General features: G+C 37.1%; 8 protein-coding genes, 1 long non-coding RNA gene, 1 other non-coding gene and 5 pseudogenes across 24 annotated transcripts; 7 read left to right on the forward strand and 8 right to left on the reverse strand.

The window, feature by feature from the left end:
• Positions 1 to 3283: 3283 nt before the first annotated feature.
• On the forward strand, positions 3284 to 58641 carry Rfesd (Rieske Fe-S domain containing). Of its 4 annotated transcripts, none has more exons than XM_077800560.1 (5): positions 3284 to 3533; positions 13374 to 13549; positions 13657 to 13691; positions 36173 to 36237; positions 58457 to 58641. In XM_077800560.1, the coding sequence occupies exons 2-5, from the start codon at positions 13375 to 13377 to the stop codon at positions 58467 to 58469; spliced, it is 288 nt and encodes a 95-aa protein (XP_077656686.1). In that variant the 5' UTR covers positions 3284 to 3533; position 13374; the 3' UTR covers positions 58470 to 58641. The 4 variants fall into 4 exon arrangements, with proteins under 4 accessions (XP_077656686.1, XP_026241683.1, XP_026241684.1 ...); XM_026385899.2 differs by lacking the exons at positions 3284 to 3533; positions 36173 to 36237; positions 58457 to 58641 and adding exons at positions 3670 to 4217; positions 4837 to 4982; positions 15387 to 16408; XM_026385898.2 differs by lacking the exons at positions 36173 to 36237; positions 58457 to 58641 and adding an exon at positions 15387 to 16408 and having other exon boundaries at positions 3309 to 3533.
• Positions 16542 to 45064, reverse strand: Spata9 (spermatogenesis associated 9). Its single transcript, XM_026385912.2, has 5 exons — positions 45004 to 45064; positions 44742 to 44830; positions 34858 to 35079; positions 23662 to 23757; positions 16542 to 18116 (listed from the first exon to the last, which is right to left on the reverse strand). The coding sequence occupies exons 1-5, from the start codon at positions 45062 to 45064 to the stop codon at positions 17832 to 17834; spliced, it is 753 nt and encodes a 250-aa protein (XP_026241697.1). The 3' UTR covers positions 16542 to 17831.
• Positions 58642 to 75422: 16781 nt separating the features above from the next.
• On the forward strand, positions 75423 to 132712 carry Rhobtb3 (Rho related BTB domain containing 3). Its single transcript, XM_026385883.2, has 12 exons — positions 75423 to 75580; positions 75762 to 75987; positions 80281 to 80467; positions 90215 to 90369; positions 92902 to 93013; positions 96123 to 96488; positions 103753 to 103865; positions 107326 to 107446; positions 114042 to 114215; positions 116573 to 116739; positions 124522 to 124618; positions 129840 to 132712. Coding segments are annotated over exons 1-12 (1836 nt in total). The 5' UTR covers positions 75423 to 75578; the 3' UTR covers positions 129956 to 132712.
• Positions 132713 to 146962: 14250 nt separating this feature from the next.
• Glrx (glutaredoxin) lies at positions 146963 to 155734 on the reverse strand. The gene is made up of 3 exons (XM_026385904.2): positions 155201 to 155734; positions 149878 to 149997; positions 146963 to 148008 (listed from the first exon to the last, which is right to left on the reverse strand). Exons 1-2 carry the CDS (start codon positions 155405 to 155407, stop codon positions 149884 to 149886), a joined length of 321 nt encoding a protein of 106 aa, XP_026241689.1. The 5' UTR covers positions 155408 to 155734; the 3' UTR covers positions 146963 to 148008; positions 149878 to 149883.
• A 16798-nt stretch (positions 155735 to 172532) lies between these two features.
• Positions 172533 to 172972, forward strand: LOC113180756 (calmodulin pseudogene; annotated as a pseudogene).
• A 48205-nt stretch (positions 172973 to 221177) lies between these two features.
• Ell2 (elongation factor for RNA polymerase II 2) lies at positions 221178 to 293741 on the reverse strand. Of its 2 annotated transcripts, XM_026385863.2 has the most exons (13): positions 293438 to 293741; positions 277379 to 277426; positions 253453 to 253574; positions 248399 to 248562; positions 241569 to 241828; positions 236549 to 236673; positions 236298 to 236385; positions 233794 to 234361; positions 231077 to 231143; positions 227567 to 227738; positions 225081 to 225125; positions 224906 to 224984; positions 221178 to 221726 (listed from the first exon to the last, which is right to left on the reverse strand). In XM_026385863.2, the coding sequence occupies exons 1-13, from the start codon at positions 293582 to 293584 to the stop codon at positions 221689 to 221691; spliced, it is 1923 nt and encodes a 640-aa protein (XP_026241648.2). In that variant the 5' UTR covers positions 293585 to 293741; the 3' UTR covers positions 221178 to 221688. The 2 variants fall into 2 exon arrangements, with proteins under 2 accessions (XP_026241648.2, XP_026241647.2); XM_026385862.2 differs by lacking the exon at positions 221178 to 221726 and having other exon boundaries at positions 222946 to 224984.
• On the forward strand, positions 293234 to 764542 carry LOC144255745 (uncharacterized). 4 transcript variants are annotated; one of them, XR_013343913.1, is made up of 9 exons: positions 293234 to 293449; positions 304180 to 304279; positions 477982 to 478092; positions 478876 to 478922; positions 479070 to 479116; positions 534052 to 534168; positions 686164 to 686272; positions 763058 to 763095; positions 764477 to 764542. It is a non-coding gene; the product is annotated as an uncharacterized LOC144255745 (long non-coding RNA). The 4 variants fall into 4 exon arrangements; XR_013343911.1 differs by lacking the exon at positions 478876 to 478922; XR_013343914.1 differs by lacking the exons at positions 304180 to 304279; positions 478876 to 478922.
• On the reverse strand, positions 423211 to 424512 carry LOC113180720 (elongation factor 1-gamma pseudogene; annotated as a pseudogene).
• Pcsk1 (proprotein convertase subtilisin/kexin type 1) lies at positions 661044 to 698356 on the reverse strand. The gene is made up of 14 exons (XM_026385861.2): positions 698177 to 698356; positions 694936 to 695040; positions 691673 to 691783; positions 689548 to 689694; positions 687527 to 687603; positions 681675 to 681763; positions 678643 to 678815; positions 677453 to 677665; positions 674890 to 674990; positions 667282 to 667515; positions 666172 to 666329; positions 664682 to 664815; positions 663203 to 663364; positions 661044 to 661421 (listed from the first exon to the last, which is right to left on the reverse strand). Exons 1-14 carry the CDS (start codon positions 698354 to 698356, stop codon positions 661044 to 661046), a joined length of 2262 nt encoding a protein of 753 aa, XP_026241646.2.
• LOC113180757 (CDP-diacylglycerol--inositol 3-phosphatidyltransferase pseudogene) lies at positions 712786 to 713230 on the reverse strand (annotated as a pseudogene).
• LOC113180721 (rRNA-processing protein FCF1 homolog pseudogene) lies at positions 719432 to 720030 on the reverse strand (annotated as a pseudogene).
• Positions 764543 to 911054: 146512 nt separating the features above from the next.
• On the forward strand, positions 911055 to 1023745 carry Cast (calpastatin). 7 transcript variants are annotated; one of them, XM_026385867.2, is made up of 29 exons: positions 911055 to 911273; positions 925823 to 925885; positions 953030 to 953101; positions 978470 to 978529; positions 982575 to 982640; positions 983304 to 983351; positions 984755 to 984811; positions 985209 to 985322; positions 986362 to 986445; positions 989816 to 989884; positions 991310 to 991408; positions 993053 to 993133; positions 994305 to 994343; positions 994818 to 994907; positions 995035 to 995124; positions 996240 to 996341; positions 1000421 to 1000504; positions 1001471 to 1001518; positions 1002612 to 1002707; positions 1004314 to 1004409; positions 1008090 to 1008191; positions 1008714 to 1008797; positions 1010907 to 1010957; positions 1011129 to 1011200; positions 1015361 to 1015459; positions 1017661 to 1017762; positions 1019075 to 1019167; positions 1021294 to 1021359; positions 1023676 to 1023745. In XM_026385867.2, the coding sequence occupies exons 1-29, from the start codon at positions 911199 to 911201 to the stop codon at positions 1023724 to 1023726; spliced, it is 2253 nt and encodes a 750-aa protein (XP_026241652.2). In that variant the 5' UTR covers positions 911055 to 911198; the 3' UTR covers positions 1023727 to 1023745. The 7 variants fall into 7 exon arrangements, with proteins under 7 accessions (XP_026241652.2, XP_026241651.2, XP_026241655.2 ...); XM_026385866.2 differs by having other exon boundaries at positions 911056 to 911273; positions 1017658 to 1017762; XM_026385870.2 differs by lacking the exon at positions 982575 to 982640 and having other exon boundaries at positions 911056 to 911273.
• A 1108-nt stretch (positions 1023746 to 1024853) lies between these two features.
• On the reverse strand, positions 1024854 to 1053988 carry Erap1 (endoplasmic reticulum aminopeptidase 1). Of its 2 annotated transcripts, none has more exons than XM_026385864.2 (19): positions 1053907 to 1053988; positions 1050160 to 1050697; positions 1047652 to 1047790; positions 1044992 to 1045126; positions 1043603 to 1043723; positions 1042676 to 1042830; positions 1042073 to 1042186; positions 1040504 to 1040635; positions 1039304 to 1039435; positions 1039099 to 1039170; positions 1037087 to 1037235; positions 1035612 to 1035691; positions 1034944 to 1035127; positions 1033491 to 1033647; positions 1032675 to 1032859; positions 1031619 to 1031780; positions 1030987 to 1031127; positions 1030380 to 1030461; positions 1024854 to 1028346 (listed from the first exon to the last, which is right to left on the reverse strand). In XM_026385864.2, exons 2-19 carry the CDS (start codon positions 1050678 to 1050680, stop codon positions 1028191 to 1028193), a joined length of 2817 nt encoding a protein of 938 aa, XP_026241649.1. In that variant the 5' UTR covers positions 1050681 to 1050697; positions 1053907 to 1053988; the 3' UTR covers positions 1024854 to 1028190. The 2 variants fall into 2 exon arrangements, with proteins under 2 accessions (XP_026241649.1, XP_026241650.1); XM_026385865.2 differs by lacking the exon at positions 1053907 to 1053988 and adding an exon at positions 1051336 to 1051395.
• Positions 1037409 to 1038990, forward strand: LOC113180750 (large ribosomal subunit protein eL21 pseudogene; annotated as a pseudogene).
• A 65720-nt stretch (positions 1053989 to 1119708) lies between the features above and the next one.
• LOC113180772 (U6 spliceosomal RNA) lies at positions 1119709 to 1119811 on the forward strand. Its single transcript, XR_003300509.1, has one exon. It is a non-coding gene; the product is annotated as a U6 spliceosomal RNA (small nuclear RNA).
• Positions 1119812 to 1130854: the final 11043 nt, after the last annotated feature.

A 1130854-nucleotide genomic window follows, 5' to 3' on the forward strand; every position in this document is an offset into this window, starting at 1 on the left:
ATGTTCATTAATTCATTTGGCCCTATGTCTAGAACCATTTTCACTTCCTTTGATGCTCCTAGCAGTTTTGTTAAGTCTTACTCTGTAATTTTTGCTTTTAATTTTGATACCTCTTCATGACTTTACAATAAAAAGAATATATGCTTTTATCAATTGTCTCCAAAATAATCTCTTGTTATGCAGGGAGTACAATTCTTTCCATTGATACATGATTTCAGTAGTTGCTTCCCTAACTAACTGCAAAGGCAATCTCATTTAGTTGTAGCACCTGAGAGCACCATTGAGTTAGAGGTATGTGTTTTATCCCCCACATAATAGTCCTGTGTAGAGCTGTTCAACACAAATACAACAATGTATTTTTGTGAATGAGAGCTGGCATGTTAAGTGCTTCTTTAGAAGAATAGTTAGTGTAGTAGTCTTTGTTTTCTAAAGTTGATACTGTGGGTCACTTTTGTGAACAGCCTGATGTTTGAGACCTTTTTTTTTTTTTTAATCAAAAACAAGTCCTTATTAAATCAGGAAAAAAAGAAAAGAGGCAAATGGACAGATATCATATCAGCTCTTCTGTGTTCAGCCCAGGAATGCATAATACATTTTCACTCATAGCCCAACTGACCAGAACTCAGGGCCTCAACAAACTGCACATGGAGCTGGAAGTAGATGGGCTATTTAGGGAACACCACTGTCTTTGCCACAATATCCACATGAAAATGTCAAGTAGGCATTCACAACAAATGTAGACTGTAGACACATTGGTTTAGGAATCATAGAAGATAGACGACATTTAAAGCCACCCTCTTATGACTTGAATCACAGTGGCCTAATGAAAGCAACATTATTTATGTTTTCTGATTTAAAGGAGTAGGAAATATACATGGGTGTGTATACCCTTCAAACTTCTTTAGTGAAAATAGCAGCACATAGGTGCCTTCCCAAAACTAGTGAAGACAATGTTTTAACTTCTCTAAGTAGAAAAGAGCATGGGGGCTGGGGATATAGCTCAGTTGGTAGAGTGCTTGCCTCACATGCACAAGGCCCTGGATTCAGTCCCCAGCACTACCAAAAAAAAAAAAAAAAAAGAGCATGGTACCTAAAAACCCTACCTATAAAAGCCTGATGCTCAGTATAGAGGGGCTGGGCTCACAAAGTTGAGAAGGAACACTTGAAACTATCCCTATTAATCCATGGAGATACTAAAAGCCAAGATCTCAGAGGACAACCTAAAGTTTCTTCATGCCCAATGTACCACTAGGTGGCACTAGGAGGCCAAAGTAAGAAACACCAGAAAGCAAAGAATGTAAGAATAAAGAAAAATATGGGGGTGGGGGATGGGGAAGGCATGGGAAAAATGGAAAAACTTTGATTGGGCAAAGGGGAGGGAGAGGAGGAGGTATGGGAGCAAGAAAGATGGTGGGATGAGATGAACATCATTACCCTAGGTACATGTATGAACTGCACGTATGGTGGGACGCTACATTGCGTACAACCAGAGAAATGAAAAGTTGTGCTGCAATTGTGTACGATGAATCAAAATGCATTCTTTTGTTATTACACCTAATTAGAACAAATAAATAGATTTAAAAAAAAAAGAAGGAAGAAACAAACTGGTTTCAATGAGATAAGTTAGAAAGACAAGACAGTGCCTGATAGAACTTAGTAGTATCAGTGACCAAACTGGTTAGAACTATTCTATTGCACGAAATTAACTAACTCATGAATCTTACTGTTTAAAAGACTTACTAAACAGTAAGAGTCATGAATTTTATTCTGAACTTTAATGACTTTCACATGAACTTTATGGGTTTTTGCTGTCACCTAATGTGCATTACTGCACATGCCGATTTTGTGTGTTTTTGCATGTGCATCCTGGGAACTGAAAAAAAAGTAGTTTATTCTGTCCTTCACTATAGATTTCCAAGAATATTATATTATCACATAACTAACTACATTAATGTTTTTGACAGAAAGTTTCCCTTCCTCTCTCATTCTTCTTGTGTGTATATGTGAGTATATATACTGAAGAGCTGAGTTTATTCAAAGTCAGATTTTAGGTCAATGGATGTAAGGTCTGGACTTTTTAATGCTCATATTATGCCAAAACAAAAAAGAACTTTTCATTAAAAATGGGAAACCTTATTTAGTCCTTCAATAACACAAGCTAGGTACTAATAACACTCTCCGTGTGTAAATAAAATAATTTGGGACAGCCAACAGATAATGGAAATTATAATAAATATATCTTATCACTTTGGTAATTATAAAACTAGATGGTTCATTTGTGTTTCAATCAGTGAAACAAATGATCAAAAGGGAAATTATCCCACAAAATATTACTGATCACCCTTAAAGTATATTGAACATAACAGAATCAGAAGAAACCAGCACTGGAGGCAAAACCATTATTCTGAACTTCTTAACTTTTTACATGTAAAGGCTTATTTTTAAGATGGCATTATAAAGCACCCTGGGGTAAATGGACAAGATTTCAGCTACCCTAAGACCATTGGGACACCTAGGGTCAAAGATCCCTAAGAGAGATCCTTGTACTAAGTATACCAAATACAGGCTGTGGCATTCAACCTTGGGTTCACACTAGAATCGCTAGTAAACTTAAAAGATATATATTGCATCTCCCTCCCCACTAAAATTTTTATTTCAGTGCTCTGGGGCAGATTGGGTATCATGACTTTAAAAACTCACAGGTAACTATAAGGCATAGGCAAGAACCACTGCACGAAGATAATCCAGGAAACTTAAAATAAAAATCTACCGGGGTCATCTAGCTTCCAGTCCTAAATACAAATATGAGGATTATTTGTTTATTTTCATTTCATTTCAATTCAGGTAAGTATAAAGAGAAAAAAATGCAAAGTTCAAAATAGGAAAACTACACCCTCCATCTCTCCCGCAAATAGCCATTACATTTATTTTGCCTTTTAAAGAAAAGTTTGTGTACACACTAGCATATTTGAATCTCAATAAATAATTTTACACTAAGGCGTGCACTCTACACATAATATTCTGTGTTGTGCCTTTTAACAGTGGATATATCCGAGAATAATTACTTTAAGGACTTTAAGGACTTACTGTGCTTTATTTAACCCTTTCCTTGGGTTGATTATCACTTAGCTATACTTATTCTCTCGTTGCAATAAACATCCTTATACACGGATTATATGCATCGTGAAGAACTTTTATAAATATTGTATAGGTAAATTCCTAAGACAGCGATTGCTGGGTGCATTTAAAATTTGGATAAATATAGTGAGTTAATAAGCACCAAATAAGTAAACCGATCACATTTGTCAAACACATGATTAAGGCTGCCCGTTAGTTCTGAGGTGCTGGCAGAGTTTTGCCTTGCGGATGTCAGGCGGGGTCGTCATACCCGGGGCGGGCACTCCTAGGTCACGTGGACGACTACGCCCTCCCGGCGGAGGCGCCACGCGAGGGCTAGAGCTCTGGCTCGCGCAGTCGCAACCCGCGGAGGACACTGCGGGTGGGTCTCGCCGAGGCGGAGCGAGGACGTAACGGTGAGTTCTCTTCTCGCCATGCGTGGCTGGGCGGCCGGGCACGGGGCGGGGCTCGCGGGGCCAGCTGCTTCCGGCCCGCGGCGGCCCGGACTTCCGGCGGCGGCGGCTGGCGGTTGTGCTGTGCCTTGCCCTCTCTGCTCTTTATTGCTCCGAACGCGTTGGCCAGGGGTTCAGCATTGGTTAACCGTTAACCTCCAGGGCAGGCTTTTGCGCAGGCACCAGAGGCCCGCTGACATTGTTCACCTTGGGAATTGGGCCTCACCCCTGACCTGCGGCCCTAGTGATTTCAAACATTTTTCTGGGCATTTGTGCGCTCTAAAATAATAACTACATTAGGGTTTCTGCAGCCCTGTCCCTCCCAGATATTTGTCTCCTGGAGTCTGCCTATGGGATTGCATCTGAACCAGCAGACTATCCAAGGCGCTGCTCGTACTTCTTCTTTCTTTCTTTCTTACTTTTTTTAATATTTATTTTTTAGAAGTAGTTGGACACAATACTTTTATTTTTATGTTGTGCTGAGGATTGAACCTAGGGCCTCGCACGTCCTAGACGAGCGCTCCACTGCTGAGCCGCAGCCCCAGCCCTGCTGCTTGATCTTAATAACTACAGATCATCTTTACTGAAACGTTAAATACAGTTTGAAGTCACTCAAGACAAACTGGCAGAGCTGTAAAGAACTTAGAGGTAGGAACCAACTTAGTTTAAGCATTTCCTGAGGTTAGGCCCTGTTCTAATCATTTCAAGTGAATTCAAGCACTTAACCCTCACCATGCTCTATGTGGCAGCCCCTTTCTTATGCAGCACAGCAGAATGAAGCAATTCGCCCCAAATCACGCAAAGCCTGGATTTAAGTCGAGCTCAGCTGTGATCATGGAGCTCTAATGCCAGCCGATGGTGGCCGTTTCCAAAATGGAATAGCTACAGGACTTTATTAGGCTTGTATTCCATTTTAAACATTTGTGGCTACAGCTCTTACACATTAGCGTTTCTAAATTAAAAAGGAAAAAAATCAGAACCATCTTTTTTTCCTATACATGTATATACCACCAATATAAAGATAACCATTATATACATAACTGATGTAAATCTTTGCATTGCTAAAAGGATGGCTTACTTGCAGACTGCATGCTTTATAAGAAATGTAGATCTACCTAATTAGTACTTACTCATATCTTCGGTCATTAATCATCAATTTAGTGAGAGTCAGTGAGCCTACTATATGAAAAGAGGCCAAGCAGTAGGCACTCACTGGAGGATAGCTGTTTTTTTTTTTTTTAATCTATTGTTATTCTGTCATCCAAAGAGATACAAAACTACTTTCCAAGGCATTTCTCTTGCCTGAACCTAAAAGCAAGGGTGTCACCCTGGTGATAAGCATTTTGATAATGTATGGGCCAAGTCCCCAGACTTAGTAAAAGCACCTTTGTCCTTGCTCAAGAGGAATATCAAGTAAGTACCTTTAATTTCATGTCTCTTTTGTCTTATGGAAACTTAATGGAGTTAAAGTATTTTTCTTTAAATTTATCTTTTTTTTTTTTTTTTTTTTTTTTTTGGTGGTGGGGATTGAACCAGGGCCTTGTGCATGTGAGGCAAGCACTCTACCAAATGAGCTATATCCCCAGGCCCTTTTTTCTTTCAATTTAATCTGAATGTATTATCTATTTTGTAATAAAACCTAATAGTGACCGAGGATCCATTTAACTAGTTTGTAACTTTATATGGAGTTAGCACCTTTAGAAACTTAATTTTAGGGACAGACCAAAAAATGTTTTTTGAAGACAGTTGTGGAATAGAAGAGTTAAATTTTTCAGAAGGAAAATTTCACCTATCCCACAAACTGTCTAAATTGACTAATTTACTCTATGTGAAAGCACATTCTATGTGTAAGTGCATTCATTTAAGAATCTGCTGTCTTTTTATTCATTGCACAACATGGTGACTATAGTTAATAAAATACTGTATTGAAAAAAATCTAGGAATGGATGTAAAGTGTTTGCACCACAAAGTGATTATTATGTGAGGTAATGCATTTATTAACTATATGTAGTCATTCCACAGAAAATATATACTTCAGAACATCATATTGTACACAATAAATAAATACAATTTTGTCTGTCAATGTAAAACTAAAAAATGAGTTTTAAAAAGATCTTAAACTAAAATAGAGACAATGTGTAGGAATACATGAATAATTCATCAAAGTAACTGTAATTAAAGTGAACACATGGACTCACTATTGTTTGAATGGACCATGATATTCACAGTATTCAATTAAGAATAATATGGTATTAGTTATAAATAGTCATCAGATATAAAGACTACCACTTATGATACATAAAGGAAACTATTATTTGAAGGATGAGATAATACTTTCCTAAGCATAATGCAAGGCTGTAATGGTAATTCTCTGAAACCTTTATCATTTAGCCCCAGCCTTCTCTGTTCATTTCTTATTAGTCCCTTTAAAGTTCACCACAATTTTTATTGGTTGGAGGCAAACCTTGCAAAGACTGAAGAAACTGAAATTTAGGGAAGGACTTTATTTGGACAAGCTTAATTAACTTTTGGTGTTAGTTTACATCTCTTGTATTTTGGTATTATTAAATACTAGTATTTCTATACTTGTTTTTCCCCCACCATGGGGGGAGGGTGGGCTGGACACTTCATCTACTCTTCCTCTAGTGATAAGTTTTGACACAAGCTGTACAAAATTTAAATAATTCATTCATGATCTATGTGTAAGCACATTCTATGAGGGTATAAAGTACAACTTTTTCTTCTTTTTGCTTGGGTTTTAGGTCATTTGCAACATAGACATAAAGTAGGATACAATTTAAATATTGAAAAGTAATTTTTTTAACATTTTCTCTTTGATTTTTTTTCTTTTTGTAGTTGTAGATGGACAGCATGCCTTTATTTTATTTTATTTTATGTGGTGCTAAGGATTGAACCTCGCGCCTCACATGTGTCAGGCAAGTGCTCTGTCGTTGAGCTATAGCCCCAGTCCCCAAAAGTAATTTCAAATATAAGAACTGACTAGATATTTTGAAACATTTAAGAAATTTTGTTTGTCATCTCCCTTACTTTTCTTTACAAATTTGCCCTATAAGCATTTACTTATGAATAATATATTGTTTGGTTTTGCTTGCTTTTGCACTTGATAAAAATGGAAGTCTACCTAGAAATATTTAAGAATTTTTTTTCATTTGCAGTTGTTTTTGAAAAAATCTAAATTAATGTAGCAATACATTTTTACTGCTTTATAGCATTCTATTGAGTAAACATAAAAATTACTCCTTCTACTTCTGATGGGTTTTGAGTTCCTTGTCTCTGACTATTATAGTTGTTCTTGTGCCTGGTGTGCCTGTGCACATTTCTCTGGCATATACTTATAGTGGGGTTATTGGGTTAGGTATATGTTCAGCTTTACTGGGTAGTATCAAACTGAGCATTAATTTTTGTCATCACTAGTGGTTGCTCAATATTTTTGCTTATACTTGGTGTAATTTTTACCATTCTGGGGGATGGAAAATAATGTCCCATTTGTGTCTTTGCTTTGCATTTCCTTTGCATTTTCCTCCTGAGTTTGAGCATCTTTACAGGTGATTAGTGGCCATTCAGATTTCCTCATCTGTGAAATGTTTATGCTTTTGCCCATTTTTCTGTGGTTGTTTGGCATTTTCTTACTGGTCTATAAGAGTTTTTTATATATTCTAGATCCTTTTTTGGGGTTTTTTTTGTTTTGTTTTGTTTTTTTTTGGTACTGGGAAAACTCAAGGACACTCAATCCCTAAGCCACAGCCCCCAGTCCTTTTTTGTATTAAGAGACAGGGTCTCACTGAATGGCATGTGCCACTGTGCCCGGTTTATATTCTGCATCTTAATCCTTTATTGGTTGTATGTGTTGCAAATTCATATTGCTTTGCCTTTTTTTTCCCTAAGCCTCTTTTCCTCATTCATTTCATTTGTCTCTTTTTTCATTTTTCTTATGATAGCTGCCCCTCTGTGTGTTCTGTAACAAAATATAATAAAGGCTGCACGCCCAACTCTGAAGGTAAATACTACCACCTAGCAATTTGTATATTTTGGGTACCTGCCAAAATCAAGTAAAACCAGGTGACTGTTTAGAAAGATAATATTCTAGCCTCCTGATGGTCATAAGTAATATAGAAAATCATGCTTGTGGTACTCAATATCTTTTCTAAAGAACAATATTTTTTTATTGTGAGATAAATTCTTAGAATAATGTTTGTATTATTTTTCTATTCTTTTTTCAATAATTAGATTAATTATAGGTTTGTTTTATTTTTGCCATGTTGGGATTGATCCCAGGGTCTTATTCATGCTAAGCATATCCTCAACCACTGAGCTATATACCTCCAGACCAACTAGGTTACTTAAAACAGGCATTAACAGGGCAAACTCCAGAATACATATGTGATACTCCTGTAATTTCCTAAACTTAATTTGTGTAATACTTTCCTTTATACATTGAATTAAACTCATGCCTATTCCTCTCCATGCTGATATGCTTGCACTTTTTCTCCTCTTCTCCCTTTCCTCTTCCCCCTTCCCGTCACCTCTCTTCCCTCTCTTCTCCCTTCCTCAAATGCCCTCCCTCCCCTGCTCCTCTCTCCACCTCAGTTTGGAGCCCAGTTAATGATGATATCGGATATCTGTCTTCCACAGGGCTCAGAACTACCCTACCCCTCTCAAAACAATGGTCTATGCCCTTTTTCTAAACTTTACTCCTAACACACTCACATAGAGACTTTACTTGTAATAATTTCTGTTTTATAAACTTGCTTTTAAAGTGACTTATGCTCATTTCCTTCTAACATTGTAAAGTTTTTAATACATTGTATAGATTTAAATAACAGAGAAGCCATCATGAAAATCCTCTGCAAAAAGCCTGCAGCCCCTTGACACTTCCATAAACTTCTTGTTGGGAGAGGATTGGATCTATAGTTCAGAACCATTCTAAGCTAGGTCCAAGTGCCCCCTTTAAAAGAGTTGGATATATGTGTTTATAGGTCAAATGTTAACCTTGGACTTAAATAAAATTTAAATGGCCTGTTGATCAAGGAAAAAAGTACATTGTACCTACTTCTGTGAGTTATGACAAATTGCTGTATTTGAAGAGACTATTGATTATAAAGGACGAGCTTCTTAAAATTGCGGTATTTATTTAAAGTTGATTTGAGGTCCATAATTTTGATAAAAACATTAAATTATAGACAAGTATATTATGTTTTTAAAAAAGTTTTTTAGACGTTGATGGACCTTTATTGTATTCATATATTTATATGTGGTGCTGAGAATTGAACCCAGTGCCTCACACAAGCTTGGCAAGTGCTCTAGCACTGAGCCACAACCCCAGCTCCAAGTATATTATGTTTACTATGAGCATTTCATAGCAAACATCTTAGTGTTTAACAGCACCTGAGTCTCTACAGATAACAAGGGACATCATTTTATTTACTTCCTTTCCTTTTCCATATGTAATTTCTTATCTTGTAGTAGGCAGGGTTGGATTCCTCTCAAGTTGTCTAGGCCTTTCTGTAGTTTCCCATTTTGGTTAAATGAATCCATTAAATGATTACATTATTGGAGCTGGGACTGTGGCTTAGAAGTAGAGCGCTCACCTAGCATGTGTGAGGCACTGGATTCATCCCCACCACCACATAAAAATAAAATAAAGGTATAAAAAATCATATCAATCTTTAAAAAATGATTAAATTGTTAAAATGGAACCAAAAATGAAAGTATTAAATAAAAACCTAGACTTGTCACAACCTTTAGAATTGTAGTTACATTTTGTTTGAGAAGGTTTATATCTATCATGAACATCTAGTGAGGTTTTGTAAGATGACCAAAGAGTTATTTGGGGATTGGAAATGTACACATACATCATTTTTTTAAAAAAATATTTAGTTTTTAGTTGTAGTTGGACACAATATCTTTATATTTTATTTATTTTTATGTGGTGCTGAGGATCAAACTCAGGGCCTTGTACATGCTAGGTAAGTGTTCCACCACTGAGCCACAACCCCAGCCCACATATACCATTTTTAAGGCTGAATATGTCTCTAACTTTGAATTTTGAAAAATGGCTGCTAAATGTTATACAGGGTATAAAAAAATCATATCAATCTTTAAAAAAATGATTAAATTGTTAAAATGGAACTGAAACTGAATCATCATTTTGATTTAAGGATTGGATCAAACCAGAACCCTGAGTCTGTCCCTATGAATACTATTGAGAGATTTCTTGAACTTGGTTATTTTTTTTCCCTGACCTTTTAATTTCTATATTTGGCCAAAAGGACATTATAGAGTGAAATAGAAGATAAACTTTAGAAATATTGGGAAAAGGAGTTATAGTGTTTCTATTCTAAATGTAAGCTCTTACTTGAATACTAACCAGTATTTAATTTCTAGGCAAGTAGTGGTATAAGGATTAAGTGAATTTACAAAGAAAAAAGGGTAGACCCAGCTCTTAATGAAAACCAAAGTTTTGGGAGTAAATTTCCTAGGAAACCCATGTTTTCTTCATGTATCATTTATTGTTTAACACACAGAGGTAGCCAGCATTGAGCAGATTTTTACCTCCTTAACTGCCTTTCCCTGACCCCTGCATGTTATCACCTACTTGCAATTTGAAGAGAATACAGAAAAGATGAGAAAGCAGTGAAGGAATTTAATTTGATTAGCAATAAATTATACACACTTAGTAGTAGTCTGCCTCTATTTAGCTTCTTATCCACTTAACCTCTAAATGTTCAAATGTTAAAGTGCTTTAAGAATTTTCTTAGACCTTCTTCTCCCCATCTGTGCTCCCTAAGTGATTGCATTGAACTCTATAACTAGAAAACTACTAAGATTCTCTTTCTTTAGTCATCCTCAATTTTAGTCTCCTATGTTTGACTGCTGCCTAGATATCTCCACTCAGATGTCTCTTAGGCACCTCAAATTCAGTATGTACAAAAAACAGCAAGTGCTTGATTTTCCTTTGCTGTAAAATTACCATTCTTTCTCAGTCTTTCCCATCACAGTCAGAGTCACCGGCACTGGAGTTCACCTCACTGCATAAACCTAAAACTTGGAAACCATCTCTATTTATTTTTCTTTAGTGCCTTCACTCCATCAGCCCAACTTCTTTGTGCCTCAGTTTTCTCACTGTAAAATTAAATAATACCTTTTAAGTAATATGTTGGGGGTTGGTACAGTGCGGGCCTCGCATGCACAAGTCCCTGGGTTCAATCCCCAGCACCACCAAAAAAGTAATATGTTGGGGGATTGAAGAAGTAAATCAATGAAGTCTTAAAATAGAGTCTGGCATTTAGTGTAATTCATTATGCCATTGTTGTTGTTACTTTTTTCTCCCCCACAAAGGAAACACCCTAGTCTAAGCCACCATCTCTCCCATGGTCCACACTAAGGTAACTTTCTGATTTCCATGCTTTAGTTCTTTTTTAAAATTATTATTATTGTTTCTTTTTAAGTTACACATGACAGTAGAATCCATTTTGATATAATTATACAAGTATGGAATATATCTATTCTAATTAGGATTCCATTCTTGTGAGTGTACACGATGGTGGGATTCACTGTGGTGTATTCATATATGTACATAGGAAAGTTATAATATATTGATTCCACTCTCTTTCTTATTCCCCCTTCCTTCCTTCCATTCTCCTTTATCTACTGAATTTCTGTCCACCCCCATATCCCCATGCTTTTATTCTTGTTCTGCTATAATTCATTCTCCATAGAATCCAGGGCATTTTTTTAAAAAGATAGATCATGTCTAAAAATAGATCATGCTTTACATCCTTTAGTAGCTTCCCATTGCTCTTAGAATAAAGCCCCCACACAGCACTGCACAACCTGGCTTGTGTTTTTATGCCAATCTTGCTCATTATGTTCCAGAATCCTTTCTGTTCCTCAGATTAACCATGCCCTTTCTTTTCTTCAGGTTTTTGTATTTGCCATTCCTTCTGTTTGGAATTTTCTTCTACCAGCTCTTAGCATGTCAACTCATTTGCATTTGGTTTCAACCATTTATTATCTCGGTTATATTTCTTGCCTATTCTTAGCAAAATCACCTTCCTGTTACTTTCTTATATTACTCATTTTCTTCTTGGCTTTTATGATGTATAGTTGTTTATGCATTTACTTATTATCAGTCTCACCATCTATCAAAAATATTAATGTAGCTAGTTGTGTGATAATATAAAATTCTTGGAAAACTATAGTGAAAGGAAAAATAAACTACCTTTCTTCAGCTCCCAGATGCACACACACAAATACACAAAAAAATCATGCATGTGCAGGCATGTATAATAGGTGATAGCAAGAACCCATAAAGTTTATTTGAAAGTCATTACAGTTCAGAATAAAATTCATGAATTTTACTGTTTAGTAAGACTTTTAAACAGTAAAATTCATGAGTTAGATAATTTTGTTTAATAAAACAATTCCAACTAGTTTGGTCACTGATACTACTAAGTTCTATTAGTGACTATCTTGGGGCACTTTCTACTTAACTTGGAGGGCAGAAACTTTTATGTCTTATTTCCTGAAGTGCCAATCACATAGTGGATGTTCAGAAAATATTTGTCATGACTGATAAATATCTAACATTCTACTATTTATCATGAATGACTATCTCTAACAAGGAAGAACTATATAAGAGAAGTTGAAGAACTTCTGTTGCAAGTTTTTTGTTTTAAAAATCTTCTGTGATAAAGATTATTATTGATAGCCACTCGTTGAGAATTTTACCTGCTTTGTGTTTCCAAACTTACATTCCTCCTAAATAGACTGAAAAATTTGTCTGTCAGTGTTCCAAAGATAAAAGTAGGTTGTGATTAGATGCTATATGAAACTTTAATTTCTTTCATCTGTCATAAACTTTTAATTTCTGTCACATAATAAAGGAATTGAAGTAGGTCTGTTCCAAGAAAACGGTCCAGGTTCTGCAGGGTCTTATATCATAATGTGATAGGCAACCCCTTTTCTGTTGCCCGCATTGTGGAGTGAGCTGCTCTATGCCAGATCTATTCAGGTGCCTAACCACTGACGCTGATGTATCTTGATGTTTCCTTCTAACATGGAATTAATAATCTGTGAATATATTATTCTCAAAGTATTTAAAAGGGTTTTTGGATCACTTTCAAATAAATAGACTGAATATCTGTACTGAGGAAAAAAATACATGACACCTGCAAATTCCCTTCTGTAAGTTACTTGAGGAGAATCTCTTTGAATGCCCAAAATAAGGCCAAAGTAGTAATGACAATTTTTATATAAGGTAAGAAAATGAAAGAATTCCATTCATACCTATCTGTTCATTTTAGAGTAGTTATCTGGTTGTGCCTGTAAGAGGTGGCTATGTGCTGTAGACAAAAATAAGTGAGCCTTCATAGTCAAAGGGCTCAAGACTCTTCAGACTACCTTCAGCAGAAGGCTGGAGACAATGCAGATTGTAACCAGATGTTGTTTAGAATTGAAATTAATAGGGAGTGAAGAAGTCGTAAATCTTTAATCCATGCCTTAGTAGTTCTGAAATTTCCATCTTAAGCATTAAAATTAATCTTAATACAATTCTAGCCTTAGAATGGGGGAGCCCTCTCTAAGTTTGGCAGACACAAGGAGTCTCTAACTCAAGTAATGACTAACTATAATCAAGATTTTTTTTAAGTGTTTTCTTTCATATAGTTACAGGAAAATGCACCCATTAGTCAAGAAATCCAGACTCTTATTATAATATTTCTGTGAGTTGTAGTCAAATAGACCATTTGCAATTTTCTTTCTTTCCTCCTCCACCCCAACTAGCATGGATCCTGATGGGTCTGTACAAGATCCTGAAGATAAGGAATATTCTTCTGTCTGTGTTGGCAGAGAAGATGACATTAAAAAATCTGAAAGAATGACAGCTGTTGTCCATGACAGAGAAGTGGTCATTTTCTACCATAGAGGAGAATATCATGCTATGGATATTCGCTGTTATCGTAAGATTTTATTTTTATTTTTTCTATACAAATTGTGTTTATGAGTCATAAAACTATCAAATTTCAGGATTTTAAATGACTACATGTAATATTCAATTACTTTTCAGATTCAGGAGGACCTTTACATTTGGGAGAAATAGAGGTATGTAGAATTTATTCTCAACAAACTCAGATGTTTCCTATTTACATTCTTGCATTTCATTCTTTATTCAAAAATAATGTATATTTGGATTTAATTATATTTCAGGGCCTTTAATGTAATTGCAGATATTTTTGGTATTCATAACCCTACAATGTAAGGAAAACCATTTTGCAGATAATATAAGAACTATGCATGTCTTTGACCTAACAATTATACTCTGAGATATCTATCCTATGAATATAATTGCACATTGTTTGTCTCTTTATAGGAAAGGTTCATTTTAGCATTGTTTATTATAACAAAACATCGAGGTCAACCTAAACATTTTAACAATAGAAAGCTGATTAAATAAATTGTAGTACAGTCATGCTGTGGAATACCATATGACCATTAAATTAATGAGGCAGAACTACATGTGCTGGTATTGAGGAATGTTAACAGTGTATTTGTGAGTGATAAAACAAGTCCTAGAATAGTACTTCTAATGATATTTCATTTTTATATTAAAAAGAATATACTCTTTTTACTTTATACTTTGTATGTTTTTATAATGAGCATATATTTTATAAAATAATATTTCTTAAAAATTTTAAAGAAATTACACTTTGAAGTCTTAACTAAAGAATAATGGAGGAATTACCTTTGCTTCCTTGTATTCCAAACTAATCACTTTATTTCTTCTATCCCTGTCTCTCTACTTCTCTATCTATAACTGGCACAAAATACAAACCTGAACTTAGCATTTCACTGTCTCTACACTTGATGTCCACCTGGTGGCTGGCAATGTAGCCCAGTGGTAGAGAGAGAGCTTGCCTACCATGCATGAGGTCCTCAGTTCAATCCTCAGTACCATGAGGAAAAAAATACAAACAAAACAGAATTTAACTTGATATCCACCCTGGTTTATACCTGTCCTCATGTTAAAGGACATATGTATGTTTAAATTATGAAAATGTGTCTGCTGACGGTGCTATGAGGGGGAAAAAATCAGTATTTCTAAATTTTGTGTAGAGGAAAAATGTAAGCACCTACTTATCATAATGTCAGAATTTCCCCCAGTTCAGTTCATAATGAGAGCTTTAAGACCTTGCTATCCAAAGTGTGATCCACAGCCCAGATTCTTGGAGCATATTGGCATGGAGAATATTGCACCAATGCTGTAAGCTTTCTGAACTTAAACAGCACTGCATTTAAACAAGACCCAGATGATTCCCATTCTCCTTCAAGTTTGAGAAGAACCTCACTAAGACACAGTTACAAAGTTGGAATCACAAATTGCTTTTCAATTAACATTTGCACTCCTGCTTTTAATAACTCCTCCTGAATTCATATCTGGAACTTACAGTTCTTCCTGCAGCTACTGAAAGTTCCTTCAGAAGTGCTGGAAGCCTTTCCCCCACTTCTGTAGAGATGACATTGACAGATAACAATGCTGCAGTCTTGGTATAATTTGCCTGAGCAAGTCATCTTCTGATAGAGCTCTAACACACTGGGTTTCTAATCAACTGCAAAAAGGACTTAATGACTCTTCTCCAGTTAGGTTATGCTTTATGCTGAAAAATTTGTAAATGGAGGGGGAATAAAAGCTGACCTGTTCTTTAACTTAGCTTTTCTGCATATATTCTGTACTAAGTCCGAGGTTATCATGAACATTTGAAATGTCCAGACTATTAAATCAGTTATTTCTTTCCCCAGGATTTTGATGGACGACCATGTATAGTTTGCCCCTGGCATAAATACAAAATTACTTTGGCAACAGGAGAAGGATTATACCAGTCTAAAAACCCTAAAGATCCATCAGCAAAACCCAAGTGGTGCTCCAAAGGAATAAAGCAAAGGATTCATAGAGTGACAGTGGATAATGGGAATATTTATGTGACTCTTTCTAAGGAACCCTTTAAGTGTGACTCTGATTTTTATGCCACTGGAGACTTCAAAGTAATTCGGAGTTCTTCCTGATAAAAATATATGACAATGAAAAGTGTTGTGTATGTGTGGAAATATTTTTATAATAACTTTGCTTCCATACCAAAGATGATTTTTTTCAACACAGGTACAATTATTACTTATCTTTAAAAATCACATATCTATGAGAGTTTAAAAGTTCATGTATTTTGTATGATTTAAGTATTACCAACAGAATACATCCAAAAAAATTTTTTTTTTTTGTATTGTGAATTGAACCTAGGGACACTGAGTCATATTTCCATCCCTTTTTTTATTTTTTGAGACAAGGTCACCATTAGTTGTTTAGGGCCTCACTACATTGCTAAGGCTTGCTTTGAACTTGTGATCCTGCCTCAACCTCCCTAGCCACTAGGATTACAGGCATTCACCACTGTGCTCAGATTAAATAAAAGTTTTTTTGTTTTGTTTTGTTTTTTATTTTAGAAAACTTTGTGCATGTGTGCACAACAGGTGGTTCACCCTGATTTAACTACATTATTTATGTCCAGTGCTATTCTATTAAGAATAACGCTCTGGATGCCAATCATGCCAATTATGCTTCAAGATGGAATAACAGAGCATAAGTATTAAAAATAACACTCTGGATGCCAATTATGCAAAACTCAGCAACACATTGTAGAATGTAATGGGTATCTTATGAATTCAGTACTGTTAAGAATGTCTCAATGAGTAGTAGAATAGTCTCAATGGTAGTCTCAATGGTAGTCTCATGGTAGTCTTCATGATTTAAGATCAAATTAAGAGTTCAAATATAATGCTTAACATTCTAAGGGGCCTACTTGGCCTCTTGGTTATTTGTAAAAATAGTGAATGTGGTATGTAAAAAAGACTTCTTACTATATATAGTAATATATGTATATATGTATGTATGTATATATATTATATAGCCTTTGCTATATATTATTATGTTTCCTGTTGAAATCTGGGTACCACGAAGTAATACATTTGTTATTGACTTCTCAGGTTATTAACAAGAGAGTTTGGGGCTTTTATGAATATTGTTTATATAATATATTGTTTATAACAGCAGCTACTCACCAGGTATAGAAAATGTACCATCTCTGAGGTGGGTTCATCCGAGCCTATTATATCAGGTGCAAATCCTTGAATGACCACTAAGGTCTTATCACAAGTTCACAATTTAAAATGTACAGAAGAGCCAGGCATGGTGGCACATGCCTGTAATCCCAGCTGCTTAGAAGACTGAGCCAGGAGGATGGCAAGTCTGAGGCTAGCCTGGACAATCTAGTGAGACCCTGTCTCAAAATATAAAAGATGGGGGAACTGAAGATATAGCTCAGTGGTAGAGTACCCATGGATTCAGTCCCCATTGGGGTAAGGGAAGAGTGCACAGAAGAAACCAAAATGTCTCCTGCAAGCAAACACTATCAGCCTTGTTTGCAGGGCCAGTTTCAAAAGGATTTGTTCTTAGGAGCCAATGGCAATAATGGTTTCTGGTTCTAAATTTATGTCAGAAAAAAAGGTAACATTGCCTGGTACAGTATGGCTGGCACCCATAGTCCCAGCTACTTGAGAGGCTGAGACAAAAGGATTCCTGGACGCAGGAGTCTGTGGCCAGCCTAGGCAACATTATGAGACCTAATCTCTTAAAAAAAGAAAAAACAAAAAAAGGTGTGTAGGGGGTCTTCATATACAGAAATCTTATCAGATTTGTAAATAATATTTTATGGCATTTGTAAATTGGAAGTCTTTCATAACTTTACAAGTAAGTTTATTAAAAAATTGGTAGGTAGACTCAAACTGTGAAGCTTTCAGATAGAAAATAAATATCCTTTTATTATCCCTGAAAAGGGAATTTTTTTCCTCTCAGACACCAAAAACAAATCTTTAATAAAAGTATTATATATATGCTGATATTATAAACCTTGGTATAAAGTATAACCCACCAAAAGGAGAATTTTTTGTTTATTAAAAATACTGATAATCATATGTTTATTATACATCAAGATTCATTTTATTTTCTCTACCATATAAATACTAGAGAATGACAGTTGCATAGTAGTATCCCCCATCCTCACCCTGGAGCTTTTTTTTTTTTTTAAGAGCAGAGCATTTGGTATATGTAAACTAGCTTCCTAGTTTTGTCAGATGAAATGTGCCATTTCATAGATAATTCAAGGTCTCTGCAGTGATGTTTGTGTTTAGATTTCTTCATTCATTTATTTCAGCTGATTGGTCAAACACCGAATGTAAAACCTGGATCTTATTACTCTGCTTATTAGCAGGAAGCTTGGGGAGATCTGAAATGTTGTCTGGCTTCTCCGACAATGACCTGTAAGGTTTTGCTTTGATTTCACCTTCAGGAAATGCAGGCTCCAAAATCACAGGCTCTGAAAAGGCTTTTCTAAAATTTTCACTCTCTGTGTTTTGCCTTATGGATTCTTCTTCTTGGAAAATGTGCTTTACCTTCTCCAGCACAGCATTAATGCAGACTGCCTATATAATTTTCAAAAATTTTGAAAAGTGAAGTCTCTTTTTAAACTACTAACAACCACAGATTAAAAAAGGCAATAAAATATTTAGCATAAATAATCTACATATTCTAATAAAACAGAACTTCCTTTCAGAAAGCACTTGGTATATGGTAAGTATTGGGAGATTGGTTCCCTGTTCTAAGTACATAACACCAAATTCTAAAGAGTATTTAAAACCTAGTATGCTTCAGTTAAAATGTGCTTTACATCTTTTTTCCCCTCAATTCATTAGCTGTTTCCCTTCTTTATTCTTCTGACTAAATATAATGAAACATTTTTTGAGAGATGGAATTTGTTCCCAAACATTTCAAAGTTGGCTTTTTGTTTTAATTTCTTCCTCCCAGACTTTGCTTGTACCTGTGTGTACAATGGGAAGGACATAAACATTTTGGTAAGAATTTAGTAAGCTTGCAAATCAGTGATTTCTAAGCAAACACATGACCCAATTTCCACCTAAAAAAAAAAATGGCATTCAGTGCTTCAAGGAGAAATGTCTCAAACAATTTTAAAAATTAGAGTCTCTAAGAAGGATATTCACTAAATTTCCCCTGTGAGTTTTCTAACAATGAAAATGATGATGATGATGATGTCAAGTAGTTAAGGCAAGCAAAGAGAATAGAAATTTCTATGAAACATGAACTTAAACTAGTTTATTATACAAAAGAAATGCTTCAAGATGGAATAACGGAGCATAAACACAAAAGGTTTTCTTGAAGAGGTAGTAGCAGTAGCAGAGAGAGAAACGTGTCACAGTAGATTGGGTAGAGAGAGGTGATGGGAGGGGAGGGGAGCAGAATACAACAGACACTAGTATGGCTGTATAACCAATGTCATACTGCAATCTGTACACGTGGAAAAATAAGAATTCATACCCCATTTGAATCAAATGTATGATATGTCAAGATCATTGTAATGTTTTGAGCAACTAATTAAAAAAAAGGTAGTAGCAAAAAAGGCTGAGAGACTCAGGCTTTGAAGAAGTTCAGCTGGATCCTGCCCACTTGCCTGCCTGCCTCTTATAGAACACAGGAGCACAGCTTTTCCACACTTCTCCAGTTAGCGTGTGGCCAATGAAATAAAATGATATGTCTGCTGGGAAAGAGGTCAGGAAGGGTATTTGGAAGTTTTTCCTCCTACCTAAAGAGAAAGATCTTTGTCTTTTGCCTCTATCTTCCCCTTCCAGCTTTAGACACTGATATTGAGGTGATGCCTGAGCATGAGGTAACAAACCTAAGGACTAAAAACAGTTTTTAGAGAAAAAGGTAGAAAGACTTAGATGTCTTAATCTGTTCATATTGCTATCACAAAAATATTATAAACTGAGTATCTTATAAACAATAGGATTATTTATCAGTTCTGGAGATTAGAAAGCCCAAGGTCAAGGTGATGGCAGGCAGATTCTGTCTGGTGAGGGCCTGCTTTGTTCATAGATGGTGTCTTTTAACTGTGTATATATGGTAGAAGAGAAAAAGACAACTCTCAGGGACTTTTTATAATATAAGGGCACTAATCCCATTCATGATGCCTAATAATTTCACAAAGATCCCACCTACTAATATCAAACCTTGGGGGTTAACATACAGATTTGCAGAGGACACATTCAGACCAGAGCACCTGGTTTCTTGATGGCATTGTAGATCCCACTATACAAAATTAGGAACTGCCTAACTAACTACGGACTTCTAATTAAGATGATTAAATGTCAGTAACATATTTTTATATTTTTTGGTACTTGCATTTTGAATGTGCCCAAACCCAGAGCTAGAAACTTTCAAATCTATCACTTCTAACAACACATAATCTCATCCACATAACCCAATATGATCATTTACTATGCTGTATTGTGAAAAAAAAAATTGTAAAGTTCTCTCTTATTTGATATTCCCTCTTTCATCATCTACAAAATTATATCTATGCCCATTTTAAGGAACTTTACTCCAGTCTCAGAAAACGAGTTTTGATTGAGGTCAGTATGCCTTTCTTTGTTTTAACCTGTACCCTACCAATTTCTCTGTCGGTTGTTCCTTTTCTCTTCAACCTGTCACTCTTTTTTTTCCTAGTACCGGGATTGCACTCAGGGGCACTAGACCACTCAGCCACCTCTCCAGCCCTATTTTGTATTTTATTTAGAGATGGGTTCTCACTGGGTTGCTTAGTGCCTTGAAGTTGCTGAGGCCTGTTTTGAACTCATGATCCTCCTGCTTCAGCCTCCTGAGCTGCTGGGATTTTATGTGCAACCTGTCACTCTTGACTGGCTCTTCCCCTACAATACTCATGAATAATCTTCCATCCTAAAATTGGAATTCCCTGCAGCCCTGTCTCTCTCTTGACTTCTATATAACTTTCTCCTCTAAGTCAAACCAGTTGATGTTCTTGGTTTCCATTTTATCATCTCCTATTCACTCTAAAACCTGTTTATTTCTGTCTTTCTTATCCCAGAATGTCACTGAACTAGTTCTCAAAATGATTAAGCTTAGCATCTTAAATACTAGACCTGATATACTTTTCAAATCTTTCTTTTACTTGATCTTTTCTGCTTGTATTTGATAACAATTCACACCTTCCTGAGTCTCTTTATTTCCTTGACACCATTTTTTCCTGATTCTCTTCCTGCTTTTCTGAGTGTTGCTTTTTTGTCTCCTTCATAGATAAATTCCTTCTTAGTTCACCTTAAATGTTGCTATTTTCCACATTTCTATTGACTGCATTCTTTGCACTTGGCATGGTTCCACTCATGTGGTATTAATCTCCAATACATGTGTTATTTATTTTTAAAACCATAATTCCAACCTTGGCCTCTTTCAGGCCTTGGATGCTTATCTGATCAATTAACAGTTCACTAAGAGGTTTTTATTATTTGCTTGTAAAATTTATAGTGTTACAAACTGGGATGGTTTCAAACAGGCTTTGAGAATCTGAAGTTTAATTTTGGTTTTAGTTTAGTTGTTATTTTCCTATACTCATCCATCCTACTATATTTGTAGAGTACTTACATCTTAATTCAATTGATGCCAATTTTATACAAGATTCATATTTAAGATATTGAGAACTTCTCAAAAACATAAAACATTTGCAAAATATTTGATACATTCAAGATTTTTTTAAAACATGAAATAACATGTTTAAAAGTAAGTTGTAGTTTTTCAAGAATGTCTTGGGGTTTTTTTTTTTTTTTTTCTTTTTGGTGCTGGGAATTGAACCTCATGCCTGCTAGGTAAGTGCTTTACCACTGAGCTATCCTTGCCAGCCTTTAAACACTTTTTTTTTTTTAAGGGTCTCACAAAGTTGCCCAGGTTGGCCTTGGATTTGCAATCTTCCTACATTAGCCTCCCTAGTAGCTGGGATTACTGTCATGTACCACTAGGGTGCAGCTGGGTGTGCAGGTTTAGATATTCTTAGCCTTTTGCATTTCCCTAAGTATTTTAGAATCAACTTATACACACACAACTGCTTGGATTTTAATTGGGACAGGTATAAATTTATAGATTGTGGGGGAAAGATTAATATCATTTGTTTTGATATAAAAATATGTAAGAATTCCAGCAAAACATAAATTGATTATGAGAAATTAAAGATCAAAATAAATAGATACATATGTTCCTGTATTAGGAGAAGGACTTATTCGGTTATCAAGACATCATATAAGGCTCTGTAATATAGTGCTAAATTGGTGCAAAAATAGACAAACAGGCCAACTATAAAAAGACCTACATAAAAAGACACTTGATTTATAATTTTTAAAAAAGGGGTGGGGGTTCTTCTAGGACAATAGAAAAAAGACTTTTGTTTTCTGAGAAATTGAGGTAAATCAGTTGGATACTCATGGGGAAAAATATTTGGCCCTTTTCTCAAACCAATTTCACATGGATTTTAAATCTAAAAGTGGAAGGCAAAATAATATATTTTCTAGACTACAATAGGAGAATATTTTTGTGGCCTTGGGTATAAGTTGAGATTCTCTAATTAGGATACAAAGTCTTAGCAAAAAGGAAAACATTAATAAATTGAACTATATTAAAATGAAGAAAATGAGTGGTAAGAGAGTGAAAAAGCAAGTCACAGGATAAAAACAGAAATTTGCCCATATATAATCTCAAGAGGACTTTCTCCTATAATATATTTTTAAAGTACAAATCAATAATTTAAAAAATTTGATCTCTCAACAGAAAAAGAGACTTTAACAGAAATGCACAAAGGAGGATATCTAAATATCCATTTAATGAATGCAAATCATTGAAATGAAAATTAAAATCACAATGAACATAATACTACATACCCACAGAAATGGCTGAAATGGAAAATATTGACAATACCAAGTGTCTGTGGTAATCTAAAGTAATTACGATTTTTATAATGTGCTAGGATTAGTGTAAATTGCTACAAACTATTTTGGAAAACTGTTTTGTAATACCTACTAGAGATAAACACATGCATACTCAATGACCTAAAAATTTCACCAAAAGATATGTACAATAATATTTAAGGTAATCTTATTCATAATAGTCCAAAGTGGAAATACTCCAAATGCTCATCAGCAGTTGAAGTGGTAAAATAATGATGATAGAGGGAATACTACATGGCAATGTCAATGAACAAACTATTGCTACAGACAACAAATGAGTCTCACAATGATGCTGAGCAAAAGAAGACAAACACAAAAGATTATAAGCTATATTATTTCATTTACCTACAGTTTAAAAGCTGAACTATCATGGTAGTGGCTGCCTTTATAGAAAAGGGTAATGAAGGGGCTGGAGTTATGGCTCAGTGGTAATGTGCTTGCCTAGCATGTGTGAGGCACTGGGTTCCATCCTCAGCACCACATAAAAATAAATAAAATAAAGGTATTGTATTCATCTACAAGTAAAAAGAAAAATTTTAAAAAGGGTAATGATTTTAAGTGTAAAAGAAAGAGATTTCTAGAATGATGGTAATGTTTTGCTTCTTTACCTGATTACTGCATAGATTAATAGATTTTGTGATAATTCATCAAGCTGTGCACTTTTCTCTGTTAGAAGTATTTTTAAAGTAAAATATAAATGGCTATTGATTAACAGAAAATAAAGCCCTTATAATGGATAAAATCTTCAATATTTTTGTCATGTACAGCACTTGTCATCAAAATATTATATGCTAATATTTGTATTCTCCAAATTCATAGACTCAAAAATGATGAATGCTGAACGCAGCTATCATAGGATATAATAAATGGAACAAATGTAGCTAAATGAAAGCAAAAACTAAAATGTCTTGACCAAAAGCCTTCCAACAGTAATAAACTTTCTGACAATAATTTTAGTTATTAAAGAAAATTGATTTTTGTTGGATCATTTGGCTCCTCAGAAAGTATCAAACATGAAATTATTTTTTGTGTTACAAGAGAATGGTACCTTAGTTTGTGAATAGTATCATAAAAGATAACATCATATAGCACACAATTGTATAGTATTATCTTTAACATTGCTTAAAATAAGTTATATTTATTTCTAGATTCCAATAGAACTTACCAAATAAATTAGTGCTGCATATGAAGCATATATTATGCTAGTTAAAGCAGTCTTTGCTGGAAAGGAAACGATATCACACAAAGAACCCTTTCTGACCTGCAAAAATAGAAAAGATATTCTTATTAAAACAAAAATTTCCAATGTTTCAGTGTTCTATTTTACTATGTTATTACAAAATGAGAATTTAAATTTTTATTTTTAAAAAAGTCATCTACATTGCAACTATCTGGACTTATTTCCACATTTTGAAAATATATAGTTTTTTTTAACTTTTAACAAGAAAATACTTTCTACTAATCAAGACCTATGACAAATCTATAATCTTGCATTTTTTGAAATTCTTTAAACCTTTTATGATTATAAACTGTGCTCACTAGGAGGTGCTGCTGTGCATATTTGAAAAAAACAGTCTTTTCTTTGTTCAAATTTATATAATCAGTCCTTACTAAATTATTCACAACCTCAGTGAAGCAAACAGCAATCAAAATACTAAGCATTTCCCGGAGATTAATGATCTGCTTGGATATGTTAATCATGAGACTGCTAAAGGCCAGCACTGACTTTAGATGGTCATTAAGCTTCAGGAAACCCTCTGTTATATCCAGCTTGCTATTTCGAAGGTTATGCCAGCCAGTAATGAATTTGCCTCTCAGTTTTTTCTAGTTTCTGGTACTAGATGTCCCTACTTTAAACATATCAGTATAACATATTCAGTTTATGGGAACTATATTATCTTACAGGCCACCTCTGTGTTCTTGAGCAGGCTATGAAATGAAAACATTAGGAAAACATTCCCTTCCCGCTCAGCAGTGAGGTGGCAGTTAGCCATGTTCCTCCGAAGCAAGAGCCAAGCCACTCAGTGGTTTCGATGAACTCCCAAAAGGTACAGACTGTGGCTAATAAAATCATGTAAATTCACAGTAGAAAATGCACACAAACTCGAAAGAACAGTGTGTACCATGTTTGTTAAAAAGTTATTTATAGCATTGAAAGTGAAGTAAGCCAATCCCAAAAAGCCAAAGATGGAATGTTCTCTGTGATTAGTGGATGCTGATGCAAAATGGGGGAAGGGAGGGGCATGGGAAAAATGGAGGAACTCTGATTGGGCAAAGGGGAAGGAGGGGAAGGGAAAGGGTATGGGGGCAGGAAAGATGGTGGAATGAGATGGACATTATTACTCTAGGTACATGTAAGACTGCACCTATGATGTGACACTTTTGTGTACAACCATAGAAATGAAAAGTTTTGCTGCAATGGTGTACAATGAATCAAAATGCATTCTGCTGTCAAATATACCCGATTAAAATAATTAATAAAAAACACGAAAGCAAGTAGGTCTTTAAAAAAATGAACTATGTGCTTCATAAATGTTCTCTTTAATTCTTGAAACAATCCTACAAAGTTGTTGTTGTTATTATTATTATTATTCCACAAAAAGAAAAAAGAGAAATAGGTAATATAGTTGGCAAGTAGTAAAGTTAGATTTAAGCCAGGAATCCCATTCCAGGGTCTGAACCCTTCATCTGATCATTAAGTTGTGTTGCCAACACAGTTGTATTGCCTTGGAATTTACTGCTTATGAAGAATGGAAAGGGACTGTATTGTAATAGCTAATATTTATCTCATGGGTTTGCTGTTAAATAAGAAAATGCTTATAAAGTGCTTAGCAGGATACCTATGTATGAGTAGCAATAAGGAGCTTGGTAGACATGATTAATATTATTAGTACCTTAAGAGATGGGAAAGAGTTAAGTTCAAAATCATAAGCCTAAGAAATTATTCAATTCCAAACAAAAATAAGTCAAATTAATCTGTACGATGTCAAGAAAATGGGTATTCCCATCAAGAGTGAGATTAGTGACTGGAAGGCAGTATGAGATTTTGGTGGGAGGTTGTTATGGGTGACTTGAACTGTAGATTGTGTTTAGTTTATGAAAATGCATTGAGCTGTATGCATAGTGATTTGCATTTATTCTCCATATTTCAATTTAAAAGTTCAAGAATCATGTCTAGTATTTTTATGATAAAATAAACAACTTTGCATAGAAAAAATCTGGACAGAAGTGTAACAAAATTTTGATAGCTTTTATGATTTAGTCATATAGCTTTGTAGTCTTAACATTTACAGAACACTCATACACCAGGTTCTATCCTACAGCTTTACTTGCACTGCCTCATTTTATCAACAAATCTATGAAAGGGTAACACAGGTTCAGAGATTAAATTCTTTGTTTTCTGTTTTTTTTTTTTTTAGTTAAATTGAAAGAGCATATGGTATTTTTTTACAAATGAAACAATTAAAATATAAGTGAACTTTGCATCCTGTTATAGTGTTTATATAGTAAGTTTTTGCTTACTGCTACCATTATTAAATGAAGAATAAAATTGTTTATCACAGTCTTCTTGCCTCCCTCTTATGTGGTTTATGGAATGCTGAAACCAAGAATACCACCTGCCTATTAGCGGAGAGTGTTACAGAGAGCCTGTTTCCTTTCTTCTTCCTTTCTCTTCAGGCCATACTAACTCCTAGATATAGGGGTAGGTATGACTCCCTGTATAAGTCAACTTGGAAAATTTCCCAGAGTTCCTAGCTTCAGCAAAGTTTCCAGGAAATGAAGTAGGAGTTGCTTTTTCCTTCTTGCTGGAAGAACCAAAATGACAGAATGCCTCTGAATCTAACAGTAAGACTGTACAAGGAGACAAGCATACAAGTAGAGAGCAGACTTTTCAGGAGAAAGAAAAACAGACACACCCCTACAAAAGGCTTCTTCACAGTGTGAAGATTCATATGAATGCTGTCCATATTTGACAGTAGGCCATATGCAATTAAGTAAAAGTGGGTCTGCATGAGAAATTACTCTTTCTCTCTGTTTTGCTACATCTTTCTCAGATTCAGTCTTTATAAGTAATTAAAATTGATTAGTTTCAAAATAAATTATGAAAACAATATATGTTATGCTTCTGAACAATTTATCTGTATATTGCCTAAGGGTCATTTTTTTCCACTATTTTATTGCTTTTAACAAATACTTTCTATTTCTGCAACAAATCATTCTTGTAGAAAATGTATTTCCTCCAAAATTTATGTGTCTACTGGCAAGTAGCCATTTTTCAATTTTATGACTTGCAGTACATATTTTTCATATTATAAACCATCCTGTTTCATTTTGGCTTGCTTTTAGTAGGAATAGTATATGGTCAAAACTGAGATAAATAAACAGGAGAATTTTGGTAAATGGGAATCTTTATTTAAATTGTCTTGGCTTATTTAAATTTTTTTCCTCTTAACCGTGTTATATTAATTTCATTTTATTTGCATATGTGAGTTAAAAATATCTTAGTATCAATGTTATGTACATATGTCATTGTTGTGGTCCTCCTCCTCCTCCTCTTCTTTTCTTCTTCTTATTTGGGAACATTAACATATACAATAGGCATATATGTTAAAAAAATGTATATATTAAAATTTTTTCAACCTATAAACTTCTTCCATATAATTTTGACTGCCTCATTTCATAAAAAAAGTATCTGTGTTCGTTTTTGGTTTTTTACTAATAATGACATAAATTACAAGAAAGTTGAAAAAATAAAGAAAATAAAGATCCACATATACATGATCTAAAGGTTAGAGAATTACCAGGCCTGACTTAGATTGTGTCCAAAATCACCTTGATGAGCTATACAAGGAGAGGTTTAGAGAAACTCTAGCTTGATTATTTACCAACAAACATTGCAAGAACACTGACTGCTGTTAATAGATAAAGTATGGGGGCACGGATGTTTCCTATTAAGTTGCAAAAGCTTCATGATCATGTCTTTGTTTAGCGACCTCAGAACACCCAAGACCAGAGGCAAGATTCCTAGCAGTTCACAGTGAAGAAAGCTGTTTGACTTTGTTTAGCTCAGTATTAACACCCTGTAGAACCTTGTTTTTGAGCATGCTTTTAATCAGGTGGTCCTGTAAAGGTCAAATGTCCCAACTTCTTGGTACACTTGGAGAGGTCCTACTTTCTAGGAAATATCTTTTTTCCCAGGTCTGAATCATACTAGCCAAGTTAGACTCATGGCAGTCCCATTAAGGATGCACAGAAGTTCCTAATATTTGTATGATTTAGAAATATCCCAAACTGGAATCTACCTTGGAATGTCAGTAATGAGAAAGACTACTTTAGTTATTGTCAGCATCCTAATTAAAGTACTTATTTATCTTCATGTTCTTTAGGAAAGTGATCTATGAGACAGTACTAGTAGAACCATTTAAGAGGTTTATTTTTCTTTCATATATAAACTTCTAACCTCCTTCCTGAAAAGAGATCACCAGTTCACTGGGATGAAATGAACTGCCAGGCATTGTGAAGGCTGAGGGTTTGCTTCACATTTGCCCATATCATACCTTATACCACTCCACAATGCCTACACAAAATAAAAACAGTCATCTCAGATGGCTTTATAGAGATAACTCTGTCACAGGAAGAGCTCCTGGTCCTGTGGCCGGGCATTGGTCTGCCAGAATCAACAACTATGTCTGGGAGCTGACGTGTCTTGGCTAAAGTCAGCATTAAAGCTGATTATCTAGGTCACTGCAGGGAGAGCAGCTGCAGGCTTCACTCAGCCAGGCAGTTTTTAAAGCTGGGCAGATGCACCATTCTGTAAATATAGGTGCTGGGGATGTCGGAAACCTCCAGGGAATTCTCTGCTCAGTTTTTTCCATTTCTGAGGCCTCACAGGCTAGCTGCTGTTCTATTACTGCAGAACCTGAAGAGGTTTGAGAAGCAACCTGACTCAGCATCCACAAAGGAAAGCCTCTTTCAACTGGATGGTCAGAGGAGAAGCCTGACCCAAATTCTCTGTGCTCATGTTATAACAGGTCATTGGAATCTCTTTAGGTCACTTGTGTCAATTAAATTTGGGGGGAGCTCATGTTTGGCACATACTTCAATATGCTAAGAAATATGGGACATGGTCTAGATCTGAACATCCAAGCAGAAAGGCCCAGGTAGATTGTTGAGGGAGTCTTGGGACAGAATCCATTCTCTGATTATCTTGAGGAGACCATTACTATATGCATCATCTCAGATTTCCCTATGTCAAAAGGCTAAAACACTATTCTGGTTATTGTCAGTATTCTAATAAAAATGCCTCTTTATTTCCATGTTCTTAAGGAAAGTGATCTATAAGACAGTACTGGTAGAACCATTTAAGTTGTTCTAGGTGTGAATGCATCACCCTCAGACCAGTGACCAGACAGATCACTTGAAGAAGATCTTTAGAATATACTTTCAGATGGGTTATTAGGCCATGTACCTTCCTACAAGCAAGTTTTCATAAAATGTTATCCCCCATGCATTCACAAATACCACCCTTTGCATAGAAAGCAATTCCAGCTCTTTCTTCTTTTTAATTTCCTATAACACCAAGCTCCACCTTGATACAGGCAACCTAGGAATTCTTAAAGGAATTCATGCTGGAACCTACTCTGGATGAGTTGAACTCTATGTCATGTAGCTTCTTCACACTGTGACATTCACCTCACAGCATAGTCTGGTAACATGGAGACACTTCATCCACAGAGCAATCCGTTGATTTCTGCCACTTCTCATATCTCATATGTTTCTCTGTTGTATCTTTGACTCTCTGGGCCACTCTATTCATATTCATACTTCTATTTTTATCCTCACGGAGCCTTTCAAATTTGACATGTTATTTTCTTCCTTGCTACAACTTAGTTTCCTCTTAATGGAAATTCTGCTTCTCTACCCAAACTACCACATATCATTCAAGTGAAGCTTCTTCCCCATTCCCAGCCCTCAAGGACTCTGAAACCTCTGACCAGGGATTGTCTTTTGTTGTCTTACTCCAGCCATATAGAATTATTTGTTTTCCAAATAAGTCATACTCTCAGTTACCTCAGTACCTTAATATATACTATTTTCTTCTTGGAATGATTCACTTACTTCTTCACTTGCAAATTCTTCTTCCTTCAAGTTTCAGAATACCAAATCTTCTAGAAAGCCTACACTGACCACTTTGGATTCATAGGCCTCTTCTTTATGCTTCCTTTGTATACTTGGCACCCTTTAATCATATGCTTATTACTAAACCTGACTGACATTGTTTTCTATTTTACCTACCAGCCCCACAGTCCACAGAGCAAGCAAGAGAGGTCTCTGAATCCCTAGAAACAAAACTAGTGATTTTACATGTCATGTTTTCAACAAATATTGTTGAATGAATAAAAAGTTAAGTTATATTTCTCTTACTTCCCCAAAGAAATTAACCATCTTATATTAAAACTTGTGAAGGAAAATATTAAGTAAAGCTAAAGGCCAGCTGATTCCATCAACATGGCAGACTGAGAACCACTTGCACAAAAACACTGAGAAATTCCATATAAAATGAAACTCAAAATATTTAGCATAAGAATGATTTTACAAAAAAAGAAAGAGAAGTTCCCTGTGCCAGGAACAAAGATGGAACTAAAAGCCAGAGAAGCAAGTGTATGAGTTTATACTTCAGAAACTCTGGGATGTTATTGGACCCTGAGATAATGATTGGATGCCTGAGTTCTAATACAAAGACTGGAGATGAAGTGAAAATTGGGCCTTTGCGGAGCTTCAATTTCAGTGAAATTGAGACTCAAAGCAAAGTTCTCCACCTGGGACTGGAATTCTCCTATGAGAGATTAAAACCCTAAGACTGACCTTACAAAGGGATCTGAATTTACCCTTTCAGCAGGAAAATCTAAGCTGAAAAAAAGAATAAAGCTTGCTCCCAGATTGCTGATACCCTTGGAAACAAAGCAAAATTCCTCTAAAGGGATGGTTGGTTCCACCAGTAAATACAGAAGGGATTTTTATTAAAGACAAAACAAAAAACCTCTGTTGGAGAAGATGGTTCAGTTAAAAGTTATAAAACATAAGTAAATTATCTAATATATGATATAATATAAATCACCATAGTTAGAAAAATTAGCATTACCCCTAATATTTCAAAGAAAAACCATGTAAAAGACCATTCCTAAATAAATATGTTCAGAATGATTAAAGACTTTTTTTAAAAAAATGAATAAACTTGTAAAGGACTCATTAAAAAGATAAAAGAAGCAGAAATTTTAGGTGCAACACCAAATAGAACTTGTAGAAATGATAATTGTAATGTTTTAAAATTAAAATACACTGACTAAATAGGGAAGACGGTAGAGTGAGTCAATGTAATTTTCCTATGTTCTTATATGAATACATGACCAGTGTAACTCCACAACATGTACAACCACAAAAATGGGAAATTATACTCCATGTATGTAGGATGTGTCAAATATATTATATTTTCATGATTACTAAAAAGAACAAATAAAAACTTTAAAAATACACTAAATGAAAGAGCATTTTAGGCATAATTACTAAGGATGTATCAAAAAGAGACAAAGAAGGCTGGGGTTGTGGCTCAGTGGAACAGCACTTGCCTAGCATATGTAAGGTACTAGGTTTGATCCTCAGCATCACATAAAATAAATAAATAAAATTAAGGTATTTTGTTCATCTACAACTAAAAAAGAGAGAGAGGAAAACATAAGGAAGGCAAATACACATAAAGAATAAAATGAGAAGATCCAAAATATGTTTTAATAACCATTCTATAAGAAGAGATTAAAGAAAAAACTAAAGAAGCAATACTTGAAGAAATAATGACTAAGAATTTTCCAAAACTGAAGAAATTATCCTCTAATTAGGAATCAGAAGGATTCCCAATAAAGAACACCCTCCCTGAATACAGTTTGGTAATAGCTAATGAAACCTGGAGCAATCCCTCTTCAGATATATACCTGAAGAATGTCTCACACATTTATTTGCATGTATTTGCAAGCATATTCACTGAAGCACTGTCTTCAACAGAAAAAAAATTAGAAACTAAACTGTCCATCAACCCAGTATCAGATGAACTATGGATCTTTTTTTTTTTCTTACCAGAGAGAGAAGCTAAAAATAAACCCTAGCTACATATTTATCAATGTCAAGTAAGAACAGTCTCAGAAGGATAGACACAGTATAATTTATATAAACTTAAAATATACATAGAATAAAACTATATGCATCTAATGTGAATATATATATATATATATATATATATAGTAAAAATATAGAAGTAAGGACATATTCACATCAACTTCAGTGTAATGATTGTCTTTGGTGAGAAGCAAAGAGAAGAGAGTAAGCTATAGTTAGTTATATTCATTTTTATTAAGGGGAGATCTAAAGGCAATATGACAAATATTACCACAGCAATTTAAATTTGGGTTAGACTTATGATATATTACTTTCTGTGTGTTTTGAAATACTTCATTGATAATAATTTTGGGGATTAAAGCTAGATTGATTAGAACAAGAGCAAAGGAGAAGAAATCTCATAGGTTATTGATTTTGATGTCAAGAGATAGTCACAGTCAGTATATGGACCTTGGACAAGCCAGTTGGTCCCTAAACCTGTCTCTTTCATCTCAGCCTCCAGGAATAAGTTAGATTTAAATTTACCTCAGAAACTGATTGTCAATCAAGACAAAAAGGTAAACCCATTGTGTTGTTTTTCAGTTCTTATCACCGGATAAAAGGAAGCACATAAGTTCAGCTGCAATAGATATAATTTTTTCTTGCCACTGAATATTCATGAGTTTTGAGAGAATATTCTCATGGATTTGTTTCATTCCTGTACAGATTGATCTTCCAAGCAAAGGACATGTTCAAGTAGCAAACAACCTTGGAAGCTAGAGAAAGTGTACAGAGACCTAGAGAAGTTCTCTCCAAACACATCACCTGGCACTAAAGACAAAGTCCTCTTCTTCTCTCCTAGACATTTACATTCTAGGGTGATAAAAAATCACACTCGGGGTAGGGGAGAGAGAGAGACAGAGAGATAAAGAGAAGGCTGGGCAGATGTGTCATGAAAAGCTCAGAGTGTTCCCTGGCATGGTGGCACATGCCTGTAATCCCAGTGACTTGGGTGGCTGAGGCAGGAGGATAGCCAATTTAAGGCCAGGATGGACAACTTAGTGAGACCCTGTCTCAAAATAAAAAATGAAAAGAGGTGAGGATCTAGTTCAGTAGATAGAGCACCCCTGGGTTCAACTCCTAGTACTGAGAAAAAATTTAAAAAGTGCACAGTCTCTTGATTTCAAGGTTCCTTTCTTTTGAAATAACCTGCCTTATGGGAACTGAGTATAGGGAACCAACAAAAAATACTGCTCTGATCCTTTTACCATGAATATCAATCTATGTCCCTGACCTAAGCCTGGTGTGTGTGTGTGTGTGTGTGTGTGTGTGTGTGTAGCAAGATAATTGATTAGCAAGTAATGGAAAATCTCAGATCCTTGATGGTTCTGAATTAGCAGAGAAGCAAAAAGGAAGACTCTGAACAGCGAAATGGACAGTGTTTTAAAATATGATTTCATATACTAAATACAGAAATATTTTTCCAAAGACATTTCTTATATCAAACCTCTAGAAAATCTATAGGTTTGACAATGCAAGAAAAGAAACAGCAAAGCAAAACATTCAATATGAAGGTGATTTCAATGAGAATTTAAGATAATACAGTTTAGCTATCTTTCTTTTTGATGACCTGAGGATACAGAAATACAGCTTATAGATCTTAGTGACTCATATGGTTAAAACAAAACATTTTTTTTACTTTATTAGATATCAGGTATTATAAATGAATTTTTTTATAAATGCTGCCCTCAGGCAGTTCATAGCTCACATATCTGATAATTTTTGGAAATGTCAAATTCTTTGATTAAAGAGAGATTCCTACAAAGTAAAATGTTTTTATTATTATTTGTTGATTTGGACCACTCAGCATTCATTTTATCATCTTTTTTTGAAACAACCCAGATTTTTATTTGTGGATTTATTCTTTCCATATCAATCTCAGATCATATGATCTGGAAATGGGATGCCAATCCCAAATATAGGGATGAAGTTGGTAATCTGGTCATAGACTAATTAGGGCATCCCATTTTATGGCTTAGAGATGAGCACTGAGACCTAAGTCATTTCTCCTATATAAGTCATTCTCAAAGAATGAACCTGAGGACTTTACTGGGAACATTGGATTAATGACTCTCTTTTCTGCTGTGAAGAAATCTAGAAGGACGTAACCCCAGGAACAGCTGCAAATCATGGAGGAAAATGCCACTCTAAGAATGCAGTCAGCATAGAGCAAGTAGACCCAAGAAATGGAGAGAAAGAGACAAACAGGATCCAAAGGCATCATTTGAGAACCTCTATTGAACCTTGTTTTCTCTCCCTTCAACACAAGAGTTCCAAATGATTCATCCTGGGGTTTAGAGGCCAGACTTGCAAGATTCTAATCCTTTGTAGTGAAAATTTAGGATGCTTTGAACAATGCCCAGACTGAAAAACCCAGAGTTCTGTACTATAAAGTTTAGGAAAAAAGAAATAGTTCCTTAAAAGTTTTATGAACTGTTTTCCTTAACAAAACAAAACAGAGCCCCAATAAAACAATGTAGAAAGGGTAATTCAAAATCTACTTAAATATTGATGGGCTTATCCAAATTATAGTTATACTCAATATATTATATATGTAAAGATTATATTGAAAATACAACAAAATCATGGGGGAAAGAACAAAACAGCCATTTTAAAGATTTGTTGTAGAATTTCTTTTAGGTTTGACAGAAATTGTAATTTGCATCCTTATATTTGGTTGAAATCGATTGAAATGGACCATTTAATAGAGTTAAATAATAAGCTTGGAAAAAAAGTCTACATTGCTGGGCTGGGGTTGTGGCTCAGTGGTAAAGCACTTGCCTAGAATGTGTGGGGCACTGAGTTCAATTCTCAGCACCCCATATAAGTAAATAAATGAAATAAAGGCCTATCAGCAACTAAAAAAGAATTTTTTTAAAGTCCATATTGCTTCCCCTCCTTTTCAGACTTATTTAAACCAGAAAATACACTATATTGAAAAAAAAGCAACCATTTATTTCTCTTATCCAAGTACATCTGTTTTACATGGAAGACAACAAAATGCTCTACATTCTCATTTTTAAAATATTCCACATTTAAAGAAGTTTAGCTATCTTTCTTTTTAATGACCTGAGGATACAGAAATACAGCTTGTAGATCTTAGAAGTTTCTTTAACAAAGGTCCAAATCTTGTGCCAAAGCAGTAGGTGCTTACCTGAATGTTATATACTGGTTGACTTGGTGCATTAACTTCTCTCAGCAGACGACAAGATATGTCCCTTAACTCCAAAATTCTACATGTAAGCTTAGGATGCAGAAGTTTGGCCACTGACTGGGAAGATCTGGATATGTTGTTTAATCCTTGAATTAATGCTCTCCGATTGATCTTGGCTAAAGTGATAGCCATTCTGGATTTTTTCTGCACAGGTTCTCTTTTCTGAAAAATAAGCCTTTAAAAAGTAACTGATATGTGATTTTCTAATGCATTATTAAAATCCACTTCTGGCAGAGACTGAATATATAGCTACATTACACATAATATTGTATATATATTTAGTATCCAATAATTGTATACTCACATACAATACATATATCCCCACACTTCAATATGTATATATTTTTTCCTTAGGAAAACTATCCAGAAATGAAGTAACTAGCTAAAAGATCGATATTTTTCATTTTTCTCTGGGTTTATATCTTTCTTTTTTGCATTAATTTCAAAAGTAAACAAGAATCCTTATCCAAACATCAATATTTGAATTATTCAAACAATAATACTTATTCAAAACAGTTATAAATATTTTGAGTCCACTTAAATTTTTTAAATTATGAAATGCAGCATACATACAATATATATGTACATGTATAATTTAAAGAAAAATAAAATAAATTTCTGCATGCTAATCAGCAAGTTTAATAAAATTTTACCTCTCAATACTGTGAAAATTTTATCAGTATTCTGATAGAAAAAAACTGTAGCATTACATAATATAGTTCTTTCTCTGCTCTACCAGTAAGTGAACCATGGGGCAATTACTTACAATGTGGTTAGACTACATTCCAGGCAACAAACAAATATAGTTTCCATTATTCATGTAAGTAATTTTGTGGGTTATTTTGGCATTTTAGGATATAACTGGAGGGAAAGTACTGGTTAATAAGTACTGGTTAAAAACAAGTAACTCTGGACCTCTAAATATTTGTTCCGCCTAAATATAGAAATGCAAAATATTTTAAATAGATTTTTTTGCCCATAACAAACACCATTTTCAATGCCCCTTCTTTTATCCTGAAATAAATGTATTTTTGTTATTTTGTCACTGAAGTTCAGTACTTCTACTACTGCTCAGCATTTGTCAATGGAGGTAAACAAAAGCTGTTCTAGCTTCTCAATGAGGATGTATTGCTGTAGCATTTGGTGTTCTATTGTGATCTGATAAGTTAACTTTACTAAAAAAGTCTATTAGCCCACCAGTGGCCTCAGCCGTCCTAGTCAAAACCAATAACAGAGAGTGTCATCTAAATTGCAGACTGCAGAAATTGCTACAATCCCAAGCCATTTCAAAGGAAAGCAAGCCAAAAAAGCAGTTATATGGTAGGTAGAGCAAGAAAAGTAACATGTAAGTACAATCATTTGACAATATTTTCTACCCTGATTGTGGTTGTGAGCACTCCTGGGAGAGAACCCAAATTGTCTGCAGTATCCAAAGCTCTAGCACATACAGATTCCATTTCTCTTGTGACTTTGTACTTTGCTGCACTGACCTCTTCCAACTTCTTCTCAAGGTGGAGCAGCTGGAATTAGTTTGGTCTGATTATAATTTACTTGTGTTTTTTTCTCATTATAATTTACTATCACGCAAAGAAGTCCGTATGTGATGGAATATATGCAGGTCTACTTTTACTAAATAACTTTGTCTACTTGTCCAAGCATCATGCAGTGTTGGAGGACCCCCTTTTTTTTGATACAAGGATTTAACCCAGGGGTACTTTACCATTGAGCTGCATCCCCAGTTCTTTTTATTTTTTATTTTAAGACAGGGTTTCACTAAGTTGCTCAGTGAACTTGTGATCCTCCTGAGTCTGTCTCCCATATTGCTGGGATTACAGGCATGCACTGCTGTGCCCAGCTAGGTCCACTCATTTTTGCAGTTGCAAAATGTTAAACACTCTGCAGCTTCCCCATCCGTATTTTCATAAGTTTATTTACAAAATCTTGTGATCTGTATGTGTTGGTCTGGATTAACTGATTTCACACATTTATTTGTATTAGCCAATCTTGATTCATTCCCCCAAACAGTACTCTAGAATGACCCTTCAATCTTCACTTTTTTTACAGTTTCTCTTTAATTTTTTATCTTTGTATAAAAATTAAGTTATTTGTAATTGATAATCTGTTAATCCAACATCTCATGTAGGATTCAGGTTAACTGACTCGTTATAAATATTATTTTAATGCAGATGAACATTATGTTAGTGCCATACTTTGTGTTATCTTCCCCATTTGGTGCCATAAATTCCTGATTGTCTCTGACAGTCTCAAGCTGATTCTAATGACTATCATCATTGGTTCCCTTACATGCTCATTTGTTTAGTGTGAACACTGTGCTTATCTTCAGGTTTTTTAAAAATACTTTCCTTTTTTTGATGTGTTCCTAGATTTTTTTTTTTTTAAGAAACAACTGTTACTTTTGAAAATAAAATCTTCCTGACCATCTTTATTTTCCTTGCCACAAAATATGGAATTGAATTTCCCAAGAAGACTTCCATTGATGAAGCATGTTTGGTAGTTCTTCTTGTCTCTGGAGACATGGAAGGACACTACAGAGGAACAGCTACTTATATCCTTTAGATGCAGAATGAGATTCCCTATATATAAAACAGTAACCAATTCAATAGGAATGAAACCGGAGATCATTATATTTTGTGAAATAAGCAAGACACAAAAAGACAAGTACCACATGGTCTCGATCATACATCAATTATTACAAGGTTGATCTTTTAGAAGTTGAGAGTAGAATAGTTACTAGAGGTTGAGGAATAAATGAGGGAGAAGGGATGGGGAAAGTTGAAAATGAGTACTAATAAATAGGAGCAGGAGGTTTTGGCATGCTCGAGTATTTTTGGGTGACTATAGATAACAAAAAGTTATTGGGTATTTCAAAAAGCTAATAGAACGAATTTTGAAAGTTTTACCACAAACAAATGATAAATATTTGAGGAGGTAGATATATTAAATCTGCTTTAAACATTCCATAATATATATATATATATCCAAATATCATATTACTCCATTAATGTATACAATTATTCATAGAACCATTAAAAAATTTATTCTTAAAAAGTCACTAATTTATGATGATGATTTCAATTCACTCTTAGGTTGAGTGAGTTACTCAATTAGTTCTATTAGGAAATTGTTTTTTTTTTAAAAAATTTTTTAGTTGTAGATGGACAAATATCTTTATTTTATTTATTTATTTTTATGTAGTGCTGAGGATCCAACCCAGTGCCTCACACATGTGAGGCAGGCCCTCTACCACTGGGCTACAACTCCAGCCCAGGAAATTGTTTAAATGTAAATGTTAATCAAAAATTAAATTTCTTTTCCCTCTTTTTTGTTTTCTATCACCCTAATCATCCTGAAGTTGATTACAAAGTGTGAAAGTTTAGATGATTCTTTCTGTCATCATCATCATCTGAGCACATCACCAAAGGCCAGAAAAGAAATTCAAACTCTCCATCACACCTCAGAGATGCATGCACAAAGGTACTTACAGGTAACATACCAAAATTAACCTAGCCTCAGTTCATAAGATTGGCTTTAGAATCTTGCTCCAGATCTCTCCATTTGACCTCCCCTATTTAAATATAAACCCTGCTTTTCCTTTTTCTCTTCTTTTTTTCTAGAGCCAGGCCCATTTCTTTGTCATCAGCAGTTTTAATGCTGAACTCCAATTTCTATTATCTCAGCGTTTTACTGTCCTCCATCTATAAAACCAGCCTGTCAGCAAATCTTATTCAATTCTTTCTCTGAATAGTCCTGGAATTCGACCACTTACCACTCAGAGTACTACACCAAGTCTGCTATACTTAGATACCACCATCATCTCTTCTCCAAATTAGTGAATTAGACTCCTAAATAGTTTCCCTGCTTGCAGCCTTGCCTGTTTTCATTCTTTCAACAATGTATCAGCCAAAGAGATCCAATTAAAACTCATATCAGATCATACTGCTCAACTGTGTTGATGGCTACTTCTTGAACTCAGTGTAAAAGTCAAAGTACATTCAAACCCCACAAAGTCTGTTACTTCTTTACCTCTATGGCCTTATCCTCTTTTCCTCTTCCTTTCCTTCCTCACTATTTGTTGAACTTGTCAGGTAGACTTCGTGAAATGAAGATACCAAGTGGAAATATTTCTTCTCAGATACCAGACAAAATTAGAGCCAGGAAGTTATGAAGGGGAACGGTTCATAATTTTCTGTCTGAGATAAGAACTTTCTCAAGGACAAAGGCCCAAGAGAGATTTCTTCTCAATATACACATATCCCATGCTTTGTATGCCTTACACATATGAAGAGATTTGTGTAACTAAGTTTAACATTAGGACTGCAATAATTCAGAAAGATGCTGTTGACAGGACACTCACCCATCAGTTATGGCTCTGACAATAAATTTACACCAACTCCTGCCTCTGGTCTCCACTACCGAAGAACACTGTATTCAAGTAGCTTGCACAAATCTCTCCTTTTAAGTGCCTTTAAAGTCTTCCTCTTGCCTGGATCTCCTTGAATACCTATATGGTTCTCTATGGCACAGGTACTCCCATTGCCTACTCTGCTATTCCCAAATAAATGTCATTATTCTTTGGAGAAGCTCTCTGATTGTTGTTTAGTTTGATAATTTCTATCTCAGGGACTTTGCACTAGCTATGCCATTTGATTTCTCAAGTGTCCTGGATTTACTCCCTCACTGCCTTTAAATCTTAAAAATCACTTTCTCACTAGACCCTTCTTGGTTACGCTACCTCAACAATCAATTGCTCATTGGATACCTACTCCCCTACTTTATATCCCTTCTCTGCTATATTTTTCTTCTCCCTACATTTACCAATATATAGTATACAGTTTAAGGGCCTGGAGTTGTGGCTCAATGGCAGAGCACTAGCATGTGTAAAGCAACAGGCTCAATCCTCAGCACCACATATAAAATAAAAAGGTCCATCAACAACAACAAATTTTTTTTAAATATACAGTTTATTTCCCTTGCTTCTTATTTCTGTTTGACAAGAATGCAATTTGTATTACAGCAGTGTTTTATAGCTATTTGGGGGCTCTCTGTCCCCCTGCAAGGCCAAGATTAGTGCCTGGCATGTAGTAGATAGATACTTCACAAATACTTATAAGAATGAATGAATGAATGAATGAATGAATGAATGAATGAAGAGCATCAGAAAATGTAACAAATTAATAATGAGAAATATCAAAGAAATATGCCAAATTTAGAAACCACCTAGAAAGTTTTTCATGCACAATCTACTTTGCAACTTTCACAATAATGATACTGCTTCACAAGAAACAATTCACCAAAGATAAAAATACAATTGAATTATAGAATATTCTAGTTATAGTCCTATTCTCATTACATTTCAAAACTTCAACACCATTAAAAGTAATTTCCAGATACTAACGGTGCATCCTCAGAAGTTTTTTTCTCACATTAAAAAAAAAAAGAGAGAATTCAGAGAAGTACATTTACAAATGTAACATTCAAAATTTTTGGCATGGGTTACAGCATTATGGCATATGTTCTATTTGTAATTCCCAATCTTGTAGTATATGGTTAAATGTAATTTTAACTAATTTTTTTTAGTTCCCCAATTATAGTAAACATTTCTTCATTCAAATGTAAAGGTTGGCAATTTTAAATTCCTCATATGGAAATCATTTACAATTTGCCTCTGTAAAGCTTTAAAAATTACCTTACCAAGAAAGTAGATACTGAAGGTATTGGGCTGGTTGGGACACAGAGTGTGGAGGGTACTAGACCTCAGAAAACACTACCTCAAGCCAAGGTTCTAAAATGAGCTTACTCAGCCCCAGAAAGAAAATTTCATTTAAAATATTTAGCCATGAAGTACTACTTGATAACCATTATTCTGGGTATATCTTCTATAAAAATTATACCACCACTCCCATCAAATCTTTTTGTTTTGTTTTAACTGTAGGTGAACAATAAGGCCTTTTCCTGAATAAATAGCCTGGGGTAGAGGAGGATTTAAATACAACCACAGAATTTAGAGATTTAAAATATAACCCAATTAATAAAGTCCTCTAAGCATTCTTAAAACCATTTCTTTCAGTGCATTTGGGAACTAGGAATCATCCTAGAAATTTAAAAAAAAAAAAAAAGCATTTACAATCTGACCTTTTAAAAATAATCTAATTAGCAATATTCTCTGGATAATTTATTTTTGAAGAAAAAATAGCTTCAAAAGTGCTATAATGCTCCTTAACTACTCAGATTAGATTTCTTGCCAATCTCAGCAACACATTCTTCAAAGTAAGAAAAAGAACAATGTAAGTATTTCAAAAATGATAAAATAATGTTAACTATAATTATGTTCCTCTCTAAGTGGATTAAAGTTCTTAAAAGTAAATAGCTTCAAGAAGATGAAAATGGGAACACAGAATTCTTTCTTTAGGGATCAGAATATCAATCTATTTCTATATAAACCATGCTTTTGGCTCAAGTAGGATAATGAGGCCATTCAGATGGGAGGAAAAGATGAAGGGAATTATAAAGTTGCAACTTCTTTATTTAAGTAAAATCCAAATTTCTCTAATTTAGGCAATGGGAGAATCACAATTTGGAAGGGATAACAGGGATTTCTTGGCCTGTCTCTGGCTTCTGGGATTCACCTTGAGGCTTTCTCAATAATTACTGTCACCATTGTGCTGCTTTAATCATTTGATATCCAGGATCAACCACAAACACCTGTCCATCTTTTCCCTTTATACCACCAAGTATTAAGAGCATTGCCAAGAAAAGATTCCAGTGTTTCAAAAGACTTTATACTAATGCTAGAAGAATGCAGAAGAGGAAGCAACTAGATTGCAAGTCTAAGATATAGAATTACAGAATTTGGTTTGCCCTCTGGAGCTTTTAAGCCTTATTCTATTTGCTTAACAGTCCACTCTCTGGTTGCCACCTCAGCAGGGTGCATCAAGGACCCACACTTTTTGCAGTAAAGACTACACCATACAAGAAATGGATTTGTATAGTGCCATACAATATTACTGACGATAACACTAGAGAGACTGCTGGAGTCTCTAACATCTTCTGAAAGTCAGTTCTATAAGTCTCAGAACTCTACCATAATTAAGAAAGTCCGGTAGGTCTTAACAGTTGAAACTCATGTGTGATTTGATGGTAAACAAGAATGTCTATCACTTTGTTTATTTTTAGAAACATACAAGCTTAGAAATTTGAATCATTTACATAAATACACAGCCATAATCTTCAATTCAGATTAAAAAAAAGAAAATTATTTTTGCTAAAAATAGAGTTTAAGTATACTGCAAGCATTATTGGTGAATATGGGTTTGTAGAAGTAAATTTTGGGGGTAAATTCAATTTTACCCACTAAGCATTGATTCAGTTTTTAAAACTTTCAAAAGTGTAACCTATACTTGACTTCTTTGGGGATTCTTATGGCTGCTAATCCCTCCCTCTTTTTTTCCTCCTTTGACCTTCATAGAATTTCATTCTTCCCTCTGCAAGAATTCCCTTTTTTACTTCTGACTCTCTGCTGATCCCTTTAAACACTGGCATTTCTTGGGGCTCAATCCCAAGCCCTCATATTACTACATTCTCTCCTTAAAGTAATGACATTTACCGTCTTGGTTTAGCTATAGGCATCATTATATGCTTGATTTTATGCATTATATAATGATGATGTAATAATGTATATTTTTAGTCCAGACTTCACTTGAGCTTCCAATCTATGTCTCCATTTTACAGCTAATCTCCATGGCTCAGAAGGGATGTGACAGAATCCCTTAAATGATCCAATTAAATTCATTTCATTATCTCCAAACCCTCTCCTCCTCATAGAGTCCTCTATCCTAGTTAGTAGGACCACTATTGTTCTACCCACTCAAGCAATCCAGAGTTTCCCCCATCCCTACATATCCCTCTCACACCACATTGTCAGTTTCCAGATACCCTAAATATCTTGTACCCAACCCATTCTTTCTAACTCCAGTGTATATGTCCTGTCTTTGTTTTTTACTATCATTTGTAAAAGAATTGTACTAGAAGCTCTGCCTCCATTCAAAACACATTACCACTGAAGAAATAGTTTCATAGTGCAAACTGGATGTCATTTCCATGCTCAGAATCTTTCTGTGAATATCTATGTTATAATTAGGATGAAGCAAGGTCTTTTTAAAAATCTTATTAATTATTATTATTAATTATTATTAATTTTTTTTATTTTCGGGGGACACAACATCTTTGTATGTGGTGCTGAGGATCGAACCCGGGCCGCACGCATGCCAGGCGAACGCACTACCGCTTGAGCCACATTCCCAGCCCACAAGGTCTTTTTTTTAACATGGAATACAAAGACCACCATATTCTGACTCCTGGTTACATTTTCTGATTTTCTACTATTTTCCTGCCTCAGTCCTTCTATCATACATGCTATTTATTCATATTTACTTGGCATTTAGGGAGTATGCTATGCTATTTCATACTTTTCAGCCAAATTCACACTGTTTTCTCTGGGTTATTATTCTTTGCCCTTAACTACTTACCTTACCCTTTTCTTTACCTAAAAAAAAAAAACAAAAAAAAAAAAAACAAAAAAAAAAACCTCCTATTCATCCTTTGAGAGTCCTCTTAAGTATCCTTCCATGAAGCTTTCTCTAACCATCCTAGGCAGAATCGTTCACTTCTCTAAATTGAATTTACCTCTGAAACACTTAGCATATTCTAAGGCAATTATTTGTTTACAATTCTGTCTTTATTCAGTTAAGCTGATTGATGGATGGGATGGTGTCTTGCATATTATCTCTGTATTCCCTCTGCCCAGCACCAACCAGTAGGGAGTATTTAGTAAACATATACTGGCTGGTTTTCTCAATGAATGGTCAGATAGTTCTTACCCTTGGAATGAGATGTACAGAGTGATTATTGTGTTGCTTGGAGTGCTTTACTGTTTATTTCCTGTTTGGGGCTATGTGCCTCACCTTTGACATTGCCAAGATTTTGATTTCTGAATAGATTGTTACTGCATCATAAGTGGATTGTTACTGTATCATAAGTGGGGATTGTTACTGTAACTTTAAGGCATATTCTATTTCAACTGTGGTCAAAATGGCTGAAACATATTTTTCCATTAACAACTGTGTACCTTTGAGTAAATTAGGTTATATATGTCCCCTTAACAAGGTGTTACTTTTTCCTGATTATATATCTCTTCAAAATTCTTTGTTGCTCTACTCTCCATTTCCAATATTTTATCTATTTCAAATCTTTTTTGGAACAGAGATTTTTAAAATACAGCACATATATACTTTGTTTAAATTGATATCAGTATTTTTTCCACATTAAAACACATGCACTTTTACTATATTTATCTTTCCATTGCTACAATTGAGTGTTTGCACTGATTTAATTGCCTCAGATTTTAGCAAAAGTATATCTGGCTTTTTTTTTCACTTTACCTTAAGCAAATCTTTGTTTATTTTTGTGGCCTTGTTCATGAAAGGCAAGCACTCTACCAACTGAGCTATATCCCAAGCCCATAATTTTAAGTGAACTGCATTGCAATTGTGGCTATTAGATTTCCAGATTTCTAATCCAAGGATTGTCTTTAAACTTAATTTATCTCATTTCCTGATCTACAACCCCTCTTTTTTCCAGATCATCCTCCCATTGAGGAAGATTGAATTTTCTTTTTTTAGGTAAAATTAATATCTTCTTAAGCTCCAAGCACTTATATCAAAATCAAAGCATTAAATAATCCATATGACAGTAAAAATACAATATATTTTTAAAAATTCATTTTGAAAATTATGAAATCACATTACCTGATTAGATTCTGATAATCTTAGGATGGTAGGAAGTTCATCTTTAAACTCATCTATAAGGTCCATAATTACTTTCTGGATCCCCTCCACTAAGAAAAAAAGAGATTAGGAAAAAAAGTTTTAAAACTATCCCCTAAATGATTCAAAAGAACTTGGAACACTGGGTTTACCTCCTAAGTGACTGAAAAGAAGAGAACCATAGGGGATCTTATTCTCTGTTGTTCCCACACCCATATTCCCTTTAAAACAAGATTGTGTGTACTTTTTCCAGAACAGTTCTTCAACACATGTCCACATATCCACCCAATGGGTTTGACTGGCATGAAGAGTTCTTGCTGGGGTTTCTAGTGCCTAGCAAGCTTGCAGGCCTGGGCAGGGGATAGCCTTCCACTCAGGAAAGCAGGGGAGGACAGAATCCGCAGGTCCTTGTTGGAATCCATTGTTACTACACAATGGGCATCTGAGAACTTGTTACAGAATCTTCTGAAGTCACCCTGGCAGTGAGAAGAGGAAGAATGTGTTTGGAGGCATGAGGGGAGGAGTGAAGGAATCAAAAAACAAACAAACAAACAAAAAAACACACACTAAGAAGTTCTATAACTGAAGTTGAATTTTTTCCCAAATTCTTCAGTGATACTTCAATTAATGGATCATCTGAGAACAAAGCTCCTTTTGAAAACAGTTGGCATGAGCTTTAAGATGCCAAGTGGAAAAGAAACACAAGCAGTTAATTCAGAAAAGCTTCTAGACAGATTGTTTTTCCTTCACTTAAGTGAGGACCACTAGGTCAAAGCCAAGCAAAGCTGTGGAGTCTTTGATGTCTTCTTTATAAACACAACCTTTTTTTTTTCTTCTTCATCTTTTACTCAAGACTCACTTCCACTGATCATTATTTTCCTCTGACCAAACCTAGAAGAACTTGATATCAGGTAGATTTGATTGATCACCTAGTTATATTTTAGTGTGGATGAGGTAAAAGTTGAACTAAAAACCTCATTTTAATTTGAAACTTTTATTCTTAACTGTAATTTGATCATTTTCTTCAGTAAGCATCAAGCTGTGACTCTGGAGGTCTCTTCATGGGAACAGTTTTAGAATAAAATCTTCATCAAGGGATTCTTCTAGCATGCCAGATTCCTGGCTTTCACATTGTTTCCGTCCTCAAACTTCTTGAAAACACTCCACCATACCACACTCACCTCTCCTCACCAAATAGACTTTGCTTTCCTCCATCATGACCCTAGTGCTTGAGATAACTATGTCATTATTAACATTTGGAAAGTAATCCAGTGTCAGAAAGGAAATCTCAAGACAATGACGAGGAACACACATATTGGGAGTCTCTAAGATAATAAAACACTTTCTTTGTCCAATCAGGACCCTTGGCCATCAGAGTCTACCTCAGAGATACACCGGTAGTGTCTTATCTCTCTCATCTTGCTTGACCTCCACTCCTACCTACCCCCAGTTCCTTTTATCCACCTGCGCACTCCAGTATCATTAGCTCCCAATTGGTTTCACCCATAGAATTAGGTATACCATAGAATTAACAAGTGCAAAAGAAAGACATTTCTCAGGCTACTATTTACCATCCCTAAAGCATAACAGACTCTGTGTGTTGTGCTAACAAAGTCCTTTTTGTCTTTCTTTCTTAATGAACCTCTCCCTGGAAGAAAACAGCAGAAATCAAAAACCAAAACAAAACAACAAGACAAACACATTTGTCCTCATATACTTTTATTAAGAATATAAACTAGCATATTTAGAAAAGCCTGTGCTTGGGGTGGGAGTGGGGTCTCTCGCAGGGCCAGCAGTTCCTTCTAATGACCACCCCAAAAAGGAGTGTGCCTGCCCTTTCCTTGCCCTGTGAGCAGCAGCTGCCTCAGGAGGCCAAGCAATTCCTGCAGAAGGGCAGTGGAAATACCAAGATGCCTACCATTTGTCTCCTCTTTCTGCATGTGAAGACTTCCACTCCCAGTATAGCCTCCCAGCAGGCCCTGGACAATCCTCAGTAGGTGGGTTGCAGCAGATGACAGCATGTCTTCTCAAAGTACCTCTACATGGCAATCCCTATAGCAGCAAGGCTGGAAGGGGGTGACTGGAAGAGTTATCACCTCATTCAACAACTGTGTTGTTGCATGCTTTTTCTGCAGGCTGGCATTCAGAAATAGAGTGGCTCCAATGAAAATGCAGAGCTGAGACAGACAAACTAATGGACAGCCAGAGAACCTGAGCTCTGAGGATCCTGACATCATGGCGGGGGGCATGGGTCAGGTATAGACTCAAACAGCTGCAGGAGTGAGGAGTGTAAACTGGTTCAAGCTTCTCTGCATGGACTCCAGCCAGGAACACATCTGGGTCCATCAGGAGTCTCCTCTTCCCCCACCTTCCAGAGACATCAGAGACTCCCTGGCCTGCCCTTTGTCTTTTCTCTTATGCTTCTGGGATAGCAGAGATGGTACTTAATAAATTCGTCTCTCACAAATTGTATAATAAGGTTGATGTTCCAAAGAATTAAAAAAAAAAAGTTTAAAAGAAGAAGAAGGAGAAAAAGAGGAAGGCCTCAGGGCAAGGGCAGGAGCCCAGAAGCTGTCCTGTTCAAGTCCTGGACTGCTGTGCCTCCCTCTCCTGTTCAGTGTAGATAAAGAATTGCTCACTTTGAGCCAGTGTAGATGGGAACTCACATGTCTTGAGCACTGTAGATGAAGACTCACTCCCCTTGACCCAGTGTAGACAATGATTCTCCCCTTGAGCCAGTAGAGATTTGATTCCATTTGAACTGATTGCTTTGGCCAAAAGGCATCCCTTTCCTGGCCTTCAGGTCCTTCCCTGAGGTGTGTGGAGAGCTTGAACAGCAGCTGTTGGAGAAGACACATTTCTTATCAAGATGATTTTAAAACTCCATATCCTGAGAAAGGAAACTAACACTTATGAAAGGCCCATCAAATGCTAGTAACTGTGCTAGGGTCCAGGTCTCGCCATTTATCTCTTTTAATACACTCTGATGTAGGAATATTTTGAAAGCAACCTGAAAATACCAAATAATACTGGTACAATTGGTATTAAGAGTACAAATGATCAACCTAGAAATCTATTCCAGTGAAAAAATATTCAGTAATAACTTGTACAAAAATGGTAGTTGGGGCTTTTCTAGATAGCATAAACTGAAAACAATTCAAATATCAACATTCATCAAATGATGGAAGACTACAGAAAAGCTTTTGTTCATGATGTTGATAAGATGTGGGCTTTTTACAATCTATGCACATAAACAAATTTAAGAAATAGAATGTAAATAATAATTTACAAAAAAAAAGAGTGTAATAACAATTTTGAACGAGAAAAAAAAAAACATAACATTCAGGATAGTGGTCACCAGCTCTGAGGAAGGGATGATGATGAGTTCAGACAATGGCTTACTGAAGATTCTGAAGGAAATTGTAATATACTTCTCAAACGTAATCATGTACAATGTTAATGTACCATCATTCTTTATATCTTGTATTATGTTAAAAATATATGTGCCTATTTGATATTTAAGAAAACATTTGAATTAAATAGGCTGATGAGTCAATTGTTATAACAACTTTGGTGAAAAATTATCATTAGAGGTTATCCTAGTAATGATGGTTGACAAAGGTTCCCTGCTTGACCATACTTCAGTCATGCTCCCCAACCTTCTCCCAGGTTCATCAGTGCATTTCACTGGAAATCCAGTTTTAGCAAGAACATTACCAAGTCCTTTGAGCAAAAAATTCCCCACTCTCAATATCTTAACATCCTTGACATCTGATCCTCATATCCTTCATTATGATCCTGAATGAAATCTGCCTTACTGAATTTTGACAAGAGTCACTGAACAACTTCTCCTTTAACACTGCAAGGAATGATGTGTTTCAAACATTCAGTATTTATTGAGGACCTATCATGACATCACATTTTCAGCATTGGAGATAACAACAGTGAACAAAACAGACAAAATCCAGAAGGTAGGCACAGTGCACAAACCTATAATTCCAGCACCCAAGAGCCTGAGGCAGAAGGATCACACGTTTGAGGTTAGCCTCAGCAATTCAGTGAGGTCCTCAGCAACTTAGCAAAACCCTGTATCAAAAAAGAAAACCATGAAGGGATTTGGATGGAGGTCAGTGGTAAAATGCCCTTGGGTTTAATCCCCAGTATGAAAATGAAACAAAAACAAAAAATCCAGACATAATCTCTGTACTGATGCAGTTTATATTCAGTATGGAATAGTGAAATCAAACTACTTATTTGCTAATTTCTATAAACTTAGAAAAACAATTATTTCATTAGTATTTTGAGGTGAATATTTCACATCTGCATTCTATAACATTTGAAAAGATTATATATGATATAAAACATTCCTTGGGTTGAAAAATAGATCTCATTTTAGCTTTACAAAATTCTGCTGTAATGTTTTCAACTGAAATCTATGTTTTACTCTGAAATCTTTTTTACATCTTACTCATCAAATTCATCACTGTTCAATAAAGGTTTTTGAGCAGCTCAATATATTCTGAAAGAACCCTCCACCTTGAAAACAGGCGATATCTAATTGAAGCATTTCAAGAAAAGCAAGTGAATGCATATTAAATACATTTAGATAGTTATAATCCACACAGTGCTGTAGCCTTTTGTTAGAAGTCTTAAATTCATCTACTTATACTGTAATCTCTGCAGAGCATGACTACAAATGTTAATTTTGTGTTTTAGTCCTTTCACTTATGATCCTAGAGTGTATAACCTAATTACCTATGCACTGGAGCAAATCTTCCTGGGCCCAACAATGTTCAAACATAATGCATAAGGAAACTGATTGTTCCATGTAATTCCACATAATGATGCAAAGACTATTAGGTTCACTCAACTGTGCTAAAAATGAAAATGCTAGAGATGCACATTGCCCTTTATTTTGATCTAATACCTCTTTAGAACTAGTCCAGATGAAATGTAAGTTATCATGTGTGAATTAATCTCAATATGCTATGAGGCTATATTTATTCTCAGGGAATATCAATTGATCCTGTTAAATATGTCTAAGTTACTTTGTATACAAATAATTATTACACATGAAAGGTAGCAGAAGATGCCACCCCAAAATATGCCACTTTGATGTGAAAATTATTTTTTATCCTTATTTTTTAGTTGTAGTTGGACACAATACCTTTATTTTTTAATTTATTTTTATGTCGTGCTGAAGATCGAACCCAGGATCCCGCACTTGCTAGGTGAGTGCTCTACTCCTGAGCCACAACCCCAGCCCGACATAAAAATTATTTTGAACTGGAGTTCCAGGGGCACAATCAGCGTTCAGAATTTATGAGAATCATTTTGAGCCAAGGACAGCTAAAAAGATGTTAAGAAAAACTTTCAGCCCTCCTCTTTTCTGACAGGAAGAGCAGGACAATTCTTAAACCATTAGAAACAATTCTATACCTTTATCAAGCTGGAGATGGCACCTAAGAATGCTACATATCAAACCAATCCAGCAAACATAAAAAGCAAATCAACACACAAAAAATTAATTTGTTGTACTGAGGAGCAAAACCCAGGAGCATTCTGTCTCTGAGCCACATCACCATCCCTTTTTATTTATTGAAACCGGGTCTTGCTAAGTAGCCCAAATGGTCCTCAGACTGTGGTTCCTCATTCCTCACCTCCAAAGTCACGAGGATTATAGGCATTTGTTACTGTGCTTGCTCAAATCATCAGTTATTGAATATAAGGATCTAATTATTTGTTATATGAATAGGAATTAACATTTTTTAATTTTTAAATTTATTTTATTTGTGTGTACGTGTGTATGTGTGTTTTAATTAGGATCAAATCCAGGAGTACTGCCACTGAACTAAACACCCAGCCCTTTTAAATTTTATTTTATTATTTTTTTTTAATTTTGAAACAGGGTCTTGCTAAGTTGCCAAGGCTGGCCTCAAACTTGGGATCTACTACTTCAGTCTCCTGAGTTGCTGGGATTACAAGTACGTGATACTACACCCAGCAACATTTTTTTAAATGAAGTACTCTCAATATGTGATATATAGTATATAAAGTATTTATAAATTTTGATGCCAAACTTTATACATAGATGTGACAGAGGCTACTGTATTTCAGTATGCATTTCTCTTATAATGCTATTATAAATACTATTGTTTGGGAAAAGAGTTTATAATATGAATAATGATAAAAATAGACATACTTTATCAATGCCTAAATAATACCTGCCATCTATACCTTGAGGAAAGCCAGATAAAATGATGGGATGTCATTTCTGAGATTAGATTTCAAAAGACTGTCTTGCGTCCCGCCCCCCTCCACCTCCCGAGAAAGCCAGCTGCCACGTTGTGAATTACTCTTTGGAGAAGCCAATGAGGCAAAGAACCACCGTTTCTGCCTGATAACAGTGAAGAACTGGTTCCTTGTTAGTAGCCATATAAATGAACTTAGGAACCCATCCTCCCTTAGTCGAACCTCAAGATGATAGCAGCTCTGCTGACACCTCCATTATAGCTTTGGGGACCCTGAGTTAAAATAAATGTACCTAACTAAGCTGCACCTGAATTCTTGATCTATAGAAACTGTTAGGTAAATTTTATTGCCTTAAGCTGCTAAGTTTTGGGGTAACTTGTTATATAGCAATATGTATATAATATAATTTATTTTAAAATAATAGCATTTTCTATGAAAATAACTGCATGTTCCAAAATTAAAAAATATAGCAAGCTGAGTGATAATTGTTATCAGTTTCACAAATCTGTTTAATGTCTAGTTTCATGAAAGACATTTGCTTTTTTTTTTCATATCTGCTTCTGAATGTATCTGTTGCTATGCATTGTTTTGCTTGCAGTATTTAAAGAAAATCTTGTCTCATACAGATAGTTGCAAAGAGAACAGTAATTTATAGTCTCTCCGGATAAGTATGGATATTCTTTTACTCTATATCAGTATTTAACAAGGGGTAGTTTCTTTCTTCTTTTTTTAGTTGTAGATGGACACACAATACCTTTATTTATTTATCTTTATGTGGTGCTGAAGATCAAACCCAGGGCCTCACACATGCAAGGCAAGTGCTCTACCACTGAGCCACAACTTCAGCTCAACAAGGGGTAGTTTCTGAAATGTTAGTTGCAATGTGGAAACCATATCAATGAAGTTTTAAAATTATTTTACATTAAAATGTGTTGGCCTATCTTGGAGGTTGAATGCATGATTTTGTAACATCATGCGTTGATTATTCGGATAATATTGGTTCTCTGACTTACCAGATCTTCCATTGACACATTATACAATAATCTCCCTAAAACAACAAAAAGCATACCATTGTTAATATCACCACTGTTCTTATCAGAAAGTCTTTAAGACTGGGGAGCACACTGTATGAGTTATTCTATGAGCAAATAGTAAATTACCTCAAACCCAACAACTTAAAGCAATGACCTTTTATTATCTCACAATTCTTTAGGTCAGCAATTCAGGAATGATTTAGCTTGGTTCCTGCTCCAGGCCTTTCAAGAATTTGCAGTCAAGCTGTTAATTTGGTTCTAGTCATCTTAAGGCTCAACTGAGATGGTTCACTCCCAATTCACTCACGTGCCTTGTGGCAGCCTTCAGAAGATCCACTTCCAAGTTCCTTCACATGGTTGTCAGCAAGCCTCAGTTCCTTGACACTGGGCCTTTTCTTAGGCTGTTTAAGTGTGTCCTCAGCTGCCTTCCATCTCCCAGGTTGCCTCACGACATGGCAGCCTGTCTTACAGTGAATGAAGAAAAAGAGAAAGAAAAAGAAGAAAGAAAAAGAAGAAAGCCTACTTAAGAGATAGTCATTTTATAACCTAAGCTCAATACGACAGCTCATGTCTTCAGCCATATTCTAGTCACTGGTAACAGTTAAGACCACATTCAAGGGGAGGGAAAATAGCATCTACTTCTTGAGTGGCTCTGCATCAGTGAATGTGCAACATATCTGCAAAACCACATAATGTCACTCTTACTGCTGGATCCAAGTTTTCCCAAATTACAATTTTTGTTTTAAAGGTCACATGTATCATTGACAATCAACACTGTCAGTCATTTTTCTTGAAATGACAGACTTCTTTTATTTTTCAGAAAATATCTGCCAAGTATGAAACTCTGTATAACCATATTTTTTCTGTCAGTGTCTCTTTCAAGTGGAAAAAAAAGCAGCTCACAGCTCAATTATACAAGTATTTTTCCTTGAGGCAGTCATGTATTTCAGTAGGCAGCAGAAAGGCTTTATGTGTACTTTGTATTTAATTACATGGAGTATTAAAATTATGAATACTCAAAGGCCAATCTTTAATATATGCATTTAACTTTCTTAAATAAAAGTGACTTCTTTTTTCTTTATTTTTATTTTTTGGTATAGACTAGACTAATTGGAATTTCTTCAAACTGGGAAAAATCACTGTGGGAAGAACTAAATCAGGAAAAGCTTCATGGAAAATATGTGCATTGAGATTGGCTAGGGATTGTATTAAGTTTGGCAGAAAGGAGGAAAGGTAGGAGGGGAAACTAGACCAAAACCGCAGGGCTGGAGAGAAATAATCATGTTATGCTCAAGAATAAAGGGAGGAGCTGAGTGCAATGGTGCAGACCAATAATCCTTGCTACTTGGGAGAATGAGGCAGGAGAATCATAGGTTCCAGATCAGCCTGGTCAACTTAGCAAGACTGTCTCAAAATAAATAACACATTGTCAATACCTTGGAGTCTCAGTTTCTTCATCTATAAAATGATGATAAACAATGCCTACTTCACAGGGTTGTTGTAAAGAGTAAACAAGGTATAGTAACAATACCTGGTATGTAATGTGCACTGGATGAATGATTATGATCATAAAGATCTAAGTGTAGTGACCTGGCAAAAATAGTACTTTCGAAAAATTTGCCAAGCGTTAGCATGCACAATAGAGTAAAGGTGAATCAAGAGGAAGAACAAGGAGAAAAATTGATACTTGGAGTAAAAAATGAGGTAGTTCTTGAGTACAAAATGGTAGGAACAAATATAAGGAGTATTTTAGAGGAAAATGAACAGAAGTGGTAACTGCTTAGAGATATGGTACATAAAGGAGAAAGAAGAGTCAAATGCAGTTTACATTTCTAAAGCTTGGTTGGATGGAGAATTGCAGAAATGTAAGAAATATAGAAATTGGCAGGGTAAGCAGGTTGGGTGGGTGAGAATAGTGGAAAGAAATATTCATTTTATTTTGTTATATTTTGAATTTAGGTGACTGTGAGACTTCCAAGGGTAAATATCTTGTAGACATTTGGAAAGTCATTTATTTACTCATTCATTCATCGAATATTTTTCAATAGCCACTTAATGTTATATATCTCAATCTAGTAAAGAATTGGAGTCTGAACAGAGTCCTACAGAAAATTTGGGGTTCTCAAAACATAGATCTAACCCCTGCATGTTAATCAGTTTTCTATGGAGAATGTCAAAAAGAAAACTGGAAATAGTCATAGGGAGTATAAAGGAATGATCACACGGGAGAAAACTACTTTAGAATCACATGTTGTAATTATTTTACATTAAATTCTAGCCACCCATAGTTTATGAACACTTAATTAGAACAATGAAGCAGTCTCATAGTAACCATTCATATTCTTAAAGCTTTTGATTTTAGAACAATTACAGATTCACAGGTAGTTGCAAAAATATTAGGTTTCATTTACCCTTTGCTCAGTTTCCCCCAACATCTACATCTTCTAATCCCCTGGCTTAATTCAGATTTCACCCATTCTACTTGCACTTATTTGTATATATGTGTCTATATAGTTCTAAGCTATGTTATCGTATGTATGAATTCATGTACTCTACCATACTTATTTATTAAGTGTTTTTCTCTTTCTTTACTCCTGTTACTTACATGATATGAAGAATCTGTACCACAGGAATTAAAAAAATAATTTTAGTAGTTTAACAATACTTCCTTATTATCCAAAGATAATAAAGATTTTTTTTAACTGCATGGAATTTTTTTTAATATTTATTTTTTAATTTTAAGTGGACACAATATCTTTGTTTTACATTTATTTGGTGCCAAGGATCAAACTCAGTGCCTCAAGCATGCTAGGCGAGCGTTCGACCACTGAGCCACAACCCCAGCCCAATAATAAAGATTTTTTAAATATTTAATTAACAAGGAGCTTGTATATATTTTACACAATTGGGTATATTGAGCCAGATTCTTCTGAGATCTTTAGCCAGTCATTTACTGTTCTCAAAGTTCTTTATCAGTAAAATGAGACCTGCGATTTCTAAAACTCTTCATAACCCTGAGGATCTATAATTCTAGAACACTAATTCCTAGGTCACATAGTTTCTTGAGAAAAAAAAAACAGAAACTTGTGGCAACTGCAATAATTCTTCTGAGTCAGATTATTCTCTTTATCAGGCCTGTGGCCAGTGGGGTACAGATGCACTGTCTTATTGCAGCAATTAACACCCTGCTAGCTTGGAAGAGTGGCTGCTTCCTCAAAAAAACTTGCATATATTGGGTAATAGGAGAGTAAATTAGTTAGTAATTATTTTAACAAAAATAACTCCTTTTTAAATTTTGGATACCTGGGATTAAACCCAGGGGCTCTCTGCCACTGAGCTACACACCTCCATACTTTTTCACTTTTTTATTTTGAGACAGGGGCTCACTAAGCTGCTGAGGCTAACCTTGAACTTGGGATCCTCCCCGCTCACCCTTCCAAGTCACTGCAATTATCAGCATGTGCCACCCAGCCTAGCAATTTCATTTTTTTAATGAAAATATATTTATCCCATTATTTTAATAACATTAGATTCAAAACATCGTGAACCATTTCATTCTGTTGGCATTCAACATGTTAGCATTAAGCTACATTCCTACTCAAATCAAATTCTGTAATACCTGAATTTGGACTTAACAAGGAAGAAGCATTCTCTGTTTTGAGAGAAAATAATGTTAGAATAGTTGCCAAGAAAATTATTTGTAAACTAAAACCCCCCTCCCCAAAGGTCTGCCATTAATTTCATGAAAATAATAAAAGCTTTTGTACTTGGACAAAATGTTAGACGATCCGGGTGAGTCAGATCTGTGTGAGAATAAATATTTTGGGGTACAGAAAATGCCGCTTTCTAAAAGTTGCCTGAATATTTAGACTTTGGACAATAGTTATATTAAAAACTTGAAAGGCTTCATATGCTTTACATATTGCTGGCATTAGCTTTCTAATTCAGTTCTGTTCTAGAAAAATAATAGTAGATTAAAGCACTTCATGATACCGTTTTTTTACTGAACTAAATTTAATGGAGTCTATTTCAATGCTTGAAGGATTTTTCAGGAGCTTGTTCCATTTTAAGCTGTACTAATAATTCCATATCAGAATATCAAGATTCTCTCAAGGAAAATCTTAAGAACACATAGTACTTGCTTTTGGTCAACAGAGTTGGTAGAGAAACAAAAACAAATACCTTCTTTCCAAGAAGCCTAAAACATGACACAATAAAACTTGGCTATTAAAAAAAAATACAGTAAAACCAAAACAATTTTATTTTCAAGTTATCTTCAGATTTTTAGCAGAGAAATTCAGCTCCCCATATTTCAGGATAAGCATCTTATTTGGAAATTCCCATTAAGGGCTGGAAAGCCACAGAGAGCACTTGCTGAGCACTCTAGGCACTAATTTTGGGAGAGAGGCCTGAGTATCCTGGATTACTAACACTCAGGTGCATCTTGTGACTTTCCCCCAGTGCCCTCACCCAATCTCAGAGGCAGAAATGAGATAAGAACCAAGGTTAATTGACTCAAAAATTTATTGTTCTTAGACATAGTCTATCCATGAGTCATTGCTACATCTTTATGTAAATAGAGCAGAACTCTACCAAGGAACATTTAGCACATTATTCCTATTTAGTGCATTTAATTCATTTATTTCTTCATTATAAAGCACCATTTGTGTTAAATAGAATAACTTTTTTATTCAGTTAAATCACACTAGATGTTCAGGAATTATGTTCTGTGCTCTTTTGGTAAAAAAAACAGTTAAATTTAAGTATAAATGGGAGAAACAGAATTTCTGACATAAAATATAACCCCTCACATCATATGGAATTCATAATTAAAAATAAAAACATGCCAAAGGGGGAAAGTGGGAAAGAACACAGAGAGACAATGACAAAGGACTCCTCCATCTTTTCAATGGATATTTTCTGAAGGTCTACCATGTAGTCTACACAGTGCCGTTAGATATAGAATGAGGAAGTATTTATGGACTTCAGGCTATATTGTTAAAAATGATTTATTTAATATAGTTTCATTTTGTAAATAGCACATTTTAAAAATTTGTTTGTTTGTTTGTTGGCACTGGGGATTGAACCCAGGGGTGCTATACCACTGGACTGCATCTCCAACCCTCTTATTATTAATTTGTTATTATTTTGTTTGGGCACTGGGGATTAAACTCAGGGGCATTTTCTCACTGAACTACATACCCAGCCCTTTTTGTTTTTATTTTGGGACAGAGTCTCACTAAGTTGCTGAGGCTGGCTTGAACTTGCAATCCCCTTGCGTCAGCCTCCAAGTTTCTGGGATTACATGTATGTTTCACTGTGCCCAGCTTTTTGTTTAAAAATAATATATATATATATTATTATATATATATATTATATATATATATATATTATATACATATGTATATATAATCATATCTGGTAGGATACATATCAAGTGGTTACCAATGGGTGGTTGAATTGGTTTATATAAAACTTATAAAGTAATTAATATGTATGTCTTATAATTAAAAAGGTTCATTAAGGGGCTGGGGTTGTGGCTCAGTGGGAGTGTGCTTGCCTAGAATGTGCGAGGCACTGGGTTCAATTCTTAGTAGCACATACAAATAAATAAAATAAAGGTCCATCAACAACTAAAAATATTTTTTAAAAAGTTTCATTAAAAACTTTATAACTATAGGGGCTGGGGTTGTGGCTCAGTGGTAGAGAGCTTGCCTAGCACATATGGGGTCCTGGGTTCCATCCTCAGTAACACATATAAAAAAAATAAATGAAATATAGGTATTGTGTCCAATAACAACTAAAAAAATATTTAAAAAAAAATCTTTATAACTATAAACATGAAATCATTTAAACTGTTTTACTTATTGTCCAGGTTTTTTTTTTTTTTTGTGTGTGTGTGTGTGTGTGCTGGGTATTGAACCCAGGACCTTGTGAATGCAAGGCAAGCACTCTACCAACTGAGCTATATCCACAGCCCCTTGTCCAGGTTTTTTAATAACAAAAGTACATTTTGCTTTTTTTTTAATCTACTGGAAGATGGTTTTCAATAGAAATAAATTTCTTCTTTTTATACCACTATAATCCTATTTCTTATATCCTACACCTAAGACATGAATATAAAGACACAAATATATGGACTAAAGATAGATTTCCACACAACAGACACACACACACACACACACACACACACACACACACACACACATCACAGAAATAGAGAAACATACAGAGTCTTAAAGTTGGGCATAATGAGAATTTGGCAGTGACTGGTGGTTTTAATCTTCTAAATAGCTTTCATTATTCTCTAAATTTCTCTAGTTTTCATTTCAATCCCTGAATGTAATGGTTTTTATGCTTGTGTACTTTAACATATACTTATGTGACTAAATCCTCTGTTCTCTCTACTAGGTCTGTGTACTAAACTGTCTTGGGAAAAGTGAAGATACATGACTGCAGCAGCTTCTTGTCTAAGGAGATAACAAATTAGTGGTTTAGTCACAATGAAAAGATCTCTGGTGCTCAAATTTTTCAGTTATATAACTATGTATAGAGCAAAATAATTAAATTTTTTCTTTAAAAGTCCAATAAAGGTCAGCTGGTAATAATGCTTATGAAATTTATATCCCTAATACAGTTTTATACTGACACAGTTGGTGGCAAAGTTAACCTTTGGAGACTCTGCAGGGGAGTCAGGGAGGAAAAGTTCCTGTCACTTTCTGCTCCCTCTGATCTCCTTATTGACAGAACCCACTGGAAGCCAGAAGCCAAAGAGGCCGGTTGATACAGTGCATACAGACTAGCTTCCCAGTATTTAGACAGGGTGGGCCTCAAAGGGCAAAGGAAGATTTAAACCCATAAAGAAAAGCTGGGAAATTATAATATTCAGTGTAGTGGTCACTTCTGGAAGAGTGAGATGGTCCATTTAGGAGGGACATATGTGATAGGATTGATCTGAATAATAATTATATTAATTATTCATCAAACTACACATTTACATGTCATGCTTTTTATATACTTCTTCATAAATTTAAGGGAAAAAAAACAATGTTGAGAATAAGAACTTATATCTTTGAATTCTAAAAGTCATAACTTTCAGATGAGCAAATCTGTTTAAAACAGTAGAAAATACATTTTAAACAAGTATTCAAGTCATTACAAGTGAAAAATTAAATAACTCTGAACTAAAATATATGTGTGTATATGTATATGTATTTATATATATAAAATTTGTTTTAAAATTTGTTTCTAGCCAAAGAAAAAATAATAATAGCTAGATCCTTGGTGTATTTGTTTTTTGTTAGTATAACAGAATACACAGGTAGGCTGGTTTATTTAGTGTTTAGTTCTGAAGGGCAAGTTACCAGCTTTGTCTCAGTTTTGGGAGGATCTCCTGGTGGATGGCAATGGTGTCATAATGGCAGGAGTATGTATAGGAAAAAAGGATCACCTTTCAAAACAGGAAGCCAAAAAGAGAGACTAGGTTTCCAAAATCCCTTCCCAGGAAATGCCCCCCATTGACCCAAGGATCTTCTAGTAGGCCTCACCTCTTAAAAGTCTCACCACCACCCTGTCCTGCCACCCTGGGACCAAGCCCTCAACACATGAACCTTTGGAGGAACACACTTAAACATTCAAATAATAGTACTTGAATATATTTAAATGCCAACACCAAAGAGCAGTAGAAGTTGGGAACAGTGGCATGCACCTGTAATCCCAGATATTTGGAGTCTGAGGCAGGAGGATTACAAGTTCAAGGCCAGCCTTAACAACCAAGAGAGGCCCTAAGCAACTTAGCAAGTCTCTGTCTTGAAATAAAACATTAAAATAACTGGGCATGTAGCTCAGTAGTAAACTCCTGAGTTCAACCACAAGTAAGAAAACAAAACAAAAAAGTAGTAAACCAATAAATGCTGAAGACACAGAAGAAGAGGAAAGAGAGTACAGTTCTTTCAAAGTCAGAAGAAGAGGCACACATAGCTCTCTGAGAATGATTGGCCTTAAATTAGATAAGGGATTTATATTAACTAGCTCTATATTACTACAATGAAATACCTGAGACAGGCTACTTAGAAAGCAAAGAAAGGTTTACTTAGTTCAGAGTTCTGGAGATTCAAAGTCCAGGATCAGTGGGCACCAGTGGTTTGGCCTTGGATGAGAGCAGCAGATGGCAACGGCAGGAGTACGTTTCAAAGCAAGAAGTCATATCACAAACCAGGAATCAGAGACAAATTGAGAGACTGGGGTCCAACAATCTCCTTGAGGTCATGCTTCTAATGACCTATGGACCTCTCCTTAGGTCTCAGCTTTTACAGGTCCACAGCATCTCCCAATGCTGCCACCCTGGGGGCCAAGCTCTACTGACTCACTTCATAACTGGGGATTGAACTCAGGGTAACTTCACCACTGAGCTAGCTATGTCCCCAACCCTTGTTATATTTTGATACAGGGTCTCCCTAAGTTGCCTAGGCTAACCTCAAACTTGCAAATCTCTTGCCTCAGCCTTCTGAGGAGCTGTGATTACAGGGGAGTGCCACAGCACCCAACAGGGCCAATCTTTTACATGTGTACTTTTGGGGGAGACCTTTATTGAAAGTTAGCAGCATTATTATTGCTCTATGATTGGAAGAGGAAGCAAAGGACTGTGAATACATTTGTGGGCTTAGTTGTGGGTAGCTGAGGGGATTTCCCCAGCTGATGTTTCAATTTTCTCTGTGACGTGGAACCTGTAACTGAAGGAAGAGATGTCAACATGAGAAGTGGAAGAAAGGGTAAAGACTTGTACCACTTTTGAGAACAAGAACATTAACTGGAGAACAAGAGCAATACTGAATGCTGGGTTGAAGTTCAAAGCATGAATTTAAAGTACAGTCAATCTGCACAATGTTGTGATTTTCTACAGTGATATTTTTACAACTTAGATTTGATTAGAGGAAAATCAGACACTTGGGTTTATCCAGAGTTGGGGTTTTGAATGGAAAAACAATAAAGCAAAGGATGTGAGCATAGAGATAAGAGAAGTACCAGGAAATTTCAGTTGGATAGGGAAGGGGATGAAAACAGAAGAGGACTAGCAGAGAGGGAGAAAATGAGAACATCAAGAATTAGGAGATCCTATGAGAGAATGAGAGGGAGCAGCTTAGTGATGAAAACAGGACAGAGGTCAGATATTTGAATGCATTGTTTTAAAGGTGGAGAAGCTGCAGATAATGGTAATATCAGGCCTGGCCATGGGTGAGGAGGGAGGAAGGGGAGTGGATGTGATGGTCACCAAAGATGAAGAAGCTAAAGCATTTAAAGTGAGTTCATGCTGATGGTGAGACCATGGAGGACCAAGAGCACCTTTGGGGTCAAGGGAAAGACAGATACCAGAATTTGATGAACCATATGTGGGGTGCAGCGATGAGGCCGGGCAGGTGACTGGGAGGTTGCTTAATGAGAGTAAGAGGAGAAAGAAGGGTCATATAGGGCTGGGGATGTGGCTCAAGCGGTAGCGCGTTCGCCTGGCATGCGTGCGGCCCGGGTTCGATCCTCAGCACCACATGCCAACAAAGATGTTGTGTCCGCCGAGAACTAAAAAAAAATAAAATATTAAAAATTCTCTCTCTCTGTCTCTCTCTCTCTCTCACTCTCTCTAAAAAAAAAAAAAGGGTCATATAAAGTAAATATCTCTCTTGGATCTCAGAAAAACAGAATTGTTTTAGAATCATGGAAAAATAATGGTCTAAGTTTGAATTCCAGGCTGTGGACTAGAGAGGATTGGCAGGTGGCAAACAAAAAGTAAAGTTCAGTGATTAGGATAAGTTGTGGGCTGGGTCTATAATAAGAATATCTTGATGATGCAAGCCTGTAATCCCAGTGGCTAGGGAGGCTGAGGCAGGAGGATGGTGAGTTCAAAGCCAGCTTTATCCAAAGCATGGCGCTAAGCAACTCTAAATAAAATACAAAATAGGGCTGGGGATATGGCTCAGAGGTTGAGTGCTCCTGAGTTCAATCCCCAGTACCAAAAAAAAAAAAAAAAAAAAAAAAAAAATCAAAGAATGGGGCATGTTAGGGTAAACCAGCTATAAAGTTTCCAAGAAGAATTTACCCTATAAACACCCTGATACTGAGTAATGGGCAATATTGATGGCCTAGGTGACGGGTTGGTTCTGAAAATTTTCAATATTTAAGTCACTTCTTGATGTGAGAATCTAGTAGTTAAATAAACAAAACTCTTATATGCAGTCATTTGCATTCCTGTCCAGAGAGTTATAATTCCTTGAAAGAACCATATTCAGAGGGTGGCTCTGTGATTGTGACTATTGGATGATCTTTATGCCTGAAGCCATCATACCAATAGTTCACAAATCTTTCCTAAATTGTTGGACCTGCCAATCAGAGGAGAAAGCTTTAGAAAATTGGTCATAATGTCTTTCTATGACAAGTCAGTATTGACATAATTCTAATTAAAATGATTATATACATAAAACATTTTGGGTATCAAAATTACCTGTGCTTGATAAATGTTTAATAACATTTAGTTGCTTAGTAAATATTTGTTGAACCAAAAGATATTAATGGGCTTCCCATGTAAATATTCTACAGGGGAAATAAAGTGCTGGCTACATACCATAATTTCTAGTCTCTTTGATAGTTTTCCTTCTCATTTAACATTAGCAAATTGGTTTTCCTGTTTATACACTGGCCTCTTGTGCATTGGTTTCACATAAGCCTACTCCCCTGAGAGTGATCAATCATGGGCACCTTGGCAAAATAAAAGTTTCTGAACTTGCAAAACTGAGGAACAAGTCTTGGAAAATGTGACCTAACTGAGGCAATGTCATCCTGAGGCCAAATTGAGCAGTCCAGCTGGCCTCTCCCCATGACATTTCTAGCTTGATTTTTCAGAACAGCAACCCTATTTAGATCAATTTGACTTTCTGCAATAACAATCTTTGAGACTATGATGGGAATTGTTAGAAAAACATTGTTGTAATCAGAGATAATATAAGAGAACTGAGTAGTTTATTAGATCATAGTGTGTTAACAAAATATGCTGGCAGGAAATGCCTTCCAATTCTGTAGTCTAGCATGGAGAGTTCCTAATAGGATACGGTTTGTGGCTATTGGTAGGCAGTGGGTAGTGGTCCAGTAATCAACTGTTCCATTTTAAGGTTACAGTTAGTAAGTACTAAAATGCTTCCACAGAAACAAAATAAAACAAAGTACACTCCGTTTGTGTGTCTGTGTGTGTGTTGTTTGCTTCACTGAATCTTGTCTTTGACTAAAGTTACACATTTCTGGGTGTCTTGTTCTTTTTTCTTCACAGACATAGACTTTCTCCTCAATTCTGAAGAGATAGACATAACGATCCATAAAAACAGAATTTTCTCAACATAATGAACAGTTCAATAATAATTACTGATTTTGTTTTGTTTCTGTTCACCTACAAAAAGATAATTTCTCACTATTTCAACAAAATGCCACTTTGCTAGATTTCACCTGAAGAAAAGTTTTCTGGATTCTTAGGTTTTAATTCTCCTTATGATTTGCCAATTTACATTGTAGAAATCAAAATATATGAAAGAAAATTCATAATGATAACATAGCACTTCTTTAATTTTGTCTCTTGGTAATTTAGTTCTTGTTTTTATATTAAATTAATGAAGATATACTGTGACTTAAAGGCAAAACTTGAGAAGGCTGAAGAAATCTGGACTTTTAGCACACTACTTATGCTGCAACCTGGTGGGAGTTTAGAAATGAGAATATATTGCAGGGTTTATTCAGGTATCAGGAGATATTTCAGAGGAAAAGTTTGAAAAGCTCTTCCTGTCCCTGGTATTAGTCCAGAAGCACCTTTGCTTGGCTGTCTGTACTTACTTCACTGAGATGGGACTGAATGTCTTAAAATGGAATCAGATTGTCTTTGTTCTATCCAAGACCTAAAACGGCTGACAGGATATTTTAACACTAGAACATCTTGAAGCAGAACAATGAACAAGCCCCTTCATTAGTAGAAACAATATTAGTCCTATAGAAGCTGTGCCAGTTACTGGTTGGGAAGGGGGTTGGGATCTTTTTACACTGTGGAAAGAAACTTGTAGTATAGCCAGAGAGATGATAAGGATGGTGGTTACCTAAATCCTGATGTTTTAATGTTAAGATAAGAGAGGCAAGTATATCAATCAAAAGCTGAAATTCTAGCTTAATATTTAAAAATTTAATGCAGCTCTGAAGAGGAACATGAAAACCATTGTCAGAAAGAGATTGTACAAGAAGATCACTGGAGAAGGTGACAAGCAGAAAAAAAAAACAAAGTTAAAATAAATTCCTCAAGGTAAGTTGAATATATTATCTTTTATTTTTATTTTTTAAATGTTTTTTTTTGTTGTTGTTGTTTGTTTTTTAAGCTTTAGGTGGACACAGTATCTTTATTTTATTATTATGTGGTGCTAAGAATTGAACCCAGTGCTTCACGCTTACCAGGTGAGGGCTCTCCTACTTGAGCCACATCCCCAGCCCCATGTTGAACATTTTAAATGACTCTTATCGGTAGTCTGTTAGACTGTCCAAGGTACTATTCGAAAAAAATGCAAGCTGCCAACTTAATGGTATCAGTTGGGCTTTCCTCGGAAAGAAAGATCTCTAAGAAAATGTCAGTTGCTGTTCAATGTAAAAAAGAGTGTGTAAGTGTAGACAGAATTGTAGTCTCAAAAGTGAAACATAAAAAGCAAGTTGAGAAAAATAAGGAATTATCACGTGAGGGCAGAGGAGGTCTGGTGAAGAGGCTCCTGCAATGACCTTTGAATGAGAAAAGAGAACATTTCTAATCATGCTGGTGAAATGTTCCAATTGGAATAATGCTCAACGGATGGCCATAGACAGCAGAGATGCAAACACCCCAACATAGCAAATTAAAGGAGTGTGACATATGGGGAGAACTTTAAGAGGAATTTTCCTTTGAAAACAGAACAGCTTCTAGTACAGATAAAACAAGAGCCAGATTATAGCAATACTGAAAAAATCTATTTTAGTGTATTAGAGCTCTAAAAAAAAGTTTATCAACAAAGTAATTTACCATTTACCATTTAAATGTAGCATTCTATAATTCTGCATAGCTATGAATGAAAACTTTACAAAAATATGTATAAATAAATGACACATAACCAATTGTGCTTGATAATGACATTTTATGTACTTCCCTGGGAGTCATATTTTAGAATTCAAAATAGTATTGAAGCTTTTCAAGGGCTCAATAACAGAGAAGCATATTAAAGGCCAAACAACCAGACTTCTTTGAAGTTCAACACTTTGAAGAGTGCTGGTAGTCCTGATTCAAAGGAACATATGTTCTGGTATTTTTATGTAATATTTTTTTTTACTGGAAAACAAAATGGTTATTTGAAAAACACCACTGGCCACAGTGATAGATGTGGGTGGATAAGAGAAGTTCAAACAAAGAAACAAACATGTTAGATCTTTCCTGAAAGAGCTTAGGGTAGTTGCAATTTGTACATGCATAATATTCTGCATTCTCTTTTTGGCTTTTTCAACAATTTATATTGCAACCTTGAAATTTGGAAGATTAGGGGGAAAAAAATGTAGGCTACTTCCCTGGGAAGAATCACCCAAATAATAGAATGAGCAGATCAACTTACCTTGTGACTGACTAACTGAATGATTACTGACCCTGGTAAATGATTCTTTTTAGGTTATTCTCTGTGGATTGTACAGGGAAGCTAATCTTAAATTTTATGATTTTTGTATAAATTTGCAAACTTTATCTCTCATGAAATTAGCTAAAACCATACTGTTTCAATCAGCTTTTTCACTCCTGTGCCCAAAAGACTGACAAGAACAACTTTAAGAGGAGGAAAAAGTTATTTGGGGCTCACAATTTCAGAGCTGTCAGTCCATAGTTGGCCAACTCCAATGGGCCTGAGGTAAGGAAGAACATCATGATGGAAGAAGGTGGCAGAGAGAGCCCTCAGGACTTGGCAATCAAGAGAGAGAGAGAGAGAGATCTGTCATCAGTGACAAAATATAAACCCCAAAGTCATGCCCCCGTGATTTATCTCCTTCAGCCAACTCCTACCTACATACAATTATCACCCAGTTAATCCATTCAAGTGGATTAATGTACTGATTAGGTTAAAGCTCTCATAATTCAACCATTTTATCTCCAATTTAATTTTTTCAGATTATCTCACAAATGAACTTTTGAGGGATATCTCATATATAAACCATAACAAGTACTAATACATTTTTTTTTCACTGAAATGATTTCTAGGCAAGTTGGTCTATAGATTGTATTTTTTTTTAAATTCCACCAGTGATTTATTGCACTTCTGGTCAAAATACAAATATAATTTAAAATCAAAAAAGACAGGGAAGATAGATCCATAGCCAATGAAGAAAAAAAAAATCAGCACTTACATAGTTTGTATTGTTTCCCCCTCTTTTTTACTTCCTGTCTTGCAGTCTCTCTCACCTCAGTAGCCAGCCCCCATGCCCTGTTCTCCTTTCTGGCAGCCCCAGCTTCACTTTGGTGTTCTAAGCATGCTTTCCAGAGCAGAATTTTAGACACCAAATTTGGTAAGTTCCATTTTTCTTTCTTTTTTTTGTATTTGGGATTAAGCCCAAGGCATTTTATAACCAAGGTGCATCCCCAGCCTTTTTTTTTTTTTTTTTTTTTTTTAAAGAGAGAGAGAGAGAGAGAGAGAGAGAGAGAGAGAGAGAGAGAGAGAGAATTTTTTTTTAGTATTTATTTTTTTAGTTTTCAGCAGACACAACATCTTTGTTTGTATGTGGTGCTGAGGATTGAACCCGGGCCGCACGCATGCCAGGCGAGCGCGCCACCCCTTGAGCCACATCCCCAGCCCCCCAGCCGTTTTTTATTTTTGAGACAGAGTCTTGCTAAGTTGCTTAGGGTATTACTAAATTGCTGAGGCTGGCTTTGAACTTGCCATCCTTCTGCCTTTGTTTCTCCAGTTGCTAGGATTATAGACATGCACTACCATGCTTTATAGTTCCAAACTTTCATCAGAAAGAATTTTAAGCATGGTCTCAAGAGTTTTGAGAGTTTTGCATATATTACAGTTAAGACATTGTGAATACAATAAAACATACTGAAATTGACATTTTTAATAGATGAGCTATTATCGAGTAAATGATACTAATTAAAAATGCATTAATAATAATACAAAAACATTTTTATCTGTGATGCAATTATTAGTAAAGCTTTTTTTTTGAAGAATTGTAATTGAATACATATCATTATTTTTTAAATCTTGGTTTATTCTGTGATACAGCAAAGCAAGATGTCTGATTTTATGTCCAGTTTATTTAAATACACTCTGAAAGCTTACAAAAATTGTGTAGCTAAATGGAAGAACTGCTTCATTAGGTGGGTTACTAAATGATAATACTTATTTTTTAGTCCCATCACCCAATATGCAAAGGTTTTACTTGAAATCTGATAAATGTATTTCCATTTTGCTTAATATTGCTCATTTGTTCCAGCAAACTAATCAGAAGGTGTTGTGTATATTAACATTTTTAACACATGACTTCAAAATCCACTGGAATTTATAAAATGTTTAGGGAAGGTAGAAAGTTGTATAAGAGTTTTTATAGGTTACATGCACTGTTCTTAGTCAGAAAAATTGCATGATAAAGGAAGTATTTTCATACATCCACATACCACAGTGGGTAAGGGCACAGACCCTGAGGCCAAGAGCCTAAGTTGGAATCCTAGCTCCTCTACCCACTGCCTGAGTAGCTATGGATTGGTTACTTATTCTCACTATTCCCCAATATTCTCTTCTGTAAATTAGGATAGTAATAGAATCTACTCATGGGGTTATTGTGAGAATTAAATAAGTCAATATTTATAAATCACTTAATATAATGTCTGTCATTATATTTAATTATATTTATATTTCTATTGGATGCTATTTAGTAACAAAATGGAATGAAAGGAATGGACTATAGCTACATCAACAAGGTTGAATCTTATAAATGATGAACAAAACAATTGAGGCACAAAAGTATATACAGCATGAAACCATGTACAGAATGTTCAAAAGGAAGCAAAGCCAAAATATTGAAGAAAGTACATATATGTAGTAAAACTATAAGGAAAAATAAACAAATCACCATAAAAGTGAGTCTTACTCTCTCTGAGGAAATAAGGGCTATAACTGAGGAGGGGCACTGCTGGTGTGTGTGTGTGTGTGTGTGTGTGTGTGTGTGTGTGTGTGTTCACACATGCACATACACATTGATAGCACTCCATATTTTTTAGCCTGGAAAATTTTAGGAATGTTTATTTTATAATTATTTACTAAATTATGAGCATATTTTTCTATATGTATGTTATATTTCACAACAGAAAAAAAAAGTTTAAAACCTGCTATAAAATTCTTGCTTTCACAAAATTAACCATGTTGATAACTAGAAATTCTATAGTATTTTGTGCTCTCGCCTTATCTTTTTTGCTAGATATGACTGTCTCTGAGAGATGATGTGATGAATTTCATGTGCTTGGTCACAGATTAACCTTCATTTGGAATCTTATCTCACTCCAACCATCCCTTCCCTTCGTTTTTAGCAAAAGCAACTGACCCATCAGTGGTCACACAAAAGTTTTGCATAAAACATACCTTTTATTTTTTAAAAGTTGGTTATTATTTATAGTATTATTGTAAGATGCAGAAGAGTAGGTACATCTTCTTTACTGAGGTATTTCTTTTTTAGCTCAGAAAAAAAAATCATTTTGAAATTGTATTTCATTATTGAAACATAATCTAGTAAATACCACATCAAAACAGAATTCATCAAATACCATAAAGTAGAATATATTAAAGACATCTGTGCTTTCAGTTCAACCTTACAATATGCTTCCCACACAGTGTCATTTGTTCTAACATTGTATCTTTGGGTTTTAGCAAAGCTTTACATGCATAGTCACAAGGTATTTGCTGACAAAGGAATGCAGTTGTTTTTTTCCATTTGTGTTCCATGTATTATCTCAGACATTTTAACTTGGCATGAAGACAGCTACTTTCCCAATGGTTTGTTGCTTTTTGACTTTCATTTTTAAGAAAACTCAGAAGCTTTTCAGCATTTAGTATTGGTGATTTTTCTTAAAAGTATTGATTTGGCTAGTACAATACTTAGGCATGCTGGGAGCATTCTTGAGTTTCACCTCATATGTGGATGTTTAGGTTTTAAAGGGTAGCCAATTGTGATTGTTTCAGAAGATCATTACCTATTAACTACAATATGTACTTGGGGAGAAGTCAATGTTCCCAAAAGTAGATGTGAATTCACACTTTAAACAGTGTTCTTAATCAAAGGGAGATCAGTAGAGTGGAGGAAACAGACCAGGGAGAGGGAAAAGGGGAGAAAATGGGGAAATATGGGGGAGTGATATTGGCTGAATTATATTGTCATATCGTGTGCATGCACAGATACGTAACAACAACTTCCACCATTATAATGCAGTAAATTATAATGTACCCATAAAGATATGGAAAAAAAAAACAGTGTTCATTAATATCAATTATTATGGTCAGTTTCTCAGCTCTAAAAGCTATTTGGTTTTGACCTTAATGTGGCTCCTGAAGTGACAGGAGTCAGCCAGGTTAGCTGTTGTTCTTCCTTTTTTAATACTATTTCTATTGGTCTATGTTGCAGAGCTTACTTATAATCCATAATCCCCTTAGCTAGACACAGAAACTGCAACATATGACAATACGCTGAAAGATCACACAGAACAGCACCCTCCCTGTCTGCTCCCTGCCCACCTCCCCCTTGCTACTGTGCAGTTTGTCCTAATTAAGTGAAGGGTGTCAGTGACAATTCTACATTAAACATTAGTAAACTTTCTTTTTGGAAAAAAAAATAAGTATTTGTGAATAGAAATTGAATATTTATTTTGGAATTTCAGTGGGCATCTTCTGTACCCCACTTCAAAGTCACTTGCTCAGTCATAAAATTTTGTTTGTTTTAAACCCGAGAAACCCCTTCTTTGAATAAAAATGAACATGAAACTGTAATCTTTAAAGGAAACAATGACAATAAAACTGCTCTTGTCAACTTTAATGTGATAGGGCAGAAGAGTTCAGACCTCTGCTTATTTACCTTTTTCTGCCCCCTTCTCAGGGAAGACTTGAAGATTACTCTGTGAAAACCTAGTTTCCTTGAAAAACAGAAAAAAATTGTGCCAAGTCTACCTCTCTAGGGCTGCCCTCACCAACACTTGTTTCCTCTAGTCATTAAGGAACCAGTTATGCTTTCAAAGGCTGATATGTTCATGTTCAAAATCTGGGGACCAGTAATAACTCACTAGTTACCTCATATGTACTATACTATTCACTGCATCTATTCTGGGATAAAGAGGTCTAACAGAGTGAATGTGAAATGGTGGAGGTATTTTAGCATCTAAAATAGGAGAAACTTGTTTGGTCTAGAATCCTTTTCTGTGTGTTCCCCAGTGGCCTTGAGGTTGAAGACATGATAATCTAATTCGTTACAATTTGTTTCAATAAAAATAATAATTTAAAAAATGCTGCTAATAAGGGAAACTACAAAAATATAAATCAAACAAAATTTAAAATAAAAGGAAAATAACTCTTAAAAAGTGATCTCAAGATAATTATGAAAAGTATCTTTAAGACTCAGGAAATGGACCATCTGTGCTATGCAATCAGCTGACGAGTAATACAAGCTCCTATAAAAATGGACCTGAAAATGTCTGACAGAACTCAACAAAGATCTAAATCTTACTAATGTCACAGTGCAACGCATGCTGTGAGGAGGCTCTGCTGTAACAAGCCATTCAGGGACTGGTTCCACACTGCAGTGCCAGTGTCCTCCAATATGATTCAAGGCTGACCTAGCTCCATTTGGTTGGGAGATAGAAGGACATAAGAAAGTAGAGAAGAAATGCCTTCTCTTAATTGTGTAGTAGGATCACATCCAATTAGTGAGAACTTACCATGATTCCAAAAGTTTAGGAAATGTAGGTTAGCTATTTTGGAAGAGAAAATGGATTTGGTGAGCAACTAGCCAGGGTTTGTTATGTATACGGGAGGGGAGAGAATCTAGATCAGGGATTCCCAAACTATAACTTGAGCATCAAGGGGTTTGACTTTGAAAACACCCTGGGAAGACTCCGATACTCTTTTTTCTACTTGCCTTAAAATAGAACTGTGCATGCAAGCACTAATTTCACTTCTTGTTGTTCTGTGAATAAACTGTGATCATGTAAGACCCAATACCTTTGCATGTGATTGGCATTTGGCATGAGATATCTCTCCAGTTCTTTTTTCTTTTTTTGTCTTTTTTCTTTTTGTGGTACTGGGTATTGAACTCAGGGACTCCCACATGCTATGCAAGTGCTTTACTGCTGAGATACACTGGCAGCCCTTTTTATTTCATTTTGAGACTGACTTTGAATTTGGGATCCTCCTGTCTTTGCCTCTCAAGTAGTTGGGATTATAGGCATGAGCCCTGTACCCAGCTGTCCAGTTCTTTTTAATATTCCTTCTCTTCCAACCTCTTTCTCTTCCAAATCTAGAAACTCTTCCTCATCTTTTAAGACCCTAGACAATGTTTACTTCCCCTATGAACTTCTCTCTGATGACACAAACAGCACAGATCTCTTTACAGTAACTGAAATTTATTCTTGTACTTCCTACATACCCTATTACTGAATGCATTAGCCTGTAACATAATTATTAAGGGAAACAGCATATTTTCCAAAGGATTGAGTATCTTAATATTCATGATCTAGTGACCATTAATAGACTTAGCTTCTTAAGGGCAAAGACTGAGATATATCTTAGTATCTTCTATACCTACCCAGAAGAGGCCCGGTCTCTGTCTCTCTCTCTCTCTCTGTCTCTCTCTCTCTCTCTCTCTCTCTCTCTCTCTCTCTCTCTATATATATATATATATATATATATATATATATTCTCTCTCTCTCTCTCTCTCTAACTGAAGGAAAAATTAATGTTTTCTCCCTCCTGCCACTTACTAGTTATCACACATCTGTGTCTTTTTTTGTTTGTTCTTATAGGTTTTTCATTGTGGTAAAGAAAACAAAAACAAACAACAAAAAACCCACAAAATTTACCATTTTAACTAGGTTTTAGTGGTATAATAATATTAACAATATGCACTTTGTTGTGTAACTGATTTCTATAACTTTTCATTTTGTGAAAGGGAAACTCCGTGATTCACGGTGGGGTTGGGAGGGGGAGCATGGGAGGATTAGATGAACTCTAGATAGGGCAAAGAGGTGGGAGGGGAAGGGAGGGGCATTGGGGTAAAAAAAAAGGTGGTGGAATGAAATGGATATCATTACCCTAAGTAAATATATGAAGACATAAATGGTGGGAATATATTTCGTATACAACCAGAGATATGATAAATTGTGCTCTATATGTGTAATATGAATTGCAAATCATTCTTCTGTTATATATAATAAATTATGATAAAAAATAAATAAAAACCTTAAAAAAAAAAGGAAATCTCCACCCACTGAACAACTCCCTTTTTGCCCCTCCCCCAGCCCTGGTAAACACTGTTCTACTTTCTGTTTCTGAGAGCTTGACTACTTTAAATACTACTTTAAATACTCAATGTAAGTGGAATGATTCAGCATTTGTCTTTTTATGACTGCTTATTTCACTTAGCACAATGTTTTCAAGATTTATCCATGTTGTAGGGTATGATAGTATTGCCTTCACTTTTAAAGGCTCATTAACAATTCATTGAGCCAGGCCAATGAATTGGCCAGCACTTGTAGACCCAGCTATCATGGAGAGAGGATTGCTTAAGTCCAGGAGTCTGAGAGTAGCTTGGATAACAAAGTGAGAATGTGTCTTAAAAAAAAAAAAAAAAAAAAAAAGAAGGAAGGAGAAATTTATAAATTTAATATATTTATTTATTTAATTTATATACTTGTTTTCCTTATCCATTTACACATTCTGTTTTTTTTTTTTTTCCTTTGTGGTACTGAAGACAGATTTAAAGATAGATAGTGTAGTTAGGTAAATCGGATCTAATATCGAGTAATGAAGGCTATATTGAGAATGGAGTCCAGGAAAAGGGGAATTGAAAATGTCCCCAAGGCCCAGAGCCCTTCCCAAGGAAATGTTAATGAAGCAGCTCCCAGCAAACCCAGAGATGCTAATCAGAAGTCCTTCTGGCCCACCTGTCTCCCACCCTTTGGACCTTCCCCACCTACATTCCATCACTGCAAGAAAACAGAACAAAGGACAAAAATGCAAGCGACAGGAATGGAAGAAATCTGAAAGTAAACCTTAGCTATACAAAAAGGGAAGACCTGGGGCTGGGGATGTGGCTCAAGGGGTAGCGTGCTCGCCTGGCATGCGTAGAGCGCTGGGTTTGATCCTCAGCACCACATAAAAATAAAATAAAGATGTTGTGTCCACCGAAAACTAAAAAATAAATATTAAAAAAAAAAAAAAAGGGAAAAGCTCCCTCTTCCATGGATTCCACCTCTTGGGTCAGAGAAGTCTTTTCTGGGGTCCTTTAATAAAGCTTTCACTTTCCACTCTAAACTTGCCTCTGCATGCTTCTCTGGTGTTATACTTCAGCATCGGGGAAGCAAGGACTCCTCACCGGTAAACAGCCTTAACAGTACTGGGGATTGGACTTGGTGGTGCTCTGAGACCGGGTCTTGCTGGCCTTGAATTTGTGATCCTCCTGCCTCAGCCTTGAGTCACCGGGATTACAGACATAGGCCACATCCTCTGGCCATTCTATTGTCTTTTTGTTTGCCTTGTAGGTAACTGGAGGGGATTGATGAAAACATTTTTTATTTACTGGAGAGAAAAGATGACAGTATATGCTTGAACTTTTTAAGATGATTAAGGTTCTAGAGATTAAAAGAAATTATACTTAGGTGCAAAGGGAAATTAATTTAAAAAAATCTCTTTGACCACTTAGCGGTAAGAAGAAACTATTAAACTATTTTCAACTGAAATAAGGGCCCATAATAAAAATCTGTTGACATTCCAAAGGCCTCCCCGACCTTTTCTTTTTATTCGTCATACACTCAAAACATTGCTCCGGTGAGAAAAGAAACAGCCCAGTTTTAAAGTAGGGCAAAATAAATATAAATAAAAGGATCAATGAACTCTTTTAGCACAAGAGTATTTGTGCGAATTTTAGTATTTATGGAGAAGCTGCAGAGTAACCCCTGTCCCCTTGGTATTAGCAGTAGTCCTTGTGTTCATTTGCACCGAAGAAGTTTGAAGCCCTTTAGGGACTGGACAGGCACCATCTTTAGTACAGTGTGTCATCGTGAAAGAATCTAAAGTATCCTTGCATTAACGCGATGCTTATTTTTTCAGTTGGTTTGTGAACTATTATTAAATATGTAGCCATAGTGTGTACTGAAAAATCTCCAAGTAAATTAACAAACTTCCTTCAAAAAATATTACACTAAAAATCCCAGTATTTAAAATCTGCATGTTGGCAAAAGTATGTCAAATATAGCTTGAAATAGTAAATAATCCCCCAAAGCAACATTTGCAAATTAATTGGTGTGTGAACAAAGAACCCTTTTTCGCAGCAGCAGCATGAATGTTGCCTTTATTTTTGTTCCCACAAGTATGATTTTAGAAAACAGCTGTAGCGCATGTTGACAAATGACAAAGCGGCAGACGTGGTAAAACACTTTCCGCCAAGGCCAAAGCGTGGGGGGGCGGGATTGCTGGAACGGCAAACTGGCTGGAGTCCCTAGTTTCGCTAACCTCTTTTTTTTTTTTTTCCCAGTCCGGAGTGAGAGGGGGCCTCCTCGCCCCACCCCCTTTCCTGGCTCTGGTTACAGCCTTTCGAGTTGAGCAAACTTGCTGCTGGCGGATTGGCGGCCGGGAGCTCTCCGACTCAGGCGTTGTATTTATTAATTTATATTCCACGGCGCCCCGCGCGGGCCGCTCCTTTGTATCCGGCCGCCACCGCCCGGGTCCAAGGCCTCAGCGGGCAGCGCGTCCCCCACGTCCACCGGACTCCCACGGCCGGCACGTGCTGGGCCCAGCCGGCCGAGGGGGCGGAGGCCCTTTTTTTTTTTTTTTCCTACCCCCTCTTTGCCAGGAGGAGGAGGAGCAGCAGCAGCAGCAGCAGTAGGAGGCGACAGCTGCCCCGCCAGGGAGGCGCGGCGGAGCACGGGCTGCGGTCAGCTGAATCCTCTCGGGGCTGCAGACCTGCCCCGCGCTCGGCGACTCACTGCGGCGGCGGCCGCCGGCGATGTTCCCCAGCACTTCCTGACTGGCACCGTGCACTCGGCTGCGCTCACACGCCCCCAGCCCTGGGGCCCCCGGCTCGCTCGCTAGCTGGCTGAGTGGCTCACGCGGCCCCGCTCTGCGTCGGCCGCGCAGTGGTGGAGGCGCGAGAGGGGGTCGCGGCTGGGGATGAGCGGCTTGCGGGTAAACACGCCACCGACTGGCCCCGAGAGGCCGTGAGGAGCTGGTTTTCTCCGTATCGCCGCCCTGCCCTTGAATTTGAGATCATGTACGTACGCGTCGAAGTCCTGCCATTGTCTGTAGCCGGAACGCGTGCGGTGCGCCCTGGGGCTTGGGGCTCGCGCCCACCCTCGCTGCGCGCTGCCCCCGCCACTTCCTGTTCGGATGAAAGGGACAGGCGCGCTGACCGTGCTGCTTTTCTCCCCTCGTCCCCCTCTCTGTCGGTGCAGGTCTATTCACATCGTGGCGCTGGGGAACGAAGGCGACGCGTTCCACCAGGACAATCGGCCGTCGGGGCTCATCCGCACTTACCTGGGGAGAAGCCCTCTGGTCTCAGGGGACGAAAGCAGCTTGTTGCTGAACGCGACCAGCACGGTCGCGCGTCCAGTGTTCACCGAGTATCAGGCCAGTGCGTTTGGGAACGTCAAGCTCGTGGTTCACGACTGTCCCGTGTGGGTAAGGGACACCAGCTGCTCCGTGCTGAGGCTGAAGGAGCTTTTAAAAAATTTTCTTCTCCCTACTTTTCCCAGTTCCACGAACGCGGAGTGTTTGGGTAGAGTTTTAAAACATTTGGGGGGACATATGTAGTCTTTGTTTAGTGGGGCACGGGGCAGCCCAGTCAAAGAACTTGGCTATAAGGTAAAAAGCCCAAGTGGAGCGTGGAGCACTTAGTCAGTCGTACACTTCACGACTGTGGGATGTTCCTTGGTAGACAACTGACAGTTGAATGTGCCAGCCCCAAAGGACAGGGTCACCAGGTTCCACTAGCAAAGAGCAATGTTTTTTCATGCCTACCCTGTTGAGGATAGGGTAATACTAGTGTTCTATAAATACAGCCCTCTTATAGCTCAGTGTAGGCAAAAATACTTTTCACTAGACAGTTCAAAAATAGTATGTAAAGGTGGGGAAAGACAGGGACTGAGAATTAATTTTAAAGACTCATTTATAGCACTGATAACCTCTGAAAGTTTTTAAAAATTTTAATAATACAAATACTTTTTCTATGCAGTTCTTTGATTTTAATGACTCATAAGTAGAAATAATGTAACTAATGATGTTTGAAGTTTAAAAAAATCTTTATGATTGTGATAATTAAATGAAGTTGTAGTGAAATAGATAAAATTCAGCCTGATTCTTGTATGTATCATAAAGGACAAAGGAATCTACTTCTTGACACACATAAATATTTTCAGTACACTATAACATTATATTTAAATGTTTTCATTTAGTTTTATTCAAGAATGTCTGATTTTTTTACTAATATTGTTAAATATTTTTCAGCTAAAGAGTACAGAAAAAACTTTTATGCAGAAGAAACTTCAGTGTCTAAGAATATATACATACACACACACACACACACATATATATATATATATATATAAATTTTAGTGTCACAGAATATAAACTACTCTGTGAGATTTTACAGTTAAACAGCAATTTTAATGAAACTATACTAGCATACCTTTAAAGAAATGTATAGAATGAACTTAGAAAAATTCTTATGCAAATTTCCATATTATGGAAAGAAAAGACTGCTTGCTCATATAAATATTCAGATAAAGGAAAGTTTTGTTAGTGTGCTGAAATAAATTTATTTATTTAAATAAATTTATTTAAATGTGGGATGCTAGTAAGCCCCTAGCTTTGACAGTGATGCTGCTGTTCGTAAGAAGAATGGAGTCTTTGCAAGCAAATGAAGCATGTCTTTTACTTTTGGCCTTTTATTATGAAAGATCTTATAGCCTCTAAGACTTATTGGATCAATGTGCAGTTGAACAAATGTTTAGTGAACAAATAAATGTACATAAAACAAAATAAGCAGAATTAGGATGTTAGTATTACTTTTTCTGTTTTTAATTTGAGCCGTTAACCCTTTCCTGTTTATGTTGTTAATTTAGTAAACAATGCTTGTGATCCCATGTATTGTGTGTAGTAGGATGAAATCTTCCAAATGGATAAAGTAAGCCTCTGTAGTCTGGATTCTTGTCATATACTGATTATTATGGTTTATTATGCTAATCACTTCATTTAGTTAAGAGTCTGGTGGAACCAAGTTTGTAACTAGGTGTAATTTTCTAGGTTATAGTGGATCTTCAAACATAGTAGATTACATTTGCAGAGTTTCTCATTCTAAGGTGCTTTTCTTCTCTACGTATTAAGTAAAGCCCATCAGAGATGTTAAAGGTATTAATCAGGTGTTATTGACATATGTACTGAATCAGAATGTTAAATGTAGCAGAGCAGATAGAACACAAGTTTTGATATCAAGAGGAACTGACTTCAGAACCCCACATTGCCCCTTAGTGCCTTTCTGTCTTTGGTAAATCATTTACCTTTTCTCAGTCTTACCTGACTATAGACTAATCATAATAATCTCTGCCTCCTACAGCTATGCTAAGGAGTAAATGAGATAGTAAATGTAAAGTTCTAAGTGTAGAGACTGTGCTCCATAAGTGGTATCTGCTATAATAATAAAATGTTTATTGTAACTCTAGTATAGTCATGTATCACTTATGCTAAGCAAAGGTAAAGTTTCCTCATGTCCTTCAAGATTTAAACCAATACACCAGATTGGAACAGTGATATTAGTTATCACACAATATATTATCTACTACCACAATCAAGTAGAATAAATTTTTTGTTTCATTATAGAAATTCAGATTTTTTTAAAAAAATTATTATTTTTTTTAAAAGATGAGTTCCATTCTCTGAATGTGGTTCCAAGACTTGCATGATCCCCTAGAGGAAATCCTGGAATTGATTTACAAGAGATGGAAGAGTCTTTATTTCCTTCATAATTCTAGAAACCAGTGGAGTGTTTTCTCTTTGACATAGCTTGAGAAGAAATGTGTTGTTGCTCCTTGGAGTTGGGATCAGATGGTTGTGCTTCTATTCCCTAGTTACTTTCTGTAAATCCTTAGCCTTGTTCTGTCTCCTTGGCCATATGTACTTGGCACTTTTTAAATAAATGTGTTTCAAATAACAGCTCATTATTTAGTATTTCTCTCATCCACTCCCTTTTTTTGTGCAGTTATGTTATTACTTCATTTCACAATTCTACATCTTTTCCTGTTTACCAAAAAAATTTTATAAAAAGCAATGAGCTAATACATTCACAGTTTTCTTGTGCAGGATCTGAAGTTCTGATTTCTATTAACAAATGAAAGTATTGTGGTCTTTATAAACAATACTACAGAGTTAATGATGCCCAAACCCATTTTTTTTTTTTTCCCATGACATTTTCCTTAAATGTCTCCTTTTCCTGTATACCTCTCTAGTAGCTCTGGAATTTTGACCTATTTGTAATGTTGAAAGCAGATGCTTCCGCCCCCACCCCCCCAGATTCTCTGAGTTAGATGAATGCTTAATATTGGTTCCACTTATATTTAGTTATGAATCCTATTTATATGAATTTACCCTTTTTTGTTATTCTTACATACTCTGGTATACTCGTGTACTTTGAACTTGAATACTGTTTAACAGATATAGTTGGAATTGTATGGGGTTTGTGGTTTGGGATTTGGAAATTAGTGAAGTGTTCTGCTGGGAAGTGTTCACATTTTCTTGGGCTGTGTCCCACATCACTCCCCACAACTCACCCCATTATACTCTCTACCAAGTTCATTCCTTTGTCTTTGGTATTGATTGTCTTTCTTCTTTGCTTTTTTCTTTCTTTGTCTTTTGATTCATTTAAACTTCCATCAAAAATGCTGGCTCTATTCCACTTTCAATGGGGTATTCATGTCTAGATATTCTGCAGTTCTCATTACTTGGAGTGCCCTCTTGAGAGATGGGTCAGTTGGCAGGGTATAGGTAAGGGGGGCCACTGGTCAGCTCTCTCTGCACAAGGGCAACTCTGTGTAACACTCCAAAATTTTTCTATCACAGAATAAAAGTTCTGTCACATAGATCTTAATTGATTGATTCAAATACTGTTAACCCTATTTTGAACTCATATTTCAAACTCATACTGCAAACTTTCATAGCCAAACAGTTGGTCAACCAGCTGTCTTATTTCCTTAGACTGACTGTATTATATCCCAGAAAACTATACCAAAGGCCAAATGTAAGGATGAATTATGATTAATGGTTAATTAGAATATGAGAAGAAAGTTATTGGTATATATTTGGCAGTAGAATTAAGATCCATAAAGATATTTTCCACATACTATTGTTTGTATAAAAACTTCGAAAAATTGTTTTTAACATATCAGAGCACTAAATTTTAAGGTGTAGGGTCCATAATAAATTATTTATGGTCTCAATTCTAAACTTAAATATTATTCATTAGCATACAAAAAGTAAGAATTTCAGAACTAGAAAGACTTATTTTGAATTTTTAATTTATACAAGCAAAACAAACTGGGTCACAGAAAATCCTTTGAAGCATCATTACTCACACTGTTGTTGCTTTTTCATTTATAATAAAAATGTAACATTCCAGAATGTTAGGTGATTAGAAACAGTATTATTTTTAGAAGTGCTTATTCTTAAAGCATAGATACTGAAAGGGGTTGCTTCTTTCATCAAACTCTTAGTTATCATCTAGATATTCTAGGCTAAACAAAGAAAACTTTTTTAAAAAATTAAACATTTTAAATTTTATATAGCTATGTGTTTAAAAATAAATTTATGTAAATTCCAAAAATTAAAGTATAGCAAATAAATTTAGACTAATATGTTACATTTAATTTCATGATGGATTTGAAGATAAGTAGACTGAAGTTTACTGTCTACATTTTGGTTTAGGACATTTTTGACAGTGATTGGTACACTTCTCGAAACCTAATTGGGAGTGCTGACATCATTGTGATCAAATACAACGTTAATGACAAGTTTTCATTCCATGAAGTAAAGGACAATTATATTCCAGTGATAAAAAGAGCATTAAATTCAGTTCCAGTAATCATTGCTGCTGTTGGTACCAGACAAAATGGTAAGTATTTAATTTTCTTTTTATAATTAGCTTGCAGGTACCACATTAAGTTTGAATAGAGTTAAGTTTACTAATGATTAGTATAGTTTTTTTTTTTATTTTTACCCAAATGACTATGGGTTCAAATGCCAGTTGTTATCTCTTCATCATCTGATGATAAGAACACATCAAAGGAGAGGATTGAAAGCTTCTGCTGTGATTCTGATGGGTACAAATCTGTCTTTTAACTTGCTCTTCCCAGTAATAAAGGATTCAGTGGTTGTGTTCTTTTGACATATGAAAGGTACTAACCTGAAATTGAGCCCTAGAAAGCTTTTTTTTTTTTTTTGACAGTCTAATGATTTACCCAATTGGAAAGAATGGCTTACCCTCCTGAATGTGAGTGTGGGAGCAGAATTTTTAGGTGGATAACAATGAGAGAGCTAAAAACGCTGACACTGCTGCCTAAGGAAAGGCAGTTTACTCTGTGGCTAAGGGACTGGGTTGGTTGGGGCAGTTGTAGTCACTGCTGCTATGTATATTATTGTCATTTTTCTTAAGGCCAACTCAAGATTCACTTTGATTAGGTGGTATTTTACATATCTTCTTTATAATATTTACTCAGTAAAGCTGTTATTAAATTGTTACTTTTTATTTATTAAAATTTTTTAACCTTTTAATTAAGGTGTAGCAAAGAAAATAATATAAAGTTCATTAGTGTACATAGAGTGTAGCTTAATGCAGTCGTACCTGTGTGTATGTCTACACAACCATTGCACAGATCAGGGGGCAGAACACCTGTAGTACTTTAGAAGGTTCTCTCAGGCCTCTTTCCTAGATAATAACACCTTTCCTCAGAGGAAACTGCTATTCTGACTTCTAACTACAGAGACTAGTTTTTACTTATTCTTGAACTTTATACAAATGAAATTATAGGGTATGTTGTGCTTATCTATAGTTTGCTGTTTTTATTGCTTTACATTATTCTATTGTATGGATATGCCATAATTTATGTATCCATTCTCCTTTGGATGATACTTAGTTTGTTCCCTGGGAGTAGGATTGCTGGGTCATAGGGTAGGTAAGTGTTGAGCATTAGTAAATACAAATAAAGCAAGCTTGACCCACTCTTGACCCCACATCCTACTTCCCAATCCCCCCTCCCTACCCCATGGTTCTTGAAAGAACCATTCACACTTCCTGAGTCCACTTCCTTTTCATTCTTCAGACTACTACAGTCTCATTTTGACTTCCATAGTCACACCAAGTTCTCACTGGGGTTGCCAGTTTTTATTGCCAAATTTAATATGTTAGTAACAATTCTGTCTTTGAATTTATTTGTACATCCCTCTGCTTAATAAAGCTACTCTTTCTTTTCTGTTTCTTCTAATTCTCTGTCTTTTTTTACTGGTCCCCTTGCATTCTCCTGAGCTCCTCTCCACGAGCAGCAACACATCATAGAATTGTTTCCCAGGTTTCCATCCTTTGGCTTCACCTCTTGCTCTTTAACCAAGAACATAAACTAGCCAGTCGGTTGCCCTGGCTTCCTTTCTATGTACAGTGATTGTCTAGTCTGTTTCTCTTGCTCTAGTCTTTCTCCTGACCCATATTTCATAGATAGCATCCTCTTACTGCTGAGTTCCTTGTCTTGGTGAATGATGCAAAATCTTTTAATTCAACCAAAACCAGAATCATCCTAGATCCCCCTTTCTCTCCTGTCCTGTCCCCTACACCAGTTGATTAAGAAGCTTTTTTTTTTTAATTTTACATTTTAAATAACTCCAACACATAAACCTATTGTTTTCTTTTTTTAATCTCTGCTGGATTTCAAATGCTTGTTATTTAATTATCTTTCATAGGGACTTCTTTATCTCCTAAAAGGATAGTTCAGGTTTTATAGGACCTCAGACTTACATAATTTTGTGACTGGGGTAGGGAACCCCACAATGAATAAGAAAAGAAAGAATGACAACTCACAAATCTCAAAGGGTCTGTCAAGTACCACATTTAGAAATATTTCTATTTAACAGCCCAACACTTCTGTAAATTTTCTTACATATTTTTGGGCTGTGAAGTCTTTGATCACCCCTTCATATGAATCACTTTGAGATATTTTCTTTGGAGAGAGGAGAATGATTATCAGTTTTTCTAACAGCATGTTTCTTCACTCTGTACATCTTTCTGGCTCCAGGCACCAGTTTGTATTGTGTACATATTTCAGTTCAGCATTCTAGTATCTGATTCCAAATAAGTTAGCACTGTGGGTGTCAGAAGCATTCCTCAAAGTCATTCCTATTCTAGGACAGTTATGGAATAGTAAAGTATAATGCACACCTGTAATCCCAGCTACTTAGGAGAGAGCAGGATCACAAGTTCAAGGCCACCTGGGCACTTAGAAAAACCCTGTCTGAAAAAAAGGAAAAAGGGCTGGGGGTGTAACTCAGTGGTAGAGTACCCCTGGGCTTATTCCCAGTGTTGAGGAAGTTTATTTCACTCAGCATGATAGTTTCTAGTTCCATCCATTTACTGGCAAATGCCATAATTTCATTCTTCTCATGGCTGAGTAATATTCCATTGTGTGTATGTACCACATTTTCTTTATCCATTCATCTGTTGAAGGGCATCTAGGTTGGTTCCATAGTTTAGCTATTGTGAATTGAGCTGCTATAAACATTAATGTGGCTGTGTCACTATAGTATGCCAATTTTAAGTCTTTGGGGGTATATGCCAAGGAGTGGGATAACCAAAAGTAAAAGCACACTGAACCTAAGGCTAAATTTCCCCTTAGTAGCATCCCCAAAATGCCTATGATTACTTCAGAACTGCCTCATACAAGATAAGTTGAATTAGAATAGAAAAAGACAGTGGTCTTAGCCAAACATAGTTAAAATATCTTATTTTTCAAATTTGACAAAAGCATATGACCCAACATGTGAAAGAATATGTTATTCAGGTTCCTCCCAAGGCTTTGGAAAGGAAGCACAAAAAGAAGGCTTTCTGTTGAAGCTTTATCAGTCTCATGATAAATTGGCCTCTGACCTCCTATTCTTGGATTGCCTCTGAAATAATTCTTTCAGAATAATTATGCTAGAATACAAGTCAGATCATGACATTCAGTGCTTTGAATTGTTTAGGAACTTCCTTCTTCATTAACTTGTATTTTGTAAAATTTCAAACCTAAGAAGGTTGACAGGACTAGGACACTGAACCCCAGAATTTATAAACACACATGCACATGCACACATTTTTTTCTGAGCCATTTGAGACTGAATTGTAAACATGTGATTTCTTCACTCCTAATTACTTCAGCATTTATCATCCAAGAACAAGGCCCTTCTCCTATTAGCCATAATGTAATCACCATGCAAGAAGTTTAACATGCTGTTATCTATTATGCTGTTATTTAAAATATAATTTGTATTTACATTTTTTCAGTTATTCCAGTAATGTGCTTTATAGTTTGTGTGTGTGTGTGTGTGTGTGTGTGTGTGTGTGTGTGTGGTTTTTTTTTCCAATCCAGAGTATAAATTATGCATTGCGTTTATTGGTCTTATCTCTCTGGTCTCTTTTAATTCAGATGGTTCCCCATAATTTGGGGTATATATATAGTATTTTTGTTTGTCTTTTTGTTTGTTTTGAGGGGGGATGTCTTTCATGACATTGATGTTATTAAAGAATTTGGGCTGGATCAGCATTTTTGCCTTATTCTTTCAGTTGTCATACATGTGCTTAGAAATTATAATTTTCTATGGTACATTCTACATTTATTTATTGGTATTCTTTTGTAAATAGAGCTTTCTATTCTCTCTGCTCCTATACCTTTCTTTTGGAATCATTATGATTCATGAATTTGTTCTTTCAATTCATCATTTTATAGTCTGTTGTTCTGATTATTCCTTCTGATTTTTACTTTACCCTATGTTTGTCTAGAGGGGGTTTTCAGGCTATCTCTCATCAGTTTTGAATCACTTCTTTATTCCCTTAGACTTTTGCTGTCCCTGCCCTGGAAATAGGTGTTCTCAAGGAGCTCTGCATCCTCTTGGTAGGTAATGATATTTAGAAACCACAATTCAGGCTCTAGGGTACCCATGACTTCAGTGTCTTTGCTTCTAATCCTTGCACATTGGTCAGAGCCAGGGATTGATATTATATATAATAATAATATCAATAATATCAATATATATAATAATATATATATTCAAGCATATTTTTTTGTTTGTTCTTTTCAGTTATACGTCACAGTAGAATGTATTTTTACATATCATATATACATGGAGTATAACTTTTCATTTTTGTGGTTGTACATGATGTGGAGTTAACACTGGTTGTGTATTCATATTCACATATGAACATGGGAAAGTTATGTCGTATTCATTCTTCTGTCTTTCCCATTCCCATCAACCCCGCTTCCCCTACTCCACCCTGTCCAATTCTGTGGCACCGCCCCCCATTGTGCTACTATGATTCAGACTCTGCATAACCGAGAGAACATTCAGCCTTTGGTTTTTGGGGATTGGTTTATTTCACTCAGCATGATAGTTTTCAGTTGCATCCATTTACTGGCAAATGCCATAATTCATTCTTCTCATAGCTGAGTAATATTTCATTATGTATGTGTACCACATTTTCTTTATCCATTCATCTGTTGAAGGGCATGGAGATTGATTCCATAGCTTAGCTATTGTGAATTGAGCTGCTATAAACATTAATGTGGCTGTGTCACTATAGTATGCTGATTTTAAGTCTTTTGCGTATATGCCAAGGAGTGGGATAAATGGTATCTCCATACTGCTTTCCATAGTAGTTGCACCAATTTGCAGTCCCACCAGCAATGTATGGTGTATGCATCTTTATCCCCACATCCTTGCCAATATTTATTGTTAGTTTTCATACTTATATTTTTAAATCCCAGGTTCCCATTGATAACCCTTATTTCTGTCCAGTATTTTGTATCTCACGTTGATGACTTTCTATTGTAAAATCTTACCTGAGATACAAGATTGTTCATGATCAAACCTCCAACTACTTCTAGAACCATTAGGAACAATCCCCTTTGTCTTATGTGCCATTCCCCCTGAACTGCCTGAAGAACTTAATGCATTTCTTCAGGTCTGGGAAAGTATTGACTTTCTCATTTCTTTGGGTATCACTGGGTCTCATGATCTTTATTCTGTTTCTTTCAGGAGCCTTCTCAGGCTGTTGGTGATGCTTCTGTGTCTTGGCTGCTGTTATCTTTCTGATCCCTTTATTTTTTTGTGTTGCATTTTTTCTTGGCCCTTCCCCCACCCCCTCCCAGCTCATGCATTAGTCTCCTGGGTCTGTTTTGCTATTCTGCTTGATTAAATTCTTAATTTCAACAACTTTCATTCCCAAGATCTCTAATTGGGTCTTTCATAATTTCTTGTTCCTGTCTTAAGGTTGCAAAAGTTTATTTTAAAATCTTAGAATAATTAATTAGACTTAGTAGTTCTGTTTTGATTAGAATATTGTCTAGTTTTGAATATGCACCCTAAGTCTTTCCATCTGCTGAGATTTTGTTTCATGATGTGGATGTTTCTCAAAAATTAATTCTTTACTTTCCTACTTTTGAAATGTACTTTCCCTATTGGATTGATGCCTTCCTTTTTTCCTCCTCAATAGCTGTCTGGGGATTGGGACAGAAGTGAGTAGGTCAAGAATCATTAGGCCTATTTGCTTCTCTTGGCGTACTTCGCTAGTTTCCAGTGAGTTGCCTTTGGGCCTTCTGGTTCTTGCCTCCCCCATTGTTAGCAGTGAGCATTCCAGCTTGTTGCAGCATCTAGGACCCCCACAATGCACTCTGCTTCATTCCTGTGCCATCTGCCTTCATTCTTGAAGGGACTCCTAGTGTTTTGAGCTGATATTTCCCCTCTAATTTTTTAGTTGCTATATATTCAAATATTCTCTCCATATGTCCCTCCCTCCCTCTTTCTTTTCTCCTTTCTTCATTTCTCTTTGCTTCCCCACCCCCACCCGCTTTATTTAATATTTTCATAGTTTGGCAGGAGGAGAGATCACAATGTGGGCTTAGCTTGTTATCTTGAACCTGGAAATGAATACGTTTTCCTTTTCCCACATGCAGACCTCTACATATGCTGTACCCTGTGACTGGAGTGCCCCTTCACACAGACCTCTCATATCTGCTTTGCAATTTCATACTCATCCTTTCAATCATTATCTTTCTGTGAAGCCTTCCACAGTCTCCCCAGGCAGTTAATTTCCTCGGTTCTGTTCCCATGGTAACTTTGTATGCCTTCATTTTAGTACTTATTAATGTTGTATTTGTTTGCAGGCATGTCTATCTTGGTTCAGTTGACTATGCTTTTATCTTCCTATCTTTTTATCAGTAACACTTGATGTGTGGTAGGTATGCAATAAACATTTGTTCAGTGAGTGAATGGATGGCTTCATGAATAATCTAAGTGAAAAAAAATCAATTTCACTAACAAGATAGAGCTAATTTACCGTATAAGATGTGATTACAAAATAACTGCAGGGCTAATATGGCTCTTCAGCTCAGGGACCTTTATTGCCATCCCCTTACCCATCTCTTTCAGTATATGCAACTGCTGGGTACTCTCCTGTTAATTTTCTTGGAAACTCTTAAAGAACTTGTTCTGTAAATATAACCAGTCTTTCTTTTGTTACATATGTATTTGACAAGCTTGACTATGTGGATGTCTTCATGATATTTGGCTCTGAATACATTTTGGCTTTTACTAAATATTAAACCTATGTTTAAGGGATAATCTCTTTTTATTTTTTTAATCAGAGTGTACCTGATTGTCTTCATAGCCTCAAACTTCTGAACATGGGAACACTGTCTCTATTATTTTTGAAACCCTGACCTAGTCTGATACATTGCTGAGCTAGAATTTTTGAAAAAGAATCTCTAAAACTTTCAGGCAGTGGCAACATTGTAACAATCACCCTATAGGTTCCCAAAGCCACACTACTTTGAAAGAGATACCATTCATTTGAATGCTAGAGTTACATTGTATTTGCCTTTGAAAAATATCTTGGTAACATCTTAAAAGATAACATGTATCAGCAACAGCAACAATAAAAAACCCTACAAAGTTAACAAGAAGCATAGGACTGATTCCCAGAGCCACTATGACTGCAAGAATCCACAATTTAAAATTATTTTGGGTCCTCTGATTGTTTCTGATAAATTGCTTAAGGTAAAGTTATTTAATCCTGAAATATCTTGTTGGTTCTCCATTCTCTAACCAACCCAAATCAGACTTTTATTTAAAATCCCACAGGTGATTGATATGGAAAAATGTCAGAGAAATTCAGAAGTGAATCACAAAATAGTTAATTGGAGAAAAAAAAAACTTATGAAGGTTTTAAGAAATAAAACTCTCTGGGTTTTATACTGGAGAATATAACAGTGATGGAGCTCTTGCCTATATTCATGGCCCTGGGTTCAATCTCCAGCACTGCAAAAACAAATGAATAAAATGGGAATGATATTTGGGCTGGGGTTGTGGTTCAGTGGCAGAGCACTCACCTAGCACATGTGAGGCCCTGGGTTCAATCCTCAGCACCACATAAAAATAAATAAATAAAATTGAGGTATTATGTCCAACTACAACTAAAAAAATAAATATTAAAAAAAATGGGAATGATATTTTAGAATTTTAGATGACTAAGTGGCAACTTGTTACAGTATAATATGTTGTAGTGACTAGGCATTTTTCTTTTTGCGAGTGAACAAAAAAGAAATATCTTCAGTGACATATAGGAGATAGGATTAGCTATAATCGGACAAGCTTTCTCAGAGAGTATGTCAGAAAGATGCTTATAGCTACACACAGCTAGCTCAAACCTAAAATTAGCTGTGTTTTCCCCTTAAATCAAGATTATTTGTTAAAACTTAATTCATATTAAATTAACTTCATTTTTTCCCTGGAAACACTACTGGCTTGGTTTGATTTTTGTCCAGAAATGGAGTTTAATGAAATGATCTGCCTACCCACCACATTCCATCAACATAAGGAGACCTTTGTAGGCACAACAAGGCCTCTGTCTTCAGAAAACCAAAGGCACTGTTTAGAAAGGCTTCATAAAGAATGTGAAATACCAATGCATTATTTTTCAGAAGAGACTAAATTCTGCTTGATAACTTTGCTCCAAACCTAAAATGATCTTAGAAAAAGTGAAGCATATCCTTCAGATTAGAATATATCACATAAATGAAGAAAACAAGCTTAATTTTTAAATTACTTAGTCTTTGGAATCACTAATTCTTTAGTTAAACTTAGTTTTTTTTTTTTTTTTTTTTCCTTTTTTGATATCATTCTTATTTAGAGGGTAGAACAAGTAATGGCAATTTTACTCTTCACCAGTGGGAGCTCCCTTGCCCAAGGCTGTGCCTGCTCCAGGGATATGACACTTACCTACTGACTGATTTAGGGAATAGGATGCAAAGGCCCAGCTGTCTTTTCTCAAATGTGGAGCACTCTGACAGGTCAGAGGAGCTCCAGAGCCCCTGCAGGATAGCTTGATCTCTGGTGCTACTGCATTGTTCTTCCAAGTTTTTCTTCTACCCAAATCCACATCCCTCACTCCTGAGAATAGTTGTTCCCCAGATCACCTCCCAGTTGACCTCCTGCACACCCATCTCCATCTTACAGCCTTTTTCCCAGAAAGGCCAATCTGCAACAACAGGCATTTCTACAAATAACTTTTCATTCTTTTGACCTGACTAACTTTTGAACAGTGACCCATATTTTAGTCCTGAAACAAAACAATTCAAGCTGATGAATATGGAGTTGAATATATATTTTTAGCCTTAGTAGGGAATGTTCTTATAAATAGATTGCTCTGTACTTTCCAAGCCATAAATCTGTATTCGCTACAACTGTGAATATTGGGACAATTTTTTTTTTACATTTGAAAGATTTCTTCAGCTTTTAATTTTTAAATCTTAAAGAAAAAGATAGAAATTGGTTGAATTTGGTCTCTAAAGTTGACTGCTTTAGAACCAAGTGATTGAAATGAAATATTTGAATAAAATGTACTTCAAGCTGGGTGCAGTGGCACACGCCTGTAATCCAAGCAGCTCTGGAGACTGAGGCAGGAGGTTCTCAAGTTTGAAGCCAGCCTCAAGCAAAAGCAAGGCACTGAGTAACTCAGTGAGACCCTGTCTCTAAATAAAATACAAAATACGGCTGGGGATGTGGCTCATGTTCAAGTGTCTCTGAGTTCAACCCCCGGTATCCCCTTCCCCACCAAAAATATACTTTATGTGGAATTCACAAAGACAGTAACAGGTTGCAGCTTTAAAAATTATATCAAATAAAAGTATAAGGTTTATTCAAATTTGTTGACTATATTTATATTTCAAGTTCATTAGAAAGAAAGAAAGTCCACCTCATTGCTTTTCATGGTTTCTGTGGGCAGTCTCCTTGTAAATTTTTGATTTTTTCCTACTGTCCTAGAAATATTGATGTTCTGAATGTCAAGGTTGAACAAGCAACAAATCTGCCATTACTGCTGGTTAGTCTAATTACTATACTAGCTCTGGTAATATCCATTCACCTATTTTTAAAATTCTATTTTCTAAAATGCTACTTATTCTCTTTGTAGCTAATGCTTATTTATTTATGAATATCCTTGACACATTTTATTTGGAGTCTAGTGGATAGTGGTTCTGGTATATCGTGTAATGATCAGATTGTCTGTGTACTTTTTTTCCCCCTGTGTACTTTCAAAGTTGTCAAATTAATTTTTTTTTTCCAGAAGAATTGCCTTGCACCTGCCCACTGTGCACCTCCGACAGAGGGAGCTGTGTCAGTACAACAGAAGGGATCCACCTTGCTAAAGAGCTGGGAGCTACCTATCTTGAACTACATAGCCTTGATGACTTCTACATAGGGAAGTATTTTGGAGGAGTGGTAAGTGGAAATTCCCATTATATATGAAATTATTTGTCAGGCTATCTTTTTAGCTGTTTTCTGGAACATCAATTAGAGTTTTAGTTTTAAAAGCATGATTAGCCAGGCGCGGTGGTGCATGCCTATAATCCCAGTGGCTTGGGAGGCTGAGGCAGGGGGAGCTCAAGTTCAAAGTCAGCCTCAGCAAAAATAAGGTGCTAAGCAACTCAGTGAGACCCTGTCTCTAAATAAAATATAAAATAGGGCTGGGGATATGGCTCAGTGTTTGAGTGCCCCTGGATTCAATCCCCAGTAACCCCCCACCCCGCACCCCCTCCCAAAAAAGTATTAATTTGGTCAAAGAATTATGTATGTCTGTGGAATAAATACCAGGGAACTGTGGGGGTGGGGAAGATGGTTTTGTTTCATTTGTTGGAGGTTCCCTTGGCTGGATTTGGTTTCATTGGTGGAGGAGGAGGCTGGTTCTGTGGGAAGCTGCAGATCTCCTGCCTTCCCATGGGCCTAGAATACTCAAGATCACTCTTCTCCTGTCTGACTCCCACTATTTCTTTTCTGTTTCTCTTCTTTCTCCTCTTTTCTTCTCTCTCTCCCTCATACCTAATGTTGCAGTGAGGGTCAGAGAAGGACTGAATATTGGCCAAGGTTGCTAGAAAGATATAGTGGTTTCTTTTAAACTCAAGACTTGATAAGAGTATTAAATAAGAACAGAATGATTTCTTTTTAAATTTGTGGATAGTATTGTGCAATTGAGATCTTGGATGTAAGAAATAATGGCATTTATAAGAGTATGAAGGAGATGATGGAATAAAAGGGGCATTTGAAATCCTGTGTTTAAGGGGCTAGGGTTGTGGCTCAGTGATAGAGCATGTGCCTTGCACATGTGAGGCACTGGGTTTAATCCTCAGCACCACATAAAAATAAATAAAGGTATTGTATCCATCTACAACTAAAAAAATATTTTTTAAAAAATCCTGTGTTTAAGTCAGGGATGGGATAAAGAGCTGTGTAGTACTCCTTTCAAACCCGGGCAACAGGGGCATCTGCCTTTTGTCCTGTTGCACCACCACCCCCGACCACACATTGGTGGAGCCAACAGGACGTGCCACCTGGAGCTGGTACCATCTCCCTTCCATACCTGCACCATCTATATAATAGTTCCATGTGTGTCTACTTGTACTGAAATTAAGTGAAATAAAACAAAACGGAATTCATTTTCTCAGGCATTCTAGTTTCGTTTCAGGTGTTCTGTAGCAACATGTAGACAGAACTGCTGTATTGGATTATAAAGATAGTAAAGAGCATTTCCACTAGCACAGAAAGTTTTATTCAGTGTTATGACTAGGACTCCTGAATTCTGTGCCTGCTGACCCAGAGCCTGTTTCCTGGTCCTGTGCAAGCCTCTTTTTCTTGGATCTGTTCTTAAGTGGACTGCATTACTGATTTGTGTACCTCTAGGCCTGGTGGTGGGAGAGTAACTGAGGGATGACTTCCTGAGGGTTGGGGAGGGGAGAATGGATGGAGTCCCAATGTCTACTTGTGTGTATAAAACTCCTCAAGACATGGGATGGAGCTGGGGTGAGAAGAGAGAAGTTGTCTTAGAGCTCAGGAGTTAGGGGCTAGTTTCCTATACTTCATGAACTATTGAGGAGTCTGAGAATTTAAATCTGCATCTAGCTGGATAGGCCTTTATAATGATGTATTTGTCAAATATATATATTAATATAACAGTTTGTTTTCTTGATTTTATAGCATTGAAATATTTTGCTATGAGTGGACATCCATTTGAGCTTTTGCCCTAGGCCTTATAAGGTAGATCACAGGCCCGGGATTATATAAGTGCATGTGGATGAGATTTTTCAATTTGTAAAATAAAGGACAGGTTTCAAAGAAATTTGTTTAAGGGGCTGGGGATGTGGCTCAAGCGGTAGCGCGCTCGCCTGGCATGCGTGCGGCCCGGGTTCGATCCTCAGCACCACATACCAACAAAGATGTTGTGTCCGCCAACTAAGAAATAAATATTAAAAAAATTTCTCTCTCACTCTCTCTAAAAAAAAAAAAATTTAAAAAAAAAAAAAAGAGAGTACCCTGGTCTCCTCACCATGGGAGTCTCCTAGGGCTCATTTAAAAAAAAAAAAAAAAAAAAAAAAAGAAATTTGTTTAAGAAAAAAAAGTGAAGTTTCCTAGCTGATTTGAACATCTGTAGACATAGAGCCAGATCTGTTCTTGCCTTGAATCTCACTAGTTTTAGCTGCAAAACTTGCCCTCTGAGAAAATTATTGAAAGCCCCATAGTTAGTGCCTGGCTTCTTGATCATTCAAGATACAATTTCTTCTTGAATAAATAAGTTTTCTTATGTTTAATCAGGGCACAATCTGTTCTTCTAGACACATTTTTACAGATAAAATAAATTGTTTACAAGTGTTTGCTAATGCACTGACATTAAGAACATTTGGCAAATATGATTTGGGGTACAAATAATTATGTCAGATATAATTTTTGGACCTTTAATTTAGATTTTTTTTTATATTTTAGTTGGAATATTTCATGATTCAAGCCTTAAATCAGAAGACAAGTGAAAAAATGAAGAAAAGAAAAATGAACAGCTCATTTCATGGAATTAGACCACCCCAGCTTGAACAACCAGGTGTGTAGACTTTGGTAGACATTTATTACAAATCATTCCTGGGGCTGGAGATGTGGCTCAAGCGGTAGCGCGCTCGCCTGGCATGCGTGCGGCCCGGGTTCGATCCTCAGCACCACATACAAACAAAGATGTTGTGTCTGCCGAGAACTAAAAAATAAATATTAAAAATTAAAAAAAAAAAACAAAAACAAAAAAAAAAACAAATCATTCCTCACAGGTGTTAGAGCTGTTGTTCTCAAATTTGAGCATCCCAAAGGCCTACCCAACATTCTAATTCAGTGAACTTAGAACAAGGCCAAAAACTTCTCAGGTGATACTTAAGCATGTGGTACTTAAATCACAGTTTGAGAATACCGTTTTAGAATCTGAGCCTGTACATTCTTAAAAATAGCATGTGTTAGAGGGGAGCTATTCTAGATTAAAGACTTATGTGAAATAACTTTCAGCACTGTGCATGAATCTTGAGTGAATACTATCTCAATTTAAAAAAATCTAAAAAATGTACTTTGGACATTTGGGAGAAATTTTATAGTGGCCTGGAAATTAGACGATATTATAAATTGTTAATTTTCTTGTCTATGTTTATGGTATTGTGACTAATAAAAGAATGTTCTTATTTTTGTACGGTGAATGTAAAAGTATGTTAGAGCTAAACTGTCCTAGTGACTGCAACTTACTCTTACGTGGTTCAGCCATGTGTGTCTATGTGTTCATCTGTCTAGAGATTAGGCAAAAATAATGAGGTTAGTAATTGCAAGACCTAGGTGGAGGATATATGTTTGTTCACTATATCATTCTTTCAACTTTTTAAATGTTTGAAAATGTTCTTAATAAAAAGCTGGAGGAAATAGAGGTAAAAATAAATAAAATTGCATTAATTATAATCAGAACTTTTACATAATTCTGTGAAGTGGACAAGTACTCTTGGGTCAATTTTTTTTTTGATATTGTTTTAAAGAGCAGGCATTTGATAGCACAGATGGTGATTATAGTTTACAATGTAATTATATATTTAGGAAGAACTTAAAGAAGAGGAATTAAAGATTCCCAAATATAAAGAAATAAGGAGATAAAAATCGCATTATAACTCTGACTTGGTTTGATCATCACACATTGTATGCATGTGTTTGATGATCACACTGTACCCCATGCATATGTGGGATTATTATGTGTCAGTTAAAAAATTTTTTTTCATATTATTTATTTTAGTTGTTGATGGACCTTTTTTATTTATATGTGGTGCTGAGAGTTGAACCCAGTGCCTCACACATTCAAGGCAAGCACTCTACCACTGAGCTATAACCCCAGCTCAGTTAAAAAAATTTTTAAAGTAGGCATTTGATAAATATTTGTTGAATGAATGAATTTAACTTAAAAAAAAACCAGAAAAATAAAAAGTAGAATGGAAGGACATTTTCAGTTATAAAAAATTCATATAAATAGACCATAAAATATACACTTTTGACTTTGAACTTTCTGGTTTGCTCAGTGTAAGGGGAGACCTGGTCTGTTATATGACAAACCCTGGGTTCTTAAATACTTTCTGAATTGGAAGATGGGGGAGGGGTGTAAAGGCCGAATAGATAATGTAGCTAGCAAGTTATTAGTTCTTATTGATCCAGAAACATATCAGTTTCTCTGAGAAAGCAAAACATCCCACATCCTTTAGCACTAAAAGAAACTCCCTGTGTGCATCTTCATTTGGGTGTACTAGGTGGTATAATAGACAGGGTCTTCAAAAGCATCCCTTCAGCAAATGCAGTCTCCACTTTCATAGGGCTGCTTCCTGAACCCTTTAGTTAAGAGAGCTGTGAGCATAGCTCTAATCATAACCATCGGGCTATGCCTACAGTCAGGGTATGACTCTGTAGGTGACATTTTCTAAGGACCAATCCTGGGCTCTGGAGCATGTGGCTTTCAGACATATCTCAGCATTTAAGGTACTGTGAAGGTGCCACAGGCAGTGGCAAAGAGGGTGGAATGGGGTACAGTGTAGGGCAAGCCTCACCCCCCAAAGTGCCTTGTCATCTACTTTATGAACTGGGCTTTGCTTTGAAGGATTTTCATTGCTAAAGAATTTGAATTCCACAGGTTATGAAGAGCTCATATCCTTCCATCAACACTTCACAAAGATTCCTTTCCTCAGCTTGGCTGTGGATAAAAGGGAGATGGCAGACATTTTATAGTAGGGTCTGTGATAGGGCATGGGGAGCATGGATATTTTGAGCCCATAGAGGGCTAGTCTCACTTTGTTGGTAATCCAGCTAGTAAGTGGAAGGTTGTATCCTCTTTTGGAAACTAGAGTGTTTAGTTGGCACTTTTGCCGAGGTGTGCTGAATAAAGAGTTGTTCTGGGAAGCCTGTTGCTTTACTAGGAGGAAAAAAGACGAGGCTCAAAATAAGATGGTCAAGGTGGTTTCAAACAGTAGAGTCCAGGATTCTGAACCCTGACACTGAGAAGTTGCAGAATTTTCACAGGTTTCCCTTGACCCCCACTCCTGGTTCTGGGTGGAAAAGGACTTCAGATGTGTGCTTGGGTTCTTCAGAACTTAGTACTTTGTTTCAGTTTTTTTTATTATTATTTTTTAAAAAAACACATAAAAGTAAAGAATGAGGGGCTGGAGTTGTGGCTCGAGTGGTAGAACACTCACCTAGCATGTGTGAGACCCTGGGTTCGATCCTCAGCATCACATATAAAAAAAGGTATTGTGTACAACTACAACTAAAAAATAAATAAATGTTAAAAAAAAAAAAAAAAGTAAAGAATGATAACTACCAAAATACTGACATTCAGTGTTTGGGGGGATGTTTTATTTTGGGACATACAAATAGTGATAAGTGTTGCTTTATTGCTCCTTTTGTCATCAATATATTTTTCATTTGCATGTTGAAATGTAAATGTATGTGTGTCTGTGTTGTACAATTCTCCTGTAAAATTTATTTCATATTTTTATGATGATGGTGAAAAATGATCAAATATTGGCCCTTTCTTACTGTTTGACCTGATTATTATTTTAAAATAGTGTACTGCATTTAAAGTAAACCTGAAATTATTGGATCTGTAGACTTAAAAATGTAGCTTATTATTCTTATTTTCTTTTTTGAAACAGAAAAAATGCCTGTTTTAAAGGCTGAAGCATCGCATTATAACTCTGACTTAAATAACTTGCTGTTCTGCTGCCAATGTGTGGACGTGGTGTTTTACCACCCAGATTTAAAAGAGGTCATAGAGGCCCACAAGATCGTTCTCTGTGCAGTAAGCCATGTTTTCATGCTGCTTTTCAATGTGAAGAGTCCCACCGAAATTCAAGATTCCAGTATCATCCGAACTACCCAGGATCTCTTTGCTATAAACAGAGATACCACCTTTCCAGGTGCTAGCCAGGAATCTTCTGGCAACCCACCATTGCGAGTCATTGTTAAAGACGCCCTCTTCTGTTCTTGTTTACCAGACATTCTGCGCTTCATTTATTCAGGTATTCTGTCAAAAGGTTCTGGTTCCTTAAACTCTTTGAATGAAGTATGCCTATAGTCCTCAAGAGTATTGGTTAGTGTTACATTTATTCTTTATAACATCTGAGGTGAAATTTATACATGATATAATATTTGCTTTATTTATAAGAATTGGTCCAGGATTTCTGACATCCTTACAAATTTGTTTACCTGTTTCCCCCCACCAGTTTTTTAAATTGTGGCAAAATGCATGAAACATAAAATTAACTCTTAACCACTTTTAATTGTGCAGTTCATTTGTATTAAATACATTCATAATGTTGTGCAACCATCACCACCATCCATCTCTGCAACCTATTTTGTCTTGTAAAACTGAAATTCTGTGCCCATTAAACAATAGCTCCCCATTCTCCTCTTCTTCAAGCCCCCAGAAACCACCATTCTAATTTCTGTCTCTATGATTTTTGACTATTCTAAGTGCCTCATGTAAGTACAATGGTACTTGTCTCTCTAGGCTTATTTCAGTCTTATTTCTTAGCACAGTGTCTTCAGGGTTCATCCAAGTTGCCGCATCTGTCAGATTTCATTCATTTTTAAGGCTGAATAGTATTCTGTTGTGTGTATATACCACATTTTGTTTATCCATTCATCTATTGATGAGCATTTGGGTTGCTGCATTGCTTCAGGTGTTGTGAATAATGCTGCTCTGGGCATGGTTGTACAGGTATTTCTTTTGAGGACTGAGCTTTCAGATCTTTTGGGTATCTATCCAGAAGTAGAATTTCTAGATCATATGTAATTTTTTTTAAATTTTATTTTTGATTTTTAAAGAGATTGCATATTATTTTCCACATTAGCTATACCATTTAAAAAAAAATGTTTATCTATAGGGGCGAGGGATGTGACTCAAGTGGTAACGTGCTCGCCTGGCATGTGCGGGGCACTGGGTTCGATCCTCAGCACCACATAAAAATAATTTATTATTATTTTTTTTTTTAGAGAGAGAGAGAATTTTTTTAATATTAATTTTTTTAGTTTTCAGCAGACACAACATCTTTGTTTGTATGTGGTGCTGAGGATGGAACTCGGGCCGCACGCATGCCAGGCGAGCGTGCTACCGCTTGAGCCACATCCCCAGTCCCTTTCTCTCTCTCTTAAAAAAAAAAAAAAAAAAAAAAAAAAAAGTTTGTTTATTTTTTTAGTTGGACACATTTATTTATATGTGGTGCTGAGGATCGAATCCAGGGTCTTGCACGTGCTAGGCCAGTGCTCTACCACTGAGCCAAAACCCCAGCCCCACCATTTTTTATTCCTGTCAATGGTATTTAGGGATTCCAGTTTCTCCACATCCTCAACACTTGTGATTTTCTGTTTTTCTCATGGTAGCCGTCTTAATGGATTATCAGGGTATCTCTTTGTAGTTTTGATTTGCAGTTCTTTAATGACTAGTGGTGTTGAGCATCTGTTTTTACCCTTATCGTACTTGCTTTAGTTTCACATCTATTTGTAAAAACAATAGTCTCCTCCTAAGCATGTGTGTTAAGATTCTTTCTTTGAATTACAAATATGAAATATAAGTCTTTACTGCCAGTTTAAAGAAATAAAATTTTCCAATGGTATATGAAATCAGGTGTTTTAAAACCTAGATATTCACTCTTGGGTTTGACTCTTAGATTTTGGAGAGAATTGAAGACATTGCAATTTAGAAACTGGGAGTCATAAATCTAAAATTAGTTGAGACATGATTAAGTTTGGTGATGATTTCCTTAGAATTTTTTTCCTTACTTTCTAAGTTTCATATTTTCAGTTACTTTTCTTTTTGTCATTTTAAAAACTCAGGGTAACTATATTCTAAAGAATAGGAGTTTTAAATAGAATTTGCATCACTTTAGCAAAAGAATCATTGGTCTCATGTCCAAGTGTCCTATGTATGGGTAGAAAAGACTGCATATACAATGATCTTTCAAGTAAGCATCTGAATATAAGTTTTCTGAGGAAAACTTTCTTTTCTTAATAATTTTCTTTTTCTACTTGAAATCATGTATTTGGATAGTCCTCATTTAAATGGTTGATGTTAAAAATAAGATGACACTATTTTCATTTGTGTTGTAGTCATATAATTTTATAAATTAAAATGTTATGATTTTGAAAAGTATAGTTACAGCATGCAGGTTTATGTGTGTAAAATATATATGTATTGGACTAGAATGTGGTGGAAGGTCAGTGAACACTGGCTTGGAAAAGGCAAACGTAAGAACCCTGTACAGCACACACCCAGTACTCTGCCTTCAGCATAGCGAGTTCACTGCACGATCCACTTCCATTACAGAGTATTTTCTAGTAGCTGGGAATCATCATATGAATAAGACAAGAGTAGTTAAGGACTTCTTTTAGTACTACAGATTTTAATGTTTAAACCTAGAATTTCACATTGAGTTCAGAATTTGAGACTAATTTTGGAAAGCCAAAATGTTTGCATGTTAAATGAAAAAAAAAAGTTTTTAATGGCAAGTTTAAGGAAATGTGAAGGATGTGTTTTACTTCTCAGTGATATTACTGTTGAAATTCTATGAATTATTCAGCAAGTTTCCCACAATATCCATTCAATCCTTTCAAAGACACACAAACATTCTGAAGTTAGTTACATCTTTAATATGGCAGCATTAAACGGCTACATGTACCTCCAGTGGTTAAACCTGCCTGGCTTTCTCCTAGGGAGAGATTTTTTTAAATTCCAAATTTATACAGGCAGATGGAGAAAGAGGGGTAAAATAAAAAGTTCTCTTTGTAGCCCATACCCATTCTCCAGACTCAATTACCTATAAAAACAATTTCTTTTTGTATTCTTTCTGATGCTATTTGAAAGTGAAGAATAATGAACTATTAAATATGCTTTAGTAAAAACGTAGTCTTCAGTAACTACTGTTTTCCAGGGACCATAGATAGTTTCCTGAGGCTGGAGCATACTGTGGAAGTTGAAGGCTGATGGGAGATGAGGCAAGGCCTGTGGAAACAGTTCCTGCCTTTCCTAGAAGCTATGCTAGAGTGTTTTAAGCATCATCAGACTGGACTTTAGAAAACTCATTTCTGGTGATTGTGTGAGGTTGGAATAGAGAAGGTAAGACAGGAATCCAGTTAGGAGGCCCATTATTTCATTCTGGTGAACAACATTTGGGCAGTGACTGTGTTACTCTTGGCCCTTCATCATCTAGACTAGTGCTCTCAAATCTTCAAGTGCACTCAAGTCACCTGGCATTCTTGTTAATGAGCAGATTCCAATTTTGGGACAGGCCATAAGATTCTGCATTTCCAACAGCCTCCCAAATGCTTGATGCTCTTGGAAGAATGGGTACCAGTTAAAATTTGGCTTCAAATTTCGTTCAGAAACTGAAGAACGAACCCTATACCAACTTAGGTCACAAAGTCAAAATGGGGTGAGCTGCAAGGTTGGTGCTGAACTTTTTGGAGTTGGGGTGCTCAGCATCCTATTGTGTCCTCTGCCTGAAGTGGGGGGAAGTGGATGCTTAGCTCTTGATTAGAAAGTAAATGAGCCAGGAAACAGGGATTAGAGGGCAGAGGCCAGTGGAGTGAATGGAGTATGGAGAGCTTCCTGAGCTACCTTAACTTCATAGCTCCACTTTCTAACCTGACACTGAACTAGCCCATTTCTTCAGTGATCACTTCCTGTACATCTCAATGAGGCAGGAGGTGGTGTTAGCTATGAATAGGGGTACAGGCCCGTGACCTGAGGCTATAGGAGACCCTGGTGCTAGTTGAGGAGAAGGAAAAGTAACTGGTTCTACAGTTAATTATTCTTCATTATGTAACTTACTTTTATTATTTATTTTTTTTAAAAAAACTTTTAGTTGTAGATAGGCACAATATATTTATTTATTTTTCTATATGGTGTTGAGAATTGAACCCAGTGCCTCACACATGCCAGGCAAGCACTCTACCATTGAGCCACAACTCCAGCCCCTTCTTTAATTTTTTACAGATAATAACCTGTGACTTTGGCAAAAGCTATGTTTAAAAAATAGTAAAACAAGACTGGGGATGTGGTTTAGTAGTAGATGCTTGCTTAGATGTGCAAGGCCCCATGTTCAATCCCCAGCACCTAGGGGGAAAAAAGAAAAGGAATAAAATATATTCTCAAATAGAGAAAATTTTGAAAAATGTAGAAAATTTGTAAGAGAAACAAAAAAATCACATAGATCCCACTGTCAGGAGAAAATGTTTGAACATTATTACTTTTTTCTAGTCCTTGTTTGTGACTGCTTTTAAAAAAAATGTCTTTTATCAAATCAAAACAAAAATTTTGAATATAACATACATTTTTCTTCGAGTCTTCAATAAAGGAGCCAGGTCTGTTTTTGTTGTTGTTGTTGTTGTTGTTGTTAGGATATCATGGCCAACGGGACTGTTGGTATTCATGTCAGTTCTTCTGCTCACACAGAGGTAGAACACTAGGGCATGGCATGCTATGGATATTTGCCCTGAGAAAACATGGGCTGAAAGGTCAAAAGAAACCTATCTCCTGCCCTTTATTTTGTTGTTCAGGTTTTTTTTTTTTTTTTTGTTAAATTAAGCAGATTACAAAGAATATTTTGATTTTTTTAATAGCATGCTTTTTATTTTAACCTGTAGGAATTTGAAATTTTGTTTATATTGTGTCACCTTGGTCATCTGGTCCTTTATTTAAGAGGGTCCTATTTTGTAGTATGGCTAACATTTTATACCTAAATTTAAGGCTTCTGTTTATTTTCCCATTCAGATTTTTAAATAAATAGATAACAGTCCAGGTATGTCTGTTTTGTATGTGTTAATTTTCCATTGGATGATAAAGAACACTGCATAATGTGTCAGTATCTCATGACTGCTCCTTGGAGGAAAAGAACTAGTGGCACAATGAGGCCCATGGTTTCTTGGTCTTCAGGGAGTAATCCTTAAATGGCATACAATTGTAACATTCTTACAATACTTGACACAGTCTTAGGCTTGCAAATTTCTGTCACCTGATCTCAGATGGTTAAGAATTTAAATATTTGTAAGAGCCTCAAAAATGTAGCTTTGATCTCTTCCTGTCACAGAAGGACCCTAGCATTTCATAGCACTTACTGAAAAGCTGCAGGGTAGATAAATAGGTGGAAATGAGTGTTCATCTTTAGTTTGCATTATATACTCCTATGCTTAGAATTATTCTTGGCATGCTCTTTTCTGCATTGCATAAAAGCAGCCTGTTATACCTGAGGTTATACCTGAGTATAATGTGCTAAGAGGCTAGATAAGTGCTTTGAAAAGCTATCCTTTAAAAAATCCCACTGAGTTCACTCCCCGGTCTCAGCACCAAAAGAAAAATCCCACTGAATAATGCAAGGTGAATAAACTCTAGAGATCTTGCCATATGGCTTCATGCTTATTGTTAACAATACTGGACTATAAACTTAAAAAATTTAGGAGGTTGGGCTGTGTGTGGTGGCACATGCCTATAATTCCAGTGACTAGGGAGGCTGAGTCAGGAGGATCACAAATTCAAGGCCAGCCATAGCAACTAAGGGAGACTCTGTCTCAAAATAAAAAGGCTGGGTGTAGCTCGGTGATAGAGTACCCCTAGATTTAATCCCTAATACAAAAATAAATAAATAAATAGGTAGGTAGGTAGATAAATAAATGTAAAAGGAGGAGGGTAGATCTTTTATATCTCATGTTAAATGTCTTTATTACAAAACAAAATTCCTAATGCAATGATTATGGATTTATTTGGACCTAAAGGCATCAAAGATGATTCCATTAGCATTTCTGATTGTGAAAACAGCCCACTCAATTAATGTGCACTTAAAAATTAGTCTTCCTTTCAGGCTGGGGTTGTAGCTCAGTGGTAGAGTACTGGCCTAGCACTTATGAGGCACTGTGTTCAATCCTCAGCTCCACATAAAAATAAATAAATAAAAATAAAGTATCATGTCCCTCAACAACTAAAAAAATAATTTAAAAAAATTATCTTTCTTTCATTCTTAGTTATTGGTTCTTTTTGTGTGTGTTTTCACAAACCAATAGCCCAGTGACCCGAGTGTGTGTGTGTGGGGCTGGGGGAGGGTTACCTGATGCTAATCCATGTATTTAGATTATTCGATACTTGTTTACTTTCAGATAATAATCTGACTGGAGATATAGATGCTCTTTAGTTAATGTAACTTTACTTATGTTAACATGTTAACTTAGTGTAACTTTTACTCATCATATTAAAGGTGACTACAGAGACAGTATCTGTGTTCTCCTTCAGCTTGGGTGAGTGTAGACAATCAAAAATACCTACACCTACTACTTGCTGTGTACCGCTTACCCTGGGTTATGATAAAGGATGAGATTTCTAAAGGTACTCCATACATATCAGTCACCTAGGAGGTCTTAAAAGCACATTGGTGTCAGGGCCTCAGCTCCAAAAATTATAATTTAATTGGTACGAGACCTCTTCTGATAGCATTTTATAACAGGTACATCTTCAGGTAAATATGCACAGATAGGACTGTGAATAGCTGGTATAGGATAAATTTAAATATCTTCCTTCTTTCCTTTTAATTAGTATTGAACCTGAGCTACATCCCCAGCCCTTTTTATTTTATTTTATTTTTTTTTGTTTTTTAGACAGGGTCTTGCTGAGTTGCCCAGGCTGTCCTCAAATTTGTGATCCTTCTATCTCAGCCTCTTAAGTCTCTGGGATCTCAAGTGTGTGCCATAGTACCCAACTGAACAAAATTTCTTTGTTCAATTTCCATTGGCTTTTCCACTGGGTCCTTAAACTCTTGCAGACTTTGTGTATGCATAGGGGATTTTCTGGAGCGATGCTCCCATTCATGACACCTTTAGAACGTTTTCTGTGTCTGCTGCATATTCCTCTACCTGATGGTCACTGCTCTCCATGATCAGTATGGGAAAGAGTGCATCTACCTTCTTCCCCAGGGCAGACAAATAACTTGGATATTGGAACCCTTGTCGTGGTAGCTCATATTCTGGCCAGTGCTATTATCACGAGTCACAGAGAGGTAGCAGCTGTTCAGGCAAGAGTACTTCTGGTTTCAAGAAATGTAGGGGAAGCCCAAAACTGATTTGTTAAAAATATAAGAGCTATTAAATGTATTCCATAATTGTAAGACTATGTTTGGTAAAGAAAAACTAGAAGAAAATGCTAAAAAACAAAACAAAATGAATAATGATATCTAGTGTGAGATTAATTTTTCTTACCTTCTGCTGTAACAGAAAATTATAACATGTACTAATTTGCTACAGGTGCTTTTCAGTGGGAAGAATTGGAAGAAGATATCAGGAAGAAGTTGAAAGATTCTGGGGATGTTTCTAATGTGATTGAGAAAGTTAAATGCATTTTAAAAACACCGGGAAAGGTAAGTTAATTTATTTGACTCTCTCTGACATAAAATGATGTATGTAATATCGAGTCATTAGAAGAATTAAGTAATATATAAATGAGTGTTTCCCCTGAATATATTTCTTCCATGTAATATCTTAAGTAGAAACACATGCTATTTGTTACTTAGATTTAAATTTATGTAAGAATTAAAATATGTGTGAGTCATATCTTCAAAATACTCATTTGTGAGTTCCAACTTCTGGAATACTTCACTAGAGCTCTGGAAATACATGATCCATGTCAGGAAGGAAGGGTTGTTTGATTTTTCCAGCTGCAGTTCAACTTCTTGGAGAGGATGCTTTCTTATGGCTCACAATCAAAGTAGTTTGTAGGAGGAGGGCAGTTCCTGTGTGTGCCTTTTTTGAGGGTTCTGAGAAATTTATATAACCAGGTGGGCAATTAAGGATTCTACCTAGTTTAAGTTCAAAACTATAACTAAGTTTGGGGTTATAAAAATATAGAATTTATATATGGCCATAAACATGTGTACATTAAAACTCCAGTAACTTAAATTGTAGACTCTATAAGAACTTTTAAAAGTAGATTTGTTAAATTTTAAAACAACCACATTATGTAATTAAACCAGTGTACTCTTTTTTTAAAAAATATTTATTCATTTACTTTTTAGTTTTCGGCAGACACAACATCTTTGTTTGTATGTGGTGCTGAGGATCGAACCCAGGCCGCACGCACGCCAGGCGAGCGCGCTACTGCTTGAGCCACATCCCTAGCCCCAAACCAGTGTACTCTTATTTCAGATTCTGTGATAAACAAGTTGACTATAGTAAATAAAAAGGTACATTGTATATAATGCCTAGCAGAATACAGATTTATATTTAATGTAAAAAAAGAATATTATTTCTTTATTTATTTTCTACAATTGACTTTGTCACTTCTACAACCCTAAATTTATAGTTTAAAAATGTAAACTATAATTATAATGAAGATTCCTGACTGTTCTTTAATTGAGAAGAAAGATTTTTTAGCAAAGTAGCATGGAATTAAGGGGCCAGATCTTTCTTTTACTTCAGTAACTTATTGAAGCAGATACTGAAGCTGTCTAGTTTTACAGGTGTTTAGCAGGATGGTAGCTCTCTTGCAACTAATTCAAGTAAATAATTATTTTGTAAAAATATGTAATACACCTACATTTTGTTTTTCAAAGCAATTGGTCTAGTTAACTTATGTTATGGACCATAACATGTATTGACCAATGAAAATGCACATCATATACATCTGTGTTCTCACTAAACTTCTGCCCTCTCACTTTTTTCTTTCAAATTCAAAGCAGAAATGACACATACATTCATACATTTTATATATATATATATATATATACACACACACACACACACACACACATAATGTTCACAGTGTACAAATTCATACCTTTATATACAGGTAAGGGAAGAGTGTTGCTTTTGTTCTGAACCTACACTTTTTCATGGGTCTCATTCTGCATACATCCCTTTGGGTACTGAGAATAAACTGAATTCCTCTTGTGAAGGGAATTCCATGCTATTGAACTAAAATCCCTTGCTTGCACAAGAGGGGAAAGTTCTTCCACCCATCTTCTGTGCTTTCCTGGGATAAAAGTCCATCTCACTGACTGAACACATTACAGGAAAGTAACACTGTGTTGGGGATGCTGCTCAGAGTGCTTGCCTAGCATGCTCGAGGCCCAGGGTTCCATCCTCAGTACTGAAAAATGGAAACAAACAAAACAAAACAGAAAACAAGTAGCACTGAATTAGAACTTGGGGAATGTGGATTTAAATTGTGAGCCTGCCACAAATTATCTCTACAACTTAGAGCAAGTCAGGGCTTTCTTTAAATGGAGGCACTGTGCTCCTGGAGGCTTCTACTAACTTCCAAATCTGGCTGATAGTCTCCTTTTTGTGAAGCATCCACTAGCTTCTATCCCTGGCTCCTTCACGGTGTATTGTGGCACATTGTGAATAGGTGAGAATGTGGTTAAAGGACCCCCGTTCATGCGGTCTGTTTTACCTCTCTGCTTCCTCTTGGATGCCATTCAGCAGTGTGTTTCCTTTTTCTTTGTGAGGAAGGATACTGTTATTTTCCCCACTCACTAAAGATTTAAAATTTTCACCACAGTAGATTAATCTGGAGTGGAGAATATGTGTCATTTATTCTTATTATTCTTAATGTTACATGTGTGATTATTTCTAGGGGATAGAGTGTTTTGATTTCCCTAGCTAGCCAAGTAGAGGTTTAAAATTCTGACCAGGGCTGCGATTCAACCAGGGAAATGGGTGAATCTGTCAGGAATGAGTAAGATATGATGTTTCAATAAAAATCATCATTAAATCATCCCAAATGAGGGGTATAATAATGCAATATAAGCTTGTAGTCCTAATGAATCCTAGTATTTCAAATTAGTTACATTTCTTCATCTTTTGGGCAATTGTACCTGAAAATGTTCAGATTTGTTTAGTTTATTCATTATAAATAAACCAGAGTAAGCAAGAAAGGAAAAGAAAATGGATGGAGGTTGAGGAAAGTGGGGCTGGCCCTCAACTTCTAGGTTTGGAACAAGGGGATGTCTGAAGGCTGAGTGAGACGGAGGCACTTCCCCTTGAGGCTGCCAGCTGCAGCAGGCAGGTGTGATGGGACAAGGGATGTGTTGTCAAGGGAAGAGCAATTGGAGCTCCAGATCAGAGACCCAGGCGAATGAGTAGTCTGTGCAGTGTATAGAAAAGATATTAGGATTATAAGACTGACGATTAAGATGGACATGAGCCAGTTAATCACTCTAAGGTGTGTGTGTATTTATTTCTTTAGGAGAAAATATTGAGCTAATAGGCAATAAAAGAACATGGTATGATAAGGGGAAAATGTATTTTCCTAAATTGCCAATTAAATTTTTATCTTCTTACTTTCTTAATGAACAAATCAGATAGAATGGGTAAACTTATTTTGTTAGGCATTCATATGTGTTTGTGCTGCTGCTGTTTCTCAATGAAAACCCATAGCAGTTCAGGTTCCTACAGCTTCTTGGCTATAGAGTTGCGTTTTCACTTAGCCAGTGCCTGTCCTTTGTTGTGTGTTGAGTGTAGTACTATAAACAGGGAGCAGAAGTAGTACTTGAGGGTGAGTTTCCTCCAATACTGTGATCAGAAATGCCATAGAGAGGGGGTGGGTTTGTGGCTTAGTGGTGAAGCATTCACCTAGCACGTGCAGGGCCCTGGGTTCAATCATCAGCACCACATAGAAATGAATAAATAAAATAAGGTATTGTCCAACTACAACTAAAAAATAAATATTTAAAAAAAAAGAAAGAAAGAAATGCCATGGAGTAAGTAATCATTATTTCTTCAGACACAGACAGTTTTCCAAATTCTCAAACCAGTACTTAAATATTGCCAAAGCATATTGAACAATCTCTCTTCTTGTATTTGTGTTTTTTCTTATAGATTAATTGTCTAAGGAATTGCAAAACCTACCAAGCCAGAAAACCTCTGTGGTTTTATAACACTTCCCTCAAGTTTTTCCTTAATAAACCGATGCTTGCTGATGTTGTCTTTGAAATACAAGGTATGGCTCAAATTTGCAAAGTTCATTATGCATTTTCATTTTTTTATTTGCTTTCCTCGATTTGTTTCAGCTTCTGATAAATGTGTGTGTGTGTGTGTGTGTGTCTGCGCGCACATGAGAGAAAGGGGGGAGGGGCGCTTAGAACTTGCAATCCTTCTGCCTCAGCCTCCAGAATTGCTGGGATTATAGGCGTGTGCCTCAACACCCAGCTGTTTTCTATAGTATTTTCCCCTTTACTGTCTGCTTCATTAACTTATAGAAATCAGCAAGGATGAGATAATCTGTAATACATTATTATGTATTTTTGTTTGTGAATTTCTTTAAGATCCTGAGTGGTTTGTTTGCTTAGTTTTGGGGGCAAGTGTTTTTTGGGTGTGTGTTTGTGCAGAGGATTGAACACAGGAGTGCTCTCCCAGATCCCTAGCCCTTTTATTTCAAGATAGGGTCTTACTAAGTTGCACAGGTTGGCTTTAAACTTGCCATCCACTGCCTCAGTCTCCCAGGTCACTGGGATTAAAGGCCTGGGTAATACACTGGTTTTTGATTCAAGTGAGGTCAGCTCCCCTAAAATTACGTTACCTTTTGTTTATTTTGTTCATTTCTCTCTCTCTCTCTCTCTCTCTCTCTCTCTCTCTCTCTCTCTCTCTGTCTTTATTTGAGTGAAAGGATCTAATTTTGAATTGAGGGTCATGCCTGGCCTATATTAGACACCCACAGATATTGCTGCGTTGATTTCTCACAGTGCTCACAAGTGTTTTCCAGAGCAACTGAAAGCTGCTTCTTATCTCTGTGGGAAAGTAATGCCACCTAATTGTAATAAATATGAGCTGTTTTAATGCCCATTATTAATTACTTGCATGAATAATTTTGTCAGATTAGCATGTTAAAAGCAGAATTTTGAAAATGAATTCTCATATATATTTAGTTATGCAAGAAGGGTAGAAGGAGATGTTTCCAGATGAATTAACTAGAACTTTATGTGGGCTATTGTGAAGAGTAAGATATAATTCTAATTTTATGGTGGAAATATGTGACAGCTAACATGGTCATTTACTTTAAAAACTATTTGCCCAGAAAGATTCATTTTACTTTTAACTTTGGTCACCTTCCAAGACAAACAGTTAATTGGAAGCTTTCCAAAAGTACCTTCCAAAGCTGCTGTCAGCACTGTAGGCAGTATGAGCCTAGGACATTGAAAATGAGACAATAAGAGTAACCTTGAGACATATAAAAAGTGATGGGGTGGGGGGGGAAGCCAACAAGAGGCCACAGATTTTCTGTAACCCTTTCATCATTTTAAGAAACCTAAAACTGACTCTAATATTATCATGCCTTGATTTATTACTTGCCAAAATAAAACCCAAAGTGAAGCCAACGTTCATTGATTATTCATTATAGGTGGAGCAAGCCTTTTGGGGATAAAGCTCCCTGTGATTTATAGAATTCTCTCTAGCTTCTAGAAGAAAAATCTTTGTTGATGAAAGTATTCATGGAAAATGGTTGATGCATTATTTCTATACAAAAGGCATAGAGATTTTTTTTTTTTAACAAATCATCTAAGAAGTGTTACACGTCAACAGGAAGGACTGTATCCATTGTTGAGAAGAAATACGATTTGTAAATAAAAAGTATTTTTGTTTTTCCAAGATTAATTTTTTTAAAGTCCATTTTAGAAAGATGGAATAACAGTTTCTGTATTCTAAAAGAAGGTGGCTGATGGTAGGAGATGTCCAACTACTCTTTTCCAAATGATTTCCTGTGGGGCACTGAGATCTGTTTAGCCATATGTGTTTTAGGGTTGATTGAATTCATACTGAGCAGTTTAGGATGAGGTGGGAACAAAGTACTCCAGGGACCATATGACAATCTAGGGCATGTTTTTCGTAAGGGAAAAAAGAAGTGGTAAACTGAAGGTTATGTGGTGAACATAAGAATAGTTTGTAGTGCTGTTTCATCTGGACCTTAATGAATCTGATGAATGTTTTTTACCCTATAATAGTATGTTTATTAATCATATCCAATATTTTGGACTTTCTCGGATGCTCTGGTACTGGTCCTATGACCAGGCTGACCAATCTCTTACCACTCACACAGTATTTGAGACAAATCAGGTAAAATATAATGGACTCAGTATTTAATTCTTCATTGATGATCAAGTTCTAGTCCTTTGGTTGTCTTTAGTCATTCATTTATTTTTTTGTAACCTATATTTCCTTGGTTGGAAGTTTATTTTCCAAACACCTCAGTAATCCTCTTATAGATGGACTGTTGGGTTATTCTGCAAATGAGTAATCACATTACACATGCTTTGTTGCATCACTGTGTCCCACAACATCAACCAACCTTTAATAAATGACACTTGATAATGAGATTGATGGTTCTGAAGTTGAGAATTGATATGTACAACATAAACACTTTTCAAACCTTTGCAGAGTATTTGGCCTCCAGGGGCAATGCCTCTGTTCCACTCAGGCTTGGTCATTTTGTTTACCCTTCCTGTGGACTTTTCAGACATCCCCGTGTTTCACATCTTGAAGTTGAGGGCCAGGCTCCCTCACCCAATGTCACTCTAAAAAAAACCCCAATGTCTTTTTTTGGGTTTTGTTTCTGGTATTAATGGAAATAGCTGTTTGAAGTGTGAATGTATCTCTAACTTTTTAATTGATAATTAAAGTATTTTATACCAAAAATAGGGAAGGAAAGCATTCTTATATTTCAAAATATTTCAAGTTGACTTATACTGGAATTGATACAAACCCTCAGAGTAATGGTTGATAATAAACCATCTCAAATATTAATTATAGAATTTTTAAAAGTTATAGTGAAGTCTTAGATACATGTGCAGTTTTTCTTCTATACACTTGACCTAAAATATTTGTAATGCGAAGTATGTGTTCTGAAAGATTCATATTTGTGAAATAATTCACATTTGGATATAACTTTGGTATCCTAAGTATAAATTTATGTGACACAGCAGGAAAGACCATTTTAAAACTAAGTAGTTATTTAAGTGTAAGGTTTACTCTTCATGCAATAATAGTAAATTTGAAGTCACAAGTAGTAACTCTTTGGCTTCTTTACTCCAGTTTTGAGCATGAACATCACTGAACCTCATGGGAGGCTTAGGGAAACCTAAGTGAGGATGAAATGTCTGGGGTCTCAGCCCAGAACTAATAAACCAATGTACCTTGATGAGGTAGAATTAGTATGGGCCAGGAAGTCCTAGCTGGGGTCTTTGCTGGGACATGTTTTTACTGTACAGATTTGAGTGTATTACTTTCCATTATTGATTTTTAAGGCTGACCAAAAGTACCAAGTGGAGGGCTGGGGATGTGGCTCAAGCAGTAGCGCGCTCGCCTGGCATGTGTGCGGCCCGGGTTCGATCCTCAGCACCACATACAAAGATGTTGTGTCCGCCGATAACTGAAAAATAAATATTAAAATTCTCTCTCTCTCCTCTCTCTCTCCCTCTCTCACTCTCTCTTAAAAAAAAAAAAAGTACCAAGTGGATAGTAGATGTGGGTGAAATTTGATGTCACCTTTAAATTTTAACAGAAATTTTTCATTCATAAGATGAAGCACCTTTGTTTCTTCATCTGTGGGAGGAGATTCTAATTTCTGCCTTGTGAGGTGGTAGTTACAAGAACCGAGAGTGGATGTGCAGGACCAGTGCAGGCCTGACTCATAGATGCCACCCTTTTTCTGTGCATGGCAGCCATCTCTGGCGGGTCACTGTGCCATTCATGTTGAACCCAGGCTCCACAGAAAACCCTTCTTTTAGAAGGATTCAGACTGTTACCAACAATTGGCTGAAGTCAAAGTGGGATGTAAAAACCTGACATGGGATACTGTCCCTGTAATAGGTGATCATCAAATATGTGTTTTCACTACCACCTGTAATTCCTTGTTTGGGTTTATTTAAAAAAAGAAGTTACTCTAGCCACTCTAAAGTTAGTCTTGGTAAATATTTAGATGTGTATAGAAAAATAGGGGTTTCCTTTGACATTTGAATCTGTGTCACATGAAAAGTTCTTTTACAAAATTATTCCTTCCCTGTTTAGCTATGTAGTACATACTTTAAATCTCTCTTCAGCAAGACGGATATCCTTTTTTTCCAGAATGAGATCAAACACAATTCTAAAAATTTCACTTTTGAAACCTGAAAAGTAGTACAAAAATGGTGTAACAAATGTAGTATATTATTTTGTATGCAATGGAAACAAGGCCTTTGATAATCCATCAAAGCTAGTAGGAGAGCTGAGCTTTTATATTTTGTTTCATTCTTAAGATTATTTTTTTCCTTAGAAAAAGTTTCTTAAAACTGCGACATCAAATGAATAATACAAAGAAAAGATAGTTTGGCCTTGACATTTTCTAAGAGCATGTTTATCTTTTAGCTAGAAAATTGTTTGGTTTTGTTGTTGTTGTTGTTCTTTAAGTAATTCTTCACCTGTATCCTATTACTGGTTAGTATATAAACACTGCATAATGTTCTTTTAGCAAATATTTTTATATACAGTGTTAAAAAAAAAAACATAGCTCTCCTGGGGTATTATGTTAACACAACAATTTATAGTACCAGAACAGTGGTTTAAAGAGCTGAGAAACAGAAGTTGATGTTTTCTTTACTGGAAGTCTGATGGCTTTCCAAACTGAATTTCAAGCTTGAAATGGTCTTGAAAGTGTTTTGCTGTTGGTTTTGTAATTCTGTTGTAACATGATCAACAGAAATTTCTTTCTTTCTTTCTTTTTTTTTTTTTTTTCTTTTCTTCTCTCTTTTCCCCTACTGAGCTGAGGGTTAGACCCAGGGATGTTCTAACACTGAGCTACATCCCCAGACATTTTTATTTTTTATTTTGAGACAGGATTTTGAGGCTGGTCTAGAATTTGTGATCCTTGGAGTAGCTGGGATTATGTGGTATGCCACTGCATCTGGCCTCAACACAAATTTCTGTTAAAATTCCACCCCCATCTACTATCCACTTGGTATTTTTTAGTCAATCTTAAATCACTCTGCTTAACTCAAATTATGGGTCATTCAGTTTGTTTAACTATGCTTCTAATTTTCCTTCTTTTTCTTTAAATGATGCCCTATTTATCTTGAACATTTTTAAACCTTTAAATTGCAAGTCTGATTGCATTACCTGTTTGAATTGCATTACCTGTTTGGTCTGTTGTTAACTGCTGCCTACATATATATCTAACATCCTTTAATTATGGAACTGATCCACTTGGTAGAGGGACACTGTCACATTGAGGCTGGGAAAGTCATGACAGAGAAGGAGGAGTGAGAAGTGTTTATTCGGTGTAGCTTTTGGGGCTCCTTCCTTGCTCCTGGTGGGGGAGATATGGTGTAGACTGCAGTGCCAAACACTGGGCTCAGCTGGCAACATCAGGGGCTGCATGTGGATCCCAAGGAATTACTGCCTTTGGAGAGAGACACTGGGCTTAGGCGGAATTCTTCTTCTCTGAGTCAGAAGAGGTTTGGCGTGGATGTAAAGGAGATAACCCAATAGTTGTAAATATTTTCGAGAAGAATATATACCCCTGATAAGTATGAGATTTTAGAGATGTGTATAAATTCTTGGGCAGAGTAGTTTGGCACAGAGAGTTACTTTCTGGAGGGGGCTGCTTTGTCATGCCCTCTGGCCATGGTATTCCCCATTAAAACTCCTACTCCAAAGCATGATAGCTTCAACTTCCTCACCTTTGTATCTTCAGTTCCAAACACAAAGATTGGCATATGGAGGGTGCCCAGCAGTGATCTGTGGAACTTGTCTAGGTCAGATTGAAGGCTGGCAGTGTGGACTTATGGTCTCCTGAGGCTGTAGGAGTGCTGAGAACTGCTCCATCATCTCATGATTCCCAGGCCACCTATGCCCCATGTGGAACTGCCTTTGTGTGGTGTTGGAGAACTTAGCAAGCTCTCCCAGGAGAGTCAGTTTAATTTAGTGGATCTTCAGTGTGGAGTATGGGCCAAGGAGGCCTTTAAATTAAAGTCCTGTTTCCTCCAGAAGAAGGCATTGTTCATGTGGAAAAGAATTGTTGCCTGGGGAGGTAGCATGCTTGGGAGAGGCAGGGTCACAGAGATTCTCTTGTCATTCCTACTGTGAGGTATGGACTGTTCCTGGTGTGCTTGTTACAGTTTTTTATTTCTAATATGGGGAAGCCTGGCCAAGACTATTCTGTGAGTTTGGCCAGAAAGGATCATAGGGTAGTTTTCTTGAAGGAAGGTGTCCACATCATGTTCCTCCTCTGTCCAGGGGAGGTGTTACTTTGAGTCAGTCAGAAAGGATAGAAATTTCATTATAAAAACAAAGCAAGAACCCTTTTCAATGTTACTGTGTTTAGGAAATATAAATTAAATAAATGGTTACCTGATTTGAAAATTGTTGCTTTCAAAGTCAGTATTTGAGCTCTCTTTATCATTCAACTTCAAACTAAAATCACTGGAGTAATAAATGGTTGCCATCGATTTGGCTTTTGCATATCAGTTTAGCTGATGATATGCAGTGTCACTCTGGAAAGAAATTGCTAGTGTGGTAACTCAGCAGATTTATCCTACTTGACTTTGTCTTTCTTTTGCACCTTCCAGGTACAACAGTGCCAGCCCATAGGGCCATCCTGGTGGCCCGTTGTGAAGTGATGGCGGCCATGTTTAATGGTAATTACATGGAAGCAAAGAGTGTCCTGATTCCAGTTTATGGTGTTTCCAAAGAGACTTTCTTGTCATTTTTAGAATACCTATATACCGACTCCTGTTGCCCAGGTGAGCAATATACATGCTAAATAATAACTCACAATATACTTTCTGTGTTACCCATTTTGATAAATTGTGTTCTGTGAAATCTGGTTTTGGTTAAGGTCTACCACAATTGGCATCATGGCATGCACTGAACAGTTGAAGATGGTGATAGGACAACAATGAATCTTCAATTAGTTCAAGTGGGAAAACTATGATTGGAAGCCTTTTATGGGCTTTAAGCCTCTGGCATAAATTCACAGGTCCCAGCCACTTCTAACTGTGTTGTGACCCCTCTAGGCACCCAGAAACGGAGGGGTTTGGGGATCCAATGGCCATTCTAATTCTAGAGATTGGAACACTATCTCTTCCACACAAAGAAGAGGGTTGGGAGACTGCTTTTATGATTCTGACTTCTGAATGAGGTATTTTTGAGGACTTCTGATATTCTGAGATGCCATGGAGTCTGGCCCAGAGGATGTGGGATTTTTTTTAAAAAAAGCTCCTTCGGGGCTGGGGATGTGGCTCAAGCGGTAACGCGCTTGCCTGGCATGCGCGGGGCGCTAGGTCCCATCCTCAGCACCACATAAAATAAAAAATAAAGATGTTGTTTTTCCCCGAAAACTAAAAAATAAATATGAAAAAAATTTCTCTCTCTCTCTAAAAAAGCTCCTTCCAACTTCTACTAGAGTCAGACTGTCATAAAACTGACTCCCCCTGAAAACTTTTCCCAAGATGTTTAGGATATCCAGTGAACTATAGAATTTATTTACAAATTCACTGACCAAGGACTGTTTTGACCAGGAACTAACCATCTGTGGCAACTGTAGGTTGGGACACATCTTGCACACTGGAGGCAGTTTGGAGAAAGCAAAATCCTTTAAAAGGCCTAGAGCCCCTTTGATTACTCTTTATCCTTTGGCCACCAGGTGGCTCCCGCCACAAACACAGCTAGAGCCCCATATAGTCCAAGAGACTGAGACCTTTATTTCAAAACCTGGGCAGGCATCCTAGCAAATACAAAAAGAAAACATGTCTCAGACCACATTTCTCCTTAAGGTTCCCTCCTTTAATTTTTAGAATAGGAAAATTTCCTGCTTTTATTATTGAAATATTTTAAATGTAATGAGCCCTCTACTGGAATATTTTAGAAATTCCAGAAAAGAAAAACAATTTTTCTTTTTTTAAATTGGGTTTGATCTTGCAGCTAGCCATGGAGTATTTTGGAGATACTTGCTTATTAACAGATCAGCTATTAAAGATCAGCTTATCCTTTTGCCTAATAAAAGTTAAAACACTGGTTCTTTTTTTTTTTTTTAAGAGAGAGTGTGAGGAGAGAGAGAGAGAGAGAGAGAGAGAGAGAGAGAATGAGAATTTTTTTTTTTAATATTTATTTTTTAGTTTTTGGCGGACACAACATCTTTGTTTGTATGTGGTGCTGAGGATCGAACCTGGGCAGCACACATGCCAGGCGAGCGCCCCACCGCTTGAGCCACATCTCCAGCCCCAAAACACTGGTTCTTATTGGAAATAAATGTGATTGTTTATTATTTCAATAATGGTAATTTTGTATATTAAATTAAAAAGTTGACCAGATTTGAAATAATAGTAAAATTTGGTGTTTCAATTACTCTTTAGAGTAATTGAAACTGCCCTAACATTATATATATACATACACACACACACACACACACACACACACACACAATGACATATTACTCAGCATTAAAAGAGAATAAAATCATGGCACTTGCAGGAAAAATGGATTTAGTTGGAGAATATAATGCTAAGGGAAGTTAGCCACTCCCAAAAAACCAAAGGCCGAATGTTTTCTCTGATATAAGGATGCTGATTCATAATGTGGTTGGGGGGCGGAGCATGGGAGGAACTTTAGATAGAGCAAAGGGGAGGGAGGTAAAGGAGGGGGCCTGGGGGTAGGAAAGACTGTGGAATGAGTTGAACATCATTACTCTAAGTACATGTATAAAGACACAAATGGTGTGACTTTACATTGTGTACAACCAGAGATATGAAAAATTGTGCAATATGTGTGTACTATGAATTGAAATGCATTCTGCTGTCATATATAACAATTTAGAATAAATTAAAAAATAAAAAAAAAGATTGACCTAATGGATCAATTGACCTCTGGGTTGATACTTAAGGGCAGTTAGGAGTTGCCTACTCTGGATTCCTCTCTGAGGAATTCTTAATATGCATAATGGTTTAGAATGCTGATACTCAAGGCTCTTCCTAGGCGTTCTTGTCCACATTGGATGATACCACCAGTATGTTTTTTTTTTTCTTTTTCTCTCTCTCTCTGTGTGTGTTTTAGATTGTGAAAGCAGAGGTTTTATCACCTGTTTCCTCTTATTCTCTGTTAGCTGGCATTTTCCAGGCCATGTGTCTCCTGATCTGTGCTGAGATGTACCAAGTCTCCAGGCTGCAGCACATCTGTGAGCTGTTCATCATCACACAGCTACAGAGCATGCCAAGCAGGGAATTGGCCTCCATGAATCTTGATATAGTCGATCTGCTCAAAAAGGCTAAGGTAATTGGTCCTGTATGTCTGGTTCTTTTGATTTTTTTTTTAATTATAAAAAACTATACTACTCTTTTTTTAATTTTAAGTTTGTTTTAATTAGTTATTCATAACAGTAGAATGTGTTTATGCACTTTGATATATCATACATAGATGGGATATCATTTCTCATTTTTCTGATCGTACATGTTGTAGAATCACATCAGTCATGCAGTCATATATATACATAAGGTAATAATGTCTGTTTTATTCTACTGTCCTTCCTATCCCCATATATCCTCCCTTCTCTTCCCTTTACTCACCTCTACCTAATTCTTCCCTGATGATCCCCTTATTGTGAATTAGCATCTGTATATCAGAAAAACATTCAGCCTTTGGTTTTTTTGGGTTCGTGTATTTCACTTAGCATGATATTCTCCAACTCCATCCATTTACTGGCAAATGCCATAATTTCCTTCATCTCCATTGAATATATATATATATATATCACATTTTATTTATCCATTCATCTATTGAGGGACACCTAGGTTGGTTCCATAGTTTAGCTATTGTGAATTGAGCTGCTATATATACATTGATATGGCTGCTCTTTTAAGCTTTGTTTTTAAGGGTGATATTAATACTAGTCTTAATTTGGAAGTTTGGCTAAATGCGGCTAAAGTGCCTCCACAACAGTTTCTGTAGCTAAGTAACTTCAAATAATTTAGGTTTTGCTCAATCCCTTTCTAAGATGGTGGAATTTATGGGTATGCAATTCTTTCTCAATGATGGCCCTTAGCAGAGTCATTTGAGTATGGTGCTATACTGTGTCACATTGGCATTGTAGGAGGTAGAATTTTCATTGTATTTTCCAAAAATGGATCACATCTTAGAGTTTCTGAAAGGACAATTGACAGTATTGGTCCATATGTACATGGTTAGCCTAACTGGTTTAATTCTCTATTCATTCATTCATTCATTCATTCATTCTTATCATTAAGATATTTTGAAGTTCAGTTGCATGTAGGAATATTGGTGTACTTCATTAATTCTTATAAAATGCCTTTTGTTGGTATGGCTTACTGTATTAGGAATATAATTAAAAAAAAAAAAAACAGTTTGAGATTGAAAATTACTTTGGTATACCATACTTCTTCTGGGCCTCTTTTAAGCTCAAGACTTCTTTATTTTTATTATTTATTTATTTATTTTTGGTAGCACTGGGGATTTAACTCAGGGGCACTTCACCACTGAGCTATATCCCCACCGCTTTTAATTTTTGAGACAGGGTCTGACTGAGTTGCTCAGGCTGGCCTTGAACTTGCAATCTTTCTGCCTCAGTCTCCTAAATTGCTGGGATTAGAGGCATTTACTATTGTACCCGATTAGGACTTCTTTATTTTAAGAACTGTATCGCTCCTAATTCTAGGGAACAGATGGACTTTACACAATTAAAATAACTGTGGGTAACTGTAGTTATAAAATCTCAGAATCTGATGGAGATAGAGAAGATAATGCTAAGTGAAGTTAGCCAATCTCAAAAAACCAAATGCCAAATAATTTCTTTGATATAAGGAGACTGATTCATAGTGGGATAGAGAGTGGGAGCTTGGGAGGAATAGAAGAACTCTAGATAGGGCAGAAGGGTGGGAGGGGAAGGGAGGGGGCATGGGATAATTAATGATGGTAAATGTGGTGATCATTATTATCCAAAGTACATGTATGAAGACATGAATTGGTGTGAATATACTTTGTATACAACCAGAGATATGAAAAATTTGCTCTATATGTGTAATAAGAATTGTAATGCATTCTACTGTCATTAAAAAAACAAACCAAAAAACAAAAACTCAGAATCTGAATCTGACAATGGACTAGGCCAAGGTCTATAAATAAACTTGAATTGCTATGTTGAAATCTGTCTCCCCTTGTCCCCCATGTGGTTCCAGTCAAAAGTCTACCATCTCCTTATTCCCACTCTCTTTTATTCCTGAGAGCAAAGGACAGGTTATCCCAATGGTACTCTGTCAGTCCATCCACTGCCTAAGGCAAATTAGGACTTGTGGGTGTTGGGATCGGCTGAAGTGGTATGAACCCTCTAGTCTTTTTCAAAGGAATGTCTTTTATTATTTATTTATTTGTTTGTTTGTTCTAATTAGTTATACATGGTAATAGAATGAATGCATTTTGACACATCTTGCATAAATGGAGTATAACTTCTCATTCTTCTGGTTGTACATGATGTAGAATCACACCAGTTGTGTAATCATATATGCACATAGGGTAATAATGTCCTATTCATTCTACTATCCTTCCTAACCCCATACCCCTCTCTTCCCTTCACTCCCCTCTGCCTAATCCAAAGTACCTCTATTCTTTTCTAGTGTCCCCCGCCCCCCACCATTGTGAACTAACATCCACATATCAGAGAAAACAATTGGACTTTGGTTCTTTGGGATTAGCTTATTTCACTTAGCATGATGTTCTCCAGTTCTATACATTTACTGGCAAATGCCATAATTTTATTCTTCTCATGGCTGAGTAGTATTCCATTGTGTATATGTACCATACTTTCTTTACCCATTCGTCTGTTGAAGGGCATCTAGATTAGTTCCATAGTTTAGCTATTGTAAATTGGGCTGCTGTAAACATTGATGTGGCTGCAGCACTGTAGTATGCTGATTTTAAGGTCTTTAACTATAAACTGAGGAGTGGGATAGCTGGGTCAAATGGTGGTCCATTCCAAGTTTTCTGAGGAGTCTTCCAAAGAATATCTTTGATCCATCACTACAGACTGTCAGGATTTCTTAAAATGTTATCTGGCATACAACATATTACCTATCATTATCAGCTTTGACATCCAGGGTTTAAAAAAAGCATGACAACTTTGTCTTCATCCAAGCTGCTTAGAATAGAGCCTATTGATAGGACAAAGGACAAAACTCTCTGATCACTCAAAGCTTGCCTCCAAGCTGAGGTGTACTCATTCATTGTCCTGTGTATTTCTGGGCTTGGAAGGGAATTCATTTAAAGCATTGGGGTCTTTTTACTATCTTCCTATTTTGGATTTTATTTGTCTCATAATCCAATCTTAGGATCATATATTAGGGATAAAAACAGATTTAAAAAATTTACCCTCATCTGTCTCTGCAATCTGTTTACATTAAGCTTGAGATAATTACATAGCTCCCCTTCACAACCTCATTTTTTTTTTTTTTTTTTTTTTTTGGTGGTGGGGTGTGAGTAACCAGGGATTGAACTCGGGCACTCCACCACTGAACCACATCCCCAGCCCTATTTTGTATTTTATTTAGAGACAGGTTCTCACTGAGTGCCTCAGCCTCCTGAGCTGCTGGGATTACAGGCGTTTGCCACTATGCCTGGCTCTCAGTTCATTTTTGATTAATTATTTTCACATTGTTCTAACAACTCTGTCATGTCTATGTTAAAAAAAAAATGGACACAAGCTTTTTTCCCTTTATCTTTAAATAGTTTATGTGTAAGAGAGTTTCCTGTGTGGTCATATTGATTTCTTTAGGTGTTTCCTCTCACCCCATACACACTTGGTTTTCATCAAGCTATTCTTTTTGACCTGTTCCCCACCCCCAATCCTGTGGTTTCTCACTGTTATTATCCTTATCTGTCCCTACCCCCCACAAATTTAAGAAGTCTTTTTGAATTGCATTATTTGTTTCTGAAAACTTTTTTATTTACTAAGATGAAGCCTAAATTTACCACTTTTCCTTTATCCTATTCCTGGAGTCCCTCGACAGGCAATTATGAATACTAGATAACAGAAAATATTTCTTCCCAAGTGCTATACTTTGGATCTTGAGTGTCCCCCAAAGGCCCAGGTGTTAAAAGATTGGTCCCCAGCTTGGTACTATTGGAGAGAGTGAAAAATTTAAGAGGTGGGGCCTAGTAGAAGGTCTTCAGGGTTGGGGGCTGCGTGTCCTCAGAGGGGATTGTGGGATTCCCATTCCCTTCCTCTTACTCTCTTTCACTTCCTGGTCATGAGGTAAGTGGTCTTACTGTGCCAGGTCCTCCTGCCATGATGTGCTGCCACAGCCCCCGGAGCCATAGGGCCAACCAATCATGAACTGAAACCCCTAAAACTGTGAGCCAAAATAACCTTTTTCTCTTTATGAGTTGATTATCACAAGTGTGTATTTGTGATAGTATAGAAAATTGATTAATACACAAGTTTCCACTTGAAGTTCCTAGTTTCATGTTCCATTTTACCAGCCACCTCATTCTGATATGGTAAATTTTTTCTCTCACCATTTCTCTGGCTACTTTTAGCAGAATTAGATTCCCTAGTAGCTTTCTGAATAATCAAAACTTCAGTCAGTTTGTTCTCATCCCTGCCAGTTTTGGACCACATATCAGGAAAGCATCTTTCATGTCTTTTATAGATGAGCAGTTTGGGTATTCTCTCATTTCTGATTCCACTCTTCCCGAACCTTTCTTAATTCTCTGCCATGATTCTGTCTTCAGGTTCCTATATGTCCATCAAGACATTGCATTATATATGCCATCTCTTAACACAAAGAGATGCTTATTTCCATCAGCCATATCACTTTTTCCAGACTGATGTGAAGATTCTTTATCTCTAACACTCATTTAAGCCCCATCTGTCTGTACTTTGATTCCTATGAAGTTGTATTTAATCTCATATTAAAATTTAAATTATTTTTCTTATAATGTATGTTAGTATTTGGCCACCTGTGTCTACAAGCTTTCTTTCTGACCTTTTTTTGTGAGTTCCTGGGAATCTTCTCCATATTCTTCATATAGTTCTTAAACTCTTGCATTTGGTTTATATATTTTTTTTAATGCTTTTCTCTGTTTTCCTTTTGCTTATTTCAACTTGAACCTATTATCTTAGGTTAGCAAATACTTTTTTCAAAAACTTAATTTTTACAATGATGTGTATTTCATCTCTTGTCAAGCTGTCATGGTGCTGGTATCTTATATCTTGGTCAAAAAATAAAATTTTGCATTTTAAGTCATGTCTTTGTAGTTAGCTGTTCATATCTGTGATCTCCTTTCTCTTTCAAAGTCTCGGCCCTTAGGCAATGTCCTGACCTTCTGGTGATAAGTTATCTGCTCCGGGTTAATCATCTAACAGTAATGGTGGCTTCTGTTAAGTAGTTTATAGGTTCTTATTCTATTCCCCTGAGATTAGTCACATTCATCTGCTGAAAGATAGGGGAGAAAATTGTTGAAATGTGAATTGGATTGATTAGAAGAGCTGTAAACTTCCTTCCAATTGAAAATTCTAATTATATGTACTGAAAATAAGAGGTACTTGTGAATTTATATATCAAAACACACACACTATATATATAGTGTGTGTGCGTGTATATATATAGAGTTACACTGCCAGCCACCCACCCCCTTTTTAAAATTTTTTTATTCTGAGACAGGGTCTAAATTGCCTAGGCTGGCCTAGAAGCTGGAGTCATCCTGCCTTAGCCTCCCAAATAGGTGGAATTGTAGGTATGTGCCACCATATCTGGCAAGGTTTAAAAGTTCTCATCCGTGAGTTTCCTTCTTAAGGATTTATGATATTATGGAGGCATAGCCTCCCTAGCCCTGTAATCCCAGTGGCTAGGGAGGCTGAGGCAGGAGGATTGCGAGTTCAAAACCAGCCTCAGCAACAGCAAGGTGCTAAGCAACTCAGTGAGACCCTGTCTCTAAATAAAATACAAAAAAGTGTTGGGGATGTCGTTCAGTGGTTGAGTGCCCCTGAATTCAATTCCTGGTACCAAAAAAAAAAAAAAAAAGATTTGATACATTATAACTCTCTTTAATTTAGCATCACTTATTGCTTATTTAACATTTTTGAGTATTGTTAGAAGAGCTATAATTAACCTACAGGTGGAAACAACCTAAATGTCCATTTGAGGATAAATGGATAAAAAAAAATGTTATGTGTGTGTGTATTATATATGTTATATAATAATTATATACATATATACACACATATATACATATAAATAAAATACAGTGGAATATTATTCAGCCGTAAAAATAAATTAAATTTTGATATATAGTACAACATGGATGAACCTTGGAAGACATTATGCAAGTGAAATAAGCCAGACTCTAGAGAACAAATATTCTATGATTGTACTTATGTGAGGTACCTAGAATAGTCAAATTTAGAATTTAGAAAGTAGAATAGTGGTTACCAGGGCCTGGGCATATGGGGTTAAGAGAAATTATTATTTAGTGGGTACAGGGTTTCAGTTTGGGGTGATAAACAGTTCTGGAAATGGATAGTGGTACTTGTTGCACAGCCATGTAAAGGTGCTTAACGCCACTGAACAATTCACTTAAAGATGGTTAAAATGGTAAGTCTGATGCATAGTTTACCAAAATCATAATAATAATAAAGTTGCCTATCAATAAGTTACTATAATCCAAATTGGTGATTGGATGGATCAGTGAATATTACTGGTTTGCATTGAGATGATGATGTCAATAGCCACATTGTTCTGTCTACTTGCGCTGTTGAAATGGGAATTGTGTAGAAAACCCTTCTCAGTATAGCAGTACACACATCAAAGTAATTATTCAGGTATAACTTTCTCATAAGAATATTTACACATGGAAACCCATGCCCGTAGGCTGATGTTTCCTCCTCAAAGTAATTTTTGGTTTGTTCTTCAAATGAACTTATTTGGATGTTGCTCACCATAATCTTCTGCTCCACAGACACAAATGTAGTTAGTGAACTCCATGACCTTAGTTAAAAGTTTAAATTAATTGTACCTGTTGCTACATGTCTCTAATCCCAGCCTGTACTTGGGAAGCTGAGGCAGGATCACAGGTTCAAGGCCAGCTTAGGCAAGTTAGTGAGACTGTCTCAAATTGAAAAAAAGCAAAGGGGCTGGGGATGTAACTCAGTGGTAGAGTGTTTACCACCTACCATGGGTGAGGCCCTGGGTTCAATCCCCAGTATCAAAAAAGAAAAAACCTTAAGAACCTCTAATACTCTTGGTTAACCACAGGCACAGCCATACCTCTGCTTAAAGACATTTGGCCACTACGGCAGCAGGAGCTTGTTGTTCGCTATTGATTCAGCTTCTTCATTGAATGATGTCACTTCACTGTTCTTTTTTTTTCTTTTTTTATTGATTTGAAAAAAAAATAAGTAAATGACAGCAGAATGCATTGCAATTCTTATTACACATATACAGCACATTTTTTTCATTGTCTCTGGTTGTATATAAAGTATGTTGACACTAATTCGTGTCTTCAGACATGTACTTTGGATAATAATGTCTATCACATTTCACCATCCTTGCTCACTCCCTGCCTTCTCCCTTTCCCTCCCACCTCTCTGCTCTATCTAGAGTTCCTCTGTTCCTCCCATGCTCCTCCTCCCTACCCCACTATGAATCAGCCTCCTTATATCAGAGAAAACATTTGGCGTTTGTTTTTTTGGGATTGACTAACTTCACTTTATCTTCTCTAATGCCATTTACCTGCAAGTACCATGATTTTATTCTTTTATTGCCTAGTAAAATTCCATTGTGTATATATGCAACATTTATCCATTCATCTACTGAAGAGCATCTAGGTTGGCTCCACAGTTTAGCTATTAATTTCACTGTTATTTGTTAATGATGGTCCACTTCCCTTTCTGCAGTCACAGCAGCCTCAAGGCTGCATCATGCGTGGGCACTTACATGTGAATATGGACTCTTCCATGGTTCCTCCCAAGTCACTCTCTCTATCTGGTCGTCTTCCTGATCAAAGGGCGTGATGTACATTGTTGTTTCTTTTTCATTTTTCTTCCAGTTCCACCACTCTGATTGCCTTTCAACCTGGCTGCTTCATTTCATTGCGACTAACTACCTCATCTTCAGTCAAAAGCCTGAATTTCAGGATCTTTCAGGTAGATCTCCAATTTATGCTTTGCAAAGAAAACTTTGTTCTTTTTTCTTAGATTTGAGACGTATTTTGTAAAAGTAGCAGTTTTATCACAATAAGAAGAGTCAATGTACTACATTCCTTTTAAATTGTGCAGGGTGGTAATTAAGGGCTCCTTATTTCATAGTCACCTGTGTTATATAAGCAGCTTGACCTGTGTTACACAAGAAGTTTTTTAATGATTATTTCATAACTCCCATTTATTTTTAAAAACTTTTTTTTTCCCCTGAAATAGAGAAGGTGGTGAAATGTGTCCTCAGGTGGCATTTGGCTGTGATACCTGAGATCTTAGTTTTAACTATCTAAGTAAGTCAGAAGCAAAATTTAACAATACATTCAAATTTATTTCTTATAAAGGAATTTATTGCTTAATATTTATAATAAACAGTTTTATTGTATTAGATATTTGTATTCATTATGTATATATATATGCAGGACCCTCCTATATTACTTTGAAATAACTTTTTTGTTGTTGATTGAAAGTGTTATGAAACTTACTGATCAGAAAGCATACATAATGTGATTTCTAAGTTAAATTACAAAGAGTAAAACCAGTTAAGGGTGTACTGTGTAAGAGGAAAGAAAAAGAAAATAGAATAGTTGACAGACTATTAGACAGCTAGATACAATGGTTTGCTCATATTATCACAGATAGAGTTGAGGAAAATTGAACTAAAAAGACAAGGAAATGACTGGACACCTGGTCAAGTACTTTCAAGCTCTGGCTAAAGAGGTCTCCATGGAGATGCCTGAAGGTCTTCTGGGGGCAAGTTGCAGAAAGCAGGGAGTGAATGAGGAAAAGAACCGGGAAAGAATAAGGGAAAGGGGAAGAATAAGGGAAAGGGAAAATCTATGGTTCTTGGACTCTTCCCTTCTTCCTTCTAGTTGATCCCACTTCTGTTTTACACCTTGGAGTTCTGCTTAAAAGTTTAATTAGTAAAAGACATGAAAATCTCTGGGTTTCCTTCAGGTACTCATGCGAGTACTCAAGCATTTATGGAAAACAAGGAGCACCCAGTTTTTTGTTTTTGTTTTTGTTTTTTTGTTTTTTGTGGTACTGGGGATTGAACCCAGGGCCTTGTGCATGCAAGGCAAGTACTCTACCAACGAACTATATCCCCAGCCCACCCAGTCAGTTTTTGACAGAGATGTGCAGCCAATCAAAAAACATTACGTGCTTATTGGGAGCGCCCCCCTTTACATGGAGCTCAACTATGAAGACAGTAGAGTAACAATAAAATCAAAGCAAATCAATAAGTATTATTTTGTGTCTACATTGTGTAAGAAAAATAAAGTTCATTCATAAAGGTAAAGCAGGCTTCTACTTCCTGTCAGTTGGTAGGGACATTCTTGCATAGTCATTCTTTAAGCAGTCAGTACTCCCTGAGCTGCGGTTACTATGCCACCTTAAGTCACCTTCATTATAAAAGAAGAATAACATTATGTTCTGCTTACTGTTTTATATAGCTATATGCTATCATGGCATACTATTACAGCCTTGGGAGAAAGGTGCTCTATAAATCCTTCATGTCGTTAATTTTATTACTTATATAATTGCCTATAAAGTATATAATCACTAACTGGAATAGTGAAAAGCAGGGCTGCAGGGTGTAATCTGAGTGGGCAGAGCAAGGGGCTGAAGGCTCTGCAATGGCTGCCTCTGTTTTGTGGGTGGGAATTGTGGGGGTATCCTGAGCTCTCTTGTTCCAAGGTGCCTGTTTGGGTTCAGCAGCCTGCCATGGTGTGTGGTACTCTTTAGCAGAGGCATAAAGCCCTTCTGCTTGGGGGAGATGGGGGGCTGGGATTTGATTCTCTAAATCAATAGTTACACACTGGCCCTCCATAGGTTCATTGTAGTTTGTCGAGGGCTTTATGTGGACCGTGTTTAAAAATTTTCATTTTAATGTTATGTTGGCATTTTAAAACTCCGTGTTTCTGGCTACTTTGAAAATTGGAAGATGTGATTACTCTGCGCCCATCTTTCCATGGGCAAAAGCCTGAGCAGGGCAGTGGCTGCCACTGAGAGGAGCGTGTCCTTCCAAGTGTTGCAGGCAGCTCTCCTCTCTCCCTCATACCCAGCTTGTTTCACATGGTCACTTGAAGTTCAAAAGGGTTCTCATCACAATTTCTCTAGTTTCCTTATAGAATTGCCCATTTTCAGTTTTTAGGAATTATCCCATTGTTGAAATTCTACAAATTATTTTCTCTTAACTAAGAATTTTTCTTATTTAGAAATGAGTAGGTGAGACTAGAAAAAAAATCTCATCAAGACATGGATACCTGAGAACCCTGGTTAAATAGCTCATTAAATATTACGAACAGCACCTCATAGGAATATATGACCCTTGGCGGCTATAGATTCATTTTTATCAGTTTAATTTAGCTTAATATCGTGGGTTTTTTCTTTTTTTTTCTGTCTGCCTGAATTCATGGGTGATAATTGTTCTCTGGTGTTTTGTCTTAACTGAGCCTGTCATATCTTGTCTCCTGGAACCTAGAGAACTATAGTTTCCCTGAGCGTCCAGCTTGTTTCTGCTTATTCGGGTCCTGCAGCCTAAACCCCCGACCTTGTTAATCCAGATTCCAGTAGTTGAGGTTATAGAACAGATGGAGAAGTGGAAACGGGTTTAGCAAAAAGAAGCCTCAGTGCATACAGAAGGGGAAACAAGCTGATTCACCCAGCAGAATCCCAGAAGCTAGCCTTACATGCTTGAGGTAGCAGGTGTTTGAGAAACCAGGACAAGGCGTGGGGCCAAGGCAGTGGGATGAGTTGAATCTTTTGCCACACCCTCACCTCCTACTCGGGCAGCTGCTTCTTTTCTTCACAGGAAATAGGAAGTTTACTTATGGAGGCATTAAAACAAAACATGTTATAGAATCATGAACTCTGGGTATTGATGGGATAAAGAATGAGGAGCTAGGCTGAAGCAGGGGGTTATGTGAAAGTGTATAGATTGTTTAATGAGGTTCCACCCTCCTTCCCATATCCAGGTTCTACAATTCTGGCACTTAGGTATTTGCCACCCTGCCCTCCATGCCCTGTGCAGTGGGAAAATGTACAAATTCAATCATTTGGGAGAAATTCACTCTATCATGTGGTGTGTATTCTTCCAGTCACCAAGTCTTACCCATGCCCCAGAGGTTTCTAGACAGCTCTCTAGTATCTCACTGTTGAATATGAAAATATCACTGAGGATCAAAAGTTATTTGCCTAGCATGTGTGAGTCACTGGGTTGGATTCTCAGCACCACATAAAACTAAATGAATGAATGAAAATAAAGATGGGAAAAAAACATTATTGAAAAAAAAAGAAAGGAAATATAAAGATATTTGGAGCAATCACTGATATAAAAAATGTATACCAAAAATAAAACTAAATAAACAAAAATAAAAGAGAATGTGCTTAAAGGAACATAGATACAGGAGTACCCACAGATTTTAGGGGTACCCACAGATTTTAGATGTTGCAATTTCAAAGAATAAGAGATACGCATTCATAAAGTAGAACTAGAACTATAATAAATATTCAGCTGGGTGCAAAGCATACTTCTATAATCCCAGTGACTAGGGAGGCTGAGGAGAACATTGCAAATTTGAGGCCAGCCTCAACAACTTAGCAGGAACCTATTTCAAAACAAAATTTAAAAAGACTAGGGATGTAGCTCAGGAGTAAACCTCCCATGGGTTCAATCTCTGGTACAAAAGAGGTGGTGGTGGTGAAGGGGGAAGAAGGAAGGAAGGAAAAGTAATAATATTCATAGAATTAGAAAGTATAAAATGATGGTTTCCAAGGCCTGGGTAAAGGGGGATATAGGGATTTGTTTAATGGGTAGAGTTTTAGTTTTGCAAATTGAAAAGAATCTGGAGATTCTTTCTTTCTTGTGTAACAGTGTGAATGTACTTAACACTATTGAACTGTATATTTAAAATTAGAATGGCATATTTTATGGTATGTGTATTTACCACAATTTTAAAAAACAGTAGAAATGTTGGTCTTAAAAATTAAAAATATGATAGAAAAAATATAAATATAAAATATATAAAAATGAAAAATCAACTAAATAAAATAATTAAAAAGCAAAAGTAAAGAAATCTCTTGGAAAGTAGGACAAAAAATTCAGGGACAGATAGGAGAGAAAGTTTTAGTTTTTTTAATTGGAGTCTTTTTCTAGATTGAGACTCCAATTTTTAATTGGAGTCTTTCTAGAAGTTCAGTGTCTATTAGAAGTTCATACAGGGGGGGAAAAAATCCAATGGGAGGAAATTACCAAAGAAATAAATCAAGAAGTTATTTTCGTACTGAAAGACTTGAATCAACTAGTGAAAAGAGTTTACTAAGGGCTCAGCTAAATGAACATACAAAGTACATCATTAGTACGTGCAAGAACAGAGTATAAAAAGAAAATTAAGTTTCCAAGATTGAAAAAACACAGATCCACCCTCAAAGGACTGTGAGTCTGCGTGGCGGTGGAGTTCTAGAAGGTAGAAAGCAGTGGAAAACATGTTCCACCTCATAAGGGGAGTTTTCAACCCAGAATTCTATACCAAACCACATAATCTATCATGTGTGAGCATAGACTAAAGACATTTCATCACAAGCAAGACCTCAGAAAAACTTCTCAAAGGCCCCATTTTCAGAACACTAATAACAGGTTGTACTTCACCAAAACAAAGGGGATAAACAAAGTAAAGGCCCAAGAGTTGAGAAATGGTGAGATCCAGCACAAAGGGATGGATAGGCCTGGAAAGCAAGAGGGCGAGGGCTCCATGAGAAGGGCCCTGGGCGCCAGCCACAACTGGAGTGGAGAAACTGCTGGATGACTTCGTCCTGGTGGGAAACAACTAGGAGTACTTCACAGAGTTTGGATGGCCAAGTTAGCTACAAAGAGAATTAGGTGGAAAAAAGGAACCAGTTATCTCCAGGAAAAACAAAAGTTTTATTGAAGAAAAAAAAAAAGAAGTAAAATAGTCAAATACTATTTGATGAAGCAGTGGATGAGATGTATATAATTGTAAAAACACATAATAACTTAAATTCTGATGACTGGTTTAACTGGGATGGTGTTAAATGATTTGGAAGGCTTGAGGGAAAGCTCAGATCTTATCTGTTACATAGGAAGTCAGTGGTTAATACTTTGATCAAGAATAAAATGTATTCATTCACATTCTCTTTCTTACAATTTTAGTGGAAGAACGCAGTTTTGTTGAAAAGCACAGATGGCCATCAAATATGTACTTGAAGCAGCTTGCAGAATACAGGAAGTATATTCACTCCCGGAAATGCCGTTGCTTAGTAATGTAACCTGGAACTTTTATATAAGTACACTTTTTTATTATTATGGAGAATGGGTTGCAGTGAAACTCGTATGACTGAAACCAATGTGGGTGTTAAAACAAAGATTATCATACAGTTTAATGTGTTTATTAGTTCTCCATGAAAAAAAACTATTGTGATCTTAAAAGGGAGCAAACTATACTACCGACTAAAACAGGCTTCACCCTAAAACATAAAGCTGTTGTACAGCTGTTTTTCCCCTATAAGATGTCCTGTTGCTTTAGTGATATTAAGACCCCTCCCCGATAAGAAATGTTTAAATTTTAAAAAATCATTTAGGATTAATATAGAAATTTCATCATGTCTGATTAATTATTAAAATACAGGGTTTTCAAAGACCCAGTGTAGTTATTTCTCCATGAGAAATATAGGGGAAGACGAAACAGTCCAAGTTGAGATATTTGGAAAGTGATGGGCCACTTGGTTCCAAAGCAGTGACAGTGTTTGAATCAACATCATGAAAAAAAAAAATTCTTTCATCTGGACAATCCACCTGAATCGCCTAGTGTCCTCCCTGGGATTTTGATTAGGCAGGAAACTGAACCAGGGTCAGCTTTGTCTGTGTGTGACCTTCAGTCACAGGGGTTTCCCACTTAGAAGGGCAGGGCATTTTTTCAGTGTTGTGCTGTTGCAGTCACAAAATTCTTAATAATGATTGAAGAAGGGCCCTGTGTTTTCACCTGGCACAGTGTCCCCTAAATTATGGATCTTTCCTGACAGAAAAAAAAAATATGAAGTTTTCTGATTCAAATATCATTCTCTCTGAAAGAAAAGAGGCTCTGATATCAAGGGAAGAGAACATATATGGATTCCCATCTTTGGGGAAGTCCTTACCACCAAGGGCCTCTGTTGCCACTTCCGCTGGCAAATGAGTGTTGTTTTGTCTTAAAACACTCACATTTAGGCTGTATCACAGAAGAAGAGTTACTTTGATGATTCTGTAACATCAGGATGTTGGTGAGAGTGACCTACTTGCCTGATTTTAATATACATTCTACGAGATGCTCACAGGAAAAGGTGCTTTCTAGAGAATTTGCTATGAAGGCTCAAGAAATTTTTTTTTTTTTTTTTTTTTTTTTTTTTGGTAAGTGTTTTTGCTAAGAGTAGGACATGGATGTCAGTGGCTTGAACTGTTTGAATTCTTTCCAAGGACTGCAAAGCTATTTGATATGGAGTAGCATGAATCTTGTCCCTTAAGGTTACCCAGTAAGTTAGAAGAAAGGATATGTATCAAAGATTTGTCATGTGTGGAGAGAAGGGTACTTCCATGGAGGACAGATTAGAACCTCTCTCATATTACACGTGTATAGAAATGATGACATCAGAAGTCTATAAGCCTGGAGATGGGCAATCCGATTACTATTTATTGTGAACATTATTGTCATCTGTAATTTAGTACTGGACTATATCTTTCTGTTAACCTCCAGTGACTTTAGAATACGTATATTTTTCCCAACTTCTTAAAGATCTGATTAAATAATCTTATAATATTAGGATTCCTTACAGTTAACCCTTGTATGTATGCCATCACTGAAAGAGGAAAGCACTAAAAATTTCCTCTAGATATATTCCAAAAAACCTGATTTTAATTGGACTGTGTAAGTGAAGACTGCTGGAATTTTATGCTTTTTGCTTAATCCCTTGGTTTAATCAAAGATTGGCAGATCCTATGAGGCTAGGATTAACATTGTAAAAGAGTACACCTATAGCAGATTTCTAGAAATTCATTCACATTTATGAACTTTTAAAATGCAGTGATAACCTTTTGTTCTTCATAAGCATAGTTTCATCCCCATATTAATTACAGCACTTAAAATTCTAAAACCTTTAGGAAATTGAAAAATATAAGTACAAAACAAAGCAAAGTCTTTTCTCAAAAACACTTTTTTTTAAGATTTCAATAGAATATAGCTGTTTCGTTTAGGCTGTTTGACCTGAGTGGGGGTTGAATTTGAAAACTGGTACTCCTTGGTATTGAGTGTGTTTTTATTATGAAAATTCTTCCTCCTGTGTGACCCAGACAGTCAGATGTCACAATTTTGCAGAGCTAGTCAGAGTAGAATCAAATTAGTTTTTAAATGCATTGAACGCGTAGACTCAAGACTTTTGAATTTACTCAATTTAAAATAATAAGAAATTTTACCTATCAGTTATCTTGGAGAAGTGAGTGTTGTTTTTGAGATTTTTTTTCCCCCAACTAAAAGTTATTTCTAGATGGATGTATGCTTTGTGCTGATGTCTGCTTCAGTATATTTACCTACCATTTTATTTAGAGAAGATACTATATAGTAGAACTAAGGCCTTTTGTTTCAGAGCCAGGTTTTCATCCTATTTAATCCTTTATATACTTTGACTATTCCATGTTCATGATATAAGATACTAGATTTGTGATAGAGAATTTTCAGTATCATAACAGACTCACCCTGTTCAAGCCAGCATGATAGCTTCACATTGGGTAGTAGCAGAAGTCTAAAGATTGAATAAATTTGATTCCAAGAGAGCAAAACTTTTCAACTATAATTTTACAAACTCTACACTACACTGATATAGTTAATTAGACAAAAATAACCTCAAAGAGTACTTTATTTTATTTAAAGCATCTGTTTAATTCAATCTTTAACAATTTTGCAAAGAAGGGTATGTGTGTATTTTAATATAGCCTGACCTGAATTTATATGTTTTTAGCTTTAGTATTTAACATTTTGTAACAAATAAACCTTTTTTTTAAAACAAGTTTAACAGAGTGTCCTGTAGTTATTTATTTTACCTTGAGTGTTGAATTGCTGAAATGATTTAGGGAATATTACCTTACATTTATCAAGCATAATTATTTCATAGATAATTTCCATTACAAAATATTTTACATGTTGTTGATATTATAGATGACTCATGCATGATATGATAAAAGAATTTGTATTATTTTTAGCAACTGTTTAAAGAATAAAAATTTCTTTTAGGAAGGTCTTTATTCTTGAAAATACTTTGATAATTATTTGACATAGGATTGAGTTCTGTGGGAAAATCAATTTGCAGAATTTGCAAAATCCTGCATATCCAGTAAAACCCAACTGAAACATCCTTTTTATTTTGCTGTCTCTGACTCTCCAGGAAGAATGAATTGCTTCTACATGTGTCCTTCCTTAGCTCCTCATCATACCTTTATTGTGGCACTTAGAGCCTTTGCAGTGTTAGTTGTCTCTACTTGACCATTACTTGTGGCAGGGACCATGTCTTGACTTATGTTCCTAACCCTCTGTCAAGCAGAGGCCAGCATAGTTGTAGTAAAGGGCACTGAAAAGGCCAGATCATTTATACAGGAGAAGTAATCACAAACTTGAAAATGGAAAATGTGCTCATACTAAGCTTTGTTTGCCCTTTGTTAGGGGTATCAGAGTCAGGTGCATATGGGGCTCTGGGTGTTGAGGGTGGCCAGTTGTCTGGTGAGTTGAATATATAGAACAGAAAAGTGATAAGCAGTGAGCCATTAAGTGGATGTAGAACATGAACAAAGGATCCTTGGGATACTTCTGTCTGGGAGTCTCCAGTAGACATCCAGTAGTAAACTGGGATAGAGAGATGGAAGAGTGGTTATGGGGTGTTGTGAAGGGGCAGGTGCCCTCAGTGTTGCACATTTATCAAGTGTGTATACACAGAGTATACAGATGCTCCCTTAACCGCATGAAGGATTTCCCTGTCATGAGGCAGGCTATGTTCTCAAATTCTCAGTTGTCCTGCTCTGCTCTTCCAGTTTAAAATTCTTCAGCTAGCTAATGATCATCATTAGTGTGAGAGTGTCTGACGACATTCTTGTACATATTCAAAAACAAAGAGCTCTCTTATTTACTCCTACTTAAGAAAAGGCATGCAAAGAAAATGGCATGCAGTTTAATGAACACAGTATGTTACTTATTTATAAAAAATTAAGGGAAAGGAATGGGGACCTCAGCCCCTCTTTTATTGGGAACTTGGATCCCATAGGACCCACAGGAGAACTCCCAAACAAATTAACAAAACCCAAAACATTACATTTTCCATAAAAGTTCAGCTTAGTCCCTCACCTGTGACTTAGTGTCTATTTTCTTTCCTTTAGATCTAAGGGAGATCCTATTTCTTCTTCCTCTCTGGCTACCTGCATCACCGCTGGAATGCTTTTGCTTTTAACGCTTATAACCTCAAGGACTCCAAAATTCCCAGGCTTAGTCTCTGACGTGTTATGTTCAAACAGAATAGCCTAATGACCAGAAATTACTTAAATTGATCTCTTTATTTTCATGAATGTGTGTTAACATTGTGTAATCGGTAATATTTTTGCTTGGCTCAAAGCTCAAAATATAAAAAGTAAACTTTGGGAACAAAGTCCTTTCTCATCCACGTTTCCTTTCCCCCGTGTCCTACCTACCTCATAGGTAATCACATTGGTTAGTTTCCTTACAGGCTTTATTTATGTGGATATAAGCAATTCAAAGCACATGGTCTCATGTTCCTCCCACAGTAGACAGAATCATGGCCTCCTTAAGATGTCCACATCCTATTCCCCAGAACCTGTGAGTATATTACTTTTCATGGCAAAAGGGATTTTGCTGATGTGATTAAGTTACAGATCTTGAGATGGGGAGATTATTCTGAGTGTGTCATTGTCATCACAAGGGCCCTTATAAGAAAGAAGCAGTGGAATAAAAAGAGTTGGGGGAGGAAGCAATGTATGGTGAGAGTTTGGAAGGTGCTGCCTTTTGAGGAAAGAGGAAGGGGTCCTGAGCCGAGAGATAAGGACAGCCTCTAGAAGCTGGGAAAAGCAAGGGAATGGACAGTCCCCTGGGATCCTCCAGAGCCAGCCTGGGTAACACCTGGACTTGAGCCAGGTCAGACTCATTTTTTACTTGTGGCCTCCAGAACTGTAAGAAAATAGAATTATGTTGTTTTAAGCCACCAAATGTGAAATTTTCTACTACAGCAGCCCAATCAGCCTAATACTAACTGGTTTAATAAATTGCCGTGTGAGGTCTCAATATGTCAAACAATGTTTTGTTAAATCAGTTGATTTCAAGCTGTAACAGTCATCAGGATCACTGAAGAGGTTATTAAAACACAGATGCTAGGTCTCAGTTTCAGAGTTGTGATTTTGTGGGCCTGGGGTTGGGCCTGAGATTTTGCATTTATAACAAGATCCCATGCTGGTACTGGTGATCCTAAGACCAGACTTTGAGAACCCATGAAAATTCCAGTTCTTGGAGCTAAAGGGCTAATAGCAGCCAACTTCTTCAGGCATTTCTTACCCAACACTTTGTCTCAGCCACAGGGCTTGACATTTAACCTCTCGTCCCAAGTCCCTCCTCTGTCTCTTAAATAGTTTTTCTAGCTGTATCACATTACCCCCATTTTTCTCACTCTGTTTCATAAGGAATTGACCTAAAGACTAGGCTGTACCCTGAAATCAAGGCTGGTGGAACAGTCAAGCAAAGACTCCCAGGATAATTTCTCCTTTTGATATGAGGTGGGGGATGGGCTCAGACATTCTGAGGGACACATACTAAACTTTCTGCAAACCTCCCCTTGTGCTGTTTTGTTGATCTTAAAACTCTTCTTGTGGGGGCTGTGGATATAGCTCAGATGGTAGAGTTTGTGCCTTTCGTGCCCAAGGCCCTGGGTTTGAGCCCCAGCACGGCCAAAAAAAAAAAAAAAAGTCCCTTCTTGTGCTTAGTGTATCTCTAGGCTGAATTCTTTTTTTTTTTTTAATATCTTTATTTTTTTTTTTTTATGTGGTGCTGAGGATCAAACCCAGTGCCCCATGCATTCTAGGCAAGTGCGCTAGTACTTGAGCCACATCTCCAGCCCTGGATTCTTAACCGTTTTGCCCAGATGAGATGTAAAGTTGTGATTAATGTGGCTTTCTGAATGGTCTTAGAAATAGTCCTATATGCATTTTTAAAGGATTTTAAAAGGAATTTCAGGTTCCTTAATATTTTTGTTTATAAGGATAGAATTTGCTAGTATTTCAGAAAATATTTATTTCCCTGAGTTATCTTTTTATTAGTTTTGGAGTTTTAAAAAGCTATCCCTCTAAGAGTTGAAAGAAATATTAGAGCACAATTATAAATGATGTTTTTAAGGCAAAGAGCCTTATGTGTCTAAATTTGGTTAAACCAGATTTTTATCACAGGGGCCAAGGAATTGGTAAGTAACTGCCCCTCACACAAGCAGTCTTAGTAGTCTTAGTAAATTTAAGGCTATAGAAAAATACAGTTTCAGTTCAGTTTCAGTTCTCATAAAATTTATGTAGATAATTTTTATTTTTCTAGAAATCTCATTTAATCTTCTCTACTTTGTTGCTTGGGCCACTGAAGTAACAGCAGTTTACATGAATATGTAAATAAATCTTGGGAAAATGTCCAGGCAATAATTGATAGCATCTACTTGTTATCAAAATTAAGGTCCAGGTTGCCTGCCACATAAAGCCAATATTTGGGAGATGAGAATTGGTAGGAAAGGATCAAATTTATTCAAGGGCAAGCAATCCTGAGAAGATAGATGGATTACCTCCTCAAAGCGCCCTCTGGAGGAGATTTTATAGGGAGGAAAAGGAGAAGCAGGGCTGAAAGCTAGTCATGCAGGGTGTCTATCTACTGTTCTTCTAGGGAACATGGCAATGGCTCTTGACCTCAGAGACTTCATGGACAGGGCCTTTTATCAAGGGGCAGATGTGAGAGAGGAGGGAAGCCACATGAGCCTGCAATGGTATGTGGAAATGTACCATTTTTCCTAGGACTTGTCCTATTGGTTGGAAGAGAAGTGGAGTTGGTTTTCTAAATTGACAGTGCTTTCCTCTGGGAAATGAATTGCCTCAGAAGCAACTGACATTTTGGTCTAGAATAACACACCTTAGTAGCTACCTGCTAGGACCCCTGCTACCCAGGAGGAAGGCCAATAGCAGTGGCAGAATGCCCTGGTGAGGTTAAAATGCTTTCCTTGACTAGATGGAAAGCAAAAGTTAGAATAGTTTTCCTTAGCAGGAATTCAGATGTGGAGATGACCATTTAGATGAGTCAGGATGTAACAGGACTGCTTCTTTGGAGTAGCCTGTGGCCTCCCCTCCCTCTGCCCTCTGCCCCTTCCTAAGCCTTTTGAAAGGTTTACATCCCCTCCCTTTCTCAGCATTCTAATTTCTAAATATGTTCTGTACATCAACTTAACGCAACACATGTATATTGCTGTGGAGTTTAACTTGGAGAAAAGTAATCTGCTTCCTAACTGAAAGTAAAAACTAACCCAGGAGGCTGAAGTCCATTGCCTTTGCTGAGTAAAAGAAAAACAGGAGACATACACCCTGGATGACAAAGAGCCTGCTCAGCATGTAGCCTTCCTGCCCTGCTCTAGCTCCAGAATAAGAGTGCTTAGAGGACCCTGGATTCAATCTCCAGTTTAAAAAAAAAAAAAAAAAAAAAAAAAGCCCTTTTTGTGCCTGACATCCTTAAGATGGAACTTTAAGGATATAGCCCATCCATTTTCTCAGGCTTGCCAATCCTCAAACAAACCTGCTTCTTTCCTCCCAATTCTTATCTCCTAGATATTGGCTTTTGAGTGGAAGGTAGCCCAGACCTTAATTCTGGAAACAAATAGATGCTTTCAATTATTGCTTGGATGTTTTCCTAAGCTGCTCATAACCATTATCAACAGGAATAAGATTTCTGGGCTGTGGTTGTGGCTCAGTGGTAGAGTGCTTGCCTAGCATGCATGAGGCACTGGGTTCAATTCTCAGCACCACATATAAATAAATAAATAAAATAAAGGCCCATCAAAATCTATTTTAAAAAAAAGAAGAATTTCTCTTTTCTTACTCTCCCAGTTTCTAAGAAAGGCTAGTTTTGTGGGGGATTAGTCTGAGTAGGCACTGGGAGTTCCTACGCTGTTACAGGGAACCTGTTTTGACCTACTTGTTGCTTATGTCATTATTTTTATATCTTTTATATGTCCTTTATATCCTTTATGTTTATATATATTCTAGTATCCTTTCCAAAACGTAATAGTTACTTAACAAATGTCTGTTGTATGTAACAAAACGTGACTACTGGAGAACCTAGCACAGTTACTTGTCTCCACATTCACAGCATTGACTTTATGGCCCAGTGCCCTGTTTCTGCTTAGCACCCACCCAACTTGACCAGAGGGTTTAGGCCCAGGATAGGGGAATAGGAGATACCAATATGAATAGCAAGATGAGGCTCCACCCTCAAAAAACTTCTCAGGAAGGGTCTTCAGTGAGGAGCAACTGTGGGAGAGCAGAAGAGCCACAGGAGACATACCAGGAAGGGGCTTAAGGAGTCTTTGGGATCTGGATCTCATAGGCAGAGGTATTTGTATAAAGTCCAAAGACTAATGAGGCCTGAGCAAATGGGAGTATCATTATTTCAGCACTACATGTTGTTATGGTTTGAATATGAAGTGTCAAAAGCGTCTGTGGTAATGCAGGATTCTTTGGAGGTGAAGTGGTTGGATTGCGATGACTGTAATTTAATCACTCTATCTTGGTTTGAATGGACTGAGTTTGAATGACAAGTGGTGTGCAGGTGGAGGAAGTGGGTCGCTAGGGATGTGACTGGAAGGATTGGTTCATCTTTCCTGTGGCCCCTTTCCTTTCTCTCTCTGCTTCCTAGCTGCCATGAACTGAGCAGCACTTCTCTACCACACCCTTCCACCATGATGTTTTGCCTCACCTTGGGCCAGAGTAATGGAGTCAGTTGACTATGGACTACACCTCTGAAACCAGGGGCCAAAATAAACTTTTCCACCTCTTAGTAGTTCTTGTCAGGTATTTTGGTCATCTATTAACGCAGAGCTGATTAGCGCATTTCATCTTGGTTCTTCCAGGTGGCTCTGGAGAGGTCCTTATCACTGGAGGGTCAATCTCCCTTTGCTGCTCAGGATTTTTTTTTTTTTTTTTTTTTTTTTTAAGGAGAGAGTGAGAGAGGAGAGAGAATTTTTTAATATTTATTTTTTTTAGTTTTCGGCGGACACAACATCTTTGTATGTGGTGCTGAGGATCGAACCCGGGCCGCACGCATGCCAGGCGAGCGCGCTACCGCTTGAGCCACATCCCCAGCCCATGCTCAGGATGTTTATCCAGAAGATCTATGATCCTGGGGAAGTTCAGTTCCCATGAGATGACTGCTTCTGCTTAGGGGAGCAGTCTCATGGGGTGATCCATCTGCAAGGCTCTGCTGTTCCTGGAAGAAGGTATAGGGCAGTCAGTGACTGGAGACTTGTAGGCACCACTCCAGAGGTCTGGAACAGGATGTTGTAAAAGCGGCAGTTGAACATTCTTGTAAATCTTGAAAGTAGCTTAGTTATTTTTATCTTGGTATCCTCAGTCTTAAAAAGGGATGAGATAAGTTATGTAAACTTAGGGCTAATAAACCTTGTATTACCAGTTTTTACATGAACATTCCTTAAATGATTAACATGCCTACCTGCAGAGCAGGAATTTGAAGACAGATACAAAAAGAAGGCAGAAATATCAAGCTTTTTCCTGTTGGGTATCTGAAAGTCCGAATGAAGAGTCAGTATTTGTAGCAAAAGTAGCTTCTAATTTTCTGTTATATTAAAACTTTGGGCTATTGGTGATATTGCCGATTATCAGTGACGAGTTCTGCTCCCTTGCATGTTGAAGTTTGAACATTAGAGAAGCACGCCAAGGCAAGCATATAAAGCAGGGTTTATTTTAAAAAGGTGTAACATAGATTTCTCTTGGGAGCGAGAAGGGGGCCATAGCTGGTATCCTGGTATCCCAAGAAGCAAGGGTGTTTTGCTTTTTTATGTATGTCCTAGGCTTCCTTTGTTCTCCTGCTCTCTTCCCTTTATCTCTCTCCTTCCTGCATATGTGACTAGGCCCAGGAGATGCTCAGTGAGATGGCCTGGCCAAAAGGTGGGAACTAGGTAGGCTGAAGGGGGAAGGGCAGGATGGAGCAGCGCTGGAGACATTAACATCTTTATAACTCCCTATAGGGAAGAACTGTTTAATTTAGCAACAGGTTGGAGCTGAGGCAAGTTCTTGATAAGGGTGGTGGAAGGGTCCTGAAGGCATTAACATTTCAATTTCTCCATTCTCTGGATGGGACCCTTGCCTATCTGGCTTCATTGGAATAGAAAAACTATTTTGTGTGTGAGAAGTACAAGAATTTGGGGGGTCAGGGGCTGAATGCTGTGGTTTGAAGTGTCCCCCAAAGTGTGTGCAAACACTATGAAACAACAGTGTTGGGAGGCAGGGCCTGGGGAGGCTCCACCCTTGTGATGGATCAATGCCAATTCTAGAAGGACTAACATCTGAAGTTTGATCTCTTGCTCTTTAGCATTCTCTCGCCCTTCCACATTTTACTATGGAAATGCACAGTACAAAGGCCTCTCACCAGATGTAGGGCCCTTGACTTTAGAATTCCCAGCCTCCAGAGCTCTTTAGAAATAGACTTGCTTTTTAATAAATTGCCCAGACTGTGGTATTCTCTTAGAACAGAACAAAATGGACTAATGGATAAGACTGGGATTAAGGCCAAAGGTGAGCTCCCCCTGTGTGACCCATCCCCACTTCTCTCTAAGCAGGAGGCTCTTGCAGTTTTCCCACCCTCTATCCTTTGTTGTTCTCTTCCAGTATCAGCAAATGGGGGTGGGGTGGGGTGGGAGTGAAAGATTATTGGTTTATGGGTTTTGGTGAGGCAAACTTTAATCCTATAAAGTTTATTGGGTTAAAGACATGGACCATTGCCAGAGCGGTGGCTCATGCCTATAATCCCAGTGTCTCAGGAGGCTGAGGATGGAGGATCATGAGTTCAAAGCTAGCCTTAGCAACTTAGCAAGGCCTTAAGCAGCTCAGCAAGACCCTATCTCTAAATAAAATATAAATATAAAAAAGGGCCAGGGAGTGGCTCAGTAGTTAAGCATCCCTGGGTTCAATACCTGGTACAACAACAACAACAAAGAAGACATGGCATAAAAATGAGTGCAAAACCTGCAGGCCAGTACATTGTATAGTCCAGCATTTCCCAACCTCATTTAAACATGGAACCTCTGTTTTCATCTAACATGTATTAACGTGCCATGGAAGCAGTGTTGTAAGAAACCTACTCTGAGAAACACGGAACACTGAGCTAAGAGATAGTTCACTCTGGAAAAGTATCTAATCATTTTTTGAGATTGTGGTTCAGTGCTCAGAGGCCTAGGGAAGCCTGTTAATTGCCTTATTGGCCCAGAAGCATCGACCCCTTGCAGTAAAAGCCTGAACGAAAGGCAGTGTGGTTTTGAGTGCATGATCCCAGAAGCCTTCTGGGCTCAAATCTTGACTCTGCTAATAGAACTTGCAATTTTAGTCTCTCTATGCCTCATTTATCCCATTTGTAAAATGGAGATGATAGTAACAATTGTCTCGTCTAGAGTTTCTATGAGATCACATGGAAACATATACAAAACTTAGAATTGCTTGGCAGCTGGTGAGTACCTGATGCCTAAGCATAGTGTGAACATTCATTGTATTTCAACCAACAGAGAAATTAAATAGCCTCTTTAAAACGTTTTGGAAACACTGCTTAAGACTCATTAACATTGATTTTGGTAAGAGTTAATCATTATTTTAAATGACTTGGCACTACAGTTGTTTGCTAGGTTCTGATCTGCAGAAATAGATCTGTGAATCCCAATGTTAAGTCACTTCTTTGGTACACAGATGGAGTCTCCAGGATTAAGATGGAGTGGAGCACACTTTTACACTGTTGGTGTAAATTAGTACAAATACTATGCAAATTAGTGTGGAGGTTTCATGAAAGTCTAGGCTTAGAACCACCATATGACCCAGCTGAACCACTCCTGGGCATTTATCCTGAAAAATTAGAGTCATCATACATGCATACCCATGTTTATAGGAGCACAATTCACAATAGCCGAACTATGGAACCAGCCTAGGTGTCTGTCCATCAATGGATGAATGGATAAAGAAAATATTGTATATATCCACGCTGGAGTTTTATTTAGCCATAAAGAAAAATAAAATAATGTCATTTGTAGGGAAATGGATGGAACTTGAGAACATTATGTTAAGCAAAATTTCTTAACATTATATTAACCCAAACTCAGAACATCAAGTAGTTTTCTCTCATATATGGAAGCTAGGAAAAAGGAAAAAAAAAGCTAGGATGACATGAAAATCAAAGGGAGATCAGTAAAGCAGAGGAAAGGGACCAGGGAGTGGGAGGATGGGAGGGAGGCAGGAAGTACTAAGGAGTGCTATTAGCCAAATATATATATAGTGTGTGTGTGTGTTTAATATGTAACAACAAATCCATTACGTACAACTGTAATGTGCCAAAAAAATTGGAAAAAAGGTAGATGGGGCACAGCTTTCCAGGTGTATTGGCTATAAATTAGCTATCAACTGAGAAAACAGCAATGGTTAGAAGTTACCATGAAGGTTGGGATGCTTTTTTTTAAAAAAAGTAAATATTTTCAATAATTTATTATATGTACATGGTAATGATCCTATAAATGAGTTTATATTTTATTCCTTGCTGCTGTCTCCATACAGAAAATAATCCAGGAAACACTACTTAGGTAAATTTATTACTTACTTGTATTAAAATATTGGGGGGAAAAAACCCATGCAGTGTAATATAGAATGGCACCTTTAATATATAATTATGAAAAGTAGGGATGTATTTGTATATTCTTGGACCTCTTCCAAATCCCCAAGAACTCTGCCCACTGCCTCTACCCTTGGGTTCTGCAGCTTTCAGGGACTTAATCTTCTGTAGTCACAGAATAACCAGAAGCAAAAAGAATCCTCATATTCTCAAAGATCATGCTCATTAGTGGGAAGCACTTATCCTTCACTCCTCAAATTCTTATAAAGTGGGATTTCTCTTCTGCCAACTGGGGGCAGGGCAGGGAGTGTTTAAGGGAAGGCTTTGCATCCTCTGCTCCTTCCTTTCTTTGGAGGAGGAAGAGGGGGATTTTTCTGGTTAGATATACAGTCTATCAGCTATTGGGCCACATCTTAACCAAGAGGCAGGTGACACAGCTTCCAAGTGGCATAAAGTTCCCTATCCCTTCCCTGGGGCTGCCTGCTACAACTCTCCTGGATGGAGAGGAAGACCTGTGCCCATGCTTGCTATTCCTGATCCATTTGGGAATGCCCACCGTCTTCCTGTTCTGGAGGCAGCCTGTGGCCCATTGTTATCATCTCCTTCTCTCTGGTGCTCTCCAATCATACAGCACCTGCCTGGCAAGGTTAACAGAGATTCTCTGGAAAAGGATACCCACTCTGGCCTCACACTGGTTAATTCTAAATGTGCCACAGGATCCAGCTGAGTTCTTTGCTTCTGCCTTTCCAGGTGTTGCTGGTCCCCATTCCCAGAGTGGATCTTTTGATCCCCATTTGAGACCTCTGGTTAGAACCTAGGTTGGATTGCATTAAAGATCATCATACCCAGTTCTCTCGGATGATCTGGAGGAACAACAATGAGAGGCAGTTCGAAATCCCCCCCTTATAAATGACTTGCAATTTTAAGTTATGAAGTGTTCCAGGTTTCAAAAGGCACAGGGAAGAGAAATAAGAAGGCTATGATCTGCTCTCTTCCAGAAGGCTCAGCTGCATCTGTCCAGAGGCTACCGACCAGCTGACCTGGAGGGAGGATCCTGTGTGGGTGGGAAGGTCCGCCAGGGATAAAACCAAATGCCCCAAACTTGGCACCTTCCCTGGTTCCCTTGGCACCTTCCTTGGTTCCCTTGTCCCCTCTATTCTCCATTCCCCTCCTTCAGCTCTGTATAGCTCACCAGAAAAGTTGCCTGGGGACAGGAAATATAAACCTGCACATAAATATAGACCCACATTTAAGTATCAGTTGTACTTCAAGGGATGAGGCCAAAATTCTCTTCCACTGATGAGCAAGATTGAATTCTGATCCTTTAAACATTCAGTGTACTTAATTTTAAAAAAAACAATGATATTTATGTAATAAAGGACTTTTAAGTAAAATATCTTAAGAGCCTAGTTCTAGAAAATATTTCCCAAGACTGGAGAATGATTTTTATGGAGTAGTAAATTAGGGAGCATGGGTTTCTCTTACAAGCCAATGTCAAGATAATGCCCTAGTGATACTCACTGGAATTTAAACATTGTGGTCTGGGCCATACAGACACATTTATCATCCTTGCTGTTGTTTCCCAGAAGGGCCATCTTCAGACAGCCTTGAACTGGGAGGAATGGCCGTGAAGAATCCAACACAAGGAGCCAGACTGGAAGCAGTGGAGAGAAAGTAACTATTAGAGTGAGACATTCATAGGAGATCAAATCACTTGCTTTCCAAAGTATATAGCAAGAAGAGAGCTTTGGCTATATATTTTTTCTTGGCCATTCTTGTTGCTTTGCCTCTGCCCAGCCTTTGTGCCAACCTTTCGTTGTCCTTTGGAAGACAGTCTTTTCTATCCTTGTGTATTTATTTCACAGAATTACTCAGCAGAAAACAGAAGGTGATTAGAGACCCTGTACTCTGCCTAGGACGTTGCCAAGTACCTTTCCCCTGCTTGTCAGACAGTACCCTGCTGAGGAAGTCCAGCTCTGACACTGCAGAAACTGAGTAGCTTAAAAGAAAGAGATTCAGGAATGAACAGATGGGGGAACCTCCCAATGATATGACCAGATCCATGCCTGATCATCCACTCATTAATTCATCCATTCAGACACCTAACAGGTATTTATCAAGTGCCTACTCTCTGCCACAGTCCTCCCCATGCCATGGATACAGCGTTGATTAAAACAGGATTTGTTCTTTGACTCCAAGGGACTTACAGTCTAATGAAGGACAATAAACAAGTAAGTAAACTATGGCATTTAGGTGATAAATGTGAAAACAAATAAGAGGGGTAGGAATGCTAGGGAGAGAGGAAGGCAGGGTGTTTATTTTAGATGGGGTGATCTGGGAGCTCTTGCTAAGATGGTGACATTTGAACAAAGACTCTAACCATGGTGAAGTCCATTGGTTGACAAGCCAAATTGAGGCACACAAATCTTCCAACCAGTTTCTTAGTGCTCCCCCCCACCCACTTTTTTTTTGTTTTAATAACAATATGGGGTTTACAGTCTGGCTTTGAACTTCTGGGTTCAGGCAATTCTCTTGCTCCAGTTCACTGACTAGCTGGAAACTATAAGTGTTGTGCTTCCACACTGGGCTTAGTGCCTTATTCTCAAATATTTATAGATAACCATATCTCCAGACATTTGAGGAAGGCTTTCAAATGTAGAAACAGGGAAAAGACTAAAAGAGAGGAAAAACCAACATGCTATTTTTTTCCATATTTATTCTCTGCTTGCCTTGCATTTATCACACACCTGGCCAGTTGAAGGAGGTGCAGGTATTCTTTAATCAACTTCTGAAAATTGGAAGTGGGCCATTGCTGAGCTTAGGAACAGAAAACATAGAGCTGTCCACTGCCATTGACCATATTTTTTGGGGACACCACTATCTGGTTCACACCATAGCCTCCAGACCCTGGGGTGCTCTGTGTTTCCAAGGACTTGCTCAGGGCCTCTCTGGCTTCCTCAAATGCAGTTCTGATCAACTTCCAGGGAGACAGATGCTGGCCTATGACTCAGTCTTTGGCATATCTTTTCTTGGCATCGTTCATCATGGCTGTCATAATAGTGCCCTTTCTTTACATTGCAGGGTGGTGTTGCTGTTCAGATGTAAAATGTATTACGAGGGATGTTATAGGAAGTAAAAATATAAATATTAGAAAAATTACAACAAAATGAACCAGTGATTATCTCTATGTGGGGAGAGAAGGTATGCTTTGGGAGGGGGATGTGGGCCTCTCAGTATCTTAGAAACACTCTTTCTATAGGTGCTAAATAGAACCATACATTCTATTCACTCTTGTATATGTCTACTACATTTTATTTTTTATTTTTTTGTATTTTTGTGGCATTGGGGATTGAACCCGGGGGCACTCTACCAGTAGCTACATTCTCAACCTTTTTTATTTTTTTGAGACAGGGTCTCACTGAATTGCCCAGGCTGGCCTCAAATTTGTGATCCTTCTGCTCAATTTCCTGAGTAGCTGGGATTACAGGCAAGTGCCATCACTCCCAGTTCATTTTATAATAATTTTAAATAGGCTTAAATACCCACAAAACTGATAAGGAATGGGGTTTGCAAGGATTACACCAGGAAAGTCTTTTAGTACCGTTTTGCATTTTAAACCATGTACATGTATTGCCTTGATAAAATAGAGCTTCTTTCCTAGAAAATTAGTTTATAGAGATGGAAGTCAACTTCTTGCCTTTGTGCATTTCTGAATCTGTCAAGAGACCAATAGAGATGACTGACTACAATACAGCCCAGTAAGAGTTATAAAGAACCCAAGTGCCAGTACTTCTGAAGAAGAGGAAGCAATGATATATTTTTGTTAAGTCACGGAGAGGTGAGTATAGGGAGACAGTTTGTAAATCAAGCCTTGAGGGAAGAGGAGGAGTGTGAACATAGAACAAAGTAGAAAGGGCATTTCTTCACACAAGGAGCAAGGACACAGGAGTGTGAATGAAAGTATAGATTAGTACAGGATCAGGGATGATACCTAACCTCCAGGGTGGCATTTGTAGTGTTGTGCAATGTGACTTGCATAGTCATCCATAGCAATCTTGGCTGAATTGAGTGTCTAGAGCCCATGTTGGAAAATTAAAAAATACAGGGTATTAAGTAGGAAGTGGAAAAACAACATATGAAATGAAAAAGATGGTTATTGAACCCCAAAAATAATTCACAGAGCTAGTGTTGACATATCTAAATTGTCATTTCAGTATGAAATTTAAAAATCATACCAACCACTTGTACTTAATGTGTGATAGCAGTACATGTCTTTATAAGGGCAGGGACAAACATGAATAAAACTTTGAATATATTTCATATTAATTCTATTCCTTAAAGTCTTGAGAACATAGAGAACTGTATAAAAACCATGAGATAGCTGTATGTACATCTTTATTAGAAAAGAAATTAACCATTACCACTAGTTACCACAGAAGGAAATTAACAATCTTACAATTCTAGAGACAAACTTCACAGTAAGGGAGCCTTAAATTTCCAACTTGTGTGTGCGTGCGTGTGTGTGTGTTATTTAGGACAGTGTTTCTCAAAATTTAGCTCCTTTCAGACATACTCTTGGGATTTCTTGGGACAAATTTGGGATATAAGTTTTCTATGCTAATGTTTTACATCTTATATTTTAATTTTGCTGGAATCTAAATCCAATGATACACAGCTATTCAGGGTGATCTGGAACCATCTTATCTAAGTGTTGCCACATGTTTGCCTCTTGCCCTGCTGCCTCTATCCACATGACCCTGGTGAAGACCAACCCTGTGCTCAAATTTTTCTCACAGGTTCTCAAATTGGGTGCTCATGCCCTTTCAGAATTGTGGAATGTTTCCAATGAGATGTGTGAGATGGCAAGGTGAGAACAATGGCTCCAAGCAGTGACCCTCAAGGTTAGATGGGGTGGGGTAGGTTTGAAAAAACAGACTCAAAATATCCAGGGGTTTCATGATACAAATTGCATAAAGTCATGTTCAGCAAAATAATTTCAGCTGATGGGAAATGGCAGGAAACCAACTGTAGATTCATCCTTGGAGCATCTGGATAAATATGATTGAGAAACACTGGCTTGGAGGTAGAGGCATGCTGGCACACACAGAATGGTTAATAAGAAACACAAGCTAAGGAGAAAAAATATATATCTTTTGGATAAGTGAATACTAAACCAGAACTTGTCATGGTTTTCTGGAACCCAAAGGACCAATCTAGAAGAAAACCGGGAAGATCCATCAACCTTCTTGGCCCTGTGGTTAGGGACAAGTTGGTCCACTTTTTAATATGGAGGCAAATGAAGAAAAAGCCGTTTGTGCTAAAAAATTCCATCCACCAGGAAATACTGTCATCTTCTGTGCTGCCATCCAGCTCTGTAGGAGGACATTGGTGTGGCCGTCTGCTCCACTAGGAAATAAACAATGAATTAGATCTTCTTGGAAGTTCAGTTTCCCTCATTTCCCTTCTCATGACCAAACCACTTTCTCTTGCTGTTTAAACACACTACTGTGGGGGCTGGGATGTGGCTCAAGCGGTCGCGCGCTCGCCTGGCTGCGTGCAGCCCAGGTTCGATCCTCAGCACCACATACAATCAAAGATGTTGTGTTGTGTCTGCCGAAAAACTGAAAAATAAATGTTAAAAAAATTCTCTCTCCCCCTCTCACTCTCTCTTTAAAAAACAAAATAAAAATAAAAAAATAAACACACTACTGTGGATAGCCTTGGGATGGAATTGGCAGCAAAATAGGGATAGCATAGAATGCTGAGGGAAGGACGATACAAAGAGACTTCTGAATATGAAGATTCTAATCCTACTCCAAGATAGAGGGAATTGGGGAAATGTTACTTCCATTCTTCATCTAAGCCTAACTGGTGAACGTGCTCCAGAAGAGCAAACATTTGCAACCACTAATGGGGCTTTTAGTGCTTTAGAACCTCACATAAAACCAGAAAATTAACCTAGATGAATAGCACTCATCTGCTGTGACAATGTCATATGGTGTGATTGGAAGATGTATCATGTTGATTTTTTTTTTTTTTAGAGAGAGAGAGAGAGAGAGAGAGAGAGAGAGAGAGAGAGAGAGAGAGAGAGAATTTTTAATATTTATTTTTTAGTTCTCGGCGGACACAACATCTTTGTTGGTATGTGGTGCTGAGGATCGAACCCGGGCCGCACGCATGCCAGGCGAGCGCACTACCACTTGAGCCACATCCCCAGCCCCTCATGTTGATTATTTTATTTCAGGGGATTCAGTTGAATTTCAGGCTTATTCCTCCCCCACTTCTGTTACTATTCTATGTAACCATCACAAATCATACATACTCATTGACCAAGGGATAAAGTTATTAATTGGTGAGCAATAGATCCCTTCTAAGAACCTTTGGTTAAAGAACGATAAATTTCTCTCATGACAAGAAAAAAAAATTGAAGTCATTCCTGTTTATGAGTCAGTGGAACTGACTATGTAGAAGTTTGGCAGCCCTGAAATGCTGGGGCAGTGCTGGCAGTTGCTTATTAGACCTCAAGAGCAGCCTGATTTCTTTCCAAGCTGCTCTTCATCCCCCAGTTTTCCATCAAGCCAAAGATCTCCTTTAGGTGACTGATTTTATAAAATTTACTTTGGTGTTGGAGAAGCCAATCAGACTGGGTCAGTTTGCCATGTGAACCCAGATAAGCAAAAATTATCTCCATTCACACAGCGCGTAGAAGAAATCCATACTGCTTACCATGGCCTATGTGCTCAGTTCCTACCCACAGGTCTTACTCTTCCTCCTCACTGCCCTTTCCTCAGCCTGCTCTTTGTTTCTTTCAGTTCCTTGAATATGCTTACAGGTTGGCTCAGATCCTATCTCGTGTGCTAATCCCTCCACCTAGCAAGCTCTGCTTCATCAGGGCTGTCGTTCCCCTCCTCCAGGCATGTTCTATCACATCATTCTATTTGTTTCAGGAATTATTCACTTGTTTTTTTGTGATCTGCCTCCCTCTCTAGAATACAGTTTTCATGTTATCTTTCTTATGTATGTCTGTGTTTAGTACAGTGTCTGGCACATGGTAAACCCTCAATAACCTTCATTTGTTAAATGAAGTTTGAGTGAAATAATTTCTCCCATTGATACAATTCATGCCTTTGTAAAATGTGAAATTCATAAATAATTGATGTTGCAGTTCCTCAAATCACTAAGACATTCTTCCTTAGTGTGAATCCTTCCTATAGCATGAGATATGGCAGTAGAATTCCAGTCTCCTAATGTCCCAGTGTCTAGTCTGCCATTCACCTGTAATTACTTCAGAGCTCCGATCTGCTTCAGCCGTGTCAGCAGTTCCCCGTTCTCTTGCATAGTTATTAGATCACTGCATCCACCTATACAATCTTTACCAATAAAGACCCGAGGTACCTACAAAACAAAAACAAAACAAAAAAAGCCATCCAGGAAAGTTATTAATGAGAACAAGTGATATTTTATCCTTTCAAATTCTTCCCCTGATCCAAAGGTTTTCAAATGACTTTAAAACCTCTTCCTCAATATTCTTTTAGGAACTCTTTTTTAAAAGCACTTTTTCCTTTTTTTAATATTTATTTTATTTTAGTTTTTCAGCAGACGTGTTGAGGATCAAACCCGGGCCGCACAGATGCCAGGCAAGCGCGCTACCGCTTGAGCCACATCCCCAGCCCCCTTCTTTTAGGAACTCTTATGAGGGCAAATTCATTCATTAAAGAATGTTTTTAAGTCAGAATATTTTTCAAACAGAGTATGCTGTTTATGTGATTGTTCAGCTTGTTAAACGGATTTAAAATTTTTGCTCTACAGAAACATGTTTCAGGGAAAAAATTTTAACTGGCTGTAGCTGGACCACCCTGACTGCAATCTATTTCTTTGTATCTGGGACCACACCTGAGACCTTAAGCTGGGCCAGGGCAACCAGGAGGCCTTCCATTTCTAAACAGAGCTGGAAAGTACTTACATTTGGTCTCTCTCATTTTTGGGTTTATGGGTTTGGGTTTACACATAGTCATCTCTTTGTGTTATTAAAACAGGTGAGCTCTGTCCTCAACTAGGGGACAGTGTAATGGTGTCTGAATCTCTTTAATCCCTGGTCCATCATAAGATATTTAAATGCTGCAGTTCTGGGACCAAGGACATTCATCTGGTTTGGCTTCACATCTGGTATAGGTGGGTGGCCCAAGGTAAGCCAGACATTATACCTGCTGAATAGGTTTCTCTCTAGTCACTCCCACTCCCTCCCTGCCAATAGATATAAGCACATTCCAGAATTCCAGGAAGGTTTTAGAATCCTGAGGGAGAAGGAAGTTCCCTCATTGCACCTAAGCAGCTTCCAGTCCCAGAGTGTCACACCAAGGCTAACTGCCAACGAAGACACAAGCACCATATAGGTTGCCTAAGTGATTGGAAGTCCCCCCCCCCCACACCCAACACAAGAATGTACTAGATGGAAGGATGGGAGAGGGGTTAGGCGGAAGGCAGTGAGAATATTTTCAAAGCATTTCATCTTCCCCAGAAAGCATAATTAGAGTAAATTGCTTAAAAAGCAAGAGCAACAAAAAAAAAAAGGGTAGAATTACTGTGGATAAGTTTTTATAGTATTCTTATTGAAAAGTGGATCTAAGTGGAAGTGGGCTTTTAAAATAATGGCTAAAAACTAAAAATAAATTCTGTACAGCTGGGCATGGTAGCGCCTGCCTGTAATCCCAGAGTTGGGAGGCGGAGGCTGGAAGAACTCAAGTTCAAGACCAGTCTGAGCAACTTGATGAGACTCAGTCTCAAAATAATAATAATAATGATAAATATATATAATATATAAATATAAATATATGTATATATATGGAAGTATATCTCAATGGTAGAGATTTGCCTAGCATGCAAGAGGCCCTGGGTTCAATACCCAGTACCACAAATTTAAAAATTACCACTGTTTACAGTGGTCCAAGAATGAGGGAAAACCCAGAGGACTCATTTTGGCCTTGGCTTGCCTGGTAACCTCCCTGCTTAGTCTTAGAAGATCCACCATGCGATGGGATGCATGGAAGGCCTTACAGTGGAAGCACCAGCAACATAACCTGTTTTTTTTCAATTGAAAGCAGGAAAGATGAGGTAGGAAACCTAGGATTTCCCCTTAATCCTGAACACTGCTTCCAACCAACATTTCTGGGGCCCCGTTTAGCTTCTTTCTTCTTAGAATTATGTGGCTGTGGTCAGTTGTAGAATTCAAATGTAATCCTGAGGTCACTCTGCTGCAGAATTTCTTCTGTTGAAAGCATTAGTTAAATAAAAACCATCTGTATGAACTTCTGTATTTTCGAGAAGGATTGAGCAATCCTACAGATTGCCCCATCTCCACCGTTGACTTCGGGATTGGAGTTAAGGCAGCAGTCAGGAAGGCCCCAGGTACCAGGAGTTCTCTCCAGGAAGTGGGTTCTCCCACTTGACCTTGCATCACAATCATGCAAGGGCTTGTTAAAAATGCAGATTTGTACTCCCCTCACCCCTACCAATTTCTGATTCAGGAGATCAGTGTTGGGGCCCAGAGAATTTTCATTTCTAACAAGTTCCCAGATGCTGCTGCTGTTCCAGTGATTTGCAAACCATTGTTTTACATTGAGCAGCCATTTATTCCTCCCAGGGTAACCTGGACTTTAAAACCCACAGCACTACAGCTGCCTCCAGTTGCTTGAGACAGGCCCTGAAACTCGAGCAGGCTGTCTGTCTCCCGGGTGGAGTTTTGTTCACACTATCTGGCAAAGTAGCTGGTTTGCCTGAGAGCGGAAAGGCCCCTAGGCCCTCCCCCCACTCTCCAGCCTAGGCAACAGTAAAACCATCTTCAATCACATTGGTGAACAGGAAGGGACACAGGGTGGTAAAACAGGAAACACAGAGGCACAGTTGATTCAGTTGAAAGAGGAGGAAACACCCTCTTCTACCTCCTCTACCCTCCCTCCCGCCCTTCCCCCTCCTTGGAGGAACTTGTTACTGTCCTAGAGAGAAAAAGGAAACTGTCACTAAAACAGCAACTTTGGTGATATGGGGCCCTGTACTGCTGGAGTAGCCTTTCCCAACCTTAGTTAGGTAGCACTGTCTACACTTGAGAGTTAACTCAGATGTAGCTATTCACATCTGTTTCCCAGTGACCCATCTGTTTGAAACCCACTAGTGGCATCTTATCCCATCCAATACAAACCATGGTCCATATGATGTGGCTTAAAGGCCTTCCTAGCCTATCTCCCATTATCTCCCCTGGCTCTCTTAACTCATAGTGCTCTAGCCATACTGGCTTTCTTTCTATTCCATGAACCTGAGAGGCATAGGACCTTAGTATTTGCATTCTCCTGCCTGCCACATTCTACCCCTAAATTCCTTTCTCTTTACTGTCTATAGAGATATACTCAAATGTTTACCTCTTAGGCTCTAATGGCTCTATTTAAAACTCTGCTACCTACTTCCTTCTACTTGATTTTTCTTTGTAGCCATTCACTTACCTCCCAGTGATTTTATTGTATTTATTGTCTTCCCCACTTGAATGCAAGTTCAAAAAGGCAAAAACCCACCCCCATGGCTATATTTCCAATGTCAAGAAAAGGCCCTGATACTTAATAGATGCTTAAAATAATTTCTTATATCCAGCAAAAGCATTCTTCAAATATGAAGGAAAACAAGCTTTCCTCAGACAAATGAAAATTGAGGGAATTTGTTGCCAATAACCCAGCCTTGCAAGATGTGTCCAAAGAAGTTCTTCAGGGAGAAGAAAAATGAGATGGACCAGAATTTAATCCTAATGAAGAAAAGAGAAGCATTAGAGAAGGCCCAAAGAAGGCTCTGATCTAGGGACTGTGTCCATAACAAAATCAAATCATGCAGCCCGATTGAAGGCCCGGTTCTGTAATCAGTAAAGTCCTGCTGAGTTTCTACTACAGACACAGCAACACAGGTCATTACAGGATAACCAAGACAGCAACTACTCTCAAGTGTTCAATCTCTTTGAATATTAACACTTCATTATTGGGGATCAGGAAACAAATAGCTTCGAAGGATTTGTTCTTCCCCTTAAGGATGGCATTCTGGACTCAAGAACCCGTGAAAACTATTTTCTAAATGTTAAACCTTAAAGACAACTACAAAAAACATTGTTGCTTTACAAAGAGATGAAAAAAATTGTTAAATGAGAACATGAAGAAGTCAGCTTTTTCTGCTAAAGAACAGATGCTGCCACTTAAAAGGGTAGTTTCCAAACTATGTTGCAAATTAGAATCACCTAAGGATCTTTCAAACTATTGATGCCTGCTCTTGCTGCCTCCCCACATTGGCATGTATTTGGTCTGGAGTGACTTGGGCATAAGGATCCTTTCAAAAGTTCCCCAGGTGATTCTACTGGCCAGCAAAGTTCAGGAACCACAGGCTGAGAGGGATCCAGGGCAGGAGACCCTGTGGGAACACATGGTTGTTTGCAGTGTCCCTTTCTTTTCAGGACCTGACTCTGTGCTTCTAAGCCACAGGGATTCTCCTGTCATGAAGTCTGCTCCAGAACCTCAGCTGAGAGCAGTAAGGTAACTTATTTAGCCTTTTCTATACTACAATGCTGATTTCTGATTGGAGAGAAGGGGGAAAACCACCTCCCATACTTTATACTACAGCCCAGAGAAAACTCTGTCAGTTAAACTAAACTGAAATAGGATATGTGCTTTCTGCCAATACTGTTTCAGAACGTGCCTCCTGAAAGGGAATTTGGATGAGCTGGTGGGGCATCTCACCCCTCCCAGAATAAAAAATTGTTTGGCCAAGTGCTAAGGAAGGGGAGGCCTTTCAGAGGCGAGCAGTTTTCACAGGGTCCCCCGGTTTATTTGTTTGGAGGTCACCCACTCTACGAGGTCAGCCACTCTAGTCTTGCAGCTGGGGTCCTTGAGGATCTGAGATGTGGTGACTTGCTGAGGATCACAAAGCAAGCCATTGTGAGAGCCGGGCCAGAACTCTGGCAGGCCTAAAAATATTCCATAATTAAGTTAGAGCGAGGGGGATAATGGTGCATTCGATGATTTTTTTTTCCCTAGTAGGAGGAGTTTGATAAGGAAGAATGAGCAAATTAGGTTATAGTTAAAGCCTAGAAAAAAGGTCATAGGACAGCAAATCCCACTCAGCCACGTGTAAACAGAAGGAAGAGTGCACATGATTCCACGTCTGATAACAGAAATGTGCAAATTGCACCCGCTTCTTCCCCCCACCTCCAGCCCCAGCCCATCTAGCCATTAGAGAAAACTGTCAGTTCAAGGCAGTGCTAAAAACAAAGCCTCATGCCCCTAAGTCCTTGCGACTCCTCCCACCCAGCAGTTGGGCCCACAGACCTGACAGCACACTCTGCTGGGCTCCCTCCTCTACTGAGAGGACCCTCGGCTGCTGTCCAGCTGCCAATTCAAGTGACCAGCGTCTTCCCTCAGGCTCCCTCCCCCACACCCCACAAAGCCCTCTGGTTGCCTTGAAGGACAGAGCCCTGGCTGGCGGTGTCCTAGAAAAGGCACAGGCGTATGTAAGTTCATAGCCCTGACAAGAGAGAGCAACCCCGGAGTCTTTTAAAACTGAATCCCACACTCACCGTTCTCGCGCCTGTGAGCTGTTGCAAATAATCTTGTATCTCATTTGTGTCACCCGTGGCTGTGATATCGACAAATTCCAGAAGCCCTTGTTTGAAGGGCAGTTGACTGAGGATCTCTTGGGTCTTTCTGCAGAAGGGGCAGGTGGGCTTGATGAACACAACGACCTTCCCCGGCTGGATTTTGCCGTCCACAAACTCCTGAGCCATGTGGACAGGTTGTAGTCTCCCAGGAGGAATCCTCGGTTGCAGGTATTGCTCGGGGTGTTAAGCCGAGGCCCGGCCAGCTGGCTCCCTTTTAATAAGGAACCTCCCTGGAGGAGGAGTTTGCCTGATTGTGAGCTTGAGTTTTAAAGGGACAGTCCTAAAGTCATTTCAGCCCGGTAGGATTCACTGGTTAGTGTGCCCATGAATGCATGCTTGCTTTTCAGGCATTAGTAGCTGTGACCAGGGTGTCTTTGTTCTCCTCTGAGATCCATCATGAGTGTCTGTTCTTTACCAGGGATCAGAATTAAGTCACTCTCTGGGGGAACAGAAAGCGAACAGCCCAGCCTCACAGAGGGCTGAGGAGGCAGTGACCTCTTAGAGCAATTTTTTTTTCCCCTCTTGGAGCTATGATTGGTTTTTAAAATGGAAATGAAGTCATTCAAGGAACTGAAAGCTTTAACATCATTTACAGGAAGCTGAATTGAAACAGTGACTTTGCACTCTGTGGAAATTGCTTGTGGAGTGTTTCACTTGGCTTAAATTTCAGATGTTTGTTGTGACTGCTTTAATGGAATCTGTTTTCGGCATTTAAAAATCTGGACAGCAGGGGTGGGGATGTGGCTCAGTTGTAGAATGCCTGCCTAGCATGCATGAGGCCTCTGGTTTTACCCCCGAACCACACACACACACAGAAATAAGTAAATAAAAACCAGAGATTTTGCTAAAGAATCTGGACTTGCAGCTTCTCTAAAATCAGGTTGGATAAAATTGAGCTGGCTTTCTTCAGTGGCAGCAGCTGTAGCTGAGTAGCTGTTGTGCATCTTGGCTCCAGTTTGTCACAGGTCTCACCTAGCAGGACGGCCTTTGAGACATCAGATTCACCCCCATCAGCTTTTGAGTTGGTCGTCCTCGAACAGCAGTTCAGTAAGGGCAAATTCCATCATAATTCCTGACTTCAAACTCTAGATCAAACGAGGGTCTTTTCTGTTTGGCCTTTTCTGTGACCTTCTGTGCTGTTTGTGAGTAGGTGTGGTGTAATGACTCAGCTGTCACATCCACCTGTTATGCAAGACAGGAGGCAGGGCCTGCAGGACTAGAAGATTTTTTGCTCTTCCCAGTATTTCCATTTGGGCAGAGCAAAATCTTCTCTTAGGTTTCTTTCAGACCCCCTCCAGTGTGGGGTAAACTATCAAAGAAAAAATAGCACCTTTAAAATTGAATCATCCTTTTCCCAAAAAAGTTTTATGTTGAGCATTAATCTCCAGTAAACATAAAGAACTCAAAAAAACTTAACACTTCCCTCCACACACACACACACAATAAATTTTTAAAAAATAACCCAATCAATGAATGGGCTAAGGAACTGAATAGACATTTTACAGAAGAAATACAATTTTTTTTTTTAAAGAGAGAGTGAGAGAGGAGAGAGAGAGAGAGAGAATTTTTAATATTTATTTTTTAGTTCTCAGCGGACACAACATCTTTGTTGGTATGTGGTGCTGAGGATCGAACCCGGGCCGCACGCATGCCAAGCGAGCGGGCTACCGCTTGAGCCACATCCCCAGCCAAGAAATACAATTGATTGACATCTCTAGCAATTAGAGAAATGCAAATCAAAACTACAATGAGATTCCATGTTACTCCAGTCTGAATGGCAATTACCAAGAATACAAGCATCATTAAATGTTGGCGAAGATGTGGGGAAAAAAAGTAAACTCATACATTGTTGGTGGAACTGAAGATTGGTGCAATCACTATGGGAAGCAGTATTGAGATTCCTCAGAAAACTTGGAATGGAACTACCATTTGACCCAGTTATCCTACTCCTCAGTTTATACCCAAAGGACTCCTCAGCATACTACAGTGATGCAGCCACATAAATGTTTATAGCAGCTCAATTCACAGTAGCTAAGCTGTGGAACCAACCTAGATGCCCCTCAACAGATGAATGGATAAAGAAATGTGATATAAATACACAATGGAATATTATTCAGCCTTTAAAAAGAATGAAATTATGCCATTTACCAGTAAATAGATGGAACTGGAGAATATCATGCTAAATGAAATAAACCAATCCCAAAGAACCAAAGGCTGAATGTTCTCTCTGATATGCAAATGCTGACTCACAATAATAGGGGTGGTTGGAGAAGAACAGAGGTACTTTGGTTGGCTATGGGTGTAGGAATGATAGTAAAATGAGTCAGATGTTATTATCCAATGTGCATATATGATTACACGGTTGATGTAACTGTACATCATGTACAACCAGAAGAATGAAAGGTTAAACTCCATTTATGTATGATGTATCAAAATGCATTCTACTGCCATTTATAACTAATTAGAAAAACAACAACATTTTATGTTGAAACCAGAATACCTTAAAAGAGTCAGGACCAGGACCACAGAGTCAGGACGTCCACAGCTGGCGTCGCCATTGTCACAGAATCAAATTCCAAGCATTTTATGATAGAAGGAGAGAAAATTGATTCCCAGAAGCAGTTCTCTTCTGTTGCTCTAATTGTTACTAAAATTTAAATGGAAAATGAGATTCTGGGGCTGGGGGTGTGGCTCAAGTGGTAGCGCGCTCGCCTGGCATGCGTGCGGCCCGGGTTCGATCCTCAGCACCACATACAAAACAAAATGTTGTGTCCGACGATAACTAGAAAATAAATATTAAAGAAATTCTCTCTCTCTCTCTCTCTCTCTCTCTCTCTCTCCCTCTCTCTCTTTAAAAAAAAAAAATCTCTCTCTCACTCTCTCTTTAAAAAAAAAAAAAAAGAAAAAAAAAGAAAATGAGATTCTGTGCCCCAGAGAGGGAGCTCATAGAGAGCTCTGTCAATACAGAAGTGTGGTAGGGCTGAGACTTCCCAACTACAGCTTCTCTTCCCTTCAGAATAAGTTGGGTGGAGGAGTCTGTGTCTCCCTCCTTTCTTCACCTCACCCAGGCTTGCCTGCAGGGTTTTCAGAGTCCTTGGGGCTTCTGTGTTCATGGGGCTCATGGTTCTATATCAGCCTTGTACCTGGCTATACCTTTGGAGCCTTTCCCTCTTCAGTGTCTGTGTGGGTCTCTCCCTTCCTGACACCTCTTTCTCCTCTGCATGAGACTGTTCAGTTCTCTGCCTTGTTAAAAACCACCACTCTACCACCACTTATATTTCTTGCTTTCCTGTCTCTGCTCTTTCAGGAAACTTGCTGTTAAATTTGCATCTGTCATTTACTTACCTCCTCTTCTTTACTCATTTCATTGCAATCTGACCTTATCTCTGCTGAAACTCCTCTGCATTGCTAAATTACCTTGTAGCTAGGTATCCTGATTGAGCTTAACCCAGAAGTCTAGGTATTAAGCTTTTGGGGGAACTGGTGGAGCAAACTCACAAAGGACTGGTCTGAGCCAGCTAGGGGCTGGGGTAACTGGGGCAGAGGCTGGATAAGGGAGACTCTATTGTCTGCTCCACAGCTTAGCCCCAGGGACAGATGTCTGAAGCCCTAGGACACATGACATAGGACAGGTTCAAGCTGAAAAGGTGTTTTCCTGAGACACTATGTGAGGCCAGGAGACAAACAGATGAGACAGAAAAGAAGGGGTTGTAGTCTCCATTTCTCAGAAAATCCTGTGGCTTGTGCTCAGTTGGAAATTCAAGCATAGGATCCTTTGGTGCAGCAGCAGAGCTGCTGAGACCTCAGGAGAATTTCAGTGGGAATTGCAGCTGGTGGCAGGGGTGAGGAGTGGGGGTGCTGCAGATAGGCTCAACCTCAAGAGCTGTAGACAACAGTGTGTGTGTGTGTGTGTGTGTGTGTGTGTGTGTGTGTGGTGTAGAAGCACCTGTGGGCTCTCCCGGGGGCTCGAGTGAGATACCCCAGCCCCTTCTAGAAATACTTATTAGAAAATGAGGGTGATTTTTAGGGAGAGGCAGTTCTGCTATGCAGATGGTTGGCAGTGAGTTAGTGATCTATGGGAAACATGTGCTATTACTATTAGCATGATCTCATCTGTATTCACAGGCTAAAAAAGGCTGCAAAAATTGAGCACAGATGAATATTTTCCAGGCTTTTTCTTTGTTTACTTTGCAAGATTTGACTCTGCCGATCACTGTCCCCTCCAATGTCCCCAGTGTGCAGTTGCAAAGGGATATTTTTATTCTTCTCGTATATATGGGTATTCTGTCTCAGCCTCTTCCTCAAGAATTTTGCCTCCACCTATGGTATATCCTGAGTTTGATCTTCTTACACAGCGTAAGTGTCCTCCTTGACAGATCTTATCATCACATGTGGCGGTTTGAACTCTCACCTTTTTGCTAGTGAGTATCACATTCATTTTTCTTGTCTGGACCTCTCTCCTGAGCCTTGGGAATGCATTGCCCCACCTGGAGTTTCCTTAGGTCTCTCCACCTCACAGAGACCAAACTGAAGCCACCCTCCCCACTTTCCATACTTGCTCATCCTCCTACATGTACCATGTCATCATATACCCTGTTGGCTGGGGTAGAAAACTAGAGGCATCTTTACTCTCCTCTGCCCTCCCTTATGCAGAAGAACCAAGCACTCACAGGTTTGCCTCTTAAGTCCTTCCACAGTGTGCATGCCTAACTGCTCCTGTGGGTCCAGCCTTCATGGTTTTTCATTTGATCTCCTTACTTCCACCCTGGCCCCACAGCCCACTCCATACTATTGTTGGGCAATCTTTTTTTTTAAGGATATAAAAGTTTTATTGGATGCAATGTATCATTTTTGGAATATAATATAATATAATATAATTATATTATATTTTTATAATATAATATAATATAATTATATTATATTTTTATAATATAATATATTATAAAAATATTATATTTTTATAATATAATATAATTATATTATAAATATATTATATTATATATTATATTTTTATAATATAATATAATTATATCATTTTTGGAATATAATATAATATAATATAATCATCAATAAGTGGTGTGAAATTGGAGCAAAAATCTTTAAATAAATTGCCCTTTATAAGCTGATCTACCTGTTTTTTTTTATGATCTTTCCTGTGCAATTCTAAATTTTATTTTCTCATTCTACAATTTTCTATTTCCCTTTTGAAAACAGATCTTTCTTAGCAAGAAGGGTTTCTTCCTTTTTTAATTGGTTCTTTTTAGTTATATATGACAGTGGAATTCATTTTGCTATAGTTATGCAAACATGGAATATATCTTATTCTAATTAGGACCCCATTTTTTGTGGATATACACAATGGTGAGATTCTCTGTGCTGAATTCATATATGTACATAGGAAAATTATGTTAGATTCATTCCACTGTCTTTCCTTTTCCTATACACCCTCCCTTCTCTTCATTCCCCTTTGTCTAATCTACTGAATTTCTACCCCCCCACCCCCGCTTATTGTGTATTAGCTTCCACATATCATATTGCTGGGCAGTCTTTAAAATGCAAATTTTATATATTCTCTGTGTCTCTATCTGTCTATCATCTGTCTGTCTTTCTCTCTCTTTTTGGTACTGGGGATTTAACCTAGCAACTCTACCACTAAATTACACTCCAAGTTCAATTTTTTATTTTGAGACAGGGTCTTGAGCAAGCTGGCCTGGAACTTGTGATTCTTCTGCCTTGGCCTCTTGAGTTGCTGGAATTAGAGGCATGTGCCACCACTCGAAACTATTCTTTCTTAAAAGCCTTCCAAGCTTCTCCAGGACAAAATTCAGATTCCCTAAGGGATGTGGCTCTGCAGATTGGTACCCCCTGCATCCCTTGCTATACTCCTGTTTTTCCCCATCCTCTCTGTCCCGGAGCTACTGGGACTCTGAGCCATTGCTGTGCTCCTGCCATTCACATCTTCACCGCATGGGACCTTCTGTTCATGTGCCCAGAGTGCCCTTCCCTCCCACTCCTGTGTGCTGACTCCTGATGGTCCAAGGGGATCCAGATCCAGATTGAGCATTAGCTCCTCTGTAAAGTTCCTCAGAGCACACACCTTTTTCCCCACTCAATTGGGTGACCCTAGCTGAGCTCATATGACACACGGATACATACACAGATGTCTTGTTATTGTTAATTGATTTTCTGTCGTCTAGAATCAGTTCCTTGAGACAATAAATTTAAAAAAAAACTTTCATCTTTGCATTACTGGAGCCTAGTAGATGGTCCTTATCCACCCATACGTGTATCCATCTACCTATCCAACAAGCATTACTCCACTGCTCTGGGCAGATACAACATATTCATATGCAGTCATAGTCCTGGAAAATGGACACAAGTGTTATTAAGTATTCTGGGTGATACATATGGACACTAAAAGAGCCCAATCCCCTAGGATGGGTTAGGGAAAGAGCCCATGAAAAGTAGAGTGAGGCTGAATCTTGAGCCCTAATTGGCATATTTTAAGCACCGATAGATATTCAGTTAAGTGTCTGATCAACTGATGTCTATGTCACATCTCCCAATTAACAATAAGTTGCTAAATGCAGTGAGATCCCCAGAAGGCTGTAAGGAGTGACAAGAATGCTTTAGGGCAGGCAAAGCTTATAGCATCCCTCCAAGCTCATTCTGGAACCATTTCCAATCTCAAACACATGAAGATTCTGGTTTGTTATCTGTTTTCAGAGTCTGATCCTGTTTGAAGCTCCCTCCAGCTGTCTCCAGATTTGACCACAGAGGACCAATGACTGACTCTAAGAATCTCTCTGGAAAGACTGTTTCCTTACCTTCCATCTCTTTTCAGACTGCTAGGAGCTGAACTCACTAACACTGACAGCTCCTGTTAAACATGTACATTCCATGTACCAGGCTCAGTGCTAAGAACTCCATAGACATCATCTCTGATCCTCACAGCAACTTTTTTAAAGATAGATATTTTTGATTCCAAACTGACTAGAGGAATAAGGGAATGGTCCCTGACTTGGAGAACAAAGTTCAACCAAGGTCAGGAGTATAGGCTGCTTTCCAACAGGCTCTGCCTTACTTTTGGAAAAATCTTTCTCATTGACACAATTTCTAAATCTGGGTACAGCTTAGACCTGGATCTTCACCTTCCAATACTGTGACCTGAGAGTCCTCGTGTCACACTGAGGTTTCTTGTTCTCATTTGAGTTCATTTGACTCTGTATCTGTGGCATTTCCAGGTTTTCAGCACATTTGGGTCTTATTCTTGCTCTTGAGTTCATGAAAGGGATTAGCCCTGACATAATTATGTCAGGTAAACCAAATTGAGTCCTTTTGAAGTGGAAGTTTCTTTATTAGATATCCCAAGATAAAAGCAGCATTTTATTTCTCTTTCCCCAGCCCGTGGTGCCAAGGTGTTCTATCTCATGGGATATCATCCTGTTACCATGCATAGGCTCAGACCACTTACTATGGGAAGGACGCCAATTAGTTGAGAGGAAAGGCAGTGGTGGAGAAAAAAGTTAATTACAATGAAGTAGCTGATCAGATGTCAGAGATTTTCATCCTAAAGTCCATCTTGCCCAGGAAGTGATTTGGAGGCAGCCTATATAGGAGATGGGTGATTGCAGACTGGTGAGCAACTTCCCACAAGTGGATATTTATAGCCAAATGAAGCTTATCTGATCCTAATTACCTAGTCAGGAGATGCTTCTCAGTTCCATAAATCTCAAGATCAAAGATCATTCCTCTGGCTATTCTCGTTACTGATAAGTTTATCCATGTGTACTTTCTGACATATTACACAATGGGTGGGCTGGAGGGGTAGCTACCCAATGTCCTCTTGCTGATCGTCAAATTCAGGGTAATAAGAGAAAACATGCTTCACCTGCTTACAGTGAAGTTAAATAGAGTCAGGCATGAGATCTTGTCTGAGGGCTTGGCTTCAATTCCTGTCTTCTTTGAGATGGATTTGTTGGGGATAGATGGAGGGTTGATTTCCTTCTAACAGGTTCTAGGGTATTTTGGGGGAAAGCAAATTGATTCAGATGTCAGAAAAACACGTGAACACCCTGACCCTAATAGCCCCAGCTTTTGTAGCTGCAGCCTCTAACCAGCCTGATCAGGGTATTTCTGGTAGAGAGTAATAGAATACCCATCAAAAGTAGTTTTGGTTAGAGGAGTTCATTTTTCTCATGTCTGGGGAAGTGGGGGTGGGGGAGGTAAGAAGCTGGCACAGAAGCTCAGTGATCCTGGGGCTGGGGGTTGGTGTCCCTGAGATTCTCCTGTCATTACCTCAGGAGTTCCAGTGTCCACCCTGGGTCTACACATCTGACCTTCACCCACTGTGTTCAAAGGTAGGAGGCAGAGGGAGCACAGGCAGGTATTCCTCCTTAGATGCCTTTCCCCAGCAGACTTTCCTTCCACCTCTTGAGTGGAAACTGGTTCCTGTGTCCACTCTAGGTTCAGTTTCTCTTCCGTAAGCACCTTGCTGTGTGACTTATTCCTGAGCTTTCTGGGCTAGCAAGGGAAAATATGGCCGCTAGGTAATCAGCCTCACGTGGAACTCTGATTTTAGTCCAGCACATCCTCACCATCAGGAGATGGGGGCTGCTTGTCACTGGTGCTGCTTGTCACTGGTAACTACTTCAGAAACAAAGGGATTTTTAGTGTTAATCACTCCCGTATCTCTTTGGATGTCTTTGGCTATGAGCGACAGAAATCACAATTTAAACTATCTTAAAAAATTATATTGGAGAAACCAAACATCTAATATAGGGCTGGCTTCAGGATTGGCCTAGTGCAGTGGCTCTAGCTGTGTTTTCCTTTCCTTTTCCTGTGGTTGTGTCCACTTCCGGCCTGATGATGGAATGCCTCATGTCTACAAACAACAATGTCCAGGGGAAACAAGAAGGGACTATTCTGAAATTACTCCACAGCCAAAGTCACCTTGTTATTGTTTCAAATTGCTTCTCAGGCTTGTTCCTGACCTGACTGCCCACAAACCCCACACAAACACATCTTTCAAGACTAGCAGAAGGAATGGAATGGGATGACTCCCTTTTGGAGAAAATGAAGGCCCATCCCTGTAGCGGAGATGGTCCCAGTTTCTCCTGTTGAAGAACTCTGTTGGGGAAGTAGAGATTCCTAAACAAACAGGAGCTCTCTAGGTAGGAAAATGGGTGCAGGGCAGGTACCAACACTGTTCATCACCATCTCCTAGCACCACCATCTCCTAGGACACACTTCTTAGAAGCAGTGAGACACCAGTGGGAGTCTTGCTAGTTGAATGGAACTGAAGATACTGAAATAAGAAGTGGGGTTTCTGCTGTCGATTCAAGGCAGTGCACTTTAACCTAAAAGTTTTGAGCAAAGTTACCAAAATGATATTTACTTAACAATTATCCCACTCTAGTAGTTATTAGTACTGCCATTGCCGATAAGAAAAAAAGATTGAGGGGCTGGGATTGTGGCTCAGTAGTAGAGCACTTGCCTTGCACATGTGAGGCACTGGGTTGGATCCTCAGCACCACATTTATGCATAAATAGAGTAAAGATATTGTGTCCGTGTATAACTAAAAAATATTAAAAAAAAAAAAAAGACTGAGGAAACTTAAGCAACTCTAAGGCTTCCCAGCAGGGAGGTTGTAGACATGGGATTCAAGCACAGGAGTGAGTCCAAGGTAGGTGCTTTCTTCGGTGATCTGCAGAGAAAATTCCAGGGTCTTAGAGGGAGGGCAACTTAAGGCTGGAAGGGGTCTCAAAGACTATGTACTTGCACCCCCAAATCCTGAACTGACCTCTGGTCATGACATTTTTCTGCTTTCTGCCTCCCCTCGAGGCCCTCTATGAAATAGACAGGAAATCAAATCTATGAAGGGAATGCAAGTAAGTGTCCCTCAGGGAGACAGAAGCTTCTCCTCAGGGTAACTGAATGCCCACACCTAACACAAACACATCTTTCAAGTAAGAGGACATTTTATGCTTCAGGATGGTCCATCCAGGATTGGAAGCAAATGACTCATATGGGCAAAAATATATGAGATAGAATCATAGCCTTGCATGTGAGAAAGAAAAAAAAAAGTGGTTCCAAACAGAAGTGCACATATGTTCCTATGGCTAAGCTTTTCTAAAAACACACCTGAGCACATTGGTGTTAGGAAAGTGTTTGTAATGTTTCTACCAGCTGGTGGCATATCTGAGCACCAGCTCTATCCTTGAAGCTCAGCTTCACTTCACCCAGCTGATAAAGGTTCTGCAAAGCTACACTTAACCTGTGATGAACTCCCATTTATAATTAGATATTCCCATTATCATCTTATTTCTAGTCTTTTATTTTATTTTTGGTACTGGGCATTGAACCCAGGGGCATTTTAACACCAGCTACACCTCCAACCCTTTATTTTGTGACAGGGTCTTGCTAAGTTACTGAGGATAACCTTGAACCTGTGATCCTCCTGCCTCAGCCTCCTAAGTTGCTGGGATTATAGGAATGTACCACCATGTCTGGCTGTTTTCTAACTTTTTTTTTTTTTTTTTTTGAGGATCAAAATGTTTATTCTAACTATGATCTCTGCTTAGAACTAAAGATAATATTTTTAAATATATTAAGAGATGTTTCTTTTACAGACCAAGGTACAGGCCTTTGAGAAATACAAAATGAAGACGTTCATTTACAAGACATGCTGATCAAAATATTAACTGTAAAATTCTTTTACAACTCCATCAAATATGAGAAAGGAATGCATCTAAGAGGGTGAGACATTCATCCATTTAGACCTTTTGAAATCCTTGATGCAGTTTGGAGTCCTTCATGTGTCTCAGTTCTGTGTAATTTAGTGACTCTGACCTTGGGGAGGTGATAAGAATGGTGCCTCTATTAATGTTGTTTCTCTCTGAAAAAACAAAATATTTCCTGGAATGCAATTGTTTTTTTCAAAAAATACTTGACCCTGTGCAGTGTTTTACACTTACGTCATTTCCCCCATGTATAATCCTTCCTTGTTTTAGTGTGTTGCAGGGGAGAAAGAGTGTTATGCAGTTCTTGTTTTAAAAATATTCAACCAAAGAATATCAGCAATCATGACATTCTGAAGTATTTGTGTTGAATGTAAATTTTGAGGGCATTAGAAGTGGTAAAGTATGATGTACAGCTTGATGAACGAGAAAGAGGGAGAGGGAGAGGGAAAGAAAGAGAGAAGAAAACTCAGAGCTTCTTGCTTGAATAATGGGATGGAGGGAACATGGGATATGGGGTAGGTGGGAGGAGGACTCCCGATGACTGGGATGTGTCTTCAGTCATGTGAGTGCAGAGATCAGGTAAGTAGCATGTAGGTGTCCAAGGTTTGTCTGAGGTATGAATTTATACTCAGCTTTGTGTGCAGGTTATTGTAATCTGAGATTATCAGGGAATCATCTAGGGGAAGGGTATTTTTAAAAATTTATATATGACAGCGGAATGCATTCCAATTCTTATGATTATGACACATATAGAGCATAGTTTTTCTTTTTTTTTTTTTTATTTTTATTTTTTATTTTTTTTTTTATTTTTTTTTTTATTGTTGGTCGTTCAAAACATTACATAGTTCCTCATACATCATATTTCACAGTTTGATTCAAATGAGTTATGAACTCCCAATTTTATCCCGTATACAGATTGCTGCATCACATCAGTTACCCTTCCATTGATTGACATATTGCCTTTCTAGTGTCTGATGTATTCTGCTGTCTATATTATTCTCTACTATCCCCCCTCCCCTCCCCTCCCCTCCCCTTTTCTCTCTCTACCCCTTCTACTGTAAATCACTTCTTCCATTTGAATTATCTTGTCTTACCCCTCCTTTCCTCTTATATGTCATTTTGTATAACCCTGAGGATCGCCTTCCATTTCCATGCGATTCCCCTTCTCGTTTCCTTTCCCTCCCACCTCTCAACCCTGTTAATGAAAATCTTCCTCTCAAGCTCTTCGTCCCTACCCTGTCCTTGTTTCCTCCCCTTATATCAGAGGAGTCATTTGGTATTTGTTTTTTAAAGATTGACTAGCTTCACTTAGCATAATCTGCTCTAATGCCATCCATTTCCCTCCAAATTCTATGATTTTGTCATTTTTAAATGCAGAGTAATACTCCATTGTGTATAAATGCCACATTTTTTTAATCCATTCATCTATTGAAGGGCATCTAGGCTGATTCCACAATCTTGCTATCGTGAATTGTGCTGCTATGAACATCGATGTAGCAGTGTCCCTGTAGCATGCTCTTATTAGGTCTTTAGGGAATAGACCGAGAAGGGGAATAGCTGGGTCAAATGGTGGTTCCATTCTCAGCTTTCCAAGAAATCTCCATACTGCTTTCCAAATTGGCTGCACCAATTTGCAGTCCCACCAGCAATGAACAAGAGTGCCCTTTTCCCCACATCCTCTCCAGCACTTATTGTTGTTTGACTTCCTAATGGCTGCCAATCTTACTGGAGTGAGATGGTATCTTAGGGTAGTTTTGATTTGCATTTCTCTGACTGCTAGCGATGGTGAGCATTTTTTCATGTACTTATTGATTGATTGTATGTCCTCTTCTGAGAAGTGTCTGTTCAGGTCCTTTGCCCATTTATTGATTGGGTTACTTGTTGTCTTATTGTCTAATTTTTTGAGTTCTTTATATATTCTGGTTATTAGGGCTCTATCTGAAGTGTGTGGAGTAAAGATTTGTTCCCAGGATGTAGGCTCCCTGTTTATCTCTCTTATTGTTTCTTTTGCTGAGAAAAAACTTTTTAGTTTGAGTAAGTCCCATTTGTTGATTCTAGTTGTTAACTCTTGCGCTATGGGTGTCCTATTGAGGAATTTGGAGCCTGCTCCCACAGTATGTAGATCATAACCAACTTTTTCTTCTATCAGATGCCGTGTCTCTGATTTAATATCAAGCTCCTTGATCCATTTTGAGTTAACTTTTGTGCAAGGCGAGAGATAGGGATTCAGATTCATTTTGATGCAAATGGATTTCCAGTTTTCCCAGCACCATTTGTTGAAGATGCTATCCTTCCTCCATTGCATGCTTTTAGCCCCTTTATCAAATATAAGATAGTTGTAGTTTTGTGGATTGGTTACTGTGTCCTCTATTCTATACCATTGGTCCACCCGCCTGTTTTGGTACCAGTACCATGCTGTTTTCGTTACTATTGCTCTGTAGTATAGTTTGAAGTCTGGTATCGCTATACCGCCTGATTCACACTTCCTGCTTAGTATTGTTTTTGCTATTCTGGGTCTTTTATTATTCCATATGAATTTCATGATTCTTTTATCTATTTCTACAAGAAATGCAGCTGGGATTTTGATTGGCATTGCATTGAACTTATAGAGAACTTTTGGTAATATCGCCATTTTGATGATGTTGGATCTGCCTATCCATGAGCAGGGTATATTTTTCCATCTTCTAAGGTCTTCTTCTATGTCTTTCTTTAGGGTTTTGTAATTTTCATTGTATAAATCTTTCACCTCTTTTGTTAGGTTGATTCCCAAGTATTTTATTTTTTTGGGGGATATTGTGAATGGAGTAGTTGTCCTCATTTCCGTTTCAGAGGATTTGTCGCTGATATACAGGAATGCCTTTGATTTATGCGTGTTGATTTTATATCCTGCCACTTGTTTTCTAACTTTTATATGGATACTGTCATGAACAAGCTATGCCGTCAACATACATCAGACACATTTGTGTTTTTGCACAATGTCAGAATTTATTGAATAACAATAAACTTCAAACTACATCTTTTCATCAGTTTTAATTCACAGAAATACTTACGGTTTACGGTTTACTTGGTGTCATGACCCAGACAATCACAAGTTCTTTTATTCCATTCCAATCTTAGTATTCTGACACCCACATCACACATCTCACTTCACTCAATATCTGTCTGTCTGTCTGTCTATCTATCTATCTATCTATCATCTATCTGTCTATCTCACAATGAGATGCATATGTTACAGAAAGGTTGAGAAAGCCACTGCAGGGTTTCAAGAGGCCTACTTAGAGCAAAGGCAGAGAGCAGCTACAAATGCAGAGTCACTGCAGGTGGTTAGATAAGAGTTTTTTGTGGTAGGACTTTACTATTGCAGTAGAATTGGGAGGCCAAAGGGAGGACAAAGAAGTGTAAATACTGCACACTGTATATAAAGTTGCCAACTAGTAAGTTGGCAAAATTCCCTTTCTAGACTTGATAAATGGTGACAGAACTATCCCTGTGATCATCCACACACACTCCCTGCCTTCTAACTCTACTTGTCCTCAAAGAGCTGCTGAAGTTTCCCCTACCACAAGCCAAGTAAGAAGGGCTTCAAGAGAATGATTCTTAAAATTGGAGTATACCTGCAAGAAGGTGAGACTGTGCCTCACTCTCCAGGTGGCCACTTCTTCAGAGTTGATCCATTGAGCTGCCCTATGCCTTCTGTTTATTTGTTTGTTTTTTTGGTGCTGGGGATCAAACCCAGGGCCTTGTGCATACACATGAGCTAAATGCCTAGTCCCTGCCTTGTGCCTTCTGATAGGGGATGTAGAGCTTCCAGAGAAATGGAATGATTTAGAAAGAGTGTGAGTTGCCCATGGGGTGAATGGGCACCATGCAGGCTGTGGCCTGAGCTACCTGATTGCTCTCCACCTGCTAATCTTGCTTCCTGATGGAGTCTCTTAACCATGTCCTGAGTCATGGAATTTCCCAGGAGGCTTGGAATCTGATGATAGCCTTCTCCCCCACCAGACCTTCTGCTAGGGCTTGTCTAAGAAAACTCACTTCTTTGAAAGATGAGTAGTCAGAAAGCAGCCACCACCAGATGGTGGCTATATTCACTATGTTCAGATAGTACAAAAAGAAAAGAGTCTGGGAGCAGGAAGAGAAGAAGTGTCACCACGGCACTATGGATATATGGACAAGGATTCTCCCTGTGGCATTGTTTGTACTAATAGTAATAGTAATAACCCCCAAACTCAAGAATGATCCAAAGATCCATGAATACAGAATTAATTATACAAATCAGGGTAAATCTACATAATTGGCTACTTCAAATCCATTAAATATATAATGAGTTATATCTGTACATGCTAATGTGAAAAGATATTCAAGAAATATACAAACATAAAATTATTTTTTCTTTATATTACAAAACTCTAATGATAAAAATGTAAATAGTAAAGAGGAAGTTGTTCTTTTATCCCTTCCTCCAAAGTATTCAAATATTTTCACCAGGGTAATCACAATTCCCATTGTTCCCGGACTCTTGTGCCAGAATATAATATTGAATTCGTAAAACAAAGGTCAGAATAATGGATGATTTCATTCCCAGGTATAAAATTTACAAGTTTATATTGCATAAATACTATATTTATTTATATATTATTTACATTACATAAAAAACCATAATATATAAAATCAACACGTGTGTGTGTGTGTGTGTGTGTGTGTGTGTGTGCGCGCGAGTGTGTGTATATTCCCCCGCAGCCTGAAAAGAGACTTGTGATCCTGTTACTCAGTTAGTTAACAAATTGTCTCAGTCATCTTTGGGAATAATGACTAGCCTCAGATGGGGTAGGTGCCGCAACCTGCATGACTATTAATTCAGAAAACTGACCAAGGGGCACTGGGGGGATTAGAAAAAACAAAAAGATACACATAGAAAGAAAGCTGAGACAATGTGGGACATTATACCCTGATAGCAATGCAATGACCCAGAGCTAGCTTGGCACATTTATTATATAGGTTTCAACATCAAAAGTGTTTTCTGTGAGAATGTCAAAGACTAGAAGCCCAATTATAATTATCAGCTTATGCTCATAATTCTCTACCCCTGGCAGCTGGTGTCTGAACTCAGATTAAGACTGATAGCTCTGTGGCAGGCACAGAACCTCCTTTTGAGCAGGGTATCACCATAGTGTTATGCTCGAATTCGGGACCCTCAAAAGACCACCAGAGACCAAGATTGATGTAAGCAGCAAAGAGGTGTTTATTGCGAGCTAGCTGGGTCCTCTGCACACACACAGCAACTGGTGATGCTGAGAGGCCTTGAGCCCAGGGTTTGCAGCAGTTTTATACACTCTTTGGGGAAGGCAGGGACTTCACATACATCATAGCATCTCTTAGCAAATCATCACACGCCACGGGAAAATCATAAAACAACTCTAAAACATGATTAGCACATTCACTGGCAGGAACAAGTTGGGTAAGGGTGATTGGCTAGTAAAAGAGGGGGATTCATTTGAACTGATTGGTTTAAGCCATGAGGGGAGTACGTGCTGAACTACATGCTTTCTCAACATGTTATCAACCACCATAAACTACTGGGAGGATCATCTGGCATCCCAGGTATTTCCCTATCTCATGCTGATTGGTGGCTGCTAGGGGATTGCTATGGATCTCCACCTAGCCTGACTGAGTCAGGGACACCTGGCACAGCAGATCTCTCCTGTTATTTGTAGATATACAACTTAGTAGGGTGGAAATGTGCCTAGGAGTGTTCTGTGGGTCTTTCCAAGGACAAAGGTCATGTCCCTTCCTTGGACAGGCTTTGCTCTGAGGTAGAGGCTGGTTTTTCAATAGCAACTGGGCAGTCTCAACTGATACCTTTGCACCTGAGTTCCCATCACAGGTGTGCTCCTGTCACAGGGACAAAGGCCGTAATTCAAATCACTGCTAGTGACAGGTAGGGGCATTTTATTTTCCATCCTTTTTTCACTGAACATTTACCATATGTATGTGTCACTTTTATGTTTAATTTTTTAAAAGTAGTTATTGGAAGGTAAGGAAATAAAGAAAAACAGTGAAGACTAGTCTTTAATGCATTCAGTCCCAAATTATCAATTCTTCAAATGTTTCAACAAAATTGGCACAGGTGTATTAAAGTTGGTTGGAAATCATAATCTATAGCTTATATGTTATAGTAAATAATATATCACAATCATAATATGATTATATTCTTATTACATAATTGTATGTTTAAGTTTTTATAGATATCCCATGCCTGGGATGATGGAACAAAATGGGTTCAAGAACTTTGGCAGAGAGTTGGACAGTGGTTCGGGCTGTAGTGGTGGTACTGGGCAGTGAACACCATGCCCTATCAGCAGCAGCAGCAGCAGCAGCAGTGGACGCACCTGCCACAGCTCCTGCCTAGATGCAGCCATATCTGCTTCTCTTTCTTGTCCTCCCTTCACTCACCCTATGGCTGATAAACTGACCACGGTACAGACTGTGAATTTAAGGAAGCTCTCTGTTTGGTAAAGATGTCAATGGCTCCATTACAATAAAAGAATTTTGAACTGTCATGAGGTCACAGGATCAAAAACTAACAGAAATAGAATTGAAGGATATGATCAATGAAGTGGATGGTGAGGTTATTGGCGCCATTGACGACCCAGAAGTTTTGACTATGATGGTCAGAAAAATGAAAGATACAGATAGTGAAGAAGAGATCCTTGAGGCAATCCCAGTCTTTGACAAGGATGAAGATGGTTACATCAAGGCAACAGAATTATATCATGTTGGGACAAACTTAGGGGGAAAACTAATAGATGAAGAATTAGATGAAATTATCAGAAAAGTAGCTATCAATGAAGCAGACAAATCAACTATGAAGAATCCATACAGATTATGACTGAAAACCAAAAACCTACTTTCAACCTACTTTTTGATTCTCTAGAAGAATCAAATTGAATCTTACCTCCTGGGGGAAAAAGAAAAGAAAAAAAATTCATTTATTCATTCTTTTTCTATATAAAAAACCCAAATATTGAAAGTACCTTCTGTTCTCACACAAAAAAATCTGCATTAATGTATTGGTTGGTGGTCATACCCCGCTAAACATCAAGCTATAAATCAGGTTTATAATATAAATATTGTACTACCTTAATGACAAGGAAACACTTAGTAGACTCCTTAAAGTTCCTTTTGCTAATGATTAATATACTGGGCTGGCCAGTTTTTCATGCATTCAGTTTGATGATTCAGCACAGTCAGGCGTTTGTGTTAAAAACAAAAAACTGAAAGAAATTCAAAACCTATTCTGATGGGCTCTCATTCAATTTGTCATAGCTGGTTTACTTCAGCCAACATTTGAAATTAGTTTACCTCAGGATGGTGTGCAGGAAATGGGTGAAGGATAATCTGTTGAGCTGTAGCTATGTAGTAGGGTATTCCTCTTGTACTTCATGTGTTCTGACCTGTGATGACAATGACATACCCTGTCGGCATGCCTGCAATATTGGTTTAGGATTGTTTGCATTATGATAAAATGAAATGGGTATTAGGTTGTCATCTCTCATGCAAATTTTTAATAAGAAATATTTATTAAGGGAGCTTTTTTGGACTCTTTTTGTTTTTGAAACCTTCTTAACCATAACTTGGATCTGCAGAGTAAGCTGTGGCTGTGGACTTCAGCACAACCATCAACATTGCTATTCAAGAAGTTAGAATTTATGTTCATTGCAAGTTGTAAACTGTAGTCTCCCCCACTCCAATAGAGAGAACAGAAGTAACAAAAACAAAAAAACCTTCGGCACAGAATGGAATAAATAAAACAATAGTTTAAATATACCAGGACTGAGAAAAATGACCTTTAGTAGACAGAAGAGTGTGTGTGCATGTGGTGGTGGTGGGGGGCGGGGGCAGTTGTGGAGAAAGCAACCAATTGAAGTGGGGTGGGGAACAGGATGCTTGATGGAACAAGGTCACAGGCTGGAGGAGAGGACAGAGGACCAGTCCCAGAAGGCCTTGTATGAAAGGGGGAGCATATTTTGAGGGCAGTGCTGAGTAGCAGGGATTGTCATGGGACCCCTTGAGATGAAGATGGGCAGGCTAAGTGACCACAATGTAAACCCAAGGGGAAAAGGGATTCTGGACTCTGGGCAAATCACTAAAATGGATGATTTTGGATTCCAGCTAAGGGAGGAGCCAACAGAACCAGAAGATGATGAAAGTACAGAATAGGAAGGTGTTAAAGTCAAAATGAAGATGGAAAAACTGGTTCAGTGATAAAGATTAAGCAACAATAAATAAACAATGTTCAGCAATAAGAAACTCAACCGCATAAGTAGAAATCTTTCTGCCTGGCTGTATGACTAAGGATATGAATCAATGTCAGAAATGCTAAAACAAAGCAATAAATATTAAAAAATACAAAACAAAACAAAACAACAACAACAAAAAAACAGGTTCAAGCTTTTCTTGGGAAACAATTGGCTGAGATCACCTCATAACTAAAAAAGTTTTATTTAACCAGGTAGGCAGTACTTTCAGAGGAAAGCAAACCACCTAGGTTGATAAGTTACCAATGCATTAAACCTTAAAATTGTTAACATTAGGTGTATAATACCTCCCTTACCCAGAAATAACAGCTACTTTTATGCACAACTGGTCGCAAAACAACGAACAACAACAACAATAACAAAAAATCCTTATAAACACAAGGTGAGAAGCTCAAAGGAAATGAATCACTTAGGGACAAAATATCTTTAATTAGAAAGAATAGCTTGTCCTGCCTAGAAATAGTCACTGGGCATATGTATAGATGGAGCTATTATTCGGAATGATTTATCTAAGGAGCTTGAGGTAAAATAAGAGAAGCAGAATCTTGAAAATAAAAATCTGAGCAATATCATCAGTAGGTTTAGGAAACAACCAAAAGGAAATAGCAGCCTCTTGGCCCTTCCTCACCCAGGATGCCTCTCTTCCATTCTTTTTTTTTTTTCCAGCATTTTTTTCCCCATGGGATAACTCTCAAGTTTTGTTTCTCCTCCACAGGACATAAGTTTCAATTAAAGGACTTTCATTCAGATAAATGAGAAGGACATTTGTGGGCTTCTGGTTAATAAATTTCGGCACATCCAATGGTAGAGGAGGATGCACTTGTCAGTAATAACAAAAGTCCTATGTATGTGGTGAGTTTTCTAGTGTCTAAAATAAAAATGTGGAGCCATGTCCATAGGATCTCTTATATGAACATAAAAACATAGGTATCATGCATGACTATATAGAATGAGATGATATATCTATGTAACCTATGTGAAAAACATACTAAGTTTTAAAAATTGCAAAGTACTATCTATGTCAAAAAATGAGAACTAAAAAAATAATGGCCCCCTAGGAATAAAGGGTGCAAAGTGGGCAGGTGGGAGAGGAGCTAGCTCCTAGTAGCAGGTGTTGTTTCAGTGACTCTGGAACCAGAGGTCTTTGGGGTTGTATATGCAAGATTCTCCTCTTCTTCCTCCAGGACATCTGTAGTGGGGTGGAGACTTTTTTCCAATGCTCTTAGGTGGGTGGCTTCTCCTCCTCCTTCTTCCTTATAAGAAATGTTTTAAAAGTAACTCTGGCTCATTGTTCAAAAACATATACATATGTGTCCTTCCTCTCATTTGTATCTAGTCTTAATCCTCTCTCCAAATGCAATCACTGTTACCAGTTTCTTGTGTGTCCTTCTAGATATGTTCTTGTATTTTTTCTTTACTTTTTTTTTTTTTTTAAAGAGAGAGTAAGAGAGGAGAGAGAGAGAGAGAATTTTTAGTATTTATTTTTTAGTTCTCGGCGGACACAACATCTTTGTTGGTATGTGGTGCTGAGGATCGAACCTGGGCCGCATGCATGCCAGGCGAGCGCGCTACCGTTTGAGCCACATCCCCAGCCCTTGTATTTTTTCTCAAAATAGTATCACCTCTGCCTTCTTTTCTAGCCTTTCCTTTGTTACTTAACAATTTACCTTGAATAGATGTAGCTCTAACTCATCCACCTTCACAATGTTACTTAGTATTCCATTATGAATGCACCATAATAAATAGAACAGTTTCCTATTGTGGGAATTTTTGGTTTCCAGTCTAGCAGTAATGCAATAGTGAGTGGGTTGTGTGTGTGTGTGTATTAGGAGAACTCACTGAGGGATGGAGAGCCGTGATTTTGCAGAGATAGCTGGAAGGGGCTCAGGAGCTTGAAATCAGAGGACTAAGAGAGATCACTTCTTGGGGAATTGCTACTGTTGGGAAACTCTGGGGGCTTATATAAAATGGCATAGCATTTGTATATAACCTATAAACGTTCCCCTTTATAATTTAAATCAACTCTAGGTTACTTATTTAATACAATGTAAATGCTAGGCAAATTACTCTTATATTTATTGTTTAGGGGATAATGGAAAGAAAGATTTTATATGTTTAGTACAGATGTGATCTGAATAATTTCAATCTGTGGTTGGTTGAATTCATGAATGTGGAACCTATGGATAAGGGATATATGGAGGGCTGACTATATGCCATGTTTTTTGGTGTGTAAAAATTAAAAAAAAAAATGGTTTTTTCTTTCTCTGAATCTTCCAGGGGAGAAGTTCAGTCCTTGCAAACACCTGGTTGTTCCTGGAATCAGCAGAGGGTGCTTTACACGCATTGAATGGTAAGTCCTTTCAGCAACTGCATGATGTCCAAGGTTGAATTGACCTTCCTCTTGACTCTGGCCCCATCTCTTTTGGGCCCTGCTGCTGTTTTATGGGGTTGAGCAGAGCAATGTTCTGTTCAGAGCAATGTTTAACATCACACTGAGGCTCTTGCTGCTTCCCCAGAGGAGGGCAGGCACTTTTCATTTCCTGCCATTTCCCCATTCTACCTAACAGGCAAGAGCAGAAATATTCCAGTTTGGGTGTTGTCTTCTTCTCCCAGGACTGGGTCAGTGTTTTAGAATTATGAAACCAAATGTGTTACTCTCTTGTGACCTAAAAAGCAAATGGAAATTCCCTTGGGAGGAATAAGTGGGTGGCTGATGTGTAGACAGCTGCTGGGTTTCCTAATAGTTGAAGCTTGAGATGAGCAATAGGGCGAAGCCACTTGACAACAATGCAATGGATCATATGCCTCACCTCACTTTTGTTACTCATCTTGGGTACTTCTGTCCCTTGTACTTGAGAGAATTATCAGCTCTACCATGAAGAAACTGGTTGGAAGGTTTGTGTAAAAGAAATGAAAAAGAGAATAATGCACTTTTTATTTTTGTTTCTTCTTTACCTAGTAGAATTTTATGGCACAATTAGAGAAACAGTCAGTCCTACTCAGCTATCCTCAATCATGGGATATACGGCAGGACTCCTGGATGGGGTGTTTTTTGGTTTGGTGCTTGTCTAGCTTCCGTCCATGTGCCAGAGGCCAGCAGGGGTTCTGATTGGTGGAAGCCTGTGCTATCTTAGGTGTTATATATTTTAAATATGTCTGGGGTGTATTCTGAAAATCATATATAATATTACATGATTTTTATATATGGGAAATAAAAGAGAAGGTTTCTTCTGTAATGCAACTGTCAGAAGTGAAGCTCAGAGGAATCCACTGGATAGTGAGATAGAGAAATGCAAAATATAGGGCTGGGGTAGAGCACTTGCTTAGCACATGGAGGCCCTGGGTTTGATCCTCAGTACCACACAAAAATAAATGAGTGAAATAAAAAACTAGTGTGAGGAGAGAGAGAGAGAGAGAGAGAGAGAGAGAGAGAGAGAGAGAGAGAGAGAGAGAGATAAAAAAAAATAGATTGGAAGGGAAGAAAGCACTGGGAACCATAATGGAATTTGGAATGACAGTGTAAAAAAACTTTCATTTATCAGAAGGGATATGAATAAAATAAGGCTGAGAAACAGTCAACTTTATAAAACAGATGGTTCTGGCTAGGTACCAGATTGAAGTAACACATGAAAAAAATCTCCTGTTGTAATCTCTTCTGAATGTGTGTGTGTGTGTGTGTGTGTGTGTGTGTGTGTGTTGTCAGACCAAGATTGAAGTTGAAATTGTTCAGCCTTGTGGTCTTCACAAGCACCTGGCCTTCCTGAGTCTTGGGGGCTCCTGGGTATCCCAGCACATTCTTGTTTGTTCTTGTCATTCTGTACCTTCAGGCTCCAATGCTAAAAGAGGGCGTCCTGCAGGGGAGGCCCCCAGAAGGCAGTGTGTAGCAGTTAAGAGCCTGGCTCTCACACCAGGCAGACCCAGGACCTGTCCCTTGGCTGACACTCTCTGGCTGTATGAATTCAGATAAACAATTCTCTGTCTCCCAGTTTGTGTGTGTGTGTGTGTGTCTGGAGATTTAGTCTGGGGTGCTCTACCACTGAACCACATCCCCAGCCCTTTGACACTTGGTCTCCTTGAGTTTCCCAAGTTGGCCTCAAACTTGGCATCCTCCCGCTCCAGCCTCTTGAGTCATTGGAATTACAGGTATGTGCCACTACACCTGGCACCCAGTTCCCTCTTTAATTATGGTAACAGGATTCACCTTAAAGGAGAGGTGAGGATTATGTGAGATAATATACTAAAGTATTTTCCACAGTGTCTGGTCTAGAGAAAATGCTCCGGAATGGCAGCTGGCACTTACCAATATCCAGGAGTGAGAGAGATTCCCTAAGGTTCATTGCAGAAAAGGAGACAAAAGCCGGGCACAGTGGCACACACCTGTAATCTCAGTGGCTCAGGAGGCTGAGGCAGGAGGATCATGAGTTCAAAGCCAACCTCAGCAAAAGTGAAGCACTAAGCAACTCAGTGAGACCCTGTCTCTAAATAAAATACAAAATAGGGCTGGGGATGTGGCTCAGTGGTAGAGTGCCCCTGAGTTCCATCCCTGGTAGAAGAAGGAGGAGGAGGAGGAGGAGGAGGAGGAGGAGGAGGAGGAGGAGGAGAGGGAGGGAGGGAGGAGAGGGAGGGAGGGAGGGAAGGAAGAAAGAAAGAAAGAAAGGCCACAAAGATCAGGAAACCCAAGGGTGGGAACCTGAAAAGGATTCCATTATTCCATAATCAGGAAAAATGATCATAAGAAAACAGTGAGGCATCTCAATCCTGGAACTTCTCTCAGTGCCCAGTGTATCTCCAGTCCTGATAATGAAGAAAATCTTGTTCCTTGTTTTCAAGAGTATCAGAGGTAGCTTGAAAGATGTGTCTTATGCCTAGGCAAAGTTAGGAGAAGAGAAAACTCCCATGAAAGGGTAGAAAGAAAAACAAAGGCTGGTGCCCTGGGGCTTGCAGGAAGGAAGAAAAAGTAGTTGACAGTAGACCAAGACTGCAAATGCAGCCCGGAACTTGGCCTGTGGTGCTTCCTGAGACAGTGGTTGCTGGCAGCCCTTTGCCCAAGTCTCCTGGCAGGTGCTCAGTCCAAGACTGTGGCTCACTCTAAGTAAGCCTTTGTTTAACAAACACATGATTGAATGGCAGTCTAGCTTGGCTAATGGTTTCTATTACTTAGTTACTTTAGAGCCCTTAAAGGTATCAGGTGTGCCTCGTGCCACCAGCAAAGGGAAGTAGGTGAAGGGAGCCCACAGTTGTGGTTTTCCTGTTCCATATCCTTCCTCTTGCAACAGACTCCCATTTCTCCTTTGGAGGACTATTCCTCTCCAACTCTTCCCTTGGCTTTGGTTCCATCTTTTAAGACTCAGTTCTACCAGGATATAACCTCTGGTAAGTTCCCAATTCCCACTGCCAGGGGGAGCCATGTGGTGCAGGCTGGCCAATCAAAATCAAAACAATATGTCCAAGGAGGGGCACCTGCATCTGGTCAAGCCAGTGAGATGTAATTCCTACTACCTGGAGCTCCCAAGCCAAAGGTGCTCTTGCTGGAGGGTTTTCAATTTGTGTGCTTATATCTATTGGAGTTTTGTCTCTCTCCAAGATAACCTGAGTGAGGAGCAAATCAACACAGAATAAAGCAGAAATGAGAGAGGGCCAAGGGGTTCCTGCTGACTCCATTGTGGACTTATGTGGCTGGGCATTAACATCCCCGCCTCCTGCCTTTTTGCATTCCTTGGTCTTGTAAACTCTTTTTTTTGTGCTGAAATTGGTTTGAGATGGGCTTTTTTTTCCCCCCAAACAGAGCAGGACATTGAGGGAATACCTTCTATTTTCTTTTCACTAGCAGAGTAAAAAAGCAACAGGGTCCTTCTCCTTATTTCCCAACTATTTTTAAGAGTTAGTTTCTTCTGCTAACCTTTGGTTTCCCCAACTTGTGTTTGACTCAAACTCTCAAAGCTGGTGTGAAATTAATTCTACATTTTTTTTTTAAATAAGGAGAAAACAAAAGGTGATGAGAGTCAACATTTTACAACATAGGATTTGTATACAATTTACTGTCTTCCCATGTATCCACTGCCAAATCTAGATTAAGTTCTCCATGAAGGGGTCCTGTCTTTTTCTTGCTTGTAGTGGAGGCTTTCTGAGAAACAGTAGTAAATAGCTTTCAGTTGAAAGATGGGAAAAAAAATTCATTTGGTCAATGAAGTGAGTATTAGCTTTCCAATTCTATGGGTTATGAGTTGGGGCTTAGCGAGTGTTAACTATGTGTTGTGTGTCTGTCTCTGGTAAGAGAATATCTTTCAGTAAACCGGGTGGCAAAAGTTAACTGTCTTTAGGTTTACATGGTTTGACAGGTAACACTTTTCTACCCTGTGGGCCAGATGGAGCTGTGGTTCTTGTATATACTTTGTCCTTCCTTCCTTCTTCAGCATATTCAAAATGTCCTACCTTTAAGATTCATTTCAAGCTGTGTATGATCTTGGGAAAGCCCCCAACTTCCTTTTATTATCTCATCGGCAAAATGAGTAGTTTGGGCTAGATTAATGGTTACACCTTTGGGGAAATCAAAGTAGGATTCTTTGTTCAATTAAGTTTACACAGAACTCCAATAAAACAATCAACCAAACTGGAGCTGTTTGGTTGATGTGGGGGTGGTGGGCTGGGCATCCTCCTTGGCTGGAGTCCAGAAAGCTCCTGAGGTACCTTCATGAACTTCTAGGACTTGGAGGAACTGTTTGAGAGCTCCAGACCAGATGTTCTCCAAGTCTTTTCCAGTTCTACACACTATAGTGTCTAGAAATGTTTCTAAATGTTTTTCTGCAAAGTCTTTTTAATATCCTGGTTCTTGTAAATTGCCCCCTTTTCTATGCCACTTAGCATTTGTGAGGATATCGCATACTTTGGCCTATGTTTGCAAATTGACTCAGATATGGAGATTTGTCCTTCTTTGAAGCTGTAAACATGCACATTTCTTGTGGGAAATGGTTCAGAACTTACTTGGGAAATAGAATGTAACTGAAGGAAATCCAGGAAATAAGGAGAGAAGCTTTGTTCACAGACCAGGAAACTCTGGATCTTAGCTTCCTGGGTTAAGTCCCCTGTGCTGGCCCATGCTGAGCTGCTAGCCCAGTGCAAATGAAGTCTGGATGGAAGTTTAGTAGGACACAGCTGGGCCAGCACATACCTAAGGCTCCAACATGGTCCTTCCCACAGAATCTTCCCACTACACATGTTGGCTAGGCTGTTGTGGTTGGAAGGTTGTGGAAGATGTTTGCAGTGATCATGGCTTCACTGTTCAGACCCTGGAGTGGGTGGTTAAGTGACTGTTGACAACATTGCCAGGAAGAAAAGCCTGGGTCTGACAACAGTAGATGTATCCAAGACTGGCCCTTTCACTAGGAGCCTATTGTAGGACTGCGTGGTAATCAGGTTCTCAAAGTTCAGGTAGAGACACTGTGGTTGGAGTACCACCTAGTGGCCATGAAGAACAGTGCATGTGATGAATGAATTCTTTCCAATCAAAGGTTAATGGGTAAATAGTTTGATAAATAGCATTCAGGGGTCTCCTATCAACAAACACAATTCCATTTACATATGCTTTAAAGAAAATTATACTGAAAATAATTCTTGCTAACTTAAAAAACATGAATGATTTCAAAGGCATGTCAGTGTTATTATAATAAACAACAATTATCAGAGTTCTCAGTGATAAGATTTGTTAATACTTGTCTATGAATGATTGCTATAATTTACAATAAAAATTAGGAGAAAGAATGTGGCTAATTCAGTGGAAAATTATTGCTGAAAAGTAATTCAAGTTGCCAGAGTATCTTTTGAAATATTGAATCTAAGAATCTTAATGTGAAAAGTCTCAAAGATACTCTCGTCCTATGCTTCACATTGTCTTAGCCATAGAACCCTTTCTTCTTATAAAATATTATTCTTCTGCCTATTTTCAGGTTTACAACCCTTAGATTTTCAACAAGGGAAACCATGAAGTTGTCTCTATATTCAAATCTGGTGTATGAATTTGAGGTAGAACTCATGCTGTGGTCACACTGAGATTTCCAACAGACATACTAAGTCACATAAAAATAATCATCATTAACTAAATCACTAGGGGAGGTAGTAAGTACATTTATTGCAAGGGTGTTACCATTGATTAAGTCCATTAGGACTTCTCTTTTGAAATTGTCTTTGTATCAGTTTATACCACTCACATGAAGAACATATTACCTTGCATTGCCCACTCTTTTGGAAATAAAAACTGCTTAGTCAACTCTGTCATCAAGTTCCTCAGATATTATTTCTTTCTAAAATTTAATTCTCCCTAAAATATGAGAAGACAATGGTCATATGTTCCCTGAGTGACATTCTGAGATCTTGAGTATGTTCTTTCAAACTCTAAATGTTTCACTTAGGGGCTCGAGCCAATACCCTTGAATTGTCTGTAGTTACAATGGAAGGAACAGTTGGGCAAAGAAGTACCACTCATGTCCAAATAGAAAATGTTCCTTTAATTTCCAGTTAGAAAAGTTTTAGCTGATGTGGAAGGTAGGATAGGTTAAGTGGAGGTGACGAGAATGAGAAAAATCTTTAAAAAGAGGAAGCCTTCTCTTCCAGGATGGTTTTGTTGTAGTGTGCATGGCTGCGGAGAGCTGGACTTGGTTCCTAGTGCAACAGAAGATATGAAAGCCAAAGGAAAATATATCCTTTTATTTCTTCATAAAATATGCAACACCTACAAAGCAGTTTGCAAGATTAAGTTCAGATCTAAAGTTAAATTTAGAGGTAACTGGTCACAGAGATGCAGAGCTGGAGCCTTTTAGGAAACTGAGGCAACACGAGGTGAGAAATTAATGTGGCTCCATTTTTTAAAATAAATAAATAACAGCAGCTTCTACCTCAAGGCCTGTCCTAAGGAAGGGGGCGTGACCCTTGTCCTTGGAAAAACCCACAGAGCACTCCTAAGTACATACCCACCCTGCTGAGTTGTTTGTCTATAAATAACAGGAGAGGTCTGTGGCGCCAGGTGTCCCTGACTCAGTTAGGCTAGGTAAGGACCCATAGCAACCCCCTTAGCAACCTCAAATCATCATGAGACAGGGAAAATACCTGGCATACCAGATGACCCCCAAGTAGTTTATGGTGGTTGATAACATGTTGGGAAGCCATGTAGTTTAGCACGTACACCCCTCGTGGCCTAAACCAATCAGTTCAAACAAATCCCACTCTTGTACTAGCCAATCACCCCTACCCAACTTGTTCCCACCAGTGAATGTGCTAATCAATGTTAAGAGTTGTTGTTTGATTTTCCCACAGTATGGAATGATTTGCTGTGTGATGTTGTGAAGCGTAGAGTATCCCCCCCAAATCTATAAAATCTCACTGAACAAAGGACTGGGACTTACTCCCTGGGACTGCTGCTTCGGGAATGGTTGTGAGTCCAGGCTCGAGCTTGCAATAAAGACTCTTGTGTGATTGCATCAGATTTGGCTCCTGGAGGTCTATTGGGGTCCCATGAATCTGGCATAATAGAGGACCCACCTTCAAAACCTGATTTTGTGATCAAGTAAAAAAGATTTCAGACACATTGCTCAGAGTAACATAAATGAGTTTATTGAAGGGATAGGAAGGGAGAAAGGAGATATTCTCAAGGGAGAGAGTGGGCCCTCTCAGAGAGGAAAGGGACAACATGACTTTCCTGCCCTCCAGTTTTTTGGATCCCAGAGAAGTTTCCAGAGAGTCCCTCTTATGTCCGCCTCTTGACTGTTGACTGACAGTAGGGTGACAGTAGACTTTCAAGTACCCACTGCCCTGGCAACTCTAGGTTACCTTGGCCCATGCTGACTGGCTATAATTGGAATCATAAGCTCTTACTGAGTTTATGATTAGGAGGAATTATCCTTATCTCTCTGGGTTTTGAGATCTGGTCTATGAAAAGAGTCAAAACTCTCTCTCTTCAGGGTAACTTGAGTTCCTCTTACCAGCACTATTTTGGACCTGCATTTCTCCCACAGATAACAGGTAGTTTGCTGAGGAATGTGACATATCTTATCCACTTAGGCCAGGCAGAGCTTTTTTTGGAAAAGAAAGCATGTCAGCACAGTGGACTCATTTTATAGAATTATTCCCTTAACCTCATGTTCCTACCATCTACACCTGTCTGTCCCCTAACAATAGTACTAATCATGATACCCTTTGAATTTTAATATTTGTTCATTTAATTTAGGTGAAATTTAAAAGTAATTTTCTAAGTAAAATTTTAATACCTCAAATTATTTAAAATAAGCAACATATACCACTGATTGGTTTTAGATCTGTGCTTGAGTTAAGAGTGTGGGTTCTGACCCTCCAGGTTTGAATTCTAACTTGATGTTGGGCAACTCTCTGTAATGTAATATTCAGGCCTATAAAATAAGGATGGTTAAAATTGCACCTTTTAAAAAGAATGTTGTGAGGAATGGAAATGAAAACTTATTTATTTATTTGTGGCGGCATTTGCCAAGGAAAGATCATAGCAGACTATTGTGTTTCTCAAGGCTGGCTCTAACCAGAAGATGCTGATAAAAGTCCATAAACCTGGAGTGACCATGAGACACTAGCAACTGGCTCTAACGGAAGCCTCTTTCCTACACAGTGAGCAATGGCATTTGTTTTGACCAACTGTATTCAGAACTGCAGATTCATTCTGTTCTTTCCAGACTATGGGATGTCAATTCTTAGTGATAACCACATGGACCTCCCTGGCTAGCTCTTTAACAATTCTGACTTTTCCCTCTCAGTGAGCTATTCCTTAACTCACTGAATTTCCTCACTTGTCTGGTCCTGTGTCTGGCAAGTCAAGAGACTTTAAACTCAGCTCTTAGTTCTTATCTGTCTGCCTGGTCTATTGTCCTCTACTCAGTCATCCATCTATCTTCCCAACTATTTTATTTATTTATTAGCTCTCATGGTCTTAATTTTATTTGCTGACAAGACTAAATAAATTAATTTTATCTAAATCACTTAGACTAGTGCTTTGCAACGGTAAGCACTGATATGTGATAGCTATTATTATCTATTTGCTCACTGTCTGGTATCTTGTCTATATTATAAGATCAACCTATCATTGAAATATTTTAATTATATCTCTATAAAAGTATACATGAGTGATAATACATTAAACCTCAGTAATAGAACGTTCTAGCCCAAGTTTGCAAGTAATGATGTGGTGTTCAGGAGCCTCTTCAGTGGGGAAAAGGCTGGCATGCTCAGGTCTAAGTTCAGGGTCATAGACCTTGAAGTCTGAAGACTATTCATTCTGCTTCTCTCTGACTGACAGCTTGTAGCAAATTATAATTCTGAGTTCTTAAAGGAAACAGGATTAAAGGTAGTTTGCAAGGCCTGTTTTGACAGCTCAGTGTGTGTACGTGCATACTCAGCCTTGGCCTTGGACTACAAACTCCTAGCACAGCACACAAGTGTGGGCTTTCCTTGCTGAGGAAATGACTTCCTCAGAGGAAAGGGCTATCGAGGACACTTCTCAGTAAGTGATACAGAACAAGGCTACATTGTTTCCCAGACCTGCTATTCTATGGAACCTGAAGCTGGGGTCCTGTCCTTGTCCATCTGGCCAATCACTGCTTCAGTGGTTGCAGCCAATCCAGGCATTCCCCAGTGGAGTCCAGCCCATCACTGACCTCCACCGTCTCTTCTGACTCACTTGGCCATGGTGGCACATGTTTGAAATGGCCAATCAAGAAGGGTCTTAGGTGATTTTTGTCAGGCTCTGAGTTCTTAAGAAACTTTATATTCCAAAGTAGATAGGGTCACTGAGGTCAGGAACTTGAGATTCCTGCCTCATGGCCACAGGACCTGCTTCTGCAGGTTAGGTTGAGTGCTATCAGGGACTGCAGGAGGAAGGTGATGGCAGGGTCACTTAAAGGAGTCAGTAGTCAAGGCCATCACAAGATGGGGCCAGTTCTGCTTCACATGTGAGTTCTCATTGTCCTTTTGATTGGAATTAATTTGTCATTTATTCAGAAGTTTCACTTCCTGCTGATTGTCCAACTGACAGGGTTGAAGCTCTTGCCCTCAAACCAACACAGAAGAAACTAGAGACCCAAGAAGTAAACAGTAGCTGGGTGAGGTGGTGCACATCTGCACTTCTGCTACTCAGAGGCTGAGGCTAGAGGATCCAGAGTTTGAGGCCAGCCTTGGCCACCGAATGACAGCCTCAAATATAAAAAATAAAAAGTCAAATAAATAAAAAGGATTAGGAATGTCACTCAGTTCAATCCCTAGTACCACCCTACCATGTCCCCAAAGAAAGAAGAGAAGAAGAAGAAAATGGATTCTAGAAATTGATGACATTACTCTTCTACTGACAGGAGGAGCTGTAGGGCAAAGTGCAAATGGGAACAGGGACAGTGGTTCTCATGTTCAGGGCTCATCACCTCCTTCCTTAAACTCCTTCCTTGATGCAGAATACCAGAGAGGGGCCAAATCCTCCTTTCAATGTGAGTTCAGAAAACAAAAACTCAACATTTCAGGAGTAAAATTACATTAAAAGAAAGGACAAAACTGCAAATTATATACTCTAAAGCAAACACAGAGAAGAACATCTTAAGAGAATATACTAGCAACTTAAATTAAGAATAAGAAATCATAAAAAAAAAACCCAAGTGAAATATTAGCTGTTAAAGTATTTGAAATGAAGGGCACAGTATGTAAGAGGGATAGAGTAAATGAAGTGAATGACTTGGTGAGTTGGAAGATAAGCTTAAGAGAATTTTCCCAGAAGAAAGCAGAAAAGGATGAAGAGATAAAGTATTAAAAAAAAAAAAACCCTAAGGTATAGCTTTGAGACAGAAGTAAAAATGCCAGCCTCCACATAATAGGAGTCCCAGAAGAAGAGAATGAAAATCTGGGAACTGGAAATGTTTGAGGAAGTGATGGAGGTGATTTTCCTAGAAGAGACTTGGGGAGTTTTCAGTTGGATGGGCCTGTGGCAAACTCCACAGAGATAAAGCAAAAGCCATGCCTAGACAAGTTGTAGAAAAATTATTTCACAAACAAAAAGTCTTAAAAACTCCTAGAGAAATGGCAATCATCTTGTAAAGGAACAAGAAAGTCAGATGGCTGATGTCTTCCCACAGATGTCCTGGCTGTTTAAGTAACAAGCGGAGTAACTTCCACTGCCTGATCTTGTACTCCACCCACATTCAAATGGGAGGGTTTCCCCTCAAGGAAGACTTGCCACAAAAATCCCCCACACTAAAAATACTTTGGGGGAGTGTTCTCACATTCAAATTAAAAAAAAATGTACAATGAATAAAGAGAAAGGAGAAGGGGTGAAAAAGAGTCATAAGCTATCTTGATGACATTAGCACTGTTGAAAGTTAGCCAGTTTTCTTTTGTATATGTGGCCCATGGTTCGGTTCGTTAATTTTTTTTTCTGGCAAAGCCATAAAAAGCAAAGTCAGTCCATTTGATATGGAGGCAGCAGGAATCTGGGAATTTATACCAATCAGCAGAAAAAGCAAGGATTCTGTGTGGTGTGTATAACCACAGCTGCTTTCTCCTATCACTCCGTCACATGCTTGAGCTTTGAGTATACAGTTTCATTTTTTCTTACCTCATGTCCGTTCATGAATGTGATCACCCAGTACTCTTGCTCATCAGTAACCCTTCAAACAAGAGTTTACATATCAAATCCATAAAACATCTCTCTCATACACCAGTCATTGTCCCCAGGGCATCCCCATAGTTCAAATGTCTGGGTCAGAAGATATTCCTAGCCCTCACACATGCTGGGAAAAGCCCATCCTGAAAAGCACCTGTCTGTGGGGTTGGTCCTAGGTCAGGGGTCTAGCCTTCATCATTCCCCTTGGCAGTTCCCCTGGTGTGGCTGCCAGTCTGCTGGCCTCCTTGGGGCCTACAGCCACCCTCTGAGATATTATTGAACTTTTGAGGAGTGGGGTCAGGACTCCATCTCTATGCCTGCCAGATAATCAGATCTAGGTCATGTGGGTGGGCAGCCTTAGTATTCACTGCTCTCCCTGTGCCTTGATTTACTCCTCAATCAAAACAAACCTTAACTAGCAGGAATGCTTGGAAATACCCACTTCAGAACACAGAGTATTCATCTGAAGGGCTCATTGTGACCTTTTTGTGACTATTTCTATTGTTTTATCTTTTTCTTCACCAAATAATTCACTATATAGATTTAGATTATCATTTTATCTGTGTAAATGGTCAAACATACTTTTTAGAAACAAATATTTTTCCAAAAGAATTTTTTTTTGTTGTTGTTGTTCTAGGGCTTAATCCAGGGGTACTTAACCACTGAGCAACATCCCCAGCCTGTTTTTTTTTAATTTATTTATTTTAATTAGGTATATATGACAGCAGAATGCATTTTAATTCATTGTACACAATTGCAGCACAACTTTGAATTTCTCTGGTTGTATACAATGTAGCATCACACCATATGTGCAGGCATACATATAGCTAGGGTAATGATGTTCATCTCATTTCACCATCTTTCCTGCCCCCATTCACCCCCCATTTCCTCCCCCTCCCTGCCAGCCAGTTTTATTTTTCATTTTTGAGACAGAGTCTCACTAAGTTGCTGAGGGTCTCGTTAAGTTACTGAGGTTAGCCTCAAACTTGTGATTCTCCTGCCTCAGTTTCCTATGTCACGGGATTATAGGTTTGTGTCACCATGCCTGGCTTTCCAAAGGAACCTTTAGAAAGGATCATAGTGTTAAAAATATAAAAGTGGGTTTGTTTTGGCTGATATGTGGGGATAAGAGTATTGAGTCTCACTTACCCTCCTGCTTCTGTTCTGCAGGCCTGAACTTTAAGGATATCATAGAGAACGGTCTCTAGAATGAGAAACCTGAGTGTGTGACCACTGGTCAGGGTTTCTGACTTTAGGTAGAAAATGAATTTAAAAGCATTGTAAAGCTCACCACAGTCCTGGGAGGAAGAGAGCACAGGCCTATAGCTAGGAGTGGTGGCCCCAAATCATAATGCCGTGAAGCTGTGGTAGCTGCTGGGCACATGAACTATGTCTATCCCTCAGCCTAGACACAGGAGCCTGCTGCTGGAGCCGATGAGACTGTGGAGCTTCTGGAGGGGCTGTGTGCTGTGTGGCTCCTGTTGCCACTACCCCTCACCCAGGAATGGAGCTTGCCAAGTGCTTACTTCTTTATTTCACCAGTTCTCATTCAGTGGAGGGCTGGAGTCTCTGCCTGGATGACCTTGCATCATGTGCCTTACCTTAGCTGCAGGAAGACTGGGGAAGTGAGTACATGGCATCTGGCATCTGATCTTCCCTAATGTGAGATGGTTCAGATGCTGGGGGCAGAAGAAGGGATGAAGGATGCTCAGTAGGGTAACTTTGACAATTAGCTCTGTCTTCTGAGTATCATTCCTCTAGGTAAGACCATGGCCCTTCTAAGCCTTTCATCCATAGCAAACATTTTGTGAGAACTATTCTAGTTATTTATTGCTATATAACTACTTCAAAGCTCAGTGACTGAGTCAACCATTTCATTTTATCTCATGATTTTTTGGGGTGGGCATACAGGGGATTGAACTCAAGGGCACTCGACTACTGAGTCACATCCCTAATCCTATTTTGTATTTTATTTAGAGACAAGGTCTCACTGAGTTGCTTAGCACCTTGCTTTTGCTAAGGCTAGCTTTGACCTAATGATCCTCCTGCCTCATCCTCCTGAGCCACAGAGATTACAGGTGTGTGTCACTGCGACTGGTTATTTCACAGTTTTTGTGAATAAGGGATGCAGGCAAGGCTTAAGTGGGTGATTCTTCTCCCTACAGAGTTAACCAAGTGCTCTGGAATATTCAGGCAGTGGCCAATCTGATCTGGAGGGGAAAGGATGGCTTTACCCACTTGCTGATTCCTTGGTGGGAGGCTGGAAGGCTGAACTCTTTCTCTCCGTGTAGTCACAGACCTCTCTGCATGGTCTAGCACTGTAGCTGAACTTTCTATGTGAAAGCTTAGGGCTCTAAGGGACCAAGTACTCTTTACGGCTAGGTTTGGAGCTGGCAGAATATCACTTCCAATGTACTCAATTGGTCAAAGCAGTCACAGGCCATCACAGATTCAAAGCAGGAGAAAGGAAGTGTCACAGAATTGTCAGTTATCTTTAGTTCACTGGAAGAACCAGCTATGTGCCAGGCAAGGTGTTTGGAGCAGGGGATGCAAAACTGAATAGGACATGGCCCTGTCTTCAAGGAGCTCATGATCATACAAGGTTATAAGACAAGCAAACAAAAAAATGAAAGCAGAAAATGAGATCAATGTAAAGAAGCACTGTAAATTGCAAAACAATTTTAATAGGAGGCTCTAAAATTAGATTAGTTCTAGAACTATATCTAACAAACTATATCTACCAAAAAGCATCCCTCTGATGCTTTCCTATATCAATTGCCATTTATTGATTGGTTTGCCAAGAATCAGGTTTCATGAAAAAAAAATCAGGCTTTAGTTAAGAGCTCTGTTTTCATGATCTCAATTCTCAAACCAACTCCTTGGTAGCAGCTGCCACACACGAGAACCTCCCCTGGCTTTATATTTGATTTCACAGCATCTTGCAATCTGTCTTGTGTCAGTACCCACCACTTTCTACCAATTGATACCACTCAATAGATGCTTCTTGAAATGCCCACATAGGTCTGGAGGGACTTAAGAAGAGATTTTCAAGTTATAATGACCCAACCATCTACTCATTAGGTACTGTGATCTGTTCTTTTCACAATCATTACTTTTTTTTTTTTTTGGTACTGGGGATTAAACCCAGAGGCACTCTTCCACTGAGATAAATTGCCCAACCCTTTTTATTTTGAAACAGGGTCTTGCTATATTACTGAGGCTGGCCTCAAACTCACCATCCTCCTGCCTCAGCATCCCAAATTGCTGGGATTATAGGCATGCTCCATTGTACCCAGCCACAATTGTTACTTGAATCTGCTGCCCTCTAATGGGCCATGGGCAACACATTTGCAGGCTAGAAAGTAGACAGGGCTGAAGATATACTTAAAGGAGCTTATACTTTATTTGTGAAACTTATTAAATTTCTACTGATTTAGAGATGTAGATGACAGACTTTGAGTCTACACAGTTCCTACCCCATAGAATGGTCACCCAGACAAAATGCTAAAACTTTCCATTGGTTTTGCCTGATTGTGAATAAGAGATACATAAATAAAAGCAGAATATAGACAATTAGAAAGGTGAAAATGAAATTAGCATAATTTTATTATTCAGATAAAATTAACATTTTGATGGCTGGGGCTGTGACTCAGCGGTAGAGTATTTGCCTCACACATGCGGGGCACTGGGTTCTTTCCTCAGCACCATATGAAAATGGATAAAGACATTGTGTCTGTCTACAACTAAAAAATAAAAATTTAAAAACCCCCAACATTTTGATATATTTCTTTCTGGTTATTTTTAGGTAAAATATTAAAAGACTTCATTTTTTAGGAGAGTTTTAGGTTTACAGTAAAATTGAAATAGATAGTAGGTGGGACTTTGCTATAGTAAATGAACAAATATTGATACATCATTATTAACTCAAATCTACCGTTTATGTTAAAGTTCATTTTCTGTGTTGTACAGCTCTATGGGTTGTGACACGTGTAAGATCACTAGCTACCATTTCAGCATCGTACTGAATAGTCGGACCACTTTTATGTTGTTGGATTCTACACAGTAGGCTTCTGTATGCAGCTTTTTGTTGCTGTTTATTTTCATGTGGGAGCCTAGCAGGAGCCTCCCTTGATGCCATCGCATGCTCTCTGCAGTTTGACAAACTCCCATAAATCTCATGGGATGTATCATTCCACACTTAACTGGTCGTCTCCTGTTGGACATTCATGTTACTGATACATTTTCACGTAATTATAGGATATTTTAAAACTAGTTCATAGACACGGCTTTCCAGGATCTCTAGATCAAGGGGGGGAAATCAACTCAGAAACAGTGCCTGGTGGCGTCCCCAGCACCTCCTAGACAAAAGGCTTTTGTGTGCAGGCTGGAGGCCTGTGCTTGAGTGCCAGTTTCCACATGGCTGCCTGCTCCTGGGGGATGGGCCTTCCAAGAGGCAGGCTGGAGGTAGCTTGTGGAGCCTGGCCAGGGCACTGGGCTGGCCTCAGTCTTACTCCCCTGGTCCTACAGGAAGGACTAGAAGCATTCATTCCCCTCTCACTTCATCCAGTGTTGCCGAGCCTGTAGACTATATCTGGCACTATTGTTGTTGTTTTCTGCTTTTAGAACTGGTTGGCTCAGTGTAGAAAACAGCTCTGGTGTGGTGGAGTGAACTGACGTTGTGTAGGAAGATTTTGATAAAACATGCCACTCTGATTACCCTGCAAGGTCAACCTGCCTCATGGAAACTTCAAACGGTGTCACTCTGTCCAGGAGGTTTCACCAGAGGGCAAAAGACCACAAACATAATATCCCTTTGCTGCTTCTCATGTAAGCATACACCAGAATTCACAAGAATAATCCTTTTATTTATTTAGCTTTGGAACTGATAAGCATAAAGCTCAGTATTTGCAAAGCCTGGTGTGTCACTTTCTCATGCAGCAGCTTCTGTTCAGTACCCTACAATTCCGTGATGTGGGTGTTGTTATTGCTACTTTACAGTGAGAAGCCTTGGGATCGCTGGAGTTCTTCAGAGATGACTTTGCCATCTAGGGCTTGTCAAATCCACCCACAGTTCTGCAGCTGGTATGTGGCAGGACTGGAAGCTGAATCCAGGACACTGCTTTCCTTGCCTGCCCCCATGAGGATGGTGAGGATGGGCAGGATGCCCTCCGCAGGCTGTTTCATTTGGTTTGAGAACCCCAGTCCACAGGTCCCAGGACACCCAAGAGCTGCTGTGTAGGCCTTGTTTGTTTTTGCCCTCCGCGGCGTCTGGCCTGTCCCCTGACCTCCAACCCAGAACTATTTGTTCCAACCATTTCTCAGTGTAACATCCTGGCTAAAAACAAAGTGAAGGAGTGCTCTCTCCTCTAGTCCTGCTGTCACATGAGGGGTCAGTAGGAGTGAGTGGTGTGGTCATCTGGTGATAACAGTTTGTACCTGAAACAAACAGTAAAGTATCCTGCAGTTTAGGGTCTGGCAGGGCACAGATAGCTGGGAAGCAGCAGAACAAATATTAGTTAGGGGAAGAGTCTTTGGGCTACAGAGGCCTGCATGAGTCCTCTCTTTACTCCTGTGCTGCATAATGTTAGGCAGGTGTCTCATCGTCTGACCCTTAGTTTCCTCATCTGTGAAGCAGCACTGGTCATAATGCATAGCTTACTGAGCAATTGCAAGGATCATAAAGGAAAAAACCAGTCTGCTGCCTGGCAGACTGGCGATAGTAAGCCCTCAAAATACAGTTTTTATTATTTAGTAGCCAGGAAAACACAGGACAATCAATCCTCTGGGTCCCTGGTGTTCCTAGAACTATCAGCAGACACTTCCACATTGCCAACACAGCGGGGCCCTTCCCTGAAAACCTTTGTGCTTGTCTTTCAGGTCTCCTTTGTCTACAAATGTCCATGGGTTCAGGTCAAAAAGCTTAGGTAGCAAAAGTTGATTCTTGATTGTGACTTGTAAGCATGCTAGGGGATCTGGCAAAACCCTAAACATACTGCTTGTCTGAGTTTTCTGAGTGCCATTGCTAGCTTCCCACAAGAGGCTAGGCTTTGAGCCCCACAGTTGGTTGGATTTCACTTCATCTTCTTTACCTGATGGCCAGCCCTGCTTGGCTGGGGGATCATGATGATCTTTATTTCCATGTGGATGACATTTTTAGAAAAAAAGGGAAAGGTTGTCCATTAGCTGTTCTCCTCGAACATGACTATTTCATGGGTAATTCTACTAGTAGAAACAGTATAAATTTGGTTCAGACTGTTTTATTTGCTTATTCAGGGTGGTGGAATAATAAATGGATACTTTATATAATAAAGTTTCTGTCACCTATAGAAAATCATAAAACCCAATAAGAAGGATGACCGTGATGTCACTCTCCCTATTTTGAAAGGTCACGTACAATCCCAGACACATGCACACACCATACTATACTTCTACACATGTGCGCGCACACACACCACAACACCTATATATTCTTGCATGCATACACACCACACCACATCCTGTAGTGAGAAAAGGATTGTGTGCAGACTCAAGGATTGGTTTGGATGAAGAGTACATATTTCCACTAATATTTTTGTTACCCTTGCTATCAGGCCTGGCTGCTACCTCAAAGCAAACAGGGTACCTAACACAAAGGAAACCGAGCCATCCTCTCTAGGCTGCTGCTTAATCACAAATAGCCCAGCAGGTGGAGCTGCACCCTGTGTAGAATGGCCAGCCTGCCTTGGCTGCCCAGGAGGCCAAAGAGTTACTGAGCAGCCGGGAAGTGGGTCTGCGTGCACCCAAGCTGCTGTGGCTTACGCAAACGATGACACACAGGTTTGACGAGGTCCTTTGTCAGAAGCAATGGGGCTCTGGCATCATCACCCAATGGAAAACAAAGTGCTTCTGCCTGGCTGGCTGGAATTCACGTTTGCTCACCATGGATGCCTAGTATTTACAGGCAGAATGAGTTCATGTGAAATTTTAGGACCTTTCCGGGACTCAGATTTGCTTTTTGTAAACTAGAGTTTACATTACACTTCCCCTCACTTTGGGCCATTATTTGAATTTTTAAGTCACTGATTATTCTCCTGCCAATTGAAGGAGTATTTTGAGTATTTCACAAGCAATTTTCTCTTTTTTTAAGCCAACATCAGCTTGGGTCAGATCTATAGTGTGAGATTTTTTTTTTTCACTCTTAGCTCCCAAATAGTTGGCCTTATACCCTCATCTTCCCTTATCCTCAGAGAATACCTCCGTGGGATTCTGGAATCCTAAGGTACTACTGAAAAAAGAAAACATGTATATACATACATACACACATACATACATATGTATACATACACATACATATATATACACACACAAATGTATACATATGAATTTTTTTGTGCATGCTTATTTTTTTTCTTCATTTATTGCCTTCAATATGTTGCTAAGTTTACCCCAGGGGCATATATGTGTGTGTTTGTGTGTGTGTGTGTGTGTGTGTATACATGTGTATTTAATGAGATGCTAGGGATTAGAACCCAGGGCCTTGTGCATGTAAGGCAAACACATACCAACTGAGCTATATGCCCAGCTCTGCAAACCTACTTTTGTTGTGTACTGTGGCTGTATATTTTGCAGTTGGATATAGGATAGCAAAACCAGCATGAGTGTCTTTTTCCTTCTTCTTAATTTTATGGATAGAAGATTCATTCTTACAGAAGATCTTAGCTACTTCAAAAAGTTCTTTTTTTTTTTTAAATTACTAAGTGGAGAACTTTCATTTTATCATTTAAAGGAAACACTTTATAGCTATCTAAGGCATATCTGAATTGCTGGCACTATTACTCTTATGCTTTGGGGCCATTGTTAAACAAGATAAGGGAGACTTGAAATGAATAACTGCAGGACTATGACAGACATTCTGATAACTGAGATGCTACCAAGTGACTAATAGGTGGGTAGTGTATATGGTATGCGTTTTCTGGACAAAGGGATTGTGTCATGGGATGGACAGCACAGAATGGGGCAAGATTTCACCAAAGTACCCAGAATACTGTGCAATTTAAAATTAACAAATCATTTGTTTCTGGACTTTTCCGTTTAATATTTTTGGAATGTTAACTGTGAGGCTTACTGAAACCATGGAAATAAACATAGCTGGTAAGGGGTTAATGGTATATCATTTACATGTTCAAAAGTACATTGTGTAGAAATTCAGGTGAAGCTTGCAAAATGTTTTTCTGTCAGGAGCCTTGAGGGGATTTGTCCATGGAGACAGTGATGACTGGAACAGTCACAGGAGTGAGAAGATAGATGAGTATTTATTTATTTATTTATCTTTACACAAATGGAGCACAACTTTTCATTTCTCAGGTTGTATATGATGCAGAGTTACACCATTCATGTAATCAATCATAAAGAGCTAATAACACAGCTCAGAAGCTGAAGGGAGGAGTGTGAAGCAAACATTGGGCATCTTTCAGGCACAGGATATGAATATCTCTTGTCGAACAAGCAAATACAGTGGTAAAACAACAAAAACACAAACATTTTTCATATTAAATCCAGCAAAGTTAGCTTTGTCCAACTAAACTCCTTCCTGTACCACAGCACATAGGAAATAAGTGCTCTTACGTATACTCCGTTCTTGTGGATGTACGTGATATCATGAGCAGGTTTTGGTTTGTGATGTAAATTCTTTTCCTTTCTCACTCAGAGAAATATATCAGGATTGAAGAAAATGTGTATGTTTGTATGTCTTTTACGTGTAAGAGAGGAAACAAGTATAAACGGAAACTTTGCTTGTAGGTTATGATTGAGTCATGTGCATCAGGGCAGTAGGAACAGTAAGGCTAGAGAGGAAAATAACTGTTAGCAATGCATAAACACCCCTACTCATAGACCTGTGATTTCATCTGCCTCTTTTGTTATCTGACCTTTGCAGAATGGGTACAGCAGATTCCAGTGAGATGGGTAAACAGATTTACAGAGAGCTCAAGTGAATTTTCTGAGACATCTATGTCAGAAGAATAACGGAGTCTTTCAAGTTCCCATCATGCCTCTTGTCCCGTATGGCTGACTGGGGAAGACCAGGCTTAGGTCTGAAATGTGCTTCATTCTTTGTCAGGGGGAACTGGGGTTTGTCATCTCCTGTATGACAAGGAAGTCTTACCAGTGAGGCCATTGGCTATGTTCACTGGTTCTTGGTTGAGTGTTCTATTCCTGGGTGAATAAGAATCACAATCACAATCAGGAAACACACAGATGGAAGAATGGCCAGAGTATGCTTATATTCTCAGGTTTTAAAGCACTAACTTGATGTAAATTGTGAGGAGTGCAGAATGACAGCCAGACTTCTGTTCTGTACCCCTCTTCCCTTCCTGAGGACTATTGTACAATGGAGATTTCCTGACACTATCTTTCGTGTCTGATTCTCCACTGTTGCACAAGTGTTTGTGGCCATGTTTTACTGACTCATGCCCTGAGGCCCCCAATAGAACTGATGACTGTTGAATGGAAAGAAATCAGCATGGAAAGCCCAGGAATTGTCCCATAGCTTGCCCTGTGGTTTTCTGTTGGTTCTTCAGAAGAAGTTGCACATAGCATAATTTTCAGAATTAACAGGTTTTTTTTTTTTTTTTTACTAGTTATCCTTCTTCATGGTGAATTGAAAAAAGGATATATTCTGGGGTAAGGCTAAAAGGGAACTTGGTATGTCGAACATTCCTAGACCATGTTTTCAGAGGTTGTCACTCCCTGCTGCTATTCTGGATTTCCCAGAGTCCCACATCTGTGGCAAAGGCCATGGTGAAACAGCTGAGCCACCACTTTGCTGCTTCTCTACAATTAAAACGTTATCACCTCATCTGACACAGAACGGGTGTTGGTTGGAAATGAAATAGACATTAGGAATAAGCTCTTGGGAAGCAGCAAAACTGCGTTTACAAAGTGAGGCCTTTTTTTTTTTTTTAAAGTCTGGAGCTAAAGTTATAAAGACACAAAACAGTCTTCCTCCTTGCCACCCCTACTATAAAATTAAAACGTCAAAATACACAGCATTGTACATTTCTCATTGTAGCAACATGTCTTCTAGTTGTTGTTTCATGTCCTCAACACACATAAAGGGCTAATGTATCATGCCAGCTAACCCAACCCTTCCTTTTCCCCATCTTCTTTGCTAATCTGTCTCTGGACACCTGATTAAAAATCACCTTCACTATGAAGTCTTCTTGCCCCAAATATTGTTTTTCATAGTATATTATTTTGCATTGAAACATAAAAAGAAAGAAAACAAACTAACAAGGTTCTCAGGTCATTCCCTGGGTGTATCATATCTCCAACTGATTGAAATAGTTTCAGAGTAGAGGCAATGCCTTCAGATGTCTTTTTATTCTTTCTTCTGCTTCTTCCTTCCCATGGGCTATCTGCAGTATAGGTAGCATCCCAATCTCAGATCTTTTATTTACAACTGCTGCTGACGGAATGCTCTCCTGGAAAAGCTAAGAACAAAACCACTTCCCCCTGAAGTTCGCGTGAATGGCCCCCAAAATAGCCAGGACATGCAAACTAATTAAGTTTCATGTTCCACCTCTACCTAAATATGACTTTGCTGAAATCATGTCCTATTAGATGACAAATCCGGATGTTTCTATTGCATGGTTGCTGTTTGCCACATGCTTCCTGGTCAGGTTTCCAGGTAACCTTAATGGTTGTGTGCTTCTGGGGAAGGAGGAGTAGAAAATAACTCACCTCTTCAGTAAGTGGTTTTAAAAATATAACAGCATTTAAAAGCTTTTAAAGAGCAGTTCTCTCCTTCCGGCTCTGTTTGCTTTGTGATAGGAGCCCCCTAATGCTTCAAGTTTGGCAACATCTGAGTAGGACAGAAGGCAGGTTGAAAGGGCATAAGATTGATTTTTTTTTTCTTTGTAGGACTTTCCGTGAGGAGCGTGGGAGAGAAATCACTTGGGGAAGTGGTGAGGTTTTCCTCTCCATATGCTCTTCATTCATGTGTAAGGCTAAACAAACTCTTTGTTTCAACAAGTGAATCCCAAACCACAGTGGAAGAAGTTCATCCTGGAGCCACGGAGCTGGCAAGGTCCTGGAGGCAAGGCGCTGGGGCTCCTGTGGACTTTCCATCCATTTTCATTTCCATCCAAAACTTGCTGGGGAAATGGATACAACTTGCTTTTGTGTTTTGATTTGATGTGGCCACAGAGTGACCACCCAGGCGTACTCTGGTGTAGCTGAATTCTGTGGCTCAAACTAGGCCAGATTGTTCTATTTTGGAAACCAAGAGATTTCCCCTCTGCCAGGGTTTTGGGTTTACCTTCCCCAGAGCATTGAGCAAGGACTTCAATGTTTACAAAAATCCCCAGGCCCCATGATTCCTTCCTGTCAGGGCAGAGGGAGGAGGCGTACATACAGAATGTTGGATAGATCTTGCAATTTCAGTCCCTGCATTCTTACCCAGCTAGGACATGTGTGATACTTGGGGTGATGGGATGTATTGGTTGTTTGAACTCTGAAAACTTAATTTAAAAAATTTCACTGTAAATCTAATCATTAGGTTTTCTGTGTATAGTTTTATTATTTCCAAAACTGTTTTTTTTTTAAAAAACATTTTTAGTTGTAAATGGATACAATACCTTTATTTTATTTATTTATTTCTATGTGGTGCTGAGGATCAAAGTTGGTGCCTCACAGTGTTAGGCAAGTGCCTGACCATCTGAGCTACAACTCAGCCCTCCAAAACTATTCTTAAGGCCATATTAAAAAAATACTTCTATTATATTTAAATGTTCTTGGAAATGAAGTTTTTTTTTTTTTTAAAGAGAGAGAGAGAGAATTATATTTATTTTTTAGGTTTTTTTTTTTTTTTTTTTTGGCAGACACAACATCTTTGTTTGTATGTGGTGCTGAGGATCGAACCCCGGCTGCTCGCATGCCAGGCGAGCGCGCTACCGCTTGAGCCACATCCCCAGCCCATGAAATGAAGTTTTAAAAAGTTTTGTCTTGTAAGTATTTTTGATTTTTGTTTTGTTGTTGTTTGTTTTTCTAAGTGCTGTTGTAATTACTGTACAAATGAACATTATCTGGTTTATTTTTTATCTACACAGTACTCAGGGTGTGTTCATACAGAATTTATTGATACTAAAAGCTGCTAAGTTAACCTCAAATCTTCTCTAGATTTTTTTTTTTAACCCACCTGGTATTGCCTGGAGCAGAAATGGCCCAACCATGTTCCCCACGTCCTCACCCCAGAGGACTCCCACAGGCAACTCACCCACAGGCTTTTTCACCTCCCTGTGCAAACTGCTTTTATAGTTTAGGGAGAGTTCTCCTACACAGAACCTCCTAAGTCCTAAAAAATATCAACATGCATTTTATATAGTGGGTCTATGTGGGACCTAATTAAAATATATACATACATCTTTTAGGAGACATGAAGTATTGGGAGCAGGCAAGCTTTTTGCACAGGTGAAAAGAATAACCATATGAATTTAGTTTACTAACTATGAAAACGAATATTCTGAACTACTACCAAACTGAGGAATAAAGCTTCATGGTTTGACTTTAAAGACAGACTCTGAAAGTACTGGGTTCCGCAATTCCCTGAACTAATTGGGGCTCTGCAACAGTGGGATGATAGGAGCTAAACAATTCATGTTAAGGCAGATTGAGGCTTGACAAGTTCCAGATTCCCAGCAGGATTTGACTCTCTGAGTCACATCAGCTTTGGGTAGCAGGGAGGAGTTCAATCCATAGAACTCTAGTAAGCAACACCTGAAAAAGACCTTTAGAGTTCTCGTGAATCAAAAAATATTAAGATTGGGTTTTTGCCACCCTGCCATATAAAATTCAAACTACAGATGATTCAAAGTCACAGATAAATATAAAAAGATTGTCCCATGGTAACTACCTGGTTAATTAAAATATTTTCAGTTTTTTCCATCTCTCTGTATATTGCTGCCAGTTGGCCTGTCAGTTATCCTAGCACATGTAGCAAGGGGAGGTGAGGGCAGCGATGGAGGTGGTCATTTGAAAGAATGTAGATGCAAGGCTGGGGACAGCTCTAACTGGAGGATAAATAGCAGGCCTGTCCAGTTCAGGGCCAAACAGAATTAAGGGGCAGTCCCAGCAAGAGCTTCAGAGTGAATGGATTTCAAAACTTATAGGATAGTTCCTCTCAGGTCCTGAGTGCTGGGTATTTAGTTTATGATTTGCACACATTCATCTTCTTGCTGGAAGACTGGAGGCAAACAGATAGCTCATTAGGAAAATAACTAAAGAGCTAAATATAATGGAGGAAGTAGGCTGAAGTTCCTGGGTGGCTCAACTCACAGTTCACAGAAGATCACAGGCCAGCCAAACCAGTGCAATGCATCTGTCTCCCAAAGGTCAGTCATCTAGGACCAGGAAGGGAAGGGAGTTTCAAAGGGCCTTTTGTGAAGCACACACAGCTCTGGCCCCTGAGATTCAAATCAGGATCTGGAAACTTGTGGAGCAACCACCTGCACCCGCTCTGCTTAGAGACCAGCCAGAGCTTTCCATGCCCTCCCATCTTTTCTTTTTATGAGCACTAAAGAGATCATTAAAAACAAACAAACAAAAAACAACTAAACAAAAAATTGTCCCAATTGCTATATAAAAGAACCTCAAATTGAAGTTAATTATTTACCTATTTAAGGATAAGACCAATGATGCTAGATAGTATTTTTTGTTGGGTATTATTTAACAAAATATATGAGCAATATATTTTAAAATCAAGACATTTTTGTTTGTATCATAGATCATACTGCTTACTGGCAGCATGGGGAATGTATTATTTATATCAAAATGAGCCAAACGTATGAGTAGATTAGCATTAAACTTGCCAAAATTGAAATATACATTACAATAGATTCTCAGTTGTTTTTGACCTCTAGTTTCTTTGACTGGGTTCATCTTTCTATGTATATTATTATTTCTTTCTTATCCTTACGATAATTTTCTTTTTTTTTTTTACCTTCTATGTTATAAAGTCTCACAAGGGATTGTGCTTGTGTTTACTTTAAAAAAAAAAAAACAATTTTTAGACAGGGTCTCTTAAGTTGCTTAGAATTAGAGCTTTCCTAAGTTGCTGAGGCTGGCCTCAAACTTGTAATCCTCCTGCCTTAGCCTCCTGAGTCACTGGGATTACAGGCATGTGCCACCACACCTGACCTTACTTAAGTTTTACTAGAATAGCAACCACATGGGCCCTGGAATCTTCAGACTTTGAATTTAAGGAAAAGACTGATGATACCTGTGGAGCACGAGTCCTAATCCTGGCACTAACTCTTGTGCCATTTGCTAGTCCATGTCCTTCAGCTGGTCCTTTAGGTTCTCTGAGATTCAGCTTCTACAATTGCTTACCTCACAGAGTTATTATGGACATCAAACAAAATAATGACCATTAAAGCTCTACTCAAATACAAATTGTGTATTATTATTAGTCAGGTTTCTATTTTATACCCAAACAAAGGAACACTGGGAATCATTCATTTGGTATGCTTTCTTCTTACTCTTATCATTCATTTTACATGTTTCCCCCTTCTATTTCTGTCATGTTTCTTTTCAAATTTTATGAGTTAAAGTGATGTTGTCATTATTGAGTCAGAACTGAGTCAGCTATTGAGAATATGAATCAGCTGAACCTCAGGAAGGAATCATGTTAAGTCCAGTAGGAACTGTCTCTGTAGGAGACAAAGTCCTCCTTCTGTTGTGAACCTTTTATCAGAGCAGAAGGTAGAACTTGCAGGACAAAGAATCAGGGAACTCATGGACAGTAAATATAGAGTCAGAGGAACTTACAAAAGCTGCAGAGGGCAGTTTTGATCCTGTGTGACTAGTAACCTGTAATCATCCTTGAAGACAAGAATATCATAATTTCAGCAAGCTGAATAAAGGAGGCCAGCAATGAGTCAAGCCCAGGGTTATGCAATGGCTGCCTTGCAGTTCTGAAAGCTTGCTGACAACAGGCTCTTTTTCTCCCCACCCTTTCATTGAAGTTTCTTGGTCCAGGAGGGTTGCACCTCTGTTAGAAGTCCATGTTCAAATTAAATTCCTTCAGCATTGGTCATTATCACCTGCCATGCTTCCATTGTGATTGATGTATTTATAAACCAGCAATTCAAGTTCCTCTGTGAAACCCAGCACTGAGAGTCTCAATCTTTGATTTTTGAACCATGGCCTCATTTAGAAGAATGATAGAGTCTGTGGCACCTTCTCAGAATGATGTTTTTAAGAGCATAATACAAAATACAAGGGATAACAGGGAAATCAATTACTGAAGAATAGTTATTGAACACCTTTCAAAAACATGAGTTATTTTTACATGGATATTAATATATTAACATATATTAAATGAGATCTACTGGTGGGCTTAATAAGTATTGTACTTTCAAAATAATCATGAATTACATTTTTACATATTTAAGTTTTTTTTTGACAACAATCATTAGTGACAAAGTCACAAAGTCAGTAATTTGTTACTGACCTACATATTAAAAGTTAGTAAAAATAAATAAATAGGTTTTTTTCCCCATCCAGTATTATGGACTAGCAGTGTTCCATCCCAGAGCCCCCTGGATGTCTGAGGGCTCCAAGGTAAGGACCCAAGCTTCTTTGCTGCTGGCGCAAAGCACAGTTGCATGGACTAAGAGCAGCATTATCCATGTCTTCTAGGCATATCTATTTAAAAAACTCAGCTCTCTCAGTTCATCCCCAATTAGGCTTCTGTAGTATAAGTTTAATGGCAAGAAATGGTAAAATTAATTTGGAATCTAGAGTCAATGTATGCTGTATTTGCTTTGTGTTATATCCCTGTGACACTCAAGGTTTGAGACTATTTATCAAAATAAACTTTTAGAGTCATCTTGACTTTGAGGGCATGTAGGCCCCTTGGGGGAAGCTGAGAAGGCTGGCACCAAAATGGGCTAGACCTGGTCATGTTTGCAAACATTTCCCTAGCATGAACTGAGTACGCCATGTGATAGTTAAAAATACAACTTTTTTTTTTTTATGCTTGGGAGAACTAGCTTTATTTTGGGGCCTCAAAGGAAGCAAAGAACGTACTGATTTCCACAATTAGGCAATCTCTGTAGAGAAGATGTTTAAGAAAGCGAAAGGATTAGTAGAACTTAGAAATCATATGCTTTAACCTTTTCAGTGGCATAGTTATTAATATATTTTGTCATGAAGGAGATGTTTTTCTTTAAATGTATATAACTTTTACAGTAAATCATTATTGACATTGGCTAAATATTTTATACATATATATACATATACATATATATACACACACATATATATATATTTGTATTTGTACTTACGTATGTATGTATATATATATTTTGCCTTGAACATCCTTATTTTTATTTGTTAATACACACAAAATAGCTAAGTAAACCCTCACTGCTAGAAAAAAAAAATTAGTGAACCAAAGACAGGACACTGGAATGCTTATACTTCCTTCTTACTTGTTTCTGAGTCACCTACACAGTATTTCCAGATAAATGTCTGAGGGAATTACACACACATGCTTTGATAAGGGCTGAGTCAAAACTAGATGAGAGAAGTGCTATGGATAGAAAAAAGGGAACGTAAGTTGGCAATGGATTTAGGAAATATGGAAATGAGATCATATCCAGAGAAGAACACATTTATTTTTACTTTTGAAAATAATTCCTCTGAACTGGTAAAGAGCATGGGCCTAGCTGGTGGAAACCACTTAGGGTGACGAGGGCCAGCCAGTGTTTCTGGAAGGGAACTGGGTTGGCTTCTGTGGGAGGTGGAGGCTGGGGGCAGCAGCCAACCCTCCTGAGAAGTGGGAACCCTGAGGGGGCAAGCAGTCAGCTTCCAGGTTAGGCCCAGCTGTTCCCATATGTGTTCTTAGCAGTGTGAGTGACATTCTTGCTATTTCTTTTGATGTCTCTGAGAAGCAGTGGAGTCTCATTTGTTCTCAGCTGGGATCACTGGGTTCAGTGGAAACCCTTCAGCCAGCTTGACACCATCCTCTGCATTCATGTGAAGTGAGCTTGGCCTGAGAGTCCTCTTTATCCTCTCCTTTCACAGAAGGTGGACGGTTAAAGTCCCAGCCATGGTTCTAGGCAGGGACGTGGCTTCAAATTCTAACTGAAATTTCCCTAGAACTCATCTTTGCAGTGCTTTCAATGGGATTGTGAAACGTTTGGGGTCTCTTGCTCTTGTGAAGAATTTGTTCCCTGTTTTGCTTTATAGGAGTCATTTCCTTCCTGGAACAGTGAAAAACCACTGCACACAGTGTTCTGGGAGCTGTAGGAGGATTAAGAATGACCTTTAGCTGAGAAGCGAGGCGGCACATCTACAGGAGATTCTGACCTATTTTCCTTTCACGTGTATCATGTTGCACCTCTATGGAAAACACGGGCAAAGTCCCAAGCCAGCCACAGGCAGACCCTAATGATTTTCAGTGAACTGGCCTTCAATGAGTACAAAACTTGTTTGAATACACACCTGGGTAAAACCCAGTTTAAATCTGCTAAGGGTGTCCCCTTTTCAAAATGGACAGGTGTTGGGATTTCTTCTAAAGGAGGAAACATAAGATATGGTACACTGGTTGTGTACCATATGTTTGTGTCTCTGAGAAGCCGTGGAGTTTTGTTTGTGCTCAGCTGGGGAGTCACTGGGTTTAGTGGAAACCCTCCAGCCATGCTTGATTCCATCCTCTGCCCTCACACTGGTTATTTCCTTACACTGGTTATTGTATAATAGCTTGAGGAGCCCTTTCACAGCAATTATCTCATTTGATTTTTCAGACAGAAGGCTACTGTAACAATGATTTAGTGAAGAGCCACACGATTACATAACAGATACAATTAACATTAAAAAGACCACTCTTTTTTTTTTTAAATTTTAAAACTTTGTGTTAAATAGTTAATAAAACAGATACAGCAATTAAGGCATGAATCATGTTATACAAATAGACTTCATTCAGAAAGAAAAGAAACACTTATAAAACACCTACCGTGGAGTCAGGAGTGGCAGCACCACACCTGCAATCCCAGCTATTTGGGAGGCTGAGGCAGGAGAACAAAAGTTTGAGGTCAGCCAGGGCAACTTAGTGAGACCCTGTCTCAAAATAATAAGGGCTGGGGTGTAGCTCACTGGTAGAATACCCCTGGGTTCAATCCCCAGTTCTGCAAACAAACAAAAACCCCTGCTGTGAGCTCAGTGATCTTGACACATATTATCCCATTTGACCCTTACAACAGGTTTGTAATATTGGTATCATTACATGTTCTAACTCCAAGCCCATTGCCTTGCCACTGTGCCACCTTCCTCAGGTTACACAGAATGGATACTGCCCATCATTTCTCTTTTCTTTTGGTTTTTGCTGTCCCTCTACCAGAATCTGATCACACTCTAGTCTAATTCCATAGCTTCTTTCATCATAGTTGTCATAACAATGATTATTCATTGACCCCATTTGAATGTATCTTATTATAGTTACTTCCAGGTTTCTCTTCTTGTTCATGTTACACCGTATGTTCCTTGAAAGTAGGTCTTGAGTCTTACTCATTTTTATATCTTTAGTAACATTTTGCATACTGTTCTCCATCTATTATATTCTCAATAAATGTCTTTAAGTGAAACTAAGTGAAAAAAATCTTATTACCCAGGGAGTGCATAAACTAGACAGTTAAAAACTTAATGTCATAGATAAAAGATGGTGGGGAACATAAGTTGTGTTTTCTCTTCTCCCTTTCATGAAATCTATTAAAAAAAAACATTTAACATTTTCCTTTCTTTCTTTCTTTCTTTTTCTTTTTTTGATAACAGGGATTGAATCCAGAGGCACTTAACCACTGAACCACATCCCCAGTCTGTTTAAATTTTTTTGACTTTGAGACAAGATCTCTCTAAGTTGTGTATCAAAAAGATCTTTAAAAGTATGAACTTTGATATGAAAAAGTCATCTACAATGAAACTAAAAAATAGCTAAAATCTCAGATCACATAACCTGCCAAATATGGTGAATCTGGATCAAGTAAAGGGAGGCTATAGAGAGTTGAAACATACCTTCTAGGTTCCAATTAGGTTGCAGTTTTCTCTGAAAGTTATATGAGACATCCTAGGGATACTTGCACTTTGAAAAAGGACTGAAGGTATATATGGAACACAGGAGAAATGCAGAACATTTCCCAGGGGTTGGTTCTATTTTGCAGAGAAGAAAGGATGGTCAGACAGATGGAAGGAAACTGTTGAGCAAGATGTATGTATTTTTCCCCAAGTAGAATTCCTATTTAGGAGGTGAGGCCAGAGTATGAAAAAGCAGTAATACCAACCAACTTTGCACTGGTTGAAGAGATTCAGACTTGCAGCTACAAATAAATAAAATAACCTAGGAAATGATAGAGCTGGGAGTCTCCACCATGATCCTTACATCCTGCTCGGACAACTCACTTGCTCGAGGTCAGAATATGGCAAATATGGCTAAAAACACTTGTGAGCAATCACACTTAATTTGAGTTCTGCAGCTGCCTCTGGTTAGCCAATTCCTTTCCACAATTTGTAACTGAATAGAAAACCAGGAGAGAAGTGTGCTCTATCAAGCTAGAGTTAGTGTTTTCACATAGACTTAAGCATACGGATAACACCAAAAGCAAATAAAGACAAAACTTGAAAACATCAGTGATGTTTTAATCAAAAGGATGATGAAGAATAAACTCTTCTTTTTTATATATCTTTACTTATTTAATTTATTTTTATGTGGTTCTAAGAATTGAACCCAGGCCTCACACACATGAGGTAAGCACTCTACTGCTGAGCTATAACCCCAGCCCTGAATAAACTCTTAAGAAATATTATTCCAGTGAACCAAAGAGTTTCAGATGCACATTTATCTGCATTCTCAAAGAAACAAAAATATATAAACTCTTTGTGAAGTAAATTTTAAGATGAGATATAGGAGGTCAAAGAAAAACAGGGAAAGGAAGTTAAAGTCAGCTAAAAGAGTGGTGAAAGAAATCGAAAATAATGAAATCATCAAGAAAAGAAAATTCCATTAGAACAGATATTCTTGAAAATATAGTCAGTGATGGAGGTCAGACAAGAGAGAATAAAGCAGCATTTAAGGATGGGGAACAAAATAAATGAAATTAAGTAGAGAGAAGATGACAGTTGTGAGAGACAGCCATCCGTCAGCAAGCATATGGGATAATGGTGTCCCTGAAGTAAAGAACAGAACAAATGAAGCCAGAAAAAAAATGCCCCAAATAATATTAAAGAAAACTCTGCTGAAGTAAGTGATGATACAACTGTGCAGATTAAAAAAGATTTCAGGTGGGAAAGCACCTCTTCATAGTATGTTCAACATGAAGAGTCAGAGGAGGTCAAGTTACTGAACTACAAAGACAATGTAAGAATTCTGTGAACATCTAGGCATAAAAAGCAAGTTTCTTACAAATGGGAAAAGAGCAAATTTTTCAGAAAAAAATATTCAAATAGATAAAAAAGGGGGAAATAAAATCTAGTTGACTAGGAGATAAATTGAAACAGTCTCAGGAAAGGGGAAAACTAAGGTCAAAGGTGAAGGTCTTAGGCCCTTTCAGTCCACTTAGGGCTAAAGGAATGCAGGCAACATCTTGGTTAGAAAACAGAATGAAACTACTGTAAATCCTAAACACATAGTAGAAACGTGCCAAATAACAAACAATAGTCCAAAATTGTTGGTAGGGAAATGAGGAAATTAGCTTTTATTTTTGTCTCCCAATGGAGCCATAGCTACCATTAAAATTTACTGAATTCAAGAAACAGATTTACATTCTCACTTCTAGAAATTAATGACATACAGTATTTCAAAGTTTTGTATTTCTGAATTATTTCTGAAATCCTCTATACAACCTTTGCCATTTATTTATTTATTTATCTGTCTGTTTATTTATTTATTTAGACTTTGAGAGGTTGAGGTAATGTAAGGCAAGGTAATGCAGAAACTGTGGGCAGAAATCAGTGATTAAAATGTTAAACCATTCAGATAAAAAAGAATATCTCTGGCTGTTTTTGGTGACAATTCTAGTTTTCATAATTAGGAATAATCTGCATCTCATTCAACAGTGATTAAAATAAGCACTATGATATAAATGATGGAATGACATGCAGCTATTAACAAGAATAAAACTGGTCAAGAGGGACATCATGAAATAATGCAAGTCTATACTTTGATATTCTTTTTGGACACAATTAAAAATTGCATGGATAGTTGTCCCTGAAGTCTGGGATTGGTGAGTCAGAATAGGGACCTTCTACTTTTTACTATTTTCACTATATACTATTTGAAATTTTTGCGAAAAGCAGAAACTTTTTTTAGAGCAGATTAAGAAAAACACAAAGGATGCATTTTTGTCTTTTATTGAATCATGAGTACTGTCATATTTAGTGAATTAGGAAGATAATCTGGTGAAACTACTTTGCTCAAGGTGTTCTTTAGAGTCTCCCTCCATTCTGGCATCACTCTAGGGCACGCTCAGGACCTACTGTGCAAACCTCACCCCTTGCCTTGGCCTGTTCTTACGGCCTATTCGGTCACTTGCTGGGCCTGCAACCTCACCATTTAATTTACAGTTATATTTACCTCGACATTTGGACTTGTCTGGCAGTGGTTTTTTTTTTTTTTTTTTTTGGTGGGGGAGAATAGTTCTTAGTGGGTACTCATTTTGTTCTTTTTCTTTTCTTTTCCTTCTTTTCTTTCTTTTAATACAAAGACAATGGAGAATCATGCACTGCTGGCCATGAGTATGCATGCTTCTTTGCAACTGGTCCTAGGATGGCAGAACCCTTCATTTTACCTTTATTATTTACTCTGAGCTCAGTATTAACTTTAAAGTGAAGAGATATGCTATTTTTTTCCTCCAGTATGACTTTTGCTATTGAATTCCCATCAGAGTTTTCTTTCTGAGCTGTGGTTTGCCTTCTTGTCTGGCCATGGCTGTATTACCACACCAGTGATGGGAAGGCTGTTCATTTATCCCTTGGTCTCCTTCACAGAAATGATCTATAGATTTTTGGCTCTGGTGTTATAGTACAGTTGATCATGGCTCCTATTGGAAGACCCAAGGAAATCTGAAGTTTTATACCAGAGGACCCACCATGTCCTTGCTTTGACATCTTGAACTCCAGAAAGGGACAGAAAGGTGACAGTCTTCTGATTTTCCACTCCTATTGGTCTAAGGCCATTTCTGGTATGGTCTTCTGTAGACCTTGGTTCACTTCTCACCCAATAGACACAGGCAAAGGAAACATTTCTGAAAAGAGAAACTTTCAAACTTAGGTCACTGGTCAACTTCTAGGCTGGCACTGAGTGATAAAATTTACCATTTGTGTAGTAGTGTTTAATTGACACCAGATTGCTCAAAAATCCAATCAGTTTTAACATATAGTGGTAACCAGAATTGACTCTATAATCAGATAGCCTGGGTTCAAAGTCCAGCTTTGTCACTTACTGTCTAGCTGTATGGCCCTGAGAAACATATTCAACCTCTCTGTGGCTCATTCATAAAATTGGAATAGTAGTCCTGGGTAATTCTGAGAAGTAGATAATGTAATTATTTCCCAAGTATCTAAATAGTGCCAGACATACAGGGAAAACTATATAAATGTTTGTTAAATAAAATATGTGGATTTTTAGGAGTTTGTTTCCTCTATTCTTCCCCTGGGAATGCTTGACTCTGACTTCAGATTGCAACCTCTTAAGGGGAGCTGTGTTACCCACAGTGCCTAGAATGTAGTTGTTATGTGATAAACATGCCACCACCGTCTGTGTTAATGAACGAATTACTTATTCCACTAAGGCAAGGGTTCTGGAGGCAAACCATCATGCTCACACAGTTGATTACTTATTTGTGCTTTCTTTTCTCCTGTTTTTTCCTCTCTGTTATGTTTTTGTGTCAGATACTTCTGCCTGTGGCAGGCTGTCAGAGGTGAAATCTTGATTAGTAGTGTAGATTGCTGAATCTCATTTGTCCTATAAGACATTCAGTCCACTATGTCAGAAGTTTTTTTGGGTGAAAATTAGCTAAGTAATATTCAAGAGTTGACAGAAAGCTTTTAAGAAATAGAAAGAAAAATAAATTTCCATTTTTATTTACTTTTTTTTTAGTTGCAGATGGACACAATATGTTTCTCTTATTTATTTTTATGTGGTGCTGAGTATCGAACCCAGTGCCTCATGCATTGCTAAGCAAGTGCTCTACCAGTGAGCCACAACCCTAGCCCTTAATTTTATTTTTTTATTTTTACAAAAATACATAGATGCAGGGCTACAGTCCTATTCCTAAAAGAAGGATGGCTGACAGGGGGGCTGTGAACCCAGAATAGAAATTTTATTTAAACATCAGGGTCTATGCTTCTGAAATTAGGTTCAAAATGTGGTGACTTTCATCTTGGGTCCAATCACTTCCTTTCTCTTTCTGTCTTATCTCTCACTCTGGGAGAAGCCACCTTCATGAGTAAGGACTTTCAGGTAGCCTAGGGACAGTTTCCTGTGGTGAGGAACAAGGTATTCCAGTCAAAAACCACCAGAGTAAGCCAGCAAGCAAGTCTCTAACTTAGTCAAGCCTTGAGATGACTGTATGGCTAGTTGACAGCTTGCTTCTAACCCTGTGAGGGACCCCGAACTAGAACTACTCAACTAAGCTGCTTCTAGAATCCTGATCCTCAGAAACTGAATGAGATTTTGTTTGGTGTTTTAAGTTTCTAAATTATGGGGTGATTTGTTACATAGCAATAAACAAGTGCTTGAAAAGTGCCACATAGGACATTCAATCTACTATTTCAGAATTTCTTGGGTGACTGGGTATTTATGGAGAACACTCATAATGAGATCAAACAGGAAACAATGAGTCATATTTTCAAAAATATTATCTGGCTACTACAACTTAAAAATTTTATCCTATTAAATTTTATAGGAGATAAGAGCTAGGACAATGGGCAGTTTCAGAATCTTTTTTGCAGTTTTAAAAAATAAATTTTTTTGTAGTTGTAGATGGACAGCATGCCTTTATTTTATTTGTTTATTTTTATGTGGTGCTGAGGATCGAACCTAGTGTCTCACACATGCAAGGCAAGTGCTCTTCCACTGAGATACAGCTCCAGCCCCCCTTTTTTCCCCCTGAAGTTTTTATGACTCACTTTTCTAAGCACAGATAGTGTAAGGAGTTTTTAGAGAAAGGAAACCCACAGAGGTACAAACTCTCTATTACTTCTTTTTTCCTTTTAAAAATTATACCAAAGCTATAGATCTTTAATCTCCTCCCAGAAGGGGTTAGAAAATAGGTGGTAATAAATATTACCAAGTCATAAATTATTAAAATAGATGAAAAGACACTGCTGACTACAGTTATGGGAAGATAACAGTATTCCAGAAAATCCAAACTAATGCCATCAATTACAACTGAGCACATGACTTGAGTTCTCAGCTTTCATACTGACAACCAAACAAGGCAACATGGTGGGCACCAGAGCTCTCATTATCTAATTTAAGGAAATGTAAATGACACTTGGAAATGGAAATGTAAACTTTTGTAAAAGTTCATCAGGAGAGAGACTTATCCCCAACACAAATCTGTAAGACAATTTAATTACATGGACTTGTAAAGGGTGGTGGGTAATAGAATTGTTGAGAATGAGTGTACAAAAAAAAAAACAGAAATTTTTTAATATGACTATTTCTTATAGGGACCCTCGCTCTGCTAATGAGATGGCTTGAGAGATGGGTACTTACGTATAGGTACATGGCATTCTGACTTTGATTTGCTGGAGTAATTCTTTCTTTCTCTTTGCAGTACTGGGAATTTGAACCTAGAGGCGCTCTATTGCTGAGCCCCTTTATTTTTTGCTTTTTTTAGTTTGAGACTGGGTTTCACTAAGTTGCTGAGGCTGGCCTGTCTCAGCTTCCTGAGTCACTGGGATTTCAGGCGTGGGACAAGGCACCCAGCAGCTGCAAAACTACTTTTTAACAGAAAAAGATAGCATTTCTAAAATTCGTGTTCCTTGGAATTCTGATTCTAAGAGACGGATAAAAGTGAGTACACTATGGTCTCTACTCCCTCTTGGAGAAAATATCCAAGTATCAAAAGTCATGAAAAGATCTTCATAAAGTAAAAAGTTCCACCTCTGTTAAATCTAGCATTTTCCAAATTTCTTAGGGTACACAACTTTTTGGGTAATGCTTACAAACATTACTGACATTCCTAGGGAGATACCAAAGTCTTACCCAGGGCGGTGGTCTTCAGTTTTTATTCATTTCCATTACTTGGTGAACTTTTGAAAATACCGTATGTGTGGGCCCCTCTCCAATGAATTCTGGTTCTTTTGCTTTATCTGAGCAGGGGCCTGAGCAGTGGTGTGGTTTTTAAAAAAAAAATCGCCAGGTGATTCTAATGAATGGAGAGGGTTAAGGGCACAAATCTGGCTTCAAGTCAGAATCACCCAGAGAGCTGTTGAAAGCACTGATTTTCTGGCTTCCACCACATGGGCCTCAGATTAAGTAAAGATGGAACAAGGTGTGAAATTTTGTATTTCTAACACGTTTCCAGGTGCTGCTGCTGCTATTGCTGCTACTGCTGGTCAGAGGACACACCTGAGAAACACTGCTCTGGGGAACAATGCATTAACAAGGCTGTCAGGCTATCCTATTGAACATCAGTGTCAGTTTTCCTACAACTGATAATTCAGAATAAAATCGGGAGAAAAGTGTGAAAACAGTGCAGATTCCCCCTTGTTCTGGGCTGAAGGGAGATCCAGATGCTGCAGATGTCAGGTAGAAACTGAATCTGGCAGATGGTGTTGCGCCTCAGGTGGAACACAAGAGGAGACCCTTACACTGGGGGATGAGAGCCCACGAGGGCCAGATGTGATCTGTGGAAAGGCCTCAACTCAAGGGCAGAAAGGGAGGCATTTTCATAGCAGATTAAGGTGTTTATCTGTGGGAAGAAGACAGGGCAATGCGAAACACCTGGCTCAGAGCACAGGTAGGACAATGTAAAGTTCACCTCCTGTAAAAAGAGCTTGACTTGAAATACTCTTTGGGAAAACTAAACTTCACACAGACAGAATGTGAGCGGCCTGTGAGGAGACCATGATGGTCTCCTCTGCCACCAGGTAAATCTTAGGGATCACCACAGAGTTGGGGAACAAGTTCTTGAAGCAGGATGACAGGAATTATGATGCGGTAGTGAGACAAGACCTGCATTGTCTGTCATCTAGCGCTGATCCTGTGTGACCCTTCTGGGCCTGTTTCTTGGTGGGTTGTCCTACCTCATACATAATTCTTTTAAAAAAATACTTTTTTTTTTTTTTTTTTGTAATTGTAGATGGATGCAATACCTTTATTTTATTTATGTGGTGCTGAGGATTGAACCCAGGCCTCTCACATGTTGGACAAGTGCTCTACCACTGAGCTACGACCCCAACTGCTAAACACAATTTTAAGAGAGAACCAACTGAGAACATCTGCAAAAATGTCTGGAAAAGGCATGAGTGTCATATGTTGTCAAGTGGAAAAGAAAATAGCCACTGCATTTTCCCACTGTTGCTCATTTCCATTCCCAGAAGAGTGCCATCTTTCACACTTTGGCATTGGCCTCCCAGCCCTGTTGTTTCAGTTTCTTGCCTGCCCACCAATAACCTGGGCAGTCTAACCACACAGATGGCCTGTCTGGCTGCTGGTAGCAGAAAGAGTTTGTTGGCAGTTTTAATAGTACAGACCTATTTCTTTTTTTCTGAGAAACTACTTCTAGATGATAGTGCTCTCCCAACATGGCCTTGACTCTTTGCTATAACCCCAGGAACCTCCTCTCCAACAGGGGGGAGTGCCAGTGGGCTTGGCTCTCCATGCACCAGCCTCTGACCTCGGGGAGGATGGAGCAGTTTCTGGGAAGGGCAGTCCCTGTTCCTTCCCAGCTCAAACCTTCCCATGTGAAATCCCATGGACCAGCTTAAGGTCCACTTGCCCACTACAATGACATCTATTTTGGAAGATTTTCTCAGAAGGAATTAGCAACATAAGAAGGCCACCAGATAAGACCCTCAAGTGCCAAAATTCCTCTGATAAACCAATAACCCAAAATGCCTGGCCTCAGGACAGAATTACATCTGGGCTTCATCTCTGAAGAAATGCCTCAATAAAGGCAAAGCAGCCATTGATGGAACAAGTTCAACAAAGAAAAAGCAAGACCCTAACTGGCTTTTGTTAATGAGAGGTAATTTGGATAAACGTATATTCCATAAATGCTACAAGCCTTTCCAACATATCCCTCTGGTCCTCTCATCTGACAGGTAGCTTCATGCTGCTTCCCCATGGAAGCCTTGCCCCACTCCCCCACTGCATTATGTCCCCTTATTACTCATTCTTGCAGCTATACTTATTCTGCAGCATTTACCATAGTTGAGATCAATTTGTATAATTCACATGTGTCTTGTTTGATGACGTTTTCCCATAACCAAGCACAAAGCTTAGGTCCATGGAAGGATTTGTTGAATGAATGCATGATGCTATGACTTAGGAACTCACAAGATGGTTTTTGCCCTCTACCTCTGGCCACCTCCACAACAGAAAATCAAATTTTGAGCCACACCTGCCGGCCTTGCAGAGTGGTTGGTAAAGAGGAGCCCGAGTTTTGCTCCTCTTAGTGTCTATCTCCTTTCACTGGCATAGGGATTAGAGGTTGAAAAATCAGCAGTTTGGGGTTGGGGTTGTGGCGCGGTGGTGGAGCACTTGCATGTGTGAGGCACTGGATTCAATTCTCAGCACCTCATATATATAAATGAATAAAAATAAAAGTCCATCAACAACTAATATAAATATATATTAGTGGACATATATATATATGTATGTGTATGTGTATATATATCTATATATGTATGTATGTATGTATATACACATACACATACATACATACATATATATATTTAAAAAAATCACCAGTTTGGAAAGCAGAGGGTTTCTGCAGAGAGTTAGTGGTGTGCTTCCCTGTTACCACAGGGCTGATGGGAGCAGCTTTATGAAGGCCACTTAGAAAGAGTGACTTTTGACTCCTCAAGCTTGGGAACTCAGAAGGCTGGTGTGTGGTATATGTCTGAAAACGTTCACAGCAGAGACAGAGCCAGTGTAGGCCAAAAATGCTCATTTGTTTCTGGCTGGGGTGGGCGGGTGGGTGAGCCCAGACATAACATTTCCAGTTGGCACATTCTCCTGGCTAGTTACAAAAAGCCCCTGAGCCTTCTGTATAAAGAGGCTGGGGGTGTGCTATCAGAGGCCAATGTTGAGGGGGTCTTGCAAGGGCCAGCCAAATTAGAGGCCCTGCCAACACCTAGAGAGGCCAGAGAAGGGTTCAGGGTGCCAAGGATGGGCTCTGACATTGTCCAGAGTAAACCAAGGCAGATTCCAAAGGTAGCATCCAAGACCTTTCCTCCCTCTCACCTCTCACCCTCTGTTCCTTCAATGCTGGGGGAAGCCAAGTGGTGGGAGGAGGCAGGAAGATGGCAAGAAGAACTTGGCATCTTTCCTAAACCAGGTCTAAGCTGGAAAGGGTGAACAGCTCCAATTTTAAATGCATTTCAGAGTTTTGGCTAGAGTTGCATGTTACTGAATTGACAGCCATGCTAAAAGAGACAATGAGGTCTACCTAAGAGTAGCTGTTTTAAAGAAATTATGGGATCTGCCAGAAATTTCACCTCTAAAAGCAGATAGCCCCAAAGCAGGTTTGTAGCGACATGCATGAGAACAGTGTTGCTTTATGATTGCCCTACACATTCCCTCTGGTTTAATCCTCATATAGCCATGGTATATTTTATTGGAGATGATAGAAAGAAGATACAGGGGCCTAACCAGACTTCCCTGCATCACAGGTTGGTAAATCCCAGGACTAACACTGAGACACAGTGTGTAAGACTCTCTGTTCCATCATTTTTTCCCCTAAACACTATAAAGCACTTTCAATCTTACTTCCCAAACTTTTCATGTCTTGTTTTTGGGTCCTTGCCTCTGAACTGGCCTGTTCACTAAACATAAGTCAATTTATCTTTAACTAAAGACAAGGGGGAAAAATGGCAAGATGTGCATAACAACAGAGTGTAGAAGCAGGATTTAGGCAAGAAAAGTGAGTGAGGAGGAGCAGGTGGGATGGTGATAATTGGCTACAACAGCAATACAGACTTGTCAACAGGGGCAGAAAGGGAGGCAGGAAGTATGAGGGTGGATAGAAAGGTGGTTTTGCCACAGTCCCCAGTGTCCCCTTACACCTGTTCTCAGCTGCAGAGTTCTGTAGCTCAGGTGGCCATGAGACCCCTGGAGACCCTCTTGGCACTCCTTAGACAAGGCTTATTTAAATGAACTGTATCTTTGGGAGAAGGAGGAAATGCTTACAGGTGTAAGAGGGAGTTGTTTTTACAGCAATCTTTCCCCCAAAGCTTCTTTCTTTTAATTAACAATTCTTTCTAGTAACTAGGTGGCTAGATGTGTTTAGGCTTACAGTCAAGAAGGATCTTTTAAAAATTAATCTTTATATAAACAACTGGAAAAGACAATAAGGAAAATATTCAAAATCAAGCTCAAGTTTGAAACAGAGGCATTAGCACTCTGTGTAGGTTATAGGTATCCACAATGCTAAGAGATTCTAATGTGATACTTGAGAAGATTCACAGAAAAACTTATTTCACAGAGCAATTAGGGGCAGAGCCTTTAAAAATTCTGAGATGTGTCTCTACCATAGGAGGTCTATCACTGTTGTGCCAAATCTTAATTACTGGCTGCTTTGCCAAGTATATTGCTACAAAACTTTCCAATCCAAACAAAAGATGGGAAAAAATAATTTAAAAATATGCAGTGCATATAGCATGTTTACTAGGTGTCAGTACCTCTCTGCATATTCATTATCACAACAACCTCTGAGGCAGCTACCATCCCATTTGCAGATGGGAAAATGAGGGCGGAGAGCTTTATGAACTCCATCGGTATGTGGCTTGTGAGTGTCAGAGCCAGGACTCTAAGCCAGGCTGTCTGCTCAGCTCTTCTTGGAGCCACAGGGCCCACTGCCCAGTTTGTGGCGCAGCTTGTCTGGCACTAAAGCACAACCTGTCTGTGTCATTTTCCAGCAGAAACTCCTGGGATGTCTTCAGCCCTACCTGGAAGAGTACGTAAGCTTCTGGGGTCTCATCCTGCTCTGCCATGTGCTGTCATTTAGACATTGTCATTTCATCACCTACAAAATGAAGGCAGTTGCTTCAGATGTTGTAGATGGGCCCTGGTAGCCTTACCGTTACAGGAATCCCAACATCCTTTGATTTTCTTTAGGATGTCTGTTTGGACGGTTGCATGTGTACTAGGCATGCAGTAAATGCCAATAAAGACACATGTTAAACTTAAGGTAATATAAGCTAAGATACTTTAATGAAAATGGAAAACTACACCCACTTTAGACTGCAATCCACCACGTCCTTGAAAAGTGAGAGAAAGCTATTGAAAAACACATATTAGGAAATGAAAACAGAACCTATCTGTAAATTATGACAAATAACAAACGTAACTTTTAGAAATTTTCATTTCATACTCCAAATCATTAGACTGTTTAGATACTCAGATTAAGAGGTAACTAGAGGATTGAATGCCATTATGGCAAAGAGATGTCTCCTTTGAAATGTCTGGTTAGTTAATCATGGCAAAAGGATTCCCCAAGTAGTCAGTCTGCCACTGGCATCAACCTGCCATTGTTAACCAACCCCTAAATAACAACTTTGAGAAGATATAGTGGCAATGTGCAGAAATCTGAATGATACAGTAGATTCTTGGAGTAATCAAAAATCTCTGGCTGCATGAATTTTAAATATGACCTACATGAACAGTCTGCATTATTCATTCTTTCAAGCACCTTTTATAGGCCAGGCACTAAGCCAGGGACTGGGGATACCCTGGTGAGCAAGACAGTCTCTACTCTCATGGAACTTAATAATGCAATTAGTATCCAGTTATAACTATGATATGTGCCAGAGGAGAAGCATAAAATGAAAGAGCATATTCCAGGGTGACCTGAGTTAGTATGGACAGTTAGGGAAAGTTGCAGTGGTGATCTTTAGGATGAGGAGGACTTGGCTAAGTGAGGAAGACAGGAGGGCAGAGCCGTGGTGTGGAGCTTACATAGCATGTAAGGCCTTGGGATGGAAGCAAGTGTGCTGAGAACCTGAAGCAGGGACAGTGTGACTGGGGTGCAGAGAGTGGGAGTACCAGGAAATGGGAGTGGGACAGTAGATCAGGCTGCTCATGTAACCCCCCAACAGAATTCGAAAGCCCAGTCAGAATTCATGAAGCAGGAAGGGCAGCCAGCCTTTCCTCTGGAAGCCCCAGTTTCTGGCTAATTATGTGGGCTCACTCTTCTTAATTTTTTTTTAATTTTTAATTTTTTTTTTTTTTGTGGTGCTAGGGAATGAACTCAGGGCCTCATAAATGCTGGGCAAGCACTCCACCACTGTGTGGATTTATCTTTAGGAAGCACTCTCCTGCATTTTATAGACCTAGATATGGAATTCTTATTGTCCATTTACAAATGCCCACGTTGTACCAACTATCTAATTACAGTAAGAAAAACCAGCCTGGCTGGTCAGTTGAATCAGGCAGGCAGGAGTTGGAAATGACACATCTCCACCTTCACACACAGTAGAATCATCTGATCCCTGATGAGAATTAAGCAATCATAAAAATATCAGAACCACCTGCTGCCACTGCTGGCCTCCTAGCCCAATCTTAGAAAAGTAAAAACAGAAAAGCAGCTACATGTATGTCTAGTATTCAATAAAACAAATCCCCAAGGCTCCACCTTGAAATCTAAAACCTCTCTGCTTTCTCCCTTTCTCAATCAGATAAATTCATTCTCACCTGGAAAACAATGCTTCAAACACTCCTATTGCATGGGGCAAATAATGAATCCCATAATTTAGAATATGATTTTTTTTGTTTACAGAACTCTTAAGTGCTTTACATAATGAAATCTTTTCCACAGATTTCTTAGTAAGGAGGCATATTTTCACTTTAGAGCTGAGAACAAGTTGGGCTCAAAGGCAAATACAATGTCAGGTGACCCATGGGAGGAGGGGCTGATGGGGCTGCTGACACAATGACAACTTTTAGAACCTCATTCATCCTTGAGGCTCCTTGTAAACCTAATCAGAGTCACTGCTGGCATCCATCCTCCCAGGTTTTTCATTCCAGTGTTTAACTGAGACTTGCTTTGTTTTCTCCTACCTTATCCACTCATAAAACTTTTATAAACTGGAGGTTAAGGATTTAGCTAGAATGTCCTTAAGTCTATTTTAAACTGGATGCACCTAGAAGTTGGGATAGTCTCTTCATATGGAGAGAAAATGATATTACAAGACTGTACCCTTCCCTACCTCTACCTGCACTGCTCTACTTTCAAATACCTCACTGCTAACTGAACACATTCAAATGTAAAGGGAACCTAGGGGAAATAACCAGTTCTCAAAAAACATTTGCACCACCCTTCCAGTTTGTCTATCATTTCAGACACATCAACTCAACAATAATAATCCATTTGACACAGCAACCCAACCCCCTTTTGCTACTTCTTCAGAATCAAGGGGTTATCTAGCCTGTGTGACTGGAATTGTCACTCTGCAAAGATTAGCCTTGCTCTATATAAAGACAGAAGAGAAATGTGGCGAAGTGCTGCAGAACACTGACTCTGGGGTCAGGCTTCCCAGCTGCTGCCATTTACTAGGTGTGTGATGGGCAAGTTGGTTTCTCCTTTAAACCATAGTTTACTCACCTGTAAAATGGAGATAACAGATGGTGACGAGGAATGAAATGACACATGCAAAACTGCAACAACTCAGAAGCCCTGCCCTCCCACCCATGGTAAACAGCGTTGTTATTCCCTTGTGATGGTGCTTCTGAAGGCATGTACCTCCTTTATAAAACTGGCAGAGTCCTGGAGCAAAGACCCTGTTCTCATTTCCTAGAGTCACTGACAAATACGCTCTATCCCAGGACCATAATTTACATGAGGGCATCAGATATATTGTCATATGCTTCATTCTTTTTTTTTTTTAACGATACAGTGAAGAGCCTTGAAATGAGACAAAAGAAAAATAAGTACCAGAATTGCAAAGTTAACATTTTTATTGAACTGAAATCTGAGTAGAACAACAGGGGCCACTACAGCTGCTGAGCTCAGTAACAACTGAAAAGCCCCTGTGACATTTTACCTTTGAGAGGCCTAATATGGTTTGGGTGGAACAACTAAGAAACAGCGTGTGTGTGTGTGTGTGTGTGTGTATGTGTGTTTTAACACTTCGAAATATAGTTCGACATGAACCTCAGAGGCTGGATCAATTTTCAGGTTACAGAGATGACATCTTTTGTGGCCTTCATTCAGTACTGTCAGTTAATATCCTTTCCCAAAACATTTCTCTGAATGTGCTGGTTGTGATTTTTTTCCCCATCCAGTACACGTAAGAAAAAGATTTCATAACACTTGGGCAAGTAATAAACTGTAAGAACTTCAAAAGTAGCAGAGGCATGTACCAAGCACACTGACTCTGCTGATGAATTGACTACAGAGTCTCAGCTATGTTCCAGAAGCAAAGAATACACCTAGAAAGTGTGAGGTACCCAAGGAGAGTGTTGGAACCATTGGACCATTTTTGTTTAATCTTCATTTCAACATTGTGCAACCACCATCCAACTGTGCATCTGTTTAACAAAATAAGGTGAAATAAATACTTTAAGAAAACACCCACAAAGGCTGTAAGATCAATCAGAGAGGAAACAAAAGTAATACTCAACTTTTATCAATCCATGGAGCAATGATAAAACTGACCACACCAATAATTCCTGTGAGAACAACTACTGAACATCTCTTAACTATTTAAAAGAGTTGAAAGTTAGTCCCTCTAAAGTATCTCAAGGGGAATAAATAACAAACAAGACAAGAGATGAAATTCCCACATTAAAACAATAACAATAAACACATGTAGTTAATGTTCTTTCAGTTTGTTTTCATTTAGCTGCTCATTCAACATGAAGTTGCTTTATCAGTGTGTTGGTAAAATCTTCAGATGATTTTAGATGAAATGTAACCAAAAACAAAACCAACCCCTCCCCCTGCCCAACACATTCTCTAATTTTGACAATGCTATTTTATACTTAAGTATTCCTCAAAATTCTCCCACTAGAATAACTGTTATGAGTGGCCACTCATTTGCACGAATCTAAAAATCTTGCAGTAGGGGATGAAAAGTGATTATAAATATTTTAATGGGCTCATGCTCATCTTCAAAAGGGATGCAATCTGGAGTAATAGATTCAGAGATATATAGCTCTAAACTTTGCAACACTTAGACATCACATTTTGCAACTATCTGTCCAGTGTATACACCAAAAATCTGAATTAAGGCTTTTACTGCTATGTGGTCAAGTCTATGTGCAATGCTGGATTTCCACAAAGCATTTCCAGCTTCCATTGTTACCCAACTTGTAAACCAGAAGATGTGCTGCTGGAGGTGGGGAGGAGTTCCAACTGGTAATGCTTCACCAACTGGAAATTTTATTTGTAAACAGGTTCTTAAGTAAGAGTTGGCAGTGAAACAACTGAGGTGCTGCCTCAGATCATGCAGAGGGAAAAAGGGATTTGTACCTGCAGATAGGAAAGGACTTAAAAAAAAAAAAGTCAATAGTTGGCCTTCAGTTTAAGATTTCAAGATCTAAAAGCTTGAAAGTTTAAAGCTACATCCAAGTCAATGGTTCTCATACTTTAGCTTACAAAAGTCATAGACAGGAAACGTGTGAAATGCAGATACCTGGGCCTTATCCAGTGATTCTATTGCTGGTAATGAAAGTGATCCAAGAATCTTGCTTTTGAGAAACATTACTCACAGCAAATAGCAGAACACAATCCTTGAATAAAAGGCCAAGATGCCTAAGAAATAACACTAGCGAGGTAGTTACCTATCGCCAACCCATCAGGAGATGCTATCATAAAAATATGAGGATCAAATGTATTCCCAGATACACTGCTTTTCTTTTTTTTCAACTGAAAGTTAGAAATAATATTTAATAATGATTGTACCAAATCTGAGGTAAAAGGAAAAGCACAAGGGATCTCAGGGCTAAAAGAAACAGAATTCCCTAGGAAGTCCATGTTGCATAGAAATCAAATTTCTGCCTCAAAGTTTTACAGCTGCAAAAGAGTCTTGTTCATTCTTTGTATAGTCTGTGTACTTTAAGTATGTTATCTAATTGTTCTAGTCAATGTTTAGGAAAGAACTTCAAAGAGAAAAGTAAATCTACATATTCTCTCATGTCTCCTAGATACCAACATGTTCTGGTTTACAGTGATACACGACAAAGTCATTTGTTTTTCTGGATGCTGAAGACAAACATCTTTATTAAAGATACTACCAAAAATTTTGGCAAACATTTCAAAACAGATTTGTAAACATAATGCTTCCCTTTTCAACTGGCAGCACTTTGAAAAGACAATACAATAAGACAACACAACTTGAATCAACATTAGTTCAAAATCCTTATATTTTTGACCACATAACTTATGTTCCCACATGATAAAACAAGTGATAGTTTAAATCAACGTTAACAGATAAACTCCATGAAATGAAAGTTTGTGCTGTTTGATGAATCACAGTATGTTATTTATGGTTAAATATAGCCGCTCTTTTTTTTATATTCCTGGCATCCAGGATGAAAAAATCTTTAAATATACATCTCATGTAGGTAATAGCTTCTTTGCATATCTCTCTTCAAAAAATACTTTATAGCAGTATATAAATAGTTTACCTACACATTTAATTTTATCATTTTGCCCCAAAACTATAGATCTGTTTAATTTTTATAACATATCAATTTTTGCCCAACATTAATAAAGCTGACAAACTGTTGAAATGGAAATGCTTTTGTCTTCCACAATAGAAGTAGCAATTTGACAGGAAAAAACAAAAACAAAAAACAAACCCTACAGTAACACTCGTCAGTTGTTTAACCTGAGCGTTTGGCCTACTGAGAGTAGCAGCTTTTTTCCTTCATGCACGCTCACATCCACATCACCTCTGCACACATACAGGTTGGGCACATGCTTCCAGACGCTGGTAGGCCACAGTATGCTTCCCATTGCTCTAATCACTGGGAAGCAGTGTAGCTAATGATTAACCACACTAGGTACACAACTAGCAAACACCTTAAGGCAACCATTGTAATGGGGGGTTAACTTGCAGGGCGGATTTAATATTTCAGATCAAGTTAGCCTGTATACCTGTGTATAAAATTATACACAAAAACATACTCATACAACTTTATTTTTAACCCTCCAAAACAATGTTTTAATTTTTTTTGTATTTTGTGCAAATTTCTAAATATTCTACCATTTAAGGCAAAGAGTTCGCATTAAGAAAGGTCAGAAAATAGGCTTATGTTTATCCAAAAGCATTTCACCTTGCACATTACTGTTGTTTTGTTTTTTAAACACACACAACTTTTAAGTGTGGACATTGGAGCCCCAATATCTACAAAAAATAATTTCTAATGACAAACACAAGTTTTCAAGGAAAAAACTGATTTTAAGTATAGACACTGGATCCCCAAAATCTAAAAAATTATTTCTATTAACAAACACAAGTCTTGAAAGGAGGGAAAAAGGACCAGAAAAAGCAGCTTTAAAATGCAGGGAAGCAAAGTAAAATGGGGAAAAAAAGTAACTCAAGTTTACTAATACTGAAACTTTCAACAGGCAAAGTTTCATCTTTTTAGAATCTAGAGCAACTCATTTGGAATTTTAAATAAATAAGCTTAAGTTTATTCACATCTTCTGGTCCAAGCAGAGTCCTAGTGCCATGACTCTGCTTGCTGTTGGTCAAATTCACCTATTAGTCTTTTGATGTGAGCCAGCTTGTTATGAAGATACTCGCATCTGTATTTTTCTTCATGATAATTGGGACTAGACTGCAGGTGGGGAAAAAAAGACAGTGAGGAATTAGGTTACAAAATTTATAACATTTCTCAACCACAAGTCAACAAACCAACAGTGATGATATCTACCTGCTTGATCTTCTGATATTCTTGTAAGACTTCTTCATGAACATTCTACAAAATTAAAAATCAGAATTAGAAAAGAGGAATTTTTTTTGGCAACATAATAGCTAATATATATTCAGGGAAGATGTAGGAAATAGCAATGAAAGAATATAACTTGGTACATCTTTATGGACAGCAGTTTGGCAACAGCTATCAAAACAGTCAATGCAAAACTGACTCAGCAATTCTGCTTATACTACAGATTTATTTGTCCCTGAGTAAAATGGTGCATATGCAAGGTTATTCACTGCAGTACTGTCTGTAAAGCAAAAGATGGCAAACAATATCAAAATGTTCATCAATCTATACAAAAGATAATAAGAGGACACTAGAACATATGGAAATACTCTATGTAGTGATACAAAAATATTTTTTTTTATTTTTATTTTTTTATATTATTTTTTTATTGGTTGTTCACAACATTACAAAGCTCTTGATATATCATATTTCATACATTAGATTCAAGTGGGTTATGAACTCCTAATTTTTACCCCAAATGCAGATTGCAGAATCATGTCGGTTACACATCCACAATTTTACATAATGCCCTATTAGTAACTGTTGTATTCTGCTACCTTTCCTATCCTCTACTATCCCCCCTCCCCTCCCCTCCCATCTTCTCTCTCTACCCCATCTATTGTAATTCATTTCTCTCCTTGTTTATTTTCCCATTCCCCTCACAACCTCTCAAAAATATTTTTAGTAAATTATATTGTTTAGTGCAAAATAATATGGACAATTTGAATGCATTTACTTAAAAGGAGAAACAGAATGACTAATAGAATTATTCTAAGAATTTCATTGTTTTTAAGACTTGAATTTCTTTTCATTTTAATGAAACCAGGATAAACAATAACGTATCATGCTCTAAATTACTTGGACATAATAAAATAATGCAACCTATAACTGAAGAAATCGTAGATTCAATTAAATATATTAGATATGCAAATTTACTTGGGTATATACATACATATATGCATTTCATACACACACATATAATACACACTTCTGAAAGAATATACTGGAAGCCATTAGTGGTGACATCCACTGGGGCAGGGAGAAGATCAGGTAGCTGGGCAAAAATAGCTAGCTAGTCCTCATGTACCAGATATCAGACTTGGATCTGAGCAGTTGACAAGTGCTTACTTACATTTAGTACTCACAACAACCCTATCCTTATTCCGTTTTGTGGATAGGGATTTGAGTCAAAGAGGCATTAAGTAACCTGCCCAAGGTCACACAAGTATCAAACGCAGAGCTAACGACTTGGAATTACATTTTAGTTTAAGTAAAATAATGTACATTGGAAAATAACTATATAGGGAAAAAATAAACCTCAAACTTATTATATTGCTAACGTTTCCTACCCACAAACACTGATTCCTCTCCCAAAGTCTTATTGAAGAGGTTCCTCTTACCAGCTTATTGAAGAGATTAATGTCCACTATTATAAGACATAAGCAATCTCTAGAACACAAATGCTCTTGGGCTCTTTTGCCTGTTGTGGGGAAACAATCATTTTCTCACACAGGTTGCAGTCAGGATAGTGGCAATGGGCTGGGAGAGAGGAACCACATTCTCTATGGCTGTAAGTGGGAAAAAGTGATCTGGCCTACACAAGGATGGAAGTATTAATTTCTATCAATGTTTTTGCTAAAAATTAAAAAAAATCAGGAGACAGGTCAGGAGTCTATTGCTTTTTGTTAGCTATAGTTATATTACCATGTAAGGTAGCAAAGCAAAAACATACTAATATTGGTTAACAAGCATCAGGCTCTGGAATGATTGGAAATAGCACACTTGTCTTCATTTAAACCCCAATCTCTGTAGTTTTCACCTCCTTTATATTCTGTGTTTGTATTGTCCCTAATTTATGTCAGACTGGGGTTTTTATTTTGTTGACTGATTGTGGCACTGGGATTGAACTCAGGGGTGGCTTTACAACTGAGCTACTCCCCAGTCCTTTTCTTTCTGAGACAGGGATCCCTAAGTAGCCCAGGCTGGCTTGAATTTATAATCCTCTTGCCTCAGGTTCCTGCATCACTGAGATTACAGGTATGTACCACCATGCTTGGCTCAGACTAGGTTTTTAAAAAATAATAATTAAAAAATTTATTTGAAATAGCATAGTTTTGGAGCAAAGCACCAAATTGAGTGGGCAATGTAATCAAATATTGAAATGTATCCCAAGATCCATTTTTCCCCTACTTAGCTGTATTTGGTTTGTTTTTAAGAAGTACACTATATATTATATTGTAGTGGCACAAAGATTTTCTGCTGTGTTTATTTGATTTCAGAAGTGCTTAAAATATTTAGTTTCCTAAAGCAGCAGATGCTGGTCAGTAAGAGGACTTGTTCTAAAGGTCAGTGGGATGGCTGGGGTTGGGTACAGTAGGAAAAGAAAGGAGTAAAATGTAAAAGTCTGTCCATCTAGGAACAAATCCATTTACCTGGTACTCTTTTGAGCCTGGAGAAAGGCGTTTCCGTTGCGCATCCAGTTTGATAAATCTTCTAGCTACCGTCTCCATCCTGGCATGCAAAGCCCTGTACTCATCATACTCAGCATTGAAGTCATCCTTGTAATTCTGGCGTTGCTCATAGGAGACAATAGCAATGTATTTTCTAATGAGAAGAGAAGAAAAATATAAATGGAGCATAGCTATAGAACCAATATGACTACACAAGTCTGAGATTTTTAAAAAAAAATTGTATGTATGTTTTAGTTGCAGATGGACACAATATCTTTAATTAATTAATTAATTTAACATGGTGCTGAGGATAGAACCCAGTGCCTCATGCATGCAAGGCAAGTGCTGTACCACTGAGCTACAACCCCAACCCCTCAAGTCTGAGATTTAAACCAAATATTTAGAAACTATATCCATGTATGAATTATTTGTATTTAATGCTGCTCTGCCATTATTCTGTTGTCAGGTCACTTTTTCAAAGAAGCTTCCAAGTGAAAAGATCACACAGGAGGGTTTAAAAGCTTCAATGAAGGAGAGCAAATGTGAAAAAGATATAGTGGCAACAGAATTAAAGTGCAACTACATTAAGAAAAAAAAAGTATTTACACAGATTTGGCTTCCTGAACTCTTCTTTACCCTAAACAATTCACTACCACACCAGTGGTAGAGGCCAGCCCATTTATTATAAGTTGCACAGAGACAGAAAGACTTGATGGATTAACAGACACCAGAAAAATGTCTTGCAGTTAGAATGCTGGGGTCAAAGCTGTCCCTGGATCCACTGCTTTATGAGGGAGCCTGTCTCTTAGCCTTTCAGACCTGTAGCAAGCAGAACTCCTTAACAAAGGGTCTTCAGCTAGCTCTCTTTACCTCTTTCCTCATATTTCTGATTAGGCAAATATAAAAAATATAAAAAGGGAATTATTTATAATTTTTTAAATTAAAGACATTTTAATATTAAAACTATTATTTGTGGATCTGGGAACTGGGATCATATCTGACCTGGTTCTTTCTACTCTGTGCTCCTCTCACAAAATGCAAAATTCCCTTGACTATTAGACAAAAAAAAAAAAAAAAAAAAAATTGAGGTTTTTAGGCAGATGGAGGAGCTTTGGGATGTACCCTGGGATACACATTTATTTTTCACTGTGTAACATCTTGGAGTTGAGTCCTCTCCATTTGTTTTATATAATCTTAGCCGTTTTATTTAAATTGCTCTATTATAGATGCCTAGCTGGAAATGTGAGAAAAGTGATGCAGTGAGCAAACTTAGTGTCCTCATTAATATTTTTATTCATGCTGAGTTAGACAGTGTGGAGGTTTAATTTTCTAAGTGTAATTGAGACAGCAGTCGTATGCTGATTTAGAGCTGCCCTGCTGTTGCCTTAGCTGTAAAAGGAGCCCAGGCAGCCAAGCTGGGAAACAGTTCTAGACATGGGCTGCCTTGACTGCACACCAGAGGGAGCCCCTAGGGAAAGAGGTTTCTGGGGATAAGCAAAATGGCTGAACCAATCTCAAAACTCACATTTAATTTGTTGTATAATATATTTATCCCATGTTCTCAAAATCACACCCTCAGTATTTCATTTAACAATTTCCTTAGGGAAAAATACCAAACTGGCCCCAAATGGTGTTGTTTATTTGCTTATACTGGCATTTGAACAAAAACCATTTCACTATTTTTAACAAAATTGTTACAGTTTTACAGTTGATTCTTAAAGCAGTGATGGAATAAAAATTTAAACAACCTGGATAACTCATAAGTACAAGTAACAAAAGTATTCTTATTGTGTAAAAATTAGTAATACTGTGGAACAACCATTTAAAAATGTTATTTTATAAAAATTAGTAACATTGTAGTTAAGTATGAATTATTCAAAGGCTAATCATTTAAGTTTTATACTAAGTTCTTTTGATTTTCTTAAGAGGCAACTTAAGTTCTGTGTTTTTAGGTAATTTCTCTCATTATTTTTAGATAATTTGCTATATTTATATGAAAACTTTTTTTGTTGTTGTTAAAATAAGTTGCATTTATCTAAATAAATCAAGCATAAATCAGAGCACTGGAAATGTGATTAACACAGAGATGCACTGAGGTAGGAGCAGCAACCATCCTTAGACCAGTAACCTAAAAAAGCTTTTTATATATAGAATTAACTAATTAGGTTGGCAAAACACAGCAACAGCTTTGAATCCATGGGGAAAGTTTAGAATATTTTTGAGTCTCCCCACATGATTTCATCATACATAATGAGTATTTTTCACTATGATAAAAGAGGGATTCAAAATCCATCACAGATCATTCAAGCAGCATCCTGGAGGGGACAACTTTCAGAAGACTTTTAAGGAGCAGCTGGAGAGAGGAACCCCCCAGCAATGGAGCCAGGAGCTGTCTGGGAAGCCTGGCTCTAGACCACTAACCCTTCCTGGGTCACTCAGAGGTGGTTACTTTTAAGGGTTCCCCCACAGAACTTTGAAACCACACACTGCCTCAGATGACAGAGAACTCAGCACAGTTTCTCAGGCTCCTGTTAGTTAAGAGATGATAACCAGCATTATGGTTTCATGTGGTCTTACTCCCCAATAAGTATAGCTTTCAGACTACTGTTAAGCAGAAACAACACACTTCAAATCTAAAATGTTCTCTCCTCTGGAAATGAGCAAGGCTAACCTGCATAGCTTAACTTTATTCACCATTAGATGCCACTAATAGGGGGAAAAATGTTCATACAGCCTAGATGCTATTTTCTCCATTCAAGTTATTTTGCACATTTGTTCATTTTCAAAGCTATCTGCATGCAGTCAGATCTCTTTGCTCTTTCACTCTCATTTTTCCAGGCTCTTGCAACTTAATTATTTTATCCTTACAGAAGCCTTTTATTCTGTAAAAAAGCTAGAATTATGTGTCCACGTTACAATTTCTGTGATAACCAGTTACAAAAATGTCCCTGGCTTCTTACTGTTTTGCAACTTGTTGTCATAACAAGAAAAACATTATAACTGATACTAAAGTGCAATGACCAAATTTTACTATTCTCTTAATTTGAGGGCAGAAAATTGTTTAAACAAAACCCAACTTATCTGTACTTTGTATTATTAAGTGCAGAGGTTCAAGCACTTTGTCAATAATATACCATCCCTTTGGGGGGCCTGAGTGAATGGCTGTGCATTGACAGACTGTCAGCTTGAAGAGTCAGATCCCTGAAATCTTCCGTAATCAAAAGCTTGGCCTGGCCCTGGAACAAAGGACAGGCTTCTCTATACTTAAGGCCAACGAACACAGCCCAGAGCAGGGGGAGGCACAACCTGCTCATGCAGACAAGAGTGGATTTGGGACAAGCAGGCTTAATGGCAGCCTTTCAATTGCAGGGGTGGCTCCAGGACTCTATTTCTAGAATTTCTTACTTTTTTGATTTGAAAATTATGGGAAAAAGAATTTGCAAACTTTCTAAAATTAAACAGCTCTCTCCATTGGCAGACAGATGAACTTACATCAAATAATCTGGGAGTTCAATTGTTGAAGAAGGCTCCATGGAGGCAGTGCAACCCGCTTTAACTCCTATGAAAGAAAAAGAAAAAAAATCAGAGCGTTCATCAACCAGCATGGTTATCAAATGCCTGTAATTCTAAAATAGATTAGAAACATCTGGAACACTTTTCCTCAAATTCTATTCTTCCATCTCAATAAGCAACAGTGAGCAAGGAATACAATTGAACACAAACAATAGAGGCCCTATGACCAGCGCCAGCAGAACCCACGCCAGGCATTTAAAGCACCCTGGCTACTGCAGTGTCTGCACAATAAAGGAATTCCATCTTAACCCAAGGTCACTCTTCTATTCTTTCAACAACAGTTGTGGCATCTGCCCAGCAATTCAAAGATTGTGGTGGCAGATGCAGCCAGACAATGGGAGATACAAATTTTACATCAACATCTACTTTTCATAGGATTCAAACAAGGCAGATGAGACAATAAAGTCAGGTAGCAGACTGCTTTGGTCACTGTATTTTTATTGCTCCCCTTTCTTATATGTAGTCAGTAGAACTGGGTAGGAAGTTTCCCCATCAGTTTAAAATAAGGTATTATTGAATGTTGATTTATATTCTATCTTTGTTCCTCATAATATGAAACAGATCATTATTATTAGAACCAAAAGAAAAAAAAAGTCCTAGTCACTCATGACTATGCAGTTAAAGTATATAAGTGCTCAGTATTCTGTTTATTTAAATGTACAATTTCTAGGGGCTATGCTTGGACTTCTCATTGGGGTAATTTTTTTAATCATTCAAAGTATAGTTATTAACTCAAACCCTAATCTGTTGGCAAAACATGTATGTTCACTATAAAATAAATGCATATATTTTGAAGGGCAAAGTACACTAAATAAATTGCATAGAGCTATGCTAATTGTTTAGCTACACACATTTGATTCAAGTTTGAGTACAGAAGCATGTGTTTGTACAAAAGCCCGAGTCTTCAAGGGACAGCATCAAGTGCAGTACACTTTCCCTTGCCACAGACACCAGAGAAATCCCAGCAGATATAGAGGATGTGGGTCAGATCTTCCCTTGGTTTGAGAATCCCACTTGCTCTGAAAGGCATTTCTGCATACCCTTAGGGAAAGATGCAAAGAGACCACCAGGTCTGCCTTTCCAGGTCTCAAAGTCTGAGAATACTCAAGACTGTGCTGTAGGTCTCAGCACACTGGAATCCAGTCCAACTGGCACTAGGCAGTGCCTTAGGATCACCCATTGGGGGTGGGGAACGTGGAGAGTGGAGTATGCCTGGGAACCTGGCTCATTAACTTTGAGCATGTAGTTTTACTCTTCCATGACTTTTCCTTACCTGACAAATTCAAGGACAAGAGTGTTGGAGGGGAAAAAAGCTTATGCCTACCTCTCAGGCCATTCTATAGTACAACTTGATCTAAATATTTCAACAGATATGTTTTGCCATTCAGTATACGCAACCCAGGTAAACAAGTCACTGTGCAATTGTATTCTACAACTCCTTTTGAAGTTCCACTAAAAGGAAACAACCAGGGCTTTTCTGTTACGGTAAAATGGTCAGTTATATCTGGGTTTAAAACAGGCAGTGATGCTAAATGACAGATTTGGATCTTCTATGTGCTGGCATGTAAGACATTAAATTTAGAAGATAATTTTTGTAAGTAAGAAAAATCTAAATTTGTCATTAGATTTTCAAAATCAGTATGTCTTAGGTAAGCAGTCTGTCTACTGCTTAGCTTTCTTTAGAGGTAAAGTTATTTTAAGCTTCTCAGGTCCCTAGATATTGGTCTTTAAGTTTCCTAAAGCCTGATCGGGTTAATTTTATGAATAACTATAGATATTAGCTTTCTAAAACAGAATCTCAAAGGTGAAAACAACCTCCCCATCAAAAAATAAAAACTTAATATCTATCTAGCTAATAATAGCTAATAGCCTTGTAAAAGGCAAACTGCTTTCACTGCAAATGAAGATGACGTTATAGATCTGCAAATATGATTTTACCTTGCCTGTTGTATAATGACATTTCTCTTATGCTAAAATTAATTAAAGCAGGGGTGACCCCCCATTTCTCTGAGAAAGGAAAAAATGAATATTTCTATTGCTAATTGTGTGCCTAGTTAAATCAGTTCAAGAATGGCATATAATCGTCATGATATGGCATATAACTGACATGTACAATGTCCTAACAAACGTGGAGAAGAGTATCAAAGTCTACATTCTAAAAGGAGGTTCTGGAGGATGACAGGGTCACTTTCAAATGCCATTATCTTACTAACAAATATGGAAATTATGTGTAACAGTTGATGAAAAAGAAACTAAAAATGACAGTATAAAATTAAAGAAAAAAATCTGCTTAAAAGTGCAAATTTAGCTGGGTATGATGGTGCAGTGCATGCCTATAATCCCAGTGACTCAGGAGGCTGAGGCAGGAGGATCATGAGTTCAAAGCCAGCATCAGCAACTTAGCAAGGCCCTAAACAACTTACTGAGGCCCTGACTCAAAAATAAAAAGGACTGGAGATGGGGCTCAGTGGTTAAATGCTCCTGGGTTCAATCCCAGGTACCAAAAAAAAAAAAAAAAAAAAGTGCAATTTTAAGATCAATAATTAAACAGAACGTGATTTGCTTAAAGTACATTATTAATTATAAGCAGTATAATTTCAGACTTGTGAATAGTATGTTCTTCAGTTCATTTATACCTTCATTGGAATTTGGACTGGAGTTACTCAGCTTGGCAATTTCTTCTTTTTGAACGTCTTCCTCCTTCTCTTCAATAGTCTCAATGTCATGCTTTTTTATTTGGTCCTTTTCCTTGTGTTTCTTAGACTTCTTTTTGGACTTTTTGTGAGACATTGAATAGTTTTCTTCCATAGGCTTTGGACACTTTAGTAGAACTGAACCAGGGGGTAAGGTTTCCAGAGAAGTCCTAGAGGTATATTTGTCTTGCTGGTCCTCATAGATACTACCATTTTGACTAAAACTGTCAACGGGTAGGTCTTGAGTCCCCCGGCCTTCTGGAGTGCTAGGGGAATTGGAGTTAGAATTTACAGTCTGAGGAGGATTTGAGACAGGCAGGTGAGTTGAAGGCAGCGGTGGAGGGGTGGGGATGGCAGCAGCTGCAGGGGGTGGCGGGAGACCTGCAGCAGATTTGTCACTGGTGGGATTCAAATGACCATTTAATGTTGGCTGTACTCTATTTGTCAGGTGAGATATTCGAGCTTTTTTATTCACTAAAGGATCAATGAAATCTGAATCCACAGGTCGTTTCTGGAGGGAGGGGGAAGGAAAAAAGTGAGCTGGTTTGCAATAAAATCAAATAAATTCACTATATATATATATATGATTCGTTAAACAACTGAGTATTCTTATTCATACTAACCCTTCTCCAAATTTAAGCAAAAACAAAACAAACCCTATGACAACCCCAAACCAAACCAATAGGAAAAGAAATTTAAATGTCTAATGTCAAAAGCAGAACCTGGCAAATACATATTTTGCGGAGATACTCAATTATTTTTGACTATGAGTCTTATTCTAAGTTCCTAAGAGACTATGCTGATTTATGAGGATTAGACCACTATTAAATAGAGACAACTACCCTCCACATTAGTCCAGTTCTAGTAAATAAGAAGAGAAAGCAATTTTTACCATTTGACTGAGAACTAACAAGTTCAGGTAAAAGGGAAGATGCCCATGCCCAGTTAATCTCTAATGTTCTAAAATGCTCCAGTTATGAATATTTTGGCTATCATTTATCATTTCATCTGTTTTAGAGTGAGTACAGCTAGCACTTTCAGGGTAATTTCTCTAAGTATATCATTGCTAAAAAGCTATTTAATTTTTACAATTTTACATGTCTCCTCATCATATTCTAAACTGGTAACTGCAAATTCATAACTGATCCATTAAAATTATGAAATACTTTAAAAATCATGCTAATATTAGTTCAATCTAGTAGTAGCGATAGTATTGAAGCTCAAAAAAGTATAAAATGTAAGTCTATTTTTATGTTTAAATGTAATGTTATAGCTTATATTTTAGCTTGAAAGAAAATAATAGATAATAAACCCACTAATTTATTGTTTTCAGTTCAGTACCATTTACTTGGTACCTGGTATGTAATCTGATCAGAGTAGAAGTAGCTTTTTAGTAGTTGGCATTAAAGTGAGGCTTTCAGGGGCTGGGGTAGTGGCTCAGTGGTAGAGCACTTGCCTGGCATGTGTGAGGCCCTGGGTTCAATTCTCAGCACCACATATAAATAAATAAATTAAATACAGGTCCATCAATGACTAAAAAATATTTTTAAAAATGAGGCTTCTACACACAATATACGTGCAAGGATGGAAACGCTCCCCCCACCCCCTTGCTTCCTTCACAATAGGATTCTAACATTTTCTGTGGTATGAATAGCCTTTTGCCCAGGGCAAGCTTATTTTTTTTCTACACATCTGTCTGCTTCTCCCTAATTCTTAGGAGCAGGGTCTTGCAGGGTGGGGAAAGAGAGGAGAAAGAGAACCCTGTGTCTGCAATAGGAGGTGGGGAGGTCTGTATCTGGACACTGAAACTCTCCTTGAGAACTCATTCTCTCAGGAAGTTTCAGTGCTAGCTGGTGAGCTGAGAACCAGAAAGCTGGAACTCCAGAGCTTCCCAGGGCTTGCCCAACCTTTTCTGGGATGGGCTATATCTCTCAGGGGAATTCTAAACTGGAATAGAGTATTTTGATTAGAACCCACTGAAAATAATATTAAGATAACACATATATGAGAAAGCCATAATTTTAAAAAAATTATTTGCTTATTATAAATACATTTTCCACAAGAATATTTTTCTAGAAAATGTTTCAGACAAAATTAAATATCTTTACTTTTCCATACAATCTGTGAATTAAATGGAACTAGATAAGTCTTCTAGTGACCAAATTAGAAAGTAGATAATGTTACAACAAAATGTAAACTTTAAAAATGGAAAGCAAGGTATGTGTTAAGTAATCTGACCAGTAGTGCTGCACAGAGGGGACAGTTCTGGGATGAGAGCCGAGACCTGAGTTCTAGGCTGAGCTTGGCCATGAACTAGCTGGGTGGCTTTATGAAGGCAACCTGTGTGGTCTCTGGGCCTCATCTCCCTCACTTACAAATCAGAGGACCTGACTAGCTGTCCCCTGAGTTCCATGTCAATTCTGTGGTTTTATAATTTTATGACATACCTGAGGAGAGGATGCAGAATCTCTACTAGAACATATGGGAGATTCTGAACGGCTGGGGCCAGCAGAATTCTGAGATGAATTTAGTTTTCTGTAAAGGACACACATGTTCCAGGTAATTAAAGAGAACTTTAAAATGTTCATGATAGAAAGTTCAACCTTGCTTTTCTTTCCCACCTCAACACTAAAATAACAGTGACCAAAATAATTATTTGTATTATTAAAAAATAAATAAATAAAAGGAAAAAGCTTACCTAGAGAGCACTGATTCCAATAACCGTCTGTCTGTTTCACTGTATCCTGGCCAGTCTCGCTGCAGCTCCTTAAACACATAATCCTTTAAAGTATAGGAGAGGTCTTTTGGATTCAGATTGGCTACCTAATGTGTGGTGTAAAGACAGATCATTAGATATTTTTGCTAAAAAAGGTAATCTTCAGGATTTATATTAAAAATAATTAAACCATTGGCCACAAAGGGACTGCTACTGTGTACATGCCAGATCTTAAAAAATGCTGTTCTTTCTTCATCATCCTTATTTCAAAACTTCATTTTGAGAAGGTTAAAACAAAAGAAAGAAAAGAAAACAGAAGGAATTAAAACTTTATAAGCTGAGCTGAATGTTTTTTTCCTGGGTGGCTACTGAACTGTTAAATTTCCAATCAAATAGTAAGCACACATTAGGGGAAAAAATGGGGAGAACAAATTTTAAGTAAAGTTTTCTAGGAATCTAAAGCAGTTATATCATCATTATTTACTTCCTGTTATTAACTCCATTACTTTTGAGTCATAATAAAAAGCCTCTACCAATACTGGGGATGAGCTCAGTGGTAAAATTCTGGCCTAGCAAGCGTGAGGCCCTGGGTTAAATCCCCAGCACCACAAGAAAAAAATCCTCCATCACTTGTATTAAGAAGAAAACAGTGTCCAAATGGGTTACAAAAGTGTCCTTTCAGCTAGCAACAGAAACTGCCTTTATAAATTGTATCAATTCTGATAACCATGTCTTTTTTTTTTTTTTAAATAACCAAGCTTGCTCCTTTATCTGCCAGGTCTCCTGAAGAACCCAGTCCTTAAAATTCCCCCAAACCGATAAACGGAAATATAAACTAAAGAAAAACCCAAATAACTGTTATTACCCAAATGGTTTATCCCCAAATGTAATCTTTTCCTATCCCTTAACTACAATTCCTAGAGTGTCAAGGCCTATAATCCATTAACTACACAAATGCATGGTTTCAGGTGCCAAACCAAAAGTAACTTTTAAGGCTAGGAACTCCTACCTGTCACTTACTTTGGATATGTTCTTTATAAATAACTTGACTTTTTACTGTGTCTTTTAAAAGTACTATCAAGCATAGTTTATGCTTTTCTCATAGCTTAGCTGAATAGTAATCTAATATTAAAACTGGTATAAACTAGAACACAGTATACTTATCTGAAAATTCAAATTTGCAAATAAATTAACATAGAATACATAGTATCAGAAGTGTCTTAAGTGGAAAAAATATAATAGTCCCTTGATTTTCTACTATCCTTGGCACTACACATGCTAACACCCACCCCACAGAATCCCTTCTCTAGGCTTCTGTACTAGGACATTCTTACCCTTCTTTCTCCTCTTGTAGCACCTTTTCTTTCTTAAGTCCCCTTTGCTCACTGCTCTATAGGATGGAATGCTCAGTGTTTGCCTTCTGCCCTGTTGTTTTCATTATCTTTATCTCCTTTTAAGATGACGTTAGTCCACTGACTTTCAGTGCCCTCTTTATATGCTGTTAATTCATGGCTCTAGACTCAAATGTTCTCTGAACACCAGACCCTTGTATATAATTACCTATTCATGTGCAATTACCTGGACATCTTTCAAAGAGAATCGATGTAAGATAGAATTTCTGACCACCACTCCACACCACTTTATACCTGTTCCTTTTCCATCCCTTCCTATCTCAGTCAGGGGTTGAATATCTATTCAGCTATTCTGGACAAAAGCCTAGTTATAATCACAGATTCCATTCTTTCCCTCACTCTTTCCTAGCACCAAGGCCCTTAGCAAGTCTTATTACAAAATATATCTAATCTGATAAAATATCTCCACCATTCCCACCAGACCAAGCCACTAACTCTTCATATCTGGATTTCTGTAGCAGGCTTATGTAAGTAATCTTTCTCTTCAGCTTTTGCCTGAACCTCCACCCCCACCTCTATCCTCTTTTTTCACCCCTCCCCCTGCCCAAGCCATTCTTGCCACAGAAGTCTGAGTGGCCTTATTGAAAGTATAAATCAGATTACAGCATATTCTTGCTTAAAGTTTTATAGTGGTTTCCTTCCTCACTCAAAAGAAATCTGAGCTCCTCACCTATCACCATAAAAAGTCCTCTGAAATTTGGTCTCTGTATCCTCTTCTTTATTCCACCCTGAACACACCAAACCTTCTCTTCCTCTAGACTTCCAGGAGTACTGACTCTTGTTCCTGTCTTTTGCCCCAAAAGGTTCCCTGAACTCCCTGCTGGAAGTAGCAGGTCTCTTTCCCAGAGCCTCCAAACTCCCTGTTCTTCCTGAAATTGTCCAAATATACTCAGAAGGGCAGGGATCATCTGTCAGAGTCATTTTGGGATTCCAATATTTAGAACAGTACCTAGCACATTCCAGGTACAGACATGCCTTAGTATCCACAGGAATTGGTTCTGAGACCTCCATAGATATCAAAATCCTTGGGTGCTCAAGTTCTTTATATAAAGTGGTATAGATTTTTAGTATTCTCCCATATACTGTAAATAATCTCTAAGTTACTTATTATATTTAATATAATGGATAAGCTATTAAATAATTGTTATGCTGTATTGTTTAGCAAATAAAGGCAAGGAAAAAGTATGTATGTTCAGTACAGATGTAATTTTATTTTGAATATTTTTGATACACAGTTGGTTGAATTTGTAGATAAGGAACCAGTAGATATGGAAGGCCAATTATACTTAAAATGAGTAGAATAAATGAATGTTAAGCTTGAGCCAAATAGCCAAATGTTAAGCTTAAGAAGAACATTATTCAGATTTATCTAGTTGCTTTTCTGATTTCTAAAATTTATTTTTTTCTCCAGGAAAACCATCATTCTAAGAAAAAGCTTTATAAATATATACCATTTTAGTAACAATCCAGATTTCCTGATGGATGTCAAGCATTTTAAAATTCAGGTACAAGCTTTTAAATTTCACTAGGTGCTAGCAGCTTAGTTTACCTTAGATAGCTATTACTTTGATGAATTAATAATGTTTACAGGGTACAAAAAACAACTATATAAGCAACGAATCAGCAGATATCTTTATTGACAAAGAAAAACCATGACTGATCATTTTAGGCCACTTGTTTACCAGCTGGCTTCTCTGGGACAGACCAACCAATTTTTGAATGATTTAAGTATTTTGTTATTTTTTTTTTCCTTTTCTCTTTCATGCTTACTTTTAGTCAGTTTCATTGGTGCCCAAGTCATTTTATGTTAGCTATCAGGAGTGTTCAGGAAAAGAAACAAGAGGGTAATTGTTTTAAGTAAAAATTCTAAATATGCTTTTGCTATCTCCCTTCTGAGGATTAAATGAGATTGCACAAGTGAATTGCCTAGCACATAGCAAATGTCCCCCAAATGACAGATGTAAGTAGCCCTTGTATCTATGCTTTCAGCCCATATCATACATTAGATTTCTCAAGAGTTTTATACAATATCAGTGCCCAGGCCCTATTTTCAGACCCTTGGATTCGCTGCTATGGGGTGGAATTCTGGCACTGGCATTTTAAAAAAAGCTCCCTGGAGTATTCTAATATATAGCAAGGATGAGTCTTTACATTAGATTCTACCAACCAATCCTAATAATTCTATGTCCCAATTGCTCAGAGGTCAAGTATATCTACATTTTTAGATATATCTATCTACATACATATGACCATACAACTATGATTGGCCTCTATGAGAACCCCTTCTGCCATTATTTTTCCCTCTCCATCCATTAACCTAGAAGGTAATCCATAACCTTTCTGGAGGTGCAAGTACCAAATGTTTTGTCAAATGTAACCTGATTCTCACTGCCTCAAATGTAAGACTGAACACACACTCTCATCCTCATTTTTTCTTTCATCCTTTCTTTGGAGCTCTTAAACCTTCTATGGGATATATGGATTTAAATTGTTTCTAAAAGATGTTCAGTGGATTTAATAAAGATCCTTGAGGCAGACAGAGGTGTACAGGGGGATGGCTAATCCTGAACTGGAGTTGATGGTTTTTCTTTTATAACATGTAGTATTATATCTTGAATATAAGAAATGTATTAATAAAAAACAGACTTAAAAGTGTTATTCTTTGAAAAACAGATGAAAGCCTATGGGTTTTTTTTTAATGATGAAATTTAAGAACAACTTAAATTTGGAAATGTTATTGCTTTAGAAAAAACAGTGATGGATCATATGGTGGATCTGAAGCCAGTATGAAAAATACAGGAAATTAACAATCTAACAAACTATTGACTTAATTTAAAAGAATGGCTTATTATTATACTTAAGCTTGTGATTGCAAGGGAACTCATCACAGCTAATACTGCTCAGAGTATATACTGAACTCATCACAGCTAATACTGCTCAGAGTATTAACACATAATTTAATGCAGACATGGGACTGACATTGGCATACTTGGTGGCAGAAAGGCATGGCAGTGAGGGTAGCAAGTAGTATTCAAGGCAGGAGACATTCTAAATTATGTAGTGGCAAAAATATTCTGGATTTTACCAAAGACCACAAAATACACTGTATAACTTTACCTACACATAAACAAATGAAAATTAAGGCAAAAGTTTAGGTGATTTGAGACCAAGGGCAGAAGAGAACTTGTTGCCTATTCTTTTTTTAAAAAATATTTACTTTTTAGTTATAGGTGAACACAATATCTTTATTTTTATATAGTGCTGAGGATTGAACCCAGTGCCTCATGTATGCTAGGCGAGCACTCTACCTCTGAGCCACAACCCCAGCCCCTTGCCTACTCTTAATGGAATTTTATGGTAAAATTTGTTTGATATACATGAAGATAAGTCCACATTTCAATTAGTTTTTGACTAAATGCTTAAAAAAGATGATTTAACTTAATATTAGGCAATTATATATCATACACCATTGATCAAATTACTCTGAATTTCTCTATTACAATAATAACAAGATTAAATGATGATAAACCTTCTTAGTGAACTTCTCAACAAGAAGTTATACAGAAGGACCTCTCCCTAGATGCCCTCACCTGTTGCAGAATTGCTCCCAGGGAGTTCTTGTCCTTTTGATTCACTCCATCTTTCTGTAGTCTAGCCAGGAGCTCAGGTTTCTTGTAGGTCTTTAGTGCCAGTAAGTGAATCACCCTGTCTCTATATGGCCGCTGCGAAACACTGCTGCTGCCATGAGTCTTTCGAATTGTATTTGCAGGGTTCATGGGGGTTGACCTTTTCCTCTCCGGCACTGCATCTGAGATGGCTTGAGGTGCTTTCCGAATTTGCACTCTTTTCCCTAAAGCGCAGTGGAAATGACAATGTTACATGTTTGAGGGTTATAATATAATGAGCATTTTGGGTTCCACAACTCAGATTTAGGTACTTTTTCATTTCTGGAAGAAATAAAGGTCACTTTATTTCACTTTTTACTTTATAGAGACCTGCAAACAAAAAGTATTCTAAATAAATGACCTAAAATTAGGACTTCTTTTGATGAAATCATTTCTTGAAATAAATACGTATTATAGTTATTTGGTTACTAGGCTACACATGGATAATAATTATATACACAAATGTAACAGGCTAGAAATTGTTAGATTGTAGGTTTTTCATATTAAATGAAAATAATTCCCATGCTTACCTGTCCAATTTATAGAACTTAAATCTGCATATTATATGACATTTCTGAACAGCAGAAAAGAATACAGTGAACACGGTAATAGGAGAAAAACCTGTCCAATCTCACTAAGAGCACATTCTTGGCTAACCTGGGTGACTAATAATTTCACAGATTCAGAAGCATTGAGAGGGGAGTCAACATCCACCAGGGATCTAGTAATGATATTCTTTTTCAAAAAGTCATAACAAATTTTAGAAGTAAAAAATCAAAACAACAACAAAAATCAAACAACAAAAAGAAAACACCAACCAATAAATAAAATCAACCAACCCACAAACTAAACAATCTCAGAGAGGCAGACAAACAGATCTGCCCTCTGTGAGCTGGGACTAAAGGAATGGATGGATGATGGTTGGAGGAATGGAATATGGTACAAAGGAGGCCTTCACGCCATTGCCTAATGGACCAGGGCCATTCATGTGGGTAACCCATTTTCTGTTTGGACTGAACACTGACACTTGGCAAATGGCTACTTTGTAGAAAATGTGTGGGCTGACACGATACAACGTGTATGTGCGAAGCTACCCAGAGATGACTGGTTACCGAAGACCCTGGTAATCATTCCTTGTTGAAGGGACAGAAAGTAGCATGAAATGTATAAGACCCTCCTTTTATGATTTCTGAGTTAGAATCTTTCAGATCCTTTAGATCACATTAAGCCCAACTCCAAGCCCTCTGGTTAAAAGTGGGGGAAGAACTAGTAATAATGTACAATGTGGGGCAATTACATTAGGAACAGGACTAACAACTAGAAACAATGAATAATTACAGCAATTTTCATGAGCTGTGGCCTAGGGTGAATCAGTTCTAATGAATAGTAACTCTGTCCATGTTGGGCTCCCCATGCTTGGCAGTTTCTTGACACCATCCTATCTCAAGAAAGAGGAAAAGGAGAAATATTCTCTGGAAACCTCTATCAGCTAGGATGTTTCTTTACTATTCAGACATAACTGGTTGCAAATATCAGATCAAAGTACTGCACAACAAAGGAACTCACCATTAAGGAGACTGTGTCTAATAATATGAAAAACTATTAAACTACTTGGAGTTTTGGAGATAGATCTGATTTCTTTCTTTCTTTTTCTTTTTTTTTTTTTTGTAATTTAGAGACATAGAGACAGTTGGATCAATGTCAGATGCAAAGGGACCTAATATTTACCAGGCATCAGTTATGTGAGGACAGTATGCTAACAGCTTCATAAACATTACATCATTAGATCTTTCAGTAATCTGAAAAGGTGAACATTGCCCCCATTTCACAGATGAGGTATCTGAGGCTTTCAGTGAGATATGCTCAAATGGTGAAGTGCTCACTTAGCATATGGGATGTTCTATGATTGACACCCAAATTTTCTCATTGTACTTCTTTGTTTTGCTGTTGGTCCATATTAGATTGTTAACTCCATGAGGGCAGGACTATAGTTGTTTTCTCTACCAGCAGATTATGAATCAGTGTTTGATAACAGAGTGAATGAGAACAAGACAGCAAATAAACAGAGAAGTAGGAATCAACAGAGCTATATTTTCCCATATTGCCATATGGAAATTATTACTATTCTCCAGTATTGATAGTCTGTAGACACACTGAAATTTCTAAAATGAAATTTTAAACTCAAACTTTCCAACCTGACATTTCTCAGTTGTAACAGTGTTAACATTACCATTCTTTGAAAATTTAACAGGAATTTGTGAGAAAAAAATAGGATCGGGGTCATAAAAATATAGGAAATGCTATAAATTCCACACTTGCCAAGTCTTGCAAAAGAAAGAAACCTGTTTCACTCCTTTCCAAACCAAGCTGACTGATGGATCATTTGGAATGAATTCAAGCCAGCAAAGCAAATAAAAATAAAAACAAAGTGAGAGCACTGCTGCTGTGCTCCAGCTTCCCCACCTCCTCTGAACCTCTCTTTGTCTCTGCTCCTTGGCCTCAGAGGGGCTCCAAGGTCTGGGGTTTAACCCCACCTTCCCAGAATCAGGCAGAAATAAATAAGGGAGGCTAACACTCCCCTAAGAGGGGAATAGGTATGATGTTTAATGGGAAATGAGAATCTGGTCAGGGAAAAAACAGAGCTGGGCCTAGTGACAGGCTGTCATCTCCCTCTGGATCCCTTACCCCCAATATATGCATTTCACTTTTTATCTCCTTTTCCTTTTAGACAGTCAAGCCGTAACCCATTTTTTTTTTTTTTTTCAAATGCTTGAAAGAACAACCCAGATACACTGGGTCACTAAACTGCACTGATCACTTGCTTGCTGCCTCCTCATTCCTCCTGTGCTATTCAACCAGGAGGAAGACCTTGGATTTAAGAAAAGATAGGTTACAGATGAGGAAAACATTGGTGATAGAAATATTTAGAGAATTGAGAAGCTAAAAAAAAAAAAAAAGAGAGAGAGAGAGAGAAAAGCAAGAAAATGTCAGGTTTAAAGTGGGCAGAATGGCTTTATTTTTATTTTTAATATTTGCCTCAGAAAAGCCCTTCTAATAAAGCCTATGGGAAAAATCTAATTCTCTTTCCAGACTCAACTGCTAATCAATTCCCTGGGCTCCTTTATAAACAGCAGCAGTGGTACCAACAGGGCTGGGCAATCTGGGACTATATCTGACTCGTTGTTTCATAACAAGGAGTCCACTTCTAACTCTTCCCTTTCTTATGCGATGGTAAAAGTGTTTCTCCCTCAATCTATTGGCTCTGAGTAAACAATCTGAAAGAGAGAGGTTAAAGCAGTCCATCAGAAAGAGAGGAGGGACTGTAGCCATCTTCTGAAGTTGCTTTTCTGGTCCAAGGAACCTGACCCAAAACCCTGGCAACACAGACCTGAGGCTTGAAAAACATCAGCAGGGTTGTGCTGATGACATGGCCTGGGTTATGATTAAATACATAATCCACTGCAATGGAATCCATACCCACCATTTGGCATTTGTGATCACTTTTTCAAAGGTTTATTTAATAAATAAATAAATAAATAAATGCTCAATAGGCACAAAATGTTAAAACTATAAAAGACTTTAGATATTATCTGGTTCAAATACCTCTTTAATAATTGAGAAAATTACAATGCTAAATGATTTCTCTAGTCATTCAAATATGTGTTAACTCATTGAAATTAAGGAGGGTGAGGGAAAGTTTCAAATAGAATCTTAGAAATAATATTGATTGTTATTTTAAATTCCCAAATAAATATTAGTACATAAAAAGATTTGCCATTCATAAAAGTCCAGAATTTAGGTTGTAAGTTATAAGAAGACTTAAGATACTGGTAAAACAGAAGTCAGGGTGACTAGTGATTTTTTTCTTAGACAAATACAGTAATGTTCACCCTGACATAAATGTCATGACTAGAACTGAAAATGTTACTCAAGAAATAAAAGTATTGTTTTCTAGATTAAAATTGCTCTGCTCCTCTTAGGCAAATAGGTATTGCTTTGTTCAGCTCACAAAAGGGTTGCAGGAGCTCATATTCCTGATGATTAGGCCAGGTGACCTTGGACCTCTAAGAGCACAGTCTCTATCCGGTAAGCTGGGTTTGTGTCCTAGTTCAGCTGTGAGAGGCCTAGTGTGGCATCATGCCACCACTGTACCACAGCAGGACAGCATTGTTCTCATTTGCCTCCACCCAGGCTGACACTGCTGAAGGAAACCTGGTTCTGCAGGTACTGAGGCAGCATAGGTGAGCTTTTGGTGTCATTTTACATGGTATAGTCAATTATGAACTAAAGGGGCATGTCCTGCTGTTTTAGGAAGAGAACATGTTCACGAGGCCATGCCTATATCATTTGCTATTTGCTGAGCTCAACAACTAGATTTGTAAAATGAAGAGATAATCATAACCTACTTCCTAGAGAGATCATGAGACTCAGATGAATAACCACAGATAAAGCGCTAGCTGATACCTTGTGCTAAATGATTTCTCTATTCATTCAAATATGTGTTAATCCATTGAAATTAAGGAGGGTGAGGGAAAGCACTCAGTAAGTGAAGAACAAAATTAATTGGATACTTCTGAGATTCAGAAAAAAGCAGGAAGATACAAACTAAGCTGCTTAGTTGGAAAGAAACATGTGGAAAAGAAGTGGCAATGGATACAGTTAAATGCAAAAGATCAAAACTTGACAAAACTACGTACAGTAAAAAAAACAAACAAACAACAGACAATCCAATTAGGATACTAGAGTCTTCAAAATTGATTAGACCTTTATTAAGAGAAGTATGTCCAGTTTTGAACTCTGAGGTGAAGAATTGGAGGCAGGCCAGAGGGGAACACTAAAAGTAATTAAAGGGTGGGGACATGGGCCATATTAAGAAAAGTTAAAAGGATCTGGGATCATGTGATCTAGAGAATAAAAGGATGCAAAGGTTAATGACAATATTAAGGTCAAGGAAGAACACTGTGCTATGACAGTCAGTGCCAGGGCACTGAGGACAAAGCAAACAGGATGAGGCTGAATAGGACATTTGGGCTGGCAGAGATCACTACAGGGCTCAGAGGGGAGGATAGCCCTTCTTAGAATGGGGAGATAGAATGCTTCAGACATAAATTTTAGTAAGCTCAAATTTCGTATAGTTACCCCAAATGTATATAAATTATTTGCAATGCTTACAAGAAATCCTGTGAGTTCTAAAATTCCTAATCCCATTAGGAAGTGTATGGTCTTTGGGATTTTGGGTGTTGAAAATTTTGTTGTATAAGTTATAAGTAAACACCTGACCAATCTATGTAATCATTGATGATTTTCAAGTTTTGGAATAAATCAAGGTGAAAGTTTTCAGCTATTTATATTGGGAGGGGAAAAATCATTTTCATGATTTGAGTCTACTATTCTTTTGTCATACACATCAATTTGCCTCACTGTTTATAAAATGTTGGTATGGGACAGAATCAAACAACACTTTCAAGCAGGCAGATAATTCATAGTTAGTACTTAAATGTAATGAGAGATCTTGTGCATCTTAAAAATAGCTTGAGATTTAGCCTACTAGCACAGAAAGCTAATTAAGTCACTTATGAGAAGAAAGGAGAATGAAAGGAGGCTGGAAGTTGTTACCTCACTCCGTAAGAAAGGGAAGGTATAAAGTCTCATTGTTGGTAACTTACTAGGCAGGGAACCCAGCCCCATGGGTATAGATACCTGGGGAAGCCATGAATTGTTGTTAAACCAAACTAAATGTATCTAAGCTAAGCACCAAGTCCCAGGAGCATTGGCCTTATTCCAAAGAAATACTTATTAGAATCACTAGTGGAGCCTTTAGAAGTTGAATGTATTATAGCTGGATCAGCTACAGAAAAATACAGAAGTAGAACTATATCAAACCTGGAAAGATGTTGATTAAGGAATTGACTCTTCAAGAGACTATTTTTGTTAGAATGTAAATTTCTAAGTTAATATACTTTTATCATTTACTATGGTGACTTGCAATATGAAACCCACCAAGGACTCAAAAAGCTCATCTTCACTCTTGATCATTCTACTACTGTTAATAGTCACTGTGAATGACTCCTCAAAGTTGTTCAAGGCACTGATCATAAAGAAGACTCATCTTGCTGGTCTGGTCTTACTTCCTTTCGATCTGATGCATATTTGAGTGAGCTAATGATAAAGGCGATGGGCATGGTCCAGGCTCTTAATTAATGGATAGATGAGTATGAGGATCATAATTGTGGTACCAAAGATTCATCCCCCTAATTCTTTGCTATAATGCTTTGCCATAAGCACATTTTATAGTCTTGTAATAAAAATTTCTCATTGTTTAAAGATCCTCTGAAAATACAAGAAAAATCTACAACAGCGAGGTCAGCAACTCAGAAGTTCAAAATAGCTTTTACTATTTAAAAAAGAATCCCTACAAAAGTGCAAAACAAGAACTATACTGTCCATCATAGAAATTACATCATCCAATGACAAAGAAAACACAACGGTACCACTGATCAGAACCCAGTACTGTAAAATAATAATAAATAGGCAACAGAGGATTCCAGATTCAGTAAAGTCATAAAACTTTAAAATATGTTATTCAACTAACTAGCAGTCTGAAGAAAACAGATGACCTTTCTTTGACCACGTTATACAAAATGTTCTGAAAACTAGTTTGTGTTTTCATTAAATTAATATTACCCACATTTACCTACAGCGATCTTGAATTACTCCAATCAATCAGCAAGAAGAAGAAAGATATCTATACAAACCTACATATGGTCCACCGGGTTTGATAACTTTTGTGCTTCGGTTGCGGGATTCCTCCTCTGCCTGGGTCATTCTTTCTCTTGTCATCTGATATGAGTCATTTGTTGCACACACTGTAATTTTATCTTGTATAAATCCCAGGCAATTGAGCTGGGAGGCTCCAGAGCTGTCAAGTAAGACAGTGGCTTTGTCAGAGATGACCCTTATTTTGTACAATAAAGGTAAGCAAGATTTTTATTATCCCAACAACAGCAGCCCAAATAAATTTGCAATTCTAAAACAACTAATATTAATTTTAAATGTAAAAATTATTTAAAATATTTAAGTTTCTCTTCTTCATTTCATATCACATTTTTTTCCATGTTCTATACAGAAAGGGTAAAATGAGCTCTCAGAGACCAAATCCATGAATTTTTTAAAACAAAAACTATTTGGACTGAAGACCAGAGTCTTAATGAACACTACAGTTCTACTTTCATTTAATAATCAACTATTTCAAAAATTACCTATCACCAACATGAGAAATGTTTAAAAATTTAATTTTAGTGGAACTATAATGTGAATGCTTTACAGATGACTGGATAAAACAAACCATAATTCTTTTTATTTTTAATAAGGTATTAATTTTAAGGCTAATATCAGAGCTTACTTTTGCATTATAAGACTAAACTTCCCCCAAATTTGCAGAATTTACATTTACTACCTTGTTAAATCTCTATATAATAAATATTAAAGAAAATACAGGGAAAATTATTTTTTGCAGAAATATTTTAAAAATTCTTATTGGAACAACACAAATATTAACATTGGCCAAGACAGCTTTGTTTCAAAATAATATGCTAATATTAGGGGAATCTTGATAATAGTTATAACTGGGGTTTTAAAAGAAAATATTATAAATTGGAATATAAAAGTAATGAAAATAACACTCTAGCTCTGATCCTTTATTTCCAAACTGAATTGAAAATAACTTTGTTATATGATACTAAGAAATAAGTATTGATTAAAGTTTTGTAAATTGCTAATAACTGTATTTACAAATGCTTTTTTAAAAAAATAGTTCTTTCATCTCATAAATATTTATTGGGCAGGAACTGTATGCCAGGCAACATGAGAGGCGGAGTCTGTGACAAGGACTTGACAAACATGGTCCTTCATTCAAGGAGCTCTCTAATGGGTGACAAGAATAAGTAAACTAGAAATTGCAACACAGTGTGAAAAATTCCAGGAAGCAGGGGACCCTCTGGAGAGACATTTCACTTGATGTCTGAGCTGATTAGAAAGATGACTGGATAAGGGGGGGTGAAGGACAAAAGTGTTCTAGGAGAATAAAATAACCTTCGTCAGCCCAAGGCAAATAAGAAGGCTTTCAGTTTGGCCACAGAGAGCTAGAAAGGAGAGAGAATGAGAAATAGATCACGTAGGGCTTTGGGGGATTTATGGATATTGGACTTATTTCAAAAACACCAGGTTGAAAACAGAGAAAATACCTCATTTGTATTATAGGAAGATCAATCTGGATGGAGAATTGATGGGGAGCAAGAAGGATGCAAGAATGAAAGCTGAGACCATTTAAGGCTACTAAAGAACTACAGGCAGGAGGTGATGGCCTGAACCAGAGTAGGGCAGGGAAAAACACAGAAGGGTATCAAGAATCCAGAGATAGTCAGAATATAGGATTGACAGGATTTGGTCAGTGATTAGAGAGAGGAAGACATTAAAGATCATGCCAGATTACTTGGTATATAGAGCTGCTCTTTACTGAGACACTGAACTCAAAAGAAGGGTGGGTTAGGGATACCATTGGAAGAGAAATGAATTCAGTGTTGAAGACAGCGACAGAAGGAAAGCCAGAAGGGGTATCAGAAGAGAACCAGCTGTGAAGAATATTATTATTTAAGCAAGAGCCGGGAGAGACCTCATGAGACTGAAAAAAACATAGCTGAAGAGGAAAACAGAAAAGTACTATATCATGGAAGCCATTGTAATAGAGTACTTCAAACAGGAGAGTGGCCATATGAAATGAAATGCTAGCCATAAGTCAGAATGATAAGGAACCTGTAAGTATCCACTGGGTTTAGGGCCAAGGAGGTCACAGCCCTCTTGAGGGGATGTTTTAGTGGAATGGTGGGGGCTGAAGCCAGACTTTGTGTCAAGAAGTAAATGTAAGGGAGGTTGTTTTGGCTTTTTATTTTCTCTTTTAGTAAGACAGACTTGAGCTGAAAAACCAGTGAAAGAGGACAAGGAGGTATAACCCTCAGGGGAAGCAGGATGGAGGGGGAAGATAGAGAGGAAACAACTAGAGTATACTGAAGGTCTGATGGCAGGAAGTTTGTGTTTTAACAGCTCTCCCTGTTATCTGCTAAGTAATTCACAGAGTAAGCTGAACCTATTGCCAATCATAATTAAGTTACTGCTTATACCATTCAAGGTCAAGGAACAGATTTTTACGTGAAAACAGGTGCCAATCCCTGTAAGTCAGAGGGTCCTCTAGATAAAGTTCTTTATTGGTCCTTTCTTAACTGAGCTACCTTGGAAATTAGACACTTGGACATATGTATATAAATGTTCTGTTCATCATTCTTTGGCTTAGCTCACTGCTTCCTGTACTTGAGTAGATATTACTGTATGCCCAGTGCTCCAAATTATATATTTTCACTAAGCTTGTGAATAGAAAGATTTAAGGAGGTTTTGAAAGGTAATTTAGACTATGAAGTCTCATCCATTTTGTAAATGAGAGAAGTGAGGTTTGGAAGGTTTAAAAAAATAGATCAGGAAAGAGACTAGTTAATCCATATTGGTTGAAGATCAATTTGCTGGGCATTCATTTTGAACCCAGCTGACACTAAGAAACTAGAAAAAGGACACATGAAGAGCTTGCACTATTATAGGAGAGACAAGATGCATGAGGAAAATATTAAATAGAAAGAAAGGAGCCATATTATGGATAAATTTGCTTCCAGTCTGAGAAGTGAGTTTGGGTGCTTACTTATTTTCACAATGGGATTTCAATTTATTTCCATACCACATCATTTTACAATGCTCCTTGAATCACTGAATGGATACTAATATATTTGCCCCAATTTTCTCACAACTGTTTCTATTCTTTTGATGCATGATGGATAGTTTTATAATTGACCTTAAAACTTTCTCCAAATAAGTAGAAGTAAACATGAAGGGTTATTTATGACCTAAGAGCGAGACCATATTCCTTTTTATGATAAGACCAGTTTTGAAGAAGGGATTAAATTCCTTAATCAGAATCCTAAGGGGACACAGAGTTCAGTCTGATGTCAAAATGTCCTATTTTAATAAAACAGTCATCACAGATGATGGCACCACAATGAGTCTAGTGTGGCCCGTGTTGTCTAAAGAATACTGCACTAGGAGTTGGGACTTGGTTTCCCTTTTGTCCAGTCACTAACTAACCAGCTGTGTGCCTTGGGTAGCTCACCTATTAAGTGAAGGGGTTGGCTTACATGATCCCACTATGAAAAATAAGCACCCAAACTCACTTCTCAGATAGGACCCTTGTACTTGGTGATACTACACATATCACAGGGCTGTCCCACAAAACTTTCTGCAGTGGTAGAAATGTACTATATCTATGCTGTCCCTAGGATAGTCAAATGTGGTTTTTGAGCTGGTAAAATGCAATCAGTAAGAATGAACAATGGAGGTAGAGAGAAGTGATGGGAGGGGAGGGGAGAGGGAGGGGATAGGAAGGGCAGCAGAATAAAATAGACTCTAGTATTGCTGTATGTATATACATGTCTGTATAATCAATGTGATTCTGCAACCTGTACACTTAGAAAAATGAGAAATTATACCCAATTGATTTAAATGTATGATATGTCAAGATCATTGTATTGTCATGTGCAACTAATAAAAAAATGAAAAAAAAGAGAAAGAATTGAGAAGATCATAGTCATTCAGCTGCCTTTAAACTTATGTCCTAATATTGCTCCCTATAACCCATAATCTCCATGAAATAATACTTTTTATAAATCCTTTCATTACCTTTGTGAATGATGATATTAAACTTGCATTTTTAGTTAAAAAAAGAATGAACAATGGAAATGTAAATATTACCTCATCCTCACTTTTACCAATTGAAATGTAAACAGCTACATGTAGCCATCAAATTGAACAGTATAGAAAAGGCTATGATGATCTATAATTCATGAAATTGATATAAAAAACATGTTTAGGGGGAGTAATTTTCAGAAAGGAAAAAATTAAAATATACTCAGGGAAAGCAACATATTAAGGTTTAAAAAAAAGATTTAGTCATTTTAAATGAGAAGAGAAATTTAGAACTCTTTCAGTAACATGTCTTATTTTGAATCACTGCCTTCTGTTCCTGCTTGAGTCACAACTTTTCTCCCATTTTGCATGGACAGCAAGTACTTACACAGTTTCAAGTACTGCACTCATGAGCCACAAGGATGGACTGATACTGTTAAAGCCTCACACCTCAAAGAAAGGACAGCCCCCCAGCCTTCCTTGTCTCTGTGGAGGGGCAGAACAAATCCCCCCTGCGCAAAGGCCCATTCTTGAATCAGGAACAACCAAAGTAAAGTAAAGCAAAACAAGAAGCTTATTGTTTCCAGAGGATCTAAGCAGATAAGTGCTTCACTTGGGGTGGGTATGCATTCTTGTCTTCCTCTCTCCATTTTTAATTAATTTATTTTTTAACCAGGAAAAGTGCCTAGTCCACTGAGTATAAATATTAAATACAGTATTAGACACTCTTACTAAAATGTAATGAATAAAATCTTTATAAAAAATCTTCAAAATTATTTTTATTTAAAAACTCTTATTTTATAAGGAAACATTTTTTTAACCTTAAAATCCACCCTTATCCAGGGCAAGAATCTAAGAATTTTTGTGATTGTATTCCAGTGAAAAATATAAATTTAAGTGTGTAAGTGTGCTTAGCTCTGCAATTCAATTCTATAAATATTTATGGAATGACTAATGTGTATTTAATTAATTTTTTTAAAACTCTCTTAAGTAAAAATTTTCCCTTCAGTATACCTTGAAAAGTACTTACCTGGAGAATGTTTGCTGGATGCAGTCAAAGCTGCCCTGAGGGTTGTCTTTGCCCACATTTGACAAATAGAAGTTAAAGTTATGTACTTCATTGAGGGGATCACTTTTGGGAATTTTGACAAGCTGAAAGGGGTGAAGGGGGAGAAAGAGACCTCAAATTATTAATTTGCCAGAGAAGACTTTATAATTGACTTACTGGTTTTTCAAGTGGATCATTTTTAACCCCCTTGATATACATCTTTACAGCATTTAAATGATCAAATAATTAATTCAAGGAGTCTGACAAGTATGGCTATAACTCACCAATTCTTATTTCTATTTTCTACCCTTACATATCAGTAATCACTTTTGCTTAGTAATTAGCTTATAAGAGGAACTCTTCATTTCAAACTAGCAAATGATTACAATTCACATGGAAGTCATATTAGTGAATTTGCTAAAAAACTCTTCCTCCTTTGAGCTAAACGTTTTCTCTTTGATATGTGCCCCTGATGAACAACTGCAAGATATTTAAATGGTCTCTGACATACAGTCCATATACAATCTTTTGCTCTATTAATAAAAACACATTTCATTAATATTTGTTTCTAGAAGAATAAGATCTAGCAGCACAAGGTTAATATCATAATTACATTCAAAGGCAAAATGCAGCTAGGGCGTTTCTCCCTGCCCCACTATTCCCTGATTCATCATCATGTTTATACAACAGGGTCAGCAGTCTACAGAGAAGATTCTGCAAGCCACTCCCTGGCTGAGCCCCAGGCAATGGTGTAGAATCTACAGATGTGTTTTCTGTGGTCTTGCTCAAGGCTGGCTTCCCTACTAGATGGAAAACTCCATAAGCAAAGAAACAGTGTTTCTCTAGATGATAAAGGCCCTGTATCAGGCACATTTCTTGGAATATGGGAGGAGATCAATAAACCTGTGTACAAGTTTTGGAATATTCTTCCTGTCTTTCAACTGCTTCACTCACCTCAACACCTGAAACTTTTCTTATATTTGTTCTGCAGAGGCTTCATTGGTGTTAAGTGATGATTAAAAAGAGGGTTCATTGACAAGTATGTAAAGTATTACTTCCCACTCTCCAGCCCTCAAATACACAGAGTCTTGGTAATTTAGTATACAAGTAGAGAGGGGTTAAATACTCATTCGTCTCAAAATCTGTTCTTTCTATTATTGGAAGATAAAAAGCTAAGTGGCTACCAGGTATGTGTCAGCTCATGAATGTGCTAGTGAGAACAAACATGTATTAGCAATAAAAGAGAATAAAATCATGGCATTTGCAGGTAAATTGATGAAGCTGGAGAATATAATGCTGAGTGAAGTTAGCCAATTACAAAAAAAAAAAAAAACAAATGCCAAATGTTTTCACTGATATAAGGAGGCTGATTCATAGTAGGGTTGGTAGGGGGAGCATGGGAGGATTAGAACTCTAGATAGGGCAAAGGGGTAGAAGGGGAAGGGAGGGGGTATGGGGGTTAAAAAGATGGTGGAATGAGATGGATATGATTACCCTAAGTACATGTATAAATACGCAAATGACGTGAATATACTTTGCATATAGAACATGAAAAATTGTGCTCTATATGTGTAATATGAATGGTAACACATTCTACTGTCATATATAACAAATTAGAATTAAAAAAAATTATGGTCCCTGCTCTTGTAGAGGACACCCTGTAATCTCTGACTTAATCCATCTAAAGAGTCACAAACTTTGACCTACAAGAAGGACTTGGAGTCAACATCTCTAACTCTCCAGAAGAGAGTGAAGAAAAGTAGAAGGGAGAGAGTGTGCACTATGTGGCATATACTAGACGTGCAAGAGATATCTGTTGAAGGAATGAATGAAAAAGGAGATGAAATAAGTCAAAGAAACAAATATTTCCAAAGGAAATTCAAAGACTCAGAGTTTAAAAGGTCAAGTTTTATGAAGTGCCGAGAGCTAGGTAATAATCCATAGTGCCTCTATTATCTATGAATTTAAACTATCTTTGTCTCCCTATTTTAAATTAACCCCAATTTCTGAGTAATAAGTCTCTACCTTTATTATCTAGTCTATAAACAATGTTTTGGGAGCACTACAATCACTATTTAATTCCTCCAATTTCCCCCAGTTCTAAAATGCTCTAACTTTGTGAACAAGTCTTAATGTACTGTCTGTAGGTAGTCATTAGGCTGTCTTACTGGGAGTGCAAACTCCACACCTTGTCTGCACCCACACTGGCAACTTCTTGATCCCACAGCAGTGGAAAATAGCAGGAGCTAAAGAAATGCTTGTGGCAAACACAAGAGAACTTGAAGTCCATCTCTATGCTGGTATTAACAGCTTTCCCTGATACATGTTTTGGTTTTCCCAAGAACAGGGAAATGCTGCTGGTCAAGAAGGATATATCCTAGAGCCTCCCTAAGACTTGGAGAGGAGGCAGACAGGTAGGAAAGGTGTGGACAACTGAAATCCCCTCCCCACCCTGACTCCCTGAACTTCCATCCATCTTCCTCACAACTTTCCATCTCAATCTGCAGAATCTAGTTGGGAAGATTTTCACAGTGGTTGAGGTTTCATCTCCAAGTCAGACTTTGGATTCAGTTTAGGTGGAAAGATTTCTTCTGTGAAGTTCAGGTTGAGGGAATAAAGCAATACTTTACCCATCAAAGTATGAAAGGTCACCCCATTTGGGAAATTCTAAGCTGTATTTTTTTTAAAAGTAGAGCCTTAAAGGGGCTAGAGTTGTGGTTCAGTGGTGGAGCACTTGCTTAGCACATGTGAGGCACTGGTTTGATCCTCAGCACCACATAAAAATAAATAAATAAAATAAAGGTATCATATCCATCTACAACTTAAAAGAAAAGAACCTTGAATTTTTTTTCTATTTTTTAAAAGAATGACTGAAGTCTGTGCTAAAATTCTACAAACATGAATTATTCTTTCACTGAAAACTGTTAACTTAATTACTAGAGTTCTTTAGCTTAGATGTTTACTGACAAGTCATGGGAAAGCTCTTAACATATCTTTATATTAAGCATTAGATTTTTCCTATTTCATCCTCCAAACTTAGTCACATTTATATTTTTATGGTAAAAGAATGATCTTACTAAACATTTTTTTCCATTTTATTATTTTTTTTTAACTAACACACATGTAGTTAGAGTCTTTTGTAAATGTGGAGAGTTCTATCACAAAAATATCTTGTATGAAGTACATTTCTCAATAGATTAAGGTCTGGCTTGATGGACAAAGGGGACTTTCATATTCTCATTTTTAAAAAGCCTCTTGAAGGGCTGGGGTTGTCACTCAGTGGTACAGTGCTTGTCTCACATTTGTGAGGTACTAGGTTGGATCTTCGGCACCACATAAATAAATAAAATAAAAGTATTGTGCCCATCTACAACTAAAAAAAAAATTTTACACCCTACAGTGTAAAACTTTTCATTTCCTTCTGATTGGAAGTTATAAAACTTAAGTCATTTAGCTAAAAGTTTCAAGTAAATCCTGAGCATAGCCCCCATAACAGTTACCCAGTACAGTATGTCAGGCTGAGGCTAAGAGATCTTGTATTAGTCATAAAGAATCAGACATCAATCAGTCCCTTAGAAAAGTAAAAATTCTGACTTCATTGACTTCTTAAAGTGCCCATTTTACTTCAAATGAAAGAGGCCACTTTAACTTATTTGAGATATTTATTCTAGTTCTGTAAATTCTAATCAGAGGTAATTGAAAAGCAAATATGAAGTATACATGAGCCATAGAATGGCTAAATATCCTTTAAATAAGGCTCATGTGCATTTATTAACTTTTCATTTTCTTCTAATTGGAAGTTGTAAAACTTAAAGTTATTTAGCTAAAAGTTTCAAGTAAATCCTGAGTCCCTAAATATAAAGACATTCCCACTGACCTATTGGAAAAGCTTAAAATACCTAAAATTGAGAAGTTCCTATATCTTACCAAGGGATGTTCTTCCAAGACTGTTTCTAAATCAGACCTCAAAATTAATTTCCCATGGTAGTTAGCCCAGTTCCTAAAAGCTGATCCTAGGCCCACCTTAACCAGTACATTTTCACTTCCCCATCCCTATAGTCCATAAATTTGAAGGGCAGTATTTCAGAACATGCTTTGTGACCATTTGGAAGAAAAAACCACCTACACAAGCTGTGGAACAGGCTCCCATATATCTCAGAGGACATCACAGATGCATATCCACAAGTTCCTCTGACACTCTAGCTATCCATAATGCTCTGGGTTAGATAACATCTCAAGATACCCCACGTGCAGCCTTCAACACCTAGTTTAACTTCTTCATTTTATAAATTGGGGACAAACAGGCTCTGGTCTACTCTGAGATATCCTAGTTTAGTTGTGAAGCCTCCTCTCCCTTATCTGTCCTATAACCTGCTTTTCCCATTTATCGAGTGGCTTGCTCTCTGAGTGAGCCAAAGTGTTTGTTATACAGACTTACCAGTTATAAACATAGTGCTACTCTTTATATCCATTTCACTCTTGAAGACATGCTTAGATATTGGTATAAATAAACTTTGTGTCTAATGGGTAACTTAACAAGAAAATATTACTTAGAAAGTATTAAAGATTGCCTTATTCCAAACAGTTTCTTATTCAAGCTGAAGGAAAGAAAAATATATCACCCTGTGTAGGTAACTGGAAGAGCAGATTTTAATTTTCATTCCAAAAATGAGAGACCGAAAATCAAAGGTTTAGGACCACAATCCACAATTCTCCTCCCAAACACCAGTCTGTCTTTGATAAAAAGCTACAAAGACAAAGTTTCAGGAAACTTTCAGACATTTATAATTAACATAAACACTGTATACCGTATACCAAGATGTGTAAGTCAAAGCTTCTAATTATTCTCGGATACAAGCTCAGGCATGTGGCAATGGAATACTGTCTGAAAGGTCATTTCGACATCAAGTCACAGACCTGCTATTTACATAAGGATCCAGGGCAGAAGTGCAACGTGCATGCTGCTGCAACTTTTGCATCTGCTTAAAAGTGTATGCTAACATCTGCTTAAAAGCAGTCGGCACCTTTCCTGCAGAGGTTTCCTACCCTTAAGTCCAATAATACTCAGTATTGGATTGAGGTATACACTAAATTAAAAATAGGGCCAGTAGTGTTTCTTCTCCCATTTATTTAAAAGCTTTGTTATTTTGTGAATATTATAAATGATTGAAGTGACAGAGCTCTTCTTTAGCAGCAATTCTATGAGCTTTAATATCCAACTTTCTGCTAAGGTGACTATAAATGTTCAATGAGATACTCATGAACCAGTAATATTATAGTTTGATATGATAATTCCTGGTCTTAAAGTAGACCTATAGGAACAGGAGAGCTAAATTCACCTAGTTTAACTTCTTCATTTTATAAACTGGGGACAAAGAGGCTCAATGACTTGCTAAAGGTTATGTCCATATTATAAATTGTAATCCCTAGACTCTCAGTCCCCTTACCTTGCTCCATGGTTGCCCAAAATACTCATTACCATAATAGTCACATGTTATGTTTATGGTCTTTCTTCCCCCACCAAATATAAGCTCTGCAAAGACAGAGGCCTTTGTCTATTGTGTTTCCTGAATGTATTGCCAGCATCTCCAATGGTACTGGCACAAAGTTGTCACTCAATACATATTTGTTGAATGAATGAAAATGTGGATTAATGTCTAAGCCAAGGCTAGAACTGAAGTGTCTGCTTTCTTTCCACCAATATTTCCAAAGCATGCTGAAAAGTTTCCTTATGTAAAAAGGGAATTCTACCCTCAAATAAATTTGGGAAATGCCAGGTTAAACAAAATGACTTTCTTTGCTGTAGGTCCTTTTAACTTAGTAGTTTTTCCCAATTTGTATGACCTCAGAACCCATCTCCTCCACCCCTCCAGTTATCTTAGAAAGCCAGCTTGCCTCTTAAAATTATTTGGCTAATTTATCTATCATTCAACTGCACACTCAAATTCTTTCCAGATTCTTGATAATTCTAATTTCCTAACAATCTAGAAAATACAGTTTAGCTAGAAAAATATATTTGCATGTACCATTCAGACTGTACATGGTAGGTACAGAATAGATAATCTAGAATCAGAACAGAAAATAGAAACCTCAACCTGAAACCCACAAGTCCTATTTTTCAAACTAGAGCAGCAGTTATAACATTAAGGCCCAACTGACATTATAGGTTTAGAGAAGGAAAATAAAAACCTCTCAGATCAGCCCAGATGTGCAAACAAATGCTGGGGGAGGAGTAGGAAGAAGAGGGCATCCTTCACCAGCAATAAAAAAAGTTAAAAATTAGAGAGATCAGTAAGAGCTAACTAAGTATTTCTGAAGATAAGAAGGGTGGGAAATGGAGAGATTCCAACATACTTTCTTGCATGTGTTTCTACATCTGGAATTTCATATGAGAGAGATACTTTGCTGAGGAGAGTAGTACAAAATGCCAACTTCATCTAGCACAAAGAGAAATATTGGCAGTTATCCAAAAAAATTCAGTTCATGTAGCAATTAACATAAATAATTCAGGACAAAATAAGTCCATTTATTTCTTTGAGTTCTTCCCTTTTAGTAAGATGTTTATAAAGTAAAACAAAATAGCTTTCCTTGTTGTTCTTCATATAGCTCTGTGAGATCCAATATTAGAATTTCTTAAGTAGTTCTGGATTGGAGAGCAGAACAGCCCAATAATGAGCTCTTCCCTGATTTTGGTAGGATCCAGAGTTACTGGAAAAATGATTCCTTAGAATAGCACTCTCATTTCTGATGTATTCTTTGAAATTTATGACCCTTTTGGAGAAAACATCGGTGGCAACATTTCAAAACTAATTTTATTTGAAATTATAAGTAAGCAATAACATCTATGGAAGACAAGTACTCATTTTTAAAAATCAAGTACACCCAAATTGCTATATAAATGAAACTGAAGAAACTGCCGAATAATTGTTGGCTCTTTGAATATAATTACTCAATTAATACAAAGCCAGCCTTCTGGTGTGTCAGATGAGGTGATGTTGATTAACTAATTGATTCATTTAATTTATTTATTCTACATACATTAACCAAGTGCTACTGTGCTGGGCAATGTTTAAATTTCTGCAATATACAACTGAATAAACCTCACAAAAATCCCTGCTATTGTTGCACATATGTAATAGAAATCCAGACATGAGATGATAGTAGCTAGGTCCAGGAAATAGAGAGAAAGGTATTTATTTTTCAATTAGAGATAGCAGAATTTCTAGACATATTAAATGTGAGGAATAAAAGAGAGAAGTAAAAGATGACTGTAAAGTGTTTTGCCAATTGTGTGTGTACATAGATAGACATATGCATTTTTACATAAACATATGAGATTGAATGAATAAATTAATATATCTTGGATGTGATAAGTCCCTTAATATAACTGAATTTATTAATTAGCTGAATTCACCTTTTATTTTTAAAAAACAATTAACCAATGTTGGTTTCACCAGCTAAAAGGGGGCTTCAAAGTTAGTTTTGTTATGACTCATTTTGTAGCTTCATGGCTAAAAATTATTTAAAAGAAACCAGGTGGTTGGGTGTGAGTTGGTTGGTAGCTGGGTATTTCCAGGAAAAAAGTGGGGATGACAATTTTTGGCAGGGGAAAGATGCAAATAACAGATACTAGAGATACTGTATTGGGGGAAAAATATTTGGCTCATGGAGCATGAGAAAATGAAATCGTCTGTTTAAAAATGAATGCAAAAGTGAAGCAAATGCTAAAGTAGCTTTTGGAAGAAAAGTGAGAAAGCCAGTAGTTTGTTCAAAATGTAGTCATAGCTGGACTAAGCACAAGGGCCTCCTCAATGGCTATTGGAATTCAGCATCTCTTATCATAAAATTGAATTTCATTTTGTTTTATTAACCAGTTACTCCCAAAATGTAACTCCCCTTCCCACCCACAGAATCAATGTTGGTATAAAAATGAACTAAATTATCATCAGATCCTTAAAACCACCCCTGAGCCCCATTGTCTACTTCCCAGTTAACAAATCACCATTTAGTGACTGAGGTTACTGACAACCTGAGGAGTTGACCTTGACTTCTCTTTTTCACACAACCTCAGCCCTTTCAAAATCTAGGTCATCATAAGTCCTACTGCCTTTCCCTCCTAAATTATTCCTTAAGTGTATGTGTTCATCTACATCCTCTGTTTTGGTTCAATATTACCTTTTCTTATTGTGGACAATTTGCCCTCAGCCTCCATTTTGGACCCTTCTCAATCCCATCCTCTAAATCATTCTTCAGTTATCCCCTAACATTCAGTTTTTTAAAAAATTGTTTTCATAAAATGCCAATTTTATGTCAATCCCAAGCATCATTTACTTTTTCATGTCTCCCTCTTCAGTATTCATGCTCCTTAATAGGATATATAAGGTTCCTTCCCAATAGACTAGCACACTTGCAACTAAACCAGTTTAACTGGGCCTTATTCTCTGTCTTATATTTTGTTTTAGAAACAATATTTTGCCATTAGGCACCAAACACACTAGCCTGGGTCCCTATGTCTTGTTTTAGCTCTTGCTAATTTATTAACCTTCATTTAAAATTCAGACCAGGAATCCTTTCCTCTTTCAGGGAACTTTTCCTTTCCCAGGGAGGTGGGTTCAGAGGTCCCTTTTTTGGGACCCCCAAGTCTCCTCACCTCTACTACTGTCTTCACTACACTGTACACGAAAGTACTTATTTATGTGTCTTTTTCTTTCACCAGACTGTTTTTAGAGGTTAGAACCATGGTCTTATAAATATTTTATATTTATATTTGGGGCATACCAGATATCTGATAAATATTTGTTGGATTTATCTGGAAACTTGGAAATAGATTAAATTCATTCAGAAATAAATTTATAAAAATGAAATGCATTACTTAAGAGTCTGTGGAAAACTGGACTTCCCAGAAGAGGCAAATATAAATAAAATGAAAGGAGGAAGAAAGCTCATACAGCTGCTGCTGTGTGGCACAAACGTCAGGATAAGAAACTTTCTGACCTCTCTTGTGCTATGTTTAGCCCCCAAACCCAGGCCAAGTGGCTTCCTGGGTTTGTGGAACTTACATTTATATCATATGCTTTTCTTTTTAAAAAGTGTATCTCATCTTATGAAAATATTAACAGAAATTCTGGTTCCAAAAAAAATTCCACTTGAAAATGTGACTCTGCTTCTTTAAAGCCACTTCATATTTTAAAGAACTTATGGAGACAACACTAAACAATTCTATATTTAGTAATTTTGGTCAACTAGGAAGCAGAATTATTTTTTTCAAAGGTTTGTTTCTCAGAAACAAAGCCCAAACCTGAATTCTACAAAATAAATAAATGAATAATAAATATGACTGGCAACTTTCAATTCATTTGCTCTTCTTGCTTCCCTGGAATCTTGAAGAAAGCTGTCACAAGGAGATTCATTCAGAGAAGCAAGCAATAGAGCAGTGTACACATTTAAAGGAAAGACTGTGGACACCTGAGAGTGAGATGCACTTTTGTGGTCTTGGGCTCCATTTTTTTTTAAAGGAAACCTTGTAAAGAACATGAGAATTGTGTAAGAATAACATTATAAGCTTAATTCTTTAGGAAACTTGTCTTGCATGATACTAGAAGGAATCGCTGGCAAACATGGGCAGTTCTAGAATCTGTGCCTCCAATCTTTTTGTAGCTGTGGGTAGAGACTATAACTTGACAGATGAGAGTCCTTAATATCAACAGAGGTTTTGAAAAGTGGCCCAGGCCCTAGGTTTTGCAAAACACATGGTTTTACCCAAACCCCATCAACACTACCATTAGAAATTATGAATTCACCAAGATAAACAATAGATAAAATCTGGACTGCGGTTGTAGCTCAGTGGTGGAGCATTTGCCTAGAATATGTGGGGCACTGGTTTCGATTCTCAGCACCACATAAAAATAAATAAATAAAATAAAGATACTGTGTCCATCTACAACTAAAAAATAAAAATAAATAGATAAAAATCTAAAAAACATTCCCATGTAGATTTGAAATTGTATTTAGCCTTTAATTCTGTTTTCAACATTAATTACTTTCAACTCCCCCAATTAAGCTATACAGAATTTTGTATTTTTTTCTCAAAATAAATCTTATGAGAAAACCCACCATGGATTACAAAGAGTCAGAGCTGCTCTGGTTGAGGGACTGGATGATGGGGGACTGGGACTGCTGAGGCAGCCACTGTGGTAACATCATAAAAGCCCGTGGGATCAAAGGCATAAAGCCATGGTCTACATTAGAGATGGAGAAACAATAAGACATGTAATATGCAATCACACCTAAAATGACAATTACCAAAGACATGTTCAGAAACACACATGCCACCTTTTAATGGGAATCAATGCTGACACTAAAGATAGGAAACTAGGAAACGGCATCCTGCTGTTCCCACTCCTTTTAAGAATGCTTTCTGTAAAACTGAATCCCCTGCCATTTCCATTTCTAAGTTAGCCCTCCCTTAATGGCTTGAGAAGAAAAAGTATAAACTTGTCTTTTACACACAGATGGAAAGGGAACAGCCTAAATTTTGCAAAACTAAACTGAACACATCTAGTGTGCCTGATCATGGGCTCTGAAATGAACTGCCCAGTTTCCCATTTTGGCTCCAGAGTCTACCATCTGCATTATCTTGAGCAAGTAACTAACCTCAGCAATCCTCAGTATCCTCCCAGTAAAATGTAGATAATAATATTACCAATCTCATATGACTGTTGTGAAGTTCAGATATAACCCATCTAAGGTGCTTGACATAAGGCCCAGCACATAGTATGCACCAAAACGTGTTTGCTCTGGTCATATGAGGACAACACTGGGGAGCTCTTGCTCCTACTTGTTCTGTTTGATACAAGCACATATGTCTTCCTTAAGCATAATGATGTCTGAGTTTTAAATTTTCAAATGGTCAAAGAATGGTAACAAGCACCCTATAGATAATCATAAATGACTCCACTGATTCTGAATCATTTGCATTTACCTAAGGGTTACAAGCCTTCCAGGTCTGAACTTTAGTATTGATGTCAATGAAAGCAAAAGAAGCTATCTAGAAAAACAATTAAAAAGATTGGTAATATTTCTAACCATCCTGAACTCAAAGTATAGATTAAAAAGGTACAGGGCCAAATCAGCCACAATAGATATCCTAAAAGGCTGAAAAATCTCAGATGCTCTGATACTCCAGCAGGGTAGCAAACATTGCTTCCCAAGTGTCCTATCCACACACACACACAAAATACACTGCTTTCAGAGCTCCAGAGAATCCCAGATACTAGCTACAGCACAACAAAGAAACAAATAAATAGAATTAAGGGTTCTCATGGGAACTACAACTTTGTGACTTTACAGCATTCAATCTTCATAAATACAAACAATTTTTGAAAGACTTGTGTTTTTTTTGCTTGTGCCAAAGCTATAGGTACCCCTAAAAGTGAATAAATATGAATAAGGTCTTAGTATTTTAATTTTCATAGATCTTTCCCTCCCCCCCCTAAATATCTGCTCTGACATTACATTTCTGTGTTAAGGTCTATGCCAAAAAATTGGTTCTACTCACAAGTTCAATTCATTTGCTAATTTTTCCTAGTATATAAAGTAAAACTATTTCTGACTTCACAGGTGTCAATATGTAAAGCACCTCCAGAGCTAAATTAGAACAAAATAGCTCTGACTTCTAAGACACTTGGCATGTCTGATATAAATAAGATGGCCTGTTAATCCTCTTAGATAAATTGATTTATGATTGTAAGAAATATAAGACTGAAATGTTTCTAGGGATAGTATAGCTGGGCTATTAACAAAGCCATCAAACCTATGGATTCACATAAACCTATGTATTCACATAAACCTATGTATTCACATAAACCTATGTATTCATATTCTTTGACCATTTGAAAATTTAAAACTCAGACATCACTATGCTATCAAACAAGAGGCAGAGATTTACATATGAACATTTAATGCAATTACTATATTTGGATAATTAACATCATAGAACTTCTGCTTGATTATCTTCTAGTTAGTTATTTAATTCTGCTAGGAGGTAGCACCACACACATCAGGTCCCTCTAGGACAAAAGAACTAGATGAGGTAGTAAACCAGTTTATCCCTTTGTCAATAGCTCACTGCATTGCCCCATAAAAAGAAAGAGATCCACATCAGCGGGCTTCATGAGAAGTTTGCAATGTTCCTTTAAAGAAGGCAGGCATGTAAAGATGAGGGTGGAAATCCAAAAACACTAAATTATTAGGACCATAAACATTGGTACATAAAAATGTCAGAACAGCAAAATATGTAAAGTGTTATATAAATAGCATAATTATTTTTTTCTTTTTAAAAATTTATTTTGCATTATAATTCTTAATACACCATTATACAATAATTTATCATATCTCTGATTATATATAAGGTATATTGACACCAAATTCATATCTAGCATAATTATTTTTAAATGTTAGAAAAAAATGTAATTATCTCAAAGAGTATCTATGATTGCTAATGTAAAAACTTCCCCCACTATATTGGGAGAAACATAAATTATATAAGGAAATGAAAAAAAAAATCAAAGCCATTTCTTATGGCAATATCAGATGCAAACAGTAAAACATTTGATAATACTTCATGATATCCTAAAACATCACTGTTTTACCCACAACAGATATTACCAAGTATGTCATACTGTCAGTTTGTAAACATCAAATGATTAACTTTGAAATTTAAAAATCATGCATTTTGAAAGACAGAACTTTCAAAATAGCTGCAATTTTCTGGGGATGGGTAGACAATTTGGTGGCAGTTACTGAAAACTTGAAAAGCCTTAATATTGTTTGATTTAGTAAATTCTACATCTAGGAATTTATCCCAAGGAAATAATTAGTGGTGAAATAAAATATTTATGCACAAGGATGTTTTTAGTACTATTATTGTCATATAGAAACTATATAGGAGAATGGCTAAACAAATGATAGTTTCATTTCATACAATGAAATATTAGGCAGCTGCTTAAAACTTCATGACTTATGCTAAATGGAAAAAACAATAGACTACCATTACAATTTTTAAAGTGTATATGTAAGCATGAAAAAAAGACTAGGAGAAATCCTAAAAAAGGTCTTTCACTGTTGGGGACATTTCTATTATTCTTCTTCATTCATGTATATGTACTTTATATAATCCTAAAATGTTCATTCACTTTGTTTTTCAATCAGAAAAAATAATGGCTGTATTAAAAAAAACAATAAATTATACTTTAGGTTATCACTATGACCCTGGTCCTTCATGTCTTAATTGCCTTGAGTATTTTTTAAAGAAGTTAGAGATTGTTTTCTTACTGAGTCAGAAATTATGACATGTAACATTTTATCCAAAACTAATCATAATTATCTTATTCTTCCAATTCTCTACGGAAGGAACAGAACACTATCTTCCTTAAAAAACAACAATAACAAAAAACTGCGGAGCACGACATTTATTCCAGTGGCTTAGGAAGCAGAGGCAAGAGTATCATGAGTTCAAAGCCAGCCTCAGCAAAAGCAAGGTGCTAAGCAACTCAGTGAGACCCTGTCTCTAAATAAAATACAAAGTAGGGCTGGGGATGTGGCTCAGTGGTAGAGGGCCCCTGAGTTCAATCCCCGGTACCAAAACAAAACAACTCCCTCCCCCAAAACACAAACAAACAAACAAACAAAAAAACCCCTACACAAAACAAAACAACAAGTATCCTTAGCACAAAGTTTCCCCTTATGGCAACAGCTGTGGAAATATATGTCAGCATCACCATACTCTTCAATGGAAATGGAATACTCCCCAATACCTTCTTCCTAATTTATGAAGGCTGAGTTGAATGAATACCAACAGGTCTAGACTGAGGAAACTAAAAAGCATTCAGATCAGTCATAAGAAAGAAGTTCTTAGATTAGTAGAGTATTGCATTCATAAATATGGCTATTCCTTATATTCTCATTCTAAAATAAGATATCCCTGACATAACTTATTGAGTAATTATTAAAGACTCTAAGCTTTTTAAATATTATAAAAGACTTCCCTTTTCCTATGGCTGCTTATCTACCAACTTCTTACTGGTGTGGGTCCAATTTGGTTCTTAATCTGTTCTCTATTGAATTCTGAGTTTTGTTACCTCAAGCCCCCTAAGAACCTCATCTTTTTAAATTCAACTAACTGCTATTTTTTTATTCTCCTAATCTGTCCTTTCCAGGCTGGATATTTTCCCCCCAGGACACTTTACAATGCCCCTCCTAAAACTTGTCAAGTGTTAACTCAGAAAAATGGTTCTCTCCTCCCTATGTCCTTGATAACAGCAGCAACTCTGCCTGTACCTTCTTTCCACTGAGGAGAGAGATTACAGACAGAGAAAACTTCTTTCTCCTCTGATAGATGACAAAGCAGCTCTATCAAGTAGTTGACTAGTAAGATATTTAGCTGGTGTCTAGCTATAGATAAATTCAAGACCTGCCTTCTCTACCTCCTTCTTTCAACCTGGTTTTTAAACTTTTTAATATTCATCCTTTCTCCTAGATTCTTGTCATATTTGAATTTGGCATATCCAAAAATTTCTTTTATGTTTACAGAACAATTAGGAAATATAGATAACTGCCTTTTGGGCATCTATTAAAATATGTTCAGGTTTTTCTCATTTAATCTATGAAGATGACAAATTATAATAATGAGAATAAGATTTAATTTATGTAATATTTGATTCTACAAATAAATATAGTTTGACTTACAAAGACTGATGACATAATGAACACCTGTAAACTGACCGCTCAAGAAGTAGAATGTCAGCAGTAACATAATGTTTACCCATCTTCTGTCCCTCATCTTTGGCTTGCCTTTCCTTACCAGAGGTAACCACTATTCTAACTTTTATGATTATTATTTTTTTGGGGGGATTACTAAAGATTTTATCACATATAAAACCTATACAATATGCTGTTTGGTTCTGCCTGTTATTAAATTTTATAAAAATGATGTTATATCATATGTAGTTTTCTGCCCACTTGGAGTTTTCATTGCCATGTTGTAGAGTTACAATTACATTACTACTTTTTATTGTTGTATACGCTTCCACTGAATGAATATACCATAGTTCATCTCTGTTAACCTGCCATTGTTCTTAATTAGTGTGAACAAAATTTGACAAAAGGAGCTTTTTAGTAATTAAAAGTAACACTACTCCTAAACTAGCATTCTTCATAGTTGAAAAAAATTCTTAAATATAGCTTCATACCAAAAATACATCTGTAAATCTACCTCTTTTTTCTTCTTACTACTGGATATTCAGAAATAATTAAACCATAGAAAAAAATCCTTTGAAGTTGCTTCTTAAAAATCCTTTTTCTCCAAATCTCCAAGGCTAATGCCTCCTGGATAGCTTCATGTTGATAGAACAAAGTTTGGAAAGTTACCTGAACATGTACAGCATGTCCCAAACATACCATATCTTCTATCTCTGCCTGCTGCCATCTATTTCAAATCATGAATAATGGCTTCACCATCCATTCAAATGCTCAAATAATAAATGCTGAGCTATCCTTGACTCTTCTTTCTTCATCCTTCCCATATATAAGGAATAACTAAGTCAAGGCAGCTATAGGAGAAGCATGTTATATTGCAAATCTGGCAACATCGCTCTCTGATTAAAAGCTTTTTAAATAGATGATGATCTCCTACAGTGTTCCCTAAACCATAGTCCGAAATCTACTAGAAAGTCATGACATTAATTTAATGGATTGTGATCAGGATTCTTTTAAATAAAAGACAACACAATAGTGTGAATGTGAACACCTACATGTGTAAAGGATCACAAAGTAAACTGTCTTAATGAAAATTGTCTATAATTGTGTTTGAAAGACATTCATCTACAGAAGTAGTTTTATTTAATTAGAAAGGTCAAAGATCTCACTCAGAAACTGATGACAGCCACAAAACTTCTCCTGAGAAGAGGTGTATGTGTTTGTACACATGTGGACACTTATATTCTCATTACAGTGAATATACCTATCATAAGGAAGCCTGTGGGGAAAACTTTTAAAGTCCAGATGTCCAGATCTCATCACACCTCCAGAGAGACTTAGTAAGTAAGAAGCACTGATCTTCAGGGTGAAATTTTAACTTCTTAAGAAGGTGGGGACATTTCCCATACCAGATTGCCACTTTGCTTATGCTGAACCTCAGGTCTGAAAAGTATTCCCATCACCCCCTTGTCCGCCAACTCCTGATAATCCAAACCTCAGCTCAAACACACTTTTCTGAGGCCTCAATAACCATGACTCTTTCCTGTGCTAGTCAGGAAGGTGTTCAACAAATGTTTATGTGAATGTGAAAATAAATAAAAATGCTCATTAAACACTATTATGAAAAGGTACATTAGTGCAGCAGTGGGAACAGATGCCTAGGTCTGAGTACAGGCTCCTTCAACATATAATAAGAAATAACACTGCAGAAACTTCAGCAAGTAATGTAGCTTCCAAGGCATAGTTTACACATGAGCACAATGGGAGTATCTGCTTCATAGCATTGCTGTGAGGATTAAATGAGAATAATATTTGCAAGTGCTTAGTATAGAGATCTTGGCAGTAATATTCAAGAAATTATAAGGTAATTGTTGAAAAATTATTGGAATCTGTAAATGAAATAATAGAATAGGTGCTTGTCCAATTTATTTTAAATATAGAACAAATTATAAGACCCTAGAGGAATTTGAAAATTCTTAGCCTGATATGGCAAATTCAAAGCATGTTTGTGGGCTCTGAAAGCCTAAGTCTACAAAACTCTTCCTCTGAACTTGTTTTCAAATAAGCTACTTTGATAAGTAAACATTTTTGACTCAAAGACAAAGTTGAGAACATTTTTGTTTCATAGTCTTGTTCTTTCCAGTTTAAATCACAATTCAAGAATGGTTATAAAAATATACCTTCCTAGCATAAGTGAAGCACTGGGTTTGAGCCTTAGCACCACATAAACATAAATAAATAAATAAAACAAAACAGCAGTTTAATATAATATTACATATTAATATAATGTATATTATATTAATTTAATATATATTATGTTAGTATAATATATACATACACATATATATTTTATATATATAATTTATATATATAATCTACAATATATACTTTCCCTGTAAATTTATAATATATACTTTTCCATATTGTCTAACATATCAAGCTAATTAGTAATAAGCAAGTCAGTCAAGGCTGGACTCAGCAAAGAAAGCTTCTGAAAAGATTCTAGGCAAAACCTTACTACAGCAAACCGGAACTCTCTAAATACTGTATTGCTGCTGTTCACTGAATCTAAGATACCAGCAATTGTAAGAAAATTCCGAATTTTATGTACTACTATGTTAAATACTGACAAACTGTGACATCATACCAAGATGTCTCTGATCATGAAATACTTCCAAGTTCAAAGAACTTAATGTTAAAAAAACAAAAACAAAACAAAAAACCAAAATGATACCTTGGAATCAAGGACACATAGATTTGTTTGTTTAAGTGCATATTAAATATTGTTTGGAATAAGATTTGGGACTTGGACATAATTTTACAAAGATTTCTTTTTCCTGCTTTCAATTTTGAATTTCTTAAAAATAAGTCTCTTGCAAGATAGTCTTGTATGTCTGGAATGGAGCTTTGTGCATAGTGAGAGGTCAAAAGATAATTAAATGATGCTTAGGGTTCAAATTTAAGGGATGTTTTAAGTATAAGAACCATGGGAAACCTAGAAGGGTAAAATTATTATTTTCCAAGCTTAAATAAGTGAGTGCTATTAAAGTGACATTGTCTGCAATGAAGATGACTCAGTTTCACAAGTTTTAGTTTTTAGTGAGGGAAAAAAAAGCCATCAGTGGCAGAGTTTAACAAACAGATAATGTCAGTTAGGAATAAGAAGTAGCATTTTAAGGTTTTATTTACTTCATCTATACTGTCCATCACAGAGCCTGAATGTTTGCTGAATAAAACCAGTAATCAACTCATTGCTAAGCACTTTATGGTGTTTGTGGCATCTTCAGATTTCAGTCATAGTTCCAATCCCTGTTTTCCAAGGTGATGAGGTTTGGTGAAGGACAGACTAGAGGAGTACCCTTGTCTGTGCTCCTGTTGTGGGGGCCTGTCTTACTATAGCCCTTTCTGAAGCCTGTGCAAAGCTGTGGTCAGTAAGTACTTTCAGATAGTTTCTTCAGACACCTAAAACAGAGTCAGCTGCCCTCCCACTCTCTGCTATTCTGAACTCTTTGAAGGCAGAGCTGGCCTAGATTCATCTTGCTTGGGGTCTATAGTGGTTCCTGGTCATATTATGAAGACAGGGACAATGAATTTTGCTCACTGTTTCTGCTTATGTAGCAAATGCAGAGGCTGGTTCTTATCCAGAAAGAGAAGGAGGGCAGAGGTGAATATTAACATAAAATAGAGAAGCCGGTCAATTTACAGTAGTTTCAAACTATGATTCCCTTATTGTATGAGATAACAAGTTTTCAGGGGCAGCTCAGACCCTTAGCTAAAATAAAATTTATAAAAGTGTGTGTGTATGTGTGTGTACGTATCAAATTTAAACATTTTTAAAAATTAGGTAATTTTAAATTTTATTAATATCTTAATAAACTAATGTGGTTAGAGCGGTCATTCAATGTGAACATTAAAATGAATGCTATCTACACATCAATCACTGAAATATTTAAAAAATTAAAACAGAGCTGCCATTATAAATGGATATAATTTTAACATCTTTCTAGTATTAATTACATTCAGGGCCAAGATTATGAAGGTAACTGTTAGTCAGCAACCTTCTGAGCAGACTGACTAAACACAACCATTGGCAAAACCAGTGGGCTAGCCAAACCAAAAGTGGCAGGGGAAAGCAGTCAGAGGAAAGGTATATCATCTAAGAAGGAATGGCAGTGTTGGGGATTTATTTTTGTCTTTACTGCTTGTTTCAAGCTGATAGTTATCTTTGCTTCCCAGGTACCAAGTCGGGTAGAGAAGGGCAGTCTGCGGGAAGCATTTTCAAGGCGGTTGAAATTGCCTACTAATTTCAAATACTGTATAATTTAGTTTTTCAGACTCAATCTTCTTCCCAGCCCCCACAAGGAAAATTGAATAATTAATCAAGTATTTCTGAATGCTGTGCTAAACTTGAAGATTTAACAAAAAAAAAAAAAAAAGAAAGAAAGAAAGAAAGGAAGGAAGGAAGGAAGGAAGGAAGGAAGGAAGGAAGGAAAAGAAAAGAAAATTCAACTCTATGTTCTTTGGAGTTAATGACTCTCTTCCATGAGTTTTATAGCATCATTCAAGCCTTTAAAGTTACCAGTTAAATGCCGATTTAAACTTCAGAAGGTCACCATGCCTTTTTGGGAGGCATACATTTAGAACTTGTTTGGCTGGCTATTCCTTGTTCATTCTTGGAAAAGTGTGTGCAATGCAGTGTTTCACTCAGTGTAGAAAATGCATAATACTCTTAAGAAAATATTTTCTATATTCAATTCTTTTCTTAATAATCATTTCTAAAAATTATATATGTAAAATTAACTTCTAATTTCTAAGGCCTCTGGGATTGCTGAGTCTGAAATAAGCAATTAAATTAGAATTTTGGAGCAGCAATCTCATGACAAATACTGAGTTAATTTGAGGCCTGGAATCTCATACTGTGATAAAGTTAACATTGTTTCTCATTGCCCAGAGGAATCATCCCTGGACATCAGTCCCTGAAGCCATAGGCAAATCAACTAACAACAGCACCATGAGCCAGCAGGTGTGGCCATCATTTGCTGTTGAAAACCTTGCCATTTCAGATTGTATCTCAATTATTCCACAGACCTACCTCTGTCTGTATGTGTTTGTGTGGTGTATGTGTGAGCACAGTTCTTAATAGGCTTGGAATTTTACATTCCTACTGCCAGGATATCACATTTTACATCCACCAAAACCTTTGTTTAAAAAGCTGATTCATACCAGTCCCTATTGCACACTACACCTTGTTCCTGATAGTCCCCTGTTCCTACAGTCCCTTGTTAGTGGATGGTTCTGGTTAAATCCTTTATTTTTAATTCTTTCCTGAGTATTAGTATATGTGTGTTTGTCAGGCTGTGAGTTCCCTGAGAGAAAGCCTATGTCATATACATCCCTGTGTCTTTTCATTCTAAGGCACATGATAAAGCACTTGCCTTCAATAAGAGTAGAAAGAATGTGCAATAAAATAAGAAATAAGCAGAACAATAAACTAAGCTATTAGTATATTCATTGATTAGGCAACTGTTTATAGTTTGGAATAATTATGTTCCAATAACTTGGAATAATTATGTTACTGTATCTGTAACAATTGCCATTATGAGAAAATACTAAGTAAATCTGCTTCCAGCAATTCTTCTTTTAAAGCTATATATACAGTATAGAGTGAAGAACAGTCACTGTAGCTATAGCTATAGCCTCTATTAACTATGTCTTTAGATAAGAAACTTTCAGTAAGCATAAAAATATGGAGTTCAATTTTTAAAAATTCATTAGAATGCACATCTTTGAAAAATGTTTACCTGCTGCATTTTTACTGTCTGGTTAAACTGTAGAGATAGAACTATCCTGACTTTTATAAACCTCATTTGACAACAATGATAGAGCCTTTGGAAACTGGGCAGATTATGCCAACACATCCCTCTGAATTTGTAAATTGGACATTTCAATGCAGTAGGCCACATGGATTTATCAGCTCTCTTTTTTGTACAAATATGCTGCTCTATAGATATTTATAATCACAGTAAACCTTTAGTTATGAGTAAGTATCCTAGGTATGCATTAGAACTATTAAGATAATTGGTTGGCCCCACCCTTCAGAATCAACAAGGCATTTAGATGATGTATCCAGTTCCTGACATTCATGAGTTTAGTTATCAGAATCAACAGCTCCCATAGATATTTTTATCTTTTTGAATCCAGAAAATGCTTTCAGTGACCATCCAATTTCCTGAATGCCCTTTTTCACTAAAGGAAAGGGGTGTGCTGAACTGTGAAAGATAAAAATTTTTTTATTTTTATTTTTTAAGCTATAAAAGCTGCTGCTCAACTCTGATGGTAAAAATCCAAGTTATCAATGATTCTTAGAATTTTTACTCATACTTTAATGTTTCGATCTGAATTTATTTAGAAGTTAACTTCAACCTAGGAGAACATGTTCAAGCAGAAAAGTAAATATACTTAAAAGTTAACCTGCCAAGACTCAAATTCTGGCCTCCTAAAGACATTACTGAGGGGGAAAAAATCCTATAATTAGTAACAAGGAACAGCATAACCATGTGGTACTTAGCATAAGTCTCCTCAGGGAAACAGGAGATAATTTTAACATGCCATGCTCACTTTTAAAAGGATATTTTAGCAGGCTTCAGTTATGCTTCAAATATGCCTGCATGACACTATCATGATAGTTAAGGTACATTTTCAATCATGTCTGGTGTAAGAAGACAAAATTTCTAACTAAGGGTAAATATCTTTGGAGGGAAATCTAAATTTAAACCTTCCAATTTCAAATCTTAAGCATTTTCCGCATAGGAAAACTCTTTAAGCATACTTCCTCAAGGCTTTTAAGCAACCAGCATGGGTAATGCTAACTTATCATGGCTCTCCAGAAAAACAGAGGAACACTGTACAGAAGACCCTCACATTTATGGCTCTGCATATTCCCTGTAGGCTGTGCCAACCCACTCTTTCCCCTGTAATGACTCTTTGTTTTTACTAAGTCCCAAAGGGCTGGGGAGAGCTCTGCAAAGAGAAGGGGGGAGGGCAGATGGAATGCAGCTGCAGGCTCTAAAACAATGCTGAGTCCATATATTTTGTTCCCAGTTAGAATAATAAAAAGGGAGGGGGGGCGGTTAAGAAGACAGATCCAGAATAAGCAAGGTAGGAGCAAGTACCCTATAGCTCTCATTCTGCTGCCCACTTACCCATCTTCTGTACCAAATCCAACCACCATTCACTTGGGTTAAAAAGCTTATCTGCTAAAATTCAAACATCCATTAAGATTTAAACCTACCAGCTATTTATAACTAAATTATTTTTATCAGCAATCTATATTCAGGAAAGGGATAGAGTGGGAAGAAGAGTATAATATAACTCTTCTTCAAATATAAACTAGGGAAGCTTGGACACATGGGGCCAGGAACACTATGGGGAAAGATAGGTGGAGAATTTGGAAAAGAAGGCCCAAGCTTTCAAATATAATCTACTTGCTTTGCAATGGTGCTTAAGTCCTGAGGCAATTAGTATGTCAGCAAAAACCATGATCCTTCCAAGATTTCTAAAAGCTGCAAGTGTCAGAATGGAAGTTTGGAAGCATACATATATTGTTCACTATCATTTAGTCTTCCAATCTAATTCAGTGCCTCCTAAGAAAGTAGCCTTTACTTGCATTTCCCTAACCTTAATGTCCCAACTGGATTAAAGAGAGAATTGAGGGAAGCAGCAGCCCACAACAAGTATGGCCTTAAGATCCCTAGTGAGAGAAATGCAGCTTCAACTTTACTTTCCCCCTTAGCCATTGCTCTCCCCTTCCAAATAACTCTTTTCTGAAAATCCATGGAGCCCTCTGGGACTCAAGGACTTAGGTCTGCCTCTGGAACATTCCTTCAAATATTACCAATGCCATTAAAACCTGCAGAAAAACTCAAGAAGCCTTACATAAAGGGTTGAACTAACTCCTCAAATATAGAAATCAGTAAGCACTAAAGACTACCTAAAAAGCTATACAACAGAATTCAGAAGAATGCTTGTTCCAATTAGGATCCCATTCATGAACACTCAGTTACTGAGGGGGGTGGGGGGACTTCATTGTAAAGCTGTCACTAGAAGAAAATCCCTGACATCCACACAAACATCTTCTTGAAGTTAGCATTACACAACAGATTTAGAAGTACTGTACTTTTAGTTGAATGATATAATTAATCTGACTCTCAAAATGTCTTCAAGTTATAAAGTTTAGAACCACTGTATTTATTTACATGAACATTTTTGCATTTTGTAACATTAAAAAATCATAAGCATATAGATTTAGAATAAACAAGAGTATGATCATCCTCCCTCAGTTTGCCTTTTTCATAGCTCGATCTTACAGATCTTCCAGATATCCATACTATAAGCCGGTACATAGGGACAGGAATGCATATTAACTTCAATGAGGAAGCAGTTTATTTTATTACTATCAAATATTAATAATAATAACTTAAAATAATATTGATATTATTGTAAAATTTATTATATACTGCAAACACACAATACATTGGTCAATTTTATTAAAAGTTATCACATATTATGCTTTTTTTTTGGTGATGGGATTTATCCCAGAGCCTCTCACACGTCCTTACCACTGAGCTACACCCCACCCAGCATATTTTGCTTTTTATTATAGCAATAAAATAGACACAGAAATCAGTTCATTTTATATACTGAAAAAGCTTAATTTCTATTCATACATCTCATTTCCTAGCATATATAATTTTTAAAATTGAGGGTACAGACAGCAAATTTTATTAATAGTAACAAAATCACATATTTATAACATGCTTGAAAAAAAAATTCTTTATGGAGATTTTGTTGTGGCAAATAAAACACTCATACAAAACTTTGATGTTTGAACCTTCAATAAAAGGTTCAAATATGCAATTATTCATGATTTAGGAAAAAATTTCTCAATAGCTATATCTGAATTATTTTTTAAAGAAATTAAGAAAAAAAGATAATTCAAGTGTCTTAATCAAAGAAGTCAGAAACTTTTGTTTAGTCACAAAGTTCACCAAATATGAGTGACCAATGATATTAAGAGTGCCAAGTTAAAGTAAATTTCAAACTCTATGGCACATAAAAAGAATATTAAATATTTTTGCTCAATAACAGTACTCACCCCTTGAAGCCCTTGGAACTGAATCGAAGGTCGAAAAGGAATTGAATTCTATTAAAAGAAACATAAGAAACAAAAATGTAAACCTCGGTTATGGTGACACAGAACTAAATACGTAAACTTTAAATCGATGTATTTAGTCAGTGCCATAGTATATGAAAATGTCTTTTCACCATGTGCTTACTTTCACATGTCAACATATTACAATGCTTTGACAACCTGTTTACATTTCTCTGAACCATATAAATTAAAGGTATTTTTTGGTTGTGTAGCTAATGGTGTTTTTGAAATTGGCTAACATGATTTGTAAAACTAATTAGTATTCTAATTCAATTGTATATTAAAATTCTTGCTTAATTTCCTGACATATTTTTAATACAGATGAGGAAAAGGAAGAGATAATTAGAGAATTTTAAAAAACTCCAATACAAATATAAAATTAAAATATTCAGGATCGACTCAAGTTTTCCACTTTTTCACATTTTATCAAGCTTTTACTTGAAGGTCACACAGGTTACCAATATTCTCACAGATTCTTTCTAGGAGAACATAATTCCTAGAACAATGATTTGTTTTTTTAATTATGAGTTTTGTCATCTTTATAACTTCAGTATTATATCACAGTTATGCTGTAATTTTAATTATCAGTAACTATCCCCAGCATAATTTTCTATATCCAAAGTTACCAATATGTTTTCCCATGGGAATGCTTTTCTAAATTGTTAGAAAGCATTTATAGGAAAATCAGCTCTGAATAGTGCTTAATAGTGATGGCAGTCCGTGAATTATTTTTCACACCTTTATATCCAAATCCACAAACAGAAACAAAGGTTTCTGGTCTAATCTTTACCTTACCCCTTCCCACCCCCCTGCTCCACCCCACCCCACCCCGCCCCTGCCATGCCCATAGAGGTGGCCAAGTGTCCTTCCCATAAACTACAGCATATAACCTACTACTTCTAATTACTTCCTGAAACTTACCTGCAGATTTAAAAGTTTACTAATCAGGATTATAATAAACTTGGGTGGGGGAGTATAGTGCCTCTTTAAAAGATGGAAAACCTCAATATAAAATATTCAGGTTCCAGCTTTTTTGTTTTTTTTCATTTTTAAAATTTTAATTTGTTATATATGACAGCAGAATGCATTACAACTCATATTACACATATAAAGCACAATTTTTCATATCTCTGCTTGTACACAAAGTACATGTACTTAGGGTAATGATGTCCATCTCATTACACCATCTTTCCTACCCCCATGCCCTTTCCCTTACCCTTCCTCCTCTTTTCCCTTTTGCCCTATCTAGAGTTCATCTAATCCTCCCATGCCCCACCCCTGCCCGTCCCAACCACATTATGAATAAGCAGTCTTAAATCATAGAAAACATTGGCATTTGGTTTTTGGGGATTGGCTAACTTCACTTAGCATTACATCCTCCAACTCCATCCATTTACCTGCAAATGCCATGATTTTATTCTCTTTTAATGCTGAATAATATTGCATTGTGTATATATACCACATTTTCTCTATCCATTCATCTACTGAAGGACATCTAGGTTGGTTCCACAGTTTAGCTATTGTGAATTATGCTGCTAACATTAATGTGGCTGTGTCCCTATAGTATGCTGTTTTTAAGTCCTTTGGGTATAGATTGAGGAGTGGGATAGCTGGGTCAAATGGTGGTTCCATTCCCAGTTTTCTAAGGATTCTCCATACTGCTTTCCATATTGGCTGCATCAATTTGAAGTCCTACCAGCAATGTATGGGTGTGCCTTTCCCCCCACATCCTCGCTAACACTTATTGTTATTTGTATTCATAATAGCTGCCATTCTGACTGGAGTGAGATGAAATTTTAGAGTAGTTTTGATTTGCATTTCTCTAATTGCTAGAGATATTGAACATTTTTCATATATTTGTTGATTGATTGTATATCTTCTTCTGAGAAGTGTCTGTTCATTTCCTTGGCCCATTTATTGATTGGGTTATTTGTGTTTGTGGTGTTAAGATTTTTGAGTTCTTTACATATCCTAGAGATTAGTGTTCTATCTGACGTTCAAATAGTAAAATTTTGCTCCCAAACTGTAGGTTCTCTATTTACCTCACTGGTTGTTTCTTTTGCTGAGAAGAAGCTTTTTAGTTTGAATCTATCCCATTTATTAATTCTTGATTTTAATTCTTGCACTATAGGAGTCTTGTTAAGGAAGTTGGGGCTTAAAGCGACATGATGGAGATTTGGGCCTACTTTTTCAGGTTCCAGCTTTAACAATGTGTCCATCAGCCCTATCTCCTGAATCTGACCATTTCCTTGGAGGCTGATTACACTTTCCTACTTGACTACTTTCAATTCACATGCTGCCTTCGCTTCTCTGGAACTTGAAAGTCTGCATCATGCTCATCATCTCTTCTTTGTCAAATAAATGAGATTTTTTCCCTCAATTTTCAGATTGCTGATTTCTCCACTGTATATTACCTCTTTCTTATACTTAGAGACACCAGTTTTCTCAGGTGTTTGATCATACATTTCATTTCAAAAGCTAGCTTCCTTTCCTCTTTCTATAACCCACTCCTTTCTGGAGGTTCACCATACCTGTTTGTAATGACTAAATCTCTTGTCCAGTCCTCATCTGGCATTTTCTACAGTTGTCTGCTTACTCCTGCCTACAGGGTGCTTTATATTAGAAACTCTCAATACAGCAAACTTTTACTGATTGGCAAACATTAACTCTCCCATCTCCAGCCTCCCCAACCAACCTGGTACCTCTTTCCTACTGTCCTGGCAATGACATTTCTTTACTTTTGTTTTTTCAGGCTTACAACTTTAGAATTTATAGTCTCTTTACATCTCCTGTCCCCCACCCCATATTATATTAATCAATTATATGTCATTAGAATCAGAATTCCAAATCCAGAAGAGAAATTAGAAATAATATAGTTGATGCCCACCATTCTATCCCCAGTCCTTCCCAGTCCCTGTGGTTCAGTAATAACTAAGCTGGGCTTTGCTAATTTCCTTCTCTCTCTCTCTCTCTACTGGGGACTGAATTTAGGGACACTTTACCACTGAGCTACACCTCCAGTCCTTTTTAAAAATTTGAGACAGGGTCTCTCTAGATTGCTTAAGGTCTTGCTAAGTTGCTGAAGTTGGCCTTCAATTTACAATTCTCCTGCCTCAGCCTCCTGAGTGGCTGGAATACAGGTATATGCCACTGTACCCTGCATCTTGCTACTTTTCTTGTATTACCTTGTAATACACATATCTCCTTTGGAAGGTACAAGAATATGGGTTCCTAATTCCTCAAGCCAGAGTTCATATTTTAATTGAGGGGATACCTGAGGTTAAGTACTGGGTTAAGTCCTACTGGGAAGTATAGTAAGCATTCTCAGAAAGGAAAGGAGAGCATGAATTTTAATAGATGTCAGAAAAGTCAAAAGATTTATGGAACAAAATAGATTAGAAAAAAATAAACTGCAGGGAGAGAGAGTGCCCTGAGGAAAAAAGCAAGGAGACAGGAATGGGTACTGTGTAGGAAGAGGGAAGGTGTGTGTATATACAGAATTCTTTCACACTAAAACACACCATAAAGGCTGGGAACTGAACCTAAGGCTCCTGCCTAAGCATTTGCTGTCCTCAAAATTTGCCTTTGCTTTTAGATTCTATCTGTCACAGAATAAATAGGACAGTAATTTAAATTTCAGATCTCAGGATATCCACCCTAAAGATTTATCACCCTGTGAAAGAATCCTGCCTTAATATCCTCCATAACCTCTTACTGATGATCTTTAAGTCTTGCCTCCCACGGGATAAATAATTGGGGGCTTTTCCTTTTCTGGATAAGAAAGTGAGCTGCTGAAAGAAATGTTTTATGTGAAGGCAACTCTTTCAGCCATATGTAAAACAGATGAATTGGGGTAGGGGAGGGCTGGGGAAATGGCTTTGAAAACAGCTCGAGGGATGCTTTAGAAATACTCTGGAAGTAGTGATAAAGGCCTAAATTAGTATAACTATATCTAGAGCCCACAAGACATGGTGGACAGTGCAGACATTCCCAAAGAAGACTGATAAGATGTGCTGACAGATTGAATATCAGGCACCAAGAAAAATGATGTCAAGGTGGCTCCAGGGTTACCAATCATCAATTCCAGCCAGTCTACTGCAGACTTCCTCAACGTAAGCTTAGTCTGTAGCTTTAAAGCCCCTGGCCCATTTCAAGCCCTTATCACCTGGCACCTAGATAAAGGCCTTCCTTCCTTCCTTCAAGTACTTCCCAATCCTTCATGTAGCCAGCAGAACCTCTTAGCATGTCATACAGTCCACAGATGGTCCTCCCACCATATACCAAAGCACAGCAAACTCCTCCACAGAACTCTATACCACTGATGCATTTGACCACTACATTAATAGGATAATTACTGGGAATAAGAAGTTCTAAAAGTAAACGCCACTTTAAGCAGGTATCACAAGCATGTTAGTTTTTTGTCCAAATGTTTTTTAGCCTCGTTTAACAGCAAACCTATGACCTCAATTCACTGTATCTTAAAAAAAATTTTTTTTAAAGCAAGCTACTTTTAAAAGTTGAAGTAATTATAGGTGGCCAAATAGGATCTGGCATGCTTTAAAAATAAATCTTACCTTACTAATTACATTCCCATAAGAAATAAGTTTTGGAAGGGCTTCAACCTTTGTTTTTTTAGTTTTAATTAAATATTTGTACCAAGTAGCTCTTTCAAAATTCATGTAATCCTTTATATAGACAGGACATTCTCAAGAATTGAAAAGAAATACCAATAATAAAATGCTCATAAGTTTATTATACTGTTGATTTTTGCCATTAAAAACCAATACTACTGCAATAAAACTTGCTCATGACCAAAGAGATCTATGTTCACTTATTTCCAGGAATTATTCCTCAACATAGGATTATAAAAATAATACCTAATTTACTAAGCAGTTTTACTTAAGTAATATTAATTTAATAATGTAATATTAATTCCTAAAATACTTCCTAGAGAGTCGGAGAGAAGTTTTCCACAGTTCTGTGGAATTCAATAGTCACTTACCTATTCGGGTAGTTTATAACTGTCTCTAAGTTAGATTTGCATTTAAGATACCTTCAGCTTCCATGCTGAGCCCATCATGGAATGCTTAACCCCAAATTACTCTGAATTATTCTTGAATTACTAAAACTAAACATTTATTACATACTTGTTGGTATTTACCTATGGATTTAAATTGTAATCAGTGTCATGATAAGTATATCGCAGAAAATTTCAAAGTCAAATATAATTTTGGAACTTTGCCCCAAACAAGCCACTTTCTATAAATAGTGATGGTACAGGTAACTGATTTAAGTGAGATTATTTTAAGAAATAATTATAAAATTCTAAAAAAATAGAAATAATTATAGTTAGTTAGCCAGTTACCATTTATTGAATGCTTGAAATATATCAGACATGCTAATTATTTTTACCACCACCTTCATGGATTTTCACAAATGCCCTTGTAGGGTAGATACCTGGGTTCTTATTTCTCAGCTAAGTCTTATGAATATCTAAGGTCAGATAAGTGACCTGGGACTCAAGCCTAGTAATACTTTAAGAACTATGCTCTTTCTATTACTGTCTCACTTTAAAAACTGTACTTTAATCCACAGTTTTACACATAGCTAGCTTTTTCCTATCCTTCTCCAGCAAATAGGTGTATAAAATATGAAAAAATCTAAAACAGACAGGACTAAGAACAGTGAATCGCTTTGGTTTTGCACTATGGCTTAAGGAGAGCATCAGGCAATTCAAGAACTTGTTTTCAGTTGTGCAAGTAAACAGTAAAAAATAGATATGATTTTCCTTGAGATATAACATATCAAATAGTTCATTTTTCATTCCTAAAAGAGGCACTATACTAGTTAAAAACATGTGGTTATGATTTTTTGTTTTAAGAGTCATTTTAGTCTTTGTTCTTTATAATATCACCTGACAGAGAATCCAAAGTCTATCCCATAATTATATTTTGACTACTGTAATAAAAAAATATTTAGACAGAAGAGGAAGAAAGAAAATAGGAGCTAAAGCAGGAAATAGCACAGGAAATCAGACAGTTGATCCTGAAAAATCAAATATACCAGCTCTTGTCAAAAGCCAGTAGAGATAATTTAGAGATAATGCAAAACTGCTTTAATAAACAGCATCTCCTTTGTCTCAAACCTTTTATTAGATGCCTACAGAAGAGCCACTAATGCTCACAGAACCAATCTAGTATTTTGCCTTGTGAATCCATCCTACCTTAGTTGTAGAAGAAACTCCTTTTCTGTAGATTTTGAATAACAAGATCAAAGAGTATATGTAGTAAAGAATAATTTCTTTCTAGCCATTACAACACAGAAGAATGATGTGCAAAAACAGTAGGAAGAAGGAAAAACACTAATCTATTTAGCACAATCCTTGTTTTGAAGGATAGCTTCTGAGAAACTAGATACCTGATACCAAATTAAAAGAACAAAATTTACTATTGTCTTAAATCTTAGGATTTCAAACAACTTTTAAATGAACATGAAAGCCAAAAATGCTAGCTGAAAAACCAGCCAAATATTAGTTTCTGTGACCCAGCCTTTAAACCAACAATGCCTGAAGCACAACATCCCACTGTTTTCCCCCCAAGAGCTTAATGTTGGCCTTATAATTATATAATAAACTTACATGTCAAATCTGACTTGTAAAAGCAAATAAAACTTTGCTCCTGGGGATCTTGATCTTTGGAGCAGAAGTATAAAGAGAAGTGGTAAAATACGATTAGATAAATAGAGATTATTTTGAAAAGACTATAAATTGATAAAAATGGAACAGCTAAATCACTTTTTACAAAGTGAATTACTAGGAAGCTTGACTCTGGGAAACTACATGATTATACTCAGTTTTAAAAGATCACTTTGGTTGCTCTTTGGAATGATTTAGGGGGGAAGAGTAGACATCTGGAGGTTAGCTGGGAGATGTATGGCAGTGATCCTGAAGAAGGATGATGGTGGCTGGGAATGAGATAGCATTAATGGCTGGGGTTGGATTCTAGACTTTAAAAAGTGACAGGACTTGCTGATGCATGTCAACAAAAGAGGAGAGAAATCAAAGGTTACTAGTCAATTTCTAGGCAACTGGAGAGTGCTACCACTGACTGAGATGGTGAACACTCAGGTGGGTATAGGCTTAAGGAGTGAAATCAAGAGTTATATTCGTATATATTAAGTGTGTGATGCCTATTAAATTTTGATGAAGAGGTACTATGTTGAAAATAAGTGCCTGGAGTTGAAAAGAAAAATTCTGATCTGAAGATAAATATTGGGAGCCATTAACATATAAATGGCATTTAAATCCAAAGAATTAGATGAACTTGCCTGGAGAAAGTGAACAGATAAAGAGAAGGGAACTGAGATCTCCAATATTCAGGAGTCAGGGAAATAAAGGATAGTAAGCAAAGGACAAGAAGTAAGAAGAAAATCAGGAAAATGTTTGTAATAGGAAGAAATGGTCAACATGATAGGATGCCAGAGGTCTGGTAAGATAGAAACAGAGAAATGATTTGCAACAGTATCTGGTCAGGTGCAGTCTCGGGTGTGGAAGAGACAGTAGGCTCAGTTGAGGACAGCAAGTGAAGAATACACGGATACACCCTCAAATACAACTTTTCTATCTGTTGGTGTTCCCTATGAACGCAAACTTTATTGTGTTTATTTATTTTTTGCATGTTTATCTGCTTCTACTTAATGATATGTACTTTCTTCATGGTGGGAATCATCTATGACCTACTTGGCTTTGTATCTTCAATGCCTAGTTCTATATCTAGCAGATGTCAGAAGACGAATAAAAATGTTTGCTGAAAGAACAAACAAATAGTTTGTAACTCTTGACTGCTACCTCTTAATCCTTTATTAAAGAAGAAACATCTTAAAATATTCAACTGAGTTTTTACTACATGACACCTTTTCTGGTCCTCTGCAGCATTATAGTTTCCAATAATGGAGCCAAAAGCAATGATACTAATTAAATAAATGTTATTTTAAAATATGCTAACACTTACATTTCCAAATAAGTATATTTAGATCAGTGAATTTTACAAGTTCCAGCCGGATTTCACCCTTGAAGAAGCTCCCTCTTCGGTGGAAAAGTGTTCTCACCAAGATTACCACCATGGATTATGAATGCAGCCCCATATTAGTTTACTATACTGTGCATATATAAAAAAACTTGAAGTATTCATGACTGTTTTGCTTTGTTTTCTATAAGGAACTGTGAAACAAAAAAAATTTGGCCCTAAGGGCCATGCTGTTGCACACCTGAAATCCCAGCAGCTTGGGAAGCTGAGGCAGGAGGATCACATGTTTAAAGCCAGTCTCAGCAACTCAGCAAGGCTCTAGGCAATTTAGAAACCCTGTTTCTAAATAAAATATAAAAAGGGGCTGGGGATGTGGCTCAGTAGTTAAGTGCCCCTGGGCTCAATCCTTGGTACAAAAAAAAAAAAAAAAAAAAGCCCCCAAACAGGGACTAGGAGTATAGCTCAATGGTAGAGTGTGAGCTTAGATTCAATCTCTAGCGCCAAAACAAACATCAAAAAACAAAACAAAACAAAAAATAAATAAACAAAACTCCACCAAAACAGATATGGAGATAATCTGGAAGAAGGAAAAACACTGACTCTTTTAATTTCATATTTTCTATGGTCAATAATGATCTTAAGTACAACCTATAAAGATTACTCAATAAATAAAATTTAGAAAAATAAAAGCAAAATTTAAAAAGCCCCACTCAAACCAAAATTTTTCCAATTTAAATCTCCCCCTGGACATTAACAATTTCCAAAATTTCCACTGAATAGAACAGTTAATATAGGACATATAAGTCATACAGCACTGTTCTATATTTTGCCTCAGACTCCCAACCAAATATACCTTTAAATACACAACATCTAATCATGTAAATACAAAATATACTTAAGTCTCTTTTGACTATACAAAAGACTGAATAAATGTTCATCAAATCACACTCATCATCTTTATCTCCCCCACCCCACCCCACTCTCCTGTTTCTGACTTTTCCTTTTCTAAGGGTCCCCTCTCCCAGAGGCTAGAAATCTCAACTCAAATTCCTACTTTAAAGTACTGTTAAATTCTATAGATTGATTCATCTATAATATCTTCCATCAGAATCCTAGCATAGACTCCAATAATTTCTGGCCTGGACCATAAACTTTTTCATAACCCGTCTATTTCCTTCCAGATTCACTTCTTAGTCATCTTGCACACCAAGATCAGAATAATTTAAAAGTGTAGCTCAGATCACTCAAATTTCTACTCAGTGTCTCCCCGGTGTAGACAGAATAAAGTCCAAATTACTTCATAAGGTAATCACCCTACTTGGACCTGCTTCAACTTTCTTAAACACAACCATCTTTTTCTCCTGCACTCCAGGTTAAGTGAAACAGGGTGTTTCCAACAATTCTCAGAGCCTGCCCTGAGGTTTTCTACTACTGTTCTTTACCTATGACATTCTCTCTGCGGGAGATGTAGTCCTCCATCCAGTCTTTATTTGCTAAAATCTTAATACTAAAATCCTTTAAGACCCAAGGATCTTTCTAGACCAATAACATAGGAACTCTGAGAAGAAAAGAAGCTCATGCCATTGTCAAACAATGTAGTTACTATGAACCTACTAGCTAAATTGTCTGACTGTAGAGGTCAATTCAAGGTACTAATTTGTCTCATGAATCTTTAAGGAGCTTATACCTTAACAAGATTCCCCCTTCTTATGTCCTATATTAAATCACCAGGCATGGAAATGCTAGGTAGGTTTGACCTTTGCTGGCATAGTATTAGTGGAGATCCTTAAACCAGTTCTTCCTGATGATTTAACATGACTCTTAAAAGCCCTAGTGACACAACAGAAATTATAGATAGGTAGAAATTTAAGAAAGAAGGAAGGAAAAAGGGAAGGATAAAAGGAAGGAAAAAAAGGAAAGGAGGAGAAAAAGTAAAACAAAGATAAAACAATTCTCATCTGACCTGAATTATGCCATATTTTTCAGTTTTAGTTTGTCTATGGAGACCTGGCCATTAATTTATTGCATTCTCCTCCAGACTTGCTTTTCTAGATTTTTGCGCAAGTCATAGGAAATGTTGTTTGGAGCTGTGACATGCAGGAAAGCCAAATGCAGGGTTATATTACTCACTCTGTTCTTTGATGTAAAACTTAGCTCTTTTTAAATGTAAAAATGACTGTAATATCACATTTAGGGATATATTCTCAAACACTCCGAATATACTTGGGCCTAAACTGGCTGGATTCTGGTGCTAGTTCCTGAGCCTCTCTGTGACAGAGAAAAGGGTCATTGCAAATTGTTAAAAATGACCCAGCATTGGTTCAGCTGCAATTCTCATTTTTCTTCCCTCTGCTGGCTTTATTGCAAATTACCTAACAAGCCCTAGAAGCAAAGCTTCCTTAATTTTTTACAAGTGCAAATGGAGCAAGTGGAAAGGCTGAATCTGGTGATTGTCCTTGGTAAGCTTCCCTGGAAATCATTCCAAGAATTCTACACTCCTTTCCTTTTAAATTCTTTTCTTGAACATGTTCCAGTCCTTCACATATGTTCTTTCTCTCTCCTCCTAATTCTGTGCCAAGGTTCCCTGTCTATCTTCTTAGGTGATCTGGCTACTACTTTTCTCAGGGAGGAACACCTTCCTTTGCACTGAGTAACTAACTGAGCATCTGAATAAACTTTTCTAACACGGCAGCAAGGGGCACAAATTTGATAAAAACCAGGTTAAGATCAAGCACTGACTGAAGGTGAGAGTAAGCAAGGTTAAATTACTTAAGCCTGGCTACATTTTTGAAGTGGAACAAATGGAATCTACTACACCAAACCTCATTGTTCTACTTAATAAACATGTCTGACAGTGATGGCAGTGCTGTGTTAGCAGATCGGGATACTGAAGTGGAGGCTTTGGGGAACACAGACTTCTGTATTTATAAGGCATATTAGTGAAAACCTACACATATAAACAATTGAGGGTAGGAAGAACAGAAAGAGAAGAAACAGGAGATGAGTCTTTTCTGTGTCTTAAACCAAAATGAATCAAATGCTGAAATATTCACCTGGTTGAAAGAAAGGCCAAGGTGAGGAAATCTACATTTTAGATTTATCTACATTTTAAAAAACTTGATATTCTGGATATCTGTGTTAGCATATCTGAAATTTTCTGCAAATCATGAAATCCCATAACTTGTGGAATCAGGGACTGAAAATAAAAAGATCAAGTAACACACTGAAGGGAGCTACCATGAAGGACAATACCCTGGGAGGTTTAAATAAGACCTAATGCTTTGATTAAAAATAATATTTGTTAATAAAGAGACTGAGTTCTTCATGCAAAATTAAATGATGAAATGAAAGCATATTTGCACAAATTTTCAAAAACAGTAAGATTTTTCCTAAATGACTTGAATCAATGCAGGAAAATTTATTTTAAGCCATTAGAGTTAACAAGAGAATATTTTAACAGAATCCTACTTAAATGGATTTACTTCTTGGCCTTCAGAGATGGAGAATGAGTAGCCCCTAGCCCCCAACACAACCATGTAAGACTTTTCATGTGATAGTTGGGTAAGCATGATTGTGTTTGAACCACTACCTTTGAAACTTTAAGAAAACATTTTAAGAAACTAAATTGACAGGCTCAGCAATGACAAAATCTAAACTCTATTTTGATAAAATTTTTGTTACACAAATTTATTACTCAACTGTCAAAAGAAAGCCAGCAATATTACTGGAGAAATTAAGTTTATAAACTATAAGATGTTGTATTTTCATTTTAAATATGTTTTATGTTTGGGAGAAATATGTAATTACAGTAATACATGCTCACTTAAAAATACGTAGAGCTTATGCAGACCACATAATCACAAACACCAATTTAATTGGTATAAAGTTGTAATTTGTGATTTTTATTTATTTAGTAACTTGTCCTCTCATTCAAACTAATTTATCTATATTTTAAAAAGCTTCAGATCTTGGATATCTGTACTAGCATATCTGAATTTTCCTGCAAACAATGAAAGTTCCTTTTCAGTGAACACTTCATATGTAATCAATTTGAAATAGTTTTTAAATATTCAAAGTGAGTAGAAAATAACTTTTAGGACATATTTACTCCAACTACAACTCCTATTCTTGGAATCACAATGTTCCCCTACCCATTTAGAAAGTTTTCCAAGATTTCTTCTGTAAAAATAGAAAACTTGAATAATAAAGGTAAAACAAGTTTATCTTTCGTGAGGAACTGTGATTTGAGAAAACCAAGATCTTGATGTTTTCAAAGATTGTTTCCATGAACCCTAATAATATGGAATATTTGCTCAATTATATCTAAAGAACTTGTTTATTCTGCTTAAATCAGTTTGCTAAAATTCCTAAATTCACTTTTTTGAAGACTTAGGTCAAGTAGATAATTTAGACGAGTTAAATCAAATAAACAAAATAATGTGGACCAAAAAAAAAAAAAAAAAAAAAAAAAAAAAACCAAAAAACCTCTCTGATGCTTAATTTATCAAATTAACCTGTTGAAATTTCTGGTCCTTAGAAAGTCATTAGAAGAGAAGGAGTAACAGTTTTCACTTTGCATTGGCCAAAGTCACTGTGGAGGTCATTTGTTTTCAAGCATCAAACACCTTCCTACATAAGCAAAGTAATGGTGGGAGGAGTTTTATATGAGAAATAAAAGTCACTCCCCCCCCCAAGAGTAACAAGATAAACTATCAGAAACTTTTTTCTAGTTATCTGACACATGCCAACATTCCCAAATAGAAGCTACAATTTAAAGTCATGAACTGTACTTCTGATAAAGATGAAAAGTAAAAAAGACCAAATAAATATCTTTCCATTTGAGGATAAAAGCTCAGCCAGATGCCTTCTGCTGGAAACTGTTACCATGCCATGGGGGAGCCCTGGTCTAGCTGAGCCAGGAGAGGCACTAAGGGCACATCTGTAGGAGGCTTGGCTGAACACTCCAGAGGCTCCTGATAGTGCTTATGGTCATCCCAAAGGTCCCTCATTTCTTCAGCTTCTTTCCTCCCACTTTTTGTCTAGCATGGCTTGGCATTTCCCCCAATTCCTACCTACTTTTTCACCCCCCTCCCTTAAAAAGAGTTTCTAGAGCTGAAGTGATAGTGAGGCCTGGGGACAGGAACTGGTTAAGTCAGGAACAAGACAGTGTTCAACTGCAAAGGCCAAGTCAGCTTATTCAGTTTTCCCTCCCACCCTCTAGCATGCCACTGCTTTTATCACCAGTTTTTCAGGAGAAAAGGAATCCTAGGATTACTGGAAAAAGATGGTAATGATATCAATAGGCAATAGAAACAGTCAAGAGCAAACAAAGCTATCAAGTTCATTTCACTGATTTTTGACTAAAGTAAAATAGGGAAAAAAAATCAAGTGGTGGGTTGGGAGATAAAAAAAATGTTTGATCTACTGTCTTTTAGAAGAAACTGGCATATAAATGTAGAGGATTTTGGACCACTCAAACCTTTGCCACAAGCATGAAAACACAAGGTTATAGGAAGAAGAAATGAAGGCCACAAGAAGGTAGAAAAACAAATTGCAATTCCCCTCCTGGGCCTCCAGTGGTCATGCTGATCAGTGGGCACTAGGGACATTTCTGCCACTTCACTCACCCTGTGTAAACCATTCTCCTCCCCTAGTGTGGGCCTCTTCCTCACCAAATACAGTGTCAATCTCATTGTTTAACTGTACAGTTTGCCTGTTATTTCCCAAGGTGTTTGGCTGTACTCCCGTCTCTAGAGAGCCTCTCCCCACCAGCTGTGTCAGTCTTTCTCTGCACCCTAGGTCTGTTTCTGTCTGGGGACTGGTCTCCTCTTGCTGGTTTTTTTCTCTCCAGGCCTCTGTATGTTTTTCTCTTTACATCCCCTGACCTACCTTCTTCTCACTGTCATTCCTTCCCACGCCCTTCTCTTGGAACAGGCAAGCTTATCTCTCCATCTTACAGGGCTGAGTTTCTCTCCACTGTCTGCCTTAGTCCCTCTGCCTGTGTATCTGGCTTTCCCCCCACTGTGGGCCTCCCACTCCATGCTGGTGCTGGTCTCTCCATTGCAGGTGCACCTGTCTGGGAGTAGCTACTGAAACATGCAGGTTTTTTTTTTTTTAATTTCTTTTACCTCTCTACATCTTAATTGCTGATATACACTTAACTATCAGTCATACTTGAGACTCTTTCTCCCTGGGATTTCATAGTGTGTAGGAAGGTATTTCTTTCTTTGTATGTGCACTCCCCTGTTCTGCCACTTTTCCTCAACCCCCCCACATATCCTGTTTTTCAACATATGCTTCTCTGGTGGGTAACATATGCATCCTGATGGATACATTCATGTGTCCACTCAATTCTTAGAGAGCCTTTCTTAGAGTATATTCATCTCTGAATCTCTCCTGCTCTGTTGACATATATCCTATCATGTGAAGTTCATATACAAGTTCATATACTTACCAAGCTGTGCATAACTGTGTGCTCCTCCTATGTGTATGTTAATGTGAGGAGACTAAACTGGCTCAGGTTCACACCTCTCCTGCCATTCTGCTTAGGACTCTATCTTCTCTGTATTTAAAATGCCTGGCACTAGTGGGAGCTCAACAGATGTGAATTCTTTTCTCCACTTTTATCTGAATAAGTATGAGAGTCTGTCTGGGTGTCCCTCCGTTCCTCTGTGTGTTTTATGAGACCAGTTAGAGTGTGTTCCTTGGTATGGATTGAGCTATTTGTCAGTATGCCCCTGTGGGTTATATCTCCCTTTCTTCTCTCCAAATAAAATGTTACTGATATATAAATTATATCTTCCCCTCAGGCAATGCGTCCATTCTCGTCTCCCTCATTCCACAGTACTTACTGCATGTCCATAAACAACTTCCCCATGCCCCTTGGTTGCCAGTGTCTCTTCTTGGTGCCCCTTTCTCCCACTTTTTTCAACATGAAAACGTTCCTGGATTTGTGCCCCAACTGCGGTACAAGTGCGTCTGAGTCTTTCCCTGTGCTGGAGATGTGTGCCCATGGTTTTCTCTCCGGAACGGGGACGGTTAAGAGTCAGGAATCTCTGCCTGGGATGCAGTGTATCTTCCCACCATCAGGATCGCTCGTCGTCTAAGTCCGCGAGTCAACTCCAGACGCTGAGCGTCTTTCTGGTATGTTGAGCTTCCTCGCCTTTCTTTTCCCAGAACCCAAAATCATGTTCCCGGAGCTAGATATATGAGAGTTCTCATGTGTCTCCCTGGGAGGCTGGGTCGGTTCGTGTTCGCCCCGGACGCGGTGCGTCTCCGCGAACGCACAGTGTCTGTGTTCTAGAGCCCCTCAGAGAGCAAGATGTGTCCCTTTTAGCCCGTACTCTCAGCGGCTGTGTCCTAGCCTTTTCCAGTACACAGTGTGCCTACTTGCCAACCCCGCATACGTAAAACGTCTGTCTCTCCAAGTCTCTGGGAGTACAAGTTGTGTCCTACCCTTACAAGGAGCGCCTGTGTCCTGGTCTCTCCCCGGGTCTACGGTGCCACGGTGTTATCCCGAAAAAGCGGACAGCTTGTGCCACGGGTCCCCCCTAGTTCTTTACTGGTGCGCTGTACGCGCGCCCCCTCCCCCGCTACAGGCAGCGTGGTCATTTCACGTCTCGCCCTGGGGCCTCTATCCCTCCTTGGGACCCAACAAGCCAGGAAACCCGCGGGCGCCGTCGGAAAGTCCCGCAGCGGCGGCGCAGCCAAGTCCGGGCTGCGGCTGCCTTGGCCCCGCCGCCAGGGGCCGCCCGCCCGCCCGCCGCCTCCCAACGCCCCGGCGCCCCGCTGGCCCGGGACCGCGGCGTCAGCTACCCTGACTGGCCCTGCCCTGCCCTGCCGCCACGGGCGCTGACGGCAGCAGCGGCGAGCCACGGCTCACGGGGTCCCCACGCCGGGTACCGGGACAGGGGAAGGCGCGGCCGGGCGGTGAGAAGTGCCCTCTTCTTTTCCGAGCTGGGTCGGCTGGTCCGCTCACCTTGTGGCTCTGGTAAGTCTCGAGCGCCCGGATCGCTGTCTCGGTGAGCTTCACATGCAGTACAGTGATGTTGTCCTGCCCTAGCCGCCCGCACGACAGTCCGTAGCGCTGCTCCTCCCGCAGGCCCGCCGCCCCCCCTGCCGCCATCTTAAACTCCCCGGGGTGCCACCGCCGACGCCGCTCGGGCTCTAGCCTCCACTGCGGCCGCGGCTGCTCGGGCTTCTGCAGCCGCCGCCACAGCTACGGCCATCCCGCTGCTGACGTACTGTCATATACTGCGCGCAGCCAGACCTCGGGCTGCCACCGCCGCCACCCGCCCCACCCTCTGGCCCCGCGCCCCGCCCCGGGCTCGTCTCATTGGCCGTGTTCCCCTCAGAGCTGCCCTCATTGGCCGCCCTCTACTCTCACGGGGGCGGGGCCCAAAGTCGCTGGAGTTTGGTTCCCGGGACGGGACGTCCGAGAAATGAGAGGCTGACGTCGGGGTGACGCTCCAACTTAATCACACCTGACGTCACGTGTGGTTGTCTTGATCGTGATTGGCCGGGTTAGTTTGGGGATCCCCTGCTAATTGGGTATCCAGGCTGCCTGGTTTGGTTACCTAAGTCGGAGCCACACCCCTTTGCGGGGGGGCGGGGGATACAGGCAAGTAAGGGCAGTAGAGAGTCTGGATACACTGATGGTACTTGGAGAGGAGGATCCCCACTTCAAAGGTGTGAGGGCATGACAAATGACAGTGTAAACACTTTGTCCCTCGACGGCTGCGGAACCTTGTAGAGCTTGGCGTGTGCAGGTGAAGACAGTCGCTGAAGAGTTTCTCCAAACTAAGTTCAGTACTGTGGTTGAGCAGATGTGATGGGAAGGAATCCCTTAGTCATTTTACTCTAAACTTGAGGTTAGTGAGTTGACCCTAGGTATTAGGGATTGTTTTAAATTGTGTGAAGTATCTTAAATACAATGCCATGCCGAAGGTTTATTTTATTTTATTTTATTTTTGCGTGGGTTTAGCATAACAGAGAATCATTCCTATGGAATAAATTTCCCTGGAGCTTGCCATATATAGTCAGGATCATGCCTTTTAATGGAATAGGGAGAAGCACCCCTGGTTCGAAGGATACCTTTTTTCAAAGGACCCTGGAAGGGTAGAACTGGCTTGACCTAAATTGAAAGAAACTTTGACATCACTTTCTCTAGAGTTCGGTTCATCTTATTTGATAGGGCTGTGGAAAAAACAGCTATAAGATCAGTAGAGGGGCCCCTGAGGTTAAATGGAAGAAATGGGTCCAGGAGGATGCAGAGGCCTGGCATAGTCGACATTCCAGCTGATGCTGTGTGTGTGTCGGGGGTGTGGCTAAAGGAGGGAGCTTAATCTAGAGTCCTCTTCAAGCAGTGTGTAGATAGACTGACAGATAGGCTCTCGGAAATGATGAATTAATTGAGTGATCAGAAACACCAGATAAAAACAAACCATTGAAAGGTTTGAAATGATTAAGAGGCAATCTAAGAAGATACATTTAAAAAATTTGAGATGCTTATCTTTACAGTTGTTAAAATTTTTTTGCATTTTTGCTGGAATTCCCTGGGAAAATTTATAGGTATTTAATCATTCTAAATAGAATTAGTGCTCCAATTTTCCATGATTCCACACCCTCCACCACTCACACATATGAATACATCCCTTCCCCACCCTACAGGTACACTGTCTTTTGATTCAAACCCTTGCATTGTATGAGTATAAAGTGAATTTCAGAACAATTTTTTCCCCATAGCATTTGAATTAAGTGAAAGTGCTTGTGTTAGGTGTTGTTTTATCACAGGAGAGCTGTTTGTAAATTGACTTAACTGCAATATACTAGAATATATTGGCTAGCTCTTAAGACATGATTAACACTTGTTAATTTAGTTTACTTTAGTGTTAATACAGAGTGTCAAGTTATCTTAAATTTATCAAATAGGGAAATTAAGACAATCACAAAAAATTGGATTAAGAATTTTACTTTAAAAATGGGAGTTCATAACTCACTTGAAACTAATGGTTGAAATATGATATGTCAAGAGCTTTGTAATGATTTGAACAACCAATAAAAAAATAAAAAAAAAAGAATTTTACTTTTAGAAGGCAAATAGAGGCTTTATTAGCTGGTTTTCTCAGCTTTCCAGAAGCATAAACCCTACCCAACTACTTCATATCTAAATGAACTATAAAATTATTTTTTTCTCTTGTTTGCTTTACTTCCATAGAAAAGGACTGACCATGTATCTAAAGCCTTAATTATTGGGGTGAGGGGAGGTTTGACCAGAACAAGTAAAGTCTGTATCCTGCTGCTTTTTCTGTGAAGGTGGGTAAATTCCTGCCCACGTAAAATCCTAACTTGGTCTTCTGTTACTCAGAACTTCTGATGACTTCCAAGGTGGGCAGGGAACAAAGGTAATTTTCACTGTCGTTTTCAAATGTCTACAGTATGGCCTCTTATTAGTAATTGATTTTTTCCTTTTATTTTTAGTTTTATTGATTTTATTTTTTTAAAATACATGACAGTGGAATGATTTTTTTCTTAATTGTGGTATGAAAAATTTTCTCCTGCCCTATTTTAGTGGGTAACAGATCTTTAATGGACAATATATTATTGTAGTGGGTTAATGTTTGTATTCCTTTGAGCTTTTCAACTGTAGAAGGATTCAATGATCATGTACAAAGTAATATGGTAATCTAGTAGTTCTCTTAATGGACATCTCACAGGCATAGCATGAAATTATGCCTGCCTGAGTCAGATGGTCAAGTTGGGCTGTTCATAAGGATAATTGTTTTGGAGAGGGCTGATGAAAGTTGCTGTTTGAGAAAGTTATCATTGTATATATATTTTCTGTATTTTTATTCAGTTTAAATAATTAATTATTAAATTCCTGCAAAGTGTTACATACTGTAGAGAATATAAAAAGTAAACATTATAGTCTCTAAGGGAATTTTCTGTTTTACACCAACATACTCAAAGCAAAAACAATTAGATAATTAATAAACGCTAATTTAGATGGTGTTGATGATAACCTCAAAAATCCAAAGAAAGGAGACATCTGAAGAGGTTTTGTGGTAATGGTGGAACTTGAAAATCTCTTGAGGGCAGAGTAGATCCTAAATAAGTGGAGGCATTACAGATGGAGAGAGGCCAAATAAAAATGATATTTATGATCATTGTAGCAGAACCCATGTGAATAAGAAAGCAGAGACCCTGTTAATTTTAAAGTATCCTGCCTAACCTATTATAATCAGAAGAGGCAATCTCTGAATCAGCTTTCTAAGTGTCCTTCTAGTACCTATATGTACCAAGTAGCTATTGTTTGCATTTAACTGAGAAGAAATCTGCCTTATAAGATAGTTAAGGGCAGGAAAAGACAAAATTAAAGTAATCTGACACAGGGCCCACTCTCTTTCTGATGTTTAATATACAGTGTAGGCAGAAGATATCTGAACATTAAGGTCTTCCTTCTCTGGTCTTCAGACAACAGAATACCTGATATCCCTGAATGGTGCATATTTAATGATCATCTCTGACATATTCAGGACTGAGGTCACTAATTTAGACACGTGTAGGGACCAGTGAGTTCCCAAGTGAGGGAAATAATCCAGATAAAATGTCATAGGCACTGAAGTTGCTAGACTATGATAAGCTGGGGGTGTTTAAAGAATTCAGTCATTTCATTAGGATAATGTTTTACCACAAAATTTAAAAAAAGAGAGAATTTAGTGGTTTCTTGGTTCAATTGATTGTTCAAGGGAACATGCACGGGGGGCCCATGTTGCTTGATTTAATTTTTCAAGAAGAGATTGAAAATAAAGATTTTATATGAACCTCCTGATTTTTATTTGTTAGCATCTTTTAAAAATTTATTTATTTATTTATTTTTACATTTGAATCAAATGGGGTATAATTTCTCATTTTTCTGATTGTACAGGTTGCAGAATCACATTGGATGCAGTTGAAGTAGGTCACCTTGTTAGCATCTTAATAAAAGATTTTGATATATATATTTCTGGACACTAAACATGTCTTTGAGTTGGGCATGGTAGTGCATGCCTGTAATCTCAGCCACTTGGAAGGCTGAGGCAGGAGGATCACAAGTTAGAGGCCGTCCTGAGCAACTTAATGAGACCCTGTCTCAAAATCAAATTAAAAAGGTGTGGGAAATGGGAATGGAGTTCAGAGGTAAACACTTCCCTAGCATGATGAAGACCCTAGATTCAATCCCCACTATTGCAAAAGAGATAAACAGCAATAGAATGTCTTTGAGTCAGAGTTAACACACGTTTCTAGTTTTCATTGTCTCCTTTGTGATTTTCATTGCAGAAGACAATCTGTCTTGTACCTGTCTTAGCAATTTTATGAGTTATTTCTTAATCCTACCCATACAAAAAGCTAATGCCTACAAATATCAGTACAGGATAGTAGCTTCTACTATGCAAAGAAAATACAGAACCTTTTTGAATTATAGCAGAGAAGCTCTCTGAATGGAGAATTTCCAGATGGAAATACTTCCCTTGGAATTCTCTCTGATACCTCCTGTCCTTGTGTTCAATTTGCACCATTTATACTACTCTTCTTTCAAGTCTTTGCCTCACACTGTACAAAACTCTTCTCCTTTCCTTGGATGCAGTTGAAGCAGGTTTTAAAAGAACTTCGCTGTTTATAGAGAATAAAAATGAAATACCTATAGGAAAAGTATAAATATTTGCCATGTAAGTATAAGTTTCAAGCTAAATAATTATTAATTTATCATGTGTGAATAGTTTTTACTGTGTAAGTATAAGAAATGTCACCTTGTATTATTTGTTGTTGTTATTATTATTTCTAAATCTGGATAGGAATCCCCCCTTATCTCACTGAGGGATAGAACAGTATATTCATAGGTCACACAAATGTTGCAGAATACACAGTGGGAGGCTTTCTGGTCTATGATCATCACTGCTAGTATAATCCATTAGAGGTTCAAGAATTTGTCTTCAGGATGGTTTAGGACAGAGCACAATATGGATGGATAAAACCAGAGGACCTGAATTGAAGCTGGATTTTTACTTAGATTGTGTATTTATTGCGGGTAGGACTAAGGGGGTATTGATGGGGATTATAAGAAGGGAGGTTGAAGCTGTTCCTGTCAATTTTTATATGATCATGGTCCAAGTCAACATGATTTTATGAAAGGGATAGCTCATCTAGGATCTTTGTTGAGACAGACAGCTAATGGTACCAGGTACTGCCTCCCTCTCAGGCAACTTCCTTTCTCCTTGTAGGACAGTGAGTTCTTTTAAAATATAGTGATCTGGATGTAGGAAAAGTTTCATCTGTCACCACTCCTTGGCCCCCCAGAATCCTACTTTCACTGCCATTATCCTGTCCTGTTACAATCTCTTCTTCACTCTTGGGGCTGAGTAGAAGCTAGGTGAGCAGGGTTATCTCACATTATTTTACACATATTGAACGTGGCACACACTGACTTCCTACAATGATAAAACTTAGTCTTCCTTAACACCTTTCCGAGCTTCTTTCTCTCTGTGTTTTTTCTCTTTCCTTACTTGAAGAACAGTCTTTAGGGAGTTGCGTGTACTTTGGAGGCAAAAAGAGTCAAATTTATTTTTCCTGCACACCAATAAAACTCTCTCCTCCTTTCTATTGAGCAGAATGTCCTGTCCAAAGAATTGCACAATATAATAATTCAAGTATTGCTTTTTCACACAAGATAATTGTTTTATGGCTTTTCAGCATAGTGCAGAGTGCCCTGAAAGATCTCAGAGAGGCTTGGAGAAGAGTGGTGAGGAGTGATCTTACATTCCATGCTATTTTGTACTGTAGAGGAACATGTGTATTACTGAGGAGTTAAGTAGAAGGTGGGGAGGATGTTTGATAAGTTTTTTCACTTTTTTTTTCAAATGTGTTTCTAGTTGTCGCTGGATCTTTATTTTATTTATTTATGCATGGTGCTGAGACTCGAACCCAGTGCCTCACATATGGCAGGCAAGTGCTCCACCACTGAGCTACAACCCCAGCCCAAGTTTTTTACTTTTAAGGATGCTAATAGTGGGCCAAATGTCATCAACATCAAGAATAATACTGATGATTATGAACAGCTTTTTCTTGAACAGACTTTATAGTTTAAAAGCAATTGTTGTTATATTATCTCTGAATTTTCTCAATAACTCTGTGAATATACTGTTATATATACCATCTATATACTGTTCTATCCCTCTGAGCAGAGTCATTTTTATACTCTTGTTACCTATTATGGTTTGAATGTGAGGTGTCTCCCAAGAGCACATGTGTGAGACAATGCAGAAAGGTTTAGAAGAGAAATGATTGGGTTATGAGAGCCTTAACTTAATCAGTGAATTAATCACCTAGTGGGGATTAACTGAGTGGTAATTGAAGGTGGGTAGGATATGGCTGGAGGAGGCATATGGCATTGGGAATGTTCACTTGGGGTATACATTTTGTATCTGACAAGTTTAGTCTCTCTCTGCTTTTTGATCATCATGTGAGCTGCTTCCCTCTGCCACACTCTGCTGCCATGATGTTCTGCCTTACCTCAAGCCCTGAGGAATGGACCCAGCTGTCTATGGATTGAGACATCTGAAACTGTGGGCCCCCAAATAAACTTTTCCTCCTCTACAATTGTTCTGGTTGGTCCTTGAGTCACAGCATCAAAAATCTGACTAAAACATTACTTTTGAGGTAACTGAGGTTCACATAGTGTATCACCCACTTGATAAGTGACAAAGCCAGGTCAGAACCTAAGATTTCACTTGTCCCAATTTAGCACATCTACTTTTAGACATGGCTGTCAGGACTGAAAAATTAAACTGAATGTGTCAGGTTGCCACAATAAAGCAAATGGTTTGTTGTACATTTTTGAACATATTAGACTTTGGTTTCGTTGGTCTTGAAAGCAAGACATAAGTAATTTGTATCGCCTTTTTTACACCAAACGCCAGACATCCTTCTAAATAGCAAGAAGGCAAATAAAAAAATCCATTCAACTTTCATGGATTATAGTTAGCAAGGTGATTTAGTGAGATTTATGAAAGCTGATTCTGTTTATGTGTGTCATGTTTGATTCTTGATATATTGGAACCTTTAGTATAATGAATATGTATAGTACATATGTACCCATTTGAAAGAGCTCAGAGTATAACTTTAAGTTATTACAAAGATTTATAGTTGTTATATCTTTACTTTTATTGCATGTTGTTCATATCTATGACTCATTTGATAATGAGCCTTTGGCCAAAATTACCCCAATAATATAACTATTTCCCTGGGAAAATGCCACTTTGTGACATTGTTTCCAGAATACATTATGGCAAAAATATGAATAAGTAGAGAATAAATGGATCACACCTATGGACACAGATTTTTCTGATTTAACAGTTGTAATTGCGGATATGGCTGATCCCATTTTGTTTTCAATTAGTCATTTATTCAAATACCTTTTTTAAAAAATCATCTTTAGTTTTTGGACTTGCCATGCTCTACTATTTTTGGAGATTTAGCTATTGCTTTTAGATTGGGAAAAATTAAGAAACAACATGCCCCATTATGTTAGAATATTTACAGAGTTAGTAACTGGACAATATAGCCTAATAGAAGACATTAAGATAAGAGTAAGGGATATTGGGTGAGAAGCACTATATAGGCACTAATTCTATGATATAAGAGTTCCAGATACTAGGAATTATTCAGTTCAGGGCATTGGAAAACGTTTTATGGAAGAGTGAGCATTGGGATATCAAAGATTTGTACCTGTGATAATAGTTAAATAACATTGTAAGCTTAAGGATCTTATGAGCTATCATTAAGGTGTTTTGGGGAAAGACAGTAATATGGTTTAACTGGCTTGTGGGGCACATGCAGGTACTTTGTGACAGATGGTGAACACAGCTTTCAGTAATGGATACACACTTCTTAGTTTGTATTTTATCTGTGAACAATAGGGAATCATAGGTGTCTTTTGAACAGGAAGTGGGATGATCTAATTCTTGATAGGACTATCCAGGTGTCAGCAGTTTGAGAAGTGGATTAAAATGTGGAATACAGGGAAGGGGGAGCTAAGTTAGGAGGCATAAAGTAATGAGGTCCTGTATTAAGGTACTTATAGTACACATGGAGAAGGGGAGGAGGAGAATATGAAAGTCTCTATGAAGGTCGAATGGGCTGATTTGGCAACTTGATATAGGTATGAGAGGTGATTGAGCATGAAGAATAAAAAATAACTACTATCATCAAGTTTGGTTTACTAGAAGATACTATGAAAAGAAGTAAGGAAACCAGGAGATTGAGCTTGTTTAGATTAGAGGTATTAGTGATTTGAAAATGGTGGTCTTAGGTCTCAGAATCCACCCCATGAGTAATAATAAGAGGTGTGGAATTGGAAAAGTTTTCTGAGGGAGTTTATGAGAAAAGAGGAGGAGAAGGGAAAGAACTAGGGAGTCTCCCCAAGTCCCATTCCCACTTTAAGTTCTGCACAGCTCCTTCCTATTAAGAATTATGGCTTTGGTGGGCCACTTTTACTTCCCCAAGCATCTTAGACCTGTGGTGTGTGTGTGTATCCATGACTGTATTTCCAAGATTTTCCCAGTAATAGCATCACTCTTAATTACTTGTATTCAGACATGTTTCTTGGAGTGGGAGAAAGGGGGTGGAATAAGTAACTGCCTTTAGGCATTGCACTTATTTGATGTACACCCACATCCCTTGGTTATGTTATAGCAGAAAGTAGGTGGCCATTCACTGTTGTAGGCAGTAATTGGGGAGCCTAAAGGCACTGTGATCTGGAAAGTTTAGGGAACAAAAGAGATTACTGAGGAGAATAAACAGACCATTGATCAGAGGAGGCTCTATATTATTTGGAAGTTTGAAATTGGGTATACCATGAAATAATGAATAGTATGAAGCCTAAATGGTAATTTGAAAAAAGTATTTAGTAAAAGAATCTTGTTATTGGCCATAGCCATATACTTAGTGAATAAATTTGTTCATTGTACACTGATTTTTATCTGTTCTAAATGGATAAAAATTTCAGTTCAATCCTACAAAATTTTATACAACTGGAAAAGGAAAGAAATAGATTTATTCCTTTAATACCAAAGGTTGATATTGTGTTATAGTACTAAAAGTTATAATGCCACCTTCAAATTGTTAGTGCAAATTAATTTTAATGATGACTATTAAGAGAAATGTGTTTGATAATCTGTAATCTGATCTTGGAAGCAGGGTCATTAACTCAAAATAAGAACTTTTTTTGATTCTGTCCCTCTAATTCTTGCCCTGAATAAAACCACTTCTCTTATGTAATGATTCTGGGTAATTTAAAAGCTCATATTATTTGAATTGTTACATTTCAAATCTTCAATATTTCTCAGCTGAACCAATGTAAAAAATATAAAATATAAGGTATGATTTGATTTACCTGCAAAAAGTGTCTTAGCCTTTAACAGGGACATTCATGTTTCTTAAAAACAATAGTCCAGAATGTTGGAATGTTGATGATCTATTATGGCTCTGACCCTTGGTGAAAAGACTGAGGCCCGAGTCAGCAGACTGTATTAAACCACAATAGTATAAAAAGCCAAGTAGCATAATTTAGCTTTGTCAAATATTGAAGAATGTATTTGTATAGGAGAAATCTGTGCTAAGTAGATTTTCACTTGGTAAGTATCTTTGCCTCATTTTTAGGTTCCTGAATCTATTTTTAAAATTTCTATCTTGTGGTTTTAAGATTAATCTGTCTTTACACACTCACTGAAAGCCTGGAATTTTGAATGCTAGTTTTGAATATTTGCCAAAACTGAAACATAGCATTGGAAATTTACCTTAAAAATAGAAAATTTGAAGGCATTTTGGGGGTTTGCAATGATAAGTATCCCAAAAGGTTTACTGTGAAATATTTAAGTGTTATCTCAGATAAACATTTTAAAATTTATTTTAAATATACGTACAATTCTGGGCATGTGGCACATGCCTCTAATCCCAATGACTTGGGATGCTGTGGCAGGAGGATGACATGTTTGAGGCCAGCCTCAGTAACTTAGCAAGACCTTTTCTCAAAAAAAAATTTTTTTAACAAAGACTAAGGATGTAACTCAGTGGTAAAATGCCACTGGGTTCAATCTCTAGTACCAAAACAATAATAAAAAAATATGTACAGTAAAATTTGTTCTTTTTGGTGTATAGTTTTATACATTTGATAAAATTCTATCACCCTTAAAAAAACTCCTTGTGTTCTGATCCTTCTTCCATTCACACTTATCCCCTGGCAACCATTGATCTGTTTTCTATTACTGTAGTTAAGCATTTTCTGGAATGTCATATAAATTGAATAACACATACTGTGTAGTCTTTTGAGTCTGGCTGTTTTCACTTAGCATAATGCATTTGTGATTTACCCATGGTGTTGTATTTACCTGTAGTTTATTATTTTTTATTGTTGAATAGTATTCCATTTTATGGATGCTCTATAGTTTATTTACCAGTTTAGGGTTCTGGATGATTATGAGTAGAGTTCCTATACACATTCACTAATGGTTCTGATAATCTAAGGGTGAGATTACTGTGTGTAATAAATATATATTTAACTTTACAACAATTTGGTATCCTCTTTCCCAAGGGGACTGCACCATTTTGCATTTGACAGTTCAGTTTCTTTGTATACTCACAGCATTTGATCACTTGTTATTGTTAGTTTTTTTTTTTTAATTTTAGTGGTTCATTTTTGTTGCAAAGCAGCTAAATCTCAGCCAGTCACAACATTCAAGCTTCAGCCAATCATAGACTGCAGCTGATCAGATCATGCCCATATAAGGTAAGTGCCCATGCAGCCTGTCAGGTTGTGTCTTTATGCCACATCCTTTTCTCTGACTATAAATGTAACCTGTACATGTGGTTGGGGTATGGCATCTTTGGTCTGGAATGCTGCCTGGTTCTGGAACCTTTTGTTGTTGTTGCTGTTGTTCACGAAAACTGTTAAATTTAACTGGTCTCAGGCTTTCTTTTAACAATCTCATTGTGATTTTAGTTTGCATTTTCCCAGTGACTAATGCTACAGAACATGTTTTCGTGTGCTTATTTACCATCTGTGTAACTTCTTTGCTGAAGTGTCTTTCAGATCTTTTGTCCTTTTAAAAAGTTGGGTTTATTTTCATATTGGTTAAGTTTTATAATTCTCTATATAATCTGAATTTAAGTTCTTTGTCAGATATGGGATTTGCCAACTTGTCCCCCACTCTGTGGCTTGTTTTTTTTTTTCATTCTCTTAAAGTGTCTTTTGCAAAGCAAAAACATTTTTAATTCTAGTGAAGTCTAATTTATCATTTTTTTCCTTTTATGGATGATGCTTTTGGTAGTATATCTAAGAATTCTGTCTAGCTTAAGGTCACAGAGATTTTTCCCATATGTTTTCCTCTGAGTATTTTATAGTTTTACACTGACATTTAAGTCTATGGCCCATTTTGAGTTAATTTTTACATGAGATTTGTGTCTAGGTTCTCTTTTTGCCATTTGGATTTGTGCCATTTGTTAAAAAGACAGTCATTTCTCCATTGACTTGTCTTTGCACCTATGTAAAAAAAATCAATTGACTATAGTATTTATGTGGGTCTATTTCTGGATTCTCTATTCTTTATTGATCTGTGTGTCTTTCTTTTTGCCAATACCACACTGTCATGATTATTGTAGCTTTTTAGTAGAATTAACTCTTGACCATCTGTGCTAGAAAGAAACAAATTCTGTGAAGCACTTTAGTAAATTTCCTTTCAATCTTCTTATTAAAGCAAATAAATTATTTATAAACAATTCCAATTCCTTCAGTCTTCATTCAGCTTATATGTTGATTGTAAACTCAGGATAAATTATAGCCATATTACTTTTATTTCTTCCCTGGATTGACAAAGACCTCCATGCCCTATGACATTTAACTTGTGTTTTTCCAGCATCAGAGTCAAAGAACAAAAGTTTTCAAAATAACCACCTACTAAACTACTATCTGCAGAAGTTCCTTTGACAGCTCCCACAGGGAGCCACCACCTCTATAGACCCTACCACTCTGCCTGAGCAGGCTGGACAGTGGCGACACCTTACCACCCATTGATAACCAGCTTCCTGTCTGGTGGACATGCAGTTGGTGGGAACCAGCTGTTATGATTCATCCCGTTTAAGATTTCTGCCTTTTGAAAAGTGACGCTAATGGAGCTAGACTGAATGGTGTCTGATTGGGAGAATTTTCTTTATGAAAGCAGTTTGATTTCTAGTGCCTCTGCAATTGAACTTTTTTTTAAAATTTTTCACAGATATGCTCCAATTTCCAGTTTCTGTGTGAGCTCAGTGTATAGATAAATGTTATTTTCTTCAAGTGTTTATACCGGCTGTTATTTCTTTCTGAAAAACAAACAGGCATGGCAACTTCCACCAAAAGAAAAAAAAATCATTGTATTACCTATTCTTTATTAGTTTCACAAGCTTTCTGGCTTTTGATAGTCCCTCAAAGACCCCTAGTCCCCTCTTCAAGATTTGATTTGTTACTTTTGGATTAGGTAGAAGAATTTTTGAGCGCTTGAGGACATAGCTTCACATATCTTGAGGGCATGGCCTTTCTTTTGGGTTGCTGAAGCTTATTTCATCCTGTTTTGCTTTGTCAATTTCTTACTTTTGATAGATAGTCTTTATGAAGATTATTTTATAAAACAGAATATTTGCTAAGGGGTTGAAGCCATTTATAATCATAGGAATAAATTTGTAAAAATACTGAAAAGAGAAAAGAACTATATAAGAAGAATATGCTTTAAAATATTGATAAGGGAAACGTATGCTGGTTTTACTTAAAATTACTTAAAATTAACATTGCCCTTACTTTAGAGAATACAAGAGAACATACCAAAGGAGGAGAATAGTTGTGATTAAGTTTGGAACAAACCAATCATGGTATTGGTATTCTGCATAAGGATTGGTTATTAGTAGCCTTGTACAGCATCACTATAAAAATCTCTGCTACACAGAGAACCACATACCATAATATAGGCAAGTCAGAGTGTGGTTGGAATACTAAGAAGTGCAATACTAGAAATTTCAATATATTATAACATTTGGTAGTTACAGGTAAATTTTAGCTTTGAGTTGGTGACACCTTGGAGCCGAAGCTCTGAAACACTAATGTACATAGAATCGACTGGGGAGCTTGTTAAACTTTAGATCCCTGGGCCCCAGCCCTCAGAGGTATGGATTTAGTAAGTCTGGAAAGTGGCTAAGAATCTGCATTTTAACAACAGCCTCATTGTTTGATCCCTCAGTCATTTCTCCAAAGGTCGGAAGCATCTCCTAACAAAAACTATTGCCCTTCAACTGAATTTAAAAAATATTCTTTCACCTGGCACAGGTGTTATGAAACTTAATGATGATTGAGCTTCAGAGTTCCAAAGAGGTTAGTAAGAACTGGTTTAGAATCCCTAGGTGTAAACTACAATATAACATTCAATGAACAGTATACACAGACTTAAGTTAGAATTTCTTTCAATTAGAAGTTATTAGTTACACAATTTCCATTTCCAGGTCATCTGTGCATCCACAGATGGTATTAGGGAAGGGAGATAGACCAGGCATAGATACCTAGGGAATTTCACAAGGTTCTTTTATAACCATTTATTGCCTACTGTGCCCTTAATGAAGATACTCAGGATCCCATTAAGTTAGCTGTGAATATAGTAATTGGTCCCCTGACAATAACCAAGGGGAGTCAAATCCTGTGGCTCCACCCTATTCTGGTTATGCTGGCAAGGAGAGAGAAGCTGTTGCCTGTAATCTTCAAGGGCACTTTACTTTCTGTGGATAAAGCACACTGTACTCCAAAAGGACATTTCTCAAAACACAGCAGGAGTCCCTAGAGAATCCTCCTCCTTTAATTCACGCAGGCACTTATGACCTACTTTTAAAAGTAAATTGAAATCCCATCAAACACAAGCAATCAAAATCCACATTTTCCACCAGCTATTCTGTAGACCTAGCATGTACTATTTCCATCTGCCCATATCAACAGCTTAACTATATTTTGATTAGGGACTTTCTCTACCTTTGTTGATAATAAGATAAAATGGTGTCTGAAGTCAAAGCAGTAGCACAAATTAATCTGATGTAAGTTGGTTCTTTCTGCATGTAGGTAGCATGTGGGAATCAGATTTACTAACCTGATATTTATATTCAAAGTACTCAAGTTGGAATGAACCCTGTACTTGTGGTTCATGTATGTACCTGGCCTGTGAAACTCTTCTCGACTTAACTTGTGGGATCTCCAGTTTGCATTCTTTTACTGTCTTTTAGATTATGGCCTGAAGATATCTTTATTTCAGCTGAATACTTATTCCTGATAATCACTAGCCAGACTGCTTGATTTTAATAGTTTCAGGTGTCTTTTATGCAATTTATGTCACCTATCTTATTTGCACTGGTGTCTTTAACTTTCCCTAAAATCAGTCTGCATAGTTTGCATTCATTCATCTCTGATTATATTTTATCCAATAGAACTCTACAGAACCAGGAAGTGTGTGGTAGGCTGAAGGCTCTGGGAAGACAGGTTAAAAGGCTCTGAGAATAGATGTTAAAATCCAAGCTGTAATGGAACCTGGGTGTGATGCTGGATCTGCCACTTACTTCATTGTCTGACTGGGTTAAGTAAATTTACCCAATAAGCCTCAATTCATCACAAGTAAATGGACAATAGTACCTATGTCATGGGTGAAGTATTAAATGATTGAGCATAAATAAAAATACTTAGAATTGTGACTAGCACACATAAAATAGATACCATGCCTAAGCCCCATCCTGAGATTTTGAGCAAATTGATCTGAGGTAGGGCTGAGGCATCATATGTTTAAAAATTCTCCAATTTAATGTGTGGCTAGTATTAATAGTCACTGAGCTACATGATACCCAAAGTCTAGATAGATAAATAGTATCACAGGATTCTATGCTTATTCTTCTTGTCCTTTCTACTTTTTGGTCTAAGGAACATTGTAGAAAAGCAGTTATTTAAAAACTGTTGAAAGCAGGATGCATTAACAGAAGTATACACTGGATACACTTTGTTATGGGAGATTCTTCATGATTCTAACTAAGTCAAGCAGTTTTTCAATTGAAAAGTAACTCACTGTCTTACAACATACAGAAATCTCTGCCTCACAATGTAATATGGTTCAGTTAACAAAGTCAAGAAATATATGCCCACGTAGAACAGAAGAGGAAATGAACTGGGTGTTTGGAGTCTGGTGAGCTGTAATGAATTGGGTTATCAGGTGGCAACTTAATTGTGTTATTGAATGAATTAACACTCCTTAAAAGTGGGAAATTCACACTCAGATTTATCACTCTTTTCAGTGAACTGGTGGAAGTATCCAGAAGATCAGAGTACATTTCTGAAAAAAATTTAAGTGGTTCATATTAAAGAATCATGGCTATCAGAAGCATTAGGGCCTAACCTATAATGTTGTTAATGTTCCCTATAATATTCCCTGCAGACAAACTAGGAAAATGTAGAGAAGTAGAAAAAAAAGAAAATTAAATCATCTGCCAACTCCATAACCTAAAAAGTCATTACTAAGAAGCATATACCAATCTTTCCCAGACACACACACACACACACACACACACACAGAGATCTATATCTATATCTAGACATTTATGCATTCATGGGTATAAAATTCAGGTCATGCTACAGGTAAAAATGTACATTTATTCTATTACTAAAATCACTAAAAGTACCTTTCTAGACAAAATTAATTTAAAAGTACCTTTCTAGACAAAATTATTTTTAAGTTTATTCTGTTTAGTTATACATGACATATGCTAAATAATAATATCAGTTCTCAATAAAGGATATAAGTAAAGGGGAGATTGACACTTCCCAGGGAAGAGAAATGGGACTATGAAGAATAGATAATATGGTATTTCAGAATATCATTTTTTTCAACTTTTCTTATAATTCTTTTTTTAAAAAATTTTAATTTGTATTACTTAGATATATATGATAGTAGAATGGATTTATGCACTTTGATATATCATACACAGATGGGATATAATTTCATTTTTCTGAGTGTACATGTTGCAGAATCATATTGGTCATGTAGTTACATATATACATACAGTAATAATGTCTGTTTCATTCTATCATCTTTCCTATCTCCACATCTCCCTCTCTCCCCTCCCATCATTTCCCTCTACCTAATCTAAGGTAAAGCTATTCTTCCCTAGTGCCTCCCACCTTACTGTGAATTAGCATCTGCATATTAGAGTAAACATTTGGCCTTTGGTTTTGTGGGATTGGCTCATTTTGCTTAGCATGGTATCTTCCAACTTCAATCATTTACTGGCAAATGCCATAATTTCACTTTTCTTTAAAGCTGAGTGATATTCCATTGAGTATATATACCGCATTTTCTTTATCCATTCATCTATTGAGGGACTCCTAGGTTAGTTCCATAGTCTAACTATTGTGAATTGACAGACACTTCAGAGAAGAAGAAATACAATTGATCAACAAATATATGAAAAAGTTTTCAACATCTCTAGCAATTATAGAAATGCAAATCAAAACTACTCTAAGATATCATCTCACTCTTGTCAGAATGGCAATCACAAAGAATTCAGGCAACAATAAATGTTGGTGAGGATGTGGTGAAAAAGGTATACTCATACATTGCTGGTGGGACTGCAAATTGGTGCAACCACTATGGAAAGCAGAATGGAGATTTCTCAGAAAACTGGGAATGGAACCACCATTTGATTCACCTATAGAAATCCTGGGTTTATACCCAAAGGACTTAAAATCAGCATACTATAGTGACACAGCCACCTCAATGTTTATAGCAGCTCAGAATATCATTTTTAATTTTTCATAAGTTATTTATGGAGAAGAGTTAGAAATGCAGGGATATAAAATTATTTATGGATTAAGTATAATAGTACCTCAAAAGTGCTTCAGAGTGAATGTGTTCAAATTCACTAATGATGTTTTGGGGAGTGGATCAATGAATACTTTAATTGCATGAATAAATTTAAGAAGTGCTAAATATATAAGAATATAAACAGAGCCCCTGCTATAGTTGGAATGTATCCCGCAAACTAGGAAGCTTAATCTCCAGTAGAATAGTGCCGAGAGGTGGGATCTTTAAGAGGTGATGTGGTCATGAGGGTTCTGCCCTTGTGAATGGGTTAATGTGGTAGTGGGTTTGTTATGAAGCAAGTTCAGTCTTCTCTTGCTCTCTCATGCCGAGTGAGGCTTTCTGTGAAGTTATGAAACAGCAAGAAGAACTCTACTACTAGTGGCCCTTCAACATTGAGCTTCCCAATCTTTAGAACCATGAGCCAAATTAAATTTTTGTTCTTTATAAATTATCCAGTCTCAGGTATTCTGGTATAGCAACCCCAAAACACTGAGGTGGTCCCTAAAACTTTAAATGCTTTTTCTCTCTTCCAAGACTTATTCCAAAGTCCCACTTATTTTCTTTATTTTTCTGCCACATGAAAATTTTAATTTTATGAAGTGGGAGGGGGGCACCAGGGATTGAACTCTGGGGCACTCAACCACTGAGCCACATCCCCAGCCCTATTTTGTATTTTATTTAGAGACAGGGTATCACTGAGTTGCTTAGCACCTTGCCATTGCAGAGGCTGGCTTTGAACTTGTGATCCTCCTGTCTCAGCCTCCTCAGCTGATGGGATTATAGGCATGCACCCAGATAAGAATTTTAATTCTTAAAATCAGAATAGGAATTTCATTTCCTAAATTCTGGATAGTAATTTTACTTTTTAAAATCAGAAGAAGAGTTATTGATGATTGCTTCCTTTGTAGATGCATGTTAGACATATGGACTATATCTGGCTGTAAGCAGGCAAAAGCACAAAAGAATTGGGAGATTTTGTGTTTACAATTCTTGGTGCTGGCTTATATTTTCCATGGTTCAAAATCTTTAAAATAAGGGACAAATAAACCTCATATTGCTGAACTTTCTCTTTAACCCATTACTTAAAAAGTATTTTCTCAGAGCTGTGGCTGTTGCTCAGTGGTAGAATGCTTGCCTAGCAGGTGTGAGGCACTAGGTTCCATCCTCAGCCCCACATAAAAAATAAATGAATAAAATAAAGATATTGTGTCCATCTACAAGTAAAAAAATACGTTTAAAAAAGTTTTCTCATAACTTACATATGGATTTATATGCATACACATATGTGTGTAGTATGCACATATATTTATTTATACATGCTTGAAGAATCCTAGAATACTCCTTTAGCTGGTCACTTTGAAGGGGTGCAGTTGGGGAATGCATCTAGAGAGGCAATAACTTTTCACTTTTTATTTTCTTTTACAACGAGAGTGTGCTACTTTTAATTTATAACGTGCCAAAAGCAGTATGTAGTGTTTTAGCATAATTTTATAGGCAGAATAGGTTTGAAGGGATAAAAAGGAGTTCATTTAAAAATGTGTCAGATTTCAAGGGAAGCTTAATTATAGGAAAAGATACCATAGAATACAATCCTACATTTCCTTTGCCCCAACACTCACATATCAGAACCTCTGATAATGGTCTATCTGAGCCTTTGAAATTAAACCACACGGTGGGAATCTACAACACTAAACATGGCTCCTGCTCTGTGGAAGGTACTCAAGAGTATTTGTTGAATTTTTTTGGAAATCAGTTCAGTATTTAGATGATATTTGACCTGCTAAACTTTCACTGCCTGTAGATGCTTTAGGTATTTTTTTAGTGAGAGGGTTGAGAAGTATAGAACATGATTGATGGGGTACAGTGGTTGGTTTGTGGGAAAAAAAATGAAGAAAAACGATAGCCTTTTAGGTCAGCTAGTATTTTAGTCTGTTTTCAAAAAGTACTGGATATTTTTCAAATTTTTAATTAACAATGATACTATATTCATTTTGTTCTGTGAAGCTCAGAGTTAATGACATAAAATTCAATAGGAATGACTCAGCCAGACAATGAAAATTCACTTGAAGACCAAATGTATTATAGGGATGTAGTGTTGGTATTAATTAAAGTTCTGATATTGAAACTGAGTAATCTAGGTAGAGTCTACATTTTGTTGCTGATCAGACAATGCCAACAAATGATAAATTAGTAATTTATCTATTTATTAATTTTCTCCCTCCACCCTTCCCTTTCTTTCTTTCCTTCTTTTTTGGCAGAAGAGACAATAAAGTATAGAGATGCAAAAGTGATCTTCTCACCAAAATAGAACAATGTTCAGCACTAACTGTAACAGTAACAACCAATCATATGTGGCTATCCAGCACTTGAAATGTGGCTGGTCTGAATTAAAATATCTTGTGTCAAATACACACTAGATTTTGAAGTCCTAGTTGAAAAGTGGAATGTTAACTATTACTAATATTTTAAAAATATTAATATTTTTATATTGGATGCATGTTGACAATATTTTGAGTATGCTGGGATGAATAAAAGGTGTTGTTAAAAATTTGCCCACTTTTAAACTTTAGAAAAATCGGTTAATAATTGATAATTGGTTACTGCATTTTAAAAAGTGGTTACTAAAAATTTTCAGTGGCTCATGTGATTCATATATATTTCTGTTAGTGCCAGTAAAGGTTTGATGGCAAGCAAACCAAGAATCAGCAATTTCACCTCTCTTGCTTCCCCAAAGAGGGTAAACAAAAGACTTCCAGAGAGGTGACATACTTTCTTCAAAGGCAAAACCTGGTTGGGGATAAGTGAGGAGCTGAACTTTTGTCTTTTGATTCTCTGTCTCAGATTCTCTAGCTCGAACAGTGGCCCCGAATGGAAGATTCGAGGCCAGAGAAACAGGCTTCCTTAGGACAGTTTGATACTGGACTTCATATTTCTTTAACCTTTTAAGGTATAGACAATAGCTTAAAAATTCTGAGGGATTATTTGTTGTTTGTTAATTTGGGGCTTGTATTACTATTAAGAAAGAAAAAAGGGGATTGAGAGATAGGGAAAACTGATAAGATTTTAAAAATTGACGGCTTAAAATTGAAGTCTGGAGATATTTGAAGTGGCTTTTTCTACCATTTGGCCTTCTTTCACATCTCTCAGCACCCTGGGTTAATTATTCCTGCACTCTTGAGTTATTTCATTTTTACATTACTAAAGCAAAATTAACAAACTAATTCTTGAACATGCAGCTTGGAAAAATCTATGTTTTCCCCATTTTTGTGAGCAGCAGGCCAATAAGAATGATTAGTGATTTTGTTTTCGAAGAATTCAAATTCTGTCTTCTAAAGGGCACTTGCCAACAGACTGGATGTTTCTATTTGAAGTCACTTGCTACAATCATCATTGAGATTGTTTTCTTTCTTTCTTTCTTTCTTTTTTTTTTGCTCATGGCTTTCAGAGTTGTTGCTTCTAAAGACAAATTCTTATAATACAACTTCATTTAGCTTCAGAACATACACAGTCTCCTTATTGGAGCAGCTGTGCCGAGTTCCTGAATGGAGAGATGATTTCCCCAGCACATTTTACAGCCACACATTATTCCTGAGGATAATCTAAAACACAAATTATCTTTATTTTTACTCCTTTATTGTATGAGAGGAAGAAATAGCTAGTCTGAGGGACATCGTTTACAGCAGCATTTTCTATTTTGATGGCAGTTGCCTTCAAGCACCTGCATTGCTAACTTCCTTGACCTCTAGGCCTCGACTTGCTGTTTTCCTGACCCAAGTCAGGGACAGAGGCAGGTTGCCTTTATTTAACAGGATTCCTGAAGTATGCATGGCTATGGTATAAAATCCTGTCTTCAACTTTTTCAGTTTTCTCTTTCTCTTTTATTTCATCATTTTAAAGCCTTTTCAGTTTCAGAAAAGCCTACCTTTAAACATTTGAAAAAGTGGTTCCTAATTTTTTTTTTTTTTTTAATGACCATATGTTTGTGCCAGTAAAGGAGGTTTGAATAGAAACCTAACAAAGAATCGGTAGTTTTCCCTCCCAGGTGAAACTGGGAGATAAGTGACTTTTCCAGTCACTTAAAGGTTGTAGAATCTGGAATGGGATTTTACTCCTCCATCTGTCCCCTTCAAGGCCTGAGAATTTGACTACCAGTAGTTCTCAGTGCTAGCTGTACATGAGCTGGTTTCCTCTCAAAAACACTCATCCCCAGGTCTAGGCAAAATAAGCCGGTCTTAGAGATTGATATCATTTTTCTCTAACTGCTTTTGTGAGATAAGTAAAAAAAAAAAAAAGACTCTGAAAAGGGACTCTGTATCTGATTTTTTTAAAAAATAAAAAAGTTATTTATCAAATACATAGTCAGATGTTTGAGCTCACACAGAAGCTGAATAAATTTCAGTTCTTTGAATTAGAAAATATGCTTTCATTCTTTTCACAGTTATAATTTTAAGCACCTACTGTGTACCAGGGTAGGGCTCCATCCATTAAAATCAACTTTGTCACAATGAAGAATGCTGTGCAGAGGCCTTTGGACAACTCTAGAGGTGATTAAAGGGGATGGAGAGGATGAAGCTGAAAAGTCCAGGTGGAAGAACCAGGTGTTCCTACCTCTAGAAATAGTGAGGTACTGCCTGCTCACAGCCTGTGTTTGCCCTTGGGCTTCCCACTGCTCTCTAGGCTCCACAGTCCTGGACAGAGTGTTCCTGACCTGTGATTGATTGCTACCCACATTCTAGAAGCTGAAGCTTGTAACTTTTAACTCAATATCTGGGCCCTGGTCTCAGCTTTATTACAAATAACAGCTCTGTGACCTCACTTTAGCTCTTCGATCTGCAAAATGAAGGAGTGGTCTCTTTTTTCAGCATTAAATTGTTAACTATGCTTCCGACAAGAGGTGGAGGCAGAGCTTCTTCACAGCCCTCCTTTTTAAAAATGGTTTCCCACCACTGGAGAAGAAGCCTCAGTCATCCCAGAGGTGTTGGAAAGTAGAAGTTTAGGATGTGCCTATGCTGAGGCCCAGCCCCCGTATAATTAAATAAAAATTTCCAGAGACTGGGAACTGGAGATTAATATTTTTGAATAATACACCAGCATTGGCAGTAAAAGCACCGGGCTTTGTGGGGGACAGATGTACGTGCAAAATCCAATCCAGAATTTACCACTTGTTAGTTGTGAATTCATGGAAAAGCCACTTAATCTCTTTGAGCCATATCTTCCTTATCTGTAAAATGGGGCAAAATTCTACCTTTCTTAACACATTGTTGATGCTCAATGAATAGTAGTTGAGACAAATTGATGGCTTTTCTTTCCAATGCAATAGCTAATAGCCACATGCACTTACTTAAAATAAGATATGGTTAAAAATTTGGTTCTCATGTTGACTGGAAGGTGCTAATCTATAGAATCTTCTTCACTGAGACCCACATTTACTTACAGAAATTCATTTTTCACTCTGTTCTGGAAAACTGACAATATTATCTTTGTTCAGGTAAACAACAGGCTGTATGGCCTGGGCAGAGAATGAAGGAAATCCAGGAAATACCCTAGTGGAAGACTTTTCTTTCCTGTTCCGATATATCCATAAATGAAATAAACAAGCAGTGGGTACATCCAATCGATTGAACAAATTATGACCTCTTCTCCACTCCTTCACCCCACCATGTCTGAGGCCATACTTAACATTTAGTCCATTTGCTTAAGTAGAACATTAACTTCTTTCTGCCCTGTGTGTTACTATCAAAGGTACTGTATAGTGAAGCTGCTGTTGCCACCACCACTGCTCTGTGTGTGTGTGTGTGTGTGTGTGTGTGTGTGTGTGTGTGTTGGAAAGTGGAAGAGGAAGGGGCAGGAAGTGGAAGAACAAGATGGTATTGGTAAGGGAAGTCACTAAACAGATATCAATCAATGGGAAAAGAAAGGCAGATAGACTGTACTTTATGATCTTATCTGCAAAGTTTAATTCAGGTATTTTGATAGCTTTTCCATCCTAAACTTCTTTAGTATTATTTGATTTTCTCATAGTATATAAGAAAGCACAGGCTCTGAAGTTCAGACCACACTCTAGTATCTACTAGCTGAGCCACCTAGCGCAGTTTACTTAACCTTTCAAGTCTCCATTTTTCCACCTGCAAAATGGGAATTAATGTTGGTCTTCACATTTCATAGGATTATTCCAAGAGTTAAATTACACAATCTGTATGAAATCTTTTGTGGAGAGTCTAATGCCAGGTAAGTGCTTAAAAGAATTTTTAGAAATTATTTAAAGATAAGAAAGGACATTTTATTGTCAGTAAATAAATGATGTGACAGTTTTAACTTCAACAAGTATAAAAAATATATATTCCTCCCAGGAGTTTTAAATCTACTTTGAAATGTAATGCTCTCATCCCTTTGTCATATCTTTTAGGATGAGTAGGCCTGTTTCTCAAAGAACATTTATAGTTCTTGTGTTACATAAATGTTCCACTTGTGCTACTGTACTTGTTTAGTTAAGCACAGGCCTAGCAGCTGGGGAAGTGTCAAAGTCTGAAGAGCAGGTAGATTGTTGATTTGCACCATGTGTTGAAAATTGCTAATATAACCCAACAGTCTTGGGGAACAGGGAAGGTTCTTGTTCTTGATGGAAGAGAGACCACAATTTGCCTCTTAAAATCCCTTTGTATTTGTTTTGTCTTCCTGCAATGATGTTTCTGTTGGCAAAGTTGCTTTATTATGATTTTTTAACCTGAAAACATGGCATATCTTTTGGGTTTTTAATTACTAAGCTGTTTCACACTCTCTTATTTTCTTATGCAGTGTGACAGTGTGACATACCTAAAGGACTAAAAGCTCACTCCCCAGTGAGTGGAAAGTGTTATCATTTATTTTTAGTAGGAAAGTTGGGTTGGTTCATATAGCTGCTTTCCCAGCTGAAATAACATAGCAGATTGGTGTTGTTTGAACACTGTTAATTGCTGAACATTTTTAAACTAGTAAATAGGCCTGATCAGCTGGAAGCCAAACAGTAACCCAAACAGACCAGACCACTTTTGATAAGATAAACACTACTAACCTTAAACATTCTCATTGGATTATCTTTCAGTGGTATGAAATGCAAAACTAAAAATATTTTTATCCAGTTAGACTTTAGGAGAACTTGTTTGGCAATTTGAAACTAAGTTGAAGGTCTAGTGTATGATTTAGAGATAATTATCAGCAATGCTGGTACTTTACCACCATTATAGAATAATAAAGATGGATCAGTTCATAACTGAAAGTCCTAATTTATAAGATCATGTTGTACCCTGTCATTTCTGTTCAGACAACTGCAAACAGTAATAACACTAACATGGGAACAATAAGTTTTTTTTTTTTTAAATCTTTTTGTGGTGCTAGGAATGGAACCCAGGGTCTTGTACATGACAGGCAAGTGCTCTACCACTCTTCCCCACCCCCATCCCCAGGAACAATAAGCTTTTAATAAATAAAATGTAATATATGTTCTTTATGAGGTATTTCAAATCTCAAAGTTGGAAACCTTGCTTTTACTCATCTTTCAAATATTCATTGGCATAGCTCTAAAATTCCTTCTATTTTCCAGGTTCTAGAGCATTCAAGCTAAAATTGAGTTTGACGTTTTTATTTAATAATGTAAAAATAATTTTAATGAAATATTGCTGATGTGAACCATGCCCATTCCAGAGGCTGGAATACAACAGAAATTGACCAGAATATGTGTCATGTCCAGTCAGGAAATGTCAGTTTTAGAGTACTACCAACTTTCTTTTTGAGTTTAGACAACTATTTTAAATTCTCTGTCTCTTATTGATAAGGTAGCTTCCTTATCAATAAAGTACAGGGGTGAGCCAGTTTTTCTAGAGATCTTTCTAACTCAGAAATTCAGAAACAAGTTTTTATAAGATTAAAACAACTATTTTGTGTTCTTGGCTCACTATTGAAAAAGAGCATAGGAGGAAAAACGGGAAAAAATTCTAAAAGTTCCACTAGCTACCATTAAGTAACTACCTTCTAGTCTTTTGTTCAACACTTAAAAAAATTAGAGTTGAGCTCAAGTAGCATATATGTGTTTGTGTGTGTGTGTGTGTTTGTATGTGTGTGTATGCTTGATATTATGTTAAAAGTTTTTAATAAACATTTAAAAATTACTGAGTTTGTATGTTTTTCCTGTTGGACTTTTATATAGTATCATTTTAAAATTATTATAGGTCTAGGGGCACAGCTTAGTGGTAGGGCATGAGACCTGAGTTCAATCCCCAGCACCAAAGAAAAAATGATAAGTAATGCTTTATTAAAAATATTTGTGAATAAGGGTCATTATTCTTTCTATCTCTAGCATTATTTCATAGGATAGAGTCTCAGAAGTGTAATTACTAGGCCAAAGGTATGAATAATTTTAAAGCTCTTATGCACATGCTTTCCCAATGAGCTAATTAAAGTAACTACCATAAAACTATTGCTCTATACAAAGATGCACATTTTACTGCAACTTGGATGGACTACATGGAGTAATTTTACCAAAAACTAGACATATGGTTCTCCTAAACATATGGTTTGGTATCTTAGGATTTGAAATTTTAACCAAGCACGAAGCCATCAATTCCATATAATCAATTCCATATAATCAAACATACAGAGTGTTAGCATAATTGCAGCCATCTTCCTTTTCCCCACCCCCACTCTATGAATACTGTTCTTATTCCCAAGAAATAGAAAGTAGTCCGAGATAAAACCTACCGGCCTGGAGACGTGCTGGTCTCTTCCTGTTCTTAGATAGGAGACAACTTACGGGCCCCTGAGATGGGGACGTACTGGTTTCCCTGTTCTCTCCTTGAGAAGATAAAGGGACATGCTGTTTCCCCGTCCCCACTCTGAGAGACAGGAAAACTGCCTGTCTCTGTTCCCAAGAAACAAACTTGCCTTTCACAAGATCAGGGGATGCCTATTATGTCGGTCAAGACTAAACCCACCCCTAGCGCTCTGCCACGATTCCAGCCTGTAACAGGTAACATTCAAGGGGGAGTTGCTGCTGCTCTCCCTCTCTCTGCACAAAGCTGCCTTGTGAGGCTCCTGACAATAAACCTGCTCCTTCTCCCAGGTGTGTGTGTGCACTTTTCTTTCACAGAGAAAAGCTCCGTTTCATGGTTACACACTGTCTGTCTACCAACTATTGGTGAACTTCATGATTGCTAGTTGACTTGGCACAGATTTGATTATGACTATGCTCTAAGGGTATCTAAAAATAATAATATAATTTTTTTTTTAAAAATTTCTTTTCCTTGTCCATCTTTAAAAAGTACTTGAGGCAATTTTGCATTCTACTTCCAGAAATAGACGAGTTAGATATCATTGAACTGACCTCTGCATAATAACCATAGACTCTGGAAAATTATAAAGTACTTGAGATACAGGAGAGTGAACAGAGAGTAAATCTTATTGAGAAATTCTTTCTTAGAGAAGATGAGGGAAATTAAAGAAGATCCAAATAAGTACAGAGAAATTCTAGGTTTATGGATTGAAGAACTCCATATTATTAAGATGGCAATTATCCTCCTGATATATTATATGTATAGAGAGACAATTTTTACAACTCCACTAAAAATCCTAATAGACTTTTAAAAAAATAAATTGACTTCAAGTTAACATTATCAGTGATGCTACCAAGTGACTATGAGATAGTCCTTAATATTATGTGGGCACTTCTCTGTGCCATTCTAAGAACCCATAAACTCATGAGAACAATATCAGGTAAACCAAAATTGGGGGACATTTCACAAAGTACTTGACCAGTATTTGGGACTATTAAAAAAGCCATGCACAAAGACCAAGAAGAATCTTGAGAACTGTCACAGACAGAAGAGACTAGGGAGACAGGATGACTAAATGAAATGTGGTATGCTAAACTGGATCTTGAATAAAGAGAGAATATTAATGGAATAACTGGTGACATCCAAATGGAGTCTAAAGTTTAGTTAAGAGCAATGTACTAATGTTGGTTCCTTAGTTTTGACAAATGTACCACAATGTTGTACAATGTTGCATTGGGGGAACTGAGTGAGGAGAATATGGAAACTGTTTATACTGTCTTTGCAACTCTTTTGCAAATCTAAAATTATTCTAGAATAAAGTTTATTTAACAAACAAAGTTTAAACATTTATTCTAAAATTTACGGACAGGTGAGCGACTTAGAATAGCCAAAAACAATTTTGAAACAGAACAAGGTATTTAGACTATCTGATTTTCTTATTTACTATAAAGTTACAATAATCAAGACTGTGTTACTATCATAAAGATAAACAGTGGAACAATATAGAGAGCTCAGAAATAGATCCCCACTTATATGATCAACTAATTTTCAACAAATGTGCTGTCAAGGTAATCCCACAATGGAAAAGATAGACTTTGTAACAAATTGTACTAGAAAAACTGAATAGTTATATGGAAAAAATGAACTTTCATTATTACTTCATGGTTTACATAGACAATAACTCCATATGGATTGCTGTTCAAGAGCTAACACTATAACCCTACTAGAAAAAAGAAGCAGGTTGGCAGCAGGGAATGCATGGGTGGGTACTTATGGCATTGGGTTAGGACATTGTTCTCAATCACAGATGATTTTGTACCCTCAGGGACATTTGCTAATGTGTGGAGACATTTTGGATTATTATAACAGGAGTGGACATAATTGCTATCTAGCAGGTCATGGCAGGGATGCTGCTAAATATTCTGCAATGCACAGGATGTTCCCTACCACAAAGTTCAAGTGCCAGTAGGGCCAAGTTTGAGAAAGTCTGGGTTAAGCAATAATTTCTTAAGTAGTTCACAAAATAATGTGTCACATAATAAAGAAATTGAAATAGACCATCAAAATTTAAAACGTTTGCTCTGTGAAAGTCACTAACAAAATATATATATATTTTTTAAATGAGGGGCTGGGGTTGTGGCTCAGCAGTAGAGCACTTGCCTGGCATGTGTGAAGCACTGGGTTCAATCCTCAGCACCATATATAAAATTTTTAAAAATATGAAAAGAGGCAAGCCCACAAACTGACAGAAAGTATTTTTAAAACATATACCGATAAAAGGCTTGCTTTTGGAATATATAAATAATTTTTATGACCCATAATAAGAAAAAAAACATGGGGCAAAAGATTTGAACAGACACTTCAAAAAATGACACATATAAGTATGCCTATTAAGCACAAGGAAAGATGCTCAACATTATTCATTATCAGTGAAATGCAAGTTATAACCACAATGAGATATCACTACACAGTCACTAGAATGACTACAACTAAAAAGCCTGAAAACATCCAATGTTGACAAAGATGTGAAGGAATTAGAATAATCATAATTTGTGGTGAGATTGCAAAATGGCCCAATTACTTTGACACTGCCTCACACAGTAAAAAAAAAAAAAAAAAAAAAAAAAACATACCCCAGCTTTCCTACTTCATAGGTATTTGCCCAGAAGAAATATGTGTCCATACAAAGAGTTGAATGTGAAAGTTTATAAGCACATTGTTCATAATACTCTCAATAATTCAATTATCCATCAAGTGATTACCACAACAAACAATTGTGTTATAACTGTACTGTGGAATATAATTTGACAAAAGTGAGATGTTGATGTACAGTAACAACATGGATGAATTTCAAAAACCTTATGCCAAGTGAAAGATGACACAGCATTATATTCTTCTTGATTCTATTCATATGAACTTCTAGAAATTAAAAAAATGTAGTGACAATAATTAGATCAATAGTTGCCTAAGGTTGCGTATTAATGTGGTAGGAGAGGATCAATTATAAAAAGGACATTTATTTTATCTTATTTTTAAAAATTATTTATTTATTTTCATTTCTTACATACATGACAATAGTGGAATGCATTACAATCATAATTAACATACTTTTTATACACACAGAGATATGATAAATTGTGGTATAAAGGTGTATTAAGAATTGTAATGCAAAAAAGAAAAAAGGACATTTTTAAAGTTGATGGAAGTATTCTATGCTTTGATTGTTGTGCTGGTTACATGACTATGTGTAACTGTGATAATTCTTCAAACCATATATTTAAAATGGGTGAATTTTATATTAGAAATATGAATAAAAATTGAGAATGAAATTAATGACATATTATTAAAAGAATATGAACAAAATAATAAAGAAAGAAATTAATTGTACCTAAAAAAACAACTAAAGATAGTCATTGCCATTGAGCAGGAAATTTAGCTTCAAGATTCCTGATAGATAATACAAAAGTGAGAACCACATGCACTATATACTTTTATTCTCGTCATAAAGGGAAGAGTGTTTCACTGATGGAAGACTCATACATTTTAACAACAGGAAAAAATAATTTTCTGTGATTCTCTTTATATAAGAACATTAATTTTCACACTGGGAAATATTTGCTAAAGGACTTTTAAAAAATTAAAAATATTCCTGATGTGGTTTACTCTTGTACTGACTGACCATAGACAAACCATATTTTGCTGAAGAGTTAAAGTACATAGCTTCCTATTGTTCCACCCCTGCAGCAACTTTTCAGATGACAGTAAGCTGACCAAAGCAACTGAGGTGAGCTCAAGAATGAAGGAGGGATGGTTGAGGTCCATGGAGAAGGACTGAGATATGATTTAAAAATTAGGCTTGTAAGTGTTGACATTTTTATAAGAATCAAACACCTTGGTCCTGTGGAGCTTATCTTACCCTGCTTAACTGTCTAGCTATGCATTCTGTTGAGTCCCTAATTTTATATCACAAGCAGAGAAGAAATAGCTGTGGTCTGACAAATTCCACTTATTAGAATCAATAGTTAGCTGTTTCTTCTATTGAACTTTCATATGGTTCATTTATAATATTCTGATTTGAGATGGTCTGAAGCCTTGCTAAGTTATCTCTGAGATCTAAGCTCAGGTAATTACATTAGTTGACTTATTGAATTATTTAGTATTTTCCATCTGAATGCTGCTGAAATTTTTAAAAAACATATTTTCTTTTTAGTTGTAGATGGTCACAATACCGTTGTTTTGTTTATTTATTTTTATGTGGTGCTGAGGATCAAACTCAGTGCCTCACACGTGCAAGGCAAGCGCTCTACCGCTGAGCCACAACCCCAGCCCAACTGCTGCTGAAATTTGTATGTGTGAAATGAAGATTTGGTTCTTGGCATACTTTATATTTAATGCTTGTTTATTTTTGAAGCAATCGATCAATAATTCAGTTACTTCTTATAATCTCAGGTTATAAGCAGAGGGAAAGGTTCTCAGATTCCCGTCCACTGCGTCAGGATCCAGTTCAGGCTGTTTAGGTATGGTAAAGGAGAGGGAACTTTGGAAATAGTAATATTAAATGCCTTGGAGGGTTGCGCTGTGAAATGCTCAGCCCTTTCCACCTCCTACATTCTATTCATGACCCATAGCCAGGTAATTAGAATACTCATGTGCTCCTGGTCACAGTTGGAGAGTGTAACATAATTTAGGATATATACTGTGTAGTAGACAGATAATAACATAGCAATTAAAAATCCTTTGACCATCTATTCCATGTTTTCATAGTTCCCTGCATTTCACTTTCTTAGATAACATAAAAACAAAGGCAAAAGGGTGTATTTCCAATCTCCCTGTAGTCCAGTTATGACCTAGGTGACATCAATCTGATGCACCAAGGAAGACTTTGACTCAGAAACATGATATAGGAGGAAGAAGGCTGGTGGTCAGGCTCCTAGATGGCAGGAGTCAACTGATTTGGGGATTAACAGTGGCAGCAATTTCTTCAGCCAGTTCTTGAATGTGATGTTGAGAAAATCCTAAGAGGACATCTCAGAACTGGCTGAGCAAGCTTAAAGATCTAGTTGTAAGACCCCATTCAAGTATTTCCAATATGATAACTTTCCTGATTCTGGTGAGTCAATCTCATTTTCCTTTGTGCTCTTTTACAGTGATGATTATTTTCACAATATTGATAATTTAATAGTAGTATCTCATGAGACTATTCCTGAAGCTTATATATAAAAGTATTAACATTGAAAACATCATAGAAGAACACTTTGGCACTTAATCACCACTAACTCAAATGGAGATGTCTATTATCATACTGTTGCATTTCCTTTAGATATGAATTCACCAGTTTGATTGGCAAACTTCAGTATACACAAGAATTACCTGTGGAGCTCATTGTATGCACATTCCTGGACTCTCCCCGCAGAGACTTAGATTAATTTGGGCTAGAGTGGGGCCCAGGATTATGTATTCCAATAACTTAATTAGAATTCACATGCAGGTATTTGTGATACAGATGGTCCATGGATCACAATTTTAAAAGACTGGACTTTATTTGAACCCCTTACACATCTTTTATTCTTATTTATCCTCATTTATCAGTTGTTAGTCCAGTGCCTGGCACATGGTTAAGTGTTTGCTTAATGGTTGAATAATGTATTTATTGCCTGATAAATAGGAAAGGACCAATTGTATTCAATACAGTGACACTTTACATTTTCATGTTGCCAAAAGCCTCTGAATGCTTTGGAACCAACATTTTTCTATACAGTGATTCAACAGATTGTCTTAAGAGTCAGCTTGCTGGGTCAGTGGGTTTCCCACTAAAGAGACAGGATTCATTTTCTATGCAGGGCCAAACACAAGATATTTTTGTACTAAATTTTGATTCACTTATTTGTCAAGAAATTGTACTTATATACCTTACATAGTAATCATTAAGGAGGATTTCTCTTTCCAGAGCCTCAGGGCTTGGGTTCTCCCAGGACTTGCCTTCCTATTGCTCTTCTAGCCTCTTCTCTGATACACTATCTATGGGTTCCAGGTGCTTAAATTGTAGAAAAACAGCATTTGTGAAATAGTATCTTCTAAGACATCATTGTATATGGATGATATAGAGATAACTTAATCAAGGGGCTCCAGATGAAAGCCCAATTATTTCTTCAGCTTCTGCTCTTTGTTCAAATTTGTTTGAGTAGCCACATATGATAATAGAGCTCACAGAAGGTTTGACAAGAAAAAAGAATGACCAGGAATGAAAATCCATAGCTGAAAGCACTCAGAAGAGATGTATCCGCCCACTGGTGCTGAAGAGGTCATTTCCCCCATGGGAATTTTGACTCTCATGTACTGTCTTGCTCAGATAAAACCTCCTTTGGATTTTCTTTGTTTTTGCTTACCTACATCTGGTAGGATCTTGACATCTTCAGAGCTTCTATTTGATAATTATTTATGTGAATCATTTCATCTGTCAAACTGTCAGCATTCTGTGGGCAAGGTACCTAGACTGATTGATTAAGAACTCCAGGAAAATGTGAATGAATTGCTGGCAAGGGCCCATGTCTATCTGTTGTAAATGGGAGAACTGGAACAAATATGTTAAAAGGTAGTGTAGGCTTTTGAGATACTTCTTTGAGTGGGGCACCAGTAGTGATGGAAAGAGTTTAAGGGGAAGGGGAATGGAATGTTTTTGGAAATTGGTACTATGGCTATGTAATGGATGAATGACAATGATGAGAATAATCTTTCCAAAGGTATTAGTGTGTCAATGATTTATACACGTCTTTAAAAAAACAACTTTAGCAAGGCATATTTTCTGAATCATTAAATTCACTCATTCCTAATTCACAATTCTGATTTTTAGTCATACTTCTGTGCAATGCCACCATCACCCTAAATCAGTTTTAGAACATTTTCATCCTCTCAATAAGATTTCCCTCCTCCAAACCATCCCCATGAAACTTATTTATATTTCCATACCCTAGCTCAGACAACTACAAATCTACTTTCTGTTTATAAATTTGCACTTTTTTTGATATTTAAGATAAATGGAATCATATGCCATTTCTTATGTCTGGCTTTTTCGCTTTGCATAATATTTTTGAAGTTTGTCAGTGAAGCAGTATTTTATTTTTTGCACTGAAGAGGGTCATTTTTTTACATATAATTTTTCATAATGACAAAATAAGCTTTTTATACATTGCATTTAAATTGACAATTAAAATTCACAGTTCAATGTATCTTTATAAATTTATTCGTTTTAATTGGTACATTATAATACTACATGATAATGGGATTCATTATGTCATATTCATATATGCACATAACGTAATTTGATCAATCTCATTCCCTACTCATTCTCCTACTCCCTCAATGTAGCATTTATTGCTGAGTAGTTTTCAATTATATGGATATGCCACCTTAGTGAGCCATTCATTGGTTGATTGACATTTGATTGTTGCTAGTTTGGGGATATTAAGAATAATTCTACTAAGAAAATTGCTGTCTAGTCTTGGAGTAGATATAAGCTTTTATATATCTTGTGTAAATACATAAGGGAGTGGAATTGCTGGGTCACTTGGTAGTTTTACATTTAACTTTTTGAGAACCTGCTGAATTGTTTTCCAAAGTTGCTGTACCATTTTGTGTTCCTGCTAACAATATATGAAGTTTCCCATTTCTCCATAACCTCACCAACACTCATTATTATCTGATATATTTATTATGTGCATTCTAGTGGGTGTGAAACCACAGTTCATTCTTGTTTTAATTTGTATTTCCTTAATTAAATCTTTCCATGTTTATTAGCCCTTAGTAATTTTTCTATCTTCTTTAGTGAAATATATATTCATATATTTTGTCCATTTTTGATTGGGTCACTTTTTTTTATCATGTAAGAGTTCTTTGTGTATTCTGAATATAAATCCTCCATCAGATGTGTGTTTTGCAAATATTTTCTTGCAGTGTATTTATTCTCTTTTTGTTTTCTTGGTGGTATAATTTATAGTGAAAAAGTTTTAAATTTTAATGAGGTCTAATTTATCTATTTTTTCTTTTATGAAATGTGTTTTTGGAGCAGTTTTTGTACTAACAAAGTTTTGCCTAGTTTGAGGTCTCAAAGATTTTCTCCTGTGTTTTCTTCTATTTGGCTCTTGTATTTAAAACTATGATCTGATCATGTTAATTTTTGTTTGTGGTCTGAGGTAAGCCCCTAAGTGCATCTTTTTATGTGTGGATATCCGATTGTCCTCATTTATCTCATAAACTGATGTCTGGGTTGAAGGCTTGGCTTTGGGGACATATGAAGGGGAATGATACAATTTCCAGCTTCGTGTACAGGGAGGTAATGTTCATAACCAAGAAGGATAGAGCACAGGATATAAAACTCAAGGTCTGGTGGCTTCAAGAACAATGAGGTAAAAATCAAGGGATGAATTTGATATCTTGAGGTAAAAGACTTTAATATTAGCTTAGTCTTGTATAATAGCCTCAACTTGTTTGATCTCTTAATCCAGTAGTTTGTCTCCATCTGTTTTAAAGTATGTCTCAGAAAATTTGTGATTAGTACAAGTCAAATACTGATGTTTGCTAATGACTTTTTAAATACTTCATATGCTTACAGTGATATCTTAGAATTGATCACACTGCAGGTTATATGTTGAAAATATGTCTTCTATGTGAACATTACAAAAAATGGCTGAAAATTTTAGTTTAGTGATGAACATCGAATTATGATTCAAGACTACCAATAGTCCTTATTTATTGGTAGTCTTAGGGCTACCAATAACTAGCTTTGTGCTCTTGGCACATGACAACTCTTGAGACCCTTGATTTGTTCCCAGTATAAAGTGAAAGTTCATTCTCAAGATCCTTTCCAGATTGATGTTCTATTTGTTCATTCAAGCAACATTTATTGAATACTCACTTTGTGCCAGGCACTCACTGTGAGGGGACTCTTAAGTAAAGGAAAGACAAAGATGCCATAAGTTTTTGTAGAGAGAAATATGAAAAAGAATCATTACAAGAGAATGTCACATATTTCTTGCTAGTTCTAAGGTTCCCTGGGTCTAGAGATATACCCTTCTTCTGAATGAGGATTTAATTGGGAAAGAAAAACAAGGCTAATGCTCCAAAGATCAGTGCAGAAATTGTGCCTGCAGGAGAGAATTCACGTGTTAGACACATGAATGAAGAATCCAGTCTATGCAACTGCAACCAACCTTTGGACAATATTTCTTCACTGTGGTAAGAAGGTGTATTTACTTCCCTAAGAGAGGTAATACTCAGAACTGTTTTAATGAACTTGGTTAGTACTGAGTATCTAATTCTCTTTATTGTACTAAAAACCATAGTGCATATTTCTCATGTTTCAGGTTTTCCCAAAGAGCCTGTCTATAGTACAAGATTTTTTTTAAGAATAAGGAATTTATTTTTAATATGTCACAAGAACATGAATCTGAAATAAACCAATCTCATGTCCCCTTCCTAAAATTTGCCTTTTAGATTGAGTCAACCTCTCTAACATATTTTCTCAACTTCCTTTATAATTACAGCACCTCAAACTTGAACTTAAATAACCTAATAGTCTTGTGTAGTGCAAAGACAGTGATCCTATGACATTTGAAAGCTTTTCAGACTGGGGGAGTCTTTGGCTTGACTTCCCCCTCCAGTTCTGCTCTGTTTCCCTCCACACATATGCTCATTTTCTCTTTTTGGCTATCAACAGTCTGGGGCTGTTTAAATATGAATGGTGGGGCTGCAAAGCTATAAGAAAATTAAGCTTATGTTATATTCATATAACTTTATAATCTTTATTTGGCAAATGTACAATTTAGGAGCAACCATTGTTTAAGGGTACTTATATATGCCTTAAATTATACATTGTGCTCTGAAAAGGACTTGCCTTATCTGTTAGCCAGGATTCTTGGTTGCAAGTGACAGTAATCTAACTTAAGGGGGAAAAAAAGGGGAGCTGGGGTTGTGGCTCAGTGACAGAGTGCTTGCCTCACATATGTGAGGCACTAGGTTCGATCCTCAGCACCACATAAAAATAAATAAATGAAATAAAGATATTGTGTCCATGAATAGCGAAAAAAAAGTTTAAAAATCCTTAAGCAAAAAAGAGAATTTATTTGCTCTTTTAACTAGGAAGTATAGGTTTGGAATTGGCTTTAGCATAGCTGAATCCAGGGGCTCAACAAATTCCAGTCTCTTTGACCCTCTGTCACCATTCAACATTCCTCTAGTGCTGGTTTTATCCTCAGGCAGCATCTCTGCATGTGGTAGTTAAAGATAGCCAGTGGCAGTTCCACATTTAACTGGTCTTTTATTAGTTGAGAGCAGTGTATAGAATGGAGCTCATCAGGAGACTCGTTGGTCCAACTTGGGTGCTACTTTCACCACTTTAATAATCTTTGTGAACTTCAGAAGGTGGTATGAAGATTGACTATCCAGCAACTGTCCCAGCTCTTGAAGCCAGGGGAGAGTCAGGCCCCCTGACTGACAAACTCTCTCTATCCACCTGGAGTCCCTGGTGAATGCTGAGCAGACACAAACAACAGATGTCCACTACATTTGGTGAAGTGTTGTTAAACACTTTTTTTTTTTTTTAAATGTATAGTCTTAGTGATTAAACCCAAGGCAAGCACTCTACCACTGAACTATACCCCCAGCCTATGTTGTTAAAACACTTTTAAATAGAAGAAGCACTGGCTTTCATTTGCCATAAAGCTGAAAAAGCTGTTGTTAAAATTATGACAATATTTATGTATTCATTTTTGAAACCATGTCAAATGTTATAGAGTTCTATTTAAATCATTCCCACTTGTTCTTTTTAAATGATACTATAATACCTCTCATGGAATGGTTATTAATTTTCTTAATATTCATTTTCAAATTTTATCAAATTTCTGTAAATATTCTCATTATGAATCCTCACACAAACCATGGTCATTTTACAACTTAAAAAATCACAAGTATCCTTCTTAAGAAAGATCATTTATTTCCTCTTAGGTAACTTAGATGTGTTGATGGTGTTTAGTTACTTAGAATTTTAAAAAATTGTATTTTTTCTTAAGAACTCATTGAAGACTATTTTTTAAGTGCTCAAGGTTGTAAGCTTGAGGAAAACCACATTTCCCTTGAACAGAACATTTTCCATTCTTTTCCATTCTCAGATTTTGACCCTGATAAACTTTCTGATAAGAAAAAATTCCAGAAGACATATGAAAGTGAGAATTATATTCAGGTATTTTAAATAGCAAGGCCAAGTATAGTAATCTTTTTTTTTCATACTTAAATAAGAACAGCTCCAGCTTTTACAATGGGTGACACACATACAGAATAAACCAACATTTAAATTTAACACATTAGAATCTTTTGTATATCAAAGACCAGTAATAAAACATAAGTTGATTTTGGCTTTAGAAAACCTTTTGATTGCTGGCAGGTCATGCCACACACCATGTTCTAGAGCTCTGTGGGACCCACTGTCGTGGGATGAAAGAACAGGTGTAATCATATAACAAAAATACCCTACTCTATTGTTATCATTAAATCTCTTTGTCCATATACAGTGTAGATACATTGTATTTGGAATTCATATATTTTGGTTAATTTTAGCAAGAGCGTATCTTGTTTCTTCAATCTACTAGACATAAAGTCAGGAATGTTATGTGAGAAGATGACTTGTTCCCAGGACATGCACCATGAAATATTCAATGGTAAAGGTCGATTTACTCTCCAGCATACTCCCAAGTGATTTAGGACACTGACAATAATAACATGATATTGGTGCTCCATAATTGGACCATTCATATGCTAATGATTATATTCAGAGGCAGATAAGAAAACTGGGTAACTTCAACTCAGGTGATTAGGTTTTCTTCAAGTGGTTTTATTATTTAGCTTGAGATGCTATACTTTCCCAAATTTCAGATCATATACTGAAGCCGATATACATGCCATTAGAGTTTGGCAATACACTTGAAATATTCCTTCAAAGGACTCCCATAATATGTGGGAATAGAATCCTCAATGGTTGAAAGGTTTTATTAAGATTTTAGGATATAGAGAGTAGGGAAGAGGATGCTGGGAAAACAGTCTCCACTTTGAAGGGTCCACTGAGTGCCTAGCACAAGGAATGAAGAGATCTTTGTAGAGCATGTCTTCATAAAATTTAAGCCAGGCACCACCACCCGGATAGCCCCATAGGATTAAAGAAAAATTCTGAAAGCTTCCAGACATCCCAGGTCACATATCACAAAGAAAAGAATGACTTGAGACATTGTAAAATACTGGAGATAGAAGACAAGAGGGCAATTCCATTACCACTCTAAGAGAAAATGGTTTTCAATCCAGACTTCTATATTCAAACAATCAATTGTGAGAACAGAATAAAGACAGGGTTCGACAAGGAAAGTTAAAAAAAAATCAAATCCTCAAGTCTTTTCTTATGAAGCTATAAAAACATATATTCGAACAAAATGAAGCAGAACCCAAGAAGATGAAGTCCCCAGATGGGATACAACATAGGTATTAGTGAAGGAGGTCTCAGATAGGCATCAAGTGTAGGGAGCTGTGAGTGGCAGACAGGAGCAGGAGGATGGAAACTCCAGTACAGAAATAGAGGGAAGAAATGAAGGGGATGAATTAGCTAATGACATTAGACTGCTCAGAAATTAATGTGGTAGATTTGATGCAATACTTAGAAAAATTTTTATCATAACTTCTAGTATTAATAAATAAAGTAATTTTAGTATAAATATGCTATTTAAAAATTGATTAAATAACCAAAAAAAATAACTATACACATGAAAGTGATTACTCACATGGAAGAATGCAATAGAGATTGATGAATTCGATAGCTTTTTAGTATCATTTGATTAGATTATCAAGTATGTCAATTATGATGATTAAAAGTAAATATCCGGTGAAAATAAAAGCAATTAAACCAAAGACAAACCATTTAAAGATGTTAAGATATGGGAGAAACTGGATGTGGGCCATATGGGAATGCTACATAATTTTACTGTAAATCTCCAGAGTGTTGTTAAAAGTAGAATCTCTTTAAAAGAGTGAAACAAGGAAAATGAAAGACTATAATATAATGCATAGCATATAATATGTTAAATACAGTGCAATAAACTTAAAGAACAGTGTTATCCATACCTATGTCTTAAATTTTGAACTTTTAATATTTCTAATATCAGTTTTGTTTTCATAGAAACTTGTAATTTTTCTCAAAAAGGATGAATACTTATGTTTAAGTGATTGGCAAATTCATTTTTTTCCTTTGGTGGATTATGATAGATTTAGATTGTAACTACTCATTTTCACCTCTTCAACCCTGTTTAAGCATCCTGAACCACATAAGAAGTTATGCAGAGCTCCTTAGGGAGCGGGTGGTCAGTGAGCACATAGGGCTCACTCACATTTGCAAAATATTGCTCTCTCTCTCGTTGAGCATTGTTGTGGTTCCCCTGCTCCTCTTTGTCAGTTTGATTAAATGGTAACTCAGTTTCATAGGTATTAGATGATTTCATCGACTGACCTAGTGACACAGTGGGGCTTAGAAATCAAAGCTTTTGGGGCTGAGAATGTGGCTTAATGGGTAGAACACTTGCCCCAGCACTACAAAAAAAAAAAAAAAAAAAAAAAAAGGAAGAAAAAACATAAAAGAAAAAAAAATAAAATCAAGGCTTCTGATGTTCCTGACAGGAGGAGCATAACTTTCCTTTGGGGTATCAAAGATATATGATTTCTTGTTATCATCAGAACAGGCATGAAACCCCAGGACAGTGAAATTGACCTTGAAACACAACCTTGTTAAAAATACAGTGATTGGACTGGGCTCTCTAGCACATTTTAAGGCAGACTTACTTATTTCCTTATTACTTTCTATACTTTTAAATCCCTTTTTATATTTTAAGTACTAGACATTGGAGGAAACTCTTCTCATACCCTGTTTTCACTTGGTGGATCCAGCCAACGAAAATGACAGCCCTGCAATAGCTAAATATCTGAGCTTTAAAAACATATTTTTAAAGCCCTAATTGGCATAATAACCTATAATTTTCTTTTCTTTTTTGGCATCACCCATTTTATATCTTGTACTTCCAGTTTTCCTCAATCACATAATTATCAGATATTCTTGTGGATTTTAAAAGGTGGTTTTAATGTCATATTCTTCAATTAATTGACCAGTTTGCTTCCATTAAGTGTAATCTCTTGTGCTGAACTTCCTGCTGATGGGACATAGTTTACTTCAATAGTGCCCTTTGAGGCTTTTTTCCTGATTTGTTGACTTTAATACTAGTTCCTGGTTGAAGGAAGAAATCCTGGAGGGGATACAGAGTGTGTTCTTCTCATACATGCAGATTAAGCTTACCTAAGAATAATGTTATTTCTGGGTGAAAACCAAATTGACCATCTTTGGTTCTGTTGATTTTTTCACTGTGTGAATAATGGCTAAATAAATGTCATTCCTCTGGCCTTTTCTTGACTTCTGAACTTGGTTATGGCTCTTTTGATGTTAACGTCTAACTGTATCTCCCCCACCCCCAACATTCATATGTTGAAGTTCTAACCTTCAGTGTGATACATCACACTGGAGGAGGGTCTTTGAGGGGCAATTAGGTTTAGAAGAAGATAATTCTCATTATCCTCAAAATGGGATTAATGCTATTATATAAAGCAACAACTGCACCCCCACCCCCCATACATGTATTGAGGAAAAGGTCATGTCAACACAAAGTGAGAACATGGCCCTACCATGCCAGGAAGAGGGCCCTACTGAGAACCAAATCTGCCAGGACCTTGATCTTGGCCTTCTCAGCTTTCCGAACTATAAGAAATAAATATCTGTTAAGTCATCTAGTCTGTGGTGTTTTGTTATAGCAGCCTGAGTTGACTAAGACACAGGTCTTCTACAACATTTTCATCTTTTGGATACAGTGCAAACAGAATAGGAAAATTATCAAATACTGATAATATTCTACTTCCTTTTGACCTAGCACTTTTTCATTATGCCAAGTACCATACTTTAAAACCAAACCTAAAAATAATTTTGGGAGATGTCTTTATGATAATAAACTCCTTATTGATCCTTTCATTTTATCATGCTTAGGATTTCTTGACAACATATGTCATTTTTGTTTGCTGTGGTGCTTATTTCCCCTACAAACTGGTGACAATGCCCTGTTTTCCATGGAATGTCACCTTTCCCTTCTCTCACTCCTAGTCCATGTGTTTGAAGGAAGGCTTACCTCAGCCATGGCTCCAGGGGTGAGTGTGTTTTTCAAACAAGGACAATCAGAGAAATACAGTCTCCTAACCACATCGATTGGTTCTGAGATGAACATGAGACTCATTGCAGACCATTCTCAGGTCCAAGACTTGCTGAGATAATTGGGATGAGGTTCAAAAACAATGTACTAAGAAAAACAATGCTGAGAGGTGGAATGAGTGGGACAATCAAGGTAACGTTGAGTTCCTATTTTATTATTTGATCCAGTTGTATCTGAGTTTACACTGGACTTATTAACTATTTGAGTCAATTAATTTCCTCTTTGCTTATGGTGAATTTATATTGGATCTTATTAATTATGACTGAAAGAGTATTGGATAACATGATTACCAAGTTCATAGAAATTAAGAAGCATGAAGAAACATTGTATTAAATGACAGAATCAATATCTAGAAAGAGCTTGGCTTAAAAAAAAAGCAACAACTAATAAGATGATATTCTCTGGTGATAAAATGTAAAGTCTTATATTTGGTTAACTCATCAACTAACAAAATGAGGATGAAGCACATAGATACATCCTTGCCCATAAGTGGTTTTAGTAGTTTCAGTGAATGATTAGTTCAATCACAATTATTTAGTGCAACAAGTTTGCCAAGAATATGTTCCTTTAGCTATCTGTCTATCTTTATGCCCTTACCACATGGTCCTGATGACTGTAGCTATGTTGTGTGTCTCAAAAGTCAGGTAGTATAACTCTGCAAACTCTGTTTTTCTGGATTGTTGACTCTTCTGTGTTCTTTGTATTTCCACATAAGTTAAATATTGTGACTTTCCCTAGATTAAAAGGAATTAAGTAAGACTTGCCTAATTTTTTTAAGCTGGTGGACCTAGTGAATTGTAAGTTGTTTTTAGTACCATTACCATAGTCATTAGTTAAAGCAAAAATATTTTATGGGAAAGTAAGTATAGGATTATTCTAAGTATTTAGAATTGTATCCTTAGGATAAGATAAAAATGTCCTGTGTATTAATCTGAATAAAACTAGAAAGAATTAATACAATAACACAATAAACTTACAATAGTATTTTGCTTGAGGGGTATACTAGTTGTGTTGTATAGGAGAGAGATTTGTTTTTGTACATACCCTTGTAATTCTAATGAAAAATTTTAAAATAAAAATATAATATACATTATTATTATTTATGTATGTTGGAGATATATTTCTAAAACAGAACACATGAAATGTGTCCTGATTTATGACTGTGGGGGTGCTATTTGCAGTTAATGTCACTCACTTTAATTCCTTTTCTTTGTTTCCCGGGTCAATCTATGACCCATACTTTTAGGAAACTTAATCAATCTTTTACATTATGCATTTAAACAAAATTTTATGATGTGCCTCATGATTTTGTTCATGATTGCCCTTTACTTTAAATAAGTAGTTATGTTTTAGGCATTGCAGCTCTTTTTTTTTGGTGCTTTTTATAATTGCTCAAATAAACTTAGTTTCTTGTTTATGCTAACTTAATTTATTCAGGCTTCAGTTCCTTATCTGCAGAAGGCACTGTGGTGTGGCAGTGTGCTCCCAGGTCCCTTCCAAATTTGTAAGTCTAAAATGGCATTCCATTTCATTTCATTCCATTCATTACCCTTATAGATAATGATGATGTAACTTAAAGATAAGATGTGGCATTCATAGAATACTCAATCTTTTACAAAGTTATGCCTACAGTTTGCTGCCTCTTAGACCTGTGATTCACAGTTCTATTTTAGAATATTTCCGGATGTCTGCAGTGATCAACAGCTGTGATGGATTGAATCATTGGCCCCTCCCTGCATCCATGTTCTTGCCAGGACTTTGTTATGGGCAGAGTGTACATCCTCCTTGGACTTGCTTTTGCTAATGGTGTATAGGCAGAAATTGTACTAGGAACTAAGAGGTCTTGCATTATTCTACTAGCCATCTTCTGTCTCTGTTTCTGCTGATCCAGGAAGAATGAGAGAAGTAGGAAACAGACTTATGTATCTGAGTGAGAATGAGAGCTTCATGAAGCACTGAAGACAGCTGAGTTTCTGCTGACCCATAAATCTTTAATAATTAAGTCATGGTCTGGCCAGTGACAGCATTTTTCAACAATTAACTAATATAACAGGCATTGTTGAATTATTTCCATAGATGTATGTTTTTTAAAATAGTAAACACATTCACTTGGTCCAAAAATAAAACTATAAAAGATATATAGTAAAATGGTTTGCTCCCCATTCACCCAGGTTTCATCCAATGTTACACTATCACAAGTTGATCCTTTATTGTGTTCTTTTGTATCCTTCTAGAATTCCTTCAGGTAAACATAAATAGACATTCATATATAAAGATATGAATATGTGTATATACATGTAATATATCTAATGACTATATAGGCCCACCATTACACTTTTACACACTGTTTTATACTTTGCTTTATCCTTTTAATATATATTTTATTTGCATATCATATATATAAACCATTCTTACTTTCTTAAATAAATGCATAGTGTTACCATCATATATCATCATGAAAGAGAATACTCTATTTATGGTCACTTGGTTTGTTTTCTACCTTTTGCTGCAGTTATAAAATCACAATTATAAAAGTCTAAGTATTTCTGTGAATTTATTTTGTAGATGCAATAAAAAGTCCATAATTGCTTGACTTTAAGTAAGGGATAGTGTATTAGATCATTTGCATGAACCTGATTCAGTCAATTGAAAGGCTGTAAAAGAGAGCTGACACCTCCTTGAAGAAGCAGCTCTGTCTATAGGCTGCGGCTTCAGCTGTCTGAAAGTTTCAGCTGTCCTTCCTGATGGACTGTCTGCAGATTTCAGATTTGACTGGTCAGCTCCACAATCATATAAGCCAATTCTTTGCAATAAGTTTCAATATAGATCAACCACTGGTTTGGTTCTTTTCTGTGGTTGAACCTTGACTGATACATTTTTCTAAGTCCAAAGCTCAGGAACTAACTAGAATTCTATACTTGTTCTTTGTTTAAATCACATTAGAAATTTGAACCCAAGTGCATAACCCTATCCACATGTGACACATCATACTTATTGAACCGTGTCTCATACTATTAGCTTTGTATATTTTGTGCCTTTCAACATGGTAAGCATTTTGAATACAGACACCAGCTTTTGCTTATCTCATTTTTCCTGGAGTGTATCATGTACACAACTCTTTTGTCAAAATTTCTGTCACAGCTGGTATTACTTTTGTACTTTCTTAAAATTTGAGGCTATCATTATTTTTTCTTTTCTAAATTTTCTTTTACTTTTCAATTTAATTCTTACCTTATAAACTTTTAAGATCTTAAAACTAAATGTTTTAAACAGCTTACTATTGCTGTCCCCTGTCTTATCAGTTGTTAGAGATTGTCCTGGATAATAGAAAATCTTAATGAATGAGGTAATAGTCTCTCAGAGAGTTGGGCAGGGATTTGGGCAGCTGTTTTAATCTGTGGTACAGCCCTTCCATGACTGGACTTCTAGCAAATACTGACAAATAAAAATTCCCAAATTTTCAATTTCCTAAGAAGTACAGTTGGAATGGGAGGAACAGGTGACTTCCTATAGATAAATCCTAATCCTAAAGTGAAAGTGTTATGAAAGAACAGATCCTAGGTTAAATAATATGTTCCAAAAGGCAGCATGTCTCTGTTTTACTCTATCTCTAGTTGGATTTCATTTCTTAAGTAAGATTTTTTTTTTTTACATATTCTAATCTCACATCAATTAGGCTCAAAGTAAGTGCTCTGCCAAGAAGTCCTCCCTAGACCTTCTAATAATGTAATATGCCCATTTCCAGTTGCAATAAATTCCAATTAAACTTTCATATATTGTGACCACAAATTTGTGAAGTTCTCAGAGATATGGTTGATATTGAAGACAAATAACAATATGTAGTAATATGACACTTGGCATTATTATCACATAATAAATAGTCAATAGATCTTGTTTTGAGATCTCAGGACAAGATTCACACGTTTGTTACTATTGCCAAGACTAAGAAAACAATATATAAATATAATAAGCCCCCCACTAGCATTTCTTTCAGCTGAAATCTGAATTAAAACTAGAATTTAAATATGGTTAGGAATTAAAAATGTTATTTGTTTATTAAACTCATATCAAGACTGTATGAGTCATAAAATGTAGAATGAGTCTCATTTTCTTAAGGTTACAAAAATGTACATTGAATTTATGTACAATATATTTGTATTTTGTGGAAAGTAAACCCACATATATATCTTGTTTTGAAAAATCCTGAAACCAGGGTAAAAGCCCAGATGTTTTTTCAAATTCACTCCAGGTTGTTTAACTACTGGTACTGACTGTGTTGCACTGCTTACTTTGCCTGTGGAAAAGTAGATATCTGTTTTAAGTCCATTTGTTAATCTTTCTTCTGCAAGAGTTTTGTAAGGGAATACCTTACATTGGAGTCATGCAGAAGATATGTAAACATTCAAAACATGTTTGCAAATCTGAAAAGTATGAAGTTGAACACATTCAACTTTTCCCAATATTGGCTACCAAGGAAATTGTGTAGAAACATTTTTTGGAATGTAAATCAGGAAGATCCATTGCAAACAATCAAAAGAAAAAAAATATTTTTTTTCCACATCCAAGCACAAATTACTTTATAAGGAGGCTTTTTTTTTTTTTTTTTGTTAAAGTAACCATAGACATGGTGGCAGGGATGTCAATAATTATTCCTATTGAGCTTCCAAGATTATAGAGTACTTCATTAATACTAGCCAAATTCTTTTCTTAAAGAGGTTCCCTTTATTTTATCCTTAGACAATGCAAAAAAGGGCATTTGATTCTCAGAAAATATATAAAACCTCTTGTTCTGCATTGCTCTCATTGGTAATAAATGTATCTGCTAACCCTGTGATTTGTACAAACGACAAAGTTGCCTTGAAACTTTTTAATTTCCTCAACATTTTCAGCATTTTATAAGAATGCTTTTTGCAAGGAGATGGAACTTTCTAAGAGATGTGACCCATTCCTGTCTCCCCTAGTCACTCTCTTTTATACATAAAACTTGGAAGTCTCTTGTCCTTATTATAAACACTTTACTGTTAGGAGGCTTGAGTTTGAATTCTGCTCTTCTATTTTCTATTTATGTGATTGTGGTAGTCTTTAGGCTTTACCCTAATATTCTGGATTCTGGTCTCCTTTGGGCACATAGCAGATTTGTACTTCTTGAAGTAAGTCATGACCACATGACATTAGGGAAGAGCCAGGGTACAAATTGCTATCTGCACGCAACTAACTTCATTTTGGAGAGCAGATATGCTATCACTTTGCATTCTTAGTGAGAACTATGAAGAGCAGAGCCTCAGCCATGTCATAATAGACAGGTGGCACAAATAAAAATATAACTCTATTGTTTTAAGCCACTGAAATTTTAGGGCTGTTTGTTATTGTAATCTCACCTATCCTCACTAATAGTGACCATGGGCAAGCACTTAACCTTATTAGTTTCCTTATCTATATAATAGCAATAATAATAGTACATGGTAGGAATTGATGTGAGCACTGAATGAGTTAATCAAGTTAAAGCACTTGGCACATGACAAATCCTTAATTAGTAATAATTATTATTGCTGTTATTGCTATTGTTTAGAATCATGGGGGCCAATGTGTATATTTTTGAAATTCCCTAAGTTTACTGTCTTCATAGACAGTCTTTTTAAATAATTGTATTTCTTGAACATCTTTCTAAAATGTATCACATCCTCTTCTATGTTAGAATTTTTAAGAATCTAGGGTCATCACTATAAATGTCAATTATTATACTGTAATGTGATGTGGTTAAAGAGATTTTGGAGTATAGGGAATCTAGTATTTTTTTGTGTTTTTTTGAAAAATTTCATGGCAGTTTTGTTCTATGTTATTTTTTTACTGTTTAATATACTTTTTTTTTGTTTCAAGGATTGAACTCAGGGCAATCAACCACTGAACCATATCCCCAGCCCTACTTTGTATTTTATTTAGATACAGGGTCTCACTGAGTTGCTTAATATCTTGCTTTTGCTGAAGCTGGCTTTGGACTTGCAATCGTCCTGTTTCAGCCTCCCAAGCTGCTGGGATCATAGGTGTGAGCCACTATGCCTGGCTCAATATACTTTGACTAAGTTTTCTTTTAAATACCTTTGACATCCAAATATATAGCTTTCAATTTGTTTCAAATTTTCAAAGATTTTAATTAATTTTTTTAGAATTTTACATAATTTAAATGTATATATAATATAGTCAGCTTTAAGTAAGTGGCCATGTGGTGAGTATGCATTGCTATAATCCCTTGTATTAGCCTACTGGTATTTTTTTTAAAAAATAAAGATTTCCATCTACTCTTTTGTTACCATTGGAAACATTTTCACTTCACCACAGTTGAGAAGTGCAGTGTTAGTATTCCATCAATTTTACCCTACACCAGAAGTGTAGGTAGAACAATATAATTTGTATACTTTCAGTGTCAACAAACCAGCTTGGATGCTTGTGAAGGTCCTGGGACCTGCCATGTTTCCTGCCTAGCAAGCCCATTCAAACTCAAAGTTGGAAGATTCTGTCACCATTCCTGCCACTTTCAGAAAACAAGATAACAAAGTAAGATAGAAAATTGGGCTGGGGAAAGATGGAAGATCTTCTCAATCTACTCCTAGTATAAAAGTGGAAATAGAAATTTCCATTACCACTTCCAGGTAATATTAATTAATTCAGGAGTACTGAACAATAGCTTATTCAAAAATATTATCCATAACTTTAAATTTTCTATAAATATGTTCTATATGCTAATGTCTCTGGGTATTTGAGCATTAAATAAATAACAGTTTCTGATCCTTGTTACCTATGTAATGTGTGTCTTTATGATGACTATTTGGGCATGTGATTTCTGAAAAATAATTAAAGGCAATGCTTCTGAACATGTAGGACGTTTGTTTTTTCATTAGCATGCATTTTTCTTTCCTTTGTAACTGCCATTGGACTTGCTCTAGAGGAGCAAAATAAAGGTAAGACTGGGAATAAAAGGGTCTTAATTCTATCCAACCAACATAGACTATTTGGATATTTTCTTGGAATTTGAATCTTGAGTGACAGAATGACTGACACCATTGGAATAGAATCATTGCAGCAGTAAAAATCTGAAGGGAAAAATAACCCATCTATTTTTACTATCTAGATCCCTAGACTACCTGATTTCTGACCCTACCCCACCCAGGGCTTATCGGGGCACTTCATTCCCTCCTATTAGTTCTGTTGACTTATAACCAAGAAATTCCTGTACAATAAGCCTTTTATGATTTAAGTTTCACATGGAAAATGAACAGAAATAAATATTTTGAATGTAATTTAACTTTAATATATTGAACAAGAAGATAAATTTTCTTTGATCTAATGCTTTTGAATACAATTTCTAAGCGATTAGAATTTTTTGATTAGAATTTTTACTAAGGTAATTGTAATTCACATGCAGTTTCTAAACTCTGAAGATGTGGATAATGCCTACCACTTACTGAGCATTTGCTTCCTTGCTAAGTACCATGCTAAGTGCTTTTTTAAAAAAATGTGGACTTGTGGGTATATGTATAGCTATTTTAAAATATATATGCATAATATTTTTGGAGCCATTTTAGAGAAACAAGAAGTAATTTAATAGTTTCTTCACTTTACTGAATGCTGAAGAATGATTAATTTGACAAAGTCACACAACTGGAAAGTGGCAGAGCAAGGTTGTCTTAACCACTGTGATATCACTCATATTAGAAGTGATGTGATTTTTTTTTGTACTTAACTATAAGCCAATGCCAACGTTTTTAGCAAAAGGTAGAAAAAACACTAATGAGAACAGCAGTAGATTTAGAATATATCTTGAAAGCCAAAGTGGTTGTAAACAGATCAATCCTCTAATCATGTGCCTTTACTATATTTATTTCACATTGTTTTCAAAAGATAGATATTTAATTCAGTCACTCTAGCTGACTCTGATTAAATGTTTAAATTTGAAAATTTTTCACTTAAGTTTTAATTAAATGAGAATTTTATTTTCTACTTTGTTAGAATCTAGTATTTTTCCAAGTTTGTCTTCATAAGCCATCACAAATCTAGATTATATATAGTCCAACATAGTACTGGGAAACAACTGACATTATTCAACTAAGGATCATGAGAAACTAGCACCATGGAATGAATAGAGAAAGGTTTATTGGTATGACTGGGTGCTTTCTCAACTTCCTAAATATTTATTTATTTATTTAATGTGGTGCCAGGGATTGAACTCAGTGCCTCACCATGGTAGGCAAGCGCTCTACCACTGAGCCATAACCCTGGCCCCAACTTCCTAAATATTTAGAAATTGAAAATTATCTGACATAATAGAAAATTTTCACGCAAAAATATACTTAAAAATTATATAGATTCATCCAAATATTTAGGATTCAAAAAGCATGCCACAAGAAATTACAATCTCCATTATTCAATTGTTTTAACCTAGTATTATTTGCAAGATCCTTGTTGGTTAGCATTTTCCATTTTCACAATTTAGTTAATTAGTTTTTGAAATTTGTGAACATTTTCTAGGAAATGATATCTCCAAAAATTACTCATTTCAATTAACTTGAATGATCTAATGAAATATGAGTATATCAAACACATCTCTATCTAAGCACTGTTGGAATAAAGTACATGGATGCCAAAATATATGTCATATTGTTAAAGATTTTGGATTTCTATAATAAAAAAACCTAACTTCCAACATAAATATTTGCCAAAATTCAAGGTAGAATTTTGATCTTGCCTGTAGTACAAATACAATACAGTGTTTAAAATATGACAAAAATACAGTAAATTAGAACAGTGATCTCTTATGTATGTACAGTAAAGCACAGGGGAAAACTATGTTCTGACTTTCTCCAGGAATCCTCCCAGGTATTAAGTGTACTTCTTAGAACCATAATTCTCCAATGCAAACAGGCTTGTCTATTCATGACTCTCCTAATGCATAGGTACTGCAAAGAAGGAACTGAAATGGCCAAAGGCTCTCTATCAGACAGGTTCTCCAGAGAAACAAAATCAACATGTATGTTATGTACACATGCAAAGAGATTGATTTTAAGGCAATGACTTATACCATGGTGGCAGCTAACAAGTCCAGCATTTGCAGGGCAGGCAGGCTGGCCAGCTAGAAGCTCAAGCAGGTGTTGTTTTAGTCTTGAGGCAGAATTTCTTCTTCTCTGAGAAGCCTTAGTTTTTTGCCGATTGCATGAGCCACCCGCATTGTCAAGAGTAAGCTGATTTACTTAAAGTTAACTGATTGTAGATGTTAAATACATCTTCAAATATATATTCATGCCAACACCCAGGTAAGTGTTTGATTAAGTAACTGGGATTAACTCACCATCTCAGATCTCTATATGGTAACCATGCTGGTAGAAAGAAATCTTTGGAATTTTTTCAGACATGGCCCCACCTGCCTAAGGGTGGTTGGGAAAAGGACAGAACAGATGTAACCTCTTGTACTTTTCCAGATATGTCCATCACTTCTTCTCCAGTGCTTGCGCAGCCATGGTGGAGAGCAGAGGGGAAGCCATGCTCCACATAGGCTAGACAATGATGTGTCAATCACTTCTGGGAAACTTGACTATAAGAGGTCAATGTCAAGATGATGCTATGGTGGCTTTTGATACATAGCTCTTTTGGAGTCAGGGGGACTCCAAATTTCTGGTAAAAATGATGCCCTTCATTTCATTTTGTTAATGAGAGCCTAAATGAAGTTTTATTTTGAAATGTCACATATGGAAACTGTTTTGGCCTCTGTATTCTCTTTGCTTGGGTTTATAATCTTCAGTAATGGAGTAATATTATCAGAGCAGCTTTCTCAAGGCTGGTGGTGGATTGAAGGTTTTTAAATCTCTCTTGACTTTAGAACCTCTGAAACACGTTTTCTTCTTATGGTGGCTTTTATACCAATAATCTGTAAACTTATGGGACACAGAACAAGAATAGTAATTTAAAAAATTGGGTCTGGATAAGCATAAAATTATTTACTCTTTTTTAAGAGAGAGAGAGAGAGAAAAAAAAAATTTAATATTTATTTATTTTAGTTTTCGGTGGACACAACATCTTTGTTTGTATGTGATGCTGAGGATCGAACCTGGGCCGCCCGCATGCCAGGTGAGCGCGCTACTGCTTGAGCCACATCCCCAGCCCCAAATTATTTACTTTTTAAAAGTTTTAAAGGTATAATCCAAAATATAGGTCATGGAAAAATTTAAGGACATAACAATGTTATGAGACAAGCTTACAGTTCTGATTTGTATGAAAGCCCAATAAAATAGGAGAAGTACGAACTTTAAAAAATAAGATTTGTATGACATGATAAGGGGATGAAATTTTGTTTTTAATTTTTACTTTCAGAGGTATGGATGGTAAATAAAATCCTGTGAAAAAGGTTTTCCTTGTCTCCTCCTAATAAAATCAAACCAATGAGAAAATGTAACGTATAATGTATTATTGAAATATTTGCAAAAATAAATACAGACTTTCCTTTACTTTAGAATAATTCTAGCCAACAACTAAAGTTCTAACAAAAACCATAGAGTTGGGCTGGGGTTGTGGCTCAGTGGTAGAGTGCTTGCCTTGAACATTTGAGGCACTGGGTTCGATCCTCATCACCACACTAAAACAAATAAAAATAAAGATATTGTGTTTATCTACAACTAAAACAATAATTTTTTAAAAAGCCATAGAGTTCTTGTCATGGAAAATGGAAAAATATTCATTAAAACAATAATTCTATTGTCATGTATAACTAATTAGAAAAAAAATGATATTCTATTCATTTAGACTGGTCTCCTTTAAAGTCATGTTATTAGAAAAGCTTAGACTCTTATAATTTTTTTTTGTTCCACATAGCTTGGGTTAGAAATAACTCTCCTAAAAGTTTTCTAAAATGTGTGACAAGTTGACTATTGAAACCTGCATCGTAAGCTGGAGTTGAGGGTGTTGTGTCTTTTCTTGAAGTTTCTTGACTTTTTCTTTCCTTTCAGCTGCAATGCTCTTTGGAAAACAAATAACAACAAAACAAGAAACTCAATAAATGGTATATTCAGAAAACCAAACCAAACCAATAGTCCTCAAATTTGACACTAACTGAAAATACTGCAGAAAGATTGAGAGTATTTATCTCAAGTTTGTTAAAAGCAGTTTACTTACAAAAAAGATGACAAACCAACCCATGCCTCTCAAAGTTAGTAATCTCTACATGTTTGTTCCACTTCTAGAATACTAGCAAAGTTTATTTTATTAATTTAAAGAAAAGGATTTCAATTTACTCAAATTGTATCAGGACCGGCACTTAGTAAATTGAAATTTAGGCATGATTTTAAAAATAACCCCAAACCAATAAATCCAGGGAGAGGAGGGAGAAAAACATATTTGCATGACTCTTTTATAAAGGAAAAAAGTTAAGATACTCATGTCCTTTAAAATCACTTTACAATTTCAATCATCTTTCAGTTCCCAGTTGAGGCCAACTGCAGAGCAGTGTGGCAGTGCTGTTTGGAATTGGACAGGCTTTTGTAGAACCTCTTTCTTTGCCCCTCTCAACCACAAAGAAAAGTGGTTTGTTTGCTCCGAAGAGAACTTCCACAGAATCTCACTAGAAACATCTGCTATATATAAACTTTTACAACAGACAAAACTGCTGATTTATGTTTTTTTTTATAGTGCAGAGGAAAATAATAGACGGTTATTAGGACCTCTATATTGTATTACCTGATAAAACAGGTGAATTAGGCTGTCTACTTCTACTATATTACCTTCATTAATGTTATTTTATGTGAAATAAAGAACTCAAAGCAATTTTGGCCTTGTTTTCATATGAGAAAAAAATGAATAGTTCTTCCTCCTTTATTTCTAAGGCTACAGAATCAGTATGCAATGCTCACTTTCTCAGAAACTTGATGGTACACTTTTTATGCCAGAATAATTGCATTGATTCCAAATGGAGGTCAGGCCTTCTGGCATGGTTAAATATTATATTCTAGGTCATATTTTTGCTAATTTCCTTCTTAACACATTAACAAAATTTTCTGCTCCTGAGTCTCACTTGGATTTCTGATTGAGCCAATAAACTAGGGCTTGATCTTTTGAGTTTGAGTTTAATTAGTCTGATAATTTCCCACATTTCCCCTGACTGAGTTTCCTAAAGTATTTTTCTGCTGTCAGTCTGTTTCAGCTGCTCTAAGAAATTACCATAAGATCGGTAGTTTAAACAGCAAACATTTGTTTTTCATAGTTTTGAGGCTGTTATTAGGACCTATACTAATGGAAGTCCAAGATCCAGGTGACAGAAGATCCCATGTTTGGCATCCTGGTTTACAGAAGGCCATCTTCTCTTCTCTTCACATGGTGGAGGGAAGAGAGGGGAAGCAGGTTTTCTCATAGCTCTTCTTTAAGGACGCCAATGCCATTCTGGAGGCCTCTTTCTTCATAACCTAATCGTGTCCCAAAGGTCCCACTTGCCACATTGTGGTAAGGATTTCAACTATGAATTTGGGGTCAATGTGTTCAATTCCTAACATCTGCTTTTGGGAAACTTTGGGGAAAAAAGTTGAAATGTTAAAAAAAAAAGCTAGTCCAGTAACTTATAAGAACTAGGTGCTGCATTTCTTTCCCACTGGACTCCCCATTTTTGATGAATAATGCCATTACTTAAAATAGATGAAGACTCAAATAATAAAAATTGTTTATCTACTGAAAAACTTTCAGAGCTGATCCAATTAAACATTAGTTGTTTTGTGGGTTGTGATGTTAATGTCCAATTATTATAGTCCAATTTTGTTGTTTTTCCATTCCAAATTCCCAATTTTCTTTGAGGAAGAAGAGAACAAATATCCTGCAAATGTGTATGGAAAAGCTGAAGAGGCAGGAAGCTAAATCAAAGTTTGGTCTGTGTCCACCAAATACTGGGAGTTGTGGGAAAATGTAGAGACACATTACCATCATTTGTTGGTTCTTCTGGTTTTTCAAGTTCTCAGCAGAACCAGGATGGAAGTCATTCTTTAATAAACAAATGATTTCATGGTAATGCAGTTAAAATCTGCAAAAAAGGATTCAAGAAACTTTCCAGAAATATTTGTTTGTGTTTCCCTAGCTGCTTCATGTCTAGGTAAAACTGAATGCTGAGAATAAATTCTGAACTACTTCAAAACATGTGCTCATCTTATTTCCTAGTGCCCATGTCAGTCAGTGTTCAAAATGCTTCATTTGGGGAAAATACATCTCTTGCTAACATTGGCCATGCTTTTAATATTTTGCTAATGAAAATATTAGTGAAAATATTCCTAAGATTGCTGTAATGCAGATGCTTACCACGAAAACAGTATTTTGATTTTGTATTTTCCACAATTTTGAGGAAAATTCACTGGAGCACAGATAATTTTATGAAAGAATTTGAACTAGTCATAAAGGTCTGAGAAAACTTATTTTGAGATGATTAATCAAGATTTAATAGCAAGGAAGAAAACAGTATGTAAGATGCATCTGAAAGACTATGTCTTGATTAGTTTTGGTTCCTATAACAAATATACCATAGACTGGGTAACTTAACTAACACTTATTTCTCACTGCATTGGAGGTTGGAAGACTGCAATCAAGTTACTAATATGTTCTGGATTGGTGACAAGTTGCTTCCTGTTTTCCTCCCATAGTGGGGGCGGGGTGTGAGAAGGGGTAAGGAAGTTCCCTCATGTTTCTTTTTATGAAGAAACTGATCCCATTCAAAAGGGCTTCAGCTCCCTTACCTAATCACCTCTCAAAGGCCCACATCCAGATACCATTCCATGGAACATAAACCTTCAATATACTAATTTTGAGGAGACACAAACATTTAGTCCATAGTAAGCTCCATTAAATAGTTAATTAAATCCTGTGTGTCGCCTACGTGGGCTGAGCTCTGTGACATCATAGTAAGCAAAACACATTCAGACGTGGTCCTCATGTCAATTCCTCACACTGGAAGGAGGCAAAAACTAATCACATCACAGAAATAAAAGTAAAATCTTCACTCCATTAAACAGAATAAGAAGTTATAGGAACATATACAAACAGAATATAAACTATAGATGCAGCTGGACTTATGATGGGGTTATAGTTAAATAAACCTATTATAAATTGAAAATATCCCCTCACCAATACATTTTGTACTCTCAACCTACCAAACATCATATCTTAGCAACACAGTGCACTGTAGGGTAGCATGGCTCAGTGGGAGCTGTGGCTTACTGCTACTACCTGGTATCTACAAAGTATTGGACTGCAGATTGTTAGCCTGGGAAAAGGCCAAAATTCAAAATTCAAAGTACAGTTGATATTGAGCGCATACCACTTTTGAAGTATTATAAAGTTGAAAAATTATGAGTTGAGCCATCACAGATCCAGTGAAGGATTAAGACAGTAAAGAAAGTAACAACTGAGAAGACATCTTAATAAGAGTTAAATAGCTAAAGAGAGGAGACCATAGTGTTTCAGGTAGCAGAAAGGCCATCTTTGTTATATACTGTTTATAAAAGTGTGTCAACCCCTCCTCAAGGGGATTTTACTCTCCTCACAGATAAAGTTCTACAACATATGAAAGTATAAAGAACTTTTCAGTTTAAAATTTTCAGTAAATGATGGGGTGGCTGAAAGTAAATTATTCTGTAGGACTCAAACTGAGTTATGGTGGGAGAGTGGTTTTGTTGTATATTGAGACAATGAAGAGAGGGAAATGTAGAAAGGTGGGTTCAAGTTCTGGGATAAGGCTCTGGCCCTGTGCTACAGAGGGCCCCCAAATCACAAATATACTAAACACATTAAAAACCATAGATATGGACTGGGGTTGTGGCTCAGTGGTAGTACACTTGCCTAGCATGCATTGGGTTTGATTCTCAGCACCACAAACAACAACAACAAAAAAATCCATCAACAACTAAAAGAAATATATATATATATATATATATATATATATATATATATATATATATATAAACAACCAAACAAACAAACAAAAAAACCCCATAGATACTATTGTCTCCAAACATTCTTCCATTTGTCTAGCATTCATGGGGCCAGGGAAATTTTTTTCCACATCTTTTAACTTGCCTCCTGAAAATGGAAGGTGATTGCATCCAAATGCTATGAAGTATTTTGGATTATCCTACTTCCAACATGAGAAAGGGAGAGTGCTTTAGAGTCCAGGAAGGATTTGCAGTGTAGAAGCATGTTAAGTGAGAGAAAAGATAAATTAATTAACTTGTCAAATCCTTCTTATAACATGAATGCAACAGGCATTTGCATAATGAAGTTTTCGTTTCCTACTGGTGCTGAGCATCTATTTTCTTGTTTTTTTTTTATGTAAACCAATTAATGGTTTTGGGATTATTCCAATATGTTCAGTATTTGCGATTGTTGTTTTCAGTGGTTGAACAATATTTTGTAATATTAAATTTGTATACAGTCGTGTCTAGATGTAATGAATATGCTCAAAGCATGATATCAATTCTTAATATCAGCAACTAGATGGACTTTGAATGCTAGAAATGCAAATACTTTTATTTTTATAAAAATTTTAATAGATTAATTACATTTAAAATGGAAAAATTCCAAAGAGAGGGCCCACTTATAAAAAATAAAAACTTGGAAACAATGACAGTAGGTGAACTTCTGTTGAGTATGACTCTCATAGAATTTGCAGAAAAGAAATTACAAATTCTTATTTAATATGTAGCTACTGATCAAAAATAATGAAAATTAATAAACATATTTTTCTTGTGATATCCACAACTTAAATATGTCAGCCAAGAGAATCCTTACAACTTTATATGCATTATTAAATGAAGATTTGATTACTAATTAAAACAATGAGAAGGAAAAAGATAATCAATTTTATATCGATTTTACAAGCCAGAAACAACAAAAGCAACACTGACCTACTTGTTAGAATACAGAGAAGTTTCTCTATCTTGAAGATTAATGGTTCTGAAATCAGCAAATTGGGGAAGAAGTTCACCAGAACATTTGTCTAGGTGATGATTTTGGAAATGGAGTCAATACATCCTTCTGATGATATGATACTGTTGCTAGTAAAACACACTCTAATGCAAATTAATAACTAAGTTTTCCATTGGATGAACATGACAATTTTTTCCTTTCTCTTTTTATCTCCCTTCATTTTCTTTTGTTCATTCTGTGTGTGTTTGTGTGTGTATGTGTGTGTGTGCGTGCACACCTGTGCGTATGCAGGGGATTGAACCCATGGTTTTATGCATGTTAAGCATAACCTTTACCCATGAGCTACACTCCCAGCCCCAGAATTTCAGTATTTCATTTTCTTCCAAATTCTTTCATGTAAGAGATTGTAGAAGCTGTATTTTATATTCTCTATTTAGAGGCTATTTTGTTGTCATTGTTAAATGTTTCACAACCAATATTTAAGACAGACTTTAGCCAATGGATGTATTTGTGAGAGGATACACTTAATTTTTTAAGTAAAATATAAAATGTTCTTTACACATTGACACATTGTGTAGCCATAAACCAAATAAACTTTTATTATTTAGAAAATACCCAGTTTGTGGTGTTCTGTTATAGCAGCACAAAACAAACTAAGACATAGAATTGCTAGCCAGGTGGGGCAGTTGCTAGAACAAGCACTTGAAAATGTGGCAGTTGTTTTGGAACTGGCTAATGAGTAGAGGCTGGAAGAATTTGGAGTAGTAGACAAAGTTTACATTTCATGAACGGCAACAAGGATGATTCTGTTTCAGAAGAGAAGAACTGTAGGAAAAGTCTGGAATGTCTTTGAGATTGCTTATGCAGTAGTAACTAAAATACTGGTATAAATATGGAGTGTAAGGTCCATTTCAACAAGGTCTCAGATGGAAATGAGGTACAGAGTATTGGAAACTGGAGTAAAGGCCATCTTTGTTATACAGTTCCAAAGAACTTGGCTGAATTATGCTCATGCCCCAGGGCTTTATAGAAGGTGGAATTTAAGAGCAATGAACTGGGATATCTGGCAGAAGAAGTATCTAAGTAGCAAAGCATTCAAAGTGCTGTATAGCTTCTCTTAACTGCTTAAAATTAAATGAGAAAAGAGAAACAATTAAAGATGGGATTTATAATTACAAGAGAAGCAAAATATAAAATTTTTGCAGAATTCAAGCCTAACCATGTAAAGAAGAAAAATGTGTGATTTGGAGACCAAATTAAAGATGTGGTCAAAGGACCCTTTGCTTAAGATATTAATACCATGGATAGAAGGGAGCCAGGCAATGGAAGAAAGATGCTAAAGGCATTTCGGAGATCTCCAAAACAGCCTCTCCCATTACAGACCAGAGTAAGAATCTTGAGAGTGAGTGTTTCAGGAAGGTATGTGCCAGACCTCAGCCTTCATTGCCTTGTACTGCCCTATGACTCTGCTCCCAGGATTCTTGTGCAGTGCTCCTGAGCTGCACCAGCTGTGGCTCCAGCAGGCCTAGGTGGAGCTCAGTTTGCCATTACAGAGGGCCTTGGCAGTGTCCGCGTGGCGCTAATTCTGTAGGCACAGAGTTTAAGAGTTATGGGGACATAATGGCCTCTACTTAGATTTCAGAACAGGTCTTCAGCAACCTGGATACCCAGGCAGAAACTTGTCATGGGGCACAGCCAAACAGAAAGCTCCCTCTAAAGCAATGCCTTGTGGAACTATAGGGGTTCAGGATAGCTGCAGACACTCCAGAACTGTAAAACTCTCAGTCAACATCCAACTTCACCCTGGAGAGGTACAGACATTTGACTCCAGCTCATGAGAACTGCTTTGTGGTATGTGCCTAGAAAAGCCATGAGCGGGGTCTGGCTGAGGCTTTGAGGCTCCAGTGCACCCAGAAGGTAGGGCATGGAGTCAAGGAAGATTGCTCTGGAACTTAAAGATCTGATGTTTTCCATGTTGAATTTTGGTTTACTGGGGGACTAGTTACCCCTCTTCTTATCTATTTCTCCTCTATGCCTGTCCCACCATTGTATTTTATAAGTTGATAACTTGTTTTGGATTTATAGGCTCACAGCTGGAGGGAATTCGCCTCAGGATGAATCATGTCTTGAGTCTTATCCATATCTGATTTAGTTGAGCCTTTGGAATTTTGAGTTAGTGCTGAAATAATTTAAGAGTTTGGGGCCATTAGGATGGAATGAATGCATTTTGCATATGAGAAGGATATGAATTTGGGGGGGGGCAAGGGGTAGAATGCTATGGTTTGAATGCATCCTACACAGTAAATATTTTGAAAACTTAGTCCTCAATGCAAAAGTATTGAGGTGGGACCTTTAAGAGGCGATTATATTAATGTTATCATGGGAGAAGGTTAGTTATAGCAGGAGTGGATTCCTGAGGGAAGGATGAGTTTGGGTACCTTTTTGCCTCTGCCCCCTCTCTCTTTCTCTCTTCTCTCTCTCTCTCTCTCTTGCCTAGTCTTTCATCCTGTGATGCACTCCAATATTTATAACATAGCAAGAAAGCCCTTAGTGAGTATGGCCCCTGGATCTTGGTCTTCCCAGCTTCCAGAACTGTGAGTCAAATAGACTTCTGTTGTTTATCAGTTATCCTAGTCTATGGTATTCTGTTGAAGCAACACAAAACAAACTAAAACCCATAGAGAAAGTGCACATGTAATTTTTCAAACTGAAAAAGGGTTAAATAAATAGCAAATGATTGATGGTATTCAACACATAAAAGGAAACAATTAAATTAGTTCATGGGTATAGTGTTCTTTTTTCAACTTTATTAAAATATAATTGACAACTAAAATTTTTATAGTGAAATGTTCAAAGAATATTGTGTGTCCAATTCCTAGCCGAGCTTAATGTTGTCTCTCATAGCATAACTACACAGTATTCATAGAAGTTTGTGAAAAAATGTCTAGGATTTGTAGAAATGAGCTTGAAATTTGCTGAAAGAATAATCAACAATTTAAGATTGATGATGAATGATGAGACAAATACTTCTTCAGTAAGGAGAATTTAAAATGAAATGATTAGGAGATAATAGAATAAGACAGAACATCTAAAAATTTTAAAAAAGAAATTTTACTCAGTTCAACTTAGATTGCATCAGTAAATCTTGCTAAATTAATAACACTTATTTATGTTTATAGTGAACTTCTAGGAGAGAAGAATAACAAAGCTAAACTTAATAAATATTTCATTGGTTTCATACCTGTTATGAAAAATACAGATTTTTACTCGAGGGGAAAATTGAAAACACTACTTAATTTTAGGTTTTGATTTAAAATATAGTTTAGGGAGAGACTATGATACTAAAGCAAACATGGTTGATAAAAAAGGTGAAAAAAATCAGGTGAAAAAAATCTATAACTATATACTACTTACTTTATATATGATCATACTTGTTATTAAGAAACATGACCTCAATTCTGCTTATATTGGTGACATTCTTTGAAACAGTTTAAACATTATAGTCAATATATTCAGGATCTGTCCAAATGTGGAAAATACAGAGGGAAAAATTGACTTAATAGATATATTTGGTTATACAATGAGAATGCTGATCAAATGTTATTTAAGCAATTAGATTTAAACAAAATTCAAAATTCAAAATGTACTATAGCAGATAATAACAGAAAATTTCTCAAATAGTGAATTGTGGTTTTGGGTAGAAAGTAAAATTAATTTGAATATATCTATCCACATATTGGGTATTATTAATAATATTAGCAAAAACTTAGAAATCTAAGTTTGGCTATTTCTCTCTCTCTCTCTCTCTCTCTCTCTCTCTCTCTCTCTCTCTCTTTTTAGTTAGGAGGAAAAGTTTATTTGGGCTCATGGTTTCAGAGGTTCAATCCATGGTCTGCTGATTCCATTTCTCTGGGCCCAAGTGAGGCAGAACTTCATGGCAGAATGGTGTAGTGGACGAAACCTCTCAGCTCATGGCAGCTGAGAAGCAGTGAAAAAGATCTAGTTCAACTTTAGAATTATTTCAAAATTCTTAAAACTGAAAGAAAATGGTTTTATAAATAGAATGGCACTGAATGTGCAGTCTATAATGAAGGTGACAATCTGAAAAAAGCAAGAAAATTAAAGTAAGGATATAAAAATGTCCACATGACTATGAAGAAGACTCATAAAAAAGTTCCCAAACTAATAATTTACTTAATTTCAGTCCCCAGTACCTCCTCCCTCCCTCCTCTTCTCCCCACTACCTTCTATGCCCGCTCCTCTACTCCATTGTCCTCCCCCACATCCATTTATTATTTTTATAAATTGGTACTTTATAGGTATGCATAGATGTGGAATTCACCATGGTAACACTCACACATGCAAACAGCATAATTTAGTCAGCCTCATTCTGCTGTTTTTCCCTTTCCTGTCCCTCCCTGAACCCCTTGAATCTCCCTCCTCCACTCCACTTGTAGCCCATGTTCATGGTGTTCTCCCACCCTGCTTTTTTTCATTTTTATTTTGCTCTAGCTCCCACAAATGAGAGAAAACATCTGACCCTTAACTTTCTGATTATAATTTCACTAAGCATGATGTTCTTCAGTTGCATTCATTTATAAGCAAATGACATGATTTCATTTTTGTTTATGGCTGAGTCAAAGTCCATTGTGTATATATACCACATTTTATTTATCCATCCATCAGTTAATAGGTACCTGGGCTGGTTCCATAACTTGGCTATTGTGAATTGTGTTGCTTTAAACATTAGTGTAAATGCAGGCACTCATTTACACTAAATTTCCCCTGATTTCTTCTATGACCCATTCCTAATTCAAAATGTATTATTTAATCTTGAGGTATTAAAATGATTTCTGTTTTTATTTTGTTACTGTTTCTAATTTCATTCCAGTATGAACTGATATGATGCAAGGAATTATTTTTATTTTTTTTGTATTTGCTATGCCTTGTTTTGTGTCCTAAAATATGGTCTATTTTAGTGAATATTCTATGTACTGCTGAGAAGAAAGTGAATTCAGTTGTTGATGAATGGAATATTCTATTGGTGTCTATTAAGTTCATTTGATTAATAATTTTTTTTTTTTTTAGTTTTGAAGAATCTTTACTTAATTTGTATCTGGATGACTTATCTGTTGGTGAGAGAGGTTTGTTGAAATCACTCATTATTATTGTATTGGGGCCTATTTGATTCTTTATATTAAGTAAGATTTGTTTTATGTATGTAGGTACACTGACATTAAGGCACAGATATTTGCAATAATTAAGTCTTCTTGTTAGATGGTTCTCTTAACCTGTACAAAGTGACTTTCTTTGTCTCTTCTGATTAATTTTATTTTGAAGTCTCTGCTGAGGGCCATTGCCAAGTAGGAATGATGCATCGAAATTTCCTTGCCAGCGTACCCCATGTTGCTTAGAGGAAGGACTCGTGGAAATGGACTTGCCTTGAACATTCGCTGTGACATTGCATGTATGTTTGAGAAAGGTGACCCTGCTCAAGGACCAGGGTGGATCCGGGTTTAGGGAGGATCCTACTGGATTAGGGCGGATCCAGGTTTAGGGTGTATCCTGCAGGTGTTAGGGAGTATCCCACTCCTTGGGTTTAGGGCGTTCTGGTTTAGGACAATCTGGGTTTAGGGCGGTTCCAGGTTTAAGGTTATTCCTGCTGGGAATAGGGCGTATCCTGCTGCCTGAGTCCCCTGGATCCACTATGCTGTATAACTGTTTTGGGATTATGATTTGTCAGGTGTTTCTTAGGTAACATAGCAGCCAATGGCGAGACAGTGAGAAAGCATTTGCTAAGTACTCTTAGGTTCCCATAAGTACAAAGTTTGGCATTAACTCCTTTAGCTGAATCTCCACTTCTGCTCTTCACTTGGCAGTTGAGAAATATGGAGCACATTTTGTGTGTCAAATTTGTCTGCTGTGTTTCTCTTTCCCTTTGTGTTACCCCTTGCTTTTTGGTGACAAAGCACTACTGTCCCTGCTGGTCTTGGGAGTATTTCCTTATATCCTGCGTTAACTACACCACCATCTTTGGGCTTCTCCAAATCTCTGACAAAAAATTAATGATCTACAATGGTTCTTCAGGCACCCACCTGGTTATGAAGCCATATTCCTATTGCACAAATTGCAAACAGCAAAGCAAGTGGTAAGTACCTCTCTCCTCTATTCCACCATCTTGCGGTCTCAAGAGAGGTTTTGTAATTTGGCATTTCCTGTTATGAAACACAAATTATAAGAAATCTTGATTACAACAATATAATTAGTAATTGCTGAATCAAAGATAAGAAAATATGTTTTATAGAATAAATATACAGTATGTTATCTATCAATAATTGATATTATTGCACACCCAAATATCACTGTCCATTAACACACTACTCAGAGTGTTATAATAACTCAGTTGTATAGTCTCTGATTTTGCTGACTTTCAGTCATAAAAATCCATTGTCTTATTTATATTTGAAGAATTTTGCTTTTATGAAGATATTTATCAAGATAGGATGTTGGCCAAATTTTTGCTAACAATGTGCTAGCCTGATTTATGACTTTAAAATATGGGTCTTCATCTGTATTCCTGCCTCAGTACCGCAAATGTTAGGGGTAGAGATACAGGGACTGCTTGTCTCATGCCAATGAGATTCATGAGATAGGGAGCAATGGACCTGCTTGTTGAAATAGTTGCCTGCAAGCTCATGGCGAGACAGTGTTTGGTTAACATCTTTTAGATAGGATAAGATTATGAACATCCTGAAGTTAGGACATAAGGATAGACACCAAGTAACACTATTTGAAGTACCTCAAAAAGAATTAGAGAAGGTTGGAAAGAACTTAAGTATTCTAGATGTCCAGATGAAGGTAAAGGGGAAAGGTTATTTTAAAGTGGTAGTCTTTCCTTCTCCCTTCCAGTCCTCACCCCCACCTAGGACTTGCTATAGTAAAGACAAATGCCCAAGATCTAAATAATATTGCCTGATATTACCTTGGTTTAGCCTTAATACTTACAAAAGTCATTTATGTAGTCAATCTTATTTGAGTTTCCTCATTTAGACATTGTGAGTGAGAGAATGAAACTATTATACCATATTGCTTTAATTGGTCATACATAAAAATAATTATAAAGCATTCAGCAAAAGTAAGCCCAAATGAGTGTGCCATGAAAATATTTACTGATTTACTGTCCTGATATCGCACTGAAAACTTAATCATGTAGTTATGACCTACTCTCCATATTTCCATTTAGTTGTTAATTGCTTTCCTGGAATATTTTTATATGGATGATCAAAAAGAGACCAGATTTAAATGAACTTGTTTCAGAACCTAGCTAAGGGTTTTTTTCCCTTAGAAAATAACAAAGAAAGGAGAGAAAAGGAAAGGAAAGAAAAAAAGAGAGAAAAAGAAGGAAGGAAGGAAGGAAAAAAGAAAGGAGAAGGAAATAAAAGAGATATTACCTTGGATACAGAAAAATTCAGTTCCATTTACTTTCTGTCTCTCCAGTTTTCTGATGGTAATTAACAGATGGTCCTTGTCTATTTGATAGACCAGTGGGCAAACATGTGCTTCATCTTTAGCTTGCAGAAGTAGTTTGTCATCTGAGGCGGTATGTCAGAGTCTGGCAACAGCACGGAGCTCTATTTACAAAACCACTTCCACCCACTTGGTAGATTATTTCATTTTTTCAGTCATACTGGTTCAAACATCAAATTCATAAAAATACTTTTCCCTACTATGTAGTTGAAATGACCCTGCCCTGTTATTTTTTCAATGTTTGGCACTAGTCCTTGATAAAGTTAAAAGTTAGTAATCTTGGAAATGTCAAAAAAAAAAATCAAAAATTCTTTTTTTTAACCTCTCTTAAATGACTATGTTCTGTAACAAGATAAATCACAGAAGAGACAAAATGTTTACTATTTTTTGCTTTGATTTCTTCATCTATATGATAGAAACCTATATTAGATATATATTGATGTGTAACATTACTATAATAGTGTCCTAAAATAACAAACATGTACTATCTCATAGTTTCTGGGGATCAGGGATCTGGGAACAGATTAGCCAGGGGGTTCTGAATGAGGCTGTCTCACGAATTTGCAATCAAGATATCTACTAGGACTACAGTCATCTGAAGGTTTGATCCATGCTGAAAGAACTGTTTCTAATATAACTGACTCCCATGACTCTTGGATATTTCTCACCAGGTGGGCCTCTCCCTAGAGTTATTCAGGTGTCCCCATGGCATGATGATGGGCTCCCTACAGAGTGAGTGACCTAAACTTTTAGGTCATATACCATCACTCCTGCTATATTTTACTGGTTATACAGGTCAGTACTGAAGAAATGTGGGAAGAGGAATACAGGTCTCTGGAAGCCAGCTTGAGACTGGTTACCATAAACAGGATTGTATTCAGATAACTCAGCAATTAAGATCGAAGCCAAAATGTACCCCTGGAAAGTTGTATCATTTGAGTTCTTAAAAATTCTTTAGTTTTGGGGCTGGGGTTGTGGCTTACCATAGAGCGCTCGCCTAGCATGTGTGAGACCCTGGGTTCGATCCTCAGCACCACATAAAAATAAATAAACCAAATAAAGGTGTTGTGTAAAACTAAAAAATAAATATTAAAAAAATTCTTTAGTCTTTGAGATATATTACTAGTTATTTTTGAGACTATGGCAAAAAACAAAACACAACAAACAAAACCCCCCCAAAAAGGGCTGTGGCTGTGGCTCAGCAGTAGCACATTTGCCTGGCATGTGTGAGGCACTAGATTCAATTCTCAGCACCACATATGAACAAATAAAATAAAGGACTATAAACAATTAAAAATTTTTAAGAAACCCAACCCCCCAAAACATTGGGAGCCAGAAATCTTAGTTAAGACTCTATCCTTGGAAGATATTTGCTCCAAATATGACTATGTCAGTGTGGTTTACTTTATGATAGAGAATTAATACACATTTATGCTTAGTACATTACAATGCAAGATAAAAACTTTAGTTTTTTTTTAAATTTTACAGAATTGGGGGATGAACTCAGGGCCTCACACATGCCTGTCTAGTGTGTTACATCCCTAAACTTTAAAAGCATTTTTATTTTTAGACTGGGTCTCACTTAGTGGACAAGGCTGGCCTCAAATTTGCGATTCTCCTTCCTAAGCTTCCTGAGTCACTAGGATTATAAGGCATGCATCAATGTACCCGGCAAAACCTTAGTTCTAAGGATAATGACAGGCATACAAGAACTAAAGAAATGTTAGTTTACCTTTTCCTCTTTCCTTAAGACACTTTAAAGTAGAATTTCCAAAACATTCTTCCATGAAAAAACACCTTTCACCTTGCCATCTTTCCTGGGTCTGTTGTCTGTGTCTGAAAGTGGTCTTCTCTACTATGCCAAACAGTTATTAACATCTTATGTTTATCGTTGTGAATAATATTGGGTATCACTTCTCTAGAAGAGGATTTCTTTAAAATAGCTACTAGAATTCAATATTGTATTGGAGGTTGCAGACAAAGCAAGAGAAAGAAATACAAAGCAAGAGAAAGATTTGAAAGTAAGAAGTTAAGTCCTTGTTTGTAGATAACATGATCTTATATTTAGAAAACTCTAGATATTCCACCAAAAACTTTTAGAACTCATGAGAAAACTCAGTAAAATTGTAAAATACAATAAATCAAATCACAAAAATCAGTATTGTTTCTATACACTTACAGCAAACCATCTGAAAAAGAAATCAAGCAAACATTCCTGTTTTTAATAGCTACCAAAACTAAACCAACCATCCACTGAAAGGATAAATTTAACCAAGGAGATGAAAGATTGTTACACTAAAATCTATAAATCATTGAGAAAGAAATTGAAGAAAAAAAATAAATGTGAAGATATATTGTGTTCATGGATAGGGAGAATTAATATTAATATAGAAAATGTCTATATTATCCAAAGCAACATACAGATTCAACACAATCCCTATCTAAATATCAATGACATTATGTATGGAAATAGAAAAAAATAACTCTGAAATTCATATGCAATTACCAGAGACCCTGAATAACCAAGGTAATCATGAAGAAAAAGAACAATGCTGGAGTTTACAGTACCTGACTTCAAAACACTACTGAGTTAGAGTTAACAAAACAGCATGGTTCTGGAGTAAAAACAGATAGTTACACCAGTGGACCACAATAGAGAACCAATAAACATCTGCATATTTTCAGCCCACTGCTTTTTGACAAAGGCACCAAAAAGATGCACTGGAGAAAAGTCAGTCTTTTCAATCAACCATGCTGGGAAAAATGTGTCCATATGAGAAAGCTGAACCTAGACCCCTCTCTCCTACCATATACAAAAGTCAACTTTAAATAGATCAAAGACCTTAAACTAAAACCTGAAACTATTGAACTACTGAAAGAAAACAGGAGAAACACTTCAAAATATTGGCATAGGCAAAGATTTTTTGATAAAACCCTAAAAGCACAGACAACAGAAACAAAGATAAACAAATGGAACTACATCAAACTAAGAAGCTTCTGCACAGCAAAGGAAGCCATCCACAGTTAAGAGACAACCTGCAGAATTAGGAAAAATATTTGCAAACTATTCATCAAAACAACTCAACAGAAAAAAAATCCAATTAGAAGATGGGCAATGATCTGAATAGATATTTTGTAAAAGAAGACATATAAATGATCAACTAGTATATTAATAAAAAGTTTCATATCACTAGTCATCAGCAGAATGCAAATCAAAGCCACAATGAGATTGCATCTTACCTTAGTTACAATGGCTATAATCACAGACAAAAAATAGTAAATGCTGGAGAGCATGCAGAATATGGGGAACTCTTATACACTACTGGTGGGAAGGTAAATTAGTATAGCCATTATGGAAAGCAGTATAAAAATAATCTAAAAGTAGAAATACCCTATCCAATAATCCCACTACTGGGCATATACCTAAAGGAAAGAAAATATGGCAAAGAGGTATCTGCTCACCCATGTCCATTATAGATAGCCTTATTCAGGATAGCCAAGATATGGAATCAATCAAGGTGCCCACTGATGGATGAATGAATGAAATGTGGCATATATTCACATTTCTACTATAATAAATGGAATTCTGTCATTTGCAGCAAAATGGATATAATTGGAGTATATTATGTGAAGTGAAATAAATCAGGTATAAAAAGACAAATATTGTATATTCTCACATTTGAAATCCAAAATTCTATGAAACACTTATAGAAGTAGAAAGTAGAATGGTGGTTACTGGGGGTTTGGGTTGTTGGAAGGTTTGCTGGGGAGATGTTCATCAAAGGATACAAATTTCAGTTAGGAATAAAATGAAGAGTTCTGTTGTACAACATGGTGACTATAGCTAACAATATATTATATTCTTGAAAAATGCTAAGAGAGTAGATGTGAAGTGTTCACAACACCAAAAAATGATAACTGGTAATGATATGTAGTAATACATATGTTAATTAGTTAGATTTAGTCAGTCCACAGCACACACACACACATACACACACAGACACAAATACACTTTCAAACAATATGTTGTATATGGTACATATGTACAATTTTACCTGTCAATTTTTTAAAAAATTAAAGATGTTAAGATGGTTAAAAATAAAAAGCCTCTGGAAGGCACATCATAATAAGGTACTCAGTGTCTAATTACAATGACTTCTCCCTAAGAGAACTATTTTAACACAGGCATGAGAAAGTATCTAGCAATGCCTTAGAACAACAGTCTTCCCAAACTTCTCTGACCCCAAAAGCAGAGTTTCAAAACTAGATCAGAATCTCCAAGGGATAGGGCGGGGAATATACTTTTAATAAGAGCTCCCACTACACATTGCAAACTTACCACTGGAAAGTAGACTGTGGGGGACCTGGAAATGTGATATGGGGAGATGGGTTGAGACAGAAGTGAGACGGGGTGGTGTTGAGATTTTCACATTTAGAAATCCTGGAATTGTCACTGATTTGGCATTTCCATGTCTTTCTCTCTCTCTCTCTCTCTCTCTCTCTGTATGTGTGTGTGTGTGCTGTGGAATGACTAAATCTAACTAATTAGCATATGTATTACTAGTTAGTGTGTGTGTGTGTGTGTGTGTGTGTGTGTGTGTTGTGTAGACTGGGGGTGAGACAGCTAACCATCTGTGGATACTGTATTTTCAGTTCATTCAATGTAACTAGTATGTAGGATGTGCCCTCTGTGTTTAAGACATATTGCTCTGTGGTGGTGTTCTCATCTCTGCTCAGCTACTTCTGCATGATGTTCTAGGGAAACCAACTCTGCTCTCCCACTTTGCCATAGATAGTATTTCTCTAGGTGCAATCAAATGTCTGCCATGGCTGGACATGGGACTTAATGAGTGCAAATTGCTTGTTTAAGATGATAAAGAAGAAGACCTTTAAATGTATTTTTAAAAATCAGCAAGATTAAAAACCAGACTATATAATGCTGTACCTTCATTTTTAAAAGGGGAACACAACACTACCAATTTATAAAGAATTTTCCTAAACTAGAAACTACTCAAGAAACTGAAAAAAGGGATTACCTTTGAGAGAAATTGAGAGGACATGGGGATTCCAACAGAGGTGTGCATGAGGAAGTTTCATAGTGTACCATTTTAAAAAAGATTTTGAATCAAATGAATTTATTGGCTTTTTAATGAGACAAAACCAAACATAGCAATATGTAGGCCAAACCAGACAAGACTGTGGTTGAGTTTTGGTCCATTTGAAACTCTGTATTACACAGATCCCTGACATTCATCACTACAATCTGAATCGTTAATTCATTAACCCAGTAAATATTTATTGAAGGTATCCCAAGGGCCAGTCTACATGTTGGGGTGCCAAAGGCACTATCTGTGGCCTCAAGGAGTCTGTATCTCTAGACTTTGGTGGCACTGCAAGGAGAATACATAAAAGAAATATTTTCTTTTTATTGTTTGACAACTTAAATTAATAAAAATTTTCAAGGTGAATCTTGAGTGAATATGTAAAACTTGTTTTCAGATTAATGACACATATTTGTATACATATAATTAATATTTAACTCCATATGGATATTTAGATCTTAATTATTTTAAGATAAACTCTTTGTCTTGTTTATTCTACTGATTTGTTAGGTCATTGCTTTGTTCATTATCCCAAGATAAACTTAAATCCCAAGCCAAATCCAACCATTAACAAATTCTAGGAAAAATGAATATGTATTAATTAGACTTAAATATATTTATATACAAAATGTCTGAGAGAAAACTGTCCTCAAGGAGAGACAGGAAATTTGAATAAAGAAGAGGGAAGAATCAAAAATAACATAGAAATCTAATCTACCTTCACCTGTAGAAAAAAAATAAATGTGACGTCTTCTCCTTGGATTTGGTATTGTAATCTTAACACTAATAATCTTATCTCTTCTGGAGGTTTATTTTGGCTTCTTTTCCCACCTCCCCCGACCTGCACACATCCCATTAACTCCAGGAAATGTACAGTGCATGTAGTAAAGCAGACTTCTCTCTCTGGTTCAAAAGAGACTTGTGTTCCCCAAGTCCTTGTAAAAGTGCCAATAGAAGTTTAGATTGGCTCAGATATAGAAATAAATTTCCTTCCATGGTCCTGGCAAATATTTCAGGTTTCTGGATTCTTAAAGATTCTACTGCTTGGAATTCTATTCAGAAGTCTACTCTGCTATGACTAATTGTTAGGCAGGCAGTAGATACTCAAGACAAATATTACATAAATATCTTTAGAAAGATTAACTGTATGGAGCAATGTTCTTGATGAAAATGTTGCCTCTAGAATAGCAGAGGTTAAATAACTTGGAGAAGAAGAAAAGTCCATTGGCATTTTGTCATGTGTGTTGGGTAAAAAGTTTTAACTCTAGGATGAGAGTTAAAAATCTAGTCTGGTATGTTTTTGCATCTATTTCAGTTATTTTTGCTACATCACAAACCACCCCAAATTTTAGTGGCTTTAAACAGTTTATTGTCATAGCTAACGAGACTCTGTAGGTTGTTCTGAGCTTGGAGTTTTTGTTTGGGACCCATGTGGTTGTAGGCAGACAGTAATTCTGCGGGGGCTAGTATAATCTGAAGGCTTGACTGGGCTGGATATCTAAAGTGACTTCTCCATCCATATTTGGCTCCATAGCTGGAATGTCTGGAAGAGCTGGAGTGTGTCCACATGGTCTCTTCATGTGGATATCTTGGGATTCCTTAAAGCACTAGAGGGTAGACTTTTTACACAGGGGCCGTCTCTCCCAGACTGAGGGGGAAAGGGACCTGGTAGAAGCTGTAAGCCTTTTTATGACCTGGCTTAGGAGGTCATGCATTACCACTTTTGTTGTGGTCTATTTCTCACTACCACCCCCCAAAAAAGAAAAAACTATACACAAGAGGCAACTGCAAAAGCTCCCAATGGTTGAAGCTGGAACAACAACAAAAATAAAGTAATATTGGATTATAATACCGAATGTAAGATTGGGATCTATGCATTCATGCTGATAGATGATTGAATAAATGAATAAATGGGCAGGAATAGACAAATACCCCTTAAGAAGAATTGAAATAATTTATGTAGATATTCTGTCTTCATGGAGGAGAAGCATAAATCCCTATTCCTTCAATGTGGGAATAGTAGCTTACTTTTGAAGTGTACTAAAGGAAGAGGAATTCCTTAGCCATGAGTCAGGGACAATATTAACAGTGATGAATCATGTTGATAGTATTTATTTATTTATTTACTTACTATCTATTTATTTTGGTGCCAGGGATTGGACTCAGGGACACTTATCTCCAGTACCCCCACTTTTTTTTTGAGACAGGGTTCTCTAAGTTGCTGAGGCTAGCTTTGAACTCATAATCTTCCTGCCTCAACCTCCTGAGCTTCTGGGATAACAGATGTGTGCCACCATGTCTGGCTCCAACAGTATATATTCTTGATATTATGTGTTGAGAATGGTACTTTCCTTCTGTGGTCTTCCCCTCCCAAACCCACAATCTCCGTATAATTATGAGGAAAACTTCAGACGAGTTCTAATAGAGGGATAGCCTACAAAACACTCAAGTAGTACTCCTTCAAACTGTCAAGGTCATTAAAAACAAGAAAAGTCTGAGAAAGCCTCACTACCAAAAGGAGCCTAAGGAGACATGACAAGTAAATATAATGTGGTATCCTGGGTAGAATCCTGGGACAGAAAAAGATATTAGGTAAAAACTAAAGAAACCCAAATAAACTACTGTGGACTTTAGTCAATAATGATTTTAATATGTGTTTGCTAATTATATAAAATGTAAGGTATTATAGGAGATATTGAGTGACGGGTATATGGGAACTCTACTGTGGTCTCATTTGTTCTACAAATCTAAAACGGTTCTAAAAACAAGGTCTGTTAAAAAAAAAAAAGAGTCATAAGGCCAGCCTAGACTCTATGGGTGTGAATGGTAGAATATAATAATATCCATTTTTTCTGCTGATTTTCTTCTGAGGATCCACCTCTGTACCTATTCCAGGTTACATGGCTAGAGCCTCATCTTCTGGTTCCACAGGCAGAGCCACTGACACTGTCCAAAGGCAATAAGTGAATTTTATCTCCCTCGCCAGAATTGGAGAATTGCATCTCCTTGGCCATAGGATATTTTTAGGCTGGCAGTGACTTAAACAGGGCAATCAGAGTAATTCTGGGACTGTTAGAAAAGTTCTTCTGACCTTGAACTTGGGCAGATTATCTTTCCATCAGGAGGGGAGAACATGAAGGTGCCAAGAATCGTGAACTAGGGTTTGAGAAAGCAGCCCATAAAATGGGATGGTCAGGTAGGACAGAGCCCAAAGATGGATAACAAGCTGAGGGACACTGTAAAGTCCAGAGCCCATCTATGTTTGCAGGAGCTCTGCCTCTGGAATTTTCTCTGTTATACAAGTCAGTCTTTTTTTTTTTTTTTGCCTTAAATAAGTGTCATTTAGGATATTTTGGTCCCTTACAATGGAAAAAGGTCCCAAGTGATAGAAAAAAAAAAGAAAGAAAAGAAAAGAAAATACACATACACACAATGAATTACCCTCTAGTTTATTTTTATGATAAATAGGATAAGACTATTAATTGATTTTAAGACTGATGTTTTTGGAAGTTACTGTATTTATTCCAATGTAATTCAATGTATTTTATCTAAAGATAAACTTGAAAATATAACTAATATGCTTAGGATATTTAAAATGGCTGCATAGCACACAGGAAAATTTGGGCTTTTTCTGTATTTGTGTTAGTTCACAATCAAAATGATTTTTAAAAGACTAAAGCTGATTTTTTTGTCTGCTGTAAAGATTGGATTGGATTCAGAATGTGAAATAGGATGCAGGGAGACCAATTTGGAAGCTATTGCAAAAGAAGGTTGCTACAACAGTAGAAAGGATGCAACCTCTGGAGCCAGGAAGACTTAAATTTGGATGGTCCTGCCACTACTGAACTATGTGACCTCAGGCAGCTATTTTTCTTCTTTGTGTTTCAGTTTGTTTCTTCTGTAAATATATGATATTATTCTTTGTTGTGAGAATTATCTATGTTATGTACCCAGCGTTTAATATTCTGAGTAAATGTGTTCCTTATTATTCTAACAACAATAAGAGTTTGAATTAAGGCTGAGAGGGAATGGAGAAGGGGGAATAGATGGCAGCGAGGTAAAGAAGGTAGGTTTTGCAAGCCTCAGAGACTGAACTGATGTGTGGGCCAGGCAGGATGAGAGAGCTGCCGCACTCCCAAGGTAGTTATTGTTCACTTAGCAAAAACAAGAAGGTCCAAGTTATTGGGGCATGTGTATGGGGGAGCTGAGAATGAGGGAAATTACAAATTCAGGGTGGGACTTGTTATAGATATGTACACAGAGATGCCTGGAGACAGTGGTCTCTGTGAGTTCATAGCTCAGGGGTAGTTAGGGCCCCAGCGTGATATTAGGGAGGGAGTACTTTCTAAGAAAGGTACTCAGAGTAATGAGAAGAGGACCATGGTTAGGGCCATGGGGAGCGTTTAAAGATGGAGGCAACAGAAGAGAAGACTAAAAAGGCAGGGATGAGGGGAGAAAATGTTCTCAGTGTCAAGAGGAGAAGCAGAGGTTATAAGACAAGGCAGGAGAACATTTTAAGATGAGGAAAGTAGTTTATATTGTCAGCTGCCACAGAGAGGACAGTTAAGGTTTGCACTGAAAAAAAAATTAGATTTAGCAACTAGTTTTGCTAGGGACACTTGAATCTGGAATGGTAGGGCTGGAATCCAGATTGCAGCCAATGTGAGAGTGGGCCGGAGGTAAGAGGTGGACATGGGGTTTGATTGTCCTCTGTTCATTCAGGAAACTGGGCTATGAGGGAGGAAATTGGAAACCGGGATGGTGGAATTTTGTTTGTTGGTTTTAAGAAGTGAACCAGTTGGATGTGAGGGGAAGTTTAACCAGACTAGAGAGAGAAGGAACTCTGAGTTATGTGGGAGAGGGTGGAATTTGCTAGCACAGGTGAAGGAATTAGCCAGAAGCCAGAAAAGGATGGTCACTTCCTCTGGAATGAGGGGAAAGTTGGCACTGATGGGCACAGATAAAAATAGATAATGTGGGCGGGGGTGGGGGTGTGTGATGAGGGGTTGAGGAAGTTCATGCCGGTCATCTCAGTAGTCTGTGTGGAGGTTATGAAGAGAAAGGTACTGGCCATAGCCCAAGAGGGTTAGGAAGAGCAGACACAGTTACCAAGCTGTTTGGGAGACTCATTGCTCAGATGTGAGCTTAGAGTGGAGTTTTTGAACTGGATGCTGTGGCACATATAGCTCAGTGGTAGAGCACTTGCCCAGCAGTCTTGAGGCCCTTAGATATACAGTGCCCAGGGCGAGGCCAGATTCATTTCCCAATACAGGCGACGGGTAGGGGTTGTTGAGTGCTCCAGTCCTGCTGTCTGAGTTGGCAGGGTTTTCTTCATCACTGCTTCTTGTTGCAGCTGCAGAACTGAGGAAGGGTATAGCTGACAGGAGCAAACTGGGAGACCGGGTAGAGAGAAAGCTGAGGGCTGAGTGTGCTAGCTGGGAAGTGTGGTCAAAATTCCAAACCCCAAGGATTTTGGGCAGTGGTGGATTTAGTTGAGTATGTGTTCCGGAACTGGGGTAATGGTTTTTGAAAAGTGGCCTCTTTTTCTCTTCCTCCTAACACTTCAATCTGAACAGAGAGACATATGGTTATCTGCAAGGTTATTTTTTAGTTAATTTTTTGGTCCCCAGTTAAATAAATGGTCCCTAGCTGGTAGAGTCCTGGAAGTTATTGTTTCTTTTCAAGGAGGAGGCTTCAACTATTAAATGCTTATTAAGAAAAAAATGATATATGTAATTTGAGATTTTTAGATGATGGGAATACAGAATAAATCTTAAAATACCAGCGAGACAATTTACATGGGCATTACAAACAACTTGGTCTCTATTTGAAATTAACTAAAAATGTCATTTCAAAATAATGTATGGTTCATTCTATTTTTTCTCTTCTCTTAAATTACCTTAATGCTTTTATGTGCACTTGGTGAGAGGATATGAAATGGATTTTAATGGTTATAAGTAGCTATTGATACATGAGTTATTCAGGGTGTGTGTGTGTGTGTGTGTGTGTGTGTGTGTGTGTGTGTGTGACTCAAATAGTCTCGTTGCATTTTGTGACATTAGATGACAAGTTTGAGTGCTAAACAAAAAGTATCTGTGGGAGTATTACCTCCATCTCCAAGTGAAAACTTGGAGATGGAGGTAATACTCAGGGTGGTTTTGGAAGGGACCAGATACGTTGATAAATTTTTGTTGCCAAGTACTTCCTTTTAAAAGAGTTTCTGCCCCTCTCTAAGTTTCCTTGATATGTTCTGCATTGGGAAAGGGAGGAGAGAAATTAGTATTTTTATTTATCTATTTATTTTTATTTTTTTAGTCGTCAATGGATCATCTATTTATTTATTCATTTATATGTGGTGCTGAGGATCGAACCCAGGGCCTCACACATGCCAGGCAAGCACTGTACCACTGAGCTACAACACCAGCCCGAGAAATTAGTCTTTTAGAGGATTCTATCAATGACTCTTGTGAGTGATGGTGTTAGTGTGATTGTAGTCAGAATTCCTGTGAGAAACTGACCATCTCTGTGCTATAAAAATGTCTGGAAAAATGCTCACAGTAACACTACTCATAGTAGTCACAAATTGGAAAAATTAAAATGCCAACTATAGAAGAATAGATAAATACATAATGGATCTCACAATGTAATGATGCAACCGATGATATAACAACCAGATGCATCTTTGTCACAAAATGTTAAATGAAAAAAAAATCCCAGGAAAGTATTTATAGTAGAATTCTGCTTTTTATACCATTCAAAAATAAGCAAAGGAACAATAAATATAAAGTTCAAAGTAGTGTCTACCCCAAGACACTATAGAGGATAGCATGGGGGAGAATATGTAAACAGATGTAAGTTATTATTACCATCATTGTTGGTTAGATGGTGTCTAATAATTGTTTAAGATACATAAAATAAAGTGGGTCATGCATTGATTATTGATTAATGGAGATAGAACATTAAAAACAACAACAAAGAAGTAAATAAAATATTTCAATAAGCATGACATTGTGGGCAGCAAATGTGACTATAGCACAGGTGTGGTTGGCAAGCCCAGCTCTTCTCACCTGGTGAGCTAGACTGAAGAGGCTCTTTCCTCTTTCAACAGTATCTATCTCCTAGTTTTAAGAGGGACTATAGACAACCAAAGAATTTCAGGAAGTGGTAAGTGCCATGAAAAGCAAAACAAAACACATAGTATCTGCCTGAGTAAATGTGTAGATTTATTTTTAGGATAAGTGCCCACAAATAGATAAGATGCATGAAAGAGTATGCACATTTAAATTTTTGATGGATACTGCCAAATTACTCTTCAAAAAATACTAATTTTCAGAACTTTATTATTATTTTTTTAAAAAAAACATCTTTGCCAACACTGGTGATTATCAATCTTTTGGTTTAGCCAACTTGCAAAAAAATTGTATCTCATATTTGCTGCAAGCAACCCATTTCTAGGTGAGTTTTTGGTGTGGGAGTAATTAATGAATTGGAGACTTATACGTATTTTTGCTCCATTATTGGCAAAAGAATGACAGTAGTTATATGTGCCTAAAAATTCTTTGGGAACAAGTGTGTTCTGTGATTAATTCTATTATTTGCTGCTCTTACATAAACCATGTAGGGGCAAAGGAGGAAGGGAAGGGATATTATTTGATGCCTTCAGGTGCCAGACACTGGGCTAGGTGCTTTCACATGTTCTCTCATTGAGTTTATTCGTCATGGTCTCCAGAAGCAGTCTAGAAGTTCAGAATTGAAGACCTGGCTCTGGTGATGCCACCAGCATTTAAACCCTCAAAACCCATGTGCTTATCTAAAATATATATATTTCTTTGAGACTAACAGAAGATGGCACCCACTTAAAGATATGGTATTTAATGGGTCTATTCCAGGAGTTCTCAACCTTGGTTGTACATTGGTATCTCCTAGAGAGCTTGAAAAAATACATATGCCTGCATTCTACTTCCAGAGATTCTGATGTGATGGATCTGGGGTGCAGTCTTGATGTTAGGATTTTTAAAAGTTACCAGGGGATTCTAACGTCCAAAGTTAAGAGGCACTGGTCTAATACAGTGATTTTAGTATTTCTTTTTAGACTTGTATTATTATAATTTGTGACATTGTTTGGCCATCATTTAAATTTTTTGACTTTTGCCTGGGTTTATTTTAAAACTTTTGGGAAAATCCCATGATAGATTGTGGGATAATTACAGATGTCCTGGTGTGAGATGGGTAGAAGAACTTATTACTAAATTCATGTCAGAAATTGCTGAGCTAATTATTGCTGAATCTTTATTTTGCAATTTTTAAGGTCAGGAAAACCAACTGCAGCATGACATAAGCAGTTTTCTTGTAGAAGAGTATTAGCAAAAATATTAGTATCACTTATGACTTTCACAAACACAGTGACATTTGTTTCTGAATATGAAATAGGGCAGGATAGGAAGCTCAAAAATCACTTTATTAGGAAAGTGAGAAAGAATATATAACTAGATATGAGACGAGAAATGTCTGAGTTCTACTGGTTTTTTAATGAGCCTTGTGCTATTTTATGGTTTAGATTCTACTTATCCAAGATTCCATTTTCTTGGCAAAGTGAAATCACAGAAGCAGGATTATTGTCCTATTACTGGGCTGGGAGAAATATTTTTTTTCTTTTCTTTTTGGTGTGTGTGTGTGTGTGTGTGTGTGTGTGTGTTGGTATATTATAGATATTCAAAGGAGGGGTAAAGAAAAGGCAGCCTTTGTTTGGAGATTTACTCCTTTCCTGAGGTGTTCTTAGTTTTTAACTCCTAGTCTTAGAAAAATAAGATTTAAAGTGTATTTGTGGGAAAACTGGGTCCAATCTCCAGGATGAAAGACAGGTATTTTTCCCCCACCCCCACCCCAAAGGGTGTTCAACCTTGGCTTAGACACTCTCAGGCAGGCATTACTGCTAGCATCAAAATTAAAAAAAATATATAGTTGCAGATGGACAGCATGCCTTTATTTTATTTAGGGTTTTTTTCTTTTTCTTTCTTTTTTTTAAAAATATGATACTGAGGATTGAACACAGTGCCTCACACATACTAGGTAAGTACTCTGCCACTGAGCTACAACAGCCCCAGCCTGCTAGCTCCATTTTTGACACCTCTGTTTGGAACTTTTTCAGTATTTTGAGTTGAAATCCATTCCCTGTAATCTTTACCTACAAATCCTAGTAATTCTTTTTGGAGAAACCCAGATCCAATATATTCAATCCATTGCCTTCTTTCTCTTGAAGTCCTGTCCTTTCTGGAATTACCAATATGCTTCAGGTTTTCTTTATTTGGCATTGTGTTCAGACTTCTGATTGCTATTCACAGTACTCAGTCTGATTTTAAGATTGTGTCTTTTAAAATATGAGGCTCAGAACTGAATATCGCTCCAGGTGTGGTTGTCCATTATGGGATCAATAGCAGAACCATAACATCTGCTATTGACACTATATTTCTATTAATAGAGACTGGGGAATGTGTTTGCTTTCTTGGCAGTTGCCTTATATTCTTGACAAAGACTGACCTTGGAAACAACTGACTCTTGGATTGTTTTGCATGAAACATTGTCATATCAGGTCTCCTCTAGTCTATGCTTATGCAGTTAAATATTTTGAACCTTCGTTTATCTATGTTAAAAGTTATATTTCAGTTTGATAGTGGTAAGAGTATTTAAGTTTTTGACCCTGTCCCTGATTGAAATAATTTGTGTAATTCTCTTAGGGTGGAAGAATAGTTTTAAACATTTTGAAAGCGGGGCTCCTTTATTTTTCTTAGAAATATCTAGAAAACAAACAAACCTGTTTCTTGACCTTATTCTGGGTATTTGAAATGTGTGTGTGTGTGTGTGTGTGTGTGTGTGTGTGTGTGGTATTGTTGTTGTGCCATATGTATGCTGTGTGTTCATACTATAGAGTTTTTACTATGGTATTCTATCGGATCTCTCCTTCAGAACCAAGTCACTAATTCCCCCAGTAGTCAGAGAGGGTGAAGGATGAGGACCCTAAACTGAATTTCTCTCTGGGAATTGCCTTCAGCCTATGAGTTGCCTTACTCAGGGTCTTAACACTTCACTTCCCAGGGACAGTCTACATTACAGTGACTGGTTCAGGCAAGGAACTGAAGGCTCAATCCCATTGTTTTGAGAAGATTCCCAGTGTTACAACTGGACTTTTTCCTTTTATAATTAAACTGAAGTTTAATTCTTCTCTTTGAATATGCTTGTTTCTTCTACTCTCCCATAGGTGTGGATCTCAAGGGCTTTCCTCAATTAACTTTCTATTGCAAAGCTCCTTAGAATTTGTTTTCTGGGGAATTTGTCCTAAGAGATTTGGTACCAGAAGTGCTTTAAGAAAGCCAATTTAAAAAAAAAAAACTTTTCCTAGTAGATGGACACAATGTCTTTATTTTATTTTTATGTGATGCCGAGGATTGGACCCAGTACCTCACATGTGCCAGGCAAACAATCTGCCAACTGAGCCACAACCCCATCCCAAGAAAGCCAATTTTAAAATGGCCTTTTGGAGCTGATCCCTGGAGTTGGGTAGCAATGAATAATAATAAGGTGAATAATCCTTATTAGGAAGTAGCTGTCCAATGATGACTCCTTTCACTGCTGGTAAAATGGGATGGGAACCCATGGAAGGGAATGAGTTGGCTGGTAACATCTCATACTTCTGAGAGATGGAAGAACTAATTGCAAAGACAGCAGAGTTGGATGGTTATTGCTAACTGTCATTGATGCATAGTAGAAGAACAAAAAAGTCTAAAGTGTGAAAATTAGGCAGGTCTCCTTAATAGCAGGTAAGAGGAGTTTATCTCTTATTGCTTGTAGGCAGACAATGCTGAAAACTACATCCAGAATTTAAATTTATAAACAGCACATCTCCAGAAAAGATTAAATTTTTAGCTCTGGTAAAAGACCTGTGCGAGGTCTAGGATGGGAAAAGAATAAGACTCTAACATCTGAGCAGTAAATATCTGGATCAATGCACCCAGCTCTGACTGAACCTTCTAGGCTTGTTAGAAGTAGGCCTTTCTTTCTGTTACAGAGGAACAGTCCAATCTTTACTTGAAGACAACACAGGGCCTCTATCTTGCAAAACCATACTTGGTCCCTGGAGACCTGCTTCCACTTTCTGGCTATCAGACCAATCACTAAGGTAAATCAAATATTACTGGTCTAAGAGGTTATGAGTTTGCTGAAGAAGGAAAGGAACTAAGTTAAAGTCCTTCCCTAAAGAACCAAAGGCCATTAAATCAGGTAATTTTATGCTTGGAAAAGTAGAATACTCAAACATTCTGAGTGCTGTTGATCTGGATACCTAGAGACCTGTGGTCTTCTGTTGGAGAGGGGATGTGCTGGTGTATGAAAGTGAGTAAATTAATGGAATCAGGCTCAGCACTGGCTCACGATGGGTCCAGTAGATCCAGAGATCCACTCTGTGGTCACATAATAGGTGCTGAATGTATATTTGGCATAGACATGTAGATAGTTGGCATAACCCCCACATTGGTTCTTTGGCCTGTAGAGTCAGAGATGTTATCATAGTGAAAAGAAGGTCAAGTGGAAGAAAAGCCTCTTAAAATATCCCTCAACCCCAGTCAAGAGAATAAATCAAAACCATATCCTATCTCAAAGATAAGAGATTAGTGTCACCTTTATTAAAGATCTAAAGAATGCAGGCAATTCCTTTCTCCATTTTATTTACCAATCAATTTTGGCCTTTTCAAAAACCATACAGATTCTGGAGGATTAGGATGGACTAAGGAAAAACTCTATCAAGTAGTAGCCCAGTTTCAGCTGCTGTGTCAGATATGGTGTCTTTGCTAGAACAGACTTACATAGCCTTATGTACCTGGTATATGAGCATTAGTTTGGTGCTTCTTTCTATCCCTAACAGGAAGGAGAGTCAGAAATAGTTTGTGTTCACCAGGATGATAGCACTCCCAAGGTTATGTTAACGCTTGGACTCTCAAAACATTGTTTAGTCTAGAGGGGTCATGCACTATCTGGACATTCTATAGTTATCACCTTCATCTTCTATGTCAATGATGCTGTGTTAATTGGACTGGAATGAACAAGAAATTAAAAATATGTTGGTAATTTTGTTAAAATCCATGTGCTATGGGTTGGTGGAAGATAAACCCTATGAAGACCAGGTGCTTGCCAAAGAGTGAAGTTGTTGTTGTTGTTATTATTATTATTATTATTATTTTACTGGTCTATTAGTTTGAGAAATGCTGAGATATTTCTTAAAAATAAAGAATAAATTCCTTCATTTTAAACCTCCTGTCACTAAACCCATCACTCTCACCCTGCATAAAACTCAATTCAAAGTGGATCAAAGACTTAGGTACTAGACCAGAGACCTTGTACCTAATGGAAGAAAATGTAGGCTCAAATCTTCACCACGTTGGCTTAGGAGCTGACTTCCTTAACAAGAATCCTAAAGCACAAGAAGTAAATAAAAAATCAATAAATGGGATGGATTCAAACTAAAAAGCTTCTTCTCAGCAAAGGAAACAATCAATAATGTAAAGAGAGAGCCTTCAGAATGGGAGAAAATCTTTACCACATGCCCCTCAGGTAAAGCATTAATTTCCAGGATATATAAAGAACTAAAAAAAAAAAACACCAAAAAACAAAAACAAAAACAAAAACCCACCAAATAACCCAATCAATAAATGGACTAAGGAACTGAATAGACACTCCACAGTAGAAGAAATACAATCGATCAACAAATATACAAAAAATTGTTCAATATCACTAGTAATTAGAGAAATGCAAATCCAAATTACTCTAAGATTTCATCTCACTCCAGTCAAAATGGCATTTACTAAGAAGGAAGTAAATATCTGTTAGGCCTCTTCAAGTTCTATCAGCTATATATGTTCCATATTTAGGAATATTTCCTCAATCCAGTTACTGAATGAAAAACAAGGCTGCCATCTTTGAGTAAGGCCCATAGCAGGAAAGTTCTCTGTACTAGTTCTAAGCTGTTGTACAAGTGGCCTTGCTGTTCAGCTTATTTGACCAAGCAGACCCTATAATATAAGATGTGTTAGTAATGGGAGAAGGTACCATGTAAAGGTTGTGGAAAGACTCTTCCATTAGTTTTATGGGGACTGTTGTAACAAAATACCATAGACTGAGTGATTTAAACAATAGACAATATTTTCCCACAGTTCTAAAGGTCAGAAGTCCCAGATCAAAGTCCAACAGAGTTGGTTTCTGGCGAGGGCTCTTTTCCTGGTTTGCATAATCTGCCTTCTCATTATGTCTGCATATGGCCATTCCTTGGTACTATAATTCTGGTCCTTGATGGAAGTGCTCCTCTTCTGGGAAATAAGACAGAATTCCAGACCTATTAAACTTTAAGTTACAGCTGCCACCCCATCACTTCAGGTTCCTCAGGCCAAGACTGGCAGTCAAGAAAAGGAGTCACCATCCTGGCAGGGGTAAATGACCCTGATGGGAAAACTGTAAGATTGCTTCTACACAGTGGGAGCATGGAGAAATTGGTTTGGCATTTAGGTCATTTGCTGGGAGAATTTTTTACTCCTGTTTTGCCCAATTTTGAGAGTAAATGGGAAATACAGCAATCATGGCCTAAAAAAGGTTATGATGATTAGGCACTCAGTCCTTTCTGGGGACTGACCTCTTAGTCACCCCACCAGCCAAGGTACCTAGAGTAGCAGAGGTGCTAGCTGAAGATAAAAAAAAAAAAAAAGAAAAAGAAAAGAAAAAAAAAAGCAAGAATAAGTAAAAGAGAGGAGAAGCAGTGAGGATCAGTTGCAGTCTTGAGACTAGCTGCAAAGCTTGTTCCACTACTGTGTCTCTCATAGCTTCTCCAGGAAAAGAGACCACTTGGAATCTTGGAAGTCTTTTCTTCTGAACTTATTATAGAAAGCAAGTGGCTACCAGTGGCTTAGGGCTGGGCGGTGGTGGATCTGATGTGCTGCCCAGATCTTCCCTTCCAGACTGAGGCACTCAACCCCACAGTCATTGGACTGCTCATGGCTGATAGTTTTCACCTGAATCTCTGTCTGGCAATTGCTCTCAGATGAAGGGAAACAGTCACCAAGCTCATGCTCTCATCTTAGGGACAGCAACTTGTCACTGTGAGGTTATAAATGCTCAGCCATTACTTTAGGTAGCACAGCTGAGAAGGACCATCCCAGCTTCAGAGAACTCTGTGGGATTGGCTGGAGTCCTTTGTTGCAATTGCAATACAATTTAACTCCACTCTGTGCCTATTCCTATTTCCCAGGCTCCTGCATAGTTGTTGATCCTGAGAGCAATCCCCTAAAACTTTCCTGTATGGAAATGGCCATCTAAAAATCTGATTTCCCAGGAATTCATCTGAAGTTTCTTACTCTGGTAATTCAGCAAAGAAGAAACACATCATTTGAGCTCATTATACATAGACATACAACTGTACTTTAGCATGCAATCCTGATGTATGGTCTCTTTTAACTGGGAGCTGTAGTAAGCACCTTAAAATGTATTTGTGTTTGTGTGCACAGTACTAGGGATTGAATCTAAGGGTGCTTTACTACGGGGCTACATCCCCAGCAATTAAAAAAATTTTTTTTTTTAATCTTGTGACAGAGTCTTGGTAAATTGCTCAGTCTGGCCTCTAACTTGTGATCCTCCTGCTTTAGCCTCCCAAATTCTGGGGTTATTATTTTTCCCCCTGATACTGGGGATTGGACAAAGGGTCTCATGCATATTAGGTAAACATTCTACCGCTTAGCTACATCCCAGTCCTTAAATGTCTTATTTAATCATTTCCACAATGCTGGGAAGTAGTTTCATATCATTCCCAATTTATAGACAAGGAAATTGAGATAGAGAGAAATGAGATGCCTCCTTGAGTTCATGTAAGTAGTACAAAAGATGGGATTTGAGATTCATCTTTCTGCCTTCTCCTATGCTATGATTTTGGAACATAAGAACGGGTGTGTTTGCTGGAGACTCCTGATTCGTTCTTAACCTGAGTATATGAGACAGTGGGTAAGGGCTCACATGATGTACATGATTCATTTATAAGTTTACCTGTGGAAAAGCTAATCTAGCAGTCATTGTGGCTTTGTCAGGTGGATGCAGAGGAGAAATTTAACTTAGTTGCTTGTTAATAATGCATTTAGCTATTGAAGGATTTTAAGTGACTTAGATTTATGTATCCTATTGACCATAAATATTAGAATGTAAATGGTAGCAAAGGGATAGTATTTTTTTCTACTTTAACTCTGGTATATCTTGACACTGTTGATCACATAATAGTCGGAAGCCAAACCTTTTTCTCTTAACTGTTGTTGTCTTGTACAATAGTGAAAGTTGAACAGAGATTATCAGGAAGTAGAGAAAGCCCACAATCCTGATAAAACCAGGCTCCCTAGTCTTTATCTAAGATGCTTTAGTGCAAATCTAGCTTTGGTCACATTCTGTTGCAGATAAAGTTGACGATAGATTGCTGCTGACTGTTAAATGATGGGCAAAAGTATGCAATTGCAGCTCTTGTAAAGATTTCATTTTTGTACTCTCAGTAAATTGGTGATTAAATTTAAGAATTACAGTCTTTACTAACTATAAAATGTGCCTCAGACTGTGACCATGGGGTCAGTTATTGTGGTGAAGTCTTTGGTGCTGTCTATAGTTTACTGCATTTGTGAAACTTCTCTTCATTCTGCCTGATTTTCACAAGTGATATTTATTGTCTCTGGATTGTGTTATGTGGCCAACAGGGGGGAAAAACACCTGCTTAACTATTTAAATAGTCATAAGTCCATAATTTCCTGAAATAACCTATTCTAACTTTCTCAGAAAGATGTGAAATTCCCTTTCTGGGAATTGTTTTTTGCTTCAGAGACTTGCCCTCAGTGACATCTACACGGATATGATATTTCCATGTTAAGTGAGATAGAGCTTTTTAAAAGCATGAAAATTAAAACAAAAATACCACACAAAAAATAGCCAGGCTAGATGTCCTCCTTGCTCTATCCCTTTATCTTCTTCCTGACTTCACATGTTGGTAGTGGATAAGCATTTCGGTATATTTCAGGACTAAAAAGAAATTAAAGGCTAGTAGTGATCTTGTGGTATTTATTATTCCTGTTACCAATATTTCTTAGACACAATTTTCTTCTAAAAGTCTTTTTTTTTTTTACAAGTCCCTGACAAGTCAATTCAAAAGCCTGGTGTTTGAGGAGAGAAGTAGTACATTTCTTCTTGGTGTAACCTCTGAACATAGGTAATTTCGGGGGTTTCCTGCCCCAGCATTGTTTCTTAAAACTTTGAAAGGACACTAATGAGTTAAATCAGGTCTCCCAAATCTCAGTGAAATAAGCATAACTGAGTGTTGTTGTTTAAATTAACAATTTTACATTTGTTTTTAAAATCCTTCAATGTGAAGAAAAAAGTACTGAGAGGAAATATACAGAGAAACTTTTGGGGGTGCTGAAAATGATGTGGAGTGGTGGGTAAGGGGGATGTATACATGTTTTTCTGTGTATGTGTTTGTACATGTATGTCTATATACACACACATACACACACACACACATATATATTTGTAGAAGCTGTATGCTTAAGATTTGTGCTCAAAAAATTCTGTATGAGAATTTACCACAGTAAGACAAATGAAAATTCTCTAGTTTTGAAGGCACTTCTATTTTAAAGAATTTAGAACATAAGATAAGGTAAAAAGTGAAAAAAAATTAAAAGTGTAAAGTGCTTTGCAATTTAAAGATGTCACAATCTAGAAATCAAGTAGTGTGTTTCATATATAAAGTGGGTTGTCCTCCACCTGTATCATTTAAACCCTACTTTAAGCTGGGCATAGTGGTGCACACCTGTAATCCCCCAAACACAGGAAGCTGAGGCTGAAAGATTGTAAGTTGGAAGCCAGCCTCAGCAATTTAGCAAGGGCTTAAGCAACTTAGCAAAGTTCTTTCTCAATAAATAAAATAAAATAAAATAAGTGGCAGGGGAATGTAGCTCAGTGGTAAAGCACCCCTGGGTTCAAGCCCAATACCAAAACAAACAAAAAAACAAATAAACAAACAAAATACCCCATGATTTAGCCCCTGAGCCTGGTGTTATAGAAAGAGTTCTCCTTTTGATGGGCTAGCTCTGCCCTGCTGTGGGCCTTAAGGTTTTAATTCTAGGGCAATTAGCCTATAGATCCTTCTCAAAGCCTGTCACCATATTATGACTATGAAATAGCACATACTGTTCCTGATGTGATCATAGACAGAGTGTCCACGGGAATTCAGTGAAGTCAGGGAATGTATTAAGGGTAGCTATTAGAGGGCCAGAGATAGCATCTTGTAAGAATGTAATGAGGACGAGAACAGACTAGAACATTTTCATTCTTGTTAGCGCTTTGTTAAGCATTTTGTGACGGAAAACTGCTAGTGCTGGCAGGTTAATGAAGAGAGAAGATGAAAAACCGCTCTGTGAGTTCCAAACTAAGTCCATCATTAAAACAGGGTTAAACGTCACTGGCAAGCCAGATCTGTGGACACTGACAAGTTACAGTACAGTAGATCCTTTTAGCATGAATGTTGCTGATGGAGTCAGCCCAAACAATAGTGCTCTGAGAGCCAGCTTGGATCCTTCTGCTGTTGCAGTTTTGTCTCTTATGATTCTGCCCATCTTCCCCATTGACTCCGGACTGCTCCATTTGTTACCATGGCTTGCTGTTTGATGATAGCTTTTCTAGCTACTTCTGTTTCTATTTATATTCTTCTACAACTTCCACATTTCCCCTCCCATTCAAAAGTCCTTTCCCTAGCTAGCTTTAAGGGAGCATGGGTATGCATTCTTGCCTCTGCTCCCCTCCTCTGCTTCTCAACAGCTGGGTCTGGTTTTGCATCTCTCTACCTCAGCACATATTGATCTTCCCTTTCCTGCTCACTTACTGCCTGTGACTTTCAGCCTGGCACTTAATCACATAATTTCCGACCTTATTTTTTCAATGGTTCGTATTTTTTTCCTTAATTCTCTAGTTTTCTTGATGGCAAAGCATCATCTTCATTTCATGCCCACTTTAGGGGATAACATAGCTCCTCACACATACTGTGGTTTAAAAAATGCACTGTGTGATGGACAAGCCATGTACTTAACCTTCCCGTAATATCAAGTACTCAATCTTTTGATTAAAATTAATGTCATGTAAAAATGTGTACCTAAGGATTTTATCTTGAATCCCAAGCAATTTTGTTCTTAAGGTTATATTCTTTATTTGTTTTTCATTTTCCTTTTACGATTCAATCTGACAAGAGGGGCCGATTTTGTATGTGTAGTAAATCCTGTGCTCAATATAGACTTCCAGTAAATACAGGTTTTAAATAATGCAATATGGATATGGCTCATTATAGTCTCTAAATAATTACCAGGGCCCTTAATAAGGGAAATACTTCTTTGATGGATCATTAGAAACACATTTGAGGTAGACTTTTAAACCATTAATGATCACAGAGACTGTCTTAATTGCTTTTGAAGTGAAGTATTCTTTGTGATGTGAAGAATTGCTTGCTAACTCATCTGTTTTCCTCCACTGGATTTCCCTAAATTGGCTTACTTTAAAATGGGCATACCTGTGCTTAAAAAGATCCAGAAACCTTCCACCTATCTACAAATACAAAAATAGCAGTAACAACTGACAGTCAGCCTCTTTCTCCCCCACCTCTGTCAGTTATAGGGACTATTTAAAGTTATATCTTTTTCATGCTGTTGAAGTAATGTGAGGTTTAGATTTGACTCCCTTTAATCTGAAACACTGACTGAGCTCCAGACCACTTAGCAGCCTGCCATTTTTTTCACCAGGAAGGGAAAAACAGCAATGTAATTTACTGTCCACATTTTATAGTTTTCCCTTAAAAAAAAAAAAACTGCTTACACAGTTCCTGTATTTGCACAGACTAGAAAGTGAAATGGTTTTAAAATGTAGCGCTGCCTGGACACTACTGGGAACCAATAGCAGCTGACAGCTCCCCTTGCTAGCAAGCACAGATAAGGGGCCCTCTGGGAATCAAGGTGTCAGGGAGGGTGTGAAGGAGGCAGTACAGCAGGTTCTGTGAGCCTCGGGGAGTCAGTGTGGGCAGGACCGGGGTCTCAGCTGTGCTGGGCTGCTGAACCTACACAGGCAGCTAGATCACAATCCTGTCATCGTTTTGGTCAGGTGGCAGCATTTACTGGGCACTGACTCACTGCTTGGGAGTTTTTCACCATTACCTTGTCTGAACCCTGGTTGGTCTCTTAGAGATTCAGCCAAACTTTATTAGTGAATGAGCAGTGTCTGCTTTGGGCCTTGTCTAGGAAAACTGGGGAAAAAAAGTGGGATTCCTGAAGCTTTATCTTCAGGAATGTGTCCCATCCCCACCTTCCTCATCCCTGCACTGGACTGCTTTACATTCTTCAGCATTTTTCATCTTTTACCCAACATTTACTTGTACTCCATTCACTCATTTAGCAGTTAGTGAACATCTGCTCTGAGAAGGCACATGCTAGACTAATATAGGAGCTCCATGTTAGGCTTCTCCAGAAAACCAGAACCTGCATGATTGTACCTGTGTGTATATATGTATACACACATACATACATAACACACTCCAAAGCAGAATCAGTAGTATGCACATGCATGTGTATATGTATTTACACATGTGCTCCAATAGATCTATGTATCTAGACTTAGTTTAAGGAATTGATTCATGCCATTATGGAGGCTGGCAAGTCTTGATAGTGTAGATAGCTTGGCAGGTGGGAAACCTGGGGAAGAGTTGGTGCTGAAGTTTAAGTCCAAAGGCAGTTTGAAAGCAGAATTCTCTCTTCCTTGGGGAAGGGCAGTTGATTTTCTAGTAAGGCCTTCAACTAATTGGATGAGGCCTACCAAATATTATGAAGAATAATCCACTTTATTCAAAGTCTACTGATTTAAGTGCTAATCATATCTTAAAATACCTTCACAGCAATGTCTTGACTAGAGTATGACCAAATCTGGGTCAATCATCACAAATACTATGGATCCTACAAAGGAAAATAATAAGGGTCCTTGCAATGAATGTATGACTAGTTAAGGAGATGGCCACATAAGTAAATAACTATAAATTAATTTATGAGCCTGGGAGTGGGTTTCATAGCAGCTATAAGCAAAGAGCTTTGGGAATCCAGAGAACTAGAGATAGTAAGAAAATCTTCAGAAAACTTGAGATGAATGTTGAGAGCTATGTAGGAGTTTGCTCAGTGGAGTAAGGGCTGGGAAAGTGGAAACCATCCTAGGTCCAGTTAAAACAGAATTTGCTTATGAGTGCTTGCTTCTCAGCGCATACACTAGAATTTGCTTAGGAGTTCACTTATTCTCCATCGATTAATTGAATGCAATCCCCATGCATCTTACTGTTTTAAGTGTAGTTGAAATGCAATGATGCATTGTTGCTGTGATTGAATAATAATGATTACAACTTGTTGAGTTCTGCTTGCCTTGTGTCAAGCACTGTGGTCAGTGTTTAGATTATCTCAATGATTGTCCCAACACTCTGTGGGAGAAGTTTTCAGTGATGATGCTCAGTCAGCACAGAATTCTGTTCATGCATGGTGAGAGCTCTACGGAGCTTATTCCAATGAGGCGAGGGCGGAAGAGCATAGTGTTTTCATTGCTGACTTAGGTCTGGGGCAGCCAGGCCTTGGGCCCAACCTTCACTTGCATCCCAGGTGATTCTATAGCTATTCTGGTATAGATGGAAGCTTGTGGGATAGTACACAAGCTTCTTCTTATCCCAAAGAAAGCCTTAGAGAATATTTCAAAATTCCACAGCAAGTTGAGGTTCAACTTGTGGCAGTTTGATGTCAAAACCTGTGCTCTTTCTACTAAGCCACACTGCGCAATCCGGCTGCAGCAAAATAACCCGGGGGGCGGGAGGGGTGACGAGCAACTTGTGTATATTGATATAGCAGGAGTGGAAGCCGTTTATTGTAGGACAGGAGGGGTATATATATATTCCACACAGCTTATCTTAATTAGCATAAACTAGATACAGCAGTCAACCAATAAGGAATCTCCACACTTAATGGTTCACTGGCGTTACTTCACAAACCACTCCCTCTGGCAAAATGCCAGGCGCCATCCTGACTTGTTTACAGACTCTAACACCACACTGCTTTAACTTCCAGACTAATGGACAAAACAGTGATGTAAAAAACAAACAAACAAACAAAAAACAAAAAAACTCCAAAGGAATAGAGTCAGTGCTACAATAAAGGTATCTATAAAGTGCAGATGATGGCATGATGTGTTCCAAAGGAGGTGTGGGCAAATAAGGATTATCTCTGGCATAGCTGTGTACTTTCTAGAGTTTTATGCACTTCCTGCTACTTTTGTTGTGGATGTTAGTAGGACATATTCTTGGATGATGAATTTCAGTCAGTCTCAAAGGGAAGAAAAATTTCAAAGTAAGCTATTGCTTTTTGGAGTGGCTTGAAGGGGATTATCTGCTCTCTGATTAGCTAAAGCAGTGTTTTTTCCAATATATATACTCAGGTAATTTTGCATATAATTTGAAAAGGTTCAAAGCTCAGAGATTCTAGTTAAAGTCCTGGATCTAAGCCATGAGCAGGGGAACTTAACAGGAACAAGCCCATTTATGTTTAGCAAACAAAAGGCTTAGAAATGATGAGCCATTCTGTCACTGAGATCATATATTCTCCAGACCTCTAAGGTAAAAACTTGACCTTCTTACCATAGTTCTGAGGCTTTAGGAGAAGTTATTCATTTAAGTTGGACTCAAAGTCCAAATAATTGCCTTATATAAAAAACCCTTCTAAGAGTATAGCACGTGTACACAGTATAAGTTGTATTTTGTGTTTTCTAAATAAACTCTGTGTGTACACAGACTAGTACAAAAAACAAGCAGCTATTCTGCCATGTTCAGGAGGATGAAGAGAGGGAACTAGTTGAATAGTTAGTACATCTATAACTTATTTAGTTAACACAGGATTGCCTTTAGATAAAAAGGCATTATTTTTTGTACTACTTTTCCTATTTGAAAAATGCAAAAAATGAAGCTCAGAAAGTCTAATAAATTGTTCCAGATGACCAGGTAGTGAGTAGCTGAGCCAGCTCTCAAACCTAGATAGATTTGTCTTCTGAGCTTAACAGATAACACTGGAGTTTGTTGCTTTTGGACTCCCTTGTGTCTATGTCTTTCCTGTTTGAAAAATTATTCTACTATCAATCTCACATTTCCACCCTGCATTTTATGGCATGGCCCTAAAACTATTAATCAAGATTCCCTGATAGGCTTTTCTTGGACTCATTTGAATTTTGCATGGGGAGACTCAAAATTGAGAATCTTGTTGAAACAAATTCTTTTGGCATTAACACCATGACTGAGCCAATCACTGGTGCGTGCTTAGTGAGATTTCCTGAGCTACACTGCTAATTGTCTTGGCTTCTTTTGATTCCGTGAACTATTCAATGTCCTTTAATAATTAATGTCTTTCCATAAATAGCATTAGGGTCTGAACTGTGTCTCCCAAAATTAATCTGTTGTAGCTCGAACCCCAAGTGTATTGATATGTGAAAATGGGGGTTTTCATAGGTGATTAGGTTTAAATAAGATTGTATTCTTAGGACCTCATGATGGGATGAGTACTTGGAAACACCCTGAAATTTCTGTTACTTTCTTTATTCCATGTGAAGACATAGCAAGAAAATACCTATCTGTGAGCTAAAGGGAGCCCTCATCAGAAACCAATCATGCTGGTACTCTGGTCTTGGATTTCTAGCCTCCAAATTATGAGAGAATAGATTTTTGTTCTTTAAGGAACCTAGTCTATGATATTTTGTGATGGCAGTCTGAGCTGATCAATATAGGAAGTTAGTATCCATTGCTTGACACCAAAGAATCTGATAAATATACAAAATGACTAGTGAGAAGACATATTTTAGGTTTTAGTATCTTGGCTCCATGACGGGGAAGAAAAAAGCAACAAAGTTTGAAACAGCAAATTAAGTGACTTGTTATCACCTCTAGATAGGAAAAAACTTTGTGAATGAAGGAAAGGATTGAAGCTATTTCATAATTTGAAAATTTTGACTTATTTATTTATTATTCTCACTCTCTTGTATCTTGTTTGCACATTTGTGATTCCTAACTTGATCATAATTTAGCAGTATATTGTAGATAAACCAATGGAGAATTAGAAAATTAATTTTTCCAGGAGAATTTTTCCTTCAGGCTACAGAACTAGTGAAATGAAAGCTCATCCCCAGAAAGTGGTCTGCAGGATAAAAAGCTATACTGAGATGACACTTGGATCTTTCCTTCCTACTTGGTTGCTTTGGTCTTAAAGAATGTAAAATATTCCTCCTGTAGGAATTTCTTTTCTGGCTCCTAGTCCCAACTTCCTAATATAGGTTCATTTTTTTTTTTTTATTTTTAGACGTCTGTTTTGACCTGTATGTCTTTAGCTCTCAGTGTAGTGCATTCCATCAAATGATTCAGTTCTGAGAAATCAAGTCAGGCAAAGAAGAAATGTCAGGTTTCATAAAGTGTGCACCCTCCTACCAGTATTTCTTGGCACCATCTGTATTTTACCTAATAGATATAGAACATTTTGAGTTTGATGATGTCCTAACAATCATATAGTCCACCCTCTTAGAGATGAGGCATTAGGGCCTGAGAGAAGTGTCTGTCTTTTCAATAATTACGTAGTTAATTTGTGTTTGAAAAGGAACTCACACCCAGTTTTTCAGAGTTCCAGTTCAGCTTTTGTTCTACTTCCACAAACTGCCAACCAATTGACCAAGCCAAGAGAATAAAATCAATTCCCCTTCAACTAGAACTAAAGAAAAATATGGAAAATAAGAAGAAATAGAGTTTTCAAAGTATTGAGTTTCACTGAGCAAAAGGGGAAGATTTGGAGCCATGTGGAGGAAAGAGGCAGAGAAGTAATGCTTTTTGGAAAGATTGCTTTTAAGCTTACTGCCAGAATGCTTTACTCCCTGGGCATGTGTCTGCATGTTTATTTCATGGGTTAAATGATCCCTTTAAGGTGAATGAAACACTGTCTCATTTCCTTGTGAACAAAAATTTTAAAAGATTTTTGTTTTCCTCTTGGGAGTTTGTCACATTAAATCTACTTGGTTTGAGCGTCGATGTTGAAAACGGGCTAAGGGGAACTGGCACTCATCTCATTTCTCTAATTGGCATCTGTGCCTTCTTGTCTTTGGAGAGGTGGATGCTGTCTGGGCACCCTGCTCCTGTTCCAGCTGCAGAGTGAACATCCAGGGTCTACGTGGACAGCCACACCCTGGGTCAGGATGGTTTGTTTTCAGTATAGGGCCAGCTGTTCCAGAATTGTTTTTTTTTTTTTTCAGGATTGGAAAGCACAGTTTTAGACCCTAAGGCAACAGCCTGAAATGAAATGTATAGGGAAGGGTCAAATGACATTTTGCTGGATTATCATCTACTTTCTGTCTGAAAACTGAGAAAGTCTATCTTCAGTGTTCTTTAGCATTCTGACTTTAAACATAGTGCTCTAAACAACATATGATGAAGTCATAAATATTGAGTGAAAACACATAACCCTGTCTTTTCCTCTAGGCAACAAAAGCAAATATCAAAAAAAAAAAAAAAAGTAGAACAGATGAGATTTATAATCTGCCTTCTGAATTCAGAGCCATTTCTTGGTAACCCCAAGCGTTTACGCACTAGGTCTGGGCTCTTGGGTACCTTTATGTGAAAATAAAAGACAATAATCAAGTGTATATTTTAGTGAGGAGAACATCTTCCAGTCATCCTTACCACAATGGGCTGCTGGAGTTGATCAGTTAGTAGCTAGAGAATTCAAGGCAGGGTTTTAGGAACTCAGGCTCTGTGTCTGAAAGCACTTAATGTGCCATAAGAATTTGCTGTGTCATAAGAATATCCAGTGAGTTTTTTAAAAAAACAAACAGAAAACAAAATAATAAATAGTTAGTTAGTTCAATAATTGAATTTTTTCTTTTTGAAAATTATTTCCACTCCTTACATTTGGATTTGACTTACAACCTTCAAGTCCTAAATCCCCAGATGTTTAATAAAGGTCAAAAACAATATGAACAAACATTTTAAATTAATTCATAGTTGCATCTTCCCAATGTAATGATACACACTTTTTCATAATAGTACTTTCCATAGGCCTATATGCTGTATAGTATTTATAACCATAATATTTTATATTATACTATTTTTCATGTAATACTCTCTCAATATTAAAATTTTCATGTTACATCAACAATTGCCATTTTAGACAATAGAATTATATTTCATAGTATCTATCGTAATTTTCTAATTTCTGTTGGCCACTTTGCTTTTAACTTATTAAGTTCCATTATAGAAATATAACTGTATATTATAAGTAATATTTTATTGATATCTTCACATAGATAGCCTTTTATTATTATTTAGTTGAACTTTCTCATAACATATTTCCAGAAGTGGCATAAAGGTTCAAAATTATGAATATCTTTATGGTTCTTGCTGTATAATGATAGTGTGCTTTCTAAAGTATTTATATAATATGACCATAGAGATGCTTAGCTCATGAGAGGTTGTATCTGGCTAAACCCATTGCAAATTGAAGATATCTCAAGTTGGAAATGTGTTTAATAGTTTAATACCCCTAACCTACCAAACAGCATACCCTCATGACCCAGCATGCTGTAGAGTATTGGTTGTTTACCCCTGTGATTGCTGGGTCTATTGGGAGCTGCAGCTTGCTGCCACTGTCCAGCATTGTGAGAGAATATTGATCACATATTGTTAACCAGGAAAAGATCAAAATAGAAAATCTGAGTATAGTTTCTACTGAATGCATATCACTTTTGTAATATCGTAAAACTGAAAAAATTTGGAATCCAATCATAAGTTGGAACCCTCTGTGTATCTTCCTCTGCAGGGTTTTGTATTTTGGCTATTATTGTTTGCTTGCTTTAGTTTGCATTTCTTTGGTTATTACCAGGAGAAACATTTTTCTTTGTGGACTGATTGTATTGTTTCTGTCAGTTTTACTTGCTTTGATGTGAACTTTGATGTGACTTCTGAATACTTGACAGTCTATTCTATTATGATCTTCAGACCAAGAGCATCCGAAGAATTCTTTCTCAGATTGATTTGTCTGACTCAATCTCACTACCTTTGAGCTGATATAACTATTAAATTAGTTCCATGAAGAAACTATCCTGCCTCTTGCTGTTTCTTCACATGGAGCAAAGAGAACAGGAGGAGGGAGGGAAGGAGGGAGGGAGGGAGGGAAGGAGAGAGAGAAACATAAGAAAACTTATTTTTTGGTGTCTTCTTATAAGGTGCTCATCCTATCATTATGGAGGGGCCTACCCTCATGACCTCATCTAACCCTAATTGCCTTCAGAAACCCCATCTCCAAGTATCATCCCTTTGAAAGTGGGGTATGGCATCAACATTTGAATTTGGGGAGGGGGATACAAACATTCAGTCTCTAACATTCCCCTTCTCTCCACTCCAGCCTTAACCCAAGTACTCCCCTTCCTAACTAAAGGGTGACTCTTAAGTGGTAAGTATTCATGAATATCTGATTGAACTTTGAAAAAATCTAATTATAATAGATATGGAACAAAATGAAACAAAAAAGAAAGATATATAGGAAGTAATTGTTGAATTTAATGTTAAATTAAATCAATCACTAAGCATAGTTTGTCTTGTAGGTTGTGATGGAGGCATATGGTATGTGTTGGGATTTTAGTATCCATTCAGTGATTGGAAATGTTTTATAACTCGTGCATTCTGAATTTTGAGTCCTTGTGTTGAACACCATAGAGGGATGGAAGGATGGAGCTTCTTGATACAGAGATCTTAGTGGCACTCCTACCTCTGTTGTACCCCAGCCCCTTCATTTCACTCCTTACCCACATTCTTTGACCTCAGCTCCCATGTACCAAGAGGCACCAGGCTAGTTATACATCTGGCTATTTATTTTTTCTTGTGAGTCAGAAATGAACCAATATCTTGGCAAGGAGATAAGAAGGCAGTTTTGTAGGTAAATACAATCATGATGATGTGAATGTTTGAAAACATTTTAAGCAAGTATATTACTTATATGATTCTTAAGCTTGAAAAGTTATGTTAGGATTTTTTAAAAGTCCCATTAATTGATAATTTAAAAACACAACTAATTTGTAAAGTCTGAATAACCTTATTTGCTTATAGTAAATAATAAAAATATTACAAAAAAGTGATATAGTAAAAGATAGATTTCTTTCCCATCTCACGTCCTTGATTCCTCTGACCCTTCTTCCTCTCTGAAGAGACAGCCAAAACTCATTTCTTGCGAGTGTCCTTCCAGAAACATTCTCTATACCATCAGGTTCAATATCATCCATGCATGCCTCCCTAAGAAAACCCATCAACACAGAATGTATACACCTTGGTTAGTTTTATTTTTTTATTTTTACCGTGTTTTGTTTCTTGGAGCTTGTTTCATATCAGCACAAATTGCTTTATTGAATTCTTTTTAATGGCTGGATAATGAGGATATGCCCTAATTTATTAAAGTAGCTCTCTATTAATAGGTATTTAGGTTATTTCTAGTCCTTTAAAAAGCCAACTCCACTGCATGAAAAGCCTAGTGTGCATTTTAACAAGTCGTTTGTAGTATATCTATAGGCTGAAATATGAGCAGAAATATGAGGTTGTACTTGTAAAAAGGAAAACCATGGATATTATAGGTTTGACTACCCACTACCCACCTACCACTTATATTCATATCTAGAATCACTTATTTAGCCTTCCATTCCTCAGTTCCCTCATCTGTAAAATGAGTATACACAATAGTATATGCTTTGAAGAGATGTTATGTGTATCAGATAAATGCTGTACATAAGTGCAGCATTCTGACGTCTGTGTATAAAATATTCTCCATAAATAATCTATTAGGATAATTTCCTAGAAGCCAGGATTTTCTCCTTTAAGAACATCAGTGCAGTTATTGAAGAATTGCTGTTTTATTTTCTCTCCCTAAACTTTATAAAGAACTCTAAGCTTGTGTTTGGTAGGGTACGTTGGGAGTAGGAGTTCCTGGATGTAGAAAGCAAGAGGCTGAATGTAGTCTCACTTTATTATTATTATTTTTTAATGTCAGCTTAAAGGTCATCATGATGGGCCTTAATGTCCTTATCTGTTACATGCAGGAATTAGATTAGATGATCCTTTAGGTACTTTCCAGCTCTGACAATTATGTTTCTGCTTATTCTATTCTCAAAATCAGTTGTGATTTATATGGCTCAGACAATTGTGGGAGCTACATTTAAATTCTGATTCATCTAAAAGTGTGACTTTGCATACGTTGTTCCCTCTGCATGGAATTACATCCCACCTCTACCACATCTGCTTGTTGAGGGGAGCTCTGACTCCTTCTAGAAACTCAGTTCTGGCTGGGCCTTCTCTATGAAGACTTCTTTGAGTGTCACAGTTGAGTTAGGCTCTCTCATTTTTGAGCTGTTTTAGCCCCTGAACTATGTAGTGGGATAAGAATTTTGATACAGTAGCTGATCATTTCATCTATTACCCCAGATTTGATCTCACTATTATTTTTGATGCTTCAGGGAAGAGATGACCGGGTCTTTCCTTGGATTGCGAGCTCCATCAGTCAGGACTCTGCAGGAAAGGAAATATATGTGTGCCTGGGTAAAAAAATCACTAGGAGAAGCCATGCCCAGTACAGCTTCCATGCTTCAGAAGAGAGAGAGTTCTCTAGACAGGAGTAAGTAAGAGTTGACAATGTGACAGGTCCCTGACAAAGAAATGAGATGCTCTTCCTCCTAGTTAGGGCATAACAGGTAAATTGAATATTCAATATGCAGATTATTGCTTTATATACTCTTCCAGTCATCTCTTTCTCTCCAGATCAGTACAGGGAGGTGAATGACTGAGCTTGTTGAAAGCTATGTAGAATCTTGAGTGACCAGCGAAAACCCAGGGAGATGGGAAGAAACCAGAGTAGAAATGGCAGCATGGGGCATCATTAGATTGGAGGGAGCTTGTGCAAGTTGCAGAGAACCTTGGTGGCATGGGAACAAATGATGATATTCTTGTCTTGGGAAGAGGAACATGGAAGTGGTGAAGGGCTGAAGATGGTTCTGTTGCATTTACTGAGGCCTAATACAGTGTGGGACCAACAGAGTGTTTTCATATATTTTAAAGAGAATTGGGTTAAAAACAGTTGGAACCCAAGGTACTTTTGATAGGGGACACGAACAGAATCAGCAGTGACCTGCATGGACCAACTACTAAAGACCAGATGGAGGACAGCCCAGCACATAACTTAAACCAGATGCTCACCCATTCCCAGCCTATTCCAGAGAAATGGAAGAATCCCAAATTGGCTGGTTAAGTTTCCAGCCTGGAAAAATGGGAACTTCATAGTGAAAGTTAAAAGTTAGTTTGTTAAAATTTTTTAAATATATGTTTCTAGTTCCTCTAAATACTTGTCCATAGTATTGTATTTGTTTGATTCTCTGTCTTTTTCTCTGGGTTGCAACCACTTTGAGAAAAGGCATGAAGTCTTTGTTTTCTGTTTTACTTGGTCCCATACTTTACAAGTGCTGACACACAGGATGCTTGCAGTGAGCTTTTTGAATGACTAAATGGACATTTTTTGGTTGGCTATTCTGTGTCATGAACTACCCTAGGTGTTTTCACAGTCCTGTAAACTGTGTATTATTATTTCCATTTTGTAGTCAAGAAAACCAAGGCCCAGGGAACTGTTACAGCTCATTCATGGGCAGCAGAAGACAGATCTCTCTCTTTCACCACACTTCCTTCTTTAGGGAAAAGTGATTCTTTTCTTTTACTGTTAGGATATCACTACGGAATAAGAAGGAAAATTAGTTTTTCACTTACATTAGTAAATATTTACCTATATCACTTTCAAAATTCAGATTGGTTTGTTTGTTTTATTTTTATTATATTATAAGTTTTCAAGAAACATTTGGTACAATATGACAGTGATCCCACAAGTAGAATCAAGGTATAGACAAAACTTCTTTATAATACTGCCTTGCTCATTTATTTAAAAAAATGTTCTTTGTAGAAGATTTGTAAGACCAGAAAAAGACAGATGTCAAAGTTCACTAATAATTCTACTTCCTACAGATAGCCATGCTGACCTTCACTCCAATTTTAGAAACATTAGAAAATTGGTAATAATACTTTGTCTAAATGCCATTATATCACATGAGTTCCACATGGCACAGGATACTTACAGTTCATGGAACCAAGGACCTTTAGATTGTTGTGTTCAGTGGGAGGAGAAATTATTGTGGTTAGGGCTTAACAGGTAAATTTAGTACTCAATATGCAAATTATTGCTTTATATACTCCTCCAGAAAACTTTTAAAGATTCAATGAAAAAAAATGTTCAAATAATGCAGCAAGACTATTAATGACTACAATAATCTTTGATTGCAGCTTGAAATACCAACAGGATAATAAAAATACTCTGAAGCATAGTTTATGAATGTCTTAACAAACCCAGAGAGAGGAGGGGCATGATGTCCAGGAGAGATTTGATCCCCTGGCCTCTGGCTCCATCCATACACATGGACAGGGATTTGCCACTTCATCTGTTTTCTTGGACTAAAGAGAGAGAAGTTAGAAAGTCAGTCATGAGGCATGACACTGATTGTGTAAGTGCAGCAACATCTTCTCTCCCTTCCCCAGAGGGGCCAAAACACTGAGCTCAGTCCAGGAGTAAAAGGGTAGCACTAGATTTACATTTCAAAGTTTCTAGAAAATTAACATGTCTATTTCAGACCACTTAAAGAAGAAAGGTACCTTCCACCAGGGCATGAAAATCTTCTCAATGTGAATAGAAACCACTGTAGAATTGTTTTGGCTTGTTTCCATGGTGTTTAAGAAAGTAGGAGGCCTGGAGGGCACACTAAATTGACTTGATGTTTTTAGGTTTTTGACATGTGGGGACTAATCTCATTTCCAAGTCAGTGTACCCTGTCAGCTGCTGCAGATTAAAATATAATTAGCCCTTCTCTTTAATTGGCCATGTAATAAACCCATCATCTCAAGCCATGGTTTGGTGGTGCAGAGCACAGACTTGGAGTCAGACTGCCTGCATTTGAACCCTGATTCTGTTGTTTATAGGCTGTGAGAGACTTTGAGCAAAATGCTAAAAATCTTTATGCCTGATTTTTCTCATTTGTGCCTATCTCATAGAGTTTTTATAAGGATTAAAGAGTTAAGATGTACAAAGTATTCAGAACAATGCCTGGTACATACTAAAAACTGTAAGGGTGTTAAATAAAACATTATAATTAGGTTTCCCATTGATGATTGATGGTGAGCCAGAGGTAAAACAACTAGCTGGGAGTGGACTAATGACATATGGCTGACTTGGGCATCTCATAATAGTACTAAAATAAACTGCCAATGCTTTTATGGCAGAGTGGGTGGATGGTTAAGTGAGAAATAAGCAGGTTAGGGTTGAATACTGCAGGAGACTTGAAACCCACTAGATTGCTTTTGTAAGCAAAGTGTGTGGTGTTCCCTAGGGGACTGGATATGGAAGATTAAATAACTTTAGGAATCAGATGATTTTTGAAATGGGATTGGCATTTCTCATATTATTTACATGGATTGTGGGGTGAGTTAGAATAAATAAAATGAGACCAGGAAACAGACTGGAGCTGTCTAGAGTTTATTCTTCTTGCTAGGCTTTTTTTTTTTTTTTTAATATTTTTAGTTGTAGATGGACATCACATCTTATTTATTTATTTATTTTTTTAATGTGGTGCTGAGAATTGAACCCAGTGCCTCACACATGCTAGGCAAGCACTCTACCATTGAGCCACAACCCCAGCCCCTGCTAGGCTTTTGGATAAATCAGATAGAATTTGAATCTTGACTTGGCTGATTCTATCAGTTACCATTTATTGGTTTCTGCCTAACTGCATCAGAGAAGTGATATATTGGAAGTGGAGAAGTTCAAACACCCACAGGAAAGATAAGGAAAGAAATTTAGAAGATCTAGGAATGAACTGTTAGATGGGCCAATCAGCACTTTGTCTCTCTGCTCCAAGTTTATATTCTCAGGAGAGGACTCAATTGGCCCAGTACGGGTCTAGTTCCTATTCGTGGGCTAGAGGAGACAGGGCATCTTGACTGTAATCACACTTGACTGTATTCGAAGGTGGAGCTCTTCTGAAGCAAAGTCTGCTACTACCAAAGGTAAGAAAGGAGAAGGGACAAAAATAACAAATAATCACTTTACTACTCTGTATTGCTTGAAGCAACCAATGAGGCAGACAAAATGTGTAAGGAAGTAAGGAGGCCCTAAAAATTTTGATTTTAAATCTCTTTACCCCATTCCAATTGTCTTTTCCTCTGTATGTTAAGTTAGATTCTGAGCCTGTACTCACACTAGGAGGAGTCCCAAGGCTCTGATGGAATTTTCTAATCCTTATGCAGTCTAATTTTAAAAAGACAGCTTAAAACAATGTAAGGATTTTTATTAAGTCGTGATGATATTTATTCAATTATATACTTTATTAGGTACTTATTCTAGCAATAAGAGCAAAAAAGCAAAACACCCACAGAGAAACAAAAATAAAAACCCAGATAAATAACAACAAACTCCCCAAACCATCTAGACAACAGCAATAATGACCAAAAACCCCAAATAGAATATCCTCTGCTTTTCAGAAATTTATAGTCAGGGAAGCAAGACAGGCATACAAATAAAAACAAATAAACTACACAACTACCATGTAAAGTAAAAATAGTATAACAGAGAAACAAGTAAGAAAAGAGAAAAAGAAAAAGTTCTAACTAACTCTGCCCTGGGACTGGGTGGATATGACATTTAACTAGTTCTTGAAAAATGAATGAGCACTTATAATTTTAGATTGAGACATTTATTATAAAAACAAAATTGTGACCTCAAATTATAAACATTCTTCACACTACAGTCAGCAATACCAATTTCATCCACTGGCAGCATAAATATTGTTCTTCTGTCTCCCAGGGCCTAAAAGTGAATCTGTAAATAATACCCGTAAGTCAAAAAGTGAGGAATAAATAAATTGTCACATTCCTAAATTAAAACAATTTGTAAACAATGCTCTGTTCATAATAACTGTGGGCTCATGAACTCACATAGTATGTATAAACTGTGCCAGGTCCTTCCAGGACTTGTTGAACTAATCAGCAGCTGTCTGTCACTCATGAGCTTAAAGGTCAGAACCTTTGCTGGGTTCATGGGTCTTGGGTCAGCTTTTGGATTCTTGGTATTGGGGCGACTTCTGTGCTTAACATTCATGTCTTGGATAGAACTAATTTGTAATGTGCCTATGTGTTAATAATGTGTCTGGATTTCAAGCTGTACTAGAAACTTAAGAGCAGAGGAATGACCAGAATAGTAATACATTACTGAAAATTAGTTTGGATAAGAAGAATTTAATCACAAAATAAGTCAGCAAAGCCTCACTCACCAATTAGCAGATTATTCTCAATTGAAAAAATATTGTCAGAATTTATTATAATGAGAGTATGTTTTCTTATAGCAACTGGATATTTCTAAAGTTTTGAGAAACAATTTGTTTTCTTGATTAAATTTTTTACCTGTTGCATTGCATATTTTTGTCTAAACTACCTTATACCACTTTTTAGACCAAAGTGGGAAGCAAAGAGGAAGTGAACAACCAATGAATAAATAGATAAATAAAAAAAACTAAAAAATAAAATCTATTTAAAGAATTGCCTTAATTATCTAATTTGAGTTAATGAGAACTGTACAGAGTCCCAGAAATGGTTCCTTTGACACTATTCTTTTGCCCCAGATAAAGTAAGAGTTGCAAGACCTGAGCTTTGTCTTGGCTCTGTTTCTACCTACCTGTGTACGTCTAGGTAAGATACTGGCCTGCCCCTGTGCACAGTTGACCTTTCTGGTCACTTCTGTATGAGTTAGCCCTAACCTTCCCAAATGCCTGGTAAGTTATCAATTTACCTCAAACATTACAAACTACTCAAAAAAATCAACCAAACTCATACAATCTATGAGATATCAGTATAGACATATTTGGTTGCAGTTCCTTTTTCATTTTAGGAAACAGTTCTATGATTTATTTTGATTAAAACAGATCAGGCAAAAAATATCTTTAGGGGCTGTTGGTAGGGAGGAATAGATTCTAGCTTACCTGTAGATTTCCTGTTTGTAGAAACATAGAATAATGTTCAATAGTTACATGATTATCTTTCATGTAACTCCCATCATAGGTAGTATTCCTTAAATGTTGGTGGGGAGAAATTCTCTTGCATGAAATTTGGCTAAATTAAATTTACATATCAGATTATTTTATCATCAGAGGTTTTATTTCTATTTCTCACAAATTATATGATAGGCATACATAGCATAAGAGAGCCAAGAGTGTATGTCCAATTATTTTTTATTTATTCCACCTAAAACTTGGAAGCCAAATCTTTGAAATTCTGTTTAGTTATTTCTATTTCTCAGAATTCTAAATTTTCTCCATCATTCTATTTTTCATAATTGTTCAACCTTGCCATGAAAACCTCCTCTATACCAGAAGTACATGATAGAGAAAAGGCTAAGAGTCAATAGCATGGAGGAGGAGAAATAAATCATTGAAACCCACATTAAGCTAAATGCTCCCTGAAATGCAATTTGAAGATGAGTGTTCCAAATTATTTTTCTCTGTGCAGAACACAGAATAAGAGGAAATCGATCAATCACTTGATCAAATTCAGTCAATGAGAATGGAGCAAAGATCATTTGAGTGATGATGGATGGTACTTGAATGTGAATTAGTGACTGATTTGGAGGAATTTTCAGAGGAGTAGAAGTAACAAGGTCAAATCAGGTTAACTTGTATATGTGGCTGACAGATATGGGCTGGACATCGGAACACTCTCCCCAACAGCTTCCTCCTGCCTGTGCAGTTGACCCAGACACTTCAGACCTTATGGATTGAAACGTCCATCTGAAATCATTTTTTCAGTCCTGTAATTTTTATAACAACATATCAGTTCTAGTAAACTACACTCATGTATCTGAATGCGTCTACATAGAGACGAACAACTCCCAACAATGCCTCCTTGACAATATGCTGTTGGTTGCTAATGGGAAAAATCCCACAAGTAATAATTAATTAGAAGGCATTCTGTTGCTTCCTGGAGGGTTCCTTCCCTAAATGGTTAAAATATGCAGCTCTATAGGCCACCACCTGGTTTAAAAATCTTTGACAGATGGTATTAGCAATGAACATTTACTTTTGTTTTAGTCATGTAATATCTGAGCACAACTCAAAAACAAAGCCAAGCTACAGATGATCGTTAATATTACAATACTGGGACCTCATCACCTGCTCTAGAGACAAATTCTCTCTCATGTTAATTAACACCCAGTACCCATCTAAGTCACTTGCTCTTTGTCCTCTCCAGGCGATGAATGCCAGCTTGCTCTTTTCCACAGATGTTAAAAACCAACACTTCAGCAAGGTGATTGCCAAATAGAAGAGGAATATTTTATAAGTGCATCCTGGAAGGATGACAGACTCAGACTTTTAGGAGATTCAAGTAAGCAAGGCTAGGATGGTCTCTCAAGCCCAGCATTCCTGCTTGGATCCTACGGTTTTGTTTGGGCTGCAGCACTGGTTGAAGATATTAGTGTTGCAGATTTATTTACTCTGGAGAGCTTTTATATTAGAAAATATAACTATAGGATGTTTCATTCTTTATTAAATCAGTTTTTCCTTTCTTTGAATTAGGAAACATTGCCCAATTCTTGTCAGTCTTTCTTCAGTCTTTGTTTCTGATATGTTGCCCTTCTTCCATGCTCTTTTATCCCAATCAACAGGGGCAGGCAGTATATATATATATATATTTGTTGTTGTTGTTTGTTTGTTTTTGGTACTGAGAGTTAAACCCAAGAGTGCTTTACCACTGAGCTATATCCCCAGTTCTGTTTTTTTTTATATTATTTTTTTTAGTTGTAGTTGGACATAATACCTTTATTTTATTTATTTATTTTTATGTGGTGCTGAGGGTCAAACCCAGGGCCTCATGTGTGCTAGGCGAGCACTCTACTACTGAGTCATAACCCCAGCACCCCCCCTCCCCAGTTCTTTTTTATTTTGACACAGTGTCTCACTAAATTGCTTAGGGCCTTGCTAAATTGCCAAGGCTGGCCTCCAAATTGTATTCCTCCTGCCTCAGCCTCCAAAATGTCTGGGATTACAAACAAGTGCTACAGTGCCTAGCTTAGATTTTGAATACTGAAGATTGAGGCAGGTGTTCCTTCCTGGCCTGCCTTGGCCTTATTGTATACAGCCAGCTGATGGAGTTACTGGGATGCCCAGAGTGATTCTGATAGTACTCTGGTGGGTTGAGTTGATTTTAAATTACAGCCAACCACTTATTTTCAGGGATTTATTCCATTTCCTTATTATGTCAACATCATCCAATTAATGATCAGATGCTTTTAGTCAACATCTTCTGCAGTGTAAAGAACTGGAAAAATCTTCCTAATGTCCAGTCCTTAATAAATAGCTTTCTCCTATGCACTCTGAAGGAAGCATGCAACTTTCAAAGGAATAGGTGGATACATGGGTGCTTTTCTTTTAAACACAGACTAGAACACTATTTTGGAAACCATAAGAATTTAGGGATGCATATATATTTTAAGGTTTATAAAGTGGTGCAATTTAAAAACTGGAGGCAGTTTGGTTCTGTCAAGATTTAAAACATACATACTCTTGACCAAGGAATTTTGCTTTAAAGACTATATCCCAAAAGTATACTAGCATATGTGTTTCATGAGGAATATACAAGGATACAACATTATTTGTGATAGCAAAAGATTGTAAATGATTTAATGAATGTCCATTTCATAGGGGAATAGTTAAGTAAATTTTCATACATACATGAAATAGAGTCTTTTAAATGGTTGGTATAAGACTGAGGTAGGTCTAAATGTACTAATATAGAAAATTTCTTTCTTTTTAAAAATTAATTTATTTTAATTAGGCATAAATGACAGGGTGCATTTTGATTCATTGTATGCATTTGCAGCACAACTTTTCATTTCTCTGGTTGTACACAATGTAGCATCGCAACATATGTGCAGTTATACAAGTACCCCATTCCCCGTTCCTCCCCTTTGCTCCAAAGCTCTAACATTTCTAACATATGCTAGGTATCAAAGACCAATACTGCCATTTGTCTATTTTTTTTTAAAGGACTAAATTTTTTTTAAAGGACTAAATTTTTATTTTTTTTATTTTTAAAAGGACTCTATGTGGGCTGGGTTGTGGCTCAGTGGTAGAGTGCTTGTCTAGCATGTGTGAGGACTGGGGCCGATTCCTGGCACCTCATAAAAATAAACAAATACAATAAAGGTATTGTGTCAATCTACAACTAAAAAAAAACTGGAAAAATAAAAAAAGGATGGTATGTGCCTATGAGTATGTTTGCCTATGTGTAGTCTTTCTTGACGTACTCTTATCAGCAGATGCCTCTGATGAAGGGAACTGGAAGTTGAGAGAAAAAGGAGTCTTACTTTTTACAGTATGCCTTTTGTTAAAGCTTAAAATGTTTTTCTTATGCATGTAATTCCTAATCAAATGAGCAGATAATTAAATAATATAGATAAATTTAAGATGTTAATTTATCATCTCCTCTTTGGATTTCTTCTTACTGCTTGCTTTTCACAGAAAGAAGTCTCTCACTAGGTGTAGATCTTTAGTTCTGGCACCTGCTGACCGGCTGTGTGATGCTCAGCAAGTTATTTAGTGTGGCCCAGAGCTTCATCTTTTTTTCTTCCTCCTGTGAAAGGAGGTATTAATATCTCAAGAGTTATTGTGAAGATTAAATAAGGGACCTAGCATAATGCCTAGGCTGTAATACTTAATGAAGTGGTCATGAAAGCTAATTCCCTTCCCCTCACTCCAAGAGGTAAGCCTGGTATCTGCAACACCTCACTGTAGCCTAAAACCTTTTTTTTTTTTTTTGCTCTTCTCTGAAGTCTTCTTGCTGTGGCTGTCTGAAGTTTTATGGTTTACTAGACACACACACACACACACACACACACACACACACACACACACGCAAAAGGGGGGGAAAAAAAAGAAGATACCACAAGGCACATAAACAAAGCCTCCTTACCAGTGTTGTGATTCAAAACAGGTCTCTAGGAGGGCCCCTAGGCAGGGTTACAGCAGGTGGGGCTGAGCTCCCATTGAGCACCTAGCATCCTCCCCAGAGCCCAAAGCTTCACACTTCTTTGTGACTGTGACCCTTAAGCCCCTCTGGGGTGCTCTTAGTTCTGACAGCTGCTCAACCCAGAAGAACCAAACAGCCAGGGAGCTACCTAGAGTCTTTTCCCCTAAAGTCTCCTGAGGCCATTTGCTTTCTGGAAGATAATTTTGTTTTCATTCTTTTTATTTTTACTTTTTGAACATGAATGAAAAAATTATTTTCTGTTTTGGTGGAAAGAAGAGGATGCTTTTTAAATAAAAGACTCAGGAATTTTGTGGCAATAAAGGGTGTGTGCATGCATGTGTGTATGTTTCTCTTTGAGGATCAACAGAGAATGGGAAGCAACTGAAGTGTTTTGCTTTGGTCCCCCTGCGGCCTTGGTGTAGTTGCTCTACACCACATGCTGGGTAGTTTTACACACACCACTTCAGAAGCTGCTGAGGCCCAAGACCAGGAGCACAGAGGAGGACTGAGTTCTGAGCTCTGGTGAGAGAAGTCTATGAGTAACAGAGGGCACAGGAACTTGATCCTATTTATGTTATCACTCCCTGCAATGCATGTCACTCTTAGATTATAGTATGGGATTGGGGGCACCGTGCTGCATCTGAAACTAGACAGACTTAGGCTTAACAGCCAACTTTGCTACTTTGTACAAGTGACTGGATTTCACCAAACCTTAGTTTCTTCTTTTATTATACAGTAATGAAGATGGTAATTGCCAGCTGGGGCTGGTATCCTCAGCACAGTGCCTGGCACAGAGCAATGCCCAGTCAGGGGTGTGCTAACAAGGATCCCAGTGTCTTTAAAACTGATATTTAGTTCTTGCAGAGCAGACATTGTGTTTTGCCCTTTATTAGAACCTAAGTGCCCACTCCATGGTCTAAGCACTGCTGGAATAAATGAGTGACAAATGAATGAACGAATGAAATCTCCGAAGCGGAATCACAATGTTACCAATTTTATGACACATTTACCATTCTCATTTGACTGTTATCTTTGGAAGATGCCCTTTTTACATCATTTCCCTCTTGTCTCACTTAGAAAACTTCCCTGCCTCTGTGTATTATTTTCAAAAGTATCATTCACAGGTACTTTATTCCCTTAAAGAAACTCTCTTATCTTTAAGATCAGTAGAAAATAAAAGGAAAGGAAAAAAAGATCTCAGGGATTTATAGCAGACTTTGTTATTGTTTCTTATTGCTTAAAATATGCAGGGGAAATATTTGCTTTTCAGGATTCATGCATAAAATTCTCTTCTGTTTACACTGTGGTGTTCAATATGCATGCTTAGACTCTTTCGCATCCAAACTTGAGTTGGGCTTATTTTTAAAACTTTATGCAGCTTCATTATGTAGTTCCATGACACTCAAATTCAAGATAGGCCATTATTCAGTTGGTTCAATATGTACAGATACTTTCAAAGAGTGAGATTTAACCATTCATCTCTTTTGTATTTGACCTACAAGATTACTATGGCATACTATTTAATAAAGGAGTATAATTTGATACCAACTTTCCCAATTAATATTGTGATTACAACAGGAAGGCCCCAGGGATTTTCTATTTCCTGGAGAGAAACCTCTAAGCTTCCACTGTTCAGTGATGACAAAACTAGGCTCTAATGTCTTATTAGCTGCTTGAGAATCATAGAGACAGCTGGAAGAGCTCACGGAGGTCACCCAGTCCAACCCCACCCTTTTGCAGAGACACTGGGAGGCTTAACCAGGATCATAGAGATAGTCTGTGGCAGGGTGAGGCCTAGAAGTCAATCTCCTAAATCATTCTTCAGTGATTTTTTTTTCCTAATTCTCCTTCTGCCTTTTCCCCTGCACTGAAGATGTAGAAGTTTTATTGATGCATATTCAGATTCTGTATTTTTTATTTAAATAATTACAAGATCCATGACAGAAGATTGATTTTATTGATGGAATTCCATGGCAGTAATGGGGATGTGCCAAAGGGGAAAAAAAAAGAGGGATCAACTAAATGTGTTTGGGATTCTATTTATTACAGAGACTAGCATTTTCTGACCTTATTTATTATCCAGTTGTGGACAAAAGTCTAGTACATATATGAAATGAATGAAGAACAATATACAGCTGTTTCATTAAGTGGTAGAATTTTAATAGTTCAGGGAAAATGTTTCTTAAGCTGTGCAGGAGCAAACAAAGGCTGCTTCTGGGTCCTGAAGAATGAGCATGGTTTGGTATGCATTTGGAGAAGCAGGACATTCCAGATGAGAGCCAACAGCATGTGCAAAGTAGTGGAGGGCAGTGGAGTGAGCGGTGTGGGGGTGTGTCTTGTGTGTTCATGTGAGCCTGGTGAGGAAGCCAGTCTGACTAGAAAATAAGGCCAAGTTGGCAGGGTGTGGTCAGATTATGAAGGACCTAAAGAGAGGAAGAGGTCAGACTTAAAGATTACTGGGAGCTTAACTCGTATTTTGGGCTAAGGCATGACTTTATAGAGGCCTGTTTGATTTGGGTGGTTGTTGGCAGTATGGGTTTGAAGGGTCTAAAGGACTACTTAGGGGGCACTTGAGAGTCAAGGCAAAAAGAGGTAAAATGGTAGAGTTCAGTGGAAATCAAAAAAGAAGGAAAAATATGAAGACATTTCAAAGGAATAATCACCAGGGTAAAGGGTTTAGCTTTGGTAGATTGAGAGAAGAAATTAGTTGAAGAGGGTCCAAGGATTTTAACCTGGGTACCTAAGCTCAAAGAAGTCCATTTGTGTTCTGAACTCTATTTCCTGCAAAGACCAGAGTTTGAGCTGATGGCTCTAATAGAAACTATTCCTGGTTGGCAACCTTCCTCTCCCCATGTTTCAGGTTTCAGGGCTGTTGTATTAAAGGTGTGTCTTATTTCCCTTAAGGAAAAACAATATTTGTAAGAAAGTTGGTTGGTTCCTTGCACCTGCTTTCTGATTATTGTTGACTTTGCCACTTAGTTATCTCATTGTTAAATATATACAGAAAGATCCCTGGAGCCCATTAGTCTCCACAGGTGGGAATGGATTTAATCTTTGGGAGAAAACAAAATTGCTTACCTGGAATGTTTGTTCTCTGACTAATAATGGAGTCATGCTGATCCACCCTGTATACCTGTGAGTTCCCAAAGGTTTTGGCATTGAGAGAGGGGCATTAGAAATGGTTTGATTCACATACATGACTAAGGGAGCCAGTTGGGGGAACCTTGGCAATACTCACTGGGAGACTGATGAAACTTGAAAAGGTTGGCAGGCACAGAGGCCTGCAGACCTTTTACAACAGAGTGACATTTTTGTGATCTAAGGGACATTCTATTCCATCTCTGCCATATCACCTTCATCCAGAGAGGCTGAAAAAAGGATATTAACTCTAAGACGGCTGTGCTGCAAGTTTTCCTGATGCCAGCAAACATTTAAGTAGTAAAAGTGTTATTGTTATTACTGAATCCTCATGGTAACCCTGTGAGGCACATATAATTATCATTGGCATGTGACAGACAAAGAAACAGTCTGAGAGAGGTAAAGTGAGGTAAAGCACGCTGGTAGTTGAACCATGGCTGTCTGACTTAAATCCTGACTTTTTTTTCACTTTACGGTGCAGAGCTTGGCAAGCAGTCAGGCTCAGAGAAGCTGCCAACTTGTTTATATGTTTTATTTTTCAATTATGTGACACTGGTTCTTTATGGATTGTTTGGATTTGTCTGTTACCACCAGCAATTCAGAGGGTTGTATATCATTCTCCATTGGCTATAAGCTCGTGAACAAATTATGCTACACATTTCATCCATTCAGCTGTTTAAATTATCCAGCAAACCAAATTCTTGTTTTGCTTCTTGCAAGGTCCTGCTTGACTTGAAAAAGGAAAAAAAAAAAAAAAAAGGGTGTTTCATTTCTCTCACTATATTTAGCTGCCTGGGACAGTAACTTCTACCTGCTCTTTGAGACATTGGTCCAAAGCCAAGGCTGTTGTGCAAGAGAAGGGTGAAGTGGCTGGATTTAGACTGTATCTTGTGTCAGCCATTTTGACAAGGACAAAATTTTGAGGGAAATACAGCCACACATGGCTGTAGGAAGTGCTGATTTTCAAACCCACTTGGTGTGGTTTGCTGTTTTTCCCCACTAGGTTTTCTTGATCAGCTTGTCTTTGAACCACTGATTATTTTAGACAACTCTTCTGTGAAAGGTGATATATTCTCTGCTTGAATCTGTGGCAAATCCTTTCTCCTTGCCCTTATTTTCTGAACATGGACCTATTGAAAATGTCTCTAGAAAAGTTATCACATTTTTTTTTCTTGAAATTCCTAAGGAGAGCCAAATCTCTCTTCTTTAAATTGATTATGGTATTCAGCAATTTGGATTGTGTTTAAATATCAGAAGAAGGCCGATGATGGCAAGGCTGGTTGAACTCTGAAGCATCTTCCTCTTTGTTTTGGCCAATATGTTGCTGGTCAAGTTGATACCACAGACATGAGTTATTCATTAGGAGGAAGACAGCAGAGTGGATTGTGAAGAACTCAAGTCACAGGGAAGGACCCCCCACGCCATTATCAGTAACTTTACCTAATCAGTATCCCTTACCTAATCTCAGCCCTTGAGAGTGTAATTTCAATTAACCTCCTCTGAAGCTGCTCCAAGTGGGGTGGAAATAGCTTCTTGTCATTTACTGTATCAGAAACCTCCATACTTGCTGGGAGATAAGGATCCTTAGAGCAAATCATAAGAACTTCTGTATCTTGATTGCTGCTAAGGTATCTCGAGGACCTAAAGTGGCTCATCAATGAAATAGTGCTTGTGAAAATTTTAGAACAAAACCCAACAGTTCAAAGTGTATTCTTCTTGGGAAAAACTATTCCCAGCCCTGTGCCCTGCACTGTCCCAATCCCTGTCACACAGAACAGGACAAAGGAAAGTGATAGAACAAGACCCAGGGAATGGGAACAAACCTAGCTATTGGCCTAGCCACTCCTGCTTAGCACCTGTCATTACTTTAGAGGAGAGGACACTCAGTCTAACTACTCAAACCTACCTCTGTGTAACAGCTGCTGTGTTGTTTCCATTTCATCCAATCACTTAGTAAGCTGTTTCCTGCTTATCCATGGTTGACTGGATCGTTCACAAATCCTCTTTGTTTGAAAGCCCCAGTTTAAGGCCCTATTCCATTACCATGCAACAGCCTCTACTGTCTGAGTGAAGGGCTCTAGCTGGTTGGGTCCCAGGTACCTGATGACATGAAATGAGGTGACAATTCCACAAAAGTGCTCTGAACAGGGGAATGACATTGCCCCTGTCAGAACTGGCAAAAAGATGCCACTCTTGGGGAATATTCTCACCAGTGGATGCTGTTCACAGCCTTTGTTCATGCAGATGAGTCACACAGATCATCAAAATTCTCCAGAATGCTTTTAAAACATATAATTTCCTGTGCCCTGTCACCTGATAGTCTAATTCTGTAAGTTTGACGTGGCACCCAGGAATACATTTTCTAAAACTTTGTAGATGATTGATTGCAGGAGCCTTTGACCTAAACAATTGATCCTTCCCAAAGGAATGATTTATCCTGAATAAATGGGGAAGGTTTTGAACTTTAATAGTTTATTGATCTATCTAAAAATGCATTCATTTACAGGGCATCAGAGGGCTCTGATTTAGTTCTATGACTAGCCCTTATTAATTAGAAGCACTGACTGAAATTCGTGGGCAGCATCCATGTCTTTACAGTCTCTTCTTAAGTTGCTTTAGTTTGACTCCTGGGCTGGTGGGCTGTATGAGTTGCAGTGGTATCTGATCAGCACTATCTCCCCAAAATCCCTCTGCAGCTCAGCCTCTCCCTTGTGACAGTCCTACCCAGGCATGGAAGTACATCCATGGCCTTAGTCTATTCTCTTGCACCCAGCATTTGTCCCATCACATGTGAGTTATATACAATGTGCCAGGGGTGAGTGCTACATGAACCCTCTCTTTGAGCCTTTCCTTCCTTCCCCTAACATGCTGGCTTCTGTCTCAGTTTACCAGCCTAACATTCCAATTCTTCACTGGATCTGCAGCTTACCTTGTGTTTTAGCCACTACCTGTGCACTGACTCACTGCCTGAACCCTGGCCCTTTTCTCCTGTGGCCTGCTCCTCTGATTCTCTGCACTGACTGAGGCTACAATAAGGACATGAAGTGAAGTGTTCTATGTAGCCACCAGACTGCCCAGGGTAAGGCCTATTGTCTAGCTGGGTGAGTCTGGGCAAGTGACCTAACCACTGCTTTGATCTTCATCTCAGTTTCTTTGCTTACCTAAGTTCTTTTTTTTCCATTTTAAACACAAGGAAACAATAACATTTGACTCACAGAATCATAAGAATTAAAGAGACAACATGTGCCAGATATGTAGAAATGCTCAGTATTTGTAAGTTGCTTTCATTATAATTATTATTGCTTGTTCTGAGCCATAGAACCATTGCCTACCTGATTGCAATTTTATGAATTTTGTCATCTACATGAGTCCAGTTCACTGTATCCTTTGGACACTGTCCTTGTGCTGCCCAGCACTTCTGATCTCAACTGCCTAGTTCCCCTTCTCCCACCAACTGTACAGACATTGGCTGTTTTTTGATAAATCTCTTGTGCAACCAGTTTCATTTATGATAATTTGTCCTCTTTATTTTTCCCCTGGCAGAATTATTTAAGTTCCTTCGGATACATAGCCTTTAATTTCTTACCGGTCATCATTTTTCTTGCAATTTAAACCTTTTTTGAATTCTTTTCTTTTAGCTGCTTAAATCAAATGCAGATTAAGAAGGGAACAAGGTAGGCTGAGGGTAGTAGGGAGATAATCTGGGGTTTCCCACATGCTTTCTGCTTAATTTTCATTCAAGACCATGCTAGTGTGATGAGCCCCAGAATGCAGCTGTCCTTTGGTGGCTTAAAAGCTTATGCTCTTATCGGAGAATTTCCTATCTCTTGTTACATTACTTTACCAAAATGAATAACATCTCCTCAAGCAACTGCTAAGGTATAAGGGAAGGCTTTATGAGAGACTGCTCAGTGGTGAGGATAGTAATGATGGGTCAAGAGAGAAAGAGTATTGCTTTTTATTCACAAATATTTGATTAGTCTCCTTTGGTTTTTTTTTTTTTTTGTGTGTGTATGTGTGTGTGTGTGTGTGAAAAGTATTGGTCTAGGTGCTTAGAAGAATATGTATGAATAAAACACAAAAATCGGTGTTGTAGAAAGGTTCCAAAGGTGAACATAAAATCAGTTGTTTTTCAATAAAAATATTTTTGTTAACATTTGGAGGGCAGAAATATTTTAAGATGTATTAATAATTAAGACAATCAAGGATTAGGAATTATGACATTTTATAGCATGCTTGGTGAAGATGTTAATGATATTTGAATTAGGGGAAAGAGACCAAGAGGTGGGAGGTGGAGAGGGAAGGAGGAGGTGCTGGGGAGTGATATTGGCCAAATTATATTGTTATATTGTGTGCATGTGTGAATATGTAACAACAAATCCCATAGTTATGCATAACTATAATGCAACAATGAAAATGTGGATAAAGAATAAAACTGGTTTTGATATTAAAAAATAAAAAAACAAGTTATAGGACTTAAAAAAAGGAGTAAATGTAATAAGTTTGGCTTTGATAAGAAGTTTACATTTTCAAAAGATAGACTGAATATTGAAAGGCATTAAAATTTTTCCTTGTAGTTTGAAATTTTCTAGAAAATGTTGATGAGGCTGTGAGAGTCTAAGATAAATTGTGTGCTATAAAATTCACAAGTGTTGTTTGACAGCAGTCATTCTCCAAGAAGTAATGGAAATCTCTTGAATTCTTCATTCGTTGGTGTTTCTCAGTGGAGCAGGAGCGATGTCCTTAAGAAGAGTTAGAGGGAGCAGTGGCAGGAAGGGTAGGAAAGCGTGACACTGGCTTGAAGATGGTGCTCTCCGCACACCTACGTGGCAGGGTTGCCTGGTGGGTGGAAGGGTTATGTGAGGACATTCTGTGGCAGAAAACTGAAAAAGGTACAGAAAGGAGAGGGTATTTCCCTCACCTTTAAAAAATGCAAAATACTTTAGGAAGAGTCACATCTAAATTTTCTTATAAACATCTTAATATCATAGGAAAGAAAGCCACCTAAAATTGTATCTTAAAAATGGTTCTATTTTATTATATTTAAATTCCATATTAAAATGCTAGAAAGAAAAAAAAGCACAGCTCTTAAAAGACATAGAGGGGGAAAAAAAGACAGAGAAAATTTAGAAATCCCCAGAGTGAATTCAGCAAACTGTTATTGAAAATCCAGCTTGTGTCCAGCACTTTGCAAAGACCTCTTGATTAAAAAAAGTAGGCTAAAGTCCATCTCTAGTTCCCAAAGAACACACAGTATAGTAAAAGGCAGGGGTAGGAGGTGGGAACCATTATACACAACACCAGATAAACACTGTTCAAGGTTATAAATAGTCTATAAGGTTAATTTCCTCAAATTTCAATGGAGGGGTTAGCTGGTTCTCAGTATTATCAGGTTTTTCTCTCTTTTCCTCTTTTTACCTTTATGACATTTTTGTGATCTTACAGTTTAAATTGTAAATCCTCTCAAATCCTTTTGAGATGTATCAAGATGTAGTTTTAAAAAAATTAGTAAAAATCAGGTGTGGTGGAGCATGCTTGTAATGCCAGTAGCTTGGGAGGCTGAGGCAGGAGGATCACAAATTCAGTCAGCCTCAGCAATTTAGTGAGGCCCTGAGCAAGTTAGTGAGACCCTATCTCAAAATAAAAAAAGAAAAGAGCTAGGGATGTGGCTCAGCAGTTAAGTGCTCCTGAGTCCAATACTTGGTACAAAAACCCCAAAATTCTTTGATACAGTAAGATTTTAATACACAAATCATAGTTATAGTAATCTTACTGTTATATAAAATCACCTCTCAAACAAATGGGCTATTCAGAAGAAGGCTTGGAGTGATCTGGAGGGGTGGGCAAGGGTCAGGATTTTTCCTTATTTGAAGAGATGATGACTTGGCAATTTCCTTACAGTCATGTCACTTAGCTTCCTGTTCTTTTTATTCTAGCTGAGGGATAAAGAATTAGGCCAGGACTGGGAAGAGAGGGTGTCTGTGAAGATGGAGCACCTTCCATGTAAGGAGGTGAGTTCAAGTAGTTCTAGGGATACAGGGTGGGAAAATGAGGCCCATCTAGGCAATGAGGGTCCCAGATGGTTAAAAAGATGTCTAATCCCAGGGATTAAGGTCAAAGATGAGATGTCACTCAGTAGCTCCAAAGAAGGATCTGGTGAGTATAACCCAGATATTTCTATTTTAAAAAGTTAAGTCAAGGGGCTGGAGTTGTGGCTCAGCGGTAGAGCACTCACCTAGTATGTGCAAGGCGCTGGGTTCGATCCTCAGCACCACATAACAATAAATAAAATAAAGGCATTGTGTCCAACTTACAACTAAAAAATATTAAAAAAAAAGTTAAGTCAGGGAAAATCTTCTGTTCAGACTTAATGGAACATGGTTGCTCTACTCACAACACTTAGGACACCAAATGTGTGGGTTTTCCACACCAGGAATTTCTCCTATTCACTTCAGACACCAACAGCACATCAATGATTCAATTCAATTCTAACTTTCCAGATCTATGGCATACCCCACAGGTTGGAGTTCAATCCCACAAGACTGTCCCCCACTTTAGATGCCATTGCAAACAGAGTATTATAGATGCTTCTGTACAGTTTGGCTCTATGACCCATTCCCCTCCTCTGGTTCAAAATTTGCTGTGACTGCTCACAGAACTCAGGGAAACATGAATATTAGTTTATTATAGGGGATTTTATAAAGGATATAAATAAACAGTCAGATGAACAGGTATGCAGGGCAAGATCCAGAAGGGTTTAAACTATACATTGTAATTGTTTTGGACCCATGGAGTTTGGGATATGTCACCATGTTGGCTAGTAGATACATTTACCAACCCCAAATGATCTCCCAATCTCTGTGTTTAGGGTTTTTATGTAAGTTCCATTTTGTAGGTATGGTTAATTAACTGGTGTTTGCCTTAACCTCCAGCCCCACTCTATCCCTGGGAATGGGGGTGAAAGATCTACCCTTTCAATCACATGGTAGATTCCTCTGGCAACCAGCCCCCATCCACCAAGTGTCCTCAGCATAGACTCAGGTATGGTTAGAAATGGTTTGATATTAATGACAAAAGATGTTTTCTCACTCTTATTTCTTTAGGAAATTTCTATTGTTTTATTTAGAAGCTGTTTCGGGAGCTGGGGAAAAGGACCAAATATATATTTCTTATTATATCATAAGAAAGGATAAGAAGCAAAACTGTTAAGATGAACAAGTACTGACAGGAATAAAGATCATGTGTTCTGGGCTGGGGCTGTAGCTCAGCGGCAGAATGCTTGCCTAATATGCATGAAGCACTGGGTTCAATCCTCAGCACCACATAAAAATAAACAAATAAAGTAAAGGCATTCTGTCCATCTACAACTATAGAATAAATAAATAAATAAATAAATAAATAAATAAATAAGATCCTGTGTTCAAAGGGACCAAATTATTTGTATGGTTTTAAATTTCTTTTATCCTGAATTTCAAGCTTAGGGATGTAGCTCAATAGTAGAGCACTTGAATAGCAGCATGAGGGCCTGGGTTCAATCCCCAGCACTATAAAATAAAAACAAACAACAACAAAGAAGCAGCATCTATGAAGGCTGAGGCAGGAGAATCACTTGAACTCAGGAGTTTGAGACCAGCCTGGATAGGGTTAACACAGTGAGATTCTGTCAAAATAATAATAATAATAATAATAATAATAACAATATAGTTATTGAGATTTTTATGATAAGCATTGTCCATGGATAATTTTCTATTTATATCATTCAGTTTAGTAAAAACTTCTTTTATACAAAAAGAAAAACTGAATTGTATGCTAAATGTTCTGAGAGGTATGTATGGGGAAAGTCAGTGGGAATACAGCAGTTTCCTGACCCTCACCTTATGTTTGAAAGTTACATTTGAGAACTATATTTTTTTTCTATACATTACAAATTTAAACATATTTGGTTTAATTTATAAAATAGGCATAGAAAGAGATTAACAATAATAAGTCATAACAAAACAACAATTATAAGAAAAGTTAGGTGAATATGCTCTTTCTCTCTTGAAATATCTTATTGTACTTTTACCTTTTCACTTAAAGCTGCACTTTGCAACTTCTCTTTGGCATATTTGAATTACCAGCATCACTATTCTTGTAGAGCCACTATTAAGCAAAATGGGTCTTATTGAACACGCTGAGATACAGTAACAGATAAGGGGGCTACTGTGTATTATTTCATCCAAGACTCTATTGTCTCCATTAGTGGAAACTACACAAATTGCAGGCATAGTGATCTTGTATGAAAAGAAATAACCAGCCTTGCAAATCAACCTACTAAGCTGCACTAAACATCCAATTGTGGCGGGAATTGGTTGGTAACCACTTCAAATCAAGAACGGAACACATTATAATTGTTTATTTCTCTTTCTTTCATTATGTGAGAGCAGGGACTCTATTTGATTTATTTTAAGTTATGTAACTAGAAGCTAACACTGTATGACACATAGTCGGTTTTCAAGAAAAATTATTAAATGAATGAATAACTCTGGTGAGGGGAGAAGTAGAAAGGGAGAAAAGCCAAGAAAGAAAATGGAGAAAACTGAATTGTAATTATTTTCCAAGAATCATCCTTGGCATGGGTGACTCCATCTAGAATGGCATATTAAGTAACAAAGAGTGTCTTAATTTCAGTTTTCCCAAATTGCAGATTTATCTTTCCATTGATGGCATGTTTCTTAAAAACAATGTTAGATATTTGAATGATATCTAGGACTTAGACTAGGAGAAAATATGTGGAGTTTCAGTCCAAAATATATTTGAATCACCTAAAATTCATCAAATAAAATAAGACTATTGCCTCTAGGGAACCCTTGGCATGCAGTATTACTGTCCATTTGCTATAGAGTGGGTAATGTAGCACCTTTCTGAAAGTGCCTATTTAATTCATCTGAATTAAGTGGGAATAACTGACAGGAGAGTTTTAACCACAGAGGTAAAGTAACTGTCTGAATTGCAAAGCCAAGAATGAGTCCAGTTTAATGCACACACATTAAGAAAGGCACTGCAAAGATGTGAAGTAGGGGCCTTGAAAAGGATCAAGGATTAGTGCTTTAAAATCGTGATAGCACAGAGAAAAAGGCATTAGGAACTTATAGCCATTTTCTAAAGCAACCATTCTCACCCTGAGTGCAAAGGATGCCTTTCAGCTGGAGTGACTTTTGCCATTGCCTGGTGCCAGAGAGCTGAAGCCTTGGCAGTCAGCTGCACACAGCTTCTTCCCTGCAGGAGTGCCAGCAAGGAGAGGCTTCCAGAGCATGTCTGCACAGGAGACCTGAATGCTTAGGCTCCTTAGGTTCTAAATAAGGAGATTCATTCTGACTAAGAGTCCTCCTTAGTCAATCCTTGATGAGTACAGAGATGGCAGCCCTGTTGATTTCATTATGTTATTTAAAAGAGTGTGTTGAAGAAAATGTTAATAGGTCCCCATGACTGATGATATGAATGATATGCATTATACCATAAGAAAAGATCAATTTTTGCATACCTCATATTATCATCAATCCCTCTATTTTGTATACTATCAGCTTGACCTCTTAGGCCCTCCCAGAATTTCAGAATACAGTTTCAGACATCAAAGAAAAAAAGTTTAAGAAGGATTATTTTTCAACAACAAGTAAACGAATAAAATAGCTTGACCATTGCCTCTCGGCAAATGCACAAAATTTTTAGACAGTAAATAAATAGAAGGTTGTTTTAAAGTGCAGTCCACCTGGAGAAGTAGTCTGGAGATAAACATAAGAGCAAGAAGGATGGTTGAAAAGGAGAAGAAATCTGGACAGGATATTCTTCAACCCTGTGTCTCCAAGTGTGGTCTGTGGACCAGTGCTGTCCACAGCCCCTGGCAGAAATTCAGTCCCTCTCATTCCCCTAACTGACTGAATCACAATCTGAATGTTGATTCTCAGGTGATTTATATGTACACTGAGGTTTGAGAGCTTAGTTGACTCTTGGAGACCTGAGAGGCAGGGATCTGAGAAAACCTGCATTCTATGGGGGTTTTCAAACTTTTCTGTATATGAAAAATTGTTAAATAGGCAAGTTCAGGGCCCAGATCAAAAAGATTCTGTTTCCATGTGCTTGTGTGTACCTAGAAAATTTGTATTTCTAATAAATTTCCCAGGGCTTCAGATACTTATGGTCACTGACAACACTTTAAGAAACCTCTGCCATGGATATCAAGATCTCACAAAGGAAGGGAAAATCTATTGAAACAGTAGGCCTTAAAAGCCTTCCTCCTCAGAGTAGGGAAATGAAGTCTCCTGTTTGAGACAGGAGAAATGGTTGCAGGACCCCACATCCTGCTCTTTCTAACTTTATGTTCTAGTCACGCTGAGCTCTTTGTGCTTTCCTCAACTCACTGCATGCTTTGCTATCCTGTTTGCTCTGCTCTGGTTTCACAGTCAGAAGGGCCAAATTTGGATCACTGTGAAAGGCATGTACAGTACTAGTTTTGTGACCTCAGGCAAGCGATTCACAATCTCTGACACTTGGATTCCTCATGTGCAAAATAGGCCCTGTAGTACGTGCTTTGTGGGGTTATTGCCACAATGACAAGAGAAACGGCCTGTGTAAACTATGTAGCATATTATTCATCATGTAGCAGACATGGTTTTTTCTTCTTTTCAGGCTGAAGAACTACTTTTTTTCCTCTAAAACTTAGTTGTTCTTTGTAGGGTTCTTTGACAATCTCCCCTTGCTGCGCTCTCAGAGTACTTAACTCTCCTTGTGTCTCTTTTGACAGGTTGTTATTAGTTTGTTCTCTCTCTACCAAACTGTGAGCTCATCAAAACAAACGACAAAAGCAAACCCTATTTTATCCCTCTGTAGTTTTAGCATCTCACACAACATAATAATGGCAAGCTGATTATGTGCAAAGCCCCGTTCTCAACGCTTAACATATTAGCTCATCTGAATCCTTGGAATAACCCTATGAGGATTCCTGGATGGGGAAACTGAAGTATGGTAAGGTCACACTATGAAGTGACAGGCCTTAATTTAAACCCAACAGTTTGGTTCCAGAGTTCAAGGTAGCAGACACTGAATGGAAGCTTGTTAAATTGCTTTGCATATTGAGTTTTTTTTTTTTTAAAGAGAGAGAGAGAGAGAGAGAGAATTTTTTAATATTTATTTTTTTTAGTTTTCAGTAGACACAACATCTTTTATTTATTTTTAAAATTTTTTTATGTGGTGCTGAGGATCGAACCCAGCACCCTGCACATGCCAGGCAAGTGTACTACCGCTTGAGCCACATCCCCAGCCCCTGCATAGTGAGTTTTAGCAACTTCAGGAGAGGTCTTTCTTCTCAAAAATAAATAAATAAATAAATAAATAAATAAATAAATAAATAGTGTTCTAAAGATGTCAAAGGAAGAAGTCAAATCATCGTTCAGTTTTCTGATGTGTCTTATTAACCTGAACAAACATCAAAACAAATCACACATATAAAATGTTTAATGGGTTCCTTCTGAAATGAAACCTTGAAGCTGTTATGATATTGCAAAGATAAGTACTCAGATTATTCCAAAGAGCAAGATTTTTGTAGAACAAGAGTAAATTAATATAGAGATTCTGATTCCTGAAATAGAGATTTCTCTTTTTAGCTTCATTGAGGCATGATTTATATATAATAAATTTCACTCATTTAAGTGTATGGCTTGATGAATTTTGGTAATTATATATAGCTACATAACTTCCAACACAATCATGATATAAATTATTTCACTCTAGAAAGAAAGTACCCCATGCCCTTTGCATTTTCTCTTTTCCTCACTCCTAGTTTGCATAGTGAGTTTTATCAACTTCAGGAGAGGCCTTCCTTCTTTAAAAAAAAAAAAAGCAAAAACAAACAAAAAAAATCAAAAAGGTGTTCTAAATATAGTGACAGAAAGCCATTGATTTGCTTTCTGTTACTATAGTTTTGCCTTTTCCAGAATGTCCTACAGGTAGAATCATACAGTATGGTAGTCTTTAGAATCTAGATTGTTTTGCTTAATATATATCTTTTGAGATTTATCTGCATTGCTTTTATTCATAGTTTTTAAATTATTAATAAATAGTATTTCATTTTATAGCTACATTTGATTTGTTTATGCATTTATCAGTTGATGGGCATTTGGGTTGTTTCTCATTATTGGTGATTATGAATAGACCTGCTATGAATATTCTTTGTGTGGAAATATGCTTTAATTTTTCTTGGATAAATATCAAGGAGTAGGTTTCCTGAGTCATATGATAAATCTATGTTTAGCTTTACAAGACACTGCCATTATGTTTTTCATATGGCTTTACTGTGTTGTATTTCTCTAGTGATGTATTAGAATTCTGGTTGCCTCCATCCTTGACAATACCTGGTGTTGCAAGTCTTTTTAACTTTAGCTATTCTAAAATCACAGTGGTAACTCTGATTTTAATTCACAATTTCTTGATGACTAATGATGTTGAGCATCTTTTCTGAACTCATCAACCATCTGCCTACCCTCTTCTGGGATTGCCTGTTTAAACTTTTTGCTCTTAAAAAAATTGAATTCTGTAGCTTCTTATTGAATGGCATAAATATATGAACATATAACAACACTTGATGGTATATAACAACACTGGATATAAGTCCTTTATCAAATATATGTTTTGCAAATATTTTCTCACAGTACATGGATTGCATTTTTGTTGTCTTAAATTGTGTCTTTTGGAGATTAAAAGGGGTTACTTTTTTATTTACTTAATTCATGTTTTCTTTTTTGTGCTTTTTGTCTTAAGAAATTTTCCCCTAACCCAATGTCACAAAGATTTCTTCTTTAGAAGTTTAATGCTTTTTTACATTTAGGCCTACCCTTTGTTTCAAGTTTATCTTGTGTTTGACATAGAGGTTAAATCCTGCTGTATGTAGTTCTGCCTTCTTGCTGATGTGCCACATAGCTCATCATGTAACCCTGTGGGATTAAACATGGCCATGTAGAAACTAGTTATAAGAGAGCATGTGGGTGTGAGACTCAGGGAAACCTTTTAGAGCTGGTAGCTATTCAGTTCTCAAGTCCCACAATAAATGGTATTGTTTAAATTAGTCTTGTGATTTTTCATGTGGGATGTGCAAAAAGAATGTGAGGGAAAAAAATTCATAGTAGATGAGGAGCTCAGGTAATTTTCTGAAGTCATTAAACTTTGAGTAGATAGATATATTCAAATCAAAGTTTACTAGATAGAATAAGGAAAGGCTATAGTGCCTATTTTTAATTCCAAGTTTTGTTGGATGTTTTAACTAGTACACCAGTAGTATTGTTTTGCTTTTTAAAAAACTTTTCTTCCCATTTCTAGGAAGCACAAAGTCCTTATTGGAAGGGCTTCATTTCTTCTTGCTGCAAACCTCATTGAAACAGAGAAGGATCAATCTCAAGAAAAATTCTCAGCTTGAAGTCTTTTTTCCTAGCCTGCCTTTTTCCCATTCCCACATGCTTTGATGCTAAGATAGTCTGAAGTTTCAAAATGCCAACAAAATTCTCTGTATTTGGGCTTTTGGGGATTGTTAATTATTGGTGGCAATGGATGAGTGTTCAGCACCTTGGAACTTTTGCAAGAGAAACTTAATAAGGATACGTTTGCTGTAGTTGGAAAAGTTTTTGATGAACAGCTGACCTTTCAAATGTTTATATGAGTTGAATCTCTGAACTCCTGTTAGGAAGGTCCAAGTTCTAATTCAGACTCAGACACTGAATCTCTTTGTACAGAGAGCTTTTAAATATCTTCAGCTTTAGTTTTCACATTTTGTTTTACAGGTCAACTTCACCTATCAATTAACTGGTAAACATTTATAAAAGTTTTGAGAGGATGAAACATACTCTCTCAGAGCAGTGCCCTATTGTTCCCTTTCATGATTATGGTTTGCTATTCACACGAAGTAAGTGCATTTGCATTGTAGAAAGGAAATGATTCTACAGTTCCCTAACCAGGGGATAGAAAAAACATGTTCCTTTTACACAGAGATTGTGAATAAAGCTTCCACTGTTTGGAGGGGAAAATGCAAAAGGAAGCCCAGTTGTCTGGATTAGGTCACTTAAAAATACCTTTAAAAATATTTACATAAATCTCCACTGGCTAACTGATTCTCTGAGCATATTCTGTAAAAATTTTTCTCAATTCCTTCTGGAAATTCACACATACATAATATTTTTTGTCCATTTTGTCTTACATGAGGCCTCAAGTTCATGGTGCTCAGAAGCCAATCCATACAACTAAAATAACTAGGAAGGTGGAATCTGGAAGAAAGTTGAGCCTGAGAAATTAAGAAGGGACTTCATAGAGCCGGCATGGTGGTGCATGCCCATAATTCAGCAACTCAAGGGGCTGAGGCAGGAGGAGCAAGGATTTGAGGCCAGCCTGGGCAACAGAGCAAGACTCTGTTTCAAAAAAATAAAAAGGATTGTGGATGTAGCTCAGTGCTAGAGTACTTGCCTAGAATGTGGGAGGCCCTGGGTTCAAGTCCCAGTACTGAAAACTGGGGGCCTCCTTTCTAACTATGCATCCCCCCTCCCCACACCGCCCCATTTCACTATAGTATTTCTTCTTTTGAGTCATTGCCTAAGTCATTCACTTAGGTGGGTTCATGTGTTGCGTATCACCTGCCCCAGTTAGCCTGGTGGTCTCTCCCTAAACAGTTTCACAAAACTCCCATTGTGTTTCTAGACAGTATACAGGGAGCAGCAAGCCAGGACACTTCCATAGCTTCACTGGAAAATGTCATTTTGAAATCACTCCAAAAGTGTTCGTCATTTTGCTTATGGATGGAGTATGAAGGGAATTCTCAGAGAATCATATGTCTTTGATGTAGAACTTCATTTGGTTCCCATGAGGGAAAAGACAGGGTTGTGTTATTAGAGACATGAAAGAAATCAAGGGATATAGGCATCTCTAGTGGGGTCTGATCACACCTGGAAGATGGTGATCTCTGCTACATTCTAAACCTGGAAGGTATTTGGAATGGAGATCAGAGGTCACACTTAGGTGTTTTACTTGGCCTATATTTTGCTCAAAAAAATTGTTTTTCTTTTAAAGTCTCTGGCTCAGTGTTTAGATATTCAAATGCAAACAAAACCATAAATGATCCTAAACCCCAAAGTTTATAGGCGATTTCACATAAAGATCAGGAATTTCAGTTTCTTTTGAAACCATGGAGGATCTGGCATTCCTGGATCTGCATTTGTAAGTGGCAAAAATCGACTATATTGGAGCAGCAGATACTCTTTTGGACACTCTGAAGCATGTCTCCTGGCACCATGATGTGTAATTTTTGCATACTCTTGTTCCGAAAAGGATGAGTGACTATCATTTTATCTCTATTCCTTTCCAAAGAAAGGAACTATCTTTATAGAGAGAAAAGAATGATTAAGATGAAATATTTTGGCCTTTTTCAGCTGTTTTATAGTCAGAAGTTCACAAGATTATCCTTATATGAACTAATTCACATATATTTCTGGTGCTTTGTCTGAGAGGAAGGTGGAGAACAATGGATGTGTTAATTTTATGTAGGCTTCAAAAGCAAATTAAATGTTTTTTTTTTTTGTAAATTTTTTTAAAAATGGTGTATCTAGAGATTTAGGGCCTTTTTTATATGAAAACTTTGTAAATGTGACTACTTGACTACAAAATAAGCCATTATCCATGGCAGCTTGGCAAATGCCAGGATTATATTCATACCTAGAAAGAGGTAAAGTGACATCCAGACACCACCAATACCTCTTTAGTGAAAAAGAATGGGTTAGTTTGTGAAAGAGCCTTTATTCTCTGATAGTTTTCTTTTATAATCCTGCCTTATCCACTAGATTACATGCAATTTATAGTGGACACAAGTAGCTCCCTAGATTTTCTGGCATTTATTCTTCTCCTTTTCATCATCTGGATTTCTTTTTTGGGTGTTATCTCTCTTCTGTCCAATGTAGTCCTGGGGAAATGGGGATAGTAAATCAAGCCTCCTTGCATTCCTCCTGGAGAAGTACTGGGTTCTTACCCTCTTGTGCTGTGTAAGCCAAGAAAAGGGCAAATGATCTCAGATGGGAAAGCTGAACTTTCCTGGTTAATTGACTCTTGAGCTGAAAGCAATAATTGAAAGCAATAGTTGAAGTTCATGCATTCCAGGGATATTGCCATGATGGTCAGATATTCCTAGTCTTGTTCTTACCCTATTCCCAAATCTGGTTCTCCATGTTCTCTGTCAATTCCATGAGATTCTCCAATATTCTGCCTTTTATTTTGGTAGAGTGTTTTCTGTTGCATTATAATTCAAGTGCTCTAACTGATCTATCTAAGTTCGGACCCTGTTTCATCACCCCAAGGCTACCATGTTGGTCCACTCCTCAGAAGCTGCACCTGGAATATTGTAGTATCACCATCTAAAATACCATATTATTTTTCTGTTGAGTTCCTTCCTTTCTTCCTTCCTTGCTCCCAGTGTGGGGGATTCAACCCAAGGCTTCATGTATGCTAGGCAAATGCTCTGCCTCTCAGCTACATGTCCAGCCCTTTCTTAGTGATTTTTAAAAGACTGCCTATCTATGCCCACTGCAACATAACTTTCAAAAGGACAGATGGTGATCTCTGCTACAATCTAGCACATGGAATAGTGTGTGCCACACTGATGTTTTGGACATATGATGAGGCCTTGGGGGTAGTTATTATTGTTATTGTTAATATATTATCATCTTTGCTTATATCCATATGATCTAGCATGATGCATACTGCAGAATAGGCACATAATACATTTTGGTTTTGTTGTTAAGCCTAGATACTATGACTGTTAAAGAGGATAGAGCCATCAGGATCTAATCCTTTCATGGTTTCCTTTGGTTAAATGGTCTGTAGTAATCATAGGGACTAACTCCACCCAGTATTTGAGCTTGTGTTCACTTTGATGCGGGGGGCGGGGGGAGGGGAGAATACAAAACCATCAGGACAAAACTTGCTTAAAGAAAGGTTCAGATTAGTTTCAGCAAGTTTACACAGTCAGCGTTTTGGAGGTGAAGCTCTGAGGTTGAATTAAGCCAAGAAATACAATTGATCATGCTAGTCTGCAAATTTCATTTGTAAGTTCAGTTGAAGTGTAAGTGGAAGGGGATCATGTCATTAGTTCTTTTAGAAGCAAAGATTTCCAGGATAGGAAAATATGTGTGGGCTTGCCCAGTCAGTGAGAGATGGGCTGTCAATGAAGTTCCCAGGGACACTCCTTGGGAGAGAAACAAGGATATAACAAGGGACTATTACTAAGGGAGACATTTTGATCCATCCCTTTATTCTCTTCTCACTGCCTCCCCCACGAGTTAAACCAAATGGTGTGGTATTGTGATGAAAAGATAAAAATAATTTTAATCCAAATTTAGTCCATTCTTTCAATCAAAAGAGTTTTTTTCTCCCTTCTGTAATCAGGCATTCTAATTTTCTTATCCCATTCCAAAATTGTGTCTTTTAGGTTGGCAGGGCTTCAAATGGTTTTAATCATAATTTATAATTATTTAAGCTATTTCAGTGATGAGAATGTCTATGATTATAGGATGCTGTTGAAAAATGAGTTTTCTTTCAAAATCTCATTGGTCAGTTTTGATTTAGTTAGAAAAAGAATCACAAAGGCAAAAATATAAGTTTTGAGAAAGTACCCTTTTTAGCTTGAAACACTAACTTGTGTTCTTCTCATCAGAAGTAAAAGAAAGATTTTATTATAAACATGAGAGAATACTGCTAAAGATGAACTACTTGTAACAAGAAGAGAGCTTTTCCTTTAGCAATTTTGAAATGCTGAGATACTTTCATTTTTCTGTTATAACTCAATTCTGGAACCAAGAATTTCTTCCTTGGATTATGAATTCCCAAACCCTAAGAGCAGAGTCCAAGTTTTTTTCTGAGACTCTTTTTCTTCTTACTAAAAAATAATAAATGGCACTGGCAATATTTGAGTTAGATAAATCCAGGCTAAGGTAAATTCAACTCGTTCACACCTGCTGTTCAAATCAAAATCACCTGGGGCCCGAGGTTGTTCCCTTGTAACAAAGTGAGGAAACAAGCAAGGAGCTCCCTTAGTGGGGATAGAGGATCAACTCAGATTTCATGTGCATGTGACAGTTGATGAAATAAGATAACCACCCAAGACTTCCCAGCAGGAGTTCAGTGTTTTATGGAGGTGGGGTTTGTTTCGCAGGTTGTTAGTGAATATTCAGATGACAAAATCAAGTTTCCATTTTTATTTCACTTTGTATCTATTTCAATAAGTGTTTTTGTATAGATGAGGTAAAATAAAGTAACTGTCCACCTTGGACAGTGTGATCATTTCCACTACTTATCAGATAATGTGTAGTCAATGGAGCAACTTGGAGGCTCTAGAGAACAGGTACTATTCCTACTAATTTTTGCTCTCCAGAGTCTAGCATAGCATTCAGGACATGGTAGGAGATCCACACATGCTTAATGTGAGACAGCTCAACTAAAGAGATGATTTTTTTATTGTGATCTAGGTTTTTGATATATACAAATGTCATCAATGATTTCTTCCTTTCTCTCTCTCTGTCTCTCTCTCTCTCTCTCTCTGTCTCTCTCTCTCTTTCTTTTCCCCAATGTTCAGTTTCCTTTAATGAACCCCATCTCCCTGAAGGGAAGCTAGGTGATGGTAAGAGATGTTCACTTGAAGATCTTGCCCTGATGGAAGGCTTTGCCCACATGCTGCAAGGCCCCCTCCCAGGAAAAGTACTCTCGAACCAGGGTCTGGGTCTCCTCGCTGCCAGGATCCAGTTTCTTCCATGCGTATGACTCTCAGTCTACATGACAATCTGGACTCAGTGGAAAGGCAAGCTCCTGACCCAGACTCCAGAAATGGAGCTGCTATTGTTGGTTCCAAAGAGGATGACACTGGCAAAGGTGTTCTTCCTCAGATTTTCCAATCACTGAAACATTCCAGTGATGAGGTTGCAACTCATGAAGGTCTGGGTGAGCTCTTCAGGAAAGCGGTACTCAGCGTACCACAAAGACCAACCATCCTTATCAGAATGCTCCCCGAAATATGGCACGGCCACAGAGAGCGTGTCCTCATTGGAGTATTTGCGTTTAAATTCATCCAATACAAAGGTACTCTTAGGCAAGTGAGCAAAGGGGTCCTTGGCCTTGGGCTCAGCAGCCAGTGCCTGCTCACATTCATCCATTTCCTCCTCTGGAGCTGAGGCAGGTGCCTTTTTTCCCTCTTTCCAATCGGCCTGGGGCTTTTGCTCCTCTTCCCGCAAACCCCTTTCTTTCCGTGGGGTCTCCTTTTCAGGCTGTCTCTCTGCAAACTTCTTAGCATCAAACTGAGCCATCTTCTCACAGTTTCACCTCCCCCAAGACAGCCCGTAACTGGAGCTGGTTAATGCAGGTAAGGAACCAGCGACTGGTATTGGGAAAGGCCTGGCGAAAAGAAGGTTCCAAGACCTGTTTATAGAGCCACAGCAGGGTCCAGACAACTGTGATGTCAGCCAGTGTCACTCCTTCACTCACAGGAAAAGTCCTTGTCTTCAAGTGAGCATCCAGCAAGCCCAGAATTCGCCTCACCTCCTCCTTTGCATTCTCAGTGGCCTGTTTGTTGTGGTGCATGATGGCCAAGGTAGGGAACACCCAGGTACTGGCTGGGGGCATTATGTCACTATCATCAAAGCTCACCCACTGCACCACCTGGGCTGCTGCCTCTGGAGTACTTCCCCGCAGCTCCTCATTGCTCACATAGTAGGTGGTGGCATTGCTCTCAAACACTCAGAATCCATCGTCACCCTCAAATGCTGGAACCTTGCCAGAAGGAAATTTGTGGAAAAATTCAGGGGTATGGTTGGTTTGGCTAAAGTGGAAATGGAGTGGTGTGGAGAGCACGTGGACCTGAGCCCCACTGTACTGAGCAGCGATGAGGGCCTTCAAGGCCCTTCAGTTTTCAGGGTATGTGTACAGGGTCCCAGCCGACATGGTGCTTCTGCAGATAAAGGGGGGGGGGGGCTCTCATGCTGCCGCAAAGTAAGCCACCAGGGCTCATCAATGATTTCTTTTTTTTCTAAATGATCTCTTTGGTTTGTTCTATTCAAATAAATATGGCATTAGAGGTCCTTGGGGTACATATATAAGGTTTCTAATAATATTGCCTAAATTTGAGCAAATTTAAGAAGAACACTCATATCCACTATTTTATCACATTTGTATCATCTCTGTGATGTCCACAATCTTAGAGGTGAAGTGGTTTTTCTTTGTCATTATTTATTCTGACATCTAGACCAGTCCTCTATTTTACTAACCGCATGGTGGCTCACATTATTTACTTCTAATAAAAAAAATTTCATTCCTAAGTACTAGTAGAGGTTAAAATAATGATGGGGAACTCAGAAATAAGGTTTCTGAAACTTTTATATTCTTGGCATGAGTTTTAAGGTGTTATTTTAGGTGGCTATTTTTCCAGTTAAATTTGGAATGATGGGAAGTCCACTCTGATTCTCTTCTCAGACGTCCTTTTCAGTTGCCTCCTCATCCCAAATCTTTAAACATCCCTCCTCCTCCTCCTCCCCCTCCTCCTCCTTCTCTCTTCCTTTACCCTCTGATTTTAAATATCTTGAATTGCCCCCCCACAAATAGATGGGGTCGACTCAGATTTAACTGCAATTTATTATATCTTTCACATTTTTCATCTAAATGTGTTAACCCCTTAGAGGTTAACTTACTTTTTGCTTATATTCTCATCCTGTAAGAATTATCTCACATATCCATAGGTAGAGATTCATACATGTGTACTTACTTAATAAGCAAGGTGATAGTGGCCCATACCTATATTTCTTAATACTTTTAAAAAATATTTTTAGTTATAAATGGATACAATATCTTTATTTTATGTTTATTTTTTATGTGGTGCTGAGGCTTGAACGCAGTGCCTCACACAAGCTAAGCAAGCACTCTACCACTGAGCCATAACCATAGCCCCCTATACTTTTTTTTTTTAATTTTTAAATTTTTTTGTGATAGATGGACACCATACCTTTATTTTCTTTATTTATTTTTATGTGGTGCTGAGGCTCAAACCCAGTGCCTCACACGTGCTAGGCAAGTGTTCTACTACTGAGCTACAACCTCGGCCCTCTATACTTCTTAATATTGACAACAAATACTTTAAGCATTGATCTCATGTCAATATGAAATAAGTTAGTAATAATGGTAACAAAGCAATATAAATTATTTAAAACAAAGCTGAAGGTTACAGCAACTATTAATATATAACAATAGCGTGTACTGAAGGTAACAGTAAAGTTATCTTAATGCCATTTTACTTTATTCCCTGTCACCTTATTTACTCTGATCTTTGATATTTAGATAGGACATCAAATGACTTTAATGACTAGTCTTCCACAATTATCCCTTTCCATTAAAATTTTAAAACTATCCCTATCTTTAGAACTCAGTGTTACTGCTTGCTGCGTACAAATGTATCTTAACCCAAGGGGATAGTTTATATTTATTGCAAGTGCTCATATTTTACCAAATCAGGCTCTGATTTAGTATAATTCTGAGCCTGTTACTTATTCTTCAGCCTTTAAGAGCAAACCAAGCATGGGATATAGTCTCCAAAATTAATGACACTATTTTACTTAACATTTTAAATGTGTATAAAGTGCCCTTATATTTAAAGAGTGAACCTTTGGGTTGATAGTTCAATGATTAAAGACTACATGAATGTCATATTTCATGGTAGATATGAATAATTCTGACTTATGATTTCCAGTGACCTCAGTGACTTTTCTCTGTGATGGGGCAGGCATCTAAAGGTTAGCTTTTCAAAGGTTGAAGCTAGCATAGTGGTGAGACTGAATCAGATATGTGAGTGGATTCTTCATCGAATGGGGGACATTGTGAGAGGACTTCTAGATTGTCTGCCTTTGAATCCCGGCACTGCCATTTCCAGACCCTATGGAACAGCAAGCGAATGATTTTGACATTTTTCTGTTTCTTTCTTTGCAAAAAGGGAATAATAATAATAGTACTTCCCTCATAAGGTCATTGTGAACTTGAAATGAGATACTCAGCTTAAATGCTCAGTTAGCACTCAATAAAAGTCAGGTAGTTAGTTGTTCCCTCCTCCTTCTCTTCTTTCTTCTTACCTTTCTATGAGATATTGCTATATCTTTTTTTTTTTTTTCCAAATCATCTGCTTGCATTTGCTTGGATTTACCTGGCGCAGAGGACTATTCTCATTCCAAGCACTTCCCTTCCTTTTCCAAATTGGCAGTGGTATGGAATGCTGTCTCCCTAATTTGTTGCCCCTTTCATTTTTAGAATTTTGATATTACTTAGTAAGAGAAAAAAAAGAGTTTAAAGGCATGGGGAGGGGATAAAATGTAATTCTAAAGACTTCTTACATTTATTATCCTTGGTCTGATTCTCGTTTCCCTCACAGGGATGTTCTCCATTTATTCAAAAAGTAACTGCTTTCTCTTTTCTCAATGAAGACTGGCTTCCAGAAGGATCAGTGCAGAGTGTGGTGGGCTTGTTTGATGGGGCGATTTTTTTATCGATTCCCATTTCATCCAGGAAAGTTCCTTCTGGTGATTCATTTGCAAACTCAGCACAAAGCCTGATATATTATTAAATTCTCAAATTGAGACAATATTTTTGTTTGCTTAGTATAGAATTTACAATTTTACAAAGAATATATCACTGCAATTTGTGAGGAAAGTATATTGAAATATAGCCTATGAAATCTATCTTCAATGAAGTCATTGTTGAAAATGTTTCATTCTGTCTTAGAAAAAGTTCAGTGTCTTGCTTTAGGATAAGTGATTATTGATTTATCTTCCTAAGTAGTTGTTCTGTTTTATCTGAGAATTTGTATTGTATGCACTGTTGAAGCTCATCTTTTTGACATTTTGCTCCTTCAATTTGTTTCCTCTCTCTCTCTCTCTCTTGCATTTGTTTTAGGAGCTTTATGTTTTAATTATTTTTGTAAACTTCCTTAAATATTTCCCGAAACCAAGATAGTCTCTGAAACCTTTTATATTTGTGAGTATTCAAACCATGACATCCTACAATCCTTTGTTTCCTCACAATAATGACAGCTATCATTTGTTTATCTCTATGTTTTACAGACTGTGCAAAAATACTTTGTAATAATCTGTTAACTTCCATTATTAGCACTATGCAGAGAACATTAGATGAGAAAACTAATAAAGGGGCTAAGGTCATAACATTAATAAGCCAGGAAGTCATATTTTGAAATCATTTGGACCCAAAGCTTGGACTTTAGCCTCTAATTACTTGAAACAAAGTGGTGAAGTGGATTGGTCCCCCATGTTGTGAAGGCATATTGACTTACTTCATTTGTACATTAGGGGCATGAGTATGTTAGTTATATAAAACTTCATTAGCAATGGCATTTGAACAGTTCAATGATCTCAGCCTTTGAAATAGGTTGGAATAATTTAGCATTAATATAAAATGTCAAATTATAGATCAAGGAGAGTATAAAAGACATTATTTTTATGAGTAGTACTAGAAAGTGAATGCAAGGATGCTCTACCACTTAGCTACATCCCTAGCCCCTTTAACTTTTTTGAGTCAGGGTCTCACAAAATTTCCATGCTGGCCTTGAGCTTGTGTTCCTACTTCAGCCTCTGGAGTCACAGGGATTATTTTGGAGGGGAAGTACTGGGGATTGAACTCAGGGGCACTTGACCACCTGAGCCACATCCCCAGCCCTATTTTGTATTTTATTTAGAGACAGGGTCTTAATCCCTTACTTTTGCTGAAGCTGGCTTTGAATTTGTAATCTTCCTGCTTTAGCCTCTGGAGCTACTGGGATTATAGGAATGTGTCACTGCATCCAGCGAGTCACTAGTATTATAGGCATGTGCCCTCACACTCAGACATAATAGATAAATTTATGTGCAATCATCCCCAAGATAATATTTCCTTAGTTGATTTAAAATTTATAGAGAGGCTGGGAATGTAGCCCACTGATAGAGTGCTCACCTAGGAGAGGTACTAGGGTCTGAATTAGAACAATATATATTCCATGCTTGTATAATTATGGCAAAATGGGTTCTACTGTCACGTATAACTAAAAAGAACCAATAAAAAAGTGAATTGTAAATTTATCTGAAAATGAACTAATATCAGTGAGTATTGCTATTTGCTGTGTCTGAAAACTAAAGTGATTCCAGCCATACTTTCTAGTTGTCCAGATGAATTGTAAAGGAGAAAAGGACAGCCTGTTTTCTTCTTGTCTTGATTGATAAGTCTAATTTTTTCTTTACTCTAGAATATACTTTATGGTCTTCCTATGGAATATTAAATGACAAGAGGAAAGTTGTTTTTCTCTCTCACTTTTTGTTCCCAACTCTCTTTAAGACATTTTTTCCTAACAATTTTGGAGAGCATTCTCCTTCTAGGCATTTAAAAGCTTTTTTGGCATGTAATGTTGCCAGTGTTAACACTGGCAATTGGTGCAATTTACAACAGTGCATTAAATATAAATCTCATTTTTATATCACTTGCTTAAAGTTGATTTGTGATAAAACTTTGTTGTTAATGATAGATTTGTCTTATGAAATATTGCATGTGTCACCCATGCAGTTGAACTATATGGATGTAGGCAATTACATGTTAATTTAAGAAGTATCTGTGAGTCCCTACAAATTCATTTTTGTTGTGTCTTTGTTAGCTTTGAATAAGGCCATGATGAATTTCTGTGTCCTTGAATTAGGTAATTTCCTGTCTGGGAAAGAGACACTGAGTCATTAAAATAAAAGATTTTAAGCACTTTTTGGAATTTCAGATTAGCTTCTGACATATCTGAGTAACTTCTCAGCCTTGAGATATTTTAGTGGCATCCCAGTCCCCTTCATGTGATTAGAATATTGTAGTTTATATGATCATTTAGCAGTTTATCTCAAGTGCTTTGAGATCCCCTGAGGAACATGGAGAATCATAATATTTTCTAAGTATTTCTGGTCTGTCTCTTTCTGTGAATGAATGGGGCATTTGTTTTGGTTTTCACTGCACTGTATTTGATTTTAGTTTTGACCAGGGTTTCCTTGGCCTTGGCCTCTGCATGGTTGTTTTGCTTAGAGCATTCACCTTCAGTGAGTCTGACTTTTCTCTTTACTTCTTTAGTTCTCTAGAGACTTTTTGGTTTCTGGTTTATTTATTTATTTATTTTTGTTGTTGTTGTTCTAGGTCTATGCCTTTACCAAATTAGATTTCCTCCCCAATTTAGCCTTGCTTTTTAAAATAGATGATGAAAGTAATATTGTCCCCCAACTTTTCTCAACTTCAGCTCAGGTTTGCATGACAGAAGTAAGTCTGACTGAAAATGATCAAAGTAGGTGTTTTCACAACTATCCTAACAGCGACACATAGGTAGTTACTTTGGTTTGCATAGGGGAAAAGTTAATTCATTATATACATTGAGGTCTTTGGGCATTAGAGCTTAAGTCTCTTGTAGAACCACAGCTTAGAAGGACAGTAAAACGTACTTTAAACCTATACAAAAGGGAGTGGCAGGGTGACCAATGTTTGGTCAATGCCTACATTGGACCAAGTAACATATGGGACGGGACACCTTTAAATGGATTTTCTCATTTAATATGGGAACTTACTTGACAATTAAGGAAATAGGACCACTTATGGAGCTTTAGTTCAAACTTTGCTGTGGTTTGAGTATTTCTCAAGGGTCCATTGTGGTTAAAAGCTCAGTCCCCAGTGTGGCACTGTTGGGAGGTGGGTCCACTGGGGTGTCCTTAGGTCTTGGGGTATAGGTATTTCTAGTGACTCTGTTGGTAGTTCTTGTGCAACCTCTTTAGTGGTTCTTAGAAGAGATGTTTTAGTCAGGTTTTTCACTGCTGTGACTAAAGGATCTGGTCAGGGCAATTGTAGAGGAGGAAGAGTTTATTTGAGGGCTCACGGTTTCAGAGGTCTTAGTCTATAGAAGGCCGGCTCTATTTCTCAGGGCTCAAGGTGAGATTGAACCTCATAGAGGAAGAGTGTGGCAGCTCACATTAGGGTGATCAGAAAGAAGAGAGAAAAGCTACTCTCCAGATACAAATATGTATCCAAAGCCATGCCCCCAATTCCCAAATCCTCCAGCCACACCCTACCACTTGAGTTAATCCCATTAGGGATAAACTCATGACTAGCCTAGGCTACAACCTAATCATTTCTCCTCCAAACCTTCTTGTATTGTCTCATGTGATCTTTCAGGAAACACCTCACCTCCAAACCATAACAAGAGGGTTGCTCTATAAAGAATTTGGCCTCACCCATCTTCTTTCTCTCTGCTCTTAAGATATGACCGACACTCTCACCATGATGCACCACCATCCACTGTCCTCACCTCAGGCCAAATGCATGGGGCCCTCATTTGACCTTGGATTTTGAACCTCCAAAAATGTGATCTAAGTAAACCTTTTCTCTTTATTAAGGTAGCTGCCTTAGATATTTGTTTTGTAGCAATGTAAAATTAACACAATTTTTATTATCTTTTATTTATTTTAAAGGCTTATAGCAGGAAACCCAGGATAGATCACATATGATGTTTCATCTTGCAGCTGGAATGATAAAACAAAGACTTTGAGATCTTTGAGCTACCTGGTAGTAGGGGCTAAGTCCATTTATTTACCCATTTATATCTTTAGCACCTAGAGTTTCTGGCCTATTATAGGTATATGATAAATATTTTTTGATAAAAGTAAATGTAAGCTATGCAGATTGCATATATTAGTTTTTAATTTCCTCTAAGATAGTTTTTCATACTTTCATTTAAAATTTGAAGACATTATTAATCAGTTATAAGTGTGGTTATGCTCTTCATTCAAGTAGGTAAAAATTAAGAGAATGCTAAGCTTAAGTAGATTTGTTCTGTGAATATGATGGGAATAAGAGGCAGTCATCAACAGGAGCAAGCATTTTCCACTGAAAGTTTGTCACAGGAGCTAGGATGTCCTGGTTCCTTGTGTCACTGGCTAATGCTACACTAAATGAGATGAAACATGATTACAATAAGACATGTTCTCCATCAGGAACTGTCATGAGTCATTGCTTTTATTGGAAAGAAATTGTTCAGTAATATGAAGACTTTGATACAAAAGTGACCTTGACTGGCACAAGAATGGGTCTTCTCATGAAAGTCCTGGTATCATTACTAGATCCAGTAAAAAATAATTATTCTGAAAGTAAAATCAGAAATGTTTATCTCCATTATGTGTTCAAAGAACAATGTGATTTTGGTGACAGGGACAACACTGAAAATATGAAATCATTTAGAAAATGTAATAGCTTTAGGAAGCAGAAATAATGTATATAATTTCAAATGCTATGAGGCTGTTATTAATTATAATAGCATTGTCTTGATTACCTTTGATAAAGATTCAGAGTGTGATATTATAAGATTTCCCTTAAAATTAATTGTGCTTGGTTGAAATCAGTATGCCAATGTTGTGACAGTATATAAAGTTCCACTGGTGTTTTTATGAATAAAGGCAGCAGGTAAGGAAATGCATGTACACACATTTTAAAATGAAAGGAGAAAAAGAAATGGGTAAAAGGTTGATGGGGTAAATGGAGGCAGAAAGGGAAGAGAAGTCAGAAACACAGGATAATGATGAGATCCTCAACCCCTGGGAGAAAAGAGAAATCTTGGGAAGATCTAGTTCTCCTGTAGAGAATTAAGCTATAGAGCTGAGGGTTCGAAGGTGTCCTTCCAAGGTTCTCAAGATTAGATAGCCTCCAGCTGATGTCTGGATAACATTAGTCAGCATCTTGAGTTTTCCCTCAAGATTGTGCCAACTTCTCCCTGACTCCCTCCTCCAACCACCACCAGACTTATAATTACGAAAGCCAAAACCTAGGAGTCATTCTTCCTTTAACCTTTTCACTTACCTCCCATAACCAACCCATGAGCAATTCTGTAGTTCTATTTCCAAAATAAACTTTGAAACTATTTGCTTGTCTCCTTCTCACTGCCACCCCTGATCCCAAGCCACCACCATTTCCTTCCTGGCCAACAGCAAGAGAATTCTAATCTCTTTTCTAATCACCTTTTTTGAACTCTTGCACGCTACATTCCTTTCTTTCACAGCAGAATGATATTTTAAATCAGTAAATAAAACAAACTCTCTTCTTTGTTTAAAATCCTCCAGTGGGTTTTCTTAACTCTGAGGACAGTAATGCAAACCCCTGTGGTGCTGAAGGGAACCTGGCTGAGCTACCCACTCTCCATAGGTCCATTCCCACTACCTGCCTTGTGTCCTCAGTGGAACCACGATTTCTCCTGCCTTAGAGCTTTTGTTCTTGCTATTTCTTGGACTTGACTACCTTTCTTCTTCTCATCCCATCCCATTTTCTCTTCCTTCCATCTTAAAATCCCTCCTTGTGGAGGCTTTCTCCTTTTATCCTGTCCAAAGTGGTCCCCATTTATTGCATTGCTCTATTTCCTTCATAGCACTTGTTATGATCTACAGCTTATTTGTGTATTATTTCCCTTCCATTCAGAGGCAGGAACTTGTGAATTTTTCACTGCTGTATTCCCATTGCCTAGAATAATATATGGGACATATAGTAAACACTCCATCAAAATTGGTGGGGTAAAAATTTAAAATGTTGAGATGTCACAAAAGTCAGTTTTGCATAACTATAACAATGAAATAGCCAAGGCAGGTCTTTATAAAGGAAAGGTTTTATTTAGCTCACAGTTTTAGAGGCTGAAAGTCCAAACAGCATGGTATAGTCTCTGGTGAGTGTGATGCTTGGCCATGTCCCCTCACAGTAGATGATCATTGTTGGAGTGCATGTGGGAGGAAGAGATCCCATCATCAAACAGAAAGCCAGGGACCAATTGGCTCTTACAATATCTCAACTCATGAGAAATCATAAGTCCCACGAGAGTGACCTTAATACCTTCTGAAGAGGCAGCTCCCCCAATGACCTAAGGATCTCCAACTAGAACCTATCTCTTTAAGTTACAACACCTCCCATATAGTCATGAGGACCAAGCTTACAACACATGAACATTTAGGAGACATGCTCAAACCATATCCAAGCCATAGCAGATGTTGTTCTGTGTCTTTGGGAATCATTGATCTACCACATCTCTCTCCCTGTGGCTTAGAGAAACCCACAAACCTTGCTACCTCATATTTCTATTTTCATATTGCTTTTTCCTGCTCTCTATACCAAACAAACTCCTACAAATTAACTCATTCATATAGGCCTCTGGAGGGTGCTTTCATGTGGACAATCTCTAGGGTCCTCCTAGGATGACAGTTGTGACTGACTCTCATTATAGAGGTATAGGTTGGGTTGAGCTTGGGTTCCTGATGAATTCTTCATTGAAGTCTGTTTGCATTTTTCATTCTTTATCTCCAAAGTAAAGTGACTTTAAACATGTGTATCAACAAACCTTGCAGACTTCTGAGAAGGAACATTGAGGTTGTGTTTCCCTTCCTGAAATCAATTTTAATAAGAGAATACTTAGAAGAACTTTGTGGGGGGAGTTGCATATTCTTATAAGTCTCCAATTCTGATACAATTTTGGTTTTATGTTTATATTTTCCTTTTTATAGCACTCTAAACAAAAAAATCATATGAGCATATTTTGTATTCTCTGGAAACCCACTTTACAACAGAAGGTCCTATTCTTCTCAGTGCCCATGCATCTATGTTCATGATTAGTTAGCACCAAGTGAAGGCTAAATGATGTGAGTTACCCCACTGTAGAAACTGAAGTTTTGCTATACTTTAAACAGAGTCATTCCTTAACATTTGTTTCTAAATATGTATGTGTATGGTACTCTTTGTGGTAAGCTGTCATCAAGCCTCGATTTTCACAGTCTAAGGAGACTTACAGTTTCAGCAGGAACCCTCAGAGAATTCTGAGGAAACACAGCAGGAAAGAGTAAAACTCTGTGCCTTTACCCCTTGATTTGCATCCCCTGACCCTCTTGTTTTTAGCAAAGCAGTGTCCCTTTTCTATTTTGTACATCAGTCTTCTGTTTAATAAACCTGTTGACCAAAGGATATTGCAAAACTTGTTTTAAACTACTGGTCTAGACCATTGCAGTTCCAGGTGAAAATTTCAAATATTTCAAGAATTTTTAATCAAAACAATTGGCTAAGATTTGATTATACCCTTATTTTCAGATATAAAATATGGGAAACTGGCTCAAACTCAGAACCATAAGCACAAGTGAATGTTCATTCAAAGCAAAACAAAGCACATTTCAGTTATAGTAATGCATATCAGAGTAGGATCCTTTATCCCTTTCATGTAACAGAGCATGGTGGAGGTGATGCCAGGGGACCACAGTGCATCAGAGACGGTCAAGACCAGAACCCAAGGCCCCTAACTCTTGTCCTAGCACCTTTCCCATTATTCTATCTCTTCCTTACATCCTTTTCTTCCCCTCATAATTGCCTAATGAAGAGAGGCTTAAGACATTTAGAGAAAATATGGTTTTTTAGAGTATTTTTTGGAGTCTATTACAAAAACTCAAAATGTCTCAAATATGAACAAGTATAATCACATCTTTATAAGGTCTTTGGAGGTCTTTAGAGTTAAGATGTCCCCCTTATGTGACAGATCATCTTACTATAAGTACTATAATTTTGCCACCTCTGGGACCTGACTCTTGATTGCCATATTTTTAATATTTCTGAAGTTCTTATTGAAATGTACTGATACACTTATTTGGTATGTAAGACTCCTTTTTTTGCCCATTCTTTTTAGCATGTTTTCTTTGGGCCACATGTCTAGAGAACTTACTATAAAGTCTAGTGGGTATGGTTTAACCTAGCTCAAAAAACTCACATTCTGTAGGCTTACTACAACTGGGACATCTTTTCACTCCATTTGCAAGATTTGTGTTAAGCAGATTGGCTACAAAAATTCTTTAGTTTTCCCTCTGTTGGTTCTTTCATTCCATGAAGTTCTTCTATATGTTTATAGTCTTGCTAGCTAAAGACAGCTATTTCTCTATGGAAGAGTCTTAACCCTCTTACTTTGCTTCCAATTACTTCTTTCTCAAAGATTTTTCCCTCCATTCCTTCAAAAAATATCCATTGGTACTGGTTGGGTCACAGAGTATATGGCTAAATACTAAAATTACATTACTTCTGATGCCATATTTCACTTGTGTTGCTGAATGGAGCTTTGACTGTTGTATGTGGAAGAAATGGAACAATTTTTAAATATCCAGCAAAATTTTCTTTTCTGGATTTTTCTTTCTAGTCCTCATTGAGTTTGTGTCTATTCAAGAGTACCCTACTACTCTTGCTGACTGAACTTCTGGTTTGAGACATCTCCCGTGATTGCTGACATCTTGGGAATTGAATTTATTGTTTTGGGTCCTTCTGTGTACGATTTGGTATGTATATACATAGAACCTCATTTTACTTTCCAAAACAGTATTGCTCTGAATTGTTAGAGGCTACATGAACTCTTCTGAATTTCTAGGAAGTCAACAATCTCCCTTATATGGGACCAAATACAGAGGGACTGGGCTCATTTCACTCATGTCCGTGACTGACAAAAATAAACAACTTGGTGCTTTTTCTCTTGATGTAGTAAGTAGGTTACTGTGGTCCCGTGGAAAATATCTTTTCATCTTTCTGTGTTACAGTGATGCTGTTAGATGGTGATTATGTCAATTCAGTAGTTGTTGCAGCTTTGGAATTCTTTTTTTTTTTTTTCTGAAAACCCCACAGCTAAATGTAGTGTATGACAATCATACTTAAAGTTTATTTTATTTTTGTGTATACATGTATTAGTCAGCTCTGTGTCACTGTGACCAAAATGCCCTACAAGAATAACTTAGAGGAGGAAAAATTTATTTTGACTCATAATTTCAGAGATTTTAGTGCATGGTTGGCTGGCTTTATTGCAGAAGCAATTATTGTCGAAGGGTGTGGCAGAGGAAAGCTGTTCAACTTGTGGCACCTGGGAAGAAGGGTGAGGAGAGATAGAAAGAGAAAGAAGGAGGGAAGAAGGGGTGGAGGAGAAGATAAAGCTTTCCAGGGCATGCCCTCAGTGGCCTATTTCTACCTTGTGCAGTTTCCTCCACCTCCCCACAGTTCATTTAGCCAGAAGCATTAATCCCCTGAAGAGGTCAGAGCCCTCACCATCCAATCACTCCCCAAAAGACCCACCTCTGAACACATGAGACTGGAGGATGTCCCAGATCTAAACCATAACAACACATGTAAGGAGTATCAAGAGATTAATCGGGAAGCTGCATCCTGCTGTCTTATGGAAACTGATGTTGGCCAGGTGTGTAGGCTTCCAAAAATATGTAAACGTAGAGGCACATACAGAGAGTTTTCAAAATACTAACACTCTCTACATATTACTCTGCATATTTCTTTTACCATTTAAAATAACATCATAACATCCTTCCAGCTTAACAGGCATATATGCTTTTTGTATCAGCTGCATAATTTTCTATAGTCTGTATACAATGTAATCATCTAACCATTATCCCATTGATGGACATTGAGATTGTTTCTTAAGTTTTCACCACTAAAAATGTTGTTATACAATATGCATATATCTTGTCATTGAGATGTTTTTATTGCTATAGGATAGATGCCCCAAAATACAATTGCTAGGTGGAAGTGTATATGTTTCTTAGTGTAATAAATATTGTTCTATACTTTGCAAATATTGTAGTTAACATGTTTTTATCAGCAATGTAGAACAGTGTCCATTTTCAGTATTCTTGTAAACACTGGATATTTTACTCTTTAAATTGTAGACCAAACTCTTGATTAAAAACAGTATTTGTTGGAATTTCTATGTCCTTTTATCTACCAATAAGGTCAATTTTTTTGGTCATTGAGATTTCCTCTTCTGTGAATATTCTGTTCATAGCTTTTTCCTATCCTTATTTTGAGTTGTTTGTTTCCTTTTTTCAATTTGTCATGCTTTATATTTTAGAACTAGTAATATTATATGTGTGACTTTAAAAAATAAACTTCTAATTTTAGAACAGTTTCAGATTCACAGAGCTATTGTGAAGACAGCACAGAGGGTTCCCCATGATATCCTCTTCCATCTTCCCCTTCATACATTTTCTCCTATTATTTGAGTCTTTACATAAGCATGGTATATTTGTCATAATTTTTGAACCAATATAATCCAGTATTATAAACTAAGGCCCATACTTCACTGAGACATAATTAGTTCTTTTTCTTTTGAGAGAGAGAGAGAGAGAGAGAGAGAAAGAGAGAGAATTTTTTAATATTTATTTTTTAGTTTTTGACGGACACATCTTTGTATGTGGTGCTGAGGATCGAACCTGGGCCACACGCATGCCAGGTGAGCGCACTACCACTTGAGCCACATCCCCAGCCAATTAGTTCTTATTCTAATGTTCTTTCTCTGCTCCATGACACTACCCAGGAGACCACATTATATTTCATTGTAATTTGTCTTTAAACTGCTATGTGCTGTGACAGTTTCTCAGCCAGTCCTTGTTTTTGATTATCTTGACAGTTTTGTGGAGCACTCATTTGATATTTTATAGAATGATCCTAAACTGGAATTTGTCTTTTTTTCTCATGATTAGAAATGGGTGATGGGTATTTGGGAGGAAGATCCCAGAGCTAATGTGCCATTTTTATTACATCTTGTCAAAGATACAATCTACCAATACAATTTATCATTGTTGGTGATGATGATGTTTTTCCTAAGTCACCACTCCAACAAGCCCTACTTTCCATTCTGTCATCTCAGGAAGGAAGTGTAGCTCAAACAAAGAGTGGGGGACTTCAAACCTTTTTTTGAACGTGCAGTACTTATGTAAATTATTTGTAATTCTTCTGCCAGGGAGATTAGTATCTTCTCCTCTACTGGCATATTTATTCTATCACTTATTTATGTCAGTTTGGACTCACAGATATTAATTCTGTATTTTAGGTCATAATCTGATATTATTTTGTTGCCCAGGGTTCCCATGTTATTAAGACACTTTAGTTGGCTCTTGTGCCCTTTTGACGTCTACCTTATCATTATTCTTTTTTGTCCTTTCCTCTTTCTTTCTCTCAACACTGCTTTGTGGGACTACAAGATGCTCCAGGCGCCAACTGCCCTAGTTCTAGAATCAACCATTTCCCCAGGGAGCTGTGGCTCCTTTCATTGGACAATATATTAGGAAAAAAAAAAAAAAGAACCCTGGACATTATAAATGTGCTTGTTGCTATGGAAACATCACTGCCTCAAGCCCTCTCAAATTATATAAGTAAATGTGTTTAAAATTTCTATATGTAACCATCTGTGTCTATATTATGTTGAACCTAAGTTTATACCCATGTCTTCAAATCCAATCCATAACCATGTGGATACTAGTCTCCTCCTCTTGCATATCTGTAACTACCCTTAACAAGAAGAAGCATGGCTCCCCTCAACTGTCGTTCATTTCCTTAATTGTTTCATTATGTTTAGTGGTATCAGAATTGTTAACCCATATAGCCAGGGAAGACAATAAGAGTCCAGTGTTTATCAGAGGACTTTTCCTTTAGTTTTCCAGATTATCAAGTTATTTAGGTCAGTGTCATTTATCCCACTCCCTTCTATGAAGTTGTTTCATACATTTTAAATATAATTAGGTTGTTTTGTCACAGTCTATATTCCATTCTGGAACCTCTTGACCTCCTAAATTAAGTTTTAAAAATTTTTGTAACTTAAGGTTTACTCTAAGGTGCTGTAAAATATATGTTTTAAACAAATTGATAGCCATATATCTACCTTTTTAATAATATATGGAATAATTTCAGTGTCCTAAAATATACCAGGTGCTTCAATTATTCAACTCCTTCTTCCTCTTCCCACATAACCACTGAACTTTTCACCATCTTAAGTCATTTCATCTTTTACAGAATGTGATATAATTGGAGCTATAGAATAAGTAGTTTCTTCAGACTGGTTTCTTTCACTTAGCAAAATGTATGTAGGCTTAACATATATCTTTTTATGGGCTTATAGTTCATAATTTTACTTGCTAAATAATATTTCATATATGGATATATCACAGTTTGCTCATCCATTCACTTATTGAAAGATTTCTTAGTTGCTTTGAGTTTTTGGTGATTATAAATACACCTGCTGTAAACATTCATGTGCATGTTTTGGAACGAACAAGAGATTTCAGTTAGGTATATAATTAGGAGTGCAGTCATTGGATCTTATGGTAAGATTGTGTTTAACTTTGTAAAATGCTTCCAAAATGGTTAAATCCACCAGTAAGGAATGGTTTGCATCCTTGCCTACAGTAAATATAGTCTGTTTTTAGAATTTAACCACTTTAATAGATGTGTGGTGATATCTTCTCATTTTAATTTGCAATTCCCTGGTGATGAATTATGTTGAGGATATTTTAATATATTTACTTGTCATCTGTGTGTCATCTTTCTGAGGTGTCTATTTAGATCTTTTGCCTGTTTTCCTATTGATTTAAAAATGTTCTTTGTATTTTTTTGTTTAAAGTTCTTTATTGGATATGTATTTTGCATTTTTTTTCTCCCAGTGTATAGCTTGTCACTTTGTTCTCTTCTCAGTGGTTTTCATGGAACAGAAGTTTTAAATTTTAATTAATTTCAACTTACAAATCTGTCTGTTTATGGATTGTGCTTTTGGTATTGTAAATAATTCATTATTAAAACCAAGTACACATATGTTTTCCTGTATTTTTCTAGAATTTTTGTAGTTTTGCATTTTACACTTAAGTCTGTGATGCATTGTGGGTTAATTTTTATGAAAAGTGTAAACTCATAGAAGTTCTTTTTTGCATTTGAACATCTAATTGTTTCAGCATATTTATTGTAAAGACTATCTTTTTTTTCAGTGAATTGTTCTTGCTCTTTCATCAAAGATCAGAAGACTATGTTTGCATGAATTTACTTCTGCACTCTAATTTCTGTTCCAATGTCTATTATTTGCCAATATCACATTGTTGTGATTGTATTAAGGCTTGAATTTTTTTTTGTGTGAGTCCTTCAACTTTCTTTAGCATTGTGCTGGCAATTCTGGGTCTTTTACCTTTCCATATACACTTTAAAAATAGTCTTTCAACAGCTATGGAATAACTTGCTGAAATTTTGGTTGAAATTGCATTGAAGTAATTGGCTGGTCATCTTGGGAAGAATTGACATTTTATATGGGGGAGGGGTGCTAGGGATTCAACCCAGAGGAGCTTTACCACTGAGCTATATCCTCTGCACCCCCAACCCCTTTTTGAGATAAAAGTCTTGCTAAATTGTAGAGGCTAGCTTTGAACTTGCTGTCCTCCTGCCTCAGCTTCCCAGGGCTCTGAAATTATAGGTGTATGTATGCCAAATCTGGCAAAAATTGGCATCCATGAACACAGTATGTTTATCCATTTATTCAGCTGATTTACATATATAGATGCACACACATCAGTATTTCTGGCTCTATTATAAAAAGAATTGTTTTTTTTTTTAAGTTTCAAATTACAATTGTTTATTCCTGGCATTTAGAAAGGCAATTAACTCTTTTATATCAACTGGTCTCTTGTGACCTTGGAATACTTGGTTACTAGTCCTAAGAGTTATTTGTTGTTTTTATTTCTTACCTAGAAAATCATGCTATATGCAACAATGATAGTTTTATTTCATCCTTTCCAACCATTTATCTCTTATTTCCTCTGCTTGTCTTATTGTGCCAATTAGAATACGTAGTATAATGGTGAATAGAAGTCCCTCTTGCCAGAGGGACATCTTGCTTTGTTCCTGATCTCAGAGAGAAAGCATCTAGTTTCTCACCTGTATGCAAAAGCTGTGTGCCTTTTGATGTTCTTTATCAATTTGAGGAAGTTGCCCTCTATTCCTAGTTTGCTGTTTGTCATCTGTTTTACAAGTATTATCTTCATTCTGTAATGTTTCTTATATTTCATTTCATATTCACATTTTATGCTTGTATTTTAATGATATCCATTCCTCAAGATCTTTCTATATTAAGTCTCAAATAGACTTCCAGATTCTTTATCTCATTTTTGTTTCTCTTACCAATGCCTAAGATTCCTACTGTTCTAGGGCTTACTGTTATATGACCGTGGGGTCATATTTTTCTGAGTTCAGTTCATAGATATCTGTTTGCTAGTTTTATGATCTTGGAAAATATTTACTTTTTCTGAGCCTCAGTTTCCTCCTATGAAAAAGTTGATATAATACCTCTTCATAGGGTCCTTGTGACATATACATTAGTGCTCAACAAGTGGTTGCTGTTATCTTTATGTTTTATGGTGAAAGTTATTTCATCTGTTTTTTATTCTGGAAAGCATTGAGGTGATACAGTATAGCTTTGTGGCATACCAAAAACAGAACATAGCTTCATTTATGCGACTCTCTTCCCCTGTGTACAGGAAACTATCTTTGTCATACTCTAGGTTCAGCTGTTGTTAAATAACTGTTATAAAGAAGTAATTCCCTTCTAACTATTAGTCTTAACCTGAGCAATATAAATGGCATTAAATTTTTGTTGAAGGAAAACTTGAGGGAGGATATGCAAACTTTCAATCAGCTATGAATAAATGTGGTTATAAGTTAGAAAGTTAATTGTTAAATGATTTATAGCAATTGTATGTCAATGCAAGGAATGTTATTAAAGAGTTATTAGTACACAAAAGGGAACCATTATTGCCTCATTGACATTCAAATAGGGTTTTTAGTTCAGCATGCACAGTTAGTTTTGGGGAAGAAATTGATGATGGCTATACTTCTTTGTCCCAGTAGGTACTTTGTATTTCTCAGATTGACATCACAAATTAGGAGTTGCTTAGCTAGAAATAGCTAGTGTTCTGCTGGGAAGAGGATTTAATTGGGAATGTACTCTTGGAATTTCTGAATTTGAAGCAATATGATTGTTGAAAGCACACCAAGTATTCAGAAAGTAATGTGTGCCAACCATGTAAAACCAGCATGAGCCTTGGGCTAGAGACTGATCTATTTGGGTGCTAGGAGCCCATTGTTTCCCTTGCCTTAAATTGCCTAACCTTTCTTGGTTTCTCCAGATATAAAACAGTAATCATACTTTCCATTATTTAACTCACAGCGTGATATATGAGCAGAATAGAATAATGTGGGTCTAAGATTCTTCATTTGTTTTTCATTACTTTTAGGCTGAAATCCAAATTCCTTAGCAATCTCATAGTGGCTGAAAATACAGGTTTTGGAGTCAGACACATGTTGTGAGCCCAGATTCCGACTGCCCATTCACAACCCTGGCTTTAGACAGCTCTCTTGACCTAAGTTTCAGTTTCCTCGTCTGTAAGATTGAAGAGAGTGATAGTCCCTCATAAAAGTTGGCATGAAAGTTACGTTGGGCAATGTACAGTGCAAACACAGCATGTGGTGCATTTTATGTGTTCAGTAGCTTATCCATGTTACTAAGGCCTTTGCTATCTGGCTTTTATAACCTCATCTGCCATCATTACCCCCATAAATTGACCTCTTGTTGATCCTGAATACAGTCCTCTATAACCATGTCCCTCACTTATCTCCTGGCTTTTATCCACCATTATACTGTATTTCTTTGATGTCACAAATTCAGAGCCGGATCCTCTTTGGTTAATGCATAGTGAGACTGTAACCAGTTGACTCAAGAAAATTTAAAATGTGTAAAGTTAAAACAATACAGGGATTATTATAAATATAGAAGAACTGGTAAAATATATATATTTTGTGTATTAATAATCTTGCAAATGAAAGTTCCTTTCTGTATAGGACATATTACAGTGGTGGCCAGTGGGCCAACTTAAATGTATGAACCTGTTTTGTCTAGTTTCTCAGTGTTAAAATAAACCAGGCGAATTGCAACAAAAGTCTGAATTTCTGGCTTCCCTTGACAAGGTTGAAGACTTAACATCACTAAACCCCCATTGCTGCACAGAAATGGTTGGGTACTTTAATTAGATTCATTCTTTATTCAAATTATAAGTAACATAGACAGGCCACATTTGTGGCCCTTTTTATGGCTACCCACAGAAAATTCATCCTTTCCTCCAGAGTATACAAAGAACTCAAAAAATTAGACAATAAGATAACAAATAACCCAATCAACAAATGGGCCAAGGACCTGAACAGACACTTCTCAGAGGAGGACATACAATCAATCAACAAGCACATGAAAAAATGCTCACCATCGCTAGCAGTCAGAGAAATGCAAATCAAAACCACCCTAAGATACCATCTCCAGTAAGATTGGCAGCCATTAGGAAGTCAAACAACAACAAGTGCTGGCAAGGATGTGGGGAAAAGGGTACACTTGTTCATTGTTGGTGGGACTGCAAATTGGTGCAGCCAATTTGGAAAGCAGTATGGAGATTTCTTGGAAAGCTGGGAATGGAACCACCATTTGACCCAGCTATTCCCCTTCTCTGTCTATTCCCTAAAGACCTAAAAAGAGCATGCTACAGGGACACTGCTACATTGATGTTCATAGCAGCACAATTCACAATAGCAAGACTGTGGAAGCAACCTAGATGCCCTTCAATAGACGAATGGATAAAAAAAAATGTGGCATTTATACAATGGAGTATTACTCTGCATTAAAAAATGACAAGATCATAGAATTTGGAGGGAAATGGATAGCATTAGAGCAGATTATGCTAAGTGAAGCCAGCCAATCCCTAAAAAACAAATGCCAAATGTCTTCTTTGATATAAGGAGAGTAACTAAGAACAGAGTAGGGAGGAAGAGCATGAGAAGAAGATTAACATTAAAGAGGGATGAGAGGTGGGAGGGAAAGGGAGAGAGAAGGGAAATTGCATGGAAATGGAAGGAGACCCTCAGGGTTATACAAAATTACATACAAGAGGAAGTGAGGGGAAAGGGAAAAATAATACAAGGGGGAGAAATGAATTACAGTAGAGGGGGTAGAGAGAGAAGAGGGGAGGGGAGGGGAGGGGGGATAGTAGAGGATAGGAAAGGCAGCAGAATACAACAGACACTAGTATGGCAATATGTAAATTAATAGAAATGTAACTGATGTGATTCTGCAATCTGTATAGAGGGTAAAAATGGGAGTTCATAACCCACTTGAATCAAAGTGTGAAATATATATCAAGAACTATGTAATGTTTTGAACAACCAACAATAAAAAAAAGAAAAACACAGAATGTAGAAAAGCACTGGGTTTTTTTGTTTTTTTTTTTTACCAATTCTCAGGTAGGAGGGGTATAACCAAAGAAACAAAAGCAAACACCCACACTATCTGCCTAAACCAAATGTTCTTAAGCATTTCGATTTTACTAAAGTCTACATGTCTATTGCTATATATAGTCTGCTATTGAAAATCCTATTCAAAACTTCTATTGCTGTTTTGTTCTTTGCTCTTCTGAGAAGCTCTATAGTTTGGGAAGCTGAATTTGAGTTATTTAATCTCATTAATTTGGTCAATTGGGATAACCCAATTGACTATATCATATTTTGTTTTGAACTTGCACTGTGTACTTTTTATTGTTTACATTGACTAAATTGAGCATAAAATTGCCAGATCACTTTACTCTGGGTTTTATAGATACAGCATAAAAGGTAGATTAAGCAAATAGATAGCATTTTTCTCTGGGCAGAGTGTGGGAATTTGAGGTTCTTATCAGACTTTGAAACCTATAAATGTTGAATTATACTAGGTTGGCACTTCCTCTTTTTACTTGTCATTAAATCAATTTTCTTTTTCTGAAGTCCTAAGTGAGCTTTGAACAGCATTTTTGGGGAAGAGATATGGGGGCAGGTGTAGTGGGAAAATATTTAAAAATTTACTTAAGAAGTTTTTATCATTTAGCTCAAGTATGGGAATAAACATGGTTTGTGTGAGACTTGGCAACTTCCCATCCCCCTTTCAAAATAAACCACATCCGAAACACCTTTATAAGGCATGTACTAATTGTTTTTTGGTGTTTGCTAGTTATTGTGTTATTACCTAATCTTGTCCAGTCAGACATTCTAAAAGTAGGCTTATTTCCAAGAGGCAGTATAATTCAGGAGATTGGGTGTAGACCTTGAAGTTTGATTCGCTGGTGCTTCTCATTTATCAGATTCTTGAGAATATCAGTCAACATGCAGTATCTAATTTCAGTGAAGGATAATGTTTTATTTCCTCCACCTTCAAAACAATGACATTATAACAACTTAAAGGCAAATTGCTGTAATAGAAAGTAACATTTCAATGAGTACAGTAAGACATAATTAGATGTGTATATAGACAATATTTACAAGATAATGCAATAAAAGAGTGACTCAATTTTTATCCCCATGTGACTCAACCATGTGCATGGTCTTCCTTATATAAGCAGCAACACTCTCAGTCTTATCACTGGACTTGTGAAATAAGCTCACTGTGTTAACTTTGACTGCATTTTTGGTGGGCTGGGGTGTGCTAGTGCCCCACAGGTATACACTTTAAATAAGTGGCCAAAATCTCCTTCTATGTCAAACCTTTTCAAACATCCTTTTCTCTAATCCCCTGACCCAGTTGGACTTGCTCTCTTGTTGATGATGTCACTTAACTTTTTATTTATTTATTATTTTATTTGTTCTTTTTTAGAGAGACATGACTCCAGAGTATATTTTGACTTATTCAGCATGTATGGAGTATGATTTATTCTAATTAGGATTAGGTTGTACATGATGTGAAGTCTTATTGGTGATGTATTCATATATGAACATAAGAAAGTTATATCTGATTAACTCTACTGTCTTTCCTATTCCTATAGAAACTGTTTTCCCCAATTGCATTTTTAATTTTCATATGGGACTATCCTTAAACTGAGTCCCTTGAGGGCAGAATGCAACTTTTTCATCCTCCTCTGCATCTACGGCAGGGAGAATACCTGGTCTCCAGTTGCATATAGAATGGCTGAATCTACCCATTAATTGTGGTGTATTTTTATTCATTTCTATTTCAGAAAGTATTACTAAATTATGAAAAGCAATTAGGTAATCAGATATTGGTGGTGGTAGTGGCAGGAGTATTTATTATTACATATATTTGGTAGGATGGCCTCTGAGGATTACATCAAGAAAATGATCAAAGACTTAAATAATATACTTATATTCAGTGAGTATATTAAATTCAATAATGAAAAGAAATTGAGCTAATAAAACATATGAGGTGTCTCAGGGGTCAACAAACATCAACCATACCTGTGAGCAGAAAGCTGTTGACCTAAATAAAAATTCATCCCTTTTGGTGGAAATTTTAATATTTGAAAATTATCATCAAGAATTTTTAGATATTAAAAATTCAGGTTGAGAGGGGGTTCTGTACATATGAAATTGACTTTTCCTTTACACCAGATGACCCCTCTTATTATGATTGGTCTACTGACTCCACTTTTTTAATGATATGAAGGACTCTAGGAAGGAGGATGAGGCCTTCCTCTTTTAGGGCCTTTAAGCAACTGAAGTGTGTTTCTTCTCCTTGAAGGCCTGCCTTGCCTCAGGGAGTGAAAAGCTGCAGGCCCTGTTTGGCCGAGGCTCTTCCATCTGCTCACCAAGGCTCACACCCTGGTAGCTTATGTATCAGAACACTTTTGTTGAGAAAGCACCTTTGAAACATTTGATCATGCCTGCTCTTGGAGGCATTTGTATTCGAAACTCTTCCTTATCTTTCCTTCATTTGCATTTTGGCTTCTTTTGCTTCTTTCTTTGACATGGCCCTCATTTTTAAATTCATTTTTTAAATATATACTGAACACTTTTTATATACCAAACACTATGTTAGATTCTGGAGATAGAGGGAGTGGTAGATATTTTTTTCTCTCTAAAATCTTACTTCCTTGTATCATTTTGGTGGGGGGTGTATAGTGTCTTTGTAGGATTGGTTCTTTGCTAGTTGTAGCCTCTGGACATATACTTATATTTTAAATTCTTAGCTTTTTGCTCTTAGCTTTAAATAATAAATTCCTAAATTCTTTAGATAACTGTGAAAGGTCAACGTGCTTAAATTGTCTTTAGTCATCAGTTATTAGATATTGCCACTTACTATGAGCTTATCTTTATTTCACAAGTGTCTATTTCTCAAAAAAGAAATTCAAAACTAGTATAATGCCTTTATAGTTTTACATTTTCTTTTTTATTATGTCTTTATTAATGCATTATAATTATACATAATAGTGGGACACATTGTGACATATTCATACATGCACATGGCATGGTTTGTTCCATTTTAGTGCACAGCACTCCCCTTTCCCTCCTGTCCTCTCTCCCCCTGATCCTCTTCCTCTACTGTATTGGTATTCCATCTATTTATTTATTTATAATTGGTGCATAATAATTATACATAAAAGTGGAATTTTTTTGATATATTTATACATGCACATAGCATAATTAGGTTGATTGCATTCTGCAGTTCTTCCATTTTCTCTCCCCTCCTTCTCTTCCCTGATTTTCTTCCTCTAATCTACTATTTTCCTTCATGTTTTCATGATATTCCCCTTCCCTTTTTAATTTATCTCTAGCTTCTGCATATGGGAGAAAACATTTAAACCTTAACTTTCCAAGTCTGGCTTATTTCAGTAAACATGATATGCTTCATTTTTATCCATTTGACATAATTTTATTCTTCTTTATGGATAAGTAGAACTCCATTATATATATGTACCTAAGTTTGTTCATCCACTCATCTGTTGATGGACACCTAGACTGGTCCATAACTTGGACTTTATGAATTACACTGCTGTAAACATTGGAATGCAGGCATTGCTATAGTATGCTGATTCAATTCTTTTGGATTTTTAATAGCCATGTTCCTAATTTTGTTTGGTTACTGCCATCAGGGAAAGATATGGAGAGAAAAATTTTTATTTAGGTTGAAAAGTCTGACTCCTCTCCCAACTTAACTCTATTTAAATCATGTGATGAGATTATGTACTTCTTACTTCAATTTATTTTATTTTTTTTACAGTATGGTTGTGAGAGACAAAGGACATGGGTGTTCATTTGAAACCAAAAGAGTAGTTAGTAGGGAAATTATTACAAATTCCCAGAGTTCAGGGTGGAGAAGAAACTTATGGTTATTGGTGTCTCTAGGTCAAAGGAGGAAAATATTAGGAATATGCCATCTTAAGATGCCAGAGGAGTCAGTTTGAGCTAAAGAGGAGTTTTGAATAAATAGAACCTATTAAAATTTGACTTTGATAGTACTTTTCAAAAACAATGAAAGTGATATGTTTTGATTTTTTATTACTGTATATCTTTCTTTTATATCTCGAACTTGGTGGGTTAAAACCATCTTCTAATCCTCTGGACTGTGTTCAGCTGGGTGACTCTGCTCCACATGTAGTCATCTGTGGCCGCAGCTACCTTGGAGTTCATATAGGCGAGAGTGACCAAGATGGCACACTTAGTGGACAGTTGATGCTGCTGTCAGCTGGTGGCTTAGCTAGGGCTATCAACTGGGTTCCCTCAGTCTCCTATGTTCCTCCTATGGCTGCTTAGGCTTCCTCATGTCAAGGTGGCTGGATTTCAAAAAGCAGGATATAGAAGCGTCCAGCCTTTTTAAAGACTAGGCTTAGAATTGGCGCCACTTCCCTTCTGCTATATTTTATAGGTCCAAGAAGTTATAGGGATGACTTATATTTCAGGGAGTGGAACAATAGACTCCACTTCTCAAGTTGGGACAGTGACAGAATTTGTGTTTTTTTAAAAATATACTATAGTAAAGCTAGGTGTAACTAATCAGTATCAAAGCTAATGTTTGAAAAAAGCAAGGGGCACAAAAAGAACAGAAATTTACACATAAGGTCTCTCTTGAGTGCCTGTGATATAAAACAGGGAATATGCTTCATGATGATCACATATAGGTAGTCACCTTCATCCGGTGATTCTCAAACTCAGGAGGACTTACTAAAATATAAATTTCAGCGACTTGCTTTCAGGTCTTCTGACTCAGCAGGCATCGGATAAGGCCTGGGAGTTTACGTTTCTATCAAATCTAAAGATGATGCTGATGCTCCTGTTCTTAGGAACCACACTTTAACAATCACTACTTTTAGACAGTGCAGGACTAGAAACAGTAAAGGAGGAAAAATGAGGAAAAGGGAGGAAATATATTTTTTTCTTCAGTGGTATTTTTTTTTTTTTTGGTGGAGCTGGGGATTGAACCCAAGGCCTTGTGCATGATAGGCAAGCACTCTACCCACTGAGCTATATCCCCAACCCTCTTCAATGGTATTTTGAAAAGCCTAGTATTAGTAGTTTAAGTTTCAAGCTACAACAAACACATTAACATAGGGCCCTTATATTTGTCAGGGTAATTAATCCTATACTGCAACACCAACCCCTGAGATATCTTTAGCTTAATATAACAAAGATTTCTCCTCACTTATGTGAAGTTCAAGGGAGTTGGTAGCTTTCCTCTCTGTGGCACCACATCATCTGGAACGTATAGCCTTCACTGTTGCTGAGGCAGGAGAAAAAAAGAGAAGAGAGAGATGAGAAAGACATACCAGGTCTTAACTGCCTCAGCCTGGAAGTGACACATGTTACCTTGACTCAGAGTCTGTTAGGACCAGCCACATGACTCCAATCATAGTACAAAGGATGCTGGGAAATGCAGAAAAACAAATGGGTAGTTAGAAGCCTTAACTTTGTCTACCATAACACCCATCTAATGTTAGTGCCATATGTTTTGTGATTAGGCATAGCTGGAAGTGGAATGTATTTCATAAGCCCTCAGAACTATATGTACACCTGTGCTTATGATTATTCCAATATTATTATTACTTTAAATATATTATCTTCTATGAGTAATTTATGGTTTTATTCCTATTTTCATTAGACCGAGTGTCTAATGACATCACTGTGGCAAATTTGCCATGTTTTTCCTGTGATACAAATAATTTGGCAAGCCCTTGTTACCAGGTTATAGTAGTTGCTCTGTAAAAGAGTGGTTAATAATACACCATCTCTTATTCTTTGCTGATTTTGCCAACCACATAATGTAATTGTTGAAGGTAATTGTTGAAGTAATTACTTAGACTGCCAGAGTCTAGACAGCCTGTGACAATGGGCGACAGGGCATTATTAGGACTTTAAAACCATCTTGTGGATGTTTTTGAAAACAAAAGAACGAAATTCATTTTCATCCCATGCACATACATTGCACTGTTGGCTCAGTATTAGAATATGCAGCACAAAAGTTGTCAGTGAGGAACAAAACATGACTTGGTTTAATTCATTGGATTCCTTCTTACTGCTGTTGCCTGCCTTCATTAAAATCGATACCACTGAGCAGGATTCCAGGCCAACAGAGATTCTTTGGTCATGGAAAATCAGTGCTTGGTTTTCATCTGCTCATGAGAAGCCATTATTTGGCAGGTAAAATCCTCAGAACATGGTATACACCCAGTTGCATCAGCTTTGAGTCAAATTTCCACTTCAGTTTTATTCTTGAATTCTGCAGGTTTAATCAACACCTCTGATATGTTGAAACAATATGATGATGAGGAGTTTTCTGTAAAAACATGCTCGAGCAGTCACCTGACTTTGCTAAATTAATATACTGCTTATCACAATTATTAGAAAGCTTCTGAGTTATGTTTTGCTGCTTGAGTTACATGGTCTCAGTTTACACTTAGAATATTCATAGGATTTATCCTTCAAATATTTAGTAGTTACAGGAAGCTTCTTTAAATGAATAAGTAAGTGACAGATCAGCATTACTCTTCCCACTAAACAGATGAAGAAACTGAGATAATTTCATGACTAGCCCAGCGCGTCCTGGTGAGTCAGGGGCAGAGTTAGGATTAAACTTCAGTTTATATGCCTAGACCAAAGCATCTTGTGTAACTCCAGAGTTAAATTTCTGGAGGCAGGGACGTTCTTAGTTTAATATTTGCTAGAACAATAGAATGATATGCAGTTATTAAAACTGGAGAGTACTTAAATCAAGTTATCTGATCCATTTTGACATTGTGGCTGCAATGCCCTTCCTGGACTGGGTGAAGAAATGCTTGAATATACACAGAAGACTGCATAATGTAGTAAAGAGCAAGAGACTAGACTTGGAAGAAGCAGACTCCACTGAGACATGTCTTGTAACCTCTCAAGAACCTCAGTGTCTCCTTGTAAAGTGTGAGGAACCAGAGTAGACATTCCCTAAGGTCCAAATTTCTATTGCAAAATTTCCAAACTTTATATTTCTGTCTGGAAGGATCTTTTTAGATGAATTCACACCCAACTCAAATTTTCATGTTTTTGAAGATTTATTTCTAAGTGGCAATTATTATGAGAGATGGTTTTTGTGTCTCTGACATAGCATATGAAATCTTCTCTCTGTCATCAGCTTTGCTGAGGATCACAGAGACAAATTGGGGAATGAGGTTTCTCTACAAGAAGGCTAGGGTGTATACAGCAGGCAAACTTGTAGGGCAAGACTCTCTCCATGACTCTGCTTCCCACTCTTCCCAGAGTTGGAGGCTGAACTCTAACCCATCTCCTCCTACCCATACAGTGCTTTATTGATGGACAGAAGAAATTTTTGCATGGGGGGGATGTTTGCTAGGCTATTTTGTTAGCAGTTCTTGTATCTATCCCATTCTCATGCACTTGGTCAGTTTGTCCTGGAATGAGTCTGGGGAATTTGCTTTTTCAGCTCATTTCTATCTTCCCACTCTTGCCAAATTAGAAGAACATGGCATCAACCTCATTGGCATATGATGATGCCTCCCTGTTTCTCCAAGTCTGCCCTTGTGAAAGGAAGCCCGATGAGATTCACCAAGGGCAAAGTCTGGGAGTTGGACTCCCTTTGAAGGATTTTCTCTGCAGAGGCCCAGGTTTATTTCTGAATAACACTGACCCAGAGGCCAGTTTCACATCCTGCAAAAACTCTCTAAGAGAATGTGTCAGCAGAACCAGCATTGCATGTCTAGACAAAGAATTGATATTAGCATCATCAGCCAGCATCCAATCTGTTAACTCTTGTGTAAGCATTTGCTGTCTGTGCCCCAGGCATTTTGGGGCTTTAAATGAAAACTTTAGCTCTAAGATTTAGACTCAGATCTTTCAGAAGGTTCTTTAAAAGAGAGGAAATCACAAAGTATCTTATTTCAATATTAGATATTTTATTCATAAATATGAAAATCTCCTCATTTGTTCCTTCAGTAAAACGGTGGTGTGATTACCATCTTCATTCTATTATATATTTCAAGAAATATAAGCACCCACTGGGATCCTATGTAGAGCATTTTGCTAGGCTCTGCTAATACATTGGTGAATAAAAGAGCCAAGGGCCCTACCTCCTGGGGTTTATGGTTTAATAGGGGAGACTGACCACAAACAAGTGTAACAGGATCTTTCTGTCTCAGTTTCGGCTGAGGCACCAAAGAACAAAGCAGTAGGTGTCGAGTTCTTTGGCTTTCTAAATTGAGGTGCCAATTGACTGCCTCTGCAGGACTTGCAGAAAGGGTACCTCAGAACTAGTTCTGCCAGTCTGAACCCATCACCTACCTTGAGGGCATTAAAGAGAAGGCTTAGTGTTCTCAGAGTTTCAAGCACTGGTAAGGAGGATTTCTTGAGGGTTGTCACTGTGCTGTGTGGTCCCTCATAGTGAGGGGCTGTGTGTCCCCCTCCCTCTAATCTAGTAGCAAGGAGGCTTGCAGGCAACCACACACAGAGAGAACTGTCCTGTGTTTCATGAGGTTTCGGGGGCTAGGGACTGATAGACTACGCATCCAAGGCAGAGGCAAGGGCTCAGAGAGAAGAGGTACTGCATTGAGAATGCCCAGAACCTTCAGAGTTGATTGGGCAAGAATTAACTTCAAGAGGAGGCAGACAGGGTCAACTTGGAAGCAACTAGTTGAGGAGGAATGTGGGAGGAGTGAGGTGACTCTGGACGAGGATTGCCCCTGGAATGGATTGGTAAGTGGGAAGGTGGGAAAATTTTTAAGGGATGACCAGAAAGACCATGGTCTGGCAAGGCAGCTATAGATAAGGCATCTGCCATGATGGTGGTGGTGGCTCTATAAAGCCCAGGATGAACAGGCTTGGGGGGCTCATTTGTTCCTGCCAGGTTCAGATGCATCCACCCCAGATTACAGCTATTTGCAACAAGTTAGACCTATCTTCCCTCTGTACTAAGTGCTTGCTGAAGGGGCGTGCATCCATGGCTAGACAGATGGGAGGAGAAAGCTGACCAGAGTGCCTTCCCTATGAGCTTCCAGCCTTCCTCAACCGAAAAGGACCAGTGTTCATGACCTGGAAGTTACTGGGACAGCTGGGGGACTGGTAGGAGACTTTATCTGGAGACGGAAGAGGACACAAAAGTAGCAGATTCAATGGGGGCAGAGGTCATAGAGGACACATTGCTTTCTGTTTGTGCCACACTAACCCTGGTTCCTTTGCTACCATAATATGATCAATAAATCACATATTCCACTGTCGTGTATTTAAAAAATAAAACCAATAAAAGATAAAAACAATAAAAATAAAACCAATAAAAAATAAGTCACATATAGAATTATAAAACTGTATTCTTAAAGAATGGTGGAGGGGGATGGTAGTGGAGGGGAGCTCATTCAGATAGGGTGACAGGGAAATAATATTTGACCAATGAAAGAAGCAGAATTCAGTTGTGCTACTAAGTTTGGTGAGATACGGGAAAAAGGGCATCTCTAGGACACAGGCAGAGGGATTGTTTATGAGGAAGTATTTGAAGAAGTATATCCAATAACTATTTGGTTAGCTTCAGCCAAGGATGTTTTCGATCTTTTTATAGGGCACTGAGTTAAATGTTGTGTCTTATAAACAGGTTAAATACCTCCTTCACTGAAGCATAAGATTTAATTAATTATCTTTGTAGTAAAGGAGCATTTTGATAAAAGATAACATCTAAAGGCTATATAGAACAAGGAAGCTTCTGCTGTCAGTCCCAAGCTCCTGGTGGTCCCAGATAATATTCTTTTTTTGGGTATTGCTATGATCCTGGCAGCTTCTCCTAAGGGGCTGACTACCTTTTATGAAGGGTGAGAACAACAGATAAAGAAAAACAGAGCTCTCAGGAGGGAGGGAGGGATGACTTCTTCATGTGTTTTAGGGTCCTGTTTGTGTGTTAGGCTCAGAGAAGACTACTTGCTGGAGACATGCCATTCAAAATAATACATGGTAAGAGAGGCAGGTGTAACTCCTTGCATCAACACACCAAAAAAGGAAATCAAAAGAGCAAAAGAATTAGTGGTCTGGTAAATTCCTGGGAGAAAAGTTCTGCTGGAATATGGACTCATCCATTTAAAGCTTATATCCTGGGTAGACAGTTACCTCAGTCTGTATCTGTGCAGGTGGCACTTTCCAAGTCCTGATGGGTTCCAGTTTGCACTCAGTCTCTACCAGGGGATGGAGTACCCTGGGGCAGGGAGCAATGCCCCAAGGCCTGTGGGGGCTTCCAGGAGAGACTGACCAACTGTCAGTCCATACTTTCAAGAAACTCTCTCTGATTGAGAGAAAGAACCACACATCTGGTAGTCACATATGCAGAACCACCCCAAGGAGGTAAAGAGAGAGAAAATAAGCTTCCTAGGAGTACCAGGAAAAGACAGTGCTGTCTCACTTACTAGAGATATCTTGTCTCTAGCTTTTTTTTTAAACATTTTTTTTTTAGTTGTAGGTGGACACATTTTTTTGTGTGTGTGTTTTTATTTTATTTTTTATTATTTTTTTTATTGGTTGTTCACAACATTACAAAGCTCATGACATATCGTATTTCATACATTAGATTGAAGTGGGTTATGAACTCCCACATTTATTTATTTTTTTTATTTTTATATTGTGTTGAGGATCAAATCCAGTTCCTCACAGGTACTAGGCAAGCACTCTACCACTGCGCTATAAATGTGCCTGCCCCCCACAACCCATGGCTCTAGTTTTTAACTATTTGCTTTCCCGATAACATATGCTCAACAGAGCATCTGGCAAGTACAGTATAAAAATTCAACTACTTTCCTTTTAAAGAATATTTTGAAAATAGAGAAGGGACTTCTCTATATCAGAGGAAGAATTTTTGGCAGTCTTTCCTCTTTTCCCTTTGGTGGAGAGCACTAATTTGCCTTTAGAACATGCACTTTTTGGAGAAGAGCCAATCTAAGAATTTCAAAATTTTAAAAGAATTTTGAATTAGAGTGCTTTGTAACTAGCTGGCCTTGCCAGCATCATATATATCACACTTTTAATGTATGCACTTTGATATTTATTAATTTACAAATAGCAAGTAAAATGTTTGTCAAAAATTTCACTTCTCAGTCTCCAAGTTGGTATTGTGGTCTTCAAATTTATGTTTTCCTTGGTGGCACATCACAGTAGAAAGAACATAAGTATTTGGGTCAAGCAGACCTTTGCTAGAATTCCAGCCTTAAAATTCTACCCTGAATTTCTGCTTTGAAGGGGCCCCCTTGGACCCTCAGAGAGGTATAAAATAACTCTTCTCACAGAGAAGAATGTCCCAGGGGTCAGGAAAAATGCTTACCTGAAACCTCTTCCCTTATGCTTTTAGGACTCTCAAACTCCCTGCCCAAGCAGTCCCTGGAAGGATGCTTCCAGTTTTCTGGGCCTGGGAGAGGCCAGCTGGGCTGTCCACTCTTATGGCCTAGTATGGGGCCTGACGTGGGTTGAGAGAGACAGAAAGGGTGAAGCCTTGGACTGGGAAAACTCCATTTGGGTTCAAAAATGACCAGAGGTGGGTCCCTCTCAACTGACTCTGCATAACACTACTTGCAAGTAACTTGGATTTTCTCAAGTTCATTTTTTTTTCTTTAGAAAATGTTTGTAAGAAATTCTTATCTTACAGATTTTAAGGACCTAATTAGATTGTTATAGAAACAATTATACCCATCAGAGTAATCAATACTCACCACTATCAATTTTGCCTACAATCTCTAGCCAAACTGAAAATATCTATTAAAGTCACTATAAAACTGAAATGCTTTACTAATTATATTGCTAGCACTAATGACATTTCAGGTATATAGTCCCTTAACTGAAACTTTTAGAGTCTGATGTTTTCAAATTTCAGAATATTTTAGAGAATGAGTGTTTCTAAAAATATGCATTAACCACATTTTGCATTACACCTGGAATATTCGAAGCAGGGCTTCAATATATTATTATTTACCTTTCTCAAATACATCAGTTCCACATTAAAATCTATTGAATGAATACACATGACAAGTAAAGATTATAAATATCTTCATGTCAATTCTGATCAGTTTTTTAAAATAGTTTTTAAAATTTTAGAATAGTTTTAGATTTACAGAAAAATTACATAACTAGGATATAGAGAATTGCCACAAGTCCTGTTCACAGTTTTCCTTATTAATGTCTTATATTAATATGGTGAATTTGTCACAATTAATGAACCAATACTGATATATTAACTGAAGTCTATACAGTTTTCAAATTTCCTTAATTTTTACTTAGTGTCCTTTTTCTGTTCTAGGATCCCATTCAGGACACCCTGTCACTTTTTACTGTCACCTCTCCTAGGGCCTTGTTGGCTTTGATGGTTTCTCAATCATTTGTTGTTTTTGCTGGACCTTGACAGTTTGAGGAATACTGTCCAAATATTTTAAAGAATTCCTCTTGGTTGGGATTGTCTGGTATTTCAATCTCACAGAAATGGCTTCTTTCTTTCAGAAGAAAGTCATTATGCCCCACCCACACTTGAGCATTGGGCCTTATGCTAATTCCAGGGGTCATATTCCAAAGTACCTGGCAGTCTATGCCATAAGTCTATGGGGCTATAACTTTTTTGGGTAGACAACAGGGGCATACCTATTAAAAGAACACATATTAACACATATTAACAGAATGTCCTTTCAACAGAATATCACTGTTGATTACATTGACCATGTGGCTGAGGTGGTGTTTATCCATTTTCCCTACTATGAACTTATTTCCTTTCCCCTTCTAATATACCTTTCAGAAGAAAGCCATTATGCCCACCCACACTTGAGCATTGGGCCTTATGCTCTAACCTCCTAGGCGGAGGAATTCTGCACTTTGGAATTCTGCATGGGAGATTGGTCTCTTCTTTCTCGTGGGTTTGGGTTTTGCTGCTAAATTGGGTTAAGATGTCTTTTTAAGTTTTGGTATTGTGTATAGGGGAATATAGGCCAGAACCAGCATTGTATCTAAATTCAAAAGGTTGTACCACAACATGCCTCCCCGATCCCCATTTCCCTCTGGTGACAGAAGTGTCTGGTGGTCATTCCTTATTAGGAGAATTCTTACAGGAAGAATGACAGAGAGCAGGTAGGAAAGAATAAAGGCAGCCTGGTTAGCACTCCTGCACCCAGAGCCTTGGCTGGTCCCACCCCTTGCACATGGCTATATATTCTAGAACAAGAAGTACTTTGGCTGCTTCCACACCTTCAGTACAAACTCAGCCTGAAGGGAAATACTAAAAATATGGCGGTGGATGACCGAATTAAGAACATAAGTTTTAAAAAGATAAGACAAATTTTCCTTTTCATGCATTTATCAGGACTTTTAAAACATGCACTTTCACAGAAACTCTTGAACTGGCATTATTCAGGACTGGGAGGAATGTGAACAGATGGAAAGCTAGGTGGTTCTTCCCCAGAACACACACAGTCTCTTCCCATTGCTCTCTCCTATGTTCCCACCTCCAGTGAGGTTACCGGTTCTTAATCTGGGGCAACTCTACCTGCTGTATTTCAGACTCAGTCCCTTTCTCCTCACCTCTTCTGTCCTTGCTTCCCTCCCAGCTGTGTGAGATTCTTAGAATTTTTATTGTCTAATCCTAGCTCCTCTGTTGTCTCTATATGGCTTCTGAAGTTTGCTTATTCCAGGCATCATATTCCAAAGTACCTGGCAGTCTATGCCATAAGGCCGTGGCTGGTCCTTTGTCAGGCACTGTCTTTTGGGTAGAGCAGGTCCAAAGGGAGGGGCCTCACTTAGGCATGCCAAGGAGATCTGGAATGGCCAAGGACAGCCGCTGTTTACAACCTGCAGATGAGTCTTTTGATGGATTGACATATGGGGAAAGGAAATTGTTATCAAATGTATTTTGTATCATATTGGTCACTAGAGCCTTTCAGAGTTAAGCTCTCACCTTCACAGTAATTACTGGCACTTTTCTTACATGTTGTCAGGATTGACTTTGTCACTTGTGCAGTCTCTCACTGGAATCCCAAGAAAGCATTCTTTTGATAGGGCAACTATGTGATCCAATTATTAATCTGTTATGGTTTCAATGTCCTGCTGAAGCCTAACAGCCTGTGCTTTTGTGGACTGACAGTTAACTCACAAGGTAGCATGAGCCCTGAGCAGCACCAGGATTGGGAAGAATTGGCTGATGGGAAGTTTTTCCTAATCTACAGTGAAGTTTTTCCTAATCCAGTCTTCAAAGGAGCCAGTAGGAAGATCTCTTCTCAGAGTCTACTTTATCCCTTTTCAGCCTTTTGACATCATTGCCTACAATGACAGACATCTCTTTGGTTTAGATGGGCAATCTTATCTCTTCTACCTAATTTAAAAGAATAATGTGGAAAGTTAGAAAATGGTTCAAACTTCTGAGGAAAAAACGTTCTATATAATTTAGAAGATGAATAATCTTCAAATAACTCCTTGAATTTGAGCTCCAATTAGGAAGAAACAATTAAGCATATTGGTACTGAAGAAGTAAAATATTTCAAACACTCTCTGATCTTTGTCATGTCTCTTTTTTCAAAGTTCAAAAATTAAGCATAATGATGGACTAGATAAATGGTTTTATTAGTCACCATCTGGTTATGCTACTTGATGAACTGACTGAAATTTCTTCGAGATCTTCTTTTCAAAGTGCCCTCTGGGAGACCAAATCCTTCTAAATCCATGTTCTAGGATGCCTTTGAACTGCCTGCAAAGGTTTCTAAATATTTTTTAACAAAAATTTCCCTATCCGTAAAAGTTATTGAATTACTTAAACCTAATAATATATTTTATTTATTTCTATTAAGATAATAAATTTATTACATTATGACATATTTATATTGTTTGAAAATTTCTTATATTTTACTCTGCATCAAACCATCTATTGTATCTTAAATTATTTTTTTCAATAATTCTTTATGATTTACCTTTTCATAGGTTATTTTTTCTCAAAATATGATTTATAAAACTGCTTAAGTCAAGAATTAAAAAAAAATGTTCTTCATTTACAAGTGAGACTCTCACTTTAATGATTTTTTTTTTTTTTTTCCTGATCAGAAAGACCTGGAGTTTTGTCTGGTTTTTGCCCTGTGTGATCACAGTGAGCCACTGAACTTCTATGGACTTTGGTTATCTCATCTGTAAAGGAAGTGATTGAGTTAGATGATTTCTAAGATCTCTTCAGGTTTATAGTTTGGATGATAGGATTTAACTTGGCTCGTCTCCCAAAAGGATGTTCTCCCAAAAGGAGTTTGCAAAGACTGTCCTAATTTGACCACAGATGTTATGGATTTGGAAAGGCCTCTTTTAGGAAACTCTCCAAAGTGTACTCACTTGCTGGAAGGGCATCTTTCTGTAGCATAGCTCTCCCTTAGGGTGTATTAGGAGTGCCTCTGTGGAATGCCACTCAGGCAACACCACTGCAGGGGTGCTGGCTACACATTATAATCATGAATCTGTCAGCAACATTATTCACAAAGAGGACCTCAGCTAAGAAGCGAATGCAATGAATTTTAGCCAATTAGTCAGCATTTGGCCTTCTCACTTTTCCCGGTTGCATTATGTTAAAAATCTTTATTTTGGGACTGGGTTGTGGCTCAGTGGTAGAGCACTTGCCTCACATGTGTGAGGCACTGGATTCAATTCTCAGCGCTGCATATAAATAAATGAATAAAATAAAGGTCCATCAACAACTAAAAAACTTTTAAAAAAAAATATTTATTTTTCTGAAACTGTGCAAGCTGTGGTGTTTACAGAAATAGAGGCATAAAAGTATAAATTAAAATGTCACTTCCTGTAAACATACCATAAATTAATTGTCTTAAATGTTTTCTTTATTCAAACAGGTGAATTTAGGACATGACAGTAATAATAAGCATTCATCTAAAGAATAGATTTTGATCAAGGAAGTCTCCCATTGGCTCCATATATAATCTTTATTCTGTTAGTTTTCCCAAGGCAAAAATTGCACAAAAGAAATAACACAGCTCTTGAAATATAATATCAGTAAGACAATCAAACCAAACCAAACAAAAAACAAGCACAAAACCAAACATAACAAAACCTTTACACAAAAACTAGCCTAACAATGCAAACTACAATTTAATAAGATTCTACCACACCTAGGCAACCACCCATATCCAGTCTGTATCCTGGAAAGACTTATGACTAAGCAAAGAGGAAAGACCATGAAAAGAGTCAGTCATGGATTTTTAATTTGTAAGCACAGACTGATCCAGGGAAGATTTACAGCAAATTTTTATTCCAATGCCTTTTATTGGTGTTTTAAAAATCCTATAATCTGTGTCTGTCAGCAACAGTCTCTGATTGCTTCTTTAGCCAATGTGAAATGAGAGAGGAGGATCCTTGTTTAACCAGTTTTTAATAACTGCATCTCTGTGCCACCCTCACCATCATTTCATTTGCATTCAGTACCAGAGTTCTTTACTCACAAGATATGATGTTTAAGGATATGCTGTATCTATAATGATATAATTAAAGTGAGGAGTAATTATACAGGAAATGAAAAATCAAGAATGTCATATTTCTGTCCCAGGCAAGTATCATAGATAACAGCTCAGTCACAGCAGGCCCCCTTTCCCGTGGGAGTTTGGTTATGAAAACATTGATGACAACTCATTTGACATTTGGTATAAAAGATGCTTTATGTTTGCATTGTAGAAAATGTTAATGTGCTGTAAACATTGGCATCTAATATGTAGGCAGCTGTAGATAGTGTGGTTAAGCAGAAGGGGAGATTTCCCATGAAAAATTGATAAATGTCTATTTATGAAAATGATTGTCAGAATTGCTCTAAGAGGAGAGTACTGCCCTTCCTAACAAGAATATAGAGTAAATGCTAGTTGTTTTTATTTTGTGCCATGATTTGTGTGTTAAAACTTAATTTAATTACCCTTATTAAGTGATTAATGCTTAAATTGATGTAGTAGCAGTAATAATCCTGTATTATGTGACACTCCAGTTATTCCAGCCATATGTTTTACTTGCTAGGTGTACTCAAACTGGAAAAAGGCAAAGATCTAGAAGCTAGCTGGGGTCTGATGTGGATTTCCCTTTAAGCTAAAAAAATTTGGATCATGAAATTCCACTCTGGGGAATATATTGTCCTTCTTTATGCCGATGAAATGCCCATAGCACATGCAAGGCTAAATTAACAGAGAGAATGGACAGTCAAGGAATTCTCTACAGTCTGAGTACTTGGGAGGTAGGAATCAGCATCCTCTCCTTGGCTGCCTCTCCCCCTCCTGCCTCTGGCACCAGGATGAGCAGGACTGACCTTGCTTGTGGGGACAGTAGGTGGCTTTTCTTATCATGCTGCCTTCTCCCTATCAATTTGTCTGTATAAGATATTTTAAATGATAAAATAACTAGTTTTAGTGAGCAAAACAATGCTTAGTTGTATAAAGCAGAGCAATGAAAAGATGCATAAAGCTAATAACCTCCCCCACTGCCCTGTTTATTCAGTCTTTACCACTCACAAAGTCACATACAGGCAAATATGCACACATGCAGATTTTTCTCTAGTACTTTACAAAAGTGAGACAAAATGCACATTACTCTTTAAAACTATTTCTGACCACAATATAACCTTTCTTTAGGCTTGTAGATAAAGATAAACTTCACTCTCTTTATCACAGTTTAGTCTACTATTTTCTGGCCTTTCCATATTTTTTTTAACATGGAAAAACCTTTTTTTTAAATAACAGCTTTGTTGATCTGCAATTCATATACTATACAATTGAGCACTTTTTTAAAGAGAGAGAGAGAGAGAGAGAGAGAGAGAGAGAGAGAGAGAGAGAGAATTTTTTAATATTTATTTTTTGGTTTTCGGTGGACACAACATCTTTATTTTATTTTTATGTGGTGCTTAGGATTGAACCCAGTGCCCCGCGCATGCCGCTTGAGCCACATCCCCAGCCCCTACATTTGAACATTTTAAAATGTATGGTGGCTTTTATTTTATTCACAGTGTTGTGCAACCATTACCACAGTGCAATTTAAGGACATCTCTCCCACCCAAAAAACAAAGCCCATACCTACTAGCAGGCACTCTTCATTTCTCTTCAGCCCCTGGTGACCACTAAATTGCTTTCAGTTTATATAAATTTCTGTTTGTATAGGTTAAATGTTGTAGACATTTAGTGTAAGTGGAGTCATACAATGCATATCTTCTGATGTCTGGCTTTATTCATTTATCATAATGATTTCAAGTTTCCTCTGTTTCATAGCATGTATCAGTACTTTTTTCTTTATTGGGGATGAATAATATCTCATGGTCTGAATATAAAATATAAAACATTTTGTCCCTCCATTCATCAGTTGGTGGGTCTTTTTAGGTTGTTTCTACTTTGAGGCTATAATGAAAAATATTACTATGAACATTTAGGTACAAGTTTGTTTTTGTTTTTGACATGTGTTTTGTCGGCTTTTTCACTGCTGTGACTAAAGGACCCAACCAGCACAATTTTAGAGGAGGAAGAGTTTATTTGGGGGCTCATGTTTTCAGAGGTGTTAGTCCAGAGAAAACTGATTCCACTCCTCTGGACTTGAGATGAGACTAAACACCATGGTGGAGTGTGTAGTTGAGGAAAACAGCTCACATCAGCATGGTGATCCAGAAGCAGAAGGAGTCCACTCTGTAGATACAAAATATATACACCAAAGCCATGCCCCAGTTCCCACCTCCTCCAGCCACACCTTACCACTTCAGTTAATCTCATCAGGGATTAACCCACTGATTAGGCTAAGCATATAACCCAATTATTTCTCCTCCAAACCTTCTTGCATTGTCTGTCAGGTGAGCTTTCAGGGGACACCATATCTAAACCATAAGAACATGTTTTCAATTCTTTTTCATATACACCTAGGCATGGAATTGCTGAACCGTATGGTAGTTCAATGTTTAAAATTTTGAGGAACTACCCAAACATTTTCTTTTGTGAATGAAAAATTTTATAATCCTGCAAGCAATGTGTGAGAATTCTAATTTCTCCATATTCTCACCAATACTTGTTCTTGCCTTGATTTCTTTTATTCTTGAGACTTCATGGTGGGTATGAAGCAATATCTCATTGTGGTTTTGATTTGCATTTCTCCAATGACTAATGATGTTGAGCACCATATCATGTCATTATTGGCCACTCATATATTTTCTTTGGAAAACTATCTATTGACATTGTTCACTCATCTTTTTCTTGGATTGGCTGTTAATCATTGTTATGAATCCTTTATGTATTCTGAATATAAGTTTCTTATCATATATATGGTTTGCAAATATTTTAAAATCTTCTTTGTGTTGTCTTTTCACTTTATTGATTGTGTCCTTTACACTAAAAATTTTAAAAAATTTATGAAGACCAAACCCTTTCTCATATGAGTTTTATAGCTTTAGATCTTAGATTAATTACCTGTTTTGAGTCAAATTTTGTATATGGTGTGAGATAGTGTCCAATTTTATTCTTTTGCTTGTAGATAATGTTCAGTTGTGAAAGTTCTTCATATATCATCTCAGAACCATTGTTGATTATTATTATTCCCCATTGAATTGTTTTGGCAGCATTACTGAATCTAATTTGCCATAAATGCAAAGATTTACTTTTGAATTCTCAATTCTATTCTTTTGACCTTTGGGTATGTCTTCATGCAAATACCACACTGTTTTGGTTATTATAATTTTGTAAAATTTGAAGTTGTGAATCCTCTTTGTTTTTTTCCAAGATTGATTTGACTATTCTTGCATTTCCATATGAAGTTAAGGATCGTCTTGCCAATTTCTACAGAAAGGCAACTGAGGTTTTAATTAAAGTATTGCTAAACTAACAATATTAACTTTCTGCCAGGCTCAGTGGCACATGCCTGTAATCCCAGTGGCTCTGGAGGCTAAGGCAGGAGGATCTCAAGTTCAAAGCCAGCCACAGCAAAAGTGAGGTGCTAAGCCACTCAGTGAGACCCTGTCTCTAAATAAAATACAAAATAGGACTAAAGATTTGGCTCAGTGGTCAAGTCCCTCTTATTTCAATGCCTGGTACCCCACCCCTCAAAAAAATAACTTTCTGATCTTTGAACATGGATGTCTTTCCATTTATCTATGTCTTTAATTGCTTCTACACAATTTTTTAGTGGTCACTGTACGTGTGTCACTTGTTTTGTTAAATGTATTCCTAGATATTTTATTTTGGATGCTATAAAGAATAGAATTTTCCTAATTTCATTTTCCAGTTGTTCATTGCTAGTAGAGATAGAAGATGCCTTATTTACAATGGTTCTTCTTAAAATTTTTCTCTTTGGTTTTATGATAATGTACAAGCAATGCACATTCAGTAGGAATTGCAGTGTGAATTTTGATCTTTTCTGAGCTAGTGGTGTATGGTAAGATACTCCCTTGTGACTCTGGGCATTGGCAGTATACTCCAGCTCCCAATCAACCAAAGATCACAAGGCCAAATAACTATACTCTATGGTGTACTGGGTTGCCAGTGTTTTCTGGATATTATGATTTATATTTTCTTTTCATGTCAACAGAATGCCCATCTGTGTATCTTGTAGCAAATAAAATTTCTGGTTTTGACTCTCAATATAGTGTTTAATAAATTATATAAGATATTAAAAATTTTATTATAACATAGACTTTGTGTTACATGCTTTTGCCCAACTGTTAATGTACATTTCCAGCATACTAAGGCCAGCCAAACTAAACTATGGTGTTCAGTAGGTTAAGTCCATTCATTGCATTTTTGGCTTATAAACATTTTCAACTTATAATGGGTTTATCAGGATGTAAACCCATAAAAAATCAAGGAACATCTATATATAAATATAATTGCCATTAATTGGTCTTGTATCCTGAAGTCTTACTGAACTCATTTTGTTTTCTTGCAGATGCCTGTGGATTTTCTATATACAATATCATATTATCTGCAGATAGATATGTGCACCACTTCTTTTCCAAATGAGATGACTTTTTCCCCTTTGATAAATTCCTTTGGCTAATACCTTTAGTACAGTGTAAAATAGAAATGGCAAGAGCCAACATCCTTGTCTTGTTGCTGATCTTCAGGGTAAAACATGCAGTCTTATAGTGTTATTTAGAATGTTAGCTGTATGTTTTCTATAGGTGTCTTTTTCCATGCTGAGAAAGTCTTCTCTATTACTACTTTGTTGAATATTTTTATTATGAAATATGTTAAATTTTTTAAAAATGCTTTTTTTTTGTATTTATTAAGTTGAACTTGTGACTTCCAAACTATAATATAATAACATGGTGTAATATATTACTTGATTTTCATATGTTAAATCAACTTTCTATTTCTAGGAGAGTTGACTATGTGTATAATCATTTTAAATATATTGTTTTCATTTGGTTGGCTAGTATTTATGGAGGATTTTTGTGTCTATACTGATAAGTAATTTTGGTCTATAGTTTTCATTCATCATTCTGTTTCACCTAGTTTTGTTATAAGTGTAATACTAAACTCTTACAATGAGTTAGGAAATGTTCCTTGTTCCATATTTTAGACGTGTTTGGGTTTTAATTCTTTCAACATTTAATAAAATTCAGCAGTGAAAACATCTGGGTCTGGGCTTTTCCTTGAGGGCAATTTTTAAATTACTAATTTAATGCTTTTTCCTTTCTAGGTTTATTTGGATTTTCTATTTCTTCTTGAGTCAGTTTTGGTAGTTTGTGTCTTTCTAGGAATTTGTATATTTTATCTGGGTTGTGTCATTTAAAATGTTTTCATCCAAGTATTCACTTTCTTCTACTTATTTCATTTCAAGATGAATTATTGTGATGTCTTCTCTCATTCTTGATTTTAATAATTTGCATCTTCTTTCTTTTTCTTTTTGTCAATCTAGCTAAGATTTCGTCAATTTTTGTTGACCTTTTAAAAGAAGGAATCTTGATTGTGTTGATCTTATTTATTGTTTTTCTTTGTATGTACTATTCAACTATTGACAGACATTCAGACTGTTTCCAATCTCTTCATCACAATCAAAACCATAGCAAATATACTTGCTTGTAAATCCTTATTTTCTAGTGCATTTAAAATTCTTCAGAATAGATTCATAAAGTTGTACATTTTTATTTTAACAGATATTGCTAGATTACTTACTCAGTGGTGTTCTTGGAAATGTAAAAAATCTTATTTCCAGCAATTTACTTCTCCCAGCTGGTCATTGGGCCTGATGTCCACTCAGGTATTAAGGATATTCGGGAATATCCTTAGCACTGAATTTAGGGTCATTATACTTATGATTCATTACTGGACCATTCCTTACTTACTATGTAATTTTCATAATTTACTCAACTTTCCTAGCCATTATTTTTCTTTGGCAGAATGGCTTTTGCCTGCCTCATAAAATTTCTATAGGGATTGATCTGGGTGTGGTGGTTACATGCCTGTAAATCTAGTTACTTAGGGGTTTAAGGCAGAAGGATCACAATTTCAAGTTCAGTTTGAGCAACTTACTGAGACTCTGTCTCAAAATAAAAGGGTTGGGGATGTAGCAATGGTAGAGGCCCCTGAGTTCAATCCACAATGAATGAACTCAGGGGCCTCTACCATTGAATGGTTGTTAGGATCAGATATAAAATGAATTTCGGGGACACTAGGTGGACTCACTTGAAGCCAACTTTGTGTGTTTAAATTCCAGCTCTGCTACTTATAAGCTTAATTGTGGACCAATTATATAATTTCTGTTTTATCATCTGTTACATGGGCATGATGACATTAACTCATAGTATTATTATGATGATGAAATTAGCAAGTACATAAAAAATATTCAGAATAATGCATGACTCTAAGAGCAAGTATTTAATAAGCATGAGCTAAAAGATATGTATTTCTCATTTCTTCCTCTAATCTTTCTCTTAAATACGTATGTGGGGAGAACTTATGTACATACATGCCCACACATGCATGTGGAGAGATTTACTCAATTGAGAAATGTAAAAAATCATTATTTCTAGCAATTTACTTCTTCCAGCTGGTCATTGGGCCTGACACCTACTTAGGTATTAAGGATCACCTCAGGAATATCCTTAGCCCTGAATTTGGGGTCATTGAGTACATTTATGTGCAAGATAAGTAGAAGATAAAAATAAATGTCAGTTCCTTTGCCCACAGAAACATGTAAGAGATATGTTCACTTATAAATGTAATACAAAGTAGAAAGTGTTAGCTGTCATAAAAAGGACAGAGAAGAAGGACTCTTTTCTTTAGTTTAAAATGAAGTGATATTCTGGGTGTAACTTCATTTTTGCCGCAGTACAGATAATTGCTCTGCTTAGCCTGTCATTTGGCAGAATTTGAAACAATGGCGCCCACAAGGATTAAGATTTCCTGGAGAAAGTATTTCACAGTAAGATCAGAAAGATGGTTGACTGATTATCAAAATCCAATTGTAAATATTTATTGGTTATTCACTTTGAATTGGGCAATGTAGGCACAGAGAACAGGATAGACCTGGTTTCTCCCTTCCACCAGTCTGGAAGTTATGTTAGTGAAGAGTATGAACAACCAGAATGAGAAAGAGAGTATGCAGAAAGAATAAAGTGAAAATGTTAAACAAAAAATCAGGTAACTTCGCTGGTTACAGTTATGTCTTGGGTAAATCAAATGGATCTGATATTCTCCTTTTTCCTCTCTCTTAAAATTAAATTTGTGAGTTAGGCAGAAGTATTAAGAATTGAGCAGGGGTAATTGTAGGCAGCCTTGGTAATAGGGACAGAACATGAAGAACAGGAATTCTGGGAAGAGAAGTATGTGTATGTACATGATTCTTTGCTGATAAGGCTGCCATTTGATGGTGATATAAATATTTTAGCTTTGAATAGAGAAGAAGTGGCCATGAAGAAAGTGAGGGTTCTAGGAAGGGTCAGGCAGGTTGGTGATGAGAGGGAGAATGCAGCAGGGAAATCTGACAACTCAGTATGGTCCTCAATCATTATTCCTACAAGCTGAAACACAGTCGATGTCTTTGGGTTGGTAGTAAAAAAGACACATGAAATAGAGAGTAGGGTCCAGAGCAGTTTTATCCAGTGCCCTTACTTCAGGGAGAATATGAGTATGAAGAGAGGAAGTGGATGCATAGGACAGTTTAAACCAAGAAAGTCTGCATGAAAATAGATTCAGACCTTTAAAGAGTTACATGATGTAAGAGTCAATCGAATTCCATGTTTCAAGTGAGTTCTCTATCCTTCATTTTCCTTCCTTTCTTCCATGTTTTTTTTTCTTTTCAAAATATTGATTAAGGGCTTTAATTTATTTTTCCTGATAAATAATTATACCAGTTGTGCTGGTGAAGAAAAAGTGGTTATATAAGTACATAAATGCATTATAAGCTTTTCTGATATAAAGGATGTATATCACATGATTCACAAATAATAAAATATACAATATTCTACTTTGTAAATTTTTATAGGCAATTGATTCTCACAGACTGCTTTCACTGACTTTTGCTAAATTCCTCTATTCCTAGGCAGCCTGTGGTGGCAAATGATGAAAATCACAGTTCTGACACAAATGTCAGATGTAGTTTCATTTATATTAACAATTGAAGTGAATCAATGAAGATATTTGTCAGAACTTCACTCATTTATCAAAGATGTGAATGACTTCTTTGCTGAATCAGATAACAATTTTTTAAATTATTTATTTATTCTAATTTGTTATGCATGATGGCAGAATGTAATTCATTTCATTTTACACATAAAGAGCACACGTTTTCAAGTCACTTATTGTACACAAAGTATTTTCACACCATTCATATCTTCATACATGTACTTAGGGTAATGATGTCTAACTCATTCCACCATCATTCCAAACCCCTTTTCCCCCCTCTTCCCCTCCCTCCCCTTTGCTCTATCTAAAGTTCCTCCATTCCTCCCATGCTCCCCTTACCCCATTGCCATTATGAGTCAGCATCTTCATATTAAAGAAAACATTCGGCCTTTGTTTTTTTGGGATTGGATTGCTTGACTTATCATTATATTCTCCAACTCCATCTATTTACCTGAAAATGCCATGATTTTATTCTCTTTTAATGCTGAGTAATGTTCCATTGTGTATATATGCCAAAGTTTCCCTATCCATTCATCTATTGAAGAGCATCTGGGTTGGTTCCACTAGCTATTGTGAATTGTGCTGCTATAAACATTGATATGGCCCCGTAGTGTGCTAAAAACTACAACACGCTAAAGGAAGAAATTAAAGATCTTAGAAGATGGAAAGGGGGGCTGGGGATATGGCTCAAGCGGTAGCGCGCTCGCCTGGCATGCGTGCAGCCCGGGTTCAATCCTCAGCACCACATACAAGCAAAGATGTTGTGCCCGCCGATAACTAAAAAATAAATATTAAAAATTCTCTCTCTCTCTCCTTCTACCTCTCTCTACCTCTCTCTTAAAAAAAAAAAAGAAGATGGAAAGGTCTACCTCGTTCTTGGTTAGGCAGAATTAATATGGTCAAAACGACCATGCTACTAAAAGCACTATACAGATTCAATGTAATCCCAATCAAAATCCCAATGAAATTTCTTATAGAAATAGAAAAAGCAATCATGAAATTCATCTGGAAAAATAACAGACCCAGAATAGCCAAAGCAATCCTTAACAAGAAGAGTGAAGCAGGTGGCATCACAATACCAGATCTTAAACAGTACTCCAGAGCAATAGTAACAAAAACAGCATGGTATTGGCAGCAAAATGGATTGGTAGACCAATGGTACAGAATAAAGGACACAGAGTATAACCCACATAACAATAGTTATCTTATATTAGACAAAGGCTCCAAAAACATACATTGGAGAAAAGATAGCCTCTTCAGCAAATAGTGCTGGGAAAACTGGAAATCCACATGTAACAAAATGAAATTAAACCTCTCTCTCTCACCATGCACAAAACTCAACTCAAAGTGGACCAAGGACCTAGGAATTAAACCAGAGACCTTGCACGTAATGGAAGAAAAAGTAGGCCCAATCTCCATCATGTCAGATTAGGCCCCAATTTCCTTAATATGACTTCTATAGCACAAGAATTAAAATCAAGAATCAATAAATGGGATGGAGTCAAACTAAAAAGCTTCTTCTCAGCAAAAAACAAAAACAAAAACAAAAAACAAAAAAACAAACAACAAACAACAAACAACAAAAACCCAATCAGTGAGGTAAATAGAGAGCCTAGAGAATGGGAGCAAATCTTTACCACAAGTACATCAGATAAAGCACTAATCTCTAGGATATATAAAGAACTCAAAAACCTTACCACCCAAAAAACAAATAACCCAATCAATAAATGAGTCAAGGAACTGAACAGACACTTCTCAGAAGATGATACACAACCAATCAACAAATATATGAAAAATTGTTCAACATCTCTAGCAATTAGAGAAATGCAAATCAAAACTACTCTAAGATTCCATCTCACTCCAGTCAGAATAACAGGTACCAAGAATACAAACAACAAAGTATTAGTGAAGATGTGGGGAAAAAGGCAGATAACAATTTTTGATATTGGAAGAATGTGTCCTGTTTTAAAAGTTATTCACAATGTAGATAGGACACACTTAAAAGTTTAATCTGCATTATTAACATTGCCTTACTTCTACTATTCATTATTAATATTTCATCACCTTCTTAAGTATACACAAGTCAAGCCCTGATGGTCAGTGATTGCCAATTTCTGTGGTGTAAATACTTCCACAATGGTGCCACTGAATAGTTTGTTGGGAATAGATATAAGTAACCCTAGGAACATAGACAATAATAGATGTAGTAAAATAATTAGGAAGTGATGATATTTGCAAATGTATTACCTTTATTTTAATCATGTTTTTGTAAATTTATTACCTTTGCTTTTAATATAATGAATGTAACTGTAAGTTTATATAATTTAATTTTTAAAAATAGTGGTATTTAACAAATGATTTGCAAAATTTCTGAAAATTTTATTGTGGACTAGAATGAGCTTGCTTCGGAACATCAGTATATCTGCCCACCCCTATAAGAGTATATGGCCTTCAGGCATGTCCTGACTTCTTTGTCCTAGGATGGCTCTCTGATCTGACAGATCTTCCAGGGGCCACCAAAGCAAGTGGTTTTCTTTAACGCCTGTTTTCTTGGAAAGGAAACCTCTTAATTCTAGTTAAATTTAATTATCAAATTTATAATTATTATTTTTACATTTTTTATTTGTTGTAATTAGTTAACTATAACAGTAGAATGCACTTCAATACATCTTATATAATGGAGTATAATTTCTCATTTTTCTGGTTGTACATGATGTAGAATCCCACTAGTCGTATAGTTATATATGTACGTAGGGTAATAATGTCTGATTCATTCTACTATCCTTCTTCTGCCATTTTTCTTTTGGAAAACTATAGAGAAAAATGTCTACTGGTTGTTTAAATTTAGATTATTTTTTAAAAATTAAATATATTTTTATTGTTTTTTTTTAGTTACACATAACTTTAGGATTCATTTTGATATAATTATCAAAGCATGAAATATAATTTGCTCTCATTCAGTTTTCTTTCCTTTTCCTCCCCACTTCCCCTGGTTACTTTTCTCTATCTACTGATCCTTCTGCTATTTTATATATATATATATATATATATATATATATATATATTTTTTTTTTTTTTTTAATTAGTGTCTTGTAGATATACATGACAATAAAATTCACTGTGGTATATTTATTATGTACATAGGAAAGTTAAGTCAGATTCATTCCACTGTTCTTCCCTAATCCTAGTCCTTCTTCCTCCCCATCAATCCCCTTCACCTATTCCACGGATCTCTCTTTAGACACTTAATTGAAGAGTAACATTGCCAATCATAGGGTTGATTTGAATAGTGCTTACAGGAAGTTATCTCATACAAGATTCAAACTTCATGAATGCAAATTTCCAAGAAATTAATGGATATAATGATAGTCATTTTATAAAGCATCTAGGTCATTGGGAGTATTGAATATAATATTATAAATTATTCAGGAGTGATCCTGATTGCACATGGTTTGTGGCAATGTGCAATCGTGATAATATGCAGTTTGTCTAAAGTATGAATAACTTTCCACACAAAGAAGGCCAGATGATCCTTCTAGTGTTGGATATATGTGGAAAAGTTCCAGGACTGATAAAGAAATGGCCTTGTGCTTGTCTTAAATATTTCAGAATAAATTAAAAGACAGAGAGAGAATAATGATTCTTGGGTTTATTAGCTAGTGTTTTGAATTGTAAACAACAGATTCCTCTGTTGTTAATTTAAGTAGAAAAGGAATTTATTGTATAATACTGTGTAGTTCACAGGTTCTTTGGGAGACTCAGGATATAGACTTAGAAGACATGACACTACTGATTTTGTGTCATTATGACTTTTGCTCCAGCAAAAAGCCTCCCTGCCACTAATTCTGGACACAGACACCATAACTTCCACTGCTGAGTCCAGACACTGGATGCCAGAATTTTTCCCACTGCTGCTCCCAGATGCTGGGCAGATGCCTCTGTGCTGACCATCAGAGGCATTTCAGGTGGTTATGAACCTGTGTTCTCTTATGAATCCAATTTGCATGTGGGTTTTATTATGGATGAATCTGTCATCCTATCTGTGACACAAGTGCCGATTGGCTGAGCAAGTGAGTTTCTGGTTGCTTTGTGGAGGCGTGATTATAAAATTTGAGAGCCCATGAGGTACAACAGGAAAGCTTTTCAAAAGATCCAGATGGCTACAAAAGGTGACAAAGAGTCACTATACAAGAAAGAATAAGGTGTTAAACTCTAAATAATTCTGCATGTAAGGGGTAGGAATTCTATGCTATAATATTATTTTCAGTTATGGGCTTTGCAAGGGTATAGTCCTCATGAACATCAAAGGTTTTCTGTATTATACAACATACATGAACAGTTTACAAAAAATACAAGAATTGTCACCAGATTAATGGTACTTAGAAGGGATTTAGCTGAAACTTGAAAGTTTATTATTTGAAGTAAAACAGATAATACAGTAGTCTGATTGGAATATCCTTAAGTATCACTACCAGAAGTTCTGAAAAATGTATTTGAAACAGTTATGTGCTAGGCACCATGGCACATGCTTGTAATCCCAGGGGCTGGGGGGTCTGAGCAAGAGGATCACAAGTTTTAAGGCACCCTCAGCAATTTAATGAGGCTCTAAGCAACTTAACGAGACCCTAAATACAATTTTAAAAGGCGGGAATGGGCTCAATGATTAAGCTCCTCTGGGTTCAATTTCCAGTACCTCCCTCCTCTAAAAATATGCCTAATCAAGTAAGATACCAATTTTTATTTTTTTTATATTTTTGAGCTTGATACAATAAGGAAGGCAGTTCTCCAGCTAGGGATATCAAAGAGGTCACAGGTTAACATCAAAGAATGAAAAAATGTATATTTTATATATATATATATATATATATATATATATATATATTACTTTATATAATTCATCAAATAATGAAAAATACATATATTTAAAAAATACATATATATACTTTACATATTTTCATTCTTTGGTGTTAACCTATTATATATATGACAAATTATATACATGAAAATATAGTATATCTATAATCTGTTATATATATTTAATAAAGGTACGTGATATTTTGACATTCTTTCACCTTCCTGAGTGAACTAAGCTACATTACTTAGACAAAAGAACTGGCTTTTACTTCTTTTGAGCCCCTTCTGATTAGAACTGCTTCACAACTCTCTTGTTCATGGGTTCTAGTAGGAAGAGCTAGTTAAATAGAAAGAGTAATAGAAAATTTGGTAGCAAGAATGCTATTGATTTCTTAAATTATTTGAAGCTCAATGAAATTCTACTGTTTAGAAAAGATGCTTTAATAATGTTCCTTTCAGTTGAATATTGCAAGATCTAAACTTTTCTACTGCAGAACTTTTCAGAAACTATACTAAAATTGAGGGAATATGCTATTATAATACTTTTTATTTCCCAATATTTGCCCTATAGAAATAAGTGTTGGTCACATATATGAAGCGTAGTTTTGTGGTTAAGCAAATTTTTTATTATTATTATGATTATTGTGGAGAAAGTATAATTACACTTAATTTTTTAAAAAAACTACTCTGCATTTTTACCAACAGGGTAAATTTCACTGAAGCACCAACAAATTGTCCTAAAGATAAGTTCCAAACTACCACCAACTTTCTATTTAGGGAGAGAAGAACGTAATCCAGTGTTAAGCCTCTGTCTCTTTAAAACAAAATGTGAGGTGGTGAGCTACGTGGCACTTTTGATTATATATTGAAACCACACTAAGTCCCTGAAATCCAAGGGAATATTGGGCTCTGGTCCTTTGTGCAGAATGCTCACATGAATGCTTACAGGAACCAATCCAGAAGCAAATTGCTGCTGATAGTAACTGACAGCATGAATTACTGCACTCTCAGAGACGCTGCCAGGATCAACCAGTGTGATCTCACTTTTGCTCATATGGCAAGCTGAATTTGTGTGTGAACTAGAACAAGCTTCCCAAGTTCAGGGAATGGCAAGGTCTCAGCAATTGTTTGAAAATAGCCAACATCTTTGAAATGAATCACTAGCATCTCAGCTCATACTTATAAAACTAGGTTTTCTTTGATTAGTTTTTGATCCTAAGCATGTAAAGTCTTTTGCTAATGCAAAAGGAGAAACTGACTCATCAGCTCTTTGTCATATGAAACCAGAAACTCAGTGAATGCTTAGGATAGCATCAGTTTCTCCTCAGCAAGCTGACTTCCTTCTGGGCCCATCACTTGTTATGGTCTATTTGAAGACTTTCTGCTGCTGGTAATTGCATGATGATTCACAGTGACTTTCAGAAATCTTCCTTTAATTTGGAATAAACAAAAATATCAATGGAAGAACCATTTTCTTCATTAGAAATGCTCAATTTAGTTAAAATATATATGATGGAAGATGCTTTAAGTATAAGTTTAATATTTGCGCATACCAATATAGCCAAGATTGCTAAGATATAACTCAAATATGAGAAGAGCTCACCCCAAATATATATGCCTGGAAAGAAAATTAGGAACTGGAAACATTTGTCCAAAGGATGAAATCATAGATCCAATATCTACAACCAAAGATCAGTTTTGAGATTTCTTCCATTATTTCAATCCATTTGAAAATTTACCTAAATAGTACCAAAATTACAGAAGAAAACTCTGCATAATTTAATGCCTTTACCTATCACTATCAATGGGAAAACACAGACCTTGTGAGATCTTCAAGTATTCTTGGCAGGTAAACAGTCTTCCGGGTCATTTTTTTAAAAAAATGTTTTAAATTTATTTTTTTATTTTTATACAAATGGAGTACAGCTTTTGATTTCTCTGGTTGTACATGATGTAGAGTTGCAGCATTCATGCAATCACACCCATAATAATGTCCATCTAATTTCACTATCTTCTCCGCACCCACAATCCCTCCCCACCCCACATTCCCCTTTGCCCAATCCAAAGTTTCTCCATTCTTCCCTTGCCCCTCCCCATTATGAAGCAGCATCCACTTATCAGAGAAAACATTCAGCCTTTGTTTTTTGGGGGGATTTCCATACTTTGCTTAGCATGAAATTCTCCAGCTCCATCCATTTACCTGCAAATGCCATAATTTCATTCTTCTTTAAGGCTGAGTAATATTCCATTGTGTATATATACCACAGTTTCTTTATCTGTTCATCTATTGAAGGGGCATCTTGGTTGGTTCCACAGTTTAGCTATTGTGAATTGAGCTGATAACAGCTGAGGGGGCTGCATCACTGTAATATGCAGATTTTAACTCATTCTGGGTCATTTTTAAGGCATTGATTTTTAATTCTTACATCTACATATGTTTTCTGTTAAAAGAACAAAATATTTAACACAATTGATATTCATTTCTTTTAAAATTTATTTTAGAGAGTTCTTACTTCTCCTGAAGCAATGGTCCCTTTTAAAAAGGGTACCTATTAACATAGAGGGGAGGGAGCTTCTTCCTCCAGTCTGAGTTTTGCTTTCTCTAGAAGAGGTAATGGACTTCAGCCCTTTCAGGCATTTTTTTTTCTAGTTTTTTTCTAGTTTGGTAGCCATGAGAAAACAAGATGGACAAGCTTTGTTTGCCAGCGGGAGCCTGGGCTGATTAAGGACAATCTGAAGAGAAGGTTTTCAGATGGGAGAGCCCTCCCTGTCCAGGAAATGTCAGCGCTGGACATAGATAATCACCGTGTGGTAACACAGGGTAACTCCATGTGGTCACAGGTGCACAGAGGAACAAGCAGTCACCTCTCATTTTGGATGTTCCACAAGCCTGTTCTATTCAACAGATCTAAAACTCAACTGATTACTTCCTGAAACTCCTCCTGTGTTTGTGATCTTATATTATTAACTCCACCTTCCATCCTGGCAGGAAAACAGAGAAACCTGGGGTTCCCTCTTGACTCTATTATGTCCCTTGTGGCTCTGTCCTGTAGAAATTAAGCACCAATTAAAGTTTAACTTAATCTCTCTCAAATTCTGTTCCATGTTGTTCATTTTCATACTAAGTTTACATGTCATCCCCTTTACAAATAAGCCTTCTAACTTACCAGTATTATTTGCTCTAGTCTGATCTTCCTTCCCTTCCCTTCCTTCCTTCCTTGCTTCCTTCCTTCCTTCCTTCCTTCCTTCCTTCCTTCTTTCCTTCCTTCCTTCTTTCCTCCCTCCCTCCCTCCCTCCCTCTTTCCTTCCCTTCCTTCCTTCCTTCCTTCCTTCCTTCCTTCCTTCCTTCCTTCCTTCCTCCCTCCCTCCCTCCCTCCCTCCTTCCCCCCTCCCTCTTTCCTTTCTTCTTTCCTTTCCTCCTTCCTTCCTTTCTTTCTTTCTTGGAAGTTGAACTCCCAGGGCACTGTACCACTGAACTATACCCCCAACCCCTTTTTATTTTGAGCAGGGTCATACTAGGTTGCCAGGGCTGACCTCTCTTGCCTCAGCCTCTCGAGTTGCTAGGATTACAGGAATGCACAACTATGATGAGTTTGAGCTCTATACTTTCTAAAATACACATCTGATAATCCATGCTTTTGCTTAAAAGACTCCCCATTGCCTTCAAGGAAAAAAAACAAAACAAAACTAAGCTCCTTTGAAGGGAATATTGACCTTTCAATCTCTCTCACTTGCCTCTCCATAGGCTCTATTTTGGATGCCCTCTCCTTCCCCCTTTTCTATCAGATAATTCCTACTTGTCTTTCACATTTTGATCTAGTTATTATCTTCTCCTGGAAGGCTTCCCCTGACCCTACTTCTGGCCTCATCACAAAATGTTCCTGAAGGATCTCATTGTGATCACTGTGCTAGTACATCGTGCGCCTTGAAGGTAAGTTAAGTGTTTTTATTTTCCTAATGCATCAGCCAGCACAGTGCTTGGCACATTGTAAGTAAATGAATACCTGCATTTAGGGAATTAATCAGAGAAAGCCACACAGAGAAGGTGGAGTTGAGCTGACTCACACTCGAGGGAGTGATCGGCAAGATAGAGAAGGGTATTTAAGGCAGAAAGAATAACACAACTCATATGGAAGCATGAGAAGGTTTGCCTTGTTCAGAGAACTACAGGTGGCTTAGAACCGTGACATCACAAAGGGTACGGTACAGGATCCTGTGGCAAGCTGTGTTCAGGAGTTCTATATTAGAATCTGCAATTAGTTTCTCTCAAAGACTAGAAAAGCTTGTGGAGGCTGTAGGTGTACTTAAGAATGAAGAAATGTCCAAACATAATTTCACAATGTGTGATATTTTCATATACTTACAAATTAGCTCCTGACACAAAATTTACAATACAGTAAAATTTTTTAATTATGAAAAATTATACAAGAATATTTGTTCATAGTGGACCATAAGACTTGCAGTCAGGCAGAGGGGTGAACATTTGAAGATGTGAGATGAATGTCTTTTTAAAATATCATCAGCATATTCCAGGACCATGTATAGAATCTCCTTGAAAGTAACATCAGGTTTAGCATTAAGAGTGGGAGAGGGATCAGGAGCATGGGAGGAATAGATGAACTCTAGATAGGGCAGAGGGGTTGGAAGGGAAGGGAGAGGGTGTGGGGTAATTAATGATGGTGGAATGTAATGATCATTATTATCCAAAATACAGGAATAAAGACACAAATTGGTGTGAATATACCATGTATACAACCAGAGGTATGAAAAATTGTGCTGTATATATGTAATAAGAATTGTGATGCATTCTGCTGTCATACATAAATTTTAAAAAAAAGAAAAAAAAAGAATATGAGCTAGGAACCAAATGGCTCTTCATACTCTCATCTCCTTGTTTTCTTCTCACAGGTCCTATCTGTGAAATCCTTCCGGAGGGATGTTGTGCTTGTGCTGAGGTACTTACTCCCATGAGCTTTTTTTTTTTTTCTTTTCTTCTTTTCATTTTTTCCTTTTAACTGCTTGAAAATGTCTTTTAACTTCAAAGAAATTCAATATAAAAATGAGAAAAGGGAAAACTTGAAAAATGGAATAGAAAGGGAATGATGCTTTGAAAAGTTTAGAAAAACAATTAAATGAAATATGACATGTCAAGAGTTTTGTAATGTTTTGAATAACTAATAAAAAAAGAAAAACAATTAAAATTGGTAAAGAATGCTTAAGAAGTAAAGAAAACCACATGTACAATTTTAGGTAAAATAGGTCATTAGTATAATGGAAATAATTAACTAAATTCTCTAAGTGTGATTTTTTTATTTTCCATGCAAACAGAAGATTCAGGAACAAGTAAACTTGGAGCAAGTTAGTGAGCAAACAGACTTCCTGACCTTGCCAGAAGGTTCAATTATTTTTTTTTTTCTCCAGTCTGTTGGAAAAGTTCAAACTGCATTTAGAACCAAGCCCCAAAGAAAATCATCAATTTATTCAAGATAATTTTTCTATATACTGGTTCATAGGCTTATATACAAAGTTATTATTGAATACTTTTTTTTAAAAAAAACCATATTCCACACCTTTTCTCTTTTTTTCCACCAGATAAGAAGGCATGGGTGTTTCTGATAATATTCACAACAGAAAATTTACTTATATTTATAAAATAATTAATCTGCTATTTCTCTATTCCCTGATAGAGTCCTTTGAAATCCTCATTTGAATAAAAATTTTTATATTATTTTAGTTCCTTATTCGCTTTTGTTAGAAGAATACAAAATTTATGTATCAGGATTTTTCTCCCCCTAGAGTCAGTGCAAAAACTTTCCTTCCCAGGGTGTGGCCAGGTCCTGGTGAGTTTCCAGAGCCTGTGCATCAAGGCCTGCCTTTGTCCTTGCTCCTTCTCGGCCTCCTTCCTGGGGCTGCTGTCACTTTCTGATGTGGACTTGGAATACAGGGTGGCCAAAGGTCTCGAAGAGCCACAATTAAGTGTCCAAGGAGGCTAGCAAGACTTACAAACACTGTTTGCCACTTTTTTTTTTCTCTTTGCCACATAACTGTGACTCAGGTCTTTGTTTTTGATAAAAACAAAACTGAAGTGCAGGTAGATGGTTCATCATAGTCAGTGATTCAGTGGTAGAAATCAATTTAGGAAGAACACGACTTCCTTAACTCTTTCACCTGTGTTTTTATTTTTCCCAATATTTGGTTTATGGTTATCTGTTCATTAGGGGAACAAGAGTAAATGTCATTTTAGATGTTATGTGTACTTTATGTACAAATAACTGAAAAATTGGCCAAACTCTTTAATTTTTCATTTGTAGTTAGTTGCATAAAATGTGCAGCTATCAAAATAGACATTAGAGGTTATTATAACAGTGATTTTGCTGTTATATAAACAAATTAAGGAACATTAGAAGTGGAAGTTTTATTTGTTACTTTTTAAAGAATTGGAAAGCCTTAGTGGTCAGTGTTTTCAAAACACAGCATTTAAAATTTTTTAATAAAATGAAAGAGGAAGATAGCAAGGGTTATGTTAACTTCTTGTTTATAGGTTTAATGTTTAAATAAAGTTCTCATAATTTAAAAAAAGTCTTTCACATTTAGGAGCCATCTTCAGTGAGGTTCTTAATATTAATATCTTTGTAAATATCTCTGCTTTCTTGTTCTGATGGCTATTTTCATGTTTTATGCCTTTAAAAACAGCCCTTGGGGTTAGAAGTACCTTTCAGATTTTCTAGTGATGTCTCCTAGTTAGCCTGTTGTGCTCCGAGCACTGTTGAGAAGGCTTCTGGTGATTCGAACTGGAGCCTTTTAGCTGGTGGATTTGGAAGTAAGGTCTGGAGTAAGATGTGAGTTCCACCTTTAGAACCCACCCAGGGGTTGGAATAAAGAAGAGAGAGGATGAAACATTCTAAAGGGAACATGTTTTTACTGTTCCCTAGAATATAACTGCAGGGTGAGTATAAGGGAAGGCATTTAGTCATGGAGCATGATTTGGAAAAAGATAGGTTGAATTTTAAAACAAATCTAGGTAAAGTTTATGCTCATCCAAATAATGATAGGTGTCACATTTATCATATAAATTTTGGATATAACATGTGGTATGCAAAGGTTAATGCAGAATTTCAATACAACACAGATTAATTCATTTATTTGTTCCATGATTTATTGAGTATGTTCTACAAGCTAGATGCTATGTCAGACACTGAGGAATTTTTAAGTATATGCAATACTATCTCTGATATAGTCTAATTTTAAAATATGATGTCTGTGTATGTACAATATTAAGTAAAAGCAAGAAAATCTATTTAAATAATTATTCCATAATTTAAATAATGTATTAATCAAAAAAGCTTAGTTGATATTTTTTGGCCAGTAGAAAAGAAAGATTTTCAGAAAAAGAGATCCCTTAATAGATATTTGGAATTTGTTTCAGAAACTGAAAATTCTAGACCTATTGTCAATAACAATTTACTTTTAAACTTTACTTTTATTATTATTATTGTTGTTATTGTATCCAGAATAAAGAGCTTCTGAACTAGCACTGATGCATTGAAAATTTGGCTGCCCTCCTGGCTCTGCTTTTTGTGGTTGTGCAACCTTAGGAAGTTACATTTATCCTCTTTTGGCCTTGTTTCTTCATCTGTAAAATGATAGGATTATATTGAAAAATAGTTACGGTCCCTTCCAATTTTAACATTCTCTGGTTCTTTAATCTTTTGGATTTGAGGGTAGGATGTAGACACATGGACACGAACATATGTTGAAATATATTATTAAAAATACAAACAACCCAGAATTTTGGATTTAGTTGGAGTTATGAATGAGTTCTGGTTTGCTTATACCACAATACAGACTTCTGTGCTCTACTCAATTTATATCTTACCAACTCATCTTTTCCAAGGATAAATGCATATGTATGGGTTAGTGAGACCTTTATGATAAACATAGCATTTAATCACAGAAATTTAGGGCCATCCCAAACCATAGATAATGACACTGTCCTTGGCCAGGGCAGGTGCAGCTCAGATAATATCGCTCAGATTAAGTGCAACTGCATCACAGCACTAGCCTGCAGGCATCCTGCTGACGCAAAGCCTGGGATCCCAACTCCCTTCTGACACTTCCCCTCTTAGTCTTTCCAGAATCCCCCCCCGTAAGTTGGAAGCACTCTCTTCTTTATGCTCCAATTCCCCTGTGTTCATTCTGGGATTAAAATTTACCGTGTACAACTCTCTCTTGCTGGGTGATGTGTAAGCTTCTTGGGAGAAAGGATTGTGTCTTGTTTATATTTGTGTTTGCCATAGTGCCTCCCATAGGGTAGGCGTGCAGAAATTTTTGTTCAAGTAGATAGTTCAGTCAGTATCTGAAACTACTGAACTTAAAAATAACTATAAAAGTGTCAGCGTATTCCTCCTCAAGTTCCAGTGCAAGGTTAGAGACTCCAGAGAACACTGAAAACTGAGCTTTGTGGTGGCAGAATGGTTTCTCATGATGGTGGGGGGGTGGCAGTAATAAACTGTGGGAATCTAGGCAGTTCACTCAACCTGAAAGCAGATTTTTGCCTGGGATTCTCTGAAGGGACTCCAAATGTCTTTGTAATTACTCAAGGAATGGCATTCTCCTCCATTGGTCAGTGAGCCATTTTCCCACCTGAGGCTGTCCATGTTCTCCCACAGAGCCTGGTTGTGCGTTATGCTATGCCTTGATACCATTCGTGACTTGCTGTCTATATAGGCCTACGTCTTTATGTTGCAAAAAGAGGTGCTAGCCTGAGGAAAGAGTGAGATACCAAATTAAAAGAAAAAAAAAGATTTACTAGTAACATAGACTCCTGGCTATTTTTGTTGATCTCATTTTCTCAGAATCACTTTTAACTCTATTTTTTTTCTATAAATCTGGTAATATGTTTATATTGTTATTTCTTGACTAATCTATTTTAAGTATCACCAATGATTTTCTGCTCTGTTTATGGTGGATTTAACTTACTGAAACATTACTCAGCTTTTTATTCATTCATATCCCCAGTGTCTGATGTTAATTTTTCTGCTTGCTGTTGTAATTTTTCTGTGTCTGTGATAAGAGTATTCTTTTTAGTGGTCCCTGAACTTAGGTTTATCTCTTGAATGAATATTGTGTAAGCTGGCCATAATAATTCCTGTATCTTTCCCTCTATCTTGTCTTGTTCTCATCCCACCTTTAATATCCATCAGCTAAACTTTTTCATGTTCATTTATGGTTTTTCTGTAAATATAATTGAACTTTCATAGATTTATTCTAAAGCCAATTCAGAGTTTTCCACCCAAACTATGTAAATATGTAGTACTATAGATTCAAATAGACTGCCAACTTCTGCTCTTTTTTCCCCCATGGATTCAATGTTTTGACCCTGATCACTCAGAGGACAGGGATTTTATTTTTAAAGCCAGCTAGATTGTCTTTCACTGCACTTGTTTAAAAGCATACCACACTGGTTGCTTCATATTTGGAATTTGTTTTTGTACAGTAATTTTTTTTTCTGTAGATTCTAACTATGTTTCTTTTTTGTTGTTGTTGTTGTTGAGAGAAGACACAGTTTCTTCACTATATCACTAAAATTTTCAGATTTGTGCCCATTTCCCCAATTACATAGTTTCTTCACTATATCACTAAAATTTTCAGATTTTTGCCCATTTCCCCAATTAAAAACACAGTATCTTATTTGGATGATCTTTTTGCAGCTTTCTGACTTTGTGTTTTATCTTGGGTGTTGCCTTCCATGCCTGCTATGAACCATTATCCTGGGGTTTCTTTCTTTCTTTTTTCCCGGCACTGTTTTGTGTATCTCCAGCTTCACCTTTCTGGTTTTCACCTTTACTTTGTCAGAATATATTTACAAGTAGTTTCATCAGAAAGGAATTGGTGAGGAGGAGGGCTGCATTGGTGGTGGTCACTTTCCTTTGCATATATAAAAGTGATGTTTTTACACATCCTCACATTTGATTATTCTTTGGGCAAATGCTTCCAGGTTCAAAATAATATCCCTGGAACACATGTGATATTGCTCAGTGCTCTCTTGTCTTTGTCAATATCTGTCCCAAACGAGTCCCTTTAATTTCATCGTGCTGAACCAATATTTGCTGGCTCTTTCAGTTTGATGACTTGTGTCTTTCTTCAGATCTGAGATATTTTCTTTCTTTCTTTTTAAAAAATAATTCACTTTACTTTCCTCTATTTTCTCTGTTCTTTTTCTGGAACCACAACTGATTGCATGTGAACTTTATGGATTGATACTTCATGGCTCTTACCTTCTCTCTTATCTGTTTCAATTTTTTGTTTTTCCATTCTATGTCCTGATTTTTTTCCATTTTGCATCCATCCTATGATCTTTTTTATTTTTAATTAAATTTCTGGGCTAGCTTTTTTGTGATCTACTGCATTTTTATAGATGCATATTCTTGTTTTTATGGTTACATTATTTAAAATCCTGAAGAGTTTAATTGGAAAAATTTTTAAAGTTTTCTTCTGTTTTTTGCATTTCTACTGTGTTCTCTTGGGTCTATTGCTCAGTTTTTATCTTAATATTTCTTTTTAATGCTCTTGGTATTTCTCATATGTCTGGTGATACTTGTTTATTAGTTCTTGTTTTAGAACAAATGTTTAGGTCAATTATTCCAGGGGTGGGGTTACCATAGTTTTCCTTGCTAATACATAAATGAGTTATTTTCCTGAATTGCTTCTCCCCTGAATATATAGGCTCTGTATATAGGGACATCTTATTATCTTCAGGATTTGTACTGGGGAGTAGGCAGGGGATTGAGGAACTGGAGTTCTACTAGCAGCCTGTACTTTGCCCAGGCAGCTGGTGCAATAACTTTAGTTGTCTGTGCTTGCTTATCTGAAGGGGTGATGCTGGGCTGCCTTTCATACTGCACCAGTGGTCCCAGGGTGTGTGCCTTGTGGGAAGCAGGATCAATAGGTATAGGAACTTTCTGGAAGGATTTCCAATGAGCCTGTTTTCACTGTCCCCCACTCCACCTGCAGTCAGAGCTGGGCACCTCTGTAGTGCTCCATTGAGAATTAGGTACCAACTTTGTTGTGGCCCATTCTGCTGTCTGTGTGGCTGCCCAAAGTATCCCATTTCACAAATCCACAGGATTCTGTCTAGTTTTTATTTCTAGGAAATTGTTGATTTGTCTCTCTTCCCTTTGCTGTTAGGCTTCATTGCCTTTTGAATTTCTTGCTGTTCTCTTTGTTATCTCAGGAAGGAGGTGAGCGTCCCTCAGCTCACTGTCTTGAACTGCAGCTCCTTTCCCCTCCGTGGCCTGTGGGGTGCTAGTTCCCAGTCTGATGAATGCTTTAACAAGCTCTGAAGGGAGTGATTCTTGGAAGAAAGGAGGCTATCCTATAAGAGTGTAACAAATTATAACTTCCACATCTCAACAGAAGCAGAAAAACTCCATGGTCTGACTCACTTTAAATTATATAACCCAATATCAATAGGTACACAGGGTACTTATAAGTCAGACATGGTTTCAAGTATTGCGCGCCATGTGCGTGCGTACACACACACACACACACACACACACACACACACACAATCTTCCCTAGCAATAGCAGTAAAAGAAAAATACTATAATTGTCTTCATTTTACAGATGAGGAAACTGAGGCACAGAGTAATTAAATAACTTGAACAAAGTCACATATGTCATAAGTAAAAGGGTCAAGATTCAAATTTTGTCTCCCAATCTGAGCTCTTAGCATTTATGTTATGTTGCTTCTTATTTGCTTTTAGAAAATAAACAACGGATATATCAAAAGGGTGGAGCCCCAAATAATACCTAGTGGAATATTTTCTTTTTTAAAATATTTATTTAGTTGTAGATGAATACACAGTATCTTTATTTTTATTTGGTGCTGAGGATTGAATCCAGTGCCTCACACGTGCAAGGCAAGTACTTTAGCACTGAGCTACACCGCAGCCCCTGGAATATATTCTTTAAAAAAAATAATACATTTCAAGATCGAAAACTGAGTGCAATTCCATGGTTATGAGGAGGGCTGAATTGTGAAATTCCAAATACACAGTTAAAAATATTCTATAGAAAGAAAGTAGGCAGGCAGGTAAAGAACTCTCCCATCTCCTTGATAAGGATGGAGGACATCCATGTAAATTATGAATGAGAAAACATAAAACAAGGAGAATACAAGTAATAGGACAAGAATTTCAAAAGAGTTAAAGCCAAGGATTTGCCGAGGCTGGCAAAAACCACTAGAGACAGCAGCAGCAATTTTTATAGCTATTTTCAGAACAATAGATGAAAATTATAGGTCCATTGCTTGAGAATGATGGTATCATGTTAAAAGAAAACACTGTGCTTCCGCTTTTCTTCTCTCTATACAAAGAATAATTATGGTTAAGCTGGCAACACTGAGAGATCAATGAATTAAGATGTCGTTGACATCCATGAAAAGAGAAGGTTAACAACAGCTTAAATATTTTAGAAAAACTCAAATCCCCTGGGCAGAGAATTACATTTTAAGCAATAAACAATCTCATTGACATGATCATAGAACTATCATATTCTTTTGAGAAATTTTACAGAACAGAGAAAAATTCAAAAGAATGGCGAAAGGTACATATGATCCTGATTTTCAAAAGGATGGATGTGATAAGTTGTACCATTTCCTGCAGGCACATTTCATGGGGCCCCTTTGTACAAGAATAATGTATTTCTTACCCTATTAGTGTGAGGGTTGGCCATGTGTCTTGCTACGACCAAAGGAACAGGAGAAACAGCATGCCAAGCAGAAGCCACTTCTCAGCAGAACTCCTGTTTTCTGCCATCTCTCTCCTGCCTCTGCCACAAGATCAGCAGTGTAGTCCAGACAGCAGCTGCTCTTTCAGATGTGTTCTGGAATAAACATGATATGAATCAGTGTGGCAGCAAATATACAAGTAACAATATCTTATCATAAGCCAAGAGATTTTAGAGTCGTTTATTACCATAGCTCATCCTAGCCTATTCTGACTCTTTTAGGATCTAAACAATAGATTTTGAGAACTACTAACTGGAAATCTTAATGTTGATTTTTCAGGAAAAAAAGACATTTTTAATCATAAAATCTGAGAGCTTGTAGAAAAAGAAAACATAGTGCCAATGTAATTTACATCAGTATATGTCAAACCACTCTTATTCCTCTTGTTTTCATTTTATTTATTTTTTTTTGATGATATTCTTAGGGGGTATATGTAATTCTATAGATACAGTGAAATATGTGTTAAACATTTTTATTTGACTAATTGCTTCATATTATTTTTAAAAGTAAATTGACAAGCATTTACAGTGATATCATCCTATATTTGTTTTGATCATAGTATTATGCCCTGCTGGAAAACATGGATAAGTGTGCTATGAATGAGTATAGGTAGGTGAAGTCATAGCTGGAAGGACAAGATACTTAGAGAAGAAACTTTATGAAATAATTTTTATCTTAATCTGCTCAAAAATATGTTATCAATTATTTAAATAATGGTTCAGACATTATATATGTCATATTTGTATATCATGTGACCCATTATATAAGATACTCTCTGGAAATAAAATAAGTTGGATGGCAAAAATATAATAAGAAATGATACTATCTATTGAAAGGGTACTGAAAACAATGTGATAAAATTTATAATTTGAGGTCATATAATGTGAATAAATGCATAACTTGAAATTGTTTTTTCAAATGTCAGTAGGTTTGTGTGAAGATCCGCATGTTGGAGTTTAGGTAAAGTCAGTAGATCCAAACCTCAGCATGAGGGTGACTCTGTAAAAGTGAGGGTGATCTCAAGCTTATTAATGGATGCTTATATACAGATGAGGGGATTTTTATGTACTAGTATTGTATTAATACATAATACATATTCTGTCCTATAGTAGGACTACTGATGAAACTCAAGAACATTGGGATCAGTTTATTGGGTTATTTATTCTACAGTGGAAGAGCAAAAATGGAGTTGAGCAGAAAGAGTAAGTGTATCTGAATTTAAAGCAAAAGATGGCTGGCCTGATAAGAGAGAGGATAAAAGAGGAGCAAAGGGTAACAATTGCAGATGTGTTCATGCCTAATGAAAGCAGGATGCTGAATATCAACATACAAGATCTCCCTGGCTGCTTTATAACCCCTGAGCAGACTCCTGCTCTTCTAATTAACCCTGTTCCCTGGTGATAATGTTATAAAGGAAGAGAAAAGACACACTGAGTAAATGCGAATCATGAAAGTGCTTTCTGACCCTGAACGACCATCACAATCATTTCAGGACTTTTTAAAAAGACATACTGAACAATAATTTCTGGTAATGGGTCCTGGGAATTTGTTATCATAAAACTTGGTTTTCTCCAATGATCTAAGGATAATGATGTGTGAGCCACAATATCATGTGCTGTGTTGGGAGTTTTAGAGGCAAGGGTTGTATTTGAGAAAATTGGTGTATCAGCAAGGGAGATAAGGCTTAGGACAGTAGTCCCAAATTTGGTCTTCAAGGACCAGTACAATTTTAAAAATAAATAAGTATTCATCAAAATAGAATTGCTGACTTTTTATTACAACAAACCAACCAAGCAAATTATCTATTATCCTTATAGTTTCATTAAAAAATTAATTAAAAAATCAGCTGGACAGGACATAGTATAGGAAAGAAAATAAAATTCTCTTAGCTCAAATATACTTAGTCATATTAGTTTTACTTCTTTTTTTTTTTCATTTCATCATGGACTGGTGATACTTTCTTCATATTGTGGTGTCATGTGGTGTGTTAGCATTTGAAAGCCACCAGGATAGAGTATGTGTACTTCACTATGGCCTCTGGCAGCATACTACTCCATTGCTCTGTAGGGCCAAGTTACTCATAAGCCAGTTTAGGGACTCTAGTTCCTATAGTGATGGAGGGAAAAGCTCTGGAAAGAGTACCTGGATGGTGTAGTAGGTGTACACAAATATCTTAGGATTTATGAGAAATTATTTGTCCAAAACAATCTGTTTACCTACAGAAAAGACTTGTGAGAATCTGAAAGCCCTATTAAAATACACAAAGCGTTTTTGTATAAAATAAACTTTGCTATCTATGATAGAGGGCAGAACTACACCAATTAAATAAAATCACTGGCAGACCAATTTCAGTTTAATATAGGCAAAACCTCACAACTATCAGATTTTTCCAAAAGTTATGGAAAGATGGGTGTGCCCTCTCTGTAAGAGCTCAAAGTACAACAGTTTGTTAGAATGTGGATGAAGGGGTTCTGGACTGAGTTGGAAGTTGGATTAAAACCACTGTTTTCTAGCCCTGACAGGCTCTTGGGAAGCCGACAAATATGGATTCCTGGACCTCCACTTGGATCTATAGGAACAGAATCACCAGAAACAGGGCCCAGGAGTTTGTATGTATAATAAACTCCCAGGAATTGTTAGAGTTGTCTATATTCTTGGAAAATAATCAGATGTAATGAACTCTTAATAACTTGAAGCATCTGTGATTACAGGTTCTATAAGGTGCATATAAACACAGTATGTTATTATGGTATCAATATTTGAATATCTACGTAACATTTTATTATTGATTACTCAGAAGTCATTTGAAACAGTCAGTATCTGAACATTAACATAAACTGAAAGCATTTATCTGGTTTTTAAATTTTTTTTAGTTGTTGATAGACCTTTATTTTATTCATTTATTCATATGTGGTGCTGAGAATCTAACCCCAGTGCCTTCTACATGCTAGAAAAGTGCTCTACCTCTGAGCCACTATCCTGGCCCACATTCATCTGTTTTTAAATGAAGTTTTACTTTGAGCTTGAAAGAGGAATTAGCTTCACATGATAAAAAGAAGTCCACAATTCTAATTGTAAAATATAGATGTGTTAAACTGCCAAACAGATAACATGTTTGTTACAAATTTTTTTATGTACAAGATTTGAGACTCATTTTTTCCAATCTCAAGCTGAATATTAATTTAATGATATTAGATTCATGCTTATTTCTATGAAGAGAACATTTATTGAGTAATTTGTTGTTTTGAAATAATTTTTCATTTTCATAAATGTGTCATTCTGTCATAGCTTGAGTTAACCTCTCTATTTAGGTTACTTGAACAGTTTTCAACCACAAGGAGAGGCTAGCATCTAAATTACAGGCCAGAACAAACTAGATAGAAGCTACTGATCAACTGAATATATAGTATCATTTCTTGAAACATTTTAAATTTCTAATCTATAGAATATTTTTCTTGTACCCTTTGAGCCATCCAACTGCTAAAGGAATACATTGTCATAAACACATTTTCCTTTTCTTCTTTATGCATCTAGGTTCTGTTTGGTTACTATTCATTTACATAGTCATCAGATACCTAGTGGGAACCAATGATGCCAGGTATGATGTTGGGTACTAGGTAAACATGATTTCTGCTCTCTTAAGGCCATGTTTAATAAAGGTAAATTATAATAACTTACAGACAAATAATAGGAATTTTGGTTTATAAAGAAAATTAAGGTGTCAGAGAGTTATTGGGAGAGCCTCCTTTACAGAGGTTAGTTTGGGAAAGTTAGTGTTATTTGAACCAAGACTTGAGCACTGTGAGTGGCTGTGAGAAAAATAGTCAGTGTAAAAGTCCTTAGGAAGGAATCAGCTGGGGAACTGAAAGGCCAGTAGTGTAGCACAGTTATAATGAAAAATTGGGGGGACAAAAGATGAGGCCAAAAAGAAAGAAAGGCCAGATAAGGCAGGATTTTACAGGTGGTGATAGAAATTTGAATACACACACACACACACACACACACACACACACACACACTTATGTACTCTAATCAAACAGTGATATATCTTTGTTTGTTATCAAATTCACTCAGGTTCTGTGTAGAAAATGAACCACAATCAGGTGAGAGGGAATGCAGGAGACTTGCTGGAAGATGCTGCAAATCTAGGGTTGATGACTCTCTGATGGAGCAATGTTTTGATTGAGAATGTTGATGAAAATTGTATATACACTCCTGTAAACAGACATTGTCAATTAAGAAGGACACATAATGACACAGCATGATTGTGTGTGTGTGTGTGTGTGTGTGTGTGTGTGTGTGTGTGTTTCTGGGGCTTGGACCTAGGTCCTCACATGTGCTAGGCAAGTGTTCTACCTCTGAACTCCATCCCAAGTTCATTTTTCTATTGGTGCACATTCACTCTACACAGTGGTTGGTTTCATTGTGGCATACTTATACATGTGTATAACATAATTTAATCAGCTTCACTCCCAAGTTCCTCTCCTCCTCCCTCCCACTCATCCTTTTTCTTCCTACCCCATTGGTCTCCTTTCTACTTTCATGATGTCCCCCTGCCCTTTTACCCTCTAGCTTCTACATATGAGAAGAAATATACACTTGTCTTTTCAAGTCTGGCCTATTTTGCTTGACATGATGTGCTCCAGATCCATCCATTTTTTTTCTGCAAATGGCATAATTTTGTTCTTCCTTATGGCTGAATAAAATACCATTGTGTACATGTACATGTTTTCTTTATCCATTCATCTGTTTATGGACACATGGCCTAATTCTATAATTTGGCTCTTGTGAATTATGCTATTATAAACATGGGTATGCATGTGCCTCTAAAGTCTGTTAACTTCATTATTCTGGGTAAATGCTGAAGAATGGTATACCTGGATCATATGATACCTTAATCTTTGTTTTTTTAAAGAAACCTCTATACTGATTTCCATAGTGGTTGTACTAATTTGAAATTCCACTAATAGTGTAGAGGAGTTCTTTTTTCTCTGCATTCTTGCCAGCATTAATTGTTATTTATATTATTGATTACCATTCTGACTGGAGATGGAATCAATATTGTCTTGATTTGAATTTCCCTTATGGTCAAAGATGTTGTTGTTGTTTTTTTTTTCCAAATAATTGTTGGCCATTTGTGTTTCTTCTTTTGAGAAGTAGATGTTTAGTTCATTGGCCCACTTAATGAATGAGTTGTTTTAATTTTTGTTTTGTTCTTTGGTGTTGAGTTTTTTCAGTTCTTTATATATTCTGGATATTAATCCTCTGTTTGAAAAGCAGTTGGCATTGGTTGTTCTCCCACTCTATTGTTTCCTTTGCTGTGCAGAAGCTTTTAATTTGATTCTACTCCATTCATTGAATCTTGTGGTTTTATTTCCTGAGCTACAGGAGTCCTATTTCCTGTGCCTACATATTGGAGAGTTTCTCCTGTTTTCTTTTAGTGGTTGCAAAGTTTTTTTTTATACTTAAGACTTTGAGTCATTTTAAGTTGACTTACATAGGGTGGGAGATACGGGGTGTAATGTAATTTTTCTACATACAAGTTTCCAGCAACATTTTCCCAGCAGTTTCCCCAGCAACATTTTCTCCAATATAAGTTTTTAACACCTTTATTGAGAACAAGAAAAAAAATCCCAAAACCAGTAGAAGGAAAGATATATTAAAGATCAGAGTTGAATTTAATGAAATAGAGAATAGAAGAAAACTACAAAGATCAATGAAACAAAGAGTTGGTTCTTTGAAAAGATAAATAAGATTGAAAAATCCTTAGGTAAACCATTGGGGTGGGGGGAAGAAAAGAGACTCAAAGTAATAAAAAGCAAATATTACACAGATACCACTGATGTTCAGAGGTATGCTAGGAACTATTTTGAAAACTTGTACTTCAAAAAAATAGAAAATCTAGAAGAAAGGGATTGTCTCTAAATAAATACAATCTACCAAAATTAACCAAGAGGACATAGAAAACCTAAACAGATCAACTACAAACAAGGAGATTGAAACAATAATAAAAAACCTCCCAATGAAGAAAAGCCCAGGACTTACAACTGAATTTGATCAAATCTTTAAAAAAGTACTAACACCAATGTGCCTCAAATTAGTCCATGAAATAGAAGGGCAGGGAATGCTTTTAAATGCATTCTGTGAAGCCACTCTGATACCAAAACCAGATAAAGACATATCAAGTAAAGAGAATTATAGACCAATGTCCTTAATGAACATAGTTGTAAAAGTCCTTAATAAAATAATTGCAAATTGAATTCAGCAACACATTAAAAAATACATACACCATCATTAAGTGGGTTTCACCCCAGGGATGCAAGGATGGGTCAACATTTGCAAATCGATAAATGTAATTCACCACTTAAATAGAACCAAGGACAGATATCACATGATCATGTCAATAGATGCGGAAAAAGCCTTTGACAAACTCAACATTCCTTCATGAAGAAACTTGTGGTAGAAGAAACTTACTCAACACAATAAAGGTTATATATAACAAACACACAACCAATATCATATGAGGAAAACCTAAAAGCATTTCCTCTAGAATCAGGAATAAGACAAGGATGTCTATTCTCAGTACTCCTATTCAATGTAGTACTTGCAATTTTAGTCAGAACTTTATTTAGTGAAATTAAAGAAATAAAAGTGATAAAAATAGGAAAGGAAGAAATGAAATTATCACTGCAGATAATATGATCCTGTACTGAGAAGACCCAAAAGCCTCCACAAGACTTCTAGAACTGATAAACACATTCAGCAAAGCAGCAGGATACAAAATCAATATACAAAAATTAAAGTTTTTCTATATACCAATAATGAATCCATGGAGAAATAAATCATGAAAATAATCCCATAGCTTCAAAAAGCAAACCAAATAAAACCCCAAACAACCTAGAAATAAAACTAAACAAGGAGGTGCAAGTCCTCTATAATGAAAATTGTGGAACACTGAAGACACTAGCAGACACTACAATATGCATTAGAAGTTGGGAAGACCTCCCATAGTCATGGGTATGTGAAATTAATATCATTAAAATGGCCATATGACCAAAGTAATCTACAGATTCAGTGTAATCCCCATCAAAATACCAATGACATTTTTCATAAAACTATAGCAATAATCCTAAAATTCATATGGAAGAACAAAAGACCCAGAAGAGCCAAAATAATCCTGAGCAAAAAGAGTATTGCTAGAGGCATCACACTATTGGATTTCAAATTATACTACAGACTACAGAGCCATAGTAACAAAAACAGCATGCTGCTAGCATAAGAACAGCTAAGTCAATCATTGCAGTGAAAAGAAGCTGCAGAAAGAAACACAGAGCTATAGTCATCGGATTCTTGGCAAAAGTGCCAAAAATGGAGAGAAGATAGCTTTTTCTTTTCTTTTGAAACTGGGTCTTGCTAAATTGCACATTCTGGCTTCAAAAATTTGATCCTTCTGCCTCAGCCTCCCAGGTAACTGGGATTATAAGAATGCAACACCTAGTATGCTACAACATGAGTTTTTTTTTTTTAAAAAAAATGTATCTCTGGTTGTATATAAAGTATATTCACACTATTTGTGTCCTCTTACATGTACTTAGGGTAATGATATCCATCTCATTCCATCATCTTTTTTACCCCCATTCCACTTCCCTTCTCCTCCCACCCCTTTGCCCTATCCAGAGTTCCTCTATTCCTCTCATGCTCCCCTTCCCAACCCCACTATGAGTCAGCCTCCTTATATCAGAAAAAAACATTTGGCATTTGTTTTTTGGGGATTGGCTAACTTCACTTAGCATTATATTCTCCAACTCCATCCATTTACCTATTTACCTGCAAATGCCATAATTTTATTCTCTTATCGCTGAGTAATATTCCATTGTGTATACGTAACACATTTTTTTAATCCATTCATCAACTGAGGGGCATCTAGGTTGGTTCTACAGTTTAGCTATTGTGAATTGTGCTGCAATAAACATTGTTGTGGCTGTGTCCCTGTAGTATGCTGTTTTTAAGTCCTTTGGGTATAGACTGAAGAGAAGTATAGCTGGGCAAAATGGTGATTTCATTCCCAGTTTCCAAGGAATCTCCATACTGCTTTCCAGATTATCTGCACCAATTTGTAGTCCCACCAGCAATGTCTGAGTGTGACTTTTTTCCCACATCCTTGCCAACACTTATTGTTGTTTGTATGCATGAAAGCTGCCATTCTGACTGGAGTGAGATGATATCTTAGAGTACTTTTGATTTGCATTTCTCTAATTGCTAGTGATGATGAACATTTTTTCATGTGTTTGTCGATTGATTGTACCTCATCCTCTGAGAAGTGTCTCTTTAGGTCCTTGGCCCATTTATTGATTATTGAGATTTTTTTATTTTTTATTTTTTTTGGTGTCTAGCTTTTTGAATTCTTTTAGTGCTCTATCTGATGTGCGAGTGGTAAAAATTTGCTCCCAAGCTGTAGGCTCTCTATTCACCTCACTGGTTGTTTCTTTTGCTGAGAAGAAGCTTTTTAGTTTGAATCCTTTCCATTTATTGATTCTTGATTTTAATTCTTGTGCTATAGAAGTCATATTAAGGAAATTAGGGCCTAATCTGACATGATGGAGATTGGGCCTACTTTTTCTTCCATTACGTGCAAGGTCTCTGGTTTAATTCCTAGGTCCTTGATCCACTTTGAGTTGAGTTTTGTGCATGGTGAGAGAGAGAGGTTTAATTTCATTTTGTTACATATGGATTTCCAGTTTTCCCAGCACCATTTGTTGAAGAGGCTATCTTTTCTCCAATGTATGTTTTTGGAGCCTTTGTCTAATATAAGATAACTATAGTTATGTGGGTTACACTCTGTGTCCTTTATTCTGTACCATTGGTCTATCAGTCCATTTTTCTGCCAATACCATGCTGCTGTTTTTGTTACTATTGCTTTGTAGTACTGTTTAAGGTCTGGAATAGTGATGCCACCTGCTTCACTCTTCCTGCTAAGGATTGCTTTGGCTATTCTGGGTCTGTTATTTTTCCAGATGAATTTCATGATTGCCTTTTGTATTTCTATAAGAAATGTCATTAGGATTTTGATTGGGATTACATTGAATCTGTATAGTGCTTTTGGTAGTATGGTCATTTTGACAATATTAATTCTGCCTATTCAAGAACAAGTTAGACCTTTCCATCTTCTAAGGTCTTATTTAATTTCTTTCTTTAGCATTCTGTAATTTTTGTTGGAGAGTTCTTTCACCTCTTGTTAGGTTGATTCCCAAGTATTTAATTTTTTTAATGTTTTTGTAAATGGAGTAGTTTTCCTCATTTCCCTTTTAGAGGATTTGTCACTGATATACAGAATGCCTTTGATTTATGGGTGTTAGTTTTCTATCCTGTTACTTTTCTGAATTCATTTACTATTTCTAGAAGTTTTCTGGTGGAATTTTTTGGGTCTTCTAGGTTTAGTATCATATTGTTGGCAAATAGTGCTAATTTGAGCTCTTCTTTTCCTATTCATATTCCTTTAATTTCTTTCGTCTGTCTAATTGCTCTGGGCAGTGTTTCAAGAACTATGTTAAATAGAAGTGGTGAAAGGAGGCATCCCTGTCTTGTTCCAGTTTTTAGAGGGAATGCTTTCAATTTTTCTCCGTTTAGACTGAAGTTGGGCTGGGGCTTAGCATAGATAGCTTTTATGCTGTTGAGATATGTTCCTGTTATCCTTAATTTTACTTGTGTTTTGAACATGTATGAGTGCTGTATTTTGTCAAATGCATTTTTTGCATCTATTGAGATGACCATATGACTCTTATCTTTATGTCTATTGATGTGATGAATTACATTTATTGATTTCCGTATGTTGAACATGCCCCAAACAATGGAGCATCTATGTTCATCAAACTCTTCTCAAGTTCAAGAGTCAAATTGACCATAACACAATAATTCTCAGGGACTTTAACACACCTCTTTCACCACTGGATCGATCTTCCAAACAAACTGAACAAGGAAACTATAGAACTCAATAATACAATCAATAACTAAGACTTAACTGATATACATATACTATTTCATCCTTCAACAAAGGAATACACTTTCTTCTCAGCAGCACATGGATCCTTTTCTAAAATAGACCACATATCATGCCACAAAGCAACTCTTAACAAATACAAAAAAGTAGAGATACTACCCTGCATTCTATCAGATCACAATGGAATGAAATTAGAAATTAATGATAAAATAAAAAATCAAACTACTCCAATACCTGGAGACTAATTAATATGCTACTGAATGAACAATAGGTTGCAAAAGACATCAAGGAGGAGATTAAAAAATTCTCAGAGGTAAATGAGAACACTGATACAACATATCAAAATCTCTGGAACACTATAAAGGCAGTACTAAAAAGGAAAGTTCATTGCATGGAGTTTATTCCTTAAAAGAAGAAAAAGTCAACAAATAAATGACCTAACATTATATCTCAAAGCCCTAGAAAAAGAAGAACAAATCAACACCCAAAGCAGAAGAAGACAGGAAAAAATTAAAATCAGAGCTGAAATCAATGAAATTGAAACATAAGAAACAATTGCAAAAATTCACAAAACAAAAAGTTGGTTCTTTGAAAAAAAATAAATAAAATTGACAAACCCTTAGCCTTGCAAATGAAGAGGAGAGTGAGAACTCAAATTACTAACATACATGATGAAAAAGGAAATATCACAACAGACACTACAGAAATACAGAAGATAATTAGAAATTATTTTGAAAGCTTGTACTACAATAAAATAGAAAATATTGAAGGTATTGACAAATTTCTAGAGTCATGATTTCATAATTTGCACAAATTGATATACACAATTTAAACAGATCGATTTCAAGCAATGAAATAGAAGATACCACCAGAAGCCTATCAACCAAGAAAAGCCCAAGACTGAATGGATACACAGCTGAGTTCTACAAGCTCTTTAAAAAAGAACTAATACCAATACTCTTCAATTTATTTCAGGAAATAGAAAAAGAGGGAGCACTTCCAATCTCATACTATGAAGCCTATATCACCCTGATTCCAAAACCAGGCAAAGACCCATCAAAAAAGGAAAACTTCAGACCAATATCTCTTAGATGTAAAAATTCTCAATAAAATTCTGGAAAATTGAATACAAAAACATATCAAAAAGATCATGCACCACGATCAAGTACAACATGAGTTTTGAACCTGTATTTTTAAGCCTAATGTCCACATGTTCAACATTATCATTAGTTTCATTTGTTCCTGGTTTTAGCCCCAACATCTCCTTTACAGTAATTGGTTAATTAGGTGATAGGTCAGGATGACTTCGTCACGGTCAGGGGATATGTCCCAGTTAAAATTCAAAACCACTTCTTTGTTATTTCTGCTATTATCTTCTATCTTCCCATAGGTTACTCTTTCCTAGTTTTTAACTTCTTAATTGTCTGTCCTGAGAGGAACATAGGCTATGGTGTGTGGCCTTCTTCCATATTCAGCTGTTTGCATTGAAATATCTTAATTTTTATGTTGTTTAAAGGGTTTCCCCCACAGGAGACCAGAGAGGTAAATAAAAATTAAAGAAACCTTTAGAGCACAATTAATTTTACCCAGGGAAGAGAAAGTATGGGACAGTGCCGTTTCTTTCTGTTGAACCCTAAGCACAGTGGGAAAAGGGTTAGACATGTTTTCAAAATACTTTTTTTTTTTTTTTTAAGGAAACTCATGCTGGCATGGCTGTTGACAACAATATAATAAAGCTTAACATTTATTGAGTCATCTGTATGTAATGAGCCCTGTTGTTGGTGTTTCAAAATGAAATATGTCCTGTTGCTATCCTTCTTTGCAGAAGAGGGAAATGAAGCACAGAGTTGGTTCAAGATCCCACAGACAGTGAGGGACCAACCAAAGATTTAAAGTGAGTTTTATTTTTCTTTGCTAGGCAACACTACCACTCTAGGTGAGAGGACCTGACAATCTGTAGAGAGGCAAGTTTGCAGGGCTAGGCTGAGGAGCCCTCTGCTTGTCCTGTGTGCCTAGCCTCCCTGCCTCCTAAGGAGGCCCTTTCTCTAGGCTCTATTTCCTCGGTGCTCAATCTGGTTTTGCTTCTGGGTGTTCACTTTGCCTCAATCTTCCCCTTACTTGAGTCTTAGTTAATAAGAATCTATATTAATTTTTGGTTGCCAAAATTAAAATAAATATGCCCCCTTTTATTATCCCTGTCTTTGACATTAAATTTGGGACATGGATTATCCACTATTCTTTGCTTTAACAGCTGTCATCTGCTTCTCTGTGGGTCCAGGTATTGTTCTGAAGGACAGGAGAGTGGAGTTCTCTAAACTTGAGGGAGACAAAACTTTCCTCCCTGTGGTTTGTCCCCTTAAGTGATGAGCACATTCATTTATCAGCTTGTCCTTCTCACAGGCATACTCTCGGTCAGAGCAGACTCCAGGAGGTGACTTGTCTTGCTACTGAATTTTCTTCATGTGTTTTTTTTCTAAGTACGTATGAAATTATAGTCTTGAGCTTTCCTTTTTCATACACAAACTAATCATTATGAAACCCAATAATGATCCCTGAGGGAAAAACCACATTGAGTGAAAAGGCTCAGACGTGGAGTGAGGGTGTTGGACAACAAGACACGGTTCCGGGACTGTGGAGACAATTCTCTCCAAGGCTTGGTGGGTTGCATTTTTAAAACTTGAAGCTGTTTTTGAGGATATTATGCCATTGTCTCCCCCAAAACATTGTGTGCTTGTAAAGTCCATTTTGCATGCTCCATATCAGTCCTGATCCTGTAATTGCTGAGTTTTCAGCACCATGTTTTATTGATCTGATAACTTGAGCACAGAAGAGGTGAAAATACCAGAAAAATTACAAATACTCTATGAGCTGCAGGGACTGATTATCTGCAATACCTTTAACAAAAACCCTTTCAAATTTTATTCTCAATTATTATGTAACGACAGTATGGTTAACTTGATTATTTTCCCTTGAGTACAATGAGGGAGTGTAAGTAAGAAGTTTCCTTTAAACATTGAGATTTAAATATGATTTCTTTCATAAGATAGAGGATAGGTACACCTCAGTATTTTAGTTTTGAGAGAGAAAGATTTTAGTGTTTAGTTTTATAGGTAGTATAGTCCTGTTTGGGGGCCAACAACAAGGAAAAATGGACAAGGGAAAGTTTTGAGAACATTTGCCTCTCAAAAAAAGGGTGAAGATCTCATTTTTAAAAAAAATCTTAAAGGCTCAACTATTCATTTACACTAATGTGAAAATGAGCAAAGACAACTTCAAATATGATCACTTACTAAGTAAGTTGTAGTTTTACATAAATCAAATCTTTAAGTGCAAGAGGAATCTTCCAATTTTAATCTATGTATTTGTTTGTTTGTTTCTTTTGATCTATATTGTACTTTCCAAAAAGGGTATTTAGGGCCACACACCATATAAGAAAATAAATTTAAAAATAAATAATTGAGAACATTAGGATGACTTAAATATTGGCAATTTTGTTTTTCAGAGAAAAGGGGACACAACACTTTAACATGTTGTTATTGTTATTATACACTTATTTTTAACCTTCAAATCTTATTGGAACAGGAATAGAGTGGGGTCACCAAGTCCATTTATAGCAGACCAACATTTCAACACAGGTTACGTAATTTTATGGTGAAAAAAGTGTCTTTATCTTTCAGCTTGTTTGGGACATTTATTATAGTTTACTATTCCTGGGGTTTGATTCTTTGGTCGCCTTCTCTGATTATTTATTAACCTCTCTTTAAAATGCAATTTAATTATTTTAGGAAGGTACAAAGTTCAATATTCCTAGTTATAATATAACATATAAGGCTACTGTAGAACTTGAAATGTCTTCTAAAACAGAAAATTTGTATGTGAAACAGTAAGTTCAGTAGGCCCTGGCTCTGAACACCATCATAAAAGGTAATCCTGCGGTACCAGGGTGATGATGCCTATGTTGATGGAATGTTTATATGATACCTGTGCTCCAATTGTTCTATGCACTTCACTCCTAACCTCTGTCTTCCCCTCCCTCTGTTGTTATCCTTAGGAGGACAGGATGTCAAAGGAGACGAAATGCTCTCCCAGGAGAACCTAGAAGGAAGAAAGCAGTAGATATCTTCTACAGATATATTTATTGTGAGATTTATCAGGGATGATGATTGCTTAGGATCCAGAATTCAAACTGAGCACAGGGAAAAGTTAAGTTTTACCCCCATTTGAATAAAAAGAATCCCAGAAGACTTGAGTAAGTCTCCAGATGTTATGCTTACCAATCAGAAAGAGATCATGGTCCTTTACCTGTCCTCCAGAACTTAAGAGCAGCTGGAATAAATATGTATTCAATAAGCACTCACAGGATGAAAGTTCAATGACCTCTTCCTTCTCACACTTTTGTCCTCTGAAGATCAGTGTAATAGGACCTGGTTAGTACTTACAGCTACAGGAAATCCTTCAGTTCCTACTCTATTGATTGATCAAAGGTAAAGAAGCTTCTACTCCTTATACTGTGTTCCTCCAGGATACTCAGGTCTGGAATCAAATAGCTTTCATTCGAAACCTACCTTCAACACTTACTAACTGTGTAGATGGGAAGTTGCTTGGCTCCTCTGTGGCTCAGGTTCTTCAACTCTCAGAAAGGTTGCTAGCAGCCACAACATAGTAGCCCAACTTCAGGAAAGCCTCAAGTCTAACCTATTTAAAGAAAGGTTCATTTTGGCTAAAAATACTAGAAACTTCAAGGAGTTAAAGGCCGATTCACATCTGCTTGTGGCTTTTAAAAATCATGTAATAATTAAAAGGGCATTGAGAAGGGTGGCTTTCCAGAGAGAAGTAGGCAGCTTTCCAAAGTATTTTGAGTCAGGAGTAAATATTAGTGGATTTCACTGTTAAGAGATTTTTAGGATTATCTCCAAGGACATTAAGAGAGTTTATTGGTCTAAAAAAATAAAAATAAATTTTAAAAACCTTCAACATGAGATTTTACTTTGAAGTTATTTTTCTTTAAGAAACATGTCATTCATTCAGCAATTTACTAAGCAACCACTATATACAAAACATGTGTTTTTTGCCCTGGCTAGGGCAAAAAAGTGAAAAAGGTATGGAGCTTATTCCTAATAAGTTTAGAGGAAAAATATTCAAATAAGTAGTGCTCTTCCCAAAAGCTATCCTGGAATCCAGCATGTCACTTCCAATATCATTGCCATTGTCCTTAATATAACTCTTGGACAGTGAGTGCCTCAGCGTCCATGTGTAAACTGCACAACAGCAGGAATGGCTGCTTTACTTTTGGAAGTACTGATACCAGTAGATACTAAAATACCCAAATTCCTCTTGATTGATGATAAATACTACGTCTCAGAAACCCCAAGAGCCCACTGATCCCCACAGCTGCAGAGACCCCATGCCAGCCCCAGCTTCCTGGAATGCCTTACAAGCCTGTTAACCTAAATAGTTAGTGCCTGGATCACAGGTCCTGTGGTGCCATCTGTTCTGACCACTTATGTTCTGCCATACCTATTGCTGAATATTTTGATTATCAGCCCTAATAGTTTAGAGAATCATACTGCATTCACCAATCCTGCTCCCACCCACCTCTTTCTCTGTGGTGGACTCAGAGCCCCATCTCCCACTCTAAGTTACTTTTAGCTGTTGATGACTATCGGTACAGATATTGGTGGGCAAATATTTGTTTAAAATAAAAAAAAAACCAGACTAAATTCCAAAAGATTGGTCCTAAGATTGTTTTGAACTGTGGAAAATGTCACTGAAGTTCATCTGGGGTCTCCTAAGGAGACTACTCAGAGAGGATGACACCATTTGCTGATAATTGCTAGTGCTTTGGTGTACACAAACAACAATATTAGGCCAATTACTTTTTAGTCATATTTTCCATATTAGGTGAATGTCTAAGTTTAGAAGAATCCTATTTTAAAGTTATAAAACCTTTACTTTGGAACTTTCTTAAAATCTAGTATGTTTTTTTATTTCCAGCAAATGAAATGTTATTAGCATAGTAAAAGGCATGATAAACATTATCCCAGTACCATTATGGAATTCTTAATACCTAGTAGATATAAAAAAAACAGAAGTGAATATTTTTTTTCTAGTAATAATTTGATCCAGAATTACATAGAGTATAAAGTATGGCAAAATTCTGAAGGAAAGATAAATTTTTGTCATAGGAAATATATATTCATAAAAGTATTGCTATAAAATATGCTCATTTTTATAGGACAAGGGTGTTCACATTTATTTTTACCTGTTACAGGAAAGTCATAAAACAAAAAATACAAATCATCAAAACAAAACAAAAAGGGACTTTATGGAGACAAAATTACTGATTGGTGGGATAGTTTTGGACAGAGTGAATATCAATTACTTTTGCTAAATACAGAATTGACTTTGCATCCAACAATTGAAAAATTTGATAAATGATGCTTAAGTAAAATTATTGCTGGCTCAGCTGCTGTCATTTATATGAAATTCAGTAGATTTTTTTTGTTCCATAATGATAGTGGATTCTATAGATAGCATTACTATAGCCTGTAATATTGACTGTTTAAGGTTTATGGGCTGAATAAATGAGTACGTAGATCACAGTTAAAAATTATCTCTTTTTGGATACATCTTTGGATTTTATTACTTTTAACTGTAGTACTAATTTTCATTTTTTTATAAAATAATTTTAAGTTCATGGTACTTTTTTATCTACAAATTAGATAAGCAAAAAGATTACCCATGTTCCCATCACATGTAAATAACCATCATTAACATTTTTGAATGTGTCCATTTTCTATATATGTGTATTGAAAGTGCATATGTAAGTGTGTATGTACATTTGGTTTACAAAAATAGCGTATCATCATGAACAACCTTTGCTTTTACATAGAATGTAGTAAAACATCTTCTCCAGCACTATGTTTCGTGATTGCATGATATTCTACTATAAAGACGTAATGATTTATTTCATTCATCTTCTGTTGTTGGTGTTTAGGTTGCTTTTAGTCTTTTTGCTATTGTGGTACAGAAACTTTTGGCTATTTCAAGAATCTTTTCTCTTTTGTGCTATTATTCCCCTAGACAGTTTAATTAAGCCTATTGTTCCCCTCTCAGAATATTTTTGCATAAAAATACAAAGCTATAAAGAAAAAAATACTTAGGTTCAAAGTATTATCAAAATATTTTTAAAGTTTATGTTGTATATGCTTATTTATAAACATTTGATCTCCTGGCACATTTAACAGCTCCATAATTTTAACCATCAATGAGCATAATTGAATTTTGAGATACCTGAAACAATTAGAATGCAATATGAAAGTAGTTTCCATGTTTCATTTGTTTCAATGAAATGTGCTACTTACATTAATTATGTAAGGAAATACTAAATATCACTTAGAGGTTAATGAAAATAAGATACGAAATCAGTCACTCCAGTTTTATCCACCAATTCTTACAGACAGAACTCAAGAACCTCTGTGAACATAAGCGATTAATTTGGAAACATTTGCAAATAGTAATAAGGGAGAAGTATCTATGTTTCTCAAAGATTAGCAATATGGACTTAAAATAACAAATGACCAAAAATACTAACCTTGGTGAAACCAATGGAGGTTGAGAAAGCATAATCTGTAACACAAATAGACCAGCCTGGTGAGTAATGGTGGAAGAAGCCTAGGAGGAGTTGTGGGAAGTTAATTATGAGTACGCATTCAAAGGAATGGAAGAGTAGAGAAAACCCCTGCTATTTCAGGCTTCTAATGAAAAGACATTGTGTGTTATTGAAAAGGGGAGAATGAATGACCTTTTCTCTTAACTTATCGAGGCCCAAATGTCCCAGCCTCAACAACCAATGACTGCAAAATATTATCTTATTTTCTTTTTTTGAAAATATTTTTTAGTTGTCAATGGACCTTTATTTTATTTATTTAAATGGGAGGCTGAGAATCAAACCCAGTGCCTCACATATGCTAGGCAAGCACTCTACCACTGAACCACAACTCCAGCCCCTCTTATTTCCTCTTAATACCAAAGTGATGTTGGCTTCAGTCTCACATAGCAGCCCTCCCCTCATACTTTCTCTGACTTCCCTGTATTTCTTAGGATGCTTTTCCGGGACAATTCAAGACTGAATTTGTCTTCTGTATACTTCCATTTGGACTTTCTGAAAAGCTATCATGAAGTTGCCTTTGTTGTTAAAGACCTTTATGAGGTTGCTGCCTTGAAACACAAATACAATTTTACCCATCCGTGCAAGGTACAAAGGTATAGGAGGGTAGGGGTCTCCTCTGTACTCTTACTACTCCATCCAAAGAAAAATAGTTTCTCTCTTAATTCCACTCAATAGAGAACAGGCTGCAAGTTCCCCCAAATGCTTGACTGCACATAGTGGATGGGCAGGGGTAATATTGGGCAGTGCCATAGGGAATAATTTACTTCCAGGACAAAGCCTCTAGGAACAGCCTTGTCTCATGGCTGCTTCAGGGACTACTCATTGGTGTGGTTAAATCCTTTCCCAGAAACCACTAGATCAAAGGGAGTTTTCCTTCTCTCCAGTGAAAGTCCCATCCCCCAGAGACTGACTCTCCAGTCCAAATTTCTCCCAGATTGACAGTGCAAATGCTATAGGAGGACCATCCCAGCGCTAACCATTGAATTGGGCTTATTATCTTCAGGACAAAGTGTACTTTGTGTCAGAATTTATTAGTCCAGCATCTATACACTCGGAATTAGTTTAGGACTAAGTTCGTCCTAAATAATACCATAACCAAAGTGTAGCCTGGTTCTTTGTGTGTGTGCATGTTTCTCTTTCAGCATGCAGTGAAGGTCTTATTTGCATATCCTTTTACTAGTCTTTAAATTCAAGTCTTGCAAACAGATGCTTTGATGAGGATAAATGTATCTTCATGTCTTTTGCACATTTTCTAATTGGATTTTTTTTCTTTGTTTAGTTTTTGAGGTTTTTTTAAAATACATTCTAGAAATTCTTTGTTGGATATGTGGTTTTCAAATATTTTTCTCCCAATTTGGAGCTTGTCTTTTAATTCTTTTTACAGTCTTTTGCAAACATTTTCACTTTGATAAAATCTAATTTATCAATTTTCTCTTTTATGGATTGTGGTTTGGGTGTCAATTCTAAGGATGCTTTGCTTAGACTTCAATTCCTAAGGTATTTTCCTATGATTTTTACCTAGCATGTTGGAACATGTGTAGCTTTACATTTTACAATTAAAATTGTGATCTATTTTGGGTTAATTTTTATGTAACATGTGAGGTTTACTTCAAGGCTTTTATTTATTTTTCCTATAGATTTTCAGTTGCTTTAGTACTATATATTGAAAAGGCTATCTTTCTTCCTTTGAATTACTTTTGAACTTTCATCAAAAGTCATTTGGGCATTTTTGTGTGGTTCTATTTCTAGGTTTTCTACTCTGTTCCATTGATCTATGTGTCTATATATCCACCACTAGCATATAGTTTTGACTACATAGCGTTAAAATTAGGTAGGGGCTGGGGATGTGGCTCAAGCGGTAGCGCGCTCGCCTGGCATGGGTGCGGCCCGGGTTCGATCCTCAGCACCACATACCAACAAGAATGTTGTGTCTGCCGAGAACTAGAAAATAAATATTGAAAATTCTCTCTCTCTCCTCTCTCTCTCTCTCTCCTCTCTCTTAAAAAAAAATTAGGTAGACTGATTACTCCCATTTTACTCTTCTTTTAAAAAAAAATTAAAAGCTATTCCATTCCTTTGCTTTCCCACATAAATTTTAAAAAGAGTATCCTTACCTCTATTAAGAAAAATTCTGGCTGGGATTTTGGGAGAAATTGGATTAAACCTATGTATTAATTTAGGGAGAATTCACATTTTTTTACTATGTTGAGTCTTCCAGTTCATGAGCACAGTTTATTCTTCCATTTATTTAAATCTTCTTTCTTTCCTCAGCATTTTGTAGTTTTCAATGTACAAATACTATATATTTTGAGAGATTTACAACCTGAGCTTTTTTGAACAATTTTAGGTAGTATCGTGTGTGTGTATTTATCAGGGTCATGTGACCCAATATACATGTTCATGTGACCCTGCTAAATTCATTTAGCATTTCTAGTTTTCTTGCAGATTCCTTGAGGCTTTCTATATAGACAGTTATGTCATTTGCAGACAGAGGTAGTCTTCTTTCTTCCTTCCTAACCAGTTTGCCTTTATTTCTTTTTCTTGCTTTGTTATACTGGCTAAACCCTCCAACACCATGCTGAATAAGAATAGTGAAAAGAGATGTGTTGCCTTGCTTTGGGGAAGGAATTCAGTCTTTCATCATTAAATATAATAATAATATCTCTTTATCAAGTTGAATACGTTTCCCTCTTTCCTAGGTTTCTGAGAGATTTTTATGCAAATGAGTGTTGAATTTTGCTGAGTGCTTCTCTTCAAGGGATGTGATTGTGATTTTTTCTTTAGCCTGTTAATATGGTGGATTACCTTTGTTTTTAAATATTCAAACTAACTTTGTGCTACTGGAGTAAACCTCAGTTGGCAATGGTATATAATTTATTTGTTTTTTTTTTCTTGTTTTGTTTTATTTTATTTTATTTTTTGCCATTTTGGGCATTGAACCCAGGCCTTTGCACATGCTAGGCAAGCATTTTACCACTGAGCAACATGAATGACATTCCTAGCCCTATAATTTCTTTTATTTATTGCTGCATTCTACTAGCTAATGTTTTCTTAAGGACTTCGACATGCATTTTCATGAGTGGTATTGGTCTTCAGTTTTCTAGTTTTCTACCATGTCTGTCTGGATTTGGTATCCAGGCAACTCAAGCTTCCTAAAACGAACTTGTGGTTTCATATATTCTGGAGGAGATTCTGTAAATATTTGCATTAACTCTTCTGTGTGCATTTGGAAGAATTCTCCATTGAAATCTGGGACTGGAGACTTCTTTTTGGGGAGCTTTTACATTACAAACTCAATTTCTTTAATAGTTATTATATTATGTAAATTTTCTATTTCATCCCTAGTTAGTTGTGGTGCTTGGTGACTTTCAAGGAGTTACTTCATTTCATCTAAGTTGCCAGACTTCTGTGTGTAGAATTGTTACAATATTGCCATACAATCTTTTCAATGTCTGTCATGATATCCCTTATTTCAGGATTGGTGATGGTGATCTGTGCTTCTTTTTCTTTGTCAGTCTTGCTAGATGTTTGCCAGTTTTATTGATATTTAAAAAAAAAGTGTCTCTTAGTTTTATTTTCTATATTGTCCTTGTTTACAAATTCATTGAGTTTTGGCTCCGTGGTATTTTCTTCCTTCTATTTATTTTGAGTTTATTTTTCTCTTGTTTTTCTAGGCTCTTGAGGTGAGAGCTTGCATTATTGATTTTAGGCTTTTCCTCTGTTCCAGTGCAACATTTGGTGCTATAAACTCCTCCCTCAGTACTGTTTCAGCTGTGTCTCACAAATTATCATGTTATACCTTCATTTTTATGCAGCTTATTATCATTTTTTAATTCTCTTGAGATTTTCCTTTCATTCATGAATTATTGTATTTTTTTATCTTTCTGCTATTGATTTCTAGCTAAATTCAGAATTACACTGTATGATTCCAATTGCTTTACATTTGTTGAGGTTGGTTTTATGACCTAGAATTTGTCTACCATTGCACTTTTGAGAAAAAATGTGAATTCTGATGCTGTTGGGTGGAGGAGGGTTCTATAAATGTGCAAGGCACAGTTCTAGTCAATGAACATGATGGCAAATTTTCTGCACTCTTGGCACTTGTGTTCTGGGAAGGCAGTAGGGAAGAAAGAAAATAAAGACATAAAGACCAAGAGGGCAGGGAGCCAGGGAGTGATGGGCATTGTGGTGAAACCAAAGCAGGCCTATATGGTATAGAGAGAAACAAAAAGATTGTACTATATTTGGTGTGAGATGATGATATGAAGCTGAGAAGCCCAGGAAACCATATCCATAATCCAAGGAAAAGTCTTCTGCTTACATTACTCTAGTTTACTCTGTCCTCCTCTGACCTCTTTTTGGCTAAATCCTTAAAGCCACAGCACAGTTCTACATTCCTGGTAAAGCCTTCTGGAACATTCCTGCCAGGAAGAAGAAAGTGCACCTGATGTAACAGAAACTGTAAGTCCTGGACTGGAGAATAATCTGATTGGCCCAGTGCAAAAGGGTTGGAGAGAAGAAGAAACCACAAGTGGAAAGGCCAGATGAGGAAATTAAGCTAAATATATACTATCTCAAGAATATTCACAGAAGTTACTGTTAAAATTATATCCTTGCTCACAATGAAATACTGTACAGCAGGCGTTCTCAGACTTTTTGGTCTCAAGGCCCTTTATGCCTTTAAAAAATTGAGGACTCCAAAGGACTTTTAATTATGAGGATTATGGATGCTGATATTTGTCATATTATAACTTAAAACAAGTTTTAAAAATATTTATTTACAGACCAATTTTAAAAATAAACTTTCGCATGCTGACATAATTATTTTTTAAAAAAAATCACTTATTTTCCAAATTCAAAATGTCATGAGAAATAGATGCATTGTTTTACATTTTTGCAATCTATTAATCTTTGGCTTATGAGAAGATAGTCAGATTTCTCATCTATGCATCTTCATTTAATCAGTTGCTGCATGTCTCATTTAAAACATGTTAAGAAAATCCAGCTCATACAGATAAGTAATCTTATTTTTTTAAGGGATAAATGTGGATATATCCTTTGATAGTATATCAGAATTTGACAATTGGTAATTTCTTTTTTTAAAATTTCTTTTTTAGTTATTGGTGACACACAATATCTTTATTTTATTTTTATGTGGTGCTGAGGATTGAACTCAGTGCCTCATGCATGCTAGGCAAGTGTTCTACCTCTGAGTCAGCCCCAATAATTGATAATTTCTGAACAGTTAGTTGCAATCTGAATTCTGAAACCATGTCAGTGAACTTTTTATGTTTGTACTTTGAATGGATCTTTTACTCATGTGTTAAGGTCTGTAAACAAGTCAGGATGGCGCCTGGCATTTTGCCAGAGGGAGTGGTTTGTGAAGTAATGCCAGCGAGCCATTAAGTGTGGAGATTCCTTATTGGTTGACTGCTGTCTCTAGTTTATGTTAATTAAGATAAGCTGTGTGGAATGTATATATACCCCTCCTGTCCTACAATAAAAAAGGCTCCCACTCCTGCTGTATCAATCTGCACAAGTTGCTCGTCACCCCCCCCCCCCCCTTATTTTGCTGCATCGGGACTGCGGCACTCATGCAAAATTTGTATCCTGCTTTGATTATCTGGGTAATAATAGTTTACTAATTTTCTCAGATTCTTAAAATATTCCCTTATATAATATTTTAAAGAATTATATACATTAAAGTCTTTTAAATTGGCAAGCTGTCAAGTTCATGGTGATGAATATGTTTTTCAAAGTTTTAATTCTCCCTCTCCTTCATGTCCTTCTCCTTCTCCTTTTTTCAATGCGAAGGGTTGAATCCAGACTGCTTCACACATCCTAGGCTAGCCCTCTACCACTTAGCTACATCCCCAGCCTGTTTCTTCTTTTATTTTTGAGACCGAGTCTGGCTAAGTATTCCAGACTGGCCTCAAACTTGTAAGACTTCTGCCTCAGTCTCCTAAAAATTCTAATTCTTATTTAAAAGCTGAAGTTGTATCATGGGCATCTAATTTCTGCCTGTTGTTTTCCTTGACGTTACAGACTCATTTCATTTTTGACAAAATGTTTGTCAGATACTCGGGTCTCAATAACTGTAGTTTCCCCATCAGTCACACTATTAAGTAAAAAATGGCATTCCATGACACATTTATTTAGCTTGTAACTCAAACAGTGCTTTTCTTCATGACTTCTTTTCATTTATTGTATTTTAATATACAGCAGAAGTACTTTGTGCATGCTTAATATTACATCACATAGGAAATATTTTACAGATACATACTCAAGTGTTGAGAATTAATAAAAATTAATATATATCAATTTATATATGTTATAATTATTAATATATAAATATAAGTATTTGTATATAAACATATACTAGATATTTTTAACTGAGTACCCTAAGCGTAATGGCATTTTTGGTCTTGGTTTTGTAGATTGGCAATACATAATATTGAATAATAAAAGAGAAATGACTAGAACAGTTTGTTGGTGTTGCCTTGATTTGTGGTCATGTTCTAGCAATTTTATCTGCTGTTGCCTTTGTGTTTTCAACACATTGAAAAAGGCAGATTATATCTGATATATTTATGAAAACAGTACTTCTGGGTTGCACATCTGAACCACACTTTGAGAACTATTGTTGGAAAAAGTGAGACTGATCTATAACTGCACACAAAATATAGTGAGTCTCAGAAATAACAAAGCTGAGGAAGCCAGACCCCAAATAACACATGCCAAATGTCCTTTATTATATAAAAAATAAAGACAAGTGAAACTTACTGATGGTGTTAGAAATGAGTGGAATGGTTCACTCAGAGTTCCAAGCAGGAGGAGGCAGGAGGTGGGCCCGCAGGAGTGTTGAAATGCTCTCGTTTTAAGTTTGGCATTGGTTGTATGGATGTGTTAAGTCTCAAGATTTCAAGTTGTTTGCTTATAACATGTCTGCTTTCTGTGTGCATATTGTATTCTGATAAAATTTCAGAAAATAAGATAAGAGGGTTTTTTTGTGTTTTGTTTCTTCAGTTATAATTGAAGTTTATGGATGGTTGTATTTTAATGACAAAGACTAAGAGTAAGTGACTTTTACTTTTTAAAAATACTAGCAAAATCAGTTAATCAAAGACTACCTTGGTTCAAATTTGAATCTATCATTTTTTGGACACTAGGTGACTCACCACTTCAGAATGTATTCTGTTTGGTCATTTGGCATTTCATAGACTTTTTTTGTATAGTAATCTGTACTTGATTAATTAATTAATGTGTGAACATTGATGATCATTCCCTACTGAACATATTTAATGTAGTGTTTGAAGTTGGATGCAAGCTGTTCATGGGGCTTATGACCTTCAGTGCAGTTTTATGCTTTAAATGGATTATTGTCTTTGGAAGATCAAAATGAAGTAGAGGCTGTATTTCATGCCTGTGGTCCAGCATAACAGGCTGGCTAATGTGAAAATAATGTAATATTCTTATTCATGCTATGGCATATTAAACTATGCAACTAAAATATTCTGTTGGAGAGGTAGAATTAGGACCCCAAAACTATATTAGGTATTTGACTTTTGCTAAAATAGTATTCCATTCCAAGAATCCTCTCTCACTTTCCCTACTCACTTAAGTTCTGTTCCTCCTCCAGGCTGGGCTCAGGCCCTGCCTGACCCACAGAGATTTTCCCAACCTCTGCAGCCCATGGTCACCCCCACTCCTAAATTCAGCACCCTTTTGTATGTTGCCTGTTTTGCAGTTTATTTGTTCACAGATTCAATCTATATTTGTATATTTATCTAATATTTTCATCATCTTCCATATATGACCTAGTGAAAAATGATTCAAACCACCTGTGTAGAAAGATAAGTTAAAGTTCACTTCAGTATAGTCTGGTAAATGTGACACTAGGGAGAAGTATAGGAGGTGGGGACAGCACACTGGTGAAGCACTGATTGGAATGGTATCAGCTAGACTTTAGAGTTAGACTGTTGGTAGACAGAACTCAACTGAGCCTTTGCTCTTCCACATGATTTGGGAGATATGTCACATTACTTAAGGTCTTTAAATCTCAGTTTACACAAATGGAAAAATGGAGATAATAGGTGATTCTGTCTTAGAGGCACTGTGAGGTGTAAATGAAGTTGTATGTTGGATCACATAATATATGCCTGGCACAGGATAAATGTTCAATGGGTATGGGATATTATCACTATTTAAAAAAATGCTTGTAATGCCAAATGCCTTGTGGTTGATTGTTTGAGCTATATTACAATGGCAAATATATAGTTTCAAACTCAAAGTAATTAAAGGTCTTTTCCAATTTATAGTTGGTTAATTACAGTTTAGCATACAAACAAGGCCCTCTGACTATTTTAAATGTTAATTTTGTAAGATATTTTTTGATGAATAGTGCATCACTCAGATGTAGCTGAGCTATTTAAAATAGTGGTGACTACTAAGTGACCAACTGAAGTGATGCTACTTGTTTGGTTCATTTTGTCTCTAAATGGTTCTGAGCTTATTTGGCTATTTAATGAGATTATCTGACATTCCATTTAGCTAGATTCTTCCTTGAGTTTAATAGTCTATTTGAAATAAAATTATCATTATTTCAGTAATTCTGTGGCAGAGAAACTATCTCTGATGCACTTTCTTAGTATGACTGAGAGTGAAGGGTTGTTCTACTTCTCAGTGTCATTATTTATAATTATATGCTTCACCAAATGAGATCACAATTGATTTCATTTTCAGCATGTATTTTCAGTGTTAGTGCAGCAGCACTGGGTCAGGATGGATGACCTGAATGCCCTGGTGTCCTCCCTAAGCCCATGTGGGTCAATTTGTATTCCCTAAGAAGACACACTCAGTTTTGAATTTCTGGGACCTGTAAATGTGACTATATTTAGAAATAGGGTCTTTGTAAATATAATCAAGTTAAGATTGGATCACACTGGATTAAGATGAACCCTAATCCAATGACTGGTGTCCTTATAAACAAAGGAAGATTTGTACATAGGGGCACATAGACACTAAGGAGACCAAGGGACAAAATCATGAGAAACCTTGGGCAGAGGTCGGAACAATGCATCTTTAGGCCAAGTAATTTCAAGGATTCCCAGCATACATCAGAAGCAAGGAAGACGTAAGAAGAATCCTTCCTTGGAGTCTGAGAGGAGCATGGCTCTGCTGACACTTTGATTTCAGACATCAGGCTTTCAAAAGTTTCCAGAACTGGGACCATCCAGCTTATGGCACTTTGTTATGACAGTCCTAGGAACTAACACAGCCTCAGGTGTTCCTATGTGTTATTGGCTCTGTTCCTTTTTTGTCTGTATTTGAATTTATCTCTTGAGAGACAGTGTCCTGGACTCACATTTTCATGTTTAATAAATGTAATGGACCAGAAAATAACTATCGTTAGAACAGTTTGAAAATCTTAAAACTTTTCCACCTTTTCTATCTTCATGAAATTAACAAGCAGATTTATAACAAAATATGATCATGTACAGATATTAGGCAAAGAAAAAAGTAGTGAGCTAAGCAATGAGTCTGGGAAGAGTGGATTCTGGGTAGATAGAAAAATGTTATGATGATGATAAAAAGGTAAAGAAAGCAGGTGGAATCTCTGACCCAAGGAAAGAGAAAGGGAATATGCATAATACTACCTGGCAGGAAAAGACGGTCTTGGAGTCAGTCAAAACAGTCTTGGGTCAGAATGACTGAAAACTAGACCAATACTGAGTCTTACAGTTGTAACTCTTTAGGTTTACAACTGAAAAATGGGGTGAAGATCAGCCAGGCATATGATTGATGTTGTCATATTCCAGTATCTCCCAATCTCAAATTTTGGCTTTTCTCTATATTACCTTCACTAAACTGAATAGTTTGATAGCCACAGGAATCAAATACTAATCACTGGAAACTGTGAATAGTATTTTTAAGAACAAAGAGTCTTTGTGGTGGGAATAAGTTTTTTGACATGGGGAGCTTATTCTGTATTAACCTGGAAGGCTCCCAATATACTCCATTGTAAGTATCTTTGTAAGATTGAGGCAGAACCCCAAGCACTGAAAACAGTCAAAAAGCGAAAACAAAGAGAGCGTGAGACAGAGGAAGGAAGATCCACAGATATGGGAAAGAGTGGAATGATGTAGCCACAAGCAAATAAATGCTGACCACTCTCAGAAGCTGGAAGATGCAAGAGACTGATCTCCAGAGCACATGGAGGAAATGAGGTCTGTCCAACTCCCTGGGTTCAGCCACTGAAACTGATGTTGAACTTCTGGCCCCCAGACCTAGGAGAGAATGAAGTTCTGTTGTGTTAAATCTCTGAATTTATGGAGACTTGCTCTGGTAGTGCCAGGATATGAATTTACCTTTTCAAATGATGCATGATGGCAAGATGGATACCAGAAGCTCTCCATGAGCTTTGAGTAAATTGAAAAAGAGAGGGTTTCTTGTTATGTGTACATGCAAGTTTCAGGATTCAATCTGAAATGACTGACTTGGCTTATGTGCCCTTCCCTGAATCCATTGTCTTTCCTGGGGAATTACGTGTTGTAACTGGTTCTACCTGGGTCACATGCTCCTCTCTGTGATGCAAGAGGAAAGGAGCTACCAACTACAGGGTGGGCCAGGCCTGGTTTCCTAAAGGAAGTTTTCCATCTGGCCAAAGTCCACCAAAAAAGAGCTCTTTACTATTATGATGGCTCTCATCTCAAGCCTTTAACTCTGCTTTATAGGATCATTTCATAAAAATATTACATTATGGTTGGTTTTCTATTTATGTAGTTTCTTTCCCATGTGGTAAATTCCTAGAGGTTAGTGACTATGTTTTAGTTTTAGTTGGTGACCCAAATTGTACATGATATTTTCTTGTTAGTATTGTTGAAATTTTAAAAATTCAACATTCATTTAAATTTAAATGAATAATTGACAGTAATTATAGAGTCATAATGCTAAGTATCTCATAGTAATTGCAAAATTAGCCAAGAATATATTTAGAACACTTTCAGGTTCATTCAGTGCCATATAATCTCAGCTCTATAATATATTCTATTACATATTTTCTTTCTTCTGTCTCCTTCATATAGTTACCTTTTCATTTACCAACCATGTCCCAAGTTTTTCTTGATTTCTGAACAGTGACTGCATAGCTGTGAAAATGCATAGCTGTCATTGCTCATACTATCTTTAGATATTTGTCTGTTTCTGATCTCTGATGTTTGTGTTACAGGAGCCTCAGGAAACAGAAATTTTGTTTTAAAGACTCCTTAAGCGATTGCATTTATGCTATCCAGCCTTTAAATGGTGACAGATTCTGTCGTCAATGACAAAAGAGGGTATGTGAAATTCTATGTGAATTTGACGTTTATCTAAATCGTTGTCTGATAGGGAATGCATCTTTATTATAGGAGACATCTCAGATTTGAAAAATTGACCAACATCAGATGAATCATAAATGACTAAAGAGAATTAAAGAATCAATACTAACTCAGTGGAGAAATAAAAAAATCATGTTCCAGATATACTTAAATTATATTCTCTCATCCATTGTGAAATGGGATATAAAAAGGGAATTTTCTTTCACTATTTGAAGTCATCAAAGCAAGTAATAGTCTTATTTTTAAAATATTTGATTTAAATGATAATATGAAAACATCAGTTGACCTTTAATTGTTCTGTGTTCTTTAATTTTAACACAATAAAAAAGCTTAAAAATTATCTATTAATCTGCTCATTCAGAAGTAATGCTTTTGGAACAGGTGAGAGAAAGATAAACAAATCTGAAATTTAGTATGTATCATCACAGTAATGATGGATAATTGCAGTATAATTTCCTGATAGTTGAGATTATCTACTTACTGAAATATTTTTATGAAGTTGATTTTTATATATAAATGAACAAATAATTAGATGAAGCATGGTTATCTAAGTGGGGAGTGCCTTATCAGTAACCAAGAGCACTTTCTTTTCCCTAACTGAACAGGGGTGGGACTTGTGCTAAACTTGAACTTGTACCTCTATAGAGGGAAAGGCACAAAAGAAAGAGAAGAAATGCTCCCCTTCAGGAAGGTGCTGCCCTAACTGCTCAGGGGATGCAGGGGGCTGGGGTAAAGCAGGGAAGCTGCTGGCCTTACATGTTGAAGGCACAGAGGCCACTGTCTTACCTTCACTCTTACTAGACTCCAAGCTTAAAATCATATCATATGTATGCCATGAAACTAAAATTAGTCCACTCATGAACATGGATATACAGGCATTGTATTGCCTCAGTGCCATTTGCCAGGAATGGTGTACAATAAATATTTATTGATCTAGCTTCCCATCTTTTCCTCCCTCCCTCCTTTCCTTTTCTTCCCTCCCCCTTCCTTCCTTCCTTCCTTCCTTCCTTCCTTCCTTCCTTCCTTCCTTCCTTCTTTCCTCCCTTCCTTCCTTCCTTTTGTCTTTTGCCTCCTGTTCACTTTCTGTCTACTATTTTTGGTTAAAAAACACAGTTTTATGGAAAATTACAATGATATATACACATTAGTACTGGTGTTCAAGGCAGTGTGTAATATGAAGAAATATAGAGATGTAACAGTTTGAGTTTTAAAATTGTTACTTTTATTTTAAAACACATGCAAAATAAACTAGATCCTAAAGAGTTAAGTGGGAGTCTAAAAATAAAAGGTGGAAAAAGCTTATTTCTGTTGCCAAAAAAGAGGGAGGGTTCTGAGTTCATATGAAAAACAGTGAAAGTAAAATTATAGGTATGTTAGAAATTTCTTGAAAAGTTTTTATTGCTGAGCTATAGTATACCAACTTTACATATATATATATATATCACATATAATGTATAACATAATATATATTAATAAGGTATATATATATCTACATATATATTTAAATATTTTTCCTCTCTCAGATGATTTTCTTGAGGATCAGCTATTATTTCTGATGCTTTGTAGATCTAAGAGAAACAGTAGTAAAAGACACATTACTACTAAAAGAACCCATGAATATCATCTATAAGAAGTAAGTTGGCTAAACCAGAGACTCCATACTTGGAGAGATCTCTATGCATGAACCAATTTAGGAAGCAAAACCCGTTTAGTTTCCCCTCCTCATTTCCCCTCCCTTCTTTCCTACTTTCCTTCCTTCCTTCCTTTGTCTGTTTCTAAGAATCTAAATTTCTAAAGCTCTTCAGGTACTAAGCCTCTTCTGTGAGCATCCCTTTGAGGAAGGGCCCCCTCCCAACAGCACTAACTAGCTGCTTTCTAACCAGCCCTTCTCTTACCTGCACTTCTCAGACACAGAGAAGAAAGCACAACCTGAACATCACCTTTTCTGAACCTGCAGAAACCTTTTCCAGAAGTCCTCAACTGCCTGCTGACTATAGTTGCTGGGACCTGGGAGTGGGGGACTGATTCCTGGCCCCATGTTAACTGGATGCCTTCCTTTGTCAGCTGTCTCATCCTGGTGACTGATACAGAATCAGAAGAGCAGGATCTTCTAACCTTTGTGACAATAAGCAGTAGAAACACCCTCATCAAACATTGCCAGCTTTCTGGGAGTAAGCAAATAGAGGGGGAACAAGTCAAGTTTATTTGAGAGCCCATGAATTCATTTTATTGCAAATTATATTCATGTTTTCACCTTTTCTAACTTCTTGTTTTCGAGGTTTAGCTTCTTTCCCCCTTCCTTCTACCTAACAGCCATCTTGGCAACTCCTCCCTCAAATCATTTCCTGTCATGACATTTTTAGAAACCAAAATAACAGCATTTACAATGTAACAGCTAAATATTCCCATAGAGTATCTTCGTAAAACAAGCATTTTTTTTTTCATGGTAGCTTTAAACGCACCAAGAGCCATGTATTCAGACTGAATCTCCTCTGGGTGTCCACAGTTTCTGGCTAACCAATAGACTGATTGCAGCACTGTCCACTGTCGCTCTATAATCACATCTGGCATACAAAGCTGGCGACATTCTGGCTTCCAAGTGGTTCTCATGTAGTGTCTTGTTTTAATTTCAGAACACACATTTATTCAGAGAGTGAGGAAGAGGGTGCTTTTAATAATAAGGGGCAGCTGTGTAATTTTCTTTAAAAACGAAGTAGAGGTACATTGTAATATTACATGGGATTATGAGATACCACAAATGGAATGTCAGTTGGACAAATGCAACGCATTATGAATTCTTTGGATTTTTTTTTTATTTAAAAAGACGATCACTCATGCTTTTTTTTCAAAATAATTACTTACTTAGCCTTTTACATCTTTAATTTTTCCATTTAAATTTAGTAACACATAAACTCAGAGAGGTGCTAGGAAAAATATCCAAAGTGTCCACAGACAGTCAACGTTCTTTAAACCATGATGGCTAAACCTCAAAAATAGATGCAGCGCCATCAAAGTTGAATTGAATGACTCAGTGTCTGAAAGACTCAGAAGGTTGTTTTCTAGTTAGGGGAGGGGAAAGACTGGTCACTTTAGAAATTCAGAATCATGGATGGAGGAAGTTTGTTTTGTCTTGTTTTTCTTTTTAGAGAGGAACACAAAGTGCTATCACAGGAAGTTTGAATCAGAGAGAGGCTCCTTTAAAAAAAAGTAAAAAGTTATCTTACTTTGTTGTTGTTATTTTTTTATTTTTTACAGATTATATACTAGCCTGAAGCTATACCTGAGAAATAAGTTTACCCAACTTCCACAATTGAGGATCAAAGCCAGGAGGTTTTCTTCTTGTGTGTCTCTTCCCTGGTAAAAGCTTGATGCTCACTTTCCTATACTCTCAGGTATACATGTACAAAGGTTGATCTTGTGATCTTAGTCAAGTGTTGATCAGTAATATAAAAGGGAAATCTGGTGGATCACTTTGCTATTAACAAGAGAAAATAACTTCATGAAAATATTTTTTCGCTTCCCTGGCTTTGTACCTTTGAATGGGAATGAGACGCCTGGAGCTTAGCTATCTTGGTATGAGGTGGCAAGAAGGAGAGACGACAGAACAGGAGAATGGAAAGAGCTTGGTTCCTTTATGGTCGTAACCAGCCACTATGCCAAATCTGGATCATCGTGTCTCTGGATTGCTTCTTATGTGGCCAACTAATGATCTTAAACTTCTTAAGTCACTTTTAGTTCTTAGTCAGTTCTTCTGTAACTCATATGTCTGCACATTCCTGATTGATACATCTTGAGAAATTAATCTGCCCAAGTTTATAAAAGACATAGTATTATTGTACTATAGTCTCAGTTGGAATTTAGGTCTTCTTACATTTTGTTCAATTTTTTTTCTCATATCTTGTGCCCTGTTCTATCACCACATTCATCTCTGCATGAATAAATGGGTTATTGTCTTGAGTAAACCTATTTTTATGTGTAGGAAATTGTGTTTGTCCTCTAGAATACTGCCCACATTTGCAATACTTTTGGCTAAAGGAACGTTCATAAATTTTATAACCTATCTTTGCATAGAAGGGCTTGACAAAATAAGTTCAGGATTATGGGATGATTAATTTTCATATTGAAAGTCTTGATTTGAGAAGGAGAGATAACCATTTTGAGTTATAAAACTACTGAGTGAATATAATGTGTCATTATGCTTGCCAAGTTTATTTGTATTTGAAAACCTCAAATTCCTTTCTTGTAAACTGTTTTAAGGAACTAGTAAATAAAATTATGTAAAAATTGAAAAGCTGTAAATAAGTGTTTAGCAAAAAGAGTTAATAAAATATGTAGATAATAATAACTCAAAATATAGGAAGTCCTCTACCAAAGTTATATGTAGGTAATAATAACTCAAAATACAGGAAGTCCTCTACCAAAGTTATTTGAAAAGTTGTTATGGTCCTGGATTTACCAATTATTTTTCCATGACAGAAACTTTACCTGATTGGTAAATAATCATTTTGTGGCAACATAGAATTCTTGGGTTGAGAAGACTAAAATTTCAGGTTATTATTACCTAACTCTAAGAAAGGACCTACCAAAGCATTCTACTCAGGTGAAAATGGATGACCTTCCAAAAATTTAACATAAAAGAATGTTGGAAAGTTCTCTATCAAATAATCAGGTATCACAAACACACATCATGTTCTAAGATGACTTCTAATTTGTTATATGAAGGATGCTAGATAAGAAGGACACTTTTCTCTTTTCTTTCAAGTCCTTAGAAGACATTTGTTTTCTACTAAGTCATCAAATGATCCTGCACATTTTACACTTATGTTGTGACTGTGTTTGCTTTCTATCATCAATGCCTACCATCATGCTTTCTTTCACAGCTTGGAAAAAGATATACAATTTCCAAGACAATGGCTGCAACATAAAGATAAGGTAGCTTGGGGAAGTAGAGAGATGCAGATGTTAAACAGCGGTACTTTCCTGAGCCTGGTAACCATGACAGTACTGCAGGGGAGGAGTTGTTTATAGAATGAATATGTACAGAGTCCTAACTTTATTGAATGAACAGTTCAGCACATCAAGTTGTTTAGAGTGAACATTATGCATGACTATTCTGTTTTGTGATTTGAAAGGAAGACATAATGGGTCAATTCAGTGTGCCCTATTTTTCACTCAAGCAATCTATTTTCTGAATTAGTAGGAAACATTTCTTCTTTTCATAATGCATGAAATGTGAAGGAGAAAACTGGACTTAGAATCCCTTTGATAAGAGTTAATTATTTGTTTCTCTCATAAAGATACTCTGACAGACCCTCAATAAATTCTTCTTTTATCCTCACCTATGTTTCCTCTGTTATAAAAAAAAAAAAAAATTGGATAGTCTGATTCTTCTCCTTCCTGGACAGCAAGAGCTGATGCTGGCTATTCAGCCATTATTGGGCCTGAGAGGGAAGATCCATGAAATGTCAGACCTGATGATACCAGGTCTTTGTACTCTCTCTTTGTTGGATACTGTCTTCTATCATTTTATTACTCATTTGTATTAATACTCCTAAACTACCCCATAATCTTAATAATTATTATCTGTAAAATTAAATAATTGAACTTTTCCCCTTGATAGCGCTCTGATTATACCACTTTAAGTCTCATTTTCTATTCATTCATATCTATAAAAATAATTGTGGTTATAAAACTTCTAGAAGAAAACACAGAAGTAAATTTTCACTATCTTGGGTTAAGCAATGATTTCTTAGATATAGCTCCAAAAGCATAAGTAATAAAAGAGAAGATCATTTCTCTTCAAGATAATTTGGTCTTTGACCAAATTGAGAACTTTTGCTTTTCAAAGTACAACATCAACACAGTGAAAATGTAGGTGAAAGACTGGGAGACGGTATTTATAAATGTATGTCTGAAAATGTGCTTGTGCCCAGACTATATAAAGAACTTCTTATTGAAAAGACAACCTTGTTTTTAAAAATTGGCATAGGATGAGAGTAGACATTTATCCAAAAAAGATATACAGATGACCAATGAGGACATGAAAATACCCTCAAAATCATTAGCCATTAAGAAAATGCAAATCAAAACCATAGTGAGGTACTAAGTCACATTTACAAGAGTAACTATAATCAAAAAGAATGACAAGTGCTGACAGGTTATGAAGAAAATTAAACCCTCATACCTTGTTGGTGGGGATGTTAAATGCTGCATCTGGAACAATTTGGCAGTTTTTCAAAATATTATACATAGAGTTATTGTATGACCCAGCAAGTATTTGAGGAATATACACAAGAGAATTGAAAACAGATGTCTAAATAATGTACATAAGTTTTCATAGAAGTCTAAGTCATAATAGCCAAAAAGTGAAAACAAGCCAACTACCCATTAACTGATAAGTAAATAGACAGAATTCTGTTTGGCCATTCAATAGAATGGAGTTTGACAATAAGAAGCAATGAAGTATTGATACGTGCTAAAACATGGATGAATTTAAAAATCATTTTTCTGAGTGAAAGAAGCCAATCATGAGAGATCACATATTGTATGATTCCATTAATACAAAAATATAGAATAAACAAATTTATAGAGATAAAAAATAAACTAATGGTTGACTAGGGTTTGTAGAAGAGAAAGAGTGAGAAGTAACTTCTAATGGATATGAGAATTATTTCTAGGATGATGGAAATGTTTAACAGTACATTATGATGATGTTGCCCAACTCTAACTACTTTGAATTGCACATTTAAATACACTTAAAAGGTAAAGTTCATGGTTTAAGTTATATCTTAATTATGCTATTAAAATAATTATGATATAACAACATGAAAACAATGACATTGGTTAGTACTTTATGATTTATCAGTTTCATTGTGGAATAAAAATGATTAGACTAGAAATGAAACATTAAAAGAAGAAAGAAAAAAATGCATATTACTGGAAGTGACCCAATTATTTATATCCTATTACCACCAAAATATACCATACTATAACAGTGGATGTCAGAACATAAGAGATAACCAGAAGGTAATGTAAAATAGGGATCTGGTATATGGCAATCAATCCAAATTACAAGTAGATGTCTAAACTCTTGTTACTGATCAGAGTTAGATTAATGGAAAGTAGGGGATACTAATAAGACTATGGTGCTTTAAAGAAAATATAGCATATGTTGGTGATAAAAGGGCTAAAATAAATCAGAGATTTAGTGTAGAACACAATCCACTTTAGATGTATACTTTTAGAGAAGCACTTACCAAGGTGTTATTTGGGGGCTAACTCATATCAGAATATTACAGGAAGAATATTTATTGAAAATGAAAATTTATCAAATCTATCAATTCTACCATAACCTTATGAGTTACCATCTTTGGAGAATGGGGGTTATGGAAACCAGAAATCTACAATGTAAAAAAAAGTCACAAGGTGGTTCTTATGCAAGTAACTTAGAGAACACAGATACAGAGTAGAAAGATGTGTATATTCACAATTTTTATTATATGTTACTGAAGTCCCAGTAAGCAAAATAAGATAGGAAAATAAATAAGCACTACAAAGATGCAGCCACAGCAATGTTTATAGTAGCACAATTCACAATAGCTAAATTGAAGCACCAACCTAAATGCCCTTCAGTAAATGAATGGAGAAAGAAAATGTGGTATATGTATACAACAGAATATTTCAGCATTAAAAGAGAATAAAATCATGGCATTTGCAGGTAAATGGATGGAGTTGGAAAATATAATGCTAAGTGAAGTTAGCCAATCCCAAAAAAACAAATGCTGAATGTTTTCTCTGATACAAGGATGCTGATTCATAATGGGAATGGTGGAGGGAGCATGGGAGGTTTAGAGGAACTCTAGATAAGGCAAAGGGGAGGGAGGGTTAGGGAGGAGGCATGTGGGTAGGAAAGACAGTGGAATGAGATGGATATCGTTACCCTAAGTACATGAATGAAGACATGAAAAAAAAGTGCTGTAGGGATAGAAAGTCACATTGTTCTTATACAAAAATATGTTCGTCTGAGAAAAAAAAAATCCATGGTAATCTAATAGTTAGGATGTTTGAAAAATACAAGAAAATCTATTGAAAATCTATTGAAAAAAGAATATTTAGAATTTATAGTGTTTAGCCAGGTGCAGTGGCACATGCAACTTGGGGACTGAGGCAGAAGGATTGCAAGTTCCAGGCCAGTCTGGGCAACTTAGCAAGACCCTGTCTCAAAATCAAAAAAAAAAAAAAAAAAAAAAAAGAGAAAGTGCTGGGTGATGGGGGGCACTGGGGATGTAGCTAGGTGGTAAAGTGCCTCTGGGTTCAATCCGCTTTACCAAAAAATAAAAATTCAATATTAAAAAATTCAATAGTGCTATGTCTAACAGCATAAACTTGCAGACCTTGCATAAATGCAATATATTAAAAAACTAGAGTTTTTAAAAAAGTAATCAAAGAGAAAGGGAGGGGAGTAGGGAGATAGAAGAGAAAAACTATAAAGTAACTAGGGAAAAAATCTCACAAAAACTTTTCTTCATGCATGAAACTGTGAAACTTTATTTAAAGACATAAAAGAGATTATCTCCTAAGCAATTTAGGGAAACATACCATGTTCATGAATAGAAGACACAAAAATGTTAAATTTCCCTCAGAGTATAAAGAAATTTAGCACAGTTTAAATCAAAATTTCTACAGGCTTTTTGAAAAATATACAAAAGTACATAATAATTCTCCTTTAAAATATAGTTGCATATTTTAGAGAAACACTTGCATATGTATACATAAATATTTATGTAGCATTACTTGGGATTTTAAAACAAAAAGGGGGAAACAACCTAACCTAACTTCCTACTGGTAAGGGAATGAGTAAATTGGGTTATTGCTATTTGAGAATAAAATGAAGCACTTGCATCAGTTTTCATGTATCCATATGAATTAATGTGAAACACAAAATAGTCAATAGAAAAGGCAAATTGCTAAATGATATTTATGTATGATAGCACATAAATGAAATGTAAAATCTAAAATAATACCATACATATTTCATATGTACAAATATTGTAAAATCATACAGTCTTGCATAGGATTGATTCCCTAAAATTTCTGGCCGCATCTTCATAAAAAGAGAAGGAAAGGCCCAGGGATGGGATTATAGCTTTAGATGTACTTAAATTCTTTATTAAAAGAGTCAGTAAACATGGAGCAAAGATGGAGTAATATTAACATCTGTTAGATCTGTGTAGCCTGCAATTAACTTCTGTTATATTACTTTTTATATCTTTGAATCATTTCAAAGAAACAAAATCAATAAACAAAAATTGATTTGCAGAGCTTTCAATACCAATCAACCCTTTCAAATGAGTTGACATAAAAGCCCCATATTGGTTTAGATCCTTTCATCAATATCAGCTGTACCTGAAAATTGGACAGATGGCAAATGTAATATTCTCCTTCTTTGACAGATGGATAAACTGGAAGGTTTAATTACTTTCTCCTAGTTTCAAAATCAGTAGCTCTGGAAACAAAATATTTTGTCCAATAACTTGAAGTTTTAGCTACCACACAGCAAGCATATCAGCCTTTATAGTTTCTACTCTGTGAGACAACATAACAAATTTACATGTATGTTCTATTACAAATATAAAACCAACTCTATATCTCTGTGTATAAACAGACACTGTAGAAAAGGAAGACACAATTTTCTTAAAATTTTAGTTTTTCTTATGCTGCTGTTACAAATGAGCTTTTTCCATCCTAACATATCCCACCCCAAATGACAATTTATTAATCATTTTTAAAGTGAGAGCTTAGAGGTTAAGTAAAAATCAAGAGTAAATCAGGTTCCTTACCAGAGCACTTGATTTTCTTGCTTTGGAAGTGGGTATTAAGGCAAAGAGCACCTGACTTATGTTCAGGAGGTATAAATTTTCTTCTCAAGCTTTTCATTGGCTTTGTACTAAGAAAATTATTTGAATCTTCCATGATTTGTAAAAGTTTCTGGAAGAAAAAATATATCCGGTTAAGACAACAGCATTAATCTTAAAATTCATTGCTTGCACAACTAGCTGGGGCTGGAAGTAAGTGGTCCCGGTAGGCCATAGTGGGAGATGAGTCTGGAGAAACTTTGAATTTTACTCTGCAACAACTAAGACTTTTGAGGAATGATATAGTGTTATCGGCCTTATAATTTGCATGAGAATATTGTCATTCAGTTATTGCCAGTGTGACGTATGAAGAAATCATGCTATATCAAGACAACCAAATAGGGCCATTTTTTTTTTTCTTTCTCACAAAACAAGAAGTCAGAATGTAGGCAGGCCAAAAAGTTGATGTAGCTCCTCCAGGGCCATCAAGGACTGGGGTACCTTCTACCTTTTTGTTTCATCGGCATTAGCTTGGATCGGTTGTCTTCATTCTCTCAAAATGTTTGTTTCATCTCGAGGCTGAAAGAAAAGAGATTTTCAGAAGATAAAATATTCATTCCAGGCAAGTCTTTTTTTTTTTTCCTTCAGCTATATGATAACTTTGATGGGAGCCCTCTTCAGTAGACATAAGTACAGATATTTTGGGCCAGAAATGGATCACCAGAAAGTCCAGGCAGTGTATGTTACATGCCTGTGTGTTTTACCACACTATTTATTGACATATAGTTTATGTACAAAAAAATTATGTATATAAATTGTACATTTTGATGAGTTTTGACATGTATACATCTATAAAATCATTATCATAATTAAGATACCAAATATTTTAGGAGGTGAATATATTTAAATGGGAAATTTATCACCTGAATTAATTAAGGTTTTTTAGCAAAACAGAATTGGGAAAAAATAGCATCTGCCATAATTTTTATATTATAAATTCTCTAAAGGGTGCTCCTCCAAGTGGTTTTCCTCCTTTATCTTGGTGGACTCCAGGAGAACTTTAGGTATAGAGAGGGTAGGAGCATGCCTTGGGATTGTTTCTGGGCTGTGTCTGCCTTGGCAGGCAGTGTGACTATGACTTTTAGAGTCAAATCAAGGTTCAAACCCAGGTCCCATTACTGATCTTGAACAATTCTGTTAAATCAAAATTTCCTTATTACCAACTACATGAGAGCCATTCTGACATTCCCTGAGCATATAGCAGTAGAAAGGGTGAACTGTCTTGTGATGGCTGAGCCTTTCCCATACAAAGGAATTGTGGCAAAGATAACTTTAGTTCTTAAAACATGTAAATGTTAGCTTTATGGGAATCATTCAGACGCTGTCCTACATTTGGCTTCATTTTACTAATGCTGAAATTTGGGAGCTTGGATCTCTCCACTAGAAGGTTTGTTTGATTTTGGATTAATCCCAGGAGTTCTGGGCTTTTTTTGGAGCTAATTAAGGCCAACTATCTTCTTTCTCCCTCTACTATGACCGTAAGCCTCATTGGGTTAAGAGCACATGAACTAGTTTCTTTCCTCTGGGAAAAGAGAGTTCTCAAGTATCTTCTTGGAATCTGAGAAATTCCTTGCCATTGAAAATCCTTCTATTTTGAAGTCATTCAATTGCTGGAGCATATCCGCCCCACCCCTTCCCAGCTTACTCCTCTGGGAATGATCCTGGCACTGGGGAGACATCAGAGCTGCCCAGAGATGGAACTAATCCTAGACCATGGGGACCCTGATTCTTGACCACAAGCACCTTGATTTCTCCCAGGGGTATGAGGAATGCTGTGGAAGTTAACCATTCTTGCAATTTCTTTTGCTTTTGGATAATATAAAAAGTATATCAGTATATTATAATGATTATCTTTTATTAACTATTGAGATCCAGGCACTATGTATTTTTATAATTACTTTATAATTATTTAATTATTAATCCTTTTCATTATTTTGTAAATAGTTTATAAATAATTGTTTTGTTAATATATAACTAAGTGTTGATTAATTTTTATTACTTTATAATTATTCCCAGTTTTACACAACAGAAACTGAGGCTGCAGAAGGATGAACTTTCTGCTCAAGGTCACTCAGCTCACAATGGGTGGAGCTGGAATTCACACCCAGCTCTGTCTAACTTCAAACTCTACTTTCTTAACCACGGGAGCTATACTGTGGCTGCTTTTGGATTTGCTTCTTCTTGGGAAATATTTATCACAGCCGTCTTTGGAAACAGTTTTGTGGAAATCCCAAATGCCATATGGTCAACTCTTTCCCTTTTAAAACTCACAATTCAGTGATGTGTTCAGGAAAAATGGCTGTCTTTGCCAGGCTCTTGGATTTTCAGGCTCTATGATGGCTATATTGCTCTTCGGGTTGGCCTCCTGTGAAGCAGCCAGTTCTCAGAGCTTGAGGCATGCTGTGCTGTGGTAAAAACAGGAGCAGGGCTCACAAATGACACTTGCCTCTGCAAGACTGCCTTCCCCATGACTCTGAAGTCTGTCCCTTTTCTCTGTTCAGTGTTAGTTGTGTCTGAAATGTGGTTGGATGGGCATTTGCAGTGAATCCCTCTGAACTTTTAAGAAGGTTGAGGGGTAAAGAAAGAATGGAGGAAAGGAAAAACAAAAAAAAGACATTCTATGCATATCCAAAATGCATGTGGAAGGCATTCCTGCTGAACTTTCCCTTAATGTACTCCTGGCCCCAAGGTGGTTTCTCCTAACTCTTGCATATTTCAGACATAGTTATACTCAAAATTAGTCTAATATTCAAATTTAACTGAGTGGTATGTATTTTATCTGGCAGCCTTAGGCAATGTATTTATTACTATCATGAGTAATTGGATCTTGGTTTTTATTCTTCATCTATGAAATAACATAAGATGTTCAATTCCTCTCCACATGTAGTGTAAGGATGAAGAATGTCCAAACCTTATTTTTGAAGAAACAGCTCAATACTGCTTTTTTCCTAATTCCTTTTCCTCAAGTAAAAAGTAATATCTTCTAACTCTTCTAGTCTGTTCATTGTTTTGTTTGAGATCTTGAATTATAGCTCTGTTAGCATTTCTCAAAGAGAAGCATCCCAGAATGAGAAACTTCAAAGCTTCAGTAATGAAGGTAAGTGTGTGTGTGTGTGTGTGTGTGTGTGTGTGTGTGTGTGCGTGCGTGTGTTGGTACAGATGGAACTCTGGGCTACACACATGCTAGGCCAGTGCTCCTCCAGTGAATTATATCTCCAGATGTAATTATCTAGGCTGTCCTCATATTTTTGAAACTCCTGCCTCAGCTTTCCCAGTAGCTGGGATTACAGGTATGTGCTACCATGCCTGGTGCAGTTCTCTTCCTTTTAATTATTTCAAATCACTAGTGTTCCATAGCAGTTAAAATGGCTTGAGGTCTGTCCACATGGGGGTTACACATCATTTCAAGGAGCTGAGGTGGTCCTAAGTAAGCTAGTTCTATAAGGAGACAGAATATGAACTGAGAGAGGGTTCTGGAATGATGAGGCACCCAGAACCTCAGTATTGGGGTTGGTATTGTGTGGCTTGTCTCTGCTAGATTTTTTACTTACATGAATCTTTATTAAAAGGTGGTCTTGAGCTTTTTTTTTTTTCTAATTTTATCTCATATAAAAATTGGAGCTATATTAATTTGTAAAGTGGTGTCTAAGAGTTTTATATTCTTTTCTAACCTATGAGGGTGAGTTTTATATTTTTTTCTAACCTATGAGGGTGGTATTAATAATTTGAAAACTTCCAATTCCCTGCAAAGTTTCAATGATTTGTACATAAATGCTAAAAGGCTCTGGAAAATATTCTGGAAATGGTCTTTGACAAAGCTCTAAATTATTTTTATTATCATTGATTTAATCAGTTTATCTATATCTTCTTTATTTTGTTTTTGAAAATGTATTTTTTTCTATAAGCTTATCATTTAAATTGAGACACTAAGATTATTTTTATAAAATTAGAGTCTTTCATTCTAATATCTTGTAATTTTTTTATATCTTGTAATTTTTAACAATTGGAAAAATGCTGTGTTGATTACTCTCCTTATATATTGCCAATTTTCTCTAAATCTCATTTTTAATTCTGTTATGCTTTATTAATGTAAATTTGTTTATTTTTTGATTTATTAAAAATATGTTACCTTTAATTACTCTTTTTACTTTCTTTAAGTTTACATTATCCTGTAGTTTATTGAAGTTGTATCCATAGTCCAGATTTTCATTATTTGTTGATCAGTAATGAGAGACTATTTGTTCCCAACAATGGTTTTAACCATCTCTTATAATTTGAAAAAATTAAATAAGATGTTATTTTTTAAAATTATCTTTAGAGAATTAAAAGCAAGAAAATGAAGACAACTCATAATCTAAGTATCAGGTTTAACAAATTTTAACTTTTTATAGCATTTTCTTTCTTTCTTGCCTCTTAACTTTTATGCATATAAAATGTCATCATACTACATATGCAATTTATATTTCTTAGCTTTTCAGTTAATTATATTAGTGCCAATTATATTAGTGCCAGAAATTTCAAATCTATATCACCATTTTTGATAGCTGCATGGATACATTGTTAAATGCTTGAATATACAATGGTTTTTAAATTTAAAAAAATTTTAAGTTACATGTAAAAATTTTATGTATTTATGGAGTACCATGTAATGTTTTTATATATGTTCACATTGTGTAGTTTTCAAATCAGGGTAAACTTATGTGTCTCCTCAAACTTTTACCATTAATTTATGTGATATACCATAATTTATGTAAACTACCCTTTATTGATGAACAAATATTAAAGCAATTCCTGTTTTATGTTATGTATTTAATATAAAATGAGGGAATAAGTAATTTATAAGGTAGTTACCTAAAAAATGTTTTATTGGAAATGATTGTGTGTGCCTCCTCTTGTGGCAACCTTATGATTTATTTAGTGTGTACTCTAAATACAGAATTGTTTAGGGTCACTGGAGATGGGCATGTTAATTTTCATAAGTTTATTGGGCTTCCTTCCAAATTGGTTATGTCATTTACACTTTCACCAGCACGTGTGAGAGAATTCCACACCTTCCAGCACCTCTAGCTATCAATAATGTTGTAGTCATCACCAGCCTGATAGCCTCATTATAGTTTTAATTTTTATTTCTTTAATTATTGGTGAGATTAAAGTTTTGATACATTTATTGACTAGTTAACATATACTAATATGATTTATATGTAAACATATGTAAATATTTAGTTCATTTAAACAGTACCTGGTACAAAATAAGTGCTAAGTGACTACTATTTCTTTATTTCAGTTTTATTTTCTAAATTGCCTATAATGATCCTTTTCTTCTTTTCTATTGATGTTTATTTTATTTTATTTTCTGGGGGGAATATACCAGGGTTTGAAGCCAAAGGCACTCAACCACAGAGCCACATCCTCATTTATTTTTTTTTTTTTTATGTTTTTGGTTTTGAGACAGGGTCTCACTAAGGTGCATAGGGCCTCACAAAGTTGCTGAGGGCTGGCTTTAAACTTGTGATCTTCCTGCCTCAGCCTTTGGAGCTGTACGTTCCACCACAACTGGCTTGATGTTTATTTTTAAATTGTCTTTTAAAAGGATATTTGAGTTCACTTTGACCCCGGAGTTAATTAGGAGTATGACATTCTTTCTTGTCTCTTTACTTTTATTCATATAAAATATCATCATACTACAGAGATTTTTCTTATATAAATTGTATTCAATTTCTACCTTAATTTTTTTTTTCTGCTTGGATGCATATAGTATTCATCATTTACCCCTGAAATATTAAAACTTCAAAAGACCTCTTTTCACTAATCTTCCATATTATGAAGTCTTTTTATTCTAACATTTTATAATTTTCTTATATTATATCTTCAGTTATTGCTTCTGTCTCATTTTCTTCTGGTATTGTCTGGCATACTATTTAATGACATTGGATTTTTACTATTTGTATAATATACTTGTATCATTCTTTTTCTCATCTTTAAATCTTTGCTCTTTTTTTTCTGCATTCTGAAAGAACCTTTTAAGTTTATTCTTCATGCCACTAATTTCATTTTCTGCAGGGTCAGTTCTATCTTTACTGCCTCCATTCTAGATTAGAGTTATAATACTTTACTTTTTGTCTCTTTACCTTCCCCTTTTATGTTTGCTATCTTTTACTCAAGCGAACTTCTTTTTAGTAAGTAAAGCCTCATTTTATCTTTTATAGTGCATGTTTTCATAATTTTATGGGAACATGAGACACATGATTCTACTATTTACCTCTATTTCCTATATAGTGAGTAACTTTTAAGTTTTCCTATTCAAAATCTTGAATGGTGCATTGTTTTTTTATACCATAGAATATTTTCAAAGCCCCATCTCCAGTATTTTTTAGAGGGAGCAGTGGACTACCCTTTGGGTAGTTTAGACTTGTGCTTTCTTCTGTGGAGCTTGACTCTAGTTGATTATCAAAAATGTCCTCAGTTCACAGATTTACCTCCCACAGCCTGTGGGGAGAAAGAAGGAAGGTGGACACCTGGGTACACCAACAGTGGAATGTTGGCTGTGTGGGTTTTCTCACCATATTAGGTGAAGCTGCTTTGCAGGTGTCGGGTTTCTAAGTCCAGTTTTGTCTACTGCCTCTTCCTTAACCAGCTTGCCTCAGGCCTTACACAACCTGCAGCTGAGCCCAGCTGCCTTCACAACTGCACTCTTACTGCATCCTATGACCTGTAAGAATTCAGGAACTTCAAAAAACACTCACTCCAAATACTAGAGCTCAGCCTGAGCAAAACAAAGCCAAAGGGGCATATTTTCACTCTGCTGTCTTAGCGCCTCTAACCATAGCATCTTATCATTCCAAATAGGAAACTATGTCCTGGAGAATATGAGAGTTGTGCCTTAGTGATTGGTTTTATTTGCTTTTTATCTGATTTACTTTACTTATAGCTGAAACTTTTCTTAGTTTTTGTGTGTGGAGGTTGTATGCTTAGCTTATAAATTCAGAGGTGTTTTTCTCTTGTCTTTTAGTACTTCTGAACATTTCAGTGGAAATCTGAGAGTAAAGGATGTGAGACTCCTGTGCTCTGATTTATATTTCCAGTTCTTTTAACATTAGCCTGTTGACCATAACAGATTTTCATAGAATAGCTGATGACTGAATGAAGGATAGACATCATTCTGAATTGAAGGGATACTAGTTGTTTTATGTGACTTTAATATTTTTCTTGCATATGGGATTTCTTCATATTTCTATGCTAGGTACTTCAAATGCAAATACTGATAATAAGGTCTGCAACAGAAAAAAAATGGACTACTCTTGAAATAAGATCAAATATTTATTACTTAATTCATAAAATAAATTTTGTCTGCAATTCTCAGAGACACAGTAGACATAAGGATGAATAAGGAATGGCCTCTAACCTCTACAAGGAGTCTCATATGATAATAATATATTATATGATATAGTGGCAGTAACTACTTCCTCCCCCCACCCCCCAGGTCAAACATAAGAACTATTTCTTGAAAATGGAAGCATTCAGGATAATGAAATGTTTTTCTTTTTCTTTTTTTTTTTCTTTCTGGCAATGGAAATCTTGTTGATTCAAGCAATTCAATGAAAGAATTATTTTACTAGGGGCTTATAAGAGATTGGGAGAAAGATTGGGAGAATGTTTATCTCACTAATCCTGGGGTAATTGAGGAAGAATTTCCTCTCTTCTGTGATGCCTAGACTCACTGGAGTCAGAGAAGTTAAATTTGACTGAATTTACATGTTAAGTATATTTTTCCTAAATACATGTGATTTTTCACTTTGTTAATAATTGGCATCAATGTGCAATCACATATTTATTTTAAGTACTGTTATAGTATTCCTATCCACATATAGAATGGGAGACAGAATATAGCTTCACTTTCAGAAGAAGACACATTTTATTTCTGAACTTTCTAAATTCTAGTCACTGTATGCCACTAATTGAAAATATTTTGCTCAACAGAAATAAAGATTATCTTTATTCAGCGGCAGGCATGTGGATCTTATCAAATATACAAATATAAAATGGATTATCAAATGTAAAAATGGATTTTTTCTGCCTACCCTCATTTAAGCCTCCTTTTGGTAAAATTGCCCTAACTTATTTTTGTTCCATTTTGTCTTCTAGGACTATCAAATGAGGTACTCCTTGCCCAATGCATTGACCACGTGGATCAAGCTATATCCATGAGACTTCCATGTTTTCCTGAGAATTGCTTACCTCATAAAACTGTTGAAGGATTAAGTGAGTTAATGCTTGCAAAGTCTTTAGAAGCATTACTAACACAGATTAAGTGGTACATAGTGTGGGCTTTCATCATTTTCAATCAGAGCGACACAGAAAAATATTAAAGTCACATAAAACAACTAGTATCCCTTCAATTCAGAATGATGTCCATCCTTCATTCAATCATCAACTATTCTAGGATGCTTAGAATGATTAGAGTTGGAAACTTCTGGCCCCACTGCCTTAAGACACTCTCTTTGTTCCTCTACACTGCTCCAAAAGGCAGCCCAATTCTTATTCTTCTCACAGTCTAATTATGAAGCATTTCCTAAAGTTCTATGAATTATCTCATATCTTTCCAATAAATTCACTCAGTAAATGATTCAACTCTCTGTTTCTTACAATCCAAGAATCTTGGTGGATAAAGGGAAGATATTAGTAAAGCTACAAACATTGCAGTTAAGTAATATTCCTCCCAAATTGCATTTATGTTTTACTTTGTAATGTGTTCTCTTACTCCTTCTGAATATGGTACTCTTTCATTCTGGGAAATTATATCAAGCAAAATAATAAGAACATACTAGGATCATGTGAAAGAAAAGATTGGAACAAGAGAAAGTATGGAAATAAGTAGCTATCCCCTCAGTAGCACTAATTCTTAGGGAAAAGTCACCATTATCAACACCAAAGTCACATATGCCAGATGCTGTGTTTGGAAATTCACAGATACTATTTCCAACTATTATATTAGGTTTTTACATAATATTAAACCCATTTTAGAGATGGAAGAGCTGAATGTTAGAGGCTTGCTTAGCAGTTAGAAGCTAACTGGATATCTAGCACAAGTCTTCTCACTACAGAACCTGTACTCTCTAAAATGACTTGCCTGAATTTTTTTAAATTGTGAAATTTTTAAAAATTGTTTTTATGCTTGCATGGAATATTAAGTTGAAAACTTAATATTTAGTTATTAATGTTTATTGGTATTTATTTATTTATTATATTTTAATATTTATTGGTATTTATTCATTTTTTCATTAAGTATTTATTGAATGACTGTATGGGTAATTAAGGTGTCCATGAGTTTGTGTAGTCTTGTAGTCTTTTCTAGCCTTGAGGGATATGTCTTAAGAAGTAGCAATGGAAAAGTGCATGCAGAAGATTAAATTAAATCTAAATATGTCTCAAAGACAATAACAGTAACTACTCCTTATTTTATCCCAGGTAATCCACTTGCAATTTATTTCAATAGATGACAAAAATCAACTTATTTCTTCCTTGTGCCCCTATCTTCAATCAATTCTATTATTCTAACATACATTCATACTGTGGTATGTTTAGGAACTTTCTAAGTTCTAGAAAATTTTAGTTCACTTATTTTAGGATCCTGCTATGCAGCAAGAATGTGAAGGGTATCATTTGCTAAAGAGAAAGTGGCTAGAGTCCTAAGTATGCCAGTACTGCTATTAAGGTTTTAGACACACCTGCATAGTACTAGAGGTGAGTAGCCACAACCCCAGGGAGCTAGAATGCAATGATTATGCAGAAACTTTTACAATATCTACAGTCTAAGCTGACAACCACTTACCCTCACCTTTTTTAGCACTAATAAAGGGATCTTGCAAGAACATACAGAAAATTGCGTTTTAACCTTTTCCCTCCCTTGATTTCATGTGATATATTATCCCAGTTTAGCAATAGAAGGAAAGAGATTAAACAAGTTGCCCTGTTTACAGCAGAGTTTACTTTGTGCAGAAGAAATTTTCTGTGTGCTCAGAGATACCAATGTTTGCTTTCCATGTAATGGAAAAAAAAAAAAACCCATAAAGGTAATGAGTAGACACTCTAGCAGCTACCAAAGAAGCACAACTCAGCTTTGGTTGTCCCTGGGCAGGAAGGTTCTGCATATTCAGATTCATTATTATTAATTCATTTTATTTTTCAAGACTTGGTCTATGGGAGATTGTAAAATCTATTCAGTGGTGAAAGGGAACATATGATTTCTGTGGAAAATTAAACTGAAGAAAAGAACAAAATGAGATAGAAAGTATAAATGCCAGAATAAACAATTCAGGACAAAATAGGGTAGGCAGCACACGAGTGTGAGCTTTTGTTATTACTAAGCAGAGTGGCAGATGATTAGAAAGTGGTTAGAGCTGGAACATTCTGACCTCCAGTATCAGTCTCCTAAAGAAGCTTAAAATACAAACAACAAAAAAGCAAACAACCCCGCCCCAAACTCTTTTTTTCATAACTGGTTTGGACATACTAAAATATCCTGCCTCCTTTTTATTTCTTTTCAAGCATCTTCGTTGTTGTTAGAAGGTAAAGATCAGTTCCCTTATAGAGAAACAATGTATGTCTAATTTTATCCTTTCTCATTCTGTTTTAACCTTTTTGCACTCCTTGGGTGATAACTGAGAAGAATGGAGTTATATGGAAGAGTGTGAGCTCTGTGTGTCCCTAGGGAGAACCAGGCTGAACCAGAAGAGATCCCATAAGCAGCACCAGCTGCCCTTTGGATTGGGGAACAGGAGATTGTAGATCCTCCAAGGTAGGGGTGGCTGAGAAGCCCAGACAGACACTCAGGGAACATTCCCAAACTATAGCATTCCAGGTTAGTGGTTCTAAACAGGGCAGAGCTTATCAGATACAGACTCAAGGGTCCCAAACAAACATTCCAAACTCTCCTGCTTTCTTAACATGCAATTCTGAGATCAGGTAGAATTCTGAGCTACCATTCTATGTATTTTTATAGTTGCAGATGGACACAATATCTTTATTTTTATGTGGTTCTGAGGATCAAACCCAGGGCCTCACATGTGCTGGGCAAGTGCTCTACTGCTGAACCCCAACCCCAACCCCCATTCTAAGTCTTTTGTGAAGAATAGCTTCTGACTCCATTGACACAATTGCTAGCTTGCCAGGCATGTGAACTAGCACCACTGTGTTCTTGAAAGGTAAGAAGTTTGGAGCCAGTTTCTCAGTACATTCACCTTAATAAAGAGAACCTCTCCACCCCCCTGAAATTGACATATTTCATTTGCTTTCCCATTTCTGGTTTGGTTTTGTCCTGGAAAAATATTAGGCAGCTAGATAAGTGATCTTAGAGATAAATATTGAAGGATAATAATTTCACTCATTGGAGGTTTCAGAGAAATGGAAATCTACCTGCTGAAGTCTCAAAACCTTTTAAAATATTTGTATTTTTCTTGATGATTCAGAATTCTCATTATAAATGTGGTTTATTTTGCATGATCTACAATATATTAAGAAAGTTATTGTGCAGGCAGATCATTTTTTTCTGTGATTTTTATTTTATGTTGGGTTATGGCTTTGGTTGGCCGTCAGTGCTGTCTCCTCTTTGAAGGCCAGCTGTCTTGTTGCTCCTGTCAGTGTGTCGCCTGAGGATGCACATCCCTTCATTTCGTTTCTAATCTTTGTGGACTGCAGTACCATAGAGCCAAGCTGCTCAGAACAAGGTCTTAATTAGAATGAACTGGATTCTGGACAGAGGTCTGGCAATCCCTCCTGGGAGTAACTGTTCCAGCTTTGGGATCTGAATGCCCTGATGTGTATTCTGCCTGCTTGGAAGGTTTTGTTTACGTGTTTTTATTGTGTTTACCAGCGCACAGTTTGTTACTGAGGACTCCAAGTTAGTAAAGTGGTTAGTTTAGAATATCTGAGGAGTTTTTGTCTTTAGTACAAAATTTGGAGTGAGCATGGGTCCATGTGTGTCAGCATATTCCCGTAGATCATGTTCAAGCTAATGGGGAAAAAAAAAAAAAAAAGGCAGTGCCCAGCTGGAAGAGGGAGCAAATACAAGTCAGAACATTGATTTTATTTTCCTCTCAGGATATCAGCAATGCTGGGCCTTGGGTTGCAGCGGGAAGGACTTGACTTTTCCTTCCTGTCATTTTATTTCTCCACCAGAAAATCACTTAGCAGCTGTCATAGTCACACAAACCCTTGGCTGCTTAGTAGCTTAGAAAAATGCAACCCTTTTCTATGTGCGATAATCAGAGCAAAGAAAAGCATCTGCAGGGTTATCTTAAGGAAGCAAAGTAGAACTAATTAATGCCTAATCTCCAAAGAAAGCCGCCACCCCGCTGGCTGCTGTCCCAGGGAAGGCAAGGCATTAGGTGCCACAGAGCAGCTGTACACAGAGACTGAATGCTTGGGTTCAAAAGGAAATGCGTTCCTGTTATACCTGCTGTCTATAGTAGCCGCTTGGGGGTTCAGGCAGTGCTACTACTTATGGGGGACATATTCAACCAAGCATGTTATAAATCTGTACACCTTTGCGGTCTGTGAGACGGACTTCATCTTGGATGTCTGCTTTTTGTAGTGAACAACATATAAATACACCTGCCAAAGATGATAACGAACTGTCACCAAGTATTCTTGGCCTCCCCTTTATTTATTTCTTCAGATTTGCCTATTCTCTCCACCATCCTCTTCCAATTCTGTTTTTTTTTTTTTTCCTCCTTTGCTCCTTGTCCATTTGGGGCCCTTTCTGAACGTGTATTTTAGTTAGAACACTTGATGCACATTGGCTGGGTGTAAAGAGAGGGAAAACTGTTTTAATGACCATCAGGCTTTCAGTGTCTGCAGTCAGCACAGTTCAGGCTGAGTTAAATAGCATGGTATCCATGGTGAGAGAGGCGGAACGCACCAGGCCTTTGTGCCAAAGGGAGATGAAACACGTGCTGTATATCTGGACGTGTTTAAAGGCAGTGATTTCAAAGTTCTGATCCTGAGTTTATTATTACTAATCAGCTTGCAAGACAGAATAAGAACATACAAAAGCAAATGGCAAAGTGGGATGAAGCTCCAAAAGACTTAAAATTAAAGCCAGATAGAAATGGGTTAGAATAAAAAGATGCTTAATAATTCATATTTAATTTAATGTCTGTGACTTTAAAAAATAAGCAGTTATTTCAGCTTTTAAGGGACAAGTTTTATATCCTACTAAGACCTTAGATAATGATTCACAATGAAAGAATTATAATGTGCCAACTCTTACATATTTGAATTGTTGTATTAGCAATGTTCTAAGAGAAAAAAGTTTGGAGTATTTGCAAGAGATTCGTTTTGTTTTTCCTATAATGAGTCAATCTATGGCTTTTAAATATTTTTTTAGTTGCAAATACCTTTATTTATTTTCCTGTGATTCTGGGGATTGAACCCAGTGCTTCACATGTGCTAGATAAGTGCTCTACCACTGATTTACAACCCTGACCCCTATGGCTTTTTAATTTTGATGTCAGGTTTACTAGGAAAAATTATTACCTGTTAGTACTGTTAAGATTTTCTCATCTGTGGGCATGATTCAATGCATTTATTGGTGGCAGAAGACTTGAACTTCTCTTGGAGCTTCCCTTCTTTAATAAAAGTAATTATAGCTCTTTATGGAGAGAAATTGTTTTGATAATCTATCACCAATTTATCTAGGGATTAAATATTGATCTTTGTCACATAGCTGCCATATACCATTTTAACTTGTATTATTCCAGAATTGTTTTTCATGGAGTAGTATTTACAGATGATAAAAAGTTATATGGAACATAAAAGAAGAAAACACTGAAGAACCGTTCAAAATACATAAGACATCTGTTTTCATCATTCATAGATTGATTGTATAGCACTTCTTATGATGTGGATATGAAATATTCCTCAAAAGAACTGCAGGGATAGTCAGAGGTGAAATGATTAGATTATGAAAGCTGTAACCTAATCAGTCCATCCTAGTTTGAATGGACTGACTGGGTGGTCACAGTAGGCATAGCTGGAGGAGATGGGTCCCTGGGGGTATACCCTGGAAGGGTGCATCTTCCCTGAACCCCTTTCCTGTCTTCTCCTATCTTTGCTTCCTGAATTCCATGAAATGAGCAGTTTTCCTCTGCTCTTAGCCATGCTGTGCTGCCTCACCTTGGGCCCACAGCAACAGAGTCGGCCATCTATGGACTGAGGACTCTGAAACCATTATGTCCAAATAAACTTTTCCTTCTCTAAGTTGCTCTTGTCAGGTATTTTGGTCACAGTGGCAAAAAATGACTAATACAGTACCTTCAACTCATTTGCAATTTTCTTATGATTATTAGGTGAATGTGGTATTATGAAGTCTGATACAGACCAGGCATGGAGAATATAGTTTGCTCAATAAGGAGGTCAGGAGTCTGAATAATGTGTTCCGATTTTGACATCACCTTTAGTTCTATGAACTTGAAAAATTATTCAAATTCTCTGTGCCTTATTTTCTTCTTTTACAAAGAGGATGTAATGGGGCTTTCCTCATAGAATTGTTGAAAAACTATACACAATCAATTAAAACCCAGAGTTCAGTGCCTGGTGAATGGTTAAGGTGTAACATATGTTTATAATGACTGGTTAGGGTGTTCCAACTGCAAAAAAAGCCACAATTTCTGCACAAATTCTGACAAACTGAAGACACTTCCAAAACAGAGAAGTCCATTGTCTTTGAAAGAGGCCTATGTGTGATATCAAAATTAGCTAGATTAAACACAATAAACAAAGCAAAGCAATAAATTTCACTTTGCAGGTACATGATAAATATTTGCTTTATTAATGAGAATTGGATTTTAGGCATTAGGAACTCATAGACTCAAAAGCTTTCTGAATTGAGTGTGGAAATTTAAGTAAATGTCACCTTCTCTAACTGTCCCACTCAGTGTTTTAATCTCTTCTACCATGTTTCCATGAATAACAATTATACTATACTTGAACCTTTCCAGTGATGCAAGAAGAGTCAATTCTGATGAACAGAAAGATGTCTCAGGATGGGCTGAAATCTGCTTCTCTTTCTCTCACCCTTCTTTCCCTCTCTTTTGTGGCTTCTCTGTATATTAGTGGCTTACATATTTGAATATAGCTACTTTTGAGTATTTTCATTCTCTTCCCTTTCCAAACACAAAACCTCAATTCTTTCAAACTTTCTCAAACAACAGTATTTCAAGTCCTCTTATGTTGCAACCCATGAACTTTGGAACTGAACATATTTCAGTTAGAAATTGCATTTAGCTGCAACAGGAACCAACAAACTAGTGGCCTAAAAAGACAGAGGTTTATTTTTCTCTCTTAATAAAAAGAAATATTGCATATTGCTGTGGCAGGCCAGAGACAATGTGATAACTCAGTAAATTTATCAGGGACCCAGGATTTTTGAAGTCTTCTCAGCCATCCTGAAGGTGTGATTCTTATTCTCATGTGATACAGGTGACCGTTATAGCCATGTATTCCTGTTCCAGGCAGGAAAGAGATGGTGTGGGCAGAAAGCAACAGGGACAACCTCTGGGGTTTCCCTCCTCCTCCAAGGAGCTCTTCTGGACACCTTAGCAGAAACTCTTCCTTACCATTGGCCATAATCAAATTACATGCTCAACCATAATGGAAGATTTTTAAGCAAGGTGTTATTTCTTCTCTGAATAAAAATGATGTTCTTTTGGTAAAAGCAACAACAACAATAACAACAACAAGCAGTATGATAGATATAAGGTGGACAGAGATAGTCTGCATTAGACTGTCCTCTTAAGCTACCCCCTTTTAAAATGGGGTCTCCCTCCTTTACCCACAGTCTAAATTTGGGATATCCTTGAAGAGTAAAGTAGGAATACATCTGTCTCCAAAAACTCAACTTCTAGAAAATGTTACCAACTAATTAAAATATCACAGGCAAAAGTACAAAGCTGTCATTTCTTGGGCAAAGCTTTACTTAACCAACTCATTTTATCTAAGAGTCAATAATCTTAATGCTTATCAAGGCTTCCCACCTGTTGAAAGTTGAAAGCCTGCTTTTGCCAGGATTGTTTTTTTATTCTGTGTTGTTACTTAGATATTAATGTAGTAAACCCATAAGCCAGTCTCCAATTAAGCGGATTTCTTCATAAGGACAAGACTTAGTAAAATGCGTAAGAATAAGTGGCATAGTTGTAAATTTTGTGAAGATATAAGTCAGTGAATGAGGGTCTATGTTATATGTGTTAGTGCCATTTATATTTCAAGAAATTATTCAAGAGTGCAGAGTCTTGCTGGGATGGATGATGCCTAGTAACTTCACATAATCACTCTGCTATTAACTTCTCTTTCTCTTTCCTTCGAAAAGAATCCCAGATTTCACTGGAAGGATAAGGCTCCCCACCTCCCAACCTTTTACCCCACAAAAATAGCATAGTAGTACCCTTTAGGAATAACTATTAATAAAACCAAAGAAAATGCATGCTTACTCTACAAAGAGTTCTGGCAATTTGTGCCTGGTCTCTGAAAAGGAAAGGAGGTGAGATAAGAAGAGCAATTGGTACCTAACAGATATCAACCAGTCCAAACATCTGGCCACAGTGAAGCCTGGCCCTAGCTAGCTGTAGTTTCACTGATAGCCAGATATCAGTGAAAGGAACAAATCAGGGCCTTCTTCTTGCCTAAGTCTCATGAATACAGAAATGTGATTAACTGTCTTTATCCCTACCCCCCACCAAAAAAAAAAAAAAAAAAAAAACCTAGAGAAGAGACTCAGGGGATTGTTTCCCTGGGCTCTTTAGAAAAGGAATTGTCTCAGCACTTACTTCTGACAATTATGACTGAGTGCAGTGGTGCCTGCCTATAATCCCAGCAATGCAGGAGGCTGAGGCAAGATGATTGCAAGTCCAAGTCCAATGTCAGCATCTTAGCAAGGCCTTAAGCAACTTATTGTCTCAAAATTTAAAAAATTAAAAATAAAAGGGGGGTTGGGGATGTGGCTTGGTGGTAAAGTGCTTCTGGATTGAATCCCAAGTACTGGGGGAAAAGGTAGTAATGATTAACATCACTTCTAAGGGCAGCTTAACAAATTTGACAAATATCCTTCCTGCTGTTATTTCTCCATTTTCATGTTCATGCTAAAGTTGAAACCCTATAAACTCTTAACTACCTAGTTTCCCAAATGCCTACGTTTCTGATATAGAATAGGATGGAATTTAAGATCACAATCCAGGAACTGGGGGTGCACACAGGTTGTGTCTTACTCTTATTGACTCTGATAAAATTTTATCCAACAGTCACTAAAGGTTTCTCTTGGACAGTTTTCCATCAGCCCAAAGAAGAAGAAGCAAAAATATGGTACAAAATATGGTTACTGATTTCCTAAAGGTATGGTAACTTTGGTAATGGGAGGAGGAAAAAAATATAAGAATGTATTTTGCTTTTGCATTATAATCATAAAGCCATGTTTTCTATGAGTTCCAATTGCCACCATTCATTCACATAGTACTGTACCATATGCTTCACACTAACTTCTAAAGACTCATGGTTCTATGAGAAACTGTTCCTGCTCTCATAAAGCTTATGTTTAAGTGACTACAAACAACTTATGTTAACATCAAATTTTAGAATTCTTCAAGCGCACCAACTATGCATAACAAAATCTCAAAGGAGTTAAAGTATGCATTGAGTGTTCCATTTTAAAAGTGAAGACATCGAGGCTCACAGCAGTTAAGCAACTAGCTAGAATGCACAAAAAGTAATAACAGAGTTAGATGTCAATTCTTTGTAAGTTCACATCTTACAGAGATGTGATGAGTTATTTATATATGAAATTTTATTATAAGAACATTAGGTAAAGTTTGATGTCTGTATTTTGACATCTTTCATGATAATAATGTTCTGACCTAGATTCCTGAAATATAGGTAGTTCATCCAGGTTGATTCATACATTGCAGATCTGAACTATTGATAAAATGAGATAGAAAAAATTGGTAATTGAAATTGTTACTTGTTGAATTCCTCTAATGCTAAAGAATGTCAAGAGTCTGACACTTACGGATTGGTTTCTATCATTTGCCAACTGTTAAAGAATTAATAAAGACATAAGGGCTATTAGGAAGTGTATATTGAGAAACATCCATTCATATTTAAATGATTACTTGAGAAAATGAAATTTTGTCCCCCAGGTTCCAAAGAAATAACATAATGTTTTTTTTCCTTTTTAAAATAACCAAAAATAGAGACATTTCTCCTCCTCCTCCTCCTCCTCCTCCTCCTCCTCCTCCTCCTCCTCCTCTTCCTCCTCCTTCTCCTCCTCCTTCTTCTTCTAAATCTTTTTTTTCCACACAACTTTTGAGTTCTGATCCTAAAGTAGATTTTATGTGGTTGTTGTCTTTCTTTGCATAGCCTGTTAAAAGAGAGTTTAATCTATCCAGGGCTAACACAGAAATATAGATTTGGTCAGGAAATGATTCACACTTGTTGCTTGTTTTAGTTGGCTTTTTTTTCACTGCTATGATCAAAAGACTTGACAAGAACAATTAGAGGAGGAAAGGTTTATTTGGGGGCTCATGGTTTCAGAGGGCTCAGTCCATAGATGGCTGACTTCATTGCTCTGAGACTGAAGTGAGGCAGAACATCATGGAGGGGTGTGGTAGAGGATAGCTGCTCAGGACTTGAAACCAGGAAGCAGAGAGAGAGAGCTCTGCTTCTGTATATTAGCCTCTACATTTACACATTCATAATTAGAATGCCTGCACTCTTCTTTTATGGGCAAGTGTTGTGACAAATTTGTCAAAATATATATAGCAAAGGCACACCCTACCTTCCTAGAGTTAACACCCAGTTATTACTTATCAGTGGATTAATACATTGATTAGGGCAAAATTCTCATAACCCAATCATTTCGCCTCTGAACTTTCTTGCATTGTCTCACACATGAGCTACATGAGCTTTTGGGGGACACCTCACACACAAACCATAATATTTCTCTTCAAAGTAAGTGGTTATCCAACCTGGCGCATACCAACATCACCTGGGGAGCTTGTAAAATAAGGTACCCCAGAACCACAGTGTCTCTAAGGGTGGGACCAAGGCATCAGAACTATATAAAAATACCCCTAGGTGATTCTAATGTGCATCTTGGGTTGAGGATTGCTAGAAACTCCTATTGGAAAGCAAACAAACTAAATTAATTGTTACTAAATAGTGAATAGCTTCTAATTTTCACATTTCCCAAATTAGAACCTAGTGGAGAATCTGGTCAGTGTGACAAAGCTTCTCTCATCCAGCTGGACAACTGGTCTGCTTATGTGGGCCTACCTTTGAATTCAGCTTCCTAAAGCCAAATGTGGCTTTAGGAATGTCTGTCTTTCAGAAGACTATTTGTAAAACTGAAATTTGTAAGAATATAAATACATTTTGATTGTCCAGACCTTTGATTGTACATCTATCTTCATGCCTTTAGAGATGGAGCTATGCCATGACAGTGAGAATAAAATAGACCCTCCCAAATCATGTGCATATTAGACCACTTAAAGAGCTATTTCTTTTTAAAGATATTTTTAAGGGTATTGTTTAAAAAGTATTTTTGGTCTAATACAGAAGTGGCTGAATATCAAATTATCCATCTATTGCTCAGATTTTCTAGATACATAGTGTATCTTCCTAGCCATTAATTTTTTTCTGTATATTAACCTTACATTTATACATTTATAATTAGAATGCCTACACTCTTCTTTTATGGGCAAGTGTTGTGACAAACATTTGTCAAATCCTCCTGTAATAAAGTGTGTGCACAATGGGGTCAAATAAAACAGACTTTGTATCCTGATTTGGCTTCCTACTAGCTGTGTGACTTTGGGAGAATAGTTAATCTCTGAGACTTATTTTTCTTATTTATAAAATAGTTCCTGGTTCTTTTTTCTTAATTATTATTTTTATTTATATATGACAGTGGAATGCATTCCAATTCTTATTATACATATAGAGTAGATTTTTGCATATCTCTGTTTGTATACAAAGTATATTCACACCAATTAATGTCTTCATACATGTACTTTGGATAATAATGTCCATCACATTCCACCATCATTTCTAACCCTATGCCCCCTCCCTTCCCCTCCCACCCCTCTGCCCTATCTAGAGTTCCTCTATTCCTCCCATGCTCCCCCTCCCTACCCGACTATGATTCAGCCTCCTTATATCAGAGAAAACATTTGGCATTTGGTTTGGGGGGGAATTGGCTAACTTCACTTAGCATTATTTTCTCTAACTCCTTCCATTTCCTGCAAATGCTATGATTTTATTCCCATTTATTGCTGAGTAATATTCCATTGTGTATACATGCCACATTTTTTTTTATCCATTCATCTACTGAAGGGCATCTAGGTTGGTTCCACAGTTTTCTATTGTGAATTGAGCTGCTATAAACATTGATGTGGCTGTGTCCCTGTAGTATGCTGTTTCTAAGTCCTTTAGGTATAGACCTAGGAGAGGGATAGTTGATTGTGGAGTTTATAAAAGAATTCATATAAACATATGGCATAGTACCGATAACATAAGCACTAAATATTGTTATTGGTATTTCTTTTATTGTTATTCAATTCTTTGAACAAAAAGCATAGAAGAAAAATGATTAATTCCTTTAGAGATTAAGAATTATTTAATGGAAAAAAGTTGCCTTTGCCTCTATTGAAACTATTTGAAATGTAATAATTTGAGCATCTAAAATCTAAAATCAAGATGTATGACATAGCATATTTTATTTCAAAGGAATGTCACACAATTTCATCTATCTTGGCATATGCTTTACCAAAGTCCCTTTTGTCTGTTCCCAGCATTTTGTAGGAGAGACTTAGGACCATGCACCTGAGAGAGGAGAGAAATTCATGCTCTTTCTGGCAAGTTTTAGGCATTCATTCCTTGGGAATGGGGTGGAGTGGGGTGGGGTAGGATCTGATCAAAGTAAAACATTGCTGCAACTCTCAGTCTTTTTAAAACATGATTTCCAATCCTTATTTGGATGTTAATATAAGGATTTATTGCTGAATTTATTTAGGGTGATAGACAAACTCCGGGAACAGCATGTACAGATAATCATGATCTTCCAGTTGCTTTACGGAAATGTCCATATGCTGACCTACTTTCATTACCTTTCCAGAGCACAGGGCTTCCTGGTGCATTTCTCTCTCTCTCTCTCTCTCTCTCTCTCTCTCTCTCTCTCTCTCTCTCTCTCTCAGTATATCTTGGTGACATTATTATAAGGAGATTTCATTTTATCACTCATTTCAGAAACAAAATACAAACAGAAACAATAAAGGGCTTAATCTAAAGATTAAAGCAAATCTCAAGGAGCAGGAATGAAAAGTACTTTGGTTTCTAATTTTCTTCCCTCCTGGTGGCTTTTATTTTTCTCTCCTCACTGATGCTCGTAGGGCATTGCAATTTACATCTATCTTTGCCATATCCCTCTCTTATTTAATCCCTTCCTCGTGTGTACTTTTAATATCTATTTCTGTACACAAGAAAAATTGACTACTTAGCTCTTGAGGGTGAAAGAAGCTGGCCATGTATGTAAATTTTCATGGAATTTTCTCTGAATTTTGCTCAAACAAAATTCAAAATTTTGTTTGAATTCTTGCCCAGAGCTATGCTGTTAGCTACAAAAGTAGGCATTGATTGACCTATAATAAAAGAAGAGTTTCTGATACCAGGAATATTTTCTTTTGGGAGCAGGTGAGAATTGAAGGCCCTTCTATCTTTATGAATTCTCCACTAGAATACTAATTTTTAATCTCTACACGGAGACTGAATTTTATATTCCTATTAACTTTTAGAGTGCATGTCACCTTCTCTCTCTTCTATTAGGCATATTTGTTCAAGTCTTTTCAGTTATTCCACATTAGAATTTTACATGGACCAAAAGCTGCATTTCTTTTGTAGCTTATGTGGCAAGCACCAAATGATTAGGAAACAAAAAGAGTTCATTTTCCTACCCTGAACCAGATGAGTCATATTCTGGGTCAGAATGGGGGTTGGCAGGAGGAAGAAGGAAGGTAAAGAAATCTAAGGGGTAAAAGGAAGATAGGTATCAGGAAGAACTCCAGCCAGGGCTGTTGGACTGAACTTTATCAATGCTGCTTTATGATATGTGTCAAAACAAATGCAGGAAACAGCTTTTTTCTTCCAAGTTTAGAATGCCCTGGTAACTGATATTTAAGTGAAGGAATGTTACAATTGGAACAGCTGAACTAAAACTATTCCCAAAGCCATCAATTTTATTTATTAAACTTACTGAAGAGAAGAAAAGTTGACAAGAGAAGGCATAGATCATTTATTTATTTGACAAGTTACTCAGAGTTCTTTTTCTTGGTAGGGCAGCAATTAAGATGGATTTTATTATGCTCACCATGTGTGTTTGCCTGCTTCAAAATTGTTTACATATTTACTGGCAGAACTTTAATGAAAATATAGCAGTCCAAAGGACTTTTATCCCTGTCTATGGAACAGTCTGAAGGTTGCATTTTTAATGGGTGATGACCATAGTTGTTTTTTAGGATTCCTGAATGAAGTCATAAAGTCTTAAGAATTTTGAACCCAAAGTTTTGACTCATGTTACACTTTGAGTAACTGCTTTATAAAAAAAGAGCCTGGTCTAATTTTGATCCTGTGGCTTCATTATCACAAGTTTAAGGCTCATTTCCTAGGGATAATATTTATAAGCCCATAATTAAGGCAGTACTTTAGCCTTGAGTTGTGAGCAAAGAGACACATCAAGGCCACTTGAGGGCTTCATTTCTCAACTCAAGAGTCCTGTGCTATAACATTTGTGGTTATTTTATGCTATAAAATAAAGACTTCAGAATCTTCTGATAAATAGGGCTAAACTTTTTTTAAGCAAGATTTTTGAGAGCCTTGAATGTGCATGTGAGCATTGTGACTAACTGAGAAGGTCGTGACATGCAGTGTGTCCAGATTATTATCAAGCAATATCCATTTTTTGTCTCTCAGAATTCTATTTCTCAGAATATGGTTAAGGAGAACTTCCTGGAGTGATAGGGTTCCTTATAGGTCTGTGACTGTCAATCAGCCCCTCTGAGCTTAGGTCTTCTAAAAATGCATAACTTGCCTGATTTGATAGCAGGGCTTGTGATCCTCCACTCTTGTACCTGTGTGTCCTGAGAGAAAGCATTCAAAGGAGTCGACTGACCACTATCCAAGATGGGGCACTCCTGTTGATCCATCTTAAGTCAAGATGTTACATAGCAGTTTGGCCTTCCTAATACATGATCCTCTTGCCTCAGCATGAGTTCCTGGACCAATTATCTGTAGCCAGAGTTGCAGTGTGAAGTGACTCAAACCACAGAAATTTAGTGCTCTTTTTCCTTGGGTGGAGGCTGTGGCAAGTAGTTAAGTTTTTAAGGAGGGTTTTAGGAGACATCCATCTTCAGGTAGGATACTCATTCACTTACTTAGCAAGCATTTGTGAATACCTATTAAGTATTGAGTACCATATTAGACAGTGGGGATTCAAACATGAGTAAGACGTGACATCTTCCTGATGCTTAAGCAAGTACCAGCTCATATGAAGATTGTTCTTGCTTGCTTCATAAAATATTATTCAAATCTAAAAATAGTAGTAGTTTCATTTTTGAAAGCCAGTATAGGTGATATACTGAATGATATATCACCAGTGTATGTATGTATATGTGTGTTTATGTATATGTATATGTGTGTGTGTTTGTATATGTATGTGTGTGTATGTGTATGTGTGTGGGTATGTATATGTATGTGTGTGTATGTGTATGTATATGTGTGTATATATATATATATATATATATATATGTATATAGATAGATAGATAGATAGATAGATTTCACCAGTTGTTTTCCTACATGTTATTTTTCTCTGTCTTGTTATTTTCCTATTATTTTATTTTATTTTTTGGTCTAATTGTAATGGTAGAAACCATGCATACTGGCACAGGAATGGGACACTAAGACTAGGAAGGAATCCAATACCTGTTGTTTAATTGATGACACTGGTAGATTCTGGTCTCTTTTCCATCATGAGACAGTACAGGCCTGAATGATGTCATTTTTTTTACCTGATGCATTCTCAAGACAGGAAGCCCAAATGGCTCCATGACTCATTGTGGGGCAGGAAAGGGAGAATGCAACAGCAACCCCAGAATTGATAGAAAGAATGAAATTGTAGCAGTAGTGTGGATCTTTGCTGCTTCTGGGCTATTTCTCCCTGTCCTCTGTGCGGGTCTTGATGAAGACAGTTCCAGTGATAAAGGCATAATTAATTTGTTTTTTGACCCAAATTTAGAAGGAACCTGGGCTCATGGTTTAATATATTTCTATTGTAGAAATAGTTATAGAGTAACTTAAACTTTCTCAGCATTGACAGTGTACATAGGTAGAGGGATGGCTGTCATTCTTTGGGGTTCTGATTAAATATGCTATAAATTATATGAAGGTATTCTTGCAGAATTGAACATCCTGAGTTAAAAAAAATCCATTCTTCCATCTGTGTTTAAAAAAAAAAAACAGCTGGCACAGTGGTGTACACCTGTAATCCCAACGGCTCAAGAGGCTGAGGCAGGAGGATCACAAGTTCAAAGCCATCCTCAGAAAAAGTGAGGTGCTGAGCAACTCAGTGAGACCCTGTCTCTAAATAAAATACAAAATAGGATGGGAATGTGGCTCAGTGGTTGAGTATCCCTGAGTTCAATCCCCCCCCAAATGTTCCCACGTAGACATTTAAATTTATGTATTAGATTCTATTTCATAGTTGAAGAAAATTGAAATATCTTGGGATGAGAAGGATAAACAGTGAATGTACTGAATTTGCTGTTGATATTGGCACCAGTTGCTCAAAAGAACATTGGGGATTGCTTTGATTTTATAGCCAGGCAGGCACAGTGAATAGAAGACAGGCTTAATGGACCTTCTCCTAAGAACACCCTTATTCTGGTTAACATTCTATGAAGTAACAGTCTCATATATTGTATGTCATTGATTCATGGGTAACAGCCAACTCCAGAACTAAGTGATAATACTGCTTTTCTTTCAACTAGTTCTTTACCCATTTATTCTTTGTAATTCCCTGAATAATATCATTATTCAAAACGTGTATGTCATTGTACAAGGCACCCAGGGGATCATAGCAGCACAGATGAAACACTGTCTACGTCTGCTAAAATGTACATAGTTAAACAGACTTTAAGATGTGATCAATTCTGTACAAAGTAGTGCAAAGGAAGTTGTAATAGCTTTGCAGAATGTGATCATAAGTAAGTGGACTCACTGATGGCTGGGTCAGTGGGGATCAGCTTGTAACTATGCTGCAGAAAGGTCAATGGTAAACAACAATCTAGCAACCTCATTAAGTTTTAAACATGAAGCACACATTACTGTGATATTTCAGAACTCGTTTTGCATTCTCAAAGGAAAAGCTATAACACCATAGTTTTTTTTTGCTTTTTTTAGATGGTTCACCTTGTAGGAATATAAATGGGTACTCAGTAGATTAAAGGCTACCTCCAGAACCCAACTTGATCATGGGTATAGCCTAGTACTCAGTGTTACAGAGGCAGGTATATAGATATATCACTCTTTCAAGGAAAATTTCTCATGATTTATGACAATATTTTAATGTTTTGATAAAGGTTTCTAACTTGTATTATATATTGTCTTTAATTGGAAATATCATCCTTTTTTTCACATTTGAGCATCTTTGAAATTGGAATATGTTTTACAACCACTGACACACCATAGTTTAATTGGCAGCATTCCCTACTAACCATTTAAGAAAATTTTTAGAGGGACACATCTCTACTAGGGGGCACTGGAGATTCCCCATGTTTCTGGCACATGATACACTAAAGGATCCAGGGATTCAAGCTTTTGGGTTCCTATTGCTGTGGGAAAACCAGAATACCTTATAGTATATCTTGACATCTTACTATGTTCTCTCTTAACAGCATGAATAGATATGACATAAAACTGCTTCATGAATTTGGATGGTTTCATAACAAATTCATCTGGCATTCTGTGATACTGCAAAGTATATGCTCCTCTACTATGAATTATAGGCACATTTAGAGATGACCAGGTAAAAAGACACTCCCATATGATGAGCTAGATGACTATGAAAGGTGTCATAACAGAATATATGAATAAGCAGTGAGAGGGCCAGACAATGTAAATCCTGAGTAGGAAGAGGTTACTCTGGGCTTGAGGAAGTTAATGGAAGATATGAGGAGTGGAACTGACCTTTGAAAGCCACAGAGATATGGACGAGTAAAACTGGGGGAGAGGGAATGTATGTTATTCTCCATAATTTTTTTTACCATCTGTCTTCAGTAGATAGCCATAGATGTGTATTCAAAGTAGATGTATATTTTTAGATTTTAGAAGGGCATTTGAAAAAACAGCATACATTTATGAGACTAGCTCTTCTTTTTAATAAGAACCAGGTAGATTGGCTACCATTCTGGGAATCCTGAACACTTATTACTAAATTTGGTTGGCAAAGAAGTTAGCAAAACACTGACCCAAGTTTAAGATAGCACAGAAGGATCAGTGGTAGATTTAACTCCAGAGAGGTTTCAAGTGGATCAGCTGTCTTGAACCTGAATGTGAACTGAGCATAAACCATGACTCTTGAACTGTGTAACATGACTAAGCAGAGCTCATCTAAAGCAAGCAAGAGCAGGTCATACTAGGTTTATTTAGCAGGCAATTTTGAGGTCTTCTCAGTAAACAAGACACTTGGAAGGTAATCTCAGATTCTGTTGTGGACATAGCACTTATGCTTCATATCTCGTGAACTCTGTTCTTCCTGAGATGGGGGCTTTGAGCTGCCATGCTTCACACAGGACTTAATTGAGGACAGGTTTTCATTTTTAACTGGGACTGCTTTCCCTTTTTCCTCTCCTTCATTGCCTCCCCTGCTTCTTCTAACACAATTAAAGCTCAATTTGAGCATTCCAGAGAGTGTATCATTAGGTTTTATATTATTTCTTTACATTTGTAATTTATTATTCATTCATTCATTTATTTTTACATTACAATTCTTAATACACCTTTATACCACAATTTATCAATATATCAGATTGTATATAAGGTATGTTGACAACAAATTCACATCTTCATACATATATTTTGTATAATGATGAGGGACTTCTTTCACCATCCATGCTATTCCCTTTCTCCTTCCCTTTCCCTCCCACCCCTATTCCCTATCTACAGGTAATCTTCCTCCCTTGCTCTCCCTCCCAACCCCATTTTGAACCATCCCCCTTATATCAGAGAAGACATTCGGCATTTATTTTGGGGGGGACTGGCTAACTTCACTTAGCATAATCTTCTCTAATGCCATCCATTTCCCTGCAAATTCCATAATCTTATTCTTTTTAGCTCAGAGTAATATTCCATTGTGTATAAATGCCACATTTTTTTATCCATTCATCCACTGAAGGACATCTAGGTTGGCTCCATAGTTTAGCTATTGTGAATTGTGCTGCCACAAACATTGATGTGGCTGTGTCCCTGTAGTATGCTGTTTTTATGTCCTTTGGGTATAGTCCGAGAAGAGGAATAGCTGGGTCAAATGGTGGTTCCATTCCCAGTTTTCCAAGGAATCTCCATACTGCTTTCCAAATTGGCTGTACCAATTTGCAGTCCCACCAGCAGTGTATGAGTGTACCTTTTCCCCCCACATCCTCGCCAGCACTTGTTGTTGTTTGTCTTCATAATGGCTGCCACTCTTACTGGAGTGAGATGATATCTTAGAGTAGTTTTAATTTGCATTTCTCTGATTGCTAGAGATGATGAGCATTTTTTGATTGATTGTATTTACTGATTGATTGTATATCCTCTTCTGAGAAGTGTCTGTTAGGTCCTTGGCCCATTTATTGATTGGATTATTTGTTTTTTTGGTGCTTATCTTTTTCAGCTCTTTATATGCCCAAGAGATTAGAGCTCTATCTGATGTGTGAGGGGTAAAAATTTGTTCTGTAGTGTAATTTAAAACTTCTGAATTATGTGATGAAGCTCTACTATACAATCATAATACCAGATCATATTATTATTATTATTTATTATTATTATTATTATTATTTAGTTTCTTTCTATTTCAGTTCATCTTTGGTCCTAATGATGAAAAGACCCATGGGAATACAAATACATCTAAGGCAACTTCCATAAACAGAAGGCTTAGGGCTTTAGCATCCCCTCTTTCCATTCTTTTCGTGTGGTAGAGGAGCAGTTTCAACCTTGCTGCACATTAGGGCCCCAGTATTTACTGGTCTGAGGTAGGGATCAGAATGAGGTAGTTTCGACTACTCCACAGGTGAGTGGAGAGTCAGGCTTGAGAACCACTCTGTTGTTATTGGAACCTGTTCAGAACTGGTGGATATCTCCAAATCCAGAGGTCAAGGCTGAATCATGAGACAGAATTTCCTCAGCAGATGTTGGGGGAAAAAAAAAAAGACTGCCATGGATATCCAGAACATTCTTGGGTCCCAATGCTGAATTTTCTTAGACTAAGGATTTCAACATCTTTGACTCTTTTCTACCCACTGGCTTCAGAATAAACAGATTCAGATACAGTTCTTCTAGCTAACATATAAAGTACCTTTGTGAGAGTTAGAAAGAAAAAAAAAATCTTCTTCCTTAAGATATTTATTGCATGGAACCACCATTTGACCCAGCTATCCCATTCCTCTGTCTATACCCAAAGGACTTAAAAACAGCATACTACAGGGACACAGCCACATCAATGTTTATAGCAGCACAATTCACAATAGCTAAACTGTGGAGCCAACCTAGATGCCCTTCAATAGATGAGTGGGTAAAGAAACTGTGGTACATATAAACAATGGACTATTACTCAGCATTAAAAGAGAATAAAGTCATGGCATTTGCAGGTAAATGAATGGAGTTGGAAAATATCCTGCTAAGCAGAATGAGCCACCACCATCCCCAAACAGGGGCCGAATGTTTTCTATGAAAAGTGGATACTAATCCGTAATGGGGAAGGGGTATTGGATGAGTGGAGAAACTTTGGATGGGGGAAAGGAGATGGGGGAAGGAGTATGGGTGTAGAAAAGATGATGGAATGAGATGGACATCATTATCCTAGGTACATATATGATTGCAGGAATAGTGTGACTCTACTTCATGCATAACCAGAGAAATGAAAAATTCGGCTTCATTTGTGTATAATGAATTGAAGAGCATTCTGCTGTCATATATAACTGATTAGAACTAATAAAAAAATTTAAGAAAGATATTTATTGTAATTTTTGGTAAATTTTCTGTATAAATGTACAAATCTATGGTGATAACATTGTAAGCAGTGTCTTACGGAGTTGTAAAGTACACAGACTGCTCAACCACACCCTGTGTCCCATCATATTCTTGTTTTTCCTGCTTAAACAAGTCATGACCTGAACTAGTGACCTGGAGACTATAGGCCTCAGATGACAATTGTCTACACGCTGACCTAGGCATAGCAATTAAGATAAAAGGCAACTTCAAAGTGTGAGATGATGGGTTAGATGTTCTCAAAACGTTCCCCACCTCATGGCCCAGTCATGTTGCTTAACTTAGTCCAGTTGCTGGGGAAATGAATTTGAAGTTGACCAAGTCAATGTCTAGAAGCTGTGAGTGAATAATAAATAAAATCTGTGAAAAATAGGTCTTTGCTTGATGACCTTGGATGGCTTTATTTGCTTACACAGAGCTGAAAACTGATAGAACCTCTCGAGTCTCAGCAAAATTGCTCAGTAAGCTGGACTTATTTTGAGATTCCTCAGCATCTTCTTTTTTAGCCTTTTCTGTAGGTCTGCATGTGGGTAAAGAAGCACGTATGTTATTCATGGGATATTCTGCCTAGTCAGCAGGTTCCCCAGATGTTCCCCATCTTCATCAGAGCTATATGTAAGCAGTAGCACTGACCACTGGAACTTTCTGCAGCAAAGGAAATGTTTTATTATATGTGCTGTTCAATGAAGTAGGCACTAGTTGCATGTAGTAGGCATTGAAAGCAGTCACTTGCTATATGGCTGATGAAAGGAACTGGATTTTTAATTTTAAACACTTTCCATGAATCTCAGTTTAAATAACTACCACAAAGTTAGTGGCTAACACACTAGACCGCCCAATTCTGGAAGATAGGTCAGAGGGGAAGAAAGCTAATATTTATGATACACCTTTCAATTTTCAGGAACATTTTTTATGGTCCCATTTAATCTTCACATTACCTTTTGAAGTAGGTGTTATTTCCATATTTTTTTCTTTTTTTTTTGTTAGTACTGGGGAGTGAAGTCAGGGACATTCGACCACTAAGCCACATCCCCAGCCTTATTTTGTATTTTTATTTAGAGATAGGGTCTGAGTTGCTTAGTGCCTCACCATTGTTGAGGCTGGCGTTGATCCTCCTGTCTCAGCCTCCAAGCCACTGAGATTACAGGTATGTGCTACCGCACCTCGCTATTATTTCCATTTTATGGACTGAAAATACTTGAAGCTCAGAGAATCAATTACACAAGTTCCTATGATTAGTAAATGGACAAATTACCCTTCAAACTTAGCTTCTTGTGTTTACAAAGCCTGCTTTTGAAGTTTTCTTGAGGAAGTGTTCTTCACTGTAAAGAGTTAGAAGCTAAATTAATAATAACAACAACAAAAATAACAACTACTAAAACGCTCCTATCCAATGTTACTCTATGGTGAAAGTAGAATCCTTACCAGAGCGGGTAAAATGGATGTGTGGTGGTCCCAGGCAGAAACAACATGCTTAGCAGACAGGAGGATGGAGCTGGAACTGAGTGATAAGGGTAAGAAGAGGGTGCTGAAGCCCCTGCCCTGGTGGAAATAAGGTTAACCTCAACAATACCTCCCCAACATTTCACATGCCCAGAGTTAGTGCTCTGTCTTATTATATCCATTTTTCATCAGACTAAAGCCAGGCTTTTGTACTCTGGATAGAACCACCAGAAGCTCACGTCTTAGTAGCTGCTCACACTGAGTAGAGGTTATCTGGAAGTTGTCAGCTTCTCATTAGAGGCCAAGCTTTGGCCAGGAACATGTAGTCCTGCTCAACCGGTTTCTTCCCCACAATACTCTTCCTTCTTTATGCCTAACGTGTCCTGAGTCCACATTTATAGCTCTTTCTCCTACAATCCAGCTGCATTCATGTTTTTTTTTTTGTTGCATCTAGTGAATATGCAGGCATCTCCTAGGCAGGGGTTCTCAGCACTGGCTGCATTCAAATTAACTGCTGCACTTTGAAAAATATGGCTTCCAGGATCCACCCCAGACAAACCGAGTTAGAATTCATGAGTGGGTATGGCCATCAGTGTGTTTCCAAAGTGGCCAAGTGATTCTGATGGGTGGGCCAGGCTGAAAGTCAGAGCCTCTGCTGCACATGGTGCATGTACAGACTTGTTGAACCCAGGGCTCTACCTGGTGGGTAGAGGAGGGTGGGTGTTGTGGTCAGTGGGTGATAGGTAATTGGACAAGTAGCCCAGGGAATCTAAAAGTGGAGAAGACAAAAGAGACATGGGAAGGACCCCAGAGAGGGAGATAAGCTGCAATGGATGAGTGGGGCATAAGAAGAGAACAGAGAGCTTCAGGATGTATTATCAATATTGACATTTCTCCTAATTAATAATCATTTGTTAAGAACATTTTGCACCAGTTCCTGGTGTAGGTGAAAAAGATAGAAAAGAAAGATCCTTCAATGGGAAATGTTGTAGGCTGGGGAATTAACTGAGAGAAAGAGAGCAATTTTTAGAACTTGGATGACTGGAAACAACCTTCATTTAACTACTCCCATGTACCACTTGCCATTTATTATTCAGTCTGATTAGCTCTCACACACATCATTAAACATGTGTTAGATTGTGTTTACTGTAAATTGTACTTAAGTGCAGCAGTATCCTCAGTTCCATGTCATCTTAGTCTTTATGTGGTCTGTTTGTGCAGTTTAAACAAACTGAAGGTGGACATTTCCACCTGCAATTTTTCTCATAAGGCTTATGTGTAAAATAAATGTCTACAACGGTTTTTGGCAAATGTCCTGGTATAAACTGCATCAAACAAGTCTACTAATTTAATGCACCTCTTACCAACCCACTCCCTCTATCACCTCACATCTAAAAAGGTACCATTTATAATCAAAGGCTAAATCAAAATATTTTCTGTGATCTGATGGAGACGTAAAAGAGAAATTAAGGAAAAACCCCTTTCTTGATAATCAAGTTCACAGGACTATGGATGTGGCTGTGTTTGTGGAGACAGTTCAATGTCCTTCTCTCCACTGGAGCAGCATCAAGTACATCTCCATCGCTTTGTGCCTCGTCATCTTAGGCTTCACATCAGCATTCATCTGAAAGAGGTTTTATTTTGTTATGGGTGACATGCTCCAGATGAGAGCCTTCCACTGGGGAAGGTGGAATGTCGAGGACAAAGACTTCTGTCCTCTCCTGGGTACTTGACTCCTTTTTGATCTTCATAACATAAATAAGTATATTAATGAATATTCCATGTTTCCATACTTTATAAGTGAAATAATACATGTGTATACTTTTGTGTCTGTCTTCTTGCTATGTTTGTGAGATCCATTCATGTTGTTCTGGGTAGTTGTAGTTGATCTACCTTTACAGCTGTAGAGTATCGGTTGTGTAAATGGACCCCTTACTTGTCCATTCAACTGTTGACGTAGTTTAGTTTGAGGCTGTTAAAATTGCTGCTGTGAACATTCTGGTGCATGTATTTAGGTAAACATACATTTGAACTTCTGTTGGGAATATGCCTAAAAGTGAAGTTGTCTAGCAGTACAATATGTATTTTGTTCATTTTAAATAGATATTGCAGAACAGATATTCTAGGTAGTTGTATTGAGTCTTCTGTCCACCAGCAGCATATGAGAGTTCTTATGCCTCCACATAGCCTTTCCCACATTTTCCATTTTAGGTATTCTGTTACATGTGAATATATTAGGGCATTCACCGAAGCACAATTGATAGGATTGGCTCACACAGCAATGGAAGCTGAGAAGTCCCACCATCTGTCATCCATCCCAAGGGAAAGCTGGTGATGTCATTCAATCAGAGCCCAAAGGCCTGAGAACCACAGGTTTAGCATATGGGGAAGGCTGACTGGTATAAATCCTGAAGTCTGAAAGTCTTAGAGACCCAGGAGCTCTGATGTCTGAGGATGAGAAAAGATAAACATTCCTGCTGAAGAAGAGAGAGTGAACTTATTCTTCCTCCATCTTTTTGTTCTATCATACCCTCTTCACAGATTAGATGACACCTACCCACATTGGTGAGGGCAGATCTTTACTCAGTCCTTAATTCAAGTACTAATCTTTTCCAGAAACACTCTCACAGACACACCCATAAATGTTTTGCCAGCTGTCTGGCCATCCATTTGCCCAGTTAAGTTGACACATGAAATTCAGCATCATAGAGAAGTGTCACATTGTGGTTATAATTTATATTTTCTTGGTGCCTATTGAAGTTGAGCACCTGTCATATTTATTAGCCATCAACAAATATTTTTTTGCTTCTTGTTTTAATATGGTTACCCCAATAACATACACACAAATTTTTGTGTGTGTCTGTGGTACTGGGGATTGGACCCAGCAGCACTTTACCACTGAGTTACATCTACAGCCCCTTTTCATTTTTATTTTGAACAAGATCTTGCTAAGTTGCTGAGGCTGACCTCAAACTTGTGATCCTTCTGCCTCAGCTTCCTGAGTAGTTGGGATTACGGTGTGTCTACACACCCAGCCAAACAAATTTCTTTTTCTACTTTTTCAATTAGTGATTTTTGTTTACTTTTTTTACACTGTTATAATGTAATAGGAAAACCAAATTCCTTCCTTATAAGTTAACCTAATAGTTATTTTCTAAAATTGTTTGGTTTCCTGTTAGTAAAAGGAGCAATTTTCTCCCAGCAGAGGAGGATTTCATGAAAATGAAATGATTTAATCAATGTGAACACATTCAAGGAAAACTATGCATTGTACTTTGGGAATTTGAACACCTGATCAGAAGTCTTTAGATTAGATAAAATATTTTACACCAATTATGTCTTCCTCAAAAGATAACCTTAATTCTAAAAGGGAAAACAAGCTTAGAGAAGAAATTGTCCCAATGGAATTTGTTTCTTAAATGAGAATACTGTTCTAGAGTGGATATGATATTGATAGACAATTAAAAAAAAAACATGGGCTATCACTTAAGAGCCCTTTGTATTACTGGAATTCAGGGCTACCCTGCTGTTTTGTGATATGCAGTCATGGAAGTTCACAAGAGGTAGTGTAGGTAGGCTAAGTGAGGTAAATTGGATAAGCTCATTAACCTAATAGCGATTGGGGCATTTGGGGCTTTGTTCAACACTACTTGGGCAATGTGAGAGCTCAGAAAAAAAAATCTAGGGAGTAGTAGTGGGAGTCACAGAAATGTAAGTAAGATTGTCTGGCTGTATCTCACTTTTTCCATTCTAAGCAAATTGCATGGATTTATGGCCTGTCAATGAGTGACAAAGGTGTGTAAAAAGTGTTGGCTTTCCTTGTGGAAGAAAAATGTTTTAGTTGGGCAGATATTGCTGACTGAACATTATTATCCTCTGGAGCATCAGTAGGATTTAAACTGATTCCAAGTTTTTCCAGATGACTTACTTTGATATTTTTCTGCACAGAGAAATATTTTTATGAAAATATCTAATTCAGGGGACAGTTTTCTCACAGATGCAATTCTTTTCACTCTATACTTCACTGGTCAAGAGAGAGCACAGAGTACATACCTTGTCACATATTGGCTTTTCTTGCCCCAGTGTCTCCTAGATGGGCCTTAGCAGTAAGTGGATCAGTGAGACACTGACAGGTCCTGAGTCTTAACCATCTACCAACCAAGCCCTGTGCCTGACATTCCTCTGATTTTGAAGACTTCAGGACATTGGAGTTTTCTATTTAAAAAATGCATAAAAACTTGGGAGGGGGTATACCTAAAATTTTTAGCATTCAACATCTTAGTAAGAGCTTGCTAAAAAATAAATCTTGCAAAGATAAAAGAAGGAGATGGGAGGGAACTGTGGAGAAGATATTGGTTGGAGCCCTAGTTTTATAGTCTAGTCTTGATTCTGTCTAAAAACATCCTTGAAAGGTATACATATATATACATCCTTGAAAGGTATACATACATTTACTTCTTATCCTAAGATCACGAATTTAAGAATAAAACACCTCTTAAAACAGGCATCAAGAAGTGTGTTCAGATATAGTTTATGCCACTATCAAAAGTGTCTCCATTTTTATCCATTACCTCCTAGGGATGATAGGTCCAACAATGAAACGAGAAGAAAGGAGATGATAAATTATTTCCTTCTCACTGGTCTTTGTGTATAATATTTTTGCTAGTCTATAAAACGGATATGTCCCCCTGTGCCCCTAAGTAGCTCGAGTTTCAAAAATCTTTCAAGATAATTGTTCCACTGTTTTTTTTTTTCCATTCTATACTGGAAATTCCTTGTTGTATTTTCTGACTGAAGAAACCTGATAGAAATAATAATTAATAGGAAAAGAGAAGCAATAGAAAAGGTCAGCTGATCTACTTCCGCAGCCTCCAGATCTGCACTCCTACACTCTTCCCCCCCCCAACTTCTTCTAATTTGGAAATGCCTGAATTATACCTGTGTGGGCAGTGGATGATTTGTGCCTCAAAAGAGAGGGAGGTGAAGATCTGCTTTTGACTTCTGCTGAAGTTTGTCAATTAACACCTTGAGGTGGTAGCAGATGCTATTACCCGGGAGACACATTGACCTTTGATTTTAAAGAAACCAATGCTTTAAGGTTTCAGATAATTGTGCCTGAGGTAATTCACAGCTGGTCTGGGGCCCTTGGTCCTTTCATTGACAGTCAGTCATATTTTAACTCATCCCCTGATGTACAAGGTCTATTCATTGACTCAATGAGTCACTAATTGCCTTTAAAGTTTCATTAAAAGCAGAGAAATTACTGAAGAGCTTGTATTAGTCACACTTTGATCCTGGTTTGGTTAGACTTTTGAGGCAAGAATTGATAATATAACCAATGATGTCAAAAAAGAAAGGCTAATGCAGCTGTGTATTAGTTATTCTCCACTGTTCACATCTAACACATACTAAAAATGGCAAAGGAGCTATTGGAATGGCATCCGGTTGGTCAGTGTGACACATTGCAGAGGGGATGAATGTTAAATCACCAAGATGACAGTTTGTGTAAACTCTCACATTGGAGAATTTCCTCCTCCTTTCCTTGTCTTTATGTCTTCTATACCATTCTCTGCTTTCACCCCTTGCATGTAAATACTGCATCTGCTCGAAGCATAGAGTTTATTTTGAAGGACACAGGTAATTCAGAAGCTATTTATGTTCAGATATTACTTACCTAATTTAGATGGCTCAGCAATGATAAAATACTAGCATGGCAGAATCTAAAATAGTTTGGCCCAGCTTATTAAGTTGTTATGATGCACATTACAAGCTCATTTGCTATAATTAATTAGCGGAGAGAGGATAGAGCCTCAGCCTTAATTGCTTCTATCTAACAAATGTTTTCGAGGAGAGTTCATTTATTAAGAAGAGTACAACTGGGAAGAGTACATATGATAAAAGCTCCTTTTGTTCTCCCTTCATTTTACATTCTTTTTTCAAGGCTATGATTTACAATCATATTTTAGAGCTCTCAGTGGAAGCGTACCTTGTGCTTCTTTGCCAATGGTCTTCCTTGCTAAACTGACTTTTTTTTTTACATGCCCAGTCCTTTTTATTTTATTTTTTTACATTAGTTTTATTTTTTATTAATATTAATTTTTGTTTGTTTTGTTAGACATGACAGTAGAATGCATTTATGCACTTTGATATACATAGATGGGATATAATTTCTCATTTTTCTGAGTGTACAGGTTGTAGAATCATATGCGTTATACAGTCACATATATACATAAATTAATAATGTCTGTTTTATTCTACTGTCTTTCTTATCCCCACATCTCTTCCCCTCCCCTCCCTTCACTTCCCTCTACCTAAACGTTATTCTTCTCTAGTGCCCCCTGCCTTACTGTGAATTAGCATCCTCATATTAGAGAAAACATTCGGCTTTTGGTTTTTCAGGACTGGCTTATTTCTTAAAACACTGTTTACATGTAATGTGTTCTTCTCCCAGTGGTTACTGGTAGATCTTTGTGCTCTCTTTCCAATTATTTTTCTATTAATGGAATAAATTTGGAAGGAATGAAAGGGTTCAATTTTCTCCCTCAGTTTGTTAACCCATCAGAGCAGGATCAGATAGATGGTAAGTATAATTTTGCAATCAGAAGAGTAATATAAAAAAAATGTCATAGTAAGGGGAGACAGTAAGTTTATATCAGTCTCCTGAACTAATATTATTATTTTATAAATACTCTTTAGTTCCTGGGGCTGGGGTGCATAGCTCAGTGGTAGAGCACTTGCTTAGCGTGTGCAAAGCTCCAGCTCCAGTTTTTTTTTAAATACTTTTTTTAGATATTGATGAACTTTTATTTTATTCATTTATTTATATGTGGTCCTGAGAACCGAACCCAGTGCCTCACACATGCTAGGCAAGCGCTCTACCACTGAGCCACAACCCCAGCCCAAAGCTCCAGGTTTTGTCTTCAGCACCACAAAAAAATTTTAAAAGTATTTATCTTTTAATGGTTTACGAGGTGGCTTTTTATTTGATTTGGTCATCTTTCAAACACTTTGGCAGGCTGGGCACAATATCATTACCTTCCATTTATAAATAAAGGAACTGAGGCTGAAAAGTGTTCAGGGACTGTCCTTGAGCACACAGCTTTCCTTAGTGGAAACCAGAAACAAGCCTGGCCTCCTGATGGCTATCTAGCACATGCTCTTTATTCTCCTGTTGCTATTTTAAAAACAAAGAAGTAAATACAACAGAGACTCTAACATTCACCTCCTTAGATTTAACAAACATTAGCCTTCTATTTATGTGCTTCAGATCACTTCTGTTTGGGTATTTGTAACTAAGTACTTTGAATGCATCTAATACCGTCCTTACCCCATTTCTTTCTCACCCTTCCTATCCATTCTCAGAAGTTTCCAATCTCCTGAACATGTTTGTAATATTTTCATGAAGGTATTCATACTTTTGCTCTACATATATATGTCCACAAATAAAAACAGTATTGCTTATGTTTTAAATTTGTTCACACATGGAATCATATGTAGCATTTTTCAACTTCAGTTTGGTCCTGTCTCTTTAGTAACATATTTCTGAGATTTATGCATGTAGATCTAGTTCAGTCACTTCAACAGCTTCATAGTGTTCCATTATATGAATAAGCCACCATTTATTTATTCATTCCTTATCTGTAAATATTAGATTATTTTCCATTTCCCCCTATTTCACAGCAATGCAATTCAAAACATCTTTGTATAATCCTCCTTGGCCACAGGTATAAGAATTTTGCTAAATCCAAGGAATAAACCTAGGATAGTAACTAAAGTGCTATGGGCATTTTCAACTTTTGTGGGTAGATTGTTGTTCTCCAAAATAGGCATACCAGTTAGTTCTTCCATATCAGTATATATTCAGTTTCCCCACATTCCCTCAATTGGTGTTCTAACTTTTACATCCTCCTCTCCCCACAATTCCTCTGGTGTATACAGATTCTTCCTGGTTTTAATTTGATCCCTAGTCAGTTTGCTTATCTTTTCATGTTAACTGGTTATTGTGATCTCTTCTTCTACAAATTATCTGATTATATTATTTTCTTGTTCTGTTTTTTCTATTGAACTTTTTATATTTTTCTTATTATTTCTAGGCTGGTATCTGTAAGAGGGAAGATTTTCTCATTCCTAAACTGAAGGTTTCCTGAGCTGCAGAGAATAGTTCTCCACCTAACTGCAGAGTGGAAATTAGCAGTGAGAAAGTATTTGCAAGAATCTGATGTGTGTGACCAGGAGCTTGCTATCTTCTTCCTTACTTGGGGAAGAGGGTGAGAGATACCCTCAGGGCCCTAATGAGGAAAGGAACTGAAAGTTTGGAAGACCAAGAGTACAGGAGTTTTCTGTGGGCCACATGATGGCAGCCAGGCTTGAGTTGTTTCAAGGAACCTTCCCCACCAGCTTCCTCCTAGGCAAGAAGATCCTAGTAGTAAGTGGGTTTCAGTACACTTATTTAGTCAAGATCCAGGGGAAAAGACCAATAGGTCAACTAAAAAGAACATTGTTGCAATATGGAATTTCCATACAAAGTACCATTTTGCAAAAACTCTTGTAGGAAGTGATCCAATAATAATAAGAAGAAATTTAGGAGATGCAACCAAAGTTATGAAAAATAAAGATGACTAAATACATGTTCTAATGCTTATTTTGTCCAAAAAATATTCAAATGCAGAGATGGCAGGACTATCAACAATCCAGAACTAAAATTTTACATAATATCAGCATAGGAGCTTAGGGAAAAGAGAGTAGAGAGTAATGGTGTGTGTTTGTGTGTGTGTGCATGTGTGTGTGCATGCTCACGCACTCACTAAACAGACAGCCTCAAAATATACAAGGCATCATGATTAGGAAAAGGTTCCTTTTTTATTCACTGGAAGTATAAGATGGTCAGCATCAGAACCTCTCCAGTCAATTTTAACATATTAGTGGTCTTAAAGATAAAAATCACTATGTTCATTTTAATAGATTCAGGAAAATGATTTGACAAAAGCAGGCAGTAGGTCTCATGTGGGGTGGTGGGTGGTGGGTAGGTAAGCCAGTATTAACTACTTCCGCTTCTTTGAAGGCTGGCAACCTTCCAGTAAACAGAGCTACCTACAGTGAAGGGAGGAAAACCTTAACTTGGAATGAAAATAGAAAGTTTCCTGTTTTGTTTTTGTCTTAGGTTGGACTCTCTAGCAGTAAAACCTGAGAATGAGTTTCCTAGGCAAACTCTTGAAGAAAACTCTTCAGAAAAAGTAAGGATAAGGATAAGGAAGGGAGAAAGCTAAGCAAGGATGTAATTTCAGATGCTGTCCAGCCATGGCTTCATCTAGAGGGGAGAGATTGGCAATGTAAGTCGTATAACAGGACTGTTTTACCTGGAGCCTTAGCCTGGCTCTTGTTTCTTTATAGTCAGTTGTTGATGTGTGTTTGGTGGTGAGGGGTCAAGACTTCCCAGGCAAGGTGGTACTTGTCAGCCAAGGGCCATTCTGAAAGTATCCTCAGGGAGCCACTCAGAGAGAGTCTTTACAGAACCTGAGAGCTTGGGGATGGTGTGGGATGCAGAATATGCTAGATTTCCCCATAATGAATTATACTGAACTGAAATTTTAAATTTCTGAATCAAGATTATATTTTACAACTCAAAGTGATTGCAGAATTTTATATATCCTAACTGTGCTCGGAAAGCATGGGATTGCCTGTATTTTTATCCAGGGCAGAAGAAGATGTTCTTTGATAAACAGAGGTAGGATAAGATAGAAAATAAAGTCAAATGAGCTTACATGAATATACTTATATGAGTATCAATATACCATTGTGTGTACACAAACATGCATATGCCCCCCCACATTATACACATATGCTTCATATGCTTATGCATAATACTTTATCATATCCCATTTCTTATACAAGTATATACACATACTTATATATGCATATGTATGCACATATTTCATCTACTATCTTATATCCTATGGCTTAGGAAAAACACAAATGACATATAAGGATTTCAAAAGCAGCCACTATTAACACCATTATTGTATAGATATTAAAATCTATATGGCTATTATTCCTAAAGCAAAATTATAGATGATACTTATACTTCCTTGTCAGCATCTACTTTTCTTAATTTTAGAAAGTTGAAAAGAGGGCATTTCTGTTTCTGCCAAAGATCTGGAAACACTTTGTCCCTGGAGTGGACATTCAGCCAAATGAGGATCTCCATAGGAATGGAGGAAATCACACACTCTGCTCCAGGAGCCAGTGTTTGCCAGCTCACATTGCTTTACTTTGGATTTCTACCATTTCATCGAGGGTCAATCCAAAGACCTGAGACCCACTGTGGTGCTGCAGATTGCTGAGCCTCGCCAGGGAAGTGTGTCCTCTTGTGCCTTTGCCAAGTAAGGATCTGAAGATGAGATGTTTGCATCTCTGGCGCCTCACATTTTGTGCCAAACCAGGACTTCACTGCGAGAAGTCCCCCTGCCAACTTTCCTTTATTAAAAAGATACTACTTTCCATGCCCAAGAATAACGTTCTGGGAAAGGATAACCATTTAACTGTGTTTAACCATGATCCTAAGGAATTCAACAGGATCCCACAGAATTCCAAACAATGTATTTTTTAATTCACAAGCAGAGGATGAAAAGTACATCAATGGAGAGACTATAAAGTAAATATAGTCCTTAGAAGCCTATGGTGTCACAAGAGTGCCAAGTATCAATATCACGGGGGTTGTTGTCATACACCACAGCCATATGTAGTAGGCCTGTATTATATTTTGAATAATAATAAAACATGCTTCTTTGGAAGTTGTGAAAGCTGAACTGACTGTTAAGGATTTGGCATTTTGTTTTGCTGTATGGAATGACATTTGGCATGTGGTTTCACACCCAGCATTTAGGAGTTCCTTCAAGCTCAGTGGTACTAGACACAGGCAGCATCACACTAGCATTCAGAGTCTCCAGGAACACACTGCTTCATTGTTTGAAAGCACATCTTTTACTGCCAGACAACAGGCAAACACTAATGAAATTCCAGGTAGAGCCATGTTTATTTGTTTTCTGTGGTTCAGAAACGATTTCCGTTTGCTTGAATAAGACACTGTCTAAAAGCAATTTCCTTTCTCATTGCATGGCTCCTTGAAACGGTAAATTATTAAAATCACCAGGGCTACTGGTACCATAATGAATGAGAGGTGATCTCATCTTATTGAAGGCACTGAGCAAAGGAAAAGATTTTCAAAAATTAACATAAATCTATTCTATGAGATTCAAGGTTGTAGGCATGTGTGTATGTGTGTGTGTGTGTGTGTGTGTGTGTGTGTGTGTGTGTGTGTATGAGTGTGTGTCACTGTTTGGTAGTTCCTCTTTCCTCCCCCTCTTTCCCCCACACATGCTCCTTGATTTCTACATTACATTACAAAGATGATTCATCTTAGGATAAAGTTCTGTCTTTAGCCTACATCACTGCTGATGAAAGGTCATGAGTAAGAAGAGAACAATGAAATGACTAACAGCGAAATAGAATTCACAAACAACACTGAATGAGGTTGCTGGAAAATACTCTTTGTTTATAGGTGGGTCTCAGTGTACAGAGCCACTGTATCCGGACTGAACTACCAATCAATCTGGATTCTGTCCTTGCTCTGATTGTGATTTGGGGCAAGGATTCATCACCACACTAAGCTTCAGTTTCCATTTCCATAAATGGTGAAAGTAGTTATCCACTTTGCCTACTACAAAGAATGAAATGATTCATGTGAAAACACTTCATGAACTGCTAAGCACTTTACTAATACAAAATACTAGTTGAACAGAATATGTGTTAAAGCTAGAGACTGGATTGGTGCCCTTAAGTTTGCTCCTTTCCATTTATTCTCACTGTCATTAAGCTCTTTTCTTCTCAGTTTCTATTCCTATCTGGTCTTGACATCTAATTCCATCCTTCAGAATCGTTTTAGTCTTTCCTGTACTTTGAAGACAGGTGAAACTTCTTAAAACCTTCCAGAAAAAAATGTCTTCTGAAGTCTTATAAGCCACTGGAGTCCCATGTAGTAGTTTAAAGTAAAACAAAACAAAACAAAACAAAACAAAACAAAACCATGGTAAAAGAGTAATATAGATGTTTATGTGACCTAGTTCAGTTTAGACCTCTCTATGTCTCTTTAGAATATGGAGATTTCAAGATCAATTGATTCTAATTCCCAATTCCATAGTGTATAACTGGTCAAAATGATATCATACATAGTTTGAGAACAAATTTCCTCATGATTGCTATATTCATGATTTTTTTTCTTTTCTTTCTTTCTTTCTTTCTTCTCTCTCTCTCTCTCTCTCTCTCTCTCTCTTTTTTGCTATTACAATGACAGAAAAGTGAGTCAAAATATCTAAAGCACAAAAGTAAACATGTTAGGTTATTTAACTGAAAAATTCAAAGGTAGGATGGTTTCAGGCATGTCTAGATCCAGTGACTCAAATTATATCAATGCACTTCCTTTTGTTTTTGCTCTGCTTCCCTCTTTTGTTTGTTTAGCTAATGGTCCTGGGGATTGAGCCCAGGGATGCTTTACCACTAGCCCATCTAGCCCTTTTCACTTTTTATTTTGAGGCAGGATCTCTGTCAGCATTCTGGCCTCAAACTTGTGATCCTCCTGCCTCAGTCTTCCCAGTCAACTGGGATTACAGGTCTGTGCTGCCATGCTTGACTTCTGCTTGCCTTTGTGTTCTCTTCATGTTTAGTCTTCCTCCATGTGGTGGACATGCTGATGAAGGCAGCCTGAATCAACTAAGATTAGCTAGCGGTTAACTACTTTTTGCAAACAGTAAGATACATAGAGAGACAGATAGATAAAATAAGTGAGTTCATCTCTCTTATTTATGGGTTCAGTGATAAACAACCCAGGGCTGGTAAAACAGTTATTTTCTGTGAGGTCTTAAGCAACATTTCCTTATAGCTTTCTGCACTGTCATCTCTGGAGTGGGGACATTGCTTAAAGACCAAATGGGACCAAGCGGCAAATCACAAGAAGGGTAAAAGTAATGATAATGGGTACAAAGCAACTCCCCCCCCCCAAAAAAAAAAAGATTTCTGAAAGCTTTCACCTGACATTTACCATGTGGCCGTCTATAACTGCAAAAAATGCTGGGAAATGTAGACTCAGTCTGTGTATTTTATACTTCCACTTTAAACCTTGCTATTCTGGGAAAAGTAGAGAATAGATATGGGAGAACAATTTAAAGCTTCTGCCACATTGCCCAATAGTCATCTGAGTAACATTATAGACTCAATGGAAAGAGAGCATTTTCTGAGAGAGGGATGATTAAAACAACAACAACATTCCTGGTACCACTCTGCTAGGCCCCGCTCAAGTCATAGGCCCTTTGTTGAATCAATCACTGTCACTGGTGAGATGACTGACCAGGCCTTATCATATGCTCACCCCTATATGGTGGTGGGGGTGCGGTGAGGCCAGTCACATACAGGCCAGTTGGGATGGACTTCTCCAGGAAGAAAGCTGTGTAGGTGGAGGGTATCTAATACCAAACAAAGGGAGAGGAAATGCAGAATGGCTGTGAAGAACAGTAGTCCATATGAGCTTGTCTTATCTCCAATTTCAGCATGAGAACATTCAGTTTTATCCCATGTCAACTGGGTCAAAATTTAGTTTCTTCACCAAATGAAAAAATACACTTCCACTCCACTTCTGTATGAAAGAGAGTAATATTTCACCATATATGTCTAAGTACAACAAAGCGTTAATAGTTGTCAGTTCCCATGCACTCAATAAGATGTGAATGTTGCATTAATGAAACAAGTCCTTGGTGTGCAATTCACAACCTAAATAACCTTATGAGACATCCACAGCTGCTGGCATTGGAAATTTCATCCAAGCCTCAGTCACCTATTAGAATAGTAGTAGGAAGATTTTTATTTCCATGACTCTTGCAAGTAAATATTCATAATCACCACAATCTAACCACATATTATATTTGAAACATTTTTAATAGTCACCTATTAATGACTAACAGTAAAGGTCAACACTAGTCATTGTGTGGTTATCATAACCTCTGGAATAATTACTAAATATGCTACTATTAAAAATTGCTAATTTTATCAAGTTAGTGCTTTTTGACCTTGGCTGTACTCTGGAATAGCCTGATTATTTATCAAAAATAAATCAATTATAAGGTTTGTTTGTCAAGCAATTAAATCAGTTATCTAGGGACTGAGGGTGGGGGGGTCCTTTTTATCTTTAACAGATTTTATCAGATCAGTCCCTATAAACAGCTAGAATTAATATTGATTGTGGTCCATGTGAATTAATTTGTCTTCCCTAAACAATATTTGTCCAAAATGGAATACGATAGACTTCATTAAGACTAAAACATAACGTGGTTCTTTGACTTATATCCATGCACATACAGGATTGGATTTTCTCAGATATCTCTGTCACCTGGAGATGCAGGAATCTTACAAAAAAAAAAAAAAAGATTTTAACTCTCTATTCTTCCCACCTCCCTGACACTCTGACTGGCAAAGCTTCTTCTACTGCTTGAGCCCTGGCATGTAATGTTTACTGATGAACATTATCAGCATCATTTCTGTCTTATCTGGGCTAAAGCTCAATATGGTACACACTGTTTAACAACTGGAAGGAATGGCCTGCCCCTGCTCAGACCTTAGACACTCTGGTGAGGCTCCCATTCCATATTTGTGCAGATGTCTGGCAGAGGTCAGAACTAGGCTTGATACCAAGAAAGTTTATCTTGGTTGTAAAGTGTCATAAATCCACCCATGAAACCATGTTTATTTAAGTTGGCTCCTTTCTCAAATAATTTCATGTACTGTTAATACCCTGTGGTCAAGTTCAGGAAAAATCTATTTTCATGGTCAGCATTATCAATGGAGGAAAATCCATTTGGGACCTCCCAATCTTCCATGTGAGCCTTGCTGTAGCAGGTGGACTGTGGTGGAAGTAAGACACACTTGTGTACTAGTGTAGAGATAGCATTAGCACAGAATGCTATAAGGGACATGAGAATCCTTTGGGGTCAGCTTCTTCAAATGCTCATGAAACCCTATGTTTACCAAGATGTAAAAGAAAGGGAGAAAAGAGCAGCAGGTAGAAATGAAAGAAAGCAAATAAAGCAGATTATCTTTACAAAATTGTTTTAGTGTAGCTGATGAAAGAGAGGAAATATAAGTCCGATCCACTGATTACCAGCAGGGACTGAATGTTCTCAGAATAACTATTGGCTGATCATTATGTTCTTTCTAGTTCCAATCCTAAATGAATTCCTGGGGTACTTCAGGATACTCCACAGTGTCATGGGTGCTAGGGTGCTAATCATCAGGCCTTCAATTGCCCATATGGAGAGAACCTCTAGGCCATAATACCCGTGTAGCTAACCATCATGGGCTGAGGGACGGTGCTCCAAGGAGCCATGACTTCTGTGGGTGCAGGGTGGAGGAATGGAAAGAGCTGGACTTTGGAGCCTGACAGATCTACATCTCCTTTATTGTGATTGAACAAACAGAAAATGTCTAGCATAGTGTAAAAAGGGCTCAATAAATGACATCTATATGCTATACTGATTACACAGGGTAAAGAAAAAAAAATACCAGGAGAGAATTCATCAGCACAAAGTGGGTGAGGAGACAAGAGACACCTTCCGAGGGCAATTTAATGTAGGAGAGTAATTAAAGCGAAAATCCTGGAAAGGTTGACAGCTGTAGTTATAAGAACATCAATTTATTCTCTTTTTCACTTGCATGAGTCTTTATGCAAAGTGAAAAACGGACTGATTCTGATGATTGTGAATCTTTGTTAAGCCATTGCTCAAGCCCTCTGCACAAATCAGCAAAATCTCACTAAAAGGGACCCATCCATAGCTCTGACCTTTCTAATAGCTCTAACCTCCATTAACTGTTTAAATTGTCATAAAATAAGTTGGCGTTTTAACGTCTTGGTTTTCTCATCTGTAAAGAGGGTGAGAAATACCTGTATTCCTTTTTTTCTCAGGGATTTTTAAGGTTCAAATGAAATATAATATACACATGTATATACCTTATCTGTTCATTTAACAAATACGTTATTGTTTACCATGTACCAGGTTTCCAGGTGCTGGGGTAGAGGGGTGACCAATGAAGATTAAAGGTTCTGCTTTTGTGGAGCTTGCATTTTGGCACTAGAAGAAAGTTGATACAGAAATAGACTAATGACCCTATAAAAAGTCAAGTGTGGACAAGTGCTATGAAGAAAATATGTAGCTAAGAAAAAGAGGTATTATGGAAAAGTTTCATAAAATGTAAAGAATTATATATACATTTAAGATTTTACCTTCAGGCTTAACTGATTATTAGGATTAAGCTCAAGATATTTGGCATTGGAGAATATATTTGATTCTTTCAAATAAGAGGAATTTCCATTATCACTCCTTACAAGATCAGCCTTCTTTAAAAAGCTGCTCCATGTTTCTACCTTCTCCTAAGTCCTCATATTGGCATGAGGCTGCTGAGAAAGGACCTATCTGCTTTAAAGCATAGAGAAATTTTTAAATCAGTGCCATAGATATTTAGGATTTGAGTGTCTCCTCAATCCTAATTCCAGTATTTCTTTTTCTGTGCCTTTAATTTTTTTTTTTCTTTTGGCCTTAATTCTATTCTGGAACTGGGAATTATCTTTTTATATGAATTTCTCAGAGATTTTTTTTTCCTCTCAGGCCTGTTGAAGATGGAATCATGCTATCTTTATAAGTGCTATGTATTAAATATTAATCTTTAATAGTGGTTATACTCAGTTCATTTTATGTAATTTCTTGATTAATGTTAAAAGCACACTTCTCAAACATTTATGAATGTTCCACTAAGTGGAAGGCATGTCATTGAATAGAGAGGAGAGAAAATCACTCCATTCTCCCACTGGGTTGGACACAATTGAATTACAAAGTAAGGCTGAGAAGCCAGCTGCAGATTTTATTTTAGCATAGAAACAGCAGTCTCACCTAAGAGACTGAGTGCTACCAACTTCAACTGGAAAGAGGGCTAAGATGTAAGAGGCATTAGGGTGCCAGTTCCACAAAATCCTGGTAATGGAATTCAAATTAATTTAGATATTCATTCCATTAAGTTGGGCCTTTTTAAAATGGTATTCCCTATATTAACATTCAGTATTAACAGTTCATTATCTCCATTCTAAGATGCTTTAAGTACTCTCTAGATAGCCACTGGTTGTTCCAAGGTAACTGACCTGCAGAAATGCTACCGCCCCAAGTCTGCTTAGCAGAGGCAAGACAGTACCTCTCTCTGAAAAGACAAGAAGGGGTCATGGGATGGTTGCTGCAAACAACTCCTCTTCTTTCAGCTGCTCCCTGAACTCAAAGACAAATGTTATAAGGATTGATAGTGTTTTGTAAAAGGGTGAGCCCCTACTGGGAGGCACAGGATATGGACTATGTTGTGACATGAAAATGCCTGGCTTTGCAACAGTAAAGCTCACAACTGTCCTTAAAGCTTAACAAATCCAAGGATTGTCCCCTAAATTTATTTCCCTAAATTTTAAAAAAATTGTTTAAAGTAGGAAAGATTCTTGCATTTTTATTTTTTATTGTTATATATTGTGTGTATGTACAAAGATGTAATAACAAATTATACTATTATGTATAACCATACTGCACTTATAAAAAAAAAGAAAGATTGCTAGAGATTAAAATAACATTAAGATCATACAATTTGAAATCCAATTTAATAGTCTCAGCATGAGGGCAAGTATTTTTTAAAGTAAAAGTCATTATCGTTTCCCCATCTTCAATTCATTCAATTTTTTTTAAAATTTACTAATTTGACCTAAAGATTTAATCCCTTTGCAGTTTGTTAAAGGAAAATAAGGTCATAGATGGTACAAATATTAAAATAGTGATTTAATTTAGTATTTGTATATTTGTTGGATTCCTTCTCAAGTCCTAGTTAAAAAAAAATAAGTCAACCACCTGTGTTGAAAAGTAGTATGTTTGAGCCATAATTTCCAGTATAAAACTCAACTTTTTTGCTTAACTATGGGATCATACTCAAATGCTCCATCTCATTTCCCCTTTCTTACTTTTTCTTCTTTATCTCTTCATCTCTCGATAGGTTGTATATTTGGGAATCTGATATGTGACAAGCAACTTTTTTGACCTGAAGATTGAAAATATGTTACACAGTTGAATGGCCTAAGAGAGAGGAATTCTCTCAGGCACACTTCCCCCCTCCCTGCACCCCCTGCCATGTCCTCCCAGTCTTGACCAGAGCCTCTATCAACCCCTACTTCAATCTCATAATTGAAAAGAAAAAGAAAACATTGTTCCAGCTCATTCTGGCTTGAAATAGCCTTTGAGCAGTATTTACAAAGAGTCATTTCCATGACAATATGAAAAGCCCTCAATTTCTATTCGATGTTATAAAGAGAAAAATTTCACATTCAAGTGACCCTTCAGATCTGTATTTTTCCAAGGTGTGAGATCGATGTAAAATGAACCCTCAAAGAAAATGGTTGGGAAAAACCAATAAGCACACCCTGGAGATTCTTCTCCAGTATGAGCAGGTCCCATGTATCCCTTAGTTCTATGTACATTAGTCCTCTGTTGAATATAAGATCTATAGAGAATACTTTCAATAAGGAAATTGAAACTTTATCTGCTTCTATTCTAGATTTTATTGAAAGTCCAGACACATCTAATAAAATGAAATCATGTTTATATAGGTAGAGGCACATTTCTAAGAGATCAGACATTCAAGTAACTGAGGAATTTGTGTGATTAGCATCTGAAGTGCACTCATAAGGGCTGTCTCCTTAAAACTGATGGAAGTCATCCTACAAAGAGAATTTCAGCATTTTCTATAGCCCCAGAAACAGAAAACCTTTTTGTATGGTGGGACTTGTGAATACTAATTCTGCCTTGGTATTTTCCTAAACACTATATGAAGAGATTGAAATGAAACATAAATATGCTACACTTTTTTTACTTTTAAAAAAGCTGTTTGGGGATTCCTATGGAATTTCAGTCTTTTTCTGATTTTGCAGGAAGGATTTAGGTTTTTAAATTGCATATTGACTCTGACCCTCAATGGCAAGAAAATGATGAACACACTTTGAATTAATGCTGTAAATTTCCTCATTTGTTTTATTCCACAAATACTCTGGAGTTTCATGTGAGATGAGGATACTGCTTTTTTTCCTTCCCCCATTTGGAAAGTAAAAATTACTGTTGAACATGAAGTTTCATAATAATTGCATAATTTTTTTCTCACCCATGCCAGCATGTTGCTGGTGAGGTACACGAATATTGAAAAGAAGTCATCTGAGAACTGAATTTTAACTACAACTTAGAAAAAAATTTTCTGCAGCCAACCGCATTTCCTCAGACTTGCAAAAATCCATTTCAGAACATTTCTAAGCAATGACACAGCAACAAAGAAAAAAGGGATAAAATAGTAATATCATAATCTGAACTAAATTAATATGAACTTCAAAGTACTAAAATAAGAATAAACTTCTGCATTTTTCCATAAACTTAAAATAGATTTTTATATGAACTATATTATTTTTCAAAAAGACTGGGAAGCTTTCGGCAGATGACTACATTGTAAGAACAAGGGAAATACTGCATCTGAAGTCACAGGACAAAATTTTTGAACTGATTCCATTTATATAGCCTAAAAAGGGTTGAATCCCTGTGCCTCAGTTTCTTCATTAAAAACATGTATATCTTCATCTAATAAACACAAATATTCAAAATTTCAAAAGTTTCTTTCTGAATTTGCAACTAGAAGAGTGTGGAGATATGGCTGATGAAGAATGCATTAGGAAGTGAAGGATTCTGAGGTTTTCTCTTAGGGGAGCTGGTCAATGAGCAAGTCTTTTGTCTTACATCTGGCCTGAGCAATTTTTCATCAATACCTCAGACTGCAAGGCCCACTGTAGGGTAAGGAATTTTTCATTTCCAATGTTACATTTCATCCTGCTGGGCTGCTATGATACACTGCTCAATTTTGGAGCTTATATGATTCAAAAGAAATCTTTCAAGTACTTTGGGCACAGTGAGTACTTGTTGGAATTGAAAATGATGGTCAATTCTTTTATAGTGCATATAAGATGTTTCTGTGATGTTTATATTATACATATTTTCCTCAAAGTATTTGAATGTGACTTACATTAAAAAAATAAGACTAGGGTTGGGGTTGTAGCTCAGCGGTAGAGTGCTTGCCTAGCATGTGCAAGGCCCTGGGTTTGATCCTCAGCGCCATATAAAAATAAATAAAATAAAGTTATTGTGTCCAACTACATTATGAACTGTGCCATCCTCTTGCTCAGAAGTGTGCAATAAGGTAGCCTTGAGGGATGAGAGACAGTCTGTGTTTCTTGGTTCTTGAACATTTAGACCATGGAATCTAACTTCCCAGAAGTGGGTAGGCTGAGTTCTCCAGATTTTTTTTTTGTTGTTGTTATGGACCATTAGTCTTCAGGGGTTCCAGTTTCTTCTTTTATTCCTCTCTAATGACTCCAAACAACTTAATTTGGCTATGCTGAAATAGTATTTCGAATACATATATTGCTTAAGCTTAGGTGTTAGGAGCCACAGCAAAAATATTGATACAGGCACCTTTGGATTTTATTGACTGCTAGCCAGCAATTCACATTCATATGGTAATTGGACTCATGCTGTCCAGCTGGGCCCAATTTCAGGACTCAGGTTACTCATGTCACTCTTGTAATGGGAGAGTTCCCATTGGTTGGAAAAGGATGGTAGGAGGGTGTTCCGGGGGAAGTGGAAACCCCCCGGCTCAGGTAGACACACACGTGGCGGACCCACCTGTTAGGGAACGCACACGGCCTCTCTCTAAATAAAACTTTGTCTCAGTTTGACTGGCTTGTGTTTTTGTGCCCAACCGGGTTGCAAGATTGCAAGCCCGCGTGCACTGACAGCTCAGCAGGGGATCGCTCAGCAGGGGTGCCGCAGGCAGTGCTCGGCAGCAGGAGCGGGACTCAGCCGGCCCGGGGCCGGGCAGTTTGCGGCATTTTGGTGGCCCTGTACTGGGAACGCCCAAAACTTAAAGGTGAGTAATATCGCTCGCCCCTAAGGAAAGGCGACAGAATGGGTATTTCTGTTTTGATTTATTCTGCTCTTATTTCAGGCTCTCTAGCCTTACAATTTTTCCAGACCAGTTGGGATAAATGGCTAGCTCAAGGTTTGAAGTTATTCGGCCCTGAGAGAGAGAAAATTGACATAATCATTTTCCTCCTCTCCGTTTCTGTTTCATTCTGTTTTGGCTTTCTTCTATCCTATCTTATTGGGTTACGTTACCTTTATAGTAGATTAGAATCTAGTAAAAAACAAACCGAAAAACTGTTAAGTAAATTGTTAGAGGTCCAGGCCATGGCAGAAAACATATTAGGTCAAGCAAAACAAAAGGTCTCTCAAGCTAGTCAGATAGAAGAAAATTTGAACAAGGCAAGCTCAGGGAAAAAACGGTCATCAGATAGGGAGGCTGCTACTAACTCCGTTCCACCACCAGAGGGCATAGTTCAACCAACAGCTTTACCTGCCTCCATAGATGATGAACGGAATCCTGAGGCAGGACCCCAAAAACTAGCATGCCCTGTAGTTGAGCAGGGAGAAGAAAAAGAACGAGTTTACCGTGCCTTAGATTTCAAAATAATAAAGCAATTAAAGGAAGCTGTAGCAGCCTACGGCCCGGCCGCTCCCTTCACAGTCAGTATGGTCGAATCTATTACCGGCTGGAATTTAACACCAGCAGATTGGGCTAACGTGTGTAATTCTGTGCTAAATAGAGGACAGTATTTATTATGGAAAATTGCCAATGAAGAATTTTGCAAGGAGACAGCTAGGCGAAATGCAGAAGCAGGTTACCCTGAACGAGACCTGAAGATGTTACTGGGAAAAGAAGATTTTCAAGAGCAGATGCATCAGCTCAGATATGATCCTGGCGTATACGCTCAGATCGCTATAAATGCAATTAAGGCATGGAAAACTTTGAAGGGACAAGGGGATTTTCAAGGTCAACTATCTAAGATAATACAAGGAGTTAATGAGCCCTACGCTGACTTTGTAGCTAGACTTATTGAAGCAGCCTCTGAGACATTTGAAAATACAGAACAGGCAATGCCATTTATAAAACAGCTGGCTTACGATCAAGCAAATCGTTGCTGCAAAGAGGTCATTAGACCGTGGAAACAGGAAGATTTAAACACATATATTAAATTATGTAGAGACATTAATGAACAAGGACAAGTCATGGCAGCTGAAGTAAAACAGGCTTTAAGTACCAAGCCAAAAACATGCTATAATTGCAATCAAGAAGGGCATTTTAAAAGAAATTGCCCCATAGGAGGAGGGTTTAACAAAGCTAGGTATCAAAAGAGTAGAATCCCGGGTATTTGCCCACGATGCCATAGAGGAAGACATTGGGCTAATGAATGCCATTCTCAAACCACCATAGAGGGTATTCCGTTATCAAAAAATGGACAAAGACCAAGTGTCTACCCACGATATCGTGGAGAAAGGCATCAGGCCCCGTTGTCAAAAAACGAATTGGAGGGCCCAATGCCCCGGGGCCCAAAACCACAAATATACGGGGCAATGGAGGAACCCAGCAGCACCATCAAGGTGGTGCCCAGGACGCATTATCCATCAGATCCCTCATCAGACAGACTAGAGGGAGCGCAGGGTTGGACATCTGTGCCTCTGCCAGAGCAGTATTAACTCCAGAGATGGGAGTTCAAATCATTCCCACAGGAGTAAAAGGACCTCTTCCCCAGGGAACAGTAGGCTTATTATTAGGACGCAGTTCTTCTACACTTAAAGGACTTATGATAAGTCCTGGGGTAATTGATCCCGATTATGAGGGTGAAATAAAAATCATAGCTAGTTCTCCAAGAAGTATATCAGTAATTTCATCAGGAGATAGAATAGCACAGTTATTAATAATACCAAGCCTACATGATAAATTTTCCAGTTGTAATGTAGAAAGAGGTTCCAAGGGATTAGGCTCCACAGGTGTAGATTGGGCTATGCTATCTTTAAATTTAGATTCTCGCCCTATGCTAAAATTAAATATTCAAGGGCATGATTTTAATGGACTGCTGGACACAGGCGCTGACCTCAGCATCATATCTCGCCAGGAATGGCCTAAGCATTGGCCATTACAGCAAGCGACCCAAACGCTTAGAGGCCTAGGAGTGGCAACTAATCCCCATAGAAGTGCAATGGTATTAGATTGGAGGGATCCTGAAGGATGTGAAGGAACTATACAGCCCTATGTATTGGACCATCTCCCCATAAATTTATGGGGACGAGACGTCCTAGATCAATTAGGATTGACATTAACAAATAACGTCAATCCTAACGCGCCCACTACTAGGGCAAAACAAGGCTTTAAAAAAGAAAAGAGATTAAGAGATCAAGAACAAGATATAACAGCACCAATTCAAGTAGATCAAGAGATAGATAAACATGGATTGGGTTTTCAAAAAGGGCCACTGAGACAATCAAAATTACTTGGAAATCAGAAAGACCAGTGTGGGTTCCTCAGTGGCCCCTAACTAAAGAAAAGATACAAGTAGCCCATGATCTGGTCAAACAGCAATTAGCGGAAGGACATATACAACCTTCCGTATCTCCCCATAATACTCCCATTTTTGTTATTAAAAAGAAATCTGGTAAATGGAGATTATTACAAGATTTAAGAGCCATTAATAATGAGATGGTTATTATGGGACCTGCTCAATCAGGGATTCCCCAACTGTCTGCTTTACCAAAAACGTGGCATGTTCTAGCTATAGATATTAAGGATTGTTTCTTCTCAATTCCAATTCACCCCGAGGATAGTCCACATTTTGCATTTACTATCCCTGCACTGAATCATGAAGGTCCTGATCAGAGATATGAATGGAAAGTACTCCCTCAAGGGATGGCTAACAGCCCAACTTTGTGCCAAATTTATGTTGATAAAGCAATCCAGCCACTTAGAAATCAAAACCCTGAACTACAGATATTTCACTATATGGATGATGTGTTAATGGCACATAAAGATAAAAACACATTGCTAGAATGTTATGCCACGCTTACAAACTTATTAAAAAATTATAATCTAGAAATAGCAATAGATAAAGTACAATTAAATCTTCCAATTAATTATTTAGGAGTTCTATTATCCTCAACCATGGTCCGTCCACCAAAAATTCAAATACGAGTAGATCAACTCAAATCACTTAATGACTTTCAAAAGTTATTGGGAGATATAAATTGGATAAGGCCTTATCTAGGCATACCAACAGGAGAATTAGGACCTTTATTTGATATTTTAAAAGGTCCATCAGATCCAAATTCACCCCGCATGTTAACGCCTGAAGCTAGAAAGGCATTAAAAATCATTGAAACATATATGGAAAATATGCATTTGGATAGAATTGATATAAGTTTGCCTTTATTATTTATTGTATTACCGACAAAAAATATTCCTACAGGGGTATTTTGGCAAGAAGGTCCATTATTATGGATACATTTATCTTATTCTCCTAATACTATTCTTACTAGATATCCTGAGGCTGTAGGGCAATTAATACTCAAAGGAATAAAAGCAGCAAAAGGAGTGTTTGGGATTTCTCCCAATAAAATTATTACTCCATATACTATGGATCAAATTGATGAGTTAGCTAATGAGTTAAATACTTGGGCAATAATCATGTGTAAATCTAGTGTTGCATTTGATAATCACTTGCCATCTAATCCTTTGTTGTCCTTTTGGTCTAAGCATCCTGTAGTTTTTCCAAAAATGACAAGAAAAACCCCTATCATAAATGCTCCAAATATATTCACTGATGGGTCAAATAATGGTACAGCAGCAGTAGTTACTCCTGATCAAACTTTTACATTTTTAGTACCCAAACAATCAGCTCAAAAGGTAGAGCTCAATGCAGTATTGCAAGCTTTTATGATGTTCAAAGATTCTACATTTAATTTATTTTCTGATAGTCAGTATGTAGTTAATGCTATCGTATCTCTTGAAGATGCTGGTAGGATTTCTCCTTCCTCTACTGTTTTCTCTTTGTTCTCTGCTATACAAAGTCTAATCTGGGATAGAAAGGATCCATTCTTTATAGGACATATCAGAGCACATACAGGATTGCCTGGAGCCCTTAGTTTGGGTAATGAACTAGCAGATAAATCTACACATGACATACATATTTTCTCCACAATAGAAGAAGCTATAAATTTTCATAAAAGGTTCCATGTCAATGCTAATACTTTACAAAAACGTTTTAAAATAACTAAAGAACAAGCCAGACATATAATAAAACAATGTCAAAATTGTGTGACATTTTTGCCACAAGTTAATCTTGGAGTCAATCCTAGAGGACTGATACCTAACCATATTTGGCAGATGGACGTCACACACTTGCCAGAATTTGGAAAATTAAAATATTTACATGTTACAGTTGATACTTCTTCTGGATTTTTGATGGGCTCCCTTCATCCCGGAGAAAAAACTAAAGATGTTATAGCTCATTGCTTACAAAATTTTGCCACTGTGGGTGTTCCTAAACAATTAAAAACCGATAATGGTCCTGGTTACATCTCCAAGTCTTTTAAACAATTTTGCTCATCATTTGGCATTACTCATATAACAGGAATCCCATACAACCCACAGGGACAAGGCATAGTTGAAAGAGCTCATCAAACTATAAAAATGTACTTATTAAAGCAAAGGGAGGGAATTAGTAAGGGGTATATATCCCCCAAAGATAAACTTAAAATAACCCTTTTTACTCTAAACTTTCTAAATTTGGATTCATCAGGACTTAGTGCTGCGGAAAGACATATGTATCCGAAAAATGTACATAAGCCTAAGGTACTTTGGAAAGATATTCTAACAGGACAATGGAAAGGTCCGGACCCAGTAATAGTCTGGAGTCGGGGCTCCGTCTGTGTTTTTCCACAGGAGGAACAGCAACCAATTTGGATTCCAGAGAGATTAACTAAAACAATTTCTACAGAAAAAGAAGATGATTTGACTCAAATCCATAACAGCTGATATCCAGAGTTCCAGCCTGGCTATTCTTGCATCTGCGACAGTGATTTACCACGGTGCCTTTTTCAATATCTATTTTATTATTTGCATTTTTCCCACATCATAAAGTTCTATTTTATTTTATTTTATTTTACCTTATTTTTTAAGCTCATACAAACCTAGGTTAATGTTTTTCTGATCAGTTTTATTTTTTTGACTGTGTTTTATTTATTTATTTATTTTTTTTTTAACTGTAAAGTTTTTAAACATTGCAATGGAGATTTCACCTAGCTATAGCTACAAGGCCTTTATTTACTATTGTCTTATATGTTCTATGTTATGTATGCTGTTTTGTGTTGTATGTGTGTATGTCCATATTTCATTTATAAGGAGCGCTCATGTATATATAGATACAAGTATTCAAAAAAAAAAAAAAAAAAAATTTAGTCACGTGACTTATATGGTTTAATTTACTTTAGGTAAACAGCTGTTATTAAATTTTGTTTTTAAAGGTGGTTAACAGATATGTTTGTTTACTTTCACCTTTCCTTTTCATTATATTTCATAATTCTGTTCAGGATAATGTCTCTTTAGCAACATGGCCATAATTCCCATCTCCATCCCAGTGCCGGTGAAGACTAAGACCAAACTACAACTTTTATGATAGCTATCACTATAAACTATATAAATTGATACATCAATCAAAATAACTCAATAAGACTGCTCAATCAAGGACTTAATTTAATTTGGGAGGAAATGGACATATTGATAGACTCCTCCAATTTGAACTGCTCAATCAAGGACTTAATTTACCTTGGGAGGAAATGGACATATTGATAGACTCCTCCACTTTGAACTGCTTACACAACTTGTCTGGACTATGTATCACCTGTATGCATTGTGTTCTATTTGTTGATACAGCGAACTGGTAGTGCTAAATATCTTAGCCGATGTGTCACCAGTGTTTCCATAGGAGCCTTCAATTGGCTTGGTGTCCTGGCAATTCTGCGTCTTTCTCCCTTCTGCTAGTGATGGTCTAAATTTGGGGGCCAACAGAGGTGAGGCAAGAACCTCACCCCCCCACTGGCACCAAGGTTAAATTTGGGGGCCAACAGAGGTGAGGCAAGAACCTCACCCCCCCACTGGTGCATAGGCCTATTACACAGGTATGGCTATATACTGGACCGGTAGTCAGTGACGGGTATGATTCGGTTACAGTGGTATCAACCTAAGCCAGGAGACTGACGCAATAAGGTCAGTTTTCCCATGACGGGTAAGAACCATATGTGAATTGGACATACCTAACAGGCACGGTCCCTAGCCACATTTGCCTGTTGTTTATTTAAACAGTAGGGGGCAGATGTTAGGAGCCACAGCAAAAATATTGATACAGGCACCTTTGGATTTTATTGACTGCTAGCCAGCAATTCACATTCATATGGTAATTGGACTCATGCTGTCCAGCTGGGCCCAATTTCAGGACTCAGGTTACTCATGTCACTCTTGTAATGGGAGAGTTCCCATTGGTTGGAAAAGGATGGTAGGAGGGTGTTCCGGGGGAAGTGGAAACCCCCCGGCTCAGGTAGACACACACGTGGCGGACCCACCTGTTAGGGAACGCACACGGCCTCTCTCTAAATAAAACTTTGTCTCAGTTTGACTGGCTTGTGTTTTTGTGCCCAACCGGGTTGCAAGATTGCAAGCCCGCGTGCACTGACAGCTCAGCAGGGGATCGCTCAGCAGGGGTGCCGCAGGCAGTGCTCGGCAGCAGGAGCGGGACTCAGCCGGCCCGGGGCCGGGCAGTTTGCGGCACTTAGGACTTATCATCAAACACTGATATATATATATATATATATATATATATATACACACACACACATATACATATATAATGTGCAACTAGCTACAACCTAGAAACACGCTTAGGGAATGCTTGCTCTACTTTTGTGCATTGATTTGGATTAAGTCTTTACTACTTCCTTTGTGTTTATCTCATTCCTGAATCTGTCTTTTGTGTACCCATCTACTTAATGTCAGGATGGTTTGAAGAGATATAAGGAAGAAAACGTAAAGATGAAAACTGGTCTCTTGTTCTTGTTTTTAAATTTTGTACTAACTTACCTCAACATAGCTCATCTCAGGAATTTATCAGTTTTCTCCAGGAATTCTGAGAATCTGGTGCTGTAGAGTTTTGCTTTGGTTTGACTAGCATAGGCCTGGCTGAACCAGTTCTCATAGTAATTCCTGGGAAGTTGAGTTATTTTCCCCTATCTGCTCAGAGGGAAAACTTGTTGCTCTGCAGAGAAAGAAATTGCCAGTCTCCGAATTTTCCTCTTTGGTGACTAATATAGTAATCTGAAATATTATCTTATAATATTTTTACAGGTGGCCAAACCTAAACAATATGTTTGTACACATTTTCTCACTTAGCATACACACAGACCCCTAAGTTGTCAGCCAAGATTGACAGCTTTGCGTTGGCCATTTGCAGCCAGTAGGCCCTGGAAGGCTCACTGTGCTCTACACAGTGGAGACAGAGGGGTGGCCAGTTCAGTGGAGCTGCCAGCATGGATGCCTTCTCTCCTGCAGGTGTTTTCATCCTGCATTGAAATGCTGTATTTCTTGTGACACCTTCAGTTTTTAGAAATAGAAGGAAAACAAGGCATATAAGAGTTGTCTGCTCATGACTCTTTGCCACGGGTGCTGGGTACAGGAGCATCTCCTGAGAAAAGCTTCATTGTTTAATAAGGACTCATTCTCCAGTGTTGTGTTCCTCTATTGGTGGAACATGGAGAAAGATGCTTCCCTATATTTGTTACTATGGAGAATAGTGAAGCAAGCTAAGTTGATGGAAATTTCTAATAAGAGTCTCAAATGCACAATGGATATAACTCTTTCTTTTTTTCCAGGAAGAGAAAGAATTGTCATCTTGAATAGCTACATTTAACACAATAGTGCTTTTTAAATCTCTCTTTTAAATTAAATGGCCCCCATGGAGATGTAGTAAAAATGAACTACTGCTTTTGTGCCTGAGTAGGATAAGTTGATTTTGGAAGGGGCATACTTGACTTTGGTCTGTGTCATAGTATTTAGGGGGTGAGGGAAGAACAGGACAATGTAACATTTTGAACCAATGGGCTTACTGAGGACTTAATGCCCTAAGCATGACCCACTTCTTTCAAAAGTGGGATTTCATAATGATATTGACAATGATAAAGAAGTGTCACCTCACTAATTTGAAGACAAGGTATCTGATTTTCAAACTGAATTAGAAACATATTCTAAAAACCTACAAAAAAATTTGAAACAAATAGTGACAGATAAATCCCCATATTCTCCAAAAGAATCAAGGTGTATCATATTTTTACTAAGCCAACTCTGAATATTTTACTCTAGGAAAACTAAAATATGCTAATTATAAACCCAAGATAATAATTATTTCTTTCAGGCAATATAATAGGGGCTTTTATTTGTAATTGCTCCCATTTGCCAAACATAATGGAAATTGAAAAATAAAAAGCATCAGTGAAACCAAAGGAACAGAAAAATCCTATAAGTAATGTCACATAAATGAAATATCAAAAGTCAAATTTTGTGGGGGGGTACTGGGATTGAATTCAGAAGCACTGAACCACTGAACCACGTCCCCAACCCTTTTTTGTGTTTTATTTAGATACAGGCCTCACTGAGTTGCTTAACACCTCACTTTTGCTGAACTCTTGATCCTCTGGCCTTAGTCTCCTGAGCTGCTAGAATTACACACATGCACCATCCATGCCCAACCCAAAAGTTTTAAAATATTAAAAGCAAAAATATTCAAAACTCCATATGCAGTAACATATCAAATTATCCTTCAATAAGGTATGTCATAGATGAATACACACACACACACAACAAACACGGAGAAATGATTGAAAGGCTCTAAGTGTTAACAGAGGTTATTTCTAGACAGTTGCATTGCAGAATATTTAAGTCACTTCTTTATGTTTTACTATATTTTCCAAATGTTCTATGATAGTTTTATAATTTGAGGGACATATATCTGAAGTTTTCTATAGCACTTTCTATTGAAGAGGAACTAAATATCAAGTGCAGAACTAGTCAGCATGCAAAACTCTAACTGGAGTGTAGAGTCTGAATTTCCTTCCTCCTTTAATTCTGTGGCACTTACTACATTTTAAGGTCTAGGTTGAATACTTTTATTTCTACATACCACCATCTTCCTACTAGAAGCAATGCAATATCTTTCCTTTGCTGTTGTCTTTCACTCTTCTTTATGAAAATGAACATGTGTAAGTATCCTTTAAATGTGTTTTAGACCTACTTTCCCTCAGGAGGGCTTTTCTGATTAAAGCTACTCTATTTTTTTAATTTAAATCTTTAGCTTTTGTATAGTAAGTTTCTAAAACATTCTTTTATGGTGGTTATCATACTGTTTTATAATCTTCTGCAAATTATTTTCAATTGAAGCATCCCTCTGTATCTAGAAGATACAATCTCAGGTAACAGGGGCTAGGTCTTTGCTATTTTTGTTTTCTGCAAAACAATTGGAAGAATGAATCCATACTAACCATGTGGCTAAAAATAGTACCAGGTAAGCCAAGAATCCTGTGAGAATAATGGAGCCGACGTATTTAGGTAAAATTCTGAGTCTTGCTCGTGGGTTGATGTAACTTTCTACTGATGTCTACTTAGCTATGTTGGTTATGTCCAAAGGTACTGCAATACTGTGGGTTTGGGGAAAGATGTATCTTGGCTATCTGTTCTTCATTTTATGTTATAGACTGGTTTGGGAGACAGGAAACGTAGGAAGTTGGCTCAACTTAAGATTTCATAATGGCTTTCTGATCACCCTCTCAGGCCCTAACTGTCTGTTGCTCCTTTGCATTAGATAGTGGATGGTAATTGGATTTGCATTATCCTGAATTATTTTTATGTCTTCTAACTAGTAATACAATTACATGAGTTTAGGATATTTTCAGTGTGAACAATTACCTATATTCTCTTAGAAAGACTAATGCACAGAATGGAAGTTAGTTTCTTTTCCCATATTTAGGCAGCTTTCTATAGGTCTGTTACTTACTGACCTATAGCATTTGACAATGGGTCAGAATCCATACAAAAGTTTTGAGGAAGAAATTAATATGACTGGGTGCTTGTCATTTCCCAAAGTATTAGTTTTGAAAAAGAAATTCAGGAAACAATTGCTTTAGCCTAAAGAATAATATGAGGGAAAACATGGGGTTTAGGAAAGGAAGTTACCTGAGAGAATCCCTTATTTCTTCCCTAAGTAAGGTTTTTCTCATATCCAGCCAAATGTACTTGTGCTTGTATCTAAAGGCTTTGCTGTTGCTATGGCGCTCTGCCGAGGGTGAGGGAGAGAGCTGGAACAATGTCAGCATTTCCCTCATCCCAACCTAGATGTCTGATGTGAAACACAGTTCTTGGGATTTTTAGCAGTTGTATTGGGTGATAGCCAATTTCTTACATTTTCTTCATGTTCTATTAACTAAGCAGGAAGATACCCTGAAAAAATGGAAATTAAAAATGTATCCTAGCCAGGCGTAGTAGAGCAAGCATGTAATCAGAGACTTGATAGGCTGAGGCAAGAAGATCACAAGTTCAAGGCCAGTTTCAATGATTTAGTGAGATCCTGTCTCAAAATTAAATAAATAAACAAACAAATAAATAAATAAATAAAAAGGGCTAGGGATTTCGTTCAAGTTGTTAAGCATCCCTGGTTTCAACCCCTAGTAACAACAACAACAACAACAACAAAGTATTATTTACTAATGACAAAAAGAACCAAAGATAGACTAGGCACAGGTAATCCAAAATAGCTATCTTTTTTGTTGTTTTGTTCTTTTTGTTGGATGGTGGAATAGTCATCCCTGGTTTCCAAGTTGTCAAAATCCTAGTAGTATCAAGAAAACTTCTTCCAAATTTTTTGTCTCCCATAGAAGTCTTGGAAGCATTGTGTTCAGGAGAGCTTCCAAATGTAATGCTTGAGAAAAGATTAGAAATTATTGAAGCTCATGTCCTACGGGCCTCTGTGTGGTGAGTGTGCAGGTGTTTTCAGAGAACAGATAAATATCAAAGTATGTGATCATATCCATCTTAATTCAGCCAAACTTCAGTCCCCCCAACAACATACAGATCATCTGCCATATGGTATTGGCTTGAGCCTAAATAGGAATCTTGCTAAACATTGAGCATATACATTCAGACCATTGCTGATGATCCCAGGTCACAGGGATCTTGCACAACTCATCCTGGAAACTAGACATCTCTATATCAGTGACAGGAAATCTGAAGGTCAACATTTGCATAGAAGGGACATAAAGAATCCAGTGACCTAGACCCACATTATCACCTTTTTTCCTTTTTTGGCTTGAAATATAGTCCTTTCAGTTACTGCTTGAAGAGAGCTGCTTATGTCTAAGCAACCCAATAAATTAATCTTTGTTCCAAATTTCTCTTTGGCAATCACTATTTATCATGGGGTAAGACTAATCAGTGAATTAGATGGCAGAGGCAGGATTGTGGATGCAGGAAGAGTATATGACTTCATTTCTCTTTGCTGAAGGAATTATACTTACTTCTCTGGGTTGCTGTGGAGTCCAAATAATTTGTTCCAAGTATAATGCTTAGGAAAGGTTCTGGCACATGTGAAGCTTAGCTATCATTGTTGTTTCTATAATCTGAGGATATTAATGTAATTTTCCAGTGTCTGAGGACAACTCCAAACTATTCCAGACATATACACAGGTTTCTGGAAACCACTTACTATGAGTTGAATGATGAGAAACTTCAGTCTGTAAGGAAACGTTTAGGACATTTTAAATTCAAATTGAAACTAATAGCAGTTGTAGTGCCAAATACTTGAATAAGGGGTCCAGTCATTAGGTCATTAGGTACTTGAGAGAATTTGTGAAAAGTGCCAAGCTCTTGTGTGTGTGTGTGTGTGTGTGTGTGTGTGTGTGTTTTAAAAATTAAAGGCAGAGTAGAGAAATTGTCCATTTCTAGAAAAGCCTTTTAATTTGGTAATGGATTAATTATATGAAATCAAAGTCAAGAAGGCAGTAGGAAAAGCCAAATATTCTAATAATGCCATTTTAAAGTGGTTAGCCACAACTTTCAGTAGCAAATTGAAATGGCTGGGAGAACAGATTGTAATATTGGAGAACATGAAAATGCCCTCCTGTTTGGAAAAGTTGCACTTTGTGCTTGCTGCAGCCCCCAGGATCCTGCTGGGTCAGATCCTCTTCCCTGCACCAGAAGACCCTGTCACTGCTTGGTGGCAGCCTGCACACTTCATGAAAGCACTACTGCAGGACAAAAGGCCCTGATATGAAGGTGTGACTACAACAAGCAGCTCACAAAAGCATGCATAGCATGTGCTTTAATTGAAAAATTTGCCTAAATAAGATTGTTCTGTATGATTTTGATGCTATGTGGATTTTAAGGTTAACTTTTTCTTTTGGCTTTCTCCTGATGAGTGCCAGGTGTCTATTGAAAAACCATAGATGGCCCTACAGAAAATTAGTTCTCAGGGTTACTTCTTCCTTTTATTTCTTAAGAACTACTGATTTCTTTTCTGCCTCTTTAACAAGCATTTTATTGACTTAGATTAGCAATTCATAAAAGAAGCACTGCCTTGTCTATTTAGGGAATGCCTCAGGAATTTTACATTCTATCACTAGGTTATCAAAACAAGAAAGAAAAGAAACCTGTGTTGGGGAAGGAAAGCTTGCTACCTGGTGAAATTAGTCTTTATTTTGTGTTTTGAGACTTATCTTTCTCAATGTTCTAAGAAACAAAGAGCTGATGCAGACAGAATCTAGTCAAGGAAATCTCCCCATACTTTTCCCCTAGAATGCAGAACTGCTTCATAAAATGAAAAGTGCTCAAAATCAAGACTGATTTGCCTACATTGGGTGAGTGTGCAGAAGTAGTCTCTCTCTCTCTCTCTCTCTCTCTCTCTCTCTCTCTCTCTCTCTCTCTCTGCTAATTTAGCAGGTAAAGGTTCAATCACAGATCTGTATGTAAACCATAACACATAGAAAATGATTTAAGTGACAGTTTTCTCAAGTCTTTCAAATATAGTACATAACTAGGACTTTCTAGCTGCAGAAGAGAGAAATTTGTTCATTACATATGATGAATGTCACAGTTGTTAGTTTCTCAAAACTCGTGTAGCTCAGTAGTAGAACACTTGCCTAGCATATGGGAGGCCCTGGGTTCAATCCTCAACACTTCAAACAAAACAAAACAGCCAAGGATTAAAAGCCTTTATAACTGAAAATGGTCAAACAAATATTCAAACTAGATTTTGAGATAATGCCTCCATCAAGTTTTTAATCAATTTTATACCTAAAAGTTATTACTGTTGTTTATTCAGATATAACTTATATACTTTTTAGGTGTGGAGTTCAATGAATTTTGACAAGTTTATATACTTGTGTAACAGTCACCAAAAATAAGATGATAGGATACTTCGTTATGGTGCTTATCTGTAGGTTCCCTCCTCTACCTCCAGCCACTGGCAACCCACCCTCTCATGACATCTGTTTTCTGTTCTGTTTTTTTTTTTATTTTCCAACATATTATATAAATTGAATCATTCCATTCTTTTGAGTCTGCCTTGTTTTTCTTGGTTTTCTTGTTGTTTGCATCTGTAGATCTTTCCTATTTATTGCTATGTGGCTATAACTGTATCTATTCACCAGTTGATGGACTTTTGGTTTATTTCCAGATTTTAGTTTTTATAAGTAAGTTCTGTAACCATTCATACACGGGTTTTTATGTAGACATAGGATTTTATTTCTGTAGGTTAAATAACTGTATGTCAACTTCGTAAGAATCTAAAAAGCCTTTTTCCAGTGTCGCATTCTTACCAGCAATCTATTATCGTTTGATTTAATTTACATCCTCTTCTGTGTTTAGCATTGTCAGATTTCTTTTTATTTATTATTTATTTTTAATTTAGCCATTCTTATAAGAATGTAGTTGTAACCCATTGTGTTTTCAATTTTTTTTGAAAGGCACAATAATGGTTTATTGAACACTAATTTTTTAAATAATTTTTGAAAGTACCTTCATTTTATTTATTTTTATGGTGCTGAGGATTGAACCCAGGGCCGCACATGTGCAAGACGAGCACTCTACCACTAAGTCCCAACCCCAGCCCCTATTGAAAACTTATTATAAACTCTCAGCACTCTTGTGGGTGTCTACATGTGTTATATTTATTTCTCAAAATGAACACGTTTGTAATTCCATTTTTACAAATGAGGAAATCAAAATGCAAAACAATGAGTACAGAGACCTTATTTTGATTAGCATTGGCAGGAGAGCCGTCCTGAGGAGCAACACATGCTTAGGGGTTAGCTAGGAACACAGAGGGAGGGATGTTCCAGGTAGAGGTAGTGGATAGCTTGTGTGTAACATATAGCATGGAGACAGGTCCAGGGAGGGCTGGCAGCCAGGGCCTTGCCGGTGAGACTGGGAAGAGCCAGAACTCCATTCTAAGAATGAGATGGCATGGAGGCATTTAGACAAGAGCAGCTGTGAGAACACAGAGGTGGAAGCCCTGAAATAGAAATGTCACAGAGCTTGAGTACTTCTGTCTGTCTGGGGTGGATTTTCTCTCTCAGTGGGGTAGCTAGCCACAGGGTGACTCTTCCAATTCACACTTATATTTGCCGAGTAGTTTCATCATTATTTTGATATGTCAAATTTTAACAGTTAAATTTATAAAGTTGTGAAGGACACATCGGATATTTGAAGGTATGTCAGATATCAGAAAGGTCAGTTCTGTAATTTTGTTAACAAAGTCATTGACTCTTGTTCTTCTACTACTGGTCTACATTATTTGTAAATTATAACTATGCAATACCTAAGCACATAAAGTTTCAGCAGGCACAGGAGCTGCTTTCTGGCCAGCTGGGAATCTTGATATTACAGAATTTATAAAACCATCAAAAATTTTTGCCCTGCCTCCCTTTTTTTTAATTTTTATTTTTAACACAATGTATCAGGGAACTGCCTACCAGGAGAACATGTCTGTTCATTATCTCCAAAACTGAAAAGTAGCCAGTGATTTTATGCAGTCCTCCAAGTTAGCCTCACATAGAAAGGTGGTACTTGCCACAATGAGAGAATAAAATTTGATAGAGCTACAGTATTGATTTGCTTTTTGTAAATCTTTGCAGAAGTTAGGCATCTTTCCAATTGCCTTCATTTTGGTTATTTGCTAGGCTTTGTGATCACTTGCTTCAGTCCTCCTCCTCTGGAGTTTACTATTTTTTGGCCTACAGCAAGGCACTCCCTTGCCTTTTCTATGTAGTTGGAGTATGGGTAAAGCTGACAAATGGGGCTCCAGTTTCTCCTTGCTAACTTTGCACAGAACCTTCTGTGCTTCACAAACTTAACTCTGTTCCTTTGCACATAGTTGTATTTATTTTTGCTTTTTATTTCTGCTAAGAATGCCTTTGTCCTCCATATCTGCCATGGAAATTTTACTTATCCTTCAAGATCAGATCAAATGTTATCCAAAGTAATGCCAAATTCCCTGAGCCCTGTAAGTCACATCTATTGAACTCTTCTCTTATATTTTGGGACCTATCACATTGCTTTGTGATGGTCTGTTCACATCTCATATCTTCCCTAGTCTCTGAACTCCTCCCAGGCAAAAACCACCTGTGAATCATTGTTCACTTAACACCTTATGTACTCAATAATTGTTTTTTGACTGATCCTTTGAATTTGCAATATAGCTAATCTTAGAGATTGACTTCAACTTAGAAAAGAAATGGTAGAAGCATTTGCTAAACAGGAATGTTTATTAAAAACCATTTGTAGTTTGGCAAAGTAGTAGTTGTAATATTTGATTGATCTCATATAGAATTGAATTCCTTTCACACTCACCCAGTCAATGTGGTTATGAGCCTTTTGTCCTGGGAGAGAAAAGTCAAAGAACTGAAAGAATTCTCTGACTCTTGTTGCCAATATTGGACTGGGACACATACACATGCACACGCACATACACACACGTGCACACACACACACACAATTTATTTGATCATATCAGCAAAATATTAGGACTATACTAAACAAATTTCGTATAAGTTTATCCCATGCAGTATTTGAGATGTACTTATATTATTACAAAGTTTGTTATTTATCTGAAATTCAAATTTAGCTGCATGGCCTTTATGTTTATCTGGCAACCCTAACCAAGTGAAAACTCTTCAGTTCACACAGTGGAAGCACCATTGAAGAATAGACAGTGCTCTTGAAATTCAGTTTAGAAATATACAGTGGACAATGTGAGGCTATTTTTTCACTTCACTTTTCAATATAAATCGACTCAGCTGAGGACCATTTTAGCCAGGATTGAGTGGAAGAGCAGGAGGGGAACAGGTCAGAAAGAGAAGTGGGAGCAGAAAGTCACTCTGTGGCCATTTAAATCAAGGATGGCAGCTTTTGAATTATGGTAAAGATATCACAATTCTTTGCTATTTTTCTCATGAAGAGTAGAGGTCTGTTACCTTTCCTTTGAATGTTGGGGGATTCTTTGATCAATAAGACAATGGCAGAAGTTATTTGTTGACAGTTTTTGAGCATAGGCCCTAAAACATGTCAGTTTCCACTTTTGTTTCTTAGAACATTTGGGAAGTAAGTCCTGAGCTTCCACCTCAGAAGTCCAGCTTCCCTGAGATTGCCATGCTGGAGAGGCTATGTATAGGCTCTTGGTGGACAGATGCAGCTAAGCCCAGCCTCCCTGCCATTCCCAAGGGACATGAAGGCCAAGTTGTTTTACTCCATAGCCACTTGAGTGAACTGCCATGTGAATTCCTTCAACACCAGTGGAGCAAAAAGAATCACACAACAGAGACTTACCTAGATTTCTGACCCATGACCCACAATTGTATTTTTAAGCTATCAAGTTTGGAATTTTTTTTTGTTGTTGTTTTTATATAGTTGAACACAATACTTTTTTTTTTTTTGTGGTGTTTAGTATCCAACCCAGCACCCCACACATAACAGGCAAGCATTCTACTGCTGAGCCACAATCCCAGCCCCTGGGATGGTTTTGTATAGCAGAGCAATGGACAAACACAAGAGTGAACACAAACAGTAAATTCCCTCACCGTGATGACTTTAAAAAAAAAACAAAAACTTTTTTCAATCACTGAGCATTCAAACTTCTCCATTTCCTTGTTTGTTTGCCAAGGAAATCGAGCTTAGAAAGACATCTTACCTAGAATGCTGTACAAGCTAGAGCTCCCAGCCAAGTTGCCACAGCTGAAGCTTAGTTAGAACAGAGTCACATATCTTCTGTCCCTGTTCCAGACTTCCCAGAAGCCAGTAGATGCTCAGTAGCTCAACTGGGAAAGACTGTGAGCTATGTCAGACCTAACCTAAGGGGCAGGTTAACCACAAAAAAAATGGGCAAACTTGGGACTAAATGAAGAGGAAAGCACAAGAGGGGATCTCAGGAAAACTGTTATCATCAGGTAAATATCAGCCATAAATGTGCAGAGAGAGCAGGAAGTCAGGACTGAAAACACCAACAGCTGTACCTGTAACAAAAAGCAACTTTTGCAGGGAGAGAGGAAGGCTGAGAGAATGCAGTGGGAATCTGGGAACCCCCATAGGGAGTGTGATCATCAGGATCCCCAAAGGAGAATAATGTAAGAAGGACACTGAGACTCTAACCCAAGCCACCCAGGGCCAAAAGGCTTTACTAATTCCTTTGTGAGGAAAGATTAAATAAGACCACACCTGGGTTATATATGCTTTAATTACTGATATTTATCTATCTTAATTGTTGAGTAAGTCTGTTTCTAGTTTTACTTTGGTTTTCTCAAATAAGGTCTTTTGTTTTCTAAAATATTACACACAAGATCTCTGTGTAGATATTGTTAAATGTAGGTGAACCTGGGTGATCTCAAAAGATTATCTAGCTATGTGCTTGATGCCTACTGAGAGATTAGGCTTGAGTCAGCAAAGTCCCTGTGTAACTGCTAGATGCTAGCATGATGACTCTCCCGAGAAGGGACTTGCTCAGTTTGGGCATCGCCAAGGAACCCTTTCATGCACATTTGACTTTCAATAAAAACACTGGTTTATTTAAAGTGAGGCATACCTGCAGGAGAAAGGTTTCACCCTCCTTTAGAATCAAGACCTAGCATATTTTGTTCTGTATACACTTGAAAAATAATTTTCTCTAATGAATATGTGCAATGATTATAATAATTATTCAGTCATATCATATGAATCCTTCTTCCAAGGAAGTGCAAAGCTTTTAAATAAGCCACTTCTAAAAAACATCACATGCTACTGTATATAGCAACATAGAAGCCCTGACTTGGCATGCTCCTGTATTAACTTCATAGGTGGGGTGAACTCCTGGGTTAGCTGAGGTGGGTCCCTTGGAGGACCTTGTAAGTGTTTTATTAGAAAACAAAGAGCACATATAAAGGTTTGGTAATACCTGTACCCTGGTATTATTCTTAATGCATTGCCTACAAAGCTAATGCTTTATTCAGAACCAATAATGCTGCGTGCTGGAAAGCAGATCAGCAATAGTTCAAATTTATTCAGAATCCATAATGCTGACCACATAACAACAGAAAAACAGTCATGAAATGCTATCATGGCGTGGTCAGTTATTATAACAATAGCTCAGTGGCTTGACATTTTCAGCGGTAAAATATCTAGGCATCTGAACTTTAAAAAAAAAAATCACAGCAATTTTTCGGCAGGGCAGCAGAAACATATTTGTAACCATAAGACGCTGATTCATTTTCTTGCCTGTTAACCTTCCTGCTGGAGCAATTGCTCCCCTGGCTAGATTGTTTGATGATGAAGTGATCAATTTCTGGACACCTAGCAAGTTGCTGTACATTTGAAACTCTCCAGGGCAGGAGTGGGCAATTATTTTGACTTCAAGCTCAACTTGGCATATTTGGCTCAACTTTCCGTGGGGAATGAGTGCTTCACTGATATGCGGGAACACACATATCAGAAACAACTTAATGGTAATAGTTCCATGGACTTTCAGAAACTGCGTTTCTAGACTGATGGACTCTTTTCTCCCGCCTGCTGGTATCGGTTGCAGAGGGCCATTGTCTTCATATACCTCAGGACTTCCATGAAAACATTCTTGGCTCTGTTCAAAGTATGAGCAACCTCTGAATTGCACACATCATTTTACCTTCGTTGCTTGTTCTCTCAGACCTGCTGTGATACCCAAGCCACGTGGTGAGATGCAAAGACAATGGATTTAGAGTCAAAAGACCTAGTTTTCTAACCTCTCAATTGGATGTTAGGGGAACAAGATATCACTCAGAATTTTGTTTTCTGGTTTGCTCATCAAAGTATAGTAAAATGATTAGGAGTCCCTGTCCCACAGTGAGGCTGCCTGAGTTACTCTGTGCCTTGGTTTTCTCATCTGGAAAAATAATATTAATAGCTAACCTATACTGTTACTTTGTACCAGGGTATTTTCTAAGTGTCTTACATATTTATTAACTCATTTGGTTCTCACAACAACCCCATGAGGTAGGTAATATTATTATTCTCATTTTTCAGAAGCTAGAATTGAGGCATGGGGGAATAAAGTAAGTTGTTCAAGCTTGTAAAAACAATGGTGGAATTTGAACCCAGGAAAATATGACTCCAGAGTTTTTGCTATACTACTGGCCCCATAGGCTGATATGCAGATTTGCTACACCATCTATGAAATGGATCAACTCTAGGTCTTGTAACCTAACAACCTGCAAGGTTGTCAGACCAACCCTACAGACTTCACAGGGGTGTTTTTTGCAGCACAGCCACAATAGGTATGAAAGCAACGTGAAAAGACCTTAAGACAATTTAGAAACCATAATGTATTTTGACCTTTCACAAAAAAGTTACTAGTAAACAATATTTGGGTTCCAGAACTGTCCAGATGATATTAGGTGATAGAAAATGGAATCATTGCATCAGGGTTTAGTCACTTGAGAGAGTCCATGCCAAGTGTTCCAAAGTGCAAGTGTCTGGCATGAGTCAGATGTCTGAAGCTAGGAAAAGGCCAGATGAAGGTTCCATCAACATGCAATGAAAAGCTCAGGTCCAGGCAGGGGTTTTTAAATTTGTGATGGCAACAAGAAGCCTAGTTAGGTATGAAGAGATGTCACATCTTTCTTCTCCTGTTAGGCTCCCTCTGGTCCCCCACTAAACAAATGATTCTGGGGCCTCCAGATTTCATCCTCTGGTGAAACAGGAAGGATGAGTAGTTACCATTCCTCCCCCCAAATTCACAGCACCCACAGAACTGAGGCTGAGGTGACTCATTAAAGGTGTGGAGAGATCGGGTGAGGCTTTTGCTTTATCACCACTAAGTGTGCTTGGGTCTCTCAGATTAAAACTGGCATAAAAAAAAAACTGACATGAAGAAAGACGAAATCAAATTTTCATTAAAAGAAAACAAAACATAGGCTAAATGCAAGATCAAAGAAGAAAAAGCATTTAATTTGCTATCTCTGCCACTCATTACATTCCTTCTTGTTGTACAACAGGACAGTCCCCTGTCCCCACCCCCAACACTCTTTAAACTAATCTTAGAGGATTTCACAGTATCTCAGGTAGCCAGGCTTTATTTGAATAATCCCTCTTGAATGCTAGGATACTGTTGGTTTTGTCACCTAAGACTTAATATGGAGGTACACTGGTAATCTTCTATCCGAATCTCAGCTTTTCCCCCGCAGAAGTTTAGTATTTTGAAGGAATTAAATCAGTTGTCACCATGATTTAAAAGAGAAATAAATTGATATAAAAATCTAGGTTTGCAACTTTGGATGAATTAGAAGAGTGTAACGACAATAGGCTTTCGTCCATACACAGTCATAACCTAATGAAGGTAATATGCGGCTGTCTTTCCAGGTCACCTGCCTATTTCTTCACTCAGCTACCTGCCTAGTGCTAAATAGACCTCTACTTTGGAGCTAGTGACATTGTGGTAAGGGGCTATATTGTGCATAAGATATTTATCTGTATCCCTGGCCTATACTTACTAGAGGCCAGTAGCACCCCTCTGACCCTCAGCCCCTTGTGCTATCAACCTCACTCCATTTGTAATAGCCAAAAATGTCTCCAGGCATTGTCAGTCTCCTGGGGGAGCAGTAGGAATGGCAATGGCCTTCAGTTGATACTGCCTTAGAGCCTGCAAACTAACAAAGCAGTATTGTATGCTCTTACATGTTAACATTGCTGCCTCCTTAGGCTCATTGTTATAATGTGAATAACTAGCAGAAACTTCTTGAACCTTATGGTTGTCTTAAAATTCCTGACAATCTGGGTACATGCCTGCAATCCCAGTGGGTCAGGAGGCTGAGGCAGGAGGACTGTGAGTCAGAAGCCAGTCTCAGCAACTTAGTGAGGCCTTGCAACTTATTGAGGTCTTGCAAATCAGCAAGACCCTGTCTCTAAATTAAAATACAAAAGAGAGCTGGGGATGATGCTCAGTGGTTAAGTGCCACCATTCAAAAAAAAAAAAAAAAGAAGAAAGAAAAAGTAATAAAAGAAATTTCTGACATGGTTGGAGCACTGTTTTTCCTTCCAAATGAGCTTTCTTATCATCTCAGTGCCAGATTTTTAGACCACTAATTGACACTAGAAGGAATTTGACAAGTCACAAATGTCCTCATTTTACAGATGAGAAAACTGAATTCCAAGGAGTTGAATTGCCCAAGGTCACTGTGTTAGCTTTTCATTACTGTTACCAAAATACTTATCATAAATGAGAAAGAAAACAAGGAGAAAAAAATAGGGGGGACTCAGTCTCAGAGGTTTCAGTTCATGATTAGCGATCTCCACTGCTTTGGACCTGAGGTACAGCAGAACATTATGGTGCAAGGGTGTTGTAAAGGAAAGGTGTTCAGCTTATGGAAGCCAGAAAGCAGGGACAGGGTGCTGAGGACAAGAAATTTTCTTCCAGGGCATGATACCAGTGACCTCCAACTAGGTCCCTCCTCCCACCGACCACCTCCCAGTAGTCCATTAGTCTATCAATGGATTGATCCACTTATGAGGTCAGAGCCTCATGATCCAGTCACTTCCAAAAATCTCCACCTCTAAACATTGCTACAGTGGGAACCAAACCTTCAACACATGCGTCTTTGGAATATACTATATATCTAAACCATAACAGTCGAATAACTGGCTAGTGACAGAGTTTGAACTAGAACCTGGATTCAAATTTCTAGCTTACTATTCTTTTTACTATTTCAAACACTGAAACTATAAAGAAAATTTTAGGTATGACATACATATACCCTGGTGAATGTATTTAACTATTTTTATTCTGGCCATTCTTCTAGATGACTTCAGGTCCATTGTAGTTGTTTCTATGTTCTGCCATGATTCAGAGTCTCCCCTCTCCAAATAAGCTGCTTTATTCAAAACAAAACACTACAAAACACTGCAACAAGTGCTTTATTCAATGATTACCTATCCAGATGTCTTATGCTAAACACATGGTCTTAAATAATTAATCATAAACAATAATCCTTTCAAACCACCAACTGCCAAAATAATCTTTCCGCCACTTGGGGACCTGAAAAAAGTGAGCTCCATTTGGGATGCAGACTGCATAGGAATGAACCTGACAGGAACAATCTGCTCTATTTTATTTGGTGGTCTACTCCTGGAATTTACATCACCGCTTAAAGCATACTCCAGGGCTTCACCTGGGAAACAAGGATGCAATTATGATCCCAGGGTTGGAAAGTAGGAGTCCTCAACCGCAGTTTGGGGGACACTCTTTGGCATTGAAGTTGGCAGACTGTGTATCAGGTCAGGGAGAAGAAACAGCCTTGCCACAGTGCCAAAAGCTTGCAAGGTCATTTGCAGGGACACCAGCAATCAGCCTCACCTCTTGCTTCACAGTCGGTTCTTCACCCCCGTGGGCCTGGGCCACAGCCCTTATCTATTTACACCTACTCTGTAAGCTTCCTCTCCCTCAGTGATTCATTTTCCCCTTTGAAAATGGCCATGGTGTTCATTCCAGTTTTGTTTGACTGATGCCTGGGTGCTTGTTGCAAAGGGAGAACATGCCATCTGAGACCCGTGGGAAGGATCCCGTATTCAGATATTTCAGGCCTTTACATCCATCCAGATGTGCAGCAGCCTCAGGCCCAGGGAAGGGTCCATATGACAGGCAGAAATTTTGAAAATGTGTCCACTCTTTTACTCCCTGGTTTGTCTCTATGGCTTGTTTTCCTGCTGCAGCTACTGGTATCTTTATATCTGGTTCTAAAAAGCCCTCATGTAGCTTGAACTATATATTTTTTTAAAAAATGCTACATTTTGTAGAATGCATACTTTCCTCCAGCTCCACTATGGTTAGAAACCCAGCATTACCTTGTATTCTCCCAGCAGGTGGATTTACCAGGAGAAAGGGACTCTCAGTTTGTTTCTGCCTTTATTCTGCCCACGTTATTGTGTTTTGGGGGGTTGCTTTCATGTTGGTCTGAGAGCTTTCATCCCCTCCCTCTTGTCCTCTCCACCTTGCTTTTTGGTCTTAAGAAACTGAACTTCTGCAGCTCCCCACTCTGACCCTTCAGTTCAAGTCCAGTGGCCAAACTTCTGCCTAGAAACTTTCATGGGTTTGCAGGTTTTTAAACAATTTCGAGAAGTGAGGGGCAAAGTGATATCCTGACACTTGCCCCTGCAGACACAAATATTTAACGATCACCTTCAAAAATGTTCTCATCCACCCACTGGAGTGTCTAATTAGCAAATATAACTTCTAGTTTGACAAGTTCCTAAGATTTTTTTAAGCTTTGTTTTCCAGAACATCACATCATCACGGACAGCATTGAACTGTGAGGTGAGTGCTCCATGTCATTTTTTATAGCAAAGGGTATTTTGTCCTTTGTAGTAGCTGGACCTCTTCTAACAGTAAATTATCTGGTTATAAGTATCAGAAACCACAAAGAAAAGTCAATCACTGTCTCTCACTTTGTATCTTTTTTTTTTTCAAGGACATGACTTAAGGAAACGGGATGGTTGTTTTCCTTTCATATTTTCTTTTTCTTTTTTACTTAAAATCTAGGTCTTCAATACCTGTGGGTCCCCATTCAACAACGATTGCAGACAATGACCACTCACTGGTCTGGTCCAAGTGTTCATTTTCATTTTTTTTGTGTTGTCAGTGTTTTTTTTTTTTCTTTTTTTTTTTATTGGACGTTCATAACATTACATAGTTCTTAATACATCATATTACACGGTTGATTCACGTGGATTATGAACTCCCGCTTTTACCCCGTATACAAATTGCTGTATCACATCAGTTTCCCTTCCATTGATTGACATATTGCCTTTCTAGTTTCTGATGTATTCTGCTGTCTGTCCAATTCTCTACTATCCCCCCTCCCTTCCCCTCCCCTCCCCTCCCCTCCCCTTTTCTCTCTCTACCCCTTCTACTGTAAATCATTTCTTCCATTTGTATTATCTTGTCTTGCCCCTCCTTTCCTCTTATATGACATTTTGTATAACCCTGAGGATCGCCTTCCATTTCCATGCAATTTCCCTTCTCACTCCCTTTCCCTCCCACCTCTCATCCCTATTTAATGTAAATCTTATTCTCAAGCTCTTCGTCCCTGCCCTGTCCTTGTTTACTCCCCTTATATCAAAGGAGTCATTTGGTATTTGTTTTTTAAAGATTGACTAGCTTCACTTAGCATAATCTGCTCTAATGCCATCCATTTCCCTCCAAATTCTATGATTTTGTCGTTTCTTAATGCAGAGTAATACTCCATAGTATATAAATGCCACATTTTTTTTATCCATTCATCTATTGAAGGGCATCTAGGCTGGTTCCACAGTCTTGCTATCGTGAATTGAGCTGCTATGAACATCGATGTAGCAGTGTCCCTGTAGCATGCTCTTGTTAGGGCTTTAGGGAATAGACCGAGAAGGGGAATAGCTGGGTCAAATGGTGGTTCCATTCCCAGCTTTCCAAGAAATCTCCATACTGCTTTCCAAATTGGCTGCACCAATTTGCAGTCCCACCAGCAATGAACAAGAGTGCCCTTTTCCCCGCATCCTCTCCAGCACTTATTGTTGTTTGACTTCCTAATGGCTGCCAGTCTTACTGGAGTGAGATGGTATCTTAGGGTAGTTTTGATTTGCATTTCTCTGACTGCTAGCGATGGTGAGCATTTTTTCATGTACTTATTGATTGATTGTATGTCCTCCTCTGAGAAGTGTCTGTTCAGGTCCTTTGTCCATTTATTGATTGGGTTATTTGTTATCTTATTGTCTAATTTTTTGAGTTCTTTGTATATTCTGGTTATTAGGGCTCTATCTGAAGTGTGTGGAGTAAAGATTTGTTCCCAGGATGTAGGCTCCCTGTTTATCTCTCTTATTGTTTCTTTTGCTGAGAAAAAACTTTTTAGTTTGAGTAAGTCCCATTTGTTGATTCTATTTGTTAACTCTAGCGCTATGGGTGTCCTATTGAGGAATTTGGAGCCCGATCCCACAGCGTGTAGATCATAACCAACTTTTTCTTCTATCAGATGCCGTGTCTCTGATTTAATATCAAGCTCCTTGATCCATTTTGAGTTAACTTTTGTGCACGGCGAGAGATAGGGATTCAGATTCATTTTGGTGCAAATGGATTTCCAGTTTTCCCAGCACCATTTGTTGAAGATGCTATCCTTCCTCCATTGCATGCTTTTAGCCCCTTTATCAAAAATAAGATAGTTGTAGTTTTGTGGATTGGTTATTGTGTCCTCTATTCTGTACCATTGGTCCACCCGCCTGTTTTGGTACCAGTACCATGCTGTTTTTGTTACTATTGCTCTGTAGTATAGTTTGAAGTCTGGTATCTCTATACCGCCTGATTCACACTTCCTGCTTAGTATTGTTTTTGCTATTCTGGGTCTTTTATTATTCCATATGAATTTCATGATTCTTTTATCGATTTCTACAAGATATGCTGTTGGGATTTTGATTGGCATTGCATTGAACTTATATAGGACTTTTGGTAATATCGCCATTTTGATGATGTTGGTTCTGCCTATCCATGAGCAGGGTATATTTTTCCATCTTCTAAGGTCTTCTTCTATGTCTTTCTTTAGGGTTCTGTAATTTTCATTGTATAAATCTTTCACCTCTTTTGTTAGGTTGATTCCCAAGTATTTTATTTTTTGGGGGGATATTGTGAATGGAGTAGTTGTCCTCATTTCCGTTTCAGAGGATTTGTCGCTGATATACAGGAATGCCTTTGATTTATGCGTGTTGATCTTATATCCTGCCACTTTGTCGAATTCATTTATTAGCTCTAATAGCTTCTTTGTAGACCCTTTTGGGTCTGCTAGGTATAGAATCATATCATCTGCAAATAGTGATAATTTAAGTTCTTCTTTTCCTATTTTTATGCCTTTAATTTCTTTCGTCTGCCTAATTGCTCTGGCCAGTGTTTCGAGGACTATGTTGAACAGAAGTGGTGAGAGAGGGCATCCCTGTCTTGTACCAGATCTTAGAGGGAATGCCTTCAATTTTTCTCCATTCAGAATGATGCTGGCCTGTGGCTTATCATAGATTGCTTTTACAATGTTGAGGTATGATCCAGTTATCCCTAATTTTTCTAGAGTTTTGAACATAAAGGGATGCTGTACTTTGTCGAAAGCTTTTTCTGCATCTATCGAGATGATCATATGGTTCTTATTTTTAAGTCTATTGATGTGGTGGATAACATTTATTGATTTCCGTATATTGAACCAACCTTGCATACCAGGGATGAATCCTACTTGATCATGGTGTATAATTTTTTTGATATGTATTTGAATCCGATTCGCCAGAATTTTATTGAGGATTTTTGCATCAAGGTTCATTAGAGATATTGGTCTGTAGTTTTCTTTCTTTGAAGTGTCTTTGTCTGGTTTCGGAATCAGGGTGATGTTGGCCTCGTAGAACGAATTTGGAAGTTCTCCCTCCTTTTCTATTTCCTGAAATAGCTTGAAAAGTATTGGTGTTAGTTCCTCTTTAAAGGTTTTGTAAAACTCTGCTGTATACCCATCCGGTCCTGGGCTTTTCTTAGTTGGTAGTCTTTTGATGGTTTCTTCTATTTCCTCTATTGTTATTGGTGTGTTGTCAGTGTTTGTAATAGAAATTTCAGAGATTCACGGACCTACACAGGCCCCAGAGTTCAATCATCTCATCTTATAAATGAGGAAAACTGAGGCTCCAAAGGGAAGTGCTTCATTCCAGTTTATACTCCCTGTTTCTAGCAGTGGAGGAGGTAGGAGCAGGACTAGGACCCTCACTGCAGACTGACTACTGTTTTCCATGGATGACATTATTTCCCTTTTTCTTTTTTCTGCTATTTCTGATCTTTTTTCAGGCATTCTAAAATGTTATGGGACATTAAATTCCAAAAACCCTGTTTGATTTGAGATTTTTTTTAATCTAATGGCTTTTCAATACTAACCCTGACTGCCTTAAAGAATAGCCCCTATCTTATTGATAGATATTCTCCAAGCTGATCTTCATTTAATTCACTGTTTCCTAGGACCCTCATCCTTTCCAGCTGGTTATTAATTATCAGGTAACATCCTCTTGAGCTGTCTCTATTTCTTAATTACCTTATTAATTGTAATCACATAAATTGATCTCTCTGACATTCTAAGTCTGACTCACTGAGGAAATAAGTCTAATATTCACAGGAGACTCCAGCAATCTTACTAACTTATTATTTCCATTATGCAGACTGATATCACTAGGAGCCAGATGTGACCGCTTAACTAAACTGGCCTTTATCCTAATCATAATTACAATGTCTTCTAACAATTTTCTATTAGCCTTTCTTTCTTACTGAGACACACATCAGTCTTATCACTTTATTTCTACCCCACCTTCACTCTTAAATCTGTAAAACAGAAGTAATTCTTCCTCCCAACTCTGCCATGTTATCATGGGGTAATCCTTTATTTGAAATCCAAGCAATTATAGAGAAAAACATGAACATATTCTAGTTCTTCAAGGTTTTTACTGTAACACTGTACCCTATTTGGCTGATACCCAATTAAACAATAACAAATTTGTCAAGTTTTTCACGTATAGTCTCCTAATGTGTGTTATTTAAGAACTCATCTCTTTTCTTCATGACAAAATACACTACTGTGCATGCCAGATTTCCCCCCAGGTCCTACTTAACTTTTATGAAGTGACAAGAATAAACAGCTTCTTATGCATAAAGTTGGTCATTGATCCATACAATCCTTTGTGAATTGTTTTAGAAATGATTGATTGGTAGGAAATTAAAGCTCAAGACTAGAACCCTTATTAAAAAAAACAGTGGATTAGGCAATTCCTATGCAAGTTTATTTGAAGTTGGGGAAAAATCAACTCCAATTTCTTAGAATGAAGGAAGCAACATAAATCCAAAATGCAAATATCTTTCATGGTGAGAAAAATTATGAACTGGATGTCTCCAATAAGCATGGGGATTTGGGGGCTGGGGACACAAGGACTTTATTTCATGTCTGAGTATCACCATGCATCTCAGCGCCTGCAGAACAGTCAGCACAGGCTTGTAGGGATGAACTCTCTGAAGCTGTCCCTAGCTGAACTACTTATGTTTTATGCTGACTTGCTCATTCATTCATCCAACCTGAACTAAGAACCTGGACAGGATCCTCAGGACTCTTCCCCTCCCCATCACCTGTTCAATCTGTCATTAAGTTCAGTTCTGTTAAGTTGTTACCTTTGCTACCTTTCCTTTTTAACTCACTTCTTCCAGGGCTCTTGCTTCAGTTCAGTCCCACATCCTATCCTTCCCAGGGGAATACTATAATCTCTTTCCTGACTTCAATGGCATCTCATCTTCAGTGGCATCTCATCAAAGCCCTCCATGAACAGCCTGGTTAGTCATATCTCTACCTCCCTTTCTCCCATCCTGCATTTCAGTCCTACTGAACTACTCACAGATCCACCACACTTTCACATGATTTCATATCCCATGCCTTCCAGGTAAGTGTTCTCTTTTTCTTTGCTTGGAGTGTCATTCCCACATAATTTTATCTGTAAAACTCCTATGTATTATCTGGAAAGCCTTCCCAGGACCCATAACAGGGTTGATTATTCCTATTAGTGTATGCATACCTCATTAAAATACTAGTTAATTGTAATTCCATCCTTTGTTTATGTGCCTGTATTTCCCTGAAGAATATGAACACTTCAAAGGTAGAAATTATGACTTTCCATTTTTTTTCATCTTCAGCTTCTAGTGCATTATATAGCACACAGGAGACTTCCAGTGAATATTAATGTAATTAATGGAGCCCATGATCTTTTGAGATTCTTTCAAATTCCATTCTTATATCTGACTTTATACTTACATTAAGCTTCAATATTGATTTAAATGTTTAGGGAACAATTTGTGACGGGAACATCATTTACATTTTCGAGTGGTAACTGTCCTTCTGTCACAGTTGAGGGCTGGATTAAGGAGAAGCAAACACCTGTGTAACCATGAAAGTGGTAGAATATGCCCTTTGTACAGTGTAATGGGTAGGGGATGGTTCTGGAGGAAAACTAACCTTACATTTCACTCTGTTCTTCATTTCATGTGTGACTTTGGACAAAATCCATTGAGTCTTCTGAGTCTCAATTTTATTAGCAATTACTAATAATGACAGTTGTTATTGTTTATAATAATAACACCAAACTCTGTGAGGAGTAAATCAAGTAGCATGTATGAAGAACTTCCTGGAGTCCTTGGCATATGGTAACTTCTCAATAAGGGACATTTGTTATCAAGATCATGGCTTTCCCTGCATTGGCCTCTAGAAAGCAGAAGCAGGGATTGGTGTGATAACTCTGGTAACCAAAGGACTCCTCTTTCAAAGAGAAATATACTACCATATTCCTCATCTGATTCACAGAACATTTGAAAACTATTTGACTGACTATTTTCTGAGTTCTAAGAATGGTAAGTATACAGCATCATCCTTTGCATAGGAGATATGTGCATTAATTTTATGCAAGGGATATCTGAGAGCATTAATTCTTTTCCTTTGGGAAAGAAAGGCAGAGTGATCACCCATATTTTGGCCTTACCTCAGTGGAATAGTGAGCTAGAAATGTATTTTTAGAATCAAAATAATGTTTTCAAGACATACAGAGGCATCTTGGATTAGCACAGAATAAAAGAGAAGGTTCTCTTCATAAAGATCTTTGAACTGTGTTGTGCTTCTAAAGTAGAGGAAACAATTTTGTGGTGGAGAGACCCATTGGACTAGAGGTCTGAACACTGATTTAGCTACCTTCTCTGGGGATGACTTAGGGCAGCCTCTGATGTGCCGAGAGCTTTGAAGTCTCCATACTGAGGATAAAACCCATCCTGTTGACTTTCCCTATTCATGAGAGTTTTAAATACAAGTGCTTTACAGGCTGGTGCAGTGGTGGACACCTGTAATTCCAGTGGCTCAGAAGGATGAGGCAAGAGGATCAGAAGTTCAAGGCTCACCTCAGCAACTTAGTGAGGTCCTAAGCAATTTAATGAGACTTTGTCTCAAAATAAAAAATCAAAAGGTCTGGGGATGTGGGTCAGTGGTAGAGTGCCTCTGAGTTCAAACCCTGTTGCCAAAAAAAGAAAAAAGAAAGAAAGAAAACCACAACCCACACACACAAAAATACAACAAAAAATGCTCTACAATTTATAAGATGGGTATACAACTCTTAGGTACTGTGAAGGTGATACTCTGCTTGACTGCCATTCTGCTGTCTCCATAAGATGATCCCAATAAGCCCAATCTTTATCAGCAACTCAAGGATATAGAAGGAGAAAGAAATTACTTCAGATAAAATTACTGACTTTTGTTTATTTTTTTCTTTCATCCTGTGCTGCAGGCTTTTCCTCAACCTTTCCATTGACTATAAAACATTTATTCTTGTGAGCCCAACTGCTATTTTTAACTGCTGTTCTGAAAAATGCTAAAAACTCAAAGTGTGGGTCAACTTTATAAGGCACTTACTGAGCTCCCAGACCACAGAGAGTTGTCCAGAAAGCCCGGATGAATTTGTAAATCTGCTAAATGGAATTATCTTCTGATTTTTCTTTGCAGGTCAGAAGCATGAAGCATGAATTTGACCTGTCCTTCTTTCCTTCCTTTCTTCCATTCCCCTCTCCCATTCTTCTTTATTGGATGTGAGCTTGCTCCAAAATTGATTCTCTTTTGCTGTTAGATTCCCCGCCTTCTGGACATTTGTGTACTTTCTGTATTCAGAATAGCAGAAACCAAGGGGGATTCTCTGCCAACGACCTTAGTAGAGTGAGAGGCTCACACATCATCAATCTTCCACACTGGCGCCCTGCTGGAAAAATGGCGCATGACCTCCAACAGTGTTTCAGAACCTCTGCCTAAAGACTTGAGCTAGATCATACCTTCTGCCAGAAAAGATCTGACCCACCATTCCAGCCTAGCTGGTTTATGGTCACTAACTGCCAAGCGTGCCCTTTCCTGTTTCTTCTCCTCGCTCTCTACTTACTATACCTTCCCTTCCCTCTGTAACACGGACAAATGAAACAAAACAAAAAGCTATCAACTCAAGTTCTGCCTCCCCAAATCACCCTAGATTTCTCCAGCTTCCATTTGAGATCCTCTCTTCACCCCCATACTAGTTATTAAATATATTATGTATTTTGGATATTATTGCTAAAAGCTTTATTTATGTTGCATTTGGCATCTTTAAAATAATTTTATCAATTTTTTTTCAACCCATTTGGCAAGAACATGTCTTGACTCTTCTTTCTTGGTAAAGAATTTTAGCAGTATTTAAAAGTATTATTACAATTAATAGTCAAACTTTTATTAAATCTACTACATACTATTATAATTATCAATATTTGTGGATTCACTGATAATAACTGAGAATCCAGTAAAGACTATGAGTCTTCCCTGAACCACATGTATATGGATGGGTGTGCAAGTCACCTCCTTATTAGGAGGAAAAACTCTCAGAAAGTGACAACATAGATGCAGGTTTAAATTGATGAAAATTATGAGTGTTAAAATATCATGTCTCTTGATTTACTATTTTGACTCAATCTCAAAGCTTTTTTTTTTTTAATTGGGGATTTCACCTCATTACAAGATTGAGTAGGTCCTTTCTGGACCCCTCAGGAAAAAGCTGAACAAACAGATGGGCCTTGCTTGGAATGCCAACTGAGAAGAGCCCTATTCCTGCCAACAGAAGCAGTAAATTCACTGGTGACCCTGGTGTCTGGTTTCCCTAGGGAGAGCTGCAGCCAGAAATAGCCAGACCAGAGCTGGTTTTAAGGAAGCTCAATAACCAGGAACACAGGCATGATAAGTCACAGTCTACTTTTCATACCCCTAACATTTTTTCTGTTCTAAACATAACCATAATGGTTACTGTCAGATCTGACAAGTTTGCTCGTGGTATTGAGGACCCCAGTGCCTTGCTTTGTTAGCAAGAATTTCCTATGGGTTAGCTGATCCCTATTTAGTGAAGGATTTCTCTTTCCTTATCAAATTAATCTCAAGAAACCCTGCAAATATCCCTCTACTCAGCAATCTATATTATGTGTGAATGAGGCTCTGGACATAGACTTGTTAATTTGAATTCTGTAATGAGTATAACTCTATTTTCTGGATTGGCTTAAAAGATATCTTGGAAATTGAACGTTTTTATCTCTTTAAGATATTATTTTAATCATGAAGAATGGTCCAACTTGATGTGGCAGTAAATTATCCATCCTTTGTCTTTTCCTCTTGAGTGTTGATTATTTCTGCCAAAGAACGATGAGTCAGGAACACCTTGTCAATGCCAAAATGGTTAGAATGTCCTCTCCAGGGGTATTGTGTATATTAGGTTGAACCATATGAATTGTTGATACTTAACTAATTTTTTTAATTTATAAAGACAACAGATTTATATGATTCACCTAAGACATCTTTTCTCCATTGTTTGTGAAGAGTTAGCTGGGCTTTAGGACATGGACAGAACAGAAGTCCTTTCCCAGACACCCCTTGCCCCGACCCTGTGCCAACAAAAAGTGAGAAGGCTTAGTGCCTGCTTCTATCTGAGTAAATGCAAAGTAATCATGATGATATCTTCAGGGGGTCTTCACTTGATGGACAAATGTGCCTGCTTTGGATTTTTAAATGTTGCATTCTGTAACTAGTTTATCATTTCATAATTGCTTCTTCTCACCCCCTTCTTCTCCAGTTATTACTCAGGTTATTGACTTTAGAAGGCAACCAAAGCTATGCTTTTAAGAAGCTTCTAACAATCAGTATATGTCTTCTGTCATTCTCAAGCTTCCCTTGATAGTGTCATGAAAGGTCTTCCTTTCAGTCAAAGTTAATGAAATAAGATTTGATGGGAGTTGGTAAATCAAGTCTGTGAATGTCCAAGGATTCTTTATTGACTTCGTAACAGTAAAAGTAATGTGTCCTGTATTGTGTATGCAGGGTTCTCATCTTCTGTGGAGCTGGCCCATTATTTATGGCTGTGTAGATCATGGAGTGACTTTGGGAGAGTGTAAAGAACCCATGGGTGCTCAGCATTGGTACAGGAATAAGGAAAAAACTTGGGTGCCTATTTTCTGTCACTCACATCAGAGCCTCTTTACTACTTCCTGTGATTTTTTGGTCTGTTAAATAACAAAATGAAAGTCCAGGAAAAGACCTTAAATGTTATCTAGAACAATCATTGTTGACACTTGCAAATCAGATAAAATTATGAACTCTTTTCCAAGAAAAGTACAAGCATATATTCACCACAATCCACATGCTGTATTCAATTTTAGAAGTTTTATGTAAAATCCTTACAGAACTGTGGACTTGTGCCTAGGAAATCATGACTCAAGATTTCTACTATCTTATTTTACATGAAAACTGAGAGCCTGGGGGATGAAGTGGCTTGCCCAGATTATAAAACCTTCCAGTTGTAAATTGGAGAAAGACTCAAACTCAGTTCTAGTATCTCCACTTTTACTTCTCTTTTCTCTTCCCTTGCATGCTGGGTCATATGTTTCATTCCCGTTCTCTTGTTTACATGCAGAACACCATAAAAACAAACCAAAGGGGGAGGTGGGAGTTGACAGAAGGGTAATTATACTGGATCCCACACTTCTTAATTATGCAACCAAGAGACACAGGCATGGACTACACCAATAGCATTAATAAACTTGGTCAATTGATTTAAAAAAACAAAAACCTTCATCTCTTTTAAACAAATTGCCAAGTCATTCTTGTTTTTTAGCTTGATCACTGCTTGTGTTTTATTGCGGCTTATTTCTCTTGTTTCTATATGCTCACCAGGACAAAAATAGTCCTACCTCTTCTTGCTTCTGTTTACCTTCTGCAAAGAAACTAGCTGAATCAAAGGTCAGAATTTAAAGAAATTATTTCACATTTCATTGACAACATTAAATATTTACTGAATCTCAACTTTATTCTGGCACTGAGTCAAGTTACTGTCCCTGCCTGGTGGGTTTGTAGACAGAAATGTCACTGATTTGGAAGGGTTTTCAAGGCAGAGATTACTATGGATTAAATCCTTGTCTAACTGGTTTTGCTTTTTCAGCCTTAAATGATGATGAGATGAAGAGGAAAGACGAGAATACAATCATTTGTAGGCTAAAGTGTGTTTTATGTCACGTTGTCAACATGACATTGGCAAAAGGTGCACGAGTCACTCCTGTGGCTTTGCAGATCCTTCTGTAGGAGGTCTCATTAAGAGCCAGAAGCCCTTCACAGCTCACGTAATCACTGGTCCCGGCAGTGATCTGGGATAAAGGAGGCCTCGGGGTCCCCCAGTGTAAGGTAAGGAAATAAAATATGACTGTCAGGAAAATTTAGCCAAGAGATCGATTAAAAACAACACCACCTCCCCCACAAACCCAAACTGCAAACCTTCAGGGTATCCATGCAGGGAAGGAGAACTCACAGTTTATCACAACACAGTGTTTTAAGTTTCCATTTCTCTTTCATCCTCATGTTGAGACAGAGTTGACTGCAGCTGAGTTTGCTTCTTTTATCTGGGAGTATCCTGGGCTTCTTCCCAGATGGAAGGCTATTGCATATAACCTTGGTTAATTTTGCTTGGGTGGTTTTCTTTAAATGAATTTGGACTTTTTTTTTTCCTGACCTGAATAAATTGTTTAATCATAAATAGACAACTAGAATGGCTTGTTGTCAGTAGTGGGTGAGGATACAAATTAACAGATAAACTGCTACAGTCAAGATGATTATGTACTCTGAAAATCAGTTCTGCAGAGAGTGTGTGCCAGATTTGGGGGCAGAGCAACAATGGCATGAAAATCTAGGAATGAGAAGTGAGAGGGGTAGTCTTCTTGAAGACTTCCGACTGCTGGCACTGTTTAAGTTCCTGAGGAGTTCCATAGGCACCTGCTTGGCTGCCCCACAGCCTCCCCTACAGGGTCTGGGATCTGGTGTGTGAACAGCCACCCAGGTTCTCCTTCCCCATCTGACTAGGGATCCTGATTCAGGCAACATCTATGCCTTGAGCACAGCCACGTAGTTTCCTTTTGGCCCTATCACTCAATGTGTGAATTTCTGCTTTCCTTGTCATTTGCCTTTCATTTCTGAAGGTTCTGGGTCTTGGGCTGCCAATTTTATAGGGGAAGCCCTTGTGTTTTTATAGCTTCTCTACTTGACATTCCCTGATTCCGTTAATAGCCCATCAGCTAAGTGCAAATGTTTCTTGTCCCCTCCTCCTCCCTCAGCATGAAGTGGTGACCCAGTTAACAGGGGACAAGAGTTCAGGGCTCTTATGCCTCTGTCTGCACTTCCAGGATTGGGTGTGTGCCAGAGTTAGAATGACCCGTACGAGGTGTTCTTAGTGGGGGTTTTAATAGGGGAAGCTTCTGCTGTTCTCTGCATAGTCAGATGAGGAGCTGTGTGTTTGGAAAAGACTTTGAAAAACTAGGAGCAGCCTTTTCCTGTTGATGTAGTGTTTTAAAGGACTGGGTCAGCTCCTGGCCTGCTGAGAGGCCTCTGTTGCCTTTTGTCTAAATGGAATGGATGGTAGGGAAAACAAACCCATGGGTCTTCTCAGTCCTTTGATTTCTGTTGTCTTCTTACCTGCACAGGGCACACCTCTTGGTTCTGGCTGGGGCTGCATCCAGGTGTCAGGTGGAGCCAGGAAATGGTCCAAAGCTAAGATTCTTCCTTCCTGTGGCCAAAGTTTAGCTGTGGGGAGGCAGCTGGAGAGTCTAAGCTTTTTGTGGTGAGGCCTGAAGTGAGGGCAACTTCTGTGTAGAGCAACAGCAGAGGAGGAGGAAGAGACATCATGCTGTGATTGCTCAGGTGGGCAGCTACTGGAAAGGGCACCTATTTTAACTAGCACAGAATAAGAGAGAACAAGATAAAGCTCTGATGAGCTGTGTGGTTTTAGTTGCAAAACTCAGCCTCTTTGAGTCTCACTTATACTTGTCTGTAAGATATGTGTGAAGCGGGTGTAGCTTTGCCTCAGCAAGAAAATTGGCATGTGTTAAGGATGAAGTCTCTTCAACATACTCAGGTTCAAAAAATGTCATATCTCATTTTTTTAAAAAAAATTCAAGTTCAAAATTCTTTCTTCAGAGTGCCAATGCTCAGTAATCATTATTACAGGCTCTGCTCTCCAGGGGCTGGTAGGCATCCCTGGAGGAGAAAATTGGGGGAGAGATCTCCCTTTCCCAGCCTATTACAGTCATTGCTAATTTGTTTATTGTCCAGGCTAGAACATCTATTCAAAGGCTTGAGGCTCCATTCCAAAGCCCACCTATCCCTATTTCATCCTTGGTGCAAAATGAGGAAGGTGCCCTGGTGCTCATGACTGAGAGCTCAGGACCCTTAACATTCATGTGCCAGCCCTTCAGAGGTCCTGCCATCTTTAGAAAATGGCTTGGAAGGCCTGGCTGTGTGCCACTTGAACAACTTGTTGCCATTGGCCACTTTTGCTGTCTCAGAAAAGTCAACCCAGGGTCCTATCATTCATCTCCTTCAACCTCAATGCTTCCTCTATCTCCTTGGGTATGAACATAGTCATGTTGTATGTATAGTGAGGACTATTTATAGAATTCTGATTAAATAATACTTTACACAAAAGCCAGGAGGGAATTCCTACTCTGGTATCTCCCAAACTCATTTTTTGTCCAGAAACACGAAAGTTATCTTCACTTTTAGATTCAAGACCAGGAGCTCACAGCACAAAGGCTGACTTGTCCATTCTACTATAATATGCTGTAGAAAGATTAGTCTTATACTAGACCATGATATTAAGAGTAATCTAAAATGATATCTCAACAAGGTACCCTGCTACAGAGACAATTGAGTGCTCCTTCAATTTTTTGCCTCCCCACACCTGAAATCTGAGATGCAGCCACACCCCTCATTATCTTACTCCAGTTTTAAAAGATTTGGTGCCCCCTTTTGTTCCAAGCTGACTCCAGTCATCCTCCCTCCTGAAACTTTAACCTTGCTCCTGCAGGGATATGTACCCTTCAGACTAAACTTGTTAGTTTCCCTCCCATTTGTGAAAAAGTGAATCTACCTGTGACACCTGTCCCCTTGAGAGGGTCCTGCCTCTTCTTCTATTTCATCCAAACATCTTAAAAGAGTAACCACTCATGTGCCATTCATTCACTCTGCACCCCCTGCAGTCTGCCTGCTATTTTTGTTAGGGCCACCTGAATTTCTAATTCTAAAGTACAATGGACATTTTTCAGTTGTTGTCTTGCTGTGCATTTCCAGGGCATTTGGCAGTGTTTATTATAAGCTCCACTGTCCCTGACAGTATTATACTCTCTTGGTTTGTCTTGTTTCTGTTCCTTTTAAACCTTGGGCTCCTCTCCCTTCACCCACCAGTTACATACTGGGTACCCAGGTGTCTGTTGTCAGCCCACCAGTCCACTGCTCTTCTCAGTTCTGATAACTCTTCAAGGGTGAATTTATCCACTCTCAGCATTTCAACTACCACCTGTATGCTAATGACACTCATTCAATCCCAACTCAGACTGTTCCTGCAAGCTTCAGACTCAACAATTTCATCACCTGCTAGTCATCTTTGCTCTGGTACTCTTTAGATATTTTTGAATCTATTCCTCAAAACCCAAATGTAGCATTTCCCCTCCAATCCCTATTTATGTGTCACTTTTTTTTTAACCCAGTAACTGAAGTTATAAAATGTCAACCTTGACTTTTTCTCTTCCTCAATCTCTTCATCTAACTGATCATCAGATCCTGATGTTTTTTCCTCCTGTGTGTTTCTCAAATACTCCACTCCTTACCACCAAAACTCTATCTCAAAGGTACCTTCTCTTATTTGTACCAGTATAGCAGGCTCCTAATCAGCTCTTGGTTTCTAGATTTGCTCCCCTTCATTGCTTCCTGAATGATAAGTATAAAGTGTAAATCTATCTCTGTCCCTCTTAGCTAAAGCTATTCTAAATCTTCACACAGAAGTGTAACCTCTTTCTCAGCATGCACACCCTCTGTGACTGTCCCTTGCTCACCCTTAAGCTTTGGTTCCTGCCACTCCTCACCACTCATTTAAGCTTCAGCAAGACTCATGCAGCAGTAATTTTCTGCTAACATTCTATTCTCTGTTCTTTGCTTCCACTTTACTAATTTTTTTTTTTTTTTGGTAATGGTACTAGAGATTGAGCTCAAGGTCTTATACATGCAAGTGCCCTACCACTAAGCTACATCCCCAGCCAACTGAGATATATATATATCTTTATGCCTAGGGATGGAGAGAAGAAAAGGCCTACAGCTAAATGCCTATTCAGTTGTGTTCTCCAGCAACACAGCCAAAAAGGGTACTAGGCCTATATTATTTATATGTCCTATTTATTTTTAAAGCTGTTAATAAGTCTGCCAAACAATGTAGGTTCTCATTTCCAGAAGTTCGTCTAGACCCAATGTGTTCTGAAGAGTGCACTGCCCTCTAGTGCCTTCCACTGGAAGACACATTTCCAAACCACACTGCAAGGAGTTCTGCAGTCTCTTGTGTGAGGTTTTACTATAAAACCTTTACCATTACTATTTGTCTCAACCTGGCTTTGAAGATCATTAACACTTTTTTATTGACTTCAAGAGTAGTGTTTTAGAAAAAAAAAAGAGTAGTGCTTCAGTAGGAAGCGAATGATGTACCTCAAAGAGCACTGGATTTGGAGTTCAGAGACTAGTTCTGGTCCTGGTCCTCAGGCTATCTGAGGACTTAGATCTTTCACCTATGCATCAAGGAGTGGAAAATATCACCCCCAAACTGTGAATCATCAGAAAGAATATTCAGAGAATAAATCTGGGAAGAGTTTCATTAACCCAGTAAATATGTTATACTAAGTTAAGAGCTATTTTGCAGAAATTATGAGTTTACATTTGTCTCTACAATATTAAATGAAGAGTATATGAAAAAAAATTGCATTTGCAACAATGACAAATTTGAACCTGACACCATAAAAACCTAAAACTAAAACTGAGCTAAAAGAAAAGTAAAACTTACTCTGGGGTTTCCAGAGTCTGTTCCAATATGAAAGCAGCAATGAGTCCACACACACACACACACACACACACACACACACATTTTAATTTGCTGTTAAGCTCTAGTGCAAGTCCCATCCATTTACCCTGATTTCCCCTCTCCTGTTTTCAACCAAGAGAAGGAAATGGGAGTCTTTCATTTGATAAGAACCAACTATAATCTCTGTATAGCTATATAATAGCAATTGATCCTATGTCTTAGTCAGCTTTACATTGCTGACTTACATTGCACCCAATGTAAAGTCAGCTTTACATTGCTTTACATTACATTGCACCCAAAAAGAAAAACTTAGAGAAGGAAAAGTTTATGTTTGTTCACAGTTTCAGAGCTTTAGACCCGGGTGTGCGGACTGTTGCTCTGGGCCCATGGTGAGGCAGACCATCATGATGGAAAAACGTTGCAAAGGGAAGCTGTTCAAGACACGGCAGCCAGGAAGCAGAAGCATGGAGTGGGGGTGAGGGAAGAGGCTACAGGAAAGATGCACCCTTTCAGGGAATACCCCAGTTTCCATCTCTTCCAGCCATGCCCCACTTGTCTAGAATTACCTCCCAGTCTATTCAAACTAGAATGGACTGATTAGGTCACAACTCTCATGCATGATCTAATCATTTCCCTTTGAACATTTCTGCATTAATACAGGAACTCTGGGGAGACACCTCATAGCCAAACCATAAGACTATATAAATTTGCATTTTACATACTTTATCATCTTAGTGTGTCAATGGACTCCTGAGACTTTTCTAGTTATTCAGAGAAAGGTAGAAATTATTCAGATAACATTCATGACCATAGTTACCCTGGGAGAAAGATGTCACAGAACCAGAAACACAGCCACTGGAGATGATGTCTTCATTCCCGTGGGTATGCTGGTGGATTTTCTGTGATATAAATCTCCACATCTGCATACTATGCTCATGATGTTCATTTCTATGTAGTATAAGGTCTTTTTTGGACATTTTCTTCCATAGAGGAAAGATACTGCTAAGTTCAGTGCTGGCCTTCTCTTTTGGAAAAAGAGCAACCTGGAGAGATCAAATCTTTTTCTCAGGATCTAAAAATCTTTGGAACAGATTTCTGACATAAACTCAATCATTTTACCACTCTCTTGATTAGCTTACTGCCTATGACTTTACAAAATTCTCTGGGAATTATCAGAGAGATATAACCAAGAAAGTAGTCCAAGCATTATAAGATCATACAAGAAATTAGTACTTGAAACTTTGTTTCTTATGCTTCCAAAGCTAAGGAAACTTTAAAAAATTATTTTTCTTTTCTTTATTGTCTCAGCCTCATCTATTCTGAATTCCTTGCTAGAGGCATAGCTAGGAAGTAAGTTTCAAATGAGAAATGAAAGGACTGTATACATCACTGATAATATTCTTTTATTTCTGAAAATTGTATCACAAAAATTGTTATAAAACGATCATTAAGAATTTTTCAGTATCATCTAATAAGTATTAGGCTGAAACACTGAAAGAGAAACCAAAAGAAAGGGGAAAGGATCTATTTTTTATTCTGCTCTTGCATCTCAAATCATTTGTCATTTCAAATTTCAGTTTCAAATATTTGAGGGTAAGACTCTGCTTGGTTTTACTTAGTTCTTTCTTTTATGACCTAATGTGTATGCTCTCCTATGCTATTTTATTTCTGCTCTCTTCATGCTTTGCTTCACTGATTATCCTTCTTCCTTTGTAACCCTTGTTAATTAATAGAAGTTACAAATTTCACTGGGTATGGCCACAACATGGGCAAGTCTCAGGGCCTGATAGGAATATTTAGATAATAAAAAGTATTGCACTCTGAGTCGAGTCGATCATATCACAAAGACAACTGCTCTGAGATTTTAGTCTAGAGAGATTCAATTTCGGTCTGTATAAATATGATTTGGTCATGGTCTTGCTGCTTTTTCTGGAGTCTATTCTGTCCTCTTCCTAGAGGTGAGCTCTGGGGAAGAGGTGCTTTGTGAGCAGTGGAGGCCCTGCCCAGAGGCCCAGAGGCCCAGAGGCGGGGTTATTGGAAATGCAGCAGAACACCCTGTTCTAGGGAGAACTTTTGCCTGGCTGTTTGTACTCTAGAGACTCAGAGATTTGGCTCCTGGAGTTCTCAACTCTGACCTTTGCACCTTGGCAAGGCCAGTTCTCATGTTTCTGTCCTGATCTCTGTGCCATTCCAGCTCTTTGGTTTTTTTTTTTTTGTTGTTTGTTTGTAGTGGCTGGCTGTGTATATGCTATGGGAACTACTAAACTTCATCAACAGGGACAGAACCTGAATTTATCCTGGAAATAAAAGCAATTTTAGGAAGAAAATAACAAAATATCTTTCCCAGCACCTGCTAAAATAATGAGAGGACAGGTTTCTGGCTTTCCTGGTGATTACTAACATGGTTGACTACTTCCAGATACTACAGTGAAGTACTTTAGCCATGCAACTTGATTTGGATAGCCTGTGTCAGAAGAGAACCACCAGAGGCTTTTGATAACATGCTTTAAATAAAATATGATAACATACTATCCCAATAAATTATTTAAACATCTTGTACCTTGTAGCTGCATCTGTAAAGCAGAATCCAAATGTAAAAACAGCACGCATAATAAAACCTTCATCCCTGGGGTTTGTGAAGCTCACCCCCATGCCTCAGGAAGGTTAGCCTTTTGTAAAATCAAGGTATTATTCTTTACTGGTTAGTGGTTCCAACAGTGCACATGATGGAGAAGAAATGATAGAGCAGGGGAGTTAAGTGACTAAGTGTGAATCACACGGTGAGTAGGGGAAAACCCGGAAGTATAGAAAGATTCAGATTTGTCTTATCAGAGACACATAGTCATATAGTTTAAGTGACACGAACACTTAACATAAAATTTGAAGTTACAGGTATGGAGACAAGCAATACAAGATGCCCTTGTCAAATGCGGAAATACATACGAGTCCTCTTCCTTGGAGGAGGACTAAATGTTGCCAGCACATACACTTCTATGTCTGATTTGCAGGTAGAGATGGTAGGTGACTCACTGGACTTAACGCTACAAAGAACTAAGGAAAACCAGCAAACTGAGTGTGGGCAGCTCCCTAGCATGACTATATGAAAATCTCCCCAGGGTCCTACTAAAGACAGAAAGCTGTAGATGAAAAGGGACAAAAGCCTTCAAGCTCTGTAGAGTGGGCTCCTTCAATCTCCAAAGACTGGGTACACTCACAACCATTTAACATGGACAGTATCACAGAAAGGCTTTATGGTGTGTCACATGCCCTTAATCTCAATGACTCAAGAGACTGAGGCAGGAGGATCACAAATTTGAGGTCAGGCTCAGCCTTAAAAAGACCTTAAGATTAAAAATAAAAAGGGTCATGGAATGTAGCTTAGTGACAGAGTGCCCCTGGAAACAATCCTCAGTAGTGGGAGGAAAAAAAAGAAAGAAAAAGAAAGACTTTAACAGGAAAATACCACTAGTGAAGTTTTTTGTTTCATTTTTTAAATAGTCAATATTAAGAGAAAGAAGAAAATCCAGCCAAGCTATGTTTTTGCTATTTGCCTCAAGGTTATATTTTGCAACACAAATTATGTACAGATTTAACAAGGACATAATATTATCTAATTTGTGCTGTTGTCTTCCCAGGATCTAGAACATTTTCTACAGGAGTGTGCATTTATCTCTAGATGCCTCCGGCAAACAGCTCCCTTTCAGCTCACGTCCTTGTGTGGAAGGAGCTTGTTACTGAAAGCAATGAGCCACTCTGCCCTCAACACCCCCCTTCTGGTTAGCATGTTATGAGTAGCACCAGTCTGTTCAATTTTATTTCTGTTAATTTTTAATGAGTTAGTAACTCAGTCATCTTGGCTATGAATCTCTGGGACTGTGGGGTTGGTTAGTAAGAACTGAATCAGCTTGAAGACTCTTAGTAGTCTCTGAAATCTAGTGACATTCATAATGTGTTTACTCACTCAAGTGACAAGAAGAGAAACAGGAAAATCCAGTCACTTTGGTTACCAAGGGCCAAAGTTATCTACCTTAGTTGCATGACCTTTCCTCATTGAAGCATTACCCTTCAAAGGAAGATGGTACCACTGCCCCTTTTATTAACATTTGCTTGGTTTATAAGAAACTTTCACATCTTCCAAAGCCAGTAAACAGTCAGGAAGCAGAGAAGACTTGCTCTAAGCTCTAGGAAGTATATGTCATGACAGTTTTCTAATTAGAAATGAACATAAATTATACCTACTAATCTATATGCTAAAATTATTGTTCATTACTGAAAAAATAATAGTGGAAAATAACTGAATGTTTGTAATTTTGAAGTGATAAGGTGGGTGGGTGTAATAGAAATAGTTTAGTAGAAAAATTTTGTACCCAGGGTCTAATAAAACAGTATTTTCTTAAATCCAAATGTCTACAAATTATATACAGAAGTATTATATGTGTACAGCATATAAATAATCATGATTATCAGTGGGAATTATTTTGCATTTAATTGCCACCAGTAATGGAGAGAAATTTATATCTTTTTATTTGTCTTGTCATTAGAAAACATGACTTACTGTACATTTAAGTTTTTTTTTTTTTAGTTTTTAATCTTAAAGTTGTTATAAAAATCTTTGTTATATCTCTTTCTGTTTGGTTCATTTGTTTTTTATTTTAAGATCGGTGGTTATACTCCTTGGTATTTATCCTAAAGAAATAAAATCAGCATACTGTAGTGATACATGCATATCCACATTTAGAGTAGCACAATTCACAGTAGCCAAACTATGGAACAACCTTGGTGTCTATCGATGGAAGAATGGATAAAGAAAATGTGGGGGCTGGGGATGTGGCTCAAGTGGTAACACGCTTACCTGGCATGCCCGGGGCGCTGGGTTCGTTCTTCGGCACTACATAAAAATAAAGATGTTGTGTCCACAGAAAACTAAAAAATAAATATTAAAAAATTTTCTCTCTCTCTCTCTCTCTCTCTTAAAAAAGAAAGAAACTGTAGTATATGTACACAATGGAGTTCTATTCAGTCATAATGAAATCATGTCATTTGCAGGAAAATGAATGGGACTTGAGAACATTATGTTAAGCTAAATAAGCCAAACTCAGATAGGCAAGAGTTGTATGTTTTCTCTTATATGTGGAAGCTAGATAGGAAAAAGGAAAATAAAAGTGGGGGGTAATCTCATGAAAATTGAAGGAAATGGACAAATATAGAGGAAATGGACAAAAGAACCAGGGGAAGAAAGGAGGAGAGGGAAAGGGGAAACTGGGGAATTATATGGCCAAATTATACTTTTATATTGTGTGCAAGCATTAATATGTAACAACAAATCCCACCATTATGTATGATTATAATGTACCAATAGACAACATGGAAAAAAGAGAAAAGTGATTATAAAAGATTAAGTCATACCCAAGGTACTATGTATAAGCTTTACTGAAAGAGAGTTTGAAGGTTAAATTAGGAATAATAATTTTCTTTTTGAATTTGAAGTCTCTTCAGTGTAAATGCCTAGGTAACAACCCACAGTCTTCCTTAATATAGTGGTTCCCATTTACATACCATATCCTCAAACAACCTCTACTATAATTTTATAAATGTTTTTCTTTCAAATGATGCATCTTTCACTTAAATAGATTTTATATAAGTGGAACTGTTAGATAATGTCTACAAATGGAAAACCAGTGATTTTGCCATAGTAGATGGTAACCACAAAAAGAAATAATGGCAAAACCAAGCAATTAATATTCAATTCTAGCTAGAAATTTGAGCCTGAAAGGCCCTGAGGCTAAATGGCTTTCTCTTTGTTTCTCTCTTTTTCGCCTAAGTGTTAGAGATGTGTCAAAGATACTGAATGGTGACTTTCTCCAGGCATCATGAGATATATGGGAGAATTAGAAAGGAAGAAGTTTCTTTCTTCTTATGATGTTGTGGTATTTTTGTTGTTGTTGTTTTTAGATATACATCACAGTAGGGGGCATGCATGGGGTGCAACCATGACAATTTTGATCCCATTCTTGTGGTTGAACATTATGTGGAGTTTACGGGTTGTGTATTCATATGGGAGCATAGGAAAGTTGTGTCCAATTCTTTCTACTCTTTCCTATTCCCATCCCTCTCCCTTTCTTTCATTCCCCTTTGTCTAATCCAGTGAACTTCTATACTTCCCCTCCCTGCCTCCCTTGTTATAGGTTAGCATCCACATATCAGAGAGAATATTTGGCCTTTGGTTTTTTTTGTGTGTGTGCTGGATGTTGGCTTATTTTACTTAGCATGATATTCTCTAGCACCATCCATTACTGGTCTAAATGCCATAATTTCATTCTTCTTTAAGGCTGGTTAATATTCCATTGTGTGTGTGTGTGTGTGTGTGTGTATATCACATTTTCTTTATCCATTAATCTGTTGAAGGGCACCTATGTTGGTTCCATAGCTTGGCTATTGTGAATTGAGCTACTAGAAACACTTATGTGTCTAAATCACTGTAGTGTGGTGATTTTAAGTCCTTCAGTCTTCAATTCTATTTTTCTGCCAATACCATGCCTTTTTTGTTATTATATCTCTGTAGTATAGTTTAAGATCTGATATTGTGAAGGGATGTAGTGTTATTAACACCTTCTTCCAACCCCAAATTACCTTCCCCTTAGAAAATAAGACCTCAGTAAAACCAACTCAAATCCCCTAAGCTTAACAACAAGGGTGGTAGTGTACCACTGTTCATGTGAGACTGAACTGAATCCAGGGTTCTCATTCCCCAGGATCTATCTTCCTCTTAGAAATTCTTGCTAGTTGGAACTGTTGCTGCCACCACTGAGATGACCTTAAAGAGTGCTGTCCTGGACATTCTGGCTCAAGCAGATACATAGGGTTTCTTCTCAGGTGAATGCACCTGAGAAGAGCCTGCTGGACATTTAGATGTGGACACAAACAAATAGGATAACAGGCAATGAATGGAATAACTGAATTTATCTGTGAGCTCTTGCTAAGATACTGAGTGCTGAACCCCCCCCCCCCCAAACCTTCTGATTCAGCAGGCCTAGATTGAGACCTGAGAATCTACACTTCAAAGAAGTGCTCAGGTGAGGCTAATGCTGCTGACCTGGGAAGACAGCTTCAGAAACTACAGTCCTTAGGAGACCCATTGTGACCTGGCTTTCCACTGGCTGCCTTCCTTTAAGACAGCCTCAGATTTCAGGTATGTTGGGTGACTTGTTAAAGGATAATTTCTAATTCTAGAACAGAAAGGCAGTTAGACACATCAATAAGACTGAATTAATATCTCTCTTCATCTCTCTGGCATAGATTATCTCTTTCCTCATAGCTATCCATGTTTTTCTCTCTCAAGGAGATCAACCAGCAATGTCTCCTTATGCTAAGCTATACATTCACTATATTCCCACATCTCTGAAGACAGAATGTGTTTCTCATCACGTTGGCCACACTACCAATACCCTGAGCCCACAGAACCATGGTTGTCGTTGCTCACATTAGCATTGCTTCACTGAGTTAAGTGCATTTTGGGTACTGCATGAGTTGATTTCATTACCACTTAAAATATCTTTAAAAATTATGATACTGTGAGCATTGAGACAAAAAGTTATTGTGTGTGAAGAAAGGCGTGGGAAGAGGGCAATGATCTTACATTTGGTTTTGAAGCAAATATTTTGTCACTAGAAGAATGATCACAATTCCCTATCTCTAAAAAGAGCTCTGACAGTTTTATTTTAAAATAGCAACATTTACAACACACCCATACATCATTTGCAATTATTTAAATGATGATGAAAATCTTAACTTCAGTTAAAAAATAAGGCACACACAGATTTTGAAAATTCTTTGAGGGTAAACTAGTGAATAATTTGAAGTCCTCAGAAGACCTCAGATCTAGATTGCAATTTGTCAAATGGATTTCACCTGGACAAAAATAAATACTATAATTATTCATGGTAAGACAAGAAAATCAGGATAATTTATTACTTTTTTTTAAAAAGATACTAAATATTTTATGTTAAGCTTTGTTTTATATTTTAAATTAGGTCCTTTCTACTTTTTTTTCCTTTGGTAGGGTAGAGGGGAGAGTTAAAATATCCTTTAGCTTTTACAGTAATGATGCTACTACATTACTCTTTCTTGACTTCCCTTTAAAGCAACAACTGGGTGCTTTACATAAGGAGGCTGCCCTAAAGTAGAAAAAGCTGAGTTTCATTTGCTTGAGAGATACATGAAGTATGGCCTATAATTTGCTAAGCATTGTAGTTCAAAGCAGAGGAAGAAACTGCCAGTCCCTGAGAAGAAATGAATGTTTCTAAAAGCAGCAAGACTGTCATTTTAGGGAATGAAGCACAACTTAATTGACATTAGTTTTCTTAGTGGTCCCCAAAATAATTGCATGATTTATAAATATTGATATCTCAGATTTAATATAATGCTGTATTTAAAACGGTAACTCTTCCTGCTGACCTACCCTATCTTGCTACTTTGTGTTCTATAATCTACTAATTTGCTCTAAGTTTATTACTATCTCTCCAGCTGGAATGTGAGCTCTGTGAAGGTGTGGATTTCTGTTTATTCATCCTAGCACCTGGAGAAATGAGTGCTCAAAACTTATTCATGAATTAATGACTGACTGAAGACTTGGACTGAAACCTGCACATGAATATTGCTTTACAGTTTACCCTTGTGGCCTTAATAGAACTAATAGCTCTGCCTTTGTCAGGGTAGTAGCTTAAAGGCAAAACCACATTTCAAGTACTTTGGAATGCGACCAGGGGACAAGATTAAGGTCAGAACAACAAGCCCTAAAAAAATGAAGAGGAGTCATAGATACTTTCTGCTGGTGAGATAGTATACCTAGGAAAGAAGCCAGTATGAGGGTGGAAAGACAATGGAAGATTATTCTCTTATAGCATATAATCCAAACAAATATATACACAAATGCAAGATTGGACAATTTCTCCCATATGATTTTCCTCATGTACAATAGTTCTCATTCTTGAATGTTAATCCCGTTTGTTCTCCAAGCTATCAATCAAGTGGTATGAGGTATAAACTGATGTATTAACCATGAAAGCAAACAGCTGCCATATCCCATGAAAAAAAAATCGGATTAGAATGAATGAGAATCAGGTTGCAGGCTGAGCAAATAGTCTAATTGGACTGTGACCTAATGAGAAGTTAAGCATATTTTACTTTTTCTTCATGTTCTTATTTATTTATTTATTTTTTGCTTGGTTTTGATAGGCTGGCTTAATTTGCTTTTGATGATTTTTTTTTTCCCTGGGAGAAATGGAACAGGTGACTAAAACTTAGGAAGTGGGTGGCAGGGTAGGCTGAGGTCAATGGAAGCAAATCCAACATATATCTTTTGAGCCAGGCATGATTTCCCAGGTTGAATTATATTGGAAATGGTTTGTATTGATTCTTTCATTATCATTTACACAAACACAGCTGAAAAATCAGGTTAAGTGGCTGATCACTGAATCCCATGATTTAATGTCTTTTAGACACAAGGGGTCAGCATTTCAACACAGATGCTCAGCTCAACAGCCTTGTTCTCTTCTGTTGGGCTGCTCTGGCCTGATGTGCTTATGTATATGAGAAGGATAGAGAAATGAAATGCAATTTGTATTTTTCAAATTAATTTCTTTTCCAGTTTAGAATTCTGACCTCTCTCTTTTAGATTCAATCAACCTGCTATTGCTGTGGGAGATGATATGGAACAATGAGTTGTTCTAGTCTCACTGGCTCTGGTGGTTTCGACAAGCTTCAGTGACCTCCAGATTTATACTAATTTTCTTCTCCACAAAGAGCTTTTTAACCTATAGGTTCCTTAATCTATGCTTGCTTAATAAATGTATTGGGTGAATTCCTGGACTGTACCATTTTACTGATGCAAATCTGCCAGGAAAAGGGACTACAGGGTGAGTGAGATTGTATATTGATTCTGGGCCTATTGGGGCTTTTGCCTTAGCATCAGGCCCATTATAATTGTTCTCTTTTTATCTTCCCTTTCGCTTGCTCTTCCTAACTCAGTGTAAGCACATGGTACAACATCTTTTAGGACTCACTATATATTTTTTTCTATCATTAAAAACATTGCATTCAGTAAAATTTATTTCTTTTGGCAAACAGTTCATTGAGTTTTAACAAATTATGAATAGAGTTGTATAAAACCACCCCAATCCAGTAAAGTTCCATCACCCCCAAATATTCCTTTGTTCTACACCTTTGTAGAAAACCACTGCCCCATCCCATCCCTTGGAAACTATTTATCTGTTCACTGGCCTTATGGTTTTGCCCTTTCTGGAACATTAAATAAATAAAATATACAATGCATAACCTTTTGAGTCTGGATTCCTTCACCTAGCATAGTGCATTTGAAACTCATCCATGTTGTTTCATGTATCATTAGTTTGTTATTTTAACTGCTGGATAGTGTTCCATTCTGTGGATATGCCACAGTCTGCTTATCCATTCACTGGTTGGGGGATTGTTGGTTTTTTCAGTTTTTGATGATTATTAATAAAGCTAGTATAAGCATTCACAGGCAGGTTTTTCTTTAAGCAATAGTTATCATTTCTCTTGCATAAATACCTAGGGTAGAAGTGCCAGGTCACGGGCACTCTGTATTTGCAACTGCTTAGTCATTCTCTTCAAAACTCTTAAAACTCCCATGAAAACAGAATACACGTATAAAATTTAGATTCCTGCCTTTTGAGAATGTTCACACAAATAGAATTTTTAGGCCAGAAGAAAGCTAATATGACATTTAGACCTTATCTTATAAATGAACAATGTGAGGCCAAGAGAAAAGAGGGAGTTTACTCAAGGCTATTTAGCTAAGCAGCCACAGCTAGATGTCTGGTCTTTTGATATGACATTTTTTTCAGGACTCTGAATTTAATTTCTTAAAACTGATAATCATTTTGGTTCAATACTAGAAATAATAAGGATGATTGTTAAACAATAATGTGTGCTTTTATAATGCTTTTTATTTATTAAAAGTATTTTTGCATTTTCCATAAATCTGCCCCTCCCTATTCTTTCCTATCCCAAATAAAGGCACCACCATCCACTATGTGGCTCAGGCCAGAAACTTTGTTACTATCCTTGATATTCAAGGTCTAGGAAATTCTCTGTCACAGTACAACTTTCAATAAATATTTATTGAGAGAAAGACTTATTGAACAAACACATGCATTGAATATCCAAAGTCTGTAATCCATACAGCATTCATGTCACAAATTAGAAAAGCTTTAACAAGAACAATCAGTCTTTTACATTTGGCAGATAAAACATTGGATGCCTTTCAGTATGTTTTCCACTTTTTTTAAGTGACTCAAAATAAATGACCATATTTATAATGCAGTATTAAACTTTTATCAGTAATTCTATTCACTTCTTCCCTTTCTTCATAAAATAAAGCTCTTTTCAGGTACCATACACTGTTCTAGCCCCGGTGATACAGATATGAACAAGAGAGTTATGTCCTCTGTCCTCTTATCTTCCTTTTCACCTGCTTTCCCTTTTACAGGCTATTAGAAAAGTCAAGCAGCACAGATGATAATAATGTCTGTTCTGTGTTAGTATTATGGGATGGCTGGGTGGGCTCACTGAGTCTGGAGTAGCTCAGTAAAAACTACAGAGGCTTTTGACATCTGAGAGGGATCTAAGAGAAAATTAGCAATGAGCCAGATAGAGAGTAAGGGGATGCACACTCTAGGCACAAAGAACAGTGTGTTTAGGGAAGGAAGAAACATGATGTGTTAACAAACAATGGCCACTAAAAATTGGAAAAAGGCCTATGTGGTTGGAGCAAGGTAGATGAGGGATGGGCCACGGGAAATAAGGCTCCAAAGCAAGCAGGGACCAGAAGATGGGGGTTTCTGAAGCCAGAGCAGGGATTTGGGGCTTAATTCCAATAGCAATGGAGGTGATATGAAAATTTTCAATAGGAAATGACACCATTATATTTTTACTTTTAAAGTAAGTCTCTGGCTTCTGTGAGGAGATTGATTGGAGAAGACAATGAATACACAGATGGAGACTAGTTAGGAAACTATATTCAGAATCTATTGCTGTGTAATTAAATACCCCCAAATCCAAAACAAACACTCCTCTTACAATTTCTGGGATTCAGGAGTCCATGCACAGCTCACCTGGTGCCACTGGCTCAAGGTCTTCATCTTTGAAGGCTCAATTGGGTAAGGCTCCACATCCATGTGGCTCCTGTGGCTCTTGGAAAGCTTTGGTTCCTTATAGGCTGTTGGATTGGGAACTGAAGTTCTTTGTTGTCTTTGACTGTGTTTAGCCAGGGTTCTCTAGAGGAACAGAGTTGATAGAAAGTATGATTATAAAAAGGGAATTTATTAGATTGGCTTACATGACCAGAAGTCGGATAGTTCACAATGATCGTCTGCATCTGGAGAGCTGGAGCAACCTGTAGCTACACAGTCCAAGAATTTAAGCCTCAGAACAAGAAGGATCAATGGTGCTACCACAGTCTGAGACAGAAGGCTTCTGGAAACTCCCTGGAGAACTACTGGCAGAGTCCATTTTGGAAGAGTGAAGGAGTGAGAGTCTGATGTCCTAGGCTATTGCAACAGCAATCAAGAATGCACTCAAGGAGAATTGTGCTTGCATCTATCTGCTGCTTCTTCTGTGTTCTTCCATCTTTTATTCCATCCAAGCCACCATCCCACTGGATTGCTTCCCATGCTCAGGGAAGATATCCACTTCAGTTTGCTATCCCACATGCCAATCATTCCTAGACACACCCTCATTGACCCCAGAAGCCTTTTAATTCTCTTGTACCTCTGAATCCAATCAAGTTGACAATTCACATTAACCATTACAAGAGGCTTCCCTCAGTTGTCATGGGCACAATTAGAAAGCATTCATTCATAACACAGCATCTGGCTTCCCTCAGAACAAGCAAACAAGACTGAAAACAACATGAAATTCAGAGACTTCTAGTAACTTTTCTTGGAAGTGACATCCCATTATTTTGGCTAGGTGCTATTTATTAGAATAAAAAATAGAGGCTATACAACTGTATGAATATCCAAAGATGGAATCACTAGAGATCATTTGAGAGGCTGTACTATGGAAACTATTCCAATGATCCAATGGAGAAAAGGCAGCAGTAGGATCGGGTGGTGACAGTAGGACTGGTCTGAAATGCTAATAATACCCCCCCCCTTTTTTTTGAAAGTAGGAATAATATTTAGAACAGAATTGGTAAAATGATATGATAGTTGATTGGATATGATAGATAAAGGAGTGAGATATTTTAAAGAGGACTCCAAGTTTCTGGTTTATGTCCTGAGTAGATGACAACCTTACTTACATTGACATTTCTAGGAAGAGAGAGATGGTTGAGTGCCAAGTTAGATATTAGGTTTCAGGTGCTTGTGAGTTGTTAAATTTGAATATAAGGTACATGATTAGATATTAGGATTTGGAACTAATGGAAAAGTTGTGGTTCAGACAATAGATTTGGCATTTGTCACATAGAGTAGATAATTACTTGTCTTAGGTCTGAATTCCCAGAAGCAAAAATTTTCTAAGTGACAGGTGGGTCTCTGGGTATATGAATTCTTTCTAATTGTGCCCATTTGCTTCCGGATTCATATAATCTACCACTGGATATGTGGCCCCACAAAGTAACCATAGACATAAGTCATCAACAACAATTAACACAACACCCCAACCTCATAGGATATCTTCTCCAAGCTGGCACCTCAGTTGTGCCTTTAAGAGGTTATTCCAATCTCTCCCAGGACAGCAATGTCTGGGTTATTCAGTGTGTAGGAACCAGTGGGTTTAGGCTCATTAACACATTGTGTGACATTCCTTGTTATAAATTTGGCCCTTTGTCCTTAGGCAGTATTATTCAGGATCCTATGACTGTAAGTCAAGTACTCTATGAGTCTTTGAATTGTGGGTACTGGCCAAGGCCCTGGGAGGGAAGGAAAACCTATAACCAGAAAACATGTTTTTCCTGAACAAAACAAATCATTATTTTCTAGGGTAAAAAGAAAACGATTTTCAATGAAATGGTATGTTTGTCTTCATTTGAGATATTAGTAAGGCAGTAGTATATTTCTCATCATGTTTATTTTTGATAGGTTGGACATGTAGCAATAGCAATAACTAGTTTTGCATTGGTAGGAGGGACAGCTTATTTTTGTACCCACGTGATATTCTGTGAAAAGACTCAGTGTGTGCCAGCTCTGGTATGGCCAAGGCTACCAACCAACTGAGTCATTCTGACCAGTTTTATAGTGCCTCTTCCATATAAATACTTCCTGATGGACATTAACACATGATACACGTTGTGTGGCCATTCTCATAGGTCCATGCACTCCAGTCCTCTTTGTTACCAGTCTTCCAGTCCAAATGATCCAGTTTCAAATGAGGCTTTCTCACTGCTCAGGAGTTCATGTATATCCTTTCTTCAAGGCACCGCTTTCTTACACAAAGTAAACCATTAGGCATGCTAACTATTTAAAACTGGAACCCTACTAGGTGGAATATAGTGCAAGAGCAACTTATTTTAGTTTGTACCAGGATATCAAGCTGACCTACCTATGAATTGGGGGGTTTTTTTCCACCTTAATTATTGAGCAAGTTCTCAGGTTTTATATAGAACCATATTAGCATGCCCATAACTCCAGGCCTTTAGATCTCTTCCTTAGAAGTCAGATGAGGCTGTTTTGGCATTACCACCTCACTTAATGTGAGTCAGTTTTTTGTTTTTCTATGTTCTTAAGAGTCATCCCACTGATTCAATAGGACCAACTCCAAAGCCCTACAGGAAGACCTCTGAATGGCCCTTGGAAGCAAATGCATACCAAAACCAGGGGAAAGGCACACAGACTAAGAAAGTTGATTAAAAGGAACCTGTGTGGACCATCAGGTGTGTTTGCTAGGAAGCCATAGACAGATGCTGAGTCATTGCATAAACTGAGAATGCAAATGCATTCATAGAATGTATTATCATAGAGATCAATGATGTCCTTGCAAAGAGCAATATCAACTGGATGGTGGGCCCAGGTGCCATATTTAGAATAAAGAATAGTAGGGAAATAATAAATCCAAAAGAAAAAAGACAGGAAAGAGAAAAAAGAATTTTAACAGTGGAAGGGAAGAGAGACATAGCATGATGATGGAAAGGATTATGGGTTAAGAGGGTTTTATTCTGTTTTTTGTTTGTTTTCTTTTTAAGTTTTGAGAGGAAAGAGGTGAATATGGTTAAGTTCTAGGGTACAGTAGGTAAGGGAAAAAGAGTTGGGGAGGGAAGGAGACTGAGAGAGAGTCAGTTCACAGTGTATAACCCCTAAGGAGACTTCAGAGGAGATGAACCTCAGTTTAGATGGATGAGTTGCTTTTGTTGGTAAAGGTCCCTCTCCATATTGACACACAAAGGAGAGAAAATAATAGATTAGGGATTTGGTGGTAGAGGTTGAGGTTAAATAAGATGGTTTACTTTCCCCAAATAGGAGGTAAATTAATTTGCTAAGAGTTTGTGGGTTAGAAAAAGTAAGAGGTCTGAAGATGGTGGACAATGTCTGAAGGAAATCACAGATGCCGTACAGAAGGTTGGCAGATTATAACAGCAATGAAGAGGGTTGAATGGGGAAAGGCTACATGACATGAGATCGAGCAGGTCCAGGATTTACAGAGGGTAGGAAAACACCTGTATGGAAATGGATCTACTCCCAATACTAGGGTATTTGGGAAATTAGAAAATATGCAACTTGGATTAAAAGGAGCTATCAAGGAAATATCACAGGGAAGTTAAATTTGGTTATGAGCAGAAAGTGCAGGAAGATAATTTTGAAAATATAGATTTGTTTGTTAGAAAGCTGGGGTTTCTGGAGAGTGAAATGAAAAGTGTGGGCACAAGAACTAGAGCAGATTGAGGGGAGAAGACATGAAACATTATAGACAAAATAACCTGCTATGATTTTTAAAAAATGGTCTCACTAATCATTAGTATAAACTGTTCCTTACTCAGGCAAGTCAATTGGGACAATTTGTTAAAATTGCATTTAAATAAATCTTAACTGAAATTGCATTTGATTTCTTGCTGTGGTCTAAAATGAGTTTTGCTTTTAAGGATATGTTCATGTTTGGGCAATGATGTAATTCACCACTTTGCTATGATTGTAGAAAAATCTGATCATCTCCTCTTCTTTTGGCATGAGACCTGATATTTTGCCATAAATTTTAAGAGATCCATTTTTGTTTCTTTGAATGCAATATATTAACTCTTCATCAAGTCATGACTACAGATGTTTTTGTCTTTCATTTTTATCAGGTAGCCTAACTGTAGTTTTGAGTTTACCAAGGATCTTTTAGAATCTGACAGACTTAAATTTGTGGGGAAGGATGGATATTTCTGTATTTTTCAAAATAAGAGGATGTTTATAACTGGGAAAATTTCACTAGTATCATTAACTTATGTTATTGAAACTTAGCAGTGCATGGGAATATAAAAACTGGAAAGCACTTTGGCCTCAGGTTGTTGAGAAAAGGTTGAACTTCATTTGGTAATTGGTAAGGAGTCTGTAAACTCTTTTCTGATGACACAACTTTTATCATCAAAACTGGACTGATAACTCAGTGAGATAACTCAGAAGTTGAAGTAAAGATTAGAGTTGGAGGTAAAAAAGAAAAATAGTGCTATAGACTAGGTAAGAAATAATGTGAGTTTCATCTGTGCAAATGACCAGGATGGAAAGGTAGTACTGGAGAAAACTGTGCATACAAGCCACACTTGATTGGCAACTGACTAAACTGCCTGATTTGTCAAATTACACTGGAAAATTCATAATTCCCGATATCAAGTTATTCTTTTACTATTTCCACTCCAATTTCATTCTTCTTGCATGCCCCAAATATCTTTCTGAGCCACACAGAATTTGTGTTAAAAGAAACAGCACATTTCCCAACATCTATAAAACTAGGGAAGAGGAATACAAACAATTGCCTAATTACCATTGCACAATCACAATTGCAATGGATTCTCCCTGCCTGAAATTGGCCCTTGGTTTCCCCTGGTGACATTTTCAGAGCTTCATTATAAGTGAAGAACCTTGGTAACCATGTCACACATTTTCCTGTGGTCTGAAACATACTCATTTAATCAGATGATGACCTTTATTTATCTACAAAATGTGACACCATTAGCTGTTAACCAAACATACATAGTGAGGTTGAGACAGTGCCTTGGGACTTTGAATCTCAGGATTTAGATGTTTTACTAAACAACATCTAGCAAAAAAGAGCAGAAATTCCTCTCTTAGCAGATACATTATAACACTGTAGTTGAGTATGTACAATAAACTGTATAACTGTTTACTAATATTTAGTGCCCTACTTATAGACAATTTTATTTATCTGACCCTTTGAAGTTAAATCTGGTTATGTGAGTTGCTGCAGCCAAAGAAACTTATGGCAATGGGATGCATATGCCTTCGTAGTAGAAGTTTAGAATCAGTTCATTTCTTGCTGTGCTGTCTCTACTCTGAGACTTGGCAACAGGTAATGTGGACAAGGGCTGCTCTCTCAGGCTGGGTCTCTTGGCAAGAACCAAATGAGACCAAGCAGAGCCCTCAGCTGACACATGAAAAAATATATCATAAGCAAAGAATAAAGCTTTGTTGCTTTAAGCAACTGAGATTTGGAGTTGTTCCTTACCACAGTGTAATTGACTTATCTTGATTGATAAATTGTGTATATGTCTACTGCACACCTGTATCATATTTGGAGTCATTTTTAGAGGAAAAACATATTGGAGGTAAAGGTAGCGTGGGTGTAACAAGAAAAAATTGGCAGAAAATAGTCTTTAAATTGTCACTACAAATAGATGAAAATAACCCATTTATTCTTTGCTTATATACTGCTATAAAATGATTAAATATTTTGTTTTAAGTGCTGAAGGTTAGAGAAGGAGGTGGAGGAGTTGGAAATAACAAAATAATAAATGTACAAATAAATGGAAAGTTCTTCAGATTTTCTGAAAGGATCAAAGAAGAGTAAACCAACAAAAAATGTTTCTAATCACAGAGACCAAAACAGCTGTCAGGTGGGTGTTTTCTGCCTCTTCACCTGGAATTAACCAGTGGGTATGCTTCCACCTGCCAATCACTTCTTAAAGGGCCATCCTGACACTTGAAATACTGGAAGAGTTTATCATATCCACAAATCCCCCACAAGGTGGGCAAAGTGTGAAGGCCAAAGATTGTATGCAACTCAAAAAAAAAAAAAAGTTCTTATATGCCACATTTTTTTTTTTTTATCCATTCATCCCCTAAAGGACATCTAGTTGGCTCCACAGTTTAGCTATTATGAATTGGGCTGCTATAAACATTGATGTGGCTGTGTCCCTGTAGTATGCTGTTTTTAAGTCTTTAGAGTATAGACCAAGGAAAGGGATAGCTGGGTCAAATGGTGGCTTCATTCCCAGATTTCCAAGGAATTTCCATACTGCTTTCCATATTAGCAGCACCAATTTGCAGTTCCACCAGCAATGTATGAGTGTACCTTTTTCCCACATCTTCTCCAACACTTATTGTTGTATGTCTTCATAATAGCTGCCTTTCTGACTGGAGTGAGATGATATCTTAGAGTAGTTTTGATTTGCATTTCTCTAATTGCTAGAGATGAGAAACATTTTTTCATATATTTGTTGATTGATTGTATATCCTCTTCTGAGAAATGTCTGTTCAGTCCTTGATCCATTTGTTAATTGGGTTATTTGGTTTTTTGGTGCTTAGCTTTTTGAGTTGTTTATATACCCTACAGATTAGGGCTCTATCTGATGTGAGGGGTAAAAGTTTGCTCCCAGGATGTAGGCTCTGTATTCACCTCACAGATTGTTTCTTTTGCTGAGAAGAAATTTTTAGTTTGAATACATCCCATTTATTGATTCATTATTTTAATTCTTGCACTATAGAAGTCTTATTAAGGAAGTTGGTGCCTAATCCCACATGATGAAGATTAGGGCCTACTTTTTCGTCTATTAGACACAGAGTCTCTGGTTTAATTCCTAGGTCCTTGATCCACTTTGAGTTGAGTTTTGTGCATGGTGAGAAATGGGGGTTTAATTTCATTTTGTTGCATATGGATTTCCAGTTTTCCCAGCACCATTTGTTGAAGATGCAATCTTTTCTCTAATGCATGTTTTTGGCATCTTTAAAATCATAGCATTTGTAAGTAAATGCCTGGCGTTGGAGAAGATAATGCTAAGTGAAGTTAGCCAATCCCCCAAAAAACAAATGCTGAATGTTTTCTCTGATATAAGGAGGCTGACTCATAGTGGGGTAGGGATGGAGAACATAGGAGGAATAAATGAACTCTAGATAGGGCAGAGGGGTGGGAAGGAAAGTGGGGGCAGGGGATTAGCAAGGATGGTGGAATGTGATAGACATCATTCTCCAAAGTACACGTATGAAGACACAAATTGGTGTCAACATACTTTATATACAACCAGAGATATGAAAAATTGGGTTGTACATGTGTAATAAAAATTGCAATGCGTTCTGTTGTCATAAAAATCAATTAAAAAAAGAAGTTCTTGAAGAACCTTTATCCAAGGTGCTTAAGACTTTATCATGTTACTTTATATGTTGTCATGGTTTGAAAAGAAGGATTTCTTTTGTGTTTCTTGAAATATTCTTCACAGAGAAATGGGTAATACGAACTAAAAGATCAAATGAGAGGCTACAATCAGGACCTTACTCGAGTATTACTTTGAGGAAATTAAGCACAAATTGCTTCATCTGAATCATCAAATTTGTTTATCTTAAATTGCTTTAGGGTAAGTGTGTGTAGCTCCAAGAAAATGAGTGTAGTGTTATCAATTACAAATGAGTCAGACAATTGTTTCCAGGGGGTTCAGAGGGCTTGTTTGAATGTATTATTTGAGAAATTTGGCATCCATGGTTCAAAGCAATAGGAGATCTGGTTTCAACTTTCTCTCCACATAGGAAATATCTGTTCCCTCTAACAGGGTTTATAACATCCCTTTTAATTAGAATTAATTAATTAGTTAATTAGAATTAATTAATTAAATTAAAATTTAATTAGAATTAAATCAACATATAGGCACCAGAATCGTGGTAAGGAGTGCTTAGGCTTTCTAGATAGATACACCATCTCATATGACCATGGCCAACATTTGCTCACAATCCCAGAGGGAAACAAAAGTTTGCAAATATCAAATGATAAAAAACAAAACAAAACAAAGGCTCCTCTTTGAACAAGTATATAAACAAAAAAACAAAGACGTAATTTATTGCTGCCTAAAAAATGACACCAAAATTACCATAGTGTTCAGTAGGAGGAATGTAGGAAATAAAAAAACAAACCCCAATTTCATCTTTAGCTTAGTGAGGACAGAACTCCGTACTTAGGTATATAATTTAGCCCAACAACAACTTTCATTTTAGTGATGAACAGACATTGAACTTACATGATCTTTCCCCTTCCTCTGCCTGCTGTGAGGATTAATTTTATGTGCCAAATTGACTGGATAAAGTGACAGCTAGATAGCTGATAAAACATTATTTCTAGATGTGTTCATAAGAGTATTTACAGAAAAGATTAACATTTGAATCTGTAGGCCAAGTAAAAAATATCCGCCCTCACTGGTGTGGACAGGCATCCAATTCGTTGCTGGATTGCATAGAACAAAAAGGTGAAAGAAAAATGAATTTGCTGTCTCCCTTGGAGCTGGGACACCCATCTCCTGCCCCTGGATATTAGAATTTTTGACTTTCTGCCTTCAGATTCTCAGACTCATCTCAGAGTCCTCTTTCTCCTAGTGCTTAGAAATGCTGGTCATTTCCCCACTAAAGTCGAATATAACTGTTGGGTGAAGTCTCTTTTCTTCCCTTTTTTTGAAGTGTTCTTGGTGGTTAGAATTCTGAAACTTTACAATAATTTCTTGAACTATTTAACTGATGATTCTCTCATCAACATTATCTTCTATCTCTTTTTAGACATTTGTCATTTGAATATTAACCTCGTGAACTATTGTCTTTTAAAAAATCTATACATTTTAAGTTTATTCCTATTTCTAACTTTTCATGTCTTTACTTTTCTCTATTTTTTATATCTCTTACTTGTTTCTTGGAAGATTATCATGTAATTCTCCTATTATTTTTTCTTTTTTTTTTCCCAGAAGTTTCTTTTTTAAACTTCATGGAAACTGTACTGTTTATTCTCTACATTTATTATTTTTTAAAAAGTTTTATTTTCTTTGTTTTAAATTTTTTTTAGATGTTGATGAAACTGTATTTTATTCATTTGTTTATATATGGTGCTGAGAATCGAACCTAGTGCCTCACATGTACTAGGCAAACGTTCTACCACTGAGCCACAACCCCAGCCTTCCACATTTATTTTTGAACATTTATAAGTATATATTTCTTTTCTCTCTGATGACTTTTTTTTTTTAGGTTTATTTAAACCCTTAGAGTCTTTTTTCTTTCTAAGTTATTTTCGCTTTTTGGCTTGGTCTCCTAACCTTGGTTTAGTGGCTTTCCTCAAATATCTGGCAGTCTTTTGCTGCCTATTCATATTTAAGTGTGGGCCACCAGAAAGCTCTTTTGGAAGCCCTGTGGTGAGGCTTCACTTTACAGGATCTGGCTGAGCCTATCTGTGAATGAACACCCCAAATTAGTACCTTTATATCTTTTCTTGTGAGGTGATCATACTCTTTAGAAAAGCATCTCCTAATCTTTCTGATGTCTCATCATCCCACTGCCAGACGTTCTAGGAGCCAAGGCAGGAAAGATGGCAGTGTCACAACACTCAGTTAATTTCACACAATACCCCTCTTCTTTTCAGTTTTTGCCTCTATCTTGAAGGTCTCTATTTTATTTTCCTTATAAGCTCTCTTCACTGCACCACCCATTATATTTTCAATTGTTAATCTGTTTATTCTTTGTCTTCTCCAATTACAAAGTGAGACATGAAAATGAGGTTTTTATCTTTTATCCCCCATGGCTGACAATAAGGCCTCACAAGTAGCAGATGCTGAATAAACTATATGTAATTACAGGTTAAATCATGAGAAATTTCTGCTATTCAACTACTTTTGGCAGAATGGTGATTTCTCACAGTAAGTTAAATGAAAAGGGATTGGAATGGCTAAGGATTATCACTGTTTTTATTATATGGAATTAATCATAGGTGGTATCGAATGATCTAATAAATACTAAGTGGGGAAAGACAAGTCTAGAGATGTTAAATGACTTGCTGACTTTCCCAGGATCATACAGTGTTAGGCAGTAGTAGAACCAGGACCAGAATCTTGTATGTACCAGTCACCATTAGAGGCTCTGGGGATAAAACAGTGACTAGATTTCCTGCTTAATATTTCTAGGAGCAAGAAGGACAAAAGATAAGCAAACACCTTTAATAGGGTATTAAATGAAATTGTTCTAGTTTTCTTGTAATTTCCACTGAAGGGCCCAAACTGAGGGCAATAGGCAATATGATCCCCTTTAAACTGCAGAAATTAATGGGGAACTGTCAAACATCCCTTCAGAGCCAGGTTGGTCCTTTAATTCTTTTTCCCACAGCAGCATTAAACCTTTGTACACAGAACACTGAAATTCACAGGGAAAGGAGCTGCAGTTCACAGTAAAAGGGTGAAGGAGTCAAGAGTCCTGTTGCTTTATCCCCACCCTCTCTGTTTTCATGGTGGGGATATGGCAGAGTTTAGACTGTAGGTGGCCAGATGGATTGCCGTGACTACAGGGCTCAACTATCACTCAGAGCCAGTTAATGTGGTGGAATTATGAGAGTACTTAAATACCCAATCTGTAAGCAACACAAAAAGCACATGTCATGCCTGTTTGCCTCATAGCAGAGTGGTAAGAAAGCTTGAGGTGCTATCTTACAACTTATTCATGACACAAATCAATTTGGAAGGCCCCCCACCCCCCAACCATGCGGACCTAAAATAAGTCAAGTTAATGTCCCTGTACACTCACTCTCACTTTCAATTCCTGGTATCTATTCTCATATTTAAAGGAAATGAAGAACTTCCATTGAGCAGATGGCAGTGTACATAAGGGCCCATGAAGTACACCTGTTTCTTGCAGGCCACAGTGACAATGGAAACAGCTGTTGACCTGGGCAAGCATGTGTTAGCTTTCCATTAGCTCACAGTGTTCACCAGGCCATCTGTAGTTCAGAGCTAAGTAAATGGAGTAATTTTTTCCATGGTTGGCTCATTGGCTCATTTCCATAGGTTGTTATGTAGAAAAGCAGATAAAGCATGATTGCTCCAAAGTGGGGGGGATAGGGAGGAGGGAAGCAAGTCTGAGGTTCTGGCAAAGTTTCCAGGAAGGTTGTCATTAACAAGGCTGCTCAATAAAATCCCCACCTCCTGTAGATACTGTACTAATCCTGAACAGCCCAAAGGGGAGGGTAGATATGCTTGGCTTATTGTCAGATGTCAGTGAGGAATAGGGAAGAGGCTTAGCACATTCACATTTATTTTCTGATAATTCGTTTCTTTTCACCTCCTATCCTTCCTTCTTTTGACCAGAAACATTTATAGCCAGTAACATGGGGATAAAACATTTTATAAGGTGACTGGAATCACAGGGTATAAAATAGCCCTTCTCATCCATTATCTTGCAACAGGAGGTTCTGTGTCTCTCTAACTTGTTGAATTGTAAATTAAAGAAAGAAGGAACCACTCTAGGTTTGGGTCTCTCATTTTCTATCAAAGCATCTAGCACATAGTAAGTACTGAATAAATACCTACTGGTATTTATTGGCATATAACTAATAAATTATATACTTGCCTTGGTAAAAATTTTCATCAGGAGCCTAGATGGCCCTTTTATACTAGTCTTAAAGGCTGAAAATGAGATACAAAGCGAAGAGGACACAAAACAAAAAACTCCATCATGGCAGGATTTAAAATTGATACAAATGTATGTAGAAAATACAAAAGCACTTTAGATTCTAATATTAAGGCAACATATTTAGATATCTTTTTAATCACTACTTATAATCACTACTTTAAATCACTACTTATAAACACTTAGCTAATTTTCTGATTTTGCCTTATAATTAACTTCACTTGATTTTCTCTTTTTTAAAAAAAATTTAACAATATTTATTAAGAACTGATATTGAACAGAACCACTTTGCATTTATTTTCTCCTATCTAGTCTATGAATCAGAGATCATCCTTATTTTGGAGATGAAAAAATAGAGGCTCTGGGAGTTGCAGTGATTATCCATAGGTCTTGAATGGAAGTTTAGGAGTGGAACCCAGGTGTGTTTGACAGCGGTGAGACCCTTTATTAAATTTTAGATAGCTCCTTCAATGCTCCTAATTTTACCTTATCTTTTTGAATTCTACTTGGGATATAATTTCCTGTGAGCTTTGTTTCCAATTCTTTCTTTTTTCTTTTTTTTTTCAGAAATTTAGTAACACATAAGATATACCCATGACCTTCAGAATTTGACTAGACCAACTCTTGAAACAAACTCTGACCTCAATCAGAGTTGACTTTTCAAGCCAATGGGTAATATGGTAGTTGTCTTTGGAAGTTATAAGAACATGCAGGAGAAGGACTTTAGGAAGATGAACCCTACTGGCCCAAACAAGCAACTGAACACCCCTAGAGAGATGAGAATGCCCCAGGGAGTGACCACAAATGTGGATCCCATGGGACTTGTGCAGAGGATGAGCAAGTCTGATGCGAGGGTTAAGAGTATCGAGGAGGTCCTGGCTATTTCCGAATTTAAATTCTGTCCCCATCCCAACAAAAGCAAATAAACCCTGCTGGGGCTTGCTTCTCTCATATCTTCCTGCCTGAAGCCTGCCTGAGACTGCACCATGGAAACCACTCTCAGTTCCTTTTTTTTTTTTTTTTCTGTGACCCTCTTTCCTTGCTTAATGGACATCCTCAGTCTGAGCCACCTCAGTGAAGACTGAAGAGAGCCTTTTCTGTACCATCTTAGAAAATAAGCTCCTGGATATCTCTTGCACCAATTTATACTTAACCAGGGAAGCGGAGTCTGGTAGATGTTCTTATGATCTGTGTGTCTGCCCAACTTTTGGGGGGTAAGAACACTGCCACTACTTGATGCTTCCTGTAGGCTCATGATAATTCTGTTATTCATCATCACAGAAACCCCACTTTCAGCCTGTGACTATAACCTTTTCTTTATTCTTATGATCATGCTCCCAAGCTGAACTGCAGAGTTTTTTTTTCCTTGTTGGCATTGGCTTTTAGTTTTGAGTTTATTTAGCATGATGTACAGTCCTAGCTAGGAAAGGAAACTGCTCATTAGAACGTACACCCCTCTGTCTTTTGTGCTGATCCTCCATTTTCCTTTTTTTCTCAAGAAAGAATCTTTAGCATCTGTTTGAGTTCAAGCATGCACATCTTTCTGCTGTAACACATTTTCTCCATTTGACAAGCAGGATTGTCTTACAGAGCAAAGCTGAGCACCCTGACATCTGATTACAGTACATGCAACATAGTGCTTTGCTCTTCAAGAGTACTGGATGACAGGGATGGTGACCTGTAAAAAGCAATTAAGGCTTCAGAATCATTTCTACTTGTGAGCTGGGAATGAGGTGGCAGAGGGCACTAAGGGGCTGTTTATAATGGATAATAGGCTCTTTGTGTAAGGCACAGGGTAGGACATGAAATATCTTAGGTTCTATAACAATGTGTTATTTTCCTCTGCTAAAACAGGTAGACGAATGCAATAGAACCCTCTAACTCTGGGAGATCAACTTAATCTTCTTTGCTTTTGCCAAATATATTCCACAGAGAATGTAGGCATTTTTCTTTTTCAGCAGTAGCCAGTGTTTCTGTCTCACTAAAGTATATAGAAAATTGCTTAATATGTTGGAAGAATTGCAGACAATTCCATGAATAACTTCACATTTAAGAAAGAGATTATGTTCAAAGGTACAACATGGGCAGTTTTGTCATCTGTGAGGCTATTGTGCTGGATGTGGAGCATGAACTATCATATTGGTAGAATCTGAGTTATTAGAGCTACCAGTCTTGTTGTTCTTTGATCACTGGAGGATAGATCTTTTTATTTTTTATTTTTTTTGAGGATAGATTTTAACAGACAATTTTTCCAACTCTATGAGTGATAAAAAGAAGCCTGACCAAAATTCCAACCTACTGGGAGTCCAGAAAAGTTTTGACCTCCCAAACTATTTTCCATGATTTGGTTGTTTTAGCAAAGTCTATATTTTGCTTCCCTCATATCTTCCTGACTGAAGCCTGTAAGGGAAGCAGGAGTTGTTGTTCCATATAGCATGTGCAGCTGGTATAAAACATGTATAAAAACATTAAAATCGGGTACCTTATGTGGAAAACCTGTTCCACTCTACTCAATATTGGATAATTGCCAACTACTCAAATATACTTGATGGAGAAAAGATGAGTTTCCATAGCACCAAAGAGATGTCTGCCTGAGCCCATATGTTTTTAACCCAAATGTAGGCGGTGGTGGTGGTGGTGGTTGTTTTTCCCCAAAATGTCCCCTTTTCCCTTTATCTGATTCTTGCACTTTGACAAGTGAAAAAGCAGCAGGACATATTCAGGACCTTAGAATGCAGAGCCATTACCAGAAAACAAGAAAGTCCTTTAGAAAAGGACATCCCAGGAACAACCTTTATATACCAATGAACACTCCGTCTATTCTGAAACTTTGGAAAATAGAGAATGTGTAACAGAAAGTATTCTGGGCTGAAATAGTTTCTGACCTTCAAACTACAGGCTCAAGGTGGAAAGGTAGGAATGATACACCAAGAGAATGTTACCTAGGGCCCTCTTTATGGCTTACTATCCTATCTACATCAGTCTGAATAATTTATGAGTTGAGAGGTACACTATGCCCCTGTGGCTGCTCAGTATCTTTGGAAAATACTTTTATGTTTTGATAGCTTTCCACATTTTAAGTCCTCTCCTTTCAAAATATGATTCAAAAGCTGCATTGAAAACTCTAGCTGTTTGAAGTACAAGCACGTGACCTAAGTTTTTCCAGTCAGTCCCACCCCTATAAGATATGGATGAGAAAGGGAGCTACATTAAGATGCAGTTACAGAGAGATCAATATTCTGGCAAGTGTGGTGGCAGAGAGGTGCTGGTTCTTCTGGCGTCTCAGGGGTAGTGTTTCTTGTATCCAGATCAGGGTTAATTTGTGGGTGGCGGCAGCAGGGCTATTTTTATCAACATGTGTGCCACAGATATATGGGCATTGGTTATGGTTTGCATATGAAGTAAGCTGCAAGGGCTCATGTGTTGAAGACTTAATCCTCAAATTAACAATGTTCAATGTGAAGTGATTGGATCATGAGGGCTTTGAGCTCATGACTGGATTAGGGCATTGATAGCTGAATGGACTACTGGGAAGTGGTGGAAACTATAGGCAGGTGGGGCATGGATGGAGGAAGTAGGTCGCCAGGGACTTGCACTTGCACCAGGGACTTGTCCTTGGCCTCTTTACCTCTCTTATCCCTTTACCCACCTTTCTGCCATGATGTTCTGTCTCATCTCAGGTTAAAGCAATGGAGCCAGCAGATAATGGGCTAAAACCTCTGAAACCATAAGCCCAAATAAAATTTCCTCCTTTAAGTTGTTCTTTAAGTTGTTTGTGTTGGGTATTTTGGTCACAGTGACTAAAAGGTTAGTAGCATAGTATTGTTGCTGTGGGCTTTTATACCTAGTCACTTACCATTTTAAATCTATTTCTGTTTCTCCTTGAAGTTCTGACAAAATTTCTATAATACGAATAATTCCTATTTTTCTTAAATTAGAAATGAGCCTATAATTTGCAATCAAGAGTCCTAATCAGAACAATGGAAATAAAAAATAGTAACCAAGAAGCAGTTTAACCACAGCTATAATGGTCAGGAAGTTTATGGAAGTGGAGCATTGGAATTGACCATAGAATAAAAGACTGAGAGGTTTTTAGAGGTCTTCAAACATAGAAGTTCTTTTGTTGCTCAAATACAGAAAAATTTTTCATCAACTTTCCCCATAGCTATATAAGGAAAGACCTGAAGGGGAAAGTTCTTGAGCATTCTCAAGAGTTTAGAAAATAGTACAAAGAAAAGTTGTTTCAATAACTCATTATTTGCTTTTGATGTATTTTTTAAAATTTTCTACTATGCATATGCATTTACTCTTAAAAATTTGATTGCATAATTTAGGTTCATTAAAGAAAGATTAGAAATATGGGGAAAAAGGAAAAAGCCCTCAGTGATGGTTAATTTTATGTGTCAACTTGGCTGGACTATAGTACTCACTGATCTAGTCATTGCTATGAGGATATTTTTGAAGATTATAAAGGAGATTACCTTGAATAATGTATGTGGGCTTCATCTAAATAATTGAAGGCTTTAAGATCTAGAGAGTTTTAGGCTATACGTCTATTCTATAGATTTTTGATTTGCTAGTCCCCACAAACTTGTGAAATAATTCCTTAAAAAGTTCTCTTTCTATGTCTCCCTACACACATATACCTATATACATACACACACAGGTTTTCATATCAATAAAAGAATCATTTTCATTCATTAAAGTATTATTTCTAATAAGAGGGGAAATATTTTACACACACACACACACACACACACACACACAAACACACACTATTTTTCAGCCTTAAAAAGGAAGAAAATACTGCCATTTGTGACAACATGGATAAGCCTAGAGGACATCATGCTAAGTGAAATAAGTCAGACACAAAAATAAAAATACTGCATAATCTCACTTACATGTGGAATTTTAAGTAGTTAAACTTGTAGAACCAGAGAGTAGAACCATGGTGTCCAGAGGTCAGAAGGAAGGTGAAATGGAGAGATGTAGGTCAAAGGGCACACAGTTTCAGTTCTGGAGGTTTAAGATACAGCATATGTCCACAGTTAACAAATATTGTATTGTATACTTGAAATGTGCTATGAGGACACATCTTAAGTATTCTTACCACACAGAGAAGGAAGGAAGTTAGGAAAGAAGGAAGGAAGACAGAAAGAATGAAAGAATGAAAGAAGGAAAGAAAGAAATAATAATCATGTATATAAGTTTGTATGTACTTTCAATTAATGCTATATTACTATGAAAACTTTCTTATAAAAATTTTAATGCATTTTAATGGCAATATCATTCTACTTCACATAAGTACTACAGCTTATTTATGCATTATCCATTTAAAGTCTTCCAGTTAGACCAAATTTCTATTTTCTTGGAATATTTCCTCAGGGTGGGATTATAGGGTCAAAAATTAGAAACTTTAATATAGTCCTTATACCAGTAAATGCTTTCATTAATAATGAATAATCTGTTTCACCATATCTTCATTGATCTTGACTATTGGCTTTAAAATCAGAAAAACCTTACAAATATGATGGGCAAGAGTAAAACAAGTATTGCATTTAAAATATCACTGAGGTTTAATTTTTTTTTAATAAACCAGAATGAGGCATTTGATTTTGTTGTTGTTTTGCAATGCTATGAATTGAACCCAGGGCCATGTGCATGTAGGCAAATACTCATCTGCTGAACTACATCCCCATGCCAGAATGAGACATTTGATGTGAGCATTTAATAAGTTCATTTATATATATCAGAGAAGACATCTCTTAATTCTTAACTGGCAACATAAACAGTAACAAAAATCACAATGATGAAGTATATACATTTTAAATACTAATGTTGATGAATTACAAATGTGTATTCAAAAACCTTTTATAATTACCTGTCACATTGACACTGGAGATAATTTCACTATTCCTGTAATTGCCAGTGGAATGGCTCAGTGAGAAGGAGCTACTATAGCCCATGGAGGCAGGTCAGGAGACAAAGCTGAATCATTATAAGGAAATTGGAAAGCAAGGCTTTTAGGATCAAAATAGTAGCTACCACTACCATCCAAGATGCTAGTTCCCTGGTATGTAAGAATTGGGAGTTAGCAGCAGAAGAATAATGAGTATTGAGATAGAGTTTGCTCTATATCTATTTGCAAATTGAACTTATTTTTATATGAATATTTTTCTCTCTTTATCTCTCCTGCACAACATGTTTGTATTGACATATTTGATTTTATGGAACAAGTTCTTCTCAACCAGTCCTTCTGACACTTTTTTTTAAAGGTCAGAGGTGCATTAAGGGAAAGTGTATGAAGCCAGTTGGCTATACCTACAATGGCAGTCACCACCCAAGTGCCAAGATTGGACAGATCAGGCATACAGCATGAATGTTGAACATCATGATGTTTGAACAGAACAATTTCTATTTCAGTGTCTCCTCTTTGGGTTTCAATCTCAATCACATTGGCTTATCTAAAATGAACAATATCAATTAATATTGAAAATTCTCAACTCTCAAAACATAGTTCCCATTTGGAAGTTCCAATATCCTTTGAAGGTGTCTAAAAAGTTAAAACTAATTTCAAACTAATTATTACATCATCTGCCTTTTTTACTTTGTTGACATTTGCACAGATGGTGCAAAAACTGTGGTGCTACCTTAGCAGTACTTGAGGCAGTCACACCAAATTTTACCAGTAGTTATTGTATATTTTACCATCATGCACTTTAAAAAAAAATCCAGATAATTTAAAAATGCTGTCACTGAAGACTAAAATGGCCCCTGAATATGTGCCCTGTAAGTTGGGTGACAAAATGGGATGTTAATAAACAACACTTTTCTGCATGCTGAATCATCTTGATTGTTTTGAGAAAAACATTTGTGTAATTGTTTGAGTTTCATAAGCTGGTTGTTTTTATTCATGACATACCATTTTTACTAGAAAAAAATGACTTACAGACAAACTATGGTTATTCTGACCTCAGTATTTGGCAGAAATTTTCTCAAAAATGAGTAAAATGAGACTGTTACTTCCAGGAAAACAGACAGTATTTATTGCCAGTGAGAAAATTTGAACTTTCAGGAAAAATCAACTTTTGGAAAATTTGTTTCCACCACCACGAGCTTGACAATTTCTTAATACTTCAAAGAATATCATGAATTAGTGATGACCTTAACTAATATGATTTTTTAAAATATTGTATGATGAAATGTGTAAACATTTGAAATATCTGCATAACTCAATAAATTAATATTATCCAAATAACAATGCATAATGTTACAAAATTATGCATGAATAAAAGCTCTATTCAAAGTGCAAGATAGACCAATGAATTCTAATTTGAAAGAGTACAAATGTTTATATAAATAATTATAATAAATAATTGATAAAAATGATTTATATTTATAATTATTTTATTTCATAAAACTTGTTTATGTTAATATGCAATGGGTTTATCATTATGTTGAATTAATAGATACTCAAATTTTCAATTTTCATTATAAATACAGACTATTGAAAAACTATAACCCATATAAACAAGCTTCTTGAATTCCTCAATATTGTTGAGTGTAAAGAAAATCTAAGTCCAAAAGTTTAAGAACTATTCCCCCAGTAAATTATTCTTAGGGGATTTTGTATGTGGATATCATGAGGCTATACCAAACAAATTAATGTATTCAGCAATTAGATTAAGATGGCTTTGGGGTTTGAGTATAAAATTGGGTGTTATAAACAATAGCAGTTATATTAATAGTGAGTTAAGAGAAGTCAAAAAGATAAACAAAGCTTTAAAATGGCTCATGAATACTTAGATGCACTGGGACTTGGCTTGGTTGACGTATGTTGGTGAGTGTAGCTCTTGGTCTCCTGGGAAAGCTGTTTGCTTTGCCATGTCACACACGCTTTTTGATCTCAGATATTAGTCTTCTGTCTGGCTTCTTTGTATTTACTACATCTGACATATGGCTTTTTTTTTTGTCTGCCTTTTATTATGTTACTTCATCAGACTACTTTGAAATCAGTCTGAGGAAAAATCAGCAGACTACAATTGGGTTTTAAGTGCAGTTCTTTATTATATGGCATTCTAATGATTCAGTGTTTCATCTGATGACATAGAATGTAGAGATGAATAAAACTACAACCTGACAGAGTTAAGCCGATTATTACTCGACATAGAACATGAAGACATAAAAGGAAGAAAGGTGCATGATGTCTTCAGAGATAAGTAAGCAGCTGGATGAAAATAGCCAGAGAAAGATATTTCCCTGCTGCTTTTCTGATGTTGATTTCCTCTTCTAAGCTCTGAATCTCTCTCCTCATTTCCTCTCTCCCTGGGACTCTGGACTCTCAGCTAGAGTTTGATAGAATATAAGTGTGCTGTCAGTGTAATGAAATTGTCTGAGCTCATGCATCTTCCCCAGTTCCAGGCTGTGTGACTTTGACCAAGTGCCTTCAACTGCTTGTGTTGTAGTTCCCTCTCTGTAGATTGGGGATAATGATAAGTGGATCTACATCACTGATTGAAGATTAAGTGAAGCAGTCTATGTACTGGGCTCAGCATTTTGCCCACCACCCAGGGACTATGAGTATCAGCAGTTCTTCTTAACTTTTACTCATTGGTACTTTCATGTCCATTGCACATTAAATCAGTGGGAGGACAAAGATCTATAGGAGTTAATTCAACCAACACACATTAAACAGCCATTTTGTACCAGGCTCTGTGCTAAGCTGGGGATACAGAGATGAATAAGAACAGTGCTCAGGGGAAGGAAGGCTGTGTCCATGTAGTAGATTAATCTGTCTCTGGCTTTTACCAGAGTGCTTGACACATAGGTGTTTAGTAACTATGTGTTGAATAAAGAAATAACCAATCTTATGAGGTAAGTATAGTTACTCTTCCCATTTTATAGACAATAAAGCTGAGACTCATAAAGGAAAATAAATTCATCTGTTGTCACCTAGATACTAAGAAACAGAATCAAAATCAAAATTCACTTCAGCTTGATTCTGGACTCTGTGCTCAGAGTCAGTTCTTGTGCTCCATCCCTAGGAAGAAAAATACTACTACTGCTGATTCATGCTGCTTGAGACACAGGACTTAGCTGTACAATTCATAATTTCCAAAGTGTACCATGGCCTGACAGATAAACCAAGTGCTTAATAAAACATTCCATAAGTATTTATTGAGGATCTAATATCTTGTATAAGATATTGTACCTGTATTGGGGGATGTAGTATTTAACCAGAGGGATGTTAGTGAAGCTTACATTCCAACCAGAGAAACAGTAAAAAATTAATTGTGTATGCTGTTGCCCTTGTGATAAATGCCATATAGGAATGTATAGTAGAGCTTCTGACTTCATCGGCCGCAATGGTCAGAAAGTCTTTCCTGAGGAAGGGATTTGTAAATTGAACTCTGAAGTATAAGTAGAAAAGAATTAACTAGGGAAAAAATGAAGGAAAACATTTTGACAGAAGGATATGTCCTCATAGATATCGGGATCATTAAAGTAGCTAGAAGGTCTGTGTACTATCCCCTGGAGAGTGAATGCTGTGAGATAATGTGGAACTATAGGGACAGGTTAGGGCCAGCTTCTCCAGGCTTTCAACCCAGATTAAGCATTTAGGGCTTTCCTAGTATAGTAGGTTTTCAAGAAAGGAGTGATGTGATGGAACACGATTTGGAAGCATTACAAAATGAAAGGAGATCAGGGAGAAATCAGCCACAGTCGTGATATGGAATATGATAGCAATGTGGACCAGGATGGCAGCATTGGAGGTAGACAAATGGGAAGACTTGAAAGATACTCAGGAGAGAGAGTTCATGGACATCATGATTAGGGAGGTGAGCAGAAGGTACATCCAGGTTTATGGGACTTGATGTTTATGGAGTCAGAAAGCTCTTCAATGCTGTTTTACAGGAAGGTTCCAAGGTGGCTGTCAAAGTCCCAGGTATTCTATACAGACAGAGTGGGGTCTGGATAAAGAAGAGGAGATCCTTTTTTCTCAGTACCTCTTTACGAGGAGGAAGCAACCACTTTTCCCAGAATCTTCCCAGCATCACTCTCAAGTGTAGGAAATTGGGCAGAAAAATATATAATTCTTTCTAGTTTTGAGACTCAATTATTGTAGTGGGAACAAAACATTTCAGGAAGTGTATTATCATCTATGAACCCAAAAGGTAGTCAACACCTGTGCTCTAGTAACCGGGTGTATTTATTGTCCAATAAGACACTTAATGAAATAATAATTATGCTGGAGCAACAGGGATAAACTAAGGTGGTCCTCAACAAATTGGGACAATGGTCACTCCCTCTACTTGTGTCCATACACAAGTGGCTGTTTGGGTTCTCTCTCTGATCCCCTCATCTGAGTTTCTTCAGATAGGTGAGTTCCCACTATCCTTTTTCATGGCGGCTCCTGGGCTCTGAATCATCCTCCCTCTTTACTGACCACAATTAGCATCTGCTTTCTGTCTGCTGACTGGTGCTGCTACATTTTTTACTGAGGCAAAGAGAAGATCTGAGCAGTAGGATTCCAGAAATAATCAGACATGTGGTGTAAGCCTTACTCATCCTTCAGAACCCAGAATCAAGCTGGACAATTAGTATCTAGAGATAGTTGACTGGAAGATCATATCTCCTGGAACTAATTGAGAGAACATTGGTTCTAAGACATGTTCCAGAAAAAATAGATTCTGTCTGGAGAAATATTAAGAAATGTACCCCACCTTAAGGAGTCATAGTGTATACCAGTATATAAAGAGGACTTCTGAGAACCCTTATAATAATTAGATGAAAAAATAATCCTCAAATTTTTCTACAAATGTGCAAGACCAAGAAGTCCTTTTTAAACTTATGGATACATTTCATACTGACCACTGATCAATATGCTTAAGAATATACTTTAGGAAATTAAAAAAGAAATACAGAATACATTAAGGTAGGAAAGCCAAAGAATAGGGTGAGAAATAAAATGACTCAATATAGTACAGTACCCCTAGAGTCAATGGCCTGATTCTCAATGTTTTAGCCATGCTGGGCCTAGACTGCACATAAATACAAATGGATTTGTTGATCCAAGAGATTTCTGAGACATTGAGTTGAACTTTTACTGCCATAAGAGATTTTGTTTATTTCAAGATCAGTCAAGGAGTGGTGATTGACAAGGAAAATTTCTTCCGTCACTTTTAAATTTATTGAAATTTCCAAAATTTGGAAAAAAAGAAGAAGAAATATAAAATTTATGTGGGTGTTCCTGGAATCATGAGAATGCCCGCTAAGGCAAAATGTGAAAGTAAAGCTGAAAAGTTCGACAGTGGGAAAAAATGGGGTCCAATGATCAGCTTTAAAATTCTGGCTATGCTGTGTAATCTTGGAAGACTAACTTAATCTCTTTTGATTTCCATATCTGTAAAAGCACCTCACTTGCAAGATAATACAAGCATTAGAAATAATTTCTTATTCTCCATAATTATTATGTCATCATTGTAAAAATATATAATATATGTGCTTAGCATATAGTAAACATCTGTTCAAAATTATTTCTATTATGATTTTAAGTAGCAGAAGATAATTAATAGCATAAGATACATGGTTCTCAGTTGATTCTCATATTATGAATATGTTCTATAATGTATGTGACCTTTATGTCTTGCTAATGATAAAGGCATAATCTGGCAATGGAATTTTAAAATATCCATTCCACTCCTTAATATCTGTTTGGCCTTGAATCAACAAAATGACCTCTCAGCGCCTCAGTTTCCTGTTCTACAAAACAAGGACACTAATATTATTTAAAGAAAACACTAGGCTTTGAATACAGTTAAACACTCATTGTTTTTCATAGTTATTATTAGAACTCCTCAATGCTTTATAATATTTTTAAATTTGAAAATGTGTACTCCAACTCATTACAAAAAAAATAATTAAACATAAGTTGAAATTAAATAAATGATGTCCTTCATTCATTAGTCCCTTTTACCTGCTGCCTCTGGCTATTTTTTGGTCTTAGGGTACTGCTTTTTGAGTCTCAGCTATCACTGTGAGCACTCTCTCGCCATTGCAGTCCAGTCTACACTGGCTATGATTAAATGGTTTTCAGTATGGTTCGTAGATTCACATTGGGATGACAATTTCCAAGGCAACATAATCAATGTAGAGATATACTAAAGTGTTTCCATTTTCTTCATTGGTTCTGATATTTTATTCTTCCTTGGATTTCTAGATAAGAATTTCGAATTCAGATGTTTGGCTCTAAAATTCATTTTCTTTTCTCAACACCACAGTAATAATAAGAGCCACATTGCACTAATGACAAAAACTAATGTTTTGAATATTTGCTATGTACAACCATACTAAAATATTTCTATGCATTATCTTATTTAATCCTAAATGTGAATCTTTAACAACATCTGTCATTGTTATATATAAGAAAATAAGATCCATAAAGTAAAGTTACTTGTTCAAGTGTACACAGCTAGGAGGTGGAAGAGCCAAAATTCCAATTCACTCCCAAGTCAATACCTCTAGTCACTCTGTATTGCTGCTTCATTTTTAGATGGTTTCTATTTACCCTTTAGAAATTAGAACAGAATAATTTGCAACAACTAATTGAAACAATCTAAGGCTTATGGTTCTTTGATTTTTTTTTTTTTTTTTTTTTTTGTGCCAGTACCAGGGATTTCCTCCAGGGGTGCTCAACCACTGAGTTAAGTCTCCAGCCCTTTTTATATTTTATTTACAGACAGGGTCTCACTGAGTTGCTTAGGACCTCAGTCAGTTGCTGAGGCTGGCTTTGAACTTGTGATCCTCCTGTCTCAGCCTCAGGAGCTGCTGGGATGACAGGTATGTGCCACCATGCCTGGCAGTTTTTTGATTTTTGTAAGGAAAAATAAAATCATAAGATGGTAGTTCAGGGCCATTCATTCATGTCATGGAAGCTTAGTGAGCACTAGTAGAGAGTGAGCAAAACCAAGGTCTGGATGCTCAGACCAGATGATAAGCATCTACCTGGAGTGAATGCTCACACAAGCAATGTGTGTTTGATCCACTTTGAGAAGCCTGATAAGATGTATAGAATCTCACAGGTGAGTTTATTCCTTCTGGTCTCTTTAGCAAGAGAACTTGATACAACTCATGTATATTTTTTTGTCATAAAATATTTTATATTTTTATAACAAATCTTTCTTTACATTTTTGTTTCAAAATTTATACCACCCAAGAAGAATTTTCTCATCCAAACAGAGTGGCATCTTGTACTCTACCTTGGAAGTGAGAATTGTTTAGGTGAAAATGACTGTAAATTGTAATCTGTGCATAAGGTAGGGGGAGCACTGGACCCTCCCCAAGAATGAGTTTGGGATTGGGCCCTCGTGGGTGTGGAAAAGAATCAATGATGAGGTTAGGAACTGTAAAGCATTGGGTGCAGAACCAAGCCTGGACATTACTCTTTTCACATTAAAATATTATTTAGCTTTGTCAATCACCTTCCACTGGGGATACTAGGGACAGGAATAAAGGAATTGAAGGAAACAATTGTGACAGTCCTGCAGGGACAAACCTAACAGTGTTTCCCCTACCTTCTTCTAAGAACAAGAATTCCTTTGGAGCTGTGGTCCATTCTGTAGACAAACATAATCAGCATAATTAATGTAGAGATATAATACAGTATTTCCTTCTTCTTCATTGATTCTGATATTTTATCCTTCATTGGATTTGTAGGTAAGAATCACAAATTCAAATGTTTGGCTTTTTTTTTAATCATTCAATGAAGATACCCACAGTATGGGGTGTGGAGGAGAGTAAAATTGCTTTGTAGCATTCCAGGTAAATTGACTGGAAATTACACAAATGGTAGAGACATCATATAGAAATTAGGAAAGTGGGCTGTGCCTTTTTGGCACAGAGCACAAGAATGATGGACATACAATGACTGTAGTCACCTCCTTGATCATGCATTGATGATAGAGCAACGCTTGCAAATATCTCTATATAGCAACATGCAGGTAGCATGTACAAATTGCAAATACCCAGATGAGCAAAAATTAGTTAATTTTTTAATATCAAAAATTTGTTTCTGATGAGTTGCTTTTCCAATAAATGATAAGAACTTTATCTCAGTAAATTATGTTTCTCCCCTCATCCTAAGATTGCATAAAGTTCTGAGAGAAAATAGTGAAAATGCCAAGGCATTAATGAGGTGGAGATGGGATAGTGAAAGAGTCTTTTCTGTGTTGCCTTCTATCAATGCAGATGTGAGCAGAAATATTCATTCCAGCTTTCTGTCTCTTATGGACATAGATCACTATTCCCATGCTATTCTTGGGAATGTGTGAGTCACTTCTGCTTCCTGGCTGTTACCTCCTAAATAAATTAGTTAAACACAAATCATTATTTAAGGCTCTGCTTTTAGGAAATGTTTAGCCAAGTCAAAGCTTTAAAAGAGAATTTCAAAGTCTGTGCAGGGTTTATGTTGAGTTATGGGATCAAAATTAAGAGGTATATTGGTTAATACTGGCTCTTTTTTTCACACTCTGGTATATGGATTCAGGTTGACATGACTTCAGCCACCTTGAGTCCTAACCAGAGTAACCCTAGTAAAATTTTTCTGCATAGTTCCCTAATATACTATTAAGAGTATTATGGTGAGCCTTACAACCAAACCCTGGCTCCAAGGAAGTGCTTGACTCTTTGGTATTAGTTTAAGGTAAACCATTTCAGCTAGGATAGTCACCTTTGTCAAAACCTCTACAGACATCCATCATTCTGACCCAAATTGCAGGGATCCAACTTTTTTTTCTGTTACCCAGGACCATTTTTCTGTCAGTGTATACCCATCAACTTGCATTCAGTACAATCATATACCTGTTTTCCTCTCTTTGGCCTCACCATACCTTTGGTCTGATCCTTATATGCTAGTACTGGATTGATCTGGAGTATCTGGGTTCCAGAAGATGTAATTTGAAAGGGATGGTATTGGTGAAATGAACCAATGTTACTTTTAATCTATTGGTCAGTTTTGTTACCACAGTAAGGTTGCATAACAAACTCTCCCAAACTCAGAGGCAAGCATTTATTCTCATGCTAACAAGTTGACCAGGGGAAATGCTCAGCTTATTTAGGCTGCATTCACCAGGAAAGCTCTGTTCCATGCTCAGCCCAGTTGGCTGAGCTGGGCTTGGTTTTGAATGGGGATTCGATTTTAGATGTGTTCCATATACATTTGTTCTAGAACCAAGCTGAATGGGCAGTAGTTCCCTGAGATAAATCAAGAGGCAAGCCAAACTGGGATTGTACATTTAAGACCCCTGCTTGCATTGTTTTCATTAATATTCCATGTACCAAAGTAAATCACATGTCAAGTTCAACATCAATGGTTCAGGAAAGTGCACTCTGTCTACAGGGCAGAGGGAGCAGAGTGAATCATTCAAACTATCAGAGTGAATCATTCAAACTATCATATATATATATTAAGTTATAGCCTTGTAAATTACAAGGCAGTTAAGAAAAACATTTCTCTCCTTCCTTACAGGTTTAAATGTGTATTTAAGAATTAATGTGGACTGGTGTTGTAGCTCACTTGTAGAGCCCTAGCCAGTCTTTCACAAAGCCCTGCGTTTACTCACCAGGACCACAAAAACAAAACAAAACAAAACAAAACAAAAAATCAATATTTGTTCTTGGGATATGTGTGTTTGTACTCACAGCCTTCAACAGTTACCAAATAAACATTCAAAAGAAAACAGACTATCAGTAAATGAATAATGAGATAAATTGTGAGATATAGTGATATATGCAATATATACATATATAAAATATAATATGGCGTGTGTGTGTGTGTGTGTGTGTGTGTGTGTAATGGAATATTATTCAGCCTTAAAAGTAAAGGAGAAGAATATCCTACCACTTGCAACAACATAAATGAAACTGGAGGGCATTATGATAAGTGAAATAAACCAAACACAGAAAGAATAATATATTAATATGTGGAATTTAAACTACATAGATCAGAGTAGAACAGTGGTTACAGGAGCAGGAAAGGGGGTGGCAATGATAGGTATTCATCAAAGGGGTACAAATTACAGTAATATAGATGAATAGGATGTGCCATTTAGCATGAAAACTAGAGCTAATAATATTGTATTGTATATGGGGAAATGTGCTAAACAAGTAGAGTTTGGGTGCTTTTATGATAAGGAGGAGGAGGAAAAGGAGGAGGAGGAAAAGAAGGAGGAAAAATGAGAGAAGTTAGAAGAGGAGTGAACTAAGTGATGGAGGCAGATAAGTTAATTTCTTGGGCTGCAATGCTAATTTCTTTATGTATATGTATACTGAAACATCATGTTGTGCATCATAATATATATTAAATAGATAAATATAGAGATAGAAGAGAGTCATGTCCCCAACCTATCCTGAAGGGAAGACTTCAGAGATATATGGACCTGGAGGACAAAACCCAATTACATTAGTCTTCTGTAATTCTTGAAATAGTATTTTCGTTTAACTGATATCTCTAAATTAGGAGAAAGGAAAGTATTGGGGGGTGGTAGGAGAAGGTGCATCCTCATGGGTGGAAAGACCAGATTTTGAGATGGTGGGTGGAGATACCCGAAATGGAGATTTGAAACCTGAAGGAGATCTGGCTTGAGGACAGAAGATCCAAAATGAGAATTGGGGGTTGTGATGAGAGGACCCCAGGGAGGGATTTAATGCTTGGCTGCTTTCCTCTGGCCTATGAGGCAAATCATGTTCACTGAACTGGTGTAAATTGTTTCTCTTACATGTAGTAAGTCACTTTAGTTTTGTTTGCTTTTTTCTTTTCTTCAATATTCCAATTAAGGCTCAGTCATACAACTTTTGTGTGTTATCAAGAAAGTGAAAGCCTGGCCTAGGAAGGATAATGAAACATGCTTTATTTAAGTGGATGCTTAATTTGCCTCCTAAAAAGCCTGCTTTCCCAAATAGAAAGAAATTTACTTCTAAATGTGAACATTCAACTTTTCCCTTTTTTATATTCCATTTGGGAAACACAGTATAAGGGGAGGTTCTGTTTTTGTTGGAAGCATGAGCTGTTTTCTTTTTTTACTTAGTGCAAAACCATTTATTCTTCTGATTTATATATTTTACATATTCTGGTTAATACATCAAATGTATAATGTGGGAGTTCCCTTAAGAATTCTAAGACCACACATGTTAAACTCAGTTATACATTGTATTAGGATATTAGACAAATGACATTTTAAATAATACAACACATACTTATTATACATTTTTCATTGACAGAAGAACATGCATTTCAAAAATATTTTATTGGATGAAACTTTCTTATTCTCAGGAAAACTTTTGGTTCTTTAATATAATTTATTGTGCCTTTTAAAATTCTGTTTGATAAAAGCATCAATACATTATAAATGCCTGTAAAGAAAATATACCTTAAAATTCCAAGGGAAATATTACATAAGTTTCCTCTTTAACATTGTCACAAAAATCCACACAGGCACTAAGAAAGATTGACAAAAATATTTTATGTCTGAACAATAAATTCCAGGTTGGAAACATTCAAACATGATTTTATCTAAATATTAAAGCTTCTCTAAGAGTGAACCTTTGGCTATAACCCAATGAGTTGGTTGGGGTTTTAACCAGGAAAAGATAATATTAGGAAGATTAAAAGAAAGCTGTATACATTTAGCACTAGATATTAGGAATGGGGAAAGGATAAGCTGTAGCTCCAACTCTTTCATTTATCACCACCCATTGGCTTCTCTGGACCTTAGCTTTTGTAGGTTTTTTGTTGGTGGTGGTGGTGGTGGTTTTGGTTTTTTTTTTAAGCTGAAATGTAATCTAATAACTCCTAGGTCCTTTTAAGTTGTAATACTTTGTGATGTGCTGCAATATTCAAAATTCTATCTAACATGCTGTTATCAAAAAACATGTGAAACTTACAGAAACAAAGTAATATTGCAAGTGTTTTAGGAGAGCAGTCTCCAGGTATCATGAGCTTTGCTCTGGAAATGACCTCGTTCTGCACAAATGCAAATGGTGAAAGAAAGGGTCAAAGTTTGTCTTAACAAGTCCACTTCAAATGAGCTGTCTTCCTGAACTAGTTCAATGTTATGGGTGACCCTATGTTCAAACTCTGTGGAAGGTTTGTAAACAACAACTCAGTGGGAGGCTACAGCATTGTAAGTGACTGGCGACTCTGAGCATATTCACAGGGAGAGGCTAGGAGACTGGCAATCAATGAATAATAGAAATGAATAAGCAAGTGAGATGAGATTAAATGAATATGTCAAACTAGATTTCAGAGATATTTCCAGGGCCTAAAATAACTTTTTTTTTTGCCTGTAAATGCAACAAATTAATTATATCATAACAAACTCATGAATTTTAATGATAAATTCTGCCTGGAAAAAGTTGAGTGTAGTTTTAGTCCTAATTCATTCACACTCTGTACATATTCATTCACCACAGGAGTGGACAAAATCAAATACTGGATGCTGAACACTAAAGAATAAGGTGACCATTGTAGATAGTGTGGAACATGTTGGGAGTCTTGGACTTCAACTCTAATTGGGCAGCTGTTACTCAGCTCTAACTAACTCTTGCCGTGAGAGAAAGTGGGTTTGAGAATCAGGTTTTATGTGAAATTTTGTAGGTGAAATTTTCAGCAATTACTCCAATTTTTTAAATATTCTGCATACCAAACAAAGCATATCAGAGGACATGTGAGACCTATAGACCGCCAGTCTATGTCTCCTGATTTAAAGCATAGAAGGAATTTGGTAAGAATTTGGAAACTATCAGTTCTAAGATTTGAGAAGATCCTGTTTTGTCCAGTAATGAATGGAGACTCAGTTCCAAAGATCCAGAACAATATGTTCTAATAAGCACAATTTAAAGTAAAAAACAAACAAAATATTTTACTGATTCTCTCCATTATGAATATTTTCCTGTTATTACATTGGTTCTTCATGTTGAGTGGTTACCTGTAACTATTAAACAAATTTATTATGACGAGGAGTTTGCTGAGTAAGTCCCAAGTGAAAGTTTATTCTGAAATGGTGTAAATTAATCCTCTGAATACTGAGTTTGTGGCTGAGAAAGGAAACAAATATGAAAAAGTTGAAGAAGGAGGAGAAACAGAGAAAGACCATGGCACACAGCATGAGTCACAGTCACCTTTTGATCCACAGAGACCTCTATGTGGCACATCAAGCAAAGAGCAATGCTCCAGAACCATTCTAAACACATGATACACATTCCAGAGTCACTTTCTGGGCCTAAGAAAACCTATCCATTTCCTAAAATGACCAGATCATCCCTCCTGGTATGCATTGTATTTGGGAGTAGATAGACCTAAGCTATGGGCCTAATTGTAACTCATTCATTAACTGCTTTCTGAATGTTTCCTTGGCAGCAAAATTCAAAGAACCACATGACAAGGATAGAGAGCAAGCTATAGAAACAGTTTTTTCCTTCCCTCATTTTTGCAGATTACTTTTCTAATGAATGGATTCCCCAGGTTTTGCCTTTTTGTGTGTGTGAGAAATGAAATGGACAGGCTCAAGGAGTCATTCTAATCTGGCATGGGGGCATGTGTCAATTCTCTAAAGAATACAACACTTCACTTGTGCTGGCAGGGAAGACATGTTTTAAAAGAGCTATCCTCAATTCTGGAAGCTGGATTTCCTATTTGAGCTCATCCCCTTTAAATATACAATGTGGGGAGACAAAGAAAAAGGTACCATAAAGGATATTATAAGCATAGGAATCAATGCCAAAACAACCACTTGAGACACAGGCAAAATCTAAGGGAAAGGAAGATGTGTGAATATTTCCAACTCAGGACCACATACTTATTTTAATTTTCCTCATTCAGAATGTCCACCAGAGCTTGCAGCAGCCTGTCGTCTCTGTGCTTATAAGGTTTTGTGTTGTAGAAAACATCAACATAGTCATTATACAAACTGTCCTCAGAGTCTTTAAGTCGGGAAGGTTTATTCAACTTTTCCAAGGCCTCATAGAAATTTTCATAAGGAATGTTGAGTTTTGCACTTGGAGACTTCTTTGGTGATTGCTCTGAAGGTAGGTTTTTGCTAAAAGCACTTTGTAAGAGTCGCAGCATGGCCTCAGAAGGCCCCCCCTCTGCCAGTTCATCTCTTCTTACCCCCACACTGCTGCTGCTGGGGCTCTTGGACACCGAGGGGTTCTCATTTAGGTTCTTTTTTGTGGGTTGCTCCTAGAATACAGAATGCCATCAACAAAGAGAAAAAAAACATATTATTTCTAGTCAGGCAACCTAGTTGCAGCCCTAGCACAAGCCCACTGCATGTCCACAGAGAGGCAATTTGGTGAGCAGAGAGAGCGCAAGGCTTGCAGTTACAAGACTTCAGTTTCAATCCTCATTTTTCCATTCACTGATGAACTTTTGGCAACCATTTTAATCTCCCTGAATTTCACATGTAAAATAGGAATAAGACTACTTCCATTTCTGGTGTTTTGAAAACTGAATGAGATAATACAGGAAAATGTTCAGTGTGTGTTGATTTCCTTCACTTGCTAGTCTGTTCTCGTGGAATCCATAATGGGAAGAAGACAATATTAAATATTTAACATCTCTTTTGTAAGTCACCAACTGATTGCTCTAGAGTAGGAGCAGTTTCTTGCTCTGTAAGAAACTATCAAGTTATAAGAAGGGGCCAGGTAGGAGGGGACAGAAAAGATCAGAGAAACAGCTCTTTGTCAATCATTGTGTACAGTTGTCCCCTAGGACCTTTCACAGATATCAAAATCTGTGAATGTTTAGGTCCTTTATATAAGATGGCATAGGGTTTGTACATGACCTATGTATATCCTGCCATACATATTAAATCGTCTCCACCTTACCTGTAGTACCACAATGTAAATATGATGCAAATAGTTGTGTACGGTGTAGGGAATAATGACGAGGAAAAATGTAAACATGTTCAGCATAGACAGCATTTTTTTTCAAATATTTTTGATTCACAGTTGGCTGCATCCCAGGATTTGGAATCCATGGATATGGAAGTCTGACTGTATTTCAATGTTTTAACCATGGAAGGGCCCCATTCATATCTTTCAAGGAATCTCTGAGGGAGAAACACTCACAAGGTGAACTTAGTTTAGGGGCCGTGAAGAAAAGGCACCAGGGATTCGGATCCTGGAGGGGAAGTTGCTTAACAGAATAAAATGGGGCCAGAATCCAAGCTAAGGCCTCCACACAACTAGTTGCTTGAATAAATATGAATACTATGTTTCTACATCCTCTAAAACATCCAGCACAGAGCTGGACCTATTCAGGGAAGGTAACTCTGGAAATTTGGAAAAACCTATGTACTACATCTGAGGCATTGTGCTAGATGCTGGGGGGAACAGAGATAGAGAAAATGTGGGTTTCTGGCCACCTGCTGATAAAAGAGACACCAGCAGCTCCCGAGAACCAGGAGCATGAAAGACTTTGTCTATTTTCTGAAATTTTCTGACAGAAATTGTGATCCCATAGTTCTTCTTGGTGTTGCTAAGATGTGCAAGTTAAATGGTACTTATTAAACAGGAACAAGTAAACCTAAGTGATTTGGCTAGCTTGGTATTCCTTCTGCAAAGTGGACATAACATAATGTTTATCATTCCAAGGTTACAAGGATTATAGGTTAAAATCAGACCATGTGGAAAATGCTTAAAAACTCAGTCTAGTACAAATATCAGGTATGTTACCAAGTAATTAGATTTTTTTATAATTTGCTGTGTCACAAGTTGGCAAAATTCATATTAAGAAATTTAATAATAACTTGAAAATTTTATCCATAATAAATTTTAGATAAAAGCACACAAAATTAATATTTCTTTCATCTGTTGGGGAAGAAACAGTTTATTGCTACCCCTGCTTCCTCTCAATGTATATTTGCCCTATTCCCTGCCTAAAAGTTAGATGCAACTTCATTCACTGCATTGTCTACCACAGTTCAGAACATAGTGCAATAACAACAGAGCCATACAGACCTCCTCCACGTCCACCATCTTCTCCACCCCTCTTCTGTCATTTTGGACGGTGTTGTAGGATGTATACACACGAGGCTGTTTCATGTGGTTTGGCTGAGTAGAGGTCCCATGCAAGATCAGCTTCCAGTTCACAATTCTCCCTTCATTTTGCATTCTTCCAGACTAGTGAATAAAGCACACACATATTTTAGTATGTGTTTTGAATATAAAATAAACTCACTTAAAATATTAAGGATTTCATAGTCAAAACTTAATTTTAAGATTTTGTGTGTTCCATGTTCAGAGATCTAGTTTGAAAGAAACCACTGGATTCACTCTTGACCTAAAAGTTGGTATTTTATAAGCTCAACAATTAAAAAACTGATTAACTGCTTCATATTCAAGCATCTAATTAAAAAAGCAGAGCTCTCTTATATAATTTTTCTTTCCCAGATTGGTTATATTCTTAAAAATTTGATTATAACTGTTTTCTAAACTATCTAAAAAAATCTAAACATGCTGGTGGGACCATAAATTAGTATAACTACTATGAAAATCATCATGGAGTTTCCTCAAAAGAGTAGGAAGGGAACCACCATATGACCCAGCTATACCACTCCTCAGGATTTATCTTGGAGAATTAAAGCCATTATACTACAGTGATTCTTTATTCAACCATAAAGAAAAATGGAATTATATCATTTGCAGGAAAATGGATGAAAAGACAGACCATCATATTAAGTGAAATACGTCAAATTCAGAAGGTCAGGAGTCTTATGTTTTCTCTCATATGTGGAAGCTAGAGAGGAGAAAGGAAAACAAAGATGGGAGTGGACTTCCTAAAAATCAAAGGGAGTTCAGTACAGGAAAGAGACCTAGGTGTGGGTTGGAGGAGGGAGAGGGCATAATATTGGCTGAATTATATTGTTATATTGTGTGCATATAAGAATATGTAACAACAAATCTGTATAACTATAATGCACCAATAAAACAATGTGGAAGACAAATATCAATGCTGACAGTTTTTTCACTTGAAAAAATGATGTTTTTGGTAACTGAAACTGGTGGGGGGATCTCATTAAATAAGATATCTTGCTGAATATGAAGCTGCTACTTGTTATCCACCGTAGAATACTTGCAGGAGGGCCTTCAGGTGACTCCAGAAGACTCCATAGCAAAGCTGATCTGAGCATCTAACTTTGGGAATACAGTTGTCTCTCAAGACCATAGGACATGTGGGGCTGTGCTCAGACATGGAACACCTGGATTTGTCCCACAGTCTGTCACATTGTTTATCAGCATACCTTTTCTTCTCTCTAGTATGGCTGGTGCCTAATATTCTTCTAAAATTATTATCTGTTTGAAATAGTATTCTTTGCCCTTCTACTAAGGAGTGGTCAAGTTCTTTAGAGTCCATAATTAATGATGATATAAACTTAGAAGTGCTTCAAAGAGTTGAAAAGTGAATGTGTGTTTCTTCATCCTCTCCTTCATACTTACCATATCTGTAATTCTCAAAGTCCAGGTGCCTACAGGATTCTCTCCCCATGTATGGACAGACATGAAGTCCCAATTCTTAAAGCCATTAGGCGATGTGTCCCGCTCTCTTTCAGCCAACAATACTGTGCTAGTTCCTATTTTCATACAACAAACACAAGTTAATGAATATCCTAACATCTCTTAGAGTGGGATACACTCTTGCATCTTATAACTGAAAATGAAAGCTGGTTGATATTAGTCCTAATTTTCCCTTTTGGTATAAAGTCAGGATAGAGAAAATCACAAGAAAAAAAATGTTTTTATCCACAGCACATTGCCTTGCATAGAATAATTTTTCAAAATATATATAGAAAATAATAATAAATATGTTGTTTAAGGTTTATTGAATAAATAAAGTTATTGAGAGCAACATTTATGACTTGTATTTAAAAAGGGAATCAAAGATCTAAAATACATTGTAATAAAACTATTGTTTTGAAATGTAAAAGGAAATTTAAAAATTTAATAGGTTCTTGAGTCTGTAATCTAAGTAGACATAAAATTAATTTAATTAACTTATTAATTAATTATGAGTTACTTTAATAACCTCCTATCATATAAAAACTAGTTATTTTTTTATACGAAACTTCCAAGTCCAAGTCTTTGGCAAATAAATAAATAATATTTCATTCTAAATAAAAGGATTAAATGAACTATAGACCCATCAATGGAAAAAGAAATGCTTCCTACTAATATTTCAGGCCAAAACCAAGATATCTAGAAAGTATAACTCTAAAATTAACAGAGGCTAATCCAAAACTCCAGTTTATATCCTAGAAAGGGGACCACAGAGGGAGCTCATCTCTCCTCATCTATCACCTATAGAAATCCAATTTAGTCAGTTGAGTACTACTAAAATATGAAAGAGATCAAGACAACTTTAGTGCGATTGTGGCTAAAGATCCAACCAGCTCTCACATCTGAATTAGGACCTGCTTAGGAAAAGGGTATGTGTCTATACATCATATCAAATGGCCTGATTCACATCATTAAAAGGACTGTATTAGTATTTTCAACCTTCTTTTATGGATCAGAATTCCCAGGTTTTTTTTTTACTTTATTCCTTGAATATTTCAGATATATTTGTAAGTTTTGTTAATTATCAGAATAACTTTCACTACTAACGGTTACATAAGAAAAATGAATGGGAGGTCAGAACCCTGGGAAGTGAACATAGTTTGAAAACCCATGACTTGAGGGAAGAATATTAATTGGAATTATTGACATAGATCACATTCTTTGCTTATCTAAGAACCAGTGGGAATGAACAGGATGAGCAAGGCAAAGGAAATCTAACACCAAGAAAAATAAGTATGTTTTTAAGATCTCAAAATAGCTATAATGAGATTTCATTCTATTAACAAACAAAAACAATAATTGATTTGAAATAATTTGATATACACTTAAGAATTTAAACAAATGGCTTAGAAGAATTGTGCCTGTTTGTTTACCAGCAGCAGAAGTTAGTGTGACATGAAGGTCTCCTCTACGGGAATATTCAATTGTTGCTTCAAATTGCACGTGCTCCAGGGACTTGATAGCATTTTCTTGTCCTTCACAAGCTCTTGTTGGAATTTCAATGATAACTTCTCCATTAGCTTGCAGGGCTCTAAATACATTAAGGAATTAGTATTAAATAAAGTGTATGTCTCTTTTCATGAATTTTATGCATAGGTGTACACATCAGACTTCACTAGATACTCAGCTAGGCTTGTTGTCACTCTCTGTTAGGAGGAGAACCCATTCAAGATTAGCTATAAGTGAATTTCATGCACAAGAAAACAGTAAAGAACATAAAGGCTTCAGTATGATGTTACTTACTATAGAATCAAATTCAAGAAGTTTTCTTTTGGATCCATCAAAAGTGGTCCATTACTAGAATATCAAAAGGGCCCTGTTTTTATGATTTTATCCATAAGGCCTTTCTAAGGCAGCTCTCGAGCCTCTGATGCTTGGGTATTTTGTGTGAGTGGGTTTTCAGTATTATTCTGGTTGCCTTGACAGAAATAACAAAATATTCATAGCAGTTTCTGCTTCTGTGGCCACATACATTGAGTCAAAAGTGGTCTGTGTAAAAGCAGATCCTATATGGATAAAAGATCCTATATGGAAGAAAAGTGAAGAATCCCACAGCTCTATGGCTCTTATAGAAAAGTAGGTTTTAGGTAACACTGGTTTAAAAGTACTTCATTTCATTAACTCTCAGATACATTTTTAAAGAGTAGTCTAGTATCTTTGAGTCTAGGATTAATCTTAAAGCTAATGACTGGTTGGTCACAGTTTAACTGACAATGCTTTCTCCTAGTGGTACATAAAACAATGGTGCATTTTAGACAATGCAAAGTCATGGGTGTTGTAGAGGGAAAACAATGAAAATATGCTAACCTGATTTATAGATCTCAGTAATCCCCCATGAAAAGCCATGGAGAACACTGGCAAATTCCTTCTCCATTGGTTTAGAAGGATAGGCACAAGTGAAATTTAGGCAGAGTAACAAATTCTTTTATTAAATTATGCCAAACATTTAAATACATTTATTTAAAATTCCTGGAGACACTTACCTGGGCTCAAAGTCATTGTCTTTTACAACACATTCCTTCTTCTCAGGCACACTGCTCCAGGTCCCAGGATCCGCTAAATCCACCAGAGCTTTGGCATTTAGCAAACCAAATCCAAATCGACTGTTCACCATCAAGCCTGCTCCATTCTTTTTCCATCCAGGGTTATTGGCCAATGGGTCATATTCAGAGGTCCAGACAACCAAGTGCTGCATATCTCTCCAGGTGAGATTTGGGCTGGAGGGGAAGTGACCCAAAGGATCTTTCAGGGATAAAATGAAGTTTCCTTCCCAAAGCAAGTGCTAACAATATGCATCTTTATTCAGGAATTATGAACTACCTTCTGCGATTGTACCAATATTATTATAGTGTCTATTGGTGTGCTCTTTTATTTGGCATCCAAAATGCAGTACTGAAAACTTCTGCCTATAAAATATGTCTTACTATAAGTAAAATTCAATCTTCTGCATTTCAGAAATGTAAAACTTTGTCCCACATTTTGAATTATTTCCATATAACTTGAAAAAAAATGGCATCTGCCCCACTTGTGAGATCAGATTACAGTCTGGTTTGCTGAAGCAGGAAAGAGGCAGTGAAGAATACTGAGCCTTAGCAATGAGGACCTTGAATCCCACAAAAGAAAGTTTATATTTTACCCTTTAGGGAATGGGAATCATGGAAGTTTTTTGAGCAAGGATATAGTAAAATTGGAAGTCTTAGTAAAATTAATTTAGCAACAATATAAAGATTACTTAGAGAGGCAAGGGATTGAAATCTTTGAAAATATGATGAAACTTTTCTTGATCACCCTATTTAAAATATTAATCCTCCCCATACACTCCCAAGCTCTTACCCTGTTGCACCTTTTCTTTTTCCATAGCACTTATCATTTTAAAACATACTGGGAAATATATTTGTTTTGTGTATTATTAATATATGTCTCCCTGGCTAGAACTTAACCATGAGAAAGAGTAAGATCCTTATCTATCTTGTTCCCTGATGTGTAACAAGCACCCAGAGGAATGCTAGGAAGGACATATGCTGAGTAAATATCGGTTGGTTGAATGATTATGTGCCTACGTTAAACAGACTGAATATAATTTTAAAACTTATTGCTATTAGTCATTTGCTTCCCTTGCCTTTGAGACCTGCATTGTTTCCCTTAACCAATCAAGCATTATGTAATAAATAACACCCAAATACTTCTCAAGGTTCCTATTCCTACTTAATATGAATCTGTAGACCAATCACTGGGGGAATCTGGCTCAATTTGCTGCCTTTCCCCAGGGGAAAAAAATGCACTGATTATACAATCCCTGGTACACCTAGGGATTGGGAGTACAAACAATGGGACTCAAGCTCCTCATTACAAATCAGACCACAGGCAGTTTCAGTCTTTCCCTGGTAGGCACTAGATAATGGTGCCCTCCAATGCTAACCTACTTGCCAACTGGGGCATTACAGCCTCCGAGGGGCCTAGCAGTCAAGGTTTCAGGCTCCCTGGCCATCAGGCTCTTTGCATTTTGTACATCTCTGACTCCTGTAGGTGAGTGCCTTCTTCCCAGGTGTCTTTGTCTAAGGCCTTGGGCAGAGGTCTTCTTCAGGCACTTTTACCAAGGTTTCCTTGTGAAGGAAGGGAAAAAACCTTGAAGACACTGTTCCTTGCTCTGATTCAATACCCAGTGCTTTTCTACTCCTACCCTCCCACAAGCCCTCTCTCCCTACACACCTGAAGGTCCACAAAACTGCTGAAGCCTTTTCTTCAGGGTTCCCTCTACAGAGAGACACCCTCATGTCCGTACTCATCCTCATGACGGGTACACTGCTCCATGAGGGAAAATGGAATCAGGCTAACTGGTGCTTTCTCTGGTTCTAAATTCTTGCTTATACCATAGCAGTGGGTGATAAAAGACTGACTCAATGCTTTCATTTTGCATTGTTGCTTTAATGGGCTGCTCCAACATCTGATAGCTCAGCTCACTCTCAGTTGAGCTGCATTCCTACTTGACTCCAGAAAATGATTGATGGAGACCATAGAAGGACTCCAGCTCAGTGACTCTCAGTGAATCCCAGACCACTTGTATCATAAGCAACTGGAACACTGGTAAATAATGAAAATTTTAGAGTCCCACCTCAAACCTACAAGTCAAAATGTCTGAGGATAATGGTGCATGGTGGTCCATGTCTATAACCAAGTTTCATTCCCAGATATTCAGGAGGCTGTTAGAAGGATCCCAAGCTAGAGTCCAGCCTGGGTAACTTAACCAGACCCTGACTCAATATAAAATGAAAAGGGCTGGGAATTTAGCTCAGAGGTAGAACACTCCTGTACGTACCTACCTACCTACCTACCTACCTATCTACCTACCTATTTACATATCTATCAGTTTCCTAAATAAATCAATAATTATAAGAATAGGGCATGATTTTCATATTTTTAAAAATCTGTCTAGTCAGTTCTGTATCATAGTGAAAATAACAGGAGCTGGTAGAAAGATTACACAATATGACCAATTAAGACAATTATAAATCATTTCAAATCATGGGGTCAGAATAGGGAGCAGTAGAAAACACATTAAATTGCATTCTACTATCAAAGAACTTGGTGATCCAACTACTTTATCTCTCTGGGCCTGAGTTAACTCATTTATAATATGAAAGGGTAGAATATGACAGTCTCTAGAATTCCTTACTGTTCAGATATTCTATCTGCCTAATATTATAAATACCTTTTTTAAAAAAACTTTTTTTAGTCATAAGTGAACACAATATCTTTATTTTTATGTGGTGCTGAGGATCAAACCCAGTGCTTCACAAGTGCAAGGCAAGTGCTCCAACACTGAGTTACAACCCAGCTCCACACATACCATTTTTTAGCTCTTGTTTCTTTTTTGGTTATCCTACCTTCAGGAATCATTAACTGAGTGAGCAGAAATGGCTATTTTCTCAAGGTAGAACCTAATCATATCCTATAATGCAATTTATTGAAACGTGTGTTTTCTTCCAGTCTGTCAAAAGGAGTCTTAAGTAAAAGTCTCCTATCAAGGTGGTCAATGGGCAACAAACCAGTTTTCCATTTGTATCCTCAGTGTGTGTAGGTGTACTTAAGAGGGTAGGGATGAGGAAAAGTATAAAGGAAGTACATGTCAGGGAGCTGATAATCATCTACAAAGCTTACACTTTCTATATTTCTAAAGTGGAACATTTATTTAATATTTAATTGCAAGTTGTACTGTTTTTTAAAAATTTACCCTATATAGTCTTTGAAAAATATTTCAAGAGCTTCACTGTCATACAATTAGGAAAGTTAAACACATTTTCCTAACAGAGTTATTCTTCATTTGTGTGTTTGCGTCTCATAAATTAAAAACAGCTGTTAACAATAGTGCAAACTTGTTCCTGACAAAGCCTTCCTTTGTCGATAAATGCTCAACTGCATCCACAATAATTAAAAATTTTAAAACTGCATTGTGTTGCTAATCAAGGGTATTTACAGAAAATAAGCATTACAGAATTAAATGGTGAACTGAAGCATTGTTTCTCATTAGAAGAGATGTAGGTCTGGAGACAAAATTAATTCTAAAGTGAAAATTATTAGAGGCTACCTGTTTGGCCTAATCACACACCTTGGTGAGTCTAGATGCTGAGTATTTTTTACTTTGGCCTTTCTAACATTTTTCAACAAGAAAGATTTTTTTTGTGTGATTTTTCCCCAATTTCCAAAGGCTCCATATGCATTATTGAGAATCTATGTTTCTAGACTTCAATAAAAACAGAAAATTGGTTTGCCTGTTTGTTTATTACCTCCAAAGGTATGAAGGAATCCATGGTTCACATCAGAATTGTTCTCCCTTATTAAAAATTATTCTGATTCTTTTTGAGGTTTTATGCATAGACCAAGGTGATTGTCTTCCAACTTTCTTAGGTATATTCACTACTTAATAAAGAAGGTGCCACAGGCATGATGTAAGGCATTTATTTCTTAATATTTATCTCTAAGATATACCTATTAAGGTATTAAGGTACCTAATGGACATCTGGAAAAGGCTGTAGAAAATAGTTCTTTATAGCAGTTGTTTCTCAAAGTTAGGTGAAGGTACTAATAGCATTAAAACTGTCTAGGGTACTTGCTAAAAATGGCAATTCCTGGGCTGTAGGGGAAACTTCAGAATCTGAGTTGCTGGCAATAGGATCTGGAAATCTGATGTTAAATAAACTCCTCAGGTGATTAGTATCTATGCCAGCATTCAAAAAACACTGTTCTTAGGAAGAGAAATATCCCCCTATACATAAGTCAACCCAAAATATGTTTTCTCTTTTTCTTTCCTTATTTCTCTACCTTCATCATATTTAAAGCAGCTAATACACAGTGTGGCAGGACACTTAGGAGGAACTCATAAATATGTGTTCATTTACTTCAATCTTCCTAATCCTCCTTTATTTGATGGAATGTAAGGCATCCACTCAACATTCCTCTCTCCCAAGGCTGTGAAGGCAACATAGTGTAATTGCTGATAGCATAGTTTTGGGGGCAGATAGACCTGAGTATAAATCTCTTTATGGGATTCTGGTTATATTTATCAACTTCTCTAAGCCTCAATTACTTCATTGATAAAATCCAATTAATAATTTCTATGTTATAGGAATGTTGCAAGGATTAGAATTAATACATATAAGTGTGTGGTGTGTAGTACAAAATGGATAAATATTGATCTCATTATTCTTGATAAGTTTAGTTCAGAGTATTTTATCATCCAGTTGATTCTTAAGGGATGGTACCTATTTAAGTGATTTTCTGAATCTTGAGTGTCTAGATATAAAACTTGATCACACATCTAGAAATTTTGGTATTGAGATTTTATTATCTAATAATTTTGGTATTGCAATTGAACCATCCAATCCAATTGAGAACAGAAATCTCAATAACTTCTATGTAACTTGGAAAGAAAGACATAAGATCATATCTATATTACTGAGAAATTATAAATGTAAAGACAGATCATGTCCATCTCACTTCTGAATAAAAATAAAGGGAACTGAATTCTTGTGATTTGCACTTAGGATAGCATAGACAGAATGCTGTGGAACCTACATACCATTCCCCAGAAAATTTCAAACACACTCATAAGCAATTCTGCATTTAGTTGCAAAGACATTCATGGACCTCAGGGATCCACCTTGTGCAATATAAGCCCTTCTTTAGAAAGACTCATCAGAGACAAATAAAATTAATGAGACTAGGTCATTCTTAGATGATTTTCTCCTTATGTAGAAAAAGAAGGTTTGACATTTTAGGAACCAGCAATTAAACTTCAAAAATTTCTGGTTTTGACTGGAATTTATACAAGTGTTCAGCTAGATGACTATTTCTAATATATTCATCATTAGACAAAAGTAGGCTAGGCCTAGTTGTTATATTTACATGCATCTGACAAGTGCAGGGAAGAGAAGAAAGACTCTACACTTATGATTTTAAGGCTGGCTTTGTTTTAACATCTCCCCGTGACTAACGATCTATATTCTGAGATCGTAAATACTCTGTTTCATATTTAGACCTTTTACCACCAACCTCAACAAGTCATGTTGGATTATCTCTATATACCCTTATCTTTGATTTCAAATCTGAGAATTTTATAAAGGGAAGAAGTTTGAAAAAAATTGGTGTGTTTGACCCTTTCATTCATTTTACAACTGGACAGATGTAGCCCTAAATGTGAATTATCTTGCTTAAAGCCAGACAACTAGTAGTATATTTCCTTGCTTGGACTATTTTTTTCTTCAACATTGGTTTGGATCTTCTGGTGCCAGTTATAGCTTGTGTTCATGAATTTTTGTCTTCTGTCTATCCCTCCCTATTACAAGTGAACTCAGATTCTAAATATAGCTTTTCTGTTAGCCTCCCCATCTACTTTTGATCAAGTACCTGGATTTCTTTCTTTCCTCATCAAACATCTCAGTCCTTCTAAGCAGCTAGACTATTTGTAAGATCTTTGGCAGACTGTCTTGCTTAGCCACTGTGGCTATGTCATTGCTGAGATACCCAGGAACTATACCACATGACCACCAGGAGCCCCAGGGCACCTAGAGCTATGCTGGACTCTCCTGGACAAAGGCTCAGCAACTTCTGGGCTTTTCAGTTGTGGCAAAGGCAAAGATGTTCTGTTCCACTGCTCCTGTGAACATAGTTCACTGAACATGGCATGAGGAGACTGCATTGTCCTCTCTCTAGAGAAAGTGTGACTTCTTCTAGAACAACCTTCTTACTGGGAAGGACAATACTAGTTTACAAGATTTGCTGTCACCACACCACAGCAGAAAGTACAAATAAGGAAAAATAAAAAAAAAAAATCTATGGATTTGTCATATATGATGATTAGTTTTCTTATTCATTATTAAGTATTAGATTGTTGAAGTAACTATTTTGAGGGAAAATAGACGTCCTACACCAAAAGAAATTCCAGGAGATTTAGAATTTAAGTATGACAAAGGAACCAAAATGAAAGACAAATGAACCCAGTTTTTGGCTGTGCAGATTTTTCTGAGCATTAAAGCAAAGAAAGTAGCTTTAAAGTAACAGACTGGCAAACATGTTTATTTACATTCTAACTTCATTAGACTAAAAATGACCTATAAATAAATTAAAAAGTAAATGTCAAATTGATAAAATACTGATAGATTTTCTTCATTAAACAAAATGAAGGCCATAAAGAAGCAGTCAAATGGCCAAGACAAATAACTACATGACAAAGTATTGAGTTTCTTTAGTAATTAAACAAAAGCATAGAAAAATGAGATTCTATTTTCACCTGTCCAATTAGCAAACATTTTAAAAGATAATAAAAGTAGTTTGGCAAGGGTTTTGGAAATTGGTACTCCCAAATATATACTCCTGGTGTGAATAGAAAATTATATAGTTTTTCAAGGTAGGAATTTATTGATAAGTATTAAAAAGCATTAAAACACTCCTGCTTTTTGGTCCAGAAATTCACAATCTGAGCATTTACCCTGAGAAATTTATCAGAGATGGCAACAAATTTTTATGGACAAGAGTGTTTAAGCTTAATTAGATGACTTTAATAATTTGCTATTTATACTATGAAAAGATGAAAATTCTATCTTTAATTCTCATGTCCCTTGACATAGTAACATTAACTCCAAGACTAGCTTATTCTGAAAAAAAATGTTTTGTAATATTGTTATTCCTAACACCCACAGGAAATTATTTGAATCAAATTCTGCCTAATGAGAAGAAGTCCTGTTTGTTAGGGGGAACAGGACTTGGAGAGACAACATGAATTTATAAAGGTCAAGGAAGATTGGTTTGAACATGAGAAAGCATGGGTGGATGTTTAATATACTATAGGATGTATTATAAAAACAACTACAAAATAATGTGCATAACAGAATCTTAATTTTGTAAGATATGTGTATTTAATCTACACTGATAGCTAACAAAAGTTATCTCAAAGTGTCAGGAAGAAAGCTTATCTTTACTGCTGTTTTGTAGTTTTCCAAAATTTCTACTGTAACCATGTATTCAGTAAGTAACAAGTATCACTAACAAGGAGAAGCAGCCTCAGTAAAGGTGATTAGAAGATTTCTGGTTCTTACTTTGCTTCCAAGGCCAGAGCGAAAATGCCAGCAGCCAGAGGTGCAGAGGCAGAGGTGCCCGTGTGGGTCTCAGTGCAGTCGTTATGCAGGTCAGCACTTGTCTGGATGGTAACAGGGAGGAGAGAGAGGTAGGATATATGAGGAGTGTGAGACAAGGTAACCACACCAAGGTCTGCATCTGCTATGACCAGGAAACTCAGCTGATTCGATTCCCTACTTCCTCCTCTAAACCATGAGCGGATGTTTGCCATCTGCTGATATTTTAGTTCCCTCTCCTCTATATGCAACTTGTCTACAATTCTGGCAGCAAGATGCCTTTTCGGGGGATGAAGTACTCCCACTATGAATATTTTCTCTTCTGAGATTCCCAAATGAAACGCTGTCTATAAAAAAGGAACTGTTTTGACATCACTGTGAATCATGCTGGCCCATTAATCATCAGGTCCATTGTGTTTGGTCTGTAATATTTAGAATTTCTGCCTCATATAAAACTCCTTTTGCCCTTTGGACTAACATTTAGCTGCCTCTTCAGCACAAGGATGTTAAGCCATCCTGATCTTGAGCTACTTGCACAGGATCTGCTTAGTGTGTAGTTTTCATGCTCTGGGACTAGAGTTGACATCTTTGAGTTAGTGTCTCCATTTGCACTTTGTTGAAAATGGTGTGTTTTAAAAATAAAAAGTGTGCTGGATTAGTTCTGGGTTCACATTCTACAACTGCTATGTATTAGATGTATTCCTTGGGCATGTCACTTGGTTCCCCATCTGTAAAATGATATTTACATTTCCTGACTCCTATTCTGAGGTTTGAGTGAGATCCTGCCTAGGAAATGCAATATTATTGCATATCAGGAATTATGTAGGCTTTCTTTAGGGTAATGAAGGTTACGGAGATAAAGGGAAGAAAGCAGAAAGACTTTCATTCAGTCTGCTTTAAGAACCCTTGCACTGCTAGCTTTAACAAGTAGTTGAGCCAAAGAATTACTAACAAGGCACCCCCACCCAGGCTATAGCACTACAGTTCTTAGCTAGAGATTTCAATGCGTGGGAGGGAGGTGTAAAAAAATAATTTGTTCTATTATCACCTCCTTTGGCTTCCTGCTTGGAGTCTCTGAATTTCTCAAGTTATGGTGGCTCTGCTCCTCAGAGAGCAACGGAAGCAAAGTTGCCCTTTTTACCTGTTGACGCAAATAAGCCCCCAGAGATGACTGTGCTGAGGAAGAGGTTTGCGTAAGAAAAGTCTCCTCTGCTGCAACTGTCTCAAATAGAATCCACCAGCTGTCTCTCCCAGGGCTGGTTTGGGGTGGGGGGAATCTTTATGAAAGTGGAAAAATCTTCCCCCTTCTTTGGTGCAGGGTGGCCCAGATGAAGAGCAGTCTATCAAATGGTGATTCTAAAAGGTATAACAGGCCATTTTCTAAAGACAGCTGTGTATGCCCAAGGAAATGGCAAGAGCCAGGGGCTCTGAACACAAGTGGGGCAGATGTCTGATATGCCTGTCTCAAAGGCTATGAACTGTGCCTGCCATAAAGAACCATTGGGTTGAATGTCACTGCCTATTATTCAAGTAACTGAAGATGACATGAGAGGGGAGGGCAGTGCTTTCCAGTGGAGACCACACAGCATTACTGCCTAAACTGTTGCAGAAAGAGGCAGAGTTACAAAATAGTGATCCTGTATGAAGAAGACGTTAGTGTTGACAATTCTGCTAAGATGCCATTAATGAGACTTGTGCATGTGTTTCAAAGTAATTATTATGGCAGTCACCCACAATCTAATTGGATCATGCCCTGCTATTTTACTGAGATTAGGACCTATATACTTTAGCTAGTGGGTTCTTTATGTGTCCAGAGTTAAATCTGAGACTTTAAATTTTTAAATTAAAAGTGACTCTCTTTTTTCCCCAAACCTAGAAATGGCCCTTCATCTTTGTGCCCTTGAAGGGAGATCCAATAATCGCTCTTGGCAGTGTGACTCATGGAGGTGAAGGCACAAGCAAGCGTGGGCTAGAGGAGCTCTCTGAGCATACAGCCTGAGCTTTGGACCCAGAGGCTGAGGAGTTCACCTCAGGGGAAACTGACACGGTTATTTTTCCTGCAGGCCGTCTGTTCTTAGGAGACATCTCCAATGTAGACTCTGTATTTTTATCATTTGCTAAAGGGCAAGTCAGTCTATATCCCTGCTATTAAAGGATCAGCAAGTACAAGGGTGATAAAGCCCCTACAGCCCTGAAATCTCTTTTCAGGCTGTTTCCAGGGAAGCATCAGACAAGCAGAAAAGACATTTAGAGTCTCAGCTGTGTGTAATGACAGGTTTGGTGACTTCTCAGGGCTGAGTTTTAAAATGACAGAGAGGGAAGATCATCTTGGCAGAAGTGTCATTATCTCTGGAGAGAAAACTTCCCAATATATGCCAGCCTTTGCAAGTGAGTAAGCATGAGTCTTCCCGACAGAGACATCAAACTTAAGCAAATCAATTCCACCAAAGGTCAGTTAGAAGGATCATTGTGAGTGCAAGGCGGGCTCTCCTCCCCAGGCAGAGAGAGTTAGGCAAAAGCAACATACGATTCGCTGGTCAGTGTAATCCCCGCTGCTGTAGGAGGTAGCCAGCGTGGAGGAGCACTTCTCAGCGTACCAGGGCGATAGGCCTTGCTGTGAAGCACTGCTGATGGAGATGGTGTAGATGCTGTCCGTGTAGCCATCACAGTCACAGTTATCTCCCTGACGCCCCCCATTCCCAGAAGCCCAGACGAAGATGGAGCCCTTCCCTTGTCTCCCCTAAAGGAAAAGCCGAAATGGACAACATCTATTATTATCTACTGAGGTCACTATTAAACCCCATTAAAATCCCCAACAAATGCATTCGTGAAGTTCTCAGAGACAAATTTGGGGGATTTGTATTTAACCCTAGGTCCCCAGCAGGCACACTGGAAATCTCACGAGACTGTATTATAAATCACGAGACTCTGGCCCTTCAAGCCTCTGGTCTTGTGGGCCACTTCTGGAGTGGGGCTGAGCAAACACTTTTTTTTTTCTATTTTAATTCTGCAGATTCATAATCTGGACTTCAGCATTCTTTAGTAATTTTTCACTCTTCTCTTGGCTTATGTCACTGCACTCGAATCTTTGAACTTCCTCTTTCTTCCTGCCTGAATCTTCTGGCTGACTGATAGAATGACAAAATCAGGCATTATTCAGATCTGCTTTGCAGCTGCTTTAAAAGGAACTCTTCAATTGAATGTAACTCGTCAAGGCCACTCTTTCTATGATTTTTCAATTTGTGCTCTCCGAAGAAGTTTCTACTCTCATCCTGTAGAGTTCAAGGCCTTAGAATCTGTGAAAGAAGGCAGTAAACCCAAGTGACAAATGATGCACAAGTACTGCAGGGGTGTGTGCTGAGCCAGAGGAAGCAGGTTACTGTATTCAAGAATGCATTTTCAGAATCTGGGTATTAGCTTACCTAGTGAAAGACCCAAAGTAGCAGAAAAATGAGAAAGAAGATTGTCTAGAAGGATTTCAAAGTAAATATCCTAAAGTAATGAATTTTTCTTCAATGTCAGACCCAAGCAGGGAAACTCTCTTAACCTTGAACTTCCATCCCTGAGAAATGATTTGGTTCTCGAACTGCATTTAAAATTGTGAAGGGCTGTGTAATGAAATTTGTCAGCCTTTCTTTCCATATAACCTGAGTATTCTTCCCTTCTCATATCCTAATAGGTGGGTTTGATCTCATGCGTCTGGGTTAAGCATCTCACCTGCTTGACACCATATTCAAAAGCCTTCTGGGCTAATCTGCCAGGACCCTCCACGGTTTTCCCATCATCATTAGGGCCCCAGCTTGCACTGAAAATATCCACATGTCCAGGGTTGAATCCAATTGAACTGGCCTCAATAGCATCAGTCACAATGCCATCCAGCATTCTTATGCCTGAGCAGAGAAGAAAACAAACATAAAGGTATATACATACTGAAAAACACGATGGCCTTAAAATTCATATCTTTAAAGGACTCTCAAAAGAATCAAAAAAGATAAGCTCTGAGGTTCCCAACACCTGTGACCCAGCTATGGACCACACAAAAGGAAAATGTCAGTGCTTCTGTAAACTTTTTTTGTCTGCCCTTTAGAGATAATGCTGTGCACTTTGAAACAGCTGGGTTTTTTGTCCCACCCAAGGCTCTGTTCCCAGTAATACCCCTGAGTTTGAAAGGGAGTAGCATTCTTGGATAAGAGGAATGGATATGTTTGCTGGCAATTACAAATGTCTTCCAACCCTCCACCACCCCAACAAAATCACCTATTAGGTTTCAGGAAAAACCATCAAACAGCCCTCCCTCAACACACCTGCTCATGAGTGTACATGAGTGGCTATGGCCCAGTCTGTGCCACACAAAGGCCCCTGTACAGGAAGCTGCAGATTGAAAAGATCTGTCCACAATAGGAAACTAACAAATAGGGAAAGAACTCTTGTTTCTAAGCACTGATTAAAAATAACCCAGAGGCCATTCTTTTATGTGTTTGCAAAGGAACATGCTTCCTTTTCTTCTAAATCATTTCAAGGATGAAATCATTGCCATGGATTTCACTCCTGAGGGGGAATCATTTTTCATCAGGAGAAGGCAGACATGGTAGCTCTTTGTGCTTTCCAACAGGCTGTCGGCCATCATCAGACTCATGAATTCAAGAGCCAGGAAGAGAAAAGCAATTTCAGGCTAATAATGCAATGGAGCTCACAGCCTTAGATTTTCATACTATTATTCATTATGGAGCCAAAGTAAAACAAGATATAACTGACATGATCAGTGAAAGTCATATTTGTTAAAAAACAACAATAAAGAGTTACTTAAAAATGCATTTGGAAGAAAAAGAAAAAAATAACCCAGCTCTGTTTTCTAATTGTTGTAGTTCAGTTTCTTCAATTGTAAAATATTAATGATAATAAGAGCTCGTATGCATTGAAGATATTTATATGCAGTCACCATTACATAGGCATTAGACATGTACTTTTCTATGCTTACAACTACCATTAGCAATGGGTGCTATAATTCTCTATATTTTATAGGTGAAGGGACTGAGAACAAAGAGATACATTGACTTATCCAAGACCACACAATTTAAAAGTGGGGACCAGGATTTAAACTCTAAAAATAGGGACCCAAATCTATCCTGTTACAGGATACACTACTTATAATAAGTAAGTGATTGGCAGATCACTTACCCTACCTAGAAAATGAAATTTATTATTCAAATTGGGGCTAGACCATCAAAGACTGTACTAATGAAAACAATCAAAAGGGTCTGAATCATAAGTATTATTTTTCAGTTCTACACTGCCACAACTAGCTTTTGTCACCTTAAGAAATTTTCTTATGATTCTTTCACTGAAAAAATGAAGTATCAGGTGATTCTTTAATAAACTATAGCTGTTTAGTTCATTAGAACTTGAAAAGCAAATTCTTTTTCTAGTTGATTACATAATTTTTGTGTCTGCTTTCATTTTCTTTGAATTAGCACAGCACTCTGAGAGGACATGATCAAAAGAATCAAGAATGATACTTAAAATATGAGTCTCATGTATTAGTGATATATATATATATATATATATATATATATACACATACATATATATGTTACCTATGTATCAACCATATTCCTCCCCCATTTATATTCTTCTTATCTCTGACTTTTACAGTTGTACAATAAAGCTTGAGATTAGTTTCGTTTTCAAAAACTATCACTACAAACAAGGTAACTTGTAGAGCATGTCAATTATAATAAAAACTTATTAAACTCTAGTTATATCTTGAATTTGGATATGGATTTCTTTTTAGAAACCAAATAAATATACATCCTGAATATTTATTTGGGTTTTCAAAAAGGAATTCATAACCTAATCATCCTGAAACCCTGAGGCAGGAAGAGCTTAAGGGAGAGGGCAATTATTATCTTCTCTGTCCCTGCAGATTCCCTCCCTACCCTGCTCTGTTAGAACACCCACCATATCAAAAGGGCTCTCTGAAACCAGTGGAAAGGTGGGCTAAGAAGAGAGTGAGGTCTTATTCCCCTGGATCCTCCCTGCCTGGATGTAGCTCCTGGTGTGTACAGGGGCAAAGCTCCTGTTCAGTGGTTCTCTATGACCAAAAATTTCTCTCCCTGCTTTCCACTGACTCTCCTTCTCCTTGTTCCCTTGGGCCTAAAGGTAATAGGATCAGTATTTGTTATTCCGTTGTTGGTTTTCTCTAACTCATGTATATAGTTTATTTAATTAAAATGTCCCCCAATTAACTTAGTGGGCTTTCCCCATAAAAAAATTTACTGAAACAAATAGAGATTCTATATATTTGTCGTCAAAGGTAAACTTTGGCTAAAATAATGTGTATGTGCTTTACTTTTTTTTTTTTCTTCTGCAGCTATTCTTTGGTACAAAATGAAAAAAAAATTTATAGAATTGAGAGGCAGGGAATGTCTGCTTAAATTTACTTCCTCATTCTGTTCCATTAGAAAGTGTTCAATAATATCCCTCCTAAATCAGAACATAGAACAAATTAGATTTCATTCAAATGCTATTGAACAATTATATTATTTTCCCTGTGAAGATGTATAGGCTATATTCAGCTATCCATCTTCTTGGAATCTAGATCCATTGATTGGCTTACAAGTCACCCTTAGTCCTTCAGCAAATTTTACACAGAATGCATTTCTTCCTCTGGTAGTTGAAATGTCTCCTTTACCCATTTTCAGCAGGTAATGCAAGCTTCAACTTAAAGTGCCTAACTACAGGAACTTTACCTCCGACTTTGGAATTGTATGCAACTCCAACCCCGCACTTGTAATTATTTGCTTGCATGGCAATTTCTCCTGCGCATCTGGTCCCATGTCTGAGGATTTAAAAGTAAGAATTATAAACCTTAATTAAGGAAAAAATGTTTATTTTGCATATGAATCCACGGTACATGAATATATTAGCTTTTTGTCAGACTTCTTATTGACTTTTTAAACCAGTATTATAAAAAATTATGTGCAGATAAAAGGTACAGGCACTAGGGTCAAAGTATTGTGAGTTCAAATTCTGGTTTTGGCACTAACCAGTGGTGTGACTTGGGTCAGTCACTTATCTTCAAAGGGTTATTGTGAAAATTGTAGGAGATATTTATGTAGTGTACTTAAAACAGTGGCTGGCATATTTTAGGGACCCAAAAAGTGCAACTATTGATACTGCAATGAGAAATCTTTCATTCAGTAGCAATGCCTCAGACATGACTTCTTCCTCTGACTTTTTGGTAGTGAAGTGGCACCTCAAATTCCCTCCTAGTGATTACTTTGGATTAGGTTATCCTGGACTAGCCCTAGTAAAATATGACAGAAGAATCCCCCATAAGCCCTCCCCATCTCTCCTCTAACCATATATCACAATAAGACTCCTAGGGATTTTCTGGTACTAAGAAGACTCTGACATGTTCTCAGGACATGACAGACTAATTGAGAAACAGGGAACTCTCACAACTCTGACTATAGCCAGAAGCCTAAAAAAGACTTGTTTTTCAATCAACAAAGATGACAATTGATGATTTCAGAATACTTGGTGGGGGAAATCCATCTCTAAAACATGCCTAAGTCCACCTGAACTACAGCATCCATTCTGAAATTCTGGTGGTAATAATTGTCTTGTCCCATCGCCAGCTCAAATCAGGAAGGCCAATAAGTAAGAATATGTTCATGTGAATTCATTTTAAGAATTTCTTCCATTGTGGAAACACCTGGGAGTAGTGTGAAAGCCCCTGGTGACTTGTGGAGTCACTGATCAGATATGCTGATATAGAGGGAAGAAGGAAGGACTACCTCCTTGCCAGACACCACCAATGGTAGACAATGCTATACTAGCCATCTATTAATTCCACCTGGCACAGAATACTAATATCCTAGGTTGACTGGGCCATTCAAAATAATTCTGCTTAATTTATCTTTTTTTTTCATGAAGTTTGAAAGACGATTTTCTGGTCTCTTTCCACTAAAAAATATTCCTGCTTCTTCATCTTAATAGTGTATAGGAATTCAAGTCAGATCAATACAGTTTTCTTTAATTCAAGGTGTTCCTCCTGGAGGCAGACATCTGCTTCTTTTTTGAATGCTAGCATTTTTCCCTTTTGAGGAAACAGCCCTCCTAACTCCTTGTGATTCTTTCTGTACTAAGGCCCCTTCTCTCAGACAGCTTTCAAAGATTGATGCTGATGCTAGGAATGAGAACTGCATTCTTTCTTGGAAATCTTGAGCTTTAGTTCTAGAAGAGCCATGTAGCTCTTGCTGCCAGACAATATTATATTGAGAAGTAAAGCAAGTAAGTGGTGGTAAGCAGAACCAGGGAATGGAAATAAATCGTGGGTTACTGTCCTAAGGACACCTTATTTGAGCTCCTGGATCTTGCAACACTGCAAGCTACAGCATCCCTTGGGTGAAAAATTCGTCAGCCCCTGTTTTTATTTAATCTATTAGTTAGGGTTCTTTCCCTTGCCACTGAAAATGTCCTGACCATTTTCTGAAAAATGTGTACGCATTGGAACACATAGAAGACACCTAATACTTTGCTGAGAGATTAGCTCTTTGTCTTTGTAAAAGGAGAAATTCAGTTGTCATCCTCTGAGAAAGGTGCTTTCTGAGTCACCACTGCTTGTATCTCCATCTATACAAGAGGGGAGACAGGGCTCAGGATAGCAAAATTGCAAGTTTCCAGATTGAGCCAATAGACTCAGTCTGTTGACAAAAAAAAAAAAAAAAAAAAAAAAAAAAAGATGTAATGTGACACTCCCTATTATTTATCTCTTTATGTACTAGTACACATAGGAATGGATTTTCTAATAAAAAGTAGCAGTAGGATCAAGGTACAAATATAGCTTGATTATTTTTTCTCTTCTCATCCTCACTTCCCACCTTCGCATACTGAGAAATAGGGAAAACCTTATCAAAGTATGTCTACGTCATTCTTCATAGACCCACAGTTCTTTTTCTTTCCTAAGTCAGGAGCTGAGATAAACGAACCCTCCATTAACTTAGAACAATGGTAGTAACTGGCATTTAAACAAATTGATCTTTAAAAACTATTCTACAAGATACTTAAAGACTACTATTATTCTGGTTAAAATATCCCTGCCACACATGCTATTTAACTAGGAAAATAATCTATAATTGGTGTTGAAATACTGAAATACTGAATGCAGATTCATGCCAGCTTAATAGTAAGAGTTACCTGTACTTTTATAATTTTATTATCTAGTGATTCCTCTTCTGATTTTCAGAGGAACATTTAAATATGGCTCTGTTAGTCTGATTTACATAGTAATAAAGAACAGCAGCAATAGAGGTGTTGGGAGAGATAATGCCATTGGAATTGGGTGATAATAGATCTCCTATTGCTATAAAGGCTAACAAAATGGGACCATTCATTTTCTAAATCTTAGGGATTTATGCCTGATAACATGCTAAAAGAGTGACTCTATTTTTTATTATATCTTCTGATAAATGATAGGGATGCTATCTTTTTGGTTGATAGTCAACAGGACACTGATAGTTGCTCATTGTGTCATTTTTGAATAGCAGATTCTGAATTTGCTCAGAAAATTGACTTGTCTCTCCTTCTTCTCCTATCAGATACTATTCCAGTCATTTTGATTTTTCACTGAAATAAGGTTTATCTCTGTTGCTATGTGAGATGCCATAGTTGACATCATCTTCGTCATCTTTGTCATTATCATTATCATCACCTTCTTATCATCTTCTTCATCATCATTATCATTATCTCAATAGTCATTTGATTATTTCTCTATGTACCAGGTAGTGTCCAAACTGATGTAATCCCCATAATAACCCAATAGCTATCCCTTTTCAAAAGAGGATTAAAACCTAAGCAGAAAGAATTTAAATAATTTATGCAAGATAGTTTGGTGGTTAAGTGGAAGATCTAAGATTTGACTGAAATCAAGATCCAAAGTCTGTTCTTAACCATTGGGCTATGCCATGTTAACTCCAAGCCATGTGGAAGGTTGACAGCAGGCAATGCTTATATAGAGATTTTGGAGCTCCCTGAGTTGGGGAAAATGTAGCTATTATAAACGCTGTTCTTTGAGAATCCTCCTTTTGTGGTTAAGGAAGAAGATGGTCTGCTATAGTTTGGATCTGAAAAATCTCCCAAGGCCCATGTGTTAAAGTCTCTGTCCCCAGTTTGGTGCTACTGGGAGATGGTGGAAGAAGGGAGGTTCTGGGTGACTTTGGGCATGCCTTCAAAGGGACTATGGGATGCACTCTTTCTCTCTCTGCTTTCTGTAACCATGAATTAAGCAGCTTGTGGTATCACTTACTATCTACTTTGATAAACTGACTTTACAGGCCCCAAAGCAACAGTCGACTGACCACAGAATAAAAGCTCCAAAACTGTGAGCCCAAATAAACTTTTCCTCTTTTAAGTTCATTTATCTCAGGTATTTGTTACAGTAATGCCAAGATGACTAACATAAGGTCTGAGTCCCTCTTATTTTGACAAGGAAAACTCCAGAAAATATTATCTCACCAAGTATTCACTTACTAACTATGCAGCCACTACACAAGTTATCACCCAAATGGATCCTGGGACCACACCCAGGATCTACCTGAGAAGATGATTCATTAACTAAAAAAGAGACTGACACCTCTAGCTAAGTCTTCTTGGCTGCACCCATGTTGCTTCAAGCACATTTTCCTGTTGGTCTTAATGACAGGGTAGAATAAAAGCTATTATTATTATAATAAATATTCCAATGAAATAAAAGCTATTGTTTTTTACCCCATTCTAAGGCAGGTGCCCATGAATTCTATGTACTTTTTTCTCATTTACTTAGGAAGTTCCTTTCAGAAATTTGGGGTGTAGGTGCCTTAACTCCAATTTTAGGAGACACAAAAAAAGTAGAGGCAGAGTGAGGTAAATAATTTCCTCAAGGTCATGCTCTACACTGATAATTAGCAAGTCATAACTATCAGCTAGGCTGACATTAGAAGGCTGTGTTCCAAAAGAGCAAGTGTTCCTGCTGGCTCTGCACTATCCTGACCTAGGAATGTGGCTAAAAGTTTGTCCAGGGGCCCTGCTGTCATTCCAGAGACACTCTCACTGTCCTCCAAGAGTGCCCTACCAGTGATTCCTATTATATTGTTACTGGAATGTTTTAATCTCTAAAGATATTAATGGTAAACTTTTTACTCATATTCTTGAAGAAATGTATGGTACTTAAAGAAGTTGTACCTTTTACCCCTCCAGGAAGAAATATGCACCCAGACATTGAAGTCAAGTCCATGTGCTAAGCCTGCCTTCTGGGGTATGGCAGCCTTCTGGAGTGAAGACCATCCAAATGGAGAAAGAACTTTAGGTAAATATTAATGCTCTGTCCACATGTTGAAAGAAAGGGAGAGAGACAGACAGACAGAGACTGACTTGACTAACCCATATTGGTAAAGAATCCAGGGCTGGGGTTGTAGCTCAATGGTAGAGAGCTTGCCTAGCACAAGTGAGGCACTGGGTTCAAGCCTCAGAACCACAGAAAAAGAAATAAACAAAATAAAGGTATTGTGTCCATCTACAAAAAAAAAAAATTAAAAAAAATAATCAGTAGACAGTCATCAAAGAAAAAGGGAAGTACTTTGTGTAACAACTACCAAGAGCTTTTTAGTTGCTTTGTTCTTTCCATCACCATTTACAGAACAAACCCCTAATTTTGACCTTGGATTTGGTTTATTTTGATGTGAACTCTTCTTGGTGGGGAAAATGAAAAGGAAAGTTTGAATGTCTCTGTGGGTTTGTGAGAGATATCAGTATGGATAAAGATGAATTCCCACAAAGGGATGGACACTTTGAGACCACATGCCCTGAGGATGAAATTTCTCTGGTATTAGGAAAGAGGGTTAAAAGTCCCTAGCTTCTGGCTCTTTCTTTTGCTTTGAAAGGACTGACTTATGGCCTCCCTCATCTCTGTGGCTGCAATGAGCAGATAATAATCTAGGAGTCCAATGTTGTTTCTTTTCTCTTCCCTTGCCTTTATGACCAGTAGAAATTTGGAGCAGGTTACTAACTGCTTCAAAGCCCTGGGGGACTGTGTTGGATTTGCGGCCAGGCCTCAGCTGCAGTTCTCTTGTCTGTTATCTGGCCAGGCTCTACTGGGGAACTGATGAGGGTGGTTTTAACCACCATACAAAGTTGTGGGGATTTATTCGCATGTATTCATTCATGTATATTTCTGTTTGTGACTAACATTAAGCATATTGCTAATAGCACAAAGATTCACAGAGGAATTGATAGGAGACAGAGAGAACACAAAGTTTGTACCCTTTATGTCTCAAGCATTCTTTCTGAAGCTGTAAGTATTCAGTCACACATGACAGAAGAATTTCAGAATATAAGAAGGAGAAAATCATAAATATGAAGTTTAATTATTGTTCTAGAATCTAAAAGGAATATAAAAACAGAAGCTTTGGTTTTAAAAGCAACAACGTATTTCGATATGGATGATGTACATTAACATTTCCTGAGAGCTGAAATGTGGACCAAATTTATAGTATAATTCTCTCAAACAAGATAAAAAACATTTTAAGGTACTTTATTCCCCCCAAAATGCACATTTACTCACTTGTTTTCATTTGTGGGATCATATCGGGGAAATGGATCATGATCATTATCATTAAAATCATAGCTAGCCTCTGGATCCTAAAGAGACAATAAAAATAACACTGTAGCATCATTTAAAAAAAAGAAAAGAAAAAGCACTTCCTGAGTCTTCTCCATTGCCTCTTCCCATTTGGGCAGATAGTTTCTAGCCTAGTCACTGAACATTTATTATACACACAAACTGGACAGTGATGATGAGCACAGCAAAGAAAGCCAGCATCCAACTCTCAGTAAGTGTTACCAAACCCTTAGCTCATAGATGCTGACAGAGCTAGGGGAAAAAAATAAGTTTACTGGGTTTAGTCATATCATTTTTCAAATGAGAATAGTGAGTCCCAGAGAAGTTGAATGACTTAACTAAAGCCCTAGAACTAGCTAGTGACACTTTGACTCTTGTATCTTATGACTAGATGAAAAGAGGGGGTAGTGGGTTGAGGCTCAGGTCCATATGGTCTCCTTTAGCCTCTCCCTAAAAGGAAATGCAATTTAATAAAAGAGAATGTGCTTGAAATTGAAACCAGCTTCCAGGTCCAACCCCTTTCCAGCCAAAAATACACACTTAAAGTTTCCTATGTAGGAATTCTTTCACCACTACTGCTACTTCTCAATATTTTCCATGTCTTTCAATATTTCCCAACTACTACCTTGTGATAATCTATTTTCATCTCTTTTTTTCTTCCCTTTTCCTTTGGCTTGAGCAGTGACTGGGGAATGTCAGATAGGTATAAAGGATGAGAGAAAGACAAAAGACAATCTTATAGATGAAATGTCCACCACCCTGACATAAAGACCTAAGATATATTATTGGGCTCAAATTATAAACTTCCTAAACAATTTAGCATATAGTTTTAAATTACTTATTTTCTAATTTCTAGTAAATCTTTCCTTTCTTACTTGGCATTTTCACACTGGGTAGTATTCTGTTTGAATTTGCATGGAAAGAATAACATTCACAGTGTCAGGGATATTAACCCATAAAGGATAAGAGAAGAAAACTGTGAAAATGATCGCAGACATTAGGCTTGATTTAGTTGCTTTATTTTCCCCAAAGAAAGCTGGCTCATAGTCTGAGTGACTTTTTTCCACTCACTTATTCAGCAAACTTTATAATTATTTTATAAAATAGGATCACACTATATATATTCCATTTTAAACTTGCTCTTTCACATAATATTATATATGTGTGTGTGTGTGTGTGTGTGTGTGTGTGTGTGTGTATGTGTATTTTCCCATGGCAATAAATATTATTATTATTTGTTATAGCTTTGTGGTTATACATTGTAGTTGAATTCATCCCAACAAACTGATCCATGCATGGAAGTCAATTTCAGTACATTATCCCCCTTTCCCTTTCAACCTTCCTTCTCTTTCCATTTTCCCTCCACTCCACTAGACTTCCTTTGGTCATCCATTGATTTGTATTTGATTGATTCTTTAGATAATCTTATCTCTTCCTACCCCTTTCCTTTATTTTACTCTAATTTCTGCTTATAATAGAAAATATTCAACCTTTGAGTTTCTTGGTTTGGCCTATTTCACTTAGCATGATATTCTCTATTTCCATCCATTTACCAGCAAAAGCTGTAATTTCATTTTTTAAATTTCTGAGAAGAACTCCATTGTGTGTGTATGTGTACGTATGTTTCTGTGTGTGTGTGTGTGTGTGTGTGTGTGTGTGTGTATCTCCACCCCACAATTTTTTAATCCAATAAATGACTTTCAATTAATTGGGGTAGGTACTCCCACCTCCCTTCCCTAACACATATGGTCTTGTATAAGCCTTGACCCCACTGTTTTCTAGTGTCTACTGATAAAAAACAAGTTCAAAACAAGTTGGGCTAAAATGAGGGTGAAGGAAGATGAAAAGCCTTTCATCAGCCACCATGCCAAGGGCTAATATCAGAGCACCATCTCCTTTGAAGGGATGGAGAAGCTGCTTATAGACAGCTTCCTAAGTCAGAGTCATGGGAATGGCAGACTTACATAATTGGCATAAATGTCGGTGTGATTCCACTCCAAGCCATCATCCAGTACAGTGATAACAACTCCTTTGCCTGTAATGCCTTTTTGCCAAACAGGTATCACATGAAGATCCAGCTTGGGCAGAGCTGCAGTCATCCTGGTATCTTGCTAACAAAAGCAAAATATGAAAGCATTGGTAAAATCATGATTTGCTTGCTATAAAATGGATACTTAAACTCCAATCTGGAGACCTATCTTTCTTTTACCTTGGGTCACTCTACTATTCAGAAGAAGGCAATTAGGTGAAATGAAAAACAAAGTGGAGGGTAGGGCCAATCAAATCATCAGAGTGCTCCTCTTCTCCCAACTATCCCAATGGAAAATCACTTGAAAGCATGAATCATCCTATGTGACTTCTCTTTGAACTATATGAATTCAAAGAAGTTTGCCTCTAAGTTTCTTTCTTTTATAATAACATGCTCAAGCTTTTCATCTACTGAAGATTTATTTGATGACCTGTGTTTCCATCTCCCCAAAGTCCTGAGCCTCCGTTGCCATACTTAATTCTCATTATATTGTCAGATGCAAAGTCATTCATGGATGTTTTAGAACATTTCCTCTGGGAGAAAAATAAAAATGTGGAATGTTCAGGAGAATGTGGTCTCATCAGTAATTGTAACCTAATTGCCAATTTCCATGCATGAGTGTTTTGCAGAATAAATATCTGTGAAAGGAGATTTAGGGTTTTCTTTTCAAATAATTTTGCTGTTATAGTATGTACAACTATATTGGTGAAAAACTGAGTAACAAAGGAGCACAGATATAAGTGTACTTCCAAGAATGTGAGAGACACAGTAGAAGAGTGCCAGGTACCAGGAGTCAGTAAGAAATTCATAAGTACAACAATCAAAAGTGTCAATGAATAGATTTTCTCCTTGTGAATGAGCCTCATAAAAAGGTGAAATCAAGAATTCAACAAGCTAGTGTGAAGCTGAATCATAGGAGATTGGAAACACACATAAACTGCTATCCAAAGTTAGGAAGAAGTTCTGTGTGTCAATTGCAGGAGCAATGAGAGTTTGGTGTTAAGAGTGTGACCTCTGGGGTCATTAATCATGGCCCACCATCATTTGATTTCAGAAAATTATTCAACTTGACAACTCTCTGTTTCTTCTCCTATTAAATGGGCATAATTACTAGATTTACAACGTAAGGTGTTTGTGAAAACTAAATGAGTTAATTTATGTCAAACATACTAGTATGGGGCACATTGTAAATGCACAAGCATTGACTGATAGGTGTCTTTTAATGCAATGAGCAACTGTTGCTTAGGTGTAGAGAATGGCAAGAGGAACTGATCCCCTATCCCATTCATTATGCAACAAAAGTGTCTAACCCTTAGGTTACAGTTGTTGTGGAAAATTGTCTTTTATGATATTTTCAGCAGCAAATACTTCTATTAACATGCATTACTTCTATAGAGGTTTAACATTAAAACAGAAAAGAGAACACCCTGCAGGCAAGCAGCATCAATTACAATTTCTCCACTCACTGCCCACACACCTATAAAGATTCGGTAAGTATTTTAAAGGTAGAACAGTGTGCAAGTCTAGACATTTGCAAACAGACTTTCCTTGTGTTCCTTCCTTTAGCCTTATTCAGATATCCTCACCTGTAGCAAGTAAGAATTTCCATTCATGGCTGTATATACCTATCATGTTCAATGTATTCTATGAGTGATTTAGAGGTTTCTTAAGAGTAATTTAACCAAAAGAGATTTTTACTGTGAATACTGCTTTTAGGACCCTTATCTGGCAAAATATGATTTTTGCAGATAAACTTAAGAAGACAAAAAGATGACAAGTTCTCTTTTTCATAACAGATAAAGAGCTGTTTCAGACACCCTCACCCAGAAAAATAGAAATTCCAGTTTAAGAGGGTAGTGTCAGCCCTAATTTTTAGATAACATAGTTCTGTCACATCCAACACACACACACACACACACACACACTCTCTCTCTCTCTCTCTCTCTCTCTCTCTCTCTCTCTCTCTCGTGGGGGAGAGGGAGATAGAGATGACGATATTTTCCGTTGTGCAGCTGATATGAAAAGCCCAGATCCCACACAGTCCTTCTTTAGTTACTTACCAAATACCACTGCTGATTCCACATCGGGTCATTGAAGAGATTTAGTGCTGAATCTCTTAAAGCTGAGCGTTTAATTCTTTCTTTTTCATACTGTTGTTCAGCCCATATCACCTATAAGGATTTTTATAGCAATAAAATCAAAAAGTCAAGTAGCCACCTCTGTGAAATGATCTTCCCTCTATCTCTAGGACCCTTCCCATCAGAACTCAGGCAGCTCTGCAATGTTTTTGTTTGACCACAGATCAAACTAGCAGCTCAGTGAGAAGGAGGGATTGCTCACAGGGGAGATGAACATTTCCTCTGTTACAGTAAAGAGTATCTTTAGGGGGAGGAGAGCAATCAGTGTAGTGTTGATTCCCTCAAATTATTTACACTGTGGTTAAAGTGGAAGTAAAAGTTCAGCTTGCTTTCATCAGAAAATGGGCCATAATACCTATTTTTATACTGAAGTCCCAGGACTCTTTAGCTCAAAATTTGTCCATTTTCATGGAATGAGTCAACAAGAGACTACAGAGACTTCTATTATGGTGTTCTTACAGCTTAATTTCTCTTTCTTTACATGCAAAAGGTACACATTGCAAATGTTCAATAAGGCAAGAATGGTACAGTGTCTTTGCAAATTTGAAATTCTGGTTCATCTCTGTTTCAGCCTCCTGCCTAAGAGTATTTAATATGAGAAACAGATCTGAGGTGATGAATGAACATTACTGACCAGGCACACTTGCCATTAATTCAGTCTCATGTATTATGCAAAGAGATCTGACAATGCGAAAATTACCTGGCCCACATTTATGGCCTAATCCTATTATACTTGAGGCCCTGAGAGAATGAGAGACTGCCTTATGAGACAGTGTTATACTCTTATTTTGCTGGGCAACATGACTATTTCCTACTCCAAACACAGCTTTTCTGTTGTATACATGACAGTCCAGTATGTGGTTGGGTATTGTCAATGTGAGAGTCCTCATGAGTCAGATCCAAAAATAAGAACTGAAAAATAATTTGCAGCTAAAGGATAAAACCATCCACTAAATCTGTACTGAATTTTCAATTAGGAATATACTGAAAACCTATTATAAACACTGGGAGGGACTGGAGAGCTAGAAATTAGTCACTATAATTTATTTTTAAAGTGCTTGTATTTTCAAGCTTAATTGTTTTGGCTTAAAATACCTCCATGCTTGGAATACACTGCCTGTCATCTAAGTCAGTCTTTGGGAGCTGGCTGCTAGGGAACAAGTACTAATCTTTGTGGGAGAGGGTCACTCACAGTTGGATATTTCATTAGCAGACTTATAAAGATAGACTATTGCTGCATTTCATAGGGCTGATTTGAAAGAGTATTATCACTCATTTAAAAAGAGCAATAAAATGAAAATCAAAGGCAATTTTAAAAATGGAATATAAAAAGAGGCACTCTGCCATCTGATCAGATAAATATCCAATTGTAGGAAACAGTGTTATGATTAATGTCATTAACTCAGAATTGCATATTAATCTAGAAGAGCAGACCAAATGTAACAGAGAAAATTGGCAGTGTCTTCTTATTATGTATATAATAGGTATCATGTACTTAATTGTAAATAATACTTGTGATCTGGAAATAGCATTAAAAATCATGTAGTCCAAACTTCTAATGCAAGATTCTATGGTTTCAGGATTTATCCTAAAATAAATTTATTCTAGGGCTAATTTTTTATGGGACTATATAAAAAATTTATGAAGTTTTACTGGGGAATAAGTTCTTAGATTTTTGTATCATGCCTTGGAATTTTACCTCATAATTAACTGTTAAGAAGATAACTGAAGAGCAGAGTGGGGACATATGTACATTATCATGAGATAATCTGAGTTAGAATAACAGTGTACTTGATTCTGACCGATTTCTCCTATGAAAATGAGAGGGGAGGTCAGTTTAACTCCTTGTGCATTAATGAAGGAAATCTCCAAGCCTAGTCAGAGTGCCAGAACCATCTGCTTTTCAGAGCCCCAGAACAATGAGCCCTCAGCCTTTGTGTGGCTAAAGGGAGACTTCAGTGAACAAGAAAAAATTTAAAATGAAGTTCAGTGTGCATTTTGACATAAAGAGCTAGCAAGAGGTGTTACTGGAGCTGCAAGTTTGCTATCCACGGTCCTGATACAGAGATGTTTGTTACTGTGCGGGTGGGTTTTTTTTGTTTGTTTTATATTTGAACACTGGTGACCAAGGCCCAAAAATGTGCTACCCTTATAATTTGTCTTATTTTTAAAAAATTCTGTAAGTTTTAAGCAAAATGAACCATCAAGTTCCTTCATAGTTTTCATGAATCCCGTGTACTCTTAACTGTTCTACCACTGACACTCATATTTTTCCCCCCTTAGGAAGCTGAGAAAATATTTTGCATCTCTCATTATTCCTCACTTATTCCCCATGGTGTCTTAGACAACTGAAATGATGTATACAAATATAGGCTAACCAAAATAAACTTTTCTCAGTATGACACAGCCTTGAGAAGAGGCCACAATGCGTATGCAAATTTCAACACTACTAATGTAGTCAACATTTCCTAATAATACTCTTGCTGAACTGAAAATAGATTAAAAATTAATCGATAAATTATGCAGGCATTCAAATTGTCCCTACCATTTTTATCTAAATTCATTTTAGATATTTCTTGCTATTACCATGAATAGGTATATAAACCAAGAAGAAATGAGATGAAATGGTTTGAATCAAATAGTACAATATTTATGGAGGCATCTACCTCATAAACACATGGATTTAGAGCTCTCTAACAAACACTAGTATGGTTATAGTAGTGGAAACATGGATGTTTTTCAGTCATGCTGAAATGCTACTGAAAATAGAGGTTTTGCATGTCTTTGGCATACTCACATGGTATTAAAGAACTTGCTACATAACAGGTGCATATTGAAATTTGTTGATTGTATTCTCAAAAATTTTCAATACTGACAACTGATTTTCAATATTTAAAAATAAAAACTTTATATATAAAATCAACATAATTAACATAATGAAAATAATATAACATAAATGAATATACATATTATTGACTTTAGTCAGCTCAACTAATGCAATCCCATCTTGCTATTATATGTGTAGTTATAAGCACTTGGGAAAAAAACCTAGAAACATTACAGGTAAACAATTATGATAGAGTAAAAAGAATCACATTTGCAAACTGCTTTTTGTTCTCATTGGAAATCATAAAGAAAGCTGACAATTCAGGGTATTGGTTTGTGGACAAATGCACAACACTTACCCGATCATCATCAGATAATCTCTTAGTGATATGAAGGGCACTTCTTCGAGACCTTCGGGGATGGTTTTTATGCTTGAATAAGTAGTGATTTTCAAGTGATCCAATCTATAAACAAAAGAAAAATCTATTCTCACAGGTAAGTACTTATGGATTAGTTTAAAAACTAACTTAGAGACATGAAACTTTATTAAGTCCATTTCTTATTCCTTGAATTTAGCTTTTTTCTTTACAAGGAAGGCACTGATAAAGGCTTTGAAATGAATCTCAGGACATTATTGCTTGTGTTCAAAGTGTACTTGGGGACTGATGATGCTTGTTTTTCACATGTTTTAGAAGAACTAACTTGTTGAGAGAGTGTGGAAGGGAGTTGTGTATATAAATATTTTATAGGTAGATGTTTCTTTAAATATACCCACAGAGTCAAATGTATTCTGGTCAGCTGACTTTTATATACTGTGGTGAGTGTCACATTCAGCTAAAACAAGACATTGTTGGTATAAAATGCAGTCATTAAGTCCATAGTGATATAATTGTTATAAGCTATTATTTGGTGATCTTTTGATTTTCTACTAATTCAAGACTCTCAGGAACAGCATGCCATATTTAGGGCAGATCCAAGCTCAGGGTATATATGTTTCTCTGGGTGATTAACAACACCTTTGGTCCATTTAGAACTATGATCATTATTCTTTAAGCTCTTTACACAAAATAGTAATAAATTTGAAGCCCCCCCCAGTTCTCTAGATACCTTGCATATTTAAAATCAAGAGCCAAACAATTGACAATATTTTATTTCAGAGGCAGTATGTTATTTAAATTGGAATAGGTAGCTTCCATCACCTAGGGAATTTTTTAATAGACATGCTAGGCCCAGCTCTAAGACTGAACCTTAGGCAGCATAACTGCTAAGTTATGGACAGAGTTGGGGGGGGGGGGAAGATCAGAAGCCATAAGGATTTAACACAGATTCTTGGCTCTGTTTCTGCTTCAACTGCTTTTATCTCTACCTTCATCTTAGTTTTATCTTGAGGCAATAATATTTTAGGAGAGTAATATTAAATTGGTATAATCATAGGAATGATAAACAAAATAAACAGAACCAGAAAAGCACTATCAGTTTCTTTTTACAAAGAATTATAATTTAAAAACTCTTGTTTTAGTAATGCCATTTTAACTAGAAATGGCTAGATGAAAGATAGTGTTGCAAATCATATGTTAATATAGATGCCCCTCCTACTCACTGTTTTAAAATTATTTTTGTGACTATACCATCCCTATCACAAAGATCCTACCAAGAACACTAGTTTATTGCATTTTACCTTTTGGATTTATGCTTATTTATTTTGAAAAGTAATTCCCATATTCCCAGGTTTGGATGTGTGTCTGGTACTAACAGGTGAGAAAAGAAGAGATTTATTTTTTACTTTCTCTTTCAATCTCCTACACAATAGTCAGGGCTATTGAGCCTGCCAGTAGCTGCCCAAGGAATACAGAATTAAATTTTCAGTTTTTATTTTTTCCACAGGACATACAAGATTTCCATGGTGCCCATGGTGCTCACCAGTGTAGTTCCATCTGTCATTTTCTGTTTGTTCATGGAATTTCACAAAATTGCAGGTAGTTAACAGACTACTTTTAGGCTGCCTTGTGTCTCCCTGTTTCCCACAAGAAGTTTTCTGACTGCCTTCTCCATCTCATTATCTTCTCCTAGCATCTTCTTACTCTTCTTCCTAAACCTGTGCAAATGTTTCCTCCTTTGGGTAGTCTTCTTTCACATCTCCCATATTCCCTCCCTCCTTCTTTGCTTCAGTTAACAAATACTGTATTGAGACTCCAAGCACAACTTCCATTGCCACACAAACTGCATTAGTTTGCAATCATTTGCTTCTGAACCAATCTCTTCTAGATTCTGTATTCCTTGGATTCTTTTCCTCCTTTCTAATAACTTCAACACAGATCATGGCAAAGAGCAAGACTGGGAAAAGCAAAAGACTCAGTCTGCTACTGGGACACTGAGAAGTCAATTTGGTTATCCACTGCAACGCGCTACCGGGCATTTCAAAGACAGTTGGGCTCACAAAGTTGGAGAATGGAGCCTCTAGCTAGGGAAGGCATATTCCCCAGCTGAGTCGATCTATGGAATCGCCAACGCCCACGCTGATTACTCATCCATGACTTCAGCTGAGTCTCAATTACCACCTCGGGAAGGAGGGGAGGACGCGCCAAAATGTTTTACAACTCCTTCCTCCCCCGCTTTGATCCGAACCAATTCCAAGACAAGGGACAAGGGATTGATTTTGAGTCAAGAAAAAGGAAAGCTCTAGATTAGAAGTCACATCCCTGGGGGACACTTGGAATCGTGGGGCTTACCAGGCTCCTTCTTAATGCCTTCACGTTTTTCCACCCCTCTCCCCAAGCAATCTATTAACCAGTCGCCTCTTGGATAGCGAATCATTTCCCCTCGTAAACTGGAAACGATTACGCATTTGGCTCAAGAATAAGAAGGAGATAGATCCTTTGCCCACAGCCAATTCTGTAGGTCGATCCTGCAGGGCCACCGGCAGAGCAAAGTTAGGAAGCTGGGACTTCCCAAGTTCCCAGGTGAAAAGCCAGGGCTCCCTGAAAATGCTAAGAGATTTGCACCCACCTGATCTCCTGCCAGTTTCCCTGTCCATTCCGCAGCCCCCCAACCTCGGAATAGCTAGTTCCGGAAGCTGGTGCTCTCCTAGGGCTCTGGGCGTGCCCCCAAACCTTGCCGACGGACATCCCCAAGCTTGCTAGGTCCCTTGCATTAGGAGTTGTATCTGATGCTGCCATATTGAAAAGAAGGAAACGGCCGGCTCCTGACGCAAATGGCCCAAGTCCCTGGCGACCAAGCGCATCTCCCAGAGGCGCTCGGTTGGTGAGAGCCAGTGTGCATCTCAAGTTCCCTGAAGACGCGTGGACGGGTTTTTCTTCCAAACCGCGCGGGAAAATATTTCAATTCTAGAGAGGAATAATCTCAGTAAGAATAATCTCAACCCAGCTGCTGCTGCTTCCTCTGCCTGGCTGCGCAAACAGTAAATAATGCAAGCCTTTTCCCTCCACTAGCGTGCGGAGGGAGAGAGCAAGAGAAGCTCCTTGCTCTTAACCACACCGGGCGCGGGAGAGTGCGACCAGGGGCTCCCACTTGGGAAACCGCGCTCTAGTCTCACCAGTCCCCTCGGACACCAGAAAGTTTCTTGAAAGTGCAAACTCTTACCTGACCCAAAAGGTCATAGCCCAGCTCCTCTGCGATGGCCGAGGCTGCCTCTGGGCCCCCGGGGATCTCCGCCGCCCATTCATTGACAAATTGCCTTTTCGCTTTTGCACTATTTAAAGCACACCAAGAGCACAAGAGGGCGAAAACAGCGCACTGCAGAGTCCAGGCTCTTCGCTCCATAGCTCACACACTTCTCGCACAGAGTGGGAAGAAGAGAGGGAAAAGATGCAAGACAGGGAAAAGCCAGACAGACTCGATCTTCCTACCCTCAGTTTCTGAACCACTCCTAGCTCCTAGTAGCTCTGCGAAGAGCTAGGAGGCGCGCGAGGAGAGGCTGGGCGGCGGCAAGCGCTCACTGAAGCGCTTTGGTCTTCTGGCTGAGTGGAGCCCCAGCCCTTCCCAGACAGAATGGAAATGAGTGTTTACACGTCAAATCGACGAAAGCCATCTCTTGACGTCAGATCTACCTGGACTAAGATCTGGATGGTATTCCCGGCGGGGTGGAGAAGCGACTAAAATAAGCAGCAAGGGATTAAGAAAGGAAGGAACCTTTTGCCGGGATCAGTTAATTCTGCTCCCTGCCTCCCTGTATATTCTGGAGCTGTGAGGAATATTTTCACTTCTCAAACAGAAGTGCCCCTATTTGAATGTAACTACTAAGAGCCAAAGGCTGGAAGCTAAGCACTCTTTTCCTTCCCTGTATCCATTTTCTTTATATTTACTTTAGTGTCTTGTATCCTGGAGAAGTGGGGCGGCATGGGATTCTTATAATGGTCCTTTTGGTCCTTTGAAAAAAAGGCTCTTAGATCTTTCAAACTGGACAGAGTCTTGGGGTGGAGCGGGGGGGGGGGGTGGGAGGAGAGTAAGTTGCTACTGCCCAGATTCAGCTTACCTAACAAAATGACCGTGTCTCCAAGACAATGTTAAAACAATATTTTAAAAAATAAGTGTTAATCACTCAAACCACCTTAGTTCACAAATTTACTTCCTTTTCTCCTGTTTCACACTGGGAATGGGAAAAAAACATCTAAAATTGTATCCCAGATAGAATTTTATGCATAGCCCAGCACCACCAGCACCATTACAGTGTTTAATGGGGGGGTGGGGTGGAGGGGGGGTTAGTCACATGATTTTTGAAAAAAAAACATGTTTTCATTTATCAATAAGGGGTTAGGGGTCTAGGGTTCCAAATTATGTTGTATTGACTCAAGAAAGGAAAGATCAGGTTTCATTAACCCTGTTTTTTTCCCATTTTTCTCTCACTTGAGCTCTTCACTTTGGTACTGAATTAAAGCTGTGCGATTACTTTCCCATAAAATGCACAATGTATCTTTGTGGGAGAATGCTTCTCCGTAAAAATAAAACAAGCGAACATTTAAAGGAACTCCCCACCCCTGACCCGAGAAAAATAAATTCAGTCTACCCTGGCGGAACCTATTTGGATCCAGAGGGACTGACCCTGGAGAGAGAGAAACCAGTGTCTAATATTCAGCACCGAGTTCTGGACAGCGACACAAGCTGCACAGTTGCCGGAGCTGCTTTGGCTTCTGAGCACCAAAGAAATCTCTTCTGCAGCTACCCAGTTCCAAGTTGTTTCCTTTTGACTGGTGCCTTTCCCTTCGTTAGAATAGCAAATAGGGAATTGGCCACAGGAGGGAGTGTGGTTTTGCTCGTGATCAAGACTTTTGCATCCTAGTTTGTGAAACGGGTTGGACTCAGCCCCCCAAAGTAAAATTGCAGTGAGACACAAGTGAACAAGTGTACCGAGACCGAGATTAAAAAGAAAAATCATTTAAAAATACTCCCAACCGCTGGGGGGCGCAATCTAGCCTGTGGAAAGAAAAGGAAGCAGATTGGAAAGAAAACAAAGATATAGGGAGAAAGAAAGCAAAAGATGCTTTTTACAAGAAGCAAAAGAGACAAGACTTGGTGGAGGATAAGGCTCAGAAGTGCTAACTCTTGATTTCCTCTGGGCTTGCAGAAATGTAGACTAGACTGATAATTTCATTAAACATAAAACATCCTTTATCAAAACAAAGGCCTAAGCTAATAAGACATGTGATGAAGCTAAATGATTTACAATGTAACTCTCATGTGAGATGTGAGGGCCACGATTAATAGCTCTGTTGTCTGCTCTGTAAATTCACATGTGCATGTTGATGGCTGGGTGAGCTGTCTTCCTTTTTTTTTTATTCTTTAAAATTTTTTTTAATTTATTCTAATCAGTTATACATGACAGTGGAATGCTCTTCGAATCACTGTACACAAATAGAGCAAATCTTTCACTAGCTCTCTAGAGTGTTTCATTCTACCTACAGATAGATGCTAGCAAAGGCAAGGGAAACCTGTGGTACATGTTTGGTAATGGTAGATATGGTCAGAGCAGGAACATGCTTGTCTCTTTCTTATTATTATTCAAGTAAATCAGCTTGGGACAGTGTTAGCAATTAGGTCAGTGTCTCATTTATCTTAAGTGGAATACCATACAGGCTTGGAATAAACATGTAATTGACGTATTTAATAAGGTAAATGAAATTCTCACTTTCCACAAATACATATCCATATTTATACTGAAATTGCCTGAATTTTATCCAAAGGATCTTATTTCAGACAACTTCTGGGATGCAAAAGAAATGAATTTCTGCCAAGGTATGGGTATAAATATATTTAGAATCCACATTAAAGTTTCCATATCAATGGCTAGTTTTATCCTGGTTTTTGGATTCAGGCCCACATATATCATGTTTTACATGGATTGGAAAAGCCACTGATAACTCTTAAGTTGAGATTAATAGCATTCCTTTGATCTGATTAATTTATATACGAACCAGGGTATCAGAAACTAAAAAGGCCTATGTTTCTATTATGAATTATTAAATGTCATGCTTTTCATGACTTCTCCCAACTGCCCAATGACAGTTAATAATTTATTAGGTTTTCTTGGGAGTAACAAGAACAAGGCTAGTATAAGCAGGAGGTAAGAACACATTCCTATAGATTGCCAGATTTTGTTAGTCTTAGAAAACAAATGGTTTAAACCTTTGTTGATGTGGAATAAAATATACCCTTTCATGTACACTAAACAATGTACTTAATGGTTTGTTGCAGAGTATATATATATATAAACATCCAGGTCAAGGAAAATAACATTTTGAGCCTTGAATAATAATATTTTAAGACTTTCAAGAGACACTGGAGAAGGGGCAAGAAATCAGGTGTCAATGTGCTCCTATAGTTTCAGCTACTTGGGAGTCTGAATCAGGAGGATCACTTGAGCTCAGAGTTAGAGGCCAGCCTGGGTAGCATAGTGAGACCGTGTTTCAAATAAGGAAAAAAGAAAGGGTGAAGAAGTAACTTTAATTTAACATTTTCTAATTGTCATGTAGACAATTGTTTGCTGAGGGTAATAGCAATTGTACATGAAGTTGAATGTGTAATCAATTAGTCTAAAATTAAACTAGAAGCTATTTTGTAACAGAGTATATTTATAGAGGAAAAATTACTTATAATGGTGTTTCCCAACACAGAATATAATGATATTTGTATGACATACTTAAATAAATTGGAGGAAATTTGGGGACTTGATGAAGACTTTTTTATATTACATAATTACAAGAAAGTAAAATACACCATTTTGGGCAATATATTAAAATTGAATATAGATGACTTTGAGAAATATGAATATACTTCCATCAATATAACTTTGTATATCAGGTTTAATGCCTGAAAAGTATTTAATGTCATTTCTAATCAAAGCATTTTAAAGATGAATGTTCTTTTTTAAAAAATGTTTTAAGTACTGGGGATTGAACCCAAGGGTATTCTACCACTTAACTACCTCTAGCCCCTTTTAAAATTTTTATTTTATTTTATTTTGTGCCAAGTTGCTCTGGCTGGACTTGAATTTTCAATCCTTCTGTCTTGGCCTCCCAACTAGCTGGGATTATAGGCATGTACCACCACATTCAGTTATCTTTTCAAATTTTTGATAGCACTGTCACTGAAACTTCTTTGCATAATAAAAAATGTTATTAAAACACTCTATGACCATTCAACAACTTGCAATTTTGATTATTTGATTTTAAATAATATAATAGTGCTTCCTTTAATTTCCTTGTCAAAATCACCATTATAATTTCACCTGGTGATGCATATAGATATAGAATCTATTCAAATTTTATATGTCAAGTATCACAAAATAAAATTGAAATTCCAAATTGGAAAATACACATGAATTTAAGAGAAGTTACCAAGGACCAGCTTTAGGATAAAAGTATTTAGTATATGGGAAGACTAATATTAGGGACACATGTAAAAGACACACTTGACAGGAATACCTGACTTGCTTCTTCATTATTTCTTCTCCCATGACCAAATTTTGCTGGGCATGTTATACTAATTACACACACTTAAAATATAAATTCCTCCAGCAGATTCATAGACCCTTTTCATGTCATGAAAAGGGACTTACTTGTATCAGGTTGCTGAAGTAGATATCAATGTCATAGCTAGTCTGCTTAACTGAGTTCTAGGAGCTCAGCATCAAGCTGCTAGCCAGGGTTTCACTAGGAATAAGAAGACCAAATATCTTGAGAGACATAATTAACTGTTAGGAAGCACTGATCATAGAAAGAGAGGTAAGAGAATAACAAAATGAAGCCTGTACTTCAAAAGTTTCTGAAGTGAATGAAGATTTTGCTGAATAAAATAGATGAACACTTAAAATATTGAATTTAATTTAGAATTATTAAACTTGAAGCAATGGATGCTATTAATTCCAATTGTTGAAAATGGTTATTAGTCAAGTGTGGTAACTCATCCCTGTAATCCCAGCTACCCAGGAGGCTAAGGCAGGAGGATTGCAAATTTGAGGCTAGCCTCAGCAACTTAGTAGGGACCCTGTCTCAAAATTAAAAATTAAAAGGGCTGGGGATGTAGGTCCCTGCTAAAGCATCCCTTGGTTCAATTCCTAGTACTGAAAAAAATATTTTAATGAAAATGGATAATTAAACATAATTGTATACAAGTATTTAGTAACAAATTTTCCTTATTTAGAGGAGATTCTTTAAAAATATGCATTTACCAAGGGAATCAGAATATTCCTGCTTGTTTTTCCAGGAAATGCTTATGCTTTTGGTTTGCATAAATTTGGTTTGCACTCTCAAACACTGTCAGTTTCCCAAGGAATGTCTCATATATAACTACTTTCTTTTCTCCTGAGGTATACTTTTCTATGAGGATTATAAATGCTTAGTGTTGAAAAAATTACCTGAATGTTATCTAGTTCCTTGCTTTATAACATGTGGTCCACATGCCAGCACTACAGGCACCAGTAGGGAGCTTATTAGAAATACAGGCCATCAACTCCCACCCAGAACTACTGATTCAGAACTTAATGAGTCTTTGGTGAATCATTCCACATGAAGTTTGAGATCTAGTTAACAAGTTAACACCCCTTACATGCATGACACTCCTCAGAAGTATTCCTAGCAAGTTGTCAGGTAATCATGGTCTCCCAAAGCAACTTCTGTGGTTTAGATTGGCACAATGGTAACAAAGTCCATCCTTGCAATGACATAAATCTTCCCTCATTACCTACTTCCAGTCAAGCATGCTAATTCTCCCTATAGAAACACTCTGACAAGTCTCTTTTCTACATGATAGCTCTAGCTCTTCATATTTTGAAGGCAGATTATTATGTCCTGTTAAATTTTTTTCTACTCTAGTTAAATACCCCTCATATTTTAAAAACTTTTGTATTGTGGTTACTCATGTCTGAATAGGATCTTTTAAACATAATTTTTAATATAGGTACTGAGGCTGAAGTGTGAAATGTATAGTTGGCTACAGTTATGCAAATTTGAGCAGGAATTTTGTCTCCTTTAGGAAACTTTTTTTCTATCATTGCTTAAAATAGAATTGGTTTTATTTTTTTCTTACTTAACAAATATTCTACTAATATCTGTTATTATTCACATGTGCTTGATATTAAGTCACTTCTAACCTGATTTGTATAGTTTTTACTTTTTCTATATGTATATGGGGAGAGAGAGAGCTCAGAGTGTGAAAGTTGATATTTTTTTTCCACTGAATTTCAGGTTCTGAAGATATTTGGAATTTTGATGTTATCATCCAATGATTTGCTCCTAGCTTCAAGTTATATATGTAAGTGTCAGTAAACATTAGTGTCTTCATTCACAGTAGTAATAAGATTTAGAAAGAAAAGAAGGCTGACCCACCAAAAAATCTGCTACAAGTTAAAATTGATCTAATAATCGGCACTGTTACTAATTTGCTTTACCAGATAGCAGAAACATCTTGTCACATGAAATGAAGTGTTCAGATAGATAATGGCCATTTTATATATAAAGAACTAGCTTTGGCTTGCAATATCATAATTTTTCCTATGTTATGTTAGGTGTCATTGATCAACATTTTTTTTGAGTACACAAACCAAATTTTTACTTGTTCTGAATTTTATGATCATCTACTGATGGGAACTCACCTCCCTTTTATTCTTGGAACTGAGAATTTTTAACCACTTATGGCCTTCAAGCACTGATATTTATTCTTCTAACATTTTGCAGTGATTTCTGATGCTATTTCAGATGTCTCAGAATAAATTTACTCTTATATTGAACTTACCACATACGAGAAATCAGGAGATTGCTTTTCAGTTTTACTGATTGTATTTCTTGCTTGTCATATCTGGGATCAGGATTGTAACACTCCTTTAACCATTAATAGAGATAATCATTGAAGGTCTATTTTTCCCTGCTTGTTTATATGTATCTCAATGCAGTATTTCAAGATTATCATTTATTAAACAATACACAGATTAATCCAGAATTCACTAGAAGGAGGCGAGAAGCAAAGTTGAAGTTATGTTCAGTTCACTATGTATCTCTCAGTGGATAAATACTTGCTATTAAGAAACCTTGAGGTGACCAAACCTTCAGCTGGTGCTGGGGTGGGGAAAAAAATCTGAAACCAATTCACATCCTAAGACTGACAACTCCATTCTCAGCTGCCTGTATCTGTTCTTCTCACCTTGAACCCTTTGATCGTCATTGTGGAAAGGGAAAACAGAAGTGTTACGGCAGAATTAGTACATAGCACATTACCTTAAAATTCTAAATTAGGGCTGGGCCTGTAGCTCAGTGGTAGAGCACCTGCCTTGCATGTGTAAGGTACTGGGTTTCATCCTCAGCACCACAGAAAAATAAATAAATAAAAATATTGTGACCATCTGCAACTAAAAATGTATTTCAAAAAACTCTAAATTAGTTTCTAATATTTAAATTCAGGAGATGTTTCATAAAAAATTGGCTCCTCTTTAAAACTGGAAAGTGCAGGTCTGAGAACAGTGGTCCCCATTATTCTTGTATACTAAGACAAAGTGTCAAATTCTGCAATTGTGTTTACTCCATCTCTAATTTCCTCCCCCATAGTGAAGAACAAGAATGCTTAACCCTATCAAAAGTAGAGGGAAAAATAGTAGAGAGAATTAAGTGTATGAACAGAATTTTCTCTTTTTTTATATTTATTTTTTAGTTTTTTTTTAAGATGAACACAATATCTTTATTTCATTTTTTATGTGATAAAAAATGAAATAAAGATATTGAGGATAGAACCCAGTGCCCAGCGTATGCCAGGCAAGTGCACTACCACTTGAGCCATATCCCCAGCCCAGACAGAATTTTCTCTTATGCCAGACTTACCCATTAAATTATGGTGTCTGCCTGTCTCCTGGGAATGCTGTGATTGTGTCTTCAATCCTTCCCTGGGGCCTCCTGTAGACTCTACAATGTTCAAATCTGACCCTGTGTTTCCATGGCTCTCTACTCAGAGGCAGAAAGTGAAGGATAGGCCAGTAGGTACCCTATCTCAAGCAAATAATGTGTATTGTCAATTATGAGTTGTTACATCAAACTGCAAAAACTTATGCCAAGCTTCTTTACTTTAGTTTCTTCATTTATAAAATGGAGCATAAAGGTGACATACCTGATGGAATTATTATATATAACTTGTACTTTCTAGTACAAGTCAATGAGAGTTATTTTTACTGAGTTGGGTGGGGAAGAAGCTCTCTCCTTACATCACAGTTTGTTATGCCAAGTGTTTTCAAGTCCTGGAGTCTGGAGGAGGTTGTGTGTTTGTGGAGGCAGGTTGACTGTGGAAATGATTTCAAAGCCTAAAGCTGTTGAGCTGTGACACACAACACTCATATTTCTCTTCTCTTTTCCTACCTACTAATTTTCTGTGTGTTCCCTTTCATCTTGTGTGTGTGTGTGTGTGTGTGTGTGTGTGTGTGTGTGGACTCACATGTGCTGGGCAAGCACTCAACCACTGAGCTACATCTCCAGCCCCTCCCCTTCGGCTTTTCTTTCTCTCATTGTCCTGTAGTATAATCTTAACTGATTTTCCCATAAGCCTGAATAGAGAGGGAGGACAGATTTATTAACTCCTGTTCACTGAATTGTTGAGTATGAAGTGATTGACTCATGGCTCTCGCAGCTGGCTTCACATGTCTGACTTGGTACCATACCTTTCCTCTTTCAGTTCTTGGCATTTTATTTCAAGATGGAGAATAATCAGTGATCAGTTAAGGGTACTGATAAAACCTAGAGGGTTTCTATTTCTTAACATGTTCTCCAAAAGTGATACCTTACAATAAAGTACTATTTTGACTTGATGTTGTTAAATATGGGTTCAACATTCAACATCAGCAGTGGTCAGATCATAAGGCACATAGAGAAAATAGTCAAAGGGGGATCTTTTAAACTGTGTTTATCTTTTCACCTTGCTCTCTTGCTATTGTAACCAGCCCAACCTGTGATTCTATCTGTGTGACTGGATAGTAACACAATGATTTAGTTTCCTTCCTAACTTCATGTGGGTAAGTTTGGATCCAGCCTACATGAATGATGATCAAGGGAGTATAGGTAAGTAATCTAAGGAGGCAAGGACACCCATGTTTTCATAGTTAATCTAACAGAGCTAAAACCAGAGCTCAGGTCTGCAGTGCTCCCACCCTTCATTTACTGAATTAGTTTGAAGTTTAATATTTTGAGCAGTTGAGCATTGAGTCCCCTTTATCTCTTACTAGCATAGTTACCTGGGACAGCTCTTAAAGCTTCAGTTTTCTCTTCTGTGAACAAAGGAAATAACATTGCCTGTTATTTATGAGAACTGAATGTGTCTAAATCATATAAATCCCTTCAAACAGGGCTCAGTGCATGGTCAGGGCTCAATAAAGGTTAGCTGTATGACTGTTAGACTATCTTCTCTTGTTATTTTCATGGCTTTGCATCAAAGAGAACTGTCCATGTCTTCAAATTAATTCTAGGAGCACCATTCCCTACGTTTATCTTACTTTAAAATATTACTATCTTTTGTTGTTTTTGTAAACTTGGCATTCTTGCCCCAAATATTGTAGGGAAATAATTTTCAAATGGTTTGTTACACATAACATGTACCTCGGGTGCTTACTTAAAATACATATTCTTAAGAACTAACCCCTTTACATTCTGAGATGGTGCATGACCCAAGAATCTACGAACTTCAACAAATACCCTTCAAGGCTATGAGAAACAGTCTAAGAGGCCCTCAACTAACATTTGCTTCTACCCTTACTGCTTCTCTTCCTCTTCCAATTCCACTTCATGGTCTACTCCTTCTTCTTCTCTTCTTCCATTAAGTTTCTTTTTTTAAATCATCATCATTGACTTCATCTTCTCTAACTTCTGCTCATTTCTTTCCTTCTCCTCCTTCTCTTCCTCCTCCTCCTCCTTCTTCATCTCAAATAGACTGCCTGAGGTTATTTTCCACTGTTAGGCTAGCTCTGTTATTATCTCTTCAGAGAAAATGCCACTGAACTTAGGGGAAAAAACAGAGTGATTACTCAAAGAAAAACATATGTATATCTTCTCTGGAGCCAATTAGGAAGCTAATCCTTAGGTTCAAGTGACCATTTCCTCACATAATTGAAGGGCTCTCACCACCAGGCATCAAAGAGACTATGATTGTCTCTGTAGCTTATCGATGTTGATCCACATTCAGTACCCCGACAGTAGGTTTTAAAGTTTTTCCTATGAAGGTACAAAAACTAGATATAGGATTATTGTTCTCTTTTTTAGAAATATTACTTTTTTATTGACAGGTTTTTCTCCAAGCTATCCAAGCACTCCAAGACTTTTATCAATTTTTCACTTCTTGCTCCAACTCCTGACTTACTGCACCTAAATGCTGGGAAAATACACACACACACACACACACACACACACACACACACAAAAGCCTAGTGCCAGATATAAAATAATTAACCAAGTGTGGTCACCAATTTGAACACAATATCTAGACAGCCTCCAAAAAGCAGATATTTTACAATTACCAAATTTTCAAAGTATATTTAACCTGAATTGCATTTTTGATTATGTTTATCAGTGATTATAATTTTCTGCTGCATACTATAATCATTTAATAGCTTTTTAATACCGTTGCCTGGGTCCTAAGCTCCCAGGTTGTGATTTAATTGGTGTGGAATGGAAGATGCCAGTTGATTCTATTGGGTATCACTGGCTGTCTGTGGAGATACATGAATCAAATGTACTTAACCATTTCCTGCTCTTTATGGTCTCCTGGGGTATAGACATAGATTAAGCCTAGAAGTAAAATAAAGCAGGATAACTTTAAAAACACATTTGTCTCAATTACCTACATATCTTAAGGGAAATGAAATGCTAAGATTTCTTAAATATCTCAATTCTCTATTTTATTTTAGGATAAATATGACCTTGTCAAAATGAATTTCAGCACCTTATAATACATGGAACCTTAAGGACATTCCAAATGAACCTTAGCAGTATAAGAAATAAAGGTAAAAGAAAATTAAACCTGGTGGTTAAACAATTTTCCTTTACTGAATCACAGTTGTTATTGTAGAAATGGCCATTTGAGTTGAGAGTTCACCCAACCTTGTCCTGTGTGAGCTTATGAAGGCTAAATGGAGACACTTACATAAAGAGGATGTTCTTTGCACCAGTTCATGTTTCTAGCTTATGCTTTTTCTACTTTGATTAAAAAGTAATGTACTGATATTATGACTTGCAAATAAACCTCACGTAACATTGTTGGTATTAGGCATAAAACTTTTTTTAAAAAATTAGATCACTAGTAATTTCGTACTGGTGTCTGTCTTAAGGGTCTGACACTGCAAATCAAAAATTTGACTCAAAAATTTGAATTCTTCTCTGATGTTATCTCAAGCTCCAAATTCTGCTGGTTTCTATGATTTAAAATATCCGCTTTAAATATTCCCACCAAATCATTGTCTATAAACTTATCTTTTCTTCTCTTGTTTACATTTCTTCTTTTTTGTTGTCATACTTTCTGTGAATTTTTCTCAATGTATATTTCAACCCTTCTACTGAGTTTTTTCACTTAATATTATTAATTTTCAAGAGATTATTTTTGCTTTATGACTGTTTCCTTTTCTTTGCCTCTGTTCTCTCAAGGTTTAGAATATTAATACCAGTTTCGTTTGTTTGTTTTTTAAAATTTCCTCTCTCTTTGTAGTTCAGCAATTTGTTTTCCCCTGTTTGGTTTCAGCCCCCTCTCTCATGGTAAGGGCATTCCTCAGATCTCTGGTGATACTTGGTTGCTGAGCCACATGAAGAACAAGGAAAGAAAGACTGTGATCATTTAAGTGGGGACTGACAGCCGTGTGCTTTGCTGCAGATTGGTCTGCTGAGTGGATGAGAGGAGAGAATTCCGGTAGCAGAGTATTTCCCAAAGGCATTCCTTCTGGGTCTGTCAGATTCCTGGGGGAGTGGACCAGAACCCTCGGGAACTCAGCATCCATTGTATCTCAAGGGATGTTTCATGTTTCAGTGAGAAACCTCCGGCTTTAAAGGTGCCTGATGTCCCTGGTGAGCCCCAGTTTTACTCTCTGAGAAAGAAACCTTCCATCTCTCTCAAGGGTGGCAGAAGGACAGTTTCTGGCAGTGGAGAGTGTGATGTCAGAAACTTCTCAAACAGACTTTCAAGCAATCTTTTTTTATTTTAGCATCTATTTTCATCCTGATGACCAGATCTATTTTATAGTTGCCAATTCCTAAGCCTAAGGAAGTTCCAAGGTGTACAAAGGTTTAGTTCTTGGCTTTTCCTGCCACTCATTTGATGGTCGGTTTTATCGGGTCTTCTAAATTATCTGCTTTTCTGCTCCCATAATTTTGTCATTTTTCTCTTCACTCCTATTATTCCTATTCCATGAATTCATTCATTGTAGTTTTTGAAGGGTTTTAGGAGAGAATGAAAGTAGACACTTATATTTAACCAACAAATTTTAGCTGGAAGTGTTGTGGTCAGTCAAAGAGAATCACAGTATTTAATTACTAATAAACCATAGGGTAGCTATACAATGGAAAGTTACGCAACCTTAAAAATCATACCAGTGAATATTTATTGATATGGAAATATATTGATATATTATGTGGAAAGTGATAGGTTATTGTCATTAATAATAGCAGCAAACTAAGCAATTTCCCTGTCCTTACTCTCTACTAAGGATCCTATATCACTTGAATCTCACACACAAAAAAAATCTTTAAGGGAACTACTATTGTTATCAGTTTTATACATGAGGTTTCAAGAGAAACTGGGGTTTCAAGGGATTAAGCAATTTACCCGAGGTCACAATGTCTTTGACCCAAATTTAAAAAGACTACCACTAAGGAGGAGGAGGAGGAGGAGGTGGAGGAGGAGGAGGAGGTGGAGGAAGAGGAGGAGGTGGAGGAGGAGGAGGAGGTGGAGGAGGAGGAGGAGGAGGGAAATGAGCAGAAGTTAGAGGAGATGAAGAGAATGATGATGATTAGAAAAAGAAAGTTAATGACAGAAATGGAACTCACAAGCAACAGTGAGTTCTATCCACAAGCCATATCAAACATCAAAAGGCTACTAGAACACCTTTGACAAGGATGCATTTGACCAAGCACAACCTCTGAGGTTCCCCTTCTTCCCAATGGATGAGATGCTGGTCAGCAGCTTGTAGAGATGAGAAATCTGATAGACCTAGGGCAAAAAGTAGGAGATTGATTTCTTTACTGTTTTCATTGCCCAGAAACAACTTATCCTATCATGTAAGGTAACAAATCACACAACTCAACAATTCTGATATCCAGGTCTTTGCCTAAGTTCTGATCCAGAGATTTATTTGACACAATTGTGTACCTTATTTTATTTTGTGCCTAGATTATAGAAGTTTTCCATTTATGTACATTGAGTGGATCCCCATAAACAGGTCTGCCACCGTCTATTTTATACAATTAATGTGTGAAACTTGTAGTATATAATTAAACTTATATAAAATAAAAAGAATATATTTCCATAATCCATGTGAAATTTATCCTTTGAAATTCCAAGGAATATGTCCCTGGCTGCCCTAGAGATGTATGTTGGAGCACAGGACACTGTTATCCATGCTACCATTCCTATGGTCTGTCATTTATAGGTTTAATTCCCATGATGAAAACATTTACCAAAGTCCACAGAGAAAGGAAATCCTTCCTTTCCTTTTTTTTTTTTTTGGAGGGAGGAGGAAGAATCAAGTGGAGTTTATTAAAATTGCAGACTTCTGGGCTCATCTCTGGAGACTGATTGATTCTGAAGGTCCAAGAGGTTGCATGCTGAGAATAACCTATAAGTGGTCTAAGGGCCACACTCTGAGAAACCAACTAATCTTTTCTGGAATATTTATTAAGTAACTACTGCATGTCAGGTTAAGGTAAGTATCCATCTAACCACAGAGAAAGGAACAGGAAGTCTGTGCACTCAGGGAGTTTACACTCTAGTGGGGGGTAGAAATATCAAGAATATGACCATCAGGGACATATGAAGGTGGGTTGAGAAGATGTGGCATGAGCGTGGGTGGTCGGAAGGACTTTTCTCTGTCATTCTGGAATGACAGAAAGGAGCCAGCCTCAAACCGGGGGAAAACATCCAGGTAGATCTTCCTTTTTACCAATCTCCCCTTAATCCAGGGCCTGATCCAAAAATGTCTAAAAGGAAACCAAGTCCAGAAGAGAGAAGCTGTTGCCTTTATTATCAAGGCTTTCAAGGTCAGGGTAGACCCGATGGAGGAGACTGCCATAGGAAGGATCTAGACGGCCCCTTTCCTCCTGGGCACGGTGCCCCAGGCTTCCTGTGGCAGGGGGCAGAGATCTGACTTACCTGCCTTTTGGGAAACATGGACCCTGCACCATCTCTCTCAAGTGTCCCTAAAACCTCAGGCCAGGCCAGAAGCCAGGGCTGAACCAACCACATGTGTGGCGATGTGTAATCCTCAAATAGGCTGCCTGGTACCACAGGGGCCTCCTGAGCATCCTCTTTGATTTGTAGACCAGGTCTTTGGGGATCACAAGGGTGGGCCTAATCTTCAGGGTTATAGAGATTGTGACAACACCAAAGAGAGACTGGCCCCCATCCCAGCAGGTTGGAGAACACATTAGGAAGACATGAGAATGGGCCTCCTAGGAGGGGGAGGGAAGCCATGTGGCACAATAAGCCATGTGGCACAATAATCAGATGGGAGGTTCCAGAAGTTGTCAGGGTCACTTCTTCTTGGCACACTCGGCCGCATCCAGGGCAGCCATGTTGTGGGCAGCTGTGATCAGGTGGATGAACTGATGAGGGACTTGAGCAAAGCGATGGGGCAGTGACCCAGAGACCCATTCAGAAAAGCCCCACAGAGCCAACTAAGGGTCCCTCGGAGAAATTGAACAGGTAGAGGAGGCAGTAGAAGAACTCATTTCCAGCACATTGGGTGAACAGAGCAGGCCTGGAGGTGTAGTGGATCTGAAGCACTGGATTCCCAGAGAGGTTGATCATCTTGTGACTCTCACTACCCAGGACCACAAAACTGTGGAGGTGCAGCCAGTGACTGGCCACATCCAAGCTCATGCTGAGCTGGAAGACAAGGGTAGCTCAAGAGTACAGCAGGGCCAGGTTGACCAACAGACACATGGTAGAGCATCAGTCCGTCAGCATGTCCAACATGACTCCAAACCGGGTTCCTTGATTGAGGGCCCAAGCAGCATGTCCATCAAAAGCATCTAGAAGTCCGCTGAGCAGATAGAAGGAGAAGGCTGTGAAGGGGTAGCAGGGCATGAAGTAGAAAGCGATGAAGGTGAAAACAATCTAGGCATAACTCTTCTTCGCTCCTCCTTGCAAAATTGGAGATCAGAGAAAGGAGGAAGAAGCCCCTTGCCTTCCTTTTTAAAGAACCACCTTGGCCCCTAATCCCCAGAATAAGCATATGTATATTTATGGTGGTACATTCAAAACATGCAGAATAAATTTAGTGGAGGATTGGAAAATAAAGGCTTTGTGTAGATGTCCTATTTTCTTGGCCTAGAGAAGAGAGCTGAGGTATTGCCCATAAACTTAAACCCTTTGGAATATTCTCTAGATCTCTAGCAGCTGTCATTTTAGTGGTTCTTATTTTTTCTGACCTTACCTCTCTTTTCTTCTTCTTACAGTCTATCCCTCTGTTAAATTGGCTCTCCTTTTAAAGTCCCACTCTTCTCTTTATTTCAGAAACATACCATCTCTTACTCTAGAATCCTTAATTTCCAAGTCTGGTCTAACCTTGTAAATTTCCTAAGCTTCATGCATTTTTTTTTCAAATCTCTGACATTCTCTTGTCTGCATTTTTTGAAGTCATGTTCTGAGCAAAGATGAGTTCCAGATCCTGTTGCTATGTGTAATTTTTAGAGGAGGCAGTCAGGGTGTGTAGTAGGGAAGGCAAGCAAGATGAAGTCTGCTATTTGGTATTGTAAATTAAATTTTAATTTTCCAAAGGAACATCAGTGAATTCCAGTGATTTACTTTAGGGCAGAGGGGGTGGGAGGGAAAGTGAGGGAGCAGGGGATTAACAAGGATGGTGGAATGTGATAGACATCATCATCCAAAGTACATGTATGAAGATACGAATTGGTGTCAACCTACTTTATATACAATCAGAGATATGAAAAATTGTGCTGTATATGTGTAATAGGAAATGTAATGCATTCTGCATTACATTTATTTTTTATCAATAAAAAAATACCTCATTGGCTGGGTGTGGTGGCACATACTTGTAATCCCAGCCTCTTAAAAAGCTGAGGCAGGAGAATTGCAAATTTGAGGCCAGTCTCAGCAACTTAGCAAGACCCTGTCTCAAAATTAAAAATAAAAAGGGCTAAAGATGTGGCTCAGTAGTAAGAGTGTCCCTGGATTCAATGTCTAGTACCCACCCATCCCCCTGACATATCCCTTACTGGTTTACATAAGAAACCCATTTCCAATTGTAAATATAACTTGACTTAATTTTTTTCCCCATAATCCTTGTTACACTAAAAAATGGACTACCATTTATATGATATTTAAAGCTACCATGGCCAACTGAGTCTCTGTAATTTCTGGACTTTCTTCTGTGTTTGCAGGAGGAAGTGTTTAGATAGGCTCCTAAGATTTGGAGATGTGAACCAGGGTTCCCCAAGCTCCTTTCCTATTCAGTTAGCTGCAGGCTTTGCTTCAGAGAGGATGCAGTGTTTTATTCCAGGAACACAAAAAGAAAATAAGCAGTCAGTGCTCAGCTTTTGAATTGCTAAAAATACAATTTAAACCTCACTGCACACACGTAATCTATAAAGTCAAGGGTATTGATATTCAAGATCCAGTTTCTTTTGAGCTACAGGCCGAGCCCCAAAGGAAGTAACACATAAAGTTTGTGTCACCAACAATAGGATGGAAAGAGAATAGATACAGAGCTAGACTGCTGTATCCTAGAGACTAGATAAAGGTTGCTCAGGCTTGGGGGAAGAAGGGTCACTTTGAAGAAAAAGCAGCTGAGAAATATGAGTGTGCAATTTTAGCTTTTCCTCAAAGACCAAGGTATGGAGGGAAGGATGAGGACTGAGCTTCCTGTCATTTGGAGATTTGGGAGAACAGGCAGGAGTCCAAGTATTTAACAATTAGAAAGTTGCAAACATTGGCCAATTAGAAGAGATGTCCCACTAATTCAAAAGATCATTCTGGTCAATGTGAGCTAAATAACAGACCTGGAGAGAGGCAGGTGGTGCCTGGCTCCCATCTGAGACAGTGCAGTAGCATTGGTGCATATATGCTTCACAGCACAGTGGCAAGGGAGGAATAAAATAAAATAAGCCCAGGCATGAGAAAGCATGAGAGACTCCTTAGGGCTTCTCTCATGTTTTTCAGAGACACGGTTACAGCTGAAAGTGTGCAGATCTGAGGGCACTTGGTAGTGGTAGAGAGATCACCAGAGGACTTCGAGAAACCTGAACCCAAGTTAGGACCTCAGGTAGCAGCAGAAATACTGCGCATGAGGGCTAATTTCCAAAAGATAGGCAAAACAATTTAAAGCAACTGGTGCCATCAGAAAACAAAGAATGCATACTGAACAGGTCCAAGTATATCCAGCACACACATGTACACGTATGTACACACACACACACACACACACACACACACTCATTCCATATGCTCCTGCACAAGCTCTCTTTGGAATTAAATGTCATTTGGTGAAAGAATAGAGAAATGAAGAATCTTAACATGGCCTGCATCTGATAATAAAATAACAGCAATAATTTGACTGAGCTTACTTGGAAAGACCTGATATGGTTTTCTACTTTTATAATAGTACATTTGTTTATAGGAAAACAAAAGATACATATTGCCCTTTGATGCCTACTTAGGAGGGTGTGTGTGTGTGTGTGTGTGTGTGTGTGTGTGTGTGTGTGTGTGTTTGTGTACACTCTGAGGCACCTTGTCTTTGAGACTCTAACTAAATTGGTTTAAATGCTGTCTATTGTGTTCCAAGACCCTACATACTTTCTCATCACTCCTGAAAATATAAAAAGAACTAAAAAAAAACTGCTCTGCTATAACAGCTTCTTACCACATTGGTGTTTTTTAGATATTTTATGTGGTAGAGATTTCCTTTTAGATGGAATTCCCAGTTGTAAAGGAAAGAACATATAAAGCCAGGGTCATTCTGACTGAGCAGAAATGAGGGACCAAAAGCAGTTCAGGGCATCTATCTGGAGCATGGGATTGAAGGGCCCTTACAAAAAAAGCTATTGCTGTCTTCATTTCTAGACTGAGCATATTACAGAAAGTGTATTAACTTGTGTGTGGAGCTATAAATCGTAAAGTTCTAAGTGTGACTCCTGATGGAATGGGAGTTTTGTGCATATATCCCTATGTCCCTTAGGGATTTGACACTATCCAATTATTTGCTACTTTGTGGATTTAAAGGAGAAGTGAAAGCAAGTGACCAAATGTTTTGCTTTGGCATGTGGGAATCATCCTGTCAGCGGTTCAAAAAAGCAACTTGCTATATTTTATTAATTCATTTGTTCAACAAATATTTTCTATGCTTTCACCAACACCAAACATTGTGTCGGCTGCTGTGGAAACAGTTTCATTCAACCTCTATGGACAATTTTATTTCTACATGACGTCTTTGAACTGTAGCTACTTCTGCTGCATGTAGCATTTTCTAATTAGAACAAACTGAATGTTTTTATGTCGGTGCTTAAAATCTTGCAGCTCTTATGGGTTTACTTCCTTTCAGTAAGATCAATGCAAAAAAATTAAATATATAGACCTTGCCTATGTTGATCAAATTCACATAAGGAAAGTCTGGTCTTAAATACAGAGTCACAAATATAATATCACTGATAAAAAAATGCAGTCAAGCAGATATCTTTAAAGGCATTTCTGTTTGCCACTTATTGGATCATATACCATACAAACCTTTCCTAAACTTAGACTCCCTGGATAAATTGTGAAGAAAAATGGTATCTTTTAAAATATTTGGTGCTTTATCTGGATCAAGTTATACACATGGTTAGAGCAAACAATAGTTTCTGCCCTCCCCAGTGTATCTGATATCTAGTTCCTTCAAGACAACTTTTCAACTTTCTTGACTTTCAAAAATTTCCCTCTAAGTAATATTGGGTTTTCTTTCTTTCTTCTTCTTCTTCTTTTTTTTTTTTGGTAATAGGGATTAACCCAGGGGCACTTAATCACTAAGCCACATTCCTACTCTTTTTATAGTTTTTCATTTTGAGACAGGGTCTTTTCAAGTTGCTTCAGGCTTCACTAAGTTGCTGAGGCTGGCTTTGAATTTTCAATCCTCCTACCTCAGCCTCTGGAACCGCTGGGATTTTCTTTTATCTTGATATTTTTCAGTTTTAGCCATTGTGTGGCCTGAAGGCATCTAGCCACCTGAAGGCATCTTAACCACCACTGTACCCCTTCCTTTTACAATAGCTTCTGTCCCTTCATATATACATCAAAATTCATTTGAGTCATACATTCAGTAATTTCATGATTAGGTCATATAAAGTTGATTCACCCTAAGGCATATTGTCTACTCTAATTGCTTTTCTCATGGTATATACTTTGTTATACTGAATATTTTGTGTTCTTTGTTTTGTCTTCTATAAAATTATCACCAATTTATCTCTAAAATTCTCAAATATCTTCTTGTTATATTTAAATGTATCACATAGTCCATCTATGCCATCTTTGTGGGGTCATTTTCTAGAGCCTTCTAACCTGGATTGTCTGGACAAGATTCTCTTGATGTTCTGTGCACCTTGCAGAGAGAACCGTTCATCATTGTCAGGGATTCTCTTCACCATTCTCCTGAGTTAGAACTAATATGCTTGGTCACAAATCTTCTGCCCATCTTGGTATTTTCCTTTGTTTTCATGGATCCCTTTTTTAGTAGATGCCTGAAAAAAGGTGCATGTCTAAAAATGCCTTAAATTCACCCTCATATCTAATCAAGGATTTGTATGAATGTGTAATACCATATTCTAAATATTATTTTCCCTGGGCATTTGTATACATTGCTCCAATATCTTACCTCTAACTAAGATTTTGCTAATGTACTCAAAGCTATCTTATTTTATTTTATTAGAGGATTTTACAATTTTTAAAAACATTATCTTCAATGTTCTGAAATTTCAGTGATGTGCCTCAGCCCAGGCCTCTGTTTACCCAGAGCATGGCTTTCAGGAAATGTGCATGACAAACTGGACCTTCATTTTCTTGCTGCCATGGTTTGCATGTGGTTTGTGGTTCACATGTGGGAAACTTGGTCCCAGAGTAGCATTGTTACCTGAGGTGGAGCCTAATGGGATGTGGTTATCTCTTGCTGGGTGTGCTGCTTTTGGAAGAGATCAAGGCAGTTCTCCTAGAACCCTGGTTGTCTTTGAGAAAGGAAGCCATTTTTACAAGAGCAAGATTGGCTCTCTGGCTTCCTATTTCATATATGATCTCACCCTCTGATACACGTACAACTGCCATCCACCATAATTCCTCACCAAAGGAATTATTTGTTCACTAGTAACATTTCTGTTTTCCCTGTTTGAGATTTCTGTGTTTTGGCTGCTGGACCTCTTGATCTGGTCTATTGTTTGCATAGGGATTATTTCATACCATCGTTTTCTCTCTAAGTTCTCTAAATGTTTAAAAAATATATTTTTAGTTGTAGATGGACACAATAACTTTATTTTATTTTTATGTGGCGCTGAGGATTGAACCCAATGCCTCACATGTTCTAGGCAAGCACTCTACCACTGAGCTACAATCCCAGCAGCACCTCAGGTATCTAAACTTGATAAATAATGAATCAGATTAAATTGAATGAGTTCATATGAAGAAAACTCTCCCCTCCAGGAATACCCTCCTTCTACATCATCTTCATATGATGACATCCTGCCTATCCAACCACAATCTGATCTGTCTTCTAATTCTTCCAGTTTGTTTTTCCTTGCGAGATTCAAGAATATCTATCACTTACTCCTGTGGAACATGTTCAATTGCTTATTTGTACTCTATCCAATCACAGATTGTAGTCCCCTGAAAGGAAGAAATCTGTTTTGGGCACCACCTACCACCCCCATACTGCCTCTAAAAATCTAACCTAGTGGTAATACTATTCAATTTTTTTTTTTTACTATAACATCTGATTTATTTTAAAAATGCAACAATTTTTTAAATGAGACAAAATATCATTTTTAAAAAGCATCAAGAATTGAGTATATTTAACCATATTCAGCTCATAACAGAGAAAATAATTCCTGCTATATGAATTATTCTATATTCTATAGCTTGTTTACTGAACTGGCAACTGAAAAAGTTGGTTGAAGGAAGGTAGAGGATTTTGTCTTATAAGAATCAGAACCAAGGGGCTCCATAATCATCTGGCACACACTCAATTTTGTATCTATGGTTAGAAATGTACATGATAGAAACTCCAGGGCTCCTCCAGATTCTTCCTTTAAGGTCATGGTCAACTAGCCACAATGTAACACGTGTGCTGAGTTACTCTTTGTACTCAGCAGTTACCTGCATAGGTTCATTTGTGCATGCATGGTAATCGTTCAAACCCTGGATCCTTTGCAATCCTTGATATTTTTGCCCGATTTCTTAATTTCAACCCTTACACAGTCAGTTATACAAGGGATACACTTGGCATACAGGCGGTCCATCATTGACTGCACTAAGTCCAGTTTGACTTTAATTGAAAAATTTGATAAAGTTAGCATCAACCAGGTGATGATAAGGTGGGCCCAGTTGTGTGTTATATTAAAAGAATAGACAAGAAGGGTGTTGGGGGATTTCTCTTTCCTTCAGTGCACTGGGATCTTTTTTGTTGTTGTTGTTGTTGTTTTCTTTTTAGGTTTTAATCTGTCCTTTTCTTTAAGCCTCTCATCTCTGAGATTAAACATTTGCTTCATGGTCACATACTTCCTTGCTTTCTTTTACTTTCTCATGTTCACTCCACATACCCATTTCTTCCAGATACTATCCAGTTCTCAATATGTGTCTTTGGAATGAATGAATGATGAAGTGAGTAAGTGAAGAAATTGGTGACTTAAAAAAAAAGTCTTGTCATAGAAATTCTAAGTAGATAAGGAATGAGTTCATCAAATGAACAAGCATGACTTCTTTCAAAGGGGAAAAATTTTTGTTTACTTCAGTTAAGAAGAATTTCTTATAGAAAAATTTCCCTAAAAGGAATGATGAAAAGATGTTAAATTTCTGAGTTTCAAAACAGCATAAATAGCCATCCAATAATGCCAGTGGAGGACTGGGGTGAAATTCTGTGGTAGAGCTCTTGCCTAGCATGCATGAGGCCCTGGGTTCAATCCCCAAGTTGAAAATAATTTTAACTGAATATTTTTTTCTGTTAATTTATGTGACTATGTGTATATGAATTCAATTTTGAATCCTCTTGGCATTGACTTAGGAAGAGTTATTAATTTTAATTAAGGAAGTATTTAAGCAGATTTTTATATTCTATGAATTTATTTTCCAGTTTATTTTTATTTTGCCTATATGCATATTTCACCAATGTGTAGTTATATTTACTACAATACATCTAGGAAATTGTGCATCTTAAGGGAACAAAATTTCTTTATGAAATTAGAGTGGAACAATATAAAAAGGAAAATGGCAGTTTCCAGTTATATTAAAATAATATTTCAAGGTCACCACAGGAGGCACACTGGGCATCACAGAAAAGCACTGTTAAGAAGATCCAAAGTGGTTTTCCTACAGATGAATGACAGATTGGGCTGCTCTCAGTGGGTAATGTTCAGCTGAGCCTGCATGTGATAAGTTTCCAGTGTGCATGGAACATGCTCCATTGACTTTTATCAGGTAACTAGACTCAATCAATATTTTTGACATATTGTTCTGATCAAAAGAAATGCTTTGACATCAAGTAAGAACCTTAAATGTAAAAATAATCCTCAAATATGTAGAACATTCCTGAGTCAAAGATGAAAAAAGTCAGGTGTCTACTCCTTCTGCCTAGCACTTCAGCCACACTGCCAAAAAGAGAATGTATGAATTCTTTAGATGACTCAAGATAAAAAATAAATAAAGAAAAGAAAAAAAAATAAAACATAGACACAATTTAATCTGGCCTTGATTAGTCCCAGTGAATAGGATTTTGGGATTTTGAACAATTCCCTTAAGATTTCTAGTATGTATCCATAGAAATGGTTTTTGGCTTTGTTTAATTCTCTAATATGCGCTCTCTCTCTCTCTCTCTCTCTCTCTCTCTCTCTCTCTCTCTCTCTCTCTCTCTCTCTTTTTCTCCTTCCCTCCATCCCCCCTCCCTCTCTCTCCCTCTGTGTGTGTGTGTGTGTATTTATTCCTAAACTGTAATATGAGATGGCTTTAATTACTGAGACTCTATTATGTGGCAGCTGTATCATTTATATTACTCCATTCATTTTGATAACATTCCCATAAGAAAAGAATTATCAGAATGATATCACAGACAAGGAAACCAAAGCCAAAGAGATTAAATAATCTTTTCAAGGTCTGAAACTGGGGAGTTTCTTAGGTTGGGTTTGGACCTAGATTCAAAGTTAATCCCTTTTTAAAAGAAAAAAAAATGGTACACTGCAACCAAGCATTTTGACACTCACCTATAATTCCAGCTGCTTAGGAGGCTCTGGCAGGAGGATTTCAAGACTGAGGCCAGCCTGGGCAACGTAGTGAGATCCTTTCAAAATAAAAAAAAAATTAAAAACAAAGTAGCTGGGGTTTTAGCACAGTAGTAGATCACTTGCCTAGCATATACACAGTAGCCTGGCTTTAGCACAGTAATAGATCACTTGCCTAGCATATCCACAGGTTCAATTTCCAGTAGTGGGAGGAAAAAAATGACATTGCTACTTTTAGGTTAGGGACTGTTAATAGTCCCAGCAGTATGATTTTATTTTCCAGGAGTTCAGTCATCTCACTATGCCTTAATCCTTATAATCAAAAGAAGCAATTCTGTGGCTGGCTGCCAGAGGCAGGGGTGCAGTCGTGATGATAGACATCAAGTTGTCCATCATTGAGTTGTCTATCCTGCACCCAGCACTATACTGAGCCTAATGGGACCTGCAAAACACTGAAAGATCTAGTCTCCTTCCCCAATAAATTACATTGAACAGAGATTGTTTCTTTTTTAAATTTCCCAAGTGTTTCACCAATGGCGATTGAAATGATTTTAGGTGGTCCACTGAACCCATATTAAGTAATCTTAAGTCTCAAAGAGCGATGCAGTGCCTTTTCTCTCTCCAGTAACAATAACTATCAAGGAGAATGGCTCAGTTTGGCGCTTGTGTGCTTTTAAAACTGCTGCTAACCTCTTTTGCCAATAAAATAAAAGGAAGCATTTGGCTCAGACCTTTGGCAAGCAATCAACAAAGCATTTATTTTATTGGTATCCTTTATTAGTGACAATTGGTACTAATTTTTCATTTGTGATGGTGATATAAATTTTTCTAAGTTAATTTAAGGTAAAAGTGAGTCAGTTAAAATATTTTTTAAATAATAGTATAGAAATATATCAATAATGCATATTGAATAGTAATACAAAAATATGGCAAGAAAGTCAAACCTGGAAGATGAATGATTTGAAATACTACCAAAAAGAACAGGCAGGGTCTAGGCAGTCTACCCTGTATTCTCTCCTGGAGCAGGCTTGGCCCCAGCTCAATTACAAGGAAAGGCTGTCTCTTATTTCTTCTATGAAGAATGAATGGAAGTGAAATATTCTTTTCTGTAGAACAGAAATTTGTGAACCAAAAATTATTCATGTAGGCCTCATTCTCAGTAATTAGATGCTATCATAAAAAAACAGTGGACAGTAAGTGATTTTTCTTTCCAGGAAAACTATAAATAATCTTTGGAAATAAAACCAAGTTGTTTCTAACAAGATAAAGATAATAAACCTTGACATCATGGTTCCAGTAATTAAGAGTTTCATTAGGGAAGATTAAACAAGAATAAGCAGGTAATACATTTGCTATTTAGTTGCAAGAACTAAGGAGGGCTATGCATCTTGTACAACCTTTCTCTTTATAATGCAAATACGGAATCATAAGAACTTTCTTGCCCAGTGTTGACTGAGATGTATGCTCCTTATGAAGCAAAAATCCCAAATCCAAAGCTTTATTATTTTGTCCCATTATCTAGCTTTATACACCTTGTATGTGGGGACACTCCTACAACAGTTCCTAGAGGGTGGAATTTGTCTCTCTGCTATTGGAACATGGGATAAATGGTCCCTGAAAATTTGCTAATTGAATTAATAAAGGCTGACACTTAAGCTCCTGAAACTGATTTATGTAATCATTCCTGAGAGATATCCTTTCATAATGTCTTTTGCCTTTCCCCAAGTTCTAAAACAGACCTTACAATATGACTTGACACTATCTTGATGCATCAATTTGTCACTATGAAAATTAACAAATAAATCTCAATTATACAACTTCTGATATCTGGGGTGCTAGGAGAGTTTCATGAAGTTGTTTACCCATGCTAAATGGCCTCAGGTGAACTAACTGTCATATATATATACTGTGTGTGTGTGTGTGTGTGTGTGTGTGTGTGTGTGTGTGTGTGTATAACCAGGTATTGAACCCAGGGGTGCTATGAGCCACATCCCCAGCCATTTATTGTCATCGGGGATAATAAAAGACAGGGTCTCACTAAATTGCTTAGGGCCTTGCTCAGTTGCTGAGGTTGACTTTGAACTCAGGATCCTCCTGCCTCTGCATCCTAAACTGCTGGGATTATAGGGGAGTACCACCACTCCCGGCAAATGGTCCAAACTCTTGGCAATATTTTATATTTATCTTTATCTACCCTTTTTGCAAGATTGTCAGTTGTCATTATGGTTCACCATCAAGGTACCTGATTTTGGCAACTTCATTTAGAACTTCTGGAAAATGAAGGGCCCCGGAGAGGCAATGGGAAAACTCTTCTATGACATTATCCCTGCAGCATAAGCATAATACATAGGCTTTATGATACCTACTTTAGCTACTGAGAACGAAGTTCTGTACTTCCTTCCCAGGCATGGCCCACATAGTCATGGTTTCTAGACAAATGATCTCTGAACAAATGAGATGCTTGTGTAAAGAATACATACAACCTAACCCTATTTTAAAGCACATTAATTTTTCAGTTTGAATTCATTCCTGTTTCAAATTATTTTGCCAGGAAGAGACTATTCTGCCCAAATATTTCATTCAGAAACTATGAAGGTCTTTATGTTCAGATCTCCATGTATCCTGCTGACACATTTCATTTTGGCAGAGGATGTTCATCTTTCAAAGTTTTGATTATCATTAAAACAAAAATCAAACTTCCGTCAACAAAGGCAACATACTAACTCCCACCAGTGAGTTAGGCTTCTACCATGGAGACATTCTTGATCCTTTCTTGGTGGTGAGTTTTGATGGCTATCCTGGCCCTATTACATGTGGGGAATTCTTGCTGTGGCCCTCAGTGTCCCACAGAGTTTGACTCATGCTCACTTCTCTTCTAAGACCATCTCATGCTCTCTCGCCTGGCTCAGGGTCTCCCAGGCAGGTGGGCCTCCTTCCATTAGGGCTTTCACAATGCCAACCCTCTGTCCTTTCAGGACCTCTGTTGTGCTGTTCCCATTGCCCACATCCCTCTCTCCTCTGGCTTTTCACACAGCTTCACTATCACCCCCCCCACCGCCATCACAGAGGCCTCCTTTGAACAGTTATTGAAATTCAATCTTCCTTACAGATTAATTTCTCTTGTTATGTATTTTTTTTCCTCCATGGTTTTACCATAGCTTAAAATTATTTGTGTTGGTTTGTTCCTTTTTTCTGTCTCTTCTTTTATACTTTATGGTTCCTGATGGCAAACCCTGGGTCTACTCAAAGACCATTCTGTCTCACAGTAGGCCTTCAACCAGTGTCAAAGACCAGTGTCTCACAGTAGGCCTTCAACCCATGCTAGTGCAAAGAAGGCAGGATGATGCCTCTGGGCTCCTGAAAAGTGAGTTCATGAGGGAAGAATGGAGAAGGAGCTCACTTGGGAGATAGAAATGATGACAAAAAAAATCCCAATGTATTCAAAAATGAAAACATATGAGGAAAGAGAGCAGAGCATAAGGTGACAGAGGGAACCACCCTCATTCTTAGTGTTTGGAGGATGACAGGAAAGAGTGGGAAATCTGTTGACCTGGAGAAGGGGCAACACAGGCTTCCTAAAGATGGTGGATGGGACTTGGCATCAATCAATGTTTGCCATGAAGAAATAAGAAGCCAGTATGGCCACAGATTGACTTTTTTTTTTCAATAGAAGATAGAGATCTAAACTTCTATATTAATTCTGGTATCTAATATGAATTCTATGATGTAAATTTCTATATGAATGCTGACTATAATACTGGAAACTAACTCAAGTTTTTTTTTAAAAAAAATTAGGAGTCAATATTTACTGAGTTAGACATACCTATCTGAGTTTTCATTGTGTGATCCATGCTTTCATGAAAATCTTTATTTCCTTTACAGGTTTTCCTAGAGGCAAAACCTGTTAAAAATATTTAATAACTCCCAGCATCCCTTCCCACCATTTGTAACTCAAATGGCTTAATATTCAACTTTTCCAAGAAAAGCAAATACCATTGCTTTGAGTTCCAAGTTCCAAATCCATCTTTGTCTCCAAATCTCTCTTTAATATACCTTGCTTATTTTATTCATTATGTATAGCCCACACCCAGCACCGGGGATAAAATTGTAAATAATACATACATGTACTTGCCCTCCTTGAACTTCTGTGTCATGGCAGACGTAGAGAGATGGACAGCAGTTAGAAGCTACCACCCAGAGCTTATTAGTGCTTGCCATGATTTCTCCTTCTCCATCATTCCTCATACCAGATCAATCCTTGAGTCAAACAGATTCTCAGATCTCTAAAAGCTTTCCACTCATTTTTTGCTTTATACCCACTGCTATTGCTAAAGCCCAAGTAAATATAGATTTTACATAAAGAAGCAAAACAGCATTCTAATTCACCTCCTTCTTTTTGTCCTTTGGCCACCTGCCACAGTCCACCTTCAACATAATGGCCAGCATGATCCCCTTTAAAAACAAGTTGGATCATGTCACATCTCTACTCAAAACTCTTCAACAGTGTCCTGAGTAAAGTTCTTTCATTGACCTTCAAGGTCCTAGATCTGACCTCATACACTCTCTTACTGTGTTCTGCCTCACCGACATGATTTCAGCCATCCTGGCCTCCTCAAACACAAACACACCTACCTCAAGGCCTTTGACCTTGCTCTTTTCTGCCTAGGATAGTCTTCTCCCAGATGTCCCAGCAGCTTGCTTTCTTGTTGCCTTTAGGTGTCTACTCAGATGTCATTCTGTCACCACAGCCTGCCCTATGCACTTTACAGAACGTAGCAGCACCTCTCCCTGTGTTGTTCACTCCTTATTCTGCTTCACTTTTCTCCAGCACACTTGGTGCTCTCTTACAAACTATTTAGTTATGTGTTTATTCACTTATTGTCTATACCCATCATTGGAACATAAGCTCCAAGAGGACTGGATTGGAATACTAAGCAGTGTCTCTGTGTAGGCACATTTAATGTTATCCTGAAGGGTAAGTAGGACATGCCAGGCTGTAGTGGACTGGTGTGTGTGTGCATGCATGTGTGTACACATGTGTATAAGAAAGTGTGTGTGAATGTGTTAAGGCTTGGAGGCAAAGGAGAGCACAATGGCTTTGAGGATCTGAAATGTATCTGAGCTATACCTGCATGACACCAACAAAAATGAATGAAATGAGACAGAATTAAATAATTCAATAACAAGAGTTTAGAACTATGGAAAACTTGGGTACTTGCATTCTTGGATACTCACTAGTACAGGAATGCTGGACTTGTATTACCAGATCTTTTGATTTTTTAAGACAAACTGGATTTTGACGATTCCAAACAAAACATGTCCATAGCAGGCACACTCCGAACAATTAACTTTCAACCTCTGACGCCCACAGTAAGATACAAACTTTTAGCCTCAATGCCTATCTTCTATACCTATTGCTTCAATGCTGTTGAACTCAATAGTAGTATTCATACCTACACAACTTAATACAAGTGAATATTCTCAAAATTTTTACTCTCTTTTCCCTTTTTTTCTGATCAAGTTTATTATTGCTGTTGTTGTTTTATTTTTAAGAGAGCAGGTGGCCCCTGTCTTCCTGAATTCAATATGGATTGTCACTCCCCTCTCCTTGGAAGCTACCACTCCCTGTAAAGCAACTCTGTTGGAACTCACACTTGACCAGAGTCACATTGGCAGGCGGCTATAATTTTTCTGTTCTGGGTTTATAACTCTTTTGTACAACTTGTAGTTAGGTTTTAAAACTTAATGCAAAAATTATCCTTTTTGTGTTCCTGATTTTTTTGCTTTGAAAAATTGACAAAGGATGATGTATGTTTTCATAAAAGGAAATTGTCAAGATAAGTTTGTCACTCCCTGTTTTCATAGGCTAATGATTTTCCCAGTTTGTTGTCATCTAGAACAAGGGTTAGCAAACATGGCCTAGGGGCCAGATCTGTCCAGTCACCAATTTTTGTATAGTCTCATATCTAATAATGGTTATTATAGTCTTAAATAGTTGGAAAACATTGGAAGAATAATAATATTTTGTAACCCAGGAAAAATCTAATAAATTTTATATTTCAGTATCCATAAATAAAATTTTATTGGAAAGTGACCACATTCATTTGTTTTTGTGTTATCTCTGGCTGCTTTTGTACTACACTGGCATATTTGGGTAGTTGCAAATGATACCCATGTGACATACAAAGTTTAAATATTATCTGGCTCTTATGGAAACTTAGATATACAGAAATGATTATTAGACATTGGGATTTGAGGGATCAGTAAAATTTGAGGGTGAGGAAGAAGGATGAACTTATAGTCGCCAATGTTGAGTCTTTTGCCAAGTAAACAAATCTTATTCTTTGTCATCATCAGAATTTAATAAGAGTAACATTTTTATAGCTCAAAGAAATAAGAATGGACATGATATCAGAAAAGGGGTAATATTGTACAGTAAAGAGCACAGGATTTTAAAGTTCATTCTAACTGGTTATCCAAACCAGGAGCCAGTCTTCTCTATGTTGGGGAGATGGGCCTCATTGCTTAACCTTTTTAATTTTTTTGATTTAAACTCTTTAGGGATATCACGAGAATTTTTGGAATTACCTTTTCTTTAGCATTATTTCATTAATCTACCAAGTTTCTAGGTTTTCCTATTTTCCTACACCACCCTCATCCAGGTCACACCTCAGATCTCACACTGCTGAGAAGACACAATTGCAACATTAATTGTATGCCAGTTTTTGGCATTTAGCATAATTAAAAAATTATTCCTCTCAGTTATTTATGCATTCTAAGTACTAAGTTCATCTTAATGTCCTTGAATGTGATTTGAAGCTATCAACAATTTGTAATTTTTTTTTCACATTTTGATGCCTAATGTGATGCCAAGAATAACGTGAGTCTTCCTGTACTATATATAGTCTCCTTAACTGAGCACTGTCCCTTTTGCTTTGTCCATGGAAAAACCTGAGTTTGAGAACAAAATTAAACCATCAGTCTTTTCTACTTACCAGAAATAAATGGCTGCTTCCCTGGGCTAGTTAGGGTGGTCCTGTCTTGGGAATGCAAACATGGAAGCATGCCTGTTTCTGCTAAGGAGATTACATCTCTTTTTATGTAATTCATTTCTCTTATGATTTCATAATGTAATATTGATCACAACGTCAGGAACATTAAGACCATGTGGCATGAAGTCAATCCAGGTCCCTATCTAGTGGGGCACTTGATTAATAAACGCTGTGATCCTTCAGAAATAATATGAAGAGAAGAAAATCAACAGTGTATGTTAGACTATATAATTTTCTTGCTTAGCAAAAATAGGCCATGATAGCTCCTTTAAAAAATTAGCTAATTACAGGATTCAGCTCCTTAAGCTTTAATTCTGCCAAGAGAGGACCAGGGAGCCCTGAGAACTCCCATGGAGTTTTCTCTCTCCCTCTCTGCTGGAGCTAGCCCTTCAGAGTAATTAAGAAATAATTTCAGTGTAGCCACACATGTAGGCAATCAGATCCAATATAGGAAACACCTGCTTTTACTTCAATTCTGGCCTGCTTACTAATCGGGCATATTTGTCTTGGGACATTGTGTTTGCTTGTGTAATTGTGCGTAGCACATTTTCAGATTTTACCACAGATGGATCCAGAAAGCAGTTCTGAGTGAGTGTGTCTGGGTAAGTGAGATACAAACAGCCTCGCTCATCTTCTGTCCAAATAGACGTAAGCAGAGTGAGGCCTTGCCCTCCCCTCTGCCCACACCAGGCAGCGCAAACAGGAAGTAGTCAGTGAACAGCTTGATCTTTGCAGGCTTAGCAACCAGGTTGCTTTTGTTTGGTTAACAATTCCAGACACATGCAGTCAAAAGGAGTAGAAAACACACAGGTTGACAGCTAGATGATAAAAACACTGACAAGTAACTCTGATGTCACAGAACTAGAAGAGGCTCTGATCCAGGGGAGGACATGCTTCCAGCTTTGGAGTTTCATTTCATGTTAGCTACACTTTAGCAGGTATTTTAATGACATAACCCAGAAAAAGGATTTTATGGGAGTCACAAAACAATGGGAAGAGTTGCTTGAGGACATGAGGAAAATAGAGACAGAAGAATTGCAAGGGAATATGGTTAGAAAAGAAAGAACACTCCAAAGCAATGCATTAGAATTGAAAATAGCATTCAATAGATCTGTGCATCTAAATTGAAATGGAGAACAGAGACAATGAGATGGAAAAAGTTATACTAGCATAAAGTACTTGTGTATTTATGGTAAAAGTATATTTAGGGCTCACATGTTTCTCCATTTTATACTTTGAGTTGTCAGAAGTGTATAAAAAAATTAACCATATTAATGGTTTCTGTATAAACTATATGTCTGTGCGTAATTTTTAGATAATAGTTTTATTTTTTAATTACATATGGTCACATAACTTTGCAACTATCACCACTACCTAATTTAAAGCATTTTGTCATTCCCCCTATAAATACCTCTTGTCCATTAGCAACCTCTCTTTCTCCTTTTCCCCAGCCTCAGGCAACAATGATCTGCTTTCTGTTCCCATCTTTATGGTTTTGTCCATTGTGGAAACTTCACACGAATGGAGTCATACAGTATGTGACCTTTGTGTCTAGCTTCTTTTCCCAGTGTAATATTTCCCTGTTTCCTTCATATTGAGCATGTATCATTACATCATTCCATTTTCTGGATATCTTTCATTTTGTTTATCTGTTCATTAGTTAATGGATATTTGAACTGTTTCCACTTTTTGGCTATTACAAATAATGTTACTATAAATATCCATATACAAGTTTTTGTATGGGCATACATTTAAAATATCTTGGATATACCAATGAAATTGATGGATCATAAAGCATTTCTATTTTTAATGTTTTGGGGAATTTCCCAGAACTGTATCCAAAGTGACTGAGCCATTTTTCATTTCCATCCGAAAGGTATGAGGCTAATTCCTCTACATCTTCACCAACACTGTTATTGTCCATCTTTTTAAATGTGGCCATCCTATTTAGAACTAATTAGATAGAATGATTCTGAGATGACTCTCCAGAATGGACTAGTAAGGTAGAACAGAACTGGGTCTTTCAACTAGTTTTAACCATCCAATTTATATATTTTGGGCTTCAGACTAAATTAAGAATATACATCTTATTTTAATTTGGGAGTCGTTTTACCCTCTCAACCATCAGCCAGTGCCTCAGTGACTATCACATAGGTGATGTTTTAATCCTTTTCATGGACATAATATATACATGCTTTTATTTGCAAAGTCAAATTTTGTGTTACATGTGTACACCAAAGTCAAGACGTGTGTGCATACATTGAGTGATTAAATCCCAGCTTGAAGTAGATAAGCATTCCACTTTCTGAAGCATAACAAACACACACTGTTTACTGATCAAACAGTATCACAGGTAGACAACACTAATAATGGCTGATGAGGCCTTTACCTAAGGGAGGTACAATGGAGCAGCACAGCATGAGGTCTTGAAAAGACTCCTGGCCTGCAAATCAGGGCATCTGGATTCCTGTTCTGTTTAAAACAAAACAAAACAAAACAAAACAAAGACAAAACAAAACACTCTACCCAATTCTGTTGTCCAGCCCCTAATCTTCTCAACCAGGTTAATTATGGCTCTTATTTGCTTATCACAGACTTCATGTACTTATTGTACAGTGCACTCAAAAGATTTTCCATTACTGCCTCATTAGTCAATTACTTTTAGTCCCTAGAATGTAAGTTGCATGAGGTCAGGAGTTCTCTCTGTTTTGTCTATCATTGTGCTTGCAGCGCTTTAGCCTAGCACTTAGCATGAATAGCTGTTCATTAAATATGCACAAAAATGCACAAATCACTCAACAATAGTCTCAAATGAATATAAGCGTGGATGATTATTTGTCTAAATAATATATTTTTTTTGCAGATAAGAATCCATATTATAAAATATAAGATGGGAATATTGGTAGTATACTCTGTTATTATGAGAATTTTATTAAATATAAATTGAGATACTTAAATTTGTGGCACATAGAAAACAACAAATATTCATCATTGTCTTTTTAATTCTCATTCCTAGATATCAATTTAAAAATACAAGTTTGAAAAGGTTGCATGAAATTCTCCTTATCTCCTAGTCAAATATTCTGATAACATATTTATTTGCATGATAAACCAAATCCATGGTGTTTATGAATATTCCATTTCTAGGGCAGGTGGCATGATGTTCCAAGGAGGATGTTACATAGGAGCTTGATGACAATGGAACTCTTCAAGTCTACAGGTTTTCTTTATCTTTCTTTTGCCTTCTTTTATCATTTGACTTTGATCATGAAATTATACAATTTCATTCATGGAGATAAAATTACTCTTAATAAACAATATTCTTCTCTAGATCATTTGTGATTTGAAATTCAGCTTTATTTCTCATACACTGATGGTGCACAGTGAAATATTAGAGGAGGTTTAGGAAAGTTTCAGGAAATATCAAGTGTCCTTTTCAGTGAAATCAAATCCTGTACACTGGTTGCTTTTTGATTTAGAAAAGATCATCATCCTGCACCATTTAAAATTCCCAAAGTTACCTTCAGAGCACACTGCTCCTTTGGGAAACCAGTTGTTGGAAAACCACAGGTCCCTTCTGTTTTCTTAATTGTGCTCTGAAACTCTAAACTTGATTTCTGGATCTTATCCAGGAAGGGAAGGTTATATTAGTTCCTGCTGTACTGAAAGTGTATATATATTCTTTATATTTATATATATTTTATATTTATATATACATATTTTAATAGTGTTTTACACATACACACACACACACTTAAAACCCCCTTTTAGAGAAAATAGCTGTTCCTCAGATTCAATCCATTAATTTGTATTACAGGACTATCTAAATGCCTTTGTCAGTCAAACTTGGATGACCAAGCATAGGTCACATGATTTTAACTCACCCCATGGATAACTTTCACTCCCCTCCATCCTTCTTTGTGCTTCTTCTTCCTTCATTTTCCTGTACAAAACCTAACTCTTCATGTCTATAGGTTTCCTTTGACTTTCTTTTGCCTTCTGTTATCACTTGGCTTTCATTTTGCTTATATCTTTTATTTGTTTTCTGAATCCTTTTCTCTTTAACCACTCTATTTGGTCCTGAAGACACAGATTGATAGAATCAGAAGGAAAAAGTAGAAGAAAAATCTGGAGGAGGAGCTAGAAGGAAAGAACAAAATACTGATTTAAAAGGATAAAATAAAAGAGAGACAGGCTCCCCAAAATACTTTGAAAAACATGTATGATACATTTTCTGGAAGGACTAGATTTAAAGGTGTTTTTTTTTTTCTTTTCAATAGTACCCAGGTTAAATGTTTTCAATGTTTATTGACATTGAAAAAGTACTACAGAAAGTGTTCTAGCAAAAGAAACATGCTACTTAGCCCTTTAATAAACTTATCTAGGGTGTTTCCCTTGCATTATTACTTAGGAGTTCTTTTGTTTGACAACAACAACAACAGCAACAAAATAACAGTATTTACTGTTCCTGATGTATTTGAATAGGGCTTCAAATAAAGAGTAGTTATGTAATTGAATTCAAGGGCCATACCTAATATACATATAAAAAGAAAAATTTTAGTAAAAGTCCTGGGTTACCCATAGCCCATTCTTACATAAAATGTCAGTATACTTGAAATTTCCCCAGCTAAAATTTCAGTCAGGTCAAGGAGCATTTAACCAAAATACCACTGAGCAAATAACATATTGCATGGCTTTGAGCCATTTGCAGGCCAAATGCTTAATACTCATGAATGAATCTTGGTTGGAAAGACAGAAAGAAGGAACTTTAAAAAAAAATTTTCTTTTTCAAATACCCCATTCATTGTGAAACATAACAACAAAAATTACCTATTCCAAAAAAAAGTGAATAAGCGTAAATTAATAGCTTCATGTATATTTGTAAATAGTTGGGCAGTGAGTATATAGTTCAAGAAACAAACATTGTCAGCTGTAGACTTATAGAAATATTGATGCCCAGTATCCAAGTTTTCTCAACTTCTTCAGGAGTGGTGTAGTTCTTTCCCACCCTTTACTGTTTCATTTAAATTTTAGAAATATATTTTCATGTTATAACACAAATCCTACTAGGATTTTGATGACGATTGCATTGGATTTATAGAATAGTATGGGCAGAATTTACTTCTTTGTAATATTAAGTCTTCTGGTCTTTCAAGAGAGTATTAATTACTTATTTAGGTCAATTATTGATTTGCTGTTTCTCATGAAGTTTTATAATTTTATCTGTAGACGTCCACTATATCTTTTGGCAGATTTTTTTCAATATAGGTGATGTTTTATAATATCGTAAATGCTCTCTTTAATTAAATTATAGTCTTTTTATATTTTTCATTTAGAAATAAAATTCATTTTTGTATATTGATTTTTATCCTGAAAAGTTTCCCAGTTTTTTATTTTTTGGTACCAGGGATTGAACCCAGGGGAGCTTAACAAGGTGGCTGGAGGTGAGCCACATCCCCAGCCCTTTTTATTGTTTATTTTGACACAGGGTCTCATTAAGTTCTTATGGCTTCACTAAGTTGCAGAAGCTTGCTTTGAACTTGAGACCCTCCTGCCTCAGCCTCTTAAGCTGCTGGGAATTATAGGTGTGCACCACTGTGCCCAGCTTTCCCTGTTATTTTTAATTCTTACTGTAGATTCATTTCAAGTTTTTATTATATAAAACATACATCCATAAATAATGATAATTTTATCATTTTAAAAAACTTTTCTTTTTAAATTCTTTTTTTCTCTTTTTCTTTTGCCTTCCAGCATGAGCTGGGACATCCAGTGCAATGAGAAATCGCAGCATTAATGGCCATTAACCATTCATGGCTAACACGAATAACCATCCTGTCTTGAAATGCAAACTTTTGATATTTTTACCACTGAGCACAATGTAATGTGGTAGTCAAAAATACTCTTTTTCCAATTTAGGACATTTAATTTTATCCTCAGCTTGCTATGTGTTTTTTTTTCTTTAAATCAAGATGGAGATTGAACTTTAACAAGATCCAGGTACCTAGGTGTTCATTGTTAACTGAATTTTCATTGCTTCTAGGCCTTTTTACTGAATGGAGCTAGGAAATATAGGAACAGATAATCTCTCTCTCTCTCTCTCTCTCTCTCTCTCTCTCTCTCTCTCTCTCTCACACACACACACACACACACACACACAAATCTTATTTCTATATCCATCCATCTGTGTATGTGTGTGTGTGTGTGTGTGTGTGTGTGTGTGTGTGTGTGTGTATCCATGAGTTCATAACTGCCATGTCCAATTCCAATCCAATCCCCCAGGATTCCTTCTAGCCTTCCTCCTCTATTTGTAATTTCTTTCGCCAGAAAGAGACATCTGCATCTCATTACCCATAATATATTTACTTGTTTTCTCAGCTGTAGAGTACAAATATAGTTTTGGAATTTCTAACACATAGCCCTGTGAAAAACAAATTCATGTACACCATGCACCATTCATGTACAGTTCTTTTTATCCTCATACTTAGAGTTATTGTGAAAATATTGTTTTACAGCAGTATTCGGGTTTGTTCTTATCTTTCCCCAACCTTCTTCAGCATGATTAGAATGTTAATTTGTATTCAGTTAGGTACATTTGTTATTATTTGTATTCCATTAGGGTTAAGTTCACTTCTAGATGAATTTAATTTCTAAAAATTTGAAATACAATAAAATTTTGAAATAAAATAAAATGGATATGAAACATGACTGTCAGTCAGTTTTCTACGACTATAACACATACCTGAGATAACCAACTTATAAAAAGAAAAGGTTTATTTTCATTCACAGTTTTAGAGGATTCAGTCCATGATTGATTGGGCCCTGATGCTTTTGGGCCTGTGGTGAGGCCTCACATTGGGCAGAAAGCAAGCATGTGGTACAACAAAGCCAGTCACCTTGTGGTCAGGAAGTCAAAAAGACAAAATTACATATAAGAGGTTGTGAGGGGAATGGGAAAATAAACAAGGAGAGAAATGAATTACAGTAGATGGGGTAGAGAGAGAAGATGTGAGGGAAGGGGAGGGGGGATAGTAGGGGATAGGAAAGGTAGCAGAATACAACAATTACTAATAGGGCATTATGTAAAATTGTGGATGTAACCGACTGCAATCTGCATTTGGGGTAAAATTGGGAGTTCATAACCCACTTCAATCTAATGTATGAAATATGATATGTCAAGAGCTTTGTAATGTTGTGAACAACCAATAAAAAAATAAACAAATGTTTCTTAAGTTAAAAAAAAAAAGAATAAGAGAAAAGTACTTGGGTCCCACTGTCTCTTTCAGGTCACATCCCCTGCAAGGACCTAATGACTTCCCACTAAGCCCCACTTCTTAAAGCCCCACCAGCTCCCAGTATGCCATCCTAGACACTAAGATTTCATCATCTGGGCCTCTGAGGGACACTCAAGGTCCAGATTACAGCAATGACAATAGTTCCAAAAGTAGAACTGTATGTAAAGGGTACACAGTTCCTTTTTTAATACTCTCAATCCTGCTACTCATTTCCATACTTTATAGATAAACTATCTCATTACTCTCTATTTTATCCTTCCAGGATTATTTTTTTTACATAAATGAGCAGATAAATGTATTTTGATTTATATCCATCATTTTAAAAAATAGCTTACCATAGATTATTATTATTATTTTGCTTTATTTTTACACTTAATGATATTCTGGAAGCCAATTCTTATCAATTCACAAACATCTTCCTGGTCCATTTTATTACTGCTACATAGTAACCCACGATTTATTCAAGGACTCTTCTTTACATAGACATTTATATCCGTAATATTTTAAAATGCAAACAGTGCAACAATAAGTAACGTTGTACATGCATGTTTATATTGTTGGAGCTATACATTTCTAGGAGTGAAATTTCCTTATCAAAAGCAAGTCCAAGGGTTGGGTTGTGGCTCAGTGATAGAGCTCTTGCCTTGCATGCATGAGGTACTGGGAACAATCTTCAGCACTATATAAAAATAAATAAATAAAATAAAGATATTGTGTCCATCTACAACTTAAAAATATATATTTTTTTAAAAAATAAGTCCATACACAGTTTTGCTAGAAATCGCCAAATTGTTTCACAATAATGGTACCAGTTAACATGTAGAGCAATAATGTGTTGCTGTACACTGCTTCACTATAAACTAGCTAAAAGAATTTGCTGTCATGAATTTTAATAGTTTCTTCTCTAATAGACAAGAAGTGTCATCTCAATGTTTTAAATTTTATTATTCTGATTATTAATAATTTTGAGTCTTAAGAAATATGCTTAAGGACTATTTTATACCTTTGTATCTGTGAACTATATTTCATGTTTTTTTTTCCACTTACTGTTAGCTTTTGCATCTTTGTTCCCCAGGTTTTAATAGTTCTTTGTACATTAAGGATGTTAGTCTTCAGCCTGTGATATATATCGAAATGCATTCTCTTAGTTTGTCAGTTATCTTTTGACTTTGTTTATGGTGTCAAACACAAATATTTGTTGTTGCTGTTTTTATTGTCAAATAAAACAGTTTTTTGGAGGAGGTGTCATTAAATATTTTTCCGTGTTTTTAAATATTTTATTCTAATTTGTTATGTATGACAGCAGAATGCATTACAATTCATATTACATATATATTGCACAATTTTTCATATCTCTGCTTGATATAAAGTATATATTCACACCATTCCTGTCTTCTTCATACATGTACTCAGGGTAGTGATGTCCATCTCATTACACCATAATTTTTTTAACCCCTTTGCTCCCTTCCTCTTCTTTCCTCCCCTTTACCCTATCTAAAGTTTTTCTAATCTAATCATGCTCCACCTCCCAATACCACTAAGAATCAGCCTCCTTATATCAGAGAAAACATTTGGAATTTGCTTTTTTGGGGGGATTGACTAACTTCACTTAGCATTATTATATCTTCCAACTCCATCCATTTATCTGCAAATGCCATGATTTTATTCTCTTTTATTGCTGAATAATATTCCATTGTGTATATATACCACATTTTCTTTATCTATTCATTACCTAGAAGAGCATCTAGGTTGGTTCCACAGTTTAGCTATTATGAATTGTGCTGCAATAAACACTGATGTTAATTGGAGCTGTGTCCCTGCAGTATGCTGTTTTTAAGTACTTTGGGTATAGACCGAGGAGTGGAATAGCTGGGTCAAATGGTGGTTCCATTCCCAGTTTTCCAATGAATCTCCATACTGCTTTCCATATTGGCTGCACCATTTTGCAGTCCCACCAGCAATGTATGAGTGAGCCTTTTCCCACACATCCTTGCCAATACTTACTGTTGTTTGTATTTTTAATAGCTGTCATTCTGACCGGAGTGAGATGAAATCTTAAGTAGTTTTGATTTGCATTTCTCTACTTGCTAGAGATGTTGAACATTTTTTCATATATTTGTTGATTGATTGTATATCACCTTTTGAGAAGTGTCTGTTCAGTTCCTTGCCCCATTTATTGATTGGGTTATTTGTTTTTTGGAGTTTAGCTTTTTGAGTTCCTTGTATACCGTAGAGATTAGTGCTCTATCTGATGTGTGAGGGGTAAAAATTTGCTCCCAAGATATAGGCTCTCTATTCACCTCACTGATTGATTCTTTTGCTGATAAACAGCTTTTTAATTTGAATTTATCCTATTTATTAATTCTTGATTTTAATTCTTGCACTATAGGAATCTTGTTAAGGAAGTAGGGACCTTATCTGATATGTTGGAGACTTGGGCCTACTTTTTCTTCTATTAGACACAATGTCTCTGTTTGATTCCTAGGTCCTTGATCCACTTTGAGTTGAGTTTTGTGCATCGTAAGAGTTAGGGATTTAATTTCATTTTGTTGCATATGGATTTCCAGTTTTCCCAGCACCATTTGTTGAAGAGGCTATCTTTTCTCCAATGTATGTTTTTGATGCATTTGTCTAATATAAGATAACTGTAATTGTGTGGGTTAGTCTCTGTATCCTCTCTTCTGTACCATTTGTATACCTGCCTATTTTGGTGCCAATACCATACTGTTTTGTTACTATTGCGCAGTAGTATAGATTAAGGTCCAGTATAGTAGTGATGCCACCTGCTTCACTCTTCTTGCTAAGGATTGCTTTAGCTATTCTGGGTCTCTTATTTTTCCAGATGAATTTCATGATTACTTTTTCTAATCCTATGAGGAATGTCATTGGGATTTTGATTGGAATTGCATTAAATCTGTATAGTGCTTTTGGCAATATGGTAATTTTGACAATGTTAATTCTGCCTATCCAAGAACAGGGAAGATCTTTCCATCTTCTAAGGCTTTCTTTAATTTCTTTCTTTAGTATTCTTTAGTTTTTATTGTAGAGTTCTTTCACCTCTTTTGTTAGGTTGATTCCCAAGTATTTTTTTTTTGAGGGTATTGTAAATTGGTTAGTTTTCCTCATTTTCCTTTCAGAGGATTTGTCACTGATATACAAAAATGCCTTTGTTGTATCCTGCTACTATGCTAAATTCAGTTTTCTGGTGGAATTTTTTGGGTCTTCTAGGTGTAGAATTATATCATCAGCAAATAGTGCTGATTTGAGTTTTTCTTTTCCTATCCGTATCCATTTCATTTCTTTTGTCTGTCTAATTGATCTGGCCAGTGTTTCAAGAACTATGTTAAATAGAAGTGGTGAAAGAGGGCATCCCTGTCTTGTTCCAGTTTTTAGAGGGAATGCTTTCAATTTTTCTTATTTAGAATGATGTTGACCTAGGGCTTAGCATAGGTAGCTTTTACAATGTTGAAATATTCTTGATTTTAATTCTGTTTAAAACTGTTGTCCATAGTTTTTCTAGTGTTTTGAACATGAAAGGGTGCTGTATTTTGTCAAATGCTTTTTCTGCATCTATTGATATGATCATGTGGTTCTTATCTTTAAGTCTACTGATATGATGAATTACATTTATTGATTTCCATGTGTTGAATCAACCTTGCATCCTGCGATGAACCCCACTTGATCGTGGTGCACTATCTTTTTGATATGTTTTTGTATTCAATTTGCCAGAATTTTATTGAGAATTTTTGCATCTATGTTCATTAGAGATATTGTTCTGAAGTTTTCTTTCTTTGATGTGTCTTTGCCTGGTTTTGGAATCAGGATGATATTGGTCTCATAGAATGAGTTTGGAAGTGCTCCCTCTTTTTCTATTTCCTGAAATAAATTGAAGACTATTGGTATCAGTTCTTCTTTAAAGGTCTTGTAGAACTCTGCTGTGTATCCATCTGGTCCCTGGCTTTTCTTGGTTAGTAGGCTTCTGATGATGTCTTTTATTTCTTCACTTGAAATTGATCTGTTCAAATTGTGTATATCATCCAGATTCCATTTGAGCAAATCATATGACTCTAGGAATTTGTCAATTCCTTTAATATTTTCTGTTTTATTGGAGCTCAGTTTTTCAAAATAATTTCTAATTATTTTCTGTATATCTGTAGTGTCTGTTGTGATATTTCCTTTTTCATCACATATGTTAGTAATTCGAGTTCTCTCTCTCCTTTTCTTCATTAGCATGGCTAAAGGTTTGTCAATTTTATTCATTTTTTTTCAAAAAACAAACTTTTTGTTTGTTAATATTTTCAATTCTTTCTTTTGTTTCAATTTCATTGATTTTAGCTCGAATTTTAATTATTTCCTGTCTTCTACTGCTTTGGGTGTTGATTTGTTCTTCTTTTTCTAGGGCTTTGAGATGTAAAGTGAGGTCACTTATTTGTTGACTTTTTCTTCTTTTAAGGAATGAACTTTATGCAATGAACTTTCCTCTTAGTACTTCCTTTATAATGTCCCAAAGATTTCAATATGTTGTATCTGTTCTTATTCACATGTAATATTTAAAAAAAAAAAAGAGAGAGGAGGGGAGAGAATTTTTATATATTTATTTATTTAGTTAATTTTCGGCGGACACAGCATCTTTGTTTGTATGTGGTGCTGAGGATCGAACCCAGGCCGCACGCATGCCAGGCGAACGCGCTACCACTTGAGCCATAGCCCCAGCCCACATGTAAGAATTTTTAAAATTTGCTCCTTGATGTCTTTTGCAACCCATTGTTCATTAAGTAGCATATTATTTCATTTCCAGGTATTAGAGTAGCTTTTATTTTTTATTTTATCATTGATTTCTAATTTCATTCCTTTATGATCTGATAGAATGCAGGGTAGTATCTTTATGTTTGCTAAGAGTTGCTTTGTGGCATAATATATGGTCTATTTTAGAGAAGGATACATATGCTGCTGAGAAGAAAGTGTATTTGCTTATTGAATGATGAAATATTCTATGTATGTCAGTTGTCTACATTATCGATTGTATTATTGAGTTCTATAGTTTCTTTTTTCAGCTTTTGTTTTGATGATCTATCCAGTAGTAAAAGAGGGGTATTAAAGTCACCCAGAAATTTTGTGTTATTGTCTATTTGACTCTTGAACTTGAGCAGAGTTTGTTTGATGAACATAGATGCTCCATTGTTTGGGGTATATAAATTTATTACTGTTATATCTTGTTGATGAATGGTTCCCTTAAGCAGTATAAAATGTCCTTCTTTATCCTTTTTGATTAACTTTGGCTTGACGTCTACTTTATTTGATATGAGGATGGAGAGCCCTGCTTGCTTCCACAGCTCATGAGAGTGGTATGATTTTTCCCAACCTTTCATCTTCAGTCTGTGGATGTCTTTTTCTATGAGTCTCTTGGAGGCAGCATATTGTTGGGTCTTTTTTTTTTTTTAATCAAATCTGCTAGTCTATGTCTTTTGATTGTGAGTTTAGGTCATCAACATTGAGGGTTGTTATTAAGACATGATTTGTATTCCCAGCCAATTTTTTTTTTGTATTTAACTTGACTTTGTTTCTCCTTTGATTAGTTTCTTCCTTAGTGTAATCCCTCCATTTTTTCATTTTCATTGTTGTTTTTCAATTCCTTTTCATGGAATATTTTGTCGAGAATGTTCTTTAGTGCAGGCTTTTGAGTTGTAAATTCTTTTAACTTTTGTTTATCATGGAAGGTTTTTATTTCATCATCAAATATAAAGCTTAGTTTTGCTGGATATAAGATTCTTGGCTGGCATCCATTTTATCTCAGAGCTTGATATATGTTGTTCTAGGATCTTCTAGCTTTCAGGATCTGGGTTGAAAAATTTGCACATTATCCAATTGGTTTCCCCCTATATGTATGTAATCTGATTCTTCTCTCTTGTGGCTTTTAGCATTCTCTCCTTATTCTATATGTTAGGCATTTTCATTAAAATGTGCCTTGGTGTGGATCTGTTGTGATTTTGTACATTTGGCATCCTGTAGGATTTTGAATTTGGTTTTCCAATTCATTCTTTATGTTTGGAAAATTTTCTGATATTATTTCATTGAGTAGATTGCTCATTCCTATGGTTTGGAACTCTATTCCCTCCTCTATCCCAATAACTCTTAAATTTGGTATTTTTATGTTATCCCATATTTATTGAATTTTCTGCTCATAGTTTCTTATCATTTTCACTGTGTTGCCTACATTCTTTTCAAGATTCTATATTTTGTCTTCATTGTCTGAGGTCCTGTCCTCCCAGTGGTCTAATCTGTTGGTGATGCTTTCAATTGAGCTTTTAATTTGGTTTATTGTTTCTTTCATGTCAATGATGTCTGTTTGTTTGTTTGTTTTAAGAACCTCTATCTCCCTATCAAAGTAATCTTTTGTTTCCTGTATTTATTTATGTAGCTCTTTGTCAAAATGATCTTTTGCTACCAGTATTTGTTCTCTTATATTATCCTTTAATTCACAGAACATTTTAATCATGTACATTCTGAACTCCTTCTCTGCAATTTCTTCTGCTGTGCTGGCCATGGATTCTAATAATGTGGTATTTTGATATGTATGGGGAACTTTTTTCCCTTGTCTTTTCATATTGCTTGTGTGTCTTCCCTTCTAGCACTGTGGATTAGAGTGGCTACCATTTTTACCTTATAGGCTTATAATGCCCCTGTAGGGATACAATACCTCTCCTTTGAGGTGAAGGACAGTGTTACCAGATCCCAGTATAAACAGTATATACCTAAAAACAAATGTTTGCTATTAAGATGTTTATAGTTTGGTCACAATGTACAGAAATGGTGAATTCAATTATTATCTACAGTATACTCCGTGGGTTTGTAAAAGGATTTATAATTTCTGATGGTGGACAAAGAACCAGGGTTGAGGAATAAGATGATATGCTGAGGAAGTGGGAGGAGAGGATACAGAGCTGTTAAATCTTAGGAAGTGTGAAAGAGAAATCTAAAGAGGAAGATTAGTGGCAGGAGAAAGGAGAGGGAGTAATTTTGGGTACACAAATAAGTGGGAAGGCAGTAAAGTACATAAAAGAAACACATACATATTGAGAAAAATTTTTAAAAAATGTTTAAAAAAGTAAAATTGGTGGGATAAAAGAAAAAAATATATATATACAACACATCTGTAATATACTATTCAGATGTCTCAGTCTTCAAAATCCTATTTCATGCAAAATGCTTGGTTCCACATATGTTGGGAATGTGAGGGTGGGAGAATATAAAGAAAGAGGAGAAAAAAATCTTGAACAGGATTGTTTTGGTTGGAATACCGTGTCTTTCCTACTTTCTTTCTCATCCAATATGTGGGATTGTCTGTTGTTAGTTGGTATCTCCGCCTTCAGGGTGGTGAAGTTAACCAGGGTGTCACTATGCCAGGGTAGGGGCTTCTAGGGAGAGGGGGGAGTTAGAAACTGGGTACCTGGCAAGCCAGTATTCCCAAACAGGGAATTGATGATGGTGATAAAGGTGGCCCAAGATGGAGACGCCTGCTTTCAGTGGTGGGCTGTCGGGTCAGATGAGGGGAACTGAGTGATGGTGTTGGAGGATGAGTTCAGAGACAAGCACATGCATTGTGTTTGACTGTTGGCTGACTTCAGAGCCTGTGTGAATTTCCCAGGTGCAGGCAGGTTACCAGGCATAGGACACTATCTCTGCTGCTGCAGTGTCCCAAGATGGTGGCGACCAGGGTAGCCCCACATTGGTAGATGGGGGTTTACAAGAGAGTGGCGGCCAGAGTTCCTGCTTGTGGGAAGCTGCTGGATGTCCTGCATGCGACTGGCTGTGGTGATTTCTGCTTGGGTGTGTGGCTGAAAGTTCTGCACCGGTGTTGATGGTGCCTGTTCGGATACCTGATAGTCCTGCGTGGGCGAGTAGTTGGGATACCTACTCTGATTGCTGAGGTCTGGAGCCCTGGAGGGGCACGGTGGCCATGATTCCCACATGGGAGCAGGAATTTTGCTCACAGAGAAACAGTATTCTCACAACTTGAGTCCAAGGTCATGGAGCAACACAGAATGCTGCCTCCCTCTGGCCTGCCATCTTGGATTCTCTAAAACAGGTGATTTTTTTTTTTAATATCTAGACTCTCAAATTAGAGGTATACAGGCTACAAAATAATATTGAGGACACACTGTAGATAACATCTTCAAAAAATACTCATGTGCAATTTAAATGATATACCTTATATACTTTGTAAGTCCTTCATAAATGCCAGTTTTCTTACTATTAAACAATTAGTATCTGTTGGATTCATGCATTTAGGTGAAATATGCAATGATTAAGAGCAGAAGTTCATAAAATAATATTCAAAGGAATCACCTGGGATGGTGGTTAAAATGCAGATTACATTGATTCTGTCCTTTAGAATCTTGATTCATATGAATTTTACCCAGACCCATATATGACCTGGGGAACCACAGTCCCTAATAAGCATTGGTCTTAGGATATGCCTACTTCATCTAATTCTATTGTAATAACGACATATGTGGGAAAAAAGCATAACAGGTAGGTAATCACTATTTTCTGTGAGTTACTGAGCAATATGACCATGATAAAAATGCTGCAGATTTCAAAAGTAAAAGTGTGTTTAAAGGTAATTTTTGAGACAGATCATGAAGAAAATTAGGAGTGTGGATGTAAAAGGGGCAATTGTGTTTGTTTAGTGGTCTTGGGCATATTAGTTAGCTGCCTAAAATGAAACATCCTCCCCTCAAATCTGGGCAACATGGAGGAGAAAGGTAGAAAGTTTCATTCTTTTTAAAAAATATTTTTTTGTTATACATGAACACAATATCTTTATTTTGTTTATTTATTTTTATGTGGTGCTAAGGATCAAACCCAGTGCCTCACATGTGCAAGGCAAGTGCTCTGCCACTGAGCGACAACACCAACCTGAAAGTTTCATCTTTTTATTGGCATTCTAAGGCTAGCTATAAATGGGAATATCTTCTAGAATAGGTTATCTTGAGCTCCAGTTAAACTAAAAATAATATATGCTTTACTTACACATGATCTTATATTCTGTCAACAAATCTATCCCCAACTACTGACTTCAATGAATAGATTGATGGTTTAAAAGGCATTTTGGGTTTAGAAACCATTACAGAATAACACTGTCTCATACTCCAATACTGAAAATAGGTAGCAGTTGATGAAGAGACCATACCTATGATTCACTCAAAGTATTTTGTCTAAAAGTAATTTTTATGGCAGCTCAACCACTGAGAGTTTTCAAATTTCTAAATAGATGGTAAAGTACATCAGCGTGATCAAATGCACTCCCACAAGAACAAGTGTTTGTTCTCAATATCATCATGTAGCATGTACAACTCTAATTTGAGAGCCTTGATATAAAAAAACACCTGTCAAAATACACAGAGCATGCTGTTTTGCACAGTAGGATGGCGTATGACAAAGCTCTTTCTTCCAATAAAGACTCAACTGCCAAGGTGATTTTTTTCCCATTGTCTAGAAAATTTTAAAGATTAGTGACCAATACTTTGCATCTTTAAGAAACATTTTCATTTTATTCCACTTGGATCATTTATTGGGTTGATGAGTTTGAGAATTAACTGAGATGGAAGTCCTATTGCCTTATTCCAATGGGGAAAGAGGATACATTGAACAGCAATTATCAAGATTATATACAAATAACATACACACTTACTATGCATATGCATATGTGCATGGTTTACATCAGATTTATTTTCTAGATTGGCAATCATATATAGTCTTCTGAAAATATCTCTATAAGGCAGCATCCTACACATAATAGAAGGCAAAGAGGCAAGTGCATTTCCAAAGAATAAATCCTTAAGATATTATAAAATTGGGGCTGGGGTTATGGCTCAGTGGTAAATAGCTTGCCTAACATATGTAAGGCCCTGGGTTCCATCCTCAGCACCACATTAAATAAATAAATAAAATGAAGATGTTGTTTGCATCTACAACTAAAAAATATTTTTGAAAGATATCTTAAAATTGTAATAAACATGTATGAATTAAAATATAAACTGTATTGCTTTTTTAAATGAGTCAACATTGTATCTACCTTGTTCTAGTTCATTATGTGTTAGACTTTTCTAATGGAACCCTATTTGGCAGGACCCAGAACTTCAAGCCTACCTACCCTACCCATTTTCTATTACTGAGAATAAAAATTAGGCAAAAATAAGGAGTTATCACTATTTAACTACATGTGCACATGCACACACACATAGAGAGAGAGAAAAGAGGATACTCTGATTTTAAAAATAGTAAAGTGGATGTTTCACATTGAAACCATGTTACATTTCAGAAATTTTGGAATTAGAGTCAGAAATATTATTTATGTACATATGCATCACCATGTACTATTGAATTAACAAATCTATCACAATAAATAAGCAGGTAATGATGTAGCAAAAAATAATAAATTAGAATGGAAAGGCAAGAATAGCATCTGAAAATCACATCTACACCAGATTTCTAGCATTCAAATTATGTATATGCATAAAATATTTTACCATTTATCACATTGCATAGTGTTACATGTCAGCTGGTCTTCAAAGTGGAATTCTGAATTTAAGATCTCAACACCCTTGGTTAATGTGATAATGTATTATATGAGTATCAAATATATAAGTAACTCTAATAGTTCATCCGTTAATTTAATTGTAAATACTCTTAGGTCGGTCCTATGTGAAAAATTATTGGTGTACATATCTTTCACATTTAAGAACCAAGAAGAGACATGCCTTTTGAGAGAGTTGTGAGATATATTCATAGCCTGCTAATGACCTTAGTACTTACTTTGAGTCACTGGTCTACATAGCAAAGGAAAAGTATGCATTTTGAAAACTAACCAGAAATCTGATGTATGCAGATGTTGCAAATTCTTTGACCTAATAGTTCACACTGTCAATAGCTTAATGAGATACGATCCTTGAATTTTATTGGTTAAACTGACCTCAGGCCCCTTCTCGAAAAAAATGTATTACAGAGTGTAGAAGGGTTTTGAGGGTTGGGGAATGTAGCTTAGTGGTAGAGCATTTGCCTAGCATTCTCAAGGTCCTGGGTTTGACTCTAAGTACTGAAAGAGAGAGAAAGACATAGGGGTTGGAGGGAAGGGTTTTGAAGTCATTGAGATAGAACATCTCTTACATCCCCTGCAGCTGGATTAGACAGACTCATAGATTAAATCAATAACTTCCAGAGTCATATTCATCAAATACTAGCTGAAAGAGAACAGGATATTTACCATAATGTTTATTAGAAAATTCTTGTTAGGCAGATGGTGCTCATATATAATCTCAGTGACTTAGGAAGCTGAGGCTGAAAGATCACAAGTTCAAAGCCAGCCTCAGCAACTTAGTGAGGCTCTAAGCATCTTAGACCCTGTCTAAAAATAAAAAATAAAGAAGGCTGCAATATGGCTCAGTGGTTAAAAACCCCTGGGTTCAATCCCTTGGACCAAAAAAAGAAAATTCTTATCTTAAGTCAAAGTGTCCCTCCTGTATTACTATAATATCTCCAAGTTTCTTCAGTCTTCAGTCAAAATCATGTTCCATTTCATGTTTTCATGATCAGATTACAACCAACATCATGTATGTCTGTAAGAATGGGGTCATTATATCTAAGTGAATTCCACTGTCATGTATAACTAAAAATAACCAATAAAAAACTACAATGAAAAGAAGTTTTACTTGAACTATTCTAAAAAGTTTCCATAGGGTATGGTCAGGGGGTGTGGTGTAACATGAAATGAAATGACTGGCATTTTGTTATAAAAACGTCTATTATATATACAGTGAAGAATTTAGGTTTTCACAGACACTGAGAACTTTATTAATCTGTAAAACTAATTTTCTTCATGGCACATTTCCAGCCCATTCCTGATTTTTACCAAAATTTAGAGCCAATTTGTAGGAGCTCAAAGAAACATATTTTTCCTGCTATTTTGCAGGAAAAAGACATATCCAAACTCATACCAGTCTCATTATAGACAACCATTCACAGCTATTGTTCAAAGTTATCTTTAACATCATCCAGCCTCTCATGTTCACTCTATAATGAAAAATGAAATCTTTGCTTTCCTTCTCTATACTTTGAATTTCTTTAAATTCAATGGAGAATGGACTCTTCACTTGAACTTTCGCCACATTTGATGTAGCAATAAAACACTCAGTACCCCACCCCCGCCCCCAAAGCTGAGGTCCCCCACTCCCATATTCTTTTAGCAACAAAATGAGAAGGAGTTGTCAGCAGATATGAGTGGAACAAGTTGTTTATACGAGTTTAAAAGAAGAGATACGCATAAGCATGGAGCTATCTGAAAACCCAATGCTATGACTAGATCCAGTCTAGAAGAATAGAAAATATATGGCAAACTGCTTCAGTTCCTCCCACCCATGTTTATAGAAGACATATTTGATTCATCACAGCATCCTTTCCAATGTCAGCTCCATGGGAGCAGGGAGTGATTGATTTGTTGTTTGGTTAAATGATTTAGCTCTTTTGTGTGTTGATCTATTCTCAGGACCAGAATAATACCTGACATAGTAAGCATTTAATACAAATTATTAGATAAATGGAATAAGTGGTTCAGATGCAACTTTAGAATCCTCTGCATTACAACATTCTAGTCAAGCAAGATGAAATCTGTTTGCCATCCTTGGATTCAGAGTTCTTATAGGCTAACCTCATTGTAAAGAGACATGATAAGGAAGCAGCCAATTGTTAGCTCACAAAGTAGGCCCAGTATGTCTTCTGGCTCACATTTACCCCATATTATGGCTGTAGGGATGACCCACTTGGAGGGATACTAAGTTGGTAACTGTAACATTAGTCTTGGTATAAATCCAAACAATACAGCCATGGTCACTGTGTTAGATTCCTAGTGCTGCTATAACAATTATCACTAACTGGGCATACCTTGAGATAAGAGAAATATATACTGTCCTTGTTCTTGAGGCTCACTTTGAAATTATGGTGTTAGCAGTAAAAATGTTCCCTCTGAAGGCTTTAGAAGAGAGTGCTTCCTCATTGTTTCCAGTGTCTGCAGGTTCCAGGTATTCCTTGGCTTGTGGTGGCATAACTCCAACTTCTGCTTCCATGGTCATACAGCCTTCTTTATTGACGGTCTCTGTGTCCAAGTATTCTCCTTTCTCTTAGACATCTGTCATTGGATTGGGACCCATCCTAATCCAGTATGGCTTCATTTTTAACTTGATTACATCTTTAAAGAGCTTATTTCTAAATAAGTTCACATTCACTGATATAGAGTTGAAATTAGAACATACATTTTTGAAGTAAAACCACTCCAATCACTGTCCTCGTGGATCATTCAACTGAAGTTAAGGTACAGATGAGTAAATATGAAATTACAATTAGATAATGTGTTTTCATGGCGAAATAAAGAATGTTGTAAGAAAAACTAAAAAGAGCACCTAATCAGATTACTTAAGAGGCTAGAATTATACTCCATAGCAGACAAAAGTCTGACCATAAATCATATTATAGAATGAGAAATAGGACATAGGCAGGTTGTGTCTGGTGCTATTGTTCCAGAAAGTCAATGATAGCTCAAATTTCCTTGTCTGCCACCGTGGCTCTTCTCATGTCCACAAAATGTCTGCTTAAACACCAAACATCAGGTCTGCATCATATACAAGAAGGGAAAGAGGGGGAAAAGACATAGGTGAATGCTGTCTGACTTTGTAGACTTCTATTTACAGCTCATAATACTGAGTTTCATTCATAGATTTGGAGAATCTCTACAAGTGAGTATTACTGAGTGGGCACATGACAGTTTATAAAAAGTTGGCTTTCTCTTAATAGAGCAGAAAGGAAGGTATTTTGGTAGATAACTACCAAAGTGCTACATACAGACACTGTCCCAATGAATTTGATGCCAAAACAGAGGCTCAAAAGATGAATTAATCTTCCTGGTACAGGAAGAGCTCAGATGAGGACTTCCAGAAAGAAAGTAGAGTTTTTAGGAAGATCTGGAGGTAGAAAAGGTAAAAGATTTTCCATAGAGTTGCCCTGCAGTGTGTGAGGTGGGAAGTCATCCTAAGAGATAAAGCTGTGGAAAAGGTAGGGGTCAAACTGTGCAAGGCCCTGTAAGCCATGTGTATTGGTCAGGGCTTTTAGGCAAAGTCAGAAACAAACTTTGGCTGTTTTATGCAAACAATGAAAGTGACAAGATGTTCTTGGGCCACTCACAAAATTTCCTAGGACTAAAAAAGACCACAAATGGCTTCTCTGACAAGAACAAGTTATACATTATCATGCAGAACTGTTGCAGTGGACTACACTGCCTCCAGGCCAGAGCTCTGACCTACTTGTACCGCCTACTGGAAACTAGTGCTACCACCAAAACCTGTCTCTGAGGGCCCAGCAGGTCTCCCATCATGGAACGTCCTTGCTGTTCACGGAAGCTTGTGTCACCTCTCAATTCAAAGTCTGCCTGAGAGGGTCTGATGGGGGGAACCCCTGTCGTGAGCCTAAGTTCTATCTATAAAGAAGCTTGAATGTTTGGCATTTTTCATTTCCAACATTCTCTTACCAAAAACTTCCCCAATCCTAGGAAGAGGCTTCAGAGACTGGGAAACCAGACAGAATAGTAATGAGTAAATCTATTTTGAGGGTAGTGTGGAGGGGACAGGTGGTCAAGGGAGGCTTTTGAATTGGGGTTAAAACAGAAAAGATAGTGCTATGAGTTGAATGTTCCCACAAAAACTTGTGTTGAAATTTTATCCCCCTTATAATAAGAGGTGGGACCTTCAAGAGCTGATTAGGTTATCATGAAAGGATTAAACCATTCATGGATTAATAGTTTATGTGAAGAGTTCTTCTTTTATAAAAACTAGTTTTCCTTTTCCTCTTCTATGTGTCTCTGTCCACCACCATATAATGTTCTGTGTCACCCCAGGATTCTGCAGAGTCTCCACCAGAAAGAGGACTCTTGCCACTTTGGACTTTCCAGTCTTCAGAATGGTCAGAAATAATTTGTTGATAAATGACCCAGTCTCAGGCATTCTGTTTAGAGAGATACTAATGGTTTCAAGGTAAAATAAATAAATAAATAAATAAATTCATGGAAAGAAAGTGGATTCTATGAGATATTTCCTGGGATATCCCTGGGGAATGCCTTTAAATTAGGAGATGGTATCAACATTGAGACACAAAAGGAGTTCCTCTTGGCTAGGAACCCCCGCCCCCAGACTGCCTTGTGGAATGAGACCAATAATTACAATGTTTCACCTTTCTGTGCTGATTTAAAAAAAAGGGGGGGGCTGGGATTGTGGCTCAGCGGTAGAGCACTCTCCTAGGATGGGCGGGATCCAGGTTCCATTCTCAGCACCACATAAAAATAAAAGGCATTGTGTTGTGTTCATCTACAAAAAAGACTAACTCTCTCTCTCTCTCTCTCTCTCTCTCTCTCTCTCTTTCTCTCTCTCAAATAAAATAAAACTGTTGTTAGGTAAGAAAGAGGGAAAGGCCTTTTCTGTTCTCTTGTCCTTTGTTTGATGTTACTTGGCTCAGAGCAGCAGGCATACCATCCCCACAGTACCCTGTCCTCTGTCTCTGTGTCTAGAGAGAGCCGTGCATTTATCTGACCAGTGAAGGTTCTGTCAGGGTGGCCCCACATGCTGTTCTAGGGAGGACTGAAGCACCAGGACTGAGTGAGCTACTGGGCATAAAACCTGAGATCACACCTCCCTGTTTCCCATCTGTGGCAGCATCCTCATCTCAAATTAATCAATGAGGATTTATTACCATGGCACTTTCTTCCCTCTGCACCTGAGGACCTGAAGTCTCTAAATCCCAATAAGATTAAGTCTCAGCTCTGATTTCAGAGAGACCTTTATTATTTTTAAATAATAAAAGTATCTGGATATTGTCTTTTTCATCTTATACGAAATCGTGAGAAAATAGCCCGGATATTGACATTTTAGCAGCTTTCAGACCCAGCAGGGGACCCTATAAATAGCAAAAATGGGATGCTGGGGAGTAGGATGAATAGTCTGACTGTCCCTGTGTTGCCCAGTTGAGCCCCTGAGGTAAAGGTAGGGTTGGCCTTTCCCCAGTGAGTACACAGATGACTTTGGTGAATTCACTGTACTCATGTGACAAGCAGGGGACCTGGAAGTCTCATACCCTCCAGTGAAGAGATGTGGATTGGCAAAAGTCTGGGGGTGGAATCAAGGCTGCAAAGGGAATTGAAAAGCAGTGGACCTGTGGCTTCGACCATGCCTCCAAGAGTACGTAGCACCTCACCTTTTTGAATGGCTAGACTAGATTGGTTGCAGCTCAGGGGTCACCAATACAAGGAAAGAATACAGCAAAGATACGCGGAGCCAACAGACAGTCCTGGATCTATGACTCCAATTGTCCTATAGGGTCTCCAGTTGTGATGGGACAGTTTCCCTTTCCCAGGGCTCTGTCAGTCCCTTTTGGGCAGGAAAAGGAGTCACTCAAAAGAGATCACTTAGGCCCTAATTTATTAACTATTGTACCTTAATGGACCATTTATAATAGAAGTAATTAAAATGCTAGTGTCTGCTGGTGGGGACTTTAAAAGTAAAATCACTTCAACTATAGGAAAAAAAGAAGCTACTATTTTGGGTACATATTTGGAGTTAGGAGGTTAGGGTGAGTAAATTTAAGATGAAACTGTCTTATTAAAATTTATTTTTATTGATTTTTTTCATATCTAGGGCTCTCTGAGTATTTTCAGATGGCACCAAATTAATTTTTCCTATGTTTATGCTTATTTTCATGACTAAACACATCTATATGGAAACGTCAAGAAAAATCATATGTACTTTTCAACAATGTTCAGTTTCTTGACCAGCCCCTTCTTAATGCTTATCCTGAAATGAAGAGTCATATGAATATCCCTTGAGACAGTTTTTGCTCTTGGCAAAGTATAATAGCTTCCAGTAAAAAGGAAGATAATCATGAAACCTGAGACCTTTGTCTCTCTTATTTTTTTCAAACAGACACACCACACACACACACACACACACACACACACACACACACCCCTAATACATCCTCCTACATATACACTTCATAGTTAAGTGTCAACTCAGTATGAGCTGACAACTCTTGTCATACTGTAGCAGGAAGCACTTTTAACATAAGTCATGATGTGAATGTCTTTTAAAAAGTCTATTCCCAGGGACTTTTTAATCAAAAGATCTCAGCTAAACATCATTTCTCTATTTTATTCAGAGTTGTTGATATAGTAACTAATGGAAAATCAATGTGCCAAAACTCCACAGCCTTAGCAAACTCAGAAGACTACATTTTGTTTCATAAGGCCTAAAGATGAACCAAGTCTGCTGATTATTTATACGACTTCCTTGAACTAGGTATGATGCTTCCTTTGCCAGTTTAATGAGATTTCATCAGGAAATATATATATATATATATATATATATATATATATATAGAGAGAGAGAGAGAGAGAGAGAGAGAGAGAGAGATATGGGTAGAGAAAAATAGAGATAAATATAGAAATACATGTGCACACACACAATTTGGGGGTCTCTGCACTCTCCTGTGTGTGGCCTTTTCATTTCTTCTTTTTTATTTTCCTAATTGATCCATCAACCTAGGTTAACTAGTGCCTTTGTTAAGCTTCCTTAACAAAATCATTACTTCTTTGGCTAATTCAGCAACTGCTTTCACGATTTTTTTCAGAGTTATTATCATCAATTACTCTTAACAATAGTCACCATTATATTTTGACCCATAGGGTGTCAATATCTAGTGCTCTTAGGTCACAGACACTGGCTTGGCTACTTTAAGAGATTTTATCACAAAAATTTGCATGTCTTTCTTTCCTAGTCAACATTATCCCATCATTTCTTTTGCAGGTAGAGAAAATTCATTTTCTCTCACCAATTTGTCTAAATTATTCAGGTTACAAGTGCCAGGTTGTAGCATATAATCAAGGGTTCTAAAATGAGGATCAAGGGAATCAGAGGGGATCAGAGAGTGGGAGGGTAGAGAGGCTTGCTGATTTTCCTCATCAAGCAAACATTGGTAAGGAGACCCTACAGATACAGAGGCTGGGAGATGATAACTAGGCCAGAAGGCAGGGACATAAAAATTGCTAACACCCAGAGATACAAGCCAAATGTTCAAATACCCATTTTCATGCTCCTGACTCACACTGCTGATTTAAGCATTTTTTTAAAGCAAAGATATATTTTCCAGATAATTGATTACTTGAGGCAGATCTCTTGCTCTTCTTCTTAATAGAATTGAGTCATTAATAGTTTGTAAAAGTTCACCAACTTTATGATTTTCAATCTGCTTTGTCAAAACTTAGCATTAATACCCCCAATGACTTCATCTCTAAATAAATGAGTGTATTGTCTATTTTAAGAAAGTTCTTAAATAATAGTATTTGGAAGTAATAAAAGTATTAATTTAATTCTTGCTGTGAAAATAAGAGAATAAAGAAGTAAGAACATCTAATGCTTCTTTTACCTAACATCAGATTCATGTATCTTAAGTATTCTATGTCAATTGAAATGATGTACATTTGGTTCAAAATGCACATATGAAAAAATTACAGGCTTTAGATGCAAAGTGAAAATTGTCATTTTATTTGTTTCCTGTTGTCTTGTCTCAGTCCATTCTTGGTTTTCTGTGCCATCATGTTTCTGGAAGGGAAGGTCAGAGGCCTTACTGTTGATCAGGTAAAGCTTCCTACCTTTTTTGCTTCTAGTTGCTTGAGAGTTTTGCTGTTTTCCTGTTAATTATTTGACTATGGTTGTAAATGGTGACCAATATATCTATATACAGTCTTTAATAAATCACATTAAGATGAATTAACATAAAGTAAAAAGAATGTTCTGTTCAACATCATAATGTCTTTATCAGCATTTATCCCATGAAAGGTACTCACTGGGTACTACTATATGCCATGAGCCTGAAAGGTGACAAGGATGTACAGGAAGGCTCTGCACCCTCTATAAACAACAAAATGTATTCTAATGTTGGAGTTCAAAACTCAGGTTGGCCACCAAATAATACATGATCATTAACTAGTCTTGTACAATATGCAGGGAAATGACTTTTTCCAAGATTGCTGAATTAATCAATTGAACACATAAAGTAGTCATGAGAAGTGAAATAAGGTGCTAATTGGGGGGTTCTTAAAGAGTCAGAACAGTAAAAATCAAAGCAGTAGGATGTGAACATAGGAGGAGCCACATAAAGCAGGACAAGGGCTGACAAAGCCCAACCCAGGTCCGTGGGTCACCTAGGAGGAGATGTCATCTAGAAGCAGTTTTCTGGCATCTTCCTAGAGTGTTCTCTTCCCAGGTGATGTGAAGACTTGTTTCTGAAGTCCACTGAAAACTGAGATCATTTTTGGCAGAAGGACTCATAATACTGGTGGCTGTTTCTGGGTTTGATTATCCTTTTTGTTAAGTTAATGAACAATTGATTTATCAACAATTGTTCAACAGAGTTCTTTAAAAGTGGAGATTTGGGGAGAATGCTGCTGTGAAGCTAGCCCTTGAAGAGTATTTAGTTACTTTAAGTAGTGAGTAGCTCTGTTATGGAGGGAATGAATTCCACTAAATTCATGTGTTGAAATTTCAGCCTCAATGAAACAGTATTGAGAGGTGGAACCCTTAAGAGGGATTAGGTCTTGAGTGTTCTACCCTCATGAATGGATTAATGCCAATATTGTGGGTTTGGGTTCTTCATAAAAGGATTTTCTCTATCTCTTCATCTCTGTCTCTCTCTCTCTCTCTTTCATGCTCTTTTGCTCCTCTGCTTTCTGCTATGGAAAGGCATAGCAAGAAGACCCTAATGTTGGACTTCTTAGCCTCCAGAACTGTGAAAAATAAATTTATTTTCTTTATAACTTACCCAGTCTGTGTAGTTTTGTTATAGCAGTGCAAATCCAATTGTGACAGAAAACTGATACTGAAAAGTGGATCTGCACTATAGCAAATACCTGAAAATGTGGAAGTAGCTTTGGAATGGGGTGATACAGAGAGGCTGGAAGAATAGAGGAGGAGAGAATAAGTTTGGATTGCAGTGAAAGGAGAATTAAGGATAATTCTGGCAAGGACTCAAAAGAACTGTAGGGAAAGTCTGAAATCTTTTAGAGATTACTTGAGACATTTTGATGAGTCCTCAGATGGAACTGAGGAGTAAGATATTGGAAACTGCAGTGAAGGCCTTCCTTGTTATTCAGTTGCAAAGAACTTGGTGTCATTTTGTCCATGTCCTAGAACTTTGTGGAAAGGCAGAACTTAAGGGTGATATACTAGGACATTTTGCAGAAGGAATGCCTAAGCACCAAAGCATTCAGTGTGCTGCATGGTTCTGTTAGCCCCTGATAGTAAAATGAGAGAAGAAATAAATGATTTAAAGATGGCATTTATAATTAAAAGGGAAGCAGGATGGGAAAATTTGAAAATTCACAGCCTGGCCATACAAACAGTGAAAAGGGTATCTCTGGGAGGGCAAATAAGGGTATAACTAGCAACCTTTTGCTAAAGAGATTAGTACAGATGGAAAGGAGCCAGGTTCTATTTATCCCAACAATGAGAGAATGACCCTGATGGCATTTCAGAGACTTTTGAGATAAGCTAGGACCTTGAAGGTAAGTTTCCAGAGAGTGCCAGAGTGGGGCCTCAGCATTCTCTACCCTGCAGTGCGCCAAATCTCTGCTCCTTGCATTCTGGTGAAATATACCAGCTGCCTCAGTCTTGAATTAAGTGGGCTCAGGTGTGTTAATATATCATGCTGCCACTCAGGAGGGCAAAAGCTATACATATGGTGCTAATTCTGCACAGTCACAGAATACAAGAGTTATGGGGCCATGTTAGTCTCCACCTAAGTACCAAGGATGAAATTTAAGGATGACACAAACAGCCTAGGAACCCAAGCAAAGACTTGTCACAGGAACAGAGCCATTTCAGAGAGCCCCCTCTGGGTCAATGCTGGAGGGGGGACATGGGTGTGGGACAGGTCCTCAGACACCAGACCTATAGGACCACCAGCTTGCAACCCAACCTGGGAAAGATGTAGACATGAGATTTCAACCAAAAAGAGCTGCTGAGTGGATTTAGCCCAGCAAATCCATAGTGGTTGGGCTGCCTATGGCCTTGGGAGCCCAACCCCCACCCCAGTGTGTCCAGGATGTGGGACATGGAGTTAGAGAAGATGATTCTGGTGTCTTAAGATTTTAATATTGTTTTCCTTGGTGGGTTATGGACTTAGTTGGGGCCATTTAACCTTTTTGTCTTTCTTGTTCTTCCTTTTTTTAATGAGAATGTCTATATTATGCTTGTCCCACCATTGTGTTTTGAAAGTAGATAACTGGTTAAATTTCACATGCTAGCAGCTGGAAGGAAGTTTGCCTCGGGATGAATCATGCATTGAATCTCACATCTGATTTAGCTGAGATTCTGGACTTTGGATGTTTTGAGTTATGTAGGAAAAAGTTAAGATATCCAGGGCTGCTGGGATGAAATGGGTGAATCTTGCACATCAGAAAGACATAGATTTGGGATCCAAGGATGACTTCTATTTTGAATGTGTCACCCAAGGTTCATATGATAGAAACTTAATTACCAATGCAACAGTATTGAGAGGTGGGACTTTCCAGAGGTGACTACGTCATGGATGTATTAATGCCATCATTATGGGAGTAAGTAAATAATCTCAGGAGTAGATTAATTTTTTTCTTTTTAAGTGTTTTTATTAGTGCATTATAGTTATGCATAACAGTGGGGTCCATTCTGGCATAATCACACATGCATGGAATATAATTTACTCCATTTTAGCTCCCAGTACTTCCTCTTTCCCTCCCCTTCTCCCTCCCCCAATCCCCTTTCTCTACTTTATTGGTCTTTATTCTATTTACCTATTGTTTTTATTTGTGCTTTGTAAATAGATGATAGATAGATAGATAGATATAGATATAAAGATAAAGATGGAATTCACTATGGTATATTCAAATATGAATATAATATAGTTTGATCAATTTCATTCTGCACTTCCTCCCTTTTCCTGTTTCTCCTCCTTCATTTACCTCAATCCCTTTCCTCTACTCCATGGAACTCCCTTCTATTTTCATGGGATTCCTCCATGCCTTTCCCCCATTTATTTTGCTCTAGCTTCTGCATATGAGAGAAAACATTTGACCCTTGACCTTCTGAGTCTGCCTTATTTCACATAGCACAATATTCTCCAGTTCCATCTATTTAGCAGAAAATACCATGACTTCCATTCTTCTTTATGGCTGAGTAAAATGTCATTGTGTATTTATACCACATTTTCTTAATCTGTTCATCTGTTGATGGGCACCTGGGCTGGTCCCATAACTTGACTATTGTGAATTGTGCTGTTAGAAACACTGATGTGCCTGTGGGGGTTCTTGACAAAAGAACTGAGTTTGTGTCTACCTGGCATCTTCTCACCATGCTCCCACCTTCTACCATGGGATGATGAAGCAAGAAGTCCCTTGTCATTTATCAGCACCTACATATTGAACTTTCCAGTCTTCAAAAATGTGGCAAATTTCTTATAAATTTCCCAGTCTCTTCTGTTATGCAATACAAAATGAACTAAGACAAACTACCATTTGCCATATACCTTAAAGGGTAGATATACCCCTTTATGGTTTGCAGGAATGCAGAAATATCCTGAGGTAAAATTAGGTCATGAAACCTGTAACCTAATCAATACACCCTAGTTTGAATGGATTGACTGGGTGGTAACTGTAGGCAGGTGAGGCATGGCTGGAGGAGGTGGGTCACTCAGGGCTTCACCTGGAAGGGTGCATCTTTCCTATGGCCCCTTCCTAAGCCTTCCCTCACTTTGTGCTTCTCTCTCTCTCTCTCTCTCTCTCTCTCTCTCTCTCTCTCTCTCTCTCTCTCTCTCCTTCTTTGCTATCACAAGGGGAGCAGCTTCTGTCTGCCATGCCCTTCTACCATGATGTGCTGCCTCACTTTGGGTCCAGAAAAATGGAGTTGGCCATCTATGAACTGAGACCTCTGAAACCATGAACCCCAAATAAACTTTTCCTCCTCCAAGTTGTTCTTGTCATGTCTTTTAACCACACTGATGTAAAAGTTGACTAAAACATTCTCATAGTCTACAGAGGGAAGGGGAATACTAAATTTTAAGAAGTGAAACACAGATGAGGACTAAAGGAAGAGCAATAGTGTACCAGGCAAAGCAGGATGGCAAGAGCACTCCAGGAACATGCCCTCCTCCAAGTCAAGAGAAGAGAGAATTTCAGAAGAATTGTGGGCCAAGGAGGTTCTAGGTTTATTAAGAGAAGTGGCTGCAGAAGTTAAAAGTGACAAAAACAACTAGGTGGTTTAAAGTCATGGTATAGCCTTTCATTTTCATCTTGAGATTTGGGAAGACATTAACGCTTTTAATGAGACAAATTGAGGGAATTTGCAGTAAATATGATTATGGTTGAGAAGGGAGCATGGGTTTTAGTGAAGGAAAGCAGGTGTTAGAACAATTAGGAAACTGTTGGGGGAGCCCAGGTAGGGAAAGTGGTGGCCTAAACTCTGATGGTGAAATGGAAATGCAAAGAAAAAATTAAACACAAAAGTTAAGTATAGAGGAGTAAAGATGGAATCATAGTAACCCTGTTTCAAATCATTATGGATAAGGAACATAGGGAAAATATGTTTGGATGATTGGGGTTGAGATAACAAGAATGAATTCAATCTGGGCACATTAACTTTCTAATGCTTGCAATATATCCAAGCGGACTTGTTTTGTAGGCTGTTGTATTAATGAGTCTGGCACTCCAGTGAATAGGCTGCACTGGAGACAGAGAAATGGAAATTATTGATATTTAACAGGAATTGAAGTTGTGGGGAGGAGAATAAAATTACCCAGAGAAAATGACGGAATAGTTTAGGTATGAATTCTAAGAACTATAACATTGAAGAAAGAAGCAGAGGAGAAGGAGTCTATAAAGGAGACAAGGAGGAATGGTTAAGAGGTAGGAGGGAAGCCATGTATTGTGGTCCCACAGTGACCTTTTGAAAGCAGCTTCAGTGAAATTGAACAAGCCTAAGCCAAATGAGAGAACAGATTAGCGAGGATGGTGAACCAAGAGGAGACAGAGGAAATGACTCAAGTATTTGGGGCATGAAGAGGAAGAAGGAATTCAAGCAGTAGTTCAGTAGTTAGAGGGGGGCCCGAGATTAGACCTCAACCACTACTCAAAGAACAAGATGGTCATGGAAGCTGCAGTCACTGGAGCTAATGGATGCCTTTCATGGTCTTCTCAGGAGGAAGGTTACAGCTAAATTGGCATGTAGAGAGAGAGGCTCTCAATCAGACATACACAGTCTTGATGTCCAGGCCATATTTGTTACATCCAGCACAACTTCTGCTTTTGCTTACTAAATCACACTGAAGGCAAATCTACAAGACAACAAGTAGTCAAACGATATAGTTCTAAGAGCCTTTTTCTTTCATATCCCTTAAGAGCAGTTTGAGAATATTTTCTGGCATTTCAAATAAATATGTTAATATCTAATTTGTAACCCAAGAAAACTAATTTAAAAATGTGTTATTGCCCTTCCACTTAGTCTAAGAGACAGGTTGAGCTGAGTCATCTATGAAGCTGCTCAGTAAGAAGCAGATGTATCACAAGTGAAAGTGTTTGTATTCATTTACAAAGCAGCAATATTGCAGCCTAGTCGTAGCCATAACACTTCATGAACAGACTTTAACATTCTTTCTCCCTCGGAACAAAGTATATTTTCTGAAATTTTTGTAAGATATTTGTTTTCAAAAATGGACTCAGGAAATTTTGTCCTCTGGAGAATACATGAAAAAGTAAATAAGTTTAAAAAAAAATGCTTTTGAAACGTCCGTTGAAGACATATATTTTCTGGAGGAGACAGAAAGGATATAAGTTGGAGGCATTAAATGACTAATGATGAGACTCTATTGGTTAAAACTCTCCTAGTCACATCTGAAGGGGAAGTAATGAAATATTATACCAATAAAATATAATAATTACAATCACCATGGATCTACAAAACATTATTAAATATCCCTTGACAACTTAGAAAAAAACTCCAAGTAATTATCAAGTCTCATTTTAAATTAAACCCTGGCCTTCTTGGTGCCCCACGTCACTCTTATGCAGGCATGGCAATGAGGGAGACTTATAATGCCTTTGTGTAAATTGCTGCAGAGTTAGTTGGCTGGCCACCCTTATGATATAATCTTTTTCCAAAGCAATTTAATTAAAACAGTGAAAGATCTGACCTTTGCTGGAGATTTTCTTATCCATAGCACTAAAAATAGCCCCTGGAAGCAATCTATCAATATGATCTTTCAAATACAATCCTGCTGGTACTGGAGAAGAAGAGAAAGGAAATGAGACACAACAGAATTCACAAAGGTTGGCACAGGCTAGCACATGATTAGTTGTCATGAAAGCAGAGTTGCAAGTTTGTTTACAAGGAGGGCATGAAATAAATTTAAGCCACCTAATTACATCAAGCAATGAACCCAAGTCCCCTATCTAGTGGCCAGCATATAATAAGGGTTTAATCAATGAGGATTGTCTCCTACTGCCCCCCCCCCGGCTTCCAGAAATTAGCCTTGTGTCTCTTGGTTTGGAAAGCACTTAGAAGCTTTAATGACTTGATTTATAGATATCCCTGGGAGGTTTCCCTGTCCCCACATTCCCATAAATCTATGCAATCTGTGGCAAAGATTTTGGTGAAGAAAAAGCCCCTCTTTATTGATGATTCTGGGAGTTCACTACCCACTTTGTTCTAATAATTGATGTGTTCCTGTCTGGTCGTAGGGATAAATGTCATTTATCTTCACAGCTATTAGGAGAGAGGAAATTTCCTCCTTTTCATGGTGTGAATGTGGGCGTCCAATCTGAACTACAATCTGATGAATACAAAATGTTAAGTACTAAAGAGAAGTAGGGCATAACTCAAAAAGATGTGGAGATCCATGATGGGGAAGAAGTCCTGATAATCATGTTTATCATTCAGTAGGGAACGGATTAAAGTCCCATATTTGAGGTCAGATAGAGGTAGGGTCAACTCTTTCACTATTTCTTAATAAATACACAAATCACATCTGTCTTCACTTATAAAATGAGGATATTATAATTGATTTTATAAACTTGTCAAGATTAAAAGAAATGAGTTCAGTATATCATCTGGCACTTATGTGTTGTCTGATAATCAGTAGAAGCTGTTATCATTAGAAAGATTTAAAGAAATAGCACAAATAACTGTGGGTCAAGTTAAGAAGCTCTGAATTCCCTGAATAAAATAGAAACAAGTTAGATTCTACTGACCAAATTCATTATTGATTGACTGAGTTAAATAACAGACTGAGTTAACAGTAGTTGGTTCACTAAGCTGCCATTAACTTCAAATTTACTTTAATTAATTCACAGCTGGTACCCTATATCAACTGTGCATGTGGAAAATTGAGATGAACCTAAGGTATGAGCAAAGGCTAAAAGAAGCCTTATTTTTAATACAGAGGGATCTTCAAAATCTTTAACAACCAGTGGAGAATAACCAATTATCCAATAAGAATGGATGCTGACCAAGGAGAAGTAAAGCAGTAGAGAAGCAGGGCAGAATCAGCATTAGGCTTCACTTCTAACGATGCCTAGCATCACACCTGTGCTGTATTCCCTCTACATCATGTGCCTCTTGGCCACCTGTATGAAACTCATACTAGGCTTTATTTTAGGAATATTCAAGTCTTACTAAATATTAATTTAAGGTGCTACATCTATTTTCCTGAGCTCCAAGTTTCAGAACCTAGGATAGCACCTGAATAACCCCATTGCTTAGTAAGTCAGTAGGTAAGATTGTATGATTTTGAGGACACCTGCAAGTCTTTTTTACATTTCCACGACTCTACCGTTCTGAAAGAACTGAATTTCTCTAATCCGATTCTTCTCTTATGTTCCAGATTACCATCACCAGTGACTGGGCTCACCATCAGGACTGGTAAGTTTCCCCAACACACTCTGTCACTCTCAGTTACACCTGCAGCCCAGCTTTCATATGAATGGATCAGAACTGTCAGAAAATTGAAAGCTATAACAACTCAAGTGTGATGAAACACATATACCTTGCCCTTCTACATCTGTTTTTAAATTAAATATGAACTTTAATAATTGCCCTCAGCAGAGGCATCTGGAAGATGTGTTGATACTAGATGGAAGCAGACAACAGATGGGTTAGTCAATCTGGAACAGATGGTAAATTTATATTAATTAATTATAAGCCCGGACTTTTCCATCATTCATGATTCTTAGTGTCTATGGATGAGTTTACCATTTTAGGCTTATTTCAGTTTTCTAAATTCTTTCTAAACTCTTTGGTTTTAGGAAGAATAAAGGAGAATTTTTCCTTTTGATCAGAGAGTATCTTGAGTCCCCAATACACTCTGGAGTTGACAAACTCTGATATGATCATGATATGATGGTAGAGCTGGAGACTCATCATTGTTATCACCTCACATCTAGAATTTTGCTATTCCTGCCCTACCAATGCTACCTATGCTTCACACAGTCCTCTTTTCTCATTCCATAGTGTTAATGAAAATACCTGTGGGAACTCCAAACAAAGAACAATAGCCAAATAAAGTAAACTACACTTTATTAATGCTTACACACATATCCAATATTTAAATGTAGAGCTGTCTAGAAGGCAAAGGTTGAAATAAACAAATTAGAGTTAAGTCCTCATCAGGACTTCCACCATGTCTTTGATTAACTTCTTGTGAGAGGTGCATGGGGCAGAGAAATTAGGAGAAGGAAAAGGCAGTTATGTGGTTCTTTGGAGCAATTCTACCTCATGTTAAAAAAAATGGTCACAGAGTCACTGAGAATAAAGCATGGGTCTACTTAAGTTCATGGATCAAAAGATGAGACTTGGACTGATGAGCACTTTTCAGCATGCAGTGTCAACACAAAAACTCACAAGTTGATGTTGCCCAAGTTTGCCAATTAGATTATCAATATCTCTTTCTTGAAGTGTGGAAAGAAAAGATAAGTGCCTATGGGGAGTGACGTCCAGGGTTATAGAAAATAAGTACCATCTTCATAATCCGCACTCAACTTCCTAATGCTGTATTCCTGCGAACTTAATCAGCTCACAATTTTATTATGTTTGTTAAAATTAAGAAAGTGAGACCAAAAGTAAAAAAAAAAATGATCAGATAATTTATTTGAAGCCCTAAAGAAGAGAGTCCATTAGTATCACACATACGATTACAGGAAGAGAGGGGAGAAGAGCAGTTCAAATGGGATTATTGAAGAAAATAATGTTGTGTCTTAAGCTAGCCTTTTTTTTGAGAGAAAATTTTTTAATATTTATTTTTTAGTTCTCGGCGGACACAACATCTTTGTTTGTATGTGGTGCTGAGGATCGAACCCGGGCCGCACGCATGCCAGGTGAGCGCGCTACCGCTTGAGCCACATCCCCAGCCCCTTAAGCTAGCCTTAAAAGTCAGAAAAGATATTGCTAAATCTTCTTGGTTTGGTCTTATAAGTTGCTTAGTTTCTTTGTTGTCCACCCAAAGTGTGGTGAACAATCAGTAAGCTTTTCCATGGAAAAAGGGAGAGGGCTAAGAGAGACTATATCTTCTTCAGTTCCACCTCAGTCAAAAGTTCTACTTTCTAGATTTAAAATAGGTCACTTAAGACTGATAAGAAGCATCCTCATCATGAACTATTTATCTTACCAATTACTAAGAATATACCAGAGCATACTGCAACTGAAAGTCAAGATCTCCTTTTGCTCTCTCAGATTTTGCTGTATTTTCCCCTCTGATTTGACCTAGAGACAACTGCAGAAGTTAGATGGATGGTTCTTTGGATCACATCAGAATGTCTCTGAGCTTCTAGAGAAATGAAAATAAATAAAACTTCCATTAAAAAGTTAAACAATGAGAACAGAGTAGACTGGGACAGAGATATGAAAAACTATCCTAAAAACCAACAATGTGTCCCAAAATTAAGAGAGAGACAACTAAAGACACTTCCACACAAAAGTGGGCAGGGGCTAGAGCAGGAGGAGGTACATTCGAGTTTAGGGTCCTACAGTAGCAATAAGGTCCAGATACACAGTCCTAGCAGGGGAGGAATCTATGCCTCTGATAAAAAGGTAACCAGGCCTGAACCTCCAAACTCATAGATCAGAGTTCTGAGAGTCCACTTTAGACTTAGGCATACTATAGTACTAGTATCTAGTCATTTTTGCCTTAAGGAGCATGGTCAAACCATGTATAAACCTAAACAACTAGAATTTTTCAAATGGAATTCATCAGAGCCCTAGGGTTCCATATCATTTATCTCCTGGGCTGCCTCAGGGAGTGCCAAGAAGATGAGCAAGCAACCAGTTTCCCTTCAACCAGTTTCCTTACTCCACTCCATCACCATTGCTAATAGTAGTTCCCTTTATCTGTATATTTCCTGGAGTTCTATGTAGTATTGCCTTGGGGACAGTATGCCACTTTAAAATATGTGCAAAAACTCATCCATAGAGCCTTCTCCTTGGAGTCTTCTCTATGGGCTCCAACTGGTCACTGGACACCTCCTCTGAGAGGTCCCTAGGCATTTTATCATATCAATGACATGAACCTCTAAGAGAGATTCTGTAAGGAAAGACAGGCACAAGGCCAAATAGATATTAACTGAAGAGTGGGCATGCTGTGCAGAGGAAGAGGTCTTTAACTTCTTGACCCTCTCCACCTAAAACCTATTAGCAAATCTCAGTTAAGATATCCTCTTCAGGGTAATATATGAGAGTACTTTTCCCTGTAATAACAATTGGGGATCATCATGGTAGTCTACAGTAAGGGCCAGAGATGCTAAATATCTTATAAAACATGAGACAGTTCTGCATGAGATTTCTCTGTGATTGACAATGGCTCCCCCTGCCAACATCCTGGCACTAATAAACTAGCCACCAGAATGCCAAAGTCATACTTATTTACTATACAGCTATGATTATTCGGAAACAGTAAAGTCATGGGCATATTCCTGAGATTTTTCCTAAAGGTATATGTATCTGAAATGAATATAAATGACTATTAAGACTATTACTTACTAATTCCTCATTCCATATTTTCTGAACATTGTTTAGAGGCCTATGTGAATCTGCCAACAAGTTTTCTATTCCCTACATTAGTTATAGTGTCACTGTAAATTAACATATTAGCCATCTTTTGGGGTATTTTTGGTGTTATTTTCTCATGAGCTTGGGTTACAGTGAGTTGATCTGTGTGAGAGATATATTCTCAGACATAAATTCAATCACAACAAAAGACTTCTACACTGAGGATAAAGGAAACCATCCAAGTTTAAGCCACTGTAAGAGGCTTGATAGCCTGATGGCCATTCCTTGTAACATTCCTGCCTTAATTTGAACTCAGACAAAAGAAAATTGAAAATTTGATTCTGGAGTGTGACTTTTGAAAGCATGTGATTAAAACTCAATTTATGTTTCTTCCATTGCTGTAAATTGGGATGACATCAGGAAATAGCACCAAACATCATGTTAAGCAGAAAGTCGGGGCATATAACATTATATATTAGTAACAAACAATGCAAACACTCCTGTGTGAGATTTTTCTCTAGGATTCCATTAATCCTTAATAACCTCCTTTTCCTTTTATGTAACTTTACTCATGGAAATTTTATACAACATTACTAACTCATAAAATTTTAATACTATTGGATACAAGGATAAATAAACATTTACTGTAATTATTAAGCAACTTTATGCTATATAACAGAACCAAGTGGGTGAGGAAGAAACAATTCCTTAGAGAAATAGATTTATTTGCTAATTTAGTGTGTTACGGAGAGTCTAACATAGAGTTGAAGTGAATATAAAAGATATAGAGGATATGAATTCCTTTTCCTGAGAATTCAGTGTTCTGTAAGAAGTAGAACTTATTTGTTTTTTTTTTCTGAATAGTAAGAAATTATTGCCAGCATTTAATGATATCCAGGATTTTTTTAAAGCATCAGCTAATATATTGGGTATTTGTATAACATATATTAATGAAGCATCCCCATTTTTAAATTTCTGTTGCATCCTATGATATATTTCTAATGTGAAAAAAGGGCAAGACAATTACTAACAGCCTAATAATAACTGTCATTTTTGAATGCTGGGTGTACACGAAGCATTTTACCGGATGCTTTACAAACTGCAGTATGCTTTGTGAGATGCATTTTTTTTTCAGTACACAGAAATCTCCAGATTATTTTTTGTCTAGATGAAGGCAACAAGTCACTTAGAGAAGATCTCCTCCATTGTGGAATAACTGATTTCTGGTGTTTCATAAATGCACAGGGAGTAAGTTTTGACCATGTTTTGGAGGAAGGATGTATCAGAACTTTCTGTGATTGACAATGGCTTCCCCCCTCCAACATCCTAACACTAGGAAAGCTTAAAAATCATTTAAAGGTAAATTGCATTTCTTTTTTATATATAACTTTATTTTATTTATTTATTTTTATGTGGTTCTGAGGATTGAACCCAGTGCCTCACCCATGCTAAGCAAGCACTCTACCACTGAGCTGCAGCCCCAGCCCCAGCCCCAGATAAATTGCATTTCTTTGTGAAGAAATAAGAATGAGACCCCAATCATTCCCTTTTGAGATTCAACTCTATCAGAACTTATAAAATGAATGAAAGTAGCACAGACAGAGGATTTTAGATAGTGATAAACATCAAGGACTCCAAAAGGCAACTTGGTTTTAAGGAAGTGGGACATACGTTGAAGAATCAGATTCTTCTTTACAAACAGATTCTTCTTTACAAAGATGGCAGCATCTGATGTTTCATCCTATGAATGAAACATCAAATGCTGCCATCTTTGTAAAGACTTGACCTCAAAAGAACAAGACTGTTCTCAGCAACTGGATTCAGAAAACTCCTAGAAAACCCTGTTAGTTCATCTGGTACATGCTCAGTTATTCAAAGCTATTTGGATCCACTCCGTAACAAAACAAAAGACTTTGAGAGGATTATTACAAAATATTGTCTTGCCTTTGCTCTTGCAGATCTAGGTTTCAACAGATGCTCAATGGCACAATTATTTCTGTTCTGCTTAAACTAGTTTGAGGCAAACTAGAAAGTAACTGGGGAATAATTTGGGCGAAACTCTTCTGAAGTTCAAGATTCTTCTGAAGTTCAAGAAGACTCTTATAGGTAAAGCAACTCATAATGGAAGCAGGGTAACACATTTGTGTTTGTACACAGACAGTACATCCTCATTGATTATGAAGGAAATGGTTCTCTTAGTGGGCAATTCATTGTATTCCAAAATTATATATTATACTCGTGCGTGCGTGCACACAAACACACACACACACACACACACACACACACACACACACACTACACAATTCCACATCCAGGAGAGGACAGAGGCCCCAGAGACCCCAGAGGACCAAGTGTTAGGGCAATGTAGTCATGGCTGGTGTGGTTGTCAAATATACATTTCAGTTTGCATGCTTTCTTTCTCCCTTCCTGTCCTGTCTATGCTTGGTGTTTATTCCTATCTAAGATCCTTAGTCTGTCCAGATTAAAAAAATATCACTAAACTGTATATTTGACCTGTGCACTTTTATTTATGTAACTAATGCTCGAATACAATGATTCACTTTTTCACACTTTGGAAAGCTCTTTGGGAAGGGATCTTCAAGATAACCACATACTCTTCTTTGAGGGAGACTTTGACACTCTTAAATCTTGATTAATGAAGTTGCAGGGAAGTCTTGTTCCATAGGAAAAAAATAAAGAGACCTGTGGAGAGTAGTAATTGCTTAAGTGGGTCATGAGTTCATTTCATTACTTCTAATTATATTTCATTTGTATTATTCCCTCTTACTTTGTATATGCTTTTTAATTTTCCACAATAAGACTTTCTTTTCTAAAAATCAATGAGATAGAAAACCTGATTTGTATCCAAGTAAGTAAGCCTCTGGTATCTATTTTTGCTCTATTCATATGTGAGTCCATAGGAATACTGCCATCAAAGATTTTTGCTCACAGGAAAAGCTCTCCTCCTGGTCACTTGAAGATATGGAAAGTTCTTTTTTTATGTGTTCTGTTTTTTGATCTCCTTAGAAATAAAGATGTTCACTATTTCCTCTTGATCAAGACTCCTGCCGGCCAATTACATTCTCTTCTACCCTCATGTCATTGTCTAATGAATGACTGAAGAATGAAAATAAATTTCAACGGAAAACACATAAGAAAGAAGATAAAACTAAGGAATATAAGCTCAGAAGAGAGACTAGATGTCAGGCTAATGAGAGGCCCCATGCCAGATCAACAGAAAAGGAAATGATTAATTACAGGAGTGTAGCAATAGAGATACCCCCAGGCGTTTCAGTGAAGTTGCATGACGCAGGCTACAGTTCAAAATAGCAGAACAATTGATTTGAGAGTGAGGAAAACACTTTTAAAAATTTGTATGTCACATACAGATGGCCCTATTTTTACAAAAACAATCATCAAGAGATGCTTTAAAAGATCAATATATCAAAGCTACAGATAACAGCTATGCATGATTTTATTTTTTATATACCAAAATGTTCTTTCTAAATTAGAGAATAGAAACAGTGCTATTCAAAGCTGATTTATTTTTAAAACCATTGAGAAAATAGTTGCCTTAGGAAGTTACATCTCCCCATGTGTAAAAATTCCTAAATCTGATTAAATTTTTACTTTGAAATTACCATATGTATGTGCCATTTTCACTTCTCTTCAAGGTTGAACTTTTGTCAGTTTTCTCCCTCTTTAGCTTAAAAGTACTGAGCCCTCCTAGGTAGGGAGTAAAGTGTAGTTTTCCTTTGTCCTGCAATCTAGTTCTACCAGCCATCTTGCCTCTTTACCAGAGAGGATTAGGGGAAATGTGCTCATTTCATCACTAGCTGAACTGTAACTGCCAGTTGGATATGGGGCAAGCTGCAAAAATAAACTCTCAAATGCAGCCTTGTCCCTTGGAGATTGTAAACCTATATGTACTTCCACCAACCCAAGCAGCATATTTCCCAGACTGGAAACATGGCAGGAAGGGGATTTAATGATGTTATATAGGAAGCAGCAGCAGCAGCAACAGCAGGAAAGTATTTATATTTTGTTTTTGTTTGGAATGAGGAAATGCACTGAAATTAAACAACAAAAGACTTAAAATACAAAATATACATTATCCTCCTCTTCATCAATATCTGAACTTCTTTTAATCACTCATATCATAGAGGTTGAACACAGAGAGGGACTAGAAGAGTAAGTCCAAACAAACAAAGATAAACCATAGTCCAGATAACAAGAAAGGAGTTTAAGGTTTCTTAAAGGATATTGAGTTATCTTGTAGCAGTATAGTACAAGGCTAATAGTAACTTGCAATAGGTAGTTTTCAGGATGTATTAAGGACTCTTCTTTATCCATAACTTGAAAAAGTGTCTTGAATTTAAAATGAAATATGAACTATCACATGAGCTCAGGCTGAGATTTATTTATTTTTTTTCTGTAACTAATAGTAAAAATCCTGACATAAGAATGCAGTGGTAAGGAGTAAGTGAAACAGCAAGGAGAAGAGAATCAAATAAAAAATAATCTTCTTAATCATATCTACTAACTCTTTTTTAACCAGTTCCCTAGTATGAAAGAATTGGGTAAAATTGGTATCAAGAGGAACTCTGTTTATGGATATTTCACTTCTCTTTGTGTAAATGTTTTAACTATATAATAAAATGATTATAATGATTTCAACCTATAGTGAGCGCTCACACCCACTTTGTATTTGTGTTGTATGTAGAGGGATGCTTGTCAACAATTGGCATAAACACCACCTGGATCTGGATGTACTTGCTGCAAAACTCACATCAATAACCTAGGCTTTTCCCACCTCCCTGCTCCCCAGCAGACTCACCTTCAAGTGTGCCCCCTATAGTCACAGGATTGTGGTTTCAGTCTGTGTACACAATTACCCCCGCTCCCAACAAATTGCAGCTCAAGACTAGGCCTACACCTGGTAGATTTTCATTACTGGAGATTTGGGAAAAAAAAAAAAAAACCTAATAGCCAGTTTCTCCTCAGGTAGCCTTTTCCTCAGAGAAATTTTTTTCTTAGATGGAAGGAGACCCTCATCGTTATACAAAATACATATATGATGGTGTGAGGGGGAAGAAAAAAAAGAGAGAGAGAAATGTGTCACAGTAGATTGGATAGAGAGAGATGATGGGAGGGGAGGGGAGGGAAGGGGAGGATAGGAAGGGCAGCAGAATACAATAGACACTAGTATTGCTGTATGTATATACATGGCTGTATAACCAATGTGATCCTGCAATCTGTACTCGTGGAAAAATGATAATTCATATCCTATTTGAATCAAATGTATAATATGTCAAGATCATTGTACTGTCATGAGCAACTAATAAAAAAATAAGATAAAATAAAAAGAACCACCCAGATGTTACATTGGTTAGAACAAAGTCCTATGCCTAAATCTGAAAGTAATCATCAGATAGGAGAAAAATGTCTCCTGAGGCTGGATCAACTTCCTCCTGCACTATGCCTTCTAAAGTCTAGATAAAACTAGGGTTCATAAATTATGGAATCAACACTGATGTCCTTAAATAGATGAATGGATTAAGGAAATGTGCTATATGTGCACAATGGAGTCTTCCTCACCCATAAAAAAGAATGAAATAATGGCATTTTCTGGGAAGTGGATGGAAATGGAGCAAGTCAAGCTAAGTGAAATAAGCCGAACTCAAAGGTTGAATGTTTTCTCTCATATGTGGAAGAAGAGCACATTAAAGGAAAGAACATGAATGGGGAGGGGAAAGATCCATGGAATAGAAGAAGAACAAGAGTGAGAGAGGAAAGAAGCGAAAATGGACGATCATTTGATTTAACAAAATTGTGTTATATTTATATATAAAATTACCAGAGAGAATTTAACCTTCATGGACACATAGAAGAAAGGAAGTTTAATAGAACAGAAGAGGGAGAATAGGCGAAGGAAGGAAGGGAGAAAAATGTGGGGGGGGGGAATGGGAATTAAAATAAAATTCCTTGCATGTACAAGTTTGTCAAAATGAACTTAAATGGTATGTGAAATTTTAATGCTCTAGTAAAAATGGGGTTCTTTTAACAGGGAATAAGGAAAGAGCAATTGATGGAATGGAAACAAACTCCATATACTACTCCATAATAAATACCATTTATGGCAATGATGATCCTGTTTTCCAAAGTGGGGAATGAATAAATGATTTATGTAAGCACAATTTTTTTTTCTGAGTAGCTGAACAATTCCTTATCATTGTAGAATTAGGTATGTAGACTGAAGGGTGTAGTACCAATTGCAAATAAAAATAAAATGAAGTTAACAAAGTCAGGTAAACTTCTTGGCTTAGGTGTCAAACTGAAAACATAGGCAAAGAGACCGTGTACAGATAAAAGGCAATAAATCAGACATTAGAAGAATCAGACAGGGAAAGAGTTATGAATAAAAGAACCTGGAACAAATATACAGTATGAAATAACATGGTAAAAACTCAAACTTGAACATGTCAGTTACATAATAAATGTACATGGACTAAACTTTTCACTTAACATAGATTAGAAGTATAGATTTTTAAATCCTCTTATCTATAAATAATCAGAAACATACTTTTAAAATAAGCAGACATAAATTTAATTATCAATTTAAAGAATACTTGTGAACAACACTAATATCTGGCAAAATTTATTTAAAGACAAAAAAAAGCATTACTGGGGATAAAAATAGTAACCATATAATCATAATAGGGCAATTCAATAAAAGATATAAAAATTCTTAATTCACAATAGCTTCTAAAAGAAAAAGTACAAAAAATGTCCAGAAGAAAATCTGTCTTATTGCTATACACATCAAATGAGTACTAGAACTTTTTAAACATGTCAGTATAGATATCAGTAATACAATAAAGCTATTCCTGAATCCACCACTCAGTTTAATATTCAAAAAGAAATTGAGAAATATACCTCACTTAGTTGTTGATTGCTTTATTAAAAAGCTGTGATAGTATTTTTTTAGATAAAAATCATGAGTATTTGGAACATTTGTAAAAACACCATTAGCAGGCTTGATCTAATAGTACCACCCTGTATAGTTAAACTTTTTCTCCCATAGTATCCATAACACAAACCCTGTACTTCAAACCCAGGACTCTCTCTCCTCTTTACCACTCTCGTCTTGGCTGACATTGTTGTCCAGACTCCAAAGACATAGAGTATCTTGACTTGTAATGCCATGTATTTTTTTTTCCAGGTGCTTTTGTTCATATTGTGATGTAGACTAGATTGTAAGCTATTGATGGCAGAAACATGTCCTACATTTAGAAGGACCTCAGCACAATGCTGGTTTTACAGCAATGTTTTTGTTTGTTTGTTTTGAGAAATTTAATTTTTAAAAATTCTTTATTGTCTTTAAAGATTAAAGAAATTCCTTTTCTAAATTAAAAAGTATTGTACATTAATTGCTACAAATAACAATATAAAGGTGTGTAAATAAAAAATAATGATTTTTCTGTTCTCCCTTCCCATAAAATATTCAAGTTTACCTAATTACCTACTACCTTTAACTATCTATCTATCTATCTAACCAAACATATTTACTCTGTAGGTTTTGGGGTTTTTTTGGGGGGGGATTTTTTTTTTCTTTTCCAACTAATTTACATGAGAAACTTTTGCATACTTAATAGGCAATGGAATTTTTTCTGAATTAATAAATATGACTCCAATGCATTCCTTTTAATATCTGCATGATGTCCTATAATACAAAGGTACCATCATTCTTCATCTTTTTCTGATTCATGGTTTGGGGTTGTTTCCAGTTTTTCTGGATCCAACATGCTAGTGTTAATCACTTCTGTAAAGTAAGTTACTAACAGGGAACTAAGGTGGTCCTTTTTATTTTAAGCTTTGAAAGTTCTTAATTGCTCGCTTAGAAGACTGTTGTGGTTCACATTCACACAAGCAATACTAATGGGTCCTCTCCCTGCTCTCTGAGTACTGTAACAACTTTAAATTTTTATCATTCAGAAATATGAAACTGAGTAATCACGGGTTTCAAGCTTTTTCATATTTTGACTCTTATTTATATGTCCTTGTCTGTGAGTTGTCTCTTTGTATTCTTTTTTTTCTTTCTGAGGACATGTTTCCCTTTTTTCTCGGTAGTCAAATGCCTCCATTGGAAAGAAAAAGAAAAAGAAGAAGAAAGGGGTGGGGGGAAGCAGTTCTCCTGCTTTCATAATCCTCTTTGCTCTCGCAAAGCCTGCTGCTGCTGCACCATTCATGTGGGATTTATATTCCAGTAACCAAAGAGCACAGCATAAAACCCACCTGCAGAGACCCCTCAGTTGGGGTGCCAATGCTCAGGAACCATCGCTTAATGTCATGCTGCTCTATTGAAAAATGTGGACTCCTTCCGATAGTCTCACTTGAGGGAATAGAAGCCCCAAGCGTAGCAGCCCAAATGACAGGCTCACACCTGCCCCTATACGCGCTTTCATCTCACCTTTTCCAACACTTCCACAATGCTTGACTTTTCTTCTCCTGCCCTGCACCGTACCTTTCATATTTCATGAGAGGGCCTCATCACATTCCTGACGTTAATGAGCTTCAAGCTGCTTTTTTAAAAAGAAGAAGAAAATAGAAAAAGAAACCTCATCTTGCCAGCCAATATGCCTCCAGCAGGCTTTCCCACAGAGAAAGGAGTGAGTCTCAAGGCTTTAGGGGGGCTGACACGTGGGGCAGGAGGCAGCTGTGTGCTTTTATTAAAAATGCCACCTTGACCATAGCCTGATTTCTTTGAAGGCCAGTTGAGGATCATTCATTGCAGGACCCGTGACACATGTTCTGCTGCTTTCATCCATCAGCCCTCTCAGCACACCAGTTATGGGGAACAGAACTAAAGACTTGCTGCCAGCCCCAGCCATCACTCTCCATCCTCTCCCCCATTCGGTCTGGCCCCATCAACTTCTCCAAAAGACCTTCACTAGCACATCCAGTTCAACAGTTATTGTTTGTCTTTGTTTCTCTTTCCCATGCAGGAAGGCAGTTTATCTTCTGATCCTGTCAGAAGAGTCCTCCAGAGAATTCCAAGAAGAGGGTAACACAGATATGCTTGCATATTTCAACCCACACAGGAACTAGTTTGAAATGTCAGATGATAGCTGTGTTTGAGCAAATATTAATTTCTTCATGAGCAGATTTCAAACTTTCAATCATATCCTAAGAATAGTTTGTGCTTAGAGCACTTCTTTTTCTGAAACCTAATGTATATTTTTTTTTTATCTCATAAAACATCAATGCCTAAACAGCTTATTCGTCTTCCTCCTTTTAAAAACTTGATTGATATAAAACTTATCCATTAAAGTCACCCACTTAAATGCCCAGTTTGACAAGATTTGATAAATGTATGCAGTTGTGTGGCCACTACCATGATCCACTTTCAGAAAAAATTCTCTGCTCCTACTTTTACCCAAGCAACAACTGATGTGCTTTCTGTCTCTGAGGGTATGCCTTTTCTACAAGTTTCATATAAATAGAACAACACAGAATGCTGCCTTTGGGTCTTGCTTATTTCACTTAGCATACTTTTTGGTTCATCCATCGGTTGCATGTATCAGTGTTTTGTCCTTTGTTAATGGCTAAGTGGCCATTGTCCACATATAAGATTTTGTTTATCCATTCACTAAATGATGGACTTTTGGGTTATGGCCATAGTTTGACTATGATGTCTTTGCTCTAAACACTAGAATATAAGTCTTTTTTATGGACATATGTTTACATTTCCCTTGAGTAAATGCCAAGGAGTGGAATTGCTGTATCATATGGTGAATTATGTTTAACTTTTCTTAAATAATTGCCAAAATTTAAATTCTTAAGCAAAATATTTACTTCTCATTTTCAAGGCTGTTTTTTTTTTTTTTGCCATGAAATCACCCAATCTAGGTGAATTCTAAGCATCATTTAACAAAGTATTTAGAAACAAAGTCATAGACAACATAAGTAAAAGAGCTAAGGAAAACATTTGTTTTTTCTAATTCCTATTTAGTCTTCAGCCCAGGCAAGGGGCTGTCATCAGAACTGTGCTGACAAAGGAAATATACTGGTGCTTAATTCTCCTGTCTCCCTTCTTTAAGCCTAACTTCTGTGGTCAGAGGCTGAAGGTGCCTCTTTCAGATTTCTTAGGTCAAGAAGATGCAGCCAAGGCTCCTCCTAAAGGGACAAGAACAGGGGGTCCTAGATGCACAGGCTTTGGAGACCCTCCTGGCCTTGGTCAGATGGAAGCTGCATGTAGATGCTTCATCAACAGGACACTGTTGGGCTTCCCTGGGTTCCTTGCAATAGCCTTGAGGACACTGTTGGACTTCCCTGGGTTCCTTGGAACAGCCTTGAATACCTGGAAAGAGAAATACCAGGGTCTTCCTGGCCTTGGAGTAATGGTAGATTCCAGATCCTTGGGATCAGAAAAGAAGCTAAACTCTGTCCTTTTATACCACCCTTCACTACATCAGACTTTAATTAGAAGTGTTCTGCTTGATGGGGCACTACGACTTATACCATGGTTCATCCAAATCTCTGTAATAATCCACCACTTTACAACAATTTTTTTCTTTGATGTACAAAACTGGTGCATCCAATTTAATCTTATCTGTGCTTATGCAGATCTCAAATACATATAAGTCAAACATTCTTGGGACCTAAACAATCTTATAAGTTGGAATGAATGTGTTATGTAGCTATATAGGGAATGTCAAAGGAATAGATTAAGCTGAAATTCCTTAGTGCTCTTGGAGCCTCTCTGACTATTAGAGACTATAGATGCTGCAGATAATAGTGGTTCTGTTTGACTTAAGGGAATAAGGACAGGCTGTTGCTCTTTAGTTCAGCTGGAGAATGCTCTCAACATTTCTCAAGGTGCTCTGTTTTCCTCAGTCCTACCATGAAAACCTGTGACCCAAAGATTATTGTCAAGAATCAGCTGGGCCTTCCAGTAATAGTGAAAATCCTCATTGCCTACTAAAGAGAAATTAGAAGTAATTGTAAATCTTATTTTTGCTCAAGATTATTTTACTAAACATTCCATTCTCCTTCATGGTTATCGTGTATGGGCTATTCAAAGGAGAAAATACATATTGGAGTCCTGACATTATACACCTCAATTTTCAAAACTGTTTTTAGAGCTCTTTGAATAGGGTTGGGTTGAGGTACTAAACTGTCTATATCCTTGACTTATTGTTGAAAAAAATATTTTTAAAATTAAAAACCAGAATGTGATGCTGTGAAAAGAGTAGACTTTGAAACAAGACAGACAGCGGTTCTAATCCCGACTCTACACCTTCCCCATTGTGTAATGTCAGGGAAATTCTTGCTGACTTGTCTGAACCTCAGTTGATGATAATTGGATTGGTTACCTCTCACAGGGATATTGTGAAAAGGAATGTGTTTAAGAAGCAGTACTTATTTATTATAAGTAAATATATACTGGTGAGACTCAAGCATCCTGAATTCACCAGGATTTGAGGCACCAAGTTGAATTTGGGGGATCCCAAAAGACAGATTCTCTGAATTTTATTCAACTCTCTTCCAGGTAGGTGATGGGGGAATGTAACTTGGAAAAGTATCTTAAATGCCCACAGATAGCCTTACTGGAATTGTAGAGTGGGGGTAGCATTTGGAGAGTGGGATCTGAGGAAAGCACAGTCCTCCCTCTTTCCCTTAGAAGAGTGCCACCTTAGGTTCTTTTTGCATCTTACCTGGAGCCATGAGCTTGTAAAGAGGAACCATGGCAGAGAGGCTAAGAGTGCAGACTTATTACCTAAATATCAGGATCAAATACTCTTTTCTAGACTTGCACTAGGGTACTTATTTAATCTGATATATATATGGAGAAATAACATTTTCCACCTCTGAATAATATTAGTTAATATATGAACCTCCAATGATATCAAGGTAAGTGCAATCATTATCATAGGTATTAAATTCCCCCTCAAAATGAATCCCCCAATTCCCCATGGTTAGTTTTGAAGTTTCTAAAGCTGTAATTTATAGAAAAAAAATTAAGACAATTTTCATCAAACTCCATGCAAAAGAGGAATAGCAATTATGATTGACAGAGAACAGATCAGCAAGAAGCCAAGAGGTTTGCAATCCTAGGGACAGACCTCAGCAAGCAGTGATGACCTGACTGGTCCACATTTCCTTCCAACATAACCAAGGAAGCTGTCAGGGTTAATTATTGTGAACCATCTGGTAGTTTCAATCCAATTTTAAATTGTCTGGATAGTAATAAAACTTTGGTTTTTACTTTGTCTTTGAAAAAGTGCTATCTCAATTTAAAAAATCCCCCTGAGCTCTGTGACTCATATCATAAGAAATCTGACCTTTCAACAGAAAGGGAGAAAAAAATCTAAGTTGTTACCTTGACAACAAAAGGTAAGCAGGATGCTTTGAGCTCTAGTGCTTCTGCTATAAATAATCCATCTTTGGCAAGAGGAATATAATATGAGCATGGAGGGGAATCAGCTGGTTTGGCTATGGGAAGAGTCTGCCCTTCAGGAGATCATTTTAATCACCATTTTTAGGAGTCATTCCCAAAGGCACTTTTGTTGCAATTAACCAATAAACCAGTAAGAGGGAATGAATTCAACCTCTAAAAATGGAAATTTATACAACGAGGTCTGATAATGTTTTTCACGTATATATTTGTTCCATCATCTAAATTCTTATGTTTTCCTTTGCAATATGTATTCTTCAGTTTCCCCACAAACTATAAAACATAATGGAGGGAAGCTAACAATGAACTTTGGTCCTTCAGCCATGACTTACAGAGTGTTATCCTGTGCAGAAGCAAGAAAGGGATAGCAATAAAGTAGGATGATTTTTAAGACACTGGATTATTAAAAAGAAAAAAAACCCAAAGTTCTCTTTGGTTGGAAGTAACAAAATACTATTGAACTTATTTTTTTTAAACAGCTGTAGTCATGGATAGGTTTAAGATTTATGGTTGTGATTATCCCTTTGCCTGCTGACGTAAATTAGTCTTCTGGGAAGTCCGAGTTATTTCTCAATAAGCTTTAATAGTCTGTGAGTCAGAGGAGGTGCTGTTGATAATGAGTCGTGCAGGATTTATAGAAAGGTAACTGAAAAATTGAAGGCAATGTCCATCCAATGGCTTTTGAAAGTATTGCATAAAAATATTTCTTGAATGAGAGTCTTTACTGTGATAGTTTACGGCTGCTTTTCAACAAATACGATTCATGGAGGAAATTTTCCTAAAATAACTTTCCAGCTTAGTGAGACTCCCCTTGAGTGTTAATGCTTCTTATGGTTTTCATGGGGTCAGAATGTACACACTCAGACCCAGGTGAGCAAAATAGGGTAACTTAATTGAATTTTTCCAACTGATCTTGTTTTGTTCTCAAGTTCCTACTATGGATGATTATAGGGGGGCTGATTTAGATTAAAAGAAACTTAAGAGACATAACAATCAAATGCAGCATGTTGATTAAGTCTTCATTCAAACAAGCCAACAGCACAAAGGCAATTTGAGACAAACAGAGACACTTCTAAAGGACTGTATATTAATTAATCCCTAAAATGATTATCAGTTGTTTAAAGTGTAATAATAGCCTTGTGGTTATGCTTGAAATTCCCTTTATTTTTGGTGGGGTTCTTTTTTAGTTTTGTCTTTTTTGAAACTTTGGGTAAAACCCAGGGCTTTGCGAATGCAAGGCAGACGCTTTGCCACTGAGCTACACTCCAGCCCTTTATTTTTTGATTCATATATGGAAGTCTGTAAGAGCAAAGTGACACATGTCTAGGATTTGCTGTAAAATATTTTATCAAGAAATAGTGGGTTATAGAGGAGACAAGAGTAGCAAAAATCTAGAATATGAGTAATGGACATGTGGGGACTCATTATACTACTCTGTTCTGTGTGTTTGAAAATATTCATAATTTTTTTAAAAGTCTCTTCCAGCCTAAAACGGTCTCTCTTGTTTTCCAAGAAGGTGCCTTGTAAGGAATGGCTGATATAGTCTCTTGGGGCAGGGATAGTATGAATTGGGCTCATTATAATGTTCTCTGGGTCTGACTCTGAAGGGTGTATAATTTATATAGTTGAAACAGGTTGCCCCTCATGTTGAGGCCCGATGTTTTCTTCTTCTCCCTCCCTCCCTCCCTTTCTTTCTTTTCTTCTTTTTTCTTTTCTTTCTTTCTTCCTTTCTTTTTAAATAATTTTTTAAGAATTTAACCTTTATATTTTATTTATGTATTTAGTGTGGTGTTGAGGATTGAGCCTAGTGCCTTACCCCTGCTAGGCGAGTGCTCTGCCACTGAACTACAGTCCCAGCCCTTGTCCCTTTGTTTCCTATCTCAGCTTTTGTTGGTGAGGCCTGGATCTGTTTTCTAATACTCTCCTGGCTTGAATGATCTATGCCGTGGCTCTCAGTTATATTACGTCTTCACAGTGTCCCTCCTGTCTTCTGAGTTCATCAGCTGACAGCTTCAACTTTTTCTTCCTGCTATTCCTGGAGAATCAATGGAACACTTAGGATGTTATATTCAAGCACTCTTCTTAGCCAATTTTACTGTACTCCCAAATGCCTCCCTGGATAGACCAGCTCCGTGCCAAATTCTGGGCTTCTCTGACAAGCATGCTGTCTTTCCAGATTGGACCCAGAGGAGGGCAGATCAAGATTTTGTTCTGTAATCACCCTAGACTTAACTGAATACTTCTTCCTCATCCCTTGAAGGTTGGCCCTCAGAGTGCAGGAAAGCAAACCTTCATATTGAACCTCTTGGTCTTCTTTTTTCTCTCCAGCCTCATTACCCATCGTGTGCGCGCGCGTGCGCACGCACGCGCACACACACACACACACACACACACACACACACACACACAATCCCCAAAGGAAGTATCCCTTAAAACCAGCAGAAACCATCTCATCTGCATATTTGTTCATTGACTTTTCCCCACTAAAATGGAAGCTCTATGATGAGGGCAGGGATCTGAATTTGTTTTCTTTACTGTTCAACCTCCTGGAGCGGTTATTTGGAATTATTATTATTATAATGATCATCATCGTCATGATTATGAGACACAGGGTCTCACTAAATTGCCCAGACTGGGCTTGGACCCGTGATCCTCCTATTTCAGCCTCCTGAGTCTCTAGGATTACAGGCCACTGTGCCAATTATATTTGGCATCATTGGATGCTCAATAAATACACATTAAAGAATCAGTCAATAAACAAAATTATATACCATTTTCTAAGGTACTTACTTTGCAGATTTACTTGTATTAGTGTAAATACTTGATTAATGTAAATCTTTCCTTTTAAACCTGTTTCGGATATTTACCTAATAAAAGTGCACTTGAATGCTTGCTAAACATACTACTCTCAATTCTTGCAATTCTAATTCTGTAGGTCTTGGATGGAGATAAGAAATCTGAATGTTTTACAAGTTTCTGTCACCCCCAAGGAGATTTCCATCATTAGGCAACTTTAGAAAACGTGACTTTAAAACGTAAGCTCTATAAAGGAGCTACCCGATCTGATTTTTGTTATCAGAGAGAGATGGCATAGAGTTGGACTTCATTATGTTTTTCTAAAATAAATGATAGTGGTGAAAATGTGCTAGCCTCTTTGTGACTCGGTATTCTCTTTTCAATTACAAGACAGAAATTTTATATAAAAGTTGTATGGGTTAATTAATAAAAAACACTATTTGACTTTCTAGCATCATATTATATTTTAAACCTTATGCATTCAATGTGTTTTTTTTTTCTACCTCATTAACAAGAGACACAAAATACAGATATCAAGAAATCAGCTAGGTGTGGTGGTGTACATCTGAAATCCCAATGACTTGAGAGGCTGGGGCAGGAGGATCACAAGTTGGAGGCCAGAATCAGCAACTTAGCAAGTCCCTGAGCCACTTAACGAGACCCTGTCTGAAATAAAAATTAAAAAGTGCTGGGAGTATGGCTCGGTGGTTAAGTATCCCTGGGTTCAATTCCTGGTACAAAACAAAGAAACAACAACAAAACACTGAGACAACAACAACAAAATAAATTTAAATGAATAAAAATATTTCAATGTATTTTTTTTTTAAAAAAAAGAAACCAGTCATGTTCTCTTTTAAAGCCAAAGGAAAAAAAGAAACAAAACGTATTTACTAAACTGAAACAATTAAATTCTTAGTATGAATAATCATGAAAGAAGCAGCAAATTCCTGTCATATTTTCAGATACCAGGAACATAAACTAAGATTTTTATTTTCAGTTTTATTCTGAAAACATTTAGCAGATAAATAATCAGATGAAATATATAAAAACCTTTATTTCTCTATTATCATTTTGATACTTTTGTACTCCAGAGTCAAATACTGTGACTATAGGAGAAAAGCAGAAGCCTGGGACCACAGAACAGTCACTGTGCTGGGGACAGGAGACCTGGGTCCTGATCCTGTCTGGCTTGATGACTGACTGCATCTATAGCCATCATCACAGTTTGTCCTCTTTCAGCCTGGTTTGTTTCCGTGAGAGTTAGAAACACGAGGGTTGAATAAATTGGCTTCTGGGATTTAGTAAAGCTTTTGATCCTATAGTTTGCTATTCACAGGAGAGGCACTGCTCTAGGCACTGGGGCTACAGTGAACAGTACATCCAGCAAAACAGACAGACATCTGCCCTCAGGTACTTGTAATCGAGCAGGAATAGACAGATTATAAAAAGTAAAGACGTTTAGATGATTGACAGATAGGTAGATAGGTAGATAGATAGATGCTACAGAGAAAAATAAAGCAGGGAAGAGAATGTGGGGCTAGTAATTAACAAAGTGAGCAGGCAAGTATCTGAAATTTGGATAAAGACCTCTTGTCCTTTGCCAACACAGAATTCCCTGGTCAAGTTCATTGGGAAAGGTTGCAGCCAGAAGCAAAAATAAAGCTGAAGTCAATGAGTATATATAAATTTTAATTTCCTAGAAGAGCCACAGAAAAAAATCTTTTTTTAATAGTCTTTTTTTTTTTTTTTAGAAAACTAGCTATTATTTTTCTAGAGCTGCCATAACAAACCATGTGGCTTAAAACAACAGAAACATAGACTCTCACAGTTCTACAGGCAAGAAGCCCAGTCAAGATGCCTACTGGACTGAGCTTTCTCTGAGACTCTGGATTCAGTTTTCCTTACCCCTTCCTGGCATCTGGTGGCCTGCCAGCCTTGCTGTGCCTTTGTCTGCAGCTATGTTAGTCCAGTCCCTACTTCAGTCCTCACTTGGTGTTCTACTTATTGGATCTGAGTGACTATATCTCTTCTCTTCTATATAAGGACACCAGTTATATTAAATAAAGGGACCACTCTGCTCTATATGATCTCATCTTCACTAGCTACACCTACAGCAATCGTATTTCCAAATAAGATCACATTGTGAGGTACTGGAGGTTTGAGGACATTTTTTTTTTTAGGAGCACAAATCAATATGTAACAACTATCACTTCATTTGCATTTTTTTCAGCCTGCCCTAGATAGCATTCTGTAGGGCAAATAAATCATGTGTATGTTCACACATTATTTGTGGGTATGTTCTGGGCCAGAGATGAAGATCTATAAAAGGTGATGAGAGCAAGCCTGGCTTTGACTCGTACCTATGTCCAGAGTATTCGCTGAAATAACTGGATGAATAAATAATCGATATTTATTTTATGTCCCCAGATATCTAGAAGGGTACTCTATTACTGAAGAGAGAACTCAACCTCATTTATAGTTAATGAAACTATACTCAAAGGTCAGTACTTTAGGCAGGTTTCTACTGGAATTCCAACAGAGCCATAGAAATAGTAACCATCCACCACCTACATATACAACTAACCTGGCACTTTGTGTTCCCTTTCGTTTGCCTTGGATCTCACTGTATCATGAGACTACATTTGTGTTTGATCAATTACCCAGCCACCCTGTTCTGTTTGGGCTAATTCTTAAATGCCAGCCTTTCTCTTTTGTGTGATAAAGATTATCTGTGAATTTCTCAGTATTTCATCTTCCTTTTCCTCAAAACCAGGGTAATTCACCTGGATGAAGTATTTTTAAGCTTAGGCTATAGTAGTCATGCAAAGGCTTCTGGACAGTTATTTGGGTCCTGGCATCTGTCCTGTTTTCTACTTGAGAGAAAAATGCAAGAACTCAAACAACAGTCCTTTGCACAATGAAGTGAGCTGACAGTGGAAGCTACACCCTAAGAAATGGTGGTGTAGAAAGACAGAAGATTGGATTCCTGGTGATATGTTAGAACCACAGTATCAGCATAGGACAGTTACTTCCAGACTCTTCCTTGGTTTGCAGTTCCATCAGTCCAGTCTGTACTTTAGTCCTGACACAAGTTCCTCACTTTGTGGATATAAGTGTCTTTTCTCTTTTATAATGCCCCCTTTCATTTTGGATTAAGGGCCTACCTTACTTCTGACTTCATCTTAACTAACTACATCTGTAACAACCTTATTACCAAAAGAGACCACTTTCTGCAAAATAGTCCCTATTGGTGGGTTCCACCACCACCACCTCCTCCCATTATCTCTCTACTTAGTCGTGGTAGGGCTTTCTCCAGCTGCTAATCCACAGGTTTTGAAACCTTCAGGGGTCAGTGTAAACATCTCAGCCTTTCATAATCTGTGCAAAACTTCCTATATATAATGCCCTGTAAATATGTAGACTGGTTTCTGATTTCTGATTGGAGCTGTTTTATGAATGTTGGAGCTACTGCATTTTTCATAAGGAGGGAATCTTGTTTTCTCCCAATTGAATACAATACCTGACTGTTACTTCTTACTTCAGAATTCAGAAAGATAATAAAGAGAAACCTCCAGGATGCTAAGGCTTCTAAACTTTTGGGTTAGACCAGAAGATCCTGGCCATTGATGGCTTCTGCCAACCATGTTTGAACCTTCAAAGGATCTTATTTCAGAAATCAAAACTTAAAGATCTGTCATTCTTTTTTCACTGATAAACTTATTATATGCCTCCATGAGAGCTACATCCCTGTCAAAGACCCACGTTGGGGGTCAGGTCATAAAATGTGAATGGCTCCCTGCTCAGTTTTTGCCCTGTGGACCAAGAGGAGGGTAAGACTATTGAATCTCACCACAGCTTCCTTGTATTCTTCTCTCAAGACAGTCCATTCCTTCCATATTTCCTAAAAGAGTTTGATTGACAGTTTCAAGTTCTTCCTCTGGCCTTTGACACTAGCATGTGCTTTCTGAGACCTGCTGCTCTGGAGAGCAAGCTTCACTGATTTCCTGCTTCTTGTACTGGGGTCCTGGGATGTGTGTGCTGGAAGCAAGTGACCAGATTTCATGGTGACAGGGTCTTCCAAAGGTTTCAGCATTCTATTTGTATGTTTCCATTCTGTCCACTTCAACATTCTTTTAAGTCTATAAGGGCCACACAAGGATCCACAGTTTCCACTCCTCAAATATTTTCTGTAGGAAGCCCTTCCTGAAACCATCGATAAGCCTCACATTAAAGCAGTGTTCCAGATCTCTACTGAGGCATGTATTCTCTGGTCTTAGAGCCCTACATCACAAATTTCCATATTTGATCACTTCTATCCCTGATGTTTCTCCCATCAAAAGAAGATACACTGAGTGCCACAAGACCTCGGGTTAAATACGAACATGGTTCTTCTGCAGTGATTGGGCGATCTTGCCTCACTACATGTGGCAGAGTTAGTTCCTGTACTGCAATTCCCCAATGCCTGCACCCCTATTTGGAAGACACACTCCAAGGATGAGTCCAAATTTGCTCATAAGTGATTATAAGCATGTGTAGGGTGCAGAGCATATAAAAATATTTATTTGTTATCCCCAGTGATGTTTTCCTTCAGAATAAACATAACTGAACAGAGATGTACATGGAAAATTCTTTTTTCCCTTTGTCACTCTCTGCCCTTTCTTTGGGGGCACAAGTTTGCCCCTAGTGATTTAGGCCAGCAAGACCTGTCCCTGTTTCTAGCCCAAGGAAACAAATATGGATTCTTAAACTCTCCAGTGTGCAGCATCTGTAAGACTGAGAAATCTCTCTTGCTAATAAAGATCACTTCTTATGTAACATATCTGCAGTGTTTGCTTGTTCCAAAAGATGATTCCTTCTTTTCATGAGTAATAAAGTGGAGGAAAAGAGAAACTGAAGGTGGTGGATGATTTCATCCTGTTAGAGAAAAGAATAAACAATTGACAAATTTCATAAAAATGAAAAAGAACCCAGTAACATAAAGTTTTTTGAATTATAGGGAAGAGAGTATGAGAATAATCAAAGTTGGATAAGTCTAAAGGATTTCTAAGAAAAATCCTTATAATTAAGGTGTTCTTTCTTTAGTATTTGTTTATAGAACTGTTATTTTATAAATAATATTCTTCAAATCTGTTGTGAAACAAGACTTTTAAAAATCTCTGTAGAGATACGTAATTAGATAAAAAGCACTAAACAGGTATATAAAACAATAATATATACCCAATCATGTCAGAGGTAATTTTGATGCAAAGTCATTAAGTTGCAAAAGAATTATCTATAAAGAAAAATAATCTCCTTACATGGTGGTCATGCATTTCAGGGCACAAAAATAATCGTGTGTATGTGTGTGTGGTGTGTGTGTGTGTGTGTGTGTGTGTGTGTGTGTATGAGATGGGGGCAGTGGGGGAAGAGAGAGGCAGAGAGAGAGATCGAGATTCTATAAAAATAATTATCTTTATTCAACAAGAAATTCTTTCAAGAGACATACAAATGCTGTGAACTGAAGTGGAAAAACCAATAAGTTGCTTAGTTCAAAATATCTTCACTCAGCTCAACTGATCTGCCAAAATGTTGAGTAAATGAAGAACCATCTATGTAAAAAAATTTTTTTAATTAAGACTTGTTTAGAATGATTCTTTACATTTTTGGTGTATTGTTTTTTTCTCTTGCTTTGGAACAAAGAGGGATATGATGTATCTTTTAATATCCGTTCTCATTTCTCATGCAGAATTTGGGACGTGCAGAAGTCTATACATCAGTGAGTTTCTCAATGGTGCTTAGAGATATTTTGTAATATCAAAATGATGTGCCCCAAAAGACAAATTCTTAAAATTCTGTTAATTTTTACCCCAACATACGTACAAATTTTTTCCTTATTTAGTGAAAATATTGGAGAACAATGAAGAGGAATATGCATGATTAAGTCTGCTGGCTGCCGTCCTTGACTTGACAGATTGCTTGACTCATTTATATCAAAGTGTAGTTAGTTTTAAAAGAAATACTTTTACTTCCAACTTGGAATTATATTTGGGAAGTGAAGACAACATACCATCCTCACCTAGAACAAGGATGCTCCTGGGGAGAATGCCCCTGCTTTATAGGATTATAAAACACTTGATCTGGAAAGAACTACAGCAATGGCTTCCTTCAGCCCCTCAATGACTTGAAGAAGACAAGGACAGAAGTATCAGCTGACTGCTTCAAGTTTGCATAAAGAGGTGACCAGCCATTTCTGATTCCCCAGATCTTCCTGGGTTTAGCATGAAAATCTCATGTGCTAAAGAAGCCCTGAGTCTTAGGATGATTGAGTTTGCTAAAATTAGGTCTAGACTTCAGGTCTTGTGATTACTAACCCAGAAATGCTTGCCCATTCATCTTTGGGTTTGGGGGGTTTTTGTTTATAACAAGAGTGTAGTTATTTTACTGCTAGAAGAATCTTTGCATATGTGTTTTAAGAACTAAGTATGCATTCCTTATGCATTTAAGGTTTGAAATTTAAAAATTAGTTTTAGTTTTGGTTTTTCAATAAATTTTTTAGAGAATTATTTCCAGATAAAACCCGCTTTAAATATTATTTAACTTCATTCTCTCTCCTGTCTCTTCTTCCTTTTTATTCTTGGAAAGAAGTATATTTGTGTTGTTATGCATGAATTAGAATGATAAATCAAATCAGTTAGACATTTCAAATAAACAAACAAAATGAATTTGAGAGGTTATAAGTGTTTGCAAGTGTCACCGTGGAGACAAGAGAATGGATTGTCACCATGGATACTTGCATAAACACTCTGCTTGTGATCATTTTCATGTGAAATCAGATATGGAAGAGATCTAGGAAGGAGGATATATAAATGGAGCTGGCATTGTGTGGCTGGAGATGACTTGTATAAAAAGATTGGGAGATAACTAAAACAAGTTCACTGTCTGAAATGCATCTGTGCTCACCATGACTCCACATGTGAGCAAGAAAAACACTCGGGCAAAACCCCCAATTCAGAGGAAAGTACATTTCAGGGTGAATTTCATTTGAATGCCTATCAATAGTTATGTGTACACTGAAGCAGAAAGAGAGTGCAGTTTGGGCTCTATATATTTTAAGCACGCCTCTCTGACCACCCAGATATTCCATAAGCTGATGCACTTTACTTTCTTTCCTTTGCTTTTAGCTAGCTAATGGTGTGCTTCATTAGCTACTAAAATGTTACAGAGTTGAAGGTGATACCCATCTAGTCTTCCAGTCCTTTATTCACTTCAGCAATTTGTCACTTTTGTTATATCGAATTCTATAGGGTTATGATGTTATAATGATGATAGCCAGTTTTTATTAAGTGCTTATCACATTGCAGAGGCTGTGATAACATATTAGGAATATTATATTATTTGAAACTGAACAACTCTTAGAGAGAAATGCAAACATTATCCCCACCCTACCAACAAAGAAATTGAGGCACAGAGAAGTGAAATACATTGCCCAAGGTCACCCAGAAAATGGTAAAACCAGGAATCAAATCAGGCAGTCTAATGGCAGAGCCCACATTCTTCAGTTCTATACTCTCATGAGAAGATCAAGTTCTTGTCTCTGGTATGCTTCAAATATAAGTGAGGAAATAGATATAGTGATGAATATTAATACTAGGGCAACAATATGTGCTTCTAGTATCCACACATACTTCAGTTAGTATTTAATTTTAGGTTACTGCCAAAATGAAACCTGTACTCCTATCTTTTCCTCCTCTACAGATGCTATATCATTGAGAGTCTTAGCTGCAAAAAATAAATTTTATACTAGATAGCTAAAAAGAAAGGGAAGAAATTGAAGTGTATCCATTAGCTTATGGACTATCTGGGCTGTCAGAGAGGCATGCTTAAAAGACACAGAACCCAAACTGCACTCCCTTTCTACTTCAGTGTACACATAACTGTTGATAGGCATTCAAATGAAATTCATCCTGAAATGTACCGTCCAGCTTGTAGGTGATTTGACTCAAGGGACAGAGGCCTTTGAAATAACCCTGGATATTCCCTATAAACTCTGTATCCTCTCAGAACACCTCTGGATAGCATCCAATGGTCAAGCTGTTCTATTGAGTACATAACTTTGGATGAGGGATTCCCAGAATTCCAAGAAGCTTTGTGTTGAGACAACAAACCTTTCTTGAGAAGGAGTGATAGGATGTGCAACCATGCCCAACAGTAGGCATCAACAAATTTATTGTAAGCTTATAGAATGGCTATACCAATAATATTAGATATTATTTAAATGAAATCTGTGGATGATTCCATTACAAATCATTGACACATGGAGAGTCAACTTTGATTTGGTACTAATGAGTACTCAGCATACAGCAGGGCATACACAATCATGTTTTTTAAGGGAAAGTAAAAGGCAGCATAAAACTCACTGGAATTCAGCTTAGAACAGGACTAAGCTGTTATAAATATTGAGTTAGAAAATACAAGTGTAGTGCCTAGCACTGAGCAGACACACATACCAGGCACTTTATTTCCTCCATCACATCTAACCTGATGGCTCCTTTGGACATGAACAGAATTTCAAGCTGGGCTTGTCTAAGCCAGATTGGAAGCAGGATCCTGTCAGATATATAAAGGTAATTCTGGGTTTTTTTCTCCCTTTGATGGAAATTTCACAGCAAAATATGTAACCTACCTCCATCTATCAAATATGTAAAATTTCATGGCATGATTTTTAATATCCTATACACAAAACTTCATCATACATTCTAATTCTAATTTTTTCTTAAAAACCCTTTTATTTCACTGTGTTTTATGAAACTTTTTGTTCTTAAATCCTTTTTTTAAAAAAAGTGGCCTGACCATTTAGCTGCTCCTATAATGCCTGACAATCACTCTGATGCCCAGGATCCCCTTCTAATCTCTATACCTGCAGGGTCTATACCTGAGGCTCCTTCAAAATTATTCCCACTTTGTCTTAGTTTTAAGCTAACTCTGGTGTTTCTTTTTTCTTCAGTCCAATCTATCTGCCTTTTAGATTTCTCATAATTTCTAGTCCCTAAGTGTTTTAGTCCACTTTTCTGCTGCTGTGACCAAAAGACCCAACAAGAACAATTTTAAAGGAGGAAAAGTTTATTTGGTACTTACAGTTTCAGATGTCTCAGTCCATGGACAGCCAACTCCATTACTGTGGGCCTGAGGTGAGGGAGAACAACATGGTGGATGAGTGTGGTAGAGGAAAGCAGCTCAAGACATGGCAATCAGAAAGCAGAAAAAGCTCCACTCACCAGGGATAAAATATTAACCCCAAAACATGCCCTCAGTGACCCATCTCCTCCAGCCACACCCTACCTAACCACCCAGTGAATCCACGTCAGTGGACTAATGCACTAATTAAGTTAAGGCTCTCATGACCCAATCATTTCACCTCTAAATTTTTTTTGCTTTGTCTCACACATGAGCATTTGGGGGACACCTCCTATCTTAACCACAACTCTGAGAGTCTCCCACGCTGATTTCCAGCACTGAGTTTCTTTTATTCACTTTCTATTTCCTTTTGCTCTGGAGGTGGGAAGAGAATCAGAAATGTGCTCAATCTGCCATCTTTTCACATATTCCCTACTCCCTACCTCAGTCTTCTGAACAGGTATACGCAAATTTCAGAGAAGCCTCAACTCAAGAGTCCAAAAGCAAGTCACTTTGCCCTGTGTGTGTGTTCTTCTGTGTAACCCAGAAAAGAATATCTGCTGCATCCTTACCCTTTTCCCTCTTTCATCTCTCTCACTCAATAAATGTCTAATTTCTAGTTATTTGACATCCTAAATATTCAAATTCATCCACTTTTGTCATCTCTTCATTGCTATAGCATGGGACAATCCACCACGTGTGCATGTGCTTTTGGAGACATTAAAAAAATGTTATCTAACAAATACTACTGAGTTTACAATGAGCCAGGAACACTTCTGAAAGCCTATGAGACTCCAAGATTCAGCTTAGATCTTTTTGGAAACTCTTCTGAATTTTTCAGGCTGAGCTAAACCCAACACATCCTGTATAGATCATGCTCCCAGCATAGAGTATGGTGTTCTGATCTCCAATGTCATGAACAATCAATAAGACTTCATTAAAGCTACACTAGTCAGGAAGAGAATTTTACAGCAGACTTTGAAAAAGTATATAGAAAACATGTGGTTGATTCTGCCATGGAACTGTAACTTCCAGAGGCCTACTTTTTCTGTCCTTTCAACAGTATTCAACACTGAATAGGTACTTTGTAAATGTTGACAGAACAACTGTCAGCCAATTTGATCAGGTCATTCTGTTGCTTAAAATCCTTTGAAGAGCTACCACTACTAAAGAGTTACTTTAAAGAGTTACCACTACCCTAGATCATCCATATTTCTTAGGATGGCACGCAAGCCTCCAACCTGTTCTTTTGACTTCATCTTCCCCAGTCCTGGGTGTATTTCTTTTGCTCTAGCCACACTCAACTATTTCTTATGCTTCGAAAATAATGTTCCCTATAATTTCTCAAGGTTTGATACTAAATGCTCTACCTAGGACTTGTCTTATTTATTGTTCATGATATTAGGGCTCAGAACACTATATCTCAAATAATAGCACTTTAGTATGCTGAGTATTTTGACCTAGAGATATTGGGAGTCCTCAGAAAAAAATATCTCTCTGATTTCCTCCTGTCTTCCTGTTGCCTGCCAGTCTTTCTCCCCCTGAAGCAATTCATAGAAATCAGAATTCCCCTGCCTAAAGGTGGGACATAGAAATTAAAACCTCTTTTCTGCAAAACCAAGCTATAAAATCCAGAGAGGTGACTCTCTCCCTTTTCATTTCTGTCTTGAAGACTCCCCTCCAGGGGAGTCCTGACTTATAGCCAGGAGGAAGGAGTGTTCTACAGAGAAGCCAAGAAAAATCAGACCAGAGAGAACTTGGTGAGTTTCCTGCCCCCTTACCTTTATTCAGTATATCACACTCTTTTGTCCAATCACATTTCTACATGGCTATCCATTTTTCATCTATCCTAAGCATAACAATAGACAGTTTCCCTTGGGTCTTTAGATCTTCACTTCTGAAATCCCCACATCAAGAAAAACTGATTAATTAAATTCATTAAGCTTTCCTCTTGTTATTCTATTCTTTGTTATAGGGATGTTGGCCACGAACCGTCTGATATTTGAGGAAAGGTATCAAACCCTCTACCCCTCCAGTGATCCAACTCAAAGATCACATATTATCACGTCACATGCTTCCCATGGATAGGACTTTTATATCCTAGAATTGCCTAAATTCATTTATCATATTATATTGTAATGATTTATTTAAGTGTCTCAATCTTTCTCCCAACTCACCCCATGGGCTTCCAAGTCTTTGAGCAAAAGCATTATATTTTACTCATCTTTGAATTTTCTCTACTTTTCTATGTCATATATCTCAGCTCCTAGAATATAGCAGATTATCAAGTAAAGTTTAATATAATTAATGTATGAGTGAATAGATTGGTGTACTTCTATATACTGTACTATGTAGGATAGCTACAGAAACATCAAACATCAGTTTGTTTGAAATTCCTACAGAAGATAGGATTTAGAATCTAATTATGTGTGTGTGTGTGTGTGTATTGGGGATTGAACTCAGGGCACTCGACCACGAGGCACATCCTCAACCCTATTTTGTATTTTATTTAGAGACAGGGTCTACTGAGTTGCTTAGCACCTCGTTTTGCCAAGGCTGGCTTTGAACTTGCTATCCTCCTACCTCAGCCTCCCAAGATGCTGGGATTACTGGTGTGAGCCACTGTGCCCAGCCACGGGATCTTATTTTAAGCTAAATTAGGAATCTTTATTTTCCAGTGCCTCATATAAATAGCCACACTTGGTTTATTGACTGGCTACCCACTCTTCATTTCTGTTACATTTTAATATAAAATATTTTTTATCCTTAGAATATTGTCCCCCCATTTCTAGTAGAACTATGCCATTATGATCATCTACTTATTATCTCTTACACAGTTTATACATAAGACAGTTTCTTGAAGGCAAATTTCTGTTATCCAATTCCAAATACCTCTAGGTGGTTGCTGGAAAAAAACATGAATTTTAAACCATCTCAAGGCCATATGTTGGTAAAATGTTTCTTGCACCATGAAAAATAGTAATCATCTGCAAAGAGACTTAAACAAAATGTAACCTATGTTTTCCCCAGGGTACATGAACCTCAGGGAAAAAAGAGGTCATATTAATAGGAATAAACTGTTTCTTTAGCTCTGAACCCCCACTTAATATTATAGGACCTCAAACCTTTTGCAAAGTGTTCTATTCCATCCTCAGCTATTTTCAAAGAAATAGTTGAACTAAGAAATGTTTGAAATGTTTCAAAATAAGTCCTCACAGAATCCATGCAACATACACCATTTTTCTCCTGGCCTCTCCTCATTTCTGCTGCTGAAGATGCTTGGTCCTGCTGATCTAAGGGCAGCCATGCCACCTTCCTTTGCTGCTTGTGCTATTGGAAAACCCTAAGCATTGACCTAGCTTTGTCATATATTCATATGTGAAAATAGGAAAGTTATGTCCAATTCATTCTACTATCTTTCCCATTCCCATTCACCCTCCCTTCCCCTCCATTTCCCCCTTTCAATCTGGTGACCTTCCATCCCCCCACCCCCGCCAATTATGAGTCAGCATCCACATGTCAGAGAGAACATTTGGCTTTGTTTTTGGGGGATTGGTTTATTTCATCTAGTATGATATGGATTTCTCATGTCAACCTCTTTATGGATTCAAAGCTGGGATGTGGAACAGGAGCAGATGGTTGAATTGCTTGTGCTACCCACACTGACGTGGGACAGGACAATGTATGGAGGATTTATGTTTCATTCTCAATATGGTGGATGTATTTCCCTTCCCCACACTAGAAAAGCCACCACTTTTTGCTCCTATGTCTAATAGACTCTGTTGTGGGGCTAAAAGCAGAAGTTGCTGGGTAACTTGCAGGTAAACCCAGCCTCAAGTTTTTTGGAAGCATAAGCTCAAGAAAGTAATTGCTCCACACAATCTGCAAAATGATAGGACTCTAAAATTTGTGGAAAATGGGACTGTATCAATCTGAGGAAAAGAGAGACTTTGGTGTTTTCTTGAGACTAAATAGAGGAGGGTTTGATTATCTAGCAGGGAATGGAGATTAGTGCTATGCTTGTTCACAACACTCTGAGACACATACATCCTGTATGAGAATGTCATGTGCCCTGGAAGATGGACCCAGAAGTACCTGCCATCCTTGGAGATATTCCTTACACCAAAACTACCTATTTCCAAGAGAGCATGATCATGATGAACCAAACACTAGGGTGTGCATTCCTGTATTCTGGGTTCATTAATCAACAGAGACTATAATTTAACCCTAGGGAAGGAGAGGTGGCACTCCAAAAGGAGACCAACTATGCATTTCCTGCCACTACAAGTAGGTATAAGCTTATTGAGAACTTTATTTTTCAAATACAATGTTTTTTAAATCCATGTGATTAATCCCAGCTACTTGGGAAGCTGAGGCAGGAGGATCACAGTAGCTGGGATTAATCACATGGATTTAAAAAACATTGTATTTGAAAAATAAAGTTCTCAATAAGCTTATACCTACTTGTAGTGGCAGGAAATGCATAGTTGGTCTCCTTTTGGAGTGCCACCTCTCCTTCCCTAGGGTTAAATTATAGTCTCTGTTGATTAATGAACCCAGAATACAGGAATGCACACCCTAGTGTTTGGTTCATCATGATCATGCTCTCTTGGAAATAGGTAGTTTAGAGGTCTTCATTTTTGCCAGTGAACTGCAATCTGGGCCCCTCCTGTTTTCATTTATACCTCCCCTGAGACCAGAGGAAAGCATTGCAAGTCTGATTTCCTGTGAGCAACATCCCCACAGGAGAGAAGCAGCCTGTAGGAGAATAGTGCAAATGGTCCACATGTTTCACAAGATGTGGGGACAAAGACAGATGCTCTCCCCTAACAGTTTGTTTTTCTTGGATGTGATAAGACAAGATCATATTACTATACAGAAGCAGCTTTTATAACTCCATCAAATATGTATTATACTTTCAAATTTGCCTAACATGACATTTTCTAAGATTTTTTTTCCATTAAAATCAAGAATTATAATATTTATGGTATTAGCTAACAGCATGTGTACTGCTGACCCAGAAATGATTTCTAGTACTAAAAGGTAAGCAAAGTAAGTCAATCCTAAAATACCAAAGACAAAATGTACTCTCTGACAAGGGGATGCTGATCCATAATGGGGGAAGCATGGGGAAAAATGGAGGAATGTTGATCAGGCAAAGGGGAGGGCAGGTGGGCGTATGGGGACATGAAAGATGATGGAATGAGATGGACATGATTACCCTAGGTATATGTATGACTGCACATTGGTGTGACACTACATTGTGTACAATCATAGAAATAAAGTTGTGCTGCAATTATGTACAATGAATCAAAATGCATTATGCTATCATATGTACCTAATTAAAATAAATAAATAATTTTTAAAAAAGGCTCTTTGGGACTTACTTAAACTAAAAAGTTTTTTCTCAGCAAGAGAAACAATAAGAGAGGTGAATAGAGAGCCTACATCCTGGGAACAAATTTTTACCCCTCACACTTCAGATAGAGCCCTAATATCCAGAATATACAAAGAACTCAAAAAATTAAACCATAAGATAACAAATAACCCAATCAACAAATGGGCCAAGGACCTAAACAGACACTTCACAGAGGAGGACATACAATCAATCAACAAGTATATGAAAAAATGCTCACCATCTCTAGCAGTCAGAGAAATGCAAATCAAAACCACCCTAAGATGCCATCTCACTCCAGTAAGATTGGCAGCCATTATGAAGTCAAACAACAATAAGTGTTGGCGAGGATGTGGGGAAAAGGGTACACTTGTACACTGCTGGTGGGACTGCAAAATGGTGAGGCCAATTTGGAAAGCAGTATGGAGATTCCTGGGAAAGCTGGGAATGGATCCACCATTTGACCCAGCTATCGCCCTCCTCGGACTATTCCCTGAGGATCTTAAAAGAACGTACTATAGGGATACTGCCACATCAATGATCATAGCGGCACAATTCACAATAGCTAGACTGTGGAACCAACCTAGATGCCCTTCAATAGATGAATGGATAAAAAAAAATGTAGCATCTATACACAATGGAGTACTACGCAGCACTAAAAAATGACAAAATCATAGAATTTGCAGGGAAATGGATGGCATTAGAGCAGATTATGCTAAGCGAAGCTAGCCAATCCTTAAAAAACAAATGCCAAATGTCTTCTTTGATATAAAGAGAGCAACTAAGAACAGAACAGGGAGGAAGAGCATGAGGAAAAGATTAACATTAAACAAAGACCAGTGGGGGGAGAGAAACGGAGAGAGAAGGGAAAGCATATGGAAATGGTAGGAGACCCTCAATGTTACACAAAATTACATAGAAGAGGATGTGAGGGGAAGGGGGGGAAACAAGGGAGAGAATTGAACAACAGCAGATGAGGTAGAGAGGGATGATGGGTGGGGAGGGAAGGGGGATAGTAGGGGATAGGAAACGTAGCAGAATACAACAGTCACTAATATGCCATTATGTAAAAATGTGAGTGTGTAACCAATGTGACTCTGCAATTTGTATTTGGGGTAAAAATGGGAGTTCATAACCCAATTGAGTCAAATGTATGAAAGATGATATATCATGAGCTTTGTAATGTTTTGAACAACCAATAAAAAATATATATTAAAAAATAAATAAATAAAAATAAAAAGGCTCTTGTGATGAAGATTAGGTTGGACAAAGCACCACACCCATGGTCATGAGTAACATCTCACCCTGTCAGCTCCTGGGTTGAGTTTTAGTTCTCTACATAACCCATCTTGTGTCTCTGTTTCTTCCTGGAAGGTGTGGGTCTTGGGAATGAAGCCAAGAATCTGTAACAGAATAAATGGCATATACCTGATGAATGTAGCTGCTCCTGACATTGAGATGCTGCTCTTGATCCTCCTGATCTATTTGGTGACATTTTATTTGGCAGGTTTAAAAGAGTGAAATAGAGAGAGCTGTCTGGGCTTAGCAGGAAAGTCTTGCCTCTTTATTATTCCTGTGTTCTCAGGTGGCGTCATGATTCATAATTCATTTTGAACTGAGTATCTGTGGCTCTTATCAAACAAATCATGTTAATTTCATAAAGTTGAGTCAAGTAAGGATAACAGCAAAAGATTCAGAGAAACTTTCATTTGGAGTAATACATTTATAGATGGTTGAGGGCCTCCAGGAAATAATGTCTGTCTGTTGTGTTGTTTTCTGGAATAAACTATGCTTGTCAGCTTCAGAGCTATTAGGTTTTTTTCTTCACCCTTTATTTGTTTACCATCTTTATTGAGGTATAATTGACAAATGAAACTTGTAGTTTGAACATGTTTTCAGATTTCTATTGTGCTTTAAAAATTAAGCAATGAAACAGATTGTTATAGTATTTTTCAGATCTATTTAAGGCACTATTCAGCTGCTTACAAATACTTTTTGGAGGTTTTAGCATTCGTTTTAAACCATATTGATTCATTCTACAGGTATTTGTGCACTTCCACCCATGGGTCTACCCTGTGCTACTGTTGAAGCATCAGTGGTAAATACAATGGTGCTGTCTCCACTTGCAGTGGGCATCACTATTTAATGAGAAAGAGAAAAATAAACATAATGAATACTTTGAAACATTCTATGAAGGGTAATAATAGTGCTGAAGATAGAATGGCATGTGCTATTTATGCAGAAGGATCATGGAAGGCCTCTCTGAGGGGCAGAGGTCAAAGGATGAGAAGCATGAGAAGCCATGCAAGTAAATAAGCAGAGGAAACCAGACATGAAAATGCCCTGCAGACAGGAATTGTCTTTCACTGAGATCCTGCAGAGAGAGATTGGCGGTGGATACTAGGAACTGACACTTGAAACACCAGAGTGAAGATTTCAAGTAGGCAACTGAATAATCTCAAATCCAGAAATAAGGTCAATGGGAGATACAAAGTAAGAACTGTCAGGGTGCAGATAAACAGTTTAAGACAATATAGTGGACAGAATTGCCCAGCAAGAGAGTACAGAGAAAAGAGAAACTATTCGGTATAGAAGAAAGAGCCACAAAAGAGTCAACCAAGAAAGAGGAAAACTGGAGGAATGGCTTATCAGAGATGCCAAAGTGGGAGGGGAGAGAATTACTGCCTAAGAATGTAAAATGATGAGTGCATGTATTTCTCCCCTTTCTATACCAAGACTACAGTAAATGATGGCAGATAAAAAATTTTCAAAATCCATAAAGCCACCACAACAAAGTCACCAGGAGAAGAACCAAGGTCAGTGGCTTTGTGTCAATGATTTCAGGAGATGGAAAGCAGATGGAAGTGACTGTGATAGAGGAAGCCACAGCTCAGAGAACACGAAGGGGAAACAGACTTCAGGAGAGCCCCAGCCTGCACTGCAGCCTGGAGCATCCCAGGATATGCCAGGTGTGAGAGGAGAGAAATAAGACTCAGGGCTGAAACAGGGTAAATGAGTCCAAAAAAATATGTTTAACTGTTGCTATTCCTCCATACCGATTCTTGCCTTCTGAATTTCTGTTACACATACCACAAAAGTCTCCTCTATGGAAATTGGAGACCTACATTCTCTACCTTCTAAAGACTTATGAGTATAAATAACGTCTATTCCTAAGAAGCATTTTAATGTAAAATTTGTGAATTAACAAAGAATCTGGGAGATTAAAACTACTTTTCATTCATTTACCTGAAAATGCCATAATTTATATCATGCTAAGTGAAGTAAGCCAATCCCCCCAAAAAGGGGATTATCTCTTTGATAAGTGAATGCTGATCCATAATGGGAGGTGGGGCATGGGAAAAATGGAGGAAATTTGATAGGGCAAAGGGGAGCAAAGGAAGGGGAGGAGGCATGGGGGCAGGAAAGATAGTGGAATGAGATGGATGAGATCATTATCCTAGCTACATGGTGCAACACTACATCATGTACGATCAGAGAAATGAAAAGTTATGCTGAAATTGTGTACAACGAACCAAAATGCATTCTGCTATACCTAATTAGAATAAAATAATTAATTAATTTAAAATTTTTTAAGTACTTCCCAAGTAATAATGGCATAATATAACTTTCCAAAGCCACATTATGCACTGAGTGGTAATGGATAGGCACTGGTGGTTATAAGTAACTCTCTATTGATCAATGTGAGTACCAAGCATTAGGCAAATGATTCTTTTCTACCATGCTTTGTTTAAAAAAACAAAATGACAAATTTCATTTAAGAATGTCATTGCTGACATAGTAAAAATTGTTGATATTATTAATTTTGGCCCTTGAGTACATGTTTTTTTAAAATATTTTTTGTCAAAGAAAGAAGTGTGGTATCCAATCAGCTCTTGATCTCACCTAATAAGCAAGGAAAATAATACCAGAAGAAATTTTTTGTTGTACATAAAAGGAATAAAAAGTGCCACAAGTGGAAAACAAGAGCTTAGAAATAGAAATATTATTTCTAATTTAAATTTCATTAAATATAATTGGTTATTAGAAGTAAAAATGTTACAATAAATCCACTGAAACTCATTGCTGTGTACAATTAACACATGTTAATAAAAAATTACTCCCCCCAAAAGAAGTGTGCACAATCTTCTGTTTACACAAATAGCTAGGCATTTTTGGAGATAAGTAATTGTGCAATTGTTTGAGCTATGAGCTGAATTAAGATGTTTTCGTTATTGCATACATTATAGTTATTCAAACTTGGAGTTTTAGCAGACATTTCCTAAAAATTAATTAAACAAACTTGGGTCAATGAAAACAACTGACAGTATTTATTGCTAATGATAAAACACAAACTCACAAGCAGAAATTAGAATGTGGAATGCATTTCACCACTATGAACTGAAAGATTTCCACTACTAAAAGACTTTTCTGGTGAGATCAATAATAATATTATCAAATATTATCTTCTGATGTTGTAAAATGAAATACATCAACATTTCAAAGATCTATACTACACATTGAACCAACATTTTCTAAATAATCAATGCATGAAGTTACAAAATCATATATAAGCAAAAGCTATTCAAAGTATGAGATAGATCAATAGATTTTAATGCAACATTTTCTGAATAACTAATGCACAGTGTTACTAAATTGTACATAAGCTATTCAAAGTATGAGCTAGATCAATAGATTTTAATGCAAAAGAGTATGAAAACAGCAATTATATATATATATATATATATATATATATATATATATATATATATATGATTCTGCATTTCAATTAACCTTTAAGAAATTGTTTTGATGAAGTAGAAAACTATCCACAACAGGCATTGTTTTCTCTTCAGAGAACAATATTTACAAAGTTACAATAACATCAGCACTTCATTAATTTGTAATTTTTAGAATCAATTTATAGGCCTAATTATTGTTACAGAACAAATGGCAAATACCATCAACCATGTCCATTCAGTAAGGCAAATACAGAATGCAGAAAGTGAGAGATAGAAAAGGGAAAGAAATGAAATATAAGACAAAATAAATAGTTCTCTCATTTTAGAAAAAGTTAAAAGATATTACCTATAGATGATGGAATAAAAACATGAAAATGTTAGCATTTTAGCAAATATTATGCAAAGTAACAATTAATATAGTAAATACATTTGTATTGAGAGAAAGATATAACACCTATAACACAAAGGAAAAATGAGAATAACGTTAGATAAGAAAGCTAAGTGCTTATTTATCATAAGAGAAACCAAGGATAAAAATCAAGATTTTTTTATATTGCTAAGAAACATTAGAAATTTAGAAATTATTGGCTCTGGGGTAATGAAGAAAGGACATTTGGACATGGTAGTATGTATTACCAGATAAAACACAGATGACCCACCTAAATTGAATTTTAGATAAAAATAAAAACTTTATAAATGTAAGTATGTTTCATTCAAATTTTGGAACATAGTTACATTTTTAAAGGGTTAATTGTTTATCTGAAATTCAAATTTGGCTGGGTGTTCTATGTTTTTGTTTTTTAAATCTGATAACTGAATTAACTGTTTTGTTTTGTTATAATTGGCCTTTTGGTATGCTGAAACATTTAATCATGTGTTAAATAATTACATTTTAATCATATGTTAAATAATTACATTTTAATCATATGTTAAATAAAAACATTTTAATCATATATTAAATACTTTTAATTACTTTTTAAAAGGTGGGTGAGGGGAAAGAAGTAAGGGGTTGAGCCAAGGTATCCAACTTGGTGAGAGGTCAAGTATATGAGGTTGTAGATGTGCTTATTCTAAGGCTTGATGGCCACATGGAGATCAGCAATGGCTCGGACAAGAATAGCTTTAGTGAAATGATGGGAACGAAAGCTGGATTCTAGAGGATGAATGAGTGAACAAAAAGTACAAAGGAAAAGTAATTATAGAATTGGAAGAAAGGAAAGTAGGGCACAAATTTGAAGGAGATCCATGAAGATTTCAGACAATCCTTCTTTTGTCTATATCCACCATATATCTCAAAAGCATTTCTTTTTCGAGCAGTCATATAAAATCTGTGCAGTATAATAAATAAGCAACTCTAATAAAAATATTTTGGGGTAATGATACAAGATATGTCCCCCTTCCAAAAAGCTGAGTAGGAAAGTGTCTATGGTTTTGATCAAGGGATGTTTGTAACAATATGAGCACTTTTAAAGAAAGGAGAAAGTAAGTAAGAACATGATACAGTGATTCACTATACAATTTAAGTTAGGTATGGGGCTAGAGGGATACTTCCAATCCCACTCTCATGGATAAAAGGAACTAATCCAATCTCTCTCTCCCATGAAGACCTGGAACTCTAACTTTCATATAATTTAAATCTACTCAGGGCTCAAATTAAGCACAAAATAAATACATTTGATCTTGGAGAAATACAAATGTGACTAAGACATAGAACCTGCTTCCAAAGTAGAGAAGCTTTCAATGTACTTCCCAGAATAGTTAAACTTCTTGCTACTGACTAGATCTTTGCTGAGCTCTGTCCTTTACACTCTTAACCCAACTCAGTTATCATACTTCACTTTCCCCAAAACCTCTTTTCACACAGAACTGGATTCAAACTGGCATATAAAAATACCAAAAGCTGTAAAACCTTGCTTCTCTATTAAAATGTCCAAACATGCATTCGTTGTGTTGAAATAATATGCAAGCCCTCCTGCCCCAACTTAAGCTTTCCAAATCTTCTCTGTTCCCCATCAGTTGTGTATGGTTGAAAAAGCCATCTCATTTCTATTGCTGGAGTCACATTTGTGTATGATGAGCTATTGCTGGCCTTAAAATGAAAACTTGCTATTAAAACACTTCAGTTATTCCATTTCTGAGAGAAGCACAGGAAGAGTAAGAAAAAAAATCCCTTATGTTTTGAACACTTCTGACAAATGACTCAACATTTCCTTTTCCCAGAGGTCAACTCCATCTCATTTTGTTTTCCTTTGTGTTAAAATGGACTCTGCCATCCCAGAAGCAGAAGGAAAAGTGAAAGAGTAATAGCAAAGGAGAACAACTTCTTTTTCCTTTGTTTTGGAAGCGCTGCTTGCAAGAGTAATCTGACTATCACTGAGTCCCTTGGATCATAATTCTTTCTCCCCGAGGCAAGGCTCAGCACATTTCTCCCTTCAAGATGTCTAATGTCTGTGTTTGCTGATGTTTTAGAGGAAGAGGGTTACATTGCACATCATATAGCAAAAACTTTTTTCTACAACCATACTAATCATCTCAGGTCTTCTTATTAAATATCTATCTCCCTGTAGTAGCTTCCACTCCCCCAGCTCTACCTCCCACTTGACTTCCTTCTCAATTCCTCCAATAGGCAGTATGTTTCCATTCCCTCCCTTACTCTTCCAAAAACCCCAGTCAGGTCCTACATCCTACACACAAGGCAAACACTGGTTAAACAGTCAGCAAAAGAAAAACTGTGTAGACAAACCAGAGTCATCCAGTGTCTTTAAGGCCTTCTATGGAGTGGATTTCTTTCAATCACGTACATGTTAGCAAAAGCAGCATCAAGTTCTAGTCATGAACAGTTTGAACTGATAAAAGTACCAGTACATTTGAAACATCTGGGAAAACAGGCCAGTGAACTGTAACTGATACAGACATGAAACTATACAGGCACATAATGATGCGTTCCTTATATCATGCCTATTTATATAGGAGAATTATTTTATATTCTGAAGTTAAGAAAGGTAATTTATGGAAGTTTTTTAAACCAATTTACTTTGAAAATCATTTAAAAGCATATAGATTAATTACAATAAACATTGGAACAGGAAAGTAAATAACAAGAATTGCCTTAAAAGTCTTGGACAATCTTATTAAACTTTGGAGCATCACTTAAATTCTGAATAGATAATATAGTATAGTCAAAATCAGTGGGAAAATTAAGAGATGTTCAAATTGCTATCAAATAGTTACTGGCTGACTAACCTAAATAATTTTTTTGGGGTAACTTTGGTCTTTTAAATTCAAAAGGAACAGAAAATATAATATTGAAACACTGGATTATCCATCATACATAAGACCTCCCATACCTTCCTCAATTATATAGTCTTCTGGCCATAAATGGAATGACTTTTGGAATACTATCTCTGTATCATAACATACAGAAATACTAGGTTATTGCATTGTGTTTTGTAAAAAAAAAATCTCAGGAAGTGAGGATCAAAAATCAATATCAAATGACTCATAACAGTACTATTTTAATGGTTCTTCTGCTATCATGTCACCTAAAAGGAAGCTATTTATACTTGGTCAATATTGTAACAGCACATCTTCTGAATATTGTATGAAATAAATAATAGAACTTTAATGATTTCACTAGTTCAACAACTATCATTTGCAGTTAAATCACATTCAGACTCTGTTCTCTCTTATTTGTATTTTCTCATAAAAATATCTATGAAGACAATCACCTGAAATGTCAAAATATCACCCTTTTTAAAATGCAGCAGTACTGACTCATGGTGCTCAAAACAGTAATATCTCAAGCGGCTGAGAAAACCAGCAAGACTTGAAAGCCAGTCTTGGAATAACACCCTTGTAACCTGTTCTAGCAGACTGTGCAACCCTCATTTCATGCTGATTATGTGAAAGTAAAAAGTACATATGGCAGCTTATATTGTGTTATTAGTGCATAAACATATAAAATATGTATCTTCTTAGTTAACCTCTTTATCATTGTGAAGTGACGCTACATTGTGAATGGCGTTCAGTTCTATAACTCCATCTTGATGTCATATAGCTCTTCCAGTTTTCTTTTGACTATTGTTAACATGCCTTTATATTTATATCCTTTATAACACTTTACATCACTTTATATCCTTTTGTTTTTAACTTGCTGATATCTTTATATTAAAAATGAGATTCTTTTAAATAACACATAAGTTGGTATTCCTTTTTTGTATAATTGGACAATCTCTGCCTTGAATTGGAGTATTTACACTATTTAAATTTCATGTGATTATTAGCATGGTCTAAATCTCTTGTCTTGCTTTCTACTCCATCCTTCTATTCTTTGTTCCTTTCTTACTTGCCTTGTTACATACTGAATATTTTTGTGATTTTATTTTTTCTTAGTTGTTGTCTCATTAGATATAGCTTTGTTATTATTTTAATAGCTATTTTAGGATTTATAGTATACATCTTTATCCAATCACAGTATATCTTCAAATACGTGTAGTATAAAAATCTTGCCTCAGTCTATTCTCATTTCTCCCTTCCTGAACTTCATGCTATTGTTGATATACAATTTATATACACATATATACTTCACAAAACATCACTTTTATTTCTTATTTTAAATAGTTAATTATTTTTAAGTTATGTCAATCCACGTCATTGCTGCTTCTAGTGCTCTTCGTTCTGATGTGTAGATTTACATTTGCTGCCATTCTCCTGCCTGGGAGGCCTTCTTTAACATTTCCTGCTATACATGTCTGCTATTGGTGGATTCTTTCAGATTTTGTATTTCTGAAAAACTATTCACTTCACCTTCATTTCTATCTCCCAATAGTTTTTATTAAAGACTTTATTTTTTGAATAGTTTAAAATTTACAGGAAAATAGTGTGTGTGTGTGTGTGTGTGTGTGTGTGTGTGTGTGTGTGTATAGATAGATAGGTATTGTATTATATATGTACTATGATGTATATATTATGCATGTAAATTATATATCACATATGTAGTATTTAATAGGTTACCATAGATAATATATTACATAGAGATTATACATAAAATAGAATGTGTATATATTATATACATACATATACTATTTTTTGTAAATTTAAAATTCTTAAAAAATAAAGCCATTAATAAAAATTACCCACATATACAGTATGAGTATTATGTATACAGTATACTAAATATACATATCACCATTATTAACACCTTACATGAGGTATGGCACATTTTTTACAATTGATAGACTAATGTTGATACATTATTGTTAACTAAAATGCATAATTTGTTCAGATTACCTTAGATTTTTACTGAATATCTTCATTCCATTTCATCCTATTCTGGATACCACGTAATTTTTGATTCTCAGGTTTTCATAGGCTCCTCTTAGTTGTGACAGTGCCTCAGCCTTTCCTTGTTTTTGATGCCTTTAACAATTTTAAGGCACATGAGTCAGATATGTGGTAGGACACTTGTCCATTGAAAATTTCCTCAGGATTGCCTATACAGGTGGCAAAAAACATGTAGAGTAGAGGTAGTACTTATGTGCAGATTTTTTGTTTATTTGTATTTGCCTTTAGTCTTAATAACTCCATTTTCAAAGGTACTTAAGTCAGCACCTTTTTTGTCACCCTTTTCAGTGAGGTTGTTTCACATACACTTAGATTCTTTCATCAAAGTCTGCACTCTTTCTTGGAACCCCCCCTGAAATCCTAAATGATTTGCATATATTAATCTTTGTGTTGTACACTTCTACAGATTTGATGAAAATGTCGTAGCATTTATTTGGCATTTTAGTATCATACAAAACAGTTTCAATGCCCTAAAGTTCTCTGTATTTCAGCTTTTTATCCCTCTTTTTTCTCCCAAGTCCATGGCAATCAGTGAGTTCTTATCATCTGTATAGTTTTACCTTTTCCACAATGTCATAAAATTTGAATCATGTGGTATATAACCATTTTAGACTGGTTTCTTTTACCTAGAAATTTTACTTAAAGTTTCTCCATGTCATTTCATAGCTAAATGGGTCATTTCTGAGTTATACTGATGAATACTATTTCATTGTACACACATACCCACAGCTTATTTACTTATTTATTAAAGGACATTTTGTCACTTCGACATTGGATCAGTCATGAATAAAGTTGCTACAGAATCATGTTCATGTTTTCAGTGAACGTGTTTAAAACTCAGTAGAATGAATACCTAGGAGTTCAATTTCTTCATCACCTGTTAAAGCAAAACTACATTTAGTAACATAGAATCTAAAACTGTCTTCCAAACTGTGGCTACCATTTTGCTCCCCACCACTGCCTCCAGGATTCAGTGACAATTTGTGTTGCACTCTATCCTCCCCATTTTTGGTATTGTCAATTTTTTAAAATTTTAGTCATTCTAATATGAGTAAAGGAGTGTCCAATGGCTGTTTTAATATGAAACTCTTTGAAGACAAAGAATATTGTGTATCTTTTCAAATGTTAATTTGCCACCTGTATATCTTCTCTGGTGTGACATCTTCTAATACAATATGGGATTATAACAGTTGCCAAGTATATATATTTTAATTATGCATTGAAAAACTAGGCAAACCCAGGGTAGGTCCTTGAATCAACTTGGTCAACTATCAGACCTGAACTTATACTCTAGCTACTAACTGCAACCATAAGCCTCCTACTTTGACTGATGGGCCACAATAGCATTTCAGGTCATTTTAGAGTGAACATCTAGTAATGCCAAAAAGACATGAATATTTCTTTTTTTTTTCCCAACATACGATTAACTAAGTCCTCTGGGAAAGACTTGGAGACATATTATGCACTTCCAATCCTCAATGAGACAATGAAATACAGATTTCCCTTCAGTTAAGAGATCTGGAGTCTGCAATCTGACATTAGGTCTGTAAACTAAAATAAGGGTATGATTCTCCACCATGGTAATAAATATCAAGATTTTGACCACCAGAGATTGAAATTTTCTATCTTATGCATGTCAACCAATATTTCAGTAGATTGCCCATCTATTTTGTTCCTAGAGGCACCATGATCAATTAGCTGCCATCAGAGTTTCTGCAGAACAAGTCATTTTGGTTACCAGTACATTCTTTCTGTCTTTTGTGCTCTATGTACCTTCTTTGTCTTTGGTCAAGAACTGACCCTGGAAACTTCAGCTCTGGGTTTCCATTATCCTCACTAAAATTAAGGCATTCATTTTAATGGCAGAATCCCCTATAGCCTTATCTCATATACAAAGGGGAGCAATCATAGAGTTTTCAAGGATGCAGTTACTCCTATAATTTATTTCTCAAAGTTTCAGTAAAGGGAGTATCTTCTGGGTAGAGCTACCAGGTTTAAGCAAAAAGCAAAACAAATAGTTAAAGATTCTTGCTTCAATTTGAATTTCAGATAAATTCTTAAATTACTATAAAAATTAAATAGTGTAATTAGTTAAACTTAAGTTACTATAAAAAATTTTTAGAGAGAGAGAGAGAGAGAGAAATTTTTTTTTAATATTTATTTTTTTTAGTTTTCGGCGGACACATCTTTGTTTGTATGTGGTGCTGAAGATCGAACCCAGGCTGCACACATGCCAGGTGAGCACGCTACTGCTTTAGCCACATCCCCAGCCCAAATTACTATAAAATTTTAAGTGTTAGTGTATCTCTGCAATGGCCCTGAGTTTTCCCAGGCCAGAGCTAGTTCATAGAGGGTAGGGTAGGCAGTCAAGGAGCCTGGCTGGTGAGCAGGAGCTCTGTTGAAACATTGGCAAGCTGAGCTGGTCAGCAGGGAGCCACAGGCAAGCCCCAACAAGTTTGAAGGTGAGCATCATGAGTGACCTACATGCTACAGCTAATGCAAGAAAATTAAAGCCCCTTTCTCCTCATTTATTGAAGCATGCTCTTCTGGCAAGGAAGAACCTACTAGCCTACAAGAGCCAGCTCCAATGTTGCTAAAAAGACAACAAAAGGTAGATTACAGCTACAAGTCAATTGGCTTAATTATTGGTACAAATACAGATGGTAAAATTCTACTATGCTAGCACATGAACATACACATGGAATAGACCAAAACACCAATATAGACCCAAGTGTGTTATGGCATTTGGCATATAATAAATCAGTCTTTCAAATAAGTGGGGGAAACAATGGATTATTCTAAAAGCGGTTTTGATAAAATTAAAGGGACATCTGCAAAAAATAAATTAAGACAGTGACTTTACTTCTTAAACTAAGATTCTAGGTGGATCAAAATAAATAAACTAGAAATTTTTATTTTTTTTATTTATTTTTTTTATTGGTTGTTCAAAACCTTACACGGCTCTTGACATATCATATTTCAGACATTAGTTTCAAGTGAGTTATGAACTCCCATTTTTACCCCAAATACAGATTGCAGAATCACATCAGTTACACATTCACCTTTTTACATAATGCCCTATTAGTTGTATTCTGCTACCTTTCCTATCCTCTCCTATCCCCCCTCCCCTCCCCTCCCATCTTCTCTCTCTATCCCATCTACTGTAATTCATTTCTCTCCTTGTTTTTTCTTCCAATTCCCCTCACAACCTCTTTTATGTAGTTTTTTATAACAATGAGGGTCTCTTTCCATTTCCATGCAATTCCCCTTTTCTCTCTCTTTCCCTCCCATCTCGTGTCTCTGTTTAATATCAATCTTTTCTTCCTGCTCTTTCCCCCTGCTCTATTCTTAGTTGCTCTCATTATATCAAAGAAGACATTTGGTATTTGTTTTTTAGGGATTGGCTGGCTTCACTAAGCATAATCTGCTCTAGGGCCATCCATTTCCCTGCAAATTCCATGAATTTGTCATTTTTTAGAGCTGTGTAACACTCCATGGTGTATAACTGCCACATTTTTTTAATCCATTCATCCATTGAAGGGCATCTGGGTTGGTTCCACAGTCTAGCTATTGTGAATTGTGCTGCTATGAACATCGATGTGGCAGTATCCCTGTAGTACACTCTCTTAAGGTCTTCAGGGAATAGACCAAGAAGGGCAATAACTGGGTCAAATGGTGGTTCCATTCCCAGCTTTCCCAGGAATCTCCATACTGCTTTCCAAATTGGCTGAACCAATTTGCAGTCCCACCAGCAATGTACAAGAGTACCCTTTTCCCCACATCCTCTCCAGCACTTGTTATTGTTTGACTTCCTGATGGCTGCCAATCTTACTGGAGTGAGATGGTATCTTAGGGTAGTTTTGATTTTCATTTCTCTGACTGCTAGAGATGGTGAGCATTTTTTCATGTATTTGTTGATTGATTGTATGTCCTCCTCTGAGAAGTGTCTGTTCAGGTCCTTGGCCCATTTGTTGATTGGGGTATTTGTTGTCTTATTGTCTAATTTTTTGAGTTCTTTGTATACTCTGGATATACAAAAATATACAAAATACAAAAAATATAAAAAAGTATATGTATGTGTGTGCATGCACTAAATATTAGAGTGAAAACATCTTTTTAGTTATAATAGAAAATTTAGAACCTATTGATGAAAAATTTCTGACACTAAAAAAAAAAAAATCCACAAAGAAAAATTTTCTGGTGGTGCACACCTGTAATCCCAGCAGCTCAGGAGGCTGAGGCAGGAGGTTCAAGAGTTCAAAGCCAGCCTTGGCAAAAGCAAGGTGCTAAGCAACTCAGTGAGACCCTGTCTCTAAATAAAATACAAAATAGGGCTGGGGTGTGGCTCAGTGGGTTGAGTACCCCTGAGTTCAATCCCCAGTACCCCCCGCCAAAAAAAAAAAACAAAATCAAAAGAAAAATGGCAAATGGAAAAAAATGTGCAAATTATACCACAGGTAAATGAGTTAAAAGACCAATAAGTTATTCAATCATATCAAAATCACATTAACAAATCATTTCATTGTATAAAACAATGAATATGCCTCTTTAATGTATGGTAAGTACTGGATCACTCATAATATGGAAAATACAAATTAAAATTACAATGTAATACATATTGTGACCTTTCAAACTGAGCACTAAGAAAAAAATGTTGAATAACAAATTGAGATAATAAGGAAGTGGGGAAACAAGAAATGTCATACATATTGTGTGGGAGTAAAAAAAATGATATAACCTTAATCATAAGCAATTTTGCAAAGTTATCAAAATTATATGTACACATACTCTCAGAACCTACGCTTCTACAAATTTTACTATAAATGTACTTGCACAGATGTGCAATGACATATGACTAATGATACTTTTGTACTATTGTTTGTGTTATAAAAGTTTGAAACTGCTTTCAATTGCCAAAAAAATGAGATTGTTAAATTCAATGAAATATTATGAAGTTCATTTATTAAAATGAGGCAGCTCATTTAGAATATAGAATAATGTCTAATGGGGTTTAAGAGTCAATATCCTAAAATATTATAAGCTGAGGGAATTTTAAATAATCCCCTAAACAGGAAGGTTCTCCCTGAAGCAAGTCAGAAGAGCCACATATGGGAAGTGCCCTGCTTATAACTAGAGGACAGAAGCTTTCTTATCTCTGAAGACATAAAGATGCCCAGAAAAACCTGATCAAGTAGACCTTGCTAATTTGACCCCAATTGATTACCAATACTTGGATCTTGATTTCCTTATAAAGACTCCCGTGTCACATAAGGATTATAGTAAATCCATTTTTATTTTTTCCTTGTTAATCCATTTTTTGTTGTAGGGACCTCAACTATGAACCTATAATAGGTAGAAGGAAAGGTATTTTTCTCCTCCCACATGTGCAAGAAATATTTAAGTGAAAAAAATCAAAGTGCATAAAGTTTGCTTAGTATCCCACCATTATCATAAGTGTCATTATGAGTCCATAAGCTTGAGATTCCCTGGAAAGAGACCCAGAAACTTGGAATGGTGGTTTTATTCCAAGGACATAAATTATTGACTTGGGGTGAAACATACTTGTCATTATGTCTACCTTAAGATGTATTTCAAATTTTGTACCACATTACATTTACTACCTATACAAAAATGTAAGTATGCTTTATAGAAGAATTTTTTAAAGATTCCATTCTACTGAAACATCTGTTCACTGCTGCAATTGCTGACCACTGTTAATTAGATTTTGAGGAGAACAGATTTGCAAGGAGCCTCTCTTGACCAATTCTGCTCTCTTCATTCAAGAATCTGGCAGAGGACATTGGTAAAGGTCACTTGAGCCTATGCAGACATCAGTGTCTGATCTGATCTGGAGATAGAGTGACGCATCTGTTTCTTGTGTTTCCCTGATCATGTCAGCAAGACTGTTGTCAGCAGTCTGTGAAGAGCATTCATCTTAGAAAGTGCTGCTTGAATTTCTGAGCTTTGATACATTTCATAAAGAGCACTGTCCTCAGGGCTGGGGCTATAGCTCAGTGGCCGAGCACTTGCTTAGCATGTGTGAGGCACTGGTTTGATCCTCGGCACCACATTAAAAAAAACATAAATCAATGAACAAAGATATTGTGTGTCCCTCTACAACTAAAAAAAATTTTTAAAAAATTAAAAGAGCACTGTCCTCTACATAATTATTTCATTAGGTTTTTACCTCTAGTCTGAACAATGGTTGATATTCAGGAAAGACAACAACTTTCATTAATCCTACAGGGTCACCAAATATCATTGTTTTATAGAAACTAGGTGCAGGAAGGGAATCTTCTGATGGTCTACCAACTATGTTTCATGGAGCACTTTCCTTCAGTATCTGTCTGTTTGCTTACTTTGGAGACACAATGGGTGCCTCTCATAACATCAATTCCCGGGGAAACATTAACCAACAACAAGATCTTCCAATTGACTTTTTTTTTTTTTTAACTAGGGTATATTTCCAGAAACAATTTTCCAGAACAAGAATCTTATTCTGTTTTTCACATTTTTTCTCTTTTCAAACATAAACCCATCCTGATTGCTAGAAAATGTTTTCAATTAAAGAGGATTCATACACATTTAAAGAGCAAACAGACTTTCACCCAGATAACACTGCAACAAAAGTCCTTTGAGCTACCCCTAGCTCTGAATCACTGGAGAATTCAAGAACACATCCATGAACACTCTAATCTAAATATCACCTATTTTGAGAAGTATTTACCAAACAATCCAACTAACTCCCCTACTTCCTCTTAACTATTAAAAATGTATCATACAGAAAGGATTTTAAAAGTTACCATAATGAAATAGTAACTATTGGAGGTGACAAATATGTTCATTAATTTGATCACCCTACAATGTCACATGCATCAATACATCAGATTGGGGCTGGGATTATGGCTCAGCGGCAGAGCGCTCGCCTAGCGTGGGCAGGACCCGGGTTCGATTCTCAGCACCACATGAAAATCTACACCTAAAAAAAATAAAAATAAAAAACCCCACAAGATTTCACCCCATAAATATGTGCAATTATAATTTAATCAAAATAAATAAAAATTAATAAAAATACACATCACATAATATTATAATTATTTATTTACACGCCCTTCTTCTTTCCTTCAAAGAAGGCCTGTGTAATTTTGATGCATCCACAAATTAGACTGTAAATGGCAAGAGTACAAATCAGCAAGTAAATGTGCTATTTAACATGATGCTTGGCTGACTATAATTACTTTGCAACCAAATGAATGAGGGAATAAATGAAATGGTATGAAATGCACTCCAAGGAAGCATTTTAAGTAGGTGGGCTCTGGATGAATTGGGCATGAGACACTGAAGATAGATTGCCTGATTTTTCTGGAGCCAACCAGCCAGGCTGAAGGGTGTGCAGAACAAGTCCTCAAAAAAGACTGAAATCTCCCCATGAGACAGAGAGGGCAGAAGGGAATACCTGCCTTCCCACAGAATAATTGGTGCTCAAATCAGTCTAGAAATCCTATATTCACTCTCCCTTTTAATGGGAAACCTCTCTGCCTGGATAGAATTTCAGCAGACATATTTCCAGCTGGCTTTATTATCATGACCCAGATATAAATATCATGGTAGGAGCCCATGTGGTGGGAGCACAATTTTTCCTAACTGAAAATAGAGGCAGAGAAGCATCAGCTCTAGTATCCCTGATACTAGAGTGAGGTTGCCATAGCAACCAGCTGAGTCACTAATGAAAAAAGAACAGTTGCACTATGACTAGGCTGACATTCTGTGACATTCTCTTATTTTACTGTAGCTCTAATGATGTCTTCAGTAGGAATGACAGAGAGAAAAGGTTCTGACCTCTCTATTAAACCTGCAGCTGGCTTGACACGCTCTGTCGTTAGCTTAATGAATGTGAATTTCTATGTGCAAATTCTGCCTTGGAGAAAGCACTTTAGGAATTCGAATCATATATTAGACTTGTTGATTCTATTGTTTCTTTAATGTCATCCCTTCTTTTCCAAATTAAAATGGCAATGAAGCAGATGAGCCCAAAAAGCAAAACAGGATGGGGAAAATTTACCGAAAAGACATGATAGGGTGATGCTAATCCATCACCGATGATGTGAAATTGTAGAAAACAACCAGAAGCTTCTGCCTCTTCATCAAAAGGGATAAATCACAGGGTGGTGTTAATCAAGAAAGCTAGAAATCTTATCCAAGATAGAGGAGACCTGTCCAAAGTAAGTTATGAGAGCTCTGTGATATACAATATTCACTTAATGGTCATTATATTCAGAGCACTGTGCATGGCACTGTGGAGTGTTACAGAGAAAGATTTTTCTCAAGTCGTGGAGTCTAAAGTTAAAGGGAAGATGGAATGGATTGGCAGCTTATAAATGCAAGCAATCTGCACCTGGCATAACCCCCTTGCTGCTGCCAAGAAACATGTGCAGAAACCAGCACATTGGAATGCAAGTTTTTAAAATTAAAGTTAATAAAATAAAAAATTACCACAAGTTTGAGTATACCAATGAAGTTTGAAAATAGAGTTAATCAAGACACTATCACTGAGTTTGTACAACACTGAGAATGCTTTATGTTTCAGTTGTTGTTGTTTTTTTCTTTTCAAATGAACTTGTTTGCAAACATAGTAACTTGTTTTAAGCCCAGCTTGGGTTGCTTTCATCTGCACAAGAAGGGCCATGAGGGCGGGTGTCAGCATTTGCTGCAATTTATGTGGGAGTTTCTGAATTTGAGTGTAGGCATCTGCATCTCCTTATCAGCAGGAAAGAAGAGAGCTCATTCATTATTAAAGCAGCCTTCTGGCAACTCTCTTTCGTCAGCATAACACTGCCAGACTAATGTTCTTAGTCTCTGACTTGAATCGTGTTTTTCTTCTCTTCAAGATCTTAATTGAGCACATTTACCACGTCACTCTCCTAGTTAGGAGTAGATGATGGTTACCCAATGTGAATCAAGTCACACATAATTCTGCTACCTGATTTGTAATGCCCTCCACAGTTTTGTCCCAGCACATCCATCCATGTGTTCTTGTTCCTCCCAATGCCAGTCCTCCATTCCTGCCAGACTCTCTCTTCCCAGCCACAAAAAAAGGCATTACTGATTCATATCTCCCCTTCTTTCCAGGAAAAGGAAAAACCTTCTTGTTACATACCCAATCCTAGCTCATCCTTGGAGAAAGGACAAAGGCCATTTTCTTGATAAAGGTGTGCTCTGAATCACTGTGGCTTTTATAAACAGAGCCTGCCACCCAGTTGACTACTTTTCAATTTCTTAACCTGTTATTTTCTCTGATGTCTGAGTTGTTCACCCCTTTGTATCAGGCTTAACACCACCTTCTTCTTTTTCATGGACAGAGTCCCATAGTCTGTTTACAGTCGGTGAGGAAGTAATACATTAATTCAATGAACATAATGGGACATTAAGCCAGGGAAAATACAGACCCATAAGTTTTCATGTGGACCTTTAGTTTGTAGTGTCCACAGATAGAGAGGAGATTGTATAAGCAGGGCAGTTCAGAGACAAATGATGGAGACATTTTAGAATCAATTAAGGATTTGGGCCTTCTATCAAACCCTGCTTTGCCAGACCTTCAGAGTCAATGGGGAGGAGAGTGGGACCACAGAGGAGGCCACTGACATTCATTTTTCCCTGATCAGAGAAACTTTACTTTTATTTGCTGTTTAGGTTTAGACTTCAGGAAATATGGATTAAAATTTCTTTTGAAATAAAGGGTACTCTTTGACTGGATGGAGGTTGAAAACATCTTTTCTGGATAGCAAAGGAGAGCCTCTAATGTTTAATCCACACCAGAAAGTCGGTAGATGGCCTTTCTTCAGTATGTCATGTAGCATCATGTGTCATGGAAAGGACATAGATGTTCTTTCATCTGTTGTTGACTCTTAAGAGACAGAAGTTAAGGTGGTTGGTTTTGTCTTTAATACTAAGGGAGTTTAGGAATATTTTGGCATTATGTTTTGCTCCCAGTTACCAAGAGAAAAAGGTGCCTCCATTGTCTTTCTGTGTATATTTAATCTGTTTTATGGGATGTTCACTTTCTTTGGCTTGTGGACAAAGGAGTATTTTAAGGAATGGTAAAAGACAGCTACAACAACCAGCTGTAATAACTAAATTTATGCCTGTGTATTATATCATCAGAGAAAACAAGTAGAAGAATTGATGGAGTCTATGGAAAGGAAATAACATATGTGTGGGAAATCAGCATAGACATGGTCTTTGCTGTTGTGTCAGAACCAAAAATAGAAGAGTGGGCTGGTGCAGAGCAGCAGCTACCTCCTGTTCAGACCAACTCTCCTCGGGACACTGCTGCTTTTGGAACAGAAGTCCACGACTGCCACCTCCTCAGCTGCTACTGCTACGCATTTTAGGATAATGAGTGGAAGAAACTCCCCGAGGGTTTTTAGGTGCCAAATCAATAGAAACAAACTTCATTTTACAAAATGCTCCCTGCTGGAATAGACATTCAAAAACACTCCTAATGTTCCAGCTCTTGAATAAACAAGCAGCAGTCAGAGACCTCCCAACTCTTGGATCTGTTTCTGCTACAGAGGTGTTTTAGAACCCAGGGCCTATCACATGCTAGGTCAGCTCTCTAACACTGAGTTGCACCCCAGCCCAGAAGTCGTTCCTATGTGTATGCATGCATGAGAATCTTCTGGGAAGCCCACTGAGAGCGTTCTTTCTGAGATCCAAGTCCAGTCCCATCTGCTGTTCCTATCAGCCATATTCCTTTGCATCTGTCGCCCGTGGCATTTTTCATCCCACACACACCAGAGTCTTTTACAGGTTCCCTTTCCCTGAGCTCCTATTATGTCTTGTCCATTTCCACATCAGTCTTTCATTTCCTTCTTTGTCATTCTCAACTTTTTATTGCTAACTTAGAAATGCCAGAGTTTAGCAAGGACTCACTTGAAGGGACTAAAGGTCTCAAAACAGCACTAAACAAGTCATCCATAGTGACAATACAATCACTGATCCAGTATCATAGCTCACGGTGCCTGTAAAAGCACCCGTGGTTATTTCATTCTTCATTTGGCTATCCCTGAGCACTCTTTAACTGTTTGGGTAGAACTACTTTCTGCCTGCCTATCCTCTTGTATCTGCACAGAGCAAATTCTCCTGTGAGTCAGTAAACCCGACATCCGACCTGGCCCCAGCTCAACATCATGTCTCACCTGTTTCATTTGTATAGAGCAGGAGGCACCTGGCTCTTAATCACATTTCTCAGTCTATGACCTTCTCAGTCTAATTCTATCTAATATCACAGTGACAGGTTGCATCCTCAGATATAACAGCAACAACAAAAAATTTTCATAACCTGGTCTAAAATCAGTAGCTTGCTTGTGAATATGTCACAGCACTGTGCTTGAAAAACACGTTTATGAAGTTGACTATCTGTCTCACATGACTACATAATCTTTAATACGCTTTTGAAGAGGAGTTACATCTTGTTTGCCACTGTATGCCTTGGTTCTGAACAGATGGGCAAAAAGAGGTTCAAAGTGAATTGAAAAGAAAAGAAAAATAATAGCATGTATATACCAACCATCTTTTATACTACATCCACTGGTGAAGAAGGAAATATTCTTCACTGATCATGGAACTAGGGTGTTGAGAGCCACAGCCAAAGGGGCCCCAGCAAACTTCCAGCTGCCAGCAAACTTCCAGCTGCCGGCTGATGATTGGCTCACAGTGGCCCCAGCAACATCTAGCTGATTGGCTCCTCTGCGGTGATGTTCATTGGGCTGTTTCCCTGCCCTTTCAGACCACGGAGCTGCTCATTGGGGGACTTCTTTGGCTCCGCCCATGCAACCCAGCCAATCGGCCTCAAGAGCAGGAGGATTGGGGGAGGTGGTGAGGTTTGTGTGGGTGAGAGGCTTGTGGAAGCCGGTGGTGGCAGTTGGGCTCTGAGGGTTTTTCCTGAAGAGCTGTTTTGTTTGGCCTTTGTAGTTCTAAAAATAAAGTTAGTTTCTTTTGACAAGTGGCTCCTGAATTGTGCCCAGCCAGACTGCGGCACTCGGGCCTAGATTCCTGTCATAGAGATCAAGGTAAGGAAAAAGAGTAACTGAATTAGGAAAAAACAGGGGACAAGTTAGATTAATTTACATCAAAATGAGCCTGGAATTCCAAGAAAGACAATTATAAAAGTGAAATTAAGGAGTGGAAAAGCCAAGAAAGTTAGAGCTGGGAAAGAGATATGTGTTAAGTCAGATTTGTACCACTGTGACCAAAATACCTGACAAGAACAAGGCGGAAAAGTTTATTTGGGGCTCATGGTTTCAGAGTTTCACTCCATGGTCAGCAACTTCATTGCTCTTGGCCTGAAGGGGATGAGGACATCATGGCTGAAGATCATGGCAGAAGAGAACTGCCCAGCTCATGGCAGTTGAGGAAAAGAGAAAGAGAGAGGCAACTGACAAGATGAACTCTTCCCGGACACAGCCCCCAGTGAAAAACTTCCTGTAACTAAGTCCCACCTCCTTTCTATTATTCCCTTCATCTGTCAGTGAATCAATTCACTGCTGATGTCAGAGCTCTCATGATCCAATTATTGCCGAAAAGCCCCACCTCTAAACTGTCTGCACAGGGGACCTTGCATTCATCACATGACCTTTTGAGGGTCATTCCAGGTCCAAGCTATAACAAGAGGGAAAAATAAAAGGTTATTCGAGGGGAGTCTATGTTAGTCAGCTTTCCATTACTATGACAGATACCAAAGATAATCAACTTATGAAGAGAAAAAGGTTATTTTGGCTCATGGTTTTAGAGTTTTCAGTCCATGACTAGTTGACCTCTTTGCTTTGAGGTCTATTGGGGGGACACATCATGGAGGGGAAAGTGCAGCAGAGCAAACTATTTACCACATGGTAGGGAAGGAAAAGAAGAGGAAGGGGCCAGGGACCCACTAGTCCCCTGGTGAGCTGAAAACCTCACCACTAAAACTTCTACCACCTCCCCGTCACATCACACTGGAAACAACTTTCACATACAAACCTTTGGGGAACATTAAAATCCAAACTGTAGCAGAGCCTTTTCTGTAATTAATACAATGAAAATATAATGAAGGTAAAGAGGAACCTTAGGAGAAGTATAATGTACTTACAATAGGCTTCTTCCCTTTCAGCGTTTCTTCAAGCAATATCAATAAAGGTTTGTTTAGTTTAATTAATTAGTCTTAATTTTTTTTCAGATGGGATCTCACTGAGTTGCCCAGACTGGCCTTGAAACCCTGGGTTCATGTGATTCTCCTGCCTCAGCCTCCCTAGTAGGGAACTATAGGTGCACAACCACATCCAGCATTTCAGTAAAAATTCTACTTAGAGGAGACTCTTGAGTGGGTATTTCTTTTGAATGCAATATAATGCTGAAACTGAACAAAAGGTGACCTAAGTCTATTTGAACTACAGAAAAAGGAATAATTTCCTGGTTAAGCAGAGGAGTGAACCTCACGGACCATTACATTAAAGTTGTCACAGAACAAAAATATTTAGGGTTAATTAATTTTTATGAGGAGTGTCTGAAGATTCCCCCATAAATTTTAATAGTGTTGTGAATTTGAGGCATTTCAGCAGCATGATGGCATTACACTGGGCAAAACCAGGTGTGTGTGTGTGTGTGTGTGTGTGTGTGTGTGTGTACAGAAGACCAGAATGTAGCCAGCAGGACTTCATTCTGGTGAACTGTCAAAATTTTCTGGACCTCTGATATTGAATGTTTAGTGCAGAGATATGGCTCAAGGATTCTAATGGTATCATCTGTAATGGGTCCAAACTAAAAGCTACTCTGAAATATTCAAATCTGAATGTAATTCTGGCTTCATGCTCTGGAGGATTCTTCACTCTGGCAGAAAGATAGGCTGTGGGAGGGGGTTCAGGAGTCTTATGAAACAGGAGCCCCATCATTTGGTGCTAAAGTTACAATTCAATAGGGGCAAAAAGTTTTGGCTTGCTATTACACAAAACAGTGACTATAGATGACAATAATGTGATACACTCAAAAAAGCTAGAAGAAACGATGTTGAAAGTTTCACCATAAAGAAATGCCCACTGTTTGAGGAGATAAACATGTTTAACCTGATTTAAGCACATTGAACATGGTGCACATGTATCAAAATGTGATGTGGCACTCTAATAATACATACTTTTATTATTTATTGTGTTATCTTAAAAAAATAAATAAATGAATCACTGCTGGAGGCTTAGCCATCTGCTATTTAATACCTTTCCACCTGAACCAGAGAAAGGTAAGAAGTCCTCCTCACTTCTTCACACAAATATTCTCTGGGAATCCATTTAAAAATATTTGGTATATTATTACGATTCATTCTGAAAATAGATCATATAATTATTGATGAGAGCTGTGGGAGAAGTAGTTGATAAATAGACATGTATGTTTTGATCTGAGTTCATTCACCTAAGTGTGGTGGTAGCTACCTGAATGGGACCAGTGTGCTTGGTAAGTTTCCTGTTTCAATATCATTCTGGGGAGAATGAAGAGTAAAAGTCCCAATTTCCAGTGAATTGCTACCTCACATCATTCAGGTCTCTATTTAATTGTAATCTTCTTGGAAGGGGCTTTGGATAAAAAGCCGCACCTGTGTCATCTTCTATACACCACCCTACACTTCCTTCCTTTCTTTTATAGGTCTTATTCTCTGTCATTATATTACATATTTATTCACTAACTTTTTTATTTCCTGACTCCCCGAATGGAATGTAAATTACATGAAAGAGGAAAACTTTGTTATGTTTACTGATGCATCCTGAAACTGTGCTTTAGCATACACTAAGCACTCAATATACATTGGTAAATATATTAATATTGAATTTTTTAATAAATAAATTATGAATGGAATGAATGCATGCAAGAATGGATGCATAACGTGTGTCAGCAATGATAAATGATTTACAAATACTCGGCATGTAAATTCAGTGCCAACCCCTTTAGGTACCTGCTGCTTTCTAGATTGACAGATGTAGAAACGAAAGCTCAGAGAACCTCATTCCATTAATTAATTTGCCCAAAAGAAAGGTACACAGTAAGTTTCTACAAAAACTATAGCTCTGGTTGGTTTAACATCCTTAAAAGCTGCAATCCTGGAGAGAGATTTTAAGGGAAACTATTCAATAATAAAACCTCCTGGTTTTCCCTTCTTTTTCCTACTTCCTCTAGTTGTATCTGACTGAAATATCAAAACAAGGCTCACATGGGTCCCTTGGCTGAGAATAAAGCTTGTTTGCTGCTGGTTTCTGCGCCTTGGATAGCCTCTCTCTTTCCTCAAGCATACAGAAAATCAGAGCAGCTGTGAGCCTGTCAGAGCTGAGGGCAACTGTGTTTGCCTAGCGAGTGTCTGCAGTCCTAGGGGGTATGGCTCATAGCATCAGGCACAGCCTGGTGGGACGTGGTAAAACAAAAGGAAGGGAGGCTAAATGAATAACAAATGTGTTCAGGACACAATAGAAATAAACCAGGCAGGGAGTTGAGTGTTGACAAGAACAGGTTGCTTGATGATTAATTGGAGAGAAGGACAGAAGCTGTGAAGCTGAAGGACAAGGCGGAGCAACCCATGATGCAGATAGCTGCTGTGGTGATGAGTCTGTCTCATAAGGTGGTTTTCTTTCTTACCTTTTATGGTTTTTGCCCTTGAATTGTGCCCTGTGTGGAATGACTCAACCGGGTAAGAGCCAGATGGTTTTCTACCACGCCTGTGTGGAAGTCCTCAGAAGAATAGGAATTTGAACTTTAAGGTCTCTTCAGTTACCTTGAAAATTAATTTTTTCTTGTTTTGTGTTTTACTTTTAAGTGCTTTTTTCTTGAGGTATGATTTATAACAAAAGGAAATGCACAAATCATAAACGTACAGTGTGGCACAAGTTGACAAATGAATATACCCACACAACCCACCCCAACAAGATAGACAATATTTAAACAAACTTAGAAAGCTCCCTTGCCCCTTTTCTCAAACATAGTCTACCCACAAATTCCTCAAGCAACCTCTTCTGATTTCCATGATGGCAAAAAATGTTTGCCTATTCTAGAGCATCATATAAATGGAATCACATAGTCTATACCCTTAATCACCATGATGTTTTTGAGATCTTTCATGATTTATGCTTGAGTATTTTATTCTCTTCATTGCTGAGTAGTAGTCCATTGTACATATATACAAATTTGTTATCAAACCTTCATACATTTGCCCATTTTCTTTTCTTCCTTCCTTTGTGATTTTTGTTTGTTTAGGTTTGTTTTGTTTGTTGTTGTTTATTGTGGTATGGGAATTGAACCCAGCCTCACACACATTCTGCCTCCCTGGCTCTCCCCCCCACCCCCACCCCCGTAGGATCTCACTAAGTTGCCTAGGCTGACCTCCAATCTCCTGCCTCAGCCTTTTAAGTAGCTGGGACTTCAGGTGGGTACTTCCACACCTGGCTGTTTACCCATTTTTTAATTGAACTGATAGGTTCTGTTCTATTGGCTTTGACAATTCTTTAGATATTCTTGGTACTAGTCATTTATTGAATATGTAGTTTGCAAATATTTTTCTCATTTTGTAACTTGTCTTTTCATCTTTTTAACATGGGCTTCCACATAGCAATAGTTTTCATTTTGATGAGTTCCAATGTATTCATTTTATATATATATATATATCATGCTTTTTGTGTCAAGAATTTTGTGCCTGGCCCAAATTCCCAAATTTTCTGTTGTTTTTCCTGAAATTTTTATAATTTTACATTTCAAATTTATTTCCATGATACACTTTTTATTAACTTCTGTATAAAGTGTGAAATTTAGATCGAAGTTCATCTTTATGCCTGTAGCTGTCCAGTTGCTCCAGCATCATTTGTTTAAAAGACTCTCCTTCCAGTGAATTTTGCACTTTCATCAAAAACTATGCCCGTATACTATGTGGGTTAATTTCTCGGTTCTCTATTAGATGCCATTGATATATGTGATATACTTCATGTATATAAATATATATAAAATGCATATATATATACACACATTTATGTAATGTATATTGACCTTACTTTTCCAAACAGATCATAGAATATAAGCTACATCATAAGTTAATAAATAAACTTGCTGAGATTTTGCTAGAAGTTGCATTAAGCCTGCAGACCAATTTGGAAAGAATTGCTCTGCTGAGCCTTTCAATCTAGGAAAATGGTATGTATGTCTCTCCATTTATTCAGGTTTATTTATTTATTTATCAGCATTTTGTGATTCTCAGGATGCAGCTCCTATACATGTATATTAATAATATACTTAAATATGTTTTTAGAGTCATTGCTATGGCATTGCACTTTACACTCCAGTTCTGTTATTGTTGGTATACAAAAATGAGATTGAGTTTTGCATTTTAATCGTGTATGCTCTAGCCTTGTTGAACTAGCTTTTAGTTCTCTAGAAGACATTTTTAAAATTTCTGTACATTACTTGGGATTTTCTATGTAAACAACCATGTCATCTATACACAGTTTTATTTATTCCTTTCCAATCTGTAAATTTTTATTTCTTTTCCTCAACTTATTGCAGTGGGTAGAGGCTGTCTACTGTGCAATAGTACAACATATCAAATGAAAATACAATACATAAAAATTATGTTGTGCTGAGAGGGAAATTTATAACACTAAATGCTTACATTAAAAACAAGGAAAGGTCTCAAATCAGTGATTTGTTTGTACTTCAGATTTGTGGTGACAGTGGACCTTCAGTCCATCACCATTCGTCTTAGCTGTAGGATCTTTGCAGGTGCTGCTTATCCATGTGCTGTAGTTCTTTTCAATTCTAACTTACTGAAAGTTTTTATTCTGAGTTGGTGGTGGATTTTTTCAAGTACTTTTTCTATGTCAATTGATATGACCATACAGTTTCTCTTGATTGTAATCAACCTTGTTGATATGATGAATTTTGGAATGGTAAACCAACAGTCCATACTCAGAATAAACCCAACTTCATGGTGATACATAATTATTTAAATAATTTTTACACTTGACTTACTAGTGTTTTGTTGAGGTGAGGTTTTTTTGGGGAGGGAGGGGGTCTAAATTCATGAGACATATTGGTCTGTTTCTGTGTTTTCTTTCATTGTTTTGTTGTTGTTGTTGTTGCTGTTGTTTACTGCTTTAGTTTGGTTTGGGTAGTGAGGTAATATTGGCCTGATAAAATGAGTTGGAAAGAGGACCTCCTATTTTCCAGAAGGAGTGGTATAAAATTGGAGTAATTCCTCTTACTGTGTTTAGTAGAATTCTCCAGTTTAACCATGTGGTCCTGGAAATTTCTTTTTCATAAAGAAAATTTTTATTATGTATTTGATTATTAAAATTGTTACAGACCTATTCACATTATCTATTTCATGTTGGTTGAATTTTGTCAGTTTTCTGAGAAATTGATTAACTTTTTCTAAAATTCCTAAATTTCTGATAATAATTTTCACAATATTCCGTTATTATTTTTAATGATTGTAAGATTTGTAATGATGTACTTTATTTCATTCCTGATATTGATAACCTGTGTTTTCTTTCTTTCTTTCTTTTTTTATTTTTTGGTGGCGGATTCATTATTTTTATAAGAATTAGGTTTTTTTTCTATTGATTTTTTCCTATGATTTTGTTAGTTTAAAATTTCATTTAATTCTGCTCTGAAGATTATTTTCTTCCTTCTGCCTATCTGGAGTTTCCTTTTATCTTATTTTCCCAGTTTCATGAAGTACAAACAAATCACTGATTTGAGACCTTTCCTTGTTTTTAATGTAAGCATTTAGTGTTATAAATTTCCCTCTCAGCACAACATAATTTTGATATATTGTATTTTCATTTGATATGTTGTATACTTATTTTTATTCAATTCAGTATATTTTTCATTTCCTTTGAGACTCTCTCTTTGATCTAGGAGTTGTTTAATTTCAATGTCTTCAGAGATTTTTTTTCTATTTTCTATATTTGATTTCTAGTTTGATTCCTTTGTATTCCGAGAACATACTCCACATGATCTCAAATCTTTCAAATTATTGGCTTTTTAAAAAATTTTTAGATGTTAATGGGCCTTTATTTTGTTCATTTATTTATATAGTGCTGAGAATCAAATGTAGTGCCTCACACATGCTAGGCAAGCACTGTACAACTGAACCACAACCCTAGCTCCAAATTATTGTCTTTTTTATAGTTTAGCACATAGTCTATCTTGGTGTATGTTCTGTGATCACTTGTGTTTTCTTCTATTGTTGGATGGGGTGTCTACATATGTCAGCTTAGAACTTGTTTGCCAATTGCATTGTTTAGATATTCTATACCCTTGCTAATTCTCTTTCTATTAGTCCTATCAGTTGGAGAGAGGCAGGATACAGATGTCCTTAACTAAATTGTGTGTACGGCTATTTTTCCTTTTAGTCTTTTGGTTCTTACTTTGTATATTTTGAGGCTCTGCTGCTTGGTATTCCATTTAAAATTATTATGTCTTCCTGGTGGATTGATCCTCTTATTCTTAAGTAATGTCCTTCTTTGTCTCTAGCAATTTTCCTGGCTTTGATGTATAATTTGTCACATATTAGAATAGTTATTCCTATTTGTGATAATCTCTTTTCATGCTTTCATGTACAACTTCTGTCAATGAATTTGAAGTGAGTTCCTTATGAATAGCATATAACTGAAACATGCTTTCTAAATTAACTCTGACAATTTCTTCTTTTGTTTGATATATTTAAATTATGCAGAGTTAAGATAGTTCTTGGTGGTAGCATTTAAGGTTTCCATTTTATTGTTTTTATTTTATCTATTTCCCTCCTCCTCCTCCTCCACTCTCTTTCTTCCTCCCTCCCTCCCTCTTTCCATTCTGTGGGTTACTTTAAATTGTTTAAACTACATCTTATTTATTTATTTACTAAGATTTTCCCCTTTTCATTTATATGTAGGTAAACTGCAGTTTATTGCTAAAACATTTCATGACAGCTGCTTTAAAATCCATGTCAGATAATTCCAACATCTGACACCCAGCTCAGCCTTAGCATTAACTGAATATCCTCTCCCATTGAAATTGTGATTGTCTTCACAGGTGATTTTTGGACATTTTGTTTTATTGAGAAAATGTAAGTCTTAGTTTAATCTCCAAATTTAACAGTCAGTTAACCCGTTTAGGTTTGGTACATGGTTCCTGGCTCTTTTCTTTTTTTCTTTTCACCCATAGGCTGTGTTTCAAGTGACTGCTTAATTTTCAGAGCCTCTGTGCTCTTATTTGGTTCCCTAGGTTTATCTGGTACCACTGAGGCTTACACTGTTCCTTGCTGGTACTGTCTTAAGAAAGTAGAAGGGATTTCTCTAGACCAGGTGTCTGGTGTCTCTCCCTAGAGGAAAAAGATCTCAAGTTCCAGAGACAAAGAGCCTTTTTGAGACAAACCATGGGTGTGTATCATTCTTGCTGGACCTGCCTGCCTACTCAGTGTCTGCCAGTAGGGACATTCATACTTGTAAATAACTTAATTGAGTCAATCTCATCCTGCAGTTCCTCCCCTTTGCTATCCCTTCTCCCTCTCCTTGATCCCCTCCCTCCACTCCAGTGCTCTCCCCGCAATTTTTCTTGAGATCCCTTTTTTATTTAAAATTTACTTATTCCTCTCTCATATCCACATTTAAGAGAAAACATTTGACCCTTGACCTTTCTGATTCTGGCTTATTTCACTAAGCATGATGTTCTCCAGTCCCACCCATTTACCATCAAATGACATGATTTCATTCTTTTTCAAAAATTATTTTTTAGATTTTCATGAACCTTTCCATTATTCAAATGAATTGAATCCAGTGCCCCACACATACTAGGCAAGTGCTCTACCACTGAGCCACAACCCCATCCCTCATTCTTTTTTTAATGGTGCAATTTCATCTTTTATTTTCTTTCTAACTATTTCTTTTAAAGTTATTTTACTTTTTCAACATTTTGTATTTGTTCTTTTTAGACATACATGACCGTAGAGTGCTTTTTGACATATTATCCATTCACGGAGTATAACTTATATTCTTCCCCTTCCCTTGCCCATTATGTGTTCACACCCACCTATCAGAGAGAACATTTGGCCTTTGGTTTTTGAGATTGGCTTATTTTTCTTAGCATGATAGTCTCCAGTTCCATCCATTTACTGGCAAATGTTATAATTTAATTATTCTTTATAGTTGAGTAACATTCCATTGAGTACATATATCACATTTCCTTTATCCATTCATCTATTGAAGTCTATAATTTCATTCCTATGTATAGATGAGGAAAACTCCATTGTATGTGTGTGTGTGTGTGTGTGTGTGTGTATAACATTTTCTTTATTCATCCATCAATTGATAGGTACCTGGATTGGTTTCGTATCTTGGCTATTGTGAATTGCACATGTGAATTACACATTGATGTGACTTATCACTGTTGTATGCTGATTTTAGTTCTTTTGGATAAATACCAAAGAGTGGAATACACAGGTCTTATTGTGGTTTTATTTCTAGTCTTCTAAGGAATCTCCATATTGCTTCCCAAAGTGATTGTACTGATTTTCAGTCTCACTAAAAATGCTTGAGTGTTCCTTTTTACCTACACCCCCACCAGAATACCTTGTTATTTGTACTCTTGATGATTGCCATTTTAACTGGAGTAAGACAAAATCTCAGTATGGTTTTATTTATTTACATTTCCCTGATTGCTAAGGTTGGTTTTTAGATATAGTTGGCAATTTGTATTTCTTCTTTTGAGAAATGTCTGTTTAGTTTATTTGTCCACATGATTGGTTATTTGGGTTTGGGGCATAAGACTCATAGTTCTTTATAAGAAGATTTCCCACCATCATCAAATGGGTTTCAATCCAAGGATGCATCAATATATGTAAATCAATAAATGTAATTCACCACATAAATGGAATTAAGGACAAAAATCCCATGATCATCTTAATAGATACATAAAGGGTCTTCAACAAAGTTCAGTACCCATTTATGTTAAAATACTGAAGAAACTAGCATAGAAGTAACTTACCTCAACATCATAAAAGATATACATGACAAATTCAAAGCTGACATTGTCATACTGAACAGGAAAAAAAAGCACTTTTTTTTTCTAAAATCAGAAATGAGACAAGAATTTCCACTCTCACTACTCCTATTTTATATAGTTCTTGAAATGCTAGCCAGAACTATCAGGTAAAGAAAGAAATTAAAGGGCTACAAATTGTAAAAAAAAAAAAATCAAATTATCTGTTTGCTGATGACATGACCCTATACTTAGAAGACCCTCCCCCCCCAAAAAAAGAGCTGATAAACAAATTCAGCAAAGTAGAGGGATACAGATCAACATACAAAAATCAATAGCTTTCCTATACTCCAATAACAAGTCTGCTGAAAAAGAAATGAAGAAAATAGTTCCACTCACAATTGCCTCAAACAAACCAACCTTGGGAATAAATCCAACCAAGGAAGTGAAAGACCTCGACAGTGAAAATTATAGAACACTGAGAAAGAAATTAAAGAACTCAGAAGATGGAAAGACCTCTCATGTTCTTGGATAGGCAGAATTAATACTGTCTAAATGGCCATAATTCCTAGTGATCTATAGATGCAATGTAATCCTCATCCAAATATCAATGATATTTTTCACAGAACTAGAAGAAACAGTCCTAAAATTTATATAGAAGAGTGCAAGATCCAGAATAGCCAAAGCAATCCTGAGCAATTCCTGGATGCATTGTAATACCTGATCTCAGATTATACTACAGAGCTACAGTAATAAAAATATCATGGTATTAGCATAAAAAATGGCTATGAAAACCAATGGCATAGAAGACTAAGAGAAAAATCCACAGATACAGAATCTGATCCTTGGCGAAAGTGTCAAAACATACATTGGAGCAAAGATGGTCTCTTTAATAAATAGTGCTGGAAAAATGGATATCAATGTATAGAAGAATGAAATTAGATCCCTATCTCTTACCCTGCACAAAAATCAACTCAAAATGGACCAAAAACCTAGGAGTTAGACCATAAACCCCACAGTTGCTAGAAGAAGGCATAGGGCCAACATTCTAACATATTGGCACAGGCACCAACTTCCTTAACAAGACTGCTAAAGCTCAAGAAATAAGACCTAGAGTCAATAAGTGGAATGGCATCAATGCCCAGGAAAGAAAACAAAAGAATGAAAAGAGAGCCCACAGAATGAGAGAAGATCTTTGCCAACTCGTCTTTCAACAGAAGGACTCTCTTTAGACATAGGAAAGGAATGTGTCTACCTGGGCCGCCTTCTGTTGCTAGGTTGAAAGTCAGGAAATTAGTCAAGGCTGCTGTCCTCTGAGGAATAGTGCCCACAAAATGCCCAGCCACTGTGCTGTTCCTCCTGCCTAGGGTCCCAAGCAAGTTTACCTTTCTCTTTCTACCATTCAGAGTTCTCATTTGGCCATCTGTTTGTTAATTTACACATCTTATAGTTGCATATTTAGTGGGATGAACAAGGAGGAACAAGTCCACTCATCTTGTCCAAACTGAAAATTGGATGTATTTCTCAAAGAGGAACTGTCTTTGGTTCTCAAGCACTGCTCAGTGAGTTCAGTCATTGTAGGGAGGCAGGGTCATCACTGTTTTGGGTCAGCAGCATAACCCTAAGTTTCTCCTGGGACAGCAGAATAATCTTACATTGCTCCTGGGACTTGATGCCTGGATCTGTCCCTACAAGCAGCTGGTAGGGAGAAGTAATCAGCAGCAGATTGTTCTCACATACAAAACTATCTTCAGTTAAATGTTGTACATTATGACATCTCCTTCCTTCTCTTTCCCCTTACAGATTATCTTACTATTCATCCTAACTGGATTTAATGTAAGAAAAAGGAAACTAAGTATAAAAAGACTTACCTGGGACTTTACCATGCAACTTTATTCAAAGTTTTTTATTAGCTTCCCCCAAATATAAATAATGAGTCTTTACATTAAAATGCAGATTCAATATTTAAAGAGATTATCATGAATCCAAATCATTACCTGAAATAAATGCAATGAAATTTAATGAAAATAATGGGGAAAATCTTGCACTTAGGTACAAAATGTTCATTAATAAACTGGAGAAACAGTTTAATAACAAGAGTTTACTTGATAACAAAATAGGATGCTTAGTGACTATGATCTAAAAACTTTGCTAATATTAATATAAATATTGAAGCCAGCTGCAAAAGTTAAAAAACCTTTATGTTCTAACACAGTATTTCTAAAATTTTAATATGCATGAAGATTAACAGGGTATCTTGTAAAATTTAAGATTCTGATTTAACATTTTTGAAGTAGGGCTTCAAATTCTAATCAACTCCAAGTGATCTGGTTCCCTTGGTCAGTAGACCACACTTCAAGTAGCAAGGCCCTGCACTGTGCTAATTATTTCTAGGGTAATATATTCATTTATGGGCAAGAATTATATCTGAAGAGAATCACTGAGAAGTGAATTTGTTCAGAAAAGGTAAGGCTGTATAGTTAGAAGTTAGAAATTGCCAATGACTGAGTGTGTTCCCCTAAAATTCATTTGAAATTCTAACCATTTGGGTGATCGTACTGGATGCTGGGCCTTGTGGAAGGGAATTAGGTTGTGATAGTGGAGCCCTTAAGAATGGGATCAGTGTCCTTATTAAGGAGACTTGAGGAAGCTCTGTTTTCTCTTCCACCAAGAGATGAGAAAGCCAGGCCTTCATCTGACATGGAATCTACCAGCTCTTTGATCTTACATTTTCCTGACTTGAGAACTGTGAGAAATAAACGTATGTTATTTTGAAGTCTCCCATTTCATGGCATTTTGCTGTAGCAGTCCCAACACACTAAGATGGAAAGCAAGTTCCATGAAGCAGTAGAAAAGTCAGCCCTTAATCCACTAAAATCCTTTTCAGAGGGACAATGTAAAGCATCCAAAACCAAATGGCCGAACAGCTCAAAAACAACAAAATCACAGAAGAAACAGATAATGAACATATGAAAAGATGTTTAACCTCAGCAGTGATCATGGCATGAAAATGAAGACCATAATGAGATAACTTTCTTCAGTCATTGGATTTCCCAAAGTTTACAAATTTGATAAAATATAATGGAAAAATAGGCACTGTCAAATACTAGCAGGATAGAATTTTAACAACCTTTTTGAAAAGTCATTCTACATTTTCTAATAAAATTTTTAAAAATTCACACACATACTTTGGATTCAGCAAGCTGATTGACAGAAATCTCCTTTAATAAAATAAGCCCAGGATTATGGATATACTTTAAAAAGATGCTTACTGCAATATACTTGTTGTACAGAAGGTTGGAAACAACACGAATGTCCAACAACTAATGATCACCTAAATCATGAGCATGCAATATAAGGGATATTTAAGGGAGAACTTTCTATAAATTCCTGTGTTCCAGGGATGGTGTGATGAAGTAGTAAGCTCCTTTCATTAGAATGTTCAATCAGAGGCCAGGAGAAATGCTATTTTGGGAATTCTTGTAGAGGCAAGACATCAGCATTCATTATTTCCAAGTTTCTCCCAGACTCTCAGATTCTGCAATTCTATAAATTGGGCACAGCATTCCTCTTACAATGAAAAAAAGGAAGAAGAGAAAGGAGGCAATCTTTCCACTCTATTTTTATCTGCTCTCCTTATTTTGGAATTGAGGCTTTGAGAATAGGTATAAGTATAGAATATGTTCATTACCATGCATAGAGGCTAGAGAGCAAAGTTATTTCTTTTATAATAAATGAAGAAAAATGGTTATTGGCTTCCTCATCTCTAATTGTTCAAACAAGATCCATATTTCAGAAAATGCCTCCTTTATATTCACAGTCACTAGCGGAAAGTGACTAATTTGTGACTGGGCAGGGACACAGCGTCAAATACCCTGAGCATATGGATAAGTGACTCTGTGTGTCTAAGATCAATGGAGCCTGACGCCTGCTCCTTTGCCAGGAGCGTGGGCTGGCATAAATGTACTCAGGGAAGGGAGAATAGCATCTCATTATGTGCTGGGACGTGGAGGGGAGGTCCGGCTGGATGCCCATATTTCTCTCCATTAGTGGTTCACAGATTGACACTTCTCAGAGGTGCTTCTGGGGCTCAGCAAGCATTGGTTACATGTGTTTAAAATATGTTTAAACAACTATTTTTAAAACTAATTAAAAACTCACCAGATAACACATTCAAATGTAATACATCCAAAATTTTAACACAGTAGAAACCAACAAAACATTAATATACATTTTTGTTGATGGGCTGTTTAGAAAACATTATGAATGTCAGTGCATAAAATCAGTTTGTACAGAAAATACTGTTTTACCTATTTTATGATTCATGATTTTGATTATTTGCAATTTAATTTGGAAGAAGGAAATTATGCTAAAATATTGGACAGTCACTACCCACAAATCACAAGTTAGGGAAAGACACAAGAGCAAGGGTAAAATGAGCAGTGTGTGAAATTATTATTAGAATGTTTAAGTCCATAAATTTCCCAAATCTTCAATTGTTCTCATGTCCTTTGGATTATCCCTTCTTTGAGTTTTTTATTCCACTTTGAATCCATTTTATGTTGTCAAACTCTGATAATGTTCTTCCCTCATTCTTATTTTTTACTGTCCTCTTGTTGTTGAGTGTAGGAAAGTGGGTAATAGAAGTTGAATTTGAGTTTAATTTTGAAGATAAAGTTGAATATGATGACTTACTTGATAGTTTTCTGTTCAGATCACAAGGCTCCCAAAAATTCTTTTTCTATTGCAAAAAATATTTTGAAAATTTAAACAAAGTAGGAAACTTTTCAGTACTGGGTCTGGAATTTGAGCACATAGATTTAAATTCTAGATCCATGATCTTTAAGGTAAAGTTTAACATGGACATAGTAAGTTTTGTCTCAATTTCACGTTTTGTAAGATGGGGATAATAATGGTATTAACACCATAGGAATCTAGTGAGGACCAAAGAAGATAAAATGTGAGATGTTTTGCATGTGTTTAGCACATTATGAGTATTTCACAAATGTTAGTGCCACCATTATTTTTATTTTTTGTATTGTATTACACAAATTTACCATGAGAACTGAAAGTACCAAAAAAAAACTAAAGAAAGAAGCTAAAAAATAAAATAAAATATATGATGTGCATCCACTTATGTCAAATACTTGTCAAAAGAATTTTGCAGTATTATTTTATTCTTCAGGAAATCCTATGAACTATCCCAAGGAGGAACCAAGACACCAAAAAGCAAGTAGTGGAAAAGGAAGTGAATAGAAATGAAAACAATCAGCTCTAAGTTCATTACTCTTTCTTCCATGATGTTCCTCATATAAAAATTGTCTAAAGTGGAGTTGTTACAGTTAATAATAGGATGACAACTTCTATTTTCTTCATTATTTTTATGGGCATGGAATTCTAATATCCTCTAGATGTTAACACAAATTCACTTCTCTCATTCTTGTATTATGTAAATATATAAGACCATGGGAAAAGCCTAAACTTGGTGGAGCAAAGGAATAAAATATTCCACAAAGATGTTGTATCAGTCAGGAAAACAAAACAAAATCATTCCAGTTATTCTAACAGACAAAATGTCACATAGGAAGTTGGCTAAATAGGTATTGAAAGACTAAAAAGACTAAGAGGGGTCATAGAGCAAGTAAGTGTGGGAAGGCACTTGCCACCTTTAGTGCTGGGGTGACACAGGGAAGAAGTTGGGATCACTGGATCCCTAAGGAGGTGACACTCTACCTCCCGGGAGGAGGCACTGGCTGGCTGCTGTTGGTGTTTCTGAGAGTGTATGAAGAGGCTACTTCTGCAAGGGAGAAAAACCACTGGAATCTGGAACCATCCTGGGCCACCAAGGTAAAGATGAATTGCTTGAGTGGTGCTGCAGACGCAGAAACTTGAAAGGAAGAACTGGTTCCCTTCTCCTTTTTCAGGGTGACGCCTATTGGCAGAGCTTTGTATGAAACCAGGTGTCAAAGAAGAAACGTGTTTGCTGAGTCCTGGCCCTCGCTTCACAGGTGGGTTTGGAACTGAGAGAAAATGGTTTAATAACTGGAGCAGAGATATACACATAGTGTTATACCTATTTGGTATAAACATGTAAGGTGTGCCACAAAGAAAGAAAGTGTTATCTTTATTAGGCGTCTCCTAGACCACATTATATCTAATTAGACCCATATCCTGATTTCATTTATCCTATGTATTATCTCACCCCCTTCAGCCCCTTTCTGTTCCCTCTCCCACTGCTCCAGATGATAACTTTATCATGTCTGACTGGATTATTCCTCTAGTCCATCCTATATGCAACAGAATAAACCCTTTTGTTCTACTACTTAAGACCCTTAATAATAATTTCCTATAACCTACAGACTAATGTCCAACTCCTGTGCATGGAATGCAAACTGCCTCTCCTTACAACATGCCCACTCCCTCCTTTAGATCCCATCTATGCTAAAATTACTCAGTATAACTGTTTAGTGTAACTGACTTATGATCACACCATAACGATGTGGGGTGGGGTGTGGGGGTTGCAGAGACAGAAAATCAAAATGTATATAGAATGAAAGAATTACCTGGGCTGTCGCTGTAACTCGGTTGTAGTGTGCTTGCCTAGCATGGGTTAGGCACTGGATTTGATCCTCACCACCATATAAAAAATAGATAAATAGAACAAGTGTCCAAATTCTTAGAAAGAAAGAGAGAGACACAGAGCACAATCAATCTGGTCTGTGATGAATTTCACCCAGCTTGTTGTTCCTGGCAAAAGCATCAGGGGATAAGAGTGAGGACATTGAGAGGGCACTCCAATCATCTAAGTATCCCATAAAAATCTGCCAAGGACTAGAAACCATACAGAAATACAAATATGTATTTTAAATTTTGGGATATGTAATATTTCCGAAATACAAATAGTAGCTAAGCTACATTTCTTGAAAAAAATAGAAGTGAAGAACAGATTTCTCATCTTCATTGCCCAAGGATAGCATCACTAGTAACTCCTAAGATGTGAAATAGAGAAACATCTGGGATTTATCCATTAACCCAGCAGTGTTTAACTTTTCAAAATACTCTACCAATAATGAAATATCTTAAAAGAAACAATGGGTCACATATATTGAAACCCAAGTGTCAGGCACTATTATAGGCACCGTGCAAACATTGTCTCATTTATTTTTCACCAGCACCCAAAAAAGTAGATGCATTTATTATCCCATTGCACAGATGAGGAAACTGATATTCTCCTTATAACATTATAAAATAATTTATAATTATTTTCCCTATGGTCACATAGCTATCATTTGGTGTTATCACTGGCTCTTTGAGGACCAATAAGTATAAGGTAAATTCAGTAAATTCTTGAAAATAGACTCTGTTTTTCTGGCTAGAAATAAAGTTTTATATCTGGTTTAAAACTCTTTTTTATTTAAATAAGTTTCAAAAATCCCCCCCCAAAAAAAGAAATTTTTAAATGAGTTGTATCAGACTATACTATAATAATGGTACAGGAGTTTGTAGTTAGTGGTTAAAAAGATATAAACGCGCATAACTTTTCTAGACTCAGAACAGAAGAGAAGCCACATCTGTCCTAGAGTTCAATGTCGTTAGAATCCAGGTACTCATCAGAGTCAGAAGGAAGGTCTTGCTGCAACTGCAGTGTGGTCAGGAAGAGAGCTCATCAGAATAAGCTGAGAATCTAGCAACCATTTGGCAGAAGACTGCAATTCATAAAAGCAACCATTTACTAATGGCAAGCACATCAGTGATAGATTTGCCCTTACAAACAAGACCGAAGAACTGTTAATGCAAAGCAGATATTCTAGTATGAATTACATACTTTCATAGGTAAACCAGAGGTTATTGAGAAAGCTTTGAGAGGAACGATAATAGCTGCTGTTTATTAGGCACCTCCTAGGTGTTAGCCAGTCACTCTGTTAAGCCTTCTACATGTTATCCTATTTACAGCTCAAATAAACCCCATGGAATATTTTTATCTCTATATCACAGATGAAGGAGTAGAGGTAAATTAGACTAAATAATGTACTTGAGATCCTACTCAAGTAGGAAAACTGCCAGACCTATTAGAGATTAAAACCTACACTATTTCTACAGCATTGCACTGCCTCAGATATTCTGAACATAGAGTCTTATTTCTGTAATTGCTCTGGTTATTTAAGCAATAGAGGTTGGCTTTCAGAAAATAGTGCACCTAATCCTCAGTTTATGATATCAGCTAGAAAGGTTTGTACAATAGTTCTATGCTATGAAAAGTAAAAATGACTTTATTTAACAGCAACCCATTACAGCTGCTGGAGCCATCCTTCCTGAGAAGGAAGTGCAAATCCTACACACCAATATAATAATGCACTAGGACTGGGGCTAGGATTGGAAGTGGTTAGGTGGGGAAAATGGATGGAGATTTCCTGACAAATGCAGGACAATCATGCTGGTAAGGATTGGAGGACTGAGGATTTTGATTGGTCTTTACAAATGTAAGTTGGTAAATATTTTGTATTTGATCTTTATGAGGAGCACGTTGTTGGGGCACAGAAGGAAAATGATTGTTTCTTAAGCAGAGAGATGAATAGGAAGTGGAATATGAAACATAATTAAACATTATAAATGGTGAAGTTATTGCCAATTTCAGTTCTGCAGACACATTTGAAAAGATTTTAACTTCAAGAAATTCTCGGTTATATTCACGTGGAGAGGAAATGCTGACTGAGAAACACGGAAGAGTGACAAATTCACTATATTATTAAGATTATGTTCAATTACGTATGGTATTCAAATAAAGAATATTTTGGAAGCTCTGCTTAGCTGTTTCAGAAGAACTATTTAAGAAAAGTGGTCTTCCTTACAAATACTCATTCTTATAGGATCATATATGCAAAGTGTCAGTCACAGTGCCTGTTCATGGAGGTTGCTGAGGTAACTCAGCTTTCTTATTCTTATTTTTATTTGAATTCCAGCATTCCTGGTTCATTCTACAATTGAGCCATCCTTTGTATGTAAATACCTAGACTATATAATTTCAAGGGAAATAATAGCTTCTAGCGTACTACTATTTCTTTTATAAATTAAAACTTAAGCAATTAAAATAGATTTTATTTATATCCAATATATATTACCAGGGATATAAATAAAATCCATTTTAATTGAACCCAATGGTGTTTACCGCTGAGCCACATCCCCAGCTCTTTTTTATATTTCATTTTGAGACAGGGTCTCACCAAATTGCTTAGGGCATTGCAAAGTTGCTGAGCTGGCTTTGAACCCATCATAATCCTCCTGCCTCAGGCTCCTGAGCCACCGGGACTACAGTTGTGCAGCATTGTGCCCAGCTCTTATGTGATAACCCATTTTAAATTTACATTTTCTTCATAAAACTATCAGCTCACCAGTCTTTTTCATCTGATTGCTACAGTGGTTTTAGTCTAATTCTTTAAATACAGATTTAAAAAGCTGCATTTTGCCAATTGTATGAAATTGCAGTAAGATAGATAGTCAGAAAAATGATTTATGATCAGACTCCAGGAGAGTAATCAATTTTCACTCTGAAGCATGAAAAATGATTGCCCTTTTCTCTAATGTAAAACACCATGTACTACAAGTTATTGGTCATAAAACTACTCTTCCATAGTCAAAGCATTTTGTTCTGTGATATCTCCATGCAGTCTTCAAAAAAAGGCTTGATGTGAAATTCAGTAACTGTTTACTTCATCAAGAGAAAGCCCCACGCAAGCACTTGCTTTTTGTTTGTTTTTTGATACTGGGAATTGAACTCATGAGAACTAAACCGCTGAGCCACATCCGCAGCCCTATTTTGTATTTTATTTAGAGACAGGGTCTCGGGGCTGGGGATGTGGCTCAAGCGGTAGCGCGCTCGCCTGGCATGCGTGCGGCCCGGTTCGATCCTCAGCACCACATACAAACAAAGATGTTGTGTCCGCCGAGAACTAAAAAATAAATATTAAAAATTCTCTCTCTCTCTCTCTCTCTCTCTCTCTCTCTCTCTCTTTAAAAAAAAATAGAGACAGGGTCTCACTGAGTTGCTTAGCACTTCTGGTTGCTTAGGCTGGCTTTGAACTCTGGATCCTCCTGCCTCAGCCTCCTGAGCCTCTGGGATTACAGGCATGTGCCACCATGCCTGGCCCACTCACTTGTTTTTGCTCAGTTTAGGAGGGAGGCTGCCATAACTTGGTAATTGTCGTGAGCGGCACTATTAATAATTACTTGGAGGTGGATTATCTTTAAATGCAAACATATATTCAATCACACCAATCATCAAATATAAACAACTAATGCAAAATTATCACGTGTGCTGGAGCACCCCAACTAGAATTCAATGCACACTAATTAAACACTACAAGTAAATCACAGAATCCTACAGCAACCATGAAACCCAAAATTCCTCCAATGCCACGTGACTTCTTTTAGCCAGAGAGCAGATGTTGTCCATGTCTGGTGGTTCTCTCCAGCCAAATGCTGGATGTCAGCAAATGGTAGAGTCAGTCCAGGGGACAGGCAGGAAGGCAGCCAGTCTCACATATGTCCTTGGAGCAAAAACTCCTCAATGTGGCATAACCAGCAATTTAAATACAGTTCCAAGGTGGTGTATGTTGGTGATTGGTTTCACTCAATGAAAGTCAATGTCCATTGGTTATGTCCAGTGATGTGATATAATTGCAATTGGGTATGTTCTTTGGCATGTCCATGGAGCTGTGCTCCCTATCAAATTGTAACCAGTCTTTGCTAAGCATGCCTATGGCTAGTGCCCCTTACAGTTCTTTATCAATTGCAAGCAGAGATGACTAAGCAGTTCAATGGCTGCTGTTCCTTATGGCCAGCAACTTAGTGATTTTCACGTGTCCCAGCATATCTATGGCAAATACTCCTTACAGTAATGGAATTCTGCAGTTAACTTTTATAATTTACTTCATTCAAATGTCTACTAATTTTTAGGCCTCCAGAATCACTAAATTATCTTTCCACATATTCTTTTTTCTTCCCCAGGTTAAGAAGTTAGACAACATTTTCAATTCTAGCTTTTCAAGATTACTAATGCATTTACTGTTTCTCCCAAAGACATTTTTATTCAGAAAATAAAACAACTTAATTCATATTACTTTAAAGATAGCAGAATTCTAAATAAAGTCAAATTCATTTCCTACTACTTACGTTCAAAGGTAAGTAGTAGGATAATGCACATATCATTAAGCATTGATAGGATAAATTGACACATGTTCATCAAACTTTTCAAAAAGATTCAAGAAAGATATTTGATCTTTCAGAAATAATCATTTTTGAAAAATTATGTGAAAATTTTCCTAATTTGAATTTTTTATTTATTTATTATTTTTTTCCTAATTTGAATTTAAATAGAGGTATGTTTATTTTTTAATCTCACACGTTGAATCTTTCTCATCTTCAAAAACTGGTTTGCATAAAAATTTTAAAAAATAAAGTTTTATTCTTAAAATATTTTGAATCTTAGAAATTCATTTCCTCTTTCAAAGAGATTACAATTTCACTTTCAACCTTATCTGAAAGTTATTTTTACATTTGCCTTTAAATATATTTCCATTTGGAAATGGCACTTTTTACCAGTAGCCTCTGAGTCTACATTCACCAACAGCTGGAAAGAAACAATAACAATTTCTACAGCAAAAAGTTTTAGTCCCAATTTGAGGAAAAAGGGATATTTTGTTCAAGGTCAAGTGAATTATAACTTCTCTACATCAAGGACTTAGAGAACATAATAGTTTTAAGTATAATTATGCCTTTCTTTGACTATGTTCAATCTAGCACAAAAGCCTTGCTAAATAATCAGCTATCACCTCTCTTTCATGAGGGTCTTTTTCTCTGATTACAAGAAAATCAAATTTAGTAGTTTCCTGCACTCCAGGCAAAGTGTTCCTTATAAGTCAGTTATAATCACTTTAAAGAGATTTTAGCAGGTTATCAAGAACAACAATGCAAATTTTCTAATATATTGTATGTATAAAGCTGAACAAAGACAGGTTTAGTCAAATGAGTGTTAGACTTTACCTGCAATTTTGAAAGAGGCTGTTTTATACTGCTTCTAGTTTTAAATAAGAAAATTTTATTTGGCCTGCGTCCTATGATTTTTCCAGAACAAGCTGTATTAATGAATCATCCATTTCCTTATTATATGAAGTGTGGTTCATGAACCACACTGGTATCATCTGAGAGCTTGTTAGAAATGCAGAATCTCACACTTACTGAATCAGAATATACATTTTTATTTAGATTCCTCAGGCAATGCCTAAGCATATTAAAGTTTAAAAAGCATTGATTTAGTTAACATTGATATTTGTTAAGGCTAAAGATTGTGATAACATTTGCTATCTATATTCTAAGGGAGGCTGTTGAGCTGACAATAGGCTACAGGTACATGCAACTACTCTCTCAGCCTTCAGAGCAGATGAGTGTGGACAGACTGACATGGTCAGAACTCCCAGACCAGCTCATTCCAGCTGCAAGTGCCTTGCCCCTTAACTCCAGTGTTCTGTATAGATATTATTTTCTACATGTGCCAATATGTAAAATATAACAAATTATTGTCACGATTAATTAAATTTAATGGAGCAATATTTTGTTGGGAAAGACCTCTCAAAATGGGAAAAGTAAATAAAAGTAGAAAATCAAAGTGAGAAAGTCATAGAATAGAAATTTGCTTCTTCTTTGACTCCTTAAAAAATTAAATAAGAAAGACTTACACAACAACCAGATGATTTTGGAAGAAACTTCCTGGCTGGCAGATCTTTTGCAAAACTCTTGCTATAAGATTTATGTGTTATTTAAAATAATGTTAATTAATACAAATATATAAATAACTAAAATTTTTTAAAGACAAACTAGCATAGCCAACACCATGCACACAAATTTTCAGCAGCTAAACACACTCAGCAATGACAATAGAAAGATCACTTAACAGTGTTACATGAATACTGAATAGTCCCTGTTCTGCTGTGCGGAAACTTCCAGTTTTCTCCCAATATGGGAAGGTACTCTTCCCAAATAACAGGAGCACAATATGTTCGCCTCTAAAGGCACCAAAAGAAACCAAAGACATAGATGCCAGTTACAGAGCTCTTGGTATATGTGTGTATTTGTGGGAGGGGAAGAAAAGAAGAAGGATGAGGAAGAAGGGGAGGAGAAAGAGAAGCAAGAATGGTTAAGAAGAGAGGAGAGGAAAGAAGCAGAGCCAGTAGCATTTATGAAATAGAAAAGTCCCAAAATAATAAATAAGTTGTTGGGAGCAGACACATTAGCAAAACACATTGGAGAAAAGCAATACTGTTGATAAGGATTATGTGCTTACCAAAGTCTAAACTTTGCAATAGTTAGCTAAAGAAAGACTGAGTGGTCCCTTTATCAGGTATTGAAGACCTTAATAAACATGTTAATAGTTCAGTGCAGACAAGTGGAGGACAAAAATAGAACATAATCCAGAAGGAATCAGCAAACCCAAATATTACTAGAATAATAGAATACAGACGAAATTAGAAAAGACATTTCTCTCACTCGTCTAGAGTTTTAGTCAGCTTTTTTGCTGCTGTCCCCAAAGGACCTGGCAAGAACAATTAGAGGAGGAGAAGTTTATTTGGGAGCTCACAGTTTCAGAGGTCTCAGTAACAGAGCCAGTCTCAGAGCTGGCTCCATTCCTCTGGGTTTGAGGTAAGGCAGGACATCATGGCAGAAGAGAGTGGCAGAGGAAAGCAGCTGGGAACCATGCAGCAGGAAGCAAAGAGGTCTGCTGAGCCAAGATGAAATACAAACCCCAAAGGCATGCCCCTGAGTACCTACCTCCTCCAGCCACACCCTCCCTGCCTACAGTTACCACAAAATTAATCGTTATCAGGGTATTAATATGCTGGTTAGGTTAAACCTCTTATAATCATCCATTTTATCTCTGAACTTTCTTGCATTGTCTCACACATGAGCTTTTGGCAGATATTTAATATCTAAACCATAACACCAAGTACGTGCAAGGCCCTGGGTCTGATTCCCAGCATCTCAAAAAAAAAAAAATAATAATAATAATAAAATAAAATAAATTAAAAAAGAAAGCATTTCATTTCTTTTAGTCATATCTGCTCTATTTTGACCAGTACTTAAAGGAAAATGGCTCAGAAATTATTTTAAGAACCTAACCCATATTGTGCTCTATATGTGTAATATGAATTGTAATGCATTCTGCTGTCATATATAAAGAATGAAAAAATGAATGAAAGAAGGAAGCAAAGAAGAAAGAAAAAAAGAAAGAAAAAGAAAGAAAGAGAGAGAGAGAAAGGGAGAAAGGGATAAGGAAAGAAGGAAAGAAAGAAAGAAAGAAAGAAAGAAAGAAAGAAAGAAAGAAAGAAAGAAAGAAAGAAAAAGAACCTAACCCCTTAGCAATTGTCCTTGCTATAAGTGGTGTTGTGCTTTGGTTTTCATTTAACACTTTAACTCTCACTCTTTAATACAATTCTGCCTTTGTCAATTAACATTTTTAATGGAAGAAAATTAAAAAACCTCCTGCATGCTAGCTTCTCTCTTGTAGCTTAGCAGTGGTTTCAGATTCGTTTCATTTGCCATAATCTTCTTTGAAACTCATCACCACATAATTATCAGAGAGATCCTTTTGAGAACACAAATCCTTTTAAGTCATTTTCTTCTTATTTTGCTCCAATGACATGTGGCTTTCTGAATAATTTCAATTCCTTCATTTGGCACTTACATCTCCTTAATTTTTCTTAAATCTTAACTTCCTTTGCCACCCCAACCCCATCTGAACTTTACCACAACAAACTGCCGTACCCACCCCCACAATTTGCAATGCTTTGTGGTATCTCAGTGCTTTTGCCCCTTCTGTTATACTCCTCTCCTCCTTCACTCACTTGGCAAAATCTTTCTCTTTCTTAAAGTTTTAGCACCAATATCGCCTCCTGCAGAAATTCTTCCTCTCATGTTTCTGCCTTCTAACATGAAACCCTGAGCATATCTTTTTCATGGAATTTCCCACCGGGTGTAGTCATTATGACCAGCTTTGTGGAAATGCCACCTGTTCAGTTACACTGAGCCGTGCACTCTGAAGGGCTCACACCTTATTTAATGCTCTGCTGACACCACTGTGAAATTCTTAATAATATTATATTTGAATTGCTGTTTTGTACATGAAATTCCATTAGACATTGAAATATGCACACAATCAGAGGAGATGCATGCAATATATATGTGCCAAATTCATATGATGAAATCTCAACCCCCAGTGTGATGATATTAGGAGGTGAAGACTTTGGAAGGAAATTAGATCATAAAGGTAGAGCCCTCACTAATGAGATAAGCATCCTTATAAAAGGGACACAAGAAAACTGTCTCATTCTCTTTTCTGCCATGTGAAAAATCCAACAAGAAGAAAGCTGGTTGTCTTTTATAATAGCACCTGAAGTAAGACAATGGGTACTGGCCATTGTTCACTGGTCTGTTTGCGTAAAACTTTCGCAATGCACGGTTTTCCAGTGGACCCACAAGTTGTGGGTGTTCAGGAAGACTCAAGGGAGTACAAGATGCTACGTCTACTACCAAGGAAGCAGAAGCACTTACAGCCCCAAGGCCATGCTTTCCACTCCAACTGGAATTTTCTTTTAATACAGAAGGAAGGCAACAATGCTATAAGAAAGACAAATGAGCAAGAAATCCTATTCTTAATAATCCTATGCTTGTTGTTTCCAGCATTAGCCAACCACTTATCCTGAAAATAACATAAGATGAAAGGGAAAGATGGGGCAACCCATAGTTCCTTTGCTTTCATTTATTCCATCTGTAAGCTAAAGTTAGAGCATGTTGGCAGAATGCACACGTATCAGAAAATAGAATAGAAACAGCTGGATTATATGCAGGATATCTACTCTTTGGGTTAAATTTAAATAAATAAATAAATAAAATTTAAAATATATACATGTACTGTAATATTGTTTAATTATGTTGTTGTTTTGTTTTGTTTTTGTGGTGTTGGGGCCTCATGCATGCCAGACAAGCACTCCACTACTGAGCTACACTCTACCTTTTTTTCTGCTTTCTTAGCAAGAAATTTCACCTTTTCATTTTGCAATAAGTCCCAAATTATGTAGCTGGCTATGGTTTTAATGTCTGTTTTAGTTGTCTGTGTACTACTTTAGATTAGAGGTTTAGTGTTTAAAGGCAGAGACTGTGTTTTTTACATTATTTCTCCTGACACATATAGCAAGCTCCCCGCTCCAAAAAAAAAAAAAAATGGATTTCAAAGTGCATTTGCACTTAATTTTAATTTTTACAGAAAAGAGAGAAATTAAGAAGCTCTTCTTCCATTATATATCTCTAACAAAGTATGTTTTGTCCTGAATGAATCAGTATAGAGTATGGAGAATAAAACCAACTTCTCAATTAGCACTGGTTTTGAATGCCTGCTAGGTCTGTGTTAGGCACTTGGAAGGAAGACTCCTGCTGTAGCTGGGAGCCCTGACTGCTTCCAACAGAAATACAGGGTAAAAAGTGCAGAGGGCCAAGACTGCCAAAGGACATGCACATTGCCCTATCTGCAGAAGTGGGTGTTCATCCCAGAAGATAAAAGCATAATTCCTCCAGTGATGACCCCAGTAGCTCAAGCTGAGTTAGGAGGGCTCTAACCTATGGGCAGTGGCCTGAGTCCCCAGATTACTATCAAAACAGGAACTGTCCATAGAAGTTAAGTGCCACAACCTGGGCCTCAGTCACCAGGCAATCTGGGATTCAGCAGCAGAGCTTCAGGTCCCAGGGAAGGACAACCAGCACGGAAGTGGGACTCAAACCAGGGAGGGCCATTGGGTCAAGGGCCAGAGCAGAGGGTCACCTACAATAAGGGCCAACGGGGAAATGAGGAGGGACAAAAAATGAAAAAGGATACTGCTGATGGGCTCAGGCACTCAGTCGGAACAGTTCCTACACATTGACATATGTGTTGCCCACCAGCATAAGGGGCTGCAGACCCAGATAGTAGTGTCAGTTAGGTGCAGGGTATCAGTGCCTTGCTTGCCCCAGCCAAAAGAACCAAATACAACCTGCAAAGGGCAGTGGAGGTAAGTGAGTCCAGCAATGGAAAAAGACATTTTAAAAAATCTGTTTAGTATTTCTGTCTCACAGCAATTTGTCAAGGCTTTTGTGGAAAAATAAAACATCTCATTTTAATGATTAAATATACAATGGAATGATATATGATTATGCATTTACAAGACTTTAAATGTTTAAAAATCATACACGTTAATATTACAAAAAGAGCTATGGCATCTTTCATTTTAATATTATATTCTTTTAAGAACATTTTCTTTTATTAAATTTTTTTATGGAAGGCCTTACTGCAAATACATGGTGTTCCTTTATTTTTTCTCCTCCTCCTCAAATGTCAATGTTTTAACAATGTATATTCACTTTCCTGGGAAAAATAAAACTTGACTGTGTATATTTGTTAATCTACTTACTACAGTCCAGATCAAAGCAATAAAATCTACCACATGCAGGTGACATATTATACTGGAAATAGTCCGTATCTTCTGCATACGATAGGATAGGACAGTAGGCCTCCTAAAACCCAGGTCTCACATTACAATGCACTTGTCAAGCAGCTTCTCAGGGGTCTTGGATCTCTGAGGTTTTTTTCTCTGAGGCAGGTTGTGGGCTTTTTCTCAGCCACATATGGAACAGCTCCTACAATGATATCTGTGTTGGCCAAAGTCTGCGTGAAGGCACAATTCTACTTCAGCACATAAGCAGCATTATCCTTTGAAGCCAGCTCCAGGAGTCTGTCCTGGCTCTGGTTGCCCACCAGCATAACAGGAAACTTATTCAGGTCATTGCCTTTGATCTCATGGATCAGCTTATAGAAGAATTCAGTTATTCCAAGGTTGTCTTCCTAGTGACTAGGTAGAAGAGGATGAACGAATGGCCTCTGGCAGCGGTGAGGGGCTGCAAACCCAGATAGCAGTGTCAGTTATGTGCAGGGTACCAGTGCCATGGTTGCCCCAACATGGTCATCTTTGCTCCTCCTATAAGGCATGCAGGTGTGGACAATAAGGTAGCTGGTAAGCAAAGGCAACAGTCACTGCAACACACATGTCCTAAAACCAAATCAAGAGTTGCTTGTTGTTGGGAATCAGAGAAAGAGACAACAAAACTTCTTTGGCCCTGAGCCATGAATAGGAGAAGCCTCTACACAAGATTCAAACCAAGAGAGATGGTGGGAAATTTTCTCCTTGAGTTGGCTGCTAAAGCAACCAATCAGGTACTCAGAGCAACATCTGGGGAAAGCCACACATCCAGGTAATTGGAAAATATGGGAGCACTGTTGGATTTCACCTGCCACCAAAACCTGTGGGGCACAGGCTGGGAGACTCCACCTGCACAAAGCTCCTTCCACACACATTCATTAGAATGTTCTCTTTCCTCCATCTAAAGAAATTATTTCAGAGCACAGAGAAGAAGAAAACAGGGAAAATGTGCAAAACTTAGACAAGAAATTTATATTTTAGTTAGAGAAAGAAGATAAATATACTTTGAACAATTCTACAAAACATATTAGAGCCAAACAGTGGAGTTTCTATTGCAAGTAATGTAAGAAGTCAGACTGCACTGAAAAATGAGTGAAGTCTTCCTAGAAGAGGTAGCATAAGTCTGGGATGTTCAAAGAGGTCCATTTAGAAGGAGTATCATGAGCCCATAGACAGCTGCAAATGAAAGTAATGTCCTTAAGGGGTTTGTATCTGAGAGTGTGGGATACAGGGAGAAGCAGCGTGGTAGGCTGAATAATAACCCCATCCAAGTAATTCATGTCCTAATTCCCAGAACCTGTGAATCTTACTTTATATGGCAAAAAAAAAAAATTTCAAATGAGATGGGCATGTCATCTTGGATTATCTGGGTCTGGGTAGGCCCAATACAATTACAGTGATCCTTACAAGAGGAGGCAAGAAGAGTCAGAGCCAGAGGAGAGGCTGCTGATGTGATGATGGGAACAGAGATTGGAGTAATTTGGAAGCAACCACAAACCAAGGAATACAGGCAGCTACTAAAATCTGGACAAATCGATTTTCCTCTCAGAACCTCAAGAAGGAACAACATCTTAGACTTAAGTTTTGGATTCTGACCTCCAGAATTGTAACAGAACAAATTTGTGCAGTTTTAAGCCACTAAATGTAAGTCATTTGTTATAGCAGAAAAATGAAACAAATACAGATGGTAAGAAATGTGGACTAAGCATCAAAGCTCTTTGTGATCAATATGGCTATGCAAAAAAAAAAAAAAAACTCAAAACAAATGTAGCCAATCATATAATAGAGCTTTCTGTGACATGCTTTCTTCTCTGTTAAGTATATATCACAGCAGGTACCCTCAACTAAGCCCGGAAGACTCAACTGAACTCAGCCCACAGCACCATGTTAAAGAGTTCTCAGGGGCCAACAGGTTTTGCTCTCACTTTGTGGATGCTGGAATCCAAAATGAAGGTGCAAGCAGGGTTAGTTTCTGGTGAGGGCTCTTCCTGGCTTGTGGACAGTCACTGTTGTACCATACCCCCACATAGCTTTTCCTCTATGCACGCAAGAGAGAGACCTCTGTTGTCTCCTCTTCCTTGTATGTGGTCTCCAGTCCTGTCATTTATAGCTTCATTTTACCTTAATTATTTTTGTAAAGGCACTGTTTCCAAATAGAGTTATATTGAAGGAAATGAAACTGGAGTGGGGGAATAAAATTTGGTCCATAATGGACAGTGATGTTCAGGATGGTACCATCCTGAGACCTCATATACACAGTGTTACGAAGACCATATCAGAAAGCATAAAAATACTTCCAGAACACCTTTTAATTTTTCATGCATTCTCAAGTCTTACCTAATGCCACAGTATTCCTAGGAATTCATTCATCTGCTCTGAGAAAGAAAAGATTAGATTTTGTACTGGGGAGCCTTATCCTCCCTCATCTATGTGAAATACTAATTCAAACTGTACAATAAAGAAAATGTTATTTTTTTATAAAAAGCATTTAGCTGAGGGCCTGCTGTTAGGATGTAATTACACAAACTGGAATTGGTCTCAGGCAGGACACGAAAGCTACCATCCCAGCCACAAGAAGTGCCTAGAGAGATCCTCCAATTATCACCAACAGGAGTTAGTCCTGTATCTCTTTCAAATGACATTAGCAGCAGCAGAGACAGCCTGCACCTGGCAACATCACACCCCTTCATTAGTGTGCTCTGACTCACCCTCCTCACATCCTACTCCCAGATAAACTTTCCATCTAGCGATTTGTCTTCCTATGTACTCAGTAGCATGTAAGTTACTGCCTTATTTCTTTCTTCCTTATTTCCTACCAAATAATTATCAAGCGTCTCTTTGTGCATGGACATTTATATGTGCTATTTTATTCAGTCTTCATTCTAATAGTCTCTCTAGATAGGTAAAGTGGGGACGGGAGTGGCTATATGGCTTAGTACCTCCTGAGTCACCCCAGTGGGCATCTGGAGAGAGAAATGAAGAAAGAGAATTCTGCAAGAGAAGGGGGATGACCTCAGTGAAGTTTACTGCGCTCTACCTCTGTGTTCCCTCGGGGTCTATGGCCCTGCACATCCCCCAGAGTTTCTAAGCCCAGAGACTAATTGTATGAGGATTCATTGTAAAGGGAACTTGTACAACCTGCCTCTGATGAGAATAGGCTGAACTCGCTGCCCAGACATAACAATCTGTAGTGCTATTCTATAAATAAGCTCTGGTTCCTGTGCCTAATGAGATCTCACAGTCAGCCTTAAGGAAGCACTTCGTCTTTGCTGTCAATTTCCTTCTCTTCTCCATGCAGGAGATCCTTTTTTGCCTTTCCACAATAGATTTTTGTCCATTTGAAGTGGAATAAGACCTTCAAATCTGCCCATTAGCCAGCCAGTCCCCTGTCCCAGCCTCAACTGTGACCAGGACCAGGAAAGATTGTCACTTCCTTCTCATCTGAGCACTAGGGAAAGCAGACTCATCCCTTGGCTGCTTTTTCTCCTGCTATAGTCTTGATTTCTTTGGGAGGACAAATACCAGCCTGACTGTACTTCTGTTCTTCCTCTCTGTGATCTCTGAGTTGGGTCCCATGGGCTGCATGTCACAGGACAAACCAATAAACACATAGTTATAGTTCTATATGAGAAAAATTTAAGTTGATCTCTGTGATGGTTAATTTTTATGTGCTAACTTGACTGGGCCATTTCGTCAAACATTCTGGATATTTCTGGATTGGAATAGTATTTGAATCAATAGACTGGTTAAAGCAAATTTCCATCCCTAATGGGGGTGGCTCTCGTTCAATCAGATGAAAGCCTGAATAGAACAGGAAAACTGACCCTCCCTCAAGTGAGAAGGACCTCCTCTTGCCTGTTTTGCTTTGTTTCCTGTCATTGTACTCACAATAAAACATTGATTCTTCCTGGGCTTGAGCCCATCAGTTTTTAGACGGGAGCTATACTGTGGGGCCATCTGTCATCTCAGGTCTTTGGACCTGGACTGCAGGTATTCTATTGGCTCTCCTGATTCTCCAGCTTCAGAGTGCAGACTTGTCCACCTCCGTACTTACATGAGCCAAGCTGTCTCCTCTCCCAATCCTTCTGTGTGTACATATGTTTCTTCTCCTCTTCATCCATGAGTTTGACATCTGCAGGTTCAATGAATACTTAAAAAAAATTGAATCTATGTTGATCAATTACACATTTCCCCCTTATCATCACTCCCTAAAAACACATTATAGAACCTTTATAGCATTTATATTATATTAGGTATTATAAGTAACATAAAGATGATTTAAGGTAGAGGGGAAGATAGCATAAGTTATATGCAAACACTATGCCAATTTATATAAGGGACTCAAACTTTTGTGGATTTTGATATCTCCTGGGGGTCCAAGAACTAAACCCCGTGGATACTGAGGGATGATATGTATATGATTAATAAAATGATAATCTTGTGAGACTTTAAAGGTATGATTATTTTAATAGAAATATTTCAAGTTATCAGACAAATTCACCATATGAAAATCATTATTTGATTAAGTCTATCTTAATTTAGGGCTTGAAAGAGGAGAGACTGATGATTAATGTGACAATATGACCTTAGAATATTTTTACTCACTATTGGTCCCCAGTCCTCAAATGAATGTAGGTGTTATGATTTTTAGCCTCTAACCTCAAAGATAAAAGAAATATCTATTCTTTATTTTTCCTAAATCAAGTAGAATATGAATCCAAGCAATATGAATTCAGTAATCTGTAATACTGGAAAGTCATCTTAGGCAGTTTTGGGCTGCTTTCCTGTAAAGTCCGATAGGAACCTGAAAGTCTTATATAGTGTCCATAAAATACCTTCTGCTCCATCTGCCTTTCCAGGGTCTCCATTCTTTGGACTACCATGGATATCACAACCCTGCTCTGTTTAAGTGAACATTAGTCCCTCAAACTCTGGTGACTTAAAGTCAGTTTATCATATAATAGGTTCAGAAATGTTTGCAAGGGCTGGAACACCACCTGTTTCTTTTCTGCATTTCACCCACTTGGGACACAGAATTGTTTCCAGGCATAGTAGCCTGCAGACCTCTCTCTTTCAGAGCAGAGAAAAATCATTTTCTCTTCTTTTCTTTTCCTTTCCTATCCCTTGAAGAATGTATTCAATTCCCACATTTTTCCTTCCCTCTACCCCAAATATCCCACATTCTTGCTTCACTAGGTCTAGGCTCAAAAGAAAAAAAAAACTCAAAGTTTATTGACTTCAGATAGTAAGGTTGAAGTGTTTTCTATCACTTCTTTTGGGAGTATTGGCTAGAATTGACTTTGAGTTGATGACTGCACACGTGGTGGTTTACCTAGGTTGAACAGGTATTATGGAAGTCAAATGTCACACTTTCCTCGTGTGCCTGATGGGCCAAGGGTGGGATGTACTGATCTTACCAAAGTGCCTTTTAGTTTTACCTCCTCCTTTTCTAGATACCTGGCGTGCACGCGCACACATACACACACACACACACACACACACACACACACACACACACACTTTAATGCAGAAAGTTCACATATGCCTGATTCCACATGGTCCTTCCCCTCTGATGAGGGCTGTTGGAGTCATGATGGGCACGTAACCCAAAGTCAGACAATCTCTCTCTCTCTGAGGGAGCTTCAATCAAGAGTTCTGTCCCATGAGGACACACCATGTGGATGAAGACTGATCAAGTGCAGACTTTCCATATTAGGAAAATTGAACTCAGAGACAGAGAAAACCACCAATAAAAGGAGAAGTGACTGAATCAGAGGTTGCAAGTAAAGTGAAGGGAATGGAGGAAAACCAAAGAAAGAACAACAGATTTCTCCAGCTAATCCAGTGACAGAACACCTGATGGCTACAACTGTGCTCTCAGCTAATGGTCTTTCAAAGGCCCTGTTTTTCTGAAAGGTCTGGCTGTCCATGGTTCCAATTTCCCTTCCTTCTCTGCATGTCCATTCCACACACCCTGATCCTCTGAGTAAACCTGAGTCCTTATCTGTTCTTGCAACCTGAAAGAAGCTCACTCACATTTATTTAAATAAAAGCTTCTAAATCTTAAGTATTAGAGCGGCCAAAAAGCAGGAAAAAAAACTGATTAACTAAATGTTTAATATTTAGATATTAAGATTTTATTCTAAAGTCTGAAAATTAAACAATTCTAAAGAAATAACCTCTAATAAAGACAAATCAGAACCTGCTAGACCTCTTTCCCTCCTCCTGCTTCACTGAATTTTGGTCTCCCTCTCTGTTTCTTCTGCATTTCTTTTATTTTATGTACCTACTTTTCATCCCCACCCCCAACCTTCTCTCATGTGAATCCCTTTTTTATGCTTCTTCCCTTTCCTTTCTCTCTAGGTTTCTTTCATGAGAGTGTCTCTCTCACTCTCCTTCAACCTCTCTCCTTCCCTCACTCTGCGTCTCACCATTTCTTCTTCCCTGAGAGCCTCTGCTACTGTCTACCTGCTAATACTTGCCTTTCTGCAACTGTTTAAAGACCACAAGACATAAAGGAAATGTACTTATTAGAATTTATTGTGTTCATCATATTTTGTGATCTATTTTGTTTATTTAACATCAGGAGGCTTAAGCATTTCATTGTTTTCTCATAAAGAAAAATGCCTAGATCATCTGCTTTTGTATGTGTCTCCTAATTGGTTGCTATCTCCAGGATCTTAGCAGAAAATAAAGGCTCTCTATCCCCCAGGACTCTGCATACAAGGTTACTAGGGAAACAATAGATTTTCAGATCAGTTTATGTTTGAAAGGAATTTTTTTAAATGTCCCTGGAGTTTTCTCTAAGCTGAGAAGAGAAAGGAAAGATGCAATCAATTATTTAGTAAATTAGATTATTAATCCAAAAGATACGAAGCTGTTATTATTATGAAAATAGTGATTTCAGCTTCATTATATAAAGATATCTCTCTCTGGATGGTACCCTGGTGCTGACATTAATCTTTCTACTGGATTAGTTTTTTTTTTTTTTAATGTTCCTGTATTGCATATTTTCTTTGTGAATTTGAAAATAGAATTTCAGAATACATCTTACTCTCCATATACTAGGGCCAAATCCCTTATCATATTTCTTGTCAAATTATCAAAACCCCTGCATATTTAGTGTCAAGTGAGAAAGTTATTCAAAATTTGATAAGTATTACAATGCTAATTATTCATATTTCTATCCAAGAGCATAGTCATCTGCCACCTGGTGTCTGAACCAAAAAACTGTAGTAAATGATTCATTCAGCCAAGGTGTTCTGGCTCTCTCTGAATTCAGGGTGGGACACTTGGTGTATAAATTCAAATTCTCCTGTATGTTAGGAACCTCTCTCTGGGAAAGTCCACTAGGTCTGACGTAGGGTCTCTGACTAGGAGAATCGGCCTGTCAATCAGGTGGGGTCCTCTGGTCTGTACTTGAGAACACTCAAAGGAATGCTCTGGTCCCAGACTTTTTGACAGAGCAAACAATGGGTAAGAACAGCTGAAACATGCTATGACCTGCACAATATATCAAGATAAACTCTACTGTCATGTCTATCTAAAAATAACAATAAAAATAAAAATTAAAAAGTATTCATAGTTTATTTTATGCTGTTATCTTAACAATAGTTATACATAGTTTTTGCAATGACATTTTAACAGTTTGCAAATGTGTAACTATCTACTATGACATGCTAGTCCCTATAAAGTTTACATTCTATAGAGGAAGACAGACAGCAAACAAATAAAAGAGATAAATTCATATTAGGATAAATATTATAAAGGAAATAAACAGGGTCACAGATAAACTTATTGGAAAAGACTACTTTGTTTAAGATGGTCAGTGAAAGCCTTTCTGAGAAGTGGCATCCAAGTGAGATTCAAATACCAAAAATATTTCATGTACAAAAATAGTTGAAGAAAGTCCTTCTAGGTGGGGATCAGAAAATTCAAAGGCCTGGAAGAAGAAAGGGGTCCCTGTGCCGAAGGGCCAGATACAAGGAAATATATTTGAAGTGTGTTGAATGACAAAGTGGCATGTGTTCTCTAAACATTGCTGATTCAGGTCATTAAAAGAAATAAAAGATAGAGTGCCGGGGATCCCAACAGCCAACAGCAAGACCCTGGAGATCCAGGCCAACTGATTTGCGCGGCAGGGAGATTAGTGACTGCCATTAGGTGGAATCCCGCCAGCCAAGCCCACACTGACCCTTGGGCTGAGTACGGGATTTCAGAGGGGAAGGAAGCGGTACAGTCCCATCCCCCACAGCGGACACTCCACCAAGGCAGTCAGGGGCCACCATCTTGGAAAGCTGAAGTATCCACCACCACTCTCCGACAGATTGCAACAACAAAACAGGAGAAACCAAGACTAGCAGGAGAAACCAGGAGACTAGAGGCAAGACCCTGGCGAGTGGGCGGCTGGAAACCGCAGGCCCGCCGGCGACAGTTTACCCACTGCCTGCGTAACTGGGCGGTAGGAGAACGCCACCCGCAGGCGACCCATCACCCGCCAGCGGCCTGTGATACTTGGCGGATGGAGACCGCCCGCCTACCGCGACTGGGAACTGAAACCAAACAGAGATAGTCCAGTCACACCCCCCTTTAGGACACCCCGGCAAGGAGCCTGGGGCCCGCCATAGCAGAGTAGTGTCGTCACTGGAGCTCAGACGTCGGAATTCCTTCCCAGCAGAATCCAAGTTAGCAGGCATAGTTTAACAACACAAAGGAGAGACATCAGAGTAATACAGAACCAAAACAAAGCTATACAAGAGAGCAGAAACACGACAATCAAAAAGAGCTGGAAAGTAACGTGGACAACATGAGAAAACAAGGGAAAAAAGGAGTACAAACTATGCAAGACAATTTAATTCTACAGGAGGACATAGAAACATCAGAAGCAGGGATAGGGAAAGAACTCAAGACATACCTAACTCGAATGGAAAGGAATATTAGAGAAGACATGAGACAGCAAGTCCAAGCAATAAAAGTATATTTTGAAAATGAATTAAACAAACAAATTCAAATGGCAAAGAACGAGCTCTACCAGGAGATAGAGATCTTAAAAAAAAAAATCAAACAATAATCCTAGAATTGCAGGAAACTATAAACCAAATTAAAAATTCAAATGAGAATATTACAAATAGACTTGATCAAGTAGAAGTCAGAACATCAGATAATGAAGACAAGGTTTATCAACTTGAAAAGAGTATAGTCAACACAGAAAAGATGCTTAAAACCCACGAGCAATCTATTCAAGAGATATGGGATGTCATAAAAAAACCAAATTTGAGAGTCATCAGGATAGAAGAAGGCACAGAGATTCAAACCAAAGGAATGGACAGCATATTAAATGAAATAATTGTAGAAAACTTCCCAGAGATGAAAGATAGAATGGATTGCCAAATCCTGGAAGCCTACAGGACCCCAAACATTCAAAACCATAATAGACCAACTCCAAGACACATAATAATGAAGATAGCCAACATACAGAACAAGGAGAGAATATTAAAAGCTAAGAGAGAAAAGAGGCAGATTACATTCAGGGGTAAACCAATTAGGTTAACGACTGATTTCTCATCACAGACTTTGAAAGCAAGAAGATCCTGGAACAATGTATTTCAAACACTGAAAAATAATGGATTCCAACCAAGAATACTGTATCCAGCAAAATTGAGCTTCAGATTTGACAACGAAATTAAAATCTTTCATGATAAACAAAAGCTAAAAGAATTCGCAGCAAGAAAACCAGCACTGCAAAGTATTTTGAGCAAAATACTACAAGAAGAGGAATTGAAAAATAGTGCCCAAAACCAATAGCAGGAACTATCTCAGTAAAGGGGGAGGAAAATAACCAAAAAAGTAAAATTAGCCAAACTAAAATAAATAAATAAAGAAGCATGACTAGAAGTACAAATCATATCTCAATTGTAACCTTAAATGTTAATGGCCTAAACTCACCAATCAAGAGACATAGGCTAGTAACCTGGATCAAAAAAATAAATCCAACAATATGCTGCCTTCAGGAGACTCATATGATAGGAAAAGACATACACAGGCTGAAGGTAAAAGGTTGGGAAAAATCATACCACTCACATGGCCCTCGGAAGCAAGCAGGAGTGGCCATACTCATATCGAATAAAATCAACGTCAAACCTAAGTTAATCAAGAAGGATAAAGAAGGGCACTATATACTGTTAAAAGGAACCATCCACCAACAAGACATAACAATTATCAATGTGTATGCACCGAACAATGGAGCTGCAACGTTCATAAAACAAACCCTCCTCAAGTTCAAGAGTCAAATAGACCACAACACAATAATTATGGGTGACTTCAACACACCGCTCTCGCCATTAGACAGATCCTCTAGACAAAAACTGAATAAAGAAACTATAGAACTCAACAGCACAATCAACAACCTAGACTTAACCGACATATATAGAATATATCAACCATCATCAAGTGGATACACGTTCTTCTCAGCAGCACATGGATCCTACTCAAAGATAGACCATATATTATGCCATAAGGCAACTCTTAGTAAATATAAAGGTGTGGAGATAATACCATGCACCATATCTGACCATAATGGATTGAAATTGGAAATCAATGATAGAAGAAGGAAGGAAAAACCCTACACCACATGGAAAATGAAAAATATGTTATTGAATGATCAACGGGTTACAGAAGACATAAAGGAGGAGATGAAAAAATTCTTAGAGTCAAATGATAATACAGACACAACATACCAGAATCTATGGGACACAATGAAAGCAGTTTTAAGAGGGAAATTCATTTCTTGGAGTTCTTTCCTCAAAAAAAGAAAAAACCAACAAATAAATGAACTCACACTACGCCTCAAAAATCTAGAAAAGGAAGAGCAAAACAACAGCAAATGTAGTAGAAGACAAGAAATAATTAAAATCAGAGCAGAAATCAACGAAATTGAAACAAAAACAACCATTGAAAAAATAGATAAAACTAAAAGTTGGTTCTTTGAAAAAATAAATAAGATAGACAAGCCCTTAGCCATACTAATGAAAAGAAGAAGAGAGAGAACTCAAATTACTAACATACGGGATGAAAAAGGCAATATCACAACAGACACTACAGAAATACAGAAGATAATTAGAAAGTATTTTGAAACCCTATATTCCAATAAAATAGAAGATAGTGAAGATATCGATAAATTTCTTAAGGCATATGATTTGCCCAGATTGAGACAGGAAGACACACAAAATTTAAACGGACCAATAACAAAGGAAGAAATTGAAGAAGCCATCAAAAGACTACCAACCAAGAAAAGCCCTGGACCGGATGGGTATACAGCGGAGTTCTACAAAACCTTCAAAGAAGAATTAATACCAATACTTTTCAAGCTATTTCAAGAAATAGAAAAAGAAGGAGCTCTTCCAAATTCATTCTATGAGGCCAACATCACTCTGATCCCAAAACCAGACAAAGATACTTCAAAGAAAGAAAACTACAGACCAATATCTCTAATGAACTTGGATGCAAAAATTCTCAATAAAATTCTGGCGAAATCGAATACAAAAACATATCAGAAAACTTGTGCACCATGACCAAGTAGGATTCATCCCTGGGATGCAAGGCTGGTTCAATATACGGAAATCAATAAATGCTATTCACCACATCAATAGACTTAAAGACAAGAACCATATGATCATCTCGATAGATGCAGAAAAAGCATTTGACAAAGTACAGCATCCCTTTATGTTCAAAACACTAGAAAAACTAGGGATAACAGGAACTTACCTCAACATTGTAAAAGCTATATATGCTAAACCTCAGGCTAGCATCATCCTAAATGGAGAAAAACTGAAGGCATTCCCTCTAAAATCTGGAACAAGACAGGGGTGCCCTCTATCACCACTTCTATTCAATTTAGTTCTCGAAGTACTAGCCAGAGCAATTAGACAGACAAAAGAAATTAAAGGCATAAAAATAGGAAAAGAAGAAGTTAAATTATCGCTATTTGCGGATGACATGATAATATACTTAACAGACCCAAAAGGGTCTACAAAGAAGCTGCTAGAGTTAATAAATGAATTCAGCAAAGTGGCAGGTTATAAAATCAACATGCATAAATCAAAGGCATTCCTGTATATCAGCAACAAAACCTCTGAAATGGAAATAAGAAAAACCACTCCATTCACAATATTCTCAAAGAAAATAAGATATTTGGGAATCAACCTAACAAAAGAGGTGAAAGATTTATACAATGAAAACTACAGAACCCTAAAGAGAGAGATAGAAGAAGATCTCAGAAGATGGAAAAATGTACCCTGTTCATGGATAGGCAGAACTAACATCATCAAAATGGCGATATTACCCAAAGTTCTCTACAGGTTTAATGCGATGCCAATCAAAATCCCAATGGCGTTTCTTGTAGAAATAGATAAAGCAATCATGAAATTCATATGGAAAAACAAAAGACCCAGAATAGCAAAAGCAATTCTAAGCAGGAAGTGTGAATCTGGAGGTATAGCGATACTAGAGTTCAAACTGTACTACAAAGTAATAGTAACAAAAACAGCATGGTACTGGTACCAAAACAGGCGGGTGGACCAATGGTACAGAATAGAGGACACAGAGACTAATCCACAAAGTTACAACTATCTTATATTTGATAAAGGGGCTAAAAACATGCAATGGAGGAAGGATAGCATCTTCAACAAATGGTGCTGGGAAAATTGGAAATCCATATGCAACAAAATGAAATTGAATCCCTTTCTCTCGCCAGCCACAAAAGTTAACTCAAAATGGATCAAGGAGCTAGATATCAAACCAGAGACACTGCGTCTGATAGAAGAAAAAGTTGGCTATGATCTACATATTGTGGGGTCAGGCTCCAAATTCCTTAATAGGACTCCCATAGCCCAAGAGTTAACAACAAGAATAAACAAATGGGACTTACTTAAACTAAAAAGTTTTTTCTCAGCAAGAGAAACAATAAAAGAGGTAAATAGAAGGCCTACATCCTGGGAACAAATTTTTACCCCCCACACATCAGATAGAGCCCTAATATCCAGAATGTACAAAGAACTCAAAAAATTAAACAATAAGATAACAAATAACCCAATCAACAAATGGGCCAAGGACCTGAACAGACATTTCTCAGAGGAGGACATACAATCAATCAACAAGTACATGAAAAAATGCTCACCATCATTAGCAATCAGAGAAATGCAAATCAAAACCACCCTAAGATACCATCTCACTCCAGTAAGATTGGCAGCCATTATGAAGTCAAACAACAATAAGTGTTGGCGAGGATATGGGGAAAAGGGTACACTTGTACACTGCTGGTGGGACTGCAAAATGGTGAGGCCAATTTGGAAAGCAGTATGGAGATTCCTGGGAAAGCTGGGAATGGATCCACCATTTGACCGAGCTATCGCCCTTCTCTGACTATTCCCTGAGGACCTTAAAGGAGCGCACTATAGGGATACTGCCACATCAATGATTATAGCGGCACAATTCACAATAGCTAGACTGTGGAACCAACCTAGATGCCCTTCAATAGATGAATGGATAAAAAAATGTGGCATCTATATACAATGGAGTATTATGCAGCACTGAGAAATGACAAAATCATAGAATTTGCAGGGAAATGGATGGCATTAGAGCGGATTATGCTAAGTGAAGCTAGCCAAGCCCTAAAAAACAAATGCCAAATGTCTTCTTTGATATAAAGAGAGCAACTAAGAACAGAACAGGAAGGAAGAGCATGAGGAAAAGACTAACAGTAAACAAAGACGAATGGGGGGAGAGAAAGGGAGAGAGAAGGGAAAGCATATGGAAATGGTAGGAGACCTTCAATGATACACAAAAGTATAAGAGGTTATGATGGGCAAGGGGGAGGGGGAAAAAAGGGAGAGAATTGAACAACAGCAGAGGAGGCAGAGAGGGAAGGTGGGAGGGGAGGGGAGGGGGGATAGTAGGGGATAGGAAAGGTAGCAGTTTACAACAGTCACTAATATGCCATTAGGTAAAAATGTGAGTATGTAACAGATGTGATTCTGCTATCTGTATTTGGGGTAGAAATGGGAGTTCAAAACCCAATGGAGTCAAATATATGAAAGATGATTTATCAAGAGCTCTGTAATGTTTGGAACAATCAATTAAAAAAAAGAAAAAAAAGAAAAAAAAGAAAAAGAAAAATAAATTCTGGTATCTAAAAAAAAAAGAAATAAAATATCCCTCATACATTTACATTTTGAAATCAGTGCAAAATAGATCATATATTTATTGGAACTGTTTGATTACAAAAGACAGAAATTCAAATTAAGAGGAAAGAGAGTTGGGGAAAGTGGTATTTTCTGGCTTATGTAACTGAAGCATATCTAGGGATGCTAGAACCAGGGATATCACTGACTTCTCTTTCTCTACTTCTCTGTGGATGTTGGATTCAGTCTCACCTACCACCAGGCTACAACTATGGCTGCTGGCAGCTCTGAATTGCACATACATAGCATGAAAACTGAGAAAAGCTCCCTTCTTCTCTGCTCAGTTTTAAAAACCCGAGAAACAAATCTGATTTTCTTGAATTTGTGAACCAATTGCTTGGGTCAGGGAAACGGGGGACTATGAGTCACTGAGTTAGCATCATATGCCCACCCTGTGGCCAGGTCAGTCCTTGTAAATGGAGGGGAAGCATGCAGTAGAACCAGATGATCCTGGGAGTCAATACCACTCTAACTTTAAAAATATGCTATATCACATCAAGGCTAACATGCCAATAAGATACTTCTTTAGGTTAAAAAATAAAAGGAGAGATGAGGTGTTTAATGACATTTATTCTATTCAAAGAATGTGTCCTGAAGCAGCCTTGATCAACCATTAAAATACAGAAAAATGAAAGTCACTGAGATGAACACTGGCAATTCTCACCTGATTGTTATCTGGGAAAAAAGATGGTCCCTATAGTGAGGTACATTGAGCCAGTCAATTTCTATGTGACCCATCCCATTTTAATTCGACATGAATAGTGATGTCGAATAGTGGTGTTAAGTGGTTTTTTCCCCCCACATTTTTATTGGTATAATTGTATACCCTGATGGGTTTGTTGTTACATATTCGCATATGCACACAATACACAATGTAATAATATAATTTGGTCAAATGATCATGAATTTCTGATATTAATTTGAAATACATCCTCAATAAAGAACAGAGGGAGCTTTTGTCCATAGCAGGGAATTGTCAGATTTCTTTTCCTAACCATATTTTTTTCTTCCATGAGTCAGGTTTTGTTGATGTGCTCCTATGTCCCACATTGTGTTTGTTCCATTAGCTGCTCCATTAGAATTTTGATTCCTTGCAATATTGTTCGTTAGCAAGTCTTTCTGCATCAACCATTGCTATTAGTGCACATTAAATTTAGGATATTTATCCGTTATCTTCATACGGAGATTTTAGTTTTTTTTCTAAAAGGCACTACAAAATTCCCTCTTGCTAGATACTCGTTATTGGAAAATAGCTTCTCTTTCATTTTACTAAAGCTCATCTGTGTGTATGTGTGTTTGTGTGTGTTTGTTTGTTTGTGTGTGTGTGTTTGTGTGTGTGCACAATGCTGGTTCTTAGCTGCCTTGTATTTGGTATGATCAGTATTCACCTTGGAAGGTTTTATATTCCATTGCTTTTGACATAAAATGTAACATTCAAACCTACAGAGAATAGATTCAGCATTAGACAAAATTATGAATGACAATAAAGTTCCAATGAAAATATTAAATATTTTAATATTTTTGATTCTACTGAATCAAAAATTCTAAGAATTCTGAGTTTTCAAAAGCCACCAGATGAATCTGATGCACACTAATGTTTTAGAATTACTGTATTACTGTATTGAAGCAGATATCCCTGACAATAAAATGGATAGCAACAAGTAAACTCCACAGCATTTTTCATTTCATTCACTCCTGTAATCATGTTAAATATGTTTTTTTAATTTTTGTCTTCTAGGCCCAATAAATTGAGGGAATTTCCAAATCATATTCTCCTTCAGAAGGTAACAGAATAACATTCTTTTGACACTTGCTAAAGCTCCCAGATAGCATTTTAAATTATATTTTTACATATTAATATATCCACCTGGGTATGAATGTGTACTCTTGCATATGTTTAAATATGTATGTATTCTCCTTTGCAAGAGTTTCTTTTCCTAATCACTTTTCCAGGTGTCTCCATATACTCTGTTGCCCTTCCCAAGTAAGGCCCATTGGTCTGGCTGCAATGCTCTTCATGGCATGAGAAGAAATCACTGGCTGTGGACCCTGCCTTACACAGGTTGAATCCAATCTATGCTACTTACTATCTGTTTCCTTAGGCAAATAACTTAACTCCTGACACTCCTGTTGCCTTATCTATAAAAATGGAGCTAATAGTAATACTTGTATGTGCCTCGTATGTTTTTTGTCAAACATGTTAAATATTTAATAAATACTTTTATCCCAGTGGCTCTGGAGGCTGAGGCAGGAGGATTTCAAGTTCAAAGATAACCTCAACAATTTTAGCAAGGCCTTAAGCAACTTAGTGAGACCTTGTCTCAAAAAATAAACAGGACTTGGGATGTGGCTCAGTGGTGCAATCTCCCATACCACAAAAATAAATAAATACTATTTATTGGTATTGTGACTTTCAGAAGGCTTTGTTGTTGTTATTTTGTTTTGTGGTACTGAGGTTTGAACCCAGGGGACTGCACCATTGAGCTACATGTATAGTCCCCTTTATTTTTTGTTTTGAGACAGGGTTTCCCTAAGTGGTAAGGCTGGCTTTGAACTTGTGATCCACCTGTCTCAGACCCCCAGATCTGGGATTGGGCATGTGCCTGGCTTCTCTTTGCTTTTAATGTGTAATGGAAAGCTTACAAATTTTGAAGAAGTGAAGTAGAATCATAAGATTGCTGTCCGATTTGAGATAAAGTATTTTGGGTAGTGCTTTTCAAAGCTTAAGGACCTTATGAAATGCTGATATTGTCCAATGTCTGAGGTGGCGTCTGAGATGCTGCATTTTCAACAGGCTTCCAAGAATGCCAGTACTGCTTATTCTACATTTAAAGCACTGAACTCATATCCCGGAAAATGAACATGTAACTACACTCAGTAAATGTTAGGCATTAGTATTGTGACTTCCAAAAATCATTTTGCTTTCCATGATAATTTGAAATACTTGCAGATTTTTGGACTAGGTAGCCATGAAATGGAATTTGTAACTTTCAAAACCAGAAGTTGATTGCAATAACTAACTATTCATAATTTCTTTGTTTGGGTATAAAAGAGAAAGAGAGACTAACTTTTCCTTCTGTTCTTTTAATGAATTGCACTTTTTTTCCCCTAAAAGCATTTTTTTCATGTGCTTACACTTCCTTCATATCTAAAATGCTCTCCTCTTTCCTCCTTTTCGATCCTCAAATCTGACCTGAACCCTAGGTCCAGCTCTTTCACTAGTACTTTAGTTCTCAGCATGCAAGTGTCTTGTCATACAACAAATCAACATACATCTCTAAAGCAGCAATAGTACATTTAAAATATAACCACCTTTGGTTGTTGTTGTAACTCAGTGGCAGAGCACTTGCCTAGCATGTGTGTAGCACTGGGTTCAATCCTCAACACCACATAAAAATATATAAATAAAATAAAGGTATTGTGTCCATTTACAAATAAAAAAAAACTTAAAACAAATAAAATAAGATAAAAATATATATAGCCACCAGTGCCAATATACTTCTTTTTAAATAATTTTTAGTTATACATGGATGCAGTATCTTTATTTTGTTTATTTATTTTAATGTGGTTATTTTAATCTAACCCAGTGCCTCCCATGTGGGAGGCAAGCACTTGTCTGCTGAGTCACACCCAAGCCGCCAAATGCCAATACAGTTGACAATGAATGTTGCCTTTCATTTTTACAACAATGGAAGTCTATGGGTTGGTTTAGAGGTTGAGAGGATGCTATCATTCCTTAGGGCATTTTGGAACTTGTTTTTTTTTTTTTTTTTTTTTGGAATTTCCCCTGTATTACTCAGAATGTACTAAGCTATGTTGCATGACAAACTATTCCAAAATCCCATTAGGTTAATACTAGAAAAGTTTATTCCTCACATCATAGTCCATTGCAAGTCAGGAGCTTTTCCTGGAAGCTCTGTTCTAGCTAGTGACTCAGAGATTAAAACTCCTTCCATTGTGCAACTCTGCCATCTCAGAATGCTTGACAGCACATGGAGAAAGCACATTGATAATTACACAAGCAGGTCTATGACCAGGACAGGAAATGGTTCCAACATTCCATTGGTCAAAATCCAGCATGTGACCTTACACTTAAATGCAAGTAAATCTAAATTCCCAGATAGAGGGAACAGTACAGGTTCTGTTACAATATTCAAAGTCATTTTATAGGAAGTACAGGAAGATCTGCTGCACTATTTAAAGAGCCCTTCAACCTGAAAAGTACCTGGAGCAAAGTTGTGTGTCAACATTATTTATGGGTATGCAGAAATACCATACCCATTAGCTCTCCGGGAGAGTGGGCCGCGATTATGGCAGCCAAACCGTCAGGTCAGCCACCACTGGTCTTAAATAGCCTCCATCTTGTGCCAATGTGCCATACAACATCATTTTGTGGTTTGAAAACCATCTAGCTACTGACTAAATATTGACTATTATCTAAACTGATCACTATTTTTATTACTTCTCAAAAATCAAACTCATTTCCCAAATAACTTCCCTATCATAGAAACTTGTGTTCTACATACACTCAAAGTAATTCCAAGAGGAGTTTCAAATATATTAAATGATAGTGGTATCTCTATAATAAAATATTAGAAGTCATGAGGGGCTGACTTGAATATCATAACTTTCCCTTTTATGTTTGAAAAAAATGTTTTTAAAAGTAAAAGTATCATGACCTTATGCAGCTTGACTCTACTGTCTGAATAATTCTCCTCCTCTTCTTTCTCCTCTTTCTCTTCCTCCTCATTTCAGATACATTAGGGGCCAGGTGTTCTTCCTCTTATATCCCCTCTCTGTAAGTTGTCTTTTGTTAAAGCCTATTTAGTGTCAGAAAAAAAAAAAAAAAAATATATATATATATATATATATATATATATATATCAGTTGACTAATTCACTCAGTACACATGTTGGTAAAAGGAAATAAGTTTATGCTTATATAGGAGCCCTTTTAGGGTGAAATGCTAATTTTTAAGAATTTCTTCCTAGAGGCAACTATTTAACATCAGTTATGTCACTGATTTAGAGGGAATCACTTAATAATTTCATCCTCCTTAATAATAACAGCCAAATGTTAATACGGACTAATCACTCTATGACATTTTCTTTGTTTCTAAAGTATTTAAAAAATAACAATTCCAAATAATATTATTTTAAAATGTATTCACCAATGACTTCACATTGCTAAACATGACAGACTTTACTGAAACCCTGTGTATCCTTACTTGACTATCATCTTTCCCTTTTCAGAAGTAACTGCTACCCGAAATTCATGTTTATTATTTATATGCCTATCTTAATTTTTAGTGTAAATATAAATACATGCACTCTTTTGGCTCAAACAACAAAAATATATTTCTTACACTTTTAGAAGACGAGAATCTGAGATCAGAACATAGGTAGGGTTCATTTCTGGTGTGGACCCTCTTCTTACTTTGCCAATGGTCACTTTCTGGCTGTTTCCTCTCCTGGTGAAGAGCAGAGAAAGGAAGCAAGCTTCTCCTATCTCTACCATATGTAAACACATATCTGTAGATTTCATCTATTTACATAAATAAAATATAGGTAGATAATCACACTTCTCTTTTTTCTTTTTCTTTTTTTTTTTCAGGAAAAGAACACCACTCATTACATGCCTGAGGCATGGAAATATTAGATTCCAGATACATTTTAATAATATTTTGTAGATTCAAATTTTGATGAGTGGTATTCTGTTTTTCATATATTTTTACCTATTACTATTTTTTTTTGCTTAACATTATGTTCATGAGGTATGGGATGTATAGTTCTAATCCATTCATTTTAACTGCCATACTGCTTATTTAGGTTAGTTATTTCCAATTTTTTGGTTTTACAAGATCCTCAATAAATTTCTTGTAAATAATCCATGAGTGTGTATGCTAAAGTGTTTCCAGGACATATGCATAGGTGTGGGATTGTTGGCTTTACAAGATTCTCTGTTGGTTTTATGAGATCATGGAAAATTATTCTCCAAGGGTGCTGGACTGAATTCCAGCTGCCACTAATAGTCATGGAGTGTTTCTTATTGCTTCTTTGCTTGGTATCATCAGATTCAAGAGGGTGGTTGGGAAACGGTCTCTCATATTTGAATTTGCATCTCACAGTCAAGTCTGAGTCTGAACACCTGTATGTGTAGGTCAGTATCATATCTACTTTTATGAAGACCATATTAATGTCTTTAGTCCATGCCACAGTCGGGCTGGGCCAAATAACCGAGAGGTGACAAGCACCTTGAAGGTTGAATCGGGAACTGCTTTATTGCAGGGAAACTCAGTGGGAACTGAGCAGGCACTCAAGGTAGCAAGAGCCGCTTTATTGAGGTATAGCAGAGGTATATATACCTTACTGATTACACACTGCTTGTCTCAATTAGCATCATATAGATACAGTAGTCAGCCAATAAGGAATCCTCATCATCTTAATGGCTCGGTGGCGTTGCTTCACAAACCACTCCTCCTGGCAAACTGCCAGGCGCCATCTTGGCTTGCTTGTGGCCCTCAACAAGTCCATTTTTCTATTGGGTTATGTCTTTGTCATCTTCATTTACTAGAGCATTTTATACATTTTGTTGAGTCCTTTTATCAGTTATTTACTCTTTTCCTCCAATCTGGATCTTTTCACTTTATTTATGGTGGTTTTCCATATGTGAAAATTTTGCATTTTAACCTAATCAAATGTATCAAAATCTTTTACTTAGTTTTGTACTGGGTTTTGCTTAGTATATTCTTTCTTGTACTGAAATCATAAAGAAATTCTGCATTTTCTCTAAAATTCTTTTAGTCTCTCTTTATATCTTTACGTGCTTAATGAACTTGAAAGTAACTTATCTTTGTGTACGATATAAAGAAAAGATCTAAAATATATTTGTATTTGCATACATACATAAATACATGTGTGATTTTTCACTGTGGATAACCAATTATTGTAGGACCTTTTAGCCATTAGCTCGTGCATTTTCATTTATTGAAAATGCTACCACTGTCATATGTTAAATTCCAAAACCTATTTAGGCATCTTTCTGATGCCTATTCTGTTCACTGGTTAGCTTTCTATTCCCTGTACAATACCATAATGCCTCACCCACTATAGATTTATAGTGTATCTTGATATCTGGTAAAGTGACATCCCTACCCCCATCTGTTCTTCTTCCAGAATTATCTAAGCTCTTCTTAGCCCTTTTTTAGAGTCATATTTTAGAATCAGATTGTCAAGTTCAACAATGACAAAACAACAACAAAAATAAAAATCCAGTTAAGGTTGTAATTTGAATTGTATTTAAAAAATTAACTTGAGGATGATTGGCAGCTTATAATATTCAGAGGTCTTATCCTTTAATATAGTTTCATCTCTCCCCTCATTTAGGCATTCTCTCATGTCTTTCAATGAAATGTCACACTCTTTTCATAATTACACATGGTGGTCAGTACCTTATATTTTTTATCACCACTATCTGTGCTATCAAAATTTTATGTTTAAATTCTCACAATCATATGTTCTCATGTCCATTTTGTAACTAAGGAAACTAAGATTCAGAGAGATTAATTAATTTGCCTTATGTCATCAGTATATAGTGAGTTGGATGGAATATAAGTCAGGTTCCATCTGGCCCAGTGTGTTTAACCTCCAATCCACACTCTGTGATGATTGTCTTCAGTGATGGCATTTTTAAAAAATGAAGCAATTTATAGATGTTCAAAGGCACAGAACAATAGTAATAACAAGCATTTCTCTCCCTGGAAAAACATCAAGATTAGCACCTCTAAAACTTACTGTCTATACAAATAACCTGAGAATTCTGTAAAAATGTCCATCTTAATTCTATAGGAGGTGGGATCTAAGAACTCTTAGGTATTCTCAAAGACATTTCAATGAAATTCTAAACTTCTTTTCATAATTGCACATATTTTGCTCGATTTAATGTTAGGTGCTTTATATTATATTGTTCATGTTACTTACATTTTCTGTTTAAGTCCTGACACCCTATAAGTTACATATCATAAACCCATTTTATAACTAAAGAAACTAAGGCACAAAATAACTAACAACAGGTCAATTGTTAGTCATTAATACTGCAGGAACTTCAAGAACCACTACTTATGGTATTCTCTGGCAAATACCCTCTTTAATTAACAATGATTAAGGTAAGAATTCCACCAGGTGGCAGCAGAGGTTCGTTATTTTCTCAAATGAATTATTACTTCTCTCTGAAAGATTGGCTGTTAAGAAATGCCTGATTTTGTTAGATAGTTCCGGGGATTTGAATCAGAGCCCCACACTCCTACTGTTCCATATAGTCCTGCCCATGACAGTGCTTGTGTTGACAATGAGTTTTCATCAAAATCATCCAACTGGGACAAGATGTCGTGACCATCAGCTTTTCTCAAGATCCTTATGACAAGAGGTTTGTAAACGAGTAGAAAAGTTGTGCTTTCCATGGGTTTCTTTTTCATTGTACTGAGTTCAACTTAGATAACTTAGACTTTAACCAGGAAATGGAGGCATGGTTTGAAATGTTGGGCAAGAGATGAGAAGAGGAAATGATTCATTCACTGTGGAGGAAGGGCGAAGTGTTCAGGCAATAAACCTACAACAATATTCAAAGATTCAGGGGAAATCTGCACAGCACCAGTGGATCATTAGCCTAGGACCAAGTGATCCCCAGGAACCATAGTTTAGCCCTCTTTCTCAATTCCCTTTTACTTTCTTTTTTGAAATTAAAGATAAAAAGTGTTGTTTTTCAGTCATGAAAAGAAATCCACACCCCAACAGTATAGGAGAAATCCCTTTTGCAACCATGATCAATGGGGGGGGGGGTAATGTACTTAAAAAAAAGGAATCTGTCACCTCTTAATTTTCTCATCCTGAACTTGGTAAGGTGAAAATACTTCACCATCATTAGTGAGGTAATGAGTTCATTATGCTTTGTTGCCTTTTAGTTACTCACCAGCATAAGAAGTCCCAGAGGTGGCTTTCGGTGTGTTTAATGACAGTCAGAACTCCTATGCAGGTCCCACCTCCTCCTCTTCCCTTGTCCTACAGTAGCCATCTCTCCAATTGATGTGGGCAGCATGGGGACATCTCCCAGGCTTCTTCATCCACGGTGCCAGTGGTATCCAGGGTAGTGAAACAGAAAAGCACAGTGTGGCTGTCCTTGCTGAGACTGGCACTGAGGGGGAGATCACTGGATCCACTGTTCTGGGCCTCAGGCAGATGGACCCCAGAGCCTGAGGAGGCCAGCTAGTGGAGTATGGCTATGAGTAGAGAATCAAGATATTATTTAAGGGTTTCTGCTTTAAGTGCCTGCTCAGCATGAGAGACAGAGAACAGGGTCCATGTTACTGAAACTCAGTGACTTACTTACTCTGACAGGACAAGTGTCAGAGTTTACGCCTCAGTGTCAAGATGTTAAAGCTTCATCTTAGTCTAGGGACATGTCCTAGGAGAGCTTCTTCTGCCTGTAAAGTCCTGCCAGAGTCAGAGACAGAGAGCAGCCAGGCTCCTGATGGGAAGCATCCAGAGACCAGGAACTGTGGGCTCTTAGATGGCCATCACCCACCACGGTGCCTGGCACCTAGATGGAAAACACACTGATATAAATTGACTTTTGTGGCTTTCAGCCACACTTACTTATTGCTTAATCTTCACTGCCATTCTGTGAGATGCATACTAGTAACTCCTTCGTTTTATAGATGAGAAAATGGCAGCTTAGGGAGGTCAGGATGCTTCCAAAATCATGTGGCTATGGTGTGTGGTGTTGGGACATGCACTGGTCACTGAACTGTAGGCTCCAATGAACATGTTTTTAGACACCAAAATACAATATTCAAAAAGTGCATGTTGAATAAGTTCATTTATGAGGGAAATTATACTTTTTAAGAAAACACCAGAAATAAGTCACTAACCATTCAGAGATAGGCTGTTGGCCTGAAGAATGAAAAAGTCTGGGCTTTGGGCTCCTACCCCATGGCTATTTTCTCTGGGTCTGAGGATTCCAGCTGTCTCACTCTAGGGTGTGGCACCCAGTTGATTGGAGCTTTAAGCCACACTTGCTTATTACTACCTTGACCCCACCTGCTTATGGCTCTCTGCCCTATTCCTCTGATACACCAAGGCCACAGCCTGAATCATAGGCTAATCCTCTGGGATAGGCTGCTACTGTGAATCACTTTATAAAACAAAGAAACCTTTCATTAAAAACAAAAAACCTTCCAAATTGATTCTTACTGATTCTGCAGTTCTGAACAATCTTTAGATAAGAGACTATTTTAGAATGTACTTAATGCTATCAATCCTTTCCCAGAAAAGAGCACACATGTGCACACACACACACACACACACACCAAAAAAAAGAGACAATTTCAATGAAATTCATGTACCACCACCCCCAGTCCCATTCAGAAACCCCAAACTAGAACCTCCACCCTAGATGGTCATTATTTGGGTTAATTTAAATTGGAAAATACCTACAAAATACCATTGGCACCATTTATTAAGGGACAAACTGAGTTGGGAAGAAACAGAACTTGTACACTATTCATCTTAAGTTTGTACCTTTTATATTTTTAAGCAGGCATCAATAATAGGGTTTTCAAATTGTTTTAAATATTTTAATAGGAAAAAGTAGAGGCTTTCTATAATAGTTTCAGTAGTTATATCCATTGTCCAAAGGAGGGAGGAGGATTTGGAGAGCATTTTAGCCAGAAGGAATAGCACTTTCACATTCGAACAAAGTCCAGAGATCTGCCGCTGGGAGGACACAGCTCTGATCCTTACACAGGACAAAGTTCTTTAAGAAATTAGTTAAAGGGGTAGGAAGGAGTGGTCTTGGCTTAGAATGGGCAGACTGAGAATTTATGCCATCCACATGGTCCTGCTAGACGGACTCCAGGGTGCACCTCTAGAAAAGAGAGCAGATTTCTAGGCTGACGGTCAACAATTAGGATGCAAGAACTAGCTCTGCAGAGTCTTTAACCTCCTGGGAAATCTGTCTGAACTCTGTGATTCTTGGGGCTTGAGGATAGTATTAACAGATCTCCTCACTCAGTCTGAGGTGACCAATCATTTTGGTTTGCCTGATATTCTCCTGATTTTAGTACTAAATGCCCTTCATCTAAGGAAACCCTTCAGTCCTGGTCAAACTAAGACAGTTGGTCACCTTACTCTAATCCTTGTCCCTCACCTCATTATCTGTATGAATTTGGGCAGGAAGCTTACTTTCATGAGCTTCAGTTTCCCCTTCTATAAGAGGAAGATTGTACCCACATATTTGTGGGAGGGGAGAAGATTATATTACAAGAGAGATGCATGCTAACTGCACAGGCAGTAAGTCAACTGGCTGTCTATTATTGCTGCTATTAGAAGTGGAAGGCTAGGCTGTCTGAAATGGTTCAGAGATGGTAACATACAGGAAATTCTCTCCTCTCTCATCCAGTTCTGCCTCTAAGGCAAAAGTTTTCAGCCCCATTTCCATGATTAACTATCAGGACTCAGAAAGACAACCCAAAGATTAGACAGAGATAGAGGCAACGTTGTTTTTTGTTGTTGTTGTTGTTGTTGTTGTTTGTTTGTTTGTTTTTTGTTTTATTGTGGCACTGGGACTAGAACCCAAGCCCTCACACATGCTAGGCAAGTATCCTACCATGGAGCTATACCCTCAGCCATTTTTATCTTATTTTGAAACAAGTTCTCCCTAAGTGGCCCAGGCTGGCCTCCAACTTGTGATCCTCTTGCCCCAGCCTCCCAAGTAACTGTGTGCCCCCATGCCCAGGTGGAAGCTGGTTTTTACCTCTCCCTTTTTGCATATTTTTTTTCTTTCTTCCTTGCATCCTTCAAACTCCCCACAGGCACCTCAAACTCAGTCTCCCCTGAGAAAAGAGTTGCTAATAGTCATCTGTACTTTAAGAAATTTAAAAGGTTTTGCATTTTAAATTTTTTGCCTTGTAAGCCAGGCTTTGACACCTATTCAAGCAAGTTCACACACCACCATTGGTGACTGTGTCCATTCAGCTAAGCTCAAGTGCTGTGTAAGAAAACGTAAGATTATAACCATTTAAACAAGAGGACGGTTATTTCTCCGTTGTATACAAGGTCTGGCTTGGCAGTTTCCCTGCTCTCATGGATGATGGTATCTTTAGTCCTTTTCTTCCTCCATCCAAGTGCTGATGTCCTTTCTGAAAGTCACTTCCTGATCCCAGGGGCTTTTGGAGAGCCAACCCTGACAAATCAATTAAGGCCATAGCAAGAAAAAGTAACTGGCCAACTGAGCCAGTTCCCTGTAAGCGAACTTCTCAAAAGTTCTATGGAGTTACATCTCACCGGTCAGATCTTGATCACATGGTTACCACCAGTTGCAACAGACAGTTGTAAATATGCCCTCCTCTGAGTGAACTTCAGCCTTGCATAAAATCTGGGGTCAGATACTAAGGAAGAAATGGTGAAAGTATCTAGAAAATATACCCAAGGGGAGCCTGCTGTAGATAAAGCTTCTGTTGTTTCCCCTAGTGGCTGATTTGTAAGTGACATGTAAACAAGATCACTATCATTGTAGCTCTCTCTTCTCCCAATTCTGATGACCACCAGAAATTTAGGCATTCCTCAGCGACTAATAAAATAATGAAGATTGGAGGGGTTTGGGCTCAATTGTTGGTCACTGTCACATTTCTAAGGGATATTCTGTCTCAGGATTTTAAAACCCTACAGTATAGACTTCACAGATCTGGTGATTTAAGGATTCTTATATTCTCTTGAGATTCTATTTATTGCTTCTTTGCTATTCCTCAACTGTGTAATGAAATTAACTTCTGAAAGCAGCCAGGAACTCTTAAGAGCAGAGGCTATTTATTTTCCAACATTTATTGATTATGACTCATATAGGAAATATGGAACGACCAATGAACCTTCAGCTCGTGACTTAGAATTGCTAATACAGTGGTGACTGGTGGATGAGGGTAAAATATATCTTTATGGAATAATTTCTAGTCTCACCAACCAGGTGTGAATCATCCAGGTTAGTTGCTATGTGCAAACAGAATCTGGGATTTCTTGGCTAACATCACTAAGAACTAATCAAATGGGTATAGTGCTCACAACATGGAGCCTAATGCCAAATATAGTCCTCCTGATTCTTTTTCTATGGACACATGATTCTCTCCAACATTTAGCTTTAATCTCAGAATTGCAGGCAATAAACTAAAAGATTCTTTCAGCTAAAAATAGCAATGAGAAATAAGTATCAGAGCTGGCTGCACAAATATGAGAGCCAAGATGCATGATGAAATCTTCCCAGATAGATGAATCTGATTGACTGGAAAGAGTAGGAAACCTTAAGTGCCCTCAGAGCCTCTACCTGTTTAAGGTAAACATTGAAAACAAAGTAACCTAGGGGAAATATTCATTTTAAACTAAAAACAAGAAAAGGCAGGCCTTTTTTGATGAGAGAAAGTTTTGAAATGTACAAGCAGTTGGCATTAATTGATGATCCCTTGTGGAACCCTCTAGAAGAAGAGCATACAGGACCTGCAGCAATGGTAGAAGCTAAAATACATTCTCCCTAGTGGAGAAATAGTGCTTAGTGCTGTGTTTTATGTATTCAAAGCAGTCATGCTCACATATGTCTCCTAGTGGAATGCCTCACAAGGAATTGAAATTATTTTCCCTCCACAAACATATTGTCCTTATTCTGTTATTTCATAAATTACATCATATCTAATTACCTCAGTAATTTTTTAAATTGGGTCTTTCTATTATTGACCAGGCCAGCCTTGAACTCTTGACTCAAGTGATCCTCCTGAGTAACTGGAATTACAGGTGCTTGTTCTCTCAACCACCCACCTCAACAGTGTTTATAATTCTGATGCTCTTTGCTGTCCTCTACTGTCTATATCATAGTGACATATCACAGAATCTAAAACACAATGATAGCATTTTTTCATCAGTTCAAAAAACAACCAGTTAAGTGAACATTAAAGCTAACTGATACTGCTAAATTAATAGTATAGTACATGGGTGTGAGCATAGAGCCCTTGAGTATATGCTTTCAAAGTCAATAAAAACTATGACTAATAATAATAACAACAGTAAGAATAGCAGCTACCAAGTAGAGTGCCCACTTTGAGCCAAATACCCCATTTATTTCTTCCAAAAATACTGCAAGGGAGCATTTTCATGCCCATCTTCCAGAATAGGAAAGTAAGACTCAGTCTTACCAATAACTAGTATAGTATCATTATTTAAATCTGGCTCTGCCTGAAACCAAATCTGTGCTCTTTTCTCCTGTTTGCTTCATGAAGTTTCAATTTCCTTTCTCCTCTGACATTATTTTTGCATGCCTCTTTGGAAGAAAAGGGGAGCAGTGTTAGGACTTTTGTTTTGTTATAATTGTTAATTTTTCAATGAAATCTAAGCCAAGTTATTTTGGCCAGATTGTTTGTATCTTTTTTTCTTCATTTGTTCTAATTAGTTCTACATGACAGTAGAATGCATTTTAATGCATCATACATAAATTGAGTATAAATTCTCATTCTTCTGGCTGGTACATGATGTGAACATGTACCAATTTTCTGAACATTTTTCTAGATTGTAATTGGACCTGTCTTTTATCCATGTGCCACATCAGGGTTCTCTCCAAATATTTTTAGGTACAATGAGGAAATAACTACAATTGATTCAAGGAAATGATGACTCACCCTGTGTTGTGGTATTTAGGGATTTTGTTTGGTTTTTGTCAAGGTGCATCTCTCTTTGGAAAGGCAGCAACTACCTTGGTTAAACAATGGAATGTTTCAGCTGGCTGAGTAAACATACTACATTGAACAAGTTTGGAAGCATCTGGGGAATAACATGTCTAGTTTGTTTTATAATATACTTGTATAATGATCTGGAAGTAATTATCATCCAGAATTGTAACACTGGTTATTACTGAATGGTAGGATTCTAAATGATTTCCCTTTTGTTCTTTTCAGCTCCTTCTAAATGACTTAAAATAAATGGGTATTGCTCAGATAATGCCCCTCAAAGGTAATATTTTTAATGGGTATACAATGAGTGGCTGGAAGCACAGTCACATATTGGGAGATCATTTAGTAGTTTACCCATCTCTTGATTATGAATGCTGTCATTAATATAAAGATCTTTAATATTTCTATGCTACTTTTGCATCAGCTGGAAAGATAACTGGATTCAATAAAACAACAAAGCCAAAGGGTTTCCCATGAGGTTATGAACTAAACCAACATCATTTAATATACAAATATACTCCTTCCCTTTGTGTGGCTTCATGTTTGTTTCCTCTGAGCAAGGATTGTTTCTAGACTTTAGGAACCATAATGTCATTTTGGTTATCTATTTCCATGGCAACACATAGACTCGAGGAAGTACCCCTAATGTCTTTGCTATTTGTTTTGTGCAATTTTTATAGACACATGGTCTTTCTAAGATAGAAAGGTTAATTCCAAGTAAGACTGCCTCATTTTGTTGTAAATATTTGAAGCCGAGTGAGGTACAAATCTGGCTCTCTGAACTGACATTAGTATCTATAATTCTGTAAGTAGCAATGAAGAGAATCAGTATACCAAAAATATCATCGACTTTTCATTACAATTCTCTCTTAAAGAGTCACAAAACAAAAATCTCTTTAGGACTACTAGTTAGTACAGTATATGACAACAGTGATGTTTCTAATTAGGGATTTATTCTCTCTCTCTGTTACACACACACACACACATACACACACACACACACACACACACACACACACACCAGACTGAGAAAGTGGACTATGAATTTCCCCTTTACAGGAATGGATTAAACCAATATTTTTGTCCAAGATCTTTCCTTGTAAAATTTTCCTGATAAATACTAACTAGCATCAAAATTGTTTAGAAAGCTTGCAGACAGAATTCTGGTCCTAGTTTTGCCACCATATCTGCAATCTTGGGCAATTTCCTCATCCTCTCTGCATTTCCGGTCTCTCCTTATTGAAACAATCTAAGCTAATAAAGAGAAGGAAAACGAGTTTGAAGGAAGAGGAAATTTCATAACAACCCTAAGCAAAGGTTATTTTTGTATGTAAAATATCCTAGAAATAAAAATGACATTACTCAAAACTGCATTTTGTTTTTATTTTTGTCTCTTTTTCATGGCGGTCATAACTGAGGATTGAACCCAGGGGCACTTAACCACTGAGCCACACCCCCAGCCTTTTTTATTTTTTTATTTAGAGACGGGATCTCACGGAGTAGCTCAGGATCTCTCTAAGTTGCTGAGGCTGGCTTTGAACTCACGATCCTCCTGCCTCAGTCTCCCAAGCCACTAGGATTATAGGCGTGCACCCTGCACCCCACTAGTCTTTTCAAAACCCTCGGGAATGCATTGCAATTAAATGTTATCTTCTTCTGCACTTTGAAGTTTGAAGCTGAGTTAAAGTGACCCAGCACCATGTTAAAGGTTGGGGTAGATGGTGCAGAAAACCAGCAACAGATCTGGTTTCTTAATAGTTCTCAGATTGAAAGATCTGATAAGCCTATTAGAAGCTGGGCCCCCAGGCTTGTGAGGGTTGGAGTCAAGAAGATTGATTAAATCTGAGAGTGAAATGAGTGAGGCCTGAAGAAATTCCTAGGGGAGCAGAGGTGACTGGCAGTCCCAGCTTCTGCACCTCCTGATGCACCACAGCATTTGTGTTGAGGCCACATTCTCCTGTCTTTGGCAGTTATTGGCTGAGCATAGAGGAAGTAGTAACACAGGATAATTCCTGCCCCAAGCAGGACACCTCCAGCAGACAACCCCATGAGCCTGGATAAGACATCCAGAAGGGTCCTGCAGTCAGAGTTTACTGCCCTGTACTCCTGTGTCCTACAGGCCTCCTGCAGTCGGAAGGCTCCCCTTGCCTCCTCCTGCCTCTCCCCCCTTTATCCTTCACAGATAAGTCCACCCAGTTAATCTCTTTTGTGTCTCATCTCATCCCAGCATCTGCTTCTCAGACAAGGCCTGACATAAGAGAGGATGAGGACCTGGGCTGGCTGTTCTGAGAGGCAGACAGGAGCCTTCAGAGGACAGATCAGGCTGCCCCCTTACCATTGCTACCACCAAAGAACAACCCACCATAATGATTACCTGATTTCTCTCCTGTCCCCTGGGTAATTAGAATAAAACATTTTTAGGCAAGATCCTCTCTAGTCGACAGCTTCTCGTAGCTCTTAGAATACAATCTGAACTCCTCACAGTCTACACAGCCTCCTGGTCTGGGCACTGCTTCTGATTTGGGCCTCATCTCTTTCTATTCTTCTCCTTCCTATCTCTGGCCGTCTTTGCCTCACTTATTCTTCTTTGTCTTTCTTAAATGTATCCAAGTAGTCATCCCTCTTAGCCTTGTCACATCCAATTTCCTGAAACTAGGTTCCACCTCCCCTGATTTTTCCAGGGTTGCTTATTGTCAGAGTCAGAGCCCAAATTCATTACCACTACCCCAGAGATGGTCTCCCTGAGCACTTTCTGCAAAGCCCTTGCTTCCAATCATTGCCTCTATGGGGAACTTTCTTCATGACAATGTTTTCTCCTATACTATCTAGATTGTTTTTGTTTTAAGGGGGAGGGGGAGGTACCAGGGATTGAACTCAGGGACACTCGACCACTGAACCCCATCCCCAGCCCTATTTTGTATTTTATTAGAAACAGAGTCACACTGAGTTGCTTAGCACCTTGATCAATTGCTGAGGCTGGTTTTGAACTTGACATCCTTCTGCCTCAGCCTCCTGAGTCACTGGGATTATGAGCATGCACTACTGTGCCTGGCCCTATCTAGATTGTTGTCCTCTCTCACTAAATGAAACCTAAATGGAAGCTGCATATTTTCAGTGGGAGTGGATGTCCCTCTACATCTAGGATCCAACACTTGTGTATAGCAGAAATGCCTATAAATCAATGAATGTCTGGCAGGGTCTGACATGGATGTGTGACATAAACCCTCTCCTTCAGCTCTGCTATCAACTTTTAGCCAATTCTATATCACTTTCTAATACTTTAACCAGGAGTGTTTTATTTTGGAGAATGTAAATAGATAGACCTTGTTCTAAGGTCAGCTAAGAGGTAACAAAAACTGTGAGAGAACAGCCACATGCCAAAGTAAAAACAAACACATAGAACACAATGGAAAGGGCATTTCAGGAACCAGTATTTCTAAATGGGGAAGATGGGAGTTCAAGGGCCTTTTTCAAATCTTTTATCCACCACAGTGTGTTGTAGGATCTTGGACTAGTTACTTAGCCACCCTAAGTAACTGACTGAATTTTCTCTTCTATAAATGAGGATCACATAAGAACACTTACCCTAAAGGGTTATTATGAGATGAGCTGAGATGATAAATATAAAGTTCAACACTCTGCAGGGAGCATGGTACAGGCATTCATGAACCTATAATCATTATTATACACAGTAGCTGGTTAAATGGCTAAAATAAAGATAGACAAAGAAGAGCTGAACATGACTTCTTTTATGTCATAGAATTCTGGGGAAACTTGACAGGGTTGCCGGATTAAAGTTGAGATTTTCTCTCATAATACATCACTGAACAGGAGGAACATTCTAGACCATCCAACCTGATTTCAAACTAACTTGTATCTCAACCTTTCCTTTCATGCTCATTCTCCATCATTCCTCCCATGAGCCTTTAACTCAAATGGTATGAAGTTGCTTACTTCTCATCTTTAAAATTCATTGTTCTTCCTTGGAGAAATGCCCTCCCCATGCCTGTCTGCTCAACCTTCAATAATCAGACTGGGCAATGTGTCATAGCACTTATTTGGTGTTGACCTTGGCAGAGATGAATTTCTTTTGCTGTAAGTGTTATGAATTTTTCAAATATATTTAAACAACATCTAAGCCCTAGACCAGCTAAGCTATGGGTATTGTGACCTAGATAGAACAATTCTAGGCTGCTTCTAAGCCTATAACTGGAGAAGGCTTGATCTAGTTCTTATAGCTTCCCACACTCTCAAATTAGTCATTGATTCATGCAATATTTATGGGAAACTGTTCTAGGCACGGGAAATATATCAGTGAATAAAGCAATCATGTTCCCTGTCCTCAGAGTTTACTGTCCGGGGCTAGAGGCAAAAATCCAACAAACAGATATAGTTGCCTGTGCAGCACACTAATGGAGTATAGTGATGGGAAATAATAGTGACAAGTGGGAATCTGCTTTGTTGTCAGGGAAGGCCTCTCTGGAACAAGGCATTTAAGTTGGATGTGAAAGACAATAAAGCAGGCACCATGGGAGACCCAGGGGAAGACCCAGGGGAAGAACCGGGCGGAGGGACTATACCCAGTTATCCTGTGTGCATTGATCAATTAAGTCACTTTTAAATTGACAACCAAAATATAGGAGGGGGAAAAAAACAAATTTTCTAATCAAGAGAATGAAGAGTCATAGTGACTTATAAAGAAAGAGAGAAATTCATTTTTTTAAATCTGTAACTGATTATTTACATATTTTAATTTTTAAAAAATAATCTCATGCAGAGTCTTAATCTGGACATAAAGCTTCGTGGCTCTGCTTTTGTACATGTGACATTCTTTACCAGGTGTGTTTTTCGATACTCTCTGCTCACAGATCCATCCTTGCTTTTTTAGAACTTACTTCAAGCAATTTTCTTAGCAACATTTTTAAAGTTGAAATGTACTTCATATGAAATGGAATTCATCATTTAAAATCTGTATTTCAGTAGTTTGGGGCAAATTCACCACGTTTGCAATTGTCATAGCTCTCTAATTTCAGAACATTTTCATTATCCCCCAAAGAACCCTCCGTATCTATTGTGGGTACTCCTCCATCCTCATCCCCTGGCAACCACTGATCTACAGTATTTTCTGTCTCTATGGATGTGACTCTTTTGAACCTTGAATATGAATGGAATTATACAGAATATATACTTTTGTGTCCATTGTCTTTCATTTAGTATCATGTTTTCAAGGTTCTCTCGCATTGCATTGTGGTTTGATATTAGGCATCCCCTATAAAGCTCCTGTGAGTATAACGTGTTCAGAGGTGAAATGATGAAACTATGAGAGCTATAACCTTGAATGGATTATTGGGTGGCAACCGCAGGCAGGTGGGGTGTGGCTGGAAAATTTGGGTCATTGGTGGTGTTCCTTGAGGATTATATATTTTGTTCCTGGCTCTTTGTTCGTTCTCTCTCTCTCTCTCTCTCTCTCTCTCTCTCTCTCTCTCTCTCTCTCCTTCCTGGATGCCATGAGCTAAAGAAGCTTTCCTCTACCTCACCCCTTGATCTTGATGTTCTGCCTCACTCAGGCCCAGAACAATGGAGTTGCAGACCATGGACTGAGACCTATGAAACTGCAAGCCCAAAACAAACTTTCTCTCCTCTATGTTGTTCTTGTCAGGTATTTTGGTCACAGTAACAATAAAAAAGATGAATACACATTGCAATGTGTCACTATTTTATTCCTTTTGATAGCTAAATAATGCTCCATTGTATAGACAGATTCACTTTTATCTAGTCATCATTTGAGGGACATTTTAGTTGTTTCAACTTTTGAGCTATTGAGAATACATCTGTGTACAAGTTTTTCTGTGACCAGATATATATTTTAGGAGTGGAATTACTAGGTCATATGCTAATTCTATATTAACAATTTGAGAAACTGTCAAGCTGTTTTTCACAGGGCTGCAACATTTTACATTCCCACCAACACAGTATGAATATTCCAAATTCTCCATTTCCTCAAAAATAGTTGTTATTGACCTTTTCAAATTATTATTACTATAGCCTTCCTAGTGGATATGAAACAATATCTCATCACGGTTTGGGTTTGCATTTCCCTGATGACTATTCATATTGAGCACATTTTCATGTGCGTGTTGGTTATTGGAAAATCTTCTTTGAAGATATGTATATGTAAGACCACAGTTCACTTTTTAGTTGGGTTTCTTGTCTTTTTTTATGCTGAGTTGTAGGAGTTATTTATATACTCTGGACATTAGGCCCTTATCAGATATATAATTTATGACTACTTTCTCTTGTTCTGTGGGCTGCCAGTTTATTTTTTTTTTGATACACTTTGAGTTTGAATTTTGATGAAGCCCCATTTACCAATATATGTATATATCTACTATATATCTTTGTAGTATATACAGATATTATATATGTATATGTACATATGTATGCTTGGGCATATATACATATATATGTATATATGTGTGTATGTATATATGTGTGTATGTATTTATATGTGTGTGTATGTGTTCTGCTTTGGGAGTCATATCTACCAAACCATTCCCCACTCCTAGTGAAACTGCAGCTTCTCTGCTTCTTCTGGCAGGTAGGGTCAGCACAAGCTGTAGGCCTCTGCAGCTGAGAAGTTCATTGCCATTCTTAATGGCAAGCTATGCCTTCCAATCTTAAAACAGACCCCAGCAGTTCATTGCCAATTTCTTCTTCTGGTTTCTTGTTTCATGAATTAAAAGAACAAAATTCAGAGACAAGGATAAGTGAGTATAATAGTAGGATTTATTGAAAAATAGAAACAGGAATAGAAAGTCACACAGAGCAAAAAGGGATGGAGAGTGGTTGCCTAAGTGTGCTGGTCTAGGGGTTTATATAGCCCTAGGGTCAGTGCAACTGATCCAAACTTAAGCTAATCAGGGTTAGAAAAAATAAAAAGCATACTCTCATACATTGCTGGTGGGTCTGCAAATTGGTACAACCACTATGGAAAGATAGAGATTCCTCAGAAAACTTGGAATGGAACTACCATTTGACCGAGCTCTCCCACTCTTTGGTTTATACCCAAAGGACTTCAAATCAGCATACTGCAGGGACACAGCCACATCAATGTTTATAGCAGCTCAATTTATAATAACTAAACTATGGAAACAGCCTAGGTGTCCTTCAATAGATGAATGGGTAAAGAAAATGTGAGATATATATACATATATTTTTCCAGTGGAATATTACTCAGCTTTAAAGAAGAATGAAATTGTGGCATTTGCCAGTAAATGGGTGGAGTTGGAGAATAAGTGAAATAAGTCAGTATCCAAACACTAAAGTCCAAAGGTTTTCTCTAATATGTGGATGCTAACTCACAATAAAGTGGGGGGGGGGGTACTAGAGAAGAATAGAGTTTCCTTAGATTAAGTAGAGGGAAGTGAAGAGAAGAGAGGGAAGTGGAAGTGGGGTTAGGAAGGATAGTAGAATGAAACAGATATCATTACTTTATGTTTACATATGACTGCATGACCAATGTGATTCTACAACATTTACCCTCAGAAAAATGAGATTATATCCCATCTATGTATGACACATCAAAGTGCATAAATGCATTCTAAAATTCATAAAAAAAGCAAAAAAAATCAATGCTATTCATTTAAAATTATGCTATTTAGCGTTGGAAAAGTACTATCACCCCTGGTCCAAAATTATGCTAATTAGGGTTTGGAAAAGTACTAACGTCATTGGTTAACTCTTGAGTCCCAACTTCCTTTCAGGTCTGCCCCACTTCCTTTTCTCTCCATTCATCTGCAGTCAGCTTCACAACAGGTTTCCTTCCGCAGAGAGTTCTTGCTCAGGGTTCCAGAGCAGCAGTGCTGTGTGAAAATGGCTCTACAGGGGCCACATCACCATGCCCTGGCAAGTTGCACCTAGTCCTGTCAGACCTCAGGCCCTGCATGCAGGCATGTGCCAGCCTGGCAGTCTGTACACTGCCACAGCCCTTGCTTGCCTCTGTGCTCCAGCTTGCCTAAGTCGCTGCTCTGTCACTTAACTGCTCTGCTGCTATTTCTCAGTAGGGACTAGTGGGCTGGCTGTATAGCTTGGCAGCCAAGCCATGTCACTAGGTCTTAAAGATTTTCACCCATGTTTCTTCTAGGAGTTTTATACTTTTCATTCTTGTATGAGGTCTTTGATCTATTTTCAGTTAATTTCCATATATGGATGAGAAATGGTACCAAATCACTTTTTTGTTGAGAGCCATAGCCGAGTTGGAATGACGCATGGCATTTTTGCCAGAACCGAGTGGTTGAGAGGTGACACCAGCAAGCCATTGAGATGATAATGGTTATGTTAAGCTGTGTATTCAATTGTATATTAGACCCCTGCTGTCCGCCTCAGCCTGCTACTTTGGAGTTCTCCCGGAGAGTTCCCATTGGTTGGGGAAGTGCGGGAGGGGGGATTTCTGAAGGAGGGATTTCCAGTTGGTGTGGTGTGTCCCGGGAGAAGACCGCGTGCATGGCAGCGTTCACAGGAGTTTGGAAATAAAGTTTGTTCCTGCTTCAGTGGCTCATGATTTGTGCCCAGCCAGACTGTGGCATGTATATGTTCATTTATTGAAAAGACCATTTCTTTCCCCCATTAAATCTTTCTGGTAAGCTTGTCAAAATCAGTTGGTCATAAATGTATAGTCTATTTCAGGACTGTCAATTCTAGTATGTTATCTATATTTCTACCGATACGCCAATGTTATGATTTAGATATGAGGTGTTCCCAAAAAACTCATGTGTGAGACAATGCAATAAAGTTCAGAGGTGAAAAGATTAGATTATGAGAGTTGTAACCTGAGGGATTAATCCATTTATATGGATTAACTGGGTGGTACCTATAGGCAGGAATAGTTTGGTTGGAAGTAGTAGGTCACTGGGGGGCATGCCTTGGGGTTTACATGTTGTTCCTGGTGAGGTCTCCATGCTTCCTGATTGTCATGTCCTGAGTTGCTTTCCTCTGTCATGCCCGTCTGCCTCACCTTCAGTCCAGAGTAATGGAGTCAATTGTCTATTGACTGAGACCTCTGAAACCAATAACCCCAAATAAATTTTTCCTCCTCTATATTGTTCTTGTCAGGTCTTTTGGTCACAATGGTAGAAAAGCTGACTCAAAAATGCCGCACCACATTGTCTTGATAGTAAATTTTAAGTTGGGAAGCATGAATCCTCCAACTATCTTATTCTTCAAAATTACTTTTGCTCCTTTGTGTCCCTGCTTGTCTGCTATGCACACAGGATTGGTAAATAACATTGCACATGTAGCAATGATTATATGAGGTGTTTGCTAATCAGACCATTTTATTCTCGAATCTTTCCCTCCACATTTTCTTCTCTCTACTTTCAGTCTAGTGGACAAGTACAATAAGTCTTAATGTTCTTTGGTTAATATTTTCCTAAGGGTTTTAATTGTTTTCTTTTTTATACTATTGTAGTGAAATTAACTTTCTAATCTAATTGTCAGAAGTGTTTTCTCTCATATGAACTTACCTGAACTTCACATCCCCCATGTAAGAATCAATAATTCCATTCAATGTCTTTTTGGTACCTAGCATAAACCTGCCTTATAAAAACTACTAAAGTGTGCCAAAAGGCCAAAATCTGAGGAATGTCAGTTTCCCTTATTTGTGGACAGAGATGGTGTCCTTCACCTTTTCCCTCCTGGAAAGAGTGGATAGAACCAGCAAATTACAAGGATGAAGTTAATCTGGTGGAAATGATAACTTTTGTGTCTTCTTGGTGATCTTAGTGAAAGGCCTAACTTAACTAAGAAATACACTCTATGCTAAATCATTCTGGAAGAAAGCACTTCAAGTCTTCCCTTTATTAAAACTTATTCCTCATCTTTTAATGACTGCCAATGCATATTCCTTCTCTAATTTTCCAACCAATTAGAACAAGTCATAACTCAGCTTAACTCCTTCAGTTTTGCAAATGGATAAAAGTTACATCTTATTTCCTTAGTATGCCTCTGAGTTCTAGCTTAGTAATATAAATTCTTTAAGCAAATCAAATTTTATACTGTGTGTACTCTGGTTGTGTTGAATGATTAATGTGCTTACTAAACTTCTGTTAGGAATCAGAATAATGCTCTAATTCCGGAACAATGCACCAATTTCTTTGGCGGTTTATAAATCCCTTTTGCTTCTTAGTATGTTTTTTAACTGGCTTATTCTTTATCTTAGGGATCAGTGGCCTTATTATTTTATTCATTGCAATGGTTACATTATCCAATCTTTATGAAATTCAGTTTCTAAAATAAGATTGCTGTGAGGATCATATGAAATAATGTACATAAAGTTTTTGACATATATTCACATATTTTGGTTTGCCTTCTTTTCCTTTGTTTTGTTTTTGTATTTTTCAATATATAACACACTATCTATGCTTAAACTTCAGATACACTAAATCAACAGAATAGACTTTTCTCTTGAAATAGAGAAACAGAGAGCTGGGGTTTCCAGAGGACAGGAATAGCCTCATTTATTGAATATTCCCTGGTTCCCCAACCTGAAAATGTCAAGAGTGTCTCTATTTGAAAAGCCATCCATAAAAAGCATTAGATAGCACTCCCCCTGAAATGAGATCTGTCATGCCCAACCTAGTCTGCTTTTTGGACCAATTTCTAGTATATTCTATGAGGACTACAGTTTTTTATTCTTTTTGATATTTTTTAACTTATTAAAACTTGAGACTGAAATAAGCCCACAAAAGTATTTGTGACTAAAGCCAAACAATCATTTGCATTCTGGCTATACATCCAGAAATTTGGGGGACTCAAAGGTACATTGGGAAAATTTCTTTACTTGGGAAATTTACAATCTGGCTGGAAAGATGGAGATTGTATAAGGTCAAAGATTCACAAACAATATTATTCAGCAGCAAACAGTGATGCAGACTACAAGTGTCATAGAAATTCTAGGAGGATGACCATCAAAGATTTCCAACTTGAGTGAGACCTGATACACTGAGTAGAATATGAGACAAGAGGTGTGTGGATTTCCTAAAGGGAAGAGTACCTTGGGCAGGGGGAGTCCTGAGTAGAGACCTTAACACTGGGTCTTGACATATAACAAAGTGAGATGTAAAATACCCTTACTGTGGGAGGTATCTTTGTTGGGACTTTATGGGAACATATCAAGAAGTGAAATTACAGGATTTTGCTCATCTCTGTTTCCAAATTCAAACTACTCCTGCCCTCCCCACTGCCCCCAGGAAGAAGATCAGAAAAGCCTAGAAAGAACAAAATGCTTTGCAGCATTGAAGGTAAGTCTAGGTCAACCACTCTCCAAATTGATTAGGAATTGTAGATGTTTTAAAGAATCAACACTTGGATTGGGGTGCCTCTATCTCTCTAGACTGAACAGGATAAGAAGTAATTTATCCTAGAGTGATTTAAAGCTGTTGTGTTAAAATTTCTAGACATAGAAACTGTAAACTCCATGGTAACTTTCCAATTCCAAAGCAACCTTCACATCAGAAAATCTTGCCTTCAGTGTACTGAAGTTTCTCTCATTGTAACCTGTGTGATTGTTTCTGCCTTAGTGGAAATTAAAAATAGTCAATGCTCACAGCCAATTCCATTATCTACTCTAACCCTGAGATATTGCTTTTCAGTTATCTCTTTGAAATAGTAAATGACTCACATCTGTGCTTAGATAAAAAAAAATTGCTTCTGCTTCAGATTATTTTAAAGATTCTTCCATAGGGCATGTGACAGACTTAGATGGCTCAATTCTCTCTACTTTCCCCTATCCCCTCCCTATTACTTTCTAAAACCTTACTTTCTCTTATTAACTAATGTTTAATCTTGGAAATCTCAACTTCCATTGTATAGAGGTATACAGCCTTATCAAAGGAGCTTGAGTTTAAGAGTCAAACAAGCTTAAACTGCCAACTCGATCTCTCTGAGTCAGTTTCCCTGTCTTCAAAAGGATGAAAATAATGATACTAAGTTCATAAGTTTGCTGTGTGAAAATTATAAAAAGCATTGCCTACTGAATTTGGTACATAGTGAGCAGTCTATAGTAGTTATTATTCATTGTTTAAACCTTCACCCCTTCATATGCTAGCTAGATGATTTAATCTTTCTGTTTCCTCATCTGATAATGAGTATAATCAGACCTGTCTCACAGGTTTTTAAGTTCCTGTCTGACACGTACATAGCAGCCTTCGGTGAATGGAGTCATTGCTAATGCAGAAAAAATCTTGTACTCACAAAGGCCTGTCCACTTCTATAGTGTATTAAAGGAAATGATTTCAATTTTAGGCTTAAAAATCTATTTAAAGTACAGGAATCCCCTATCCCTGTTCAAAGCTTTGTATAATCTTTTAATGTGTCCAGAAGAGTTTCTGTAACTGTCATTAATGTCCCTGATGGATTTTTTTTTTTACCAATGACTGCCATTTTTGGTTGGAACAACATAAAAAATAAAATTCTGTAGGTATCAGAACAATTAGATATTTGCCACTGATCCCCTAATATTAAACTACTTTGTGGGATTTGGCAAGAATGTAAAGAAAACAGAAAAGTAAAAGAAAAAAACAGTTGAAAAAATATTAAATGCAAAGGTTAGCCATATTTGGAAATGCTTTCAAATGTAAATTTATCAGTGAGTTGAGAGGCAGGAGGAGTTCAAATGTGGCTGCTATAATCCCCTTAAGACACATGCACAAGTGTAGGAGAGAGGACCAGTGCTACCCGACTCAGGAGCTAATGGACCTGAGCAGCCCTCCATCCACTTCTCTTGCTTCAGTGGGATCCTGAGATGGGTCAGAGCTAGTATAGATCAGAGTTCCCTGCTGGAATTTCCAACTGTTCTGCCTCTCCCCCTGTGCAGCTCAACTTTGGGGGTAGCACCAAAGGAAAATGTAGCAATTCTCAGGCTTGGTCAATTATGTCTTAGGTCAGCCCAGTATCAATGGTACTATTATTAATGTAGTTTTTTTAATGTTTATCAGATGTCATGTGCAAGTCCAAACATTTAACATTTACTTTCTCAGTTGATGTTCATAGAAATCATAGTCTTGGTTCTATTTAAAAAATGAGAAACTAAAGGATGGAGAAGTTCAGGTGATTTGTCCAAGTCAATTCAGCCACAAAATTCATACAGCTACTCAGAAGTTTAACCCCACAGCACCCTATATAAGCAAAAATCTATACTACCTTTCTAGAATGTAGCTTTCCAACATTCCAGTGTTCCATTTATTTTTTTCTAGCTTTTTAAAAAATATCTTTATTTTATTTTTATGTGGTGCTGAAGATCAAACCCAGTTCCTCATGCATGCTAGGTGAGTGCTATACTTCTGAGCCACAACCCCAGCCCCAGTTTTAAAATCATCCCTCTATCAAAAAATGAAGTCAGCTTCTTGGAACACACTGGTGATCTGTTGTAGGACTAGAAATCAAAGGAATTTTAGGGCCCTAAAGTTATATTAAACACATTAAGATCAGCCAGGCTTAATAAACTTTTAGAAATTGCATTGCTATCATATTATCAACCTTTCAGAATTAGGGTAAAGATATCTCCCCAGTATAATAAGATAAATTAAACCCAATCAAAGCAAAAGAGCTTCTCTTCTAAATACAGCTTATTCTTTAGTCAGTAAGACAATTTCTTACTATATAAATAAAATTTAGTATTTAAGTGAAATATGGTACTATAAGAAACCTACAATAAATATCCTGTGCATCTAAGTAAATTAAAAAATTCTTAGGTTGACCTGATATACCGAATTCATAGTTTGAGAACAAGTATGACTACAACTTAGAGATAGTTGGCTAGATGCCTAACCACTAACTATCTTCTGAAAAGTCTCAATGCAAATTTCAAAAAGTATCCTCTCCTGGGTAGACTACCTGGGAAAAGCCACTTTCTTAGACTGAATCAAGTCTTAGGAAGGGCACATGGTTTGGCAAAGGAGTTTGGGTTCCTTATCTGACTGTTTTCATGTATTGTGCAAAATGCACAGTTGTAAGCAGTGGCCATACTAGGTCCAACACCCCAATGGCTTCTTTTCCTTTGGAAAAGCCTTTGACATCCTTTAGGGGATCCCCTAGGCCTCCTGCAAAGGTTAGAGTTATGCAAAGCAGTTGAAGTTTCCTTTTCTGATTTTCTGATCAATGGGCTCAAAGGGCTTTGTTCTGATACACCCAGTAAGAACCATGTAAACTCTTAAAATCCTTCATAGCAAATTTATTCCTGTTTATTATCAACACTAGGGAAACTTTCACATCCCATGAGCCCTTTAAATTCTTGATTTTCTATCAGCTCCATCTGATTCCAAGGGTTCCTTTCTAAGTGAAGCATGAAATAAGTTACAATTTTTTTTGTAACAATTGGAGCATTTCTCTTCCCTATTTATTCTCCTCTCCTCTCCACCAGAGTTCCTAGGGAGATTATTACCAAAGAGGCCCAGTCTACCTCTGAGGACTTCTTCCCTTCACTAGACACACTTGCCCTGGGATGTGGCCCTCTATTTCCTAACTGTCTGCTGACAGGGTCTAGAGCAATGATACCACAGTGGCAATGAGCATACCCAGATGAATATTATTCTCCAACAAAAAGTTCTTCCTGGGAAAATGGCTGAATCTAGGGTTGGGCAAAAAACATACAGGGTGATCCTGGGGTATCACAATTAAAAAAACAATCAACAAACAAAATGGTGAGACAAGTCAAAGGAAAACAGGAGGTGACCTTAATAAGCTGTAATGGGATAATCTGAGCAAAAACAACAACAAAAAAAAAAAAATCAGAAATAATGTGCTTTTAGACTATAGACTAGCAGTGAAGTGAATGTTCACTCAACAACATATGTGTCGAAATCCTAACCCCAGCTGAAGGTAGCTGGAGGTGAGACCTTTGGAAGATGATTAGGTCTTGAGGGCAGAGCCCACTTAAATAAGATGATTCCCTCCTACAAAAAAAAAAAAAAGACCTCAAAGAGATTCCTTGCCACTTCCACCGTACAAGGCTACAGTAAAAAAATAACCATCTATGAGAATGTGACATCAAATCTGTTGCCACCTTGATCTAAGAACTTCTAACTTCCAGAATTGTGATTAATAAAGATGCCATCAAGTTTACGGTTTTTTTTTTTTTTTTTGCAGCAGCCCCTATAGACTAAATCAAATCCAAAGTATAAAATAAATATCCATAAGTCCACACTGTTAAATAAATGATTTAATAAACAAATAAGTAGACAAATATTCCACATACAAGAACTCCAACTAATTTTTATAACCACTCCCTCCTCCAGGAGGTGGAGCTTAGTGGTTTGTTTCCAAAGAACATGAGAAAATGGAAACGAATAACTTTACAGTGGAGAAACCTGACAAACATCACATCAGCCAGGCCATTAGGGTAAATATCATTACTGATAAATCACGCTCTGCATCCCTGATAAGAGACAATGACAATGACTGTATACCTCTAATATCTTCCTCACAAAACCCTATTATAACCCCAGTCCAGAAAATCATCAGACAAAACCCAAGTTAAGGGACATTCTACAAAATACTTGACAAGTGTTCCTCAAAGATTTCAAGGTCATCAAAACCAAGGTAAGTCTGAGAAACTAGCACAAGACAAATGAACCTAATGAGACATGACAAATGTAGTGTCATAGAAGGAATCCTACAACAGAGAAAGGGCAATAAGGAAAAACTAAAGATACCAAAACAAAATGTAGGGTATAGTTAATAGTAACATACTGGTGTTGGTTCATTAGTGGTGACAGATGTTCCATGGTCATGTAGTGTTAATAATGGGGGAAACTGCATGCAGGATATATGAAAAATCTCTGTACTATCTTTGCAACTTTTCTGTAAATCTAAAAGTATTCCAAAATAAAAATGTTATTTTGAAAAATTAACTAGAAATCAATTTGCATACTAATGTATACTTGAAATAGTTATTTCCATAGAAATGTAAGGAATATAGCCAAGTAAACATCCAGATAACTATCACTTCCCATTTGCTGGGGTCCCCATATTTGGGCAATACTGTATAGTAGACAAAGCATAAAAGCTGCCTATCCATACAGCTGCATTCAAATCCCACCCTGCATTATTGTCTGCATATCCATGGGTTAGTTGCTAAATCACTGTGAGCCTCACTTCCCTCACCTATTACCTGTGCATGGTAAAACTGAATACCTATTGTCTAGGTTATTCTGAAGATTGGGTGGGTAATATATTAGCACTTAGGGCAGAACCTTGTGTGTGATAATCTCACAATAAATGCTAACTGTAATTATTAAACTAAATTATTATTATTAGTTAAACTATTAAAAACCCCAGAGTGTTCTCTGGACAGGGACAAACCATCTTTGACTAGATTCCAGGTCAGAAGCAACCTCCCATACAGTTGATGAATGCTCTAGATCTGATCCCAGTCAGCCAGCATTCCAGGCATTCTCTAGCTGAGGGGATGAGCCACAGCTGAGCAGTGCTCTGGGAAGGCCTAGATCCAGGCTCACATCTCGGACTGAGTTGGCAGGCAGAATTCAGCTAGATGTGCTCATCCCCAAGAATTAGTGTTTTCTCCATTTCCTGAGGAAATATAAAGTTGATGTGTGTGTGTGTGTGTGTGTGTGTGTGTGTGTGTGTGTGTGTGTGTGTGTCTATGTTGATAGAATGGTCGGTTATTTGAAAGAACTCTAACATTTTCTGAACAACACTGAAAACAAGTTTGGGATGATATGTGCATAATGATCAATGCATCAACCCAAAATCCTACAGGGTTCCTATTCTGAGGTGGTTATATGTTCATTACGGCCCCTGAGACCTGGAAGAAACACAGGAAACTGAGTCACACAATTACTGTGTGAGATGAAAATTGAGTTGTGCTCTTTAAAATCTAGTTCTTTCCCTATAACTTCCATTCTTCTCCCACTTGTAAAGGCATTTTAGTGAGTTAATTTTCTTTACAGAAATTTCAGCTACCTAATCCTCTTCACAGCAATGCTTGATTCCAATGTTTAATAAAGATAGATTAATTCTCTAATGTGTTGCTTTTAATAAGTGTTCCAAGACGAAGTGACATGTGGAACCAATTTTTATTGTAAAAAATATTATATTCTTATGATATAGAAGTTTGAAAATTAATGATCTCATCCTCCCTATTTTCTATATTAGATTTACCCCCTCCCACACAAATAATAGTCAACTAAATTTGCCCTAGGCAATGGACATGTCTCTGGCCTAACCCTCATTTCCTCTCTCAGCATGTCTTTAGTCCATTAATAACTATTTCTTATAGCATATCCAGAAGGCATTTAGACTGGTATGATATACTGAGTAAACCTCATTTCTTCACAATAAAGAAAAAGAAACCACTATTGGTCATCAATGTGACTCATCTAGACTTCCACCACCACACCCAAACCACACAACACTGCAAGAAGCCTGGTGAGATTGAATCATAAAATAAAACCATCACAGAGAGCAAAATTTTATTCCAAAGCATGCCTAACATCACCTCTGTTTGGATTTTCTAATAGCCTTGATCCTTCTTGTTGCTAATAACTTCACATTACAAATGTAAAGGTTTGGGTTTTATTTGTTTATTTATTTATTTGTGCTTTTCTTCCCCTTGCATTTTTATTTCTGGCTCTCACGTGAGAACAATGTGTCATTTCCAAAAGACTCTTCAGTTGCCTGAAAACCAGAGTTCCTTTCACTGAGAAAAAGTGTCTTTTTGGATATGAACATTTTGAGCACATGCATAATCTCAATTTCTTTAACTCAATTTATAATCATACACTAATTTTTAGAGAGAAGTATTAATAGCATTCACCAGGGACCATTTGGAATGTCTGCTCAGGATGCCTCTGATCCTCTTTCTCTGGAAATCTCAGAGCTCCAGGAACCCCATCATTCTATCCTCTTCCTCCTCAGCCCAGTGTTGATGGGAACACGATAGACTTGACTTGAACTGACACAAACAGGCTTGCTTTTCTATTGAGGACTATTTAAAGAAATTAAGATGGAGACAGAAAAAGAAACTTTCTAAGTGGCAATGAGTGTGAGATGAGGCATGTGGACATGAGCTTCATTGTAGAAACTAATGACAGGAACTGATCTCCACAGGAAGCAGAGATGAGAGATGCAGCCAGGACAAGGCCTGGCATCCCTCAGCAACTGGCTATTCTTATCCAGGCCCCTTAGCTTTCAAAAGTCTGGTTCTGAAAGGTGCCCTATCCTCTTGACAGAAATCTCCCTCATTTTTGTTTTAGTGCACATTGGCTTTTCTGTTACTTAACAACTAAAGAATCTAAACAAATTCAGAGAATAACGAGAATATACATGAATTGCACAAAATGATTTTGGGAAAAAGTCTCAGACTTGGGGAAAACATCTCCCCTCTGTCTTTGGTAAGAAAATCATTTTTTTTCTTTTTTTTGGTTTTATGGGATTGGCTTATTTTTTTTCTTTTTTTTTTAAATTGTTGGTTGTTCAAAACATTACATAGTTCTTGATATATCATATTTCACACTTTGATTCAAGTGGGTTATGAACTCCCATTTTTACCCCATATAGAGATTGCAGAATCACATCAGTTACACTTCCATTGTTTTACATATTGCCATACTCCTGTCTGTTGTATTCTGCTGCCTTTCCTAACCTCTACTATCCCCCCTCCCTCCCCTCCCCACCTCTCTTCTCTCTCTACCCCCTCTATTGTAATTCATTTCTCCCCCTTGTATTATTTTTCCCTTTCCCCTCACTTCCTCTTGTATGTAATTTTGTATAACCCTGAGGGTCTCCTTCTATTTCCATGCAATTTCCCTTCTCTCTCTCTTTCCCTCCCACCTCTCATCCCTATTTAATGTTAATCTTCTTCTCATGCTCTTTGTCCCTACTCTGTTCTTAGTTACTCTCCTTATATCAAAGAAGACATTTGGCATTTGTTTTTTAGGAATTGGCTAGCTTCACTTAGCATAATCTGCTCTAATGCCATCCATTTCCCTCCAAATTCTATGATTTTGTCATTTTTAAATGCAGAGAAATACTCCGTTGTGTATAAATGCCACATTTTTTTTATCCATTCGTCTATTGAAGGGCATCTAGGTTGCTTCCACAGTCTTGCTATTGTGAATTGTGCTGCTTTGAACATCGATGTAGCAGTGTCCCTGTAGCATGCTCTTTTTAGGTCTTTAGGGAATGGACCGAGACTGGGAATAGCTGGGTCAAATGGTGGTTCCATTCCCAGCTTTCCAAGAAATCTCCATACTGCTTTCCAAATTGGCTACACCAATTTGCAGTCCTACCAACAATGTACAAGTGTACCCTTTTCCCCACATCCTTGCCAGCACTTGTTGTTTGACTTCATGATGGCTGCCAATCTTACTGGAGTGAGATGGTATCTTAGGGTGGTTTTGATTTGCATTTCTCTAACTGCTAGAGATGGTGAGCATTTTTTCATGTACTTGTTGATTGATTGTATGTCCTCCTCTGAGAAATGTCTGTTCAGGTCCTTGGCCCATTTGTTGATTGGGTTATTTGTTATCTTATTGTCTAATTTTTTGAGTTCTTTGTATACTCTGGGTATTAGGGCTCTATCTGAATTGTAAGGAGTAAAGATTTGTTCCCAGGATGTAGGCTCCCTATTTACCTCTCTTGTTGTTTCTTTTGCTGAGAAAAAACTTTTTAGTTTGAGTAAGTCCCATTTGTTGATTCTAGTTATTAACTCTTGTGCTATGGGTGTCCTATTGAGGAATTTGGAGCCCGACCCCACAGTATGTAGATCGTAGCCAACTTTTTCTTCTATCAGACGCTGTGTCTCTGGTTTGATATCTAGCTCCTTGATCCATTTTGAGTTAACTTTTGTGCATGGCGAGAGAAAGGGATTCAGTTTCATTTTGTTACATATGGATTTCCAGTTTTCCCAGCACCATTTGTTGAAGATGCTATCCTTCCTCCATTGCATGCTTTTAGCCCCTTTATCAAATATAAGATAGTTGTAATTTTGTGGATTGGTTACTGTGTCCTCTATTCTGTATCATTGGTCCACCCGCCTGTTTTGGTACCAGTACCATGCTGTTTTTGTAACTATTGCTCTGTAGTATAGTTTGAAGTCTGGTATGGCTATACCACCTGATTCACACTTCCTGCTTAGCATTGTTTTTGCTATTCTGGGTCTTTTATTTTTCCATATGAATTTCATGATTGCTTTTTCTATTTCTACAAGAAATGCCGTTGAGATTTTGATTGGCATTGCATTAAACCTATAGAGAACTTTTGGTAATATCGCCATTTTGATGATGTTAGTTCTGCCTATCCATGAACAGGGTATATTTTTCCATCTTCTAAGATCTTCTTCTATTTCTCTCTTTAGGGTTCTGTAGTTTTCATTGTATAAGTCTTTCACCTCTTTTGTTAGGTTGATTCCCAAGTATTTTATTTTTTTTTTTTTTGAGGATATTGTGAATGGAGTGGTTGTCCTCATTTCCATTTCAGAGGATTTGTTGCTGATATACAAGAATGCCTTTGATTTATGCGTGTTGATTTTATATCCTGCCACTGAATTCATTTATTAGCTCTAATAGTTTCTTTGTAGACCCTTTTGGGTCTGCTAGGTATAGAATCATGTCATCTGCAAATAGTGATAATTTAAGTTTTTTTGTCCTATGTTTATGCCTTTAATTTCTTTTGTCTGTCTAATTGCTCTGGCCAGTGTTTTGAGAACTATGTTGAACAGAAGTGGTGAGAGAGGGCATCCCTGTCTTGTTCCAGATCTTAGAGGGAATGCCTTCAATTTTTCTCCATTCAGAATGATGCTAGCCTGAGGCTTAGCATAAATTGCTTTTACAATGTTGAGGTATGTTCCTGTTATCCCTAGTTTTTCTAGAGTTTTGAACATAAAGGGATGGTGTACTTTGTTGAATGCTTTTTCCGCATCTATCGAGATGATCATATGGTTCTTATTTTTAAGTCTATTGATGTGGTGAATAACATTTATTGATTTCCATATATTGAACCAGCCTTTCATCCCAGGGTTGAATCCTACTTGATCATGGTGCACAATTTTTTTGATATGTTTTTGAATCCGATTTGCCAGAATTTTATTGAGGATTTTTGCATCTAGGTTCATTAGAGATATTGGTCTGTAGTTTTCTTTCTTTGAAGTGTCTTTCTCTGGTTTAGGAATCAGGGTGATGTTGGCCTCATAGAATGAATTTGGAAGTTCTCCCTCTTTTTCTATTTCCTGAAATAGCTTGAAAAGTATTGGTATTAGTTCCTCTTTAAAGGTTTTGTAAAACTCTGCTGTATACCCATCTGGTCCTGGGCTTTTCTCAGTTGGTAGTCTTTTGATGGTTTCTTCTATTTCCTCAATTGATATTGGTCTGTTTAGGTTGTCTATATCCTCCTGACTCAATCTGGGCAGATCATAATACTTAAGAAATTTATCGATGCATTCACTATCTTCTATTTATTAGAGTATAAGGATTCAAAATAATTTCTGATTATCTTCTGTATTTCTGAAGTGTCTGTTGTGATGTTGCCTTTTTCATCCCGTATGCTAGTAATTTGAGTTCTCTCTCTTCTTCTCTTCGTTAGCATGGCTAAGGGTCTGTCGATTTTATTTACTTTTTCAAAGAACCAACTTTTAGTTTTGTCAATTTTTTCAATTGTTTCTTTTGTTTAGATTTCATTAATTTCAGCTCTGATTTTAATTATTTCTTGCCTTCTACTTCTTTTGCTGTTGTTTTGCTCTTCTTTTTCTAGGATTTTGAGATGAAGTATGAGATCATTTATTTGTTGGTTTTTTCTTTTTTTAAGGAATGAACTCCAAGCAATGAATTTTCCTCTTAGAACTGCTTTCAATGTGTCCCCTAGATTCCGATATGTTGTGTCTGTGTTTTCATTTGACTCTAGGAAGTTTTTAATTTCCTCCTTGATGTCTTCTAAAACCCATTGATCATTCAGTAACCTATTGTTCATTCTCCAAGTGATGCATGATTTTTCCTTCCTTCTTTTATCGTTGGTTTTCAGTTTCATTCCATTATGATCAGATAAGATGCATGGTATTATCTCTACTCATTTATATTGTCTAAGAGTTGCCCTATGACATAATATATGATCTATTTTTGAGAAGGATCCATGTGCTGCTGAGAAAAAAGTGTGACTGCTTGATGTTGGGTGGTATATTCTATATATGTCAATTAAGTCTAGGTTATTAATTGTGTTATTGAGTTCTATAGTTTCCTTATTCAACTTTTGTTTGGAAGACGAAAATCATTTTATAATGCAACCATTATATATAAATTCCTGTGACTCATTAGAGTGTGAAGTTTCTAGAAATAATACTTATCTTTATTACCTGTAATCAAATAAAAGCATATTAAAAATGTGAAATATGTTTTATTAATGTGTAAACACAAAATAGGAATGATTCCAAAACAAACGGTAGAAAATACAAATTCAGAAACTCCGTGTGTGTGTGTGTGTTTGTGTGTGTTTGTGTGTGTGTGTGTAAAGTATTGGTGAGATATTTTAATGCTTTCAAACCAAGGAAAGCTCTGACAGGTAGACAAAATATTGCTTCTCAGATTAATACATGACAACAGGAGAAGAAAGCTATTTGTTTTTGAAACTGATATATGTAGTAAATAAGCAAACTACACACCTGGGTTTTCTTTGCTTACATTATGTTACCAACAATTTAGTTTTCTTAAGAAAAAGATACAGAAAATAAAATGAAGAAAGTACAGAATGTGTAAGAAAAGTAAGAAAGAGAATTTAAACAGAAAAATGTTAAGTAAAAAGGAGAGATTCAAAAGAAAAAAAAAAACAAAAGGGGAAGAAGGAAAATTGTACAGTGAAATGACAAGAATTAAAAGGGGGAAATGAACTCCCTTTATGGTTTAAAGAATAAACCATAAATATTATTAGGCCAAATAACTATTAGGCCAAAACTACCACTAGAAAAAGAATAAAAATAATGAATAAGACCAATGGATGTTTGTTTCTCCAATCCTCTGAATATTTGAAGATAGATTATTTAGTTCTTCAGATCTGTTTTTCCCCCTCTGCTTAAATAGATTAAAATATTCCTTAGTTTTTTTAAGTCAAAACATTAAGTGAAGATCTGAAGGAAAAATAAGAAAAAAGAAGTTTTCAAATAATTTATATTTCATTTATAATTTGCCTTTTGCCTATTCTAAGCTAGGGTTCTTTGTGCATTTTATGAATCCTCACAGCCACATTCTGAAGTTTTATTAGCACCCCATTTACACGGAAGGAGATGGCTGTTTCAGGAAGACAAGCATCTGTCCCACAGCTGGCAAAGCAAGGTGTATTAGCTGCCTTTTATCTCTAAGGTATTGCCCTTCCTCCAGAAGCACCACTGAGATTGCATCCTTTTAAATGCCTCTTTTTCTGGATCTCCCTGAACTCTCTAAATGAAATAGTATTTATTCAGGAGTCTATTCTCTGCAACCCATTTATACACCCATACCTACAGCCTCTGCCCACACCTGTACCCAGGAGGCACTGGCATACAGTTGGCCTTTGGGACAAATTTCGTGATGATAAACACCTGTCTGATCTAACTTCTATCCCAAGTTGAACCTGGCTTTGCTCTGAGGCAGTAAATCTCAACTGGTTGGCCTAGAATCTGCTCTGATCCCAATACTCCCTATGCAGTCTGACCTCCCTAGATATAAAAGATAACTGCAGTATGGAAAACATAGCTCCCTGGACCCTGTGAGAATGTATCCAAGGCAATCCTGAAATGTGGACACACTGCCATTGAACACAGAGATATGGCTGAGGAAAGAACAACATAAGAGGGAACCTTCTAAGTCTTCTGGGAGATGCTCCTTCAGCACTGGGTTGGAGTCAAACTATCTCCTCAGGTAGGGTAAGAGGGTGTGGTCTCAAATGTTGCCTATTTATCTCTCTTGAACCTGTTCTTCAACAATAAGGGAGCACAGCTCCATAGTTCTGTGTTTCCTTTCCCTCAATCTCATGGTCATGCACATCCACAAGAAAGAAACTTTAAAAAAATAAACATGGGTAAATGGCAGAAAGATCAGTAGAAGGAAGGAAGTATGGGGTGAGGAGAGGGAAGGGGAAGGAGAGGTACCAAGGGACTGAATTAGAGCAAGATATATTCCATGCTTTTCTAATTAAGGCACAATTGATTCTACTGTCATGTATAACAAAAAAATAATTTAAAAAAAAAAAAAGAATGAAGTAGTCAACCTCCTGCTATAGGAATCCTTGTGGCCACCATTTCTGTCACCAGCTTATCTTTTCTGGGTACTTCAGTAATCACAGTTCATGGGAATCTTAACCAGTGGTGCAGACCTCATTCCCTGTGTGGGTTTGATTGAATGTAGAGTACCAGGAGGTTCCACAAAATAGGGCATTTAAGTGCAGGCTTCATAGAGGAGTCATCTAACCATAGGGCTTCCTCTTTGTGGGTGTTCCACAAGCTGATTACATCTACAGCTGAATTTATAATTAGGTGCTATGGATTACTAAGTTGTTCTTCTGTTTTATGTCCCTCCCCAGAGTTTTAATTAATCACTATTTAGTACTTAGGCTAAAATGATATTCCATCCATTATCTTTGCTTAAAATATCTCATAGCCCATTGACTCTATATTTCTTAAAATGTGTTATTCTTACACTGTGATTATAACAATTATAGACTTCGCATACAAAGCCATTTTAATTATCAAGAAAAGCAAAGGCAAATATCACAACTAAGGGTGGAAGAGACTTAGGGATGTTTTAGAATTTTCTTGACTCGAATCATCATCTTCTTAGAACAATCCCTTAACTGTGGTCTTCTGACCCTTGCCTCATACTGCACTGGGGAAGACCATAGACTTTAGATTTAATTAAATACAGGTTTGAATCATAGCTCTGGAAATAAGCTGTGAGTTCTTAGGTGACTTTCTCAATTTCTTTGAGATTCAGTATTTTTATCTGTAAAGAGACAGTTATCTTTATCTGTAAAATACATACCTTAGCAGAGCTGTTATTTTTAAACCACATCATAGGGAAATCCTAGTTTAATACACAAATTAAATACATGTTTTTATCCCTTCTTTCCCTGAAATACCATGAAAATAGGAAACATAAATTTAAAGCAAAATAAAAGTTATAAATCCACCAGGAAAAAAAAATAGGACAGGAGACAACTACAGACATGAGATAGCCACATGTTCTTGTAAAATTCAGAGTCAGAGTGAAGTAATGGAAACAGACTTGTAGAGAATGGGGGCGCCCATCTGAGAGCCTGCAGAGGGGAACCTGACAGGAGTAGTGAGCCAGGCTGATGCCAGTTTGAAGGCTCCAGATTGGAGGTGGAGCATGGGCCAAAAAGAGGGAGAGGGTGACAAACTTTACAGATTGCAGGCAGCATCCCAGGCACCTTCTTCCACCCAACACAGCAAACCAATGATGCCTTCTCAACCTCAAAGGAGACAAGGGGCTCACAAAGAAAAGGACAGGGCACAGAGGATAAGGCAATTAGAGGATCAACTCAAGACATTCAACACCTACCCAGGTAAAGTTATTAAAAGAGATAATAGAAAAAGCAGATATACTATAATCAAGTAATAGCATTTTTAAAAGATTAAAACTTGTTAATAGTAGTTTACAAGCTGAGAGAGAGATGCACACACTCCCCTAGCACACCACTGGCGCTCTGTCCCAAATTAAAATGTACCAGAGGCCCAGGGAACATCCTCTGCAGACTATTGCAGGAAAACTGGATCCCTTGTCCCAACACAGGTTTCTGTTCTCCTAGGTAGAGAGTAGCTGCTGTTGAGGAGCCCAGGGAACCATATGTTTTTGTCTGATTCCGTTGAGATGAGGAGATTTGAATCAGCAGCACCTTTCCCCCAAACTACATTTATTTCTAGTCTTATTCACATCTGTGTTTTACTTCTTGAAAAAAAAATTCAGATATCCTTACAGATTACCGATCTACATTGTCCATTCATGTTCAATTCTGAAAGAGAATAGAGGAATTTCCCTTTCCATGCAATTTCCCTTTGCATAGAAATGAAGGGAGACCCTCATTGCTATACAAAATTACATAGAAGAGGTTGTGAGGGGAATGGGAAAATAAACAAGGAGAGAAATGAATTACAGTAGATGGGGTAGAGAGAGAAGATGGGAGGGGAGTAGAGAGGGGATAGTAGGGGATAGGAAAGGTAGCAGAATACAACAATTACTAATAGGGCATTATGTAAAATTGTGGATGTGTAACCGACGTGATTCTGCAATCTGCATTTGGGGTAAAATTGGGAGTTCATAACCCACTTCAATCTAATGTATGAAATATGATATGTCAAGAGCTTTGTAATGTTTTAAACAACCAATAAAAAAACGAAAAAAAAAGAGAACAGAGGAAGATGAATCACAACATACCAGTCAATAAATACTGCAATTTCAAAATCAGAAAATCAATTTCCAAACACAATTCCAAATATCTTCTTTTCCTACTGTCTTGAAAATCTTTCTTAAACTTTCTGTCTCTCCACCTTAAAGGTATGATATACATTTGGGAAGTGGAAAAGACTGTTTTGAGTATTTTCTTTCTTTTCCCCTTCTGAGCTCAGACACACACACACACACACACACACACACACACACACACACACATACCACATGTATGCGTGCACACACACACAGTTGAGACAGTGTACATGGAAAGAGCATTTTAACTAATGGGTAGTGAGAGTGGAAGGGAGAACCAGGAAAATTGCGTACAGTTACTCTGCACTTAGTTTTTGAGGTAGAAACATGTTAAAGGAAAATTGTCTGATTATCAACTTTGAGTTGCAAATTCCAAACCACAATTTATAATTTCTAGGTGAAAAAACTGAATATAGTTACTTTAATAGGCAGTACTGTATATTATAATAGGAGAGGCTACACTATAATAACCAACAAACTTAAGACCTTAGTGGCTGGTCCCATAAAAGTACATTTCTTTTTGTATTGGTGCATCATAATTATATAGAATAGTGGCTTTCATCATGGCATAGTTATGATGCACATAAGATAATTTGGTCAATTCGATTCCCCTGTACCTCCCCTCCTCCCTCCCCTTGATTCCCTTTCTCTATTATGCTACTTTCCCTTCTGTTTCCTTTTTTTCCCTTTTGTCTCTCTAGCTTGCACATATGAGAGAAAATATATAAGCCCTGACTTTCTGAGTCTAGCTTATTTCATTTAAGTTGATGCTCTCTAGTTTCATCCATTTTCCTACAAACAACATACTTTTGTTCTTCTTTATAGCTGAATGAAACTTCATTGTGCATACCCATTTTCTTTATCCATTCATCTACTGACCAACAGCTAGGGTAATTCCAAAACTTGGCTATGTGAATTGTGCCACAAAACAGGGGTATGTATCTATCAATGTAGTATGCTGACTTCAGTTTTTTTGGGTAAATACCAAGGAGTGGTATAGCTGGATCATACGATGGTTTCATTCCCAATCTTTTGAAGAAACTCCATTCTGATTTCTAGAGTGGCTATACTAATTTATATTTCACCAACAGCACATAGACTTCCTTTCCCCTCATTTCCTCACCAGCATTTATTGTTTTTCTGTATGTGTATTTGATGATTGCCATTGTAACTGGAGCGAGATGAAATCTCAATGTAGTTTTATTTGTATTTCTTTGATGGCTAGAGATATTGAACATTTTTTCATATAATTGTTGACCATTTGTACTTCATTTGAAAAGTGTTGAGTTCATTTGTCCATTTATTGGATGGATGGGTTGTTTTTTCTTTTGGCTTTGTGTTTTTTGAGTCCTTTATATATTCTAGATATCAGTCCTCTGTTGGAAGACTAGCTGACAGATTTTCTTCCTTTCTGTAGGCTCTCAAAGCTTTTTAGGTTGATGTCATCCCACTTATTGATTCCCTACACTATAGCAATCCTACTCAGAAGTCCCTGCCTATGTCTATATGTTGGGGTATTTCCCCTGCATTGTCTTCTAGTGCTTACAAAGTTTCTGGTCTTATTCCAAGGACTTTGATCCATTTCCACTTGGCTCTTGTGCCTGTTGAAATATCAGAATCTATTTTCAATCCTTTAGTATGGATATCCAATTTCCCGGCACCATTTCTTAAAGAGGCTGTCTTTTCTGCAACTTAAGTTTTTGGCACCCACATAAAGATCATGTAAAGTGCACTGCAGGTCCAGTGGCTCCCCAAGGCAGCTTGCTTCCAGTAATCCATGCTGTTTTCATTTTTAACCTCATGGTTTCAACCTGAAGCCTACAAGGGGGAAGGGAGACTATGTGGAAAATTCCACTCTTCTGTGCTTTCACCTGGAAGTGTTGCCACATCACTTTCACTTTCAGCCCATTGGTCAGACTGACCCTAAGGCCCCAATTTAATTACAAGGGAGTCTGAGAGATGGAGAGAAGCTCATGGATATTTGGTCAGCATAAACATCTCTACCACAAGCAGAAACATGGTGCAAGGCCTGGATCTGCCAGTTATTTATGATTTATTCAACCTCTTTGTGGCTCACTTTCTCCAACTGTAAAAGAGAGTTCATGATAGTATCTAACTTATGATGATGCTTTAAGGATTATAAGAGAATATTCAAGTAAAGCACTTGGCATAGCATCTACTACTGAAAGGGTTTTCAGTGATTGAGCTACTACATCACCACCATTATTATCCAATCTGTTATGTCCACTCGGTGTTGGCTAATCCCTGCCTCTGTGACTTAAAATCACAGGTGCAGGGATAGGAGGAACATATTAAACATAAATAGTATCTTACAGTTTAAATACCCACAATAAATCTGTGATATTTGCAGAATTAATATGATTTCCATTTTATTATTAAAAATAGTCCAGAGACTTCACAGTTGATTTAAACCACACCACTGGTTTGTGCCAGAGTCCAGTTCTCTTGACTCTGTGCACAGACTTATCCACTCACCCCAGACTGACTGATCAAGGTAGAAACCAAGGTGACAGAGGTGGTTTGATCTGAGTCACAGACCAGAACTGAAAAAAGTGAGAAACCAGGTCCCTTGACTTCAAATATTTTAAGAAGTTGATAAACAGTAGATCCTGGGAGAGGTTACATTCCCAATACCAAGGACCAATGCCAAGTTTTTTGCAGTAGAAGAATTTCAACCATGCCTATGGAAATGGAAATGTGTGCAATGGTAGGATTGCATGCTCAGGTTAAGATTGTACAATGACAGAAAAACAATTATGCAGAGTACTTGTCAGAAACCAAGCTCTAAAATGGGAGAATGAGGCCCTATGACATGGGCAAAAATAAAAGCTTTTATAAACAAATCAAGAAGCAAAAGACTGAATTTTCTATCAACTTTAAATATTTCAAATTTTATAAGATTGATTCATGCAAAGTTATCATTTCTGTAGAAATGAAACTTCAAATACAAGCAATTTAAAATGGTTTGAACTAATACATGGAGTAGAAAGCTTTCTTCCCCTATGATTGCCTCTATTCCTATTTATGTAGTCATACCTGTACAGTGCTACAGTCAGTTCTTGCAATAAAAATATGAATTGTGCATCTACCATGAAGCAGACACTGTTTTAGGCACTGAGGATAGATCAATGAGCAATAGATGAAGTCCCTGCCCTGTTAGTCAGAGTTGGCTGAACAGATTATCTTTATGAAGTATGACTGTCAAGAGCCAGGACTTCAGTCAATCCAACCTGCCATAAATTCCTGGCTCCACCCCACCTAGCTTATGGCCATGAGCAAATGTCTTCTTATACACACACACACACACACACACACACACACACACACAGCGGTGTGGGGGGGATCCCTTTACCAAGATGGAATTTGAAATGTTTCTGATTTTGGAATGTTTGCATATACATTTGAGATATCTTGGGGATGTGATCTAAGTATGAACAAAAATTCATTTATTTTTCAAATGTACCTTGTTCAGGTAGACTAAAGTCAATTTTATATAATATTTTTTGAGTGCCTGCATTTTGGTTGTGACCAATCACATGAGGTCAAGTGGAATTTTTCATGTGCAGTATTATGTCAGTACTAAAATTTTGGGTTTTGGTGCTTTGCAGATGTGGGGATGCTCAACCTGTATATATAGAAACCAGGTTCACATTGCAGAGGTACAAGTTAAACACTCATAAATTCTAATTATAACATTCATTATCACTTGTTGAAACAACCTTCCCTTCAAGGATCATACCATATGATAAAAAATAATATATAAATATACTAAATCAAATACTGAAACTTAAAAATGCAAAGAGAAAAACTAAGGAAACACAGAGGACAAAGGTACAAATTTGACATTCCAAGTCATTCATGGGTGTTGCTGAGCAACCCTTTACTGAAAGTCAGTTTGGAAAGACCAATGAGGGTGTGAGGCTTCAGACAAGTTCTGAAGATGAGTTTTTAAGGGAAAAATAGCTTAACAGAAGGAGAGGAAATTTATTTTAGACAAAAGGATAAAAGGAATAATTTGAGTAGGAAGATCTAAAGCCTAATGGAAATACAACAAAAGGGTAGATCAGTCCATAGAGACAAGTGATATGATAGCCTTTCTTCCTGGGAATGTGGGGAAACACAACCTGATCTGAAAAAGTTGTTACATTTTTAAATTAAATGCAAAAATCAGAATTCAAATTCACAGAGGCATTTCTTGTACAGGAAAAAACTGAAGAAATTCATTTTGAACTGTGCTTATATTCAAATATTCCCCATCCTGGGTTCTAGGTCTGCTGCCACAAAGAACCACAAGCTAGATGATTCAGAACAACAGGAATTTATTTCCTTACAGTTCTGGAGGCTACAAGTCCAAAATCAAGAGGTCCGCATGGCCATGCTCTGAAGATGCTTAGGAAGGATCTGCTTCATCCTCTCCCTTAGCTCCTTGGTTCATGGCAGTATAACTCTAATCTGCATGAGGCATTCTCACTGTGTGTGTCTGTGCCCAATTTCTTTTTATAAGGACACCTTTCATCTTGATTTAGGGCTCACCCTAATGAGCTCATCTTAATTTAATTACCTCTGTAAAAACCCTGAATCCAAATAAGGTTGCATTCTCAGGTGGTATGAGTGGGGTAAGACTCCAACATATCTATTTTGAAATATATAGATAACATATCTGTAACACTTCAAAAATGAAAACTGATATAATTATAAAATATAACATTAGCTAGAATAGTACAAATTAGTATAACCCAAGATTTATACAAGTAAAAATCCTAATAAAGCAAAACAATTTTATAAAGCAAAAAAAAAAAAAAAGTATTTTTTAAGAAGGCTATTTTCACTATGGCACTGTGCTCTATCAATCTGAACAAATCACCTTCAGTGTCTGATCTTGTACAACATGTGCCAATGGAATCTGGACTGGATCTAATTGACAAATACACTAAAACCTGCAGGGTACTGTGGGCACTACAGGCTTGGAGAACCGAGATGTGAAAGAGTTGGTTTTATTTCCCCTCAGACTTAGAAGATGAGGTATTGGCAATGAAAGGGAAAAGTATTCCAGGAAAAGACTAGTGAGCAACTGGAGTGCCAGGTGAGTTCCAGGGTTTGAAGTAGGCAGCCATAGCTGGAAGATAGCAGCAGGAAGGCGCCAGACTGCAGATCAGGATTCCCAGGTTAGATCCTGCAGCTCTGGGAGGCCACAGTAAGGAATCTAAACCTCATCCTGTTGGCATGAGAACCATTCAGAACTACATACAATGAAGAGGGATGATTCATATAGCACTAGTTATTTGTTGGCCTAGCAGAAGGTACTGACTCCAGGCTGGAGCTCTATTCAGAACCCCAGACTCCAGAAGATGGAAAGTTGTAAACTCAAGAAAATTAACAAAGAAAGCAGAAGACAGAGGTGGGGTGGTGGAGAGGTTACAATGGCTTCCTAGCAAGCAGAAGGCATCTTATGTCTCCTTGCCTGCTACCAGGCCTGTAGGGGCATTCTTTATTTTGTTTTAATGTAACTAGACAAAACTAGAAAAATGAAAATCACATTTATCTTTTCTTTTGAACCATTCTTAGCAATCCACAGTTGTAAAGTTATTGTTTCCTTATTTCTAGATAGTAGTATTAACAGCACAATTGCTTTCCAAATCAAAATATTCTGCTTCCTCTAGAAGGCAAATATCATTGTAAAAGAGAGAAAATTTAATTTAAAAAAAGTAATAATTTCAATCTTAATGTCCTGCTATATAGTAATATGACAGCATGCTTTTGCAACATTTATCCCTTCCATTGTATTTGCAAAGTTTTATGGTGTTATACACCACTGAGCCACCGGGATCCACAGAAATAATAGAGACCTTGCCAAAGCACCTGGAGGTGGTATCAACAGACAAACCTCATTTGTCAGTCCTGCTCAGAGGATGTCCTAGCTTCAGAGGTCCAGCTTCCCCCCCTAAGACCATTCTCCTTCTGCCCAAACCATGTCCGTTGACTGGTGGTACAGGCATATAAAGGTGCAGCCTTCTCTCCCTGACCCCCATTCCAGACAAATCTAAAGGGCCATCTCATCATAATTCCCCACTATAAGGTTGTCTGAGGCATCTCATCATCTGCATTTCAATTCAGTTTCTCCCCTTGCTCATCTCTCACTTCCCTTCCACAGATGTCAGTCCCAAGAACACTCCTGAAAAGGAGATAGGATTTCAGTCCTCTTTGGCCCACAAAGACAAGAAGCAGGAAATTTTGCCCACAGGTGTCAGTCCCAAGAACACTCCTGAAAAAGAGATAGGATCTCAGTTCTCTTTGGCCCACAAAGACAAGAAGCAAGAAATTTTGCCAAGCCAAAGGACAGGGTTTAAAGATGTTTTGCAGGCATTTTACTAGAGGGAAGTGGGACAGAAATTACAAGCAATAGATCCTGAGGACTTGGCTACAGATATGTGTGTGCCTCAAATTCTTGCTTGGTAGTAGCAACTTAAAACTATTTCATACACTATTTATTCTCTCCTCTTCTTGCTTTGTTCTTTCATTCCTTCCATCTCAATTTTTTTCTAACCCCTGATTACATGTGCAACCATGAGCAAGCCTACTGTAATCTAAGAAACACTGAAAGGCCTCTGTGGCCTAGTCATAATTCTCCAACTGACTGACATACCTTCTACTCCACACAAAATTTCACCACTAAAGCCATCCTTTGGGTTAACTCAACAGTCAGGAGCATGAAGCTCCTATTCAGATACATGTATGTTACGTGGGGGGAAAGGCTTGGAAAGTTTTGCCTATTTTGCTAATTAGTCTTTGCTTATTTTAGAGTTTTCTTTTTTTTCTGATTTATTCAGGAAGAAATGACTAGAAACTGATGCAAAGTCAGCTGAAAGGAGGTAACAAATAGAACAGGTAAGTTTCAATGAGAGTGGAACGCACAGGTTGTCAGGAGATTTAGGTTTTCTAGGGAGATTCTCTTCCAGCGATGTGTGATAGTGTGATAAATACCAAATACCCAAATGAAAGGCACTGCCTAAATTCTGGGTACCTTGTATAATTCCTCTGCTTCCTTCTCAATTTTACCCACTGACTTACCAAGAAACTCTCACCTGTCTACTCTTCCTATGCTGTCTGACTCAACCTTTGAGTTACATTTTTTATGTTTATATGGCCTATATTGTGGACAAATTCCTTCCTTTTAGAATGCCCTTTTTCCTTGGCCTGTGGCACTCTCTTGTCTCAGGCTTCCTTCCTTCCCCTGAAGCTCCTCAGACATTACTTGCTCCTCCTTTTCTGAACTCTATTCTGTTGCTCCTGTTCTCATTTTACACATTTCTTGATAAGAAGTAGTGAGTTTCTGAACAAGTACAGCAGCAGTGGGGATGAAGACTAGGTAAGATGTGAAGAATACTAACAGAAGATTTCAACTCATTCAGATCAAACATGGGGAAAGGGAGTGGTTCTTGAAACGCCCTCTTCCAGTGTACCTCTCTGTCTAAGTGAGAGGTCACAGAGCACTCTGATAGTAATACCTCTGCCTACATTTGCCCTTATTCCATGAGCAGGCAACAGTGACTGCAGATTTACTTGTTTGTCTCTCTAGCCGAACTATTAATTCTTGAGTATAGGAAGCCTCTGGTAACTCCTTGTAGTAGCAATAAACTGTTACTGAGTAAATAAAGCAATAGTGTTCATAAAATGTGCAGGCAATAATGTGTCAAAATCCATGTGAGTGTGTGTGTGTGTGTGTGTGTGTGTGTGTGTGTGTGTGGAGAGAGAGAGAGGGAGAGGGAGAGGGAGAGAGAGGGAAGAAAGAAGAGAGGAAAGAGGAGAGAGGGATAAAGAAAGGGGGGAGCTTCTCCATTATTTCAAAGTTCCAATAATACCTCACTGACTATGTGGAAAGTGAAGATGCTTCTTCAACTTCTTTGAGATTCTTCTTTACTTAAAGTCATTAACGCACTATTTAGCAAGTACTGTTTATGTAATTGTGACTTTTAAGCAAATCCTGAAGGCTGGGGTCATTATGTCTTATAGATTTTGATATCTAATATATTATGTAGCATAGTGTAGCTGCTCAGTAAATAATGGGTTGCTAAATGGATTAGTTACTCCTGAACATAGATCCTCTGCTCGATCCAGTGAGTGGACTGCACCTTGTCTCTTGAAGTGCCCCTCCCTCTTCCCCTCCTTTTCACATCCTACCAGTCAGCCACCCTGCTCAAACCTTCCTTCCCATCCTATAATTGATAATGTCCATAAACTCCTGAAGCATATTTGTACTTATTCACATAGCATGTTTTTCAATGTCACCCAATCATATGTTACAAATGCCATATGACTTCAGCTAACATATAAGTCTCTGAAGGGCAGAGAATGTGTATTTTAAATCTATCTCTCCCTCTACTGTTCCTTTTACACTGCTTTATATAAAAGCCTCTCAAAAATATAAAATGAACTGGCTTCAGTTCTTAAATACTCAGTTGAAAATACTTCACATTTTAATGTCATCAAAGTAATGAGAACCATTCTTCCAGAGTTAGAATAACATACTTCAGGGATCTAAAATCTTGAATCTGGAATATCTTCCTAATAAGAAAAATGTTCAGGTTTCTGGGGTAGAGGCTGGGGAGAAAGAGTTAGCTACTAATTTACCCCTATAGTTTCTGTGTTTGTTTAAATTACTGCAACACCTTTGTCATAACAATAAAGACATTCTTTTCATGTTAATGCCATTTTTCCTCCAAATCCAAATGTAATAGATATTACCATTTTTTCCTAAATGGACAATTATGACAATTACAGTTTGTATGTCCAGGATGCTTCATTTTTATGTATATATCCCTGCATTGAAGTCTGTTGAAATGCTAGATACAAAGTAGTAGAACAATTAAAAAGAAAATGTGCTCCCCTCCCCACAACCCCATGGGTCACATTCCTACACTAAGAAAGCTACAAACCTATCCTCTAGGAAAGGGAAATCAGAATTCCTAAAACTGAGGGGCCACCTCATATCAGAATTATGATCTGCCAAGCTCTGTAGATGTCAAATCTTTCCCTACAACCTGGCTCCTATCTCTTCAATTGTCTGAAAAACACCTCAGAGAGTGGTGACCCAAGTCCCAAAACGACAATGCTATTTCCGGGTAACAGGTTTTTTCGGTCAGTTATGATCACGAATCAGCATCAACCAAAGAGGAGCATTTTCTAGTTGGGCGTGTTAAATACTCTCAGCCCCAACCCCAAACCAGGAAGTGCTGTTTAAGATGAGTCCAAGACAAAAGCAATCCAGCCTCAGATGGAAAAAAAAAAAAAAAAAAAAAAGCAGCGCACCCAAACCACACTAGATTCCAGACAGGATGTAAGGGTTTAAATCTGGGACAGTTCTTGGATCTGGATTACAACCTACAGCTTGTCCATACAACATTATTAAACTTTGAAAACTGCCAATACAAAGTGAAAGGACCTAACACATACACAAATGTGTGCACACATCTACGCATGCAGAACAATTTATTTTTGTGATCTGCTTCCTTATCTAGACAGTCCAGACTTGGGCCAGATTCGTAAACACAGATAACCGCGACAGATTGCAGAAAAAGTGCCAAACTTTCAAGATTGTTAGGGAGGAGGGTCGAGGAGCAGACTGGCTACGCCCGGGTCCCCTTCTCCGGTAGCACAACTGCACGATACGTCTGGGCAAGTCAAAGGAGGAACACTGCAACCTCCGGCTCCCCCTCTTTCTGACCCACAGGGAACCAAGCAGTCTAAGAACACAGGGAGGATCACTAAGTGACGATTCTGGGTGGAGGGTATTAAATTTCAGGCCAAGAGCCCGGGACAACTACAACTGGGGCGCGCCTGTAGCGGGCAGGAAGGGGAGGGCCCAGCAGGGCAAGGGGGAGCCCGGGCGCGGGCTTGGGGCTGGGTCGGAAAAGCTGCCTCACGGGCACACTCGCCGGCCCCTCTGCTCCCTCCTCCCCCTCCCTGCCAAAGTTCGCCGCCCGTGGAGCCTCCCTTCAGTCCCTGCTGAGCCTTCCCAGAGGCTGCGCCTGCAGTAGCCTCGCCATGTCCCAGCCGCGCCAGAAGCCTGCTGCCTCTCCGAGGCCTCGGCGCGCCGCGGCAGCCCGCCACACCCAGGAGGTGAGTGGCGCTCCTGTTCCAGCATTAGGGCTGGGCGACGCACGGACCTGCTCCGGGAATCCTGGTTCCCCTTGGGCGTCACCAGGCCTGCCCCACCTAGCCCCTTCTACTGCAGGGAAAGGGCTCGGGGTTCCAGTGTCCTTCCCGGGACTGGTGGAGAACTATGGCTGGACATTCCTGGGCCTGGGTCAAGTGCGTTGGGCGTGGCGCCGGCCGGGTAGAGGGGCGCGCAGAAAAAAGTTGGCTTATGAGACACTGGTGAAATGATAACGGAGTGAAGGGAGAATAAAATTCACTCAGGACCCTCCAAAGTGAGTGTGGTGGTTTCATCTGAAGGCAGGACCCTGTCTTCTGAGTGAAGTCCGGGTCGCAGGGCGTGGCTCCTGAAGAAATAACACCTCTTCCCTAACTAGCCCGAAGCCAAGTCGGGGGTGGGGCTAGACTGGTGGGGGCGGGACCCAACACCCCTCCCTCGGGGGTACGCCCACCTGGCAGCTGCTAGGCCCGCGACATCTCAGTGCAGGTCAGGTGCCAGCCAGGTCCTAGCCAGGCTGAGTGTGATCCGGAAGCCCCCAGCACCGCACCCTGAGCGCTCGCTGGGTAATCCGTGGTGCCGCTCGGAAAGAATAGGTTGTCGCCATGGCATTCGCAAGCTGGTGGTACAAGACGGTAAATAGAAGCGGCCGTGCCTGGGCTGGACTGGGAAGGGAGAGTGCTTACTTTGCTTAGCTCTTGTGAGCTTGCCAACGAAATATTATCCGAAGTTTGGGTGGGAAGGGGTGAGGATCGAGTGTAACCTGGTCTCAAACCTTTGGGTTAGGTTCGGGGAGAGGCTGGAGGCTCACCCTCCTGTGGTATGTGAGCAGGAGCGCAGCCGTGAGAGTCGGTGCGAGCAGATGCCCCAAGCTCAGCTGGGTGCTCACAAGTTGAATGGAACTGGAGTTACTGCAGGAGGAATCCCGCCCCTGGAGGCGCATTCCTGGATGAACTCTGAGGCAGATCGCTAGAGAACCTAGGGCTGTTTTCTATCCTTAAGTAAGACACAATATTTGTAAAGAAAAGTTGTGTTGACAGTGCAATCTCAATCGCATAGAGAGGCGGGGTGGGGGGCGGGAGGACAGAACAAAACCCGAAACACCGAGACATAGAAGCAAGTGATATCAAGATTGATGAGAGGAGGGAAAGAGAGATCCAGGGATTGCTGCTCTGTACTTAAATACCTTGGATGAGTGACAAACATGTTCCGTTTGTGTAGTGCATTGAATGTGTCTACCTTACAGATTAAGTGTGATAGCCAGTCAAGCTGGCACTTGTAATGTTTTGAAACCTGGAAGCAAAATTTAACATTAAATTGCTTTACAAATCCACACGCAGCGCGCGCGCACACACACGTTTTGTTGACAGGGAGAGCCTCAAAATATTTATGTTCCACTAATTTATGGTGAGAATTCCAACATATTAGGATACTTCCCTCTCAGCATGTGTATTGGGAGAAGCAAAGATGTAGTTTATCATGCATTCTTTGAAGCCAAAAAGCTCCTATTGGAATTCAAAAGATGTTACTTTTCAGGTAATGAGCATTTATGAGCTTCTCTTCTGTGGCAGGCAAGGTATTAGCCTCCAAATACACAGTGGAGAACAACACAGAGTTGTTCTTGTATGGTAATGATTTAACTTTTTTATCCTGTTTCCACATCTGGAGGAGAGGAATGATATGCACTACATAAGGGTTGGTGCCTAACCAGATTAATAAATCAAGATGTCATATACTTAAACTTTTACTGACAGAGAACTCAAATTTCTCTTGAGGTATTTCTTCATGAATATTTTCTATTACATTTTATGTGCATTTCAAAGGAAGCATTTTATTGATGTATTAGGGGCAATTTGTATTGAGTCAATATTTATTGTCCTAAGATTTTCATCAAAATGTACCTGGTAAATTATCTGCAAATATGGATGGTAGGTGCTCTGAGTTGGCATCAAACTTCTTCCAAACTCATGATTCTCTGAAAGAAATTATGCTGGGCTACTTTGATGAAAATGGTTTAAACCTATTCCTTTAACACTTTTATGTTTAGACACAGTCTGACAGTTTTGCTAAAACTTTTCTTAGAATCCAGTTTAGGAGCTATTATAAAATACTGTTTTCTGGTAGAAATCTCCTAGAATCAGCAACACACCTGTGACTGAGGTTTAACTTTTCCTAAGTCAGTTCTAATCAATACAAATATAGTATGAACTACACATGAAATTTTTAATTTTCTAGTAGCCAAGTTAACAAAAGCAAAAAGAAGCAGAGGTGAAATCAGTGGTAATAATATATTTTATTAATATATTTTATTAAGTTAATATATTTAATATATTTTATATTTAGTTAATCCACTATACTCCAGATGTTATTTTAACTTGCAATCAATGTGCAAACCATTGAGATAGTTTAAATTCTCTTTTTCACATTAATTCTTCAAAATCCAGTGTGTATGTTACACTTACAGCACATCCAGTGCACATCTGCCACATTTCAAATGGCTAGTGGCTATAGTATTGTATAATAAAGCTCTATGCCATGGGTGTTTTTTTTTTTTTTAAATGGCATTGGGTGAGTGAGCACAGGCCATTTTGAGAATCAATGAGGTTATGTATTATTTTCTCACAACAAAATACACAGATACAAAAATACAGTTATCTATATTGCTTGAAGGAATTCAGAGATTTTTCCAAAGGCCCACTCATAAATCCCCCAAAGGTTCATGAAGCCAATTTATAACATATATACACATTGTACAATCTATTGTATGTAATATATATGCATTTTATACATGAAACACATGTGCATAATACATGTATAAAGAGATTTTATAGACATTTGGATAGACAGATAAAGGTATATAGGCAACTCTCCAACCACAGATCAAAAATATTTGAAAAAAATTGAACTTAATGTATACATTTTTCTTATCATTATTCCCTAAAAATAGAGAAGTAAAACTACTTATATAGCCTTTATATTAGATTAATAACATAAGAAATCTAGAGATAATCAAAAGTATGTGAGAGGATTTTATAGGTAATTTTAAAATATTCTGCAATTTTATGTGAGGGACTTAAGCATCTGCAGATTTTGGTGTCTGAAGAAGTCCTGGTGGAACCTATACCCCACAGATGACTGTGTGTGTGTGTGTGTGTGTGTGTGTGTGTGTGTACAACTCAGAATACTTTTGGCAAATTCTGTCTAAAGACATTAAAATATCTTTATTGGGATCCTTTAAATACTTGAAAAGATTGCAAATGAACTAACTTCCACACAAAATTTAGGCAAAAAAAAAAATGATTAAAAGATGTACCTAAGATGAGTTTCTTTAATAGCATTCTGCCTGTACAGCTAGTCTGTTATATTTCCACATAGAATACCCTCTATTGATCTTATCTTTGAAAGAATTTTGTGATTATAGTAAAAATAAACCCACAACATTTTTAAAAACTACATTTGAAGAACATCTGATGAGCACTGTAATGATCAAGCATGAAGAAGAGTAAATGTGACTTACACCAGTACTAATCAGATTCCTGAGTCATAAGTTGATTCTATTAGCCTATGCTAATTAAAGGTGTTTCTTAGCCTAATTAGACCCATGGACTCAGTGACAGCATGGTCAAGGAACCTAGTTATTTATTATTGCAGTCAGTCTAAGAAGAGTGTCATAGGCCTTCCATGGCATGATAGACCATTTGGATGCAATTCAGTTTAGAAGTAAGGAAGGCAGAAGATAGAGTCTGCATAAAGATCACAGACTTTAGGGCAGTGGGAATGCAGAGATAAAATAAAACTTTCCTTTTTGGGCTGGCAATCTCCAAATAGTTGCTTTCCATTGCACACCAGTCTTTTAAACCACCTGATAATATTATTCTTTAATCAATGTTGATACTTCCTAGAAAGTTAATTATATTATGCAAGAGCTTCTTAAAGAGTGATGTAGCTCCCTGGGGGTGGAAACAGTGGGTGGGCATTTGAGATTCCAAAGTAGATGGGTGGGTAATTAGTTCTGGGTAGCCTATCTCCTCATCTTTAAGCAGACCATCTTTATTTCTCTCTTTGGACATCTTTAAGATGGTATGAAACTTAAATTTGTAATTCCCATTATATATATTTATATATATATAAAAGTTCTGTTCCTCAAGTTGTCTCATTTTCTTTTTATGAAAACTTGCATAGAAAGCTTTGCCATAAAGAAAAAAAAATAAAAAGATAACAGATATCTTTCATTTAAGAAAATTGAAAAAACAGTTCCATTCAGTGAACACTACTTACAGAAGTCACCTCCTCAGATGGAAGAGTCAATTAACATAGAAGGAAAAATGGTCTATGGCTAGAGTTTCCTAAAAATGTGTGTAATTCAGTTTTACAATAGAAAACTCGTGAACCCAAGAGTGAAAAGCTGAAGGTCATAGATGTTCATGGTTGGTTGTTTATTGTCTATACTATGTGTCAGGTTCTGTGCAGAGTACAATAGATATCCAGCAGATAGATCCTAAAAGCTAAACTGGCAGTTAAGTAATCAATGCTACCTCTAAAAACTGAACAAAAGAATATGTGCTTTTACAGTGCCATCTTTGCATGTTCACCAGAATTTTAATGTCCATCAGAATCTCCATATGTAATATGGAGGTGTGAGACTAATATAATACACTGTCATGAAATAAACACAATACTAAAATGTTAGGAGAAAGCATGCTTGGGTTTCAAATAGAGATTTCATTTATAGTCATGCAGTTAATCCTGAATATGTATATTCTTTATATGGGTATTAAAAAGAAAGTTATTTCTTTAATGTTATAATTTAATAACATTTTTAGATGAATATAAAGGTATCATATACTAAAAACCTGGCCTTTAATTTTCTTACATTTCTTTAACATTACATTCCCACAACACTGAGCTCATAGTGGTCACTCAAATGAAACTTATTTATTTGAAAAACAAGCCCTGTATTTCACATTAGCCCTTTTCATGAGTTTGGAATTTTCAATATTAAAACTTAAAACAGCTAGGATTTGTTTTGGGGACAAATACCATTAAGATAAATGGATCCTAAAATTTTTAAGACTTTTTCTTAGGAAAAATTTTACATATATACAGAATAAGAAGAATATAATGAGCTGCCCATATATAAATCAACTGAGACCAATAATCATCAATATTGTACCAATTTTGATTTTTCTGTTCACACACACCATTGAAAAATATTTAAAATAATGGGAATTACAAATTTAAGTTTCATACCTATAACCAACTTGTTGTAGATCTCCCATGCAGTTCACTTTCTCTGGGGTAACATGAAGATGTAAGAATAATATAATAAACAGTTATGAGATAAACAAAATACTCAACAAAATCTTAGCAGGTTAACCTGTTTTCTTTGTACTTTAGGGTAAGTCAAAAACTAAATCCTTCTGCTATAATACTTATTAGCCTAAGAAAATGAAACCTTTAAACCTTTCTTTACTTCTCCTCTTTATTTTATTGTCTCATATTCACCACAATCAGATTGATGCTGAGGAAAAAGAAGGGAATGGAAGAATGTTTATTGTATTTTAAAATGAACTATACATTGGGTCAGTCTCCTTTAACATTGGATCCTTTCATAAATACACCAGCCCCTGAGATAGGCACCATTAGTTCCATTTTGTCAGGAGAAACTGAAAGGTTAAATTATTTGCCCAAGCTCACATACCCTTCCAAATCCATGTTCTTTCTGTCCTATTTGAGAGTATCACAGTCAACTAAAAGACAAAGACTGTGGCGAGTTGGTTGCCCTGATAATAGAAGAGACTAGAAAACTCTCAGGAATGGGTAAGGCAACCCAGAGATTAGAAATGATAGGACACTGCTAACCCAAGCCTGGAGGGACTGAGGGAGGTTTAGGTCACCCTGCTTATAGTGGAACCACAACTAGCTTGGCCTGAAGAGAAGCCATGTGCTGGAGAGGCCCCGAGAGGCAGGAGAGGTGGGAATACCACCCCCAACACACACCCACCATCTCCCATTTCTCATTGACCCACTACCTGTCAGTGCTCTCTTATGCCAAACCCAGCTTGAGCCCATCCATTAAGAGAAAAGCAACCAGCAAAAATACCATGAGACACCAGCAGAGTTGGGGTGGGACTGTGCAGGGGAGAAAGCCACCTTAAGCAGGTAGGCCCAGGATCTGCTCCCAGGGAGACTGATCTGCAGCACAGGCAGCTATGTGTCTTGGCCTTGCTTGTTTGTCATATAATCTGGCCTTAACAAGTAGAATCCATATAAGAATAGATTATTGCATGAAATACAATTTGCACATTTTCTCTTTAATTTCCAAGTCATTTTTCAGCCTTCTTTTTCATCTCCTTTACTAATCTAAATAGAGCTAAAGTACTTCTCAATACTGTTTACAGGTTTATGGAAACTCAGTTATTCAATCAAGAATTGTTTATAATGGTCAAACCATGTGTCTTGGGGAAAAAAGAGCGTAATTTACTTTATGGTTGGGGAAGCAAGATATACATGCAGGAAGTAATTAGTGAGCAAGAATGTATACAATAAAGTACTAATTTGTTTGTTTTTACATAGGAAATAGAGACTGCTGTACAGATGTGAAAATATGATGCTTTACTAATAGAGCTCAGAACTAGACAGGAAATCCTGATGTGAACATAGAGTATGGTTTTCCTTCACTAAGCAATCATGATTTACCCAGGAGAAGCCCAGAGCTGCAATCACCTGCCTGACCCTGCAAAACTCCCCATGGGGACTGACTCAGTTGGGTGGTTTGAGGAGTAGAACATTCTACTTCCACAAGCCTCCCCTCAAAACCAGTAGTTCCTAATCCTGGCTGCTTATTACAGTCAGCTGGGAAATTATAGAAAAATATGTCCATTTCCAGGCCTCTCCTAGGTCAAACTAAAACTCACCCCCTACTCTGTGGCATGACTCTGCTTGTGACTAGAGGATGGAACTCAACACTAACTTGACTGGAAGGTTTTCTGTCCCCATGAGGTCCCCGGAATCAAGCCTTTCTCAGTATATATGGCAACAGAGTGAGAGCTGATCTATGTGCACTAGGAAGACTCTAGAAGTTACTAAGATAACATTTTTATTGCTTCATGATTTTGCCACAGCTGTCCCTGAACGTGCAAATATTGATCTTAATGGCCTTATCTCCAAGTTGAAGAAGGATGATTTTAAAAATAACTTTATTCAAATGTAACTCACAGCCCATGCCCTGCACCCATCCAAGTGTATGATTCTATGTATGAGTGTGAGTGTGTGTGTGTGTGTGTGTGTGTATTGTATTTACTGGGTAGTGCAATCATCACCACAATTTTATTTTAGAATGTTTCTGTATCCCTCAAAAGAAAATTTGTACTTTTTTTTTTTCCAATTTCAGAAACACAGTAGCATTTCACACTCTTTTCACATCCTGCCTTAGAATTGCAAGAGGTCTTTCTGTCTTCTTTCTTCTCTTACAGGTTTAGAAATTAGTTTGATTTTATCCTGTTTTGTGTGACATGATTTCTATGTGTGTATCTGGATAATAATTGGTATGATGCCCAAATTCTCCCAAACTGAAGCCCAACACTAGCAGATATCCCTAACTGGGTGGGAGGTGAGGCTTCAAGCCTTGCTACTCCTAGTTCTTGTTGATTTCTCCACAGTTTTATGGGTTTGTGATGGCAGAAAATTTTAAGCATATAAATGCCATCTCCTAGAATGAGGCCAGAGGACAGCTCTCCTTGCTGATGTCAGGGGTTAAAAACAAAACAAAAACAAAAACAAACAAACAAAAAACATCAAGAAGAATTATTTCTTCTCAATGGAAGACAGGGAAGCTTTCCATCTGATCTTTGCCCCCTACCTCTGAACTCCTATAACACATACCGCCCAGTTCTTCATCTCAGCCCCATGTGGCTCCCTGTCTTCTGTGCCCATATCCTCCCAATGAAGTTCTTCACTGCTTTAGGACTAGCACCCTGTACAAATACCCTGGCTTTGGCCTTCTCTCCAGTAGCTAATGTAGGACAGAATTAATAAGTATTGTGTTTGATTACTTTTATACAACAAATCAGTTTTAGAATAGGAAAGTTTTCTTGTTTTGCTGTTTATTGTTCTTATTTATTTTGTTTTCATTTTAGAGTACAAGATTGCTCTAAGACTTTCTTGATGCAAATCACATGTCCCTAGCTAGCTTTTACCTAGATATAGAGTAATATAATCTCAGGATTATAGTGATTATAGTAAACTATAATCCTAAATGGGTCAGCCAAGCAGGACATCACCTTTCAGTCCTTTGTTTATTTGTCCATAGAATGAGGCAACACAGTGTAGTGCCCAGAGTTGCTGTGGAGAGCCAAGGAGACTAGACAGAAAATTGCCCCACACTGATGGTGGTGTCTTTTCTCTCATGACGTTCATTAGTTCATGGTTCAGTCTCTTTTCCAGTCTATACCACTTTCCGGCTGCATGTCTCTTTTACTTTTCCCCACCTACCAGCTACATGTGGGTACTGTCATGTAAGCAGTTGTCTTTTTTTCTTAGGAAGATTCACTTCAGGTTCCTGGACTTGATCAATTTACATACCTCTTTCTCAAGTGTTTCATTCCACCACCTAAATTTTGTGAATAACAATCTGTTATTCCATGAATTAAAAAACAAACAAACAAAAAAATCTGGGCACTTTGAATCTCTCGTTGAAAAGACTTAATTCATTTCGTATCATTAACAAACTGTTGAATATGGAATAAACCCCAAGAAATGGTCAGGGCAATGGATATTATATAAAGTTGCTATTTACTGGGAATTAAATGTTAATAAGGAATTCTTGTTAGTTGTCATAGTGTAATAATAATATTAAGTTTGTATGGGGAAATGTGCTCAATTTAAGGAAATACTTAACCTTTGAAACACTTAGCATTCAAGTATCAGGTTATTTGCAATTTGCTTTTAAATACAGGTATATACAGATGTTTAGACTGTGTGTGTGTGTGTGTGTGTGTGTGTGTATTTGTGTGTGTTAAAATCATGAAATATAGCGACAATGTTAATAGTTGAATATAGCTGGTGGGAACATGGGTATTCATTGTATTGTTATTTCTACTGTTCTGTATGCTTGAAATTTTTTTTTTTAAATAAAAAGCTGGGTTAAAAAAAACTGGGAAAAAGTAATCCATGAAGTTTGAAAAAAGAGTTGCTACTTGTTCTATAAGTGATTTTCATTTATCATTATAGTTTCATGTATTTAAAAAAGTTCAACAAATGGTGCTGGGAAAACTGGAAATCCATATGTAGTAGATTGAAATTGAACCTCTGTATCTCATCCTGAACAAAACTAAGCTCAAATTGGATCAAGGACCTAAGCATTAGACCAGAGACCCTGTGCTTACTAGATGAAAAAGTAGGCCCAACTCTCCCTCATGTCAGCTCAGAACAGACTTCTTTAATAAGACTCCTAAAGCACAAAAAGCAAAATCAAGAATCAATAGATGGGATGGCATCACACTAAAAAGCTTCTTCACAAGAAAGGAAACAACCAATAACGTGAACAGAGAACCTGCAGAATGGGAGAAAATCTTTACCACTTGCACCTTAGAGCATTAGTCAAAGAATTAAAAAAAAAAAAACAAACAAAACAAAAAAAACCAAATGTAACACCAAAGAAACGAATTCCCCAACAAAAAAATGGGCAAAGAAACTGACAGGCACTTCACAGAGGAAGAAATACAAATGGTCAAAAAACATATAACAAAATATTCACCATCTCTAGCAATTGGAAATGCAAGTTAAAACTATGCTGAGATTCCATTTCACTGCAGTCAGAGTGGCAATTATGAAAAATACAAGTAACAATAAATGTTGGCGAGGATGTGGGGTAAAATGTTCACTCATATGTTGCTGGTGGGACTGCAAATTGGTGCAACCACTCTGGAAAGCAGTATGGAGATTCCTCAGAAAACTTGGAATGGGACCACTATTTAACCTAGTTATCCCACTCCTTGGAATATACCCAAAGGACTTAAAATCAGCATACTACAGAAATGCAGCTACATCAATGTTTACAGTAGCTGAATTCACAATACCATGGAACCAACATAAGTGTCCTTTAGCAGATGAATGGAATAGGACTCCTATAGTGCAAGAATTAAAACCAAGAATCAATAAATGGGATTGACTCAAACTAAAAAGTTTCTTCTCAGCAAAAGAAACAATCTGTGAGGTGAATAGAGAGCCTACATCTTGGGAGCAAATTTTTACCCCCCACACATCAGATAGAGCACTAATCTCTAGGGAATATAAAGAACTCAAAAAGCTAAACACACACACACAAAAAAGAATAACCCAATCAATAATGGGCCAAGGACATGAACAGACACTTCTCAAGAGGATATTCAATCAGTCAACAAATATATGAAAAAATGTTCATCATCTCTAGCAATTAGAGAAATGCAAATCAAAACTACTCTAAATGCAAATCACTCCAGTCAGAATGGCAGCTATTATGCATACAAACAACAGTAAGTGTTGATGAGGATGTGGGGGAAAAGGCACACTCATATTGCTGGTGGGACTAAAAATTGGTACAGCCAATATGGAAAGCAGTATGGAGATTCCTTGGAAATCTGGGAATGGAATCACCATTTGACCCAGCTATCCCTCTCCTTGGACTATACCCAAAGGACTTAAAAACAGCATACTACAGGGACACAGCCACATCAATGTTTATAGCAGCACAGTTCACAATAGCCAAACTGTGGAGTCAACCTAGATGCCTTTCAGTGGATGAATGGATTAAAAAATGTGGCATATATATACAATGGAATTTTACTCAGCAATAAAAGAGAATAAAATCATGGCATTTGCAGGTAAATGGATGGTATTGAAGAAGATAATACTAAGTGAAGTTAGCCAATCCCCAAAAAACAAATGCTGAATGTTTTCTCTGATATAAGGAGGCTGACTCATAGTGGGGTAGGGAGGGAGAGCATGGGAGGAATAGATTTATTCTAGATAGGGAAGAGGGGTGGGAGGGAAAGGGAGGGGGCAGCAAGGATGGTGGAATGTGATAGACATCATTATCCAAAGTACTTGTATGAAGACATGAATTGATGTCTGGGAATTTATATACAAACAGAGGTATGAAAAATTGTTCTATATGGTAATAAGAATTGTGATGCATTCCACTGTAATGTATTTAAAAAATAAAACCAATAAAAAATGTGATGTATATATACACAACAGAATATTACTCAGCTGTAAAGAAGAATGAAATTATATCATTTGCCAATAAATGGATGGAACTGGAGACTATCATGCTAAGTGAAATAACCAGTTCCAAAAACCCAAAGGCTGAATGTTCTCTGTGATGTATGGATGCTAACCCATAACAAGGTAGGGTAAGGAGGAGAAGTATAGAAGATCATTGGATTAGACAAAGGGGGATGAAGGGAAGGGAGGAAGGATGGGACTGTGGAAATACAGTGGAATGAATCAGACATAACTTTCCTATGCTCATATATGAATACACGACCAGTGTAACTCCACATGGTGTTCAGCCACAAAAATGGTATAAAAATTGTAATGAGTTGTACCTGATGTATGTATAATATGTCAAAACACACCCTACTGTCATGTATATATAAAAACAACAAATAAAAATGAAAACGGAAGTTATATTTATTAAAAGGAAATAAACCTTTGAAATCATAAAGTGCCATGCTTACAATACATTTTTAAGTTTTCATTATAACTCAGGATTTTATAGAAACATTCATTACATACAACCCTCCCAAACCATTACTTAAAACCTAAAAAATTTGGAGGATTTTGAGCACTTCATTGGAGAAGAGTAATGAATGATGTTGGTTAATCAAGAGGACTATAATGGAATTACATTGGAGCACCATATGGGAAACATTTTTTAAATTTTTTAATAAATCATCTATATGCTTATATTTTATTTTTATTTTTTGTTTGCCAACTTGTTGTGTTTATTTAATCAGAAAACAAGCAAGTAGACTTTATTGTATAACACAGATTTCATATACTGTGCCAAACTTGTCTGTTTAAAAGAAACAATCTTTACCAGTAACTTTAATTTACTAGTAATTTTAAATTTAAAAGAGAAAATGCTATATGTACACTCACTGGAAGGCAGTAAATCATGATATACATTTGCCACAAAGCAGGAATCTGAGGAGGACTGTGTAGAGAACATAGGATCTTGCACTGGATAAAAGCGAGTTGGCTTTTTATGTTTTCTCATTTGTAGAATGAAGTAGTAACAACTCCTGACAAGTAGATAAGGCACTTGAATGGATAAACAGACAGTAAAACAGTGGATATTGTTGTTACTTTATTTAATCTGAAAGAGATATAGAAATACAGATAATGAATGTGATATCGGGTTCTAAAATTACTAGTTTTGGAAGGAGACAGATTTGGTAAATCTCTTGGTAGATTTGTCCTTATCAATCAAAAAAAAAAGAGTAATTCTTGTAGAGATGGTAAAAGAAAAACTTGAGACAACATAAACTTAACAGAGTTTATTTGAGCAATAAAGCAGTTCAGGAATTGGGTATTCTCAAACCCAGAAAAGTTTCAGATAGTTCTGTTCCAGCAGCATGAGGAGTGAGCGTGTATAGGCCAAAGAGAGAAATAAAGAAATTACTTGTTGGCTACAGCTAGACATTTGTCCCTAGGTTGTTTTTTTGGTTGTTGTTGTTGTTGTTGTTTTAATATTTGATTGACTGGATGTAATTGGCTGAGGCTTTTTAAGTTGATTATAAGAAATGCTTCCTAATTCAGTTTCTATTGCCTTATGTAGGGAACCTGGCTGCAGAGGCAACCTTATGCTAATGGCTTCCTGATTTAACCTACATAAGTATTGTCCACCTCAACCCCCAGCCTGACCTTTACAAATCTTTCTTACTAATTCTTCTAATATTTGCCACTTACCATCTACCTTAGGTATCTATGTGGGCTTTTAGTTTTGTTAATACTGTTATTACTAGTATCATTTGAGATGGGTTCTCTTTTGAGTGGATTTCATTCACTGATCCATGAGGATTTCTTTTTTTTAAAATTTTTAAAATATCTTTATTTTATTTTTATGTGGTGCTGAGAATCGAACCCAGTGCCTCACGCATGCTAGGCGAGCGCACTACCACTTGAACCACATCCCCAGCCCAATGAGGATTTTTTTTTGTGGAAGATTTTCACCCATCAAAATGATTCATTACTAGTTGTTCATACAAAGAACTATTAAGGAAGAATTTTAGCTGTGTGTTCTGGTGTCCTTGGGCATTTTTTTAAACTAGCATATCTGTTAATATGATTAAAAATATTATAATCCAATCCCATTTAGCATAGTAGTGTGCAAACAACAGATTTTAACTTTAAAAAAATCCTTGTTTTGTGACCTTTTTACATTTGCTAGAAATGTGTCCTTCTGAAAAATATCAAATAGCTGTTTTTCTTACTTTTCTCATTTCTAAAACAATATGACCCATTTTGTATCAAATATGTATATGAAAATGCATGGTAAATAATGTAGAATTATATATATATTATTATTATTACTATTCTTGTCACACTTAATTTAAATAAGTTCCTTCTCCATAGTCCCGAGTGATTCTGCTCTAGGGAATATATTATTATTTTATATTTTGTTTTAACTGAAGGTGATCAGGATTGAATGCAATAGTGAGCTTTTATTTCTCATGTTTGGGACCCTTTTATTTGTCTTGCATTCCTCACAGTGTAAAAGAAATGAAATAATTCTTTGTATGCCTTGCAAATGTTTTTCATTTCTCAAAAATGTTTAATAAACTCTGTGGCTTATATTATCACTAAAACAAATGAACATGTGAGATTCATGAAGCTTTGAGTTCCACATAAAAAGACTTACATTCATCCCTAATGTCCTAGTTTTTTTAAAAAAAATATCTATTTCTAGACACAATGAAATTCTAAAGCCATAACAAATCCAAGTTGCACGTATGGTCTTTCCCCTTCAGGTTTTGTCATTCTGCCTTGGTGGATATTCAAATGGAGGAACTCAAGGGAATTCACATGATCTGTTGGAAGTGGTGGGTGATTGGAAGGCTGTGATGGACGCTTGTGTCCATATGAACTGAGGCTTAAGTATGGCTTCAGACACAAGATGGCTCTTAGAGATCTCATCTCCATGATGAACTAGACGTCTCCTGCAGTAGCAATTTGGGCTTTAAAAATCCATGAGGCATTTGTAGGAGACGAGATGCCGCATTGGCATCACCATCAGCTCTGCATCTGGCTAATTACAGACTCACTTTCTAGATCCTACATGAATGTCCCTATCATCCCTTCTATTTCAAAAGCCTCCCTATGTTTGTGTATTACTAATATTCTCTGGAGGGAGATTAAAGGGTACTGTATTTAAAGTCTATTCATTTAGCATTTCTGAATTAAAGACACTATTATCTTCTATCACCTTCCTCTCTTAAACATATCTTTTTTTTCTTTAATATTGTTATAGCATGTCAATGAAAAAAACAGTGGATCACCTTCCAAACCAGGAGGAAAGAAAGGATCAGATGAGGTAATTTCCACAGTACTTCATTTTCATTTTTTTCTTGCTTGTAAACTGTGAATTCTCTTTTGAAATACTAAGTAATAATGTAGTAAAGAGTTTGTACTGGTCACTTTAGTTTTAACTAAGATTTGATTCATGAATAGAAGTTAAAAATCACTAAAAATAAATTTTAAAAAATTCCCTCAGAAAGGAACTTTTAGAAATACTTTCAATTTAGAAATAAAATTCAGTTTTTTAAAAGTGTATTCCCTACAAGACTGGTACATCTTAATTGTTTGGTTGGGGAACATGATAGGGATAGAAGGGCAGCCAAATGCTGTAGTAGGAAAGGAAACCCTTTCTCAGGAGAGTGCACCAGGAAAGGAGGACAATGATGGCCTACATTAACTATTCGGGTTTGTAGACAAAAGGAAAAGTGAACTATTCTTATGTGCCTTGGTTCTGTGGAAATACTAGTAAAACCAAATCTTCCCATTCTGAGATGGGTTTTCTTTGCACCTATGAATCTCTCCATTCACTGAATGACGCACTGTTTTGTGCACCTTCAGCCTTGACCCACTTGTCTGGGGAAGGGTCGTGTGAAAGTTCAGTCTTTTGAAAGGATATTGGATTTGCCTTCATTTTGCTCCTTTTTTGCACATTATGAATCAGGAGATCTATTCAACTTCAGTCAGTAGAAATTGTGTTATCTCTACCTTCTAAATGGTCAAAAGCCGATCCCAAAAGATATATGGAAATTTAGAAAGCATAAAGTGCTTTATTTTATCTTCATACTATCAAGATTAAGCTGGTGTTTTTGGAAACTTTAGTCTTCTCCCTGCTTATTCTCTGCAGTTCCAGAATATTCAATACCTCTTGACTAGAAGCTACTATATATTCTGCACTGTTTATTCCTCGACTTTCTACCATTGTTTCCATTACCAATATCCATGAAAATATAATTTAGATTATTTCTTTTCAGTCAATTTTGTATTAAACTTTTTTGTTGCCATACAGAGTAAGTTTTAAAAAAATAAAAAGTAAAAATAAATTTATATTAAGGTTTCATTTTTTAATTATTAAAGAAATACATTTCCATATGAAAAATAATGTATTTCTCTCTTTTAATGTCTGTAACTCTATCTGGCATCATTTAATCTCTTTATCAACTCCACTCTCTAACTATATTCCCAAATAAGTAATTAACCAAATAATTATTTAGACAAATAGCAAACATTTCCTATTTGAAAACGATAGCATTCCTTTACACTCCAGACTATGATACATGTTTTTGGATATCATTCTCTATTAATAGTAATCAATATTAAACTATTTACATACACACACACACACACACACACACACACAGAGCAAAATCTTTTCCAACACAGTCAAGTGTTTTTATATGGTCTTTCTGGCCAATTATGTTATAACTTGGAGGCTTAAATAGTATATCCTGAATGTTGTGTTAGTTTTTAGTGCTGTGACCAAAACACCTGACAAAAGCAACTTAGAGGAGGAAAAGTTTATTTAGGCTCTAGGTTTCAGAGGTTCAGTCCAGGGTGAGTGGAGTCAATTGCTCTTGGTGCAAGGTGAGGCAGCTTATCATTGCTGAAGGGCCTGACAGAGAAGTACTGCTCTGTTCATGGAGGCCAGGAAGCAGAGAGAGAGAGAAGAAGGTGCTTTGGGGGCTATGAACCCTTTCAGAGCTTTCCCATGGTAACCTATGTCTTCCAGTCATGCCCCTCCAACCTACAATTTTCACCCAGTCCATTCAAATTAGATGAATTTATTAGATTGCAATTCTCACAATCTAGTCATTTCACTTCTGAATAATCCTGCATTAACCCAGATGCTTTGGGGGATGCCTCATACCTAAATCATAACAAATGTCATCAGCATTGCTTGTTTAGACAACAACTGCTGGCACAGAGTTGTCTTTTTGTTATATCTGGAGTATAAAACCTCTCATCTTGTCTTTATAAAAGGGTTGGGAAACACTTCTTAGACATCCTACGACAAATGCCACCAGGGAAGAAGTCAAGGTTTTGGGTCCATAGAGGTAGACACAGTACTTTGATTTTGAAACTGGAAGGCTGAACTTTCTACCTCAACAGGAAGAAGAAGGGAGTTATCTTCTGACTCTTAGTAATCAAACAATTCTGACATTGTTTTATAGCATCACTGGAAAATTCACATTTACAACCCGTAACCTTTTCTGGAGCCTGGGTATGTTGGTTTGTTCTGCCAGCAGACATAGAGAACAGAGCCATCGCCTTTGCTCCCTTGTCTTAAATTATTGTTTTAGACAAAATAAATGCAATACTGTTTATTTGAGAAAAAAAAAAACAATTCAAACAAGGCAGTACTGAAAACTGGAATTGTTTCAGAGAGCTCTCTCCTCTCTCACCAAATTCTGCCCATGTCTGTTTGCCAGAGTAGACAAGCATGGGTGTAAATGATTCATTCCCCAAGTGTCTAGCATCACCTTATGTTCAAGTAAGCCACTGATGAGATATCTTGGCTCTGGAGACAGTTCAAGCAAATCACATTAGACATCGTTTTGCCTATGTGTTCATGATTATAAGATCATGTACAATCTGAATTTGTTATCTAACCTACCCTTCTGTGATCAGTTATCATTAACTTTCTTATCTCATTTACCAGAGAAAGGTTTCCTAAACTGCTTCCTTTTTCCAAACAGTTTCTTATCTGCTACTCTGCTGAATAAAGAATATACAAGGGAGACCAGTAGAGCATATATCTTCTCCTCTGCTTTCCTCCCATCCCTATCCTGTGCTCCAAAGATTGAATGACTTGATAGCAGAAAACATTTAACCTCAGCATCTTATGAACCACAATGAATAAAATTCTTGAGATTGTGGTTTCTTCATTTTTCAGTTCTAAATTACTATCTGTGTAAACTTCCTATGTACTTAAAAGCCCCTTGGGGATGTCTCTATTTCCAGATATTTATCTACCTGGATATTTATAAATAAATACATTTTCATTGTAGGTCCCTGTTAATGATGCTCTTTTGTTATCTTTGTTTAGAAGTTGTGATGTCATGTATAACTAATTAAGATAAATAAAAAAAGAAATCAGGATATGTGACATTTCACCAAACATGAAGTTAGCCTTCTGTACTGTGCATTCCATACCTAGGGATTCAATCAAACTTTGATTAAAAATATCTGGGAAAAAAGTGTCACACTGAACATGTATACACTTTTTTCACATGCCATTATTCCCTAAATGATATAACATACTATAATGGAACAACTATTCACATTGCTTTTACATTGATATTGGGTATTATAAATAATCTAGAGATGATTTAAAATGTTCAGGAGAATTTAAGTTCATGGAAATACTATGCCCTTCTATGTAAGGGTCTAGGGCATCATGGATTTTTGTACCTGTTGGGGGTGGGGAATCCTGAAACCAATTTCACATATACTAAGGGAGGACTATATAGAAGTAAAAGAGACATAGAGAATATGCCAAGATGTAAATAGTGGCCATTTCTGTGGGTGCTAGAATTCTAGAAGATGATATCTTTAAAAAAATTCATTAGCATTTTTAAGACTTTTTTTCAATTATTATGTTTTAGCTATATTTTTAAAAGGTTACCAAAATAGTACATATCATAATTATGCTAAGCACTCTACCAACTGATATATATCCTCAGCCCCATATAATAATTATGAGTGCACAATGTTATTACATTGATTTAAGAATACACACAAAATTTTGTAGTAGTGGTTATAATTAAGTGTTGAGACTCTGGGTATTAGTATTATTTTTTGCCCAAGTACATATTACTTTTGTGATTTAATGATAAAAAAGATTGAATTCATTTAAAGGAAAAAATGTAAAAACATAATTTAAATTTGAGTCACTGTTTAATTTATACATTTTAAAGAAAGGGAAAAGGCAAATAGTAAAGAAGAGGATGCCTCAGTTCTGTTATGATAAGGAAAATGTAATAAGCATCTTTTTCTTTAAGACACAGTTTCTATTCTCCTCTATTTATACCTCCTTTTTTTTTAGTCATAAAAAATCCATTATTAAATTTGAAGCTTTTAAAATGTACTCTGTGAGATCATGACCACTTTTGTGCTTTAAAGTCCATTCCCCAGGATTTCACTGAACTATTTTGCTAAGAGGCTCACACTCCTCCAATGTGGCCAGATGTGTCAGTCAAATAATTTAAATAGATTTTATTGCAGGTTTGGAAGGATTTCTCCCCCCCCCCCGCTTCACTGTATTTAAGGATGCTGGTGATAAATGTACTCGTTTTTCTGTTTCATTGCTTTATAGTCACTCTATCTTTGGGTCCTTAGTTCATGAACCTTTTGGTCTTATAATTTCTCTACATCTGAGAAGGGTTTAAAGAATGGGTAACAATTGGTATAAATAAATTCTCATACACACTTATCCTACTTTATCTTCTATCTACACCTGGGATTAAACATGGCTTTTAATCTGGTCAATACTTGGTGTTCTGGTTTAAAGGGGGGAAACTTACTTTTTTAAAAAAATAAATCATTTAACGTCCCCACATGTGAGTTGGTCAACATAAACAAATCCTGGAAGAGTACTTGGATAATTGTCCATTTAAGGAAGATGGGTCTTGACAGAGAGATAGCTGTGGGGTGTTCACTGTGGCTCACAAGCTCATGTTTCAATGCTAAGAAAGAGGCAAAACTGCAGAGCTGGGCCAAGGCCAGTCCCACCTGGCTCACCTGAAGATCCAGACACTAGTGGCCAACACTGAATCCATCTGGAACCCCCAAATTCTTGTAGACTGCAGTTTCCTTATTTTTTGCTTCTAAAATTTTATCTATTTTTGTTGTTGGTGGTCAAATATTTTTTAAGATAATTTTTTCAGGGTAGGTGAATAGTTTTGTGAATCTAAGCATGTTTTACTATTGATTTTACCCAAGACAGGCAATCAATATAAAATTATAGTACAACATTTTTAGGGAACAGTTCTATCCCCTCCAAATTCTGCACCTGTTACTCCATGGTTTTCTGACCTTTCATCCTGTTGAGAAAATTGAGTAATCTAGTTTACTTTTTTTACCTTCATGCTTATAAGATGTTAAAATATTATTTCTACATTTAAAAATTGCCAAATATGACTTTATGTTTTTAAAATTATTTTTCTGTAATTTCTATTACTTAATTTATTAGTTATTGCTCTTAAGTTTCACCTGTTTCTTCTCAAAACACAAATAATAATTCTGAGATTAGATATTCATTAATCTTCTGCCTCACAGTCTTCTCTCTTTGACATTTAAAAAAAATTTTTTTAGTTGTAGGTGGACACAGTATCTTTACTTTTTTATTTGTTTATTTATATGTAGTGCTGAGGATTGAGCCCAGTGCCTCACACGTGCAAGGCAAGTGCTCTACCACTGAGCCCCAGCCCCAGCCCTTGATATTTACTTTTGCATTCTGAGGGAATTTCTAAAGTTTCTCCTTCATGTTTTTATTTCTTAACTCTGCTCTTTGAAGCTTTCAATACAGTTCTAAATGGAGGTGGTGTGTTTGTTTTGGGCCCTCTCTTCTCTTAGCTCTCTTTTTGTCCTTCTTGGTTACCTTTTCATCTCAATCTGTAGCTCTCTACACATTTCATGGAGGTAATTCTATCACGTTTCCTATCATGGAGGTAAGCTTTTTCCTACGTTTTCTTCTTGTAGCATATCTTTCTATGAGATCTTCAGTTTTTCAGCCTTCAGGATGATGATGCTCTCTTCCTTCCTTGGTAGCACTTTGGACTTCTCTCTTTCCCCACTTTGAAATAGGGCTCTATCTGCACCCAGAGCATGCCAACAATTATGAGCATGTTGTCCAATGCCTGCTCTCTGTCCCTGCCCATAGGTGAATCTCCTCAGATCTAAGGTTTTGACAGATGGATGTATATACTCCTGGTGAAACTTCAGTCTCTAAAAGGCTTCATTCAGTATAGAACATCAGTATGAACTGAAACAGGGAAGAACTTCACTCCTTAGGATGTACTGCTAATGGGGCCCTTCTTACTTCTACCCTCATGAAGACCATTTTATTTAGGACACATTCTCCCCAGATTACAGCATGCCACTGCCACACCCTGCCCGCAAACCCATGTTCCCACATTCCTCCGAGCCTGCCCAAATTTCTGTTTAGTTTGTTTCCATGATTTGTAGTGTTTTAATTAGTTTAGAAATAGAGTAATTATTAAATTATTTTAGAAATAGACCCTAGCTGGGTTTGGTGGCACATGCCTGTAATCCCAGCAATGCAGGAGGCTGAGGCAGGAGTATTGCAAGTTTGAGACCAGCCTGAGTAAGTTAGCAAGACCCTGTCTCAAAACAAAAAGGGCTGGGATGTAGTTAAGTAGTAGAGTGATCCTGAGTTTAGTCCCCAATTCTACTTTATTCACCAGGGGAATAAAGGTAGATTGCCTCATGAGAATGATTCTATTAAAGAGGAGTGACACTAGGTTTTCTAGACTTGCATTTCCGTGTGGAATCAAAGAATTCAGGAGAGAGAAAAGAACTTCCATGGATATAGACTTGCTCCGTTTCATAGTCATGACACAAGATGCTCACCAATAGTGCCTTTCAATACAGTTCATTGGCTTTAACTAGAGTGGAGATTCTGCCTAGATTTTGGCACTGGGTTGACTTTCTTCAATATTTAATAAAATTTTCTCCACCTCTGTGAGAAGATGAAATAATAAAAACTGCTAAAATAATTGTATTTTTATGCCAAGAATTCTTGGGATTGTCTCGTAATGACAGTGTTTAGCTTCTTCAAGTCTTTTCCATTCTGCTCTTCTTTGGATATAACATGTGATATAAGTTTTCATTTTAGACTCTTTCATTTGTCGGTTGTGTGTGATTCCTATAGGTTTCAACAGGAGTCTTGAAGCTTATGAGTTTGGAGATTATCAACTACTAAGGGACATTCACAGTCTCGTTTTTTTTCCCCCTGGGATTTGTTTGTGTGGATTCTTGTACATTTGTCTTCTTTTAGTTGTTAGTCACCATGAAATAATTTAGGTCACTGCTTGCCTTTTTATGAGTGAACTTGTTTATGTGGGTACTAGAATTGTTTCCTTACATGGAGCCTCTAATATAGCTCTTCATGAATGGGGCATGCATTTAAGTTCAAACCCTATAATAAAACATCAGGCATTATATAGATGTTAAAACCATCATTGCATCCTGAGACACAGACTCAGGTTAAATTCTGAGAGATGTAGAAAGTTTACAAAATTCAGGATAAAAACTCTAAGCCACTTCTACTGTAGAAGCTATGAAAAGCCACACTCACAAACTAGTTAACCTACCATTGAAAATTCTTGGTTGAAACTATTGCATAAAAGAGTGTAGAATAAAAAGAGAGAGAAATTAAAGGCAAATATTGACAAATGCCTAGGTAGAAGGTGGGAAAGAGAAATTGGAGAATAAGTCAAAGAAGTAGCAAAAAAGTAGGAGAAAACTGAGCACTGAAGAGTAATCAGTGGGGAAGGTGTAAGGAGTAGCAAAGAGTGTCAGCAGGACCTAAGCTGCCAATATTTCCAGAATTATGGGGACTGAGGCAAGACCCTGACTGGTGACTGGGAGGATGTCAGTACTCTTCTGAGCTGCTTCTGTGGAGTGATAGGAGATGTCCATTGCACTATGGTTATGATTGAGAGGGTGCTGAATGGAGATTCTACATAGATGACTCTTCTTCCAGTATACATAGATTTATGTGAAGGACAGCTAAAAAGAAGAAGGAGGAAGGGGAAAAAGGGGAGAAATTGGTGTTTCTTTACACACACACACAAAAAAAACAAATGCTGGGGTTGTGGCTCTGTGGTAGAGTGCTTACTAGCATGTGTGAGGCACTGGGTTCGATTCTCAGCACCACATAAAAATAAATAACTAAGTTTTTTTAAAAAAATGTTTAAAAAAGAATAAATGCTATAAAGAAAACTCATGTATGACACTTATTCATAGTGGAGGACACTTGCTGGGTAGTGTGAGAAGCGAGGCACTGAAGGAAGGCAATTTCTTTAAAAATAAAAGAGAAAGAAAGATTAGTCGTTGGAAACAGTTTGTGATTCCAGAGGAAGGTTTCTAGATGTGAACTTGAAGCATCTTTAGATGGTGGAGCAAGTGTGGCAGTGGCAATCTGATTCAGGTCCTGGTTTGCAGTTGGAATTCCTTGGTGATGGCATGGGAGAATTTTTTGATAGGTCCACAGAGCAGCAGGCACAAAGGCTGCCATGTGTTATCTGTTGTGGAGATTTCCTTGAAGTTAATATCAAGTTGTCTGGCTTTAGATTGTAGGGCTTTGGGAAAAGGGCAGTTTTAGTTCTCAGTCCTATATGCCAAGTCAGAAGGATGAGAGAAAAATTGTAGAGTTGTAGCCAGAAATTTGAGGAAATCAAAAGAGTTAAAAAAACCTATAAATCATACTATAGTTTTACAATGGTACAAAATTTCTCTCCAAAAATTGCGTCCTTTTTGGTTCTTGTTTACAAAATAAGTCTTGTCTCATTATATTTGGCAAGAAGAATGGTTAATTGACTACCTAGTCTTTTTGAGTTTCCTTAGTTGGAACTTTTCATGAATCTTTAAACTTTCAAAAGGCTGTCAAGGCTAGAAAGGCAAACCAAGAGCTCACCACCATACTTCCTCTTCTGTACCAATAGGTTAGGGTTCATTGCTTTCTTTGATCACAATGATGCTCTGAGTTTCCCATGCTTGCCAAGAAGTGATCATCCTTTCTCACCTATAAGGCTGGAAACCTGAAAGTCAGTACCAGGCAGATTTTTCCTAAAGGGCTTTGTAATCATTGACTCCATAAAGTCAATCTTTGTTCCTTAAATCAAATTCTATATCTATTATACTCAAATAGGACATTCTAGTCAATTCTTGGTAGTATAACCAGTTTTTTCCAAATTATTTCTTGTTTTAAAGGAAAATAGATTTTTATTGAATTTATGGAAATAATTTTATTGTCATTGAAATAAGAATATTCAATAAAAACTTCCAAATTTTAGAAGAATCAGATAGGGACTAAAGATCAATATTGTATTTTATATTATAAAAATATGTAACCTACTGAATTTTTACTGGTACAGATAACTTAAGAGAAAAGGGAAAGGGGTTATTTATATATGGAAATATGGAACAAAAAAGAACAAGAAAAGTTTTAAAACCCAAACTGCTATGATCCTTATCAGTTTATTCAGTCCCATGTCATTAATTCTTATACTGCTCGATCTTGGGTGAACAATTGTATGCACTTGCCTGATTCTAAAGAAAGATCTTATGACCAGTTTATTATAGCACAAGGGAAAAGGAAATTTGGTTATTTTTCCTGGCATACAACATTTTAAAAACTTACTGTATTAATGACTGATAATATAATATACCAGGGCATATCACAGACTGTGAGGGTATTGGCATATTTCTATGGACTTCATACAGTTTCAGAAATAACAACATATAAATACCCATATAAATACAATCTAGTGAAGGTTAAGTATCATTTCTTATCTGACAATGCTTCCCATGCAGCTTCACATATCAGATGAACAGATTTTTAACTTTTTACTTTAGAAGGTGAAAAAATAAATCCTTTGGGATTTTCCAGAGGTCCACTAGGAAATCTCAGAGTGAGTCTGAGAACAAGAAAGACTTCACTTAGAATTTTAGGAAGTTGTACAAAAGGTCAAAAGATTTGAACATTTAATTAAATAATATCACAGATAAGTATGCAATAATACTTAGTTTCTCTTAAGTAATCGATGAAGTAACAAAGGTTAACATAAGACACAGGAAATTACCCTAAAACAAAATCTTAATTTCTCAGGAAGATCACTTAAAAGATTAAAAAAAAATAAAAAAGAAGGCTGGAATTGTGGCTCAATGGCAGAGTGCTTGCCTTGCACATGTGAGGCACTAGGTTCAATCCTTAGCACCAAATAAAAATAAATAAAACAAATAAAGATATTGTTTCCATGGATAATTTAAAAATAATATAAATAAATAAATAAGAAAGAAAAACACAGTTTTTACGATCTTTTATTTAGATCAGACCAATAATCCAAGAAAACTTTGTCATTTTTAAGACAAAACCCAACTTCTAGTTTTGAAACATGGTACTGCACTTTTTTTTTAAGGTATTGGGGATTAAAGCCTGGGTGCTTAATCATTGAGCCACATTCCCAGCCCTGTTTTTTTTTTTTTTTTTTTTTTGAGATAGGATCAGAGTCTCACTGAATTGCTGAGGCTGGCCTTGAACTTGCAATCCCCCTGCCTCAGCCTCCCAAGCAGCTGGGATTTCAGGTGTGTGCCACTGTGCCTGGCTCAAACCATGGTACTTTTTTTTTTTTTTTTTGACTTCTGTGTTGTTGTTGTTGATGATGATGGACCTTTATTTATTTATTTGTTTATTTCTTTGTGGTGCTGAGAATCAAACCCAATGCCTCACACATGCTAGGCAAGTGCTCTACCACTGAACCACAACCCCAGCCTGCACCATGGTACTTTTGAAATTAAGGCTTATTTAAAAAACAAAATAAAACTCTTTTAAATAAATCCATTCAAATTTTAGCCAGCTTGACTACATGAGATAAGTTCACTTCCACAAACCTGTTCCAAATTTCTTATATCCATCCAGCTTTGTTTAATCCCTGACACTCTCCTTTAACTCGTCTGGAACAACCAATCATTCTACCTTGAATGTAATTACTTTATTTTTCCCATAACAAAAAGCACATTCTACATACCTTATACTTTTCAAACAAAGTTATTTTTTTCACCCTTATGATTTCCATAAGTTTCATTTATATATATTGTTTATAATTTTTAATCATTAGTAACCTTTCTTTTACAAAAAGTAGAAAATAGACAATTGTGAAACTCTGAGATACCAATATTATGTAGCAGAGCAGCAAATGTTATGAATATTCCATCTCACAATTTTATAGACACAAGCTGTTTCTTTTTTAATTAAATTTCTTTTAACTGGTACATAAAAAGGTAAAAATCATGCATATTAATGGACTAGTATGATGTCAATACACATTGTATATAGTGTAATGCCTAAATTGGGTTAAGCATATCTATCTCCTCAAATACTTATCAATTCCTTATAGTAAAAATCTTTCAAAATCGTTTCTAGCTTTTGTAGATGTACAGTAAATTATTGTTTTTATCTATTTTCCCTACTGAACATCTGCTTCTCACATGCATTTTCATACTACAGTTTTTCATGAAGCAAAAAGAATATGTTTATTATCAGACTCAATTATACTTAGCCTCTCTATATACCATATAAAAATAAGATGCCAAAATGTATAAACTTAAACATAATAGTGAATGTTTCAGTAGTCTATCTTATTTAATAGTGATTTAGATACTTAATGAATATCTATTACTTAACATAAACCTAAGATTAAAAGTTATGTGTTTGGGAAGTGTTTTCAGGAAGACATATTATACTACCAAACAAAACTAGCCATCACCTCAAGATATTTCCCAATTAAATATTAAAATAGTTTTTTTTGATTAGCAAACCCAGGTAAAGTAAAATTATATATACTTATATTATTGCATTTCATTCTAATAATTCAGAAAACATAACTTCTTTCTTTTCACATCTCTACCCCTTTTTATTTACTAATTTTTCTGACATATTTTTTATTGGTGCATTATAGTTGTATATAATGGTGAGATTTGTTGTTACATATCTGTACATGTACATAATATGATATATATTTTGGCCAATGTCATTCCCCAGTAGTTCCTCTTCCCTTTCCTCCTCCATGCCCTTGGTCTCTTTCCTCTACTGATCTCCCTTCTTGTTTCATTAAATTTGTAATATTAAATAATCCTATTTACCAAAGATTTATCCAAGTTAGTTTTTTTGTTTTCTTGGAGTTTGGGAAATATTTAATTTGCAAAAATGCTCACTTATCTCTAAGTCACTTTGAATAGAATTTCTTCAATGAATGTCATAAGTTAATTTGATAGGGCTGGGGATGTGGCTCAGGGGTCGAGTACCCCTGAGTTCAATCCCCAGTACCTTAAAAAAAAGTAATTTGATATATGATATATCCCCCAAAAGCTCTTGTGTCAATGCAGTAATGTTTGGAGATGAAACGAACGGATTGTGAGAACCTGTAATCTCATCGGTCCATCCTAGTTGGAATGGAATGATTGGGTGGTAACTGTGAGCAAGTGGGGCATGGCTGGAGGAGGTGGGCCACTGGGGGCGAACTCTGGAAGGATTCATCTTCCCTGTGGCCCCTTCCCCTCCCTCTGTGCTTTCTGGCTGCCATGAGGGGAGCAGCTTCCCTGTGCCGTGCCTTCTGCCATGATTTTTTGCCTCACCTTGGGCCAAGAACAACAGATTTGGCCAACTGTGGATTAAACCTCTGAAACCATGAGCCAAAATAAACTTTCTTTTCCTTCTCTAAGTTGTTCTTTTTGGGTATTTTGGTCAACAATTAAAAGCTGACTAACAGGGGCTGGGAATGTGGCTCAGGCGGTAGCGGCTCGTCTGGCGTGCGTGCGGCCTGGGTTCGATCCTCAGCACCACATACCAACAAAGATGTGTCCACCGAGAACTAAAAAATAAATATTAAAGATTCTCTCTTTAAAAAAAAAAAAAAGCTGACTAACATATTTGGTAATGCCATCTGCGGTAGGGAAATATCATATATATGTACTATGTATGCATACGTAAATATTCTTGCATAAATATACAAAAATGCAAAGGTCTTATAGCCTTCATTCTACCATCTTAATTATTAATTAGGAAAAGACAACCATAAATAATTCACTGGTTTATATCAAAGATTTGAGCCTGCTCTTACTGCACTTTAAATTTTATGTGCATTGTGTTTCTGACAGATGGATCAAACCAAGGCTACCTATTTAATGAGAAGACTAATACTGTATAGCAACATTTGTGGACAGATTTTTAGATTTTCATTTCCCTTGGTATCTACTCTTAGGAAGGCTATGGATAAAGTTTTAGACAAGTGACCCAGAAGACATTAAGCAGCTATCTGGATTTGTCTAAAGCCTCATTTGAGTGAATAAAATACTGTTTGTTTCAAGTTAGCCTTTAACCTTTTCAGCCTCAGGTGGTTGCTTTTGGGGTCCCCAGTCCCTTGAGATCTCCCCAATGGGGTGGGGTCCTAAATTGCAAGCCACTGTAGAAAACTGAGGACCTGAAGTGGGAAGGAAAAGTCTGGCAGGGGTGGACAGAGGCATGGAAGGGGTAGAGGTTCAAAGTGGGACATGTCTAAGGATTTAAGGAAGCTTAAAGGGGGATTAAAGGTAGTTAGATGAGAAAGGAAGATAGGACCTGATGGGAAGAAAGGCATCTTGGAGGAGCCATTCTGGGGACATCTTAAGTTTTCTAAAGGGAACATTAACAGTTCAAATTATCCTTAGAGAAATCATACCAGCAAGAAGGAGGTAGACAGAGCTGGAGGAGCATGTGGTTGGCAGGGATTTGAGAAGAGGGGTTTCAAGTTCTCATATGAGAGATAGGATCAGATAAAACAAAAAGGCCTCACAGAGAGGCAGGGAGAAAAAAATCCAGCCCAGAAGTCCAGGAGAGGATTCCCACTGCTGGGAGAATTTTTCAGCCCAGACCCAGGCCCAGGGGTCAGGTAATGAAAAATCTTCACTCCAAACAAAGCCAGGAAGACCTTCCAGCTCAGGAGATACCTTTCTAAAGAAGCCTGAGACCTTCACCCAGCTTCAGAGAGTGCATTCAGAATCTTAAGGGTAAATATCTGTCCTCACCAGCTTCATAGGGCATTGGTCCAGAATAGTGGTTCAGGGGTGCTGTGACTTAAAATGGATCAGCCAAGAGTGAAGATAAAGGCATCAAAGTGGCACACCCAGGTTCAAGGGTGAGAGGCATGGGTAAAATGATACGTCCATCCTATCCAAGTCACAGAACCATAACTATTGAAGAAAAAAGTACTCGTAACGTGACACTTCTAGGGAATGGTAAGACAGACTTTATTCAAATCTATTGCTAAGGGCACAGGGACCACTGCAATGGCATTTTGCAGTAGGAGAGAGAGATTGAACTCAATTCTAAATGCAGTAAGAAAAAAAAAGGGAGATTTAAAATCAAAGACCAGGGTAGGAGGTTGGTGAATGGAAACTTATGAAGAGGAAACATCAAGGATAAGAGAATCTGTGTGTGACTGAGATGCCTTGGATTGTTTTGTATTGATCTCTGCCAGGTTTTAATAGGTAATTGGATTCATTAACTAGTTAAATAGTATCAAATGAGAAAGGGATTATTTGTAAAGACCTCACAGTGACTTCTAAACATACATTAATCTTAATCATTAGGACTCCAGACTTCCTAGTGGTCATTCACATGAAGTTTGGCATCCCTGGACTTTCTCTTTTACAAACCAAATCTCTGATACTTAAGTGGTCTCATTTGAGGTCAAGGAGAAAATGTGTGGATTCTAGTAAATTCCAGGAGTATAAAATTTGAAATCTGACAATGCAGTTTTGAAGAAAAACTGTATAGGAAACTGAAAGGTAAAGGGATCTCATATTTGCATGTTGATTTTGGGTTCACTCAGTACTTGATAAAAATTTGCTTCTCTGAATTTAATTTTGTCATTTGCTTTCTTTCCTTTTCCATATAGTGAGTGGACTCAGTAGAATCTGAGATCATAAATTTATTTCTGTGAACAATGAAATAAAAAGGTGAATGACTATCGAATTTAAGAGATATTGACAGGGTTTTTACCACTAGCTATAAAGCAGAGACATTGCTAAAATAGCTGCTTGGATGCTAAACATATACTTCAGGTGACACCCAGTGGCTAAAATAGGTAATTTCATACTGTGGTGGAAAAAATTGTGGAATAAACTATTTCTTGCCTCCATAGTGATAACACATTACTAACTTTGTCCTTCTCTGTGCACATGTGTGGAGTCTGTGTGTGTTGAGGAAGTTTGGTTTTGATTTTATATATATCTTTTCCTTGGAATTTTGAAAAATAATAAATTATATGATTGGAAATATTAGAAATGTGATTAGACTTTTTCTTTAATAAAATATAAGATATTTTAAAATGTTAAATCCATGACTAAGAGTCATGAATAAGAATGATTAAAATTTTTTGACTTAGAAATTCAAATTCTAGGAATTTGTTCCAAGTATATAATCAGAGATATGCTCAATGACTTATAGATAAGCATATTTATCATAGCTTTTTAAAATAATAATAACAAACCAACAGTGAGAGAAATGTACAGAAGTAATGAATTGTAAAAATTGAAGCACAAATGTAATGACGAAGGCATCTTTAACACCAAACTCTGGAGAACATTTAATATCAGAGGAAATGTTTATGTTATTAAAAAAGTGAAATATCTATATCCCATTTATATAACATACATGTAATATTATTACATGTTTTTGTATTAATAAAATAAAAAATAAGTAGTTGTCTTGATTGAAAGGATTGTAAGTAATTCATATTTTTCTGTCAACTTTTCTCCTTATGCTAAGTATATTTAAGCAAGAAGAAAAAGAGAAATAAGCAGCATAGGTAATAGAATAATATAGGAGTGTTTTAACAATGATCAGAACCAATTCTATACATCTGTCTTCTTATATCTTAAATAAAGAGTGCAGCATATAGGAAGGAGCCTTTTTACTTTGGAGCCCCTAAGGGTTACTTCTAGAACAAAGCTGCTTCTGCGTTGTGTGTGGAAGGGGGTGGAGGGAAAGAGAGAAATGTGCTTTGGGGGGGCATAAATAACATGTTTTAGATAAGAACACACTATAAACACTTAAGCACATAGACAACTTAGAGAGCAAAAAATCTTAAATATTTTTAGTTCATACCCTTGGAATCTGATGAAAACTGTGATCTTTTCTCTGAAAACTACACACACATATGAAGACATAGTCACCTCCAAAAATGTTGCATGCAATTTAGAGATCTTTATAGATTCACATCATCCCCACCCTGCAGGGGTCATCTTATAGAGTAGGTATATTCAGAAGGCACCATAGAATAGTATTTTGTTGATGTGTAAAATTCCGTCCTTGGCAACTTTCTTAACCTTTTAGCAAAGCATTGCACTCTCCTGGTTCTCATTTTAAATAGCAGGTATACTTACAAGGATAAAACATTAATTTTTACCACCTTAATGAGAAGGAATTTTAAGAAAAGGAAAGTAACTTATGTAAGCACTGTTTTTCTGTAGACTTGCTAGATGTGGTAGGGAACTGAGACCATTAAATAGTAATAGGTAACACTTATATAGGCATTATAGACGTGCACACGTCTCCTATAGTAATCCCCTTCTCCTAATGAGGAAATTGAGGTGCACCTTGACTAAATGATCTGCCCAAGGTCACATGGTATTTATTAGTGTAGTTAGAAATTAAACTCACTTTCAAAATCTATGGTTACTAATATCTGATACTGATTTTAAAAGTTACTTATATGAGGTATTCTACCTTAAAATATGGAGGCCATCTACAGACAGTTGTTTTTTTTTTTTACTACTATTGTTAAGTTTTGTATTTTACTTCTCTAGCTCTTCCTTACCCTTTTCTCCCCATGTACTACCTTCTTTTCACTCAAGATCATACAGCAAGCCAAATCATTCCAGTTCCCATGGTATGGGTAAAGCTCTTTCCTCTGTAGGTAGGAAATGAGTCCAGAGAGAAGGTAACTGAAAGCAGAGGCACAGCCAGGAGAGGACAGCACTCTCCTGATTCCTGGTCAGTGCAGCCACCTCTAGACTAGAAAGGCTTGAGCTGGGTCACCTGGTGGATTCCACCTGAGATGATGAATGGGAACTGAATGATTAGAAAAAATCTAGATTTGCTGGAGAGTGCCCACCAGAGACTGTGTTATTAAGGCCATTAATCCTGGGGCGTTTTATTCACTAAGTGAATTTCTTTGTAATATTATGAGTTAATAAGACATACTTATTATGACTTACTGATCAGTATTCCTTGCAACCAATATATCCTTTTTACTGCTTTGCATTTGTAATAGCACACAGTTAAACTTCTTTTTGTAATAAAAGTAACTCATACTTACTTGTAGACTACTTAAACCATGGTATAAAAGAACATGGTAAATACGAGTCACAGTTTTGTAATTGCTAGTGTTGGGGAATCTGCCTAATCTGAAAGACAATCTTTTTCTAGAAACTATTTTCAAATAAAGTAGATGTTTCCATGTGGAAATAGTACTTGTCATTTTTTAAGGTGACAATTAATGGAATTGATTTGGTTACAAAGATATCAAAATTTACATTTAAAAAACATTTTTTGTAGTTATAAATAAATAGCATCTCCTTTTGTTGTTGTTGTTTTATTTTTAGGTGGTGCTAAGAATTGAACCCAATGCCTCACACATAGTAGGCAAGCACTCTGCCACTGAGCTACACTCTCAACCCCAAACTTATATAGTTTAATGAAGGACTTTATCCTGGAATTACTATACTTCATCAAGTCTAATATTTCATTGATTTTAAAACCCTGGTTTAAAAATAGTAAGAAATAAAACTCTCAAATTCTAACCAAATCATTATATTGATTTTAAGATATATTTTATGCAAGAAATATAAAACAGGAAAGAAAATAATAAATTCAAATCAATAAAATTTAATAGGCAACCTAAAAATTTATATAGTTGTTTTTCACCATTTTTCCCTTTTTCCTTTTATAATTTTTTTCACAGTTGTCCATTTCATTAGCCTCTTATATCAACCTGATATGAATCTGTTTAATCTCAGTCCTTCCAGTAACTTAAGTCTACATTCAGAAGATAAATATTGATTTTACCTTTGAGGATATTCAAATAATGTGTTGCAGTTTCTATAGACTATTCAACAAACAGGGTTCCAAAAAATTTGAATAATTTTTTGAGCATGCCAACTGCCAAGTTCAACCTTTGAAGTTTTCAACACTCAAATAGATGTTTATGTTTTTGTGTACTTGTGTGATCAAAAATTGAGTCACATATAATATTCAGTCTGTTGCTCACACATCACTGTGAGCTGGAGAGTCACCAGCCTGCTCCCTTCTCAAGAACTTCCAGAGGATATTTGCCACTGTTTTGGTGGAAAGGTGGATTAGCTCCCTCATTCACTCATTTTTAAAAATTTGTTCTTTTTAGATATACATGACAGTAGAGTATGTTTTGACATGTTATACATACATGGAAAATAACTTACACTAATTAGGATCCTATTCTTGTAGTTGTATATGATGTGAAGTTTCACTGGTCATGTATTCATATATGAACATAGAAAAATTGTTATCCAATTCATTCTACTGTCTTTCCTATTCCAATTCCCCCTCCCCTTCATTCCCCTTTGTCTTATCCAATGAACTTCTCTTTCTCCCTCCATGCCCCTCTTATTGTGTGTTAGAATCCACTTATCAGAGAGAACATTCAGCCTTTAGGTTTTTGAAATTGGCTTATTTCACTTAGCATGATATTTTCCGGTTCCATCCATTTACCAGCAAATGCCATAATTTCATTCTTCTTTATGTCTGAGTAATATTCCATCATATATATATATATATATATATATATATATATATATATATATATAATTTTTACTCCTTTGGGTCTATACCAAGAATTGGGATAACTGGGTCAAATTGTGGTTCCATTCCAAGTTTTCTGAGGAATCTGCATATTGCTTTCCATAGTGCTATACCAGTTTGCAGTCCCACCAGCCATGTGTGAGTGTGCTTTTCCCTCACATCCTCATTCGCTCATTTTCAGTGCACTTGAGAGTGGAGAAGAGAATCACTGGGTGGTAGGAAGCAGGGGCTCAGACCAAGCTCCAAATCATGATCATGGCAGGGAAAGACAGTTTCTTAGCTAGGACAGGAAAAGGTGTTTACCCCCACAGGTGGATGGATGATCACTGAATGTCTTTGGGGAATGGAAATCTGAAACACAGATTGCACCTTACTTCATACTCAATCCTCACTAGGGATTTGTTCAGGCTCTTAGATTGGTAGTTTGTGTACAATTTGGAAGCTAAATACCACTTTTTCTTCAAATATTTTTTGTTCTTCTCATCTCTCACCTCTTCCTAGAGGCTGCAATTACACATGAACCAGCAACTTGAAGTTGTCCATCAGTTCACTGATGCATTGTTTAGTTTGCTTTACTTCCTTTTCTCTCTGTATATCATTTTGGGTAATTTCCTTTGCTCTGTCTCCAAATTCTTTTCTTCTGCAATATCTAATAAGTTCTTAGTTCCACTCAGTGTATTTTTAATCTCAGATATTATTTTTTTTATTTATATATTTTATTATTTTTTATTTCTTGAAGTTTGGCTCAGATCTTTTAAAAAAATTTTTCTTCCATATCTCTCCCTAACACATTTTAAAAAGCTTTATTGTTAAATAATTATGAATCCACAAGAAGTTGCAAATATAGTATGGAGAGGTCATTTGTACTCTTTACCCACCCAGTCCATCATGGATTGCTCTTACGTGTCTATATAGCACAATAACCAGATTAGGAAACAGACAATATGCACATACATACAATAGGTGTGCATAGCTCTATGGCACTTCATCACGTACATGTAGCCAGAACTACAGTCAAGACACTACTCTAGGACCAGAGAAGCAAGACTTTTTGAATATTTTATTTTCATACATATAGAACATGAAGAACACAAAGCTGTATTTTTCTGCTTTTATTCACGTCTTATAATTTTTTATTAGCTGTCAGAAAGATGGGAATTTTCTATCGTTGGGTATTTATTTGATGTTGTTGAAGTTTTCTTGACCTTTGCTCTGGGTCACAGTTAAATTACTTTAAAACATTATGATCCTTTGGGGATTTGATTTTATGCTTTGATTGGCTAAGCCACATCATCCTGTAAAGGAAGACTGATTTTTATTCAGTACTGACATGAAACCCTTCTGAAGACTCCACCCAGTGATTCTGGCTGGTGAGGACACCTGCTCTCCCTGGCCCTAGGAAGCCACCGGGGCTTGCTCCGCTACTCTTGGGTGTTCTTTCCCCAAATTCAGGGTTTCTTCAGAAGCATGTGCAGCAGTTCTCCAGACTCTCCTGAAGCTCTCTGCACTCTGGTGCTCTCCCTGGTAACTGGAGCCTCCTCAGCCTGTACAACTGCCAGCTCCACCTCCTCAACCCCCAGGAAGCTGCAGCTGCCCAAGTCCTTCCTGCCACCTGGACTCCAGGCACTTACAGGGTTCACTTATTAGGTTTGCTTCTTCCTCAAGGAACACTGTACCGTGAAGGCCTCTTGCCCAAGGTCTGCAAATCACTATTATACTTTTTTTTTTCTTTTAGTTATTTAAAATAGAAATACTTCTCACTTCCAAATCTAAATTCCATTAAGAAACTTTATTAATGTAGGAAGGTAAAACACCTCTGTTGCTGAAAGGAGGATGTAGTTCCATTTACATACTTAAGTTCATTCATTTACTATGAAGGTGCCTAAACAGAGTTTTGAACTTCAGTTGTTAAATTTTTCTCATTCATAAGCCTGAACACTGCCTTGCTTCTTTGTTCATGTGTCAATGAGTTTAGCTATTCTCCAGGTATTCTGCTGATGTTTAAATGTGCAGTGAAACTGTTGAAATCACCTGTGTAATATCCTGACCCACTGCAACCCTGTAGCACCTTGAAAAGCTCTTAAAACTCTCTGGATGCACGCTGAGGTCAGGCTTATTCCTGTAGGTTTTATTGAAGCCTCCCCCCACCACACATCTGTGTGACTATATAGGCACCTGTGGGACCCACCAGAGCATGGACCAGAGGAGCCTTCATCTTTGATGTCTGGTGCATGGATACCAGAACCTACAGTTCAAGCTCTGGCTGGCCACATGCATTAAAGAGGCTATTATGGTTTGGCTATAAGACCTCGCCAGAGCTCCTGTCTAATACAGGAATACTCAGAAGTGAAATGTGAGAAATGTAACTTACCAGTCCATCCCAGTTTGAACAGACTGACTGAATGATAACTGTAGGCATGTGGAGAGTGGCTGGAGGAGGTGGGTTATTGGGGGTGTGCCCTGGAAGGGTTGTTCTTGCCTGCTGCCCTTTCCCATTTCACTTTTTCTGCTTCCTGGCTGCCATGAATGGAGCTGTGCTTCTCCACCATGCCCTTCCACCATACCTTACCTTGGGCTTAGAATAATGGACTCAGCCAAGCATGAGCTGAACCTCTGGAACCATGAACCAACATAAACTTTTTCTCCTTTAAGTTGTTCTTGTAAGGTATTTGGGTCACAGTTATGCAAAGCTAACACAGAGGCCTTCCAGCATTAACCCTCTAACTGGTCCTGGGCTGTTCTTTGCTAGCATTTATTTAGCACACATGGTATTTTTGTATTTTTGTCCGTAGGCTAGTTGCATCACATTTATGATTTTATGTAATCCACAGGGCCAGGAATAGCACAGTTCCACTAGTCAGAATAGTTAGATAAAGTACTCCAGAGAGTGTTAGTTCAGTGTTGAAAAAAGGTTAGTCCTACTTGTGTAGTAAGAAAACACAGACTTTTTTTCTACTTTCTTCTATTTTATTCTACTTTATTTCTCACATCCAAAGCAGAACACTTCAGGTTGTGAAAATGTGTGGTGGTCCCTCCCACATAAGCAATTCATTTCTCAGCAAACACCAATGATGTCCACTGTTCACCTCAGTTCTGACACTGACCAGAGGTGGCGTAGACTGCACAGGTTAAAAAGGGCTGCCTCCCACAAGGCTGTGTCGACTTCAGATGCCAATCACAAATCCCAGGTTGTCTCATGACCCCTGCCTTGGGTTTGATAATTTGCTAAGAGTGCTCAGGGACTTCTAGGAAACACATTAAACCATTTATTAAATAATTAAGGTCACAATAAGAGACACAGAAGAAGAGGTACATAGGACAAGGTGTTGACAGGTCCTGGGCCCAGAGGCTTCTGTCCTTGTGGAGTTGAAATATACAATGCTTCTGGCACACAGATGTGTGCTCCAACCTGAAAGCTTTCCAAACACTGAATTTTGGGGATTTTTCAGAGGCTTCATCTTATAAGCATAATCAGTTATTAATTTTATTTCCAATCCCTCTCCCTCCTCCAGAGAATGGTGGGTGGGAATAAAAGTCCATGCCTCTAATAGCTTCTGGTGACCAGCTCCCATCCAGAAGCCCACCAAGAACAAAAGACACTCTATCAACCAGGAAATTCCACAGGATTTAGGACCTTTGTCAGAAACCAGGACCAAACACCAAATACCAGAACCAAAGATCCTCCTTGTCTCTTTATGGCCCAGGAAGTTACAAGGTTTTTTAGGAGCTCTGTGCCAGGAACCAAGGGCACAAGATTAATAATTATTTATTAGTATACCACAATATCACTATTCTAAAGGCTGCTCTGGTACAACCTAACCCAGTTTAAAAGCAAATTTCAAAAGTAATCAAACTATTCCCAAGTAACTTACCTATGTCCCACTGTTATAATAATGGGCTAGTCCTAAGCTGGGGAAATCACATTTTTTTTCCATCCAGTAAAAAAACAAAACAAAGAAAGTTATTTCTTCTGGTAATATAAGTAATACATGCTAAAAGAAGGTTTTCAACATCCTCTAAATCCTCTCATGAGTTAAAACTAGGCCACTGTGGTTGCTCTGGGAAGTCAGTCTATTCTATTGCTGCCTATTTAAGAACTCTGGATTCTCTCTCTCTCTCTCTCTCTCTCTCTCTCTCTCTCTCTCTCTTTACTGGAAATTGAACTCAGGGGCACTTGGCCACTGAATCACATTCCCAGATGTATTTTGTATTTTATTTAGAGACAGGGTCTCACTGAATTGCTTAGCACCTTGCTGTTGCTGAGGCTGGCTTTGAACTCATGATCCTCCTGCCTCAGCCTCCGGAGCCACTGGGATTACAGGTGTGTGCCACACCACACCTGGCTTAGAGCTCTCTCTTTAAAGCAGGAATTTCTAACCTGTGGGCACAGACCTCAGGACACATCTCATTTAATGCTCAAAATCACCCTTGAGATAAAAGTAGAGTCATTCTTATTATTCAGATAAGGAAATTGGTGTTTAGAAATGTTTCTAAACTTCACCATAATCTCATAACTCACATTTGTTTGGCCGGGATTCTTAAGACATACATGAAAAGTATAGGGTCATTATCCTAGAGAGCGTGGTACCTTTTCGTGCATAGTCACCAAGTCTCAGGATAATAGGAGGCTTCACTTATGACCTTCACTGATATTTCATGTAGCAACGACATAGCCACTCTGCCTGGTTCTTGAATCTTTTTTTTTTTTAAGAGAGAGAGAGAGAAATTTTTTAATATATATGTATATATATATATATTTTTTTTTAGTTTTCGGTGGACACAACATCTGTTATTTTTATGTGGTGCTGAGGATCTAACCCAGCACCCTGCGCATGCCAAGCGAGTGCGCTACTACTTGAGCCACATCCCCAGTCCCTGGTTCTTGAATCTTCATTGTTATTTTGAAAACAGATTTTAAGACTTTAATTCTGAGTTACTCAGTAAAAAACTTTTATAATAACTAAAATAGACATACAAAATGTTAGACAATTAATTCTTTTCATGCCTTCCTGCAACCCAAGATCCAAATCATCTATGTGTACATTCTCTAGTGAGCTTCTTTGCACAGCAGAAAGTGTCCGTTTTGCTGACCTCTTAGTTGATAGACTGATTTGGAGATGAGGCAGCTGCTTCCCATAGTGTGGATTCCTAGTTCATGGAAATAGGACCTGTGTATATCAACAGTCTGCTATTGAGCAGGAGGATTCCTGCAAATGGACCAGACTTGGTGCCTTAGAGTTTGAATCCAATAGAGGAAAATAGGGCATGGAAGAAGACACTGCTGTTCCTGTCAGTCCTTAGTACCTGTGACATGCTGAACCGCAAGGAGGAAATGACTCAGCCAGGCCTGAGAACGGAAATAAGAGACAAGAGGCAGGATGTTTCTAGCAACCTACTTTCTGCAAAACTCAACAAAGAGATGCACATAAATATTAGAAAGAATGTGATTGATTAGCAAAGGAAAATCTGCTGGAATGCTTTTAGTCTATGGAAATTAAGTAAAATAATCTAAAATTTAAATGTATCATAGGATTAGTATTCTCACTTAACATCTTAACCTTTTATTATAGGGAATAGAACATACCAATGGTTAGGACGAATGTGGGATGAACTTGTTTTGAGAGTTTGTACTTACTGTGGGTAGATGAATTCCATTCTGCACTGGCTTTTTCCTGTTCCTCTAATATATCAATCCCATTCTTAGCTCAGGGCCTTTGGACATGCTCCTCTGTCCAACTAGATAGATACCTCTTCTCTCCTGACTCAGCTTTACGGGATTGATTTCTTCATGACAGTCAGGACGCAAATGCCATTTCATGCATCCTGTCATCCTGTCAACACTCAGCCAGTCACTGTCTCATTCCACTGTTTTATAGTCTGTTCAGCAGTCATTGTGCTCTGATAACATCTTGTATTTTGTTCATCTATTTAGAGACTGGGACCTCCTACTGGAATATAAGTGCTGTGAGAGAAGAGCTTTTCTTGTTTAATTGGCTATTTTATTTCTACTGCCTAGAATAGGGCCTGGTTCATAGTGAATAAACAAATGAATGAATACATGAAGTCACACACAATTCAAAAAAGGAAACCAGATCTTATACATCAGCTGAAACAATCTGTAACTAAAGTTTGGTTCCTAACCTGAAAATAATGTTAGACTGTGTGTGTGTATATGTATAAATACACACACACACACACACACACACACACGCACACATCTAAGCTTTTATATTAAGGTTTATGTTTTGTTTTGTTTTTTTGGTACCAGGGATTGAACTCAGGGGCACTCAACCACTGAACCACATCGCCAGCCCTATTTTGTATTTTATTTAGAGACAGGATCTCACTGAGTTGCTTAGTGCCTCACTGTTGCTGAGGCTGGCTTCAAGCTCAGGATCCTCCTGCCTCAGCCTCCCAAGCCACTGGGATTACAGGTGTGCGCCACTGTGCCTGGCTTTTATATTATATTTTAAGCGACATTTATAAAGGGCTTAGTAAATGTTAGGAAAAAATTAATGAAAGATCATATTTATAAATTCTACTCTGGTTCCAGCTGAACTACATTGGTTGTCTATAGATTATACACTGAATCCGTTTGTACATTGTAGTTGTCAAGAGTGTTTTTAGTATACTTAGTAAGTTCAAAATCCTTGCAAAATGGACGAAATTCAGGCTATGTCCTCCTTTCACCACTTCTCGGATCACTCCCATATTACTAGCTTTTTAGCAGCTCTATCATATTTATCTATGGTTTTCTTTCCCCTTGGTTGATGGCAGTACATGTGTGCTTGAGAGAAACCATTTGTTTATTCTAAAAATAATGCCCAAGGGTCTGCAATTCATGCAGGTTTCTCTGAGGCCTCTAGATTCCATTTTATAAAAACATGTCTAACCCTGGTGATCTTCCTGAACACTTGGAGAATAGTCAACCAGTGGATGCACAGAGATTACACAAGGAGCACAGAAAGATAAGTTTTGATTTTTACACTTGCATAGGTAGTATTTTCCCTTTAGGAGAATAAGACTTCAAACCAAACTTCCATATCTGATAATTTTAAAAAAGCAACAAAAATTTGACTAAGCTTTTCATCAAATATCAAAGAATTAAACCAAATTATTTTTAGTTTTATATATATAAAAATTTTTGCTGCACAGTTAAAGATCAATTTTATACATCAGCTAATTAATGCTTTGCCATCTCTTGTGTATTTGATGCTTATCATGCATTATTCACATATTATAGATCTTGGAGTATAATCTCACAGTTTTATATTATAAAGCTTTAGAATTTTTATGTTTGCACTTTCTGATATAGATATTCAAAACTAGGAGATACATGATATGAGGGTCTTGTTGAGAAAGCAGCTGTATTTTATGTTTTCTTTTTTGCTCACTTGTTTTCCTTTTCTCAGTAAAAATATTCATATAAGAAAATACCAAAAATGCCCAAGAAGGAATCTTTTTAAAATCTTTTTCAACCCTACCATTAGAAAATGATCCCAAATGAACTTCAAAAATGATATTATACATAATATTTTATAATGACTTTCATTTATATAAAATAAGGATAATGTACTTTCATTTAATGTGATTTCTTTTAAGAAATGATTTTTAATAGCCACAGATATTTCATCCTGTAGCTATGTCATGGCCTAACCCCCTACTGGAGTAGTATAATGTCGGTAAGGGAAAGGGTCTGAAGCAGACATCCTTTTATTTGTTGTGGCCATGGTCAAGTTACTTATCCATTCCATTCCTCATTCTTCTCACTTATAAAATGATAGTAACAATAGTAATAGTTTTATGTCAGTTAATGTAAAGATTTTAATAGGTGTTGCAGATAGTGCTTAAAACACAGCTTTCAGAAGCTCTAATAATAAATATAATTTATAATAATAAAAATAATTATATCTATAAAAATAGAATTATAATGACTATTATTAAAACATTGTTATCTAGGCATTGTTTATTATTAAAGCATTGTTATCTATAATTCTATTATTCTAATTTATAATTATGTCATTTGACCTAGCACATCATAAATTCTCAGATATTCATTATTATTGCTTATATTATTTTCACCTTTTTCATGTTACAGTATTGTGATGAATACCTTTGAATAAAAGTCATTTGCTCTTTTCTTAATCACTTCCTTAAGGTAGATTTTTACAAGTAGAATCATATTTTAAGATATTGCTAAATCATCCCCCATAGAGGCTTACTATTGCACACAGAACTGCAAGAGGGGCAACTGCTGCACAGTGAGTGATGTTTCTGGAAGGAAATGACAACTGCCCATGAGACGGTTTTTGCAGTTCTTCAGAATCTTTGAATATTGAACAACTGGGATGTATGCAACTTACTCTTCCTTTTCATTATTTATATTCTCTTAAGGCAAAGTTATGAAAAATTAAAATCTTGTTTACCTTGGGTGTGTCTGGTTTTGTTTGAGAAGGTATTTTTATTAATAGGAAAGTTAGCACTTGACTACATTGTTAAGGTATTCTCCCCCATTGAAACTAATGTTTTCTCTTTTTCAAGGAAAAAGCAGCAAACCTTGGGAGCAGTCAGCCCTCTAGAAGCCATGCTGGTGGGAAAACCCTGGCCACAAAGGTCAGTCAATTCCTGAAGATGGGAAGACCCTTATTCTATCCTACTCTACAGGGGTATCCCCAGTGGGTGGGGCCTGTAAAAGAGGCAAACAGTGCCCATTTATTTCTGACATTTTTCAAACAAAGTTTCATTTCTCTGTTGGAGACAAGAATGTAATTTCTCTGTTGAGGGTGTGGGAAGGGATAGGACTCTTGCTGTGTGGCACAGGATGATTGAGAACTTGTGGTTTAGACTCCCAAGAAGTTGGGACTGCAGGCATGTACCACTGTGTCCGTCTATGTAATTTCTTCACAATGATTAGAGGTTTAAAATTTAGTGAAACCATTAGCTATAATTGTTCCTGGCATATAATAATAAGCATTTAATAGATATCATCATAAATATCTACTGATACTTTTGTGTATAGTGCAAGTAGACATAATTGGCCTTTTCCTTCTTCAGAAAATAAAATCCCGGTCGTGAGCATGAACCACACTAGGATCTCTGCTAAAGCTCTATATAATTCTTATGTAATCCCTTCACCACCTTAGTATTGTCATTCCCTTGTACCTAAGGAAACCAGGGCTGAAAGAGGCTAAATAAACTCAACAGGGTCACAAAACAAATAAAATTAGATTTCAAGCCTGGGTTTCCTGTTCATACAAGGTCCTTAGCATAGCCAGACCCCATAAGCTCTGGCTGAGCTTTTTATTTGTATATTAAATTTCAAAGCTTTGCAGCTTATTTTTAAAAATCATTGATACATACTTTTCAAGATAAAGAACTACAATTTTGTCTAGTCATTTTTAATGAAATGATTGTGTTCGGTCTTCCAGGGTATCCAAGTTTATCTAAAACCTTAGTATATTTCGGGATTATCTATACAACTATTTCAAATAACATTTTTTCCTGTAAAACTGGAAGTTTGTGAGCTTTTTCACTGATGTCATTTGTTTGATAAAGAGTTAATATTTTAGTATCTCCCAGAAGTGAGAAGAGGCTGCGTCCTCTAAACCTGGGCTGAGCATAGTAACACCACCCTAATTTGAGGTATCGAGTGTGTTTTTATAGACCTTTTCAATTCTCCCTACCAGCAAGAAAAAGAATAAAAATCATTAAAAGATAATGAATTTTAAATACAGGGGGTAAATTAATGTTTGGGACCAACATAAATCCCTACTCAGGTCTGCTGTCTTTTGCCATTCTGTTACTGCTATTGGTGACTCTAGAGCATTAATGATCATTGAGTGGAGATTGTCCATTCATCCAAACAAACCTGAGTTTGAATTTCCTCTTTACCATTTATTTATTAAGTGTCACTGAGCCCTAGTTTCCTCATCAGAATGGCATAAAAACTTCTCTTGTCACAGTTGTTGTGAGACTGAAATGAAATAAAATATATAAAACACTGTGCCCTGGGCCTGACATTTGATAGGTGCTGGGAAAATATGTCTCTGATGTGATTCTTCTTATCCTCATTTTCTGTTGTTTGGAGGTCTCCAACTAGAAAAGATTTTCTAAACATGTCTGATCTTTTATGGTGTTAGGATTAATATTTATTTACCTTATCACTCAATTACACCTCTAAAAATGAAAAAGCTCATTAGCAAAACCCACATGCAATGATATTTGGTGAAATCATTTGTAAATGGTTTCCAGGATTGCTATTATCTAAACTTTGGGAGAGTTGGTATGTCCTGGGAAAACAAACTTAGTTTTTCCTTGAAAAGTCTTAGGCGTTGAAAGGCATAAGAATCAGATCCTTTTCTACCACTTTCTTTCTACCAGGAAGTTCTCTTCCAATCTTTTGGGGGTAGGATGATTGTAAAAATATGGCTCACCCCTTCAGACTTGTTTTGTCTTAAGTAGGTGAGGAAGGTGGCATAGCTGGCCACATGTTTGTTGTTTTAGTATTTAAAAGCGAACTTGAAGTTCTTTCCTTGACATCTTTCCCATCCCTGTTCTTGTCGCTCAGTGTTGCTCTTTCTCACTGTTTTTCTAACTCACTTTCCTCCTTCACTAGTTTCCTGAATGGTAGGTTTCTTAGGGTTTGTAATTCTTCCCACCCACTTTTCTCATGTTCTTAACACTCAGAGTTGTAGAAGAAAAACTACAGATGCTTGCCTATTTTTTCTTTTGATGTCAGATTGGAAAGACTCTATCAATATCTCTTTAAAAATTGTCATTCCTAGCCCTCACAAAAAAAAAAAAAAAACTGGGATATTGGTGTGCGTGATAACTTGAAGCCTTTTATTATACAATTGCCAGAACACATACCCAGGCAAAGTAGCATTCTCCTAAAACATTCAGAAAACTCATGAGCAAATGCAATTGAAAATTAGCATTAGTACTGTTTTTCATCATTCTGGACACATTTAAACTGAAAAATAAAATAAGTGCTAATTTTATAATTATTGAGAAAACTTTAACATCTGTCTTTAAAAATACCTATTTTGAAGCTTATGTGCAAGCTGTGTGTTATAGAATTATTTCTGCATATTGCCAAATTGTTAAATGAGAAGTCTTACAAAATAAGTAATTATGTCCATAATAATACCCCTTTTGCTATGCAGTTCTAGACTTAGGAAATCCAAAGTTCTTGAGTGGTATAGACAACAGAATTATTATTGTAAAATGTTGAGTGCTTAAATTTCTTTTTCTTTTATTTTCTTTTTGGTAATTAAGGAAAGAATGCTTATGAGGCTTCCGAAATTATCTAAGCTTTTACTAAAGTCAACATGAAAATAATTGTGATCAATAATTAGTCATACAATTTCATTGCTGGAAAATTTTTCAGACAATTTCTATTTTGACAATCAACATAGATTCTTCTGAAACCAAGTTTGCATAAGGAACGTCTCCATAGACTGTACGGTTTATATGTATTGGTTTATATGTATTGGTTGTTTGTTCCAGTTAGAATCAACTAGAGTTTAAGACAAAAAAAAAAAAAAGTTCCCAAGGGATAGTGAGTAGTTCACAGGGAAATCTAGGAAAGTCCAACAGAAGGAATCACTGTTCCTCACAGTCAGAAGCAAGGCCCAGCTATGTCACTGGGTTTCTCCTGCTCAACTCTGATGCCACCATAGCTCAGCATCTAACACCTTCAGAACTAGATGCCAGAAGCTCTGCCAGTTCCAGTCCTGATGACAAAAGCCTTGTCACAACATTTCTGGTGGAAATTCTCCTCACCTTGCTCACCTCAGACTCCTATGGCTCATTTATCTGATTGGCCAACATTAAGTCACATGTCTCCATCCTGCTACAGGGAAATCAGGGGGTTATGAATTTTCTGGATTCTACTCAGGAAAGAAGCATATTGTCAACATGTGGTGAAGATTTGCAAATGTGTGGTCAGCTACCAAATGACAGACTTCCACTGCAGAAAGGAACATAGGAGAAATAACTAATTGAAGAAGAAAATCGATAGTGTCAATATTCAGCAATATTAGGCATTTAACAGAAGAAGGTGCCAACAACTTTTCTCCCAGCCTAGAGAGGAAAAGTTCTACAAAAGAATAAGCAGAGCTTGGGGAAACACTTCTGTGATTTGGGTCCTCTTCTGCTATAAATAGCTTTGTTAACTTTGGCAACACAAGTGTCCTTTCAGGCTCTTTTCTCATCCATAATATATATGAGTTAGGGCTTGGAAAGTCACTGCCATTCAATGTCATAATCACCCCCATAGTGCCCTTAAACCATGTGTAGTTTGTGATGTGACTTCATGTGTTAGGAAAACATTTTATTTTAATAATATTTCATATACTTTAATGTGCTAAAAAAAACAAGTAGCACATCAAACTTCCACTGATATTTTTGCTTATGATAAGGCTAAATTAAAGAATAAAAAGAGTAAATCTATTTTTTAAATTATCTAAACTTATTATAATTATGAAAGATTTTAAATGTTGCATAGGTACAAATACTCAAAGTTTGGCATATGATTCAATCAGTAATTCTCATGTTAATGTATATACTGAATAAGTAGGGATTTTATTAAAATGAAGATCCTGGTTCAGGAAGTCTGGGTGATGCTGAGATCCTGTTTTTCTAACAAGCTCCCAGTTAACGCTGGTGCTGCTGATTTGGCAGCCATACCATAAGCAGCAAGGAGGCTGAGTTGCTAAATGTGGGAGTTGAGGCTACCTGTATCTGAGATTACCTAAGTATCAATTGAACCATCTGGTTAAAATGTAGTCTCAAGTCCTGAGCCAAGAATTTCTGATCCACCAAGGTGGATCAAGGCCCAGGGTTTTATATATGTAATAGGTGTCCCCAGGTGTTTCAGCTGCAGGTGATCTGAAAACCACATTAGGAGAAAGGATAACCGTTAGGGACCATGAAAGCCATAGTTCCTCAGGGAACCGTTAACATTCCCCTCCAACTCCAAGGTAGGAAGCCCTTTTCCATCTGGTCTGCCAACATAAGAATCTGGAAAATTCATTTCATAACCATGTGATTACTCATGTGGACTCTTTAGGTGTATAGAAATACCTTCACTGAGGAAGATACAGCTGCCTAACTCTGGGACCTGTGGGTCCAGGGCTTGTCCCTATTGGGGACAAGTCACCCTGTACTGTTTTTGTCATAGGAGAAATAAATATCAATGGAAGCTAGATGAGCTGAAGTTTTGTGAAAAGAAAAGATCATGCTTATAAGATCAACACGCATAAATCAAAGGCATTCCTGTATATCAGCAACAAATCCTCTGAAACGGAAATGAGGACAACTACTCCATTCACAATATCCCCCCAAAAAATAAAATACTTGGGAATCAACCTAACAAAAGAGGTGAAAGATTTATACAATGAAAATTACAAAACCCTAAAGAAAGACATAGAAGAAGACCTTAGAAGATGGAAAAATATACCCTGCTCATGGATAGGCAGATCCAACATCATCAAAATGGCGATATTACCAAAAGTTCTCTATAAGTTCAATGCAATGCCAATCAAAATCCCAGCTGCATTTCTTGTAGAAATAGATAAAAGAATCATGAAATTCATATGGAATAATAAAAGACCCAGAATAGCAAAAACAATACTAAGCAGGAAGTGTGAATCAGGCGGTATAGCGATACCAGACTTCAAACTATACTACAGAGCAATAGTAACGAAAACAGCATGGTACTGGTACCAAAACAGGCGGGTGGACCAATGGTACAGAATAGAGGACACAGTAACCAATCCACAAAACTACAACTATCTTATATTTGATAAAGGGGCTAAAAGCATGCAATGGAGGAAGGATAGCATCTTCAACAAATGATGCTGGGAAAACTGGAAATCCATTTGCATCAAAATGAATCTGAATCCCTATCTCTCGCCTTGCACAAAAGTTAACTCAAAATGGATCAAGGAGCTTGATATTAAATCAGAGACACGGCATCTGATAGAAGAAAAAGTTGGTTATGATCTACATACTGTGGGAGCAGGCTCCAAATTCCTCAATAGGACACCCATAGCGCAAGAGTTAACAACTAGAATCAACAAATGGGACTTACTCAAACTAAAAAGTTTTTTCTCAGCAAAAGAAACAATAAGAGAGATAAACAGGGAGCCTACATCCTGGGAACAAATCTTTACTCCACACACTTCAGATAGAGCCCTAATAACCAGAATATATAAAGAACTCAAAAAATTAGACAATAAGACAACAAGTAACCCAATCAATAAATGGGCAAAGGACCTGAACAGACACTTCTCAGAAGAGGACATACAATCAATCAATAAGTACATGAAAAAATGCTCACCATCGCTAGCAGTCAGAGAAATGCAAATCAAAACTACCCTAAGATACCATCTCACTCCAGTAAGATTGGCAGCCATTAGGAAGTCAAACAACAATAAGGGCTGGAGAGGATGTGGGGAAAAGGGCACTCTTGTTCATTGCTGGTGGGACTGCAAATTGGTGCAGCCAATTTGGAAAGCAGTATGGAGATTTCTTGGAAAGCTGGGAATGGAACCACCATTTGACCCAGCTATTCCCCTTCTCGGTCTATTCCCTAAAGACCTAATAAGAGCATGCTACAGGGACACTGCTACATCGATGTTCATAGCAGCACAATTCACAATAGCAAGATTGTGGAATCAGCCTAGATGCCCTTCAATAGATGAATGGATTAAAAAAATGTGGCATTTATACACAATGGAGTATTACTCTGCATTTAAAAATGACAAAATCATAGAATTTGGAGGGAAATGGATGGCATTAGAGCAGATTATGCTAAGTGAAGCTAGTCAATCTTTAAAAAACAAATACCAAATGACTCCTCTGATATAAGGGGAGGAAACAAGGACAGGGTAGGGAACGAAGAGCTTGAGACGAAGATTTTCATTAACAGGGTTGAGAGGTGGGAGGGAAAGGAAACGAGAAGGGGAATCGCATGGAAATGGAAGGCGATCCTCAGGGTTATACAAAATGACATATAAGAGGAAAGGAGGGGTAAGACAAGATAATTCAAATGGAAGAAGTGATTTACAGTAGAAGGGGTAGAGAGAGAAAAGGGGAGGGGAGGGGAGGGGAGGGGAGGGGGGATAGTAGAGAATAGGACAGACAGCAGAATACATCAGACACTAGAAAGGCAATATGTCAATCAATGGAAGGGTAACTGATGTGATACAGCAATCTGTATACGGGATAAAATTGGGAGTTCATAACTCATTTGAATCAAACTGTGAAATATGATGTATGAGGAACTATGTAATGTTTTGAACGACCAACAATAAAAAAAAATAAGAAAAGATCATGCTAATTATCAACAACAAAAAAAAGAAACTTTAAAGCTATATTTTTATTAAGAATTATAGCAGGGTCTTCTCGGGCAATTATAAAATTTTAGCGTTGGAAGGCCTCTTATTCATCTGCTTTATTTGACAGAGGTAGAAGAATGATAAAAATAAACAAGATGGCTGTGAGGAATGCATAGAAGGGGAAGTCAGGGGGACCCACTGAACACTTGGTGGAGTGGTGGCAGGCTGTGTGGAGCAGTGCTCTACTTTTTTTTTTTAATCCTGCTGGCTGCCAACTCTGTTTTGGCTGAAGGCAGCACTGACTCATTGCTCAGCTGTCACTAGCTAGGCCTGAGCTCTTTGTTCCTCAAACACTGGCCACCACCACCTCCCCACTTTCTCTCCAAACTCGGGGTCTGGAGACTTTATCATGATTGTGTATAGTTCTGGGCAAAGTTGGGATTCCAGATTTCTTTAAAATTCAATAACTCTTCTTTATTTCCACCATTCATTCTATATTTATTGGTTGTCTTTCTTCTATAAGAAAGAATGTTTCCTTTCCCCCTATTTACTTATTTATACATTCACTTACGTGTAGCAGGATAGACTTGTGAGTTCACATTTTATTCAGTGGCTTCAAAGCCATTCTTATTGATTTTGATTTATCATAAAAATGTACAACTCAATAATTCAGTAGGATTCTGATTCTTTTAAACTGCTCTTTTTTTAAAAAAAAAAAATCTATTACACAATTTAAAATGGGTTTGGGAACCCTTGGTTTTAGTGATTATTTACTGCATAGTTTCATGGAGACGTGGGAGGAGCCTATATGGGAAGAGTCACTTACCCAGCATTGCTCCGTATTTTGTTTTACCAAGGGTGACACCCAGGGAACGGCAGGCCTGTCATCAGCCCGCGCTGTACAGTACACAGGGCATGTGGCCTACATCACAAACTACGCGGTTAGAGTTGGCCAGCCCCCGGGGATGCCAGGCTCCTGACTGACTGGGGCAGGGGAGCAGGGACCTCCCTCCCGAGACTCATCAGCAGCGGCCGGGGCGTGGCCGCTCGGGAGGGCAGGGAACAATCCTGCGTTGCCATCCCGGGGCCCGCCCCGCCCGCCGCGTCACACTGCTGGCTGGGCTGTGGCTCCGAAGTGAAACCGCGGGGGCAGAGCCCAACAGGAATGCAAACATCCCGAAAACCCAGCTGAGGTCTCCTGGGCCCGCGAGCCGCACGCAGAGTGAGTACCCATTTCAGCCCTTTTGCGGCTCCACCGCAGCATCAGCTTCAGTTGAGCAGACTATGCCACTGGCCCTGTCCTTGCGCCCGGGCCCTGCCTGTCCCGGGCTTGGACCCTAAAGCTGATTGGGACATGCGCTCTTACTGATATCTTGACTCCCAAGATACATTTCTTTCCAGACAGGTTCTAAGTTCCATAGTGTTTCTTGAAGACCCTTCCTCCGTGTCCAGAATGTCGTACTGACCCTTCAGCTGGGAATGTACCTAGTGACTGAGATACAAGGGATTTGTGTGATTTGGGCCAAATGATGAAAGAAGAACAGCAGGCGCTGTGTTGATCTGGTGTGATACTGTGGTCTCTAGGGTTTAGACCCCCTCCTCAGCCGGCACCCCTCCCCTCCCCGCCCCGCCCCGGAGATGACCTCTGATTTAGAGAATGAGCTCACTCTGTGTGACCTTTCTGAATACCTGACCCATGCTGGGTGTGGTGTGGCAAGTGTTGTAACACGTTTCCATTCTATTTCCTTGAGCACTATCTGAGACTATAGGTTAACTTCACTGGTAGATGCTTTGTGTATCTTTCAATAATACAAAGTGTTTTCACTGAAATTTAAAAATCTAATCTGTTCCATAGTGTTAGGACCCCTGCATTCTCCAGTTATTAACTAGCAAGAAGCAAATTCAATATTCCCATTTTACAGCTTGAGAAAATGAGGCAAAGAGGCTTTTTGCAGCTTCCTTAAGGGGTGGGACCTTAGAGCCTATGACTAGTCTTCAAGATTCAGAGTGACAGGAATTCTTAGGCAGTAGTGGGGAAAAGTTCCAGCTGTTTGAGATGTTTTCTAGAGGAAAAACCTCTGCATTGCAGAGAAGCTCAACAAGCAGTGACATGTACTATTTGAAAGGGGGAAGTTTATTTTCTAGTAACTATAGAGAGCCTCTTCTGATGTTTTGCTTGTAGGCATGAATCCAATTTGCACTCTCCTTATTGAGTATCTGAAAGGAATATTGAGTTGCTGGGAATGTGGTAGGGTGTGCTACTTGGGCTCAAGGAGGCACAGAGGATTAAAATGAAGTAGTAAAATGGAGCAAAATCATGCTGAACTGCAAAAGGCCACCTCTACAGATGGATGGAGTCAGCATACAATAGCAATGAAGCTGAAGGGGGGACACGGTGTGTGTAGCAAGGACTTTTGGTGTGCTAGGCAAACTGTCATTTAGTGATTATGAAGTGACGCATTTAAGTATCAATGTGTGTGGTGTTCTTCAGTCTGGTAGAATTGGCTGAGCATAATGCCTCTCTTACAATTAAAGTTTAACAGGAATCCCACATCATATGCAACCACAAGAATGGGAAGTTATACTCCATGCATGTATAATATGTCAAAATACATTCTACCATAGTGAATAACTAAAATAACAAAAATTTTAAAAAGTTTAACAGGTATCACTAAAATAATAATTTGGAAGAATGAAAACAAAAAGAAAAGAAAGCTATCTGGAAAATAAGTAATTTATTTGGACTAATGTCTTCAAACTGGCCAAGTACTTATGTTTCTATTGTTGGGCTATATTAACAATTATATCTTGAAGTTATCACAACTTCTTAGGTGGAATTATTTACTTTTCCTCAAAATACGAACTACTTAATTAGTCAGTGTTATTTAAACAAAACATTCACAGTCAATGTTCTTTTGTGTACATATATATCTTTGTATCTTCTCTCTCATTATAGCTTACAATTCCCTCAGTTGGGTAATCATATAAAACAAATATATATATATATATATATATATATATATATATATATTCAGTTGTTGATGAACCTTTATTTTATTTATTTGTATGTAGTGTTGAGAATCAAACCCAGTGCCTCATGCATGCAAGCAAGGGCATTACCACTGAGCCACAACCCCAGCCCAACAGATATATATTTTAATACTAACATATTTAACCCCAGAAGACGGATAGATTTTATCCTATTTTTTGATACTTTGAATTAAATAATCTCAAGACTGGAAAAGTAAAATAAACCTTCTCAAACATTTTGCATTTCATTTTCTCTCCGTGAATAGCTCTATGTTAAAAGGTCAGCTACCCTAGGTTCTTCAGTAGGCATACTCATGGCATTTGGGGTGACAATTCTGAATTGTCCTTTTATTTCCAATGTTTAAGTTATTTCATAATATCTCCTTAGACTTGATGGCTTCTGAGCAATCTTACTCATTTGAACTTTGGAGATTTGGGTGAAAACTATGTGCAATCATACCAGTAGAAAAGTGACATTGTTTGGTGCATGCCCTAGCGTATTCTGTTGTTTACACTGAGCAATAATTAATCATTACAAAGTGACTGTAATTGGTTCTAGTGAAAAATAGATAAGCATCATCTGTATCATAACAGAGTATTAATAGTAATAGCCACACTTACTGAAATATACTGTATTCTGGCATATGTTGAACACTTGACATACTGTGATGATAATGTACTTATAAAATACTCTTTTTTGCCCATTTTGTAGATTAAGAAAATGACACTGCACCATTTCTCAGGATATCTTTAATAGCTCTCCATAAAATACTTTTTAAAAAATGAGGTTTAGTGAGTGAAGTTATCACATACTAAAGTCTCATTTGACTACAATTACATCATTTTTAAGGATATGAGCTTTTTAAATTTTTTTTTTTAGTTGTAGTTGGACAAAATACCTTTATTTTATTTATTTATTTTTATGTGGTGCTGAGGATCGAATCCAGTGCCTTGCAAGTGCTAGGCAAGCGCTCTACCACTGAGTCACAACCCTAGCCCCAGAATGCAAGCTATACCAAAAACCTCCTGAAGACAGAGTCTCCATCTTTAAACCCCCACAGCATCTACCATGATGACTTCTACATACCAATTTCTCAATAAATATGTTTTGGATTGCAAAAAATAGATTGATTTTATCTTAATATGAATAGAGCCCTGAGATATTGTTGCATTGAAATAGAGATTTTTTCCTGGGTAGATACAAATGTAAAATAAGATTCATTTTTATTCTCTAGGATTTATAAGTAGAGTTTTTGAAACTTAATATCTGTTTGTCTTTTGGCTAAAGATCGAAGAGTGAGTAAATTTTTAGAAGATGAGTAAGGAACCACTTTTGCTTTCTTTTTTCCTTGAGTTTCTACAGTGGGCAATACATGAAGCTAGGCAAACAGAGGTATGGTCATATGGCAGCTATAAAGAGACAATGTGAGAAGGGCTAAGTAGCATTTCGGTGAAGGGTCCTATAAGTAAAAGGAAAGGTCGAGGGAGGAAGCTAAAGGTAAAGCTTGGAGAGGGACTCTCTTTCTGGGAATAAATACTAGGAATTTGAGTTATTAAATGAGATCAGCAACTAGGAGTCCAGTCCAAAGCAGAAATGACAACAGTTACAGATTCTAAGGACTGAGACGCTGTTCAAGTTATACACTATTGGTGGAAGGCAGAACTGCTATGTCTGATACGCGTTCAACTTCCTAAGCATGGGCTTGCCTGTCCATCCTCCCATACTTTCCCCTTAAAAGTTAAGACACTCCAGTTTCCCCCTACATAATTATACATGGACTATTTTGTGAGATTGTTCTAATTGTAGAATCCTCTGATGAGATGTTCTTGACAACCTTCCCTTGTAAATGGACTGGATTTCCATCTGGCATCAGGTATCCCAAAGATTTCTGTTTTGTCCTGGGGCTCTGGAGACCTCATAACAGCCCTACAAACAAGCTTGTAGAGTTACACATTCCTGCTGTTCATCTTCCTCTTTCTTTCTTCACCACCCACACCAAGATACAAAAAAGGATAGACAAGTTCACCAACAGTCAGAATAACCTGCCTGGAATTCCATCCCTCTCTTATCAGATGACACATTTATGTCAATCTAGTTTCTGATTCCATATTTGGCTGCTGCTATTGGATCCATATCTAGCTAGATGGGGAGACTTTCATTCTTCATTTTACTCATCTTTTATCATTTCCATTGTTCCTCACATAGGAACTGTTGGTGCATATTGGTTACAAAGTCGCTTGGTTGGTTGTTGGCCGTTGTTTATTTTCCTACAGATCCCTTTGCAACGATCTTTGAAAACAACAATAACAATATTGACGTGAATCTTACCAATAAGACTTGCTGATGGATTACTGAAGAATGACAGATGTAATTGTTATCTAAGCAAGCCTCCTTAACTATAGGGAGCTGTTTTTTTAGCAGCTGGGACCTCTTAGAAAAGAGAAAATTCTTGGTTCAGAAAGTGCAGGCCAGTAGGGTGATTCTGGAATATCACCCCTTTCCCATGGTCCTGGTGCTCTCCCCATGTTGTCCTGGGGATGGCCTACAATTTATTAGAATTCTCTAAGACAGTATTTTATGATGTGTGGCCTAAAGAGTATGTGCAACAAATTCAGCTGGGGATACTTGACTAAAAAATAGAGATTCTTCAAATCCTACCTCAGATGCACACAATCAGAGTTACTGAGGGATCTCTGGCTTGATAAACTCTATAGATAAATCTTTACACCTGTTTGATGACCACTGCTCTAAAAAAGTGAATTGGACTATAAAGAACCAGTCTGTAAAGTCGCCTTGTGGCTTTAGCTGTGCAATGAAATCTTCATAAGAATTCTAATCATCCACAGAGTCTCAGACTTCTGAATCACACTGAAGGTCTCCTGTAAACTGAGTTGATTAATGTTCATTTCTTAAGTTTGGAATCCAAGGAAAAATCTGGACTGATCCCATTTTGTTCAAAGTTGAAGAGATTAAGACTCCCTTAGTATGCAAGCATACTCCTAAACTTCGTAATGGACTGAGTTCATCCATACAAGTGACTTAAGGCCTAGATCAGACCCTGAGGCCTCCAGAGTTGCCCAGAATAGGGTTATTAGAAGTGTGAGAGAATACTGGTCCTGTACAGAAACCAGAAGCTCAGCTTTCTAGGCACAATGTTTCTTTAATGTCTATGCTAAGAGGGTGATCAGGGAAAGTAGCAGAATGAAATTATTTGTACATTTTTTAGTTATATATACTTTTTCTATGTTCTCTTGATCATGAAAATAGGAAATTGTGTTTCTATCCAACAGAGCAAATAAAATCTTTTTATACAACTTGATTACTATGGGAAGTAATCATCAGAGGCCCTTATAGTATTCTAAACAGTGTTTAAAAGAGTGCCTCATATGCTTAGAAGTGCATTTTTAAAATAATATTCTGTTTATAAAGATGCATCATATTCAGAGGTCTGCAGCAAAGACCCAGTGGTCAGAATTTTTATCTTCCAGCTTTCTTAATTTCTTTTGGTAATTTTAATCTATTTTTATGTGTTCTATTATGAATAATGTCGTTATAAATATCTTCCAGTGTCTTAAATCTCTACTCAGGTAATTGTAGTTTATACTTTCATCTATTTGTGATTTGGGTGTTTTATTCCTTATTTTGTCTCTAAATTTCAAAACCTATTTAAGGTCTCCTTCAGATTTTTCTATTATCTTTAGGCCCTTAAAAGCAATTTCTTCCATGCTTGTGACTGCCGGTTCTTCTCTATGGTGGTTTACTTGCTGAAGAAGTTTGAAACAGATGGCTTGAAACTCACATTCAGTGAATATTGTTTTTGTGAGAGTCCCTTTTCTTCTAGGTTATTAGAACTGTCTGTACCTGGCATTTTTGTTTGTTTGGTTTTGTTTCTATATGGGGGATTCAACAACCCAGGAGTGCTAAATGCTAAACCACAGTGCTACATCCCTAGACCTGTTTATTTTTTATTTTGATACCTAGTCTCACTAAGTTGCTTGGAGCCTCCCCAAATTGCTGAAACTGGCCTTGAACCTGCAATCCTCCTCCCTCTGCTTCTGAAGTTGCTAGCTCTACCAGGTAATCTTAAATAAATCTCTACCTAGGATGGTTCAGATTTCATCAAAGTGTATACCTTGGCTTGAAGCTTCCATTCCAAGATGATAAAGTGAATTTGGATTCTGAATACCAAAAGTGTCACAGGTTTGGAATTCCTCTTTCTTAAAGTGTGTTTTAAACTCATTTTCCAGTCAGAAAGAAAACTCTCTTACTCTATTACCCTGGGCAGGTGGGCAAGTTTCAGGCTTATGTTCGCTGATGACCAGTCCTTGATAGCTTCTGTTTTTTTTTTTTTTTTTGTGGATAACTCAACATGAGGCCTGCAGCCAGGATTCCTTCCTCATTGGGTTCTTCAGTTCCCAATTCCCAACGGTTGTATCTGTTTCAATGTTATGGTTTAGATATTAGGTGTCTTCCAAAAGCTCATGTGTGAGGCAAAAAAGTTCAGAGGTGAAATGATTGGGCTATGACAGTCTTAACTTAATCAGTGTGTTAATCAACCGATAGGGATTAACTGGGAGGTAACTAACTATAGGCTGATGGTAGGGTGTGGCTGAAGGAGGTGGGTCACTAAGGGTGTGCCTTTGGGGTATATATTTTGTCCCGGGTCATGGGAGCTCTCCATTTCCTGATTGTCATGTCCTGTGCTGCTTTCCTCCACCAAACCCTTCTGCCAGTATGTTCTGCCTCACCTAGGGCACAAAGCAACAGAGTCGGTTGTCTGTGGACTGAGACTTCTGAAACTGTGAGCGCCAAATGAACTTTTCCTCCTCTAAAATTGCTCTTTTCTTTTCAAGTCTTTGGTCACCCAGCAAGGAAGCTGACTAAAACTTCTAATATCTAATAAGCTGTGTGTCTTCAGCCCTCCTCACTGGAGGACTTGGACAATTACTGTGCTATAGGACTTACATAAAATTTCATTTATTCCTCTTAAGATTCGTGTAATTTTAAACAATGCAAAGAGGTATTCTGACACTTCTATAAGTTAGGAGACAGAGACTCAGAGAATTTAAATAACTTAACTCTGCATCACACAGATAGCAAGATTCTAGTAGATTCTGGGGCTTTCTTCCATAGATTGACCTTACAAATTCCTCTAGTTAGTAGTTTATATCTAGGTAGTGTAAATAACAAAAAGGAATGTCTCTCTAAATTCAAATAAGCACTAGAAATCAATATTATGCTCTTTATTGCTCTCAATATGTTAATACTTTTGAAATTTTTTCTAATAGATATGGTTTCTCTGAGAGTACTATACCCTGGAATTAGCAGATAATTGTGTCGTTGATAGTTTCTTCAGACAATTTACATAAGCAGTAGAGAAGGAATGAATCAGCTGTCTTTGAATATGGTAAAATTTTTAAATGGCAGAATTAAGCAGTATTTAACTGAAAACTCACTTGTGTGGTTTGAAAAACAGTACTTTTGCTTAGATTGAAAGGAAATAGCAATGTACATTTTTTGCATCAATTTCAAAAAAATCATACTTTAAAATCTATTCTTCTATTCTACTGAACAGTGGGATATGCAGCAGAAGCACCATTATATGACACAGAGCACTTAGGAACTTTGCTCAAGGTCACATAGCTTGCAGCAAAGCTGGGATTCAAACACAAATGGCCTGGATTCAGGGCCATTCTTCTAAATACTGTATACCACCTCTTTCATATTGGCAAAGATGTAATTTTCTGTCAACATACATCTGAGAGTTTCCCTAATGGCATTTTATTTCATTCCCCGTTTAAATTTTGGTTATTTGAAAATCAGCCTAAATAAGAAAACATAGTTATAATTTCTGACATTTAATATTTCTAATTAGGAACATGCTTCTGCTGGATGGGGTGATACATGATTATAATTCCAGCTACTTGGAAGGCTGAAGCAGGAGAATGGCAAGTTGAAGACCAGCCTGGGCAATATAATGAAACCCTATCTCAAAGTCTGGGGGACAGGAGCTGGGGCTGTGACTCAGCAGTAGCGCACTTGCCTAGCATGTGTGAGGCACTGGGTTCGATTTTCAGCACCATATATAAATTTTCAAAAAATAAATATAGGTCTATCAACAACTAAAAATTTAAAAAAAAGTCTGGGGATGTAGTTCAGTGGGGGAGCCACATAGATTGAGGCTGGCAATTGGTTCTATTTCAGGAGGACCCCAAAACGTTATCATGTTCCTCTCACCCTTTGTTAGGTCTATCCCTATGGAATGAACACAGTGGAGTACAAGTTGAAAGGCTTCCAAAATGGTTGTTTAGCAAAACTCAGGATTTTTCATTCTTACATAATAATCATACCATCAATAACCATGTATGCTCTAAATGTCCTCATAATCTGTTAGGATTTTTACAAATCTGTGCTCTTACTGCAAAGATTCCTTTTTCTTATTGGACTGGAACATGGACATATACCAGCCATGCATTTTAATCCAAAAAAAAAATGTCATACTATAGAACATTACATTTTCTTCTTTGAGAAACATAAGCAAGATTTAGTGTGTGACTTCTCAAAGCTGTGGTCATTATAGGATTGTTCTGCCATTTGAATTTGCTTAACTCACAGGCTGTAGTAAATCCTTGCCAAACCCACTTTCTCTAGGGGAGAAATCATAGAAAATAAGCTGTCTTTTCCAGGTCTGACTTTTTATTTTGGGCAGCCAAAGGTCAAACACAGTTGGAATTATTTCATGCATCAAGAAAAACAACAGGGGGCTGGAGTTGTGGCTCAGGGGCAGAGCGCTTGCCTAGCACGTATGAGGCACTGGGTTCAATTCTCAGTACTGTGTATCAATAAATAAAATGAAGGTCCATTGACAACTAAAGAAAATATTTTTTTTTAAAAAAGAAAAGCATCCAGGATTTCTGCAGACATGAACAGAAGTTCAGAGAGAAGAAGCTACTTTTCCATTCTTCAATGGCTGATCTAGGCTGTGCACTTTACTTTTTTCCTTGTCTACAAAGTGTTATTGTGATCCACCCCCTGCCCGCCCCCACCCCCCCAAAAAAGCACCAGAAAACTAGAGTTTGCAAAGCAATAGAAAACGAAGCAGTTGCCTTCTAGAACTGGAAGTCTGACTTCATGACTGAGGCGGATTTTTGTACAGAGGGGTGATCCAGTGTCAGAGCTCATAATCAGACACAGGCTGTGACTAAACGTTGTACAGACTTTCTAGTTTGGATTCAGATCACAGATCAGCTGTGGTTATTGTGCAGTTGCTAGGCAATGTTCAGATGTTTATTTTGATCTTTACCCACATGTTACATCACAGGCCAAAGTTTCATGTGCACTTGACTTTCCAGAGCAAGTTGGCCTTACACACTATTTTTATCTTAAATCAATGTGTCCCTTTTAATGCATGTCATGAGTGCATAGCATACTCCGTGGAGCTATAATCATCTGCAGATTTCCCCAGGTGGTGTTCAGATGGTTCAGATGGCCTCATTCTGTAGCATTCTATTTGTTGTACTCTGGACCAAGTATTTCTGGATGTTGCTACCTACAAATCTTGCTTTAGCTGTTTTGGAATGCCCACCTTATTCTAGCATCCATCCGCATTTTCTGTAAAAATCCAAATGTTTTAAGTTTGAAAACAAAGGAAGTCAACTTGTTATAGCAAAAGGCTCATGGCCATTTTTGTCATGTCTATGTTCAAATCCAGGCTCTACTACTTCCAAACTGTGTGTTCTTATAGAACTCACATGATTTCTCTGAGCTTCTGATAATACTGTTTACATCCTAGGATTTTATAAAGATATGATGAAATCAGATATATAAAGCACCTGTCTCAGTTCCTGATATCTGTAAGATTCTGTAAGTCCTCACTTTCCTATTGATCACATGATACTAATACTCAATAAGTAATCCCTACTTCCTCCTCTATGAAGCCCTTTCTAAGCATTTGCTAAACCTACGTTTCAGTTTCTCTCTTCTCATCACCTGCAAGATCATATGATACTTTAAATGATATCACAATCAAACTTTAAATGATAATCACAATCTAACTTGTCATCTTCTAATGTTCTAAGGTGTAAGTTGACACCCTAACTAGATCTGCTAGCACAGGACTTGTTCTCCTTGAAAGAAATGTCTCAGCTTCATTCATAGATGATTTGTTTTTTATCTCTCATCAGAATCACATTTTCTGTTATGTACTTTGTTAGATGATTATGAAACATTATTATGCTTTATAATTAAAGGAATTGTAAGAATGTGTGTCACGGTGTGACATCATGACACATAACAGACAATTTAAGTATCTGAATATTAATTTCCTCAAGTGAAGAATCTGTCATTACCGAAAGTAATATGTCAGCTTGTGTATAATGGTCTGCAACTGATGTTTGTAAAGAATGTCAGTGTGCCCTTGCAAAAGTGCCTCATTAGTGGCTTGTCATTTGTGGCAGGTGTCTCACAGGAAGTGGTTCAGGGATTTCTTGTGTGTGTATATATATATATTTGTAAGTTGGACAACTCTCTATTGATGACAAATGATGCACATGATGAGATGGTTAAAATATGTTATCCTCACCAGTTTTCTGACCTGTGCTATGGATAAAATTTTTGTTAATCAAGTAATTAAACTCGTATAATGTTGAATGTGAGCCATCAGATAATACTCTTGTGTTTATTCAGGCAAAAGCTCATACATTTATTTAGCACATACATGGTAAACTACTACTATGTGGCAGACACTGGACACAGGGACATTTACCGATGGAGACAGGTGTGGGCCTGGCCCTCATGGAGTTCACATTCTTCTCTATGTCATGTATCTTGTTAGGAGAGAGTATTTTTTTTTTACACCCATTATTTCTTTCATTATTTGGAATCTGTTACTAATGTAATTAAAACCTAATTAGTCATGGTTCAGAAAAAAATCATTGTTTTTTCTCTTTTCCACTAAATAGAGCTACTTTTAAAAGTTAAAAAAATCAGTTATTGATTTGTCAGACTTCTTAATTTACAGAATGTTTAACATTTATTTTGTGTTTCCCTAAATTGTCCTAAGATTTGGTATCTAACTTACCTCTCCTGATAGCTCTGTGGGGTCTGTGGTATCCCAGGTTAGAGACAAGGCATCCTGGCCATTATGACTGAAACTTAAGTCTTCTGTCTTATCAGTGATGTTCTTGAGTCTGGCTTAAAACAAAATACCAAGTACTAAAACTATATTTCATTCTTTGTTTAAGCAAAAATTGAATTGATGGTTTCAAAATGGAAGCAAGATTTGAATCAGCTGTGATTTATATCTCCTCCCTGCTACCATAGACTCAGCACCACGGTGGGCACTCTAGGGAGTAGAAATGTCCCCTGCCTCTTGGTACCTTTATAGCTTCATTGATTAGACATGCTGTATACTAAGAAAAAAGCTCAGTATCTTCCCATGCAAAAAGATGAGTAAGTGTTCAAGTGAAAAGTACTAAATTTCTACAAGTTGAGAAGATAATATGAGCTGAAGCAGGTAAAAGCAATATATCTTGAACCAAATCTTCAAGATGGGATTTAGGCAGGGAAGAAGCTTTCTTGGCAGTGGAAATGGCAAGGTGAAAGGAACCTTGCTTGTAATAATAATAACGAGCATGTGCCTAGCAATTGCCACTTTCCAACCATTGTTATAATCGACTTGTATACCTTAACTTACTTATCCTTAAAACACCCTTGACACAATTCTCAAAACAATTCAGCAAAGTGAGAATTGTTATTATTCCCATTTTCAGATGAGGAAATTGAGACACAGAATGGGTAAGTAACTTGCCTGAGGTTGTACACGCATTAAATGTCACCTGTATTCCACCCATCTCAACGCCACAGCCCCCTCTCACAGTCTTAACCAGTACATCATGCCACCCCATAGCATGGTAAGGACTCGATCCTGGCTGGAAGGGAGATGTGATATGTATGGCCTTAGTAAGAGAGATAGTTGAATAAATAAATTGAATGATGAACCTAAAAATTACGGCATTGAACTTTATCCAGGGCAGAGTGTGGGAGACCACTGATCTTTCATCAGTGTGGCAATATGATATGCATTTATGTTAGAAAAAATTAGTCAAGCAGCCGCAAACAGAAAAGATTGAGAGATAAAAGGAGTAGGGATGAGGTGGGAGAGGGGGCATGAAGAAGGCCCAGAAACTATTAGAAGGAACTTGATGTATGTGTGGGTGATACGTGATTAGAACAGGAGTGGATGTGTCAGTGGAAATGAAAAAGAATGAAATAGTGAAGAGGTCTAGAGCCAGCCCTGCTCCTGAATCCTGTTGACTCAGAGCTGGGTAAATTCTCTACAACAATCTTAGAATCCATTGGGATTATTCCCATTTTCCAGATGAGGGAATGGAGGCTCCAAGAAGTTATTTGACTTGGATAAATAAGTGCTGAAGCAGAGTTATGAGCCTGTATCTTTCAAAGTTTCCTCCTTTTAAGTAGTCTAGTGATTAAACAGGATTGTTGATAAGATCTGAGGAATTGCCACAAAATAAAGAGACACAGTTATGAGGAGAGACCAATGTTGTGTGAGCAGTGACTCAAGAGAAAAAGCAGGGTGACTGAAAAGGCCAGTAGTGGAATAGTAAAGAGCATGGAGAAGAATGGAGGAAGTGGAAGAAGCTTCCAGGTGAAGGCAGTTCAGAGGTATGGGGAGAGAACCTTGGGCCCCCAGTGCATAGCAGCCAATGGGAAGAAAATGGTCAGTGACTCACAGTTAACTGCTGAGGCACTATGAGATGGCAAAGGAGAGTCATGCACTCAGCCTGATGCTCTTAGTAACCCTCAACAAACAGATGAAGGTGTGTGAGGGGTGACTAGTGAGGCAGGTGGCATGCTTCCAGAGATGGTGTGGGGAAAGGAAGCAGACTCTGGCCTGAGGAGAAAGAACTCTGGCACATCTGAGGCCTCCCTCCGCATGCACTTTCTAACCCAAGCCAGCTGGGGAGGAGCAGAGATCAAGGTGAAGCTGAGTGGTCAGAGGGGAGGTAATGAGGATTCCCATAAACCAGCTGGAACTTTTAGGAAGAAGTTGAAAGTTGTCTGGGTTTCAAGGAAGAGGTGAAAACATTCTAATAGGTGGTAGAAAAGTAAGGGGCTGAGGAACTTTCTCTTCAGCTGGGTTTGATGGCAGAAGAATACGTAAGCAGACAAATTCTAAGGGTCCACCTCTTCCACAGAAGCCCTATCTTCCCACCTTGACCCATTTCGTAGGACCTCAAACCCCTCTCCACTCCCATTCAGCTTTGCAAGATGGTTGAAGTTTGTCTTGGGTCTTGCTTCTCTTCTTAAGTAGGCTCTCTCAACCACCTGAAGATTCAAGGAGAGAGACCTGCAGTCAGTAAAACTGGAGGTCAACACGGTAGTGTACCCAACTGACTGTTCTTTTAAAGGGGCCCCCTCTGGTGGGAGAGAGTTCATCCATGATGCAGTATCACAAATTGCGTCTCCATGGTATTATGGGGAAGCCAATTGGAACTGCAGGAGGATGCTCAGTAAGACTATCTGCTGTGGTGCAGAAGTTACAATGCCAGGACAGGAGCCAATGGGCAATGGGATACCTTAAAGAAAGGGTATAGAAGCTTTGGATACATTGGGTAGAAGCATACAAACCAGTGGCATTTGTGTGAAAAAGGTAAAGGGAAAGATGAGTGAAATGTGCCCAAGTCCGTATGGGGCTGTGTTCATTGCACTGGGAGATGAGGAGAGATTGGAGTTGCCGGCCTTTAGACAGGAGAAAGCATTTCTGTGTTAAACAGTGAACTATAGGAGTCTGTTGGTTCTACTTTAGATGTGTGTTCACGAGTAGCACGAGGGACAAATGAGTCCTAGCAGAGGGGCGGTAGAGCCAAAATCTGAAGACTGGGAAATTTTTGGAAAATAGTGTGAAAAAAAGAAAATTGTTTCCATTTTCTGTGGATTTTAAAGGCATATAATCTTCCCCTCTTATCTCTAATCATTTATTGTGATAAAATCTTCAAAATTCTTCCTGTAACCAGTAAACAAATTTAAAGAAACTTTGTTAAAGAATGCCAGAAAACTAGATATCGTGTTGGTTGAGTAAAGGATTAAGTGTTCATTTTTTTTCTGGACTTTAACTGAAGCCTTATCAATATTGCTTTATTTTAATGCAACTGGACAATGCAGTAAGATTATTTGAGATGGACCTGGAACTTAGAACTCAAATATTTGTTTTTTCAAGTGGGAGACCACTTTGTGCCTGCTCTGGACCACTTAAGTTGTAATATAAGTGTGCTTAATATCCATTTTTCTCATTGAACTCAACTCCACCAAGGCGATGGTTGTTTCTTATTCACAGAGTATGTTCAACCCCTGGCTTATATAACAATTATTAGTTGAGCAGGTAGGTAGAGAATGATTTATATTAAGCACTTCTGTTACTTGTTACTCTGATATATGCCTTAATACAGGTTAATAAAGGGCTGTTAGTACTCTGAATATTAAGAAATTTGCATGGGCCATTTAGGAAAGTATTGTTATCAGCTGTACTTTGCTCTGATTTACAGTGCTAATCTCTTAGAGTTATTTTGGTGTACGTGAGCATGGTTGATTGTGCTTTAAACACTGACAGCTCCTTGATGTTCACATGACTGCTGAGTATAGGCACTGTGGTGGAGGGACACTGTTTTAGAAATCAGATGGCTTGCAGATCCCAGCTCCTTTATAGCAGTTTAGAGTATTCATGCATGGAATGCTCCTCTCCAGCCTTTTGCCCAGCACCATTCACTTACCACATAATCTTGTCACATCCTCAGCTTCTTTTGGCTCAACTGTCCCCTGAACCAATTCTGGCCTTCTAGTCTGTATTTTCAGGGGACCCTGTGATTTTCTTTTGTAGTGAGTAGTGATTGGAATGACTGCTTTACTAATGTCATCTCCAATGAGGCTATAAATTTCACCAGAGCAGAGGCATGTCTGTTGGTTTTAGCCCAGTGTCCCCAGCACCTAATAAAGTACCTGACATAAACTGTGTTCCAGGTAAATACCTGAGGAGCCAGGGAACTATGGTGAGCCCTCGACATGAGATTCTGTTTTCCTTATCTATTTGAAGTATGTATATTAATCTTTAATAAGGATATCACTGAGGTTCTTCTCTTCAAATATATAGGGGTTAATTTTTTGCATGATTGCTTTTATTTGTTCTTTTTAGATATACATGACAATAGAGTGTATTTTGCCATACATACATGGAGTATGATTTTTTACAATTTTTTACTTGTAGTAGTTATTCACATCATGATTAGCAATTCAAACAGTACAAAAGAATTTTAAATGAAAGGATATTCAGTCCTTCACCTGAAGTTACAAATATTAAAAATTGCTTATATTTACCATAGAAATCAACAAGCTAGAATAAGCCAGAGTGGAGTATTTTAACAATGGGCTGGAGTCATTTTCTTTATGTTTGTCCTCATGAATCAGCTTTCATATTTCAATTTCAAAATGATTCATGCTTTTTAGTGAGGGGATAAAATTCTTATGAAGGAATCTATGCTGTGAACAGGTAGGGCCAAGGCCTTCAGCTAAATTCCCATTATAATGTGCTCTGTGCTTATTTATAGTTATTCTATATAGAAATTTGATTGTTCCTGGCTCTTTCAAAGTCTTCTCCTTTCTAGGATTTGAGACCTACGTTCAGCTATTGTTTAATAAAGTAATAAGGAAGGCTGGACAATCCAAAGCTAGGTTATTTTATGAATGTTTTAATATATTTGGATATTTCAAAAATAAGTTAATATTCACCTAAAGATTTTCAGCTTAATAAGCACTTTCATATGAAGTATTTTTTTCTTTCTTTTTTTGTTTGAAGTATTTGGTTTCTATGATAGTTTTCATATGGTGGAGGAAATCATATAGAAAAGTAGAACTTCTTTTCGAATAAAATTTTGTACAACAAATTCTAATTGTTGAAAGATAGAATTATATAAACATGTGTATTTTAATCCCCTCAAATTTTAATCTCAAGGAGAAATGGACATTCATGATTTTCTCTTGATTTGATGGGGAGGAAAATTTACCTTCGGCACATTTTCTAGTTCTTTACCTTGAAAAGCAATGTGAGAGAGGTTGCTACAGTAACCAGGGCATGTGTATGTGGTTGGTGGTGGGGGGATGCCTGATTGGTACCTAAGAGTATTCAGGAGATAACCTTCATATGATCATATTTGAAAAGTCAGTGTACTAATACATTGGGTTTTTATCTGTGATCATGGTAATTTAACTCTGACATGTTCTACATTAACTAAGGTCTATGGACAAGGTGATTTTGTTTATGGCTCATAAGTTATAGTGGGTTTTAAATAGCTACCTTGAGTGACAGTGCATTGGGGGTAGGAGAAGGGAAGGGAGAAAGGAGAAGGGAAGGGAGAAAGGAGAAGCAGGGATGCTGCTCTCTGACTCATCCCTGAAGTGGCTCAGGGCCAGGCATTAGAGACAGGGTGAGGTCCATAGTGTAGGCTTTCCTGGGTATTGTTGGCAAGGGAACAGTTGTTTACTGACATCCAGTTGCTTAAGAAGGCAACTCATGCTGGATGGAATTTCTGGGCTCCAAGGCCTAATGGACTCAGATGTTGAGGAGGGTTTAAGTGAGCCCCAGTTGTGATTTGCAAAGGCAATAATTTTCTATTTATTATTAACTAGTGTAATACAAGTAAAGTATGAGAATAATACTCAATGTCATGTAAATATCTAATCCCCACTACTTAGATGATTAGCATGCAGGATTTCACCACCCACATGCATCCCTAAGAAGAGTGTTTTTTGAGAACTGCTCTTAATATTGATAACCTCTGAGGAGGAGCCTAGATTAGACAAATAATGCATCAGAATTTCCTCTGCAATTCTATCTCCTACCTTCTCTTCCTTAGTAACACTGAAAGGATGATTCTTATCCACCCAAGTCTGTTTCCTGAAATTGTTTCCAGCTCCTTCTATTTTACATAATGTATTGGAAGTAATGCACTAGTAACTTAATGAATATTTACAGTGTAACAAACATTTTATGCACATTATCTTGAATACTTCTACAACCCTGCAAAATAGATATTATTGACCTTTTTTTTTTCTTATAAATTTGGAAAACCAAGGCTCAAAGACACAGAGCTTAGTAATTAGGAGCTTAGATTTGAAAAGAAGTTCTTTCAAGTTTCAGATTCAATATTCATTGTAAAAACAGTATTAACAGTATTTTTAATAACATTTATCAAACAGTTATATGTCTTACAATAATTCTTGTATTCAGCCTTGAAGTGGAGTTACTATCTACTGAAGAAATACTGAGGATGGGAAACTGAAGATCAGGAAATTTAAATAACTTGCCAAGGTTATTTAGTAAATAACAGACCCCACATTTGAGCCCTATGTATTCCTTTTAACCTGGTTACAAAGGCTTTTATCCACTGGGCAACACCACCAACTGAATTTTTGTGAATATGGGGCTCTACACTGGGTAAAGGTGAAGAGCTGAATGCAGGGTGCTTAAGAGGAGTTGAAGGACAATGTAGATTGTGGGTTACATAGAATCAGACATTCTCTTTCTTTCCTTTCTAGATGTCGACTTCCTCTGGTACAACCAGCAAATCTTCCACCATGAATCCCAAAGAAACCAAGGTAGGAAGACCTCTCAAGGTCAACTTGGGTGAATGCTACTTTAGCTTGGTTATATGATATATAAGTGAATCAAATGTAGAATGATTGTTAACTGGTGAATTATGTGTCCTCAGAAGCTTATGCTATGGGAATAAACATTTCCTTCCTAATTTGTGGGATCTTTGGAAATTCAGTTCTCCTTATAATATTTACTTTGGACATTATTTATAGAGAGTGCTTTATACTCTCTAGAAAGGAGTAATCATCTAGAGCTTTTTTTTCCTCTCTCTCTACTTAAGTTTTTTGAATTGAAGATAATCTCTCCAAGTACAGTTTTAAACCTAAATAAGAATATGAATTCTTAAACCTTTACTAAGGTGATCTTACTGTTTTGGACATTTAAAAATAAATCTAAAAATGAGAAAGATTACACTAAGAGAACAAATAACAAAGGAAACATATACTGCTTATTTCAGATGGTTTCTGTGTTTGCATTCTGAAAATTTGAGTCATGTGGAAGTATCACCTTATTGGTAAACTTTTGTTGAGCTCTATTTGGGATTTATTTTTATAATTATTTTATGGAATTTCAGAAGGAAATTTTTTTTAAAAAGTTCTCTGGTGGGCTTGTCACATGGAGTGAACTAGTTCTGAGTAGTGATTGAAGCTGTCTTAGCCCTGGCTTTTAGTTACTATGCCCCAAACTCTATTTCTTGGCACTATTTCAAAGTGGAGCTTAAAGAAGGGGCATTTTGAAAATGTTCTCAACTCCTAAGCCTATTCCTTAGTGCCTTCAAAACTAAGCTCCATTATTTGCTTTGTTTAAAATTACCAGATACGGTTGGTTGCTTTCTGTCTTCCATGTTACTTTGCTATTAGTTTGCTATCCCTGGGGAAATGGCACCATAATTTAATGCTATCAGGGATTCCAAGGCATTATCTTGAACTAAAACATTGCAAAGGTCTGGAAACAATGTGTCCACTTATCTAAGCTCTTATAAATGTCAGTTAGTATCTGTTTTAATTCTTAAATATATTTTTATCTAAAATTATATCACACTTTTAATTTACATTGAATTCTTAATTATATTCGAAATATACATTATATGATCTGTGATTAATCTATTAGCTATCACAATTTATATCAAATAATATTTTAAAATTGAAAAACCATCGTGTTTGTTTTCTGGTGCTGGGGATTGAACTGAGTGCCTTGTGTATGTAAGGCAAGTGCTCTCCCACTGAGCTACACCTATAACTCCCCCATCCTAAATTCAATCTTAATCTTAAAATAATCTTAAGAAATTAAAGGAGAACCATTTACAAAAAAAAAATTCTCTTCAAGTTTAAAATTAATGAAAATTTAAGTAAAGAGAAAACAGGGAGGGCCAGAGTCATGTGGAGATATCACCTTATTGGTAAACTTTTGTTGAGCTCTATTTTGGATTTATTCTTTTAATTATTTTATGGAATTTTATGGAAGGAAAATAAAAATGTTCTCTGGTGACCTTGTCACATGGATTTACTTTTTACTCTTTTGGTTCACTTTTTTTTCTTTCTGTTTTTTTGTTTTGTTTTGTTTTTTTACTAGGGTTGAATTTAGGGCCACTCAACCACTGAGCCACATTCCCAGCTCTATTTTGTATTTTGTAAATTTAGAGGCAGGGTCTCACAGAGTTGCTAAGCACCTCGCCATTGCTGAGGCTGGCTTTGAACCAGTGATCCTCCTGTCTCAGCCTCCGAAGCCGCTGGGATTATAGGAGTGAACCACCGTGCCACCTTTTCAATTCACTTTTAACTCGTTGTTCAACTGCAATCCCCCTGTGTCTCAGCCAAAGTTCCAGTGCTTATAATCATGTATGCCCAGTGTTCTAGAGCAAGTGCCAGCAAACTCTTCAGGCATCACTTAGATTGAGAATTCCTGGCAGTCCTATGAAACCAGGGGAAAGAAGGAAAGGATAAGACAGAGAGGGAAAGACAAAAATAAGATGCACATGATGTGATATCACTGGTGGGTGACTGGGGACTACTTGTGGACTCAACTCATTCCATGGTATATTTCAATCACACTGCTCTCATTGATGTGCTTCTGATGTTTGTGCTTCTGATACTTCATAAGTTTTCTTAGCCTCCTCTTGGATATCTTGGAGAGCTTGAGCTTAATGAGTTTTGTCTCCCAAATATTTTGAGCTTTCAGAGAAAAGATGCCAATTCAAGATAATGCTTATATCAAATCCTTGTCTTGTTCTGAACTGTAAAATAAAAGTCAGTCTATCTCTAAAATGTTATGTCTAGATCTGTGTTCTATATCTCTTTTCCCTGGAATATTAGAATTGGTGTTCATGGTGTTGAGAATAAGATGGAAAATCAAATAATTTCTAATCACAATGAAAACCCTGAGAAATTGTGTATTGCGGACACTGGAGCCAGATGTCCTGGCTTGGAATCCTGACTCTATACCAGCTATGATATTAGACAACCCCTGTTTGCTTTTGTTTCCTTGCCTATATAGCTTAAAGGAAATGATAGTGCCATATATTTCATAAGACTCTATAAAGAAACAAACCTATCATGCCTGTCCCACTGCCAGTGTGAGCTGGTTATTGGCCAACACAGGAGAGACAACGTAACTCAGTGACTAAGAACACTCAAGCCCAGCTCTATCACAGGTGTCCTTGGGAAGTAATCTAACTTCCTTAACCTCAATTTTTCATCTGCAAAATTAAGTATAATGCCAAGCTCTATCTCATGGGGTAGTTGAGTGAGTTGACACATATAAAGCTTACAACAGTCTCTGGTAGGGAAGGGGTGATTGATATGCACTAGTTATTATTTGTTATCATCACATTATATTCAGCACCAACAACTACCAAAAATAAGTTCAGTGGTTACTGATATAAATGCACATTGCATGACAAGTTGCTTCTGTCTGTGAACATACATTTTTAATTGTAGTATAGAATTCTCCCATGAAAAAATTTTAAGTGCCAAATTGTAAATTGGAAGCTACTAATAGATTCAAACCACTACAATACCAGCTGGCTTATTTTCCTTGTTAATCACTTAATAAAGTGCACTTGCATAAACAATAGCATAAACAGAAGATGCATTAACAGTAGCATAAACAGAAACTCATTAGCAAGGATACAGTGTGAAAATATCCCAAATTTTAAAAAAATTAAAAATATTTCTTTGATCATGAACTTCATTTTCTTCTCCAAACAATAGTGTGTTGCTATAACAAGGGGTCATTTTGTGAGGGAGAATATGTCTTCACTACTATGGCAAAGACATAGTAAATTAAGAAGATATTTGGCTTTAACCTCTTCAGATGTTTAAAAATACAAATTTTTGCTGATATTATCAAATTGCAAAGAAGGAAAGAAATTATATGAATTATTAGGCTTAATTTGTAATCTCTCATTTTGAAAAAAGTTTATAAAATGTTTAATCAAGTTTTATTCCTGATTTCATATGTTACCTACATCAAGAATATACTTATAATTATCTTTTTGTTTTTTGTTTTCCACAGGAAACCTTTAGTAGGGTAAAACTCTGTCAACAAATATTATACTAAGGTCCTAAATTGTAAACAGTTCTTCAGAAGAACTTTAAATTAGGTTTCTGCATGTAGGACAATGACATGTACAATAAATATCCATATTAAATATTTAAAAAATTATTTTAAAATCATATTAATAGAATTCAGAAAACTTTTTGACAACACCTATGACTATTCGTTTTATAGCCAAATATTGAAAACATAACTAGAAGAAATATTGCTCAAGCAGCCTTTACATAGAGAAGGGAAGGGAAAGGAATGAGAAATTAATTTTATTAATGGAAATCTTCACTGAAAAAATGTAAACCCAAACTGAAATATATGCCAGGGACCTTAAAAGTTCATGTGCCTACATCTTCCTGAAATTTAAACATATGTATTGGGTAGATGACTGGATAAGTATAGCAGATCTCAAAGTAAACATTTGAGCACTTTTTATGGATATACTTGTTTGACTGTCAGATAAAATAAAATCACACTTGGGACTGTGCTCTTATATATTAGGCAATTCCAGTCAGCCAACAGATGGAAGGACCACATCCTCCTAACAAGAAAAGACACAAAAAACAGGTGATGTGGTTCATTGTTTTAGGGCATCTCTGTTTACTAATACTCACTTAAACTGCTCAGCACACCCTAATAATTGCAGTTCACAATCTTCCATAATGCTCTGACTCCATCTTGGACTTTTCATAGGCTTCACTATTCATCAGCCACAGTCAGTCTGGCACTAAAAAATGTATTTCCTTGCTTTCTGTGCCCTTGATTCTGTCACCATCCCGTTGTTTTCACACTTTTAGCTAAAACCCAGTGGTAAGTATTTCACTGATAAAACATTCATGTTAATGACTTTGAAATATAACACCCTTAAGTATGAAGGATGAGGGCTTTTATTGTATGTTGCTTCTCTACTCATACTACAATGTTAATGGTAATGAGTTTTTACTCTTCTTTGATACACATAGCAGAAAAATAAGATGTAAATTGCCATATAAGTAGTAAGAGCAAAATATTAATTAATGCACTCAAGTATTTATCTATCTAAAGAGTTATAATTCCAAGCAAAGTGTCATAAAATTAACTCATAAAGTTTGTATTTATAATAACATCAAAATCATCTTTTGAGCTTACTTAGTTGAATAAAATATATAATCTTTATAAACTATATTCATTTTTATTTTCTTCCTTCTTCCTTTACTTTCTTCCTCTTTTTCTTTTTAATTCTGAATTTAGGCTGTGAAAACAGACCCTGCAGAACCTGAGAAGTCACCATCAACTAAGGTAAAAGAGTTAAGTCGGCTAATAAGTTATTCAGATTCATTTTAATAATAATAACCAATTTCCTACATTGGTGCCATGGTAAAGGGCTTTGTCAGCTAACTTTGGACTACCCTTTGAATATGATTGGATAGAGTATATATAAAATATTTAAAACGTTAAATCTATATATTGCTAAAAAGAATGTAGAGTAATATATATATATATATATGAACAAAGGAGAAAGGACAAAAGGAGTGAGTATGCAATTATAGCTCAAATCATCAAGAATAATGAATTTGCTGAACCCGACCCCAGATAGTGTAAGGATGAGGGTCTTTGCTAAGAAGCCGGCTAGGCTAGTCTTGAGCCTCACCTGGCTGGTGGAGCCGGCTCTCAGTTATTCAGGAGCCTTTCCCTGGAGTGGATTCTCTTGATTCATGCTCTCCAGACTGAAAGCCATTGTGCCTCCACATGGAGGTGGATCCTTGGGTGTCTGCCCCAACACACAAGTTTCTCCTCAATAAAGTGCTTTGCTTTTTTTTTTTTTTTTTTTTAGATGTTTAAGCAAACACTGAGCTAAGTCTGTAGGATTTTCTATGGGAAAGCTGAGATGCTTTGGGCTGAAGTATTGATCTTGTGGAAGGCCTCTTGGTGGTCCCTAAGGATGGTGGTCAAATAGTGAGCTCCAGAGAGAAGAATGCAGTGGCTGGGTGGAAATTTTCTTCTAGTCCACATTTAGGTGTTTATAATTATCTATAAAATCGCCAGAGAATTGGGTATCTGGTGATATGATTTTGCTGCTTGTAACAGAGAAAAAGCTACAGCATTCTTCATCTCCTATGAAAGATTTCTAAAAACTTAATTTATAGAGTGGGATCCCCTGGTCAACAGATTTAGTGGTCATGCTGATCATTTAATGTTTCCATAGTTAGACTTGCAGTTAGCAATTTATCTGCATGGATTATGAAAAATAGCTAGTAGTGTAGAGAAAGGTGTATTTGATCACATCATTCTAGATGAAATACTCATTTTTTTTTTAAGAGAGAGTGAGAGAGGAGAGAGAGAGAGAGAGAGAGAGAGAATTTTTAATATTTATTTTTTAGTTCTCGGCAGACACAACATCTTTGTTGGTATGTGGTGCTGAGGATCGAACCCGGGCCGCACGCATGCCAGGCGAGCGCGCTACCGCTTGAGCCACATCCCCAGCCCACTCAATTTTTAATTTTTCTAATAATTGCCATTATTGGCAGGATTACTGTTGACCAGACAGCACACGTCCTCTGATCTCAAATAACTGGTCTGAGTGAGCTTTTCTTGAGAGACATAAATGATTTAAGTGGGAAATTGTATTTTTGAACTTGTTTGGAATTATTAAAACAATGGACTCCAATACAACTGACTTTTTAATCTTTTGGATTCAATAGACGTCTGTGGTTCATGAGAAAAAACCCCAAGAAGGAAAGCCAAAGGAGCATACAGAGGTAAATGATTATCATTAGGACATGATATTATAAGATTATATTTTCCCTGTAGTGTACTTAAAATCTCTTATCTTTTGAGACACACTTGTCAATTACTGAAATGTTTTATCAGCTAAAATGGTGCCATCATGTGGCTATAGGAGGGTTCACAATTTACTCAAGTGATTTCTTGCTTATGGGGAGGTAGAATTTGTGCCATTTCAAATTTTATACCTAAAATGAAGTTTTTGTCACATTTACATTACTCTAATTCAAATTCATATGATTCAAAGCCACAGACAGCACAACTATTATGAGCAGTTTTATTCTGTGAAGAAAAGTATCAGTATTATGTTTAAAACTACCATCAAATTAAAAATGTTTTTGCATGTGTGTGTGTACATGTGTGTGCTTTCAGCCAAAAAGTCTACCCAAGCATGCATCAGATAAAGGAGGCAAGCATGCTCACAGTGAAAAAGCAGTTTCCAAATCAAATGAGCAGCTGACATCAGAAAAATCAACAGAACCAAAGGTAAATAAAGCAGGTTGATAGATACAAAAACACTCACATCAACCAGATAATAAGATATAGTTCCCTATTCACACTGAGGTGTATAGTTGAATCTCTGGGGCTGAATATAGTTTGTATTGTAATGACTTGATGCTATTATTTTTTGGTTTTGCAAATGGCCTTGTAGAAACTTGGGTTCCCAAACAGTAAACTTTGAATTGTAGCTTCCTCCTGGACCCACTGAAACCTGGGCTAGGAGAATACAGGTGCCCTGTATTATCTGTTTCTTTTTTGTTTGTTGTCTGTTTGTTTGAGACGTCTTACTACGCCCAAGCTAGCCGTGAACTCCTGGGTTCAAGTGATCCTCCTGCCTCAGCTTCCCAGGTAGCTGGGCCTTCAAGCATGTTCCATCATACCCAGCCTTATATGCTTCTTTATATGGAAGTCTTGAAGTGTTTTCAGTCTTGATGTATAAGAGATGAACTTATAGAGCTAAAAATCAAGAATTTACTCCATAATTTTATATTTAATGGAGAATAAATATCTAGGAGAAAAAAAAATTGTTCATTATCAGCCCTTGGAAGATAATAACTAGGCCTATTTTGTAATATATTTTACCTCAGACTTTACAAATTTGTGACTTCCCAGTTAAATGCAGCCACATGTGTAATTGTTTTTAGTTAGTTGCCAATAATAAAGTCAGGATATTTTACCTAAAATCTCAGTTTCTAACTTCTCTTGAAGAATTGGAGTATCTAGCAACAGGGGACTCACATAGCAAAAGTCAACTAGAGCCATTCTACCTGGTGCAAATACTTGGGGGCACACATAGCCGGTGTAATGACATCTGCCTGTTTGTGTGACCTGCATAGAGTCTGGAGGCCTTGAGGCCAACTCTTTGTGATTCTAAGTACTGCACCAGGTGCAGTAAAGCTAGTAAACAGTCTTCTCTCATGATTTCCAATAGGAAAAATTGACAGGTAATAGTGACATTTGAAATTCATGATCCTGGTAATAGTCAAAGATACTTAGTCCTGTCCATCTTTTTCCTCACTCTCAGACCAAATCACAAGACGCTGTTTCTGCTGGTGGAGAGAGTGCTATTGCTGGTGTAGCTGCAACAACTATCAAACCAGATGACAAGGTGAGCACACATAAGCAAACATAAAAGGTAGGCCTCTGTGCTTATCAGGTTTCTTTTATAAGAAACATATGTTCAGATAACTTATCACTCTATCAAACTGAATGTTGTTTATGTTAAGTTTTATGAAGAATAACAAGCATTTAGGGATATAAAGCAAACAAGGTGCTAAAATGATTTTAAAATTCATATAGTCAATAAGTATATTTAGCACCTGCCATAAATAGGGACCTGTATCAATGCCAAGGAAATTAAAATGTGAGTTGACTCAGATCCTGCCTTCCAAATTTATGGATATGAAATTAAAAGCAAATAAAATTTCCATGAGAATTTGAATACCCATTACTCTCAGCTTTCACTGTTGATACCAATTACTTTGATGCTGGTAATCACAGTCATGACATCAACGTGAATTGACAAGGGATGTTTCCAAAGAGGACATGGCAGTCTCCCTGAGGGGAAAACTTATGTTTTGTGCTGGCTGGTTCCTGGCAATCCTTCCTCAGGGCCTTTGAACAACTTCAGAATCTAGTCCAGGAATACGAGATGTGTAGTAGTTTACCTTTTCTACCCAGAACAGAACAATCAGTTTAGAGGACCTGTAGTCAGTTTGAAGCCACAAGTAAGCAACTGAAGCAACAATGAGAAGATGGAAAATAAAACAGAAAAAAAGTAGTATGTATTTATTTATACTCCTGCTCTACTAATGGGCTAAATAGAAGAGAAGTCATGGGAAAGGATGGTATATCTCTCTGGATGTTTTCTTTCTCAGATTTTGGGAAAAAGGTCACATTATTTTTATCCAAATTCATTCAGATCTTTGAAGGAGTTAAGGCAAAAATTACAAAAATTTGTAAATGGCAATATCCATCTTGATTATTCTTTCCTTGTAATAGGTCTCTTGTTTACGCCCCTGAGACCCCCACCCTGACCCCAGGAATACATATTACTGCCTTAAACCAATGAGAAGTGCTTAAATGAAACAGGTTGAAAAGTGATTTAAGGCAGAAAATTAAGATATTTTAAATGCATTTTAAAATGCAGTAAAAGTTTGAAGTTTTATCCTGGTGTTATCAGGGAACACTAAACAATAAAACCAGGTGAAGCTTGTGTGGAATTATGTTACACACTGATTTGTGCTGAAACTTGCAACCCAGTCATTTCACTTTTCTTTGCCCCTGATTCTTCCCTCACTAAATAAGGTTGATAAGATCTGCCTTCTTATTTTAGTACATTCTATGCTTGAAGTACTATGGTTGGCTCTGTAGAACATGCCCATTGAGGTTTGGGGAGAAGATAGTATACCTGGTCTTCAGTTCAGGGAAAATTAAGAAAGGCCCCTAGAGAGCTGTTTGATGATGAAAGGAATTGTTTTTAGTTAGTTGCCAATAATTAAAGTCAGGATATTCTACCTAAAATCTCAATTTCTAACTTCTCTTAAAGAATCGGAGTATCTGACTCAGGCATTCACAAGAACTTTGTGAGGGTAGATCCCACTTGAGTTAGGCATGAAAAACATCTAGGACTGCAGTTTTGCAAACCCTTCCATGTGTGTTGGAAGTTTAAGATGTATTCTGTGCACAAAACGCATTCTAGTGTGATGAAACAGAAGATGAGTGGTGGGCCTATAAAATCATAAAAACAGGTTAGGGCTGCCATGGAGAATGCCAAGGTGAGTTTATATGTAGAAATAGGAAGGTAGAAGGTTGGTAAAGGGGTGCTTTAATAGTCCTGGTAATTCATAGGTCAGCCTAACTTAGAGCTGCTATAGAATAAGAGACTGGGGAGTTAGGCAAGAGGCATTGCAGAGATAAAATCTCCAGGTTTTAGGAAACAGTGGGCCAAAGTGGACAAAGGCAAAGTAGGATCTAAGATATCCTAAGATAGTCAAGTCTGATTAAACTAAGTTGGCAGAAGAGGTGCCAGGACACAAAATTGAAGGAGGTGCTCGCTGTCAGGTTAGCCCAGGAGCAGGGTCAGCACCTGAGAGTACCCCCTTGCATAGTAAGCAGGAACCTTGCAATTCTGTCCCTGGGTCTCTGGTTATCTTTGACAGGTATACAGAAATCAGAAGGGTTGGGTGGAGAAAAAGAGAGAGAGAGGGGAAGGAGAAGGAGGAAATTAGGGGAGAGAATATGAGTGCATATGTGCATGAGGTGGTAGTTGAATCACAGAAATGGTTTCAATTTGGAAGGTGTTTCAATTGTCTAGACTCTGACACCCACTGTGGTCCCCATAGTATTTTTAGCATCCCAATCACAGAAATCATTTATTTATCTCTTAATTATATAACAAATACTTACACAGTGATTTGCAAGGGCCCAACACTGATTTTCATACTTTACATATGTTATCTAATCCCCATAACCCCTGACATAGTACTGTCATTATCCCACTTCACACAAGAGAATACCAAAAGACAGAAGGAGTAGTGACTTCCCAAGTCTCAAGCAACCATGCAAATCATGATTGGTAGGCAAAGCCAAGTACCTGGAGCCCATGCTCCTCACCTGTGCTCTGCCACTGGAATTCAGATACCTTCAAATGAGACACCGTCACCTATTGTCTTAAACCCAACAACTTCACCCATTTAGTTGCCGCCAAGCCCAGAAAGTGTTTGAAGCCTGGTGCTAGAGAATGGTTTGAGGTAAGATCGCCAGTACAGCACAGAACAGGAACATGTACAATGTGTGCAGTTGGGGGCAAAGCAGAAGTGATGCCAGAGGTGACAGAGAACAAAGGACATAAACACTGAGTAGAATAAGGATGGTGCTGGGTTATGGCAACTATGATTGATGAGAGTCACAAGGATGCTTCCCAGGATCAAACTTGAGAGATTACGTCTAGATAAAGTCACCTAGGCTGCAGATTGGGAAATTACTGAAAGTCTTTGAGAGAGGAACTACAGAAATGGTAAGAGTGAGAGAAACTCATTGTGGGGAAATTTGAGTGATGAGATATTAGCAAGGGATATAGAGGTCTTCATATGGGGTCAGATCTGTGGTGAAGACCCTGAGAGTCATAGCTAGATGTGACAGCCTACAGAAAGAATACAGTGGTGTTGCGAAAACTGGCAGTTGGCCTTAGAAGAGGTATCTGGGAGAAAGAGACAGACACTCCTGGATTCAAACCTTGATTCTGTCTCTTACTATGTAACCTGAGAAGAGCGACTAAACAAGGTTAATGTTATTTAAAGAGTTCTGAAAAAGTATATAACACTTACAAAATAACATGTGACAGGTGCAGAGCAGATGCTGAGTATATGATCGATGCTATTAATGATGCAATGAATTCATCTTAAAGTATGGAATAGTATTGAGTTTTGTAAAGATATGTGAAAAGAAGTTTTAATGCCTTTCTAAATTCCCACCAGAAAAAAGAAAAGAAATTATTAACAGCAGCTGTAGCAGTTGAATCCAAACCAGAAAAGCTATCTGAAAAGGTATGGCGGTTGTGTGCACTTCTAGATTACATGTCCAGCCTCTGCTCTGTATTTATCTCAATCTGATTTCTTGTGGGCAAACAATATGAGAGGAGCAACTTAAAGGACCATTTTAATGAATTATTTTAAACAAATATGACTAGGCTGTCTGCATGACTTTCACAGCTAATTTTGTTGTAACATTTTATATTATAACACTCTACTTTGCAAATGCTAGTTTCATTTCATGGAGTTCATGTTCTAATTTCCCTCCTGTAAATATATCTTATTTAACCAGATGTATCACTAAAGAATATAAAGTATTTCTTTGTTCTGAAATTCACCCCCCCGCCACAAAAAAAAAAAAATAGCCCAAAGCTAACAGGCCTTAATTTTTTTTTTACACATATCAATGATCAGGTGGGTCCTAAAATTTTTGTGTGAATATCATAGTTTCAGGGGAAAAAAAGCAAGCATTTTAAGCAATCCTTTTTAATCTAAGTTAAATAGTAAAGAGTCTTTCCCCAGACTTTTCTTTTCCCCTTCATATTTGGATTATTGTTCACAATGAGTTATTTCAACCTCAAAAATAAGATGAAAGCTCCCTTTCATTTGTTATATTGATTTAACATGTAGATAGAATATAGAGCTGTCAGTTCTTATAACTTTTTTTTTAAGAGAGAGAGAGAGAGAAGAGAGAGAGAGAAATTTTTTTTAATATTTATTTCTCAGTTTTCGGTGGACACAACATCTTTTATTTTTATGTGGTGCTGAGGATCGAACCCAGCGCCCCACTCATGCCAGGCAAGCGTGTTACCACTTGAGCCACATCCCCAGCCCTCTTATAACTTTTAACATGTATTTCAGGTGATTTCTGTTTTGTAGACAGTTGGGGGTGAGCAAGTGAATAAAACACACATACACACATATACACACACAAATGAATGAATGAATGAAAGAATACAGGGAAATCTATTTTTGAGAGAGATTCTGTTTGAAAGGAGTGCTATCTAGAGATTTTGCAGGGGTTCTTTGTATAAAACTCTGCCAAAAAAAATGATAAGCAATAAATACCAAATACCATGTTGTTATAGCAGCATTGTCATAATTCTTTGTTTTGTTGTTTTTCTTTTTCTTTTATAACTGTCAGTTCACTGGGTTGGAGCTTTAATAAACTTGTATATTTATTCATGTAGTTACTGCCCTTTGAAATTGTTAAAATTGTGTTTCTTATCTGAATATAGCTTTTTATCTTGCCAATACAGAATTTGTATTTGAGGATGCAAATAAATAATAAGATCATATTTAAAACTATTTTAGCATTTGAAGAACTTTTAGTGTTTGATATTTTCTTAGAATGAGTAAGCATTTTTGTAGTTAAAAAATCAAAACTGAAATATGTTTAACAAATAACATTTAAATATGTATTTTTTTTTTCATTTCCAGTCAGGCATGGATGCTGCTTTGGATGATTTAATAGACACTTTAGGAGAACCAGAAGAAACTAATGATGATAATACAACATATACTGGACCAGAAGTTTTGGTATGTGATCTGATATCTGTAGAAGTTCATATTCAATGGATAGGAGATCAAATAAGTCAGCAAATGCAAGAAAACACCTAGTATTCTGTTGCTTGGTAGAAGCAGGATGATGTTGCTATCAATAATTGCAACCAAAAATTAGTGTTGGGGATGGAATGGTTTGTCCTGTGATAAACACACAAATAAGTTGCTTCAGTAAATATTTGTACTAAGACTTGACACTGAAACACAGACCATTTGGGTCTGAAAGTCTCATTTTCTATCCTCAAGATTTAAGTCCAGTGGACTGGAACTCATTTTCATGCCCAGTTATTTCCAATCCTACATCTTGAACTTACTTTGTTCATCCAATTCCTAATTCTTAAAAAAGCAATAACATTATGTATTTCTTGGTATTGAAAAAGATATGACACAGACTATATAAAAGTATTTTCAACAGATATAATGAAGAATTAATTTCTAGAGTTCATAAAGAATACAAAAGAGTGAGAAAAAGACAAGCCAACAGAAACTTAGGATAAGTGTGATTAGACAATGAACAAGTAAAATAAGTCTCCCTAATAATTCAGGAAAATTACATTAAAACACATAAAAACAACATTTGCATTATCAGATTGGCAAATGCATTAAAGTCTGACAACTTGCCCATATCTGGTGGGTATGAAGATACATCTCTCCTTAAATCAGAGTCCACCTCCAGAGTGATTCTTTAGGGGTGTAGCTTTGCCCATGAATACAGAAAGTACAAAGAATGACAAGAACTTTGTTCAACATAGGACAGGATAATGCTTTTTAGTGGTAAAAAAGGATTATGCATGTATCATCATGGATACATTATGAATTTGTAATTTAAATAAAAGGAATGCAGAATGGCATACAGAATATACCACCATTTATATAACATTTGAAAATATTCATAGTAATCCTATGTATTACTTATGAATATGTACATATGTAATAATTTTTAAAAATATGTTCAACATTAAATATATGGAGATGATAAAGTTCAAAGTTGTGGATATCTCTGGGTAACAAGGGTATTGGATTACAGAGATCCAAACAGGAGATATCCACTGTATTTGTAATTTTGTTTCTTAGACATTAGATAAGAAATAGATATTGAATATGAACAATAATACATTTTGTTTAATATAAAGTTCAACTTTAGCATGGTATTTTGAATAGTTTCTAGTATTACATATGACTTAAGACAATCGAATACTTTTGTAAAGTTAGAACTCCTAATTTGTGAAGTATTAGATTTTTTTGTTTAATTTAATTAAGTAATTAATTTTTTTTATACTGGGGATTGAATCAAGGGGTTCTTTACCACTGATTCACATCCCCATCCCTTTTTTAATTATTTATTTTTTTGAGACAATATTTCATTAAGTTGCTTAGGGCCCCACTAAATTGGTGAGGCTGACTTTGAATTTGTGATCCTCCTGGTTCAGCCTCCTGAGCTGCTGGGATCACAGCTGTATGCCACCATGCCTGGCTTAAGTATTAAATTACTATTGATTTATATTACATCTCATAGTTCCATAAATGAATAATGCAATAGTACTTTGGTTTCAGAACATACACATAACATTCTCAGCTTATTAATTGCATAATATCTCTATCTTTGTGGTTTTATTCTAGGATCAAATGACTTCTAGGTATATTGAAGAGTTGGGTAAAAGAGAAATCACAATTCCTCCAAAATACAGGGAACTTTTGGCTGTAAGTTTATTAATCATTTATTTATTCATTCATTTATTTATGTTTATTTATTTATTTATGTTTAATCATTTACTTATTTCTTTCTTTTTTTTTTAATTGTTGGTAGTTCAAAACATTACATCTATTTTGATATATTTCACAGTTTGATTCAAAAGGGTTATGAACTCCCATTTTTACCCCGTATACAGATTGCTGAATCACATCAGTTACATCAATTACATTTCCATTGATTTACATATTGCCATTCTAGTGTCTGATGAATTCTGCTCTCTATCCTATTCTCTACTATCCCCCCTCCCCTCCCCTCCCCTCTTCTCTCTCAACCCCCTTTACTGTAAAACACTTCTTCCACTTGTATTATTCTTTCCTTACCCCTCACTTCCTCTTGTATGTAATTTTGTATAACCCTGAGGATCACCATCCCTTTCCATGCAATTTCCCTTCTCTCTCCCTTTCCCTCCCCCCTCTCATCTCTATTAATGTTGATCTTCTTCTCCTGTTCTTCGTCCCTACTCTGTCCTTAGTTACTTCCTTTATATCAAAGAAGTCATTTGGCATTTGTTTTTTAAGGATTGACTAGCTTCACTTAGCATAATCTGCTTTATTTATTTCATTGTTTCCTTTTTGGAATATAATTTCATGTTGATATCTTCAGAGGTTTTACAAGTTAGAAAATATAATGAGGCATTTGAATTGTCATTATTAAGAAGCTCACTTTATGTGTTAGTTTGCTGGAGTTGCCACAGAAAATACCACAGACTGGGTGGCTTAAACAACAGAAAGTTTTTGTCTTACCGTTCTAGTGTTGGAAGTCCAGAATCAAGGTTACTCCTGAAGGCTGTGAATGGCTTGTGGATGGCCATCTTATTTAGGAGTCTCTTCTATCATCTTCCCTCCATGCAAATCTTGAGTTCCAAATTTCCCCTTTTCATAAGGACACTAGTCATTCTGGATTAGGGCCTACCTTAATGACCTCGCCCTTACTTGATTGCTTCTATGAAGACCCTGTCTCCAAATAAGGTCTAATTCTGTGGAACTAGACATTAAGACTTTAGTGTCTGGCTTTGGGGAGGCACAATTTAGTTTATCTCAAACTGAGAATACATCTTGACAATCATGAGGATTAATTTTGCCTTCTCAACCTCATCAAATTAATTCATGTCTGTTTCAGAAAAAAGAAGGGATCACAGAGCCTCCTCCAGACTCTTTGGTGAGTTTACATAAATGTCTTCTAAGATGTAAATCAATATTATTTATGCCTTTGGTTGGGGGGAATAGGACTATCAGTTCTATAATTGGAAATCACGACTGATCTATATCAGATAATGGTATCTGTTTAGAGTAAGAGGGTGGGTGCAGGGTGGTGTCCATGGTTCATTTCATGGGTAGTTTCTTTGAAGGGAAGAGAATGGAGCCAAGAAGATATTAGGATAAAATAAACATTACGTGTCAATAAAATGACTGTGTCCCACCATGAAATTGCTTTAGAGCAGAGGAAGAGAATAATAATACGTACTGAGCATCTATTCTCTCAAATATGGGCTTTGATAAAAGTTATTTCATTGGTGTATCTCATAAAGTAGCAAAGGAGTGCAGAGGTAAATTCTTCCTTCACTTGGCGTGTAATCCCCTCCTCCCTGCAATGGCTCCCGGCATTGTTGCTGACCCTGTCTTGTTTCTTTAGAAACCTATGGGGCCTGATGATGCCATAGACGCCTTGTCTTCTGACTTTACCTGTTCTCCTACAGCTGATGAAAAGAAAACTGAGAAAGAGGTATTACTTTTAGTTTTCTTAAGGAGAATGTGATAGAAACTCTCTTGAATTCAGAAGAACAACTTTTTAGTTCTGGTTATTATAATTTAATTTCCCTTAACTATAATTTGACCTTTTGTATTTTCAGAAATCTGCAGGAGATGTTTTAAAAGCTCAGTCAGTGGGGGTAATCAGAAGTGCTGTTCCACCTAAGGAGAAGAAAAGAAAGTTGGAGGAGGTATCAGTAATTATTCCTTGGAAAAGAACCTTGGCCCACTGACAGTGGTTGCTTCCCTGAGTCTGATCTTGCATTACCCATGATCAGGAATAAGTTCCCTCCCCTGGGCCTATGTGGCAATAGTGAAGCCAATGATGGAAAGATTGATCATGTACAGGCAAGCCTGTATCTCTATAGGACCTTATCAATGATTTTAGCACAGTTATGATCTAAGACCATTTGACCACAACGCATAGAAGGGAGAAACCAGAGAAATTAGGTTCTTGGAACATAAGATCTTAAGTACAATTTCCTAGAAGAGTTCAAGCCTTGTTGGATCATTAGAGGGATGTCACTGGCAGCTGTTTCTGACCACCTTTCTTCACTACAGTCAACCATGTCTTAATCTAACAAAATCTGAATGGGGATCCTGCAGCCCTGAGCTGAATGAGAAAACCGGTCACATGTATAAGCAGCCCAGATAATGCTGAGGACAGTTTCTATCAGAGCTGTTTCTGTTTCTCTCCTCCTAGAGTGGACAGTTTATTTTTATCTAACTGACTGGGGGAACAGTGGTGAGTGCCACACCCTGAAAGTGGGAGTTCCTACTAGGATGAGCCATTGTGCCTTTTGAGAAGAAGGCAGCAGCAGGGGCCTTTTCAAGTTTCTCTGCTTTCCACCCTGCTATTTTGTTGAAGGATAGGGCTGCAAGAAGCCATTTTTAGAAAAAGAAAAAACAGAGTAGTGAAAGTTTACTACTTGCATTTTTATTTTGATGAGAGTATTTTATGGTATTATAGTTATTACTGCAGTCACACTCCTAACTTGTAAAGTAAGGGGCGAAGTGTACCCGAGAGAGCGCTATTACTATAAGAACGTGTCTTAGCCCCAGTTTTCATTCATTGGTAAGTTCTTTATCCTTTCTTTCTTTGCTTAGGTTTCAAATAAAATTGTGTCTAAAAGACTTCCCCAATCCACAATGCATCTTATACATTTAAGATATGTATTTCACAAAGAAGTAAATGGATTGTTTGCACTCTGGGGAAGTTCATTCTCTCTCTCTCTCTCTCTCTCTCTCTCTCTCTCTCTCTCTCTCTCTCTCTCTCTTCAAACCAGATTTTTTTTATTTCCAACAGGATGCCATGAGCGATCAAGCATTTGAGGCTCTGTCAGCTTCACTGGGCACCCGGAAGTCAGAACCTGAACTCGACCTTAGCACCATTAAGGAAATTAATGAGGTACTGACCTTGCAGCTGATATACAAAGCATATTAGTCTGCAGGTTCTAAAACTGAATGCCTCTCATGTGTTTAGAATTTTTGGAGGGGGTGTATTTTACAAGGGATTAAAAATGAACTACTGGGGCTCGGGATATAGCTCAAGCGGTAGCACGCTCGCCTGGCATGCGTGCGGCCCGGGTTCGATCCTCAGCACCACATACCAACAAAGATGTTGTGTCTGCCGAAAACTAAAAAATAAATATTAAAAAAATTCTCTCTCTCTCTTTCTCTCTCTCTCTCTCTCTCTCTCTCTCTCTCTCTAAAAAAATATGAACTACTTTCCATTCTGCTTTACTTTCAAATATGGTTAATTTAGATATTTATTGTTGATAGTTAGCAATCAAGAGAAATGTTTCTCTGTCTTTTAAATAGTATAGAATTTACTATTTTAAATGAACACTAATCTCTTTTGCCAAAACTTACATGGCACCTGACTAAACAAGATAGCAGGAGGCAGTGGCCTGGTGAGGAAAGAGGTTTGTTTGCTTTGATGAAAATTGTTCAGTTGTATTTTCAGAGGAATGCTGGGCATTTCTCTCTATGAGGAGAATAAACACTATAAAAGGATAGGAAGATCCTTTTTATATAACCATGGAGAAAGCAATTGAAAGTTATCTCAAGTTAGAATAAAATAAAGAACATTACTCAGCCTCAAAGAAGAATGAAATTATGGCATTTGCAGGAAAATGGATGGATCTGGAGAATACCATGCTAAGCAAAATAAGCTAATTCCTGAAAAAACAAAGGCCAAATGTTTTCTCTGTGATGTGGATGCTGGGGGGGTGGGGGGGAACCTGTGGAAAAATAGAGGTATTTTGACTTAGGCAGAGGGGAATGAAGGGAATGGAAGCAGGTATGGGGTAGGAAGGATTGTAGAATGTATTGAACATTATTACTCTGTGTACAACCAGAAGAATGAGAAGTAGTACTCTGAAAGCAAGGAAGGAAGAGAATCTATATATTTAAAAAGACTTAAAAGACTAAAAGACATAACTTTTTTTAAATTGATAAGACTAAGCTTAACTTAGTTTTATTAACCAAGTGTATACAAGAAATGCAGATAGATGATTAGCATAAACATCAGAGTGTCAGAGAAGGAAGGGTTTCTGACTAGGTTGGGCAAATGGTGGGATTTCTAGTGTGGTTGACAGTTTCACCATTTTACAAGGTGGTGTCGCAAAGTTATCACCTTAAAACAATGCATTATAGACTTTTGCAGGGTTTAAAAAATTTTTTCTGTCACTCTGTTTTGCAATAAAGCAGTTCAAAAAAGAAAAATAAAAATAAAAACAAAGCCATAATTATTAATTGGAGCTTCTGCACATTTAGAGCACAATGCCAATTCCTGTGCATCTCACCAGCCTCCAAGACCTTAACGAGCCTTCTGAGCCAAAGCAAGCTTGTATTTGGTATAGAAAAGTTTTGATATCAAATTGCAGTTGTTGGCCTGTAATCCCAGCAGCTCAGGAGGCTAAAATAGGAGGATCACAAGTTCCAAGCCAACCTCAGCAATTTAACAAGACCCTTAGCAACTTAGCAATATGAGAAAGGACTGGGGATGTGGCTCAGTGGTTAAGGACCCCTGGGTTCAGTCCCTGGTACCAAAAAAATAAATAAATAAAAACTAAAAATAAATAAATGACAATTTTTGTAGAAATTTTCAACTTGGTCTTTAAGGGGAAAAGAGAGTTCCCTGTGTTTGACAAGGCAGTGTCCTGTGGGAGATAGAGACACAACCTGGGATCCTCCTCCTCAGGAGCTCCACCCTATCTGCTTAGAAGGGGAGCTGGGGAGTGTGTTGTCACAATGCCTGGCCTCTGATGTCACTTCCTGTTCTGAGTCACCAAGGGAGTGGAGTCCCCCTAACTCTCAGGAACTCTCCTGGGTCGGGGACAGCGTGGTCCAAGATGGGCCAATTTCTAACTTCGACTTTCTTGGAGGGCTCACCAGCCACAGTGTGGCAGGATAAGTGTTATGAAAGTGAACATAAGGGAGCAGGAGAAGTAGTCCCTGTCCTCCAGGACCAAGTAATGTATCTGGAAGACAGGAAACTGATTACTACACTACAGAAGATGCACGTTGTTTGGATTAGTCAGACACAAACCTGTTGTCACAAGGAAAGGGTGGTCTTGCAGAATGCTGGGGGAGTTGGGAGGCTGGGTGGAGTCATGGTTCCACCACCTGAAGGCTGTGGCCAGAAGTGAATGCACTTTCACCTCAGGCTTTTTACAGATCATTAGAGTGATTTAATAAGAAATGTGGGAGGGAAGGCATAAACATAATATAAATTCTAGCACCAAAAGAGTCTTGCAGTGACTAAAACTAGATATAAAAAACGTAATTCATAAGGCAGAGTGGGTGGCTAGTACAGGGATACAAATGAATGTATTCAGTTTTCTCTAGAAAATCTTGGGGCAGCAGTAAGCTAAAATTCCAGTGAGAACAACTCTTCTACTCTTATGACATACTAGTTTTCCTTTTCACTCATATCCAAAACATAAATATTTCCTAAGAAGATCTTTCAATCCTCTAGATACTTCAGCTGAGTTTGTAGTACTTAATACAGATACTTTGCAGTAGTCTGAGGTTATGCTGAGGCTCCTGAAGGTGGCTACTGTCCACTGCCACTCCAGCACGTTCCGCACTAGACAGCTCTCTGTGGAAAGTACATAATACCTCAGAGGCAGGGACTAGGCCCCCCTGGTATTCTTATAACACAAATCAGACGTGTTTATTCTACATCAGTACCTAGTTACAAATCTCCCCCATTTTTACATGTGGTTATCTAGTCCATTGTTATTTCAGTTCAGTAGACCTTTTTGTTGTTGTTTTTCCAGTGCCTATTTGGTACAAACCACAGTATAGTCATTCAAGAATGTGAAGATCAAAGATGAAAAGAAAGTATCTAGCTGTGTGTATAACTCTCACTCCACAGCCTAGAGCAGTCTTGCTACACAGGGGCCCCTTGATCAAGTTCATGCAGGCTGTTATGGCCAGAGACCTCACTAATCCCTGGATTTGAGGGTACCACTGTGTAATAGAATTTTCTCCATATGCTACAGCAAAATAAAACTGGAACTGTTAAAAGAAATAGCAATAATTTTTTTAAAATTTTCATAATTTAAAAATGTTATCTAAAGAATAATAAAATTATAAAAACTTTAAAGCTTAGAATAGAGCCTGGCTCATTAAAAGTGCTTGAAAATTAATCAAAGACTAATCAATTAATGGAAAACTACACTCATAGGCTGAGATGTAGAAGGGGTCACTGGAGTGAGTTGGAATTTGCTCAGTGAATTTCCCTCTTGATTTGTGAACTAAATCCATGCCTTGATACAGATATAAAAATTATGACTTGTTGTGGAATGTTAGACTTCTTACCAGAAGATTAAGCTGTAAATGTTATGTCCCAGAAGTCGGTCTCCTGTAGAGCTATACTTTTATTTCTAGTACAGTTAGTTCTTTATAGGTCAGTAATGGCATGATGTCTTAGTGTTATTGAAGGAAGTTATTTTTAAAAAGTTAAAACCAATTATTCATGAATTGGCAGAGATTTGGGATTGGATGTTTCTCTCAATTCTGAAGTTTAGAGGTTTAGGATGAGAATTGATTTGTGCCCTCTCCCTTCCTTGGACAACTGCCTCATTGAGTAAGACAGATGAAGTTTATTAAAATAATTGCAGCTAACTTTGGCACTGCACTTAAACTGTCCAAGGATCTTTTCTTTACTCTTCTGTGGTGAGCCTTCAAGTCAGGGAGCTATGTAAGGATTATAGCAGCACATTTTACAGCTGAAGAAGGCGAACCAGAGAGAGGCTAGGTGGCTTCCTCAAGTCACAGAGCCTAAGAGCAGAGCAACGTGCTCCAGGACTCCTGGCTGTGTTGTGTTCACTGTCACCCTACTGCCTTGCTCATTACTGCTCACCAGAGCTCATGCTTTTTCTGATTTGGTGCTTTGGTAAATATACAGAGCAATGTCATCTCATTTTACACGCATCATCTAGCTTCTTCTTCTTTTTGTCTCTCTTTGGTCATCAGGCAAAAGCTAAAGAAGAAAAACAAGAGAAGTGTGGTGAGGATGACGAAACAGTCCCAACTGGATACAGATTAAAGCCAGTCACGGTAAAATTTTAGCTGCAGTGCTAAAAATTAAAGCAGCCGTATACTTCTGCCTTTGCATCATGTTCCTGTGTGTCCCTACCTTTGACACCAAGGAAACTTATGTTCAAGTTCAGATCTGGGCTTTGAGATCTCTGGATCCTTTCTCTTTAACTCTTTGCAGTTAAAAACCTTTTAAGGTTGGGTTTTCCTTCCTGGTTTCCTAAGTAGGGACCATTGGTCAGTAAAGTCCCACCAATTTAGTTATTTCAGCTACTAACAATGTTTGACACAGATCAGTAATAATTTTTTCTCTAACTGCTATGTGAATAAAAGCACCATCGATCTGCAAGTGGTAGACTTAAACATACAACTATTTAGCAGTATCCTTAGCATTAAGGTAGTTGTGTTGTTTTGGTCTGGGGTGAGGATGGTAGACTAACTCCTGTAATTACATTTGCAATTCATCTCTGGAAAACTTACATATTAAACACATGGTGGAAGATAATTGTTATTGTTATATGTCTTTTTATGGGAAGATTTTCTTATTTTAAGAAATGTCACAAATTGTATAACGTCATATTTAAGAAACTAAAAGCTATTTATCACAGGAATGGTATCTACCTCTTTACCCTGGGTTGGATATTTTTTAAAATTTCCATTTATGTGGATGTACTTTTCTTGCCAACGTCCTTTTAAAATGATTATTACTCTTCTATTTCCCAACAGATAGAAATGTTTTTCAGTAACTTTTAATAGTAAATGCACATCATATTTGGTAACATTTGGCATAATGATCTTTATATAGCTCAAGTCCTTTTGTATACTGTATAAAAAGTTAATAATCTAAAGCAAAACTTCACTCAAATATAAGAAAAAATAAGCTTACTCTCATATTCTGCATTTCTCAAAAACAAACTTAAACTTAATGGGACATGAAAGCAAAATTTACAATTTCATTTCCAGTGAATTTTTCATTTTTATTTATAGGATAAAGATGGAAATCTACTATTGCCAGAGCTTGAAGAAAAACTCAAGGTTAGAAAATAAGTCTTTTTTATACTTAAAAAACAACAGACATTTAAGTATAAAATAAGGTAATTTTAACAAATATATTTTACTATGGAGTCTTATTGCCAACTTAGTATAGAGGGGGAACTGCAGATGATAACACTTGGCTGATACCTCTGACTCCTTTTCATGTATTTTAATGATTATTTTCTGCATGAATTATTAGTAGATGATAAGTTTCTAAGATTTTCATTGAATATTAGGAGCTCTGATGCCTTAGATGAGATTAAGTTGCACTTACTTTAGAATTTGATCTAGACCCATCAAATTCCCCTATTCTATATTGACTTAAGTTGGTAACATTGTCATGATAATTCTAATTAGCAGCATTTATAAACCACTTACTTTGTGTTCAAAACTGTAACAAATGCATTCTTGTGAGATTTTGAGTCCTCACTGCATGAAGAAGTATCATCATTTTCATTTGACAGTGAGGAAATGGACAGAGAGAGAGAGAGAGTTACAAGCTAGAACACAGCAAGGCTAACACTGCAAGCTCAGGCTGTCCCTGGTGGGACCCAGCGTCTGAATGACATGCCCTGCCATCACAGGCTACTGCTGTTAGTTGACATCTCTACAAGGTCTAAATTAGTAATACCACCGCCCCTGAAACAACCAGGTTAACATAACTTTGCTGCCAGAAAGCCACAAAGACATGGCAAAGGAGTATGTGATGTGTTTTTCCGACTTAGGTAGAAAAGAAGTGACTCGGAAATAAGAGCACAGTAATCACATTTGAAAAATCTATCTAGATCTTCATTGGGGAGAATGGGAAATTCTATTTGAGCAAAATTTTTCTGAAATTGATACATCAGGAAAACTTTTGATTAAGTAAGCCATTAACAGTAGTATTGAGCTATTTAGGGTTTCTTATTTTGTTGTGACTTTTCCTTACTTGATCAATGAAACATATACCCCCTATAAGTTAGCTTTTGGTTTTAGGTCCTAAAATGTAGTCATCCTACTATGTGTTAGCCAGCAGAAAAATATTGCTCTATGAAAACATTTTTTACAAAGTAGAAACAGTTGCTTCATAATATACAATGTTCCTATGTTACAGCCCCTCAGTGAATCAGAACTCATTGCTGAACTTTCAGAAGATTTTGGCCGGTCTAAATCTAAAGAAAAACAATCAAAGCCAACTGAGAAAACAGAAGTATGTTTCTGAAAATATAAATCTCTACTTTTGAAGGGTTTTATGTTTTGTTAATTTTAAAATATGTGAAATCAGAATGATTTGACCATGATGGAGTGGATAAGCTCATTATACCATCTTTTTTACGTGCAGTTTTCGTCTTATCTTTTCCTAGATATGTTTTCTTTAACCAAACAAACCCTGAAATTCTTGCAATTTAAGACCTGCAATTATTCCTTCAGGGTGCTCTCGAATACATACTTTGATCCATTGACAGGGGTTCTATTCTGTTTCTGTAACTTACCTAATGTTGTTATCATCTCTCCCCTTGGGTCTCAAATGGCTTATTTTTTCATTTTCCTTCCTGTCTGTCCTACATGTCCACCAAAATTATTCTTTCTAAAGCATATTTGTAGTCAAATCATATCCCTGCTCCCACCAGGGGGCTTCCTATTCCCTACAAAAGAAAAGTTCCTACTGATGTGTTGTTGCCCAAGCTTCCTTTCCCAGTTTCCCCAATCACTCAACAGTAAGTACATCTGTCTCCATGGTTTTCTTCATTTGCTTTCTTCCGCTGGGAATAGCCTTTCCTCCTAATTCTAGATCACCTGAAGTCTATTATGTGTTAGCCAGCAGAAAAATATTGCTCATTCTTCTAAGTCTCTGCTAAAACATGGCCTTTATCTCTTGTCTTCCCCTTGCTTAACCATACCATCCTTCTAACCTGTGTGAAGGGTGCAGCATGGCAGGGAATCCTGCCACTCCTTTTTTTACCCCTAAAGCATTGATAACAAACAGGTTTTTAGTATGGGTCCTTCTCCAACTCTAACATTGAACATGCAGTTTAAAACAGGAAGTTTCTTAAAAGAAGAGATCATGAAATAGATTATCTGCTGAGTACTTTGCATAGAGGACAGGCTCCCATAAATGCCTGGATTTGAAATTTGACTCCTGTAGTAAGATATGATACAGTTCTCAAACATCACCTAGAGGTTTATTAAAACATGATTTATTAGCCTTTCCCTCCCAAAATTTCTAATTAGTACATTGGAGGCCCAAGAATCTGCATTTCTAACAAGTTGCCTGATAGTACTGAGGCTGTTAGTCCAGGGACTATTCTGAGGTCACTATTACTCCCTGTACATGTAACTGTTTATAGTTTATAATGTGCCCTTAGATTTACCATTTTATGTAAGATTCTCTTGTATTACATAATATGCATATTTTATTCTTATATATTGTGTTGTGACAAACAATACAAATAATAGCAATAATCACTCAAATTTGTTGAGTTTGCTGTGTTTCTAGGTACTGTGGGTTACACTTCACCTGTGTTATCTCATTTAAGCCTCTTTATCAACCCTTGAGATGTAGGTACTGTCATTGTTCTCATTTTGCAGATGTGGAAACTGAGTCTCAGAGAGGTTTAACAACCTACCTGAGGTAAGAGGTAAAGTGAAGTTAAGATAATGATTACTAAAGAATTTCAATGTGCCTAGATTACACACTTTTGGAAAATCTTTAGGCATTCAAGAGACTCATACTCATATGATACTGCAGTGTCCTGTTGCTCCATCATTGACCAGTTATTTCTAAAGTTAGTCAAAGAACCTGTTTGTTTCCCCAGAAAGATAAGGTTGCTGCCCCCACCACTGTGGCAGAGACTGTGTCTCGAACCTCTATGTGTAGTATACAGTCGGCACCACCCAAGCCAGCTTCCGTGGTAAGTGATTCTCTGGGACTCATTTTCTTTCTATCAGTCTCTGCTATGCATTATCATCAAATCATTGTATTCTGAGAAAATAAACAAAATATGATTTAATTATACTATTGAAAATTCAAGCTAGATTTAAATTTTTAATTAAATTGTTGCAAGCTGTATTTTTCTTTCACCTTCTGAAATTATTTCTATTTCTTTGGCTAATATTTTCGTCCTGCTTACTCACTGTCCTATGTCTTTCAAGCCTATTTGGAATTTGACAGATAGCCAATGCCACTTTTCTTACTGACTCCTGATGGAATAACTTCCAACAAAATCATTATGATTTCACTCCACTGTCTCAACCAGAAGAGGAAAGATTGACTCAATTCCCTTTCATTTCCTTCTTCATTTCTTGCCTCCTCCTCATGCTCTAATTTTTTGTATGAAGTATGATATTTAACTAATTGAGTCTTTGTTTACTTTTGATTTCAATGGATTTTGTTTCCATTAAGTGATGATAGAATCTGATTCAGACAATAGCATCTCTATTAGCGACTAAGTCAATCTATACTGTGAAGAGCTAACATGGGTCACCAACAATGCCGTTGTTCTAGATGCTTGGCAATATCTTCTCATTGAATTTTCATAAGCACACTGTAAACCCTGTTCTGATCATCTTTCCATAATAGAGGAGAGAAATGGGACTTTGAGTTGACCTTGAGAAACCCATCTAACATTTTAGAGCCTCGACTGAGATGAGAGCTATGGCCCTTGCTTTCAGCTACGGTACAGTTTGTTCATATTTATACGGAAAAGGGCAGAGGAAACATGAGTGAAAGAGCCCCTCTTCATGGGAGTTAGGAAAGACTTTTGAGTGAAGGGCAAAGTCACACTGGAAAATGGAAGTAGCACCATTTTCCAGGGAGACCAGTCAACCAGGATAGACCAACAGAGACATCTGGAGCCCCTGGTCTGCTTGGGATGTGCACATCCATTTGTTTGAGAAAAGTGGAGTGAGGGGTCTTGAAGCAAGTGAAACATAAGTATCTTGAATGCTGTGTACTGACCACTTCCTGTCAAGGAAGAGCTTGGTGTCAACTACAAATCCCCCAGTCCAGGGTCTCCCTCCTGCCTTTATAAATGGGACTTGATTCCCATTTATAAAGGCAGGAAGGAGACCCTGGTGTTAGTTTTTGAGTGTTGGTTTTTGAGGCTTCTACCAGCTTACATTGTCAGGCCACCGGCCACAGGGGTAAGGAATAGGAAAGGAGAAGTGAATCCAGGAAGAGTCCAGTGACCAGCAGTGGAAGCAAAGATGGTTATTGGAATCAAAAGGACAATAGCCATATTCCAGAGCAGAGCTCTTGTGAAAAACCTTGAGCCACCAAGTGTGACTGCCAGGGAAAGCATTATGGGACTCAGACAGTTTCTTCCCAACTTGACCCTGACTACATAGTTGAGAGTTGAGTTTTTAGTGAGCAAAAAGGAACAAAAATGTTACCTTCCCAGACCTCCTTTCCTAGGCCTCCACCCTGTCAACTCAGGCAACAGTTGCCAAGGTTTCCGTCAGTGAGGCAGTTGGCATTTCTGGGATTGTGACACCCTTGGGAGCCAGAAAGAATAGCAGCAAAGTGTGATAAAGGTCAGAAGACCTCAGAAAGCATGAGGATTAGTGAGTGAAGGAAAGACAACCAGCAGAAGGAAATGGATGTGAGTCTAGGATGGTTCTTTTGTGTATAAAAAGAAAATTTACTAAGGATATTCAGAAACCTGAGTACTCATTTCTGAATTTGACACGAAATACTACAGAAATGGAATTTGTAGTCCTTAGTCCTGTTTTCAGTTTCCTTCAGTCCTAAGACTGTTCTCCTTGCTTTTCTTTTAACTCTGTTTCAGTAATTTCTTAAACCCAATGTGGGAGAAGGGTACAGGTTTGGGAAGCAGTGGTTTCCAAAGGTCCCACAAGACTTAGTATGACAAAACAGAAGTATATTGTGAGCAGGTGTCTCAGATACCAAGCCAGATTTCCTGGATGAGATCTGGGTACTAGTGCAACTCTTAGGAATTAAGTATAATACCAAGAGTTTAGTTTGTTTTTTTTTTTTTCCCCCTCCTGGAAATAAAATCTATTCAACATTCAGCCACAAGGTGGCAGAAAATTACTTTCCTCTTGGTCTTCCTTTCCTCATTGGTGACTTATAGCACACTTTAGCAGAAAAAAAATATTTTTTTGTAATGATGATGATTAAGATATATAAAACAGAAGGACACTTTTTGATAATTTTATATATTTATTTATTTTGTAGTTGCAGATGTATAGAATGCTTTTATTTTATTTGTTTTATTTTTATGTGGTGCTAAGGATGGAACACAGTGCCTGAATCATGTGTGACAATGATTCAGTGGCTCTGCCACTGAACTACAGCCCTAGCCCCATTTTTTGGTAATATTAAAATCATTCCTCCAGCTGGGTTTGTGGCTCAGTGGTAGAGTGGTAGAGTACCTAGCAGGTGCGAGGTCCTGGGTTCAATCCTCAGAACCACATATAAATAAATAAATAAATAAATAAATAAAGGTATTGTGTCCAACTACCTTTATTTTGTTTACCTTTATTTTTTAAAAAATAGATCATCAGTGTGAGGTGAGAGATTTACTCTGAGGGGCTGGAGATATAGCTCAATTGGTAGAGTGCTTGCCTAGAATGCTTCAATTCCCAGCACCACACACAAAAAAAAAAGCTTATAGTAAGAATAAATTATGAGACTATTCAAACCAAAGGCTTCTGTGCCTTTGCTTGACCAAGATCATCAGTTGATATTGCAACTCAGTACCACACGATTGAAATGACAATTCAATGAATGGCACTTATCCCCATTACGTATTAACCATTCTATTTTATAGTCTATATATTAAAAAAATAAGCCCTGGCCATAAAATATTCCACTGATTTTTCATAAGTCACCTAATGTACAGATAACAACCCATTGTTTAGAAAAGCCAGACCTAGTTCGTCTTTTAACTCAAACATGTGTTCCTCTTTATTTTCCATTTACATCTTTTATGTTTTGTGTTCATCTTTTCACTTTAAATACCACCATGACCAGAGCTCATGACATCATGTGGGAGCATATTTTATTTTTGATTACTGGACCACAGATGGACAGTTTTCATTGTGCTGCTCAGGTTAATTGGTCACAGCAGGGTCACCTGAACCATCGGTGATCCACAGGAACTGCAGAAGCTACATAGGTATACCTCCGTACCTCCTGGACTGGCCATCTAACTCACAGGAAGTAGGAAAGGAAGTTCTCCTATAGGATTCTGAAAATCTTTTCTGTGCAGTCTTTACAATGAACTCCACAGTAACTCCTTCTGTCTTCTTTACTGATTTTTCAGTTCCTCTTACTTTCCTTATATTTCTTATTTCTGAACCAAAATTCTGGCTAGATCTTGCAAATTTCTGGCCAATATGTAAGTTCCACACATGTGAGGTTGTATGGAAGAAACTTGTTATAATTTTTAATCTTTTAAGTTTACTAAATATTGATTCTAATTCAATTGATAACTGAAATTGTTACAAAATAACGTGTGCTTCTTATCTAGGCCTGAAATAAGGACTTGCCATTCTGGATTGTTTGAGAGTCTGTTTTTAAAGAAAATCACTATCTACCTACTTAACATATCCGCCTGTGTTTTTTTAGAAAAGCATGGTGCCAGATGATGCTGTAGAAGCCTTAGCTGGTAGCCTGGGGAAAAGGGAAGCAGATCCAGAAGGTGGAAAACCTATAGTAGATAAAGTCAAGGTAATAAATAGCAGCTCTGACACATCTAGAAAGAACTGCCATTGACCAAACCCCCAATGAGTTAGTCATTTGGTCTCTTTTAAAAAACACGTTATTCATAAAACATGTCCAATTGGCTTTCTCGATTACTATGCCTGTTCTGTCAATAAACTAAACCAGAAGAAGCTCCAGTGTTTAACTCCCACAGTGAATGGACAGCATGCATATGTCCAAGCTCTTTGAGTTTCACCTTTGCATTCCCATGGCTGCCTTCCCATTGCTGAGAACTTGTGTGAAGTGGCAGCTGCCTGCTGCTCCTTGCAATCTGCACTCAGCCCGGCAGCCTGTGTGGTGGTGCCTGTACCTGCTAAGCTTGGATGTGGTGTTAGAAATTGGGTTGCTGGAGGAACTCTCCATGTATGGTCATATATATACTGGAATATAATGACATTTGTTTACCTCAAATTTAGTCACTCTATCCCAGGTATCCAATGTGTAGGAAGAAAATATATTAACTATGCAAATGGTATGATTTTTATTTAGGAGAAAGCCAAAGAAGAAGATCGTGAAAAACTTGGTGAAAAAGAAGAAACTATTCCTCCTGATTATAGGTTAGAGGAGGTCAAGGTAAACAGGCTGGAATATTTTCTTATTTTAATTCATTCTGGATTTCTTAAACATAATGAAGGGATGTGGAATAGACCTGGAATATTAAGATCTTATTTTCTAAAATTTCAAACACTCGCTGTATTAGTCCACAGATATCATGTTAGAAAACCAGAAATGAAGCTAAAATATTTCTAAATGAGACTTCAATCCAGCCTTAAGTGAAAGAAATCTATTGGCACTGCTACCCAAAGTTATCTCCTTTATATACCTGATTTATTATAGTGCAGAAATACAGGAAACCTTAGGCAGATAGTAATACCAGAATGAAGAGCAGATACTTACTATGAGGAAAAATTTGTGACTCTAAGATAAAGTCAAAAAACTGAGAGCCTGTTTGTCATCAAGTAAAGTGATAAAACTGACCCATTTCTTTTATGTTGCAAGAACAGATTATACAGAATAAGCATGAGAGAGAAAGACCCCATTAGGAATCTCATAGATTAAGTGTGGTCACTTAAGCAGGGCAGGTGTATGGACAAATGTCAGCCATCTTTATAACATAACACTACTTAAAAGAAGGTGCAACTAAACTATTAACAATTACAGGAAGTTCATCCACATGCACTGCTACGTTTATTCAGCAACTTGGGAGCTATACTGATTGAAAGTTTTTTCTAGACACCTTTATTCTGCTGGCTTTCTGCATTTCACAATGCAACTGAAACCGTGGCATTTCTCTTAATTTGAGCTTATTTGTATGTTGCTTTGAAAATTCTTAGAGAGCGTCTTCAGAGCTACATGTCTGTCTCCACAGATAGAAGCCAGTAGAAGCCAGCCCGGTGCAGTTAACTTGCTCTGTAGTAGGTGTTAACTTACTGCCTTCTCTGAAATTTAGTAGCAGCATTTAAGTGATGAGCTTTCCCTTACCACTCTGTTCAGTGGTGGTTTCATCCTCTTCTGAATTTAGCTCACACATCATTACTTACCTTCTTCTTTATAACGTTTCCAGGTGTTGGCTTGATCTTTTGTTTAAATAATACACCTTTATTCATCCACCTTAATTACATAAGGTCGCTTCAGTGAAAGTCAGCTCCTGAAGGCAGATCTCAAGTTTCCCATTCCAGACACTCGATGATGGGGTGATAGAAGATTTATTCAATTTGAGTGTGGAACAGAAAGGTCCCCAGGGTCACGGATATCACTTGGGACATTTATTACCTTTGCAGCTAAGGGATGGTGGATAACAAGCCCTGGTTCTGCTTTCGCTCCTAATGGAAGAAGGGTCAGAAGGTACAAGTGGACTACAGAGGAAATGGAAAGGGATAAAGGAGTTTGTGTTTTTCATGAGGGAAGCAGATGCTATCTCTAAATCACATTTTAAATACAAAAACCAAAATAAATAAAACCACCTTGAACAGTTTTTCAGGCGATATCTTCATATATAACCTTGGGCTTTATTTGTGTGTGCGTGTACATGGATAAATGAGATTTACCATTAATTTATAGATCATCTTTTCCTGAAGAGTCCTAAATGCTCTATCAGTTTTTTCTTATTATACTTGGAGTCATTTAAAGCACGGTATAATTTGAGCCTTAAATTTTAAACACTCACCGCTAATCTAAGCTTCCTGAAGTTTGGTTGGGACTTCATGCTTTTTTTCTAATGTATTCTTAGTGCTTAAGGCCCATTATCAATGCTTGTTTGTTGTATGCATGCTTTATGAAGTTAACCTGAATTTTCCAGGCAACTCCTGCAAAGCCCATCCCCAGGTAGGCAAGGGACTAATTTGTTATGTCCTGTAAATCCCTGTCACAACCCCATACATCACATTACATTGACTGTTCGTGTGTTTTTTCTCCTGTGCCTACTCTCTGGGCCTCTGGGGCCATAAGCCATGTGTAATCAGGTGTGCAAACCCCATGCCTTGGGAATACCTGGTGCATGTGAGCTGACTGTTGGCATGAACTAATTAGAGTGTGTTCTCTAGTGAGAGAATTTGTTTCCTGAAATGTTAACTCTAATTTAATGTGTACAACATTAGGTATATTGATCCCTTGCAATGTGTATAGATTTCATATTTGGGATAAAGTGTGAAATGATTCATTTCCATGTTTCCCCCTGAATAGGATAAAGATGGAAAACCACTCCTGGCTAAAGAGCCCAAGGAACAGCTTCCGGTAAGCAAATCAGTTTTCTTTGAGTATATCTGTCTCCTTTTGGTCCTGATTGATAGTTTGGGAGAAAGGGAGAGTTTTCCTTTTAGTGAGTTGATCAGTATGCAATAGTGACTGCCTTTTCAAGAGGAGACAGATGTCACTAGTGTTGATCTCATTTCCTGGTTCTTGCAGCCCATGAGCGACGAGTTCCTTCTCAATGCTTTGTCTGAGGACTTCGCTGGTAACCCGGACATTTCCTCTCTTGTAAGTTTGAAACTTCTGGTTTATTTTTGGCAGAAATAAATGGAAACTTGTAACTAGAATCTGACTTGGAAGCTGAGGAAAGGATCACAAAATTTATGGTCCTCAACACACTGTAACCATTAAAAATGTATCACACCTGAAACATTGTTCTGAACAGTGGATGATTTCAACAGTCTAACTAATTGGACCAATGAGTATTTACTATGTTAAGTATCTATATGAAAAGAGAGTTTAAATTTGAGTTTCTCTAAAATCACTTCTCAGACCACTTTACCTGTCATTTCTGTAATTTATCATTTTCCAAATTGCCTCCTAAGGAAACTTAGCTCCATATGGAATAGATAGTCTCTCAAAGGGAATGTTGCTGAACAAATTGGACAATGTTGGTAATGTCAAACAGGCTTTTCTACTGTAGGATTTTCATGGCATTTTATATGTGAACATATAAGTCTGTTAGAGTTCCTATTTAAGTAACTTATGTGGCCTGGTATATCTATTTACAGCTAACTCAGCTACTTAAATCACTGAATGTATTGTTAGCAGTCAGTTGAAAAGCAAATTAAGAAGCTCTCTTGTGTGGATGATGACAAAGAAAACATATCAGTTGGAAAGCAGAAGGAGAAAAAATAAAGATTCCTTGGCATGATCTGAAGTTCTGCAGCTGCTAAAGCAATAAGCCCTTTGAGAAGAGGCCACTGAGCAGTGTGCGCTCCTCACAGTGCCCCTAGGAGAACATCATGACATGCTGTCACCCCATCCCATGACCTTCCTCTCATCATGAGTGTAAGCAGGACACATCACAGACAGGCACCTCCAACCTGGCTGTAAGATATGGGGAAAAGTACAAAAGGAACAGTGTCCTGGGGATATGAAATCATCCCATCACAGTAATTCAGAACACATGAGCCAGGTGTGGGAAATGGGCCTTACTTCCTTTCAACATAGTATTATTATTATTATTATTATTATTACCATAGTCAGGGTTTCTCCCTTTTAGGAATTCAATGATTTGCAAATTGTAACATTGAATTTATATGACCTCCTCACCCTAAGAAGTTGTCTAAGCAAAGACATGATTTGAGATAAAAAATAAAATGGACAAACTAGAAAACTCTTTGGGGAACAGTCCCAAGAACACTGGGGGAAACATACCATATACTGGCTCATAGTAGTCCAATGTACAAGACTACTGTATATATCATGTTCTTTGATCATAATAAAACAGAACAGAAATAGAATATTTAAAATATTCCCCTAAGTGACAGAAATCAAGTAGTAAATTCAAAATAGATTATCTTAAAAAAAAAATCGAAGAGCCAGGCATATGGTGTCACATGCCTGTCAATCCCAGCAGCTAGGGAGGCTGTGGCAGGAGGATGGTGAGTTCTAAGCAAGCCTCAGCAATTTAATAATTCCCCAAGCAACTTAGCAAGACCCTGTTGCAAAATAAAATATAAAAAGAGCTGGGTATATAGCTCAGTGATTAAGTACCCTGGGTTCAATCCCCAGTACCAAGAAAAAAAAAATCAAGAAGACATTACAAATTAAAAGACTTTTCGAAGCAACCAAAGCAGTACTCATGAGATGTATTTATTGTCATAAATGCCTTTTTCAATAACAGAGAAAGAAAAACTTGATAAACCAAAAGTTTGTTGAATTTTAAATTTAAGTAGCTAAAAGCTGTAGTAACATGACCACCCAAAAGACTCACCAACCTAGGAGCAGAGGAAGCAAAGGACTCGTAATAACAGGTGAAAGCAGCAGCATAAGTGACAGCTTGAAGTGGTTGTTTCTTCCGAAAAAAAAACTAATACATTACAAAACACCAGCAAATCAAAAAGAGGAAAATATTGTGCAGGTCTGGGGATGTGGCTCAAGCAGAAGCACACTCGCCTGGCATGCGTGGGGTGCTGGGTTCCATCCTCAGCACCACATAAAAAATAAAATAAAGATATTGTGTCCACCAAAAACTAAAAAATAAATATTAAAATTTCTCTCTCTCTCTCTCTAAAAAAAAAGATTGTGTAAATAGAATGAAATTTTAAAGTGAGGACAAGGTAACAATCAGCGTTAGAGATCAACCTAATTATTGATAGTTCAAAGCCAATCCCCAGTTGATTTTTATGGATGTCTATAAAGCACTGGCAGGTATAAAAGAAGAAGGTCTTTAAAAAGTACAATCCATTGTGAAAGTAGGAAATCAGGAACAAGTAAAAGTAACAATCAGTACACAAAATTATTAGTAATCACTACATATAACGGTTTTCTACTGAGATAACAAACAAAAATACAAAATAAAACAATTCATAAAATTTGAACAAAGGAAAACTGAATAAGAGATTAGACCTGTCCCCCAGGTTACTCCTGCCAGAGCTCTAGAGATAACTCTTTTACATGTTTAACACTCAGGTAGTTTCCAGGTGATGAATATGTCATGAAAAAGATAGTGTTATACATGCTTGCTTCTACAGGGATTATGGTCCAAATCTTAAAGCTTCACTGAATATAGCAATATCATCCAAAGGCACTTAAATTTTTAGGTATACAAAGATTACTAGGATGAACTATAACAAGTTTTTAAAGTAGTCACTAGCTTTTATCATAAGTTAAGCATTCATCAGATGTGGTGACTCACACCTGTAATCCTAGTGCCCTGGGAGGCTGAGGCAGGAGGATTGCAAATTCAAGGCCAGCCTCGGCAATCTAGCAAGGCTCTAAGTAACTTAGCAAGACCCTGTCTCAAAATAAAAAAAAATTAAAAACATCATTGAACCCAGGGGCACTGAGTCATTCATTTACTCACAGGAAAAGCATAGAGAAACAATCAAGTAATTATGTTCATATAAAAGATATATTTGGAAATTTACATACATTCATGTTTTAATTAAAAACCTAGAAAGGATAGGTAATCCCTTAATGTGTTACACAGTATCTATTTAATTTCAGTAATCATATATTAAATATCAAACTGATTTCATTTCCCTTAAAAACTATGAAAATTTGATTTTATAGTCATTTCTGTATAATTTATGGAGGAATAATGACAGATTAAAAAATAACACATTAAAAAGGTACACTTGTGTATACTTGTAACTATGACTATTTGTATATAACATTTGTAGATGACATTATATATGCTATGAAATAGATTAGATAATAAAACAGGCAACAGATTAGATAATAAAAGTGCTATAAGATGTTAGATTTATGTGAAGAAAAAAATAATTGAACAGAAAAATAAAGACACAAAAATGGAAAACTATATGTCTAAGACAGTTACCTAAATATCTAAAAGAATGTTTATAATTACTTCAAGTCATTTTATATGTATTAATTTGTTTTTAAAATAGCAATAAGGTACTTTCTGTAACTTGAATTATTCTAAAATATATTTGGAAAGTAAATGTATAAAAATATGAAAAACCAAAGTATGGAAAACTTCTTTTCAGTATTTTTATGGAAGATTAATACAACTGAACACTAGCATATGTTATACAGTAATCATGTCTCTTATTTATGATTCAGAGAGTAAACATGGCTTAAGTCAGTGAAAGAAAATTCAAAAGTGGACATAAATGACAAATTTAGTATATTGTTTAAAATAAAGTGAGAAGAAATTATTTCAGAAAGTTTCTGGAATGATTATCCAACATTCAGGAAAAATATTAAACTGTAACTTTACACCATATATTGTAATATTTAAACAACAGTTTTGCATCATATTACATGTATTGTAGTATCAGAAACACACTCATTCATTAGTTTTTAGCAACACAAACTCCTAGCAACTCTGAGAGGGCAATTGGGTGGAATATAGCCAGCACTATAAACACTCACTTCTAAAGCTTAGTTAGATCGTTTGTTGCCAAAAACTTGAAAACATTTGAACAACGTAAGTACAAAGGGAAGTATATAAACAAACTCCAGAACTTTAAGTCATTATTGAACAGTTAATATTTAGAATAATAAATATGACTACAAAATAGAAAATAGTATAAAATAATGCTTTAGAGATGAAATGGAAAAAATTGCTTTTAAGTTGTGTTGCTCTGCATGTATTTGAATCAAGAGAATGAACAGTCATAAGAGCTATCTTCAAAGCCTTGTGGGCATGATTTTATATGTAACATATTACTGACAAAAAATTTTTTTCATAAAAGGAATTTGCAGATGATAAACTTTCTGCTGTCATCTCAGAAGTGGTTTCCCAAACGCCAGCTTCAGCCACCCACCCTGCAAAGCCCCCACCTGACAATTTGGTAAGCAACTTATCTTATTTGGAACACTTATGTATACTTGTAACTATGACTATTTGTATGTAACGCATTGCAGATGACATTATATATGCTATGTATATTATTGGCAGCAGATTAGAAAGTAAAAGGGTGCTATAAGATGTTAGACTGATATAAAGAAAAATAATTGAATAGAAAAATAAAGACACAAAAATGGAAAACTATATGTCTAAAACAGTTTATCTAAATATTCCAAAAGATATTGGAATTAAAATATTCCAAAAACAGCAATAAGAAAGAAAATAGGATACCTGCTTACATCAAATGAAAATAGACAAGATTATTAGATTAGACACTTTCCATTTTAGAAAATCCTAGACTGGCTATATTGGGAGATGGCAGAGAATATCTGTGAAGTGCTTAAATGAAATGACATATGTGAAACCATTTTACTCATAGTCAAGGACCTTAACATGATTGCTGCTTTACCATAATTGCAAGTACAATAATATATATTGTGTATGTATTTTAATTACTCAATTTGAAAAATTCCTTAGCTTTCCTGATAATTGATTTTTTTTCTTTATGAAGTTTTTTTGGCACATGCTATAATTTACTACAGTTTATTTAACATCAGATTTATTTTATGGAATTTTACAGTATTTAAGCTTCTCCTGCCCAAAAAAAAAAAATTACAAGCATGTTATTGAATAGCATTGTTTTCCCCATTCACACCAGTAAAAATTTGTCATTTTCATGCATCGATAGTGTTTTAATTGTTTACAAGTTCTGAAGCAAGGCCATAGGTCCAAAGCTGTTCTAGACTTCCTTGATTAATTATCTGTACTATGTTAAATGATACATTATCTACAACACATCAGAAGATAAAGAGTGGCCTCCAGCCAGGTCCCCATCTTCCCTGTTGGGAACAATGCCTCATTTGCTAGAAAGAGATGAAGTCGCTATGGTGAGGTCAGCTCTGCTGCCTTTTCTTTTGATGTAACTTCAAAGCTTACTTAGTGCTGGAGTCTCAGATTCTGATGGATTTTCATCCTGTCTGGTCAGTCTCAGGGCCATCTGAAAATATCCAGAAGCACAGGTGACAAAGCCCAGACTGGGCCACTGGGAGTTTCCCCACTAGCAGCTGCAATTCTGGGGTCTAAAGTGGTGTGTGTGTGTGTTTCCCTAATGGCAGAAGTTCTTGTGTAACAGAATCAGTAATAACTCAAGCTGCTCTATGTATTTCAGTTCCTAACACCTATTCAGGCCGGAGGTTATTGAGTCTATTAGGAAACAGTAACCAAAAGCCTTTTGCCTTTCACAATGATGATCCTTCACTTTCCCCATCAGAGTCTAGTTTGACTCCATGTTTTATTTGAAGACATCCCTAAAACTAGGCAAAAAGATTTATTCAAATGAATGTGTTTGGGTATTAGGAGTCAACTAAACCATCATAATTCGCCTGAGTTTTCTTTGCTGGGACATTGGACATTTTCACTTCTATGGGCTTTTTGGTGATTGCACGATTCCCCGATTCCCCACCAGTGCAGAAATTCTCTGAAGCCTTTTGAATCCCCTCCTCCCTGTTATGGCAGAGAATCCCTATTCAGTCTTGTGATACCAGTTTGTCTCTGGGGTTTTGTGCTCCAGGAAGTAAGTACTGGGATGGAAATGTGCTGTATGGCTTCCCACAATTTGCTGTGGTCATGCTGTACTTCTTGAATGTACTTTCCAGATCTGTTTGTCATGTGTACCCACAACATCAATGAAATACTCATCCTGTTTTGCAAAATCCCACCTGCTAACCATCTGACATCTGTGGATTGTCTTTTTTAAAAAAAATTGTGTTTAATATCTAAATAAAAGGAAAGTGACTGGTTCATTTACATTTGGACCCTCTAGGGTGAGGGTAATCTCTGAGTCACCTGTTGGGGTGCAGTCCCTGACACTACCACAGAGAATTCCATAATTTGGTGTGTTTTTTTTTTCTCCAGAATCCTGGGCAGGGTGGGCTCTGGTCCTCCAACCCAGTCAAATGGACACGTATTACTGCTGCCTCTCCCTTTCACTTAGCTTCTGTAACCGTATCTATTCCTGCACCCCACCTAGTTTCTCTTCCAAGAAAACAAGTCCACTCCTGAAAAAATGGGGCTCTTTGGCTGACTTACCTCTGATACAGTTTGACTAAGCAGTAACTAATTTAGAATTATTTACTTTCTTAGCAGAGAGACAAAGAACTTGACGATGCCTTGGATAAACTTTCTGATAGTCTCGGGCAAAGGCAGCCTGACCCAGATGAGAACAAACCAATGGAAGATAAAGTGAAGGTAAAAAAATATATATATTCATGTAAGGTTTTTAAAGCATATAATATCCCATCCTCCACATAAAAGGAAAAAAAATACCTCTGATGTTATATTTAGTTGGCCTAAGCGAACAGTTGGCTAATTTGAGTTTCATTGTTTTTTCTGCCCTGTGGTCTATGTGGCATTTCTTTATTTCCTCTTGAAGGATCATGTTTGTCGCACAGACCTAAGACAGTCACATGTCCTATTTGTGAGACCTGACCTTGTAGTGATATTTCCATTGTTACACAGTGCAGTTCTGCTTTCTTAATTCTGTTTTCTTCTTTTGCATTACCTTTTCCTGGTTTTACTTGGAAATAAGGACATCATACATATGATATGCATATGTGTGCACTTTTTAATTGAACACATTTTATGTGCTAGTAGTGGCGAAGTTCATGTATTGGTCAGAGGTTTCCCCCAGCAGCCTTCTCTTGCATGTATAACTAAATCTGAAATCAAACTCCCAATGAGAGGCCTTGGGCTGAGTTCAGCACTATGAAGAGGGCACAGTTAATTCTATACATTTGATATACTAGGTATAAGCACTTATTTATACTCAGTGCACAATACTTAATCTATTTCAGCTACTTTGAAACTAGCTTAGAACCACAATGTAACTATCTGATCGGCAAAATCAATGTCACAAAGGCAGGACATTTCTGGCATTTCTGCAATTGTCATTCCATCACAGGAATAGTGATGTGAACTTAATTTATATTTGGAAAGTGAAATTCTAATAATTCAGAAAAATCAACTCTACTCCACTTGCAGGGAGGGTCCTAGAATCTGTACGGAGCCTAGCAGAGACCCACAGGTGGGGATGCTGGGGCAAGTATGGCTTACACACCAGCAGGTGCTTCCTCACTGCAACACAAGCATCAGATTTTCTACAATTTTCAACTCCTTCAGAGTTGGTTAAAAATAGTCGAAGCTGTAAATATGACCTTCTGACAAGTCAATGTATTTTATTTGAAATTTGAACAAGAAAAAACTTATTTTATGCCCTTGGGTTTTTCTCTCTTAATGTGGCTCCTGAAGATAATTATTTAATCCTTTATTTCAATTTAAAATACAAACAGAAACTTCACAGATATAGGCTGACATATAGAAGCATATGGGTGGACATTTTTTCACCAACTGTTGTCATCCATTTTGTTGTTTTATTGCTTAAAAAATAAACACAGAGCATATGTTTTGCCTCAGAAGAGTAAAACAAATGCTGCATCCTAGAATGTATTTTTCTAAGTGAAGGAGGAAATGAAGAGTCATTATGTCTGTTCAATGTTTATAGGAAAGAACTAAAGCTGAACACAGAGACAAGCTGGGGGAAAGAGATGACACTATCCCACCTGAATACAGACACCTCCTGGACGATGATGGGCAGGTAAACTGAGGCAAATGGCAAGATTGGGTTTATGCTACAAAGATTTCTAAATTCAAGATAAAATAAAATAAAGGTGAAAATTAAAATAAGTAGAGGTACACTCTTTTACAATAGCATAAAAATGCATCATTTCTGAACATTTTTAATGTGTCCCCAGGGGTGACAAGCAGCCTGTCCAGAATTCTGTTAATATTTATTTAAGCCAATAGTATTTGGTATTTATAAGCTGGGTCCTGTGATGTAAACAGAGTTGAATAATGGTCATCATTCACTGATGACCTGTGTGCTCAGCAGTAGCAAAATGCCTGATACTTAGCAGATTCTCAAGATGTGATTAAAAGTGAATGAAAAACTAATGTCTAATTCAACAAGTGTGAGATTCTGTACCTGTAAACCATGGCCACCCTTAATTCACATAGAAGGAAACATGAAATGAATGCCTTCGCTATTATTCTCAGAACAATACATTCTGCAGATCTTAGATTTAACCTTGCTTTGGTTATTATTAATCATAGCTTCCAATTATGGCATAGTTGGTCTTTTTGTATTGGGTGATTTCCTTTGTAGACCTCCTCAATATCCTATTTCACACTTGGAAACTCCTAATATCTTTTTATGGTAAATGGATTTTATTTTCCTATGTAACCTACTCCAGCTCTGCAGTTGTTTGCATTGTTAAATTTCTCCACATAACACAACAATGTCTTGGTTTTGACTACAAAAGCCAGTCCAAAAATGCTCTGAGTTTTGGTTTCATTTTGTGTGTATGTGTGTGTGTGTGTTTTATGTACAGTTTATTTTGTTTGTTTTCATCAATTGTTTTTGTGTATATTTGAGGTTTACATGATGTTATGGGATCCATAAAGATAGGAAAATGGTTACTGTAGTGAAGCAGACTGACATATTGGTTATTATTAATTTATTATTACATTTTTGTGACAAGCAGCTAAAATCTACTTAACAAAAATTTCTTATACAATATAATTTTATAACTTTTTCCTTATAATGTGATTTAGATCTCTAGATTTGTTCATCCTACTTATTTGCTATTTCATGTTCTTTGACACACATCACACATCTCCCTAATTTCCTGCCTCCTATGCCTGCCCTGCCCATGGTAACCACTGTTCGTTCTCTCTGTATAGTTAAGCTTTTCTATTTTATTTTATTTTTTGGTACCAAGGATTGAACTCAGGGGCACTCAACCACTGAGCCACATCCCCAGCCCTATTTTGTATTTTATTAAGAGACAAGGTCCCACTGAGTTGCTTAGGCTGGCTTTGAACTTGCTATCCTCCTGCCTCAGCCTCCCAAGCTCCTGAGATTACAGGCATGTACCACTGCGCCTGATTGCTTTTCTTTTGTTGTAATCTACATGAGATCATTCAATATTTTGCTTTCTGTGCCTGGAATACTTCAATTAGCATTGTCCTCCTGGTGTGTCCATGCTGTGGCAAATGGCAAGCTGTCCTTTTCTAAGGCTTGAATAGTATTTCATTGTGTATATTTGCCATTTTCTTTTTTTATTTATCTAAGTATATTTAGCTTATTTTCATATCTTGGCTAATGTAAATGATACTATAAGGAACATAGGAGTTCAGATACCTTTTTGAGGGCGTAATTTCACCTCCTTTGAGCATATGCTCAGAAGAAGGATTGCTGGGGTGTATGATAGTTCTATTTTTAACTCTTTAGTATTCACACTGTTTTCCTTAATAGTTGGACCAATCTACATTCCCATCAATAGTGTATGTACTAAGATTCTCTTTTCTCCACCCCCTTGAGAAAACACTTGTTATTTCTTGTCTTTTTGATGATGGACAAGTTCCATTTTTGATGATCAGAATTAGTTGTGTGTGAGTCACATACCATGGAACTCAGCAGATCATCCATGGGATGCTCACTTCATACCTTATTTTTAATCTTTTAACTTCCTGCCTTAAACACTTCTGTGTACATTCACCATTGTTTTAAAAACTCATGACTAAAACACCTGTTATTAATTAAATTGGGAATTTACAGGCTGCTTGTAAAAATTAGTCTAGATTAATTTGATCATAGCCAGGAGTTAGTTGCTAGGTGGATTGATGACAGCAAGTAACCTCATTGCATTTCCTTTGCTTTAGGATAAGAAGGAGGCTTCCAGTTCCAAATCATCCCAAAATGGAGGTGAAGCGAAGGATTCAGAAAAGGTAAATATGAGGCTGTTAAACTAAACATTAGTTTAGCGATTATATGGAAGTGGGATTTATCCCTGGTAGTAATTTAGTTTCTTAATATAAGTCAACTTTTTGTTGCTGTGACCAAATCATCTGACAAGAGCAATTTAAAGGAAAGAAAAGTTTATTTTAGGTTTATAGTTTTAGAGGTTCAGTCCACACATGAGAAGGAGAAAGGGGTGTGGGGGGAGAGAGAGAGAGAACAAGGAGCAGAGCAAAATAAAATCCTCAAGAGTACACCCCTAGTGACATACTTCCTCTAGCTGTACCTGCCTGCCTACAGTTACCTCCCAGTGTCCTAATCCTTTCAAATTCTTAATCTGTCAAATGGGTTCATCTACTGAATAGGTTACAGCTCTTACAATCTAATCATTTCACTTCTGAATGTTCCTATGTTGCATATCATATTTCTAACACATGAGCTTTTTTATTGTTTTTGCTGTTGTTGTTCTTTTTTAGATATACATACATAACAGTAAAGCAACACATGAGCTTTTCAGGGAAAACTTTATAGCTAAACCATAACAGCTATTTACAATAAAAGATTTTTAAGCACTAGCTAGCTCTAGCATTTCTTGCTCAAGAAACTGAATTTTAAAAATATACTTATGCATGTGTGTATGTATATAGGTACATGTGTATACATGATATGCTAAGTAATTTTAGATTTCTGTGTAAAATATATTTAATATTATTATATTACTAAGTAGTAATATATTAATAATATGTTAATAATTTCTAAATAATTGGAGCTTTAAATATCAAAATAAATTGTGAATGTTCTTAACACAATTCAAATTTTCTGCCTTTATTTCAATAATACCAGAATATATAATTTATATAAATTTTAGGGCATGAAAATAGTATATAAAATTAGGGGAGATAGTTATTCAGTTTCTATGGTCAAATATATTCATTAGACTGCAACTATTAGGGAGATTAGTACCTAATGAGATTATTAGTTCATGTATTAGTCATGTATCTGTCACTATAGTGAATATCTAAGACAATTTACATATAAAGAGAAAAGGTTTGTTTTGGCTCATGGCTTTTGGAGATTCAAGCCCATGTTCAGTTTTCCCCCTTGCTTTGGTCTTCTGGTAAGGCACACATCATGGTGGGAACATGTGCCAAAGCAAACTGCTCACTTCATCAGCCAGGAAGCAAAAAGAAAAAAAAAAAAAAAAGGAAGAAGAAATGGTTTACCACAGTCAGGGCATGCCCCTACTGGTCCAAGGACCTCCCATAAGGCCCCACCTCTTAAAGGTCCATAGCACCCACCAACAGTGCCACCCTGGGGACCAATCCTTTCATACATGGATTTCTGGAGGGCATTCGGCATGCAGACTATATCAGTACATAAGTTTTCATGTTGCTCTAGAAAGTAGAATGAAAGGTAATGAATGGAAGTCATAGTGTCAAAGCCAAGGTTTGGAGTTAGTTGAACATTAATGGACAACTGTTGGGAGCTTCCTATTGTTAAAATAACTCATGTTGTGGTCAGCAATAGACATTGGATTTGACAATTCTAATTCCAAGAATGTATGACTCACATGGTTATAATTATGATCCTCTGATTATAATGGGAAATTAAAGGTACAGTTTTAAAAACTAGACTATTTGCATTAAACTCTTAAGAACAAGATTATGAAATCTTCTATATTAGATTCTATTAAAGGATACAAGAAACAGGACTCATAATTGACAGTTACTAATACCATTATATCTTAGATGGATTAAGTACTTACTTGCTTATTATTTAATTTTATTTATATTAAGTATTTCATTAGCCCCTTAATGAAAATAGAAAACTTAATAACCCTGTATAATGAGTGTATTAGCTAGCCAGTTACAGCCCTAAATATGGGAAAATAATGGATCACTATAGAATGATAAAATACTGCCATCTAAGAAGACCTGTCCATATTTAAAAGTTGCCTACCAAGGGCTTTTCAAAAAACAAGTTTATAGGGTTTGGGTAATAGCTCATGGTAGAGTATTTGCGAGTAAGACACTGGGTTACATCTCCAGCACTGCATAAATAAATTCATATAAATATAAAAATGTTTAGAGTGAGAAATTTGGGGTCACTTAAAATTATTTTTCTATTAGAAGATCAAAGGGGAAGAAGACACAGTGTTCTGGTCAGTTAAAGAAGAGAAACTTAGAACCAACCTATTTTCACATTACCATCATCTTTGAATTTGACAAGCCTATTCCTCATAAATCTTCCCCTTCACTTAATCCAAAAAAGAAGGAGCTCACTGATGGTTTTGCTCTCCTTTTTAGACAGTGGAGGAAGCTTCCAAGCCAAAAACTGATGAAAGAAAAACAAGTTAAAGTTTACACTGTTTGGTAAGGTGAGTGTTCATTGTAAATGAAGACTATTTTGTTTCTTCTGTCAACCTGTGTTATATGGAAAGCATTCAAGTCCACCTCTTAAATACTTCATGCTTTTTTTATACTATCACCATGAAATGCACCTTGCACAATTTCAGAGTAATCAGACATTATCTGAGAAATGCAAAATGGGATTATTGTAATATTAGAATGTTTAAAAACATTAGTCTTATGATTAAGATTTTGTTATTAGAGAAGATTCTTAAGTAAATGACTATCTAAAGCCAATTGAACTTCAAAATTCAAATGCTACAACTTCAAGTTGCTGTAGCAATCAAAATTAATGTTACAACTTGTAGTGAAATGACCTTGGTTCACATTGCACCAACATATCAATATACATACAGTGTGTGGGTCAGGGGAGTACCCTTTAGAGTCTAGTAGGAATTACAGGGTTTAAGGAACAAAGGCAAAGGAAAAGATTGATTTTTATTTGTCTTAATTTTGGAAAGTAAAGTACTATGTTTGGTTCTAATTTATGATGCCTGAAGACGAAGATAAAATCCAGCAGATGAAGGAATTTCTAAGATCTGTCTTGAGAGATGGGTCCTTGTGGAAATTGTCAGAGTAGGGAGATCTTACCATAAGCCACAATAGTATACCTCTGCTAACTTACCAAAGCCTAGGAGAACTCAAATTGTAGACTAACTCAGGTTCAGTTCTCTCACCACAATCCATTTTTATGGATCCTGTAAAGAGGGGAGGTATAGTGATAAGAAAGAACTGCTGTAAGATTTTTTCCAGAGTTTAATGAAAATTTTCTATGAATACTCTACTCTCTTATTTCCTTAAAATAGGAAATTGCTTCTTCTTGTGTGTTACACAATGCTTTCACTACATAGCATATTTTCTGTGCTTGTGATATGTAAATTATGTATCAAAGGGTTCACTGGATTTATTTGAATTTTTCAAGGTATCTACATATAAAAATCTTCAGCTGGTGGATGGTGACTTTTGAAGAATAAAGACTTTGGCAACAGAACATTCTTCTGGGTGGCTTCTAGATAGTGGTATCTGTTAAGTCGTTTGACATCCTAAACAGTGTTTGTTATTCTTTTCCAGAAAGAAAATGAATTTGTCTGATTCACCTGTGTTACTGTACTGAGTGTTGATGAACTTTTAATTTTTTTAAAATTGACTTCAGTTGGGAGAGAAAGGAAGCTTTATATTTGTAAGAAATATATTTGATAAAATTTCTTAAATACCCCCCCAAAGAAAAATAGAAAGAAAAACCTTGCAGACTTTGCACATTCTACACACAGTGCCTGTAAATCTCATTAGCATTTTCAGTTTGCACTTATTATTATATTTTTTTAGCATTTGGAAAACAAAGCTTTAAACAAACATTCATCAATGTTCTGATTTCTTATTTACTTCTTTTCTCTTGGGCTTCAGAACTGTGTTTGATGTTTCTTTGGGTTAATGTTTGTAGGTCAAACATAAAATATTGTACATTGGGCACATATCTCCTCTTGGGCTGCTAATAATAAATGAATACTATGTAACCTGGACAAACCAGGAAGCACCAATCCTCCTTTTCAGTTTGAACTCTTCATTTCCAGGGGTGAGGACTTCTGCACCTTATAGTCAGAGAAAACTCACTGAGACTTTAATCAAAAGTCAGCAAAAGATTAAGACACAGGCTAGATGATGTGTAGTAAGCTTCAAGAACAAGAACATTTAATCCTTAGAATATTCATATGGCTTGAATTTTGTTGGTATAGCATGTTATTAAACTGTGTTTTCTACTGTCTCTACATAAAGCCTAAACAGCAATTGTTTGCTTAGAGCCATTTACCATGTTAGTCTTTGCACTGTATTGCATCTGGCTTTATGAAAGTTTAGTTTTCTAAATACAAAAATAAAGTTCTGCTTTAAAATAAAAGCAAAAAATACACACACATATGTATATATGTACACTAAAATCTAAAATCTGATTTTCCCCCACAGTAATTCAAGAACTAAACTCTGATGTCCTACAACTTTGAGTGGTTTCCCATATCTTTCTGAATGAATAGTTTATGAGCATTGCACTGATATCATTGATGGATTTTGATAAATAATTAATTTCATCTTTATTTCCTGGCAGTGGATGCAGGAAAAGATGTCAGATACATATAATAAAACAGACTTGGAATTTCTTGTTTCTAGAGAGCACAGCCTTCCTTAAAATCAATTTAAAATTTTTGTTAGAACTTCACTAACTTCACTAAACATGAATATAATCTGACCAGTGCTGTCTAATGGGGGTGAGGACAAGTAACAATAACACTGCATATAATGGGCCTTGAATTTGTTAACACTTTCTAAAAGGCTTCTCTACAAATCAGGCACATACCTATAGGATTTCAAACCTCACTACTTAAAACAAGTCTCTGTCCCATCAGAGAACTAGTCATGATTCTACATTCAAACCATTAACAAGAAAAGGAAAAAAACACTTTTCTTGATGAACTTTAACTCCGTATCTAATTCTCCTATTTGGGCAGTATTAGGTATTGCTCTTTTTGTTCATTTTTAAAAAGACTGAAATCTTTGACCACTGACATTTTGTGTGCAAGGATATGGTTGCACTATTACTAATTTCCATGAATATAGAGAGATATTTTTAAATGATATAGAAAGATCCACAGGTTTAAGAATGCCTAGAAAAGTAAGCATTCATTTGAGATGCTTGGGAATATACCTTTTTTTATTAGAAATATCTTTAAACTTGAATGTTTGCTAGTAATTCACAATGACTTGAGAAAGAATGGGATCTAAAGCAGTTCTTTTTTTAAAAAAAAAATCTAGTCAGGAGAAAATGATTGCAAATATCCACTCAGAAGTAAAGAACAGACAAATATTTTTATTACCAAAAAGGTTTCCACACATTGTTGTGGCAATATTGTATCTGTTCAGAAAATCAGTTTTTCCAAAGTAGATCGTTTCCTCAAGTGACCAAAATTGAAAATCAATATTTCTGTGTTTTCATTAATCAAGAAATAAAACATCATTAAAGCAAAATATTTTACATTAAAATTGTGGCTTTGTATTATTGCTAGAAGTAAATTAGTCTAGGGAGATATTACCAGTGAGTTTTTAAATTTTTTTAATTCTTAAAACATCAACCATCCAATAGACATAAAATGAAATAGTAAACACATTTATTTCCAAGAGTCACTGTATTCCATAGTGTATTAGAGCAACATATTTTAACATTTTTCTTCGTGACTGTCATATACCTTTATCTTGAAATATGCAATATATTCCAAAAAATGTCATATATTCAAAAATCACATGTAAGTCTCCAAAACCAAATAATATATTGTCTTTATTTAGCCTAAAATAAGCAAATAATTTTGGGTTCCCAGTGTATTAACATATATTTTTGACTCTACAATGATTTATTGGCAATAAGTGCCATTGATGTATTATTTGGGAATTTAAAACTATATCAAATGAGGAGCAGAAGGAGAAATCATCACCTCTCTACCTAAGAATCAACAGCTCTCCAGAGCAAATGAAAGGTGTGTCTTATGGACCTGAATGCACTCTGTACTTATTTCCAGAAGGGATACTCTATCAGGGTTCCTGAGAAAATAGTTGACATTCAGAATAATGTGAGGAGGGTTCTAAACGAGGATGTTTTACGAAGATGTGGGCAGCATGTGTGAAAATCACAATCTCCAGGACTGGTAGTGCCAGGCTCCCATTGCATTTCCTAGTGCAGAAAGGATCACAGAATCAGAGATGGAGAAGACTGTGGAAAAAAGGGCCACCTCCCAAGAGCTATGGCCTTTGGTGGAGAGCAGTCTGCGGCAGCCTGCAAAGGAATAAATATTTTCACCTTCTCCTCACCCGACCCCAGCTCCAAACTCATGGGCTTGCCATTGACTAAATTCAGAGGACAAGGAAGCCTGATGACTTGGGCCCTACACATCAGCACCTGGACCTGAAGTGGGAAGAAAGAGTGGACAACAGATCTGGAAGGGTCAACAGGAGAGCTCCAGCATAGCTATTTCTGCCTTAATTATTCATCCAGTGTTCACTGTTCAGTATTCACTATTACATCTTAACAAGGACATTAATGAGCCAGCTTATGACAGACACATGGGGCACAGGGGTTTGGACACTGCATGGCTTAAGCATAAAATATAAAACAAAAAGAATCAGGTCCTTTCCTCTGTGGTAGGGAACCCACCACTTGGGTTTACATCGTAAGGCACCTGTAAATAGCAGCCACAGTCCATTGATGAAAAAACGAATTGCTGTCTGTTGGGTGAAATGGTCAAATGCAGAGACTTGAGGGGGAAAGGAAGTATCTTCAGCTGGAGCCAAAATGACCATTGCTATTTGAAAACATTCACATTCAACAAAATTCTGGTGATTATAGATCATAGGAACTTGGCAAGAAATGAATTGTTACAGCAGGTCAAGCTTTTCATTTTGCAGCCACACTCTGATTTTATCAAAATTCTTATCCATCCAACGTATGTTTTCCTCGATGGTTTCAATTGTTTGTTGGACACAACGAAGCTGAGAACCATTTTCTTTCAAAGAGCTGAAGAATCCTTTTACCTTGTGAGAAAAAAGATATATTTTTTAAAAATTTATTTTATTACATTAAGCAAATATAACCCCAGGCTAATTATAACTGAAGCCAAAATTTCAGCATTTGTCAAAATTCTATATATAAGGCAGCCCCAGGTGTCTGGATATGATTAGGTACACATAAGCTTGAGCTACATTAAATGAGCTCATGCCTCATGATGTCAGGTTTTGTGTTTTTTTCTCTGCAACTCTTATTTATTCACAGTTGCCAGGGCTGCACTGTGTTTACCATTTTATAATTAAGATTTAATTGAGTGTGTCTATTTAATGTGTGTTCTATTCTATACAAACAAATGCAAACAATATTTTTAAAACATGGTATCTAAAAAGCAGAATATGCAGAGTATCTTCTTTGCCAAGCAAAACAGTTCCAACCACATAAATGCAGCCTTTCTCCACGGGCCTGGTCTGGTATGTCATTATGGAAACACTGTAGGGAACAGGGCTCTTAGCAAGTTAGGGTGGTAAGACTCCAAGCTTTGCCAATTTTTTTGTCCTAATCCACAATTCATGTATTGTTCTCACAAGATAAAAATCTACAGAAAGTTCCTCATAGTTTTTAAAGAGACAAGAAGTGACTCTTGGCTATCTCCTCAAAAATACTTTGTTTTTGTTTCACCTCTGGGTATCTGAACCCCTTGAGCTCACATGGGGGATAGGTAGCTTTGCTGCAGCACTGAACTTTGTGCTATTTTATTTCACCTTAAAGGGTTCTTAACCTTTCCCCATACGTTTTCACAGCATTAATCCATAAATTTTCGATATTGTAGTGAGAAAGCCAAGTGTAGGCCAAGATGTATTTTTTTTTCAACATGGATTCCAGACAACTAAAAACCCATGTCAGAACACCATATTATGAGTCTAGAAGCAAGGGAGACAGGGTAATAATTGGGTTTAGAAAGCTCAAATTCCAATTTAGAATGAGGTAGAGTTGTTTAAAGTTACATCTCAGTACAACTTCTCAATGAATTGAACACAGGACGTCTCACTGGGGGTGACCACCCCCTCCTGCTCTACCTTGTATTATAGCGCATCCTAGTTTCACTCTCCAGAACCCAAGATGATGTACCCAACATGCCCAGTTCGTTCAAAATCATGTTGGGTACTCTTTGGTCAAAGCACATGTGTAATTTCATTAGTTGGTCAAAATATTTCATTAATCCTGAAGGAACCCATCATGATAGCACTACCAGAAAATAGCCTCTCTTCACAAGCGGTAGCAAAGCCATCTGTCAACCCTTTCCTGATCCAAAACACTCTCTGTCCTCATCTGCCTTGCAAATGTAGTACATCAACTGAGTATTTGACTCAAACCTGCCTTCTCAGAACATTTTCTGTGTAACAAGCAGTTTAAGCTGGAGGAAAGTCTACTTTTGTAGAATACTTGTATGTCTCATGTTCCCTCTTACATGAGAATAACTCATGTGGATTTCTCATTTTTGCCTGACTGCTAGGAAACTCTGTGATAAATTTAGGGTTAGGATGGTAATAATTATTCTTAGTATAGTTCCTCATTCAGTTATCTCCTGTCCCTAACACAGCTTTTTTAAATTTTAACAATTATTTTGCAGATGGATTTTATAAGATGCCTAAGATTCTTTCTGGAAGTAGAAGGTATATGCCATAAGTAGAAGGGAGACCATGAGCTTGGATAGTGAAGAATCTAGATTGCAGATCCATCTCTTTCACGACTGCTGATGACCACTTCAGTCATTTGCAACCCCAGCACTCACTTTTAACTCCTTAAACAAGGACTTATTGTCTCAAAGTATCTTTTTATGTCCCTATTTTTACTTACAGAGCAAAGACTTAACATGTTTGAAAAAAGGCATAGTTTTTACTAGTTTATTTGCAACCAATTTTTGCTTTTGTTAATACGCCAAACTGCTTCTAAATGACAAAATCCATTTTTTGTTCATCAAACTTTTAAAAGTATTTTGACTTCCCACATTTAGTAGCTGATTGACACTTAAGTTTAAAAGATTTTTTCCCCCTTTTACCTCTTCAAGCCGTGTTCTTGTGGAGAATTGATTTGTTGTTCCCATTACCATGTGGGCTATGGAAGATGAGCCAAGTTCAAATCTAGAAATGGAAATTGTTCAAATATATTGTGAAATATTTATCCATTCAGCATATATGTAACAGCATTTAACGGAAAACTGATGAGGCCTGAAAAAGATGTAAAATACGGTCTCTATCCTCCAATGAGTTAAGATCTAGTGGTAAAATATAATACATGCCAACATCTGAATAAAAGATTAAGTATCTAAAAGAAATGATAGAGATTTAGGCAGTGCTACAAGAGTTAGACAAAGGCAAATGCAAACAGTTAATAAGGCTGACCTGTAGGAGGATGACTTCAGATAGTCCAGTGGGTACAGGGGAGGGGTCACTCCAGACCAAATGGAAAACCTTACTATCCAGATGTATTAGTTAACATTGAAACAGGGTTTTACATTTTATGTGGATATTTTAAGTACCTCTACTTCCTATCATCAATCAAAAAACTCCCTTGAGACTATTACTATTTTTTTACAAACAGCAAAGCTAAAGCAGGAAGGTTAAAGAACTTGTCCAGTCCCAGCAAGACATTTTGGCATTACTTACTTTTGTACAAGCTTATTCCAGTTTTCCCTCAGAAACTGCCAGGCCAATGGATATCCCACTGGGTTTTTGGCAATGAGTGTAAGAATATATGGAAAGTCCTGAGTTTTTATTATATCTCCCTTAAAACTTTGATCTAGTAGCCTGTAATGATTAAGAGAAGAAATGTCAGCAATGAGTAGGTGATGAAATAGTTATAAAAAAAACTACAATAAAGTAACTTGTAAAAGAACAAACCAGTCTGCCAATAATAAAGGCCCAAAAGGTAAATTGGGAACCAGAGTCCTGATAAACCCACTATAGCAACATAATAATAAAAACATTTAAATCACATTCATAATACCAATCCTCATATAGCCTCTTAATTGCTCAAAAGAATAGTTAAGAAGGGTATATCTAGTAAATATTCCAAGTACATTATTTCTTTAAAGATATACAATATATATTCCTTTAAATATTTTCCCCAACACCTGGTTCTCCCTAATTATTTGCCTTTTTCATTAGATGTGTGCCCACTTGCACAAATGTTCTGAGCAAAATAGGGAATTCCTGGCCAGGAGAACAAAAATAGGTGCCAGAATGATCTGATCTAATTTAATTTCCTTTGGCCATAGGAACATGAATGAATGACTCACCACTGAAGCTTTTCTTTATTTTGGCTTGTACAAAGGGCAAACTCAATCTGGCTTTTCTCGGTACTGGACAAAGAAGACTGATATTTACTATAAAGAAAATCCCAGCCTTCTGTGTTCTGGGCCCCCACAGCAAACACTGCCAAGGTCACATCGTTAGGCAGGCTGTGGGAAAGAACACACCCTGTGAGAACTGGAGATGCAGAAAGTACATTTAGATGCATAACAATGACCAATTAATAACTGATGAACTGGCCCCATACTCCAACAATATGCCTAGGAGTATACACAACAATTACTGCTCTCCTTCAGTTACATTTTATAAAAAAGAAGCAAGAGAAAATATCTAAAATCAGGTTTTAAGCAACCTTCTCAAAAACATAATGAGAAATGTAATTTTTATAAACACCTATATATCTATCATCTTTTAATAATGTTGAGTGACTCCATAGTTGGTCACCTTTCAAGCCAAAAGAAATTCAAAATAGCCTCAAATTTTTTTCAATGAGTGCAAGTCAGGAATCCAATAGAACCACTGCTTTGTAAGCATTTCTTTAAACACAGCATATAGATTGTTGGCATCATGTTTTCTGGATGGCATTTAAGCTTCAAAGAGAAAAGAACGAAGATAGAGATTTCCAGATATGGTGAGAATCCTACCTTGCATAGACAGTGTTAGCAATAACCAGGTACCCCTGTCAGGGAATTTAGAGGCCCAGAGATGCTATTATAAAATGCATTGCCTCTTTTTCAGTGTGGTCTGGCCATCTCAGTTTGATAAGATTTTCATTTAGCTATACAAAAATGGGAATTATTATAATCCCTTTCTAATTACATAGATATTTGGCTCTTTCTTACACAGAATTTCCTTCCCAGTATTTCTTAAAACTGGAAGTTGGGAGATATAGAGAGATAAATCTTAAAAAACAATTTATTTTCCAAAAAAGGGCAGTTATTGGAGACATGTCTATACTCGTTTTTCTCATTGGTCAGCACCAAAGTTGGGGGACAGGAAAGATACCTTTTTCATTAACAAATTGGTTATTCCGTAGGACTGACCTTTTATTTCCATTGGATTCCCTCCACTCTCTAAAATAGCCTTCTGCCTTCTGCACACAAGGCTGATACTTGCGCACACAGGCAAGGAGGAGAAGCTGACTCCGCAGCATTCGCTCTGAGACGGAGCCTTCATCCGCCCATATCTGCTTATCAATGAGGTCCCTCAGCAGCCTGATGAGGAAAGCCTGCAGGGGTAGGACAGGGGACAGTGACATGTGGCATGATATCTCAGGCCATTTCATGTTTATATAATAGAGCACTCCCTCAGGTAATGGGGACTGATTTTTAAAGCTTAATTCAAATCTTACTTTTTAAACTGTGCATCTCTGTTTATATTTAATTATGAAAAGAGTCAAAAACAAGAAATAATCATGAGTGGTTTTATTATTTGCTTAACAATCTTTCCTAAAGATATTGTAAGATGAACTACCACTCTTAAACTAAAGAGCAAATTATACAATAAAACTTTATGACATTTTGTCAAAAGTAACAATTTTGTGCTTCTTTCAGGTACCCCTGACAGTCCCAGAAAATCTTAATATTCCCCATTGTAATAAAGAAGTAAAGTGAAATAAAAAGTGTGTGAAGGAAGGGAATAACAATCCATGACAATTAAGTATAGAATTCTAATACAGCCATTCCTATTTTAGTGCCAAATAAAATCAAAGTCTTTGCTAATCAATCCACATACTGAACTTTCATTGGCTTTTCCTTGATATTAATATGAAGACACAAAAACACAGGAAGGTAAGTGCTTTTTCACACACAAGAAAAGCAAAACATAATTAAACTTTTCTATTTACTTCAGGTTTTTACCTTGAATTGAGTTTCCACTTCATTCATATCTCTTTTCTCCATTAACTTATACATGGGTATCAGCTCATTCAGACCTTGGAATACGGGCATAATTTCAGTTTCGTGTTTCAAGTACAGGGTTAAATCCAAGGCTTTTTCAATCGATAGCTTTCCGATGCTGACCAAGAGAGACCATGGTTACAGTTTTAAAAGGAAATCACCTTTTTTGCTTCAAAAATGTAATAATCTTCTAGCAAAACAATCATATATGAGCCCCTCATAAATAATAACCTTTACATTAGTACCTTTTCTGTCACATATAACGTCTGGCAAGATTACACTGGGGAAGAAGTTTCGTTAAGAGAGCTAGGACTAGCCTGTGGTTAAGATGAACTGCAAGTCCCTCAGGAAGCACTGGATTGTGTGCTGAGCTTTCTGGGTAAGAAGGGGATGTCAATCAAAGACCCTTTAGGAAACCTGGTCAAGAGAAACTGCCATTCAGCAAAAGTATGAATCCCTGGTGTAAGCACATCTTGCCTCTTTCAAAAAGACACTGAATGCACATAGAAACTCTTCCTAATAGAGGGTTGATGTTCAAAGTCTCAGTAGTACCATATAGGCTTATATAATTAAGCAAAAACCTTCTAAGACTCAAGCAGAATCTTAGAAAGAAACAAATAAGCAACCCTCCTCCCCCATTGCTTTTTGTCACCTTAGAAGGACCAGTGAGATGGTAGGAGGACCAGAAGGGAGAATCATCACTCAGGGTAGAAGGACATGGGGCATGAATAACAGAGCTACCCCTTCCCACCTGGATGGTTACCCTTAAGACTTCGGTTCTGCCTAAAGATTGAAGAAGTTTAAGGCTTGGCAAGCATTTCCTTAAAACCATTGTCATGGGAGAAAAAAGAAAAAGGAGAGTTTTCACTCTCTGTTCAACTATGCAAAGGTCATTTGGTTGGGCCAAATGTTATGAGCTATATTCATAGAAATGTTCTGAAGTTCAGGTATCTGTTGTTTAGAGCAAATCTCTCCTTTACATCAACAGATTCAATGCAAATAACTGGGCCTGATATATTTGGTCTTTAATATGGCTGCAAGGTGGTCAAAGACCCAGCATGGAAGAAACCTGAGAGGCCATAGCTGGACAAGGGAAAGCTGTAGGACCAGGCTTTAAGGATGGAAAAATAATGTTGTCTCTTGGCTTTCTACACATTTACCACAGTCTGATCTGAATTGTTAATGAGAAAGGTTAAAATACTGATTCCATACTTCAAGTTACCTACCAGTAACAGATAGACAGCAGGTTAATTACAAAGTTAAAAGCAACCTTGGATTGCTAGAAGAACTTACAAGAAACACCTTTCAATTTCGCATTAGCAGTCAATCAATCACTTTCATCTTTAGAATCAAGAATCTGAGTAATAACAGCTGCTTTTAGAAATAAACCAGGACTTTGCACAGCTTGTATTACCTGACAAGCTGAAATGCATTGTTAATGAGACTCGCCCGATCATTACTGCTGATAGTTGTGTGTGCCCCTTTTAAAAGGCCAGTCAAAGAATCCCATCCATCATCCTCATAATGTACAATGTAATAGCCACTCATTCGTACATTAAATTTGATCCATTCCACTGCTTCTGGGAGGATGAGCACATCTACAGCAAATAAAACAAATCATAGTTCCATTTACTATCTTGACTGATGAAAGCTTTTCTGATCAGAGACTGGACAAGGAAACTAGAGAAAAGTTTAATATCGAACAAATTAAAATCACTTATTCCTTTTAGGAAACAGACAACCGCAACCCATAGACAAAAGCCAACACCAGCTTTAGACACAAATTTTGTGAGATTTATAGATTTATGAAAGCAATGCAACTGCATTTCTGACCATACATATTATAGGCCCCAGTAGTATTAACAAAGTAATGAGAATTTTCATTGGTAATCCCTCCTTTTTCACATTACATAGCTCAATTGTTTTAATTTCTATCAGGCATTACATTGGCAATTCTTCAACATTTTAACCTAATCCCTTTTGTTTTAACCAAGATAAGCAGCAAAAGAAACTTAGTGTTTAAATCTTACACATTTCTACAGTTCCTTTAGTTCAACTAGTTTAATTTTCATGGTAAGTTACCTGTCTTTGTCTTCAGCAAAAATCTACCAACTGAGTCTGATTTGCTAGTAATGTATGTCAATGGAACATGCCATAGGTACCTAAAAGGAAGGAGGATAGATTCTTTATATTTTTATTCATTCAACAAACAGCTTTTAAATCACCTGCCATACACTAGGCACTGGCTAGCTTAGAACAAGATGGTATAAAAACTGCTGTATCCAAGATCTCAAAATATATCCAGACTGTTTTCCAGTTCAGGCACTATTCATCCTTCTCGGACTCCTTGAGCAGAACTGGGAATTGGGACTTAAGTGATTGGTGATTAGAGGCCAGAGACCTAATTTAAAACAGTGACCATGTACAGACACAAATTGATATCATGTGCCTTCTAAATCATATACTCAGAAGGATACAACGTCATATCTGTGGAATTTCTGTCTGTGATGCACAATCTGAATCTGATCATGAAAAAACAGTAGAAAACACAATTAAAAGATTAGAATATCCTATACTGGCTATACTCTTCAAGAATGTCAAGAAACACAAAGACTGAATAATTGATTCAGAATAAAAGGTGACTAAAACAATGAGACAAATATGATATGTACTCCTATATTGAATCTTGAAGCAGATATTTTTCTATCTTAATATAAAGGTATTTTTAGGGCAACTGGAAAAGTTGATTGGAGTTTAAATAAAAGTATTGTGTCAATATAAATAAACTTTTAAATAAAAGTTTATTTACTAATTTTGATAATTATATTATGATTATATAGTGAATGTTTTTGGTTTTTTGTAAATACTATACAAATACTTAGGAGCAAAGGGGTATCATGTCTCCAACTTGCTCTCAAACAGTTCAAAAACCATATATATCATATGTATAGAGTTAACATAAGTCTTGGTAAAGCATAAGTCATGGAAATTCTTGGCACTATTCTTGCAACATTTCCATAAGCATGAAATTATTTCAAGATAAAACAAATATTTTTACATAATGTCCATCCATTGTCAATCGAATTGTAGCATCTCATTTTTACTTGTATTCTTCTGTGGCATTAAGCTGACCATTTCCAGGATTTAACTTGGACTTCCAAAGAAAAGAATCGGGTCTCTCATAATTCCCAGAAATAATCTAAGTTCTTTTCTCCTTGCACCAACCTAAATGCCAAACCCTGTTGAAATTCAGTGGCAGGTGCTTAGATCACAGTTGATTTCAAGCCAGTTACTAGAAAGTACATCCTATTAAACTAAAAAAAACATGAGCATGTTAAAATAATTATTTAATATCAGCTTAACCAAGATTAACCAAGGTATAAAGCCTCCTTATCCTTTCAGGAAGATAGGAATTATAAGCCAACTTTATAGGGCATGTAGATTCCATTGAAATACTTTAGCAATAGAAGTAAAGGCATTTTTCCAAAAGTAAGATCTTATCCTATCAGGTAGATGTTACCTAGGTAACAAAATGAGTTTCCTTCCATGAACATTACCCAGTTTCTGAGTCAGATCCCTTCATATAGTGCTCTTGCTTCATGTGTATGTTCCTCCCTCTCACTGTGATGGTTATCAGGGGAAAGCCCTTCTGCAGGGTCCAGGTGTTCATCATGGTTTTCACATCCACACTTTCCTGATGCCAATGCTGAATTATACAGAAAAGGACAGATGCATTACTCACTTAGACCCAAACCTAAGAAAGCAGGCCAGCCTGCATTCAAAGGATTGCTACTAACTGACAATCTCCTCTGTGAGCCCTGATCCCTTACTCTACTCTCCAGCCTCCTGCCCTGACTCCCTTACCCCAGTGTTCCCAACATGGCACATCTGGGTTACAGCATGGATTGTATACTTTTCAGTCTCCTCCACTACACTTATGTCCTGGCAGGTAGCATATTTGGGCCTGCTGGGTATACCCTGGGGCTGGCATAGCCTTGACACCAAGCAGGCACAAAAATGAATCAATGAGGGGAGAGAAGGGAGAGAAAGTGACCAGGTTTTCAATACCTACATAATTATGCAGGTTCTCAGACAAGCAAGGACGGAAAAAGCATTCACCCAAGAGCCTATGTTTCCAAAGTGATAACATAGAGATGGCTCATGTCATAAGTTCAAAAGGGAATACATTCTTGGATACTAAAAAAGCTTTTTAAGAAAAGATTTAAGAGCTAGTAAAAGGATAAAATATGCTACAGGATAAATTTGGAAACGTGAATAAAGCAGTCTATTTTTAAAAAGCTAAGAAAATAAAAATAGAGTAGATAAAATTTTGTTGAATTTCCAAATTCACCCATAAGTGATTTGCCTATGAAAATATTCCACAAGTCCAGATAAATAATCAAACCATTTTGTTACTCAGATGTTATAAATACTTTATAGTGTAAGCAGTAACAAAAAAAAAAAAACATAAGTTAGATCTAAATTCACATCCTTGCTCTGCAATTTATCGACCATATGCCTTTGGATTTCATATTCCCACATATAAAGATAGTGATGGTGCTTGGATCATGAGTTTGTTGTGAAAAGTAAAGGAGATAATATACATACATGCTTAGCATATGCCTGATATACAGTAAATGTCCAAGAACACCATTGCCATTATTTGTTTTTTCAATAGTGCAGAGCCTGGAATGACTGTCATTGTCTCCTGACTAATACACTGCATCTCAATCTACAAAAGAAACTGCTTTACATAGAGTGAAATGAAAGAAATTAGTATCAGTGACAATTATCACCAAAGAAGGCTGTGCCACCCTCTTGTATAGACACTTAAGAAAACTGCAAAAGGCTGAGTTTGGTGGCATTAGATTGAGGGAAAATAATCAGGGAATTCATAAAGTTTGACACAGAGCTAATATCCTTCAAAAAATATCAAGTTAGAGCTTCTTTTCAGCTGGAACTGTCATCTTCCAGTAATTTGCCAAAATGGTCAAAACAAGGGAAAGAGGAGAGGAACCCCATTCATGTTCTCTAGGCCTTTTAGAAAACATGGAGTTGTTCCTTTGGCTACATATATGTGAATCTACAAGAAAGGTGATATTGTAGGCATTAAGGGAGTGTTCAGAAAGGAATGCCCCACAAATGTTATCATGGCAAAACTGGGAGAGTCTACAGTGTTACCCAGCATGCTGTTGGCCTTGTTGTGAATAAGCAGGTTAAAGGCAAGATTCTTGCCAAGAGAATTAATGTGTATATTGAGCATATTAAGCACTCTAAGAGCTGAGACAGCTTCCTGAAATGTATAAAGGAAAATGATCAGAAAAAGAAGGAAGCCAAAGAGAAGGGTACCTGGGTTCAGCTGAAGCGCCATCCCATACCACCCAGAGAAGTACATTTAGGGAGAACAAATAGAAAGAAGCCTGAGGTGGTGGAACCTATTCCCTATGAATTCGTGGCATAATAAATGTAGAAAAATAAAGACTCATGGTCTACATGAATGATTTTCTTTAAAAAAAAAATGAAGTTAGACAACGTGCTCAGGAGAACATGTACAGATTTAGACACTTACTGAGGTTGAAGAGGAATGCTGACTTCTAGAGCAAAAACCATCCATTGTTTGTGAGCCATCCGTAGGACAAATCTAAACACCAAAACCAAGCACATTACACTTCTGTAGAAAATGCTCATGGTTCTTCTCAGAAGGAGAAGGCAAAACAAAACAAGATGATAAACCTGTCCATCTCAAGTATGGAGACAATCAAATGCACACTCACGCTTGCCATGCTATTCCACAGGTCCTCATTCTTTGTGTTTTTGTAACTATACTTATGGAGATACTGCACAATTCCACTTTTAAATGCATCCGCACTTAGATAATCCCTTAACATGTTCAGAATACAAGCTCCCTGAAAAGATATAGAAATAATTGTTACATGTAGTTTGGTTGAACCTCTTTTTTTTTTTTTTTTTGCCGTAATTCTTTTAGAAAGCAGCCACAGTAACATTTTTAATGATGGCAGTTTGTGAAACAGAGTAAGTGAATTAACCTTTGAGGTGCCCAAGAAACAGATTTGTCTAATGTGATTTTTTTAATGCTCCAGACTCACTGGGGCTGTTACTTTCTATATAGCCAAGCTTACCTTGGGGCAAATCAGAATTAACTGCCAGCACCCTTTATTCAGTGTGAGTGGATGAGGATGCAGAGTAAACGCTGCACTCTGAACCACTACCTAGCTCTCCCACTGCCACTCCAAGGCATGGGTGGGAGAGGCAGGTATCACAAGGGGCAGAGCTCCACAGATAAAAACAGGAGTAGGTGCCAGGTGACGAATGGTGGGCAACTACAGAGAGGGAGCCCAGGCAGCCTTGAGCACAGAGTAACAAGGAGTAACAAGGAGAGTGGGGCAAGACAATTCCCAGGCACACTGTAATTGTAAAAAGCTGTCTTCCTCACTTAACCCCCATTGCCATAGATCATAAGTCACAAACTCAGATGTTTCCAGTGACAAATGACAGATGGAATAAATGAGGGAACTTGTCTAAGAGCATACTCTTTTACATTATGTTTTTTTTTTCCTTCCCTGTACTTTTGATGGAAACATGTAAATAAGAAATACTGCCGTGTTTGCTACAACTACAGACAAACACCAGGACAAATGGCAACACATTCTCAGCCTCAGTGAGGAGAAGACAATAGAGTTGGGGATAGAAGTGAAGTGGAAATACAGAGCCTTGATCTCGGAAAGAAGAAGCCACCACTTAGCTCCAGTTTATGTTGCCAAAGGAAATACAGGCCCAGTGTTGGCCAAATCCTTTTTTCTTTTCTTAAGAAAAGCAGCAATCTGATTTTTTACATAAAAACAGCTTTACCTATGACCTCTTCACTCCAGTTTTAATAAGTTTAGTGTACAAACTATTCCCTTATAAAAAGAAAAAGAAAAAGAAAAACCTGTACCTATACAATCCATTTTTACCTTTTCATAAGACACATCATCAAACATCTCTCGAATCTCAGCAGGATTCTCCACAGGTGTGGACACAGGGTGTGAAGAATTCAATGCGTCAACCTCCATTGCATCAAAACACTTGCCAAAGAAATAATCTTCCTATTAAGGCAGAAAAAAAGAAAGAAAGAAAACATCATCTATAACTTACATTTAAAATTATGAAAGGAGGAAGGTTTGATCTGAGCTCACAGGTCTACATTTCTAATTTTGTGCCAAAATACTCCTTTTCTAGTATTTATGAAATAAGACAGAATGACTATGCTTTCTAAAGAGAGTCCACAAAACAGTGATTTTAGGTGACCATTTTAAGTCATCAATCCATATTGACTAGTTCCCAAATCACTGAAAGGAAAACACAACTCAGCTCATTCACACATTTCTATGGAGACAAGATTAAACTGTTATCTATAATGGCAGCCAGAAACATAACACACTCAAAAAGAAATACTTTAAACATCTAATGTCTATTTATGAATATTAACATGTATTTATAGAACAAATGTTTTATCAAAATAAAAGTGAAAAATTTTTAAATATGCTTTATGAAACTATGCTTTAAAGAAATTATTTTCCTATTACAGGAAAATAAAATTATTTTAGACTTTATTCATTTTAAATACATATCATTTTAGAATAAAGAACATTTCATATTATTCTAAAAACAAAATCATCCGCCTATAGCCAAACAGGAAAGTAAAATGTTAAGTGATTCAACATTTCCATTAATCATCTGTATTATTTAGAAACAGACATATTTAGCTTTAAAACCATATAGTTAAAGAAAAATATAGAGAACAAATTCCAGCCTTAACTTTATATGGCACATTAACTCAATTGACTAACATGCATTCATAATAATTTTTATTATTGAAGGTTATTATAGAAATAGGAATATTTTTATGACCCATTATAGTATAGCTATATGTACTTTCTATTTTAACTATGTATAAGTAAATTGTGAGAGAAAATGGGAAGTAGTGAATATACATAAAAGAAAAGAACTGTAGTAGGGTAAAGATTTTTTTTTTACATAAAATAGTTCATTTTAATTTTGGTACATGTGATTTTCTCAAGTGTAACATATGATTTTTAAAACAAATAAACAGCAGTTCCAAAGCATAAAGTTTGTAATCTGAGAATGTATCTGATACTCAGTATAACTTGTGATTTGCCAAGAAGGGTTTTGTTGAGATAATAACAATAAATACTTCTATAACCAGCAACCTACAAGTTGGAAAAATGATATGGAACATTTAGACCATCGTTATTTCTATTTTTTTTATATTAAGGGTAGATACAATTTAACACTTAATTTCATAACAATCAGGGGTCAACATTTAAGTTTAAAAATTAGTCTGTGATAAATATTGAAAGTTCACTAGCATTTTTGAAATGTGATTCATATCTAAGCTTCCAGGGTACTTATTCATGAAATATTTCTATAAATTCTATAATCAAAGATTAGAAAATATTTCCAGCAGCAGTGAACAAACCCACAGATTAAGCTCTCATGCAAAAACATAAATAACAACTCACAACTTTGAGCTCAGGATGGGTCACACTGACAGACACAAATTCCATAAACTTGGCAAATCCCTCATTTAGCCAAAGGTCATTCCACCATTCCATTGTAACAAGGTTCCCAAACCACTGAAAGGAAAGCACAGTTCAGCTCATTCACACATTTCTATGGAGACTGGATTAACTTACCTATAATGGCAGACAGAAACGCCACACACTTAGAAAGAAATATTTTAAATGTCTAAGTCTGTTTATGAATACTAAAATGTACTTATATAATAAATGTTTTATCAAAATATAAATGAAAACTTTTCAATATGCATTAAAAAACATGAAACTTTATTAAAGAAATTATTTTCCTATGGCAGAAAACAGAAAAACTAAAAATAAATGAATTACTTCATATGTCCCACAAAAGCAATATAAACATTTAACTATGCTTTTTTAAAAGATATTTTTATTAGTTATTGATGAAATTTTTTATCTTATTTATTTATTTGTATGCAGTGCTGAGAATCGAACCCAGTGCCTCACACATGGTAAGCAAGTGTTCTATCACTGAGCCACAATCCCAGCCTTTAACTATACTTTTTAAGAAGAGTGTCTGAGGTTGTATACCTGGTGGGCAAGTTCATGGGACACGGTCATTGTGATACCAAGTTTACTGGATGCAGAAGATTTTTCTGCATCAAACAACAGTGCAGATTCTCTGTATGTTGTCAGTCCCCAGTTTTCCATAGCACCAGACTGAAAGTCAGGAATAGCTGCAAGATCTTGGGAAGGAAGTAGTACAATGTATTACCAATCACAAAGCTGCACATTCCCCCAACACGTTAAGCATCAGAATGGATGAAAGTTAGGACCAAAAGAAAAGCTGAGCTACTTGTGCAGAAATATGGAATTCCTGATAGGAAGAACCCTTCTTAACGGAGAAAAAGGCACTCAGTGACTCGGAGTCATTTTTCTTCCAAATTGACCAAGCTAAACTGTGTCTCAGGTCATTTGACTCTATTTCTAGCTTTCTGACCATGAGTTTTGGGGCTGAGTAATCTGAACAAGTACCTCAGTAATCCATTCTATTTTGAATACCTAAGACACACACATATAACTAAAAACTCAAAGACACTATAGTTTTAAGGTATTGTATAAGAAATAAAATGCAGAATCTCTTAAACTTGTGTAAATTTGTTCACTCAAAAAAATTTATTGAGCACCTTCTATATACTTGCTAAGCATGTACCAATTTAAAAAAAAAAAAAAACAGCCTTTGCACTCTGCTATCTGCTGGCTAATAATATCAGAAGGCAAAGTAGTTCCCATGCCACATGCCTCAAGAACTGTATTGAGATTTGCTTTTACTATCATTAGAAGTTTATTTTATCAATCAGAGGGGAGGTGATAAGAAGGATCAATCTGATGTTTAACGCTGGGGTTTTGAGGACATGAGGAGCAGCTATAGAACCTTGGGGTGAGCCAATGGAAAGAATATAATCAATGATTGGGGTCATCAAATGCCACTTTGAAATATCTGTGTGAAATCTCTACCTTGTTTGGGTAAAGGGTATGGTATGCTGAAATAATCCTCATAAAATTCTAGAAGAGTCACTGCAGCATCCAATGCATAATCTGCTTGATTTATTTTGTCAGGCACAGCATACACAGAAACCTAGAGAGAAAGGCACAGAAAGATATTCAAATATCATAGTGGCTTCTCCCTACAACTGTAGAGAAGACTGATATCAATGGCTTCCTATAGTTGGATATGATTGTCAGTGTTAAAGAAGACAATTAGAAATTTCATGCTGACTTCCTTTCTGAAAACAACTACAAATGCTGCATAATATTTACAAAAATATCTTTTTAAACGTGTTCATAAGGTGGTTAAAAAAGAAAGGAATACTCAAAGGTCAAAAGCAAAGTGACAGCAGCAACTTCTAATTCTGCAGAGAACTGCAGCTGGTGCCTCACTACAGATGTTCATTTTTACTGTGGGGTTCTAATAATAAAACACAGAGAGTTTGGCCTGGCCTGATCTACCTGGATTTACCACTAACTGGTTTTTTGCTCCTTTTGAAACTTAAGATTATACTTCTTTAAAATGTGTAAATTGCGGGCTGGGGATGTGGCTCAAGCGGTAGCGCGCTCGCCTGGCATGCGTGCGGCCCGGGTTCGATCCTCAGCACCACATACCAACAAAGATGTTGTGTCCGCCAATAACTAATAAATAAATAAATATTTAAAAAAAAATAAATAAAAATAAATAAAATGTGTAAATTGGGTGTTGTTTTTTGTTGTTTTTGTTTGTTTGTTTGTTTGTTTGTTTGTTTGTTTGTTTTTAGGTGCTGAGCATCAAACTCAGGACCTGGTGCATGCTAGGCAAGTGCTCTACCACTAAATTATATCCCCAGCCCCCAAAATGGTAGCTTGATATAGTTTTAATCTTCATTTCTATTTTGTGTGTGTGTGTGTGTGTGTGTGTGTGTATGTTGTGTGTTACTGAGGCTCAAACTCAGGACCTCACACATGCTAGGTGAACACTCTACCACTGAGCTATATCCCCAGCCTCACTATAAAAATGAATATCTGTAGCTGGGTACCATATCACAGGTCTGTAATCCTAATGGCCTGGAGGCTGAGGCAGAAGGATCACAAGTGTGAGGTCAGCCTCAGTGAGTTAGTGAGATTCTAAGCAACTAAGGTAGACCCTATCTCAAAATAAAAAAGAACTAGAGTGTAGCTCAGTGGAAAACCATCCCTGAGAGTTCAATCTCCAGAAGCAAACATAAAAAAGGAACATTTGTGATAACAGAGCCAACAACTATCCTTGCCCAAGATTAAGGGATTTCCCAGGATCCAGGGCTTCCAGTTTTAAAACCAGGTTAGCCAGGCAAACAAGAACAGCTTGGTCAACCTATGCACCAATCACAGGTTCACCTTCACTCCACTCTTGGTCATCTTGCTGACAGACTCAAAATCTGAAATAATGAAGGCCACCAGGTAAGTGCTCATCCTCACAGTGACATCAAAATGGTCTTCTATGAGTCCTTCAGCAATAGTCACTGATTTCACCTAAAATCAGAGTAAATCATATTACCAAGTAATCCAATTCAAAACACTGAACACATAAGAGAAATTTCCCTAATCACCAGATATAATATCAAATGTATATGACATGATATTTCTACAGTTACTTCAAAACTTCTCTACCTAATATCTATTATAATTTAGATATTAAAGTCAGACCATTCGACTCAATTTTTTTTATTGAGATACAATTCACATACCACAAAATTCGATTCTTTAAAATATATAATACAATAGTTTTTAGTATACTCCTGAAATTGTGCAATCATCAACCCTTAACTTCTTCCAAGTAACCAAGATGATTTCAAACTGACTCTTATTTAATACATGTTAGTTTATAACATGTATTTGGGACAAAACAAAACTGAATCTGCTGGTTTTACCAAGATGAGGTCCACTTGTCCCTAATTATTGAGAAATGCAATGTCTAATATACTCTTCACTAGGCAAATATATAACCATGTCCTACCAAAAAAGAGCTTCTGTTTTCCATACAAATGGAAATGAACTATGCCCATGAGGATCTGTAAAGTCTCTCCCAAACTCAGATACGTCTCACTGGAATCAGCTTTTAAGTGCAATCAGCATTTTAAGCACAACCCCTTGCAGCTCGAGCGGGCTTGATTGGGGTAGCAGTCTAAGATCAAAGGAGAAAGTCTTAACACCTCAGCAACAGGAAGTATTGAGGTAGGATCTTGTAGAGGGGGAAAAAAAAAGTCATAATTAGCCTGGAGAAACCATGTCAACAAGCATTTTTCCTGTAATCCCATACCTGCCCCTATTTGTATACCCTTGTCCTTCTTCTTATACTTACCAGCCCTAGCCATATACCTTCTTCTCACCTCTCAGTCGTCTAAACCAATTCTGCTACACAAGCTAGATTTACTCTTTAAGGATCCCAAATTATCTCTTATTTTCAAATGCCTTCTACATACTCCCAACCAAAATTTCCATTTTTAATGTTGTGCTATCAGGATGACAACCTGATTATACTAATTCAAATTTAAACGTGATTAATTCCTGCTTACTTCCTGAACACTGCAATGTTTCAGTGTTATACAATATTTGATTTTCCAGTCTCCAAAAATGTCCCCTTTCCTTCCCCTCAGCTTTACATCTGCAGCCAGAGGTCAGGCCACTCCTATCATATTCTATCTGTCCCAGGCTTTCCAAAATTGCATTGGAGATATTTCTGTCCTCCACAGGTGGGTCCTGCATATCCATGGCTAGACTCCAGCATCTTTGTAGAGTCTCCAGAGCTCTTTGCCTTCTTTCTGCAGGTCCATGGGATTTCTCCACTAACTCTGCTTGCTCTTTCAATCTCTTGCACATCTCCATCCTATGTCTGTTCCTTTTTCTCCTAGAACTGTTACTCCTTATGCATTCCTCTTTCATGAAACAATGCCCAAGTACTGCTTGGGCAAGAAGATTTTGACTTGAAAGGCATATTTTCTATCTCAAATTTGTATTTGGAAAGTGGAATAATTGTTTCTTATATTTTTATGTCCAAAATTGGGAAGAGGAACAAAGTTCTCAGCTGATCTGAGTTTGCCGAAGAGTACCTTGTATGGAGAACAGCCCTTTCAGGGGCCAGAATTTTGTTAGAAAGTGTTCTTTAAGATATTTAAAGGTGGATAGAGTTTAAGGTTGAGAATTTTAAGGTCTCTGGTACTCAGTGTCTCTTCATGCTAAGATATTGCTTCCCTGTCATCGTAGGGATAAAGCTGGACAGTCTTTAAGTCTCTAGGCAAAGGCCATTCCACCGAGTCTTGTCCTTGACGAACATTTCTGAACAAAGCAATGTACATCCAGGAGCTGGTGTGCACCAGCTGCAGAAGAAAAGCTGGCACATGCTTATCCAAGCTTCCAGAATCAAGGGATGATGGCACTTAATGAGTAGTTTCAGTCCTTTGGCATAGTCATCTTCTGGCCACTTTCAAAAATCAGGAGTGCTGTGCGCATTAGAGGATAATGACTTCTCTTAAGGCAGCTATCTATTATCATTATCTACCTCCGGCATCATAACATTCTGAAAAGATTACTTTTCTGTCTGCCCAACTTTGCACATATACTTATAAATTGTATAGTTATTATTAGTATATTGTAAATGGATATTATTTAAAAATGGGTTTATACTAGAAACATGGCCTTATTTGACAAAATATTTTCTTTAAAATCCTGTCACAAGAAGATGAGGATGAAAGAGCTTTGTGGAGGTCGTTGTCATTGGAACCTGACCCAAAGTACTTAAAGTTTCCTTTCTATCAGCATTGATAACCTGGAATGGCATTAATACTGAAACCTTGGAATTTTTAGGGGCAATTTTTTCTTTGACTATAAATGAACTATAGCTTAAAACAAAAACATGCATTGGAAATGAAAAGGAAAAGTTAGCAACTATCTGTCATGGAATAAAAGAAACTCCACTGTTAACTGTTATTGGGGTAATGCAAGTCCCAGAAGAAGCAACAGACTTTTCTGTGAGCCAATATGCAGGAGTTCAGACTCACCAATGGCATGTTGGAGATAGCCAAGTGTCTTGGCTCCCTTCGGATCTTGATGGAGAAATTCGCTTTGAGGGCAGGTTCATCAAAGCAGGGGAAGGCCATTCTAGCTGCAGTTGGTTCAAACTGGGTTGATGCAAGTATCCTGAAATCATGGCAAGGAAAATAAAATTGAGTATGATACACTAAGGGCTCCAAAATAGGTTTTTGTCTGCTTTTTAATTCCTGAAGTTAACATAAGATTAGTGGATTTCACTAGTAAATGAATATTTTTAAAATATTAATATGACAAAACCTCTTACAAACTAAATTAAAAGAGAAGTAAAAAACCAGGGAAATGCCTAGAAAAACACATGAGGAAGAGTTAAGAGCCTTAAAAGATAGTGAACACTTAAAAATTAGTAAGAAAATATCCAATGAGCAAGTGGAATCTCTGACTAAACCGGCAATTCACAAAAGAAGAACCGACAAGTTATTTACAGTGACATGACCACATCAATATGGTCAATTCACCATAGCTAAGCTATAGAACCAACCTAGGTGCTGCTCAACTGTCTTAATAAAGTAATAAAAATTAAGGGTCTTTTGCTCTAAAAAGATTGCTAATAAACATATTAATGAGGAATGTAAAGGTATAACAAGGGATATCCATCACTTTGGAGATTCTTTGACTTACCAACTTTACTTATAGGCATTTATTGTAAAGAAATGATTTATAGATTTCATCAAAGTGTTGCTGATAGTGAAAAGTGGGAAACAATTTCCATACATGGGAGATTAGCTAAATAAATTAACATATAAACATGTATTTTAATAGTTATTAAAATGATATACAGTGACAGTCATTGATATAAAACATCTTCTCGATGTATTAAATTTTAAAAACTCCCTTGTAAACAGAAAATATAACATAATTCCATTTACATAAAATAACATTTAGGCATATCCAGAGAGAAGTTTCTTATAACAGAAATATTATCTCTGGGGACTATGGGATAAATTTTATCCCATATAAAAATATAAAATATATTTTATCCCATATATAAATATAAAAAAATATTTTTGGGTCAGACACAGTGGCACATGTCTGTCATCCCAGCTACTCAGGAGGCTGAAACAGAAGGGTTGCAAGTTCAAGGCCAGGCTAAGCAATTTAGCAAGACTCTGTCTCAAAATAAAAAATAGAAAGAGCTGGGGATATAGCTCAGTAATAGAGTACCCTAGGGTTCAATCACCAGTAATGCATACATACATACACACACACACACACACACACACACACAATTCTTTTTGGTAGCAGCTAACTTTTTACTTGATAAAATAAAATCAATGAAACTTAACTAACAATGAAATTTGATTTTAAAGTTTAGTGTAAAACTTCCCCAAATATATATTTTCTTAAAAGCAGAACCAAAGCAAGGCAATGGAGCACTGTAAAATATTTTAATTGAGGTAAAAATATTTAAAAGCCAGGCATGGTGGTACATGCCTATAATCCCAGAGGCTCAGGAGCCTGAGGCAGGAGGATTGCAAATTCAAAGCCAGGCTCAGCAACTCATTGAGGCCTATGTCTAAATAAAATACAAAAAAAAGGCTGGGGATGTGACTCAATGGTTGAACACCTCTAGCTTCAAAAAAATCTTTCCTCTAATGGGCTGTCATGAGTCGAATTGTGATTCCAGAAATATATACTGATGTTCAAACCCCTAGTCTCTGCAAACATGACCTTATTTGAAAATAGGGTCTTTTCAGATTTAATAAAGTTAGAAAGAGGCCATCAGACTGGACACTAATCTAATATGACTGATTTCTGAAGGGATAATGGAAGTGTCCCTGTGACAAGAGAGCAGTGATGGAGCAATAAGATGAAGCTCAATGGTCACAAGGATCGACGGCCACCACCAGGGCTAGGAAGAGGAAAGAAGGGTTGTACCTGAGTCAGAGAAAACATGGGCCTGCAGACACCTTGATTTCAGACATCCACCCTCCAAAACTGATAAATAAGTGTCTTTTTTCTTTGGCTTTTTTTTTTTTTTTTAATAAGAAACATAGTTGTTGGTACTTTGTGACAACAGCCCTAGGAAACTAATGTGTACCCAAAAGAATTTAAAATGTTCAGTAGTCTCAGAAATCTAATGAAACAAATTACTATTTGCTCTGATTAAGCTGGTGGAAAGAAAATAATCAAAATAGAATAAAAATGAGATTTTAAAAGAGAAAGGGAAAAAAAACATTGGCCATTTTTAATGCCACAAAGAAAATGTAAAAACAAAACTCACTTGAGTTTAACAATAAAGAGGGGGTTTTAAAAGAAAACCCATCAGATATAATGGATTTTGATTTAAAATCTGGGGCTGTGGCTCAGTGACAGAGTGCTTGCCTCACATCTGTGAGGTACTGGGTTCAATCCTCAACACCCCATAAAAATAAACAAACAAAATATTTTAAAAAAGAAAGAAACAAAGAAGGGATTTAGAGCAGGCGGCACTTGAAGCTTAAAACATTTTAAATCACCTCACTTCCCCTTCCTTGGTTCTGTAGGTGCTTTTATAAAATCCATGGAAACTCTCAGACAGATTGCCAGCAAAGTCAATGGTTACTGTGTATGGGAGTCCTGTGAGGAGTGGCTCCGGAGCCAGAAGTGCGATTTGTTCGTGAGGGGGATACTCCAGGACTCTCAGCAGCTCTTCAGATGCCCTCTCCGAGGCACCTCCTTTCCTGAGAGTGGCCTTGGATATCTGCAGGCGGTGACTATGCAGGATGATGGTACTGGTGGGCTGGCTGGCTGTGATCTCTATTTCTGTGGATCCTGAGAAAGTCAGCGTGCTGAGGTTTGCATGGATCATAAGATCATAATGAACTGGGATGACATGCTCAGGAAGTCGCATTTTATTCCAAGGAAATGGCGTCCCATCACTTGCTTTTGGAGATGTAGCATCACTGTTCTGACACCATGAAGGAGTTGTCAGAGTCAAGAGCGAGGAAAGTAGAAATAACATGCTTGCAAGTGGCCATGGGAGGGGCAGAGACACCATCTTCTTGCTCAAACTACCTATGGGCACAAAGACCAAAATGAAAAGTCATTAATATGTTGTCAAGACAGCATAGTATCAGAATTTATCTATCCAATATTAACAGATATAGACATACACTTCCAAAAGTTTTCTTGAAAGTAAAATTACCTTCCCTATATTACTAATTCACAAAGGGAAGAAGTTTATGATTAGTAACAATCTTAACACATATTAGAAAGTATCATTTGGCTTTCAAAGTTTAACTCTGTCAATGTTCTTGGTTGAAAGAAATCAAATAAGCTCTGGTTGATGTAGCCAGAAAAAAAAAAAAAAAAAAAAAAAATATATATATATATATATATATATATATATATATATATATATATATATATATATATTTGAAGATCTGGAGTAGCTCAATGAATAAGTCCCAGGGGTGCAAGACATTTGGGAAAATACTTTCACAAAGCAGACAAAGATGGACAAACAGAATCATTTCAGACAATATTCTGTTCAAGAGGTTGCTCTTCAACAACACTGGACCTCAGAGGAAGATGCTCTTCTGCTAGCAGAAGCTAGCACTGTTGCAGCTACCACTAGACTAAGGTCCCCACTGTCTCTGCAACTTTGCATAATTTGTTTCAGTTTCAACATTCCAGCTTTGAAGTCCAAGTACCTGAGCAAAGGTGAGGTGTCTACACCATCAAGCAGGAAAAGCAGAGAAAGAAAGAATCTGGCCTGATTGTGGAAATCAGGTATGAGATCCCAGCAAGCCTCCCAAGGTCAAGAATTCCTAAGACAGGAAGTACAGGGAGGACACTGAGATGCTGAATAGTAAGAGGGAAAAGGCAGATATCCCTAATAGTAATCTTTAATCAGATTAGAACCTTCCTCAGATTTTCAGGCCAAAAGTTAACTTAATACTTATAAAACCAAGAATAACTTAAGGAGTTAGTTATAGAGTTATAGCACAAAAACAAGTTAACTAAGAAAATGGGGAGGTAGCATGTTCCAGTCAGAGGGAAAGGAAGCATACTTGCAGGCTAAGGCAGAAGAAAACACTGGATTCAAAGGTTAGTGAATCTGAAATACAGCACACAGTGGGGAGAGGTGTGCCTGGAGAGGTTGGTAGAGGCCAGAGCACCACACAACCTATAGGCCTGTGTGGATTTAGAATGGTATCATCAGTGTAATGAGAAGCCACTGGAAGGGCTTGGAGCTAAATCTTAAGATACAATTCACATTTTAATAAATCACCCTGGTTGTTATATGAAGAGTGGAAAGCAGCAAGAATGAAGGCAAGAGACTAGTTCAAAAGCAGTCCTAGCAAAGTAGTGTCTTATACTGGGATGAAGGAGAAAAAGGAAGAGGGACAGTTCTGGGGGTATATTCATCTATATTTAGGGTAGATTGGAAGTGGGAAAATAGCGAACAGTTTTCAGGGGTGGCTGCTGTGTTTCTAAAATGCACATATGGTAGTCATGGATGCCTTTTTTGAGATGGAGAGTGGAACAGACTCAAAAGAGAGAAGTGGCTCAGGTTCCTTTTGTTAAAAGTTTAATTTATAACAACTGTAATATTCAGGAGGAAATTCATGAGTTTAGAGCCCAGAGATAAGGTTTTAAAGGACTTTCTTATACTTCACTGTGTACTCCTTTACAGTTTCAAAAAGTATTTTCTTTTGGCATCTGGTCAAATTAAAGCCTCTTTCACAATCAATGTCCTCCCACAAGTGCAACAGGCTCTCTGAGCTTTACTTTGGGGCCTGAAGAATCTAACAACTTATCTTGTTGGGTTGCCTTGGTGATTCTGACTTTTCCTACTCATCTAGTAGTTCAGTGGCAACTGGTTCAATTATTTTTGGCTTCCCTTTATGGGACACTACTGAATGCAAAATAGAGCATCAAAGGAACAATGAACTTGCTTCTGAAGTTTCTGAACAATGAAGTTAACAAGTACTGAAAACAGCTTGCCACTTGTCACTCCTGGCAAATGATTTAAACTTTGGATCACTTTGAATTTTTCTATTTAGGTCTACTTAAAAATGTGCCACTACTCAGTATATAAAGATTTTTTTGTTTGTTTGTTTTTGTTGTTGTTAGTTTTTTCAACTGTTGACCACATCCTAAATCGAGAATAAATATTTTGGGTATTTTTTTGAAAACAGCATTTATTTTGAATGTGGTCTATACAAAGAAGCCAAATCATAAGCATAAGGAAGTGTTGCTTTTCCCTTCCTCTTAAGAAAATTAACCTGAAGGCCTACTGAAGGGCCAAGAAAGAAAATCCTCTCACCTCTACCCCAAGGGCCCAGGACCCAACTCTGGGCCTGGAGTGTGCTAGGTAAGCCCTGTGCCACTGAATTTAATCCCCAACCTCAGAAGGAAACCTTCAATTGCTCAAGCAGGAGAGTTTTATCGGAATAAAACCCGGCTAAAGTCAGAACAAAGAAGGGAAAGAAATTTGCTGTTAAGTAGTACAGGAGAGCCAGGCGCGGAGGCGCACGCGGGTAATCTCAGCGGTTTGGGAGGCTGAGATAGGAGAATCACGAGTTCAAAGCCACCCTCAGCAATTGTGAGTCGCGAAGCAACTCAGTGAGACCCTGTCTCTAAATAAAATACAAAATAGGACTGGGGATGTGGCTCAGCGGTGGAGTGCCCCAGAAGTTCAATTCCTAGTATGAAAAAAAGAAGAAGTAGTACAGCAGAAACAGGGAGGAAACCAACCTTAGGACACAAATAGCGCCCCATCTCACTAAACCCCCATCATCTTCCCGGTTGTTCACCCAAAGCCAAGTTCTGTTCTCTGGCAAGAACCAGCAAGGCGTCCTCCTTGGCCTAACCCCGCCCCTCTTTGACCTCCAGCGTAGTGGAGCGGACTCCGCGGCTGGCAGAACTCCAGCAGCGAGGCGGAGCGCGCGGCGCGGCTCCCTACAGCCCGGCCACAGCGCGGCCTGCCCAGCGGCGAGCAGGGCGACCCGCCGGCCGCGCGCCCCCGCCTTCTCCGGGTGGCAGGGGAGCGTGCGCGTGGGCTCTTCGTCCACTCGCAGTGGTCCCCGCTGACTCCGGCCCAACCCAGCCCAGCCCAGCCCGGCCTCACCCTCCTCCCGGCGCCCCTGCCCTCCCGCCTCCCAGCAAGTTCAGGAAAAAGAGTCCTGATCGCTCCCTCCTTGGCTCCGCAGCTCGCTCCCTGCCAGCCCACCCCGGACACTCGCGGCCCGCCTGGGGATCGGGACAGATCGACTCACCCTCGCGCCACCGCTGCCTGCCTGCGGCCCCGGGGACCGAAAGTGAAAGTGGAGTCCCGGCAGCTGCGGGCGGGAGTGGAGGGACGCGACGGATCCCTTGCCTGAAGCAAGACCTGACGAAGGGCAAACCTGGGAGTAGGGTCTGGCCACGGAGGCCATCGTCTCTCCCCAGGGACGAAATCTGTCAATGAGTATGGACACCCGGGAAACTGCGGGGTTGATAGAAGGGATCAGATAGGGAGGGTCCCCGTTTATGAACGCGGGTTCTTTTGTCTGCGTATTTTGAGTATTTTTTTTTTCGTTTCTTTTTTCTTCCCACTAGTTACTCCTTATGGAAGCATGCACTTGGAGTACACAGAAGGTAGCTGGTGTTTCAGGAAGGGACCAAATAAGGGACCCAGGCTCGCTGTCCCCCAAGGCTGGAAGGGCTTGACGCCCATTGGAATCAGAGGGTGTCGATCACCTCGCCTCTGCGAATGGGCTGAGAGCTCGTGGCCCGCCTCAGAAACAGGAACTGCAAAATACTCTGTAGTTGACAAACTGTGTGGTGGGATTATTTTCAGCGTAGAGTGGCTAAATTAGGACATGCTGCATTAGCAGAGGGAGGGTTGTAGCAGGCCTCCAGAATTTCCCTACTACGACCAAGGGGCACCGTACCCCTGAGGACTGGCTACTTCTCAAATTAAAATGTTCCCGCTCTTTTATCAAGGACAACGACGATTTCTTCGCTCTCCTTAGAACCTTAAAAATTAGAAAAGGCTGTATTTAAACAGTTGAGGTCACAAGCTAAGAAAACGAGCATTCAAATTCACCAAAAGCTCCAAGTTGGTGAGTGGACGGTGGTCCCTGTGGTAGCAGCCCCCTTGAGTATTGTTCTCAGGCTTTCACGTCCAGCCTCCTTCTTAGACTGATCTTTCCTTTGAGAACTGAGGTTCTAAATCACTGGAACAATATTTGTCAACATTTTTATTTTTCAATCTTACGTCTTCTTTTGAAAAATATATTTAGTTCCGTACATTCTTCTCAGGACATTTTGTAATATGAAAATTAACATTCGGTTCTAGACTCAATCAGGATAGGATCAAAACAAGGGGAGTAAGTTTGTTTGTTTGTTTTCATTAAAATTCAACAAGTAATGGGGACTTTTGGATCAGTTGGTTTCTGCACGTTCAGAACATGGCAGGAGGTGTCAACTCTGAATCACTGTCCTCTAAGGTCTACAGCCATCTCTTGATTGCTCCAGTTTGTCAGGATAGATTTCTTGTTCAAACCCCATGCATTTATTTACCTGTATATTTATGTTTTTGAATTTGATGCTTTCAGTTTTGTTTCTAGTAAAGCTTCTTTAAAAAATATTTCTTGAAGGTCAGGAGCGAATGATCCAAACAGACTGATGCAGAAGACAACCGAAAAGGCAGGAAGAGGTCAGGGCCTGCACATAAATCTGGAAGAATGGAGCTCATCTGTGGGCAAAGAAATAGGTGATGGTATTACCCCCTGAAGACTGTTCACCCAATCTCTCCTTGGCTTTAGACTCAGCTACATTAGTCCTGATTTTGTCTTTCAAAAGTCCAGATATGCTACAAAAGCAGTAAGACCAAGGATTTGGCAGCATTTTCTCCTAGTTTTCAAAGTCCTAGCAGAGATGTATGGGTTGCAAACCATGAAGTGAGTAGTTGGAATTTTAAGGAGTAAGTTGTAGAGTTTGTGACATAAAAACTTAGGAAACTACCACACTTAGAAATGTTTAGGAGGAAGAGAACAAAGGAAAAGAACATATAATTTTGCTGATTACCTACATACTTACTGTTATATACTGTGCTGAATGCTAGCTCTGTGTGTGTGTGTGTGTGTGTGTAAATCTTTTCAGCAGCCCTGTAATGTAGATATTATGCTTTATAGATAAGAAAAGAGAGAGGTTGCCAGTTTGCTCAAAGTCAAAAGGAAAATAGTAAAACTTATTTATGCCATAGATAGGTTGGTCTGTTTGACAACAAAGTCCATGATTTTCCCTTTAATCACATAGCTTCCTCAGCTGTTACCTTGCTTCTTTCCCTTTTTTGCTCCATCTCCATTTCACTCAATGCTCCCATCCTGAAAAATCTTTCTGAGTCTCTAGATTTCCTCCCAGAAGATACAGTGTTAGTTTTGCTGCTTTAAAGAGTAACCATGAAATACCCATAGTTCAAGCAAAGCTTTGTTTCTCACTCATGGTACATATCTATTGTTGTTAGGCAGGGTACTCTGCCCTTCATAGCCACCAGGACTCAAGGGGACAGAGGCTCATCATCTTGTGGGTGTGCCATCTGAAGCTTAGACCCTGTGAATTGTGATGGCAGGAAAGTGAAAGTTCAGAGGAAGATACATTAGTTCTTTATAACCTTGTTGCTAAATACTACACTCATATTTCATTGGCCAGAATAAGGAGAGATTGGTAAACAGTAATAATACTGTGTAGTATACAGTGTAAGAAGGCTAGTTGATTCCATCCAATTTAGAGGTGTTTAAGTGTCCTTAGTGCCAGATGAGAGCTAAGGGAAGGAGGGAGGTCCTCCTCAGGCTTGAGCCACTGGAACATGTACACCTTCAGGCTATTACTGGTCTTTTTTTTTGTTGTTTTAATTGGATCCCAAATATCATCAAGCTGTGTTTAATTTAACTCAAATTAGGAGTCAGTTCTACCTTTATTAGCTTTTAGTCAATTAATGTCAGTATTTGATTTATTTCTTCTGTTTTGTTGCCAGATTTGCTGCCATTTTAATCATACTGCTACTCATATTGATGTAAAATCTCACCCAGAATCACGATGTAAAAGACAGACAAAAGCAAGGCAGCTCTACTCTAGTTAAACGAGGCAGCTCTGTCCCTTCAGTTCTTGCCTACACGCATATACACACACAGGTGCACACACACACACACACACACACACACACTGGATCTGAGATACTTCTACAGGCTCCTGTGTCCCCAGAACTCAATTTTTTGGGGGAGAATTGGAGTACGGGGATTGAACTCAGGGGCACTTGACCACTGAGCCACATCCCCAGCCCTATTTTGTATTTTATTTATTATTATTATTTTTTAACTTTTAAAGTACAATTTAGAAACTAGAGTATATGGTAACAATATTGTATTCTATCTAGAGACAGGGTCTCACTGAATTGCTTAGCACCTCGATTTTGCTGAGACTGGCTTTGAACTTGTGATCCTCTTGCCTCATACTCCCAAGCCACTGGGATTACAGGTGTGCACCACCTCGCCCTGCCAGAACTCAATTTTTTAAATGCTGATTTTAAAAAAAAAATAGCAATGTCTCTCACTCTTGATAAAGAAGGTGACAGTTGTGTGTGTGCATGCACCAAATTGCAGGAGAGACTTGCTAAACAAAATCTGTGAGTTTATTTATAATTTTTATTTGTACTCAGAAACAGGGAAGAAGGTATAGATGCCAAATTTTAAAAAAATATGTCCCAAAGTAGGCCACTGAGCTTATAACAGTAAATTTCTCTGCAATTTTGCATTTGAAAGTGTACACATGACTGTCTGGTTGGATCTTCACCATGTACTTGTGCAGGTGACTTATAACTTCATTTTCTAGCATAAGGAAACTGAGGATTTGATATGGTAGGTGACTTTCCAGGGGACACCTACCTGGTGAAGACAGCCTCCTTTAATGTGATGCCAATCCAAGGAAAGCAGAGCTGACACAATGCATGGCCCCCGTGAAGACCTAGGATCCACAAGTTCTGTGTACTCTACCCTTGGACATTCCAGTCAGGCACTCTTAATTGCCTGCCCCAAATCCATTCACCTTTGCTTCCTCACTAACAGGTTTGAACACACTTCAGTTAAACTTCCTAGGCAAAATATACAACTTTTCACACACACTCCATTGCAAGGAATCATGTTGTTCTATCTGTTCATTTAGATGTAACTAGAAATTTCACCTTAGCATTATAATCTCCAGATCCATCCATTTACCAGCAAATGTCATAGTAATTCTTCTTTATGGCTGAGTAATACTCCATTGTATATGTAAACCACATTTTCTTTATCCAACACTTGGGCTGACTCCATAGTTTAGCTACTGTGAATTGAGCTGCTATAAACATTGATGTGGCTGTGTCATTGTAGTATGCTGATTTTAAGTCCTTTGGATATATAACAAGGAATGGGATAACTAGGTCAAATGGTAGTTCCATTCTTAGTTTTTTGGGGAATTTCTGCACTGCTTTCCACAGTGGTTGCACCAAATGTAATCCCAACAACAATGTATTAGTATACCTTTCCCCCCACATCCTCACTAACATTAATTGTTACTGATAATTAATTGATAATTGCCATTCTGATTGGAGTGAGATGAATTCTCAGTGTAGTTTTAATTTGCATTTCTCTAATTGCTACAGATTTTGAACATTTTTAAAAAAGAGTAGAAGTTCAGTGGATCAGACAAAGGAAAATGAAAGGAAGGGAGGAGAGGGGGGGAAAGGAAAGACAGTGGAATGAATCTGACTTAACTTTCCCATGTACTTATATGAACACACCACAGTGAATCTTACCATCATGTACATCCACAAGAAGTGAATTTAAAAAATAACTATGGGTAAATGGCAGAAATATCTGTAGAGGGAAGGGAGCAGTGGGTAGGATATGGGGACGGGAGATATCGGGGACTGAATTAGAACAAGATATATTCCATGCTTCTATAATTCTGTCAAACTGGATTCTACTAGAAAGAATCAATAATAACATAACTAGAAAGAATCAATAATAATAATAATAATAATAATAATAATAAAAGGCATTGTAAGGCTGGGAAACTAATGGTAGAAATAAAAAATGTTGGATTAAAAACAACACTTTTTGTGTGGGGGCTGCTAAAGATCAAACATAGAGCTTTGTGAATGCCAGCAAAACACATATTTATTATCTCACAGTTCCTGTGGACTGTGAATCTAGGCAAAGCTGAGCTTTAGAGTCTCATGAGGTTGTAATCAAGGTGTTGTCTGGAGTTGCTGTTTCATCTGAGGTCAGCTGGAGGCAAGGATCTTCTTCCATGTGAGAAACTGATGTGACTCCATTTTTGAGAAACCAGTTTCTACCTCAAGGCCTGTCCTAAGGAAGAGGGCATGACCCTTGTCCTGGGAAAAACCCAGAGAGCCTTTCTAGGAAGATAACCACCCTGCTGAGTTGTTTATCTGCAAATAACAGGAGAGATCTGTGGTGCCAGGTGTTCCTGACTCAGTTAGGCTAGGTGAAGACCCATAGCAACCCCCTAACAACCACCCATCAGCATGAGACAGGGAAAATACCTGGGATGCCCGATGACCCCCCCCAGTAGTCTATAGTGGTTGATAACATGTTAGGAAACCATGTAGTTTAGCAAGTACACCCTCGTGGCCTAAACCAATCAGTTCAAAGGAATACCCCTGTTGTACTAACCAATCACCCCTACCCAACTTGTTCCCATCAGTGAATGTGCTAATCAATGTTAAGAGTTGTTGTTTGACTTTCCTGAGGTATGGAATGATTTGCTGTGTGATGTTGTGATGCATAGAGTATCCCCCTAAAACCTATAAAATCTCACTGAACAAAGGATCGGGACTCATTCCCTGGGACCACTGCATCAGAATTGGTTGTGAGTCCAGGCTCAAGCTTGCAATAAAAACTCTTATGTGATTGCATCAGACTTGGCTCCTGGAGGTCTATGGGGTCCCACAAATCTGGCATTGCACATGTTCATGTAGTTATTGCAGAATTCAGTTCCTTTTTGGATTGAGGGCTTTTTTTTTTTTTTTTTTTTGGTACTGGGGATCGAACTCAGGGGTTCAATACTGAGATATTTCTCCAGTCCTTTTTATGTTTTTTAATTTTAAGACAAGGTCTTGCTAAGTTCCTGAGGCTGGTCTTGAACTTACAATCCTCCTGCCTCACTCTGCTGAGTCTCTGGGCTTATAAGCTTGCACTATTGTTCTCAACTGCCTTATCTTATTGTGAGAAGCAAATCATAGGTTCTGATGACACTGAAAGAGGAGATGAGGCAAAAGCATGAATGCAGGAGGCAAGGATAACAGGGGTACTCTAGATTCTGCCTGCAACATTAGTGTAACTGAGCATTAAAGGTATTTCTGTCATAATTATAGGATTTGTGTCCTGGAGGCAAAGAAGGATAACTACATCAATGGTGGATGAATAATTGGATTAAAACTTGAGAAAAGGCTAAACTCTATAAACTGGATTCTATTCTTTGAGCTGAAAATGGGACTATCATACAAATAAGTAGATGTTAATGAGAAATTAGTTCTAGCTCAAATTTTTTCACTTATGGAAAATGAATCCTCTTCTGGCCACCAGAAGAACTCATGGAGAAAATGGCATCTGACTTCATGCCCAATAACTGATTTGAACACTCTGTAAATAAGATGATCAATGGCAAAATGGCCCTCTACAGAATACAGAAGATAATATAGTCCAAATAGGATCTCAAAGTCAAAGACACTTTTATGAAAGAAACAAAAGAGAAGTCCTTAGAACTGGGGTCAGAGCAAGACCTGAGAAGGCCAGGGCTGCTCTGCAGGTTGTCAGGGACCAACATCAGAGATCCTAGATAGCAAAGCACTAGCCAGCTCTGGAAGCAGGGCCAACCCAAATCTACATAAAGGCAGAAATTTAAGAATCTTTGGTTTATATCCATTGTCCAACTTCAAACTCAATAGGACCAAAAAGGAAGGAAAGAGACTGAGAATGACAGGTTGGATCAATGGGAAGACGTCAAAAACCAAAGTCCAATGAAAATTCTAGCTTTTCTGTTTCTGTAACATTGTGTTAGATTCCCACCCCCATCCCCATTTGATTTTCCAGACTTGGTTGGTAAATTGCGAAATTTTATAGAATCTATGTGAATTTAGCTGTCTGACAATTCCCATCCTCAAAGATGAAAAAAGCAAAATCATAGTAAAGTAAAAAATTATACTACTCATTTAATACTTTTTAAATGTACTGCTAAATAAATACCTAAACTGTTTGACTATTTTCATTTCTTCTTCCTTTTTTTTGAATCAGTAACTTATTCACAGTTGCAGATGGAATAAGTAAATCAGAACAATGAAATATGTCAGAATAAATTAACTTTTAAAAAAAAATTTGTACCAAGGATTGAACTCACACATGCTTACTGATCTACATCCCCAGCTCTTTTCATTTTTTATTTTGAGACAGGATCTCACTAAGTTGCCTAGAGCCTCAGTTAGTTGCTGAGGCTGGCTTTGAACTCGAAATCTTCTTGCTTCAGCCCTCCCAAGTTGCTAGAATTACAGGTATGTGCCAAACTTAACTAAAAAAAAAAAAAAGATTTCTGAGTCAGATTCTGAGAGAATCTGATACTGTAGCTCTTAATACACACACACACAAACACACACACACACACATTACACACACAAACACACACATATACATACATAGATATATAATAAATTCAGGGCAAATATTAATTTTCTTTCAAAAAACCTGTTCATCACTGCTGCACTGAGGGAAAGGGGGTTTGCCACACTTCAGGCAGAAAACATAGGAGAATTAGTAGACCCCTAAGGATTAGCCTTATTAGCCTTCAAAATTGGACACTGTCAGCATCAGTTCTGGATCCTAGAATGCTGGTGATGAGGCAGACAGCGGGGAGAGAGGAAGCAGAGAGAGGCTGGAGTCAGCTGTGGTTGTTGACAAGCATCTGCATCATCCCCTCACATTCTCATCCTTAACCAATTAAAAGCTTGAGAATTGTAAACTTGGAGATTAAAACATGGGTACTAAATGCAGAGAAAGCCCCCAAAGGGGTCATCCTGTTAATGATTTTTGATCTGCAAATCCACAGGTGGCAAAACCCCAGCTATTATTATTTAGAAATAACTCTAAGAGGAAAGATGACCCAAAGACAGGAAGATTCTATCAACTCCCACACTTTTGAAAGAGAAAGCAAATGCTAACTTAATGGGGGCAAGGGACAATGGAAGTACAGACAACCTGCATAAATCATGTCTCCCCACTGTGTTCTAAAACTTTATAAGGGATGTTACTTTCCAAAACACCATCACAACACTCAGCATGTAGTACACTTTGAAGCTGAAGTAATTGACCCAAGCAGCTTGATCAACAGAACAAGCTACCCTATGAACAAAAAAATGCCATTACTTCTTGTCAGTCCCAAGACACGAGCAGCAGAGGGAAGAGTGGAAAGCATATCTGGAGGGGCACATGGAAGCACCCAGCCCAGATCTGTTGATCAATAGCAGGTGTTTCCTGTGAATCTGACTCCTCACATATCAGTTAGGAACAGTGATTGCCTCCTAATTCAACTGCTCATTGAAGGCAACAAGCAATGCCATCCTCACTTAGTCTTTTTATGTCTGTGAAATTACAAAAGGGAAAAATAAAGCAAGCAAAAAAGTCTATAATGTTTTAAAAAATGATTTCTATTTTGTATCAGTCAGGATTCAATTGCAAAGAATATAATCCATTCAAGCTATTTAATCAAAAAAGGGGTTATTATGGGCCATTGCATGACTTACATAATCATCAGGAAGGCTTAAAAACACTAGATGGAGCTTACAGAAACAAATCCCAAAGCCACAAGGCAGAATTTGGCTACCAGGAAAGTTGCTTCTCTTGCCATGATCCAGAGCCCCCTGCTAAGTTGGGCAGCTGCTGTTCTATTGTTGGTTCCAAAGCCACACAGCATATACTACAATCTGTCCCAGCAAAATGAACACCTTCAGCTCTGCCCTTCTCATCACTGAACTCAGTTCCAAATTCAAGTCTCCCTCCAATGCTTCATTCAGAGCCTGAAGCACATCCAGAATCTGAGAATGAAGAGGCTGGAAAAATGAACACCTGGTCTTCCAGACCCTACAGTAATGGAATAATTATGAAAAGAGGTTAGAAGAGATGCTAAGAGCTGGGGTTGTGGCTCAGGGGTAAAGCGTTTGCCTCATGTGTGTAAGGCACTGTGTTCAATTCTCAGCACCACATATAAATCAATAAATAAAATAAAGGTCTATCAACAACTAAAAAACAGAAGAGATACTAAATGAGCCAATCACAATAACTGAAACACATATTAAACTGTACTGAGGTTGAACAAATGAGCTGGAATGTGACTAAACTGTAGAGTCCTTGCCTAGCAGGCAGGTCCTGCCAAAAAAAAAATCATTTTTGAAAAAAAAAAGAAATAATATATTATGTGGAGGTCTCATGTCATCTGTACTATCATTATGGACAAAATACATTAATTGAGAAATCAATTCTAGGTTTAGATTATGAGAGGTATGGGACACTTGGGAATGCAATGAATACTTTGCGACATAAGCATTTTGCCATAAATCAAGTTATCATTCAGACTATTTCCAGGGCTCTGTTTATTCTTTAGTCAGTTCAATGCCCCTCCCTCCCCTTCATATAACTGATAGTCACATTATTTAGCCTCAGTCTGGAATGAATACCATACTTCCATCCTCTGGCCTCAGAGATTGGGCCAAGGATTGATGCATGACCAAAGCCAAACCAAGAAGAGTCTTTGCCTAGAATTGTTCAGAAGAGAAGCCCCTTTTATTCTTTCTCTTTATGGCCCACTACTAGAAGAATGTTGCCCTGGATTTAATGGCCAAACTTCCACTGTGAGCAATAGTTCAGAGAATTAAACTCATCCCCCAAAAGAAAGAAGAAACGAGAAGCAGAGCTTGAGAAACTTCTTTGTGGTTCAAATTTTCTGATTTCACTCCAGGCCTTGAGTTACATTCTTCCTATTCCTTGACAAGCCATCCAGACATCTTCTGTTTTGGGTTAAGATAGTCTGAGGATCAGTAGAATTAAATTTTTAGAAGGTGACAAACCACAGTCTCAGTCTTATAACCTAGCATTCCACTATGCACTTGAAGGAAGGTAGTGTCCTTCATATCCCATGGGGAAAGTGAGATTTCCCCCCCCCCCGCCCTTTGCTTTCCAATCCATTATTTGAGGTCAACCTAAATTCCAATGAAGTCTAAATTTTAACTATGTTTCTATCAATTAATTTAGGTGATATTATAATCTTACTGACTTTTAGATAATTATTCTATAACAACTCCACTTTTTTTTAAAACGTTATGAAAACTGCCTTCACCCAATCATCAGTCATGCTGTCTATGGGAGTCACAGATACCGCACTGTGGTAGGAAAAAGCCAAGGAAAAATTACCATGAGACAAGTAAGGAAGTATATATAGCCTATGGCTTCACAGGATAGGTTTTGTGTGTGTGTGTGTGTGTGTGTGTGTGTGTGTGTGTGTGTGTGTGTGATGTGAGACAGAGAAGAAACAAAAACAGTTTTCTACCCATAACACCCAGGTGTTATTTCTTTTACTTGCCTTGAATTTTCCTCTAAGCCTAATTACACTTTAAGTTTGAGAAGACAAAACCTTCTCCTAAGTTTATCTTTTTTAACACTTTAGGACCAGATCAGAGCAGCATTTAGAAATATGTTATATAAAAGAGTCACTCTTAAGGGGGTTTTAACTCTAGTTGGGTTCTCAGGATCGACACACGCTTTTCCAAGCATCCTGTACCTTTGGCATGGTAATTTAAAATTCTGTGTGTGATGATATTAACCTCCAGGATGTTATCAAAAGATTGAGTATGAAAATGGACTGGGAGTAGACGGAAACTTAACATTCATGGTTTTGACTATTTTGAGGTGACCCAAATGTCTAGAACTTGCATGGTTTGTAATTTTGCAGAGGTGTGATCAGAGTTACATGAACTGAGGTGAGTGAAGGAGCACGTGACCTGTGAGCACGCCTGCCCCGTGATGCCCAGTCCTTGCAATGACCTCAATCTTCTGTTCCCTGTTCACCATCACAGTCAAGGTTTCTTACTGAAGTGATAAAACACCTAGAAAATAAAGCTTTGTTTTTACAATTTCATTAAGGACCTGGAAGGGATCCCTAGAAGTTTTAATGTTCATTTTACTGCATTTTGTGGGGGAAGATATATGCTCAAATGATATTGGAGATTCGAGTCTTGGAAAACAATCTTATAATCTAAACATTACTTGTTTTCCTTAAACTGTTAAGAATTGTACAATCTATGAGATAGACCATATAAATTTTAGTGAGTCCTATAAATTTCCTACTAATTCAGAAAATAAGACATTCTTTTATTTGTCTTAAATTTTTAAATAAAAATCCTCTACCACTGGGTTCTGTCAATATGAATCTCAAAGTGTGTCTCAAAACTTTCCATTCCTTTCTATTCCTCTTTCTTCTATTCAGGCTTAAATCATCTTACCTGTGCCATTACATACCCTTTTGTTTTGTTTTTATTTTGGTGCTGAGATTGAACCCAGGGCATTGCACATTCTAAGCAAGCACTCTAGTATCAAGCTATATTCCCAGCCCCTACATAGTTTCTTAACTACAGTTTCAACTTGAAATCTTTTCCTGCTTTTAAATCTATTTTTTATCTTGTTGTCTGTCCAGACTACCCTCCCACATAGCAGGAGTTCCAGAAATAAAAATCAGTTAAGTCAGAATTTGCAGAGTTTGGCAAGGGATTAAGACAGAGAAACTCTTGTCATAAAAGGAATAAATAAATAAATGGGGGAAAAAAGACAGAATCAAAAACTTTGTTTGGGGACAATGATGAGCCTGGAAGTCTAGATAAATAGAGAAGGTATCATTTCAAAGGAAATCAATCAGGGATGCAAGAATTCTTTGCTAGGCAGAGTGATGATTCATTTTGTGTCAACTTGACTGGACTAAGGGATGCCCAACTAGCTGGTAAACATTATTTCTTAGTGTGTCTGTGAGAATGGTTCCAGAAGAGAATAGCATTGAGTGAAGAAGATCCACTCAAAGTTTGCAAGCCTCATCCAATCAGTTGATGCCCTGAATTAGTAAGAAAAAGCTGAGGAATGGCACATTATTTCTCTCTTCCTGAACTGGAATATTTCATTTTCTCTTGCCTTGGACATTGTAGTTCCTTGTTTTTTTGGCTTTCAAACTTTAGGACTTATACCAGCATCCCCAAGTTGTAATTATTATTAGCTTCTCTCGACTCCTACCTAGAACTAACCAGTCCTACATTCTTAAGCACTACCAAAGTATCAAGCAGTCATCTGGTTGTGGGATTCTTCTTGTATTGTCTTACACAGGAGCTTTGGGGGGACACCTCACCTCCAAACTATAGCACTCTTCCATTGTGTTCAAGAGTGAACATGCTGATGCTCAACTGTTAGCCAAGCCCACATAAGAACACGCATCACCTCAGGATACAGATTCCTTGAACACTACATTGACAGCCTGGTGTGGGGGCTCTTTTGCCTGTCCTTGCCGATGTTCTTGGTCACGCCTGAACTAGGATTCCTCTGTCTCTTCTGCTGATCCAGGATTTTCATCCTGGAACACATCTACCATGGGATAAATTGGATCCCATGTTTCTGCTTAAGAGCCCCTAAATGGCTTCTCTTGTTACTTTCACAGATCTATGAGGTCTGATGTGATGTACCCATTTACCCCTCCAAATATCTCAGACTTTTCTTCTCTTGGGTGTCTCTACTACGCTGACCATGTTTCATTTTCATACGCATAATAAGCACTTTTCTGCCTCAACATCTGCTTTTCTGTCAGCCAGAAAACTTTCCCTCCTGCCAACAATCAGATTTCAACTTACATGTCACCTTCCCCAATAACTTTATAAAAAATATTCACATGCCCTTGATCCTTCAACAGAGTTTCAATCATTTTCTTTTATTCTTTTAATTTTTTTTTAATTTATTTGGTCATTGGCCATTTTTCTCAGCTAGTTTGTAAGTTCCATAAGGCCAGAACCTTGTCTCTGTTCTTAGCACTACTTTCTAGGCACTTCACAATTTTTGAGAGATTGTATTTTCATTTAATTCAAAATTATTTTCTGAGACAACTTCTTTGAATTGTGTGTTAGTTTAAATATCTAGGGATTTGCAATCTATCTTTTTTCTGATTGATTTCTATTTTAATTGCATTGGTCTGAGAGCATACTTTGTATGAGATCTAGTCTTTAAATTTGTCAAGGTGGGTTTTAAGGTCCCAGAATGTGTTCTATTTTGGCAATTGTTCTATGTGAACTAGAGGAGAATTTGTGGTTTGTTGTTGTTGGATGAACTATTCTATGAATGTTGATTAAATCCCGTTGATATATGGTTATGTCTCTTGTTTTCAACCTTTATTTCCCAGGATCTAACAGAGAACTTGGCATATAGCATGTGCTCTTAAAATGTTCACTGCATAAGAAGGAAGAACAAGCAAGAGGAAGGGAGGAAGAATGGATGTTGAGATTTTATGTTACTGCTCTGATTAAAGGCTTTCAATAATTCATTGTAATTCTACACAATACATTTCAACTCTTGTTCCTCCTACTGGTTAATATTTCACAATCTATTTACTATATGTCTTCTGATGTAACAGTCACGCAATAACTTTGTCTGCCACTATACAAAGAAAAATAAATGTCACCAATAAAATCATGACATGCCATCAATTTCAAAGATGTTTAAAATATGAGAAAACTTGAATTATGTATGGTTGATTAGGTATTGTGGTAAGCTAACATTTGTCTTACCTACTCGATGGATCTATGGCTACTTATCTTTGTATCTCTGGCACGGATCACAGCACATAGCACAGATATTCCATAATGTGAGTTTAGTTTAGTTGCTGATTTGTTGCTCATTCTGCACTACCAACCACATAGTTTTTTTTTTTCATTCCCCCACCCAATGCCACCTATGCTCTAATGCTGTTGGTGTTCCTGACTGGCAAGAAATTTAAGTATTTTTTGAAATGTCTTTGCTCCATGAAAATCTGACTCTTCTTCATTTTTCTCATGACCTTACTATAGAATTTTACTGCTAAATTTTTTCCAGACTCCTATGTGCACTTTTCAAGTTATTATGATAAATTGATGACCCCAACCTGCACTGTCCCCACTCTATCAACACAACTGCATTAAGCCTAGTGACTTGAACAGTGTGCTTCTCAGTGCTATGGCAAGCCACAGAGGAAGAGAATTTGGGCAGGGAGAACCTTGTAAACATTGGAATTGGTAATTACAACCGTCTGTTCACTGGTTTGGCCCTTCCCTTAGCTTTATTGGTTTTTAGCATCAAATTTTTTTTAAAAAGGCAGTGAAATTCCTTGGGATCTTCATCTTCGTTGAATAAAATCTATTCCTTTGCTATGGGATTCTGGGAGAGAGGGGTCACAAATGAGTGTGGTGATGGATGAATTTAGCCAGCTGGCTTCAGCTAGCATGATGTGATTTTAAACATGTGAATTGACCCTGAATTTTGTTGGCCAGCACATTTTTTTCTACCCTATTATTGCAATAGATGTATACATTCCTCATTACCTACTGGACCCTTGAAAGCATCTGAATTTTTGACCTTGAATTTTTGTCTCCATCAGAAACTGTAGCTCACCATGTCCCCTTAATTTTGCTACTCTCATTTTGAAATTAATTGGTCATTAGAGATGGATCAATTTCTCTAACTGTAGGGAAAATTAACCAATGTAGTTGAAATAAACTAGTCATAGAAATGTTTATTAGATATATTTATTGGTGCAGAGAATAGCTATAAAAATAATCCCTGCCTCTATTCCCACAGGGTCAGATATCCATGGTACTGATGAGACAGTACTGAAAAGAAAGAGTGGGAAGACAGACTGAGTTATTTATTTATTTAAGTCACAAAATTAGCATTTAAAATGCTTCAAGTACTTTGGGATCTGAGATACCCACTAATCTTAACTCTATCTCACATCCTTCCAAAGATCTTTTCTTCATTTTTACTTGTGTTTTAGGAAAGCAGAGATAAGAGAAGTCAGTGTTAACATGAAATTGTGAAAAGCGAAAACAGCTCTATGAGTCACATGTGGCTGTGTGATTCATAGCCACAAAGGGGAAATATTCTTTATTTCTTTTAAAGTAGGTGGTACAAGACTAGCGATTAAGAAGTTTAATATAAAAGTTAAAGGCTTTCTTTCGATTAAAAAAATGAAAATACAGATTTTTTTTCTGGAATTTGCTGCTTTGAATATTGTAATAGTAGTTCCCATTTTGCTTTCCCACTCTACCTCATCTTTCCCCCTGCATTCTACCCACTTCATGCTTCCCAGAAGCACCACCACCACCACTGAAATTAATTAAAGTTCCCCAGTGCTTATGTGAGGAACACTGAGACCTCTGTATGGTTGAAGTCCCTTGGGGGTTGTAGAAGATAAGTGAGTTCCAAAACACTGACCATTATTTTTTCCACTAGGCCAACTTAAAGTCAGATTTATAAGGCTTCATTAGTAATTTCCAAGTAAGACTTTTCAATTCACAGGCTAACCTATTTAAAGCTACCATGATAAACAAGGCCTGTTAGAAATGAACCACACTCATCTTGTAAATTATTTTAGTCTGGAATTCTTCTGACACTTTCACAAAGGTTATAGTTTTCTATTAAGTACACCAAAAACAGGACAATTGAAAATACAGGAACCATATCTTCTGCCTTTGTGATTTTCTAATGCCAAATGGTTTCTGATTTTTTAAGTCTATTTCAGGGGCAAGTTTTTCATTCACAGGCCTTTGAAGATTGATTATATTTTAATTATGACTACAAGCTTACAATACAACTATTGAATGTAGATTGTTACTAAGAATATAAAAGGTCTAAAAAGTCTAGATTCTGTGTAAATATATATTAATACTACTAATAATAATAATGAAGATGATGATAATATAAACACCTTCGTCTGTGGTTTTGCTTTCCACAGTTTCAGTTACCCATAGTTAACCATGGTCTGAAGGTATTAAAAGCAAAATTACACACACACACACACACACACACCCCTACACACACAAAAGCAATGTGTAAGTTTTAAATTGCTTGCTATTCTCTCCAGCTTGATGAAATTTTCATTGTCACATTTTGTCCCACCTGCAGAATGGATCAGCCCTTTGTCTGATGTATCCATGCTTTATACCCTACCCACCTCTTAATCACTTAGCCTTCTAGGCATCAGAATAACAATTTCCATGTTACATTAACAGTGTTCATGCTAAAGAAACCCTTATTTTATTTAATAATGTTCCCAAATAACAAGAGTAGTGATGCTCAAAATCTGAGTATGTCAATAGAAATAAGAAAGAGCTTCCTCTAAGTCAAAGTGCAATATTTTGAGAGTGATTACTCTCATCTAACTTTTACTGTGGTATATTGTGATGACTCTTCTATTTTTTATTAATAGTTGTTAATTTCTTAGTATACCTAATTTATAAAATAAACTTTACCAAAGAATGCATGTATAAGAAAAAACGTAGTATATAAGGAAGGTTTCAGTATTAGCCATGTTTTCAGGTGTTCACAGGAGGTCCTGGAATGTATCCCTCATGGATAACTAGTGACTACTGAAATAACACGTATTGGTCATTTATTAGGTGTCAGTCTTTCAAATATTTAGCTCTCAATATAAATATTAGTTATTTAAATATGCATTAATAAAAATTTTTAAGAGAAAATTGATGGCATTAGAAGTTCATTTTCAAAAACAATGTGTTATTTTTTAGAGTAGATTCACCAGTTAAGCAGTTTGCCACAAACCCATAGAGCAGTACACCTATCCTTTGGCATAAGGGCACTTGAATCATAATAACAGAATCCCCATGGTAAAGAGGATAGGAGACTTTCAGGGCCACCATTTTATATGAGAGGACAGCTGTACTGACACTACCCTTTTTAAAAAAAAGTTTTATTTTATTTGTTCTTTTTAGATAAGCATGACAATAGAATATAGTTTGGCATACTAATCATCCATGGAGCATAACTTATTCTTATTAGGATCTTATTTTTGTAGTTGTACATGATGCAGACTTACCCTGGTCGTGTACTCAAATACAAGGATAAAAAAAGTTATGTCTGATTAATGCTACTGTTCTTTCTATTCCCCTTCCCCATTTTCCTTTGTTCCCTTTGTCTAACCCAATGGACTTCTTCTTTCCCCACCTTCTCTTGTTATGGGTTATCATCCACATATCAGAGAAAATATTCAGATTTTTATTTTGGGGGATTGGCTTATTTCACTTAGCATGATAGTCTCCAGTTCCATTCATATAGCGGCAAATGCCATAATTTTATTCTTCTTTATGTTTGAGTAATATTCCATTGATTATATAAACTACAGTTTCTTTATCCATTCATCTGTTGAAGGGCACCTAGTTTGGTTCCATAGCTTAGCTACTGTGAATTGAGCTGCTATAAACATTGATGTGGCTATATCACTGTAGTATGTTGATTTGAAGTCCTTTGTGTACATAACAAGGAGTGGGATAGTTGGGTCAAATGGTGGTTCCATTCCAAGTTTTCTGAAGAATCTCTATACTGATTTCCAGAATAGTTCCACCAATTTGCAATCTCATCAGCAGTGTATGGGTATACCTTTCTCCCCACATCCTCACCAACATTTATTGTTACTTGTACTCTTGATAATTGCCATTCTGACTAGATGAGATGAAATATCAGTGTAGTTTTAATGTCATTTCTATAATTTCTATAATGTCTGATTAATGCTACTGTTCTTTCTGTTCCCCTAGAATTGAAGTGTACAATAGTTAGAGGTGTACAACATATTTTCATATATTTCTGACCATTCATATTTCTTCTTCTGTGAAGTACTTGTTCAGTTCCTTTGTCATTTATTGATTGGATTATTTGTGGGTTTTTCTTTCTTTCTTTTTTTTTTTTTTTGGTGTTAAATTTTTTGAATTCTTTTTATAACCTGGAGATTAATGCTGTTTCGGAGGTGCAGGTGGCAAAAATGTTCTCCCATTCTGTAGGCTGTCTTCATGCTCTTGATTGTTTCCTTTGCTGTGAAGAAGCTTTTCAGTTTGATACCATCCCATTTATTGGTTCTTGATTTTACTTCTTGCACTTTAGAACTCTTATTTAGGAAGTCGGTTCCTAACCTGACATGATGGAGAGTTGGCCCTACTTTTTTCTTCTAGTAAACACAGGGTCTCTGGTCTAATGCTTAGGTCCTTGATCTACTTTGAGTTTCATTCATTTATGAATGAAATCTGTCCTAGTTTTGAACATGCTACAATCTTAGATGCCTGGTGAATAGGCAATAGGGGAGGCTAATAAATGTTGGGGAGAAAAAAGCTATATCTTAAGAAATTACTTACTAGCAATAAAAATCAATTTGAAAATATTTTCTATGACTTTTTTTTTCTTTTTCATGACTTTAAACAAACTCTATGCCCCCCCCCCCCAAATCCTATCCCAAATGACATGGTTATGTGTACAGATAGTATTGGCCTATTTGAACACTCCTTGTGTTTTCATATACCAAATAAAATTCAATGGATTTTCAAAATTTAATATGAGATTATTTACAAGGTTGCCTTCTACAGAACTATTACTACTGGTATGATCTCCTGATTTGAATTTTTATAAACCTAAGACTGTCCCTAGTGGGGAAGTATCGCAAACACCTTGCACTTACTATTTCTCTAATCTACATTAATTCTTCCTGATGAAATTTTTCCCATCCACTATAATCTTTTGATGCTTCTAATCTGACAACACTACTCATTTTAAATTCTTTAGATGCATACATTACCATCCATAAAAAAAATCTAGGCTGACATAACAAACAGCTGAATATTGAATCAGAGAGAACACCAGGAAACAGAGTAAACAATTAGAACATAAGATTGGAGCACAAACTGCCTTTCAAATTAATGATAATTCATTTTTATTTTTAGTGACTTTTGTATATATTTTTAGCACATAATAAATGCCCAGAGCCCCAAAGGAAAAGTATACAAAAGGATATGAACAGGAAATTAAATGTCATTCATCACTGAAAATGCTACTCACTAGCAGGTATACACTTCAGACAGCATACTCGTATTAGATATTAACATTGAAAATGCAAAACTTCCTCTTATAAGAATAAGATTAAGTAAATTGGACCAATTCTCCCATTGACAACAACTAAAAATGTTTGAAATATTTTAAGGTAATTTCATAAAATGCATCAAAAAGAAAATAAGATGTTGAAGAGGATACTCAGGATCACCCTGTAAGAAAATTCAACAAATCAGGAGTCCAAGTCCAACAAAGCTTGGAGGCCCCAAGGTAAGGGCTTTGCTAAGCCATGTCTCAATGCATCCCAGTATTAAAGATAAACCTAGAAGGGAAGTAGCCTGCATACAGATTACACACCAGTCCAAGGTCCCAAAATTAGATTACAGTTCTGGATGACTATATCCTCAAGGCACTTGACAGCAGGAAACGAAAAATCTTCTTTGAGAAAATAATAGCATCCAAGCCCCAAAATGTCTCTAAACTAAGTCAAAGACATGCACAGCAATGTCATTACAACATGGTGATAACTAAAACCTGAAAACAAGCCAAATGTTCATCAACAAGATGGACTATTTATACAACTGAAAATGACAGAGCCAAAATGAATGACCTATTACTACATGTAACAGTATAAGTAAATGTCACAAATGTAATGTTCAGTAAGCAAGCAAACATGTAGCAGAAGATTATATATAGTGTAATGCCTAAAATATAAAATTCTAAAACACACAAAATAATGTTATTTAGGAGTTTTTACACATATAGATGAGCTTACATTCTAGGAAATGCTAAGCATAAAATCTAGGGCCCTGGTTGTCCCTGGAAAAGAGGGAAATTCACACAAGGAGTTTTATTTTGATTTTTTTATTTGTAGGACTCGGAATCAAACTCAGGGCCTTGCTAGGCTAGTGCTCTACCTCTGAGCTATATCTAGGAAATTTTAACAAAATTAGTCATGTTCTCTCCAGAAACAAACTTTCTAGATTCTCTAAATATAGTCTCAGCACACCAATTCATTTGAGAAAGACAAAGAGTATGTTCCTTCCGTTGATTATAAGACTAGTCTGCAGTTTGTGCAAAGGATTCTTTCCTTCCAGGTTTATCAATGCTTCTGGGATGCAGCCCCGCTAAGATCCCATTCCTCCATGAAAAGTCACTTTGATTAGATATAGTTCAATGTGTCCTTTTCTCTGCCATCAGTACTTGGGATAGCATTCTTCTGGCCAGATAAATGATTTCATAGCTTTCTCTGAAATCCAGGCTTAGTAGGGTGGAAGTGAAAGATAAGAAAATAGAGAAGCAGCTAACCATGCTCACCTCCTTTCCCACTGTAGACTCTTCTCCTACAGGAAAATCAAGCACAGGTTGAGGTGAACTTCAACTTCAACTTCACCTGGGGTGCAGCTTTTTATTTTGTAGTAAAATGGACATATTGACCTCTTCAATGAAAGTATTGTGGAAAAGAAATCAAACTTTCTTTTGTGTAAAAAACCATAAGACCATAGAGCCTGCCTATAATTTTATCTAGGACACGGGAAGAAGCTGGCTCCACAGAGAGGGTCTCAGTGTGCTGGAACAATTAAAGTGGGAGATGGGGTAAGTAAACTTGTCCCTCCTAAGATACCAATTTCATAACAATTTCATAATAATTGGGTACAAAATCTGAGTCACTAGATTAATCCAAGTGCTTTACTTGCTAAAACTTGCTAACTTTACAGCTAACCTAGCTCCTGGGGTACCACAGAACTGTCCCCTTACTTGAGATGAGTTTGGCCAGGAGTCAGTTACTTTTGTTCCAAACCTGTTTATACCAGTTATATTCTTATTATTTATGTTAATGGAACATTATGAAATCAATGGGTGGAAAAAGAAAGTTGATGAATATGTGACCCAAGTTGACTAATTTTGAGACATCTTGATAAGGTTGAGTGGAATTGGGAGTTAGAACAATAACTGGAAAAGACTGAGGAAAATTATAAAAAATATAAAAGGATTCCATATTCAGATTTTTCACAAATGTCTTTAAAACTTTCTTATAATTGTAAAATGTATATATATTTAATAATCCTGTTTGTTTTTTTAGAGGTGATTAAACATTCTCAATATTTTCCTGACCTCAGTTTGTAAAAGAATATATATATATATATATATATATATATATATATATATATATATATATATCTGAAAATACATTGTTAACATTCCACCTATCAAGGGGAAATAATACTACAAATATCTTAGATTTTAGGTTTGATGATGTAAATACTCTTATGGTTTGAATTGTATTCATAATCCCCTTGATTCATGTTATGGACTGAATGTTTATGTTTCTCTAAAATTAATGATCTCCTTGTGATAGTATTAGGAGGTGGGGCCTGTGGGAATAATTAATTAGATCACTAAGATGAAGACATCGTGAATGGTGTTAATGCCCTTGTACAAGGGACCCCAGAGAATTCTCTAATTTTTTTACCATGTGAGGACCAACAAATAGGCCACAGTCTAAAACCCAGAAGAAGGTCATTGCCAGAACCCTAGGCTTGGACTTTCAGCCTTCAGAACTGTAAGATACAGCTTCTTTTGTTTATAAGCCACCCGCCGTTCTATGTACTTTGTTATAGCAACCCAAATGAAAACAGCTGATAAACTACCAGGTCTTTAATGATTTAGACAGAAACTAAATTTATCAACTACATTATTCAATTTATTGAAGGTGATAGGTTACCATTACTCCTGTCCAACTGTAAATTCTATGTCCCATTATGCTTCATGAGTGAATTGGGGTCCTGAGTTTCTTGAGTACAAAATTTTTGATACTGTGAATTTCAAGCACATAAATATTTCTCAACAGGTGATTTTGGAAATGTATATTTGTTTACTCAGATCAAAAGAGTTTTGCATATGAAGCTATTTTATTGATAGTGATGATGGTAAGATAAGAGATGCTTTGAAGGACATGTGTATTCCTATTATGAAGTCAATTAAAAAAATGTGGTTTAATTGAGGGCCTGCTATATTCAGATCACTATTTTAGAGTCTGGGGAAATGTCAAAAATAAACAGAACCTGGCAAGGCCTCCTAGCCTTACCTTGTATATGAAAATAGTATAAGAATTCATTGACAGGATTTTTTTTCTCCAAGTTCAATTTTCCATATGTCTTCTTCTGTTTTTCATGTTCACATATCTTTGTGCATTTGTAAATAAAGCAGGACACATCCCAGCAGTAATAATACATTGCTGATTGAAAAAAAAATCATGCTACTTAAAGTTAGTAATTGCATTCAACTAGATGAATGTGAAAACCCAAAACTTAAAATCTTGGATATAGCTTCACAGAATGAAAAACAGTTGCCTTAATTTGTTTCCAATATTGGATTTTTAGTTTCTCAGTAACTCAGCTACTTCCACAATTAAAGGGGCTTCCAGTAAAGAAAAATATTTTTGATTAATTATCTCACAGTCACTTAAAATCTACTCCAATAAACTAATTTTCATTTTGCTGAGATATGGATATATTTTGTCAAAATTCATACCTCAAGTTTGCAGTAAACAATAAAGGTTCTTCCTTCAGATCTGCCACTTTTTATCTTCAAGCATAAAACTTTCTACCCTCAATTTTCTAATCTTTCATGTGGAAATAAAGATTCCAACCACAGAGAATGTTATGCATAGCAGTCACATCATTAATGTTGGTTCCTTCTGTGATTGACCATGTCCAATTTGAGAACTTCTGAATTCATTGCTATATTTTGTAGTGATAAATGGAGCTCTGTGCTTGATGTATGTAAACTTATACTGAGTCAAAACTTTCAAGGTCGGCCTGATTCACAATAAAATGAGCTACTTAACAAAATAAAATAGAAAGACTTGGGATTGTAATCAAAGTAAAATTAATCCAAATCATTGGTATCTGAAATGTACTGATACTCCTCAGCAAAGAACAGAGACTAGACATGAGAATGTGATCATATCAAGTTTTGATACTGTGTAGAGGAATAATGATTCTAATTACCCTAACTATTAAATTGTTGCATTGTACTTGGCTCACCCTGCATAAATCAGCCACATCACTGTTTATAGCAGCACAATTCACAATAGCTAGACTGTGGAGCCAAACTAGATGCCCTACAATGGATGAATGGATTAAAAATGTGACATTTATACACAATGGAGTATTAATCAGCACAAAAATAACAAGATCATGGCATCTGCAAGGAAATAGATGGCATTAGGGCAGATTATGCTGAGTGAAGTTAGCCAATCTCAAAAAAACAAATGCCGGATATCTTCTCTGATATAAGTGAGGTGTGACTCAAAATGAGGTAGGGAGGAAAAGCATGAGAAGAAAATTACCTCTAGATAGGGAAAAGAGGTGGGAGGGAAAGGGAGGGAGAAGGGGAATTGCATGGAAGAGGGAAGGAGACCCTCATCATTATACAGAATACATGTATGACGATGTGAGGGGAAAAAAAAGAAGTGGGTCACATTAGATTGGGTAGAGAAAAGTGATGGGAGGGGAGGGGAGGGGAAGGGGGTAATGGAAGAACAGCAGAATAAAATAGACATTATTTTTGCTGTGGGTATATACATTACTGCATGACCAATGTGATTCTGCAACCTGTACACTCAGAAAAATGAGAAATTATGTCCCATCTGATTCAAATGTATGATATGTCAAGATCATTGTACTGTCCTGTGTAACTAATTAAAACAAAATTTAAAAATAAATTATCTAATAAGGATTCATCCTGTATCTTATTTATTATGATACAAATGTTGACAACACAAAGAAACACCAGAGAATTCTTACTTAGTAAAAGGCTACTTTTTAAGCCTACTGAATCAAGATCTAATTACTTTTTAAAGAAGCACCTAAATGATTCTTATGCACACGACCAGTTTAAAACCACCAGAATGAGAATTTTAGTAACAGCTATATGCTGGACCTCTCTGATATTAAAGAATATTAAGGGGCTCTTTGGAGAATACTAGTGGTTAGGAATCTGGTTTTGATAATAGTTCCCCTCCCACACTCAAAAAAAGTTTCCTCATGAAATTGTCTACGGTTTGATGTGAAATTATGACTGTCCACTGAAAAGGGCAAAACTCTTCTATTGACTACTCCAAGAGGCTCAAGGACAATTGCAACTGTAGAAAAGGTTATGACCAAAGCTGCTTTGGAGCTGCTTTGGAGATGTTTTGGTACTTTCAGTGATGCTTGACATGTGGTTGGGTCAATGCTGAGGATAAGATGTTCCCCATTAAAGGGTAAGAAATGCTACAAGAGGGAGATCCAAGATGGCGGGCCAGAGGGAAGCAGCATTCTGTGTCGCTCCATGATCTGGGACTCAAGAAGTGAGAATACTGCTTCTCTGTGTGCGATATTTCTGCTTCCTCACAAAAATCACGGCCACCATGCTCACGCAGGGCTCCAGGCTTCAGTGCCAGAGTAGGTCTCCCAACTACTCGCCCACACAAGACTACCCAGTGCCCAAGCAGGACTATCAGCATCATCACCCATGCAAAATTTTCAGCCAACCATCCAAGCAGAAATATTGGCCACAGCTCCCATGCAAGACACCTGACAGCTACCCACATACTGGATCTCCAGCCGCCACTCCTGTGTGGACCCCCATCAACCAATGTGGGGCTGCCCCAGTCACTGCCATCTTGGGACTCTGCAGCAATGGAGATAGTCCCCTACACACCATAGCCTGCCTGCACTGAGGAACTTCACATAGGCTCTGAAGACAGCCAAAACCATAACACTACATACCACAGACCCAGTCTCTGAACTCATCCAACACCATAACCCTGCTCCCCCCATCCAACCTGACACCCCATTGCTGAAAGCAAATGTCTCCATCTTGGATCACCTTCATCAAGATCTTTAGTAGAGGCAATTCCCAGTTTGGAACTCAGCCTGGCCAGGTATCCAGTTTCTAACTACCTCCTCTTCCTAGCAGCCACTTGCCTGGCACAGTGACTGCCCAACACAAAATAGTTCTCACAGGGGAAGGTGTGCAGCATGCCCAAAGCAAGCCCTGGAGAGAAAAGTCCCTTATTGAGAAGTGGCGAGGGAGTGGGTGAGACACTTTAGAGACTAACATCAAGACCAGGAACTGTGAGGTATTCAGGTGAGATGAGGAGATAAGACCAGATGCTTACATCACAGGAGCAGGCCCAAAAAGAGATCTCTGGGGTGAAGTCTCCCCTCAGTGACCATCAGGTACCACAACCCACTTCCAGGTGCCCTCCACCTGTGGGACCAACCCTGGTTACCTTCACCATCCTGAGGACAGAGATACCAGCTAACAACAGATGACCCCACCTGTTAGATGAGAAGGGAAACAGGAAAGATATCGACCTCCAACCAAAATAATCCACATTTCTCCTTCAAGATTTTTTTTTCTTTTTTTCTTTCTTCTCCCTCTTAATTCTCTCACATTCATAGCCCCAACATCTGTGAAACCCAGTACTTTGCATGAATTAGGATATTGAGGACTTAGATGACTGACTAGTATATTACAGTTGTGTTATATATTCTTCTCTTTTTCTTTTCTTTTTTGTTTTTTCTTTTTTCCTAAATTTTACTACTTTAATATTTTTTTATTTTTCTTTATATATGTGTGTGTTTGTTCCTATACTCTGCTGTCTTTCCACTTATTGTCTACCCAAAATTACTTCCTCTCTACTCTCCTGCTATTAACTTTTTACTTAGATTTCTCTTTCACACATCCTAAGATATAATAATTATATATCTTCACCTCCTACCTCCTCAGCATATCTTCCTACACCTCACCCCTGGTTCTTAGGCCAACATCAGAAACTGTAAACCCTTTTACAAACCTACTGGTTATATTGTAGATAATAATTGAATTCATCATTTCTGTACATTGTAATCAAACTGTAAACATCTATTAACAACTATTTGTTTTTAGATGGTATGTTGTTTATATTGGGATTTGTTAACATTTTCCTAACCCTCAAAGGAGAAGTATTGGAATCATAGAGGGGCCTTATAAACATATAGGGTAAAAAATGTAACACCTTGGATCCACAGTGCTAGAAGGGAAGACACATGAGCAACATGAAAAGACAAGGGAAGAAAGTGCCCCAAACAAATCAAGACACCATATCATTAGAATCCATGGCCAGCACAGCAGGTGACAGAAAAGGAGTTCAAGATGTAAATAATTAAAATATTCTGTGAATTAAAGAATGATATCAGAAAGCAAATACAGTCATCAAAAGATCATTTTGACAAAGAGCTACATAAACCAAATATAGGAAGCAAAAGATTATTTCAATAGGGAGATAGAGGATCTAAGGAAAAATCAAATAGAAATCCTTGAAATGAAAGAAACAATAAACCAATAAAAGTTCAATTGAAAGCATCACCAACAGATTAGACCACTTGGAAGACAGGACCTCAGACAATGAAGACAAAATACATAATCTTTAAAAGAATGTAGGCAACACAGTGAAAATGGTAAGAGACCATCAGTATAACATTCAAGAAATATGGGATAGCATAAAAAGACCAATTTTAAGAGTTATTGGGATAGATAAAGGAATAGAGTTACAAACCAAAGGAATGAGCAATCTATTCAATAAAATAATATCAGAAAATTTTCTAAGTATGAAGAACAAATTGGAAAATCAAATTCAAGAGGCTTATAGGATGCCAAATGTAGAAAATCACAACAGAATCACACCAAGGTACATTACGGTGAAAATGCCTATATAAAAAATACGAAGATAATATTAAAAGCCATAAGATAAAGGAACCAGATTATATATAAAGGAAAACCAATTAGATTATGTGCAGATTTTTAAACCCAGACTCTGAAAGCTAAAGGATCCTGGAACAATATATGTCAATCTCTGAGAGAAAATGGATGCCAATCAAGAATCTTGTATCCAGAAAAATTAAACCTGAAATAAAAACCTTCCATGATAAACAAAAGTTATAAGAATTTATAGCTACAAAACCTGCATTACAGAACATCTTTGACAAAATATTCTATGAAGAGAAAATGAAAAACAACAATGAAAATCAGCAGAGGGAGGTATTATACTAAGGGAAAAACTAATCAAAGGAGAAACCAAGTCGAGTTAAATAACAAAAATAAACAAAAACAGCTGGGAAAACAAATCTTGTCTCAATAATAAAACTGAATGTTAATAGCCTAAACTCACCAATCAAAAGACATAGGCTATCTGATTGGATTAAAAAATATCCAACAATATTCTGCCTCCAAGAGACTCATCTCATAGGAAAAGACATTCACAGACTGAAGTTGAAAGGTTGGGAAAAATCATACCACTCACATGGACTGTGGAAGCAAGCAGGAGTTTCAATCTTCATTTCAAATAAAGTAGATTTTAAGCTAAAGTTAATCAAAAGGGATAAAGAAGGACATTTCATACTATTCAAGGGAACCATATACCAACAAGACATAACAATTATAAATATATATGCCCCAAACAATGGAGTATCTGTGTTCATCAAACAAACACTTCTCAAGTTCAAGAGTCAAACTGACCACAACACAATAATTCTGGGTGACTTTAACAAACCTCTTTCACCACTGGATAGAACTTCAAAACAAAAGCTGAACAAAGAAATTATAGAACTCAATAATACAATCAATAACTTAGACTTAACTGACACATATAAAATATATCATCCTTCAATGAGCAAATATGTTGGGAGCCGGCGACCGCACCCTGAAAATGGCGCTGGCTTCCTGCTTCTGATGACTCAGCGGTTAGAGTTGTTAAACAACTCCTTGTAAGGCTGTGGGCTGGGCTCTGGCCTGCTTCCCTGCGCTGTACCTACTAGACTCTTCCACATGGTGCTAGTTCATTGGCGAGGCTGGGTACTTAAGCTACAGCAGACCAACCGCTCGCGCTCTTTCTTCTCTTGTTCCTGTTTTCTCATCATGATTCAAAGGTCCTGAGTAAACTGCTGAAAGAAGAATCCTGTGTCGTGTTTCCCTTACTGGCGAGGGGTCGCGAAACAAATATACTTTCTTCTCAGCAGCACATGGATCCTTCTCTAAAATAGGCCCATATATTATGCCACAAGCAATTCTTAACAAATATAAAAAAGTACCCTGCTTTCTAACAGACACAATGAAATGAAATTCGAAATAAATGATAAAAAAATATAAAAACTACTCCAACACCTGGAGACTAAATAATATGCTACTGAATGAACAATGGGTTGCAAAACACATCAATGAGGAAATTAAAAAATTCTTACAGGTAAATGAGAGCACTGATACAACATATTGAAATTTCTGGGACACTATGAAGGCAGTACTAAGGGAAAGTTCATTGCATGGAATTCATTCCTTAAAAGAAGAAAAAGTCAACAAATAAATGACCTCACACTACATCTCAAATCCCTAGAAAAAGAAGAAGGAATCAACACCAAAAGAAGTAGAAGACAGGAAATAATTAAAATCAGAGCTGAAATCAATGAAATTAAAATGAACAAAACAATTGAAAATTTTGATAAAACAAAATCTTGTTTCTTTGGAAAAAAAAATAGACAAACCCTTAGCCATGCTATCAAGAGAAGGAGAGAGAAAACTCAAATTGCTAATATAAGTGATGAAAAAGGAAATATCACAACAGACACTGCAGGAATACAGAAGACAGAAATTATTTTGAAAACTTGTACTCCAATAAAATAGAAAATATCGAAGGCATTGACAAATTTCTAGAGTCATATAATTTGCCCAAATTGAAGCAGAATAATATACACAATTTAAACAGAGGTCTTCAAGAGCAATAATCAGACCACTGGTACCCCACAAAGACTTTCCAAGGGACACCCAGGCAGACAGCTGCATCTGACAGGGGATCAGTTCCCAGAACCTTGACTTCATATGTACCCTACTTAAATGTGATCTGAGAACTTCTCTTGTAGTTTAAATGTCATAGGAATTTTTTCCACCCTTGCTTTCACTTGACAAACAAAGGTCAAATGTCTCTCCATGGCTAATATTACTAGGGTTCTATTCCTGGAATGAAAACCTCCATGATTTAAATAAAGAGAAATGCAAAATATTGTTATTAGCAATTGAGAAAGTTAATACCTTTAGTGACCAGGTGGTTTCTAAGTCCTTACTTTCAATAAAATTAAAGACTTAACTAGTAGATAATTAAAACTACTTTTTGATGATAGATCACTATGTGATTTTTGCCATATATATGACAAAGGGTTCAAAGAATTGAGTGATATTGCTGGAATAAAACTCATTATATTCCCCACTACTAATTCAGTGAACAAAATTTCTCAGCATTACATAAAAAATTAAAGTAGGAAAATAATTGTTACTGAATCCTAGCTCATTCTAGCAATTTTCACACACAGATGCATCATTGAAAAATAACATTTATCTCCTTACAAGATGTATAATGTTAAAATAATTTGTCAATATTTGTAATATATTTATCTTGTTTTGATCAATTGGGTACAAGCAATAGTTGTAATTAAAGTACAAACCAGAAGGTTATCAAAATTAGGTAAGCTTTATAATCACTTAAAATTAAATTTTCATTTATTTTTCAATTAATACACATTTCAGTTTAAAAATCATGAAATACATTCATAATCATAAAATATTTGGGGTAAAATTCTGGGGAAAAAAATGATGTGCAAAGGAAGAAAGTATCTCCAAACTGTTAAAACCGAACTTGTTCTTTTTTAGATATGTAGGTATCAAATCCCTATATTATAAAATTATAAATAGAACAGAAGAAGAGGATCAGAGGAAGGGTAGATAGGAGGGAAAGGGGAGGTACTGGGGAATGAAATTGACCAAATTGTATTATGTGCATATACATACATCACAATAAATTCCATTATTATGTATAATCATAAAACACCACTAAAAAATCAATTTAAAAAAACTCATGATAGTCATATTCCACAGATACATTTAAAAATGTAATATAAGTTTCAAATGTTAATATTTACAATATGTTACAAATTATGTCATTTCCAACTATTAAAATTATCAAAATTTATAATATTTGAAATTTAGTTTTAAAATTAAAAATTTTAAGTGTCTTGTGGATACATAGTTTTCAAAATTTTTTTATAGGAAAATAGATGCAAAAAGAAACAGAAAGGTAAATCAGTAGCTATATAATATTTGCAAATGTCTAAATTGTTAAAATGGGTTGTCAAGACTGCCAGTGCCCCAAACCAAGGCCAGCCAAAACTTTAGAATGAGCAGCTCTGAGCTGGACCAGATTCCTGAGAGGGACCTCAGTAGCCTTAGAGGGATTCTGGTACTAGTATACTTTGATTTAGGATTCTCCCACTCCTTCCAGTTTTTGGAAATGTAGTGTAGATTTGTATCATGTATTAGTAATATAATGTTGTTTACTCTGCAACTTGAATTCTTAAATTTGTAGGATAATGTAGCCCAGTTATATTACTTCCTTCCATCTATTTCCTCTCAAATTCTATAGTAAGAACAGCTTAAAGCCATGTAATTGGAAAGCCTTCACAGAAGAAATGACAGAACTGAATTTGAGCCCTAAAGTGCAACATGGGAGAACTGATAAATTACAACACACACACACACACACACACACACACACACACACCAATTTGCAATGTATTTCTGATGGTATTACAGGGCAAGGGCCCATTACTGAGTGGGAGCAGCCACAGCAGTCTTCGGTGCCAGCTCTTGTGATTCTGCTGGAAAGAATTCAAACACAACAGAGTAGCAAGCAAAAGTTTAATAGAATATGGAAGTAAGGAACTGCATGGACCACTTGGAAGAGAAGATGGGTGGTGCTCACAGAGTTTGAGTTCAAATAAAATTGAGTCCCCCTGTTCATGCCTCAATTTCTCTGCCACCATAATCAGCTTATTAGGTTTTGGATGGCCCTCAGCAAACTTCCTTTGTGTGGATCTTGATGATCTGGTTGCCAGGGTGATTGGGTGGTTGTGACACAGGTGAGTGATAAGAACAGGTCTGGTGACTTGGTTACTGGAGATAATGATGACATGGTCTGAAACAGTAGTTTCCCTGGAGGGGCTATAATTAACTATAATTGGGGAAGGACTTGACATGTCAGTAGCTGTGTAATAGCTTTTCTGAAGATTGTCTTCTTCAACTAGGGTTCCCTATGATTTTAAGTAATAGTTTCCTTGAGAGGCTATTCTTATCTACAACTTGGGAAAGGTTGGGCATTCCAGCTCTCATTCCTCAAATGCTTGCCTGTTTTGTTAAAGTTCCTTAGGCCAAAGTAACTCCATTTTGAAAATGAGCACCTGCCTACCCAGACATGACCTTCCTGTTAGGCTCGCCCCCCAAAAGTCCCTAACTACCAAAACCACAACCAAGACATCAAGTAACAGTCACAGGACCAGATGGATTATTTTTAACTACATCACTGTACATGACTATATAGTTAAGAAGTTTTTTCCAGCAGGCTGCTGTGCCTTGAACAAAGATATTCTCAGAGATTTGTCTCTTGAGGATATTTGCAAAGGCTACCCTAATATTCTGGAGCTGAACCCGGAGGGGCATCCACAGTCATTACCTGCTGGCTCTTCCTTCACAGGGATCAGAGCTGCCTTCACGGTGCCAGTTCTCCCTGGCCAATATTCAAGATAGGGCATTTCTGCCTCTTGCTGTTACTGACCTACTTGCCCACCACAGAATTTGACTCTTAACAGCCTCCCCTCTCTACCAGTGATGAGTTTTCAGAACCCTTCTGCAGTGGCCCTGAGCACACTCCGCTGCTCCCTCTCCCTCCTCCCCCCTCCCCTCCCCCCTCCTCCCCTCTTCCCTCTCCCTTCTCTCTCCCTTTAAATCCTCGCGCTGGGTCAGGGCCTCCCCCTGCTTCTGCCCTTCTACTCTGGTCCTGTCAGGGACAGTGACGACCCTCACTGACAATCTGCTCCTACGTGGGAAATCAAAGAGGTTGTGGGGACGCCCCTTCCTCTCCTGATTCCCTTCTCTGAGCTTCTGAGAAGTCTTTGCCATGGGCTCTGCCTGATCTAAAATTCCGTGCCACTCCCGCCTCAGCTGTCTCCTCAAAAACCACGGCCTCTCCATTCGACTTCAGATCTCAAACCTTGCAAGCTCATTTTCTATTGTAACACAACCTGGCCCCAATACAAATCAGATAATGATTCCTCTTGACCCAGGGGAATGGGACTTTCAATCCCACTATTATAATATGCAGGACTTAACGGCTGTCACCGTGGCAGCAAGTGCGATGAAATCCCCTATGCTCCAGCTTTCTCTTTTCTTGGCTTTTGCCCCTCTTTATGTCAGTCCTGCTCCCCTAGGCAGGGCCTCCTTGCTCGCTCTTCCTTAACCCGTTCACCTCCCAATCCTAGCGATTTTTCCTCTTTTGACACAAGATCGCTCTTCACTTCCTCAGCCTCCACCCTATGCTTCTCTGTCACCTTGCCCAGCCACACCTTCATGACCTCACTCAGATGCACCTTCACTAAATAGGGACCCGTCTTGCTGACAGGTCCCATCCTTCATCCCCCTTCCCCTTTTCTTGACCTCAACACCGAATCTCCTATTCCCCCCTCCCTTCTCCTTCTCTCTCCCCTCCTTAAACTGGCTCTCAAGGGCCCCTCCCGGTGGCTTTGGCCGCACCCCAGGGCTCCACACACACACCTACCATTAAGGAAGGTAGGCGGAGCTGAAGGCATTGTGCACATTCACTTCTTACTCACTGACCTCTCCCAGGCTGAGAAACGTTCAGGTTCCTATTGTACTGACCCGGATTCCTATACTATAGAATTCCGATACCTTACCCAGTCCTACCATCTGACATGGCACAATATCTATATCATTGTCCCTTCTACCCTCCTGCCAGAGGATTTGGGCAGCCGTTCAAGCTCATGCAGATGAAACACTAGAACCAATTCCGCTCATCCAGTTGGAGCTACCCCAGTTCCCTGGGAAGAGCCTAACTGGGATTACCAAATCAACGGCCATACACTAAGAGATCAGATGATTATTTGTCTCCTGGAAGGTCTTAAAAAGGTTTCCCAGAAGGTGGTTAATTTTGTTAGGTTTAGGGAAATTACCCTAGAACCTAATGAGAATCCAGCCCAATTTCTCTCATCTTACAGAGGCTCTTCAATGCTATATTAACGTTGACCCACAATCCCCAGATATCATCCTAATGACTCATTTTATTTCCCAATCTGCCCCAGATATTTGAAAAAAAAAGAGGTTAGAGGTCCCCAAATGTCCCAATCAACCATTTTTAATGCTGTCTTTAAGGTTTTTAATTATTGAGAAAGGCAGCAAAAAAATAAGGAGAAAAGACATAAAGCCAAATTTCAACATTTGGCACAGGCCCCACAAGGCAAACCCCAGGGTACAGATTCCAACAAAGGGCACTATAAGGCACCTCCTGAACCTTGTTTCAAGTGTAAATAGTAAGGACACTGGGCCCATGCATGCCCTAATACCTGACCTTCACCTGGCCTTTTTCCTAAATGCAAAAGGGACAGATACTGGGAAATTGATTGTCCCTTTACCCAACAAGGTGAGGGGCCAAACCTTCCCTCTTTATCCTCCCTAACTAACCTCATAGGGCTGGCCTCTGAGGATTAAAGGTGCCCAGGACTCTCTGCCCCAACAACTATCAAACACTGGAGCCCAGGGTAACTGCCACTGTTAAAGTTAAGCCAATCTCTTTCCTCATTGATATGGAAGCATTTTTTAAGCTTTGCCCAAATTTTGGGGACCAACTCAGCTTTCCAAAACCTCTATAGTTGGGGTAGAGGGAATAACTTCTGACCCACTCATAATAAACCATCTACTATGCAACATTGAGGAGACTCCTTTTACCCATTTATTTTTAATTGTCCCACTCCCTGTGGGAAAAGATCTCCTCTCAAAATTTCAAGCCTCTCTCTCCCTTCATTTCCCTTCCATAAGTCCCAATAGGGAACAACCCACTGTTAGGTTGGTGGTGGTGACTTGGTGGCAACTTAGTGGCAACTTAGAACAAAGCAGCCCATGCCAGAAAAGAACATCAATCAGATGCCGGCAGAAATGCCTGTCAATCAGCCAGATCTCCTGACTAAGGCCTGTCAATCAGCAGGACCCCCTGGCCAATCCTGGAGTTCAGCCAACTCCCCTGACCAACTCCAAGGGGGCAAGGAACCCTAGAAACACCTTTTCCTGTCCTGAGTTCTTCCCTTCCTGCTCTAAGCCCCATAAAAGTCCAGTCCCGTCCACGCGGTTTCTCCTCAGACCCTTCCCCTGTCCGCTCTGTGGGTCTGATGAGTTCGGTCCGGGAGTGATATCTCAATAAAGCCTGTTCAGCAGCCCTTTTAAATCTGCCTCCTTTGGTAGCTGCCTGCCTCGCCTGATCTGACACCCACCCCTGTAGCTACAGATCTTTCCCCTTCCTCTTCTTGCCAATCCCCTGTTTTCCCTTCCACACACACCATATTGCTGCATTCTTTGGCCCCGAGTAACCCACACTAAGACCCCCTCTGCTCACATTTATCAACACAACCTTACAACTTCTCAATAATTCTAATCCATCTTGTACTTCTGACTGCTGGCTCTGCAACCCTTTTACCCACAGTTCATTGATAGCAAAGCCTATCCCTGTCCATGGACTTCCAGTCTAATCTTTCTTTTCACCACTTTCTCATGTAATTCCTCAAGATCACTTTATTCCAATGTCTCCTACTTTCCTTCAACCCTCCCCCAGCCTATGTCTCTATTCCACCATGCTACATAGTAGTTCCCTATGCAACCCAACTTACAATGTCACTCAGCCACTCTGGAGCCAACATGGCATCTTCTTCCTCTGCGGAATCTCCATTCTCCCCTATTCCCACCTTCTGCCTCCCTGTCCCCCTCACATCTAATATGATCATATACTCTGAGGGAGAGGTTGAACTGGCCCTTTCCTCCCCCTCCTAGACTTCACTTCAGTGTCTCAGATGCAGAAGAGCAATTCTCACTCCAGTCCTCATTGGATCAGGCATATTGGCAGCATCTGGCATGTGGATAGCAGGACTAGGTACAGCCATCATCTTTATTATAAACTCTATCAAGAATTGAATGAGGACTTTGAGTGGGTGACAGACTCCCTAGAATCTCTTCCAATCCAAATCACCTCCTGAGCCAATGCAGTTCTCCAAAATAGGAGAGCTTACTAATGGCAGAGAAGGGAGGCACGTGTGTCTTTTTAGGAGATGAATGCTGTTATTTTACCAGAAATGTGGAATAGTCCAAGGAAAAACAGCTGAGCTCCAGGAGAGCATGGAGAAATGCCACTGGGAACAGTAGCAGTCGTCTCCCTGGAACCTTTTGGGCTACACTCTCCCTTGGCTGCTCCATTGATGGGCCTTCTCCTTACACTCATCATACTGCTTTTAATAGGACCTTGTTTGATAATTGCCTGAAAATTTTTTTACAAGATTAAGTAAAGGCACTTACTAATCAGACTGTAATGGGTTCCTTATGAGCCAATATAGCACCCACCCTGAAGTTCCAGCTAAACCATTATTTGCCCCCATTCAGCTGGAAGAAACCAGAACAAACCATGCCCCCTATCATTATAGGACAAAAGGCTGGAATATTAGGTCCTTAGACCAAAATAACTCCATTTTGAAGATCTGCACCTGCCCACCCCGCATGACCTTCCCATTAGACCCACCTCCAAAGAGTTCCTAACTACTGAAATCACAAGACATCAAGTAAAAGTCACAGGACCAGATGGGTTATTTTTAACTACTTCATTGTACATGACTATATAGTTAAGAAGCTTTTTTCCAGCAGGCTGCTGCATCTTGCAGAAGGACTGCTCGGCAGATATTCTCTGTCAATAAACCTTTGCTTGTCTCTCTGTGTCTCTTGTGGATATTTGTACCAGCTACCCTAACACCATGCAGTTGCAGTTTTATGACTCCTGGATTTTTCTAAATGCATAAGTCTGATGTCTGTTCCTCATTGTCCTTCCCCCTACTCACCTATTCATGGCTAACTAACCTACCTAACACTAAATATGTGAGATTAGTGAAAATTCATGGTTAAGTCTTCTACAAGACACTTCTCAGAAGATATACATTCAATCAATAAACATGAAAAATGTTCAACATCTCTAGTAATTAGAGAAATACAAATCAAAACTACTCTAAGATTTCATCTCACACCAGTCAGAATGGCAGTTATCAAGAATACAGACAACAATAAATGTTGTCGAGGATGTGAGGGAAAAGGCACACTCATACATTGCTGGTGGCACTGCAAATTGGTGCAACCACTCTGGAAAGCAGTATGGAGATTCCATAGAAAACTTAGAATAGAACTACCATTTGACCCAGCTATCTTACTCCTTGATTTATACCCAAAGGGCTTAAAATTAGCATACTATAGTAACACAGCCACATCAATGTTTATAGCAGCTCAATCCACAATTGCTAACTGTGGAAACAACCTAGATGCCCTTTAACAGATAATGGATAAAGAAACTGTGGTATATATTCACAATGGAATACTACTCAGCATTAAAAGAGAATAAAATTATGGCATTTTCAGGTAAATGGATGGAGTTGGAGAATATCATACTAAGCGAAGTAAGCCAATCCCCCAAAAAACAAATGTTCTCTCTGATAAGTGGATGCTGATGCACAACAGGGAAGGGGAGACATGGGGAAAATGGAGGAACTTTGATTGGGCAAAGGGGAGAAAGGATAAAGAGGGTACATGGGGACAGGAAAGATGGTGGAATGAGATGGACATCATTACCCTAGGTACATGTATGACTGCACATATGGTGTGACACTACATCGTGTACAACCATAGAAATGTGAAGTTGTGCTGCAATTGTGTACAATGAATCAAAATGCATTCTGCTGTCATATATACTTAATTAAAATAATAATTTTTTTTAAAAAAAAGATTGCTTTCACTTCGGAAATCGGCCACAAATTTGGAGATTCCGCAGGCCGGCCACACTTCTAAACAACTGGTTACAAATTCAAGGTTCCCATAACCCCTCACATTTGATAATATGTTAAAATGACTCACAGAACTCAGGAAAGTGCTATACTTAAAACTACAATTCTGTTGTAAAGGATAACAATTCTGTTGTAAAGGATACAACTCAGGAATAACCAAATAAAGAGAAGCATAGGTTTACGTTTGAGAGTTCCCAAACTGGAAGCTTTTGTGTCCTGACACCCACTAACCACGTTGATGCGTCTGTCACCAACCAGGAAGCTCACCTGAGCTTCAAGCATTTAGCTTCTTCACTGGAGCTTCACTGTGTGGGTAGGCATTACTGGTTCAATCACTGGCCATATAATTGAACCCCTTCCCAGCCCCAGAGTTCAGGCTGATATCAAGTAGCTTAAAGCTCCAAATATCTAATCACATGGTTGATCTGTCTTGCATGACCAGCCCCATCCTGAGTCATCTCATTAGCATAAACCCACGCAAGGGGCCCACTATGAATAACTTAGACACTTTAACTACTCAGGAAATTCCAAAGGTTTAGTGGTTACCACCCAGGAAACAGGGACAAAGACCAGCCAAATTCTTATTTATACAACATGCTTCTCAAAACCTCTTCACGATTTCTGGTTCCCTTTAGGATATGTACCAACATGGTCTCTGTGGCCCTGTAGAGTCATTTTTATGCCTTCTTTATCCACCTTATTTTTCCCTTTTATTTCAACAGACGACTTGGACTCCTTTCATTTCCTCAACTACATTAGTCTCCTTCTTCTCAAATGTCCATTTCTATATATTTTATCTTCATGGAGCAATCTCTATTCTTAACTCTTCTTAATAAATCTGTCAAATATTCAAATCTGAATATCTTAGCTCACACATTACTTCTAAAAGTCTCTCAAAATCACCTGTCCTCCCAGAATAGGCCTCAGGTCTCAGTCATCCCCTGGTACAGTCTGATAAAATGGGTACCTCTTTGTAGCACTATTTACATTTGTAATTAAATGGGACGCTGAGTCTCTTCTGCTAGAATAGAGATTCAATAAAACTAGGTACTGTGTTACCAAGGCCTAACACAACGCTCTGCATACCATACTTTCTCAATAAATAATTGTTAGATAAAAGAAAGAATGAAATCAATCAATGAATAAATGCTGATTTTAAGCATTCTTAAGAATTCACATCTTTCCAATAGTAAAAATTCCCTAGATTTATGCTGTCTGAAAACTTAAAATTTCATATATAGGAACTATGTGACTCATTAACTCTGACAGAGTACCTGGCATATTATTCTCAAATTACTATAGCCATCTCCTTCTAGTTCATCAGTCCCAGATTACACTTCCAAAGGAGTGAGATTGTTTTGGTTAGATCTGAAATGTCTCACGAAGGATTCATACCCAAGGCAGAAATATTCAAAGATGGGGTTTGGGGAAGATGACATTTGAGAAGAAGGAGGCTAATGTATTTGAGAAAATTGAGGGCTTGGACCTCACCAAAGGATTTATCCATTGAGAGCTGAATGGACTACTGGAGGTGGTGAGAATTATGGGCAGGTGGGGCATGGTTGGAGCAAGTAGATCACTGCAGGTGTATCCCTGGGGACCACTGCTTGCCCAGGCCCCTTACTTACTTTCTCGCTGTCCTTTCCGACTATGGTGAGCTGAGCAGCTTTCCTGTACCATGTGTTTCCCACCACAATGTTTCTTCCTTGGAGCCAGATAACCATAGATTGAAACCTCCAAAACCATGATCCAAAATGAATCTTTCCTCCTTTAAGGTGTTATTGTCAGGTACTTTGGTCACAATGATGAAAGCTGACTAATACAACGATTGTCCCTGACTCTGGAGAACATGTCAATTGCTTTATTTGTATCCTTTTCCCTACAAAATCAGGTTTCAATTTAGTGTCCACAACTTAAAATTTAAGTCACCCATATATGGTAGTCTAAAAGTCTGTGGATAGTAGTTAAATAGTTATAAATCAGTAATGAGTGAGTAATATGTGAAAGTATAACTTCCCTAAAACCTTAACTAACATCAAGTCATAATCTCAGTTGTTCTCAGTCCAGGTTACATATTAAAATTACCTGAGGTGCTTTGAGAATGTACTGATAACTTCATTAGAGCAGAATCTCTAGTGGGACTCAAGCATTGGTCCCTTTTATAAAAAATGTTATAGGTGACTAGAATATGCAGTTAGTTGTAATCCAGTAGCATAGTTGAAAGATTAATCACAGTCATGATCTTGTACAGAAACTTATTCCCAACAAGAGCACATGCTGTATCTTCTAATTTCCTAATTGCTTTGCTTCACTTAAGATGTAAATATATTATCTGAAAAGGGATAATGATTGCAAAAAGCCCTTGGGTGGTTGTCCAGTTCACAAAAATCCCTTCCATGAGGACACCCTGATATACTGGGTGGGAAGGACTTTACATTATAACACTTTCCTGCTCACATGCATAACTAACATAGAAGTTGACATTTAAACTGAGTCATTCTGATAGGTAGCAGACAGACACAAGTGGTGGGAACAGGTGGTTACGGGGATAATCCCATAAACTGGGCCCAATGTTCTAATTCCCACATGCTTTCTTTTAAAAAGCAATTTAACTGCATACGTGCCTGGTTTAAGTCAACAGAATATGTTACATTCTTCAGCAAACAACATGTTATCTTCAGGAGAAATCCAGGCCTGATATGCTGACAAGGAACACAAGTTACCCTGGAATGGGGACTTTTGTGACCCTTACACAGACCAGATTCCAGAACTCAGGGAGATGAGTATAATTCTCCCAACTATGAATCTGTAAGGACAGATTCCAATTAGAAATGATCAGCATGGGTCAAAGTGACCTAGAGTCGCCTTGGACCCTACCATACACAGTGGGGACCTGGAATTTTAAAGCAATTCTGCTGCCATGGAGGTGGATGTGAGCAAAATTCTCTGGAAACTTCCCTGGACCCCCCAATAAAACCTGAGGGCAGGAGGGGTGCATTATCCCTCTTCTCTCTGAGAGGACCCACTCTTACTTGGGAGTTTCTCCTTTTCTCTTCTCCTTTTCTTTCTGACAAACTCATGTCTGCTATACTGAACTACATTTCTGAAATCTTTCTGGGGTTTGTAAGAACCAGTCTGATGATGTTGGGGCTGCTATGGCTCTGTGCCAGACCCTTGCTCTGTAACAATTTCAATAACCTTTCTTAAGAATTTGATGAGAATTAGAGATGAGAGAGAGTGTGCAGAGATGCTTTGGGAAGCATTTGGTGATTTTTCTGGTATAAATACATCATGGCCAGCTTCAATGTACTAACATAATATCATTTGTTTTGCAAACTTCTTCAACACTCCAACTCTGTTTCCTCAGAGTTGCCACAGCCAGCTCCAGTCCAGTGGAGTTGAATCACTTTAATGTCAGTCCCTCACATAAAATTTGAGTAAGTTCCATTTTCTGAATTTTCCAGGACTAAGTTGCTCAATTTGTAAATTCCTCAGATACTCCCACAACTGCCACCCATTTTCCTTCACATATATTCAAGATAGGCACAAGTAGTCTTTGGCATATGCAATATAAAGAATCTAAAAGAATACACTCATTAATGAATCAGCATTGTAGTTAGAGTAAGTTTATCAGATGCTCAAACTCAAACAAGTAACTTAACAAGTCCTTAGGAGAAGTAAAGTAAAATGTTTAAAAAAAAAAAGTCAGGGCTGGGGGTTTTGCTTAGTGGTAGAGTGTATACTTGCCATGCATGAGGCACTGGATTGACTATCACCAAAAACCAAAAACAAAACTAAGAAGGCACGATTGGCAGAAGAGTTCCCTTGGGGGTTTGGTAAGCAACCAGATAGTAGGTTGAAGGTGCTGTGTCTTGGAGGGAGACACTGCAAGAGAGGAGCCTCGAGAATGCTGAAGCAAAGTTTTGTTTTCAGAATTCTGCCTGGCATGACTTCTGGCACTCTCCAATTCCTCTGCAGAGTATTTACTTAAAGTTTTAAAAAAGGGTTATTGATCCAAACATTATGGAAGCTAGGTTCATTTACTTTTAATCATTAATCTTAGGTTCTTTGAAGAAACAGATACCAAAGCACTGAGAAGTAGGGAAGAGAAGCAGAGAAGTCAGGAATAACAAGTTGGGGTGAGAAAAATCATCCCACCTCCCAGATAAGCTAAAGTACTAAGACATTATGCCTTTCAAAGTTTACAAAATTATATGCAGAATGATGTGTATGTGTAATATTATGAACTATGCCTATTACTGGGGAAAAATTACATACTAGTGTTGATTATATATAATAGGGAGTTGAACTTGGAATAGAAAATTGATTAAAAATATAAGGATATCAGTGTGAAAAACACAAAATACAATCATTTATTCAAACTGTTTGTAATTAGGATTAATTATGTTGTGACTTGTTAGTTATATGCACATCAGTCAATGCATTACCTATTACATTACCTAAAAACTTGGATCTTTTTTTTTTTTACTAATTTATCTTTATAGTACTTATGTGGCATCATTTAGACTGATGTTTGCATACTCAAACTTTTAAAAATTATCAGATGTGGAGGAAAGGAAACCCAAGATACTGGTGGTAGGAATATAAATGAGTACAGTCACTATGGAAAACTGTAAAGCTAAAAATAATATTACCATATGATTCAGCAATCCCACTTCTGGGCATTTGCCCAAAAGATTTGAAATCAGTATATTGAGGAGATATCTGTACTCCAGTGTTCACTGCAGCACTATTCATAAGAACCAAGTAAAAGAATCAAGCTATGTGTCCATCAACAGATGGATGAATAAAGAACATGTGGCCTCATATACACAGAGAAAGAGTATTCTGCCTTCAAAAAGAGATTCTGTCCTTTGCAATGACATGGATGGAATTTAAAAGCATTATACTCAGTAGAATAAGCCAGGTATAGAAAGACAAGCACTGCGTGTTCTCTCTTATATATAGGGTCTAAAATAATCAAGCTGACATAACAGAGGGTAGATTGTGATTAGTAGAGGCTGGGAAGTAGGGAGAATGGAGATATGATGTTAAAGGGTTAAAAGTCTCAGGAAGAAAAAGTTATGGATTTATTGTTTTTTATTTTTTTGAAATCTATTGGACAGCATGGCCAATATAGTTAATGATTATGTATTTTGTGTTTCAAAATTGCTAGGAGAGTAAATTTCAAATGACCTCACCACAGAAAATAAGTATTTGAAGTGCTAGATATATTGGCTTGATTTAATTATTATACCTTTTATTCATAAATAAAACATCAGTTTGTATCTCATCAATATATACAACTGTGATTTGTAAATTTATAATTAAAAACTTATTAAATAGAAAATAATAATGGAAAAGGAATGACAAAAATAAAAATAAAACTTATCACAACTTTTGTTCATATCATACCCTTCCATTGTGATATGAGGGTACTTATTTCCTCTTTCTGATCCTCTTTCTCCTCAACTGAAAAGAACAATTAGATTATCTCTAAAACCTATTCAAGTTAATACAGTTCTGTGAATCTAAAAATAATTGTGCATGCAAATTTTACCTATATTCTGAGAAAAGAGGTAGTGAAATTATACAAATGTATAATTTAAAATCTTCAATTTTTTAAATAGTATGAAAAAAATATTTTTGATAGTACTATCCTAGCATGTATTCAAGCCATAATTTAATTCTTATAAAAACCAGATCTTGACACTGAATAAAATAGGAAGGTAATAGAAGGGTAACTAACCACAGTTGTTTGTATCAGTGTCCTAACCCAGTCATAAAAAGCAGAACCCAGAGCACATCAAAGACCTCTATGTCCCTACAATGATTGCCCAGTGATTGCATTTTCCTAGTGTTTTGGTTCTTCAATCTTGGTGTTTTTCAGAATCATCTGGGGAACTTGGTACATGACTCAGGATCTGTTTTACTCTACAACTTTACTCTTCATGTTGCTTTATTGTGTAGTGATACATACCAAAGTTACGAAAACAGCATTCTAATCTATTTATCCTTTCCCTCTCCTTGTTTAGTGTTTCTTAAAGTTTTCTACACATTAGAATCACCTAGAGATCCCTTGAAAATCCAGATGCCCAGGTCACATTCCATACCAATTTAATTAGAATCTCAAGAAGCTGAAGCCAGGTGTCAGGCTGTCCATCATGACACCCAATTTGAGAGCTGGCATCCTTTATGTACTTCTTAAGCTCTGATGTTCACATGTATTTCCTAGGAATTTGTAAGGTGCAGATTATGATCAGTAGGTCTGGAATGCAGTATGGGATTCTGCATTTCAAACAAGTTCTCAGGAGCTTTACCAACCCCCAGTATTTGCTCCCCCATCCATCCAACCAAAAGATGAATCAAAAGTATGAATTCAGAGATAGTGAATCCATGATAAAGAATGAGTGGCTGGTTTTAAGAATGTTGCTGATTATGTAAATTAAACAAACAAACAAAAATCTTAAAAACTAAAACCCATGGTGAACTAAAATCAAGGTTCTCTTTGGATGCTATACTCAATTGATCCTCAGAGCAGTGTAGTGTCTAGGAAAATGCTAATTATAAGTTAAGTCTGAATGAGACCAATGGAGTTATAAAAGATGAACAACGATACCCTGAGAGTCAATACTTGTACATAAGAATTGTTGATTAAAAACAAAGAAATGTTAACATCCTGATCATGAGAACTTACCTGATGAAACTTTCCTATTATAATTAAGAACTCAAATTTTGAGAGATGAGCCCTCCGAATTACTTATTTTTGTACATACTACATATTGGAACTTAGTTCATTTTCTGTTGCTCAAACAGAATATCTGAGATAATTTGCAGGGAAAAGAGGACTGTCTTGGCTCAGGGCTCTAGAGGTGGGTGCCTGCATCCACTCAGCTCCTGGGAGGGTTTCATCGCAGAAGGGCAAGCCAGCTTGTGCAGAAAAGACCATGTGGTGAAAGAAGATGAAGAAACAGAATCTACTTTGCACCAACACATTCTCTCAGTAACTAATTCAGCCCCATGAGGGGAGAACTCACTCCTGTGAGATGGCATAATCTATTCATGAGGATCTGGCTCCATGACCAAACACCTCCCACTAGGCCTGCCTCCCAACACTGAGAAATTAGGCTTTAACCTGAGTTTTGATGGGAGAAGCTATATTCAGACCATAGCATACTGCAACACTGAAATACACTTTCCCTCCTTCTACTTAAATAAACCTTTACTGGCTGAACAGTAATAAGAAAATGAGATCGATTTCCATTAAATCTTGCTTATTTTTTTAGAAAAATCTCATTTAATATTCTGCTGAATGTGCACTTGAACTCTGTATATTTAATTCACCAACCTAAAAACACTGGTAAGACTCATAAATATGTAAACGAATCCTGGAGAAGTATAATTGATCAGTACAGCTCTTTATGCTCTTCTGTTTCTCTGTTACCCATTTTTAGCTTTCATTTTAATGTAAACACCAGATTGAAATATGTCCTGATAATTACTCTTGTTAATTATAGAGTGTGGAACTCCCAGAGTGCGTTCCACAGAACACTAGGACCATTTTGTTCAAATAATATTGGGAAATGCTGTATTCATACCTTAATTTTGGAGATTTATATTGCATATTTGCATGTTATGAAAGGTTTTATTATTAGAGTCTCTTGGAAATAAAAAAAAATAAATGTTCAACTCTTTCTAGACCCAACCTATTATTTTTCAGAAACTCTCTGGGTTCTCCCCACCACACTCCAGGGCACACATTGTGTAAAAGTCTGATCTAGAACCTCAAAATTAGAGGTTGAAGGACTCAGAAAATATTTTGGTGAACACAATTTTTTTCATTCTACTTTCTGCTCTCTCAAAAGGATCTATCTGAATATATAAATAGCATCTATGAAAATTATTTCTGGTAAGAAAGAGTTTCAGGTAATTAAAAACCCAGGATAATTAAATTATGCCATGTTTATAATTAGTTCTATTTATTAATTAAATGAACTTTTATTCTCATTTAAGGCATGACTTCAAGAGCTGACTGTCTAAAAGCTATTTTCTAAGCAATGATTCTTCCCTGTCAAAACATCAGTCTGAGGAGTCACTGAACTTGGTTACCCCAAACTACACAGTGTCTTTCATCTCTTTTCACTGTTGAAGAGTGAACAGAGAATAGAAAGAGAAATTAGGAAAACTACCCCATTCACAATAGCCTCAAACAAATACACATCAACAACAAAACAAGAAACAAACAAAAACAAAACAAAACAAAACAAAAACTTGGGAATCGATCTAAAGAAAGAGGTGAAAGACCTCTACAATGAAAAATACATAACATTAAAGAAAGAAATTGAAGAAGACCTTAGAAGATGGAAATATCTCCCATGTGCATGGATAGGCAGAATTAATATTGTCAAAATGACCATACTACCAAAACTGTCATTCTTCATAGAAATAGAAAAAGCAGTCATGAAACTTATTTGAAAAAACAGAAGGCCTAGAATAGCCAAAGCAATCATTGGTGAGAAAAGTGAAGCAGAAGGCAACACAATACTAGACCTTAAATTATACTACAGAGCTGTAGTAACGAAAAAATGACATGGTATTGGCACCAAAACAGTCATGAAGACCAATAGTACAGAACTAGAGACAAACCCAGATAAATACAGTTATCTCATACTAGACAAAGATGCCAAAAACATTAATTAGAAAAAAAGATAGCCTTTCAACAAATGGTGATGGGAAAACTGGAAATCCATATGTAGCAAAATGAAATTAAATCCTTATCTCTCACCATGCACAAAACTCAACTTGAAGTGGATCAAAGAATTAGGCACTAGAATAAAGACCCTGCATCTAACAGAATAAAAAGTAGTCCCAAATATTCACTGTGTAGGCTTAGGAACTGACTTTCTTAACAAGACTCCTAAAGTGCAAGAAGTAAAATCAAAAATTGGTGAATGGATGGATTCAAACTAAAAAGCTTCTTCTCAGCGAATGAAACAATCACTAACATGAAGAAAGAGCTACAGAATGGGAGAAAAATCGTTACCACACACACACTTCAGATAAAGAATTAATCTTCAGGATATATAAAGAACTCTAAAAAATACAAAAAAATGACCCAGTCAATAAATGGTCAAAGGAAATGAACAAGCACTTCACAGAATAAGAATACAATCGATCAACAGATATATGAAAAAATGTTCATTATGTTTAGCAATTAGAGAAATGCAGATCAAAATTACTTGAAGATTTTATCTCACTCCAGTCAAAATAGCAATTATCAAGAATACAAGCAACAATAAATTTTGGAGAGGATGTGGGGGAAAAGGTACACTGATACATTGCTGGTGGGACTGCAAATTGGTGCAACCATTATGGAGAGCATTATGGAGATTCCTCAGAAGACTTGGAATGAGAACACCATTTGACCCAACTATCCCACTCCTAGGTTTATACCCAAAGGACTTGAAAACAGAATAGTACAGTGATGCAGCCATATCAATGTTTATAGCAGCTCAATTCACAGTAGCTAAACTATGGAACCAACCTAGGTGTCCTTCAAAAGATGGATGGATAAAGAAATGGTGGTATATATACACAATGGAATATTACTCAGCCTTAGAGAAGAATGAAATTATGGCATTTGCAGGTAAGTGAATGGAGCTGGAGAATATCATGCTGAGTGAAATAAGCCAATTCCAAAATACCAAAGGTTAAATGTTTTCTCTGATAAGTAGATGCTAATTCACAATAAAGGATGGGTAGGGAAAATAGAGGTGGATTAGGTAGAGGGGATTGAATAGAGGGGAGGGGTAGAGGTAGAATGAATCAGATATTATTACCCTATGTACATATATGATTATATGACTGGTGTTGTTCTATATCATGTACAACCAGAAGATTGAGAAGATATACTCCATTATTTATGTATGATGTATCAAAATGCATTCTACAGTCATGTATAACTAATTAGAACAAATTTAAAAATCTAAATGAAAAAAAGAGTGAACAGAGTCATCAGACTCCACAAATTACTCAGAGTTTAAAATTAACTCTGAGGGAAATAAAAATCTAGAACCCTTTGCAAACTTAGGAAACACATTGTATTTAACATGGTTTACATTTATAGTTAGACTGGACTTCTCAACTGACACATTCTTTTGATGGTACTTTTCTTAGTTTTCATTCTTTTCAAACCTGAGTCCGGTAGGCTTATGACCAACCAACCTAAAAGCATAATGCAGTAAGTCTATCAGAGACAATGATTTTGCTCTGTGTTCAATGCACGACAGTGAGTACACTCTCTGTTTTCCTGCAATCTGCATCTTGGAAACTGGAACTGCCGAAATTACTATGAGAGGCCACTGAAATATTAAGGTAACATAGGCATAGTCTGGATTAGCCAAAGAACACACTCATGTGCCCTATGCTAGGACAGTAGTAGCAGATGATTGCTATGGCTTAAAATGGCCATAAAGGAAAGGTCAAACACGTAAGGAAAAGGGAGAAGAGCCAGATGAACACAAAATGTAAAAAGACCCCAGGAAAGGACAATCAGCATTGACAGTGTGGAAAGCACACAGCAGGACTCTGACTGCTGAGAAGAGGACAAGGACAAATGAACTTAGAGCACTTGGCTTATGTGGAGAGAACTAAGAAATGCCTTTGGAAGGGCAGCAATGAAGGCATTTACTTCCTCACACACTCATTCATTTAACAAGGACTGGGTTCTCTCCGTGGGAGAAGCTTCAACCCGTTAAACTCCCAAGTCTATCACAACACATCAAGACAATTAGATCCCCTGATCTGCTGCAACAAGGAGAGAGTCATTCAAATTCTCTGCCTTTATATACTGGGAGCTTGAAATCTAGCAGACAACATAGATGGATATTCTTGTTTTCATGAGAAGAGATGCTAGGAAGAATGAACGTTGACTGTGGATCAGATCCCTGTCTCCACCTTCCCCCAGCCATATGCAGTAAAGCCCTCTCATGACTTCCAGAGAGTACATAAGCACTGTAGAGAAAGGTAGAATCCCAGAACTAACAAAACCCTTCTATGACTGAAACTTTTCTCAATTTCTAAAAGTAGGTCTCTATCACTTGGAAGATTTGGGAGTCAGTTACAGAAAAAAAATTAATAAATACAATTTTCACATATCTAGGTTTGTTGTCAGGGAAAGTTATATTCTTAGGTTTGGATTGAAATAAACGTTGGGGAAAAAGTTCCATTTTCCAATTTTTTTCATTAAAATTTAAGGACAGGATACAGTAACACTATTCAACAGCAATGAGAATAGTATCATATTTTCATAAATTTAATGCTTTCTTACTTTTGAAAGAAAAACATTTTAGAACCAAAGCTTCATTTTCAAGTCTGACAATTAAAAAGACACTTTTCAAAAAAAAATCTTGTAATCCCATAGTCTTTAATTTAGGCTTATAATGTTCAGATAGTAATGTGAATGGAAATGGTGACTCAATTACTTTTCAAATGAAGTACCTTGATGAGTGTATTCGTCTTCTCCTGATAGGGAATTATTATTGCCTTAAATTTAATCTCAGTTCTACACATGCTGCAGGAATTTTCATGGCTAAACTGTTTTAAATTATCTTAATTTATGATTCATCCACCATGAAAAATGAATATGTTCTACTTACAATAAGTTGAAATGACATGTAGTAGACTGAAGATGACTTTCAATTTGATTTTCTAAAGATATTTTAAAATATTTCTCCTGGATGGGTAACAATCATGCCCTTTATTCACTTCAGGGTTGGGGTTGTTGGCAGTGCCAAGCTGGTAGTGTGTATACTTGTTCATTCATTCAATGGATGCAAAGTCAAGCAGATAATCAAAGCAATAGACTGTGAATACAAGGAGCAAATCATCTTTCAGGTCTGGGAGGACACTGAGAAAGAATAGGCCAACAAGACTGTGTTCTCCAAAGACAGGACTATGGCCACTATTCCCAGGAGAGAGGTTATTTGTTTGCTCTCCACTTTAGTTTGAAACAACCTGTGTGCAAAAAATAAGGGAGATCGGGATATAGATATAGTAGAAATAGATTAGAAGTCTGCAGGTAAATCTGATTACATGAGGTCCAGACAGAGAGGATAAATTTGCTTTAGCTTTAGACCTATGAACAATATGTACACTACAGAGTTCAAAAAGAATCATTCTAAAAGTCAGAATTAATACCTGGTGTAGTTATCTGTAGTTAAAAGTATGTACCACTGGACACATTTCAAGAACTGGGAATACAAGGCCACCTCTTAGGTCAGAGGGACAGATATGATCAACTTAATTTGATGCAGTGAACCCACCTTCACCCAGCAATGGCTTGTATAATATGAGATGTATTTATTCACAGTAAATACTAGGAAACAAACTTGGGAAGACAATGCTCTTTTCTCATACAAGCCTGGGTAGATGGGAATGGGGAACTCAGGGAAATATGGCCTTAGAAAGATTATCCTCCCCATGCAGTGTTTTAAAATCCGCTTGGTGAGTAGAGTTCCAAAGGTTATAGGAGAGAGTGTGACACATCTGAAAATCAACTAACCTCAATGTACTTAAAACTTCTAAAAATAAAACATGGTGTCTTTCCTGTACTTTGGAAAGGTAAGCAAAACAGTGCAAGCTCTCAATAGTGGAAGCAACTACATTTGGACCCACATAGAAAAATAATGTTTACTTATAAAGGTCAAGTAAAAGATGAGTTTGGAAGGACATCACCTCTCTAGAGGAAATCTGTAATCTGTATTTCACAGCCATTTTTTAACTCTATTCTGAGTCCAGAAATCTTGCTGTAGCCCTTGTGTCTTCCCAGAGCTCCCATTCATACACACCTGCACAGCTCTGACTAATTATTTAACCGTAAGCATTGCTTTTCTCATTAAAATGGGAGCAATGGTATATATCTCCTAAATCTATTGTGAGAATCACATGTGATGCTCACGTGATGTTCATGTCTGTCTGGAAGACAGTAAAGGCTAATGTGAGATTGAAGTCATTGTTGTGAATCAGTACTGTTTTTGATTCAACAGACACTTCAGGTATGCGAACATGTTGATGAGGTAGTTTGTATTCCACGGTTTAACTTGGATTTGTAAGTGAGTCACACTGAACAGATCTATAAACTTAAATTATTGAAGGTCAATGTGATAAAAGAACTCCGAGCACTCTTGGTTTTAATTTTAATTTCCTTTGTTAAAATGTCAAATGCAGGCATCTTATAAAACACTATATATGTGTTCCTGGAAAGCTTCACATTTTGCAAAAATTGCTCACTGAAAATAATAAGGTCTGTAGGGAAAATACTATTAAAGGCAGAATATTAAAAATCAATGCAGCTTTGAAAATAGCAATCTAACACAAACAGTTAGAACCCGGATAAAAATCATATTCATATGGTTAAATTTTCATGGATATTGCCTATAGAATCTCAGTCATTCCAACCTTTGTGTTCTTTTAGCATAGAGTCATTTGAAATACGTGTTCTTAAAGATACTTAAGTATCCATTTAAGTGAAATTTAAAATATGATTCAAGGATATCCTTCCTTATTAAATTTTCTTTTAACATTAAAGAAATATTTTCAGGTGTTATATCTATTTAACCTTCTCAAAGAGTTTAACATAGTAAAAAACAATACAGCAGTTCTTAAAGCCTCTAAATGAACCATCTATTGCACAAAATAAAGACATTTCTGGGCTGGATTGTGACTCAGTGGTAGAGTGCTCATCTTAGCATGCATGAGGCACTGGGTTTGGTCCTCAGCACCATATAAAAATAAAATAAAGATAATGTGTCCACTTAAACTAAAGTAGATAGATAGATAGATAGATATTTTTTAAAAGTCATTTCTGAAGGGTATATCCAGCTTTCATCTTAGAGTCTGACTACACTGTGAAGATTTTTTTTTTTTTATCTATGAGAAGCTATAGCTATGGCTATACTGGCTTCAAAACATTAACAAGCTGGGGAAAATTGTGCATGAACCAACATGACTTCCACTGACTTCATCTCCTATTTGCCAATCTCGTATGAGTTAATTAGTATTAAATACACATTGTGGGAGAACAGGCTGTCTGTTTGCATCATCGTTACTATGACAACAAATGTAATTATGATACTGGTCACTGAGCCCCATTGCCTGTGGAAAAACTACTCTCCACCAATGATAAGGACTGTTCTGAAAGAATAAATTGCAATGCTGAAAAAATATCCAATGAAATTGAACAGTAAGAATGTAAACAATGCTTCTGTAAAGACTACCTTCAAAAGACATTGTATTTTTCACACTTGAAACACAGAAAGGTTTTGGAGGAAAAATCAACCTCAGTGATGAGACTAACTAGATCAGTACTCCCCTGTGGATTGCACTGAGATCTGTAATTTTAAGGTAAAGATTGCTCCTTTCCATCACACACAGAAACCAGGCACTTTGCTCCAAAGGAGGGAAAAAAAGGATAGTGACATTTTTAAAACTATGGTTTGCCCCAGAGGCATTTGCAGCACAACATTGGCCAACAATGGATCATTTCTACCTCTGTCCCGCTTCCTTGACAGATTGAGCAACACTTGGATTTGTTCTCACTGCCAATGAACCAGAGTCCAAGAATCTCCTTCCTCATCTTGTGGGTAAAAGGTAATAGAAAGAAGTAGGGGAAAGGAATTTTCAGTTTCCTGATAATGTACACACATGCCCACTATATGTGTGTTTGAAAAATAAGAGAGTTGTTTCCCATGTCACCAATCCTTGAATTGTATAAAAACTGAGGCTGACACTTTAAAGTTGTGCACCATTGCAGTTGTTCCAGTGGCTAAAATGATGAAATGCTTCCCTATTGATTTTTCTGAGCCCCATAATTTTGGTCTCCTTAGTTCCTCCCTTGGGACTTCCACCTAACCTTATCATTCTCTGAGCTTTACCAATGACGGGGAAGGAAATGTTTAAATAACTTACCCAGCGAGGTGTTTGGGCTTTGCTCTGCATCAAGGCAGCAACAATTCTGGATTGAGCTGTGGTTATTATAGTTTGGATCTGAAATGTCTCCCAAAGGCTCTTGTGTAGAAGCCTTGGTCTCCAAAACAGCAGTGTTCAGAGGTGGGGCTCATGGAAAGTGGTTGAATCATGAAGGCTCTGACCTCATCAGTGGAATAATTTATTAATGGATTCATATATATATTGGTCTCTTTATATTGGCATTGAGTCTAGCCATACTTTATCACTAAGCAACATCCCCAGACATTTTTATTTTAATTTTTTTTATTTTGACACAGAATCTCACTAAGTTGCTGAGGATGGACTTGAACTTGCCAATCCTCATGCCTCAGCTTCTGCAGTCCCTGGAATTACAGATGTGTGCCATTGCATACAGCATGGAATCATAATTTGAATGGACTATGGAGAAGTGGTAGAAATTGTAGAAAGTGGAGCCTAATTGAAAGGATTGGATCCTTTGGGGCTTTGGGGATAGATGATATGTATCCCCAGGCTCCTTCTGCTCGTTTTTTGTTCTCTGCTTCCTAGCTGCCGTAAGCTAAGCAGCCTTCCTTCACACGTGCTTCTGTTTTAATTCACCTCAGCACAAAGTAATGGAACTGGCTGACCATGGACTGAAACATCTGAAACCATGAGCCAAAATAAATCAATCCTTATTTATGTTGTTTACATCAGGAATTTTGATCAAAGTGATCAAAAGCTGACTAAACAGTAGTATATAAGCAATATGAATTATTAAATATTTTTAATATCATCCCTAGCTAAAACTTCCCTAGAAATGTCACACAATGAGATAAATTTTTATTTGCTGAAACTTTACCTCTCCTTACTTCCAGTAAATTTTGACCCTATCTCATATTCTAGCATCTGTCCTGTCCCCAAGGATGTTTAAGGAGCTCATTCACTGCTCTCAGTAACTATTCATATCATCTTTGTTACTGCTTCTGGCTACCTTCGTTCCAGCCTTGTGCTCTGATTCAGTCAATTAGCTTCTGGGCTTAGATCTACTACTGGCCTTTCAAGCTCTACTTATCCCATTTCCCTCTGCCTCTCTGGCACGCTCCTCACAGGGCACTATCTGTGCTGGTCTCTCTCCCATGTGATACCACATCAAATGGGCACTGCTGACCATCTGAACCTGCACATTTTACCCATTTTACTTTTCTGTTAGGTTGTTCATCTGCTACCACTTGTTGGACCTGTGGACACCAACCATTCGCTCCTCCCCTTCTCCCCTTCCTTAGGTACCCTGGTACCCCTTTGACCTTCCTGATGCTCTCAGTTGGGCTTCTCATCTCACAGCCTTCATCGTTATAAACTTTTAAAATTTACACTCCTCCATAATTGTTCCTCTGAACTACTGCATTGATATTTCCCCAAATATGACCTATTCTTTTTTCTCTCTCTGTCCTCTACACCTGCGGATCACTTTGCTTAGTGTGTGATCTGCACTAGTTGCTGGCTAATTCCACCTCATCTTTCAAGACTCAGAGTCATGCCCTTTCCCCAGGGCTAGCTTAGGTTGACTTTCCATTGCTCTCAAAGCTTCTCATCTTCCTTACTCCTAGCACTCACTTATCACGCTGGGCTACTGTTTCCCCAGTATAAATGAGCTCCTTGAGGAAAAACACTTAATCTTGTGATAATTTACCTTTAACATCTACCACAATGACCAGCACATAGAAAACTCTCAGTAAATTTTTGTACAATAAAATGAAGCAATACAGACGAATAAAAATTGATGATATGGCTAATGCAATTCTGGGAAGCAGGTACATTATCATCATTCCCATTCTACAGGTGAAGAAATTGAACACAGAGAAATTGAACAACTTTATGAAGGTCACATAGCCAACAAATGCAGATGTGTTTCATATCTAGACAGTCTATCTCCAAAGCCTGTATGTTTGATGGCTACTTTATTATTTATGCCTCCTGCTTCTGAGTTAGGGATCAAACCATAGCAATTGCAAAGTATCATTTGCCTTTAGTTCAAAATAAGTCTAAATTTAAAAGCCACATATTGAGTAAAAAAATATGTTTTATATTCAGGCTATTTTAATCCTGAATATACATATTTAATGTCCAGGCTTAGAGGGTAAGACCTAGGGAACAGGATAGAGTAAAGAAGAGAATAACTGAGATCAGAAAGATAATATCAAAAACTCATGTCTGAAGGATAAAGTCTAGATCAAATCTCCAATGTGTATTCAAGATAGATCATGGCAAAGACAGAGGTGGGAATCAGAGAGAGCAAGAGCAATAACCAAAAGGTTGGAGAGACAGAAGCTGAACTGTAGATTCTACCACCACATTTTTGTTAATCAGCCACAATGGGTTTAATTTTTTTTTTTACTTGATTGGTTTGGTTATAGAAAACATTGGGTTACTGTTAAAAACTGTAAATGTCACTTCACTTAATTGCGCCTAATCACCTTGAAATAATAATTTGATAATCAACGATAGCCATTCAACTCGGGGATTTATGCCAAAGAATGATGAGTGTTTCTCAGAGATTTTTAGGTCTCCAGTAATAAAGCTAACTGGATTTATGATGCCTGACACTGCCTCCGCCATCACCAGCATCACACCTGTTTTACATGCTGCCTTGATAGGGCCCAGAGAACCCCATATATTAATTATCATCAGTAGCTAATATTTCATGCCCAGAATAGAAGACAAGTAATGGAATAGAGGTGATAAAATGAAAAAATAACAGTGTGAAACAAAGTAAACTATTCTCAACATTTTTAAACTTCCCTGTGTCCTTGGTTCATAGACAAACACAAGTCAAACAGCACCAGCAACAGGTGAGTTCCAAGATGGCTAGTTCTGAAGAGCTCTCTTCAAAACATAGTATTGTTTGCTATGCATTTAGAAGAAAAAGGAGAAACTCATGTCATATTAGCCCCCCTAACACACACACACATGCATACGGCACATGTTTTAATTCATCTCTGTACCCTAAACAACTAGCACAGGAGCTGGTTCTTAGGTATCTGACGTGGGTCCTTGAGAAGTAGTATTCTCCTTCTGAGGATGCACTTGGGACTATCATTAAGCTTACCTTCAACCTGGGCAAAAAGTTCTTTGGAGTAACAGGACATGAAGACAATAGCAGGCCATGGTCCTGTGCCAACCCCAGGAAGCAACTTTTCTACAATTACACACACAGTCAAGGGAGTGGCTCTATTTGTCTGAGTGCTGTCTCAGGGTTCTAGACTCTGGGAAACTAGGTTGACTGAACCAACAAAGGACGTTCTCCTCTATGGGTGGAGTGTCCTTGCTGGTCTCTTTCCAGAATTGAGGCTATCTGTACCTCAACGTTGGGACAACTGTGGAAAATGCCCTGGACAAAGCAGGAAAGCTGGCTCCTGCTTTAGCCTTTCACTGTTAAGATCTTGGTAAAGTCCATTTAGCCTCACTGAGCTCCCATTTTCCCACTTGTAAAATGAAAATAATCCTTGCCCTTGTTTCTATAAAAAGTTGTACTGAGAGTCAATACAATATTATATGTGAAAATGCTTTGTCAACTCTTAAGCAAGTCTGATAACTGTGACTGGTATTATTGGTCATATTTGTGACATTATCAATTTTGGCTGACTTCTGTGACTGACCTATCGATCTCAGCCTCGTAAAATCTGTAAGGTCAAGAAGGCTATGTTAATGTTTGAAGGGGATTTTCACACATGAAATTTGAAATCCAGTCCAAATGGTACAGAAGAATGGCCAGAATATGTAGCCCATCCTGATCATTAGGCTGGGCTCATGTATGACATAGAATGGTAATGCATTTTGTGATTTAGCATCAGATTGTGATAAAACATAGCCCCCAATAAATATCATCCATCAATATGATAGTACTTCTTCCCTACTCAGTCCACTGACACATAGGCAAAATCTCTCTGGAAACTATGTCAGACATACCCAGAAATAATGCATTTCCAATTCTCTAGGCATTCCTTAATCTAGTCAAATTGACACCTAAAGTAACCATTGCATTCCCCAAGGCTTTCTCCTATCAGTATCATCCTCTACACCTCTTCACATAGCCACCCTCTGTCACTTGCAGAGCCCCCACACCACAGCCTCTACAGATTCCCATCAACAGCTCTACTTCATCCATTCAGCTTGTCTCTTTTGCCATGTGGATTCAGCTTTGACCCTCTCCTGAAGTTCAGGGGTCTTTTGTCATCTGAGCCACCACACCCACAGGTGACTCAGCATCATGTCCATTCACCTTTCCTTTGCAGCTTTCCACCCCTCTCTTTTGCAAAACTCTTCTCCAGAGGCTTCTGTGGCATGCTCTTAGGATCCCTCCCCTGACTTCTTTGGCTCTCTTTTCCTTTACTTGTTCCCCTAAATATAAGCTACTTCAGCCCCCTCCTCTTTCAGCTCTGACCATGACCTTATTGCCTTCTTAAGTGATTTCCAAACTTTTTCATAAATTCCCTTCACATTTCTATCTACCCCCTGATTTCTATGTGGAAATTCTTACCAGTTCTTCAAGCTGGATAAGATCATGCAATCATTTTACCACTTTTTTTCTAGAGCAAACCCATCGATTTTAAACTGAAAACTTTGAAATCTCTCTTTCTCTCTCTTAATTCCATCACTGTCACTTCTATCACTTCCCATATGTCCTTTCCCCCTTTTCAAATTCTCATGTAAGTCCCAGTTTATATTCTATATTCTCTTCAAGTGCTTCCACCACTCCTGCTGGAATGAAAATTGTATACTGCAAATTTATACAGCGGCTGTGGGTGAGACAACATTGTTGTTTCTCACTGCATTCATCTCCACCACTACAGGTTTCCAACACTTAATGGACTTTCAAAAATAGGTCTTGAACATATGAAGGAAGAAATTAATGAAGGAAGAACTTCAAATATTTTGGGAGGTAGAAAATAAAATAACTTGGTGCACCTCTTGTTTCTTCTGGGAATATTTGCACAGTCATTATGTAAAAATACATTTATTGATCTTCCACTTTTAGAATTGACCTGTAGGGAAAAAGGCATATTTAAATATGATTATATGATGGATTATAAATGCTATTTTGAACCTATAAAAGTAAAGATATGGTTGACCAAATGTGGGGTGAAGGTGAGAAGAGCAGAGAGACATTTAGGGACACCATCCTGTGGTGGGGATGGGTAATAGAACTCCATGGGTCTGAATTCAGACTGACTGGCCTCAAATATCCCTTTCACATTGCTGTCACTGTCACCTTAGGCAAGTCATTTCCCCCATTATCCATGCCTTGGCTTTCTCATCTGTAAGTTAGGATGATGTCTCTTGGTGTTGCTACAAAGATTAAATACGACAATGTATACAAATACCTTAAACAGTATCTACATGTGGTAAATGTACAATAAATTTTAGGCATAATTACCTTACATTTTTTATCATGAAGAGACACAGTCTAAAGTTGATAGGATCCCAAACCAAGGTTTACATATACTGTGTAAAGATATAAAAGTAATGGAGAAACTAAAATAAAAGCAATCAAAAGTGTAGGAGGTTGGGGCTGTGGCCAGTGGTAGAGCACTTGCCTAGCAAGGGTGAGGCACTGGGTTCAATCCTCAGCACCACATAAAAATAAACAAATAAAATAAAGGCATTCTGTCCATCTACACCTATAAAACTTGAAAATGGTCATTTCTAAGAAGAGTGACTGAAAGTAGGAAGGTTAGGAAGAAGTACTGTCAGTTTTAATTTAACTTTTCCATTGTTTGATTTTTACTACATGCACACATTTTATTGTGATTTTTAAAAGGTTCATACATTCATATTTACGTGTACATGAGGTGCTACAAGCAGGGGAAGAGTTGTTTGACTCCCTGACAGAACCTAATAGAACACTTTACCAATAATGCATACACATTAAAAAAAAATTCTGTAAATGAATAATGTTGCTACTCTTGCCTGTATTTAAGTAAAGTTGAATAGTGATTTGACATTGTGACATTCCAAAACAACAAGATTGCTCTATTAACATAGTAGCTGAGCTGAAAGTTAGTTAACTTATGTCAAATATGTTAAGCCCGTATGTCTTTGTATTTTCCCTAGACTGGCAAACAGATGCTTCCTTATTCTTTAAAAAGGAACACTCACTGTTCTCAGCACTTCAAAGAAAATGTCTGTACATTCAAAATGACATGTTTCTCAGTACATAAAATATGACTGTGCAAAAGCAAAATGACTTTACCACCTTTTGTATGCACCAAGTTAGTACAAATTGCACAGAAATATTCTATCCAATTAAAAATAGAGGTCATATTTCAACTGTGGGAGAAAATTTAGGATTTGTTTCACAAAACAAAATCATAAAACAAATGTTGAGTTAATTATTTACTCAAGAGACTTATATAATACCTTGGGGATACAATGCTTTGAAAAAATTCTGTTTTTAAGTCAATGGTGTCATATCAGATAGTTTGAATTTGGTTCTCTCAAAGATACAAATTTGATAGTAATTTCTTTAGAATATTGGAAAGATTTGATAGGTTAAATAAAGAAGTACTATCATTTTTCAAACTGATTTACATATGTTAGGTAAAAATATTTTGTGGCTCAGTGGTAGAGCACTTGCCTAGCTCATGTGAGGCACTGGGTTTGATTCTCAGCACCACATATAAATAAGTAAATATAATAAAGGTCCATAGATAACTAATAAAAATATAAAAATCAAAAAATTTCATTATAAAAATGTGCAGTCAATGAGATTCTTATTGGTAGACCAATGCAAATGTAAGCCAATAATTTGAAAGACATTTGGGGATTAAGCAGAGAGTTAAATCACCAGAAGCAAACTTTAGATTCAAGCTAATATTTTATTTTAGTTCTTTATCTTTCATATCCTCTTTCTGGAACTCTGTCTATGGTATTTTTGCCAATAATTACCAAGGCTAGCATTTGAACTGAGGGAATGAGATATAGTCCCTGACAAAATACTGGATTCTTTCCCGTCAAAATGATATATGACCTCCTCAATTCTTCTTATATCTTCTAAATGAGTAAAATTCTGATTCAAATGTGAGAAATATCTCTGGATATTCTTGCAGACACAGGAAAATCATGAAAGATTTGCATCTTATGGAAAATTTCTATTTAAAATTGCAATAGAAGTACTCAGCCATGTCCCTCTTGGAGGGAGGTCAATTTCCAGTGTTTAATGTCCCCACTGGTATTATGAAACCTGTTTGCTTTTGCTCTAGTTAAATGCATATGAAAGTCTTACTCCTTTCCTAAGTGCAAACTAGTTCCAAATGAATTAGGAAATCCAAGATTTGCTTCAAGTTAGCAAGCTACCAAAGTGTTATAAAAAATAGCCAGGTAAGTATATTTGGTAAATAATAATTTGTTCTTTACAAGCAATATATTTGAGATTTTGTTTTCTGTATTGGTAATCGGTATTGGAAAATAAGCAAAGTTTTCAGATACTCTTCAAATATTCTTAATCTACTAAAACAAAAAAACCAAGGTAATACTAGCCTATTTTCGAGATGTATATATTCTCTACATTGTATATATAACAGTATTATATATATGTATATATTTTACTTCAAGCTTTAGTTGCGCCACACCAGTATTCCAAATTTTTTTTCTAAATTTTAATTTCATTACCACCCACATGCTTTAATCTAGTTCCAGAGATTATTCAACAAATGCTTTTTGAATGGATAAGTGACCTCCATTGTATTAGTCTGTTTTTTATCCCTGTTACAAATACCTGAGAAAAGCAATTGAAAGGAGGAAAGATTATTTTGGTTCATGGTTTCAGAAGTTTCAGGCAATGGCCATCTGGCTCCACTACTTTGGACCTGAAGCTAGGCAGAACATCATGGTGGAAGGGCATGGTGAAGGAAAGATGCTTAGCATATGGCAGCCAAGAAGCAGAGAGAAAGAGAGCAAGGAAGGGGAAAGGGACAAGATATATCCTTTCAGGGTATGCCACAGTGAACTATTCCTTCAGTTTCCACCTACAGTTTCCACCCTTTCAATAAAGCCATCAAATCATTAATCCACCAATGGATTAATCTACTTTTGGGGTCAGAGCCCTCATAATTCAACCACTTTCGAAGAGCCCCACCTCTGACCATTGCTCATTAGGAACCAAGCCTTCAACACATGAGTCTTTGGGGAACATTCTAGATCCAAACCCTAATAAGCATATAACATGTGGTTCACCCATGAATTGGAATACTTTCTGCCAAACCTTATTGCTTTTAGCAGGCTTTGCCAACAATTTTTTTTCCTCAAGTACATTGTACCCAGACTGATAAAAATTTAACTGTTAATATACTCTGTGTGTGCCCCACACAAAACTACTTTTCCATATTAAATCTATCAAATATGCATACTCACAGTAATTGGTTATGCTATTTGTAAGCTTACTTTTCTGTATATTTACGAATGCATTCACTAGCAAATTCGATCCTGTATAGTTATTAGCTTAGAATACTAATCAAGCTTAAGAATGCTATCCGTATGGCTTAACCCCTGCCCCACCCCACACCAGCCTCTATCCTCTCATTATGCCAAGGTTCTACATTCTTCTTCAGTCAAGTGATCATATTCTCTAAATTCTCTCCCCTCTCCTAAAGGTCAGCATGAACTTAACTCTGTAATTAATTTGTGTATAATTTATTTACACAAATGACTCTTATTTTGGTTGTGACTTTTGCCCAGAAAAGCTAACTTTTAGGTAGATAGGTATATTTTTCAATATTCATATTAATTTCAGTATTAAGAGCACAGCTATGTGGGGCAAAAATAAGGGAAAAGCATCGGTGTTTATAATGTGTGATGTAGTAGTAATAATTAGGACCAACATTTATTAAAGATGTTTATACCATATCCAACCTAGACTGTGTGCCCCACCTGTCCTCAGGCCTTGTTTGCTTTAGATGAAGATGCTTTAGTAATTGCCAATGTCCTTCCTGATGGATGAAGTTACCTTAGTAATTGCTAATGTCCTAGTTGCTGCCATAGCAAACTTAAGAGCCAATGCATGGCTTTTCTATAGCAGAGAGACCTTTAATCTGTACCCTAGCTGTGAAACATAACGTCACTTCTGCTACATACTGTTGAAGTTCACCTAGCCATTTCAGAAATTAAGCTGGAATATCAAGAGAGGCTATTTATTTAAAATTCTAAACTCTTAATCTTAAACTGGTGGTTCTCAAATTTTCTTGAATGTCAAAATCATTTGGAAGGTTATTTAAATGCAGATTTCTAGGTACCATCCCCAGAGTTTCTGATTCACTAGGTTGGAGACAGACTGAGAATTTGCACTTCTAACAATGCTCAGGTGCTGCTAATACTGTGGGGGGATTCACATCTGAAAGCTACTGCCCTAGAATATAATTTTTTTTTTTTGGTACTGAGGATTGAACCCAGGGGTGCTTAACCAGTGAAGCACACCCTCAGCCTCTCTCAACACACCCTCTCTCAACACACACACACACACACACACACACACACACACACACACACATACACACACACATTTATGTATTTTAATTTAGAGACAAGGTCTTGCTGAGTTCCTAAGTGCCTTGCTAGGTTGCTGAGGCTGGATTTGAACTCATGATCCTCCTACCTCAGCCTCCCAAACCACTGGAATTATAGGAAGACACCATCACTCCTGGCCCTAGAATATACTTCTAAAATAAATTACTCAAAAATCGAAATTAGACTTGGTAACAGAATCCTGTGAATTTTTACCATCACCACCACTACCACCACCACGACCCCATTCTCAGCTTCACAGAGCAGAAGATCAAGCTTACCTATATATCTCATCATCTTAGGTCTAGCTTGTGCACTAATATAAACATATGCAATTCCTTTATAGACCATGGGACAGGACGTGTGTTTACAGTGTTGGCTCTGTGGGATCCTCTGCAGTTACACTTGCTACCACTAGATGAAGCTCCTACTGCTCCTCTTACCTTTCAAGAGAATTTGATGTTTGACTACTAGATAATGTTGATTGGAATTTAACATCATAACTAAGATTACTCAGAGTTGTTTTACTCTGGGAATAAGGTGACTAGTCTTGTCTTTTTGATTTCAATGTAATTCAGAAAACTAAGTGTTATACTGGATATCATTGGCCTCAAGGCTAAGATCCATGACTTCTCTAGTTGATAACTGTTTACTTCAAAAATATATACCCATCTCCCCCTACCCTATACTAACTCGTTTTATACCAAGAGTTACTTTCAGAGAAAAAAAGAAAGGCCTCTATTTCCTTCTGTATCCAAGTTGGGAATTAGCTTACTCAACATATTTTCACAAGCATACACCATGAGCCCATGTTTGTTTAACTTATATATTTGTTAAAGGATAACAAATGGATCCAGACTTTCTATAGAATAGGGTAGTAGGAGCAGCAATCTGGCTGGAAAGAAGAGCTGTCCGAGAGAGGCTTGTTTTGTAGCTATATCTAGATAGCAAAATGCTGTCTGGTAGCTGAAGAATTGCTGAGTTAGGGTGTGGTGAAAACACTGGTCTGACCATTACCTCTGTATGGCTATTGTAAAGTGATCAGACTTTTAGCCTGATTGAATGGTTCTAGCAAATGAGGATGAGAAGCCAGGCAATAGGCCTAGTCGACCCTTATTGGAGGCTTGGGCAATTCTACATGTTAGATACAGACAAGGGAAAGGTGGTCCCATGGCGGTAACAGCACATTTGGCTGCACAATTACCCATCTTCCCACAACTGTAAATCTGATAAATATTAAAAACTTTTTTTATAGCATCAAAACTAAAAAGACAGTTTAGAACAACTGAGCCAATATTTTAGAAATAGTGGAAATCCAAGCAGTGAGTATGGATTCCAAGATATCACAGGGGTATTTATTGATCCCCAAGAAGAAAATAAGAAGCTAACTAACCCTTTGACAGCCTCATAAGACCAGGGGGTATAAGATCTGAATCTAAGATCGGCTGCGAGTAAAAGAAAAGCAGCTCCTGATATCCAAGACCTGGGCAGGCTTACAGCCAGGCCTCGTGTTGAAGTAAGCAATTTCACAGAGCAGCAGCCTCACACAAAACCACTCTGTGACTCTGAAGTACAAACATGAGACAACTCCATAATTACATCTGAATACAGGCAAGTATGGACATTGTCTAGGCCACACAAATGACTGCTGTTTGTTTACCAGTAAGAACCTTATCCTTGGTCTGATCTTCCCTCCTTACTAAGACTCCCATGATAGAATTACTCCCACTTCCTGAGAACATCTAAACTAAAATCAAGCCTTATTTCATTTAACTCTCCCACATTACTTATAATAAGCCTTTTCTGACCCTCTGTTGCTGAGATGCCTCATGGTTTCCCGTGGTGTATGTTCTCTCCCTTGCTGCAATGAATAATTAACTCCACTTATGAAAAAATTACTACCCACCTCTATACCCAATTGGGTGGTAGATTTTTCAAAATTACTATAAATATATTTGAGCTTCGTTCAGAGACACATTTGAGTTCCTTGGAAATAGTTTTTAAATATTATATAATGTTATATTAATTAATATGATCATATTATATCTTGCTTTTCAAGTTTGTTGGGTGGAATAGAACAGAGCTTAATCTAGAACTGATTACTTCCCAGTACTGTAGAATACTTAGCATATTCTACCTACTGATCAGTTCATCTTGAGATTTTCCAGTCAGACTGGTGGAGACAAGCATTATTTCTGTCTGTGTGAGCACCATACCCTGCTACCTCTAATCTTTTCCAATAGTTCAGTCTCTGGTTCCACTAGCTTTTACACACATGTGTTGATCATTGATCAGCTGAATATTCAAGAGGAACCCTTAGTGGGCTTCCAAAGCCTGCCTACATCCAGTTCTTTGTCTTTACACTATTAACTATAAGTTTAGTTTCTTTGCTTTCTCACACTCTGTCTCCTCAATTGGAAGGATTCTTCCCCGCTAGGAAGCAGCCTGGATCTCTCTCAAGGCAGGAAACCGGGAACACTGCCGGGCTTTCCATATTTGTTCCCTTTTCTTCAGGGATTACTGGTTGACTGATATTTATTGTCTTGCAAAAGACATAGATTAAAAGATATACACTATCATTTGTCCATTTTTGTTTGTTTGTTTGTTTCAAATGAAAGGATGTATCAGAGCCCTTATTCTATCTTGGCCAGAAGTACAGGTTATTATAGGTTTTTTGTTTGTTTGTTTGTTTGTTTTAAGGTAAATCCTTAAGTAATAAGATGCTAACACAATACTGATTTGGTTTAATCAGTTAACTTTTATCAATTAGTTGAAAACACAGAATTTACTTTCAAAGTATATTCAGAGCTTAGAATCACTCTGGTTTATTTTAACCACTTTTTCTTTTTGTCTGAAAATGTACAATCAGTTATCTTTAACAGGAGAATGATAAAGGGATCAGAATTCTTCTTTTGGCTCTTAAATAAGAATTTTAAATGTGGTACAATTTCAGTTGTCTAATGTCAGTCTTATTTATCTTTCTGTTCTACTTTAACAATGTCAGATTTTTATTATTGTACTTTTCTGGTTTTGTTTTTGGGAAATTCTTTATGAAAGACATACTGAAAATGTCAGGTTTTGAAAAACCATCTTCCTGTCAGAACTGATTTAAAATTCTGAGATTGTACTGTTTTAATTTTCTGCCAAAACTGTGTAAGTTTAAAAGAGGCTACAGAAATTATTTTCCAGATGAACCCTCCACCCCCATCCCTGGTATTTTGCATAAGGCCCTAATCTTTGCATTAACACAACTTTCATTTTTCTCTTTAAATTAAACAATTGAAAAAATATATTATAGTCTTTGCCACCATTTTATATAAAAATGAACAGAGGCATTGCAATAATTCTGCAAAGTACTTGTAACAGATTTTTATAGATTCTTTTGAAATAAAGTGTAAGGCAAAGAGAAGGAAGCAGTTTATAAAACTGTGAGTGGGCTGTTTTGACAGTGACAAGCAACTAGTATTGACAAAGGCCAAACCATGAATGATTATGTTAAGGGGAGAAATTTCAATAGCCTTGCTTGTAAAAGAAAGTAGGAGATACAGTAACACTTCATTTGTAAGGAGGCCATTTGTCATTTCTCCTATCCGTAAACAGATGGCATTAAGAAAGAAAATGATAAGTCATCTGAATGCCTCCAACTAGCTCCACTTGCTAATTCTCTACTCACAGCACATTAGAAGCAATAACCTTGAAACAGGTCTAGGGCAGAGGCTGAGAGTAACTGAAGGGGAAAGCACAGGGTGAATAAAATTTGGTAAAAATGGAAGAGGCAGAATAAACTTTCTATAGTACAACAAGGTTTCAAAAAAGATAGCAACATCAAGTCTCATTACCTCTTATTTACATCAAAAGTATGCCAATTTATTACAACATAACATAACCACTGAGTATTATTATAAAAGTCACTGGCACAAGTAAAAAAAATTAAAGTTTATAAAACATTGATAAACTGTTTTTTATATACTGTCTCAAATTGATTCTGAGATTGGCGGTAAACCTCTGTAATAATTAAGGAAAGCATTATCATTTAAGAAAGTATTCTAAATTGGAGATAAGGGAGTAATTTTTTAAAGTTAACTCAAACCCAATTCTGTTGATACCAGATATAGTTTGTAATAAATAGCTGGAGTCATTAGGATTTAAATCTGTTAAGAACACCAAAAGAGGATGAAAATACTTGTAATATATAAATAAATGAAATAAAGGTGGACACAAAACCTTTATTTCATTTATTTATAGGTGGTGCTGAGAATCAAACCCAGTGCCTCATACATGTAGTAGGCAAGTGCTCTACCGTTGAGCCACAACCCCAGCCTTATTTAAGAAAATTTTCAGTAAAAATTTATCAAATCTTGTGTTCACTTCGGTAGCACATATACTAAAATTGGAACCATACAGATAAGATTAGCATGGCCCCTGCGCAAGGATGACATGCAAATTCGTGAAATTTAATTTCTAAAAAATTCTAAAAAAAAATTAATCAAATCTTTAAAACATTTTGACAAATAAGTAAATATCATCTCTTTGGAAAATTCACTTCAACTTATTCATTCTTATCTGCTTGTTGAGAGTTTGTGATACGCACAATAACCTCACAGGTGCTGGAAAGAGTGACATAGTAGTATTTGTCCCAGCCATGAGGAATTGATACTTTAGGGGAGAATATGAAGCACAAACATATTAGTCCAAGGTAACAACCAGTAAAATTGATCAAACAAGAGCCCCTACCTAGTTAGGAAGTAGAAAGGAAACATGTGTCACTTCCAAGGTAGTTTCTTGGAAGTAGCATTTACATTGTGATAAGTAGCTTACAAAGGAACACTGAAAAAGTCACATAGATAATCTATTGTTGTATGAAGCAGAGCTTCAGTAAAGATGAGGCAATACTGGGCTCAACCAGAAATGGAAAGTACCCTGAAGCACGGAACAAGTGTTGAGCAATACGTGAAGAAAAACTAAAAACGTTTAAAGTGCATTCTTGCATTCAGCTGCAGACAAAGTCCCTGAAAATAGCTTGTGTTCTAGTGGGGAGACAGGTAAAACAAACAAATGAGCAAATATGCATTAATATTAAATACGTGTGTCTGTGCATGTGTGCACGTGTGTTATCAGGTGTTGATAAATACTAAGGAGAAAAATAAAGCAAGCTTAGGGGATAGACCTGGCTTGTGGCAGTACAGACTCAGTGTTGATTTAGGACTGTTACTCTTTAGAAAGCCAAGGAAAGAATCTTCCAAGTATGAGACCAAGATGAAGTATAAAGTGAGACATCTGACTTCTCTAAACAACAAATATCCCAAAGATTATTCTATTATCAAGAAAAACAAAAGTTAGGAAACCCTTGATGAGAAATTATCTTAAGTACACTATGAAGTATTCGGATTCTACTCAACTGTCTCTTCTGGGGTTCTGTAGCTCAATTGGATCTCCAAGTTTTCTCATTCTCCACCACCATCTCTGTTCCAATGGGCAGGGGAGAGTCCCTCATCCTTCAGAATTCACTTTATGTGAATAAGCCCCTGGAGCCTCCTCTTCTTTTTTTTAAAATATTTTTTTAGTTGTCAATGGACTTTATTTATTTATAAGTGGTGTTGAGAATCGAACCCAGTGCCTCACATATGCTAGGCAAGAGCTCTACCACTGAGCCACAACCCCAGCCCAAGCCTCCTCTTCTTTGTCTCTTTTTTCTACCCACTATTTCCAGCCATCCCTCTGCCTCATCCCCGATACCCTTCTAACCACATGAAATGCTAGTCTTAGAGACTCCATTTTCAGCCTTGTGCCCCTAGCCCCAGGTTAGATTAACTTCTTGATTTTTGCCTCTCTATTTTATCAAATTGTTCATTCAGTGTTTTAGTCAGCTTTTTCATTACTGTGACTAAAAGATCTGACCAGAACAATTTTAGGGGAGGAAAAGTTTATTTGAGGGCTTATCGTTTCAGAAGTCTTAGTCCATAAAAGGCCAGCTCCATTCCTTGAGGCTCAAGGTGAGGTAGAATATCATGACGAAAGAGTGTGGCGGAGGAAACCAACTCACATAAAGATCAGGAAGCAGAGAGAGATCTCCACTTGCCAGATACAAATATATACCCCAAAGCAATGCTTCCAATTCCCACCTCCTCCAGCCATACCCTACCACTTCAGTTTCCACTCAGTTAATCCCAGCTGGGATTAACTCACTATTTGGGTTAAGACTCTTACAGCCCAAATCATTTCTCCTCTACATCTTCTTGCATTGTTTCACATGTGAGGTTTTTGAGGACACCTCACTTCAAACCATAATATTCAGGTTGAAATAATAGAAGATAAGAGATGGGGAAATAGGGCCTGGGAGTTAATTAGCATATAATCTTGGCAAGGTGAGATCTTGGACTAAAATGCAGTATTGCAAGTGCAGATGCACAGGAGGACAAAGCATGTAAAGGATCTGCAAGAGAGTGACAGCTCAGCTTGCTATATTCACTTGAAAATAGCACATGCAGGAGTGCATTGCCTTCTAATGCCTTAGTATCTAAACAAAATAAACATAGGTTGTCCCATAGTCTGTCTGCTGGCCACCCATGGTCTCCACATTAGGTACCTCCTCTCTTTGTAAAGAAGATGAACATCTTGAGCAGGGAGACATTATCAATCAGCAGTTGAAAGGATAATCTGGTGACGTTGTACAACTAGCCAGCCTGCATTGAGAATCCGGAAAAACCTGTTTGAGCATTGTGAAAGAGCCTACAGAATGAAAGAAAAAGTCTTGGCCAGCTACCCCTCTTATAGGGAATCAATATCCAGAATATACAAAGAACTCAAAAAACTTAACACCAAAAACCAAATAACCCAATCAATAAATGGACAAAAGAACTAAACAGAAATTTCTCGAAAAAAGAAACACAAATGGTCAACAAATACATGAACAAATGTTCAACATCCCTAGCATTCAGGGAAATGAAAATCAAAACTACACCAAGATTTCATCTCACTCCAGTCAAAATGGCAATGATCAAGCAAATAAATAAATGCTGGAGAGGTTGTGAAGACAAAGGAACACTGTTGGTCGGGCTTTAGACTAGTATGTACATTGTTGGTGGGACTTTAGTATGACTACTTTGGAAAGCGATATGGAGATTCCTCAAAAACTAGGGATGGAACCACCATATGATCCAACTTTACAACTCCTTGGTATTTTCTTTTTTTTTAATGTTTATTTATTTATTTTTAGTTCTCGGTGGACACAACATCTTTGTTTGTATGTGGTGCTGAGGATCGAACCTGGGCCGCATGCATGCCAGGCCAGCAGGCTACCGCTTGAGCTGCATCCCCAGCCCCTGGTATTTTCCCAAATGATCTAAAATCAAAGTTCTACAGCAATACAGCCATATCAATGTTTACAGCAGCACAATTCACACTAGCTAAATTATGGAATCAGCAATATCTATATCATATACAAAAAATCGAGTTCTATTCAGCCATAAAAAAGAATGAAATTATGGCATTTGCCAATAAATGGATGGCAATGTATTATATCATGCTAAGTGAAATTAGCCAAACTCAGAAACTCAAAGGTCAAATGTTTTCTTTCATATGTGGAAGCTAGAGGAAAATTAAAAAAAATATGAAGGGAGGGATAGGATAACATGAAGAATTAATTGAATACAAATTAACAGATGTGTGAAAGGGAGTCTAGTAGAATAGAGGAAGGACAATGGGAGAGGGGAGAAAGTACAAGAGGAAAAAGAGGGGGATTATGAACTGAAATCCATTTCCATGCATGTATGAGTATGTCAGGATGAACTCAATTACTATGTATAACTATAAAGCTCTAATAAAAAAAAATTTTAAAGACACATGTGTGAGACCATTGTGAGAAGTGAAGAGGACTTGAGCTACTTGAACAGCTGTGAGAATTTTTAGATGTTGGATAGAAAAAAATATTAAAAAGAAAGAATCCATAAGATTTGGTAACAAATTGGAGAACAGCAGAATCAAAATAACTATAGAATCCAATAATCAATAATAGAGGAAGACTTTGAACAGGTAATCAGGAAAGGGTGCTGATCTTGGGAAAGAAAATATTGAGTTGTTGGCAGAATATCCTTGTACCAGAGTATCAGGCTTTGGGGACTATAGCAGCAGAACCCTTGAAGAAGAGATCAGAGTGGGAAAAAATGTGGGATGAGCAAGGAGAAGAGCTACATTTGCACTAGAAAGGATAAAGAGAGAGAACAATGGCAGAGATGTCATCTTTGTGGAAGGCCCACATCCAATGTGATGAGGAGGTTAGAAGTCCAGCTCCACCTGGCTAAGAACAAGAGAGAATAGCTAAAGCAATCCTTAGCAAGAAGAGTGAAACAGATGAATTCAAAATAGTAACAACTCCCCCAGTGCCTGCAAGCTAGGTGAACCTGCAACCCACGGGCAGGCGGGTCAGGCCCAGCAACCTGCGGAGTCACAGAGCAGCTACACACGCCTGCAGGGAACGCGGACCGGACCCACCAGTAGGACAGGTCCGGCGGCCTGCTGAGGGGCAGGCCTGTCCCCTCCCCCAGTGTCTGCAAGGTAGGTGGGACTGTGACCACCAGCAGATCGGGCCCAGCGGCCTGCTGAGGGGCGGAGCCGGCCCCTCCCCCAGTGCCTGCAAGCTAGGGGAACCTGCAACCCATCAGGAGGTTAGGCCCAGCAACCTGCGGAGTGACAGAGGTGCTCCTCGCGCCTGCTGGGTAGGCGGACCTTTGACCGACCAGCAGAGCAGACCTAGGGCCTGCCAGCTTGGTAGATGGATCACACCAATTGGAGGAGGTTCACAGCCACTACCTGCCCTGCAAGGGTGATTTTTAAACTATACAAGAGCAATATAAATAAATAGAGGGAAAATTTCAAAAACACAACAGTTCCACCAAGCAGAAAGAAACGCCAGCAGTATGAAAAGACAAGGAAAGAAAGGACCACAGGCAATGCAGGTCAAATCAACTTTAGATGAGGTAATAGCTGCAACAGATGGAATGTCAGATAGAGAGGTCAGGATATACATGCTTCAGATGCTCTGGAGTCTCAAGGAAGACATGAGACAGCAAAATCAGACAATGAAAGATCACATTGACAAACAAATCCAGGAAGTAAAAGATCAATTTCACAGGGAGATAGAGGTAATAAAAAACAAACAAATAGAAATCCTAGAAATGCAGGAAACAATAAACCAACTCAAAAACTCAATTGAGAATACTACCAGCAGAGTAGATCACTTAGAAGAGAGAACATCAGACAATGAAGACAAAGTATTTCAACTGGAAAAGAACATAGACAGCTCAGCAAGTCTGCTAAGAAACCATGAGCAGAACATCCAAGAATTATGGGACAATATCAAAAGACCAAATTTAAGAGTCATTGGGATACAGGAAGGCACAGAGCTCCATACCAAAGGAATAAACAGTCTATTCAGTGAAATAATACGAGAAAACTTCCCAGACTTGAAGAATGAGACAGAATCCCAAATCCTAGAAGCCTACAGGACGCCAAATGTGCAAAATCATAAGAGATCCACACCTAGACACATTATAATGAAGATGTCCAATATACAGGATAAGGAGAGAATTTTAAAAGCTGCAAGAGAAATAAAGCAGATTACATTTAGGGGTAAACCAATCAGGATAACAGCTGATCTCTCAACACAGACTCTGAAAGCTAGAAGATCCTGGAATAACATATTTCAAACACTGAAAGAAAATGGGTTCCAACCAAGAATCGTGTATCCGGCGAAATTAAGCTTCAGGATAGAAGATGAAATTAAAACCTTCCATGATAAACAAAAGTTAAAAGAGTTCACAGCTAGAAAACCATCTCTTCAAAAAATCCTTGGCAAAACATTTCAGGAAGAGGAAACGGAAAATAACATTGAAAACCAACAATGGGAGGTAGGACAGTAAAGGGGGGAAAGTAGTCAAAGTGGATAACAAATCAGATTTAGTAACATGAATAAACAAATATGGCTAGAAGAACAAACCATATCTCAATAATAACCCTAAATGTTAATGGCTTAAACTCACCAATTAAGAGACACAGGTTAGTAGAATGGATCACAAAACAAGACCCAACAATATGCTGCCTAAAGGAGACGCATCTGATAGGAAAAGATATTCATAGACTGAAGGTGAAAGGTTGGGAAAAATCATACCACTCATATGGACCACGGAAACAAGCAGGAGTGTCCATACTCATATCTAATAAAATAGATTTCAAGCCAAAGTTAATCAAAAGGGATAAAGAAGGACACTTCATACTGCTCAAGGGAACCATAAACCAACAAGACATAACAATCATAAATATATATGCCCCAAATAATGGTGCAGCTGTGTTCATCAAGCAAACTCTTCTCAAGTTCAAGAGTCTAATAGACCACCATACAATAATCATGGGAGACTTCAACACACCTCTCTCACCACTGGACAGATCTACCAAACAAAAGTTAAATAAGGAAACTATAGAACTCAATAACACAATTAACAACCTAGACTTAATTGACATATATAGACTATACCACCCAACATCAAGTAGTTACACTTTTTTCTCCGCAGCACATGGAACCTTCTCAAAAATAGACCATATATTATGTCACAGGGCAACTCTTAGACAATATAAAGGGGTTGAGATAATACCATGCATCTTATCTGATCATAATGGAATGAAACTGAAAATCAATGATAAAAGAAGGAAGGAAAAATCAAGCATCACTTGGAGAATGAACAATAGGTTGCTGAATGATCAATGGGTTTTAGAAGACATCAAGGAGGAAATTTAAAACTTCCTAGAGTTAAATGAAAACACAGACACAACATATCGGAATCTATGGGACACATTGAAAGCAGTTCTAAGAGGAAAATTCATTGCTTGGAGTTCATTCCTCAAAAAAAGAAAAAACCAACAAATAAATGATCTCATACTTCACCTCAAAATCCTAGAAAAAGAAGAGCAAAACAACAGCAAAAGAAGTAGAAGGCAAGAAATAATTAAAATCAGAGCTGAAATTAATGAAATTGAAACAAAAGAAACAATTGAAAAAATTGACAAAACTAAAAGTTGGTTCCTTGAAAAAATAAATAAAATTGACAGACCCTTAGCCATGCTAATGAAGAGAAGAAGAGAGAGAACCCAAATTACTAGCATACGGGATGAAAAAGGCAATATCACAACAGACACTTCAGAAATACAGAAGATAATCAGAAATTATTTTGAATCCTTATACTCCAATAAAATAGAAGATAGTGAAGGCATAGATAAATTCCTTAAGTCTTATGATCTGCCCAGATTGAGTCAGGAGGATATAGACAACCTAAACAGACCAATAACAATAGAGGAAATAGAAGAAACCATCAAAAGATTACCAACTAAGAAAAGCCCAGGACCGGATGGGTATACAGCAGAGTATTACAAAACCTTTAAAGAGGAACTAACACCAATACTTTTCAAGCTATTTCAGGAAATAGAAAAAGAGGGAGAACTTCCAAACTCATTCTACGAGGCCAACATCACCCTGATTCCGAAACCAGACAAAGACACTTCAAAGAAAGAAAACTACAGACCAATATCTCTAATGAACCTTGATTCAAAAATCCTCAATAAAATTCTGGCGAATCAGATTCAAATACATATCAAAAAAATTATACACCATGATCAAGTAGGATTCATCCATGGGATGCAAGGCTGGTTCAATGTATGGAAATCAATAAATTTTATTCACCACATCAATAGACTTAAAAATAAGAACCATATGATCATCTCGATAGATGCAGAAAAAGCATTCGACAAAGTACAGCATCCCTTTATGTTCAAAACTCTAGAAAAATTAGGGATAACTGGATCATACCTCAACATTGTAAAAGCAATCTATGATCAGCCACAGGCCAGCATCATTCTGAATGGAGAAAAATTGAAGGCATTCCCTCTAAGATCTGGTACAAGACAGGGATGCCCTCTCTCACTACTTCTGTTCAACATAGTCCTCGAAACACTGGCCAGAGCAATTAGACAGACAAAAGAAATTAAAGGCATAAAAATAGGAAAAGAAGAAATTAAATTATCACTATTTGCAGATGATATGATTCTATACCTAGCAGACCCAAAAGAGTCTACAAAGAAGCTATTAGAGCTAATAAATGAATTCAGCAAAGTGGCAGGATATAAGATCAACACGCATAAATCAAAGGCATTCCTGTATATCAGCGACAAATCCTCTGAAACGGAAATGAGGACAACTACTCCATTCACAATATCCCCCCCAAAAATAAAATACTTGGGAATCAACCTAACAAAAGAGGTGAAAGATTTATACAATGAAAATTACAGAACCCTAAAGAAAAATATAGAAGAAGACCTTAGAAGATGGAAAAATATACCCTGCTCATGGATAGGCAGAACTAACATCATCAAAATGACGATATTACCAAAAGTTCTCTATAAGTTCAATGCAATGCCAATCAAAATCCCAACAGTATTTCTTGTAGAAATAGATAAAAGAATCATGAAATTCATATGGAATAATAAAAGACCCAGAATAGCAAAAACAATACTAAGCAGGAAGTGTGAATCAGGCGGTATAGAGATACCAGACTTCAAACTATACTACAGAGCAATAGTAAGAAAAACAGCATGGTACTGGTACCAAAACAGGCGGGTGGACCAATGGTACAGAATAGAGGACACAGTAACCAATCCACAAAACTACAACTATCTTATATTTGATAAAGGGGCTAAAAGCATGCAATGGAGGAAGGATAGCATCTTCAACAAATGGTGCTGGGAAAACTTGGAATCCATTTGCATCAAAATGAATCTGAATCCCTATCTCTCGCCATGCACAAAAGTTAACTCAAAATGGATCAAGGAGCTTGATATTAAATCAGAGACACGGCATCTGATAGAAGAAAAAGTTGGTTATGATCTACATACTGTGGGATCAGGCTCCAAATTCCTCAATAGGACACCCATAGCGCAAGAGTTAACAACTAGAATCAACAAATGGGACTTACTCAAACTAAAAAGTTTTTTTCTCAGCAAAAGAAACAATAAGAGAGATAAACAGGGAGCCTACATCCTGGGAACAAATCTTTACTCCACACACTTCAGATAGAGCCCTAATAACCAGAATATACAAAGAACTCAAAAAATTAGACAATAAGATAACAAATAACCCAATCAATAAATGGGCAAAGGACCTGAACAGACACTTCTCAGAGGAGGACATACAATCAATCAATAAGTACATGAAAAAATGCTCACCATTGCTAGCAGTCAGAGAACTGCAAATCAAAACTACCCTAAGATACCATCTCACTCCAGTAAGATTGGCAGCCATTAGGAAGTCAAACAACAATAAGTGCTGGAGAGGATGCGGGGAAAAGGGCACTCTTGTTCATTGCTGGTGGGACTGCAAATTGGTGCAGCCAATTTGGAAAGCAGTATGGAGATTTCTTGGAAAGCTGGGAATGGAACCACCATTTGACCCAGCTATTCCCCTTCTCGGTCTATTCCCTAAAGCCCTAACAAGAGCATGCTACAGGGACACTGCTACATCGATGTTCATAGCAGCACAATTCAAGATAGCAAGATTGTGGAATCAGCCTAGATGCCCTTCAATAGATGAATGGATAAAAAAAATGTGGCATTTATACACAATGGAGTATTACTCTGCATTAAAAAATGACAAAATCATAGAATTTGGAGGGAAATGGATGGCATTAAAGGAGATTATGCTAAGTGAAGCTAGTCAATCTTTAAAAAACAAATACCAAATGACTCCTTTGATATAAGGGGAGTAAACAAGGACAGGGTAGAGACGAAGAGCTTGAGAAGAAGATTTACATTAACAGGGATGAGAGGTGGGAGGGAAAGGAAGTGAGAAGGGAAATCGAATGGAAATGGAAGCCAATCCTCAGGGTTATACAAAATGACATATAAGAGGAAAGGAGGGGTAAGACAAGATAATACAAATGGAAGAAATGATTTACAGTAGAAGGGGTAGAGAGAGAAAAGGGGAGGGGAGGGGAAGGGAGGGGGATAGTAGAGAATAGGACAGACAGCAGAATACATCAGACACTAGAAAGGCAATATGTCAATCAATGGAAGGGTAACTGATGTGATACAGCAATCTGTATACGGGGTAAAATTGGGAGTTCATAACCCACTTGAATCAAACAGTGAAATATGATCTGTTAAGAACTATGTAATGTTTTGAAGGACCCACAATAAAAAAAAATAAAATAAAATAAAATAAAAACAAAAACAAAATAGTAACAAACTATACTACAGAGCAATAGTAACAAAACACAGCATGTATTGGCACCAAAATAGACTTGTATACCAACGGTACAGAATAGAGGATACAGAGGCTAACCCACATAACTACAGTTACCTTATATTAGACAAAGGCACCAAAAACATATATTGGAGAAAATGGTGCTGGGAAAACTGGAAATCCATAGGCAACAAAATGAAATTAAGTCCCTATCTCTCACCATGCACAAAATTCAACTCAAAATGGATCAAGGACCTAAGAATTACACCAGAGACATTGTGCCCATTAGAAGAAAAAGTAGGCCCAAATCTTCATCATGTTAGATTAGGCCCTAACTTCCTTCATTAGACTCCAGTAGTGCAAGAATTAAAATCAAGAATCAATAAATGGGATGGAGTCAAACTAAAAAGCTTCTTCTCAGCAAAAGAAACAATCTGTGAGGTGAATAGAGAGCCTGCAATTTGGGAACAAATTTTTACCTCACACACATCAGATAGAGCACTAATCTCTAGGATATATAAAGAAATCAAAAATCTTAACACCGAAAAGCAAATAACCCAATCAATAAATGGGCCAAGGAACTGAACAGACACTTCTCAGAAGATGATATACAATCAATCAACAAATATATGAAAAAATGTTCAACATCTCTAGCAATTAGAAAAATGCAAATCAAAACTACTATAAGATTTCGTCTCACTCTAGTTAGAAGGGCAGCTATTATGAATACAAACAACAATAAGTGTTGGCAAATATGTGAGGGGGAAAAAGGACACTCATACATTGCTGGTGGGACTGCAAATTGGTACAGCCAATAGGGAAAACAGTATGGAGAATTCTTGGAAAACTGGGAATTGGAACCACCATTTGACCCAGCTATCCCACTCCTCAGTTTATACCCAAAGGACTCAATAAGAGCATACTACAGGGACACAGCCACATCAATGTTTATAGCAGCACAATTCACAATAGCTAAACTGTAGAACCAACCTAGATATCCATAGTATATGAATGGATAAAGAAAACGTGGTATATATACACAATGGAATATTACTCAGCAATAAAAGAGAGTAAAATCAAAGCATTTACAGGTAAATGGATAGAGTTGGAGAATATAATGCTAAGTGAAGTTAAGACAATCCCCCAAAACCAAATGCCAAATGTTTTCTCTGATATAATGATGCCAATTCATAATGGGGATGGGGGTGGGCAGCGTGGGAGGAAT

This window comes from Urocitellus parryii, chromosome 1, assembly GCF_045843805.1.
Source record: "Urocitellus parryii isolate mUroPar1 chromosome 1, mUroPar1.hap1, whole genome shotgun sequence".
NCBI lineage: Eukaryota > Metazoa > Chordata > Mammalia > Rodentia > Sciuridae > Urocitellus > Urocitellus parryii.

Excerpts from the sequence above, each read along its gene's own strand:
- Rfesd (XM_026385898.2), top strand. The coding sequence starts at position 13,375 with ATGGATCCTGATGGGTCTGTACAAGATCCTGAAGATAAGGAATATTCT. Across the intron at positions 13,550-13,656 it reads TATGGATATTCGCTGTTATC|ATTCAGGAGGACCTTTACAT; the intron begins GTAAGATTTTAT and ends ATTACTTTTCAG. Across the intron at positions 13,692-15,386 it reads TACATTTGGGAGAAATAGAG|GATTTTGATGGACGACCATG; the intron begins GTATGTAGAATT and ends TTCTTTCCCCAG.
- Spata9 (XM_026385912.2), bottom strand. The coding sequence starts at position 45,064 with ATGCCAGTCAAACCCATTGGGTGGATATGTGGACATGTGTTGAAGAAC. Across the intron at positions 23,758-34,857 it reads AACCAGTATATAACATTCAG|GTCAGAAAGGGTTCTTTGTG; the intron begins GTAAGCACCTAC and ends CTATTTTTGCAG. Across the intron at positions 18,117-23,661 it reads ATGCAGCACTAATTTATTTG|GCAGTCTGCATTAATGCTGT; the intron begins GTAAGTTCTATT and ends AAAATTATATAG.
- Rhobtb3 (XM_026385883.2), top strand. Across the intron at positions 75,988-80,280 it reads TTCACGACTGTCCCGTGTGG|GACATTTTTGACAGTGATTG; the intron begins GTAAGGGACACC and ends ATTTTGGTTTAG. Across the intron at positions 90,370-92,901 it reads GGAAGTATTTTGGAGGAGTG|TTGGAATATTTCATGATTCA; the intron begins GTAAGTGGAAAT and ends TTTATATTTTAG.
- Glrx (XM_026385904.2), bottom strand. The coding sequence starts at position 155,407 with ATGGCTCAGGAGTTTGTGGACGGCAAAATCCAGCCGGGGAAGGTCGTT. Across the intron at positions 149,998-155,200 it reads AGCTCACAGGCGCGAGAACG|GTACCTCGGGTCTTTATTGG; the intron begins GTGAGTGTGGGA and ends TTTGTTTTGTAG.
- Ell2 (XM_026385863.2), bottom strand. The coding sequence starts at position 293,584 with ATGGCGGCAGGGGGGGCGGCGGGCCTGCGGGAGGAGCAGCGCTACGGA. Across the intron at positions 236,386-236,548 it reads TTGGAATCAGTGCTCTCTAG|AAAACTAAATTCATCTCAGA; the intron begins GTAAGCTTTTTC and ends TGTCCTTTACAG. Across the intron at positions 227,739-231,076 it reads GAACTCCCAGATTATTTGAT|AAAATACATTGCTATTGTCT; the intron begins GTAAGTTCATCT and ends TCTTCTCATTAG.
- Pcsk1 (XM_026385861.2), bottom strand. The coding sequence starts at position 698,356 with ATGGAGCGAAGAGCCTGGACTCTGCAGTGCGCTGTTTTCGCCCTCTTG. Across the intron at positions 678,816-681,674 it reads ATACAATTCCAAAGTCGGAG|GCATAAGAATGCTGGATGGC; the intron begins GTAAAGTTCCTG and ends TTCTCTGCTCAG. Across the intron at positions 674,991-677,452 it reads ATTACACTGACCAGCGAATC|ACAAGTGCTGACCTGCATAA; the intron begins GTATGTTGCTTT and ends GTTACCATCCAG.
- Cast (XM_026385866.2), top strand. The coding sequence starts at position 911,199 with ATGTCCCAGCCGCGCCAGAAGCCTGCTGCCTCTCCGAGGCCTCGGCGC. Across the intron at positions 993,134-994,304 it reads AATACAGGGAACTTTTGGCT|AAAAAAGAAGGGATCACAGA; the intron begins GTAAGTTTATTA and ends TGTCTGTTTCAG. Across the intron at positions 1,002,708-1,004,313 it reads AGCCAACTGAGAAAACAGAA|AAAGATAAGGTTGCTGCCCC; the intron begins GTATGTTTCTGA and ends TTGTTTCCCCAG.
- Erap1 (XM_026385864.2), bottom strand. The coding sequence starts at position 1,050,680 with ATGGTGTCTCTGCCCCTCCCATGGCCACTTGCAAGCATGTTATTTCTA. Across the intron at positions 1,032,860-1,033,490 it reads AAGTGGAAACTCAATTCAAG|GCTTTCCTCATCAGGCTGCT; the intron begins GTAAAAACCTGA and ends CTACCCCTGCAG. Across the intron at positions 1,030,462-1,030,986 it reads TGGAATAAGCTTGTACAAAA|ATTTGAACTTGGCTCATCTT; the intron begins GTAAGTAATGCC and ends TTCCATTTCTAG.